The following is a 1153433-nucleotide window of genomic DNA, read 5'->3' as shown; positions in this document are numbered from 1 at the left end:
ACTGGGTGCTCCTAGCTCTCTCTACAGATGAGCCATTTATGCAGTGAGGAGTGGTCAGCCTGCACTTCCCTGAAGTCTACTATCATCTCTTTAGTCTTGCCCACATTGAGATTTAAGTTGTTCTGCTCGCAGCTTGATCTCAGCAAACTGCTCCACCTTCTCTCTTCACGCTGTCTCGTCATGTTTATTGATGAGGCCAACCACTGTTGTGTTATCAGCGAACTTGATGATTCAGTTGGAACTGGATCTAGCAGTGCAGTCATGTGTCAACAGCAGGCTGTGCACACGGCCTTGAGAGTCATCGGTACTCAGCGTGATGTAGCTGGAGATGTTGCTGCCAACATGGACTGACTGTGGCCTTTCTGGCAAGAAGTCCAAGATCCAAATACAGAGAGAAATGTTGTGACTCCATGAGGGCAGTTTTCCCACCAGTTTTTGATGGATGATCATATTAAACGCCAAGCTGAACTCAATAAACTGCATCTTGGCAAATGAGGCATTATTTCCCAGGTGGGTCAGGCTATGGTATCATCAGTGGACCAACTTGAGCAATAAGCAAACTGGAAAAGGTTCAGTGCAGCAGGAAGATGGGATTTGTTGTGAGCCATCATAAGCCAGTCAAAGGACTCCATTGTTGTTGAGTTCTGTCCTCTGGATGGCAGTCATTAAGGCAGATTACTCTTGCCCTCTTGGGCACCAGGATGCTAGTGGCTGTCTTGAGGCCTGTGAGGACAGTGGACTGTTCCAGAGAGATGTTGAAGATGTCTGTAAGAACCTCTGATAACTGGGCTCCACAGTCTCTCAGCGCCCAACCAGGTATGTTACCAGCTTTACAAGGGTTGACGCTATCTATGGTCTTCCCTACATCAGCTGTGGCCAGATAGAGTGCCTGCTCCTCGGGGGGGAGGCATCATTCTGTGCCTTAAACCCTGTGCAAAAGCCATTTGACCTATCAAGAAGAGAGGTGTCACTGTCGTTGATGTGCAGGATGAACTTTAATTCCTTATGTTCTGAACGCTCTGCAACATGCGCCTTGTGTCTCTGGTGTTACTGATATGTCTGTATATTCTCAATGAGTGATTCCATTTTGCCTTCCTGATGATGTGGAAAAGCATAGCTCTTCCTGACCTGAGAGTCATCTTATCCCCTGATCTGAAGGCAACAGCCCAATCTATCAGAAGTATCCAGACCTCTGTTGTCAACCATGGTTTCTGATTTGCCCTTGCAGAGATGTGTTTGATAATGATAACGTCCTCAATGCACTTCTCTATGTAGCCAGTCACAGATCCCACATATTTATCAATGTTAATGTGATATTCATAGGTAGGCACAATCCTGAACATGCTTTCAAAACAGTCCTGCAATGCTGGTGTTGCTCCGTGTGGCCAAGTTCTTATCTTCCTTTGAACAGATAAGTGGTCAGAGTATTCAAGGTGAGGGTGAGGAGCTGCTTTGGAAGCACCATGGATGTCGGTATAAACCAGTGGTTCACGAACTTTCCCTTGTTTCCAGACCACATCCTCAGTGTCTCCCTCTCTCATTCCAACCATTACATAAAAACTATAAAGAATTTTGATTTACGAAGAACAGTGACAGAAAGTAGGAACTGCACATTCAAAGCCATACAAATAATTGCAAAACAAAATCCAAATCTACTTAAAGCAATACATAAAATTATTTCTATTTAATTACAATAAAACAATTTTAAAGCACATGTTAGTAGTCCAACTTCATTGATTTTTCACCTTTCTGGCTCTACCTGGAAATCTGATATTCCTCTGCACCTGGGTTCGATCGTTTGTCAGCTCACACCATGCCACTAGAAGGCCACGCCATAAATGGACCCAGCTTCAACAGCAGCTTGGACACCAGTTAGCTGGAGGTGAGGGGGCCTTCTATTCTCAGTGCTTGTCCAGATGATATGTTCCAAGTTTCCCGAGGCTACCTTCTGAGTTTTTCTCCATGTTCTGAGCTTCTCAAATCTATGTTCAAGGTTATCCAGGTTTCCTGGCTCTCCCATAGCTCTCCAGGAATCTGAGGACTATTCCAGGCTTTCAGGGAGTATTCTATGTTCCTGAGTTTGATTCTGAGTTTTTGAGTTATTTGCAATGTTCCTGAGATTACCAGCCCTGTCTCGAGAGCATCAGATTTGTCTTGAATTTACTAGCCCAGTCTCAAGAGCATCAGATCTGTCTCAGATTTACCAGCCCTGTCTCAAGTTCCCCAGGCTCCTTGGGCCGTCAGGTGCCAGCCTTAGGGAGGGAGGTACTGTCGTGAATGCTACCGCCTGTGCACCTGCATTTGTTCATTGTTGTCTTATCTAGAGTCTTTAAGGCCTTGTGCTTTCTGTATAATCTTGTCGTTTATTTTGACTGGCTCAAGTTGTTTGCAAACTGTGATTATCTGAAGTAGACTCCCAATTAGTGCTTACGGTGTGGTCTTTGTGTTTCAAGTGTGTTTCACCTTGCAATGTCACTCGGTTGAGCCACCGATGTTCCTTTCGAATTCCTGTGAAGAAACTCCTGCTTCTGTCTCTATAATGGAGTCTGTATTCTCTCTGTGCCTGGGTTCTGTAATTTGTTTGTGCACACCGTGACATGTGACTCCACCTGAAGATACACAAGGTGGGACAGCGACATCTTGGTTAGGTTGTGGGCCAGAGAAATGCAGTAAAAACCATTTAAGACAGCAGATTCCAAACTTTGCCCCATGGAACACCATACCCTAATTCACAAGAAACCTGTGTCACTGTGTGATTAGAATACGGAAATCATACTATCTAACACTGTACTATAGTAGTGAACGGCAATTTTGTGAGGGCCAGGCCTGGGAATAATATGATTTCTTCTATCCAGATTTTTCATGATATTCTCGCAAGTGTCACATTGCTTTTGAACAAATATAACACGCTGTGAGCAAAGTCTAAGAGAACGGTGGGTTAACAAGAGCTGATCATTGTAAGTAATTATTAGGCACTGAGGATCAAATGCATACAATGCACAATCAGTTTCTTAAATTAAGCCTGTAATGTGTATGGGACATTGGAAAAAAAGTTGTATTTCCCCATGGGAATGAATAAAGTATATATCTATCTATCTATCTATCTAATCCCTCAGCTGACCCCTCACTACCAAATGCCCTCCTCCCACTGCCGCTCCATCTCTATCACCATCAAAGTTTGCGAATGGAATCAATGTCCTGCCACATTTCACCTTTAGTCTCGCACAGACACCGGCACACTTTCCCTGTTTCTGTTCCCTTGTGCACCGCTTCTGGTGCCTTCTATTCTGGGTAGCTACAGCAGGCGACAGCACAGCACACGACAAGCCCACACAGTGCAGCATCTTCACTATCAGAAACTTGTTGGTGAGGTAGACTTATAGTACTTGTGTTCTTAATAACCAGCTGCATCTTGCATTCATAAGAATGGATTAAAGGCTGAAGAATTGCACCATTGATTGGAACTTAGGTCGCCATTGCAACTGGTGGCGCTGCCATCTTGGAGAAAAATAAGGTTAATAAGCTACAAATAAGTTAGAATTTAAGCTAAATGTGTCAGTTAAATAAAATCCAGATCTCAAGTATTTGCTCAAAATCTGAAGCTAGTTAATTAATTGACTAACTAGCTAGATAGGGGGTGAGGAGGGGCTGCACGGTAGTGTAGCAGTGTAACAAAATTACAGCGACAACGGCACAGGTTCAGTTCTGCTGTAGTCTGTGCATTCTCCCTGTGACTGCGTGGGTTTCCTTTGTGTGCTCAGATTTCCTCCCACATTCCAAAGATGAACTGGTTAGTAGGTTAATTGGTCACATGGGCATAATTGGATGACGTGGGCTCATTGGCCAGAAAGGTCTGTTATTGTGCTGTATCTCCAAACAAAAATACTTTAAAATATATTTACAAACTAGCCACCATTGTATGATTTTGAAGTTTGTGGACAAGAGTCTAGTTACACTTTTTGGTAGTTTTAGCTTTAATGCATTTGAATTTCAGTAGATTTTCATATGCCATTTATAAATTTGTAGAAGACACTACTGTTGTTCTTTAATCTCAGATGATAACGAGGAGGCATATAGGGGAGAGACAGATTGGCTGGTTGAGCAACAACCTTGCACTTAGCATCAGCAAGACCAAGGAATTGATTGTGGACTTCAGGAAGGAGAAGTCGGTAAGACACGCTCACTAGTCTTCATTGAGAGGTTGGTGGTGGAAAGGGTGTATAGCTTGAAGTTCTTGGATGCCAACATCTCAGAGGATCTGGCCTGGGCCCAATATATGCATGTGATCAAGAAGACACACCAGTAGCTGTACTTCTTTCAGGCATTAAGGTATCTCACAAAAGACTCCTGCAAGTTTTAAGAGGTGTAACTACATCTTCAAGAAGCATTGCCTCAAGAAGGTGGCATCCATCATTAAGATCCATCACCAACCAGGGTATGCCCTCGTCTCATTATTATTGTTAGGGAGGAAGTCCGGGAGCCTGAAGACCCTCACTCAATGACTCAGAAACACTGTCTATGTTTATGGGTTCAAGGACCATTCAGAAGTCTGATGACTAAGGAGCCAGCAGATTTCTGAATGGTTCATGAACACTACTTTGTTAATGTTTTAATGTACTGTTGATCTATTTTGTAATTTATAGTAATTTTACACCTTTGCACTGTGCTGCTGCCACAAAACAACAAATTCACATCATATAAGACAGTGATAATAAACCTGATTCTGATTTGTGTCAAAATATAAGGTGAATGTATAAATCTTTGAAAATGAGTGTGGAAGACTGGAGTAACTGAGTGATAGGCAGTGCAGACATTTCAAAAGAAGTCTAGCAGATTAATAAGGCTATTCAATGTGAATAAAATACTGAGTTTCCTCTTGAACTGATGGAATCTTAATACAATTCTATGGAACCACAATTAGATTACACTTGGTGCATTTAAGGTTCAGATGAATTGGCATAATATCAGAACTAAAGGATTATACCTACCTGGAAGGATTGAAAAAGGTGAGACCTTATTTTCAGAAAAGATTGAAAGAAGACATGAAGTGCTCTTTAAGATTATCAGACAAAGAAGACATTGCGATTGAGAGCAAAAATGTGGCTTGTCAGTATGTTATTCTACAACGAATTCATGTTGCACAGCTTTACCCAGGGAGTAATCATGATAACTTGTTGGCACGAGAGCTAAAGATTGAGGAAATCAGTATAGGTGCATTTTCAGATAGTTCAAATGGTTCTATTTTAATATCAGAGAATGTATACAGTATACAACCTGAAATTCTTACTCATCACAGACATCCATGAAAACAGAAGAGAACTCAAAACAATGAACGACAGGAAAACATTAGAATCTCAAAGCCCCCTCTCCCCCTCCCACACACAAGCAGCAGCAAAGCATCAACCTCCCCCGACCCCGCACCCATTCAGCAGAAAGTGTCAGCGCCCACCACCCACAAAGCAAGCAATAGCAAAGCCCCCAAAGAGAGACCAAGTTCCGCATTCAACAAAAACTATAATTTGCCCAACAGTTTGACACACCACAGGCTCTCTCTCTCACTAACAGGGGAGAAAAACATATGCATTTCACAGTGATAGGGGAGATTAAGAAACAGTTAGTTAATAGGGAAACACTGACCATCAATGGGGAGGAAGCAATAGAAAATCCATTAAAGTGGTCAGATGAAGAAGGATGGGAGTCTGGAATTCTGAAGAAAGCCTGGCATGAACTACTGATTTGAAAAGACTGTTGCAGTGCTGAAAGTATTACACAAGCGTGGTGGTGGACGAACCCAAGTGCAGAACATGGGCGCGGAGGCAGAGTTGGGAGGCGTTATTGACGTAGCAAGTGTGGAATCAGTATCCAGGAGAGAAGCTAGACTTAGAACCGACCATCCTAAGAACCGTGAAATGAGGTTACTCATACCGGAGTCAACCAACAAACTGGCAGCTCCTGTGTTGTGATCACAGGGTCTTGTATCCTGCATTTTCTGATGGAAAGCAGGTGTGGGTAATTAGTGGAACCTGGGAATGATTGGAAACTAAACGAGGGGATTGAGGCCCAATTCCTGGGTTAAATAGCAAGGTGGGGGATTGCCAGAAAGGACACTGTGCTCGGTAGAACTTATCACTGACTTCCACACCTGCACACAGAGGTGCGTGGAAAAGAAGCCTGGCATTGAAGCTAAAGTAATACTTTTCACGTTCTGTTTTTCATCACCATTATATTGCTGTACCCCAGTCACTGTATTTATTACTTGTTTAGTCTGAAAGTTTCATCATGGGAGCAAAGGGTATATTTGCACCCTGGTCTAAATGACAATGAACTAACCTGAATCTGAATCGGACTTGAATATTGGTCAGCAGTTTGCGCCCAGTACTTCAGCAGTGGCTTGAATGGGATCATCAGGCCTCAGTAAAATGGCTGAGTAATGTATTATCACAGAAAAACACAACAGTGCCTCTATTTTCTTGGAAGTTTACATAGGTTTGGCATGTCACCTAACTTTGACAAACTTCTATAGATGCACAGAAGAGAGTATCATAACTGGTTGCATCATGGTTTAGCATAGAAACACGAATGGCCAGGACTGGAAATGTCTATACAGCCCAGTCCATCACAGGAAAGTCGCTCCTCTGCCACTGAGCACATTTACATGGGGCGCTGCCACAAGGAAGCAACATCCATCATCAAGAACCCCCACCATCTACATGATGCTTTCTTCTTGCTACTACACTGGGGAAAAGGTCCCACTTCACCAGGTTCAGGAACACTTATTATCCTACAACCAACAGACTCCTGCACAAAACGGGAGTAACTTCACTCACCTCAACTCGGAACTGATTCCACAAACTACAGACTAACATTCAAATACTCTCCAACTCATGTTCTCAGTGTTATTTATATTTTATTTGTACTACTTGTTTTCGTTTGTGTATTGGTTGCTTGTCAATCTTTGTATTTATTTTTTTCATAAATTTTATTCTATTTCTTTATTGTCTTGTGACTGCCTGCAAGAAAACAAATCTCAATGAACGATCCGAGAGTTGGCCGATTTAAGTGCTGGGTCAGATTGAAAAGGTCAGGGTTTCGGGGCCAGAAGTGAGACACGGACCAGTGTTCAGCACGCTGCTCCATGATGTTTACTCATTTCTGCGCTGAAGCTAGTTGTGCCCTGAAACTAACTGGCTACTGGATCAGCTGTGACTGGATTCGAGGCTGTGGACTCACTTTTGTGAAATCCAGTTTTGAATATTATTTGTTTACTAATTTTGTTTGCATGATTTGCTTTTTCTTCTGCACACTGGGTGTTTGATGCTCTTTGATTTTAAAATATTCTATTGGGTTTCTTTGTTTCGTGGCTACCTGTAAGAAGAAGAATCTTGTGGTTGTATATAGTGTACGTACTTAGATAATAAACGTACTTTGAACTTTCTATACGTACTCTGATAGCAAAATTACTTTGAGTGCAGGGGAGTATCATTTATTTTTCTTTAATTCTTACTTTTACTTCATGTTAATGTTTAAGATTAGTTTCTGGTATATAACTTTTAAAGTTACTTTTATTCCTTATAATGTGATTTGAATTATTTTTAAATGTCTTTGATTAATAGAGACATGTAACAAAAGCTATTGACAGCAGCAGACTGTCTGAAGAATGTTACACAAGGCTTCAAGATTCACCACCGCAGTCCATTCTACATTATAAATTCAAATCACGTTGGTGCAAATTGCACCTGAATTAGGTTAGTGCAAGCCCTATGATTGGTGAGTCAGAGCTAAATCCAATTCATAAATAAATGTTACCTTGTAATAAATAAATAAAACTGAATGTTTTAAAACAGGCAAGCTGGGGGAAAGATGTTCATATTTCACAAAGGCTTGAATTTACTTATGTTTTAATCAATTACAATGGAGATGGCTTAATACTCTCCAGTAGGCTAATCATGATGCTCATTAATGTCTTTGAGAAACAGCCATCAGGGATAATATGGAATACATGTTTTATTTTGTTACTAGGTTAACACAAAAAAACTGTATCTTTGATCCAACCCAATTATACTAACTATTATCTGTCCATATCTCACCCGAGTTCCTCCAGCCTTTATGTGCTGCTCCAGATTTCCAGCATCTGCAGAATCTCTTGTGGCTCCTCCAAGGTCAGTTTATCTTTCCTGATATCTGATGCTAAAATTGAATGTCATGATCCAAATGCAGTTAAACCAACTTTACCCCTAAATAATCCAAATTCGTGAGGTAAATAGTATTCCATCTAAAGTCACAGAAGTGTAGCATAGGGAAACAGAGTAATTAGTTCTCACATACACTGTAAGAGATGCCCTGCATTTAAATAGAAAATTGTCTACGCTTAGGGAAGTTCAATACTCCGTGAAGATTTCTTCACATCCATGTAGGAAATTTCTTGGTGTTATAAAATATGCCAACAAATATCCCAGATAAATGTAAGGAAGAACTGCTAGCTAATTTGGGTAAAATTATCTGGAATGTAAGATTGTACAAACTGGGAACACTAGAAGACAACGATCCTATTTTTTTCAAAATCAATGTTGTTAATCTTAATCAATATGCCCTATTTTCCCACCTTCTCCAAAAACAGGACCCCACCTCCCCTGAAGGTGCCACAATCCACTACCTTGTTACTAATGCAGTCATGAAATAGCAGTTCACAATGGCCAGTGGAGTACAGGTATTGTATATACGCCCCACGCTCCTCTCCGTTCAACATTGCATACCAATCTGCTGTATCTAAAGGAGGAGGCAAAAGACCAGGCATTTATTCCCCTGGAGTTGCATTTGAAGGAGTCATGGGTAGGAGAAGGTTTGATGAGGGAATTGATGTGCCAAGGAGTGAGCAGCCCTTTTGTAATGTAGAAATGGAAGAACAAAGGGAATGGTTTTGATTTATTCCTTCATTACATAATGCGGTTTGAATTATTTTTAAACATCTTTGATTAATGGAGACATTTTTAAAAAGCCATTGACAGCAGCAAATTGTCTGAAGACTATTACAACAAGGCCTCAAGATTCACCGTCGCAGTCCATTCTGCATTATAAATTCAAATCACGTTGGTGCAAATTGTACCTGAATCAGATTAGTGCAAAAACTATGACTGGTGAGTCAGAGCTAAATCCAGTTCATAAAATGAATGTTGCCTAAATAAAACTGAACGTTTTAAATACCTTAAATGGCAAAGAAGTACCCTTTGAATATGAAAGCTGGTATGACAAGTCAGCCTCTGTCTGTTGAAGGGCAAAATGGTCAAGCAGAATTGTAGCAGTTGTAGAATACGTGGTCAATGGACAAGCCTTCTTTATTTTGTCCCTAACAATTGAATCATTAGAGTGATAGAGCGTGGATATAGGTCCTTAAGTCCACTGAGTACCGAGCTGAGTACTCCCAGCACCCAGGACATGCCCTCTTCTCATTGCTACCATCTGGAAGGAGGTACAGAAGCCTGAAGGCACACACTTAATGATTCAGGAACAGCTTCTTCCCCTTTGCCATCAGATTTCTGAATGGACAATGAACCCATACACACTACCTCAGTATTACTTTAAAAATTTTTGCGCTACTTATTTAATTTAACTATTTAATATACATATACTTACTGTAACTACATTTTTCTCTATTATTATCCATTGCATTGTAGTGCTACTTCAAAGAAAAGTTTCATGACATATGCCGGTGATGTTAAACCTTTTCTGATTTGGATTCTGAGTCTGGCTGGTCTGCCTGCACTTGTTGATACCATTAGACATAGGAGCAGAATTAGGCCATTCGGTCCATTTGATCAAGTTATTTTCCTTTTCACGCTCATTCTCCTGCCTTCGCCCTATAACATTTGACATCCTTACTAATCAAGAACCTATCAAACTATGCTTTAAATGTACCCCATCCCTTGGCCTCCACAACCATCAGTGCCAATGGTCCATAGATTCACCATCCTATGGTTAAAGAAAATTCTCCTCATCTCTGTTCTAAAGGGACCCCCTTTCATTCTGAAATTGTTCTCTCTGGTCCTAAACTCTCCCATGACTCGAATCATTCTCCCTTTATCCTCTCTATCTAGACCATTCAATATCCAGTAGCTTTCATTCAGTATCCCCTTGATTCTTCTAAACTCCAGTGAGTACAGCCCAGAGCCATCAAACTGCCCTCATAGCTTAATCCTTTAATTCCTAGGATCATCATCGTAAACTCCTTCTGGACCCTTTCCAACAGCAGTGCATCCTTTCTTAGGTACGGGGCCTAGAATTGTTCACAATACTCCAAATGTATAGACTTTACCGTACCAGTGATCCAGGTTCAATTCCCACCACTGTCTGTACATTCTCCCCATGACCACAGAGGTTTCCTCAGGGTGCTCCTGTATTCTCCCACATTCAAAAGATGCAGAGTTTAGGATTAGTAAGTTGTGGCTCATCCTGTGTTGGCACTAGATGCCTAGTGAGACTTGTGGGTTGTCCCCAGCTCATCCTTGTCTCTGTGTTGGTCGTTGATGCAAATGAAGCATGTTTTGATGTGTGTGTGACAAGCAAAACTAATCTTTAATCTTATATTTAAAATGGGTTCTGACCAACACATTATAACACATCAGCATGACAACCTCACTTTTATATTCTAGTCCTTTACTATTAACTCAATCTGCAAGTTAAACTTTAGGAAACACTGCACTAGGACTCCCAAGACCCTTCGTCCAGTTTCAGAAATTGCTTCCCATTTAGAAATTGGTCTATGTTTTGATTCCTTCTATCAAAGTCCATACACTTCCTTACACTATATTCCATCTCCCAATATTTTGCCAATTCTCCTAATCTGTCTAAGTATTTCAGAAGGCCCTCTGGTTCCTCAACACTACCAGCCCTTCCATCGATCTTGATATCATCCACAAATTTAGCCACAAAGTCATCAATTCCATTATCCAGATTATTAACGCAACATGAATAGTAGTGAACTGAACACTGACCCTTTAAGAACACCACTAGTCACTGGAAGCCACCCAGAGTCAACCCCCCATTATTCCCACACTTGTCTTCTGCCAGTCATCCAAATCTCTGTCCAAGCCAGTATTTTTTCTGTGGACTCTTATCTTCTTTAACAGCCTTTTGTGTGGCACCTTGTTAAAGGCCTTCTGAAAATCCAAGTAAACAGCATCCAGTGACTCTCCTTTGTCTATCCTGCCTGTTACTTCCTTAAAGAATCCCAACAGATTTGTCAAGCCAGATTTCCCTTAAGGAAACCTCATCCTTAATGGATTCTTACAACCTGTCAACCACTGAATGCTGGCTAACTACCCTATAAATTCCTGTCTTTTGCCTCCTTCTGTGATGGGTTCACTCTCTGTGAAACTCCAAACTCAAAAGATTTAAACCCTATCTGATATAGGTATCTATGGGTACCTTCATGATAGGGAGGTTATTCCAAATTCATCTACTCTTCAACAATTAACTTACTTCCCTGTCTAATCTACAAAGGGAAGCTGACAATACCCACTATTTGAGTGGAGGGTCCTCTGTCACTACTAAGGAGAATATGCTTCCAGCAAACAAAGTACAAAATAGTTTAAACATAATTTATTTTATTTTTAATGATATATGCTAATATTTAGACAAGTAGTTCTTAATACACATTTAAAACTCATAAAGAACTTCTGATTTATAAAGGATTTCCAAATTTCAAAGGATTTATAAACTACTACAAAGGATGTTCAAACATTTCTTGCAAACTTAAAGTACATACTAATGAGTTGCAGACGAGCGTCATCCATTATAGATACTGAAGATTAAGAAATGAGTTCTATTTCTCTTTTCTGTCACCCCATCACTATGTCAATTAAATTGCTATTCCTAACAATCCCCCTCCCCCCCGCACGAAGTGTAACAGGAACACCAGTTCTCCAAATCCCCTTCCCCTGCAAAAAAACTAACAGAAATTCAAAAAGAACAGCGACCCCCAAACCCCCCTCTTCTCCCCCTCCCCCCATGAAGTGCAACAAGAACATCAGATCTCCAAATCACCTTCCCCTGCACAAAAAACTAACAAAACACAAGAATATCGGAAACCAAATCCCCTTCCCACCACAAGAACATGGACCCTGCACCAATTATATGTATTATCAAGCACATTCCAAGTGCTTTCATCTCCCTCCTATCGCCTCCCCACTGCATTCTGAAGTAGCCATTGCTTTCATGGTTTTACAGATCTCGCTTCCAGTTACAGTATCACTAACTTCCATTTCTGTTTCCACAACACCATCCCACGCCATTCCAGGTGTAACACCTGTCAGTTTTTTTTAGACTTGGTTCACACAATACAAAGCTGTAATTGTTTTTGTCCACATAAAACATGTTGCACGTGTGTTCTGTTTAATTTTATATGCATTTGCTACTCGTGACTCCTTCTGGGAATTCTTGACTAGAAGCAGCACACAAAATGCTGGAGGAACTCAGCAGGTCAGGTAGTATCTATGGAAATGAATAAATGGTCAATGTTTCAGGCCGAGACCGTTCTTCAGGACTGATAAGGAAGAGGGAAGATAGCAGAATAAAAAGTTTTGGGGGGGAAGAAGAAAGAGGCTAGCTGGAAGATGTTTGGTGAAGCCAGGTGGGTGGGAAAGGTCAAGGGCAGAAGAAGGAGGAATCTGATAGTAGAGGAGAGTGGTCCATAGGAGAAAAGGATGGAGGAGGGAACCCAGGAAAAAGTATTATGCAGGTGAAAGGAGGTAAAAGGTCAGAGTGGGGAATCGAAGAAGTGGCTGGGGATAAATTTATTTACCAGAAGGAGAAATCGATTTTCATGTCACCCAGGCACAACATAAAAGTGTCTTGACTAGAAATGGGATTTCACCCTTTTTTGTTGCATGGGTTCTCAATCAGGAGGTCTACTTGGGGAAAATTTACCCTTAAAAATTTGTTTGTGTGTTTTTCCACTTAGACGTTTTAAGACATAACCCTATGCTTCCTGATGTCTGCATAGATCACAACAACCATTCCCTGTTGCTGGAAAACACAGAGCCCAGGTGAACCCGAGTCATTAAGAAGCATTATCGTAATCCTGACAGATATCAGAGCAGTGATCTTTGCAATGGAAAGCCAGGGCTGGGACTCAAACACAAAGAAATGAACTGCTACATGCAAAGATTAGTGATCAGACAGAAGAAACAAAACACTAATGGCTTAGTGGAGACTGCATCACTTATAACTTGGCACAGCTTTTTTTTTACGCTTTGACAGTGAGTGAAAAATGCAGGTCATAAGTTGCACAGTTTGCATTGTTTTCAGCCATTAACGAAGATTTGAGCATTACCACGTTGCTGGCATGTGATGTTGTGTGTGCAAGGGTCAGCCACCCTGAGGTGAACTGTGCTCTGGGCTGCCTGATCCAGATTCTTGATTGAGGTTGATCATCAACCTCAGGTGGGCAAAATTACATTAACGTATGCGCAAATGACTTAATATGTATTTAAAATAAAAAATTGTAATTAATTACTTCAGTTCCAAGGTAGCTGCTGTATATTCATTTTTGAGTGACCACTTTGCAGAAAACATCCAGAGTCCACAAGTAAAAAAACATGACCTTCCAGTTGCTAGTCATATACTTCCAGTTTAAAACAGCAACTACTTAGCAACGGGAAACAAAACAAAGAAAACTACGAAATACTTCACTCATAACACTTCATTTACAAGGATCACCCCTTACAACGGAGAGGCAAGCTGAGGAGTAGGCGCGAAGTTAGTGGATCTGGGTAGAGTTGAGGTGGAGTTGAAACAGAGCTGAGGCGTCCTTGAGAATTAGGAAAGACTTGATGTTTGATTGATTTACATGCTGGCCTACATTGGAAAGGTCAGGTGTGGGCTGAATCGTGGTGGTAGGGTCCAGACCCCAGAGCAGTCTGAGAGCGAGGAGCGAAGCAGTGTTCGGACCATTTAAGCACTGGGCCAGATTGAAAAGGTTAGGTCGGGACTGGAGGTGAGGGACAGGCCGTCTGCCCACTGCTCCATGACATTTACTTGGCTCCATGCTGAACTGAGCCTGTGGCCTGCTCTGGCTGCAGTGGTGCCTGGCTTTGTGTCTGTGGTCTCACAATGTTTACTTGGCTCCATGCTGAACTGAGGCTGTGGCCTGCTCTGGCTGCAGTGGTGCCTGGCTTTGTGTCTGTGGTCTCACAATGTTTACTTGGCTCCTTGCTGAGCTGAGGCTGTGGCCTGCTCTGGCTGCAGTGGTGCCTGGCTTTGTGTCTGTGGTCTCACAATGTTTACTTGGCTCCATGCTGAACTGAGGCTGTAGCCTGCTCTGGCTGCAGTGGTGCCTGGCTTTGTGTCTGTGGTCTCACAATGTTTACTTGGCTCCATGCTGAACTGAGGCTGTGGCCTGCTCTGGCTGCAGTGGTGCCTGGCTTTGTGTCTGTGGTCTCACAATGTTTACTTGGCTCCATGCTGAGCTGAGGCTGTGGCCTGCTCTGGCTGCAGTGGTGCCTGGCTTTGTGTCTGTGGTCTCACAATGTTTACTTGGCTCCATGCTGAACTGAGGCTGTAGCCTGCTCTGGCTGCAGTGGTGCCTGGCTTTGTGTCTGTGGTCTCACAATGTTTACTTGGCTCCATGCTGAACTGAGGCTGTGGCCTGCTCTGGCTGCAGTGATGCCTGCCTTCATGAAACTTCAGTTTTGCATGCTATTTTCGTACTTTAATTGTTTGCACCATTTGTTTTTTTCCCCTCTCCGCACAATGAGTGTTTGACAGCATCCTTTTTTTTAAATGGGTTTGTTTGGGTTTATTAAGACATTAGTAAGACAAATGAGTTGATTGTGGACTTCAGGAAGAGTAAGATGAAGAAACACATACCAATCCTCATAGAGGGATCAGAAGTGGAGAGAGTGACAGTTTCAAGTTCCTGAGTGTCATGATCTCTGAGTATCTAACCTGGTCCCAACATATCGATGTAGTTATAAAGAGGGCAAGACAGCGGCTATACTTCATTAGGAGTTTGAAGAGATTTGCAATGTCAACAAATACACTCAAAAACTTCTATAGATGTACCATGGAGAGCATTCTGACAGGCTGCATCACTGTCTGGTATGGAAGGGCTACTGCACAGGACCGAAAGAAGCTGCAGAGGATTGTAAATCTAGTCAGCTCCATCTTGGGTACTAGTCTACAAAGAACCCAGGACATCTTCAAGGAGCGGTGTCTCAGAAAGGCAGCATCCATGATTAAGGCCCTCCAGCACCCAGGGCATGCCCTTTTCTCTGTTACCATTAGGTAGAAGATACAGAAGCCTGAAGGCGCAGACTCAGTATTTCACGAATAGCTTCTTCCTCTCTGCCATTTAATTCCTAAATAGACATCGAACCCTCAGACACTACCTCACTTATTTTAATATACAGTATTTCTGTTTTTTGCAGGTTTTTCATCTATTTAATATATGTATACTGTAATTGATTTACTTATTTATTATTATTTTTTAACTAATTTTTTTTTCTCTTAAATATTATGTATTGCATTGAAGTGCTACTGCTAAGTTAACAAATTCTATGTCACATGCCAGTGATAATAAACCTGATTCTGATTCTGATAGTTGCTTTGTGGCTGCTTGTAAGGAGACAAATCTCAAGATTGTTTAATGTATACATACTTTGATAATAAATGTACTTTGAACTTTGAACTTAATTCAAAAATGAAATACTGTTGATGTTGACAAACTGCAACACAAAAGGTATACTGGAAATAATGAGTGCAAGGCATAGTTTAAGTTTTAGCTCAATATCCTATAACGAACCTTCAATTTTGTTCATTCCTCTCATCCTAACTTTCTTGCAGTCATATGTCTAGCCCTTAACTTTTTCCATTCTGATTGAATTGAAACACTGAAACTCTCTTCACTGATGGTACCTGATTTCTGAGTATTTTCAGCTATTTGCTATCCTAAGTTGTAGTTTATTTTAATGATTTGATGCTCTGCTTTCCATCCTTTCACAATATTACTTTTTCTGTTTCTTATCTTTTTCCATGGTCATTCCTGGTATTTTCTCCATTACCCTCTTGAGGGTGGCAAGGTAGCATCGTGGTCTACAGTGCCAGCTGTAAGACTGGTATTTGATTCCTCCCACTGTCTGTGCATTCTCCCGGAGACTGCATGGGACTCCGGTTTCCCCCCACATTCTAGACGTGCAAATTAGGTTTACTGTGATGTGGGCATGCTATGTTGGCACTGGAAGGGTAACAACACTTGCAATCCCCACTGCTTTGATTTAATTTGATGCATGTTTCAATGTACATGTGACAAATGAAGCTAATCTTTAAAGAACATTTAATCTTTGAACTCAGTCATTCTTCCAACTGCCTGATCTCTTGCCTGGAGAAACTACATCTGCCCTTGCAGATAATGACTGCAATTTGTTCACAAGCACTCATCATTTTTTTTTTGAATGTGACTTCTTAGAAAATGCTTACATTGCAGTTTTTTTAGCTTTAATATGTGTGAGTGGATGATAAATTTATCCACAGTCACTTGTGATAAATACATATGGGACTATTAGCCAATGTTTGTACTCCAAAGCACATTCGACCAAAGTCAATGGAAGCAAATGTTGGTTAGCACCATTAAATAAGTGACTATCTTCTTCAGTGACTAATACTGAAGCGGTCTATAAAATGACCAATTGTTTTCCACTTAACACATATCTTTCTTCATATTTTAAACTTAATCAGCATTGTGTTTGATCTTCAAGTGTGTGTGAATTAGAGGATATTCTTTTTTCCCTAACCTGTCCTGTGTGTGTTTGTTTGCAAAGTGTAGATTGAGGCTTAATTTGTTTTGAACTAATGCAATTTGAAGATCAAATGGCAGAGGGACATAAAACACCTCAGACAGGAAGGTCTTTGCCTGTTTCATGACATGATTTATGGCTCTTATATGATTGAACTGTTTACTTATGGCATTAGGAGTTTGGTGACATCACTGTCTGGAATGGAGGAATCATTGCATAGGATCAGAGAAAGCTATAAACTCAGCCAGCTCCATCATGGGCACTAGCCATCGAGGACATCTTCAAAAGATGATGCCTGAAAAAGGTGGCATCCAACATGCAAGATATGCTCTCTTCTTATTACTACCATCAGTGAGGAGGTACAGGAGCCTGAAGATACACACTAAACATTTTAGGAGCAGCTTCTTCTCCTCCGCTATCAGATCTCAAAATAGATAATGAACGCCCCCCCCCCCCCCCCACGAAAACTACCTTATTATTTTTTCTATCTTTTTGCACTTCTCATTTATTTTTATTCGTATATTCCTTATTATGATTTATAGTTTAAACATAATGCTGCTGAAAAACCAGATATTTCAGAACTTTATTTATTTAGAGATATGTTAGGATTGAGTTTTATTTGAGCCAATAAAGAGTTATAAGCAGAGTGGCCATTTTTGGAGCAGGGCTGTGTTAGATTGGTCTGGCTTTGGGTCGGGAGGCTTAGGCAAGAACAGGTTCAAGCAAGCACAGTTGCAGGCTCTAAGTAAGTTTCCAGTAAGTGTTTCTTCCCTCTGTTAGTACAGAGCTAGTGTGCTAAGAATGGGTCCAGAGTTAATGTTATGTTCCTTGTGTAAAATGGGGGAACTTTGGGAGACCTGCAGTCTCCCTAATAACTACAACTGCATGCAATGCACTGAACTGCAGCCCCTTAGAAATTGCGTTAAGGAACTGGAACTGCAGCTCGATGACCTCCAGCTCATATGGGAGAAGGAAGAAGTGATAGATAGGATCTACAGTCGACACTAAGTTGCTTGAGGCAAGTACCTGTGTGACTGTCAGGATAGGGAAAGGGAATAGCCAGCCAGTGCAGAGTACCCCTGTGGCTGTTCCAATCAATAATAAGTATACTGCTTCGGATACTGCTGGTGGCAAGAACAGTTTAACATGTGGCTAAGGGGTTGGTGCAGGAGAGAGGGTTTCAGATTCCTTTCCAGGGAAAATAGGAACTGTACAGCAGCACACACAAAATGCTGGTGGAACGCAGCAGGCCAGGCAGCATCTAAAGGAAGAAGCACTGTCGACGTTTCAGGCCGAGACCCTTCATCAGGCCCAAAACATCGACAGTGCTTCTTCCTATAGATGCTGCCTGGCCTGCTGCATTTCACCAGCAGTTTGTGTCTGTTGCTTGAATTTCCAGCATCTGCAGATTTCCTCATGTTTGCGTCTGTACAGCAGGGATGATTTGCATCTTAGCTGGAGATGGACTAATAGCCTAGTGGAAAGGTTTGCTGCATGGGGGGGTTGGGGAAGGTTTAAACTAGAGTTGCAGGGGGGAGTGGGAACCAGGGCACCAGAACAAATAGTGACGTACAGTGCAGAAAGATAAGAAGATTCTGATTCTGAAATATCTAAAGATTGGCCATAATGTTCTGAGCTGCATATATTTTAATGCAAGGAGTATTCTAGGAAAGGTGATGAGTTTAGGGCATGGAACAGCAAGTGGAATTATGACATTGTAGCCATTAGTGCAATTTACTTGCAGGAAGGATTAAGGGGGAGGGGTGATACTACTAGTCAGGAAAAATGTCATGGCTGTGCTCAGTCAAGATGGACTGGAGAGCTTGTCTAGTGAAGCTTTATGGGTAGAAATGAAGAATTAAAAAGGTATGATCATGTTAATGGAGTTATATTATAGATCACCCAACAGGCTGTGGGAGTTAGAGGAGCAAATTTGCAGAAAGATCACGAAGTGTTGAGGTGGTGGTGATTTTAACTTTCCACATATTGACGGGGACTCTATTATGTAAAAGGGCTGTATGGAAGAGTATGTCAAATGTGTTCAGGGAAGTTTCCTTAATCAGTACATTGAAATCCCAATTAGAGAGAATACAATACTACATCTTCAATTTGCAAATGAAACAAGAGAGGTGACAGAAGTTTGTGTAGAGGAACACTTTATATCTAATGATCACAATGCCATTAGTTTCAATGTAATTATGGGAAAGGGACAGGTCTGGTTCTTGGGTTGAGATTCTAAATTGGAGAAAGGTCAACTTTGATGGTATTGGAAAAGTTCTGGCAGGTGTGGAATGGGATGGGCTTTTTCAGGCAAAGATGCCATTGGTAATTGGGAGGCCTTCAAATGTGAAATTTTGCGAGTACATAATTTATATGTTCCTGTCAACATAAAAGGCAAGAAAAACAGACTTATAGAACTTTCTTATTTTTTGTGTGGGAGAAGAGGGGGATGTGGGGGTCGATGTGCCTGTTCTGTGTTTGTTCATTTTTTTGTGCAGGTAGGAGAGATTTGGGGGTTGATGATCATGTTGCCATTCTTTTCTTTCTTGGTTCCATGGCTATCTGGAGAAGAAGAATTTCAGAGTCATAAACTTTGATAATAAATGAACCTTTGAACCCTTGATACATCAATGATATTAAACCCGATTCTGACCTGGAGACGGATTAAAATAATTAAACATCTTGAGTGAAAGTTAGCCAGGGATTGAAGCAAGAGCTCAGACCAGCTTCTATAAAAGAAAGCAAAGAATAATTTAAAATTCAAATAACTGAAAACACCATACAGCACTAGAACATCAGTAACGTGCAGGGCCAGATTTATAGGAGACAAATTTGCAGTGTGATTGCTTGATTTCTTTTCCTGTACCTTTCAGCTGAAAGCTAATCTGCTCAATTTGTTGCTCAGAGTGCAAACTAATCATGATAAAGTGAGAGCAACTCTGCATCAGGGACATTGGTGAATTGTGGGACCAATATTGCATCTGCTTAACCTCAAAGACTGAGGGGCTGACAAATAAACTCAGCCATGGCTGAGAAAAAGGTAAACCAGGGAGTAAATTCAATATCAGGTGAGATACTACAAGAGACACAACAATAATGCTTAGATTAAAATGCCAAAAAAAAATGAAGCAATTGAATGTAAACAAAAGCAGAGTTTGACATCATTTTCTAAATCCCCAATACCGATTTTTCTAAAGGATGGGCCTGCACTTTCTATTACTCTCCAGGGAGAGGAACTGATTAACTGTTTTTGATCATTTGCATTACAGTAAAATTTTTCATATTTGAACCGTTGCAAGTTCCTTTTCATGCTGTAATGAGGACAGAAATAGGGTAGATGAAAGTGTGTCTGAGGAGATGGTGCAGAAGGGAAGGATTTGATTTCTTGTGTTATTGGGAACTCTTCTGGGGCAAAAGGGACCTGGTCATGAGGGACAAGTTGCAATTGATTTGGAGGGAGACCAGCACAGTTTTAGGGAAATAAAGGGGGGGGGTTAAATTAGTCATGGGGGTTTAAACTAGTCTGGCAAGGGGCAAGACCCAAAGAAGTCATGTGGCACATGAGAAAGTTAAAACAAATCTAGAACCAAAAGGCACAGCCTCAGCATAGAAGGAATGTCCCATTAGAACAGGCTCCTTGGTTAATAGTAAGGGTCCGTGGCATAAAAAAAAGGTTGGGAACCCCTGCTTTAGAAATAGATGAGGAGGAACTTCTTCAGTAAGAGGTTGTACATCTGAGGAGTTCATTGCCACACAGCTGTGGCTGCAAGTTATTGGGTAAACATAAAGCAGAGGTTGATAGGCTGGTGATTTGTAATGGCATCAAAGGTTAAGGGGAGAAGGCTGAAATACAAGGTTGAGAGAGATAATTAATCAGCCACGATGGAATGAAGGAGTAGGCTTAATGGGCTGAATGGACAAATTCTTCTCCTATCTCTTAACATTTTAAAATGAGCAAGTTCAGTAGTCAGGACAGGCAGCAAGGAAGGGCTGATAGGCTAACCTGCATTTACTTTAAAGCAAGAAGTCTGACAGCTGAGGCAGATGAGGGCAGAGCACAGGCATGCACATGATTGTGATATCATAACTATTATGGAAACGTGGAAGGATGAGTAAGACTGGCAGCTCAGGTTTCTGGAGTACACTTTGATTAGGGAGAACAGCACAGAAGTGCTCAGAGAAGATATTCCTGGGAGAAGTGGCTGGTGAGGTTATACAAGTCGTGTTGTGACTGTGATCTAAGTCACCAGAGGGACATTGAACCTGGTGATATTGAAGTCTAATTCATCATGCCAACCAGGCATTCTTCTGGAGACACTCTCTGTAGAGTCTATAAAGCCTCTCAGACACAAAGTATATCACATTTTTAAGATCAAAGGTAGCAGTAGGTGAAACAATACACTTTCAATAGTTACGATGATGAAGGGGAAATGGCTGAAGTAACTGTAGGGAAACACCTTGGGACAAAAACTCCATTATTTTTAGAATACTTACGGAAAAAATAAGGACAAGTCAACAAGCTGGAGTCCTAACTTGAGGCAAAGATGATTTTGATGATGTTCTTCTTCTCCTTCTTCTTCTTCTTGCACCCTTAATTCCTGGTGGAGTCGTCGGGGCACCGTCATGACAAACTTTGCACCAGTTTGTTCCATCTGTCACGATTGTGTGCCAGGGCCTGGGTCACTGCAAATGTTTTCCCTGTCCGTTCTTTAATGTTGTCCATCCATCTTTTCCTCTGTCTGCCTCTCCTTCTTTTCCCCTCCACAGTTCCTTGTAGAACGGTCTTTGCAAGGCCACTGGATCTTGTTACGTGGCCGTACCATCTCAGCTTTCTTTTCTTCACCATTGTGAGAAGGTCGTCATGGGGGCCAATGTGGTGCTGGATGATCCTGCAGACCTGTTCGTTTGTGATGTAGTCCAAGTATGAGATGCCCAAGATGTTGCGATAGCATCTCATTTCCAATGCCTGTATCTTCCTCTGTAGCTCTGCTGTGAGGGTCCATGTCTCGCATGTGTACAGGAAAATGGAGAATACCAATGCACACAGGAGTCTGATCTTGTACTTCATGGTGGTGTTGCTGTCCCTCCATATTGTCTTGAGTTTGGATAGTGCAGTCATTGTCTGTGCGGTTCTTGCCAGAACTTCTAGTCTTGATCCTTCATCATTGATGATTGCCCCCAGGTATTTGAACTGCTGCACTGTCTCAAGTTTCTGACCATGGACTGAGATGTCTGTTGTGATGGCACCGTAGGCATTTGCCATGAGCTTGGTTTTCTCGGCACTTATTTCCATTCCAAACCTTGTGGAGGCTCTGTTAAGATGGCTGACCAGGTTGGCCAGTTTGTCCTCTTTTCCTGTAAGTCCATCAATGTCGTCAGCAAATCTTAGGTTTGTGATGTTCTTCTCTCCGATGCTGACTGTGCCCATGTGATCTTCAAGGGCAACACTCATGATCCATTCCACAAAGACGTTGAAAAGAATGGGGGAGAGGAAGCAGCCCTGATGGACTCTATTCACTCCTATTCAACTCGAACCACTCCCCGATGGTGCCCTGAGCGAGTACTGCACTGATTGCCTTGGTGTAAAGCTGATGGATAGTATGAATCAGCTTCTGCCCCATGTTGAATTTTTTCATGGTGGCCCATAAGGCATCATGCCAGACTCTGTCAAATGCCTTCCTGAAGTCTATGAAGATGTGGTAGAACTCTCTCTTGTGCTGAAGTTGTTTCTCACAGAGGGTGCAGTGGTTGAAAATTCTTGATGGTGTTAGGAATATGCGAAGGTTGATTGGAAGAATCTATTAGCAGTTAAAGGGATGCCGGATGAGTGGGAGATAGGAAAAGTTTGGTGCTAACGTGTTCCTATTACAGTGAAGGGGAAGACTTCCAGGATGAGAGAACCCTTGGCTAACAAAGGATTTTGAAGTTCTTTTCAAGAAAAAGAAACAGGCATATGTAAGGACAGTTAGGAACCAGCAAAAGGGCAACTAGAGAGAGAATGAGACCTCTTTAATAGGAAATAGACAATAAGTGCAGGAGTAGGCCATTCGGCCCTTTGAGCGAGCACCGCCATTCAAAGTGATCATGGCTGATCATCCACAATCAGTACCCCGTTCCTGCCTTCTCCCCATATCCCTTGACTCCACTATCTTTAAGAGCTCCATCTAATTCTTTCTTGAAAGCATCCAGAGAATTGGCCTCCACTGCCTTCTGAGGCAGAGCATTCCATAGATCCACAACTCTCTGGGTGAAAAAGTTTTTCCTGAACTCCATTCTAAATGGTCTACTCATTATTCTTAAACTGTGGCCTTTGGTTCCTGACTCCTCTAACATCGGGAATATGTTTCCTGCCTCTAGCGAGTCCAATCCCTTAATAGTCTTATATGTTTCAATCAGAATTAAAGTGGATATTTACATGTTGAGCAAAAGGAGGTGGTCTTGAATGAGTACAGTATGTCTCATCTGTATTTACTTTGGAGAATGTCAAGCAAGGTAGGGAAGAGAAAAATAAAGCCCTGAAACATATCAATATTATACCAGAGGAAGTGCTGGCACTGTTGAGGCACATAAAGGTGGACAAATCCAAGACAGGTCCATAGGTAGCAAGGGTTCAGAGGGGTATGGGCCCAATGCAGTCAAATGGGATTAGCTCAGGATGGGATTATCCTGGGTGGCATAGATTAGTTAGCCGATGGGTCTGTTCCATTCATAAAAGTATAATCACTGATCCATTACTTATTTTACAGAAAATAAATTTTAATCCTCCTGAATTGTAGAGATTATTATGGTAATATCCAACATATTGCCAGAATATCAGCCAGAGCTCAAATGGTCACTTTGTATACTTCTTGACTACTTTGAAAAGGACAAAAATAATGCACTTGACATAATCACACATGCAACATCTACAAGGCCTATTGTGATTCATTGATTCCGAGACACTAAACTGATTGCCCAAGTGGGTTCACAAAGAAGTCTGACAATGCTTTCAAATGTTTGGTATTATACAGCATGTTCGTACATTCTGGGCAGACCAACATACTTACCTGATGTTCTGATAAAGGTGACATCATTAGAGATGCAAGTAAATAGGTAAAAGTATTTCTTGAAAAATTATTACATTAAATAAAAATGATTCCAAGCATCTTTTTTACATTTAAGGCCAACTCAATTTATAAGCATTCAACTTTCACCATTACAGTACTCAATTATGTTCTGAGTTAGAAATATTAGGTATGTAGAGATTTTACATCGGACATTAAACATCACGATTTTCCAGGTTTAGTTTACATATTTATGATTAAATTGCATCTTTGTTTCATGCTATTGTGTATAATATATTTGAATTAAAAATAGCATAGTGATTTAAATAATCATATTTTGCATTTCCAGTAGACAACAGAAATGTTAATCAAATGCAACACTAATTAAGTTATTTCAGTCTAAATATTAATGTAGTTACAGGGAAAAAGAGAAAATATGTTTTATTTATTTTGCCTCTTCAAGTTATGATTATAGGGCTGAGTTTTCCTTTGAACTGCTGTCACTTTCAATTTCCAGAGACAAAAATGAGAAACTAGGAAATTAAGTCTAAGTGGTGGGATGGGCTGTTTATAATGTAATCCAAACTGAAATGTGTCCATTACAGTTCTGCTCTCTGATGTAGCCACTCAGAATTAATATGTGCCTTAAGTTCATCCTACTAGAGGTGATTGTTGGATGGATAGATCTGATCATCTGTTTTTCCTCAAAATGTCTTATGTCATGAGGTAATGCCAGTGAAGTGACAAGCAGAAGGCAGTTTAGAATATTTACTTATTATTCGTGCATTGAAACATACTGTGAGATGCACTAATGACCAACATACCTGAGGGTATCCTGGGGGCAGCCCACAAGTGCCGTTACACATTCCTGCACCAACATGGCATGCCCACAATGCTTGGCAAATTCATTTCTCTGAAGAGAAGACAAATGCCTTCATTAATCAACTTTAATACCAGTGGGAGTATTCGGCAAAACAACATAGAATACAACAAAACCAAACACAACAAGCAACAAAATAACAACAGCAAAACAAGCCTGGTTCCTCCCTCACATCCATCCATGCACGTGCTGTACACAGTTCTTCATCTCCAGGATACACCATCATTGATCTCCGGCCTCCAGTGGATTCGGACTCAGACTCACAGCTTCCCAAAAGACTTACACAGATGTGCAGATTAGGGGCTCTGGCTAATGTACTTTTGATCGACCCTCAGGCTTCAATCCTTGGCATCAACATGCACCTTGTTTTCTGCATCAAAGAACTAATTGTTAATGTGTGCCTTAAATCCAATAAAATATTTCACCTGGCATCAAAACAGATTGATAAAGGCATTTGTCTTCTTGACAGTGAAATGGATTTCTCAATGGGAACTTTCACTTCCTGATTTATATAAAAGACAGGAGAAAAAAGAGTGTAATAAGTCAGTAAAAATAAGTAAAACAAAACATGCTTCTAAGATTTCAATGCTCACTCCATGGCATTTATAAAAATCTAGGGCTTCACCATAAAGTAATGAATTACAAAACCATAATATAGAAATTATTGTAGACTTGAGTTTGGTGCTGCCTAACAGCCTCTCGCTCGCTGCTGGTGGAAGAAGATATCTGTGTGTGATAATCTCTCTCCCTGCTCCCAAAGGATGGTTCCTGCATTCGAATGGTCTCTTTCTCCTAGTGCTGAAGGTCTGGGTCTCCAGTTTGTGGTTTGAACTCTGTAGTTCACACTATGTTTTCTGGTTACTCTTGTCTTTGTTGCTATTTCGGGCGATTTTGAATTGGGGCGACCTGCAGATAATGAACGTTGAGCTGAACTGAATATGCCAGGACACTTTGTATTTTATGTCTTACATTCTGTATTTTTCACTCATTTCTTTTTTGTTGCCGTTTGCATGATTTGTTTTTTTTGCATGTGGCAGGGTTTGATGTTTTACTTTGACTGAGGCTGTGCACACGGTGTTTCTTTTCTTCATGGCTGTCTGTGGGGAAGACAAATCTCAGGATTGTATACTGCACACATACTTTGATAATATATATACTTTGAATCTTTTCTCTGTGTATAATGATTATGTTCCCACTTTAACAAGGTAAGCATTGGGATAAGAACTGTTTTGCCCAAGGCTCTGATTTATGCATTTTGCTAACCTAACATAGAAATCAGTGCAACACGTTACAGCGTGACCTGTTAGATTGGGATTCGATCCTGTCTACCAGGAGTTCATACGTTCACCCCCTGACTGTGTGGGTTTCCTCTGGTTGCTCTGGTTTCCTCCCATGTTCCAAAGATGTGTGGGTTAGGGTTAGTAAATAGTGTGCTTGTGATGATGGCACCAGAAGCCTGGCTCATCTCTGCGTTGGACTGAGGCTGTGATCTGCAGCTAGTGGACTTCTGGATCAGCTGCGGTGATGTCTGGCTTTGAACTTCAGTTCTGAATACTGTTTGCTTGCTTTTAGTGTTTGCATGACTTGTTCTTTTCTCTGGGTGTTTGACCTCCTTTTGTTTTGAATGGACTCTTCTGGGTTTCTTTGTTTCGTGCCTGCCTGTAAGGAGACGAATCCCAAAGCTGTATAAAGTACAGTATACGTGCTCTGTAAATGTACTTAAACTTTGAACATTTGCCCAACACAATCCTTGCTGATCTGATTTGACACAAAATGACATATTTCACTGTATGTTTTGATGTATATGTGACAAATAAAGCTAATTGCTTTTATCTTTAAAATTCAGCCACTAAATACACTTAGCTCCTCTGCTTGTACTTCCAGGCAGGTATAATGATGTTAATCTGCACATGTTACATTAATGTAATTTATAACATCATAAAGGTTCTGATACGAGTCGTATTGATACTAAGTACCAGGCCACTTCTTCCCTGGAGAGTCAGATCCAGTCCTGCATAAGTTCAATGGCCAATGGCAAATGGGTTACTGGCATGGACTTTCTCTGAGGTTGAGTTGAGCTTCAAGATTTATTCACATCCAGTGAACAGTGAAATGGCTCTGGTGCGGTGCAGTAGATAACAGGGGGATGAGCATGTTGGGGGGGGGGGGGGGGGCGGGTCTCCTCAGAGTTGGTACAGGGATGGAAAAATCTTCAACAGGTTCAAATCAACCTAAACCACAAACTGTAGGCTGAAGTAAATTATAGTAAATACAAACACGAGAAAGGCTGCCGATGCTGGAAATCTAAAGCAACACACACACACAAAATACTGGAGGAACTCAGCGGGTTAGGCAGCATCTATGGAAAAGAATGAACAGTCGACGTTTCAAGCTGAGACCTTTTTTATTCTGGTGTCTTCCCCCTTCCCTCTCAGTCCTGAAGAAGGGTTCAGGACCAAAATGTCGATTATTTACTCTTTTCCATAGATGAGAGGCCTGACCTGCAGAGTTCCCCTAGCATTTTGCAGTTACTGCTTTATAGCAAAAACATATCTGGTTCCCAGCCCAATGGCAATCCCATAAACTCCAGGTGGAAGCTTGCCATTGTACATATAAGATCAAGAAGGAACTGCTCACAGCTCAGGTAAGCACATGAGGTGTGGAAGTAAGACAGTCATATGGCACATAGATGCTGAAGCTTGCCCCTGCAAAGGACCCACCTCACCGCATACAAGGTAGGTTTAGTGGGGTGTTGGTGAGGAGTGAATAAGAAATATTGTAACAATAATGGATGGTTGGATCTGGGAGTATTCATTCCAGTCTGATTGACACCCCTCTTGACGTCAGCTTGTAGTAAAGAGAATGCTTCCTCTGAGGGTAAACCCTGGACTCTTTCCATCGACAAATGTGTTCAACTTTCACCCACCTTGCAACTTCCCGCAGTACTAGTAAAAGCAGATAACCATGCTTTCTGCCTGAGGATCTGTATTTAATTAGCAAAGTCTTTTGTTCTGGGATACAAGGAAATTAAATTGCTAATGCTTCAGTATTCACATTCAACAACCCCCCCCCCCCCGGATGTATTCAAAAGGTCACTGACACATGAGATGAGTCTCCCAGTTCATAGCTTTTCGATGAAGCCTACCAGCCCTAACAAAGAGGACGTTGGAAAGATATTGTATAAGAATAGACTGCCCAGGGAGCGACAACACTCACACAATGGACCAAAGTTGAACAAAATGCTAAATTCTACTGTATTCCTTTACTTTTGCTGCAAATACCTGCAAGAAAGTATATGATGACATATAATAAATTTAATATCTGATAATCAACTTACTTTGATTTTACACTTGCATGTCCTCACGAGATACGTTTGAGTTCCATGCTCAGTTCAGATCTGCTGAGTGTAGATCCCAACAGGAAATGCTTTTCCCTGAGTATTTTGGTGAGATGCTGTACTATCCCTCAGTACATAGAGGTATACAGCTGAAGTACAGTATTTCTATTCGCTAATTGGGATCAGAGTTACAGTATTTCACATGCCAGTGTTGTTTAATGTGTGATCTGGGCTTTCATATGCAGCTTACTACAGCTCTGTGTTGATGGTAATGATAGGAAAGTACAGAATGTTATGGCTTGCAGTACAGTGCATTGTTCTTACAGGCCGATTTGCTGAATCTTCTCTCTATTGGGAAGTTTCTTGCCGCCTGTGTTGATACTGGCTCAAAAAGCTCTCCTCTTTAAAATCTCCATCCTGTCTAAGATTCTCCCACTGGGGCAATCACAGTTAACAGTTAAGATGTTAAAATCCCCTCCTGCCTCATCCCTTTGTTCTTATGGCTTTCTGTGTTCTGTCCATACTCTGGTATGGTTTGCAGTTCTGGCACATGACAGATGGCACCTTGCCAAGCTGTTGTCATTTCACGGCACTAGACTCCAGAAGATCCTTCGTATTTCTGGGCAAGAGAGATCTCGAACCAGACCCTACTCCTTCATCGTCATCAAGCGGACATGGCCACCATCATCATGAAGAATTATTGGAGATGGATTGGGCATGTGAAGAGAAGAGAGGACAATTCCATCATCAAGAGTGCATTTCATTGGACCCCTGAAGGGCAGAGGAATTGTGCGAGTCCAATGACAAATTGCGGCCGTACTGCAGAGGCAGAAACGAAGATCCTGAACCAAACGTGGGGCACAATAGAGAAGATGGCCAAGGGCAGACAGAAATGGAGGACTTTCACTGCTACCCTAAACGTCAGAGGCGTAACAGGTCGTAAGTAAGTTTGTTTCTGTGAATTGTCTCCTAGTCCATTCTTCTATCTCCCAGTAAATGTTTGGAGCTTTATAGTACACTCCAGTAATGTGATCACCCTCCCCTTTTGCTCCCAAACTCACTCATATGTCCTCTTTTGACTTACCACTTACTAATTTACAGCCCCTTTCTCCACTGGCATTTCAGCAGCGCTGAATGTCTTCCATCTCTGATTGTCCATGCCGTCACATACAGATACAGCTGAACGTCTGAACCTGGAGGACCGGTAGATCACTCTTAGTCTAGCCTCTACCCTTTAGGCATGCCCTGTTAGGCAGGGGTGACCCTACCAAGAGCTAAAGCACAGGGTTCTGACTCCAGCCAGCATAGCTCTCTGGGTCTTTTGACCTAATGAGCAGTAATTTCATGCCCTTTTGAGTAAACGTAAGCCAACATTCCCTCTCACCATTGGTGTTCATCTCCACCATGACACCTATAATGTGTGTATGTACTGCCTGAAGCTAATTCACAACAGGCTTCACTGTAGTGATGCACTCCTTAATCAATTTTGCAAAGTCACCTCCTCTTTTGTTTCTCCTATCTCCCTCCAACACACCATACCTGAAGATTCTAAATCCTTTCCTTCTTTCCACCAAGTTTCCATAATAACAATAGAACACTCCAGTTTGATAATCAACTCTATCAGTTCATCTTTATTACCAGTAAGGCTTCTCATATTAAAATAAATGTCATTTACCCTATGTTTTCCCATGAGCTTTTAAGCCCTGTGTGTGCACTGTTGCTCTCTAACTTAGTCTTCCTTCTGAGTTTGACTACACTGTCCCCCTCCACCACCAAGAGCACACATCAACTTCATGACTATTCTCTGTCCCATTCTAATGGCAAATTAGTTCAAATCCCATCCAACAGCATAAGCAAACTTTCCTGTAAGGATGCAGTGTTTATACACAAAACATCAACCATTCCTTTCTCCACCACAAACACTGCTTGATCCATTGATTTTGCCCAACAGGTTGTTGCTCCAGAAACTAGCATCTGCAGCCTCTCACATCTCTCTGCAAGGATGTTGGACCAGTTATGATTTAAATACAATCCATCCAATTTGTATAATTTCCAGATTCTACAGAAATCAAGGCAGTGATCTAGAAATATAAAGACCTGCCTCCTGCTCCATCGCTTTAACCACAGATTTTGACACAGTTGTGTAGTGGTTAGGGTAACATCACAACAGTGCTAAATGTAAGATCAGGATCCAATTGTTTTTTCTTGAATTATCCATTATCATTGTGCTGCCTTTATGGCAGTTATTTAGTTTATAATATTTTCGCTTAGTAATTTGTTAGCATTTTTTTAGTTAAAGTTAGGATTGTTTAAATCAATTTATTCGTCTGTAATACATCGCGGCTGCGATGACGTCACATCCGGGTTCGCCGCATCTTGTGGGAAATTACCGGTTTGAGATTCACGCAAGGGTGGGGGTCACTCACATGTGCCGGCTAGGGTTTCTCTATGCACCAAAGACACAGTGAAGCAACGCTGTAAGTCATTAGATAATCGGTATTTTGAGTTAAAATGTTAAGTTTGTGTGATCTGGCCATGTGAATGAGGAACGCAAGTCCTCTCACTAAAGAATGCCAAGTGGAGAACCGTTGAAAGCATTCGTTAGTACGTGTCGATTCTTAGAGGTAGGTGGCTCCTGTTTGTATTTGCGGGCGAATTGGCCCAGGCAAAGGACGTCATCTCTAAAGTAACTCAAAGAGCGGCTTTCGCAGAGGAGTTTTCAGCTGTCCAAGCTAATAAACCAATACCAAAGGACAGCCCCTTGAGGAAATTCAGCCCGATCCTGAAGAACGATATCATCTGCATCGGAGGCCGGTTAATCCACTCCCAACTTCCAGCTGCAGAAAAGAGTCCAGTAATCCTGCCCAAAGACAGCCACATGTCCTTACTGCTCACTCGCCATCACCATGAACAGGTAAAGCATCAGGGCCGTCACCTGACGGAAGGAGCAATCAGGGCAGCGGGACTGTGGATCTTGGGAGGTAAAACACTGATCAATTCAGTACTTCATAAATGCGTAACCTGCAGGAAACTGCGAGGCGGTTTAGAAGTTCAACGTATGGCGGACCTCCCACCAGAACGCCTCGAGGTCTGTCCTCCTTTTACATATGTGGGGCTCGACGTATTTGGTCCCTGGACTATCACTACAAGGCGTACCAGAGGAGGACAAGCAGAGAGCAAGCGGTGGGCCATCATGTTTAGCTGCATGAGTTCAAGAGCGGTACACATTGAGGTCATCGAATCTTTGGATGCATCCAGCTGCATTAACGCTCTCAGATGCTTCTTCGCACTAAGAGGCCCTGCAAAACAGTTAAGGTCTGACTGCGGCACGAACTTTGTTGGAGCATCAAAGGAGCTGGGGATGGACAAAACGGTGCAACAATTCCTCAATCAGCAGGGATGCAACTGGGAGTTCAACACACCACACACCTCTCACATGGGAGGTGCATGGGAACGGATGATTGGTATCGCCAGAAGAATTCTTGATTCAATGTTTCTGCAGCAAAGCACCCGACTGACCCACGAGGTACTGTGCACACTAATGGCAGAGGTCACAGCCATTATAAATGCACAACCACTCCTACCCGTGTCTTCTGAACCGGAAAACCCCTTCATACTCTCGCCATCAATGCTCCTTACGCAGAAGGCAGGAGCTGCCCCTCCACCAGGGGACTTCTCTGATAAGGATCTGTACACAAAGCAATGGAGACAGGTCCAGGCCCTGGCAAATCGATTCTGGTCTCGTTGGAGACAGGAATATCTACCTTTGTTGCAACACAGACAAAAGTGGACAGAACCCCGCAGGAACCTTCAAGTTGGAGATTTAGTCCTGCTCAGGGACAAGCAAATCGCCCGCAACTGCTGGCCAATGGCCAGAATCACTGCCACATTCCCTAGTAGGGATGGACAGGTCAGGAAGGTTGAATTGAAAACTACCGACCAAGGCGATGTGAAAATTTATCAAAGGCCAGTTACAGAAGTCATTCTACTTCTACCTAATGACTGATTTAGAGACTGAAGTTTGTATTATATTCATTGTGACCTTACGAAGGTCAAGCGGGGAGTGTGCTGCCTTTATGGCAGTTATTTAGTTTATAATATTTTCGCTTAGTAATTTGTTAGCATTTTTTTAGTTAAAGTTAGGATTGTTTAAATCAATTTATTTGTCTGTAATACATCGCGGCTGCGATGACGTCACATCCGGGTTCGCCGCGTCTTGTGGGAAATTACCGGTTTGAGATTCACGCAAGGGTGGGGGTCACTCACATGTGCCACCATAACGCCAGCTAGGGTTTCTCTATGCACCAAAGACACAGTGAAGCAACGCTGTAAGTCATTAGATAATCGGTATTTTGAGTTAAAATGTTAACGCCGATTCTGTTAAAAGTAACGACGGTCGGTAAGGTTTACCTTTTCGTCAGTTAAAGAGTCGGGATAGTTTGTATTGAAGTGTATCTAAAGCAGTCAATGGAGCAGCTAGATTCTGACTGTATGCTGCACTTTAATGTAATGTAGTTATTGTAGTTTTACCTTTGCAAGTATTCACAATGTAAATGTGATATTTAGAAGGAAACAAACACTGTACCAATCTTGTATTGTTTTTCAACAGTTTTCACCATACGTTAATGTGAAGAGTGAACAGTAAATGGTTAATCTTACTGCGGCCTTGTTGCATTGACTCTGGTTTATCTCGACGTTTACCTTGGCGTTATGTCACACCCGAGCGAGAACGTTACAATCATCCATCAGCTTTTTTTTGGTAGTTGGTAGGGGGTTGACTTTTGTATATAAAAATTTATTTTATGATGTATGACCTATCTTTAAATTTTTGATTACAGAGTGGTATACTTTTATGTGTTATGCTATAACATTTTGATCAATTTTATTACAATATATGAATGTACACAATTTATGTTGAGATGTATCTATGTGTTGCACTCTGTAAATCTTTTTTTTTCTTCTGAATAAAAATATTGTAAAAAGAAAGGATCCAATTCCCACTACTGCCTGTAAGGACCATGTATGTTCTCCCTGTGACTGCAGTTGTTTCTTCCAGATGATCCAGTTTCCTCCCACATTTAAAGACTTGTGTTTAGGTTTAGTAAGTTGTTGGTGCTGGAAACGTGGCACCACTTGCAGGATTCCCAGCACAGTGATGCATTTCATTCTATGTTTTTTTTATTTATATTTTTTACATTTCTTTTACCTACCCTTCAATTCCATATTTATTAGCATGCAGCACCAGAAGTAATTCAGAGATTATAACAAAAGAGGTCATTTTCTTTTTATTTATATTGTAATGTGATTCACAGTCTCTGACAGTTAATCCTCTCCTGTAGAATGTCTTTCAACAGTTCTGTGCTTTATTTGACCCCAGCACGAGGAAGGTCACATCTATGGCTGCAGAGATATCTGCCTATTACCTTCACTATTGCCTCCTAACTAAGATTCCCTCACCTCAATTCTCCACCCCCCCCCCCCCCCCAATACTCCCTGACTTTCAATCTCACTACCCATACAGTTCAGCCACCCAGCGTACTGTGATCTTGGCTCTTCAGTGCTCAAGATCTAAACCTGGCTAAATTGGAAGTAGCTTCTGTAGATGTTGTCACCTCAACCGTAAAAACGTATCTCAGAATTCCTGTATGCTGCAAGAGGTACAAAGCAGAAATGAACTCCTCTGCCATTATTTTTCATTTAAATTGCAATAAGGTGCCTAGATTAATGCTTTAAGGCTCCAATGCAATCTGGCTGATGTAGACTTGTATCATCAATGGTAATGAGTAGTGTAATCACATAAGAGACTATATAGACTGCAACTCAAGTTCCATCACAAAGACACAAACTTACAATTAAACTACAAAATACTGGTCAGGCCATGCACAGAGCATGCACCAGATTCCAATCAACATTCTTTAAGCAGGATATGAAGGACTTGGTGAGGGTGACATGGAGAGGACGCTTCCTGTATGGAGGAGTCTAACACCAAAGGATTCAGCCTCAGAGTACAAGAACACCCCATTAGAACCAGAGATGAGATGGAATTTCATTAGCCAGAGGGTGGTGAATCTATGGAGTTCATGCTGTCTTGTCCAAGTATTTGAGTAAATCTAAAGCAGGGGTCCATAAGTTCTTAATTAGTAAAAGTATCAAAGATTGTGGGGAGAAGGCAGGAGATTGGGGTTAAGAGGGATAATAAATGAGCCATGAAGGAATAGCAGAGCACACTCGATGGGTTGAATGGGATAACTCGGCTCTTATGTTTTATGTCTTATGGTGCAGAAAAATCTCAGAAAACTCTCCCTAAAACTCACTTCTTCGACACTTAAGGATGGTCTTGATGACAACTCCAACAATTCAATCTGCCTGTTGCAGACTCACAGTTGGAAAGTATCTGTCTAGAAGAGTTGAAAATGATTTCCAGAGTGCCGTTAAGTGTTTGCCATATTTTTACAGCAGCAGATATTGCCTGATTGTAGGCAAAAAGCAAGGTAATTAATTGACATGTTAAAACATTGATAAGATTAAGCATTAAATTTATTTGTCATATATACATTGAAACATACAGTGAAATGGGCCATTAGTGCCACTGACAAACTAACACAGTCCAAGGATTGTACTGGGGTTGTCCACTAGTGTCAGCATAGTTCTGGCACCAACATAGCATGCCCAAAGCTCAATACCCACATGGTCACATGGAGAATGTACAAACTCCTTATAGACAGTGGCGGGACTTAAACGCTAGTTGGTGATTGCCAACACTGTAAAGCATTGAGTTAACCACAGCTGCCCAAAAAAATTCACGCCCCCTGCCTGGGAACAGGCGTGGAGCAAAAATCTGAGTGTTTTTCTGCTGTGTGCACAAAGCTACCTGTTTTCCAGAAGTCACAAAACATGGCAATGAAAGGAGGTGGTTGCTGCCAGGAGCTTTTTGCAAACATTGTTGATAACTTACCTCTTCTCAGTCTGACACACTTCTATCCCCCAGCCCTCCCAAAAGATGTCTTCTCCCTAGTGTTATCAGTCCTGCCTGTTCATTGGCACCCTGTCATCTCCAACCATGGGTCCTCTCCAATTTCCTAATTGCTAGGAATTGCCCTAAAAGTTCCAGATTGCAATCGTCTGCCATCCCGCCCACAATCAGTCTGCTCATTTGGCAGTGTGCTGGCTTGGAAACAGAGCTAAATGAGATTATCATATCAGATAGTCAATTTCAAACGTGTTGACTTATTTAGCTGTAAAAGGAACACTTCAGCTGTCTCGGTCATCTTCACAGACATCATTTCATGGCTCATTATTGGCATTAGAAGTCAGGAGGAAATAATGCTTTTCATGCCAATCATACTAAATATACTTAATATTAGCACGTTGCTGCATCACTTGTTCAAAATTGTTCAAACTTGTTGAAGTCTTCCTGTTCACTTTGAATGATACCACTTTATTGCAGGAAGTGCAGAGATTTTTGCTTCATTTATGGCCAAAGGCCAGGGTCCAGAGCACTAGAGTGTGGCCAGTGTCAGAATCAGAATCAGAATCAGGTTTATTATCACCGGAATGTGACATACCATTGTTTAAAAAAATGGTAGCAAAAAAAAACTAGGAAACTACAATCCTGTGAGTCTGACGTCAGTTCTGAGTGAATTGCTGGAGTGAATACTGAGGAATAGAATCTGCCAGCATTTGGAAAGACAGGATCTGATTTGGGACAGTTAGATGGGAAGCTGTGTCTGACCATTTCCTAGGACTTCCATGATGACATAACTATGAAAGTAGGTGAGGACAGGGCAGTGGATGCTGTCTGTTTGGACTTTAGCAAGGCCTTTTACAAGATCCCCCAAGATGGGCTAGAATTGAATAGGATCCACGGGGAAAATCGCAGAATGGATTTATAATTGACTCAGGTGTAGGTGATAGTTGATAGTTCTTTCTCAGACAGGAGGACTGTTTGCTGGGGTGCTATTGGGATTGGTGCTGACACCTACTCTTTAAAAGAAAATGGGGCAACATGCTGGTGTATTGGTTGGCGCAATGCTTTAGAGCAACGGCTGTAAGATCAGGGTTCGATTTCCACCACCGTCTGCAAGGAGTTTGTACATTCTCTCCATGATCAGGAGCTTCTTCCAGGGGCTCCCTTTACTTCCCCCTTTCCAAACACGTGCGTGCTCTTCGGGTTACGTTTATTGAGTTGTGGGTATGCTGCCTTATTGCCAGAAGTGTGGCAAAACTTCAGGCTGCTCAGCACAATCCTCGCTGACACGAGGAAATCTGCAGATGCTGGAACTTCAAGCAACACACACAAAATGCTGGTGGAACGCAGCAGGTCAGGCAGCATGTCCACCAGAGAAAGCAGGATCTCCCAGTGGCCACACATTTTAATTCCACATCCCATTCCCATTCTGATATGTCTATCCATGGCCGCCTCTACTGTCAAGGTGAAGCCACACTCAGGTTGGAGGAACAACACCTTATATACCAGCTGGGTAGCCTCCAAACTGATGGCATGAACATTGATTTCTCTAACTTCCGTTAATGCCCCTCCTTCTTACCCCATCCCTTATTTATTTATTTATTCCCCCTCCTGGTTTTTCTTTCTCTGCCCCTCTCACAATCACTCTTTGCCTGTTCTCCATCTCCCTCTGGTGCTCCCCTCCCCCTTTCTCCCTAGGCCTCCCGTCCCATGATCCTTTCCCTTCTCCAGCTCTGTATCCCTTTTGCCAATCACCTTTCCAGCTCTTAGCTTCATCCCTCCCCCTCCTACTTTCAAATCTCTTACTATCTTTTTCAGTTAGTCCTGACGAAGGGTCTCGGCCCAAAACGTCAACCGCACTTCTTCCTATACATGCTGCCTGCCCTGCTGCGTTCCACCAGCATTTTATGTGTGTGTTACTTGACAATCCTTGCTGATTTGATTTGACACAAAAATGATGCATTTCACTGTATGTTTTGATGTACTTGTGACAAATAAAGCTAATCTTTATCTACCTTTATCTTTTCCCATTTATATAAACAGTTTGGATGCGAATGTGCAAGGCATGGTTAATATGCTTGTGGATGATACTGAAGTAGACAGTGCTGTACATAACGTTAAAGGTTGTAAAATCGTGACTAGCTAGGCACGTGGGCTGAGGATTGTTGAATGGCTTTCAGTTCTGATAACACTAAAGTATTACACTTTGTGAGATATGTTAAGGCACAGATGTCATTAAACTAAAAATAGTGCAGAAAAAGGATGTTTACCTTCTGGTAAAAATGTTTTTCCCTCCTCACCTTCTATTCCCACTCTAGCCTCTTACCTCATCTCACCTGCCTATCACTTCCCTCTGAGTCCCCGCTTTTCCTTTCTCCTAGCAGATCCCTTCCTCTCTACCCACCCAGCATCACCTATCACCTTTTAGCTATTCTTCTTCCCCTACCCCCACCATTTTATTCTGGCAGCTTCCCGTTTCCTTTCCAGACCCGAAGAAGGGACCTGGCCCAAAACATCAACTGTTTATTCATTTCCACTGACGTTGCCTGACCTGCTGAGTTCCTCCAGCATTTTATAGGTGTTGCTTTGGGTCAACGTGAGCCTCTCTCTCACTCGCTTTCTCACTCTGTTGAGTGATTCCAGAGGCTGCCAGCTTGTGGGTGTCCTGACTAAAGACTTTTTATGTCAGTTTCTAGCTGCATCCCTCCTGTGGCCTTTGTTCACAGTCACAACATACACAAGCTGGGCAAAAGGGCCTCTTTCCATGTTGTACGACTCCTTAACTCTATGACTGGAAGATTTCCACAAATGGGTCAGTTAAGTTAAATACAATAGGATGAATTTAAGTCAACTGAATTATTCTGACTAAAGATATGCTGAACGACAAATTCTGTACAATCTATGACAAATGATAAACTCAGTATCATGCACAATATTAATCAGTCTGTGAGAATATGATAAGCATGCTGAAGAACTAATAGTGGAGAGTAGCAGAACCCAGTCCTATCTCAGGAAATTAATTACTGTCCATGGCTTGTCACACTTTCCAGGCAGGTATCAACAAAACTAAGTCAGCTGATTGCATCCAATCTGGAGGTCTCTTTAGTGGCTCAAATTGCTCTGCCAATGGGTGTGAAGGTGTAAAATTGACTGTGACAATCAATTTCCTAACTATCAGGTCATTCCAGCCACCAGGTTATTTTGCTGGCATTCATCAGTGTACCAAGCCTATTTGTATTCAGCAATTGACTGATGTACTGTTCAACAATTCTGACAGATTCATCCTTTTCAGGAGGAATTCTGAGAGACAGCTGAGTAGAGAGTAGAAGTTATACTTTTTGTTGCTCCTATTGGTTTCTCTAGACAGTAGTGTAGCGTAGCGGTAAGTGCAGCACAATTACAGCTCAGGGCATTGGAGCTCAGAGTTCAATCCCAGCGTCCTCTGTAAGAAGTCCCTGTATGCCCTCTTTGTGGAATGTGTGGCTTTTTTCTGGGTCCTCAGGTTTTCTCCCACAGTCCAAAGGACTGGGTAGGTTAATTGGTCACTGTAAATTGTCCCGTGATTAGGTTAGGTTAAATTGAGGTTGCTGGCTGACGCAGTTGAAACAACAGGAAGAACATATTCCACACTTGTATATCTAAATAATGTAAATTGTCAGGGCGCTGGAGCAGGGATCCAATCGCAGACCCAGTACTGTGCACACAGTGATACTGAGTAACAAATCCCAAGGTGCAAAGAAAGTCGGCGTCAAAGTTCAGGCAGAGATCAAAACATCCAGAGAAATCCAAAAACCAGAATCAGGTGACAGACAGAGTTCAGATACAAAGGCTCAGGAAAGTTCACTGGCACAATCTAGCAACAAACAGGTGAAAACACAGGACTGAAATACACTGAGCAATAAAGAGAGAAGCAGATGATAGGTGGAGCACAATGAGACACAGGAGGCAGCAATAATGAGAAGCAGGTGAGAGATGGAGTACTCGGTAATACAGGGGCCGGAGTAGAGCAGGAGCGGGGACAGGAGCACATGGCAATACAAAACCACAGACTGACAGCTAGGGGGGAAACACACAAAAAGACAGAGTTCAACTGGAGGTGCTTTACTGACAGTAAATATATAAAGCAAGGAAAACCATCTTTGCTCAGATGCCAATATCATTTGGAAATTCATTGGAAGACACGGACCAGAGCAACACACACAAAATGCTGGAGGAACTCAGCAGGTCAGGCAGCATCTGTGGAAATGAGTAAACAGTTGACGTTTCAGGCAGAAACCATTCTTCAGGACCGAAATGGAAGGTGGAAGACACTGCAGTAAAAAGGTGGGGGAGGGGAAGGATGCGAGCTAGAAGGTGAGAGGTGAAGCCAAATGGGTGGGTAGGTAAACGGCTGGAGAAGAAGGAATTTGATAGGGGAGGAGAGCGTACCATAGCAGAAAGTGAAGGAGAGGGGGACACGGAGAAGTGATAGGCAGGAGAGAAGAGGTAAAAGGACAGAGTGGGGAAAGAGAAGGGAGAAAATTTTTTAAACCAAAGGAGAAATTTATATTCATGCCATCAGGTTGGAGGCTACACAGACAGAATACAAGATGTGGTTCCTCCACCCTGACAGTGACCTCATCTTGGCATAAGAAGAGGCCATGGACCAACATGCCGGAATGAGAATGAGTATGGGAGTTAAAATATTTGGGCACTGGGAAGTTCAGCATTTGGCAGATGGAGCAGAGCTGCTTCACTTGGTCAATAACTTAACCTTCACAGACACCCGTGGTGATCACTTCTACAAATTCACAACCCTCTGGCTAAAGAAATTCCTTCCCATCTCTGTTCTAAAGGATTGTCCTTCTATTCTGAAGCTGTGCCCTCACATTGATGACATGGTGAGATGGTGGGAGGCCATTTCTAGTGGCTGGAGAGACTGCAAATAGGGGTATAATCCTAGAATAAGGCCAAGCATATTTCCAACTAAGATGAGACATTTATTTATTCAGAGGGTTCCAATATCCCTAAATTAAAATTATGATTGCTCAGACTGAAAAAGAGGAAAGGATCAAATTTATTCAGCATATACAGTAGAATTACATGTATCGTTTATTTGCTGTGGTGTGTTGGACCAATAAGCAACAAGAAACATCAACAGTCAACATTATAACAAATAAAGAATCATAAAAAAAGTTATAAAGTAAAGTGTAGTTTAAAGTAAAATTGGATAGGTATATGGACAGGAAAGGAATGGAAGGTTATGGGCTGAGTGCAGTTCGTTGGGACTAGGTCTGAGTAAGCATTCGGCACGGACTAGAAGGGCCAAGATGGCCTGTTTCCATGCTGTAATTGTTATATGGTTATACAGATGGATATGGAATAAAATGTACATATATACACAAATACCAGCATGTATTTACAAGGTAAACAGCATGATAAAGATGGTTTGAAATGTTCACAGGACAGTGCAGTGACTGAGGCAATAGATAGAGAGGAGCAGGGAGATAACTAGAATAGTTAATCTGATTGATTACTTGCTGGAAGGAACTTCTAAGATGGTGTGAAGTTTCCTTTCTGAATAGTCCTCTGCTGCTTTCCAGGAAGGAACTTTTGGGAAAGGCAGTATGCTGGGTGGGTGGCGTCAGCTATAATTTTACCTGCCTACTTCTTTGTTCTGAACTTAAAGTGAAAGGTGAAAAATATAGTGTTAAAAAAAGAGTAACCGGAATCCAGATCCAGGATCTTGGCTGGCACAAATTAGTAGGCCTGAAGATTGGCTTATTTTCCACTCTTAGGCCTCAATGCTTTAAACTAGCCTGAAGTCTGCCCAGTGCTCACTCTTCATTAAACCATCATTAGTAGCATCACTAACTAGAAACAGAAACTTGTAGACATTAACACTTTATGTGAAATTTACCAGAAAAATCACATAGAAGGGGGACGTCACGTGATGACGTAGGATCGAGACACTGGAACCCAGCTCTCCCGTAAAAAGTTAATAAATCAATGTCTAAATGAAGAAAAGTTAGTCAGTATCTTCTAAAAGTTACTTATAAACTACTCCGGACTGTGTCAAGCAATGCCTCAAAGAAGGAAGATGAAGAAAACTAATACCGGGAAGATTACGCAAGTTGGAACAAGAGCGGGGCCCGCATCTGCCGAGGAACCGCGGTCTCAGGTACGTTGTGCCACCGGCGAGGCGGAACAAGAGACCGCGGCAACAATGGCCATTCCTGAAGGGAAGGGTCATCGTGAATTGCGCAAACCCGAAGGACGGAGCATGCGCAAACGGGAGCAACAAGAACTACAAAGCCCAGCTACCACTGCAACTGAAAGTGATAGCGAATCGGAGGGAGAGTCAAATGTCTCGGAAAGATCAGATGAAGAAGAAGCTAAAAGTCCTTCTAGAAATATAGAAAAGACTTTGAGGCAAATAATGCGTAAATTAGACACATTAAAAATAATTAAAAATAATCAAAAAAGACTCGAAAAAAAAATGACCAAAATGGAGATTATGCTTGATAAAATGACAAAGAGACAGGAAAAAATGGAAAAAAGAATTACGGACTTGGAAACTACAACGGAGGACATGGTTGAAAGAATGGACAAAATAGAAAATGAAAATGCTGCTTGGGCATCAGAAAGAAAACAATTTATGGAACAAATTGATAAGCTTGAAAATTTCAGTAGACAAAATAATATTAAAATTGTTGGACTTAAAGAAGATATAGAAGGAGAAGACCCAATAAATTTTTTTCAAAAATGGATCCCTGAAAAGTTGGAAATGGAAGGAGAAATTCCAATTGAGATCGAAAGGGCTCATAGATCCTTAAGGCCAAGACCTCGAGCTGATCAAAACCCACGACCAATTTTGATAAAATGCTTACGATACCAAGACAAAGAAAAGATCCTGAAGGCTGCTGCCCAAAGTGCCAAAAATAGAAACGGGCCATTGATGATAGCAGGAAAACCAGTCCTTTTTTACCCTGATATAAGTCACAACCTGTTGAAGAGGAAGAAGGAATTTAACCCAGTGAAAAAAGCCTTATGGGTAAAGGGTTACAAATTTACAATGCGTCATCCAGCAACACTGATAATTTTTATGGAGGAAGGAAAAAAATTTTTTCCCGATTATCGAAAAGCGGAGGAGTTTGTACAAGATCTTCCATCTATTCGCTATGAAGATAGACCCAACGAACAGAATTGATGGACATTTATGGATATTATAGAAAAGGGGAGCAAAATTTTAGAAATACTAAATGAGAATGGTATTCTTTTTTTTTCTCTTCTTATACATATACGTTTTTGTGTTGCGGGGGGGCTGGGGAGCTTTGGATCGGTTACTGCGGGATTCACGTGTGTAATCATGGCGGTTGCCATGACCCGTACAGCAGAGGGGGGTAATGTTGTGGTAGTTTTCCACAACATTAGTAGGGGGGTATTTTGTTTTTTTCTTTATATTTTAATTTTCTTCTATCTTTTAGCCTGGATGATTGGTGGGGACACACACAGCAACACAGAGATTTTTATAAAGATTTCCCAAGATACCACAAAAGTGGAAAGATTAGGTATTATTATAGATTGGAATAATATAATTAAAAAAAATGACTAATCTACTAAACTTTTTAAGTTTTAATGTTAATGGGCTTAATGGGCCAGTAAAAAGAAAAAGAATTTTAACATATATTAAAAAAATGAAAACAGATATAGCTTTTTTACAAGAAACTCATTTAACAGACACAGAACACCAGAAATTAAAAAGAGACTGGGTTGGAAATGTTATTGCAGCTTCATTTAATTCAAAGGCGAGAGGAGTTGCAATTTTGGTTAACAAAAATCTACCAATTAAAATACAAAACATATTAACTGATTCGGCGGGGAGATATCTAATTATACACTGTCAAATTTTTTCAGAACTATGGACCCTTATGAACATCTATGCACCAAATGAAAATGATGTAAAATTCATACAGGAGGTCTTTTTGAATTTGGCCAACACACATGATAAAATATTAATAGGTGGAGATTTTAATTTTTGTCTAGATCCAGCTTTAGATAGATCAACAAAGGTTGTTACAAAATCAAAAGCAGTAAAATTAACTCTATCATTGATGAAAGACTTAAATCTGATTGATATATGGAGAAGAATTAATCCAAAAGAAAGAGATTATTCATTTTATTCAAATAGACATAAAACATACTCAAGGATAGACTTTTTCCTATTATCAACAAATATTCAAGATAGAGTGAAAAATGTGGAATATAAAGCAAGAATACTGTCAGATCATTCTCCTTTAATAATGACAATGATAATGACAGATAAAGAGGAATCAGTTTATAGGTGGAGATTTAATTCAATATTATTAAAACGTCAAGACTTTTGTGACTTTATGAAAAAACAGATTCAGTTCTTTTTAGATATAAATTCACATTCAGTTGATGATAAATTTATAGTGTGGGAAGCAATGAAGGCATACTTGAGAGGTCAGATAATAAGTTATACTTCTAAAATTAAGAAGGAATATATGATAGAAATAGATCAATTGGAAAAAGAGATTACGAAATTAGAAAAAGAATCCCAAAGAAATGTGACAGAAGAAAAACGAAGACAACTCATTAACAAGAAGTTACAATATAATACACTCCAAACATATCGAACGGAAAAAGCAATTATGAGAACTAAACAAAGATATTATGAACTAGGTGAAAGATCACATAAAGTTCTTGCATGGCAGCTAAAAACAGACCAGACTTCTAAAACAATAAATGCAATTCGAACAAGAGTAAATAAAATTACTTATAAACCTTTAGAAATTAATGAAGCTTTTAAGAATTTTTACTCTGAGTTGTACAAATCAGAATCACAAAATGACAATGTCAAGATAGAAAGGTTTCTATCACAAATAACTCTTCCAAAATTAAATACGGAAGAACAGAAGGGATTAGATATGCCTTTTACATTGAAAGAGGTCGAAGAAGCCCTAGGATCACTTCAAAGTAATAAATCTCCAGGAGAAGATGGCTTTCCGCCTGAATTCTATAAAAAGTTTAAAGATTTATTAATTCCTCCTCTTATGGAGTTAATACGCCAAGCGGAAAGAACGCATAAACTTCCAGAATCCTTTTCGACAGCCATTTTAATAGTATTGCCAAAAAAAGATAGAGATCCTTTAAAGCCATCATCATATAGACCGATTTCTTTATTAAATACTGATTATAAAATAATAGCAAAAATCTTATCTAATAGATTATCTAAATGCTTACCAAAATTAGTACATATGGATCAAACAGGATTTATTAAAAATAGACAATCAGCAGATAATGTAACTCGCTTATTTAGTATAATTCATTTAGCACAGAAGAGGGAGGAAATGAGCGTGGCAGTTGCTTTAGATGCAGAAAAAGCATTTGATAGATTGGAGTGGGATTTTTTATTTAAGGTATTGGAAAAATACGGATTAGGAGTATCCTTTATAAAATGGATTAAAACCTTAAATACTAATCCCAAAGCTAAAGTAGTGACAAATGGTCAAATTTCAACACCATTTCAGTTAACAAGGTCAACTAGGCAAGGTTGTCCATTATCACCTGCTTTATTTGTGTTGGCGATAGAGCCATTAGCTGAGCTGATCAGAATGGACCCAGATATTAAGGGTTTCAGAGTTAACCAAGAAGAATACAAGATCAACTTATTTGCTGATGATGTTCTACTTTATCTAACAAACCCATTGCAATCGTTGCGTAAATTATCCTATAGATTAGAAGAATATGGGAAAGTATCAGGTTACAAAATAAATTGGGACAAAAGTGAAATTTTACCTCTTACTAAAGGAGACTATAATCAATGTCGATCAATAACCCAGTTTAGATGGCCGGCAAATGGTATAAAATATTTAGGTATAAGAGTCGATAATGATATAAAGAACATATACAAATTAAATTATTTACCACTATTGAAAAAAATTCAAGAAGATCTTGATAAATGGATGGTATTACCAATAACATTAGTAGGTAGAGTAAATACCATAAAAATGAATATATTCCCTAGATTACAATACTTATTTCAATCACTACCAATACAATTACCCCAGAAGTTTTTTCAAGAGCTGAATAAGTATGTGAGGAAGTTTCTTTGGAAAGGTAAGATGTCAAGAATATCGTTGGAAAAATTGACATGGAAATTTGAGCTAGGAGGGTTACAACTTCCAAATTTTAAGAATTATTATAAAGCAAATCAACTTAGATTTATTGCATCCTTTTTTGAGAAAGACAAACCGGCGTGGATCAGAATAGAACTAGATAAAATAGGAGAAAACATACCAGAAGACTTTATATATAAATGGGAATCTAAATGGATACGGGAAAAGAAAGAATCTCCTATATTAAAACATTTGATTGATTTATGGAATAAGATAAATGTTGACGATGAGACAAAGAAGTCCTTATTAGCAAAGAGATCTTTAATCCAAAATAGACTTATTCCTTTTACAATGGATAATCAACTCTTATATAATTGGTTTCAAAAAGGGATTAGATATATAGGAGATTGTTTTGAAGGAGGTATATTAATGTCATTTGATCAATTAAAGAATAAATATAAAGTATCAAACAACACTCTTTTTTGTTACTTTCAACTAAGGGCTTATTTAAGAGAAAAGCTAGGTCAAACAATGTTACTACCGAAACCCAATGAAATAGAAACTTTAATTCAAAAAGGAAAGATTAAAAAATTTATCTCTTGTATGTATAATTTGATTCAAAAACAGGCAATTAAACAAGGAGTCCATAAGTCAAGACAAAAATGGGAAAGTGATTTGAATATCAAAATTGAAGAAAAAAACTGGTCAAGACTATGTCTTGAGAGTATGACAAATACAATAAACGTTCGATTAAGATTAGTGCAATACAATTTTTTACATCAACTATATATTACACCACAAAAAATAAACAAATTAAACCCAAATCTATCTGATCAGTGTTTTCGATGTAACCAAGAAATTGGTACTTTTTTACATTCTACTTGGTCTTGCTCTAAAATTCAACCTTTTTGGACAAATTTAAGAGTTTTACTGGAACAAATCATTGGAATACAACTTCCACACAACCCAACATTACTTTTACTAGGTAATATTGAAGGGATAAAACCGATATCCAGATTGAATAAATATCAGAAAGAATTTATAAAAATTGCATTGGCAGTAGCCAAAAAGGCTATTGCAGTGACTTGGAAATCGGATACATATCTAAGTATAGATCGTTGGAAGAACGAAATTTATGGCTGTATTCCACTTGAAAAAATCACTTACAATTTAAGAGATAAATATGAAACATTTTTGAAAATTTGGCGCCCTTATTTACAAAAGACAGGATTAAATATATAGGTGCTCCGAAGATGAAATAATTGGTTACTTGGGGAAAGAAATAAATGCATACACTAAAGTTATTACGAACTCCGTGGAGCGTGTGGGGATCTTCCAATATCCAGGCATTCCCTTTTTTTTTTCTCTTTCTTTTTTTTAGGGATGTTAGGGGGGAGGGGTTAAGGGGAGGGGGGTTGGGTAACATTTTTTTTTTCTTATACACTTTTATTCTGTAACTATTTGAAAACAATAAAAAAAGTTTAAAAAAAAAAAAAATCACATAGAAATGATTCATTTTTTATTCACTTCATTGAGAATTTCATAAGCAAAGCTGTTGGCTTATGAGTCATCCTTTATAAATCAACTGACTTACTAAACTGTGAATGTTGTGATGCTTTGTTCCAAAATCTCTTCTCAATTTGAAAAAAAATCAAAGAATAACAGCAGACACAGGAAATCTGCAAGTGGAAAAAAAAGAATGTTCTGGAAAAACTATCAAACAGCATCAGAAAGAAAAGCAGATTCAATGTTTCAGATTTCAGACCCTTCATCAGAAATGGAAGAGGGGAAGACACAAGTTAACTTTCAGTCGCAAAACAAGTGGAGTAGGGACAAGGAAATAAATCATTTCTCTAATAGGGTGAGACCAAATGTATTAATGTGGCAGGTTGAATCAGATTATGCTGCTTTGTCTGTGTGGTCTGTTGCTGACAACAAGCCTGTGGGACATAATCAGCAGGTCAGACAATACTAATAGAAAGAGAAAATAAAAAGAGTGAAAACCACATAAGGATGATTGGCAAAAATGGCTGCTTTTGATACAAGCGGAATGAAAGAAAGATTGAGTCTGGTATGCTGCAATGTGCCAAGATGGAAGGTGAATTGCTCTTCCTCAAACTTCCTTTGAATTTCACTCAAAGCTCACAGAAAGATGGATCAGAATGGGAGGGAAAAGGGAAAATAAAATGATAGGCAATCAGAAGCACAGGGTCACTTCTGAACGGAGCTGCTTTTCCAAGTCTTCACCAATATGTTTGCTTCCTTTGTAGCAGAGGCCATATTGTGAAACATAAAGAGTACAGTGGGCTGGAAAAAAGTGCAACTGAATTGTGGCCTCACCTAGAAGGACTGTTTGGATTCTAGAAAGGGAGGAAGTGCAAGGAATGGTGTTGAGTTTCCTACATCTTATCTCCATTTGTGATATTAGACCACATCTGCTTGACCCGTTATAGGAAGGATGTAAGAGAAAACAGAACAGACTACTCATACTGATACTGATCCTGGCTCCAGTGAAAACACAAAATCATTGAAATATTTGGAAAGGGAATATTATTCATGCCCAGGATGGCTGTTTGCTGCTTAATAGAGCAGAGACACAATAAGACAGCTGCTCAAAGTTCCATCTCCTTAAGGAGCTATTAAGTCACCTATGCAAGATGTTGCTCTATGTCAGGAAATGCAGAGGAGGCTTGAATTGATAGTATAGCAGAGGAAATAAATTAACAGTAAATGATATTTTACTAATAAACTGCAAAATAATGCTGCAAGGACCCACCAAACAGAAGGGAACAGACACTTACAGGACAAGGCAATGAGGTAAATGAAGGCTAGATGCAACTGCTTGAGGCTAGCTGGTTCAATGAATGAACAACGAATATTGGATGAAGTTTAAATATTGCTGCAAGTGATGAGCTAGAAATGAGTGGCAGGTGACTCCTGTTTGCTGGTGGAGACTGGGAGGTGACTGCCTTTGCAGGCCTAACAGAACCATTCATCCTACAGCCAGCAGAACGAGCTGGATAGGTCTGGTGGAACTCCTTGATAAGTGTTGAATCCAAGCCGAAACAGGGTAGCACCCAAGACCTCACTCCCAGGCCGTGATCTTCCCAGTTGTCCAGGTACTAACACACCCATCCACAATGACGTGTCCATCAGCTGGCGGACCATGTACGCTGGACCATCTTCCACCAATACTGGTTCTGAAAGATGCAAGCTTAGGTAGTTTGACAGGTCTATGCACAATGGGCTTGATGCAGGACATGTAGGTGTGATGGTGGTAGCTGGAGATGCTAAGTTACAGGGTTGATGCAATGGGTAATTTTAAAGGGACCAATGAACTGAGGCAAGAGCTTGTGGTCGTCAATGCGATGGGATAGGTCTCAGGTGGACAGTCAGATGCAATACCCAGGAAGGAGTATTCTGCCAAAGTGGCAATGGCATTTGGCCTAGCAGCAGTAGGCATGACGGCAACTATGACGGCACTTCATTGTCAAAACTGGCGTTGGCAATGTTGGAACCCAAGTGCAGAAGAAAGGCAGGCTCCAATGTAGAGATACCAACCAGAGTTTATCTAACAGAACGTAGGAGGCTCAGCTGAGTGGCACAGTGAGGATTGTCATTCTTAAAACTAGGACCCCATGACTAGTGCTAATTGGGTGTCTGCTTAAATAACACAACTAACAAGGAATCCTCAAGGAACCCCAAATGCTTCCAGTTTAAGATGACACTGGTGATGCCCAGTGACTACTTATTGGCAGCAAAAAAATTTAAAACAAAGAAAATTACTGGATACCTTATTAATAACACTTTATTAATAATTATCATTGTTAACAATAGAGAGGAGAGCAGTGGTGGTTGTGGAGGTGCAGGGAAGGCCTGGTCAAGGTGAGTGAAGATGGAGGCAGGGTTGAAACAGAGTTAAGGGAGAGTTCTGGAATCCCCAAAGAGTGAGGTAAGTTCTAACATCAGATCAATTTAGTGCAGGTCCAGATTGGAAAGTTCAGCTATGAGTAAGAGAGGTGTGAAAGACAGGAACAATCTGATTTTTGGATGATTTAAGCACCGGGCCAGATTGAAAAGGTCAGGGTGTTGGAATGGGAGATAAGGTGAGGGCTGGCTCTGCCCAGTTCTGTTTGCTGCTCCACAACGTTCACTGAGCTCCATGTTGAACTGAGGCTGTGTCCCACTCCAACTGCAGTGATGCCTGGCTTTGTGTCTTTCTAAATTTCAGTTCTGAAGCAATTTGCTTACTTGTATTGTTTACCCGATTTGTTTTTATTTATCTCTATGTGTGTATTGGCTGTTTGGCAGTCTTTTCTACTGGGTTTGTTTGAGGTTTCTTTGTTCGGTAAGGAGATGGATCTCAAGGTTGTATAATGTATATATACTTTTAACTTTGTATTTTGAACTTTGAAATGATTAATGGCTCTCATTAAACGACAATTAACCAGTTCATGTGCTCTATAAACCTTGGAGCCCAATGCTCTTTCACTTCCACACAACCCCAAAAGAGGTCATAACACTAACCCCTCCCCATAGTTGGCATCTGATGGTCAGGGAGACCAGAAAATGCAAGAGAAACATGGGAGCTTGAGAAAGAATAGGGAACTTGGGAGAGAAAGGGGAACTCCGAGAGACCTGGAAACTCAAGAGAGAACAGGGAACTCAGAGAGACTTGGAAATCCAAGAAAGAACGGGGAACTGAAGAGAGACCTGTAAAAATTGAGAGGTACTTGAAAAACTTCAAGAGGGATTTGGGAACTTCCAGAAAGACTTGAGAACCTTAAGTCAGGGAGAACATAACAAAAACCTTGAAAACTTTGAAGAAGCCTTGGAAACATTGAATAAACATCAGAAACATTGAAAAACCTCAGAAACTTTGAATAGTCCTCAGAAACCTGGAAGGTCATGGGAAAACCTAGAGAACCTAATTGAGCTTGAAAACCCTGGTGAACATTGAGGACAAACGAGAAAATCTGCAGACGCTGGAAGTCCAAGCAACACACACAAAATGTAGTCCTGCCAAAGAGTCTTGGCCCCAAATGTCTACTGTACTCTTTTCCATCAATGCTGCCTAGCCTGCTGAGTTCCTCCAGCATGTCGTGTGTGTTGCTTGAACTTTGAGTACCTTGAGAACTGGGGATGTCTAGACCCAGAAATATCCTTGAAAATAGGCTAGAGGAGATTGGAATGTGGACTTGAGAAACTCAGAATGTTGTCAAGAAAATTTCACAAAGTGGACTTGGAAGGTGGACTTGAGAAATGTGGAACATATACTAGAACCACTCAGAATGTAGACTACAGACATTATGAATGTAAACTTGTGAAACTTGGAATGTGGACTTGAGGATCAATGGCATTCTCACCTATAGATGACTGATGTCAAAACACCACTGTTCAACCTCTGCTGGATACTTTACTTGGTTGATTCACTCTGTCACGATGTGCACTGGCAAATGTCAGAACCCAAGTGCAGAGCAAAGACAGAGACAGCAACCAGAGTTTATACAGACAAGGTCCAACAGAATTCCAACAGGTGGCTCAGCCAAGCGACACCGTGAGATGTAACAGTGGGGACAGGAATGGGCAAATGAAGCCATGCTGTAGTACTTTGGTAATGTAGTCATCCATGGCTTGAGTCTCAGGAGAGGAGACGGAGAACAAACGACCTTAGGAGCAGTGGTGCCCAAGAGGACGTCAATTATGCAGTTGTGTGGTCCGTCAGGCGGGAGGATGCTGGCTTTCTTTTTACTGAAGGCAAAGGCTAAGTCGTGGTATTCTTGTGGGAGTTTGGTGAGGTCGAGAGTTCCTCTGTCTCCATTGATTAACGAGGTTGTAGGCTGGTGGTCCAGGAGGAGGGTCCCCAGCTCGGCAGTGAACCAGAGAAGCAAGCAAAGTGACGGCTGAGAGTGATGACCCAGGGGCAACCCAAAGAGAGAGGAGCGTTGGGTGAGTCGTTAAGGGGGAATTGGATGGATTCGTGATTCTCTCCACTGCTCTGCGCATAGGCCTTGTGTGTGTTCTGACCTAGCCAGACCCCAAGGGACACCTGTCAATAGCCGTGCTGTGGAAAGGGTGAGAGGTAGACTCAGAAGGGAATCCAAGCTGCACACACGGGTTCCGGTCCAAAGAGATGCCTGCAGTGCTGCAAACAACCAGAGCTCCCTGTGCTCGCAGGGCAGGGAGAGAGAGCTGGGCTATGGTGCTGGCATGAGAGGCTGTGGGTAGCTTACCAGATAGAAGGCCCATCACCTTTACCTGGAGGTGCCAATTTTCCCGGATGTGGTGGGCATTTGATGTGTGAGTGATCAGCGGCTCTGCAGTAAGCGCTCAAGTTCCTCCTCAATGGAAACTCACCCTCCTGGGGAGTAAAGGGAGTTCTCCATAACAACATGGCTTCTGGAGCCATTGATGATGAGGGTCCTATAGCCTGAAATGGTTCTGTGAATGAACCTGGGGTTCTGGCTGGTGATCAGGAGTATCGTTCCATATCAATTCAGAAGGCCAGAGTGATGAGGCTTTCAAGTCCAGTGGGTATCTCACAAGTTGGCAGCTCATCTTTCAAGTGCTCCAAGAGTCTGTGATGATAATGGGCCAGCAAGACTTCCACATTCCAACCATTCTCCCCTGTGAGGGTCCTTAATCCACAGAGAAATCCAGCTCCGAGTGTGAGCCTTAATACAGGCCAAGTATCTGTTCTACCGCCTCCCTTCCTCTTCCCAATGCACCTCAACGGAGAATTCATCATATTTATTGCAAATGATGGTTTTCCTGTCCCAGTTAGCGGCAGACCAGGTCAGAGCTCACTCAGTCAGGAGAGAGATGACAAAGGCAATTCTGGCTGAGTCCGTAACATACAGAGATGGCTGGAAACTCGGAGCGTAAGACGCGCTGGGAGAGGGAGTTGTGACATCAGGTTGGGAATCCATCGAAGCATTCAGGCACTGAGGAAGGAGGTTGACTGGTGTGGGGTTGCGATACTGAGACAGGAAGTTGGTGGAGAGTGGCGAGCGGATGGTCAGTGGTTTCCTGTTGCTTCGGGATTGTGTGCTCCTGCGGATGGACAACTTCTTTCAGGCAAGCAAACTCTGCTGGGTCAATCAGACTTGCAGGCTCCTCCAGAGATCTGAAAACACACTACAGCAAAAATTGAAAAAGATAAACAGAACTCGGATCCATGGCACCCACTACATCATCATGTGCCAATTTCCAACTACCTAAAATCACTTTGCTACAGCGGAGGAACTACCACACTGAACATCCCCCAAACATACAGGATTGACCTCTGCAACAAACAGAAGCCAGAACCCCATCAAACAATACAGTGCAAGACGCCACAGAAATGTTGCCAGACGGGGCACTGCTTGACTGATGGAAGTGGTGCACTCTCAACAGAGCGAGAGCGGGAGTTTGTAGGACGGGAGACAATATGGTGAAGTGGGGTTTAAAGACCAGTGAATCCCGTGAGTGTGGCGAAAGGGTGCAGAACATTGAACACGTTCTGCTCGACTGCCCACTCTCACCTGATTTAGCTGACACTGACCTGCTCAACATCAACCAAACAGCACTAGAGTGGCTGGCTGGCTGATGTGACAAGCTATGATGATCCTGTCAGAAAATGTTGAGGAGCCTTGAACCAAAAGCAGAGTAGCGGAGTCCATAAGGCTATAAAATATAAGGGCAGAAATAGGCCTTTTGGCTCATTGCATATCCTCTGCAGACAACTGAGCAGTCAACAATAACTTTAATAATAGACTGCAAAATGACAGGCCATGAAGGATGACAAAACAAGACAGAACAGGTCGTTAAAAGGCAGTAAGGTAACTGAAGGCAACAAGAAGCGCACTAAGGTTGGCTGTTTTGATGATGGACAAAGGATTGTCAATGAGAGCTGGGTAAAGGTTCAAGAGGATTTGATGAATACACCATGGTTGTTACAGACTTCATAAAAACATTTGCAGATGAGTGTGTCTCCAGAAAATCATTTAGACTCTTCACCAAACGGAAGTATTCAGGTCTGGCAGCGAAGTGAAATGCGAGAGATCCAGGTATGAACACCAGAAAGCCATTTCATGTGCGAAGTGGCAATTCCAGACCACACATGAATCACGGAAGGATGCCTGACCGCTGTGAGAGGGCTAGAATGCTATCACCTCCCACAAAGTAAAACCAAGCAACAAGGCTTTCACACCCAGATGAGCTCAATGCATTTTATGCTCACTTTGACTGTCAAAAGATGGAGGCACATTCACAAACTCCCACCTCCCACAGCCCCCAATGATCCTGTGATTTCAGTCACTGAGACCGACGTGAGAGCATCCTTCTGGGAGGAGAACCGATGCAGAGCATCCAATCCAGACGGGCCAAGTACTAAAGACCTGTGCTGATCAGTTAACTGGAGTGTTGACCAATAATTTTAATCTCCTGCTTCAGCAGTTTGAAGTAGCCACTTGCTTCAAGTAGGCTTCAGTTATACCAGTACCTAAGAAGAATGTGGTAACCAGCCTTAATGAGTAACGTCCAGTGGCTCTGTGATGAAGTGCTTTTTGAGTCTGGTGACAAAGAATATGAACTCCTGCCTGAGAAGCAACTTGAGTCTGCTGCAATTTGCCTACCATCATAACAGGTCAAGTTCAAGTTCAAGGTTAATTGTCTTTCAACCATACATGAATACCCATGAATACAGCCAGATGAAACAGCGTTAATCTGGGGCCAAGGTGCAAAAACACAGTACCAACAGTCATACACAGCACAAAGCATATAACCATATAACAATTACAGCACGGAAACAAGCCATCTCAGCTCTACTAGTCCATGCCGAACGCTTACTCTCACCTAGTACCACCTACCTGCACTCAGCCCATAACCCTCCACTCCTTTCCTGTCCATATACCTATCCAATTTTTTTTTAAATGACAATATCGAACCTGCCTCTACCACTTCTACTGGAAGCTCATTCCACACAGCTACCACTCTCTGAGTAAAGAAGTTCCCCCTTGTGTTACCCCTAAACTTTTGCCCCCAACTCTCAACTCATGTCCGTTTGTTTGAATCTCCCCTACTCTCAATGAAAAAAGCCTATCCACGTCAACTCTATCTATCCCCCTCATAATTTTAAAAACCTCTATCAAGTCCTCCCTCAACCTTCTACGCTCCAAAGAATAAAGACCTACCGTAGATGTCGGATTATAAGCCGCTACTTTTTTCCCACATTTTGAACAGCTTTGAACACTGCGGCCTTTACTACGGTGCGGCTAATGCATGGTTTTTTTTCATGCCGCCAAAAACATTTTGCCTCGTAACAGTAGACCAATAAAATTGATGAGTAGTTCACAGAGGTCCAATGAAATTGTACGATAAATCAAGCGCACTTTCACAATTAAATTATTGTAAATCAGTCATTTGTACTCACCCTCATCAACATGGAAAACACTCGAAGAAAAGCATTGTGCTGCCTTTATGGCAGTTATTTAGTTTATAATATTTTCGCTTAGTAATTCATTTGTTAGTATTTTCTAGTTAAAGTTAGAAGTACTACATCCCGGGATACTATGACGTCACATCCGGTTTCGCCGCGTCTTGTGGGAAATACCGGTTTGCGATAAACGGGAAGGTGGGGGCATTAGACCCGCGCGAGAACGCTGCTTTTAAGTTAAAGGCGATCAATAACTTTTCCTGGTAGGCTGCAGTATATATTTTTTTACCAGTCGTTAGGAGATATTGGAATGTATACGCAACGTAATTTGTGTGTTACCGATACGTATGTATATTTAAAAGTAGCCGTGTTACAGGCACGGTTCGAAAAAAAGCATTTGCAATATGTATTTGTTTATGTTACCATATGGATTTAATTAAAAGTTAAAAAATCCTCACGTGTAATATCTTTCTGTGTAAATATCTCATATTACAACGTGGGACACCTGCGGCCTAAAATCCGGTGCGGCTTGTACAAGTACAAAATTGATTTTCTTTCTAAAATTAGAGCCAGCAGCTTTTAATCAGGTGCGCTCTGTAGTGCGAAATCTACGGTAACTTGTTCAACCTTTGTCTGTAACTTAGGTGCTGAAACCCAGGTAACATTCTAGTAAATCTCCTCTGTACTCTCTCTATTTTGTTGACACCTTTCCTATAATTCGGTGACCAGAATTGTACACAATACTCCAAATTTGGCCTCACCAATGCCTTGTACAATTTTAACATTACATCCCAACTCCTAGACTCAATGCTCTGATTTATAAAGGCCAGCATACCTAAAGCTTTCCTCACCACCCTATCCACATGAGATTCCACCTTCAGGGAACTATGCACCACAGCACATATAAATATATGCAGCATATATATAGCACATATAAAGGTAACCAGGAGACTGTTGAATATTATTCTTTATTGTTAAAAGTTCACTTATATATTCACCCTGGTAATGCTAAAATAGCTGCTTGTACCTTTAAGAAAAATTGGTAACATCACTATGCACATGTGGAGTAGAAAATAAAAGTTACAACATTCTAGAAAACACACCGGGTGCTGGGAGCTGCTTTTCCCAGGCGTGCTGGTGGTATGATGAGGAAAGGTGCGTAATATTCATGTAAATTCATTTATACTTGCATGTAAACCAAGCATATTGGTAATTTGACATGTGGATGCTTTAGATTTTTGCGAGTAAGGTGTCGGAACTGCATAGCGTGGTCGTGCGAGTTCCTTACCAGCCGAGTTGGTTAGTTTTGCTAGTAATTTAACCACAAGGCAATATATTGTAAAAGTTTTGCAAAGGTTTATTTTAGCCTTACTTTATTGTTTCATGACTGAATGCAAATGTAATGGAGTAATGTGAACATATTCTCTGTTCTCATAATGTGAGTGAGGAGGACACGTTTAGTCCATACGAGTTTGGAAGTTAAGCACGTGTATGCTGACGTGAGTATATCTCTTAGTAAAGGTGTGATGTATTTATTCATATATGGGGTGTTGTGTACAAGGTACAGAGTTGGGGGGATTCTAATGCTGTTTGTATTGTTCTATTTGGAACTGCCACTACTGTATTGGTTTTGTACATTTTGTTTTACTTTTTTTCATACTGCATACGTAACTAGTTGATACACAAATGCATGGGCCAAATTTAAGCTGAGATTGTAACAGCAGGAACTGCTTTTGTTTAACTCATTTTGTTGTTTTTATTTTGATGCCCTCTTTCTGTATTAAAACATCTAAAAACAGATAAAGGAATTAAAGACCTGGAATTGTTGCCCTGAGTGTATTTTTCTCCCCAGGCTACAGAATGAGACACCAAGCAATATAAAACAGGAATAAAATACAGTCACACAAAAAATAGTCTGATTACAAGTTCATGAATTTTGCAGCAGTCTGCAATCGAACACAATACAGCCTGCCTTCTGCCGAGCGACCACTAGGGGCAGCACTGACTCCAGTATGGACGCCATAATACACCGCCTCCAACTCTCCAGTGGAGCACCTAACTCCAAAGCCTCCTCCGGGTGGCCGCAAACAGGCGCCACCATGGCTTGAGGCCTAGTTCTTGCTACAACCAAGGTCATGCAGCTCCACTGGGCGCTCACCAATAAACCAATGAATTCGACTTGCAGCATTCCGCACCACTATTGCCTTGCATTCACAAGTAAAGCAGCGAAGAAAATCAGTCGCCATTAGACTGCACACCACATTTGTGCGTCAACAGCTCTCTGACGCAGGCAGCAGCACGATCCGCACCAGATCCAGCTCATTCAGGTTCTTCGTCGATGCGCCACTCACTGATGGAGTTAACCTGCAGTACTTAATGACAAGCAAGGTTGTGCGATTGTAAAAAAATGTGGTAAAATAGACAATAACACCTTTGTTTGATCCTGTAGGAGTCACTGAAATTGAACACATCCCCATCTTATTGGAAGTCAAGAGCGGTTTTCATTTCATTGGCTCTTCACTCAACCCTGGAACATCTGCACAGTGAACATCAGGAAACTCTTCATTGACTACAGCTTGGCATTGAATACTATCATTCCCTCAAAACTAATCAATAAGCTTCAAGACCTCCTTGTGCAACTGGATCCTCAATTTCTTCACTTGAAGATCCAAGTAAGTTCGGATTGGCAACAACATCGCCTCCACAATCTTCATCAGCACGGGTGCAAGGCTGTTGCTTAGCACCCTGCTCTACTCACTTTACACATGACTGTGTGGCTAAAACAGCTCCAATGCCATATTTAAGTTTTCTGAGGCAGTGGCACTGGCAGTGGCTGAATCAAATGTGGTGAGGTATCAGTCTGTAAGAGGGAAACTGAAAATCTAGCTGAGTGTCACAACAACAACCTCTCATTCAATGTCAGCAAGACCAAGAAGCTGATTATTAACTTCAGGAGGGGGAAACCAGAGGTCCAGTCCTCATTGGGGACTAATCAGCCAACCATGTGGCACTAACTCAGTCCATCAAATCAATTAGACATTGTTAAGAAGCTCAATTGTTCAGATGGAAGATCAGATTGGGGAAGAAATGTGATCTAAGTGATTTTAACCATGGAATGATTGTTGATGACAGATGGAATTGTTTTAGTATCTCAGGAACAGCTCATCTACTGTGATTTTCATGCAAAACAGTCTCTAGAGTTTACTGAGAATGGTACAAAAAGTAAAGACAGTGAGCAGCAGTTTGGTAGGTGAGAAATTGGGTTGCTAATAAGAGAGGATGGGAGAATGGCTAGTTTAGTTCAAACTGACAGAAGGTAACACTAACTGAAATAACCACATATCATAATAGTGGCGTGCAGAAGAGCATCTCTGAAAGCACAACATGTTGAACTTTGAAGTGGATGGGGTACAGCAACAGAAGACCATGAACATACACTTAGTGGCCATTTTGTTAGGTACAGGAGGTACTAAACAAATTGGCCACTACAGTGTTTATTTCATTTTCAATAATCAGCTCTATAAAACAGTCTGTTTCTTATCACTCCTTTGTATTACAACCACATTCTTTGCATGACCATTAACAACATATTATTGGCATCAGAGGTAGCATATTTCATTGAAGTCTGACCAGAGAGCCTCTGTTCAGGGCTCAGGATGAAACAAATGTACGCTACAAAGCAGCAGAATTTCATCCGCCACACTTGCATGCCACATTGTCATTGCTACATCTGCAGGTGTATCAAGCAAAATATTTTGAAATCTACTACACTGACATCTGGCACACTTGCTTCCGTCTATTTCCCCGAAATCCAAATTGAATTTTATCAACTCTGGATTGGGGGAGAGTAAGGTGTCAGCCACATTCACTGACACCTGGTTATCAAAGTAGAGAGTTGGTTATGTTGTCTCAAGGGAAGTGTGAATGCCTTGCGGCAGGAGAGTGCTTGGAATCTATAACAGTGTAGATAAATGTGAAAGCAAACACTCTGTCTATCATGATGCTGACTCAGTGAAGTAAGGTCTCATTGAAACTGAATGCTGCCATTAATCTGGTAAATGTAGACTGCATGATAATCCCAACCTTCAAAAAGAAATCTTTCCTGACTGACAAACCCAATTCCCTGTTTCAATTTCTCCCAACTAGCTCTCAAAGAAGCTCAGTGACCTGACTCAATGTCAAATAAATCTGTATTGAAAGATGTCTGCAACACAGGTTCTTTGCTGCTGGATTCCAGTGGATTTTGACTGATGCTAACTTATAAGTAAAGCTTTGTACTGGTTATGTGATACAGCCTAGCGATTAGTGTAACATTATTAGTCTTCTTGACACAGGTTCAATTCCCACTGCTGTCTGTACGTTCTCCAGGTGCTGCAGTTTCCTCCCAGATGACAAAGACGTGTGGGTTAGTAGGTTAATTGAACATTCAGTGTTAATGGACAGCACGGGCTCATTGGCTCAGAAGGGCCTGTTAGTTGCTGCATCTCTAAATAAATAAACAAACAAACAAACAAAGGTAGCTCAGGTTGCACCGTGGGGTCATGGCATTACGCTGAACCTTGACAAAATACTGGTTAGGCCAAAAATGGAACTCTCCGCCAAATTCTGGTTGTCGCTCTTTCGCCGGATGTGAAGGCCAAGGTAAGAGCACAGAAAAGATCAACTGAAGTGTTTGCAGGGATGAATGCAACGCTGTTTACTATTGCAAAGAGTTACTAAGATAGCTTACGTTAGGGGAGAGAGGGCTGAGAGAAGACATAATGGAAGAAATGAAATGTCCAAGACAGAATAGATAGAGGGAAGGTGTGCCTGTTGGTGGGAGGATTGTAAATTAGATTATTACAGAAGAAACAGACAAAAAGAGGGAAGTCTTTTCTTCACAGTGAAGAAGTGATTTCCTGTGGTAATTCAGATGTTTTACAGGTAATTTAATGGGTGTGTGGAGATGAACATGCTTGGTAGGCATCTCACCTTCTTGTCGTGTAGCTAATTTGATGGTTATATCTGGTTGCCACTAACGTACATTACAGGCTGATCAATGAAGTTATAGTTTCTGTTCTATGTTTTGGGTCAGTCTTCACTGTGGAGGACACTGGCAGCATTTTTAGAAAACTGAGAGTGTCGGGGGCAGGAATGATTTTAATTGCTATAAGAAAGGAGAAGGTGCTTGGGAAGCTGAAAGTTCTCAAGATGGATAAGTCACCTGGACTACATCCCCAGGTTTCTGCTCGAGGTAGCTGAAGAGATGGTGAAGTCATTACTAATAATCTTCCAAGAATCACTAGATTCTTGAATGGTTCCAGCAGGATGGAAAATTGCAAATGTCACTCCACCCTTTAAGAACAGAGAGAGGCAAAAGACAGGAAATTATATGACAGTTAACCTGACTTAGGTGGTTAACAAGATGTTAGTGTCCACTATGAAGTTTTAAGGTATTTGATGGTACATGATAAAATAGGCAAAAGTCAACATGGTTTCCTTAAGGGGAAATCTTGCCTGACAAATCTGTAGGAATTCTTGAGGCAATAACAGACACAATAGACAAAGGAGAGTAAGTGGATGCCATTTACTTGGATTTTCAGAAGGACTTTACAAAGAGCCACACATAAGGTTGATAAACAAGAGCCCATGGCATTAAAGAAAAAATACTAGCATGGACAGAAGATTGCCTGATTGGCAGAAGACAAAGAGAGGGAATAAAAGAGCCTTTTATGGGTGACTGCCAGAGACTAATGGTGTTCTGCAGGGGTCAGTATTGGATTCACTACTTTTATCGTTATATGTTAAAAATTTGGATGATGGAATTAATGGCCTTGTGGTCAAGTTTGCAGATGATACAAAGTTGGGCGATTGATTATGGACTACAAGTCCACCTTCAATTCTATAATTCCAAGCAAACTGATCTCCAAACTCCTAGACCTGGGGCTCGACACCGCCCCCCCCCCCCCCCCTTGCAACTGGATCCTTGATGTCCTGACCAACAAACCATAGTAAGTAAGGATTGGCAGCAACAATTATTGTCATCACTGCTACTCCATGAGGCTGCATCCTCAACTTCTTATTCTACTTTCTATATACTCAGGACAGTGGGCCAAATTCTGCTCTGACTCCAGAAACAAGTTTGCAGGTGACACCACTGTAGTGGGCAAATCTCAGATAACAATGAGTTGCAGTACTGCAAGGTAAGCTGAGTGAAATAGCATCATAACAACAACCTTTTCCTCAATTTCAATAAAACATAAAAGCTGGTCTGACTTCACGAAGGGGTAGGGTGGTGCTCATGCTCCTGCTTACATCAACAGAGCTGAGGTCAAGTGGGTTCAAAGCTTCAAGTTCCCAAGTACTCTGCCTGCGACCACAAGAAACTACAGAGTCGTGGATACAGCTCAGCACGTCATGGAAACCAGCCCCGCCTCCATGAATGCTGTCTACATTTCTCACAGCCTCGGTAAAACCGCCAGCATTATCAAATTTTCTCCAAATGCTGGACTTCCTCGCTCTTTTCCCCTCCCACTGGGCAGAAAGTACAAAGGCTCAAAGACAGCTTCTATTGTGCTATTGTAAGACTATTAAATTGTTCCATAGGATGATAATGTGGGCATTTTATCTAACAATCTACCTTGCATCTTATTGTCTACCTTCACTGCACTTTCTCTGTAACTGTAACACTTTAATCTCTGTTGCTGTTTTACTTTGTACAACCTCAATGCATTGTTGTAAGGAATTGGTCGTATAAGCATTATCCATGACAAGTTTTCCACTGCACTTGTGACCTTAATATACCAATTTACCAGTTCAAGCAATGAAAAACTTATCTACACATTTGTTTGTGATAAGATATGAAAATTACAGTTATATTGAAGTTTTTCAAGGCTTTTGGGATTGGAAAATGTAGAAAGGATTACTGTAAATTCAGGCCTACATATAAGAAAGAGATTATTGGATTCAAACTGCACAATGGAATTGTTCTGAAATTAATATTGGTGTACTTGGTCTCAAGTTACCTGATTTCAAAGTTTAAAATAATTACCATTCCTTATCTTGTCAGGATGATTTAGTTTGAAACCAGTTGATTATTCTGGAATCACCTTAATCTCGAAAAGATACAATTAATTCAAAAGTAATCAATAAGGCATCTAAACTTTTAAAGCAGAGGAAAGAAATTAATTTCATAAGAAATTTAATAACCAGGGACTCCATTTACTCAGTGGCCACTTTATAAGGTACACCTGCACACCTGCTCATTAATGCAAATATCTAATCAGCCAATCATGTGGCAGCAACTCAATGCATAAAAGCATGCAGACATGGTCAAGATATTCAGTCATTGTTCAAACCAAACATCAGAATGTGGAAGAAATGTGACCTAAGTGACTTTGACTCTGGAGGGATTGTTGGTGCCAGACGAAGTGGCTTGAATATCTCAGAAACTCGTAATCTTTTGGGATTTTCATGAACAACAGTGTCTATTAGACAAAATGGTGTGAAAAACAAAAGAAAATCCAGTGAGTGGCAGCTCTGTGGGCAAAGTGTCTGTTTAATAAGAGAGATCAGCGAAGAATGGCCAGACTCATTCAAACTGACATGATTGTGACAGTAGCTCAGATAACCATGTGGTACAACAGTGGTGTGCAGAAGAGCATCTCTGAACATGGCATGTCAAAGCTTGAAGTGGATTGACTACACCAACAGAACACAAATCTAATAAAGTGGCTACTAATTGGTATGTGCTATTTGAACAAAATTGAATGGATATATTAAAAATAGAAAAAAACTTTTAATAAAGTATTGGACCAGACCACAATTGCTATTGATTTAACCTGAAAGAAAAATAATAATTTAATAGCATTGTATACGACTTGTATGGAGTTGGTTTAATTAAGCAGAGCCCAATAAAATTACTGAATTGATACAGAAGGAGCAGAGAAAAATGGACCATCCTATCAAGGAACACACACCAATCCTCAGAGGGATCAGAAGTGGAGAGACTGAGCAGTTTCAAATTCCTCGGTGTCAAGATCTCTGAGGATCTAACCAGTTCCCAACATGTTGATGTAGTCATTAAGAAGGCAAGACAGTGGCTATACTTTATTAGGAGTTTGAAGAGATATGGAATGTCAGCAAACACACTCAAAAACTTCTATAGTTGTACCGTGGAGAGCATTCTGACAGGCTGCATCACTGTCTAGTATGGAGGAGCTACTGCACAGGACCAAAAGAAGCTGCAGAAGGTTGTAAATCTAGTCAGCTCCATCTTGGATACTAGCCTACAAAGTACCCAGGACGTCTTTAGAGAGTAGTGTCTCAGAAAGGCAGCGTCCATTAATAAAGACCTCCAGCACCCAGGGCATGCCCTTTTCTCACTGTTACCATCAGGTAGGAGATACAGAAGCCTGAAGACACACACTCAGTGATTCAGGAACAGCTTCTTCCCCTCTGCCATCCAATTCCTAAATGGACATTGAAGCTTTGGACAATACCTCATTTTTTTTAGTATACAGTATTTCTGTTTTGCGCATTTTTAAAAAACCTATTCAATATACATAATTGATTTACTTGTTTATTTATTATTATGTTTTGTGTTATTTTATTTATTATTATGATTATTTTTCTCTCTCTGCTAGGTTATGTATTGCATTGAACTGCTGCTACTAAGTTAACAAATATCACGTCACATGTCGGTGATAATAAACCTGATTCTGGTTCTGATTCTGATTTCTGATTTTTGAACAGCTTAATGCTCTTCTGCATAACATAAATGACCTGAGCACCAATGCATTGACCTACAAACAGAATCACTATTAATGATAAATAGTAGTCCCGAAGAAGGGACTTGGCCCAAAATTCCGACTGTTCATTGCTTTCCATAGATGCTGCCTGACCTGCTGATTTCCTCCAGCATTTTGCGTGTGTTGATTTGGATTTCCGGCATCTGCAGACTTTCTCATGTTGAAAGTAACAGGTATGTCTGGAAGTTGCCATTACCTTCACTGACATTTCAACTGAGCCAACATGGCAATCTGAACACAGCCCACCATTACAACATGGAGTAGAACTGTACAACACAGGAACAGGCTCTTTTGTCCACAGTGTTGTGCCGAGCCAATTAAATTAGAAATCAAATTACCAACTAAATTAATCTCTTCTACCAATGTCCATATCCTTCCATTTTCCTCCATTCATGTGCCTTTCTAAATGTCTCTTAAAAGTCCCTTATGTTCTGGCTCTGTCACCACATCAGGCAGTACATTCCAGGCACCCACCACTCTCGGTGTAAAACTATTTTCCCTTTGAAATTATACCCTCTCACCTGTAATGCATGCCCTCTGGTATTAGATATTTCAACCCCAGGGAAAGGTTACTGTCTGTCAACTCAGCCTATGCCTCTCAAAATTTTATAAACCTCTTTCAGATCTCCCCTCAGCCTCCGCTGTTCCAGAGAAAACAGCCCAAAATTGTTCAAGCTCTCATGATAGCACATTGCTTAAACTAAAGACTAGAAGTGTGACTCATTCCACATGAGTCACAGTACGTTTTCATGATCTCCTGTGAGAGGAGCAGAAGCATGAACTAACAGAAAACAGAATGCGCGCTGATGCTGTAATATGTCCAGGGGAAGCTTCGTGTGGCTCAAAAAACTGAAAGCGTTTTTTGTCAGTTCTAAACCTTTTTTCCCAGTAAAATTGATGAATCAACCAGGATTGGATTAAATCATTGACATTAGAAAAACTTAATTCAAAACTACTAACTTTTATGCATTCCCAAAAAAGTAGAATTTAAATTATTCATATTGTGGTAAAGTTATAGGGGACACCCAAAGGCACTTCCACTCATGCATGGAAATTTTGGCGTGCGTATTTCCTATGCAAAATAGAAGAAAATATTCTCATATTTTAACAGAGAAAAAAGGTGGAGATTGTTACAACAGGATAGATCAAGGTAGTTGAACAATCATGATGAGATGGGTTAGACTGAGCTCAGTGTGGTTGAGCTCAGTGTTTCACGCCGTCACATCTTATAGGATACCCATGATTTCATTTCCCTTTTGTAGTCACCCGGCTCCCAGTGCCCAGCCAGATGGAGCAGTAACTTGCCTCAAAAATTGAGGTCCCTCATGTTCACCACTCTTAACCTCTTTGTAGTTCAAGTTGAATTTCATTGTTTCTAAGTTAATCCAGACATTAGAGACATTCTGGAAATTGCTAAACCAGCTAGAAGTATTAAAGTAGCTTTAATAATTAAAAATTATCCAAAAAAGTTATTGCAGTTACTTGGAAATCTGATTTAAATTTAACTATGGATCGTTGGAATAATGAAATACATAGTTGTATTCCATTTGAAAAAATTACGTATAATTTAAGAAATGAATATGAGATATTTTTGAAAATTTGGTCACCATACTTACGAAAGATAGGATTAGATACATAGGTCCTTTGAAGATAAAATTATAGTAATTGGGGAAAGTGAAAATAAATATCAAAATTATTTTGAACTCCATGGAACATGTGGGGATCCTCCAATATCCAGGCAATCTTTCTTCTCTTTTCTTTCTTTCTTTCTTTTTTTTTCTTTAGATAAGGATTAAGGGGGGAGGGTTAAGGGGAGGGGGGAGGGTTAATATCATTTTTCTTACCATTTCATTATTACATTTATTCTTGTAATTTCTAAAATTCAATAAATAAATAATATTTAAAAAAAATTAAAAACAATAAAATTGTTATATTTAAAAAAGGAATTGAACTTAATAAGTTTTATTCCATATCGATTCTTTTACCCAAACTTTATTAGCTTTTATTTATATATAATTCTTTATATTCTTATTCTTTATAATTGTTTTTTTGATGTATGCCATGCTCTGATTGACATATCACAGCAAGTTACTAATACATGTAAATATATATGGCAAATAAAGTTGATCCTTGAAGTATGTAAATTAATGCATCAAACTTAATTAAAATAAAGTTAAAAACAAACCATTTCCCTTATCAGTGAAAGTTCAAATGAACAGGTTTGGACTGTTTTGACCAGTTTTTGATGGTGTGAAGTTGATATTTGAAATACCTGGCCCCTCAATCAAAAATGTTATAGAATTCCCAGGGATTCGATGCTGAATCCAAAGTCAAAGCAGGAGGTCAGATGTGCTCAAATTGTGCTTGCATGTCCTGTCCATTGAGGAACTCCAAAATCTGCTCACACTTGCTAATTGCTGTTTTTCTCCAGAACTCTGGGGCAAGGAGGATTTTCTAAATCAGTCAACGTTTAAGTGCCTTAGCTATTCTAAAACTAATTTTGAAGGGAAATGTAAGTAAAGGGTTGACTATGTCAGCTTCTAGTCTACTATGATAGTACCTTCACTGCTTTTCTTCTGCAGCTATTTAATTCTGTAAAATGCAGAAGCATGTTTCAAGTTAAAGCAGTGACAACAAAAACTTTGAAATGAGACCACCTTGGCAGAAGGAATCATCTTTTCAATAAGGGAACATGATTAAGAACATAATTGAACATACATTGTTCCTGAGCAACAGTGGCTGTAATCAATGCCACCAAGTAAATAAAACATCCTCTGGGTAAACACCATTTGTTTCCAATAGGATTTTGGTGGATCGAAGGAATTAAATGTCAACAGATGGTGCAAAATCAGTGGTATATTTATGATTAAAATGAAAAAGCAACTATTTATTTTCAAGGAAATAATTTGATAAAATACCAAATCATTCCATCCATTTTAGACTAGTAGTGCGAACACTTGAGTTGAGTATGATGTTCGCCTGAGGGATTGTCTGTTGGAGGGTCCTCAGGAGCCTGATCCAGAATACACACACAGTACTGTGCAAAAGTCTTAGACACCCTAGATTTTTTATATGGTTTCAGACGGTATGGCCTCCGCAGATTCCTGACTTCGATGTCATCAAGGTTGTCAGGAATTACCTGGAAAGGCAGAAGCAAAGAAGGCAGCCAAAGTCTGTAAAAGAACTCTAGTGTTTTCCAAGATATTTGGAACAACCTATCAACTGATTTTCTTATAAAACTACACTGCATTGCACCTAAGAGGAGTGATACAGTTTTAAAGGCAAAGAGTGGTCACACCAAATATTGATTTAAATTAGTATTTTTACTGTTCACATCTCTTTATAGTAATTTTTTCAATATTTAAACAATCTTCAATTGTTTATTTTTGAAAACATTTTTACTTTACAGAATTTTTTTAATATATGCATTTTTTTTAAAAACTCCTTTACAGAATTTTAAAATTATATTTGCACGGTACTGTATTCTGGCATAGCCTGGGCACCAGTAAGTGGGGGTTGTGGCCAGTGGTTGGATCTTAGCAGTCTCTACTTTCACAGCTCCGCCTTGTTCTCTGCGGCACAACAGAGGTTATGCTTCTGTACACAGCTCCCTCTTGTTCAGATATCCTCCATGTAAATCCATCGAGTGCAATGTCGTCCCAATATTTAGTTGTAACGTTGAACTTGTTCAGGCTTATTTTGCTGATATCTTTGAAGCATTTCCTTTGCCTACCAGGGGCACGCTGACCCTCCTTCCACTGGGAGTAAAGGATTGTAAAGGGAGATGTGAGTTCGGCATCCAGATGACATGACATTGTTAGACTAAAATTATCTATAGTTTAAAAAGAACTTGACGGAATAAATTCAATTAGATTCTGCTTATTCAGTGAGTGTGTTTTTTTAATAGTTGTGCAATTATGCATACAGTTTCTTGTGGAACTGCATTGAAAGAAATGTATAAAAGAGACAAGAAGAATTGGAAGGATTCATCAAATTTGCAGTTCATTACTTTGGGACCCTTTGAAAGATTTATTTGTAAACAGACAATACATAGAAAATCAGAACATTTTAAGACCAGAGAGGTTATTAAGCTGCCATTCAATCCTTAGCAATTAATTCCAGCATTTTCCAAATGACACCTGTTCGGCTAACTGACCAGTAGTTTTCTAATTTCTGTCTCTTCCATTTTCTTGAATAATAGATTTACATCTGTTCTTCTTCAGCCTTCTGAGACCTCTACACAATCCATGAGTTTAAAATTCATTTACCCACTACTTTGTAGCTACTTCCTGCTAGAGCCAAAGGTGCAGGGCATCATATTCAGTGAGACATGTTCACCATGAGGCTCTGTAAGCACTGCCAGTTTTAGGAACAGTTACTACCCCTCAAACAATCAGGCTTTTGAACCAAAGAAGATAATTTCACTCAACTTCACTTGCCCCATCACTGAGCTGTTCCCACAGCTCTATTTCTATCTTTAATATCTCTATTTGTCCTTTTCAGGGTTCTTTTGAAGACCCTGACCTGGAGTTACACGCTGACTTAGGTTCTTTGCGGGAATGGGATCCGCTCTCAGGGTCTCACTACTGGCCGCTATTCAATATACCAAGGACGCAGCCTAGAAGACTAGTGCACCTTCGGAGATCTGGAATCTCATAGCCCTGAAGACTAGGGGATTGGAGGTCAGTGCCTCCACAGGAGACTGGTGTGTCATTGGAGATGGAAGACCTCCGGCTGTGTGCCCAGAGACCCGAGTCCTTTGGGAACAGAGCTGAGAAAAACAGACTTTTAACACCATAAATCGGTGAGTTGTTTTGTTATGTCTCCCCTCTCGCTGTGAAACAGGGACACCCCTTTTTCCCTTATTAAGGAGAGAGAGCCTTTGGAATGTCAAATACTGGGTGAATGAGTAGTCTTTGTGGTACTGCAAGTCTGTGTCTTTATCAATGCTTTACTACATGCTTGAGTGCTCGGTGGGAGGTGCTGATTGATTTTTTTGCTGGCGGTGGATCGTTGCTTTGTTGCTGCTCACATGTGGGAGGGGCTTTGGGGTTCTAACATTCTAACTGTTATACATTCTTTGGAGGATTCCGCTGTTTTCGTGCATGGTTGTGAAGAAAAAGCATTTCAGTATGTATATTGTATACATTCCTCTGACATTAAATGTACCTTTGTAACCTTTGCAACCTTTGAACCTAAGGACTCACTTTTAAGGACTCTTCATCTCATGTTCTTGATATTTATTGTTTATTTATTTATATTATGGTTTATTGTTTTTGTATTTGCACAATTTGTCGTCTTCTGCACCCTGGTTGAAAACCCTAACTTGTTCATTGATTCTGCTACAGTTGCTATTCTACAGATTTCTACAGTATGCCCACAAGAAAATCAATCTCTGGGTTGTATATGATAACATATATATACTTTGATGATAAAATGTTACTACTCTGAAATTTGTAGTTGGCTTGTTGTAGTTGTATTTTTCAGCTTGTGCTACAGATTGTTTACATTATTCCTTGTTTCCCTCCTCCCTTCCCCTTGATTACAATTATTATCGGGTTTTTCATAGTGTCTTAAAGTGTGAAGTCGAATCCAGAATAGTTCTGTAGCATCTCTGCCACTTTTCTATTTCCAACTATTATTGTAACAGTCTCATTCATCATTATCTGTTTCTTCAGTTATGCTCTTTCTCTTCATATCCCTGTGGAATCTCTTACTATCTTCTTTTATAGTATTTGTTAGGCTCCTCTCATTCTTTGTCTTCTTCATGTGTAACATTTTTAGTCACTATTTGTTGATTTCTAAAATAATCCCAATACTTTGTTACACCGCTAATTGTCATACCTTTGCAGGCATTTTCTTAGAATGTAATGTCAACCTTAAATTCCTTAGTTAGGCGCCGAAGATTCATGCTTTGCCAATGAGCTTCCACTCTCATAGGAATATGCCTTTGCTCTGATTTGTAAAACATCTTCTTAAATGTTGGCCATGCTCTTATACATATATGTTTTCCCAAATCACTTTCACCAAATCTTCTCTCATAACATTTTAAGTAACTTCATTTTAATTTAGTTTCACAATCCATCTACTCAACTTCATATACCTGAATTAGTACTGTGCTATGATCGCTCTTTGAGGTAAGAAGCTTTCCTGTGAGATCATGAATTAACCTGCCTTATTATACAACTTACTTACTTACTGCCTGTTACATTGCTGGTGTTTAGGGCAGCAATGAAGGTCTTCCATCACTGGTGGTGTTCATGGCTTCCTTTGTCATGTCAGTAGCTCCTTCTCCTTTTCTCTTCTGTCAGTCAGGTGGAGACCCAGATATAGAAGAATTCTTCATGCTGTTTCCTCAACAATTTTCTTTTACCAGTCGGGGTTGTTAGCCCTGAGCTGAACCCCAAACCTGGAGGAGTGGTAGACCACTCTTAGCCTGGCCTCTACCCTTTGACCCGTTTGGCATGGGTGACCATACCAAGAGCTGAAGCAAAAAGCAATGACTCCAGCCAACATACCTTTCTGGGTCATTGAGGCACGCAGGCCTCCCAAACCAATAATAAGTTTGTGGTCCTCTAGGTGATTATTACACAACATTGGAATTATAATTCCCTATTGCCATCCTGGATACAGTCCATAAATTTTATTGTTTCAGTGGAACTGCACAAGTGTAGGAGAATAAAACTGGCATTGTTGCCACCTTCATTCAGGTATGACAAATATTATCATTGCTGTTGTGATATACTGGCCAACATTCACCTGAAGATTTGTACTCATCATACAGCAAACAAAAATGTTCGGGCATGTGCAGCTATTGCTTGCAGAAGTTGGCAATTTGGAAGAGTATTTGGTAATTAGTTTATTATTGTCAAATCTAACAAGGTGCAGTGAAAATCTTCATTTTACATGCCTTCTATACTGAACATTTTTATCACACCAGCACGTTGAGGTAGTTCAGATGGAAACACAAAATTAAATGTGGCAGCTAGATAAAAAGGGACAGTACAGGCAGACAAGAAGGTGGAAGGCCATGATCATGTAGATTGTGAGGTCAAGAATCTATCTTATCATTTTAGGATACTCTTCAATACTGGGATGAAAGCTGTAAATGCAGGAGCTTCTACAGAACCTGGAAATCCGGAATAAGAGACACAAAATGCTGGAGGAACTCAGCAAGTCAGGGAGCATCTGTGGAAAGGAATAGAGAGTTGATCTTCATTGGGGTCTCGGCCCAAACGATCAACTCTTTATTCTCTCCTGTCGATGCTGCCTGACCTGCTGGAACGACAGTGCTGGTGGTATGCCCTTGCAGGCTTTTGGTTCTTCTGCTCAATGGGAACAGGAGAAGAAAGAATGACCAGGTGGGAGGAATCTTTGAGAATGCTGGCAGCCGCAGCCAAGCAGCACCAAATGTGGACATAGCCGGTGGAAGGGAGGTTGGTTTTTGTGATGAGCTGCGTTCCCATCTCTGCAGTTTCTTCCAGTCTTGCGCAGAGCAATTGCCAGACCAAGCAGTGATGTATCAAGAGATGGTTAATGGGAACATACTGAATTTCTTAAGCTTTTTGAGGAAGTAAAGGTGCTGGACAGCTTGATTGGACATGACATCCATGTAGGTGGACCAGAACAGCCTATTGTTGATGTTCACTCCGAGGAATTTGAACTCTCAACGCTTTCCACTTCAGAACCATTGATGCGAACATGTGCATCTGTAGCAAATCCCTTCCTGTAGTCAATGACTAGCTCTTTTGTTTTGTTGAGATAGAGGATAAGGTTTTTACTATGACACCATGCCGATATGCTCCCTAACTCTCTCTACGCGTTCAACTCAAAATTTATTTGAGATTTGGTTCTCTACAATGTTGTCATCTGCAAATGTCAATTAGTGTAAAAAAGTTGTCCCTAGTGCTGTCAAACTGGAGTACAAAACTGTAACTATTGGTTTCTTTCAATTATGCATAAGTTGAGACGCGATCAGCTGCCGTGCTTTATAAATGCCGATCTCCCATTTGCTGACTGAATTTTTAATGGCCTGTAACTGCAGTTCTACAAGGATTTGGTGCTTTGTTATGGCCAACTGGGAGTGATGATGAAAGATTTTGTCTTGACTTCAAGGTTTCTGTATGAAACAGTTACTTCAGAAACTGGCGAATTCAGTGACTAATTTCTCCTGTCATTGGACTTTCAACTGTCTTCTGGAACACTGCTACTTGGTGTAAGAATTCTTTGCATATCACCCCTACACGACAACTCCTCCCCATAAGCCAATAGCTTAGATATAATCCTGGTTAGACCACACTTGGAATATTAATTTTAGTTATTCGTGCCTCATTATAGGAAGGATGTGGAAGCATTTGTGAGGGTACAGAGGAGATTTACCAGGTTTCTGTCTGGATTAGAGAGCACGTCTTATGAGGATAGGTTGAGCAAGCCAGGAGTTTTCTCTTTGGACAGAAGGAGAATAAGCAGTGACCTCAAAGAGGTGTAAAAGATGATAAGAGGCATAGATCGAATGGATAGCAAGAGAGTCTTCCCAGTGTGGAATTTGCTAATAAGATAGGACATAATTTTAAGGTGATTGGAGGGGATTAGGGTGGGTGTCAGAACTACATTTTATACACAGAGAGTAGTATGTGGATATAATGTGCTGCCAAGGATTGTGGTAGAGATCGATGCATTAGGGAGATTTAAGAAAAAGTGACTGGGCTGGATAAGATATTAGACGATTTGGCTCATCATATTTGCTTCACCAATTAATCATGGCTGGCTTATTATTCCCTTCAACCCTAATAGACTGTAAGACCATAAGACATAGGAGCAGAATTAGGCCATTCAGCCCATCGAGTCTGTTCTGCCATTCCATCATGTCTGATCCCACTCAAGCCCATACACTTGCTGCTTGCCATTTCCTTTGATGCCCTGATCAATCAGGAAACAATCAACTTACACCTTAAATATACCAATCCTTTCTGAGAAACTGTTGACAATAATCCAAGTGCAGCCTGACTAGTGTCTTATAAAGGCTCAACATTATCTCCTAGCTTTTATATTCTGTTCCCCTTGAAATAAATGCCAACATTGCACTTACCTTCTTTACCACAGACTCAATATGTAAATTAACCTTCTAGGAGTCTTGCATGAGGACTCCTAAGTTCCTCTGCAGCTCTGATGTTTGAACTTCCTCCCCATTTAGATAAAAGTCTGCACTATTGTTCCTTTTACCAAAATACATTATCAAACATTTCCCAACACTGTATTGCATCTGCCACTTTTTTGCCCATTCTTCCAATTTGTCTAAGTCCTGCTGCAGTCACAGCACTGCCTACCCTACACCTATCTTTGTATCATCTGCAGACTTTGTCAGAAAGCCATCAATTCTGTTATCTAAATTGTTGCCAACCAGAAAAGGTCCCTTTTATTCCCACTCACTGCCTCCTGCCTGTCAGCCATTCTGCTATCCATGCCAGTATCTTTCCTGTATTGCCATAGGATTTTGTCTTGTTAAGCAGCCTCATGAGTGGCACCTTCTGAAAATCCAAGATAATGACATCCCTTGTCCACCCTGCTTGTTACTTACTTTGTCATGTAAGATTTACCTTCACGGAAACCATGCTGACTTTGACTTATTTTATTACTAGTCTCCAAGTACCATGAAACCTCATTCTTAATAATAGACTCCAACACTTTCACAACCACTGATGTCAGACTAACTGGCCTATAATTTCCTTTCCTTTGCCTTCCTCCTTTCTTAAAGAGTGGAGTAACAGTTGCAATCTTCCAGTCCTCTGGGCCTCCATGCCAGAATCAAGTGATTCATAAAAGATCATGACCAATGCTTCCTTTATCTCTTCAGCAACCACTCTCAGTACTCTGGGATGTAGTCCATCTGGTCCAGGTGAATTATCTACCTTAAGGCCTTTGAATCTGCCTAGCATGTTTTCCTTTGTAATAGCAATGGCACTCACTCCTGCTCCCTGACACTCATGGACCTCTGGCACACTGCTAGTGTCTTCCACAGTGAAGACAGATGCAAAGTACACATTAAGGTCATCTGCCATTTATTTATCCCCCATTACTACCTCACCAGCATCATTTTCCAGTGGTCCAATATTAATTCTCACTTTCCTTTTACTCTTTATATAACTGAAAAAAACTTCTGGTATCCCGCTTTATATTATTGGCTTCATATTTCATCTCGTCCCTTCTTATAGCTTTTTAGTAACCTTTTGTTGGATTTTAAAAGCTTCCCAATCATTCAACTTCCCACTCACTTTTCCTACTTTATATGGCCTATCTTTAGCAGTTATGCAGCTCTTAATTTCCTTTGACTGCCACAGTTGCCTACTGCTACCATTCGAGAACTTCTTCCTCTGTGGGACATATCTATCCTGCACCTTGTGAACAATTTCCAGAATCTTCAGCCACCTCTGCTCTGTCGTCATCCCCACCAGTTTCCTCCTCCAATCCACCTGTGCAAGCTCCTCCCTCATGCCTCTGTAATTCCCTTTATTCCATTGTGATTCTGATACATGCAATTTATGCTTCTCACTCTCATAATGCAGTATGAATTCAATGATACCCTCCTAAGGTTTCCTTTAAGTTCGGCTCTGTTATCAGATCTGGGTTAGAACACAACCTCCAATCTAAAATAGCCTTTCCCCTAGGAGACTCAAGCACAATCTGTTCCAAAAAGCCATCTCATAGGCATTCAACAAATTCCCTCTCGTGATCTGACACCAACGTGATTTTCCCAATCCCCTTGCATATTGAAGTCCCCCATTACAATTGTGTCTACACCCTTATTACATGTCTTTTACAGCTCCCTTTGCAATCTCAACCCCACATCTTGGCTACTATTTGGAGGCCTATATATGATCCCCTATAGTGATTATTTTCACCTTTGAAATTTCTTAACTCCACCCACAAAGCTTTCTCTGACCGGATGTCATCTCTTTCTGAAGATGTAATTCCACCTCTTACCGACAGAGCCACACCACCGCCTATGCCTTCCTGCCTCATCTTTCAATACAAAGTATATCCTTTGAGTTTAAACTCCCAACTATGGCCTTCTTTCAGCCATGACTCAATGATGCCCACTACGTCATATATTGCGTCACGAGTTCATCCATCTTATTCAGAATACTATGCACATTTAAATACAGCACTTTCAGTCTGCATTCTTCACCCTTTTGAATTTTGCCTGTGGTACAATTTAACTTTTGCTCTGTCTGCATCTGTACCCAATCATTAGCTTGTCCTTCCTCAAGTTCATGTTACTCCCATCATCTACTTGTAAACTTGCTGGTTCATCTCAGCTCTATCATCCTGGTTCCCATTCCCCTGCCATGTTAGTTTAAACCACTCCCAAGAGTGGTTTAATCTAGTAAATCCCCCTGCAAGAATATTTGATTCCCCCTCAGATTCCAGGGCAACCAGTCCCTTTGTACGGGTCCCACCTGCCCCTGAAGAGGTCCCACTTAACCAGAAATCTGATTCACTGCCCCCTGTTCCAATTCTTCAGCCACACATTTATCTGCCATTTCATTTTATTCCTATTCTCACTGTTGTGTGGCACAGGCAGCAATCCTGAGATTACTACCCTTGAGGTCCTGCTTCTCAGCTTCCTTCCTAACTCCCTATATTCTTTTTTTCAGGGTCTCCTCCCTTTTTCTTCCTATGTCATTGGTACCAATATGTACCACGACTTCTGGCTGCTCACCCTCCCATTTCGAGATAATCTGGACATGTCCAAAAACATCTCTGATGTTTCCTTTTTCCATCAGAATCGCCTATCTGTCCCCCTAACTATAGAGTCCCCTATTAATGCTGCTATCCTCTTCAATTCCCTACCTTTCTGAGCCTCAGGTCCAGACTCAGCGCCAGAGGCAAGGCCACTGTTGCTTCCCCCAGGTAGGTCATCCCCACCATACAGAACTCAAATTGGAGTACTTATTGTTGAGGGGGATGGCCACAGGGGTGCTCCCCACTATCTGATATTCCCCCTTCCTTCTCCTGACAGTCACCCATTTATCAATCTCCTGTAGCCTTAGGGTGATTACCTCCCTGTAGCTCCTGTCTATCACCTCCTCACATTCCCTAATAAGCTGAAGGTCATTGAGCTGCAGCTCCAATTCCTTAACACAGTCTCTAAGGAGCTGCATGTCAATCCACCTGGTGCAGATATGGCATTGGGGAGGTTGGGAGTCTCCTGGAAATCCCACATCTGACTCCCAGAACAGAACACTAGCTCTGTGGACATACCCCCTTCTTATCTTGCCTCTGACTGTTCTTGCCAAAGCCTTACTACTCTGCCTCAGACTACTCTGATGATCACTGTTCCACCAAGCAGTACCCCTCTTTTATAGAGACTGGGTTTCCCATTGAAAATCTTTGTCTGACCTGCCTGGGAATGGTCCTGTTGCGTCTGTGCAGTACTACAATCAACGACTCCGGTCGGAAAACTTGCTGCCTTTCCAAGCTCTTTGTCAGAACTACTGTCCTGCTTTCTCCCCATAACCTTTGATGACCTACTAATCAAGAACCATTCAGCCTCCGCTTTAAGTATACCCAATGACTTGGCCTCCACAATCATCCATGGCAACGAATTCCACGGATTCACCACCCTGGAGTCATTGACAATAGTTCAAGTTTGATTATCATTCAACCATACACGAATGCCCCCAAACAAAACAGCTTCAGTCGGGGATGAAGGTGTTAACACAGTACTAACAGTCACAAACAGCACAATGCATACTTAGTGCATGTTAGAGGGCAAGCACATATAGATATCAGTAAAATACAGTCACATGAAAAAATATAGTTCAAGACACTGAGTCCATGAACGTTGCAGGAGTCTGCAGCTGAACACACTACAGCTTGTCTTTTGCTGAGCGAGCACTGGGGACAGCACCAGCCCCAGCTTAAAAGCCACATTACACCGGCTCCAGTAGAGTGCACCGCCCCTGATGTCTCTCACCTGGGCACCTGTAAACAGGTGCACTGCGGCTTGCGGCCTAGTCCTGGCTACATCTGAGAACATGCAGTCACCCTGCTGTCCGTCGATAAATCAGTGTATTGGACTTGCAGCATTCCACATTAACAAAGCCCAACAGGGTCTTGTGATCACAAGAAAAATGACTAAGATGATCACTCACTGTTAGTCTGCACACCTCCTTCATGCTCCAGCTCCTCTAATGCCTCTCTGATGCAGGCAGCAGCATGGTCCACACCACGTACCATTCCTTCACTTTCTCCACCATTGAGCAAATCGCTGATGGGGTAGACTTGCAGTACTTTACGTTCTAAATGTCCAGCAGGTTCTTGGGATCATAAAAAATATTTTTAAAGGACAATATCACCTTTGGTTGACCCCATACTACCTGCTGCGATCAAAAGCTCTGCCATATTAGCAGAAGGTAAGATCCTGCGCACACCAGCTAGCTGGAGTATTTGGAGACATCTTTAACCTCTCATCACTCTAACCTGATGTTTCCACCTAAAGAAGAACACCATCAATCTAGTGCCAAAGAAAAATATGGTGACGTGTCTTAATAACTACTCCCCAATGGTTCTGATATCCATCATTATGACATGCTTTGAGAGGCTGATCACAGCGCATAGAACCTCCAACCTCCAGGCAGATTTGTCCCACTGCATTTCACCTATCATTGAAACAGATCCTTGGCAAATGACGTTCCGCTGGCCATACACTCATTTCTGGAAATTCTCTAAAACAATTCTCTAAAAAAAATTCTCTACATCAATCTCCCATTTACTTAGTGTAGATCCACCTTCAACATCACAATTCCAAGCAAAATCATCTTCAGACTCCTAAAGAACTAGGGCTCAGCACTTTGCTCTGCAACTAGTCTGTCAAGAAATTGCTAACCAACAGACTGCAGCCAGTAAGGATAGGTAGGAGCACTTCCGCTATGATTATCCTCAACACTGGTGTACCACAAGTCTGCCTCTGAACCACTTACTGTATTCCCTATGCACTCATGACCTGTGGCCAGATCCTGCTCAAACCCCATTGACAAGTTTGCAGATGACACCACCTTAGTGGACCATATCTCAAACAATGATGAGATAGAGTACAGAAAGGAGATGGAGAGCCTAGTGACATGTTGTCAAGACAACAGCCTTTCCCATAAGATCTGCAAAAGTGCTGATAATTGATTTCAGGAAAGAGTATGCACCCCTGTTTATTTCAATGGTCCGGATATGGAGATGGTTGAGAATTTCAAGTTCCCAGATATAAATATCACCAACTATTTGCCCTGATCAAGACACATAGACACTATAGCCAGAAAAGCACAATACCACCTATTCTTCCTCAGAAAACTAAGGAAATTCAGCATATCCCTGTTAGACCACATCAATTTATATGGCTACACCTCAGAAAGCATCCTTTTCAGATGTTTCACATCTTGGGATGACAACTGGAACCCACAGGAAAAGAAAGGTATTTGTGAATGCAGCCTCTCTATCATGAAAACCAGACTCCTCCATTTTCTGTGTCTACACTTCAATTTGTCTCAGAAAAGCATCCGACATAATCAAAGATCCTGCCCACCCAGATAATCCCCTCTTCTCTCCCCTACCATCCAGACTTAATGGGTCAAATAGCCACCTACAATGAAACTAGAAAATATGAAATAGAAATATTCTTCAGAGTATAGCAACATTGTGGGTTTATCATTGACCTACCAGCAGACAATTATATACCGTAGATTCCGTACTACAGAGCGCACCTGATTAAAAGCCGCAGGCTCTAATTTTAGAAAGAAAATCAATTTTGTACTTGTACAAGCCGCACCGGATTTTAAGCCGCAGGTGTCCCACGTTGTAATATGAGATATTTACACAGAAAGATATTACACGTGAGAATTTTTTAATTTTTAATTAAATCCGTATGGTAACATAAACAAATACATATTGCAAATGCTTTTTTTTGAACCGTGCCTGTAACACGGCTACTTTTAAATATACATACGTATCGGTAACACACAAATTACGGTTGCGTATACTTTTTTACTGAACAGTGCACGAACAACATTCCAATATCTCCTAACGACTAGTAAAAAAATATATATACTGCAGCCTACCAGGAAAAGTTATTGATCGCCTTTAACTTAAAAGCAGCGTTCTCGCACGGGTCTAATGCGCTCGTCTAATGCGCTCCCCCCCCACCTTTCTGTTTATCGCAAACCGGTATTTCCCACAAGACGTGGCGAAACCGGATGTGACGTCATAGCATCCCGGGATGTAGTACAGAAAACAAATATAGTTAAAACACTTCTAACTTTAACTAGAAAATACTAACAAATGAATTACTAAGCGAAAATATTATAAACTAAATAACTGCCATAAAGGCAGCACAATGCTTTTCTTCGAGTGTTTTCCATGTTGATGAGGGTGAGTACAAATGACTGATTTACAATAATTTAATTGTGAAAGTGCGCTTGATTTATCGTACAATTTCATTGGACCTCTGTGAACTACTCATCAATTTTATTGGTCTACTGTTACGAGGCAAAATGTTTTTGGCGGCATGAAAAAAAATCATGCAATAGCCGCACCGTAGTAAAAGCCGCAGTGTTCAAAGCTGTTCAAAGCGTGGGAAAAAAGTAATGGCTTATAATCCGGCATCTACGGTATATATAATAAATGTGATAAATTCCAGGTTTAATACCAAATAAAAAATAGAAAAAGAACTGATAATTGAAAATAAAATGAAGCTTATTTAAAAGCTACAGTTGCAAAGAAACACTTGATTTTATAGTTACCAATTCCAAAAATGCAACTAATCAAACTATGGCCGCTACAGTTATTTTAAGCAACCCAATTGCAAAACTAATCTTATTTTGAAAAAAGTAAGGATTCCATTCAAAGCAAAAAGGGAGAGCTTTGCAGAATGCAAATGAGAGCTGCTTCTGCCTAGTTTGTAATGTGAATGGTGCCCAGATCACTAGTTGTATGAAATCAAAGAACAAACTGAACGATTGAGTTGAGATAAACCACACCTTTCTGCATTTTCTGAGGATGTATGAATCGATCCAGCTGAAAAAATCAATATTAACTAACAAGTAGGAAAAATTAAAAAATTTTCATTGCTGAAGTCATTACTTCAATGTTGCACGTAATGTAATATTACAAAATGCCAACACACTGCGAGCATACTGTGAATTAGCATGCAAGAAAGAACCCATTAAAGTTGCAGCAAGTGAAGTGAGCCACTGTAATTGGATCTGTGTGCTTACAGTAGATCCTTCTCATTAGTTCTTAGAATGTAGCACTACATTAATTAATTACATTTCAACTCAAATAATTCCAGCTTCCTCATGCAAGGGTTCACTTACACTCCAAACGCATCAGTGGCATTCAATGGAAATCAATCTTTCCAGAATGTTTTGTGGAATTCACTATTCTTAGTGATTTATTAAGGTAAGAATACAAGTGCAGACAAGATTGATAACTGAATGGGTCCATAATGGGCTGGAATAAAGAGCGGACAGCTGAATGTGGTTACACCAAGTGAGAGAACTGATTCATTACATGCATTGTAATGGCATGTATAATATGTTCAAGTGATTACTTTTTGTTTGTGTTCTGTTATACAGTGGTTTTGCAAAGAACAATGTTTAAAATGAGAAGTTACGAAGGGAATTTGTAGAGTTGCAAAGAATTACAAAGATTTGGGATGTCACCAAAGTCTCTAACAAATTGCTACAGATGTACTGCAGAGAACATTCCAGCTCAAGTTCAAATGTATTGCCATTCAACTGCATACTTACATACCACCAAACGAAACAATGTTCCTCTGGACCATGTGCACAACACAATACATATAACTCACATATGAGACATAAAGTAATATTACCACAAATAAATGGCCAAATAATAACATATATTCCAGAAGACTGGTTTTTAGCATAAGGTGCATTTACGACACAAGTTAAAAAGCAAACAGTATAATGACACTGATGCTTCATTAGTGATGAGATCTGGGTAGAGACAGGGAGTTCAGTAGCCTCACAGCCTGGAGCAAGAAGCAGTTTCCCATCCTAACTGTCTTTGTCCTAATGCTACGGTACCTCATGTCTGATGACAGGGAGTCATAGAGATGGTTGGGTGAATGGGAGTCATCCTTGACAGTGCTAAGGGCCCTGCATACACAGCGCTCCAGGTAGACACCCAGATGCCTCCCTAAACATGCTCCAGTCCGTATTTTCAATACAATCCAGTAAAGCTAAGCTTTCTCCTTCTGGCCAGATTTTTATCTCCCTTTGAACTGGGCTGACTAATTTAATCTGTGGTCTGTATGCAAGAATTAGCATAATTGGAGTATCCAGGGAGGGTGGACAGGATTGGGAAAAAGTTGCACAGGGTTACAAACTCAGTCAGCATCATCTTGGCACTAGCCACCCCAGCATCGAGGACATATTCAAAGGACGATGCCAGAAAAAGGTGGCATCCGTCATAAAGGACCAGGGCATGTTCCCTTCTTATTATTGCCATCAGAGAGGAGTCTGACATTGCACATTCAGTGTTGTGGGAACAGTTTCTTCCCTTCGGGAATAAGGTTTCTGAACAGACAATGAACCAACCCATGAACACTATACATAACTATATAACCATTACAGCATGGAAACAGTCCAACTCGGCCCTTCTAGTCCGTGCCGAACACTTACGCTCACCTAGTCCCACCAACCTGCCTTCAGCCCATAACCCTCCATTCCTTAATTCTAACTCATTATTTTTGCTCTCTATTTGCACTAGTCAATTTTTTAGCATATTTTCTATTGTAATTTACAGTATTTTTAATGTAATGCACTGTACTGCAGCCACAAAACAATAAATGTTGTGACTGTGTCAGTGATATTAAACCTGATTTTGATTCTGAATAATTTCTACCTACAATCTTTCCAGTAACACAACTAAGATCATATTAGACGTATGTGTTGGGTAATATATGATGGATATAATCAGAGTTCTGTTGGAAACTGTAGGTTGATGTTGTTATATGCAAACAGAAGCTTCAGGTGCTCCTCATGCAGCTTCCTCTACCTGGGTGAGACCCATTGTAAATTACAGGACTGGTTCATCGAGCACCTCCACTTTGTCTGCCAAAAGCAGAACTTCCCGATGGCCAAACGCTTTAATTCCCATTCCTATTCCTGTTCCGACATGTCTGTCCATGGCCTCTTCTTGTGCCAAGATGGTGCCACCATCTGGGTGGAGTAGTAACACCTTATATTCCATAATCAATACTCATGCCTCCAACCTGATGGCATGAATATTGATTTCTCCTTCCGGTAAAAAAATTCCCACACCCTCCCCTCTTCTTCTATTCCCCATATTTCTCACCTGCTATCACTTCCCCAGGGTCCTCTCCCCTTTCTTCTATGGTCCACTCTCGTCTCCTATCAGATTCCTTCTTCTTCAGCCCTTGAACTTTCCCAACCACTTGGCTTCACTTATCACCTTCTAGCTATCCTCCTTCCCCTCCCCCATTTTTTTTATTTTGGCATCTTCCCCCTTCCTTTTCAGTCCTGAAGAAGGGTCTCAGCCTGAAGTAGCAACTGCTTTTTCATTTCCGTGGAGGCTGCTCGACCTGCTGAGTTCCTCCAACATTTTGCGTGTGTTACTTACTTAATTGCCAGTTTCATCTCGTGTTGAAATTATCCCAATTTTGCCACAAACTGCAATCAATACAAGCCAGTTGGCAGTCTCCTTCCAGAAATATTTAAAGAATATGCTTACACTCACTCAGCTAAAATACTGTTAGGTTTGCAAAACATCTTGTTTACTGCATTGACAACTTTAAAGTGCCTGGAGTGATTGTATAATACAAACCTTTAAGGGACTTCTGACAATACACTCACTCGCTTCAGGCAAGTCCTGCAAATACCATGACACTTAGAGGACAAGGAGAAAGAAGGAAACAATGCAGAAAGGAACAGTGACAGATGTTATACTGGGAGACTTTGTACAAGAAAGCATTATCATAAAAATCATCATTTTGTCATCTCAAGCCTACTGGGCCACGAGAACATGTTTACAATTCTATGAGAAACATCACCTAAGTTAGTATTTCTCTAGTGATGCTGTCAGAGAGTAAAGTCCTGACCTATAATAAAAATAACAAGAGTTTGACAAAGCCAGCACGTACAGTTTTCTGGTGCAGCTCAGGACACAGTAGCCTTCATATTGTTGCCTCTCTCACCTTTTAAAGATTAATTATTTTATTTATTACATGAAAATCAAAACAGTTAAATATGTCATCAGCATCAAATCATATCAGTGGGAATTGTGTGGGGCAGCCCGCGAGTGTCGCCACGCTTCCAGTGCCAGTGTAGCATGCCCATAACTCATTAACCCTAACTGCTTGTCTTTGGAATGTGGGCGGAAGCTGGTCACCCGGAGGAAACCTACACAGTCCAGGGGAAACATCCTGACGGTCAGTGGCAGGAATGAAACCTTGGTTGATTTTATAGCTGTCACTGTGAAACGTGGTGCGAACTGCTACACTACCATGCAGTGCTTTTGGACTATATTGAAAAATATCATGAACAGTAGTAATATAGTGTTAATGGTTGCATTAAGCAGGTGATTGATGTCAACTTTCTGAGTGCAAAACAGCCTTGATTTTACCCGTACCAGAAACCTCAAGAGAGATCTTAGGCTTGCATCATGCAGAGCATGGCAGCTGCAGGGATATCACAATGTAGGTTCATACATTGCAAAGACTTCCACTCCATTCATTTAAATCCCTCATCAACAGCACTACATCAGACAGTGTGTGTACCAATTGTTCTGGATACTCTCATATCAAATTTACCATGTCCCCGTCCTCCTTTTATCCACCACCATCGTTTTCCTCTGAGCAGCAAGTGACAGGTTACATGGAGTCAAAGATACTGCATTGCAGACTGCTTCACAGCTCAGGAAATGTTCTTAATTCAGGGTCATGAATAAGGCAACATTGGAACCAACCCAATGACCTACGAGCTTTTATCTTAGCTTTTATGAAGCTATCAATGGAAGAGCGATTTTGACAACACTTATCTGTTCAGCAGCCCCAGAACAATGCTTTATTTATGCTTAGTGTAGTCATGCCTACCATCTTTCACATAAAGAATCCACACCGAGATCTATATTGCTATAAGATCACCTGCTAATTTTCAGCGCAAGTTTTTAAAATGAATTGTAGAAACCGTTATATTAGCACTTCCTGCTCCTGGTTCTCACCCTAGTCTGAGACTTAATATAGTCTATATTAAGTTATCTCCCAGCAAATATAATGCAAGGCTGACTGTTACTTGCGAGATGAAAGACTGTTGCGATTCAGACAAATTAATTTTGTTTGCTGTTGATCGACACCATCACGCTCTCTAGGCATGGGAGGGTTCAGACGTATACTGCGATCATTGACTTGCAGATTGGATGTTGGTGAGACTGCAAGTAAGCTGTTATTTTAAGAGGATAGAAAGATCTATTCCCATCACAGAGGTACTTTACCATTGGACTACACCTTGATGATCCCATCAGCCTACAGAAGACCATAAGATACCTTCTCTGTGATGTGACTGAAGATCTGAACATCTGGATACCTGTGAAGAAGTGCTTTGAGAGACTGGTCATTGCAAGGGTTAACTCCTGCCTGAACAAGAACATGGGCCCACTGTAATTTGCCCAACACCTCAATAGGTCTACAGTGGATACAATCTCATTGACTTTCCACTTGGCCTTGGACCGCCTGGGCAATATGCACATCAGGCAGTTGTTTATTGACTAAACAGCTCAGCTTTCAACATGATCTTCCACATTGTACTAATCAACAGGCTTCAAATTCTGGGTCTGTGCACCTCTTTCTGCAACTGAATCCTTGACTTCCTCATTGGCAGATCAAAGTCAGCGTGCATTGAAAATCATAGCTCAGCCTCACTAACAATCGAAGAAGACGCAACACATGGATGTATGTTTAACCAACTGCTCGACTCTCTCTACACTCATGACAATGTGGGCGATACAGCTAAAGTACCATCCATAAATTTGCCGATGGTACCACTATCATTGGCAGAATCTCTGATAGAAACATAGAAACATAGAAAATAGGTGCAGGAGTAGGCCATTCGGCCCTTCAAGCCTGCACCGCCATTCAGTATGATCATGGCTGATCATCCAACTCAGAACCCTGTATTTACTTTCTCTCCATACCCCCTGATCCCTTTAGCCACAAGGGCCATATCTAACTTCCTCTTAAATATAGCCAATGAACCGGCCTCAACTGTTTCCTGTGGCAGAGAATTCCACAGATTCACCACTCTCTGTGTGAAGAAGTTTTTCCTCATCTCGGTCCTAAAAGGCTTCCCCTTTATCCTTAAACTGTGACCCCGAGTTCTGGACTTCCCCAATATTGGAAACAATCTTCCTGCATCTAGCCTATCCAATCCCTTTAGAATTTTATACGTTTCAATAAGATCCCCCCTCAATCTTCTAAATTCCAGTGAGTATAAACCTAGTTGATCCAGTCTTTCTTCATATGAAAGTCCTGCCATCCCAGGAATCAATCCGGTGAAACTTCTCTATACTCCCTCTATGGCAAGAATGTCTTTCCTCAGATTAGGGGACCAAAACTGCACACAATATTCTAGGTGCGGTCTCACCAAGGCCTTGTACAACTGCGGTAGAACCTCCCTACTCCTGTACTCAAATCCTTTTGCTATGAATGCAACATACCATTTGCCTTTTTCACCGCCTGCTGTACCTGCATGCCCACCTTCAATGACTGGTGTACAATGACACGCAGGTCTTGTTGCATCTCCCCTTTTCCTAATCTGCCATCGTTCAGATAATAATCTGTTTTCCTGTTCTTGCAACCAAAGTGGATAACTTCACATTTATCCACATTAAATTGCATCTGCCATGAATTTGCCCACTCACCTAACCTATCCAAGTAACCCTGCATCCTCTTAGCATCCTCCTCACAGCTAACACCGCCGCCCAGCTTCGTGTCATCCGCAAACTTGGAGATGCTGCATTTAATTCCCTCGTCTAAATCATTAATATATATTGTAAACAACTGGGGTCCCAGTACTGAGCCTTGCGGTACCCCACGAGTCACTGCCTGCCATTCTGAAAAGGTCCCATTTACTCCCACTCTTTGTTTCCTGTCTGCCAACCAATTCTCTATCCACATCAATACCATACCCCCAATACCGTGTGCTTTAAGTTTGCACACTAAACTCCTGTGTGGGACCTTGTCAAAAGCCTTTTGAAAATCTAAATATACCACATCCACTAGCTCTCCCCTATCCACTCTACTAGTTACATCTTCAAAAAATTCTATAAGATTCGTCAGACATGATTTTCCTTTCACAAATCCATGCCAACTTTGTCTGATGATTTCACCTCTTTCCAAATGTGCTGTTATCACATCTTTGATAACCGACTCTAACATTTTCCCCACCACCGATGTCAGACTAACCGTTCTATAATTCCCCGGTTTCTCTCTCCCTCCTTTTTTAAAAAGTGGGGTTACATTAGCCACCCTCCAATCCTCAGGAACTAATCCAGAATCTAAGGAGTTTTGAAAAATTATCACTAATGCATCCACTATTTCTTGGGCTACTTCCTTAAGCACTCTGGGATACAGACCATCTGGCCCTGGGGATTTATCTGCCTTTAATCCCTTCAATTTACCTAACATCACTTCCCTACTAACATGTATTTCCCTCAGTTCCTACATCTCACTAGACCCTCGCTCCCTTACTATTTCCAGAAGATTATTTATGTCCTCCTTAGTGAAGACAGAACCAAAGTAGTTATTCAATTGGTCTGCCATGTCTTTGTTCCCTATGATCAATTCACCTGTTTCTGACTGTAAAGAACCTACATTTGTCTTGACCAATCTTTTTCTTTTCACGTATCTATAAAAGCTTTTACAGTCAGTTTTTATGTTCCCTGCCAGCTTTCTCTCATAATCTTTTTTCCCTTTCCTAATTAAGCCCTTTGTCCTCCTCTGCTGGTCTCTGAATTGCTCCCAGTCCTCAGGTGTGCCGCTTTTTTTTGCTAATTTATATGTTTCTTCTTTGGACTTGATACTATCCCTAATTTCCCTTGTCAGCCACGGGTGCACTACCTTCCCTGGTTTATTCTTTTGCCAAACTGGGATGAACAATTGTTGTAGTTCATGCATGCGATCTTTAAATGCTTGCCATTGCATATCCACCATCAACCCTTTAAGTATCATTTGCCAGTCTATCTTAGCTAATTCAAGTATCATACCTTTAAAGTTACCCTTCTTTAAGTTCAGAACCTTTGTTTCTGAATTAACGATGTCACTCTCCATCTTAATGAAGAATTCCACCATATTATGGTCACTCTTACCCAAGGGGCCTTGCATGACAAGATTGCTAACTAACCCTTCCTCATTGCTCAATACCCAATCTAGAATGGCCTACTCTCTAGTAGGTTCTTCGACATGTTGGTTCAGAAAACCATCCTGCATACATTCCAAGAAATCCTCTTCCTCAGCACCCTTACCAATTTGGTTCACCCAATCTATATGTAGATTGAAGTCACCCATTATAACTACTGTTCCTTTATTGCACGCATTTCTAATTTCCTGTTTAATGCCATCCCTAACCTCACTACTACTGTTAGGTGGCCTGTACACAACTCCCACCAGCGTTTTCTGCTCCTTAGTGTTATGCAGCTCTACCCATATCGATTCCACATCCTCCAGGCTAACGTCCTTCCTTTCTATTGCGTTAATCTCCTCTCTAACCAGCAATGCTACCCCACCTCCTTTTCTTTCCTGTCCATCCCTCCTGAATATTGAATATCCCTGGATGTTGAGCTTCCATCCTTGGTCAGCCTGGAGCCATGTCTCTGTGATCCCAACTATATCATATTCATTAATAACTATCTGCACATTCAATTCATCCACCTTGTTATGAATGCTCCTTGCATTGACACACAAAGTCTTCAGGCTTGTTTTTACAACACTCTTAGCCCTTATACAATTATGTTGAAAAGTGGCTCTTTTTGCTTTTTGTCCTGGATTTGCCTGCCTGCCACTTTTACTTTTCACCTTACTACTTTTTGCTTCTACCCTCATTTTACACCCCTCTGTCTCTGCACTTGTTCCCATCCCTCTGCCACATTAGTTTAAAGCCTCCTGAAGAGCAGTATCAAATGCTCCCCCTAGGACATTGGTTCCAGTCCAGCCCAGGTGCAGACCGTCCTGTTTATACCGGTCCCACCTCCCCCAGAACTGGTTCCAATGCCCCAGAAATTTGAATCCCTCCCTCTTGCACCATTTTTCAAGCCATGTATTCATCTGAAATATCCTCCTATTTCTACTCTGACTAGCACGTGGCACTGGTAGTAATCCAGAGATTATTACCTTTGTGGTCCTACTTTTCAGTTTATCTCCTAACTCCCTAAATTCACCTTGTAGGACCTCATCCCATTTTTTACCTATATCGTTGGTACCTATGTGCACCACGACCACTGGCTGTTCACCCTCCCATTCCAGAATGTCCTGCAGCCGCTCAGAGACATCCTTGCCCCTTGCACCAGGGAGGCAACATACCATCCTAGAGTCTCGTTTGCGGCCGCAGAAACGCCTATCTATTCCCCTTACAATCAAATCCCCTATCGCTATAGCTCTCCCACTCCTTTTCCTTCCCTCCTGTGCCGCAGAGCCACCCATGGTGCAATGAACTCGGCTGCTGCTGCCTTCCCCTGATGAGACATCTCCCCCAACAGTATCCAAAACAGTATATCTGTTTAGGAGGGATATGACCTCAGGGGACTCCTGCACTATCTGCCTACTGCTACGCTGTCTAGTGGCCACCCCTTCCCTTTCTGCCTGTGGAGCTTTTACCTGCGGTGTGGCCAACTCACTGAACGTGCTATTCAGGACTTTCCCAGCATCGCGGATGCTCCAGTATGAATCCAATCGCAGCTCCAGATGCTCACTGTGGTCTGCCAGAAGCTGCAGTTGGACACACTTCCTGCACACATAGTCGTCAGGGACACTGGAAGTATCCCTGATTTCCCACATGCTGCAGGATGAACAAACCATGGGTCTGATCTCAGCTGCCATGACCTACCCAATACTTGCCTCAACTTTTGAAACTTTTTCCTTTGAAAGGAACTTACCGGGACTTACTTCACTTGGAGTGAAGCTCGGCCAAGTCTCTCGAGTCAAAGCCTCAGATCTCCACTCCTTCACTTTCCACAGGCCTCTCCGCTTGAGCTACCCCTCTATTTATTTGTTTGAGCTTTTCAAACTGCTTGGTCACCTGACCTCCATTGCCCAATCAGCTGCTTTCTGCTGAGTCTGAGCTATTCAAATCTTGATTGTCTAATCAACAGCTTTCTGCTGATGGTGCCAAGGAGATGTACTGGAATTAGATAGATCAGCAGGCTGAGTGGTGTTGCAACAAAATCCTTGCACTCAACATCAGTAAGTCCAAGGAATTGGTTGTGGACATCAGGAGGGGGAAGTTGGGAGAACCCACACCAGTCGTCATGGAGAGGACAGCAGGGGAAAGGATGACTGACCAACTTCAAATTCCTGGTTGTCAACATCTCAGAAGATCTATCCTGGGCTCAAAATATTGTTGCGATTATGAAGAAGGCACGCCAGCAGCTATATTACAATAGGAGTTTGATGAGATCTGGTATGTCACCAATGACTCTAGCAAATTTCCTAAAATGAATCGTGGAGGGCATTCTAACTGGTCGAATCGCTGTCTCGTGTGGAGGGGCCTCTGCACAGGATCATAAAAAGCTGCAGAAAGTCGTAAACTCAGCCAGCTCCATCACGGGCATTAGCCTCCACACTATCAAGGACATCTTCAAAAGGTGATGTCTCACAAAGAGAGCACCCATTATTACGGGCACCCACCATTCAGGGCATGCCCACTTCTCATTACTGACAGGCATACACTCAAAGTTTTAGGAACAGCTCCTTTGAACAGACAATAAACTCGTAAACACTACTACACTATTCTATTCACTCTTTTGCACTACTTATTTATTTTTAAAATGTATTTCATTATAATTTATAGCATATATTATGTATTTTATAGCGAACTACAAAACAAGAAATTTCAGGATAATCAGCCTGATTATGAGTGATAATAAACCTGATTATGCTACCGAAATATTGGCAAACTGTTCAATTTCTCACAATTCAGTTGTTGGATTGGAGTCCAAATCATTGTTTTATTGTGTTCCCCCCCCCCCCACCCCCGTAGTACTTGTTTGCAGTTTGTCTGCAAAGCTGAAGTGTGACTCAGTCAGTACCTGTCAAACAGGATATTTATCTAAGCTGGTCCAGACAGGTTTGGAGTATAAAAGGCAAACATGTGCTCGGGATCCTTTGTTACTTACCTTCCTGGCTGATAGAGGCTGACCTTGTCTGACAAGTAATATGATGACCATCTAATCAAATGACGAGAACCATAAGATTTCCAACTCATTCTTGACTTCTGAAGAGCCTTCTGAACAACATCATCTCCAGATCTAACAAGATCATTAAACCATTGACTGAAACTGGTAGCAACTTGACCACATGAAGAACAGGGAACTTCCATTGAGCCTCACAAGAGGACAAAGTGGATCCTTCACCAAAGACATACTCACATTGCAGATCAGCTCATCCTCTCTTCCAGTTTCTAAGTTTTGCTTCTATTACCATTAAATCTCAAAAAAATGAGCTATAACCATTTGCTGGTGGAACACAGCAGGCCAGGCAGCATCTATAAGGAGAAGCACTGTCGACGTTTTGGGCCGAGACCCTTTGTCAGGGCTAACGTTAGCCGAAACGTCGACAGTGTTTCTCCCTATAGTTCCACCCTTGTGGTGAACTACATATACCTGTCTGGACACGCCCCTCTGCTGACTGCTCCTGTGGCTCCTCCCACGGACCCCGGTATAAAGGCGATTGAGGCCTGAGCCCGGCCCTCAGTCTCCAGGATGTAGTATGGTGGTCAACTACTGCTTGTTCTTTCTTCCAGTCAATAAAAGCCGATATCTCGTCTTCACGGCTCAGAGAGAGTTATTGATGGTGCATCAATTTTATTGACTGGAAGTTTTAAAACATGGAAAGCATTTTACGTCCGGAAAGATTGGATTTGGACCCCCAAGACCCTGAAGCAGCTCTTGCCTTTGAACTCAGGCTTGCATGCTTCCAATCATACTTGGAGGAGGTTAGTGCAACTGAACCCGCTGTTATGCACTGAATTCTCATCTCAAGGGTCACCCCGAAAGTTTACTCACTTATCAGAGGCCTGCCGACCTACCTAGGGGCACTGGATGCCCTCAAAAGACAGTACCTGCGGCCGGTGAACACCGTCTACGCAAGACATCGCTTAGCTACGCGACGACAGTGGCCTGACGAGATGAACGCTGCATTTCTCCGAGCCCCACAGACACTCATGCGAACTTGCGACTGCAAAACTCTCATGGCGGAACAGCATGCGGAGCTGCTAGTACGAGACACCTTTGTTACAGGAATCAGGTCACTATATGTGCGCCAGCGGTTGCTGGAAAATGCCGATCTTACCTTACGCTCGGCGATCGAGACGGCCGGCACGCTGGAGGCTGCTCGGCACAACGCTGACGCTGTCCAGCCGCGCGATCCCCCGCCGGTACCGTGGACACCTCAGACCCTGCCGCCGCCGGTTCCCGCGAGCGAATTCGCCAACGCCGCTGCCAGTCGCGAGTCCACAAACTCCCCGAACCCGACCACAGCTGCTGCCAGTCGCAAGCCCGCACAGTGTTACTTCTGCAGACTCGAAAAGCACCCCCGAAAACGCTGCCCGGCCCGAGAAGCGACTTGCTCCAGCTGCGGGAAGAAGGGCCATTTCGCCAAGGTCTGTAAGTCTAAACCACGAGCGGGGTCGGGCAGCGCTGCGTGTGAGGCATGGGGGCCGCCATCTTGCATACCCGGATGTGGGCAGCCATCTTTGTTGGCGCCAACATGCCTCACCCCCTACCCACTGGTGCTTACCGGGCACCAAGACGGCAGTTCAACTCTGGCCACCGTAACCCTCGACCAAAGTGCTCCACACCAGCTTGCAAGGTCAATCATGGACATCCTGGTGGAGCGGCACAGGACTAGCTGCCTGTTTGACACAGGCAGAACTGAGAGTTTTATTGACCCAGACACAGTGCAACGCTGTGGACTCGTGACACGGCCGGTAAGCCAGAGGATCACCATGGCTTCTGGGTCGCATTCCACAGACATCCGGATGGGTTGTGTAGTGACATTGGTGGTGCAGGGTACAGAATATCGGAACTTTGTGCTACTGGTCATGCCTCAACTGTGCGCGCCTGTGCTATTGGGGCTAGACTTCCAGAGCCACCTCGAAAGTGTGACTATGGCATATGACGGGCCCCTCCCACCACTCACTGTCAGGAATCCTCAGTTTTGTGGGACCTCGCCATATACCCCGCTACTGACCACACACACACACACCGACCCGCACATCCCACCCAGCACCATGCCGACAGCTGCGCTACCGACACCACTTCCAGCCTCTCCACCCTCAAGATCCCTCCCCCACCGCTGTTCGCCAACCTGACCCCCGACTGTAAACCTGTGGCAACTAAAAGCAGGAGTTACAGCGCGGGGGACAGAGCCTTCATTCAGTTAGAGGTGCAGCGGCTGCTCAGGGAGGGGATCATTGAGCCAAGCACAAGCCCTTGGAGGGCCCAGGTGGTTGTTGTTCGGACCGGGCAGAAAAATAGGATGTTCATGGACTATAGTCAAACCATCAATACATTCACACAGCTTGACACGTACCCCCTACCCCGCATCGCGGATATGGTCAACCGGATAGCTCAGTACAAGGTGTACTCGACAATAGATCTGAAATCCTCTTATCACCAGCTCCCCATCCGCCCAGAGGACCGCCCCTACACCGCCTTCGAGGCGGGCGGCAGGCTGTATCACTTCCTGCGCGTCCCATTCGGTGTCACAAATGGTGTCTCGGTCTTCCAGAGGGAAATGGATCGGATGGTGGACCAGTGCCAACTGAAGGCCACATTTCTCTATCTGGATAACATCACCATCTGTGGTCACGACTGGCCAGATCACAACGCCAACCTCCAACGATTTTTCCAAGTGGCCAAAGCCCTGAACCTTACTTATAATAGGGACAAGTGTGTGTTCGGAACCACCCGACTTGCTAAACTTGGGTATGTTGTGGAAAACGGGGTCATTGGCCCTGATCCTGACCGTATGTGCCCCCCTGTTAGAACTGGGCTTGGGCTTCTTTTCCTATTACGCCCAATGGGTCCCTCATTACGCAGACAAGGCCCGCCCCCTGGTCAAGTCCACCACATTTCCCCTCTCCGCCGAGGCCTGCGCGGCCTTCAGCTGCATTAAAGGGAACATTGCCAAAGCAACGATGCATGCGGTGGACGAGACCATTCCCTTCCAAGTACAGAGTGACGCCTCCGATTTTGCGCTTGCTGCTACCCTCAATCAGGCAGGCAGGCCAGTAGCATTCTTTTCTCGTACCCTTCAAAGCCCTGAAATTTGGCACTCCGCGGTGGAGAAAGAAGCCCAGGCCATAGTGGAAGCTATTAGGCACTGGAGGCACTATCTCGCCGGCAAAAGGTTCACCTTGCTGACCGACTAGCGCTCAGTTGCGTTCATGTTCAGCAACCAACAGCGGGGCAAAATCAAAAATGATAAAATTTTGCGGTGGAGAATAGAACTCTCCACCTACAACTATGATATCCTGTACTGGCCTGGAAGGCTCAATGAGCCCCCTAATGCCCTATCCCTGGGAGTGTGTGCCAGCGCACAGCTCGACCAGCTATGTGCCCTCCATGCACATCTTTGCCATCCGGGGGTCACCCGATTTTACCATTTCATGAAAGCCCGGAACTTGCCGTACTCCCTTGAGGACGTCAGGACGATAACCAGGGACTGCCAAGTCTGCGCTGAGTGCAAACCGCACTTCTACCATCCTGAAAAGGCGCAACTTATCAAGGCCACCCGCCCCTTTGAGCGACTGAGTGTTGACTTTAAGGGCCTCCTTCCCTCCACCGATCGCAATGTCTACTTTCTCAATATTATTGACGAGTACTCGCGGTTCCCCTTTGCCATTCCCTGCCCCGACACCACTACCACGTCCGTCATAAAAGCCCTGCGCCAGCTCTTCACTCTGTTCGGATATCCCTGCTATATCCACAGTGATAGAGGGTCCTCCTTTATGAGTGACGAGCTGCGCCCCTGGCTAGGGGCATTGCTACTAGTCGGACCACGAGTTATAATCCCCGGGGTAATGGACAGGTGGAGAGGGAGAATGCCACAGTGTGGAAGGCCACACTTTTAGCCCTTAAGTCAAAAGGGTTGCCGGTCTCTCGCTGGCAGGAGGTCCTCCCTGAGGCACTCCACTCTCCGCTCCCTGTTATGTACGTCCACCAATGCCACCCTTCACGAGCGCCTATTCTCTTTTCCCAGGAATTCTGCCACTGGGACCACCCTACCAGCTTGGCTGACATCCCCAGGGCCAGTGCTGCTCCGGAAACATGTGAGGAGTAATAAATACTCCCCGCTGGTCGAGAGGGTTCACCTTCTACATGCGAACCCCCAGTATGCTTACGTAGTCTTACCTGATGGACGGGAGGACACGGTCTCCGTCCGCGACCTGGCGCCCGCAGGAGCAGCAGACCACTACCCCGAACACTCCACGGTAACTATGAACCCTGTACCCGAGGTGACACTGCACACACTGAGCCCTACACAGACTCCTCACGACACTCCTATACCGGGCATCTCGTACACGCATATACCAGGCACCTCGCACACGCATATACCAGGCGCCTCGCACACATATGAGGGATCACTGACGCCTAGTGGGCTGACACCTCCAGTTAGGCCGGAACCAGCACAACCACCGTCTCCGGTGCAATCACCATCGGCACCTGTGCAATCACAGCCGGTGCTACGTAGATAGCAGCGACAGATTTGACCACCTGATAGACTTAACCTGTAAATATACTTGTAAGAAACTTCGCCCCATGGGGACTCTCTTTTAAAACAAAGGGGGGGTGAATGTGGTGAACTACATATACCTGTCTGGACACACCCCCTGCTGACTGCTCCTGTGGCTCCTCCCACAGACCCCGGTATAAAGGCGATTGGGGCCTGAGCCCGGCCCTCAGTCTCCAGGATGTAGTGTGGTGGTCAACTACTGCTTGTTCTTTCTTCCAGTCAATAAAAGCCGATATCTCGACTTCACGTCTCAGAGAGAGTTATTGATGGTGCATCAACCCTATAGTTCTAAAATGCATTCCACCAGCATTTTGTGTGTGTTTCTTCAATTTCCAGCATCTGCAGATCTCGTCGTGTTTACTTATAACCATTTACTTGATATGATGCAGCAACTGATATTAATTTTGAAATTAGAAATGTACACTTGTAGAAAACAGAATTTACTAATTTAATTTGGTTATTAATTTCTTCAGAATCCAAGAAAGAAGTGATTTTTAAAAACGATAACTTTACAGTAATATATGAGCACCATTAATATTGTCATTTATTTCTTCAAAAATAAAAGTATAACTTGCTTGTTACAGAGGTAGACGGCCATCTCTCATTATTTTTAAAGACATATTATTATGATTCCCCTGTTCCACAGAATTTTAGCACTCCTCCCGGCTCAGTATGTGTCCCCTGCCCCACTTAACATGTTATTAATAATTTAGTTATTTATTTTATTTTATGTTTTATTTAGAGATCCAGCACAGTTCTAGCTCAATGACCCAGCACTGTCCAATTATACCCATAAAACCACTTAACCTATTTACCTATGTGTCTTTCGTCTGTGTGCGGAAATCTTGGATCCTGGAGAAAACCCAGGCAGTCAGGGAGAGAACGTACAAACTACTCACAGACAACAGCAGGAACTAAACCCGAGTTGCTGGTGTTGTAAAGCATTACCTTAACTGCTGTGCTACCACGCTGCCCCTTTTTACAGCTTTATGTATCAAAATCCTTTGTTTCTGCCACTCATGCAGAAATTATATAAGCAAGTTCATTAATGAACCAATACTTGCAAGTCACTTTCTCCTTTGTATTCACAATATATAGAGATTGCACGTCCTGAATTTGCTCATAAATTAACCCTTTATATTCTAGTATCTTATTGTTGAGGTCTTATTATATGATTCATAAGCCAATATATTTTTACAATGGTTTTATGTACAAAGTTGATTTCAATTCCTATTTTCCCTCAATCTATCCAATATTAACCAAAATTAATATTGTAAATTGTCCAGCTTAAACATATAGTGTGCTCTTGTTCAAACACACAGCACAAACGATTTGCTCATCTAATTGCATGTTCTCTTTACTCACTCAGGAATAAGAGAGATTATGACCAGTTGCAAATACTTACAGTTTGCAAACTTACAAAATAACAGAAGTAGAAATAAAAATCTCTCATAGTACTCGTGAGTCAGGCTGCATTTGTGGAGAGAGAAAATTTGAATGTTTCAGTTCAGTAACCTTCCAACAGAATCTTCATCAGATCTGATGCAAGGTCATTGGCCGGAAATAGTTTCACCATCCATGGAGGCTGCCTCACTTGTTGAATATTTCCAGCATTTTCTGTTTTCATTTCAGATTTTTAACATCCACTACTTGCCCTTTTATTATGACACAAACATGTAATATTGTGTCTGTGTTAACTCCAGAAACTAACTGAAAGAAAAACCACAGGAACTGGGATTTGTTTACTTCGTTTTTCTTTTCCTTTATTTTAGTGAGGCACTCACACGTGACATGGTGGCATAATGACTTGTGCCATTCACGTACTTTTACATATCACCCATAATGAATTATGTAAACAAACAAGGAATGCTTAATCAAACAATATACTTACAATATTACTCAAATATTACTGACATATTAAACACACAACAATCCTTTCTCCTTAACAATAAACTCCAACACAATAAAGAATACGTCACAACTGAAATATGTAGTGTATTGCTCTCCAGTCATTTTAAATACAGTACCATATAATACAACAACTATACAGACATTCACAGCAGAGTAAGTTTTTAATTGTCCCATTCAGGCCAGAAGATTTCATTGCTGTGGAGGGTTTCTTACCTTTGTGGTGTAACGTCTTTCCTGACAAAGGGGATCACTCTGTTTGGTGGGTGAGACTTGCAGCTGTGAAACAATCTAACAATCTCAAGTTCTGGGGCCTCCTCCATGGTGGTGGTAGGAGCAATCAAGCCTATATTTGATTATTCGTATCTGTAGTCCATCTCCAGGACTGCTTATCCAGGAGTGAAATATCAAACCGCCTTTGTTTCAGCTCCTTGTCTTGCTTACTCCTTCTGAGATAGTGTTGGAGGGGATCCAAGTGTAAGTGTAAGGGACGACCCAGGCTTTGATGGTGAGTTGTTGGCTGTGAAGTGTGCTGCATTGTGATATACAAAGAGGAAATTGGCATTCTTCTGATTCAGTGCAGTATGTTTGACTGACATTATTCACAGTGTGTTCTTTAGACTCTGGACAAATCTTTCTGCCGAGTCATTTGCAGCTGGCTGGTCTGGTGCAGATGGAATATGTCCCATTGCATTCATTTTCAGGAATGACTGAAACTGTTCTGCAACAGACTGTGGTTCATTATCACTGACCTTTGTGGTGTAACCTTCTGGAGCACCAGTCCTTGAGAAGAGGCTTCTCAACGCATCAACAGTGTGTGAAGCTGTAGTGAAAGCTATTGTGAAAATTTGCAGCTGCATCCACTGCTACCAGGAAATCTGTGCCTATGAATGGTCCGATAAAATCAACATTAATACTCTGCCAGGGCAATGCAGGCTATCCCTAGGGATGGGAGGCACTGCTCTTGGCATCTTCTGGACACGTTGGCACCCCAGAGAGTGCATGGCAAGCTACTCGATCTGCTGATCTATCCCAGTCCACTAGACAAAACTTGGAGTCAATGCTTTCATTTTGACCACACCTTGAAAATTGGCATGTAGCTCCTCCAACACTTTAGCTCTCAGCTTGGGTGGTGCAATAACTCTCAATCCCCACATATGGCAATCCCTATCAAAGCCAAGCTCATCTCGGCACTTGAGAAAATGGGGGAGCTGGAGTTCCTGCTGCACATTTAGAATCAGTGGTGGGTCCTTCCTGGTTTCCATTTGGATCATCACTGCTGTAATAGGGAGACCTTCGAATTGCATTAGGGAGAATACAAGAGGGCTGACCTCTTTTGTAAATTGTTCTGGTATTTCCTTTTCCAAGGGTAAATGGAATAGCATTTCCATGACTATTTATCCTCTCGAATTTGATCTTGTGATTGTGTCCTCCAAGAAATCATACCCATCTCTGCATTTGGGCTGCTGCTGTTAGTGGAACACTATTCTGTGGATTGAAAATGGACACCAGTGGTTGATAATATGTAATGGGGGAACTCTCTCCCATCCAAATATTGGTTAAAATGTTTTACATCCCAAACCATACTCAAGTCCTCTCTGCCTATCTCTATGTAATTTTATCCTGCAGCGATAAGGGAACCTAATACAAAGGCTATAAGGTGTGTTCACTTCCATCACACATAATATATGATATGACTGCATCTACACCATTAGGGAAAGCATCAGAGACAAACTTCACTGAATGACATGGACCATAGTGCATGAGTACAGTGTGAGTAACATGTGTGCTGGCCCTCCTGCTTCCTTAACCACATACAAGCCCAATGTGGCTTGTTGGTTGTTATATTACACTGGTTCAAATGTCATTCCCACAAATGTCATTCTCTATTAGAAGTTCTTAGTTGGATATCAGCAGGTTTCAGCTCTGTGTCTTTGAAATACCATTCAAACTCATTTTGCGTAATGACTAAAACAGCAGAGTCAGCATTTTAATTAATATGCCGTTCACTTCTGTTGTAAGCCCTATTGCTTATCCCCTGTTAGGTTTCACATTGTAAATCTCAAGACTACTCTGTCCTGTGTCACTCTCATCATTATCAGATTTTTTCATCAATAGCATGCAGATTAGTGCTCTTTTTGAATCTGCATCTTGAGTGTTTATCTTTTTTCTCTTCCTTATGCAGTCCATATATTTTTGTCTGCCTGATATGCTGTTTGTATGTATCCTATTTTGTGGCATTTTCTGCAAGTTTTGTTTTTAAACCTACATTAATCTGATGTATATGAGCAACTGCCAGAACAGTTACACAGTTTGTTTGGCTAGGCAAGTTACTGTTTAGAAATTGCAATTTTGGTCACATTCACTTTCATTCCTGACTGCAATTCAATTGTTTCTCTGGCTGCTGTTTCCATTGATAGAGTGCTGTCAACTGCTCTTTTAAAATGAGCTGTGCTTCAGTTATGAGTAATTCCTGTGTGTTTTCTTGGAAGGTATCACAAACTAAACAATCGTTCAGTGCATCATTAAACATACCACTGAAATGACAATGCTAGGATAATTTGTTCAATACAGTTACATATGTTGAAATGGTTTCCTCTTCCTTTTGATTCCATTTCTGAAGTCTGAAGCATTCTACAATCAACAATGGTCTTGGCTCTAAATGTTCCTGCATTGCATTCAAAATATCAACAGAGCTCATTTTGGCTGGTTTGGTTGCAGCAGTTAAAATCCTAAACAAACTGTATGCTTTTCCACCCATTGCACTCAGTAATAGAGTTTTTCATCAGGGTATTTAATTTGCTTTGGGTGGATGGAGCTCGTCAGCCTGGGAAGACAGTCCATCTAAGAGAGGGAAACCTCTGATTTCAAACCTCCGCTGCCTTGCGGCCATACCCACTCATGGGAAAGGCTTCAGGAGTAAACTCTGAGGAAAAATCCAGAGCTGGAGTCCCTAAGGCAGTCTGACATTGCCTTCAACCTCACTTTGGCAACTCCTGCGATGACACTAGTGTCAAACTGTATCGGCCTTTGCCCTTCCCTTGGACAACATTGGTGTCGTGGAGAGGGGAGACTTGCTGCATGGGCAACTTCTGGTCTTCCATACTACCTTGCCCAGGCCTGTGTCCTGGAAACCATTCCAGGTGCAGATCCATGGTCTTGCAAAACTAACGGATACCACCACTGATTTAATTTGCTTCAAAATACTGCTTTGTTTGTTCAGTATACATCATCCAGTTATCTGTTGTGCAATTGAATGTGTCTATCTTTTTGAAGCAGCCAGCTATATTTGCTTCTTTTTATTATTGTTATTGTTATCATCTGGTACTCACCATTTATGAATCTGTGGCCATACTCATTGTTTGTTAATTTCGTGCATTTTCTGCCTTTTTAAAAACTTAACATTTCTGTGCACAGTCAAAGAAAAATGTGCTGTGCTTCATGTGGCAGATAGCCATCTTGGGCTCATTTCTTAGCACCACAGTTATGTTTTGCAATCCTAGAAACCAATTGAAAGAAAAACACAGGTGCTGGGTTACTTTATCTTTTTTGTTAGAGGTGCTCACAAATGATGTGGTGATGTAATGATGAATGCCATTCACATATTTCTTACATATACCCTTCATGAATTATATTAACAAACAACATATTTACAAAATTACGCAAATATTAATAAAATATTAAATAGATGCAGCATGCGAGCATGGGTTGAGTTGCCAGCATAGCATTTAAAATAAGTTTGATTTGGTAAAGTTTGGAGAGATCTGATCTGGATACCCATGATGGGACAGGGCAAAATACCAAGTTAGCAGAGACTGATGGGCTGAAAGATTTGAATAGGAGCCACCAGGTCCTTTGCTGAAGCCTAAAATCATTGCAGCCATTAGAGCAGCCACCAAGTAAAATGACGGTTAGTGAGAAGCAAGAATGTATACCATAGTCACTTGCTTACAAACATTTGGCTGAGAAACATTATGAAACTTTGCAGATTGCCAAGAAGTTGCTTTTTAATATTTGCTGGAGGAGACTCAAGTAATTAGACAGTAAGTGCAGTTAGAGCATTTCTCATCTGCATTCCTAAGGAAAAGGGCTTAAAAATACCTCCTTGCATCTTTTAGAAGCTTTACTTTGAATATGCAATGATCGTGAGTCAGTCAATATGATTAAAATATTGCGCTCCAAAACCTATGTGGTCATCTTTACTAAGCTAAAGGATAAATACAGAAAAACAAACATCATATGTGCCAAGACATTACTTATATTATCTTACTTAGAGATACAGTGTGGAGTAGGCCCTTTGAGCCACAAAACTTCAGCAACCCCCGACAAACCTGATTAACCCTAACCTAATCATGGAACAACTTACAATGACCAACTAACCTACCCGGTTTGTCTTTGAACTGTGGGAGGAAACCAGAGGACCCAGAGAAACCCCATGCATTCCACAGGGAGGATGTACAGAGACTCCTTACAGAATGCCTCTGGAATAAACTGTGAAATCTGGAATGTCCCGAGCAGTAAATAGCATTGCACTAATTGCTGTGCTACTGAGGAGCCCTCAACACTTATTGCAGGGCAATTGCATCTATCGAGGTAGATAAGAAGAAGCTGATAACATCAAATATACAGAAATAGGTGGCTTGTTAAATTAGCTTCTTCCAGGAAGGCACCAAGCCCAATTCCTGTAATATATCTTGTAGCAGTAGGTACTATAAGTAGATAATGCATGTTTCCAAAACAGGGATGAAGCAAAGTGACTCATCATATTATTTATTCACATCTTCTGCACATTACTTTCAGTGAAGTTCGGGGAATTAGCAGAATCATTATGCTCATTTGAAATTCTGCATCCACATTGCCACCAATGATGATTAAAGATTAGTTCAAAAACTATGTCCAATCAGTTCTAAAATCAAGTGTTAAGGATAGAACTCCTCAATAACAGCCTGGAAGGCAATGATGTTTCATGAACTTGATGCTCTCTCTGCAAGCTCCTTGTATTCAAAGATATTGATATTGATTTTCTGACTTGCATCCATCTTCCAATTCAAGAACTGCAGTGAAAATTAAGGCAAACTGCAGATGCTGGAAATCTAAAATTAGACAAAAAATGCTGGAAATACTCAAAAGGTCAGACCTGAAATGTTAACTCTGTTACTCTCCCAATAATTACAGCGTCACATTTTCTGTGTTTTTTTAAACTTGTCATATACTAGTTGAGTTCAACATAAATACACCCAATAGCCTCTTTATTAGGTACCTAATAAAGAGGCCGCTGAGTGTATTTCTGCATGTTCATGTCTTTCTGCTCCTGTAGCCCATCTACTTGAATGTTTGTTGCATTGTACATTTAGAGATGCTCTTCTGCACACATGGTTACTTGAGTTACTGTTGCCTTCCTGTCAGCTTAAACTGGTCTGGCCATTCTCCTCAGAGCTCTTTCATTAGCAAGCCATTTTTGCCCACAGAATACCCACTCACTGGATATCTTTTTCTGCACTTTTCTCTGTAAACTCTAGAGACCACTGTGCATGAAAATCCCAGGACAACAACAATTGATGAGATTCTCAAACTACCACATCTGGCAGCAAGAATCATTCCACAGTCAAAGTCACTTAGATCACATTTCTTTTCCACTCTAAACATGATAAAGTCTACAGACGCTGGAAGTCCAAAGTAACACACACAAAATGCTGGAGGAACTCAGCAGGTCAGGCAGCATCGATAGGAATTAATAGATAATCAATGTTCTGGGCTGAGGCCCTTCTTCAGGTTTGAGAAGGAAATGGAGAAGATGCCAAAATTAAAAGGTGGGGGGGAGGAGAAGGAGGCTATGTGGAAGGTGAAGAGATAGAAAAGAAGGAAACTGATAGGACAGGAGAGTGGAGCATAGGAGAAAAGGAAGGAAGGGGGGACCCAGGGGGAAATAATAGACAAGTGAGAAGAGATAAAAGCTCAGAGTATGGAGTAGAGGAAATGGAGGGGGAAAATTGTTTATCAGAAGGAGAAATCGATATTCATGCCATCAGGTTGGAGGCTATGAAGGTGGAATATGAGATATTGCTCCTCCATCCTGACAGTGGCCTCATCTTGACACAAAAGGAGGCCATGGATCGACATGTCAGATAGGGAATGGGAATCGGCATTAAAATGTTTGGCCACCAGGAAGTTCCACTTGTGGTGGATGGACTGTCACCACATTCTACAGGGGTTGTATTGAGAGCATCCTGAGCAGCTGCATCACTGCCTGGTTCGGAAATTGCACCACCTCAGATCGCAAGACCCTGCAGCGGATAGTGAGGTCAGCTGAGAAGATCATCGGGGTCTCTCTTCCCGCCATTACAGACATACATGACATGCTGCGTCCGCAAAGCAAACAGTATTATGAAGGACCCCACGCACCCCTCATACAAACTCTTCTCCCTCCTGCTATCTGGGAAAAGGCACCAAAGCATTCAGGCTCTCATGACCAGACTATGTAACAGTTTCTTCCCCCAACCTATCAGACTCCTCAATACCGAGTCTGGACTGACACCAACTTACTGCTCTCTACTGTGCCTATTGTCTTTATTGTACTGCCTATTATTTGTTGTACTGCCTGCACTGTTTTTTGCACTATATGCAGACCTGGGTAGGTCTGTAGTCTAGTGTAGTTTTCTCTGTGTTGCTTTTATGTAGTTCAGTGTAGTTTTTGTATTGTTTCATGTAGCACCATGGTCCTGAAAAACGCTGTCTCGTTTTTACTGTGTACTGTACCAGCAGTTATGGTCAAAATGACAATAAAGAGTGACTTGACTTGATGGCAGGGAGGTGCTCGATGAATCAGTCCCCCAATTTATGACTGATCTCACCCATGTAGAGGACACTGCATTGGTAGCACCAGACACAATAGATGATCACAGTAGATTCGCAGGTCAGGTGTTGCCTCACCTGGAAGAATGGCCTGGGGCCCTGAATGGAGGTAACAGAGGACGTGCATGGTCAGATGTACCACCTGGGCTGCTTGCAAGTGTCAGTTCCTGGAAGGTGATTAGTGGGGAGGGACAAATGGACAAGGGAATCGTGGAGGAAAAGATCACTGTGGAAAGTGGAGGGTTGGGGGGGGGGGGTGGAAAGCAAAGATATGTTTAGTGGTAGGACCCCTTTGGAGGTGACAGAATTTGCGGAGGCTGATGGGGTGATAGGTAAGGACAAAAGGAACTCTATCACTATTAAGGTGGTGGAAAGATAGAGTGAGCATGGATTTACGGGAAATATTTGGGATACGGGTGAGGGCAGCATCAATAGTGGAGGGAGGGAAACACCCTTCTTTAAAGAAGGAGGACATCTCTGTAGTCTAGGAACAGAAAGCCACATCCTGGGGACAGGTGTGCTGGAGACAAAGAAACTGAGATAAGGGAATGGCCTTTTTACGGGAGATAATTTGGGAAGATGCATAGTTGAAATAACCATAGGAATCAGTAGGTTTAAAAATTATGTTTGTTGACAGTTTGTCTCCAGAGATAAAGACAGAGAGATTAAGAAAGGGGAGGGAAGTGTAAGAGATGGACCAAGGTCAGTGCAGAGTGAGAGGTAAAGTTGATAAAACTGACGAGATCAGCATGGGGTCATGAAGCAATGTAAATGCAGTTGTCAGTGTAGTGGAGGAAGAGTTGGGGAGTATAACTGGGTAAGGCTTCAAACATGGACTGTTCTATGTAGCCATCAAAGAGGCAACCATGGTTGGGGCCCATGAGGGTGCTCATGGCTAACCCTCGAGGTTGGAGAAAGTGGGAGGAATTGCAGGAAAAATTGTTGAGGGTGAGGACCAATTGTGCTAGATGGAGCAGGTTGGTGGTGGAAAGGGATTGGTTGGTTCTTTTGTCAAGAAAGAAGTGGACAGTGAAGTTCTTGATGAGGATAGAAATGTATAGGGACTGAAGATCCATGGTGAAGATGAGGATGTCGGGGCCAGTTACTGAGAAGATCTAGGGCACGAGAAGTGTTGCAGATGAAGGTGGGCAAGAGCAGAGCCAAGGGGGATAGAATGTAAGTGGGATATGAGCTCAGTGGGGCAGGAGCTGGCAGAGAGAGCAGGTCTTCCTGGACAGCTTGGTTTGTGGATCTTGGGTAGGAGGTGGAAGCGAGCAGTGTGAGTTAAGGGAACTATGAGAGCATTGCAGGGTAAGGGAACTATGAACTTCTCCATTCTGATGTTTGGTCTGAACAACAACTGAACCTCTTGACCATGTCTGCATGCTTCTATACACTGAGTTGTTTCCAGATGTTTGGCTGATCAGAAAATTGTATCAACAAGCAGATGTACAGGAGTGCCTAAGGGGGCCTTTCCTGGCTGGCCGCCAGTGTGCCGCAAGGGTCGTTGTTAGGATGCTTCTTTTCACTTCACGTGTCAATGATCTGGATGAAGGAATCGACTGTGGACAATACAGAGACAGGTGGAAGGACAGATAGTGTTGAGGAAGCAGAGTGTCTGCAGAAGGACTTGGGCAGATCGGAAGAATGGACAAAAAGTAGTAGATGGAATACAGTGCTGGGAAGAGCAGGACCATGCACTTTGGTAAAAGGAGTAAAGGTGCGGACTATTTTCTAAATGGGAAGAAATTTCTAAAGTCAGAGATGAAAATGGACTTGAGAGTTCTTGTGCAAGATTCTCTAAAGGTTAACTTGAAGGTTGAGTCAGTGGTAAAGAAGGTAAATGCACATTTAGCACTTATTTCAAAAGGACTAGAACAGAAATGCAAGGATGTAATGGTGAAGCTTTATAAAGCATTGGTCAGACTACATGGAGTACTGTGGTTAGTTTTGGGCACCTTATCTAAAAGATGTTAAGGCATTGGAGAGGGTTCAGAGGAGGTTCCCGAGACTGATCCCCAGAATGAAAGGGTTAACATATGAGCAGCGTTAATGGCTCTGGACCTATACTCACTGGAGTTCAAAAGAATGTGGGGGAGGGGGAGATCGTTGAACCCTATCAAATATTAAAAGGCTCAGATAGAGTGGATAGAGAGGATATGTGCAGGCCAAGTTATTGGGTAGATTTAAAGTTGAGTTTGATTGGTTCTTGATTAGTAAGGGTGTTTAGCAGGCAAAAGAATGAAGTTGAAAGGGATAATAAATCAGCCAGGATGAAGTGGTGGAGTGAACTCGATGGGCCAAATGGCTTAAATCTGCTCCTATACCCTATGATTTAATAAAGTGTACATTCCTTCAATATGAACATTGCTGGAAAGGGAGTATTTTCTGTTCATTCTTGGTTTTCCTGCATATATTATCCCACAGTCATTGTATTTAAAAGATATCATTTAAGTTGAGCCACTTTCCTTCCCTGATGTGTACTACTGAAAAAGATGACTTTGCAACCCTCTATTATTGTTGATGGAATTTCCTATCCTGACCTGAAATGGTGAGACTTACTTCATTCTGTCTTTTCCTTTGCTCACAGTCGGATCGTGACCTCCGGACCTCTGGTAGCATAATAACGTGCCTAAAAGAGCTTTCAAAATTAGCCACCATTTTAACAAATCCATATTCCTTTTGAATTTAAAACACAGTTCCTGGTAAACTCCAGGAACTCGTTAGCAAACTGCATGCTGTTTCCTGCCCTTTCCATTTTCCTTATTCTCTCAGAACATTTCCCTTCAATACTACACTATACTCCATTTTGGTGTCTATCTTCCATTGGAGATCTATCATGTACTTTTTAAACTCTTAAGTCTGCCATGTTTTATTATTTTACATAGGTCACAATAATCAATAGTTTGGGAACACGAGATCATTTCTTTCATAAGCTAAATGGCTGTTGATACTGACAGTAAAATAGTGCTAAAATTTGTGGTTAATAACTGTTTTATCAGTAATAGGAAATTAAACTGATCCATCTATATCCTCATTTTAGATGTCTAAAATTTACTTTATTGTGACTAAACTTAAACAGGAAAATTTGGCAGGTCCTCTTTTGTAATATTTCATGGCCTGACTTCACTTATAACCATGTGCTGAATGGTGATACATTGGTCATTTGGCATTTTGGTTTCAATAGCTTCAGTGGAATCAAAATTCAGAAATGGAGTTGAATGCACATAAAAAACAATATTGTGCATTTAGTGCATGCAACAGAGGGTGAAATTCCCTCCCCTTTTAACAGAAATTTAGCTTCATTGCCTAGATGCACATATCATCTGTCCCATGCTTTCCCTGGGCTGGTGGTGCTGCATGAAATGCCGTGCTTCTCCTAAAACTTGTTCCCTTAACTTCCTGGCATTGCTCCTCCAAAACAACTTTGAGACTCTTCAGCCAGTCTCAAGCACTGCCCTCAGTCTCTGGCTAAGAGTTATTTCCCATCTATTTCCTCTAAGGGACAGGGGGATATTGGGGTTTGGGATGTCCCCAAAGATACTAACGAATTTCAATAGATGTCTTGTAAATCCTGTAGCCTCCACAGCTTCAAGGATATGTTCAAAAGGTGGTGCCTCAAAAAGATGCATACATCATTCTGGACGTCCATCGCCCAGTCACCCTCACCCAGGACATATATTACTGCCGCAAAACCACAGATTTCATTACACTCAGTATGTCAGAGATATTGAACCTGATTCTGATTCTGAAATCCATAGATCTCTCAAAATTGCTGCACAGGTTAATAGGGTGATTAAGAAGGCATATGGTGTACTGATCTTCATTAGATGGGAGATTGAGTTCAAGAGCTGTGAGGTAATGTTGCAGCCTTATAAAGCTCTGGTTAGATCTCACAGAGTATTCTGTTTAGTCCTGGTCTCCTCACTACTGTATATTGTAGGTAAGATGTGAAAATTTCAGAGAGCAAAGATTTACCAGGATGCTTACGGCATTAGAGAGCACGTCTGATGGGGAAGGGTTACGTGGGCTAGGGCAATGATAAAGGTATATAAGTGTAATGCCCTGGTTCATATTTTTTACTGTTATGCTGTATGTATTTTATTTTGTGCTGTTCTGTGAGAGCTGTTTGTTTTCAGCTTGTTTGGGTTATTGTTGAAGATAAGAGATGAGGAGAAATTTGTGCCATCCAATTAGAAAGGTCAGATTAAGTGGAGGTTTTCTTGGTGAAGGACAATAAGGTTGGTCTTGGGCTTTTGTTCGAGAGGAGATGAAGAGGGAAGACACTGGGGAGAACTGGTCGTGGCATATGATCTGGTGAGAGACCTGTTTGTTTGAGGTGGGTTGTGAGCAACGTTCGGAAGGTGGTGTGGGCGTTCACGCTGACTGAGCGCCCAGCACCTGAGTGACAGAGAAGTTCAAGATGAGCTCCAACTTGTGTAAATTTGACTGTTTAATTAGAAAGGGCCTTTTTCTTTTTGTTATTCTTTACTAACCCTTCAGTTAAGTTAAGATTCATAAATATAATTCCTTTAATCGTATGCAGTGTACTGTCTGTTATTTTGTGGCATTAATTTGTAACAGGGTAGCAAATTACACAACATCCACACAAAGCGGGGTTTATGATGGGATTGACCGAGCCTCAATCTCACGAGTTTGGCGGCGCCGAACATTGTCTTCCCAAGACTTACGCAGCCAAGGAAACCAGGGGGTTTCATAAGATTATGAGGGACATAGATAGAGTAGGGAGCCAGCACTATTTTCCAAGGGAATTGACACCAGCATTAGGGGACATCAGTTTAAGGTGAGCAGTGGAAAGCTTGAGAGAGATGTCAGGGATAGGTTTTTCACACAGAGTGGTAAGCAGATGCAATGCTGGGTTTGTGATAGAGAGACTTAGACAGGCACGTGAATGTAAGCAAAAAGGAAGGTTATGGGCTATGTGGGAGGGAAGGGTTAGATTGATCATGGAGTCGATTATTTCGATCAGCATAACATCATGGGCAGAAAGGCTGCACTCTGCTGAACTGCTCTTTGTTCTATGTTCTACTTTATCATTAAAAGATGAACAGTAACTTTGAGGATGGGAGAGAAATAAATACCCCACTTCGTTAAAACACAATCCTCTATTTCATTCTGGGTTGTTTCTCTCAGCCAAAGTGATACTTTGTGTGTGACCAAATTAAAATTAGATTAGGCTGCTTTGCCAATGTTTCCTCAAACTAGGCTCCACAATGAAGGAGACTCGTTCCAACCTCTGCTCAGACAACCCATCCATTTACCTCTGGAGCTGGCTTCTGGGAAGTACTAATGAGTGATGCTATTTAAATACTAATAGCACAACAAGGCCAGGGTACTGAGAATTCTCATAACAATTAAGCAATAAAAATTAGCAATTAGCAAAAATATTCTGTGGATATGTAATCATAAACAAGAAAAAACCTGCAGATGTTGGAAATCCAAGCAACACACACAAAATGCAGGAGGAGCTCAGCAGGCCAGGCAGCATCTGTGGAAAAGAGTTGAGTTGATGTTTCAGGCCGAGATCCTTTGGCAGGACAGGAGTAAAAAATGCTGAGTGGTAGATTAAAATGGTGGTGGGGGGGGGGGGGTGGAGAGAGAAGCACAAGGTGAGAGGTGAAACATGAGGGGGAGGAATGAAGTAAAGAGCTGGGAAGTTGATTGATGAAAGAGATACAGGGCTGGAGAAGGGGGAATCCAATAGGAGAGGACAGAAGGCCATAGAAGAACGAAAAGGGGGGAAGAGCACCGGAGGGAGGCGATGGGCAAGCAAGGAGATAGGGTGAAAGAGGGAAAGAGGGATGGGGAATGGTGAAGGGGGGTGCAATACCAGAAGTTCGAGAAATTGATGTTCATGCCATCTGGTTGGAGGCTTCCCAGACTGAATATAAGGTGTTGTTCCTCCAAACTGAGGACGGAGCACAGGTGCTCGGTGAAGCAGTCTCCCAATTTATGTCGGGTCTCACCGATATACAGGAGGCCACACCTGGAGCACCAAACACAGTATATGACCCCAACACACTCACAGGTGCTGTCTTGCCTCACCTGGAAGGAATGTTTGGGGCCCTGAATAGTAGTGAGGGAGGAGGTATAGGGGTATGTGTAGCACTTGTTCCACTTGCAAGGATAAGTGCCAGGAGGAAGATCAATGTGGAGGGATGAATGGACAAGGGAGTTGCATAGGGAGCAATCCCTGTGGAAAGCAGAAATGATGGGGGGGGGGGGGGGCGGGGGAAGGGTAGGGAAAGATGTGCTTGGTGGTGGGATCCCGTTGGAGATGGAGGAAGTTCCGGAGAATTATGTGCTGGATGTGAAGGCTGGTGGGATGGTAGGTGAAGACACGAGGAACCCTAACCCTGGTAGGGTGGCGGGATGATGGAGTGAGGGCAGACATGCATGAAGTGGAAGAGATGCAGTTGAGGGCAGCTTTGATGTTGGAGGAAGGGAAGCAACAGGGTGGGAGGAGGTACAGTCCAGGTAGCTCTGAGAGTCCATGGGTTTGTAACAGACATCAGTAGATAAGCTGTCTCCAGAGATAGAGATAGAGAGACCCTTCTTCACCATCATACCCTCAGTGCCTCCCTCTGCAAATGGATCCTTGACTTCCTCAATGAGAGATTACATTCAGTGTGGATCATAAGTTATATCTCCTCCTCGCTGATAATCAACACCAGTTCACCACAAGGGTGTGTGCTCAGAGTATTATACTGGCTCAGTACAAAGAATGTTCTCCAGTAACATCTGATCTTTTTTTTTGGCAGCCACTTTAAGTTTATGTTCATAAACACAAGAGTTTCTGCAGATGCTGGAAATCCAGAGTAACACACACACAATGCAGGAGGTACACAAGAGGTCATGGAGCATCTATGGAGGAAAATAAGTGGTCAATGTTTCAGGCCAAGACCCTTCATCAGGACAGGATAGGAAAAGGAAGAAGAAGAAGGCACACAAGCTGAGATCCGGGTGAGGGGAAGGTGGAGGTGAAGTGAACAGCTGTGAGGTGTAAGGCAGAAAAGAAAAAGGGCTGAAAAAGAAGGAACTTCAAAGGAGAGTGGACCATGTTGGAAAGGGAAGGAGGAGGTACACCAGAGGGAGATGATAGGCAGGTGAGGAGAAGAAAAGGGGCAAGAGGGAAGCCAGAATGGGAAACGCAAAAGAAAAGAAGGGGCAGAGAGGAGTAATTACCAGAAGTTGGAGAAATCAATGTTTATGCTATCAGTTTTTTTCAGCAGTTCTATCAATACAAACAGTTTTATTTTGGAACTGAAAGGTAGCTGTTGAACAGACAATCTGCCTTGGACCAACAAACAATTTAACTATATGCTTTATGCAGTTGAGAGTGTTTAACACAAGACATGAGGCATCATGAACTAGTGAAACAGCATGAGGAGGAATTGTTCTGTTGCATGCTTTACCGTGGCAAAGCACACAAGGAGAGCTCTGTGAAGACAGGCTCAGAGCTGAAAAGGAGGAACAAACATTGGAAAGGAGAACAAGGTTAATCAGTAAGAAAAAAGTCGAGGAAAGGGCTGGTAAAAATCAATGCCAGCATTAGCTGCATTGTAAGTTAAGGGGCTCAATCGTGAAGAGTTTCAAATGTTGGACTGACACTTGTTCTGGTAATAATGAAGCAGACCCTACTTGAGTAATAATGAAGTAGATCTCACAATCAGTGTGAAACCTGCTTCTGGGTGAGTTACCTCTCAATGATGCAGGCTACATGTACACGAAAAGCAACTGATGAAACGGGGCCTAATACAATGCTACAGATGCAAAAGAAAATAGTAAATTTCATGTCATTTACTTAAGTTCCTGGTTTTCTAATTTGTTTCAGTCTTCATTAAAATTGACACATGTAATGCTGGAATCCCTTGTCCTGTCTATTTGCTTTATACATTTTGTCCCATTGCTTTATGATTTTAAGCATCCCTATACAATCATTCTGCAATCTCCTATGCTCTTGAAATAACAACAGCAGCCTCTCCAACAAACGTAGGTTGCAGAGTTCTCTAATCACCATAATTTTCAGTGAATGAGTCACTCTAGTATCTTACATTGTTCTCATTGTGTAATGACCAGAATTGGACACAACATCTCAAGAACAGTTGAAGTAGTATCTTACTGAGGTATAGCAAGTTAACGCAATAGGATATTCTTTATCAAATACTTAAATAGTCCTTCCCCACTGACTATTATCATCTTTCTCTGACTGTTGTCTTTAGCAGTTAGCCCAAGGTTAAACTTTTAGGCCTGTAGTTGTTGGATTCTTTTCTAATTTATTGTTTAAAAAATCTTTTATTATTGATTTGGAAGTTATTGCCTGTACCTCTGCAATTTTGTCTGCATCTCATCCAGATTTGATACCTCATCTCCTTTAGGTAGTGTTATCACTCTAGTCAAGTATGATGAGCCCCTAAATGGTGGTCTATTTCTTTTTTATTTAAAGAATAGGCCCTTCCAGTGAATCCCTGATTTAACCCTACATGGGACAATTTACAATGACTAGTTAACTTACCAACCGGTATGTCTTTGGACATGAGGAAGACGTACAGACTCTTTGCAGATGATACCAGAATTGACCTCTGAACTTAAACACTCTGAGCTGTAGCAGCTTTGTGCTAACCACTACACTACCATGGCAACCACTGGTGGGTCTCCAGTGGCTGTAGAGGTCAATCTGGGACCCACATATTCTCTTGCATGTGTGGGCAAGTGTAAGTGGTGACTGTGGTTAGTGGTTGGGTCTTTTGGTTGTTCAGTCTCTCTGCCACATGTTCATTGTGGCACAGTAGAGCTCATTCTCATGTAGCACCATTCCGTCTTGAACCGATTTCCTCGAGCCCTATCTATTGAGTATAATGTCTTCCTGGCTTTCGAATATAATGGAGAATTTCTTCAGGCAGATTCTAACACTATCTTTGAAACATTTCCTCTACCCACCAGGGGTCACTGACCTTGCTTCAACTAGGATTAAAGGATCTGTTTGGGAAGATGTGAGTTATAGTAGTTGATTACAGAGCCGATGTCTGTTATTGAGGAGAGAATGCTGCCAAGGTAGAGAAAGTGTGAATTTTTATGGAGAGCTAGATAAGTGGATAGTTGGGCAGTGGCTGATGTAGAACCTGTGTCAGTTTTATATTCGAGACAAAACCAAGTCCGTATATGCCTGGACAAAGGCATTCGCGATACATTGGAGGTCCTTAATGAGGCTCCATGATAGTAGTGGTGCTGACCTTGTTCTCGGCCTTGAACCTCTTGAGATTGAAAAGCCCATTGCCCATTCTATACACGTTTGAGATTCCCTATGGCAGGGCTTGGCAAAGAGGTGACGATTGGCAACAATGAAGATGTCACATAGGGTGGGTGCAATGACACAGCTCTGTTTGACTCCTGCATTGACAGTGAAGTTTCTGATATAGCACTACAACTACTGAATACAGTGTCTGACATGCCATCATACAGTATCCTCAGTATTTGTAAGGACTTGTCAGGGCAGCCATGTCTTAATAGTATACACCAGAGAGCTTAGTGGTCTATGGTGTCAAATGCCTTTGTCAAATCTATAAAAGCCAAGTTCAAGGACTGCTTTTGCTCATGGAGTTTTTCCTGTAATTGGCATGAAGATCACGTCTGCAGTACCTCTTGATGGGCGAAAACCACACAGTGATTCAGGGAGTACTTCTTCAGTGAGTGGAAGGAGCTGGCTGACAAGGCGACATGCAAGAACTTTCAAGCAACACACACAAAATGCTGGTGGAACACAGCAGGCCAGTCTGTGATTGCTACAATCTGCCATGTCTCCTTCCTTGGATATGTCACCATTAGATCATCTCTAAGCTCTGAAGGCAGTTGTTCCTTTTCCCAGACCTTCAGGGATGAGACTTGTATGTGGTGCAGGAGAGCTGGTCCACCTTCCTCGAGGAATTCTGCGGGAACTCCCACAGGCTTTGTTGCTTTTCGGGCTTAAGTTGGCTTCATGGACCTCTTTCATACTGAGAGGTTCCCCATGTCTTCCTTTACATCTCTGTGAGGGATTTGGTTTGTAATCTCTACTTCAACAGTGTAACAGATTAAGGACCTCTTTAAAGTCCTTTCTCATCAATCTATCAACCTTTGATATCATTTTGATCCTTTAGCAACTTTTTCCTGTCCTTTGAGTGCAGGAAGTTTAATCCACTGTAACTTGGACCTTAGATTACTTGGGTGGCATTGAAGAACCCTCTTGTGTCATCAGAGCCTGTCAATCTCTGGATTCCAGGGCTTTCTCAATCCAGCAAGAGTTCTTTAGCTCCCTCACCCTGCACTGGCTATTTGCCTTGGCTCTTAAATAAGCTTTTCTTTTGGCCTTGTTGCCGACGTTATTCTGCTAAGCACAAAAGGCTTTCCTTTTCTTGGAGATAGGTTGTTCTATATCCATATTGTTATCACCAGGCCAATCCTGGTGTTTTCTGGATTTGTATCCAAGGATTTTTTTGCAGGTTTCGAGGATGGTGGATTTAAATAGACCCCAGTGTTCTTTAATATCCTACATATATTCTCATTGGAATTCTCCCCAGATGAGACCTGAAGGTGCTGTTGTGTGGCAATGTCAAGTAGTCTCTTGAGTTTTAGTCTTGGCCTGGTCTGCTTTTTATGAACCCTCCTCTTTTTCATAAGTCTGATGGACATAATGGAACTGATCAGCTGATGATCTATCCAGCAGTCATCTTTGCCATTTATGACCCTTGTGATATTCACATCATGGTGGTCCCTAGCTCGGACAATGACATGGTCAATGAGATACTGCTGTTTAGATTGGGGATGCTGTCAAGATGCCTTGAACTTGTTTTCCTGCTGGAAAAGAGTGTTTGAGACAATAAGGTTCTGGTCAACACATATGGTGAGAAGCAATACTCCATTTGAGTTGATGTTGCCAATGGTTTATTTTCCTATGGTACCCTTCCAAATGCTGAGGGCCTGACCTCCTCTGTTACTGACGTCACCTAACAGAATTATTCATTTTTATTTATTTATTGAGATGTGGTGCAGAGGAGGCCGTTTCAGCCATTTGAGTCACACCGCCCAGCAATCTCCTGGTTTAACCCGAGACTATTCATGGGAGTATGAATTCCCACGATACGGACGGTTTACAATGACCAAGTTAACATATCAATTGGTACATCTTTGGACTGTGGGAGGTAAGGGGATCACCCAGAGAAATCCCACATGATCACCGGGAGGAGGTACAAGCTCCTTATGGGCAGTGGCAGGAATTGAACCCGGGTCCCATCTGTACTGTAAAGCTAACCACTACACTACCGGCATCCTCCTTGGGGATACTTGACAGTGGCATGTCTAGGCAAGCATAGAAAGCCTCTTTATCATATACATGTGAGTCCAATACACTGTATGGGGCACTGTTAGAAATTGGTAAAGTTCAAAGGGGACTGGCCAAATTTCTTTAGCCACCGGAAGATACAGAGGTGCTGCTGAGCTTTCTTGGCCATAGCATCTATGTGGTGGCAACCCTGAAGCTATTTTAAAAAAGAAACAGAGCATGAATCTCTGAAACATTCCATACAATGCTACAAACTGTGACAAAGGAATGCTGGAAAAGTACAACAATTAAGAGCAACCAGTTTTTGTACAAGCACTCCAGCTAAGAACCCACCCCCAGCCCCCCACCAATACTCACCGATTTTCAACCATATCAGTATTCTACCTGTCTCTGTTATCATGAGTTTGGCAGCATTGTCTTCCTCAATAAAGACAGATGAAATGTGCACACTTAAACTTTCTATTGATCTCACTGATGCCGCCAACTCTCCTTGTCATAGCTGGAGAGTCATAAAGCACAGAACGGGCCCAGGTTGATTGTTCAGTATCGATCGATACAAATCACATTTACAAACAATTGGTTTGCACCTTAGTGATTCAATTGCTCGTTGCTGGTACTTCTCAAATGTTGAAGGAGTACCTGTTTCCATCACCTGCTCAGGTGATGCATTTCAGATTCCAGCCATCCTCTGCATGAAAACATTCTTCCTCAAGGGTCCCTCTATACCTCTTAACCGTTATGCTAAACCTGCAACCCTCTAGTTATAGATATCTCTGCTACTATGTACCTCAACTATGCGCTCATATCTTGAATACCACCATCTAGTGACTTGCAGCTTCCCCCTCTCGAAGGAAACCAAATACAGCCTTACATTACCTGTCTGCTTGTTTATAATTATTTATATGGATTAAAAAGTTATATGGTACCTAAGGTTGTTATAGCTAGGGATGGTAGTGAGGATAAGCTCCCAATAGCTATTAAATGCTTCCAATGGTGTACTTCTCAAATGGCCTCTAACAACCAAGTCCAGGTCCTGACCTTCACATGTGGCTCAGCTACGAAGCCCAGTGGAACTGTATCTACTGATAGTACAAGGGTCAAAGGTGGGTTGCTGGTACCTTAAAACAAGTCACCTTAGACAGATGGGGCTCATCAGCGGTGGTTGGCAACTCATCCAGAAGAAGGAAAACTCTGATCTCAAGCCTCTGCTGCCTTGCATCGATACCCACTCATGGGGCAGACTGCGGCAGTTATCCCCAAGGAAAAATCCAAAGCTGGAGTCTCTTAGGCAGTCCTATATTGAGTTCAATGTAGACTGGCAACTCTTGGGACCAAACTATTCCCCGTTCCTTCGGATTCATCAGCTGACTGAAGAGGGGCAGCCTGCTAGATGGGCCCTGGCTTGCGTATCATGTGGACAGCTGGGACACAACAGCCATGGTTAACCCTGAGCAACAGAGGGCTTCAAAATGAATTTTTAACAAGTAGGTTTAAAACTATATATTGAAATAGGCTCATTTCTGAAACATCATTCAGCATAGATAGATCCAATATGAGATATCTTTGCAAAAATGCTTTGTCAGAATTGTAATCACATATACCAAGGTGAAAGGCTTGTCTTGCATGCAGTTCGTGCAGTTTAATTCATTACACAGTGCACTGAGGTGAAACAAAGTAAAGCAATGGCAGCTTGCAGAATATAGAGAAGGTGCAAGTAGACAAGAGACACCAGGTCAAAATAAGGCAGACTGCGAGGTCGAGAGTCTATCCTCTCAAAGTAGTAAACCATTCAGCAGTCTTACAGCAGTGGGATAGAAGCTTTCCTGGTGAAATGTGCTTTTTGTCTTTTGCCTGATGGAAGAGTGGAGAAGAGAGAATGTCCAGAGTGTGTGGAGTCTTTGATTATGCTGGCTTCTTTACTGAGGCAGCAAGATGTATCACAGAGACTATGGAGAGGAGGCTGATATCTGTAATGTGCTGTGATGTCTGTACATCGAAACACATACATCTGATAAAAAAAATCTGAATCTGAATCATTATTTCCCAATTATGATTAAGATTCATTTAACATGTGCACATTGGAATATACTGAGGTTGGGTGGGACTACAACTGAAGGTCATGGGTTAAGGGTGAAAGGTGAAAAGTTTAAGGGGAACATGAGGGAAAACTTCACTCATAGACTCCTGAGTGTAGAATAAGTTGCCAACACAAGTGAGCTCGATTTCAATGTTTAAGAGAAGTTTGAATAGGTGCATTAAGGGTATGGAGTGCAATGATCATGGTGCAGGTCAATGAGAGTAGGCAGTCTAAGTAGTTCAGCATAGACTAGATGGGCTGAAGGGCTTGTTTCTGTGCAGCACATTTCTATGACTCTTGGAGTTACACACTGATTACCGTTCTTTGCAGAATGGGACCCACTCTTGGGGTTTCACAGCTGGCCAAGGGCACTGCCTAAGAGCTCAGCCTGCCTTCGGAGGGCTGGGATCTCATGGCTTTGGAGACGGGCGAATCGAAGGTCGGTGCCCGGGCAAGAGGTTGTTGTGTCGTGGGAAATGGAAGATCTAAGGCTGTGTGCCCAGAGACCCGAAATCTTTGGACATGGAGCTCGGAAAAAGCGATGCAACGGACTTTTAACATTGAAAACCAGCGAGCTGCTTGTTATGTCTCCCCTCTCACTGTGAAACGGAGACATCTCTTTCTCATCTCTTTCGAGAGAGAGCCTGTGGTATGTCGAATATTGAGTGAACAAGTAGTCTTTGGAGTACTGCAAGTCTGTGTCTTTGCTGTTGCCTTGCTCATGCTTGAGTTCTTGGTAGCGGGTGCCGATGCTTTTTATGCCTGGGGGGGGAGGGGGGATTGTTGCTTGCTGCTGCTGACGCAAGGGAGGGGGGAGCTGGCGGGAACTTTGGGGTTCTAACATTTAACTGTCACTCATTCTTTGGGGCACTCCTCTGTTTTCGTGGATGGTTGCGAAGAAAAAGCATTTCAGGATGTTTATTGTATACACTTCTCTGACATTAAATGTACCTTTGAAACCTTTGAAAGCTCTATATCTCTATGACACACAGTGAAATATGTCATCCATGCCGACAACCAACACACACAAGGATGTGCTGGGGTGAGCTTGCAAGTGTGGCCACTTATTCCAACAACCAATGCCCTGCTGTTTTGATTTGTACTTTTTGTTTATTTTTCAAAAGTATTGGGTAGACATCCTGGACTGCAAATTTCTGAAATAGTCCCCTAACAATTATTGTACTCATTTATGTTTTACAGCCAAAAGGATCCTGCAGCCAAATGATTCATCTCATTGTTGGAGCAATCACAGTCTCATCCCACTACCACAGTCTCATCCCATACATCCCTTTGGCACTACTTCCACTGTTCCGGCTGCTGTACACTGTATGTGCATTCTCCCTGTGACATCATGGGTTTCTTCCTAGTGCTCTGCTTTCCACTCACATTCAAAACTCATACACCCCAGGGTAGTCAGTTGTAGACATGCTAGACTGGCACCAGAAACTGCCCCCAGCACAATCCTTGGACTGAGTTGGTCATTGATGCACAACAATGCTTTTCACTACGTCTCGATTTCTTGAGGTACACATGACAAATAAAGCAAATCTCTCTAATCTCTCTCTCGGTGACAAAGGTTCATAAAATTCTTCTTTGAAGTATGCATTGTCCAATACTTTGTGTCTACCATCCTTGGTAATTTGCATCGATAGTTTTGTAGCTCATTTTTCAACGTCTTCTTCGTATCTTCAACTAGTTGTTGCTTTGACTACTTTTATGATGGGGCTTCATGCCAAAGAAAATTTATAGAACTTAGAGAAGACAGCAATTAATCTTGTAACCGTGGGAAGTGTGTGTGTGTGTGTGTGTGTGTGTGTGTGTGTGTGTGTGTGTGTGTGTGTGTGTGTGTGTGTGTGTGTGTGTGTGTGTGTGTGTGTGTGTGTGTGTGTGTGTGTGTGTGTGTGTGTGTGTGTGTGTGTGTGTGTGTGTAGGAAAGTTATCCTGCAATCATCCCTTCTCTACTTATGACTACAATAGAAATTTTGATATACTAATTACATGCTTGTATGGGTCTGTGCATTCTGTTTTTAGTTGAGAACACTTGTGAGACTTTACTTAGTTCCAAACTCTTGAGAATCAATTTACCCTCTTTGTAAATGTCTTCAGATCTCTCTGGAGAGGGATATTTGCCTCTGTTTGGTGCTAGTGGTCTTAGAGGTGCCATGAAAAGAGTAAATAAAAGCAGCAGAAGATGCTGGAAGTGCTCAATGCATCAAGCAGTGTTTACAGTAAGAGAAACAGGGTTAATGGTTCGGGTCTCTTTCATCTTCATGAAAAGAGGTAAATTTGTTTCAGTTCAAAAAGCATTGTTTCAACATTGTTCAGTAAAGTTGTTTCATGAAAAAAAAATTCACAAGTCAAATTTTTTTACTGATACAAGTGCTGCAAAATGCTTTCACAAAGTTCCTGCCTTCTCGAGCACAATGCATTTGTAAAATTGATACTTTCTAAAGTGGAATAATTTCACACAATTGGAAATTAAGCCAGACATTTCCCTTTGCAAGGTACCTTTACATTAATGAGCCATTTGCCAGATAGGTCACCTACAAACAAATCATTCTGAGTGCAAATATTGTTTAGAACTTTGCCAGGAGACATTTGGTCACTGTGTTGCATTGTAGAGACCCTCTCAATAAGTCCAGAATTGAATTTATTTCACCACGCTCTGGCTAAAGAAATTCTTCCTCATCTCCAATCTAAATGGATGCTCCTCTACAATGAGGCTATGCCCTCTGGACCAAGGATCCCCCACTATAGAAAATACTTGCTCCACATTCACTCTATCTCAGCCTTTCAACATTTGATAAGCTTCAAAGATATCCCCCCTCATTGTTCTATATTTCAGCAAGTAACTGCCCAAAGCCATTAAACTCTCCTCATACAATAACCCTTTCATTCCTGGAAACATTCTTATCAACCTTCTCTGAACCCTCTCCAACGTTAGCTCATCATTTTTTAGATAAGGTCAAAAAATGCTCAAAATACTCCAAGTGAGACCTCACCAGTGCCTTATAGAGCTTCAACATTACATTCTTGCTTTTATATTCTAGTCTTCTCAAAATAAATGCGAACATTGCATTTGCTTTCCTCACCACTGACTCAACCTTCAAGTTAACCTTTAGGGAACCCTGCAGGAGGACTCCCAAGTCCCTTTGTACCTTGGATTTTTGAGTTTTCTCCTCAATTAGACCATAGTCTATGTTTTAATTCCTTGAACTAAAGTGTATGACCATACTTTTCCTGGCAGAGTGTTCCACTTCCTTACCCATTCTCTTAATCTGTCTAAGTCCTTCTGTGGTCTCCCTTCTTCCTCAGCAGAAGGACTACAAGGCATTGGTCAGACTGGATTTGGAGTATTTTGAGCAGTTTTTGGCTCCCCATCTATGAAAAAAAAAGTGCTGGCATTGGAGAGGGCCTAGAGGAGGTTCATTAGAAAGATCCCAGAAATGTAAGTGTTAACATATCTGAGGAGTTTAGAAGAATGAGGGGTGATCTCATTGAAACTTATCAAATATTAAAAGTCCTAGATAAAGTTGACGTACAAAGGGTGTTTCCAAAAGTAGGGGAGAGGACCAGAGTGCACAGCCTCAGAATACAAGAATGACCCTTTATAACAGAGATGAGGAGGAATTTCTTTATTCAGAAGGTGGTAAATCTGTGGAATTCATTGCCAAAGACAGCAGTAGAGGTGAAATTATCGGGTATATTTAAAGCAGAGCTTGATAGGTTCTCGATTAGTAAGGGCATCAAAGGTTAAGGGGGGAAGGCAGGAAAATTGATTGAGAGGGATAGTAAATTGGCCATGATCAAATACCTGTACAGACTTGATGGGCCAAAGAGCCTAGTTCTGCTCCCTTATATTACAAATGGTCTTATAACGGCCAAGGACATCATCACCATTCACTTCCTAGCTTTACCCTACTACACTTTGACCTATGCCATGTTCCAATGACTGTTACATTGGGAATAGCTCCCAAGCCTCATACACATGCAGGAAAAGCTTTATCTACCTTTTTGCCAGCCCACAGGATACAGGCTAGACATGCACAGGGAAGCATTACTCCTTCAGGAATGACTGCCAGGGGTAACTCAATGTAGCCCTGAAGGTTTTCTGTAGCAACTTCCTGAGAGAATTGCTCTTCACCAGTCTGTCTAGGTCCCTCTGACCCCCAAGGAGGAGCATTTTCTCACCTTCCTACTCATCACAGAATCATCCATTTTGTCAGCAGCAACATTCCCCTGTAGGTTCTGATGTTACTGTGTGTTCTTTTCAAGGGCTGCCTGCCAAGATCATAGCCATGGGCCAAGTACTAGAGGTTGTGTGATCTTGTACGAGATTAATAGAGCTGTGCACCTGTCCTGGCTCAGCACACCATTGTACAGGGAAAATCAACAATGCTGTTTAGTGAACGTTATGATTTAAAATGACAATGTTTATGAAACTTTAAAAATATTGTTTTAAAATACAATGGCACTATTTTCTCCTGATTCCCTAACCCTGGGAATAAAAGATTGTGCATTCACCTTATTTTTACCCTTCATGATTTTATAAATCTCTATAAAATCACCCCTCATTATAATCCAACTTCTAAACCTCTCGGCAATATCTCTTGAAAAATTCAGCATGTATCAACCCGCTCGAGCTCTTTCCATAACTCAGTCCCTAGTGGCCCTACAACATCCTTGTAAATCTAATGTATATATCTATGCTCAAGGATCGTTTAATTAGATCACTCAGTGAATGTTTGCATTCTGCCTGGCAGGTTGGGCAATACCACTGTATGAAAATAAAAAATCAATTGTAAGATCGTTTCTAGAACCAGTGCAATCAGAAGAAAACTAATACATTTTTGGAACCACATATACTCAGTAGCCACTTTACTAGAAAGCTCCTGTACCTAATAAAGTGGCCATTGAATGTAGGTTTGTGATCTTCTGCTGCTGTAGCCCATCCACTTCAGGAATTGACAGGTTGTGCATTCAGAGATGCTCTTCTGCATACCACTGTTGTAACCTATGGTTATGTGAGTTACTGTCACCTTCCTGTCAGCTTGAACCAGTCTGGCCATTCTGTTCTCACCTCTCTCATTAACAAAACATTTTTGCCCATTGAATTGCCATTCACTGGATGTTTTTTCTTTTTTTTTTAATTTATTGCACCATTCTTTGAAAATTAGAGACTGCTGTGCATGAAAATCCCAGACACTCAAACCAATAAGTATCGAGAACAGCAGATAATGATGCTTTGTAAGTGATTCCATAGGATGTGGGAACATTTCAGTGCTGGGGAATGTGAAGTTGAGTGAAGTTATAACATTTCATTCAGAAACCTGATGGTAATAACTGTTCCTAAACCTGGTTTTGTGAGTTTTGAGGTCCCTGTACCTTTTTTCTGATGGCAACAATGTGGAGAAAGCACGTTCTGAGTTCTGGGGGACCCTGATGATGGGTGTTGCTTTCCTGCATCTATGCTTCATGTAGATGTGCTCAATACTTGGGAAGGGCTTTACCTATAATGGACTGGGCCGATCCCCTACATTTTGTAGGATTTTCCATTCAAGGGCATCGGTGCTTCCATACCCGGCAGTGATGCAGCCAATAAAATATTCTCTCCACCAAACATCTATAGAAGTTTGTCAAGACTTAGATGTCATGCTGAATTGTCATGAGCTCTTAAAGAAGTAAAGGCACTGCTGTGAGTTCTTCATAATTGCACTTACTTGCTGGGCTCAGAACAGGTCCTCCAAAAGAATAACACCGAGCAATTTAAAGATACTGACTGCCTCCACCTATCATCCTCCAGTGAGGACTGGCTCAGGGATGTCTGGTTTCCTCCTCTTGAAGTAAATCATTGAGTAAGAATCATTGTAATGGCACCACTCAGCAGATTGTCAATCTCCATCCCTATATGCCGATTCATCAACACCTTTGATTTGGCCAACAGCGATATCATCTGCAAACTTGAATACGGCATTGGAGCTGTGTTTAGCCAGACAGACATAAGTGTAAATCAAGTAAGACAGGAGGGTAAGCTCAGAGACTCGTGGTGCATCTGTGTTGATGGAGATTGTGGAGGAGATGTTGTTGCTAATCTGGACTGACTGGGGTCTACAAGTAAGAATATCAAGGATTTAAATTCACAAGGAGGTAGTGAAGCCAAACTCTTAGAGCTTATTGGTCAGTTTCAAGGGGATGATGGTATTAAATACTGAGCTACATTCTGATGTATGCATCTTTGCTGTTCAGATGTTCCAGTGTTGAAGAAGAGCCAATGAGATGGTATCTGCTGTTGACTTCTTATTCAAGTAGGAAAATTCGAGCAAATCCTGGTAGCTTCTCAGACAGCTGAGATGTATCATCACCAACCACTCAAAACACTTCATCACTGTGGATTTACGTGCAACTGGATGATAGTTATTGAGGCAGGTTGCCATGGTTTTCTTAGGCACTGGTATGATTGAAGCCTGTTTCAAGCAGTTGGGTAGCTCAGAGTGTCGAAACAAGACTTGAATGTCTCAGATCTGGCTCTCAGCAGATTGTGGATCTGATGGTTCATCTAGGGCTTTGGCTTGCAAAGACTCTGAATGACCTTGGTATGGGATCATTACATCGCATCTGAGGTTGACAGAGAAGTTGCTGAAGGAAATACACAAGATGTTTAATTTACACCATAAGACCATTAGACATATGTCTGGCATTAGTCCTCTCAGCCCATAGAACCTGCTCTACCATTCTGTCTTGGTTGAGGTATTACCCCTCAACTACTGACAAACTCCACTTTTAATATACACAATGATTTGGCATTCGCCACCATCTGTGGCAATAAATTCCACAGATTTGCCACCCTCTGGCTGAAGAAATTCTTTGTCTAAAAACAATATTTTACTTCTTATAAGATAATATTTGAACAATTGTGAAGCTGTGTCTCATTCTGTTGAAACTGTTTGATGTTTAAGGTAATGCACACAAGATGCAGAAGGAACTCAACAGGTCAGGCAGCATCTATGGAGGGGAATAAATAATCATCATTTCGGTCCGAGACCCTTCATCAGGACTGGAAAGGAAAGGAGAAAAATGCAGGATAAGGAGTTGTTTGGAAGAAGAGATTAAGAGGACAATGTTTAGTGTGGTGGGTGGGATGCAAGTCAAGTGTTACTCCTCCAGCTAACATTTCTTGACTACTCTGCATGTTCTTCCACCTCATAGTTCCTGTGATAAGTTAATTGTACTATTTAAACTTTGCCTAAAGTATGAGTTTGAAAGAGCAAAGTAGACATGATGGATAGTAGTAATTAGGCATGTTTGCACAGAAAAATTGTTGACCATGCAGCAGATGTTAATAAACCTGGAGATTCTCCAGGAATTATACTAAGAAATGCCCCTAATCCGATGAAACATATTTAATAATGATAGGATAAATTATGTTCTTGCATTTTATTAGGTTTGTTATGAGCACCAACTCTAGAAATAGTCTTCTTCTTTTTCTTCTTAAGCCCATCACTGCTACTGGGACATAGGCCACTGACAGTAGTTCAACAGAGTCCTCTATCCTGGGCCAGTCTTTCAAGTTATCCCACCTTCTAGATCCTTCCTCTCCCAGGGATGAAGTCTTCGGAACTTCTGTCAGCATTTCTGTAGTACTGGGTTTTTACGGGATGCGTTTGCTAGCCCCATGCCCAACCCCACATCTTTCACAGCCAAGCAGAGTTAGAAATAGTCTTTCAATCAATATACCTTTGATCTTGCTCAACACAGAATGCAAATATCTACTAGCTGATGGCATTAATTGAATCCTGAGCCATGAATGACCCTGTCTCTAGTTTGCTTAATGGCATTGTTATTCATTGCTGGATGATAACTTGGTCCAAAAGTAGTAAAAACGCTCCTTGGCTTCTGCCTTTAAGGCCAGCCCAGATATCTGATGTAATGTGAGAACATTCCTGAGCAGCATCTGCACTTGTGTGGCGTGGTACTGCAGCAGTTAGTGCGTTGACTTACAGCAGCCCCCCTTACCAATCACAGTACACTTCCCACTGTTGTCTGTAAAAGGTTTTAATGCTCTCCCTGTGAGCATGTGTATTTCGCCATGGTGTTCTAGTCTCTTCCCATGCTCCACAGGTGTACACTTAGGGTTATGGCTTGTAAGTTGTGGACAAGCTAGGAAGTATGGTGACACTTGCGGGCTGCCCCCAGCACAATATTTGGACTATGTTGGTCGTTGATGCAAAAAAAATTATGCCATTAGCTGTGTGCATTGATGTTTTGATGCATATCTGACAATTAAAACTAATCCATGAAAATCTTTGAATGTATTCTCCATAGATAAAGAGAGTGAAGACTGAAAATGCCTACCTGTGTACTGATGGAATATAGTCCCTCCTCATTCATGCGGAGCATTGCTTAAGGGTTTGGAGGACCATATGAGTACCATGAATCCAGGCCAGGTATGATCACTGGAAAACCATCTCATGTGTGAAGTGGCAATTCCAGACCGCACTTGAACCACTGAAGGATGCTCAACAGCTGTGGCAGGGCTTGAAAGCTATCACCTCCCACAAAGTGAAAACATAACAACAAGGCTTCACTCTGAGGTGTGCTCAACACTTTTTAAGCTCGCTTTAACCATCAAAACATGGAGGGCACCTTCACAAACTACCACAGCCCCCAATTTCACTATGATCTCATTCGCTGAGGCTGATATGAGATCATTCTTCAGGAAGATGATCCCATAGAAAACATTCAGTCCAGACGGGGTACCTGGCCAAGTGCTAAAGAGCTGTGCTGATCAACTGCCAGAAATGTTCACTGAAATCTTTAATCCCTCACATCAGCAGTCTGAGGTACCCACGTGTTTCAGACAGGCTTCAATTATACCAGTGCCTGAGAAGAAGGTGGCAACCTGCCTCAATGACTATCATCCAATAGCACTTACATCCAGAGATGAAGTGCTTTGACTGAAACATATTAATTCCTGCCTGAGAAGCAGCTCCAATTTGCCTACTATCACAACAGGTCAACAACAGATGCCACTTGATTGGCTCATCACGCAGCCCTAGAACTTCTAGACAGTAAGATGCATTCATCAGGAAACTCTTCATTGACTACAGCTTGGCATTCAATACCATCATCCCCTCAAAACTAATCAGTAAACTTCAAGACTGATGCACCATCAATACTCACGCTGAGACTTAGGAAGCGAGATATCGGCTTTTATTGACTGGAAGAATAAACAACACTACATCCTGGGGAAAATGAGGGAGAGCAGCAGCCCACAGTCGCCTTTATACAGGGGTCTGTGGGAGGAGCCACAGACCCTGCTGACTGCTCCTGTGGCTCCTCGCACAGACCCCTGTATAAAGGCGACTGTGGGCTGCTGCTCTCCCTCATTTTCCCCAGGATGTAGTGTTGTTTATTCTTCCAGTCAATAAAAGCCGATATCTCGTTTCCTAAGTCTCAGCGTGAGTTATTGATGGTGCATCAATTTTATTGACTGGAAGTTAAAACATGGAAACCGTTTTACGCCCAGAACGTTTAGATTTGGACCCCCAAGACCCTGAAGCAGCTCTTGCCTTTGAACACTGGCTTGTATGCTTCCAATCATACTTGGAGGAGGTTCGTGCCACCGACCCAGCTGTTAGGCTCAGACTTCTCCTCTCGAGGGTCGCCCCAAAAGTTTATTCATTCATCAGGGACCTCTCGACCTACGAGGGGGCACTTGACGCCCTCAAAAGACAGTACCTGCGGCCGGTGAACGCAGTTTATGCCCGGCATCGCTTGGCAACACGAAAACAGCGGCCTACGGAGTCGACTGCTGAATTTCTCCGAGCTCTACAGGCACTCGTGCGGACTTGTGACTGCAAAACGCTCACAGCGGAACAGCATGTGGAACTCTTGGTCCGAGACGCCTTTGTGACCGGAGTCAAGTCAGTGTATTTGCGCCAGCGGCTGCTGGAAAAAGCTGATCTGACCTTACGCTCAGCGATAGAGACGGCTGATACGTTGGAGGCTGCACAGCTGTACGCCGAGGCGGTCCAGCCGCGCGATTCCCCGGTTCCGAGCGAATTCGCCAATGCCGCTGCCAGTCGCGGTATCACGAACTCCTCGAACTCGCCAGGCATAAAACTCTGTTACTTTTGTGGGCTTCGGAAACATTCCAGAAACAGCTGCCCAGCTCGCGAAGCGACTTGTTCCAGCTGCGGGAAGAAGGGCCATTTCGCCAAGGTCTGTAAATCTAAACCGCGCCCGGGGTCGAGCAGCGCTGCGTCTGAGACCTGGGGGCCGCCATTTTGCATGCCCGGATGTGGACAACCATCTTTGCCGGCGTCACCATGCCCCGCCCCTACCTACCCGTGTGCGACCTGGGAGCCGCCATCTTGCATGCCCGGATGTGAGCGGCCATCTTTGCTGGCGTCACCAGGCCCCGCCCCCGACTCGCCCCGTTCAACGCTGGCTACCGTGACCCTCGATCAAAGCACTCCGCACCAGCTCGCAAGGTCGATGATGGACATCCTGCACAGTCGCCTTTATACAGGGGTCTGTGGGAGGAGCCACAGGAGCAGTCAGCAGGGTCTGTAGGAGGAGCCACAGGAGCAGTCAGACAGGTATATCTAGTTCACCACAAAGACCTTAGCCTCAATACCTCCTTCTGCAATTGAATCCTGGATTTCCTCATTTGCAGACCCCAATCAGTTCAGATTGGCAACAACATCTCATCCGCAATCTCCATCAGCACAAGAGCAAGGCTGTGTGCTTAGCCCCTGCTCTACTCGTTTTACAGTTAATGACTGTGAGGCTAAGCACAGCTCCAATGCCATATTTAAGTTTGCTGATGACACGACTTTCATAGGCTGAATCAAAGGTGGTGATGAATCACCATATAGGAGGGAGATTGAAAACCTGGCTGAGTGGTTCACTCTATGTCAGCAAGATTAAGGAGCTGGCTATTGACTTCAGGAGGAGGAAACTGGAGGCCCATGAGCCAGTCCTCATTGGGCGATCAAAGGTAGAGAGGGTCAGCAACTTTAAATTTCTCAGTGCTATCATTCCATTCAAGAGGATCTGTCCTGTGCCCAGCACGTAAATGCCATTGCTAAGAAAGTACAGCAGTGCTTCTACTTTCTTAGAAGTTTGCAAAGATTCAGAATATCATCTAAAATGTTGACAGATTTCTCTACATGTGTGGTGGAGAGTATACTGACTGGTTTCATCACGGCCTGGTTGGAAACACTAATGCCCGTATATGTAAAAGCCTACAAAATGTTGCAGATATTGCCCAGTCCATTATGGGCAAAGATGAACACATCTACATGGAGCTTTGGTGCAGGAAATCAGCATCTGTTATCAAGGACCCCACCATCCAGGCCGTGCTCTCCTCTCACTGCTGCCATCAGGAAAAAGGTACAGAAGCCCCAGGACCCACAACAGCAGGTTCGTAAACACTTATTACTCTTCAGCCATCAGGCTGATGAGGTGAATGAGAGGGGATAACTTCATTTTGCTTCACTTGCTCATCACTGAACTGTTTCCACAACCTATGGAGTCAATGTCAAGGACTCTTCATCTCAAGTTCTTGATATTTATTGCTTATTTATTAATATTATTGTTGTTATTATTTCTTTGTTTTCTTTTTCATATTGTATTTGTACGTTTTGCCATTTTTTTGTGCACTATTTGTTTCTCTGTCCTGTTGGGTGTGATCTTTTATTGATCCTATTGTGTTTCTTGGAATTACTTAACTGCAAGAAAATTAATCTCAGTGATATATATAATGACATATATGAACGTTGATAATAAATTTACTTTGAACTTCTGCTTTCAAAAATCCAATTTCTCAGTAAAATTACCTAGCTCTCTCATATACTGCAGTTACAGCTGGGTTGCAGTTAAAACAGCAAGCCTTTTCATAGTGCTTTCAATGACCACATGGGGCTTCAAACCTTTTCAGAGCTATTGAGATAATTTTGAAGTATGTTTACTGTTGTAATGTTGTAAGCGTTGCTGCTGGTCATGCTTTTAATGCATCTGTGTAAATCAAGTATACTGTGTGACCCTAAGGCAAAGCCAAAGTCACTGCAAATGAATCATCTGGAAGAGTCAAATGAATGGAAGGCGATCTTTAAAAGAACTCTTTTCCATGAGGATTTGGTGGGGAAAATGATTATTGAAAAGAATGTGTTCGTGCTGAATGTTCTTCCCCACGACAAGTGTTTTATTACTTGGTTGAGAAATGAGGCTGATGAATTTCTGATTCTGTCTCCTCTTGGAATTACCATTCCAGAAAGTGACCACAAAGCCAGCGGAAGTACACCAGAAATTAATCTCTGGTGCATGCATTGTTCGGTCACTAGCAATGCGTACGTTGTTCGGTCACTGTTACGTATAAAGCTAGCTGACGATTACCTGGGAAACAGAGTGACACTGCAGGTAATCCAGATATCTCACAGCTCCAACTCCTCCATAGACTTTGCATATTCTCCCCTTGATCGAGTAGGTTCCCTCTAGTCATTTTTCTTCCTGACACATCTGAATGATGTTCTGGTTGTTATATTAATTGCCTACTCGAGCATGCACTGGTGTTGGTGGCTGGATGGCAAACTTGGAACAAATGGATGGACGGGTGTGGAAGAACAGGGTATAAGCTCAGTGGTCTCTTTATTTGGTAGAGGAGTGGAATCCGGTGTGGTCCTCTCTACTGTAGCCCATCCACTCCAATGTTTGATGTGCTGTGCTGTTCTGCACACCACTGTTCTAATATGTTAAACACAAAGTACACTGCAGATGCTGGGGTCAAAGCAACATGCACAACATGCTGGAGGAACTCAGCAGGTCGGGCAGCATCCGTGGAAACGAGCAGTCAACCGAAACCCTTCGTCAGGGCTGAAGAGGGAGGGGGCAGGGGACCCATAAAGAAGGTGGGGGGAGGGTGGGAAGGAGAAGGCTGGTAGGTGCCAGGTGAAAAACCAATCAGAGGAAAGATCAAGGGGTGGAGGAAGGGAAGCAGGGAGGGGATAGGCAGGAAAGGTGAAGAAGGAATGTAAGGGGAAAGCACTATGGGTAGTAAAAGAAGGCAGAATCATGAGAGAGGTGATAGGCAGCTGGAAGAGGAGGCAAAGTGAAACTGGGATGGGGGAAGGGAGGGGGAGGGAATTACCGGAAGTTGGAGAATTCAATGTTTATGCCAGGAGGCTGGAGACTACCCAGACGGTATATGAGGTGTTGTTCCTCCAACCTGAGTTTGGCCTCATCATGACAGTAGAGGAGGCCACGTGTGAACATATCTGAATGGGAATGTGAAGCAGAGTTGAAGTGGGTGGCAACCGGAAGATCCTGTCTGTTGTGGTGGATGGAGTGGAGGTGCTCGACGAAGCGGTCATGTAGAGGAGGTCGCACCGGGAGCACCAGATGCAATAGTTACCCCAACAGACTCATAAGTGAAGTGTTGCCTCACCTGGAAGGACTGTTTGGGGCCCTGAATGGTAGTAAGAGAGGAGGTGTAGGGACAGGTGTAGCACTTATGCTTGCGGGGATAAGCACCAGGTGGGAGATCTGTGGGGAGGGACGTGTGGACCAGGGAGTCACGGAAGGAACGATCCCTGCGGAAGGTGGAGAGGGGTAGGGAGGGAAAGATGTGCTTAGTGGTGGAGTCCTGTTGAAGGTGGCAGAAGTTGCGGAGGGTAATGCGCTGGATCCGGATGCTGGTGGGGTGGTAGGTGAGGACAAGGGGAACACGGTCCCTGTTGTGGTGACAGGAGGATGGGGTGAGGGCCGAAGTGCGGGAAATGGAGGAGTTGCGGGTGAGGGCATCATGGATGACAGCAGAATGGAAACCACGATCCTCAAAGAAAGAGGACATTTGAGATGTCCTGGAATGGAAAACCTCATCCTGGGAGCAGAAGCGGTGGAGACGGAGGAACTGGGAATAGGGAATAGCATTTTTGCATTTGGCAGGGTGGGAAGAGGTATAATCAAGGTAGTTATGGGAGTCAGTGGGTTTATAGAGGATGTCAGTGGACATTCTGTCTCCAGAGATGGAGACCGAGAGATCAAGAAAGGAGAGAGAAGTGTCCAAGATGGACCAAGTGAATTTGAGGGCTGGGTGGAAGTTAGAGGCAAAGTCGATGAAATTGACGAGCTCAGCTTGGGTGCAGAAAGCAGCACCAATGTAGTCGTCAATGTAGCGAAGGAAAAGTTGGGGAGCAGTACCAGTATAGATGTAATGTGTTGTTACATATTTGAGTTACTGTTGCCCTTCTGTCAGTTTGTACCAGTCTGGCCATTCTCCTCCAACCTCTTTTACCCCAAGTCATTTTACCCCATAGAACATCCAATCTCAATGTGTTTTTTTTGGTTTGTTTTTTGCACCATTCTCTGTAAACTCTGGAGACAGATGTGGATGAAAATCCCAAGGGATCTCTGGATCCTGCAATACTCAAACCAACCTGTCTGGCACCAGGAATCTGTTCACAGTCAAAGTTATTTAGATCACTTTTCTTCCCCATTCTGATGTTTGGTCTGAACACCAACTAAACCTCTTAACAATATCTGCATGCTTTTATACATTGAGTTTCTAGCACATGATTGGCTGATTAGATATTTGCATTTTGAGTACGAGTAGCTAATAAAGTGACCACTGAATGTACCTCTCTAACAGCCTTATTGATAAGCACAGAGAGAAAGAGAGACAGGCATGTCTTAGTGTTTCAGTTATCTTCTTCTTCTTGGCCCTTAGATCCCAGTGGAGCACTGGCCATCGATGACCTCCCATCTCCATCATCCTCTGTTCTGAATCTGTTCCTTGAGGGTGGACCAGCAGTGTCCTGATTATCTAACTTCGGCCTCAATGTCTCAATGTCTCCCCTCCATGTGCTCCTTGGATGTGCCTTTTCCCCCTTTCCCTGGGGATTCCATTTTAATGGCTGCCTGGTGATGTTGTCTGCTGGCTTCCTCAAGGTGCAGCCAATCCACCTCCATTTCTGTTTGCTTATTCATATCTCTATGGATTCCTGGTTGGTGTTTTCCCCACGGTGGTTACTTTGTCAGTCCATCTGATGTTTAGGTTGATGAAAGCCTGCAGTTTTTGTAATGTCTTCTTTGTTGTCCCCAGCTTTCAGAACCATATAGGAGCACTGTTTTAACATTTGAGTTGAAGATTCTGATGTTGTTTTCCTTGATATGACTCTGGATGTTCACACTTTCTTCAAGATGTTGGAAACTACTCTGGCCTCATTGGTCCTGGCTTTGACAACCTTATCCATTGCACCATATATACTCACAACAGTTCTGAGCATATGATGGGTTCTATTTCATTCCATGGGGTAGAAGATGATTTGTCACCACTTCGGTCTGTGAGTTCTAAGATAACTAATGAAATCAATATGAGAACCACACTTAGGCAGTCAGTGTCTGACAGGAGTAATTTTTTGAGGTACTGCTAATTACTTTGCTGCCCCAGTACTTTTGGCCTCAAATTCTCATTTCCATCCTAAATATCCTTTGAGGCATCATAGACAGAGATTCCCAGGATCCAGTGGGGATGTTAGCACAAGAGACTGAAGTTGCTGGATGTGGATGATGGAGTCAGTGGAGGTGTTAATCTTTTTCAAGGAAGTTTTGAGAACATCCCTGATTCTTTTCCACTGACAGCTTGGAGTTCAATGTAAAGTGCCTGGGTGAGAGTCTAGTGTCAGCAAATCATGTTGTACACAACAAAGCTAATTGATTGTAATATGTAACATTGATAGAAACAGATAATTTATTTATGATGCCATGTAACATTCTCGGTAGGTCATTGCTTTTGCTCATTTTTCATTTCTAAGACAACTGACAAGGAAGTTCTCCAGGCAACACATTAGGCTGGTGAACCGTCTGCCTGGAAATAAAAACAGTTTGTGACTGCCAACAAAAAAAAACAGGAGAACATGTGTTGAGCTCTAACAGCACGTTCAACAGCCAGAAATTCATTTAGATGACAAACAAGAAGATTCTCATTTCCTCATTTTAAGGAAGATTGAGTTCTCCCAAGTACTTCTTTCCTGGTTTAAAACTCTGACTGACACAAACAGTAATTCATCTGCAGTGAAACTTACAGCCAAAATGACGCTTATTATCTGATCCAAAAGAAAGTATTCATTTGGAGCATGCTTAGTACTTGCGTTTTATAACTTGGGAAGATTTGATGGAGTGCCTGTAAAGTTAAAGGGTGACTAAATGTAGTTCTATGTAGCTTAGGGTGGATTAGATGAGCATATGTTTAGCAAGATGCTCAGTTTAGTTTTCACAATTCATTTAAAAATAGTTAATTTGCCCATTCACAATCTGCATCTTCTGTTTCACTCATTGGATCCTCGGACCTGCCTCCATGTTACACTTTCAAAGGAGTATGAGTGGAATTATCACATGTCAGCTGAGTTTCTTGACTGATTTTTAGTGAATAATGTTAGCAATAAGGTTTGGAGTATGGAGGGGAAAGCTTTGTCTGTATTGGAGACTGACTGAGTGGATTCTGAATGAAAAGTATCTCCAGCAAGGAGTCCCTAATCTTCCATTAAAAAATACTTTCATCTTCTGCTGTGATGAGGCTGCTGGTTTGCTGCTGGGATTTCTCCATTTGTCTCTAGTTACTGTTCAGCATAAACTTGCCCCTCAAGTTCCTAGGAATCCGAATCTGTTTCCTACTTTTATCCTGGCTTTTGCAGGTGCTTCTGGATTGCCAAATGTCACAGCACACAGCAACCTCAATGAAATCTCCGCAGAGGCAGGGCGCATACGGCAGTGCACCTCACACTATTGTAGGTGGATAAAACTCAACATTCTTCACTAGTATCCTGGTGCTTATGTGGATTTGTTGGATCTTTGTTCAAAAAGCCAGCTTTTATCCTTTGGGATCTAGGTAGGCTGTTGAAATTCATTGGCATTTTGATCTCTCTGCAAATATACACCATCAAATGTGATTCCACATCATCAGGAAAGTCTGCACACTGAGAAAGTCTTCTCGACTGAAGAAAAAATGCACTGAGGCCATTAATGAGAGCCTTTCTGACACTGATGACAGTGAACTGCTGCACACACTCATGGGAAAATGACAATACTTGTAAATCCTATGAGCAAATTAAAGATGTTGTTTCACTTCACCTCAGTTGGTGAAATAACTTTGACATTAATACTGTGATAGGGTGATGTTTTTGATGCCACGGTGTGCAGCACATTGGAAAATGTGACAGAGGTTTGCAGCAACTGCTTGGAAAATTCCTACGGGAAGAAGGTTGAGCCTCTCCATGGAGGTCATTATCTAGGCACCAGAATATGGCAAAAGGCTTTCCTCTATCACGTATCACAGTGATGACAGCTTTGAAAATTACTGATCCTGCTTGTGCAGAGATGTTCAGGTTGGATGTTTGTCCTTAAAGACTGCAGGAGTAGGCTCTTCATTGATTATCATGTCCTTGGCTCCTATTCAAGGTCCCTGATTGATCCTTAGTGGCCTGCCGTTGCTTCAACAACATCTCTGCTAATGGAGTGCTGCCAACAGTAATTACTAAGGCACCACTGAGTACATGCTTCCATAACTAAATGCCAGAGAAAGCAATGCATGTAACCTACAGCACAATGTTGGTGTCTGCAAGTGTCTGAGCAACTCACAGTCAGGCCTGAACCTTCCTAGTCAAATAACCTGATGTTAAAAGCAAGTCCTTTCAAATACAAAATGATCAACAAAGTACATAATGTGCTCCATGATGTCCCAATGAAGAGCCTTGGCCCCAGACATTGACTGTTCATTCCTCTACACAGATGCTGCCTGACCTGCTGAGCTCCTCCAGCATTAGGTGTGTATTGCTCTGGATTTCCAGCATCTGCAGAAACTCTTGTGTTTACAACGTGCTCCTAGTTATTTGAAACTGGACAAGGATGATCCTATGTTGCACTCAAAAAGATCCAGTTCCTGCTGGAACATGTTCAATGCCACTTCATCCGGCCTGAATGAGCATACGTCAGTTGTTACTAATTCCATCAAGAGATGTGCTGATGACTGGATTTCAACAAAGACAGTTAGAAGCTATCCAAACCAAAAAAAAACCTTAGGTGAAGAAGGAATCTGCTTTCTGGCAAAGTTTAGGTCTGACAATTTGTGGGAAGATGTCCTGGTACTGTGCAACCAAGGCAATATGGAGCCTGTGAGGCTATCAGGGGTGACAAGGGAGAACAACAGAGCCGACTGGAGGCTCAATTCAATCAGATAGATACCTGTCGACTCTGGCAGGATATGTATACGGTCATTGGCAATTACAGGAATCTCTCTGGATGAGCTATACCTGTTGTGAACAGACAAACCAAGCCCCACCCAAGTGCATACCACCACCTCCTGTTGGCTCTTTCCCTTACATCTCCATGTCATTTGCAGAGATTCACCATGTCATCTAAAACTTTGATAGACTTCTATAGATGCACATGGAGAGTATCCTGACTGGTTGCTTCATGGCCTGGTATGGAAACAACAATACCCAGGAATGGTAATGGCTACAGAAAATGATGGCTACAGCCCAGTCCATTGCAGACAGAGCCTTTGCCACCACTGAGCACATTTACAAGGAGCACTGCCACAAGAAAGCAGTGTCCATCATCAATGACCCTCACCATCCAGACCATGCTTTCTTCTTGCTGCTGCCATTGGGAAGAAGGTTCCTCACCACCAGGTTCAGGAACTGCTCTTACCCAATTACTATCAGGCTCCTGAACCTGCATGGATAACTTCACTCACATCAACATTAAACTGATTCTACAAACTATAGATTCACTTTCAAGATCTCCACTACTCATGCTCTCAGTATTATTTATTTTCTTATTTGTTTGTTTATTTGTTTATTTATTTATTATTTTTATTATTAGATTTTTTTGCATTTACACTGTTTGGTCTTCTTTTGCAAATTGGTTGATGGCCAGTCTTTATGTGTAATTTGTCATTTATTCTATTGTATCTCTTTGTTTTACTGTAAATGCCTGCAAGAAAATGAATCTCTGGTAAGTATATTGTGATACGTACTTAGATAATAAATTTACTTTGAAACTTTGAACTTTGACGAAGGTAAGCTTGTGGAAAGTAGCCAGACCAGATGGAGTCTCTGGCAGGTTCTGAAACTGTATGCCAAACAATTGGTCCCTGGCTTTCTGGTATCTCCATCTTCTCAGTACGGCAGTCTATTGTCCCCATATGCTTCAGGGAGCCTTCTGTCATTCCAGTCCACAGGAAAAAGTTGAGTCCTGTTGCAATGACAGCCAGCCGCTTGCTGAAACATTCACAATAATGAAGTGCTTTGAGACATTGATAATAGCTCAGATCAGTGTCAGCCTCCCAGACAATCCAGGCACCCTGCAATTTTGTGATCTGTGAAGGATGGCATCTCCCTTGTACTCCTAGTTCAGGAATAACTTGACAACAAGAATGTTAATCACTGCTTGCAAATCAATCTTTAATACTATAATACTTAATATCTTCATTGCTAAACTAGAGATCTTTGGCCTTGGGGGCCCCATTTGTAACTGATTTCTAAACTTCCTGATCAGTTGACCTTGGTGGTCATCCATTATGTCCTATGATGTCAGAGGAACACCTGTGCAGGAGAGCTTTTCCAGTGGAAATACTTTTGCACTGAGGCAGTATCATTCTCTCGAACTTAGAAACCATGATCCAGAGCTACAAAGGGTCATCATAACCGAGGACTTCTTTGGTTGCAGTGGATGGCGAAGACATGATGTGTTCTTCATCATGTCCTCTGCTTATCTCAAAGCTTTGCACAGCTGTCTTTGCACTGCTAGGTTATAACAGCTGCATGACTGTTCGACGAGTAACCCCTAGTCTTCACACAGCCATTTGTGCAAGGGTAAAACAGAGTTCGCAAAAGAGAAAACAAGTCTTATATCTGTGACAAGAGTCCTTGATGAGAAGGGATTGGACCCAAATGCTGGAGTATCCAAGCAAGAATTGAAACACGGTATCAAACTGGATTGAGAACTGAGCACAGAACAAATGCTAGACAATATCACTAATGGGGCTCACAATTGAGCACTGAGGCTCCATTCAGGTGCTCTGTAAATAACAATCGGTGCCCAAAACATGATTGCAATTAGCGGGTCAGTCCTGAATCCTTAAAAGTGCTACGCCAACTATCCATACTACGGAGAAAGGACACGTCTAAACCCTGGAATCTGGCGCAGCTGGGGCATCTCGTAACAGGAAGCCCTCCCCTATGGTCAAATCCTAATGGCCCTGCCTGCTAGGAGAAATGGTAATGGTAATTGTGGATGAAAACCGGATCCAAGATGTCTCTTTTAGCACCCAGCACCTCTCCTCAGGTCCAAATCCCTCCAGTTCACAAGGTATTGCCGAATACCCCGAACAGTTTGTGAGTCCAAAATTCTTCTCACCGTGAAGATCTGTTCCTCATCACTAAACCTGGATGGTGATGGGTCTAAGTGTTTGGTGCTGACAGGTTTTAATTTAAAGATAAGGAAGGTGGGATTGATCTACGGGGACTTGGGGAGAATCAAGGTGTAAGCCACCTGGTTTACTTTCCCGACGATTTTGAAAGGTCTGATTGAGTGCCCACTTTCTAGATGCCACCCAGCGAGGCAAATCCTGAGTGGTAGCCAAACCTGTTGCCCAGATCTCTGTCTTCTCCTTCGATTAACCTTGGTTTCTGCCCTCCAGCTATAGTCCAGCAAAACCTTCCATGCCCTAGTCCATTTGGATGAGATTTTCGGCCACAGGAACCCCAACCTCGGCCTCCAGCTCAGGGATGAATGGTGGAGAATGCCCAAACTGGCACTCAAACGATGACACCTGGTGCAGCCAAATGCTGGAATGTGTTGTGGGTAACCTCTGCCACCCATTAAGTGGTTGTATCACTCGTCAGGTCTTTCTGAGGCCAGGCATCTTAGGGCTTGTTCCAAACCTTGGTTGATCCACTCGATCTGGCTGTTGGACTGCAGGTGCAACCCAGACGAGAGACTTGTCGTGGCCCCAATCAGTTTAGAAAACGTCCTCCAGGAATGTGATGCCAAATGTGGACCATGATCTGTGGCTATGTCTACTGGAAAATTATTGGTTCTGAAGACGTGGTCCAGGAGAACTTTGGCTGTCTCTGCCACAGATGGTCGCTTGCCCAAGGCAATGGATCAGCAGGCCTTTGAAAACCGATCAACAATTGCCATGATGATGGTCTTCTCCTTGGAAGACTTGTGACAATGTCCATGGAGATGTGGGCCCATGGTCTGTCAAAAAGAGAGAGGATGAATGAGCCCTTGAGGATGGGTACGGGGCTTCTTGTTCTGGATGCACACCTCACATGCCTGCACATACTATTGAACCTCTTTCACTATTCTGGGCCACCAATGTGGTCTCTTGATGAAGTCAAGGGACCAGGCAATTCCCGGGTGAGCGGTCATTCTCAGTGAATGGCCTCACTGGAGTACCCGTGACCTGATGGAGCTTGGGATAAACAGTCAACACAGAGGTCTGTCCTTTGGAGTCCCTCCTTGTGCCTGGGCTGCGCAGACATGCTTGTCAATTCCCCAATGGATTGGTGCTATCACCTTCACTTGGGGCAAATTTGCTGCTCTCCTTCAGGTTTGTCGAACCAAGGATTCTGATTCTTTGATCCCGCTCTCAATAGGTCAGGACAAAGTTAAAATGCTTGAACAAAAGAGACCACCTGGCCTGCCTGGAATCCAGTCTCTTGGCCTCCTGAATATATGCTAGGTTCTTGTGGTTTGTCCAGACAATAAAAGTGTTTTTGGCCCCCTCAAGCCAGTGACGCCATTCCTCCAAGTTAAAACTCTCTGTTATCATTCCTTTCTTTGCAAAATAGCTGCCACAGGAAAGCATACACACAAGAGTTAAATCTATGCAAGAACCTTAGTGTTGTTTTCTAATTGGACTTTACAGAAGTTGTGAATCCCCAGTTTGGATATGCATTGCACAAAATATATATCAATTGCCATTATTTTAAATAAGTATGATGTTAGATTAAAATGCTCAGAAACATTCTGAGGCTGGAGATTAGCTTCTGGGTGGGAAGTAAATTACTTGCTCACCTTCCCAACGAAAAGCAGTGTACATGATATCTTCTCAGAGGATCATCACTATGGTGGAGAGGTTTGAGAGTTCCTGAGATCCTAAGAGTGATGCTGTGTGGAGTTGAGTCATCTGGCTTAACTCCTGGTAGGGTCACCAATGTTGGCAAGGTCAGGATGGGAGTTTGAGACAAAAAAATGATCCAACCAAGATCTCAACAGTGGAGTTGGCTGAAGATGATGTCACATCACAATGGCAGTGAAAGCTGAGGAAGGCTGCAGCAGTGAAGATTCCTTAGTTGACTTGCAGTCCATGCAACTGGTCTTTGACCCCAACCTGTCAAGGACTTTGAAGTGGCTGCCTTACCACAATAAAGAAAATCACCCGCCGGCATTTTCCATTAAGGGAATACAACCTAAAATCCCTGATAGATGAATACCACATCAGACTCTATCACCACCTGAAGACCCACCAAGAAACAATCCCTTAGGAGAAAATCATACTTGACTTGAGTGATTGCACTACTTACATAATATGTATCCTGCAATGGAAAGAAGATTAAGAAAGATCTCAAAATATTTTTATGTTCAGTGTAACGAGGATTCATATGCCACTTCATTATATTTTAATCATTTTACAAACTGCTTAGATTTCAAATTAATTACATTTTGATATAATGACTTCCATAGACAAAAATGGCATCCATTTGTACAGGGGAGAATCCTGCAAATAATAATGAGTTGAACGCTCAGGTAATCTGCGATGTCAGTGTTAGCCCAGAATTAGGTTCGATATCACCAACAAATATCATGAAATGTATTGTCTTTGTAGTAGCAGAACAATGCAATGCAGAATAATAGAGAAAAATGTGAATTACAGCATATAGATCTGTGTGTGTGTGTGTGTGTGTGTGTGTATGTATAAAAAAGTTGAATTAACTAAGTAGTGCAAAATAAAAAAATAATTAAAAAAGTAGTGAGATAGTGTTCATGGGTTCAATGTCCATTCAGAAATCAGATGGCAGAGGGGAAGAAGCTGTTCCTGAATCATTGAGTGAGTGCCTTCAGGCTCCTATATCTCCTTCTTGATGGTAGTGTTACATACCCACAGTTTCAATGGGACAGTGGGATGATGTAATGGTTTTGTGTGTTGGATGATGTTATGTCACATGATGGCATGTTCCAAATGGTACTTAAACCAAATCCTGCCACTGTGATACAATTTCCAGTTTTATTTTTGTGCAACATTGTTGTTGCCAGTCGGAGGTGTGGAGGCTCCACCGGTTTTGTCTGTTGCACATTTTTTTCCCTAACAGTCCAGTATCAGAGAGTGAAGGCATTACCAGTGTTACCCGAGTTCAAAGGATTGGATAAAGTTAATGTCGTTCAGCGTTTAGGGGAATGATGGACCTTTGTAACTTTGTTCAGGAATTGTGGCATGTACGTTTGAGTGAAACCCCTGCAAGGTGGGGAAGGTTTGTGCAGTGACAACCCTCCAGTCAAAAGGTCAGTTCCTTTTATTTCCTTGTGATTCCTGCAAACAAGGCATCTCCTGGCTGTGGGATCGGCAGATCATCAGTACTTCGAAGGAATCGTTTGTTTCGGGGAAGCCTCTCCTTACTGGCTGTATAAATCACGTGGACTTTTGAATTTATCACTTAAGTCTGTGATTGGATGAGAACTCATTAAAAACAGTTTCTAAGTTTGAATGTTTGTGCCACCTAACTGTTAACTTCCAGTTAAGTTAGTCGTTTGTTTACTTTTCTAAGTTTGAGCAGAGGTTAATAAATCTCGAGATTTATTTTAACCCCTGTCTCAGTTTCATATTCATTGCTGCTCCATTCGTAACAGTAGCAATGAGAAGAGGGCATGATGATGGAGCTAACTATGTTTACAATTCTCTGCAGCTTATTTTGATCCTGTACAGTGCCCCCCCTCCCCGCCACACACACACACCAGACACTGACATAGCCAGTTATAATTCTCTCCATGGTACCTCTGTAGAAATTTGTGAATGTCTTTGGTGACATACCAAATCTCCTCAAACACTTAATGAAATGGCTCCTGGTATGCCTTGTTTGTAGCTGTAACAATATGTTGGGCCCAGGATAGTTCCTCAGAGAGATTGACACCCAGGAACTTGAAATTCCTCTCTCTTTCCACTTCTGATCCCTTTATGAGCACTTATGTGTGTTTCCTCCTCTTGTCCTTCCTGAAGGCCACAATCAGTTCTTTGGTCTTACTGATGATGTTGATTGCAAGGTTGTTAATGTGGCTCCACTCAACTAGCTGATATATCTCACTCCCGTATGCCCAGTCATCACCATCTGAAATTCTACCAAGAATAGTTGTATCATCAGTAAATTTATAGGTGGCACTTGAACAGTGCCTAGCCACACAGTCATGGGCATAGAGATGGTAGAGCAGTGGCTGAGCACACACCCCCAAGGTACGCCAGTGTTGATTGTCAGTGAGGTGGAAATGTTATTTCCAACCTGCATAGATTGTGGTCTTTCAGTTTGGAAGTTGAGGATCCAGGTGCAGATGGGGGTGCAGATGTTCAGGTTTTGGAGCCTTTTGGTCAGTACTGTAGGAATAATTGTGTTAAACGCTGAGCTGTAGTAAATAAACCACCAGGCCATCAGACTGCTTAGTTCATGCTGACATAACTGTATTTCTATGTTATATTGACTATCCTGTTGACATAATATATAATATTTATTATAAATTACTATAATTGCACATTGCACATTTAGACAGAGACATAACATAAACATGTTTACTCCTCATGTATATGAAGGATGTAAGCAATAAAGACAATTCAGTTCAATGAACAGCATCCTGACATAGGTATTTGTATTGTTCAGGTGATCTAGGTCTATGTGAACAGCCAATGAGGAACCGTAGTCAAGTTCTGTTACTTTTTCTAAATAGCTGCAAGAAAACTTTGATTTTCACTTTGATTTTCGTCAAGTCTGCAGTATCTTTTCACTTCTGTATTTAATGGGATAGGGCTTTTCCTCCATCCACTTAATCCCTAAATTATAACATGGACATTCCAGAACCCAGCTGCAAAAGGAGGAGGGTTAGGCATGAGGCTAGCTACTCCACCCTGTTAAAAACCCAGAGCTACAAGAATACCAACAGAAGCTGCGAAGATCTCATCCCTGGAAGAGGAAGGATCTTCACTTTGAAAACGTATGACGTCATGTGGTGAAAGTGGAAGCCACAGGCCCAGGACAAAAGGCTCTGGTCAGCTGCTGTCAGCGGCCTGTGCCTCTGTAAAGGGGAGATGGGTCTGTGAAGAACTTGATCACTAGAACATATAAGGAGGTTGTAAATATTTTAACTGAAATACAGCAGGTTCAGCTTTGCAGCATTCCTTAAATGCTGCAGTGGATGGTCAGTTATCTTGATGGGCCAGGTTTTTTATTGGGTAATTCAAGGTTAAACATCTTAAACATCTTCTCAATCTGTATATAGCATGTAGGTTTTTAGATCTAGTAGTGGTAGGTCAGGAGCGAAAAATCAAACCCTTCCAAAAAGTCCATTACAAACTCAAAGTGAAAGTAAATTTATTATCAATGTATGTATATGAAACCGTATCCTGCCATAAGAATCATTTTCTTGTGGGCATTTAGAGAAAATGATGAAATAACAGTAGAATTTATGAAAATCTATGCATAAATAAAAAAACAAAGACTGACAGGTAGGAGTATTCAGATGGAAAGCTGTCACAAGAAAGCAGTATCCATCGTCAAAGAATCTACCACCCAGGCCATAACCTCCTCTCACTGCTGCCATCAGGTAGGAGATACGGAAGCCTTAGGTCCCACACCACCGGGTTCAGGAACACCTACTACCCTTCAGCGATCAGGCTCCTGAACCAGCGTGGATAACTTATTTTTATATAAATCGGTTTGCACAATAGCGTAGTGGTTAGCACAACACTTTACAGTCTAGGCAACCCGGGTTCAATTCCCGCTGCCTCCTGTAAGGAGTTGTACATTGTCTCCTTGTGCCTGTTCCAGTTTCCTTCCACAACTGTACCGGCTGGTAGGTTAATTGGTCATTGTAATATTGTCCTGTAATTCGGCTAGGAGTTAATTGGGGATTACTGGTTGGCATATGGCTCGAAGGGCTGAAAAGGCTTATTCCATGCGGTATTTTAATAAAAATGTTTTAAAAACATTTTTATTTGCACAGATTTTCTTCTTTTGTACGTTGGTTTTTTATCTGCTTTTATGTATTGATTTTCATAAATTATCTTATGTTTCTGGTTTTTTTCCAACACCTGCAAAGAAAAGAATCTTAAGAATCTTAAGGCTGTATTTGGTTACATTTTGAACTTTGAACTTTGAAGTGGGTGGCAATTAAATTCTTCATTGAATTTGGCAGCTTCTGATTGAACCTGATTTTCTCTTTTAACCCTAGACTGTGGGGGTTACCAGACTTTGGGAGCCATAGCCGCTAAAGAGAAATCAGGAGCAGTTCTGGGAATTATCAGTTCCTCCAGCCCCCAATGCCAGTTTCTCATATACCCCAACCCTGTTGAAGTCATTGGTTTGATATTCAAGGAGCAGTTTTAAGCATTATCTTCCATTCCCGATGGTTATAAGACCATAAGAATATAAGACATAGGAGCAGAATTAGGCTATTTGGTCCATCTAGTCTGCTCTGCCATGTGATCATGGCTGACCTATTTCCCTCTCAACCCCTTTATTCTGCCTACATGCCCTGACTTATCAACAATCTATCAACCTCCACCTTAAATATACCCAGTGACCTGACCTCCATTGCTATTATGGTAATGAATTCTACAGATTCATCACTCTCTGGTTCAAGAATTTCTCCTCATCTCCATTTTAAATGAAGTCCCTCTTCTGAAGTTATGCCCTCTAATCTTAGACTCCCTCACTATAAGAAACATCTTCTCCACATCCACTCTGTCTCGATCTTTCAACATTTGATCATTTCTATGTGTTGGACCTCTAGAAAACTGCATGAACCCCTTGGAAGTGAGAGGAGGTTTACTTGCATATGCAGCCTGCTCTTGAGTTTTCTTTGTCTGACAGGAAGGTAAGCCTGGCAAGTGAGCTGGTTTCCCAGTGGGGAACCTGTCAGAGCAAAGCCATAAATCGCATTAATCTTCCAGCTTCCCAGCAGAGTCTCTATCCCAGTGCCTATGAACCCCATTCTTGTTAAGATGCAACACCATATCTTCATCCTTGAATGGGTCATAAATTGAAGGTTTCTCTTTAAAGGTATAGTTACCAAAGTTCCTGCAATGTCATAATCCTGAAGATCTACTTCAATGGGACAAGACATTTGCACCAGCCGCTGACAAGATTGATTTGGCTACTTTGGTTGGAATGATCCTTTGCATTAAAAACTAATAGTTAATAAAAAAGACACTGCACGTTTTATCACATTTTTTGGCTTCTTCCCCCTTTCTCTCTAGTCTTGATAAGAGATCTCAGACCAAATCATCAACTGTTTCTTCCTCTCCAGAGATGCTGCCTGACCTGCCGAGTACTTTGTGTGCTAGTCTTGATTTCAAGCATCTACAAAATCTCTTGTGTTCCACATTTTATCCATTAAAAATTATATTATCTCAGCTCCTGAATAAAGAGTTGGTTTTGATCCTGTTAGTTCCCACGATTAGTTATAATTTCTGATATCAACATACATGGGAACTAAAATGCCTCCCAACCTTCTCACAGTCTTAGCATTGGTTTAATTCTAATGTCATCAGTAATGCAAATGAACCTTCTCTGCCATCCATCAAATTGGGAAATATAAAATAAAGACAACAAAATATATTGGAAACTCTCAGTGCCTCACTCTTCACCTGTGAAAAGAGGGAAAGAGTAGATGTTTCAAGTCAAGCACCCTATTTATGATCCAAAACATGAACTTTATTTCTCTTTTCCTGGACGCTACTCATTGGACTGTCTACATCCAACAATTGCTGCTCTTTTTTTTGTTTCAGATTGCTTGCATCTGCAGGTTTTTAGGGGATTTTCACACTAGTAAATGCTTGCATCATATCACATAAATCCATCACATTTCAAATCTAATTCCAGGCACAAAATGATAAAAAAAGACATTCCAAACTGAAATTCAGCAGCAATTTATAAATCTTAATTGATATGAGAAATTTATTTGGGACAACTCCTAAAGTACAAGCACAAAATCAAGAAAATAGGCACGATTCCCTTAGCTGATTTGGGACACTATGCCATTTAAATGGGGCAGGAGACCGTTGTCGAACAGTTTCTAATTAGCGTCAGTCGCATGCATCTGTGTGGCCATTAGACACTACGTTGTGCTTAGAGCAATTACTTTTTAAATAGTCTCAGTTGTGTGTGTTTGTGTTCAAAAAGCAGTGAACTGTGTCACTGATAGTTGGCAAGAAATAAGCAGAAAGACAATCCGGAACTGTTTTGCTCACCTCGGTTTCAAGTATTCAGGCTTGGTGACCCCATCTTCTGTCTCCAGGCCTCCTCCTCTTCCTAGACACCCCGCTGTATTCTCTGCCTGCTCTACTTCTTTCCATCTTGCATTGCCAATGAGACAGCAACCGTCTCAACTTCAGCACTCCTCCCTCCTCCTCGAACTCTACTATCTCTGAATGCACTGCCTTCCACTCTCTACGTACCAATCCCAATTTTACCATCAAAGCCTCAGATGACGGGGTGCTGCTGTATTGTGGCAGACTGATCTCTGCCTTGCTGAGGCCGGACAACTCTCAGACACCTCCTCATACCTACCTGTTGAACAGGCCCCAATTCAGGGCCATCAGAAAGCAACATCACTGACCTTATCAACTCTGGAAAACTACCTTCCAATGCCACTAAACTCATAACTCCCTTACCCACACTGCTTGCTTCTTTCTACCTCCTACCCAAGATGCACAATGATGTTTGGATAAGTCTATTGTCCCCTGCACCACTGAACTCATGTCCTCATACCTCAACTCTTTTCTATCCACCTTGGTTTCAATCGCTTCCTACCTATATCTGCAGCACTTCCCATCCTCTCACTCTCCTCAAATTCCTTCCTCTCTAGCCCTTTATCCCTCGTGCCACCTGGCTTCACTAATCACCTTCCAACTGTCCTCCTTCCCTTCCCCTCACCTTTTTATTGTGATGACTTCTCCTTTCGATTCCAGTCCTGAAGAAGGCCTCAGCCTGAAACATTGACTGTTTATTCATTTCCATAGATGCTGTCCGACCTGCTGAGTTCCTCATTTTGTGTGTGTAGCTCTGAATACACTCAGCAGGCCTGGTAGTACCTGTGAAAAGAGAAACAGAACGATCAAGCAAAAAGCACAGAATACAAAAAACTGTAAGACTGTATAAAATCTATAGTCCAAGTCCATATCCAAAACGCAGAAAACCTGGGTAACATTCTCCAGGCACAGCGGTCGGCCCTTCCCTTTGTGATCCTACCGGCGATCAAAAGGCAGACTCCTCTCTCCGACACCAGAGTGATCTCACCAGCGATCAAAAGGCAGGCAGCTGATGCACACCTTCCGCATTCGCCTCGGTGTTTCAATCTCCCTCGTCGCATTACCCGGCGAACAATGGAAGCTTTAATCTGCAAAATGGAGTCGAACATCGGCTCGTGCCCTGCAGCCATCCCACTGCCTTCGCGCCACAAGGTTCGCGCACAATGCTTCTGCCTCCCAGACGATCTCCAAACTGCAAATTACAGGCTTCAACAGTTCCAGAATCACTTTCAAGATGAAAAACAAACGTAAAAGACATAAAAGAAGTGAAAAATATAGTTTAATGATCTATACAGAAGATGTTGACTGAAGGAGCGTTATTCGCAGGCACCATTTTGACCTCCTGCACCTCTGTGTACATACAATCACTTCATATACAGTATAAACGCTAATCTTATATACATTATTGTCAGCTACACTGAATAGTTACTTCTCTATCGCACAAACACGAGGCAATCTGCAGATGCTGGAAATTCAAACAACACACACAAAATGCTGGCAGAACACAGCGGGCTAGGCAGCATCTATAGGGAGAGGCGCTGTCGACATTTCGGGCCGAGACCCTTCGTCAGGACTAACTGAAAGGAAAGATAGTAAGAGATTTGAAAGTAGTGGGGGGAGGGGGAAATGCAAAATGATAGGAGAAGACCGGAGGGGGTGGGATGAAGCTAAGAGCTGGAAAGGTGATTGGCAAAAGTGATACAGAGCTGGAGAAGGGAAAGGATCATGGGACGGGAGGCCTCAGGAGAAAGAAAGGTGGGGGGGGGAAGCACCAGAGGGAGATGGGGAACAGGCAAACAGACTCTTTATTAGCCTACAGACTCTCACAGCTACCTGGACTATTCCTCTTCCCACCCTGTCTCTTGCACAAAGGCTATCTCCTTCTCACAATTCCTCTGTCTCCGCCGCATCTGCTCTCAGGATGAGGCTTTTCATTCCAGGACGAAGGAGATGTCTTCCTTTTTTAAGCAAAGGGGCTTCCCTTCGTCCACCGTCAACTCTGCTCTCAAACGCATCTCTCCCATTTCCCGCACATCTGCCCTCACCCCATCCACCCGCCACCCCACTTGGGATAGGGTTCCCCTTGTCCTTACCTACCACCCCACCAGCCTCCAGGTCCAACATATAATTCTCCGTAACTTCCGCCACCTCCAACGGGATCCCACTACCAAACACATTTTTCCCTCCCCGCCTTTCTGCTTTTTGCAGGGATCGCTCCCTACGCGACTCCCTTGTCCACTCGTCCCCCCCATCCCTTCCCACCGATCTCCCTCCTGGCACTTATCCTTGTAAACGGAACAAGTGCTACACCTGCCCTTACACTTCCTCCCTCACCACCATTCAGGGCACCAGACAGTCCTTCCAGGTGAGGCGACACTTCACCTGTGAGTCGGCTGATGTGGTATACTGCGTCCGGTGCTCCCGGTGTGGCCTTTTATATATTGGTGAGACCCAACGCAGACTGGGAGACCGTTTCGCGGAACACCTACGCTCGGTCCACCAAAAAAAGCAGGATCTCCCAGTGGCCACACATTTTAATTCCACGTCCCATTCCCATTCTGATCTGTCTATCCATGGCCTCCTCTATTGTCAAAATGAATCCAAACTCAGGTTGGAGAAACAACACCTTATATACCGGCTGGGTAGCCTCCAACCTGACGGCACGAACATTGACTTCTCTAACTTCCGTTAATGACCCTCCTCCCCTTCTTACCCCATCCCTGACATATTTAGTTGTTTGCCTGTTCTCCATCTCCCTCTGGTGCTTCCCCCCCACCCCTTTCTTTCTCCAGAGGCCTCCCGTCCCATGATCCTTTCCCTTCTCCAGCTCTGAATCACTTTCGCCAATCACCTTTCCAGCTCTTAGCTTCATCCCACCCCCTCCGGTCTTCTCCTATCATTTTGCATTTCCCCCTCCCCCCACTACTTTCAAATCTCTTACTATCTTTCCTTTCGGTTAGTCCTGACGAAGGGTCTCGGCCCGAAACATCGACAGCGCTTCTCCCTATGGATGCTGCCTAGCCTGCTGTGTTCTACCAGCATTTTGTGTGTGTTGTAGTTACTTCTCTATTGTGGTTTATAGGTTGTTTTTATATTTATATATGTGTTTTTTATGCTTATGGTGTAATTTTTTATGCTGCTTCAGATTTGAAGTAACAATCGTTACATTCTCCTTTACACTCAAGTAGTGGTTGAGTGCAAATGATAATAAACCTTCTTGAATCATGAACTCATTAAGTTCTCAACAAAGTGTTTCAGTGCCATTCAGTATTCTTCAAACACTCAATCAAGAGAGTAAAGCATCCGACAAAAAATACTGTTTGCTATTGTAAAATTGAAACTGTTCAATATTAAATGAAAATAATACATTTTCAGGCTAATTTATGTGAAATTTTGTAAGTGGACCTTTTGATCTGCCTATATTACATAATTGAATCTCGGTGACAAAACAGCTGATAAATCACATATCTACCTGTTTTATGTCAGTTCAGTCAGTGTGATATCTAGCCCAGTCAATGAAGACGTGGGAATTGCACGTGGAAGAAATGGTTTAGCAACATGATCTCATGACCATAGGAAATGGTGACAACTATCTGACTGAGAGAGCATGCAAGCATATGGACACATGACTGGTGATACGACAAGTGTGTTGTCCTGGTTCCAACATGTAAACACAACCAAAGAAAGGCATGCCAATGTCTTTAGCTGCCTGCCTTTTGATCGCTGGTGAGATCACTCTGGTGTCGGAGAGAGGAGTCTGCCTTTTGATCGCCGGTAGGATCACAAAGGGAAGGGCCGACCGCTGTGCCTGGAGAATGTTACCCAGGTTTTCTGCGTTTTGGATATGGACTTGGACTATAGATTTTATACAGTCTTACAGTTTTTTGTATTCTGTGCTTTTTGCTTAATCGTTCTGTTTCTCTTTTCACAGGTACTACCAGGCCTGCTGAGTGTATTCAGAGCTACACACACAAAATGAGGAACTCAGCAGGTCGGACAGCATCTATGGAAATGAATAAACAGTCAATGTTTCAGGCTGAGGCCTTCTTCAGGACTGGAATCGAAAGGAAAAGTCATCACAATAAAAAGGTGAGGGGAAGGGAAGGAGGACAGTTGGAAGGTGATTAGTGAAGCCAGGTGGCACGAGGGATAAAGGGCTAGAGAGGAAGGAATTTGAGGAGAGTGAGAGGATGGGAAGTGCTGCAGATATAGGTAGGAAGAGATTGAAACCAAGGTGGATAGAATGGAGTTGAGGTATGAGGACATGAGTTCAGTGGTGCAGGGGACAATAGGCCTATCCAAACATCATTGTGCATCTTGGGTAGGAGGTAGAAGCAAGCAGTGTGGGTAAGGGAGTTATGAGTTTAGTGGCAGTGGAAGGGAGTTTTCCAGAGTTGATAAGGTCAGTGATGGTGCTTTCTGATGGCCCTGAATTGGGGCCTGTTCAACAGGTAGTTATGAGGAGGTGTCTGAGAGTTGTCTGGCCTCAGCAAGGCAGAGATCAGTCTGCCACAATACAGCAGCACCCCGTCATCTGAGGCTTTGATGGTAAAATTGGGATTGGTGCAGAGAGAGAGGAAGGCAGTGCATTCAGAGGGAGTAGAGTTCGAGGAGGAGAGAGGAGTGCTGAAGTTGAGATGGTTGCTGTCTCATTGGCAATGCGAGATGGAAAGAAGTAGAGCAGGCAGAGAATACAGCGGGGTGTCTAGGAAAAGGAGGAGGCCTGGAGACAGGAGATGGGATCTCCAAGCCTGAATACTTGAAACCGAGGTGAGCAAAACAGTTCCGGATGGTCTTTCTGCTTATTTCTTGCCAACTATCAGTGACACAGTTCACCGCTTTTTGAACACAAACACACACAACCGAGACTATTTAAAAAGTAATTGCTCTAAGCATGACGTAGTGTCTAATGGCCACACAGATGCATGCGACTGACGCTAATTAGAAACTGTTCGACAACGGTCTCCTGCCCCATTTAAATGGCATAGTGCCCCAAATCAGCTAAGGGAATCGTGCTTATTTTCTCAATTTCGTGCTTGTACTTTAGGAGTTATCCCAAATAAATAGCTGCCCCAAATAACTGATGGTTCAATTAACCAGAATCCACTGTATTAAAAAAAATGGATCCTTCCTGTCTTTCTAATAGTTTGTAAATGAGTATTAGCGCGTATTTCGCAGTTACTTTATTTTTATTTCATTGAGATATAATGTGGAATAGGCTATTCCAGCCATTTGAACCACGGCACCTAGCAAACCCCGATTTAATCCTAGCCTAATCACGGGACAATTTACAATAACCAATTAACCTACCAATTGGTCTGTCTTTGGACTGTGGGAGGAAACCAGAGCACCCAGAGGAAACCCACATGGTTACAGGGAGAATGTAGAAACTCCTTACTGGCAGCAGTGGTAAACAAACTCGGTTCACCTGTACTATAAAGTGTTGTGCTAACCACTACGCCACCACCACCCCATTACTGAGGGTCTTGTAATTTTTGTTGACATTTTAGTACAATCCCCCCAAATGGCTGTTTAGTCATATAAAGCTTTCGCCTTAATTTATATAAGCCATTAAGCAAATAATTTTACCCTTTTTTCCCAAAAGGTAGGTTTAACATGTAACACCAAGGATGACCTGAGGAAGGAACCATCACTGTATTATGAATTAGCAGTGCCATTTAATATGTTTAAATCCTTTGCTTGATTCTACCTTGTATCCATAGATGTAATTGAAAATGCTTGTAAATTTCTCATGTCCATTAAGGTTTATAAATAGCTTCTGAATTTCAGTTTGGAATGTCTTTTTTTATCATTTTGTGCCTGGAATTAGATTTGAAATGTGATGGATTTATGTGATCTGATGCAAGCATTTACTAGTGTGAAAATCCCCTAAAAACCTGCAGATGCAAGAAATCAGAAACAAAAAAAAAGAGCAGCAGTTGTTGGATGTAGACAGTCCAATGAGTAGCGTCCAGGAAAAGAGAAATAAAGTTCATGTTTTGGATCATAAATAGGGTGCTTGACTTGAAACATCTACTCTTTCCCTCTTTTCACAAGTGAAGAGTGAGGCACTGAGAGTTTCCAATATATTTTGTTGTCTTTATTTTATATTTCCCAATTTGATGGATGGCAGAGAAGGTTCATTTGCATTACTGATGACATTAGAATTAAACCAATGCTAAGACTGTGAGAAGGTTGGGAGGCATTTTAGTTCCCATGTATGTTGATATCAGAAATTATAACTAATCGTGGGAACTAACAGGATCAAAACCAACTCTTTATTCAGGAGCTGAGATAATATAATTTTTAATGGATAAAATGTGGAACACAAGAGATTTTGCAGATGCTTGAAATCAAGATTAACACACAAAGTACTCAGCAGGTCAGGCAGCGTCTCTGGAGAGGAAAAAACAGTTGATGGTTTGGTCCGAGACCTCTCATCAAGACTGGAAAGAAAGGGGGAAGAAGCCAAAAAATGTGATAAAATGCACAGTGTCTTTTTTATTAACTATTAGTTTTCAATGCAAGGGATCATTCCAACAAAAGTAGCCATATCAATCTTGTCAGCGGCTGGTGCTAATGACTTGTCCCATTGAAGTAGATCTTCAGGATTATGACATTGCAGGAACTTTGGTAACTATACCTTTAAAGAGAAACCTTCAACTTATGTCCCATTCAAGGATGAAGATATGGTGTTGCATCTTAACAAGAATGGGGTTCATAGGCACTGGGATAGAGACTCTGCTGGGAAGCTGGAAGATTAATGCGATTTATGGCTTTGCTCTGACAGGTTCCCCGCTGGGAAACCAGCTCACTTGCCAGGCTTACCTTCCTGTCAGACAAAGAAAACTCAAGAGCAGGCTGCATATGCAAGTAAACCTCCTCTCACTTCCAAGGGGTTCATGCAGTTTTCTAGAGGTCCAACACATAGAAATTATCAAATGTTGAAAGATCGAGACAGAGTGGATGTGGAGAAGATGTTTCTTATAGTGAGGGAGTCTAAGGTTAGAGGGCACAACTTCAGAATAGAGGGACTTCATTTAAAATGGAGATGAGGAGAAATTCTTGAACCAGAGAGTGATGAATCTGTAGAATTTGTTGCCATAATGGCAATGGAGGTCAGGTCACTGGGTATATTTAAGGTGGAGGTTGATAGATTGTTGATAAGTCTGGGCATGTAGGCAGAATAAAGGGGTTGAGAGGGAAATAGGTCAGCCATGATCACATGGCAGAGCAGACTAGATGGGCCAAATGGCCTAACTCTGCTCCTATGTCTTATATTCTTATGGTCTTATAACCATTGGAATTGTCTTTTTTTGCTCTATTTGTTCTTTTTTTGTAAAAGATTATGTTTAATTTATAATTTTCTTGTGAACACTGCTTATCTGATGTTACGTACCTGTGATGTTGCTGCAACTGTCCAGACAAGTGTCGTATACGGCAATAAAGTTGACTTTGACTTTAGCGTCACAAATCAACATTGAGTACAGTGTATTATTTAAGAGGTGATCAAACATGGTCATTAAAAGCAGGTATCTGGTAGTGACTTGTCATAAAATATTCCAGCAGTTCAAAGCTCAAACTAAATTTATTATCAAAGTATTTATACGTCACTGCATACATTCCTGAGATTTAATTTCTTGCTGGCATTCAGAGTAAATGCAAAGAAACACACAAAACTATACACAACAGAGATGGACAAGCAATGTGCAAAGTACGTTTGTAGATAGATAAATAGATAGATAGATGCATTAAAAATAACAAGTTGTAGAATTCTTGAAGGTGAGTCCTTAAGTTGTGGAATCAGTTCAACGCTGGGGTGCGTTAAGTTGTCCACAGTGGTTCAGGTGCCTGATGGTTGAAGCTGTTCCTAAAACTGGTGATGTAGGACCTAAGATTCCTTTACATCCTCCCTGCAATGCTATTCCTTAATCCTTGGGAAATATAGAATAAAAATATCCTTGCAAGGAAAAGTAGTATTTTGATTCTGCTAATCAATATTTTTGAGCCGAATAGACAATCTTATCTTAACAAGAAAAATGACCTTTAAGAAAGTAATATTTCTTTTCTCAGACTTACATAACAAAAGCCAGCATGTTGTGTACCTGAGGCAAGGATGTTTTCCCTCATGTCCTCCTTAACTCCTCCTATGTATAAGATGATGAGATGCATTGATCGTGTGGATAGTCAGAGGTTTTTTTCCCAGGGGTGAAATGGCTAACACGAGAGGGCACTTTTTTAAGGTGCTTAGAAGCAGGTGCAGAGGAGATGTCAGGGGTAAGCTTTTTTTACGCAGAGTGGTGAGTGTATGGAATGGGCTGCTGGCAGTGGTAGTGGAGGCAGATATGATAGGGTCTTCTAAGAGACTTCTGGACAGGTACATGGAGCTCAAAAAAATAAAGGGCTATGGGTAACCCGAGATAATTTCTGAAGTAAGGAGATGTTCGGCACAGCATTGTGGGCTGAAGGGTCTGTATTGTGCTGTAGGTTTCCTATGTTTCTGTACCTCATAGAACAAAAGCATACTACTGTCATTGAGCTAGCGGAACTCACTGATATATATTTTTCATCCAGCATTGTTTAAAGGAACATTTATTTTAACATAATGCTGATGATGAATTCAATTGTTAGTAGACAATAGAAGGCCATTGTCATGGGGAAAAGATATTCTAAAGGGCTGATAGCCGCTGCTCCAGAGAAGAGGGGGAGGTTTAAACTAGAGTTGCATGGGGATGGGAACCAGAGCACCGGGGGCAGTTGGTGGAGTGGTTGTGGGGTAAGTAGATGTTAAGTGTAGATACGAAGTTAGGAATCAAAAGGTTGTGTATTGTGGGAATAACGTTCTGAGTTGCACATATTTCAATGCTAGGAGTACTGAAGGTAGGCGGATGAGCTAAGAGCATGGACCAGCACATAGGATGATGATATTGTAGCCGGTAGTGACACTTCATTGCAGGAAGAGCAAAACAGCCAGCTCACTTTTCAGGGTTCCACTGATTTAGACTTGATAGTGTCTACACATAGAGCAAAACATGGTCTACATCCACATTAGAGAAGTGGAGGACATTGGTGTCTTGAAGAAAATTAGGGTGGATAAATCCCCAGGGGCTAACGAAGTGTTCTTCAGACCTTGTAGGCAAGTGTAGAAATTGCATGAGCCCAGGCAGAGGTATTTAAAGTATCCTTAGCCACATGTGAGGTGCTGTAGGACTGGAGGGTAGCTAATCGTCTTCTGTTGTTCTGGAATGACTCAAAGACCATGCCAGGAAACTGGAGGCCAGAAAGCCTGATGACAGTATTGGATAGATTATAGGAAGGCATTCCAAGAGGCAGGATATATATTTAGATAGATAGGGCTAGGCAACCTTGCTTTGTCAGTGATAAGTCATGTGTAACCAAACAAGAAATTCCTTTCTTGCTGGCATTCAGAGTAAATGCAAAGAAACACAAAAACTATACACAACAGAGATAGACAAACAAACAATGTGCAAAAGACAACAAATTGTGCAAATGCAAATAAATAAATAAACAAACAAACGAATGAAGGAATGCATAAATACACTTGTACATAAATGGATAGATAAATAGATAAATAATAAGTTGTAGAGTTGTAGAGTCCTTGAAAGTGAGTCCATAAGTTGTGGAATCAGTTCAGTCTTGGGATGTGTGAAGTTGTCCACATTGGTTCAGGTGCCTGATGGTTGAAGCTATTCCTGAAACTGGTAATGTAGGACCTAAGGTTCCTGTACATCTTCCCTGCAATACTATTCCTTAATCCTTGGCCTTCACAGCTGCCCATGGCAAAGAATTCCACAGATTCACTATTCTCTGGCTAAAGAAATCCCTTCTCATTTTTGCTTGAAAAGGACACCCCTCTATTCTGAAGCTGTGTTCTCTGATCTTAGAGCCACCATAGGAAGCATCCTCTCCACATCCACTCTAACAAGGAATTTCACCATTCATAGAACATAGAACATAGAATAGTACAGCACATTACAGACCCTTCAGCCCACAATGTTGTGCCGACCTTCAAACCCTGCCTCCTATATAACCCCCCAACTTAAATTCCTCCATATACCTGTCTAGTAGTCTCTTAAATTTCACTAGTGTATCTGCCTCCACCACTGATTTAGACAGTGCAATCCATGCACCAACCACTCTCTGAATAAAAAACCTTCTTCTAATATCCCCCTTGAACTTCCCTCCCCTTACTTTAAAGCCATGTCCTCCTGTACTGAGCAGTGGTGCCCTGGGGAAGAGGCGCTGGCTATCCACTCTATCTATTCCTCTTAATATCTTGTACACCTCTATCATGTCTCCTCTCATCCTCCTTCTCTCCAAAGAGTAAAGCCCGAGCTCCCTTAATCTCTGATCATAATCCATACTCTCTAAACCAGGCAGCATCCTGGTAAATTTCCTCTGTACCCTTTCCAATGCTTCCACATCCTTCCTATAGTGAGGCGACCAGAACTGGACACAGTACTCCAAGTGTGGCCTAACCAGAGTTTTATAGAGCTGCATCATTACATCGCGACTCTTAAACTCTATCCCTCGACTTATGAAAGCTAACACCCCATAAGCTTTCTTAACTACCCTATCTACCTGTTTACTTACTTTACTTTACTTTATTGTCACCAAACAATTGATACTAGAGTGTACAATCATCACAGCGATATTTGATTCTGCGCTTCGTGCTCCCTGGAGCACAAATCAAAGTAAATATAATAAAAATTCAAATTATAAATCATTATTAGAAAATAGAAAAGGGAAAGTAAGGTAGTGCAAGTCAGGTCCGGATATTTGGAAGGTACGGCCCAGATCCGGGTCAGGATCTGTTCAGCAGTCTTATCACAGTTGGAAAGAAGCTGTTCCCAAATCTGGCTGTATGAATCTTCATGCTCCTGAATCTTCTCCCAGAGGGAAGAGGGACAAAAAGTGTGTTGGCTGGGTGGGTCGTGAGGCAACTTTCAGGGATCTGTGGACATGTACCCCCAGATCCCTCTGCTCCTCCACACTACCAAGTATCCTACCATTTACTTTGTTCTCTGCCTTGGAGTTTGTCCTTCCAAAGTGTACCACCTCACACTTCTCCAGGTTGAACTCCATCTGCCACTTCTCAGCCCACTTCTGCATCGTATCAATGTCTCTCTGTAATCTTCGACAATCCTCTACACTATCTACAACACCACCAACCTTGGTGTTGGCTGCAAACTTGATAGGTTTTAATGTGGTCACTCTCATTTTTCTGAATTCTAGTGAATACAGGACCAGAGCCATCAAACGCTTTTCATGTGGCAAGCCATTTAATCCTAAAATCATTTTTTGTGAACCTCCCTTGAACCCTCTCCAGTTTCAACAGATCCTTTTTACGATAAGCTACCCAAACCTGCTCACAATACTCCACCTGAGGCTTCACCAGTGCTTTATAAAGTTTCAAAATTACATTCTTGATTTCATATTCTAGTCCTCTTGAAATTAATGCTAACATTGCATTTGCCTTCCTCACCACAGACTCAACCAGCACATTAACCTTTAGGGAATCCTGCACAAGAACTCCCAAGTCCCTTTACACCTCAGAGTTTTTTGTATTTTCCCTCTAGTTAGAAAATAGTCAATCCTTTCAAAGTGTATGACCATACACTTCGCGACACTGTATTCCACCTGCCACTTCTTTGCCCTTTCTCCTAATCTAAGTCCTTCTGTAGCTTCTCTACTTCCTCAAAACAACCTGCCCCTCCACCTGTCTCATGTTATCTGCAAAATTTTCAACAAAGCCATCATTTAAATCATTGACATATAACGTAAAAAGAGTTGGTCCTTAAACAGACACTAGACACAGACTAGGAACACCACTAGTCTCCGGTAGCCAGTCAGAATAGGGTTTATTTATCCCACTCTTTGGCGCCTGCAAATCAGCCAAAGCTTTATCCATGCTAGAATCTTTCCTGTAATACCATGGGCTTATAGCTTGTTAAGCAGCCTCATGTGTAGCACCTTGTTGAAGGTCTTCTGAAAATCTAAATACATAATATTAACTGATTCTCCTTTGTTTACTCTTCTTGTTACTTCTTCAAAGAACTCCAACAGATTTGTCAGGCAAGATTTCCCCTTGAGGAAACCATGCTGCCTATGGCCTATTTTATCATGTGCCTCCAATTACCTTGAGACCTCATCCTTAATAATCAAATGCAACATCTTCCCAACCACTGAGGTCAGACCAATAGGCCTTTAATTTCCTTTCTTCAGCCTGTCTTCCTTCTTGAAGACTGGAATGACATTTGCAATTTTCCAGTCTTCCGGAAACATTCCAGAACCTAGTGATTCTTGAAAGAATATTACTAATGTGTCCACCATCTCTTCAGCCACCTCTTTCAGAACTCTGGGGTGTACACCATTTGGTCCAGGTGAATTATCTACCTTCAGAGCTTTCAGTTTCCATAGAACCTTCTCTCTAGTTATGGTAACTACACATACTTCATGATCACTGACACCTGGAACTTCCACCATACTGCTAGGGTCTTCCACAGTGAAGACTGATGCAAAATACTTATTCAGTTCATTCATTCTTTCATTGCACCCCGCCCCCCCCCCCATTACTATCTCTTCAGCACCTTTTTCCGGTGCTCTGATATTCACTCTCACCTCTCTCTTACACTTCATGTATCTGAAGAAACTTTTGGTATCCTCTTTAATATTATTGGCTAGCTTTCTTTTGTATTCCAAATTTACCTTCTTAATGAATTTTTCCTTGCCTCCTGTTGGTTTTTAAAAGCTTTCCAATCCTCTAACATCCCACTAATTTTTGCTCTATTGTATGCCCTCTCTTTGGCTTTTTATGTTGGCTTTAACTTCTTTTGTTAGTCATAGTTGTGTCATCTTTCCTTGAGAATATTTCTTGCTCATTGGGATGTATATATCCTGTGCCTTTCGCATTGCTTCCAGAAATTCCAGCCATTACTTATCTGCTATCTTCCTTGCCAGTGTTCTTTTCCAATCAATTCTGTCCAATGCCTTTCTCATGGCTCTGTAATTCTCTTTACTCACTGTAGTACTGATACAGCTCACTTTAGCTTCTCATTCTATAAATTCAGGGTGAGTTCAATCATATTATGATCACTTGCTGGTAAGGGTTCTTTTACCATAATCTCTCTCATCAATTCTAGTTCATCGCACAATCAGAAATAACTGATCCTCCCGTGGGTTCAACCATGAGCTACTCTAAAATGCCATCTCACAGGCACTCAAGAAATTCCCCCTCCTGTAATCCAGCACCAATCTGATTTTCCCAATCTACCTGCATAATGAAATCCCTCATGGCTATATGTAGCATTTGCACTTTTGTCATGCATTTTCTTTTTCCCATTGTAATTTGTAGGCTACATCCTTACTGCTCTTTAGGGACCTGTATACAACTCCCATCAGGGTCTTTTTACTCTTGTAGTTCCTTAGCTCTATCCACAATTATTCAACACCTTCCAACCTTATGTTACCTCTTTCTAATGATATCATTTTATTTTTTACCAACAAAACAATGCCACCCGCTCTGCCTTCCTGCCTGTCCTTTCAATACAATGTGGATCCTTGGACATTAATCTCCCAGCTGTAATCTTTCAGCCATGATTCAGTGATGCCTACAACATCAATGTGCAGCTACCTTGCTAGTTCATCTACCTTATTCCATATACTGCACGCATTTAGATACAACACCTTCAGTACTGTATTCACTCTTTTTGATTTTGTCCACCTTTTACATTGCAATTCATCTTACTCACTTCAATTTTGCCCAATCAACAGTCTCTCCTCACTACACATTGCCTCTTTTGTAACCTAGTTAACTCATTTTCAGCACTATTATCTGCCTTTCTAACAGTACTTCTTGCATTGAAATACAGGCAGCTCAGAACACTAACCACACCATGATCAACCTTTTGATATCTAACTTTGTCTGAAGTCTTACCAACCTCTGCCTCTGTAAGCTCTCCACCAACTGTTCTAGTTCCCATCCCCTGCAACTCTAATTTAAACCCCACCATGCAGCAATAACAAACCTTCCCACTAGGATATTAGACCCCTCCAGTTTAGGGATAAACCATGTCCTCCGTACAGACTCCACCGTTCCTGGAAGGGAGCCCAATGATCCAAAAATCTTATGCCCTCCCTCCTGCACCAACTCCTTAGCTACCTATTAAACTGTTTAATAGTCCTAGTTCTGGCCTCTCTAGCATGTGGTACAGGTAGCACTCCTGATATCACAATCCTGGAGGTCCTGCACTTTAATTAGCATGTAACTCCCTGAGCTCCCTATGTTAAACTTCATCACCTCTCCTACTCCTGTCATTGGTACCTACATAGACCATGACTTCTGGCTGTTCATCCTCGCACTTAAGAATGCTGAGGATGTGATTGGAGATATCCCAGACCCTGGCACCCAGGAGGCAACATACCATCCAGGACTCTGGTTCCCACCCACAGAACCTTCTGTCTATTCCCCTAACTAAACCCCTATCACCGCAGTGTGCCTCTTCCTCCCCCTTCTCTTCTGAGTCACAGAGGCAGACTCAATGCCACAGACCTGACAACTGTGACTTCCCTCTGTTAAGTCATCCGTCCCCAACAGAATCCAGAGTGATATATCTGTTGTTGAGGGGGATGGCCACAGGGGTACTCAGCACCGGCTCCTTAACCCCTTTCCCCTTCCTGATTGTCATCCAGTTTCCTGTGTCCTGCACCTTGGGTGTAACTACCTCTCTATCTGTCCTATCAATTATCCCTTCAGCCTCCTGAATGATCTGGAGTTCATCCAGTTCCAGCTCCAACTCCTTAATGTGATTTTTTTAGAAGCTGCAGCTGGATGCACCCCGAAGTTGTAGTCATCAGGGAGGTCCCCCTGCCTTCCCACATCCCACAAGAGAATATTTCACTATCCTGCCTGTCATCCTTACTGTCCTAGTTGAGCAGATATAAAGAAGAGAAGTAAAAACTTGAGCTGTCCTTTCCTTTGCTTTCTCTGAGTGAAGCCTCTCTTCGCTGAAGCCTGAAGAGCTAAAGCCTTAAGATCATCACTCTATGTCCACACAAATGATGGCTGGTCTGCTTATTCCTGTCTTCCTTTAATTTTCCCTTTCTAATTAATCCCAAATGGCAGTTGGTTGCTGGTCAAAGCTCTATCATGCTGCCACAATCCACTCCTGCCTTTTATCCCCAGGTAGTGGACTTGATTGAAGTCTCCAAACTTCCAATGTCTGAATTGGCCTGTGGTCAAAACGTTATTATGCAGCTACAACCAGTTCCTGCCTTTAATTTTAGCTCAGTGGACCTAATTGAAGTCCCCTTCTCTCCGATATCTGGATTGGCCGCTGGTCAAAGCTCTGTTCATTTCTGTGACAGGTGTCCCCCTTTGAGTCGAAAATTCTATTGTTGTCAAAGCAAAAGAAAAAGTACACTTGCTGAAAATGTGAACAAGAAAAAAGTACTTTGGAAATTAGGCAAAATAATTTTCCATATTGATAACCTTTCATCAGAAATGGGAGAAGTTAGAACTCAAACTTGCTTAAGCTCAGAGAAAGGGGAAAGCAGGAGAAAGGCAAAGAGGATGCCTTTAGTAAAGTGGAAACAAAGAGAGGCCAAATGACATGAGTGGTAGGAGCAGAGCTGAATGATGGAGAGTGCCATGAGTCTCTTAATTATAGTGAATCTGCCTGGTGGAGATCTAGTTAGAAGCATGTGTTAGAAATAGTGCGAAAACTAAAATTGAGATTATAGGCTTCATTAGAACTGTCCAATCCCAATACAAACTGGATACCTGAAGTCCTGAATGTTATAATATTAGGTTTCATGTTTGGATCCAAGTGCAAGAAAACATGCAGGTTTGGAAAAATAGAGTTAAATTAAGAATTTAATTAAACAAATAAACTAGATAGATAGATACTTTATTGGTCCCAAAGGAAATTACAGTGCCACAGTTGCATTACAAGTGCACAGATATACAAATATTAGAAGAGAAGTAAGAAAGAATAACAAATAAGTTACCTCAAACAGAATAACAGGAGGGGGTCATCACTTCCCCGGCTATAGGTTAACTCATTATAGAGCTTAATGGCCGAAGGTAAGAATGACCTCATATAGCACTCTTAGGAGCAGCACAGTTGTCTTAGTCTATTACTAAACGTGCTCCTCTGTTCAGCCAAGGTGGCATACAGACAGTGAGAAACATTGTCCAGAATTACCAGGGTTTTCCATAGGGTCCCTTGTTCTACCACAGCTTCTAGTGTGTCCATTTTGACTCCTAAAACAGAGCCAGACTTATTGAGCTTGTTGGCATCACCCGTGTCGATACCATTGTCCCAGCACATGACTGCATGGAAGATTGTACTGGTGATAACAGACTGGTAGAACATATGAAGGAGAGGCCTGTATACTCCAATGGACCTCAGGCTCCTCAGGAAGTAGAGATGACTCTGGCCCTTCTTGTACAACAGCCTCTGTGTTGGTGCTCCACTCAAGTCTGTCATCCAGGTGCACCCCCCGGTAGTTGTAGTTCCTCACCACATCCACATCCTCACCATCAATGGTAACAGGGAACAATACAGGTTTGGTCTTCCTAAGGTCCATCACCATCTCCTTTGTCTTACTGATGTGGAGCTGCAGATGATTCAACTTGCAGTATTTAGCAAAGTCCTCCACCAGGGCCCTATATTTATCTTCCCATCTTTCCTTTATGCACCCAACTAGTACTGAGTCATCAGAGAATTTCTGCTCATGACACGACTCAGTGTTGTATCTGAAGTCTGAGGTATACAGGGTAAACAGGAAGGGAGCCTATACAATCCCCTATTGGGCCCCAGTGCTGCTCATAGCCATGTCTGACACAGAGCTCTGAAGCCACACAAACTATAATCTGTCAGTCAGTTGGTCCATTATCTGAGATACAATTAAACCCTGAATAATACAAGGTCACAGAGAACAGAAAACTTCAGCCCAAAACACCCCAAACTAGGATCAACATTGACCAAGCACAGAGGTGTTTTATTTACCAAATTTACCAAATTACAATATTTACCAAAGCACATTGCCCCTTTAAATACACCTCAGGGCAGAAATGAATTCATGCCCTGCTAACTAACCTCCAAAAATCAGACAAAGCAATAAATTCAAAAAGTCAACAAACATGAGAAAATCTGCAGATGCTGGAAATCCAAACAGCACACATTATTCAGTCCTGTTGAAGGGACTCAGCCAGAAACATCAACTTTACTGACTTCTGTAGATACTGCCTGGCCAGCTGAGTTCCTCCAGCATTTTGTGTGTGTTAACCAGAAAGTCAAACAAGTGTACAAGTTAATGAGGGGCCAATGCAAATGATACAAAGACATGAGAGCATCATATGAAAAAATGAAGGAATTGAATTTAATACCTGCAAGGTCCTGGCAAGCATTTAAGGAAAACAAAGTCAGAAACTGTTACACAAACAGCTGTGACCTGAAGCAAAACAATCATTAATTCCCTAATCACAAAATAAAAACAATGAAACTGTGTAAAAAAAAAACATGAATCCTCATAAACCGTGATTAACGACCCAAGGTTGTGACATATGTGTCAAGTTAGAAGATGATGATGTGGATTTTCTCAAACTTACACTGAGGTCTATCTATCTTATCTGCCATATACTTTGTAAAACTCACAACCATTCTCCTAATGAGAGAATTATAACCATTGGATAGAGCCACTCATTGCAGAAGTACATAGAAGTTTTAGAAAGAGTGTAGAGTTGATTTAAATGGGTGGCTCTCTGTCATAATTATGATTCTCTCCTTATGAGTCCTTCCTCACAGAATCTACCTGAACAATCCTGCCCGAGAATTGTATGTTTCTATTAGAAAAATAATTGTTCATCAAAATATTTGTTATCCTCTGCCTAAATCTCTCAATCTAACTTAATCTCTTCATTCCAAGAAACAATCTTGTGAACCATCTTTTCTAAAGCAAGACTGACCCTCCTCTAAACAAGGAGACAAGGTAGATTAACTTGGATTGTTTACCTTGGAGGAGAAGAGGCTGAGGGGAGACGCTGATGGAAGCTCATAAGACAATGAGAGGCATAGATAGAGTAGACAGCTGGTATCTTTATTTCCAGGGTCAAAGTGTCTAATGCAAGATGGCAGGCATTTAAAGTGGGGCGGGGGGAGAAAGTTCAAAGGAGGAGTACACGGCACATCTCTTCCACATGCTTTACCACATCCATATTTCTCGGTTCCTTGAGTGCTCGACCTGCTGTGGTAGTAACGAAAAATATGATAGAATCCTGAAGGTGCTCTTAGGCAGCCACATGAATGTGCAGAAAATAGAGGGATATGCACATTGTGTAGACAGAATGGATTAGCTTAGTTCGGCATTTAATTACTAGTTCAATTAGTCTGGCATAACGTCATGGGTTTAGGAGCCTGCTCTGGTTCTATGCTCTATGCTTTATACTCCAAGTGGCTATCTCCAAACCTTTGCATAGTTGTGCTTGACATCTCTTGAAAACAAGGCCAGCATTCTATTTGCCTTTTAAGTTATTTGCTGTAATTGCATGTTATGTTTGTATTTTTTTTAATTTTATTTATTTGCATTTTTAAGTAATTACAAGTGTGGAAAAAAAATGTATATATCCCTTCCCCCCTCCCCTTAACCCCTCCCCCCTAACTTCCCTATATAAAAAAAAGAGAAAGTAAGAAAGAAAAAAAGAAAGAGTGCCTGGTTGTTGGAACATTCCATTTGGATTTAATTTATTTATTTTTTGTGGTGTAATATATAATTGATGTAGAAAGTTATATTGCACTAATCTTAACCGAACATTTATTGTATTTGTCATACTATCAAAACATAGTCTTGACCAATTTGTTTCTTCAATTTTAATATTCAAATCACTTTCCCATTTTTGTCTTGACTTATGGACATTGAAGGGATAAAACCAAAACTCAAACTAAATAAATATCAGAAAGAATTCATAAAAATTGCACTGGCAGTAGCCAAAAAGGCTATTGCAGTTACTTGGAAATCGGATACATATTTAAGTATAGATTGTTGGAAGAAAGAAATCTATGGCTGTATTCCATTAGAGAAAATTACTTATTACTTAAGAGATAAATATGAAACATTTTTGAAAATTTGGTGCCCTTATTTACAAAAGACAGGACTAAATATATAGGTGCTCTGAAGATGAAACAATTGGCTACTTGGGGAAAGAAATAAATATATATACTAAAGTTATTAAGAACTCCATGTTTGTATTTCTTGTATATAGACATTTAAATCTCTCTGAATGTCAGCAGTCATTCGTCCCTATTAAGCAGCAGCTGATGATAAACCAATGGTTCTGTAGATAACTGCTGACTTACTGCCCTGAGTGCATTCCATTGTTTCATACCTACACACTGCTGTGTAGGAATACGATGTATCCACATCAGACTTCTCAGTCCATGTCTGGATTAACCCTTGAGTTCATGGGCTTTTGATTATGGCCTGAATTGATAGGTCAGGTACCTGGTGCTTAGCATAATTCTTTACAGCACTCTTCTTTGTAAAGAGAAACAGTGTGGAGAAAAATGCTAGAACTGTTTTATTTACAGATTTACAACAATGGATTTTGCTCCAGCCTCAGCATGCCATTTCTGGTCCGGGTGAATGACCGCATTGGTCACTGGGAACTGAAATTCTTTATTATGTTTGCACATAATAACACCTCTTCCCCTTTTAAAGAAAAAAACAAACACAATGCTATGTCCCCATAAACCTGCAAGAACCAATAATCCTTTTCAACAAAGATATTTACATTAATTTCAATTGTAATGAGCAATTACAGTCCCTTATTCACTCAACAATTCTCTATCAGTATCTGAGGTGGTTTGATTATCCTTTTTGGTCTGCTATTTGTCTTCGCATGTGTATTGTTTTCACTTGCTGTGTTAATATTAGTGTCTTTCTGAGAATTCTGATCAACATGTTCATTTATTTCACATTCTTCTGCTGAGATCCTTTCTGTTCGTTTCTGTTCTTGTTCTTGCTGCATGACCATAATTTGATCCACATGACTCATAACGGAGCCCTGGACCACATCCGTGTGATCAGTGAGTCTTTGAATAAGTTCCAACTGATTCTGTCTCAATTCACAGAGACCCGTCTGCTGGCTGCATATCATAGATAGCAACTCCTCCTGTTGGTTTGTGCTGAACTGTTGCTGTGGTTCTGGCTTTTGGCTCTGTGTGGTCTCTCCATTTTCCCTTCTATTTTTTTCATCAACTTCAGAAAGAATCGTGGAGATATTTTTGATCTCCGCTCTTTAACTAGAAGTCAAAAAGAGACAGATTTTGAACCAAAGGTGCATGATGTGGAAGCAAGACTGGAGACGTCTTCATCATGATCACTCTGCTTAGCACTGGCATCCTGACTCTCATTGTCAGTGTAGCTGGTACAGATGCCAATAGAAGGTGGAATTCTTGTATTTCTCTTACATAACAACACTGGAGCGCTCATGGATGCTGATACAAGTTTCTCGTTACCTCATGTAAGCATCCAAGTCCACGACAAAAACTTTTTCCACCAGATTGAGCCTTTCAGATGCAGTCAGTCCTAATATTGTCTGTACTTGCTTTTCAACATTCAGTAGCTCTGCATTTAGGTGCTGCCCCTTGTCTTGAAGGTCAATATACAGTCTCCTTTTTACTGGTACATTCTCTCCAGTATAGTCTGCCACTTTTAAATTCACTGGGCAAGTCTTGCTCTTTACTTTGAGATTCTTAGAATCATCAATAGACAACAGATTCACCTGAGCTCCGGTGTCGAGCTTGAATGAAATTACTGTCTCATTCACAGTCGCTGGAATGATCCATTCTGTTTTACCAGCACCAGCAGTCTGTAAAGAATCTATGAAAATTTCCTCCATTTCTTCAGCAACCATGTGCTCCCTCATCTTGGAAGCTTTGCAATGCTTTGCGGAATGATTCCTCTTCCCAGAATTATTGCAGGACTTTCTATAAATAGGTCACTTCTTTGGGATGTGACTACCTCCGCATTTGCTGCATTCACCGTTTGATCCTACCTCTTTGCTATTGCATTGGGAATTACCTTGTGCTCTGCCCCTCTGCTTTCACAGCATGCACTGTTGTTTCTGCTCTGTGTAGCTCCTTAGCTTGAGATTGTGTAGTCTCCACTACCCTACACATATCCACAGCCTTCTCCAGTGTCAAATCTTTTACACAGAGCAAGCTTTCTCTGAGCCCATTATTGAGGATTCCACAAACTATTTTGGCTCTGACCAGTGAATCTCTCAAATCTCCAAACTCACAGGACTTGCTCAATGTGAGAATCTCAGCTAAATATTGGTCAAAGCTAACACCTTGTTTTTGGGACAAAATACTCCTCAAATTTTGTCATCAGAGTGTCCAATGTAAAAATTGTCTCATCAATTTCAAAGCTGTTATAGATGTCCAAAGCATCTTCACCAATTATATGTAGAAAGATAGATACTTGCAATTTTTCATCAGTCCCTCCCACTTCGCTAGCTGCAATATATATATTGAATCGCTGTTTGAAGCGTTTCCAGTTATTAGATTTCCGGTAAACTGCATAGATGTGGGAGGACTTAGCTTATCCATAACAGAAATTTTTCAGCTCCTACCTGGATTTGGTGAATCCTCGTTGGACTGCTGTGTTCCATCATTCTCTGTCTAGCATCTGTTCCTTCAGTCACTCACGGTATTCATTTACTGTCCGTGTTTAGACCTCACACCGACTTCTGACACCATGTTATGTATGTTCTTTGTAAAGACAAGCAGCACTACAACTATTTTATGTACAGATTTACAGGAACGGCTTTTGCTCCAGCCCCATCCTATGTGACAAGCTTACCCTTGTCATTTCTGGTTCCAGGTGAACTACCCCCATTGCCCACTGGGAACTGTAGTTCCTGATTATGTGCACACATAATAACAACACTAACACCAGCTGTAATATCAGGGTTCGATTTCTGACACTGTCTGCAAGGAGTTTGTACATTCTTCCCAGACTATTTGTGCCCAGTTAAGGTTTGTGACTTGTGGAAATGCTATGTTGGTGCCAGAAATGTGGAGACACTTGGTAATGTGGGAAATCTGAGATTATCTGCTTGAGTAGAAAGAATCCTCACCCATTTGATTTGACACAAACAGTGCATTTCACTGTATTATTTGATGTACACAGGATAAATACAGCTAATCTTTTTCCTTAATCTTTTGCAAATGGACCTTCAGCATTACATTAGCTGCATTACATTAGCCACATTCCACCTATCTTAAGCAATTCCATTCATTTGAATATGGTAGCCACGTTGATTAAAGTAAGATAAATTTCATTTTGTCCTTTGCTTACTTCTCTTTACTTAATTGCATATTAGCATTTCAATGTAAAGTAATTCAGTATTTTAAATATTTATACAATTCCATTTTGTTAATTACTTAAAGCTGTTCCATATGTTTTTTAGCGTCTCATAGGATGGAGCCTCTGACACAAGGTATCAAGACAAACCTTGTCAACACTCACAACTTAATTTGCTCATCAGAAATCATGGAACTGAGGCCACAACTGTGAGTTAGGTAAGTATATATATATATAAATTTAATAGTTAAATTAAGTAAGAAGTGAGATAGTGTTCAAGGATTCAATGTCCATTCAGAAATGGGATGGCATTGGAGAAGAAGCTGTTCCTGAATCATTGAGTGTGTGCCTTCATGCTCCTTTATCTCTTTCCTAATGGTATCAATGAGAAAAGGGCATGTCCTGGCCGATGGGGATCCTTAATGATGGATGCCACTTTTTTGAGGCATCGCTCCTTGAAGATCGAGTATGATCCAGCCCATTACTTAGTTTTTCTATTCTTTCTACTCAAGCAGATAATCTCAGATTTCCCGCATTATACTCTTCTGACTACTCACTTCACCTATGTTCTGCAATGCCTTGTTCACACTACTTTCCTGTCTTTGTATCATTAATAAACCTGGATCCAGTAATTATGTCATCTACTCACGATTCATATTAAGTAATTATTATGAATTGTGAATAGCTGAGTCCCCAGCAATGGCCCTTAGTCCCCTGAGAGTAGTAGCATTAAACTTTAGTCCTTCAAAAGTTGAGGCAGGGTTTTGAATATTAGGGAATGGAAGAGTTTATTGGCTTTATTTTATTTAGCTATACAGTGAGGAGTAGGCACCTTTGAACCACTCAGCCCCAGCAACCCCACAACCCCAATTAACCCTGACTTAATCACGGGACAATTTACAATGACCAATTAAACTACCCACCCGGTAGGGTCTTTGTACATGAGAGGAAACCGGGTCACTCAGGAAAAACCTAAACATTCCACAAGGAGCACATATAGAGACTCCTTACAGAATTGCCAGAATTGAACTCTGAATGCTGGAATGCCCCGAGCTGTAATAGAGTCATGCTAACCATACACTACCATGGTGCCCATGAAATGACAGAGAAGATGAATAATGTTGTATCTGACTTCACAAGAGAAGAAGCAACCCAAAACTTGGAGAGAAAATGCTAAAAGGGAGGAGTAAAGTTAAAATAATCAACAAAAGCAAAAAATATATGTGGAACAGTTCCACATATGTCTTAGACTATTATACAGTGGTTAAAATTAATGAGTTTTAATAAACTGCAATGGAAATTAGGAAGAACAATTAAGACTAAAGGCAGCTCCTCCTAAAGTAGGGGTTCCCAACCTGGGGTCCACAGACCCCTTGATTAATAGCATTGGTTGATGTCACAAAAAAGTTTGGGTACCCCTGTGCTAAAGAAAGGATGATGTTCATTGCAGGAAATTTGCTTCCGATCCAGGTGTGAAATAACTGCCACTCAGGTTAATCTACAACTCCCAAGCAACAGCTGAGATCCCAGCAGAAGGCTCATAGATTGTGCCAGGCAAAAATAAAGCCTTGTACAGAAGCCATTGAAATCTATTTTCTATTTCTTGTTAGTCCAATCGTAGTATCTTATTCCTCTCACATTGTCAATTTTTAGTCATTGTTTGCAAGCCTCTAAATCTTCACGATTATTTAGTCCATTAATATTCATTGCCGTAACAATTGTGAAAAGCATGATTTTTGCCTGGCAGAATCTATGACCCTTTGCTGGGGCTCAGCTTCTCATAAGTCCTTTGAGACAAATTTCTGGGCTATAACACAAGAGAGTCTGCAGGTGCTGGTAGTCCACAGTAACACATACAAAATTCTGGAGGAACTCAGCAGGCCAAGCAGCATCTATGGAAAGGAACAAAGAGTTGACATTTTAGATCAAGACCCTTCTTCAGACCCGGGCTAGATTGACAGCTCACCAATAGTGTCCTCATGCATTCATCCTGCCCCAAATAGAATTTTCTTTTCAGGTCTCAAGTCTAGAGTAGCCCTGTTAGAATCCAGTTCTATTCAATGACTTTGGCCCTCTGATTTACTATCTGTTTTTATTCTCTCTCTGTTAATTTGGATAAGTTTTAATTTTACTACCATTGTAAAATATCTGAAAGGATCAGCTCCACAGACACCTTAGCCCAGGCTATAATATCATGCAGTGTTCAAAAGTTAAAAGTTGAAAGCAAATTTATTATCAAAATACATATATATATATATATATATATATATATGTATTTATGTATATATATGTTAATAAATAATATTCAGAACATGAGTTGTAGAGTCCTTGAAAGTGAGTCCACAGATTGTGGAATCAATTCAGTTTTGAGATGAATGAAGTTATCCACGATGGTTCAGGAATCTGATGGTTGAAGTGTAATAACTGTTCCTGAACCTGGCAGTATGAGATCTAAGGTGCCTGTATCTCCTGCCCAATGGCGGACAGAAGAAGAGAGCATGGCCTGGATTGTGAGTGTCTTTGATGTTGGATGCTGCAAACTTGCGGCAGACCTCCTTGCAGATGTGCTCAGAGGTGGAATGGGGTGTACACCACCAGTTTTAATTTGCTGCAAGTAAATTAAGATGAACAATGAAGATTAAAGGCAGCTCTTTTCCAAGGAAAGGATGACTGCCACTGCATGAAGTTTGTTTCTGATCCAGGTTTTGAGACAGCTACCACTGCAACTCCTAACTGTTATGATGATTTACATTGTTTCTTTTTCCACAGATATTGGCTGGCCTGCTGAGTGGTTCTAGTAGTTTTTATTTCCAGTATTTTTTATTATATATACATTAGTAAATATCAAATACAAAATTTACACTGAGCAACACTTTCACTTTCATGAATAAAGAAGACATGATGTTTCATTAGGGGCAGAGGTCCTTCAGTATTGGACATTCCTCATAGGTTTTAAGTTGTATTTAAGACTTGTTGTATCAAAACATGATGAATATAAGGAGCAAAGCTTCATGCTGTTGACTTGCTTGTGATTGATGCTGAACCATTATAATGCAGGTTAGCTCTCCTTGATAGTTTAATGAACACAATGGATTCAGTTTGTGGAGTTAAAAGTCAACCTCAAGAGATCAAGAGATTGTGCTAGCATAGCTGGTCATTGACACCTATAGAAATCCAGATTACAGCATCAAGCAAGAAACCTCAAAATCTGATTGTTGTTTAACAAGAAAAGGTGACTTAAAGTGGTTCAGCAGGTAGTACTATTGCCTCTAGGTGATCCAGATTCAACCCTGCCCTCCAACGGTATCAATGTAGAGTTTGCACATTCTCCCTATGACAGTGTAGGCTTCTTGCTGGTCCTCAATTTTCTCTCACATCCCAAAGATTGGCTGGTTTTGTTAATTGGTTACTGTAAATTATCTCTCCTGAAAATGGGTGGTAGGAGAAACAGGGTGGAGTTGAAGTCCATGAGAGAGAATATAGATGTCAAGGACACAAGATATTTTGCAGATGCTGGAAATCTTGAGAAACCACGAACAAAATGTTGAAGGAGTTCAGCAAGTCAGGCTGTGTGGGGGAATAAACAGTTGATAGTTCAGACCCTTCATCAAAACTGGAGAGGAAGGAGGCAGAATTGAGAAAACTTTGAAGAGTTTTTAAATGTCTCAGGCTACTGGGTACATTTAAAAGATGTTCAAAGCCTATACAGTGACAAACACTGTCACAAAATTTAGGATAACACTTAGTATTCTGAGCACACTTTGGCTACCAGATAACTTCTATAAAAATTGATCTAGATAGCTGGAGATAACGGATAATGGGGAGTAAGCCAGACTGAGGATGGACCAGCCCAAATCCTTTGACTGGAAGTATTCAATTCTAGTTTTGGCAGTACCTACTCACCAGGACTTTCAAACCTTCAGCATTAAAGACAGCTGCTCTCTTGTCTTGGTCATTGTAAGCAGTGAACTTCAGCTGAAAACCTCACTTTACTGGCAAAACCTAACACTTCAAGTATTTCTGCTTTGGTAGATTTTATATTTCCCATTAGATTTAATGTTGGACAGTTTCCCTTGGCAGCTTTTTTTTAATGAGCTGCTGTTTACTTGTACTGAATGGCCAATTCTTATTTGAAAATGTAATACAATACAATCTTGCCAATCCTGGGGAAAATGGGATTAATATGTATTTAGGAAGTGCAGAAGAAGGCAATGGCAAACCATTTCTGCAGAAAAATGTGCCAAGAACAATTATTGTCATGGACCATGATCACTCACATCATACAACACAGCACATAATAATGATGATAATGATTAAAATAGTCCAGTCAGATGATTTTGATTTCTTGAGGAATATTTTGAATGTGATCTGTGTACTGTCCATTAAAACAAATGTACAGGCACAAGTAGATTCAAAAAGCAACATGAATATGATTCCTTGACTGAATTTTATCTTTTGTCCTCAGCATTTATCTCTAAATGTCATCACAATTTAAATTCAAGTATTCGTTTACTGACATTGACAGAACCGGAGTAAAAATAACATAAGTGAATAATAATGTTTTAACAAGTCAACAATTACATATCGCTGAAGGTGATGCAAGTAGGTCAAAGGTGAATCAGCAGGGCTTCACTTCCAGGTAAACTCAATACCTTCTCTGCTTGCTTTGACCATCAAAACTTGGAGGAACCATCATGTACTCCCATAACCCCCAGTGATCCTGTGAACTCAGTCTCTAAAGCTGACATGACAGCATCCTTCAGGAGGGTGAACACACAGAAAGCATCCGGCTGAGCTGGCCTATCTGGCTGAGTACTAAAGACCTGTGCTGATCAACTGATTAGAGTGTTCACTGTGATCTTTGACCTCTCAATTCAGCAGTCGGATGTACCCCACTGCTTGAAGCAGGCTTCAATTATACCAGTGCCTAAGAAGAACATGATTACCTGTCTCAATGACTATTGTCCAGTAGCACTTAAATCCACAGTGATGAAGTGTTTTGAGAGGTTGGTGATTAAATGTATCAACTCCTGCCTGAGAAGCGACTTAGATCTGCTCCAATTATCCTTATGGAGAAACAGGTCCACAGCAGATGCCATTTCATTGGCTCTTCACTCAACCCTGGAACACCTGGACGGCAGAAATGCATACACCAGGATGACCTTTATTGATTACAGCTCAGTATTCAAGGCTATCATCCCCTCAAAACTGATCAATAAGCGGCAAGACCTTGGCTCTAATAACCCCCATGTGCAATTGGATCCTCAATTTCCTCACTTGCAGACCCTAGACCGTTTGGATCGGCAACATCATCTTCTCCACAATATCCATCAGCACAGGTGCACCACAAGGCTGTGTGCTTAGCCCCCTGCTCTACTCACTTTATACTTCTGAATGTGTGGCTTAGCACTGCCCAATGCCATATTTAAGTTTGCCATTGTCATAGATCAAATCAAAAGAGGTGACAAATAAGCATATAGGAGGGAGATTGAGGCTGTATGCAGCTGAGTGGTGTCACAAAACCTCTCACTCAATGCCACAAGACCATGGATCTAATTATTAAGTGCAGGAGAAGGAAACTGGAGGTCTGTGCGCCAGTTCTGACTGGGGGAATCAGAGGTGGAGAGGGTCAGCAAATTTAAATTCCGTGAAAGTAGCCTCACAAGCAGGCAGAGTGATAATGTTAGTGTACAGTATGTTTTCCTTCATTGTTCTGCCATTAAGTATTAGAGCAAGGAAGTCATGTTGCAACTGCATAAAATTTTGGTTAGGCTTCACTTGGAGTATTGTGTGCAATTCTAGTTGTCCACCACTGGAAGCATGTGGAGGTTTTGGAAAAGTCACAGAAGAGGTTTACCAGGATGCTGCATGCATTAGAGAGAATGAGATATAAGGAGAGGGTGAAGAACCTCGGGTTGTTCTCTCTGGAACATTGGAGGCTGAGAGGAGATTGAAAAGAAATTTATAATATTATGAGAGGCATAGATCAGGTAGACAGCTACAATCTTGTAAATACAAGAGATGCTGCCTAACCTGTTGAGTTCCTCCAGCATTCCAAGATTCAAAGATTCAAAGTACATTTATTACCCGAGTATGTATGCAGTAGACAACCCTGAGATTCCTCTTCCCTCAGAGAGTCACCAAACAAAGGAAACTATGGAACCCATTCAAAGAAAAATATCAAAACCCCAACTTGCAAAAAAAGAACAAATCATGCAAACAGCAAAAAAGAGCAGGAAAAACTCAGAATATAAAACACCAAACCAAAGTCAACAAAATAATCCAGGCATATTCAGATCAGTTCAATCTAACACTGTGTCCATCATTAACTCCAGACCACAGAGCTTGTCTGCCTGATCAAAAATCTATACGCCTCATAATTTTATATACTTCTATTAAATCTCCCTTCATTCTTCTACACTTCAGAGAATAAAGTCCTAACCTTTTCAACCTTTCCCCAAAGCTCAGGTCCTCATATCCCAGCAGCAATCTTAATAGTCAAAATATTTTCCCAGGGAAAATATTGTCAAATACATGAAGACATAAATTTAATGTGAGAAGGGGAAAGCTTAAAGGAGATGCATTCAGGAAATTTTTTACATGTAGAGTGGCAGGTTTCTGGAACAGGCTGCTGGGTTATTGGAAACAGAAGATACAATTGTGGCATTTAAAAGGCTACTAGACAGATATATGAATATTCAGAAAATGCAGGGGAATGAATCATGTGCAGACAGAAGAGATTTAGTTTAATTTGGTTTTGTGTTTGGTGCAGACATTGTGGCCCGTAAAATCTGTTCCTGTGCTGTACTGTTCTATGTTCTATGTCCTAAATTCAATCATGATGTTTAAAAAGTTATCACATCAATGCTCAAAAAAAGAGATATTGCAAAGCAGTGAAGAAAGGAGAAGTAAGATGAGTCACATTGCTTATGTAAAGATTTGGCATAGACTTAGAAAGCCTGATGGCTTCTGTCAATGTTGTTATTGTTCTATAATGTTAGTAACTGTGCTTCAATTAATTGCACTGCAATTAAGAATGCTGTTGTTTATGTTGATTGGAGCCAATCCTGGCACCAGCACCATTCCTGCACTGGTCTAGCTGGCAGTTGTTTCTTGCTTCTCTTTGCTGTGTTTTTCTTAATTCAACCAATGCTTTTAGCCAATTTCAATGTAGAATGTAGAACAAAGAATATTACAGCATAGAACAGGTCCTTTGGCCCAAAACGTTGTACTGACCTTTTAATCTACTCTAAGATCAATCTAACTCTTCTCTCCAACATAGCCCTCAATTTTTTTCTAACATTCATGTGCCTATCGAAGCATTTATTAGAAGTCCTTAATGTATTTTCTTCTACCACTTCTCATGGCACTGCATTCCATGCACTCACCATGCTCTGTGTAAAAATACCTACCACTGACATTCCCCCTATATCTTCCTCCAATCACCTTACAATTAGGCTCCCCTCATATTAGGCATTTCCACCCTTGGAAAAAGCCTTTGTCTATGCCTTTTATATTTTGTACAACTTTATCAAGTCTCCTCTCATCCTCCTTCACTCCAAAGAGAAAAAGCCATAGATTACTCAATCTATCCGCATAAAACATTTTCTCCAATCTAGGCAACATCTGGGTAAATCTCCTTTGCACCTTCTCTAAAGCTTCTACATCCTTCCTATAATGAAGCAACCAAAGAGTCGACTAACCGGAGTTTTGTAGAGCTGAAACATTACCTCACAGCTCTTGGCCTCAGTTCCGCGACTAACGACGGCCAACACACCGTAGACCTTCGTAACAACCTATCAGCTTGTACAGCAATTTTGAGGGATCTATGGATGTGGACTTCATGATCCGTCTGCTCCCCCACACTGATAAGAATCCTCCCATTAACCTTGTATTCTGCATTCTATTCTGACCTTCTGAAATGAATCACCTCACACTTTTCTGGGTTGAACTCCGTCTGCCACTTCTCAGCCCAGCTCTGCATTCTATTACTGTCCTGTTGTAACCATTAGCAACAGTATGATGCTGATCAATGAAGTACTTCAACAAGGATGTATGGCACATCTAGACGAGAAATCTCACAGGGATAAACCTTATCCTTTTTGAAAGGAAGGGAACAATTGAGGTAGGTAGGGTAGTAAATTTTGGAGTGTAGATCAGAAATGGATCATTGCGTGCACAATTTCTAGTTAAACCATGTCTTCAAGAATGTAATACTACAATAGTTTGATAATCTGGGACCCTTAGATCTTTGGCCAAGCAAGACTAGTGTGTTCTCCACGTTTTAAGATATCTCTTCTAGTTATATCCCAACACAATTTTAATTATTGCTTTTGGCTGTTACACAGAAGTGTAACAAAATGGCATCAAATAGAGTATATCTGTTTTGTTCATGGCTGACTGTCGTTTGGTTTGTAGAGATGGTCTTTGGGGACTGCACAGCAAATTAGTGTTTACAGATAGTGATAAGGGGAGTAAGGAGTCGGGGGCAGTAAATGGAGAGCTAGGGGAAGGATCCAGAGTTCAGTGTTCAGGACAGAGCCAGTAATCCCTGAGGATGGAGGTTCAAAGTCTGCAGGCCGTCGCTCCCTGAAGTTGGTAAGTCCTGGGGTCAGAGGTCAGTGAGTCACAAGCTTCGAGGCCTGATGTTGGTCGGCAGGTCCTGAAGTCAGAAAACCATAGTTAGCATGCCCTAGGGTTGAAACCCAATGGTTGTCGAGTCCAAAGGTCAGAGACACATAATTGGTGAGTTCTTGGGTCAAAAACCAGATGTCATGAGATTAGAGGTGAAAATTCTGAGGCTAGCAAATTCTGGAATTAGGGACCATAATGTTTTGGGGTCCGGAGGTCGATTCCCTAATGTTAAGGTCCTGAGGTTGGTGAGTCTAGAGGTCAAAGCCTGTGGTCAACAAGACCAGGGAACCCCCTAGGCTGGTGAGTCCAGAGGTTGGAGACCTGATGTCTGTGAGTCTGGGGCCTGGACCATCAACAGGAATTCAGAGGCCCAGAGGTGTCCTGCCCTCAGATTGGAGGCCCAACTATTTGTGTGGGTAGTAGAGATGGAAAATAACATGTTTTCGTGTTGTTCTCTTTTATCGATGTTGCGATTCTGTTGTTACCTGCTGAGTTCCTCCAACATTTTGTGAGTATTGCTTTTTGTATGTTGGCTGTGTGTTGTTATATTAAACATTATGGCATGCGATGTTGGCACTGGAATGTGGGGTGATGCCTGCAGGCATCTCCCAGCATATGTTGGTTGTTAGTTCAAATGAAACATTTCAATGTATGCTTCGATGTACATGTGAAAAATAAACCTAAGTTAATTTAGTCCAGTGAATATAAAGGGAGTGCAAGACATGGAGCCCTGGTCTGTATAAAGGAAGCACAGGAAATAGGGTGCAGCTGAGTTTAAAAGGAGAATAAGGAGTTTAAAGTGTGTGCATGAACTGGGGCCCTTCTGAGTTTACAAGGAAGATGAGAAAAGGGGCTCAGTGAATTTTAAGTGAACACAGAAAATGGGGCCCAGGAGAGCTTAAAGCAGGTACAGGAAATAGAATCTGATGAGCCAGATGCCAAACCATAGATAGTTCTGAACAATTGGATTACTGAATTGGAGTGATTATGAGACCTCACTGTTATTTAATTATTGGGAACAACTTCCTTCTGCAGAAGAATGAAGGCAAGAAAAGTTTCTGATTTATTCCCAGGATATGCACTGCATAGATAAGGCCTTCAATTCTTGTCCAACCATATCTGAGATGGAGTGGCTGATTTGGCTGATTTATAATTTTAGCCTTCTATTTTTAGTCCCTTTCAATGCTGCATCCAAATTACCATATTGAGATTTAATTCAGTGCTTTCTTGATTGTTAATCCAATTCTCACAATTACTATCAACTGGATTGTTAGAATCTCATGCTGAGAATGAGAACGTATATTTTTCTTGATAATTGAAAGAGATAAATTATGCACCTTTGACTTTTGTAATGGGGTCAGGCCTTACAGTTCTTCCACCGAGATGTAACACTGAGTGTTATAGGAAGTGGCTGAGAGGATGGTGCAGGATGGAGGGCTTCAGGTTTTTAGATAATTGGGCTTTGTTCCAGGGAAGGTGGGATCTGTTCCGACGGGATGGTTAACACCTGAACTGGAGCGGTACTAACATTCTTGGAGGAAAGTTTGCTAGTGCTGCTCGGGGGGGGTTTAAACTAAATTTGTAGGGAGCAGGGATCCAGAAGGTGAGAGAGGATAGTGAGATGAAGAGTAAAGGACAGGTGGGGACTACACGGTTCCGGAATATTAAGTGTGTAGTAGAGAAAGGTGAGGCGGAACAAGTGATAAGGAGGACACATGTACAGAGGGATGGTCTGACGGAACATGGAGTTAACTGCGCAGAAAGAATAAGTAAATTTAGGAAGGACAACAAACTTCAAGGGGCGTATAGCCCGATGGGAGTTCGGGGATCTGGGTTAAGCACAATAGTCAGCGATTTAAACAGTGAGAGGAGAAATGGGCTAAAAATTCTATATCTGAATGCACGAAGTGTCAGAAATAAGGCGGATGAGCTTCAAGCTCAGGTGCGAATGGGTAACTATGATGTTGTTGGGATAACGGAGATATGGCTGCAGGGAGATCAGACCTGGGAAATGAATGTACAAGGGTATACGTGCTATTGTAGAGACAGAAATGTGGGCAGAGGGGGTGGGGTGGCCCTGTTGGTGAGGAATGAGATTCAGTCCTTTGCAAGGGGGGACATAGGATCAGGAGAAGTAGAGTCTGTGTGGATAGAACTGAGGAACAGTAAGGGCAAAAAGACCCTAATGGGTGTTGTCTACAGGCCCCCAAACAGTAACATGGATATTGGGTGCAAGTTGAATAGGGAGTTAACATTGGCATGTGACAAAGGTAATGTCGCAGTAGTTATGGGGGATTTCAACATGCAGGTGAACTGGGAGAATCAGGTTGGTGCTGGACCCCAGGATAGGGAGTTTGTAGAGTGCCTACGGGATGCATTCTTGGAACAGCTTGTACGAGAGCCGACCAGGGACAAGGCTATTCTGGATTTAGTGTTGTGTAATGAACAGGATTTGATAAGCAATCTTGAAGTAAAGGAGCCATTAGGAGGTAGTGACCATAATATGATGTTTTTATCTGCAATTTGAGAAGGATAAGGGCAGATCGGAGGTGTCAGTGTTGCAGTTGAACAAAGGAGACTATGGAGCCATGAGGGAGGAGCTGGCCAAAGTTAAATGGACGGATATCTTAGCAGAAAAGACAGTGGAACAGCAATGGCAGGTATTCTTGGGAATAATGAACAAGGTGCAAAATCAGTTCATCCCCCGGAGAAGGAAGGATTCAAAGGGGGGAAAGGGGCCACAGTGGTTGACAAAGGAAGTCAGAGATTGCAGAGCATTAAAAAAAAGGAAGTATGACAGAGCTAAGGTGATTGGGAAGACAGATGATTGGGAAATTTTTAAGGAACAACAGAACTTAACTAAAAAGACAATACGGGGAGAAAAAATGAGGTACGAACGCAAGCTAGCCAGGAATATAAAGGAGGATAGCAAAAGCTTTTTTAGGTATGTGAAGAGAAAGAAGATAGTTAAGAACAATGTTGGGCCCTTGAAGAATGAATTGGGTGAAATTGTTATGGGAAACAGAGAAATGGCAGAAGAATTTAATAAGTACTTTAGATCTGTCTTCACTAGGGAAGACACAAGCAATCTCCCAGATGTATGGATGGGCCAAGGAGATAGGGTAACAGAGGAAATGAAACAGATTGACATTAGGAAGGAAACAGTGATGAGTAGACTGATGGGACTGAAGGCTAACAAATCCCCAGGTCCAGATGGTCTGCATCCTAGAGTACTAAAGGAGGTGGCTCTGGAAATTGCGGATGCATTGGTAATCATTTTCCAATGTTCCTTAGATTCAGGATCAGTTCTTGAGGATTGGAGAATGGCTAATGTTATCCCACTTTATAAGAAAGGAGGGAGGGAGAAAACAGAGAACTATCGTCCTGTCAGCCTAACATCAGTAGTGGGGAAGATGCTAGAGTCCATTATTAAAGATGAAATAGTGGCATATCTAGATAGCAGTGATAGGATTGGGCTGAGTCAGCATGGATTTACCAAGGGCAAATCATGCTTGACTAATCTATTGGAGTTTTTCGAGGATGTAACCAGGAAGTTAGACAAGGGAGATCCAGTGGATGTAGTGTACCTCGATTTTCAGACGGCATTTGATAAGATCCCACATTGGAGATTGGTGGGTAAAATCAGAGCTCATGGCATTGGGGGGAAAATATTGACATGGATAGAAAACTGGTTGGCAGATAGAAAGCAAAGGGTAGTGGTGAATGGGTGTTTCTCGGAATGGCAGGTGGTGACTAGTGGGGTGCCACAGGGCTCGGTATTGGGACCACAGCTATTTACGATTTACATCAACGATTTGGAGGAAGGCATTGAGAATAACATCAGTAAGTTTGCTGATGATACTAAGCTAGGTGGCAGTGTGACATGTGATGAGGATGTTAGGAGAATTCAGGGTGACTTGGATAGGCTGGGTGAGTAGGCAGATACTTGGCAGATGATGTTTAATGTGAATAAGTGTGAGGTTATCCACGTTGGGAGTAAGAACAGGAAGGCAGATTATGATCTGAATGGTGTAGAGTTAGGTAAGGGAGAAATACAAAGAGATCTAGGAGTCCTTGTTCATCAGTCACTGAAGGTGAATGAGCAAGTGCAGCAGGCAGTGAAGAAGGCTAATGGAATGTTGGTCTTTATTACAAAGGGAATTGAGTACAAGAGCAAGGAAATACTTTTGCATTTGTACAGGACTCTGGTGAGACCACACCTGGAGTATTGTGTACAGTTTTGGTCTCCAGGGTTAAGGAAAGACATCCTGGCTGTAGAGGAAGTGCAGCGTAGATTCACGAGGTTAATTCCTGGGATGTCCGGACTGTCTTATGCTTAGAGGTTAGAGAGACTGGGCTTGTGCACACTGGAATTAAGGAGATTGAGAGGGGATCTGATTGCAACATATAAGATTATTAAGGGATTGGACAAGATAGAGGCAGGAAATATGTTCCAGATGCTGGGAGAGTCCAGTACCAGAGGGCATGGTTTGAGAATAAGGGGTAGGTCATTTAGGACAGAGTTAAGGAAAAACTTCTTCTCCCAGAGAGTTGTGGGGGGTGTGGAATGCTCTGCCTCAGAAGGCAGTGGAGGCCAATTATCTGGATGCTTTCAAGAAGGAGCTAGATAGGTATCTTATGGATAGTGGAATCAAGGGATATGGGGACAAGGCAGGAACCGGGTATTGATAGTAGATGATCAGCCATGATCTCAGAATGGCGGTACAGGCTCAAAGGGCCGAATGGTCTACTTCTGCACCTATTGTCTATTGTTTATTGTCATTCCTATCTGTGGCCATCAATCTTTACATCTCCTCCCTCGGAGTGTCAGACAGCCTGAGCCAATAGGCTGGTCCTGGACTTATTTCCACTTGGCGTGATTAACTTATTATTTAATTATTTATGGTTTTATATTGCTATATTTCTTCACTATTCTTGGTTGGTGCAGCTGTAATGAAACCCAATTTCCCTCGGGATCAATAAAGTATGTCTGTCTGTCTGTCTGTTTGTCAAACCAAAGACCGAGCTTTATAACTGTGTTGGAGAACTTATCAGAAATATTAGGTCCTGGCGAAAGGCCTTGGCCCGAAGTGTCAACTGTGTATTCATTTGCATAGATGCTACCTGACCTGTTGAGTTTCTCCCGCATTGTGTATGTGTTGCTCTGGATTTCCAACATCTGCAGAATCTCCTGTGTTTACGTACATTTCGCCTATGGGTTCAATAAATTCAGAAACACCTCTCTGATAATGAATCCTAGCATACATAGCTGGGCATCAAGGGCCTTAGTGACTGCCCACAAGGAAAAATGGCACCAACGATACCAGTGATGCCTCCCTCACCGGCGCTCTAAGCAACTTTTATGCACACTTTGAGACGTTCAACACAACACCAGTCATGAAAGCTACCCTCCTCCCACGTGAGTAGCTATTGTCTGTTATAGAAATGGACGCGAGAAGGACTCTGCAGAGAGTCAAGCCCTGCATGATAGCTGAGCCGGTCGTCACCCCAGGTTGAGCACTCCGAGAGTGTGGACACCGGCTCACTGACGATGAGACATCTTCAACACTTCACTCATCGAGGCTGCTGTCCCCACACGCTTCAAATCAGCCGCCATCATCCCTGTACCAAAGAACGTTACACCATCTGAACTAAATGAAAGCATGGCCTGGTTAATGGGGTCCCTGATGATAGATGCAGCTTTCCTGCAGTAACACTCCATGTAGATATGCTGAATGTTGGGGAGTGATTTACCTGTAATGGACTGGGCCATATCCACTACATTTTGCAGGGTTTTTCATTCAAGGGCCTATATCAGGCTGTGATGCAGCCAGTCAATATACCCTCCATGACACAACAATAGAAAGTAGTCACTGTTACAGATGTCTTGCTGAATCTTGGCAAACTCCTAAGGAAGTAGAGGCACTGCTACACATTCTTTGTAATTGCAGTTACTGTATATACTGGGTCCAAGATAGTTCCCCTTAAATGATAACACTGAGGAATTTAGAGTTGCTAACCCTCTCCAACTCTGAGCCCCAATAAGGACAGGCTCATTGACCTCTGATTCCTCTTCCTGAAGTCAAAAATCAGCCCCTTTATCTTGCCGACATTGAGTGAGAGGTTGTTGTTGTGGCACCACTCAGCCAGATTTTCAGTCTCCCTCTTGTATGCTGATTCCTCACCACCTTTAGCCAATGACAGTGGTGTCATCAGCAAACTTGAATATGGCATTGGAGTTGTGCTTAGCTTCACAGTCATAAGCGTAAAGTGAAAAGAGCATTGGACTAAGCACACAGCCGTGTGGTGTACCTGTGCTGATGGAGATTTGGACAGAATGTTGTCCTCTTTACCTTGGAAAAGAAAATACCTGAGAAACCTACAAAAGAGGACACAGCTCTTGATGTATTCTCCCAAATGCAAATTAAAAGTCTCCCTATTATGATAGAGATGATCCAAGGACAAAGCAGAAATGACCCCACACTGTCTCAGATCTGCATGGAAACCCAAAATTTGCAGCAGAAATTCCAGTTTCCCTATTTTTACCCTTCTTTGTCATTTTGACTTTGATGGGGGTTGCCTTATGTGGGGATTGAGAGTTGTTGTACCATCCAAGCTGAGAGCTGGAGTGTTGGAGGAGCTACATGCAGGTCACCTAGGTGTGGTCAAAAAGTATTGACTTGACGCTTTTCTGATGGCCTGGGGTAGGTCAGTAGATTGAGTTGCTTGGTAAACACTGCTTGGGATGCCAACACATTCAAAAGAAAGGTCTCTAGAGCTGTCAGGACCACTTTTTGCAGTCCCAGAGTCAACTCCTACAACCACCATGGAGGAGGCCCCAGAACCTGCGATTGTTTTACAGGCACAAGTCTCACCTGCCAAACAGAGTGACTCCTCCCTGCCTTATCAAGGCAGGGAGGAATGTTGTGATTTGTAAATATATTGTTTGGTTAAGCATTTTTTGTTTACATAGTTCATTGTGGGTTATATATAAAACTACGTGAATGGCAAACGTAACCAACCTAAGTACTTGCTTCACTGAAGTAAAATGAAACTAAGACATGCATCTCCAGTCTCTGTATTTTTCTTTCAATTAGTTTTATATTTTGGAGTTACAAAACAAGGAAGTTTCCTCGGGGTGCTTTGGTTTTGCTCCCACGTTCCAAAGACGTACAGTTAAAATTAGTAAGTTGCGGGCATGCTATGTTGGCGCTGGAAGCGTGGTGAAACTTGTGGGATGCCTCGCACAATCGTCAGTGATTTGGTTTGATGCAAATGGCATTTCACTGTATGTCTCGATGTACATGTGACAAATAAAGCTAATCTTTCTCTTTCTCTTGATTTGTGTCACCATTTAAATAATCTGCCTTTCTACGTTTCCAACCTAAGTAGATAATTTCATATTTAGCTACATTATATTCCATTTCCTATTCACTAAATGTAAGTCCAAATCCTTTTCAATCCTCTTTGCAACTTCCTCACAATCTGTAAAACCATTCAGTTTTATACAGATGGAGTTACACAACATTTCACATTTAATTTTCTCATCCTGATCATTGATATTTATTGCAAATAGCTGAATCCACACGACAGTCACTTCCCACCACCACATGAAAGACAATTTATTCCTCCTCTCTGTTTCCTATCTGGCAAAGATTTCCAATTCATAGCTATACATACTTACCAATCACAATGGTTTAATTTTGCACATTGCTCTCTTATGAATGATATTATCAAAGACCTTCTAAAACCCAAGTACTACACATCTTCTGGTTTCCCCCCGTTTAGTTTATAATTGCATCGTCAGAAAGCCTGACTAGCTTAGTCCAACATGATTTTTTTCTCTGCAAATTCTCACTCATCTTTTCTATTTCACATTCATGTTTTCTACTCCTGTGTTATTTTTTAAGTGTCCTGTTTTCTACATCATACACTGTAACAACTTGCCTCTACTGATTTTAGCTAACTGCTCTGTTCCATTATCACTCCCAAAATACTTTTGAAATAGTGGAGTTGAATTTTCCATTCTGCAGACAGCAGGAGCTGTTCCAGAATGAAAGAATTCTGGGAAATGGCTGAAAATGCACCTACTATTTCTACTCTTTTACTGCTCTCGAGGTATAGATTTCGGTCTCATTAATTTTTTCAGCTCTACTTCTTGTTAAATCTAATTTCCATCATTTTTTTTCTTTTCATTAAACTTTTGGTTCCTTTGCCTTTCTGGGATGTTGCTTCTGCGCTTGTCCTTCAAGACTGAGCAAAAGTAATAATTTAGTTATTCTGCCATTTCTCTGAATCCCGTTATAAACTCTCCCATCTCTGACTCTTTGATTGTTTACATTTATCGATTGATTGAGATACAGTGCGGAGTGGGCACTTCTGGGCCTTTCAGCCACGCCGCCCTGCAACCCTCGATTTAATCCTAGCCTAAACATGGGACAATTTACAATGACCAATTAACCTTTGGACTGTGGGAGGAAACCAAAGCACCTGGAGGAAACCTACGCAGTCACAGGGAGAACATACAGACTCCTTACAGGCAGTGGTGGGAATTGAACCTGTGTTTTCTGTACTGTAAAGTGTTATGCTAACCCATCACTATCATGCCATTCTTTCATTTTTTTTTTACTTATGTCCTTAGGCTTATAACATTTTATGGCAAATTTATATGCTTCTTCTTTGTATCTAATAGTCAGAGAGTCATAGAACAATACTGTGCAGAAACAGACCATTTAGGTCATCTAATCCATGTCAATCTATTATTCTGCCTCGTCCCATTGACCTGTGCCCAGACCTTAGCCTTCCATACCCCTTCAAGCTGGCAGCTCCTTCCACACTCTCATCACTCTCTGAGTGAAGAAGTTTTCCCCTCATTTTACCCATAACTCATGACCTCATCCAACCTCGATGGAAAAAGCCTGCTTGTTTCAATGCTTAATTCTCAATACTATCCATAACTTTTCACACGAGCCATGATTTGGTCATTGCTCAGCTTGTGTACCGGAAGTAATGTCTAACAGCTGAAGTTCCTGAATCCATCAGCCACTGTCTACGTACAGTCATCTGTCTGGGTACCATGGTAGGAAAAATAGGAGTGTTGCACTGGAAAGGACATTTTAGGATAGACCCCCCATAGCCGGAGCACCTTTCCACTGCTATCGGCCTCCTCCATTAACAGCTGTCAGAGAAGAAAAACAACCACCATCCTTCTTGGTCTGGTGGAAATGGTCCTCACCCTCAACAATTTCTCTTTCGGCTCTTCCTACTTTCTCCAATGCAAAGGTGTAGCTATGGACACTTGCATAGATCCTGGCTACGCCTGCCTTTTTGTTGGCTACAGTCCTGTGGAATTTATTGCCATGAACAACTGTGGAGGCCAAGTCATTGGGTGCATTTAAGGCAGAGATAGGCAGGTTCTTGATTAACCAGGGCATCAAAGGATATGGGGAGAAGGCAGGGGAGTGGGAAAGACTGGAAGAATTGGATCAGCCCATGATTGAATGGCAAAGCAGACTTGATGGGCCAAATGGCCTATTTCTGCTCCTATGTCATATGGTCTTATGTTCTTATGTTCCAAGCTTACACTGGTAATGCTCCCCAACTTTTCCTCCACTACATTGACAACTGTGTTGGTGCTGCTTCAGTTCCATCAACTTTGCCTTCAACAGTCCTCAAATATACTTTCTCCATCTTTCTCTTTACATTTCTGGAGACAGACTATCCACTGATATAATTTACAAACCTAACAACTCACACAATTATCTTGACTATACCTCTTCCCACCCTATCACTTATAAAAATGCCATTCCCTTCTCAGCTCTTTAATCTCCACTGCTTCTGTTCTCAGGATGAGGACTTCCTTTCCAGAGCATCTGAAATGTCCTCTTTTTACAAATAACAATGTTTCCCTCCCTCCACTATCTCACTTGCATTTCCTCGATTTCCCGCACATCTTCCTTTACCCCATCCTCCCACCTTCATACAGGGATAAGGTTCCTCTACTACCATGACAGATAGATGGATAGTTTATTGATCCCAAAGGAAATTACGATCCCACAATAGCATTACAAGTGCACAGATATACAAATTTACAAATATTAGAAGAGAACTAAGAAAAAACATGAGGCCGAAGTCAAGTTGGAGAAACAACATCTCATATTCCGTCTAGGTAAGCTCCAACCTAATGGCATGAACATTAATTTCTCCTACTTCCAGTAACCTCTCTCCTCTCACTCCTTCCTTCTTCTCTTTCCAATTTTGATTACCCCCTCAACTTTTCTCTTCTCCTCACCTTCCCATCACCTCCCTTTGGTTTTTCTCATTCTTCCTTTCCTTCCACAGTACACTGTCTTCTCCTATCAGATTGCTTCTTCTTCTGCCCTTTGTCTCGTCCGCCTATCCTCTCCCAGCTTCTTACTTCATCTCCCTCTCCCCACCCAGCCAACTTCCCCCTCACTTGGTTTCACCAATCACCTACCAGCTTCCCCCACTCCCCTTCCCATTCTACAGCGACTCTGTTGTACAAGCCAAGCTTGCTGCCATGCATGCACAGAATGCTCCCGTCACAGATTTGTACTCAAAGGGATCTCCAGAGAGTCACAGCACACAGACAGTCTGCATAGTACTCTGGGCAGTCTTCGTGGATTGACCCCACCATTGCTCTTCAAATTACATTTCGATAATCCCATCGTATGCAGAAACACGTGACTGAATTTGATATGTAGCCCAAGTACTCTGTAACATGATGATTTAGCCCATGGCACACTATGATAGTGTCATGGTGTGCTCTTGCAGGATGGACTCAAGTGTGGAGAAGTGGCAGGCTTTCAATTACAGGAAGTGCTGGCAACAGCTCGACCCCAGGAACAGAGAGTTGCAGATTCCCCACGAAGAGAAGGAACTGGGAATATCAACAGAGCCTCAAAGGAGCAACTGAGTGACAACACTAAACAAATCATTGTCTCCAACACAATGACTCCGCTAAAGAACTAAATGAGAGTCCTCTTTAAGTAATCATAGGATGCGGGAAACAAGTGCCAGTCACAATTAACTTGACAAGACTAAACCGAAAGCACAAGGGCTTAACAGCTCTAGTTTTAAGATAACAGTTAGCAAATACAGGGGCTCGAGGAAACTAGAAAATCAATGTTCCATGGTAAGCCACAAAGGCCCACAGGGCTCATGACAGATATGGTAAAATGTTGCAGGAGGAACACTGTAATATGTGGATCATGAGAAAATCCTGTTCTAATCAGGATTTGTACTGTCAAAAGATAAAATGAACACAATCCAATTTTTAAACCAGAATATCCTTATGATTACAGAGGGAAATATATTCACATAGGCTCTATGGCCACTTTATCTGATACAGCTGTACACCTGCTTGTTAATGCAAATATCTAATCAGGCAATCTTATGGCAGCAACTCAATGCATATAAGCATGTAGACATGGTCAAGATGTTCAGTTGTTGTTCAAGCCAAATACCAGAATGGGGAAGAAATATGATCTAAGTGACTTTGACTGTGGAATGATTGTTGGTGTCAGATGGGGTGGCTTGAGTATCTCAGAAACTGCTGATCTCCTGGGATTTTCACACACAACTGTCTTTAGAGTTTACAGAGGATGGTGCAAAGAACAAAAAATATCCAGTGAGTGACAGTTCTGTGGGTGAAAATGCCTTGTTAATGAGTGAGGTCAGAGGAGAACGGCCAGACTGTTTAAAGCTGGCAGGAAGGCAGCAATAACTCAAATAACCACACATTACAACAGTGGTGTGCAGAAGAGGAACTCTGAATGCACAACACATTGAACATTCAAGTGGATGACAATCAGCAACAAAAGCCCATGAAATGTCTAATAAAGTGGCCACTGAATGTAAATAACAGATCGCTTAGTTACAGAATGCTCACAGCAGGAAAGGAGGCTATTTAGCCTATTGAGTCTATGCTGGCATTATTTAGGACCAATCCCTATTGCCATCTTCAAGAGAGATTCATGATCATTCCAGTGAACCAGCCAGTGGTTAGCCAATAGAGTTGCAGTGATTTTGTTGAAAGTTTACCCATACAGCATATTGACTTTTGTGCAAAATGCATAATTGAAAACTTTTGCACTGACAGTCTAAAAATTTTTGATAAAATACATCTGGAAAAAAGTTTAAACTCCATAAAGGTTACTTCTATAATTACTATATTCATGTTTTGACCATTATTCTTTATACTGTGTTCATTATTTTCAATGTTTAAGTCTTCTTGGTCTCATATTGTTTGTTACATTAAAAAGCAAGACTTCAATGTGAAAAACAGTGAGGACATTTTTGCTGTCACTACACATTGAAAGTATTATCAATGAGCCTAATATTGAGATCAGATGAGAAATATATTAACAATTCTCTCCTCCTTAATTTCATGGAAATGATGACACAATTCCATCAACTGCATAAATTGTTGCACTTTTTATTAATGTTGCTGGTTAATAAAACTCCAGAGCTGCTCTGCATTCATGCTTTCTTCCATTCCTTTCAATTGAAATGCATAAGAATTCAGGAAAACCATCTGTCAGTTACAGTCATGCTAGAATGGGTAAGCATGATTATTTGTGACTAAGTGACTTTCCATAACCTTATCATAACACTGAATGAAATTAGAAAACTCAGGCTAATGACGTCAATTTTGCTTTGCTCCTCACTTTGAAAGAGAAGGTTTTGAAGAAAACTAATGAACCTAAATTAAATGTTTCATCTTCCCCTTTAAATGCGTAAACAAGCCGTCCAATCCTATTTGAGTTTTTCAATATAGGCTTAAACATTCTCGCAACATTGCCACAATTACAAATTGGAATCCAAAGCACGTTCTGATCTATTGGCTCTGCATTCAATTTCATAATAGAATTAATAATATGTCCCGTATCTTCAAATAAATTGCAGGTTGTTTTTAGGCTATTAAATTAATTATTAACTGTGGATATTCACAATGCCAAAATGAATTTATAACCTTCATACAGAAAGGTTGGGAGAGGCAAGAACAGGCTATCTGATTGCTTTCACAAAGTTGTTGTGCTGTTATTTTACAGTTAGTTTGAGGATTTTCTCATCCCTCTGAACATTGCAGTTTACCACCTTAATGGATATTTAGTCATTGTGATGTATGATGATCCCATGCAAGTTCTGCTAACAACCACCTCTCACTCCATGTAAGCAAAACTTAAGAGCTGATTATCGACTACAGGAAGAGGAAACTGAAGGTCTGTGAACCAGTCCTCTTTAAGGGATTGTGGGTGGAGAGGGTCAGTAACATTAAATTACTTGGCATTTTCATTTCAGATTATTTGTCCTGGGACCAGCGCAAAAGAGCCACTACAAAGAGGGCATGGCAACACACCTACTGTCTTAGAAGTTTGCATAGAATAATCATGTCGTCTAAAACTTTAACAAACTTCGAGAGGTGCAGAGTGACCAGTATCTTGAATGGTGGGATCACAGCCTCATATGGAAACACCAATGCCCTTGAACAGAAAAGTCTACTAGAATTAATGGATGCAACCAGTCCATCACAAGAAACATCTTCCCCACCACTGACCAGATCTACAAGGAGAACTGCCACAAGAAAGCAGCATCCATCATCAAGGACCCCCACCATCCAGGCCGTGCTCTCTTCTCACTACTACCATTAGGAAAGAGGTACAGGAGCCTTAGTTCCCACACCACCAGTTTTAGGCACAGTTATTACCTTGCCAACAACATCAGGCTCATGAACTAGTGTGGATAACTTCATTGAACTGACTCCACAACCAGTGGATTCTCTTTCAAAAAATCTACAACTCATGTTTTCAGTATTATTTATATATTTATTTATTTATTTGTTTGTTTGTTTGTTTATTTATTATTTGTTGTTCTATCATTATTATTTGTATTTGTAGTTTGCCTTCTTTGATTATCAGTCCTTGTTTGCAGTTTTCCATTAATTCTGTACTTCTCTGTTCCGCAGTGAGTGCTTGCAAGAAAATGAATCTCAGGGTAGTATTGGATGTCACGGTAGTGTACTGGTTAGTGTGTCAACATTACAACTGAAGGCATCCAAGTTTGAAGTTCAAATCCAGCATCATTTTGTTTGTACGTCCCCCTTGTGGAAAGCTTGGGTTTGCCCTGTGTGCTCCAGTTTTCTCCCACAGTCCAAAGACATACCGGGTCAGTTAAATAGTGATTGTAAATTGTCCTGTGGTTAGATTAGGGTTAAATCAGGGTTTCCAATGTTTGATGTGGTGGTGAAGCTGAAAGAGCCAGAAGAGCCATGTGCTATCACTAAATAAATAAATTAAATATATAAAATAAATATTTCCTGTACATTCTTTGACAATAAATTTACTTCAAACTTTGAACTTTTGGGTTCACAGCATGTGACTATTCGGGGGTCCAAAGGGATCAATGATGGGCTCCAGCTGCTCACAATATGAACATCTGTAAAGAAAGAGTTAAATTTGATTCCTCCTTGGAATATGCCAAAGTGTATAAAACAAAATGGAAGTTTGAAGACAAAGTGTTGTTAGTCTGGGAGTGGGAATGTATTGAGAATATACAAGGGAACCGGTCCACAGCCATGTTTTGAGAAATTATGTGTAGGTACCAGTCTACAGCCTTGAGAGTAAATAATGGTGAAAAGCAAATTTGTCTGGACAAGTACTGGGGATCTTGAAGGGTATAAAAAGAGGCAATTTCTTTGCACAGGGATGAACTTTCTGTTGGGCTGACTGCCATCTAGGGCTAAGAGTTTGAGATATGGACAAGGAGAGGGAGAGACAGAGAGAGTGGAAAAGTTGTATATGCATATGGTTCCCTCCAGCAGTATATTGTGTTGCTTGGCTTAATGATTGGCTGATAAGCATTGTTTTTCTCTTTTGCTACTTTATCAATGATTTCCCTTTCTTTCTGTATTTATCCTTTACATAACTCTAATAAAGTAATTTTATATAAACTTTGACATGTGTATAGTGCCTCCTTTATTTGTGGATACCTCTTGCTGCTGAATCAGAAAAGAACAAGAAAATAATTTTTTAAATATTTTAAAAATACATCCCATTATCTGTGGACCCATATCAATATTAATTGCTAGTTTGAAAAATCTGAATGCTAAGAGAGAGAAACAGTACCTCATCTTCTTCCTTGACACATTAGAGCTCTCAGAATTTGGCAATTTCAGAGAACCATCCTTGTGTCAGAACTGTGCAGTACTGATGGTCCACACTTCTCTCTCACAGCACCACTTCTTCTGTCATTCAGTCATTCTCCTTCTCCACTCTATCTTCAGGGATTTCCTTTGCCTCTCTTTCTTTCCTCTTTCTCTGATCTTAAGTATGTTTAATGTTTACCTTTTTTCTATTCTGATTGTGGATTTTCTCTCCTTCTCTCAACAAAAACATTACCTGACCTTCTGAGTACTGCCAGTTGTTTTTCTTTAGTTTCAAAGTTTCGGCATGTGTAGTTTGTTGCTTTGAGATAAACTATGGAAGTGGCACAAGTTACAGGGATCAGATAAACAAGCAGACCAGCTGCGACCTAAATGAAAGGCAGACCAGGCATACCGCAAAGATGGAGCAGTCCTGGTCTGATTTCTTATGTTCTTTTGTTGTTGTATCTATTTACAATTTGGCCTGAGCACCTTCGAGGATTTGTGGAGCTGGGGTTGGAGGACTGCCTGTGTGTGTGAGTGGGCAGTTGGGTGGATGGGTGGGAGAAAAGGTGCTTGTTTTGTTGTTGCTGTCCTGCTGAACATTGTAGGCATGATATGTTGATGCCAGAATGTGTGGCAACACTTGTGGGCTGCCTCAAGCACATCCTTAGGTTGTGTTGTCTGTTAATTGATGCATTTTTCATGCACATCTGATAAATAAATAAACCTATATCTGAATCTGACATACACTCAGTGGCCACTTTATTAGGTACAACTTTCTTCTTCTTCTTCTTTGGCTGTCCATCGATTTTCGATGATGACTGAGGCCTGGACAATGTTATATGGAAGACCTGCAGTTGCCGATGCTGCAAGTCTCCCCTCTCCATGCCACCGATGTTGTCCAAGGAAAAGGCATTAGGATCCACCAGTGTCGTCGCAGAGCAATGTGTGATTAAATCACCAATGTCATTTGCAGTTCCGGGTGAACCGCCCGCATTGCACACAGGGAACTGATATTCTTTATTAAGCACACACATAAGCACACACAGAGCAATTGCTCAAGGACACAACACACTGCCTCAGCTGAGGCTCGAACTAGTGACCTTCAGATCACTAGACAGATGCCTTAACCACTTGGCCATGTGCCACACACAACTACTCATTAATGCAAATATCTAATCAGCCATTCATGCATGCAGAAATGGTCAAGAGGTTCAATTGTTGTTCAGGCCAAATATTAGAATGAGGAAGAAATGTGATCAAAGTGATTTTGATCATGGAATAATTGTTGGTGCCAGAAAGAGTAGTTTGATTATCTCAGAAACTGCTGATCTCCTGGGATTTTCATGCACAACAGTCACTACAGTTTACAGAGCATGGTGTGAAAGACAAACAAATATCTAGTGAGTGACAGCTCCATAGGTGAAAATGCCATGTTAACGAGAGAGATCAGAGGAGAATGGCCAGACTGATTCAAGCTGACAGAAAGGCAACAGTAACCATGCATTACAACAGTGGTGTGCAAAAAAAAGCATCTCTGAATGCACAACACAGTAAACCTTGAAGTGGAAGGTAGCAGAAGTGGTACAGTAGAAGACCACAATGTGCTCCACCCCTGTAGCCATTTTATTAGTTACTCTGCTGTATCTATAAAGTGGCCAGTGAGTGCATATACTCATGTCACACTATTGCTGCATAGCCTTTAAAACATTTTTGCACCTTATGCTTATTGTCAAAGCTTATCACTTCATAGCTACGAGCCTCAGGAGGATCTGCTGCAAGTCCCTCTAGCAGATTTCCACTCCACATTCCAGCAACCGTAGTCTCTTGTTTCGTGCCTTAACGAGGTTTCTGCTGCTCTCCTGCTCTTCAGCCACATTCTTATCAAGCCTGCCTACTACAGTCATGCACCCTTCTTCAATCCTGTTAAGTTGCTCCAAATTCCAACATCTTCGTCTCTTGTAACTTCACTTCATCCCTAAGGAGGCTGGACTTATTTTCTCTCCTTGTTAGAACAATGAGAGCTGATCGCATTGAAACAAGCAAAATTCTTTTGGTCTCAGACATAATACCATGGTTTGAAGTCACTACTCGATATGGTCGAGTGGAGAACGAGAATGATATGCTTTGGCAGTAAGCAGTTATTTGGGCCTCATCAGTGTTATGTTTGTTCTCGATAAAAGACAAACTTAGTGTGGGTAAAAGTAATTTATTTGCATATGTCACCAGTCAGTGCTTCAGCTCGACATGAGGGCATTCGACCAAATCACCGATGTCATTTGCAGTTCCGGGTGAATCGCCCGCATTGCACACAGGGAACTGATGTTCTTTATTAAGAACACACATAATAACACACCTCCCCCTATAAAGAAAATTGAAACACAACACCATGTCCTCATAAACTTGCAAGAAACAATAACGCTAACAAAGATATTTACATTAACTTCAATTGTAATGAGCAATACAGTCCCTGATTCACTCTACAACTCTCAGTCAGTCTCTGAGGTGGTTTGATGATCCTTTTTTGTCGGCTGTTTATCTCCACAGATGTACTGCTTTCACTAGCTGTGATATTAGTTCTTTATTATGTGCACACATAATAACACAATTGGGACCAGTATACTTGGCCTGATAAAGTGGCTGTCCCAAATTGCAGAAGTTTGATAGAAATCATTGAAAGGAAAAGACAAACTACTGTTTAACTGAGTAATAATATATTTATTAAACTGTAATACAGAATAAATTAGAACATTACCAATACCTCTAGATTGTTATAAAACTGCATATTAGTTCCTAATATTTATCCAGGAAGAAATTCATCTGCCATGTTCTTTCGACTGACTTTAAAATTACCAAATCAGCGCAGGCACCTACTGCAGAGAAATTACTGTCTTCATACAACACACCCAAAATGCTGGAGGATCGCAGCCCAAAACATTGACTGTACTCTTTTCCATAGATACTACCTGGCCTGCTGAGTTCCTTCAGCATTTTGTGTATATTGCTTAGATCGCCAGCATCTGCAGATTTTCTCTTGTTTGGACTGCCTTCATACAATGCTTTAGATAACTGCATCCTCCAAATCTAAATTTTCATTGTAACAATAAGATGTTTGTAGATACCTTCATAATTCTTAACTTATTGAAGTCAAGAAATCATTTCACTTTCACGCCCGGACATTTCAGGCATCTCCTTACCTAAATGCTTGCAACTGCAGAGACCAAAACAGTTCCAAATTGCCTTAATGCTCATTTCTTGCCAACTATCAGTGACAAAAATCACTGCTTTTTGAACACAAATACACACAACTGATACTATTTAAAAACTGATTGCACTCAGCACAGAGTAGTGTCCAATGGCCACGCGAGTGCATGTGAATGACACTAGTTAGAAGCTGTTCAGCAACAGTCTCCCGCACCAATTAAGCAGCATAGTGTCTCAAATAAATGAAAGAAATCCCAGCTATTTTCTTGATTTAGTTTTTGTTATTTGAGAAACAGCTGCCCCAATTAACTAATGGCCCAATTATCCAGAATCCACTGCATATATACTCCATTCTGTGACTCAGTGAACCACGTTTGAATTACGCACTCTAACTAATTTCCAAGGATATATCTGTACTATTCAGTACGTTGTATTAACAAGATTGCTACACAAGCAAGGCAGTGGACAAACCCAAGTGCAGAACACGGGCAGAGAGGCAGAATTGGGAGGGGTTCTTGACAGAGCGAGCATGGAATTGGTATCCAGGAGGGATGCTAGACTTAGAACTGGCAGTCCTAAGAACCATGAAACAAGGTTACTCCCATCAATGTCAACCAACAAACTGGCAGCTCCTTGTTATGATCACAGGGTTTTTATCCTGCATTTGCTGATGGAAAGCAGGTGTGTGTAGTTAGTGGAACCTGGGAATGATTGGAAACTAAACAAGGGGATTGAGGCCCAATTCCTGGGGTAAATAGCCAGGTGAGGGATTGCCAGAAGGGACCATGACAAAGGTGGTTTGTTTCATCATGCAGCAACTTCTATTACCTGCATAAAATGCTGTGACTCCAAAGAGAACCCCAAATAAAAATACAAACGTTTGTAATGCAGGTAATATTTATTTAAATACTCAAAAAAGAAGGTTTTATGCCTATTTATTTAATTATGATTTTCAGGATTTATCTGTACAGATAGACTGATAAATATCACAAATATCAACAGTAACATCGATGCAAAGCTATTGCATCAAATAATACATTAATTATCTTTGGAAAATTTATAAGATGCATGTTTGGATATTGCTGGAGTATCGTATCCACTTTAGGGGACTATGCATCAAGACAGATGTAACGGCTTCAGAAGAGGTTTATATTTGAATTTCTAAAATGAAAATTAAATCACCTAGGGCATGTCTTTGTCTCATTGTTACAATCAGGAAGGAGGGACTGAAGCTTAAAGGCACACATTTAGCAATTCAGGAACATCTTCTTCCCCTCTGCCATCTGATTCCTAAATGGACATTGAACCCGTGAACAGTACTTAACTTTTTAATATGTATTTATTATTTCTGTTTTTGCACGATTTTTAATTTATTCAATATACGTAAACTGTGCTTTATTTATTTATTTATTTTTCTTCTATATGTATTGCATTGAACTGCTGCTGCTAAGCTAACAAATTTCATGACACATGCCAGTGACTATAAATCTGATTCTGATTCTGATTCCAGAGATGAAGAACTCTAGTCATGTGGATAGATTGAAGGTTTAATCCATTAAACTCATTGGGAAGGAGATGTTGTGGTCCATGATGCCACCCAAATTTGTTTTTTAGCATGTTATGGCACAATGGAAGACTAGTCTCGGACTCAGTCTTGGATTAGAATCATATTTTAGTACCCCCATATCTTTATGATGGGCATATGTAAGTCAGGGTCACTTGATTCAAATGGTACAAACCTGGAGGTCAGTAGAGAGTGGATCTCCCAGTTCATCCATGGTTTCAGTTTGGGAACAACCCAGATTGCCTCTCTACCCCCCATCATCTGCATGTCATCTCTCTACAACTTGATCCACCTATCACCTGCCAACTGTTGCTCCATTCCTTCCCTCTATCATTTTACATTCACTATCTTCCCTCTTTCTTTCTGTCCAGAAAAGGGGCCTCATTAAAAAACATGAATGTCCATTTCCCTCCTCAGATGCTTCCCGACCCATTGAGATCTTCCAGCTCTGAAGTCCAGAATCTGCAGTCTTGTGTCTCCAGGTAGAATGTAGGTAATAGACAAAAGACCCACAAAGATTCACAATGACATGCCGAGATTGGATGGCTGGAATGTGGGAAGATGAGTTGTTACATTCCAGATTTACATAAGATCATGAGGGGCATAGATAGAGTGAATGATTACCATCTCAGAATCAGATTTACTAACACCAACTGTACACAATAATGAGGTGACCTACAGGGAAGAAGTCATCTCTCTGACACAGTGGTGTCAATAAAACAACCTCTCCCATAATGTCACAAAAACAAAGGAGTTGGTTGTGGACTACAGAAGGAATGGAGATGGGCTAACCCCTATTGACATCAATGGATTTGGGGTTGAGAGGGTAAACAGTCTTAAGTTCCTTCGCATCCACATCACCGAGGACCTAATGTGAAATGTACACAACAGCGCCTTTTTCACCTCAGACAGTTGAGGAAGCTTGGTTTGGGCCCCCAAATGCTAAGAACTTTCTACAGGAGCGCAATTGAGAGCATCCTGACTGGCTGCATCACTGCCTGGTATGGAAACTGTACTTCCCTTAATTGCAGGACTCTGCAGAGAGTGGTGCGGACAGCCCAGTGCATCTGTAGTTGTGAACTTCCCATGATTCAGGCAATTTACAAAGACAGGTGTGAATAAAGGGCCCGAAGGTTCATTGGGACCTGAGTCACCCCAACCACAATCTATTCCAGCTGCTACCATCCAGGAAACAGTACTGCAGCATAAAAGCCAGGACCAACAGGCTCCAGGACAACTTCTTCCACCAGGCCATTAGAATGATTAACTCAAGCTGATTTGAGTGTATTTCTATGCTGTATGGACTGTGCTATTGTTTATAAATTATCATAAATTACTATGATTGCACATTGCACATTTAGACGGAGACATAACGTAAAGGTTTTTATTCCTCGTGTATGTGAAGGATGTAAGAAATAAAGTCAATTCAATTCAATTCAGTTCAATATTATATACACATTCATTCAGTGGCCACTTTATTAGGTGCACCCAAACACATGCTCTTTAATACAAATATCTAATTAGACAATCATGTGGCAGTGACTCAATGCATAAAAGCAAGTTGTTGTTCCAACCAAACATCAGAAGAGAAAAAAATGTGATCTAAGTGCCTTTGACTGTGGAATAGTTGTTAGTGCCAGACAGGGTGGTTTGAGTATCTCAGAAACTGTTGTTCTTCTAGGATTTTCACACACAACCATCTTCAGAGGTTACAGAGAATTGTGTGTAAAGCAAAAAACATCCAGTGAGAATCAGTTCTGTGGGTGAAAACACCTTTTTAATCAGAGAGAGCAGAGGAGAATGGCCAGATTGGTTCAAGCTGAACTGGAAGGCAACATGAACTCAGATAACCATGTGTTACAACAGCGGTGTGCAGAAGAGCATCTCTGAATGCACGACACATAAAACCTTGAAGTGGAAGGGCCACAAACATACCCTCAGTGGCCACTTTATCAGGTTTAGCAGGTAAATAATAAAGTGACATATATAGCCTTTCCAAGGTAGGAAGATATCTTTTTCTAAATATAGAAAGTACCAGCTATGTCAGAATAATAGTGGAGAGAGATTCAATTTTAGCATTCAAAAGGAAACTGGATCAGTAACTGAAAGAAAGTAACTTGCCAAGAAATGGGGGGAGGCTTGGGGAGTGGGTCAAAGTAAATTATTGTTGCATAGATCCAATAAGAAAGGTCAGATGAGAGGGATAATAAATCAGCCACAATGGAATGGTGGAGCAGACTCGATGGGTCAAGTGGCCTAATTCTGGTCCTACGTCTTATGGTCTTATGGTCCGCTTCCATGTTGCAACCTTTGTCAGAGTACAACTTAAACGAGTATTCCTTTTCATGTGAATTCCCTTTCCAAAACCCATCAGCTGAATTACAGGTGAAAGGCAGTTAATTTGAGTTGTGTGTAACTGTGAAAATCAGGTCCACTCAGCCTTTATCACTGAATAAGAGCTGCTGCAAATCTGCTGTCAGTTTGATTCTCTTTCTCATTGTTGGAGAAGTATGAATGACTGGTGGTGCAGTGAGAGGGGACAAGTCAAGGACCCTATTTCCCAAATGAAGCCTATAGGCACAAGTGTCTTTTTCCACACCATAGCATCCATGTGTAACTAAAGAGGAGAGAATGACGGAGGGAAGAGCAGAATGATCTGCCTTGGAGAAGCAGGCAGCAGAAATGGAGATAGAAAGATAGATAGAGGAAAACAGCAACACAAATGGATAGGTGTCAAGTAAAGGAGTGACGTTATTATCCAACTAAGCAGCAAAATGCTGTATCAGATGAGCCAATATTAAGTTAGGTTTTTACATATGCCCTTTTCAATCACATCACAAAGATTAGACATTTATTCAGAAAGAGGGTTTTCACCTTATATTAATTCAGTTCATTGAAATTCTGCCACAGTTGTTTTTTTTACACATCCTGTACTTCTTGCTTGGATCAAGCATGTTCTTTTTATTTTCCCAGAGACTCTTTGCTTCTGTTAATGACCACTCTTTTCATGCCATGTCTGATTCACATTTCCCTGGAGTTACATTCAACTGCCCATCAGCTCCCTCCTGTGTGCAGTTTTTGATTGATTTGTGTCACTTCCAAAGATCTGTAGCTGTCCTGGCCATTATCAGTTTTACTGATGGATTCTGAGAGTCTCAGCTTCCCTGATTTTCCTCTTTCCCTGTGTCAAAATTCATTTTCTGATCAGTTCTAGTAGTTAGTTACACAGTCAAAGTCTTTCCTTCAGTCTTTCAAGTGCTTAAAGATGGTGATATTAAAGGGATAATTTTGGACAACCATAAATATTTGACTGTAAGGCATTCAGAGTTTATCAGCAACTCAAGGCATTTAATCATTTTTAAATGCTTAAAATGAGTTTCAATCCACACATCTGAATGAAAGTTCCCATTGCCTATTGACTTTAATGTTGGCATGAGAGAAATATTTTCAAAACCTTGTTGAGCCAACATTTAAAGAGTATGCTGTGAAAAGAAAAGAGCTGAGGGAAGATGTGTTATATTGAACCTCCTGGCCTGGCAACCTTTACAAATTCATTAATGGTGAAATATCAACATGGCTTTGCTCTGATAACAGACTTGGTGCTTGAATCAAGAGCCACAGCTACACAGTTTAAGAGATGTAGAAATTCTATTCAGTATGGCCTCCTACATAGTACGGCCGACTGTACTTTTGAATGCAGGAGCAGTTAGGCAGTTGACTCAGTGTCTGGTTGGTCATGACAGGCAATAAATTCTGCCGTACCTAACCCATGGTTCAGAGAAAATAAAGTAAATGAACAGAGAACTCCATTTCATTTCAGTCGTGTTGCTTGACTAATTGGTAATTGGTTTATTATCGTCATATGTCCTGAGATATACAGAAAAGATTTGTTCTGCATGACACATATACAGATCTCTCTCAACGTAATTTTGGGTAGTACAAAGAGAAAGGTTAAATTTATTTGTCACACGTACATCGAAGCACACAGTAAAATCTGTTGTTTGAGTCAACAGTTTGCAATGTGCCTGGGGCAGCCCAGAATTGTCACTGTGCTTCCAGCACCAACATACTATGCCCTCAAATCGTTAACACTAACCGTACATCGGCAGAATGTGGGTGGAAACTGGAGCACATGGTCATGGGGAGAATGTGCAAACTCCTTACAGACAGCTGCTCCAATCAGTGATTGCTGGAGCTGTGAAGTGATTGTGCAGACACTACGGTATTATAACAATGGAATGCAAGATATTGTGTCACAGTTACAGTAACAGTAAAGAGAGCAATGCAGCTAGAAAAGTAGGGTGCAATGGCCATAACGAGGTAGATTGAGAGATGGAGAATTCATCTAAATTGTACAAGAGGCCTGTTCAAAATTCTTATAACAGAGGGATAGAAGCTATCCTTGAGTCTGGTGATACATTCTTTCAAGCTTCTGTATCTTCTGCCTGCTGGAAATGGGAAGAAGACAGCATCATCAGGCTGAGAGAGGTGTCTGATTGTTTGCCTATTTTCTCAAAGCACCAGGCAGTGTAGACAGAGTCAGTGGAGGAGAGACTGTTTTTGTGATGGACAGAGCAGTTGCCTTTCTAAGCTGTGATGCATATGGAAGGAATGTTTTTTTATAGTGTAGCTATAAAATTAGTGCAAGATAATAGGGGACATAAAGAATTTCCTTAACTTTCTAAAAACATACATGGCATCTACATGATTGGACCAGGACACGCTATTGGTGCTATTTACTGTATTGTTAAAAAAAGATTCTGGACTTTTTGAAATGAATAATTGTTATTAATATTCTATTTTTCAAGAGTAGAATTGCATTTATAATATTGATCTGCTGTACATCACATTTTATTAGTGAATGGTGTTACGTGACTACGGTTTCGTTTACTGTGGGTGTCACTTTAAAATGCCTGAATGAGGCAGGACTATGATGTCAGTATAACAAGCTGTGACAGACTGCTGGGGCTTTTGGAGAGAAGGAGAGAGAGAGAGAGTGGAAGTTTTAGACCACAAGCTGCTGGCAGGAGCTTGCTGCGACAATGGGTAAAGTCTGATACCTTCCCATGCCCAAAGGATTGGGTTGATGAATGGCACACAGTGAATATTGGATGTGTGACTGTCACCTTGTGATATTTCTATGTGGATTTCAGGACGACACGATGGATAAGATCTTCAGCAACTGTTACTTCTATTTCCCAACGTGGAACCTATGGAATTCTTCGTGATCACCTCCTCCCTACATTTTAACATGGATTTACCAGTCCCTACCCTCACCTATTCCATTGATTACTGGACCTTTCTAGTTTGCCATTTTAAGACGTTAAGAACTGTTCCTAAGCTTGATAGTTTGGGATCCACACACACATGACTGATAACTTCTGTTTATGTCATTTAGTTTTCTACATTATTGAGTAAATACTAATAAATATAGTTGCTTAACATTAAAACCTGACTCAATTTCTGATCTATTGCTGCTGGTATGTAACATAAGTTGGGGGCTCGTCCAGGACCTCTCGCACCCCAAGTGAGAATCCTATCTCTAGACCAAACTGCTGGTACATAACAATGGAAATACAGAAAGTTGATGCTTAAATTATTTAACCAACACAGTAAAAATCACCATAATTGGATTATAATGGATGATTTACACATGTACAGCAAAACAGCTTGAGACCCAAGGATAACTTTCAAAGCTGTGCAGATGGCAAAGTGGTTGAAATGTGCTGGCTTTGGATCTACTGGCATTCTTCCATTCACAGTACATGGACTTCTGTATGACAGTGTGGCATATTTAATATGTTATTAATATAATAATAATAATAAGTACTTTATTGAAGCCACTAGAGAAATCAAAATGTGCGATTTTCACAAAAACACTAGTATCATCCAGGTGGGGGTGAGCTCGCTGCAACAGGTATATGATAGCATCATCCACTCTCACATGAGGTTGGTAGGCAAACTGTAGATAGTCCAATGAAAATCTCACCTGCAGTCCAACAGAAGTCAGGACCAGCCTCTCCAGTAGGTTCATCACACTGGCATCTTTTCCTGACTCAGACCCAGGTTGTAAAGGTACTGCAAAATACCAGACAGCTTGCTTGCACAGACCTGCAGTCCCTGGGGCTGATACGGTCTGGTCCAACAGCCTTCCCTTGATTTAGTCTCCCCAGCTATCTCTTAACCTGACCGGCAGTCACAGTCAATTGGGGGAGAGTGGTCATCTTGTGGAGGCAGGATATTCCAAAGTTGGGGGGGGGGGGGCTTGAACGCAAGCACTCACCAGAGAGGGGGAAGGGGTGGAAGGCGAAGGCTTCAGGGGCAGGGAGGGTGTGTGGTTTGGGCAAGTAAGGGAAAGGACAACAGGAGGTTCTGTGCTGAACCTGTTGAAAAACAAGTTCAATTCATTGGTCCTATCCAAGCAACCCTCAATCTTCCTTTCCTTAACCTTGAAGCCAGTGATCTGACCACACCTCCCTTTTGCTATTCTGCTGGAGCTTGTACTCCAGCTTCCTCTTGTAGGAGTCTTTGCACTCCCTCAGCTTTACCCTCAGTTCACTCTGTACTCGCTTCAGTACTTGGCTATCTCCAGAGCGGAAGGCTTTCTTCTTTGTATTCAAAAGTTCTTTCAGGTCACTGCTGATCTAGGGCTTGTTATTGAGGAAGCAGCATACAGTCCTGTCTGGCAAGATGGTGTTCCCAGAGAACTTGATATAATCTGTGATACAATCAGTCAGTTTGTTAACGTCCTCCCTGTGTGGTTCACATAACACATCTCAGTCCATCCTCTTGAAGCATTCCTGCAGTGCCTCATTAGCATCCTGAGTCCAGCTCCTCACAATCCTTGTTGACACAGACTGCCGCTGGACAAAAGGCTCGTACCTGGGTGTTAGCAGGACCAGGGTGTGATCAGATCTGCATCCTTTACATTCACATACAGAAGCTCCAGTGTTCTATTGTCCTGTGTAGGGCAGCAGACATATTGATATAAAGTCGGTATTGTTGCCCAGAGAGAAACATGATTAAAATCCCCAATAACAGCCACAAAAGCATTGGGATACTGAGTCTGTATCCCAGTGATGGTCGAAAGAACAGCATTGCACATGTGTGGAGCAGGTTAAGACCTACAAGTCTCTGGGAGTACAGTTAGACGAGAAGCTTGACTGGACTGCCAACACAGATGCCTTGTGCAGGAAGGCACAGAGTCGAATGTACTTCCTAAGAAGGTTGGCGTCATTCAATGTCTGTAGTGAGATGCTGAAGATGTTCTATAGGTCAGTTGTGGAGAGCGCCCTCTTCTTTGTGGTGGCGTGTTGGGGAGGAAGCATTAAGAAGAGGGACGCCTCACGTCTTAATAAGCTGGTAAGGAAGGCGGGCTCTGTCGTGGGCAAAGTACTGGAGAGTTTAACATCGGTAGCTGAGCGAAGGGCGCTGAGTAAGCTACGGTCAATTATGGATAACTCTGAACATCCTCTACATAGCACCATCCAGAGACAGAGAAGCAGTTTCAGTGACAGGTTACTATCGATGCAATGCTCCTCAGACAGGATGAAGAGGTCAATACTCCCCAATGCCATTAGGCTTTACAATTCTACCGCCAGGACTTAAGAACTTTTTAAAAGCTATTATTAATGCTTTTTGAGATGGTGATTTAGATGCATATCATATTTTTTTACTGAGTTAAGTATTGTATGTAATTAGTTTTGCTACAACAAGTGTATGGGACATTGGAAAAAAAGTTGAATTTCCCCATGGGGATGAATAAAGTATCTATCTATCTATCTATCTATCTATCTATCTATCTACAGTCATATCAGTTGATGGTTAAATGTAAACAACAACTAAAATGGCAGTTGAGAATTCCTGAGACAAATAATATGGTTGTATCCCAATGGTTAAGAGCTCAATATCCGGGTGACATAAACATTCCTTTACAGTAACATGTCTGGGATAGATACCTTTAATTCACAAACACTGCAATCCCTCCTCCCTTCTTCTTACTGCTCAGTGTAAATGCCCACTCGGACAGTCTTGAAGCCAGGTATGGTGGTCCAGAAAATGTGCATGTTGCCAAGTCTCAGTTAAGTACAAAACATTGCACTCCTGGTATTCCCTCTGGGTCTTAATCAGTGCACCAAGCTCGTCCATCTTATTTCTCAAGGACCTCACGTGTCCCATGATGATTGCAGGGATAGAAGGTTTATACTTCCTCCACTTAGCATTAATCTTCACTCCAGCCCTGCAGCCTCAGTGTTACCTCCTACGCTCCTGCGGGATCTCAGGCCACTCTCTGGGCAGTAGCATTGGTTTATACAATATTTGAGTAATGTTGTAAGTATATTGTTTGATTAAGTATTTTTGTTGGTTTACATAATTCATTACAGATTAAATGCGCAAAGTGTGATATCATTGTACCACATATCATATATGAGTGCCTCACTAAAGTAAAACTACGTAGATATGTTATCCCAAGCTCCAGTGTTTTTCTTTTGATTAGTTTCTGGAGTTACAAAACATAACAGTGGCAATGAGGAAGTTTGAAAGTGAACCCAAGCCAATTACCTACCTGTTGAGGGGCAGCACATTTTTTCTTCAGAAGAGGAAGAAAGACATCTGAGTTTTTAAACAAAAAAGCACAACATGTCTTTATTTGGAAGGGAGAGAGAGATAGATATGTTAAAAACAGTTTTTAACAAACCGATGAAGTTAACAAGCAATGGGTATGACCATGGGTTCAGAAACCATGAATAACGAGTGACATTAATAATAAATCAATAAAAAAAACAGAAATGGCTGGTTACACCAGAAAGATAGGTGCATTCATTTACATGACAGATAACTGGATGATGAATACTGAATGATTTGAGCAGCATTTTAAACCAAAATAAATAGCTAATGAAAAGCGAGTGGCAGTATTACTGAGTGCAATCGGTGGAAAAATATACACTTTGCTTAGAAGCTTAATTGCTCCAGCCAAAACAGCTGAAAAGAGCTTTACTGATATTGTGAATGTAATGCAGGAATATGTAAAACTGAAACCACTGTTGATTACAAAATGCTTTAGATTTATTAACCAGAGTAAAAAAGAAGAGGAGTCCTTTTTCAGCATAAGTGGCTGAATTAAAGAAATTGTCTGAACATTGTCAGTTCAGAAATGGGTTTAAGTATGCACAGAGAGACTGTTTACTTTGTGGAATCTTGCAAGAAAACATTCAAAAATGGTTCTTATTTGATGCACATTTAAAACAGCAGTTGAGATCACTGTATCAATGGAAAATGCAGACAAAAATGCAATTGAGTTGTTGTCATGAATGAAGCTGAGCATGAACAAAATTACAAACTTGGAACAGAAACCTGCCTGGCCAAACAAGTTGCGTTACCATTGTGGCAGGGCCTCAGGTACACCAGACCGATGCAGGTTTAAAGGTGAAACTTATAGAAAATGCAAAGAAGTAGGATATATACAAAGAAAATGTCAGGCAGATAAAACTAAATGGACTGCACAGGAATAAGAAGAATATAAAAAGTCAAGTTTTAGTTTCACCAGGAACACCAGGAGCATGTTGTTGATCAAAAACCATCATAATGATGAGGGTGGCACAGGAATGAGTAGCCTAGAGATTTACAATGTGAAAACTGACAAAAGACAAGCAATATGGCCTACACCTGAAGTGAATAGCAAATTAATTAAAATGGAATTAGACATTGGCTCAGCTGTTTGTCATTCCAACAAAATGAGTATGAATGGCATTTTAAAGATACTGAACTGAGTCCTGCCGATAGTTCCGACTAGGAACTTATACTGGAGAAAAGATAACTCCGGTGGGATTGACATTCATGACAGTGAAATACAACAACCAACAAGCCATATAGGGCTTGTATTAAAAACAAGCCATTGTATTAATTGTATGTATTAAAAACAAGAGTGGCAGCATTGTGGGATGCTGATAGGCTGAGACAACTAAAACTCGGTTGGAAATTGATCTACAGTTTGCAAGCCATATTCCCGGCAAACCGGAAGTGAATTAAGAAAGGTACTTTCTTAACTAAGGATGGTACTGGAAAACACAAACATATCAAGGCTAAAATAATGCTAAATAAAAATGCCACAGCCAATTAATAAAAAGCCCATTCATATGGGATAAAGCAGTCAGTGAGCTGGACTGCATGGAGGTGGAAGTTATTCTTTCCAAGGTTGAGTGCAGCCCATAGACAGCATCAGTGGTCCCAGTAACCAAGTAGAATGAGTTTGTCATGACCTGCAGTGATTTTAAGGTTACCATTAAATCCATAGTGAATGTAGATCAATATTCTCTGCCCAGGATAGAGGGTAACTTTGCAAACTTTTCTGGAGGAAAACACTTCAACAAAGTGGACTCAGCTGAGGCCTAACTACAGATGGAGACAGAAGAAGAGTCCAGACTGTTTCTCACCATATACACTCAGGAAGGGCTTTATCACGAAAATAGTCTTATTTTTTGGAGTAGCATCTGCACCTGCACTCTGGCAGAAAGCTATGGGCCAAGTGCTGCAAGGCTGCCCAGGGACTCAACGTTACCTGGATGATGTAATTGTTACCAGTAAGGCTGACAAGAAACATCTCCAAAATTTCAAGACACTTTTAAAAAGATTAGAAGATCATGAGCTCAGAGCACGACATGGCAAATGTGAATTCTTTAAACCACGCATCACTTACAGTGATCATTAGGATTACACAAGTGTGCTGAGAAAACTCAAGCAGTGGTGGATGCCCCAAGGCCAATGAATGTGGCATAGTTGCAGTTCCTTTTAGGAATTTTCAATTACTATAGCAGGTTCCTGCCAAACCTGGCTACTGTGCTCCACCCCTTGAATTCATTACTACAGCATGGAAAGAAGTAGCAATGGAGAAAGCAGTGTGAGGTAGCTTTCCAAAAACCAAAGGAAATTGTGATGGTAGACAGTGAACTCACACATTATGATCTACAACATCCAGTGAAACTTGCCAGTGACATCTTGCCTTATGGTAGAGGTGCTGTAATGTCAAGTTATGAGTGGTGAAAGTGAACGCCCCAAAGCCTTTGCATCATGTTCCCTTACCACTGCAGAGAAAAATCATGCAGAGTTTGATAGAGCGGCCTTGAGTCTGGTCAATCAGTATCCGCATGAGAGAGAGAGAGAGTTTACCCTCATCACTTATCCTTTTCATCACAACCATTCTCAATCCACAGAAAGATGTTCCATGGACAGCAGCAGCACAAATGCAGCAATGGGCTTTGTTTCTTGAAGGACACTATAACGAGATCAAATTCAAGAGGACAACCAATCATGGAAATGCTGTTGGATTGTCCTGGTTACCCCTGGAAAAGGAAATACCTGGAAAATTTACAAAAAAGGACTCTCCTCTTGATGTATTTTCCATAATGCAAATCGAAATATATACAGATGATGAGAACAAATTGAGTTTCATTCTATATTGAGTTGGAGTTTAGAGCAAAGCATTAGTGCTGTGTATTTAATATCTGAGTAATAATTTAAAGATGCTTTGTTTGAGTAAGCATTCTTTCTTGCAAGTTGCACATTGAAGGCACGCTAGCCTTCAAGTCTGCATGCATGGCACATCGAAATTCCCATTCCCGCAAAGAACTGAAGTCAGAGTGTAATACCAAATCAGGATTTTCAAAAGAACCTTGAAAAGGAAAAAAAAATAGGTATCAAAGATAAAAATAAATCCGTTTCCAAAGATTCTAGCAAAGGAATCGCTGTTTAGAGCCATCATCACTAAGTTGGAAGTTGAATTTAAGTTACAATAAACAGACACAACATCAGGACTTTCACTTAAGCATACAATCAATGAACAGTTTGGGAAGAGCTGGCTCCACTCTCCACTCATTGAAATCAGCAGCTGCTAGCAGTTTAATATCTTGACTGCAATGCAATGAATGGGCATGCCATAATCATGTACTAGAATCCTCAAAGACATTCAGCCCTGACAGTACATTCAATCCAGACTCAATGGGCTGAAGGGCCTGGTTTCTGTGCTGTCATGTTATATGACTCCAAGACTCTAGCATTTGACGAATTAAAGCCACATTAATTATTTTAAATGCTAATTCAGAAACAGTTCAGAATCAAAATCAAATTTATCATAAAAGACATATATAGTGAAATCTGGTGTTTTGTGGCAGCAGTGCAATCCATAAAAACAGGATTTAACTTCAAAGGAAATAAAAGTAAATACTTCGTAGGAGCCTTTAATCAGTGGCCTCTTTAGTAGCTACAGTGGCCACTGAGTGTATGTTTGTGATCTTCTGCTGCTGTAGCCTATCCACTTCAAGGTTTGACATCAGCATTCAGAAATGCTCTTCTGCACATCACTGTTGTAACATATGGTTATTAGGGTTACTGATGCCTTCCTGTCAGCTTTAACCAGTCTAACCACTCTCCTAACTTCTCCCATTAACAGGGCATTTTCACCCACTGAACTGCAGCTCACCGGAAGTCTTTTTTTTGTTTCTCACACTATTCTCTGTAAACCCTACAGATGGTTCTGTGTGAAAATCAGACATCAGCAGTTTCTGAAATGCTCAGACTACCCTGTCTGGCACCAAAAATCACTCCATTGTCAATTTGACTTAGATCACATTTCTTTCCCTTTCTGATATTTGATCTAAACAACAACTGAATCTCTTGATCATGTCTGCATAATTTTATGCATCGAGTTGCTCCCAGACGATTGGCTGATTAGATAATTGCTTTAATAAGCAGGTATGCAGGTGTACCTAATGAAGTGGGCACTGAGCGCAGTTGATGGGAAGTCCCTGGTGGCTCTGAGCAAATACCACATTTGGCACAAGTTCCCATTGCCACATTCTATCTGAGATGGCAAGAGGATGACCTATCTCTCAAAGTCCAACCCTACGTCCCCATCATGAAAGGTGAAAATTGGTAAGGCCAGCTAGCAGGGCTCTGATGAAGCTGTATAGGCCAGTCCCCTGTAGAGTGGATACAAATAATTTCAGAAACATTGATGAACTCCAACCATACCAATGACTTTGTGAGAAGAGGCTAATCATTGGGTGAGCACATGACACAGCGCAGGGAAGGTCATCAGGATCCTGCACAGTCACCAAAGTCCATTTCTACCTTGGGTACCTGGACAGTGAGAATTATGTACAAGGCAGGAAACTCCTCCATCATTGGAAATGAGATGAAACAGTACAAACTGTCAATTCTTGAAGTGAGTGAGACAAGACGGTCATCATTTGGAGAGACTCAACTGATGGGCGGGACAAGTACCATCTGCTCAGGCTATCAGAGCAATGATGCGCCACATACAGAGGGAGCAGCCTTCATGATGACACCAGACGCATGTAGAGCCATCGTTGCATAGGAAGCCATCAGTTCCAGAATCATCGCTGCCAGCTTTAAAACCAAGTACTAGAAGGTAACTGCTCTGGTTATCCAATGTTACGCACCAAAAGACGGTGCTAACAAAGACAAAAATGAGTTCTACAATGCATTCAGTGGAAAAAGACCTGACTATTATCATGGGAGATTTTAATGCCAAAATAGGCATGGATAATACAGGATATGAACAAATGATGAGGAAAATGTGTTTCAGAGATGTGAATGAAAATGGGGAACGATTTGCTTAAACTTACATTAACTTCAATCTAGTTATTGGAGGAAGTTTATTCCCACACAAGGCAATGTGGATGTCACCAAACAAGGTAACAAAGAACCAGATCAACAACTTATGTATCTCAAAGAATTTTCAAAGATCACTACATGATGTAAGAGTGAAAGGTGGTGCAGATGCAAGATCAGATCACCATTTCTGATCGCCAAACTACAGATGAAGCTAAAAAGAAGCTACACAGCACCCAATCAGCGACTAAGACACATTGTGAACTACCTAAGAGACAAAGGAACAGCTCGGAGATTTGCCCTCACACTTTCCAACAAGTTCAAGGCACTTGAGGTCCTTGATATAGGAGGAACATGGACTGCTTTCAAAGAGGCAATAAATTAAACTTGTGAGGAAGTGCTGGGCAAAAGGACAATGAGGATAAGGAGTGGATTACACCAGGAGTGGTGGAAACAATTAACAAGAGGCAAAACTAAAAGAAAATTGCAATAGTAGCAGAACTAGGAATGAGAAAACGGAGGCACAGAGGAAACATGGCAAGGTGTACAAGGAATTAAGAAGACACATCAAGAGGGACAAGAGAGAATACATCTGCATTCCAAGCAGAAGGAGCCTCAGCAAATGGAAATATGAAAGAACTATACCATATTATCAAGAAACTAGCCAGAAAATTCAACCAGATCAACACCCAAATGAAGGTTAAAGATGGAAATGTCCCAACTAAAGAAGGCAAACAGCTCCAACTTTGGGCACAGTCCTTCAATGAGCTTCTGAACAGACTACCTCCTCCAGAATCCCCTTTAATTCCAGAAGCACCATCAGACTTGGATGTCAACTGTTCCAAGCCATCAAAGAAGAAAGTCAAACAGGCAATCAAGAGGTTAAAGTCAGGAAAAGCAGCTGACCCAGACAGTGTACCACCAGAGGCATTAAAGGCAGACCATAAACTTTCAGCAGATATCCTATACATTTTCTTCTGCAACATCTGGGACAAAGTAGAGATGCCACAAGAGTGGAAGGAAAGTCACATAATCAAGCTGCCAAAGAAACTCTAAAAAATAAAGAGCTATATTCTTAATGTCTGTGGTTGAAAATGTGCTAAACAGAATGATTCTGCAATGCCTTCAACAAGCTGTTGATACTGTGGCAGCCCGTACACACAGGACTCAAACCACCATCGGGAGCCGCAGGCAGACACACGGTAGCATGTTTGGAACTACCCACTCGGGGCGGACCTTCCAGGGACAGTCTGACGTCACGTCCACCCCGCGGGTCGCAGGAGCCCATGGGAGGGGAGATTTAAGCGTGCAATTTTGAATCAGTGAAGTCATTCTGAGTTCAGCTCTCTCTGCCTCTGTGTGTTTCTTTCGTAGCGCTTTGTGCGTGACTACATTGGTGACCCCGACGTTCCATGTGGCATCTGGAGCCGGCGACTCAACGACCAGCCATGAGTTCGAGCAACTCGCACAGCGCGGTCTCTCTGAAGCTCCTGATTTTCTGGGCCACTCAGCCCCGCGTTTGGTTCGAGCAGGCTGAGGGCCAGTTCAATATCAGAGACATTACGGCCGACGCCACGCGGTACTACTACGTGGTCAGCACGCTCGACCAGGAGACAGTAGGCCGGATCATCGACTTCCTATGCTGACCACCAATGGAGGACAGTTACACTAAGCTTAAGGCTCTCCTGATCCGTACCTTCCCGCCATGAACGGGCCACACGGCTTCTACACATGGACGACCTGGGTGACCGCACGCCATCCAAACTCATGAATGATATGCTGGCGCTCATGGACGGCCATAAGCCGTGCTTTTTATTTGAACAGTTGTTCTTCGAGCAAATGCCAGAGATCATTCACCTCCTCCTCGCGGGTGAGGATTTCAGCGACCCACACAGGGTCGCGGCTAAAGCAGACGTCCTTTGGCAAAGCAAGCAACGTGGAGCAGCCTCCATGGGCCTAGCCATGATTGTGCGCCCCAAAGCCCAGGCCCCGCAACCGAAGCCGTCGAGACCTGTGAGGGAAAAAGATGAAAGTTCGGAACAGTGGTGTTTCTATCACCAAAGATGGGGCTGAGGCGCGCGCCGCTGCTGTCCACCATGTGCTTTTCTGGGAAACACCGGGGCCAGCTGTCACTAATGGCTATGATGGCTGGCCATCGAGACAGCCTCCTGTACCTCTGAGACTGACACTCCGGTCAGCGCTTCCTGGTAGACACCAGGGCCGAAGTCAACATACTCCCCCCCACCCCCCCGGAACATGGACACTTGTAATGTGGTCCCAGGCCCCGACCTCACCACTGCAAATGGCACCAGTATTCGGATGTACGGCCCACAAACTATCTCTCTGCATTTCGGGTCCAGCCGTTTCACTTGGACTTTCACGTTGGCAGTGGTGTCACAGCCCCTACTAGGGGCAGATTTCCTACGAGCCAACTGCCTCCTGGTCGACCTAAAAGGCGGTGTTTGGTCCACGTCGAGACATTCCAGACTTTCCAGCTCGGAGAAGCCAAGCTACCGGCCCTCCACCTGGATTCCATGACCCTCTCGGCTAACGAATTCACCAGGGTGTTGGTGGAATTCCCCTCCATAGTCACCCCACAGTTCTCCATGGCCGACCCCAAGCACGGCGTGCAGCACCACATCTTCATGCAAGGACTGCTGCTGCACACCCAAGCTTGCAGGCTCCCACCCGACAAGCTCCACCTCGCCAAGGAGGAGTTCCGTAAGATGGAAGAGATGGGAATCGTACGCCGCTCAGACAGCCCATGGGCATCCCCGCTGCACATGGTGCCCAAGTCCGCAGGAGAATGGAGACTACAGTAGGCTCAACGACACCACTACTGCCGACAGATACTCAGTACCCCACATCCAGGACTTCATGGCGAACCTGCACGGTGCCCCCATCTTCTCAAAAATCGACCTGGTCAGGGGATACCATCAGATCCCAGTGCACACCGACAACGTGCCCAAGGCAGCCCTCATCACCCCGTTCGGCTTGTTCAAATTCCTGACGATGCCTTTCGGTCCCAAGAATGCAGCCCAAACTTTCCAGAGGCTCATGGACTCGGTGGGACGCGGCCTGGATTTTGTTTTCATTTACTTGGACGATATCCTGGTGGCCAGCAGTTCACACTACGAGCACGTGGCACATTTGCGCCAGCTCTGCCAATGCCTGAGCGACCACGAACTGGCAATCAATCTGGCGAAGTGCCAGTTCGGGCTGACGGAGATCGACTTCTTGGACCACAGAGTCAACCGACATGGCGCAGTTCCCCTACCGGACAAGGTCCAGGCCATCCACCAGTTCCCCAAGCCCAGCACGGTCAAGGGCCTGCAGGAGTTCGTAGGGATGGTTAACTTTTATCATCGGTTCGTGCCGGCGGCTGCACGCATCATGAGACCCTTGTTCAGCCTGATGGCCGGCAGGGCCAAAGGAGTGGCATGGGACGCGGAGTCCACGGAGGTGTTCGAGCAGGCCAAGGAGGAGCTGGCAAAGGCGGCCCTCCTAGTGCACCCGAGAGTCGATGTACCCACGACACTCACAGATAACGCTTCCAACACGGCAGTCGGCAGAGTCCTGGAGCAGCTCGTCGAGGACCAGTGGCGACCACTCGCTTTCTTCAGCCAGCATCTACGGCCACCAGAGGTGAAGTACAGCGCTTTCGACAGAGAGTTGCTAGCGCTCTACCTGGCTGTCCGGCATTTCCGGTACTTCCTTGAGGGAAGGGAGTTCACCGTGTATATGGACCACAAGCCCCTCACCTTCGCACTGGCCAAGGTATCAGACCCATGAGCGGCTTGGCAGCAGAGGCAACTGTCCTTTATTTCAGAATTCACCACGGACGTCCGCCACATCGCAGGGAAGAACAACATTGTCACTGACACACTGTCTCGGCCCTGCCTCCACTCAGTAGGCATATCGTCCTCAGGAATAGACTACGCAGCACTGGCGGAAGCACAACGGTCAGACCCTGATATTCCGGCTTACCGCACCACCGTTTCAGGGCTTCAGTTGGAGGATGTCTCCATCGGCCCGGCAGCGGATCGACTCCTGTGTGACGTGTCTACCGGCAAACCCCGACCTGTGAAACCAGCAGCATGGAGGCACCGGGTGTTCGACACGCTGTACGACCCGGCCCACCCTTCCATCCGGGCATCCATCAAGCTGGTAGCGGACAGATTTGTCTGGCACGGTTTGCGCAAACAGGTCGGACACTGGGCCAGGACCTGCGTACACTGCCAGACCGCCAAAGTCCAGCGACACATGAAGGCTCCCCTCCAGCAGTTCCAGCTGATGCACAGGAGGTTCCAACACATCCACGTGGACATCGTCGGCCCCCTGCCAGTCTCCCAGGGTGCCAGGTATATCTTTACCATGGTAGACAGGTTCACCAGATGGCCAGAAGCTGTACCGCTCGCAGACATGTCCACTGAGTCCTGCACCAGGACGCTCATTACAAACTGGATCACCAGGTTCAGCCTCCCAACGGACATCACCTCTGACAGAGGGACGCAGTTCACGTCTGGATTGTGGACAGCTCTGGCGCAGCTCCTGGGCACCCAGCTGCATCACACCACAGCGTACCATCCCCAGTCCAACGATTTGGTAATGATTCCACCGGATTCTCAAGTTGGCCCTGATGGTGTGCCTCAGGGGCCCCAACTGGACAGATGAGCTTCCCTGGGTCCTATTGGGCATCCGCACAGCCCCCAAGGAGGACCTTGTCACCTCCTCAGCGGAATTGGTCTACGGCGCCCCTCTGATGGTCCCGGACGAGTTCGTACCAGAGGCCCGCGGTTCGGACAAAACTCCAGCAGCGGTGCTAACAAGGCTGCGGGACAAGATTGGGACCCTAGCACCAGTCCCATCCTCCAGGCATGGTCCCACGCCATCCTTCATCCCTAAAGACCTCCGAGACTGTGAGTATGTTTTTATTCACAGGGGTGTGCACAGGTCACCTCTACAGCGGCCGTACGAGGGACCCTTCAAGGTGATCTGGCACAATGGAACCACGTGTGTCGTGGAGGTGGGTGGCCAGGAAGACACTTTTACAGTGGACCACCTCAAACCGGCGCACTTGAACATTGAGCAGCCAGTGAGGGTACCCGCACCGCACCGGTGAGGCCGGCCACACAGACTGGGGGCTCCACTCCCCCGATGGACATTTCTGGGGGGTGGTGATGTAGCAGTCCGCACACACGGGACTCAAACCGCCATCGGGAGCCGTGGGCAGACACGCGGTACCGCGTTTGGAACTCGGGGCGGACCTTCCCGGGACAGTCTGACGTCACGTCTGCCCCGCAGGTCGCGGGAGCCCATGGGAGGGGAGATTTAAGCACGCGTTTTTGAATCAGTAAAGGCATTCTGAGTTCAGCTCTCTCTGCCTCCGTGTGTTTCTTTAGTAGCGCATTGCGCGCAACTACAATACAACATTAAGGGACCAGCAACCAGGTAGATCCCTTAAGAATAATCATAGAGCAGTGAGTCAAATGGAATACTTCTCTCTAAGTCAACTTCATCAACTTCAATAGCTTCAACAGAAACATTATGGAACACTATAGAGATTTGTCAATATCATCAGGAACTCCTACAACAACATTTCATGCAAAGTCATACATGTGGGAAACTGTCAGAAAGATTCCATGTCAACACTGGGGTGAAGCAGGGATGTTTGATGACTCCTTTCGTGTTCCTGTTGGCAATAGAGTGGATTATGAAACAGACAAGTGAAAAACAAAATGGAATCCAGTGGACATGGCAGCAACTTGGTGACCTAGAGTTTGCAGATGTCTAGCTCTAACCAACAGAAACAAGAGAAATGAACACTATTGACCGCTGACTCCACCATGCTAGGTCTACCACCAAATGTAGGTAGAACAAAAGTGATGAAGATAAACTGCACCAGCAATAGACACACAGTGGTGATACAACCCTGGAAGAAGTGACTTCCTTTGTCTATCTTGGAAGCATTGTTTGTGTATATAGTGGGCTGGATGAGGAGGACAAAGCCAGGATCAGCAAGGCCAGAGTAGGTTTCAAATTCTTGAAGAAAGTTTGGACATTCAAAGTCATATCAAGGAAAACCAAAATCAGAATCTTCAATTCAGACGTTAAACCAGTGCTCCTATATGGTTCTGAAACCTGGGAAACAATAAATGAAAACTGCAGGCTATCATCAAGCAGTGCCTGAGATCGATCTTCAACATCCGATGGACAGACACAGTAACCAACCAGACTCCGTGGGAAAACATCATAGAAATCAACGAATACACAAACAGAAATGGAGGTGGTTTGGCCACACCTTGAGAAAACCAGCCAATAACATCACCAGGCAGGCATTAAAATGGAGGAAGGAGGAAAATGTCACGTCCAAAGGAGTCATTGAGGAGGTACGTTGAGGCTGAAATTAGATGATGGGGACACTCCTGGTCCACCCTCGAGAAACTGACTCAGAACAGAGGATGATGGAGGCGAGAGGTCTGTGCTCCACTGGCAGCTAAAGGCCCAAGAAGATTATCTACTACTTCAAGGAGAAATCAAGCAGCATCCCATAGGAATAATATGCTCTTCACCTCAGGAAAAGAGGGTGCTGGCCGAGGCCACCAGCCACTCACCTCACAGTTCAACAACTGTTTGAAGAACAGGAAGCAAGTGGTCTGTGCTGCTGATCCCAGAGAAAGAGAAAATGCAGACATGTTGAACAAAATTGCACGTATGTTCTTCTGCATTTGCTTATTTGATGACTTTTTCACTAACAAGTCCTTTCAAACCACAACCAATGCTCCTTAGTTACTGCCATAAACAAGTTGACGAAGCTCTTAATTAATAACTGTTTTCCATCTGGATTCAATCAGTTACCAAAGAATGTGTGGAACCCCCTGCTGCCTTCTCAGGATGTACAAAAGAGCATACTACAGGTCAGCAAGCTCCAGTCAAATTTGCCATGAAATAAATTTGCAATCAGTAAATGAGTGTTAGAGATCACACTCATTGCACAACAAAGTCAGATAAAGCACAATAAAACCAGGCAATGCAAAAGCAAGAATCGATCTATTTTTATATCAAATCTATAGGCAATTAAAATCTCCTTTGGATAGAACAGCTGGAGCTTCACTACTATTGGCTTTCAAAACGGGCTGCTTTGTACAGGTGATATGAATTCCAGGTCACCCATGAAGCTGATTTAGAATGGCAAGAGCTAATTTTCAGAATTTGTGTGTTATTTCGCAGGATTCCTCTCAACTTGGCTTTAGAAAGGAAACATCCAAACATGGTTTAACCTCTATTATGCTTAGCGTAATAATGAAGGCTGACACATCTCCCACACCAGACTCATCCCTTTCCAAAGAAACTTCCTCAGGTGAAACAACATCTATTAAGCATGTGCATTAACAGCAACACTTTTCAAAATCCTAACAACTTAATTGTAATCGATTCTCATTACAGTGCATTGCATCCTCATTGTATTGCAGCCTGACAATCTGTTGTTTACTATCTTAAATCTCAAGGAACCTCCTATTTTACACTAACCACTTAAAAATCTCTTGATTTGACACTGAGAGCTATGATCAAATATATTCAGGCAGGAGAGCACAGAATGTGAGACAGAAGTGAACAAAATCACTGGTCTGATGGAGGATTTCCAAACTGATATGTTGTCACTGTTTCTCTTTCATGTCTGACTTGTTGAACATTCACAGCACATCTTCTTTTTGCTTTAATTCAGATTTATAGCATCTGCAAGTTTTGAATTTCAACAACAGCCAACATTTTTATAACATCAGGTGCACAAGAGACTAGGAACACAAGAGAGTCTGCAGATCTAGGAATAGTGATTCCTAGTGATCTAGGAATAATAGTGCATAGTTCCCTGGAGGTGGAATCTCATGTGGATAGGGTGGTGAAGAAAGCTTTTGGCATGCTGGCCTTTATAAATCAGAGCATTGAGTATAGGAGTTAGGATGTAATGTTAAAATTGTACAAGGCATTGGTAAGGCCAAATTTGGAGTATTGTGTACAGTTCTAGTCACCGAATTATAGGAAAGATGTCAACAACATAGAGAGAGTACAGAGAAGATTCACTAGAATGTTACCTGGGTTTCAGCACCTAAGTTACAGGGAAAGGTTGAACAAGTTAGGTCTTTATTCTTTGGAGCATAGAAAGTTGAGGGGGGACTTGATAGAGGTATTTAAATTTATAAGGGGGATCGATAGGGTTGACGTGGATAGGCTTTTTCCATTGAGAGTAGGGGCGATTCAAACAAGAGGACATGAGTTGAGAGTTAGGGGGCAAATGTTTAAGTGTAACACGAGGGGGAATTTCTTTACTCAGAGAGTGGTAGCTGTGTGGAACGAACTTCCTGTAGAAGTGGTAGAGGCAGGTTCGATATTGTCATTTAAAGTAAAATTGGATAGATATATGGACAGGAAAGGAATGGAGGGTTATGGACTGAGTGCAGGCCAGTGGGGCTAGGTGAGTGTAAGCGTCGGCACGGACTAGAAGGGCCGAGATGGCCTGTTTCCATGCTGTAATTGTTATATGGTTATATAGATGCTGGAACTCCAGAGCAATGAACACTTAAGTGCTGGAGGAACTCAGCAGGTCAAGCAGAACCTGATCAGCAATTTTGGCCCCAAAACGCTGACTGTTTATTTCTCTCCAGGGATGCTGCCTGACCTACTGAGTTACTCCAGTATTTTGTGTTTTTGGCTTAAAAAAGCAAGCTGGCTCAGAAAGAAATCAAATTTATCTAGCTTTGGCTGTTGTGCACTTTGCAGCAGTAAATCTGATGTTCAAGTTTGGACGATGATTTAAGCACTGGGCCAAATTTAAAAAGGTCAGGGTGTCGGGGCTGAGGTGAGGGATGGTCTGACTCATCTTGCTGCTCTGTGATGTTTTACTTGGTCCTGTGGACGGACTCTCTATCGTGGCATTCAGTTCTGAATACTACTTACTTGCTTTTATTATTTGCATGATCTATTTTTATTTCTCTTTGCACATTGGGTGTTCCACGGTCTTCTTTTCTAAAATGTTTTTCTTTTGGTTTTCTTTGTTTTGTGGCTGCCTGTAAGGAGATGAATCTCAAGTTTGTATAACATATACATACATTGACAATAAATGTTGTTCAAACTTTGAACTTCTATTGATGACTTTCTGAGTTTATAACATCCACCATACTAGTTGAAATATTGTCTCTAGTTATCAGCAAGTTAGCTACGGTACATCTTAACATGACAAGGCATGATACATGTCAGGAATAGAGCTCGAAGCATGGTAATGAAATTATGTTTACTTCAATGATCCATTCTAATCCAACTCAATCAATGAAGCTATTGCATCAATAAATTAAATGGATCTCGTGAATGGAAGAGTTCCCACCTACTTTATAATAACTGTGATGCTGGTACGGTTGCTGTTACTCAACATTTCAAAAGAAAGTATGGCAGCACCTCTGCTTTCTTCAATGTTAGCAGAGATTCAGCATGTCAACAAAAAACTTTGACAAACTTTATAGATGTACAGTAGAGAATATTCTGACTGGCTGTACCATGTCCTAGTATGGAAACACTAATGCCATTGAATGGAAAAGCCTGCAAAAAGCAGTGGACACTGCGAGACCATCCTGGACAAAGCTCTCCTGACCATTGGGTAGGTTTATGAGGAGTTTTTCATGATTCTATTGTATTTCTTTGTTCTGCTCTGAATGCCCATGGGAACATGAATCTCTGGCTAGTATATGGTGACATAAATGTATTTTAATAACAAATTTATGTTGAATTTTGTACTTTTGAACTTTGATATCGCAGCGCTCCCTGGCTGGACAGCACAGCAAGAGTAATTCCAGCCAGCCACTAACTCAAATTTACAACTTCTGTTTTCATTTGAGGGTGTCAGGGTGGAGATACGTCTCCACCAAAGAAGATGTAAGGTGCTCCTTCCCTCTGCTAACCTGTAGGTCACTCTTGGGCAAGATGTAGCACCTGCTTAGCCCCCGATCAGGGTCAAGTGAAGCCATAGCTGCAGCTGGTGCATCTCACAAGTCCTGGTTATGTGTCCACTGACGCCAAGCAAACAATTTCTGAAGAGTATTGATAATGGCTGGGGTCACCCGTCTTGTAAAGACACTGCCCAGAAGGGGGCAATGGGTAAAAATCTTCTGAAGAAAAATTTGCCAAGAACAAGCATGGTTATGGAAAGACCATGGTCACCCATGTCATAAGACACTGCACATAGTAGTAGTAGTAGGCAGCCATTAATCCCAGGGGATCATGGGTTTGCACCTCTGGTGGACTGTGTCCTCTACATGACATAAAGATTTGAAGAACCGGCTGTTGCCCACACAGTGAGTTTCCCCTTTCCGAGTCACTGATGTAGACCAAGGGAACGGCAAGTGCCGATACAGCCTGGCACCAGTGTCATCGCAGAGGTTGCCAGAGTGAAGTTGTAAACATCAAACGGCCTTAGGGACCCCGGCTCCGGATTTCTTCCTCAGGGTTTACTCCCAAAGCCTTTCCCATGGGTGGGTATGGCCACAAGGCAGCGGAGGTTTAAAATCAGAGTTTTCCTTCTCCTAGGCGAGCTGCCATCCAAGCCCCACCAGCCCGACATTGCACATAATAATGATGATAATGTGTTCATTTGAGCACATGTGCACGTCCAAAGGATAAAATCCAGATTTGGCATACCTGATACAATAATACAATAAAATTTTAAAGGAACATTGCAAATACTGTTTTGAAAGATTTTGCTTTTCAGATTTATTAATCATATGTGTCACAACTGACTATATTGAAATTGTTTTGCCTGAGCAGACGGACCTAAACTCCAAAAGCAATTAATTGTATGCAAGGAGCTTTGGAAACCACCCAGGCAATATGATGTGATGCAATTAAAAAGCTTCTTCCAGAGTGAATAGTTAATTTTTTTTCTCCTCTCCTTTAGTCTGTTCAGAAGTTGGCTCTGGGCCTGTATTCCTTGGAGGTCAGAAGAATGAGAGGGAAGCTCATTTAAACCTATCAAATATTGAAAGACCTAGATAGAGAGGGTGTGGAGAAGACGTTTCCTATAGTGGCAGAGCCTAGGACTAGAGGGCACAGCCTCAGAGTACAAGAATGTTCCTTTAGAACAGAGATAAGAAATAAGTTCTTTAGCCAGAGGCTGATGATAATACCCAAATGATGAGATGCCAGACAATCCCGCTGGTCTGCTGGCCTGATGGCTGACCATATACACATTGCTGGCATTCAAACATGGAGTGGAGACAGAAACTCCGGCCTGTTCTCTAAATTCCCAGACATTCCTGTCCCTAAACCCTAATATGACACCTAACACCCCTCTCTGTCATCCAAACCATCTTTACAAATCTAAAAAAAAACAAAAAAGCAACAAAGACCGAGTTGCAACCTCAAGTTGAATATGCAGCTTGGTGTCATTTTGTTGGCTTCTGATTGTATTGCAGACAGAAGACAACAAGTGGAATGCAACAAACTAATGCTGTTGATCGGTTTATGGGTTCATTATTTAAAGTTATCTAATAAGCCTAGGGGATTCTATCATTCAACAGTAGAGCAAAGATTCTGCTGGCAAAGGGACTCCTCCAAAAGGACTGCGGTCTTCAGATACTGGGTTTCGTGCTACAGCCATTTTAATGATCTCAGCAAACCAAGAAAGGTGAACACTCCCACTTAGTCAACACAAAGTACACTGCAGATGCTGTGGTCAAATCAAGACGTACAAACAAGCTGGAGGAACTCAGCAGGTTGGGCAGCATCCGTTGAAATGAGCAGTAAACGTTTCGAGCCGAGACCCTTCGTCAGGACTGAAGGAGGAGGGGGCAGGGGCCCTATAAAGAAGGTGGGGGGAGGGTGGAAGGTGCCAGGTGAAAAACCAATCAGAGGAAAGATCACGGGGTGGGGGAGGGGAAGCAAGGAAGGGATAGGCCGGAGAGGTGAAGCAGGAATGAAAGGGGAAAGCACTATGGGTAGTAGAAGAAGTTAGAAACATGAAAGAGGTGATAGGCAGCTAGAAGAGGAGGTAGAGTGAAAGTGGGATGGTGGAAGGGTGAGGGAGGGAATTACCAGAAGTTGGAGAATTCGATGCTCATACCAAGGTGCTGGAGGCTACCCAGACGGTATATGAGGTGTTGCTCCTCCAACCTGAGTTTGGCCTCATCATGGCAGTAGAGGAGGCCGCATAGTAGACATATAGTCACATAGTCACATATCTCCCACATAGTCACCCACTTCAGTAGTTATCATTAGATCTCTTTTGTCATCTTCACAATGCCAAGAGACTTTGTTATTACGGATGAGATTCAGAAACATGTAAAACATTTGGACAGTCAGTTAAGGGGCTGAGGACTACAGGAAGCCAGACCTGAAGAGGAGATGACGCCTGAGGAAATTAGCTAGGATAAGATTAATGGGCCTGAATAGTCCAATCCTGCTCTTGTTTGTTTTTTTAAGGTTCTTTTATCCTTAAACCTTCAAACCTATTTTAACATTGTCTTAACAGAGTGACTGACATATCAAAATTTGTAAGCTGCCTCTCTCAGAGGAATTACTTGGTTATAGCCTGACAATTCTGGTTAAATATTTGTCAATCAATGGTTCACAGGTGGCTTCTAACAATGACACATCATCACCACTGATTCATTTTATTATTCATCAGATCTTAAAGCCATCTGCTCACACAATGTAAAATTAAGATTGTTAAGGGAAATCAAAGGATTAAAGAATCACATGAGGCAGACTCAGGTCCATTACAAATGTCAAAGGTTTATTGTTAACACCAGTGTTTGTATGAGTGCCCCAGACAAATTCTCTGAAGAACAAAGGAATATCATATAATTTATATACTATATATATATATATATATATATATATACACACACACATACACATAAAAATATAATATGCAGAAAAATAATATTAACAATTGACTCTATACATTGCATGACCCAACCAGATATCTAATGAGGTACATGAGAATGGCTTAACCATCTTATAGGCCAATAGATAGTTCAGTGTTATCCCAAACCTATGATTTTTGTTTTCTAAAAAGGGAGCAAATTCAGAAATCAGAAGGGACTTGGGAGTTTTTGTGTGGCATTCCTTAAAGGTTAACTTGCAGGCTCACTCAGTGATAAGGAAGGCAAATGCAATGTTGGCATTCATTTCAAGAAAAGTAGAACATAAAAGCAAGGATTTAATGATGAGGCTTAATAAGGCATTGGTCAGATTGTGCTTGGTGTATTGTAAGCAGTTTTATGACCCTTATCTAAGAAAGGTTGTGCTGGTATTGGAGAAGGTCCAGAGGAGATCCTGGGAATGAAAGAGTTAACATATGAGGGGGATTTGAAGAGTGAGGGGGCGATTTCATTGAAACCTATCAAATATTGAAAGGTCTAGAAAGAGTGGACATGCAGAGGATGTTTTCCGGAGTGAAGGATTCTCAAAACAAAGAGCACAGTCTCAGAATGCAATGAGGTCCCTTTAAAACCAAGATGAAGAGATTTTGCCAGAGGGAGTCTTCATTGCCACAGACTGCCGCGGAAAACAAGTCATTGTTTAAAGTGGAAGTTCACAGATTTGTGATTACTCAGGGTGTCAAAGGTTACAGGAAGAAGACAGGAGAATGAGGTTGAGAGGGATAATAAATCAACCAGGATGGAATGGCAGAACAGACCCGATGGGCCAAATGGCCCAGTTCTGCTCCAATGTCTTATGCTCTTATGATGTTTACCCAACACACTGTTCAAAGCCTCTGAACTAAAACAATGATTCTTGTATTCAGTGAACGTTATATCCAACTTGAATTGCCTCAGCAGCCCAATTACTCAGTTTGGTCTATGAGACTACAGAAATGAAATGTGGTCAAGTCCTTTATACTGGTTAGTTCTTCTTTTGATGAAATAATACTCAAATATTTACCATTTTGTAAATTATCTGTTTTTGCATTTTTACATATCTACTGTTGTGATGCTGCTTTGTCCTGACAACTTCAAGCAAAGACCATTCTTAACAACAAATGTAAAGCTGGTTCAATAACGTTCAAAGTTCAAAATACATTTATTATCAAAGTATGCATACATTATATGACCATGAGATTCGTCTTGTTACAGAAACAAAGAAACCGAAAAGAACCCGTTTAAAAAAGACCACCAAACACCTAATGAGCAGAGACAGAACACCAACACAAATCGTACAGACAGTAAAAGCAAGCAAACAGAATTCAGACCAAAAGTGAGTCCATAGACACGAAGCAGGCCCAGAGCCTCAGCCTTAGTCCATCACACAGTGGAGGAAAATGTCGCAGATCCTGTAGACACGAAGCTCAGAGTAGCTGGAGAAGGCCCACAGCCTCAGCTTAGTGCAGCAAAGAGCTAAATTGGGACTAGAGCAAAAAGCAGAGCTTTTTCACTAGGTCTAGGCTAGTTTGAAAGTATGAATGAAGTATAAATTAATCAACTATGCCAAATGAATATTTATTATATCTACTAATGCTATACATTTCTGGGGGGAAAAAACTTATTGTTTACCTTCGAAAGAAAAGAATTGGGTGCTTCATCTCCTAGGTGGCAGGGTGGCGATACATCTCTACCAAAGGAGGTGTAAGGCACTCCTTCCCTCCGCTAGCCTGCAGGACACCCTTAGGCAAGGTGTAGCACCTGTTTAGCCCCCTATCAGGGTAACGTGATGCCATAGGAGCAGGTGGTGGATGTTTGTATGAACACCTAGTGCGTGTCACAAGTCCTGGTTGTGCGGCCACTGACTCCAGGTAGACAATCTTAATGAGTATTCATAATAGCTGGGGTCACCCATCCTGTAAAGACACTGCCCAGAAGAAGGCAATGGCAAACCACTTCTGTAGAAACATTCACCAAGAAAAATCATGGTCACAGAAAGACCCATGATCACCCACAATATACAACACAGCACATAAGCAAAGAAATTTATCTCCAATAAAGTATTAAGCTGGCAAAGATTTGGCTGAGTGAAGGGGGTCATAGTTTGCATCTGGAAATGAATGTCATTATGTTTTGCAGAATTTTTTTGATTCTAAATACTTTTACTTCTGTAAAAGTCTCCCAAATGTTATAAACAGCAGTGCCACATGTAAAATATGTTTATCTGCAGTCAGGATTTTGATATTGCTCCTTTGAGAAAAGATAGTCCTTGTCTTTCACAGAACCAACACAGGTTCTTTGGCCAGTTTCCCTACATGTGATCATAAACAACTTTAATAACATAAAAGAACATCATCCTGAATATTTTAAAACAATTTTTCACTATTTTTTGCTAACTGAAAATAAACCACTGGATTTAAGAAAATGTGATAAATAAATTAGAAATGCAAAGCAGAATGTGGAAAAAGAGAGGAGTGGCACAAATTTCACAGCTGTTTTATGGACTGAGTGGACTTTTTGGTGATCTTATTAGTACCTGCAACTGACAAATAGGTATACAAAATTATAAGAGGCACAGACAGGGTTAGTGCAAGCAGGCTTCTTTTGCGCTGTGGTTGGATGAAACTTGAGCTATAGGTCATAGATTAAGGGTGCAATATCTAAGGAGAGCCTGAGACAGATCTTCTTCAATCAGAGGCTGGTGCGAGTGCAGAACGAGCTGCTGATGGAGGTGGTGGATGCTGTTTCGATTGTAACATCTAAGAGAAGCTTGGCGGGGTATGGAGCTCTATATTCCAGGTAATGGGTCAAAGGGACGAGGTAGGATAACAGTTCAGCATGGACTAGATGGGCCAAAGAGCCTCTTTCTGTGCAGCAGTGCTCCGTGGCTCTGTGACCATTAATCATTCCTACTTCCTAATTGCACTGAGACCAAAGGTGCAATGTAATTTAGAGTGCAATACTGAAAATTATAATTGCCTCATGTTTTTTATGTTTTTCGACAGGACGAAGCAGAAGCCGGATAGCAGCCTTATAGCATCTCTTACACAGCACTGGCAAAAACAGTCTCTTACGTTTAAAGGCTCAAAGGTTCACTTATTATCAAGCTATGTATCCATATATAACTCTGAAATTTGTGTTTCTCCAGATAGCCACGATACAAAGAAATAACATGAAAGTTATTCAGAGAGAAAGATCAAACCTACCCCACCCTCCTGTACAGAAAAGAACAGTATCCTGATTATCAACCCCCCACCAAAATCCCCCTCCCCCACACAAAACTATACAGGAACATTGACCCCCCTCCAAAAAAACAACCCCTTCCCCATGCAAAAACACTAACAGAACATTACCGCTAAACACCCTCTCCTCGCACAATAGAACAGAAAAGGAACAGGCCATTAAAAAAAACACAGAATATAAAAACCATTGGTCTGAAAAAGTCCACAGTCCATAAACACAATATTCTAATCCATAACACAGACTATGATACCATCCTCTGAAATCATCAAAAGAGAGAGACGCCACACGAGGCCTACCAGCCTGCCACAGCAGGCCACACAGCAATAGGCTCTGTGGTACTTTCATGTTTTTGTTGTTGTTTGAAAATGAAAAGCAGCGAATGCAAGACACTCACCTCATTCAAGGGTACTCAATTGGGATGAATTATTATGAGGAAGGACAAATACATTCAAGCCCCTGTAATTGTGCAGCAATTTGCCTCTTCAAAGATAGTACAAGAAGGTATAGGAGCCTCAGACCTCACACCATTAGGTTCAGGAACAGTTATTACCCTGTGGTGAACAACATATACCTGTCTGGACACGCCCCCCCCGCTGACTGCTCCTGTGGCTCCTCCCACAGACCCCAGTATAAAGGCGATTGGAGCCACAGACCCTTCCTCAGTCTCCAGGATGTTGTGTGATGGTCACTTGCTGCTTGTGCTTTCTTCCAGCCAATAAAAGCCTACCTTAACTCACGTCTCAGAGTTATTGATGGTGCATCATACCCCTCAACAATCTGGCTCTTGAACCAAAAGGGATAACTTCACTCAACATCACTCACCCCATCATTGAAAGACTCACTTTCAAGGACTCTTCATTTCATCATCTAGGTATTTATTATTTATTTATTTATTATCATTATTTCTTCTTTTTGTATTTGCACAGTTTGTTGACTGCTGCTCTCTGGTTGAATGTCCTAGTTGGGCAGTCATTCATTGATTCTGTTATGGTTATTCTATACATTTATTGAGTATGCCCACAATAAAATGAATATCAGGGTTTTATATGGTGACATATAAATGTACTTTGAAAATTAAATGTACTTTTGACCATCTCAGAGACAGACACTATGTCCCACTGTATACACATCACAGCTTTTTGCCCATCCATTCTAATCTCACTTACCTGCTTTCTTGCTACCTCCTGGGTAATCCATGGCACGTTGGAATATGCACTTTTGACTGTGGTAGTATCACTGAGAATCTTATTGGAGTCAAATTCTTCATCTGTTCCTCTTTGGTAATTTGAAAAACTGTTGGCTTCATGGTTCAGCTTTCATTAGGTAATAGGATTGCTACAAACTCTGGGGGAAGATAAACTTGTAAGCCATCAGCAGCATGACATTTCCCTTTCTTATGGAAGTTATTTGAAGCACTGTTTGAAAACAGAGCTGAACAAAATCCACTCTGTTCTGATAATACCTTTGCACTCTTCTGAGCTGGAATAAATTAAACATGCAATTTATGGAATTGTTAGTAAGATAAATTAGTCAAAGTTATGTGTAAAAAAAAATGGAGCGAACATCAATGTCGTAATGAAACCAAGGAGTGCAGAGAGATAAAAGCATTTTCCGTTAACTGACTATATTTTAGGACTGTTTTGACAAGGAAGGTATTCAAACTTGAATATGGCAGCAAGTAATTTGGGATGTACCTTCAATGTTTATAGGCTCTAGCCTTTCCTTAGAACAATTGCTCCATGTACATCCTAAATTTGTCAACATCCTTCAGTAACTCATTGTCAAAGGGCTAATTTTGCTCGTCAGAGTGCCGATTTCTGGGCAGCTAGCACTGAAAAAGAAAAGAAATCAAAGTCAATGTCAATTTGATTGCCATATGCACAAATCCATGCATGCACAGGTGCAATAAAGAGCTGACTTGCAACAGCACCCCAGGCACATAGATCTAGATATATAACAGTCATAAAAGAAAACATACAATATTAACAAATTATACAAATGTATACAAGAAAGTACATAACTAGAACAAAAAAATAACACAGTTCATTGTAGTGCAAAGTTCAAGATTGTGCAGGACAGTTCAAGAACCAGATGGTTGAAGGGAGGTAGCTGTTCTTGAATCTGGTGGTGTAGGTCTTCAGGCTTCTGTGCCTTGTGCCTGATGGTAGACATAAATAACATTTGTGCTTAAGACCTCTGGTCATTCTAATGCTCTTGACAGTTATTGAGATTTCAAAAGTAGTTACTGTTGTAATGCACTGGCCAAGTTACCCACTTTAAACCTTGATATGAATCAGAATTAGGTTTTATTATCAAAGGCACATGTCATGAAATTTGTTGTTTTGCAACAGCCATACATTGCCATATATAATAATGACAATAATAAACCCCATAAATTACAATAAGAAGTATATAAAAAGATAAATTAATTAAGTAGTGTAGAAAGAGAAATAAACAGTGAAGTAGTGCTCATGGGTTCATCGTCCATTCAGAAATCTGATGGAGGAGGAGGAGAAGCCATTCCTGAAAGACTGAGTGTGTGTATTTTGGCTCCTGTGCTGCTCTTTGATTGGTAACAATGAGAAGAGGTCATGTCCTGGGTGAGGAGGATCCTTAATGATAGATGCTACCTTTTGAGGCATTGTTCGGTGAAGATATTCTTGATGCGGGGGGGCGGGGGGGGTTGGGGCTAATGCCCATGATGGAGCTGGCTGAGTTTACAACTTTCTGCAGCATTTTGCAATCCTGTGCAGTGGCTTCTCCATACCAGACAGTGATGTGACCAGTTAGAATGCACTCCTTGGTACATCTGTAGAGACTTTGGCAACATACAAAGTCTCCTCAAACTCCTAATAAAATATAACCCCTGCTGTACCTTATTTTGTAATTACATCAATATGTTGGCTCAGGATAGATCTCCAGAGATATTGACACCCAGGAGCATGAAACTGCTCAACCTTTCCACTTCTGATCCCTCAATAAAGACTGCTGTGTTTTCCCTCAAATTCCCTTTCCTGAAATCCACAATCAATTCCTTGGTTTTACCAACACTGAGTGCAGCAAAATATCAATGTAAAATTAGTCAGATGTTTTGTTTCTATGCTTTTAATTCAGGATCAAGAATCTCCCAGGAATATATTTTGCCCAGAACAATAGAAATAATATTAATTATGCAAAATGAAGTAAATGGGTTGGTTTATACCTGCCCAAGAGAACAGATGGGGCCCTTAGTATAATGGCTCTGTCACCGTCCCAACCATTAATTCCCCACTTTCTCCTAATTCCCTTTGATTGTGCTATAGTTCTGACCATTAATTCCCCATTTTCTCCTCATTTCCTTTGATGGCACACACCTGGTTTTCATCAAGACCTGCAGTATAAAAACCCTAGCTTCACACCCACTAGTTGCCAGATTGTTGGTTTTGCCAGTGTGGTAATTAATGTTTCCTGGCTGCTTAGGATTGTGTGTTCTAAGTTTTGCTTCAGTACTGAGATTTGCAGTCTGTCCGAGTCAAGGTTAAGTTTTCTAGGTTCAACTCCAGTACCTCCACTGTCTCTCCGTGTCAAAATAAGGATTTCTAAGTTTACTCCAGTACCGAGGTTTACCTGTGTAACTCCGTCTCTCCGTGCTAAGAAAAGTTTTGTCTGCTGCTTCCCTTTCTACACTCCGTGTCAAGGTAAGTGCTGCCTGCCTCCTGCTTTCCCGCACTCCCTCCTGTTTGCCGTTCAACACTCATGCCCGCGTCTGCATCCTAACTCAATCTCCGTGCCTGTGTCCTGAGTTTGGGTTTGCCTCGTTCATTGCAATAGGTTCACCTAAAAAAAACATCATTTCACGAAGGGTGGTATTGCACCATACAACAATCCTTTGGCAGTCAAGGATTTTGTTACAAGGCCTTGAAATTGGCCTGGAAGCTATGTCTTTCACTTCAGAGAGAATGGAGTTGCAACTGAGCCTTGCTGACAACCATTAAATACAATGGGTAAGATCCATTGATGAAAATTTCTCAAGGCACTCAGTAGGGAGGGCAGGAATTTGATTTTATTTAAAACATTTTCAGAGATACAGCCCTGTAACAGGCTCTTTGGGCCCGCTGAGTCGATGCTGCCCTTTTATACCATATGACCGATTAACCTATTGATGCACCATCAATAACTCTCTCTGAGACGTGAAGGTGCGATATCGGCTTTCATTGACTGGAAGAAAGAACAAGCAGTGGTTGACCACCATACTACATCCTGGAGACAGAGAGGCCGGGCTCAGACCTCAATCGCCTTTATACCGGGGTCTGTGGGAGGAGCCACAGGAGCAGTCAGCAGGGGGCGTGTCCAGACAGGTATATGTAGTTCATCACACCTACCTATCTGTATGTTTTTGAAAAGTGGAAGGAAACCAGAGCACCTGGAGGAAACCCTTGTGGTCATGGGAAGAATATATAAGCTTATTGTTTTATTTAAGATACAGTGAATTCCAGACACAGCAGGACTAGTACATTTTGGCTCAGTTAAACAGCTGCCCTAATTAGCCAAAGTTTAATGAAAATCGTTAAAAATGTATAAAAAAGATAAACTACCATTTAACTGAGTAAAAAACATGTATTTAAATGAAATACAGAACAAATTAGAACACTACCAATATTACTGCAGTATTACAAAACTGTGTATCAATTCCTAATCATTATCGACGGAGGAATACATCCAGTGTACACTATGTGTTTTTCTGGTTGACTGTAAGTGAACAGAATCAGCACAGATACCTGGTGCAGATCATGGAGTAACTTCATCCAATGGTTTCAACGACTGCAACTTCCAAATCTTCGTTTTCATTGCAACATTCAAGGTAATTATCAATACCTTCAAATTATTTGCAGTTCTAAACTAGTTAAAGAAGTGAAACAGTTTCAGTTTCATTCCCTTCTGTTTCTCACATCTCCAAGCCTGAATACAGTGAGCAGAACAGTTCCAAATTTTCTTACTGCTTATTTCTCTCCAACAATCAGAGACAAAAATCACTGTCTTTTGAACACAGGCACACACAGCTGACACTGTTCGCTCTAAGCATCAGTGTAGTGTCTAACAGACACACAACTGCACGTGACTGACGCTAGTCTGAAACTTTTCATCAACAGTGCCCTGTCCCAATTAAACGGCATAGTGCCTCAAATAAACAAAGAGAATCCCAACTATTTTCTCAATTCATTTTTGTTCCTTAAGAGTTGTCTCAAATAAGCAGCTTCCCTGATTAATTGATAGCCAATTAACCGGAGTCCACCGTATAACTTAGACTGTGGAATGGTTGTTGGTGGATGAGTATCTCTGAAATTACAGATTTATTGGGATTTTCACACACAACATTCTCCAGATTTTACAAAGAGTGGTGCAGAAACAAAAAAAAAGCATCCAGTGAGTGGCAGTTCTATGGGTGAAAATGCTTTGTTAATGAGAGTGGTGAGAGGGGAATAACCAGAACTGGTTCAAGCTGACAGAAAGTTGACAGTAACTCAAATAACCATGTTTTATGACAGTAGTGTGGAGAAGAGCATCTCTGGATGCACCACACGTTGAAGCTTGAAGTGGATGGGCTACAGCGGCAGAAGATCATAAACATACACCCAGCGGCCATTTTATTAGTTACCTCCTGTACCTAGTAAAGTGGCCACTGAGTGTAGAATGCTACCTTCCAGTAACAAGATAAAGGACATCATGAAGAGAGACAGAGACTAGATTGGAGATCTAGTGAGTGCTAGGTGCTGCAAATGAATTTATTGAGTGAGATATCTGTTGTTATAATCCCTGCAGAACTGTCTGAAATAGGCAAAATAATTGGACTTCTTAATTGCCACCCAACACACATGTACCCCCTCTCTGAATGCCCTGCTGCCACACTACTTTGCCCATTTACCAACTCACACACTTTCATCCTGCACTGGTCACTTTTTATCCTTTACTGCTGCTGTTTCACATATTTATACTACTTGTTTTATTATAATAGTGTCCGTAACATTATACTGTCTTGCATATTGCTCTTTATGTCAACCTGTCAAACTTCAGGCTATGCCACTTTGGGTTGTGTGCTAATATTGTTTTCTGACTGTATGTGCTAGATTGTAACCACTGTATATGTGCTGTGTGTAACTACGTATTGTGGTTTGCACCTGGATCCCTGAGGAACATTGTTCATTTAGCTGTATACATATGAATGACAATAAACTTGATCTTGAATCAGAAGCTGGGACAGGCATAGAATGACTTCAGTGATGAGAAAAGTTTTAAGTAAAGATAAGGCAAAATAGAGTTTATGATGTCAAATAAAAAGTAACGTCAGATTAATAATCTAATAGGGGTTTATGTTTAGTCTCACTGGTGCAGCTATGACATAATAAATAAATAGACAAGCATGTTAGCATGTTGCAAGGATAGCGTAGTCTCAATAAAGAGCTTTAAATTCCTTTAATCCTGGAGAAGCATGTCTTAAAGTGCGTTTATGGAATGTGTTTAAATTATTTTTTATAGAATGGTTCGTCCTGAAATCAACAAAGGGCAGACTATATTAAAGTAATGAACCAGATGAAATTTACGGCCCAATGGCCCATGAACATTTATCTAAAATCAATCACAGTATGATTCAGTGGAAAGTAGTGTTTGAAAGAAAGAAAAACAATACAGCTGTGAAAATGTTAGCTTTTGATAAGGTTGCCTTGCATGCAGTGATATAGAGACTGTCATTGGCAAACTGGACAAATCCTCTAAAGGAGGAAAAGCAGAAGTTCGAAAGACTGTGTTTGAGCTAACACATACAAAATTCTGGAGGGACTCACTCAGCAGGTCAGTTAGCATCCATGGAAATGAATAAACAGTCATCGTTTCAGGGGATCCAGGGAGAAGACGTACAATATCAGAGTGGGGTATAAAGGATGGGGGTGGGGGGGAAATTTTTTTCTGGAAGGAGAAATCAATATTCATGCCATGAAGTTGAAGACTACCCAGACAGAATATAAAGTGTTGCTCCGTCACGCTGAGGGTCTCAGCCCAAAACATCAATTGTTTGTTCAATTCCATTGATGCTGCCTGTCCTGCTGAGTTCCTCTCACATTCTGTGTACGTTGCTTTGGATTTCCAGCATCTGCAGATCTTCTTGTGTGGTTGAATTAAAGCTAGTTTCGAACCCAATGGAGCATGTGATCTACTTGCCTTAAAATATGTTATAACTGACTAAAATGGAAAGAAGAAATAAAAAACAATAATTTCAAAGGAGATGTGAAGTCACACTTTTTGACATGGAGAGTGGGAAGTTCACTGGTTTAATGGTTCAAGGGTTTAAGAGAATTGGAGGAAAAAGACGAACAAAATGAGAATCAATTGCTAAGGTTTCCCAACCTGGGGTGCATGGACCTCTCGGTTAACAATAGGGGTTCATGGCTTACAAATGGTTGGGAACCGCTGAGCTAGCCTAACAACTACAGTAAGGGAAAGTCTAAAGCTTGTAACTAAGGATGGAATGGCTAACTATGTCATCAACAATAATAAAATAAGTTAACTAAATTAACTAAATTAACCAGCCCAAAACCCATGCACTCTTATGACTCAAGCATTCCTTTTAACTTACTTGTGCACAGGGAAAAGAGCATGGCCCCTGTCACCCACACTGTTCTGAAGGCTGAACAGTAAACTGCTATTGCTATACAGAATTGGCTAATCAGTTACAGATATTGATCACTGTAATTTGTATGTTTCAGTTCCTTAATCACAAGATCAATCTCCATTCACAATAGAGGTGGTAATGTCAATCAAAACTTCAATTGCACAGCCAATGATATTTTGAGGTTAGTCAAGAGAATAGATCATTTGCGGTTGGGTATGCTTCACATCCTTCTGTTATTCTTATCTCAGCTGTCTCCGGCATCCCCTATTGTGTAAAGATATACACAATGTTTTTGGAAGACCTTTCTGGGAAAGTCTCATGACAGGGGCCTGACACATTCACCTTGAGTACACATGGCCACAGCCACCCCAACTTTTCTCATCTGTAGTAACCATAGGGGCACTTGGTAGTCTCACTTGACTACACCTACCCGAGGCTATCCTTGCCTTAATGCAACTTCCACAATTACCGTGGAAATTTTCTGTAAACATGGATTTACTGTACAGAAGACAGATTATGTTAAATAACATTAGTTTTTAAGAGTTGGATATATTTATGTTTAGAGAAATGGTAATGGATGTTGTTCATATTTATTACAGAGGACATTGCATATTTGTTCTTCGAAGAAATTGATAGGTTATAATCCCATGAAATTTATTCTATGAATTATTAAATTGGTGAAGAAATTAGTTTAGGAACAAAAGGCAATGAGTGTAAATATTGGTAGGGCACTCAAGTTGGTAAGATGTGTCTGATGGTATCACAGACAGATCTCTATTGAAGTACTATTTGTTTTATTTATGACATGTTGAGAATGGAATAGTAATAAATAAGGATACTTTCTCAATTTGGTCATTGATACAAAGATAAACAGGCAGATGTATTAAATAGTAAAGTTTTATTGAAATAATTCATATTTGAGGGGTGTTCAATCCATCATTTCCAGGACTAATGTAGGTGGCCTCACAGATCCACAATTTAGAAGCCATTTGTACAGTCTGTACAACGTAAATTTGTACAATCTGTACAATATAAATTTGTACAATCATTTAATCTATTAATGGACTGTGTTATCCTTAATCTAGCCTGTTTCTCACATGATTTTCTTCCATCAGCAACTCCAGAATAAATCACCAGCTGGCATTGCATTGCTACTCATGTTCTTGACATTCATGGAGAAGGATGGAACACACTGGAGGTCCAAAGTCATTGAATACAATCACCAACGCAGAATAAATACAAAAATGTAGATAAATAATTATTTCTTATTTCACTTCATTTTAACATTTAATTGAATTTTACAACTTTCAAGTTTTTTAAATAACTTTACATTTTTTCATTTTCTAAAATTATTTGAAGATTATGGATTAGCTTTAGTTGTCACATGTACAAACATTAGCACATCAAAACATTGAAACATGCAGTGAAATGCATCGTTTGCATCACTGATCAACATAAGTCCAAGAATCTGCTCGGGGCAGTCCGCAAATTTCACCAAGCTTCCGGTAGTAATATAGAATGCCCACATTTTACTAACCCTAATCAGTACATCTTTGATATGTAGGGAGAAACTGGAGCACACAGGGATAGTCACAGGGTGAACGTACAAACTCCTTACAGTGGTGGGAATTCAATCATGATTGCTGGCACCGTAAAGCATTACACCAGCACAATATTACAATGTCTCCGACACACTACCGTGCCACCCGCTTGAACTGTTTTCAATTGTTTCCAACTATCAACCAGTCTCAAAGATCAGTAAAAAGATCTCATGGTGATTTGCCTCAAGAGGTGACGGTGGTAGTGAGTACAGTGTAATCTGATCTTGGCAATGCAGAACTTAAACGTGGCTTTGGGATGCCATACTGTCTGTAAAGTACTTTTAGGGCTGTTCGAACAGCACTCATCCGAATATTCCATCACTCTCCTGATGTGAACCCTGTGTGTGATGGAAAGGTTGCAGAGCATCAAGACATCAAGTATATCATTTGCCACAGTTCCAAATAAATTCAGGAAGCATAATATCCTTCAGAACTGACACATAATCCACCACATTGCATCTGCCACCATTGGTGCACTGTAACTGCAGAATTTGCCTTTTACAAAATACGATGTAGGTCCTTGCATCAGCTGCAGTAACAGAAATCCCATGCATAATATGAACTGCTCTTGTAAGTATAAAATGTATGTATGGGGTGTAAATTTTGCAAACACAGTATCAACCCACCACTGAATGTTGTCTAGGTCTTGTTGCATGTGGGAGTAGACTGTTTCCTCTACTGAAGGGTTGAAAATAAATTTCAACACTATGCCAACATCAGTGACCATCTCCATTTCTGATCTTATGAACAAAGGAAGGTCTTTGATAATGGAGCTGAAGATGCTTGGGCTTTGAAGGTTTTCCTAAAAAAAAATTCTTCAGTGATTTCCTGACTGACCTTCAGCAACCACAACTATTTAATACCATTGGAGCAGTTATTCCAAATACTGTACTTTTTTTCTTGATGTCCACTGACTTCAGCTTACCAGGAGTCTTTGATGGTGCCTTCAGTCACATGAAATGAATCCAGTTGCTGACTTCTGTAATGGCAGTCTTAGAAAAAAGGTGGATCATCTAATTGGTATTTTTGACTAAATGTATTTGCTAATATTTGTTCTTTTTTATCCCTCAGACTGTTCACTGCACCATCGTCAAGGATGGGATTGCCTATGGAAGCTTCTCCTGCCAGTTAGTTTTCACTGTTTTTTTTAAATTTAGCGATACAGCACGGTTACAGGCCCTTCCTGCCCAAGGAGCTTGTTCCGCCCAATTGTACCCATGTCACCAATTAACCTACTAAACAGTACACCTTTGGAATTTGGGAGGAAACCAGAGCAACCGGAGGAAATCCTTGAGGTCATGGGAAGTATGTACAAACTCTGCACGGTGACAGACGAGAGTTGAACCCAGGTCCCTAGCACTGTAGAGCACTATGCTAACCGCTACGCTACGACACCACCCAGAATTCAGTGTTCCTCACCAGCATTCAGTTAGAAATTGCTGGAGTGCGGAGCTTTAAGCTGATTCATGTGAGAACATGTAAGATTCCAGCTATTCAACTGACATTGACTGCAGCCAAAGAGAAAATTCTTCTTATCATATATTCAACATCATTTCTTCCTTGACATACTGCTACAACAGTACTAGTTCAGCACAGAATCATTTTAGAAAGATACATGACAGCAAATTATCTCTTAGTTTCACACCAGAAATAAACTAGAAACTTATCCAATGGGAGAACCTCCTCGTTAACAGCAAAATTAAAACTTGCTTTCAGCTTCAACAATTATTTTAAAATTCTGTTCCCGATAATTAAGACTGTCAATTATAGTTTATGTACAATTGAGACTCTATTGATGATGGGAGAAAGAATAAAATTCATAAAATATAAGCATATTATAATTAATATGTAAGAGTCTACTTGAAGGAACTTAGTTCCAGCTAGGAAATCCCAGAGTATCTATTAGGAAAAAGTTTTCTTAAGATTTTTTTTAGATTCTGGATCTGTGGGTGTCAACATGTAGCATATTGGATTTTGTTAAAAAAATCAAGTGAATGTCTGTCAGGTCAATTAACTTTCTGAATTCTTAGCATGAGGGGTCTGTATGTCAAATAGTGAGTAAGCACTGAGAACGTACACCTGGATTTGGGCTTATTGCTTCTATGTGTCAACCCTAATGTACTTAGTGAGTCCAATGAATGTTATGAGTTATATGAATAAGATATCAATGAGCAATTTATGATTCATGAGGGTATTCTGAATGTTCTATTAATGAACACAGGGTGTGTTGATGGCATGAGAAAAAAGGATCAAAGAATTTGCCTGTCCCTGTGAATTTTGTGGATCTATTGATCTGTTTTTTGAATTGCCTTTGGACTTCATCCAGGACCGGGATCCTGATTGCTGCCTGGTGTCCTGGGTGGTTTCATGAATTGGAATCAATTGGAGTTCCTCTCACGGTGACAACTATCAAGTGGTGACTAAGAATCATGAGCTGAGTAATCTTTGTGACTTGTTATGTAGTATTTGTGTGGTTTATTGGCACTGTCCATTTTATGATAATAAATTAGGCAAAAGTTGTGTTGTTGTGTTTATACATTTATTACCACATCTCCTGGACACTTGAATAGTTGGGTCTGACACACCCAGTCACTTACACAGGAGAAATAATTATGGTCCCTATACTTCAGGCACCAACTTCTAGTTGCTATGATTGGACAAAAGGAAAATGTGTTGAAACGACAATTCCTCTTGTAACCAAACCTAACACTTTTACATCGTTCATTAGGATATACCTGGCATTTTTCTTCAGGTATTGTTTGTAAATATAACAGACTATAGCTTAAATCATCCATATCCATCTCTTGACACAACCTCTTTGCCAGTCACATCAAAAACAAGGTTTAGTGGATCATCTATCAAGATATTTTAGATGAAGAAAGCTTTTATGTTCATCTAAACTCATGGAAATGTGGCTATTTCCTGTTCCCATCATCCCCTCTTCTTTTGCCCCAAGGTTCACATTGTTCCAAGCTTGAATTCACAAAGGTCTAGAAGCTTATTATCTAGAAGTGATTGTTCTTTAGCAGTTATGACTCCTGCTTCCATTCTATTGGTGAAGCTTAAGTTGACCTTCCTGCATTACCTTTACTGCAATGTCCAAATACTGGTGAAAGTGGGTGGGCATCTAAATCCCCTCTGATTACAACTGGAATTTCTACATTTTGAAACAGAACCTGCTGGAAAAATTCAACATTATTAGAGAGAAAGGGGAAAGTGATGTTTCAGATTAAGTAACTGCATCAGGACTGAGAGCGTGAATTGAAGATATTCAGTATTTAGAAGTCAAAGGGAAGGGATGGTAGATGCTGAGTCCCTTCAGATAATGGGCAAGTGGAGCTAAATGAGGGAGAGTTGAGACTGAGGAAGGCAGGTGATAGGTGGAAACAGATAGGATTGGATGTTGGACAAATCGAGTCATATGGGTAAGTGGATAGGTGAGGTAAACCAAAGGAGAAGAAATCTATGTAGATAAGGTATGTAGTTGATAGGCTGATAGAACCAGGTGGGGTAGTGTGGTGAGGGAGATAAAAGGGAAAGGGAGAAAGACACTGGGGCCACTGGTGGAAGTGGGTGGGAGAGGAACATGGGGAAGTGGGTTATTTGAAACTGGAAAATTCTATGTTGATATCCTTGGGCTATAGGCTACACAAGTAGAATATGTGCTTCTGGTCTCCATTCTCTGTAATAGAGTCAGAGGGTACAGTACAGAAACAGGCTCTTTGGCCCAGCTTCTCCATGCCAGCCAAGCAGTCTTCCTAAGTGAATCATTTTTGCTTGAACTTGGCTCATATCCGCCTAAACTCTTCCTACTCATGTGCTTGGTGACAATCCTCTTAAACTTTGCAATTGTTCTGTTTCTGCCCCTTCTTTCAGCAGCTCATTCTACATACCCATCACCCTCTGTGTTGGAAACATCCCCCACAGAGCCTTGGTATTCTTCCCCTCTCATCATAAATCTGTTCCCTCAAGATATGGGTCAAGATATGAAGAGCATTTCATGCTCTGGGTCTGTACTTACTGGAGTTTAGAAGAATGAGGGGAGGATCTCATTGAAACTTATCGAATGGAGTAGATGGGCCGAAGGGCCTGTTACTATGCTGTAGTGTTCTATGACTCTAATTCCCCTCTCTGTCCCCAAAGCCATGTCTACAAACCTAAAAAGCAACTAAATATGAGCAGCACACACAAAATGCTGGTGGAACACAGCAGGCCAGGCAGCATCAATAGGGAGGAGCAACGTCGACGTTTTGGGCCGAGACCCTTCATCAGGACTAACTGAAAGGAAAGACAGTAAGAGAGTAGAAAGTAGGAGGGGAGTGGGAAATGCGAAATGATAGAAGAAGACTGAAGGGGGTGGGGTGAAGCTAAGAGCTGGAAAGGTGATTGGCAAAAGGGATACAGAGCTGGAGAAGGGAAAGGATCATGGGATGGGAGGCCTAGGGAGAAAGAAAGGGGTAGGGGAGCACCAGAGGGAGATGGAGAACAGGCAGAGTGATGGGCAGAGAGAGAGGAAAAAAGAGGGGGTGAAAACTAAATATATCAGGGATGGGGTAAGAAAGGGAGGAGGGCAGCAGCAACCTCTATGGAGAACATAGCTTGGTGCCATCTTGGTCAAGGAGAAGATGTTATTTCCGCTCTGCACAGACTGCTGTCTTCTGATAAGGAAGTCAAGGATCTAGTTGCAGAGGGCGATACAGGGGCCCAGGTTTTGAAGCCTATTTATAAGATTTTCAGACATTATACTCTTATATTAATCTAGAATGTTACAATGCAACAAGAGACCAGTTAGCCTACTGAATCTGTATTGCTAATTCCTTTTCCATGTGAAATTATTTGTATAATAACTCCTGTCTCACTTTCACCTACTTGGTGCTTTCCCTTTTCGATTGTCTAATTCTCTTCTGATAAGTAATAATGAACTTTTCTTCATTAATTCACTATTGAATGTCCAGTTGATATCTGGTTCATGGCAACTCCCAGGAATCCTATCAATTCTCCTCACCCCTCCCTCCCTTCCCCCCACCCTATAGCACCATTAATGTATCTCTTTCCTTTTGTCTTTTCTTTGATTATTTTGCCATTTAACAGCAGGCAATTAATCTGTCAACATAGCTTTGGAATGTGGAAGGGAACTGGGATACCTGTCAGAAACCCATGTAACGTCAAGGAGAACAGGTCAACTCTATGCAAAGAGCATCAGAGGTCTTGATCAAAGCCAGACCCTTTGATATATGAGGAAGCAACTCTATGGTAACATCCCTATTTTGTCCCTTAAAGGTGTAGAAGTGGAGAACATATTTTAATAACCACTTGTTTAGGATTGTTGTGATTATTGAGAGTCATAGAGCACTACAGCAATGAAAGAGGCCCTTTGGCCCATCTAGTCCATGCTGAACTAATATTCTGCATCATCCCATCACCCTGAACCCAGAACAGAGCCGTGCATTCCCCTCCCATCCACATATTCATCCAAACTTCTCTTTGATGTTGAAATCAAACCCACATATATTTTATTTCATTACCTAATAAGCATGCACCACCATTTTATAAATTCTTTTGAACTTCACTATCCAAGCCCTAGTTAATAATATAAACACAATAAATTCTGTAAATGTTTGAAATTTAGAGAAAAGCACACACAATGCTGGAGGAATTCAGCAGGTCAGGTAGCATCCATGGAGAAGAATTAGCAGTTGAGATTTCAGGCTGAAACCCTTCATCAGGCCAATCAATATTATTATATTTGATTTTTTTAAAAATCCAAATTTACTGAAAACTTGAAGATTAGCTCTGATTTTTGGTATTATGTTCTAGAATCTATGCCACTTTTCTCATTAGTTTTTGTCTCCTTCCTATACTTGGCTGCTTGAAAGAGCATGCACCATTCCAGATGCTTATTAAAAAGTGCTCTGCACATCCAGTGTTATTTTGAACTTTTATATTCTACAAAATATTTATTGCTGTAAAAGTGTAAATTATTGGTATAAAATCAATTATTCATTTCCTAATTTTATGATCTTATCACTTGCAGTAATAGATTAATCATCAATTCTCTTTCAGTAATTTTTTCCTCGATTCTAATCAGAATCTTGCAAAGGAATATATAACTTGTTTTGCATTCATACTTCTGGAATAGATTACCTTTCTATTTTTTTCAGTAATGAGCTACACTTCCCCTCTTTCAATCATGTCTAATGGTATAATTGTGAAGACCTTTAGTTTGTTTATTGTAATTCCAACAGTGCCTTCATTGCAAAATTGTTTTATCATCTAACGCTATTGAATGCTGCCAAAACACATGAACACACTCTGAATGGGCATCACTGTAAGCTATCTTCATGATTGTAATTCCATACAAGTGAGGATGAAAGTCTAAGGCAAAGGCATGCCTTGAACTTCAGAGTCTCTTTATGTCAGCCTGTCAATACTCGGCCATGCCACTCAGAGACTTATGCTAATATTATTTTGAGATCAGAAGTGGATAGAGTGAGCAGTTTCAAGTTCCTGCGTATCAACATCTCTGAGGATCTTTCCTGGGTATCAGTGCAGCTACAAAGAAGGGGCGACAGCAGCTACATTTCATTAGGAGTCTGAGGGGTTTTGGTATGTCATCAAAGACACTCACAAATTTTTGTAGATGTACCGTGGAGAGCATTCTAACTGACTGCATCACTGTCTGGTATGGAGGGGCCAGGTGGGGGATGCTGAATGGGATCGAAATAAGCTGCTGAGTGTTGTAAACTTTATCAGCTCCCTCATGAGCACTAGCCTCCATTGTGTCTAGGACACCTTCAAGGAGCAATGTCGCAAAAAGGCGGCATCTATCATTAAGGACCCCATAATCCACACATGCCCTCTTCTCATTGCTACCATCAGAAAGGAGGTACAGGAGCCTGAAGGCACACACTCAATGATTCAGGAACAGCTTCTTCCCCTCTGCCATCCAATTTCTGAATGGACATTGGACCTGTGAGCACTACCTCATACCAAATTTATTTTTATTTTTATTTTTGCACTACTTATTTAACTTTACGATTTAATATATATATACTGACTATAATTTGCAGTTTTTTCTCTATTATTATGTATTGCAGCCGCAAAAACAACAAATTTCATGATATATGCTGGTGATATTAAACCTGATTCTAATTCTGACTGTATGTACTGTGTGTAACTGTATGTACTGTGATTACCACCTTGGCCCCAGGGGAATGATGTTTTGTTTAGCTGTATACATGGTCAATGACAATAAGCTTGAACTTGAACTTGAAAACAGAAACTAGGAGATCTTGAGAAGTAAGAACATGGAGATTATAAGACTTCAGAAAGACTTTAGGACCATAAGACATAGGAGCAGGATTAGGCCATTCAGCCCATTGAGTCTGCTCCACAATTCCATCATGGCTGATCTCGGATCCCACTCAACCCCATACACCTGCCTTGTCACCATGTCCTTTGATGTCCTGCCTGACCAGGAAACAATCAACTTCCACCTTAAATATGTCCATGGACTTGACGTCCACCATAGTCTGTGGCAGAGCATTCCACTGATTTTCTAATCTCTGGCTAAAAACATTCCTCCTTACCTCTGTTCTAAAACATCACCCCTCAATTTTGAGGCTGTGCCCTCTAGTTCTGGATATCCCCACCATAGGGAACATCCTCTCCACATCCACTCTACCTAGTCCTTTCAACATTCAGTAGGTTTCAATGAAACTAGTAAGCCTAGCATCAGCTGACTCTTGGTAATAAATTCATGCTGATCATTTTTTTAAATCTATATACCTTTACAGCAAGCTTTACAAAAAAATCTCTCCAGAGAAAATTTTCTCTGAATTTAAAAAAGATGACAGGACCTGAGCCTTCAGTAAATCCAGAAATGGAGACAGTGTTATTGCTTCAGGTCAAAAAGCCAACATTCCTGTTTGATGAAGGGTCTTCAAGATGAAACATTAACTTATTTCCTTGTTCCATTGATGCTGCCTGACCCACTGACGGTTTCCATAATTTTTCTGTGTTTTTTCAGATTCCCAGTCTCGCTATATTTTTGTGTGAATTTCCTTCAGCAAAGCTGATTGGTGCTTTAGTATTTAAATATCAGTAACACCATGTAAGGCAATAGGTTGTCAGAAATGAAGTGGTGATAATTCTAATAAACCCATTTTCAGAACAGAAATGATGCCTTAGAGATTAAAACTAAACCAAAATTAGGCATGGGGCTCAATAATGTCATGCTGGACCCCAATAGTAAACTCTGATCTCCATGTTGGTTTTACATCCATCAAATTAGTTCAACTAAGTCACCTCTCTATTACCTTAGGGGTAAGACATTAAGCAAAGTCTCCCAATTGAAAGGGATGAAAATAACCTTGCAAATTCTTTTCACAACACAATGGAACATAACTTTTGTTGTGAAGAAAATGCTCAGAATCTAGCCCAGTTACAATTAAATTAACTAGTTGTTATCTTTATTGCGACAATGATTCACATCAAGATGAAGAATTTGCAGTGGAAAAGCCTGAAGATGTGAAAGATATGAAGGAACATAGAACATAGAACAGTACAGCACAATACAGCCCAATGCAGTTGTTATTTAACCTACTGCAGGATCAATCTAACCCTTTCTCCCACATAATTCTCCATTCTTCTTTCATCTATATGCCTAATTAAGCAACTCTTAATGTCACTAATATACTGTACCTGCCTTTATCACGACACCTGCACTTACCACTCTTTGTGTAAAAAATCTATCTCTAACATCCCCCAATATTTTTGTCTAGTCATTTAAAATTATGCCCTCTCCTAGTACCCATTTCAGCCCTGGGAAGAAAGGCAGTGAATGTACACTCTATCTATGCCTTTTATGATCTTATGGAGTTCTATCAAGTTGCCTCTCATCCTCTTTCCTTCCAGAGAGAAAAGACTTAGCTTGCTCCAACTTTCCTCCTAAGACACAATTTTTGATCCATGCAGCATTTTGGTAAATCTCCTCTGCAACTCCTTTAAAACTTCCACATCTTTCCTGTAATAATGCGACCAGAACTGAACATAATATTCCAAGTGTGGTCTGTAAATCAGCATTTTATAGAGCAGCAGCATTACCTTGTGGCCCTTGAGCTCATTCGCTCAACTAATGAAGGCTAACACACTGTATGCCTTATTAAACACATTATCAACTCATGCGACAACTTTGAGGGATGCATTGGAACCCAAGATCCCCCTATTCCGCTAAGAATTGTGCCAATAACTTTGTGCTCTGCTTTCAAGCTCAACCTTCCAAATAAAATCACTTAACACTTTTCCAGACTGAGCTCCATTTGCCAATTCTCAGCCCGGACTGCATTCTGGCAATGTCCCGTTGTAACCTATAACAACTTTCTACATTAGCTACCAATATTCATGTCATTTGCATACTTACTAACCCACCTTTCCACTTCCTCTTCTTAGTAATTATTAAAATCCCAAAGGGCAGGGGTCCCAAAACAGATCCTGGCGGAACACCACTAGTCACTGACCTCCAGGCAGGATACTCTCCATCTATTATCATTCTCTGTTTCTGTGGGCAAGCTAATTCTGAAACCAAGCAGCCAAATTTCCCTTGATCCCATGCCATCTGACTTTCTGAATGAGTCTAACACGGGGAACTTTGTCGGACACCTTCCTAAAATCCATATGCACCATATCTACTGCTCTAGCTTTATCAAATTGTTTTGTCACTTCTTTGAAGTCAGTTAGCCTCTTGAGGCATGACCTGCCCTTCAGAAAGCCATGGAGATTATCCCAAAGCAGACTATGCTTCTCCAATTGCTTGTAAATCCTGAATCTAAAAATTCCCTCAGATAGTTTTCCCATCACTAAGGCAAGACTCACTGATTTTTAATTCCCAGGATTATCCCTATTAACTTTCTTGAACAAAGGAATAAAATTTACCATCCTCCAATTTTCTGTAACTAAGGAAAACAACTTATACCACTTTTTATAATAATGCTTACATTGTAAATAAGTGCTGGTATATACTGTATGATATATACCTACGCTCTGTCCGCCAGAGAAAGCAGGATCTCCCAGTGGCCACACATTTTAATTCCACGTCCCATTCTCATTCTGATATGTCAATCCATGGCCTCCTCTACTGACAAGATGAAGCCACACTCAGGTGGGAGAAATAACACCTTATATACTGGCTGGGTAGCCTCCAACCTGATGGCATGAACATTGATTTCTCTAACTTCCATTAATGCCCCTCCTCTCCTTTTTACCCCATCCTTTATTTATTCATTCATTCATTCATTCATTCATTTATTTTCCCCTTTTTTATCTATTTTTCTTTCTCTATCCCTCTCACAATCACTCCTTGCCTGCTCTCTATCTCCCTCTGTTGCTCACCTCCCCCTTTCTTTCTCCCTAGGCCTCCTGTCCCATGATCCTCTCCCTTCTCCAGCTCTGTATCCCTTTTGCCAGTCAACTTTCTAGCTCTTAGCTTCAACCCTCCCGCTCCTGTCTTCTCCTATCATTTCGGATCGCCCCCTCCCACTTTCAAATCTCTTACTATCTCTTCTTTCAGTTAGTCCTGATGAAGGGTCTCGGCCCAAAACATCAACTGCACTTCTTCCTATAGATGCTACCTGACCTGTTGTGTTCCACCAACATCTTGTGCGTGTTGCTTGAATTTCCCGCATCGTGTTTACTGTATGGATTTATACACATTTTATTCTATACCCATTCTTTAGCTTCTAACGTATTCTATATAAGTCCTTATCCTTTATAATTGTTGAATGTTGTTCATTTTGTTGCATGTTGCGCCAACTCACCACAGCAAATTCCCAATGTATGTTCATGTATATGGCAAATAAAGTTGATCCTTCATCCTTGATGAAGGGGAAAGTACCTTCCTTTCAAAGATATTAAAAGACTCTGAATAACAGCACCCCAAAAATTACTTATTCATCACATTGGCTTCAGAAGAAGAGTTAAATTATTTAATCTCTTCCCTTTCATTGTGTTTTAGCATAACTCGACCGCCCGCTACAAAGTAGTTCTCGGTTTGGATGCTGACTGACAAGCATCCAAGCTCATTGGTCATTGGTCTCATTGGTTATGTACTCATGGACTACTATCTCTCTGAGCTGAGAGGAGAGACTGTAGCGTAGCATAGGGTCTCCCTAAGGATAAGAGGCTGGCTCAGAATAACTTTACCAGCCAGCAGTCCTGCAGTTGGAGGACTGCCTCTGGGTGAAAGGGAGGAAAAGAGGTTTGCTGTTCTTATATTGTTGCACATTGTGTTCTGTGCTGCTCTGCCGAGCATTGTGGACATGCTATGCTGGGGCCGTAATGTGTGACGACACTTGCGGACTGACCCCAGTGCATCCTTTGGTGTGTTGGTTGCTAACGCCAATGGCACATTTCATTGTATGTGATAAATAAATTTAAATCTGAATCTGAATCTGGTGAGATCCAGGCCCGGAGTTCACCGGCTATTAATGTTGTGACAGGGATGGAACTTCTATTACATTCCTAGTCAAAAACCTTTGAGAACATCCTAAAGATACACGTGCACAAGAAAATAAATAAACATCTCAACATTCTGTTCTGCTAGCAGTTGTTCCTTCAATGAGGGCACAATACAAGTTAATCGTCCATGGGTTCAGGGACCAATGTAAGAGCTGGAAAGTCTGAGGAAGTCTCTATTTTACAGAGTCCAGCAGAACAGCACTGTTCTCCTAAAACTGGCTAAAACTGAGCTTCCACTTTAGCCTGAGCTTGGGAATCATTTCTGTCTAGTTAGTGCTTAAAAGGCAGCGGTAACACAAGCATCAGTTTTTTTAATGGAAGATCTGTACTATTATCTTGAGCAGACTGTTCTGTCATAACAGATTATTTTTGCTAGTCTCTGCTTCTTTTTTATAACCTGTGGCTTGCAAAATCATTTTTTTTTAGCATGAAGTGTACAAGTTTCAAATTGATTAGAAATGCTGGCTGTCTTTGGGAGCTGCTTTGTTGCTATGTACATGAATAATGAATGCAGGAAGAAGTTAAACTTGTAACCATTACTCATAGAGTCATAAAGTCTTCAAGCACCACAGCACAGAAACAAGACTTAAAACCTAGCCAGTCCATGCCTGCCTAGTCCTATCTACCTGCCCCCAGATCATAACCCTTTCATCCATGTACCTATTCAAACTTCTCTGAAATGTTAAATGTTACAGTTGAACTTGCATCTACCATTTCTGCTGGCAGCTGGTTCCACGGTCACACCACCCTCTGAATGAAGGTGCTTCCCTCAGATTCCCCTTAAACATTTCACCTTTCACCCTAAACCTATGACCTCAAGTTCTAGTTTCACCCCACTAGAGAAAAATAAACCCTGCATGCATTCACCCTAACTATAACCCTCATAATTTTTATATCTCAATACGATTATCTTATTTGGAGGTACAGTGTGGAACAGGCTGTTCTGGCTCTACAAGCTGCACCATCCAGCAACCCACCTATTTAACCCGAACCTAATCATGGGACAATTTACAATGACCAATTAACCTACTAACCGGCAGGTCGTTGGACTGGGGGACATAACTGGAGCACCAACAGGAAACCCATGTGCTCTTGGGAAGGACGTACAAACTCTTTTCAGAGAACACTGGAATTGAACTTTGAACTCCGTCACCCCGAACTATAATAGTGTTGCACTAACTGCTATGCTCCACCTCTCCTCATTTTCCTGTGCCCCTGTAAATAAAATCCTAACCTATTCAACATTACCCTATAACTCAGGTCCTCAAATCTGGGCAACATTCTTGCAAATTTTCTCTGCACTCTTTCAAGCTAGTGGAACTCAGTTGAATTCAGATTGAGGTAGGTAGTGTTTTTTTCTCTGACACGAATATCACAGCATTACCAGAGTATAACTGGCTAAAGTTAGGGTGCAAATCAACCGTGATGATTCTGACTGAACGTGGAATAGATCAAAAGAACAAAATAACTTTTATCTGATTTTATATACTGGACCTTTAACAATGAATTATCTTCTGCCAAATTAAATTGTATCAGCTGCCCAAAGGCCCTGAGAGAAGGCCGCTACCACATGTGCCATGATCTGGGGCTGAAGACAATGGTAGGAAGTATCTCCTTGGCCATGAACAGTAGGTCCCTCCACCAACCCAGAAAGACAGTGGCCTTTGTCAAAGCTGGTGACCAACCACAGCCACAGCATCTGACTGGCAACTGAAGGTCTATCTGGGCCAGCAATTACAGTTCCTTGACTTCATTGCATCATCATCTCTGAGGCCTGACATGGTCATTCTGTCAGAAACTTCAAAGCAGGTGGTCGTGGTAGAACTGACAGTTCCTTGGGAAGACTGGTTTGAGGAGGTGTTTGAATGTCAGAAAACCAAATACCAGGAGTTGATAGAGTCATGCCAGAGACAGGGATGGAGGGCACCAAGTGAGCCTATAGAGGTGAGGTGTAGAGGTTTTGCTGGCTAGCCGCTGTGCAGAATCTACTCTCTCTGTGGCATTGCGGGGGACTGCAAAGAAAAGAGCCATCAGGACCGTCCCAGAGACTGCTGAGTGAGCTATGGATCAGAAAGTGTGACCCATGGACCAATGCTGTTGGGACACTCGCCAGGGCCTGATCAACTCTGGCAGGGTCAACTGGGTAAGAGTGTCTGATGATGAAAGACCCAAGACATCCGATGATCCTGAAGATCTATCCCAGTGCACCTCAGCATTATAATCTTTCTTCAATGGCCTGAGATAGACTCAAGTCAATGTTGTAGCTGTCAGTCAATAACATAAATAAAGTCATTCGCCTCTTCATGGGAATATTGAGATATTTTTCCCTCTTCAAAAAAAATTATTACAAAAAAAGTTATCTGACATAAACATTAGTGATAGTTGACAGCAGATGATATAATTGAATTGAATTGACTTTATTTCTTACGTCATTCACATACACGAGGAATAAAAATCGTTATGTTATGCCTCCATCTAAATGTGCAATGTTCCAACATAGTAATTTATAATAATTTATAATAAATAGAATAGTCAATGTAACATAGAAAAGCACTCAAATCAGCGTGAGTCCATCAGTCTGATGAACTGGTATTAGAAGTTGTCCCAAAGCCTGTTATGCTGCAGCACCATTTCCCGGATGGTAGCAGCTGGAATAGATTGTGATTGGGGTGACTCAGGTCCCCAATGATCCTTCGGGCCCTTTTTTCATACCTGTCTTTGTGAATGTCCTGAATCATAGGAGATTCACAACTACAGATGTGCTGGGCTGTCTGCAACCACTCTCTTCAGAATCCTGTGATTGAGGAAATTACAGTTCGCATACCAGGCCATGATGCCACCTGTCAGGATGCTCTCAATTGTGCTCCTGTAGAAAGTCCTTAGGATTTGGGGGCCCATAACAAACTTCCTCAACTGTCTGAGGTGAAAGAGGCACTGTTGTGCCTTTTTCACCACACAGTTGGTGTCTACAGACCACATGAAGTCCTCGGTGATGTAGATGCCAAGGAACTTAAAGCTGTTAAATTAAAATCCTAAGGCACTTTTTCATTTCGGGAAGCTTTATTGGATAATATGCATTCGGGGCCATGTTAAAGTTAATGAAGGGTAATGCACAGTAATTCCTACTGTGAACGTGACGACTAATAATTGCTTGTAATTTAGTTTGAGTAATTAAACTGACAAAATAATTGGAGTTGTTAATAAAATATAATTCTGTAATTAGAGGCATTATGATTATTTGTTATAATTTTATTTGTCTTCATCAAAATGGCGGTGTGTACAGACACAGCAGCGTCTCTGGCTCCCAATAATGGTGCTAGTATTAAATTTTTAGTATTTCAAAGTTTCCAGTCAGGGATTTCAGTCAACCTAAGCTCTGCAAATAGAGCACTGCCTAACTCTTAGACAAAATTACTTTTAATCCACCAGCAGCAGAGATAATAGTGGTGCTTAATGGATTATGGAGTCTATGCACACCAGACCTGGTGACAGTGACCTGTCTAGGCAGCTCAGCTGAAGGAGGGACAGATGCAGACAAAAGAGCACAGACACTAGCTAGGCTAAGAACTAACCCGAACTGGCCTGCAGTACCATCACTCTTCCTGGTCAACATACACTTGCTGGAATATAAAATGGACTCACTGAAACTGAACATGAACACAGAAAGAGATGAGAAAATGCTGCATTCTAGTTTTCATTGAAACATGGCTAAACAAAAACATGCCCAACTCAGCATTTCAGCTCAACAGCATAACTGTTCTTTGCAGACAGAAACTCCCTGTGGGGAGCTACAGTCTGAGTGTACATTAACAAAGGTTGGTGCACATACTGATCTGTAGTTAGCAGTCACTGTTCAGAGACTATTGAACAAGCATATTACCTGCTCAGGGAGTTTATTGTTGCATTCACCACCGCTGTCCGCACCCCACCCCCTCCATAGTCTGACTGCCAATGATGCACAGGGAGAGCTTAAAGTACCTTCAGCTCTCTACTAAACAAGCATCTTCATAACTGCAGGAGACTTCAATCATGTTCACCTGCAGGACATTTTCCCCAAAGTCTAGCAACATATCACCATGGTAACTCGGGGAACAAACAGACTGGACCATGTTTATACAGCCAGATGCAATAATTACAAAGGCACCCCATGCCCTCATCTTGACCCCTCTGACCACATCTCCATCATGTTAACCCCAGCATACTGACTGCTCCTGAAAATGGAATAACCAGTCAAGAGGACCAACACTGCATGGCCTAGTGAGGCAATGTCTATGGTCCAGGACTATTTTGAATGGACGAACTAGCAGATATTTAGGTAGGCCACTGCAGAAGACACAGACCTCGAGGAATATGCCTCATCTGTCATTGGCTACATCAGTGAATGTGTAGATGATATTGATACATCAAGAATTGGCATCTCACAGCCCAACCAGAAGCACTGGCTGAATGCAGAGGTACACTCCCTATTAAAAGCCCAGGATTCTGTCTTCATGTCTGGACACAGACCAGCTCTCACGACAGCCAGGGAAAACCTCATCTTAGACATCAGGAAGGCAAAAACCGCCTATGCACAAAAACTTCAAGAACACCAGAGTGAAAACAACCCCTGGCTGGGCGTCGAGGGCATTACTGACTACGCAAGGGAAAACAGGGACAACTGTAGCAATGATGCTCACTGATGCTCTATACAACTTTAATGCACGCTTTGAGGCATGCAGCACAATGCCAGCCGCAAAAGCTGACTCCCCCCGACCCCCACCAGTGAGCAGCCACTGTCTGTAACAGCAACAGATGTGAAAGGGACCATGCAGAGAGTCAACCCCCATAGGGCAGCCAGAGCAGCCAACATCCCAGGCCGAGTACTCAGGAAGTCTCTGATATTGCTGTCCACAAATGCTTCAAATCTGCCACCATTATCCTTGTTGTCAAGAACTCTACACCTACAGAATTAAATGACTACCATTCGGTGGCACTGACATCAATCATCATGATTTGCTTTATATAGTTATTAATGGCACATATCAAAACTCCATTCCTGCCACATTGGACACTCACCAATATGCTTACCAACAGAACAGCTCTACGACAGATGTCATTCACCTGGCCCTGACACACCTAGTAAACAAGGACACTCATGCCAGAATGCTGTTTCTAGATTTCAGTTTCTCATTCAACAATATAGTCACACAGATCTTGGTGAACAACCTCCTACTCCTCAGTCTAAATATATCGCTGTGCAACTAGGTGTTAGACTTCCTAACCAACAGTCCTCAGATAGTCAGGAGGCACAACCACTCCTCCCTCCCTATCATCCTCAACTCTGATGCCCCCCTGGGCTGTGTGCTGAGCCCACCGCTGTACACTCTGCTCACACATGACTGCATGGCCAAAAACCCGATCAATCACCATTGTCATGTTCACTGATGACGCGACAGTGGTGGGACTCATCACCAACAACGATGAGACGGCCTACAGAGAGGAGATGGAATAACACAAGGCCTGGTGCCAGGTAATCTTTCTCAATGTCATCAGAAAAAGAGGAGATGATTACCAACTTCTGTAGAATTCGCACCACTCACCCCCCCCCCCCCCCCCACCTTTATATCAGTGGCACAACATGGAAACTGCGGGCAGTTTTAAAGTCCTGGGCTTTGCACAATCTCTCATGGTCCCAGAACACTTCTCACGCAATCAGGAGAGCAAACCAATGCCTCTACTTTCAGAGGAGGCTGAAGAGAGCTGGACGATGCACATCTACATCTGCAGATGCGCAGAAGATAGCACCCTAACATACTACGTCACTGCTTGGTTCGGAAACTGCTCTGCAGTGGACAGGAAAGCTGGACAGGTTCAAACTGCCTAGTGCATCACTGGCACCAGCCGACCTGCAATCAAGGACTTGTTTACAGATAGGCCCTGGAAAAGGGCCCATGACATCATGAAGGATCCCACCCACCCTGCTCACCCTGCTCACCCTGCTCACGCTTCCATCAAGGAGGAGGCTATGTAATTCCTGGGATGTCTGGACTGTCTTACGCAGACAGGTTAGAGAGACTGGGCTTGTACACGTTGGAATTAAGGAGATTGAGAGGGGATCTGATTGCAACATATAAGATTATTAAGGGATTGGACAAGATAGAGGCAGGAAATATGTTCCAGATGCTGGGAGAGTCCAGTACCAGAGGGCATGGTTTGAGAATAAGGGGTAGGTCATTTAGGACAGAGTTAAGGAAAAACTTCTTCTCCCAGAGAGTTGTGGGGGTCTGGAATGCACTGCCTCGGAAGGCAGTGGAGACCAATTCTCTGGATGCTTTCAAGAAGGAGCTAGATAGGTATCTTATGGATAGGGGAATCAAGGGATATGGGGACAAGGCAGGAACCAGGTATTGATAGTAGATGATCAGCCATGATCTCAGAATGGCAGTGCAGGCTCGAAGGACCGAATGGTCTACTTCTGCACCTATTGTCTATTGTCTATTATCTATTGTCTATTGTAACATCCATGCCAGGAACACCAGACTCAAAAAGAGTTACTTCCCCTAGCAGTAAAGCTGATCAACACCCCACCCACTAACCCACCCCTCCACACGCCCATGACTTTATCAGTCACTTTATGTACAGACACTCCTGTCATTTTATGTACACACAATTAATCTATGTAAAGCTATCTTATGTATTTATAATTGTTGTGTTTTTAGCTTGTGTTCTTTATCTTAGTGTGTTTTATTTGTGCTGCATCAGATCGGGAGTGACAACTATTTCATTCCCCTTTAAATTTGTCTGCTGGAAATGATATTAAACAATTTTGAAACTTGAATTTTGAATGTTTGCAACAAAGGCTCCTCTGATCAAAGCAGGAGATCAATAAGAGGATAACATTGATCAGTTCTGTGATTGTCGTAGTTCAAATATTGTCATTATTTTCAGTATGTTTATTAAGTATATAAAAGTTACATTTTCTATTTGAAGCAGCAGTTTCAGATCATGAGACACAGTGGCTTTGAGTTCACTTTCTATAAAGCCTTCTATGCTACACTAACCTATGCAACCATGCAGTTTCAGCAGAAGCAATGAAAATTGCTCACACAAAGTGTGGAGCTGACATGTTTTCAGTCAAGTAATAAATATCACTCCATGAATTTCCAAGTACTAATTAAAAGGCATGTGGATATTTGCTTCCTGGAATTCATTGATCTCAACAACAATACTCAGAGGATGGCAAAAAGTCTGCACCTGCAAAAATGGATTAATATATGACATGACCCTGCTTTTGATGTGTACCACAGGATATCAAGTCAAACCTCCCCTGGCAGGGAGGTTTGCAAAGGCTATTAGGGAGAGTTTAATCTAAAATTGCTGGGGGGGTGCGAACAGAACTGAAATGATGGAGGAAAGGGAAGTTGGCTCACAAATAGAGAACGTTTGGAGACAGTGCAAGAGGGAGGATAGGCAGGTGATAGAGAAGGGATGTGCTCAGATCAATTGTTTGAGATGTGTCTATTTCAATGCGAGGAGTATTATGAACAAAGCAGATGAGCTTAGAGCGTGGATCAGCTATGATATTGTGCTATGATACTGTGGCCATTACAGAGACTTGGATGGCTCAGGGGCAGGAATGGTTAATTCAGGGAGGGAAGCAAAAGAGTAGGGTCGTGGCACTGTTGATCAGAGATAGTATCATGGCTGCAGAAAAGGAGCAAGTCATGGAGGGGTTATCTATGGAGTCTCTATGGGTGGAAGTTAGGAATAAGTAGGGTGGAAGTAGGAATAACTCATCTGGGTGTATTTTATAGACCACCCAATAATAACAGGAACAACGAGGGGCAGATAGGGAGACAGATTCTGGAAAGGTGTAATAATATCAGTGTTGTCGTGGTGGGAGATTTTAATTTGGCAAATATTGATTCGCATCCCCCTAGAGTGAGGGGGTTAGATGGGGTGGAGTTTGTTAGGTGTGATCAGGAGGGTTTCTTGACACAATATGTAGATAAGCCTACAAGAGGAGAGGCTGTATTTGATCTGGTATCAGGAAATGAACCTAGTCAGGTTTCAGATCTCTCAGTGGGAGAGCATTTTGGAGATAGTGATCACAATTCTATCTCCTTTACCATAGCATTGGAGAGGGATAGGAACAGACAAGTTAGGGAAACATTTAATTGGAGTAAGGGGAAATATGAGGCTATCAGGCAGGAACTTGGAAGCATAAACTGGAAACAGCTATTCTCAGGGAAACATATGGAAGAAATGTGGCAAATGTTCAAGGGATATTTGCATGGGGTTCTGCGTAGATATGTTCCAATAAGACATTGAAAGCATGGTAGGGTACAGGAACCGTGGTGTACAATGGCTGTTGTAAATCTAGTCAAGAAGAAAAGAAGACTGTAAGAAAGGTTCAAAAAACTAGGTAATGATAGAGATCTAGAAGATTATAAGGCTTGCAGGAAAGAGGTTAAGAATGAAATTAGGAGAGCCAGAAGGGGCCATGAGAAGGCCTTGGTGGACAGGATTAAGGAAAACCCCAAGGCATTCTACAAGTATGTGAACAGCATGAGGATAAGACGTGAGAGAGTAGGACCAATCAAGTGTGACAGTGGAGAAATGTGTATGGAACTGAAGGAGATGGTAGAGGTATTTAATGAATACTTTGCTCCAGTATTCACTACAGAAAAGGATCTTGGCGATTGTAGTGATGACTTGCAGCAGAATGAAAAGCTTGCATGTAGATATTAAGGAAGAGGATGAGCTGGAGCTTTTGGAAAGCATCAATTTGGATAAGTCACCAGGACCAGACGGGATGTACCCCAGGCTACTGTGGGAGGCAAGGGAGGAGATTGCTCAGCCTCTGGCGATGATCTTTGCATCATCAATGAGGACGGGAGAGGTTTCAGAGGATTGGGGGGTTGCCGATGTTGTTCCCTTATTCAAGAAAGGGAGTAGGGATAGCCAAGGAAATTATAGGCCAGTGAGTCTTACTTCAGTGGTTGGTAAGGTGATGGAGAAAGTCCTGAGATGCAGGATTTATGAACATTTGGAGAGGCATAATATGATTAGGAATAGTCAGCATGGCTTTGTCAAGGGCAGCTCATGCCTTACGAGCCTGATTGAATTTTTTGAGGCAAAGTAAGGGAGCATGCGATCCAAGGGGACATCGCTTTGTGGATCCAGAACCAGCTTGCCCACAGAAGGCAAAGAATGGTTGTAGACGGGTCATATTCTGCATGAAGGTCGGTGACCAGTGGTGTGCCTCAGGGATCTGTTCTGGGACGCCTACTCTTTGTGATTTTTATAAATGACCTGGATGAGGAAGTGCAGGGATGGGTTAGTAAGTTTCCTGATGACACAAAGATTGGGGTTGTTTTGGATAATGTGGAGGGCTGTCAGAGGCTACAACGGGACATTGATAGAATGCAAAACTGGGCTGAGAAGTGGCAGATGGAGTTCAACCCAGATAAGTGTGAGGTAGTTAAATTTGGTAGGTCAAATATGATGGCAGAATATAGCATTAATGGCAAGATTCTTGGCAGTGTGGATGATCAGAGGGATTTTGAGGTCTGAGTCCATAAGACCTGCTACGCAGGTTGATTCTGTGGTTAAGAAGGCATACGGTGCATTGGCCTTCATCAATCGTGGGACTGAGTTGAAGAGCCGAGATGTAATGTTGCAGCTATATAGGACCCTGATCAGACCCCACTTGGAATACTGTGCTCAATTCTGGTCGCCTCATTAAAGGAAGGATGTGGAAACCATAGAAAGGGTGCAGAGGAGATTTACAAGGATGTTGCCTGAATTGAGGAGCATGCCTTATGAGAATAGGTTGAGTGAACTTGGCTTTTTCTCTTTGGAGCGATGGAGGATGAGAGGTGACCTGATAGAGGTGTACAATATATTGAGAGGCATTGATCATGTGGATAGTCAGAGGCTTTTTTCCCAGAGCTCAAATAGCTAGCACGAGAGGGCATAATTTTATGGTGCTTGGAAGTAGGTACAGAGGAGATGTCAGGGGTATGATTTTTATGCAGAGAGTGGTGAGTACGTGGAATGGGCTGCCAGCGACAGTGGTGGAGGTGGAAATGATAGGGTCTTTTAAAAGACTCCCAGATAGATACATGGAGCTTAGAGAATTAGAGGGCTATAGATAAGCCTATGTAGTTCTAAGGTAAGGACATTTTGGGCACAGCTTTGTGGGCCAACGGGCCTGTATTGTGCTGTAGGTTTTCTATGTTTCTATGAATTTGTACTGACATCTTCTGAAGGGATCATTTGTGGTTCCCTTGTATGCTTATCACATTGTTTACATACTGATGAGCAAGAGTTCTGATTAGGGGTCAGTTAGCTGTGAATAATCCTCTTTCTTGAGTTGTAAGATGCAAAGCAGCAATTAAATTTAGACAAAATGCTGTGTTCCACCAGCATTTTGTGTGTGTGTTGCTGTTTGAATTTCCAGCATCTGCAGATTTCCTCATGGTTGCTAATTAAATTTAGAGTTCAGTATTCAGTGCTCATTATGTTAACCCCTCTTCTAGAGGAAACCATATGTGATTTGGATTGCAGTTCTAGTTGAGAGTGAGCTTTCGGATGTCTGTCATGGTTATGCTCCACTGTCATATTGAATATTTTGCTACCAACCCTTGTGGTATTGAACATGATGACATTCAACTGGCCAGTTCTGATTAAAGTGTTTTCAACTTTAGTATTGATCTCGTCGCTTTCTGTGCATGGATGTTGCTTGACTTTTAGAGTATTTCCAACTTACATAAGAAAATAAGAACATAAAAAGTTGGAGCAGGAGTAGGCCATCTGGCTTATCGAGCCTGCTCTGCCATTCAATAAGATCATGGCTGATCTGGACAGGAACTCAGCTCCACCTACCTGCCTTTTCCCCATAGCCCTTACTTCCCCTACTATGCAAAAACCTATCCAACCTCGTCTTACATATATTTACCGAAGTTGCTTTCACTGTTTCATTGGGCAGAGAATTCCACAGATTCACTACTTTCTGGGAAAAGCCATTCTCCTCATCTCTGTCCTAAATCTACTCTCTCGAATCTTGAGGCTAGGTCTCCTAATTCAGGTCTCACCTACCAGTGGAAACAACTTTGCTGCCTCTAACTCATCCATGTTTCTATAAGATGTCATTTTTCTGAATTCCAGTGAGTACAATCCCAGGCATCTCAAATTCTCCTCATAGTCTAACCCCCTCATCTCTGGAATCAACCTGATGAATCTCCTCTGCACCACCTCCAAAGCTAGTATATCCTTCCTCAAGTATGGAGACCAAAATTGCATGCAGTACTCCAGGTACGGCCTCACCAGTACCCTGTACAGTTGCAGCATAACCTCCCTGCTCTTAAATTTAATCCCTCTAGCAATGAAGGCCAACATCCCATTTGCCTTCTTGATAGCCTGCTGCACTTACAAACCAACCTTTAGTGATTCATGCTAAGCTCTCCAAAGTCCATCTGCACAGCAGCATGCCACAATTTTTTACCATGTAAATAACAATTTGCACTTCCATTTTTCCTTCCAAATTGGATGACCTTGCATTTACAAACATTGTACTCCATCTGCCAAACCCTTGCCCACACATTTAACCTATCTATATCTCTCTGCAGACACTCCGTATCTTCTGCACAATTTGCTTTTCCACTCAATTTAGTATTATCAGCTAACTTCGTTACACTACACTCGATCCCCTCTTCCAGATTGTTAATGTATATTATCACAGTTGTGGTCCCAGCACCAACCCCTGCAACACACCACTCACCACTGATTGCCAACCAGAGTAACTCTCTGCTTTTTATTTGTTAACCAATGTTCTATCCATGCTTATACATCACCCCCCACTCTGAGCATCCTTATCTTATGGATAAGCCTTTTATGTGGCACCTTATTGAATGCCTTCTGGGAATCCAAGGAAATAACATCCATCTGTTCCCCTCTATCCATTGCATTCAAAGAACTCCAGTAAGTTTGTCAAATAGGACCTGCCTTTGCTGAGTCCACGCTGCATCTACCTGATGGGTTCATTTCTTTCCAGATGCTTCGCTACTTCTTCTTTAATGATAACTTCAAGCATTTCCCAACTACAGATGTTAAACTAACTGGTCTGTAGTTACCTGCCTTTTGCCTACATCCTTTTTTGAACAGTGGCATGACATTCACCTGCTTCCAATTGGCCAGGACTTGCTCAGGGTCCAAAGAATTTTAGTAAATTATCACCAAAGCCTCTACTATAACCTCTGCCATTTTTTTCAGTACCCTGGGATACACTCCATCAGGACCAGAGGATTTATCTATATTCAGCCCCATAAGTTTGCTGAGCACTACCTCTTTAGTAATAGCCATTGTATCGAGGTCCTCAACTCCCATCCCATCCATAACATCTCTCTTTGGCATGTTAGACATATCCTGTGAAGCTGACGCAAAATACTCATTCAAAATCTCTGCCCAAGACCTACATTCACTTTGGCCACCCTCTTCCGTTCTATATAATTATAAAAAACCTGCTATCCATTTTTAGATTTTGTACTAGTTTATTTTCATAATCGATCTTCCCTTTCTTTATTACTTAGTCATTTTTTGTTGCTTTTTAAAGTTCTACAATCTTTCGATTTCCTACTACTCTGGGTGACTTTGATGCCTTCTTGTATTTCCTTAGTCATCCAAGGCTGGCTCTCGCCACGCTTACTGTCCTTGCTTTTAACTGGAATATACTTTTGTTGAAAACCATGAAAAACCTCTTTGAAAGTCTTCCACTGTTCCTCAACTGTCCCACCATATAACCTGTGTTCCCAGTCTACACTAGCCAAATCCTCCCTCATCCCATTGTAGTCTCCTTTGTTTGGGCATAACACAATGGTTTTAGATCAAACTATTGCACCCTCCATTTGTATCAGAAATATTTCTCTAGTTTTCAGATTCCCAGCAATTAAGATCACCGCTACCTCACAATTTCAGCATTATTTTACACCCCTCACTCCTCTGTTTTCATTCTCTTTCCTTCTATTTGAAATTCCATCAGATAGATGCATTACAATTACCAAGCCTTCTCTGACTATTCTCATCATTGACTGCAGTATAATCTCTCTTTATCTCTACTCAGGAATCTTCCTTGTTCACTTACTTTTCTGAGCTATTGAATCTATTAATCTCTTCAATAATGCTGTCTGTCTTGTTGGAAATTTCTAGTATTTCTCCTTTTATTTCAGCATATATTGGTGCAATCACCCGAGTCAAGTATGATGCTCTCCTGAGGGGTTGTCAGTGCATTCTCTAAATGGAGAACGCCTGTGTATCATGGCATATACTTTGTTTAACATGGGGAGGCTGATGCATGGACAGGCACCACATGGTACTTGACAGATCAGGGAAAGGGTCCATTAACACGGAATGTTTCCTGCTGCAGTCTTCCTCTGCCTTCATTACTGTTGGGATGTATCATCCACTTCTGCTATCTCCACCATTGAGGTCTTGGTTGAATCTCTTTTAATGCTACCACCATGGATGACCCTAACAGAAACTGAGCGCAAGATGGCTAAATTCCAGATGACATCACTCTTGGGATCTCAGTATGCCACACCTCATTCCTTTTTCCCCATTTCATTTCTGCCTTTGGACTTCAACATCCCATGTCATCACTGGGTCATTTATACCGAGTACAGCACTGGGCAAAGCCCCTCTGCAGTCATCCAATCTGTAGCTGTGGTGTGGCCCAAACAATGATGCATATCTTTGAGAAAGTGAACAGTACAGCACAGGAAGAGACCCATCAGCCTACAATGTTGTACTGAACCATTTGAATTAGTAATCAAATGGCCAAGTAAACTAATCTCTTCTGCCAACACTATGTCCATAATCCTTCCATTTTCCTCACATTTATGTGCTGATCTAAGTGTCTATTAAGGGCCTCAAACATTTCTGCCTCTATCACCACACTAGGCAGCTCATTCTAGGAACCCAGCATTCTCTGTGAAAAAACTTGTCCGTCACATTACCTTTGAAATTACTCCCTCTCATCTTAAATGCATGCCCTCTGGTATTAGACATTTCAACACTGGGAAAAAGATACTCTCTACCTAGGTATCTCATAAATATATAAACCTCTACCAAATCTCTCCTCAGTCTCTGCTGTTCCAGAGAAAACTACCCAAGTCTGTCTCACCTCTCATTATAACACATGCCCTCTAATTCTGACAGCATCCTGGTGAACTTGGACCCCAAGATCCCTTTACTCATCAACACTGGTAAGGGTCTTGCCTTGAACTGTGTACCACCCCCTTAAATTTGACCTAGGGCATGCAGCACTTCACATTTAGCTTGGTTAAACTCCATCTGCCATTTCTTTGCCCATATATCCAACTGATCTCTACACTGTTGTACTCTTTGCCAGTCTTCTACACTATCCACAACATGACCAATCTTCATATCACCTGCAAGCTTACTAACTCATCCATCTACATTTTCATCCAAGTCACTGATATACGTCACAAACAGCAGAGGTCCCAGTACAGATCCCTACAAAACACCACTAATCACAGTACTCCAGCTAAGTAAGTTGCTTCATTCACTGCCCTCTGCCTTCTACGTTTTGAAACCAAACAGCCAATTCACCATTGATCCCATGCATCTTAATCACCTGGATAAGCCTCCCATGAAGGACCTCAGTCAAACACCTTACTAAAGTCCACGTAGACAACACCCACAGATCTACCTTCATCCATCACTCTTGTCACTTCATCAAAACCTCAATCAACTTAGAAAGACACAACTTGCCCTGCAGAAAGCTGTCCTGGTTCTCCCTAATTAGGCCATGGTTTTCCAAATGTTCATTCCCTCCAGTAAATTCCGTACTGTGAAACTCTCCAGTCTATTGTTTCCAGGATTATCCCTGGTTCCCTTCTTGAGTAATCGAAAAACATTGGCTACTCAGTGGTCCTCTGGGACCTTGACTGTGGCTAAAGAGGACACAAAGATATTGGTCAAGGCCCCAGAAATCTCCTCAGCTTTGACAACTGGCATACTTTGACAACATGCATAGTATCCAAACATAAATGTTTCTTCAGCATTTCTGGGAATGACGTTTGCTCTGGGCTCTCTGACACAAAATGGTAAACACTCAGTTGCCGCTTTATTATGTACCTCCCGTACCAAATAAAGTGGCCACCGAGTGAGTGTTTGTGGTGTTCTGCTGCTGTCACCCAGACACTTCAAGGTTTGATGGGATCTGCATTTAAAGATGCTCTTCTGCACACCACTGATGTAGTGCATGTTTATTTGAGTTACTGTCACCTTGAAGCAGTCTGGTCATTCTCCTCTGACCTCTGTCATTTATAAGGTGTTTTCACCCACAGAACTGCCACCCACTGGATGCTTTGTTGTTTGCTTTCTCGCAGTGTTCTCTGTAATCTCTAGAGACTGTGGTATGTGAAACTCCCAGGAGATCAGCAGTTTCTGAGATATTCAAACCACCCTATTTGGAACCAACAATCATTCCATGGTTGTGTCATATTGAATTTTGTAAATCATTGTTTCTCTTTGTGCTTATGAAACTCATATTTATTGGAGTACCCGTGCTGGGTTCCGCTGGACTTCAACCAAGGGCTGGAAATCACGATCGGAGCCAAGGGAAGATTTTACAACTGAGTTGGAGTTCAGAATTCCCCCAACAACAGCAACAATCAAGTGGTGACTAAGAATCTCAAGCCCTGAAACCTTTGTGGAAATCTTTATGACTTACTACATAGTATTTTGTGTTGTTTATTGGTGCTGTCTACTTTATGACAATAAATTAGGCTTACTACATTGTTGTGCTTGTATGCTTACTAACCAATCTCACGGACACTCGAATTGTTTGGGTCTGATCAACTCAGCCCATTACAAAGGTCAGTCACTTAGATCGCATTTCCACCCCATTCTGATGTTTGGTCTGAACAACAACTGAACCTCTTGAACATGTCTGCATTCTTTTCAGCATTGAGTTGCTGCCGCATGATTGGCTGAATAGATACTTACATTAACAAGCAGGTGTACAGGTGTAGCTAATAAAGTGGCCACTCAGTGTAGTTGCTCAACAGACCCTTATTCTGTGCAGGGCTCCAGCACTAAACTTTGGCATGGATATTGTTTTGGCTTCTAAACATTTGCACAAATACATTCTTGTCAAGTAGGGCCACTGTGAGTGTGAGTTGGGTTACCGCTGATCGTAAATTCTGCACCCACATATTATCATAAAATGAATATTGAGATCATGTTGCTCACTTAAAAGTTCTCCTGAAGATTTCTGGCAAAACTAACTTTTAGAAAATCATCATTTTTTTCCATATCTGCAGATTGTTGGAGTAAGATACAGACAAAATATGGTGAATAGAAAAAGCAAAGTATCTCCAGTGTAAGTGTGCTCATGTCCTACAACAGCCTCTCTGAAATGCATCTTCATGACAGATTTTCCATAATTTTCTGTTGTCAATATATTGTAGCTAAGCACAGTTAAGCTCCTTTCAGTTGACAGAGATGAAGTGCTTACCTTATAGGTCACAGCTGAATTAAAACCAAGGCCTATTAATTATAACTGTGGTTTCTGGGCAAACATTTAACATTATGAACTATATATTTTGATAATCATAACTGCTGAATTTTTGACATGGGTTCACATTAGTGATGAATGATTATTAATAGCAGAGAAAACCTACTCATGATATCAGTTGTTAAAGGGACAACTTCTATTTAACTGAATAGAAGAGGGCATTCTTTTCCAGCAATTGTATACACCAAAGGTTGGTAAAATCATACTTCAAACAGGATTTACTTCAATCACCCCGATAAAGTAAATTCTGTAGACTGTGGTACTGTTACTGCATCTTGGTAAAATTTATTCTACAGGTGTCCCTGTCAGCGAAGGAGACAAGGTTAATGGAAACATTTGGCAATAAGATATGACCAAGTAAATTGGATACTTCTCATAATCTCTAAAAATACCAAAGTATCACTTTCTGACTGAAAAATACTTGAAGTTATGAAAAATCTCTTATTTTGTTATTTCCAGCATACACTCAGTGGCCACATAATTAGGTAGACATTTGTGCCAACTTATTAGTGCAGATAGCTAATTGGGCAATCATCTGACAGCAATTCAATGCATTAAAGCATGCAGACATGGTCAAGAGGTTCAGTTGCTGTTCAGACCAAACATCAGAATGAGGAAGAAATATGATCTAATTGACTTTGACTATGGAATGATTATTGGCACAAGATGGGATGGTTTGAGTATCTCAGAAACTGTTGATCTCCAGGGATTTTCATGTACAGCTATCGCTAGAATTTACAGAGAATGGTGTGAAAATCTAAAGAACATCTAGTGAGCAAAAATGCCTTGTTAATGAGAGAGATCAGAGGAGAATAGCCTGATTTTTTCAAGCTGACTGGAATGTACAGTAACTCAAATAACCATGCATTACAGCAATGGTGTTCAGAAGTCACTTCTCTACACATAACACATCAGACCTCAAAATAGATAAGCTACAGCAGCAAAAGACCATGAACATTCTTTCAGTGGCCACTTCATTAGGCGCAGGAGGTAAACTGACCAATGATTGTATATAGACAAAGTTTTCTGTCTAGAGTTAGCCTTGACAATTATACAAATGCCCATTCAGAAGCCAACTGGTCATCTTTTCTGGACCATTGGGAAGGTTATTATTTTCTTCAAAATGTAGACATCACTTGGCTAAATGGAATAAACAAAAAGTGCTGTTTCTGCAGAAAACTCCCGTGTGTTGATATGGAGGAAAGTGTCCCCTAATTTTCCATTGTTTGTCATTAACAGAGCAAGACTTGGCACAGTAACGTTTGTTGAAATGCTCAGTGCACCAATGATTATCTGTTATAATGCATGTGTTATAAGGTACACAAAGGGAAAAAAGTGATTTCCTGGTGCTATTAAATATTGAACATTACAGCTAGGGCAATGGAAATCTGAGAGTGTGCAATTACCACATATCACATAGTGATTTAGATATAATTTGAAACTCACATACAGCCTAAAAATTCAATTGTGCATTAGATGCTTTTTAAATGTTACAGGACTGAATTGCCTACAAATTGCAATTGGTATATTATGGCATATTGAATAGTTCAGTTGTGCTTTTCTGGAATGTTCAAGTGTCCAAAGAAAGCAAAGCCTGCTTCAATGATAATTATTGTGCAACACATGTCTGATGCCTACTAATTGTGTTGATTCACACATATGTGTTAAAATATTACCATATGGAATGCAAGAGACAACTAAAAATGAGTATATCCAGCCGGAAGAAGACCTGTACCCGTCCAATTTGTTTACTCTTGTGGCTCCTGTCATTACTCAAAGTTCAAAGTAAATTTAGTATCAAAGTATATATATGCCACCATATACTACCTTGGGATTAATTTTCTTGCAGATGTTCACAAGAAAATAAAGAAATGCAAGAAAATTCATGAAAAACTATACATAACAAAGACTGACAAATAGCCAATGTGGAAAAGAAGAGAAATTGTGCAAATAACAATAAAAAAGTAAGTAAAACTGCAAACACAAGTTGCAGAGTTCTTGAAAGTGAGCGCATGGGTCATGGGATTGGCTCAGTGTTGAGGGGAATGAAATTATCCATGCTGGTTCAGGAGCCTGATGGTTTTAGGGTGGTGTGGAACCAAAGGCTCCTTTCATTTAAGAAAGTGATAGTTATTCTCACCTTTTTAAAAGGACACTTGATTTACAAGCAGGTTTGGAGGGTTTGTTTGTTTGTTAAAATGTGTCACATGATGAGGGCGATCATGGTCTTTTCATAATCATGATTGTTCTTGGCAAATTTTTCTGCAAAAGTGGTTTGCCATTGCCTTTTTCTTTACAAGACAATAATACGATCCTGATTAGTAAGGACATCTACAGTTACAGGGGAAAGACAAAAGAATAGGGTTGGGAGGGATAATGCATCTGCCACGATGGAATGGCAGAATGACATGATGGGCCGAATGGCCTAATATTTATTATAGCTCATTTATATTATAGCTAAATGGTGTAATGGGTTTGCTCAGAATGAGAGATTTCTGGAGATTCATGTTCTGATGGACACTGGGGTAGCGTAGTGGTCAGTGAAACATTATTACAACTGGGGAAGTCGGAGTTCAATATTCAAAGTTCAAAAGCACAGAGTAAATTTATTATCAAAGTACTTATATGTCACCATATACAACCCTGTGATTCCTTTTCTCACTGACATGATCAAAAAATCTATAGATCAATAACCATAAAAGTGACAGTGTTTCATCTGGATGTGCTCAGTGGTGGGGGTGAGGAGATTTACCCATGATGGACTGGCTATATCCATTACTATTTATAGGATTTTCCATTCAAGAGCATTTGTGTTGCCATACCAGACTGTGATGTGGACAATCAATATACACTCCACTGCACATTTATAGAAATTTGTCAAAGTTTTAGATGTCTGCTGAATCTTTGCAAACCCTTAAGGAAGTAGAGGTACTGCCATACTGTTTTTGTGCTGGGCCCAGGACAGGTTGTCCAAAATAACACCGAGGAATTTAGAGTTGCTGACTCTCTCCACCTCTGATCCTCTGAAGAGCACAGGCTCATTGATCTCTAGTTTCCTTCTCCTGAAGTCAATGATGAGCTCCTTGGTCTTGCTGACATTGAGTAAGAGGTTGTTGGGTAGCACCACTCAACTGGGTTTTCAATCTCCCGTCTACGACATTCAGCATTTTATTTGGCCTATGACAGTGCTATCATCAGCAAACTTAAATATGGCATTAGAGCTGTGCTTAGCTACACAGTCATAAGTGTAGCAGAGGGCTAAGCACAAAGCTTTCTGGTGCACCTGTGCTGATGGGGATCATGGAGGAAATCTTGTTGTCAATCCTAACTGACTGGGGTCTTTAAGCGAGCAAATAGGGATCCAATTATACAAGTAAGTATTGAGGCCATGGTCCAGGAGCATATTGATTAGTTTTAGGGAAATGATTGTATTGAATGCAGAGCTGTCATCAATAAAGAGCATCCTGTTTGGAGTGGATCTAAGTCACTTCTCAGGCAAGAGTTGATATGTTTCATCATCCACCTTTCAAAACTCTTCAGCACTGTGGATGTAAGTGCTACTGGACAATAGTCACTGAGGCAGGTCACCATGCTCTTCTTGGGAACCAAATTGACGCCTGCTCGAAGCAGGCGGGTACTTCAGACTGCCAGAGTGAGAGGATAAAGATCTCAGCGAACACTCCAAACATTTGATCAGCACAGGTCTTTAGTACCTGACCAGGACCCCCATCTGAGCCGGATACTTTTTGTTGTTTCATCCTCCTGAAGTCTGCTCACACGCCACCCTTGTAGACTAAAATCATAGGATTATCAGGAGTTTTGCGAATTATGATGTTTCCTCCATGTTTTGACAATCATATTGTGCTGATCTGGAAGCAAAGCCCTGATGTGGTCCATGTTGCTTGATAAGAGGTGATAGTATTCAACCCTTGTCACAATTGTTGAACATCCTTCATTGCTTCAAGTTTAGTCTGGAATTGCAACTTCACCTATGAGATGGTTTTCTGGAGCTCATACCTGGACCTCTTGTAACTTTCTTGGTCACCAGACTTGAATGTCTCCAATCTGGCTCTCATCAAATTGCAGATCTAATGTTTCATCCAGGGCCTCTGACTGGGGAAGACTGTAAATGATTTGGTGAGTATACATTCATCTACAACTGTGGTAGTGAAGTCCATGACAACCATGTTTTATTCATTCAGATCCACAGATGAGTCCTTGAACACCACCCAGTCCACTGACTCGAAGCAATTCAGTAGGCACTCCTTTGCCCCCAGCAACCACTTCATTGTTGTCCTGATCTCTGGTGCATTGGTCTTTAGCCTCTACTGTATGCATGTAGGAGGACAGCCAAGTGGTCAGATTTACTGAAATGCAGTCTGGGCACAGAATGGTAGGCATCCCTTATATTAGTACAATAGCGATCTAGTGTGTTGGAACCTCTGACAGACAGACAGACAGACAGACAGACAGACATACTTTATTGATCCCGAGGGAAATTGGGTTTTGTTACAGCCGTACCAACCAAGAATAGTGTAGAAATATAGCAATATAAAACCATAAATAATTAAATAATAATAAGTAAATAATGCCAAGTGGAAATTAGTCCAGGACCAGCCTATTGGCTCAGGGTGTCTGACACTCTGAGGGAGGAGTTGTAAAGTTTCATGGCCACAGGTAGGAATGACTTCCTATGATGCTCAGTGTTGCATCTCGGTGGAATGAGTCTCTGGCTGAATGTACTCCTGTGCCTAACCAGTACATTATGGAATGGATGGGAGACATTGTCCAAGATGGCATGCAACTTGGATAGCATCCTCTTTTCAGACACCGCTGTCAGAGAGTTCAGTTCCACCCTCACAACATCACTGGTTTTACGAATGAGTTTGCTGATTCTGTTGGTGTCTGCTACCCTCAGTCTGCAGCCCCAGCACACAACAGCAAACATGGTAGCACTGGCCACCACAGACTCATAGAACGTCCTCAGCATCATCCGGCAAATGTTAAAGGACCTCAGTCTCCTCGGGAAGTAGAGACGGCTCTGACTCATCTTGTAGACAGCCTCAGTGTTCTTTGACCAGTCCAGTTTATTGTCAATTCATATCCCCAGGTATTTGTAATCCTCCACCATGTCCACACTGACCCCTTGGTCAAGAGGAGAGAAAGAGCAATTGAAATAAGAAAACTATGTACAAAGTAGGGAGTGATCTTTATTTTACAACATATTCATTGACTTCTGAGAATAAATCAGGCCTATGAGGTGTTATGTAGTTAAACCATTTTTCCCAGTATGAATGAAACTTTTCCAACTTATGATTAACAGATACTGTTATCTTCTCCATTTTGTAAATGTCCATTGTAATTTCCATCCATACATTTAAAGTTGGGCTCTCCTGTGATAACCATTTCCTGGTAAGGGCCTTTTTACCAGCCACCAGCAGTATATTCATTAAATATTTATCTCTTTTCAACCATTCTTTAGGTATATACCCAAAATATATGGACTTACTCTCTAAGGGTATTTCACATTTAAAGATGTCTTGTAGGGCATTTTGTATCCCCCCTCCAATAGTTTTTGATAACAGGGCATCCCCAGAAAATATGATAACGATTTGCATTTTGATTTCCACAACTTCTCCAGCAAACATGGATGTTACTATCAAAATGGGATTTCTGGGAGGGTGTAATAAAATATCTTATCAAGTTTTTCCACCCAAACTCTCTCCATTTCTGTGAACTGCTACACTTCCATTGATACCTCCATATTATTGTCCATTCTTCCTCAGATATTAGTATCCCTCCTTCCTTCTCCCACTTTGTTTTAATGTAGGAAGTCGAATGTGTTTTAAGATTTGACAAACCCTTATACACACTTGAAATGATTCTACTAACATTGTCTGAATTATATGCTTTTCTAAATAACTCTATCAGACACGTACTTGCCTTGGTTACTTTTTTAACCGTCCTAATAACATACTGTTGCATCTGTAAATACCAATAAAAGTCTTGTTTTTCTAACAAGTGTTTCTCTTTGAGCATTTCAAAACTGAACAGTGTTCCTTCTTTCATTATGTTGCAAATAGCTGTGATTCCTCTCGATTTTATTCTTATGTTAATCCAACCTGTGATAGATGTCATTCTGATGTTGCTTCATTGACTCATATGTTTTGGTCTTGTCCTTGTTTACAAAACTATTGGAAAGATATTTTTAATATTATTTCAAGAGTTTTAAATATTAATCTCCAACCACATCCTTTTACCGCAATTTTTGGTCTACCAATGATAGATAATAAGCGTTTATCCGCTTCATCCCAACGAATGATTGCATTTGTTACACTAATGGCTAGAAGATCTATTTTACTGAATTGGAAAGAAATTAACCCTCCAACTGTATTTCAGTGGTTTTCTCAAACTATTTCCTGTTTGAGTTTAGAAAAAATTAGAAGTGTGGTTTTTGATTCTTCAGATAAATTTGAGGAAACTTGGAGACCATTTATTCAACATTTTCATATGAATTAAATGGTCTGATCCTGAACCTTATTGTTACTATCCTGAATTGTGTGGATGGAGGTTCGGAGTTATCGGCACTACTGTATGTATTTAACATTATGCAATTGCCCATGTTGGTTAGTTTTTTTTTATTAGTTGTTTTTTTTTAATTCTTTTAGTTTTTTTGGGGGGGGGTTCTTTTTCTCCTTTTTCTTTTTTTCTTAATTCCTTTACATTAATACTATGAGTTTGGGAGACTTTATATATTGATTAATACATATCTGATTGTTAATTAATCTATTAATTGTGTACTCTCAAATGTTTTGTACTTATATTTTACTTAAGTTTTTCTTAAAAATTAATAAAACGATTTGAAAAGAAAGAAAAAGAAAGCTGTGATTCCTTAGGCTGTCCAGTCCTTAAAACTAGCATCCAGTTTATTCAGTGTAAAATCTGAGTCATATGCACACCATTTAAAAATTGCAATGTCTCTCTCTAGTTTATATTCTTTTATAATAGTTTTCCATATTTTAAGAATCCATTTCACCCATGGGTTATCAATAGTATTTATGTAACTTTGTAGGTTGTTATCAGTCAAAATTGCCTGTATGGGAATGGAAAGTATCCTCTCCTCAATGTTTTTCCATTGAGCGTCATATGATAGGTTACACCAGCATATCACAGCTCTCAACTGTGCTGCAAAATAATAATCTCTAAGAGAAGGTAGGCCCCATCCCCCCTTTTTCTTGGCTAATTGCAAAGTTTTGAAACAAACTCTAGGCCTTTTATTTTGCCATATATAACTTGATAGTATCTTGTTCCTCTCATTGAATTGATTTTGGTTAATTTCTATTGGTAGGGTCTGAAAGAGATATAGTAGTCTGGGCAGTATATTCATTTTAATAGATTCAATCCTTGAACTGAGACCAAGAAAAGGAATTAAGTTCCATTTTGTTATATCTTCCTTAATTTTTTAATATATAGGCTGATAATTGCATTCTGATAATTTTGCCAAATCTTTTGGCAAAATGATGCCTAAATATTTGACAGACTGTTTGCTATGCCCAAGGATATCTACTTTCAATTTCTCTTGGTGGGCTATAGCTATATGAAAGTAATTGGGTTTTATCTACGTTGATCTTGTATCCTGATAATTGGCCATATTGTTCAGAGGATTGCATCAGTTTAGGTAAAGAGTATTTTGGTTGCCCTAGATAGATCAAAATGTCATCCGCGTAACAGGCCAATTTATGCTCTGTTCCTTTAATAATAATTCCCCTGATATCTTCATTTAGTCTGATGTATTGAGCTAATGGTTCTAGATATAATGCAAAGAGTAGTGGTGATCATGCACAACCCTGTTTCGTGCCCCTTTCTAGGGGAAAACTATTAGATAAATATCCATTGATTTTAATCCTAGCAGTAGGATTCTCATATAGTGCCTGCATAGTTTTAATAATTGTGTCATGTAGATCAAATCTATGTAAAACTCTGCAAAGAAAATTCCAATTAGCCGAATGAAATGCCTTTTCAGCATCCATGCTTATCACTATTGCTTCAATTTCATTTTTGTATATGATCCATAATGTGAAGTGTCCTTCATATATTGTCTTGTGTTTGGCGTTGTATAAAACCTGTCTGATCATTACGTATCAGTGTGGGTAGAAACTCTTCTAATTGTTTGGCCATGATGGAGGTAAATATTCTATAATCCACATTAAGAACAGGTATTGGTCTAAATGACCCACATTCCATTTTACCCTTGGCTTCTTTCAGTATAGCTGACATTATCGCCTCCTTCCAGCTGGGTGGCATTTGCGTCTTTCTTAGAGCCCAGTTCAGTGTCGGGAGTAAAACAGGAATTAACTCATTTCTGAATTCTTTAGACCACTCTGCTGTATATCCATCTGATCTTGGTGACTTGCTTAATTTAAGCCTACTAATTGCAGTTTTTAGTTCAGCTTCAGTTATGTCAGCAGTCATCATTCTATTTTGTTCTTTGCTTAAAGTGGGTAACTCTAAAGAATTCAGGAATGTGTCAATCTGGGTAATGCTTCCCCCTGGAACTTTGGAATATAGAGTTTTGTAAAACATTTCAAATGCTTCTTGAATTTCACTTAGCTTATTTTTTTATCACTTTTGCACTTGCATCCCTAATTCTATGAACTGTATTTTCTGCTATTTTTTTCAGTTTCCACGCCAGTATTTTCATAGATTTAGATCTACTTTCATTGTGTCTCTGTTTCATAAATATTAAATTTTTTCTAATTTCTTGTGTAGCCAAACTATTAATTTCATTCCTAATTTTTTAAATTTCCTCTGGTGTATCCTGTGCCAAACTCAATTTGTGTTTTCTTTCTAGTTCCATCAGCTTATTTTTTAATTCCTCTAATGTTTTATTCCTTACTTTTTCCTTATATGCAGATATCGCTATAATTTTCCCTCTTAAGCCAGCCTTTAGAGTATCCCATAGAATGGGAGGTGAAACCTCTTCATTAACATTGAATTCTAAGTAAAGAACAATTTCTTTTTTAATTTGTCCCTTAAAATAAGGATCATTGAGTAGACTTGAATTTAGTTTCCACATAGTATTCTTTGGATGTAGGTCAAAATCAACAGATAAATATATAGGTGCATGGTCACTTACATCTATTGTCCCAATTCTACAGGTGATTATTTTGTCTTTATCTTTTCCAAATGTTATGAAATAGTCTATTTTTGGATATACAGAATGGGGGCATAATAATGAGTGTAATCCCTTCTGTTGGGGAAAAGGTCCCTCCATATATCAATTAGACCAACATCCTCAAAAAGTGTATTAACTTTCTTATGTAAGGACATTGTTTCATAGGTTTTTCTATTGGAAGAGTCTAACTTTGGTTGTAATTGTAAATTTAAGTCTCCCCCACATATCAAAAAACCTTCTGTTTCCATTACCATAAAATTAGTAATTTTCTGGAAGAAACTAATATCACTTCCTGGGGTGCGTATATATTTAATAAAGTAACTGGATTTCCGTCTATATTCCCCCTTACCAGAATATATCTGCCCTCCTTATCTCCCATTTTAAATACTTTTTCAAGATTTAGCTTGCTTGAGATGAGAATAGCAACTCCTCTTCTACATCCTGATTTATATGAGGAGAAAATCAAATTAGTGAAGCCCATTCTCTTTAGTTTTCCATGCTTATTATCACTTAAGTGAGTTTCCTGTAAATATACTACATGGGCTTGTTCTTTTTTCATTTTTGATAGAATTTTACTGCGTTTGATTGGATTCAACAGCCATTGACATTAAAAGAAATGAATTTTACTTTGTCCTTAGCCATGTGCATTTATTTGTTAGTATATCATTAAAATTTGTAGAATATAACTTAATCGATCTACTCCCTGAACAAATAAGAGCCAAGAAACGCGAGTAATAAAAAAAAGTAATGAAGGTGTGATTCCAAGGCTGGGGTCTCTAGATAACCCTGGGTTGAGCTAGAGGAAACGTCTAGCCGTGGGGGATAGCCCCTCCTACCTGTAAGTTAAGGGCCCCCGCTACAGTACCTATAAAAGTAAGTAAAAAAATTTATGTCCATTACACAGAAATGATTTCCCTGTGTACTCCTCCCATGTATGTATTCTCATTTAGGTGGGGGAAAAGGAGTGACTGAATGAATAAGAAAAAAATTTAGTAATATAAAATCCACATTATAATATGTATTTCTCGAGATAAGTATATCACCGTCTATTTTTGCTTCCATTTAGTTTATCAGCACTTTTAAAGTTAGCCAAACCTTATGGCTCTTCTGGAGGAGGTGAGGGCTGTCATCGGAGAACTCACAGTCTCTTCCTAATATCCTTCTCTCGTCTTCCTCCTGTCCCCTGTTTTCTCAGTTATCTTACTATTTCCCAAGCAGACTGGGGTAACCTCTCAGCCAGGCTTTCCCTCCGTCTGACCACATTAACGGGCAACCCTCTGTTGTTCATGTCGGCAGTCGCCTCTTCCACCGTCTGATATAGCTGTATGCCTTCTTCATAAAACACCCTCAGTTTAACAGGGTACGGGGTTTGGAATTTAATCTTTTCTTGCTTTAATATTCGTTTCACTTTGGAATATTCCTTCCGTTTTTGTAGGACTGCCAGGGGTAATTGTGATCAAAGTATATTAACTTCCCATTCCAAAATACCCTCTTCTTTCCCCAGGCCCTTAGTAGAATCTCCGCCTTGCTTTTGAATCGAAGAAATCTAAGTACTATTGAGTGCGGCTTACTTTCTCTGTCTCCTGAAGGCCGTGGGACGAGTGCATGATGCATCCTCTCAGTTTCAATCTCCATAGTCGAGGGAATCTCCAGCGCTTCTCTCAGTAACTTTTCTGCAAATTCCATCATCGACAACCCCTCCGCTCCATCGTGAATGTTATAAATCCTGATATTTTTCCGTCGCGATCTTCCCTCCTGGTCAAGCAATTTACTTTCCTGTTGATTTAATATTTTTATCGTCTTACTTAGTATCTGCTCCACATTTTGCACGTGATTTTCCACCTTCTCAATTTGTGTCTCTACCACCGCTATTCTCTGATTGACGTTGGCAAGCACTGATTTTATATCACTGAGTTGCTGCTTTATATCTTTTTGGACTTCCCTTATCTCTTCCAAAATCCTTATCATATTTGCCGCTTTTCCTGAACGAGGCCCAGCGTCAGCCTCGGCACCACGCACGTGTAGGAGAGCCGTGCGTTGTACCTCTCTCTTCCATAGGCTCCACAGTGATGCTTTTTTATCTCCATTCTTTTTCCCCATTCTTTCCCCCCTTATCAATTCAGTTATTTTCGAAAGATCTTATATTTGATGGATTAAAGGGGTGAAATATGTGTTTTTCCAGAGGAGCTCTTGATTTAAGCTGCCATTCTAGACAATGACATCACCGGAACATCTCCTCCCACAGTCCTAAGATGTACCGATTAGTAGATTAACTGGTCATTGTAAATTTTTCCATGATTAGGCTAGGATTAAATCAGGGGTTGCTGGCTGGCACCGCTTAAAGGGCTGGAAGGGTCTATTTTGTGCTGTATCTCAATAAATAACTTATTTTTAAGAAAATAAGCTGCATTCTTAACACTACAAGATCCACAGAAGAGATTCTTCTAGTGTGAGCATTGCCCTAGTATGAGCTCGCCATCAAAAACATCCCAAAAATATACACATTGAACAAGCTTTCATCACTCTTTCATTCTGAAGCAATCAGATTAGCTGAAGAAGAAATAGAATTGGTGCTATGGATTCACAAGGAGCTGATTAGGTGCTATCCTGTTTCCTGAATCATTCAGAAGATTATCTGCCATCATCTTCATGGAGGGACTCACTCTTTATTGTCTCTTCAGTGATATGAAAATAATATAAACAACATGCAGAGGGGGAAGAGGATGATGTAGGGATAGATGAAAATAACAAGCAAAGATGAGGCAAGATTTTCTCTGACGATGTTATCAGGATGTGCCTTACTTCCTTGGGATACCATACCTTTTCATGACTCCTCATACAGAGGTGTTGCACGTACCAGTCAGCATCAAGACCATATTGGGCAGGATTCATATGATAAGTAGCAAGTTAACATTATACATTCATCTGGGTCTTCATCAGCACAAAACTTCGACTCTTCATTCCTTTCCATAGATGCTGCCTGACATCTGGCATTTTGTATGTGATACTCAGGATTTTCAGCATCTGCAAAATCTCTTATGTTTAAAGTTCACATCATGCTCTTCGAGGATGGACTATAGTTTACCTTAACTGACAGGAAGCATCATCATTACCACTTGACATTGAATGGCATTACCATTGTCTATTTCATCATAACATCCCAGGATACCACAGACCGGACACTGATCTGTTCAGCTATGTAATTACTGGGCAGCATACCACATTCAAAAGTCCAGTGAGTAACTCCTCTCATAATTCCACCATTTGAGATGTAAGACTATGATTTCACACACTGAAAAATGATCTCCACTTTCCACAATGAGTGAAGCTCAACAAATGCTTATGGAAGTCTACCTAAGAACTTGTAATTCATTTCGTGCAAAGCAGCTTGCTGCATTACTATTCCCAATAGTCGCCCTGAACTTTCATTGCAGGTGAACAATTGATGCCAAGAATAGCTGGCAATTCATCAAGGCTCCTTTCCCAATATAATCAAAGATGCATCCTGCCAATATTGTAATAAAATATGTCTTAAAATTTGTTCTTTGTTCATTCCTGATTCAGCAACAGGAAGTATTCCAAACAAAGGAGGCAACGTAGACATGTTAGAGGTTATCAAAAACTCCTTTATTAGGATTAAGTAATATCCCCTCATTAATCACCTCACAAAAATACAGAAGGAAAAATTACTTATCAACTAATCAGTTAATGAATTGTTTCATACACGGTCAGAGGGAAACCCAGGCTCAGTTCCTCTCCTTCCCCCTCTCCCTCTCATTCATACCCTCCAGTCTAAGGCAAGATTCCAATTGCACAAAGATAAAGTCCTTTTTAATACCCTTAAAACCCCTTACCCAAGTACTTTTCCATGGTACCTGATGGTATCTTCTTATCCCCTGGCACATAACTTGAGCCAGAGTTGTCTGGTTTTGCAGAAGAACATGGTTTGCACCATTTACTGTTAACTGCTTTCCAGGCTGGGTACTGGGACTGCAGTTTATTCTCGAAACATTCCCTACATTCTGAGCTGTCACCCTTTTGCCTCACACATTTTTTCACAAACAGGAATCAAATATAACTTCTAGAAAGTTTAACTGTCTCTTTCCAAATGCCTGCCTAGAAAAGCAAGTACAGCTGTTGGTTAAGCACTCTTTTTTCCATAGATGCTGCCTGGCCTGCTGAGTTTTGTATGTATTTTGTATGTATTGCTTAGATTTCCAGCATCAGCAGACTTCCTTGTGTTTTTAAGCACTTACAGGTTAGGTATTTTCATCATGAATTCGATAGAAGGTGTCCACTCTTGAATGGGTATTGAAATCACCCAAGCAGTCTTCCTCTCTTGAACTAAGAAAGTCAAAGAAGAAGTTTTCTACCAGATTGTTATTACATAGTACCTACTCCCCTATAGGTAGGTTTGATTTTTCCTTGTTTATTTGGATATCTGCTGGACATTACCATTTCCTTTTTTTTTTGTCTTTATCTTCAGATTGAGGGGATACTATACAAACATCTTCCGTTCCCATAAAATCAACAACCCACTATCTTCACTCCCCACTTCCTCATAGGGGAGGAGAGATATAGACCGTCTCTTTCTAATATATCATCCATTTCTTATCATTTTCTTCTTCAATCTATTTTAAGACTTCCCTACAATAATTGAAAACTAGCTCTTCCTTCAATATGCTCACTAACAACTTGTTGTCTCTTCTGCTCCCTCCCTCACTTCCACCACATACCTGCACTAGGAGCCATGTATGATTCACACCAATTGGCAAGTCTTTTGGATGTAAGAGGAAACCGGTGCTCCTGGAGGAATTTCAAGCATTCACAGGGAGAACATGAGTAGCACCAGATGTCAGAGTCAAACTCAGATTGTGAGATCTGTGAAGCATCTGCACAGCCTGCTGCATCAATGTGCCGCCCATTTTCTAACACTGTTGTCCATCATTATTCCCTCTTTTTGTTTAGTGCTCACCTGTCAGGGGAAACCACGTCATCCTCTCTTCTCTAGTCAAATCCTATGATGAAAATTCACTTTCCAGGGCCAAGAGACTTATTGTTAACCTCAACTTTCAAGCACAGCTGCATGACCTTTCTAAAGGGATAGAGTTGTTTTTGACCAAGTTAAACTTCTAGCTAATAGTCCTTGCTCAGCTTCTTGTTGTAAACAAGTAAACAGTGAGAACTTGTATAAAAGTATAAAACAATGGAGTTCTGTTAATAGGCCTGCATCAAACCAGACAGCACTGGCTGAGTTATTTTCACCATTGTGACTAAGTTCAAGGAAGCCTGTAATCTAGACTAATGTTGTCACTTAGCACATCAAACATAGTTACATGTATAGTAGATCAATCAATAGTTGGGATATTTATGTCCTCCGAGGATCAGTCCTCACAGCATTAATTTTGGGTGTCTGGGATCTCTGTCCCCAGAAGTTTTTTGACCAGCTGTGTGAAATGCTTTGTCCCAGCAAATATATCTGAGAAGCATCACATGTGGATCACGTCAAACAGAAGCAAAACGGTATAAATGTTAGATAGCATTGAGGATTGTTAGAATAACAAGGACAATGACAGAAAGGTGGGGTGACAAAAAGAACTAGAATTCATTCCTTAACCTTACTCATTTGTCTGCACTCGTTGATAGTTTTAGTTTGTGAGAATTGTACCTGTGTTTGGAAATCCTTTATATTTTATAAATCTTTTGCAATTTTGACATAGTTTATTAAACAGAAATCTTCTGTGAGTGTTAAATATGTGTTAAGGTGAATCTATCTAAATTTAAATGTGTATCATTTAAAATAAACTGTGCTTAAACTACTTTATTAGCTGAAAGTGTCTCCTCCTTGGTAAGGAAGTGGTGCCCACTACTCAGGTAGTGGGTATTGGCAACTAGATCTCACTGCAGTGACTAGACAGGGATGTCAGTTAGTCACTGAAGAGCAGGTTGACACAGTATGACATCCTACAGTGAAGGTATCCTTAGATGCCTATATCGTATAGGCTTAGAATGTCCTTTTGAATTTAGTGCTTTGTGGAGAGTGAAGCCAATACCATCACAGCCTTACCTGACTGAACTATTAAATACTAAAGAAATAATACCACTTCTCTCTTCTCTCAAGATAATTGAAAAAAACTTAAACATCATCGTTTTAGAAACAGCTCTCCGCAAACCTTGGCAGCACTTATAAAGTAAGGTGCAAAAAGTTGAACATTATTGTGATTTGATTAATGAAAGTTCAGCCTAACCACCTTGACTTTGTACTGTATTCCTCAATAAATCTAGTCAGGGATTTCTCATCATCAGATAATACTTTGGGTATATGAGCACACCCTCAGATTCCTTGCCATTTTAAAAACAAATTTAATTTATAATTTGTCTTGTTAACTCACTTAGCTTTTTTGTGCATTAAGTAGCAAAAGAAACATCGTCTGTTGCTGCTTATTTCTTTCCCAATCTGTCAATGTTCTTCTGACTCCATTATAATCCTTGGAATGTTAAAGATTTATGTTATTTGCCTCTATGCCAGATCACTATTTGCTCGCAGAATTTTCCAGGAGTGGTGAAAATCTATTGTTGCTCAATCTGTTACATTTATTATTACCCTGCAGCACAGAGCTCGGTGATTGTAAATTTCACAAAAGGGCCTTGATGACAAGCTAGCAAGGCTAAATATGGTCAATAGGTCATCAATGTAATCAGACACCCGGACTATTTGCAAATGCACATGGTACCTCCATTCAAACACATTTAAGACAACTAAAGACATATGCTCAGTGGCTACTTTATTAGGTACACCTGTACACCTGCTCGTTAATGCAAATATCTAATCAGCCAATCATGTGGCATCAACCCGATGCATAAAGGTATGTAGGTGTAGCCAAGAGGTTCAGTTGCTGTTCGGTCTAAGTTTCAGAATGGGGAAGGAAAGTGACTATGACTGTGGAATAATTGTTGATGCCAGGCGGTGCAGTTTGAGTATTTCAGAAACTGCTGATCTATAACTTTCATGTACAACAGTCTCTAGAGTTTACGGAGAATGGTGTGTAAACAAAAAACAAATCCAGTGAGCAGCACTTCTGTGGGTGAAAATGCTCTATTAATGAGAGAGTTTATAGGAATTGTAGTTCAAGCTGACAGTAAGGCAACAGTAACTCAAATGACCATGGATTATAACAAGGGTGTGCAGAAGATCATCACTGAACACAGAACACTTTGAAGTGGATGGGACAGCAGCAGAAATCAACGAGCATATACATTCAGTGGCCTCTTTATTAGGCACATGAAGTACCGAGTGCCTAAGTGTAAATACACTGAGTCCATTTTTCTATTACTGTACAAAGTAAAAGATATTGAAACCTGGCTGAGGCTCAACAGGAAGTTCATGCACACTTCTGTGAGAAATCCATTTTTTTTACATTTTTGACATAAATGGGTGCAGGTTTATGTAAAATTTTCAACTTCAGGAAACAGCAGACTGTTAAAGTACACTGAAATTAAACAGGAAAATGGCCCTAATGTTGTCATTTGGGGAACCCCACTACAAGCTACACTCTAGACTGAAAAGGAATAACTCTTCAGTACTTCCTGTGTCACAAGAAGTGCCATAACCCCATGATTTTCTAACTGGCTTTAGTCTATTATGAGTCATATTATTAATCGCATTTTGAAACACATCCATAGCAATACCTTCACCAACTCACTTTATGATTGAATTGAACAGCTCAATAAAGTTAAACCAATAACGTCTTTAACAAATGCATGCTGACTGTCGTGATCTTCTAGGTGAAAGCTAATTTTGTAAATAATTATGTAATTTCAACTTCTCTCAATTTATTGGTCCACTGTCAACTTATAAAATTTAACAATCTTGAGTTTACCATTAACGATATCAAAATATTAACACCACACTTTAATGTTCCTGACAAATGCAGTCAAAAGTACTTTCATGATAGAAACTTGAAATCCATAAAATTTAATTGAAATTTCATTTCTACAGGTGTGAATTGTTTTATTTTAACTCTTACAATCCTGGAAATGCTGTCATTTGAAAAGCCACTTTTAAATGTTATGCCATTTGATGTACTTAACTTAAAACTCCTTGAATTCTTTGTGTGACATACTTATTAATAAAAATATCCAGTTTAATAATTCTGCTACACATACCTCAGGAAGTTATGTCAGTGATAGACAGCAAGTTTGAAGAATTTCACCAATGCTTTCACTGTGCCTGCACAACCTCTGGAAAGTTGAGGAAAAACATTTGGAAAATCAAGACCTCAAACCCAGCTTTTTTATTCATGCTCTTTTAGGGGGTAGTAATTCCTGCGCTCCTGTATACTTCTGAGACCTAGACTATCCACAGCAGGCACTTTAAGTCATTGGAGAAATACGAGAATTGGCTTCACAAAATCCTCTCAAGCCATTGGCGAGATTAATAAGCTAGAATCAACCTCCCTTCCAGTGTTAAACCCTAATTAGACTCAGCTGGTTTTGCTGGGAAGGCCACCTCATTCAGAATCAGCTTTAATATCATTGACATATGTCACAAAGCAAACCATACTGTAAAGTGCAAGAAGAAACATATATAAAAATTAAATAAGTAGTGTGAAAAACAGCAAATATAGTGAGCAAATATAGAGCAAATATATATGATCAACCTGGCTGTGTTTGCAAAGAGCCTGCAGCTCTTTGATTCTGAACAACGACACCCTCTGTACCAGAATGTGATGCAGCCAGTTAGAATGCTCCCCATGGTACTTCAGCAGAAATTTGTCAGAGTCTTTGATGAGATACCAAATCTCCTCAAATTCCCAGCTGCTGACATGCCATCTTTGCAATTGCAGGAGGTTTCTTCCTTCTGCCATCTGCGTGAGATGATGGGCTATCTGGGACTTTGAGACTTTTTTTTTACCGTGCCCATGGTCTGCTCTTATCAAATTATGGTATTGCTTTGCACTGTTGTAACTGTATGTTATAATTATGTGGTTTTTTTGGTCAGTTAGTCTTGGTCTGTCTTGTGTTTATGTGATATCATACTGGAGGAACATTGAATTTCCCCTTGGGGATGAATAAAGTATCTATCTATCTATCTATCTATCTATCTATTATGCTGGACTTGGAATAGATCTTCAGAAATGTTGACAAACAAGAACTTGAACATGGTCACCCTTTCCACTGCGCAAACCTCAAAGAAAGCAGGACATTGCCTTGTCTTCTTTGTAATGGCATCTACTGTATGTGCTGGTCCCGAGACAGATCGCCTGAAATAATAATGGAAAGGAATTTAGAGTTACTGACACTCTTCATCTCCTTGGTGGCCCTTTTCTGTTAAACTCACAAACTCACTTGATCAGGATGCGCAAGGCACCTTTTGTTGGCTCAGACAATAGAGTGGAACAGTCCCTTCTCTGAATGAAAGGTGGAAAGTCCCTTCTCTGAATGAAAGTACCTGGGTTTACCAGCTATCTCTAACATTTAGACATGTATTAAAAATTAAAAGTTATTTAAAAGAAATAAAGCTCACCTACAAATAAAACAAATTACACTACCAACAATTTTTTAAATTTTGAAAATTAAATACATTTTTTTCTTAAGATGAAAACTTACCTTTTCACTTTCTTTACTTTTTATGATCTCCATTCAAACCTTTGGGCGTGCGACTGCTGCATTCGTTTTAACCTGGCAGAGAACCTTTGAGCTGATTCCCCGTGTAAATAGTGGGAAATGCCAACACAATGTTCTTGAAGGGGAATCCAGCAGCAGAAAATATTTACTCATGGAAGATCAACTAATAATGACAAAGTTCAGGGCTCTTCAATCAACAACACATGTGCAACGACTTCAGACTTGCTGACATTCTAATGCCAAATCTGGGCCAATGACTCAGTTTGGTTGGCATCTGTCTGCCTTGAAGGACAATGGGTGATGATGATCATCACAAGCCTGAGGCAGAAAGTATGGAGATCCTGAGAAGCCCGGTTGCCAAGATCCCCCTCTCGGCCTCACCAGTGTAGTCCAAAGGAAAGCTTATGAAGCAATATGTTTGGCACCAGCTTGGCTGCAGGAGCTGCCGGAAGGATGTTCAATGACGTCCAGTCGCCTTAGGTTCTCCATTCCGGATTTGTTGTCTGGGTTTACTCCCATAGCCTTCGTCTCTCCCGAGGCTGCCCACAAGGCAGTGGGGCTATTTACTCACAGCTGGGAATCTGGTTCACAAGCACCAGGGCTTGCCCACACACTAGTGGGCCTGTATGCTATGTGTGCAGGGGCCAGACCTCTTCCCTGCCCTCTGTTGTTCAGTCAGAGTCCAAAAGGAGTTCAGTTTCCGTTATTGCCTGCGAGGAGGCACTACATGGGGCTTGCAGTTGGAGAGGCTATGTACTGGCAGGGAGAGACATACACATTCAGCTCTCCTTTTCACAAGACTGCTCGCCAGCGGTGGAAGCTGAAAGTGAGAGCTGCACGCACTACCCACTACACTACACTGCCTTTCATTTGCAGGATATTTCAGGAATCAGAATCTTCACTGGAGAGGAAAAGAGAGTTGTGGACACACTAAGAAAAGCAGCTTCTCCCTCCACTGACTCCACCTAGATGCATCACAACAACCATTTTGACACTTAGAGCAAAATAAAGTGATGCAGTATAAAATGTATTTGATGGATATTACTTCAGCTTTATACTTCCCATTGTTATTCAGTGTTCCATTTGATCATTAATTCCATGGCATGGTTTGTTCAGCATTTAATGATCTGATTTTCTACTGAATGCAATGATTAATCATCACTCTTATTTACCCATTATATTCTTATTTAAATAAAAAAATATACATTTTGTTTGGCCAGAATGGAAGGAACATGATGTGAAATTCAGTGATTAGTATCAGGATTTTGAAATGTAGAAGGTCTCATTAATTGGTAATATGGTAATTGATTTATCATTGTCACATGTACTGAGGCACAGCGAAAACCTTGCTTTGTATGCTATCCATACCAATCATTTCACCACATCAGTACATCAAAATGAAAACAATGACAAAAGGCAGGCTGTACTGTTACAGTGAACGTGCAGTACAGACAGACAATAAGATGCAAAGTAGATTACGAGGTCAGGAGTCCACCGTATACAAGGGGACTGTTCAATAATCGTACAACAGCGAGATAGTAGCTGTCCTTTACATTTAGCACAGAAATAACAACAAAAAACTGAAGAAGATATTTTATTTTTAACACAGAGTTTGACGTCATTTCAAACCTAGATAATTCGGCTTAATGAAGAAAGCTATCGTTTTTATCACATGAAGACAATTTCTAATTGCACCCATACTTGTAGTATTTCAGTTGTTTGTAAGTATTTGTATTATTCTCCATCCCTAATTGCGCAATATGGTGGCAGAGTGGTTACTGTAATGCTACTATGGTGCCAGTGATCAGAGTTCAATTCCCGCCGCTGTTTATAAGGAATTGGTATGTTCTCCCCCGTGATTGCATGGGTTTCCTCCGGGTGTTCCAGTTTCCTCCCACATTCCAAAGATGCATGGATTAGCAGGATAATTGTGGTGCGACCTCATTGGGTCTGAAGGACCTGTTAACATGCTCTATCTCTACACATATAAATAAAAATTCAATCAATCCGCAGTAAAATAAGAACACATCTGATACAAACTAGCGTCTGTAGTCATACAACAATATCAGGCATTTGCCTGTCATGTTTACCGATCATCTAATAGAGCATAAAACAGTACTGCATAACAACAGGCCCTTCGGCCCACAATGTTATGCTGAACCAAATAAATTAATAATCAAATGGCCAATCCCCTCTGCCTGCACAATGTCCACATCATTCCACTTCCTTCACTCATGTGTGCCTATCTAAACATCTCTTAAAAGTCTCCAATGTTTCTGCCTCCACCAGGCTGTGTACTCCAGGCATTCAGCACTCTCTGGAAAAACTCGCCCTCACATCTCCTTTGAAATTAATCCTTCTCACCTTAAATGCATGCCCTCTAATATTAAATACTTCAACCGTGGGAAAAAAGATACTGTCTGTCTACCCTGCCTATGCATCTCATAACCTTATAAACTTCTATCAGATCTCCACTCAGCCATGACCACTCCAGAGGAAACAGCCTAGGTTTCTCCAACCTCTCATTATAGCACATGCCCTTAATCCATGCAGTGTCCTGGTAAACCTCTTCTATCCTCATCCTTCCTATAATGAGGTGACTAGAACTGTAGCAATACTCCAGATGCAACCTAACTAGAGTTTTATAAAGCTGCAATATGTCTTCATGACTTTTGAACTCAATGCATCTACTAGTAAAGGCAGGTATGCCCTATACCTTTTTAATCACCCTATCAACTTCTGTAGCCACTTTCAGGACGTTATGAACTTGGACCTCAAGATCCCTCTGCTCCTCAATTCTGTACTGTCTCTTTACACTTGACCTACCAAGGTGCAACACTTCCCAGTTGGCTGGGTGAAACTCCATCTGCCATTTCTCCATCCATATCAGCAAATGGTCTATGTCCCATTGTACTCTTTGCTAGTCATCTCTGTTATCTACAACACTATCAATCTTTGTACAATCTGCAAATATGCCTTTTCATCCAGGTCATTTATATACATCACAAACAGAGGCCCTAGTACATATCCCTATGGAACAACACCAATCATAGACCTCTATAAGTCCCTTTGACCACTACAGTCTATCTTCTAATGGCAAGCGGTTCTGAATCCAAATGGCCAATTCACCTTAGATCGCATGCATCTTACTATTCTAGATGAGCCTCCAATGAGGGATCTTGTCAAATGCCTTTCTAAAATCCATGTAGACAACATCCACTGCCCTACCTTCAGCAATCATCAAAAAACACAATCAAGTTAGTCAGGCGCGACTTGTCCTACACAAAGAGATGCTGGCTCCCTCTAATTAGACCATGGTGTTCTAGTTGCTATTCACCAGTCCTCTGGGATCTCAACTGTGGCTAACAAGGAGACAAAGTTATTGGCCAAGGCCACAGCAATCCATTCATTGCCCTCTCAATGAGGTATTCCGTTGGTCGAGGTCAACCATGGATGCTGCATCCCAGTTGTTTATGTGATATGCAAGCCAGGGCAGTACAGTATGGAGAGTAAGCTGTTGCCCATGGAGCAGCTCCCCTTCTGCACACAGCTAAAGAATCTAAAGGAACGACAGACACCAATACAATTTAGCACCAGTGGCATTGCAGGAGATGCCAGTCAGAGTTGAACTCAACAGAGTACGGCCTTAGGGATTCCAGCTCCAGATGCTCCCTCAGGGTTTACTCTCAAAACCTTCCCATGAGCGGGTATGGCCACAAGGTCATGGAGGTTTGATATCAGAGTTTTTATTGCCAACCACAGCTGATGACCTCCATCTGCCTGAAGTGATTGGTTTCAAGGCACCAGTAACCCACCTTTGCTCCTTCTGTCAGTAGAAATGGATTAGTCAGGATTAGGATTAATCAGGATTAATTAGGATTAATGATTAATTCATTAATCAGGATTAGTAGCTAAACCACATGTGAAGGCCAGGAGCTGGACTTGGTGGTCAGAGGCTATTTGAGATGCATGCCATTGAGATCATTTAATGAGTATTGGGAGCTTATATCCACTACCACCCCCGGCTATAATAACTATAAGGAACTCATCCTGCTCTTGATGCATGCATAGAAAACCTCGGTATTTCTCTTTAATCCTAATTGCTATGGACCTTTCATTGTCCCTTCTGGCTTTCCTAATTCCCTTCTTGAGTTCTTTTCTGGCTTCTTTATGATCCTCAAGGCTCTGTTTGATTCTAGTTTCCTCAGATTTACATATTTTTTCCCATTTTCTTCTTGACTAAGTTCATCACCTCCCATGGGAGACATCCAAGGTTCCCTTACCTTGCAATCCTTGTCTTTCCTTCTGACTGGAACATAACTATCCTGTAATCTTTGCTGTTGATCCTTAAACACCCTCCACCTGTCAGATATGGACTTGCTCAAAATTAACTGTTCTCAACAAACTCTTCCTAATGCTCTTCCTGCCTAATGCTCTCGCAATTTGCCTTGCTCCAATTTAATACTCTCCCACAAGGTCTAAACTTATCCTTCTCTGTAAGTACACAAAACTTAAGGAGCAGTGGACACTGTCCCCTAGCTGCTCACCCACAAAAATGTTGGTCACCTGGCCAGGCTCATTACCAAACACCAGATCCAATCCAATCGCCTCTTGTTAGACTATCCATATATTGACTTAAGAAACTTACTGAATGTACTTAACAAATTATGTTCCATCTAAATCACTTGCACTCAGAAGGTCCCAGTTTATGTTAGGGAGTTGGAAGATCCCCTATGACAACAGCCCTATTGTTTTTACACCTTTCCTTAATCTCCCTGCATATCCTCTGTTCCTCAATGTCCCGGTGGCTATTGGATGGTCTGTAGTACAATCTCATCAGAGTGATTGCACCCTTCCTGTTTTTGACTTCTACCCATATAGATTCAGTGGATGAGCTCTCCAATATCTGAGTGCACCTGTGTTATTATCTCTGACTAGTAGTGCACTCCCTCCCCTTCTATTTTACCTCCCTCTTTATCTTTTCTAAAGCTCTGAAACTCTAGAACATGAGACAACTTTTCCTGTCTCTCTCTCAACCATGTTTCTATAATGGTCACAACATTACAGTTCCATGTAATAGTGATTCATGCTGTAAGTTAATCATCTTTACCCATTATACTCTGAGCATTAAACTAGTGCACTTCAAACTATCCATCCCATTGTATCTATTAATTTACTCCTGCCTGTTTTTCTACTAGCCATGACATGTACAGTACCTTCTTCACCATCTCTCACTTTCTTCCGTTTACATGGTTCCCTTACCCCTGTCCGGGATAGCACTAGCAAACCTCTCCAGAATAGTGGTTGCCCTCCAGTTTAAATGCAAATGGTCCCTCTTGCACAGGTCACCCTTACCCCAGAAGTAGTTCCAATGATCCAAGAGTCTAAAACTCTGCCCCTGCACCAGCTTGCTCATCCGTCAATTCCTCAACTGGTGCTGTAGTTCCTATCCTTGCCAAACTACTTTCACCAACGAACCTCCCAGCCAGTTAGTCATTTTAATATCTAAAATGGATTCAAGTTATAACGCCTGTCAGCCATCTCGTATTTACTATTCAGAGAAATAGAAGAATGTAAATGCAAACAGGAATTAATTAAATCCATCTTTTCATAAACAAATTACTCAACTGCTGAGGTTCATTAGTTCATTCTTATACTGTAACCATCTCTTTTATCATCTGTTGACAAAATCTACTCAAACCTAGAAAATATTCTTTAATGAAGAAACTTTAATTTTTATCACAGGAAGTAAATTTCAATATGTACGTAAGCTTTTAGCAATTCAATTCATTGAGTTACTGTATTATTTGTCCATCCCTAATTGGTCTTCAGATGATAGCAGTGAGCCACTGCTTCAATTGTTTTGAACAGCACAATGGCTGATCTATGCTGCTGTGACAATTATTGGTGTTGCAATAATTTAGTTAGGGGGAGATTTCAGCAAGTCAACCAACCCATGTCTATTACTCAGATAAGAAATTGTGGCCATCTTTTGAGGTCAGGGTTGGTGTCTGCCATGGTACTTTTATAGCACGAAGGATAGATAGCAATACCTCTGCAGTGATTATTCTCAATACTGGTGTCCCACAAGGCAAGGACTTCAGCCCCTTATTTTTCTCCATATATAGCAATAACTATGCGGATAAATTCTACTGCAGCAAGTTTGCAAATGACACCACTGTAGTTGACCGGATCTCAATTTGCCACAGACAGCCATGAAGGCCAAGTCTTCGGGTGTATACAAAGTGGAGATTGATAGGTTCTTTGTGAGTCAAAGGATATGGGGAGAAGGCAGAAGATTGGAGTTGAGAGAAATAATAAATCAGATGTGATGGATTTGAGGAGCAGACTCGATGGGCCAACAGCTTAATTCTGATGTGTCTTATGTCTCCACCTTCATGGTGTGAATATCGATTTCTCCCTCTTTCGGAAATGTTGCCTTCATCCCCCTTCTCTCATTTTCATTCCCCATTCTGGCTCATTTCTCACCCTTTCTCTTCTCTTCATCCATTTATCATCTCCCTCTGGTGCTGCCTCTCCTTCTCTTTCTTCCATGACACACTCTCCTCTCCTATCAAAATCATTTTTATTCACTCCTTTACCTTTTCCAGCTACCACCGGCCATTTTTTCACTTCATCCCCCACTCCACAAATTACCTGACTTCATGAATTACCTTCCAGCTTGAATTCCTTCCAATTTCAGCTGGATGGAACCAGTTTCAGCTAGATAAAACCATCTTTGGCTGGTTCAAAATGGTTCAAAACCAGTTTTGGCCTGTTCAAACTGGAGCTTAAGGTAAAAGTAACTCTTTGGAGGCAGTAATCTTAATATGATAGAATTCACCTTGTAGTTTGAGAGAAAGCTGAAATCTGATTTATTAGTACCACAGTAGAGTAAAGGGAACTCCAGAGGCAAGAGAGAGGAGCTGGCAAAAATAGATTGGAAGAGGACACTAGCAGGGTTGATAGCGTAACAGGAGCTAGCGTAGCATAGCTGGAGTAATTCTGACGGTGCAGGATAGATTCAGCCCAAAGGAGAAGTATTCTAAAAGAAGAATAAGGTAAACATAGCTGACAAGGGAAGTCAAGGACATCATAAAAGCAAGCAAGAAGGCATATAGAATGGCAAAATGAATACAGGAAGGATGGAGCATAAGTGCTTTGTGAAGTGGATATACAGGAAGTCCCATCAGGAGCACTGGACACAGTGTATGACCCCAACAGACTCACAGGTGAAGAGTTGCCTCACCTGGAAGGACTGTTTGGGGCCCTGAATGGTAGTGAGAAAGGAGGTGTAGGGGCAGATGTAACACCTGTTCCTCTTGCAAGGGTAAGTGTCAGGAGGGAGTTCAGTAGGGAGGGATGAATGGACAAGGGAGTTGCATGGGGAGCAATCCCTGTGGAAAGCAGAAAGTAGGGAAAGATGTGCTTGGTGGTGGGATCCTGTTGGAGATGGTGGAAGTTCCAGAGAATTAAGTGCTGGTCGTAGAGGCTGGTGGGGTGGTAGATGAGGACAAGAGGAACCCTATCCCTGGTAGGGTGGTGGGAGGATGCGCGAGAGCAGATGTGTGTGAAATAGGAGCGATGCGGTTGAGGGCAGTGCTGATGGTGGAGGAAGGGAAGCACCTTTCTTTGAAAAAGGAGGACATCTCCTTGGTTCTGGAATGAAAAGCCTCATCCTGACTGCAGATACAGCAGAGACAGAGGGACTGAGAAAAGGGGATAGATGGCATGAACATTGATTTCTCAAACTTCCTGTATCCCCTCCCCCACCTCACCATTCCACATCCCCTTTTTCCTCTCTCACTTTCTTTCTCTGCCTGCCCATCGCCTCCCTCTGGTGCTCCTCCCTCCTTTTCTTTCTTCCATGGCCTTCTGTCCTCTCCTATCAGATTCCCCCTTCTCCAGTCTTGTATCTCTTTCACCAATCAACTCCCCAGCTCGTTACTTCAGCCCTCCCCCTCCCGGTTTCACCTATCGCATTGTGCTTCTCTCTCCCCTCCAGCCACCTTTTAACTCCGCATCTTTTTTTCTCCAGTTCTGCCAAACAGTTTCCGCTGGAAGTATTGAATGTACTTTTTTTTCTCCACAGATGCTGCCTGGCCTGCTGAGTTCCTCCAGCATTTTGTGTGTGTTGCCCGGTTTTCCAGCATCTCCAGATTTTCTCTTGTTTGACCACGTCTCCGTGACGCCCTATCTTTTAAGTTGCTGTGGCACCTAGTTTTGTCTCATGCCCTATGATCCAGATGCCTGGGAGCAGGCCAGATATAAGCAATGCTGGCTTTCACACCATCTTTATATTGAAGTCTATAGGGACGCCGCTTAGAGAGTCTGGGGTCCTCCATGCGCATAACGAGTCCGCCCCATCGGAGTCGGGCTTTCAGGAACCTTGGCTTCAACACCGTTAGTTTTTGCACTGATTAGGACATCCACGCTTGTGATACAGTCATACCGGCGGATACCCAGAATGGATCTCAGGCTGCGCATGTGGAAGCGCTCCAGCAGTTTAGAAAAGGCCAACACATTAATGCAATTAATTAATACACGAATAAGACACGCCAGCGGCTGCACTTCAGTTGGGAGTTTGAGATTTGGTATGTCGGTTTTACTGCAGTCTTCCCCGGTAGCCACGTTTCCTGAAACAGTGGAGACGTGCCCTGGGTTCTAGCTGCTGTGCTCGCTCCCAGGGTGGTCCGCAGTCCCGAGCCTGCGGGTTCCGAATTGCTAGTTTTAAATGACTTGAAACGCAGTTACTTACTGCCGTCTCTATGAAGATTTCAGCTGCAGTAGTCATGAATGGGAGTCTTTTATCGTTCCTTTGGGAGCTGTAGAAGAAAGGTCGCCGCTCTCCAGTGCCATCTTAGAGACTGTACGTTCCTCTGCAATTGGATCCTTATCGGGGAACCACAGTCACTGCAAATTGGAAATAACATCCTTTTGTGGCTGACAATAAACACAGGCTCACCTCACGGATGTGTACAGCACATTGCTTTACTCTTTGGACACTCATGGCAGTGCGGCAAGGCACAGTTCAGATGCCACTTGTAACTTCACTGTTGCTGGCAGAATCTCAGGATGGTGGTGAGGAGGCGCACTGGACTGAGAGAGATCAATTGGTTAAGTGAGTGGTGTCACAAGAGTAACCTGGCATCTTGTTATCAATTCCAAGGAAATCAGTATGGACTTCAGGAGGAGGAAGTTGGACAAAACCACAGCAGTCCTCATTGAGGGATCAGCGGTGTAAAGGATGAGAAGCTCCAAGGTGCTGGCCATCATCATTTCAGTTTGTCCTGGGACAAACACGTTGATGCAATCACACTAGCATCTCGACTACATGAGGAATTTTTGGAGATTTAGTATGTCACCGAACACTCTTTGCAAATTCTACAGATGTACTGTATGGTGGAAAAGATTCTTACGGGCTGCATTACCACGTGGTATAGCAATTCCAATGCACAGGACCACAAGAGACTCTAGAAGGTTGTTGGCACAGATATCACGGATAGCTTCGTACCACCATCAGATTTCTGAATGGCCCAAGAACACAATGATACTACCTCATTATTCTGTTTTAGTATGAGTTATTTATTTACATAACTTATTTTAATTTTTATGTATTGCATTGTATAGTTGCTACCAAGGTAAAACTCAAATGTCAGTGATAATAAAGCTGTTTTTGATTCTGACATTACCAGAGATTCTTGCCAAGTTTCTACAGATGCTTGGTGGAGAACATAGTGACCGGTTGCATCATGATCTGGTATGGAGGCTCAATGCACAGGATCACCAGAGGCTGTGGAATGCTGGAGACTCAGCATTGGACACAACCATTGTGACCATCAAGAACATCTTCATGAGGTGGCATCCATCACTGAAGACCTTCAGTGTTTGGGAACTGCCCTCTTTGTGTTTCTGCTCCCCAAGGAGGAGGTACAGTAACAAAAAGACCTACACTGAATTATTCAGTAACAGCCTCTACACCTCTGCCATCAGATTTCTGACTGTTCCATGAACCCATGCACACTGATTAATTGTTCCTTTTTTTTGCACTATTTAGTGATATATACCATTTGGCCAATTTATTAGGTACACTTTACACCTAGTCATTAATGCAAATATCTAATCAGCCAATCACGTTGCAGAAATTCAGTGCATGAAAGCATGAAGACGTGGTCAGGAAGTTCAGTTGTTATTCAGACCAAACATCAGAATGGAGAAGAAATGTCATCAGAGTTACTTTGACTCTAGAATGGTTGTTGGTGCCAGATTGGGTGGTTTGAGTATCTCAGTAACTGCTAATTTCCTGGGATTTTCATACACAGTCTCTAGAGTTTACAGAGAATGGAACGAAAAACAACAAAAAAAATCATGCCGTAGGCAAAAATGCTTTGTTAATGAGAGAGGTGAGAGGAGGATGATCAGACTGGTTCAAGCTGACAGGAAGGCGACAGGAACTCAAGTAAACATGCATTTCATCAGTGGTGTGCAGAAGAGTATCTCTGATTGCACGGTACATTCAACCTTGAAATGTGTGGGCTACAGCAGCAGAAGACCATGAACATGCATTCAATGGCCACTTTATTAGGTACAGCAATAGGATTCAGTTCCCACTGCTGTCTGTTAAGGAGTTTCTACATTCTCCCTGTGACCATGCCGGTTTCCTCCTGCAGTCCAAAGGTGTACTGGTGAGTAGGTTGATTGGTCATTGTAAATTGTCCCGTGATTTGGCTTGGGTTAAATTGAGGGATGCTGGGTGGTGAGGCTCAAAGTGCTGGTAAAGCCTGTTCACACTGTGTCTCAATAGGATAAAATGAATTTATATAGCCAATCTCTTCTTATCTTTAAACAGTGACCCCAGTAAATTTATTATTGAGTTACATATCTCCATAAACTACCTTGAAATTAATTTCTTGCAGGAATTCACAGTAGAATGGAGAAATATAATAGAAATAATGAAAAACTGCACACGAACAGAGACTGACAATCAACGTGCAAAAGAGGATAAACTGCGCAAAATAAAAAATAGATAAATAAGTAAATAAATAATACTGAGAATATGAGTTGCAGAGTTGCTGAAAGTGAGTCTATAGGCTGTGGAGTTAGGTGAGTGAAGTTATCCATGCTAGTTCAGAAGCCTGATGGTTGTAGGGTAATAACTTTTTCTGAACTTGGTAGTATGGGACCTAAGGCTCCTTTACCTCCTTTATGATGGCAACAGCAAGAAGAGAGCATGGCCTGGATAGCAGGAGTCACTAGTCCTAGATTCTCTCACAAAAGATCACAAACGTTTTACACTCATTCTGTTAAGACCTCACGATCTATCTCTTTCAATCAAACCTTGATACCTTGAATTCTGGTGGACTCATGCCAACTGTGCCAGATAATCAAGACAGAAAGGACATTGGAACAAAGACCATTCAGAAGCTTGAGTTACCTCCTTCAGAAGAAAGCTGGCAAAACAAATTCTAGTCATTGCAATATGTTCATTAACTCTCTGATGTAGGCATTATTTAACACCAATTTGCATGTACATACCTTCTATTGACAGTTTTTTTCTGTATGTGCATATGAAGACTTGAATTTTGCTATTCATCTTTAGGCTTTGAATTTCCAGCATGTTGAAACCTTTTTGTCTAGATGAATTAAATACTAGTGCTCATCTATCACAAATATTTGGAGAAAGCGCTGCAGGATAACTCCTTGCATGTTAATGATAACACATGCTCATCTTGTGACAATACTGCAGACATAACTTTCAAGTGTTTTGTTGGAAGAAAGAAGATGTAATTTATTTGGTGATAGGTATGGTTGCCTTGTTTCCAAATAATTTGCTAATGAAATCTTGCTACCATTGTGGTGAAGAAGATAAATTCTGAGCACAAACACTGGTGGTCATTCCTTGTATCGAAGTTGAGGAATGAATCATAGAACATAGAAACATAGAAAATAGGTCCAGGAGTAGGCCATCCAAACATAGATTGACAGAATGTGGCAACTGGACAGGCAGCCAAATGATTGTGCAGTAAATCAATTGGGCCTCCTGCATTCAAGGGGCCCTCTCTTTCTCACATGCCTTCAAGTGCGCAATTTTTTTTGATTCAGCAGCCCAGTTCATTGCTCTTGCACTCTAAGTTGCCCATTGTGTACAGTAACTATCAAGACTCAGGAAAAACATTTACCTTCCCCGTGACCTCTGCTTTCTGCAGGGATCGCTCCTTCCACGATTCCTTTGTCCATTTGTCCCTCCCCACTAATCTCCCTCCTGGTACTTACCCCTGCAAGCAACCTATGTGCTACACTTGCCCATACACCTCCTCCCTCACCTCCATTCAGGGCTCCAGGCTGTCCTTCCAGGTGAAGCAACTCTTCGCCTGCGAATCTGTTGGGGCAGCCTATTGTGTCCAGCACTCCCGATGCGGCCTCCTCTACGTAGGTGAGGCGCATCGTAAATTGGAGGACTGCTTTGTTGAGCACCTCCACATCATCTACCATAAGTGGGATTTCCCGGTGGCCAAACATTTTAGTTATGATTCCCAATCTGACATGCCAGGGTGGAAGAGCAGAACCTTATATTCTGTCTGGGTAACCTCCAACCCGATGGCATGAATATCGCTCACCCCTTCTGGTAAACAAATTCGCACCCCCACTTTCCTCTATTCCCTACTGTGACCTAGTACCTCTTCTTACCTACCTATTACTTCCCCTGGGTTGCCTCCTTCCTTTTCTCCTATGGTCCACTCTTCTCTCTGATCAAATTCCTTCTTCTCCAGCCCTTGACCTTTCCCACCAACCAGGCTTTACCTAAAACCTTCCAGCTAGCCTCTTTCCACTCCCTCACCCCACCTTTTTAATCTGGCATCTTCCCCCTTTCTTCTCAGTCCTGAAGAAAGGTTTCGGCCCAAAATGTCAACTGTCTGTTCATTTCCATAGACAATGCCTGACTTACTGAGTTCTACAGCATTTTGTGTGTGTTCCTTTAATCCCTCTCCTCCATAGCTACTCTTGCTCTTTATGTATGTCACAGGGAGACACCCAGGCTGACGTTACAAGACAAATTGTTTCTTTCACACTTTCACATTAGCTGACGTGAAACAAGAGTGAGAAGACAACGTAAGAATGCTAAACTCCGGAGACAAAGCTGGAGAATAGAACCGTCATTTAGAAATATGTTACCTACTATTAATATGAGCAAAGCTTTAATATTTGCAGAAAGCAAAATAAAGGATAAATTGGGAACAAACAAATTAAAAAGTATTGGAATTTTTATTGTAATTGTATGTGGTAGTTCAAGAGGTTTGAATTTTATACTTTAATGATTCAAATCATAATTTGAAAAAGTAGGCTAAAAATAGTTGGTTTTGTCTTCCTTGATGATATTGTGTCTTTAGCTTTTGACATCGCTTATGTCTTCAATTTTACCTGTTCAAGCGACTTGAGCAGATGAAAGTCAGCCTGTCCCTCAAAGGAGAGGTTCACTGGAACAAGAAAACAAACAAATTTGCAGCTTGCCAACAGAGACAGCGGAAGACAGATGAAGGAGGACATTTCAATTTGATTCTGACCATTCAGAGGCTTTGATTGAAAGCACAGAGAGGGGGTGAACTTTGTACAGTGGGTGGGAGATTTCCAAGGGCATCCTAAAGTATCTCTGAGTGGAGACGACTGTGAAAGTATGTAACCCTATGGATCTGAATAAACTGACAATATTTCAGTGATTTCATGAGTATTATCAAGGTAATTGAAAACATTGTAAAATTTAATCTACCACTAGCAGCATTATCCCAGATCCAGCACTGTGGAGGTTATTCTAAAGGCAGGATCAGCATATGGTGAGCTGTGTGGAATTGGCTGATCAGCAAAAGAGCAGAAAGAAATGGCAGTGCAGATTTCTGTTCCCAAGCAATGTCACGAATGGTTTCTGCTGCAGCAAAGCTGAGACAAGGGCTTTGAAGCTTCACCTTCATGTTGCGTATGACAAAATGCATGGTTAATCCATGATCCCGTGATCTCAGTCTCTGAGGCTGGCGTCAGAGCATTCTTCAGAAGGGTAAATCCCTGAAAAGCATTTGACCCAAATGGCCTTCCTGGCTGAATACTGAAGACTCGTGCTAATCATTTGGCTGAAGTGTTTACAGACCTCTTCAACCCTTTCCCTGTGGCAGTCTGAGGTACCCATCTGCTTCAGGCATACTGCTGGCCAAGGAAAACAGGGTAACCTGTCTCAATGGCTATTGTCCAGTAGTACCTACCTATATCCAATGTAATGATGTGCTTCCAGAGGTTGGCCATGGAGCATATCAGCTCTGGAACATCTGGACTGTGAGGATGCATACAACACATCAGAATGCTCTTCATTGACTCACTCAACATTCAACACTATCTTCCCCTCAAAACTCATCACTAAGCTCCAAGACCTGGGCCTTAGTACCTCTCTGTACAACTGGGTTCTCAATTTCCTCACACGTACACCCCAGTTATTATGGATTGGCAACACCATCTCCTCGACACTCGCCATGAGCAAGGGTACACCAGAGGACTGTGTGCTTATCCTCCTGCTCCACTCAGTTTATACCTATGGTTGTGTGGATAGGTACAGCACCAAATCTTGCTGATGATACCTGTTGTTGGTCAAATTAGAGGTGCTCACAAATTGACATATTGGAGGGAGATTAAAAATCGGTTTGAACGGTGACACAAAAGCAAACCCTCATCAGCAAAATCAAAGAGTTGATTATCGACTACAAGAGGAAGATATCAGAGGTCCATGACCCAGACCTCATTAGGGGATTGAAGGTGGAGCGGGTCAACAGATTTAAATTATTTGGTGTTAACGTATTAAAAGATCTGTCCTGTGACCAGCACATATGGTAGGTGTCATCACAAAGGAGGCATGACAGCTTTTCTACTTTCCTAGAAGTTTGTGTAAATTTGGCATGTTGTCAAAAACCTTGATAAGTTTCTACAGATGCACGTTGAAGAGTATCCTAATTGGTTGCATCATGGCCATGTATGGAAACACTAATGCCCAGGAATGGAAAAAAGTGACACAAAGTGATGGATAGAACTTAGACCATCACAGAAAAAAAGCCCTCCCCACAATTGAACACATTATGTCTGGCACTACCACCAGAAAGCATCGTTCATCATCAAATACCCCCACCAACCAAGCCATGCCCACTTCTCACCAGAGCCTTTGGGCAGTGTAACGTTCTCGCTCGGGTGTGACGTAACGCCGAGGTAAACGTCGAGATAAACCAGAATCAATGCAAATGAGGCCGCAGTAAGATTAACCATTTACTGTTCACTCTTCACATTAACGCATGGTGAAAACTGTTGAAAAACAATACAAGATTGGTACAGTGTTTGTTTCCTTCTAAATATCACATTTACATTGTGAATACCTGCAAAGGTAAAACTACAATAACTACATTACATTAAAGTGCAGCATACAGTCAGAATCTAGCTGCTCCATTGGCTGCTTTAGATACACTTCAATACAACTATCCCAACTCTTTAACTGACGAAAAGGTAAACCTTACTGACCGTCGTTACTTTTAACAGAATCGGCGTTAACATTTTAACTCAAAATATCGATTATCTAATGACTTACAGCGTTGCTTTCACTGTGTCTTTGGTGCATAGAGAGACCCTAGTCAGCGTTATGGTGGCACATGTGAGTGACCCCCACCCTTGCGTGAATCTCAAACCGGTAATTCCCCACAAGACGTGGCGAACCCGGATGTGACGTCATCGCAGCCGCGATGTATTACAGACAAATCAATTGATTTAAACAATCCTAACTTTAACTAAAAAAATGCTAACAAATTACTACGCGAAAATATTATAAACTAAATAACTGCCATGAAGGCAGCACACTCCCCGCTTGACCTTCGTAAGGTCACAATGAACATAATACAAACTTCAGTCTCTAAATCAGTCATTAGGTAGAAGTAGAATGACTTCTGTAATGGGCCTTTAGTAAATTTTCCCATCGCCTTGGTCGGTAGTTTTCAACTCGACTTTCCTGACATGTCCATCCCTACTAGGGAATGTGGCAGTGATTCTGGCCATTGGCCAGCAGTTGCCGGCGATTTGCTTGTCCCTGAGCAGGACTAAATCTCCAACTTGAAGGTTCCTTCTCCATTGCTTTGTGTACAGGTCCTTATCGGAGAAGTCCCCTGGTGGAGGGGCAGCTCCTGCCTTCTGCGTAAGGAGCATTGATGGCGACAGTATGAAGGGGTTTTCCGGGTCAGAAGACACGGGTAGGAGTGGTCGTGCATTCATAATGGCTGTGACCTCTGCCATTGGTGTGCCCAGTACCTCGTGGGTCGATCGGATGCTTTGCTGCATCTCAGGTCTCCTTTCCGTGGTTTTTTGCAAGGGTGTGAACCGCTTGACTGCCTGCTCTTTGTTGTTTGGCAAGCACTGGTGTGGTTCTCTGAAAGGTAGTGGGGCGACCCCACTATTTGCTTTGTCTCTGAAGACCTTGGTGTCCTCCGTTTTTAAGATGATGGCGTCTTGAGCTGATGGAGCAAGTTTATTATCATGCTCCTTTTGAGCAAAGACAGACTGACCCAGCGTCTCGTCAGTTACTTTGCGCTTGTTAAAGCCTTGTGGTGCTTCCTGGACGCACATGGAACTTGTGCGGGGTTGAAGAATCATATGGCGGCTACTCTCTAGCACATTGGTCTTGAGTGTGTTAACCGTTGATTTGTGTTCGTTGCCAGGGCACACCTCTCCTATCACCACCCAGCCCAGATCCAGGCGTTGGGCAAAGGGGGCGTCGTGTGGTCCATTGACCTGCTGCCTAACCTTGTGTACCCGGAGAACATCCCTCCCTAATAGCAGGAGTATTTCTGCTTCTGGATCCAGCTCTGGGATGTGTTTGGCGATGTGGTGGAGATGTGGTTGGTGTAGCACCGCACTTGGCGTCGGGATCTCAGTGCGGTTATTCAAGATTTTCTCGCACTCTACGAGTGGGGGGAGACAGATGAGGACTTTACCATCCAGGGACTCGATCTGGAAGCCTTCGGCCCTCCTTCTGTAAGTTTTCATGTTGCCTGAGCAAGTTCTAAGGTAGTATGGGAACTGCTCACTCTCAATGTTGAACAAGTTAAAGAACTCTGGACTGACTAGCGAGCGGTTGCTCTGATCGTCCAGAATTACGTAAGCTTTGATGGCCTTGTCTTTGGCTCCCTTAGGGTACACCTTAGTGAGACAGATCTTTGAACAAGAACGGCTTGCCTGAGCTTGACCGCAAACTTCCGTACAGCTCGAGCTGACAACAGTTGTCCTGGAGTGAGCTTCTCCCTCCCCGCCGTCCTGTTGTGGGGGTGAAGGAGCGTTGTCGGTTTGCGGTAACGGGCCAGGATGCATGGCCCAGTCGTGATTAGTGCTATTACATTCCAGGCACTTCACGGCGATCGTACACTCTCTCGCACAGTGAGAGGTCGAGGAACAGCATCTAAAACATATTCTTTTCTCCTTGAGAAGGGCCTTCCTCTCTTCGAGGGGTTTTTCCCTAAACGTTCTGCATCTTTTGAGGGGGTGGGGTTTGTTATGCAATGGACAATTCTTGCTAGGGTCGTTGTTAGTTGTAAGGACTTCAGTCTTAAGCGCTGAGACTGGTTTAGTAATGTTGGAATTATTCGAAGTGGATTTATCTGGCTTGGTGTAAATTGTACTGCTTCCTGGACCTATGAGGCTAGGATCGTTTCGCTTCTTCGCCTCCTTGCACACAAACCTGGTGAAATACTCGAAGGGAGGAAATCGACCTTCGTGTTCTTCCTTGTAATCTGAGGCAACGGACAACCACCTGTCCTGCAGCCCAAATGGAAGTTTGTCCACGAGTTGTCTAATCCCGGTTGGAGTGTCTAGGTATACTAGACCAGCTGAGTGGCCATCTTCTTTGGCGCCTTGAATCTCCATGAGTAAATCTCCGAATTCTCTTAGCTTGGTGTGGTCCTTGGCTGACACCTTAGGAAAATTTCCCAAACGTTGGCATAGCGCCGCCTCAATAATTTCGGGGGCTCCGTAGCCCTCCTGAAGTCTCTCCCATGCTTTCTTCAATGCTAGCTCGGGTTTGTTGATGTACACTGAACGCATGCGTCTCACCTGTTCGCATGATTCTTTCCCCAGCCAGTTCGCCATAAGATCCAACTCCTGGGTTGCTCTGAGCTGGACTCCGTCGATAGCGTTGGTGAAAGTGGAGTGCCATGCACGGTAATTTTCAGGTTTATCGTCGAACTGGTATAGTCCTGAAGTGACGAGATCCCGTCGTGCGAAATAACGTGCTACGGATTCGTCTGCAAGTGGCGTGCGGGCTGAGGGAACACGTCTTCGGGTACGCGACTGGGGGCGTACATCTGTTATGGAATTTGCTGGTCTGGACTCAGTCTTTGCCTCTCTTCTCCCCAAATCCGGTAAGTTCGGTGTCGAGAAGTACTTGTCGGGAGCCCTTGCATTCCTGGGTTCATCGTGGAGTTGCGAGGGTAAATTATCTTCCTCGGATGGACGTGATGCCGTTGGGCCTCTCCAAGACTCCTCATGAAGTGGGACGTTATCGAATAAGTAAGGAGAGGAAGAAAGAGTCTTCCAGTCTATTTGAGATTGGACATAGTCCCTTGTGCGTTCCAATCCGATCTTTTCTGAGGTAGATTTTCCGTCATTCGGATCATGCATTTCTTTGGCATCTTCTATTAACTCTGCTTCCACCTCGGCAGCTGCTGCTTCTCGTTCTAGCTTTAGCGCTTCTAACCGTGCCTCTACCCTTTTCCTTTCCAATTCGTTTTCGGCTTCTCTGGCAGCCGCTTCCTTCTGGTTTTCGGCTTCTCTGGCAGCCGCTTCCTTCTGGTTTTCGGCTTCTCTGGCAGCCTTTTCCTTCTGGTTTTCGGCTTCTCTGGCAGCCGCTTTCATCTTTACTTCTAATTCTTCTTTGGCAAAGCGCGCTCGCACCTTGGCGGCTTCTGCTTTAGCTCTTGCTTGGGTGGCCTTACTTGATGCCCTACTGCCCCTGTCGCAGGATGATGACGACTTTGACAACGACTTGATGCTGGATCGGGTTGACATGGCTGCACTTTAAACACCTGATAATGCCACTTTTTCACTGTAACGTTCTCGCTCGGGTGTGACGTAACGCCGAGGTAAACGTCGAGATAAACCAGAATCAATGCAAATGAGGCCGCAGTAAGATTAACCATTTACTGTTCACTCTTCACATTAACGCATGGTGAAAACTGTTGAAAAACAATACAAGATTGGTACAGTGTTTGTTTCCTTCTAAATATCACATTTACATTGTGAATACCTGCAAAGGTAAAACTACAATAACTACATTACATTAAAGTGCAGCATACAGTCAGAATCTAGCTGCTCCATTGGCTGCTTTAGATACACTTCAATACAACTATCCCGACTCTTTAACTGACGAAAAGGTAAACCTTACCAACCATCGTTACTTTTAACAGAATCGGCGTTAACATTTTAACTCAAAATATCGATTATCTAATGACTTACAGCTTTGCTTTCACTGTGTCTTTGGTGCATAGAGAGACCCTAGTCGGCGTTATGGTGGCACATGTGAGTGACCCCCACCCTTGCGTGAATCTCAAACCGGTAATTCCCCACAAGACGCGGCGAACCCGGATGTGACGTCATCGCAGCCGCGATGTATTACAGACAAATCAATTGATTTAAACAATCCTAACTTTAACTAAAAAAATGCTAACAAATTACTACGCGAAAATATTATAAACTAAATAACTGCCATAAAGGCAGCACAGGCAGGATGGACAGCAGCCTCAGGGCCCACGCTACCAAGTTCAGGAGCAGTTATTACCCTATAACCATCAGGCTCCAGAACTGACATGGGTAACTTCACTTGCCTCAACTCTGAACTCATTCTACAACTTAAGCAATAATTTTCAAGGATTCTTTTACAACTCATATTCTCAGTATAATTTATTTTATTTGCACAGTTTGTCTTCTCTTGAACCTTGGTTGTTAGTCATTTTTCTGGTTTTTTTTGTAGATTCTGTTGTATCTTTCCTGTAAATGCCTGCAAGAAAATGAATCTCAATGTATTCAAAGGCAACACGAGTGAATCTGCAGATGCTGGAAATAAATAAAAACACAAAATGCTGGCAGAACTCAGCAGGCCAGACAGCATCTATGGGAGGAGGTAGTGACGACGTTTCAGACCGAAACCCTTCATCAGAATCTCAATGTATTATATGGTAACATGCATATACTTTGATAATAAATTGATTGTGAACAACTTTGAACTATGGCCTTTGCTTAACAGCGTGCATGCGATGCTTGAAATCATGCACCTTGCATGCAACTTCATACAAGGCTTGTAGGCCTTCCTCTCTGTATCAACTGTGAAGCTTCCAGGCCAATTATAAACAAGAAAAAATCTGCAGATGCTGGAAATTCAAGCAAGATACACAAAATGCTGGAGGAACTCAGCAGTCCAGGCAGTATCTATGGAAAAAAGTACAGTCAACGTTTCGCCCGGGGCCCTTCAGCAGGACTGGAAAAAAAAGAAGACAAGGAGTAGATTTAAAAGGTGGTGGGGGAGGGGGAGAGAAACACAAAGTATAGGTGAAACCAGGAGGCTAATTTTACAAATTAGATAGATTAGTTTTATTTGTCACATGCATATTGAACCATACAGTGAAGTACATTGTTTGCATCAAATCAAATCAGCAAGGATTCTGCCAGGCAGCCAGCAAGTGTCGCCATTGTAGCATGCCCACTCCTCACTAACCCTAACCAAACCAAACGTCATTTGAATGTGGGAGGAAGCCAGAGTACTCAAAGGAAATACATGTGGTGACAGTGAGAATGTACAGATTCCTGATATGCAGCAACGGGAATTGAAACCTGCTTGACGATCGCTGGCATTGTAACAGCATCACGCCAACCCCTACACTACTCAGGTAGACCATTATTTTCTCCCATATCCCATGTAGGCTTCTGGATTAAATTGGTCCCTGCAATACTACATGAGTAGTAGAATCTAAGCAGTAGTGGGGCAGCTAGTAGGAATGTACACAGATTATAATAGATTATGATAAGATTCATGTAAAAATGTCTTCTTGATAATCAACATAGAGTTGATGTACTAATGCGGTGAATGGGCCAATTTTCGTGCAGAGTCTCTTCCTGAAGTACATGGTAGGGAGAATATGAAGGCAGAATACAGCATTAATGACAGGACTTTTGGCAATGTGGAGGAACAGAAAGATCTTAGGGTCCACGTCCATAGATCACTCAAAGTTGCCATTCAAGTTGATAGGGTTGTTAAAATGGCATATGTCATTAGTCAGGGGATAAGTTCAAGAGACACCAAGTAATGCTGCAGTTGTAAACCCTTGGAATATTGTGTTCAGCTCCATTCTCTTCATTATAGAAAGGATGCAGAAGCTTTAGGGAGGATGCAGAGGAGATTTACTAGGATGCTGCCTAGACTAGAAGGTCTTATGAGGATAGTTTGTGTGAGCTAGGGCTTTTCTCTTTGGAGTGAAAGAGGACAAGAGGTGATTTGATAGAGGTACATTAGATCGTAAGAAGCATAGATAGAATGGATACCCAGACTCTTTTTTTCCAGTGTAGAAATGGCAAATATAAGGGGGAATAATTTTAAGGTGATTGGAGGAAAGTATGGGGGGGGGGTTGTAGGAGGTAAATTATTTTCACAGAGAGTGGTGAATGCATGGAACACCCAGCCAGGGGTGGTGGCAGAGAAAGATACATTAGGAGCATTTAAGAAAATCCTAGATAGGCACATGGATGGTAGAAAAATTGAGGATTATGTAGGAGGTTAGAGCCAAAAGGCTTCTACGTTGTTGTAACATTCTTTGTTCCGCATATGTTCCATTACTCTGGCTCCCAATATCTACTGCAATCAATAGTCCTTGAATCAGTCAGTCAGTAATTTAATTATTTCAGGTTTGCAGATTGGGGTTTCATTTTGCTAAACCTGGCTTCTTTATCCGTGTTGAACACATTTCATCACAAATTTCCATTCTGTAAATTCTGAAGTGGTGCCATCACACACAATTAAGTCTTGCACAAAATGGAGGTCAACTTGCCTCATGATGCAGATGTGCAGAAGATTCATACTGGAAGGAAATCAGCACCCAGTGCAGCTGGCAACTGATGCTCTGCAGTCATGGCTTATGCTATACATTGTACTTCTCTCATAATTTCCTCCAATTGCTCATCCACTAATCTAACACACACACACTTATCAGATAATGAATAAATATTCATAAGAAATACAAAAATACACATGGCAGTGCCTCTTCTTTCCTAGAAGTTTGGCAGATTTGGCATATCATCTAAAACTTAGACAAACTTCTATAGATGTACAGTAGATAGCATCCTGAATGGTTACATCATGGCCTGGTAGGGAAACAACAATGCTCATGAATGACAAAGCCTAAAAAAGTAGTGGATGCAGCCCACACTATCACAGGAAATGCACTCATCATTGAGCACATCTACAAGGAGTGCTGCCACTAGAAAGCAGCATCCATCATCAAGTACCCCCACCATCCAGGCTATGCTCTCTCCTCCCTGGAGCTGGTGTGGGAGTTTTGGTTCCCACACCACCAGATTCAAGAGTAGGTGTTAGCACTTCAACCAAATGGCTCCTGACCAGAGTGGACAACTTCAGTTAGCTTAATAATGAACTAATTCCATGACCTTTGGACTCCCAGTTTCAACTGATATTCTCAATATTATGTGCTGCTTGCTTATTTATTTATTTGTTTGTTTGCTTGTTTGCTTATTTATTTATTTGTTTGTTTATTTATTTATTGTTTTACCAGTTTGCCCCCTTTGCATATTAGTTGTTCGTCTGTCTTTGTTTGCAGGTAGTTTTTCATTTATTCTATTGTATTTCTTTCTTTTACTGTGAATGCCCATGAGAAAATTAATCTTATGTAGTATATGTTGATGATTGTGTATTTAATATTTGAGTAGTATTTTAAATATATTATTTAATTACACATTCTTTATTGTTTACATAATTCATCACAGGTTATATGCAGAAGTAAATGAATGGTATAGGTCATTATGCCACCGCATCATAAATGCACGCCTCACTTCAAGTAAAGAGCAAAGCAGACACGCAATCTCTGGCTCTGTGATTTTTCCTTTTGAATACTGTTATGTTTTGGAGTTACAAAACATAACAGTAGTGACAAGAATGTTTCAGTATGAACCTGAAATGACTACCTACCTGTTGAAGTTCAGTGAGACATTTGAGCTTAAAAAAACTCAGCACATTCTTTCTTCGGGATGTGGTGAACAGGAGAAAGACGTTCATGTTAAAGAAAAGGCAAAAAACTGTCATAAGGTGGGCGTTGAGAGTGGACCCAAATGCAAGACACAGACACTGAAGTACTAGGGACACGACTAGGTGTGTCAAAAAGCAAGGAAAGAAGTGACACTGGACAAGACGCAGGCCCAGGATGAGACTAGGATACAGGGCCTGGGCTAGGACTAGACCACGAAACAGGGACCTGGATGAGGAACTAGGAACTTGGAATTAGGAACTTAGAACCTGGACAAGGTCTCAGAACCAGAAACTGGACAGGGACCCGGAACCTGGGTCTTGACTCAGGCTCGGACTCCGGATCTAGGCAAGGACAAGACATGGCAAGGCAACAGGACTGGATGTGGGGACAGGACGTGGGACTCCTAGGCTGGATGAGGACATGAAGCTCAGACTTGGACTTGGGAGACTGGAACACAGAGCCTTGGCCTCAGGAGACAGGAATGCGGAATGCAGAGCCTTGGCCTCAGGAGACAGGAATGCGGAATGCAGAGCCTTGGTCTCGGGAGACAGGAATGCAGAACACAGAGCCAGGACCCCTTCTTGGGAACAGGACATAGGGCTGGGACTCATACACAGAAAGCTGAACACGACGAGATGGTTCCCAACACTAGGTAGTGGCAAATGGTCGGACCTACCTAGCGAAGGCGTAGACACAGAGACAGTCCCCAACACAATGTAGCGGCCAACGGCCAGACCTACCTAGCAAAGGTGAGGACACAAAGAGACAATTCCAAACAACGAAAGACAGTTCCTTATCTAGACATAGCAAGGCTCCAGTCTTGCTCCAGTGGTAGAACTTGATGGCGAGAATAGGCGAGGGTGCAGGCGAGGCCCCAGGCAAAAGGTAGCAGGCAAGGCTCCAGCCAAGGGCTACAGAAAGAAGGGGAAGGGAAGGGAACAGTCCAGCATCAGGGTAACAGCAAAGATGGCCTGGCTTACCCCACAGAAGCAAGGACAGGATATTGACGAGACAAACCAGCACCTACACGCGAACCCAGAGCCACTTATTTTCCCAGCCCCAACTTGAGCATCAGGTGCCTACGATTAAGCCCAAATGAAACAAGGGACAGCCAGAAGACCCGGAGTCCGGAGTCCACAGACCGGATTGTGAACCGGAACACGGACTTCACGGACCATGACAAAAACAGGCGAAATTCATTAGTTCATAAATAGTGAGTACTGGATGATAGTAATAATAAATCTTTCAGAAGCAGAAATGGCTGGCTACATCAGAAAGATACAGAAGACATATTCAATTGTACAGCAGATAACTAGATTTTGTATAACGAGCAAATTAAGCAGTATTTTGAAGCAAATAAAATAGCCGATGAGAATTAAGTGCCAATTTTGCTGAGTACAATTGTTGGATGAGCATTCAGTTTTCTTACAAGTTTTCCAATGAAACCAGCCGAAATGAGCTTTGCTGATATCGTAAAAGTTATGCAGGAACATTTAAAACCAAAACCATTTTTGACTGCAGAATGCCTTAGGTTTCATAAATGGAATCAAAAGGATTAGAAGTTTATTTCAAATATGTGACTGAACAGAAGAAATTGTCCAAGCATTGCAATTTCTGTAATGGGCTTAATGACGCACTGAGAGAGCATTTAGTTTGTTGTCTCTTCATTCAAAAATGGCTCCTAACAGGCAAAATTCATATTTAAAAGAGCAGCTAAAATTGCTGCATCAATGGTGTTTTATTTATTTAATATTTCAGTAATATTTGAGTAATATTGTGAATATTTTGTTTGATTGAGCAGTTTTTGATGGTTACATATTCATTATGGGTTACATGTAAAAGTACGTGAATGGCATTTGACATTACACCACCACATCATATGTGCATAGCTTGCTAAAGTAAAGAGCAAAGAGTAATTTTTTCCAGCTCTCCGGTGTTTTTACTTTGATTAATTTATGGATTTACGAAACATAACATTGGTGATGAGGAAGTTTTAAAATGAACCTGAGATGACTACTTACCTGTTGAAATGCAGCGAGACAGTTGAGTTAAAAAAAAAAGGCAAAATATTGACAAAATTCACGGGTTCATAAACAGTCATAACAGGAAGATAATACAAAAAAAAACACAAAGCAGAAATGGCTGGCTACATCAGAAAGATAGATGTGTTTGATTGCACAGAAGATAACTGGTTGATGTATAATCAGCAAATTGAGCAGCATTTTGTAGCAAATAAAGTAGCCAATGACAAGGGAGTGCCAGCTTTGTTGAATGTAATAGGTGGAAGAGCATAGAGCTTTCTTAGAATATTAACTGCACCAACCAAACCAGCTGACATTATCTTTGCTGATACTGTGAAAGTAATGGAGGAACATTTAGAATCAAAACCATTGTTGACTGCAGAACCCATTAGGCTTATAAGTGGAATCAAAAGGAAGGGAAGTTTCTTTCAGTATTTGTGCCTGAATTGAAGAAGTTGTCTGAAAATTACCAGTTCAGTGATGGGCTGAAGGATGCATTGAGTGATTGTTTAGTTGGTGCGATCTTACAAGAAACTATTCCAAAACAGCTCCTAACTGAAGCATAACTCACTTTTAAAAGGACAGTCAATATTATTCTATCAATGGAAACAGTAAACAGAAATGCATCTGAGTTAAAGTCAGGAGTGAAAGTCAGCAAGAAAAATTGCAATGGCTAAACAGAAACTGTGTGGCATGTGGCCAAGTGGTTAAGGCATTGGACTAGTGATTTGAAGGTCGTGAGTTCGAGCCTCAGCCGAGGCAGAATGTTGTGTCCTTGAGCAAGGCACTTAACCACACATTGGCTCCAGTCCACCCAGCTGAAAATGGGTACGGGCAAAATGCTGGGGGTTAACCTCGCAATAGACTGGTGTCCTATCTGGGGGGCGAGGGTGGGGGGAGTCTTTGTACTCTCAGTTGCTTCATGCCACAGAATTTGGCATAAGCACTGGCCTGATGACCCTATAAGGTTCGGAACAGACTTTAACTTTAACTTTTAAACAGAACAGCTAGGGCTCACATACACCAGACCAGAAACTTGCAGAAAGTGCAAGAAATAGACTGCTCAGGAAAGAGAAAAAGCTAAGAAGTCAATTTCAAAAAGAGCACTAATCTGACTAATCTGCATGCTGAGGAAAAATCTGATAATGGTGAGAGTGATACAGGTCTTGGTAGCTTTGATATTTACAATGTGAAAACTAACAAAAGACAAGTAATATGGCTTACACCAGAAGTGAACAGCAAATTAACTAAAATGGAATTGGGCACTACCTTGGCTGTTTCAGTCATTCCACAAAATAAGTTTAAATGTCATCTCAAAGATACTGAACTAAAGCCTGCAGATTTCGAACTAAGAAGTTAGAGTGTACTGGGGAAAAGATAACTCCTGTGCGAATGATATTCATAACAGTGAAGTACAATAACTAACAAGCCGCATTAGGTTTCTAATGTGGTTAAAACAGGAGGGCCAGCATTTGGGGCCGTGATTGGTTGAGACAATGACAACTTGACTGGAGATCCTTCCTTAATTTGCATGACACATCTCCTGTGATAGTCAACAGAAAGTGAATTAAGGAAGATTCTGGATAATTCCACAGCAGTGTTCAATTACGACATTGGAAAGCTCAACATATCACGGGTAAAATAGTACTGTTTAAATGCCACACCCAAGTTTTACAAAGCCCATCTGGTTCCTTATGCAATCTGGGATAAAGTACCAGGGAGCTAGATCACATGGAGACTGAAGGAATTCTTTCCAAGATTGTGTGAAGCTCATGGGCAATGCTAGTGGACACAGTAGCCAAGAAGAACGGGTCTGTCAGGATTTGTGGTAAGTTTAAGGTCACCATCAACTCTGTACTGAAAGTAAATCAATACCCTCTGCCCAGGATAGATACCTTTGCAAACCTTTCTGGAGGGAAGCTCTTCAGCAAAGTGGACTTAGCTAAGGCCTACATGCCGAAAGATATGGAAGAAGAATCTGAAGTTCATAAACACTTGCAAAAGTCTTTATCGGTATAAAAGGCTTATCTTTGGAGTAGTGTGTCCACTTGCAGCAAATTGCTGCGGTCTTTCATTGACTCTATTATCGTTATTATTTTATTATGGATATACTAAGTGTGCCAGCAAGAAAATGAATTTCAGTGTTGTATATGGTGACATATATGTGCTTTGATAATAAATTTACTTTGAGTTCTGAAAGTCTCCCTATTACATCAGAGATGATCTGTAGGAAACCAGAAAAGACCCCAAACAGTCTCAGATCCACATGGCAAACCAAAATGGCTGGAATGTGCTGCCAAAATCCCAGTTGCCCTATTTTTACCTGGCACCATGATGAACTTGCCTTTGATGGGGGTTGCCTTATGTAGGGACTGTAAGTTGTTGTGCCATCCAAGCTGAGAGATGAAGTGTTCGAGGAGCTACAGGCCAGTGATCTAGGTGCAGTCAAAATGAAAGCCTTGGCTTTGTCTGGTGGCCTGGGATAGATCAGCAGATCAAGCATCTTGCAATACACTGTATGGGATGCCAAAGCACGCAAAAGATGGCAAGAGCACTGGCTTTCCATCCCTGGGAATTGCCTGTATGTTCTGGCAGAGGATTCATGGAGATTTTACTGGACCATTCATGTGCACAGATATCTTGTTAGTCGTGAATGCAGCTACAAAGTGGCCTGAAGTGTTCCCAATAGTCTCCACTACAGCCTTGCACACTGTTGATATGATAAGGATCCTTTTCTCAAGGACTAGTGTTCCAGAACACTTAGACAGTGACATTGGACCACAGTTTGTTGCGGAACAGTTTCAGTTCCTGAAAATTAATAGAATACGACATATTACTTCTGCACTGAAATACCCAGCTACAAATGACTTGGCGGAAAGGTTTGTCCAGAATCTCAAGGAGACATTCTTTGCAACGTCAGCAGAATCACACCGACACTGAATCAGAAACTTGCCAATTTCATTATTTCATATCACAATGCAACACACTCCACAACCAACAGCTCACCAGCTATGCTGTTCCTGGATCATCCCCTGTGCCTAGGCTTGCATCTGCTCAAGCCCAATCTCAGAAGGAGTGTGCAAGAAGAACATCTGAGATAAACTGAGGGCTCCTCAAATGAGGAGGTTCAATGTTTCCCTCCTGGAAAAGGAGTCCTGATGAGGGACCACAGAGATTATCAAAAGTGGGCACTTGGAAAGATTCCTAATATTGACTGGCATCTCCTTAGAGCAAGGGGTTTGGATGGGGTGGAGTTTGTTAGGTGTGTCCAGGAAGGTTTCCTGATGCAATATGTAGATAAGCCAACTAGAGGAGAGGCTGTACTTGATCTGATATTGGGAAATAAAGCTGGTCAGATGTCAGATCTCTCAGTGGGAGAGCATTTTGAAGGTAGTGATCACAACTCTATCTCCTTTACCATAGTGCTGGAGAGGGATAGGAGCAGACAATTTGGGAAAACATTTAATTGGGGTAGAGGGAAATATGATGCTATTAGGCAGGAACTTGGGAGCATAAATAGGGAGCAGATGTACTCAGGGAAATGCACGACAGAAATGTGACAAATGTTCAGGGAACAATTATATGGCGTTCTGCATAGATATGTTCCATTGAGGCAGAGAAAGGATGGTAGGGTAAAAGAACCATGATGTACAAAGGATGTGGAAAATTTAGATAAGAAGAAATGAAAAACTTATGAAAGGTTCAAGAAACTAGGTACTGATAAAGTTCTAGAAAATTACAGGGTTGCCAGGAAGGAGCTGAAGAATGAAATTTTGGGAGCTAGAAGGGGCGATGAGAAGGATTGAGGAAAACCCCAAGGAAACCTGGAAGTATGTGAAGAGCAAGAGGATGAGCCATGTGAGAATAGGACCAATCAGGTGCGATAGTGGAAACGTGCATGGAGTTGGAGGAGATAGTAGACGTACTTAATGAATACTTTGCTTCAGTATTCACCAGTGAAAAGGACCTTGGCAATTGTGAGGATGACTTACAGCGGACTGAAATGCTTGAGCATATGGACATTAAGAAAGCGGATTTGCTGGAGGTTTTGAAAAGTATTAAGATGGATAAGTCACCAGGATTGGACAGGATATACTCCAGGCCACTGTAGGAAGCGAGGGAGGAGATTACTGAGCCTCTGGCAATAATCTTCACATTATCAAAAGGGACGGGAGAAGTACCAGAGGATTGGAGGACTGCAAACGTTGTTCCCTTGTTCAATAAAGGGAGTAGAGATAACCCAGGAAATTATACACCAGTGAGTCTTACTTCGGTGGTGGGAAGGTTACTGGAGAAGATCCTGAGAGGCAGGATTTATGAGCATTTGGAGAGACAGAATCTAATTAGGGATTGTCAGCATGGCTTTGTCAAGGGCAGGTTGTACCTTATGAGCCTGAATGAATTCTTTGAGGATGTAACAAAATACATTGATGAAGGTAGAGCAGTGGATGTAGTATATATGGATTTCAGTCAGGTATTTGATAAGGTTCCCCATTCAGAAAGTAAGGAAGCATGGGATCTAAGGAGACCTCACTTGGTGGATCCAGAATCGATTTGCCCACAGAAGGCAAAGCATGGTTTTAGATGGTTTGTATTCTGCTTGGAGATCAGTTACCAGTGGTGTTTTGCAGGGATCTGTTCTGGGACCCCTCCTCTTTGTAATTTTTTTCGTAAATGACCTGGATGAAAAAGTAGAAGGGTGGTTAAGTTTGCTGATAATGCAAAGGTTGGGGGGGGAGGAGTTGTGGATAGTCTGGAAGGTTGTCAGAGGTTACAGCAGGTCATCAATGGGATGCAGAAGTGAAGTTCAAGCCAGATAAGTGTGAAGTGGTTCATTTTGGAAGGTCAAATTTGAAGACAGAATATAGACTCTTGGCAGCGTGGAGGATCAGAGAGATCTTGAGGTCTGTGTCCATAGGATGCTCAAAGCTACTGTGCAGGTTGACAGTGTTGTTAAGAAAGTGTATGGTGTGTTGGCATTCATCAATCATGGGACTGAGTTGAAGAGCTGTGAGGTAATAAGACCTTGGTCAGACCCCACTTGGAGTACTGTATTCAGTTCTGGCCACCTCACTACAGGAAGGATGTGGATTCTATAGAAAGAGGGCAGAGGAGATTTACAAGAATATCACCTGGTTTGGAGAGTGTGCCTTAGGAGAATAGGCTGAGTGAGCTTGGCCTTTTCTCCTTGGAGCGATGGAGGATGAGATGTGACCTGATAGAGGTGTGCAAGATGATGAGAGGTATTGATTGTGTGGATATCCAGAGGCTTTTTCTCAGGGCAGGAATGGCTAACACAAGGGGGCATAGTTTTAAGATGCTTAGAAACAGGTGCCAAGGGGATGTCAGGGGTAAGTTTTTCACACAGAGAGCAGTGGGTGCATGGAATGCACTGGTGACGACAGTGGTGAAGGTGGATACAATAGGATCTTTTAAGAGACTCTTAGAAGTGGAGCTTAGAAAATAGAGGGCGATGCGGTAGGGTAAATCTAGACAGTTTCTAGAGTAGGTTACATGATCGTCACAGCATTGTGAGCTGAAGGGCCTGCAATGTGCTGTGGATTCCTATGTTCTGTGTTCTATTATGAACAGAACTGGACTGCTCCCCCTACACAAGTGGTCGCCAACCCGTCGATCGCGATCGACTGAACGATCTTTGAGACTTTCCCTGTAGATCCCGAAAATAAAAAGAAAAATAAATACACAAATACTGTTGAGAGATTGTTTCCAGGTTGCGGGGTTTTAGTTCCTTTCTTTCTGCCCAGTGCGCATGCGTATAGCTCCCCCCGCACTACATAGTGTACTTCAATGGTCCCCAACCACCGGGCCGCGAGGAAACGATATGAGTCAGCTGCACCTTTCCTCATTCCCTGTCATGCCCACTGTTGAACTTGAAACCACGTGAGGTCATCAGTCGCCTATAAGCAGTGATACCCTCGCGTCAGGGATCAATGCTTGGCCTCGCTCGGCCGGCGGGAAGTGCCATTGCGAGTGGCCTGGAGCACAGACAGATGGGTGCCACCCCTAAGCCTGTTTACCACACCGAATGTTCGTAGGGAACCTGGTGCTAAAATATTCGCAGACGACCTAATTTAGGCTCAGGGTTTCATAAGTAGCAGAGCAGCTACCACGCTGCGATCTACTGAAGCAAACTTTAGTCGGCCGATAGATCCTACAAGGGGGGTGGACGCGCCCTGTCGCACTCCACGCTTGGTCGGTCGCTCCCTCTGGACTGCGACCGCCACGGCCCCGGCACGGGAACAGCCGCACCTGGCCAAGGTGTCTGGCAGGCGGAGGTTGTCTAATGAGGCAATGAAGCACTCAAAACTGCTTCGGTACCTTGAGTCCAAGCACTCCGCACTTAAAGACAAACCCGTTGAGTTTTTTTCCAGCGGAAAAAATGCGAACAAGCGGGACAGAAGCCAAGTGCCCAGAGGCGCGGAAATTAAGTTGTGGAATAGACTGGACATAAGGAACATGCTTCGAGTATTGCTGTATTCTCGTCGTGTTTAACACTCCTCCCCCACGCCCCCATCGGTCGGTCCGCAAGAATATTGTCAACATTAAACTGGTTTGCAAAAAGGGTGACTCCCTGGTGTTCATACATTATTTCTACTTCCGGGTTTTGGGATTTTACTTCTGGTGTTTTCTGCCCCAGTGCGCATGCATATAACTAATCAATTTGGGGTCAATCTTGCCTTTCACTTAGGCTGAGGTAGGGGATCTTGGGCTTCAAAAGGTTGGTGACCACTACCCTACACAGAGGAGATTGCGTCTGATGACATCCAAAGATGATGCATCTGTCAGTTAAGGAGAGCAGAGTCAATTGCTAGAGAAGGTAGGAGTCCAGATCTGTCAGAACCACTTCCTGCAGACCCAGAGTCAACTCCTACAACCACCACGGAGGAGGCTTCAGAACCTGAGATTGTTTCCCCACTACCTCCTGCCAAGCAGAGTCAACCCCTAGTCAGGAAAAATGTTATTCCATAAGAATAAGAAACTCTCCTCAGCAATTACATCTTTAGGCCTGAATGGGACAAATGAGACAATCTACAATTTACTCTGTTGTAGATGTCTATATAGTAGTTGCATTGTGTGTATGTATATATATATACACACACACTCATATACTGTACATATACAGTATATATGACTAGAGAGCACTATGTTACACATTCGAGTTGAGATGCATTCTATATGAATTTGGAGTTTATAGCCAAGCAGGGAGGAGTGTAGTGTATTTAACAATTCAGGAATATTTGAGTAAAATCATAAGTATATCATTTGATTAAGCATTCTTTGATGTGTACATAATTCATTACAGGCTATATGTAAAAGTACATGAACAGTATACATTATCATGCCACCACATATCAGCACACACCTCTCTTAAAGTAAAGAATGAAGGAGACATGCATCTCCCGGCTCCTTTTGATTAGTTTTATGTTTTGGAATTACTAAACATAACAGTGACATATACAGTATGTACTTTGATATTAAATTTACTTTGAAGTTTAAGCTAACAGGAGCATTTGTTCACACATGTCAATCTGAATATTTTATCGATTGTGTTAAAAACAGGAAAAGAGTTAAAAACAGTCCCCTTTTGAATGGCTGACATGTTGATCTCTCTGTGGTTTTAAAATGTTAGCAGTTTGGTCAGTTGACACAAACCTTCGAAGATAAATCTATCTTTGAAAGAGAACTTGTGTGCAGTTTTGGGCCCCTTATCTAAGAAAGGATGTGCTGGAATTGGAGAGAGTCCAGAGGAGGTTCACGAGAATGATCCCAGGAATGAAAGCGTTTACATATGAGTAGTATTTAATGGCCTGTCCTTGCTGGAGTTGGGGGGGGGGGGGGGGGGCCGAGGAAGAGAGAGAGATCTCTTTGAAACCTATTGAATATTGAAATGTCTGGATAGACAGTAGGTGCAGGAGTAGGCCATTCAGCCCTTCTAGCCAGCACTGCCATTCACTGAGATCATGGCTGATCATACACAATCAGTATCCCGTTCCTGCCCTCTCCCCATATCCCTTGACCCCGCTATCTATAAGAGCTCTATCTCACTCTTGAATACATCCAGAGACTTGGCCTCCACTGCCTTCTGGAGCAGAGCATTCCACATATCCACCACTCTCTGGGTGAAAAAGTTTTTCCGCATCTGTTCTAAATGGTCTACCCCTTATTCTTAAACTGTGGCCTCCAGTTCTGGACTCACCCATCAGCAGGAACATCCTTCCTGCCTCCAGCGTGTCCAATCCCTTAATAATCTTATATGTTTCAATCAGGTCCCCTCTCATCCTTCTAAATTCCAGTGTATACAAGCCCAGTCACTCCAATCTTTCAACATATGACAGTCCCGCCATTCTGGGAATTAACTTTGTGAACCTACGCTGCACTCCCTCAATAGCAAGAATGTCTTTCCTCAAATTTGGAGATCAAAACTGCACACAATACTCCAGGTGGGGTCTCACCAGGGCCCTGTACAACTGCAGAAGGACCTCTTTACTCCTATACTCAATTCCTCTTGTTATAAAGGCCAGCATGCCATTAGCTTTCTTCACTGCCTGCTGTACCTGCATGCTTGCTTTCATTGACTGATGTACAAGAACACCTAGATCTTGTTGTACTTCCCCTTTTCCTAACTTGACTCCATTTAGATAGTAATCTGCCTTCCTGTTCTTGCCACCAAAGTGGATAACCTCACATTTATCCACATTAAACTGCATCTGCCATACATTTGCCCACTCACCCAACCTGTCCAAGTCACCCTGCATTCTCATAACATCCTCCTGACATTTCACACTGCCACCCAGCTTTGAGTCATCAGCAAAATTGCTAATGTTACTTTTAATCCCTTCATCTAAATCATTAATGTATATTGTAAACAGCTGCAGTCCCAGCACCAAACCTTGCGGTACCCCACTGGTCACAGACTGCCATTCCGAAAGGGACCCGTTAATCACTACTCTTTGTTTCCTGTCAGCCAGCCAATTTTCAAACCATGTCAGTACTCTGACCCCAATACCATGTGCCCTAATTTTGCCCACTAATCTCCTATTTGGGACTTTATCAAAAGCTTTCTGGAAGTCCAGGTGCACTACATCCACTGGCTCTCCCTTGTCCATTTTCATAGTTACATCATCAAAAAACTGAAGATTAGTCAAGCATGATTTTCCCTTCATAAATCCATGCTGACTCGGACTGATCCTTCTACTGCTATCCAAATGTGTTGTAATTTCCTCTTTTATAATTGACTCCAGCATCTTTCCCACCACTGACATCAGGCTAACCAGTCTATAATTCCCTGTTTTCTCTCCCTCCTTTCTTGAAAAGTGGGACAACATTAGCCACCCTCCAATCAGCAGGAACTGTTCCTGAATCTATAGAACATTGGAAAATGATTACCAACTCGTTCACGATTTCTAGAGCCACCTCTTTAAGTACCCTGGGATGCAGACCATCAGGTCCCAGGGACTTATCAGCCTTCAGACTCAGTCTATCCAACACCGTTTCTTGCCCAATATAAATTTCCTTCAATTCATCCTTTACCCTAGTTCCTTTGGCCACTATTACATCTGGGAGATTGTTTGTGTCTTCCCTAGTGAAGACAGATCCAAAGTACCTGTTCAACTTGTCTGCCATTTCCTTGTTCCCCATAGTAAATTCACCTGTTTCTGTCTTCAATGGCCCAATTTTGGTCTTAACTTTTTTTTGCTATTCACATACCTAAAGCTTTTACTATCCTCCTTTATATTCTTGGCTAGTTTACCTTCGTACCTCATTTTTTCTTGGCGTATTGCCTTTTTTGTTATCTTCTGTTGCTCTTTAAAAGCTTCCCAGTCCTCCGGTTTCCCGCTCATCTCTGCTATGTTATACTTCCCTTATTTTTATACTGCCCTTTACTTCTCTTGTCAGCCACGGCCACCCCTTACTCCCCTTAGGATCTTTCTTCCTCTTTGGAATGAGCCAATCCTGCTCCTTCTGCATTATTCCCAGAAATACCTGCCATTGTTGTTCCACTGTCTTCCCTGCTAGGGTATTGTTCCATTGAACTTTGGCCAGCTTCTCCCTCATAGCTCCATAGTTCTCTTTGTTCAACTGTAATACTGACACATCTGATTTTCCCTTCTTCTCAAATTGTAGGTTAAAACATATCATATTATGGTCACTATCTCCTAATGGTTCCTTTACCGAGGTCACTGATCAAATCCGGTTCATTGCACAACACTAAATCTAGAATTGCCTTCTCCCTGGTAGGCTCCAGTACAAGCTGTTCTAAGAATCCATCTTGGAAGCACTCCACAAACTCCCTTTCTTGGGGTCCAGTACCATTTGGATTCTCCCAGTCTGCCTGCATGTTGAAATCCCCCATGACAACTGTATCATTACCTTTGTGACATGCCAATTTTAACTCTTCATTCAACTTACACCCTACATCCAGACTGCTGTTTGGGGGCCTGTAGATAACTCCCATTAAGGTCTTTCTACCCTTAGAATTTCTCAGTTCTATCCATACTGACTTTACATCCCCTGATTCTATGTCCCCCCTCGCAAGGGACTGAATATCATTCCTCACCAACAGAGCCACCCCACCCCCTCTGCCAGTCAGTCTGTCCTTTCAATAAGATGTATATCCTTGAATATTCATTTCCCAGGCCCAGTCCACTTGAAGCCATGTCTGTTACTCCCACAACATCGTACTTGCCAATTTCCAACTGAGCCTCAAGCTCATCTACTTTATTCCTTATACTTCATGCGTTCATATATAATACTTTTAATTTGTTACTCCCCTCTCCTTTCATATCAATTCCTATTTCACTTGGCCATACTGTATGATCTCTTCTTGAGCTTTCTACTCCATTGATTCTGTTGTCCTTTTTAACTTTTCTTATTTTCACTTTCCCTTTAACTCCATCCTTATATTTCCAGTTCATCCCCTCCCCCCCACTATTTAGTTTAAACACATTCATGTTGCAGTGGCAAACCTGTCTGCCAGAATGCTGGTCCCCTGCCTATTAAGGTGCAACCCGTCCCTCTTGTACAATTCACCCCTACCCCAAAACAGATCCCAGTGGTCCAAGAATGTAAATCCTTGCTTCCTGCACCAGTTCCTCAGCCACACATTCAGATCCATTATCTCCCTGTTCCTGCCCTCTCCAGCATGAGGAACTGGAAGCAAACCAGAGATAACCACCCTGGAAGTCCTGCTTTTCAGCCTTCTTCCAAGTTCTCTGAAGTCCCGCTGCAGAATGTCCTTCCTCTTCTTCCCAATGTCATTTGTGCCAACATGCACTACCCACTTCCGGCTGTTCACCTTCACCCTTGAGGATTCCCTGCAATCAGTCCATGATGCCCTGGATCCTAGCACCAGGGAGGCAACATACCATCCTTAAATCTCACCTGTTGCCACAGAAACCCCTTTCCATACCTCTTACTATGGAGTCCCCTACTACCACGGCTCTTTCTGATGTCTGACTCCTCAGCTCTGCTTCTGCACCAATTTTCAGCTCGCAGACCTGTCCACCTCTCAGACTGGCAGTATCTTCTGTCCTGATAGCTTCCAAGAGGGTGAACCTGTTTACGAGAGGTACATCCCCCTGGGGTCTCCTGTACTTCAAGCATCCTTTCCTTCCTCATCAGCACCCCCTTTCTCTCTTCCAGTATCCTCAGTGCAATAACCTCACTGTAGGTCCTGTCCAGAAAACTCTCATTTTCACAGATAAACCTGAGGTCATCCAGTTCTTTCTTCAGTGCTGCAACATGCTCCTTCAGAAGCTGAATCTGGACACACTTTCCACAGCTGTAGCAGCCAGGGGCACCATCAGTGTCCCTGACCTCCCACATCATGCACATAGCACACTGAATCAGCTTAGCAGTCATGTCTTCACCCTCTCCAATTGTGCCTGGCATAGTCTTCACCCTCAGCCTCCTCACCAACAACTAGCACTTTTCACAGCAGGCACTCCCTCATTTTATTTGCTTGAGCTTTGCAAGCTGCAAGGTCACCTGACCTTGATTGCCCAATCAGCTGTTTTCTGCTGAGTCTGAGCTATTCAAATCTTGATTGCCAATCAACTGCTAATCAATTCTTGATTGCACTATCCAACTGCCAAAACTGCCAGAATCTCTCAAGCCAAAGACTAGCACTTTTCACACCAGGCACTTCCCTCGACCAGGCCGCTTCCACATCCACAGAGTGGATGTGGAGAGAATGTTTCCTATGGTGGAGGAATCTAGGACCAGAGGGCACAGCCTCAGAATTGAGGAATATCTATTTAGAACAGAGACGAGGAAAAATGTCTGTAGTCAGAGGGTGGTGAATCTAAATATACCCAAAGACTCGGCCTGCACAGCTCTCTGTGGCAACGAAGTAGTCTGTGCAGGCCAAGTTATCGGATATATTTAAGGTGGAGGTTGATAGGTTCTTGATTAAACAGGGTGTCGTTATAGGGTGAATGCAGGAGTATAGGATTGAGAGGAATGGCAGAGCAGACCCGATGGACTGAATGGCCTAATTCTCCTCCTATGTCTTATGGTCTAACTCTACACATAATAATAGAATCTTCCATCTGACATGCACTCAGCCCTAGTCAGTGGAGCAAGAGTAATTTTGAATCATTTAGTTGCCTTTTATGAGGTGCTTTTGAATATCTTTTAAGCAGGGTTTGCAGGCTGTGGTAAACTGAATATTGCAAGTCACTAATATTAGCTAAATATACATACACCCATAGTTATACTAACTGGTCCTTCTGCTTTACTTGCCCACGTTGACCAAGATGCCTTCCTGAAATGGTCCCAATTGGTTATGTTTGGCCCATAAACCTCTAAACCATTCCTATGCACATCCCTATCTGAATACCTTTTGAGCAATGGGAGCATGTGGGATGGCCTTAGGGTATCAGTTACCACTGAGCAAAGTTTTAGTTAAATGGCAAGATGAAACAAGATGACAAGTCCATTTTGTAACTCAAAGGCTTTTTGAGAGTATAAATATGTCAACTGCTTTGCATGTAATGAATATAGAAACCAGAATTATACTGGTTTCTTTCATTCAAACAACTCGTGTTCATTAGCACAGTGTTCAGCATACCCTTATAAATTAAATAGATAGATAGATAGATAGATACTTTATTCATCCCCATGGGGAAATTCAACTTTTTTCCAATGTCCCATACACTTGTTGTAGCAAAACTAATTACATACAATACTTAACTCAGTAAAAAAAAATATGATATGCATCTAAATCACTATCTCAAAAAGCATTAATAATAGCTTTTAAAAAGTTCTTAAGTCCTGGCGGTAGAATTGTAAAGCCTAATGGCATTGGGGAGTATTGACCTCTTCATCCTGTCTGAGGAGCATTGCATTGATAGAACCTGTCGCTGAAACTGCTTCTCTGTCTCTGGATGGTGCTATGTAGAGGATGTTCAGAGTTATCCATAATTGACCGTATCCTACTCAGCGCCCTTTGCTCAGCTAACGATGTTAAACTCTCCAGTACTTTGCCCACGACAGAGCCCGCCTTCCTTACCAGCTTATTAAGACATGAGGCGTCCCTCTTCTTAATGCTTCCTCCCCAACACGCCACCACAAAGAAGAGGGCGCTCTCCACAACTGACCTATAGAACATCTTCAGCATCTCACTACAGACATTGGATGACGCCAACCTTCTTAGGAAGTACAGTCGACTCTGTGCCTTCCTGCACAAGGCATCTGTGTTGGCAGTCCAGTCTAGCTTCTCGTCTAACTGTACTCCCAGATACTTGTAGGTCTTAACCTGCTCCACACATTCTCCATTAATGATCACTGGCTCCATATGAGGCCTAGATCTCCTAAAGTCCACCACCATCTCCTTGGTCTTGGTGATATTGAGACGCAGGTAGTTTGAGTTGCACCATATCACAAAGTCCTGTATCAGTTTCCTATACTCCTCCTCCTGTCCATTCCTGACACACCCCACTATGGCCGTGTCATCAGCGAACTTCTGCACTTCTGCATTAATTAGACACTTTAACTGTTACTCCCCATCCATTAATATTACAGATAAAGTGATAAACCCAAATCCAAAAGTGACCAACAGGCAAACATTACTCACTAAGGGTTCATTCATCCAATGGTTTACAAAATGTGATGTAACACAAGCATGTCACCAAAGAAACTGATAAACTTCTATAGATGCATAGTGGAAAGCATCCTGATTGCATCATAACCTGGTATGGAGACACCAATGCTTCGGAACAGAAAAATCTACAGAGTGATTGATACAGCCAGTCCATCAAAGGCAAAGCCCTCCTACCATTGAGCACAGATAGATGGAGCATTGCCACTGAAAGCAGCATCCATCATCAACAGCCCCATCATCCAGGCCATGGTCTCTTCTTGCTGCTACTATCAGGCAGAAGTTTCAGGACCCTTAGGCTCAGGAATAGTTAGTAACCTAAACCATTGGGCTCCCAAACTAGCGTGGATACCATCACTCATTACAACTCTGAACTGATTCAACAAACTACAGACTTACTTTCAACAACTCTACACCTCAGGATTGCAGTATTATTATTTTTTTTGCAAAATTTGTCTTCTTTTGTGCATTGATTGCTAATCTTTGATTATGTATAACTTTACATCTATTCTGCTGTATTTCTTTATTTTCCTGTAAATGCCTGCAAGAAAGTGAATCTCAAGGTAGTTCAGTACTGTGCAAAAGTCTAGCTAGGGTGCCTAAGACTGTATCTACTTAATGTTTACCAATATTAACAAAAACTTAAGACTTACAGATATTGCCGTTTGAAGGGCAAATAAAAAGAGGATGGAGATTTGTGTCTTTCAACCATGTGCTTAAAATCAAAATTAACCCATGCAGGAAATGATATAAAAAAACGGCTTTCAGTACTGTGCAACGGTCTTAGGCACCCGAGCTGTATACAGTTTATGTGCATAAGACTTTTTCACTGTATTGTATATGGTAACATACTGTATAGGCACTTTGATAATAAATATTACTTTGAAGGTCATAACAGATTGGTGACATAAAATTGAAGATACTCTATGTACTGAGGATTGTTTAATAGACAGAAAACAGAGAGGAAGAATTAACAAGTAATTTTTGAGTTAAGATTCTGTAAATAGTAGTGTGTCCTGGGGATGGGTAACCGTATCCCAACTTTTCAAGATGTATATCATTGTTCATTTATTGTTTTATATTTAGAAATATAGTAGAGTAACAGACCTTTCTGGCCCAATGAGTTGGCATCGTCCAATTACACCTATGTGACCAACTAACCTACTAACCTTTGGAATGTGGGAGGAAACCAGAGCACTTGGAGGAAACCCACATGGCCATGGGGTGTACATAAAATGTCGGTAAAGACAGCAGCGTGTAGTTGGCACTGAAATAATGTTTTACTAACTTCAATGCTACCATGCCATTCACAATTGTCACCCTCATTCTCATAATTATTCTCATTCATAATTGTGTTATTTCTATATTGTGTTGTAACCTTAGAAAGCTTTAACAGTTCACCACGCCCCCAATTTACCAGAGGCAGTTTGGAAGCATCATGATTATTGCATCAGTTTACAGCAATGGTGATCACTGATTGGGGTTCAATTCCTGCCGTTGCCTGTAAGAAGTTTGCATGTTCTCTTCATGATGATGTGGGTTTCCTCCAAGTGCTCTAGTTTCCTCTCACCTTCCAAAGAGTAAGTGAGTTGTGGACATGCTATATTGGCACCGAAAGCACGGGTGATTTGATTTGATGCAAACAATGCATTTCAATGTTTCACTGTACATGTGACAAATAAAACTAATCTTCTTCCATCTTCATTTTCTTCTTCAAATATTCTCCAAAATAAGTTGCAGTTGCAACATGTAATACATTACTCATACTGTTACATAACCAGACTAACGGCCTGACGTTTCCATTGAGAACATTGGTGAGGTTATCTATTAGCATGGAACATGTTATTTAGCAAAGCCCTGAATCCACCAGGTTTCTGATTCTGAGTTACTTTGCTCCAGTTTAGGCTGTTCTGTGCCACTATTTCATCAGAAAAGTTCTTTTGTGAAATCTATGTAAGGGATTGGGTTGTCAACATCTCTGAAGATCTGTCCTGGACCCAATACGTTGATGCAAATACAAAGCAGGCAGGACAGTGGCTAAATTTTATTTTATTAGTAGCTTGAGGAGGCTTGTATGTCACCAAAGACTTTCACAAATTTCTACAGATGTACCGTGAAGAGCATTCTAACCAGTTGCGTTACAGTCTGGTAAGAAGAGCCCACCATACAGGATCAGAAAAAGCTGCAGTAAGTTATAATCTCAGCCAGTTCCAACACGGGTGCCAACTTCCCCAGCATCCAGGGCTCCTTCAAAAGGTGATGCCTCAGGAAAGGAAGGCAGGCTGCATGAAGTACCTCCATCACCCAGGACGTACCCTCTTCCCATTGGTGCCATTAAGCAGGAAGTACAGGAGCCTGAAGACACACACTCAATGATTCAGGAACAGCTTCTTCCCCTCCACCATCAGATTTCTGAATGGATACTGAACCCATGTACACTAACACACTATTCCTTATCTTTTTATTCTGCTCTCTTTTTACACTACTTAATTTAATTTTATATAGATATTTCTTATTGTCATTTATAGTATTTTTATCATGATCTATTGCTGCTGCAAAACAAAAATATTTCATGACATATGTCAGTGATATTAAACCTGATTCTGTTTCTGAAAATTGATTCTGCAGCATTTTGAACAGCAATCATTCATAAAATGTGTTCAACAGAAAATTCTACATTAATCCCATAAATATTTACACATGGCAGTGAAAGTTAGCACTTGTCCATTCAACATAAATAAATTCTAATACTGTTGTAAACCATGGACGCTGCCAAATCGCTCTCCTGACATAAAAAGAGAAATGGTGTGGCATTTCTCAAATTAGTTAATGTTAGAAAATGTTTTAAAATGAGCATGGAAAGAATTATTTTTTCCTTCAGTTTCTTTAAATCCTTTTTATTTTCTTCTTTTAATTCGCTTTATATATACTGTATCTTGTTTACAGCAGCATAAGTCGAATTTTGAACCCAAGTGCATACTTCCTGCTGCTCCTTCAGACTGAAAGCTGTCTTATTTTCATATCTAAACACTGGGAAAGATCTCTAAATTCCAAAGTCTATAAAAAGATGGGTAGCTTTCAACATGGTGAACAGTGATCTTCATTCCTTTGCTGCTGACCAGGAGATTAGGCCAGTAGATTTTACGTATTCTTTCAAATTGTTGTGCCTTGAAACATGGCAGCATTGATACATACTGCTGTCATGTCAATGCCAGTCAAGATTCTCTAGTAGAAGCCTCACATCTAAGTTACAAGAGTGTCAGTCTGACTGAGCACGTAACCTATACCAACACTACATTCTTGACAGACTATTCGAGATACCATGTTAAGGATGAAATATTAAGCCAGGCTCTGTGTGAAAAAATATGTGTTGAGAAAAAGTGTTAACCACGTCAGCATTGCCTGCAACAGTGTATTCATCTCAATTTTTACAATTGATAACAGGCATTTCTAGTCGAACTTTTCCCATTTATAAAATTGGGCCTTTGTACACAGCATCTAAATTTTTAAATTTGATAAGCTGTATTCATTTCTCAGATTAAATTAATAAAGAGGATAATGTTTAGAGATCTGATTTTAGTCAGGGTGTAAATCTAAAGCAGGGTTTTCCAATCTTTTTAATGCCATGAACCAATACCATTAAGCAAGGGGTCTAAAGGGGTCTTAAGTAAGGACCCCTTGGGAACCACCGATCTAAAGCTTTGCAAGATTGGCCTTTGCTGAGAAAGAACCAAAACTTAAGATAAGAACAGAGTCAGCAATGATAGGGCCTTGAGCATTATCTGTTCTTAGTTATTTACATTATGGCAATATCATTCAACATTTTGTGGAGTAGAATGTGAGGGAATAAGGAATGGCCTTGAACGAGCTTGCTACCAAAAATTCAAAACTCGCCTTCTTGAATTTGAACAGGAGCAAATTGTAGACAGAGCATTAGTCATATATTATCCAAACAACACTGTGATAAAATTCATTATACTGCCATGTAAACTACTATTCAGAGGTTGTGCGGTGTAGACGTCAAGTAGGAGCGAACATTGTTTCAACATGGCAATAACTTTAATAACTGAAGAAAATCTAGAACAGCTACAAAAATAATAAACCCAAAAGCAATATGTCATACACATATATTGTGAGAACCAAATTGAAGAGCAAATCATTATGTTGTTCGTAATGGTTTCACAGAGCAGTATGAATATTCATTCATCTGCTCCCAAGGAAATAGGTGCCTGAATCATGGAGACCGACAATAATTATAGGACTTACTGAGCTTACAGATACACTTTGATTCTGACTACACTTAGTTCCTGGGCTCCATGTGGAATCTAGCATTTTGGTAAAGACGTACTGCAGTTCTCTGGCAATCCCCTGTCAATCCCATGCCAGATCACATTCCGTAATCGCAATGGGGATCATTTCTGTGAATAAGAATGCAACGACAGTAAGTTATTTTTAAATTAATTTACTTTAATATCTTGCATTTTTTAAAATTTTAATAAGTTTAAACTATCTTGTGTTGCGAATGTGTTATAACTTCAGTCAGTTTAATAGTATTTAGATGTCATAAACATCTAAGAAATTTTAAACTTTTCAAATCAATCAGAGGCTTTGAAAGAGGACAAAGTTTAGTCTTCTGTCAAATCCAGCTGATTGTTTTCAGTGGCACTTTACTTGAGACGGGGCTCGGTATAGCGATCACACTCCTGACTCTGGAGTGGAGTGCAGAGATTCACGATAGTTTGAACGTGAGCAGCTGATGATGATGTATGTTTCCTTTGGGCAGTAGGACAGGCCTATTTTTTATGATGGACTTTGAACTGACATGGCTGTTCATTTAGAACATAGAACATAAAACACAGAACAGTGCAGCACAGGAACAGGTCCTTCAGCCACAATGTTGTGCTGAACAAAATAAATTAATAACCAAATGGCCAACTAAACTAATCCCTTATGCCTACACAATGTCCATATCCTTCCATTTTCCTCACATTCATGTGCTTATATAAATGCCTTTTATAAGTCCCTACAGTGACTGCCTTTACCACCACCCCAGACAGCGTATTCCAGACACCCACCTGTCTCTGTGTAAAAAAACCTGTCCCTTGCATCTTCTTTGGAATTACTCCCCCTCACCTTTAATGGCACTATGTTAGTGCAGTGATTACCGTGATGCTTTTACAGCTCGAGGCATTCCAGAGTTCAGAGTTCAAATCCAGCACTGTTCCATAAGGATTCTCTGCCAGATGCGTGCGTTCTCCTAGGTGCTCCAGTTTCCTCCCACACTCCACGTAGGTACTCAATGAGTTAACTGTCCCGTGGTTAGGTTCGGGTTAAACACGGCTGTGGGGTTGCTGGGACAAAGGGCCAAAAGGGCCCACTCTGTGCTATATCACTAAATAAATAAATGCATTACCTCTAGTATTAGATATTTCAAGCCTTGGAAAACGATACTGTCTGTCTACTCTTATCTACTACTCTCAAAATCATATAAACATCTATCAGATCTCTTCTCAATTTCTGCCACCTCAGAGAAAACAGCCCAAGTTTGTCTAACCTCTTGTTATAGTGCATGCCCTCTAATCCAGGCAGCATCCTGGTAAACCTCTTCTGCACCCTCTCCAAAGCCTTGACATCTTTCCTATAGTGGGGCGACCAGATCTGTATGCAATACTCCAGATATGGCCTATCTAGAGTTTTATAAAGCTGCAACATAAATTTCTGACCTTTGAACTCAATGCCATATGCCTTTTTAACTACCCTATCAACCTGTGTAACTACTTTCAGGGAACTTGGACCCCTGCTGATCAATACTGTTAAGTGTTTTGCCCTTGACAGTGTACTGTCTCTTTACATTTGACCTACCAAGGTGCGACACTTCACATTTGGCCAGGTTAAACTCCATCTGCCATTTATCTGCCCACATCTGTAACTGATTTATGTATCCTGCTATAATCTGTGTCAGTCATCTAGCTATCCATAACACCACCAATCTTTGTATCATCTGAAAACTTACTAACCCACCCTTCTACATTTTCATCAATGTTAAATACATCACAAACAGCAGAGATCCCAGTAAAAATCCTGATGGAATACCACTAAACACAGACATCCATCTAGAATAAGTCCCTTCAACCACTCTCTGTCTTCTATGGACAAGCCAATTCTGAAAACCAAGTGGCCAATTCACCATGGATCCCATGCATCTTAACCTTCTGGATGAGCCTCCCATGAGGGACCTTGTCAAATGCTTTACTAAAATCTATGTAAACAACATCCACAGCTCTACCTTCATCAATCATCTGTGTCACCTCGTCAAAAAACTCAATCAATTAACTAAGACTCAACTTGCTCCACACAAAGCCAAGCTTGCTCTCCCTAAATTAGGCCATGGTTTTCCAAAGGTTAACAAATCCTATCCCAAAGAATTCTCTCCAGTAACTTCCGTACCACTGACATGAATCTCTTTGCGGCCACAGAATCAGTTGGTAACAAATTCAAATAATATGTTTACAGGAACACAGGACATTATACCAATATAAGTGATGTTCCATTATGGTTTAAGAGAGATTTAATGACATTTTTGATTGGCAGGGACTTCTCTATAAAGGCAATGGAAAAGGAACGTAAGGCAGAAGCTGCCATTTTAGCTGATGGTATAACATGGAGGCTTCTATATATCGTTACTTATTTATTGAGATACAGTGCAGAAGAGGCCATTCCAGTCCTTCAAGCCACACTGCCTAGCAGTCCCCAATTTAATCCTAGCTGAACCACTAGACAGCTTACAATGACCGATTAACCTACCCACCTTTACATCTTTAGATGGTGGGAGAAAACCGGAGTACCCAGAGGAAACCCACACGGTCACGGGGGAAACGTACAGACAACAGCAGGAATTGAACCCACGTCACTGGTATGGTAAAGCGTTGGGCTAACCACCATGCTATCATGTCGCCCCCATATTGCTTGTCTTTTTTTTTGATAATGTTAATTCTTCCGTATGCAGAACCATTTAACTCTGCTGTAAATATGTGAGTACTGTGATCGATGAGTCTTACACATGCACACACACACATACACACACACTCACACACACACTCACAAACACACATACATGCAAACACACTCAGTCACACACAGTCAGACACACACACATATACACACACACTTACGCATACACACGTACACACATACACACACACTCATACACACAAGACACACACAGACATGCTCAAACTCACACATGCACATACACACACAGACATGCTCACACTCACACACACATATACACACACACACACACACACACACACACACACAGACAGACAGACACACACACATTCATTCTATTTTATATTTTCTTATTGTTTTCCCATCCAGCTTTACAGGTTAAGGAAGACACGATTTATTGAAATTCAAATGTGTGGAAAATCTATCATGAATTCTTACAGACTCTTTCAGGATAGTATATAATAAAATGCTGTGTCGTATTCATCAACAAGTGGATATGGTATATGTTCCATTAGTTTAATTATGGGTTGTGTTATTATGAACACAGAAGGCAGTCAATGAAATATATCAGTGATGGGAAGGGCTCACAGAATACTAAGCTACAAACATTTCTAACTCACAGGAAAATTGGTGTACAGACAGTTCTTGGGATCAGAAATCTTACCTGTATATTAGTAAATATTGAAAGCATGTAAATAGCTTTCAGTTGATTTAAACAGCACAAGTCTGTTTAAGGCTTGCAACTTACAAATATCTTGTAAGCCAGGTGCTTTGAATTTATACCGGCACACCAGAAGCTGGAGGAAAGCAGCAGGTCAGAGGGAAAAAACAATTGATATTTCAGGTCAAGACTCTTCATCAGGACTGGAAGACAGAAGGAGAGAACGCCAGAATAGAGAAGGTGGAGTGAAGGGGTGGAGCAAGAGCAGGCTGCTGATAGGTGGATGCAGGTGAAAGGGAAATGATAGGCAGATGAGGGAGAGAGAGAGTGAGAATGATTTAAGAAGCTGGTGGGTGATTGGTGCACATGTTAAAGGTCTGAAGAAGATGGAATATGATAGGAGATGGTAGTGGAAATGGAATAAAGGAGGTGGGGAGGGAAACCAGTGGGAGGAGTGTGTAGGTGAAGGACAAATGGAGAGAGTGGGGGAAGGGAAAGAGATAAGGTGATGAGATCAATAGGAAAAAATAAGAAGGAAGGAAGGGGGGAAAAGGGAGTGGTAACCAGGAATTTGAGAATTTGCTGTTCAGGTTGGAGACTACCAAGGCTGGACATGAGGTGCTGTTCCTCTAGCTTGTACCAACAATGGAAGAGGCCATAGACAGACATTGTTGGTGTGGGAATGGAATACTGCCTGACCTGCTGAGTTCCTGGAGCTCCTTGCATGTTTCCCAGCATCTGCATCTCTTCTTGTGTCTCTGCTTTAACCTTATAGAGCATTGCAGCAGAAGTGCCCAACTGGATCGTCATTCCTCTTTGCCTTCAACCATACCGATTCATCGAATGTAGTCAGGGGCACAGACTCCCACTGTAAGTCTGGGGTGCAATGCAGCAGGAGATCTGTCCCAACACAGGCAGCTGAGTTGATAAATTGGTTCTCATTACTCATGAGGCCCCTCTTTCAAAGTTCAAAGTAAATTTATTATCAAACTGCACCTTGATATTCAGTTTCTTGCAGCACTCACAGGGAAATAAAGAACTGCAATGTAATTTATGAAAAACTATAAAGACTGACAAACAATTGATGTGCAAAAGTTGACAAATTGGGCAAATAGTAAACAAGGGAAGTAAGTATTACTGAGAACATGAGTTGTAGAATTCTTGAAAGTGAGTCTATAGGCTGTGGAGTCAGCTCAGCTTTGAGGTGAGTGAAGTTCTCCTCGCTGGTTCAGGTTGTAGGATAATGACTGATCCTCAACCTGGTGCTCTGGGACCTAAGACCCTGTCCGATGGTAGTAGTGAGAACTGCTCCACTGACAAGCAATCAAAATCAAATGCTCAAATATAAAAAATAAATGATATGATGATTATCATTTAAAAATACAAATAAAAACAATAAAAACAAACACATGGATTGCAATGGGAGTGGAGGTTTGGGGAGAGACTCACCCTTGACTAGGAATTCATCTGAAGCAACAGTGTGAGATCAGGGTTTCCCGATTTTGCAGCTGACCCCCTTGCTTTCAGCACAAAGCCCTTTCACTATCTATGGGCATGTGAGTGCCAGGGACTGCCCTCTAATTGCTTGGATGAGAGCAACTCCAACAATCAGGAAATCCACCACCACCCTGAAAATAAATCAGACTGCTTAACTGATATTCCATCCACTACCTTATTGATTTATTGACTATGGAATTTGTGACCAAGGATCAGTGTGAACCATCTACAAAATACAATGTAGTTCCTCGACTAGGCCTCAAAGACTGCACTTCCTGTACCTGTGGTCTCCATCACCTAGAATTACAAGTACAGTAAGCGCTGAGAAACACCTCTGCCAATTCTGTCCAGGATAATTTGTTATTAATCTGCATTAGCAAAATGAAGGTGAGTGCTGTTGTTTCTCTTGTAGATGTCATTGACTTTATCTCCCCTGAACAATGACAGAAATGTATGTAATAATGGCTACATGCAATTTCGGGATCATCCAAATGGAATTGAATAAATAGTGCTTCAAACATTTGGCGCTATGATGACTTAACTGCCCAGAAATAACTTGCATCATATGTTAATTGTGCTGTTATTTTGGGATGTAGTACGTACAAATATAATACATAGTGTGTGAGACAACTAGAATGTGTAAGTTCCCGATGAAGAAAAATTGCTAAATTGCTAAGACTTGAAGGCAGCATGCCCTAGTATAGTTAATGTTGTTCAGGAGAATCTGTAAAAGTTTAATCGACACAAAGCTGTGTTTCATTGTTTAATGCAATAGCAATGAGTTAAGCACACTGATAGTCTTTAAAGTAAATTCACATTGTAAAAGAGCATAGAATCTGAGGGCCAAGGAATAACTTGTGAACATTATCCATAATGGAATGATTGAATAAATGCTGAATCCAATAGTTTTCTAATGATATATTACAGATTTCTACACATAATAATTTTCTTTGCTTAAATGGGTAATTTTTGAAAGCCATCTTGGTCAGTGTGCATGAATGGGCCGGAGAGCCTGTTTCTGTCCTGTGAATCGCTATGAATTAATGAATCAAAATGTGTTCCCAGAAAAACATGTTCTTGATTGGTGCACTGAAAACCCGGAGTTAGCACAAGAGATTCTGCAGATGCTACAAATCCTGAGCAACACACACAAAATGCTGGAGGAACTCAGAAGGTCAGGCAGCATCTATGGAAATGAAAGATAAACACGGCTGATGTTTCCTGCCGAAACCCTTAATCAGAATTAGCATCAGCATTTTGCACGGAGGCTGAAGGAAGGGTTGAAGATGGACCTTCCTTCTCAAGGCTGACAATATAAGTTTTAGACAGTTTGTGAAATGAGTGGAAGGAAATAAAAATTGCAACCTTGCCTGTAGCATCATATATTAAACTTCAAATGTTAACATAAGTTTCTTTCAGTCTAAGAATGTCTCTGTTTACAATTTCATGCCATATGCACCTTCTGTGATTAGTTATAGAATTATTTGCTTGCACTAAATTTCTTAGCTTTTATAGGTTTCATTCATCCCTGCAATTAAACCCGTAAAAGGAAAGTATTTTGAGATTTAATTGCAAATGATACTACCATCAGTTTTAGAATTTGTGGGATAGGCCATTAAGAATTGATGGACCCGTATAGCATCTGCAGCTTATCATGGGTATATTATTCTTTTGGTTTTATATGCTGCTGGGAGCATTCACGGAAGCCAGGTTGGGAAGTTTTCTGCAGTAATTTTGGGTTATAGCCAAGATCCTTGCAACCACATACAGCACAGAAAACTGAAAAGGAGCACCTGGCTGTCAAGTTGGTTTGAAATGTAAAGAGAATATTAAACCTGTGTCACTATATCTACGGCCAAGCACTGGAGCAGTATACACTTGGTGGCCACTCTATCAGGTACAAACATCTAATGCAAGCATGTAATCAGCCAATCATGAGGCAGCAACGCAACACATAAGAGCATGCAGTCATGGTCAAGAGGTTCAGTTGTTGTTCAGACCAAACATCAGAATGGGGAAGAAATGTGATCTAAGTGACTTTGGTCCTGGAATGATTGTTGGTGCTGGACAGGGTGGTTTGAGTATCTCAGAAACTGCTGATCTCCTGGGATTTTCACACACTACAGCCTCGAGTTTACACAGAATGGTGTGGAAAAAAAGAACTTTCAGTGAGTTGTAGTTCTGAGGGCAAAAACACCCTGTAAATGAGAGAGGTCAGAGGAGAATGGCCAGACTGGTTCAAGTGGACAGGAAGGCTGCAATAGCTCAAATTACCACATGTTACAACAGTAGTGTGCAAAACAGCATCTCTGAATGCACAGCAGGGATCTTGAAGTGGACGGGGACAGCAGCCGAAAACCACAGACCTACACTGTGGCCACTTCATGACGCACCTCCTGCATTTTACCTCCCTTTTTTCACACGGAATCCCCAACGCTGAAATCTCAGTCCAGCTTCACGTGGATAATACACAAACACAAAGATATCAATTAGTGAAGAAAGGATGAGGTTGTTAAGCCACTCAATGTCCAGAAGAACACCTCCGACCCGCTACTCCACTTCGCTCGCTCGCTCTGCCCTGGTTGTATTTTAGCCGAGAGTAATTCTAGCGAAACCTATGTTTTTAATTGTACACTGTATTAGAAATGTTATCAGCTTTGCGGAATTGCGGGGAATATTGGGTACTTAAAAAAAAACCATCTGTGAGTTTCCCCCCCAGTTTAAGAAATATTGTTCCGCCCACTTTACTGGGGGATCGATTCGAGAAGTTCCAGATGTGTTTTCTGCAGAGCGTCCTCGCCTCGTCAGCGAACGAGGAGCTTCCTATTAATTTAGTATTCTGGCATAGATCATCTCACCCCCCTGCCTTCACCCACCACTCACCGCACCAATTACGTTTTCGCAAGATTAGATAGAGTTGCTTTCACCGCAGTGAGATGGTTGAACACCGACGGCCAGAGAAGCGATAAACGGAAGTGTTTAGAAAGAAAAAGAATAGTTAGAGGGGAGACCAGACGGTAGGAACGGGGCTCCCCCAGTTCTACACCACAACATTTGACATTTTGTACCAGAAGTATCTGTGCGTATCGCATGCATCACTTTGACTCCCGGTCGACACATACCCCACATAAATCCGCACATCAACCCGAAGGTGTGGGGCAATTCAGTTTAAACCACTGAAAAGCAAAAATCGCACTCTACATCCGCACGTTCGATCTAATGAGGCGGAGATTTGTTTGGATGCACGTTGAATTTCATCCCCTCAACCACATCCCTCGGAGGGGAGGGTGCGTCCAGAGAGTAGGTGCGAATATATGAAACCAAGAAGTTTATTCATATTTGCAATTGCTGCAATCCAGTCGGTGATGGGCAGGCAGCACAACTGGTGTGACAGAGCAATGATATGGGTCTTCGCTAGATAGGAGCGATCTGTTTGCACAAATCGCTGAATATTTAGTACACTGAGTGGGGGAGTTGGACGGGAGCCCACGGGTTCGAAGTCACTGATGGCATTGCCTAGTTGCAACTTGCGGGCTCTGTTTCTATAAGGCAAACCCTAATGTCTCGGGCGAGACACTGCCCAACCTTCCACCGTCTGGGGAGAGGGAGCTCGGCGTGAATGCTGCGCGTCTGAATCATAAATTTAAAAAAAAATCATTTGCAGTTGGCGAGCATCGCGCCATGTTCGCTGGGTGCAGATGCACGGTATGTTGACTGCAGCAAGTTCCTGGTGCCGGGGCGTTTGTCATTTGCTTGTTCGTCTGCACTGAATTCCTCCTACCTGTGCCTCTGGACGAGGCTGTGTAGTGATTCGGTGCCTCTGCCTCCCCCAGGGCTTTACAGCTGGGTGGTGTTTCGCACCTTGTTTTGCCGTTGTTGCTATTATTGATGTTGCCAGATGCTATCAGATACTTGTATTTAAGATTGAATCCACTGTCATGTGACCGAGTCACTTTTTGTTCTCCTTCATCCCTCCCGTTGCCACTGGATTGAAGCGATGAACTTTTCCGTTATTATTTTCGCAACCGCAACGCGGATAGCGGTAGGACCGACCCCGCTTCAGATGAACGGTCGTAGGCCGGGGAGAGAGCCAGAAGTCGAACTCTAATGCAAAACACGTCCCACAAGAGGAAAGGGGGGCAAAGAGCGATTCGTGCGCGAGCTGGAACGATTTCAAGGGGGAAAATCCTTTAATGCCCGATCATTCGTGATTTTTAAATGGATCTGTCCTTTTTATGGATTTTTTTGATGCTAAATGCGGCTTGAAAGAGAAGTAATTCTCCTTTTGTACGGATTCTCTCGGAAGATTGCAAAGGTGGAGCGATCAGAGGGCTAATGACGGACCCATTAATCCCTTTAATGCATCCAAGGAAGCAAGAGCTCGTGGAAACATTTATGTGGGAATCGCGGGGATATTCTGATCGGCTAGGGATTCTGTGCGAAACTGCTGGTGATTAGTTTTGGCTGAGTTTGGAGCACACACACACACACACACAAATACAATCACACATATGCATAAATGTAGCGTTCTGAGCGGAGTTGGAATGTGGATGATCTTCTGCTACCAGCTTTGCTCCTGAATCCATCCATCCATCTGTCTTTCGTCACCCTGTCAGCCACGCATTGCTTAAATGGAATTAGTTTGGATTGGAGCCCCTTGCATAAGAATCAGACATGGTACATGGGCATCGGCTCAGACTGCTTTACGGTAAGTTCTCTCTATGAGATGCCAGTGTCATGGCGTTAATTTGGCATAAATTGGGAGGCTGTGGGTCCGTGGTGATCTGCAAGGAACACTAAGGCACCCACAGGCGATGTACAAACACAGCTGGGTATTCTACAATATAGATCAGACGGAGGCAACGTCGGGAATGAAGCAGGGGTGGGGGCGGGGTCGAAAGGAAAGAAGGGGAGAGAACAGACGCTTTCTTGGGTAGTCGTTGACCTATCAGTTGATACTGAGATGCTAAACAACTGTCTGCATAAGAGCCTTTACTTGTACAGACGGTTTTAGTTTTCATTTTACTTCCCAGATACTTGGATTTCTCTTTACTACTATATACAGTTTCCCTTGCCAATATTAACGATTTAAGCTTATGTTCCTTAATTCTGTTTGTTTCTAAACTTTCAGCGTTGAATGATGTATTGAGAGCTCCTGAGGAAGCTGAAATAGAACTTCAATAGACTATCATTAGTTGCCCGCTGCACGGTGGGCTGTGCATTTAGAATGCTCACAAACAGAAGTGTGCATTCATTTCTGTCTCGGTACATGTCTGAGTAGGCAGATATAAGAGCCTGTGCGCTTATTGACGAGGATAGTGTATTAAAATTGACATAAGCATCATCTGAAATGGCGGCAGAAATGTACATGAACTTCTTCCAGCTGTATTGAACAATATTCTGGAGCAATACATCCAGTTCGTAGTTGACCATAGCTATTTAACAAGGAACCAAAGAAATATCTCGGTGATTATTTTTCTCTCTCTCTCTTCTTGCAGTTGTATCAAGTCTTATCCTGTTAGGACATTTTGTATCCACAAAAGAGATATCAGGTAAAATTCTTAAAGAGTCCTTTCTTTCATAACGATGTTTTGTTCCTGCAATTTTAATTATCTGATTGTAATCACTGGTGGTAGATAATGTCACTCTTTTTTGAGATATACTGCAGTGATCTGTCAAAAATTAAAGTCAATCATAGTTTGAAATGGCTGAAACATTTCTCACTGCTTTGACTGCATTCGAATGAGCACTGTTTGCTATTTGCTGGAATAGGTATGCATATTATTCAAAGTAGGGGAGGGAAATGAGAGTCACAGGTTTTGCTTTATATTAAGATTTATCACATCTGCTGTACCCCAGCACACTCAATGCTGAATCATAATTTTCTGTCTCCGAACCAGTTAAGCCTCTCTTGCCTTGGTTCACTATATTGTCACCAATTTTAACAATCTCACAATTGCAGGAAAAAAAGAACCTTGGCTTAATTGAATTACAGAAAAAATATTTCTGATATATTGTCACACTCTGTACATGGACTAAGAAGAAATCTCCTGGTAGAGATGGTGTATTAAATTAAATCAATTCTGTTGTAAGTTACTTGTCATGGTATTATAAATAAAATGACACCAGCATTATATTGATGCAGAGTCTACTAGACGTCTGTGGGTCTTAAACATCATGGAAGCAGACTCTCAGCTGTTGGAAATTTCCATGATCCTGACCAATATTCTGTCCTCCTTTAATATAACTGAAATTATGCTTTCTGATCTTACGCTCATTGACGGCTTATTTGCCCAACCTGTATGGAAAAGAAAATTGTTGCTGCTTTTTTTTCTGTGAGCTACTGCTCTTCAAGAGATGATTGAACTCATTCTTTCATACCTTGGGAATATCTTAGGATAAATTAAACTATTATAGTTCATTCTTTCCTTAGTTTGTGCTTGTGTCAACGAATGCAATTTCCAGGCCCACATGGATTCCCCTTCTCCCACAAAGACTTACCTGCATCTGCTCCTCATGAACAATTTCGTGGAAAAACTCTAGTTCTCTTCCTTCTATAAAACAGCTGGTCTGTAGTTCACAGCTCAGCACAGAACACCGCCTTACAATGATCCTTCATATTATTCAGTTCCCATAATGTCTTACAACTAAAGATCAAAATAAGGAAGGCCAACCCGTGCTTTTTAATGAAGTTATCTCCAATGGGTGAGAGTTTGAGCCTAATTCTGCTCTCTTTCCAGACAAATCATCCTCTTCAGAGTCAGTGCAATGTGGCTCCTGGATCAAGAACGTGGATGGTGGCTTCTTCACATCTCCCAATTATCCAAATAAGTACCCTCCTGATAAAGAATGCACATATATTATTGAAGGTATGGTCACTGGGAATTGCCAGGCACCATATATTGTTGTAAAAGTAATGGAATACAAATTGTTATTTTAAAATTCTAGCAAGTAAGTTAAAATGAAGATCATGCAGCAATTCATTTTTTATATTAAATAAGCCCAAATGGTTCCAGAGTAAGCCAAAGCAACTTTTATCTCTATAGCAACTTTGCCTTGTTTAAATTTCCCAAGGTGCTTCACACAAGCAATATCAATCAAAATTTGGCAAGAAGACACAAAGGGAGATAATTGGGCATGTGGCCAAAATCTTGATCAAAGTGGTAGGTTTTAAGGTGAGTTTTGAAAGTCAGGAAAATGGAGAGGTTTATTCAGAGCTGAGAACCTTGGCACTTGAAGACATGGCAGCTTAATTAGTGTGGTCTAAGAGCCAGAACTGTAGAAGTGCAGATATCTTAGAGGGTTGCATGGCTGGGGAAGATAAAGAGATAGACAAAGGTGAAGGATGAGAAGCTCATGAGAATAACATAGCTGAGGATGTGACTGTAGATTAGTGAATGCAGGGGTGAAGAGTAAAAGAAACCATTCCAACACAGAATATTGGATAAGGTATGGCATGAGAGCACACTGGAATAGCTAAGTCATGGATATAGGCTTTAGCAACAGATGAGTTAGGGTATGGAGCAATGGTTTTAGGTTTCAGGGTGAAAAATAATACCTTTTGTGAACAGTTGAATTCAGTGTCAGATAATTTCCAGTTGTAGGAACGGAGTTGGTGGTTAATGTATGTTAATTTTATTGGGATCTAATCACCATGGCTTTAGTCTTTTCAGTATGTAGATAGAGGAAATTTATACTCATCATCTCCAGCAAGCAATCTGAAAGATTAAAAGAAGAGTGTTTGAGATATAATCATGAGGTTGATTTAAACATTGCCAATGTTTAAATGGGTACAAGGTTATCAAATGTCCATGGGAAAAATGTGGAGGACGTTATTAAAAGTAATACCATGGGAATAAGAGGAGAAGGCATAGCAATTGATTCTTTGGCTATGTGAGGAGGAATAACAATGAAGATAGGTGGTCCCATACTGTTATACAAAGGTGGACAGATATTGGAGAATAGTGTGGTTAACTATGTAAAAACATGGAGATAGGTCAAAAAGAAAGATGAGGATGATAATCTTTGTATGGCCATGTGCGATGTAACTTGTGACATTGATAAGACCCGCTTACTCTAATGAGGAAGAGATGATTAGAAAAATAATCAAGCAGTGAATTCTGTGAAAGAAAGCGCAGATAGGCAAAATTTAGCAAGGTGAGTGGGGAGCTGGAATCAAGATTTTAATTTGCAAAGCATAATGGTGAAAGCTGTACACAAGTGGGTAAGAAGGGAGAGAGAAAAATCACTCAGTAACAAAGGAGGGAGACAGGAAGTGGGAAAAGGTGAGAACCACCTTGATATTCACCAAGAAGAAGGACATGAGGAAGAGTGAGAGCAGGAAGGGGTATGATGATATTCTAGGACAAGTTAATATCAAAATTGAGGAGGAACATTCTTTGAAAAATATTAAGGTGGATAGATCCCCAAGACCTCCTGGGACCTACCTCAGATAACTGAGAGAGACACAAGAGGAATTTCTGGGGCCTTGTATGCTCTTCAGCCATAGGTGTGGTCCTAGAGCACAGAGAAGAGCCAACATTTTTCCTTTCTTCAAGAAGAGCAATACAAAAAAAAAGTAAGATATTATACGCCAGTAAACCTTACTTCAGGCGTAGGGAAATTACTGAAGAAGATTCTCAGGAATAGGATCTTCTTACATTTAGAAAGGTGTGGACTTATTAGGGAATGACAGCATGACTTACCAAGGTCAAGTCTTACGAATTTGAGTTTTTTGAGGAGGTGATGAAGGTGATTGATGAGGGCAGGGCAGTGAATGTTGTATATATTGGCTTGAAGAAAGCATTCAACAAGTAGACTGATCCAAAAAATAAATGCAATGTGCTGCTCTGTGACTTGATCAATTGGATTCAAAAACTGCCCTGGCCACAGAAACGAAAGAGGAGGGGTGGAGATTTGTGAGCACTGGTGTCAATGCGGATCGCTGCTGGAACTTCTGTTGCTTGTGGTTATGTATGTATAAATAAGTTGGACAAAAAGACAGATGGGCTGATTAGGATGTTATCAACTGAAATAAAAATTGGTGGAGTTGTGGAGAATTGGTGGAGAAAGGTGATCAAACAACGCAGCAGGGTATATCGATCAGTATCAGCATGGAAAAGTTGGTTTAATTCAAATAAATGTGAGATGTTCCATCTTGAGAGGTAAAATTTAAGAGGAAAGCATACTATAAATCACAGGATCCTTTGAAAAATTGATGTACAGGGGGAATTTGCGGTGCATGTTCCACGATCCCTGAAAGTGGACAGGGCAGCAAAGGGAGCACACTTACCTCCAGTGGTTGGGGCACTGAGTTTAAAAGTTGGAAAGTCATGTTCTAAAGTATAAAACTTCGGTTTAGCTACATTTGAAGTATTGCATTGGCTGCTCCAGTATGTGATGGATGAGGAGGCTTTGGAGAGGGTTCAGAGATATTCAGCAGAACCTGCATCAGAGGGTGTTAGCTATAGGGAGAGTTTAGACAAACTTCAGTTGTCTGCTCTGGAGCATTCGAGGCTGAATGGTGATCCAACAGAAGCATATAAAGATATGAGCAGCAATGATAGGGTAGGTGGTCCAAATCTTATTTCCAGGGCAGAAATGTCAAATACTAGAGGTACATAGCTTTAAGGTGACGGGGGAATGTATAAATGAGATTTACAAGGCAATTTGTTTTACAGCGAGAATGGTAGGTGTCTGTAATGCAGTGTTAGGGGAGGAAGTCCGAATAGATGTGATAGTAATGTTTGAAAAACATTTTAGACAGACACATAAACAGGCAGGGAATCGAGGAAAATAGACCACATTCAGGCAGATGGGATTAGTTTAAATTGGCTTCATGTTCAGCACAGGCCTCATGGGCCCAGGAGCCTGCTTCTGTGCGGTACATTCCATGTTCAGTATTGAAGGAAGAGAGGCAGTATTTGAGAAGGGGCAACTATTAGAATAATCAATTAACATGAGACTCAGGAAAGGAAGTTGACAAAGTTTAATTCTTAAATTCTAAAATATAATGAGGAATTTATTTTACAGTATTTCCATGTAATTAATAGGTCTATTGTGAATACTGAGTACTATATTTTTAAAGCACATAGCTCATCTTATTAGATCATAAAATGTCCTTTTGTGTTTTTCAGTCTTTCTCTACATTTTCAGAAATTAATTGCAGACAGCTCTTTTTAACAAGGTTATTTTAGAACTGAAAGATAATTTGGCCTACTTTGATATACCAATTAATTAAACTCTGTAATTTTGTATTAAGAACCTTCCATATATCATCCATATTGTAGATTTATGAATGACAGCAGATAATTTTGATGTAGAATGCAATATACATTAAAAGCTATTCAGAACAAATAGAAACAGCAAACAATAATTTATTATAATTATGATGCATTAAGTTGTAATATATTGATGTACATTATAAATTAAGTACATTGCTTATAATTTGCAACATAAGTTTAACATTTATTTAAGGCATAGTTGCCACTAAATCCCCTGAGTTTCTTTGTATATCAACTTGTATCTTCCAAGTGCACTTTTTACTTCAGAATATTTTGAGGTCTTATATTATTATGCTAATTAATAGTATTTTCACTATCTTTTAATAATTGATTGATATTTTGGTTTAGCTGCACCAAGGCAAAGTATTGAACTCTACTTTGATGAAAAATACTCCATTGAACCTTCTTGGGAATGCAAATTTGACCACATTGAAGTGCGGGATGGACCTTTTCCATTTTCTACTGAAATTGGACGTTACTGTGGTCAAAATATTCCACCTTTTATAACATCATCGGGCAGATTTTTATGGATTAAGTTTGTTGCTGATGGTGAGCTTGAATCTATTGGATTTCTGGCAAGATACAACTTTATACCAGGTAATTAGATTTTTTTTTCTCATCAGAATAATTGAAATGAGCTCAAATAGATATTACTGATTTTGGATTTATCACTAACATAATGTTAGTGAGCAAGTAACATTTGGCACATAGCATCATTTTTATAGTATTAAAGATAATGGAGAAAAATATCATTTATAAATATATGTTGCTAATAAAAGGGCATTTTTCCTTTCCTTAACTGAAAAGATATTTATATAATTTGCTGATATAATATCAAGATAGAGAATTAATGTTGGCATATTGAATTAGGTAGGAAATAGGAAAAGAATTATATCAGCTTCTGATTAGGGTACACTTAAATAAGTGCAGGCAAAAAATGCTTTGGTGGAGACTACAACAAGATTCATATGATGGAGATTTTCTTATTTTATTTTCTTAGTGGATGTTTGTGAGTAAGTATTGGAAATTTTTGAACTTCTTAAGTGGTTAGTATACGCTTCTATTTTTAAGATAAGATTTGGTTTTGAGGAAAGTATAATAATGACATAAATAATATAATCTGGCAGTAATTCTTTTGTTGTTGGCATGCCAGTGCAGTTTAATATCAATGTTTCCCAGATCAGCCTGATAATACAGAAGCATGCAATAGTTTCATACAAGCAAGAGTAAGTTTCACACAGACACTGTTGTTTCAAAGTGAATGGCTATGTATCAAGTTATATTAGGATGAGATATTAACAAGATAGTTGTTAATAGATGCTAAGTACTGTTATTTTTAAGGACTATTTTATTTACTGTTGAGTTAAATACGATTTATTTAGTTCCACACACTGAGAGTGCATTTATTTTATAAATAAGTTCGATCCAGACATTAAGGATATCAATTAATGGCCCTCAGAATGGGCACAATGATCATGATGTATCTTTAAACCAGTCCTATTGATTGCAATGCAGGCAACATTCCAACTTCAGACTGCCTATTCATTCCATGGGTTTCATTGCCCAGACCGTGCTGACGATGCTACAGAGAGAGTCTGAAAGCACGTACAGGGGCAAACTTTACAAATGGGTGATTCCAGTTCAAGGTATCCCAAGCTTTATACCACTTAGACGGCAGGTGGATTTTGACTGGAGGGGGGGTGCTGTGTTTAACTTTGACCTGGGATACAATACAGAATGGTGCACGGGAGAGTAAGTGCAGCAAAGGACTCCGAAGTTGCACCGCAGAATTTGCTGGACAGCGTGTGCAAAGTATGAACGATGTCCCAATGTAGTGCGGGGTGGGGAGTCATATAGCGTTCCAGGTGCGCACTTGAAGAGTTGTGGGAGCAGCTATTTCTAGAAGTGAATGCCGAGGGTCTTGTCTCGAGTATGCACGTATATGCAGTGCAAAAGTTCAAGATTCGAGACTGTTTATTGTTATTCTTCTGTATACGAGTGTAAAGGAGAAAAAAGTGACTGTTACTCCAGAACTGATGTGGCATCAACACAGCAAGCCTGAAGGACTCAATAAAAAGGAACTAAATACAACACAACAAATTAAAATTTAAAATCAAACATGTAAGCACAATGTACAATTAACTGTTGTATATATGATTGTATGTAGTGGTGGTGGATGTTCATGGGTTTGGGCTAATGGGTGGAGGTGTTAATCAGCTTGAGGGCTTAAAGAAGTAACTGCTTTTGAGTCTAGTGGTCCTCCCCTAGATGTTGTGTAGCCTCCTCCCTGATGGGAGTGGGGCAGACAGTCCATCAGCAGGGTGGGTGGGATGCTTCTTGATATTGTGGCCTTTGTCTGGCAACTTCCTCTATATATGTCCTTGCTGGCGAGTAGGCTTGTGCCAGAGATGCACTGAACAGTTTTAACTAGAGGGAGGTGCCCTCCTTCATTAGTCACATTGAGTTTATTGTCATATGCACAATTATGGTGAAGTTCAAGTACAATGGAAAATTATAAATAAAAATAAATGCAGGTATAATGAAACAGTTCACTACATGAGTCATCACACTTGGTAAAAGCATTTACAGAAGCTCTGACTAACATCTGCTGAATCAAACTCACTGCTCTATTCACCAGCATCAGAGTCAGAGTCAGCTCTAGATTTAATTATCACGTGCACATTGAAACATGCCCTTTGCATTAATAACCGACACACCCAAGGATGGGCTGGGGGCAGCCCGCAAGAGTCCCCACACAACATAACACGCCCACAACGTTCAAGGCAACAGCACGAGACTCACAATGAGCAAGAAGAAGAACAACACAAGAAAAGCAAGCCAACACTGAAAGTCATTCCAGGCATTCACTTAGCATTCATATGCTTCACCGTCCCCCCCACTGTTGTAAACTTCACACTCAGGTCTTACAGCTCGCACACACTGTGTGTTACTCAGTCATGACAGCCACATCATTTAACAAGTATGCATGGTGCTCGCTGGGTGCAGTCCCAAAAAGTGCCTGACACAGCGGTGCGCAGCTGGCAACAGCAGGCAGTATCTGCAGAGAGCAGACGAGTCTGCAAGACGAGTTCCCCATGGAGGAACTGTCGTTGAGTCTGTGGCTTGCTGCTGATATTGAAAACGTTGGTAGAATCATACGCTGTTTTTACTTTCACATCCCACTCTTAACGATCAACTCAAAACTTCTTCCCAAGCAGAAATGTGCTGCCCTCTCTCAAAAAGAAACACTTCATCCTTCCGCCCAAGTGAGGTGCTTTCTGGAAGTACTCCGGAAGATGTGTTTCATCGCCGTGCGAGGAGACAGCGTCCGTGTGCTCTTGACAGTGGTGTGTCCTCTGAACGCCCGGCCTTTACCTACTTTTCAATCAGCTCGTCGGATGTCACTTCGGAGACTCAGTCGTGCTGTGGGGAGGAGATCTCGGCGCTGCGCTGAAAATCTGAAGTCTGTATCCAGACCTTCCAATAGACAGAAATATTCTATCTACACTGAGTAGACAGAGTATCTATTACAGTGTAGATAGAAGACTTATCCCGTGTGGGTGGCACAGTAGCGATGCGGTCACCATAGCACCACTACAGCATCAGCAACGCAGGTTCAATTCTGCCGCTGTCTGTAAGGAGTTTGTGTGCTCTCCCCATCACCCCATGGGTTTCCTCTGGGTGCTCCGGGTTCCTCCCACGGTCCAAAGGCGTACCGGTTAGTAGGTTAATTTGTCACAGAGACTCGTTGGGCTGAAAGGGCCTGTTTCTAAATAGAAAAAATAAAATTAAGATACTCCTTCAGAAATATAGTGCCTACAGTCTCCCAGTTGACAATCAGCAGCCTTCCACCAACCGGACTGGGGCCACTGCCGAAGCACAGTGCAGGGAGATCACTAGAAGCAGGAGAGCCAAACAGGTGCAGAAGAATTAGGTGCAAAGTACCGCCTGTCAACAGGTCAATGTTGAATTTGGTTTGAGATGTTCATTTTGTGTGCCATCAAAGGTGTGTCTATAATGTTTGGAAACAGGGACTGCTAATGGTAAACAACAGTTGTTGAAGGACAGGAAGAGGTCATCTAGGCTATCGCTAACTTAGACCCTACGACCACAAGTCACTGCAGTAAAATTAACCCATTCAGCCCAACAGAATTAACCCATTTAGCCCAACAGGTTTGCCCTGGCATTTCATCACACTTGCTTTATTTTTGCTCTCAATCCCACTCTCCTGCAACCTTTGACACCACTACTAATCAAGAACATTCCACAGATTCACTGGCCTCTGACTAAATAAATTCCACCTCATTTCTATTCTAAAGAGATTTCCTTGTATTCTGAGGCTGTGCCCTCTGGTCCCTGACACCTCAATATTGGAAGCACACTCTCCACAGCCACTCTATCTGGGCCTTTCCATTATCAAAGGTTTCAATGAGATATCCCCCCTCATTCTTCAAAACACCAAATTCACCCCTTCCTTTATGTCATACTCCTTAGCTGCTCACTTTATAACAAGGGGAGAATGTAGTCTTCTCATCACAGATGATGCTAATTTAGCTCACTTCTTAACATTGACTTTACCCTGCATTACAGGGCATCTCTAGGGCAGACCAGGCAGGAGAAAGCATTTTTTTTTGCCAAATGATGGACAGTTCTATAATCTTTCCAGAGGCAACATGGCTGCTAATATGTACATCAGTTATGAACTCTATTTCTCAAGAATGTCATCAGCAGAAAGCCTTTGTCACCCATTAGCTACCATTTGCCCTGCCAGTGTGACTCAAATGCAGCTGGCACTGCAGACATGCACAGAATGGAGGCATCGTGACTGTTGCTAGGACACCAGGTATTGATCTGCATGGTTCACTCCCTATAATCACATTGTAGCTGGACACTGCAGGAGAGGAAACCCTTTCTGGATTCACAAGGTGCCCCCAAAAGCAATGCGCACAGAGTTAATTTGAAGAAGCCTGAGATTTTATTCAGAGAGCACCCATCTCTGTGTGTGTAGAAGTAATTAAATATGTAAAATGTCCTTCACCACCTGCCATTCCACTCTTGGAAATCTGTTACAACTTCGGATCATCACAGAAAGTGGCAATTAAGCCAACATCTTACAAATACCAAGCTGTAACTAACCGTACACTCTGTGGCCACATAATTAGGTACATCTGTACAACTGCTCGATAATGCAAATACCTAACGGCAGCAACTCAGTACATAAAGCCATTATGATGTAGTCAAGGTGTCTAGTTGTTCTTCAGACCAGAATCAGAATGGGGAAGAAATGTGATCTAAGTGACTTTGACTGTGGAATAATTGTTGGTGTCAGATGGAGTGGCTTGAGGATCTCAGAAACAGGGGTACTCAAACCTGGGATTTTCATAGACAACTGTTTCTAGAGGTTACAAAGAATGGTGCAAAAAAATCCACAAGAAAACATTCAGTGTGTGGCTGTTCTGTGAGTAAAAATGTTTTGGCCATGAGAGAGGTCAGAGGAGAATGGCAGAATTGTTCAAGATGACAGGAAGGCAACAGTAACTCAAATAACCACGTGTTACAACAGTGGTGTGCAGAAGAGCATCTCTGAATGGACACCATGTCGATCCTTGAAGTGCACGGGCTACAGCAGCATAACTCCATGAATATACACATATGCACTCAGTGACCACTTTATTAGGTATGGGAGGTACTTAATAAGGTGGCAGCTGAGTATAAGTAGCTGATGATGGCATTGAATCCCACTTTGTGGCTGTTGATTGCTGTTGATTTGCTCAGCAGTGTAATCTCATCGAGACAGTACAAAAGAAAATAAGGAAATCAGACAATTCTTGTAAAGCAAAAAAATACTGGAAGTCTGAATGTAAAACATTAAACGTTAGGATTAGAGTTAGATTCACAAAGATGTACAGCACAGAAATCGGCTCTCAGCCCACGCATGTCCATGCTAACCCAGATATTTCCCTTATGGCCTATCTTCCTCTAAACATTTGTCATCAATATTCCTATTCAAATACTTCTTTTTTTTTTAAACTTTTTTTATTGTTTTCAAATAGTTACAGAATAAAAGTGTATGAGAAAAAAAAATGTTACCCAGCCCCCCTCCCCTTAACCCCTCCCCCCTAACATCCCTAAAAAAAAAGAAAGAGAAAAAAAAAAGGAATGCCTGGATATTGGAAGATCCCCACACGCTCCACGGAGTTCGTAATAACTTTAGTTATTACTTCTTAAGTGTTTCTAATATATTTGCCTCAACCACTTTCTTTGGAAACTAGTCCAATATATCTTCCACCTGCTGTGTAAAGAAGCTGCCCCCCCCCCCCAGGTTCTTATTAAACCTTTCACCTCCAGCCTTAAAACTATATTCTCTACTTCTCATTTCCCCAACCCTGGGAAAATAAACACTCACCCTATCTATCTCCCTCATGATGTTAGATACCTCTCTCAGATCACTGCTCAGCCTCCTATGGTCGAAGGAATAAAAACCTATCCAGTCTAATCTCTCCCTATTACTCAGGCACATGAGTCCAGGAAAGATCCTTGTCAATCTTTTTTTTTTGCATTCTTTGCAGTTTAATCACATCCCTCCAATAGCAGGGTCATCTAACACTGAAGGCAATACTCCATGTAAGCGATACTCCAAGACTACGTTGCAAGCTCCACAGTATCTGTGGAGAGATGAGAAAAATGAACATTTCAGGTTGATATCCTTTCATTAGAAATAAGAAAGTTTGGTAACAAGTGTATTTTATGTTGTTGCAGAGAAGGGGCAGGGTGAAGAGAAGCAGGTGTGAGGAATGAAGTACAGGGTGAAGTATGGTAGCGTAACCATTAGCTACACTTATAACACCAGTGACCTGGGTTCATTTTGTAAAGAGTTTGTACCTCCCACGTTCCAGAAAAAAAGGCAAATAGGTTCGCGTTAGGGTTAGGATTAGTAAGTTGTGGACGTGCCACGTTGGCACTGGAAGCATAGCCTCTCTTGCAGACTATCTCCAGCATATCCTTGGACTGTGTTGGTTGCTGACACATTTCACTGTCTGTCTCTATGTACGTTTGACAAATAAAGCTAACACTTAGAATAATGGGACTTTGTGATAGGGTGGAGATGAATAAAGATTGAATAACTCAAGCTATGCCATTCTTCCTCTTGCCCTCCACCATACCACATACCTTTGCTCTGCCTGCTTGCTGTCTTCTTTGCAACCTAAAACAAGGTTGAATTCTAACTTAGCCTCGATGAAGAGTTGCACATCTGAAATGATAAAATCTGTTTCTTTTTCAGAAATGCCACCTGACTTCCTTAGTGTTTCCATGATATTCTGTTTTATTTTATCACAAACACTTTTTGTGATTGTTGTTTGCAATGGATGCAATTTAAAAACAAAATTTCAGCAAAAGTTTTAAAGAAAGATAACTTGAGACAGGAAGAATAACATATTCTTTTAATCAGTATTGTGATCAGGCGACACACTTCAGTAATTTTGATTGTCACAATAGTTTCTTGTGAACACATCATTCAATTTTCTCACCTTTCCTGATTCACAATAAGTTGAGAGAGAGGTTTCAGAATGTCAGGTATCAACTGAGCCTGAATCTACATTGTCACTGTTGACACAGCAGATCTGAGAAGAAATATTGATATTATAATTTACAATGGCAAATGTTGACATAAAAAATGTGACCTACAATTGTGGACAGAAATTGAGATATGTCAAGAGGAAGTATTTGCTCTATGCAGGATTTTAATACTGCCAATATGGTGATTTTCAATTTACAAAACATCTGTGATAGAACTTGTGGATAAACTGAAAAAGTGGATTGGGATAAGATCATATGTAATTCTGTGAATGCTTCTGTGGATACAGTATAAGCATTTAGCCAGTACTGAATTTACATATGTTACATTAAAGACTGGAAATCATGTTTATGATGACAGAATACAAAATTACAATACATTCATTTGACAATGTTCTGTGCTTTAACAGTGGTATTATCTTTGTACTTTATACAACTTGGTATTGACTTTGACTTTGGGACAGCATAAAGTTTACATATGAAGTGGCAAATGCAAATTTGATACTTGCATTGAAACAGTTGATGCTTGTTACAACTTTTATACAATGAGTACAATCCATATACCAAATAGAAACTGAACACTGGTGCAAAAAAATATCTTAGTTGTGTTATAGTTAACTTAAATAAAAGATGAACATCTTTAATTTTGCATTTAAATTCTATTCTTATGAAGAAAAATCTCACTGAATTCCTTACACTTTTTGATATTCTACCATTATTTAATATTGTACTTGCTGCCCGTTACTTGTGTTTAGGGCAGCAACGAAGGTCCTCCACCTCTGTCTGCCCATACTGTCACACACAGATATAGAAGGATTCTTCATTGCTGTTTCTGTAACAATTCTTTTTGACCAGTCAGGCTTGTTAGCCCTGAGCTGAATCCTAAAACCTGGAGAACCAGTGGACCACTCTTAGTCTGGCATCTATCTTGTGACCTGTTTGGCATGGGTGACCCTACCAAGAGCCAAAGCACAAGTCCCTTACTCTAGCCAACATAGCTCTCTGGGTCATTGAGGCACGCAAGCCTCCAAACCCTATGACAAGGTCCTCTTGAAGGAGTTAATATTGTGCATTCTTCAAATTCCAAATATCTCCATCAATTCCATGTTTTCTCAATTATCCATGCAAGCAGTAAATGGGCAATGGAGCAAGTAATATTGGCCACTGCTTTACATTATTCCACCTCTTTGGTGTTCGGAGCATTGCTTGGAAGAGACAAACAACTCGCTGTGTGTGAAATCCAAAATACTGTAAAGGCCATTGGTCTTAGCTTTCCAAGGCTTGGTGTATTATTGAATTATATGCTGCTGTTGGTGGTGGTGTAATAGAAATTGTCTTTGAGAAAACCTTAAAAAACTTTTTTGGTGTAGTTTTTCTGATATTTAACAAAATTGCTCTCACAAAATACACTAGGTCACAGGGACAATAATTTCTTTTTAAGGTACAAAAGTCCATTACTTCCTCTGTCTTCTCACCATTATTGAAAACAAGCCATCCATTTTGCACGTTACATAGAATAAGCAGCTGAATAGCATGATATGTAACTTTTGGATTTTGCTGCTTCACACAAATATAGAAAGCTGTGTATAAACTTCATCAAAAACTTTTTATTAAAAAACTCCTTTATTCACAATCTTCAAACATTTGTCATCATCCCAACACTGAGACAAATGGCAGAAATAGCCACTCATTGGACTAGCCAATCCATCAGGGCTCATTCGGGATGAGAGGTGGAGAGTGTGGTTAACTTTTCCTTGACATTGTAGTATCGGAGGATCCATCCTACGAGCAGCATGTTACTGCCATCATAAAGAAGGCACGACAGCACCTCTGCATTATTAGAAGTTTGCACCAACTTTGCATGTCATCTAAAACTCTGACGAGCTTCTATAGATGCATTATGGAGCATTTATGTTGACTGGTTGCATCGAGTCCTGGTATGAAAACACCAATGCCCAGGAGTGGAAAAGCCTTCAGAAAGCAGTGGATTCAGCCTACGGTAGTTCATCACAGGAAAACCTTTCCCCACCATTTAGCACATTTATAAGGAGCGCTGCCACAAGAAAGCAGCATTCATCAATAAGGACCCCAACATCCAGACCATGCTCGCTTCTCACTATTGCATTTGGGAAGGAGGTACAGGAAATTTTCATGCCACACGATGAGGTTCAGAAACAATTATTACCCTTTAACCATCAGTCCTGTGCACCAGCATGGATAACTTCACCCACCTTAACTCCAAACAGATTCCACAAACTATGGGCTCATTTTCAAGCACTTGAAAACTCATATTCTCAGTACAATTGATTGATTAATTTATCTATTTATCTATCAATCTATCTATTTGTACAGTTCGTCTTTTTTTGCATATTGGTTGTTTGTCAATCTTTGTATGTTGGTTTTCATTTTACATTGAGTCTATTGTAATTTCTTTTTTCTACTGTGAATACCAGCAAGAAAATGAATCTCAAGGTGGTATATGGTTATGCATATACACTTTGATAATGAATTTACTCTGAATTTTGAAATTTAACCCTTCCCCTCCCCCCACCCCCTGAATCATATCACATGGCTCTTCTTTCTGCTGACTGTGGCAGCCCTGCTCTGATTGATGAATCTGGCAGCACCACCACCATTTCTGAACAAAAATATCAACAGCCTTTTATATTTACAGTAAACATCCCTGGGAAAGCTGCAAGCATTCTCCTATTATAGGAATTATCACCAGGTAACTGGCCAGCACCTCAAGTTGCTCAGCTACTGTGTGGGAAAGGAAATAGAATTATAATCTACTACTATAATCAATAGGGCATGCAGTTTCCTAACTGTGCCTGGTCTTGATTGCAAAAACAATTTGACTTTGCAAAAACACTGGGCTTCACCATCGAGTCTCATGGGTTCCTTCTCTGTACCCAGTGCTCTTGGTTCAGGCTTATCGACATCGGTGGGACACAATGTGTTTTGGAGGACCACTTCATTGAGTACCTTCATTCTGTCTACCACAAAAGTTGGGTTTTCCTAGTGCCCACTATTTAATTTGTGATGGATATTCACTTTCCTTGGCCGGGGGGAGGGGGCCTTTTTGCCTAGCTCGGCTTTCTAACACAGATGTTCTCAAAGAGATCAAAGAGATCTTTCTAAGTAAGTTAAGTTTCCATTCAATATTCTTTGTTCAGCTTCTTGTCGTGAACGAGAGCCAGTGTTCATTTCATGTAAATGGCAAGCAATAATCAGTCCGAAGTTAAAAATTCAGCTTTGCAAACAAACAGCACTGTCTATAGAGCGCAGACTGCTGGCCCACAGCACGGGGCTGGCTGCTCAAGAGATGCAGTATAAGACAATTAAGTTATGAAAATTGATCTGTATCAAGCTACAGAACTTTGGCGAAGTTATTTAGTTCAAGGAAACTTGCAGATCAGATTGATGCTATCACTTAGTACATCAAATAGGTGATATATCAATGGCTGGACATTTTGTGTACTCAGAGAGTCAGCATTCACAGCATTCATTTTGGGTGTCTGGTTTATCTGTCCCCAGAAGCTTTTTGATCAACTGTGTGTAAAGTTATCAGAAAAAGGGTCACATGTGTATGAACTCACACAAGTGGCGAGAAGAAAATATAAATGTAAGAGAGAGTTAGTCTTGTTTGGAATAGTCAAGGATCAACAAGAAGAATGTCAGAAAGACAGGATGAACTAAAGTCCATTCCTCTGCTTTCGCTTTCTATGATGGATGGCTCATTCATCTGCAGCTTAATATATCCTTTTAGCTTATAGAAATTGTTCTTGAGTTTTGGAAAACCTTTACATATAAGAAATTGTTTGCAACTTGGAAATCTTTTACAAGATTGAAAACCTCTGTGAGTTTAATTATGTTTTAAGAAGTATATCTAAGTTTAAACATGTATCACTTATTGTAAAATAAATTAACTGTGTTAAGGGAACACAGTGTTAAGATGAATAAGGTTAACTAGTTGGGTGGCTTCCTATTGCCTTCCTAAGGGTATTGGTGGCTAAACCTGCTGTGGAGGATAAACAGCAAATTAATCGAGCCTTTGAAGAGTAAGCAGCTACAGTTTCCTTTAGTGATGGCCCCATAGCTATCTATGTTGGATAGGGCATAAGATCTTTGCTTCGGTATAGAAATTCGCAGTCAGAAAACCCAATATCATCACAAATTCATCTTCCTTTTGCCATTCTGACATGTCTTCCATGACCTGCTCTACTCCCATGATGAGGCTGCACTCGGGTTGCAGTATCTCATATTCCGTCTGGGTAGCCTCCAAGCTGATGGCATGAACATTGACTTCTCTAACTTACAGTGATTTCTCCCCCTTCTTCCTTTTCTCTTTATCCATCCCCAATTCTAGCTTCTCTCCTACCCCTTCTCCCCACCTCCCCATTACTCCCTCTGAGGCCCCTCTTTCTTCCTTTACTCCTGTGGTCCACTGTTCTCTCTTATTAGATCCCTTCTACTTCAGCCCCTTTACCTCTTCCACCTATCACTTCCCAGCTTCTTACTTCACTCCCCCCCTTCCCACGCACCCAATCAGATTGACAGATCAAGAGTTCATCTTTATCATCCAAGATTCATTCAACAAGGTATACCTTATGAAAGTAGGATAGAGCTGTCTCTTTCAAGCTACACTTGGAATATTGAAAATAATTCTAAACAAAGTTCAAAGTACATTTATTATCAAAGTATGCAAGCAGTATACAACTCTGCAATTCATCATCTCCAGACAGCTATGATACAAAGAAATCCATGGTAGTCATTCAAAGAGAAACATCAACCCCTCCCCACGTGCAAAAAAAAATCACGCCAACAGCAACAAGAACATGAGTCACCCTCACATGCAAAAAACAAATTGCAAAAATGGCATCAGGAACATAAACTGATATCTGGAAGATATCACCCAAGGTAACATGTTTGATGGTGCCATTATGACCAGAAAGAAAAAAAAAGGCAGCATTTGGAATATTGCAGTTAATTCCAAAACAAAATATTGTGGAAAGCATGCCAAAGTCTTGGGTTGAGGTTAAAAAGGAAGGTTTCTGGGAATGTGGGCCTTCAGTCATAAGAAGAAACCCCAGAGTTTTCTTTGTTCTCTAATGACCTCAGGAGGTTAGAACAAGGTTTGCTGAGAGCAGTTCAAAATAATGGTTTAGATAGAGTAAATTTCCATTTGAGACAAACACAATTCTAGAAGTACTCAGGGAGCTAGGTAGTATCTGTGGAGAAAGAAACTTAAAAAAGACCATCAACCAGAAGTGTTGACTTTGCACCTTTCTCCACAGATGCTGCCTGACTTGCTGAGTATTTTTAGCAAATCACTTTTTATTTCACATGTCCAGCACCTGTAATTTCCTAAACACAAAGTACACTGCAGATGCTGTGGTCAAATCAACATGTACAAACAAGCTGGAGGAACTCAGCAGGTCGGGCAGCATCCGTTGAAATGAGCAGTCAACATTTCGGGCCGAGACCCTTCATCAGGACTGAAGAAGGAGGGGGCAGGGGCCCTATAAAGAAGGTGGGGGGAGGGTGGAAGGTGCCAGGTAAAAAACCAATAAGAGGAAAGATCAAGGGATGGGGGAGGGGAAGCAGGGAGGGGATAGGCAGGAGAGGTGAAGAAGGAATGTAAGGGGAAAGCACTATGGGCAGTAGAAGAAGGCAGAATCATGAGAGAGGTGATAGGCAGCTGGAAGAGGAGGCAGAGTGAAGGTGGGATGGGGGAAGGGAGAAGGAGGGAATTACCGGAAGTTGGAGAATTCGATGTTCATATCAAGAGGCTGGAGACTACCCAGACGGTATATGAGGTGTTGCTCCTCCAACCTGAGTTTGGCCTCATCATGGCAGTAGAGGAGGCCATGTATGGACATATCCGAATGGGAATGTGAAGGAGAGTTGAAGTGGGTGGCAACCGGGAGATCCTGTCTGTTGTGGCGGACGGAGTGGTGGTGCTCAACGAAGTGGTCCCCCAATCTGCGTTGGGTCTCGCCGATGTAGAGGAGGCCGCACCAGGAGCACCGGATGCAATAGGTGACCCCAGCAGACTCACAAGTGAAGTGTTGCCTCACCTAGCAGGACTGTTTGGGGCCCTGAATGGTGGTAAGAGAGGAGGTGTAGGGACAGGTTTAGCACTTACGCTTACAGAGATAAATACCAGGTGGGAGATCTGTGGGGAGGGACGCGTGGACCAGGCAGTCGCGGACGGAACGATCTCTGTGAAAAGCAGAGAGGGGTAGAGAGGGAAAGATGTGCTTAGTGGTGGTGTCCTTTTAAAGGTGGCAGAAGTTGCGGAGGATAATATGCTGGATCCGGAGGCTGGTGGGGTGGTAGGTGAGGACAAGGGGAACACGGTCCCTGTTGTGGTGACAGGAGGATGGTGTGAGGGCCGAAGTGCGGGAAATGGAGGAGATGCGGGTGAGGGCATCATGGATGATGGCAGAAGGGAAACCACGATTCTTAAATAAAGAGGACATTTGAGATGTCCTGGAACAGAAAGCCTCATCCTGGGAGAAGATGCGGCGGAGACGAAGGAACTGGGAATAGGGATAGCATTTTTCCATTTGGCAGGTTGGGAAGAGGTATAATCAAGGTAGTTATGGGAGTCAGTGGGTTTATAGAAGATGTCAGTGGACAGTCTATCTCCAGCGATGGAGACCGAGAGATTGAGAAAGGGGAGAGAAGTGTTCGAGATGGACCAAGTGAATTTGAGGGCTGGGTGAAAGTTAGAGGCAAAGTCGATGAAATTGACAAGCTCAGCATGGGTGCAGGAAGCAGCACCAATGTAGTCATCAATGTAGCGAAGGAAAAGTTGGGGAGCAGTACCAGTATAGATTTGGAGCATAGACACTGTTCCACATAACCCATGAAGAGGCAGGCATAACTGGGGCCCATGCGAGTTTTCAAAGCTACACCCTTGGTCTGAAGAAAGTGGGAAGAGCTAAAAGAGAAGTTATTAAGTGTGAGTACCAGTTCCGCCAACCGGAGGAGTGTGGTGGTGGTGGAGAACTGGTGGGGTCTATTGTCAAGAAAGTAGCGGAGGGCTTTGAGGCCTTCTTGATGGGGAATTGAAGTGTATAAGGATTGGACATCCATGGTGAAAATGAAGTGGTCGGGACTAGGGAACTGGAAGTTATTGAAGAGGTAGAGGGCATGGGATGTAGCCGGATGTAGGTGGGGAAGGACTGAACTATGGGTGACAAAATGGAGTCGAGGTAGGCAGATACAAGTTCGGTGGGACAGGAGCAGTCGGAAACTATAGGCCAACCAGGACAGTCAGGCTTGTGGATCTTGGGGAGGAGGTAAAACCGAGCAGTGCGGCAAGTGGGAATTATGAGTTTTTTGGCTGAGGACGGAAGGTCTTTGGAGTTGATAAGGGCAGTGATGGTACAGGAGACAATGGTTTGATGCTTCTTGGTGGGGTCCTGTTCCAGGGGTTGCCACCCACTTCAACTCTGCTTCACATTCCCATTCGGATATGTCCATACATGGCCTCCTCTACCGCCATGATGAGGCCAAACTCAGGTTGGAGGAGCAACACCTCATATACCATCTGGGTAGTCTCCAGCCCTTTGGTATGAACATCGAATTCTCCAACTTCTGGTAATTCCCTCCCTCTCCCTTCCCTCATCCCACCTTCACTCTGCCTCCTCTTCCAGCTGCCTATCACCTCTCATGATTCTGCCTTCTTCTACTACCCATAGTGTTTTCCCTTTACATTCCTTCTTCACGTCTCTGGCCGATCCCCTCCCTGCTTCCTCTCCCCAACCCCTTGATCTTTCCTCCGATTGGTTTTCCACCCTCCCCCCACCTTCTTTAAGGGGCCCCTGCCCCTTCCTTCTTCAGTCCTGACGAAGGGTCTCGGCCCGAAACGTTGACTGCTCATTTCAACGGATTTTGCCCGACCTGCTGAGTTCATCCAGCTTGTTTGTACGTGTTGACCTGTAATTTCCTGCTTTCCAACTTCAGCAAGATCGGTAAGCAAGACCACTAAATATCCTCACAGCTTTTGAGTAATAAAGGGTTTTGGGGGATGGTGGGATTGAGAAGTTAAATCCAAAAATTAGTTCAGCCATGAAGTTAATGAAAAGTGGGGCCTGCACAAGTGGCCAAGTGACTCCAAACCTGCTCCAGTTTCAAAGGGAAAAGACTAACGTAACTGGCATAAATAAAAGTGATGCGTCATTAGGAAAATAGGGAAGTTGTTCTGTTTGGGATTGTATGATCTGTGTGGGTGAAGAAAATAGATTCATTAGCAACTAATAAGATGGCCACTGAGTGTATGTTTATGGACCTGTGCTGCTGTAGCCCATCCATTTCAAGCTTCAATGTGATGAGCATTCACAGATGATCTTCTGCACATAATATGTGGTTATTTCAGTTACTGTCACCTTCCAGTCAGCCATTTTCCTATGATCTCTCTCATTAACAAGGCACTTTCATTCACAGAATGCTGATCACTAGATGTTTTTAGTTTTTTTTTTGCACTTTTCTCTATGAACTCTAGGGATTATCTTTCATGAAAATCCCAGAAGACTGGTGGTTTCTGAAATCCTCAAACCATCCCGTCTGGCACCAATAATCATTCCGCGGTCAAAGTTAATTAGATCACATTTCTTCACCATGCTGATGAATGACAACTGAACCTCCAGACCATATCTGCATATCCTATTATATATATTGAGTTGCTTCCACATGATTGGCTGATCTGTTTTTTGGATTATCGAGCATGTGTACAGGAGTACCTAATAAAGTGAAGATGAAAAAATATAGAGTGTGTTGGGAAAAGAGAAAGAATAGGACTAATTGGACAGCTCATTCAAAGGGTTGGTGCCAGCATAGAGTCTGAATGGCTTCAGTTTGTGCTGTCTCATTCTGTGATTCTGTGAAATACTCAGCAGTTCTCAGTGGGACAAAATTCCAGCCAAGCAGTTAATGTTTATTTTATTTTACAATAGCACATTTGTTGTGCAGGGAAAATGACACTTCACAATTCCCGAGTGCTGCCTCTGTGCAAATGAAGGATGCACTCCCACTTTTGTCGTGTAGAATGAGTTTTTCATGGCCATTAACTTAATTATATTTTTCATTTCTGGCACCGAGGGGAAATTTGACATTCCAAGCACAGGCAGATTTATTAATGGAGGTCTGGTGCTGATATTTCTGTCCCCCTTCACTCAAGAGGTTAGAATGTCCCAGCGTTATTTGTGATGGCATATCAGAACATGCTGTTCTAGAATGATGAGTAGCAAAATATTCAGTGAAAATTGTTTGCAAGTTGTAGGGGAAAGAATAGTGAGTGTTAATAATTAGTCAATATGGATATGGATTGTGTCAATGTGTTAACAGGGAACCACAGACAAAAGCAGAGACATGGAATGCAGCAGCAGCACCACCCAAGTTTCAGGAACTTCACTAATTATGTTATAGTCTTCACCCATTGCTCTAGACCTGTAGATAATCACGTTATTCGGTAATCAAGACCTAGCCTGCTATTTCATTAAACCTTCCTGTTACCAGATTTATGTTATCAAAATATAGTTTCACTGGGTGTAGGAGCTATGTATTGTATCTGTTCTCGACCTGCATTGCATTCCATGTTGTGTGTTAGTTAAGTTTATTATGGTAATTTGTCACGTGGGTGGGGGCATGGTAGAAGTGAAGAGTTTTAATTACCTGTTCATACTTTTTGGAGTCTGTCTGCTAAGCTTATAACTAGGCAGTAGGTCGGGGTGATATCTTTATGTTGACCGTTTAACTTCGTTTAATCATTTTTGTGTTTAATTTTGTTAGTCTTAGTGTTATTAGTTTCAGCAGTTCAAGACTGTTTGTTTTGCCAATTACTAATAAAGGATCAAATACATTACTTTGACTTTGAACATTAATATTATTGGATTTTATGGAAGATGTGTCAGCCAAGATTAACACCCCTTCCCATTCCCCTGTGCCTAGTCACTAAGCAATGCTGGTTTGTTTGAGTAGACACACTACACTGGTAGTCTTGTCAACTGAGAACGTAAAAGCCGTATAAAATTTATGGTCAGGTAGATTGGCTTTGGTTGGTCTCCCAGTGTGCAGCAGTTTTTAATAAATCGCCTGTTATTGGAACACTGACACTGTGTGAACTTTGAGTTTGCTCCTATGGAAATGCATGTATTTATTATTTTATATGTAATATACAGTTATAAAATGGCTTTGCATTGAAAAGATCTATTCATGCTTCAGCTTGTTCCAAAATATGTTGCACCAAATGATTTTGGAAAAAAATTGTTGTTATGTATGAAATGAAATTACCAATATTCCACAAGCAACAAATAAATGGAGGGAAAATCTGATATTGATTTTATTTAACAATAACTATTATTCAGGAACTGGAAGGAATATCAGTGTTCTTCACAGTTAAAGCATGGTATGTTTTGCTTCAACCTGAGAGGTTTTGGTTTCATTTTCCATTTGGGAAATAGAATTTTGTAAAGTGCTATACTCGTTTGATGCTACAGCAAAATACCCAATTGGTTAATGGGTAGGTACTTTTCTTCTTCCACTTGTGCAAAGCATTTAATGTACACAGGTTGTGTGTTTTAATTCACTGCCAAAGTTTGACTGTATTGAATGCAATGGAAGCAAATTTTTGAAGCAGAAGGCAAGACAGACCCACTATTATATGTGTCCATTGACCAAACCTGCATCTCTAACACTGTGCAATTAAATTGCGACTTAAGTCAACAGCATTCCAATTCAGAGGCAAAAATATACCACCAGTGAATTAAGACCGACACAAACATTGCAAGCTTAATGCTACAATATCTATTAAAGATATTATTATTAAGAAAATTATTAAAATGTGAAAGATGAAGCAGGTTTTGGATTGCCAAGCTTTAATTAGAAAAAGAACATGAAAAGTTCTGGGAAAATTGGGAGTATTGAGTTCTTCAATGAATGAAATTGATAATGGCTTAAAATTCATATCATTGCCAACAGTGATTGAAGATAAAAAGAAAGCAAAGGGTTTCTTCTGCTACAAACAAGATCCAGGGGCAACCTAGATGTCACAGGGTAGTGGGAGAGACAAGTTAGTAGCTCTTGAAAGTTGGATCGAGGATTATAATGCAGTATTAAGTCATGCTGTTGGTTTCAAAGCCAGATAGCAGTCTGATGCCACACTGCCCACAAATTACAGCATGTCAGAAGTTCCAATCACATTGTTATGTCTTTATGCATCCCTGCAAATCAATGAAGAGGGCATCTAGCATCAAGCCACTGCTACCTTGTGATTACACATCAACCAGGCATTCTGGACTACTGAGGTCCAGTCTGAAGCCAGGTCTTTTAAACACAGAGCTGCTCCAGGTCATCTCAATCTTCCTGACTTACAGTCACCACACTTCCATCAGCTATGAGGCAGCTTCTGGGGTCATAATACTTAGGCAGGAAAAAGCTAAAAGAAGAGAAGAACTGTAGGAACCAATGAGGAATGCCATGTCAGGTATGACTTGCTTAGATTCATAAATTTGATTTGGAATGCTTATCATAAACAAGAACAAGGTTCTGTAGATGCTGGAAATCTAGAGTAACACACAAAGAATGCAGGATGAACTTGGCAAGTCAGACAGCACCTGTGGAGAGGAATAAACATTTGATATTTCAGGCTGAGACCCTTCATCCGGACATTCATTTGGATTGCTTATTTTGTGTTGCTTGAATTGTTGCATCATGGCCAAGCAGAAGCCGCAACTGTTAGGAATTGATTTAAGCTAGAATGGAGTAGAATCTCCAGTTGGTAGGTTGTTCACGGACACCTGGATGGAAAGGAATCATTCCAATCACCTCTTACTTAGCTCTTGTTCATGTTCTTTGTTAACCTGCCATGCTTCTTCTTACTCCTCCTCATCAACTGGTTTTGTAGTAAGTCTCAGTGCCCTTCAGCATTCTTTCCACTGTTCTCTGCTAACTTTAGCATCTTCCTGAAGTACTAAATCCTGGTACTATTAAAGAAGCAGTCAATAGAAGTCAACTAGTGACGAATGTGCCTGTTGTGGATTATTGATTTGAATGCCAATGGCCGGGCTCCTTTCTGATGCTGAATGTATCTTTAAATGTGTGATTTTAGGAAGAAATGTTAGCTAATGAGTTAATATCTGTCATTGTCTACTTAGTCTGAAAGCATAGCAGACAGGATGGAGAATAACACCTTAATACCATGGCATTCACCACTCCCACAAGTATGTTCTGTATAGCTGTTTCCATCATGAAATCAAAGTTCAAAGGTTAATTTATTATCAAAATATGCAACTCTGAAATTCTTCTTCTCCAATGTAAGCAACACCTATTACTCAAGATCTAGATGACTTAGTTCCAAGTTTTCTAAAGGATATAATGTCGAGGCTTTATTGAGCATGGTGACGCCTCATTGGAGCATTGTGAGCAGTTTTGGGCCCCTTATCTAAGAAAGGATGTGCTGGTATTGAAGAGAGTTCAAAGGATTCCAGCTTTGAAAAGCTTGGCATATGAGGAGCATTTGATGGCTCTGGCCCTGTACTCACTGGATTTCAGAGCAATGAAACCTATCGAATGTTGAAAAGCCTTGATAGAGTGGATGTGCAGAGGATGTGTCCTGTGGTGGGGGAGTCTAAGACCAGAGGACACAGCCTCAGAATAGAGGTTTGTCCTTTTAGAATGACAGACAGACAGACAGACATACTTTATTGATCCCGAGGGAAATTGGGTTTCGTTACAGCCGCACCAACTAAGAATAGTGAAGAAATATAGCAATATAAAACCATAAATTATTAAATAATAATAAGTAAATTATTCCAAGTGGAAATAAGTCCAGGACCAGCCTATTGGCTCAGGGTGTCTGACACTCCAAGGGAGGAGTTGTAAAGTTTGATGGCCACAGGTAGGAATGACTTCCTATGATGCTCAGTGTTGCATCTCGGTGGAATGAGTCTCTGGCTGAACGTACTCCTGTGCCTAACCAGTACATTATGGAGTGGATGGGAGACATTGTCCAAGATGGCATGCAACTTGGACAGCATCCTCTTTTCAGACACCACTGTCAGAGAGTTCAGTTCCACCCCCACAACATCACTGGCCTTACAAATGAGTTTGTTGATTCTGTTGGTGTCTGCTACCCTCAGCCTGCTGCCCCAGCACACAACAGCAAACATGATAGCACTGGCCACCACAGCCTCATAGAACATCCTCAGCATTGTCCGCCAGATGTTAAAGAACCTCAGTCTCCTCAGGAAATAGAGACGGCTCTGACCCTTCTTGTAGACATGGGAGGAATGTCTTCAGCCAGAGAGTGGAGAATTTGTGGAATTTGTTACCACAGGCGGCTGTGGAGGCCAAGTCATTGAGTATATTTAAGGCAGAGGGTGATAAATAATTGATTAGTCAGGCCATGATAGGATATGGGGAGAAGGTAGGAGATTTGGATTTAGAGGGGAAAATGTATCTGCCATAATGAAATAATGGAGCAGACTCAAAGGGGGAAATGGCCTAATTCTGGTCCTATATCTTATGGTCTTATAGTTTAATAAAGGAGTACACTATTTTTTAACTTAACTACAAATGATTTTGGGATCACTTCTACCTTAATCATATTCTAAGTATACTGTAATTGCTTGACTTAAAACATCTGATTTACATTTTACTATAATCCCATTGTTATAATGTCTGAAGGAATGTTGTTTCCTTTGGTAGCATACACGTATACAGTTGAATGACAATAAACTTGCACTTGACGTTTTGAGGTATATGACTTTGATAGATGAAGGTCTTTCCTTTGGCTATAATAAATGGTGTCCCACTGCGTGCATTTCTCATACTGCATTTTAGAATGAGTTGCCTGAGGAGATAATGGAAGCTGATACTATTTCAATGTTTGAAATGCATTTGGACAGGTATTTGGATATGAAAGGAGTAGAGAGATGTGAGCCTTATGCAGGAAAATGGGATTAGCATCACACACACTGAACAGTGGAGGAATTCACCAGATAAGGTAGCATCTACAGAAATGAATAAAGTGCTGATGTTCTGAGCCAAGACCCTGATGTGGGTCTCAGCCTGAAACACTGACTCTTTATTTCTTTCCATAGACGTTGCCTGACCTGCTGAGTTCCTCCAGTATTGTGTGTGTTTTATTCTGGACTTCTAGCCTCTGCAGAATCTCTTGTGTTTAGATTGGTATCTTAGTCGTCATGGATTTACTGGCCTGTTACAGCCCATTTCTGTATTTTGATTATCTATTATTCTGTGATTTTATGAAACATTTTTCTGGAATGCAGCCCTTTAGCAAATCAGTTAATATAAATTGTCACCACGTTTTTACTTTGTCTCCATTTTCTGTGCTTCCCTGGCTCTCTTCTATTGCAGGACTGAAGTTGTTCTCTGTGGTCACTGGGTTAAGTAAGATCTGCTGCAGTCTCTGTGATTAGTAATAATGGATTCATGTTAATGCTTTGTAATCACTGTTTACAGAAGCAGTAATTTTCACTTGTGTAGAGCAACCTAATAGTAGAGAACTGATTCAACTAGAAAAGGGGCCAATTAGTTAATCTAGCATTAGTGCTGAAGGTCTTGCTTAGAATCTCTGCCCTTTATGAAGGTATAATGCTCAGTACTCGGTATATGTAAAGTTCTCTCGTGCTTTCTAATAATCATTCACTGTGCAAGCTGGCTATAATAACATCACAGAACTTCAGTCCTAAAGTGCCTGCTGCAGCTGAGAGGATATTGGAGAGCAAAATGCATTTAATCCACAGAAGGTGTCTAATGTGAATGCCATTTATACATGGCAGACAAATTGGAGGTAACCTTATTCAAATCTAAGTATGTTAAGTTCAATATGTATTGACTGTTCTCACAGTCTTCCAAAAGACCTACTAAAATCTGCATCACTCTGCAATTCAATTGTTCAACCCTCGTTCCTGCTATTCCTTTTTCTAATTGGTGGCTGCACACCCATTTTCTATGTTATTCTCAACCTTAAAGGCCGTATTCAGTGTGGCTATATATTTAAATGACAGACAGACAGACATACTTTATTGATCCCGAGGGAAATTGGGTTTCGTTACAGCCGCACCAACCAAGAATAGTGAAGAAATATAGCAATATAAAACCATAAATGATTAAATAATAATAAGTTAATCATGCCAAGTGGAAATAAGTCCAGGACTAGCCTATTGGCTCAGAGTGTCTGACACTCCGAGGGAGGAGTTGTGAAGTTTGATGGCCACAGGTTGGAATGACTTCCTATGACGCTCAGTGTTGCATCTCGGTGGAATGAGTCTCTGGCTGAATGTACTCCTGTGCCTGACCAGTACATTATGGAGTGGATGGGTAGGTGCTACCCATTATGGAATGGTACGTGCTAGGTGTTGATACTTCAGATGAAAGATAGACTTCATCAGATTGACCACTAGGATTGCTTGCAATGTGAAGAAAGCATGTGATGCACAAAAGTACATCTCCATGGGAGCAAATATTACCATCACTGGCAATGTAGGAAATGGGACACAACCATGTTTACCCATCACTTTGAGCAGATGATACATCTGAAGATCAATTTAATTACCTGGAAATTTCACCCACAGGCACCTTTATATAAAATGCACATGTCAAAAAATTGCTCTGCTTTTAGGTTTTTGTTGTTTCTGTCAATTACTTTTGAAGTCCTTCCCATCCAAAAAATGGACCAAGTATTTCTGTAACAATGCATGCATCACCTCATGGGTTTTATTTCTCTGTTGTGCTTTGGGCTTCTGACAATGTCATCAACGTGCATGGCCTATTTTAGTTACTTAATGACAATAGACAATAGGTGCAGGAGTAGGCCATTCGGCCCTTCGAGCCAGCACCGCCATTCAATGTGATCATGGCTGATCATCCACAATCAGTACCCCGTTCCTGCCTTCTTCCCATATCCCTTGATTCCGCTATCTTTAAGAGTTCTACCTAACTCTTTCTTGAAAGCATCCAGAGAATTAGCCTTCACTGCCTTCTGAGGCAGAGCATTTCATAGATCCACAACTCTCTGGGTGAAAAAGTTTTTCCTCAACTGCATTCTAAATGGCCTACCCCTTATTCTTATCTGTGGCCTCTGGTTCTGGACTCCCCCAACATCGGGAACATGTTTCCTGGCTCTAGCATGTCCAATCCCTTAATAATCTTATATTTTTCAATCAGATCCCCTCTCATCCTTCTAAATTCCAGTGTATACAAGCCCAGTCGCTCCAATCTTTCAACATATGACAGTCCCGCCATCCCGGGAATTAACCTCGTGAACTTACGCTACACTCCCTCAATAGCAAGAATGTCCTTCCTCAAATTTGGAGACCAAAACTGAACCCAATACTCCAGGTGTGGTCTCACCAGAGCCCTGTACAAGTTTGATAAAAGATAATCACTTACGCCATTCCTCAGTATCTCAAATACGATGAGGAGTATAAGACACGCAGGGCTTTTCCTGGAAATCAATGTTATTTTTATATATATATATTCACACACATGCGTATATATCAAGTATAATGTATAAACTTTGGAACTTAGGAAAGGGAGGAGCTAAAGATGATGCCAGAGATTTTTGCAGTTCCATTTGATTTCTTCCAGTTCATCAAGAATCTCTCGCTCTCTCTCTCTGCATGGTGAGTGAGTGTCTGTTGGTCCTCACGTTGAGGAACTCGGACAAGCGAAGCAGCAGTTTGTGAAATCAAAATAGTGAGCTCTCCTGCATCTCTCTTGTTTGTTGCAGGAGTTATATATCTCTCTCCCTCGCTGGTGGGAGAAGCCTGTGCGAGAAGGCAAGATGTATTGAGATGAACAATGGTTTTTTGACACACTCTAGATCATGGTCTCTTTGAGGCCTTGCTGTTGCCTGCATGGTGGGTGGTGGGGAGGGGGCTGATGCTTTTGCTGAAGCAAGTGAGGGGAGGGGAGCGTCAATGCTTTTGCTGCTGCTTGTGCAGGGGAGAGCTTTGAAAATGACATTTTCTGTCATTAATTCCTTGGTTTTTTTCCCCCTGTTTCGTGGATGTCTGTGAAGAGTAAGAATTTCAGGCTACATCCACACTAGACCGGATAATTTTGAAAATGCCGGTTTCGCGTAAAAACGACAGGTGCCAACACTATGCATTTTTGAAAATATCTCTCTCCACATTGAAACGGAGATTTCGGCGAATCTCTTCCTACTGGGCATGTGCAGGACACATCTACCGAAAACAAGCGACATGTTTGGTGCCGTAAAAGTGTGCGTTTGTATAGTTACAGACTAGAAAAACTTAAAACGACGGACAGCTGTTGGCTTTCGCGCAGGAGAACTTAAAAGTAAAAAAAAACACAAATACTGGAGACTATGGAGGTAACCGACAGGGAGTTCACGGGCAGATTGACCCGGCTGATGACGAACATTGAAAAACTGACGATCTCTGTTGCATTAATAAAGTACCTTGTTAAATGTGTAAAACATGTCTGCATCAGTATTATCTTGTATTTCCATACAATGTTACATTAGGCTGTTACTCATCTATTGTCAGAGAAGTATTTGCATAACTAGGTAAACCACCGTCATACAAGCAAGGACAGAAAACGGGGCAAAGTGAGGCAGCATCTATGAAGAGAAATAAACATGTTGATGGTTCAGGCGAGAACCCTTCATCAGGTTTGCTGAGTTCCTCCAGTACTTTAAGATCATAAGACATAGGAGCAGGATTATGCCAGTTGGTCCATCGAGAATGCTCTTCCATTCAATCGTGGCTTATTTATTTTCCCTCTTTCTTTTATTTAAGTATACCCAGTGACTTGGCATCCACAACTGTCTGTGGCAATGAATTCCACAGATGCACTATCCTCTGGCTATAGAAATTCAGATGTCATCTCTCCATTCCGAGGCTGTGCCCTCTGGCCCCAGGTGCTCCTGCTATTGGAAACATTCTCTCTATGTCCACCCTACCTAGGCCTTTCAATATTCAGTAGGCTTCAATGAGAATCTCACCCCCACCCTGATTCTTCTGAACTCCAGTGAGTACAGGCCCAGAACCATCAGGCACTCCCCATTTGTTAACCCTTTCACTCCCAGGACCGTTCTTGAACCTCTTCTGGACTGTGTGCAATACTTGCACATCCTTTATTAAATAAGGGGCCCAATCTGCTCACAAAACTCCATGTATAGTCTGACTAATGCCTCAGCATTACGCTCTTGCTTTAAATTCTAGTTCTCCCCAACATTTTGCTACCATTGCATTTGCTTTCCTTACTATCATCTTAACCTTCAAGTTATCCTTGACGTAATCCTGCACTGGGACTCCCAAGACTTGGTCAAGTTCTGAAAACTTCGCAGAGAACTCAAACTTTGTACCCAACAGTTGATTACAGTCCCACCTCATCTATGTGACACTCCTCCCTCATTCACCACCTCCTTCACTCACTTTCGTGTGTGTTGCTCTGTATTTCCAGCATCTGCAGACTCTCTTGTATCTTGTTTATTTCATGTATAATGTAATTGCTACTTATTTGCCTCTTCATTTTTCTGAACGCTCCTGGATTTTTGCACGCTGCAGTGTACGGTGGTTGTTCAATACTCCCTACTTCAGGGTAACAGACCCTTCATTTCGTTTTGTTGATGAACTGCCATTTGTTTCTCTCTTTGGGCGCAGTCCTCTCCAAGTACACATAAAAGTTATTATCTAACTGTGAAAGGTATGCTTTGATTTATTAGCTATTATCAATAATTATTTTGAAATTTGCAAAATGCTGGACGTATTGGGTAAAGAGCATGTCAGTTACAAGATAAATTAATGTGATATTGCTATAGATGTGATAGGATCCGCAGCTTGTTTTCAGTTTTGCCGATCCGATCACCTTCTCCACACGTACTTCAAAGCAATGGGATCACTTTTCAATTTATCACCTGACATAGACTGGTGTTGTGAATCAACCACTTGATATATAGACCACTGAGATTTCATTTCCATAGAGCTGAAAAGCAGCTGAATTCAGTTACAGAAAGGCAGCCTATAATGTTTTTCAAGTCCTGTGTTCCTGTCATTTGGCTGTTAAATGTAATGGGGAAATTGGTAATCTTTTCCCATTATGTTGAAGTAATAAGAAAGTCTTTCTCTGGAAGAGTGCAGTAATAATTAGAATCGTTAGCAGCCTGTTTATCTACAGAATCTTGAATTTGGATGATGCTTCTGATATCCACTTTGTGAAGTACCTCCTGTACTTAGTAAAGTCACCACTGAGTATATGTTTGTGGTCTTCTGCTGCAGTAGCCCACCTTCTTCAAGGATCAATGTGCTGTGTGTTCAGAAATGCTCTTCTGCACACCACTGTGGTAATGTAAACAAAAGTACACTGCAGATGCTGTGGTCAAATCAAGACGTACAAACAAGCTGGATGAACTCAGCAGGTTGGGCAGCATCCGTTGAAATGAGCAGTCAATGTTTCGGGCCAAGACCCTTCGTCAGGACTGAAGAAGGAGGAGACAGGGCAGAGGGTGGATGGTGCCAGATGAAAAACCAATCAGAGGAAAGTTCAAGGGGTGGGGGAGGGGAAGCAGGGAGGGGATAGGATGGAGAGGTGAAGAAAGAATGAAAGGGGAAAGCACTATGGGTAGTAGAAGAAGGCAGAATCATGAGAGAGGTGATAGGCAACTGGAAGAGGAGGCAGAGTGAAAGTGGGATGGTGGAAGGGAGAGGGAGAGGGAGAGTCCCTACACCTCCTCTCTTACTAACCCTGCAAGCATAAGTGCTACACCTATCCCCACACCTCCTCTCTTACCACCATTCAGGACCCCAAACAGTCCTTCCAGGTGAGGCAACACTTCACCTGTGAGTCTGTTGGGGTACTATTGCATCCGGTGCTCCTGGTGTGGCCTCCTCTACATCGGTGAGACCCGACGCAGATTGGGGGACCACTTCGTCAAACACCTACGCTCTGTCCACCACAACAGACAGGATCTCCCAGTTGCCACCCACTTCAACTCAGCTTCATATTCCCATTCGGATATGTCCATACATGGCCTCCTCTACTGCTATGATGAGGCCAAACTCAGGTTGGAGGAGCAACACCTCATATACCATCTGGGTAGCCTCCAGCACCTTGGTATGAGCATCGAATTCTCCAACTTCTGGTAATTCTCTCCCTCTCCCTTCCACCATCCCACTTTCACTCTGCCTCCTCTTCTGGATGCCTATCACCTCTCTCATGATTCTGCCTTATTCTGCCACCCATAGTGCTTTCCCCTTTCATTCCTTCTTCACTTCTCCGGCCTATCCCCTCCCTGCTTCCCCTCCCTCACCCCTTGATCTTTCTGCTGATTGGTTTTTCACTTGGCACCTTCCACCTCCCCCCACCTTCTTTATGGGGCCACTGCCCCCTCCTTCTTCAGTCCTGACAAAGGGTCTCGACCCGAAACGTTGACTGCTCATTTCAACAGATGCTGCCCGACCTGCTGAGTTCATCCAGCTTGTTTGTACACTGTTGTAATGTGTGGTTTTTGTCGCCTTCCTGTTAGCTTGAACCACTTTGGCCATTCTAATCTGACCTCTCTCATTAACAAGGCATTTTTACCCACAGAACTGCTGCACACTAAATGATTTTATGCATTTTGTACCAATCCCTGTAAACTCTAGAGACTTTTGTGCTGGAAAATCCCAGGAGATCAGCTGTTTCTGAGATACTCAAACCACACCATCTGGCACCAGTAATCATTCCATGGTCAAAGCAACTTAAATTATATTTCTTCCCCATTCTGATCTCTGGTCTCAACAACACCTGAACCTCTTGTCCATGTCATGTCTGCATGCTTTTATGCATTGAGATGCTGCCACATGATTGGATGATTAGATATTTGCATTAATATGCAGATGTAAAGGTGTATTTAATAAGGTGGCCTCTGAGTGTAGATTTCCAGTCTCATGTTCCTGTCATTTAGTTGGCTTGTTATTAAATATAATGGGGAAAATGCGAATTATTTACCACTATTTTTGAAATAATCAGGAAGCCTTTCCCTGGAAGAGCATTGTAGTAATGGTGCTGGATTCCAAGAGGGGCAATTTCTAGAATGCCCATGAAATGGCTTTGTAGAGCAGCTCATGGTTGAGCCCATAGGTGATCAGCTATTCTGGATTGGGTGTTGTGCAATGAAACAGAATTGATTTGAGAGCTTAAGGTAAAAGAACCCTTAGGAGAAAGTGATCATCATATGATCAAATTCACCCAAAAAATTGAGAAGGAGAAGGTTGCATCAGATACAATGGCGTTACAGTGGAGTAAAGGGAATAACAGAGGCGTGAGAGAGGAGTTCACCAGGATTAATTGGAAAAGAACACTGGCAGGGATGATGGCAGAGCAGCAATGGTTGGAATTTCTGGAAGCAATTCAGAAAGCACAGGATATAGAGTATACATCCCAAAGAGGATGAAGTATTCTAAAGGCAAGATGACACAACTGTGGCTAACAAGAGAAGTCAAAGTCAACATAGAGAGGACAATTTTTAGAGTAGAAATCAGTGGGAAGTTAGAGAATAGGGAAGCTTTTGAAAACCAGCAGAAGGCAAGTAAAGAAGTCATTAATAAGGTAAAGATGGAATACAAAAGTGAGCTAGCCAATACTATTAAACAGGAAACCAAAAGTTTTTTTCAGGTAGATAATGTGTAAAAGAGAGATGAGAGTGGATATCGGACACCTGGAAAACAATACTGGAGAGGTAGTAATGAGGTAGAGAAGGAAGTGGCAGATGAACTGAATAGTAATTTGCATCAGTCTTCACAGTGGAAGACACTAGCAGTATAGTGGAAGTTCCATGTGTGAGAGGTCATGAAGTTTGTGAAGTTACCATAACTAGAGAGAAGGTTCTTGGGAAACTGAAAGGTCTGAATGTAGATAAGTCACTTGGACCAAATAGACTTCACCTCATGGCTCTGAAAGAGGTAGCTGAAGAGATTGCATGAGGCATTAGTAATGATCTTTCAAGAATCAGTAGATTCTGGAATGGTTCTGGAAGACTGGAAAATTGCTAATGTCACTCCACCCTTCAAGAAGAGAGAGGCAGAGCACAAGAAATTATCGGCCAGTTAGACTGACATCAACTGTTGTTAAGGATGAGATCCCGGGGTACTTGGAAGCACATTTAAAAAATAAGCTGTAGTAAGCATGGTTTCCTCAAGGGAAAATTTTGCCTGACAAATCTGTTGGAATTCTTTGATGAAATAGCAAGCAGGATAGACAAAGGAGAATCGGTTGATGTTGTGTACTTGGATTTTCAAAAGGCCTTTGACAAGTTGCCATACATGAGGCTGCTTAACAAGCTATGAGCCCATGGTATTACAGAAAAGATTCTAGCATGGATAAACCAGTGACAGGAGGCAAAGAGTGAGAATAAGGGTAGCCTTTTCTGATTGGCAGCCGATGACGAGTGGTTTTCCACAGGGATGCGTGTTGGGACTGACTATTTTTATGTTATATGCTATTGATTTGGATGATGAAATTGATGGCTTTTTTTGCAAAGTTTGCCGAAAATATGAAGATAGCTGGAAGGGTAGGTAGTTTTGAGGAAGTAGAGAGGCTACAGAAGGACTACGAATGAGCAAAGTAGTGGCAGAGGTAATACAATCTCGGGAAGTGTATGGTCATGCACTTTGGTAGAAGAAATAAAAGGATTGACTATTTTCTAAATGGAGAGAAAATGCAAAAAACTGAGGCACAAAAGGAATTGGGAGTCCTTGTGCAGGATTCCCCAAAGTTTAATTTGGAGATTGAGTCTGTGGCGATGAAGGCAAATGCAATGTCGGCATTCATTTCAAGAGGACTAGATTATAAAAGCAAGGATGTAATTTTGAGACTTTATAAAGCACTGGGGAGGCCTCTTGGAGTATTGTGAGCAGTTTTGGGCCAGTATATCTTGGAAAGGTTGTGCTGAAAGGAGAGAGTTTGAGGCAAGCTCATGAAAATAATTCCAGGACTGAATGGCTTGTCATGTAAAGAACGTTTGATGGTTCTGGCCCTGTATTCATTGGAATTCAGAAGAATGAAGGGTGACTTCATTAAAACTTTTTGAATGGGGAAAGGCCTTGATAGAGTTGATGTGAAGAGGATGGTGGGACAGTCTAAGACCAGAGGCCACAGCCACAGAATAGAGGGGCATCCTTTTAGAGCGGAAACAAGGAAAAAATTCTTTAGCTCGAGAGTGGTGAAACTATGGAATTCGTTGTCACAGGCAGCTGTGGAGGCAAAGTCTTTATGTATATTTAAGGCAGAGGTTGATTGGTCATGGTATGAAGGGTAACAGATTGGGGCTGAGAGGAAAATTGGATCAGCCATGATGAAATGGTGAAGCAGACTTGATGGGCTAAATGGCATAATTCTGCTCGTATATCTGATAGTCTTGAGGTCTAATTAGAGTTGACAATAAGGAAATGGTTGTCAGATGGGTTTGATACAGCATCTTGACTTTGTATAACTTCCCATTACAGCATGTATTTCAACTAGCTAGGTTTGCGGGCTGCCCCCAGTGTGTTGGTTGTTAACTCAAGTGACTCAATGCTCTACATGCTGCGATGTACAGTATATGTGATAAATAAATCTGAATCTGAATCATAGAGATTTAAAAAGATTAATAATTATCATGTGAACCATTCAGAGATCATTATTATTATTGTTATTACTAATTTCCATTGATCAGCGATCAGTTCCCCATTCTCTTCTAGATTGCTTTTGTACTGTTACTCTATTCAAATACAACAATGTCTACAATCATTCTCATCTCTATTGCTTTGTCATTATCTTCAGAAAATAGTTGCTCCTCATCCTATGTTCATCAGTTAAAAAGAGAGCATATGTTTATCTCTTAAAGTAAGTTCTGGAGTATAAATTCAGTGGGAGTTTCCTTGTGTGGCTTGCCATGTTCCCAGCATATCTAATTTTTAGTGATCAATATGCATTACTGGAAAATCAAGACTATCTCAGAAATAGCATTGGTATCAGAGGTAGCTATAATTAATATTTATGAAAGACCTCTGAGACCCAAAATGGTGTTTGGAGTACTCGTGTACTGTATATTTTTAGTCCGGATATTGATAAGGATTTAGTGTGTGTACCCTGAGTGTATGCAAATCTGGCCAATCATGAGGCTTGAGTGTCATACGGATTTGACTTCAGTTCTGCCATGTTGAACTATCCTTTCAACTATCTGAACAGGACAGCTTCTTCTTCTTCTTCTTCTTCTTCCTCTTCTACTTCTTCTTCTTCTTCATCTTCTTCTTCTTGTTCCTCCTCCTCCCCCCACCCCCCCACTACTGGGGCATAGGCTGCTGACAGCAGCTCACGAAAGTCTTCAGTCGCAGTATTCAGAAGGACTGCACTACAGTCAAGTGCTATAGGTATGGAGCAGACGACTGGCCTTTTTTGGAAATGTACTTTGTAGTGAATTGTTAGTTTCTGTTCAGTCATAGCTGATCTCTGATTCAGAAATTAGCAATATTTGCTGATTTTGCTGGTCTTTAAAGTTGTCCCAAGGTGTAACTCACCTTTGTAGATCTTTGCTCTCCCAGGGATGGGGTCTTTGGATCTCCTTTTGGTGTTTATGTAGCTCTGGGTTTCATAGAAAGTGGTTGCTAGCCCAATGCTCAACCCTCCTCTTTTCACAGCCGTGCTTGGGACCATCTGTTGCAGAGTTAGCACAAGGGTACCTCACCAGAAAAATTAAATCAATGAACTACCAGTACTTATACGCAAATGACACAGTTCACTGTGTGTTTCAATGGACATGTGAGAAATAAAGTTAATCTTTTATCTTTAACCTTTACCTCCTTGTGGATTTCTGCTGGGTGTCTCTATAACTCCACAAGTATCTGGTGCTATAACTGAAATCTTTGCAGCGTTAAGGACTTACATGGAGTGGCTACTGCCAGACATGAGTGGGTTGACATTCATTATTCTCCTGTTGAGTTGACTGGACGAATGAGCAGAGGTCCATACAAGGCAGGAGATGCTATTAGAAGAGAGAGTAGGAGGAGAAGAGAAACATGGCTACAACAAGGAAGCTGTATCCTCTCAATCTACCCAGACATCAGTAAGAAACATTATTTGTTTCATTCATTGAGATCATCCACAACTTGGAGTATAGATCAGTGTGTGGAATTATGATGTCATAGCCAACAGTAAGACCTGGCTTCAGGAGGGTCAGGACTGGCAGCTCATTGTTCCAGAATCTCCTTGTTTTAGACATGATGAAAGGATGGGGCGGCATTACCCACCAGGTAAAATATCATGGCAACGCTCACAGAAGGCATGCTTGAGGGTTCATCTACTGAGGAAATTTAGATGGAATTGAGAAATTTAAAAAGAAAGGAATGAACATGCTAGCAGTTGCAGGAAGTACTGAAGTGGTCACAGTAGGTAGCTTTAATTTTCTGCATATTGACTGGGACTCCATTGTGTAAAAGGACTGGATAAGATACAGTTTGTTAAATGTGTTCAAGGAAGTTTCCTTAATGAATATGTAGAGGTCCCAACTAGAGACGAGTTGATACTGGATCTCCTTCTGGGGACGAGACAGAGCAGGTGTCAGAAGTGTGTGTAAGGGTCCATTTATTTACTTATTGAGAGAAAGCACAGATTCGGTTTCAAACCTTTGAGCCATGCCATCCAGCAACCCCTTATTTAATCCCAGCCTAATCACGAGACAATTTATAATGAACAAGTATCCCACCAAGCAATACATCTTTGGAATGTGGGAGGAAACCAGAGCACCTGGAGTAAACCCATGTGGTCACAGGTGAACGTACAAACTCCTCAAACATAGCCAATGGCAGGAATAGAACCCTGGTTGCTGGTACTGTAAAGCATTTTGCTAGCCACGACACTATCTAGTGATCATAATTCTATTAGATTCAAGATAATTACAGAGAAGAATAGGGCTGGTTCTTGGGTTAAGATACTAAACTGGAAGAAGGCCAACTTTGATGGCTTCAGAAGAGTTTAGAAGGCATGGACTGGAATAGTTTGTTCTCTGACAAAGAGATGATTGGTAAATGGCAGGCCTTCAAAAGTGAATACTAAGGGTAGAGAATTGACATGTTCCAGTTAAAATAAAATAAAATAAAATAAAAGGTTTTACAAAACTTTGATTACAATGAATTAAGACCCTGGTAAAGAAAAAGAAGGAGGCATAAGACCATAAGGCCATAAGATATAGGAGCAGAATTAGGCCATTTGGCCCATCGAGTCTGCTCCATCATTTCCATTTTTCCTCTCATCTCCAATCCCCTGCCTTCTCTCTGTATCCCTTCATGCCCTGACCAAACAAGAAACTATCAACCTCTATCTTAAATGTACATAAAGACTTGGCCTTCACAGCTGTTTATAGCAAAGAATTCTACTGATTCACTACTCTCTGGCTAAAGGAATTCTTCTTAATCTCCTTTTCAAAAGGATGCCCCTCTAATTTGAGGCTGTGTCCTCTGGACGTAGTCATTCACCATGGGAAACATCCTTTTTATATCCACTCTATTAAGGCCTTTCACCATTTGATAGGTTTCAATGAGGTTGCTCCTCATACTTCTGAATTCATGTGAATACATGCCCAGGCCATCAAACGTTTTTTACTTGACAAGTAATTCAATCCTGAAATCATTTTCATGAATCTCCTTTGAATTCCCTCCAGTTTCAGCACATTCTTTCTAAGATAAGGAGCCCAAAACTGCTCCCAATACTCCAAGTGAGGCCTCACCAGTGCTTTATAAAGTTTCAACATTACATCCTTGCTTTTATATTCTAGTCCTCCTGAAATGAATGCTGACATCCCGTTTGTCTTGTTCACCAAAAAGCCTACCTGCAAATTAATCTTTAGGGAACTCTGCACAAGCATTCCAAAGTCCCTTTATGTCTCAGAGTTTTGTATTTCCTCTCTATTTAGAGAATAGTCAACTCTTTCACTTCTTCAACAAGAGTGCATGACCACACACTTCCCGAGACTGTATTCCATCTGTCACTTCTTTACCTATTCTCCTAATCTGTCCAAGTCCTTCTGTAGTCTTCCAATCAATTCTGGCTAACTCCTCTCTCATGCCTCTGTTATTCCCTTTAGTCCACTGTAATACTAATAGATTTGACTTTCGCTTCTCCTTCTCAAATTTCAGGGTGAATTCAATCATATTATGATCACTTTCCACTAAGGTTTCTTTGACCTTAAGCTTTCTAATCAATTCTGTTTCGTTGCACAACACACAATCTGGAATAGTCAATCCCCTAGTGGGCTCACCGATGAGCTGCTCTAGAAAGCCATCCTGTAGGCATTCTAGAAATGCCCTCCCTTGGAATCCCGCACCAATCTGATTTTCCCAATCTACCTGCATATAGAAATCCCACATCACTATTATAACATTGCCATTTTTGCATGCACCTTCTATCTCCCATTGTAACTTCTAGACCACATCCTTACTACTGTTTGGGGGTCTGTATACAAATCCCATCAGGGTCTTTACACCCTTGCAGTTTCTTAGCTGAATCCACAATGATTCACCACCTTCTGACCCTATGTCACCTTGTTCTAATGATATAATTTCATTTTTTTACCAAAAGAGCCATGCTACCCCCTCTGCCTTCATTTTGATACAATGGTATCCTTGGACATTAAGTTCCCAGTTATAATCTTCTTTCAGCCATGATTCAGTGATGCCTACAACATCATACCTGCCAATCTACAACTGTGCAATAAGTTCATCAACCTTATTCTGTATACTGTGTGCATTCAAATATAACTCCTTTAGTTCTGTGCTCACCTTTTTCGATTTTGTCCACCCTTTTGACCACTCATCCTGTTGATTGCAATTTTGCCCTATCATCAGCCTTTCCTTGCTTGGAGTCTGACTACTCATTGTAAACCAACTACCTCAATTTCAGCATTATCACTCCCGTTGCCATCCCCTTGCCAAAATAGTTTAAACCTAGCTGAATAACCCTAGCCAGCCTGCCCCTAAGGCTATTGGAACCCCTCGGGTTGAGGTGTAATCTATCCCTTTTGTACAGGTCATACCTTCCCCAGAAGACATCCCAGTGACTTATAAATCTGAACCCCTGCCCCCTGCACCAGTTCCTCAGCCACTCATTCACTTGCCAGATTATCCTTTTCTTGCCTTCACTGGCACATGGCACAGGCAGCAACCCAGAGATTACACCCCCCACCCAGAGGTCCTGTTTCTCAACTTCCTCTAGCTCCTGAAACTCAATCTTCAGGACCTCCTCACCTTGGCTACCTATGTCATTGGTGTCAATATGTACCAAGAATTCTGATTGCCCACCCTTGTCCTTGAGAATGCCATGGACATGATCCAATACATCCCTGAATCTGGCACCAGAGAGGAAACATACTATCTGGGCATCTCTATTGCACTCACAGAACCTCATCTCTGTTCCTCTGACTCTGAAACCTCTTATCAACACTGCAGTCCTCTTTACCTCTCTTCTCCTCTGAGCCACTGCACCAGATGCCCGGTCACTGTGGCTTCCCCCAATAGGTTGTCCCCCTCAATAGTATCTGAAGTTATAAACTTATTATTGAGGGGAATGACCACAGGTATACTCTGCACTGGCTGAACCTTCAAAATCTCGATTGCCACCTGAATTAAAAGTGGCACTTTTCATGCACTCCTGGTGTGGCTTGCCCAACTCAGAGAAAACTGTCTTGAAGCTCTGCTTCTTAAATCTCGACCTGACTGAAAGGTAGCTCTTTTCTCTCACTGCCACTTGCTGATTTGTCACTGCTCAAATCAGAAAAGTTGCCATGAAACTTTGCTTTCAAAATCTCGATCACCGCCATGATTAAGAAGTAGCTCTCGATTAAAATGTGGATTGTCCAACTTACAGCAAGTATAGACAGTTAGGGTCAAATGAGGAGCTGGAACAGTACAGGAAATGCAAGAGAGCACTTAAGAGAGTTACCTAGAGGCTAAAACAGGACATGAGGTTACTCTGGCAGACAAAGTGAAAGAGCTCTTAAGAGTAAAAGTGGAGCAAGGAATAAAATTGGTCTGTAGAAGATCAGTGTGGTCAATCATGCAAGAAGCCAAAAGGGATGGGGGAGATCTTAAATGAATTTTTTGCATGCTTATTTACTGAGAGACGGGCACAGAGAATATAGAACTGAGTCAAAAGAGCAGTGTGTTATGGTCCGGTCCTGAGCCCGCATTCTGGGTCTTGATCTGGTCCGCGGACTCAGGATTCCGGGTCTTGTAGCCGTCCCTCCTTTCACCCTTAACCCCAAATAGGATCAGCTTGGATTTGGGGGGAGGGTTTCCCATCCCCATCCCCATCCCCATCCATCTGTTTTGACCCCAGCTTGGAGTATCCACTGTTAATCATCTAGTTCTGTAAATCTCTTCTTGTAGTCACCCTGGACTGAGCTCCCTTCTGATCCCTTGCCTCTGTCGAGTAAGCAGGCTGGACTGCCGTTGCCTGGTGGGGGACTCTGACCCTTTCCTACCCCTTGCTTCTGATGGGTTGTGCCCTACATCCTGCCCAGGCCCCTGTGTTCCTGTCTGGGAGGCTGTCCCTGCCCAGAAGTAATGTGGCCTGCCCAGGGGGCTATCCTCCCAGCATTCCTTGTCCCATAGACCCATCCTTAAGCCTAGCCAAGGTCCTTCCTTTGCCATGAACTCCAGGGTCCTGCCTTTGCCATGAACTCTCAGAACCCCAGGATCACCTTTGCATGCCACGGTCTCCCCATCTTGTTCTATCCTTTAGTTGTTCCTGTCCTGCCCCAGTACTTCAGTGGCTGCATCCTGCATTTGGGTCCAGTCTCCATGTCCCCCCTGTGACACAGTAAGGTCATAAACAACACCTGGATTAAGGCAGAGGAGTTGTGCAGTACCTTAATGTGAATTAGGGTGGATAAATTCCCAGGACCTGATGGGATGTTCCTTTGACATCATAAGGGGCCATTGCAGAAACTGCAAGGAGAGATATTTAAAATTTCCTTAGCCACTGGTGAGGTGCTGAAAAAATGAAGGACAACTAATATTGTTCTGCTGTTTGAGAAAGGATCCAAGAATAAGCAGGAAATTATAGACCAGTAAACCTCATGTCTATTGTGGATAAAACTATTGGAAAGTGTTTTCAGAAACAGAATAAACAGGGTCTGTTTAGGGATAGTCAACATGGTTTTGCGTGTGGCATGTTATTCCTAACTAATCTGATAGAGTTTTTGATGAGGTTACATGGAAGATTGATGAAGGCAAGACATGTGCACTTTAAGAAGAACCTTGACAAAGTCCTGCATGGAAGGTGAGTCCAGAAGGTTACGTCACTGGCATTCAGGAATTAGTTAACTGGCTTTGCAGGAAAGCCCAAGAATGCTAGCAGATGGTTGTCTCTTTGCATGGAGGCCTGTGACAAGTAGTGGTGGGTCTAAATCATTAATAAAGATTTTAAGTAACATTAGTATGCTGGTCTGTAAATTCTTAGATGACACAAGGGGCCATAGTTGTTAGCAAAAATAGCTACCATGGCTTGCAGCACAATTTGGACCAGCTGAAAAAAAAATCTGAAAAATAGCAGAAAGAATTTAATGTGGACAAGTGTAAGATGTTGTATTTTGGGAGGACAAACCAGGGTAAAACTTACACAGTAAATGGTAGGGCACTGAGGTGTGGGCAGAATAAAGGGACTTTGAAATATAGATCCATAATTTCTTAAAAGTGGCATGATAGGTAGATAGGTTTGTAAAGAGAGCTTTCAGCAAATTGACTTTCATAAATTGGGGCACTGAGTACAGGAGTTGGGAAGTTATGTTGAAGTTGTATAAGACATTTGTGAATTCTGGTCAGCAACCTACAGGAAAGGTATCAATAAGATTGAAAGAGTGCAGAGAAAATTTACAAGGATATAGCCGAGACTAGAGGACCTGAGTTATTGGTAAAGGTTGAATCGGTAGGATTATATTTACTAGTGAACAGGGGAATGAGAAGAGATCATATAGAGATATACGTGCATGCTTTTTTAAGGTTGGGTGAGACTAGAATAGAGGTCATATATTTAGGGTAAAGCTGAAATATTTAATGAGAATCTGAGGGGGATCTTTACTCAGATGGTTGTGTGACTGTGCATTGACCTGCCAGCAGAAATTGTAGATGCAAGTTCAATATAACAGTTAAGGGAAGCTTGAAGTAGATAGATGAAAGTGGAATAGAGGGCTCAGGTAGATGTTACTAGGCAAAAGACTAGGCCAGGATGGATTATATTAGCTGAAGAGTGGCTTCTGTGTTGTTGATAATATCTGCAATCTCTATGCTGGTTAAGGACACTTTGCTAATCTTTAATGGGGTCATTAAGGCAATGTGTTTTTACACTGCTGCCTTCATCCAAGCTTGGAAAATATTAACTGTGTTTTGCAGTTGATCACTCTCTGTTGCATTAGGCAGAATCTGTTACTCAGAGAGAACTAATCACATTGCATTATCTCCTGCCAGAGGCAAACATGTGGCAATAATCATAGTCATAGAAATATACAGCAGGGGAGCAGGCCATTCAGCCCACAAAGGTCACAATGGATGCTCTATATTTTATTAGGCGTTTGAAGAAATTTGGTTTGTCAACTAAAACACTCGAAAACTTCTATAGATATTCCATGGAGAGCATTCTGACAGGCTGCATCACAGTTTGTTGTGGGGTGGGTGCCACAGCACAGGACTGAAAGAAGCTACAGAAAGTCGAAAAATTAGTCAGTTCCATCTTGGGTGCTAGTCTCCATAGTGTCCAAGACATCTTCAAGGAGTGGCACCTCAAAAAGGTGACATCCATTATTAAGGACACCTATCATCCAGGATATGCCCTTTACTCATTATTACCATCAGGTAGGAGGTACAGAAGCCTGAAGACACACACTCAATGATTCAGGAACAGCTTGCCATCCAATTAATAAATGGACATTGAACCAGTGAACACTTCCTCGTTTTTTAAAAATATATATTATTTCTCAGTCCTGACGAAGGGTCTCGACCCGAAACATTGACTGCTCATTTCAACGGATGCTGCCCGACCTGCTGAGTTCATCCAGCTTTTTTGTACATCTATATTATTTCTGTTTTTGCACTACTTTTAATCTATATATATATTTAACTATATTTTATTTGTTTATTTGTTTATTTATTTATTTTTCCTGTCTGTGTTATCATGTATTGCATTGAACTGCTACTACTAAATTAACAAATTTCATTACACATGCTTGATTCTGACTCTGAATGTGTTCGCTTGCTTATAACTACTGATGAGACCCGAAGCGAGGATACAGAACAAGCTGGAATGTGAAATAAACTTTTATTCAGTAAAACCATGCAGCTACAAAAACTCAGCAGTGCTTCCAGAATACCACTATTTAAAATGGTTTACCTAAGATTTGAGATGTTGTTTGGAACAATGGCCAGTCAGTGGAAGTCAGCCTGGGATTGGTTGTCAGCTGACCAATAGGTGTTGGCTGTTTCGGCTCACCGTAACAGAAACATCGTCTAGGCCAGGCAGGAGCTGTAAAAAGAGAAATAGGTTTATGTTTCAGGTCAAACACCTTTTATGAGAGAGGAAGTAAACATAAACAAGACAATTAGATCTAGTTGGAGAGGAGTAGAACTTCTCAGTCAGTCATTGACGTCAGTAAGTGAGGTGGGGTGCACATCTCTCTCAGTCTGTATCAATGGTGCTGACATACATGCGACACAACTATTGTTAGCAGAATTTCAAATGGTGACAGGGAATGTACTGGAGTGAGATCGATCAGCTGGTTGAGTGGAGTTGTAGCAACAACCTTGCACTCAACGTCAGAAAAGCAAAGGAATTAATTGTGGACTTCAGGAACGGGATGTCGAGGGAACACCCACCAATCTTCATCATGGGATGAGAAGTGGAAAGAGTGAGTGGTTTCACGTTCCTGGATATCAGCATCCTGTACCCAACGTATTGATACAATTACAAAGAAGGTACAACTGCAGTTATACTTCCTTTTGAGTTTGAGGAGATTTGGTGTGTTGCCAAAGCCACTGACAAATTTCTACAGATGTACCATGGAGAATATTCTAACTGATTGCATCACCAGCTGCTATGAAGCGGCCACTGCACAGGACTGGAAAACGCTGCAGAAAATTGTAAACTCAGGCAGCTCCATCATGGGCACTAGCCTCCACAGCATCAAGGACATCTTCAAAATGCAATGCCTCAAAAAGGTGGTGATCATCATTAAGGAGCCCCATTGCCCAGGGTATGTCCTCTTCTCATTGCTGCCATCAAGGAAGAGGTACAGAAGCTTAAAGACACATACTGAATGTTTCAAAAACATCTTCTTCCTTACCATCATCAGATTTCTGAATGGATAATTACCTCACTATATTTTTTCTTTTTGGTTTCCTTTTGCGCTACATAATTAAATTATTTTTTTAAATATACTGTGTATCTTTATGCAATTTATAATTTTAATTTCTTATATATTGCAATGTACATGTTGTCATAAAACAACAATTTTCATGACACATGTCAATGATATTAAATCTGATTCTGAGTCTGTTTCTGATTCTTCGGCACACTACTGTTGTAAAACATGGTTATTTGAGTTACTGTCGCTTTCTTGTCAGCTGGAACCAGTCTGGCCATTGTCCTCTGACCTCTCTCACTAACAAAGCATTTCCACCCTCAGAACTGGTACTCACAGGATGTTTTTGTACCATTCTCTATAAACTCTGGAGACCATTGTGCGAGAAAATTCCAGGAGATCAATTGTTTCTGAGATACTCAATCCACCCCATCTGGCACCAACATCATTCCACAGTCAAAGTCACTCAGATCACATTTCTTCCCTAATCTGATATTTGTTCTGAATATCAAGTGAACCACTTGACCATGTCTGCATGCCTTTATGCATTGAGTTGCGGCCACATGATTGTCTGATGAGACATTCAAGTCAAGTCAAGTCAAGTCAAGGTATCTAATTAGTCAGGGTATCAAGGGATATGGGAAAAAAAAGCTGGAAATTGGAACTAGACGGGAGAATAGTTTAGCTCATGGTGGAGTGGCGGAGCGGACTCGATGGGCCGAATGGCCTGCTTCTGCTCCTTTGTCTTGTGATCTTGTGAAGTCACCTTTTATTGTCATTTCGACCATAACTGCTGGTACAGTACATAGTAAAATCAAGACAACATTTTTCAGGACCATGGTGCTATATGAAACAGTACAAAAACTACACTGAACTAGTAAAAACAATACAGAAAAAAACTACACTAGACCGCAGACCTACCCAGGACTGCATAAAGTGCACAAGACAGTGCAGACATTACAATAAATAATAAACAAGACAATAGGCACAGTAGAGTGCTTTAATGAGCAGTTGTACAGGTATACCTAGTAAAGTGGCAACTGAGTATATTGTGTATTTTGTTGACTTTCCTTTGTATTACCTCAAGTGAATGTTTGGAATTATCTGTTTTGATGGCATGAAAAGCCAAGTTTTTAGTTGTATCTCAGCACATGTAACAATGATAGGCTAATTACCAATTATAAATTAATTATGAATTCCTGGAAGTGTCAGTGGAATTAACAATAAATTAACTTGCAGGAAATGAAATAACTTGCAGGTTGTGAAAATCTCAAATAAAAACAAAAATGCTGGAAACACGTTGAAGGTCAGGCATCATCTGTAGAGAGGCCAAAAATAAGCATTATGAGCAAAATCAATTCAATTTTATAATTTTCATTCTTGTTTTGAGATTTTTTCCATTTGTCACAAGGATGTAATGCTGAGGCTTTATAAAGCACTGGTGAAGCCTCTCCCAGAGTATTGTGAGCAGTTTTGGGCCCTTTACCTTAGAAAGGCTGTGCTGAAACTGGAGAGGGTTCAAATGAGGTTCACGAAAATCATTCCAGGATTAAACGGCTTGCCGTATGAAGGCTGTTTGATGGCTCTGGGCCTGTACTCACTGGAATTCAGAAGAATGAGGGTGACCTCATTGAAACCTACTGAATGGTGAAAGGCCTTGATAGAGTGGATGTGGAGGGGATGTATCCAATGAGCCTTCTATGTCTTTAATCTCCAAGTATTAGTCCAAATGCCTTTGAAATGTTGTAATTGTATCTGCCTCCTCTGGCACCTCTTCTAGAGAATCTCCATCCTCTGTTCTCCATATGACTCCATGGGTTTCTTCTCAGTGCTCCAGGTTCCTCCCACATTCTAAAGAGGTAGGGTTAGGGTTAGTAAGTTGTGGGCATGCCATGTTGGTGCTGGAAACATGGTGACTCTTCCAGGCTACTTCAGCACATCCAACGTGCCTCAAATCTATTGTGCGTCTGTACCAGTCTATCAAAGTAACAGTTGTGAAAAGCCTGACCAAAGTTCACATCTAATGATTTATACAGATTAGCCTTATCTGTCACATGTACATCAGTACATAGAGTGAAATGCATCAGTTTAAGTCCAATCAAATCAGCAAAGATTGCACTGGACAGATCACAAATGTCACCACACTTTCTTTGAAAAACATAGCGCATCCACATCTTAACCATATGTCTTTGGAGCGTGAGAGGAGACCTACGTGGTCATGTACAAACTTCTTACAGGCAACAGCAGGAATCGAACTTCGATCTTACAGCTTGCTGTTGTAAAGCACTCCACTGAGTGCTACGCTATTGTGCTGCTACCAAACAAGCTTGCAGCAGATGGAGCAAAGGTGCTCAATAAAACGGTTTCCCAGCCTATGTCGGGTCTCACTGATGTAGAGGAGCCACATCTGTGGAGGGAAGTAGCTCTCCTCCAATCTTCTGTTATCTTCACCTGTAGTTAACCAAAATGCAGGAAACCCCATCAAAGCTCCAGCTATCTCCTTCCTCTCTTGTCTCCTTTACCATCCAGTGGTAGATCCCGCCCCATTGTGTGGGTTTATCCACCCTAATGAAGATGCAGAAATCTCCACTAGAGCCCCAGCAACCTCTGTCATTTTCTCTAAATTCATTGACTCCCCCAGCTAACTTGATAGTACCTTTTTCCACTGCCTTTGTAAGAATGCTGCCTTTTGCCTCTCTTTCTTCACTCTACCACATCTGTTCTCAATATGAAGACATGGCTTCCTCCTCTGCCATTGTTTATTGACCCTTTTCATGTATTTTCTGCAAGGCTGCTTCCACAGTCTCTCTCCACAGACAGAACCACAATAGAGATTCCCTAGACCTCATTTCTCATCCCAACTAGCCTTCTCGTAATCCTTTTCCATTTCCATCACTGTCCCACCGTCGATGATCCCACCATTTGTCACAACTTCTCCTATCTGACACCACGCCCCTTTCTGTCTTGCAGTCTCTAGGCAGTTCATCCCTCTCCATCCATTGCACCTGAGCTCTGGAACTTTTTCCCTGAAACTGTAAAGGGTGTAACACAATTCCCTTTACTATCTCCTTCATACCAAGTACGGACCTGAGTAGCCCTTCCAGGTGAGGAAGTGGGCTACTTGCCCCTCTTGATACCTGTTTTTTGGGGGGCTTTTTCAAGATGGCACTGAGCTGTGGTCTCCATCAAAATTGTGGCTCAGATTAGTTGGGTTTTATTAAGCTTGCAGGCATAGTTTTGGGAGATAGAGAAGGGAGATAGAGTTCCGGTTCAAAGTTTAAAGTTCAAAGTTCCAGGTAAATTTACCTTCAAAGTACATATATGTCATCATATACAACTCTGAGATTTATTTTCTTGGGGACATTCACAGTAAATACAATCGAAACAGAATTACTGAAAAACTACACACAATATGGACAAACATTCAAAGTGTAAAAGACAATCTGTGCAAATACAGAGAGAGAAAAATAAGTAAATAAACAATAAGTATTGAGAAAATGAGATGAAGAGTCTTTGAAAGTGAGTTCAAAGGTTGTGGGAACAGTTCAGTGCTGGGGTGAGTGAAGTTGAGTGAAGTTGTCACCTCTGGTTCAAAACCCTGATGGTTGAGGCGTAATAACTGTTCCTGAACCCTGGTACTGTGGGTCCTAAGACTCCTGTACTTCCCTCCTGATGGCAGCAGAGAAAAGAGAGCATGGCCTGGATGGTGGGGGTCCTTGATGGTAGACGCTGCTTTCTTGTGAGAACGCTTCATGTGGATGAGCTCAATGATGGGAAGTGCTTTACCCATGATGGACTGGGCTGTATCCACTACTTTTTGTAGGCATTTCTGTTCAAGACCATTTGGTGTTTCCATAACGGGCCATGATGCAACCAATCAGTATACTCTCCACTGCACATCTATGAATGTTTGTCAAAGTTTTAGATGACATGTCAAATCTTTACAAATTTCTAGGGGAGCAGAGGTTCCGTCGTGCTTTCTTTGTAATGGCACTTACACGTTAGACTCAGGACAGATCCTTTGAAATTATTGTGCCGAGGAACTTCAAGTTGCTGACCCTCTCCACCTCTAATCTTCTGATGAGAACTGGCTCATTAACCTCTACATTCCTTCTCCTGAAGTCAATAATCAGCTCCTTGGTTTTGCTGACAATGAGTCAGAAGCTGTTGTTCTGATATCACTCAATCAGATATTCAATCTCCCTCCCATATGCTGTTTTGTAATCACCTTTGTTTCGGCCAGCAAGCTTAACTATGGCATTAGAGCTGTCCTTAGCCTCACAGTCATAAGTATAACGTGAGTTGAGCAGGGGGCTAAGCACACAGCCTTGCAGGAGTTGATGTGTTTCATCACCAACCTCTTAAAGTACTTCATCACAGGTTAGGATTTAGGGAGAGTGATGTGGGGGAGTTAGAGATCAGATTACAGTGTAGGGACAGGGATGCGGTGGAGTCAGAGGTCAGGCCTCCGTTCTGACCCCCATGTTTTGCGTTTAATGTCCAGTAATGAAGGCCCCATGCTGGAGGGTGTGTGTGTGTGTGTGTGTGTGTGTGTGTGTGTGTGTGTGTGTGTGTGTGTGTGTGTGTGTGTGTGTGTGTGTGTGTGTGTGTGTGTGTGTGTGTGTGTGTGTGTGTGTGTGTGTGTGTGTGTGTGTGAGCAAGAGAGCAGGAGTTTGCTCTGGTGTTGTCATTGTGAGCATGTTATGTTGGTACTGGAATGTGTGGTGACACTTGTAGGCTGCCCCCATCACATCCCAGTGTTGTGTTGGTTGCTGGCACATGTCACTGTATATTCTGATGTACATGTGATAAATAAATCTGAATCTGAATCTGGTTTGCTGAGCTCATTGCTCAGGGTGTAGCCTCTTCTACATTGGTGAAGCCATTGGTAAGGTTGACAGTTGCTGATGCATTTACACTCAAGTTTAGATTCAAGTTTCAGGTTTACTTGCCGCGTGTACAGTGAAATGTGTTCATTGCATTAACAACCAACACAGCCGTGGGTGTGCTGGGAGAAGCCTGTAGGTGTCATGACACATTCTGGCACCAAGATAGCATGCCCACAATACTTGGCAGAACATCACAGAACACAACAAAAGAGAACACACTAGTAACAAAACAACATCAAAATAAGCCCCATTCCTCCCTTCTACCCAGGCGGACGTATAGTCCTCTATCACCAAGGCAGGCTGTCAGCTTTTGCCTTCAGCCTCCAGTGGGCTTGGCTTCAGACTCAGATACAGACATCAACTACCCCAGTGGACTAGTAGAGATTCATAGACCTGGGGCTCCAGCTAACGGGCCTCAACCTCTGGACTTCTGTTTCGATTCAGACTTTAATCCTTGGCATCGATTCCAGGACCCATTGATCACCAAAAACCAGGCCTCGGACTCCGAGCTCGCCTGTGACAGGACCCCAAACATTAAGCTTTAAACTCCAGCCTCACTGATCTTCGAACTCAGGGAATCATCGGACCTCATTCTCCTGCCTGCATGGAACTCTGACTTTGGAACACGCCAACAAATCACTGATCTGGAAGATGCTGTCAACCTGTGTCCATGTTGGCCCAGTGTGTGTATGTCCCATCTCCATATCGCTGACCTTCAAACATGGAGTAGAGGCTTAAGACTCCAGCCTGTCCTCTAAGTCTCCCAATCCCTGTCCAGAGCCTAATCTGATCCTTAACTCCCTCTCTGGCCCACAAACCACCTTCACAAACGCCCCCCCCCCCACAAAACTTTAAACTAATACACAACCTTAATAGAGGATTCAGCGAGGCACCGTTTGTCTACAGTGACCAACTTGAGCTTCCAGATGCAGACCATTTTAACTCGCCTTTCCAAATCCACACTGACCTTTCTTTCCTCAGCCTTCTCTACTGTCACGGAGAGGCCAAAAACAAATTAGCAGAGTATTATCTCATACTCTGCTTGTGAGGGTTGCAGCTGAATTGTATGAACTTTGAATCTTCCAATTTCATGTAACACACATCCCTGGTGTTCTCCTCCCACGCACCCACCTGTCAACATGGTTTTCTTTTCCCTTAGTTCAAATTTCTCGTTGTCTCTCTGCCCTGCCATGTGCCACCTCTTTGTTTTTGTCTGCCCACCATCATCTCCCCATCTGTTTAAGACAGACAGACAGATAGACAGACATACTTTATTGATCCTGAGGGAAATTGGGTTTTGTTACAGTCGCACCAACCAAGAATAGTGTAGAAATATAGCAATATAAAACAATAAATAATTAAATAATAATAACTAAATTATTCCAAGTGGAAATAAGTCCAGGACCAGCCTATTGGCTCAGGGTGTCTGACACACCAAGGGAGGAGTTGTAAAGTTTGATGGCCGCAAGCAGGAATGACTTCCTATGACGCTCAGTGTTGCATCTCAGTGGAATGAGTCTCTGGCTGAATGTACTCCTGTGCCTAACCAGTACATTATGGAGTGGATGGGAGTCATTGTCCAAGATGGCATGCAACTTGGACAACATCCTCTTTTCAGACACCACCGTCAGAGAGTCCAGTTCCACCCCCACAACATCACTGGCCTTACGAATGAGTTTGTTGATTCTGTTGGTGTCTGCTACCCTCAGCCTGCTGCCCCAGCACACAACAGCAAACATGATAGCACTGGTCACCACAGACTCGTAGAACATCCTCAGCATCATCTGGCAGATGTTAAAGGACCTCAGTCTCTTCAGGAAATAGAGACAGCTCTGACCCTTCTTGTAGACAGCCTCAGTGTTCTTTGACCAGTACAGTTTATTGTCAATTCATATCCCCAGGTATTTGTAATCCTCCACCATGTCCACACTGACCCTTTGGATGGAAACAGGGGTCACCGGTGCCTTAGCCCTCCTCAGGTCCACCATCAGCTCCTTAGTCTTTTTCACATTAAGCTGCAGATAATTCTGCTCACACCATGTGACAAAGTTTCCCACCGTAGCCCTGTACTCAGCCTCATCTCCCTTACTGATGCATCCAACTATGGCAGAGTCATCAGAAAACTTCTGAAGATGGCAAGACTCTGTGGAGTAGTTGAAGTCCGAGGTGTAGATGGTAAAGGGAAAGAGAGACAGGACAGTCCCCCGTGGAGGCCCAGTGCTGCTGACCACTCTGTCTGACACACAGTGTTGCAAGCGCACGTACTGTGGTCTGCCAGTCAGGTAATCAATAATCCATGACACCAGGGAAGCATCCACCTGCATCACTGTCAGCTTCTTACCCAGCAGAGCAGGGCAAATGGTGTTGAACGCACTGGAGAAGTCAAAAAACATGACCCTCACAGTGCTTGCCAGCTTGTCCAGGTGGGCGTAGACACGGTTCAGCAGGTAAACGATGGCATCCTCATCTCCTAGTTGGGGCTGGTAGGCGAACTGGAGGGGGTCTAATTGTGGCCTAACCATAGGCCGGAGCTGCTTTAGAACAAGTCTCTCCAGGGTCTTCATGATGTGGGAGGTCAATGCCACCGGTCTGTAGTCATTGGAACCACTGGGATGCAGCGTCTTCAGTACAGGAACGAGGCAGGATGTCTTCCACAGCACAGGAACCCTTTGGAGACTCAGGCTCAGGTTGAAGACATGGTGAAGTACTCCACATAGCTGGGGGGCACAGGCTTTGAGCACCCTGGGGCTGACACCATCCAGGCCTGCAGCCTTGCTTGGGTGGAAACATTTCAGCTGTCTTCTCACCTGTTCAGCTGTGAAGCCCACCATGGTGGTTTCAGGTGGGGGAGGGGTGTAGTCATGAGAGCAGGGTGGGGGGCTGTGAGGAGGAGTAAGAGGAGAGAGTGGAGTATGTGTTGGTTGGGGGCCGACAACAGATGAATCATGTGGGGGATGGGCAGGGGCCACAGTGTCAAATCTGTTGAAGAACAGGTTAAGTTTGTTGGCCCTGACAACACTGCCTTCAGCTCCTCTGTTGCTAGTTTGCCGGAACCCAGTGATGGTCCTCATCCCACTCCAGACCTCTCTCATGTTGTTCTTCTGGAGTTTCCACTCAAGCTTCCTCCTATACCTGTCTTCAGCCTCCCTGATCTTGGCTTTCAGGTCCCTCTGTATTGTCCTCAGCTCCTCCCTATTTCTATATCTAAACGCCCTCTTTTTAGTGTTCAGGATGTCCTTAATATCCTTTGTTACCCATGGCTTGTTATTTGAATAACAAAGGACAGTTCTTGCCGGAACATTGCAGTTCACACAGAAGTTGATGTAACCAGTGATGCACTCTGTGAGCCCATCAATGTCCTCTCCATGTGGCTCACAGAGGGCCTGCCAGTCTGTCGCCTCAAAACAATCCTGGAGTGCCTCATAAGCCTCCTCCGAACATTTCCTCACTGTCCTTGAGGTTGCGGGTGTACTCTTCACCAGAGGCACGTAGAAGGGTTTGAGATGCACCAGGTTGTGATCTGACCTTGCCAGTGGGGGGAGGGGAGAGGAGCTGTATGCATCCTTAACGTTAGCATACATCAAGTCCAGGGTCCTCTCCCCTCTGGTTGTACAGCTCACATACTGCGTGAAGTTGGGCAGTGTTCTAGCCATGGTAACATGGTTGAAGTCACCCGAGATGGTAATGAGGGCACTTGGGTGCTGGGTTTGTAGTCTGGCTACATCTGTCACCTACCAGACTATGCCATCCCACCACCCCACCTAGTTGCATGCAGCCCCAAACTCTCCCCCTTTGATTCCACCTATCACCTTCCAGCCTCTAACCCACTGTATACTCAGCACCTTCTCACTATGCTGGCTGCCTTCCCTTTTAACACTGTCTGGATGCAGGGTCTTAACCCAAAAGACCATAAGACATAGGAGCAGGATTAGGTCTCAAGGTCCATCAAGTCAGCTTGGCTGATTTATTATTCTTCTCAACCCTATTCTCCTGCCTTCTCCCCATAACCTTTGACACCCTGACTAACCAAGAACCCATCAACCTCCACTTTAAATATACTCAGTGACTTGGCCTCCACAGCTGTCTGTGGCAATGAATTCCACAGATTCACCACTATCTGACTAATGAAATTCCTTCTCCTCTCTGTTCTATGTGGATGTCCTTCTATTCTGAGGCTGTGACCTCTGGTCCGAGCCATACCGCTACAGGAAACATCCTCTCCACATCCACTCTGTCTAGGCCTTTCAATGTTTGATTGCTGTCAATGAAATATACCCTCATTCTTCTAAACTTAAGCAAATACAAGCCCAGAGCCATCAAATGCTCCTCATACATTAACCGTTTCAGTCAAGGGATCATTCTCATGAACCTCCTCTGGACTCTCTACATTTAAGAAGCAAGTAACAATGCCTGAGCCTGATATGATTGGCTCTAATTTAACAACATGCCATCAACCATAAGATAAGTTTGGTCTTCCAACTACAAGATACAATTTCCTTAAATAGGTTGTTACACCTGTAATGTTCCCTCTGTTCTCTTCCCAGCACTTTATTTTCCTATCGTATATGAAATAGTTTTATACTTTGTCCACTTCATCGAATTTTTAAACTCCATTAGATTGCTCTCCAAGTGTATAGAGGCCAGGGTCGATAAGATGAATTCATGCACAGTGTTCTCAAAGTTTAAACTTTTCGACCCCGATATAATTTTTTGAAACTACAGTTTATATCATTCATAATCAGTTTATAACTTCTACATGCTCCAGGGAAGTAGTACTGAAAATTGACCGAGGCTCTGTATAATTGAAGTTTTTATTTCCTCACTATTGAATTCCAAACCCTTTAAGATAAAGGCCAATATTCCATTTGTCTTTTTGATTGGGTTATCATAAAAAAGATCACATTTAGTGATTTAGAGCCCAAATAGTCTACATAATAGTAACCTGAAATTTAATCATTAAGTGCTGCAAGTACTCAACGTGTGTAGAGAAGAGGCAGAGTTAATGTTTCAGGCTGATTGGTTTTCATTTCTTATTTCTAAGAGAGTTAACTGTTATTACTTTATACACATGTTTTTGTTTTCTGAACCACATTCAATCTGCTGGATTTCTGCTTTTTTGCTTTTCCTTGCAATTGCCTGATCATTAGCATTTCAGCTTATTGCAACCTGACAGACTGCATCGCTGTCTGATATGGGGGTGGCGGGGGGGGGGGGGGGGGGGGGAGGGATGGTTACTGCACAGGACCGAAAGAAGCTGCAGAGGGTTGTCAATTTAGTTGGCTCCATCTTGGGTACTAGCCTACAAAGTACCCAGAACATTTTCAAGGAGCTGTGTCTCAGAAATGGAAGTGTCTATTATTAAGGATCTCCAGCACCCAGGGCATGCCCTTTTTTCACTGTTACGATCGGGTAGGAGGTACAGAAGCCAGAAAGCACACACTCAATGATTCAGGAACAGCTTCTTCCCCTCCGCCATCCGATTCCTAAATGGACATCGAACCCTCGGACACTAACTCACTTTTTTAATATATATTTTTTCTGTTTTGTACAATTTTTAAAATATTCAATATACATATCCTGTAATTGATTTACTTAATTATTTATTATTGTTTTTTTCTCTATGTTATATTGCATTGAACTGCTGCTGCTAATTAAATAAATTTCATGACACATGCCGGTGATAATAAACTTCATTCTGATTCTGAAAACGCATTGCATAAATCAACAAGTGGTACAGAAAATGGTGTTGGGTAGACTGATGGGACTGAAGGCTGATAAATCCCCAGGGCCTGATGGTCTGCATCCCAGGGTACTTAAGGAGGTGGCTCTAGAAATCGTGGATGCATTGGTAATCATTTTCCAATGTTCTATAGATTCAGGATCAGTTCCTGAGGATTGGAGGGTAGCTAATGTTATCCCACTTTTTAAGAAAGGAGGGAGAGAGAAAACAGGGAGTTATAGACCAGTTAGCCTGACATCAGTGGTGGGGAAGATGCTGGAATCAATTATAAAAGATGAAATAGCAGCACATTTGGATAGCAGTAACAAGATCGGTCCAAGTCAGCATGGATTTATGAAGGGGGAATCATGCTTGACTAATCTTCTGGAATTTTTTGAGGATGTAACTATGAAAATGGACAAGGGAAAGCCAGTGGATGTAGTGTACCTGGACTTTCAGAAAGCCTTTGATAAGGTCCCACATAGGAGATTAGTGGGCAAAATTAGAGCACAAGGTATTGGGGGTAGGGTACTAACATGGATAGAAAATTGGTTGGCAGACAGGAAACAAAGTGTAGGGATTAACGAGTTCTTTTCAGAATGGCAGGCAGTGACTAGTGGGGTACCGCAAGGCTTAGTGCTGGGACCCCAGTTGTTTACAATATATATTAATGATTTAGATGAAGGGATTAAAAGTAACATTAGCAAATTTGCAGATGACACAATGCTGAGTGGCAGTGTGAAATATGAGGAGGATATTAGGAGAATGCAGGGTGACTTGGACAGGTTGGGTGAGAGGGCAGATGCATGGCAGATGCAGTTTAATGTGGATAAATGTGAGGTTATCCACTTTGGTGGCAAGAACAGGAAGGCAGATTACTATCTAAATGGAGTTAAGTTAGGAAAAGGGAAAGTACAACGAGATCTAGGTGTTCCTGTACATCAGTCACTGAAGGTAAGCATGCAGATACAGCAAGGAGTGAAGAAAGCTAATGACATGTTGGCCTTCATAACAAGGGGAGTTGAGTATAGGAGCAAAGAGGTCCTTCTGCAGTTGTACAGGGCCCTGGTGAGACCCTATTGCGTTCAGTTTTGGTCTCCAAATTTGAGGAAGGACATTCTTGCTATTGAGAGAATGCAGCGTAGGTTCACAAGGTTAATTCCTGGGATGGCGGGACCATCATATGTTGAAAGATTGGAGCGACTGGGCTTGTATACACTGGAATTTAGAAGGATGAGAGGGGATCTGATTGAAACATATAAGATTATTAAGGGATTAGACACGCTAGAGGCAGGAAACATGTTCCTGATGTTGGGGAGTCCAGAACCAGAGGCCATAGTTTAAGAATAAGGGGTAGGCCATTTAGAACGGAGTTGAGGAAAATCTTTTTCACCCAGAGAGTTGTGGATCTATGGAATGCTCTGCCTCAGAAAGCAGTGGAGGCCAATTCTCTGGATGCTTTCAAGAAAGAGTTAGATAGAGCTCTTAAAGATAGCGGAGTCAAGGGATATGGAGAGAAGGCAGGAATGGGGTACTGATTGTGGATGATTAGCCATGATCACATTGAATGGTGGTGCTGGCTTGAAGGGCCAAATGGCCTACACCTGCACCTATTGTCTATTGTGTTCATATAATTTGGAGATATCATGCTTGTTCGGGTGTATTCTGGAGTTATGGTGTATGGCAAATATTAATTTTAACAGCAACATTCATTAGATTTGAATGTTGATTGCAGATTGAATTTAAAATGCAGCTCAGAACAATGGTCTTACTGGAGCTACAGACTGGGGTGTTTGCAAACCAGGGAATACCCGTTCACCTGAGATGCCTGCATATGCATGAATGCAGCTAGAGCGACAGAGGTCTCAGAGGAACTAACACTCATTTTGGATGTGTTAGTGTGAAGATCTGGAGGTTTTTGAAATTATATGCAACTCAAAGGAAGCATTATGAATACATTGTAATTTTTTAAACTGTCTCGTTGTTACCTTTGTTCTTTAACATATAAAATGTGATGTAATGGTGGGTCAGGAGGCCTCTTCTTCCAAGAGTGTCTCCAGCGTGATTCCTGCTTGTTTGGCTGAATAAAGGCTTCTATATCCTTCAGATTCAGTGCTCTCTAATGACTTTGTTCACAGTCACAACAGTCTTTCAAGCTAAGTATTTAGTTACCTGAATAATTCCCAATTCGTGATTGTGGTTTTATCTATTAACAGTTACAGTCACAACAGTCTTTCATGCTAAGTATTTAGTTACCTGAATAATTCCCAATTCATGATTGTGGTTTTATCTATTAACAGTTCACCTTGGTTAATATGTATATTTCACATCTTTTTAAATTTCCAAAAATTGATTTATCTTGCAAGTTTAATCCCTTTTTAAATTCTGAAATCAAGTCTGAACTTCTGTAATTTGATGATAATTATTTCTAAAATACTCCCTTATTGATACTAACTAATTTTTGGTTAGTGGTTCATTTCTGCATTGGCCATGATTTGGTTATTACTGAGTTTGAACATAATGGTGTGAGAAAACGTCCCTTCTGTTTGTTGGGTTGAATATGAATTTTGATTGCCTCAGTTAATGACTCTGATACTCCCTTGCAATACGAAGGCAATACTCCTGCTTATCATCATGCTTCTCTGTGTATTTTATATGAAGTGACGGAGGATCATTTTTGGTCCATTTTTATGAGTGAGTCAATTTCTAGATGAATTATGTTTAGAATATCAAAAATCATGTTATAAATTAAATGAAATATGTTAATTAAATGGCATAAAGGCAACATTAACAGAATAGACATAGTACAAGCCATCTTCAAAACAATTATCAAATCATGCAGAATTTGTGCACTAGATCAGGAAAGTATATACAATAGATGGGCAGATCAGTCTAAGACCTCCTCCAATCAACCTCTCCCTCAATGTTGCAAAAACAAAGGAGCTGGTTGTGGACTACAAGAGGAATGGAGACAGGCTAGCAACCCCTATTGACATCAATGGATCTGGGGTTGAGAGGGTGAACAGCTTTAAGTTTCTTGGCATACGCATCACTTATGATATCACGTGGTCTGTACATACCAGCAGTGTGGTGAAAAGCACACCTTTCACCTCAGATGGTTGAGGAAATTTGGTATGGGCCGCCAAATTCCAAGAACTTTTTAATGGGGCACAATTGAGAGCATCCTGACTGGCTGCATCACTGCCTGGTATATGGGTCTGTACCTCGCTTAAATGCAGGACTCTGCAGAGAGCGGTGCGGACAGCCCAGCACATATGTGGATCTGTAGGACATTTACAGAGACAGGCATGTAAAAAAGTCCCAAAGGATCATTGGGGACCCGAGTCACTCCAACCACAAACTGTTCCAATTGCAATCATCTGGGAAATTGTACCACAGCATAAAAGCCAGGACCAACAGGCTCCAGGACAGCTTCTTCCACCAGGCCATCAGACCGATTAATTCACGCTGATACAATTGTATTTCTATGCTATATTGACTGTCCTATTGTACATACTATTTATTATAAATTACTATAAATTGCACATTGGACATTTAGACAGAGACATAGCGTAAAGATTTTTACTCCTCGTGTATAAGAAGGATGTAAGTAAAAAAGTCATTTCAGTTAGCTGTGTTGTTGCTGCCTAAGCGCATTTGATTTGGGTTGCTTACATTTGGTGTATTGTAGAGACTTCCAGTCTGTGAACGAAAGGATTAAAAACAACGTACCTTTCTTAGCCAACACAAAGTGCTGGAGGAGCTCAGCAGGTCAGGCAGCGTCTATGAAGACATTTTGGGCTGAGACCCTTCATCAGGACTGGAAAGGAAGGGGGAAGAAGCCAGAATAAGAAAGTGGGTGGGGGAGGGTGAGGAGTATAAGTTGCCAGGTGACAGGTGAGACCAGCTGAGGGGGAAGTTAGTGGGTGGGGAGGAGGTGAAGTTAGAAGCTGGGAGGTGATAGGTGGAAGAAGTAAAGGGCTGAAAAAGGGGGAATCTGATAGGAGAATCCAGTGGAGTATGGATGAAAGGGAATGATGAGGGGCATCAGATGGAAGTGATAAGAAAGGGAGAAAGGGGTGGGAGGATAAATTACCATAAATGTTTATGCCACTAGACCGGATGCTACTCAGACGTAATACGATACGTCGCTCCTGCACTCTGGGTGTGGCCACATCGTGGCAGTAGAGGTGACCATGGACCAATGTTGGAATGGGAACAGGAAGTGGAATTAAAATAGGTGGGCACCCAGACAATCTCGCCTCTTGTGGTAATAATGGTATCAATTACAGTCTATTTGTACAGACTGTGTCCTCCGTCCGTCTCTGGACAACTTGGCAAATACTTCGAAAAACCATGCAGTGAAGCACCTCCATATTATTGTATCTCCAGTAAATCCCTTATTAAGTGCCTATTGTTCTGCAATTTTTGGCATGCAAGCAGGAAATTATTGTACATAAAGCATCTCCCACTGGGAATATCAAAGTTTGCAGTAGAAGTGATAAAACAAATTACTGCAGCATTGTTTTGGCAGAATGTCATAGAGTTTCTTTGTCTGTACCCTCTCCATTGATCCCTTGAGATTATTATCATTATTAAATGCATGATTCTCTCTCCCGAATGTCACTAGAGAGTGAATCAAATTTCCTATGGCATTGCATGATTTAATTTTGAGGCATACAAATAGCATCAAGTTTACAGTCCACAGGAGCTGCATCCATCTGTGATTTTCTGTCTGAAATTAAATCAAGTCAAAAACTGTTAAAAAAAAACTGAAATCCATTCCTGCAGTGAGCAAAATTAGCTGATTTAACCTGCATTAATTTGGTTCCTCGTGAATCCTTTTTCGCTCTGCCCAGGTTATTTATTTGAATCCAACAGGCTTATGATAGACCTCTCAATTCGTTCCATGTTTTTAATGGTACTACATATGTTCAGGAAGAGCAGAGGATAAACTATTTCTGTTGGTGTTTTCCATTACATTTCACCTGTGCCTTGGTGTTGTAGGGGAAAGAACAGTGAGGGATAATAATCCGGAAATGGTGACGTGGATTGAGTTAATATGGTAACGGGTACCCGAACACGTGAATACAGCAGCAATGTCACCCACGTCTCTGAAGCTTCACTAACTATGTTACAGTGTGCACCCACTGGCATTATAGGAAATTGGATATAACTTTTGACCTGTGGATGATAATTCATTCTATAATCAGGGACTACAGATAGGCCTGCCTGTTACCACCATTCTAATATCATAAATGTAGTTTTGCTGATAATCTCGTCAACAGAGATTGTAAAAGCTGCACCAAAGTCCTGCCCAGGCCTCCTGATGTGCACCAGTTTTTAACAAATTATCCGTTATTTCAAACACCGACTCTGGTGATCTTTTAGTTTGCTCCTGCATTGGGCTTCAGAGGCCCCATAAGTTAGAAAGCGTCCTGTTAACAAACAAAGTTAAATTTTCACTATGGAGGCACATAAACTTCAAACCTACCGATCAAAATCTGGAAACACTGTGGGACATATTGTAAGATTGGAAGGTAAGGTATTATCAACATAACCTGATAAAGGGAGTGATCTCTGCACTGGTGTTAAAAGCATATGGGGCGCACCCAAACGCTGGACCAAGAGCTATATCAATCAGTAAAGTATGCCTCCTTAGATTTTGGAACATGCATCACAGCGAGGGTAGACCTCAGACACAGTGAGCAGTCATTTTGCAGTGTGCCTTTAGACATTGTTCTTAGGTTTGTTCTGGAGAACACACTCTTTAAAACCTGCTCACTGGGTCATAAAGGTTTGATTATTCTGACCAGAGTTGGAGGTATTGTCTAATTTGGGGAACAGTTTTCAGTTAGGGAATTCAGAAAATGCTGCAGATGCTGAAAATAAAAATACAAAATGCTTGAAACGCTCAACAAGTTTGTAGCAAGCTGTGGGGAGGGTGAAGGAGAGCCCGATGAGAAAAGAGGAATTTCTGTGAGACCAGCTTGATGCAACTTTATTCAGCTTGATTCCAACTTGTTTTCTCTCCATCCCAAGTCTTAAGGATCCTCAGCCTGAAGCATTAACGCTGTTTCACCTTTTAACAATGCTGCCCCACCAGCAGAGAGTTTCCAGCACTTTTTGTTTTTATCTATGAAAATAAGAGTTTGGCCACTTTAAATGTGAATTCCAGTTAATAATATTAAGTTAAATACTTCCTTGATCAAAGTTGTATTAAACTGAATTATGCCAACCGTTATTTCTCTCAGTCATCCAAAGCATAAATTCTGAATATTACTTTTTTCATTCTTTGTTGGAAGCATTAAACACATTTTTATGCATTAAACAATAGAGCTCATGTAAAGACAAAGAGGATGAGGAGGCACATCTTGCAGCTGTCTCTGTTGGTTAGCAGTTTCCAGGCCAGTTTTGGAAGGATTTGCAAAATCTTCTCAATGGATAAGAAAAGTGATGAATTTCACTTTCTGCATTCAATTTCAGAGCAAGATCTCCTGATATGTTTGATTAATTGAGTCCTTCTGCAGAAAGTTTTAATCTGCACACTGCTTAAATTAAGCTGTTCTCTGATGATGTGTTTGCTGCATATACAAACACATACATTATATGCAGATTGTTCTACCACTCGTTGTGGATTGTAAGGAAGAGCTTATTAATATTGTGCTCTCAAGGTTATGTTTTGTAGACTGGAATTATCAAAGGAGTATCAGCACTAAATGGCTAGATGTTCCATTTATCTATTAACGAGACAACTCTAGCTCATAGCATCGCAAATCTTTCTCTAATGTATTCTAATACTATGGGCTTCAGGCTCTTTTATTTGCCTTTCTGCCATTTCACTATCAGGGTACATTTTCTCCTGCATTATACTGTCAATTACTTGTGTAACATTCACCCAAATGTTATGGAATTAATCAACTCTTGTCACCCTGGGAATATTTCTTCATATCTACCCTGTTGAATCCATTCAATATTTTGAGGATCTCCAGAGGATCATCTTTTGGTCTCTGAAACATAATTAAATCTTTTCTGATAGTTGCATTCTCTCCATTTTGATAAAATCCTTGCAACATTTTAATGTACTTTTACCATTTCAATATACGAGAGCCGGGTGGAGATAACGTCTCTGCCAAAGGAGGTGTAAGGCGATCCTTTTGTCCGCAAACTGCGGGTCACCCTTGGGCAAGGTGCAGCACCTGCTTAGGCCCCCCCCCCCACCCATATCAGGGGCATATGAAGCCATGGAGAAGGTGGTGGATGGTCGTGTGAGCAGCTGGAGCATATAACAAGTCCTGACTATGCAACCACTGAGAATGGGCAGACAGTCTCCGAGGGGTATTGATAATGGCTAGGCTCACCCGTCTTGTTGCTTATTGTGTACTGCTACATTTAACATGTACATATTATTTTCAAATTTCTATCTTATGCCTTATTTAGTCTCTTTCAAGAAATATTTGGCTTGGAGGAATATTTTGTAATTTATTCTGCTGAATTTAATTTACTGTTTAGCTTTGCATATGCTCCTACATTCATTAATGTTAAATATAACACAATATATAGTAGCAAATTTACTGCCTTTATTGACTCTATGGCAGGCTGAATTTATATTCTACTCCAGAGGCCTAAGCGTATCATGTAGCCAACACTCCATAGAAAGATTAAACCAGTTGCATGAAAAAAATGTTTAGCTACTTGATGACTCATTGAAGCTAACAGACCATTTCACAGCAGCATTGACCACATTGCAAAAATATTTCATTGATTGTTAAGGAACATGCTCCTTTCCTTGCATCATCTGCAAATTTCTATTTCCTTGTTGTCTTCTGCTGCTGCAGCCTATCCACTTCAAGGTTTGATGCATTGTGAACTCAGAGATGCTCTTCTGCACATCTCTGTCGTAAGGCAACATTATTTGAGTTACAGTCACCTTCCTGACAGTGTGAGCCAGTCTGGCCATTCTCCTCTGATCTCTCTCATTAACAAGGCATTTTCTCCCACAAAATATAGTCCATTCAGTGGACTGGACAATATTAAGGGGTTCATCTTCGTGTCTGAATGAACGTTGTCACAGATTTCATCAGGGTCTGTGTGGGTGAGTGTGTGCCTTTGAGAACATACCGGAGACACCCAAACCAAAAGTTGTTAATGAAAATGAACCAGGAGATCTGTAGGCTGCGGAAGGTTAGATCTGTGCCAGTCAAGACTGGTGATCCAAACCATAAATGGAGTCCAGGTAAGATCTATGAGAGGCTACTTTAGGGGCTAAAAAATAATTCCTATTGAGGTTAGAGACAGAATCGGATACATGACAACTCTGGCAGGGTTTGCAGGCCATTACATCCGATAAAGCAAAACCGAACATCTGTGCTGCTTTGCTCCCAGATAAGCTTTTATGCATGCTTTGAGAGGAGGAATAAATCTGCACCTGTGCAAATCCCTGCAGCATCTGGCGACCCTGTGATATCTATCTCGGGGGCCTCTGTCAGAACATCTCAAAAGAGGTCAGGCCCTGATTGTGTACGTGGTAGGGTTCTGAGAACCTGTACCAGCCAAGGAGCGTTCAAGGACATCTTCAATCTCTTCCTGCTGCAGTCAGAGGCCCCTATTCACTTCAAAAGGGCGACAATCTTACCAGTGCCCAAGAAGATTAGGGTGAACTGCTTCAATAACTATTGCCCAGTGGCACTCAGATCTACTCTGATGAAGTGTTTTGAGGAATTGGTCATGGTTCGAATCAACTCCAGCCTAAGCAAAGACCTTTGCCTATTGCATCAATAGGTCTACAGTGGATGCAAATATTAATAGCTCAGTCAGACTGCTGTTTGTTGATTACAGCTCAGGATTCAGCACAATCATACCCTCCATTCTAATCAGCAAGCTCCAAATCCTGGGCCTCTGTACCTCCCTCTGCAACTGGAACATTGAAATCTTCATGGAAGACCACAGTCTGGGGATCAGAAACGACGTCTCCTCCTCGCTGACAGTCAACACCGGTGCACCTCAGGGATACATGCTTAACCCACTGCTCTACTCTCTCTACCCCCATGATTGCGTGGTTAGGCACAGCTCAGGTGACATCTATAAAACTGCAGATGACACAACTGTTGTTGGCAGAACTTCAGATGGTGACGAAGAGCCGTACAGGAGCGAGATAGATCAGCTGGTAGAGTGATGTTGCAGCAGCAACTTTGCACTCAACATGAAAAAAACAACAGAATTCAACGTAGACTTCAGGAAGGGGATGTTGAGGGAACACTCACCAGTCAACATTGTGGGATCAGAAGTGGAAAGGGTGAACAGAGTCCAGTTCCTAGAGGTCAGCAGCCTGGACCCAACATATTGATGCAATTACTAAGAGGGCACAACAGCAGCTATATTTCAATATGAGTTTGAGGAAAATTGGTATGTCATCAAAGACACTTGCAAGTTTCTACAGATGTACCGTGGAGAGCATTCTAACTGGTTGCATCACCATCTGGTATGAAGGGGCCACTGCACAGGATCAGAAAAAGATGCAGAATGTTATAACATCATGGGCAGTAGCCTCCCCACCACCCAGGACATGCCCTCTTCTCATTGCTACCATCAAGGAAGAGGTACAGGAGCCTGAAGGCCCACACTCAATGATTCAGGGACAGCTTCTTCCCACCCGTCACCAGATTTCTGAATGGGCAATGAAGCCATGAGCTCTACCTCAGTATTTTTCCCTCTCTTTTTGCACTACTTATTTTATTTAACTTCTTATTGTAATTTATACTTTTTATTATTATGTATTGCAATGCTTTACTTCTGCAAAACAACAATTGTCATACCATATCCCAGTGATATGAACCTGATCCTGATCCTGAACTGATGCTCAGCAGGTGCTTTTTTTGTTGTTTTGCTCAACTTTCTCGGTAATCTCTAGAGATGTTGTGCGTGAAAATCCCAGGAGCTCAGCAGTCTCTGAGATACTCAAACCACCCTGTCTGGCACCAACATCCTGGCTTTTTGTATTGTCTTTGGAAGCAGTAAGTTGAAAGTTCAGTTAATTTATTATCGAAATGTGTATATGTCAACATATACTCCTCTGAGAGATTTACCTTCTTGCAGGCATTCACAGTAGACAAAGAAATGCAATAGAATCAATGAAAAACTACACACACACGAAGATTGACAAACAAGCATTGTGAAAAAGAAGATAAGTTGTGAAAATACAAAAAAACAAATAATAATAGTAATAAACAAATGAATGAATGAATGAATTAATGAATAAACAAATAAATAAATAAATAAATAAATAACACTGAGAACATGAGTTGTAGAGCCCTTGAAAGTGACTCAATAGGTTGTGGAATCAGTTCAGAGTTGAGATAAGTGACATTATCCACGTTGGATGAGGAGCCTGATGTTCAGAAGGTAATAATTGTTCCTGAACCTAGTGGTGTGGGACCTAAGGTGCTTCTACCACCTTCTCAATGACAGCAGCAAGAAGAGAACATGGCCTGGATGGTGTGGGTGAATACTCATTGCTTTTTGCAGTGCTCTTGGAGGATGTGCTCAATGGTGGGGAAGGCTTTTCCTATGATTAACTTATTTTGTAAGTTTTTTCATTCTTGATCTTTGGTGTTTCCGTAGCAGGCTATGGTGCAACCAGTCAGGATACTCTCCACTGTGCATTTATAGAAGTTATTCAAAGTTTGCTGAACCTGTGCAAACTTCAAAGAAAGTGGATGCACTACCGTCTTTTCTTTGTCATGGCACATTCACAGGTCCTCTAAATTGATAACACCAAGGAATTTGAAGTTACTGACACTCTCTACCTCAGATCCCCTACTGAGAAGTGGCTCATGGACCTCTGGTTTTTTCCTCCAGTTGTCAGTAGCCAGCTGTCTGGTTTTGCTGTGTGAGAGATTGCTTTTGAAAGAGATTTTCAATGTCTCTCCTATATGCTGATTCGTCACCACCTTTCCAGATCACATCTCCTCTCATTTAAAATGTTCTCCTCAGAGTCCTCTTGTATCCTTTACTCTAAACCTGTTACGCCAGTCCTCTGCTCCCATGCATCTGCTGCCCCTTATCTTCACAGTTTTGGAAGCTGCCGATGGAGCACATTAATCTACATGAATCCTTTTATCCTTTTACCACCCACTGGATCACTTGGTCTGGCACGTAATGTCAGGATAAGTCTCCTATTGGATTAACAGGGTCACGGCGTGAACGTTCCTGACTCGACCTAGTGCAGCAGAACATACCTAGAGGCTGTAGAACCAAATATATTCATGGATTGACTGGTGATATCAAGCAAAATTATGATGAGAATGTCAACTTATACAACCAAGACACATTTGGTCAAAGCACAATTGAAATGGGAGAGTCAGTTCTGTCCCTACTGAGTCAAGAGAGACAACAACGTTAGCAGGAACTGATAGAAAACACGGATATGACCAAGAACAGTAAGAAGGCAAGGGCAACTGTTCGGGAACTCAACTCAGACAATAGACCACCACAGAGAATTGCTGCCGTAACACCCATTTAGGCTGACCACCAACTAATACTAAATGGTCGACCAAATAAAAAGGAATGGAGGCAAAAGAAAAAGCAATATCAGGAGATGGAGGCAGCTCTCTCAAACGGGAATAACAACTTCCCACCTCTCACTCTAGAAGAATTAAAGGATGAAGTGTCACAGCTAAAATCCAACAAAGCTGCTGGCATAGATGGGATTCTTAACGAATTCCTTAAACATCTTGGACCTAAAGCACTCCACTGGCTTCTGTCCCTTTTTAACTGTTGCCTAAGATCATTAAAAACACCTAAAAAGTGGAGAAGAGCCAAAGTTGTTGCTCTCCTAAAACCCAATAAAGACCCCAACATTCCTAAAAATTACAGACCGATTTCCTTGCTCTGCACCCTCTATAAACTCTACGACAGACTCATACTGAATAGAATATCCCCCTTAGTCGAAGATCTTCTAACACCAGACCCAGCCAGGTTCAGGCCAGGCCGCTTTTGCCGCGGTCAAGTCCTGAACTGAACCCAGTATATTGAGGATGGCTTTGAAATGCAACAAAGTACAGGGGCAGTATTCGTTGACTTAACAGCAACATACAACATTCTGAATCACAGAGGCCTTCTACTGAACTTATCTAAAATGTTAAAGAATGAAACCACAGTCAAAGTAATAAGAAGCCTCCTAGAAAATCGTAGATTTTATGTAGAAATGAATGGAATTAAAAGAACGGACTACCACAAGGATCGGTCCTGGCATCTCTACTATTTAATGTTTACACAAACAACCAACCAACCTTTCCTAGCACACGCAGGTTTATCTATGCAGACAGCCAATGCATAGCAACACAAGCTAACTCCTTCCAAGAGGTTGAAGTACGACTATACAGCAGTCCTCGAAGCAATGAAGCAGTATTATGAAAAATGGTCTCTGAACCCAAATCCATCAAAAACTCAAGTGTGTGCATTCCACCTGAGGAATCAAGAAGCAGCTCGGAAACTCATGATCTTCTGGTGTGGGAAGGAACTCGAACAACATCCGACTCCAATTTACCTGGGCGTGACACTGAATAGGACGCTTTCATTTGCCACCTACATCCAAAAACTCTGAGGGAAAGTTGGCTCTCACAATTCTATCTAGAAAAAATTAGCAGGCACAAAATGGGGAGCTAATGCTCACACACTTAGATCAACTGCCCTAGCACTCTGCTATGCACCTGCGGAATACTGTGCACCTGTGTGGGGCAGATCAGCCCATTCGAAAAAAATAGACCTGTTGCTTAATGAAGCCTGCCGAATAATTACGGACACACTGTGCCCAACACCCACTAACATCCTTTACAGACTTGGAGGCATTGCTCCCCCAGAGCTCCGAAGACACTCTACAACAAAAATTGAAAAAAGTAGACAGAACTTGGATCCACAGCACCCACTACATCATCATGTGCCAGTTTCCAACCGCCTAAAATCAAGGAGAAGCTTTGCTACAGTGGAGGAACTACCGCACGGAACATCCCCCCGAACATACAGGGTTGTCCTCTGGCAACAAACAGAAGCCAGAACCCCACCAAACAATACAGTGCAAGACCCACAGAAATGTTGCCAGGGCACATTTCTGTGGGGTCTGTCGAGCAGTGCCAGGACTCTGCTTGACAGAATGATGAGAGCGGGTGTTTGTAGGACAGGAGACAATATGGTGAAGTGGGGTTTAAAGACCAGCGAATCCTGTGAGTGTGGCGAAAGGGTGCAGAACATTGAACACGTTCTGCTCGACTGCCCACTCTCACCTGATTTAGCTGACACTGACCTGCTCAACATCAACCAAACAACACTAGAGTGGCTGGCTGGCTGGTGTGACAAGCTATTATGATGATCTACATGAATAACTGGGCTACATTATGTGGTACATTTACATATTTCAGCTGATGGTATTGAATATTTCCGATGTTTATAGTGTGTGTCAATCAAATGGACTTCTCTGTTCTGTTGTCAAGTTGTCATGGAAACTTGCAGCATGTAAGCAGACTTCTTCAGCCCATTGAGTCTGTGCTCATTATCACACACTCCTGGAATCTTCCCCCAAGAGTGTTTTCTCTCATCATTTGAATAACCTCCTCCAAATTTTGCTGTTAAACTATGGGCACGTTACTCTGATTGTTGGGCTTCATGGCTGTTGTCTGAGCTCGACTCATCTGGCAAATGGAGAGCATTTGAGCATGCATTGTAAATGGTAGAAAGGCCTTTAGGTGTCTGGAGCAGAGTCACATGTCAGAAGATGCCCAACCTCCAACCTGATCTTGTATCTGCTATGTATATATAGCTGAGCTTTTGGACATTGATGGCTCCCAGAATGTTGCTGCCAGTTAGCTGAGTACAAGAAACAGAATAGAATAGAACTTTATTGTCCTTGCTCAAGACGACGAGATTAAGTTGCTAACACAAGTCTGGGTAGCCTCCAACCTGATGGCATGAACATTGATTTCTCTAACTTCCGTTAATGCCCCTCCTCCCCTTCTTACCATCCCTCATTTATTTATGTATTCATTCATTCATTCCCCCCTTTTTTCTCTCTCTGCCCCCTCACTATCACTCCTTGCCTGTTCTCCATCTCCCTCTGGTGCTCCCCTCCCCCTTTCTTTCTCCCTAGGCCTCCCGTCCCATGATCCTTTCCCTTCTCCAGCTCTGTATCCCTTTTGCCAATCACCTTTCCAGCTCTTAGCTTCACCCCTCCCCATCCAGACTTTTCCTATCATTTTGGATTTCCCCCTCCCCCCACTTTCAAATCTCTTACTATCTTTTCTTTCAGTTAGTCCCGACAAAGGGTCTCGGCCCGAAACGGCAACTGTACTTATTCCTATAGATGCTGCCTTGCCTGCTGCATTCTATCAGCATTTTGAGTGTGTTGGGAGTTTAAGATGCTACTCTAGTTTGTGCAAAATGGATATTTACAATGCATGCAGTATCGTTTAACTTAATTTTTAAAAATTCCATATTTACATGCAACAAGTGACTTTGATAGTCCATAACACTCAAAGGCAATTAGTAAGTTGGTTGTAGCATTATTCAGCTGTACAATAGCTCTCAGAAAGAAGTTGTTTTTTTTCAATCTTACAGTCTTGGCCAAGATGTTTCTGTATCTTCTACCAGATGGCAGGAGATTAAACAGATGGTATTGGCGATGGGATGGGTCTTTAATGATGGTACGAGCACCATGGCATCGAGAGTTGTAGATTGTCTCCAGGTCCGGTAGTTGAGCTTAAATGATGTTCTGAGCCATCCTAATCACCCATTGGAGTGCTTTGTGATCTGTCTGGCTGCAACTGAAGTACCACGCTGTCATTCCGTATGTCAGTATGCTCTCTATTGCACATCAATAAAAGTTGGCCAGCAATTTTGGGGGCAGATTACCTTTCCTTAAACATCCCAGGTAGTAGAGTTGCTGTTGTGCCTTCCCTACAAAAGAGGTTGTGTTGACGAACCAAGACGGCTCTTCGGTGATGCTCATCCCCAAAATCTCGAAACTGGAGACCCTTTCCACTATCTCACCATTTACAAATAATGGGGCTTGTTCGGGACCTCTTGTCTTCCTGAAATCAATTATCATTGAATGCTCAGGGTAGGTGAGCAGACATTCACTTAAAGGTTCAGTGATTAGCTTCATTTGTCACACCTACATTGAAATATATTGTGAAATACATCATTTGCATCAAGTCAAATGAGCGAGGATTATGCTGGGGGCAGCCCACAAGTGTTGCCATGTTTCCAGCACAGCATACCCATAACTCACTAACCCTAACCTGCACATCTTTGAAATGCAGGAAGGAAGTGGAGCATTCAGAGGAAACACACGTGATCATGAGTACAGGCAGCGCCTGGAATTGAACCACAATTGATGATCACTAGAGCTGTAATAGCATTATGCTAACTACTACACGCTCATGCTGCCCTTGTTACAGATAGTCATTTCTTGGGAATTTTGAGGCACAACTACTAGCTGCCAGTTATGAGCCCGCCTTTCAGTGATGACTATGCAGGCATGGTTTGAGTTTTTCAGAGGTATTGACTTTCAATCATCATGAAATATCCACATTTCTGATCTTGTTACGTACAGAATGCCAAGTAAGAAGCATCTGATGATACTTCAGCTGAGGAGAATGCCCTGACAACTCCTGTTGTAATGTCCTGAGTCTCGGATGATTGGCGTAGAAAATGTGAGAATGGAGCCAATCATGCATGGCATCCTGTTTGAATTCATTTAACTGTATTCAGCTGGTCTCTTCTTTATGTGCAGCTAACAGTACAGTGGGAGGGCGGCAAATGAATTGCTGTAAAGTTTTGTTACTGGAGCAAAAATGGTGGTACAGTGGGTTAGTGATTAACAGATCGCTTTACAGCATGACCTCAAATTGGGGTTTGATTGCCACCGCTGTCTATAAGGAGTTAGTACGATCTCCTCATGACAGTGTGGGTTTTCTCTAGGTGCCCCAATTTCCTCCCACATTCCAAAAACCTAAGGTTAGTGAGGCCAATTCTCGCTGATTAGTTTTGCCACAATTTCCTGTACGTTTCAATGTAAATGTGATAAACTGGGAGACTGTTCTGCTGAACACCTACGCTCTGTCCACCAGAGAAAGCAGGATCTCCCAGTGGTCACACATTTTAATTCCACATCCCATTCCCATTCTGATATGTCTATCCATGGCCTCCTCTACTGTCAAGATGAAGCCACACTCAGGTTGGAGGAACAACACCTTAGATTCCATCTGAGTAGCCTCCAAACTGATGGCATGAACATTGATTTCTCTAACTTCTGTTAATGCCCCTCCTCCCCTTCTTACCCCATCCCTTATTTATTTATTTATTTATTATTCCCCCCCCCCCCCACTCTTTTTTTCCTTGTTTCCTCTTTTTTTCCTTTCTCTGCCCCTCGCACAAACACTCTTTGCCTGTTCTCCATCTCCCTCTGGTGCTCCCCTCCCCCTTTCTTTCTCCCTAGGCCTCCCGTCCCATGATCCTTACCCTTCTCCAGCTCTGTATCCCTTTTGCCAATCACCTTTCCAGCTCTTAGCTTCACCCCTTCCCCTCCTGTCTTCTATCATTTTGGATTTCCCCCTCCCCTCCTACTTTCAAATCTCTTACTATCTTTTCTTTCAGTTAGTCCTGACGAAGAGTCTCGGCCCGAGACGTCGACTGTACTTCTCCCTATAGATGCTGTCTGGCCTGCTGTGTTCCACCAGCATTTTGTGTGTGTCGCAGTAATATATTAATCTTTAATCTCTCTTCAAGAGCATTTAGTAATCCAGGTTTTAGACAAAATTTAGTTGTGTATTGTATAAAACATTTCTAGCTTGTTATTCCTTTTATACTGACAATCTTATTATAATCCTAAATATTATATCAATATTTCAGTATAAAATCCAGCCTGTTTGAATATTTACATTTGTTCACCATCCTTCGTCTGGCACCAGACGAAGAGCCTCAGCCTCATGTGTCAAATGTCCATTTCCCTCTGCAGATGCTGCCTGGCCCATTGCGTTCCTCCAGGGCTTCAGATTCCAGCTTCTGTAGTCTTTTGCTTCTCCTTTGCCACTAATCCATTTCCCGGAATATCGTGATTTTGAATCTAGTTTTTGAAAGCATCTGTAAATTCATTTCATCTAGACATGGCATCTTGTTCTTCTTATGTTGCCAAGTTTCTGCATTACTTCTTCTGTGTCTTAATTTTTTTCTCCTATTTGTGGTAAAGTACTTTTTGATTTACCCAATTGGAATTATACTTACTTAGCATACCAGGTTTGTTTGATATCCCTGGCATTTCTGTGCAGAGAGTGCAGTCACCAGACCCAGAGAGAAAGATCTTCTGGTCCATTTACTCTGTCCCTGAAAATTGCGAGACTTTGTGTATATCTCCATGAGAGGCAAAAAAAAAAACAAAGGTATAAAATGGAAGGAAGCTTTGTGCAATATTGTGGAATATTCCTTTCCATACAGATAGTACTGCCCCTGAATATCCTAAATCACCTTTTTCCATCCTAACCAAAAACTGGTTGAGCTTTCTATTAACTATGAAGTGGCAGACATATTCAACATACTTTACTTCCTGGAAAAATAACCATCTTCTAGTATTTACCCCGGATCTGGTCTTACATAAAATGTAATTGTGAGTTGAATTAGAACATAAGACATAGGAACAGAATTAGGCCATTCAGCCCATCGAGTCTGCTCCATATTCCATTATGGCTGATTTATTATTCCTCTCAACACCATTTTCCTGACTTCTCTTCATAGCTTTTGTTGCCTTTACTAATCAAGAATCTATGGAACTCCTCTTTAAATATTACCCAATGTCTTGGCCATCATAGCATCTGTGGCAATGAATTCCACAGATTCACTACCCTCTGGCTAAAGAATTGTGAGCCATATCTCTGTGATTTAGAACAGACTATCATTTCAAAAAGCATAAACAAATGTTGGATTTGCCACAGCATTTATGCTTCTGTGTTATCATGTTCAAACACTTTTAGCCAATCTCCATAATGAGCATACCTTAATTTGTGAATGGAAGAAGGACACTACCATGGCTGACAAGTGAAGTCAAAGCCAAAGTAAAAGCAAAAGAGAGGGCATACAAGAAAGTCAAAGCTAGTGGGAAGATAGAGGATTGGGAAGCTTTAAAAAATTGCAGAAAGAAACTAAGAAGATCATTAGGAAGAAAAAGCTGAATTTTGAAAGGAAGCTGGCGACTAATATCAAAGAAGATACTAAAAGCTTTTTTAAGTATAGAAAGGGTAAAAGAGAGTTGAGAATAGATATAGGACCAATAGAAAATGAGGCTGGAGATATTGAAAGACGCAGAGATGGCAGAGGAACTGAATGCGTATTTTGCATCAGTCTTCACAGTGGAAGACATCTGCAGTATACCGGGCATTCAAGAGTGTCAGGGAAGTGATGTATGTGCAGAGAAAATTATGACTGAGAAGGTGCTGAGGAAGCTTAATGGTCTGACGGTGGATAAATCTCGTGGACCTGATGGAATGAAGAAAGTAGCTGGAGAGATTGTGGAGGCACTAACAATGATCTTTCAAAAATCAGTAGATTCTGGCATTGTACTGGATGTTACTCTGGTGTTTCAGAAGGTTGGGAGGCAGCAGAAATGAAACTATAGACCTGTTAGCTTGACATCAGTGGTTGGGAAGTTGTTGGAATCGATTGTCAGGGATGAGAATTTACAGAGTATCGGAATGCACATGACAAGATAGGCCAAAGCCAGCATGGTTTCCTGAAAGAAAAGTCCTGCCTGACTAACCTACTGCAAGTTTTTGAGGAAATTACAAGCAGCGTAGACAAAGGAGATGTAGTAGCTGTGGTGTTCTTGGATTTTTAGAAGACCTTTGACAAGGTGCTGCACATGAGGCTGCATAGCAAGATAAGAGCCCATGGAATTTCAGGGGAGTTACTAGCATGTGTGGAGCATTGGCTGATCGGCAGGAAACAGAGAGTGGGAATAAAGAAATCCCATTCGAGCTGGCTGCCGGTTACCAGTGGAGCTCAGCAGGGGTGGTGAGTGGACGGCTGCTTTTTACAATGTGTGTCAATGATTTGGACTATGGGATTAATGAATTTGTGGCTAAATTTCTGATGATACAAAGATCGGTGAGGAGCAGATAGTGTTGAGGAAACAGAGCCTGCAGAGAGACTTAGATAGTTTAGGGGAATGGACAAAGAAGTGGCAAATGAAATACAATGTTGGAAAGTGTGTGGTCACGCACTTTGCTGGAAGAAATAAACTGGCAGACTATTATTTAGATGGGGAGAGAATTCAAAATGCCGAGATGCAAAGGGACTTGGGAGTCCTTGTGTAGGATACCCTAAAGGTTAAACTCCAGGTTGAATCAGTGCTGAAGAATGTGAATGCAACATTGGCATTCATTTCTAGAAGTACAGAATATAAGAGCAGGGAAATGATGTTGAGGCTCTATAAGACACTCATGAGAGCACACTTGGAGTATTGTGTGCGGTTTTGTGCTCCTTATTTTAGAAAGGATATACTGACATTGGAGAGGGTTCAGAGAAGATTCACGAGAATGATTCCAGGAATGAAAGGATTACTGTATGAGGAACGTCTGGCAGCTCTTGGTCTGTATTCCCTGGAGCTCAGGAGAATGAGGGGGGATCTCACAGAAACCTTCTGAATGTCAAAAGGCCTGACAGATCAGATATGGCAAAGTTATTTCCTGTGGTACGGGAGTCTAGGACAAGAGGGCACAACTCCAGGAGAAATTACTTTAGTCAGAGGGTGGTAAATCTAAGGAATTTGTTGGCACGAGTAGCTGAGGAGGTCAAGTCATTGGGTGCATTTAAGGCAGAGGTAGATAAGTTCTTGATTAGCCAGGGCATCAAAGGGTATGGGGAGAATGCAGGGGAGTGGGGATGACTGGAAGAATAGAATCAGCCCATGATTGAATGGCGGAGCGGACTCGATGGGCCGAATGGCCTACTTCTGCTCCTATATTTTATGGTCTTAAATGAGTGTAGTAGGTCCTTTCAGCACCTGTGCCATCCGAGTGAGGAGACCAAAACTGGGTACAATAATCCAAATGAGGCCTGAGCAATGTCTTGTATACAAAACAAACAGTGAGCAGTTTCTAATTACAAGAGATTCTGCAGATGCTGGAAGTTGAGAATAACCCACCCAAATGCTGGAAGAAATCAGCAGGTTATGCATTATCCATGGGAGGATGCTGAATGAGTCGTATGGAGGCTCCGTCTATGGAGAATCCCTTTGGATATTCAGGTACATTGTTATCTATGTGGAATGGTAGCAAAAGGTCAGCTCTTTATTCCTCTCGCTCAATGCAGCCTGAGCTGCTGAGTTCCTCCAGCATTTTGTGTGTGTTACTAAGCAGTTTCTAATAATCAGTTTCCCAGTGAAAACACGTTTTGACAAGGTTCCATTCCTGTGAACTCTCTGTAACTTGAACAGATTTTGCAAGTTGGAAGTACAGCTGTCAACCAGATTCCCAGATGGAGGAAGATGTGTGAAGAGACATGACCATTTCTCTTATTCAATAACAGATACCCATCTGACATTCCCAAACCTATTCCCCTTGCATGGAGGAGAGCAGTGTAAGCGAATAATTGTCTAGGGACAACACAACCAAAAATTAACGGATCTGAATTGGGACAGAATCGTAACAAAGGATCTTCATCCAGACCATTACCTGAAGGCCATATCGCCAATAAGGTTTAAGTTAAAATTGTGACTAGCACCATTTCTAGCTCTGAGTCTGAGTCTCCAGAACATATTTAGTTATTTATTTTGATTTATTTCCACCTATTGTGTAATAGTTGGACATTTAATTTCACACCCCTTACCTTTATATTCAAGGAGGTATGATGGATCCCAGATGAAGGATTCCAGTTTAAGGGGAACATGAGGGGAAACTTCTTCACTCAGAGGGTGGTGAGAGTGTGGTACGAGCTGCCAATTCAAGAGGTGCATGCAAGCTCAATTTCAATGTTTAAGAGAAGTCTGGATAGGTACATGGATGCTAGGGGTATGGAGGGCTATGGTCCCAGTGCAGGTCATTGGGACTAGGCAGTTTAAATGGTTCAACATGGGCCAAAGGGCCTGTTTCTATGCTATACTTTTCCATGATTCTATGACTATGAAATTGGTTTGGACAGTTGTCATGAACAATAATTAGTAAAGCTGACCCATTTCACTCCTGTGCAGATATTTTTTTTTTTGGCAAGATAACGATTTAATGGACATGGGACAAACTTATTTTTCCACTCGAATAGTGTTGCATTTACCTCTGAGAATGGAACTGACATTGTACTGATACATGGAACATTACCACAGCATTACTTTAATTTGTTTTTAAAAATTATGAATATTTGTAGAATTAATAGACACTCATAATGAACAGGTAGTGGCAGGGTATAGAAGTGAATCCTTACCCTTACATCTCAACATACATTACATCCTTACTATCTCTTCAAGTTGATAGGAATCAGAATCAGAATTTTCAATATCAGAATCAGTTTTAATTTCAGTAGCATATGTCACACAATTTGTTGTTTTGAGGCAGCAGCACAGTGAAATATATGAACCTAATACACTAGTTGCAGAGTAAAATAGAAGACAGAATCTATTTAATTAGCTTGCCATTACTGTATCTCCAAAAGCTTTACAACGCCACCTTTTCATTTGGTGCCTGGTAGAATCAAAGGTGGTGACAGATCGACATATAGGAGGGAGATTGAAAACCTGGCTGAGCGGTGCCACGACAACTTCTCACTCAATGTCAACATGACCAAGGAGCTGATTATTGACTTCAAGAGGAGGAAACTGGAGGTTCATAAACAAGTTTTCATCAGGGGATCAGAGGGGGAGAGGGTCAGCAACTTTAAATTCCTCAGTGTTTCTTTCAGAGGACCTGTCCCTGGTCCAGCATGTAAGTGTCATTATAAAGAAAGCACGGTAGCATTTCTACTTTCTTAGAAGTTTGCAAAGATTTGGTATGCCATCTAAAAGTCTGAAGCACTTCTATAGATGTGTGGTAGAGAATATATTGCCTGGTTGCATCACCACCTGGTATGGAAATACCAAATGCCTTTGTGCAGAAAAGCCTACAAAAAGTAGCAGAAATAGTGCAGTTCATCACGGTTAAAGCACTCCCCACTGTTGAGCACATCTATATGGAGCATGGTTGCAGGAAAGCAGTGTCCATCATCAAGGACCCCATTATCTGGGTCATGCTCTCTTCTCACTACTGCCATCGAGAAGAAGGTACAGGAGCCTCAGGACCCACACCACAAAGTTCAGGAACAGTTATTACCCTTCAACCATCAGGATCTTGAATCAAAGGGGATAACTTCACTTTACTTCATTCAACCCATCACTAATTGTTCTCACACCCTATGGACTCACTTTCAAGGACTCTTCATCTCATGTTCTCAATATATATTGTTTATTTATTATGATTATTTCTGTTTTCTTTTCCTCTTTGTATTTGCACAGTTTGTTATTTTTTTGCACATTGATTGTTTCTCCATCATTGATTCTGTTGTGTTTCTTGTACTTACTGTGAATGCCCACAAGAAGATGAATCTTAGAGTTTTACAAGGTGATATATATGTACTTTAATAACACTGGACAACAATTTTGTTCAAAAGTGTTACTTTCTCAGATTTTTATTTTGTTTCTGAATTTAAACACAAACATAATTTCAGACCACTTGGAATTTGGAGAAGCAAGAAATTAACTTTTATTAATTATAATGCATTTGAATGTATTGCTGTGTTGATGCTTTGCAATAGTTCAACTAAGTTTAAAATGGTTTGCTGATCATTTTCATTTGTATTAGTCTCTGAGCATTCTTGTTAAAGGGTCCAACACTATCAGCCAGCATTGATAGACTCCAGTTGCCCTGATACCGTTTCTCCACGACCAAAATGTCCTGGTGAAACCTTTCACCATGCTTGTCACTAACAGCACCAAGATTTGCAGGGGAGAAGCCTAAATGAGAATGCAGAACATGAATCCTTGGTGACATGTTGCACTTCATGGTTTTGTGTGCTTGAAGCATGTTGTCAACCAGCTGCACGTAGTTTGGTGCTCTGTAGTTGCCAGGAAAATTTTCAGTAACAACCTTGAATGCCTTCCATACAATTTTCTCTGGTCCCACTAGAAGCTCCTCGAATTGCCTGTCATTGATGACATATTTGATTTATGAACCAACAAAAATGCTTCCTTAATCTTGGCATCAGTTATTTTTACTTGAATTATGAATTGAAATCACAACTAAAGGCAATTTCAAAAAAATGGTGTTTGATAGGAAACTTCATGGTGATTTCCATGATTAGCAGCCCAATATCTATAAGATACACCCAAAAGTACTCAGGAAACAAAATCTTTGTTGTCCAGTGTAATAAATTAACATTGAACATTGGACTACTTATTGAAGCTTGGTTAGCAATTGTTATTCTGCAGCCTGTCTGCACAAAGCAGGTGTTCACAAACACTAAGTAACTGTGTAATTGCATTCTTTTTTTGGCTGACCAGAACATCGAGGAAATTTCGTGCAGCTTCTATGTAGCCAGGTCCGTGCTGGGACATCACTGCATTGTCAGTTGGGTTTTTGGGAGACTTTCAAATATTGGTTTTTTAAAAATTTAGTATTAAGATAAAATGATGCTGCAGACTGGATTCTTCTAAAATAAAACTAGCAGCTGCAAAATTGCAGTTCATTGTAAGTTATAAAGCATATATTGTCAGGGTTATTATATAAGTGGATCAACACATTAGTGTAAGATGCTTATCACAGGCTGGAAAAGCTAGTGTTAAATCACTTCCTCCAGTCTTATTTGACTATTGACCTCTGGGAATGTAAAAATGTTTTGATAATTCAATATATTGCCTCCAACATTATTACCAAAAAGGCTATTAATCTTGCCAACTCTTTAACAGCCAGAGTTTTCCTGAGATTTCACCCTGGATGTGTCAGAAAATCTGTGCTGCTGTATGAAGAGAAGGCTCATTACTTTGGGACAAGTATTTACCAGTGTTTGCCAAGTACTGTCTCTGGGATAAGACCATAAGATATAGGAGCAGAAACGGGCCATTCGGCCCATTGAGTCTGCCCTGCCATTCAATCATGGGCTGATCCAATTCTTCCAGTCGTCACCACTCCGCTGCATCTCGCCATACCCTTTGATGCCCTGGCCAATCAAGAACCTATCTGTCTCTGCCTTAAATGCACCCAATGATTTGGCCTCTTCAGCCGCTCGTGGCAACAAATTCCACAGACTTACCACCTGCTGACTGAAGTAATTTCACCGCATCTCGGTTCTAAATGGACGAAATGGATACTAGAACGCTATTATTCATCTCAGTTGAGAGCATGCAGGTAGGTATATAGTCAGAATCAGAATCAGGTTAAATATTACATGTCGTGAAATGTGTTGCCTCTGCGGCAGCAGTAGAATGCAATACATATTAACCGAGTAAGTAAACTGTGATAACTGTGTAAATAACTGCAATAAAAATTAATTGAGTTGACAATTTAATGTAATGTTTTAACTGTCTTGATATTTTTAATTCACTGAAAGTGGTGATAAGTCTGCATTCAGGAGTAAGACAGGGTCAGTTGTTCGAGTGGTTTCACTGCAATCACCTCTTGTACAATGTCAGTAAAACTAAAGAGATGATTGTTCCTTCAGCAACAGGAAGGAGGGAAATGTGTGCTAAATTATATCGTTGAATGGCAATGGAGAGAGTCAGTAGCTGCAAACCTCTGGGTGATGACCTGTCCTGGGCCCAGAACATGGATGCAATCACAAGGAAGGCATTCCAGTATCTTTACTTTCTTTGGAGGTTGTCACCAAATGCTCTTGCCAAACTTCTGCAGAGGTATTGTTGAAGGCACTCTGATGGTTACATCATGTTCTGGTACAGCAATTTAAATGCACGGGAATATAAGAAGTAGCGGAACTCCAACGCCGTCCCAAAGACTCCCAACACAGTGCCATGCCGTCTTCTTGCAGCTGCCATTGGGCAGGAGGTACAGAAGCCTGAAGTCCCACACCACCAGTCTGAAGAACAGCTACTTTCCTTCAAGCATTTGTTTTGATCCAACTGGCACAACCCTAAACACTGCAGTTTAGTAACACAAGGACAACTTTGTTCACTTTGCTTTAAGCAGGACTTTGTTATTCTTGTGCTCTTGTAAAAATCATGTAAAAATGAATGGGCTGAATGGCCTAATTCTACTCCTATGTCTTGTGTCTTCTGTGCCATTGATGCTTTTCATCTCTGACTGTAAGTAAGCTGTTCATTGCACCTGTGCATACATGCACTTGTGCATATGGCAATAAATTTTTGTTTGATTGAAGTTTTTTATAATAGCTTGTTTTCTTATTAATATTTTGAATGAATCTGAATGTTAGACAACCAGAAAAATTCTAATGAATCTGACATCTGAGTAAGCCATTTCAGAGCATTTCTGATATTGAGAATTTTTTATCCACATGTTGGCATTGAAGTCCAGAATCATTTGTGAGAAATGGGATGGCTTCTGCAAGGAATCTTTGCTGAGAAATATGAACAAGGTCAGAATCAATTTTGTGATGAGACAATGGCAAGAATGGCCCACTGCCAGGAAATTCCGAGCAATGTTCCATTATCCAATCAATCAGTAAAAATTAGCATTCTGTAGGTCTCCTTGCTAAGCTAAAGCGATTGGACACACCAATTATACAACAGTGCCGCAATCCTTCTAGAGTAAGTTCCCATAAAACTCTCACAAGGGGATAGATCCCGAATCAACCTTAACCTGGGCAATTCCAGCTACGAAGGGTGAAAGTCCAAAGGAACAGAAAGTACAATCATCTTTGAGCCCCATCAAAACAAGTTGGACAGACCGAGGGCAGCAGCGAGCTTGCCCGACTTATCTCCAGTTTTGAGTCTTTATGACCCAGAGATGTGTCAGGGAGTAGAAAGGAGATAGAGGAGGGAGAGTAACCTAGAGTACATTGGTTGAACCTAACAAAATGATCTAGGTCCTCATGAAGACAAAATAAAAACAAAGAGTTAATTCCTAACGAGCTCCATTTTATTAGCTTGATATTAATAAAATATCAAGGTAATATTGAAGGGAATTTGTTATAAACCTGGGAGTTTTTCATTTTTTTCTCTCTACATAATAAATTAGTGAAACAGGTTCTTGACTTTCTCTGGAAAAGAAGACAGGTTTTTACAAAAGATGACTTTTATTTACTTATTTTATGTAGAAATATAGCCCAGTAAAAAGGCCTTCAGGGCAAATGAGCCACTGCTGCCCAATTACATCGATGTGACCAACTAGCCTACTAACCTGTACATCTTTGGACTGTGGGAGGAAAATGGAGCAACTGGTGGAAGCTCACGTGGTCACAGGGAGAAAGTACAAACTCCTTACAGAGACCAGCAGGAACTGAAGCCAGACACCTGGTGCTGTAATGTTGTTACTCCGCATGCCACTCCTTATGCTACTGTGTGATTGATCTGCTTTGCCAAAAACTGAAGTTGAAAATCTACCCTACAATCTTGGCAATTAAACTGAGTGAATCAATAGAGAAGTCCTGAAACTCTAGTTCCAAATTGGTAAAATAGATATGGAAAAAACTGGCCAATGATGACTGACCAGATGTCACTGGTAAATGAGAGGTAATTTCACAGAATGGAGCATGTCTGGGGCAAATAATTATTCAGCAGGAAAGGAGATGGAAGCAGAATCCAAGCAGTGTGTTACATGAAAATTAAAATAGATATTGAAAAGGGGTAAAAACATGGGAACGGCACAGGGAAATGAGGTTAAGCAGATATTTCATTTAGAAAGATGCCCCTTCACTGCTTCAAAATTTTGTACAATTCTGTTAACTTGTGGAGCTCCATGACACTAATATTGCACAGTTATGATAGATCAAGATTTCACATTTTGTACTGCTGTTATTACTCTATTACCTTTTTGTTCTTTTTACACACAATTAATTACACTTGCTGTATCTTGATTATTATATACATTACATGCAATACCTGGTTATACCAATTAACTGATTTTGACTTTGATATTGCTTCTTCTTGTACATAGCTGAATTAATATTTCCTCTGTTGAATCAGTGTCAGGTTTAATATCGCTGACACATTTCATGAAATTTGTTGTTATTTGCCTTCATTCCTAAAACTTGTCTTGACTGATGCGAAAAGCAGTTTTTTTTGAAGTTGTTGGTCATCTTCAAACCTGCAGGTAATTGATGGCTATGTTAGATTCCTCAGGTTGGGAGTTGCTGCATGGGACTTGAATACATGGCATTGTTGAAACCTGGTTGCCTTTGACATTAACATCTGTTGTTAATTTGGATTCTGAAGCTGTTTTTTTGTACACTTTTCACGTACATTCTCAACACATTATTCCTTGACAGCCATGCCAATTAGAGCAATATTACCTGTCTTTCATAGGTGGTACCTGGTACTTTGAGCATTCTGTGATCTCACACTACAACTTAATTCTCCCATTTGTCACCTTAGGCAGTGGCCTGAGGGTGTGCAATAGTATACCATGGACAGCACAGTTGCATTGTGGGTTGTGCAGTTGCTTTAGAGTATCAACGATTGTTGATTGTGGTTCGATTCCTACTGCCACCTGTAAGGTAGTCATACATTCTCCCTAGGACCATGTGAATTTCCTCTGGGTGCTCCAGTTTTCTCCTACATTGCAAAGGCATGAGGGATAGGGCCAGTGAGTTACTGATATGCTTTGTTGACACTGGAAGAGTGGCGACACTTGTGGGCTGTCCCTAGCACAATCCTTGGACTGTGTTGGACGTTGACACAGAAGAATACTGCGTGTTTCGGTGTTTTGATGCACATGTGACAAATAAAGCTAATTATTAAGATCTTTATCTTTGAAATCTTTTTTTTGCTTCTAAGAACATAACAAAATAGGGACAGAGTTGGTGATTTTGCCCCTCAAATTTATCCCATCATTCAATGTTAGTCTCAATTCCACCTCTCTGTCAATTCCACAACACCCACAGTTCCCATCTGAACCCTTTATGTGGAGGGGAGGGATCTCTCTCCCTGTTTCCTTGACAACTCATGGAGTTATAGCACAGATACAGGCCCAACCAGTCCATGCTGTCCATGGTGCCCACCCTGCTAGTCCCAATTTTCTGTGTTCAGCTCATTTCCCTCGAAGCCCCGCCCCTCCAAGTACCTATCCAAAATGCTCCTTAAATGATATTGTTGTACCCATGTCATCCTTTGACAGCTCATTCCACATAGTCAACTCACTCTGTATAAACACGTTAACCCCTTCCCACCCCGCCCCATGTCTCTTTTAAATCCTTCCTCCTTCACCATAAATCCATGATCTCTCGGAATGGACTGCCCTACCCTAGGAAAATAACTATTACAATTTACCTTATCTATGCCTTTAATAGCTTTAAACTCTAATAATTGGACTCTCTACCTTGGGGAAAAAACTATTACTCTTTACCTTATCTATGCCTCTAATAATAATCTCAGGTTACCCCTTATCCCCATCTGTTCCATGGAATAAACAGTTAGCTTTCCAACCTCTCTATCCACTCAGTGGCCACTTTATTAAGTACCTTCTGTACCCATTAAAGTGGCCACTATACATATGTTCCTGGTCTTCTGCTGTAGCCCATTCACTTCAACACTCAACATGCTGTGTATTCAGATATGCTCTTTTGCACATCGCTATTGTAACATGTGCTGACTTGAGTTACTGGCACCTTCCTGTCAGCTTGAACCAGTCTGGCCATTCTCTTCTGACTTCTCTCATTAACAAGCCATTTTTGCCCACAGAATGACTGCTTACTAGATATTTTCTTTTTGCTTTCCACACAATTGAACTCAAAAGACTATTGTGCGTGAAATTCCCAGGAGATCGTCAGTTTCTGAGATAATCAAACCATTTCATATGATAGTCTGGCACTAACAATCATTTCACAGTCAAAGTCACATTTCTTCCCCATTCTGCTGTTTGGCCTGAACAACAGCTGAATTTCTTGACCATGTCTGAGTGCACTTATGCATTGAGTTGCTGCCACATGATTACATGATTGAACTAACAAGCATGTAGAACATAGAATAGTACAGCACATTACAGGCCCTTCAGCCCACAATGTTGTGCTGACCCTCAAACCCTGCCTCCCATATAACCCTTCCACCTTAAATTCCTCCATATACCTGTCCAGTAGTCTCTTAAACTTCACTAGTGTATCTGCCTCCACCACTGACTCAGGCAGTGCATTCCACACACAAAGCACTCTCTGAGTGAAAAACCTTCCTCTAATATCCCCCTTGAACTTCCCTTCCCTTACCTTAAAGCCATGTCCTCTTGTACTGAGCAGTGGTGCCCTGGGGAAGAGCTGCTGACTGTCCACTCTGTCTATTCCTCTTAATATCTTGTACACCTCTATCATGTCTCCTCTCATCCTCATTCTCTCCAAAGAGTAAAGCCCTAGCTCCCTTAATCTCTGATCATAATCTATACTCTCTAAACCAGGCAGCATCCTGGTAAATCTCCTCTGTACCCTTTCCAATGCTTCCACATCCTTCCTATACTGAGGCGACCAGAACTGGACACAGTACTCCAAATGTGGCCTAACCAGAGTTTTATAGAGCTGCATCATTACATCACATCCCTTGATTTATGAAAGCTAACACCCCATAAACTTTCTTAACTACCCTATCTACCTGTGAGGCAACTTTCAGGGATCTGTGGACATGTACCCCCAGATCCCTCTGCTCCTCCACACTACCAAGTATCCTGCCATTTACTTTGTACTCTGCCTTGGAGTTTGTCCTTCCAAAGTGTACCACCTCACACTTCTCCAAGTTGAACTCCATCTGCCACTTCTCAGCCCACTTCTGCATCCTATCAATGTCTCTCTGCAATCTTCGACAATCCTCTACACTATCTACAACACCACCAACCTTTGTGTCGTCTGCAAACTTGCCAACCCACCCTTCTACCCCCACATCCAGGTCGTTAATAAAAATCGCAAAAAGTAGAGGTCTCAGAACAGATCCCTGTGGGACACCACTAGTCACAGCCCTCCAATCTGAATGTGTACAGGTGTAGCTAATAAAGTAGTCACAAAGCCGAGTTCACATTGCACTCATTCTCTGGCTGGAGGTTGAGAGAGTCCATGGTGATCAGTTTCAATATCTGTCCACTTTGACCAGGCTGAGATGAGTCATTTCGCCACCAATCTGTAAACTGGAGGGCACAGACCTTCTGTGAGGTCGACAGAGTTTTTGTGAAGTTGCTTGGATCAGCAGCTTGTGACCTACCGAATCAAAAGTTTTTGCGGGTGCACAAAGATTATTGCCAGTTCTTTGTGCTTGCTTTTTACCCAATTCATGATGTTTTGAAGATGGCAACATTCTTGTGACAATATAGGATGGCCACCACAAAACCCTCTTCACCAACTCCATTCTGGTTTAGTATTAACTGTTGTATGAGCACCCATGCCATGAATTTATTGAAAAGTCTCAACTTAATTGTTATCGGTCTTCTGTTACCCACTACCTTCAATATTGGAAAATCAGGAGTATTCTGCTCACTTTAAGTGCACGCTGAGTAAGGCATGCTGAGAGGGTAAGGCTGTATGGGTTGTGTAAATTTTTCTTGCATCAAGAGGTCCAGGATTCTTTGATAAAGATCCAGGAGAGGTTCACAAGGATGATCTCGGGATTGAAAGGGTTATTGTACAGTAAGGGGACTATTTGATGACTTTGGGCCTGTACTTGCTGGGGTTTGTGGGGGAGGGATTTCATTGAAACTAATCAAATATTGAAAGGCCTAAATGAAGTAGATGTGGTGAGGATATTTCCTGTAGTGGCAAAGTCTTGGACCAGAGGGCATAGACTCAGAATAGAAGGGTGTCCCTTTAGAACAGATGAGGAGGAATTTCTTTAGCCACAGTGGGGTGAATTTATGGAATTCATTGACACAGACAATTGTGAAGGCCAAGTACTTAGCCTTGCAGTCATGAGTACAAAAGCGAGTAGAATAGAGGCTTGTGGTGAACCTGTATTGATGGCTATTGGGAAGGAGATTGTTGTTCACAATCCAAACTGACTGGGTCGGCAAGTGAGGAAATCGAGAATCCAGTTGCACAAGGACATATTGAGGTCAAGGCCTTAGTGCTTATTGATTAGTTATGAGGGGATGATAGTATTGATTGTCAAGATGCAGTCAATAAAGAGCATCCTGATGCATGGATCTTCACTGCCCAGATATTCCTGGGTTGAAAGAAGAGCAAATGAAATTGTATCTGCTGCTGTCCTGTTCTGATGGTGGGCAGATTGGAGTGGATCCAAGTCAGTCCTCAGGCTGGAGTTAATGTTTCCTGAACAACCTCTCCAAGTAGTTTATCACAGTGGATGTAAGCATTACTGGATGATAGTCATTGAGGCAGGTTACTATGTTCTTCTTAGACACCGGTTTAAGTGAAGCCTGCTCGCAGCAGGTAGGTACCTCAGACTGTTGAAGTAAGAGGTTGAAGATATCAGTGCATCCAACCAGTTGATCAGCACAGGTCTAGAGTACTCTGCCAGATAACACATCTGGGCAGAACAATTTCCGTGGGTTCACCCTCTTGAAGGATGCTCTCACATCAGCCTCAGAGACTGAAATAACAGGGTCATTGGGGCTGTAGGAGTTTATAAAAATGCCATCATGATACTCAAAGTGAACATAAAAGGCTTTGACAACAAGGTTTTGCTCATCTGGGAGGAAAAGCTTGTTGTCACCTGTGTCACTTGGTTTCACGTTGTAGGAGGGGATAGTATTCAAGCCCTATCATGTCTGTTGACCATCCTTCAGTGATTCAAATTTGGTTCAGAATTGCCACTTCGCATGTGAGATGGCTTTCTGTAAGTCGTACCTGACCTCTTGTATCTTACATGGTAGCCAGACCTGAATACCACTGATCTGGCCCTCAACAGATTGTGTATCTCTGGGTTCATCCAGGGCATCTGAATGAATGGGGAAGATGCTGAATGATTTTGTTGGGACACACTCATCAATGACTGTTTATAAAATCTCTGACAACCATGAAGTATTCATTCAGATCCTATGATGAGTCCTTCAACATGATCCAGTACACTGACTTGAAGCAATCCAACAGAAACACATCTGCCTTCCATAACCACTGATTTGTTGTCCTTATCGCTGAAGTCTTGCTCTTCAGCATCTGTCTGTATGCAGGTAGAAGGAGGACAGGTAGATGGTCAGATTTCCCAAAATGTGATCTATGGACAGAACGGTCGGCATTCTTAATTGTATTGCAACAGTTGTTGAGTGTATTTGAAATCTTTATGCTGCAGGTGATATATTCATGATAATTAAGCAGAGATTTCTTCATCTAAGCCTGATTGAGGTCCCCAATAAAGACTTGGAAGGTATCAGGTAGGCTGTTTCTTATTTACTAATCATGGTACTCAATATCTCGAGTTCCTACTTAATATTAGCTTTTGGTGGTATGTACACTGCTGTCAGGATCACGAAGGAGGACTCTCTTGGTAATTATAATGGTCACCACATAATCATGAGATGTTCCATGTTTGGGTGGACAAGAGTGTGACATGGCCATTATGTTCAAGCACCAAGAACAGTTTATCAGGAAACACTGAACCCCCACCTTTTGCCCTCTTCGAATCGGCGTTTGGTCCATCTGGTGTTTCAAGAAGCCTTCGGGTCTTATCCAAGGTGTCTTGAGTGAGACACATCTTCATGAAACACAGAACTCAGCAAACCCTCATTTCCCTCTGATACAGCAATCTTGCTCTTTGGTCCGCAGTCCTGTTCTCCAGTGATTGTACATTTGCAAATAAGATACTGGGTAGGGGAGGTTTTAAACCCTGCTATTTTAGTCTGGATTGGAGTCCTCCTGTCCTTCCTCTCTTCTGGCCATGGCGTTGTACCTTCATCTGCTTAAAGGTGCCATGCCTTTGGTCCTGAGAGTTATCTACCGAATCCTTCAGAAGATCGTGAAATTGCTAATTCGTTAAGATAGTTCAAAAGTACATTACTTAAATGGAAATTACAAGCCACGAATTGCATTGTAAGTAGTTCATTAGAAGTACCTTTAGAGTTTTGGTAAGCCGGCAAAGCATTGATGTGTTCCACAGTGTCATCTTGGACTGGATAGGCCGAATGGCCTGATTGCGCTTCTATGTCTTATTTTCTTGTGGTCCTGAAGCTCCAGCAATACGATGTCACCTTATCTATCCAAAGCGACTTCAATACTATGAAAACTATGATGTAACTATGAAAATGGACAAGGGAAAGCCAGTGGATGTAGTGTACCTGGACTTCCAGAAAGCTTTTGATAAAGTCCCACATAGGAGATTAGTGGGCAAAATTAGGGCACATGGTATTGGGGGCAAAGTACTGACATGGATTGAAAATTGGCTGGCTGACAGGAAACAAAGAGTAGTGATTAACAGGTCCCTTTCAGAATGGCAGGCTGTGAACAGTGGGGTACCGCAACGTTCGGTGCTGGGACCGCAGCTGTTTACTATATACATTAATGATTTAGATGAAGGGATTAAAAGTAACATTAGCAAATTTGCTGATGACACAAAGCTGGGTGGCAGTGTGAAATGTCAGGAGGATGTTATGAGAATGCAGGGTGACTTGGACAGGTTGGGTGAGTGGGTAAATGTATGGCAGATGCAGTTTAATGTGGATAAATGTGAGGTTATCCACTTTGGTGACAAGAACAGGAAGGCAGATTACTATCTAAATGGAGTCAAGTTAGGAAAAGGGGAAGTACAACGAGATCTAGGTGTTCTTGTACATCAGTCAATGAAAGCAAGCATGCAGGTACAGCAGGCAGTGAAGAAAGCTAATGGCATGCTGGCTTTCATAACAAGAGGAATTGAGTATAGGAGTAAAGAGGTCCTTCTGCAGCTGTACAGGGCCCTGGTGACCCCACCTGGAGTATTGTGTGCAGTTTTGGTCTCCAAATTTGAGGAAGGACATTCTTGCTATTGAGGGAGTGCAGCATAGGTTCACAAGGTTAATTCCCGGAATGGCGGGACTGTCATATGTTGAAAGATTGGAGCGACTGGGCTTGTATACACTGGAATTTAGAAAGATGAGAGGGGATCTTATTGAAACATATAAGATTATTAAGGGATTGGACACGTTGGAGGCAGGAAGCATGTTCCTGCTGATGGGTGAGTCCAGAACTAGAGGCCACAGTTTAAGAATAAGGGGTGGGCCATTTAGAACAGAGATGCAGAAAAACTTTTTCACCCAGAGTGTGGTGGATATGTGGAATGCTCTGCCCCAGAAGGCAGTGGAGGCCAAGACTCTGGATGCATTCAAGAGAGAGTTAGATAGAGCTCTTATAGATAGCGGGGTCAAGAGATATGGGGATAGGGCAGGAACGGGGTACTGATTATGTATGATCAGCCATGATCACAGTGAATGGCGGTGCTGGCTAGAAGGGCCGAATGGCCTACTCCTGCACCTACTGTCTATTGTCTAATACTACCAGTATCTTGTACAGGAATTCTGCTCTTCGCTTTGTATACCTTACCTTAGCTTCAATTGCCTCTTGTGCTGGCCGAGGTAATGTTTGCATGAAGCAAGCTTTAATATACACACCACAAATGAGATCTTTCTTGCCCTCTGGCTCCTCATATTTTGTGTGGTGACAAATGATAATGAGCTGGTGTTATGATGAGCTGGTCATGCTTACTCAACTGGTTTATTGTTACTTGAGGTGTGCATTGAACAGACCGATTGTCATAAAATCTGTTATTATCTTTGCAGCATCTGAACACAATCCCTGTTGGTGCTTTATCTTTTCTCATTCAGAACATCTGGATACTTACTGCATTAGTAATTTACTTCCTTGCAAAGTGTTGGGTATTTCCTTACAGATGGAGCACCATGGAAAGCAGGGATTCTTGCCGGATTCCCAGCAGGAATGCTTATGACAGTAAGGAACGCAACAGTTCACACCAGGTTCACGGACACAGCAGGACTATCAGTAATTAACTCTGTGTATATGCTATAGTTCAGCTTTTTGTTCTTCATTTTATGCAGTATGTCACTGCTTCCAGTTCTTTCAGGTGTTGCTGTTTGTTTGGGCTTGTCCAATTTGTTTGTGAGTGGGGTTTCACCACCCTCCATTGTGTATCCCTCAGTAAAAAAGGTCAGGTAGGTAAAACCATGCAGAAACGCAATCATCTCGACAGGGCTAGATCTAGATATGACTCCCATACTGCTGCATTTCTTTCATAAATTTCAGCTTTGGGATCTGAATGTTGCTGGCAAAATCTGCATTTATTGCTTGTCCCTATTAACCATGCCAAGCTCCTGGCGAAGAACCCTCTTGAAACATTATAATCCTTCAGATGAAGGCTACCTCACAGGAATATGGACAGAGAGGTTCATAGAGTTCTACAGGCTCTTCAGTCCACCTAGCCCATACTCACCGAGAAGCTGATCTCCACCAACCCAGTTGGCCTGTCTTTGACTCATATCATCCTAAACCTTCCCTACAGTGGTTGGGAAGATGTTAGATTCAATTGTTAAGGATGAGGTTTCGGAGTACTTGGTGACAGAGGACAAGATAATACGAAGTCAGCATGGTTTCCTTCAGGGAAATTCCTGCCTGATGAACCTGTTGAAAATCTTTGAGGATATTACAAGTAGGATAGATAAAGGGGATGCAGTGGACATTGTATATTTGGACTTTCAAAAGGCCTTTGACAAGGTGCCACACATGAGGCTGCTTACCAAGTTAAGAGCCCAGAATAAGGTGGGTTAGAGGAAGGAGTACAAGCTGGCAGGTGATGGGTGAAAGCAGATGAGGGTGGATAGGTGGGTGGGGAGGGAGGAGATGAAGAGAGAAGATGGGAGGTGATAGTTGGAAAAGGTAAAAGGCTGAAGAGGAAGGACTCTGATAGTAGAGGAGAGTGGGCCATGAAAGAAGAGGGAGGTGAAAGGCAGGTGAAGAGAAGAGTTAAGGGGGAGCCAGTGTGTGGAATAGAAAAAGGGGGGTGGGGAGAGAAATTACCAGAAGTTAGAGAAATCAACGTTCATGCAGAGACCCACCACAGATAGAGAGGGCAACACACAATATGCTGGAGGAACTCAGCAGGCCAGGCAGCATCTAGGGAAAAGAGTAAACAGGTGACATTTTGGGCTGAGACCCTTCATTAAGACTGGGAAGATGAGAAGGTAGAGCAAGAAATTGGGGGAGAGCAGAAAGAAGTACAAGGTGTTAGGTGATAGGTGAAACTGGGAAAGGGAAAGGGGAAGAGGAGAGCTGGGAAGTTGATTGGCAGAACAGATAAAGGACAGGTGGAGGGGGAATCTAAAAGAAGAGGACAGAAGGCCATGGAAGAAAGAAAAGGGGGAGGAGCTCCAGAGGGAGGCGATGGGCAGGTATGGAGGTAAGGTGAGAGAGGGAAAAGGGAATGGGGAATGGTGAAGTAGTGGGGGCAATTACCAGAAGTTTGAGAAATTGATATTCATGCTGTCCATTTGGAGGCTACCCAGATAGAATATCAGGTAACTCTCCTCCAACCTCAGTGTGGCCTCGTCGTGACAGTAGAGGAGGCCGTGGGCTGACATGTTGGAATGGGAATGGGAAGTAGATTAAAATGGGTGGTCACTGGGAGATCCTGGCAGAGAATTGGTGCTCAGCAAAACAGTCTCCCAGTCTATGTCAGGTCTCAGTGATATACAGGAGCACTGGATACAGTAGACGACACCAACAGACTCACATGTGAAGTGTTGCCTCAACTGCTAGTACTGTTAGGGGCCCTGAATGGTAGTGAGGGAGGACGTGTAGGGGCAGGTGTGGCACTTGCTCCACTTGCAAGGATAAGTACCAGGAGGGAGAGACGAATAGACAAGGGAGTCACATAGGGGTTCATCCCAGCGGAAAGCAGAAAGTGGGGGAAGAGAAAGATGTGCTTGGTGGTGGGATCCCGTTGGAGATGGCAGAAGTTGTGTGCTGGTTGTGGAGATTAGTGGGATGGTAGGTGAGGACATGAGGAACTCTATCTCTGGTGATGTAGCGGGAGGATGGGGTGAGGGCAGACGTATGCAAAATGGGAGAGAGGTGGGTGAGGACAGCATTGATGGTGGAGGAAGGAAAGCCTACTGCTTTGAAGAAAGAGTTTCTCTTTAGCTCTGGAATGAAAAAACTCATCCTGAGAGTAGATGCGGCAGAGACAGAGGAACTGAGAGAAGGAGAAATCATATTTACTAGGGACAGGGCAGGAAGAGGTATAGTCTAGGTAGCTGTGAGAATCAACGGGTTTATAAAATATATCAATAGATAAGCTGTCTCCTGAGATAGAGACAGAGCGATCAAGAAAAGGGAGGGAGGTGTCAGAAATGGACCAGGTAAATTTGAGGGCAGGATCGAAGTTGGAGATAAAGTTGTTGAAGCTGATGAGCTCAGCATGCATGCAGGAAGCAGCACAAATGCAGTTGGTGATGTAGCGAAGGAAAAGTTGGGGAGTGATACCACTGTAAGATTGGAATGTAGACTGTTCCACATAGCCAACAAAAAGGCAAGCATAGCTGGGAATCATGCAAGTGCCTATGGCTACACCTTTTGTTTGCAGAAAGTGGGAGGAGCTGAAGAGAAATTATTGAGGGTGAGGACCAGTTCCACCAGACGGAGGAGAGTTGTGGTGGAGGGGAACAGATGGGGTCTGTTGTTTAGAAAGAAGCAATGATCTTTAAGGCCCTCCTCATGGGGGATGGAGGTGCATAGGGACCGTACATCAATGGCGACAATGAGATGATCAGGAACAAAGTTGTTGAGAGGATTCAGAACATGTGAAATGTCATGGATGTGGGTAGGGAGGGACTAAACCAAGGTGAATAAAACGGAGTCAAGGTATACAGACACAAGTTCAGTAGGGCAGGAGCAGGCAGAAACAATGAGTCTACCCTGGACAAGCTGATTTATGGATCTTACGTAGATGGTAGAAACGGGAGTTGCTGGGTAAGGGATCTATGAGTTTGGTGGCAATGAAAGGGAGATGCCCAGTGTTAATAAGGTCAGTGATGGTGTGGGTGACAATGGCCTGGTGCTCCTTAGTGGGGTCCTATTTGAGGGATAAGTAAGAGGAATTGTCTGAGAGTTGTCTCTGGCCTCAGAAAGGTGGAGGTCAGTCTGTCACACTACTACAGCCCCCCTCTTATCTGCGGGTTTGATGGTGAGGCTGGGATTAGTGCGGAATAGAAAGGCTCATCAAGAGAACAGTGATGGAAGAGCTGACAGAAGGGAACAGAGCCCTTACAAGTGACAGGATGGGAAGAGGTGCAGTCAAGGTAGCTGTGGGAGTCAGTGCATTTGTAAAAGATGTTGGGAGATAATCCACTTTGAGATGGAGGCAAAGGAATTAAGAAAGGAGAAAGATGTGTCAGAGATGAACCAAATCAATTTGAGAGTGGGATGGAAGTTGGTGGCGCTGTTGAAGAAATTGACAAGCCCTACCTGAATAAGACAAGTTTGAACAAAGAATGCACTTGCCATTGAATGCAGCTTCCATACCCATGTTAATGAAACTGCAGCTCAAATTGTAAACTTGCAAACACCAGAAATCGAAGCAGGAGAATTTGACAAGGCTCTTCAAAACTGCTTAGTTTTTCAGCAAGATCATTGCTGAACCTGCTCTCACTCCTACGCAATCACCATACCCCTGACCCCTTTAAAATTCTGGCATGTATGAAACCTAATCTTCATACATTCTCCGAGGCATCAAATTCTGAAATATGTAAAGCATTCTTTTCTTTCTATCAGGCTTCAGAGACAGAGTCAGGTTTATTATCATGGACATGTAGCGTGATATTTATTGTTTTGCGGCAGCAGTATAGGGCAATACTAAAAAATAATTGCTATGTTATAATGAGAAATATATAGAGAGATCATGCAAAAAGAGAACAAACTGCTGAGCTCAGTAGTCAGAAATCTGATAGTGGAGAGGAAGAAGCCATTACTAGATCATTGAGAGCATGATTTAAACTCTTGGACCTCCTTCCATATGGTAGTAATGAAAAGAGAGCTTGTCTTGGATGGTGGGGGTCCTTAGTGATGGAAGTCACCTTCTTGAGGCATCACCTTTTGAAGATGTCCTTGATGGTGAGGAGTGTTGTGCCCAAATGGATTTGGCTGAATCTGCATCCCTTCGTGGCCTCTTCCAATCTCATGCCTGAGAATCTGCATACCAGGTGGTGCTGCAGCCAGTCAGGATGATCTCCCAGGCACATTGGTAACTATTTGCTATAGTTTTTGGTGACACACCAAATCTTCTCAAATTCCTAATGAAGCATACCCCTGGCATGACTTATTTGTAATTGCATAAATATGTTGGATCTAGGATAGATCTTCAGAGATGTTGACACCCTGGAACTTAAAGCTGCTCACTCTTTCCACTGCTGATCCCTCGATGAGGATTGGTGTGATTTACCTTGACTTCCCCTTCCTGAAGTCCACAATCAACTCTTGCTGATGTTGTTATGGTGACACCACTCAAGCTACTGATCAAACTACTATCTCACTCCTGGAAGCCTCCCGGTCACCATCTGAAATTCTGCCAACAACGAGTGTGAGATCAGCATATTTATAGATGGCATTTGAGCTATGCCTAACTACAGATTCAAACATCTTTCATGAGGTTAAAGCCTCACAAGGAGTCAGGTCCTGATGGTGTACCTGGTAGGGCACTGAAAACCTGTGCCAACCAGCTAGTGGGAGTGTTCAAGGACATCTTCAATCTCTCAATGCTGCAGTTGAAAGTTCTTACCTGCTTCAAAATGGCTCCAATTATACCATTTCCTAAGAAGTGCAGGGTGAGCTGCCTCAATGACTGTCACCCAGTTGTACTCACATCTACTGTGATGAAGTGTTTTGAGAGGCCAGCATCAACTCCTGCCTAAGCAAGGACCTGGACCCACTGGAATGTGACTATTGCCACAATAGGTCTATAGTAGATGCAGTCTCACTGTCTCTCCACTCGACCTTGGATCACCTGGACAATAGCGATACCTATGTCTGGCTGTTGTTTATTGATTACAGCTCAATGTTCAACACCATCATACCCTCAGCTCCAAAACCTGGGCAGCTGTATCTCCCTCTGCAACTGGATCCTTGACTTCCCCACCAGAATACCACAGTCAGTGTGGACTGGAAGCCCCCTCTCCTCCTTATTGACATTCAACGCTGAGGCTCCTCAAGGACATGTGCTCAGACCACGGCTCTACTCTCCCTATACCCACTAGTAATGCTATCTAAAATTTGCTGATGACGTAACCATTGTTGGCAAAATTTCTGATGGTAATGACAAGGTATAAAGGAATGAGATAGATCAGCTGGTTGACCTTGCACACAACAGCAGTAAGACCGAGGAATTGATTTTGGATTTCAGGTAGAGGAAGTGAAGCAAACACACACCAGTCCTCATTAAGGGATCAGCAATGGAAAGCACAAGAAGTTTCAAGATCCTGGCTGTCAATATCTCTGAAGGTCTATCCTGGGCCAAACATACAGTTGCAATTACAAAGCAGGCTTGACAGCGGCCCGGTTGAGATGGAGAAGCATAAGTCGCGTGTATCAGCATCGCAAAGGTATAAAAGGAATTACAGAGGCATGAGAGGGGAGCTTGCACCGTGTGGATTGGAGGAGGATGCTGGCACAGCAGTGATGGCTAAAGTTTCTGGGAATAGTTCACAAGGCACATGATAGATATGTCCCAGAGAAGAAATTGTTCCCAAATGGCAGGGATAGGCAACCGTGGTTGTCAAGGGAAGTTAAGGAACGCATAAGAGCCAAGGAAAGGGCATATAAGGTAGCAAAAGTGAGTGGGAAATTGGATGATTTGAGAAGCTTTAAAATCAAACAAAAGGCAACTAAAAAAAGCTATACAAGGGGAAAAGATGAAATATGAGAGTAAACTAGCCAATAATATAAAGCAGGATACTAAAAATTTTTTTCAGTTATATAAAGAGCAAAACAGAGGTGAGAGTTGATATCGGACCACTGGAAAATTATGCTAGTGAGGTTGCAATGGGGGACAAAGAATTGTCTCAAAAAGACAGTATCCATCACTAAGGATCCCCATCACCCAGGACATGCCCTCTTCTCATTGCTAACACCAAGGAGGAGGTACAGAAGCCTGGAGGCACACACTCAGCATTTTAGGAACAGTTTCTTCCCCTCTGCCATCAGATTTTTGAACGGACAATGAACCTAAGTACACTACCTCACTATTGTTTGTTCTCTCTTTGCATTTAAGTTGATTTTGTATATGTGCATTTCTTATTGTAATTTATAGATTTTTCTTATGTATTATAATGTACTACTGCCACAAAGCAACACGTTTCAAGACATGTACCAGTGATTGCTGATTTGAATTTGCACTAACATGCAGGGGTACCTAATAAAGTGGGCACTAAGTGTATATTTAATGCCTACAGTATTTATTTATTCACAATAATCTCACCAGCTTCTGCTTTCAAGGGATCCATGATTATTTTTACAGCTTTTGTTATTTTTTGCAGCTGTTAGCTCAAGACTTCTGCATTTATATTTACTGTTAATTTTCTCTCCAATTCCATTTACCGGTACTTCCCCTTCAGTTGCTTTTTGATTAGCCTATGGTTCTCGCAGCCTGTTCCCATTTGAGGACAATGTTTGCAATTGTGATTAAGTCTGCTGATAGGGATTTAATTTCCATTAGAAATCCTTGTGGATTGGAAGTTAATCCTAGTGGACAACACCACAGTAGGGATGCTCTTTTAGGAAAGGTGTTTGAGCAAATTACATCCATAAAAAGTTTGTGATGGTTGATTTTCACAAGTGTTGGTAAAGTTAACATGGGGTGCACAGGCTTTGAAAACTACCAGTGATGGCTTGCTGTGAGCACAGCTGCTGAGCAGTTGACAGGAGGATCTGACAATGAATATTACAGCTTCACGGCTGCTGTCTTCAATGACTCTGTGAAAAGCTTTCTTCACAGGGGTTTTGTTGGCTCTTCTAATAATCAGCAAGAGCGGATTTGAGCTAACGTTATGAACAGTTTGGGATTTCCTCATTTGCTTAATGCTATTAACAGTTTTCCACCAAGTCGACACAAATAAAGTCTTGAAAGGTTCTGCTTGTACAAATTTAACCTGCAGTAAAGGCAGAGAGTTGGAATTGTGGAAACAGGCCCTTTGGCACACCGAATATCAAACACTTGTTTTCACTGATCCTACGCTGGTCATATTTTATTCTCCCCATGGTCCTTTCAACTCTGTCCGGCTTCTGCTACTCTGAGTCATAGAGCAATACGGCACTGGTACAAACCAGTTCATGCCGGCAATCAGTTAGTGCCAATTTCTCGCATTCAGCCCCAACTCTGCATTTACCTATTAAGTGCTTCTTCATTAATACTATTGAACGTGTCTCAACCACTTCCTTTGGAAGCTTGTTTCATACTGTCACCACCCTCTGCATGAAAATGTTGTCTTACAAGTCTCCTCTTTCCCCTCTTAATTCAAGCCTATAACCCGGGGAAAAGCTGCTGCCATCCACCTTATCCATAATTCTTCAGTTCGCCCTTCATTCTCCTATATTCCACAGACTGAAGGCCTGGCCAACCTCTCCGTATAACTCAGGCTGTCTAGTCCTGGCAATGTCCTTGAATGTCTTTTCTACACTCTCTTCAGCTTGACCATGGCTTTCCTGTAACAGGGTGATTAAAACTGTACACAGTACCTCAAGTGCTGCCTCACTAATGATTGAAATAATGTCTCGAGTGTTCTACCCAGTGCCCTGACTGTTGAAGACAAGCCCGTTAAATGCCTTTTTCACCGCCATGTCTACCTGTGATTCTGCTTTCAATGAGCTATGCACTTGTCTGCTTTTGTCCCTCTGTTTAAATACACTCCTTGGTGTTCTGCACCATCCCGTGCTGGTTTAACTTTCCAAATTGCATCACTTCATACTTACCTGTTTTGAAAATCTGTTTGCTACTCCTCAGCCCACTCCCTAATTAATCAACACCCCTGTAAATGACAATAGCACTCAGGGAAATTTACAGAGACCATCTCACTCACTATCCCACCAGTGTCTGGGATGTGGGACGAAAATGAAACAGTGAGAGGAAGCGGACGTAATCACAGGGCAAATGAGCAAAACTCCAAACAGACAGCACCTGAGGTCACATGGAATTTGAGTTGCTGCAACAGCTCCGCCAGCTGGCAATCGTGCCTTGAAAGACTCTCAGGTGGCACCTGTTCCAGATGACTGTGCGGCTCAATGAAGAAAAGTTCTGACAGTGGTAACTGTCAGAACATCAGGTTCCTTATTTACAACAGGCATGCACAGGGTCCTGCTAATGACATTAAGGTCCATCTCCTTTATTGATGTTACCCGGCTGATGGGTGGAGGGTCATCCCTCATTCCTTGCCTCTCCCTGGTATTCCATACTCTGTTTTCCAAGAAATGATGTTGCAGGAACTGGATTGATGGGTGGATACGTGGCAGAGTGGATGGATTCGAGTGGTTTAATGTTATTTCCTGTGCACAAGTGTAAAGGAGAATGAAATAAATGTTACTCCAGATCCAATGCAGAACAGAAAACACAAAAGAGAAAGAACACAATAATAATATTAAAAAAAACAATATAAATACGAGAAAGTGTGCAGAGGCTGGATTTCTAAAGTAAGACATTCAGAATGCTGGAGGAACTCAGCAGGTCAGGCAGAATCTATGGAAATAAATGGATAGTCTGCATTTAGGGCCAATTCCCTTCTTCAGGACTGAGAGGGAAGGGGGAAGATGCCAGAATAAATAAGGTGGAGGGAGGAGAAGGAAGTTGTCTGGAAAGTGATATATTGTGGCGATGCACTTTCTGCGCAGGCGAACCGGCTCACAAATAGCCAGCGTGCGGGGGGAGACTTTGGTAATGCACCTCTGACGTCATTTCTGCCCGGAGAGGGCGGGCGCTAGGGATTAAATGCCAGCGCCGTGAAGTTTGAAAAAACTAGTCTCGAAACGACATACTGACTGCGTGTCGTTATTTCAGCGCTGTGTGTAGCACATCGCTACATTGGTGAACCTGACAGTCCAAACAGGATTTGGACCAAAGATGACCGACTCTTCATCCGTTCACGCAGTTTCGCTAAAACTGCCGACTTTCTGGACGCTGCGACCACGCGTGTGGTTTAGCCAAGCAGAAGCCCAGTTCCAGATTCGGCAGATATCCTCTGATTCCACGCGTTACTACCACGTGGTGAGCACCCTTGACCAGGAGACGGCCGCCCAGGTTGCGGATTTCATACATTCGCCCCCGGAAGAAGGCAAATATGAAGCATTCAAGGCGCTGCTTACTGAGACCTTTGGCCTCTCACGGCGTGAGCGCGGTGCCCGCCTGCTTCAACTGGACGGTTTGGGAGACAGACTGCCGTCAGCATTGATGAACAAGATGCTGTCCCTGGCTGACGGACACAAGCCCTGCCTCATGTTCGAGCAAGCGTTCCTAGAGCGACTGCCCAAGGACATACATGTGCTACTGGCCGACGCAGATTTCAGTGACCCCCGGAAGGTGGCGGCCCGGGCAGACGTGCTGTGGAAAGCGAAGAGGGAGAGCATGGCGTCCGTCGGTCAGATTACCAGGCCACGCGCCCAACAGCGGACCAGACCAGGCCCAGCAGGGGCGCGCCCACTACACAGAGGCAGGAGTGAGGAGGCCAGTGAACAGTGGTGTTTCTACCACCAGCGGTGGGGCACAAAAGCCCGCCGTTGTCACCCGCCCTGCAAGGGCCAGCTGCCACTAATGACTATGGCGGTTGGCCACCAGGACAGCCTCTTGTACGTCTGGGACAAACAGTCGGGACGCCGCTTCTTGGTCGACACTGGAGCGGAGATCAGTGTCTTGCCTCCGACGGGATACAACACCCGCAACAGGAAGCCAGGACCCACCCTGAGGGCCGCAAACGGCAGCACGATACGGACCTACGGCACCCGCACAGTGCAGCTGCAGTACAGCGCCAGCCGGTTCACGTGGGACTTCACACTGGCCACGGTGGCCCAACCACTCCTGGGGGTGGACTTCTTGTGAACTCACAGCCTGCTGGTCGACTTGCAAGGGAAAAGATTGGTACATGCCGAGATTTTCCAGACATTCTCCCTGGGTGAAGCCAAGTTGCCGGCCCCACACCTGGACTTCATCATGCTGTCAGACAACGAATTCACCAGAATCCTGGTGGAATTTCCATCGATTCTGGCACCGCAGTTCACGGCAGCCATGCCCAGACACGGGGTACAGCACCACATTCCGACCCAGGGACCACCCCTCCACGCCCGCGCATGAAGACTCCCCCCGGAAAAGCTTCACCTGGCGAAGGAGTTCAAGAGGATGGAGGAATTGGGGATCGTACAGAGGTCTGACAGCCCATGGGCCTCCCCCCGCACATGGTGCCCAAAGCAGCCAGGGGTTGGAGACCATGCGGCGACTACCACAGACTGAACGAGGCTACCACTCCAGACCGCTACCCCGTGCCACACATACAGGACTTTGAGGCAAACCTGCACGGGGCAAGAATCTTTTCCAAAGTAGACCTCGTCCGGGGATACCATCAAATCCCGATGCACCCTGAAGACATCCCCAAAACAGCACTCATCACCCCGTTCGGCCTGTTCGAGTTCCTCCGAATGCCGTTCGGCCTGAAGAATGCCTCACAGACATTCCAGTGGCTAATGGACGTGGTGGGACATGACCTGGACTTTGCGTTCATCTATTTGGACGACATCCTTATAGCCAGCAGTTGTCGTCAGGAGCATCTGTCCCACCTCCGCCAGCTCTACTCCTGCCTGAGTGATTTCGGCCTCACGATCAACCCGGCCAAATGCCAGTTCGGTCTCGATACCATCGACTTCCTGGGCCACAGGATTACCATTAGAACTGAAACCATTGTTAATTACAGAGCACTTTACGTTTCATAGGTGGAATCAAAAGGAAGGGGAGTACATTTTAGTGTATATTCCTGAATTGAAGGTGAAGGAATTCTTCCCAAGGACGAGTAAAACCCATGGGCAACACCAGTTGTCCAAATAGCCACAAAGGATGTTCTGTTAGGATCTGGGTTGACTTAAAGTTCACCATTAACCCAAGACTGGAAGTAAATTAATGCCTCCCACCCAGGATAGAGGATTTCTTTGCAAACCTTTTTAGAGGAAAACACTTAAGCAAAGTTCACTTAGCTGAGGCCTGCATACAGATGGAGATGGAAGAAGAGTTAAAGAGCTTCTCAACATTATCACTCATTGAGGGCTTTATCACTTTGGTGGGCTAAAATCTGGAGTAGCAGCTGCACATACACTGTGGCAAAAAGGTATGATCCAGGTTGATGAAACTGGGAGTGCAAGTTAGCCAGTTGTCAAAGCATCGCTTTTGGCCATGGCTTGTGATAAACTGTTGAAAGGCCCAACACTACACACATCCTCACAAATCATGTGGGAACTGGCTCCTTTCAAGAACCTTGTGCAGGGGCCCATCCAACACTACTCTCATCCTTTGTGCAGTGGAAGTGTGGAAGCTTCCAGTGAGCTCAGGAAAGACTTGTCTAGTACAAGATCCAGACCATTAATTTAAAGATAGACTTCACACAAAACATAGTCTGTGTTCCAAGAAATTTCAGAAGTTTCAGAATGTATTGACCTGATTTTAGTTAACAAGTACTTTGGTCAGCAGTGACTGTGACTTCAAAACATTAAACTAATTCAAAGGAAGACATGGGAGTCTGGGAATGCGGGTCTAACTTTGAGTTTACTTTAAGCAAGGCATGCCTGTACCATGTATTAGTGTGATGATGAATGCAACAATGGTAACACAATTTGTTTGTCCAGGTTGGTTTCACTATTAGTTTGCAAGTATACAGTATGAACATTTATTACATTGACAAACATAAAGAAGCTACTAAATGAAGTATGTTGTATGTAAGTTTTATTATTAAAATGCAAAGTATATTAAGTACACTCATCAAGGTTCAGTGTAAACTTATTAAAGTACGTATGTTAGCATAGATCACCCTGAAATTAATTTTCTTGCTGGCATTCACAGGGGAGCAAAGAAATAAACAAAATAATTGAAAAGCTACTTACAAAGACTAACAAACAATCAATATGCAAAACACAAACTGTGGAAATAGCAAAAAAAAAGGAAAAAAGTGAATAAATAATACAGGCAACATGGATTGTAGAGTACTTGAAATTGAGTCCATAGGTTATGGAATCTGTTCAGTAATGCGTGAAGTCATCCATGCTGGTTCAGGTGCTGATGGTTGAAGGTTACTAACTCTTCCTGAACCTGATGGTGTAGGACTTAAGGCTGCAACACCTCCTTCCTGATGACAGCAGTGAGAAGAGAGAATGGCCTGGATGGTGGGGTCACTTGATGACGGATGCAGCTTTCTTGTGGCAGTGCTCCTAGTAGATGTGCTCAACAGTAGGGCGAGTTCTTTCAGTGACAGACTGGGCTGTACCTGTTAGGTTTTGTAATTGGAAAGCACAATACAATTTTTAAAAAAACATGAGAGATTGTGTAAACTTTGTTTTTAATTTTAGCGAGAGGCCCACTTATGAAGTGGTGGCATAATGATGTATGTCACTCATGTACTTTTACATATACCCTGCAATAAATCCAATGAACTCAGCAAAATGGGTACTCGTTTCTCATTGGTTATTTCATTTGCTTCAAAATATTGTTAGGTCAGCTCACTATACATGAGCCAGTTATCCACTGAGCAAACATCTCAAACTTATTGATGAAGCCAGCCATTTCTGTTCATTTTTTATGAATCTTGTCACCCAGTACCTGCTTTCTATGAACCCATGAATTCTTCCATTTACTGCCTTTATATAAAAAAACTCGATCATGCATTTTTATTTCAGTTCAAATATCATGCTGCATTTCAAGTATTTGCAGCCATCTCAGGTTCACTTTAAAAATACCTCATCACCAATGTTAACATAGAAACATAGAAAACCTACAGCATAATACAGGCCCTTCGACCCACAAAGTTGTGCCAAACATGTCCCTACCTTAGAAAGTACTAGGCTTACCCATAGCCCTCTATTTTTCTAAGCCTCATGTACCTATCCAAAAGCCTCTTAAAAGACCCTATCTATCCGCCTCCACCACCGTTGCCGGCAGCCCGTTCCACACACTCACCACTCCCTGAGTGAAAAACATTACCCTGATATCTTCTCTGTACCTACTCCCCAGCACCTTAAACCTGTGTCCTCTTGTGGCAACCATTTCAGCTCTGGGAAAAAAGCTGTTGACTATCCACACGATCAACGCCTCTCATCATCTTATACACCTCTATCAGGTCACCTCTCATCCTCCGTCACTCCAAGGAGAAAAGGCTGAGTTCACTCAACCTATTCTCATAAGATATGCCCCCCAATCCAGACAACATCCTTGTAAATCTCCTCTGCACCCTTTCTATGGCTTCCACATCCTTCCTGTAGTAAGGTGACCAGAACTGAGCACAGTACTTCAAGTGGGGTCTGACCAGGGTCCTATATAGCTGCAACATTACTTCTCGGCTCCTAAATTCAATTCCACATTTGATGAAGGCCAATGTACCAATCGCCTTCTTAACCACAGAGCCAACCATCGCTGATGCTTTGAGTGTCCTATGGACTCGGACCCCAAGATCCCTCTGATCCTCCACACTGCCAAGAGTCTTACCATTAATACTATATTCTGCCATCATATTGGACCTACCAAAATGAAACTCTTCACACTTACCTGGGTTGAACTCCATCTGCCACTTCTCAGCCCAGTTTTGCATCCTATCAATATCCCGCTGTAATCTCTGACAGCCCTCCACACTATTCACAACACCTCCAACCTTAGTGTCATCAACAAACTTACTAACCCATCCCTCCACTTCCTCATCCAGGTCATTTATAAAAATCACGAAGAGTAAGGGTCCCAGAACAGATCCCTGAGACCACAGGTCACCGACCTTCATGCAGAATATGACCCGAATACAACCACACTTTGCTTTCTGTGGGCAAGCCAGTTCTGGATCCACAAAGCAATGTCCCCTTGGATCCCATGCCTCCTTACTTTCTTAATAAGCCTTGTATAGGGTACCTTATCAAATGCCTTGATGAAATCCATATATACTACATCTACTGCCCTTCCTTCATCAATGTCTTTAATCACATCCTCAAAAAGTTCAATCAGGCTCGTAAGGCACGACCTGCCCTTGACAAAGCCATACTGACTATTCCTAATCATATTATACCTCTCCAAATATTCATAAATCCTGCCTCTCAGAATCTTCTCCATCAACTTACCAACCACTGAAGTAAGACTCACTGATCTATAATTTCCTGGGGTATCTCTACTCTCTTTCTTGAATAAAGGACAACATTCACAACCCTCCAATCCTCTAGAAGCTCTTCCATTCCCATTGATGATGCAAAGATCATCGCCAGAGGCTCAGCAATCTCCTCCCTCGCCTCCCACAGTAGCCTGGGGTACATCTCATCCGGTCTCGGTGACTTATCCAACTTGATGCTTTCCAAAAGCTCCAGCACATCCTCTTTCTTAATATCTACATGTTCGAGCTTTTCAGTCTGCTGCAATTCATCGCTACCATCACCGAGATCCTTTTCCATAGTGAATACCGAAGCAAAGTATTCATTAAGTACCTCTGCTATTTCCTCTAGTTCCATACACACTTTCCCACTCTCACACTTGATAGGTCATATTCTTTCATGTCTTATCCTCTTGCTTTTCACATACTTGTACAACGCCTTGGCATTTTTCCTTAATCATGGCCCCTTCTGGCTCTCCTAATTTCTTTCAAATGCTCCTTCCTGTTAACCTTATAATCTTCTAGATCTCAGTGCCACGACCCCACCTCTTTTGCCACCCTCCCTGTCCTTTCTGAAACACCTAAAACCTGACATTTCAAGTAACCATTCCTGTCCCTGAACCATCCAAGTCTCTGTAATGGCCACCACATCATATCTCCAAGTACTGATCCACGCTCTAAGCTCATCCACTTTGTTCACAACACTCCTTGCGTTAAAATAGACACAACTCAAATCTTCGGTCTGTGCGCATCCCTTCTCTATCACCTGTCTATCCTCCCTCACACACTGTCTCCTAGCTTTCTCTATTTGTGTGCCAGCCACCTCTTTCCCAGTCTCTTCAATTTAGTTCCCACCCCCCAACAATTCTAGTTTAAACTCTCCCTAGTAGCCTTAGCAAACCTCCCCGCCAGGATATTGGTCCCCGTGGGATTCAAGTGCAACCTGTCCTTTTTGTACAGGTCACACCTGCCTACAGGCAGTAATCCCAAGATTACAATCTTTACGGTCCTGCTTCTCAACTTCCTTCCTAACTCCCTGAAGTCTTTTTTCAGGTCCTCTTCCCTTTTCCTACCTATGTCATTGGTACCAATTGGCTGTTCTCCCTCCCACTGCAGGATATCTTGGACGCGATCTGAAACATCCCGGACCCTGGCACCTGGGAGGCAAACTACCATCCGGGTTTCTTTACTGCGTCCAGAGAATCGCTTGTCTGACCCCATAACCATAGCGTCCCCTATCACTACTGCCTTTGTCTTCCTTTCCCTACCCTTCTGAGCCACAGGGCCGGACTCTGTGCCAGAGGCACAGCCACTGTCGCTTCCCCCAGGTAGGCTGTTCCCCCCCCCCCATCCAACAGTACTCAAACAGGAGTACTTATTGTCAAGGGGTACAGCCACAGGGGTGCTCTCTAGTCCCTGACTCTTCCCCTTCCCCCTCCTGACTTTGACCACCTGTGTGTCTTCCCCGGTGTGACCACCTGACTGTAGCTCCTCTCTATCCCCTCCTCACTCTCCTGGACCAGGCGAAGGTCATCGAGCTGCATCTCTAGTTCTCTAACTCGGTCCCTTAGGAGCTGCAGCTCGACACACCAAGTGCAGATACGGCCGTCCAGGAGGCTGGGAGACTCCAGGACCCCCACATCTGACACCAAGCACAGAACACCAGCCTCACACACATAATTCCTTTCCGCAGTTAACACAGGTAAACCTACCTCACCTCGTCCCGTTACTGCCGAAGCCCATTGAGCCGAAACCCTCTCACTCCACTGCCCGCTCCGACGCTGCCCACTGGATATGGCAGTGCTTCTTTTTAAACCTTTCGTGCTCTACTGGTTGACGTCACGTGCCTGCGCAGTCTTGCCTCTCTTTTACCCCATGTGGTAAAAACTGCCTTCGTTCCCAAAATCAGCCATTCACTCGCACCCTTCTTGCTCCAAATCAAAAACCGTTGAAGATTCCTTGCCTTTTTAAACCTTTTGCGCTCTACTGTTATATTTTTTAACTTCAAAACATTAAACCAATTTAAAGGAAGACCCAGGAGTCTAGGAGTGCGGAACTAACTTCATGTTTAAGTGAGTGCACACATATCATATGGTAGCATGATGATGTATGTAATTCATGCTTTTATACATAGAAGCCGTAATAAATTATTTAAATGAACAAGAATGCTTAATTAACCTATATATATATATATATACATACACAAAATTACGCAAATGTTATTGAATTATTAAATACACAACAGTGACTTTCTTTACAAGATTGTAGAATAAAATAGATCATAGAAAGTAGTAAAACATGCAAGATTTAGTAGATAGATCAAAATTGTATCTTCCAGTTCCTGGCCTTGAATTTCAATCTCTTTTGATGGCTTTGAATTTGCTTTTGTCTGCTTGTTATAAAATTTGCAGACGTATAATCTCTGACTACTTGCAAATGAGTGTGTATCAAACACAAATAAAAATTCATACTCTGGCCTAGAAGTTGCCCCAAGCTGTGTTGTTGCTTAAACAATATTTCATTCTGGATTATCCTCCTGTTGTTCTTGGAAGTCACATAAAAACATCAATAGTGAGATTCACAGAAGAGTGATTTTTTTAATGCATGTTCCTATTGATGTGGATGTGCCAGATTCAGTGTGGCATTCAGTGTTGATATATTGCAAGCTCATGTCGGGGTTAGTGAATAACTCAGCAAGTGTCAACTTTACAGTCAACTCTCAAATGACTTGAGGAACTAGGCAAAGGCACGTGCGTGACGTTTTTCTTGAGGCCTCATTGAGGAGATGGATGCAAGTTGGGTGTCAGTCCTTTAAATTCACAGAGTTTTAGAGGAAACAGATAGCTCAGAGGGATTCAAATGGTTTCATTAAGATCCACATGCATCCTTCTAAACTGCAGCGAGTGTATGCCCAGAGCCATCAAACACTTCTGTAGTGGAAATATTTTAAAATTCATTCCTTGTTCATTTCTCATTCAGCAGCAAGAGGTATCCACAAAAAAATCAGAATCAGAATCAGACTTTAATGGCCAAGTACCTATGCACATACAAGGAATTTATTTCCGGCAGATGTTGTCCCTCTGCTCATAACAATAATAATGATAAATATAAATGAAAATATAGATTATACATACAGGTAGTGCGATCCATGAGACACTATATGTGCATTAAAGGTTACAAAAACTACTTTATTATGATATAAAAAACTACTTAATAATCTCTTCAATAAACTACAGCAGTGGTCCTCAACCACCGCATGTGCTACCGGGCCGTGAGGAAACGTTATGATTTGGTGATATGAAACGATAGGAGTCAGCTGCACCTTTCCTCATTCCCTGTCATGCCCACTGTTGAACTTGAATGCACGCGAGGTTATCAGTCGTCTAAACACAGTGATACCCTCGCGCCAGGGATCACTGGTTGGCCTCGAGTAACCAGCCGCCTCTTGCGGCCGGCAAGAAGTGCCGATGCTACTGGCCTGGAGCGTGGACAGATGGGCACCGCCTCTAAACCTGTTTAGCACACTAAATGTTCGTGGGGAACCTGGTGCTAAAATATTTGCAGGTGACCAAATTCGGGCTCATAAGGATTCATAAGTAGCAGAGCAACTACCTCGCTGAGATCTACTGAACGTTATCCCTCGAGCCAAATTTTTGTCGGCCGATAGATCCTACCTACCTACAAGGGGGGACGGGCATGCACTCTGTTACACTCCTCGCTCGATCGGTCGCTCTCTCCGGACTGCGACTGCCGCGGCCCTGGTACGGGGACCTCTGGCCCTTACCTTGTCCTCTCACTGGTGTGTTGCAATGATTTTATATGTTCATACGAGGAAAATATGCACTGTGTGTTTAATATCCAAACATTACTTAAAATGTTGTGATGCTATTGACTTGTAAGTGAGTTATAATTGACTTATCACTATATTCATGCAAAGAAAATATGTGCTGTGTTTTTAATATTAAATTCATTAGATAAACCCTTTTAGAAATGAAATTGAGTCTATTAGCCACTTATAAGTGACTTATAGTTGACTTATCACCTATATTCCGGTCGTGATTAACACCCCCCCACCCCCCATCGGCCGGTCCGCAAGAATATTGTCAATATTAAACCGGTCCGCGGTGCAAAAAAGGTTGGTGACCCCTGTACTACAGAAGGATAAAACACAAAGAATACTTATCAACCGCTCATTGGACTGATGTTTACAGTGCCAAAAGAAATCCCAGATGTCCAACAAGTGATTCCACTGTTCTCTTTTTCTCTCTCTCATTTTGTAGCCTGGGGAAAATACACACACAGGACAACAAATACTTTTGCCGGCCATTAATTCCTTTATCTGCTTTACCACGGGTATGGCTGACCTGTTCTTCACCACTACCGTAAAATATTTTGAATATTGTACTGCACACAAAAATCAAAAACCCTCTAAACTGGCTTAGCCTGGGGAAAAATACACACGCAAGAGAACAAATTTTTTTTAGTCTTTAATTCCTTTATCTGTTTTAATGCAGAAAGAGGGTATCGAAATAAAAACGATGAAATGAGTTAAACAAAGGTAGTTCCTTCTGTTACAATCTCAGTTTAATTTTGGACCACACCCTTTTTACGTCTGCAGTATGAAAATAACTAAAATAAAACATACAAAGTCAATACGGTAGTGACAATTCTTAAAAAATACAAACAGCATGAGAATCCCACCAATCCTGTACTTTATATACATCATAATGATATGAATAAATACATCTAATCTTAACTAAGGGATATACTCGCATTTGCACACACGTGCCTAACTTCCAAACACGTATAGACTAGACCTTAAAGCGTGTTCTCCTCGCTCACACTACGTGAACAGAGATGAACACATTCACGTTACTCCATTACATTCATATTCGATCATGAAACAATAAAGAAAGAAAATTAAACTTTTACAAAAATTTGTACAATATATTGCCATGTAGTTGAAATACTAAAAAGTAATTACTACCTAGTAGGCCGATAAAGAACGTCACCCAATCATTCAGTACAGCGCTGATCAATTTACTTGTAAAAATCTGAAGTATCCACATGTAAAACATAGCAAATTACTGATATTCGAGATTTACAAACAAGTATAAATGAATTCTTATGGATATTATCAGATATTATTTACCTTTCCTCACCAAACCTGGGAAAAGCACTTGAATGTTGTTCTTTATAGAACATGGAAACTCTTTGTTCTACGCCACCCGTGCAAAGTGACGTCACTGTTTTCTCTTAAAAGCACAGGCAGCTATTTTAGCATTATCAAGGTGAATACATAAGTTCCTATTAAGATTTAAAAGATGATACTAAATGGTCACCTAGTTACACTCACTGTCACTTTCTTTCTCTCACTGTCACTCACTCTCACTTCTGTCTCTCACCCTCCCCCTCTCTCACTCTCCCTCCCTCCCTCCCTCTCTCTCTCTCTCTCCCTCTGTAACACTGCACCCTATGTCTCATCGTAACTCCAGTGAGTGTACACCTGTCCCTTGTTATACCATTAAATTCCCTTATCCCAGTACTTTTCCAAGGTACCAGCTGGTACCTTCTTATCTCTTATTGGTTTAAACAGAATTCAAGTCCTGATGAAAGGTCTCTGTCCAAAATGTCAACTGTTTATTCATCTCCATAGATGCTGCCTGACCTATTGAGTTCCTTCAGCAATTTGTGTATGTTACTTAAAAACAGTCACAGCACATTTTACAGTAAAGTACATTTTCCATGGCTATCAGTCATCCAATTTGTCCCTTAGATTATACATAGCAGGGCAGGGGGCAGGGGAACGAGGGAGGGAAGAAAAATGGCACAGTTTGGTTTAAGACTGACCAATTATTTAAAATCCAGCTAGCACAAGTAGATATAGCAATCCATTTCAGAAGCTATTTCAATATTCACACTTTTGCACATAAAGGAAGAATTGATTATCACATCAAGGAAATTGAATTCTGTCCTTACAGCTTCTCAAACACTCAATGGCCACTGTATTAGGTACAGCCTGTACCCTTTAAAATGGCCACTGTGTGAATGTTTGTGGTTTTGTGCTGCTGTAGCCCGTCCACTTCAAGGTTCGACATGTTGTGCGTTCAGAGACACTCTTCCGCATTCCACTGTTGTAACCGGTGGTTAGTTGTGCTACTGTCACCATCCTGTCAGTTCGAACCAGTCTGGCCATTCTCCTCTGCCCTCTCTCATTAACAAAACATTTTCTCAAGTGACCAGGGTCCTGATTTCAATGCCAGAATATATTTTCAGTGGCATCAATGAGTTCCTTTCACCATTTTACCTGAGAATCTAGCAATGGGCGAAGCTATCTCTTCCCAGGCAGGCAGGTGTCAAGCCACTGGAAACTCCATTAGATGTGTGTGTTGGTCTGTTTACAGCTGGTCACATTTACTGTGATATGCCTGAAAATCAAAAGCACGGCTTAAAGATAAAGCAGCAAATGTTTGCCATTGTACATTTGCCCTTCTACCATCACATTGTAAACTGGAATATCATTCCTAACAGAACCAAAAGGATCAAACCTTATACATATTCTCTCTCTCTCTCTCTCTCCCTCTCTCTTTTTCTCTTACCCCCCTACCCCCTCCACCCCCCAACCCCTCCCTCCCTCCTGTTTCTGGTCCCGTGCTGCTGTACTGCAGAGCATACCCAGTTGCTGAAGGCAGTACAGCCTGCAATCCTGAAGGTTGCCGAGTTCATACCCAATTGGTTCTGCCTTTGCTATTGCTTTTCAATTAGTGCAGTCTAACATTTCATTGGGAGTGAAGAGGAAAGGGTCGAGGGCTTAAGGTCTGAAGCCTAACAGAACAGAGACATTATCCAAGGCCAGGTGACTAATTGACAGTCCTAATTTTTCTTAAAGCATCACTTAAGTCAGAAGCTGCTACTGGGCATTGATACTTTAAAAAATGCTTGCCAAAATGTTCCAAAATACCAAATATTTTAAAATGCAGTTAATTTAAATTTGCCACATCCTTATAATGACTGCATAATTTAATAACAAGCTTAGTGCTTCAATTCACCAATTACCTCATTATGCTGTATGATATTTTGCATATCTAAATAAGTGACGGCAAGCTTTCTTTTCCCTATATTGTCAAAATAGTATAAGAACTAGGAATGAGAGCTGCATGGTTACACTTCAAGCTTCTCTGTCATTCTGTCGGTAAACTCTGCCACAATTCCATTCCCTTCCCCTTTCTCTTCACCTCTGATTCCTTTCGTAGCCAAAAATCTATCATAAGCTGTTTCATATATACCCACCAACATCACGCAAGTTCTCTCAGGTGGAGAATCCCAAAATTTTTCACTTGTCTGAGTGAAGATGTTTCTTCCCATCATTAACCCAAGTAATTCTGAAGATTCAAGAAATTCAAAATAAAATGCAGAAAATGCTGGAGGAACTATGGAAAAGGATCCTGGTGATTGCAGTGATGACTTGCAGCAGACTGAAAACCTTGAGAATGTAGATATTAAGAAAGAGGATGCGCTGTAGGTTTTGGAAAGTATCAAGTTGGATAAGTTGCCGGGACCAGATGAGATGTACCCCAGGCTATGTGGGGGGCGGGGGAGGAGATTGGTGTTCCTCTGGTGATGATCTTTGCATCATCAATGGGGACAGGAGAGGTTCCAGAGGATTGGAGGGTTGTTGATGTTGTTCCCTTATTCAAGAAAGGGAGTAGAGATAGCCCAGGAAATTATAGACCAGTGAGTCTTACCTCAGTGGTTGGTAAGTTGATGGAGAAGATCTTGACAGGCAGGATTTATGAACATTTGGAGAGGTATAATATGATTAGGAATAGTCAGCATGGCTTTTTCAAGGGCAGGTCGTGCCTTACGAGCCTGATGGAATTTTTTGAGGATGTGACTAAACACATTGATGAAGGAAGGGCAGTAGATGTAGTGTATATGGATTTCAGCAAGGCATTTGATAAGGTATCCCATGCAAGGCTTACTTAGAAAGTAAGGAGGCATGGGATCCAAGGGGCATTGCTTTGTGAATCCAGAACTGGCTTGCCCACAGAAGGCAAAGCGTGGTTGTAGACGGGTCATATTCTGCATGGAGGCCGGTGACCAGTGGTGTGTCTCAGGGATCTCTGTTCTGGGACCCTTACTCCTGTGATTTTTATAAATGACCTGGATGAGGAAGTGGGGGGATGGGTTAGTAAGTTTGCGGATGACATGAATGTTGGAGGTGTTGTAGATATGTGGAGGGCTGTCAGAGGTTATAGCGGGACATTGATAGGATGCAAAACTGAGCTGAGAAGTGGAAGATGGAGTTCAACCCAGGCAAGTGTGATGTGGTTAACTTTGGTAGGACAAATATGATGGCAGAATATAGTATTAATTGTAAGACTCTTGGCAGTGTGGAGGATCAGAGGGAGCTTGGGGTCCAAGTCCATAGGACGCTCAAAGCAGCTGCGCAGGTACTCTGCGGTTAAGAAGGCGTATGGTGTATTGGCCTTCATCAATTATACAATTGAATTTATGAGCCGAGAGGTAATGTTGCAGCTATATAGGACCCTGGTCAGACTACACTTGGAGTACTGTGCTCAGTTCTGGTCGCCTCACTACAGGGAAGATGTGGAAGCCATAGAAAGGGTGCAGAGGATGTTGCCTGGATTGGGGAGCATGCCTTATGAAAACAGGTTGAGTGACTTGGCCTTTTTTCCTTGGAGTGATGGAGGATGAGAGGTGACCTGATAGAGATGTATAAGATGATTTGAGGCATTGATCGTGTGGACAGTCAGAGGCTTTTTCCCAGAGCTGAAATGGTTGCCACAAGAGGACACAGAATTAAGCTGCTGGGGAGTAGGTACAGAGGAGATGTCAAGGTAAGTTTTTTACTCAGAGCGTGGTGAGTGCGTGGAGTGTGCTGCTGGCGACGGTGGTGGAGGTGGATACAATAGGGTCTTTTAAGAGACTTTTGGATAGGTACATGGAGCTTAAGAACAGAGAGGGCTATAGGTAAGACTAGTAACTTCTAAGGTAGGAACATATTCTGCACAACTTTGTGGGCCAAAAGGCCTATACAGTATTGTGCTGTAGGTTTTCTATGTTTTTATGTAACTCAGGAGGTCAGGCAGCATCCATGGAAATGAACCAATAGTGGACATTTTGGGCCAAGACACTTCTTCAGGACTGGAAAGGAAGGGAAGAAAACCAGAATGAAAGAAGTGAGGGGAGGGGTAGGAAGAAAGGAAGATAAATAGGAAGCGATGGGTGAAGCCAAGGGTGTAGGAAAGGTAAAGGCCTGAAGTAGAAGGAATCTGATAAAAGAAGAGGGTGGACCATAGGAGAAGGGAAGGAAGAGGGGACCCAGGGGAGGTGATAGGCAGGTGAGAAGTGGCAAGAGGCCAGAGAAGGAAATAGTAGAAGAGGGAAGGGGGAGGGAATTCTTTTTTACCAGAAGATGAACTCGATATTCTTGCCATCTGGTTGGAGGCTACCCAGATGGAATATAAGGTGTTGCTGCTCCATCCAGAGAGTGGCCTCGTGGTGACACAAGAGGAGGCCATGGACCGACATGTTGGAATTGGAATTGGAATTAAAATGTTTGGCCACCAGAAAGATCCATTTTTGGCAGGTGCTCAATGAAGCAATTCTCCAGTTTACAGCGGGTCTCAACAATGTAGAGGAGAGTGAATCGGGAGCACAAGACACAACAGATAACCCCAGCAGATTCACAGGTGAAGTGTGACTCACCTGGAATAGAGGTGAGGGAAGAAGTGAATGGGCATGTGTAGCACTTTGGCCACCTGAAGGGATGTGTGCCAAGAGGGAGATTAGTGGGGAGGGATGAATGGAGAAGGGAATCACGGAAGGAGCAATTCCTCAGAAAGTGGAGAGAGGAGGGAGAGGTGGTAGGATGCCATTGGAGATGGCGGAGACTGTGGAGAATGATGTGTTGGATGTGGAGGCTTACGGGGTGGTGGCTGAGGGCCACACAAAATGCTGGAGGAACTTAGCAGGTCAGGCAACTTCTGTGGAAATCAGTCAGAATCAGGTTTAATATCGGCAGTGTGTGTTGTGAAGTTCATTACCTTTATGGCCGCAGTACAATGAAGTACACGATAGGTAAATATAGAGAAAATACTGAATTACAGTAAGTATCTCTAAGTTTACTAAATTGTTAAGTTAAAATAAGTAGTGCAAAAAAATACCAGAAATAAAAAAAAGTACTGAGGTGGTGTTCATGGGTTCAATCTCCATTTAGAAATCTGAGAGCAGAGGGGGAGAAGCTGTTCTTGAATCACTGAGTGTGTGCCTTCAGGCTTCTGCACCTCCTTCCTGATGGTAGAAATGAGAAGTGGGCAGGTCCTGGGTGGCGAGGATCCTTAATGATGGAAGCTGCCTTCCCTAGGCACCGCTCCTTGAAGATGTCTTGGATATATGGAGGCTGGTACCCACAATGGAGCTGACTAATTTTACAAGTTTCTAAAACTTACTTTGATCTTATGTAGAAGCTTCCCACCGCACCCCCCTCCAAATACCAGGCAGTGATGAAGCCAGTCAGAATGCTGTCCATGTTGCATTTCTAGAAGTTTTCAATTGACAACCCAAGTCTCCTCAAACTCAGAATGAAATATAGCCACTGGCTTGTCTTTTTCGTAGCTGCATCGATATGTTGCAGTGAACAAACAGTTGCTGTTTCGGCTGAGACCCTTGTTCTGAACTGGAAAGGAATGGGGCTCACCATTCCTGATGCTTTATCCTGAGACAATTGCCTAGCAGTTAGACTCTGACCAGTGGCATGAAACATGTGAAATCGTTAGGTCTATGTGTTGTGCTTTGCTTTCAAAATTCAACCAATTGATTTCAATGGAATTGATTTGAAGGACAGAGTACAACATGCTAGCTCACTACAAGGTGCATTTAGGGCCATGGCCTTTTGATAAATTTCTAGGCATACTACCTTGTCTCACCAGGCGAAGAATCAGGAGTTTGTAAAGTACATCCTCCTCTTAAAAAATGACATGCTTTTCACTGAGATCACCCCTCATCCTTTTGAAATATGTTGAATGTTATCACATGATACCAGTTCACTCCACATAAAACAATTCTTTCACTTTGGGAGTCATTCAGACAACACTTTGTTGCATTCGAGCTCAGATGGCGACATTAAAACTGCACACCGTATTCTTGGTGTGTTCTCAGCAAAGCACTATATACTTTATTGCTCTTGCACGCCAACCTCTTTCAACGAAATTTAATATAACATGCTAAATAATTGCTGTGCATACCATTTCATGTTGTCAGTGTGACTTAATCATGGTACAATTATTGTATAAAAGTTAAGACTTTTATGAAAAAAAGAGGACAATTAGATTACATAGTGACACGTTTAGTGTCTGTCTCTTGATATCCTCATCAATTGAGATAACGGTTTGGCTAAGGGATTGGACAGACTGAACAATGTATTGTGTTTTGGGGTCCTTTTCTAAGAAAGGGTGTGCTGGCATTGGTGAGGATCCAGAGGACATTCACCAGAATGAACGGGTTAATGACCTGTACTCACTGGAACCTAGATGAATGAGGGGATCTCATTGAAAAGCCAAAATACAGTGGATATGGAGAGGATGTTTCCAGTTGGAGGGAAGTCCAGGACAGAGGGTACAGCCTCAGAATAGAAGGATGTTCCTTTAGCACAGAAATGAGGAGGAATTTCTTCAGACAGAGAATCTGTGGAATTCATTGCCACAGACATCTCTGGAGGTCAAGTGAAGCTTGATGGGTTCTTGATTGGTAAGGGCGTCAAAGATTACAGGGAGAAGACAGGAGGATAAAGGTAAGAGGGATAATAAATCAGCCATGATGGAATGACAGAGCAGACGCAATGGGCCAAATAACATAATTCTGCTCCTACGTCTTATGGTCTTACCAATTAATTTTGTGACCTTGTTACTTTGCACATGTTACTGGATCTCCAGCAGCTTCACAAAAATGAAGCCACTCTGTGTGGTGTTGAGGTACCTTGAGTTAGGATGATTCTATCTTCACGCTGTGCCTTGCTTGCTGATTTCAGCCAGCATTAGTCATTATAATGTTTTCAATATCCTGGGGCAAAATAATGAGCAGTTTCCTGCTTCTGACTGCTTTTCTCTCACCCAGTTGCTGTGAAATGAATGTTTGTGAATATCAGGAATTTCTGCTTTCCAGCTGATCTGTGATGGTCTCTCATTCAAATGGCTATAGAATGCCTCATCAGAGTCTCCAGTGGACAAACCCTTAACAGAGACATTTGTCTAGAAATTCAGACCTTGGTTGCTAGAGTTTAGACAGTAGACCATGGTGTGAAGCTCTGCCTCCGAAACTCATTCCATCGACTTCAATGACATCAGTTCAAGTAGCAACAGATGATCTGCTGACTCACTGTATGGAGTGTTTCGTCACACCAGCTACATTTGAGTTTCCAGACATACAACTTACTTTCCTGATGTTGCTTATCAGCAACAGATTCAGCCTCTCTTCCAAAATAACGTTATATTTTTCATTGAGATCACTTCTTATTCTCCTTTACTCCAAACAATTTTAAATTCATGCTCTGCAAAGTAATATCATTTTCATTTCTAGAGAAATCTAATAATTCTTCATTGCATTTGCTCTAAGGAAAAAGGGAGTCTGTCAGGCTAATTCATCACAGCTAAGTAGAATCCTGTCTTTATTCACTGAGTACACAAGGGCACGTCCAGTGATGGTTGTAACAGTGATCAAGAGAGGGTATTTTTGGCTGATTTTATCCTGCAAAGAAACCCACTATAGCTGTCACAGTGTGTGCTTGCAGGACTGGAACCAAGTGGGGGGGAACAACAGACTGTCTCTGTCACAGTGGCTGCCAGCACCAATTCATCCGAGGTGTGGAGGATGGCGAACTCTCTGTCATGGTGGTTGCTGGCAGTGACTCAGACGGAAACGAGAGGTTAGATATAGGAATATACCAACAGAGAATGGGAGGCATGACCAAGTGACATGACAGGTCAAATCATTCTCCACAAACACACAGTAGGACTCCACTTCCAGAGCACCAGGAGAGCCGCCTTTAAATACACAGTGAACACACGTCAGTCACAACCAGCCTGACAAGACCAAACAGAGAAAGCACCTGAGCTTAACGGCTCCAACCATCAGTAAATGCAGGTGTGAGAGAAATGCGGAAGCCCAGAGCTCTATGACAAGCCACAGGGTTCAATACAGTAACATTTCCTATCACTTCAGCTGAGGTCAGTTAATGAACCAAGAAAGATTTGAAGATCCTTCTATTCTCTTTTGTATGCTTAAAAACTAAGAAACGATAAGCTGCTGGAAGACCCTTTTTAATGTGTTCACTATTCTGAATGGTAATTATGAAGTAGTGTGTGTGTGGGTGTGACTGTGTGTATGTGTGGTGTATGTGTTTGTGTATGCGTGTTTGAGTGTGTGCGGTGTGTGTTGAATGTGTTTGTGTGGGTGTGAGTGTGTGTGTGTGTCTCTGCGCGTTTGTGTGGGTGTGAGTGTGTGTGTATGTATGTGTGGTGTATGTGTTTGTGTATGTGTGTTTGTGTGGGTGTGAGTGTGTGTGCACGTATGTGTGTGTGTACGTGTGTGTTTGAGAGTGTGTGTGTCTCTGCATGTTTGTGTGGGTGTGTGTGTATATGTGTGTTTGAGAGTGTGTATGTGTATGTCTGCACGTTTGTGCGGGTGTGAGTGTGTGTGTATGTATGGTGTATGTGTATGCGTGTTTGAGTGTGTACGGTGTGTGTGTTGAATGTGTTTGTGTGGGTGTAAGTGTGTGTGTGCGCGTATGTGTGTGTGTATGTGTGTGTTTGAGAGTGTGTGTGTCTCTGCGTGTTTATGTGGGTGTGAGTGTGTGTGTATGTGTTTGAGTGTGCGTGTGTGTGTGTAGTCTTGTTGTGCTTTAGATATGAAATACCATCTTTAAGAACAGCAGGATTTAGTAAGGCTAAATACCATAGGACATCATAATGATGGGATATCATAAGACATAGGAGCACTTAGGCCATTTGGCCCATTGAGTCTACTCCTCCTTTCAATATTGGCTGATTTATTATCCCTCTCAACCACATTCTCCTACCTTTTCCCATAACCTCTGACACCTTAGTAATCAAGAATTTATCAATCTCAGCTTTAAATATATCCAATGACTTGAGCTTCACAGCCTTCCAAGATGATGAATTCCATAGGTTCACCATCTACTCTTCTCCTCGAATTCTGAGGTTGTGCCCTGTGGTCCTAGACTCGCCCACTATAGGAAATATCCTTTCCACATCCACTCTTTCTAGGAATTTTAATTTTCAATGACATCCCCCATCATTTTTTTAAACTCCAGTGAGTATAAGCTCAGAGCCATCAAGCAGTCCTGCATGGCGGTCGGTGACCAGCGGAGTTCCATTCGGATCTGTTCCGGGACCCCTCCTCTGTGATTTTCATAAATGACCTGGATGAGGAAGTGGAGGGTTGGGTTAGTAAGTTTGCTGATGACACAAAAATTGGGGATGTTGTGGATAGTCTGGAAGGTTGTCAGAGGTTACAATAGGACATTGATAGGATGCAAAACTGGACTGAGAAGTGTCAGATGGAGTTCAACCCAGATAAGTGTGAAGTGGTTCATTTCAGTAGGCTAAATCTGATGACAGAATATAATATTAATGGCAATACTCTTGGCAGAGTGGAGGATCATCGAGATCTTGGGGTCCATGTCCATCGGACACTCAAAGCCTCTGCGCAGGTTGACAGTATTGTTAAGAAGGTATATGGTGTGTTGGCCTCCATTGAGTTCGAGAGCCGTGAGGTATTGTTACAGCCATATAAGACCTTGGTGTCAGGAGTGGACATGGAATGGACCCAAATGCAGGACGCAGGCACTGAAGTACTAGGGGTCGGACAGGATGGGGATGCCATGGCATGCAAGGGGTAATGCAAGCGCGGCTGGATCCCGGAGGTCAGGCGAGGCAGGAGGATCCCAGAGTTCGTGGCAGACAGGAGGATCCCAGAGTTGAGGCAGGCAGAAGAGCCCCCTGGCGCATAACTCCTGGGCAGGGCCGCCTCCCAGGTAGGAACACGGAGGCCCGGGCAAGACGCGGAACCCTGGGCAGGTGCAGGCACAACCCATAGGGAGCAATGGGTGGAAAGGGTAGGAGCCCTCAGGGCGGGCCACATGAATCCCAGGCAGGGCCTCCTTCCAGGCAGAAACACGGAGGCCTGGGCAAGGAGCGGACACCTGGGCAGGTGCGGGGCACAACCCATCGGAAATGAGGGGAGGAAAGGGTAGGAGTCCTCAGGGCGGGCTGCATGGATCCCAGGCAGGGCCTCCTTCCAGGCAGAAACACGGAGGCCTGGGCAAGGCACAGACACCTGGGCAGGTGCGGGGCACAACGGCAGATGGCCTGGCTTCCCTGACGGAGGCGAGAGGCAGGGAGGGGCAGAACCTACCCGTAGGGTAACGGCAACGGCCTGGCTTACCCAACAGGGGCAAGGGACATGAAGGGACAGAACCACCCGAGGGGCAACAGCGACAGCCTGGCTTACCCGATGGAGGCGAGGGAACAGAAGGGAGCTGGGTCCAGGGTGAGCAGCAGGACTACCGTGATACACCAGTAAATTGGGAAAGGCAACCAACAGCATGGGCAAGGCGAATAAGGCGGAACAGCGGGACCAGCGCACACGAGTGAAGCAGGGGAACAAGACCAACCGGACAGAACAGGTTTCTGAGCAGGCCGTCAACCAGGGCAGAACAGGATTCAGAGCCGGCGGACCGGGTATCGAGCAGGATTCAGAGCAGGTTAAACCAGCTTCAAAGCAGGACAACCCTCCAACAAGGCTCATTCCCCGAGCCTCTTATAAACACCTGCCCCCTAATAGGCGACTGGTGTACCTCCTTAAGCCAAGATGATCCAATGGCTCCATGTGAGAGGAGGGCTGGCTGCAAGGCCCAGAGTTTGGAGTCCGCGGACCGGAGCAAGACCTGGAAGGCGGGCTCCGGACCGGAGCAAGACCTGGAAGGCGGGCTCCGGACCGGACCCTAACACTTGGTCAGACCCCATTTGGAGTACTGTGCTCAGTTCTGGTCACCTCATTACAGGAAGGATGTGGATACGACAGAGAGAGTGCAGAGGAGATTTACAAGGATGTTTCCTGGATTGGAGATCATGCTTTATGAGAATAGGTTGAGTGAACTTGGCCTTTTGTCCTTGGAGTGATGGAAGACGAGAGATGATCTGATCAAGGTGTATAAGATGACGAGAGGCATTAATCGTGTGGATAGCCAGGGGCTTTTTCCCTAGGCTGAAATGGCTAACACAAGGGGGTATAGTTTTAAGATGCTTGGAAGTAAGTACAAGGGGGATGTCAGAGGTAGGTTTTTCACACAGTGAGAGGTGAGTGCGTGGAATACACTGCCATTGAAGATGGTAGAGGTGGATACAATAGGGTCTTTTAAGAGACTCTTGGATAGGTGCATGGAGCTTAGAAAAATAGAGGGCTCTGCGGTAGGGAAATTTTAGTCAGCTTCTAGAGTAGGTTACATGGTCGGCACCACATTGTAGGCCAAAAGGCCTGTAATGTGCTATAGATTTTCTATGTTTCTATATGTTAACCCTTTCATTCCTGTGATCATTCGTGTGAGCCTCCTCTGAACCCTTTCCGACCCCAGGAAATTCTTTCTATGATAATGGGCCTAAAACTGCTCACAATACATCAAGCGCAGTCTCACCAATGCCGTATAAAGCATCAGAATTACATCCTTACTTTTATATTCTAGTCCCCTCAAAATAAATGTTTTCCTTACCACTGCCTCAACTGGCAAGTTAACCTTTAGGAGATACAGTATGAGGACAGTCTTGTCCTCTAGTGCACTAATCTCAATCTAAATCTACTAAGGAAAGCAGAAAATGCAGAATGGATTTCAAAATGCGTCTGGAAAATGTATTTGCATTTTGAAATACTGAAAGCTATTGTTCCATTGCCCTGGTTATTGAATGTACCAATTCGGGTTTGTAATAATTTATTGAATACACTAAAACTAAAATGGTTGTTACTTCACACACAAAATGCTGGAGGAACGCAACAGGTCGGGAAGCGTCTACGGAAATGAATAAACCATCAACAGGACCTGATGAAGATTCTCGTCGACTGTTTATTCTAGATCAGATTATAGATTATAGATCAGGGGTTTCCAACCCTTTTTATGCCATGAACCCCTGGCTGGGAGCACCCATGATAGATGCTGCCAGGCCAACTGAGTTTCCTCCAGTATTTTGTGTATATTGCTTTGGATTTCCAGCATCTGTAGAATCTCTTGTGTTTATGGTTGTCACAATATTTATTTCCTTATATTTATAAGAAAATATATCCACGGCATGATTATCACCCACTGTGCTGTATTACATTCGATAGTTATTCACAAATACCTGAAATAGTACTGAATGTTATCATTAGTAATTGGTTAATATTTTGTGTTGTCTAAGTAATTTTGTTTGCTTAGTATTTTTATTTCCTGAAACAGCACAAGCAAATGTTTCAGGATGAAATTAAACAATATCAGCAGGCTATTTCATCATGTGGCCAACACAGCTAAGGCTACTTCTGACTTTGTTCTGTTACGCTGGTTGAATTCAAAGGCATAGAAATTTCCTTACAAAATGCACTATTTGTAAGAGCTACACAAGTGAATAAAATTACCATTGGCTAGTTTGTGCATGCGTTTATGGGTATTGGTCCATAGTCTTCCATGTAGTCAGGAAGACCCTGGTCAGGGTCAACCCACGCAAAGCTGCGGGACTTGACAGCATACCTGATTGGGTGCTGAGAGACCATGTGGCCCAGTTAGCACATGTTCTTATGGATATCTTTAACCTCTCTGAAATAGTCCATTGCCCCTGGAGGCCTCAAGGCTACCACCATCATCCCGGTGGCCAAGAAGCCAGCAGTAATCTGCCTCAGTGACTACCGTCCAGTGGCTCTGGTCTCAATAATAATGAGGGGCTTTGAGCAGCTTGTCATGAGCTGCATTAAATCCTGTCTTCACACTACGTTGCATCACCTCCAATCCCCATATCACCAGAATCGGTCCACCTATGGTGAAATGGCCTCCACCTTCGACTTAGTCCTGTCTCAGCTGGAAAATGGTGCCTCCTGCATCAGAATGCTGTTCATCGGCTTCAGTTCAGAGTTGAATATGATCATTCCTCAGAAGCTGATGGGTAAACTGCCATTGTTGGGTCTCCACACCTCCCACTGTAACTGGACCTTGGACTTTTTGAGAGGAGAGACCTCAGAGTCCACATTGACAGGAACATCTCACCAAGCACTGGCACCCCCTAGAGCTGCATGTTTGTCGCACTGCTGTTCACACTGCTGTTCGCACTGCTGACATGCGTCTGCACTGCTGTTCACACTGCTGACATGCGTCTGCACTGCTTGATCCAGCTCAAACAACATCACTTCGTTAGCAGATGCCACAACAGTGGTTGGCCTCATCAGCAACAATGATGATTCGGCGTACAGAGAGGCATTAAAGTGGCTTGGGTCTCGTTGTGGACAAGAATGAGGAGATGATTGTGGACTACAAGAAGGTGCAGGCTGACCACTCCTTATCGCATGTTAATGGCTCCTCCATGAAGAGAGTCAGGAGCACCAAGTTTCTTAGAGTGCAACACGAGTGAATCTGCAGATGCTGGAAATAAATAAAAACACAAAATGCTGGCAGAACTCAGCAGGCCAGACAGCATCTATGGGAGGGGGTAATGACGACGTTTTGGGCCGAAACCCTATCCCTATCTATAATTTTAGTCTGGTTCTCTTTCTCTCTCTTTTCCCCCCCCTCACTATATCTCCCCCCAGCCCTACCTTTCTTTCTCTTTTATTTCCCATAATTCTCCACCTTCCCCCTAGCCCATTTCCCTTCAGCCTATCACTTCCCAGCTCTCTACTTCATCCCTCCCCCCACTTCTTATCCCCCCTTGACCATCCCATGTTACTTCACTCCTGATGAAGGGTTTCGGCCCGAAATGTCGTCACTACCTCCTCCCATAGATGCTCTCTGGCCTGCTGAGTTCTGCCAGCATTTTGTGTTTTCATTTCTTAGAGTGAACATCACCAATGATCTTACCTGGTCCCTCAACATCATAGTCAAGAAAGCACACCAGCATCTCGATGTGCTGAGAGGATTGAGTCAAGTGAGCCTCACCACCCCCATTTTAAACACATTCCACTGGAGCACCATGAAGACTGTCCTGACAAGCTGGATCGTCACTTGCTATAGGAATTGCGGGGCATCTGACAGCAAGACCCTGCACTAGATTCTGAGGATTGCTGAGAGGATCATCAAGGTCTCTCTGCCCGACATCCAGGAGATACACCACAAGGACTGCGTTCACAGAGCCCTCACCAGTGCCAAGGTCCCCTCCCATCCATTCCGCAATCTCTTTGACCTCCTACCATCAGGCAGAAGGTACCACAGTATAAGAACGAGGATTGTCAGGCTGGGTAACAGCTTCTTCCCCCAGGCTGTGAGACTCCTGAACACCCTGCCACCCAGTACACACTACGTATGACAGTGCCAGTAGCGTTACACTGCTGTATGTTTAACTATATGTCATATATGCACGTTATGTCAACTTGTACATCCACAGAATATTTTAACCTGTTAGTATTATTGTGTTAATATTATTATATGTGCTGTATGTGATATGTATACTGTGTTTTGCATCCTTATCCCAGATGAATGATATTTCATTTAGTTGCATGTACTATATGCGGACGGTTGAATGACAATAAACTTGAACGTCAGTTTGAATTTGATGTAGAAGATCTGCATGTGCACCGATGTCATTCAGGCCATTACACACAAGTATTAACCAGTTACTACTATGCTTAGGGGTTGAACATGAGTCTGACACCGGATCAGATCTTAACTGGAGGAACTGAGACTTGCTACAATGTTGGACTTTTCCAGGGAGTTTGAGGGCATACATCAGATCTTTCATTTATTTATTGAGATACAGCATGGATCTGGTGCAGGTCCACAATCCCTTATCCAAAATTCTGAAATCCAAAAAGCTCCGAAAACTGAAGTTTTTTCGGTTTGATATGGCAGCACTAGCAGAGACCACCAGACGTCAGTTGTGGCTCAGCGCTCGTACTGGTTACACGTGCATTTGCTGTTCGCTGATATTTTGTGTTCACTGTTGACTTTGTGTTTAATTTCACTGTGAAAATGTCAAAAGAACTGCAGACATCCCTATGGGTAACAATGAGAAAAAGAGAAGAAAGCATCCATCATTATCAATAATGCAGAAAGTGGAGTTATTGCAGAAGCTTGATCGTGGTGTGTCTGTGCGGTGTCTTACTGAAGAATATGGTGTCGGAACTACCACTGTATATGATTTAAAGAAACAGAAAGACAAGTTACTGAAGTTTTATAGTGACAGTGACGTGCTACGTTTATTCCAATAAGTCATTTACCATGTGTTTGATTAGGTTCGTTTGAAGCTGTATATTTTTATGTTTTAATGAATGTTTTTGTTGAAAATTAAATTTTTTTCTTGTCATTATTCCCTAAACAATGCAGTATAACAACAATGTACATTGTATTGGGTATTATAAGTAATCTAGAGATGAGTTAAAGTATACGGGAGGATGTGCGTAGGTTCGGAACTCCGCCGGGTCCTAAAGTCCACCCGCACTGAGTCAGGTTAAATAAGAGACTTGAGCATACGTGTTTTGGGGTACCCATGGCGGGGGGGGGGGGGGGGCCAGAACCAATAAGGAAGGATTCTGAAATGCAAAAAATTCTGAATGCCAAAATGCAACTGGCCGCACAGATTTCGGTTAAGGGATTGTGGACCTGTATATCATTTTACTGATAATAAAAAGATATGGGAGAAGCATTGAAATACATGGGTTACAAGTGTAATGGATATTGACTGTCCAGGGCCTGGGGGTGCTTTTTGCCAAGCCCAGCTTTCTATCACAGCAGCTGATACTTCCAGTGATTAAAGAGTTGTTTTTCAGTAAATTAAACTTCCAACCAGTATTCTTTGTTCAGCTTCTTGTAAAAAAAGAACCAGTTTTCAGTTCTCAATGTAAATTGCAAGCAATAATCAGTTTGAAGTTAAAAGAACAGCTTAGCAAACAGACAGTACTGTCTATAGAGAACAGGCTACTGGCCTACAGCACAGGGCTGGCTGGTCAAGAGATGCATTGTAAGAGGTGTTAATTGGACTGTATCAAACCAGAAAACACTGGCTAAGTTATTTAGATCACAGAAGCTTGCAGACCAGAATAATGCTATCACTTAGCACACCAAGTATCTATCTATTTTCTAATGTTCCTTAGATTCAGGATCAGTTCCTGAGGATTGGAGAATGGCTAATGGTATCCCACTTTTTAAGAAAGGAGGGAGGGAGAAAACAGAGAACTATCGTCCTGTCAGCCTAACATCAGTAGTGGGGAAGATGCTAGAGTCCATTATTAAAGATGAAATAGTGGCATATCTAGATAGCAGTGATAGGATTGGGCCGAGCCAGCATGGATTTACCAAGGGCAAATCATGCTTGACTCATCTATTGGAGTTTTTCGAGGATGTAACCAGGAAGTTAGACAAGGGAGATCCAGTGGATGTAGTGTACCTCAATTTTCAGAAGGCATTTGATAAGGTCCCACATAGGAAATTGGTGGGTAAAATCAGAGCTCATGGCATTGGGGGGAAGATATTGACATGGATAGAAAACTGGTTGGCAGATAGAAAGCAAAGGGTAGCGGTGAATGGGTGTTTCTCGGAATGGCAGGTGGTGACTAGTGGAGTGCCACAGGGAGCGGTATTGGGACCACAGCTGTTTACGATTTACATCAATGATTTAGATGAAGGCATTGAGAGTAACATCAGCAAGTTTGCTGATGATACTAAGTTGGGTGGCAGTGTGACATGTGATGAGGATGTTAGGAGAATTCAGGGTGACCTGGATAGGCTGGGTGAGTGGGCAGATACTTGGCAGATGACGTTTAATGTGAATAAGTGTGAGGTTATCCACTTTTGGAGTAAGAACAGGAAGGCAGATTATTATCTGAACGGTGTAGAGTTGGGTAAGGGACAAATACAAAGAGATCTAGGAGTCCTTGTTCATCAGTCACTGAAGGTGAATGAGCAAGTGCAGCAGGCAGTGAAGAAAGCTAATGGAATGTTGGCCTTTATTACAAAGGGAATTGAGTACAAGAGCAAGGAAGTCCTTTTGCATTTGTACAGGGCCCTGGTGAGACCACACCTGGAGTATTGTGTACAGTTTTGGTCTCCAGGGTTAAGGAAGGACATCCTGGCTGTAGAGGAAGTGCAGCGTAGGTTCACGAGGTTAATTCCTGGGATGTCTGGACTGTCTTACGCAGACAGGTTAGAGAGACTGGGCTTGTACACGCTGGAATTAAGGAGATTGAGAGGGGATCTGATTGCAACATATAAGATTATTAAGGGATTGGACAAGATAGAGGCAGGAAATATGTTCCAGATGCTGGGAGAGTCCAGTACCAGAGGGCATGGTTTGAGAATAAGGGGTAGATCATTTAGGACAGAGTTAAGGAAAAACTTCTTCTCCCAGAGAGTTGTGGGGGTGTGGAATGCACTGCCTCAGAAGGCAGTGGAGGCCAATTCTCTGGATGCTTTCAAGAAGGAGCTAGATAGGTATCTTATGGATAGGGGAATCAAGGGATATGGGGACAAGGCAAGAACCGGGTATTGATAGTAGATGGTCAGCCATGATCTCAGAATGGCGGTGCAGGCTCAAAGGGCCGAATGGTCTAATTCTGCACTTATTGTCTATTAGCAGTTGGGATGACTTCTATGCCCACTTTGAAAGGGAGAATATAACTGCAGCTGTGAAGATCGCTGCTGCACCTGGTGACCCTGTGATCTCTGTCTCAGAGGCTGATTTTAGGCTGTCTTTAAAGCGGGTGAACCCTCGCAAGGTGGAAGGTCCCGATGGAGTACCTGGTATAGCTCTGAAAACATGGCCAACCAACTGCCAGGAGTATTCAAGGACATTTTCAACCTCTCATTGCTATGGGCGGAAGTTCCCACTTGCTTCAAAAAGGCAACAATTATAACCAATGCCTTAGAAGAATAATCTGAGCTGCCTTAATGACTATCGATGGGAGTAGACTCTCACATGGTGGATTGGATAGTGGATTACTTGACAGATAGACCTCAGTATGTGCGGTTGGGAGACTGTAGGTCTGACACGGTGGTCAGTAGCACAGGAGCGCCGCAGGGGACCGTGCTCTCTCCGGTCCTGTTCACCCTGTACACATCAGACTTCCAATATAACTCGGAGTCCTGCCATGTGCAGAAGTTCGCTGATGACACGGCCATAGTGGGGTGTGTCAGGAATGGACAGAAGGAAGAGTATAGGAAACTGATACAGGACTTTGTGATATGGTCCATCTCAAACTACCTGCGTCTCAATATCACCAAGACCAAGGAGATGGTGGTGGACTTTAGGAGATCTAGGCCTCATATGGAGCCAGTGATCATTAATGGAGAATGTGTGGAGCAGGTTAAGACCTACAAGTATCTGGGAGTACAGTTAGACGAGAAGCTAGACTGGACCGCCAACACAGATGCCTTGTGCAGGAAGGCACAGAGTCGACTGTACTTCCTTAGAAGGTTGGCGTCATTCAATGTTTGTAGTGAGATGCTGAAGATGTTCTCTAGGTCAGTTGTGGAGAGCGCCCTCTTCTTTGTGGTGGCGTGTTGGGGAGGCAGCATTAAGAAGAGGGACGCCTCACGTCTTAATAAGCTGGTAAGGAAGGCGGGCTCTGTCGTGGGCAAAGTACTGGAGAGTATAACATCGGTAGCAGAGCGAAGGGCGCTGAGTAGGCTATGGTCAATTATGGAAAACCCTGAACATCTTCTACATAGCACCATCCAGAGACAGAGAAGCAGTTTCAGCGACAGGTTGCTATCGATGCAATGCTCCTCAGACAGGATAAAGAGATCAATACTCCCCAATGCCATTTGGCTTTACAATTCAACCGCCAGGAGTAAGATATGTTAAAGTGCTGGGGTTAGGACTCAATGTATTTAAGTAAACTACTTAAGAACTTTTTAAAAGCTATTATTAATGCTTTTTGAGAGGGTGATTTTAGATGCATATCATATTTTTACTGAGTTAAGTATTGTATGTAATTAGTTTTGCTACAATAAGTGTATGGGACATTGGAAAAAATGTTGAATTTCCCCATGGGGATGAATAAAGTATCTATCTATCTATCGCTCGGTACCACTCACATCAACAGTGATGAAATGCTTTGAGAGGTTGGTTATGACTAGACTGAACTCCTGCCTCAGCAAGGACCTGGACCCATTGCAATTTGCCTATCGCCACAATAGGTCAACGGCAGATGCAATCTCACTGGCTCTCCACACGGCTTTAGAACACATGGACAATACAAACATCGATGTCAGGATGCTGTTTGTTGACTATAGCTGAGCATTCAACATCATAATTCCCATATCCCAAAATCCTGATTGATAAGTTACTGAACCTGGGCCTCTATACCTCCCCCTGCAATTGGATCCTCGATTTCCTAACTGGAAGACCACAATCTGTGCAGATTGGTGATAATATCCCCTCGCTGACGATCAACACTGGTGCACCTCAGGGGTGTGTGATTAGTTCACTGCTCTATTCTCTCTATACCCATGATTGTATGGCTAGGCATAGCTCAAATACCATCCATAAATTTGCTAACGATACAACCATTGTTGGTAGAATCTCAGATGGAGAAGAGTACAGGAACGAGATATACCAACTAATGGAGTTGTGTCGCAGTAACAACCTTGCACTTAACTTCAGTAAGACAAAATAGCTGATTGTGGGCTTCAGGAAGGGTAAGGTGAAGGAACACAGAGGAGTTTCAAGTTCCTCGGTGTCCAGATCTCTGGGGACCTAGCCTGGTCTCAACATATCGATGCAGCTATGAAGAAGGAAAGACAGTGACTATATTTCATTAGGAGTTTGAAAAGATTTGGTATGTCAACAAATACACTCAAAAACTTCAGTAGATGTATCGTGGAGAGCATTCTGACAGGCTGCATCACTGTCTGGTATTGGGGGCGGGGGTTGCTATTGCACAGGACCAAAAGAAGCTGCCGGGGGCTGTAAATTTAGTCAGCTCCATCTTGGATATAGCCTACAAAGTACCCAGGACATCTTCAGGGAGCGGTGTCTCAGAAAGGCAGTGTCCATTATTAAAGACCTCCAGCACCCAGGGCATGCCCTTTTCTCACTGTTACCATCGAGTAGGAGATGCAGAAGCCTGAAGGCACACACTCAATGATTCAGGAACAGCTTCTTTCCCTCTGCCATCAAATTCCTAAATGGACATTGAACCCGTGAGCACTACCTCACTTTTTAAATATATATTATTTCTGTTTTTTTCACAATTTTAAATCTATTCAATATACACATACTGTGATTTATTTATTTATTTATTTATTCTAAATTATGTATTGCATTGAACTGCTGCTGCTAAGTTAACAAATTTCATGACACATGCTAGTGATACTAAACATTCTTATTTGTATATTCAGAGAATCAGACCTCACAACATTAATTGTAGGTGTTTGGAATTTCTGTCTCCTGAATTTTTAGACCATCTATGTGAAGTCACTAGGTGGCAAAGAGAAGACACTATAAATGTTAGACAGTGGTCAGGTTTGTTACGAATGGTCAAGGAATGACAATAAAATTAACAGAAAGGCGGGATGAATAGAACTCATTCTTCTGCCTTCAATTTCTGTGACAGACAACTCGTTCATCTGCAACTTGTTAGTGTGTCTTTTTAGCTTGTAGGAATTGTACCTGTGCTTTAGAAATTGTTAGTTATTTGGAAATCTTTTATAAGATAGAAAACCTCTGTGATTTTAAACATGTTTTAAGAATTTTATCCAAGGTTTAATAAAATCCTTGTTTGAGTTCAGAACTTTGCAGATAACAGACTCAATATCATCATACAATATGTCTCCAAAGGTCTGTGGAGAAGATTATACGAAAGGACAAAAAGCAAATTGGGAATGTATAAATTTGTTCTGCTTGATAGGAGTATATAAAAAGCAGAATATAACTTACAAGCTGTAGACTGATAAATGTTGATTTTCAGAGAGATCTGGTAGCCCACAGACAAGCAGCATAAAAGATTACTATGCAGCTACGATTATAATGTTAGCCAGAACTCCAGAATGGATGGAATACAAGAACAAGTTGCTGAAATTGTACAGGGCTTTGCTGAGACCACACCTTGGATTCTGTGCCCTGGTTTGATCTCCATGTCTAAGGAAATGGAGGTAATCGATAGGTTCACTCATTGAATCTTGGGTAAGTGGATTGCCTGAGGAAGGATTAAGCAGAATGGGGCTATATTTCCCAGAAATTAGAAGTGTCACAGTGTGCATTCACAGGACTGGACCCAGTTGTAGAGGAACGGCACACTCTCTCTATCATGGTGTTGCTAGCACTGGTTCAACTCAGGCATGGTGGACGGTGGGCTCACGGCTTGACCCAGAAGCGGAGGAATGGCGGAAACTCCATGAAGAGCTGAAGGTTAGGCATAGGAATACCAGCTCAGCCTTGGAAAAATGACTGGACAACATCGCGAAAAATATCATTCTCTGTAACACAGTAGGAGTCCACTAGAGAACTATCCAGACCACTTTAAATAATCATAGATTGCAGGAACACATGCCAGTCACAATTAACTTGAGAAGATTAAACCGAAAGCACAAGGGCTTAACAGTTCTTGTTAAGATAATGATTAGTAAATACAAGTGCTCGAGAAACCTAGATGATTGACGTCTATGGCAAGGCGCAGAAGCCTGTGGGGCTTATGACAAGAAGAATGGGAAGTGATTTCTTTGAATCCTATATCCTGAAGAGATTTGTTGAGTAGATGCTTCCAACTGATCCTGTAGCACTCAGGGACATTGATTCATTGATTCAGGGTAAGGATCAGCCGCACAATATTGGCGTGAGAAATTAATTCCCTTCATAGGTTGGAATACCTGAAACCCTTCTGCCCAGTGAGCCATTGACGGTAAAAGCTGTGATATATTTATGACTGTAGGACATCAAGAATTGAAGGAATTGAGCACAAAATGGAGTTGTGAGTAAAGATTAGATCAGCTATGATCTGACTGGCATTCGAATTAATTCTAGTAATACTTCTTATGATGTTCATTCCCGGAACTCATCTCCATTATCTTGTCCTCAATCCCTCTCAATATCGCATCCATTCTCAAACAACTCCCCATTGTTTCCTCAGTTATTCCTGATTATTTCCTCAACTGTGACTCCGTGCAGTTCTCTTGTTTCCACAGTTACCCATAGTCTCTATCCAGCATGAGATCCACCCAAAACCCCCCCCCCCCCAAAGCCTTCTCAGCTTTTCAGCTCTCCTACTCTCCCCATTCATTCCCCAACAATAAGAATTAACACGTGCAATTCATATGATGTTCTAACTACTTCATTAGCCTGATTTCGCTTTCTGTTGACAAATTGCACTTGCTAAGCAAATTATTTCAAGACAATGCAAATATTGAAGAACCAGAAACCACCAGTGTAATCTTATAATACTCATACTGGACTACATCACCCTTTGGTCAATGGCTGTTCCCTTGGAGTCAGGAAGTTACGGGCCAAACAAACTCAACAGGAAACCAGGAAGGCTAAAAGAGACCATGAAATGTCACTAGTGAGTAAGACTAAAGAGCTTACCACGGCACTTCATACATGCCCTTTGAAAGAAGGGGCTAAATAGTAGGGAAGAGAGTACGGCCACTCAAATACTAAAGCCTGGAGCCTGAGGAATTGTGTAAGGTACTACCGTAGATTCCGGATTTTAAGCCGCTACTTTTTTCCCACATTTTGAACAGCTTTGAACTTTGCGGCCAATAATCCGAAGCGACTAATGCATGGTTTTTTTCATGCCGCCTCGTAAACATTTTGCCTCGTAACAGTAGACCAATAAAATTGATGAGTAGTTCACAGAGGTCCAATGAAATTGTACGATAAATCAAGCGCACTTTCACAATTAAATTATTGTAAATCAGTCATTTGTACTCACCCTCATCAACATGGAAAACACTCGAAGCATTGTGCTACCTACCCTACTTAGTTTAAACTATATTTGTTTTCTGTACTACATCGCGGGATGCTATGACGACACACCCGGTTTCGCGGTGTCTTGTGGGAAAATGCCGTTTGCGATGAAACGGAAAGGAGGGGGGGAGCGCATTACGCGAGCGGCTTTGGATCCGAGCGAACTCTGCTTTTAAATGCCGTTTGCGATGAAACGGAAAGGAGGGGGGGAGCGCATTACGCGAGCGGCTTTGGATCTGAGCGAACTCTGCTTTTAAGTTAAAGGTATCAATAACTTTTCCTGGTAGGCTGCAATATATATATTTTTTACCAGTCGTTAGGAGATATTGGAATGTTGTTCAGTAAAGAAGTATACGCAACGTATATTTAAAAGTAGCCGCGTACGGGCACGGTTCGAAAAAAAGCATTTGCAATATGTATTTGTTTTTGTTACCATATGGATTTAATTAAAAGTTAAAAAAATCCTCACGTGTAATATCTTTCTGTGTAAATATCTCATATTACAACGTGGGACACCTGCGGCCGAAAATCCGGTGCGGCCTAAAATCCGGTGCGGCCTTTACATTTAAAAAAATGATTTTATTTCTAAAATTAGAGCCAGCGGCTTAAAATCAGGTGCGCTCTGTAGTCCGGAATCTACGGTAAACGATTCCTTTACATTTGAATGCATAGATTGACCTGTTTGTCCTGACTCTCTGTTTTTCCTAATTTAGCCAATCCTGTGGACATATTAATATACAGTATTATACCCATTATCGTGCAGCAGACTTTCATTTAGCACTTTATTAAATGGGTTTTTGGACATCAAAGTTCACCAGATCTACTGATTCCACTTTGTCCACCCTGTTCATCCCACAGAAACATAACAAATAGTTCTAGAGTCCAAGGGTCACAGAAAAGTACAGCATAAAACAGGCCCTTCAGCCCATCTAGTCCATGCCAAACCATTTAAACTGCCTATTCCCATCCACCTGCACCAGGGCAATAGCCCTCCATACCCCTACCATCCATGTACCTATCCAAACTTCTCTTGAACATTGAAATTGAGCTTGCATGCACCACTTGCATTGGCAGCTCATCCCACACTCCCACCAGCCTCTGACTGAAGAAATTTCTCCTCCTGTTTCCCTTAAACTTCTCACCTTTCACCCTTATCCCATGACCTCCAGTTGTAGTTACACCGAACTTCAGTGGAAAAAGCCTGCTTGTGTTTATCTTACATTACTTTGTATACAACTATCATATCTCCCCTCAGTCTTCTATATTCCAAGGATTAAAGTCCTAACCCTATTCAGTCTTTCCTTACAACCCAGGTCCTCCTGAGCTGGCAACATCCTTGTACATTTTCTCTGTTCTCTTTCAGACAGCAACAGTAGTCCATCTGGCCTTTCTCACCTGCTCTGCCATTCAATGTAATCGTGGCTGAAGTTCTATATCCAGTAGCCTGTTCCAGTTTTCTCCCTAAATCCCTTGATCCCTCCAGCCCTATGAATTTTATCATGCCTGTCAAGCACAATTTTCTTTTCATTAAAACCACATTGATTTTGAATGTGTATAATTTTCTGAAAATCAGTTGCAGCTTCCCTATTAGTAGATTGAAGAATTTTCCCCACATGATAAGTTAGGCTAGGTGACTAGTAACCAACTATTTTCAATTACCATTATGACTACAACTGTTACTACTATTACTGCTATCGCTACTATTACTCTGCAATCCATTGAGTCGAGTACGATGTTCACCTAAGGGGTTGTCTATTGCTGGTCCTCAAGTGGCTAAAGAGAACAATCCGAGATCTACATATTTTAGTCACCTGTGTATCCACTCGGTAGTGGTTGTGGTCCACAGTTGAAGCCAATCCGAGATCTACATATTTTAGTGCCCTGTGGACAACACTTGGTGGCTGTGGTTCATGGACAACACTTGGTGACTGTGGTTCATGGACAACACTCGGTGATTGCTGTGGTTCATGGACAACACTCGGTGATGACTGTGGTTCATGGACAGCACTCGGTGACTGTGGTTCATGGACAACACTCGGTGATGACTGTGGTTCATGGACAGCACTCGGTGGTGGCAGTGGTTCATGGACAACACGGTGGTGGCTGTGGTTCATGGACAACACGCGGTGGTGGCTGTAGTTCATGGACAACACTCGGTGATGACTGTGGTTCATTGACAACACTCGGTGATGACTGTGGTTCATGGACAACACTCGTGATGACTGTGGTTCATGGACAACACTCGGTGACTGTAGTTCATGGACAACACTCGGTGACTGTGGTTCATAGACAACACCCGGTGGTGGCTGTGGTTCATGGACAACACTCAGTGATTGCTGTGGTTCGTGGACAACACTCGGTGATTGCTGTGGTACATGGACAACACTCGGTGGTGACTGGTTCATGGACAACACTCGGTGGTGACTGTGGTTCATGGACAACACTCGGTAGTGACTGTGGTTCATGGACAACTCTCCGTGATTGCTGTGGTTCGTGGACAACACTCGGTGGTGGCTGTAGTTCATGGACAACACTCAGTAATGACTGTGGTTCATGGACAACACTCGGTGGTGACTGTGGTTCATGGACAACACTCAGTGACGGCTGTGGTTCATGGACAATACCCGGTGGTGGCTGTGGTTCATGGACAATACCCGGTGGTGGCTGTGGTTCATGGACAACACTCGGTGGTGACTATGGTTCATGGACAACACTCGGTGATGACTGGGGTTCATGGACAACACTCATGATGACTGTGGTTCATGGACAACACTCAGTGATGACTGTGATTCATGGACAACACTCGGTGGCTGTGGTTCATGGACAACACTTGGTGATGACTGTGGTTCATGGACAACACGGTGGTGGCTGTGGTTCATGGACAACACACGGTGGTGGCTGTAGTTCATGGACAACACTCGGTGACTGTGGTTCATGGACAACACTCGGTGGTGGCTGTAGTTCATGGACAACACTCAGTAATGACTGTGGTTCATGGACAACACTCGGTGGTGACTGTGGTTCATGGACAACACTCAGTGACGGCTGTGGTTCATGGACAACACCCGGTGGTGGCTGTGGTTCATGGACAACACTCGGTGGTGACTGTGGTTCATGGACAACACTCGGTGGTGGCTGTGGTTCATGGACAACACTCAGTGGCTGTGGTTCATAGACAACGCTCGGTGGTGGCTGTGGTTCATGGACAACACTCAGTGATTACTGTGGTTCATGGACAACACTCAGTGGCTGTGGTTCATGGACAACACACGGTGGTGGCTGTGGTTCATGGACAACACTCATGATGACTGTGGTTCATGGACAACAGTCGGTGATGTCTGTGGTTCATGGACAACACTCGATGATGACTGGTTCATGGACAACAGTCAGTGATGGCTGTGGTTCATGGACAACACTCGGTGATGGCTGTGGTTCATGGACAACACGCGGTGGTGACTGTGGTTCATGGACAACACTCGGTGATGACTGTGGTTCATGGACAACACTCGGTGATGGCTGTGGTTCATGGACAACACTTGATGGTGACTGTGGTTCATGGACAACAGTCGGTGATGGCTATGGTTCATGGACAACAGTCGGTGATGTCTGTGGTTCATGGACAACACTAGGTGATGGCTGTAGTTCATGGACAACACTCGGTGACTGTGGTTCATGGACAACAATTGGTGATGGCTATGGTTCATGGACAACACTCGATGATGACTGTGGTTCATGGACAACAGTCGGTGATGGCTGTGGTTCATGGACAACACTCGGTGATGGCTATGGTTCGCAGATGAGTGTTTCGGTTGTTCAGTCCTAATTTGCAGCTGCGAAAAGGCTGGTGAGATTAAGGGATATGGGGAAAGAGCTGGAACAGGCTACTGGATTCAGGCTACATTGAATGGTAAAGCAGAGAGCAGTTGCCATTTGCTCTCTGTGGCAATGTGGAGCTCATTCTCATTTAGCACAGCTCCCTCTTTAGCAGGTTTCCTCCAGGTGTATCTATTGACTGCAGTGTCTTCCCAGTTTTTAGACACAATGTTGAATTATCTTCAGGCTGATTTTGACGATATCTTTAAAGTATTTCCTTTGCCCACCAGGGTTTCGCTGACCTTCCTTCAGCTGGGAGTACAAGATCTGCTTGGGGAGACTTGAGTTAGGCATTCAGATGATATGACCTGTCAAATGGAGTTGGTATTGCTTTATCCTGGTAGAGTGCGGTTCATGTTGACCTTCTCCGGTACACTGGTGTTAGTGTGTCTGTCCTGCTGGCTACTACTACCACTAAACTACTACTAGTACTACAACCTCTATAATTACTTGTGTAACTAACCACTTTCCATCTCCATCCTTTCTTTAGTAGGATCCTTATATTTACAATCACAATCAATGTGCCCACTCTCTCACAGTCAGTTATTTTATGTCCCTGGAATGTTCGTCTTTACTCCCATCAGTTTAGCTAGTACTTTTTGTCTGGAGAGAACACTGAATTGATTCCTCCTTCTCCGCCCCCCCCCCCCCCCCGATTTCCTGCAACTATTGAATGACTTCCATGTCTTCTGGAGTGAAGGGATGTTAAATATTTGTAATAAATCTGTCATCTCACTTTTCCCATTATTCATTGTCCACCCCAATATTTGTTTCAGTTTCTCGCTTTCTTCATATCTGTAGAAATTCCTGTTGTCTGTTAACAATCCCTACATAATCTTGATCTGTAAGGAAAGAGTTAAATATGAATCCTCCTTGGTGTGAGCTCAAATAAAATGGAAGTCTGTGAGACAAAATGGTGTTGGCTTGGAGTGGGGTTGGAGAAAGTACAAGAGAACCAGGCCACAGCAATGTTCTGAGAAAGTTAGAGATTTCAAGTCTGCAGCCATAATAGTGGAAAATGTGAAAAACATGTTTTTTTCTGGGGAAGATGAGGTCCTTGCTTCACTGCAGGTACCCAATGCTTATAAATATATGGGGAAGTCTGAGCCTGAGGGGAGGGAGCAAGGGAGAGGGAGGGGTTGAGGGAGAGGAAAAGGGAGCGAGGGAGAGGGAGAGGGAAGTTTGTCGGCATTCTGCAAATCAGCTTGCTTAGCGGATGATAAGTACTAGATTGATGTCTGTACTTGTACTTCATTAACCATTTGCTTTCCTTTCTGTATTGCATGTTTTATGTAACTCTAACAAAGTGATTTGTGGTTTAACACAGCGTCTGCTTTGCTTGCAAATATGCACGCGAATGCCTATTGGTGAATCAGGAAGGAGCGCGGAGTGAATTTAAAAAATACCGTTTTGCTGCATGACCCTGTAAACTCCCTGATACCCACACCCTGTAACACCCAGAAGTGCCTGACATTCTGACCTGTTGCTCATCAATGAGTTGAGCTGCTGTGCTATTATGGATACAGTTCCCTCCGTTTGAACTTTCAGTTTTCTAACACCCTCTCTGAGTCTCTAAATTGCAATCTTCCTTCTCCTTATAATCGGCGTTTCTGGTTAATTATTTGATCACTGACCTTCACAGATCCCCTGATAACTTCATTACCCCTTTCCTATAATGCATAATTGTTTTCTGGTTCTCATAATTTGAGTGATTATGGAAGCAATTTTATAATTACTACCTCCATCTTCTGGAGGTGAAGAACTTGTAAGTGTTCCTGGTGTCCAGGATCTAAAGCAGGGTAAGATTCACAAAATCTGCAGTTCTTGTAAGCACTTCTCACTTTGACTGATAGTGAATGCTGGAGCATTCCCGTTGTGGGATTGATGTATAGTGGATGGCTGGCTCCATTTTGCCCATTTGGCATTAAAATCAAATTCAAAATTGTTGTCTTTGCACGGACTAAGAACAACAACAGTAGGGTTAGATGCAAGACGTACTGCAGACACTGGAAAGCTAGAGCAATACACTCAACGTGCTGAACGAGCTCAGCAAGTCAGGCAGCATCTGTGGATGGGATTAAACAATCAATGTTTTGGGCCAAGACCCTACACCAGGTCTGGAAAGAAAGAGAAGGAGTCAGGGTAAGAAGGTGAAGGGTGTGGAGGAAGAAGTACAAGGTGGCAGGTGATAGGTGAAAATGCGAGAGGGGGAGGAAGTGAAGTAAAGAGTTGGAAAGTTGATTTGTGAAGGAGATGAAGAGCTGGAGAAGGGGGAATCTGATAGCAGAGGACAGAAGACCATGGAAGAAAGGGAATGGGGGAGGAGCACAAGAGCGAGGTAATGGTTAGCTAAGAAGAGAAGGTATGAGAGGAGAACAAGAATGGGGAATGGTGAAGGAGAGGAGTGAGGGCATTTACCAGAAGTTCAAGAAGACAACATTCATGCCATCAGGTTGGTGGCCACCCAGACAGAGTATAAGGTGTTTCTCCTCCAAGCTGGTTGTGGTCTCCTCACAACAGTAGAAGAGACCATGGACTGACACGTTGGACTTGGAATGGGTAGTAAATTTGAAATGGGTGGCCACCGAGAGATCCCTAAACGTTTTTCCTGAATCAAGTTATCCACGGAGCACGCTGGGCACCTTACAGTGGAGGAGCAACAAATCGAGCCTGTGAGACAGAAACGTGCACACTCAAAAGCCTGCACAGAAAGAGAGGGCCTTCCACGCAAAAATAAATGTAGAGTAGATCCAGGACATCTTCAAGGAGAGATGCCTCAAAAAGGCAGCATCTGTCATTAAAGACCCCCATCAGCCCGGTATGCCTTGTTCTCTGTGCTACCATCAGGGAGTAGGTACAGGAGGCTGAAGGTGCAATCTCAATGATTCAGGAACAGGTACTCCCGCTCTACCATCCGATTTCAGAATAGACATTGAACCAATGAACACTACCACTACACTTTTTAACTTCTATTTTTGCACTACTTATTTCATTCAACTATATGTATGTATATATATATATATATATATCAATACTTGAATTAATATATACAGTAATTCACAGTTTCTTTCAATTATTATGTATTGCATTGCATTGCTGCCATAAAGACACCAATTTCATGATACATGCTGGTGATATTAAACCTGATTCTGATTCTGATTCACCAAGCAATCAATGAGCCACATATTTGCAATTGACCTGATAACGCGTCGAAAATTGCTTCCATTCAAATTAGAAAGAAGTGCATTATCTATCGTACTTGGTGATTCTGCTATTGAATTGATGCATCAATGTAATTAACACTGCATTGTACTGTAAAATCATGGCAAAAGTTGAAATGTTCACATCATACCCTTTTTGTACAGCCTTTATGTCAATACCCTTGGCAAAAATGTTCCAAGACTGTTAGCGCTGCCTGAACAAATCAATGGCAATTGTGGATTTCTTGACTTGACAGAAGGTACCTCACCATAGCCACTTATACAGAAAAGTAATGGCTTTAAGTGAGCCCTTAGTCATCTAGTATTACTGTGATTTATGACTCTCTTGTGAATCTGAATCACATGAATGTGTTTGGTCTTCACAGCTTCAAATTGCTTCTCAGTTGTCCTTTTCCTGCTCTACTGTCATTGGGAGCTTCGGTATACGTATCTCTGAAGCACTGAATGCCTGATTCACTATTTTTCTCAAAAGGTCGCAATAGAAGTTTGACAGGGCATTCTCTTGTGCTGCATCATCATGAGTCAGGGCAAGGACAGGAAAAGGGAGCTATGGTGTATGAACCATCATGGTTACAACCCACTGACATTTGCCAGTAATCAGTCAGCTTTAACAGTAATGACTGAGTCAACAACATTTCAGAACATAGTATTCCAAAAAATTGCATTTCTCTGTGCTAAAGAACATCCTCTTCACTTCAGAGCCAACCCTTTATCCTAAGAATATACTCTCTGGTTACAGATTCACCAAATGGATAAAACAGCTTTTTGGAATGTATCCAGTCAATACCTCACAGTGTTTTATCAAAATCATCTCTCAGGCTTCTATATTCGACTAGTACATAAAATCAAGGATGTAGTGCTGACTGCACTTCGAGTATCCTGTGCAATTTATATACTTATTTATTGAGATCCTTGTTGCTTGTATTATTTAAGTAGACGCTCAATTAGCGTTAATCGCAGGGCTGTAGTTTTATGACTGTTACTACCTATCGTGGTTTTGCTCAGCCCAGCCAACGATGTTCTTTTGGAATTATGAGTAAACTCTCATTGCTGTCTCTACATCAGAGTTTGTCGTTCCTCTGCACTTGGGCTCCGATATTTCCAGGCCATATTGTGACAGCAGGACCCAGCGATTAGCACTAATCAATCATCTGCTTAAACAATAGAAGTAACATGGAATCCGTCAGCCGATCAAATTAAACTTAACAAGCCTAAACAGAAGGCATCAGGAGACTGCATTACAAAGACCGAGTTACTTGAGAAAAACAAAAGGAAATCTAAACAATTAATGACTGACATTAATACAACAACTAACCAATGAGGTTTTTAGGTGCTTTTAAAACCTCAGAGCCCAACACTCTCTGGTGCCCCACACAGGCATGATGAACTCCTAACACCTAGATGGAGTAGATGTGGGAAGGACACCTACCTATGGTGTAGGAGTCTAGGAACAGAGGTGGAATTCATTACCACTAATGGCTATGGAGGCCAAGTCATTTGGTATATTTAAAGCAGGGAACTTGGAACACAGAACTTAGAAGAGTACAGCACAGAAAAAGGCCATTCAGCCCACAATGTTGTACCGAACCAGCTATAAAGCTAATCAAACACACCCAAACACTAATCCTTCCTATCCACACCATGTTCATATCCCTCTATCTTCCTTCTATCCATGTGCCTATCAAAACATCTCTTAAAAGCCTCTAATGTATTTGCTTCTACCAGCATACACGGCAGCACATTCCAGACATCCACGACTCTCTGAAAAACTTACCCCTTGATCATTCCATCGGAAACAGGAGATATTCCTGTTTCCGCTCAACGGATGATAGCTTTTACAACTTTATTGGCTAGTAGAGCCATTTTTCTTAAATGGAAGGACTCTAATCCACCTACTGCTATTTATTGGCTTACCTCCATTATGTCCTGTTTAAGTTTAGGGAAAATAAGAAGTCAGACTTTTGATACATCTTTTAAATTTGAGGAAACTTGGTCACCTTTTATTCAATATTTTCATATGCTTTGACTTAGGGCCCTTCCAGTTATCTTTTCAAAGTGTTGGATTTGATCAGAAAGTTTCCCCTTTTTTCTTGCTTTCACTCTCAGTTTGAGTTGCTCAGTTCTTTTCTTTATTCTTTGGTTTTTTTTGTTTTGGGTTTTTTGGTGTACATTTTAATTATAAAAGTTTCTTTATCTTATTTTCTTTTTTATGGATAAGCGGAGAATCAATTATCTTTTTCTTTATTATATACTACTAGATTAATAATATGTACAATCTTGATAATGTTTATTTTACCTTTTATATGAATTGTTATTGATATAGATATTTGAGATAATTCTCCTGGTATTAGACAATTTCAATGCTGGGAAACAGATACACTCTGTCTACTCTATCTATGCCTCTCATAATCTTGTAAACCTCTATCAAATCTCCCTTCAGCCTCCGGCTCTCCAGAAAAATAACAACCCAAGTTTATCCAGCTTCTCATGATAGTACATACCCTCTAAACCAGGCAGCATCCCGGTAAACGTCTTCTGCACTTCTCCATGGCCTCAAAATCCTTCCCATTGTGGGGTGACCAGAACTGTATGCCACGCTCCAGACGTAGCCTGGCCAGAATTTTATCAAGTTGCAACATAACCTCCTGACCTTTGAACTCAGCATCTCAACTAATAAAAGCAAGCATTCCATAAGCCTTCTTAACCACCATATCGATCTGTGTAGCCACTTTTGAGGAGCTATGAACTTGGATCCTAAGGTCTCTCTGCTCAGCAACGCTGTTAAGGATCTTGCAGTGTATTGTCTCCTTGCATTTGCCCTACTGAGGTGCAACACCTCACATTTGTCTGGGTTAAACTCCATCTGGCATTCTTTGCCAGTCTTCTACACTGTCCACAACTCTACCAATCTTGGTTTGAGCTTGATATATTCATGATTACTCAGGATGTCAAAGGTTCTGGTGAGAATACAAGAGTGTGGGATTGAAAAGGATAATAAATCTGCCATGATGGAATGGCAGAACAGATGTAATGGCCCGAATGGCCTAATTCTGCTCTTTTTTTTATGGTCTATGTTTTAGTGCTGCTATGGTGGTCAGAGTTAAAGAGATAAAGCATAGAAGCAGGTTCTTTGGCTCATTGGCACTGCACCAATCATCAAACGCATGGTTTTGCATTAATCTAACTTTCCTTCACTCTCCCTTGTTCCCATCAACTTTGTAAGATTCAACCATTCACCCATATTGGAAGCATTTGAACTCTCTATGTTTATAGGCTGTAGGAGGATACTTTGTGCATACAGAGTCACCATACAAACACTGGCGAACAGGATTGATCCCAGGGTGATTGATATCTGAATTGATCCCAGAATGATTGCTCAGAGTGATCGATCAAGATTGATCCTAACGTGATTGATCAGGATTGATCCCAGGGTGATCGATCAGGATTGATCCTAAAGTGATCGATCTGGATTGATCCCAGGGAGATCGATCTGGATTGATCCCAGGGAGATCGATCTGGATTGATCACGAAGTGATCGCTCAGGATTGTTCCCAGAGTGATCGTTCAGGATTGATTCCAGTGTGATCGTTCAGGATTGATCCCAGGGTGATCGATCAGGATTGATCCCAGAATGATTGATCAGGATTGATCCCAGGGTGATCGATCAGGATTAATCCTAGAGTGGTTGATCAGGACTGATCCCAGGTTGATCAATCAGGATTGATCCCAGGGTGATCGATCAGGATTGATCCCAGGGTGATCGCTCGGGACTGATCCCAGGCTGATCGATTGGGACTGATCCTAGAGTGATTGATCAGGATTGATCCCAGGGTGATGGAGCTGTGGGTCTACCAGCTCTACCAGCTGCAGCAGTGCATCATTTCCAAAATCCCACAGGACACCCTTTTCAACCTTGGAAACAGTTCAGCAAGTCTGCGCTGCTCTGACCTAAGTACAAATACACCTTTCATATGGTACTGAAACAAGAATCACACCTAGTATTTTAAGTGGGTGTGAAATTTCAAGAACATTTCTAATATTGGCTTCTAATATTGTCACAACAAGAAGGAACATACCATTTACCTTTCTTACTACCTGTCTTCCCTGATGCTGAGACACATCGTAGGATGCACTTTGACACATCATCAGTGATGTGACCTGGGCTCCACGTGTGTTTCGGGTCTTCCTGCATCAGATATCCTCTCCCAGGGGACCCAGCCAGCATTGATCAGGCCCTGGCTTGTGTCCCAGCAGCATTGATCCATGGGTCACACCTCTTGATCCACAGCATGTTTACTTATTATAAAGCAGTGTACCGAGATCCCTCCTGTATCTCAGCATTTCCATTCTTTAAGTCTTTACGAATATCTACTTTCCTTTTCTCAATATTAGAAGGAATAACCTCACATTTATTTCTTATCAAGCTGTGTCATATTTGCTGATTGTTCAGAAGCGTAGGTAATTCTGGAAGGCCCATGACCATTACATCTGCTGCTTTTGCAGAATCTCGTTCTGAGCTCTGGCATGCAGGCTGTTAGGACCAGAAGATTAATTAGTCTTTTACTCCTTCATTTCTTCCAAACCTTTCCTTACTTTCACTGATAATAAAATCACCATTTGTGTTTTTGCTTTAGTTATTATTGCTTCTGCAGTAGTGGAAGGTGAAAGATTACACTTATTCATCTACCACCTTTTTCCAGACCACTCCAGATGACTGAATCTGTTTCCCCTTCCCACCGTTATTGCCAATCAGAACATTTACCTCCACTGTCAGATTCCCTCCCAACTCGATAACTTTAATCCTGTTTAATCCTCCAGATGCATGTCAAGAAAAGTACCTTATTTCCAAATCCTGGAATGACCTTCTAATGCCTTCACCATTAAGACAAAATTTCTAGTGGTCCTGAGCTCAGGATACCCACCTTGTGCATTTTTGTCAAGTAAACCCCAAGCTGAATTCCTGTAGCATGGTCATGAGCAAACTCATATAAGCTTTGTCTGGGGAAAGGAGAAACAAGCCTAACATTTTCAGCTTTGATTTGAGTAGTACTTTTTATAGTCAAAATAAACTTTATTCATAATGAAAAGAATAAACCGTGCAAAGTCTTTTCATTCTGTACATTTATAGTCAATGTTTTGAAAACTGTTCTGTTACATTCCTGCACATCAATATCGCTTATGACTTGGGCAAAATTAAAGATCAAAAATGAAAGCAACAACTTTAAACCACTAGAACGGGTGCATCATTATGATCATTTGTCTGATCATTATCACATTGTTGTTTATGGGAGTTTACTGTAAGAAAAAAGAACATCCACGTTTCCTACATTGTAACAGCCATTTTGCTGTTTGAGAGTCTCATTAGCTTGAAAGAGCACAGTGACATTCTAGAAGGGGCTGAAGGTCATCACGTATTTCCTTCTACTGCTACCATCGGGAAGGAGGTACAGGAGCCTTTGGACCCACACCACCAGGTTCAGGAACAGTTATTACCCTTCAACCATCAGGCTCCTGAACCTGTGTGGATAACTTCACTCACCTTAACTCTGAACTGATTCCACAGTCTACAGACTCACTTTCAAGGACTCTGCAACTCAAGTTCCCAGTGTTATTTATTTATTTAGTCATACACCCATTAATTTATCTTTCAATTTATACATAATCATTTTACTATATATTTGCCACTTGTCTTCTTTTGCACTTTGTGACTCTTCCGGTGCAGTTTTTCATTGACTCTATTGTATTTTGTTCTACCATGAATGCCTGCAACAAAATGAATCCTAGCATCGTACATGGTATGTACTTTGATAAACAAATTACTTTGAACTTATAACTTTGAAGATTAATGCAGATCTTTCATTTCCTTTATTATTGCCAAGGTGGTTATTGAATTTTAAAGCACAACATGAAGCCTTTACTATGATTATTTTAATACCATGATCATATTGGTCAAGCATTATGAGAAGAACAACAATTTGTCACTGTTTAAAGATGCAACCTTTTTCAACACGTGAGCCTGACAGAAAAAGAACATCTTCATACATTTAAATTTGTTCGCGATCTTGTAACAGTTGTTGATCATAATATTTGTTCCTACTATCTCCCCAGTAGTGACAGCTGAGGATATTATTATTCAGTTATACTGTGACAAAAAGCATGCCAAATACTTTGAAAGTACTTGATTAAAATTCATTCCACGGCAGGAAATAAAAGTTCAACAAACAAAACTGTGCTTCAGTATGTTAAGTTTACTTCTGACGCATTAGAATGGTGTAAAACTCTGAAGTATTGTCAGGGTGATGGAGTTGTAGCCATCAGAATAATGAGCAGGTACAAAGGGATAGTAATTATCACAATAAGGAATGTTGAAGAGCATGCATAATAAATAGCTAGAATATTTATAAGTCAACTTATCCCAAAATATTTTATTTTTAAAAGACCATCTGTTTAAGAGGAAAATAGATATTGCTGGTTACAATGCTCATGGTACCTTGAAATCATGAAATTCTTCGATTCAATTCAAGCACTAAGCTGTCACAATGAAAAATAGCTCTGTAGTTTTTCTAGCAGGCAGATGTGTGACACCCTTCACCTTGGTTGGAATTCTGCTTGCTAAGAGTTTACCAAGTATACCAGAGTGACTTTTACCATATCTCCCCCAGGACATGCATGATTAGTAGCTGACAAACATGGGAGTGAAAGAAACCGTGACAAGGATGATATAGCTGCTTGGGATGGCTGCACTTCTTGAAGGAGGATTTTTCATTAATGATAATTAAATTCTCTGCTTATCTCCCTTGGCAATCAGATACAGAAATATATATGGCATTTGAGTTTAAGTATTGAACACATGTGATCCATGTCTTATTTTTTTTTCCTTAATTATATAATTAGCATATTACTTGTGCTTACCTGTCAGCTATTTCCAGTGCATTTTCTTCCACTTCTGTCACCATTTGACCTTGTCAACATCACTGAGCTTCAGGAGATTGTGCTACAGAACAGCCCTGTCATTCTGCTCAATGAGGTTTTCTTTGCTCTCACCAAGAATTAACCATTGATGTATTTTGCTTCATAGTTATGCAATGCCAAGGAAGGGAAAAGTCAACGAAAAATGGTGGATACAGCGCAGCCCATTACAGGCAAAGCCCTCCACACTATTGGGTACATTTGAAAGGAGACCTGCCACAAGAAATCAGCATCCATCATCAATGACCCCCAAAATGTAGGCCATGCTCTCCTGTCAGTACCACCATCAGGCAGGAGATACAGGAGCCTTAGGTCCTACACCACCAGATTGAGGAGCTGTTTTTGTTGTCCAGTTGTTAAGTCAAGACTGATTCTTCATGACCTCATGGACTCCTGCACACCAAGCCTTCCTGTTGGGAATGGCCTCTCTAAGATCCCCCAAGGTCATATGCGTTGTCTATCCATCATAGTCTCTGCCTTTTAGCTTCTGCTTTACCTAACATGAGAGCCTTCTGCAAAGAATCCTGCCTTCTCATGATGTGGTCAAAATATTTGAACTTCTGTCTTGTAATGAAGCTTCCTAGTGAGCAGTCTGGCTGTATTTCTTCAATTGTTGAATTGTTGGATATTTCTTGCTGTCCAATGAACTCCTAACACTTTCCTCCTGCATCCAAGTTCAAAGGTGTTGATTCTTTTGTATTCAGTCTTACTAATAGTCCAGCTCTCACAGCCACACAACACAACTGGAAGTACCATTGACTTGACTATACGGATCTTTGTAGACAATGTTATGTCTCTACTGTTCAGTATTTTATCTAAATTTGCTATTGCTGCCCTCCCCAAAAGCAAGTGATGTATAATTTTGTGTCTGCAGTTACCATCTGTAGAAATCTTTGAACCGAGGAAGGCAAAATCCGTCACTGCCTCCACTTCCTTTTCATTTAGTACCACGAGGTTAATAGGGTTGCTCGACGTAATCTTGGTTTTCTTAATATTGAGCAACAAGCCAGATTTTGCACTTTCTTCTTTCACTTTGATTAGAAGCTTCCTCAGATCCTCCTCACTTTCAGTCATTAGAGCAGTATCATCTACATATCTGAGGTTGCTAATATTTCATCTGGCAATTTTGATCCCAGCATTTGAGTCCTGTAGACCAGCATTCCTCATGATGTGTTCAACATATTGATTAAATAAGTTGGGTGACAGTACGCAGCCTTGTCGTACTCCTTTCCCATCAGGCTCCTGAACCAATATGGATAACTTCATTCACTTCAACTCTGAACTGTTAACACAACCTTCAGGTTCACCTTCAAGGTCTTTACAACTCACATACACAATATCAATCAATAAATGAATTAAGTTTTTTATGCAGAGAGTGGTGAGTGTGTGGAATGGGCTGCTGGCAGTGGTGGTGGAGGCGGAAATGATAGGGTCTTTTAAGAGACTCCTAGATAGCTTACATGGACTCCTACATGGAGCTTAGAAAAATAGAAGGCTATGGTAAAGCCTAGATAGTTCTAAGGTAGGGACATGTTCGGCACAGCTTTGTGGGCCGAAGGGCCTGTATTGTGCTGTATGTATTCTATGTTTCCATGTTTCATCGATCCATTTATTTATTTATTTATTTATTTAAATTTATGCAATTTGTTTTCTTTGCATATTGTTTGTCACTTTTTGTTTATATATATTTTTTCATAAGTTATATTTTATTTCTTGCAGGCATTTACAAGAAAATAAAGAAATAAAATGTAACTTATGAAAAAATATATATAAACAAAAAGTGACAAACAATATGCAAAGAAAACAAATTGTATAAACTGATGGTATATGGTGACGTTCACATTCCCAGGTGCAAGGTATGAGGTACCTTTGGATGAGGTTCACTTTTTTTTAGTTGTTCGACTTCTAACCCGATGTTCACGTGCACAGTGACTTGAAGAGAAAGGTCACACTGAAAGTCCTTTGGGAGTTGGCGATAGTCTGAGCACAGACTGAGCAACCAAAATATGCTCAATACAGCAGATCATCCAGTGTTGGCATTGCAGAGGGTCCAGATGAGCTTCACCAGAATGAGCCTAGCAATGAACGGGTTAGCGTATGACAAACAAGAGAACATCTGCAGATGCTGGAAATCCGAGCAACACACACTAAATGCTGGAGGAACTCAGCAGGCCAGGCAGCATCTATGGAAAAAAGTACAATCAAAACCCTTCGGAGGGACTAGAGAAAAAATGGTGAGGAGTAGATTTGAAAGGTGGGGGGAAGGGAGAGAGAACCACCAGGTGATAGATGAAACTTGGAGGGGGAGGGATGAAGCAAATAACTGGGAAGCTGATTGATGAAAGAGACAGAAGGACATGGAAGAAAGAAGAAGGTGAGGGGGGAGGAGCACCAGAGGGAGGTGATGGGTGGGCAAGGAGGTAACATGAGAGAGGGACAAGGGGATGGGAAATGGTGAAGTGGGGTGGTGTGGAGGCGTTTCTGGAAGTTTGAGAAATCAATGTTCAAATATGAACATATGAGGAACATTTGATGGCTCTGTGCCTGTACTCACTGGAGTTTAAAAGAATGATGAGTCTCATTGAAACCCATTGAAAAACCTAGATGGAATGGACGTGGAGAGGATGTTCCCTATTGTCGACCACAGGAGCAGAGGCCACAAACTCAGAATAGAAGGATGTCCCTTTAGAACACAGATAAAGAGGAATTTCTTTCACCAGAGGGAAGTGAATCTGAGAATTCAATGACACAAGCGGCTGTGGAGGTCAAGTCATTGGGTATATGTAAAACAAAGGTTGACACCTTCTTGATTAGTCAGGGTGTCAAAGGTTATGGGGAGAAGGCAGGAGAGTGGGATTGAGAGGGATAATAAATCAATCATGATGGAATGGTGGAGCAGACTTGTGGGGGACGAGTGGCCTAATTCTGCACCTATAGCTTATAGTGTGAAGGGAACCAGCGTGCACCTTTGATCTGACATCACTGATGCTATTTTAATGCATCAGCTAATTCTTTCCTTTGAAAATGTATGGCCATTACAAGGATCAGCATTGTCTGTCTCTCACCAGCAGTGTTTAAAAGGATCACCTAGTATTTGCGGATTAACCATCAAGTAACTTACTCCTATTCCTTCAGTATTTTTGCAAGCATGTGGTGCTTTCTAGAGACGTTTCAGGTGACAGAAGTCGTCAGAATGTGATATGGGAAATGGAGATGGAGTCTTCCGTTCAGGTAAGTTGCTCTGGAATATGGAACACTCCTCTTCCATATGGCAAACGTTAAGTAGAAGAAGCTACGCTCTAAGAAGGATGGGGGCAGAGAAGAAGGACTTTCATCATGAGGCGAGGTTCAGCCCCAGGTTTTGAGGAGTAATATGCTGCTTTGAGCTGAGTGAAGAATGCTGAATGTTTTTCCACTGATCATTAATTGTCCACTGTCACAGTCTTTTCTTCCGTGGTAAAGTCTTCTGCTGGGTAAACAACAATTGGCTGATCCGTGTGGCCCAGAATCTCTCCAAGCAAAACTGACAGGGTTGATTCCCTGGACTGATAGCTGGTGAAACCTTGCTCCATGCTTAGTTTCATGGAAGTCTCTGACTATTATTCAAAATATTACCCAATATATATTAAAAATTGAATATGTTCCCAAAATTGTAATGTTACTGAAACATTTAAGACATTGAGATTATGGTTAATATAAAATAATTAATTATGTTTAATCCACTCAAATAAATCAAGTGCAAAGGAATTTACCTGACACTGCCGAAACAGTTCCTTCCCAATGGAACTACTCACTTTCAGGGACTCTAAAACTTGGTGTTATTTACTTAATTGTTACTATGTGCACGATTAGGCTTCTATTGCACATTGGTTGTTTGTCAGTGTTTATCATTCATAGTTTTCAGAAAGTCTGTAGTTACTTATTTTCCAGTAAATGCTTGCAAGAAAAGGAATCTCAAGGTTGTATATGGTGACATATATGTACTTTGATCATAAATTTACTGTGAATTACTTTGAACTTTGAATGTACGGAGAGGTTGAGTGAGTCAACATTCCGGTGGGAAACCTGAGGAAGTCTGCACTCCATAATGAGGGAAAAGATGGTATCTTGGAGTCAGCAATCAGCTGGTCAGAACATCAGAGCATCCACTTTGTTCGAGAATCCTGAACTTCTGATCAGTGAAAGCTGGAGTCCGAGGCGAACGGCAGGCTCATGACTGTTCGACCCACGGCCATGCATGAGCAGTCTGCCCCATGCAGAGGGAAGACTGCTCCCTCCTCCACTGTGGAATGCTACACTGGTTCCTGAATCTGGCTCACATATGGAATTTCTGGTCTTTCTCTTTTAGGCCTGAATTTGTCTAACTGATGCTGACTAATCAGATTATTGGTCCTGTACTGAAGTCATCAGCCAGTGATCGTTATGGTTAGCAATCAGTTGGGTAATTCAGTTGTTATAAATCGTTAAGTTGGCAGTTTAATGAAACACTGAAATCCCTGAGCCTTTTGGACTAATCTCCCGCCCTGTGCTTTTCACTGACTGGTTTCTCATGGGGAAAAGAGGCTCACTAATGCACCCTTTCAATATAGCTAAGCCTTTGCATTGCTGAACCTTACCAGATTGTCCATAACTTATTAGTCATGTTCTTTTAAACAGATGATAAGATTCGGTTATTGATACAGAATGATTCCAAATCTGGTTCTTACAGCCGCTAAAAGGTTTGGCATGGATGAGAAGTTTTGTGTCAATGGCAGCCATCAGCGTGACACCAGGGTATTAAATCTATACGTAGTAAGTAGTATCAAATCCACCCAGGCAGCACTCCAATATCCCGCATGGCTTCCACTGCAATTGAGGACTGAGCTCTGGGCACACACAAAGCTTGCCTCTCAGTAATTTCAACTTTTAGAAGGGAATTAATATTCTTCTGTGCATTGAAATCAATTTCAGCTCAGATTAGAATGGAGAATAGGAGGAATTTTTTCAGCCTGAGAGTGGTGAATCTGTGGAACTCGTTGCCACAAGCGGCTATGGAGTCCAAATCATTGGGTAGAGTGCCGATAAAAAGTATCCACGCTCCCCCCTTGGAAGTTTTTGAATTGTGTTGTTTTACAGCATTGAATCACAGTGAATTTAATTTGGCTTTTTTTTGACACTGATCAATAGAGAAAGACTCTTGTGTCAAAGTGAATACAGATCTCTACAAAGTGATCTAAATTAATTACAGATATAAAATACAAAATAATTGATTGCATAAATATTCACCTCTCCTTAATGTATATGATACATTAAGTCACCACTGGTGCAGCCAGTCGGTTCAAAGGAGATCAGCTGTGTGCGGTTGAGGTGTTTCAATTGATTGTAGTAAAAATACACCTGTATCTGGAAGGTCCAATTGCTGGTGAGTCAGTATCCTGGCAAAAACTACACCATGAAGACAAAAGAACACTGCAAACAACTGAAATGTATGTCAGGATATGGATACAAGAAAATTTCCAAGTAACGGAGTAGTTAAGTCAATCACTGAGAAATGGAAAAGAATATGGCATAGCTGTAAGTATGTCTCCAGCAGGCAGTCCTCAAAAGCTCAGTGACCGTGCAAGAAAGGGACTAGTGAGGGAGGCTACCAAGAGACCTATGACAACTCTGGAGGAGTTACAAGTTTCAGTGGCTGAGATGGAAGCAATTATGCATATAACAGCTGTTCCCTTGGTGCTTCATCAATCGCAGCTTTATAGGAGACTGGCAAAGAGAAAGCCACTGTTGGGAAAAAAAACTCATGTGAAATCCCACATAAGAGTTTGGGGGAAGGCATGTGAGAGACTCTGAAGTCATCTGGAATGAAAGTTCTATGGTCTGATGAAATTGAGCTTTTTGGCCATCAGATTAAATGCTATATTTGGCGTAAAAACACATCAAAAACACACCACCCCTACTGTGAAGCTTGGTGGTGGCCTCATCATGGTGTGGGGATGCTTCATTGCAGCAGGCTCTGGAAGGCTTGTGAAGGTTGATGCACCATCAATGACTCTAGGAGACTGGAAGTGAACGATAGGCTTTTATTAACAGCGAAAAAGGGACCACGACCATTTCTGGCTTCCTGGGATTGAGGGTCAATATCCAATCTGTCGGGTCGTAAAATTTGTTCCATGTTTTAAAATTGCTGTTAATAAAATTGATGCATCATCAATAACTCTAGGAGACTGGAAGTGAACGATAGGCTATTATTAACAGCAAAAGGGAGCATGACATCTCGGAGACTGAGGGAGGAGCAGTGCCCCAATCGCCTTTATACAGGGGTCTGTGGGAGGAGCCACAGGAGCAGTCAGCAGGGCGGGGCGTGTCCAGACAGGTATACATAGTTTACCACAAAGGTGGAGGGTAAAATGAATGGAGCAAAGTACAGGGAAATCCTGGAAGAAAACCTGATGCAGTCTGCAAGAAAACTGTGACTTGGGAGAAGATTTGTTTCCCAGCAAAACAGTGACCCCAAGCATAAAGCCTACACAGGAATGGCTTAGAAACAACAAAGTTAATGTCCTGGAGTAGCCAAGTCAGAGTCCAAACCTCAATCCAATTGAGAATTCATGGTTGGACTTGGAAAGGACTGTTCACTCATGATCCCCATGAAATCTGACAGAGTTTGAGCAGTTTGGTAAAGAAGAATGGGGAAAAATTGCAGTGTCTGGATGTGCAAAGCTGATAGAGACCTATCCACACAGACTCAAGGTCAGGGTTCGGAAAACTTTTTGCCTGTGTGGGTCAGATCTTTAGTAGATGGTGGGCCAGAAAAATGCCATAAAAAACTTGAAATATGGGAATTATCCATTTAAATACATCTAGTTATGTTTTGCCTCAGATTAATGAATAACACATGCTAGAAAATCATTTGTACTTAACCAAGGATGCCAATTAGTAATCAAAGAACTCAGTTTAGTTGCAATTTATTTCAATTAGGGCATCTTTTGAATCTATTAAAAGGACACAAAGAATCTTTAAACATAAAACGGATGAACATCATGCATTGAATGGTGGTAAATTAAGTATATTAAAAAAGAAAATTTTAATGCAAACAGTCGATAAATCAATGTGAAACTTGATGCTGTTTGTTGCTTGAAAGCTTCTCAATATTGGGTGTCAGACTTGGTGATGCCAAGAGCAAGACATTATCCATATAACCATATAACAATTACAACACAGAAACAGGCCATCTCGGCCCTTCTAGTCCGTGCCGAACGCTTACTCTTACCTAGTCCCACCTACCTGCACTCAGCCCATAACCCTCCATTCCTTTCCTGTCCATATATCTATCCAATTTTTTTTTAAATGGCAAAATCAAACCTGCCTGTACCACCTACTGGAAGCTCATTCCACACAGCTACCACTCTCTGAGTAAAGAAATTCCCCCTTGTGTTACCCCTAAACTTTTGCCCCTTAACTCTCAACTCATATCCTCTTGTTTGAACCTTCCCTATTCTCAATGGAAAAAGCCTATCCACGTCAACTCTGTCTATCCCCCTCATAATTTTAAATACCTCTATCAAGTCCCCCCTCAACCTTCTACGCTCTAAAGAATAAAGACCTAACTTGTTCAACCTTTCTCTGTAACTTAGGTGCTGAAACCCAGGTAACATTCTAGTAAATCTCCTCTGTACTCTCTCTATTTTTTTGACATCTTTCCTTTAATTCGGTGACCAGAACTGTACATCAGTCCGCCTTGTTCTCAAATGGTTCTTGGTGTGCTTCATCTTTGAAAATAATTGCTCACACAGTTAAATGTTGCCAAACAATGATGCCATCTTTTTTGCATGGTCCACTAAGTTAGGACACTTCCCACTTGGATGAATATATTTTCTATAGAAGTCAAGCACCTACACATCTTCAGAATGAAATTTCTAACTCAATATGTTGTCACACTGCATCTCAATCAATTCCATTTGAAAAATTTCTGATGCAGTGCCCACTTCCACATCAAATGGAGTAGCAAACAGCTTGAACTCATTTGCACGCAAGCAAAAATCAGCAAAACAAGATGAAAACTCTTTTCTCAATTCTTGGACCCTATTTACAAAAATGCCTGGATCTTGGGAAAATGTGTACAATTTCCTTTTTGAAGCTGGTACTCCCCCAATTGCAGCTTTCTTTCAAAGGCCACAATATCATTGCCATTGGCATTTTTTTCTTTGATTTTATTTTGAAACGCGAGTTATTTAACAAGTATCGTAGCACATGTAAATATCTGGATATTTAGCATGGATTTCTTGTTAAGACACAGTGACACTGTTTCTGTTTACAAATTTGAATGATCCCATCTGAAAACCTGCGCGTGCATGGAGAGTATCTAATACATATTAATAAGATAGTCTGCCTTCCCGTCATTCGTATATACCAGTGTTTGGTTTGGAACAAAATGGAACCTGGGGTCAGTGTAACAAGACGCCATGCATGTCCGTCAGTGTGGTCACGTGAAACACTCAGAATAAGGAAAAATAGCTCGCGGGCGGGATATGTATAGTATCCCAATATTTGCTCGCGGACCGTAGGTCGCCTACCCCTGCTCAAGGCTGTAATTGGTGCCAAAGGTGTATCTACTAAATACTGACTTGAAGGGGGTGAATACTTATGAAATCAATTATTTTGTGTTCTATACTTGCAATTAATTTAGAGACAGTTTGTAGAGATCTGTTTTTACTTTGACATGAAAGAGTCTTTTTATGTTGACTAGTGTCAAAAAAGCCAAATTAAATCCACTGTGATTCAATGTTGTAAAACAATAAAACATGAAAACTTCCAAGGGGGGGGGGGTGGTGTGATACTTTTTATAGGCACTATATATTTAAGGCAGAGTTTGATAATTAGTCAGGACATGAAGGGATATGGGGAGGAGGTAGGAGATTGGGGCTGAGAGGGAAAATAGGTCAACTATGATGAAGTGGTGGAGCAGACTCACTGTGTCGGTCTTAAAGGATGCTGGGAGTGCAAAAGGAACTCTTCTTTTAGCAGTTACCAGCATATTTCTTTTACTTAGTGACAGACTTGAGCTAAGTTGGACCACCCGTAGGGTGATGATTTTTAGTTTCCCTTGCAGGGAGTATTTTCTCTTGTAAAGATACTGTATTGTTTTTTTTTAAAAAAAGCAAACAAGACTGTATTTCTGAAAGATTCAAATTATATTTATTATCAAAGTATATCTGCAGAATATCAAATCTATATGTAGTAAGTGGTATCAGATCTACCCAGGCAGCACTCCAATATCCCGCTTGGTTTCCTATGCAGTTGAGGACTGAAGAAGTGAAAGAAGTAGTTTTGTGAACTGTCTGAAGGATGTCACCCATGGTCACGTTGTTCGCTGGTACCATCTTCTTCTGGAACTTCTCCTTTTCAAAATGAAGTAGTAAAGAGCCTTGCTTAGAACTTGCTAAAGCAGGAATTGGTGTTAACGTGCAGTATATTCCATCTTGGAAAGCTATGAGATGGAACCCAGCTCGAAAGATGAGGCATGATGTGCTGTGTGCAATATTAAGGTTTGCTTATCTTAAATCATTTCAAGGTTTGCCTCGCACACAGTGTGTGTTATTTCACCTCGAGTGGACTCCATAATGTTTGTTTGTCATCTTCTAATACTGACCATGTCACTGCTGATCAGAGCAAACTTGGTAACAGCCTATATTATATTGGGACACTGAAAGCTCGTTGTTGCTTGGAATTTTGGCATTTTATCTCTTTAACTACAGCAACAAGTTATGGACTATGTTGTGGGGATCTTACTGAAGAACAAATTTAAATATGTATTTTGGACCATTTGCGGGAAAATACAGTAGATCTGAACAATAATTCAGAATATTAATTTTATTTGCCATGTTGCACAATCAACTGAAAACAAAAATGGTAAAACAAAGGAGAGGTGGTTAGACAGAAACATGAAAGATGATGAGAGACGTAGATTGAGTTGATTTGCTTGAAACTATTTCTCAGGACAGAAATGGCCAATATAAGGGGTATAATTTTTAGGTGATTGGAGGGAAGTATAAGGGGGCTGTCGGGGGTAAGCTTTTTACGTGGAGAATGGTGGTTGTATGGAATGCTCTGCCAGGGAAGGTGGTAGGGGCTGATACATTGGGGGGGCATTTAAGAAACTCTTAGATAGGCACAGGGATAATAGAAAAATAGAGGGTTATGCAGGAGGGAAGGATCAGATTGACTATAGAATAGGTTGGCACAACATTGTTTGCCAATGGGTCTGTACTGTGCTGTAATGTGTTATGTTTTATGTTATGCGAAGTGCAGAAACAAATATCACTGTGATGATTGTACGCTCTAGTATCAATTGTTTGGTGACAATAAAGTATTTGTATTTGTATTGTATTCAAAATATTAACCTAATTCAAAGGAAAGCATGAGAGTCCAAGAATGTGGGTCTAACATCGAGCTTACTTGAAGAAAGGTGCATACGTATCACATGGTAGCAAGAAGATGTATGCAATTAATGTATTTTAATATGAACTGTAATTACTTATTTAAACAAAGAATACTTTATCAGAATATATATATATTTATATATATAAGATTAATCTAATCTAACTTAAATATGAAATGCACAACATAATGTTCTATGTTCTGTGCTCTGAATATTGAGGTCAGTGCATCTGGATTAGTTAAGTTTAAATCCATTGCTTTCTTGATTTCAGTATTGTCTGTCACTCCTGTCTCATGACATTGCAGCATCTGTGACCTGGAATTCTCCTCTGCTGACCAGTAATTACCCATCATCCAATATCCCTAAAGCAGATTATCCAATCATTATTTCATTTCTGTTTCTGCAAAAGTTGATGCTTGCACTTCATATTCTATATTAGTGATTAAACTTCAGAATTACTTCATCCGTTTTACTTTGCTTGAGGACATTTGAAGGACATGCAACATTACCGTAAAAATATACAGTTCTACATATAACCATCCAGTATTTGTTTTAGTAATTAACTGGGAAATATGACAGTAGAGCCCTTGTTAGATATATTCAGGAAATATGATTTTACATCTCCAACTATGTACATTTTTCTTTATAAAAATGAGAAAGTCTGCAGATGTTGGAAATCCAAAGCAACACACACACACACACAATGCTGGAGGAACTCAGCAGGTCAGACAGCATCTATGGAAAAGAGTGAACAGTCGATGTTTTGGGCTGAGACCCTTCCTCATGACTGGAAAGGAAGGGGAGGATGTCAGAATAAGGAGTTGGGGGAAAGGGAAGGAGGCTTAGCTGGAAGGTGTTAGGTGAAGCCGGGGGGGGGGGGGGGGGTGGGAAAGGTGAAGAGGTGGAGAAGAAAGAGTCTGATAGGAGAGGAGAGTGGACCAGAGGAGAAAGGGAGGGAGGAGGGGACCCAGACTGAAGTAATAGACAGGTTAAAAGAGACAAAAGGTCAGAATAGAAGGGGGAGGGAATTGATTCACTGGATCGATATTCATGCCATCAGTTTGGAGGCTACCCAGACGGAAAATAAGGTGTTTGTCCACCACCCTGAGGATGGCACAAGAGACGCCACGGACCAGCATGGACCTGAAATTCTTTTTCTTTGTAAACATCCACAAAAACAGAGGAGTGCCCCAAAGAATGAATGCCAGTTAAATGTTAGAACCCCCCAGCTCCTCCACCCACGCAGAAGCAGCAGCAATGCTCTCTCCCCCACCAGCAAAAAGTGTCAACGCCCCCCACCGAGCACTCAGGCGTGTAGCAAATCAGCAAAGACACAGGCTTGCAGTACCACAAAGACTACTCGTTCACCCAGTAATTCAACATACCACAGGCTCTCTCTCTATCTAATAAGGGAAACGAGGTGTCCCCATTTCACAGCGAGAGGGGAGACATAACAAACAACTCCCTGATTTATGGTGTTACTGTTGTGTTGCTTTTTCTTAGCTCTGGGCTCAGAGAACTCGGGTCTCTGGGCACACAGCCAGCAGCCAGCTCGCTGCTTTCAATCTTCCATGTACTCGTACGACACACTAGGCAGCGGCACCAGCCTCGAATCGCCATGAAAATCCGGCACTCTGAAGGCGGGTTAATCTTCTAGGCTGCATCCTTGGCATATCGATAATCGGCCGGTTGTGAGACCGTGAGAGCAGGTCCCATTTCCGTAAAGAACAGAAGTCAGCGAGTGCTACAGTTTCTACAATTGGGATTTTGAAAATACCCACCTCAGTGAATACACACGCTGGTTTGCATGCTTCTAGCAACCATTTTGTTTTTCAGCCAGTTAACCTGTTGGACATAAATGTGAGGGTGTTAATACCCAGGAGTTCTAGCAACTCACAATTAATAAATACCTGTGTCACATGCACAAGAAAATGATTTAACTTTTGTGTTGGATGGATATTCAAGTTTATACCTTGACATGTAATTGCAGCAATATTTCACTCATTTGAGTTGATTAAGAATGAAATAAAATCATAAATCTGAAAATGCCATGAGTTTGAGATAAAAAGTAAAAACAGGAAATGTTGAAAAAACTTAACACAGTGCAGCAACTGTGGAAAGAAAAACCGAGTTTGTGTTTCAGGTAAAGGACCCCCTTGTCAGAACTGGGAAAAAAACCAAGTTGTGGAGTTGTCTTTCAAGTGAAAATTCTGTCGGTAAAACTTCATTTCATGGAGGCATAAAAGTATATTTAGGATAGTGTTATGTCTGCAGATTATTGCAATGGTGACTTTACTGGATTCTACAGTCTCCAGACCTAGCAACCAGCTAGAGACGTGAAATCTTTAGAAGTTTAAAATTTACAGATAATAAGGATTAGTTTTAGTTGTCACACGCACATTGAAACATTTAATGAAATGCATCATTTTGCATCAAATCACATTTGTGTTCGCGGCAGCCCCAAGTGCTGCAAAGCCTCTGGCACCAATAAAGCATGTCCATAACCAACTAACTCTAACCCTAACCGATGTCCACGTGACAAGGAAAGCTATTCTCTTTATCTTTTTATCTATATATAAATATAAATTTTAATCAAACGATTAAAGCTGAACATCGTAGGAAAAATAAATTCATATTTTCTCCTTTACTTCACCCCCTTCCCCTCTCCTGGTTTCACCCATCGCCTACTGACTTGTATTTCTTCTTCCCTTTCCCTTGCCTTCTTGTTCTGTCTTTTCCCTTTCCAGTCCCGATGAAGGGTCTCAGCCCGGGGCATCGACTATTTACTCTTTTCCATAGATGCTGCCTCGCCTGCTGAGTTTCTCTACCATACTCTGTGTGTTGCTCTGTATTTCCAGCATCTGCTGATTTTCTCATGTTTTGAATATTTTTTTCCTACTTTGCACAATAGGTACATTTAATGTCAGAGAAATGTATACGACATACATCCTGAAATTCTTTTTCTTCTCAAGCAACCACGAAAGCAGAGGAGTGCCCAAAAGAATGAAAGACAGTTAAGTGTTAGAATCCCAAAGCACCCCCAGCTCCCCCTACCACTCACAAGCAGCAGAAAGGCAACAACCCTTCCCCTCACCTGCCAGCAAAAAGCATTGGCACACCCCACCGAGCACTCAAGTGTGCAACTAGGCATCAATAAAGACACAGACTACTCGTTCATCTGGTAATTCAACATACCATAGGATCTCGCTCTCTCCCAAATAAGGGAACCATTTGATTTACACAATAAAGGATGTCTAGATTTTCCACCCATCGATTGCCGGACAAATGCATTTCTTTTGTTCTTAGCTTCCCACACTGAAAAAGAGTACATATTTATTGAATATATCAAAAGGAGCTCAACCCTGAGCTTACCCAGGAAAATTCATCCATGATTTCTTAGACCATAAGACATTCTTCTTGCTGAATCCTTCATCTTTCTCTTGGCAAAATGAGCAACTCACTAAGAAGTCTTCAAACATAACTTAGTAAAAGAGAATGAGGCAATGAAAAATAGAAGCAAATTAAGAAATTAGAAGAAGAAGAATTACAGGGAGACGCTGATACTGCAGTCAGGAATGGAAGAGAGGGGATAACTAAATGGTCTCTACAACGTGGGCAGGGTTTTCTTCCAGCTCAGGCATCAAGAATCTCTACAGGGCAGGACAGAGGTGCATGTCCAGTGACCAGGGACTGATCCTGACTGCGGTGCTGGTTGTATGGAGTCTGCATGATTTCCCTGCGAATGCGCATGTTTCCCCTGTGCACACCAGTTTTCCTTCTCCCACATCCCAAAGGCAAGCTGGTTGGTAGGTTACCTAGCCATTGCAAATGGAAATGGGTGCTCAGAGAATCAGGAACAGAGGTGAAGGTGGGGGAATGAGTTAATAAGTACATTGGAGAGAGTACGCTACAGGATAGTAAGTGAGGGGAGCCTATAATCGGGGGGGGGGGGGGGCACAGCACAAGGCTATCCTTTAGAACAGTGGTACCCAACCACTGGGCCGCAAAGCATGTGTTACTGGGCCGCGAGAAAATGATATGATTTGGCATATGAAATGATATGAGTCAGCTGCACCTTTCCTCATTCCCTGTCACGCCCACTGTTCAACTTGAGCACACATGAGGTCATCACGCACACAAAGTCATTACCCACGCAAGGTCATCAGTCACCTAAATGTAGTGACACCCTCGTGCCAGGGATCACTGGTTGGCCTCAGGTAACCAGCCGCCTTGTGTGGCCGGCGGGAAGTGCCGTTGCTACTGGCCTAGAGTACGGACAGATGGGCCTGTTTAGCACACCAAATGTTCATGGGGAATCCGGTGCTAAAGTATTCGCAGACGACCTAATTCGGGCTCAGGGTTTCGTAAGTAGCAGAGCAGCTACCTTGCTGCGATCTACTGAAAGTTATCCCTCGAGCCAAACTTCTGTCGGCCGATAGATCCTACCTACCTACAAGGGGGCAGGCACGCACCCTGTCACACTCCTTGCTCGGTTGCTCTCTCCGGACTGCGACTGCCGAGGACCTGGCACGAGGACCTCCGGCCCTTACCTTGTCCTCTCACCCCACCCACGACCAGCCGCACCTGGCCAAGGCGTCTGGCGGCGGGTGGGTGGGAAGCTGGAGTTCGGGCCCAGAGGCTGTCTAATGAGGCAATGAAGCCCTCAAAACTGCTTCGGCACCTTAAGTCCAAGCACCCTGCACTTAAAGACAACTCGTTGAGTTTTTTGAGCAAAACAAACATAAGCAAATGGGACAGAAGCAAGTGCTGATAGCCACAAAAACTAAATTGCGGAATAGACTGGACATAAGGAACCCCCTTCGAGTATCGCTGTCTCCCATCAGCCCACGATGGGACCATCTTGTTGCAGGAAACAAGTCCAGGGCTCCCACTGATTCAGCGATATTGGTGTGTTGCAATGATTTTATATGTTCATACAAGGAAAATATGTACTGTGTGTTTAATATCCAAACGTTACTTAAAACGTTATGATGATATTGACTTATAAGTGAGTTATAATTGACTTATCACTATTTTCATGCGAGGAAAATATGTGCTGTGTGTTTAATATTAAATTTGTTAGATAAACACTTTTAGAAATGAAATTGAGTGTATTAACCTCTTTTAAGTGACTTATATTTGACTCATCACCTATATGCCAGTCGTGATTAATACCCCCCCCCCGGTCGGCCGGTCCGCAAGAATATTGTCAATATTAAACCAGTCCACGGTGCAAAAAAGGTTGGTGACCCCTACTTTAGAACAGCAATGAGGAGGAACTTCTTTAGCCAGAGGGTGGTGAATCTGTGCAATTCATTGCCAGAGACGTCTATGGAAATCAAATCATTGGGTACATTTAGAGCAGAGATTGATAGGTTCTGGATTAGTAATGGTGTCAAGTTTACAGGGAGAAGGCTGGAAAATGGGGTTGAGGGGGATAATAAATCAGTCATGATAGAATGGCAGAGAAGACTCAATGGGCTGAATGGCCTGATACTGCTCGTATGTCTTATGGTTGAAATAAGGGATAAGATTGACAGTATTCTGCTGTGAGTTTATGTCAACTCAGAAGCTAAGTACACTTTCATATCTAATAAATAAAAATATGAATATTTTCTGTTGGATCTTGAATCATGAAAATACCTAAAGTGAATGAAAATTGTACAAATTGACGCAGCATTTAGATTGGAATCACCATGATAAAAATAAAGAGGCCATAACCTTGACTAAAAAGTCAGAAAACAGCAACAATATTATAGGATTTAGACCGGAATTTGAGATGTTAAGCATTTCCAAATATTGATGTAGATTAGCAGTGGGAAATATTTAAAACTGTGCTTACCAAGTCCAGAAGTAATAATCTTTTAATAACCGTGAAGAGACTAAACACTCATGAATACATGTATGTGTGAAGATATATTTATGAAGAGGTCTACTCTAGATTTACAGGTAGTCCACAGACAGGAAGAATGCCAGAAGATTAGGAACAAAGTTAAAAAATAAAAGTCAAAAGAGAAAATCAGATAATGCTAGGAATTCACACAGGCCATTAAGACCATTAAGTCTCGTGACCAACAATGAAGCAAATTAGGTTCTGTAGCATTAAAGGTTCTGGCTTGCCAAGTGCTCATTCTATCACTGTCTACGTGTCACACACAAAATGCTGGAGGGTCTCAGCGGGTCAGGCAGCATCCATGGAAATGAATAAAGAGTGTGATGTGCTTCTGATCCCAGCACCCCCCTAGACAGAGAATTTGAGATTTGGTGAACAAAAACCTTCCTCTCAGCTCCACTTCAATATATTTTATCATTTGGAGCCCTCCGCACCACCCCCCTTAAAATTGACCTTTCTATTGCAAAAGGGCCTTCCTAATCATCCTGTCTCCGCTGAAAATTTCAGATCAACATTCTCTCAATTTTATTTGCTCCAGAGATATCAACCCAAGGCTTTCATCATAGGCACAGTGTTCCATCCCTTACAACATACTGACAAATGTCCTTTTCATTATCTTTGTTTCTATCAATGCAAAATCAAAGCATATGAAGTAAAGCGTTGAAATGTTCTGCCATAAACAATTTAGTCTGGAACGGTTCACTAAGTGATAGAACAAAAGAACTGGCAGTCTCAGTAGAACGGGTGCAATTTGGAATAATGTTGGCGCTTCATTATCTGTCATTGTGACAGGTGAATGTGACCTGGAAAAGGCACAGTTACAAGTGATTTAATGGTAATTAAATTAAAAAGAGCAGAAATATTAAATAAACTAAAATTCAGACTGCATGTACGTTTTAATTAGAAGTCATAGAATGAGGAGAGGTAGTCTAATATATATCTAATCCTCCAAACTTCTGTTATGTATGACAGTGCCAGCAGTATTATACTGCTGCTTATTTAACTGTAAGATGTATGTGCTCTTTATGTCAATTTATACATTTATAGAATTATTTTTATATTATTACCTATTACAATTTGTGTTAAGATTTTATGTGCTGCATGAGATATATGTACTGTGTTTTGCACCTTGGCCCCAGAGGAATGATGTTTCATTTAGCTGTGTACATGTGTATGGCTGAATGGCAATAAACTTGAACTTGAACTAATAATTCATCAGAAGTTGCTGAAGAACATGCAGCACAGTGAAAATTTAAGCTACATTTGACTTGTAGTGTGCTGCAGGGGCCGTGTTGGGTGGCTGGTTATTGATTAGTTTTGGAAACGATTTGAATGCAGGATGAGCAAACACGAGGAATTCTGCAGATGCTGGAAATTCAAACAACACACACAAAATGCTGGTGGAACACAGCAGGCCAGGCAGCATCTATAGGGAGAAGCGCTGTCGACATTTCGGGCCGAGACCCTTACGGTTAGTCCTGACGAAGGGTCTCGGCCCGAAACGTCGACAGCGCTTCTCCCTATAGATGCTGCCTGGCCTGCTGTGTTCCACCAGCATTTTGTGTGTGTTGTTTGAATGCAGGATGAATCGGGTTTGATCAGTGTGTTCGTGGATGGCACAAATCTAAAGCTGCTCGTGATAGTGAAGAAAGTTATCGTAAATTACAGGGGTGGGGGGGGGTTTGGTCAGTTAGGATACTGGGCTGACGAGTAGCAAATGGCAAGTGTGAGGCGAAGCATCTTGGCACGTCAAAACAGTGTAGTGTGAATGGTAGGGCACTCGGGAGTGTAATAGAACGGAGGGCCAAGGACTGCAAGTGTATAGTTTGCTGAAAGCGCTGACACAGGTAAACAGGCAAGGTCTAAAAGTTATTCAGCACACTGACCTCATCAGTCAGGGCACTGAGTATAGTAACTGGGATATTAAGTTGCAGTTGATGGGCAAGGCTGCACCTGGAGTATTGTGTACAGTTTTTGTCACTCCCTCATAGGAAGTGCAGCATGTGCTTAGGCTAGAAAGAGTGCAGACAGATTTTCAAGGATATTGCCAGGATTAGAAGGCCTGAGCTACAGGGAGACGTTTGTCAGGCTGGGTCTTTACTGCTTAGAGCACTGGGAAAGGAATGGCAACTTTACAGAAGTATTTAAAATTATGAGATGCAAAGGTGAAGTGTCATTTCCCAGCAGCGTACTATCAGGAAATTTGAAGATATGCGATAGTTGATGTTTTTCTAAATCATGGTACAACCAGGCCTCTAGAATTTCACTCCTTTCATCGTCACCTTCCCAAAGCAAAAATAACCTTTTATTTCCAATCCCCAATTTTGTTTAATAATCTCTTGTCTGGCATCTTATCAAGATGCTATGAAAGTCCAAGTGCATCATATCAACTGTTGACCCTTATCCATATGGACAATTACAACCTCAAAAAAACTTGGATCGGTCCTGACGCAGGAATTCAACCCAGAACATCATCTGTTCCTTTCTAAAGATGAGGAGGTCTGCAGAAATCCAAAGCAGCACACACAAAATGCTGGAGGAACTCAGCAGGTCAGGCAGCGTCTGTGGAAGTGAATAGATGGTTGACGTTTCAGAACTGAAAAGGAAGGGGGGAGGTGCCAGAATAAAAAGATGCCGCTCGCTACTGCAAAATATTTGTTCAATTTTATTGGAATTTCTTTATTTCTATGTAATTTCCATCTCAGTTGGTGAGGGCCCCCACATTAATTATAGCTAATTTCCTATTTCCATTTACATGGACAATTTTACAGTCTGCTTCCCTGTCTCTTACCAAACTGTCTGTCCTTGGATTCATTTTTCCCTTTCCACATCAGTGCCTTGGCCCTCCGTTGCTGAATTCTGAGCTTCTTTTTCCCCAACCTTACGATTTAATGTGTTTTGTGATAAACCTTTTCTTGTGATCAAATACTCTCATTAATTTCTTTGTTAGCTACAGCTGGGCCATTTTCCTATTGGCAACTTTGCACGAAAGTGATGTATATTACTTGTAAATCATGTGTTAATTACTTTAAGTGTTAGTCATTACTGGTTTGCTATCACTCTTTTAAATATGGCCTCACGTCTAGCAGAACCAGTTCATGACTTCATGGTTTTCTTTACTTAGATTTAAAACCTGATTTCAGATTGAGCTAAATCATTGCAATATATCAAGAGGTCTAGAATACAAGAGCAAGGATGTGATGCTGAGGCTTTACAAGGCACTGGTGAGGCCTCACCTTGAGTATTGTGAACAGTTCTGGGCCCTTCATCTTAGAAAGGATGTGCTGGCATTGGAGAGGGTCCAGTGGAGATTCACAAGGATTATTCCAGAAATGAAAAGTTTGATGGCTCAGGGTCTGTACTTGCTGGACCTTTCGAATGTTGAAAGGCCAAGGCAGAGCAGATGTGGAAAGGATGTTACCCACGGTGGGTGAGTCTAGGACAAGAGGCCACAGCCTCAAGATAGAGGGGCGCCCTTTCAAAACAGTGATGCAGAGAAATTTCTTTAGCCAAGGGGTGGTGAATTTGTGGAATTTGTTGCCACATGCAGCTGTGGAGGCCAGGTCTCTGGGTGTATTTAAGGCAGAGATTGATCGGTTCTTGATTGGACGTGGCATCAAAGGTTACGGGGAGAAGGCCAGGAACTGGGGTTGAGGAGGAGATAGAATGAAGTATTAGCCATGAGTCGATGGCCTAATCCCACTGTTGTGTTTTATGATCTTATTATACCAAAGGATATCTTGATACAGGAGAAGGGAGCTCACAACTGTGGTTGTAACAGCAGACTGTAGTGAGCACTAGGCTCATTCATTCACACATGGGTGCCAAAGTAGAACTGTGGTAGGTGCGACGCAATTACAGCTCAGGATGTCGGAGTTTGCAGATCATCCCAGCATTCCCAATAAGGAGTCTCCATACATCCTCGCGTGGAATGTGTGGGTTTTCTCCGAGTACTCTTTTACCTCCTACAGTCCAAAAGACGTAGTTGGTAGGTTAATTGGTCATTGTGAATTGAACCATGATTAGGTTAGGGTGAAATCAGGGATTTTCAGGGTTGCTGGGCAGCGAGGCTCGAAGGGATGGAAGAGCCTATCGACGCCTTATCTCTAAATAAGTAAATGCAGAAGAGAGACTGCTACCAACCATGGAGCTGGCTGAAGAAGTCGGCAGCTGCAGTGCATTAGAGCTCTTTGATGATAACCTGTGCTCATAGGAAATCCTTCTATTCACAAACCACCTCGTTCTCTCTCCTTATTGTCTTTGCTAGCCTCTAGCTGAATTAACCATGTGCCAATTAGCTAACCCTTCCCTTTACTATAACAACATCCTTAAACGCTTTTTTGCTAATTTAAGTTGGACAAGAAATAACAACTGGCCACCCTATGACAGTAGTGTCCAGCATCAGAGAAGGAAGAAGGGATTACCCTGTAACTTCATGCAACACTTACATACACTAGTTCATATCCTTGTGCTTAACTATACCTTTATTTTTATACCTTGTCCACCTAGATGATAGAGAAGAAGACTTTTGGATAAAGGAACCTTTCTGGCTCCCCTCTTACCTTTCTCTTCTCCTCATCTGCCCATCATCTCCCTCTGGTGTTCAACCTTTTCTTTCTCCTATGGTCCACTCTCCTCTCCTATTAGATTTCTTCTTCATCAGCCCTTCACATCTTCTACCTATCCCCTCCCAGCTTCTCTCTTCATTCCACCCCACCCACCTACCTCCCCCTCAACTGGTCTCACCTATCACCTCCCAGCTTCTCACTTCATTCCATCCCACCCACCTACCTTCCCCTTCAACTGGTCTCACTTATCACCTCCCACTTCTCACTTCATTCCATCCCACCCACCTACCTTCCCCCTCAACTGGTCTCACCTATCACCTCCCAGCTTCTCTCTTCATCCCACCCCACCCACCTACCTTCCCCTTCAACTGGTCTCACTTATCACCTCCCACTTCTCACTTCATTCCATCCCACCCACCTACCTTCCCCCTCAACTGGTCTCACCTATCACCTCCCAGCTTCTCTCTTCATTCCACCCCACCCACCTAACTTCCCCTTCAACTGGTCTCACTTATCACCTCCCAGCTTGTACTACTTTCCCTTCCCCAATTTATTATTCTGGCTTATTCCTCTTTCCCTTCCAGAACTGATGGAAGGCTTTTGCCCAAAACATTGACTGTTTGTTCCTCTCCATAGATGCTGCCTGACCTGCCGATACCATAAATCTCCAGCATCTGCAGAATCTGTTGTGTTTTGGTTAAATGTAATGACAAGCCACAGCTGCTAGTTAAATTAGATTCAGAAATTCCCATTGTATGATTTGAAAAGGAGCAAATTCCTTACAGACAGCAAGGGGAAAGTACCTTCCTTGTGAATTGTCCAACAATGTACCTTTCAATAAACAGTGCCAGAAATGCTGGGAATAGCAGATAATAATAATAATGATAATAAATATTAAGCAATAAATATCGAGAACATGAGATGAAGAATCTTGAAAGTGAGTCCATAGGTTGTGTGAGCAGTTCAGTGATGGGGCAAGTGAAGTTATCCACTCTGGTCCAAAAGTCTGGTAGTTGAGGGGTAATGAGCCTGGTAGTGTGAGCCCTCAGGCTCCTCCGCCTTCTTCCTGATGGCAGCAGTAAGAAGAGAGCATGTCCTGTTGGTGGGAGTCCCTGATGATGGATGCTGCTGTCCTGCAGCAATGCTCCATGTAGATGTGCTCAATGGTGGGCTTTACCTGTGATGGACAGGGTTGTATCAACTACTTATTTTAGGATTTTCCATTCAAGGGCATTGGTATTTCCATACCAGGTTATGATGCATCTAATCAATATACTCTCCACCACACATCTATAGAAGTTTGTCAAAATATTAGATGTCATGCTGAATCTTTGTAAACTTCTAAGGAAGTCGAGGTTTTCTTCATAATTGTACTTACGTGCCGAACCCAGGACAGATCCTGTGAGATGTTAACGTCAAGGAGTTAGAAGTTACCGACCATCTTCACCACTGATCCCCTGATGAGTACCTCCAGTTTCCTCCTCTTGAAGACTACAATCAGCTCCTTGGTCATGTTGACATTGAGTGAAAGGTTGGTTTTCTGACACCTCTCAGCTAGATTTTCATTCTCCCTCCTAAATGCTGATTCATCACCAACTTTGATTTGGCCAATGACACTGGTGTCATCAGAATGAAAGCCATGGCTGAAGAGATCCATCTACCAGAAGCGACTGGTTTTAAGGTAATGACACCACCGTCATTGGCAGAATCAAAGGTGGTGACGAATCAACATATAAGAGTGTCTGGACTGCTGGAGTCTGGTGGTAGATAGAGGTGCTAGAGACTCTTAGATATGCACACAAATGTACAGGGAATGGGGTCACAATTGTGGACAGAAATAATGAATTTATTTAGGTACTTAGTTACCAGTTAGTCTGACACAACACATGAGAAGAGCCTGTGCTGTTCTAAATTCTAACATTTCCATTTGTTGAAATTTCTATCTCAGCTTTGAATACATGAATGACTCATCGTTTACAACTCAATGGGGTGGAAAGTTTTAACCATTCACAACCCTTCAAGAAATTTCTCCTCAGCACAGTTCTAAATGGGTGACCTTTTCTCTGAGACTGTGATGCCTAGTACTAGATTCTCCCACATCCTCAAATCATCTACATGATTAGGATTCCTTAGAATCATAACATCACCACATGTTCATTGATTCCAATGAATATAGACAAAGTCTGTTTAAGTGTTGCCTTTCTTTAATTATTTATTGTGATATTGGCCCTTCCGGCCATTTGAGCCATGCTGCCCACAATCCCCTGGTTTAATCCCAGCCTAATCATGGGACAGTTTGCAATTAACATACCAACCGGTCCGTCTTTGGACTGACGTATGGAATCAACCCAATATATGATCCCTGAATTGTTTACCAGGCAACCGTGTCTATCCTGGATCCTGAAGGCTTTTATAGCCGGGATGGCTGCTTCTGGCAGATGGATCTCTTCAGCCCTGGTTAGCAGCTCATCTAGAACAAGGAAAACTCAGATCTCAAACCTCAGGCCCCTTGCAGTGATACCCACTCATGGGGAAGGCTTCGAGAGTAAACCCTGAGGAAATATCTGGAGCTAGAGTCCCTAAGGCAGCCCTATGTTGAGTTCAATGCTGACTGGCAACTCCTGTGATTCTGGTGCTGCCGAACTGTATTGATCTCTGCCATTACTTTGAATTCATCAACTGCATGGAGAGGGGGAGTCTGCTGCAAGGGCAACAGCTTATTCTCTATACCATACAGTCCTGGCTTGTGTGCTATCTAGGACACATGGTCAACCTCAACCAACAAAGAGCCTTATTGTGCCTTTCCCTAAGTAGAGAGAATAAAGCTGTGTGTACTACTCTCACCAATGCTCAAGATTTTACTGGCCTTGTACTCCATCCCGCTGGATAACATTTCATTTGCTGTCTGTACCTTCATGCTAACCTATACGAACAGGTTCATTCGCTTTCTGTACAAAGGTTCACTTATTATCAAAGTATACAACTCTGAAATCCTTCAATTCTTTAGGTAGTCACATCACCAAGAAAGAAAAAATAAAGGCAGCACAATCATCAATCCCCACATCACCATGTTCAGGAATAATTATTTCCTCTCAACCATCAGGCTCTTGAACCAGAGGGGATAACTTCACTCGCTTCACTCGTCCCATCACTGACTCTTTTAACTTGTTGAATCAACGCCTGCTATGGAAACACCAATGCCTTTGAATGGAAGAGATAACAAAAAGTAATGGATACAGCCCAGTCCATCACATGAAAACCCTTCCCGTCACTGAGCACATCTACAAAGTGTGCTGTTGCAGGAAAACAACATCCATTATCAAGAACCCACGCCATCCAGTCCACGCTCTTTTCTAGCTGCTGCCATTAGGAAGGAGGTCTTTCTTAAATCCTCAGATTTTCCGTCCACTAAACAATCCCCCAGATATTTCGATTTTCTTTTGCTCCTCCTATCTAACTACATTTTGCACCATCTCCCTGAAATTCCATTCCTCATATACCTTTGTTGCTGCTTCTGAAGTCATTCAGACTCTGAAGCAAGTTGCCAGGCACCTCTACCTTTAACCATGGTGCTGACCTCCTGATTCCCCCCTTCACCTGTATAGCTGGCCAACTTAATCATAATACAGATGTGTCCTCTCCCCACCTCACTCCAAATCCCTTCTGGTCAAAGGCCCATGAAAACCTTACCTGACTTTTTCAGCCCAGCTTTGGGAGCGGCATGTCAAGTAAACTTGTTCACAACTAAATTGGAAGGTGGCATCAATATCATTCCAGTATTCAGGATGCTTTGTAATTTTGAGGACATGAGACACTCTCCCATCCTGTTATTTTTTTCATTTACCCTCATTATTGTTCTTTAATTAGCTTTATTACGTAGGCAAGAATTGACTGATAATGCATTATTACCTCGAAATTGTAGACTTCTTGTGTTATTTTTGAAGCTTACTTTCCCATTTTGTATCACTAGCCAACCTGGATGCAATGCATTCATGCTTCTCATTAACGTCGATTATCAGGAGCTAAAGATTCAACACTAATTACCATGGCACTCTGTTAATTGTAGCTTACTAACCTGGAAATGATCCATATATTTTAACCAGCCTTTGTGTCAGTTAACTAACCCTCTGTCTGCGTTAATACATTAGTGTCAGTGAAATAGGCCCTTTATCTTGTGGAGTGACATCTTGTTGAATGATTTTTGAAAATCTAAAAATACTTCGTCAGCATATTTCTCCTTGTCCAACTTGCTAGTTACATAGGTTTCTTTCTTTGTTTATTTGTTTGTCTGTTTATTTATTTACTGTATGTAGGTATATATCGGGGAACTCAGCAGGTCAGGAAGCATCTATGGAGAGGAATAAAGAGCCAATGTTTCGTGCTAAGACCTTTCATCGAGACTGGAAAGGAAGGGAGAGAGGAAGGGGTGAAAGCTGGAAGGTGATAGATGAAGCCCTGTGAGGGAGAAGGTAGCTGGGTGGGGGAGAGGGGATGAAGTGAAAAGCTGAGATGTGATAGAGGAAAAGGTGAACAGCTGAAGAAGAAGGAATCTGATAAGAGCGAAGAGTGGACCATGGGAGCAAGGGGAGGATAAGGGGTATCAGAGGGAGATGATAGGCTGTTAAAAAGAGAAGGGGCAAGAGGGGAGCCAGAATAGGAGAGAAGTGGGGAAATTTGCAGAAGTTGGAGAAATCAATATTTGTCCCATCAGCTTGGAGGCTACCAATATGACAGATTGCTCCTCCAAACTGAGCATAACTTCATTGTGGCCATAAGACATAGGATCAGAATCAGGATATTCAGCCCATCGTCTCCTCTGCCATTCCAGTAAGGCTGATTTATTATCCCTCTCACCCCCTTTCTCCTGCCTTCTCCCTGCAACCTTTGAAGCCTGTCCTAATCAATAATCCATCATCCTCCGATTTAAATATACCCAATGACTTGGCTTCCACAGCCATTTGCGGCAATAAATTCCACAGATTCAGACTCCCTGCTTCCTTAACACCACCTGCCCTTCCGCCTATTTCTGTATCCTCTGCAAACTTAGCCACAAAGCCATCAATTCCATCATCCAAATGAAGAACACCAGGGGTTACCAGCGCCCCTCGATGAACTGCTCCAGCACCCCACCGACTGCTGTGTCGGATGCGTCCACCGTGAGGGCAGTCGGAATGTCCGTTCTGGGGTGCACCAGCATCGCAGCATCTGCCAAGGCTTCCTTGGCTTTAACTAAAGCGGCCGCGGCCTCCTCGTCCCAAGTAATGTCCTTGCCTTTACCCGACATCAGGGTGTACAAAGGGCGCATGATACGGGCTGCTGAGGGGAGGAAACAGTGGTAGAAGTTCACCATACCAACCAACTCCTGCAGGCCTTTGACCGTGTTGGGCCGGGCAAAGTGGCGGATCGCGTCTACCTTGGCGGGCAGAGGTGTTGCCCCGTCTTTGGTAATCCTGTGGCCCAGGAAGTCGATGGTATCGAGACCGAACTGGCATTTGGCCGGGTTGATTGTGAGGCCGAAATCACTCAGGCGGGAGTAGAGCTGGCGGAGGTGGGACAGATGCTCCTGACGACAACTGCTGGCTATAAGGATGTCATCCAAATAGATGAACGCAAAGTCCAGGTCGCGTCCCACCGCGTCCATTAGGCGCTGGAACATCTGTGCGGCATTCTTCAGGCCGAACAGCATTCGGAGGAACTCGAACAGGCCGAACGGGGTGATGAGTGCTGTTTTGGGGATGTCTTCAGGGTGTACCGGGATTTGATGGTATCCCCGGACGAGGTCTACTTTGGAAAAGATTCTTGCTCCGTGCAGGTTTGCTGCAAAGTTCTGTGTGTGCGGCACGGGGTAGCGGTCTGGAGTGGTAGCCTCGTTCAGTCTGCGGTAGTCGCCGCATGGTCTCCAACCCCTGGCTGCTTTGAGCACCATGTGCAGGGAGGAGGCCCATGGGCTGTCGGACCTCCGTACGATCCCCAATTCCTCCATCCTCTTGAACTCCTCCTTCGCCAGGCGGAGCTTTTCCAGGGGGAGCCTTCGTGCGCGGGCGTGGAGGGGTGGTCCCTGGGTCGGAATGTGGTGCTGTACCCCGTGTCTGGGCATGGCTGCCGTGAACTGCGGTGCCAGAATCGATGGAAAGTCCACCAGGATTCTGGTGAATTTGTTGTCCGACAGCGTGATGGAGTCCAGGTGTGGGGCCGGCAACTTGGCTTCACCCAGGGAGATCGTCTGGAAAGGCTCGGCATGTACCAATCTTTTCCCTTGCAAGTCGACCAGCAGACTGTGAGCTCGCAAGAAGTCCACCCCCAGGAGTGGTTGGGCCACCGCGGCCAGTGTGAAGTCCCACGTGAACCGGCTGGCGCGGAACTGCAGCTGCACTGTGCGGGTGCCGTAGGTCCGTATCGTGCTGCCATTTGTGGCCCTCAGGGTGGGTCCTGGCTTCCTGTTGCGGGTGTCGACCAAGAAGCGGCGTCCCGACTGTTTGTCCCAGACGTACAAGAGGCTGGCCTGGTGGCCAGCCGCCATAGTCATTAGCGGCAGCTGTCCCTGGCCCTGGCCCTTGCAGGGCGGGTGACAATGACGGGCTTTTTTGCCCCACCGCTGGTGGTAGAAACACCACTGTTCACTGGCCTCCTCACTCCTGCCTCTGTGTTGTGAGCACCCCCCTGCCGTGCCTGGTCTGGTCCGCTGTTGGGCGCGTGGCCTGGTAATCTGACTGACGGATGCCACGCTCTCCCTCTTGGCTTTCCACAGCACGTCTGCCCGGGCCGCCACTTTCCGGGGGTCGCTGAGATCTGTGTCGGCCAGTAGCAGATGTATGTCCTCAGGCAGTCGCTCTAGGAACGCTTGCTCGAACATGAGGCAGGGCTTGTGTCCGTCAGCCAGGGACAGCATCTCGTTCATCAATGCTGATGGTAGTCTGTCTCCCAAACCGTCCAGGTGAAGCAGGCGGGCACCGCGCTCACGCCGTGAGAGGCCAAAGGTCCCAATGAGCAGCGCTTTGAATGCTTCATACTTGCCTTCTTCTGGGGGCGACTGTATGAAATCCGCAACCTGGGCGGCCGTCTCCTGGTCAAGGGTGCTCACCACGTGGTAGTAACGCGTGGAATCAGAGGATATCTGCCGAATCTGGAACCGGGCTTCTGCTTGGCTAAACCACACGCGTGGTCGCAGCGTCCAGAAAGTCGGCAGTTTTAGCGAAACTGCGTGAACAGATGAAGAGTCGGTCATCTTTGGTCCAAATCCCGTTTGGACCGTCGGGGTCACCAATGCAGCGATGTGCTACACACAGCGCTGAAATAACGACACGCAGTCGGTATGTCGTTTTGAGACTAGTTTATTCAAACTTCGCGGCACTGGCATTTAATCCCTAGCGCCCGCCCTCTCCGGGTGGAATTGACGTCAGGGGTGCATTACCAAAGTCTCCCCCCATGCGCTGGCTATTTGTGAGCCGGTTCACCTGCGCAGAAAGTGGGTCGCCACAACATATAACATAAAAAGAAGCAATCCCAGCTCTGACCCCTGCTAGTAACTTTCCTGTGATATCATGGCCTCTTACCTTGTCCAACACCCTCATGTGCGGCAAACAACAGGTTTGAACCAGATTGGACGAAATCTTTCCCAAACTAAACTATTATCATGGAATTAATTCGACTTTCTAAAATGCTGTAAAGAATTGTCTGGCAACGACTTGAGTGATGAGTGGCATGGGGTGGCATGGTGACGTCGTGTTTAGCTTAATGCTATTACAGGACCAAAGACATTTTCTACCACTGTCTGGAAGGAGTTTGTATGTTCTCCTATGACCATGTAGATTTCCTTTGAGTGCTCTGGTTTCCTCCCATATTCCAAACACATATCGGTTAGTTGGTAACTTGGTCACATGGGTGTATTTGGTGCCGTGGGATTCCAGCTCAAAAGGGCCTGTAACTGTGCTGTATCTCTAAATAAACTAAATAAATAAATAAAATAAAACTTTGTCAAAGGCCTTTTGAAAATCCAAGTAAACAATATCTACTGGCCTCTCCTTTGTCTATCCTGCCTGTTATACCCCCAAAGAATTCCAACTGATTTGTCAGGTAAGGTTTCCCCGAAAGGAAAATGATTAATCAGGGCATCAAAGGTTATGAGGAGAAGACAGGAGAATGGGGTTGAGAGGGATATTAAATCAGCCATGATGGAATGGTGGAGCAGACTCGATGGGCTGAATGGCCTAATTCTGCTCCTACGTGTTATGGTCTTCTGTTTTTGGCCTGTTTTATTATGTGCCTCCAAGTACACTGAAACCTTAACCTCTTCAATGAACAGAAGCATCGTACCAGCCACTGAAGTCAGCCTCACGAGCCTATAATTTCCTGTCTTCTGCCTCCCACCCTTCTTAAAGAGTGGAGTGACATTTGCAAGCTTTCCAGTCCTCTGGCATCATTCCAGAATCTGATGATTCATGTAAGATTACTAATGATGGCTCCACAATCTCTTCAGCTACCACCATCAGAACCCAGGTGTGTAGTCTATCTACTCTAGTTGAAGAAGCCATGGACTGACTTGTCAAAATGGGAACGGGGAGTGGAATTAAAATGGTTGGTCACCAGGAGGTCCTGCCTGTTGCAGAAGGAGTGAAGGTGTCTGAAAAGTTAGTTCTCCAGTCCGTGGTGCACCGGGAACACCAGATACAAAGATGATCCCGACTGGCTTGAGGGTGAAGCATTGCCTTAACTGTCTGGGGCCCTAAATAATGGTGAAGGATGATGTGAATGGGCAAGTGTAGCATTTGTACGATTTCCCGACGGTCAACCAATTTAATTCCTCTGTCCATTCCCATTGCAACATGTTGGTCAGTGGTCCCCTCTACTGGCACGATTAGGTTGGTGAAACATCACACGGTACAAAAAGCAAAAACCATCCAGTGAGCAGCAGTTCTGGGGATGAAAATGGCTTGTTAATGAGAGAGTCCAGAGGAGAATAGCCAGACTAGATCAAACAGACAAGAAGATGACAGTACTCAAATAGCCATACATAACAACAGTATCTCTGAACATACAACATGTCAAACCTTGAAGAGAATCAGCTACAGCAGCAGAAGACTAAAACATACACTCAGTTGCTACTTTATCAGGTACAGGAGGTAGTAGAGACAAGTCAGGAAGAATTATTTTGCAAATACAATTTAATCATCTTCTCTAGAACATACTGGAGCAATTCTACCCTGCCGTCATAGACAGCATCCTCACATCAGACATTAAGGTCTGGTTTGGTGCAGCGTCCTCTCACAAAAACTACAGCAAACTGTCAAGACAGCAGGTAAGGTCATTGGCTGCAGTCTATCATCAATACACGTGTAACACCTGTGCTGTGCTGGTCACCGTACTCTTTATGACAAAATCAAATTACTCAGTACTACACCTGCTGCTAGTAGGCCATCAGAAGGTCTAGCTATCAGAAGGAGGCGGTGAAAATAAAACACACACTTCTAGAGATAAGATTTGATCATAATAAAAGCAATTTATACAAAATACTTAGGTTACTAAGAACAATTCAAAATTCCAACATTCTGTCTTAGGCTCCAAGTACCAGATATCAATCAAAAACCAAATTCCTATTTAGTTAGAATCAGTAGTTAGATTCATTAGAAAAACCTTTATTACTCTAATTTCTCTAACTAATTAGATCTAGTGTTATTCCCTATTTAAAGGTTTACAGATAAACCTCTCCTTTTTATTTATTCCTAGTTAGGTAGAAAACTAATTGAATCTCTATGCTTAAATATCATCGTTAACTTGAAGTCAGAGGCTTTTTCCCCCAGGGCTGAAATGTCTAGCATGAGAGGGCACAGTTTTAAGGTGCTTAGAAGTAGGTACAGAGGAGATGTCAGGGGCAAGTTTTTTTTACGCAGAGAGTAGTGAGTGTCTGGAATGGGTTGCTGGCGACGGTGGTGGAGGCAAATACGATAGGGTCTTTTTAGAGACTCCTGGACAGGTATATGGAGCTCAGAAAAATAGAAGCTATGAGTAACCCTAGGTAATTTCTCAGTTAAGGACATGTTCGGCACAACTTTGTGGGTTGAAGGGCCTGTTTTGTGCTGTAGGTTTTCTATGTTTCTAGTCTGTTTGTCTACAAATTCAAATTCAAATTCCAAACAAAGTCTCCAACATCACAACTTTTAAACAAGATAAATCTCGTTCAGTAACTTATCAAAGTCTTTGCAAAAATAATCAGTTCTTGCAGAGAATCAAACTCAGATCCTTCAAATGAAAATAATCTTATCTATCCAACGGTATTAAATCCACTTTGTCATGAAACATTTCATTCCCACTCTGGTTCTTGGACCTTGGGTGGCTCGCCATCTTGTTTCTTGGTTTGTTGGATGAAATGGTGGGTCCTCCATGGAAAGATGATTCACAAACTTATACAGAAAACCTGACCTGTATACAACAGGATTACAATCTCTAAGTTCTTACACGCATTCTATTTTCTATTTAAAAATAACTCAATATCACATTGTCATTTCCAAACATTTCTCTGTTGCAACACTACAGAACGTATTTCAACAACAAATTATACACTTGGAGCAGTAAAAGTTTTAACTCACCAAACCCATTGGTATGATTTAACAGAACTAATTCCCAGTGACATGGTAGAGATCTTGTACACTCACCTCTGCCAATATTGTCTCGTTATAGCTGCTGCTTGTTATAGCTGTAGCTTCAATAGATCTTTTATGTATATCGTCTTTCCTCCAGGGGTTTCACTCCGATGTTTTCAAGTAGGGTAGAGATGCTTACTACTAATTCCACTTTTAACAATTTTACATCTTTAGTTTCGAATAGCTTCCTGCATTTCTCTCACTTTCCCATGCCTGCATCAGCCACACCTCGTTCTCACATAGTTTTTTCTCCTCAAGTTCTTTTTTTAAAAAAAAAATTGGTAAACCTCCTCTTCATCTCTCCACAGGTGGAGCTTTCTAACATTAGAACCTTTGGTTTAATTAACTGAGTTACACATGTATTTGTCAGGACAAAGAAGTGGGCAGGGTAAAATCATTGTGGACGCTACCTACGCAGAAAACTGCCTTTTTCATAAGCTCTGTACTGGGGAGCACTACAGGACTATTAAATCAAAAACTTCACACCATCTTAAAAGGTTCCTCCCCAGGCAGTTAATCTGATCAACCATCCTCCTCCACACCCCCTATCTATTATCTCTGTCAGTGCACTCCTCTGTAAAGACATTAAACCACATTTTATAATACTGTTTGCATTGTAAATAAATGCTGCTGCTTATGTATTTCTTCTTTATCTGTATTTCTAAAATTACATTTATATAATTCTTTATTTTTACGATTGTTGATTATCACTATTACTATTATCATTATTGGCATTCGGCATGGAAAGGCTTTTCCAGCCCTTTGAGCCATGCTGCCCAGTAATCCCCAATTTAATCCCAGCCTAATCACAGGACAATTTTCTGCCCAAGTTGTATATTCTGCAGTCTTGATCTTCTACACTATCCACAACACCACTACTCTTTGCATCATCTGTAAATGTATTAACCCACTCCTCAATGCTTTCATCTGGGTCATTTCTATATAAGTCAAACAGTAGTGGTCCTAATTCTGATCTTGGTGGATCACCACTAGACACAGACCTATAGCCAGAGTAACTCCCAATGACGGCTACCCTTTGCCTTCTATGGACAAGACAATTCTGAATCCAAACAGTTGTAGCGGTGTGCTACACGCAGCGCTGAAATAACGACACAGAGTTGGTGAGGTGCAGTTGCAAAAAGAGATTTATTCAAACTTCGCGGCCTGGCTTTAAAGCCTTCCTGATCTCGCCCTCCCCGGGTGGGAATGCTGTAGGGGGCGCGTATTCACAGTCCCGTCCCGCGCACGGGCTTTTCCCCTTGCTGATGAAGCAGACTTGGCGCCCACTTTGGGACCGGCCTCAATGCCGGCGCGCGCCGCTTTGTGAGCCGGTTCAAGTGCGCTGGGAAGTGGGTCGCCACATAACACCCCCCCAGAACCGGCGATACACCCCCCAATGTCCACAGTTTGGGTCGGACTTTCTCCGGGAGGTCTGCCTCTGCGCCGCGGTGCCTGAATCTCGACCGGCTGCACCAAGTCCACATGGGCCGGTTTGAGTCAGTCCAATGTGAAAACCTCCTCTTTCCCCCCAATGTCCAGCACGAATGTGGACCCGTTGTTTCTGATCACCGTAAACGGCCCCTCGTAGGGCCGATGTAGTAGTGCCTGATGTCTGCCCTGTCGTACAAAAACGAACTTACAGTTTTGCAGTTCTTTGGGTACGCAGATCGGGTTCTGCCCATGCTGGGAAGTGGGTATGGGGGCCAGGTTACCGAGCCTCTCGCGTAGTCTGCCCAGGACTGCTGCGGGTTCTTCCTCTTGCCCCCTTGGGGCTGGTATGAACTCTTCTGGGATGACCAGGGGTGCGCTGTACACCAACTCGGCCGACAAGGTGTGCAGATCCTCTTTGGGCGCCGTGCGGATTCCGAGCAGGACCCAGGGGAGCTCGTCCACCCAGTTAGGCCCTTTGAGGCGGGCCATGAGAGCCGACTTCAGGTGACGATGGAAACGCTCCACCAGACTGTTCCACTGTGGGTGGTAAGCAGTTGTGTGGTGCAGCTGTGTCCCCAAAAGGCTGGCCATAGCTGACTACAGGCTGGAGGTGAACTGGGCGCCTCTGTCGGAGGTAATGTGGGCCGGTACACCAAAGCGGGATACCCAGGTGGCAATCAGTGCCCGGGCGCAAGATTCGGAGGTGGTGTCGGTGAGCGGGACCGCCTCTGGCCATCTTGTGAACCGGTCCACGATAGTCAGGAGGTGCCACGCTCCTCGCGACACTGGCAGGGGGCCCACGATATCCACATGAATGTGGTCGAAACGCCGGCGGGTGGGGTGGAACTGCTACAGCAGGGCTTTGGTGTGCCGCTGCGCATTGGCTGTTTGGCAGTGCATGCACGTTTTGGCCCATTCACTGACTTGCTTGCGGAATCTGTGCCAAACGAACCTGTTGGCTACCATCTGGACGGTTGTCCTGATGGAGGGGTGCGCTAAGTTGTAAATGGAGATGAAAGCGCGCCGCCGCCAGGCTGCCGGGACGACGGGGCGGGGTTGGCAGGTGGTGACATCACAGAGTAGGATCCTCTCACCTGTGCCTGCGGGGAGGTCCTGGAGATGCAAACCGGAGACTGAAGTTCTGTAACTAGGGATCTCCTCGTCTGCCTGCTGCACCTCCGCCAGCACTTTATAGTCTACCCCCTGGGAGAGGGCTTGAATGTTAGGGTGGGAGAGGGCGTCAGCCACGACATTGTCCTTTCCTGAGACATGCCGGACATCCATCGTGTATTCGGAGATGTAGGACAGATGTCGCTGCTGGCGAGACGACCAGGGGTCGGATGTTTTCGTGAATGCAAAGGTAAGAGGTTTGTGGTCCGTGAACGCGGTGAAAGGCCTACCTTCTAAGAAGTACCTGAAATGCTGGATTGCTAGGTATAGCGCCAACAGTTCCCGGTCGAAAGCACTGTATTTGAGCTCGGGTGGTCGTAGGTGTTTGCTGAAAAACGCCAGAGGTTGCCAGCGACCGTCGATCAGTTGTTCCAGCACCCCACCGACTGCCGTGTTAGATGCGTCCACTGTGAGGGCGGTAGAGACGTCCATTCTGGGGTGCACTAGCATCGCGGCGTTTGCCAAGGCTTCTTTGGTTTTAATGAAAGTGGCGGCAGACTCCTCGTCCTAGGTAATGTCCTTGCCCTTACCCGACATCAGGGCGAACAGAGGGCGCATGATTCGGGCAGCTGAAGGGAGGAAGCGGTGGTAGTAATTCACCATACCCACGAATTCCTGAAAGCCTTTGATTGTGCTGGGTTGGGGGAAATGGCGGACTGCGTCTACCTTAGTGGGCAGAGGGGTTGCCCCGTCTTTAGTAATCCTGTGGCTCAGGAAGTCGATGGTGTCGAGCCCGAACAGGCATTTGGCCGGGTTGATTGTTAAACCGTATTCACTCAGTCCGGCGTAGAGTTGACGGAGGTGGGATGGATGCTCCTGATGACTGCTGCTGGCTATGAGGATGTTGTCCAAATAGATGAAAGCGAAGCCCAGGTCGCGCCCCACCGCGTCCATTAACCGCTGAAACGTCTGTGCGGCATTCTTTAGGCCGAACGGCATGCGGAGGAACTCGAAAAGGCCGAAAGGGGTGATGAGTGCTGTTTTGGGGACGTCGTCCGGATGCATCGGGATTTGATGGTATCCCTGGACGAGGTCTACCTTGGAGAAGATCCGTGCTCCGTGCAGGTTTGCTGCAAAGTCCTGAATGTGCGCCACAGGGTAGCGGTCCGGTGTTGTAGCCTCGTTCAGCCTGCGGTAGTCGCCGTATGGTCTCCAGCCCCCTGTTGCTTTGGGCACCATGTGCAGGGGGGAAGGCCCATGGGCTGTCGGACCACCGTATGATCCCCAATTCCTCCATCCTCTTGAACTCCTCCTTCGCCAGCCGGAGCTTGTCCGGGGGAAGCCTTCGAGCACGGGCGTGGAGGGGTGGTCCTTGTGTCAGGATGTGGTGCTGTACGCCGTGTTTGGGCATGGCTGCCGTGAACTGCAGTGCTAGAACCGATGGGAAATCCACCTGGACTCTGGTGAAGTCGTTGTCGGACAGCGTGATGGAGTCTAGGTGTGGGGCCGGCAACTGGGCTTCACCCAGGGAGAATGTTTGAAAGGTCTCGGCATGGACCAGTCTCTTCGTTGGCAGGTCGACCAGTAGGCTGTGAGCCCGCAAAAAATCCACTCCCAGGAGCAGTTGGGCTACGGCGGCCAGTGTGAAGTCCCACGTGAACCGGCTGGAGCCGAACTGTAGCTGCACCGTACGGGTGCTGTAGGTCCTTACTGTGCTGCCGTTCGCGGCCCTCAGGGTGGGACCCGGTGCCCTGTTGCGGGTGTCGTAACTCGTCGGAGGTAAGTCGCTGATCTCGGCTCTGGTGTCGACCAAAAAGCGGCGTCCCGACCTCTTGTCCCAGACATACAGGAGGCTATCCCGATGGCCAGCCGCCATAGCCACCAGCGGTGGTATGTCCTGGCGTTTCCCGGGAACTTGCAGGGTGGGCGACAGCGGCGGGCTTCTGTGCCCCACCGCTGGTGGTAAAGCACCATTGTTTGTTGGTCTCCTCACCCCTGCCTCTGGGGTTAGCGGGCTCTGTGGCCAGGCCTGGTCTGCTTTGCTGCTGGGAGCGTGGCCTGGTGATCTGTGCGACGGACGCCCCACTCTCCTTCTTGACTTTCCACAGCACGTCCGCCCGGGCCGCCACCTTCCGGGGGTCGCTGAAATCCGCGTCGGACAGCAGCAGGTATATGTCCTTGGGCAGCTGCTCCAGGAATGCCTGCTCAAACATGAGGCAGGGCTTGTGACCTCCAGCCAGGGAGAGCATCTCGTTCATCAAAGCCAACGGCGGCTTGTCGCCCAAACCATCCAGGTGCAGTAAGCGGACAGCTCGCTCGCGCCGTGAGAGTCCGAAAGTTCTTATGAGCAAGGCTTTGAATTCTGTGTATTTGCCGTCCGCTGGGGGCGACTGTATGAACTCCTCAACCTGGGCCGCTGTCTCCTGGTCGAGAGAGCTCACCACGTAGTAGTAACGTGTGGCATCCAAGGTTATCTGCCGAATGTGGAATTGGGCCTCTGCTTGCTGGAACCATAGGTGAGGTCGCAGCGTCCAGAAGCTCGGCAGTTTTAACAAAACTGCATGAACAGATGCGGCGTCATTCATCTTTGGCCCAAATATCGTTTGGGCCGTCGAGGTCACTAATTGTAGCGGTGTGATACACGCAGCGCTGAAATAACGACACAGAGTCGGTGAGCAGCAGTTGCAAAAAGAGGTTTATTCAAACTTCGAGGCCTCGCTTTAAAGCCTTCTTGATCCCGCCCTCCCTGGGCAGGAATGCTGTATGGGGTGCGTATTTACAGTCCCGTCCCGCACACGGGCTTTTCCCCTTGCTGGTGAAGCAGGCTTGGCGCCTTCTTTGGGAACTGCCTCAATGCCGGCGCGCATCGCTTTGTGAGCCGGTTCGAGTGCGCTGGGAAGTGGGTCGCCACACAGTCACTTCATCCCAGATCCAATGCATCTTAATCTTCTGGATGAACCTTCCATGAGGGTCCTTGTCAAATGCCTTACTAAAATCCGTGTAGACAACATACACAACTCTAACTTCATCTGTCACCCTTGGCAACTTCTTGAAAAGCTCAATCAAGTTAGTAGGACTGAACTTGCCTGGCACAAAGCTATGCTGATTGTCTGTAATTAGGCCGTAGTTTTCCAAATGCACATAGGACCTATTCCCATAGTTTCCAGCATTATTCCTCTTTCCTTTCTTGAATAGCTGAACAATATAATTTACTTGACAGTCCTCTGGAAACTCACCTGAGGCTAGAGAGGGCATGAAATATTGGTCAAGGCCCAGAAATCTCATCTCTTGCCTCTCTCAATAATATATGGCATATCTCCTTAGGCCTTGGGGACTTATCTACCTTAATATTCTTTAAGAGGCTCAACACTACCTTCTTCATCTTGAAATGCCCTTGTATGCAAGCTGATATGCTCAACTCTGGCCTCCCTATCCTGCATGTTCTACTTCTTGGTAAATACTGGCATGAAGTACTCATTTTGGACCTCAGACATGATCCCTCTTTAATCTTTGAGTCGTCCTACCCACTTCCTAGTTATCCAGTTGCTCTTGATGTATGCATAAAAAGCCTCGGGATTCTCTTTAATCCTACTTGCCAAGGACTTTTCGTGATCCATCCTGGCTTTCTTAATTCCCTTCTTAAGTTCTTCTCTAGCTTCTTTATAATCCACTAGGACTTCGTTTGATTTTAGTTTTCTAAAATTTACATGCACTTCCTTTTCCTTCTGGACTAAATTCACTACCTCTATCAAAATCTTATTTTCCCTTACTTTGCTATCTTAGTCCCCCCTTCTCACTGAAACACAGCTCTCCAGTATTCTGTGCAGTTCATCCTTAAAAATACTCTACGTGTCAGATGTGCCCAAAAACAGTTTTTCCCAATTAACTCTGTCCAGTTCCTGCCCACTACTCTCATAATGTGCCTACTCCAATTTAATATTCTCTGGCAAACCCATACTTGTCTTAATCTACAGCTGTCTTGAAACTTAAGGAATTGTGATCACTGTTCCATATGGTTCTCCCACTGTAACGTCACTCACATGCCAGGTTTATAACGCAACAAGAAGTCCAATGTAGCCCTCTCCTCTTGCTGGACTATCTAGATATTGGTTTATGAAATCCTCTGGATACATCTAACAGATTCTGCCCTTTCCAAACTCATTGTGTTAAGGAGGTCTCAGTCTATACTTGGAAGTCGAAGTCAACTGCTATGACCTTGTTGCTTTTCTACCTTTCCCTAATCTTTCTGCATTTCTATTCCTTAATGTTCTGACTATTGGTGAGGTGGCCGGGGGGGAAGGGGGTTCTATAGTATAATCCCACAGATAGAAAACACTTTCCTTATTATTGAGTTCTACCCATAATTATACAGCTTATGAGCCCTGTGTTGTGTCCCCTTGAAGTGCAGCTATGACATTGTCGCTGATTAGCAACCAACTTTAATCTTGTCATCACAAAAAAGCACGGCAGCCCCTCTACTTCCTTAGAAGTTAGCAGAGATTCGGTGTACTATCAAAAACGTCAATAAATTTCTATGGATGCACAATGTATCATAACTAATTGCATCATGGCCTGGTATGGGAATACCAATGTCCAGAAATGGAAAAGGCTACATAAAGTCATGGAGGCAGCCTAGGCAAAGCCTTCCCCATCACTGAGTACACTTACTTGGAGAGCGGCCACAAGAAAGCAGCATTCATCTTCAAAGATCCCACCATCCAGGCCATGCCCTCTTCTCTCTACTACCATCAGGCCAGAGGTACAGAAGCCTTAGGTCCCATAGCACCAGGTTCAGGAGCACTAATTGCCCTACGATGACCAGGCTCCTGAACCAGTGTGGATTACTTCATTCACCACCACTCTGAACAGATTCTAGTACCTACAGATTAATTTCCAAGGACTTTTTACATCATAAATTCTCAATAATATTTTTATTTTCACATTTTGCTTTTGTTTGCACATTGGTTGTTTGTCAGTCTTTGTTTATATATATTTTATGTAAAATTCTATTGTATTTCTTTTTTTCCTGTAAAAGCCTGGAAGAAAATCGATCTGAAGTTAGTATATGGTATCATATACATATTTTGATAATAAATTTACTTCAACTTTGAACTCTAAACTTCCCATCCTCTTTTATCACCTCTATCTTTTCTAAAAAAATGAAACCCTCGAACAGTAAATTCCTAACTCTCTCTGAACCAAGTCACTGTTATAGGCTGAATATCATTGTTCCATGTACTGATCCTTGCTCCAAGTTTATCTCCCTTACCCATCATACTAGCATTTCAACCCATTCATCCCATTGTGCCCATGGCTTGCTTCTGCCCGTTCCTACTGGTCATGATATCCACCTTCCTCTCAAACCCTCCACTTCCTGACTGATCCTTTGTTCCCATCACCCTGTCAAACTAGTTTAAACCCTGTGTCTTGTTCAGGCCAATCCTGTCCCAAACCTTTATTTTTATTTATTTTCTTTTTGCTCATTAATTTCTGGAAATCACAATACCAGAGATTGCTTGAGCAAGCAAAAGAAATAAAACTGATTTCTGGCAGGCAATGAAATTTCAAGTTTTGGAAGATATTAGGATGGATTTTGCTGATGCATTTCCAGAGGTTCAGTGGAGAAGCATTGTCTCTTTGCATGTGGGCATGACCGTTCTAGACATTTGTACCAACACAGTACACCATTTGTACCTACATCTGCTTGACATCAGATGCAGAGATGTATTGTTTAATACATGGCTCAGTAGTAAAGCTAAATAGTAGTAGAGTGTGTTCAACAGACTGGAAAAGTATGGATAGCATGCGAGGGAAAGGGAACACAAGGGAAACTAAGGCACAAATTTTAGCAAAGGGGAAGAACTTAAATTCAGAAACATGGAGACCAACTTGAGAAAAGCAGTGGTGAATACAGGACTGATGGTATTTGAATGCAAGAGGCATAAGAAACAAGGTAGATGAGCTTACAGTGCAGTTAGTAATTAAAAGGTATCACAAATTCATCACAGAAAGGTCTCAGCTGGGAACTAAATGTCCACAAACACACATCCTATTGAAACAATGGGCAAGTTGGCAGATGGGGAAGGATTACTGTTGGTGAAAAGTGAAATCAAATCTTCAGCAGTAGTGACATAGGATCAGAAGATACAGAAACCTTGTGGGAAGAGTTACAAAACTGCAAGGGTAAAAAGGACTCAGATTGGAGTTACGGTATATACAAGCTGAAGAACAGTAGCTAGGATGAGGAGTACAAATTATAACAGGAGATAGAAAAGGCATATAAGAAAAACGATGGTGGTCATGGAAGAATTCAATATGTGGGTGGACTTAGTAGAGCAGGTTGGCACTGTAAAGCATGGATCTACTTCCTTTTTTTATGACCCCTCTTAGCATCGCATATTGATCTGCTGTCTCCGCATGCGGATTGTTCTCTCTCTCTCTCGTTGCAATGTGAATACTCCAGTTAAAGCCATCTCTCGCGTGCGTGCTTTAATTTAATTGATATGTAGTTGTGCACAGGCACAACACATTGGCAATGAGTACGAACCTGGACGTCAGAAGATCTCGGGGACTGCACCAACAGTTGTCGGACAAAGCAGTGAGAGTTAAATAGTGTGAGAAAGCTGAAGGACCTTTGAGTAACGTGAAAGACGCGCTGAATTTAAAGTGAAAATAATGTGGTGATGACTTCAGTCGGGAAAGTTGATGAACTTGATAGCACCACTGAAGGTTGGGAGTCATATGTCAAGAGGGTTGATCTGTATTGTAATGTGAACAATGTGGAGGAGCAAAGGAAAGCCCTTACAGTTCTTTGCTTAATGGACACAAGAATGTACAGTCTCCTATGCAGCCTCTGTAACTTCTGAAAAGCCAGCAAGTAAGATGTTTAGTGAAATTGTTATAATTTTACAAAATCACTTGAGCCCAAAACTGCTAGTAATAACCGAGAGATTTAGATTTTACAAAGGGAACCAGTCAAAAGATGAAATCCTTTCTGAATACATTGCAGAACTGCACAAACTTTCTCAGTACTATAACTTTAGAGAAGGACTTTCCAATGCATTAGGGGACAGGCTTGTATGTGGCATGCATAGTCAAAGCACTCAAAAGAGACCTAACCTTAGAACAGGCACTGTCCATTGCAATATCGTTAGAGACTGCTGCAAGGATTGCAGCAGAACTACTGAAAAGGAGGTTAGAATGTTAAATGCACAAAATATCCCTGAAAGGTGCAAAAGTCCAAGATTTATTGAAAGGGCAAATCCTCCCATGATACAAATGACTGTTGGTCCAAGGAAGAAGTCACAGACAAGGTCACATAGAGAGAGTGTGCAAGGCAGACAAAAAGCACAACAGAGTGAAAAGTCTCAAACACAAAACTAAGCAAATGCATAAAGTTATCGAATGTAAAACAGAATCAGACAACACAGAGTCTGACAAAGGTGAACTGTCATACCTAGAACTGCATAGTACAACTGAAGCAGATCACAAAATCATTTGGATCTCAATATGTGTGTCTGGTGTAAAACTGAAAACGGAGCTGGATAATTCCAGAGGTTGATGACAACAGACTGTTTTCTAAGATACCAGTAGAGAAGACTTCAGTGATGCTAAAGACCTACACAGGTGAAAAAGTGTCCTCCAAAGGAAAACTGAAGATAAATGTGATGTAGGGAGGCCAAACACAGCAGTTAGAGCTCTGTATATTGGAAAGTGGAGGGCCAGCACTTTTCGGACGTGAATGGTTGAGAAAAATCCAACTAGACTGGCAGTCAATCAAAGCTCTCAGTGTGACATCAACAGGCAATGGCAGTCCAAATGGTAGAACTAACCAGAGACTGTCACAGCTGCTTAATGCTACTGAGAAGTTGTTTGAGAAGGTGATTGGTAAACTCAAAGGCATGAAGGCCAGAACTGAACTAGATGAAACAGCAACAACAAGATTCCATAAAGCACATCCAATACCTAATGCACTATGCCCAAAAGTGGATGCTGAACTCCAGAGCTTGGAGACATCTGGAATTCTCTCCAAGCCTGAGTAGAGTGATTGGGCCAAGCTTATTAGTCCTAGTGATCAATGAAGGGAAGGCCGGAGCCAGTCGCAAATATGGGGATTTCAAGGTTAGCATCAGCCTGGTGCTGTGTACTGTGCAGTATCCCCTGCCACATATAGAAGACATTTTTGCATCTTTGGCAGGTGAAGAGAGGTTTTCAAAGATTGACTTGTCACAAGCCTATCTACTAATGGAGACTGAAGTGTCAAGCAGTAAGTTCCTCACAATCAATACTCACAAGGGACTGTTCCAGTATAATTGTCTCATCTTTGGTATTGCATCAACTCCAGTAATTTGGCAAAGAGCAATGGACCAAGCCCTCCAAGCTATCCTGGGAACACAGTGTTACCTTGATGACATCATTGTGACTGTCAAAAATGATGATGTGCACCTGCAGAATCTTGGTAAAGTGCTTACCAGGCCGAGGAAGTATGGTCTGTGTGCAAAGAGAGAAAAATGTGAGTTTTTCAAGAATGAAATCTCATATTTTGGACATGTCATTGACAAGCATTGCTTACATACGTCCCAAGAGAAGATTGAAGCAGTGTTACAGGCACCCAAACTGGAAAATGTGTCACAACTCAGGTCATATTTGGAGCTCATAAACTACTACCACCGGTTTCTCCCAAATATTGCTAAAGAGCTGCATCCACAGAATGCACTGTTACAGACAGGAGAACAGTGGTCAGAAAGATGTGAAAAAGCATTCAAGGAAACAAAGAGACTAATAACATTAGATGAACTGCTCAGCCATTATGACCCAGCCCTGCCCATCAGACTGGTGTATGATGTGTCCCCTTATGGCATTGAAGCCGTTTTGTCACACACTGTGAAAGATCGATCTGAACGCACGATTGTGTTTGCTTCAAGATCATTGATGAGTGCAGAAAGCAACTATGAACAGATTGAACGAGAGGAATTTAGTCTAGTATGGGGAATAAAGAAGTTCCCGCACTACCTCCACGGACAAAGCTTTACGCTAGTGACAGATCACCAGCCCCTTGTGTCCATTTTGAATCCCAGGAAGGGAATTCCAGCGATGACTGCTACCCCGTTACAATGTTGGGCATTGTTCCTAGGAGCCCACTCTCATGACATAGAGTTAAAGGGTACCAAGCAACACAGCAACACAGATGGCTTGTCATGCCTTCCACTATTGGCAACAGAAGAAGAAAAGCCTTCATACTGTGACCCAGCAGAAGTGTTCCACACCTCATTGGTGGACCAGTTGCTGGTAACATATTCTGAAATACAAAGGGAAACAGGAATGATCTGACATTGTCAAAAGTCTATGACATCACCATACAAGGATGGCCAGCTCATGGTAACCCTATATTTCCAGGGTTCTTGGCGACATGAGACCAACTATCGGTATGTCAAAGGATGCCGATATGTGGATCTCATGTTGTGTTTCCCTCTAAACTGCGCACAAGAGTGTTAGAAAATCTGCATGAAGGAGACCTGTGTACAATCAAGATGAAGAGTCTTGCCTGGAGCAATGATTGGTGGCTGGGAACAGATTTACAGTTTGGAAACTTGGCCAAAAGCTGTGCAGAATGCCAAAAAGTTCAACATGCACCCCCTCGGGCACCGTTACACCCATGGGAATGTCCGTCTTCACTATGGCAAAGAGTACATATTGACTTTGCCAGGCCATTCGTGGACTCCATGTTCCTGATTGTTGTGGATGTTCATTCAAAGTGGCCAGAGGTTATACCATTGACATCAATCACCTCAGCAAAGACTGCCTCCACTCTGAAGACTATCTTCACCAGAAGTGGCTTACCAGAAAAAATTGTGAGTGACAACAGACTACAATACATGTCTGTGAATTCCAATTGTTCATGAAGAAAAATGGCATCAGACATTTCAAGTCAGCTCCTCACCACCCAGCAATGAATGGGTTCGCTGAAAGGTTTATCCAAACCTTCAAGAAGTCCATTAAAGTGATGGACAAAGAGGACATTTTTCTACAGTGCAAGGTGGACAACTTTATTTTTGTGTATCAGAACTCTGTCCATGCAGCAAATGTTGTTCATGAGCAGGAATCTGAGATCTCACTTAGACCTCCTGAAATCAGATCTATGGAGGGAAGTGCAGAATAAACAGTTCAGCCAGTTGCCAAGTGAAGCAGCAGGAAGCTTTAAGATTGGACAGGAAGTCCTAGCACATGATTACTGAGAGGACAAGTGGACACCTGTTGGGATAGCTACAAGAACTGTACAGAGTGTATGTTGGAGATCAGGCATGAAGACATCATGTGGACCAGATACTGGATGCTCAACCAAAGAACACATCTGAGTCGATTGCATGCAACAAGAAGGACACATTATAGTCCCCGAACTTAACTCTCAGTGATGATCATGTCACTGACAGCAATGTGACACCAGAAACTGAGAACATTGTCTAAACAAGACATCTACCAAACCTGATGCCACTCCACAATTCCATAGGTGTGACAATAATATTATCATTGACATTAATCCTCCTGCCAAACCTGATGCCACTCCACAAGTACACAGGCACTACCCTGAATGGAACATCAAAAAGACTGAATCTAGCACTGTGAAGTTAGTAATGGACTGTTATTGTGAAAACATTGGCTTAGAGGAAGAAAGCAGAGGGTAGTTGTGGAAGGAAAGTATTCTGCCTGGAGGTCGGTGACTAGTGGAGTGCTGCAGGGATCTGTCCTGGGACCCCTGCTATTTGTGATTTTTATAAATGACCTGGATGTAGAGGCAGAAGGATGGGTGAGTAAGTTTGCGGATGACACGAAGATTCGAGGAGTTGTGGATGGAGCTGTAGGTTGTCGAAGGTTACAAGAGAATATAGACAGGCTGCAGAGTTGGGCAGAAAAATGGCAGATGGAGTTCGATCCGGACAAGTGTGAGGTGATGCATTTTGGAAGGACAAATCAGAAGACTGAGTACAGGATTAATGGTCAGTTACTTAAGAATGTGGATGAATAAAGGGATCTTGGAATTCAAATCCATACATCCCTCAAGGTCACTGCGCAGGTTGATAGGGTAGATAAGAAGGCCTATGGGATGCTAGGCTTCATAAACAGGGGGATTGAGTTCAAGAGTAGAGGGGTCATGTTGCAACTCTACAAATCTCTGGTGAGACCGCACTTAGAATATTGTGTTCAATTCTGGTAACCTCATTATAGGAAGGATGTGGAAGCTATGGAAAGGGTGCAGAGGAGATTTACCAGGATGTTGCCTGGTTTGGAGAACAAGTCACATGAAGCAAGGTTAGCAGAGCTGGTACCTTTCTCCTTGGAGTGTAGAAGTATGAGAGGGGACTTGATAGAGGTTTACAAGATTATGAGAGGCATAGATAGGGTGGATAGCCATTGCCTGTTTCCCAGGGCACCAATAACAAACACCAGAGGGCATATGTACAAAATTAAGGGAGGGAAGTTTAGGGGAGACATCAAGGGTAAGTTTTTTACACAGAGGGTTGTGAGTGCCTGGAATGACTTTTCAGGGATGGTGGTGGAGGCTAAAACATTAGGGGTATTTAAGAACCTCTTGGACAGGCACATGGATGAAAGAAAAATGGAGGGTTATGGGGTAGTGTGGGATTAGTACTTTTTTTAAAGGATTATATGGGTCAGCACAGCATGGAGGGCTGAAGGTCCTGTACTGTGCCATAGTGTTCTATGGTTCTATGTTTATTTGGAACATGGGTAATGAAAGGGAAATTGAATGTTTTGTACATATACAGTTTATGTTGCATTAATCAAAAGGGGGAGGAAGTGTAATATATGGATCTATTTCCTTTAGAGCAATGAAACCCCCCTTGACATTATGTACTGATCTGTTGTCTATGCATGTGCATTTTTCTCTGTCTCTCTTGTTACAATGTGCATACACCAGTTAAAGCCATCATCTGTGTGTGTACTTTTAATTAATTAATATGAGTTGTGCACAGACATAACAGGTGCTGCACCGCAAGAGACGGAATTTGTAGAATGCCTACAAGATAGTTTTTTAGCGCAGCATATGGCTGTGTTCACCAGGGAAAACACAATTATTGATTTCTTGTTGGGCAATGGACCATGTTTGATTAGGCAGCTTAAAGTAAAGGAACCCTTAGGAGGCAGTGATCATAATATGATAGAATTCACCCTGCAGCTTGAGAGGGAGAAGCTGAAATCAGATCTGTTGATATTACAGCTGAGTAAATGTGACTCCAGAGGAACGGGAGAAGAGTTTACTGAAATTGGTGGGAAGGAGACACATGCAGGTAGAACAGCAGAGGCTGGGAGTAATTCAGAAGACACAGGATCAGTTAATCCCAAAGAAGACGAAGCAATCTAAAGGGAGGATGAGACAACTGTGGCAGCTAAAATAAGTTAGTCAGCATAATTCAAAAGAGGGGGCACAAAATATTGCAAAAATTAACAGGAATCAAGAGGAGAGGAAAGATTTTAAAAAGCAATTGAAGGCAACTAATAACACAATAGCAGGGGGAAGATGAAATGTGAAGGAATTCCAGTCAGTAATATAAAAGAGGATACTAGAATTGTTTTTCAGATATTCAGTGAATAAAAATGAGGTAAGAATGGACATTGGACAACTGGAAGGTGACACTATAGAGGTAATAATAGGGAGCAAAGAGATGGTGGTCCTACTGAATAGGTATTTTGCATAAGACTTTTACTGTGAAAGATACCAGCAACATGCCAAAAATTTGCAAGTGTTGGGAGGCAGAAGTGTAGTCACTATTACAAAGGAGTAGGTGCCTGGGAAAATATAAAGTTTGAAAATGGAGAAGCCATCTTGACTAGACAGACTACACCCCAGTTTTCTGAACAATGTTGCTGAAGAAATTGTGGAGGAATAAACAATGATCCTACAAGAATCATTAGATTTTGGAATGGTTTGTAGGGCTGGAAAATTGGAAGAGACACCACTCTCTCAGAAAGGAGTGAAATAGAAAAACAGGAATTGATTGGCTGTTTAACCTGATTTTGGTGGTTTGTAAAAGTTTAGACTCCATTGTTAAGGATGAGATTTTGGAGTACTTGGAAGCAATAGGCCAAAGTCAGCATGATTTCCTGACGGGAAATATTGTCAAACAGATCTTTTGGAATTTTTTGAGGAAGTAACAAGCAGGATTGACAAAGGAAAATTAGTGAATGTCGCTTACTTTGATTTTCCGAAGCCCTTGACAAAGTCCCACACATGAGGCTGTTAAAAAGATAGAACAGGTGCCAGCATGGATAGAAAATAGTCTAACTGGCAAAAGGCAAAGTGTATGAATAATGGTTGGCTGCTGGTGACTAGTGGTGCCTCGCAGGGATTGATGTTGTTTTCTACTTCCTTTCATGTTGTATGCCAATGATCTGGACGACAGAATTGATGGCTTTATGGCCAAATTTGCAGATGTTATAAATACACGTGGAGGGGTAGGTAGTGTTCAGGAAGCAGAGAGTCTGCAGAAGTACTTAGACAGGTTGGGAAAATATGCAAAGAAGTGTCAGATGTAAAATAGTGTAGGAAAAGGTGTAAGTCATGCACTTCAGTAGAACAAATAAGTGTGCAGGCTATTATCTAGGTGGGAGAATATTCAGAAAGTAGGGGTGCAAAGTGACTTGGGACCCCTAATGCAGAATTCCCTAAAGGTTGACTTGCACGTTGAGTTGGTAGTAAGGAAAGTTAAAGCAATGTTAGCAACTATGTTGAGAGTATAGGAATATAAAAGCAAGATATAATGCTAAAGCTTTATGAGACACTGGTCAGATCACATTTGTGGTATTGTGAGCAGTTTTTATTTACTTATGTTATTTATTTATAGATACAATGGGGTGACAAGTTCTACCAGCCCAATGAGCCGCACTGCCCAATTACACCCAAGTGACCTATTAACCTACTTACCCATATATCTTTGAAATATGGGAGGAAATCAGAGCACCCAGAGGAAACCTATGTAGTTATGGAGAGAACATACAAACTCTTTACAGACAATGGTGGTCTAATTTTGGGCCCTTTGTCTAAGGAAGGATCTGCAAGCTTGGTGAGGAATGATCCCAGAGGTAGAACGGTTAATGCATGAAGAATGTTTGATGGCTCTGGGCCTGTTCTCACTGGAGTTTAGAAGGATAAGAGGTATCTCATTGAAATCTACCAAATATTGAAAGGCCAAGATGGAATGGATGTGGAGAGTATGTTTCCAACAGTGTGAGAATCTAGGACCAGAGGACACAACTTTAGAACAGTAGCATTTCTCTTTAGAACAGAGATGAGGAGGAATTTCTTTAGCCAGAGGGTAGTAAATCAGTGGAATTTATTGTCACAGATGGTTGTGGAGGCCAGGTCATTGGGTATATTTAAAGTGGAGGTTGATATGTTCTGGAATGGTAAGAGTGTCAGAAGTTACAAGGAGAAGCAGGAGAATGGGGGTGAGAGGGATAATCGAATGACTGAGCAGACCCAATGGAGTGAATGGCCAAACTCTGCACCTCTGTCTTTTGGTCTTTTGGTTATCTTAATCATTGAAACAAGGGACATAATATCATGAGCTAAGGGGGTAAATACATGTTCAATCTAGCTGCTCAGGTATACCCTAGCCTTTACTTCTGCAGTTCCTAAGTTAATAAGGTTACTGACAGTTATCAAGGGATGTTTGCTCTGCTTCAAGTTGGATAAGTCACTGGGACTGGACGGGATGTACCCCAGGCTACTGTGGGAGGCAAGGGAGAAGATCGCTGAGCCAGTGAGTCTTACTTCAATGGTTGGTAAGTTGATGGAGAAGATCCTGAGAGGCAGGATTTATGAACATTTGGAGAGGCATAATATGATTAGGAATAGTCAGCATGGCTTTGTCAAGGGCAGGTTGTGCCTTATGAGCCTGATTGAACTTTTTGAGGATGTGACTAAACATATTGATGAAGGAAGGGTGATAGATGTAGCGTATATGGATTTCAGCAAGGCATTTGATAAGGTACACCACGCAAGGCTTATTGAGAAAGTAAGGAGGCATGGGATCCAAGGGGACCTTGCTTTGTGGATCCAGAACTGGCTTCCCCACAGAAGGCAAAGTGTGGTTGTAGATGGGTCATATTCTGCATGGAGGCCGGTGACCAGTGGTGTGTCTCAGGGATCTCTGTTCTGAGACCCTTACTCCTGTGATTTTTATAAATGACCTGAATGAGGAAGTGGAGGGATGGGTTAGTAAATTTGCTGATGACACAAAGGTTGGGGGTGTTGTGGATAGTGTGGAGGGCTGTCAGAGGTTACAGCAGGACATTGATAGGATGTAAAACTTGGCTGAGAAGTGGCAGATGGAGTTCAACCCAGAAAAGTGTGAACTAGTTCACTTTCGTAAGTCAAATATGATGGCAGAATATAGTACTAATAATATAGTACTATAGTAAGACTCTTGGCAGTGTGGAGGATCAGAGGGATCTAGGGGTCTGAGTCCATAGGACACTCAAAGCTACTGTGTAGGTTGACTCTGTGGTTAAGAAGGCAGAGAGTGCATTGGCCTTCATCAATTGTGGGATTGAATTTAGGAGCCGAGAGTTAATGTTATAACCATATGACCATATAACAACTACAGCATGGAATTAGGCCATCTCGGCCCTTCTAGTCCATGCTGAACGCTTACTCTCACCTAGTCCCACTGGCCCACACTCAGCCCATAACCCTCCATTCCTATCCTGTCCATGTACCTATCCAATTTTACTTTAAATGACAATACCAAACCTGCTTACCTGCTTCTACGACTTCTACTGGAAGCTCGTTCCACAGAGCTACCACTCTCTGAGTAAAGAAATTCCTCCTCGTGTTACCCTTAAACTTTTGCCCCCTAACTCTCAACTCATGTCCTCTTGTTTGAATCTCCCCTACTTTCAATGGAAAAAACCTATCCACGTCAACTTTATCTATCCCCCTCATAATTTTAAATACCTCTATCAAGTCCCCCCTCAACCTTCTACGCTCCAAAGAATAAAGACCTAACTTGTTCGACCTTTCCCTGTAACTTAGGTGCTGAAACCCAGGTAACATTCTAGTAAATCTTCTCTGTACTCTCTCTATTTTGTTGACATCTTCCCTGTAATTCGGTGACCAGAACTGTACACAATAAATAAATATGTTGCAGCTATATAGGAAGGATGTGGAAGCCATAGAAAGGGTGCAGAGGAGATTTACAAGGATGTTGCCAGGATTGGGGAGCATGCTTTATGAGAATAGGTTGAGAGAATTCGCCTTTCCTCCTTGGAGCAACGGAGAATGAGAGGTGACCTGATAGAGGTGTATAAGATGATGAGAGGCATTGATTGTGTCGATAGTCAGAGGCATTTTCCCAGGGCTGAAATGGCTAACATGAGAGGGCACAGTTTTAAGGTGCTTGGAAGTAGGTACAGAGGAGATGTCAGGGGTAAGTTTTTTATGCAGAGAGTGGTGAGTGTGTGGAATGGGCTGCTGGTGATGGTGGTGGAGAAGGATACAATAGGGTATTTTTAGAGACTCCTGGACAGGTACATGGAGCCTAGAAAAATAGGGGGCTATGGGTAACCCTAGGTCACTTTTAAGGTAAGGACATGTTTGACACAGCTTTGTGGGCTAATGGGCCTGTATTGTGCTGTAGGTTTTCTATGTTTCCATATTTTTTTGATTGTGTTTATTTCTCTGTAAATTTGTATTTTAATCATTTGGCAGTTGTAACCTGTTTGAAATACATTTCGCAATTTCATTCCTCAAATGAATTTTTAATTTTTGAACATGATTAAATGATTGTGGAACTGAGGCCCCATGATTATAGGAAATGGCATGGCTGCCAAAAGTTCACATGGCTGAACTGCCTGCATGTGTAAGTGCAGGCATTGATAATTGGCTTATCATTGTCAAAGGTACCGAGACACAGATAGTCTTCTGTTTGTATGCCATCCAGACAAATCATTCCATTATTCAGAAGTACAATGAAGCAGCATGAAAGGAAAACTATAGTACAAAATGTCATGCAACACACAAAATACTGGAGGAACTCAGCAGGTCAGGCAGCATCTCTGGAAATGAATAATTAGTCAACATTTCAGGCCAAGACCCTTCTTCAGGGCTGAGACAAGAAGAAAAGGGGGAAGAGGACAGAATAAAAAGGTAAGTTGAAGGGAAGGAGGCTAGCAGGAAGATGGAGGGTGAAGCCTGGTGGGTTGGAAAGGTCAAGGGCTGGAGAAGAAGGGATCTGATAGGAGAAGAGAGAGGGCCATAGGAAAAGGGAAGGAGGAGGGTACCTGGGGAAGGTGATAGAAGGTGAGAAGAGATGAGAAATTATGGGAGAATACCGTTATTTAAATAAAATTCATGCGCCACGATGAGGTTGACTGAGAGATTGACTTCACCTTTATCACTTATGGGTCAATACACTTGTAACAGCAAGAGAGAAGCTATCCTAGAACTTCGATGGCACACGTTAGAACATTAAACACTAAACCACAGTGCAGGCCCTTCAGCTCATCATGAAGCACTGACCTTTCACTGATCAGTCTAACCCTTCTGTCCTAAGTAGACCTCCATTTTTTCCATGAACTGAACACAAGTTCTCAAGCTTTACTCTCATCTACCAAATGGAAGTGTGGTGTAGACAAAATGACCAAGTGGGAGTGGTCCTTTGTTATGTAGCTGCATTCCCAACGCAAAGGAAGGCACGTACAGAGTCAATGGAGGGGAAGCTGGTTTTCATCATTGATTTAGTTGTGTTCATAATTCTCTGCAATTTCTTGTAGCTTTGGGCAGAGTGGTTGCTGTATGGTGCATCTGGACAAGGTGCTTTCTATGGAGATCTAGACAAGGTGCTTTCTATGATCTGGACAAGGTGCTTTCTATGATCTGGACAAGGTGCTTTTTATGATGATCTGGACAAGGTGCTTTTTATGATCTGGAAAAGGTGCTTTTCATGATGATCTGGAAAAGGTGCTTTCTATGATCTGGAAAAGGTACTTTCTATGGTGATCTGGAAAAGGTGCTTTCTATGATCTGGACAATGTGCTTTCTATAATCTGGACAAGGCACTTTCTATGATGATCTGGACAAGGAGCTTCCTGTGGTGATCTAGAAAAGGTGCTTTTTATGATCTGGACAAGATGCTTTCTATGATGATCTGGACAAGGTGCTTTCTCTGATGATCTGGACAAGGTGCTTTCTATGATGATCTGGACAAGGAGATAATGTGGGCCGGTACACCAAAGCGAGATACCCAGGTGGCAATCAGTGCCCGGGCACAAGATTCGGAGGTGGTGTGGGGGAGTGGGACCGCCTCTGGTCATCTTGTGAACCGGTCCACGATAGTCAGGAGGTGACGCGCTCCTCGCGACACTGGCAGGGGGCCCACGATATCCACATGAATGTGGTCGAAACGCTGATGGGTGGGGTGGAACTGCTGCGGCAGAGCTTTGGTGTGCTGCTGCGCATTGGCTGTTTGGCAGTGCATGCACGTTCTGGCCCATTCACTGACCTGCTTGTGGAGTCCGTGCCAAACGAACCTGTTGGCCATCATCCGGACGGTTGTCCTGATGGAGGGGTGCGCTAAGTTGTGAATGGAGTCAAAAACGCGCCGCCGCCAGGCTGCCGGGATGACAGGATGGGTTTGGCCGGTGGTGATGTCACAGAGTAGGATCCTCTCACCTGGGTCTACGGGGAGGTCCTGGAGCTGCAAACCGGAGACTGCAGTCCTGTAACTGGGGATCTCCTCGTCTGCCTGCTGCGCCTCCGCCAGCGCCTCAAAGTCTACCCTGCCATGACATTGTCCTTTCCCGAGACATGCCGGACATCCGTCATGTATTCGGAGATGTAGGACAGATGTCGCTGTCGGCGGGACGACCAGGGGTCGGATGCTTTTGTAAATGCAAACGTAAGAGGTTTGTAGTCCGTGAATGAGGTGAAAGGCCTACCTTCTAAGAAGTACCTGAAATGCCGGATTGCCAGGTATAGCGCCCACAGTTCCCGGTCGAAAGCACTGTATTTGAGCTCGGGTGGTCGTAGGTGTTTGCTGAAAAATGCCAGGGGTTGCCAGCGACCCTCAATGAGTCGTTCCAGCACTCCACCGACTGCCGTATTAGATGTGTCCACTGTGAGGGCGGTAGGGATGTCCGTTCTGGGGTGCACTAGCATCACGGTGTTTGCCAAGGCTTCTTTGGTTTTAATGAAAGCGGCGGTGGACTCCTCATCCCAGGTAATGTCCTTGCCCTTACCCGACATCAGGGCGAACATGATTTGGGCAGCTGAAGGGAGGAAGCGGTGGTAGAACTTCACCATACCCACGAATTCCTGAAGGCCTTTGATTGTGTTGGGTCAGGGGAAATGGCGGACTGCGTCTACCTTAGCGGGCAGAGGGGTTGCCCCGTCTTTAGTAATCCTGTGGCCCAGGAAGTCGATGGTGTCGAGCCCGAACTGGCATTTGGCAGGGTTGATTGTCAGGCCGTATTCACTCAGTCAGGCGTAGAGTTGATGGAGGTGGGACAGATGCTCCTGATGACTGCTGCTGGCTATGAGGATGTCATCCAAATAGATGAAAGTGAAGCCCAGGTCACGTCCCACCACGTCCATTAACCGCTGAAACGTCTGTGCGACATTCTTTAGGCTGAACGGCATGCGGAGGAACTCGAAAAGGCCGAAAGGGGTGATGAGTGCCGTTTTGGGGACGTCGTCCGGATGCATCGGGATTTGATGGTACCCCTGGACGAGATCTACCTTGGAGAAGATCCGTGCGCTGTGCAGGTTTGCTGCAAAGCCCTGAATGTGCGGCACAGGGTAGCAGTCCGGAGTTGTAGCCTCGTTCAGCCTGCGGTAGTCGCTGCATGGTCTCCAGCCCCCTGTTGCTTTGGGCACCATGTGCAGGGGCGAGGCCCATGGGCTGTCGGACCGCCGTATAATTCCCAATTCCTCCATCCTCTTGAATTCCTCCTTCGCCAGTCAGAGCTTGTCCGGGGGAAGCCGCCGAGCACGGGCGTGGAGGGGTGGTCCTTGTGTCGGGATGTGGTGCTGTACGCTGTGTCTGGGCATGGCTGCCTTGAACTGCAGTGCCAGAACCGATGGGAAATCCACCAGGACTCTGGTGAAGTCGTTGTCGGACAGCGTGATGGAGTCTAGGTGTGGGGCCGGCAACTGGGCTTCACCCAGGGAGAATGTTTGAACGGTCTCGGCATGGACCAGTCTCTGCCTCGGCAGGTCGACCAGTAGGCTGTGAGCCCGCAAAAAATCTGCGTCCAGGAGAGGTTGGGCTACGGTGGCCAGTGTGAAGTCCCACGTGAACCGGCTGGAGCCAAACTGTTGCCGCACCGTACGGGTGCCGTAGGTCCTTACTGTGCTGCCATTCGCGGCCCACAGGGTGGGACCCGGTGCTCTGTTGCGGGTGTTGTAAATCGTGGGAGGTAAGACGCTGATCTGGGCTCCGGTGTCGACCAAAAAGCGATGTCCCGACCACTTGTCCCAGACATACAGGAAGCTATCGTGATGACCAGCCGCCGTAGCCATCAGCGGCAGCTGGCCCTGGCGTTTCCCGGGAACTTGCAGGGCAGGCTACAGCAGCGGGCTTCTGCCCCCCCACCGCTGGTGGTAGAAGCACCATGGTTCATTGGCCTCCTCACCCCTGCCTCTGGGGTTAGCGGGCTCTGTGGCTGGACCTGGTCTGGTTTGCTGCTGGGAGCGTGGCCTGGTGATCTGTGTGACGGACGCGCCACTCTCCTTCTTGGCTTTCCACACCACGTCCATCCGGGCCGCCACCTTCCGGGGGTCGCTGAAATCCGCGTCGGACAGCAGCAGGCGTATGTCCTTGGGCAGCTGCTCCAGGAATGCCTGCTCAAACATGAGGCAGGGCTTGTGACCTCCGGCCAGGGAGAGCATCTCGTTCATCAAAGCCGACGGCGTCTTGTCTCCCAAACCATCCAGGTGCAGTAAGCGGACAGCTCGCTCGCGCCGTGAGAGTCCAAAAGTCCTTATGAGCAGGGCTTTGAATTCTGTGTTTTTGCCGTCCGCTGGGGGCGACTCCATGAACTCCTCAACCTGGGGCGGTGTCTCCTGGACGAGGGAGCTCACCACATAGTAGTAACGTGTGGCATCCAAGTTTATCTGCCGAATGTGGAATTGGGCCTCTGCTTGCTGGAACCATAGGTGAGGTCGCAGCGTCCAGAAGCTTGGCAGTTTTAACAAAACTGCATGAACAGATGCGGCGTCGTTCATCTTCGGCACAAATATCGTCTGGGCTGTCGGGGTCACCAATTGTAGCGGTGTGCTACACGCAGCGCTGAAATTACAACACAGAGTAGGTGAGCTGCAGTTGCAAAAAGAGATTTATTCAAAGTTCGCAGCCTCGCTTTAAAGCCTTCCTGATCCCGCTCTACCCGTGCGGGAATGCTGTATGGGGTGTGTATTTACAGTCCCGTCCCGAGTACGGGTTTTTCCACTTGCAGGTGAAGCAGGCTTGGCGCCTTCTTTAGGAACTCCCTCAATGCAGGCACGTGCCACTTTGTGAGCCTGTTCGAGTGCGCTGGGAAGTGGGTCACCACAATTTGTACGAGGTGTTCTCTATGAGGATCTGGACAAGGTGCTTTCTATGATGATCTGGACAATCAGCTTCCTATGGTGATCTGGACAAGGAGCTTTCTATAATGATCTGGACAAGGTGCTTTCGATGGTTATCTGGACATGGTGCTTTCTATGATCTGGCGAAGGTGCTTTCTATGACGATCGGGACAAGCTGCTTTTTATGATGATCTGGACAAGGTGCTTTCTATAATGATCTGGACAAGGTGCTTTCTACGGTGATCTGGACAAAGTGCTTTCTATGGTGATCTAGACAAGGTGATTTCTATGGTGATCTGGACAATGTGCTTTCTATGATTATCTGGACAAGGTGCTTTCTATAATGATCTGGACAATGTGCTTTCTACGGTGATCTGGACAAAGTGCTTTCTATGATGATCTGGACAAGGTGCTTTCTACGGTGATCTGGACAAAGTGCTTTCTACGGTGATCTAGATAAGGTGATTTCTATGGTGATCTGGACAATGTGCTTTCTATGATGATCTGGACAAGGTGCTTTCTATGACGATCGGGACAAGCTGCTTTTTATGATGATCTGGACAAGGTGCTTTCTATAATGATCTGGACAAGGTGCTTCCTACGGTGATCTGGACAAAGTGCTTTCTATGGTGATCTAGACAAGGTGATTTCTATGGTGATCTGGACAATGTGCTTTCTATGATTATCTGGACAAGGTGCTTTCTATGATTATCTGGACAAGGTGCTTTCTATAATGATCTGGACAAGGTGCTTTCTACGGTGATCTGGACAACGTGCTTTCTATGGAGATCTGGACAAGGTGCTTTCTATGACGATCTAGACAAGGTGATGTCTATGGTGATCTGGACAAAGTGCTTTCTATGGTGATCTAGACAAGGTGATTTCTATGGTGATCTGGACAAGTTGCTTTCTATGACGATCGGGACAAGCTGCTTTTTATGATGATCTGGACAAGGTGCTTTCTATAATGATCTGGACAAGGTGCTTTCTATGGTGATCTGGACAAAGTGCTTTCTATGGTGATCTAGACAAGGTGTTTTCTATGATGATCTGGACAAGGTGCATTCTATGGAGATCTGGACAAGGTGTTTTCTATGATGATCTGGACAAAGTGCGTCCTATGGTGATCTAGACAAGTTGTTTTCTATGATAATCTGGACAAGGTGCTTTCTATGATTATCTGGACAAGTTGCTTTCTATGATGATCTGGACAAGGTGCTTTCTACAGTGATCTGGACAAAGTGCTTTCTATGGTGATCTGGACACTGTGCTTTCTATGGTGATCTGGACAAGGTGCTTTCTATGGTGATCTGGACAAGTGCTTTCTATGATCTGGACAAGGTGTTTTGTATGATGATCAGGACAATGTGCTTTCTATAATGATCTGGACAAAGTGCTTTCTATGACGATCGGGACAAGCTGCTTTTTATAATGATCTGGACAAGGTGCTTTCTATGACGATCGGGACAAGCTGCTTTCTATAATGATCTGGACAAGGTGCTTACTATTGTTATCTGGATATGGTGCTTTCTATGATCTGGGCAAGGTGTTTTGTATGATGATCAGGACAATGTGCTTTCTATAATGATCTGGACAAGGTGCTTTCTATGATGATCGGAACAAGCTGCTTTTGATAATGATCTGGACAAGGTGCTTTTTACGGTGATCTGGACAAAGTGCTTTCTATGGTGATCTAGACAAGGTGATTTCTATGGTGATCTGGACAAGTTGTTTTCTATGACGATCGGGACAAGCTGCTTTTTATGATGATCTGGACAAGGTGCTTTTTATAATGATCTAGACAAGGTGCTTTCTACGGTGATCTGGACAAAGTGCTTTCTATGGTGATCTAGACAAGGTGATTTCTATGGTGATCTGGACAATGTGCTTTCTATGATGATCTGGACAAGGTGATTTCTATGATTATCTGGACAAGGTGATTTCTATGATGATCTGGACAAGGTGCTTTCTATGGAGATCTGGACAAGGTGCTTTCTATGGAGATCTGGACAAGGTGCTTTCTATGATTATCTGGACAAGGTGCTTTCTATAATGATCTGGACAAGGTGCTTTCTACTGTGATCTGGACAAGCTGCTTTTGATAATGATCTGGACAAGGTGCTTTCTATGACGATCGGGACAAGCTGCATTCTATAATGATCTGGACAAGGTGCTTTTTACGGTGATCTGGACAAAGTGCTTTCTATGGTGATCAGGACAAAGTGCTTTCTATGGTGATCTAGACAAGGTGATTTCTATGGTGATCTGGACAAGTTGCTTTCTATGACGATCGGGACAAGCTGCTTTTTATGATGATCTGGACAAGGTGCTTTCTATAATGATCTGGACAAGGTGCTTTCTATGGTGATCTGGACAAAGTGCTTTCTATGGTGATCTAGACAAGGTGTTTTCTATGATGATCTGGACAAGGTGCTTTCTATGGAGATCTGGACAAGGTGTTTTCTATGATGATCTGGACAAAGTGCGTCCTATGGTGATCTAGACAAGTTGTTTTCTATGATAATCTGGACAAGGTGCTTTCTATGATTATCTGGACAAGTTGCTTTCTATGATGATCTGGACAAGGTGCTTTCTACAGTGATCTGGACAAAGTGCTTTCTATGGTGATCTGGACACTGTGCTTTCTATGGTGATCTGGACAAGGTGCTTTCTATGGTGATCTGGACAAGTGCTTTCTATGATCTGGACAAGGTGTTTTGTATGATGATCAGGACAATGTGCTTTCTATAATGATCTGGACAAAGTGCTTTCTATGACGATCGGGACAAGCTGCTTTTTATAATGATCTGGACAAGGTGCTTTCTATGACGATCGGGACAAGCTGCTTTCTATAATGATCTGGACAAGGTGCTTACTATTGTTATCTGGATATGGTGCTTTCTATGATCTGGGCAAGGTGTTTTGTATGATGATCAGGACAATGTGCTTTCTATAATGATCTGGACAAGGTGCTTTCTATGATGATCGGGACAAGCTGCTTTTGATAATGATCTGGACAAGGTGCTTTTTACGGTGATCTGGACAAAGTGCTTTCTATGGTGATCTAGACAAGGTGATTTCTATGGTGATCTGGACAAGTTGTTTTCTATGACGATCGGGACAAGCTGCTTTTTATGATGATCTGGACAAGGTGCTTTTTATAATGATCTAGACAAGGTGCTTTCTACGGTGATCTGGACAAAGTGCTTTCTATGGTGATCTAGACAAGGTGATTTCTATGGTGATCTGGACAATGTGCTTTCTATGATGATCTGGACAAGGTGATTTCTATGATTATCTGGACAAGGTGATTTCTATGATGATCTGGACAAGGTGCTTTCTATGGAGATCTGGACAAGGTGCTTTCTATGGAGATCTGGACAAGGTGCTTTCTATGATTATCTGGACAAGGTGCTTTCTATAATGATCTGGACAAGGTGCTTTCTACTGTGATCTGGACAAGCTGCTTTTGATAATGATCTGGACAAGGTGCTTTCTATGACGATCGGGACAAGCTGCATTCTATAATGATCTGGACAAGGTGCTTTTTACGGTGATCTGGACAAAGTGCTTTCTATGGTGATCAGGACAAAGTGCTTTCTATGGTGATCTAGACAAGGTGATTTCTATGATTATCTGGACAAGGTGATTTCTATGATGATCTGGACAAGGTGCTTTCTATAATGATCTGGACAAGGTGCTTTCGATGGTTATCTGGACATGGTGCTTTCTATGATCTGGCGAAGGTGCTTTCTATGACGATCGGGACAAGCTGCTTTTTATGATGATCTGGACAAGGTGCTTTCTATAATGATCTGGACAAGGTGCTTTCTACGGTGATCTGGACAAAGTGCTTTCTATGGTGATCTAGACAAGGTGATTTCTATGGTGATCTGGACAATGTGCTTTCTATGATTATCTGGACAAGGTGCTTTCTATAATGATCTGGACAATGTGCTTTCTACGGTGATCTGGACAAAGTGCTTTCTATGATGATCTGGACAAGGTGCTTTCTACGGTGATCTGGACAAAGTGCTTTCTACGGTGATCTAGATAAGGTGATTTCTATGGTGATCTGGACAATGTGCTTTCTATGATGATCTGGACAAGGTGCTTTCTATGACGATCGGGACAAGCTGCTTTTTATGATGATCTGGACAAGGTGCTTTCTATAATGATCTGGACAAGGTGCTTCCTACGGTGATCTGGACAAAGTGCTTTCTATGGTGATCTAGACAAGGTGATTTCTATGGTGATCTGGACAATGTGCTTTCTATGATTATCTGGACAAGGTGCTTTCTATGATTATCTGGACAAGGTGCTTTCTATAATGATCTGGACAAGGTGCTTTCTACGGTGATCTGGACAACGTGCTTTCTATGGAGATCTGGACAAGGTGCTTTCTATGACGATCTAGACAAGGTGATGTCTATGGTGATCTGGACAAAGTGCTTTCTATGGTGATCTAGACAAGGTGATTTCTATGGTGATCTGGACAAGTTGCTTTCTATGACGATCGGGACAAGCTGCTTTTTATGATGATCTGGACAAGGTGCTTTCTATAATGATCTGGACAAGGTGCTTTCTATGGTGATCTGGACAAAGTGCTTTCTATGGTGATCTAGACAAGGTGTTTTCTATGATGATCTGGACAAGGTGCTTTCTATGGAGATCTGGACAAGGTGTTTTCTATGATGATCTGGACAAAGTGCGTCCTATGGTGATCTAGACAAGTTGTTTTCTATGATAATCTGGACAAGGTGCTTTCTATGATTATCTGGACAAGTTGCTTTCTATGATGATCTGGACAAGGTGCTTTCTACAGTGATCTGGACAAAGTGCTTTCTATGGTGATCTGGACACTGTGCTTTCTATGGTGATCTGGACAAGGTGCTTTCTATGGTGATCTGGACAAGTGCTTTCTATGATCTGGACAAGGTGTTTTGTATGATGATCAGGACAATGTGCTTTCTATAATGATCTGGACAAAGTGCTTTCTATGACGATCGGGACAAGCTGCTTTTTATAATGATCTGGACAAGGTGCTTTCTATGACGATCGGGACAAGCTGCTTTCTATAATGATCTGGACAAGGTGCTTACTATTGTTATCTGGATATGGTGCTTTCTATGATCTGGGCAAGGTGTTTTGTATGATGATCAGGACAATGTGCTTTCTATAATGATCTGGACAAGGTGCTTTCTATGATGATCGGAACAAGCTGCTTTTGATAATGATCTGGACAAGGTGCTTTTTACGGTGATCTGGACAAAGTGCTTTCTATGGTGATCTAGACAAGGTGATTTCTATGGTGATCTGGACAAGTTGTTTTCTATGACGATCGGGACAAGCTGCTTTTTATGATGATCTGGACAAGGTGCTTTTTATAATGATCTAGACAAGGTGCTTTCTACGGTGATCTGGACAAAGTGCTTTCTATGGTGATCTAGACAAGGTGATTTCTATGGTGATCTGGACAATGTGCTTTCTATGATGATCTGGACAAGGTGATTTCTATGATTATCTGGACAAGGTGATTTCTATGATGATCTGGACAAGGTGCTTTCTATGGAGATCTGGACAAGGTGCTTTCTATGGAGATCTGGACAAGGTGCTTTCTATGATTATCTGGACAAGGTGCTTTCTATAATGATCTGGACAAGGTGCTTTCTACTGTGATCTGGACAAGCTGCTTTTGATAATGATCTGGACAAGGTGCTTTCTATGACGATCGGGACAAGCTGCATTCTATAATGATCTGGACAAGGTGCTTTTTACGGTGATCTGGACAAAGTGCTTTCTATGGTGATCAGGACAAAGTGCTTTCTATGGTGATCTAGACAAGGTGATTTCTATGGTGATCTGGACAAGTTGCTTTCTATGACGATCGGGACAAGCTGCTTTTTATGATGATCTGGACAAGGTGCTTTCTATAATGATCTGGACAAGGTGCTTTCTATGGTGATCTGGACAAAGTGCTTTCTATGGTGATCTAGACAAGGTGTTTTCTATGATGATCTGGACAAGGTGCTTTCTATGGAGATCTGGACAAGGTGTTTTCTATGATGATCTGGACAAAGTGCGTCCTATGGTGATCTAGACAAGTTGTTTTCTATGATAATCTGGACAAGGTGCTTTCTATGATTATCTGGACAAGTTGCTTTCTATGATGATCTGGACAAGGTGCTTTCTACAGTGATCTGGACAAAGTGCTTTCTATGGTGATCTGGACACTGTGCTTTCTATGGTGATCTGGACAAGGTGCTTTCTATGGTGATCTGGACAAGTGCTTTCTATGATCTGGACAAGGTGTTTTGTATGATGATCAGGACAATGTGCTTTCTATAATGATCTGGACAAAGTGCTTTCTATGACGATCGGGACAAGCTGCTTTTTATAATGATCTGGACAAGGTGCTTTCTATGACGATCGGGACAAGCTGCTTTCTATAATGATCTGGACAAGGTGCTTACTATTGTTATCTGGATATGGTGCTTTCTATGATCTGGGCAAGGTGTTTTGTATGATGATCAGGACAATGTGCTTTCTATAATGATCTGGACAAGGTGCTTTCTATGATGATCGGGACAAGCTGCTTTTGATAATGATCTGGACAAGGTGCTTTTTACGGTGATCTGGACAAAGTGCTTTCTATGGTGATCTAGACAAGGTGATTTCTATGGTGATCTGGACAAGTTGTTTTCTATGACGATCGGGACAAGCTGCTTTTTATGATGATCTGGACAAGGTGCTTTTTATAATGATCTAGACAAGGTGCTTTCTACGGTGATCTGGACAAAGTGCTTTCTATGGTGATCTAGACAAGGTGATTTCTATGGTGATCTGGACAATGTGCTTTCTATGATGATCTGGACAAGGTGATTTCTATGATTATCTGGACAAGGTGATTTCTATGATGATCTGGACAAGGTGCTTTCTATGGAGATCTGGACAAGGTGCTTTCTATGGAGATCTGGACAAGGTGCTTTCTATGATTATCTGGACAAGGTGCTTTCTATAATGATCTGGACAAGGTGCTTTCTACTGTGATCTGGACAAGCTGCTTTTGATAATGATCTGGACAAGGTGCTTTCTATGACGATCGGGACAAGCTGCATTCTATAATGATCTGGACAAGGTGCTTTTTACGGTGATCTGGACAAAGTGCTTTCTATGGTGATCAGGACAAAGTGCTTTCTATGGTGATCTAGACAAGGTGATTTCTATGATTATCTGGACAAGGTGATTTCTATGATGATCTGGACAAGGTGCTTTCTATGGAGATCTGGACAAGGTGCTTTCTATGGAGATCTGGATAAGGTGCTTTCTATGATTTTCTGGACAAGGTGCTTTCTATAATGATCTGGACAAGGTGCTTTTTATGATGTTGGACAAGGTGCTTTCTATAATGATCTGGACAAGGTGCTTTCTACGGTGATCTGGACAAAGGGCTTTCTATGGTGATCTAGACAAGGTGATTTCTATGGTGATCTGGACAATGTGCTTTCTATGATGATCTGGACAAGGTGATTTCTATGATTATCTGGACAAGGTGATTTCTATGATGATCTGGACAAGGTGCTTTCTATGGAGATCTGGACAAGGTGCTTTCTATGGAGATCTGGATAAGGTGCTTTCTATGATTATCTGGACAAGGTGCTTTCTATAATGATCTGGACAAGGTGCTTTCTACTGTGATCTGGACAAAGTGCTTTCTACAGTGATCTAGACAAGGTGATTTCTATGGTGATCTGGACAATGTGCTTTCTATGATTATCTGGACAAGGTGCTTTCTATGGAGATCTGGACAAGGTGCTTTCTATGATTATCTGGACAAGGTGCTTTCTATGGTGATCTAGACAAGGTGATTTCTGTGGTGATCTGGACAATGTGCTTTCTATGATTATGTTGACAAGGTGCTTTCTATGGAGATCTGGACAAGGTGCTTTCTGTGATTATCTGGACAAGGTGCTTTCTATGATGATCTGGACAAGGTGCTTTCTACGGTGATCTGGACAAAGTGCTTTCTACGGTGATCTAGATAAGGTGATTTCTATGGTGATCTGGACAATGTGCTTTGTATGATGATCTGGACAAGGTGCTTTCTATGACGATCGGGACAAGCTGCTTTTTATGATGATCTGGACAAGGTGCTTTCTATAATGATCTGGACAAGGTGCTTTCTACGGTGATCTGGACAAAGTGCTTTCTATGGTGATCTAGACAAGCTGATTTCTATGGTGATCTGGACAATGTGCTTTCTATGATTAATTGGACAAGGTGCTTTCTATGATTATCTGGACAAGGTGCTTTCTATAATGATCTGGACAAGGTGCTTTCTACGGTGATCTGGACAAAGTGCTTTCTATGATGATCTAGACAAGGTGCTTTCTACGGTGATCTGGACAAAGTGCTTTCTATGGTGATCTAGACAAGGTGATTTCTATGGTGATCTGGACAATGTGCTTTCTATGATTATCTGGATAAGGTGCTTTCTATGGAGATCTGGACAAGGCGCTTCCTATGGTGATCTCGAAAAGGTGCTTTTTATGATCTGGACAAGGTGCTTTCTATGATGATCTGGACAAGGTGCTTTCTATGATTATCTGGACACTGTGCTTTCTATAATCTGGACAAGGTGCCTTCTATGATCTGGACAAGGTGCTTTCTATAATGATCTGGACAAGGTGCTTTCTATGATCTGGACAAGGTGCTTTCTATAATGATCTGGACAAGGTGATTTCTATGATTATCTGGACAAGGTGATTTCTATGATGATCTGGACAAGGTGCTTTCTATGGAGATCTGGACAACGTGCTTTCTATGGAGATCTGGATAAGGTGCTTTCTATGATTATCTGGACAAGGTGCTTTCTATGATGTGGACAAGGTGCTTTCTATGATGATCTGGACATGGTGCTCTTTATGATGATCTTGTAGCAGTGTGCTACACGCACCGCTGAAATTACGACACGGAGTTGGTGAGGTGCAGTTGTAAAAAGAGATTTATTCAAACTTCGAGGCCTGGCTTTAAAGTCTTCCTGATCCCGCCCTCCTCGTGTGGGAATGCTGTAGGGGGCGCGTATTTACAGTCCCATCCCACGCGCGGGCTTTTCCCCTTGCCAGCGCTTCATAGTCTACCCCCTGGGAGTGGGCTTGAATGTTAGGGTGGGAGAGGGCGTCCGCTATGACATTGTCCTTTCCCGAGACATGCCGGACATCCGTCGTGTATTCAGAGATGTAGGACAGATGTTGCTACTGGCGGGACGACCAGGGGTCAGATGCTTTCGTGAACGCAAAGGTAAGAGGTTTGTAGTCCGTGAATGCAGTGAAAGGCCTACCTTCTAAGAAGTACCTGAAATGCCGGATTGCCAGGTATAGCTCCAACAGTTCCCGGTCGAAAGCACTGTATTTGAGCTCGGGTGGTCGCAGGTGTTTGCTGAAAAATGCCAGGGGTTGCCAGAGACCCTCGATGAGTTGTTACAGCACTCCACCGACTGCCGTGTTAGATGCGTCCACTGTGAGGTCAGTAGGGACGTCCGTTCTGGGGTGCACTAGCATCGTGGCATTTGCCAAGGCTTCTTTCGTTTTAATGAAAGCGGCGGTGGACTCCTCATCCCAGGTAATGTCCTTGCCCTTACCCGACATCAGGGCGAACAGGGGGCGCATGATTCGGGCAGCTGAAGGGAGTAAGTGGTGGTAGAATTTCACTATACCCACGAATTCTTGAAGGCCTTTGATTGTGTTGGGTCAGGGGAAATGGCGGACTGCGTCTACCTTAGCGGGCAGAGGGGTTGCCCCGTCTTTAGTAATCCTGTGGCTCAGGAAGTCGATGGTGTCGAGCCCGAACTGGCATTTGGCCGGGTTGATTGTCAGGCCGTATTCACTCAGTCGGGCATAGAGTTGTCGAAGGTGGGACAGATGCTCCTGACGACTGCTGCTGGCTATGAGGATGTCGTCCAAATTGATGAAAGCGAAGCCCAGGTCGCGTCCCACTGCGTCCACTAACCGCGGAAACATCTGTGCAGCATTCCTTAGGCCTAACGGCATGCGGAGGAACTCGAAAAGGCCGAAAGGGGTGATGAGTGCCGTTTTGGGGACGTCGTCCGGATGCATCAGGATTTGATGGTACCCCTGGACGAGGTCTACCTTGGAGAAGATCCGTGCACCGTGCAGGTTTGCTGCAAAGTACTGAATGTGCGGCACAGGGTAGTGGACAGGAGTTGTAGCCTCGTTCAGCCTGCGGTAGTCGCCGCATGGTCTCCAGCCCCCTGTTGCTTTGGGCACCATGTGCAGGGGGGAGGCCCATGGGCTGTCGGACCGCCGTATAATCCCCAATTCCTCCATCCTCTTGAACTCCTCCTTTGCCAGTCGGAGCTTGTCCGGGGGAAGCCTTCGAACACGGGCGTGGAGGGGTGGTCCTTGTGTCGGGATGTGGTGCTGTACGCTGTGTCTGGGCATGGATGCCATGAACTGCGGTGCCAGAACCGATGGGAAAACCACCAGGACTCTGGTGAAGTCATTGTCGGACAGCATGATGGAGTCTAGGTGTGGGGCCGGCAACTGGGCTTCACCCAGGGAGAACGTTTGAAAGGTCTCGGCATGGACCAGTCTCTGCCTCGGCAGGTCGACCAGTAGGCTGTGAGCCCGCAAAAAATCTGCGCCCAGGAGAGGTTGGGCTACGGTGGCCAGTGTGAAGTCCCACGTGAACCGGCTGGAGCCAAACTGTTGCCGCACCGTACAGGTGCCGTAGGTCCTTACTGTGCTGCCATTCGCGGCCCTCAGGGTGGAACCCGGTGCTCTGTTGCGGGTGTTGTAAATCGTGGGAGGTAAGACGCTGATCTCGGCTCCGGTGTCGACCAAAAAGCGATGTCCCGACCACTTGTCCCAGACATACAGGAAGCTATCGTGATGACCAGCCGCCGTAGCCATCAGCGGCGGCTGGCCCTTGCGTTTCCCGGGAACTTGCAGGGCAGGCTACAGCGGCGGGCTTCTGCGCCCCACCGCTGGTGGTAGCAGCACCATTGTTCATTGGCCTCCTCACCCCTGCCTCTGGGGTTAGCGGGCTCTGTGGCTGGACCTGGTCTGGTTTGCTGCTGGGAGCGTGGCCTGGTGATCTGTGTGACGGACGCGCCACTCTCCTTCTTGGCTTTCCACACCACGTCCATCCGGGCCGCCACCTTCCGGGGGTCGCTGAAATCCGCGTCGGACAGCAGCAGGCGTATGTCCTTGGGCAGCTGCTCCAGGAATGCCTGCTCAAACATGAGGCAGGGCTTGTGACCTCCGGCCAGGGAGAGCATCTCGTTCATCAAAGCCGACGGCGTCTTGTCTCCCAAACCATCCAGGTGCAGTAAGCGGACAGCTCGCTCGCGCCGTGAGAGTCCAAAAGTCCTTATGAGCAGGGCTTTGAATTCTGTGTTTTTGCCGTCCGCTGGGGGCGACTCCATGAACTCCTCAACCTGGGGCGGTGTCTCCTGGACGAGGGAGCTCACCACGTAGTAGTAACGTGTGGCATCCAAGGTTATCTGCCGAATGTGGAATTGGGCCTCTGCTTGCTGGAACCATAGGTGAGGTCGCAGCGTCCAGAAGCTTGGCAGTTTTAACAAAACTGCATGAACAGATGCGGCGTCGTTCATCTTCGGCACAAATATCGTCTGAGCCGTCGGGGTCACCAATTGTAGCGGTGTGCTACACGCAGCGCTGAAATTACAACACAGAGTAGGTGAGCTGCAGTTGCAAAAAGAGATTTATTCAAAGTTCGCATCCTCGCTTTAAAGCCTTCCTGATCCCGCTCTACCCGTGCGGGAATGCTGTATGGGGTGTGTATTTACAGTCCCGTCCCGCGTACGGGTTTTTCCTCTTGCTGGTGAAGCAGGCTTGGCGCCTTCTTTAGGAACTCCCTCAATGCAGGCACGCGCCACTTTGTGAGCCTGTTCGAGTGCGCTGGGAAGTGGGACGCCACAATTTGTACGAGGTGCTTTCTATGATGATCTGGACAAGGTGCTTTCTATGATGATCTGGACAAGGTGCTTTCTATGATGATCTGGACAATCAGCTTCCTATGGTGATCTGGACAAGGAGCTTTCTATAATGATCTGGACAAGGTGCTTTCGATGGTTATCTGGACATGGTGCTTTCTATGATCTGGCGAAGGTGCTTTCTATGACGATCGGGACAAGCTGCTTTTTATGATGATCTGGACAAGGTGCTTTCTATAATGATCTGAACAAGGTGCTTTCTACGGTGATCTGGACAAAGTGCTTTCTATGGTGATCTAGACAAGGTGATTTCTATGGTGATCTGGACAATGTGCTTTCTATGATTATCTGGACAAGGTGCTTTCTATAATGATCTGGACAATGTGCTTTCTACGGTGATCTGGACAAAGTGCTTTCTATGATGATCTGGACAAGGTGCTTTCTACGGTGATCTGGACAAAGTGCTTTCTACGGTGATCTAGATAAGGTGATTTCTATGGTGATCTGGACAATGTGCTTTCTATGATGATCTGGACAAGGTGCTTTCTATGACGATCGGGACAAGCTGCTTTTTATGATGATCTGGACAAGGTGCTTTCTATAATGATCTGGACAAGGTGCTTCCTACGGTGATCTGGACAAAGTGCTTTCTATGGTGATCTAGACAAGGTGATTTCTATGGTGATCTGGACAATGTGTTTTCTATGATTATCTGGACAAGGTGCTTTCTATGATTATCTGGACAAGGTGCTTTCTATAATGATCTGGACAAGGTGCTTTCTACGGTGATCTGGACAAGGTGCTTTCTATGGAGATCTGGACAAGGTGCTTTCGATGGTTATCTGGACATGGTGCTTTCTATGATCTGGCGAAGGTGCTTTCTATGACGATCGGGACAAGGTGCTTTTTACGGTGATCTGGACAAAGTGCTTTCTATGGTGATCTAGACAAGGTGATGTCTATGGTGATCTGGACAAAGTGCTTTCTATGGTGATCTAGACAAGGTGATTTCTATGGTGATCTGGACAAGTTGCTTTCTATGACGATCGGGACAAGCTGCTTTTTATGATGATCTGGACAAGGTGCTTTCTATAATGATCTGGACAAGGTGCTTTCTATGGTGATCTGGACAAAGTGCTTTCTATGGTGATCTAGACAAGGTGTTTTCTATGATGATCTGGACAAGGTGCTTTCTATGGAGATCTGGACAAGGTGTTTTCTATGATGATCTGGACAAAGTGCGTCCTATGGTGATCTAGACCAGTTGTTTTCTATGATGATCTGGACAAGGTGCTTTCTATGATTATCTGGACAAGTTGCTTTCTATGATGATCTGGACAAGGTGCTTTCTACAGTGATCTGGACAAAGTGCTTTCTATGGTGATCTAGACAAGGTGATTTCTATGGTGATCTGGACACTGTGATTTCTATGGTGATCTGGACAAGGTGCTTTCTATGGTGATCTGGACAAGTGCTTTCTATGATCTGGACAAGGTGTTTTGTATGATGATCAGGACAATGTGCTTTCTATAATGATCTGGACAAAGTGCTTTCTATGACGATCGGGACAAGCTGCTTTTTATAATGATCTGGACAAGGTGCTTTCTATGACGATCGGGACAAGCTGCTTTCTATAATGATCTGGACAAGGTGCTTACTATTGTTATCTGGATATGGTGCTTTCTATGATCTGGGCAAGGTGTTTTGTATGATGATCAGGACAATGTGCTTTCTATAATGATCTGGACAAGGTGCTTTCTATGACGATCGGGACAAGCTGCTTTTGATAATGATCTGGACAAGGTGCTTTCTATGACGATCGGGACAAGCTGAATTCTATAATGATCTGGACAAGGTGCTTTTTACGGTGATCTGGACAAAGTGCTTTCTATGGTGATCTAGACAAGGTGATTTCTATGGTGATCTGGACAAGTTGTTTTCTATGACGATCGGGACAAGCTGCTTTTTATGATGATCTGGACAAGGTGCTTTCTATAATGATCTAGACAAGGTGCTTTCTACGGTGATCTGGACAAAGTGCTTTCTATGGTGATCTAGACAAGGTGATTTCTATGGTGATCTGGACAATGTGCTTTCTATGATGATCTGGACAAGGTGATTTCTATGATGATCTGGACAAGGTGATTTCTATGATGATCTGGACAAGGTGCTTTCTATGGAGATCTGGACAAGGTGCTTTCTATGGAGATCTGGACAAGGTGCTTTCTATGATTATCTGGACAAGGTGCTTTCTATAATGATCTGGACAAGGTGCTTTCTACTGTGATCTGGACAAGCTGCTTTTGATAATGATCTGGACAAGGTGCTTTCTATGACGATCGGGACAAGCTGCATTCTATAATGATCTGGACAAGGTGCTTTTTACGGTGATCTGGACAAAGTGCTTTCTATGGTGATCTGGACAAAGTGCTTTCTATGGTGATCGGGACAAGCTGCTTTTGATAATGATCTGGACAAGGTGCTTTTTACGGTGATCTGGACAAAGTGCTTTCTATGGTGATCTAGACAAGGTGATTTCTATGGTGATCTGGACAAGTTGTTTTCTATGACGATCGGGACAAGCTGCTTTTTATGATGATCTGGACAAGGTGCTTTTTATAATGATCTAGACAAGGTGCTTTCTACGGTGATCTGGACAAAGTGCTTTCTATGGTGATCTAGACAAGGTGATTTCTATGGTGATCTGGACAATGTGCTTTCTATGATGATCTGGACAAGGTGATTTCTATGATTATCTGGACAAGGTGATTTCTATGATGATCTGGACAAGGTGCTTTCTATGGAGATCTGGACAAGGTGCTTTCTATGGAGATCTGGACAAGGTGCTTTCTATGATTATCTGGACAAGGTGCGTTCTATAATGATCTGGACAAGGTGCTTTCTACTGTGATCTGGACAAGCTGCTTTTGATAATGATCTGGACAAGGTGCTTTCTATGACGATCGGGACAAGCTGCATTCTATAATGATCTGGACAAGGTGCTTTTTACGGTGATCTGGACAAAGTGCTTTCTATGGTGATCAGGACAAAGTGCTTTCTATGGTGATCTAGACAAGGTGATTTCTATGATTATCTGGACAAGGTGATTTCTATGATGATCTGGACAAGGTGCTTTCTATGGAGATCTGGACAAGGTGCTTTCTATGGAGATCTGGATAAGGTGCTTTCTATGATTATCTGGACAAGGTGCTTTCTATAATGATCTGGACAAGGTGCTTTTTATGATGTTGGACAAGGTGCTTTCTATAATGATCTGGACAAGGTGCTTTCTACGGTGATCTGGACAAAGGGCTTTCTATGGTGATCTAGACAAGGTGATTTCTATGGTGATCTGGACAATGTGCTTTCTATGATGATCTGGACAAGGTGATTTCTATGATTATCTGGACAAGGTGATTTCTATGATGATCTGGACAAGGTGCTTTCTATGGAGATCTGGACAAGGTGCTTTCTATGGAGATCTGGATAAGGTGCTTTCTATGATTATCTGGACAAGGTGCTTTCTATAATGATCTGGACAAGGTGCTTTCTACTGTGATCTGGACAAAGTGCTTTCTACAGTGATCTAGACAAGGTGATTTCTATGGTGATCTGGACAATGTGCTTTCTATGATTATCTGGACAAGGTGCTTTCTATGGAGATCTGGACAAGGTGCTTTCTATGATTATCTGGACAAGGTGCTTTCTATGGTGATCTAGACAAGGTGATTTCTGTGGTGATCTGGACAATGTGCTTTCTATGATTATGTTGACAAGGTGCTTTCTATGGAGATCTGGACAAGGTGCTTTCTGTGATTATCTGGACAAGGTGCTTTCTATGATGATCTGGACAAGGTGCTTTCTACGGTGATCTGGACAAAGTGCTTTCTACGGTGATCTAGATAAGGTGATTTCTATGGTGATCTGGACAATGTGCTTTGTATGATGATCTGGACAAGGTGCTTTCTATGACGATCGGGACAAGCTGCTTTTTATGATGATCTGGACAAGGTGCTTTCTATAATGATCTGGACAAGGTGCTTTCTACGGTGATCTGGACAAAGTGCTTTCTATGGTGATCTAGACAAGCTGATTTCTATGGTGATCTGGACAATGTGCTTTCTATGATTAATTGGACAAGGTGCTTTCTATGATTATCTGGACAAGGTGCTTTCTATAATGATCTGGACAAGGTGCTTTCTACGGTGATCTGGACAAAGTGCTTTCTATGATGATCTAGACAAGGTGCTTTCTACGGTGATCTGGACAAAGTGCTTTCTATGGTGATCTAGACAAGGTGCTTTCTATGACGATCGGGACAAGGTGCTTTTTACGGTGATCTGGACAAAGTGCTTTCTATGGTGATCTAGACAAGGTGATGTCTATGGTGATCTGGACAAAGTGCTTTCTATGGTGATCTAGACAAGGTGATTTCTATGGTGATCTGGACAAGTTGCTTTCTATGACGATCGGGACAAGCTGCTTTTTATGATGATCTGGACAAGGTGCTTTCTATAATGATCTGGACAAGGTGCTTTCTATGGTGATCTGGACAAAGTGCTTTCTATGGTGATCTAGACAAGGTGTTTTCTATGATGATCTGGACAAGGTGCTTTCTATGGAGATCTGGACAAGGTGTTTTCTATGATGATCTGGACAAAGTGCGTCCTATGGTGATCTAGACCAGTTGTTTTCTATGATGATCTGGACAAGGTGCTTTCTATGATTATCTGGACAAGTTGCTTTCTATGATGATCTGGACAAGGTGCTTTCTACAGTGATCTGGACAAAGTGCTTTCTATGGTGATCTAGACAAGGTGATTTCTATGGTGATCTGGACACTGTGATTTCTATGGTGATCTGGACAAGGTGCTTTCTATGGTGATCTGGACAAGTGCTTTCTATGATCTGGACAAGGTGTTTTGTATGATGATCAGGACAATGTGCTTTCTATAATGATCTGGACAAAGTGCTTTCTATGATGATCGGGACAAGCTGCTTTTTATAATGATCTGGACAAGGTGCTTTCTATGACGATCGGGACAAGCTGCTTTCTATAATGATCTGGACAAGGTGCTTACTATTGTTATCTGGATATGGTGCTTTCTATGATCTGGGCAAGGTGTTTTGTATGATGATCAGGACAATGTGCTTTCTATAATGATCTGGACAAGGTGCTTTCTATGACGATCGGGACAAGCTGCTTTTGATAATGATCTGGACAAGGTGCTTTCTATGACGATCGGGACAAGCTGAATTCTATAATGATCTGGACAAGGTGCTTTTTACGGTGATCTGGACAAAGTGCTTTCTATGGTGATCTAGACAAGGTGATTTCTATGGTGATCTGGACAAGTTGTTTTCTATGACGATCGGGACAAGCTGCTTTTTATGATGATCTGGACAAGGTGCTTTCTATAATGATCTAGACAAGGTGCTTTCTACGGTGATCTGGACAAAGTGCTTTCTATGGTGATCTAGACAAGGTGATTTCTATGGTGATCTGGACAATGTGCTTTCTATGATGATCTGGACAAGGTGATTTCTATGATGATCTGGACAAGGTGATTTCTATGATGATCTGGACAAGGTGCTTTCTATGGAGATCTGGACAAGGTGCTTTCTATGGAGATCTGGACAAGGTGCTTTCTATGATTATCTGGACAAGGTGCTTTCTATAATGATCTGGACAAGGTGCTTTCTACTGTGATCTGGACAAGCTGCTTTTGATAATGATCTGGACAAGGTGCTTTCTATGACGATCGGGACAAGCTGCATTCTATAATGATCTGGACAAGGTGCTTTTTACGGTGATCTGGACAAAGTGCTTTCTATGGTGATCTGGACAAAGTGCTTTCTATGGTGATCTAGACAAGGTGATTTCTATGGTGATCTGGACAAGTTGTTTTCTATGACGATCGGGACAAGCTGCTTTTTATGATGTTGGACAAGGTGCTTTCTTTAATGATCTGGACAAGGTGCTTTCTACGGTGATCTGGACAAAGGGCTTTCTATGGTGATCTAGACAAGGTGATTTCTATGGTGATCTGGACAAGGTGATTTCTATGATTATCTGGACAAGGTGATTTCTATGATGATCTGGACAAGGTGCTTTCTATGGAGATCTGGACAAGGTGCTTTCTATGGAGATCTGGATAAGGTGCTTTCTATGATTATCTGGACAAGGTGCTTTCTATAATGATCTGAACAAGGTGCTTTCTACTGTGATCTGGACAAAGTGCTTTCTACAGTGATCTAGACAAGGTGCTTTCTATGGTCTGGACAAGGTGCTTTCTGTGATGATCTAGACAATGCTGTAGGGGGCACGTATTTACATTCCCGTCCTGCGCGCAAGCTTTCCCCCTTGCATGTGGTGCAGGCTTGGCGCCTTCTTTAGGAACTCCCTCAATGCCGGCACGCGCCACTTTGTGAGCCTGTTCGAGTGCGCTGGGAAGTGGGTCGCCACAATCTGTATAAGGTGTTTTCTATGATCTGGAAAAGATGCTTTCTATGATGATCTCGACAAGTTGCTTTCTATGATCTGGGAAAAGTGCTTTCTATGGTGATCTGAACAAGGTTCTTACTATGATGATCTGGTCATGGTAATTTATACTGTGATCTGGACAAGGTGTTTTCTATGATCTGGACAGGATAATATCTATGATAATCTGGACAATTATCTTCCTGTGGTGATCTGGACAATCATCTTCCTGAGGTGATCTGGACAAGTAGCATCCTATGGTGATCTGGACAAGGTGTTTTCTATGTTGATCTGCACAAGGTGCTTTCTTTGGTGATCTGGACAAGATGCTTTCGATGATGATCTGGACAATGTTCTTTCTGTGATCTGGACAAAGTGCTTTCTATGATGATCTGGACAAGGTGCTTTCTATGATGATCTGGACCAGGTGTTTTCTTTGATGATCTGGACAAGGTGCTTTCTATTGTGATCTGGACAAGGTGCTTTCTATGATGAACTGGACAAGGTGCTTTCTGTCAGCTGGGCAAGGTATTTTCTATGGTGATCTTGTCAAGGTGTTTTCTATGACAATCTGAACAAGCTGCTTTCTATGATGATCTGGACAAGGTGATTTCTATGAACTGGAGAGGATGCTTTCTATGGTGATCTGGAGAGGATGCTTTCTATGATGATCTGGACAATGTGTTTTCTATGGTGATCTAGACAACGTGCATTCTATGATCTGGACAAGGTGCTTTCTTTAATGATCTGGACAAGGTGCTTTCTATGGTGATCTGGACTGTGCTTTCTATGGTGATCTTGACAAGTTGTTTTTTTATAGTGATCTAGACAAGGTGCTTTCTATGATCTGGACAAGGTGCTTTCTATGATGATCTAGACAATGCTGTAGGGGGCACGTATTTACATTCCCGTCCTGCGCGCAAGCTTTTCCCCTTGCATGTGGTGCAGGCTTGGCGCCTTCTTTAGGAACTCCCTCAATGCAGGCACGCGCCACTTTGTGAGCCTGTTCGAATGCGCTGGGACGTGGGTCGCCACAATTTGTACGAGGTGTTTTCTATGATCTGGAAAAGATGCTTGCTATGATGATCTGGGCAATGTGCTTTCTATGATCTGGACAAGGTGCTTTCTTTGATGATCTGGAAAAGGTAGTTTCTATGATTATCTGGACAAGTTGCTTTCTATGATCTGGGAAAGGTGCTTTCTATGGTGATATGCACAGGCTGCTTTCTATGGTGATCTGAACAAGGTGCTTTGTATGATGATCTGGTCATGGTAATTTATACTGTGATCTGGACAAGGTGTTTTCTATGATCTGGACAGGATAATATCTATGATAATCTGGACAATTATCTTCCTGTGGTGATCTGGACAATCATCTTCCTGTGGTGATCTGGACAATCATCTTCCTGTGGTGATCTGGACAAGTAGCATCCTATGGTGATCTGGAGAAGGTGCTTTCTATGATTCTGGACAAGGTGCTTTGTATGGTGATCTGGACAAGGTGTTTTCTATGTTGATCTGCACAAGGTGCTTTCTTTGGTGACCTGGACAAGATGCTTTCGATGATGATCTGGACAATGTTCTTTCTATGATCTGGACAAAGTGCTTTCTATGATGATCTGGACAAGGTGCTTTCTATGGTGATCTGGACAAGGTGTTTTCTATGATGATCTGGACCAGGTGCTTTCTATGACGATCGGGACAAGCTGCTTTTTATGATGATCTGGACAAGGTGCTTTCTATAATGATCTGGACAAAGTGCTTTCTACGGTGATCTAGATAAGGTGATTTCTATGGTGATCTGGACAATGTGCTTTCTATGATGATCTGGACAAGGTGCTTTCTATGACGATCGGGACAAGCTGCTTTTTATGATGATCTGGACAAGGTGCTTTCTATAATGATCTGGACAAGGTGCTTCCTACGGTGATCTGGACAAAGTGCTTTCTATGGTGATCTAGACAAGGTGATTTCTATGGTGATCTGGACAATGTGCTTTCTATGATTATCTGGACAAGGTGCTTTCTATGATTATCTGGACAAGGTGCTTTCTATAATGATCTGGACAAGGTGCTTTCTACGGTGATCTGGACAACGTGCTTTCTATGGAGATCTGGACAAGGTGCTTTCTATGACGATCGGGACAAGGTGCTTTCTATGATTATCTGGATAAGGTGCTTTCTATGGAGATCTGGACAAGGCGCTTCCTATGGTGATCTAGAAAAGGTGCTTTTTATGATCTGGACAAGGTGCTTTCTATGATGATCTGGACAAGGTGCTTTCTATGATTATCTGGACACTGTGCTTTCTATAATCTGGACAAGGTGCCTTCTATGATCTGGACAAGGTGCTTTCTATAATGATCTGGACAAGGTGCTTTCTATGATCTGGACAAGGTGCTTTCTATAATGATCTGGACAAGGTGATTTCTATGATTATCTGGACAAGGTGATTTCTATGATGATCTGGACAAGGTGCTTTCTATGGAGATCTGGACAACGTGCTTTCTATGGAGATCTGGATAAGGTGCTTTCTATGATTATCTGGACAAGGTGCTTTCTATGATGTGGACAAGGTGCTTTCTATGATGATCTGGACATGGTGCTCTTTATGATGATCTTGTAGCAGTGTGCTACACGCACCGCTGAAATTACGACACGGAGTTGGTGAGGTGCAGTTGTAAAAAGAGATTTATTCAAACTTCGAGGCCTGGCTTTAAAGTCTTCCTGATCCCGCCCTCCTCGTGTGGGAATGCTGTAGGGGGCGCGTATTTACAGTCCCATCCCACGCGCGGGCTTTTCCCCTTGCCAGCGCTTCATAGTCTACCCCCTGGGAGTGGGCTTGAATGTTAGGGTGGGAGAGGGCGTCCGCTATGACATTGTCCTTTCCCGAGACATGCCGGACATCCGTCGTGTATTCAGAGATGTAGGACAGATGTTGCTACTGGCGGGACGACCAGGGGTCAGATGCTTTCGTGAACGCAAAGGTAAGAGGTTTGTAGTCCGTGAATGCAGTGAAAGGCCTACCTTCTAAGAAGTACCTGAAATGCCGGATTGCCAGGTATAGCTCCAACAGTTCCCGGTCGAAAGCACTGTATTTGAGCTCGGGTGGTCGCAGGTGTTTGCTGAAAAATGCCAGGGGTTGCCAGAGACCCTCGATGAGTTGTTACAGCACTCCACCGACTGCCGTGTTAGATGCGTCCACTGTGAGGTCAGTAGGGACGTCCGTTCTGGGGTGCACTAGCATCGTGGCATTTGCCAAGGCTTCTTTCGTTTTAATGAAAGCGGCGGTGGACTCCTCATCCCAGGTAATGTCCTTGCCCTTACCCGACATCAGGGCGAACAGGGGGCGCATGATTCGGGCAGCTGAAGGGAGTAAGTGGTGGTAGAATTTCACTATACCCACGAATTCTTGAAGGCCTTTGATTGTGTTGGGTCAGGGGAAATGGCGGACTGCGTCTACCTTAGCGGGCAGAGGGGTTGCCCCGTCTTTAGTAATCCTGTGGCTCAGGAAGTCGATGGTGTCGAGCCCGAACTGGCATTTGGCCGGGTTGATTGTCAGGCCGTATTCACTCAGTCGGGCATAGAGTTGTCGAAGGTGGGACAGATGCTCCTGACGACTGCTGCTGGCTATGAGGATGTCGTCCAAATTGATGAAAGCGAAGCCCAGGTCGCGTCCCACTGCGTCCACTAACCGCGGAAACATCTGTGCAGCATTCCTTAGGCCTAACGGCATGCGGAGGAACTCGAAAAGGCCGAAAGGGGTGATGAGTGCCGTTTTGGGGACGTCGTCCGGATGCATCAGGATTTGATGGTACCCCTGGACGAGGTCTACCTTGGAGAAGATCCGTGCGCCGTGCAGGTTTGCTGCAAAGTACTGAATGTGCGGCACAGGGTAGTGGACAGGAGTTGTAGCCTCGTTCAGCCTGCGGTAGTCGCCGCATGGTCTCCAGCCCCCTGTTGCTTTGGGCACCATGTGCAGGGGGGAGGCCCATGGGCTGTCGGACCGCCGTATAATCCCCAATTCCTCCATCCTCTTGAACTCCTCCTTTGCCAGTCGGAGCTTGTCCGGGGGAAGCCTTCGAACACGGGCGTGGAGGGGTGGTCCTTGTGTCGGGATGTGGTGCTGTACGCTGTGTCTGGGCATGGATGCCATGAACTGCGGTGCCAGAACCGATGGGAAAACCACCAGGACTCTGGTGAAGTCATTGTCGGACAGCATGATGGAGTCTAGGTGTGGGGCCGGCAACTGGGCTTCACCCAGGGAGAACGTTTGAAAGGTCTCGGCATGGACCAGTCTCTGCCTCGGCAGGTCGACCAGTAGGCTGTGAGCCCGCAAAAAATCTGCGCCCAGGAGAGGTTGGGCTACGGTGGCCAGTGTGAAGTCCCACGTGAACCGGCTGGAGCCAAACTGTTGCCGCACCGTACAGGTGCCGTAGGTCCTTACTGTGCTGCCATTCGCGGCCCTCAGGGTGGAACCCGGTGCTCTGTTGCGGGTGTTGTAAATCGTGGGAGGTAAGACGCTGATCTCGGCTCCGGTGTCGACCAAAAAGCGATGTCCCGACCACTTGTCCCAGACATACAGGAAGCTATCGTGATGACCAGCCGCCGTAGCCATCAGCGGCGGCTGGCCCTTGCGTTTCCCGGGAACTTGCAGGGCAGGCTACAGCGGCGGGCTTCTGCGCCCCACCGCTGGTGGTAGCAGCACCATTGTTCATTGGCCTCCTCACCCCTGCCTCTGGGGTTAGCGGGCTCTGTGGCTGGACCTGGTCTGGTTTGCTGCTGGGAGCGTGGCCTGGTGATCTGTGTGACGGACGCGCCACTCTCCTTCTTGGCTTTCCACACCACGTCCATCCGGGCCGCCACCTTCCGGGGGTCGCTGAAATCCGCGTCGGACAGCAGCAGGCGTATGTCCTTGGGCAGCTGCTCCAGGAATGCCTGCTCAAACATGAGGCAGGGCTTGTGACCTCCGGCCAGGGAGAGCATCTCGTTCATCAAAGCCGACGGCGTCTTGTCTCCCAAACCATCCAGGTGCAGTAAGCGGACAGCTCGCTCGCGCCGTGAGAGTCCAAAAGTCCTTATGAGCAGGGCTTTGAATTCTGTGTTTTTGCCGTCCGCTGGGGGCGACTCCATGAACTCCTCAACCTGGGGCGGTGTCTCCTGGATGAGGGAGCTCACCACGTAGTAGTAACGTGTGGCATCCAAGGTTATCTGCCGAATGTGGAATTGGGCCTCTGCTTGCTGGAACCATAGGTGAGGTCGCAGCGTCCAGAAGCTTGGCAGTTTTAACAAAACTGCATGAACAGATGCGGCGTCGTTCATCTTCGGCACAAATATCGTCTGAGCCGTCGGGGTCACCAATTGTAGCGGTGTGCTACACGCAGCGCTGAAATTACAACACAGAGTAGGTGAGCTGCAGTTGCAAAAAGAGATTTATTCAAAGTTCGCATCCTCGCTTTAAAGCCTTCCTGATCCCGCTCTACCCGTGCGGGAATGCTGTATGGGGTGTGTATTTACAGTCCCGTCCCGCGTACGGGATTTTCCTCTTGCTGGTGAAGCAGGCTTGGCGCCTTCTTTAGGAACTCCCTCAATGCAGGCACGCGCCACTTTGTGAGCCTGTTCGAGTGCGCTGGGAAGTGGGACGCCACAATTTGTACGAGGTGCTTTCTATGATGATCTGGACAAGGTGCTTTCTATGATGATCTGGACAATCAGCTTCCTATGGTGATCTGGACAAGGAGCTTTCTATAATGATCTGGACAAGGTGCTTTCGATGGTTATCTGGACATGGTGCTTTCTATGATCTGGCGAAGGTGCTTTCTATGACGATCGGGACAAGCTGCTTTTTATGATGATCTGGACAAGGTGCTTTCTATAATGATCTGGACAAGGTGCTTTCTACGGTGATCTGGACAAAGTGCTTTCTATGGTGATCTAGACAAGGTGATTTCTATGGTGATCTGGACAATGTGCTTTCTATGATTATCTGGACAAGGTGCTTTCTATAATGATCTGGACAATGTGCTTTCTACGGTGATCTGGACAAAGTGCTTTCTATGATGATCTGGACAAGGTGCTTTCTACGGTGATCTGGACAAAGTGCTTTCTACGGTGATCTAGATAAGGTGATTTCTATGGTGATCTGGACAATGTGCTTTCTATGATGATCTGGACAAGGTGCTTTCTATGACGATCGGGACAAGCTGCTTTTTATGATGATCTGGACAAGGTGCTTTCTATAATGATCTGGACAAGGTGCTTCCTACGGTGATCTGGACAAAGTGCTTTCTATGGTGATCTAGACAAGGTGATTTCTATGGTGATCTGGACAATGTGTTTTCTATGATTATCTGGACAAGGTGCTTTCTATGATTATCTGGACAAGGTGCTTTCTATAATGATCTGGACAAGGTGCTTTCTACGGTGATCTGGACAACGTGCTTTCTATGATGATCTAGACAAGGTGATTTCTATGGTGATCTGGACAAGGTGCTTTCTATGGAGATCTGGACAAGGTGCTTTCTATGACGATCGGGACAAGGTGCTTTTTACGGTGATCTGGACAAAGTGCTTTCTATGGTGATCTAGACAAGGTGATGTCTATGGTGATCTGGACAAAGTGCTTTCTATGGTGATCTAGACAAGGTGATTTCTATGGTGATCTGGACAAGTTGCTTTCTATGACGATCGGGACAAGCTGCTTTTTATGATGATCTGGACAAGGTGCTTTCTATAATGATCTGGACAAGGTGCTTTCTATGGTGATCTGGACAAAGTGCTTTCTATGGTGATCTAGACAAGGTGTTTTCTATGATGATCTGGACAAGGTGCTTTCTATGGAGATCTGGACAAGGTGTTTTCTATGATGATCTGGACAAAGTGCGTCCTATGGTGATCTAGACCAGTTGTTTTCTATGATGATCTGGACAAGGTGCTTTCTATGATTATCTGGACAAGTTGCTTTCTATGATGATCTGGACAAGGTGCTTTCTACAGTGATCTGGACAAAGTGCTTTCTATGGTGATCTAGACAAGGTGATTTCTATGGTGATCTGGACTGTGCTTTCTATGGTGATCTGGACAAGGTGCTTTCTATGATCTGGACAAGGTGTTTTGTATGATGATCAGGACAATGTGCTTTCTATAATGATCTGGACAAAGTGCTTTCTATGACGATCGGGACAAGCTGCTTTCTATAATGATCTGGACAAGGTGCTTACTATTGTTATCTGGATATGGTGCTTTCTATGATCTGGGCAAGGTGTTTTGTATGATGATCAGGACAATGTGCTTTCTATAATGATCTGGACAAGGTGCTTTCTATGACGATCGGGACAAGCTGCTTTTGATAATGATCTGGACAAGGTGCTTTCTATGACGATCGGGACAAGCTGAATTCTATAATGATCTGGACAAGGTGCTTTTTACGGTGATCTGGACAAAGTGCTTTCTATGGTGATCTAGACAAGGTGATTTCTATGGTGATCTGGACAAGTTGTTTTCTATGACGATCGGGACAAGCTGCTTTTTATGATGATCTGGACAAGGTGCTTTCTATAATGATCTAGACAAGGTGCTTTCTACGGTGATCTGGACAAAGTGCTTTCTATGGTGATCTAGACAAGGTGATTTCTATGGTGATCTGGACAATGTGCTTTCTATGATGATCTGGACAAGGTGATTTCTATGATTATCTGGACAAGGTGATTTCTATGATGATCTGGACAAGGTGCTTTCTATGGAGATCTGGACAAGGTGCTTTCTATGGAGATCTGGACAAGGTGCTTTCTATGATTATCTGGACAAGGTGCTTTCTATAATGATCTGGACAAGGTGCTTTCTACTGTGATCTGGACAAGCTGCTTTTGATAATGATCTGGACAAGGTGCTTTCTATGACGATCGGGACAAGCTGCATTCTATAATGATCTGGACAAGGTGCTTTTTACGGTGATCTGGACAAAGTGCTTTCTATGGTGATCTGGACAAAGTGCTTTCTATGGTGATCTAGACAAGGTGATTTCTATGGTGATCTGGACAAGTTGTTTTCTATGACGATCGGGACAAGCTGCTTTTTATGATGTTGGACAAGGTGCTTTCTATAATGATCTGGACAAGGTGCTTTCTACGGTGATCTGGACAAAGGGCTTTCTATGGTGATCTAGACAAGGTGATTTCTATGGTGATCTGGACAATGTGCTTTCTATGATGATCTGGACAAGGTGATTTCTATGATTATCTGGACAAGGTGATTTCTATGATGATCTGGACAAGGTGCTTTCTATGGAGATCTGGACAAGGTGCTTTCTATGGAGATCTGGATAAGGTGCTTTCTATGATTATCTGGACAAGGTGCTTTCTATAATGATCTGAACAAGGTGCTTTCTACTGTGATCTGGACAAAGTGCTTTCTACAGTGATCTAGACAAGGTGCTTTCTATGGTCTGGACAAGGTGCTTTCTGTGATGATCTAGACAATGCTGTAGGGGGCACGTATTTACATTCCCGTCCTGCGCGCAAGCTTTTCCCCTTGCATGTGGTGCAGGCTTGGCGCCTTCTTTAGGAACTCCCTCAATGCCGGCACGCGCCACTTTGTGAGCCTGTTCGAGTGCGCTGGGAAGTGGGTCGCCACAATCTGTATAAGGTGTTTTCTATGATCTGGAAAAGATGCTTTCTATGATGATCTCGACAAGTTGCTTTCTATGATCTGGGAAAAGTGCTTTCTATGGTGATCTGAACAAGGTTCTTACTATGATGATCTGGTCATGGTAATTTATACTGTGATCTGGACAAGGTGTTTTCTATGATCTGGACAGGATAATATCTATGATAATCTGGACAATTATCTTCCTGTGGTGATCTGGACAATCATCTTCCTGTGGTGATCTGGACAAGTAGCATCCTATGGTGATCTGGACAAGGTGTTTTCTATGTTGATCTGCACAAGGTGCTTTCTTTGGTGATCTGGACAAGATGCTTTCGATGATGATCTGGACAATGTTCTTTCTGTGATCTGGACAAAGTGCTTTCTATGATGATCTGGACAAGGTGCTTTCTATGATGATCTGGACCAGGTGTTTTCTTTGATGATCTGGACAAGGTGCTTTCTATTGTGATCTGGACAAGGTGCTTTCTATGATGAACTGGACAAGGTGCTTTCTGTCAGCTGGGCAAGGTATTTTCTATGGTGATCTTGTCAAGGTGTTTTCTATGACAATCTGAACAAGCTGCTTTCTATGATGATCTGGACAAGGTGATTTCTATGAACTGGAGAGGATGCTTTCTATGGTGATCTGGAGAGGATGCTTTCTATGATGATCTGGACAATGTGTTTTCTATGGTGATCTAGACAACGTGCATTCTATGATCTGGACAAGGTGCTTTCTTTAATGATCTGGACAAGGTGCTTTCTATGGTGATCTGGACTGTGCTTTCTATGGTGATCTTGACAAGTTGTTTTTTTATAGTGATCTAGACAAGGTGCTTTCTATGATCTGGACAAGGTGCTTTCTATGATGATCTAGACAATGCTGTAGGGGGCACGTATTTACATTCCCGTCCTGCGCGCAAGCTTTTCCCCTTGCATGTGGTGCAGGCTTGGCGCCTTCTTTAGGAACTCCCTCAATGCAGGCACGCGCCACTTTGTGAGCCTGTTCGAATGCGCTGGGACGTGGGTCGCCACAATTTGTACGAGGTGTTTTCTATGCTCTGGAAAAGATGCTTGCTATGATGATCTGGGCAATGTGCTTTCTATGATCTGGACAAGGTGCTTTCTTTGATGATCTGGAAAAGGTAGTTTCTATGATTATCTGGACAAGTTGCTTTCTATGATCTGGGAAAGGTGCTTTCTATGGTGATATGCACAGGCTGCTTTCTATGGTGATCTGAACCAGGTGCTTTGTATGATGATCTGGTCATGGTAATTTATACTGTGATCTGGACAAGGTGTTTTCTATGATCTGGACAGGATAATATCTATGATAATCTGGACAATTATCTTCCTGTGGTGATCTGGACAATCATCTTCCTGTGGTGATCTGGACAATCATCTTCCTGTGGTGATCTGGACAAGTAGCATCCTATGGTGATCTGGAGAAGGTGCTTTCTATGATTCTGGACAAGGTGCTTTGTATGGTGATCTGGACAAGGTGTTTTCTATGTTGATCTGCACAAGGTGCTTTCTTTGGTGATCTGGACAAGATGCTTTCGATGATGATCTGGACAATGTTCTTTCTATGATCTGGACAAAGTGCTTTCTATGATGATCTGGACAAGGTGCTTTCTATGGTGATCTGGACAAGGTGTTTTCTATGATGATCTGGACCAGGTGCTTTCTATGACGATCGGGACAAGCTGCTTTTTATGATGATCTGGACAAAGTGCTTTCTACGGTGATCTAGATAAGGTGATTTCTATGGTGATCTGGACAATGTGCTTTCTATGATGATCTGGACAAGGTGCTTTCTATGACGATCGGGACAAGCTGCTTTTTATGATGATCTGGACAAGGTGCTTTCTATAATGATCTGGACAAGGTGCTTCCTACGGTGATCTGGACAAAGTGCTTTCTATGGTGATCTAGACAAGGTGATTTCTATGGTGATCTGGACAATGTGCTTTCTATGATTATCTGGACAAGGTGCTTTCTATGATTATCTGGACAAGGTGCTTTCTATAATGATCTGGACAAGGTGCTTTCTACGGTGATCTGGACAACGTGCTTTCTATGGAGATCTGGACAAGGTGCTTTCTATGACGATCGGGACAAGGTGCTTTCTATGATTATCTGGATAAGGTGCTTTCTATGGAGATCTGGACAAGGCGCTTCCTATGGTGATCTAGAAAAGGTGCTTTTTATGATCTGGACAAGGTGCTTTCTATGATGATCTGGACAAGGTGCTTTCTATGATTATCTGGACACTGTGCTTTCTATAATCTGGACAAGGTGCCTTCTATGATCTGGACAAGGTGCTTTCTATAATGATCTGGACAAGGTGCTTTCTATGATCTGGACAAGGTGCTTTCTATAATGATCTGGACAAGGTGATTTCTATGATTATCTGGACAAGGTGATTTCTATGATGATCTGGACAAGGTGCTTTCTATGGAGATCTGGACAACGTGCTTTCTATGGAGATCTGGATAAGGTGCTTTCTATGATTATCTGGACAAGGTGCTTTCTATGATGTGGACAAGGTGCTTTCTATGATGATCTGGACATGGTGCTCTTTATGATGATCTTGTAGCAGTGTGCTACACGCACCGCTGAAATTACGACACGGAGTTGGTGAGGTGCAGTTGTAAAAAGAGATTTATTCAAACTTCGAGGCCTGGCTTTAAAGTCTTCCTGATCCCGCCCTCCTCGTGTGGGAATGCTGTAGGGGGCGCGTATTTACAGTCCCATCCCACGCGCGGGCTTTTCCCCTTGCCAGCGCTTCATAGTCTACCCCCTGGGAGTGGGCTTGAATGTTAGGGTGGGAGAGGGCGTCCGCTATGACATTGTCCTTTCCCGAGACATGCCGGACATCCGTCGTGTATTCAGAGATGTAGGACAGATGTTGCTACTGGCGGGACGACCAGGGGTCAGATGCTTTCGTGAACGCAAAGGTAAGAGGTTTGTAGTCCGTGAATGCAGTGAAAGGCCTACCTTCTAAGAAGTACCTGAAATGCCGGATTGCCAGGTATAGCTCCAACAGTTCCCGGTCGAAAGCACTGTATTTGAGCTCGGGTGGTCGCAGGTGTTTGCTGAAAAATGCCAGGGGTTGCCAGAGACCCTCGATGAGTTGTTACAGCACTCCACCGACTGCCGTGTTAGATGCGTCCACTGTGAGGTCAGTAGGGACGTCCGTTCTGGGGTGCACTAGCATCGTGGCATTTGCCAAGGCTTCTTTCGTTTTAATGAAAGCGGCGGTGGACTCCTCATCCCAGGTAATGTCCTTGCCCTTACCCGACATCAGGGCGAACAGGGGGCGCATGATTCGGGCAGCTGAAGGGAGTAAGTGGTGGTAGAATTTCACTATACCCACGAATTCTTGAAGGCCTTTGATTGTGTTGGGTCAGGGGAAATGGCGGACTGCGTCTACCTTAGCGGGCAGAGGGGTTGCCCCGTCTTTAGTAATCCTGTGGCTCAGGAAGTCGATGGTGTCGAGCCCGAACTGGCATTTGGCCGGGTTGATTGTCAGGCCGTATTCACTCAGTCGGGCATAGAGTTGTCGAAGGTGGGACAGATGCTCCTGACGACTGCTGCTGGCTATGAGGATGTCGTCCAAATTGATGAAAGCGAAGCCCAGGTCGCGTCCCACTGCGTCCACTAACCGCGGAAACATCTGTGCAGCATTCCTTAGGCCTAACGGCATGCGGAGGAACTCGAAAAGGCCGAAAGGGGTGATGAGTGCCGTTTTGGGGACGTCGTCCGGATGCATCAGGATTTGATGGTACCCCTGGACGAGGTCTACCTTGGAGAAGATCCGTGCGCCGTGCAGGTTTGCTGCAAAGTACTGAATGTGCGGCACAGGGTAGTGGACAGGAGTTGTAGCCTCGTTCAGCCTGCGGTAGTCGCCGCATGGTCTCCAGCCCCCTGTTGCTTTGGGCACCATGTGCAGGGGGGAGGCCCATGGGCTGTCGGACCGCCGTATAATCCCCAATTCCTCCATCCTCTTGAACTCCTCCTTTGCCAGTCGGAGCTTGTCCGGGGGAAGCCTTCGAACACGGGCGTGGAGGGGTGGTCCTTGTGTCGGGATGTGGTGCTGTACGCTGTGTCTGGGCATGGATGCCATGAACTGCGGTGCCAGAACCGATGGGAAAACCACCAGGACTCTGGTGAAGTCATTGTCGGACAGCATGATGGAGTCTAGGTGTGGGGCCGGCAACTGGGCTTCACCCAGGGAGAACGTTTGAAAGGTCTCGGCATGGACCAGTCTCTGCCTCGGCAGGTCGACCAGTAGGCTGTGAGCCCGCAAAAAATCTGCGCCCAGGAGAGGTTGGGCTACGGTGGCCAGTGTGAAGTCCCACGTGAACCGGCTGGAGCCAAACTGTTGCCGCACCGTACAGGTGCCGTAGGTCCTTACTGTGCTGCCATTCGCGGCCCTCAGGGTGGAACCCGGTGCTCTGTTGCGGATGTTGTAAATCGTGGGAGGTAAGACGCTGATCTCGGCTCCGGTGTCGACCAAAAAGCGATGTCCCGACCACTTGTCCCAGACATACAGGAAGCTATCGTGATGACCAGCCGCCGTAGCCATCAGCGGCGGCTGGCCCTTGCGTTTCCCGGGAACTTGCAGGGCAGGCTACAGCGGCGGGCTTCTGCGCCCCACCGCTGGTGGTAGCAGCACCATTGTTCATTGGCCTCCTCACCCCTGCCTCTGGGGTTAGCGGGCTCTGTGGCTGGACCTGGTCTGGTTTGCTGCTGGGAGCGTGGCCTGGTGATCTGTGTGACGGACGCGCCACTCTCCTTCTTGGCTTTCCACACCACGTCCATCCGGGCCGCCACCTTCCGGGGGTCGCTGAAATCCGCGTCGGACAGCAGCAGGCGTATGTCCTTGGGCAGCTGCTCCAGGAATGCCTGCTCAAACATGAGGCAGGGCTTGTGACCTCCGGCCAGGGAGAGCATCTCGTTCATCAAAGCCGACGGCGTCTTGTCTCCCAAACCATCCAGGTGCAGTAAGCGGACAGCTCGCTCGCGCCGTGAGAGTCCAAAAGTCCTTATGAGCAGGGCTTTGAATTCTGTGTTTTTGCCGTCCGCTGGGGGCGACTCCATGAACTCCTCAACCTGGGGCGGTGTCTCCTGGATGAGGGAGCTCACCACGTAGTAGTAACGTGTGGCATCCAAGGTTATCTGCCGAATGTGGAATTGGGCCTCTGCTTGCTGGAACCATAGGTGAGGTCGCAGCGTCCAGAAGCTTGGCAGTTTTAACAAAACTGCATGAACAGATGCGGCGTCGTTCATCTTCGGCACAAATATCGTCTGAGCCGTCGGGGTCACCAATTGTAGCGGTGTGCTACACGCAGCGCTGAAATTACAACACAGAGTAGGTGAGCTGCAGTTGCAAAAAGAGATTTATTCAAAGTTCGCATCCTCGCTTTAAAGCCTTCCTGATCCCGCTCTACCCGTGCGGGAATGCTGTATGGGGTGTGTATTTACAGTCCCGTCCCGCGTACGGGTTTTTCCTCTTGCTGGTGAAGCAGGCTTGGCGCCTTCTTTAGGAACTCCCTCAATGCAGGCACGCGCCACTTTGTGAGCCTGTTCGAGTGCGCTGGGAAGTGGGACGCCACAATTTGTACGAGGTGCTTTCTATGATGATCTGGACAAGGTGCTTTCTATGATGATCTGGACAATCAGCTTCCTATGGTGATCTGGACAAGGAGCTTTCTATAATGATCTGGACAAGGTGCTTTCGATGGTTATCTGGACATGGTGCTTTCTATGATCTGGCGAAGGTGCTTTCTATGACGATCGGGACAAGCTGCTTTTTATGATGATCTGGACAAGGTGCTTTCTATAATGATCTGGACAAGGTGCTTTCTACGGTGATCTGGACAAAGTGCTTTCTATGGTGATCTAGACAAGGTGATTTCTATGGTGATCTGGACAATGTGCTTTCTATGATTATCTGGACAAGGTGCTTTCTATAATGATCTGGACAATGTGCTTTCTACGGTGATCTGGACAAAGTGCTTTCTATGATGATCTGGACAAGGTGCTTTCTACGGTGATCTGGACAAAGTGCTTTCTATGGTGATCTAGACAAGGTGATTTCTATGGTGATCTGGACAATGTGCTTTCTATGATTATCTGGACAAGGTGCTTTCTATAATGATCTGGACAATGTGCTTTCTACGGTGATCTGGACAAAGTGCTTTCTATGATGATCTGGACAAGGTGCTTTCTACGGTGATCTGGACAAAGTGCTTTCTACGGTGATCTAGATAAGGTGATTTCTATGGTGATCTGGACAATGTGCTTTCTATGATGATCTGGACAAGGTGCTTTCTATGACGATCGGGACAAGCTGCTTTTTATGATGATCTGGACAAGGTGCTTTCTATAATGATCTGGACAAGGTGCTTCCTACGGTGATCTGGACAAAGTGCTTTCTATGGTGATCTAGACAAGGTGATTTCTATGGTGATCTGGACAATGTGTTTTCTATGATTATCTGGACAAGGTGCTTTCTATGATTATCTGGACAAGGTGCTTTCTATAATGATCTGGACAAGGTGCTTTCTACGGTGATCTGGACAACGTGCTTTCTATGATGATCTAGACAAGGTGATTTCTATGGTGATCTGGACAAGGTGCTTTCTATGGAGATCTGGACAAGGTGCTTTCTATGACGATCGGGACAAGGTGCTTTTTACGGTGATCTGGACAAAGTGCTTTCTATGGTGATCTAGACAAGGTGATGTCTATGGTGATCTGGACAAAGTGCTTTCTATGGTGATCTAGACAAGGTGATTTCTATGGTGATCTGGACAAGTTGCTTTCTATGACGATCGGGACAAGCTGCTTTTTATGATGATCTGGACAAGGTGCTTTCTATAATGATCTGGACAAGGTGCTTTCTATGGTGATCTGGACAAAGTGCTTTCTATGGTGATCTAGACAAGGTGTTTTCTATGATGATCTGGACAAGGTGCTTTCTATGGAGATCTGGACAAGGTGTTTTCTATGATGATCTGGACAAAGTGCGTCCTATGGTGATCTAGACCAGTTGTTTTCTATGATGATCTGGACAAGGTGCTTTCTATGATTATCTGGACAAGTTGCTTTCTATGATGATCTGGACAAGGTGCTTTCTACAGTGATCTGGACAAAGTGCTTTCTATGGTGATCTAGACAATGTGATTTCTATGGTGATCTGGACTGTGCTTTCTATGGTGATCTGGACAAGGTGCTTTCTATGATCTGGACAAGGTGTTTTGTATGATGATCAGGACAATGTGCTTTCTATAATGATCTGGACAAAGTGCTTTCTATGACGATCGGGACAAGCTGCTTTCTATAATGATCTGGACAAGGTGCTTACTATTGTTATCTGGATATGGTGCTTTCTATGATCTGGGCAAGGTGTTTTGTATGATGATCAGGACAATGTGCTTTCTATAATGATCTGGACAAGGTGCTTTCTATGACGATCGGGACAAGCTGAATTCTATAATGATCTGGACAAGGTGCTTTTTACGGTGATCTGGACAAAGTGCTTTCTATGGTGATCTAGACAAGGTGATTTCTATGGTGATCTGGACAATGTGCTTTCTATGATTATCTGGACAAGGTGCTTTCTATGATTATCTGGACAAGGTGCTTTCTATAATGATCTGGACAAGGTGCTTTCTACGGTGATCTGGACAACGTGCTTTCTATGGAGATCTGGACAAGGTGCTTTCTATGACGATCGGGACAAGGTGCTTTCTATGATTATCTGGATAAGGTGCTTTCTATGGAGATCTGGACAAGGCGCTTCCTATGGTGATCTAGAAAAGGTGCTTTTTATGATCTGGACAAGGTGCTTTCTATGATGATCTGGACAAGGTGCTTTCTATGATTATCTGGACACTGTGCTTTCTATAATCTGGACAAGGTGCCTTCTATGATCTGGACAAGGTGCTTTCTATAATGATCTGGACAAGGTGCTTTCTATGATCTGGACAAGGTGCTTTCTATAATGATCTGGACAAGGTGATTTCTATGATTATCTGGACAAGGTGATTTCTATGATGATCTGGACAAGGTGCTTTCTATGGAGATCTGGACAACGTGCTTTCTATGGAGATCTGGATAAGGTGCTTTCTATGATTATCTGGACAAGGTGCTTTCTATGATGTGGACAAGGTGCTTTCTATGATGATCTGGACATGGTGCTCTTTATGATGATCTTGTAGCAGTGTGCTACACGCACCGCTGAAATTACGACACGGAGTTGGTGAGGTGCAGTTGTAAAAAGAGATTTATTCAAACTTCGAGGCCTGGCTTTAAAGTCTTCCTGATCCCGCCCTCCTCGTGTGGGAATGCTGTAGGGGGCGCGTATTTACAGTCCCATCCCACGCGCGGGCTTTTCCCCTTGCCAGCGCTTCATAGTCTACCCCCTGGGAGTGGGCTTGAATGTTAGGGTGGGAGAGGGCGTCCGCTATGACATTGTCCTTTCCCGAGACATGCCGGACATCCGTCGTGTATTCAGAGATGTAGGACAGATGTTGCTACTGGCGGGACGACCAGGGGTCAGATGCTTTCGTGAACGCAAAGGTAAGAGGTTTGTAGTCCGTGAATGCAGTGAAAGGCCTACCTTCTAAGAAGTACCTGAAATGCCGGATTGCCAGGTATAGCTCCAACAGTTCCCGGTCGAAAGCACTGTATTTGAGCTCGGGTGGTCGCAGGTGTTTGCTGAAAAATGCCAGGGGTTGCCAGAGACCCTCGATGAGTTGTTACAGCACTCCACCGACTGCCGTGTTAGATGCGTCCACTGTGAGGTCAGTAGGGACGTCCGTTCTGGGGTGCACTAGCATCGTGGCATTTGCCAAGGCTTCTTTCGTTTTAATGAAAGCGGCGGTGGACTCCTCATCCCAGGTAATGTCCTTGCCCTTACCCGACATCAGGGCGAACAGGGGGCGCATGATTCGGGCAGCTGAAGGGAGTAAGTGGTGGTAGAATTTCACTATACCCACGAATTCTTGAAGGCCTTTGATTGTGTTGGGTCAGGGGAAATGGCGGACTGCGTCTACCTTAGCGGGCAGAGGGGTTGCCCCGTCTTTAGTAATCCTGTGGCTCAGGAAGTCGATGGTGTCGAGCCCGAACTGGCATTTGGCCGGGTTGATTGTCAGGCCGTATTCACTCAGTCGGGCATAGAGTTGTCGAAGGTGGGACAGATGCTCCTGACGACTGCTGCTGGCTATGAGGATGTCGTCCAAATTGATGAAAGCGAAGCCCAGGTCGCGTCCCACTGCGTCCACTAACCGCGGAAACATCTGTGCAGCATTCCTTAGGCCTAACGGCATGCGGAGGAACTCGAAAAGGCCGAAAGGGGTGATGAGTGCCGTTTTGGGGACGTCGTCCGGATGCATCAGGATTTGATGGTACCCCTGGACGAGGTCTACCTTGGAGAAGATCCGTGCGCCGTGCAGGTTTGCTGCAAAGTACTGAATGTGCGGCACAGGGTAGTGGACAGGAGTTGTAGCCTCGTTCAGCCTGCGGTAGTCGCCGCATGGTCTCCAGCCCCCTGTTGCTTTGGGCACCATGTGCAGGGGGGAGGCCCATGGGCTGTCGGACCGCCGTATAATCCCCAATTCCTCCATCCTCTTGAACTCCTCCTTTGCCAGTCGGAGCTTGTCCGGGGGAAGCCTTCGAACACGGGCGTGGAGGGGTGGTCCTTGTGTCGGGATGTGGTGCTGTACGCTGTGTCTGGGCATGGATGCCATGAACTGCGGTGCCAGAACCGATGGGAAAACCACCAGGACTCTGGTGAAGTCATTGTCGGACAGCATGATGGAGTCTAGGTGTGGGGCCGGCAACTGGGCTTCACCCAGGGAGAACGTTTGAAAGGTCTCGGCATGGACCAGTCTCTGCCTCGGCAGGTCGACCAGTAGGCTGTGAGCCCGCAAAAAATCTGCGCCCAGGAGAGGTTGGGCTACGGTGGCCAGTGTGAAGTCCCACGTGAACCGGCTGGAGCCAAACTGTTGCCGCACCGTACAGGTGCCGTAGGTCCTTACTGTGCTGCCATTCGCGGCCCTCAGGGTGGAACCCGGTGCTCTGTTGCGGATGTTGTAAATCGTGGGAGGTAAGACGCTGATCTCGGCTCCGGTGTCGACCAAAAAGCGATGTCCCGACCACTTGTCCCAGACATACAGGAAGCTATCGTGATGACCAGCCGCCGTAGCCATCAGCGGCGGCTGGCCCTTGCGTTTCCCGGGAACTTGCAGGGCAGGCTACAGCGGCGGGCTTCTGCGCCCCACCGCTGGTGGTAGCAGCACCATTGTTCATTGGCCTCCTCACCCCTGCCTCTGGGGTTAGCGGGCTCTGTGGCTGGACCTGGTCTGGTTTGCTGCTGGGAGCGTGGCCTGGTGATCTGTGTGACGGACGCGCCACTCTCCTTCTTGGCTTTCCACACCACGTCCATCCGGGCCGCCACCTTCCGGGGGTCGCTGAAATCCGCGTCGGACAGCAGCAGGCGTATGTCCTTGGGCAGCTGCTCCAGGAATGCCTGCTCAAACATGAGGCAGGGCTTGTGACCTCCGGCCAGGGAGAGCATCTCGTTCATCAAAGCCGACGGCGTCTTGTCTCCCAAACCATCCAGGTGCAGTAAGCGGACAGCTCGCTCGCGCCGTGAGAGTCCAAAAGTCCTTATGAGCAGGGCTTTGAATTCTGTGTTTTTGCCGTCCGCTGGGGGCGACTCCATGAACTCCTCAACCTGGGGCGGTGTCTCCTGGATGAGGGAGCTCACCACGTAGTAGTAACGTGTGGCATCCAAGGTTATCTGCCGAATGTGGAATTGGGCCTCTGCTTGCTGGAACCATAGGTGAGGTCGCAGCGTCCAGAAGCTTGGCAGTTTTAACAAAACTGCATGAACAGATGCGGCGTCGTTCATCTTCGGCACAAATATCGTCTGAGCCGTCGGGGTCACCAATTGTAGCGGTGTGCTACACGCAGCGCTGAAATTACAACACAGAGTAGGTGAGCTGCAGTTGCAAAAAGAGATTTATTCAAAGTTCGCATCCTCGCTTTAAAGCCTTCCTGATCCCGCTCTACCCGTGCGGGAATGCTGTATGGGGTGTGTATTTACAGTCCCGTCCCGCGTACGGGTTTTTCCTCTTGCTGGTGAAGCAGGCTTGGCGCCTTCTTTAGGAACTCCCTCAATGCAGGCACGCGCCACTTTGTGAGCCTGTTCGAGTGCGCTGGGAAGTGGGACGCCACAATTTGTACGAGGTGCTTTCTATGATGATCTGGACAAGGTGCTTTCTATGATGATCTGGACAATCAGCTTCCTATGGTGATCTGGACAAGGAGCTTTCTATAATGATCTGGACAAGGTGCTTTCGATGGTTATCTGGACATGGTGCTTTCTATGATCTGGCGAAGGTGCTTTCTATGACGATCGGGACAAGCTGCTTTTTATGATGATCTGGACAAGGTGCTTTCTATAATGATCTGGACAAGGTGCTTTCTACGGTGATCTGGACAAAGTGCTTTCTATGGTGATCTAGACAAGGTGATTTCTATGGTGATCTGGACAATGTGCTTTCTATGATTATCTGGACAAGGTGCTTTCTATAATGATCTGGACAATGTGCTTTCTACGGTGATCTGGACAAAGTGCTTTCTATGATGATCTGGACAAGGTGCTTTCTACGGTGATCTGGACAAAGTGCTTTCTATGGTGATCTAGACAAGGTGATTTCTATGGTGATCTGGACAATGTGCTTTCTATGATTATCTGGACAAGGTGCTTTCTATAATGATCTGGACAATGTGCTTTCTACGGTGATCTGGACAAAGTGCTTTCTATGATGATCTGGACAAGGTGCTTTCTACGGTGATCTGGACAAAGTGCTTTCTACGGTGATCTAGATAAGGTGATTTCTATGGTGATCTGGACAATGTGCTTTCTATGATGATCTGGACAAGGTGCTTTCTATGACGATCGGGACAAGCTGCTTTTTATGATGATCTGGACAAGGTGCTTTCTATAATGATCTGGACAAGGTGCTTCCTACGGTGATCTGGACAAAGTGCTTTCTATGGTGATCTAGACAAGGTGATTTCTATGGTGATCTGGACAATGTGTTTTCTATGATTATCTGGACAAGGTGCTTTCTATGATTATCTGGACAAGGTGCTTTCTATAATGATCTGGACAAGGTGCTTTCTACGGTGATCTGGACAACGTGCTTTCTATGATGATCTAGACAAGGTGATTTCTATGGTGATCTGGACAAGGTGCTTTCTATGGAGATCTGGACAAGGTGCTTTCTATGACGATCGGGACAAGGTGCTTTTTACGGTGATCTGGACAAAGTGCTTTCTATGGTGATCTAGACAAGGTGATGTCTATGGTGATCTGGACAAAGTGCTTTCTATGGTGATCTAGACAAGGTGATTTCTATGGTGATCTGGACAAGTTGCTTTCTATGACGATCGGGACAAGCTGCTTTTTATGATGATCTGGACAAGGTGCTTTCTATAATGATCTGGACAAGGTGCTTTCTATGGTGATCTGGACAAAGTGCTTTCTATGGTGATCTAGACAAGGTGTTTTCTATGATGATCTGGACAAGGTGCTTTCTATGGAGATCTGGACAAGGTGTTTTCTATGATGATCTGGACAAAGTGCGTCCTATGGTGATCTAGACCAGTTGTTTTCTATGATGATCTGGACAAGGTGCTTTCTATGATTATCTGGACAAGTTGCTTTCTATGATGATCTGGACAAGGTGCTTTCTACAGTGATCTGGACAAAGTGCTTTCTATGGTGATCTAGACAATGTGATTTCTATGGTGATCTGGACTGTGCTTTCTATGGTGATCTGGACAAGGTGCTTTCTATGATCTGGACAAGGTGTTTTGTATGATGATCAGGACAATGTGCTTTCTATAATGATCTGGACAAAGTGCTTTCTATGACGATCGGGACAAGCTGCTTTCTATAATGATCTGGACAAGGTGCTTACTATTGTTATCTGGATATGGTGCTTTCTATGATCTGGGCAAGGTGTTTTGTATGATGATCAGGACAATGTGCTTTCTATAATGATCTGGACAAGGTGCTTTCTATGACGATCGGGACAAGCTGAATTCTATAATGATCTGGACAAGGTGCTTTTTACGGTGATCTGGACAAAGTGCTTTCTATGGTGATCTAGACAAGGTGATTTCTATGGTGATCTGGACAAGTTGTTTTCTATGACGATCGGGACAAGCTGCTTTTTATGATGATCTGGACAAGGTGCTTTCTATAATGATCTAGACAAGGTGCTTTCTACGGTGATCTGGACAAAGTGCTTTCTATGGTGATCTAGACAAGGTGATTTCTATGGTGATCTGGACAATGTGCTTTCTATGATGATCTGGACAAGGTGATTTCTATGATTATCTGGACAAGGTGATTTCTATGATGATCTGGACAAGGTGCTTTCTATGGAGATCTGGACAAGGTGCTTTCTATGGAGATCTGGACAAGGTGCTTTCTATGATTATCTGGACAAGGTGCTTTCTATAATGATCTGGACAAGGTGCTTTCTACTGTGATCTGGACAAGCTGCTTTTGATAATGATCTGGACAAGGTGCTTTCTATGACGATCGGGACAAGCTGCATTCTATAATGATCTGGACAAGGTGCTTTTTACGGTGATCTGGACAAAGTGCTTTCTATGGTGATCTGGACAAAGTGCTTTCTATGGTGATCTAGACAAGGTGATTTCTATGGTGATCTGGACAAGTTGTTTTCTATGACGATCGGGACAAGCTGCTTTTTATGATGTTGGACAAGGTGCTTTCTATAATGATCTGGACAAGGTGCTTTCTACGGTGATCTGGACAAAGGGCTTTCTATGGTGATCTAGACAAGGTGATTTCTATGGTGATCTGGACAATGTGCTTTCTATGATGATCTGGACAAGGTGATTTCTATGATTATCTGGACAAGGTGATTTCTATGATGATCTGGACAAGGTGCTTTCTATGGAGATCTGGACAAGGTGCTTTCTATGGAGATCTGGATAAGGTGCTTTCTATGATTATCTGGACAAGGTGCTTTCTATAATGATCTGAACAAGGTGCTTTCTACTGTGATCTGGACAAAGTGCTTTCTACAGTGATCTAGACAAGGTGCTTTCTATGGTCTGGACAAGGTGCTTTCTGTGATGATCTAGACAATGCTGTAGGGGGCACGTATTTACATTCCCGTCCTGCGCGCAAGCTTTTCCCCTTGCATGTGGTGCAGGCTTGGCGCCTTCTTTAGGAACTCCCTCAATGCCGGCACGCGCCACTTTGTGAGCCTGTTCGAGTGCGCTGGGAAGTGGGTCGCCACAATCTGTATAAGGTGTTTTCTATGATCTGGAAAAGATGCTTTCTATGATGATCTCGACAAGTTGCTTTCTATGATCTGGGAAAAGTGCTTTCTATGGTGATCTGAACAAGGTTCTTACTATGATGATCTGGTCATGGTAATTTATACTGTGATCTGGACAAGGTGTTTTCTATGATCTGGACAGGATAATATCTATGATAATCTGGACAATTATCTTCCTGTGGTGATCTGGACAATCATCTTCCTGTGGTGATCTGGACAAGTAGCATCCTATGGTGATCTGGACAAGGTGTTTTCTATGTTGATCTGCACAAGGTGCTTTCTTTGGTGATCTGGACAAGATGCTTTCGATGATGATCTGGACAATGTTCTTTCTGTGATCTGGACAAAGTGCTTTCTATGATGATCGGGACAAGCTGCATTCTATAATGATCTGGACAAGGTGCTTTTTACGGTGATCTGGACAAAGTGCTTTCTATGGTGATCTGGACAAAGTGCTTTCTATGGTGATCTAGACAAGGTGATTTCTATGGTGATCTGGACAAGTTGTTTTCTATGACGATCGGGACAAGCTGCTTTTTATGATGTTGGACAAGGTGCTTTCTATAATGATCTGGACAAGGTGCTTTCTACGGTGATCTGGACAAAGGGCTTTCTATGGTGATCTAGACAAGGTGATTTCTATGGTGATCTGGACAATGTGCTTTCTATGATGATCTGGACAAGGTGATTTCTATGATTATCTGGACAAGGTGATTTCTATGATGATCTGGACAAGGTGCTTTCTATGGAGATCTGGACAAGGTGCTTTCTATGGAGATCTGGATAAGGTGCTTTCTATGATTATCTGGACAAGGTGCTTTCTATAATGATCTGAACAAGGTGCTTTCTACTGTGATCTGGACAAAGTGCTTTCTACAGTGATCTAGACAAGGTGCTTTCTATGGTCTGGACAAGGTGCTTTCTGTGATGATCTAGACAATGCTGTAGGGGGCACGTATTTACATTCCCGTCCTGCGCGCAAGCTTTTCCCCTTGCATGTGGTGCAGGCTTGGCGCCTTCTTTAGGAACTCCCTCAATGCCGGCACGCGCCACTTTGTGAGCCTGTTCGAGTGCGCTGGGAAGTGGGTCGCCACAATCTGTATAAGGTGTTTTCTATGATCTGGAAAAGATGCTTTCTATGATGATCTCGACAAGTTGCTTTCTATGATCTGGGAAAAGTGCTTTCTATGGTGATCTGAACAAGGTTCTTACTATGATGATCTGGTCATGGTAATTTATACTGTGATCTGGACAAGGTGTTTTCTATGATCTGGACAGGATAATATCTATGATAATCTGGACAATTATCTTCCTGTGGTGATCTGGACAATCATCTTCCTGTGGTGATCTGGACAAGTAGCATCCTATGGTGATCTGGACAAGGTGTTTTCTATGTTGATCTGCACAAGGTGCTTTCTTTGGTGATCTGGACAAGATGCTTTCGATGATGATCTGGACAATGTTCTTTCTGTGATCTGGACAAAGTGCTTTCTATGATGATCTGGACAAGGTGCTTTCTATGATGATCTGGACCAGGTGTTTTCTTTGATGATCTGGACAAGGTGCTTTCTATTGTGATCTGGACAAGGTGCTTTCTATGATGAACTGGACAAGGTGCTTTCTGTCAGCTGGGCAAGGTATTTTCTATGGTGATCTTGTCAAGGTGTTTTCTATGACAATCTGAACAAGCTGCTTTCTATGATGATCTGGACAAGGTGATTTCTATGAACTGGAGAGGATGCTTTCTATGGTGATCTGGAGAGGATGCTTTCTATGATGATCTGGACAATGTGTTTTCTATGGTGATCTAGACAACGTGCATTCTATGATCTGGACAAGGTGCTTTCTTTAATGATCTGGACAAGGTGCTTTCTATGGTGATCTGGACTGTGCTTTCTATGGTGATCTTGACAAGTTGTTTTTTTATAGTGATCTAGACAAGGTGCTTTCTATGATCTGGACAAGGTGCTTTCTATGATGATCTAGACAATGCTGTAGGGGGCACGTATTTACATTCCCGTCCTGCGCGCAAGCTTTTCCCCTTGCATGTGGTGCAGGCTTGGCGCCTTCTTTAGGAACTCCCTCAATGCAGGCACGCGCCACTTTGTGAGCCTGTTCGAATGCGCTGGGACGTGGGTCGCCACAATTTGTACGAGGTGTTTTCTATGCTCTGGAAAAGATGCTTGCTATGATGATCTGGGCAATGTGCTTTCTATGATCTGGACAAGGTGCTTTCTTTGATGATCTGGAAAAGGTAGTTTCTATGATTATCTGGACAAGTTGCTTTCTATGATCTGGGAAAGGTGCTTTCTATGGTGATATGCACAGGCTGCTTTCTATGGTGATCTGAACCAGGTGCTTTGTATGATGATCTGGTCATGGTAATTTATACTGTGATCTGGACAAGGTGTTTTCTATGATCTGGACAGGATAATATCTATGATAATCTGGACAATTATCTTCCTGTGGTGATCTGGACAATCATCTTCCTGTGGTGATCTGGACAATCATCTTCCTGTGGTGATCTGGACAAGTAGCATCCTATGGTGATCTGGAGAAGGTGCTTTCTATGATTCTGGACAAGGTGCTTTGTATGGTGATCTGGACAAGGTGTTTTCTATGTTGATCTGCACAAGGTGCTTTCTTTGGTGATCTGGACAAGATGCTTTCGATGATGATCTGGACAATGTTCTTTCTATGATCTGGACAAAGTGCTTTCTATGATGATCTGGACAAGGTGCTTTCTATGGTGATCTGGACAAGGTGTTTTCTATGATGATCTGGACCAGGTGCTTTCTATGACGATCGGGACAAGCTGCTTTTTATGATGATCTGGACAAAGTGCTTTCTACGGTGATCTAGATAAGGTGATTTCTATGGTGATCTGGACAATGTGCTTTCTATGATGATCTGGACAAGGTGCTTTCTATGACGATCGGGACAAGCTGCTTTTTATGATGATCTGGACAAGGTGCTTTCTATAATGATCTGGACAAGGTGCTTCCTACGGTGATCTGGACAAAGTGCTTTCTATGGTGATCTAGACAAGGTGATTTCTATGGTGATCTGGACAATGTGCTTTCTATGATTATCTGGACAAGGTGCTTTCTATGATTATCTGGACAAGGTGCTTTCTATAATGATCTGGACAAGGTGCTTTCTACGGTGATCTGGACAACGTGCTTTCTATGGAGATCTGGACAAGGTGCTTTCTATGACGATCGGGACAAGGTGCTTTCTATGATTATCTGGATAAGGTGCTTTCTATGGAGATCTGGACAAGGCGCTTCCTATGGTGATCTAGAAAAGGTGCTTTTTATGATCTGGACAAGGTGCTTTCTATGATGATCTGGACAAGGTGCTTTCTATGATTATCTGGACACTGTGCTTTCTATAATCTGGACAAGGTGCCTTCTATGATCTGGACAAGGTGCTTTCTATAATGATCTGGACAAGGTGCTTTCTATGATCTGGACAAGGTGCTTTCTATAATGATCTGGACAAGGTGATTTCTATGATTATCTGGACAAGGTGATTTCTATGATGATCTGGACAAGGTGCTTTCTATGGAGATCTGGACAACGTGCTTTCTATGGAGATCTGGATAAGGTGCTTTCTATGATTATCTGGACAAGGTGCTTTCTATGATGTGGACAAGGTGCTTTCTATGATGATCTGGACATGGTGCTCTTTATGATGATCTTGTAGCAGTGTGCTACACGCACCGCTGAAATTACGACACGGAGTTGGTGAGGTGCAGTTGTAAAAAGAGATTTATTCAAACTTCGAGGCCTGGCTTTAAAGTCTTCCTGATCCCGCCCTCCTCGTGTGGGAATGCTGTAGGGGGCGCGTATTTACAGTCCCATCCCACGCGCGGGCTTTTCCCCTTGCCAGCGCTTCATAGTCTACCCCCTGGGAGTGGGCTTGAATGTTAGGGTGGGAGAGGGCGTCCGCTATGACATTGTCCTTTCCCGAGACATGCCGGACATCCGTCGTGTATTCAGAGATGTAGGACAGATGTTGCTACTGGCGGGACGACCAGGGGTCAGATGCTTTCGTGAACGCAAAGGTAAGAGGTTTGTAGTCCGTGAATGCAGTGAAAGGCCTACCTTCTAAGAAGTACCTGAAATGCCGGATTGCCAGGTATAGCTCCAACAGTTCCCGGTCGAAAGCACTGTATTTGAGCTCGGGTGGTCGCAGGTGTTTGCTGAAAAATGCCAGGGGTTGCCAGAGACCCTCGATGAGTTGTTACAGCACTCCACCGACTGCCGTGTTAGATGCGTCCACTGTGAGGTCAGTAGGGACGTCCGTTCTGGGGTGCACTAGCATCGTGGCATTTGCCAAGGCTTCTTTCGTTTTAATGAAAGCGGCGGTGGACTCCTCATCCCAGGTAATGTCCTTGCCCTTACCCGACATCAGGGCGAACAGGGGGCGCATGATTCGGGCAGCTGAAGGGAGTAAGTGGTGGTAGAATTTCACTATACCCACGAATTCTTGAAGGCCTTTGATTGTGTTGGGTCAGGGGAAATGGCGGACTGCGTCTACCTTAGCGGGCAGAGGGGTTGCCCCGTCTTTAGTAATCCTGTGGCTCAGGAAGTCGATGGTGTCGAGCCCGAACTGGCATTTGGCCGGGTTGATTGTCAGGCCGTATTCACTCAGTCGGGCATAGAGTTGTCGAAGGTGGGACAGATGCTCCTGACGACTGCTGCTGGCTATGAGGATGTCGTCCAAATTGATGAAAGCGAAGCCCAGGTCGCGTCCCACTGCGTCCACTAACCGCGGAAACATCTGTGCAGCATTCCTTAGGCCTAACGGCATGCGGAGGAACTCGAAAAGGCCGAAAGGGGTGATGAGTGCCGTTTTGGGGACGTCGTCCGGATGCATCAGGATTTGATGGTACCCCTGGACGAGGTCTACCTTGGAGAAGATCCGTGCGCCGTGCAGGTTTGCTGCAAAGTACTGAATGTGCGGCACAGGGTAGTGGACAGGAGTTGTAGCCTCGTTCAGCCTGCGGTAGTCGCCGCATGGTCTCCAGCCCCCTGTTGCTTTGGGCACCATGTGCAGGGGGGAGGCCCATGGGCTGTCGGACCGCCGTATAATCCCCAATTCCTCCATCCTCTTGAACTCCTCCTTTGCCAGTCGGAGCTTGTCCGGGGGAAGCCTTCGAACACGGGCGTGGAGGGGTGGTCCTTGTGTCGGGATGTGGTGCTGTACGCTGTGTCTGGGCATGGATGCCATGAACTGCGGTGCCAGAACCGATGGGAAAACCACCAGGACTCTGGTGAAGTCATTGTCGGACAGCATGATGGAGTCTAGGTGTGGGGCCGGCAACTGGGCTTCACCCAGGGAGAACGTTTGAAAGGTCTCGGCATGGACCAGTCTCTGCCTCGGCAGGTCGACCAGTAGGCTGTGAGCCCGCAAAAAATCTGCGCCCAGGAGAGGTTGGGCTACGGTGGCCAGTGTGAAGTCCCACGTGAACCGGCTGGAGCCAAACTGTTGCCGCACCGTACAGGTGCCGTAGGTCCTTACTGTGCTGCCATTCGCGGCCCTCAGGGTGGAACCCGGTGCTCTGTTGCGGGTGTTGTAAATCGTGGGAGGTAAGACGCTGATCTCGGCTCCGGTGTCGACCAAAAAGCGATGTCCCGACCACTTGTCCCAGACATACAGGAAGCTATCGTGATGACCAGCCGCCGTAGCCATCAGCGGCGGCTGGCCCTTGCGTTTCCCGGGAACTTGCAGGGCAGGCTACAGCGGCGGGCTTCTGCGCCCCACCGCTGGTGGTAGCAGCACCATTGTTCATTGGCCTCCTCACCCCTGCCTCTGGGGTTAGCGGGCTCTGTGGCTGGACCTGGTCTGGTTTGCTGCTGGGAGCGTGGCCTGGTGATCTGTGTGACGGACGCGCCACTCTCCTTCTTGGCTTTCCACACCACGTCCATCCGGGCCGCCACCTTCCGGGGGTCGCTGAAATCCGCGTCGGACAGCAGCAGGCGTATGTCCTTGGGCAGCTGCTCCAGGAATGCCTGCTCAAACATGAGGCAGGGCTTGTGACCTCCGGCCAGGGAGAGCATCTCGTTCATCAAAGCCGACGGCGTCTTGTCTCCCAAACCATCCAGGTGCAGTAAGCGGACAGCTCGCTCGCGCCGTGAGAGTCCAAAAGTCCTTATGAGCAGGGCTTTGAATTCTGTGTTTTTGCCGTCCGCTGGGGGCGACTCCATGAACTCCTCAACCTGGGGCGGTGTCTCCTGGACGAGGGAGCTCACCACGTAGTAGTAACGTGTGGCATCCAAGGTTATCTGCCGAATGTGGAATTGGGCCTCTGCTTGCTGGAACCATAGGTGAGGTCGCAGCGTCCAGAAGCTTGGCAGTTTTAACAAAACTGCATGAACAGATGCGGCGTCGTTCATCTTCGGCACAAATATCGTCTGAGCCGTCGGGGTCACCAATTGTAGCGGTGTGCTACACGCAGCGCTGAAATTACAACACAGAGTAGGTGAGCTGCAGTTGCAAAAAGAGATTTATTCAAAGTTCGCAGCCTCGCTTTAAAGCCTTCCTGATCCCGCTCTACCCGTGCGGGAATGCTGTATGGGGTGTGTATTTACAGTCCCGTCCCGCGTACGGGTTTTTCCTCTTGCTGGTGAAGCAGGCTTGGCGCCTTCTTTAGGAACTCCCTCAATGCAGGCACGCGCCACTTTGTGAGCCTGTTCGAGTGCGCTGGGAAGTGGGACGCCACAATTTGTACGAGGTGCTTTCTATGATGATCTGGACAAGGTGCTTTCTATGATGATCTGGACAATCAGCTTCCTATGGTGATCTGGACAAGGAGCTTTCTATAATGATCTGGACAAGGTGCTTTCGATGGCTATCTGGACATGGTGCTTTCTATGATCTGGCGAAGGTGCTTTCTATGACGATCGGGACAAGCTGCTTTTTATGATGATCTGGACAAGGTGCTTTCTATAATGATCTGGACAAGGTGCTTTCTACGGTGATCTGGACAAAGTGCTTTCTATGGTGATCTAGACAAGGTGATTTCTATGGTGATCTGGACAATGTGCTTTCTATGATTATCTGGACAAGGTGCTTTCTATAATGATCTGGACAATGTGCTTTCTACGGTGATCTGGACAAAGTGCTTTCTATGATGATCTGGACAAGGTGCTTTCTACGGTGATCTGGACAAAGTGCTTTCTACGGTGATCTAGATAAGGTGATTTCTATGGTGATCTGGACAATGTGCTTTCTATGATGATCTGGACAAGGTGCTTTCTATGACGATCGGGACAAGCTGCTTTTTATGATGATCTGGACAAGGTGCTTTCTATAATGATCTGGACAAGGTGCTTCCTACGGTGATCTGGACAAAGTGCTTTCTATGGTGATCTAGACAAGGTGATTTCTATGGTGATCTGGACAATGTGTTTTCTATGATTATCTGGACAAGGTGCTTTCTATGATTATCTGGACAAGGTGCTTTCTATAATGATCTGGACAAGGTGCTTTCTATGGTGATCTGGACAACGTGCTTTCTATGATGATCTAGACAAGGTGATTTCTATGGTGATCTGGACAAGGTGCTTTCTATGGAGATCTGGACAAGGTGCTTTCGATGGTTATCTGGACATGGTGCTTTCTATGATCTGGCGAAGGTGCTTTCTATGACGATCGGGACAAGGTGCTTTTTACGGTGATCTGGACAAAGTGCTTTCTATGGTGATCTAGACAAGGTGATGTCTATGGTGATCTGGACAAAGTGCTTTCTATGGTGATCTAGACAAGGTGATTTCTATGGTGATCTGGACAAGTTGCTTTCTATGACGATCGGGACAAGCTGCTTTTTATGATGATCTGGACAAGGTGCTTTCTATAATGATCTGGACAAGGTGCTTTCTATGGTGATCTGGACAAAGTGCTTTCTATGGTGATCTAGACAAGGTGTTTTCTATGATGATCTGGACAAGGTGCTTTCTATGATTATCTGGACAAGTTGCTTTCTATGATGATCTGGACAAGGTGCTTTCTACAGTGATCTGGACAAAGTGCTTTCTATGGTGATCTGGACAAGTGCTTTCTATGATCTGGACAAGGTGTTTTGTATGATGATCAGGACAATGTGCTTTCTATAATGATCTGGACAAAGTGCTTTCTATGACGATCGGGACAAGCTGCTTTTTATAATGATCTGGACAAGGTGCTTTCTATGACGATCGGGACAAGCTGCTTTCTATAATGATCTGGACAAGGTGCTTACTATTGTTATCTGGATATGGTGCTTTCTATGATCTGGGCAAGGTGTTTTGTATGATGATCAGGACAATGTGCTTTCTATAATGATCTGGACAAGGTGCTTTCTATGACGATCGGGACAAGCTGCTTTTGATAATGATCTGGACAAGGTACTTTCTATGACGATCGGGACAAGCTGAATTCTATAATGATCTGGACAAGGTGCTTTTTACGGTGATCTGGACAAAGTGCTTTCTATGGTGATCTAGACAAGGTGATTTCTATGGTGATCTGGACAAGTTGTTTTCTATGACGATCGGGACAAGCTGCTTTTTATGATGATCTGGACAAGGTGCTTTCTATAATGATCTAGACAAGGTGCTTTCTACGGTGATCTGGACAAAGTGCTTTCTATGGTGATCTAGACAAGGTGATTTCTATGGTGATCTGGACAATGTGCTTTCTATGATGATCTGGACAAGGTGATTTCTATGATTATCTGGACAAGGTGATTTCTATGATGATCTGGACAAGGTGCTTTCTATGGAGATCTGGACAAGGTGCTTTCTATGGAGATCTGGACAAGGTGCTTTCTATGATTATCTGGACAAGGTGCTTTCTATAATGATCTGGACAAGGTGCTTTCTACTGTGATCTGGACAAGCTGCTTTTGATAATGATCTGGACAAGGTGCTTTCTATGACGATCGGGACAAGCTGCATTCTATAATGATCTGGACAAGGTGCTTTTTACGGTGATCTGGACAAAGTGCTTTCTATGGTGATCTGGACAAAGTGCTTTCTATGGTGATCTAGACAAGGTGATTTCTATGGTGATCTGGACAAGTTGTTTTCTATGACGATCGGGACAAGCTGCTTTTTATGATGTTGGACAAGGTGCTTTCTATAATGATCTGGACAAGGTGCTTTCTACGGTGATCTGGACAAAGGGCTTTCTATGGTGATCTAGACAAGGTGATTTCTATGGTGATCTGGACAATGTGCTTTCTATGATGATCTGGACAAGGTGATTTCTATGATTATCTGGACAAGGTGATTTCTATGATGATCTGGACAAGGTGCTTTCTATGGAGATCTGGACAAGGTGCTTTCTATGGAGATCTGGATAAGGTGCTTTCTATGATTATCTGGACAAGGTGCTTTCTATAATGATCTGAACAAGGTGCTTTCTACTGTGATCTGGACAAAGTGCTTTCTACAGTGATCTAGACAAGGTGCTTTCTATGGTCTGGACAAGGTGCTTTCTGTGATGATCTAGACAATGCTGTAGGGGGCACGTATTTACATTCCCGTCCTGCGCGCAAGCTTTTCCCCTTGCATGTGGTGCAGGCTTGGCGCCTTCTTTAGGAACTCCCTCAATGCCGGCACGCGCCACTTTGTGAGCCTGTTCGAGTGCGCTGGGAAGTGGGTCGCCACAATCTGTATAAGGTGTTTTCTATGATCTGGAAAAGATGCTTTCTATGATGATCTCGACAAGTTGCTTTCTATGATCTGGGAAAAGTGCTTTCTATGGTGATCTGAACAAGGTTCTTACTATGATGATCTGGTCATGGTAATTTATACTGTGATCTGGACAGGATAATATCTATGATAATCTGGACAATTATCTTCCTGTGGTGATCTGGACAATCATCTTCCTGTGGTGATCTGGACAAGTAGCATCCTATGGTGATCTGGACAAGGTGTTTTCTATGTTGATCTGCACAAGGTGCTTTCTTTGGTGATCTGGACAAGATGCTTTCGATGATGATCTGGACAATGTTCTTTCTGTGATCTGGACAAAGTGCTTTCTATGATGATCTGGACAAGGTGCTTTCTATGATGATCTGGACCAGGTGTTTTCTTTGATGATCTGGACAAGGTGCTTTCTATTGTGATCTGGACAAGGTGCTTTCTATGATGAACTGGACAAGGTGCTTTCTATCAGCTGGGCAAGGTATTTTCTATGGTGATCTTGTCAAGGTGTTTTCTATGACAATCTGAACAAGCTGCTTTCTATGATGATCTGGACAAGGTGATTTCTATGAACTGGAGAGGATGCTTTCTATGGTGATCTGGAGAGGATGCTTTCTATGATGATCTGGACAATGTGTTTTCTATGGTGATCTAGACAACGTGCATTCTATGATCTGGACAAGGTGCTTTCTTTAATGATCTGGACAAGGTGCTTTCTATGGTGATCTGGACTGTGCTTTCTATGGTGATCTTGACAAGTTGTTTTTTTATAGTGATCTAGACAAGGTGCTTTCTATGATCTGGACAAGGTGCTTTCTATGATGATCTAGACAATGCTGTAGGGGGCACGTATTTACATTCCCGTCCTGCGCGCAAGCTTTTCCCCTTGCATGTGGTGCAGGCTTGGCGCCTTCTTTAGGAACTCCCTCAATGCAGGCACGCGCCACTTTGTGAGCCTGTTCGAATGCGCTGGGACGTGGGTCGCCACAATTTGTACGAGGTGTTTTCTATGATCTGGAAAAGATGCTTGCTATGATGATCTGGGTAATGTGCTTTCTATGATCTGGACAAGGTGCTTTCTTTGATTATCTGGAAAAGGTAGTTTCTATGATTATCTGGACAAGTTGCTTTCTATGATCTGGGAAAGGTGCTTTCTATGGTGATATGCACAGGCTGCTTTCTATGGTGATCTGAACAAGGTGCTTTGTATGATGATCTGGTCATGGTAATTTATACTGTGATCTGGACAAGGTGTTTTCTATGATCTGGACAGGATAATATCTATGATAATCTGGACAATTATCTTCCTGTGGTGATCTGGACAATCATCTTCCTGTGGTGATCTGGACAATCATCTTCCTGTGGTGATCTGGACAAGTAGCATCCTGTGGTGATCTGGAGAAGGTGCTTTCTATGATTCTGGACAAGGTGCTTTGTATGGTGATCTGGACAAGGTGTTTTCTATGTTGATCTGCACAAGGTGCTTTCTTTGGTGATCTGGACAAGATGCTTTCAATGATGATCTGGACAATGTTCTTTCTATGATCTGGACAAAGTGCTTTCTATGATGATCTGGACAAGGTGCTTTCTATGGTGATCTGGACAAGGTGTTTTCTATGATGATCTGGACCAGGTGCTTTCTATGACGATCGGGACAAGCTGCTTTTTATGATGATCTGGACAAGGTGCTTTCTATAATGATCTGGACAAAGTGCTTTCTACGGTGATCTAGATAAGGTGATTTCTATGGTGATCTGGACAATGTGCTTTCTATGATGATCTGGACAAGGTGCTTTCTATGACGATCGGGACAAGCTGCTTTTTATGATGATCTGGACAAGGTGCTTTCTATAATGATCTGGACAAGGTGCTTCCTACGGTGATCTGGACAAAGTGCTTTCTATGGTGATCTAGACAAGGTGATTTCTATGGTGATCTAGACAATGTGTTTTCTATGATTATCTGGACAAGGTGCTTTCTATGATTATCTGGACAAGGTGCTTTCTATAATGATCTGGACAAGGTGCTTTCTACGGTGATCTGGACAACGTGCTTTCTATGATGATCTAGACAAGGTGATTTCTATGGTGATCTGGACAAGGTGCTTTCTATGGAGATCTGGACAAGGTGCTTTCTATGACGATCGGGACAAGGTGCTTTTTACGGTGATCTGGACAAAGTGCTTTCTATGGTGATCTAGACAAGGTGATGTCTATGGTGATCTGGACAAAGTGCTTTCTATGGTGATCTAGACAAGGTGATTTCTATGGTGATCTGGACAAGTTGCTTTCTTTGACGATCGGGACAAGCTGCTTTTTATGATGATCTGGACAAGGTGCTTTCTATAATGATCTGGACAAGGTGCTTTCTATGGTGATCTGGACAAAGTGCTTTCTATGGTGATCTAGACAAGGTGTTTTCTATGATGATCTGGACAAGGTGCTTTCTATGGAGATCTGGACAAGGTGTTTTCTATGATGATCTGGACAAAGTGCGTCCTATGGTGATCTAGACCAGTTGTTTTCTATGATGATCTGGACAAGGTGCTTTCAATGATTATCTGGACAAGTTGCTTTCTATGATGATCTGGACAAGGTGCTTTCTACAGTGATCTGGACAAAGTGCTTTCTATGGTGATCTAGACAAGGTGATTTCTATGGTGATCTGGACACTGTGCTTTCTATGGTGATCTGGACAAGGTGCTTTCTATGGTGATCTGGACAAGTGCTTTCTATGATCTGGACAAGGTGTTTTGTATGATGATCAGGACAATGTGCTTTCTATAATGATCTGGACAAAGTGCTTTCTATGACGATCGGGACAAGCTGCTTTTTATAATGATCTGGACAAGGTGCTTTCTATGACGATCGGGACAAGCTGCTTTCTATAATGATCTGGACAAGGTGCTTACTATTGTTATCTGGATATGGTGCTTTCTATGATCTGGGCAAGGTGTTTTGTATGATGATCAGGACAATGTGCTTTCTATAATGATCTGGACAAGGTGCTTTCTATGACGATCGGGACAAGCTGCTTTTGATAATGATCTGGACAAGGTGCTTTCTATGACGATCGGGACAAGCTGAATTCTATAATGATCTGGACAAGGTGCTTTTTACGGTGATCTGGACAAAGTGCTTTCTATGGTGATGTAGACAAGGTGATTCCTATGGTGATCTGGACAAGTTGTTTTCTATGACGATCGGGACAAGCTGCTTTTTATGATGATCTGGACAAGGTGCTTTCTATAATGATCTAGACAAGGTGCTTTCTACGGTAATCTGGACAAAGTGCTTTCTATGGTGATCCAGACAAGGTGATTTCTATGGTGATCTGGACAATGTGCTTTCTATGATGATCTGGACAAGGTGATTTCTATGATTATCTGGACAAGGTGATTTCTATGATGATCTGGACAAGGTGCTTTCTATGGAGATCTGGACAAGGTGCTTTCTATGATTATCTGGACAAGGTGCTTTCTATAATGATCTGGACAAGGTGCTTTCCACTGTGATCTGGACAAGCTGCTTTTGATAATGATCTGGACAAGGTGCTTTCTATGACGATCGGGACAAGCTGCATTCTATAATGATCTGGACAAGGTGCTTTTTACGGTGATCTGGACAAAGTGCTTTCTATGGTGATCTGGACAAAGTGCTTTCTATGGTGATCTAGACAAGGTGATTTCTATGGTGATCTGGACAAGTTGTTTTCTATGACGATCGGGACAAGCTGCTTTTTATGATGTTGGACAAGGTGCTTTCTATAATGATCTGGACAAGGTGCTTTCTACGGTGATCTGGACAAAGGGCTTTCTATGGTGATCTAGACAAGGTGATTTCTATGGTGATCTGGACAATGTGCTTTCTATGATGATCTGGACAAGGTGATTTCTATGATTATCTGGACAAGGTGCTTTCTATGGTCTGGACAAGGTGCTTTCTGTGATGATCTAGAGAATGCTGTAGGGGGCACGTATTGACATTCCCGTCCTGCGCGCAAGCTTTTCCCCTTGCATGTGGTGCAGGCTTGGCGCCTTCTTTGGGAACTCCCTCAATGCCGGCACGCGCCGCTTTGTGAGCCTGTTCGAGTGCGCTGGGAAGTGGGTCGCCACAATCTGTATAAGGTGTTTTCTATGATCTGGAAAAGATGCTTTCTATGATGATCTCGACAAGTTGCTTTCTATGATCTGGGAAAGGTGCTTTCTATGGTGATCTGAACAAGGTTCTTACTATGATGATCTGGTCATGGTAATTTATACTGTGATCTGGACAAGGTGTTTTCTATGATCTGGACAGGATAATATCTATGATAATCTAGACAATTATCTTCCTGTGGTGATCTGGACAATCATCTTCCTGTGGTGATCTGGACAAGTAGCATCCTATGGTGATCTGGACAAGGTGTTTTCTATGTTGATCTGCACAAGGTGCTTTCTTTGGTGATCTGGACAAGATGCTTTCGATGATGATCTGGACAATGTTCTTTCTGTGATCTGGACAAAGTGCTTTCTATGATGATCTGGACAAGGTGCTTTCTATGATGATCTGGACCAGGTGTTTTCTTTGATGATCTGGACAAGGTGCTTTCTATTGTGATCTGGACAAGGTGCTTTCTATGATGAACTGGACAAGGTGCTTTCTATCAGCTGGGCAAGGTATTTTCTATGGTGATCTTGTCAAGGTGTTTTCTATGACAATCTGAACAAGCTGCTTTCTATGATGATCTGGACAAGGTGATTTCTATGAACTGGAGAGGATGCTTTCTATGGTGATCTGGACAAGGTGATTTCTATGAACTGGAGAGGATGCTTTCTATGGTGATCTGGAGAGGATGCTTTCTATGATGATCTGGACAATGTGTTTTCTATGGTGATCTAGACAACGTGCATTCTATGATCTGGACAAGGTGCTTTCTTTAATGATCTGGACAAGGTGCTTTCTATGGTGATCTGGACTGTGCTTTCTATGGTGATCTTGACAAGTTGTTTTTTTATAGTGATCTAGACAAGGTGCTTTCTATGATCTGGACAAGGTGCTTTCTATGATGATCTAGACAATGCTGTAGGGGGCACGTATTTACATTCCCGTCCTGCGCGCAAGCTTTTCCCCTTGCATGTGGTGCAGGCTTGGCGCCTTCTTTAGGAACTCCCTCAATGCAGGCACGCGCCACTTTGTGAGCCTGTTCGAATGCGTTGGGACGTGGGTCGCCACAATTTGTACGAGGTGTTTTCTATGATCTGGAAAAGATGCTTGCTATGATGATCTGGGCAATGTGCTTTCTATGATCTGGACAAGGTGCTTTCTTTGATGATCTGGAAAAGGTAGTTTCTATGATTATCTGGACAAGGTGTTTTCTATGATCTGGAAAAGATGCTTTCTATGATGATCTGAACAAGTTGCTTTCTATGATCTGGGAAAGGTGCTTTCTATGGTGATCGGGACAAGGTGCTTTCTATGATGATCTGGTTAAGGTGCTTACTATGATGATCTGGTCATGGTAATTTATACTGTGATCTGGACAAGGTGTTTTCTATGATCTGGACAGGATAATATCTATGATAATCTGGACAATTATCTTCCTGTGGTGATCTGGACAATCATCTTCCTGTGGTGATCTGGACAATCATCTTCCTGTGGTGATCTGGACAAGTAGCATCCTATGGTGATCTGGAGAAGGTGCTTTCTATGATTCTGGACAAGGTGCTTTGTATGGTGATCTGGACAAGGTGTTTTCTATGTTGATCTGCACAAGGTGCTTTCTTTGGTGATCTGGACAAGATGCTTTCGATGATGATCTGGACAATGTTCTTTCTATGATCTGGACAAAGTGCTTTCTATGATGATCTGGACAAGGTGCTTTCTATGGTGATCTGGACAAGGTGTTTTCTATGATGATCTGGACCAGGTGTTTTCTTTGATGATCTGGACAAGGTGCTTTCTATTGTGATCTGGACAAGGTGCTTTCTATGATGAACTGGACAAGGTGCTTTCTATCAGCTGGGCAAGGTATTTTCTATGGTGATCATGTCAAGGTGTTTTCTATGACAATCTGAGCAAGCTGCTTTCTATGATGATCTGGACAAGGTGCTTTCTATGGAGATCTGGACAAGGTGTTTTCTATGATGATCTGGACAAAGTGCGTCCTATGGTGATCTAGACCAGTTGCTTTCTATGATGATCTGGACAAGGTGCTTTCTACAGTGATCTGGACAAAGTGCTTTCTATGGTGATCTAGACAAGGTGATTTCTATGGTGATCTGGACACTGTGCTTTCTATGGTGATCTGGACAAGGTGCTTTCTATGGTGATCTGGACAAGTGCTTTCTATGATCTGGACAAGGTGTTTTGTATGATGATCAGGACAATGTGCTTTCTATAATGATCTGGACAAAGTGCTTTCTATGACGATCGGGACAAGCTGCTTTTTATAATGATCTGGACAAGGTGCTTTCTATGACGATCGGGACAAGCTGCTTTCTATAATGCTCTGGACAAGGTGCTTACTATTGTTATCTGGATATGGTGCTTTCTATGATCTGGGCAAGGTGTTTTGTATGATGATCAGGACAATGTGCTTTCTATAATGATCTGGACAAGGTGCTTTCTATGACGATCGGGACAAGCTGCTTTTGATAATGATCTGGACAAGGTGCTTTCTATGACGATCGGGACAAGCTGAATTCTATAATGATCTGGACAAGGTGCTTTTTACGGTGATCTGGACAAAGTGCTTTCTATGGTGATCTAGACAAGGTGATTCCTATGGTGATCTGGACAAGTTGTTTTCTATGACGATCGGGACAAGCTGCTTTTTATGATGATCTGGACAAGGTGCTTTCTATAATGATCTAGACAAGGTGCTTTCTACGGTGATCTGGACAAAGTGCTTTCTATGGTGATCCAGACAAGGTGATTTCTATGGTGATCTGGACAATGTGCTTTCTATGATGATCTGGACAAGGTGATTTCTATGATTATCTGGACAAGGTGATTTCTATGATGATCTGGACAAGGTGCTTTCTATGGAGATCTGGACAAGGTGCTTTCTATGGAGATCTGGACAAGGTGCTTTCTATGATTATCTGGACAAGGTGCTTTCTATGGTCTGGACAAGGTGCTTTCTGTGATGATCTAGAGAATGCTGTAGGGGGCACGTATTGACATTCCCGTCCTGCGCGCAAGCTTTTCCCCTTGCATGTGGTGCAGGCTTGGCGCCTTCTTTGGGAACTCCCTCAATGCCGGCACGCGCCGCTTTGTGAGCCTGTTCGAGTGCGCTGGGAAGTGGGTCGCCACAATCTGTATAAGGTGTTTTCTATGATCTGGAAAAGATGCTTTCTATGATGATCTCGACAAGTTGCTTTCTATGATCTGGGAAAGGTGCTTTCTATGGTGATCTGAACAAGGTTCTTACTATGATGATCTGGTCATGGTAATTTATACTGTGATCTGGACAAGGTGTTTTCTATGATCTGGACAGGATAATATCTATGATAATCTAGACAATTATCTTCCTGTGGTGATCTGGACAATCATCTTCCTGTGGTGATCTGGACAAGTAGCATCCTATGGTGATCTGGACAAGGTGTTTTCTATGTTGATCTGCACAAGGTGCTTTCTTTGGTGATCTGGACAAGATGCTTTCGATGATGATCTGGACAATGTTCTTTCTGTGATCTGGACAAAGTGCTTTCTATGATGATCTGGACAAGGTGCTTTCTATGATGATCTGGACCAGGTGTTTTCTTTGATGATCTGGACAAGGTGCTTTCTATTGTGATCTGGACAAGGTGCTTTCTATGATGAACTGGACAAGGTGCTTTCTATCAGCTGGGCAAGGTATTTTCTATGGTGATCTTGTCAAGGTGTTTTCTATGACAATCTGAACAAGCTGCTTTCTATGATGATCTGGACAAGGTGATTTCTATGAACTGGAGAGGATGCTTTCTATGGTGATCTGGACAAGGTGATTTCTATGAACTGGAGAGGATGCTTTCTATGGTGATCTGGAGAGGATGCTTTCTATGATGATCTGGACAATGTGTTTTCTATGGTGATCTAGACAACGTGCATTCTATGATCTGGACAAGGTGCTTTCTTTAATGATCTGGACAAGGTGCTTTCTATGGTGATCTGGACTGTGCTTTCTATGGTGATCTTGACAAGTTGTTTTTTTATAGTGATCTAGACAAGGTGCTTTCTATGATCTGGACAAGGTGCTTTCTATGATGATCTAGACAATGCTGTAGGGGGCACGTATTTACATTCCCGTCCTGCGCGCAAGCTTTTCCCCTTGCATGTGGTGCAGGCTTGGCGCCTTCTTTAGGAACTCCCTCAATGCAGGCACGCGCCACTTTGTGAGCCTGTTCGAATGCGTTGGGACGTGGGTCGCCACAATTTGTACGAGGTGTTTTCTATGATCTGGAAAAGATGCTTGCTATGATGATCTGGGCAATGTGCTTTCTATGATCTGGACAAGGTGCTTTCTTTGATGATCTGGAAAAGGTAGTTTCTATGATTATCTGGACAAGGTGTTTTCTATGATCTGGAAAAGATGCTTTCTATGATGATCTGAACAAGTTGCTTTCTATGATCTGGGAAAGGTGCTTTCTATGGTGATCGGGACAAGGTGCTTTCTATGATGATCTGGTTAAGGTGCTTACTATGATGATCTGGTCATGGTAATTTATACTGTGATCTGGACAAGGTGTTTTCTATGATCTGGACAGGATAATATCTATGATAATCTGGACAATTATCTTCCTGTGGTGATCTGGACAATCATCTTCCTGTGGTGATCTGGACAATCATCTTCCTGTGGTGATCTGGACAAGTAGCATCCTATGGTGATCTGGAGAAGGTGCTTTCTATGATTCTGGACAAGGTGCTTTGTATGGTGATCTGGACAAGGTGTTTTCTATGTTGATCTGCACAAGGTGCTTTCTTTGGTGATCTGGACAAGATGCTTTCGATGATGATCTGGACAATGTTCTTTCTATGATCTGGACAAAGTGCTTTCTATGATGATCTGGACAAGGTGCTTTCTATGGTGATCTGGACAAGGTGTTTTCTATGATGATCTGGACCAGGTGTTTTCTTTGATGATCTGGACAAGGTGCTTTCTATTGTGATCTGGACAAGGTGCTTTCTATGATGAACTGGACAAGGTGCTTTCTATCAGCTGGGCAAGGTATTTTCTATGGTGATCATGTCAAGGTGTTTTCTATGACAATCTGAGCAAGCTGCTTTCTATGATGATCTGGACAAGGTGCTTTCTATGGAGATCTGGACAAGGTGTTTTCTATGATGATCTGGACAAAGTGCGTCCTATGGTGATCTAGACCAGTTGCTTTCTATGATGATCTGGACAAGGTGCTTTCTACAGTGATCTGGACAAAGTGCTTTCTATGGTGATCTAGACAAGGTGATTTCTATGGTGATCTGGACACTGTGCTTTCTATGGTGATCTGGACAAGGTGCTTTCTATGGTGATCTGGACAAGTGCTTTCTATGATCTGGACAAGGTGTTTTGTATGATGATCAGGACAATGTGCTTTCTATAATGATCTGGACAAAGTGCTTTCTATGACGATCGGGACAAGCTGCTTTTTATAATGATCTGGACAAGGTGCTTTCTATGACGATCGGGACAAGCTGCTTTCTATAATGCTCTGGACAAGGTGCTTACTATTGTTATCTGGATATGGTGCTTTCTATGATCTGGGCAAGGTGTTTTGTATGATGATCAGGACAATGTGCTTTCTATAATGATCTGGACAAGGTGCTTTCTATGACGATCGGGACAAGCTGCTTTTGATAATGATCTGGACAAGGTGCTTTCTATGACGATCGGGACAAGCTGAATTCTATAATGATCTGGACAAGGTGCTTTTTACGGTGATCTGGACAAAGTGCTTTCTATGGTGATCTAGACAAGGTGATTCCTATGGTGATCTGGACAAGTTGTTTTCTATGACGATCGGGACAAGCTGCTTTTTATGATGATCTGGACAAGGTGCTTTCTATAATGATCTAGACAAGGTGCTTTCTACGGTGATCTGGACAAAGTGCTTTCTATGGTGATCCAGACAAGGTGATTTCTATGGTGATCTGGACAATGTGCTTTCTATGATGATCTGGACAAGGTGATTTCTATGATTATCTGGACAAGGTGATTTCTATGATGATCTGGACAAGGTGCTTTCTATGGAGATCTGGACAAGGTGCTTTCTATGGAGATCTGGACAAGGTGCTTTCTATGATTATCTGGACAAGGTGCTTTCTATAATGATCTGGACAAGGTGCTTTCTACTGTGATCTGGACAAGCTGCTTTTGATAATGATCTGGACAAGGTGCTTTCTATGACGATCGGGACAAGCTGCATTCTATAATGATCTGGACAAGGTGCTTTTTACGGTGATCTGGACAAAGTGCTTTCTATGGTGATCTGGACAAAGTGCTTTCTATGGTGATCTAGACAAGGTGATTTCTATGGTGATCTGGACAAGTTGTTTTCTATGACGATCGGGACAAGCTGCTTTTTATGATGTTGGACAAGGTGCTTTCTATAATGATCTGGACAAGGTGCTTTCTACGTTGATCTGGACAAAGGGCTTTCTATGGTGATCTAGACAAGGTGATTTCTATGGTGATCTGGACAATGTGCTTTCTATGATGATCTGGACAAGGTGATTTCTATGATTATCTGGACAAGGTGCTTTCTATAATGATCTGGACAAGGTGCTTTCTACTGTGATCTGGACAAAGTGCTTTCTACAGTGATCTAGACAAGGTGCTTTCTATGGTCTGGACAAGGTGCTTTCTGTGATGATCTAGAGAATGCTGTAGGGGGCACGTATTTACATTCCCGTCCTGCGCGCAAGCTTTTCCCCTTGCATGTGGTGCAGGCTTGGCGCCTTCTTTGGGAACTCCCTCAATGCCGGCACGCGCCGCTTTGTGAGCCTGTTCGAGTGCGCTGGGAAGTGGGTCGCCACAATCTGTATAAGGTGTTTTCTATGATCTGGAAAAGATGCTTTCTATGATGATCTCGACAAGTTGCTTTCTATGATCTGGGAAAGGTGCTTTCTATGGTGATCTGAACAAGGTTCTTACTATGATGATCTGGTCATGGTAATTTATACTGTGATCTGGACAAGGTGTTTTCTATGATCTGGACAGGATAATATCTATGATAATCTGGACAATTATCTTCCTGTGGTGATCTGGACAATCATCTTCCTGTGGTGATCTGGACAAGTAGCATCCTATGGTGATCTGGACAAGGTGTTTTCTATGTTGATCTGCACAAGGTGCTTTCTTTGGTGATCTGGACAAGATGCTTTCGATGATGATCTGGACAATGTTCTTTCTGTGATCTGGACAAAGTGCTTTCTATGATGATCTGGACAAGGTGCTTTCTATGATGATCTGGACCAGGTGTTTTCTTTGATGATCTGGACAAGGTGCTTTCTATTGTGATCTGGACAAGGTGCTTTCTATGATGAACTGGACAAGGTGCTTTCTATCAGCTGGGCAAGGTATTTTCTATGGTGATCTTGTCAAGGTGTTTTCTATGACAATCTGAACAAGCTGCTTTCTATGATGATCTGGACAAGGTGATTTCTATGAACTGGAGAGGATGCTTTCTATGGTGATCTGGAGAGGATGCTTTCTATGATGATCTGGACAATGTGTTTTCTATGGTGATCTAGACAACGTGCATTCTATGATCTGGACAAGGTGCTTTCTTTAATGATCTGGACAAGGTGCTTTCTATGGTGATCTGGACTGTGCTTTCTATGGTGATCTTGACAAGTTGTTTTTTTATAGTGATCTAGACAAGGTGCTTTCTATGATCTGGACAAGGTGCTTTCTATGATGATCTAGACAATGCTGTAGGGGGCACGTATTTACATTCCCGTCCTGCGCGCAAGCTTTTCCCCTTGCATGTGGTGCAGGCTTGGCGCCTTCTTTAGGAACTCCCTCAATGCAGGCACGCGCCACTTTGTGAGCCTGTTCGAATGCGTTGGGACGTGGGTCGCCACAATTTGTACGAGGTGTTTTCTATGATCTGGAAAAGATGCTTGCTATGATGATCTGGGCAATGCGCTTTCTATGATCTGGACAAGGTGCTTTCTTTGATGATCTGGAAAAGGTAGTTTCTATGATTATCTGGACAAGGTGTTTTCTATGATCTGGAAAAGATGCTTTCTATGATGATCTGAACAAGTTGCTTTCTATGATCTGGGAAAGGTGCTTTCTATGGTGATCGGGACAAGGTGCTTTCTATGATGATCTGGTTAAGGTGCTTACTATGATGATCTGGTCATGGTAATTTATACTGTGATCTGGACAAGGTGTTTTCTATGATCTGGACAGGATAATATCTATGATAATCTGGACAATTATCTTCCTGTGGTGATCTGGACAATCATCTTCCTGTGGTGATCTGGACAATCATCTTCCTGTGGTGATCTGGACAAGTAGCATCCTATGGTGATCTGGAGAAGGTGCTTTCTATGATTCTGGACAAGGTGCTTTGTATGGTGATCTGGACAAGGTGTTTTCTATGTTGATCTGCACAAGGTGCTTTCTTTGGTGACCTGGACAAGATGCTTTCGATGATGATCTGGACAATGTTCTTTCTATGATCTGGACAAAGTGCTTTCTATGATGATCTGGACAAGGTGCTTTCTATGGTGATCTGGACAAGGTGTTTTCTATGATGATCTGGACCAGGTGTTTTCTTTGATGATCTGGACAAGGTGCTTTCTATTGTGATCTGGACAAGGTGCTTTCTATGATGAACTGGACAAGGTGCTTTCTATCAGCTGGGCAAGGTATTTTCTATGGTGATCATGTCAAGGTGTTTTCTATGACAATCTGAGCAAGCTGCTTTCTATGATGATCTGGACAAGGTGATTTCTATGAACTGGACAGGATGCTTTCTATGGTGATCTGGAGAGGATGCTTTCTATGATGCTCTGGACAATGTGTTTTCTATGGTGATCTAGACAAGGTGCTTTCTATGGTGATCCGGACGAGGTGTTTTCTATGGTGATCTAGACTATGTGCATTCTATGATCTGGACAAGGTGCTTTCTTTAATGATCTGGACAAGGTGCATTCTATGGTGATCTGGACTGTGCTTTCTATGGTGATCTTGACAAGTTGTTTTTTAATAGTGATCTAGACAAGGTGCTTTCTATGATCTGGACAAGGTGCTTTCTATGATGATCTAGACAATGCTGTAGGGGGCACGTATTTACATTCCCGTCCTGCACGCAAGCTTTTCCCGTTGCATGTGGTGCAGGCTTGGCGCCTTCTTTAGGAACTCCCTCAATGCAGGCACGCGCCACTTTGTGAGCCTGTTCGAGTGCGCTGGGAATTGGGTCGCCACAATTTGTACGAGGTGATTTCTATGATCTGGAAATGATGCTTGCTATGATGATCTGGGCAATGTGCTTTCTATGATCTGGACAAGGTGCTTTCTTTGATGATCTGGGAAAGGTAGTTTCTATGATTATCTGGACAAGTTGCTTTCTATGATCTGGGAAAGGTGCTTTCTATGGTGATATGCACAGTCTGCTTTCTATGTTGATCTGACAAGGTGCTTTGTATGATGATCTGGTTAAGGTGCTTACTATGATGATCTGGTCATGGTAATTTATACTGTGATCTGGACAAGGTGTTTTCTATGATCTGGACAGGATAATATCTATGATAATCTGGAGAATTATCTTCCTGTGGTGATCTGGACAATCATCTTCCTGTGGTGATCTGGACAAGTAGCATCCTATGGTGATCTGGAGAAGGTGCTTTCTATGATTCTGGACAAGGTGCTTTGTATGGTGATCTGGACAAGGTGTTTTCTATGTTGATCTGCACAAGGTGCTTTCTTTGGTGATCTGGACAAGATGCTTTCGATGATGATCTGGACAAGGTGCTTTCTATGATGATCTGGACAAGATGCTTTCTATGGTGATGTGGACAAGGTGTTTTCTATGATGATCTGGACCAGGTGTTTTCTTTGATGATCTGGACAAGGTGCTTTCTATGATGATCTGGACAAGCTGCTTTCTATGGTGATCTGGACAGGGTGCTTTCAATGATGATCTTGTCAAGGTACATTCTGTGAGCTGGACAAGGTGCTTTCTATGATCTGGACAAAGTGCTTTCTATGATGATCTAGACACTGCTTTCTATAATCTGGAGAAGGAGCTTTCTATGATTTGGACAAGGAGCTTTCTATGGTTATCTGTATACGGTGCTTTCTATGGTGATCTGGACAAGGTGGTTTCTATGATCTTGAAAAGATGCTTTCTATGATGATCAGGACACCGTGCTTCCTATGATCTGGAGAAGGTACCTTCTATGATCTGGACAATGTGCTTTCTATGCTAATCTGGACATGGTGCTTTATATGATCTGGGCAAGGCGTTTTCTATGATCTGGAAAAGATACTATCGATGATGATCTGGACACTGTGCTTTGTATGATCTGATTCCTATGGTGATCTCGACAATGTTCTTTCTATGGTGATCTTGACAAGGTGTTTTCTATGGTTATCTTGACAAGGTGATTTCTATGGTGATATGGACAAGGTGCTTTCTATGATGATCTTGACAAGGTGCTTTCTATGGTGATCTTGACAAGGTGCTTTCTATGATGATCTGGACATGGTGCTTTCTATGATGATCTTGACAAGGTGCTTTCTATGGTGAACTTGACAAGGTGCTTTCTATGATGATCTGCACAAGGTGCTCCTTATGATGATCTTGTAGCGGTGTGATAAACGCATCGCTGAAGTCGGTGAGCTTCCGTTGCAAAAAGAGATTTATTCAAAATTTGCGGCCTGTCTTTAAAGCCTTCCTGATCCCGCTCTACCCGTGCGGGAATGCAGTATGGGGTGCGTATTTACAGTCCCGTCCCGCGCACGGGCTTTTCCTCTTGCAGGTGAAGCAGGCTTGGCGTCTTCTTTGGAACTGCATCAATGCCGGAGCGCGCCGCTTTGTGAGCCTGTTCGAGTGCGCTGGGAAGTGGGTCACCACAATCCGTACAAGGTGTTTTCTATGATCTGGAAAAGATGCTTTCTATGATGATCTGGACAAGGTGATTTCTATGGTGACCTGGACAATGATCTTTCTATGGTGATCTGGACAAGGTGTTTTCTATGATGATCTGGACAAGTTCCTTTCTATGATCTGGACAAGGTGCTTTCTGTGATGATCTGGACAAGGTGCTTTGTATGATGATCTGGTCAAGGTGCTTTCTGTGATGATCTGGACAAGGTGATTTCTATGAACTGGACAGGATGCTTTCTATGGTGATCTGGAGAGGATGCTTTCTATGATGATCTGGCCAATCAGCTTCCTATGGTGATCTGGACAAGGTGCTTTCTATGGTGATCTGGACATTGTTCTTTCTATGATGATCTGGACAAGGTGCTTTCTATGATGATCTGGACAAGGTGCTTTCTATGGTGATCTTGTAAAGGTGCTTTGTATGATGATCTGGAGAGGTGCTTTCTATGGTGATCTGGACAAGGTGTTTTGTATGATGATCTGGACAAGGTGCTTTCTATGATGATCTGGACAAGTTGCTTTCTATGGTGATCTGGACAAGTTGCTTTCTATGATGATCTGGACAAGATGCTTTCTATGATGATCTGGACAATGTTCTTTCTATGGTGATCTTGTAAACGTGCTTTGTATGATGATCTGGAGAGGTGCTTTCTATGGTGATCTGGACAAGGTGTTTTCAATGGTGATCTGGACATGGTGCTTTCTATGGTGATCTGGACAATGTGCTTTCTATGGTGATATGGACAAGGAGCTTTCTATGATGCATCTTTACAAGGTGCTTTCTATGATGATCTGGACAATGTTCTTTCTGTGGTGATCTTGTAAACGTGCTTTGTATGATGATCTGGAGAGGTGCTTTCTATGGTGATCTGGACAAGGTGTTTTCAATGGTGATCTAGACGCGGTGCTTTCTATGATGATCTCGACCAGGTGCTTTCTATGATGATGTGGACAAGGTGCTTTCTATGATGATCTGGACAAGGTGCCTTCTATGATCTGGACAAGGTGATTTCTATGATGATCTGGACAAGGTGCTTTCTATGGTGATCTGGACAATGTTCTTTCTATGGTGATCTTGTAAAGGTGTTTTCTATGATGATCTGGACAAGGTGCTGTCTATGGTGATCTCGACAAAGTGTTTTCTATGGTGATCTAGACAAGGTGCTTTCTATGATCTGGACAAGGTGCTTTCTGTAATGATCTGGACAAGGTGCTTTCTATGGTGATCTGGACAAGTTGTTTTCTATAGTGATCTAGACAAGGTGCTTTCTATGATAATCTTGCCCAGGTGCTTTCTATGATCTGGAGAAAGTGTTTTCTATGATGATATGAACAAGGTGCTTTGTATTGTGATCTGGACAAGGTGCTTTCTATGGTGATCTGTAAAATGTGCTTTCTATGGTGATTTGGACTAGGTGCTTTATATGGTAATCTGGACAGGTTTGCTATCTATGATGATCTGGACCAGGTGTTTTCTTTGATGATCTGGACAAGGTGCTTTCTATTGTGATCTGGACAAGGTGCTTTCTATGATGAACTGGACAAGGTGCTTTCTATCAGCTGGGCAAGGTATTTTCTATGGTGATCATGTCAAGGTGTTTTCTATGACAATCTGAGCAAGCTGCTTTCTATGATGATCTGGACAAGGTGATTTCTATGAACTGGACAGGATGCTTTCTATGGTGATCTGGAGAGGATGCTTTCTATGATGCTCTGGACAATGTGTTTTCTATGGTGATCTAGACAAGGTGCTTTCTATGGTGATCCGGACGAGGTGTTTTCTATGGTGATCTAGACTATGTGCATTCTATGATCTGGACAAGGTGCTTTCTTTAATGATCTGGACAAGGTGCATTCTATGGTGATCTGGACTGTGCTTTCTATGGTGATCTTGACAAGTTGTTTTTTAATAGTGATCTAGACAAGGTGCTTTCTATGATCTGGACAAGGTGCTTTCTATGATGATCTAGACAATGCTGTAGGGGGCACGTATTTACATTCCCGTCCTGCACGCAAGCTTTTCCCGTTGCATGTGGTGCAGGCTTGGCGCCTTCTTTAGGAACTCCCTCAATGCAGGCACGCGCCACTTTGTGAGCCTGTTCGAGTGCGCTGGGAATTGGGTCGCCACAATTTGTACGAGGTGATTTCTATGATCTGGAAATGATGCTTGCTATGATGATCTGGGCAATGTGCTTTCTATGATCTGGACAAGGTGCTTTCTTTGATGATCTGGGAAAGGTAGTTTCTATGATTATCTGGACAAGTTGCTTTCTATGATCTGGGAAAGGTGCTTTCTATGGTGATATGCACAGTCTGCTTTCTATGTTGATCTGACAAGGTGCTTTGTATGATGATCTGGTTAAGGTGCTTACTATGATGATCTGGTCATGGTAATTTATACTGTGATCTGGACAAGGTGTTTTCTATGATCTGGACAGGATAATATCTATGATAATCTGGAGAATTATCTTCCTGTGGTGATCTGGACAATCATCTTCCTGTGGTGATCTGGACAAGTAGCATCCTATGGTGATCTGGAGAAGGTGCTTTCTATGATTCTGGACAAGGTGCTTTGTATGGTGATCTGGACAAGGTGTTTTCTATGTTGATCTGCACAAGGTGCTTTCTTTGGTGATCTGGACAAGATGCTTTCGATGATGATCTGGACAAGATGCTTTCTATGGTGATGTGGACAAGGTGTTTTCTATGATGATCTGGACCAGGTGTTTTCTTTGATGATCTGGACAAGGTGCTTTCTATGATGATCTGGACAAGCTGCTTTCTATGGTGATCTGGACAGGGTGCTTTCAATGATGATCTTGTCAAGGTACATTCTGTGAGCTGGACAAGGTGCTTTCTATAATCTGGACAAAGTGCTTTCTATGATGATCTAGACACTGCTTTCTATAATCTGGAGAAGGAGCTTTCTATGATTTGGACAAGGAGCTTTCTATGGTTATCTGTATACGGTGCTTTCTATGGTGATCTGGACAAGGTGGTTTCTATGATCTTGAAAAGATGCTTTCTATGATGATCAGGACACCGTGCTTCCTATGATCTGGAGAAGGTACCTTCTATGATCTGGACAATGTGCTTTCTATGCTAATCTGGACATGGTGCTTTATATGATCTGGGCAAGGCGTTTTCTATGATCTGGAAAAGATACTATCGATGATGATCTGGACACTGTGCTTTGTATGATCTGATTCCTATGGTGATCTCGACAATGTTCTTTCTATGGTGATCTTGACAAGGTGTTTTCTATGGTTATCTTGACAAGGTGATTTCTATGGTGATATGGACAAGGTGCTTTCTATGATGATCTTGACAAGGTGCTTTCTATGGTGATCTTGACAAGGTGCTTTCTATGATGATCTGGACATGGTGCTTTCTATGATGATCTTGACAAGGTGCTTTCTATGGTGAACTTGACAAGGTGCTTTCTATGATGATCTGCACAAGGTGCTCCTTATGATGATCTTGTAGCGGTGTGATAAACGCATCGCTGAAGTCGGTGAGCTTCCGTTGCAAAAAGAGATTTATTCAAAATTTGCGGCCTGTCTTTAAAGCCTTCCTGATCCCGCTCTACCCGTGCGGGAATGCAGTATGGGGTGCGTATTTACAGTCCCGTCCCGCGCACGGGCTTTTCCTCTTGCAGGTGAAGCAGGCTTGGCGTCTTCTTTGGAACTGCATCAATGCCGGAGCGCGCCGCTTTGTGAGCCTGTTCGAGTGCGCTGGGAAGTGGGTCACCACAATCCGTACAAGGTGTTTTCTATGATCTGGAAAAGATGCTTTCTATGATGATCTGGACAAGGTGATTTCTATGGTGACCTGGACAATGATCTTTCTATGGTGATCTGGACAAGGTGTTTTCTATGATGATCTGGACAAGTTCCTTTCTATGATCTGGACAAGGTGCTTTCTGTGATGATCTGGACAAGGTGCTTTGTATGATGATCTGGTCAAGGTGCTTTCTGTGATGATCTGGACAAGGTGATTTCTATGAACTGGACAGGATGCTTTCTATGGTGATCTGGAGAGGATGCTTTCTATGATGATCTGGCCAATCAGCTTCCTATGGTGATCTGGACAAGGTGCTTTCTATGGTGATCTGGACATTGTTCTTTCTATGATGATCTGGACAAGGTGCTTTCTATGATGATCTGGACAAGGTGCTTTCTATGGTGATCTTGTAAAGGTGCTTTGTATGATGATCTGGAGAGGTGCTTTCTATGGTGATCTGGACAAGGTGTTTTGTATGATGATCTGGACAAGGTGCTTTCTATGATGATCTGGACAAGTTGCTTTCTATGGTGATCTGGACAAGTTGCTTTCTATGATGATCTGGACAAGATGCTTTCTATGATGATCTGGACAATGTTCTTTCTATGGTGATCTTGTAAACGTGCTTTGTATGATGATCTGGAGAGGTGCTTTCTATGGTGATCTGGACAAGGTGTTTTCAATGGTGATCTGGACATGGTGCTTTCTATGGTGATCTGGACAATGTGCTTTCTATGGTGATATGGACAAGGAGCTTTCTATGATGCATCTTTACAAGGTGCTTTCTATGATGATCTGGACAATGTTCTTTCTGTGGTGATCTTGTAAACGTGCTTTGTATGATGATCTGGAGAGGTGCTTTCTATGGTGATCTGGACATGGTGTTTTCAATGGTGATCTAGACGCGGTGCTTTCTATGATGATCTCGACCAGGTGCTTTCTATGATGATGTGGACAAGGTGCTTTCTATGATGATCTGGACAAGGTGCCTTCTATGATCTGGACAAGGTGATTTCTATGATGATCTGGACAAGGTGCTTTCTATGGTGATCTGGACAATGTTCTTTCTATGGTGATCTTGTAAAGGTGTTTTCTATGATGATCTGGACAAGGTGCTGTCTATGGTGATCTCGACAAAGTGTTTTCTATGGTGATCTAGACAAGGTGCTTTCTATGATCTGGACAAGGTGCTTTCTGTAATGATCTGGACAAGGTGCTTTCTATGGTGATCTGGACAAGTTGTTTTCTATAGTGATCTAGACAAGGTGCTTTCTATGATAATCTTGCCCAGGTGCTTTCTATGATCTGGAGAAAGTGTTTTCTATGATGATATGAACAAGGTGCTTTGTATTGTGATCTGGACAAGGTGCTTTCTATGGTGATCTGTAAAATGTGCTTTCTATGGTGATTTGGACTAGGTGCTTTATATGGTAATCTGGACAGGTTTGCTATCTATGGTGATCTGGACAAGGTGCTTCCTATGATTCTGGACAAGGTGCTTTCTATGGTGATCTGGACAAGGTGTTTTCTATGATGATCTGGAAAAGGTATTTTCTATGATGACCTGGACAAGGTGCTTTCTATGATGATCTGGGCAAGGTGATTTCTATGAACTGGACAGGATGCTTTCTATGGTGATCTGGAGAGGATGCTTTCTATGATGATCTGGACAAGGTGCTTTCTATGGTGATCTGGACAATGTTCCTTTTATGGTGATATGGACAAGGTGCTTTCTATGATGATCTTGACAAGGTGTTTTCTATGATGATATGGACAAGGTGCTTTCTATGATCTTGACAAGGTGTTTTCTATGATGATCTGGACAAGGTGCTTTCTATGATGATCTGGACAAGGTGCTTTCTATGATGATCTTGACAAGATGTTTTCTATGATGATCTGGACAAGTTGCTTTCTATGATGATCTGGACAAGGTGCTTTCTATGATGATCTTGACAAGGTGTTTTCTATGATGATATGGACAAGGTGCTATCTATGATCTTGACAAGGTGCTGTCTATGGTGATCTCGACAATGTGTTTTCTATAGTGATCTAGACAAGGTGCTTTCTATGATCTGGACAAGGTGCTTTCTGTAATGATCTGGACAAGGTGCTTTCTATATTGATCTGGACAAGTTGTTTTCTATAGTGATCTAGACAAGTTGCTTTCTATGATCTGGGCAAGATTCTTTCTATGATGTTCTCAACCAGGTGCTTTTTATGATCGGGACATTATTCTTTCGATGATGATCTGGTCAATGTGCTTACTATGATGATCTGGTCAAGGTAATTTATACTGTGATCTGGACTGGGTGTTTTCTATGATCTGGACAGGATAATATCTATGATGATCTGGACAATTATCTTCCTGTGGTGATCTGCACAATCATTTTTCTGTGGCGATCTGGACAAGTAGCATCCTATGGTGATCTGCGACAAGGTGCTTTCTATGATTCTGGACAAGGTGCTTTGTATGGTGATCTGGACAAGGTGTTTTCTTTGGTGATCTGGACAAGATGCTTTCGATGATGATCTGGACAATGTTCTTTCTATGATCTGGAGAAGGTGCTTTCTATGGTGATCTGGGCAAGGTGTTTTCTATGATGATCTGGACAAGGTGTTTTCTTTGATGATCTTTGCAAGGTGCTTTCTATGGTGATCTGGGCAAGGTGCTTTCTATGATGATCTGGGCAAGGTGCTTTCTATTGTGATCTGGACAAGCTGTTTTCTATGATGAACTGGACAAGGTGCTTTCTATCAGCTGAGCAAGGTATTTTCTATGGTGATCTTGTCAAGGTGTTTTCTATGACAATATGAACAAGCTGCTTTCTATGATGATCTGGACATGGTGCTTTGTAGGATGATCTGGACAAGGTGCTTTGTAGGATGATCTGGACATGGTGCTTTGTAGGATGATCTGGACAAGGTGCTTTGTAGGATGATCTGGACAGGGTGTTTTCTATGATCTGGACAGGTTAATATCTATGATGATCTGGACAATTATCTTCCTGTGTTGATCTGGACAATCATCTTCCTGTGGTGATCTGGGACAAGGTGCTTTCTATGATTCTGGACAAGGTGCTTTGTATGGTGATCTGGACAAGGTGTTTTCTATGTTGATCTGCACAAGGTGCTTTCTTTGGTGATCTGGACAAGATGCTTTTGATGATGATCTGGACAATGTTCTTTCTATGATCTGGACAAGGTGCTTTCTATGGTGATCTGGACATGATCCTTTCTATGATGATCTGGACGAAGTGTTTTCTATGGTGATCTAGACAATGTGCATTCTATGATCTGGACAATGTGCTTTCTTTAATGATCTGGACAAGGTGCTTTCTATGGTGATCTGGACTGTGATTTCTATGGTGATCTTGACAAGTTGTTTTTTTATAGTGATCTATACAAGGTGCTTTCTATGATGATCTGGACAAGGTGCCTTCTATGATCTGGACAAGGTGATTTCTATGATGATCTGGACAAGGTGCTTTCTATGGTCATCTGGACAATGTTCTTTCTATGGTGATCTTGTAAAGGTGTTTTCTATGATGATCTGGACAAGGTGCTGTCTATGGTGATCTCGACAAAGTGTTTTCTATGGTGATCTAGACAAGGTGCTTTCTATGATCTGGACAAGGTGCTTTCTGTAATGATCTGGACAAGGTGCTCCTTATGATGATCTTGTAGCGGTGTGATGAACGCATCGCTGAAGTCGGTGAGCTGCCGTTGCAAAAAGAGATTTATTCAAAATTTGCGGCCTGTCTTTAAAGCCTTCCTGATCCCGCTCTACCCGTGCGGGAATGCAGTATGGGGTGCGTATTTACAGTCCCGTCCCGCGCACGGGCTTTTCCTCTTGCAGGTGAAGCAGGCTTGGCGTCTTCTTTGGAACTGCATCAGTGCCGGAGCGCGCCGCTTTGTGAGCCTGTTCGAGTGCGCTGGGAAGTGGGTCACCACAATCCGTACAAGGTGTTTTCTATGATCTGGAAAAGATGCTTTCTATGATGATCTGGACAAGGTGATTTCTATGGTGACCTGGACAATGTTCTTTCTATGGTGATCTGGACAAGGTGTTTTCTATGATGATCTGGACAAGTTCCTTTCTATGATCTGGACAAGGTGCTTTCTGTGATGATCTGGACAAGGTGCTTTGTATGATGATCTGGTCAAGGTGCTTTCTGTGATGATCTGGACAAGGTGATTTCTATGAACTGGACAGGATGCTTTCTATGGTGATCTGGAGAGGATGCTTTCTATGATGATCTGGCCAATCAGCTTCCTATGGTGATCTGGACAAGGTGCTTTCTATGGTGATCTGGACATTGTTCTTTCTATGATGATCTGGACAAGGTGCTTTCTATGATGATCTGGACAAGGTGCTTTCTATGGTGATCTTGTAAAGGTGCTTTGTATGATGATCTGGAGAGGTGCTTTCTATGGTTATCTGGACAAGGTGTTTTGTATGATGATCTGGACAAGGTGCTTTCTATGATGATCTGGACAAGTGGCTTTCTATGGTGATCTGGACAAGTTGCTTTCTATGATGATCTGGACAAGATGCTTTCTATGATGATCTGGACAATGTTCTTTCTATGGTGATCTTGTAAACGTGCTTTGTATGATGATCTGGAGAGGTGCTTTCTATGGTGATCTGGACAAGGTGTTTTCAATGGTGATCTGGACATGGTGCTTTCTATGGTGATCTGGACAATGTGCTTTCTATGGTGATATGGACAAGGAGCTTTCTATGATGCATCTGGACAAGGTGCTTTCTATGATGATCTGGACAATGTTCTTTCTGTGGTGATCTTGTAAACGTGCTTTGTATGATGATCTGGAGAGGTGCTTTCTATGGTGATCTGGACAAGGTGTTTTCAATGGTGATCTAGACGCGGTGCTTTCTATGATGATCTCGACCAGGTGCTTTCTATGATGATGTGGACAAGGTGCTTTCTATGATGATCTGGACAAGGTGCCTTCTATGATCTGGACAAGGTGATTTCTATGATGATCTGGACAAGGTGCTTTCTATGGTGATCTGGACAATGTTCTTTCTATGGTGATCTTGTAAAGGTGTTTTCTATGATGATCTGGACAAGGTGCTGTCTATGGTGATCTCGACAAAGTGTTTTCTATGGTGATCTAGACAAGGTGCTTTCTATGATCTGGACAAGGTGCTTTCTGTAATGATCTGGACATGGTGCTTTCTATGGTGATCTGGACAAGTTGTTTTCTATAGTGATCTAGACAAGGTGCTTTCTATGATAATCTTGCCCAGGTGCTTTCTATGATCTGGAGAAAGTGTTTTCTATGATGATATGAACAAGGTGCTTTGTATTGTGATTTGGACTAGGTGCTTTATATGGTAATCTGGACAGGTTTGCTATCTATGGTGATCTGGACAAGGTGCTTCCTATGATTCTGGACAAGGTGCTTTCTATGGTGATCTGGACAAGGTGTTTTCTATGATGATCTGGAAAAGGTATTTTCTATGATGACCTGGACAAGGTGCTTTCTATGATGATCTGGGCAAGGTGATTTCTATGAACTGGACAGGATGCTTTCTATGGTGATCTGAAGAGGATGCTTTCTATGATGATCTGGACAAGGTGCTTTCTATGGTGATCTGGACAATGTTCCTTTTATGGTGATATGGACAAGGTGCTTTCTATGATGATCTTGACAAGGTGTTTTCTATGATGATATGGACAAGGTGCTTTCTATGATCTTGACAAGGTGTTTTCTATGATGATCTGGACAAGGTGCTTTCCATGATGATCTGGACAAGGTGCTTTCTATGATGATCTTGACAAGATGTTTTCTATGATGATCTGGACAAGGTGCTTTCTATGATGATCTGGACAAGGTGCTTTCTATGATGATCTTGACAAGGTGTTTTCTATGATGATATGGACAAGGTGCTATCTATGATCTTGACAAGGTGCTGTCTATGGTGATCTCGACAATGTGTTTTCTATAGTGATCTAGACAAGGTGCTTTCTATGATCTGGACAAGGTGCTTTCTGTAATGATCTGGACAAGGTGCTTTCTATATTGATCTGGACAAGTTGTTTTCTATAGTGATCTAGACAAGTTGCTTTCTATGATCTGGGCAAGGTTCTTTCTATGATGTTCTCAACCAGGTGCTTTTTATGATCGGGACATTATTCTTTCGATGATGATCTGGTCAATGTGCTTACTATGATGATCTGGTCAAGGTAATTTATACTGTGATCTGGACTGGGTGTTTTCTATGATCTGGACAGGATAATATCTATGATGATCTGGACAATTATCTTCCTGTGGTGATCTGCACAATCATTTTCCTGTGGCGATCTGGACAAGTAGCATCCTATGGTGATCTGCGACAAGGTGCTTTCTATGATTCTGGACAAGGTGCTTTGTATGGTGATCTGGACAAGGTGTTTTCTTTGGTGATCTGGACAAGATGCTTTCGATGATGATCTGGACAAGATGCTTTCGATGATGATCTGGACAATGTTCTTTCTATGACCTGGACAAGGTGCTTTCTATGATGATCTGGGCAAGGTGATTTCTATGAACTGGACAGGATGCTTTCTATGGTGATCTGGAGAGGATGCTTTCTATGATGATCTGGACAAGGTGCTTTCTATGGTGATCTGGACAATGTTCCTTTTATGGTGATATGGACAAGGTGCTTTCTATGATGATCTTGACAAGGTGTTTTCTATGATGATATGGACAAGGTGCTTTCTATGATCTTGACAAGGTGTTTTCTATGATGATCTGGACAAGGTGCTTTCTATGATGATCTGGACAAGGTGCTTTCTATGATGATCTTGACAAGATGTTTTCTATGATGATCTGGACAAGTTGCTTTCTATGATGATCTGGACAAGGTGCTTTCTATGATGATCTTGACAAGGTGTTTTCTATGATGATATGGACAAGGTGCTATCTATGATCTTGACAAGGTGCTGTCTATGGTGATCTCGACAATGTGTTTTCTATAGTGATCTAGACAAGGTGCTTTCTATGATCTGGACAAGGTGCTTTCTGTAATGATCTGGACAAGGTGCTTTCTATATTGATCTGGACAAGTTGTTTTCTATAGTGATCTAGACAAGTTGCTTTCTATGATCTGGGCAAGATTCTTTCTATGATGTTCTCAACCAGGTGCTTTTTATGATCGGGACATTATTCTTTCGATGATGATCTGGTCAATGTGCTTACTATGATGATCTGGTCAAGGTAATTTATACTGTGATCTGGACTGGGTGTTTTCTATGATCTGGACAGGATAATATCTATGATGATCTGGACAATTATCTTCCTGTGGTGATCTGCACAATCATTTTTCTGTGGCGATCTGGACAAGTAGCATCCTATGGTGATCTGCGACAAGGTGCTTTCTATGATTCTGGACAAGGTGCTTTGTATGGTGATCTGGACAAGGTGTTTTCTTTGGTGATCTGGACAAGATGCTTTCGATGATGATCTGGACAATGTTCTTTCTATGATCTGGAGAAGGTGCTTTCTATGGTGATCTGGGCAAGGTGTTTTCTATGATGATCTGGACAAGGTGTTTTCTTTGATGATCTTTGCAAGGTGCTTTCTATGGTGATCTGGGCAAGGTGCTTTCTATGATGATCTGGGCAAGGTGCTTTCTATTGTGATCTGGACAAGCTGTTTTCTATGATGAACTGGACAAGGTGCTTTCTATCAGCTGAGCAAGGTATTTTCTATGGTGATCTTGTCAAGGTGTTTTCTATGACAATATGAACAAGCTGCTTTCTATGATGATCTGGACATGGTGCTTTGTAGGATGATCTGGACAAGGTGCTTTGTAGGATGATCTGGACATGGTGCTTTGTAGGATGATCTGGACAAGGTGCTTTGTAGGATGATCTGGACAGGGTGTTTTCTATGATCTGGACAGGTTAATATCTATGATGATCTGGACAATTATCTTCCTGTGTTGATCTGGACAATCATCTTCCTGTGGTGATCTGGGACAAGGTGCTTTCTATGATTCTGGACAAGGTGCTTTGTATGGTGATCTGGACAAGGTGTTTTCTATGTTGATCTGCACAAGGTGCTTTCTTTGGTGATCTGGACAAGATGCTTTTGATGATGATCTGGACAATGTTCTTTCTATGATCTGGACAAGGTGCTTTCTATGGTGATCTGGACATGATCCTTTCTATGATGATCTGGACGAAGTGTTTTCTATGGTGATCTAGACAATGTGCATTCTATGATCTGGACAATGTGCTTTCTTTAATGATCTGGACAAGGTGCTTTCTATGGTGATCTGGACTGTGCTTTCTATGGTGATCTTGACAAGTTGTTTTTTTATAGTGATCTATACAAGGTGCTTTCTATGATGATCTGGACAAGGTGCCTTCTATGATCTGGACAAGGTGATTTCTATGATGATCTGGACAAGGTGCTTTCTATGGTCATCTGGACAATGTTCTTTCTATGGTGATCTTGTAAAGGTGTTTTCTATGATGATCTGGACAAGGTGCTGTCTATGGTGATCTCGACAAAGTGTTTTCTATGGTGATCTAGACAAGGTGCTTTCTATGATCTGGACAAGGTGCTTTCTGTAATGATCTGGACAAGGTGCTCCTTATGATGATCTTGTAGCGGTGTGATGAACGCATCGCTGAAGTCGGTGAGCTGCCGTTGCAAAAAGAGATTTATTCAAAATTTGCGGCCTGTCTTTAAAGCCTTCCTGATCCCGCTCTACCCGTGCGGGAATGCAGTATGGGGTGCGTATTTACAGTCCCGTCCCGCGCACGGGCTTTTCCTCTTGCAGGTGAAGCAGGCTTGGCGTCTTCTTTGGAACTGCATCAATGCCGGAGCGCGCCGCTTTGTGAGCCTGTTCGAGTGCGCTGGGAAGTGGGTCACCACAATCCGTACAAGGTGTTTTCTATGATCTGGAAAAGATGCTTTCTATGATGATCTGGACAAGGTGATTTCTATGGTGACCTGGACAATGTTCTTTCTATGGTGATCTGGACAAGGTGTTTTCTATGATGATCTGGACAAGTTCCTTTCTATGATCTGGACAAGGTGCTTTCTGTGATGATCTGGACAAGGTGCTTTGTATGATGATCTGGTCAAGGTGCTTTCTGTGATGATCTGGACAAGGTGATTTCTATGAACTGGACAGGATGCTTTCTATGGTGATCTGGAGAGGATGCTTTCTATGATGATCTGGCCAATCAGCTTCCTATGGTGATCTGGACAAGGTGCTTTCTATGGTGATCTGGACATTGTTCTTTCTATGATGATCTGGACAAGGTGCTTTCTATGATGATCTGGACAAGGTGCTTTCTATGGTGATCTTGTAAAGGTGCTTTGTATGATGATCTGGAGAGGTGCTTTCTATGGTTATCTGGACAAGGTGTTTTGTATGATGATCTGGACAAGGTGCTTTCTATGATGATCTGGACAAGTGGCTTTCTATGGTGATCTGGACAAGTTGCTTTCTATGATGATCTGGACAAGATGCTTTCTATGATGATCTGGACAATGTTCTTTCTATGGTGATCTTGTAAACGTGCTTTGTATGATGATCTGGAGAGGTGCTTTCTATGGTGATCTGGACAAGGTGTTTTCAATGGTGATCTGGACATGGTGCTTTCTATGGTGATCTGGACAATGTGCTTTCTATGGTGATATGGACAAGGAGCTTTCTATGATGCATCTGGACAAGGTGCTTTCTATGATGATCTGGACAATGTTCTTTCTGTGGTGATCTTGTAAACGTGCTTTGTATGATGATCTGGAGAGGTGCTTTCTATGGTGATCTGGACAAGGTGTTTTCAATGGTGATCTAGACGCGGTGCTTTCTATGATGATCTCGACCAGGTGCTTTCTATGATGATGTGGACAAGGTGCTTTCTATGATGATCTGGACAAGGTGCCTTCTATGATCTGGACAAGGTGATTTCTATGATGATCTGGACAAGGTGCTTTCTATGGTGATCTGGACAATGTTCTTTCTATGGTGATCTTGTAAAGGTGTTTTCTATGATGATCTGGACAAGGTGCTGTCTATGGTGATCTCGACAAAGTGTTTTCTATGGTGATCTAGACAAGGTGCTTTCTATGATCTGGACAAGGTGCTTTCTGTAATGATCTGGACATGGTGCTTTCTATGGTGATCTGGACAAGTTGTTTTCTATAGTGATCTAGACAAGGTGCTTTCTATGATAATCTTGCCCAGGTGCTTTCTATGATCTGGAGAAAGTGTTTTCTATGATGATATGAACAAGGTGCTTTGTATTGTGATTTGGACTAGGTGCTTTATATGGTAATCTGGACAGGTTTGCTATCTATGGTGATCTGGACAAGGTGCTTCCTATGATTCTGGACAAGGTGCTTTCTATGGTGATCTGGACAAGGTGTTTTCTATGATGATCTGGAAAAGGTATTTTCTATGATGACCTGGACAAGGTGCTTTCTATGATGATCTGGGCAAGGTGATTTCTATGAACTGGACAGGATGCTTTCTATGGTGATCTGAAGAGGATGCTTTCTATGATGATCTGGACAAGGTGCTTTCTATGGTGATCTGGACAATGTTCCTTTTATGGTGATATGGACAAGGTGCTTTCTATGATGATCTTGACAAGGTGTTTTCTATGATGATATGGACAAGGTGCTTTCTATGATCTTGACAAGGTGTTTTCTATGATGATCTGGACAAGGTGCTTTCCATGATGATCTGGACAAGGTGCTTTCTATGATGATCTTGACAAGATGTTTTCTATGATGATCTGGACAAGGTGCTTTCTATGATGATCTGGACAAGGTGCTTTCTATGATGATCTTGACAAGGTGTTTTCTATGATGATATGGACAAGGTGCTATCTATGATCTTGACAAGGTGCTGTCTATGGTGATCTCGACAATGTGTTTTCTATAGTGATCTAGACAAGGTGCTTTCTATGATCTGGACAAGGTGCTTTCTGTAATGATCTGGACAAGGTGCTTTCTATATTGATCTGGACAAGTTGTTTTCTATAGTGATCTAGACAAGTTGCTTTCTATGATCTGGGCAAGGTTCTTTCTATGATGTTCTCAACCAGGTGCTTTTTATGATCGGGACATTATTCTTTCGATGATGATCTGGTCAATGTGCTTACTATGATGATCTGGTCAAGGTAATTTATACTGTGATCTGGACTGGGTGTTTTCTATGATCTGGACAGGATAATATCTATGATGATCTGGACAATTATCTTCCTGTGGTGATCTGCACAATCATTTTCCTGTGGCGATCTGGACAAGTAGCATCCTATGGTGATCTGCGACAAGGTGCTTTCTATGATTCTGGACAAGGTGCTTTGTATGGTGATCTGGACAAGGTGTTTTCTTTGGTGATCTGGACAAGATGCTTTCGATGATGATCTGGACAAGATGCTTTCGATGATGATCTGGACAATGTTCTTTCTATGATCTGGAGAAGGTGCTTTCTATGGTGATCTGGGCAAGGTGTTTTCTATGATGATCTGAACAAGGTGCTTTCTATGATGATCTGGGCAAGGTGCTTTCTATTGTGATCTGGACAAGCTGTTTTCTATGATGAACTGGACAAGGTGCTTTCTATCAGCTGAGCAAGGTATTTTCTATGGTGATCTTGTCAAGGTGTTTTCTATGACAATATGAACAAGCTGCTTTCTATGATGATCTGGACATGGTGCTTTGTAGGATGATCTGGACAAGGTGCTTTGTAGGATGATCTGGACATGGTGCTTTGTAGGATGATCTGGACAAGGTGCTTTGTAGGATGATCTGGACAGGGTGTTTTCTATGATCTGGACAGGTTAATATCTATGATGATCTGGACAATTATCTTCCTGTGTTGATCTGGACAATCATCTTCCTGTGGTGATCTGGGACAAGGTGCTTTCTATGATTCTGGACAAGGTGCTTTGTATGGTGATCTGGACAAGGTGTTTTCTATGTTGATCTGCACAAGGTGCTTTCTTTGGTGATCTGGACAAGATGCTTTTGATGATGATCTGGACAATGTTCTTTCTATGATCTGGACAAGGTGCTTTCTATGGTGATCTGGACATGATCCTTTCTATGATGATCTGGACGAAGTGTTTTCTATGGTGATCTAGACAATGTGCATTCTATGATCTGGACAATGTGCTTTCTTTAATGATCTGGACAAGGTGCTTTCTATGGTGATCTGGACTGTGCTTTCTATGGTGATCTTGACAAGTTGTTTTTTTATAGTGATCTATACAAGGTGCTTTCTATGATGATCTGGACAAGGTGCCTTCTATGATCTGGACAAGGTGATTTCTATGATGATCTGGACAAGGTGCTTTCTATGGTGATCTGGACAATGTTCTTTCTATGGTGATCTTGTAAAGGTGTTTTCTATGATGATCTGGACAAGGTGCTGTCTATGGTGATCTCGACAAAGTGTTTTCTATGGTGATCTAGACAAGGTGCTTTCTATGATCTGGACAAGGTGCTTTCTGTAATGATCTGGACAAGGTGCTTTCTATGGTGATCTGGACAAGTTGTTTTCTATAGTGATCTAGACAAGGTGCTTTCTATGATAATCTTGCCCAGGTGCTTTCTATGATCTGGAGAAAGTGTTTTCTATGATGATATGAACAAGGTGCTTTGTATTGTGATCTGGACAAGGTGCTTTCTATGGTGATCTGTAAAATGTGCTTTCTATGGTGATTTGGACTAGGTGCTTTATATGGTAATCTGGACAGGTTTGCTATCTATGGTGATCTGGACAAGGTGCTTCCTATGATTCTGGACAAGGTGCTTTCTATGGTGATCTGGACAAGGTGTTTTCTATGGTGATCTGGAAAAGGTATTTTCTATGATGACCTGGACAAGGTGCTTTCTATGATGATCTGGGCAAGGTGATTTCTATGAACTGGACAGGATGCTTTCTATGGTGATCTGGAGAGGATGCTTTCTATGATGATCTGGACAAGGTGCTTTCTATGGTGATCTGGACAATGTTCCTTTTATGGTGATATGGACAAGGTGCTTTCTATGATGATCTTGACAAGGTGTTTTCTATGATGATATGGACAAGGTGCTTTCTATGATCTTGACAAGGTGTTTTCTATGATGATCTGGACAAGGTGCTTTCTATGATGATCTGGACAAGGTGCTTTCTATGATGATCTTGACAAGATGTTTTCTATGATGATCTGGACAAGGTGCTTTCTATGATGATCTGGACAAGGTGCTTTCTATGATGATCTTGACAAGGTGTTTTCTATGATGATATGGACAAGGTGCTATCTATGATCTTGACAACGTGCTGTCTATGGTGATCTCGACAATGTGTTTTCTATAGTGATCTAGACAAGGTGCTTTCTATGATCTGGACAAGGTGCTTTCTGTAATGATCTGGACAAGGTGCTTTCTATATTGATCTGGACAAGTTGTTTTCTATAGTGATCTAGACAAGTTGCTTTCTATGATCTGGGCAAGGTTCTTTCTATGATGTTCTCAACCAGGTGCTTTTTATGATCGGGACATTATTCTTTCGATGATGATCTGGTCAATGTGCTTACTATGATGATCTGGTCAAGGTAATTTATACTGTGATCTGGACTGGGTGTTTTCTATGATCTGGACAGGATAATATCTATGATGATCTGGACAATTATCTTCCTGTGGTGATCTGCACAATCATTTTCCTGTGGCGATCTGGACAAATAGCATCCTATGGTGATCTGCGACAAGGTGCTTTCTATGATTCTGGACAAGGTGCTTTGTATGGTGATCTGGACAAGGTGTTTTCTTTGGTGATCTGGACAAGATGCTTTCGATGATGATCTGGACAATGTTCTTTCTATGATCTGGAGAAGGTGCTTTCTATGGTGATCTGGGCAAGGTGTTTTCTATGATGATCTGGACAAGGTGTTTTCTTTGATGATCTTTGCAAGGTGCTTTCTATGGTGATCTGGGCAAGGTGCTTTCTATGATGATCTGGGCAAGGTGCTTTCTATTGTGATCTGGACAAGCTGTTTTCTATGATGAACTGGACAAGGTGCTTTCTATCAGCTGAGCAAGGTATTTTCTATGGTGATCTTGTCAAGGTGTTTTCTATGACAATATGAACAAGCTGCTTTCTATGATGATCTGGACATGGTGCTTTGTAGGATGATCTGGACAAGGTGCTTTGTAGGATGATCTGGACATGGTGCTTTGTAGGATGATCTGGACAAGGTGCTTTGTAGGATGATCTGGACAGGGTGTTTTCTATGATCTGGACAGGTTAATATCTATGATGATCTGGACAATTATCTTCCTGTGTTGATCTGGACAATCATCTTCCTGTGGTGATCTGGGACAAGGTGCTTTCTATGATTCTGGACAAGGTGCTTTGTATGGTGATCTGGACAAGGTGTTTTCTATGTTGATCTGCACAAGGTGCTTTCTTTGGTGATCTGGACAAGATGCTTTTGATGATGATCTGGACAATGTTCTTTCTATGATCTGGACAAGGTGCTTTCTATGGTGATCTGGACATGATCCTTTCTATGATGATCTGGACGAAGTGTTTTCTATGGTGATCTAGACAATGTGCATTCTATGATCTGGACAATGTGCTTTCTTTAATGATCTGGACAAGGTGCTTTCTATGGTGATCTGGACTGTGCTTTCTATGGTGATCTTGACAAGTTGTTTTTTTATAGTGATCTATACAAGGTGCTTTCTATGATGATCTGGACAAGGTGCCTTCTATGATCTGGACAAGGTGATTTCTATGATGATCTGGACAAGGTGCTTTCTATGGTGATCTGGACAATGTTCTTTCTATGGTGATCTTGTAAAGGTGTTTTCTATGATGATCTGGACAAGGTGCTGTCTATGGTGATCTCGACAAAGTGTTTTCTATGGTGATCTAGACAAGGTGCTTTCTATGATCTGGACAAGGTGCTTTCTGTAATGATCTGGACAAGGTGCTTTCTATGGTGATCTGGACAAGTTGTTTTCTATAGTGATCTAGACAAGGTGCTTTCTATGATAATCTTGCCCAGGTGCTTTCTATGATCTGGAGAAAGTGTTTTCTATGATGATATGAACAAGGTGCTTTGTATTGTGATCTGGACAAGGTGCTTTCTATGGTGATCTGTAAAATGTGCTTTCTATGGTGATTTGGACTAGGTGCTTTATATGGTAATCTGGACAGGTTTGCTATCTATGGTGATCTGGACAAGGTGCTTCCTATGATTCTGGACAAGGTGCTTTCCATGGTGATCTGGACAAGGTGTTTTCTATGATGATCTGGAAAAGGTATTTTCTATGATGACCTGGACAAGGTGCTTTCTATGATGATCTGGGCAAGGTGATTTCTATGAACTGGACAGGATGCTTTCTATGGTGATCTGGAGAGGATGCTTTCTATGATGATCTGGACAAGGTGCTTTCTATGGTGATCTGGACAATGTTCCTTTTATGGTGATATGGACAAGGTGCTTTCTATGATGATCTTGACAAGGTGTTTTCTATGATGATATGGACAAGGTGCTTTCTATGATCTTGACAAGGTGTTTTCTATGATGATCTGGACAAGGTGCTTTCTATGATGATCTGGACAAGGTGCTTTCTATGATGATCTTGACAAGATGTTTTCTATGATGATCTGGACAAGGTGCTTTCTATGATGATCTGGACAAGGTGCTTTCTATGATGATCTTGACAAGGTGTTTTCTATGATGATATGGACAAGGTGCTATCTATGATCTTGACATGGTGCTGTCTATGGTGATCTCGACAATGTGTTTTCTATAGTGATCTAGACAAGGTGCTTTCTATGATCTGGACAAGGTGCTTTCTGTAATGATCTGGACAAGGTGCTTTCTATATTGATCTGGACAAGTTGTTTTCTATAGTGATCTAGACAAGTTGCTTTCTATGATCTGGGCAAGGTTCTTTCTATGATGTTCTCAACCAGGTGCTTTTTATGATCGGGACATTATTCTTTCGATGATGATCTGGTCAATGTGCTTACTATGATGATCTGGTCAAGGTAATTTATACTGTGATCTGGACTGGGTGTTTTCTATGATCTGGACAGGATAATATCTATGATGATCTGGACAATTATCTTCCTGTGGTGATCTGCACAATCATTTTCCTGTGGCGATCTGGACAAGTAGCATCCTATGGTGATCTGCGACAAGGTGCTTTCTATGATTCTGGACAAGGTGCTTTGTATGGTGATCTGGACAAGGTGTTTTCTTTGGTGATCTGGACAAGATGCTTTCGATGATGATCTGGACAATGTTCTTTCTATGATCTGGAGAAGGTGCTTTCTATGGTGATCTGGGCAAGGTGTTTTCTATGATGATCTGGACAAGGTGTTTTCTTTGATGATCTTTGCAAGGTGCTTTCTATGGTGATCTGGGCAAGGTGCTTTCTATGATGATCTGGGCAAGGTGCTTTCTATTGTGATCTGGACAAGCTGTTTTCTATGATGAACTGGACAAGGTGCTTTCTATGGTGATCTAGACAAGGTGCTTTCTATGGTGATCTGGACGAGGTGTTTTCTATGGTGATCTAGACAATGTGCATTCTATGATATGGACAAGGTGCTTTCTATGGTGATCTGGACTGTGCTTTCTATGGTGATCTTGACAAGTTGTTTTTTTATAGTGATCTAGACAAGGTGCTTTCTATGATCTGGACAAGGTGCTTTCTATGATGATCTAGGCAATGCTGTAGGGGGCACGTATTTACATTCCCGTCCTGCGCGCAAGCTTTTACCCTTGCATGTGGTGCAGGCTTGGCGCCTTCTTTGGGAACTCCCTCAATGCAGGCACGCGCCACTTTGTGAGCCTATCCGAGTGCGCTGGGAAGCGGGTCGCCACAATTTGTACGAGGTGTTTTCTATGTTCTGGAAAAGATGCTTGCTATGATGATTTGGGCAATTATCTTCCTGTGGTGATCTGGACAAGGCGCTTTCTTTGATGATCTGGAAAAGGTAGTTTCTATGGTGATCTGGACAGGGTGCTTTCAATGATGATCTAGTCAAGGTACATTCTGTGAGCTGGACAAGGTGCTTTCTATGATCTGGACAAAGTGCTTTCTATGATTGTCTAGACACTGCTTTCTATAATCTGGAGAAGGAGCTTTCTATGATTTGGACAAGGAGCTTTCTATGGTTATCTGTATACGGTGCTTTCTATGGTGATCTGGACAAGGTGTTTTCTATGATCTTGAAAAGATGCTTTCTATGATGATCAGGGCACCGTGCTTCCTATGATCTGGAGAAGGTACCTTCTATGATCTGGACAAGGTGCTTTCTATGCTAATTGGACACGGTGCTTTATATGATCTGTGCAAGGCGTTTTCTATGATCTGGAAAAGATACTATCGATGATGATCTGGACACTGTGCTTTGTATGATCTGATTCCTATGGTGATCTCGACAATGTTCTTTCTATGGTGATCTTGACAAGGTGCTTTCTATGATGATTTGGACAAGGTGCTTTCTATGATGATCTTGACAAGGTGCTTTCTATGATGATTTGGACAAGGTGCTTTCTATGATGATCTGGACAAGTTGCTTTCTATGATGATCTGCACAAGGTGCTCCTTATGATGATCTTGTAGCTTTGTGATACACGCATCGCTGAAGTCGGTGAGCTGCCGTTGCAAAAAGAGATTTATTCAAAATTTGTGGCCTGGCTTTAAAGCCTTCCTGATCCCGCTCTCCCGGTGCGGGAATGCTGTATGGGGTGCCTATTTACAGTCCCGTCCCGCGCACGGGCTTTTCCCCTTGCAGGTGAAGCAGGCTTGGCGCCTTCTTTGGGAACTGACTGAATGTTAGCGTTCCGCTTTCTGAGCCGGTTCGAGTGCACTGGGAAGTGGGTCACCACAATTTGTACGAGGTGTTTTCTATGATCTGGGATAGATGCTTTCTAAGATGATCTGGACAAGTTGCTTTCTATGATCTGGACAAGGTGATTTATATGATGATCTGAAAGGTGCTTTCTATGGTGATCTGGACAAGGTGCTTGCTATGATTCTGGACAAAGTGTTTTCGATGACAATCTCAACAAGCTGCTTTCTATGATGATCTGGACAAGGTGCTTTGTATGATGATATGGTCAAGGTGCTTTCTATGATGATCTGGAGAAGGTGATTTCTATGAACTGGACAGGATGCTTTCTATGGTGATCTAGAGAGGATGCTTTCTATGATGATCTGGACAAGGTGCTTTCTATGATCTGGAAAAGATGCTTTCTATGATGATCTGGACAATGTGCATTCTCTGATCTGGAGAAGGTGCTTTCTTTGATGATATGGACAAGTTTCTTTCTATGGTGCATCTGGACAGAGTGCTTTCTATGATGATCAGGACACAGTGCCATCGATGATCTGGAAAAGGTGCTTTCTATGATGATATGTACAAGGTGGTTTGTATTGTGATCTGGACAAGGAGGTTTCTATGGTGATCTGTAAAATGTGCTTTCTATGGTGATTTGGACTAGGTGCTTTATATGGTAATCTGGACAGATTTGCTATCCATGGTGATCTGGACAAGGTGCTTTCTTTGGTGATCTGGACAAGGTGCTTTCTATGGTGATCTGGACATGGTTCTTTTTATGGTGATCTGGAAAATGTGCTGTCTGTGGTGATTTGGACAAGGTACTTTATATGGTGATCTGGACAGGTTTGCTATCTATGGTGATCTGGACAAGGTGCTTTCTTTGGTGATCTGGACATGGTCCTTTCTATAATGATCTGGACAAGCTACTTTCTATTGTGATCTTGAGAATGTGCTATCTATGATAATCTGGACAATGTGCTTTCTATAGGGATCTAGACAAGGTGTTTTCTATGACGATCTGAACAAAGTGCTTTCTACGATGAACTGGACAAGGTGATTTCTATGATCTGGACATGGTGTTTTCTATGATCTGGACAAGGTGTTTTCTATGATCTGGACAAGGTGCTTTCAATGATCTGGACAAGGTGCTTTCTATATTGATCTGGACATGGTGCTTTCTATGATGATCTTGACAAGGTGTTTTCTATGATGATATGGACAAGGTGCTTTCTATGATGATCTGGGCAAGGTGATTTCTATGAACTGGACAGGATGCTTTCTATGGTGATCTGGAGAGGATGCTTTCTATGATGATCTGGACAAGGTGCTTTCTATGGTGATCTGGACAATGTTCCTTTTATGGTGATATTGACAACGTGCTTTCTATGATCTTGACAAGGTGCTTTCTGTGATGATCTGGACAAGGTGCTGTCTATGATGATCTGGACGAGGTGCTTTCTATGATGATCTTGACAAGGTGTTTTCTATGATGATCTTGACAAGGTGCTTTCTATGATGATCTGCACTAGGTGCTCCTTATGATGATCTTGTAACGGTGTGATACACGCATCGCTGAAGTCGGTGAGCTGCCGTTGCAAAAAGAGATTTATTCAAAATTTGCGGCCTGTCTTTAAAGCCTTCCTGATCCCGCTCTCCCCGTGCGGGAATGCTGTATGGGGTGCGTTTTTACAGTCCCGTCCCGCATACGGGCTTTTCACCTTGCAGGTGAAGCAGACTTGGCGCCTTCTTTGGGAACTTCCTCAATGCCGGGACGCGCCGCTTTCTGTGCCGGTTCGAGTGTGCTGGGAAGTGGGTCACCACAATTTGTACCAGGTGTTTTCCATGATCTGGAAAAGTTGCTTTCCATGATGATCTGGACAAGGTGCTTTATATGATCATCTGAAAGGTGATTTATACGGTGATCTGGACAAGGTGTTTTCTATGATCTGGACAGGATACTTTCTATGATGATCTGGACAATCATCTTCCTGTGCTGATCTGGACAATCATCTTCCTGTGGTGATCTGGACAAGTAGCATCCTATGGTGATCTGGACAAGGTGCTTGCTATGATTCTGGACAAGGTGCTTCCTATGATTCTGGACAAGGTGCTCTCTATGATTATCTGGACAAGGTGCTTTCTATGATGATCCGGACAAGGTGCTTTCTTTGGTAATCTGGACAAGATGCTTTCGATGATGATCTGGACAATGTTCTTTCTATGATCTGGACAAAGTGCTTTTTGTGATGATCTGGACAAGGTGCTTTCTGTGATGATCTGGACAAGGTGCTTTCTATGCTGATCTGGACAAGGTGCTTTCTGTGATGATCTGGACAAGGTGCTTTCTATGCTGATCTGGACAAGGTGCTTTCTATGATGATCTGGACAAGGTTCTTTCTGTGATGATCTGGACAAGGTGCTTTCTATGCTGATCTGGACAAGGTGCTTTCTGTGGTGATCTGGACAAGGTATTTTCTATGATGATCTGGACAAGGTGTTTTCTATGATGATCTGGACAAGGTGCTTTCTATGATGATCTGGGCAAGGTGATTTCTATGAACTGGACAGGATGCTTTGTATGGTGATCTGGAGAGGATGCTTTCTATGATGATCTGGACAAGGTGCTTTCTATGGTGATCTGGACAATGTTCCTTTTATGGTGATATGGACAAGGTGTTTTCTATAGTGATCTAGACAAGGTGCTTTCTATGATCTGGACAAGGTGCTTTCTATGATGATCTGGAGAAGGTGCTCTTTTTGATGATCTTGTAGTAGTGTGCTACATACTGCGCTGAAATTACGACAAGGAGTCGGTGAGCTGCAGTTGTATGAAGAGATTTAATCAAACTTCGCGGCCTCGCTTTAAAGCCTTCCTGATCCCGCCCTCCCCGGGCTGAAATGCTGTAGGGGGCACGTATTTACATTCCCGTCCTGCGCGTGAGATTTTCCCCTTGCATGTGGTGCAGGCTTGGCGCCTTCTTTGGGAACTCCCTCAATGCAGGCACGCGCCACATTGTGAGCCTGTTTGAGTGCGCTGGGAAGTGGGTCGCCACAATTTGTACGAGGTGTTTTCTATGAGGATCTGGACAAGGAGCTTTCTGTGATCTGGAGAAGGTGCTTTCTTTGATGATATGGACAAGTTGCTTTCTATGGTGCATCTAGACACGTTGCTTTCTATGATGATCTCGACCAGGTGCTTTCTATGATCTGGAGAAAGTGCTTTCTATGGTGATGTGGAAAATGTGCTTTTTATGGTGATCTGGACAGGTTTGCTATCTATGGTGCTCTGGACCAGGTGTTTTGTATGATGATCTGGATAAGGTGCTTTCAATGGTGATCAGGACAAGGTGCTTTCAATGGTGATCAGGACAAGGTGCTTTCTATGATGATCTGGACAAGGTGCTTTCTATGGTGATCTGGAAAAGGTGTTTTCTATGATCTGGACAAGGTGCTTTCTATGGTGATCTGGACATGGTGCTTTCTATGATCTGGAGAAAGTGTTTTCTATGATGATATGGACAAGGTGCTTTGTATTGTGATCTGGTCAAGGTGCTTTCTATGGTGATGTGGAAAATGTGCTTTCTATGATGATCTGGACTATGTGCTTTCTATGATGATCTGGACATGGTGCTTTCTATGGTGATATGGACAAGGAGCTTTCTGTGATACATCTGGACAAGGTGCCTTCTTTGGTGATCTGGACAATATTCTTTCTATGATTCTGGACAAGGTGTTTTCTATGGTGAACTTGACAAGTTGCTTTCTATGATGATCTGCACAAGGTGCTCCTTATGATGATCTTGTAACGGTGTGATACACGCATCGCTGAAGTCGGTGAGCTGCCGTTGCAAAAAGAGATTTATTCAAAATTTGTGGCCTGGCTTTAAAGCCTTCCTGATCCCAGTCTCCCCGTGCGGGAATGCTGTATGGGGTGCGTATTTACAGTCCCGTCCCGCATACGGGCTTTTCACCTTGCAGGTGAAGCAGACTTGGCGCCTTCTTTGGGAACTTCCTTAATGCCGGGACGCGCGGCTTTCTGTGCCGGTTCGAGTGTGCTGGGAAGTGGGTCACCACAATTTGTACCAGGTGTTTTCCATGATCTGGAAAAGTTGCTTTCTATGATGATCTGGACAAGGTGTTTTATATGATCATCTGAAAGGTGATTTATACGGTGATCTGGACAAGGTGTTTTCTATGATCTGGACAGGATACTTTCTATGATGATCTGGACAATCATCTTCCTGTGGTGATCTGGACAAGGTGCTTGCTATGATTCTGGGCAAGGTGCTTCCTATGATTCTGGACAAGGTAATCTCTATGATTATCTGGACAAGGTGCTTTCTTTGGTAATCTGGACTAGATGCTTTCGATGATGATCTGGACAATGTTCTTTCTATGATCTGGACAAAGTGCTTTCTGTGATGATCTGGACAAGGTGCTTTCTATGCTGATCTGGACAAGGTGCTTTCTATGCTGATCTGGACCAGGTGCTTTCTATGATCTGGAGAAAGTGTTTTCTATGATGATATGAACAAGGTGCTTTGTATTGTGATCTGGACAAGGTGCTTTCTATGGTGATCTGTAAAATGTGCTTTCTATGGTGATTTGGACTAGGTGCTTTATATGGTAATCTGGACAGGTTTGCTATCTATGGTGATCTGGACAAGGTGCTTTCTATGGTGATCTGGACAAGGTGCTTCCTATGATTCTGGACAAGGTGCTTTCTATGGTGATCTGGACAAGGTGTTTTCTATGATGATCTGGAAAAGGTGCTTTCTATGATGATATGTACAAGGTGGTTTGTATTGTGATCTGGACAAGGAGGTTTCTATGGTGATCTGTAAAATGTGCTTTCTATGGTGATTTGGACTAGGTGCTTTATATGGTAATCTGGACAGATTTGCTATCCATGGTGATCTGGACAAGGTGCTTTCTTTGGTGATCTGGACAAGGTGCTTTCTATGGTGATCTGGACATGGTTCTTTTTATGGTGATCTGGAAAATGTGCTGTCTGTGGTGATTTGGACAAGGTACTTTATATGGTGATCTGGACAGGTTTGCTATCTATGGTGATCTGGACAAGGTGCTTTCTTTGGTGATCTGGACATGGTCCTTTCTATAATGATCTGGACAAGCTACTTTCTATTGTGATCTTGAGAATGTGCTTTCTATAATAATCTGGACAATGTGCTTTCTATAGGGATCTAGACAAGGTGTTTTCTATGACGATCTGAACAAAGTGCTTTCTACGATGAACTGGACAAGGTGATTTCTATGATCTGGACATGGTGTTTTCTATGATCTGGACAAGGTGTTTTCTATGATCTGGACAAGGTGCTTTCAATGATCTGGACAAGGTGCTTTCTATATTGATCTGGACATGGTGCTTTCTATGATGATCTTGACAAGGTGTTTTCTATGATGATATGGACAAGGTGCTTTCTATGATGATCTGGGCAAGGTGATTTCTATGAACTGGACAGGATGCTTTCTATGGTGATCTGGAGAGGATGCTTTCTATGATGATCTGGACAAGGTGCTTTCTATGGTGATCTGGACAATGTTCCTTTTATGGTGATATTGACAACGTGCTTTCTATGATCTTGACAAGGTGCTTTCTGTGATGATCTGGACAAGGTGCTGTCTATGATGATCTGGACGAGGTGCTTTCTATGATGATCTTGACAAGGTGTTTTCTATGATGATCTTGACAAGGTGCTTTCTATGATGATCTGCACAAGGTGCTCCTTATGATGATCTTGTAACGGTGTGATACACGCATCGCTGAAGTCGGTGAGCTGCCGTTGCAAAAAGAGATTTATTCAAAATTTGCGGCCTGTCTTTAAAGCCTTCCTGATCCCGCTCTCCCCGTGCGGGAATGCTGTATGGGGTGTGTATTTACAGTCCCGTCCCGCGCACGGGCTTTTCCTCTTGCAGGTGAAGCAGACTTGGCGCCTTCTTTGGGAACTTCCTCAATGCCGGGACGCGCCGCTTTCTGTGCCGGTTCGAGTGTGCTGGGAAGTGGGTCACCACAATTTGTACCAGGTGTTTTCCATGATCTGGAAAAGTTGCTTTCCATGATGATCTGGACAAGGTGCTTTATATGATCATCTGAAAGGTGATTTATACGGTGATCTGGACAAGGTGTTTTCTATGATCTGGACAGGATACTTTCTATGATGATCTGGACAATCATCTTCCTGTGCTGATCTGGACAATCATCTTCCTGTGGTGATCTGGACAAGTAGCATCCTATGGTGATCTGGACAAGGTGCTTGCTATGATTCTGGACAAGGTGCTTCCTATGATTCTGGACAAGGTGCTCTCTATGATTATCTGGACAAGGTGCTTTCTATGATGATCCGGACAAGGTGCTTTCTTTGGTAATCTGGACAAGATGCTTTCGATGATGATCTGGACAATGTTCTTTCTATGATCTGGACAAAGTGCTTTTTGTGATGATCTGGACAAGGTGCTTTCTGTGATGATCTGGACAAGGTGCTTTCTATGCTGATCTGGACAAGGTGCTTTCTGTGATGATCTGGACAAGGTGCTTTCTATGCTGATCTGGACAAGGTGCTTTCTATGATGATCTGGACAAGGTGCTTTCTGTGATGTTCTGGACAAGGTGCTTTCTATGCTGATCTGGACAAGGTGCTTTCTTTGGTGATCTGGACAAGGTATTTTCTATGATGATCTGGACAAGGTGTTTTCTATGATGATCTGGACAAGGTGCTTTCTATGATGATCTGGGCAAGGTGATTTCTATGAACTGGACAGGATGCTTTGTATGGTGATCTGGAGAGGATGCTTTCTATGATGATCTGGACAAGGTGCTTTCTATGGTGATCTGGACAATGTTCCTTTTATGGTGATATGGACAAGGTGTTTTCTATAGTGATCTAGACAAGGTGCTTTCTATGATCTGGACAAGGTGCTTTCTATGATGATCTGGAGAAGGTGCTCTTTTTGATGATCTTGTAGTAGTGTGCTACATACTGCGCTGAAATTACGACAAGGAGTCGGTGAGCTGCAGTTGTATGAAGAGATTTAATCAAACTTCGCGGCCTCGCTTTAAAGCCTTCCTGATCCCGCCCTCCCCGTGCGGGAATGCTGTATGGGGTGTGTATTTACATTCCCGTGCTGCGCGTGAGATTTTCCCCTTGCATGTGGTGCAGGCTTGGCGCCTTCTTTGGGAACTCCCTCAATGCAGGCACGCGCCACATTGTGAGCCTGTTTGAGTGCGCTGGGAAGTGGGTCGCCACAATTTGTACGAGGTGTTTTCTTTGAGGATCTGGACAAGGTGCTTTCTGTGATCTGGAGAAGGTGCTTTCTTTGATGATATGGACAAGTTGCTTTCTATGGTGCATCTAGACACGTTGCTTTCTATGATGATCTCGACCAGGTGCTTTCTATGATCTGGAGAAAGTGCTTTCTATGGTGATGTGGAAAATGTGCTTTTTATGGTGATCTGGACAGGTTTGCTATCTATGGTGCTCTGGACCAGGTGTTTTGTATGATGATCTGGATAAGGTGCTTTCAATGGTGATCAGGACAAGGTGCTTTCAATGGTGATCAGGACAAGGCGCTTTCTATGATGATCTGGACAAGGTGCTTTCTATGGTGATCTGGAAAAGGTGTTTTCTATGATCTGGACAAGGTGCTTTCTATGGTGATCTGGACATGGTGCTTTCTATGATGATCTGGACAAGGTGATTTCTATGGTGATCTGGACATGGTGCTTTCTATGGTGATATGGACAAGGAGCTTTCTGTGATACATCTGGACAAGGTGCTTTCTATAATGATCACAACCAGGTGCTTTCTATGATCTGGAGAAAGTGTTTTCTATGATGATATGGACAAGGTGCTTTGTATTGTGATCTGGTCAAGGTGCTTTCTATGGTGATGTGGAAAATGTGCTTTCTATGATGATCTGGACTATGTGCTTTCTATGATGATCTGGACATGGTGCTTTCTATGGTGATATGGACAAGGAGCTTTCTGTGATACATCTGGACAAGGTGCCTTCTTTGGTGATCTGGACAATATTCTTTCTATGATTCTGGACAAGGTGTTTTCTATGGTGAACTTGACAAGTTGCTTTCTATGATGATCTGCACAAGGTGCTCCTTATGATGATCTTGTAACGGTGTGATACACGCATCGCTGAAGTCGGTGAGCTGCCGTTGCAAAAAGAGATTTATTCAAAATTTGCGGCCTGTCTTTAAAGCCTTCCTGATCCCAGTCTCCCCGTGAGGGAATGCTGTATGGGGTGCGTATTTACAGTCCCGTCCCGCATACGGGCTTTTCACCTTGCAGGTGAAGCAGACTTGGCGCCTTCTTTGGGAACTTCCTTAATGCTGGGACGCGCGGCTTTCTGTGCCGGTTCGAGTGTGCTGGGAAGTGGGTCACCACAATTTGTACCAGGTGTTTTCCATGATCTGGAAAAGTTGCTTTCTATGATGATCTGGACAAGGTGCTTTATATGATCATCTGAAAGGTGATTTATACGGTGATCTGGACAAGGTGTTTTCTATGATCTGGACAGGATACTTTCTATGATGATATGGACAATCATCTTCCTGTGGTGATCTGGACAAGGTGCTTGCTATGATTCTGGGCAAGGTGCTTCCTATGATTCTGGACAAGGTAATCTCTATGATTATCTGGACAAGGTGCTTTCTTTGGTAATCTGGACTAGATGCTTTCGATGATGATCTGGACAATGTTCTTTCTATGATCTGGACAAAGTGCTTTCTGTGATGATCTGGACAAGGTGCTTTCTATGCTGATCTGGACAAGGTGCTTTCTATGCTGATCTGGACCAGGTGCTTTCTATGATCTGGAGAAAGTGTTTTCTATGATGATATGAACAAGGTGCTTTGTATTGTGATCTGGACAAGGTGCTTTCTATGGTGATCTGTAAAATGTGCTTTCTATGGTGATTTGGACTAGGTGCTTTATATGGTAATCTGGACAGGTTTGCTATCTATGGTGATCTGGACAAGGTGCTTTCTATGGTGATCTGGACAAGGTGCTTCCTATGATTCTGGACAAGGTGCTTTCTATGGTGATCTGGACAAGGTGTTTTCTATGATGACCTGGAAAAGGTGCTTTCTATGATGATCTGGACAAGGTGTTTTCTATGAACTGGACAGGATGCTTTCTATGGTGATCTGGAAAGGATGCTTTCTATGATGATCTGGACAAGGTGCTTTCTATGGTGATCTGGACAATGTTCCTTTTATGGTGATATGGACAAGGTGCTTTCTATGATGATCTTGACAAGGTGTTTTCTATGATGATATGGACAAGGTGCTATCTATGATCTTGACAAGGTGCTGTCTATGGTGATCTCGACAATGTGTTTTCTATAGTGATCTAGACAAGGTGCTCTCTATGATCTGGACAAGGTGCTTTCTGTAATGATCTGGACAAGGTGCTTTCTATATTGATCTGGACAAGTTGTTTTCTATAGTGATCTAGACAAGTTGCTTTCTATGATCTGGGCAAGGTTCTTTCTATGATGTTCTCGACCAGGTGCTTTCTATGATCGGGACATTATTCTTTCGATGATGATCTGGTCAATGTGCTTACTATGATGATCTGGTCAAGGTAATTTATACTGTGATCTGGACAGGGTGTTTTCTATGATCTGGACAGGATAATATCTATGATGATCTGGACAATTATCTTCCTGTGGTGATCTGCACAATCATTTTCCTGTGGCGATCTGGACAAGTAGCATCCTATGGTGATCTGTGACAAGGTGCTTTCTATGATTCTGGACCAGGTGCTTTGTATGGTGATCTGGACAAGGTGTTTTCTATGCTGATCTGCACAAGGTGCTTTCTTTGGTGATCTGGACAAGATGCTTTCGATGATGATCTGGACAATGTTCTTTCTATGATCTGGAGAAGGTGCTTTCTATGGTGATCTGGGCAAGGTGTTTTCTATGATGATCTGGACAAGGTGTTTTCTTTGATGATCTGGGCAAGGTGCTTTCTATATTGATCTGGACAAGTTGTTTTCTATAGTGATCTAGACAAGTTGCTTTCTATGATCTGGGCAAGGTTCTTTCTATGATGTTCTCAACCAGGTGCTTTCTATGATCGGGACATTATTCTTTCGATGATGATCTGGTCAATGTGCTTACTATGATGATCTGGTCAAGGTAATTTATACTGTGATCTGGACAGGGTGTTTTCTATGATCTGGACAGGATAATATCTATGATGATCTGGACAATTATCTTCCTGTGGTGATCTGCACAATCATTTTCCTGTGGCGATCTGGACAAGTAGCATCCTATGGTGATCTGCGACAAGGTGCTTTCTATGATTCTGGACAAGGTGCTTTGTATGGTGATCTGGACAAGGTGTTTTCTATGCTGATCTGCACAAAGTGCTTTCTTTGGTGATCTGGACAAGATGCTTTCGATGATGATCTGGACAATGTTCTTTCTATGATCTGGAGAAGGTGCTTTCTATGGTGATCTGGGCAAGGTGTTTTCTATGATGATCTGGACAAGGTGTTTTCTTTGATGATCTGGGCAAGGTGCTTTCTATGGTGATCTGGACATGGTTCTTTCTATGGTGATCTGGAAAATGTGCTGTCTGTGGTGATTTGGACAAGGTACTTTATTGGTGATCTGGACAGGTTTGCTATCTATGGTGATCTGGACAAGGTGCTTTCTATGGTGATATGGAAAATGTGCTTTCTATGGTGATCTGGACAAGTAGCATCCTATGGTGATCTGGACAAGGTGCTTGCTATGATTGTGAACAAGGTGTTTTCTATGGTGATCTGGACAAGGTGTTTTCTATGATGATCTGGACAAGGTGCATTCTGTGATGATCTGGACAAGATGCTTTCTATGCTGATCTGGACAAGGTGCTTTCTGTGGTGATCTGGACAAGATATTTTCTATGATGATCTGGACAAGGTGCTTTCTATGGTGATCTGGACAAGGTGTTTTCTATGATGATCTGGACAAGGTGTTTTCTATGATGACCTGGACAAGGTGCTTTCTATGATCTGGACAAGGGGCTGTCTATGGTGATCTTGACAATGTGTTTTCTATGGTGATCTTGACAAGGTGCTTTCTATGATGATCTGCACAAGGTGCTCCTTATGATGATCTTGTAGTGGTGATCTTGATACACGCATCGCTGAAGTCGGTGAGCTGCCGTTGCAAAAAGAGATTTATTCAAAATTTGCGGCCTGTCTTTAAAGCCTTCCTGATCCCAGTCTCCCCGTGCGAGAATGCTGTATGGGGTGCGTATTTACAGTCCCGTCCCGCATACGGGCTTTTCACCTTGCAGGTGAAGCAGACTTGGCGCCTTCTTTGGGAACTTCCTCAATGCCGGGACGCGCCGCTTTCTGTGCCGGTTCGAGTGTGCTGGGAAGTGGGTCACCACAATTTGTACCAGGTGTTTTCCATGATCTGGAAAAGTTGCTTTCTATGATGATCTGGACAAGGTGCTTTATATGATCATCTGAAAGGTGATTTATACGGTGATCTGGACAAGGTGTTTTCTATGATCTGGACAGGATACTTTCTATGATGATCTGGACAATCATCTTCCTGTGCTGATCTGGACAATCATCTTCCTGTGGTGATCTGGACAAGTAGCATCCTATGATGATCTGGACAATGTTCTTTCTATGATCTGGACAAAGTGCTTTCTGTGATGATATGGACAAGGTGCTTTCTATGCTGATCTGGACAAGGTGCTTTCTATGCTGATCTGGACCAGGTGCTTTCTATGATCTGGAGAAAGTGTTTTCTATGATGATATGAACAACGTGCTTTGTATTGTGATCTGGACAAGGTGCTTTCTATGGTGATCTGTAAAATGTGCTTTCTATGGTGATCTGTAAAATGTGCTTTCTATGGTGATTTGGACTAGGTGCTTTATATGGTAATCTGGACAGGTTTTCTATCTATGGTGATCTGGACAAGGTGCTTTCTATGGTGATCTGGACAAGGTGCTTCCTATGATTCTGGACAAGGTGCTTTCTATGGTGATCTGGACAAGGTGTTTTCTATGATGACCTGGAAAAGGTGCTTTCTATGCTGATCTGGACCAGGTGCTTTCTATGATCTGGAGAAAGTGTTTTCTATGATGATATGAACAAGGTGCTTTGTATTGTGATCTGGAAAAGGTGCTTTCTATGGTGATCTGTAAAATGTGCTTTCTATGGTGATCTGTAAAATGTGCTTTCTATGGTGATTTGGACTAGGTGCTTTATATGGTAATCTGGACAGGTTTGCTATCTATGGTGATCTGGACAAGGTGCTTTCTATGGTGATCTGGACAAGGTGCTTCCTATGATTCTGGACAAGGTGCTTTCTATGGTGATCTGGACAAGGTGTTTTCTATGATGACCTGGAAAAGGTGCTTTCTATGATGATCTGGACAAGGTGTTTTCTATGAACTGGACAGGATGCTTTCTATGGTGATCTGGAAAGGATGCTTTCTATGATTATCTGGACAAGGTGCTTTCTATGGTGATCTGGACAATGTTCCTTTTATGGTGATATGGACAAGGTGCTTTCTATGATGATCTTGACAAGGTGTTTTCTATGATGATATGGACAAGGTGCTTTCTATGATCTTGACAAGGTGTTTTCTATGATGATCTGGACAAGGTGCTTTCTATGATGATCTGGACAAGGTGCTTTCTATGATGATCTTGACAAGGTGTTTTCTATGATGATATGGACAAGGTGCTATCTATGATCTTGACAAGGTGCTGTCTATGGTGATCTCGACAATGTGTTTTCTATAGTGATCTAGACAAGGTGCTCTCTATGATCTGGACAAGGTGCTTTCTGTAATGATCTGGACAAGGTGCTTTCTATATTGATCTGGACAAGTTGTTTTCTATAGTGATCTAGACAAGTTGCTTTCTATGATCTGGGCAAGGTTCTTTCTATGATGTTCTCGACCAGGTGCTTTCTATGATCGGGACATTATTCTTTCGATGATGATCTGGTCAATGTGCTTACTATGATGATCTGGTCAAGGTAATTTATACTGTGATCTGGACAGGGTGTTTTCTATGATCTGGGCAGGATAATATCTATGATGATCTGGACAATTATCTTCCTGTGGTGATCTGCACAATCATTTTCCTGTGGCGATCTGGACAAGTAGCTTCCTATGGTGATCTGCGACAAGGTGCTTTCTATGATTCTGGACAAGGTGCTTTGTATGGTGATCTGGACAAGGTGTTTTCTATGCTGATCTGCACAAGGTGTTTTCTTTGGTGATCTGGACAAGATGCTTTCGATGATGATCTGGACAATGTTCTTTCTATGATCTGGAGAAGGTGCTTTCTATGGTGATCTGGGCAAGGTGTTTTCTATGATGATCTGGACAAGGTGTTTTCTTTGATGATCTGGGCAAGGTGCTTTCTATGGTGATCTGGGCAAGGTGCTTTCTATGATGATCTGGGCAAGGTGCTTTCTATTGTGATCTGGACAAGCTGTTTTCTATGATGAACTGGACAAGGTGCTTTCTATCAGCTGAGCAAGGTATTTTCTATGGTGATCTTGTCAAGGTGTTTTCTATGACAATATGAACAAGCTGCTTTCTATGATGATCTGGACATGGTGCTTTGTAGGATGATCTGGACAAGGTGCTTTGTAGGATGATCTGGACATGGTGCTTTGTAGGATGATCTGGACAAGGTGCTTTGTAGGATGATCTGGACAGGGTGTTTTCTATGATCTGGACAGGTTAATATCTATGATGATCTGGACAATTATCTTCCTGTGTTGATCTGGACAATCATCTTCCTGTGGTGATCTGGGACAAGGTGCTTTCTATGATTCTGGACAAGGTGCTTTGTATGGTGATCTGGACAAGGTGTTTTCTATGTTGATCTGCACAAGGTGCTTTCTTTGGTGATCTGGACAAGATGCTTTTGATGATGATCTGGACAATGTTCTTTCTATGATCTGGACAAGGTGCTTTCTATGGTGATCTGGACATGATCCTTTCTATGGTGATCTGGACAAGGTGTTTTCTTTGATGATGTGGACAAGGTGCTTTCTATGGTGATCTGGGCAAGGTGCTTTCTATTGTGATCTGGACAAGCTGCTTTCTATGATGAACTGGACAAGGTGCTTTCTATCAGCTGGGCAAGGTATTTTCTATGGTGATCTTGTCAAGGTGTTTTCTATGACAATTTGAACAAGCTGCTTTCTATGATGATCTGGACAAGTTGCTTTGTAGAATGATCTGGACAAGGTGATTTCTATGAACTGGACAGGATGCTTTCTATGGTGATCTGGAGAAGATGCTTTCTATGATGATCTGGACAATGTGTTTTCTATGGTGATCTAGACAAGGTGCTTTCTATGGTGATCTGGATGAAGTGTTTTCTATGGTGATCTGGATAAGTTGTTTTTTATAGTGATCTAGACAAGGTGCTTTCTTTAATGATCTGGACAAGGTACTTTCTATGGTGATCTGGACAATGTGCTTTCTATGGTGAGCTGGACAAGTTGTTTTTTTTTAGTGATCTAGACAAGGTGCTTTCTATGATGATCTGGAGAAGGTGCTCTTTTTGATGATCTTGTAGTAGTGTGCTACATACAGCGCTGAAATTACGATACGGAGTCGGTGAGCTGAAGTTGTATGAAGTGATTTATTCAAACTTCGCTTCCTCGCTTTAAAGCCTTCCTGATCCCGCCCTCCCCGGGTGGAAATGCTGTAGTGGGCACGTATTTACTTTCCCGTCCTGTGCGCAAGCTTTTCCCCTTGCATGTGGTGCAGGCTTGGCGCCTTCTTTAGGAACTCCCTCAATGCAGGCACGCGCCACATTGTGAGCCTGTTTGAGTGCGCTGGGAAGTGGGACACCACAATTCGTACGAGGTGTTTTCTATGAGGATCTGGACAAGGTGTTTTCTATGATGATCTGGACAAGGTGCTTTGTATGATGATCTGGTCAAGGTGCTTTCTATGATGATCTGGACAAGGTGATTTCTATGAACTGGACAGGATGCTTTCTATGGTGATCTGGAGAGGATGCTTTCTATGATGATCTGGACAATCAGCTTCCTATGATGATCTGGACAAGGTGATTTCTATGATCTGGAAAAGATGCTTTCTATGATTATCTGGACAATGTGCATTCTATGATCTGGAGAACGTGCTTTCTTTGATGATATGGACAAGTTGCTTTCTGTGGTGCATCTGGACAGCGTGCTTTCTATGATGATCAGGACACAGTGCCGTTGATGATCTGGAAAAGGTGCTTTCTATGATGTGTGTGGTGATTTGGACAAGGTACTTTATATGGTGATCTGGACAGGTTTGCTATCTATGGTGATCTGGACAAGGTGCTTTCTATGTTGATCTGGAAAATGTGTTTTCTATGGTGATCTGGACAAGTAGCATCCTATGGTGATCTGGACAAGGTGCTTGCTATGATTCTGGACAAGGTGCTTTCTATGCTGTTCTGGACAAGGTGTTTTCTATGATCTGGACAAAGTGCTTTTTGTGATGATCTGGACAAGGTGCTTTCTGTGGTGATCTGGACAAGATGCTTTCTATGCTGATCTGGACAAGGTGCTTTCTGTGGTGATCTGGACAAGGTGTTTTCTATGATGATCTGGACAAGGTGTTTTCTATGATGACCTGGACAAGGTGCTTTCTATGATGATCTGGGCAAGGTGATTTCTATGAACTGGACAGGATGCTTTCTATGGTGATCTGGAGAGGATGCTTTCTATGATGATCTAGACAAGGTGCTTTCTATGGTGATCTGGACAATGTTCCTTTTATGGTGATATGGACAAGGTGCTTTCTATGATGATCTTGACAAGGTGTTTTCTATGATGATATGGACAAGGTGCTTTCTATGATGATCTGGGCAAGGTGATTTCTATGAACTGGACAGGATGCTTTCTATGGTGATCTGGAGAGGATGCTTTCTATGATGATCTGGACAAGGTGCTTTCTATGGTGATCTGGACAATGTTCCTTTTATGGTGATATGGACAAGGTGCTTTCTATGATCTTGACAAGGTGCTTTCTGTGATGATCTTGACAAGGTGCTTTCTATGATGATCTGCACAAGGTGCTCCTTATGATGATCCTGTAACGGTGTGATACACGCATCGCTGAAGTCGGTGAGCTGCCGTTGCAAAAAGAGATTTATTCAAAATTTGCGGCCTGTCTTTAAAGCCTTCCTGATCCCAGTCTCCCCGTGCGGGAATGCTGTATGGGGTGCGTATTTACAGTCCCGTCCCGCATACGGGCTTTTCACCTTGCAGGTGAAGCAGACTTGGCGCCTTCTTTGGGACCTTCCTCAATGCCGGGACGCGCCGCTTTCTGTGCCGGTTCGAGTGTGCTGGGAAGTGGGTCACCACAATTTGTACCAGGTGTTTTCCATGATCTGGAAAAGTTGCTTTCCATGATGATCTGGACAAGGTGCTTTATATGATCATCTGAAAGGTGATTTATACGGTGATCTGGACAAGGTGTTTTCTATGATCTGGACAGGATACTTTCTATGATGATCTGGACAATCATCTTCCTGTGCTGATCTGGACAATCATCTTCCTGTGGTGATCTGGACAAGTAGCATCCTATGGTGATCTGGACAAGGTGCTTGCTATGATTCTGGACAAGGTGCTTCCTATGATTCTGGACAAGGTGCTCTCTATGATTATCTGGACAAGGTGCTTTCTATGATGATCCGGACAAGGTGCTTTCTTTGGTAATCTGGACAAGATGCTTTCGATGATGACCTGGACAATGTTCTTTCTATGATCTGGACAAAGTGCTTTTTGTGATGATCTGGACAAGGTGCTTTCTGTGATGATCTGGACAAGGTGCTTTCTGTGGTGATCTGGACAAGGTATTTTCTATGATGATCTGGACAAGGTGTTTTCTATGATGATCTGGACAAGGTGCTTTCTATGATGATCTGGGCAAGGTGATTTCTATGAACTGGACAGGATGCTTTGTATGGTGATCTGGAGAGGATGCTTTCTATGATGATCTGGACAAGGTGCTTTCTATGGTGATCTGGACAATGTTCCTTTTATGGTGATATGGACAAGGTGTTTTCTATAGTGATCTAGACAAGGTGCTTTCTATGATGATCTGGAGAAGGTGCTCTTTTTGATGATCTTGTAGTAGTGTGCTACATACTGCGCTGAAATTACGACAAGGAGTCGGTGAGCTGCAGTTGTATGAAGAGATTTAATCAAACTTCGCGGCCTCGCTTTAAAGCCTTCCTGATCCCGCCCTCCCCGGGCTGAAATGCTGTAGGGGGCACGTATTTACATTCCCGTCCTGCGTGTGAGATTTTCCCCTTGCATGTGGTGCAGGCTTGGCGCCTTCTTTAGGAACTCCCTCAATGCCGGCACGCGCCACTTTGTGAGCCTGTTCGAGTGCGCTGGGAAGTGGGTCGCCACAATTTGTACGAGGTGTTTTCTATGAGGATCTGGACAAGGTGCTTTCTATGATGATCTTGACAAGGTGTTTTCTATTATGATATGGACAAGGTGCTATCTATGATCTTGACAAGGTGCTGTCTATGGTGATCTCGACAATGTGTTTTCTATAGTGATCTAGACAAGGTGCTTTCTATGATCTGGACAAGGTGCTTTCTGTAATGATCTGGACAAGGTGCTTTCTATATTGATCTGGACAAGTTGTTTTCTATAGTGATCTAGACAAGTTGCTTTCTATGATCTGGGCAAGGTTCTTTCTATGATGTTCTCGACCAGGTGCTTTCTATGATCGGGACATTATTCTTTCGATGATGATCTGGTCAATGTGCTTACTATGATGATCTGGTCAAGGTAATTTATACTGTGATCTGGACAGGGTGTTTTCTATGATCTGGACAGGATAATATCTATGATGATCTGGACAATTATCTTCCTGTGGTGATCTGCACAATCATTTTCCTGTGGCGATCTGGACAAGTAGCATCCTATGGTGATCTGCGACAAGGTGCTTTCTATGATTCTGGACAAGGTGCTTTGTATGGTGATCTGGACAAGGTGTTTTCTATGCTGATCTGCACAAGGTGCTTTCTTTGATGATATGGACAAGTTGCTTTCTATGGTGCATCTAGACACGTTGCTTTCTATGGTGATCTGGACAAGGTGCTTTCTGTGATCTGGAGAAGGTGCTTTCTTTGATGATATGGACAAGTTGCTTTCTATGGTGCATCTAGACACGTTGCTTTCTATGATGATCTCGACCAGGTGCTTTCTATGATCTGGAGAAAGTGCTTTCTATGGTGATGTGGAAAATGTGCTTTTTATGGTGATCTGGACAGGTTTGCTATCTATGGTGATCTGGACCAGGTGTTTTGTATGATGATCTGGATAAGGTGCTTTCAATGGTGATCAGGACAAGGTGCTTTCTATGATGATCTGGACAAGGTGCTTTCTATGGTGATCTGGAAAAGGTGTTTTCTATGATCTGGACAAGGTGCTTTCTATGGTGATCTGGACTATGTGCTTTCTATGATGATCTGGACAAGGTGATTTCTATGGTGATCTGGACATGGTGCTTTCTATGGTGATATGGACATGGAGCTTTCTGTGATACATCTGGACAAGGTGCTTTCTACAATGATCTCAACCAGGTGCTTTCTATGATCTGGAGAAAGTGCTTTCTATGATGATCTGGACAAGGAGCTTTCTATGATGATCTGCACAAGGTGCTCCTTATGATGATCTTGTAGCGGTGTGATACACGCATCGCTGAAGTCGGTGAGCTGCCGTTGCAAAAAGAGATTTATTCAAAATTTGTGGCCTGTCTTTAAAGCCTTCCTGATCCCGCTCTCCCGGTGCGGGAATGCTGTATGGGGTGTGTATTTACAGTCCCGTCCCGCGCACGGGCTTTTCCCCTTGCAGGTGAAGCAGTCTTGGCGCCTTCTTTGGGAACTGCCTGAATGTTAGCGTTCCGCTTTCTGAGCCGGTTCGAGTGCACTGGGAAGTGGGTCACCACAATTTGTACGAGGTGTTTTCTATGATCTGGGATAGATGCTTTCTAAGATGATCTGGACAAGTTGCTTTCTATGATCTGGACAAGGTGATTTATATGATGATCTGAAAGGTGATTTATATGGTGATCTAGACAAGGTGTTTTCTATGATTTGGACAGGGTGCTCTCTATCGTGATCTTAACAAGGTGCTTTGTATGAAGATCTGGACAAGGTGCTTGCTATGATTCTGGACAAGGGGCTTTCTATGGTGATCTGGACAAGGTGCTTTCTATGGTGATCTGGACAAGGTGCTTGCTATGATTCTGGACAAAGTGTTTTCGATGACAATCTCAACAAGCTGCTTTCTATGATGATCTGGACAAGGTGCTTTGTATGATGATATGGTCAAGGTGCTTTCTATAAAGATCTGGAGAAGGTGATTTCTATGAACTGGACAGGATGCTTTCTATGGTGATCTAGAGAGGATGCTTTCTATGATGATCTGGACAAGGTGCTTTCTATGATCTGGAAAAGATGCTTTCTATGATGATCTGGACAATGTGCATTCTATGATCTGGAGAAGGTGCTTTCTTTGATGATATGGACAAGTTTCTTTCTATGGTGCATCTGGACAGAGTGCTTTCTATGATGATCAGGACACAGTGCCATCGATGATCTGGAAAAGGTGCTTTCTATGATAATATGTACAAGGTGGTTTGTATTGTGATCTGGACAAGGAGGTTTCTATGGTGATCTGTAAAATGTGCTTTCTATGGTGATTTGGACTAGGTGCTTTATATGGTAATCTGGACAGATTTGCTATCCATGGTGATCTGGACAAGGTGCTTTCTATGGTGATCTGGACAAGGTGCTTTCTATGGTGATCTGGACATGGTTCTTTTTATGGTGATCTGGAAAATGTGCTGTCTGTGGTGATTTGGACAAGGTACTTTATATGGTGATCTGGACAGGTTTGCTATCTATGGTGATCTGGACAAGGTGCTTTCTTTGGTGATCTGGACATGGTCCTTTCTATAATGATCTGGACAAGCTACTTCCTATTGTGATCTTGACAATGTGCTTTCTATGATAATCTGGACAATGTGCTTTCTATAGGGATCTAGACAAGGTGTTTTCTATGACGATCTGAACAAAGTGCTTTCTACGATGAACTGGACAAGGTGATTTCTATGATCTGGACATGGTGTTTTCTATGATCTGGACAAGGTGTTTTCTATGATCTGGACAAGGTGCTTTCAATGATCTGGACAAGGTGCTTTCTATATTGATCTGGACATGGTGCTTTCTATGGTGATCTGGACAATGTGCTTTCTATGGTGATTTGGACAAGGTGCTTTCTATGATGATCTTGACAAGGTGTGATACACGCATCGCTGAAGTCGGTGAGCTGCCGTTGCAAAAAGAGATTTATTCAAAATTTGTGGCCTGGCTTTAAAGCCTTCCTGATCCCGCTCTCCCCGTGCGGGAATGCTGTATGGGGTGTGTATTTACAGTCCCGTCCCGCGCACGGGCTTTTCCCCTTGCAGGTGAAGCAGTCTTGGCGCCTTCTTTGGGAACTGCCTGAATGTTAGCGTTCCGCTTTCTGAGCCGGTTCGAGTGCACTGGGAAGTGGGTCACCACAATTTGTACGAGGTGTTTTCTATGATCTGGGATAGATGCTTTCTAAGATGATCTGGACAAGTTGCTTTCTATGATCTGGACAAGGTGATTTATATGATGATCTGAAAGGTGATTTATATGGTGATCTGGACAAGGTGTTTTCTATGATTTGGACAGGGTGCTCTCTATGGTGATCTTAACAAGGTGCTTTGTATGAAGATCTGGACAAGGTGCTTGCTATGATTCTGGACAAGGGGCTTTCTATGGTGATCTGGACAAGGTGCTTTCTATGGTGATCTGGACAAGGTGCTTTCAATGATCTGGACAAGGTGCTTTCTATATTGATCTGGACATGGTGCTTTCTATGGTGATCTGGACAATGTGCTTTCTATGGTGATTTGGACAAGGTGCTTTCTATGATGATCTTGACAAGGTGTTTTCTATGATGATATGGACAAGGTGCTTTCTATGATGATCTGGGCAAGGTGATTTCTATGAACTGGACAGGATGCTTTCTATGGTGATCTGGAGAGGATGCTTTCTATGATGATCTGGACAAGGTGCTTTCTATGGTGATCTGGACAATGTTCCTTTTATGGTGATATGGACAAGGTGCTTTCTATGATCTTGACAAGGTGCTTTCTGTGATGATCTGGACAAGGTGCTTTCTATGATGATCTGGACGAGGTGCTTTCTATGATGATCTTGACAAGGTGTTTTCTATGATGATCTTGACAAGGTGCTTTCTATGATGATCTGGACAAGGAGCTTTCTATGATGATCTGCACAAGGTGCTCCTTATGATGATCTTGTAACGGTGTGATACACGCATCGCTGAAGTCGGTGAGCTGCCGTTGCAAAAAGAGATTTATTCAAAATTTGCGGCCTGTCTTTAAAGCCTTCCTGATCCCGCTCTCCCCGTGCGGGAATGCTGTATGGGGTGCGTTTTTACAGTCCCGTCCCGCATACGGGCTTTTCACCTTGCAGGTGAAGCAGACTTGGCGCCTTCTTTGGGAACTTCCTCAATGCCGGGACGCGCCGCTTTCTGTGCCGGTTCGAGTGTGCTGGGAAGTGGGTCACCACAATTTGTACCATGTGTTTTCCATGGTCTGGAAAAGTTGCTTTCCATGATGATCTGGACAAGGTGCTTTATATGATCATCTGAAAGGTGATTTATACGGTGATCTGGACAAGGTGTTTTCTATGATCTGGACAGGATACTTTCTATGATGATCTGGACAATCATCTTCCTGTGCTGATCTGGACAATCATCTTCCTGTGGTGATCTGGACAAGTAGCATCCTATGGTGATCTGGACAAGGTGCTTGCTATGATTCTGGACAAGGTGCTTGCTATGATCTGGAAAAGATGCTTTCTATGATGATCTGGACAATGTGCATTCTATGATCTGGAGAAGGTGCTTTCTTTGATGATATGGACAAGTTTCTTTCTATGGTGCATCTGGACAGAGTGCTTTCTATGATGATCAGGACACAGTGCCATCGATGATCTGGAAAAGGTGCTTTCTATGATAATATGTACAAGGTGGTTTGTATTGTGATCTGGACAAGGAGGTTTCTATGGTGATCTGTAAAATGTGCTTTCTATGGTGATTTGGACTAGGTGCTTTATATGGTAATCTGGACAGATTTGCTATCCATGGTGATCTGGACAAGGTGCTTTCTATGGTGATCTGGACAAGGTGCTTTCTATGGTGATCTGGACATGGTTCTTTTTATGGTGATCTGGAAAATGTGCTGTCTGTGGTGATTTGGACAAGGTACTTTATATGGTGATCTGGACAGGTTTGCTATCTATGGTGATCTGGACAAGGTGCTTTCTTTGGTGATCTGGACATGGTCCTTTCTATAATGATCTGGACAAGCTACTTCCTATTGTGATCTTGACAATGTGCTTTCTATGATAATCTGGACAATGTGCTTTCTATAGGGATCTAGACAAGGTGTTTTCTATGACGATCTGAACAAAGTGCTTTCTACGATGAACTGGACAAGGTGATTTCTATGATCTGGACATGGTGTTTTCTATGATCTGGACAAGGTGTTTTCTATGATCTGGACAAGGTGCTTTCAATGATCTGGACAAGGTGCTTTCTATATTGATCTGGACATGGTGCTTTCTATGGTGATCTGGACAATGTGCTTTCTATGGTGATTTGGACAAGGTGCTTTCTATGATGATCTTGACAAGGTGTGATACACGCATCGCTGAAGTCGGTGAGCTGCCGTTGCAAAAAGAGATTTATTCAAAATTTGTGGCCTGGCTTTAAAGCCTTCCTGATCCCGCTCTCCCCGTGCGGGAATGCTGTATGGGGTGTGTATTTACAGTCCCGTCCCGCGCACGGGCTTTTCCCCTTGCAGGTGAAGCAGTCTTGGCGCCTTCTTTAGGAACTGCCTGAATGTTAGCGTTCCGCTTTCTGAGCCGGTTCGAGTGCACTGGGAAGTGGGTCACCACAATTTGTACGAGGTGTTTTCTATGATCTGGGATAGATGCTTTCTAAGATGATCTGGACAAGTTGCTTTCTATGATCTGGACAAGGTGATTTATATGATGATCTGAAAGGTGATTTATATGGTGATCTGGACAAGGTGTTTTCTATGATTTGGACAGGGTGCTCTCTATGGTGATCTTAACAAGGTGCTTTGTATGAAGATCTGGACAAGGTGCTTGCTATGATTCTGGACAAGGGGCTTTCTATGGTGATCTGGACAAGGTGCTTTCTATGGTGATCTGGACAAGGTGCTTTCAATGATCTGGACAAGGTGCTTTCTATATTGATCTGGACATGGTGCTTTCTATGGTGATCTGGACAATGTGCTTTCTATGGTGATTTGGACAAGGTGCTTTCTATGATGATCTTGACAAGGTGTTTTCTATGATGATATGGACAAGGTGCTTTCTATGATGATCTGGGCAAGGTGATTTCTATGAACTGGACAGGATGCTTTCTATGGTGATCTGGAGAGGATGCTTTCTATGATGATCTGGACAAGGTGCTTTCTATGGTGATCTGGACAATGTTCCTTTTATGGTGATATGGACAAGGTGCTTTCTATGATCTTGACAAGGTGCTTTCTGTGATGATCTGGACAAGGTGCTTTCTATGATGATCTGGACGAGGTGCTTTCTATGATGATCTTGACAAGGTGTTTTCTATGATGATCTTGACAAGGTGCTTTCTATGATGATCTGGACAAGGTGCTTTCTATGATGATCTGCACAAGGTGCTCCTTATGATGATCCTGTAACGGTGTGATACACGCATCGCTGAAGTCGGTGAGCTGCCGTTGCAAAAAGAGATTTATTCAAAATTTGCGGCCTGTCTTTAAAGCCTTCCTGATCCCGCTCTCCCCGTGCGGGAATGCTGTATGGGGTGCGTTTTTACAGTCCCGTCCCGCATACGGGCTTTTCACCTTGCAGGTGAAGCAGACTTGGCGCCTTCTTTGGGAACTTCCTCAATGCCGGGACGCGCCGCTTTCTGTGCCGGTTCGAGTGTGCTGGGAAGTGGGTCACCACAATTTGTACCATGTGTTTTCCATGGTCTGGAAAAGTTGCTTTCCATGATGATCTGGACAAGGTGCTTTATATGATCATCTGAAAGGTGATTTATACGGTGATCTGGACAAGGTGTTTTCTATGATCTGGACAGGATACTTTCTATGATGATCTGGACAATCATCTTCCTGTGCTGATCTGGACAATCATCTTCCTCTGGTGATCTGGACAAGTAGCATCCTATGGTGATCTGGACAAGGTGCTTGCTATGATTCTGGACAAGGTGCTTGCTATGATTCTGGACAAGGTGCTTCCTATGATTCTGGACAAGGTGCTCTCTATGATTATCTGGACAAGGTGCTTTCTATGATGATCCGGACAAGGTGCTTTCTTTGGTAATCTGGACAAGATGCTTTCGATGATGATCTGGACAATGTTCTTTCTATGATCTGGACAAAGTGCTTTTTGTGATGATCTGGACAAGGTGCTTTCTGTGATGATCTGGACAAGGTGCTTTCTATGCTGATCTGGACAAGGTGCTTTCTGTGATGATCTGGACAAGGTGCTTTCTATGCTGATCTGGACAAGGTGCTTTCTATGATGATCTGGACAAGGTGCTTTCTGTGATGATCTGGACAAGGTGCTTTCTATGCTGATCTGGACAAGGTGCTTTCTGTGGTGATCTGGACAAGGTATTTTCTATGATGATCTGGACAAGGTGTTTTCTATGATGATCTGGACAAGATGCTTTCTATGATGATCTGGGCAAGGTGATTTCTATGAACTGGACAGGATGCTTTGTATGGTGATCTGGAGAGGATGCTTTCTATGATGATCTGGACAAGGTGCTTTCTATGGTGATCTGGACAATGTTCCTTTTATGGTGATATGGACAAGGTGTTTTCTATAGTGATCTAGACAAGGTGCTTTCTATGATCTGGACAAGGTGCTTTCTATGATGATCTGGAGAAGGTGCTCTTTTTGATGATCTTGTAGTAGTGTGCTACATACTGCGCTGAAATTACGACAAGGAGTCGGTGAGCTGCAGTTGTATGAAGAGATTTAATCAAACTTCGCGGCCTCGCTTTAAAGCCTTCCTGATCCCGCCCTCCCCGGGCTGAAATGCTGTAGGGGGCACGTATTTACATTCCCGTCCTGCGCGTGAGATTTTCCCCTTGCATGTGGTGCAGGCTTGGTGCCTTCTTTGGGAACTCCCTCAATGCAGGCACGCGCCACATTGTGAGCCTGTTTGAGTGCGCTGGGAAGTGGGTCACCACAATTTGTACGAGGTGTTTTCTATGAGGATCTGGACAAGGTGCTTTCTGTGATCTGGAGAAGGTGCTTTCTTTGATGATATGGACAAGTTGCTTTCTATGGTGCATCTAGACACGTTGCTTTCTATGATGATCTCGACCAGGTGCTTTCTATGATCTGGAGAAAGTGCTTTCTATGGTGATGTGGAAAATGTGCTTTTTATGGTGATCTGGACAGGTTTGCTATCTATGGTGATCTGGACCAGGTGTTTTGTATGATGATCTGGATAAGGTGCTTTCAATGGTGATCAGGACAAGGTGCTTTCAATGGTGATCAGGACAAGGTGCTTTCTATGATGATCTGGACAAGGTGCTTTCTATGGTGATCTGGACTATGTGCTTTCTATGATGATCTGGACAAGGTGATTTCTATGGTGATCTGGACATGGTGCTTTCTATGGTGATATGGACAAGGATCTTTCTGTGATACATCTGGACAAGGTGCTTTCTACAATGATCTCAACCAGGTGCTTTCTATGATCTATAGAAAGAGCTTTCTTTGGTGATCTGGACAATATTCTTTCTATGATTCTGGACAAGGTGTTTTCTATGGTGAACTTGACAAGTTGCTTTCTATGATGATCTGGTCAAGGTGCTCCTTATGATGATCTTGTAGCGGTGTGATACACGCATCGCTGAAGTCGGTGAGCTGCCGTTGCCAAAAGAGATTTATTCAAAATTTGTTGCCTGGCTTTAAAGCCTTCCTGATCCCAGTCTCCCCGTGCGGGAATGCTGTATGGGGTGCGTATTTACAGTCCCGTCCCGCATACGGGCTTTTCACCTTGCAGGTGAAGCAGACTTGGCGCCTTCTTTGGGAACTTCATCAATGCCGGGACGCGCCGCTTTCTGTGCCGGTTCGAGTGTGCTGGAAAGTGGGTCACCACAATTTGTACCAGGTGTTTTCCATGGTCTGGAAAAGTTGCTTTCCATGATGATCTGGACAAGGTGCTTTATATGATCATCTGAAAGGTGATTTATACGGTGATCTGGACAAGGTGTTTTCTATGATCTGGACAGGATACTTTCTATGATGATCTGGACAATCATCTTCCTGTGCTGATCTGGACAATCATCTTCCTGTGGTGATCTGGACAAGTAGCATCCTATGGTGATCTGGACAAGGTGCTTGCTATGATTCTGGACAAGGTGCTTCCTATGATTCTGGACAAGGTGCTTGCTATGATTCTGGACAAGGTGTTTTCTATGATCTGGACAGGATACTTTCTATGATGATCTGGACAATCATCTTCCTGTGGTGATCTGGACAAGTAGCATCCTATGATGATCTGGACAATGTTCTTTCTATGATCTGGACAAAGTGCTTTCTGTGATGATATGGACAAGGTGCTTTCTATGCTGATCTGGACATGGTGCTTTCTATGCTGATCTGGACCAGGTGCTTTCTATGATCTGGAGAAAGTGTTTTCTATGATGATATGAACAAGGTGCTTTGTATTGTGATCTGGACAAGGTGCTTTCTATGGTGATCTGTAAAATGTGCTTTCTATGGTGATCTGTAAAATGTGCTTTCTATGGTGATTTGGACTAGGTGCTTTATATGGTAATCTGGACAGGTTTGCTATCTATGGTGATCTGGACAAGGTGCTTTCTATGGTGATCTGGACAAGGTGCTTCCTATGATTCTGGACAAGGTGCTTTCTATGGTGATCTGGACAAGGTGTTTTCTATGATGACCTGGAAAAGGTGCTTTCTATGATGATCTGGACAAGGTGTTTTCTATGAACTGGACAGGATGCTTTCTATGGTGATCTGGAAAGGATGCTTTCTATGATGATCTGGACAAGGTGCTTTCTATGGTGATCTGGACAATGTTCCTTTTATGGTGATATGGACAAGGTGCTTTCTATGATGATCTTGACAAGGTGTTTTCTATGATGATATGGACAAGGTGCTTTCTATGATCTTGACAAGGTGTTTTCTATGATGATCTGGACAAGGTGCTTTCTATGATGATCTGGACAAGGTGCTTTCTATGATGATCTTGACAAGGTGTTTTCTATGATGATATAGACAAGGTGCTATCTATGATCTTGACAAGGTGCTGTCTATGGTGATCTCGACAATGTGTTTTCTATAGTGATCTAGACAAGGTGCTCTCTATGATCTGGACAAGGTGCTTTCTGTAATGATCTGGACAAGGTGCTTTCTATATTGATCTGGACAAGTTGTTTTCTATAGTGATCTAGACAAGTTGCTTTCTATGATCTGGGCAAGGTTCTTTCTATGATGTTCTCGACCAGGTGCTTTCTATGATCGGGACATTATTCTTTCGATGATGATCTGGTCAATGTGCTTACTATGATGATCTGGTCAAGGTAATTTATACTGTGATCTGGACAGGGTGTTTTCTATGATCTGGACAGGATAATATCTATGATGATCTGGACAATTATCTTCCTGTGTTGATCTGGACAATCATCTTCCTGTGGTGATCTGGGACAAGGTGCTTTCTATGGTTCTGGACAAGGTGCTTTGTATGGTGATCTGGACAAGGTGTTTTCTATGTTGATCTGCACAAGGTGCTTTCTTTGGTGATCTGGACAAGATGATTTTGATGATGATCTGGACAATGTTCTTTCTATGATCTGGACAAGGTGCTTTCTATGGTGATCTGGACATGATCCTTTCTATGGTGATCTGGACAAGGTGTTTTCTTTGATGATGTGGACAAGGTGCTTTCTATGGTGATCTGGGCAAGGTGCTTTCTATTGTGATCTGGACAAGCTGCTTTCTATGATGAACTGGACAAGGTGCTTTCTATCAGCTGGGCAAGGTATTTTCTATGGTGATCTTGTCAAGGTGTTTTCTATGACAATTTGAACAAGCTGCTTTCTATGATGATCTGGACAAGTTGCTTTGTAGAATGATCTGGACAAGGTGATTTCTATGAACTGGACAGGATGCTTTCTATGGTGATCTGGAGAAGATGCTTTCTATGATGATCTGGACAATGTGTTTTCTATGGTGATCTAGACAAGGTGCTTTCTATGGTGATCTGGATGAAGTGTTTTCTATGGTGAGCTGGACAAGTTTTTTTTTAGTGATCTAGACAAGGTGCTTTCTATGATGATCTGGAGAAGGTGCTCTTTATGATGATCTTGTAGCAGTGTGCTACATACAGCGCTGAAATTACGATACGGAGTCAGTGAGCTGCAGTTGTATGAAGTGATTTATTCAAACTTCGCTTCCTCGCTTTAAAGCCTTCCGGATCCCGCCCTCCCCGGGTGGAAATGCTGTAGTGGGCACGTATTTACTTTCCCGTCCTGTGCGCAAGCTTTTCCCCTTGCATGTGGTGCAGGCTTGGCGCCTTCTTTAGGAACTCCCTCAATGCAGGCACGCGCCACTTTGTGAGCCTGTTCGAGTGCGCTGGGAAGTGGGTCGCCACAATTCGTACGAGGTGTTTTCTATGAGGATCTGGACAAGGTGTTTTCTATGATCTGGACAAAGTGCTTTTTGTGATGATCTGGACAAGGTGCTTTCTGTGGTGATCTGGACAAGATGCTTTCTATGCTGATCTGGACAAGGTGCTTTCTGTGGTGATCTGGACAAGGTGTTTTCTATGATGATCTGGACAAGGTGTTTTCTATGATGACCTGGACAAGGTGCTTTCTATGATGATCTGGGCAAGGTGATTTCTATGAACTGGACAGCATGCTTTCTATGGTGATCTGGAGAGGATGCTTTCTATGATGATCTAGACAAGGTGCTTTCTATGGTGATCTGGACAATGTTCCTTTTATGGTGATATGGACAAGGTGCTTTCTATGATGATCTTGACAAGGTGTTTTCTATGATGATATGGACAAGGTGCTTTCTATGATGATCTGGGCAAGGTGATTTCTATGAACTGGACAGGATGCTTTCTATGATGATCTGGACAAGGTGCTTTCTATGGTGATCTGGACAATGTTCCTTTTATGGTGATATGGACAAGGTGCTTTCTATGATCTTGACAAGGTGCTTTCTGTGATGATCTGGACAAGGTGCTTTCTATGATGATCTGGACGAGGTGCTTTCTATGATGATCTTGACAAGGTGTTTTCTATGATGATCTTGACAAGGTGCTTTCTATGATGATCTGCACAAGGTGCTCCTTATGATGATCCTGTAACGGTGTGATACACGCATCGCTGAAGTCGGTGAGCTGCCGTTGCAAAAAGAGATTTATTCAAAATTTGCGGCCTGTCTTTAAAGCCTTCCTGATCCCAGTCTCCCCGTGCGGGAATGCTGTATGGGGTGCGTATTTACAGTCCCGTCCCGCATACGGGCTTTTCACCTTGCAGGTGAAGCAGACTTGGCGCCTTCTTTGGGAACTTCCTCAATGCCGGGACGCGCCGCTTTCTGTGCCGGTTCGAGTGTGCTGGGAAGTGGGTCACCACAATTTGTACCAGGTGTTTTCCATGATCTGGAAAAGTTGCTTTCCATGATGATCTGGACAAGGTGCTTTATATGATCATCTGAAAGGTGATTTATACGGTGATCTGGACAAGGTGTTTTCTATGATCTGGACAGGATACTTTCTATGATGATCTGGACAATCATCTTCCTGTGCTGATCTGGACAATCATCTTCCTGTGGTGATCTGGACAAGTAGCATCCTATGGTGATCTGGACAAGGTGCTTGCTATGATTCTGGACAAGGTGCTTCCTATGATTCTGGACAAGGTGCTCTCTATGATTATCTGGACAAGGTGCTTTCTATGATGATCCGGACAAGGTGCTTTCTTTGGTAATCTGGACAAGATGCTTTCGATGATGATCTGGACAATGTTCTTTCTATGATCTGGACAAAGTGCTTTTTGTGATGATCTGGACAAGGTGCTTTCTGTGATGATCTGGACAAGGTGCTTTCTATGCTGATCTGGACAAGGTGCTTTCTATGATGATCTGGACAAGGTGCTTTCTGTGATGATCTGGACAAGGTGCTTTCTATGCTGATCTGGACAAGGTGCTTTCTGTGGTGATCTGGACAAGGTATTTTCTATGATGATCTGGACAAGGTGTTTTCTATGATGATCTGGACAAGGTGCTTTCTATGATCTGGAAAAGATGCTTTCTATGATTATCTGGACAATGTGCATTCTATGATCTGGAGAACGTGCTTTCTTTGATGATATGGACAAGTTGCTTTCTGTGGTGCATCTGGACAGCGTGCTTTCTATGATGATCAGGACACAGTGCCGTTGATGATCTGGAAAAGGTGCTTTCTATGATGTGTGTGGTGATTTGGACAAGGTACTTTATTTGGTGATCTGGACAGGTTTGCTATCTATGGTGATCTGGACAAGGTGCTTTCTATGTTGATCTGGAAAATGTGTTTTCTATGGTGATCTGGACAAGTAGCATCCTATGGTGATCTGGACAAGGTGCTTGCTATGATTCTGGACAAGGTGCTTTCTATGCTGTTCTGGACAAGGTGTTTTCTATGATCTGGACAAAGTGCTTTTTGTGATGATCTGGACAAGGTGCTTTCTGTGGTGATCTGGACAAGATGTTTTCTATGCTGATCTGGACAAGGTGCTTTCTGTGGTGATCTGGACAAGGTGTTTTCTATGATGATCTGGACAAGGTGTTTTCTATGATGACCTGGACAAGGTGCTTTCTATGATGATCTGGGCAAGGTGATTTCTATGAACTGGACAGCATGCTTTCTATGGTGATCTGGAGAGGATGCTTTCTATGATGATCTAGACAAGGTGCTTTCTATGGTGATCTGGACAATGTTCCTTTTATGGTGATATGGACAAGGTGCTTTCTATGATGATCTTGACAAGGTGTTTTCTATGATGATATGGACAAGGTGCTTTCTATGATGATCTGGGCAAGGTGATTTCTATGAACTGGACAGGATGCTTTCTATGATGATCTGGACAAGGTGCTTTCTATGGTGATCTGGACAATGTTCCTTTTATGGTGATATGGACAAGGTGCTTTCTATGATCTTGACAAGGTGCTTTCTGTGATGATCTGGACAAGGTGCTTTCTATGATGATCTGGACGAGGTGCTTTCTATGATGATCTTGACAAGGTGTTTTCTATGATGATCTTGACAAGGTGCTTTCTATGATGATCTGCACAAGGTGCTCCTTATGATGATCCTGTAACGGTGTGATACACGCATCGCTGAAGTCGGTGAGCTGCCGTTGCAAAAAGAGATTTATTCAAAATTTGCGGCCTGTCTTTAAAGCCTTCCTGATCCCAGTCTCCCCGTGCGGGAATGCTGTATGGGGTGCGTATTTACAGTCCCGTCCCGCATACGGGCTTTTCACCTTGCAGGTGAAGCAGACTTGGCGCCTTCTTTGGGAACTTCCTCAATGCCGGGACGCGCCGCTTTCTGTGCCGGTTCGAGTGTGCTGGGAAGTGGGTCACCACAATTTGTACCAGGTGTTTTCCATGATCTGGAAAAGTTGCTTTCCATGATGATCTGGACAAGGTGCTTTATATGATCATCTGAAAGGTGATTTATACGGTGATCTGGACAAGGTGTTTTCTATGATCTGGACAGGATACTTTCTATGATGATCTGGACAATCATCTTCCTGTGCTGATCTGGACAATCATCTTCCTGTGGTGATCTGGACAAGTAGCATCCTATGGTGATCTGGACAAGGTGCTTGCTATGATTCTGGACAAGGTGCTTCCTATGATTCTGGACAAGGTGCTCTCTATGATTATCTGGACAAGGTGCTTTCTATGATGATCCGGACAAGGTGCTTTCTTTGGTAATCTGGACAAGATGCTTTCGATGATGATCTGGACAATGTTCTTTCTATGATCTGGACAAGGTGCTTTCTGTGGTGATCTGGACAAGGTATTTTCTATGATGATCTGGACAAGGTGTTTTCTATGATGATCTGGACAAGGTGCTTTCTATGATGATCTGGGCAAGGTGATTTCTATGAACTGGACAGGATGCTTTGTATGGTGATCTGGAGAGGATGCTTTCTATGATGATCTGGACAAGGTGCTTTCTATGGTGATCTGGACAATGTTCCTTTTATGGTGATATGGACAAGGTGTTTTCTATAGTGATCTAGACAAGGTGCTTTCTATGATGATCTGGAGAAGGTGCTCTTTTTGATGATCTTGTAGTAGTGTGCTACATACTGCGCTGAAATTACGACAAGGAGTCGGTGAGCTGCAGTTGTATGAAGAGATTTAATCAAACTTCGCGGCCTCGCTTTAAAGCCTTCCTGATCCCGCCCTCCCCGGGCTGAAATGCTGTAGGGGGCACGTATTTACATTCCCGTCCTGCTCGTGAGATTTTCCCCTTGCATGTGGTGCAGGCTTGGCGCCTTCTTTAGGAACTCCCTCAATGCAGGCACGCGCCACCTTGTGAGCCTGTTCGAGTGCGCTGGGAAGTGGGTCACCACAATTTGTACGAGGTGTTTTCTATGAGGATCTGGACAAGGTGCTTTCTATGATGATCTTGACAAGGTGTTTTCTATGATGATATGGACAAGGTGCTATCTATGATCTTGACAAGGTGCTGTCTATGGTGATCTCGACAATGTGTTTTCTATAGTGATCTAGACAAGGTGCTTTCTATGATCTGGACAAGGTGCTTTCTGTAATGATCTGGACAAGGTGCTTTCTATATTGATCTGGACAAGTTGTTTTCTATAGTGATCTAGACAAGTTGCTTTCTATGATCTGGGCAAGGTTCTTTCTATGATGTTCTCGACCAGGTGCTTTCTATGATCGGGACATTATTCTTTCGATGATGATCTGGTCAATGTGCTTACTATGATGATCTGGTCAAGGTAATTTATACTGTGATCTGGACAGGGTGTTTTCTATGATCTGGACAGGATAATATCTATGATGATCTGGACAATTATCTTCCTGTGGTGATCTGCACAATCATTTTCCTGTGGCGATCTGGACAAGTAGCATCCTATGGTGATCTGCGACAAGGTGCTTTCTATGATTCTGAACAAGGTGCTTTGTATGGTGATCTGGACAAGGTGTTTTCTATGCTGATCTGCACAAGGTGCTTTCTTTGGTGATCTGGACAAGATGCTTTCGATGATGATCTGGACAATGTTCTTTCTATGATCTGGAGAAGGTGCTTTCTATGGTGATCTGGGCAAGGTGTTTTCTATGATGATCTGGACAAGGTGTTTTCTTTGATGATCTGGGCAAGGTGATTTCTATGAACTGGACAGGATGCTTTGTATGGTGATCTGGAGAGGATGCTTTCTATGATGATCTGGACAAGGTGCTTTCTATGGTGATCTGGACAATGTTCTTTTTATGGTGATATGGACAAGGTGCTTTCTATGGTGATCTGGGCAAGGTGCTTTCTATTGTGATCTGGACAAGCTGCTTTCTATGATGAACTGGACAAGGTGCTTTCTATCAGCTGGGCAAGGTATTTTCTATGGTGATCTTGTCAAGGTGTTTTCTATGACAATTTGAACAAGCTGCTTTCTATGATGATCTGGACAAGTTGCTTTGTAGAATGATCTGGACAAGGTGATTTCTATGAACTGGACAGGATGCTTTCTATGGTGATCTGGAGAAGATGCTTTCTATGATGATCTGGACAATGTGTTTTCTATGGTGATCTAGACAAGGTGCTTTCTATGGTGATCTGGATGAAGTGTTTTCTATGGTGATCTGGATAAGTTGTTTTTTATAGTGATCTAGACAAGGTGCTTTCTTTAATGATCTGGACAAGGTACTTTCTATGGTGATCTGGACAATGTGCTTTCTATGGTGAGCTGGACAAGTTGTTTTTTTTTAGTGATCTAGACAAGGTGCTTTCTATGATGATCTGGAGAAGGTGCTCTTTATGATGATCTTGTAGCAGTGTGCTACATACAGCGCTGAAATTACGATACGGAGTCGGTGAGCTGCAGTTGTATGAAGTGATTTATTCAAACTTCGCTTCCTCGCTTTAAAGCCTTCCTGATCCCGCCCTCCCCGGGTGGAAATGCTGTAGGGGGCACGTATTTACATTCCCGTCCTGCGCGCAAGCTTTTCCCCTTGCATGTGGTGCAGGCTTGGTGCCTTCTTTAGGAAATCCCTCAATGCAGGCACGCGCCACTTTGTGAGCCTGTTTGAGTGCGCTGGGAAGTGGGTCGCCACAATTTGTACGAGGAGTTTTCTATGAGGATCTGGACAAGGTGTTTTCTATGATGATCTGGACAAGGTGCTTTGTATGATGATCTGGTCAAGGTGCTTTCTATGATGATCTGGACAAGGTGATTTCTATGAACTGGACAGGATGCTTTCTATGGTGATCTGGAGAGGATGCTTTCTATGAGGATCTGGACAATCAGCTTCCTATGATGATCTGGACAAGGTGATTTCTATGATCTGGAAAAGATGCTTTCTATGATTATCTGGACAATGTGCATTCTATGATCTGGAGAACGTGCTTTCTTTGATGATATGGACAAGTTGCTTTCTGTGGTGCATCTGGACAGCGTGCTTTCTATGATGATCAGGACACAGCGCCGTTGATGATCTGGAAAAGGTGCTTTCTATGATGTGTGTGGTGATTTGGACAAGGTACTTTATTTGGTGATCTGGACAGGTTTGCTATCTATGGTGATCTGGACAAGGTGCTTTCTATGTTGATCTGGAAAATGTGTTTTCTATGGTGATCTGGACAAGTAGCATCCTATGGTGATCTGGACAAGGTGCTTGCTATGATTCTGGACAAGGTGCTTTCTATGCTGTTCTGGACAAGGTGTTTTCTATGATCTGGACAAAGTGCTTTTTGTGATGATCTGGACAAGGTGCTTTCTGTGGTGATCTGGACAAGATGCTTTCTATGCTGATCTGGACAAGGTGCTTTCTGTGGTGATCTGGACAAGGTGTTTTCTATGATGATCTGGACAAGGTGTTTTCTATGATGACCTGGACAAGGTGCTTTCTATGATGATCTGGGCAAGGTGATTTCTATGAACTGGACAGGATGCTTTCTATGGTGATCTGGAGAGGATGCTTTCTATGATGATCTAGACAAGGTGCTTTCTATGGTGATCTGGACAATGTTCCTTTTATGGTGATATGGACAAGGTGCTTTCTGTGGTGATCTGGACAAGGTGTTTTCTATGATGATCTTGACAAGGTGTTTTCTATGATGATATGGACAAGGTGCTTTCTATGATGATCTGGGCAAGGTGATTTCTATGAACTGGACAGGATGCTTTCTATAATGATCTGGACAAGGTGCTTTCTATGGTGATCTGGACAATGTTCCTTTTATGGTGATATGGACAAGGTGCTTTCTATGATCTTGACAAGGTGCTTTCTGTGATGATCTGGACAAGGTGCTTTCTATGATGATCTGGACGAGGTGCTTTCTATGATGATCTTGACAAGGTGTTTTCTATGATGATCTTGACAAGGTGCTTTCTATGATGATCTGGACAAGTTGCTTTCTATGATGATCTGCACAAGGTGCTCCTTATGATGATCCTGTAACGGTGTGATACACGCATCGCTGAAGTCGGTGAGCTGCCGTTGCAAAAAGAGATTTATTCAAAATTTGCGGCCTGTCTTTAAAGCCTTCCTGATCCCAGTCTCCCCGTGCGGGAATGCTGTATGGGGTGCGTATTTACAGTCCCGTCCCGCATACGGGCTTTTCACCTTGCAGGTGAAGCAGACTTGGCGCCTTCTTTGGGAACTTCCTCAATGCCGGGACGCGCCGCTTTCTGTGCCGGTTCGAGTGTGCTGGGAAGTGGGTCACCACAATTTGTACCAGGTGTTTTCCATGATCTGGAAAAGTTGCTTTCCATGATGATCTGGACAAGGTGCTTTATATGATCATCTGAAAGGTGATTTATACGGTGATCTGGACAAGGTGTTTTCTATGATCTGGACAGGATACTTTCTATGATGATCTGGACAATCATCTTCCTGTGCTGATCTGGACAATCATCTTCCTGTGGTGATCTGGACAAGTAGCATCCTATGGTGATCTGGACAAGGTGCTTGCTATGATTCTGGACAAGGTGCTTCCTATGATTCTGGACAAGGTGCTCTCTATGATTATCTGGACAAGGTGCTTTCTATGATGATCCGGACAAGGTGCTTTCTTTGGTAATCTGGACAAGATGCTTTCGATGATGATCTGGACAATGTTCTTTCTATGATCTGGACAAAGTGCTTTTTGTGATGATCTGGACAAGGTGCTTTCTGTGATGATCTGGACAAGGTGCTTTCTATGCTGATCTGGACAAGGTGCTTTCTATGATGATCTGGACAAGGTGCTTTCTGTGATGATCTGGACAAGGTGCTTTCTATGCTGATCTGGACAAGGTGCTTTCTGTGGTGATCTGGACAAGGTATTTTCTATGATGATCTGGACAAGGTGTTTTCTATGATGATCTGGACAAGGTGCTTTCTATGATGATCTGGGCAAGGTGATTTCTATGAACTGGACAGGATGCTTTGTATGGTGATCTGGAGAGGATGCTTTCTATGATGATCTGGACAAGGTGCTTTCTATGGTGATCTGGACAATGTTCCTTTTATGGTGATATGGACAAGGTGTTTTCTATAGTGATCTAGACAAGGTGCTTTCTATGATGATCTGGAGAAGGTGCTCTTTTTGATGATCTTGTAGTAGTGTGCTACATACTGCGCTGAAATTACGACAAGGAGTCGGTGAGCTGCAGTTGTATGAAGAGATTTAATCAAACTTCGCGGCCTCGCTTTAAAGCCTTCCTGATCCCGCCCTCCCCGGGCTGAAATGCTGTAGGGGGCACGTATTTACATTCCCGTCCTGCTCGTGAGATTTTCCCCTTGCATGTGGTGCAGGCTTGGCGCCTTCTTTAGGAACTCCCTCAATGCAGGCACGCGCCACCTTGTGAGCCTGTTCGAGTGCGCTGGGAAGTGGGTCACCACAATTTGTACGAGGTGTTTTCTATGAGGATCTGGACAAGGTGCTTTCTATGATGATCTTGACAAGGTGTTTTCTATGATGATATGGACAAGGTGCTATCTATGATCTTGACAAGGTGCTGTCTATGGTGATCTCGACAATGTGTTTTCTATAGTGATCTAGACAAGGTGCTTTCTATGATCTGGACAAGGTGCTTTCTGTAATGATCTGGACAAGGTGCTTTCTATATTGATCTGGACAAGTTGTTTTCTATAGTGATCTAGACAAGTTGCTTTCTATGATCTGGGCAAGGTTCTTTCTATGATGTTCTCGACCAGGTGCTTTCTATGATCGGGACATTATTCTTTCGATGATGATCTGGTCAATGTGCTTACTATGATGATCTGGTCAAGGTAATTTATACTGTGATCTGGACAGGGTGTTTTCTATGATCTGGACAGGATAATATCTATGATGATCTGGACAATTATCTTCCTGTGGTGATCTGCACAATCATTTTCCTGTGGCGATCTGGACAAGTAGCATCCTATGGTGATCTGCGACAAGGTGCTTTCTATGATTCTGAACAAGGTGCTTTGTATGGTGATCTGGACAAGGTGTTTTCTATGCTGATCTGCACAAGGTGCTTTCTTTGGTGATCTGGACAAGATGCTTTCGATGATGATCTGGACAATGTTCTTTCTATGATCTGGAGAAGGTGCTTTCTATGGTGATCTGGGCAAGGTGTTTTCTATGATGATCTGGACAAGGTGTTTTCTTTGATGATCTGGGCAAGGTGATTTCTATGAACTGGACAGGATGCTTTGTATGGTGATCTGGAGAGGATGCTTTCTATGATGATCTGGACAAGGTGCTTTCTATGGTGATCTGGACAATGTTCTTTTTATGGTGATATGGACAAGGTGCTTTCTATGGTGATCTGGGCAAGGTGCTTTCTATTGTGATCTGGACAAGCTGCTTTCTATGATGAACTGGACAAGGTGCTTTCTATCAGCTGGGCAAGGTATTTTCTATGGTGATCTTGTCAAGGTGTTTTCTATGACAATTTGAACAAGCTGCTTTCTATGATGATCTGGACAAGTTGCTTTGTAGAATGATCTGGACAAGGTGATTTCTATGAACTGGACAGGATGCTTTCTATGGTGATCTGGAGAAGATGCTTTCTATGATGATCTGGACAATGTGTTTTCTATGGTGATCTAGACAAGGTGCTTTCTATGGTGATCTGGATGAAGTGTTTTCTATGGTGATCTGGATAAGTTGTTTTTTATAGTGATCTAGACAAGGTGCTTTCTTTAATGATCTGGACAAGGTACTTTCTATGGTGATCTGGACAATGTGCTTTCTATGGTGAGCTGGACAAGTTGTTTTTTTTTAGTGATCTAGACAAGGTGCTTTCTATGATGATCTGGAGAAGGTGCTCTTTATGATGATCTTGTAGCAGTGTGCTACATACAGCGCTGAAATTACGATACGGAGTCGGTGAGCTGCAGTTGTATGAAGTGATTTATTCAAACTTCGCTTCCTCGCTTTAAAGCCTTCCTGATCCCGCCCTCCCCGGGTGGAAATGCTGTAGGGGGCACGTATTTACATTCCCGTCCTGCGCGCAAGCTTTTCCCCTTGCATGTGGTGCAGGCTTGGTGCCTTCTTTAGGAAATCCCTCAATGCAGGCACGCGCCACTTTGTGAGCCTGTTTGAGTGCGCTGGGAAGTGGGTCGCCACAATTTGTACGAGGAGTTTTCTATGAGGATCTGGACAAGGTGTTTTCTATGATGATCTGGACAAGGTGCTTTGTATGATGATCTGGTCAAGGTGCTTTCTATGATGATCTGGACAAGGTGATTTCTATGAACTGGACAGGATGCTTTCTATGGTGATCTGGAGAGGATGCTTTCTATGAGGATCTGGACAATCAGCTTCCTATGATGATCTGGACAAGGTGATTTCTATGATCTGGAAAAGATGCTTTCTATGATTATCTGGACAATGTGCATTCTATGATCTGGAGAACGTGCTTTCTTTGATGATATGGACAAGTTGCTTTCTGTGGTGCATCTGGACAGCGTGCTTTCTATGATGATCAGGACACAGCGCCGTTGATGATCTGGAAAAGGTGCTTTCTATGATGTGTGTGGTGATTTGGTCAAGGTACTTTATTTGGTGATCTGGACAGGTTTGCTATCTATGGTGATCTGGACAAGGTGCTTTCTATGTTGATCTGGAAAATGTGTTTTCTATGGTGATCTGGACAAGTAGCATCCTATGGTGATCTGGACAAGGTGCTTGCTATGATTCTGGACAAGGTGCTTTCTATGCTGTTCTGGACAAGGTGTTTTCTATGATCTGGACAAAGTGCTTTTTGTGATGATCTGGACAAGGTGCTTTCTGTGGTGATCTGGACAAGATGCTTTCTATGCTGATCTGGACAAGGTGCTTTCTGTGGTGATCTGGACAAGGTGTTTTCTATGATGATCTGGACAAGGTGTTTTCTATGATGACCTGGACAAGGTGCTTTCTATGATGATCTGGGCAAGGTGATTTCTATGAACTGGACAGGATGCTTTCTATGGTGATCTGGAGAGGATGCTTTCTATGATGATCTAGACAAGGTGCTTTCTATGGTGATCTGGACAATGTTCCTTTTATGGTGATATGGACAAGGTGCTTTCTGTGGTGATCTGGACAAGGTGTTTTCTATGATGATCTTGACAAGGTGTTTTCTATGATGATATGGACAAGGTGCTTTCTATGATGATCTGGGCAAGGTGATTTCTATGAACTGGACAGGATGCTTTCTATAATGATCTGGACAAGGTGCTTTCTATGGTGATCTGGACAATGTTCCTTTTATGGTGATATGGACAAGGTGCTTTCTATGATCTTGACAAGGTGCTTTCTGTGATGATCTGGACAAGGTGCTTTCTATGATGATCTGGACGAGGTGCTTTCTATGATGATCTTGACAAGGTGTTTTCTATGATGATCTTGACAAGGTGCTTTCTATGATGATCTGGACAAGTTGCTTTCTATGATGATCTGCACAAGGTGCTCCTTATGATGATCCTGTAACGGTGTGATACACGCATCGCTGAAGTCGGTGAGCTGCCGTTGCAAAAAGAGATTTATTCAAAATTTGCGGCCTGTCTTTAAAGCCTTCCTGATCCCAGTCTCCCCGTGCGGGAATGCTGTATGGGGTGCGTATTTACAGTCCCGTCCCGCATACGGGCTTTTCACCTTGCAGGTGAAGCAGACTTGGCGCCTTCTTTGGGAACTTCCTCAATGCCGGGACGCGCCGCTTTCTGTGCCGGTTCGAGTGTGCTGGGAAGTGGGTCACCACAATTTGTACCAGGTGTTTTCCATGATCTGGAAAAGTTGCTTTCCATGATGATCTGGACAAGGTGCTTTATATGATCATCTGAAAGGTGATTTATACGGTGATCTGGACAAGGTGTTTTCTATGATCTGGACAGGATACTTTCTATGATGATCTGGACAATCATCTTCCTGTGCTGATCTGGACAATCATCTTCCTGTGGTGATCTGGACAAGTAGCATCCTATGGTGATCTGGACAAGGTGCTTGCTATGATTCTGGACAAGGTGCTTCCTATGATTCTGGACAAGGTGCTCTCTATGATTATCTGGACAAGGTGCTTTCTATGATGATCCGGACAAGGTGCTTTCTTTGGTAATCTGGACAAGATGCTTTCGATGATGATCTGGACAATGTTCTTTCTATGATCTGGACAAAGTGCTTTTTGTGATGATCTGGACAAGGTGCTTTCTGTGATGATCTGGACAAGGTGCTTTCTATGCTGATCTGGACAAGGTGCTTTCTATGATGATCTGGACAAGGTGCTTTCTGTGATGATCTGGACAAGGTGCTTTCTATGCTGATCTGGACAAGGTGCTTTCTGTGGTGATCTGGACAAGGTATTTTCTATGATGATCTGGACAAGGTGTTTTCTATGATGATCTGGACAAGGTGCTTTCTATGATGATCTGGGCAAGGTGATTTCTATGAACTGGACAGGATGCTTTGTATGGTGATCTGGAGAGGATGCTTTCTATGATGATCTGGACAAGGTGCTTTCTATGGTGATCTGGACAATGTTCCTTTTATGGTGATATGGACAAGGTGTTTTCTATAGTGATCTAGACAAGGTGCTTTCTATGATGATCTGGAGAAGGTGCTCTTTTTGATGATCTTGTAGTAGTGTGCTACATACTGCGCTGAAATTACGACAAGGAGTCGGTGAGCTGCAGTTGTATGAAGAGATTTAAACAAACTTCGCGGCCTCGCTTTAAAGCCTTCCTGATCCCGCCCTCCCCGGGCTGAAATGCTGTAGGGGGTACGTATTTACATTCCCGTCCTGCGCGTGAGATTTTCCCCTTGCATGTGGTGCAGGCTTGGCGCCTTCTTTAGGAACTCCCTCAATGCAGGCACGCGCCACTTTGTGAGCCTGTTTGAGTGCGCTGGGAAGTGGGTCACCACAATTTGTACGAGGTGTTTTCTATGAGGATCTGGACAAGGTGCTTTCTATGATGATCTTGACAAGGTGTTTTCTATGATGATATGGACAAGGTGCTATCTATGATCTTGACAAGGTGCTGTCTATGGTGATCTCGACAATGTGTTTTCTATAGTGATCTAGACAAGGTGCTTTCTATGATCTGGACAAGGTGCTTTCTGTAATGATCTGGACAAGGTGCTTTCTATATTGATCTGGACAAGTTGTTTTCTATAGTGATCTAGACAAGTTGCTTTCTATGATCTGGGCAAGGTTCTTTCTATGATGTTCTCGACCAGGTGCTTTCTATGATCGGGACATTATTCTTTCGATAATGATCTGGTCAATGTGCTTACTATGATGATCTGGTCAAGGTAATTTATACTGTGATCTGGACAGGGTGTTTTCTATGATCTGGACAGGATAATATCTATGATGATCTGGACAATTATCTTCCTGTGGTGATCTGCACAATCATTTTCCTGTGACGATCTGGACAAGTAGCATCCTATGGTGATCTGCGACAAGGTGCTTTCTATGATTCTGGACATGGTGCTTTGTATGGTGATCTGGACAAGGTGTTTTCTATGCTGATCTGCACAAGGTGCTTTCTTTGGTGATCTGGACAAGATGCTTTCGATGATGATCTGGACAATGTTCTTTCTATGATCTGGAGAAGGTGCTTTCTATGGTGATCTGGGCAAGGTGTTTTCTATGATGATCTGGACAAGGTGTTTTCTTTGATGATCTGGGCAAGGTGATTTCTATGAACTGGACAGGATGCTTTGTATGGTGATCTGGAGAGGATGCTTTCTATGATGATCTGGACAAGGTGCTTTCTATGGTGATCTGGACAATGTTCCTTTTATGGTGATATGGACAAGGTGCTTTCTATGATCTGGACAAGGTGCTTTCTATGATGATCTGGAGAAGGTGCTCTTTTTGATGATCTTGTAGTAGTGTGCTACATACAGCGCTGAAATTACCACAAGGAGTCGGTGAGCTGCAGTTGTATGAAGAGATTTAATCAAACTTCGCGGCCTCGCTTTAAAGCTCTTCCTGATCCCGCCCTCCCCGGGCTGAAATGCTGTAGGGGGCACGTATTTACATTCCCGTCCTGCGCGTGAGATTTTCCCCTTGCAGGTGAAGCAGGCTTGGCGCCTTCTTTAGGAACTCCCTCAATGCAGGCACGCGCCACATTGTGAGCCTGTTCGAGTGCGCTGGGAAGTGGGTCACCACAATTTGTACGAGGTGTTTTCTATGAGGATCTGGACAAGGTGCTTTCTGTGATCTGGAGAAGGTGCTTTCTTTGATGATATGGACAAGTTGCTTTCTATGGTGCATCTAGACACGTTGCTTTCTATGATGATCTCGACCAGGTGCTTTCTATGATCTGGAGAAAGTGCTTTCTATGGTGATGTGGAAAATGTGCTTTTTATGGTGATCTGGACAGGTTTGCTATCTATGGTGATCTGGACCAGGTGTTTTGTATGATGATCTGGATAAGGTGCTTTCAATGGTGATCAGGACAAGGTGCTTTCTATGATGATCTGGACAAGGTGCTTTCTATGGTGATCTGGAAAAGGTGTTTTCTATGATCTGGACAAGGTGCTTTCTATGGTGATCTGGACTATGTGCTTTCTATGATGATCTGGACAAGGTGATTTCTATGGTGATCTGGACATGGTGCTTTCTATGGTGATATGGACAAGGAGCTTTCTGTGATACATCTGGACAAGGTGCTTTCTACAATGATCTCAACCAGGTGCTTTCTATGATCTGGAGAAAGTGCTTTCTATGATGATCTGGACAAGGAGCTTTCTATGATGATCTGCACAAGGTGCTCCTTATGATGATCTTGTAGCGGTGTGATACACGCATCGCTGAAGTCGGTGAGCTGCCGTTGCAAAAAGAGATTTATTCAAAATTTGTGGCCTGGCTTTAAAGCCTTCCTGATCCCGCTCTCCCCGTGCGGGAATGCTGTATGGGGTGTGTATTTACAGTCCCGTCCCGCGCACGGGCTTTTCCCCTTGCAGGTGAAGCAGTCTTGGCGCCTTCTTTGGGAACTGCCTGAATGTTAGCGTTCCGCTTTCTGAGCCGGTTCGAGTTCACTGGGAAGTGGGTCACCACAATTTGTACGAGGTGTTTTCTATGATCTGGGATAGATGCTTTCTAAGATGATCTGGACAAGTTGCTTTCTATGATCTGGACAAGGTGATTTATATGATGATCTGAAAGGTGATTTATATGGTGATCTAGACAAGGTGTTTTCTATGATTTGGACAGGGTGCTCTCTATCGTGATCTTAACAAGGTGCTTTGTATGAAGATCTGGACAAGGTGCTTGCTATGATTCTGGACAAGGGGCTTTCTATGGTGATCTGGACAAGGTGCTTTCTATGGTGATCTGGACAAGGTGCTTGCTATGATTCTGGACAAAGTGTTTTCGATGACAATCTCAACAAGCTGCTTTCTATGATGATCTGGACAAGGTGCTTTCTATGATGATCTGGACAAGGTGCTTTCTATGATGATCTTGACAAGGTGTTTTCTATGATGATATGGACAAGGTGCTATTTATGATCTTGACAAGGTGCTGTCTATGGTGATCTCGACAATGTGTTTTCTATAGTGATCTAGACAAGGTGCTCTCTATGATCTGGACAAGGTGCTTTCTGTAATGATCTGGACAAGGTGCTTTCTATATTGATCTGGACAAGTTGTTTTCTATAGTGATCTAGACAAGTTGCTTTCTATGATCTGGGCAAGGTTCTTTCTATGATGTTCTCGACCAGGTGCTTTCTATGATCGGGACATTATTCTTTCGATGATGATCTGGTCAATGTGCTTACTATGATGATCTTGTCAAGGTAATTTATACTGTGATCTGGACAGGGTGTTTTCTATGATCTGGACAGGATAATATCTGTGATGATCTGGACAATTATCTTCCTGTGGTGATCTGCACAATCATTTTCCTGTGGCGATCTGGACAAGTAGCATCCTATGGTGATCTGCGACAAGGTGCTTTCTATGATTCTGGACAAGGTGCTTTGTATGGTGATCTGGACAAGGTGTTTTCTATGCTGATCTGCACAAGGTGCTTTCTTTGGTGATCTGGACAAGATGCTTTCGATGATGATCTGGACAATGTTCTTTCTATGATCTGGAGAAGGTGCTTTCTATGGTGATCTGGGCAAGGTGTTTTCTATGATGATCTGGACAAGGTGTTTTCTTTGATGATCTGGGCAAGGTGCTTTCTATGGTGATGTGGACAAGGTGCTTTCTATGGTGATCTGGACATGGTTCTTTCTATGGTGATCTGGAAAATGTGCTGTCTGTGGTGATTTGGACAAGGTACTTTATTGGTGATCTGGACAGGTTTGCTATCTATGGTGATCTGGACAAGGTGCTTTCTATGGTGAACTGGAAAATGTGCTTTCTATGGTGATCTGGACAAGTAGCATCCTATGGTGATCTGGACAAGGTGCTTGCTATGATTGTGAACAAGGTGTTTTCTATGGTGATCTGGACAAGGTGTTTTCTATGATGATCTGGACAAGGTGCATTCTGTGATGATCTGGACAAGATGCTTTCTATGCTGATCTGGACAAGGTGCTTTCTGTGGTGATCTGGACAAGATATTTTCTATGATGATCTGGACAAGGTGCTTTCTATGGTGATCTGGACAAGGTGTTTTCTATGATGATCTGGACAAGGTGTTTTCTATGATGACCTGGACAAGGTGCTTTCTATGATCTGGACAAGGGGCTGTCTATGGTGATCTCGACAATGTGTTTTCTATGGTGATCTTGACAAGGTGCTTTCTATGATGATCTGCACAAGGTGCTCCTTATGATGATCTTGTAGCGGTGATCTTGATACACGCATCGCTGAAGTCGGTGAGCTGCCGTTGCAAAAAGAGATTTATTCAAAATTTGCGGCCTGTCTTTAAAGCCTTCCTGATCCCAGTCTCCCCGTGCGAGAATGCTGTATGGGGTGCGTATTTACACTCCCGTCCCGCATACGGGCTTTTCACCTTGCAGGTGAAGCAGACTTGGCGCCTTCTTTGGGAACTTCCTCAATGCCGGGACGCGCCGCTTTCTGTGCCGGTTCGAGTGTGCTGGGAAGTGGGTCACCACAATTTGTACCAGGTGTTTTCCATGATCTGGAAAAGTTGCTTTCTATGATGATCTGGACAAGGTGCTTTATATGATCATCTGAAAGGTGATTTATACGGTGATCTGGACAAGGTTTTTTCTATGATCTGGACAGGATACTTTCTATGATGATCTGGACAATCATCTTCCTGTGCTGATCTGGACAATCATCTTCCTGTGGTGATCTGGACAAGTAGCATCCTATGATGATCTGGACAATGTTCTTTCTATGATCTGGACAAAGTGCTTTCTGTGATGATATGGACAAGGTGCTTTCTATGCTGATCTGGACAAGGTGCTTTCTATGCTGATCTGGACCAGGTGCTTTCTATGATCTGGAGAAAGTGTTTTCTATGATGATATGAACAAGGTGCTTTGTATTGTGATCTGGACAAGGTGCTTTCTATGGTGATCCGGACAAGGTGCTTCCTATGATTCTGGACAAGGTGCTTTCTATGGTGATCTGGACAAGGTGTTTTCTATGAACTGGACAGGATGCTTTCTATGGTGATCTGGAAAGGATGCTTTCTATGATGATCTGGACAAGGTGCTTTCTATGGTGATCTGGACAATGTTCCTTTTATGGTGATATGGACAAGGTGCTTTCTATGATGATCTTGACAAGGTGTTTTCTATGATGATATGGACAAGGTGCTTTCTATGATCTTGACAAGGTGTTTTCTATGATGATCTGGACAAGGTGCTTTCTATGATGATCTGGACAAGGTGCTTTCTATGATGATCTTGACAAGGTGTTTTCTATGATGATATGGACAAGGTGCTATCTATGATCTTGACAAGGTGCTGTCTATGGTGATCTCGACAATGTGTTTTCTATAGTGATCTAGACAAGGTGCTCTCTATGATCTGGACAAGGTGCTTTCTGTAATGATCTGGACAAGGTGCTTTCTATATTGATCTGGACAAGTTGTTTTCTATAGTGATCTAGACAAGTTGCTTTCTATGATCTGGGCAAGGTTCTTTCTATGATGTTCTCGACCAGGTGCTTTCTATGATCGGGACATTATTCTTTCAATGATGATCTGGTCAATGTGCTTACTATGATGATCTGGTCAAGGTAATTTATACTGTGATCTGGACAGGGTGTTTTCTATGATCTGGACAGGATAATATCTATGATGATCTGGACAATTATCTTCCTGTGGTGATCTGCACAATCATTTTCCTGTGGCGATCTGGACAAGTAGCATCCTATGGTGATCTGCGACAAGGTGCTTTCTATGATTCTGGACAAGGTGCTTTGTATGGTGATCTGGACAAGTTGTTTTCTATGCTGATCTGCACAAGGTGCTTTCTTTGGTGATCTGGACAAGATGCTTTCGATGATGATCTGGACAATGTTCTTTCTATGATCTGGAGAAGGTGCTTTCTATGGTGATCTGGGCAAGGTGTTTTCTATGATGATCTGGACAAGGTGTTTTCTTTGATGATCTGGGCAAGGTGCTTTCTATGGTGATCTGGGCAAGGTGCTTTCTATGATGATCTGGGCAAGGTGCTTTCTATTGTGATCTGGACAAGCTGTTTTCTATGATGAACTGGACAAGGTGCTTTCTATCAGCTGAGCAAGGTATTTTCTATGGTGATCTTGTCAAGGTGTTTTCTATGACAATATGAACAAGCTGCTTTCTATGTTGATCTGGACATGGTGCTTTGTAGGATGATCTGGACAAGGTGCTTTGTAGGATGATCTGGACATGGTGCTTTGTAGGATGATCTGGACAAGGTGCTTTGTAGGATGATCTGGACAGGGTGTTTTCTATGATCTGGACAGGTTAATATCTATGATGATCTGGACAATTATCTTCCTGTGTTGATCTGGACAATCATCTTCCTGTGGTGATCTGGGACAAGGTGCTTTCTATGATTCTGGACAAGGTGCTTTGTATGGTGATCTGGACAAGGTGTTTTCTATGTTGATCTGCACAAGGTGCTTTCTTTGGTGATCTGGACAAGATGCTTTTGATGATGATCTGGACAATGTTCTTTCTATGATCTGGACAAGGTGCTTTCTATGGTGATCTGGACATGATCCTTTCTATGGTGATCTGGACAAGGTGTTTTCTTTGATGATGTGGACAAGGTGCTTTCTGTGATGATCTGGACAAGGTGCTTTCTATGATGATCTGGACGAGGTGCTTTCTATGATGATCTTGACAAGGTGTTTTCTATGATGATCTTGACAAGGTGCTTTCTATGATGATCTGGACAAGGACCTTTCTATGATGATCTGCACAAGGTGCTCCTTATGATGATCTTGTAACGGTGTGATACACGCATCGCTGAAGTCGGTGAGCTGCCGTTGCAAAAAGAGATTTATTCAAAATTTGCGGCCTGTCTTTAAAGCCTTCCTGATCCCGCTCTCCCCGTGCGGGAATGCTGTATGGGGTGCGTTTTTACAGTCCCGTCCCGCATACGGGCTTTTCACCTTGCAGGTGAAGCAGACTTGGCGCCTTCTTTGGGAACTTCCTCAATGCCGGGACGCGCCGCTTTCTGTGCCGGTTCGAGTGTGCTGGGAAGTGGGTCACCACAATTTGTACCAGGTGTTTTCCATGATCTGGAAAAGTTGCTTTCCATGATGATCTGGACAAGGTGCTTTATATGATCATCTGAAAGGTGATTTATACGGTGATCTGGACAAGGTGTTTTCTATGATCTGGACAGGATACTTTCTATGATGATCTGGACAATCATCTTCCTGTGCTGATCTGGACAATCATCTTCCTGTGGTGATCTGGACAAGTAGCATCCTATGGTGATCTGGACAAGGTGCTTGCTATGATTCTGGACAAGGTGCTTCCTATGATTCTGGACAAGGTGCTCTCTATGATTATCTGGACAAGGTGCTTTCTATGATGATCCGGACAAGGTGCTTTCTTTGGTAATCTGGACAAGATGCTTTCGATGATGATCTGGACAATGTTCTTTCTATGATCTGGACAAAGTGCTTTTTGTGATGATCTGGACAAGGTGCTTTCTGTGATGATCTGGACAAGGTGCTTTCTATGCTGATCTGGACAAGGTGCTTTCTGTGATGATCTGGACAAGGTGCTTTCTATGCTGATCTGGACAAGGTGCTTTCTATGATGATCTGGACAAGGTGCTTTCTGTGATGATCTGGACAAGGTGCTTTCTATGCTGATCTGGACAAGGTGCTTTCTGTGGTGATCTGGACAAGGTATTTTCTATGATGATCTGGACAAGGTGTTTTCTATGATGATCTGGACAAGATGCTTTCTATGATGATCTGGGCAAGGTGATTTCTATGAACTGGACAGGATGCTTTGTATGGTGATCTGGAGAGGATGCTTTCTATGATGATCTGGACAAGGTGCTTTCTATGGTGATCTGGACAATGTTCCTTTTATGGTGATATGGACAAGGTGTTTTCTATAGTGATCTAGACAAGGTGCTTTCTATGATCTGGACAAGGTGCTTTCTATGATGATCTGGAGAAGGTGCTCTTTTTGATGATCTTGTAGTAGTGTGCTACATACTGCGCTGAAATTACGACAAGGAGTCGGTGAGCTGCAGTTGTATGAAGAGATTTAATCAAACTTCGCGGCCTCGCTTTAAAGCCTTCCTGATCCCGCCCTCCCCGGGCTGAAATGCTGTAGGGGGTACGTATTTACATTCCCGTCCTGCGCGTGAGATTTTCCCCTTGCATGTGGTGCAGGCTTGGCGCCTTCTTTGGGAACTCCCTCAATGCAGGCACGCGCCACATTGTGAGCCTGTTTGAGTGCGCTGGGAAGTGGGTCACCACAATTTGTACGAGGTGTTTTCTATGAGGATCTGGACAAGGTGCTTTCTGTGATCTGGAGAAGGTGCTTTCTTTGATGATATGGACAAGTTGCTTTCTATGGTGCATCTAGACACGTTGCTTTCTATGATGATCTCGACCAGGTGCTTTCTATGATCTGGAGAAAGTGCTTTCTATGGTGATGTGGAAAATGTGCTTTTTATGGTGATCTGGACAGGTTTGCTATCTATGGTGATCTGGACCAGGTGTTTTGTATGATGATCTGGATAAGGTGCTTTCAATGGTGATCAGGACAAGGTGCTTTCTATGATGATCTGGACAAGGTGCTTTCTATGGTGATCTGGACTATGTGCTTTCTATGATGATCTGGACAAGGTGATTTCTATGGTGATCTGGACATGGTGCTTTCTATGGTGATATGGACAAGGAGCTTTCTGTGATACATCTGGACAAGGTGCTTTCTACAATGATCTCAACCAGGTGCTTTCTATGATCTGGAGAAAGTGCTTTCTATGGTGATCTGGACAAGGTGCTTCCTATGATTCTGGACAAGGTGCTTTCTATGGTGATCTGGACAAGGTGTTTTCTATGATGACCTGGAAAAGGTGCTTTCTATGATGATCTGGACAAGGTGTTTTCTATGAACTGGACAGGATGCTTTCTATGGTGATCTGGAAAGGATGCTTTCTATGATGATCTGGACAAGGTGCTTTCTATGGTGATCTGGACAATGTTCCTTTTATGGTGATATGGACAAGGTGCTTTCTATGATGATCTTGACAAGGTGTTTTCTATGATGATATGGACAAGGTGCTTTCTATGATCTTGACAAGGTGTTTTCTATGATGATCTGGACAAGGTGCTTTCTATGATGATCTGGACAAGGTGCTTTCTATGATGATCTTGACAAGGTGTTTTCTATGATGATATGGACAAGGTGCTATCTATGATCTTGACAAGGTGCTGTCTATGGTGATCTCGACAATGTGTTTTCTATAGTGATCTAGACAAGGTGCTCTCTATGATTTGGACAAGGTGCTTTCTGTAATGATCTGGACAAGGTGCTTTCTATATTGATCTGGACAAGTTGTTTTCTATAGTGATCTAGACAAGTTGCTTTCTATGATCTGGGCAAGGTTCTTTCTATGATGTTCTCGACCAGGTGCTTTCTATGATCGGGACATTATTCTTTCGATGATGATCTGGTCAATGTGCTTACTATGATGATCTTGTCAAGGTAATTTATACTGTGATCTGGACAGGGTGTTTTCTATGATCTGGACAGGATAATATCTATGATGATCTGGACAATTATCTTCCTGTGGTGATCTGCACAATCATTTTCCTGTGGCGATCTGGACAAGTAGCATCCTATGGTGATCTGCGACAAGGTGCTTTCTATGATTCTGGACAAGGTGCTTTGTATGGTGATCTGGACAAGGTGTTTTCTATGCTGATCTGCACAAGGTGCTTTCTTTGGTGATCTGGACAAGATGCTTTCGATGATGATCTGGACAATGTTCTTTCTATGATCTGGAGAAGGTGCTTTCTATGGTGATCTGGGCAAGGTGTTTTCTATGATGATCTGGACAAGGTGTTTTCTTTGATGATCTGGGCAAGGTGCTTTCTATGGTGATCTGGGCAAGGTGCTTTCTATGATGATCTGGGCAAGGTGCTTTCTATTGTGATCTGGACAAGCTGTTTTCTATGATGAACTGGACAAGGTGCTTTCTATCAGCTGAGCAAGGTATTTTCTATGGTGATCTTGTCAAGGTGTTTTCTATGACAATATGAACAAGCTGCTTTCTATGATGATCTGGACATGGTGCTTTGTAGGATGATCTGGACAAGGTGCTTTGTAGGATGATCTGGACATGGTGCTTTGTAGGATGATCTGGACAAGGTGCTTTGTAGGATGATCTGGACAGGGTGTTTTCTATGACCTGGACAGGTTAATATCTATGATGATCTGGACAATTATCTTCCTGTGTTGATCTGGACAATCATCTTCCTGTGGTGATCTGGGACAAGGTGCTTTCTATGATTCTGGACAAGGTGCTTTGTATGGTGATCTGGACAAGGTGTTTTCTATGTTGATCTGCACAAGGTGCTTTCTTTGGTGATCTGGACAAGATGCTTTTGATGATGATCTGGACAATGTTCTTTCTATGATCTGGACAAGGTGCTTTCTATGGTGATCTGGACATGATCCTTTCTATGGTGATCTGGACAAGGTGTTTTCTTTGATGATGTGGACAAGGTGCATTCTATGGTGATCTGGGCAAGGTGCTTTCTATTGTGATCTGGACAAGCTGCTTTCTATGATGAACTGGACAAGGTGCTTTCTATCAGCTGGGCAAGGTATTTTCTATGGTGATCTTGTCAAGGTGTTTTCTATGACAATTTGAACAAGCTGCTTTCTATGATGATCTGGACAAGTTGCTTTGTAGAATGATCTGGACAAGGTGATTTCTATGAACTGGACAGGATGCTTTCTATGGTGATCTGGAGAAGATGCTTTCTATGATGATCTGGACAATGTGTTTTCTATGGTGATCTAGACAAGGTGCTTTATATGGTGATCTGGATGAAGTGTTTTCTATGGTGATCTGGATAAGTTGTTTTTTATAGTGATCTAGACAAGGTGCTTTCTTTAATGATCTGGACAAGGTACTTTCTATGGTGATCTGGACAATGTGCTTTCTATGGTGAGCTGGACAAGTTGTTTTTTTTTAGTGATCTAGACAAGGTGCTTTCTATGATGATCTGGAGAAGGTGCTCTTTATGATGATCTTGTAGCAGTGTGCTACATACAGCGCTGAAATTACGATACGGAGTCGGTGAGCTGCAGTTGTATGAAGTGATTTATTCAAACTTCGCTTCCTCGCTTTAAAGCCTTCCTGATCCCGCACTCCCCGGGTGGAAATGCTGTAGTGGGCACGTATTTACTTTCCCGTCCTGTGCGCAAGCTTTTCCCCTTGCATGTGGTGCAGGCTTGGCGCCTTCTTTAGGAACTCCCTCAATGCAGGCACGCGCCACATTGTGAGCCTGTTTGAGTGCGCTGGGAAGTGGGTCACCACAATTTGTACGAGGTGTTTTCTATGATGATCTGGACAAGGTGCTTTGTATGATGATCTGGTCAAGGTGCTTTCTATGATGATCTGGACAAGGTGATTTCTATGAACTGGACAGGATGCTTTCTATGGTGATCTGGAGACGATGCTTTCTATGATGATCTGGACAATCAGCTTCCTATGATGATCTGGACAAGGTGATTTCTATGATCTGGAAAAGATGCTTTCTATGATTATCTGGACAATGTGCATTCTATGATCTGGAGAACGTGCTTTCTTTGATGATATGGACAATTTGCTTTCTGTGGTGCATCTGGACAGCGTGCTTTCTATGATGATCAGGACACAGTGCCGTTGATGGTCTGGAAAAGGTGCTTTCTATGATGTGTGTGGTGATTTGGACAAGGTACTTTATATGGTGATCTGGACAGGTTTGCTATCTATGGTGATCTGGACAAGGTGCTTTCTATGTTGAGCTGGAAAATGTGTTTTCTATGGTGATCTGGACAAGTAGCATCCTATGGTGATCTGGACAAGGTGCTTGCTATGATTCTGGACAAGGTGCTTTCTATGCTGATCTGGACAAGGTGTTTTCTATGATCTGGACAAAGTGCTTTTTGTGATGATCTGGACAAGGTGCTTTCTGTGGTGATCTGGACAAGATGCTTTCTATGCTGATCTGGACAAGGTGCTTTCTGTGGTGATCTGGACAAGGTGTTTTCTATGATGATCTGGACAAAGTGTTTTCTATGATGACCTGGACAAGGTGCTTTCTATGATGATCTGGGCAAGGTGATTTCTATGAACTGGACAGGATGCTTTCTATGGTGATCTGGAGAGGATGCTTTCTATGATGATCTAGACAAGGTGCTTTCTATGGTGATCTGGACAATGTTCCTTTTATGGTGATATGGACAAGGTGCTTTCTATGATGATCTTGACAAGGTGTTTTCTATGATGATATGGACAAGGTGCTTTCTATGATGATCTGGGCAAGGTGATTTCTATGAACTGGACAGGATGCTCTCTATGGTGATCTGGAGAGGATGCTTTCTATGATGATCTGGACAAGGTGCTTTCTATGGTGATCTGGACAATGTTCCTTTTATGGTGATATGGACAAGGTGCTTTCTATGATCTTGACAAGGTGCTTTCTGTGATGATCTGGACAAGGTGCTTTCTATGATGATCTGGACGAGGTGCTTTCTATGATGATCTTGACAAGGTGTTTTCTATGATGATCTTGACAAGGTGCTTTCTATGATGATCTGCACAAGGTGCTCCTTATGATGATCTTGTATCGGTGTGATACACGCATCGCTGAAGTCGGTGAGCTGCCATTGCAAAAAGAGATTTATTCAAAATTTGCGGCCTGTCTTTAAAGCCTTCCTGATCCCGCTCTCCCCGTGAGGGAATGCTGTATGGGGTGCGTTTTTACAGTCCCGTCCCGCATACGGGCTTTTCACCTTGCAGGTGAAGCAGACTTGGCGCCTTCTTTGGGAACTTCCTCAATGCCGGGACGCGCCGCTTTCTGTGCCGGTTCGAGTGTGCTGGGAAGTGGGTCACCACAATTTGTACCAGGTGTTTTCCATGATCTGGAAAAGTTGCTTTCCATGATGATCTGGACAAGGTGCTTTATATGATCATCTGAAAGGTGATTTATACGGTGATCTGGACAAGGTGTTTTCTATGATCTGGACAGGATACTTTCTATGATGATCTGGACAATCATCTTCCTGTGCTGATCTGGACAATCATCTTCCTGTGGTGATCTGGACAAGTAGCATCCTATGGTGATCTGGACAAGGTGCTTGCTATGATTCTGGACAAGGTGCTTCCTATGATTCTGGACAAGGTGCTCTCTATGATTATCTGGACAAGGTGCTTTCTATGATGATCCGGACAAGGTGCTTTCTTTGGTAATCTGGACAAGATGCTTTCGATGATGATCTGGACAATGTTCTTTCTATGATCTGGACAAAGTGCTTTTTGTGATGATCTGGACAAGGTGCTTTCTATGCTGATCTGGACAAGGTGCTTTCTATGATGATCTGGACAAGGTGCTTTCTGTGATGATCTGGACAAGGTGCTTTCTATGCTGATCTGGACAAGGTGCTTTCTGTGGTGATCTGGACAAGGTATTTTCTATGATGATCTGGACAAGGTGTTTTCTATGATGATCTGGACAAGGTGCTTTCTATGATGATCTGGGCAAGGTGATTTCTATGAACTGGACAGGATGCTTTGTATGGTGATCTGGAGAGGATGCTTTCTATGATGATCTGGACAAGGTGCTTTCTATGGTGATCTGGACAATGTTCCTTTTATGGTGATATGGACAAGGTGTTTTCTATAGTGATCTAGACAAGGTGCTTTCTATGATGATCTGGAGAAGGTGCTCTTTTTGATGATCTTGTAGTAGTGTGCTACATACTGCGCTGAAATTACGACAAGGAGTCGGTGAGCTGCAGTTGTATGAAGAGATTTAATCAAACTTCGCGGCCTCGCTTTAAAGCCTTCCTGATCCCGCCCTCCCCGGGCTGAAATGCTGTAGGGGGCACGTATTTACATTCCCGTCCTGCGCGTGAGATTTTCCCCTTGCATGTGGTGCAGGCTTGGCGCCTTCTTTAGGAACTCCCTCAATGCAGGCACGCGCCACTTTGTGAGCCTGTTCGAGTGCGCTGGGAAGTGGGTCGCCACAATTTGTACGAGGTGTTTTCTATGAGGATCTGGACAAGGTGCTTTCTGTGATCTGGAGAAGGTGCTTTCTTTGATGATATGGACAAGTTGCTTTCTATGGTGCATCTAGACACGTTGCTTTCTATGATGATCTCGACCAGGTGCTTTCTATGATCTGGAGAAAGTGCTTTCTATGGTGATGTGGAAAATGTGCTTTTTATGGTGATCTGGACAGGTTTGCTATCTATGGTGATCTGGACCAGGTGTTTTGTATGATGATCTGGATAAGGTGCTTTCAATGGTGATCAGGACAAGGTGCTTTCTATGATGATCTGGACAAGGTGCTTTCTATGGTGATCTGGACTATGTGCTTTCTATGATGATCTGGACAAGGTGATTTCTATGGTGATCTGGACATGGTGCTTTCTATGGTGATATGGACAAGGAGCTTTCTGTGATACATCTGGACAAGGTGCTTTCTATAATGATCTCAACCAGGTGCTTTCTATGATCTGGAGAAAGTGCTTTCTTTGGTGATCTGGACAATATTCTTTCTATGATTCTGGACAAGGTGCTTTCTATGGTGATCTGGACAATGTGCTTTCTATGGTGATTTGGACAAGGTGCTTTCTATGATGATCTTGACAAGGTGTGATACACGCATCGCTGAAGTCGGTGAGCTGCCGTTGCAAAAAGAGATTTATTCAAAATTTGTGGCCTGGCTTTAAAGCCTTCCTGATCCTGCTCTCCCCGTGCGGGAATGCTGTATGGGGTGCCTATTTACAGTCCCGTCCCGCGCACGGGCTTTTCCCCTTGCAGGTGAAGCAGTCTTGGCGCCTTCTTTGGGAACTGCCTGAATGTTAGCGTTCCGCTTTCTGAGCCGGTTCTAGTGCACTGGGAAGTGGATCACCACAATTTGTACGAGGTGTTTTCTATGATCTGGGATAGATGCTTTCTAAGATGATCTGGACAAGTTGCTTTCTATGATCTGGACAAGGTGATTTATATGATGATCTGAAAGGTGATTTATATGGTGATCTGGACAAGGTGTTTTCTATGATTTGGACAGGGTGCTCTCTATGGTGATCTTAACAAGGTGCTTTGTATGAAGATCTGGACAAGGTGCTTGCTATGATTCTGGACAAGGGGCTTTCTATGGTGATCTGGACAAGGTGCTTTCTATGGTGATCTGGACAAGGTGCTTGCTATGATTCTGGACAAAGTGTTTTCGATGACAATCTCAACAAGCTGCTTTCTATGATGATCTGGACAAGGTGCTTTGTATGATGATATGGTCAAGGTGCTTTCTATGATGATCTGGAGAAGGTGATTTCTATGAACTGGACAGGATGCTTTCTATGGTGATCTAGAGAGGATGCTTTCTATGATGATCTGGACAAGGTGCTTTCTATGATCTGGAAAAGATGCTTTCTATGATGATATGGACAATGTGCATTCTATGATCTGGAGAAGGTGCTTTCTTTGATGATATGGACACGTTTCTTTCTATGGTGCATCTGGACAGAGTGCTTTCTATGATGATATGTACAAGGTGGTTTGTATTGTGATCTGGACAAGGAGGTTTCTATGGTGATCTGTAAAATGTGCTTTCTATGGTGATTTGGACTAGGTGCTTTATATGGTAATCTGGACAGATTTGCTATCCATGGTGATCTGGACAAGGTGCTTTCTATGGTGATCTGGACAAGGTGCTTTCTATGGTGATCTGGACATGGTTCTTTTTATGGTGATCTGGAAAATGTGCTGTCTGTGGTGATTTGGACAAGGTACTTTATATGGTGATCTGGACAGGTTTGCTATCTATGGTGATCTGGACAAGGTGCTTTCTTTGGTGATCTGGACATGGTCCTTTCTATAATGATCTGGACAAGCTACTTTCTATTGTGATCTTGACAATGTGCTTTCTATGCTAATCTGGACAATGTGCTTTCTATAGGGATCTAGACAAGGTGTTTTCTATGACGATCTGAACAAAGTGCTTTCTACGATGAACTGGACAAGGTGATTTCTATGATCTGGACATGGTGTTTTCTATGATCTGGACAAGGTGTTTTCTATGATCTGGACAAGGTGCTTTCAATGATCTGGACAAGGTGATTTCTATATTGATCTGGACATGGTGCTTTCTATGGTGATCTGGACAATGTGCTTTCTATGGTGATTTGGACAAGGTGCTTTCTATGATGATCTTGACAAGGTGTTTTCTATGATGATATGGACAAGGTGCTTTCTATGATGATCTGGGCAAGGTGATTTCTATGAACTGGACAGGATGCTTTCTATGGTGATCTGGAGAGGATGCTTTCTATGATGATCTGGACAAGGTGCTTTCTATGGTGATCTGGACAATGTTCCTTTTATGGTGATATGGACAAGGTGCTTTCTATGATCTTGACAAGGTGCTTTCTGTGATGATCTGGACAAGGTGCTTTCTATGATGATCTGGACGATGTGCTTTCTATGATGATCTTGACAAGGTGTTTTCTATGATGATCTTGACAAGGTGCTTTCTATGATGATCTGCACAAGGTGCTCCTTATGATGATCTTGTAACGGTGTGATACAAGCATCGCTGAAGTCGGTGAGCTGCCGTTGCAAAAAGAGATTTATTCTAAATTTGCGGCCTGTCTTTAAAGCCTTCCTGATCCCGCTCTCCCCGTGCGGGAATGCTGTATGGGGTGCGTTTTTACAGTCCCGTCCCGCATACGGGCTTTTCACCTTGCAGGTGAAGCAGACTTGGCGCCTTCTTTGGGAACTTCCTCAATGCCGGGACGCGCCGCTTTCTGTGCCGGTTCGAGTGTGCTGGGAAGTGGGTCACCACAATTTGTACCAGGTGTTTTCCATGATCTGGAAAAGTTGCTTTCCATGATGATCTGGACAAGGTGCTTTATATGATCATCTGAAAGGTGATTTATACGGTGATCTGGACAAGGTGTTTTCTATGATCTGGACAGGATACTTTCTATGATGATCTGGACAATCATCTTCCTGTGCTGATCTGGACAATCATCTTCCTGTGGTGATCTGGACAAGTAGCATCCTATGGTGATCTGGACAAGGTGCTTGCTATGATTCTGGACAAGGTGCTTTCTATGGTGATCTGGACAAGGTGCTTGCTATGATTCTGGACAAGGTGCTTCCTATGATTCTGGACAAGGTGCTCTCTATGATTATCTGGACAAGGTGCTTTCTATGATGATCCGGACAAGGTGCTTTCTTTGGTAATCTGGACAAGATGCTTTCGATGATGATCTGGACAATGTTCTTTCTATGATCTGGACAAAGTGCTTTTTGTGATGATCTGGACAAGGTGCTTTCTGTGATGATCTGGACAAGGTGCTTTCTATGCTGATCTGGACAAGGTGCTTTCTGTGATGATCTGGACAAGGTGCTTTCTATGCTGATCTGGACAAGGTGCTTTCTGTGATGATCTGGACAAGGTGCTTTCTATGCTGATCTGGACAAGGTGCTTTCTGTGGTGATCTGGACAAGGTATTTTCTATGATGATCTGGACAAGGTGTTTTCTATGATGATCTGGACAAGGTGCTTTCTATGATGATCTGGGCAAGGTGATTTCTATGAACTGGACAGGATGCTTTGTATGGTGATCTGGAGAGGATGCTTTCTATGATGATCTGGACAAGGTGTTTTCTATGATGATCTGGACACGGTGCTTTCTATGATGATCTGGGCAAGGTGATTTCTATGGTGATCTGGACAATGTTCCCTTTATGGTGATATGGACAAGGTGGTTTCTATAGTGATCTAGACAAGGTGCTTTCTATGCTGATCTGGACAAGGTGCTTTCTGTGATGATCTGGACAAGGTGCTTTCTATGCTGATCTGGACAAGGTGCTTTCTATGATGATCTGGACAAGGTGCTTTCTGTGATGATCTGGACAAGGTGCTTTCTATGCTGATCTGGACAAGGTGCTTTCTGTGGTGATCTGGACAAGGTATTTTCTATGATGATCTGGACAAGGTGTTTTCTATGATGATCTGGACAAGGTGCTTTCTATGATAATCTGGGCAAGGTGATTTCTATGGTGATCTGGACAATGTTCCTTTTATGGTGATATGGACAAGGTGTTTTCTATAGTGATCTAGACAAGGTGCTTTCTATGATCTGGACAAGGTGCTTTCTATGATGATCTGGAGAAGGTGCTCTTTTTGATGATCTTGTAGTAGTGTGCTACATACTGCGCTGAAATTACGACAAGGAGTCGGTGAGCTGCAGTTGTATGAAGAGATTTAATCAAACTTCGCGGCCTCGCTTTAAAGCCTTCCTGATCCCGCCCTCCCCGGGCTGAAATGCTGTAGGGGGCACGTATTTACATTCCCGTCCTGCGCGTGAGATTTTCCCCTTGCATGTGGTGCAGGCTTGGCGCCTTCTTTAGGAACTCCCGCAATGCAGGCACGCGCCACTTTCTGAGCCGGTTCGAGTGCGCTGGGAAGTGGGTCACCACAATTTGTACGAGGTGTTTTCTATGAGGATCTGGACAAGGTGCTTTCTGTGATCTGGAGAAGGTGCTTTCTTTGATAATATGGACAAGTTGCTTTCTATGGTGCATCTAGACACGTTGCTTTCTATGATGATCTCGACCAGGTGCTTTCTATGATCTGGAGAAAGTGCTTTCTATGGTGATGTGGAAAATGTGCTTTTTATGGTGATCTGGACAGGTTTGCTATCTATGGTGATCTGGACCAGGTGTTTTGTATGATGATCTGGATAAGGTGCTTTCAATGGTGATCAGGACAAGGTGCTTTCTATGATGATCTGGACAAGGTGCTTTCTATGGTGATCTGGAAAAGATGTTTTCTATGATCTGGACAAGGTGCTTTCTATGGTGATCTGGACTATGTGCTTTCTATGATGATCTGGACAAGGTGATTTCTATGGTGATCTGGACATGGTGCTTTCTATGGTGATATGGACAAGGAGCTTTCTGTGATACATCTGGACAAGGTGCTTTCTATAATGATCTCAACCAGGTGCTTTCTATGATCTGGAGAAAGTGTTTTCTATGATGATATGGAGAAGGTGCTTTGTATTGTGATCTGGTCAAGGTGCTTTCTATGGTGATGTGGAAAATGTGCTTTCTATGATGATCTGGACTATGTGCTTTCTATGATGATCTGGACAAGGAGCTTTCTATGATGATCTGCACAAGGTGCTCCTTATGATGATCTTGTAGCGGTGTGATACACGCATCGCTGAAGTCGGTGAGCTGCCGTTGCAAAAAGAGATTTATTCAAAATTTGTGGCCTGGCTTTAAAGCCTTCCTGATCCCAGTCTCCCCGTGCGGGAATGCTGTATGTGGTGCGTATTTACAGTCCCGTCCCGCATACGGGCTTTTCACCTTGCAGGTGAAGCAGACTTGGCGCCTTCTTTGGGAACTTCCTCAATGCCGGGACGCGCCGCTTTCTGTGCCGGTTCGAGTGTGCTGGGAAGTGGGTCACCACAATTTGTACCAGGTGTTTTCCATGATCTGGAAAAGTTGCTTTCTATGATGATCTGGACAAGGTGTTTTCTATGATCTGGACAGGATACTTTCTATGATGATATGGACAATCATCTTCCTGTGGTGATCTGGACAAGGTGCTTGCTATGATTCTGGGCAAGGTGCTTCCTATGATTCTGGACAAGGTAATCTCTATGATTATCTGGACAAGGTGCTTTCTTTGGTAATCTGGACTAGATGCTTTCGATGATGATCTGGACAATGTTCTTTCTATGATCTGGACAAAGTGCTTTCTGTGATGATCTGGACAAGGTGCTTTCTATGCTGATCTGGACAAGGTGCTTTCTATGCTGATCTGGACCAGGTGCTTTCTATGATCTGGAGAAAGTGTTTTCTATGATGATATGAACAAGGTGCTTTGTATTGTGATCTGGACAAGGTGCTTTCTATGGTGATCTGTAAAATGTGCTTTCTATGGTGATTTGGACTAGGTGCTTTATATGGTAATCTGGACAGGTTTGCTATCTATGGTGATCTGGACAAGGTGCTTTCAATGGTGATCTGGACAAGGTGCTTCCTATGATTCTGGACAAGGTGCTTTCTATGGTGATCTGGACAAGGTGTTTTCTATGATGACCTGGAAAAGGTGCTTTCTATGATGATCTGGACAAGGTGTTTTCTATGAACTGGACAGGATGCTTTCTATGGTGATCTGGAAAGGATGCTTTCTATGATGATCTGGACAAGGTGCTTTCTATGGTGATCTGGACAATGTTCCTTTTATGGTGATATGGACAAGGTGCTTTCTATGATGATCTTGACAAGGTGTTTTCTATGATGATATGGACAAGGTGCTTTCTATGATCTTGACAAGGTGTTTTCTATGATGATCTGGGCAAGGTGCTTTCTATGATGATCTGGACAAGGTGTTTTCTATGATGATCTTGACAAGGTGTTTTCTATGATGATATGGACAAGGTGCTATCTATGATCTTGACAAGGTGCTGTCTATGGTGATCTCGACAATGTGTTTTCTATAGTGATCTAGACAAGGTGCTCTCTATGATCTGGACAAGGTGCTTTCTGTAATGATCTGGACAAGGTGCTTTCTATATTGATCTGGACAAGTTGTTTTCTATAGTGATCTAGACAAGTTGCTTTCTATGATCTGGGCAAGGTTCTTTCTATGATGTTCTCGACCAGGTGCTTTCTATGATCGGGACATTATTCTTTCGATGATGATCTGGTCAATGTGCTTACTATGATGATCTGGTCAAGGTAATTTATACTGTGATCTGGACAATATTCTTTCTATGATTCTGGACAAGGTGCTTTCTATGGTGAACTTGACAAGGTGCTTTCTATGATGATCTGCACAAGGTGCTCCTTATGATGATCCTGTAACGGTGTGATACACACATCGCTGAAGTCGGTGAGCTGCCGTTGCAAAAAGAGATTTATTCAAAATTTGTGGCCTGGCTTTAAAGCCTTCCTGATCCCGCTCTCCCGGTGCGGGAATGCTGAATGGGGTGCGTTTTTACAGTCCCGTCCCGCGCATGGTCTTTTCCCCTTGCAGGTGAAGCAGTCTTGGCGCCTTCTTTAGGAACTGCCTGAATGTTAGCGTTCCGCTTTCTGAGCCGGTTCGAGTGCACTGGGAAGTGGATCACCACAATTTGTACGAGGTGTTTTCTATGATCTGGGATAGATGCTTTCTAAGATGATCTGGACAAGTTGCTTTCTATGATCTGGACAAGGTGATTTATATGATGATCTGAAAGGTGATTTATATGGTGATCTGGACAAGGTGTTTTCTATGATTTGGACAGGGTGCTCTCTATGGTGATCTTAGCAAGGTGCTTTGTATGAAGATCTGGACAAGGTGCTTGCTATGATTCTGGACAAGGGGCTTTCTATGGTGATCTGGACAAGGTGCTTTCTATGGTGATCTGGACAAGGTGCTTGCTATGATTCTGGACAAAGTGTTTTCGATGACAATCTCAACAAGCTGCTTTCTATGATGATCTGGACAAGGTGCTTTGTATGATGATATGGTCAAGGTGCTTTCTATGATGATCTGGAGAAGGTGATTTCTATGAACTGGACAGGATGCTTTCTATGGTGATCTAGAGAGGATGCTTTCTATGATGATCTGGACAAGGTGCTTTCTATGATCTGGAAAAGATGCTTTCTATGATGATCTGGACAATGTGCATTCTATGATCTGGAGAAGGTGCTTTCTTTGATGATATGGACAAGTTTCTTTCTATGGTGCATCTGGACAGAGTGCTTTCTATGATGATCAGGACACAGTGCCATCGATGATCTGGAAAAGGTGCTTTCTATGATGATATGTACAAGGTGGTTTGTATTGTGATCTGGACAAGGAGGTTTCTATGGTGATCTGTAAAATGTGCTTTCTATGGTGATTTGGACTAGGTGCTTTATATGGTAATCTGGACAGATTTGCTATCCATGGTGATCTGGACAAGGTGCTTTCTATGGTGATCTGGACAAGGTGCTTTCTATGGTGATCTGGACATGGTTCTTTTTATGGTGATCTGGAAAATGTGCTGTCTGTGGTGATTTGGACAAGGTACTTTATATGGTGATCTGGACAGGTTTGCTATCTATGGTGATCTGGACAAGGTGCTTTCTTTGGTGATCTGGACATGGTCCTTTCTATAATGATCTGGACAAGCTACTTTCTATTGTGATCTTGACAATGTGCTTTCTATGCTAATCTGGACAATGTGCTTTCTATAGGGATCTAGACAAGGTGTTTTCTATGACGATCTGAACAAAGTGCTTTCTACGATGAACTGGACAAGGTGATTTCTATGATCTGGACATGGTGTTTTCTATGATCTGGACAAGGTGTTTTCTATGATCTGGACAAGGTGCTTTCAATGATCTGGACATGGTGCTTTCTATGATGATCTGGACATGGTGCTTTCTATGGTGATCTGGACAATGTGCTTTCTATGGTGATTTGGACAAGGTGCTTTCTATGATGATCTTGACAAGGTGTTTTCTATGATGATATGGACAAGGTGCTTTCTATGATGATCTGGGCAAGGTGATTTCTATGAACTGGACAGGATGCTTTGTATGGTGATCTGGAGAGGATGCTTTCTATGATGATCTGGACAAGGTGCTTTCTATGGTGATCTGGACAATGTTCCTTTTATGGTGATATGGACAAGGTGCTTTCTATGATCTTGACAAGGTGCTTTCTGTGATGATCTGGACAAGGTGCTTTCTATGATGATCTGGACGAGGTGCTTTCTATGATGATCTTGACAAGGTGTTTTCTATGATGATCTTGACAAGGTGCTTTCTATGATGATCTGCACAAGGTGCTCCTTATGATGATCTTGTAACGGTGTGATACACGCATCGCTGAAGTCGGTGAGCTGCCGTTGCAAAAAGAGATTTATTCAAAATTTGCGGCCTGTCTTTAAAGCCTTCCTGATCCCAGTCTCCCCGTGCGGGAATGCTGTATGGGGTGCGTTTTTACAGTCCCGTCCCGCATACGGGCTTTTCTCCTTGCAGGTGAAGCAGACTTGGCGCCTTCTTTGGGAACTTCCTCAATGCCGGGACGCGCCGCTTTCTGTGCCGGTTCGAGTGTGCTGGGAAGTGGGTCACCACAATTTGTACCAGGTGTTTTCCATGATCTGGAAAAGTTGCTTTCCATGATGATCTGGACAAGGTGCTTTCTATGATGATCTGGACGAGGTGCTTTCTATGATGATCTTGACAAGGTGTTTTCTATGATGATCTTGACAAGGTGCTTTCTATGATGATCTGCACAAGGTGCTCCTTATGATGATCTTGTAACGGTGTGATACACGCATCGCTGAAGTCGGTGAGCTGCCGTTGCAAAAAGAGATTTATTCAAAATTTGCGGCCTGTCTTTAAAGCCTTCCTGATCCCAGTCTCCCCGTGCGGGAATGCTGTATGGGGTGCGTTTTTACAGTCCCGTCCCGCATACGGGCTTTTCACCTTGCAGGTGAAGCAGACTTGGCGCCTTCTTTGGGAACTTCCTCAATGCCGGGACGCGCCGCTTTCTGTGCCGGTTCGAGTGTGCTGGGAAGTGGGTCACCACAATTTGTACCAGGTGTTTTCCATGATCTGGAAAAGTTGCTTTCCATGATGATCTGGACAAGGTGCTTTATATGATCATCTGAAAGGTGATTTATACGGTGATCTGGACAAGGTGTTTTCTATGATCTGGACAGGATACTTTCTATGATGATCTGGACAATCATCTTCCTGTGCTGATCTGGACAATCATCTTCCTGTGGTGATCTGGACAAGTAGCATCCTATGGTGATCTGGACAAGGTGCTTGCTATGATTCTGGACAAGGTGCTTCCTATGATTCTGGACAATGTGCTCTCTATGATTATCTGGACAAGGTGCTTTCTATGATGATCCGGACAAGGTGCTTTCTTTGGTAATCTGGACAAGATGCTTTTGATGATGATCTGGACAATGTTCTTTCTATGATCTGGACAAAGTGCTTTTTGTGATGATCTGGACAAGGTGCTTTCTGTGATGATCTGGACAAGGTGCTTTCTATGCTGATCTGGACAAGGTGCTTTCTGTGATGATCTGGACAAGGTGCTTTCTATGCTGATCTGGACAAGGTGCTTTCTGTGATGATCTGGACAAGGTGCTTTCTATGCTGATCTGGACAAGGTGCTTTCTGTGGTGATCTGGACAAGGTATTTTCTATGATGATCTGGACAAGGTGTTTTCTATGATGATCTGGACAAGGTGCTTTCTATGATGATCTGGGCAAGGTGATTTCTATGAACTGGACAGGATGCTTTGTATGGTGATCTGGAGAGGATGCTTTCTATGATGATCTGGACAAGGTGCTTTCTATGGTGATCTGGACAATGTTCCTTTTATGGTGATATGGACAAGGTGTTTTCTATAGTGATCTAGACAAGGTGCTTTCTATGATCTGGACAAGGTGCTTTCTATGATGATCTGGAGAAGGTGCTCTTTTTGATGATCTTGTAGTAGTGTGCTACATACTGCGCTGAAATTACGACAAGGAGTCGGTGAGCTGCAGTTGTATGAAGAGATTTAATCAAACTTCGCGGCCTCGCTTTAAAGCCTTCCTGATCCCGCCCTCCCCGGGCTGAAATGCTGTAGGGGGCACGTATTTACATTCCCGTCCTGCGCGTGAGATTTTCCCCTTGCATGTGGTGCAGGCTTGGCGCCTTCTTTAGGAACTCCCTCAATGCAGGCACGCACCACTTTGGGAGCCTGTTTGAGTGCGCTGGGAAGTGGGTCACCACAATTTGTACGAGGTGTTTTCTATGATCTGGAAAAGATGCTTGCTATGATGATCTGGGCAATGTGCTTTCTATGATCTGGACAAGGTGCTTTCTTTGATGATCTGGACAAGGTGATTTCTATGATTATCTGGACAAGGTGATTTCTATGATGATCTGGACAAGGTGCTTTCTATGGAGATCTGGACAAGGTGCTTTCTATGGAGATCTGGATAAGGTGCTTTCTATGATTATCTGGACAAGGTGCTTTCTATAATGATCTGAACAAGGTGCTTTCTACTGTGATCTGGACAAAGTGCTTTCTACAGTGATCTAGACAAGGTGCTTTCTATGGTCTGGACAAGGTGCTTTCTGTGATGATCTAGACAATGCTGTAGGGGGCACGTATTTACATTCCCGTCCTGCGCGCAAGCTTTTCCCCTTGCATGTGGTGCAGGCTTGGCGCCTTCTTTAGGAACTCCCTCAATGCAGGCACGCGCCACATTGTGAGCCTGTTTGAGTGCGCTGGGAAGTGGGTCGCCACAATTTGTACGAGGTGTTTTCTATGAGGATCTGGACAAGGTGCTTTCTGTGATCTGGAGAAGGTGCTTTCTTTGATAATATGGACAAGTTGCTTTCTATTGTGCATCTAGACACGTTGCTTTCTATGATGATCTCGACCAGGTGCTTTCTATGATCTGGAGAAAGTGCTTTCTATGGTGATGTGGAAAATGTGCTTTTTATGGTGATCTGGACAGGTTTGCTATCTATGGTGATCTGGACCAGGTGTTTTGTATGATGATCTGGATAAGGTGCTTTCAATGGTGATCAGGACAAGGTGCTTTCTATGATGATCTGGACAAGGTGCTTTCTATGGTGATCTGGAAAAGATGTTTTCTATGATCTGGACAAGGTGCTTTCTATGGTGATCTGGACTATGTGCTTTCTATGATGATCTGGACAAGGTGATTTCTATGGTGATCTGGACATGGTGCTTTCTATGGTGATATGGACAAGGAGCTTTCTGTGATACATCTGGACAAGGTGCTTTCTATAATGATCTCAACCAGGTGCTTTCTATGATCTGGAGAAAGTGTTTTCTATGATGATATGGAGAAGGTGCTTTGTATTGTGATCTGGTCAAGGTGCTTTCTATGGTGATGTGGAAAATGTGCTTTCTATGATGATCTGGACTATGTGCTTTCTATGATGATCTGGACAAGGAGCTTTCTATGATGATCTGCACAAGGTGCTCCTTATGATGATCTTGTAGCGGTGTGATACACGCATCGCTGAAGTCGGTGAGCTGCCGTTGCAAAAAGAGATTTATTCAAAATTTGTGGCCTGGCTTTAAAGCCTTCCTGATCCCAGTCTCCCCGTGCGGGAATGCTGTATGGGGTGCGTATTTACAGTCCCGTCCCGCATACGGGCTTTTCACCTTGCAGGTGAAGCAGACTTGGCGCCTTCTTTGGGAACTTCCTCAATGCCGGGACGCGCCGCTTTCTGTGCCGGTTCGAGTGTGCTGGGAAGTGGGTCACCACAATTTGTACCAGGTGTTTTCCATGATCTGGAAAAGTTGCTTTCTATGATGATCTGGACAAGGTGCTTTATATGATCATCTGAAAGGTGATTTATACGGTGATCTGGACAAGGTGTTTTCTATGATCTGGACAGGATACTTTCTATGATGATCTGGACAATCATCTTCCTGTGGTTATCTGGACAAGTAGCATCCTATGGTGATCTGGACAAGGTGCTTGCTATGATTCTGGACAAGGTGCTTCCTATGATTCTGGACAAGGTAATCTCTATGATTATCTGGACAAGGTGCTTTCTATGATGATCCGGACAAGGTGCTTTCTTTGGTAATCTGGACTAGATGCTTTCGATGATGATCTGGACAATGTTCTTTCTATGATCTGGACAAAGTGCTTTCTGTGATGATCTGGACAAGGTGCTTTCTATGCTGATCTGGACAAGGTGCTTTCTATGCTGATCTGGACCAGGTGCTTTTTATGATCTGGAGAAAGTGTTTTCTATGATGATATGAACAAGGTGCTTTGTATTGTGATCTGGACAAGGTGCTTTCTATGGTGATTTGGACTAGGTGCTTTATATGGTAATCTGGACAGGTTTGCTATCTATGGTGATCTGGACAAGGTGCTTTCAATGGTGATCTGGACAAGGTGCTTCCTATGATTCTGGACAAGGTGCTTTCTATGGTGATCTGGACAAGGTGTTTTCTATGATGACCTGGAAAAGGTGCTTTCTATGATGATCTGGACAAGGTGTTTTCTATGAACTGGACAGGATGCTTTCTATGGTGATCTGGAAAGGATGCTTTCTATGATGATCTGGACAAGGTGCTTTCTATGGTGATCTGGACAATGTTCCTTTTATGGTGATATGGACAAGGTGCTTTCTATGATGATCTTGACAAGGTGTTTTCTATGATGATATGGACAAGGTGCTTTCTATGATCTTGACAAGGTGTTTTCTATGATGATCTGGGCAAGGTGCTTTCTATGATGATCTGGACAAGGTGTTTTCTATGATGATCTTGACAAGGTGTTTTCTATGATGATATGGACAAGGTGCTATCTATGATCTTGACAAGGTGCTGTCTATGGTGATCTCGACAAGGTGCTGTCTATGGTGATCTCGACAATGTGTTTTCTATAGTGATCTAGACAAGGTGCTCTCTATGATCTGGACAAGGTGCTTTCTGTAATGATCTGGACAAGGTGCTTTCTATATTGATCTGGACAAGTTGTTTTCTATAGTGATCTAGACAAGTTGCTTTCTATGATCTGGGCAAGGTTCTTTCTATGATGTTCTCGACCAGGTGCTTTCTATGATCGGGACATTATTCTTTCGATGATGATCTGGTCAATGTGCTTACTATGATGATCTGGTCAAGGTAATTTATACTGTGATCTGGACAATATTCTTTCTATGATTCTGGACAAGGTGCTTTCTATGGTGAACTTGACAAGGTGCTTTCTATGATGATCTGCACAAGGTGCTCCTTATGATGATCCTGTAACGGTGTGATACACGCATCGCTGAAGTCGGTGAGCTGCCGTTGCAAAAAGAGATTTATTCAAAATTTGTGGCCTGGCTTTAAAGCCTTCCTGATCCCGCTCTCCCGGTGCGGGAATGCTGAATGGGGTGCGTTTTTACAGTCCCGTCCCGCGCATGGTCTTTTCCCCTTGCAGGTGAAGCAGTCTTGGCGCCTTCTTTAGGAACTGCCTGAATGTTAGCGTTCCGCTTTCTGAGCCGGTTCGAGTGCACTGGGAAGTGGATCACCACAATTTGTACGAGGTGTTTTCTATGATCTGGGATAGATGCTTTCTAAGATGATCTGGACAAGTTGCTTTCTATGATCTGGACAAGGTGATTTATATGATGATCTGAAAGGTGATTTATATGGTGATCTGGACAAGGTGTTTTCTATGATTTGGACAGGGTGCTCTCTATGGTGATCTTAACAAGGTGCTTTGTATGAAGATCTGGACAAGGTGCTTGCTATGATTCTGGACAAGGGGCTTTCTATGGTGATCTGGACAAGGTGCTTTCTATGGTGATCTGGACAAGGTGCTTGCTATGATTCTGGACAAAGTGTTTTCGATGACAATCTCAACAAGCTGCTTTCTATGATGATCTGGACAAGGTGCTTTGTATGATGATATGGTCAAGGTGCTTTCTATGATGATCTGGAGAAGGTGATTTCTATGAACTGGACAGGATGCTTTCTATGGTGATCTAGAGAGGATGCTTTCTATGATGATCTGGACAAGGTGCTTTCTATGATCTGGAAAAGATGCTTTCTATGATGATCTGGACAATGTGCATTCTATGATCTGGAGAAGGTGCTTTCTTTGATGATATGGACAAGTTTCTTTCTATGGTGCATCTGGACAGAGTGCTTTCTATGATGATCAGGACACAGTGCCATCGATGATCTGGAAAAGGTGCTTTCTATGATGATATGTACAAGGTGGTTTGTATTGTGATCTGGACAAGGAGGTTTCTATGGTGATCTGTAAAATGTGCTTTCTATGGTGATTTGGACTAGGTGCTTTATATGGTAATCTGGACAGATTTGCTATCCATGGTGATCTGGACAAGGTGCTTTCTATGGTGATCTGGACAAGGTGCTTTCTATGGTGATCTGGACATGGTTCTTTTTATGGTGATCTGGAAAATGTGCTGTCTGTGGTGATTTGGACAAGGTACTTTATATGGTGATCTGGACAGGTTTGCTATCTATGGTGATCTGGACAAGGTGCTTTCTTTGGTGATCTGGACATGGTCCTTTCTATAATGATCTGGACAAGCTACTTTCTATTGTGATCTTGACAATGTGCTTTCTATGCTAATCTGGACAATGTGCTTTCTATAGGGATCTAGACAAGGTGTTTTCTATGACGATCTGAACAAAGTGCTTTCTACGATGAACTGGACAAGGTGATTTCTATGATCTGGACATGGTGTTTTCTATGATCTGGACAAGGTGTTTTCTATGATCTGGACAAGGTGCTTTCAATGATCTGGACATGGTGCTTTCTATGATGATCTGGACATGGTGCTTTCTATGGTGATCTGGACAATGTGCTTTCTATGGTGATTTGGACAAGGTGCTTTCTATGATGATCTTGACAAGGTGTTTTCTATGATGATATGGACAAGGTGCTTTCTATGATGATCTGGGCAAGGTGATTTCTATGAACTGGACAGGATGCTTTGTATGGTGATCTGGAGAGGATGCTTTCTATGATGATCTGGACAAGGTGCTTTCTATGGTGATCTGGACAATGTTCCTTTTATGGTGATATGGACAAGGTGCTTTCTATGATCTTGACAAGGTGCTTTCTGTGATGATCTGGACAAGGTGCTTTCTATGATGATCTGGACGAGGTGCTTTCTATGATGATCTTGACAAGGTGTTTTCTATGATGATCTTGACAAGGTGCTTTCTATGATGATCTGCACAAGGTGCTCCTTATGATGATCTTGTAACGGTGTGATACACGCATCGCTGAAGTCGGTGAGCTGCCGTTGCAAAAAGAGATTTATTCAAAATTTGCGGCCTGTCTTTAAAGCCTTCCTGATCCCAGTCTCCCCGTGCGGGAATGCTGTATGGGGTGCGTTTTTACAGTCCCGTCCCGCATACGGGCTTTTCACCTTGCAGGTGAAGCAGACTTGGCGCCTTCTTTGGGAACTTCCTCAATGCCGGGACGCGCTGCTTTCTGTGCCGGTTCGAGTGTGCTGGGAAGTGGGTCACCACAATTTGTACCAGGTGTTTTCCATGATCTGGAAAAGTTGCTTTCCATGATGATCTGGACAAGGTGCTTTATATGATCATCTGAAAGGTGATTTATACGGTGATCTGGACAAGGTGTTTTCTATGATCTGGACAGGATACTTTCTATGATGATCTGGACAATCATCTTCCTGTGCTGATCTGGACAATCATCTTCCTGTGGTGATCTGGACAAGTAGCATCCTATGGTGATCTGGACAAGGTGCTTGCTATGATTCTGGACAAGGTGCTTCCTATGATTCTGGACAATGTGCTCTCTATGATTATCTGGACAAGGTGCTTTCTATGATGATCCGGACAAGGTGCTTTCTTTGGTAATCTGGACAAGATGCTTTTGATGATGATCTGGACAATGTTCTTTCTATGATCTGGACAAAGTGCTTTTTGTGATGATCTGGACAAGGTGCTTTCTGTGATGATCTGGACAAGGTGCTTTCTATGCTGATCTGGACAAGGTGCTTTCTGTGATGATCTGGACAAGGTGCTTTCTATGCTGATCTGGACAAGGTGCTTTCTGTGATGATCTGGACAAGGTGCTTTCTATGCTGATCTGGACAAGGTGCTTTCTGTGGTGATCTGGACAAGGTATTTTCTATGATGATCTGGACAAGGTGTTTTCTATGATGATCTGGACAAGGTGCTTTCTATGATGATCTGGGCAAGGTGATTTCTATGAACTGGACAGGATGCTTTGTATGGTGATCTGGAGAGGATGCTTTCTATGATGATCTGGACAAGGTGCTTTCTATGGTGATCTGGACAATGTTCCTTTTATGGTGATATGGACAAGGTGTTTTCTATAGTGATCTAGACAAGGTGCTTTCTATGATCTGGACAAGGTGCTTTCTATGATGATCTGGAGAAGGTGCTCTTTTTGATGATCTTGTAGTAGTGTGCTACATACTGCGCTGAAATTACGACAAGGAGTCGGTGAGCTGCAGTTGTATGAAGAGATTTAATCAAACTTCGCGGCCTCGCTTTAAAGCCTTCCTGATCCCGCCCTCCCCGGGCTGAAATGCTGTAGGGGGCACGTATTTACATTCCCGTCCTGCGCGTGAGATTTTCCCCTTGCATGTGGTGCAGGCTTGGCGCCTTCTTTAGGAACTCCCTCAATGCAGGCACGCACCACTTTGTGAGCCTGTTTGAGTGCGCTGGGAAGTGGGTCACCACAATTTGTACGAGGTGTTTTCTATGATCTGGAAAAGATGCTTGCTATGATGATCTGGGCAATGTGCTTTCTATGATCTGGACAAGGTGCTTTCTTTGATGATCTGGACAAGGTGATTTCTATGATTATCTGGACAAGGTGATTTCTATGATGATCTGGACAAGGTGCTTTCTATGGAGATCTGGACAAGGTGCTTTCTATGGAGATCTGGATAAGGTGCTTTCTATGATTATCTGGACAAGGTGCTTTCTATAATGATCTGAACAAGGTGCTTTCTACTGTGATCTGGACAAAGTGCTTTCTACAGTGATCTAGACAAGGTGCTTTCTATGGTCTGGACAAGGTGCTTTCTGTGATGATCTAGACAATGCTGTAGGGGGCACGTATTTACATTCCCGTCCTGCGCGCAAGCTTTTCCCCTTGCATGTGGTGCAGGCTTGGCGCCTTCTTTAGGAACTCCCTCAATGCAGGCACGCGCCACATTGTGAGCCTGTTTGAGTGCGCTGGGAAGTGGGTCGCCACAATTTGTACGAGGTGTTTTCTATGAGGATCTGGACAAGGTGCTTTCTGTGATCTGGAGAAGGTGCTTTCTTTGATGATATAGACAAGTTGCTTTCTATGGTGCATCTAGACACGTTGCTTTCTATGATGATCTCGAACAGGTGCTTTCTATGATCTGGAGAAAGTGCTTTCTATGGTGATGTGGAAAATGTGCTTTTTATGGTGATCTGGACAGGTTTGCTATCTATGGTGATCTGGACCAGGTGTTTTGTATGATGATCTGGATAAGGTGCTTTCAATGGTGATCAGGACAAGGTGCTTTCTATGATGATCTGGACAAGGTGCTTTCTATGGTGATCTGGAAAAGGTGTTTTCTATGATCTGGACAAGGTGCTTTCTATGGTGATCTGGACTATGTGCTTTCTATGATGATCTGGACAAGGTGATTTCTATGGTGATCTGGACATGGTGCTTTCTATGGTGATATGGACAAGGAGCTTTCTGTGATACATCTGGACAAGGTGCTTTCTATAATGATCTCAACCAGGTGCTTTCTATGATCTGGAGAAAGTGTTTTCTATGATGATATGGACAAGGTGCTTTGTATTGTGATCTGGTCAAGGAGCTTTCTATGGTGATGTGGAAAATGTGCTTTCTATGATGATCTGGACTATGTGCTTTCTATGATGATCTGGACATGGTGCTCTCTATGGTGATATGGACAAGGAGCTTTCTGTGATACATCTGGACAAGGTGCTTTCTTTGGTGATCTGGACAATATTCTTTCTATGATTCTGGACAAGGTGTTTTCTATGGTGAACTTGACAAGTTGCTTTCTATGATGATCTGCACAAGGTGCTCCTTATGATGATCTTGTAACGGTGTGATACACGCATTGCTGAAGTCGGTGAGCTGCCGTTGCAAAAAGAGATTTATTCAAAATTTGTGGCCTGGCTTTAAAGCCTTCCTGATCCCAGTCTCCCCGTGCGGGAATGCTGTATGGGGTGCGTATTTACACTCCCGTCCCGCATACGGGCTTTTCACCTTGCAGGTGAAGCAGACTTGGCGCCTTCTTTGGGAACTTCCTCAATGCCGGGACGCGCCGCTTTCTGTGCCGGTTCGAGTGTGCTGGGAAGTGGGTCACCACAATTTGTACCAGGTGTTTTCCATGATCTGGAAAAGTTGCTTTCTATGATGATCTGGACAAGGTGCTTTATATGATCATCTGAAAGGTGATTTATACGGTGATCTGGACAAGGTGTTTTCTATGATCTGGACAGGATACTTTCTATGATGATCTGGACAATCATCTTCCTGTGGTGATCTGGACAAGTAGCATCCTATGGTGATCTGGACAAGGTGCTTGCTATGATTCTGGACAAGGTGCTTCCTATGATTCTGGACAAGGTAATCTCTATGATTATCTGGACAAGGTGCTTTCTATGATGATCCAGACAAGGTGCTTTCTTTGGTAATCTGGACTAGATGCTTTCGATGATGATCTGGACAATGTTCTTTCTATGATCTGGACAAAGTGCTTTCTGTGATGATCTGGACAAGGTGCTTTCTATGCTGATCTGGACAAGGTGCTTTCTATGCTGATCTGGACCAGGTGCTTTCTATGATCTGGAGAAAGTGTTTTCTATGATGATATGAACAAGGTGCTTTGTATTGTGATCTGGACAAGGTGCTTTCTATGGTGATCTGTAAAATGTGCTTTCTATGGTGATTTGGACTAGGTGCTTTATATGGTAATCTGGACAGGTTTGCTATCTATGGTGATCTGGACAAGGTGCATTCTATGGTGATCTGGACAAGGTGCTTCCTATGATTCTGGACAAGGTGCTTTCTATGGTGATCTGGACAAGGTGCTTTCTATATTGATCTGGACAAGTTGTTTTCTATAGTGATCTAGACAAGTTGCTTTCTATGATCTGGGCAAGGTTCTTTCTATGATGTTCTCGACCAGGTGCTTTCTATGATCGGGACATTATTCTTTCGATGATGATCTGGTCAATGTGCTTACTATGATGATCTGGTCAAGGTAATTTATACTGTGATCTGGACAATATTCTTTCTATGATTCTGGACAAGGTGCTTTCTATGGTGAACTTGACAAGTTGCTTTCTATGATGATCTGCACAAGGTGCTCCTTATGATGATCCTGTAACGGTGTGATACACGCATCGCTGAAGTCGGTGAGCTGCCGTTGCAAAAAGAGATTTATTCAAAATTTGTGGCCTGGCTTTAAAGCCTTCCTGATCCCGCTCTCCCGGTGCGGGAATGCTGAATGGGGTGCGTATTTACAGTCCCGTCCCGCGCACGGTCTTTTCCCCTTGCAGGTGAAGCAGTCTTGGCGCCTTCTTTAGGAACTGCCTGAATGTTAGCGTTCCGCTTTCTGAGCCGGTTCGAGTGCACTGGGAAGTGGATCACCACAATTTGTACGAGGTGTTTTCTATGATCTGGGATAGATGCTTTCTAAGATGATCTGGACAAGTTGCTTTCTATGATCTGGACAAGGTGATTTATATGATGATCTGAAAGGTGATTTATATGGTGATCTGGACAAGGTGTTTTCTATGATTTGGACAGGGTGCTCTCTATGGTGATCTTAACAAGGTGCTTTGTATGAAGATCTGGACAAGGTGCTTGCTATGATTCTGGACAAGGGGCTTTCTATGGTGATCTGGACAAGGTGCTTTCTATGGTGATCTGGACAAGGTGCTTGCTATGATTCTGGACAAAGTGTTTTCGATGACAATCTCAACAAGCTGCTTTCTATGATGATCTGGACAAGGTGCTTTGTATGATGATATGGTCAAGGTGCTTTCTATGATGATCTGGAGAAGGTGATTTCTATGAACTGGACAGGATGCTTTCTATGGTGATCTAGAGAGGATGCTTTCTATGATGATCTGGTCAAGGTGCTTTCTATGATCTGGAAAAGATGCTTTCTATGATGATCTGGACAATGTGCATTCTATGATCTGGAGAAGGTGCTTTCTTTGATGATATGGACAAGTTTCTTTCTATGGTGCATCTGGACAGAGTGCTTTCTATGATGATCAGGACACAGTGCCATCGATGATCTGGAAAAGGTGCTTTCTATGATGATATGTACAAGGTGGTTTGTATTGTGATCTGGACAAGGAGGTTTCTATGGTGATCTGTAAAATGTGCTTTCTATGGTGATTTGGACTAGGTGCTTTATATGGTAATCTGGACAGATTTGCTATCCATGGTGATCTGGACAAGGTGCTTTCTATGGTGATCTGGACAAGGTGCTTTCTATGGTGATCTGGACATGGTTCTTTTTATGGTGATCTGGAAAATGTGCTGTCTGTGGTGATTTGGACAAGGTACTTTATATGGTGATCTGGACAGGTTTGCTATCTATGGTGATCTGGACAAGGTGCTTTCTTTGGTGATCTGGACATGGTCCTTTCTATAATGATCTGGACAAGCTACTTTCTATTGTGATCTTGACAATGTGCTTTCTATGCTAATCTGGACAATGTGCTTTCTATAGGGATCTAGACAAGGTGTTTTCTATGACGATCTGAACAAAGTGCTTTCTACGATGAACTGGACAAGGTGATTTCTATGATCTGGACATGGTGTTTTCTATGATCTGGACAAGGTGTTTTCTATGATCTGGACAAGGTGCTTTCAATGATCTGGACAAGGTGCTTTCTATATTGATCTGGACATGGTGCTTTCTATGGTGATCTGGACAATGTGCTTTCTATGGTGATTTGGACAAGGTGCTTTCTATGATGATCTTGACAAGGTGTTTTCTATGATGATATGGACAAGGTGCTTTCTATGATGATCTGGGCAAGGTGATTTCTATGAACTGGACAGGATGCTTTCTATGGTGATCTGGAGAGGATGCTTTCTATGATGATTTGGACAAGGTGCTTTCTTTGATGAACTGGACAAGGTGCTTTCTATGGTGATCTGGACTATGTGCTTTCTATGATGATCTGGACATGGTGCTTTCTATGGTGATCTTGTAGCGGTGTGATACACGCATCGCTGAAGTCGGTGAGCTGCCGTTGCAAAAAGAGATTTATTCAAAATTTGTGGCCTGGCTTTAAAGCCTTCCTGATCCCAGTCTCCCCGTGAGGGAATGCTGTATGGGGTGCGTATTTACAGTCCCGTCCCGCATACGGGCTTTTCACCTTGCAGGTGAAGCAGACTTGGCGCCTTCTTTGGGAACTTCCTCAATGCCGGGACGCGCCGCTTTCTGTGCCGGTTCGAGTGTGCTGGGAAGTGGGTCACCACAATTTGTACCAGGTGTTTTCCATGATCTGGAAAAGTTGCTTTCTATGATGATGTGGACAAGGTGCTTTATATGATCATCTGAAAGGTGATTTATACGGTGATCTGGACAAGGTGTTTTCTATGATCTGGACAGGATACTTTCCATGATGATCTGGACAATCATCTTCCTGTGGTGATCTGGACAAGTAGCATCCTATGGTGATCTGGACAAGGTGCTTGCTATGATTCTGGACAAGGTGCTTCCTATGATTCTGGACAAGGTAATCTCTATGATTATCTGGACAAGGTGCTTTCTATGATGATCCGGACAAGGTGCTTTCTTTGGTAATCTGGACTAGATGCTTTCGATGATGATCTGGACAATGTTCTTTCTATGATCTGGACAAAGTGCTTTCTGTGATGATCTGGACAAGGTGCTTTCTATGCTGATCTGGACAAGGTGCTTTCTATGCTGATCTGGACCAGGTGCTTTCTATGATCTGGAGAAAGTGTTTTCTATGATGATATGAACAAGGTGCTTTGTATTGTGATCTGGACAAGGTGCTTTCTATGGTGATTTGGACTAGGTGCTTTATATGGTAATCTGGACAGGTTTGCTATCTATGGTGATCTGGACAAGGTGCTTTCTATGGTGATCTGGACAAGGTGCTTCCTATGATTCTGGACAAGGTGCTTTCTATGGTGATCTGGACAAGGTGTTTTCTATGATGACCTGGAAAAGGTGCTTTCTATGATGATCTGGACAAGGTGTTTTCTATGAACTGGACAGGATGCTTTCTATGGTGATCTGGAAAGGATGCTTTCTATGATGATCTGGACAAGGTGCTTTCTATGGTGATCTGGACAATGTTCCTTTTATGGTGATATGGACAAGGTGCTTTCTATGATGATCTTGACAAGGTGTTTTCTATGGTGATCTGGACAATGTTCCTTTTATGGTGATATGGACAAGGTGCTTTCTATGATGATCTTGACAAGGTGTTTTCTATGATGATATGGACAAGGTGCTTTCTATGATCTTGACAAGGTGTTTTCTATGATGATCTGGACAAGGTGCTTTCTATGATGATCTGGACAAGGTGTTTTCTATGATGTTCTTGACAAGGTGTTTTCTATGATGATATGGACAAGGTGCTATCTATGATCTTGACAAGGTGCTGTCTATGGTGATCTCGACAATGTGTTTTCTATAGTGATCTAGACAAGGTGCTCTCTATGATCTGGACAAGGTGCTTTCTGTAATGATCTGGACAAGGTGCTTTCTATATTGATCTGGACAAGTTGTTTTCTATAGTGATCTAGACAAGTTGCTTTCTATGATCTGGGCAAGGTTCTTTCTATGATGTTCTCGACCAGGTGCTTTCTATGATCGGGACATTATTCTTTCGATGATGATCTGGTCAATGTGCTTACTATGATGATCTGGTCAAGGTAATTTATACTGTGATCTGGACAATATTCTTTCTATGATTCTGGACAAGGTGCTTTCTATGGTGAACTTGACAAGGTGCTTTCTATGATGATCTGCACAAGGTGCTCCTTATGATGATCCTGTAACGGTGTGATACACGCATCGCTGAAGTCGGTGAGCTGCCGTTGCAAAAAGAGATTTATTCAAAATTTGTGGCCTGGCTTTAAAGCCTTCCTGATCCCGCTCTCCCGGTGCGGGAATGCTGAATTGGGTGCGTATTTACAGTCCCGTCCCGCGCATGGTCTTTTCCCCTTGCAGGTGAAGCAGTCTTGGCGCCTTCTTTAGGAACTGCCTGAATGTTAGCGTTCCGCTTTCTGAGCCGGTTCGAGTGCACTGGGAAGTGGATCACCACAATTTGTACGAGGTGTTTTCTATGATCTGGGATAGATGCTTTCTAAGATGATCTGGACAAGTTGCTTTCTATGATCTGGACAAGGTGATTTATATGATGATCTGAAAGGTGATTTATATGGTGATCTGGACAAGGTGTTTTCTATGATTTGGACAGGGTGCTCTCTATGGTGATCTTAACAAGGTGCTTTGTATGAAGATCTGGACAAGGTGCTTGCTATGATTCTGGACAAGGGGCTTTCTATGGTAATCTGGACAAGGTGCTTTCTATGGTGATCTGGACAAGGTGCTTGCTATGATTCTGGACAAAGTGTTTTCGATGACAATCTCAACAAGCTGCTTTCTATGATGATCTGGACAAGGTGCTTTGTATGATGATATGGTCAAGGTGCTTTCTATGATGATCTGGAGAAGGTGATTTCTATGAACTGGACAGGATGCTTTCTATGGTGATCTAGAGAGGATGCTTTCTATGATGATCTGGACAAGGTGCTTTCTATGATCTGGAAAAGATGCTTTCTATGATGATATGGACAATGTGCATTCTATGATCTGGAGAAGGTGCTTTCTTTGATGATATGGACACGTTTCTTTCTATGGTGCATCTGGACAGAGTGCTTTCTATGATGATCAGGACACAGTGCCATCGATGATCTGGAAAAGGTGCTTTCTATGATGATATGTACAAGGTGGTTTGTATTGTGATCTGGACAAGGAGGTTTCTATGGTGATCTGTAAAATGTGCTTTCTATGGTGATTTGGACTAGGTGCTTTATATGGTAATCTGGACAGATTTGCTATCCATGGTGATCTGGACAAGGTGCTTTCTATGGTGATCTGGACAAGGTGCTTTCTATGGTGATCTGGACATGGTTCTTTTTATGGTGATCTGGAAAATGTGCTGTCTGTGGTGATTTGGACAAGGTACTTTATATGGTGATCTGGACAGGTTTGCTATCTATGGTGATCTGGACAAGGTGCTTTCTTTGGTGATCTGGACATGGTCCTTTCTATAATGATCTGGACAAGCTACTTTCTATTGTGATCTTGACAATGTGCTTTCTATGCTAATCTGGACAATGTGCTTTCTATAGGGATCTAGACAAGGTGTTTTCTATGACGATCTGAACAAAGTGCTTTCTACGATGAACTGGACAAGGTGATTTCTATGAACTGGACATGGTGTTTTCTATGATCTGGACAAGGTGTTTTCTATGATCTGGACAAGGTGCTTTCAATGATCTGGACATGGTGCTTTCTATATTGATCTGGACATGGTGCTTTCTATGGTGATCTGGACAATGTGCTTTCTATGGTGATTTGGACAAGGTGCTTTCTATGATGATCTTGACAAGGTGTTTTCTATGATGATATGGACAAGGTGCTTTCTATGATGATCTGGGCAAGGTGATTTCTATGAACTGGACAGGATGCTTTGTATGGTGATCTGGAGAGGATGCTTTCTATGATGATCTGGACAAGGTGCTTTCTATGGTGATCTGGACAATGTTCCTTTTATGGTGATATGGACAAGGTGTTTTCTATAGTGATCTAGACAAGGTGCTTTCTATGATCTGGACAAGGTGCTTTCTATGATGATCTGGAGAAGGTGCTCTTTTTGATGATCTTGTAGTAGTGTGCTACATACTGCGCTGAAATTACGACAAGGAGTCGGTGAGCTGCAGTTGTATGAAGAGATTTAATCAAACTTCGCGGCCTCGCTTTAAAGCCTTCCTGATCCCGCCCTCCCCGGGCTGAAATGCTGTAGGGGGCACGTATTTACATTCCCGTCCTGCGCGTGAGATTTTCCCCTTGTATGTGGTGTAGGCTTGGCGCCTTCTTTAGGAACTCCCTCAATGCAGGCACGCGCCACATTGTGAGCCTGTTCGAGTGCGCTGGGAAGTGGGTCGCCACAATTTGTACGAGGTGTTTTCTATGAGGATCTGGACAAGGTGCTTTCTATGGTGATCTGGACAATGTTCCTTTTATGGTGATCTGGACAATGTGCTTTCTATAGGGATCTAGACAAGGTGTTTTCTATGACGATCTGAACAAAGTGCTTTCTACGATGAACTGGACAAGGTGATTTCTATGATCTGGACATGGTGTTTTCTATGATCTGGACAAGGTGTTTTCTATGATCTGGACAAGGTGCTTTCAATGATCTGGACATGGTGCTTTCTATATTGATCTGGACATGGTGCTTTCTATGGTGATCTGGACAATGTGCTTTCTATGGTGATTTGGACAAGGTGCTTTCTGTGATGATCTGGACAAGGTGCTTTCTATGCTGATCTGGACAAGGTGCTTTCTGTGATGATCTGGACAAGGTGCTTTCTATGCTGATCTGGACAAGGTGCTTTCTATGATGATCTGGACAAGGTTCTTTCTGTGATGATCTGGACAAGGTGCTTTCTATGCTGATCTGGACAAGGTGCTTTCTGTGGTGATCTGGACAAGGTATTTTCTATGATGATCTGGACAAGGTGTTTTCTATGATGATCTGGACAAGGTGCTTTCTATGATGATCTGGGCAAGGTGATTTCTATGAACTGGACAGGATGCTTTGTATGGTGATCTGGAGAGGATGCTTTCTATGATGATCTGGACAAGGTGCTTTCTATGGTGATCTGGACAATGTTCCTTTTATGGTGATATGGACAAGGTGTTTTCTATAGTGATCTAGACAAGGTGCTTTCTATGATCTGGACAAGGTGCTTTCTATGATGATCTGGAGAAGGTGCTCTTTTTGATGATCTTGTAGTAGTGTGCTACATACTGCGCTGAAATTACGACAAGGAGTCGGTGAGCTGCAGTTGTATGAAGAGATTTAATCAAACTTCGCGGCCTCGCTTTAAAGCCTTCCTGATCCCGCCCTCCCCGGGCTGAAATGCTGTAGGGGGCACGTATTTACATTCCCGTCCTGCGCGTGAGATTTTCCCCTTGCATGTGGTGTAGGCTTGGCGCCTTCTTTAGGAACTCCCTCAATGCAGGCACGCGCCACATTGTGAGCCTGTTCGAGTGCGCTGGGAAGTGGGTCGCCACAATTTGTACGAGGTGTTTTCTATGAGGATCTGGACAAGGTGCTTTCTATGGTGATCTGGACAATGTTCCTTTTATGGTGATATGGACAAGGTGTTTTCTATAGTGATCTAGACAAGGTGCTTTCTATGATGATCTGGAGAAGGTGCTCTTTTTGATGATCTTGTAGTAGTGTGCTACATACTGCGCTGAAATTACGACAAGGAGTCGGTGAGCTGCAGTTGTATGAAGAGATTTAATCAAACTTCGCGGCCTCGCTTTAAAGCCTTCCTGATCCCGCCCTCCCCGGGCTGAAATGCTGTAGGGGGCACGTATTTACATTCCCGTCCTGCGCGTGAGATTTTCCCCTTGCATGTGGTGCAGGCTTGGCGCCTTCTTTAGGAACTCCCTCAATGCAGGCACGCGCCACATTGTGAGCCTGTTCGAGTGCGCTGGGAAGTGGGTCACCACAATTTGTACGAGGTGTTTTCTATGAGGATCTGGACAAGGTGCTTTCTGTGATCTGGAGAAGGTGCTTTCTTTGATGATATGGACAAGTTGCTTTCTATGGTGCATCTAGACACGTTGCTTTCTATGATGATCTCGACCAGGTGCTTTCTATGATCTGGAGAAAGTGCTTTCTATGGTGATGTGGAAAATGTGCTTTTTATGGTGATCTGGACAGGTTTGCTATCTATGGTGATCTGGACCAGGTGTTTTGTATGATGATCTGGATAAGGTGCTTTCAATGGTGATCAGGACAAGGTGATTTCTATGATGATCTGGACAAGGTGCTTTCTATGGTGATCTGGAAAAGGTGTTTTCTATGATCTGGACAAGGTGCTTTCTATGGTGATCTGGACTATGTGCTTTCTATGATGATCTGGACAAGGTGATTTCTATGGTGATCTGGACATGGTGCTTTCTATGGTGATATGGACAAGGAGCTTTCTGTGATACATCTGGACAAGGTGCTTTCTATAATGATCTCAACCAGGTGCTTTCTATGATCTGGAGAAAGTGTTTTCTATGATGATATGGACAAGGTGCTTTGTATTGTGATCTGGTCAAGGTGCTTTCTATGGTGATGTGGAAAATGTGCTTTCTATGATGATCTGGACTATGTGCTTTCTATGATGATCTGGACATGGTGCTCTCTATGGTGATATGGACAAGGAGCTTTCTGTGATACATCTGGACAAGGTGCTTTCTTTGGTGATCTGGACAATATTCTTTCTATGATTCTGGACAAGGTGTTTTCTATGGTGAACTTGACAAGTTGCTTTCTATGATGATCTGCACAAGGTGCTCCTTATGATGATCTTGTAACGGTGTGATACACGCATCGCTGAAGTCGGTGAGCTGCCGTTGCAAAAAGAGATTTATTCAAAATTTGTGGCCTGGCTTTAAAGCCTTCCTGATCCCAGTCTCCCCGTGCGGGAATGCTGTATGGGGTGTGTATTTACAGTCCCGTCCCGCGTACGGGCTTTTCCTCTTGCAGGTGAAGCAGACTTGGCGCCTTCTTTGGGAACTTCCTCAATGCCGGGACGCGCCGCTTTCTGTGCCGGTTCGAGTGTGCTGGGAAGTGGGTCACCACAATTTGTACCAGGTGTTTTCCATGATCTGGAAAAGTTGCTTTCTATGATGATCTGGACAAGGTGCTTTATATGATCATCTGAAAGGTGATTTATACGGTGATCTGGACAAGGTGTTTTCTATGATCTGGACAGGATACTTTCTATGATGATCTGGACAATCATCTTCCCGTGGTGATCTGGACAAGTAGCATCCTATGGTGATCTGGACAAGGTGCTTGCTATGATTCTGGACAAGGTGCTTCCTATGATTCTGGACAAGGTAATCTCTATGATTATCTGGACAAGGTGCTTTCTATGATGATCCAGACAAGGTGCTTTCTTTGGTAATCTGGACTAGATGCTTTCGATGATGATCTGGACAATGTTCTTTCTATGATCTGGACAAAGTGCTTTCTGTGATGATCTGGACAAGGTGCTTTCTATGCTGATCTGGAGAAGGTGCTTTCTATGCTGATCTGGACCAGGTGCTTTCTATGATCTGGAGAAAGTGTTTTCTATGATGATATGAACAAGGTGCTTTGTATTGTGATCTGGACAAGGTGCTTTCTATGGTGATCTGTAAAATGTGCTTTCTATGGTGATTTGGACTAGGTGCTTTATATGGTAATCTGGACAGGTTTGCTATCTATGGTGATCTGGACAAGGTGCTTTCTATGGTGATCTGGACAAGGTGCTTCCTATGATTCTGGACAAGGTGCTTTCTATGGTGATCTGGACAAGGTGCTTTCTATATTGATCTGGACAAGTTGTTTTCTATAGTGATCTAGACAAGTTGCTTTCTATGATCTGGGCAAGGTTCTTTCTATGATGTTCTCGACCAGGTGCTTTCTATGATCGGGACATTATTCTTTCGATGATGATCTGGTCAATGTGCTTACTATGATGATCTGGTCAAGGTAATTTATACTGTGATCTGGACAATATTCTTTCTATGATTCTGGACAAGGTGCTTTCTATGGTGAACTTGACAAGTTGCTTTCTATGATGATCTGCACAAGGTGCTCCTTATGATGATCCTGTAACGGTGTGATACACGCATCGCTGAAGTCGGTGAGCTGCCGTTGCAAAAAGAGATTTATTCAAAATTTGTGGCCTGGCTTTAAAGCCTTCCTGATCCCGCTCTCCCGGTGCGGGAATGCTGAATTGGGTGCGTATTTACAGTCCCGTCCCGCGCACGGTCTTTTCCCCTTGCAGGTGAAGCAGTCTTGGCGCCTTCTTTAGGAACTGCCTGAATGTTAGCGTTCCGCTTTCTGAGCCGGTTCGAGTGCACTCGGAAGTGGATCACCACAATTTGTACGAGGTGTTTTCTATGATCTGGGATAGATGCTTTCTAAGATGATCTGGACAAGTTGCTTTCTATGATCTGGACAAGGTGATTTATATGATGATCTGAAAGGTGATTTATATGGTGATCTGGACAAGGTGTTTTCTATGATTTGGACAGGGTGCTCTCTATGGTGATCTTAACAAGGTGCTTTGTATGAAGATCTGGACAAGGTGCTTGCTATGATTCTGGACAAGGGGCTTTCTATGGTGATCTGGACAAGGTGCTTTCTATGGTGATCTGGACAAGGTGCTTGCTATGATTCTGGACAAAGTGTTTTCGATGACAATCTCAACAAGCTGCTTTCTATGATGATCTGGACAAGGTGCTTTGTATGATGATATGGTCAAGGTGCTTTCTATGATGATCTGGAGAAGGTGATTTCTATGAACTGGACAGGATGCTTTCTATGGTGATCTAGAGAGGATGCTTTCTATGATGATCTGGTCAAGGTGCTTTCTATGATCTGGAAAAGATGCTTTCTATGATGATCTGGACAATGTGCATTCTATGATCTGGAGAAGGTGCTTTCTTTGATGATATGGACAAGTTTCTTTCTATGGTGCATCTGGACAGAGTGCTTTCTATGATGATCAGGACACAGTGCCATCGATGATCTGGAAAAGGTGCTTTCTATGATGATATGTAAAAGGTGGTTTGTATTGTGATCTGGACAAGGAGGTTTCTATGGTGATCTGTAAAATGTGCTTTCTATGGTGATTTGGACTAGGTGCTTTATATGGTAATCTGGACAGATTTGCTATCCATGGTGATCTGGACAAGGTGCTTTCTATGGTGATCTGGACATGGTTCTTTTTATGGTGATCTGGAAAATGTGCTGTCTGTGGTGATTTGGACAAGGTACTTTATATGGTGATCTGGACAGGTTTGCTATCTATGGTGATCTGGACAAGGTGCTTTCTTTGGTGATCTGGACATGGTCCTTTCTATAATGATCTGGACAAGCTACTTTCTATTGTGATCTTGACAATGTGCTTTCTATGCTAATCTGGACAATGTGCTTTCTATAGGGATCTAGACAAGGTGTTTTCTATGACGATCTGAACAAAGTGCTTTCTACGATGAACTGGACAAGGTGATTTCTATGATCTGGACATGGTGTTTTCTATGATCTGGACAAGGTGTTTTCTATGATCTGGACAAGGTGCTTTCAATGATCTGGACAAGGTGCTTTCTATATTGATCTGGACATGGTGCTTTCTATGGTGATCTGGACAATGTGCTTTCTATGGTGATTTGGACAAGGTGCTTTCTATGATGAACTGGACAAGGTGCTTTCTATGGTGATCTGGACTATGTGCTTTCTATGATGATCTGGACATGGTGCTTTCTATGGTGATCTTGTAGCGGTGTGATACACGCATCGCTGAAGTCGGTGAGCTGCCGTTGCAAAAAGAGATTTATTCAAAATTTGTGGCCTGGCTTTAAAGCCTTCCTGATCCCGCTCTCCCCGTGCGGGAATGTTGTATTGGGTGCGTATTTACAGTCCCGTCCCACGCACGGTCTTTTCCCCTTGCAGTTGAAGCAGGCTTGGCGCCTTCTTTGGGAACTGCCTGAATGTTAGCGTTCCGCTTTCTGAGCCGGTTCTAGTGCACAGGGAAGTGGGTCACCACAATTTGTACGAGGTGTTTTCTATGATCTGGGATAGATGCTTTCTATGATGATCTGGACAAGTTGCTTTCTATGATCTGGACAAGGTGATTTATATGATCATCTGAAAGGTGATTTATACGGTGATCTAGACAAGGTGTTTTATATGATTTGGACAGGGTGCTTTCTATGGTGATCTGAACAAGGTGATTTGTATGAAGATCTGGACAAGGTGCTTTCTATGATTCTGGACAAGGTGCTTTCTATGTTGATCTGGACAACGTGCTTTCTATGGTGATCTGGACAAGGTATTTTCTATGATGATCTGGACAAGGTTTTTTCTATGAGGATCTGGACAAGGTGTTTTCTATGATGATCTGGACAAGGTGTTTTCTATGAGGATCTGGACAAGGTGGTTTCTATGATGATCTGGACAAAGTGTTTTCGATGACAATCTCAACAAGCTGCTTTCTATGATGATCTGGACAAGGTGCTTTGTATGATGATCTGGTCAAGGTGGTTTCTATGATGATCTGGAGAAGGTGATTTCTATGAACTGGACAGGATGCTTTCTATGATGATCTAGAGAGGATGCTTTCTATGATGATCTGGACAATCAGCTTCCTATGATGAACTGGACAAGGTGCTTTCTATGATCTGGAGAAGGTGCTTTCTTTGATGATATGGACAAGTTTCTTTCTATGGTGCATCTGGACAGAGTGCTTTCTATGATGATCAGGACACAGTGCCGTCAATGATCTGGAAAAGGTGCTTTCTATGGTGATTTGGACTAGGTGCTTTATATGGTAATCTGGACAGGTTTGCTATCTATGGTGATCTGGACAAGGTGCTTTCTATGGTGATCTGGACATGGTTCTTTCTATGGTGATCTGGAAAATGTGCTGTCTGTGGTGATTTGGTCAATGTACTTTATATGGTGATCTGGACAGGTTTGCTATCTATGGTGATCTGGACAAGGTGCTTTCTATGGTGATCTGGACATGGTCCTTTCTATAATGATCTGGACAAGCTACTTTCTATTGTGATCTTGACAATGTGCTTTCTATGCTAATCTGGACAATGTGCTTTCTATAGGGATCTGGACAAGGTGTTTTCTATGACGATCTGAACAAAGTGCTTTCTACGATGATCTGGACAATGTGATTTGTATGATGATCTGGTCAAGGTGCTTTCAATGGTGATCAGGACAAGGTGCTTTCTATGGTGATCTGGACAAGGTGTTTTCTATGATCTGGACATGGTGCTTTTATGGTGATATAGACAAGGTGCTTTCTATAATCTGGACAAGGTGTTTTCTATGATCTGGACAAGGTGCTTTCTATGATCTGGACAAGGTGCTTTCTATAATGATCTGGACATGGTGCTTTCTATGGTGATCTGGACAATGTGCTTTCTATGGTGATTTGGACAAGGAGATTTCTATGATGCATCTGGACAAGGTGCTTTATATGAATATCTCGACAAGGTGCTTTCTATGATGATCTTGACCAGGTGCTTTCTATGATCAGGACAAGGTGCTTTCTATGATGATGTGGACAATGTGCTTTCTATGCTAATCTGGACAATGTGCTTTCTATAGGGATCTGGACAAGGTGTTTTATATGACGATCTGAACAAAGTGCTTTCTACGATGATCTGGACAAGGTGATTTGTATGATGGTCTAGACAAGGTGCTTTCTATAATCTGGACTAGGTGTTTTCTATGATCTGGACAAGGTTCTTTCTATGGTGATCTAGACAAGGTGCTTTCTATGATCTGGACAAGGTGCTTTCTATGGTGATCTGGACAAGGTGCTTTCTTTCGTGATCTGGAAAAAGTTCTTTCTATGATATGGACAAGGTGCTTTCTATGATGATCTGGACAAGGTGCTTTCTATGGTGATCTGGACTTTGTGCTTTCTATGAAGATCTGGACAAGGTGATTTCTATGGTGATCTGGACATGGTGCTTTCTATGGTGATATGGACAAGGTGCTTTCTATAATCTGGACAAGGTGTTTTCTATGATCTGGACAAGGTGCTTTCTATGATCTGGACAAGGTGCTTTCTATAATGATCTGGACATGGTGCTTTCTATTGTGATCTGGACAATGTGCTTTCTATGGTGATTTGGACAAGGAGATTTCTATGATGCATCTGGATAAGGTGCTTTATATGAAAATCTAGACAAGGTGCTTTCTATGATGATCTCGACCAGGTGCTTTCTATGATCAGGACAAGGTGCTTTCTATGATGATGTGGACAATGTGCTTTCTATGCTAATCTGGACAATGTGCTTTCTATAGGGATCTGGACAAGGTGTTTTCTATGACGATCTGAACAAAGTGCTTTCTACGATGTTCTGGACAAGGTGATTTGTATGATGGTCTATAAAAGGTGCTTTCTACGATGTTCTGGACAAGGTGATTTGTATGATGGTCTATACAAGGTGCTTTCTATAATCTGGACTAGGTGTTTTCTATGATCTTGACAAGGTTCTTTCTATGGTGATCTAGACAAGGTGCTTTCTATGATCTGGACAAGGTGCTTTCTATGGTGATCTGGACAAGGTGTTTTCTATGATCTGGACAAGGTGCTTTCTTTGGTGATCTGGAAAAAGTTCTTTCTCTGATATGGAAAAGGTGCTTTCTATGATTATCTGGACAAGGTGCATTCTATGGTGATCTGGACTATGTGCTTTCTATGATGATCTGGACAAGGTGCTGTCTATGAATATCTAGACAAGGTGATTTCTATGATGATCTCGACCAGGTGCTTTCTCTGATCAGGACAAGGTGCTTTCTATGATGATCTGGACAAGGTGCTCCTTATGATGATCTTGTAACGGTGTGATACACGCATCGCTGAATTCGGTGAGCTGCTGTTGCAAAAAGAGATTTATTCAAAATTTGCGGCCTGTCTTTAAAGCCTTCCTGATCCCGCTCTCCCCATGCGGGAATGCTGTATGGGGTGTGTATTTACAGTCCAGTCCCGCGTACGGGCTTTTCCACTTGCAGGTGAAGCAGGCTTGGCGCCTTCTTTGGGAACTGCCTCAATGCCGGCGCTCCGCTTTGTGAGCCTGTTCGAGTGCGCTGGGAAGCGGGTCACCACAATCCGTACAAGGTGTTTTCTATGATCGGGTAAAGATGCTTTCTATGATGATCTCGACCAGGTGCTTTCTATGAATTGGAGAAGGTGCTTTCTATGATGATGTGGACAAGGTGCTTTCTATGGTGATCTGAAAAATGTGCATTCTATGCTAATCTGGACAATGTGCTTTCTGTGGTGATCTAGACAATGTGCTTTCTATGATCTAGACAAAGTGGTTTCTATGATGATCTGGAGAAGGTACTTTCTGTTATGATCTGGACAAGGTGCTTTCTATGATCTGGTCAATAAGTTTTCTCTGATGATCTGGACATTGTGCTTTCTATGATCTGGAGAAGGTGCTTTCTATGATCTGGACAAGGTACCTTCTATGATCTGGACAAGGTGCTTTCTATGCTAATCTGAACACTGTGCTTTCTATGATCTGGGCAAGGTGTTTTCTATGACTATCTGAAGAAGCTGCTTTCTATGATAATCTGGGCAAGTACTTTCTATGATGTTCTGTACAAGCTGCTTTCTATGGTGATCTCGACAAGGTGCTTTCTATGATCTAGACAAAGTGGTTTCTATGATGATCTGGAGAAGGTACTTTCTGTTATGATCTGGACAAGGTGCTTTCTATGATCTGGTCAATGAGTTTTCTCTGATGATCTGGACATTGTGCTTTCTATGATCTGGAGAAGGTGCTTTCTATGATCTGGACAAGGTACCTTCTATGATCTGGACAAGGTGCTTTCTATGCTAATCTGAACACTGTGCTTTCTATGATCTGGGCAAGGTGTTTTCTATGACTATCTGAAGAAGCTGCTTTCTATGATAATCTGGGCAAGTACTTTCTATGATGTTCTGTACAAGCTGCTTTCTATGGTGATCTCGACAAGGTGCTTTCTATGATGATCTGGAAAATGTGTTTTCTTTACTCTGGACTATATGCTTTGTATGGTGATCTGAACAAGGAGTTTTCTATGATCTGGAGAAGATACTATAGATGATGATCCGGACACTGTGCTTTGTATGGTGATCTGGACAATGTGCTTTCTATGGTGATCTGGACAAGGTTTTTTCTATGCTTATATAGACAAGGTGCTTTCTATGATCTGGAAAATGTGCTTTCTATGATCTGGACATGGTGCTTACTATGATGATCTGGACAAGTTTGCATTCTATGATTATCTCGACCAGGTGCTTTCTATGATCTGGAGAAGGTGCTTTCTATGATGATCTCGACCAGGTGCTTTCTATGATCTGGAGAAGGTGCTTTCTATGATGATGTGGATAAGGTGCTTTGTATTGTGATCTGGAAAGGTTTGCTATCTATGGTGATCTGGACAAGGTGCTTTCTATGATGATCTGGACAAGGTTCTTTCTATGGTTTGGACAAGGTGTTTTCTATGATGATCTGGTCAAGGGGCTTTCTATGATCTGGACATCGTGCTTTCTATAATGATCTGGACAAGCTACTTTCTGTGGTGATCTTGACAATGTGATTTGTATGATGATCTGGTCAATGTGCTATCAATGGTGATCTGGACAAGGTGCTCTCTATGATGATCTGTACAAGCTGCTTTCTCTGATGATCTGGACATTGTGCTTTCTATGATGTGGAGAAGGTGCTTTATATGATGATCTGGACAATGTGCTTTCTCTGATGATCTGGACATTGTGCTTTCTATGATGTGGAGAAGGTGCTTTCTATGATCTGGACAAGGTGCCTTCTATGATCTGGACAAGGTGCTTTCTATGCTAATCTCGACACGATGCTTTCTATGATCTGGGCAAGGTGTTTTCAATGTCTATCTGAAGAAGCTGCTTTCTATGATAAACTGGACAAGTACTTTCTATGATGATCTGTACAAGCTGCTTTCCATGGTGATCTCGGCAAGGTGCTTTCTATGATGATCTGGAAAATGTGTTTTCTATACGCTGGACTATATTCTTTCTATGGTGATCTGGACAAGGCATTTTCTATGATCTGGAAAAGATACTATCGATGATGATCTAGACACTGTGCTTTGTATGATCTGGACAAGGTACTTTCAATGGCAATCTCGACAAGGTGCTTTCTATGATCTGGATAATTTGCTTTCTATGATCTGGACATGGTGCTTACTATGGTGATCTGGACAAGTTTGGTTTCTATGGTGATCTAGGCAAGGTGCTTTCTATAATGATCTCGACCAGGTGCTTTCTATGACCTGGAGAAGCTGCTTCCTATGATGATGTCGACCAGGTGCTTTCCATGATCTGGAGAAGGTGCTTTCTATGATGATGTGGATAAGTTGGTTTGTATTGTGATCTGGACAGGTTTGCTATCCATGGTGATCTGGACAAGGTGCTTTCTATGATGATCTAGACAAGGTGCTTTCTATGGTTTGGACAAGGTGTTTTCTATGATGATCTGGACAAGCTACTTTCTGTGGTGATCTTTGCAATGTGCTTTCTATAATGATCTGGACAAGCTACTTTCTGTAGTGATCTTTGCAATGTGCTTTCTATGCTAATCTGGACAATCTGCTTTCTATGGGGATCTGGACAAGGTGCTTTCTATGATGATCTGGAAAATGTGTTTTCTATACTCTGGACTATATTCTTTCTATGGTGATCTGGACAAGGCATTTTCTATGATCTGGAAAAGATACTATCGATGATGATCTAGACACTGTGCTTTGTATGATCTGGACAAGGTACTTTCAATGGCAATCTCGACAAGGTGCTTTCTATGATCTGGATAATTTGCTTTCTATGATCTGGACATGGTGCTTACTATGGTGATCTGGACAAGTTTGGTTTCTATGGTGATCTGGGCAAGGTGCTTTCTATGATGATCTCGAGCAGGTGCTTTCTATGACCTGGAGAAGCTGCTTCCTATGATGATGTCGACCAGGTGCTTTCCATGATCTGGAGAAGGTGCTTTCTATGATGATGTGGATAAGTTGCTTTGTATTGTGATCTGGACAGGTTTGCTATCTATGGTGATCTGGACAAGGTGCTTTCTATGATGATCTGGACAAGGTGCTTTCTATGGTTTGGACAAGGTGTTTTCTATGATGATCTGGACAAGGGTCTTTCTATTATCTGGACATGGTGCTTTCTATAATGATCTGGACAAGCTACTTTCTGTGGTGATCTTTGCAATGTGCTTTCTATGCTAATCTGGACAAGGTGTTTTCTATGATCTGGAGAAGGTGCTTTGTATGGTGATCTGTACAAGGTGCTTTCTATGGTGATCTGGACAAGGTGTTTTCTATGATCTGGAGAAGGTGCTTTCTTTGGTGATCTGGACAATGTGCTTTCCATGATGATCTTGACAAGGTGTTTTCTATAATGATCTTGACAAGTTGCTTTCTATGATGATCTGCACAAGGTGCTCCTTATGATGATCTTGTAGCGGTGTGATACACGCATCGCTGAAGTCGGTGAGCTGCCGTTGCCAAAAGAGATTTATTCAAAATTTGTGGCCTGGCTTTAAAGCCTTCCTGATCCCGCTCTCCCCGTGAGGGAATGCTGTATGGGGTGCGTTTTTACAGTCCCGTCCCGCATACGGGCTTTTCACCTTGCAGGTGAAGCAGGCTTGGCGCCTTCTTTGGGAACTTCCTCAATGCCAGCGCTCCGCTTTCTGAGCCGGTTCGAGTGCGCTGGGAAGTGGGTCGCCACAATTTGTACGAGGTGTTTTCTATGATCTGGAAAATATGCTTTCTATGATGATCTGGACAAGTTGCTTTCTATGATCTGGACAAGGTGCTTTATATGATCATCTGAAAGGTGATTTATACGGTGATCTGGACAAGGTGTTTTCTATGATTTGGACAGGCTGCTTTCTATGGTGATCTGAACAAGATGCTTTGTATGATGATCTGGTCAAGGTGCTTACTATGATGATCTGGTCAAGGTGATTTATACTGTGATCTGGACAAGGTGTTTTCTATGATCTGGACAGGATACTTTCTATGATGATCTGGACAATCATCTTCCTGTGCTGATCTGGACAATCATCTTCCTGTGGTGATCTGGACATTCATCTTCCTGTGGTGATCTGGACAAGTAGCATCCTGTGGTGATCTGGACAAGGTGCTTGCTATGATTCTGGACAAGGGGCTTTCTATGGTGATCTGGACAAGGTGCTTTCTATGAATCTGGACAAGGTGCTTTCTATGCTGATCTAGACAACGTGCTTTCTATGGTGATCTGGACAAGGTATTTTCTATGATGATCTGGACAAGGTGTTTTCTATGAGGATCTGGACAAGGTGTTTTCTATGATGATCTGGAGAAAGTGTTTTCGATGACAATCTCAACAAGCTGCTTTCTATGATGATCTGGACAAGGTGCTTTGTATGATGATCTGGTCAAGGTGCTTTCTATGATGATCTGGACAAGGTGATTTCTATGAACTGGACAGGATGCTTTCTATGGTGATCTGGAGAGGATGCTTCCTATGATGATCTGGACAAGGTGCTTTCTATGATCTGGAAAAGATGCTTTCTATGATGATCTGGACAAGTTGCTTTCAATGGTGCATCTGGACAGAGTGCTTTCTATGATGATCAGGACACAGTGCCATCGATGATCTGTAAAAGGTGCTTTCTATGATGATGTCGACCAGGTGCTTTCTATGATCTGGAGAAAGTGTTTTCTATGATGATATGGACAAGGTGCTTTGTATTGTGATCTGGACAAGGTGCTTCCTATGGTGATCTGTAAAATGTGCTTTCTATGGTGATTTGGACTAGGTGCTTTATATGGTAATCTGGACAGGTTTGCTATCTATGGTGATCTGGGCAAGGTGCTTTCTATGGTGATCTGGACATGGTTCTTTCTATGGTGATCTGGACAAGGCATTTTCTATGATCTGGAAAAGATACTATCGATGATGATCTAGACACTGTGCTTTGTATGATCTGGACAAGGTACTTTCAATGGCAATCTCGACAAGGTGCTTTCTATGATCTGGATAATTTGCTTTCTATGATCTGGACATGGTGCTTACTATGGTGATCTGGACAAGTTTGGTTTCTATGGTGATCTGGGCAAGGTGCTTTCTATGATGATCTCGAGCAGGTGCTTTCTATGACCTGGAGAAGCTGCTTCCTATGATGATGTCGACCAGGTGCTTTCCATGATCTGGAGAAGGTGCTTTCTATGATGATGTGGATAAGTTGCTTTGTATTGTGATCTGGACAGGTTTGCTATCTATGGTGATCTGGACAAGGTGCTTTCTATGATGATCTGGACAAGGTGCTTTCTATGGTTTGGACAAGGTGTTTTCTATGATGATCTGGACAAGGGTCTTTCTATTATCTGGACATGGTGCTTTCTATAATGATCTGGACAAGCTACTTTCTGTGGTGATCTTTGCAATGTGCTTTCTATGCTAATCTGGACAAGGTGTTTTCTATGATCTGGAGAAGGTGCTTTGTATGGTGATCTGTACAAGGTGCTTTCTATGGTGATCTGGACAAGGTGTTTTCTATGATCTGGAGAAGGTGCTTTCTATGGTGATCTAGACAATGTGCTTTCCATGATGATCTAGACAAGGTGCTGTCTATGGTGATCTCGACAATGTGTTTTCTATGGTGATCTAGACACGGTGCTTTCTCTTATGATCTGGACAAGGTGCTGTCTATGGTGATCTGGACAAGCTGCTTTCTATGATTCTGGACAAGGTGATTTCTATGGTGATCTGGACAAGGTGTTTTCTATAATGATCTGGACAAGGTGCTTTCTTTGGTGATCTGGACAATATTCTTTCTATGATGATCTTGACAAGGTGTTTTCTATGATGATCTTGACAAGTTGCTTTCTATGATGATCTGCACAAGGTGCTCCTTATGATGATCTTGTAGCGGTGTGATACACGCATCGCTGAAGTCGGTGAGCTGCCGTTGCCAAAAGAGATTTATTCAAAATTTGTGGCCTGGCTTTAAAGCCTTCCTGATCCCGCTCTCCCCGTGAGGGAATGCTGTATGGGGTGCGTTTTTACAGTCCCGTCCCGCATACGGGCTTTTCACCTTGCAGGTGAAGCAGGCTTGGCGCCTTCTTTGGGAACTTCCTCAATGCCAGCGCTCCGCTTTCTGAGCCGGTTCGAGTGCGCTGGGAAGTGGGTCGCCACAATTTGTACGAGGTGTTTTCTATGATCTGGAAAATATGCTTTCTATGATGATCTGGACAAGTTGCTTTCTATGATCTGGACAAGGTGCTTTATATGATCATCTGAAAGGTGATTTATACGGTGATCTGGACAAGGTGTTTTCTATGATTTGGACAGGCTGCTTTCTATGGTGATCTGAACAAGATGCTTTGTATGATGATCTGGTCAAGGTGCTTACTATGATGATCTGGTCAAGGTGATTTATACAGTGATCTGGACAAGGTGTTTTCTATGATCTGGACAGGATACTTTCTATGATGATCTGGACAATCATCTTCCTGTGCTGATCTGGACAATCATCTTCCTGTGGTGATCTGGACATTCATCTTCCTGTGGTGATCTGGACAAGTAGCATCCTGTGGTGATCTGGACAAGGTGCTTGCTATGATTCTGGACAAGGGGCTTTCTATGGTGATCTGGACAAGGTGCTTTCTATGAATCTGGACAAGGTGCTTTCTATGCTGATCTAGACAACGTGCTTTCTATGGTGATCTGGACAAGGTATTTTCTATGATGATCTGGACAAGGTGTTTTCTATGAGGATCTGGACAAGGTGTTTTCTATGATGATCTGGAGAAAGTGTTTTCGATGACAATCTCAACAAGCTGCTTTCTATGATGATCTGGACAAGGTGCTTTGTATGATGATCTGGTCAAGGTGCTTTCTATGATGATCTGGACAAGGTGATTTCTATGAACTGGACAGGATGCTTTCTATGGTGATCTGGAGAGGATGCTTCCTATGATGATCTGGACAAGGTGCTTTCTATGATCTGGAAAAGATGCTTTCTATGATGATCTGGACAAGTTGCTTTCAATGGTGCATCTGGACAGAGTGCTTTCTATGATGATCAGGACACAGTGCCATCGATGATCTGTAAAAGGTGCTTTCTATGATGATGTCGACCAGGTGCTTTCTATGATCTGGAGAAAGTGTTTTCTATGATGATATGGACAAGGTGCTTTGTATTGTGATCTGGACAAGGTGCTTCCTATGGTGATCTGTACAATGTGCTTTCTATGGTGATTTGGACTAGGTGCTTTATATGGTAATCTGGACAGGTTTGCTATCTATGGTGATCTGGGCAAGGTGCTTTCTATGGTGATCTGGACATGGTTCTTTCTATGGTGATCTGGAAATTGTGCTGTCTGTGGTGATTTGGACAAGGTACTTTATATGGTGATCTGGACAGGTTTGCTATCTATAGTGATCTGGACAAGGTGCTTTCTATGGTGATCTGGACATGGTCCTTTCTATAATGATCTGGACAAGCTACTTTCTATTGTGATCTTGACAATGTGCTTTCTATGCTAATCTGGACAATGTGCTTTCTATAGGGATCTAGACAAGGTGTTTTCTATGACGATCTGAACAAAGTGCTTTCTACGATGATCTGGACAAGGTGATTTGTATGATGATCTGGTCAAGGTGCTTTCAATGGTGATCAGGACAAGGTGCTTTCTATGGTGATCTGGACAAGGTGTTTTCTATAATCTGGACAAGGTGCTTTCTATGATCTGGACAAGGAGCTTTCTATGATCTGGACAAGGTGCTTTCTATAATGATCTGGACAAGGTGTTTTCTATGAGGATCTGGACAAGGTGCTTTCTATGATCTGGAAAAGATGCTTTCTATAATGATCTGGACAAGGTGCTTTCTATGATCTGGAAAACATGCTTTCTATGATGATCTGGACAATGTGCATTCTATGATCTGGAGAAGGTGCTTTCTTTGATGATATGGAAAAGTTGCTTTCTATGGTGCATCTGGACAGAGTGCTTTCTATGATGATCAGGACACAGTGCCGTCGATGATCTGTAAAAGGTGCTTCCTATGATGATCTCGACCAGGTGCTTTCTATGATCTGGAGAAAGTGTTTTCTATGATGATATGGACAAGGTGCTTTGTATTGTAATCTGGACAAGGTGCTTTCTATGGTGATCTGTAAAATGTGCTTTCTATGGTGATTTGGACTAGGTGCTTTATATGGTAATCTGGACAGGTTTGCTATCTATGGTGATCTGGACAAGGTGCTTTCTATGGTGATCTGGACATGGTTCTTTCTATGGTGATCTGGAAAATGTGCTGTCTGTGGTGATTTGGACAAGGTACTTTATATGGTGATCTGGACAGGTTTAGATAGATAGATAGATAGATAGATACTTTATTCATCCCCATGGGGAAATTCAGCTTTTTTTCCAATGTCCCATACACTTGTTGTAGCAAAACTAATTACATACAATACTTAACTCAGTAAAAAAAAAATATGATATGCATCTAAATCACTATCTCAAAAAGCATTAATAATAGCTTTTAAAAAGTTCTTAAGTCCTGGCGGTAGAATTGTAAAGCCTAATGGCATTGGGGAGTATTGACCTCTTCATCCTGTCTGAGGAGCATTGCATCGATAGTAACCTGTCGCTGAAACTGCTTCTCTGTCTCTGGACGGTGCTATGTAGAGGATGTTCAGAGTTATCCATAATTGACCATAGCCTACACAGCGCCCTTCGCTCAGCTACCGATGTTAAACTCTCCAGTACTTTGCCCACAACAGAGCCCGCCTTCCTTACCAGCTTATTAAGACGTGAGGCGTCCCTCTTCTTAATGCTTCCTCCCCAACACGCCACCACAAAGAAGAGGGCGCTCTCCACAACTGACCTATAGAACATCTTCAGCATCTCACTACAGACATTGAATGACGCCAACCTTCTTAGGAAGTACAGTCGACTCTGTGCCTTCCTGCACAAGGCATCTGTGTTTGCTATCTATGGTGATCTGGACAAGGTGCTTTCTATGGTGATCTGGACATGGTCCTTTCTATAATGATCTGGACAAGCTACTTTCTATTGTGATCTTGACAATGTGCTTTCTATGCTAATCTGTACAATGTGCTTTCTATAGGGATCTGGACAAGGTGTTTTCTATGACGATCTGAACAAAGTGCTTTCTACGATGATCTGGACAAGGTGATTTGTATGATGATCTGGTCAAGGTGCTTTCAATGTTGATCAGGACAAGGTGCTTTCTATGGTGATCTGGACAAGGTGTTTTCTATGATCTGGACATGGTGCTTTCTATGATGATGTGGACAATGTGCTTTCTATAGGGATCTGGACAAGGTGTTTTCTATGACAATCTGAACAAAGTGCTTTCTCTCTTTTCATCTTTTTATTAGTATTAAAAATATTATGAACAAAATACAATTAAAATATTAATAATGGATTACAAACATATGAACTCCCATTACACATGAAGGAATACATAAACAATGAATACAGTATAAGTAAGCTTTCCCAAAACATAAACCATATAGTGTATATATGAACAAGGTAAGTCTAGATATTCCATAATATATAATATAACAAAAAGAGAAAAAAATATAAATCTATATATGAAAGTTAACTAATCTACTAATCTAATATCTAAGAAAAAAAAACAAAAAAGGAAGAAAAAACTAAAAAAAACAGCTAAAAAAAAGAAAAAAAAGGGCTGTTCATAATATCTCACAAGCATACATAAACATCAATGTCGTCAACTCCGATCCTCTCAACATACATACGATTAAAGCTGAAAAAACCAATAAGCCTGGCACAGGGCCATTACATCATATGAAAATATTGAATAAATGGTCTCCATATCTTTTCAAATTTAATAGAAGTATCAAATACAGCACTTCTAATTTTTTCTAAATTTAGACATAACATAGTTTGAGAAAGCCAATGAAATACCGTGGGAGGATTAATTTCCTTCCAATTCAACAAAATAGATCTTCTAGCCATCAAAGTGAGAAAAGCAATCATTCGACAGGCGGAAGGAGATAAGTGAAGTGAGCCCATCATCGGTAAACCAAAAATTGCGGTAATAGGATGGGGTTGTAAATCAATGTTCAGTACCGCCGAAATAATATCAAAAATATCTTTCCAATATTTTTCCAAAATCGGACATGACCAAAACATATGAGTTAAAGACGCGATTTCTGATTGACATCTATCACAAATAGGGTTTATATGAGAATAAAAATGAGCTAATTTATCCTTGGACATATGGGCCCTATGCACAACCTTAAATTGTATTAATGAATGTTTGGCACATATAGATGATGTATTAACTAATTGAAGAATTCTATCTCAATTCTCAATAGGAATAATAAGATTAAGCTCTCTTTCCCAATCATTTTTGGTCTTATCAAAGGGCACTGAACGTATCTTCATAATTATATTATAAAGTTTTGATATAAGCCCTTTTTGAAAAGGGTTTAATTCAAACAAACTCTCCAAAATATCTGAAGACACAAAATTTGGGAATGAAGGAAGTACCGTACTTAAAAAATGCCTAACCTGTAAGTATCTAAAAAAATGAAATCTAGGCAAATTATATTTATTTGCTAATTGCTCAAAAGACATAAAACAGTTGTCCAAAAATAAGTCAGAAAATCTTAATAATCCCTTAGTTTTCCAAGCCAAAAAAGCTTGATCTATAATTGAGGGGTGGAAAAAACAATTAGATACAATAGGACTATTTAACACGAATTGAGTCAACCCGAAAAATTTCCGAAATTGAAACCATATACGTAAGGTATATTTAACTATCGGGTTGTCGATTCGATTCGGCAATTTAGAAAGAGCAAAAGGGAGAGATGTCCCTAAAATAGAACCCAGAGCATAAGCAGATACCAATTTAGTTTCCAAACTCACCCAATGAGGGCCAAAAGGACCATCCCATTCTTTCAACCAACATATCAAATATCTAATATTAACTGCCCAATAGTAAAATCTGAAATTGGGTAATGCCAACCCACCATCCTTCCTTGTCTTCTGTAAGTATATTTTACCTAACCTGGGATTTTTATTCTGCCATATATATGAGGAAATTTTTGAATCAACATTAGTAAAAAAAGGATTTCGGAATAAAAATTGGTACCGCTTGAAAAATATATAAAAATTTAGGTAAAATAACCATCTTAATAGCATTAATCCTACCTATCAGAGACAAAGATAATGGTGACCACTTAGTAAACAAGCCTTTAGTCTGATCAATTAAGGGTAGAAAATTAAACCTAACTAATTCTTTATGGTTTTTTGTAATTTTAATCCCTAAGTAAGTAAGTAAAGAGTCTTTAACTAATTTAAACGGTAAAATACCATAGTTTGGGACCTGTCTATTCAAAGGAAACAATTCACTCTTATTAAGATTTAACTTATACCCAGAAAACTCACTAAATTGAGCCAACAATGATAAGACTGCTGGAATAGATTTCTCAGGGTTAGAGATGAATAATAATAAATCATCTGCGTATAAAGATACCTTATGAATATCTGTTCCATGATTAATACCCAAAATATCCTGTGATTCTCTGATGGCAATTGCCAAAGGTTCTAAAGCGATGTTAAATAGTAATGGACTAAGAGGACAACCTTGTCTAGTGCCCCGAAATAAACGAAAAAATGGAGATCTTTGATTATTAGTAAACACCGAGGCTACTGGAGTTTGATATATCAGTTTAATCCAAGAAATAAAGGTCGGACTGAAGTTAAACTTCTCCAGCACATAAAATAAGTAAGGCCATTCAACTCTATCAAATGCTTTCTCTGCATCTAATGAAATAACACATTCTGAAGTATTGTGTGAAGGAGTATAAACAATATTCAATAATCTCCTAACATTAAAAAAAGAATAGCGATTTTTAATAAAACCGGATTGGTCTTCCGAAATAATTTGGGGTAGTACCTTCTACAGCCTGGAAGCCAGTAACTTGGAAAAAATCTTAGAATCCACATTCAATAAAGATATTGGTCTATAAGATGCACAATCAGTAGGGTCTTTATCTTTCTTCAGTATTAAGGAAATGGAAGCTCTATAAAAAGATTGAGGCAAATTCCCCAATCTAATTGCTTCTTCAAAAACCTTGCATAGCCAAGGAGATAGAGTAGCAGAAAAACATTTTAAAAATTCTACTGTGTACCCATCTGGACCTGGTGCTTTCCCAGAATTCATTGAGGAAATGACCCCTTTAATTTCCGCATCCGTAAACGGAGTATCTATTACTGAAAGATCATCAGATGATAGTTTTGGAAAATTCAAATTCCCAAGAAAATCACACATGGTATTATGATCCTAAGGGAATTCCGATTGATACAGGGAGGTATAAAAATCTTGAAAAGACTTATTTATCTCATCATGGTTAACTGTCAAATCCCCGTTCTGCTGACGAACCATAGTGATTTGCCATTTAACTGAAACATTCTTCAGCTGACTAGCTAACAGTTTTCCCGATTTATCACTATGTATATAAAAATCAGATCTGGTTTTCATTAATTGATTTTCAATTGAAGATGTAAGTAATAAACTATGTTCCATTTGAAGTTCAACCCTTTGTTTGTAAAGCTCCCTACTAGGAGTGGTCGAATATTTCTTGTCAATCTCTTTAATTTTATCAACCAATAAAAGAGTTTCCTTCTTAATGCGTTTTCTCAGACCAGCAGAATAAGAGATAATCTGTCCACGTATATACGCTTTAAAAGTGTCCCAAAGTATTCCACAAGAGATATCCTCCGTGGAATTAGTTGAAAAGAAGAAATCGATCTGTTCCTTCATAAATTTAATAAAGTCCGGCTCTTGCAATAAGGTAGAGTCAAATCGCCATTGTCTAGCACTTAAAGCTGTATCCGTAAAATTAATAGAAAGTTTTAATGGAGCATGGTCGGAAATAGCTATAATATCATTATTACAACCAATTACCGATGGAATAAAACAAGAGTCAATAAAAAAATAATCAATTCTCGAATAGGAGTGATAAACATGTGAGAAAAAAGAAAACTCTTTGTCATTAGGATGACAAAATCTCCAAATGTCAAAAACTCCATTATCAGTCAAAAAGGAGTTAATACAAGTGGCCGACTTATTGGGTAGAGTCTGAATAGGTGTAGATTTGTCCATCAAAGGAATTAGACAACAATTAAAGTCACCACCCATTATTAACTTATATTCATTTAAATTAGGTAAAGAAGTAAATAAGGACTTAAAGAAATCAGGACAATCCACATTTGGGGCATAAACATTAACCATAGCAACCTTTTTATTACCGAGTAAACCCGTAATTAACAAAAATCTACCATTCGGATCCGAAAGGATATCATGTTGAACAAATGCAATAGAGGAGTCAATAAAAATTGAAACTCCCTTAACTTTGGCATTCGAATTCGAATGATACTGTTGACCCCGCCAAGACCTAAAAAAGCGATATTTGTCCTCCTTCCTCACGAGTTTCTTGTACAAAAATAATATGAGCATTAAGTCTTTGGAATACTTTGAAAATCTTCTTTCGTTTAATCGGATGGTTTAATCCATTAGTATTCCAAGACACAAAGTTAATGGTTTGAGCCATGTTTCTAAAGTCATCCCTTTGGTATATAAAGGGTTAACCATGTTATAAACTCATGCACCCGGAAGAGGAACAAAAATAAAGAGCGGACCCGGAAGTGACGACATCGTAGACATATTTGTAGTTCAAGAACAGCCCAAGTAAAAAAACTAAAACAAATTGATAAGAGAAAAATTAAAAAGGAAAACAGACCAACCCCCACCCCCACATGAAAAAGAAAAAAAGCCAAAATATGGCTAGAAAAAAGAAAAAATGAGACTAACTCTACCCCCATATCAGCGGCAGACCACTCCGTGTTTAAAGGATATATATATAAAAAAACCACCCAAACTTTAAGAATTATGATCGCAGTACTAAAAACTACGCTTCTTAATATGCTGAGTTGTAAAGAAAAAGGGAATATAATCACTAAAAGTTTATAAATCGGGTTATAACCCAAACAAATCAAGAAGTATTTAAACTATGATAAGTGATGCATTATAGGAAGAAGACGAAAAAAGAAACAATAATGCCATCTTAAACTAATCCAATACTTTGCAAAAAACCATTATCTTGATATTAAACAAAAAATTCACTTCGAAAGGTTAAAAATATACCTTCAAGGGAACAAAAATAATAGACAAAAATATAGTATAGTAGTTAAAGTGTATAAGACAAAGCGATTAATATAACGAAAACACACTTTAACTTAAATATGAAGTATAGGATAAACCTACACCAATAACCAGAGACTAACCCTGGTTTAAGAAATCGAAAACCATCTTTCACGATCAGAATCACTCATTTAATGGAGAGTAGTAACTGTATCAGTAGGGAAGTTCTCCTCCAAATACTTTTTCGCTTCAAAGGTAGACAAAAATACTTTACGCGGAGCATTCGGGGGGGGGGGGGAGATCCTGAGCTTCGCCGGGTATAAGAGCGCAGGTTTTAGATTTTTCTCATAACATTCAGACATCAGAGGTTTAAAAAGCAGCCTTTTTTTCATAACTTCTGGGCTAAAATCTTGCACCAAACGAAAGCAATAATCACGAAATTTTATCATCCCAGCCCTTCGAGCTTCACGAATGAGTTGTTCTTTGTCGTGTACGTAATGAAATCGGACGATTACCACCGGGGGCTTATCTGAAACCGTTGGTGAACGACTCCAAATTCTATGTGCTTGGTCAAGTAGCGGAGGGTTTACTGGAAAAACCGACGGAAACGCATCTTTTAGAAATTGAGCAAAGTATTTCGAAGGATCGCCTTGTTCTATGCCGTCTGGGAGACCAAGTATGCGTAGGTTCTGTCTTCTGGACCGATTCTCCAAATCGACACTCTTGGCTTTAAGTGTCTCCACCAGTTTAATAGTCGAAATTAAATCCTGTTGCAATTTTTCAATTGTCAAATCTCGTTTCCGAGCTTCTTCTTGCAGCGATGTGATAAGCGCTTGCTGCTGGTTAATTACTGAATCCGTCTTAACCATATAATCTTGAAAAGCCTGATGTTGTTCCTCAAATTTTTTATCCAAAAGCTCCATAAGCAGTTCATAAGTTAACTCAGTGCATTGCGGTTGAGCTGGCTTCTTTCCATTACCGTTCGGGTTTCGCCCCGGTTCTCGTCCTTTGGATCTAAGAGCCATTTCTGTTTGCATATCTTCCAAAATTCACAATAAAATCTTAACGATAAGCCCGAGAAAGTAGCAAAAATCTTTTGGTGTAGGTAACAATAAGTTGAATAAGGGTGATCAAAGGTTAAAAAAAGTAAAGGTTATGGAGCGGATCTGAAACAGTACTCACTCCATGAGCGTCTCCCGCTGACCCCTGAACAAAGTGCTTTCTACGATGATCTGGACAAGGTGATTTGTATGATGGTCTAGACAAGGTGCTTTCTATAATCTGGACTAGGTGTTTTCTATGATCTGGACAAGGTTCTTTCTATGGTGATCTAGACAAGGTGCTTTCTATGATCTGGACAAGGTGCTTCCTATAATGATCTGGACATGGTGCTTTCTATGGTGATCTGGACAATGTGCTTTCTATGGTGATTTGGACAAGGAGCTTTCTATGATGCATCTGGACAAGGTGCTTTATATGAGGATCTGGACAAGGTGCTGTCTATGAATATCTAGACAAGGTGATTTCTATGATGATCTCGACCAGGTGCTTTCTATGATCTGGAGAAGGTGCTTTCTATGATGATGTGGACAAGGTGCTTTCTATGGTGATCTGAAAAATGTGCTTTCTGTCGTGATTTAGACTAGCTGCTTTATATGGTGATCTGGACAGGTTTGCTATCTATGGTGATCTGGACAAGGTGCATTCTGTGCTAAACTGGACAATGTGTTTTCTATGATCTAGACGAAGTGCTTTCTATGATGATCTGGAGAAGGTACTTTCTGTTATGATCTGGACAAGGTGCTTTCTATGATCTGGAAAATGTGCTTTCTATCATCTGGACATGGTGCTTACTATGGTGATCTGGACAAGTTTGCATTCTATGGCGATCTGGGCAAGGTGCTTTCTATGATTATCTCGACCAGGTGCTTTCTATGATCTGGAGAAGGTGCTTTCTATGATCTGGAGAAGGTGCTTTCTATGATGATGTGGATAAGGTGCTTTGTATTGTGATCTGGAAAGGTTTGCTATCTATGGTGATCTGGACAAGGTGCTTTCTATGATGATCTGGACAAGGTGCTTTCTATGATTTGGACATCGTGCTTTCTATAATGAGCTGGACAAGCTACTTTCTGTGGTGATCTTGACAAAGTGATTTGTATGATGATCTGGTCAATGTGCTTTCAATGGTGATCTGGACAAGGTGCTCTCTATGATGATCTGTACAAGCTGCTTTCTATGATGTGGAGAAGGTGCTTTATATGATGATCTGGACAATGTGCTTTCTCTGATGATCTGGACATTGTGCTTTCTATGATGTGGAGAAGGTGCTTTCTATGATCTGGACAAGGTGCTTTCTATGCTAATCTCGACATGGTGCTTTCTATGATCTGGGCAAGGTGTTTTCAATAACTATCTGAAGAAGCTGCTTTCTATGATAATCTGGACAAGTACTTTCTATAATGATCTGTACAAGCTGCTTTCCATGGTGATCTCGGCAAGGTGCTTTCTATGATGATCTGGAAAATGTGTTTTCTATACTCTGGACTATATTCTCTCTATGGTGATCTGGACAAGGCATTTTCTATGATCTGGAAAAGATACTATCGATGATGATCTAGACACTGTGCTTTGTATGATCTGGACAAGGTACTTTCAATGGCAATCTCGACAAGGTGTTTTCTATGATCTGGACATGGTGCTTACTATGGTGATCTGGACAAGTTTGGTTTCTATGGTGATCTGGGCAAGGTGCTTTCTATGATGATCTCGAGCAGGTGCTTTCTATGACCTGGAGAAGCTGCTTCCTATGATGATGTCGACCAGGTGCTTTCCATGATCTGGAGAAGGTGCTTTCTATGATGATGTGGATAAGTTGCTTTGTATTGTGATCTGGACAGGTTTGCTATCTATGGTGATCTGGACAAGGTGCTTTCTATGATGATCTGGACAAGGTGCTTTCTATGGTTTGGACAAGGTGTTTTCTATGATGATCTGGACAAGGGTCTTTCTATGATCTGGACATGGTGCTTTCTATAATGATCTGGACAAGCTACTTTCTGTGGTGATCTTTGCAATGTGCTTTCTATGCTAATCTGGACAAGGTGTTTTCTATGATCTGGAGAAGGTGCTTTGTATGGTGATCTGTACAAGGTGCTTTCTATGGTGATCTGGACAAGGTGTTTTCTATGATGATCTGGACAAGGTGCTCTCTATGAAGATCTGTACAAGGTGCTTTCTATGGTGATCTGGACAAGGTGTTTTCTATGATCTGGAGAAGGTGCTTTCTATGGTGATCTAGACAATGTGTTTTCCATGATGATCTGGACAAGGTGCTGTCTATGGTGATCTCGACAATGTGTGTTCTATGGTGATCCAGACACGGTACTTTCTCTTATGATCTGGACAAGGTGCTGTCTATGGTGATCTGGACAAGGTGCTTTCTATGATTCTGGACAAGGTGATTTCTATGGTGATCTGGACAAGGTGGTTTCTATAATGATCTGGACAAGGTGCTTTCTTTGGTGATCTGGACAAGATTCTTTCTATGATTCTGGACAAGGTGCTTTCTATGGTGATCTGGACAAGGTGCTTTCTATGATGATCTGGTCAAGGTGCTCCTTATGATGATCTTGTAGCGGTGTGATACACGCATCGCTGAAGTCGGTGAGCTGCCGTTGCCAAAAGAGATTTATTCAAAATTTGTGGCCTGGCTTTAAAGCCTTCCTGATCCCGCTCTCCCCGTGAGGGAATGCTGTATGGGGTGTGTATTTACAGTCCCGTCCCGCGTACGGGCTTTTCCCCTTGCAGGTGAAGCAGGCTTGGCGCCTTCTTTGGGAACTTCCTCAATGCCAGCGCTCCGCTTTCTGAGCCGGTTCGAGTGCGCTGGGAAGTGGGTCGCCACAATTTGTACGAGGTGTTTTCTATGATCTGGGAAAGATGCTTTCTATGATGATCTGGACAAGTTGCTTTCTATGATCTGGACAAGGTGCTTTATATGATCATCTGAAAGGTGATTTATACGGTGATCTGGACAAGGTGTTTTCTATGATTCGGACCGGGTGCTTTCTATGGTGATCAGAACAAGATGCTTTGTATGATGATCTGGTCAAGGTGCTTACTATGATGATCTGGTCAAGGTGATTTATACTGTGATCTGGACAAGGTGTTTTCTATGATCTGGACAGGATACTTTCTATGATGATCTGGACAATCATCTTCCTGTGCTGATCTGGACAATCATCTTCCTGTGGTGATCTGGACAAGTAGCATCCTATGGTGATCTGGACAAGGTGCTTGCTATGATTCTGGACTAGGGGCTTTCTATGGTGATCTGGACAAGGTGCTTGCTATGATTCTGGACAAGGTGCTTTCTATGCTGATCTGGACAACGTGCTTTCTATGGTGATCTGGACAAGGTATTTTCTATGATGATCTGGACAAGGTGTTTTCTATGAGGATCTGGACAAGGTGTTTTCTATGATGATCTGGACAAGGTGCTTTCTATGAGAATCTGGACAAGGTGTTTTCTATGATGATCTGGACAAGGTGCTTTGTATGATGATCTGGTCAAGGTGCTTTCTATGATGATCTGAACAATGTGCATTCTATGATCTGGAGAAGGTGCTTTCTTTGATGATCAGGACACAGTGCCATCGATGATCTGGAAAAGGTGCTTTCTATGATGATCTCGACCAGGTGCTTTCTATGATCTGGAGACAGTGTTTTCTATGATGGTATGGACAAGGTGCTTTCTATGGTGATCTGTAAAATGTGATTTCTATGGTGATTTGGACTAGGTGCTTTATATGGTAATCTGGACAGGTTTGCTATCTATGGTGATCTGGAGAAGGTGCTTTCTATGGTGATCTGGACATGGTTCTTTCTATGGTGATCTGGAAAATGTGCTGTCTGGTGATTTGGACAAGGTACTTTATATGGTGATCTGGACAAGGTGCTTTCTATGATGATCTGGACATGGTTCTTTCTATAATGATCTGGACAAACTACTTTCTATTGTGATCTTGACAATGTGCTTTCTATGCTAATCTGGACAAGGTGTTTTCTATGACGATCTGAACAAAGTGCTTTCTACAATGATCTGGACAAGGTGATTTGTATGATGATATGGTCAAGGTGCTTTCAATGGTGATCAGGACAAGGTGCTTTCTATGGTGATCTGGACAAGGTGTTTTCTATGATCTGGACATGGTGCTTTTATGGTGATATAGACAAGGTGCTTTCTATAATCTGGACAAGGTGTTTTCTATGATCTGGACAAGGTGCTTTCTATGATATGGACAAGGTGCTTTCTATGATCTGGACAAGGTGCTTTCTATGATCTGGACAAGGTGCTTTCTATAATCTGGACAAGGTGTTTTCTATGATCTGGACAAGGTGCTTTCTATGATCTGGACAAGGTGCTTTCTATGATCTGGACAAGGTGCTTTGTATGGTGATCTGGACAAGGTGTTTTCTATGTTGATCTGCACAAGGTGCTTTCTTTGGTGATCTGGACAAGATGCTTTCTATGGTGATCTGGACAATGTGCTTTCTATGGTGATCTGGACAATGTGCTTTCTATGGTGATTTGGACAAGGAGATTTCTATGATGCATCTGGACAAGGTGCTTTATATGAATATCTAGACAAGGTGCTTTCTATGATGATCTCGACCAGGTGCTTTCCATGATCAGGACAAGGTGCTTTCTATGATGATGTGGACAATGTGCTTTCTATGCTAATCTGGACAATGTGCTTTCTATAGGGATCTGGACAAGGTGTTTTCTATGACGATCTGAACAAAGTGCTTTCTACGATGATCTGGACTAGGTGATTTGTATGATGGTCTAGACAAGGTGCTTTCTATAATCTGGACTAGGTGTTTTCTATGATCTGGACAAGGTTCTTTCTATGGTGATCTAGACAAGGTGCTTTCTATGATCTGGACAAGGTGCTTCCTATAATGATCTGGACATGGTGCTTTCTATGGTGATCTGGACAATGTGCTTTCTATGGTGATTTGGACAAGGAGCTTTCTATGATGCATCTGGACAAGGTGCTTTATATGAGGATCTGGACAAGGTGCTTTCTGTGGTAATCTGGGCAAGGTGCTGTCTATGAATATCTAGACAAGGTCATTTCTATGATGATCTCGACCGGGTGCTTTCTATGATCTGGAGAAGGTGCTTTCTATGATGATGTGGACAAGGTGCTTTCTATGGTGATCTGAAAAATGTGCTTTCTGTCGTGATTTGGACTAGCTGCTTTATATGGTGATCTGACAGGTTTGCTATCTATGGTGATCTGGACAAGGTGCATTCTATGCTAATCTGGACAATGTGCTTTCTGTGGTGATCTAGACAATGTACTTTCTATGATCTAGATGAAGTGCTTTCTATGATGACCTGGAGAAGGTCCTTTCTGTTATGATCTGGACAAGGTGCTTTCTATGATCTGGTCAATGAGCTTTCTCTGATGATCTGGAAATTTTGCTTTCTATGATCTGGAGAAGGTGCTTTCTATGATCTGGACAAGGTGCCTTCTATGATCTGGACAAGGTGCTTTCTATGCTAATCTGAACACTGTGCTTTCTATGATCTGGGCAAGGTGTTTTCTATGATTATCTGAAGAAGCTGCTTTCTATGATAATCTGGGCAAGTACTTTCTATGATGTTCTGTACAAGCTGCTTTCTATGGTGATCTCGACAAGGTGCTTTCTATGATGATCTGGAAAATGTGTTTTCTTTACTCTGGACTATATGCTTTGTATGGTGATCTGGACAAGGAGTTTTCTATGATCTGGAGAAGATACTATCGATGACAATCCGGACACTGTGCTTTGTATGGTGATCTGGACAATGTGCTTTCTATGGTGATCTGGACAAGGTTTTTTCTATGCTTATATAGACAAGGTGCTTTCTATGATCTGGAAAAGGTGCTTTCTATGATGATCTCGACCAGGTGCTTTCTATGATCTGGAGAAGGTGCTTTCTATGATGATGTGGATAAGGTGCTTTGTATTGCGATCTGAAAAGGTTTGCTATCTATGGTGATCTGGACAAGGTGCTTTCTATGATGATCTGGACAAGGTGCTTTCTATGATGATCTGGAAAATGTGTTTTCTTTACTCTGGACTATATGCTTTGTATGGTGATCTGGACAAGTTGCTTTCTATGAGCTGGACAAGGTGCTTTCTATAATGATCTGGACATGGTGCTTTCTATAATGATCTGGACATGGTGCTTTCTATGGTGATCTGGACAATGTGCTTTCTATGGTGATTTTGACAAGGAGCTTTCTATGATGCATCTGGACAAGGTGCTTTATATGAGGATCTGGACAAGGTGCTTTCTGTGGTAATCTGGACAAGGTGCTGTCTATGAATATCTAGACAAGTTGATTTCTATGATGATCTCGACCAGGTGCTTTCTATGATCAGGACAAGGTGCTTTCTATGATGATCTGGACAAGGTGCTCCTTATGATGATCTTGTAGCGGTGTGATACACGCATCGCTGAAGTCGGTGAGCTGCCGTTGCCAAAAGAGATTTATTCAAAATTTGCGGCCTGTCTTTAAAGCCTTCCTGATCCCGCTCTCCCCGTGCGGGAATGCTGTATGGGGTGTGTATTTACAGTCCCGTCCCGCGTACGGGCTTTTCCCCTCGCATGTGGTGCAGGCTTGGTGCCTTCTTTGGGAACTGCCTCAATGCCGGCGCGCTCCGCTTTGTGAGCCTGTTCAAGTGCGCTGGGAAGTGGGTAGCCACGATCTGTATAAGGTGTTTTCTATGATCGGGTAAAGATGCTTTCTATGATGATCTCGACCAGGTGCTTTCTATGATCTGGAGAAGGTGCTCTCTATGATGATGTGGACAAGGTGCTTTCTATGGTGATCTGAAAAATGTGCTTTCTGTCGTGATTTGGAATAGTTGCTTTATATGGTGATCTGGACAGGTTTGCTATCTATGGTGATCTGGACAAGGTGCATTCTATGCTAATCTGGACAATGTGCTTTCTGTGGTGATCTACACAATGTGCTTTCTATGATCTAGACGAAGTGCTTTCTATGATGATCTGGAGAAGGTACTTTCTGTTATGATCTGGACAAGGTGCTTTCTATGATCTGGTCAATGAGCTTTCTCTGATGATCTGGACATTGTGCTTTCTATGATCTGGAGAAGGTGCTTTCTATGATCTGGACAAGGTGCCTTCTATGATCTGGACAAGGTGCTTTCTATGCTAATCTGAACACTGTGCTTTCTATGATCTGGGCAAGGTGTTTTCTATGACTATCTGAAGAAGCTGCTTTCTATGATAATCTGGACAAGCACTTTCTATGATGTTCTGTACAAGCTGCTTTCTATGGTGATCTCGACAAGGTGCTTTCTATGATGATCTGGAAAATGTGTTTTCTTTACTCTGGACTATATGCTTTGTATGGTGATCTGGACAAGGAGTTTTCTATGATCTGGAGAAGATACTATCGATGATGATCCGGACACTGTGCTTTGTATGGTGATCTGGACAATGTGCTTTCTATGGTGATCTGGACAGTGTGCTTTCTATGGTGATCTGGACAATGTTTTTTCTATGCTTATATAGACAAGGTGCTTTCTATGATGATCTGGACACGGTGCTTTCTATTGTTTGGACAAGGTGTTTTCTATGATTATCTGGACAAGGTGCTTTGTATGATGATTTGGTCAAGGTGCTTTCTATGATGATCTGACAAGGTGCTTTCTATGATCTGGAAAAGATGCTTTCTATGATGATCTGGACAATGTGCATTCTATGATCTGGAGAAGGTGCTTTCTATGGTGATATGTAAAATGTGATTTCTATGGTGATTTGGACTAGGTGCTTTATATGGTAATCTGGACAGGTTTGCTATCTATGGTGATCTGGAGAAGGTGCTTTCTATGGTGATCTGGACATGGTTCTTTCTATGGTGATCTGGAAAATGTGCTGTCTGTGGTGATTTGGACAAGGTACTTTATATGGTGATCTGGACAGGTTTGCTATCTATGGTGATCTGGACAAGGTGCTTTCTATGGTGATCTGGACATGGTCCTTTCTATAATGATCTGGACAAGCTACTTTCTATTGAGATCTTGACAATGTGCTTTCTATGCTAATCTGGACAATGTGCTTTCTATAGGGATCTGGACAAGGTGTTTTCTATGACGATCTGAACAAAGTGCATTCTACGATGATCTGGACAAGGTGATTTGTATGATGATCTGGTCAAGGTGCTTTCAATGGTGATCAGGACAAAGTGCTTTATATGGTGATCTGGACAAGGTGTTTTCTATGGTGATCAGGACAAAGTGCTTTTTATAATGATGATCTGGACAAGCTGCTTTCTATGATGGTCTAGACTAGTTGCTTTCTATGGTGATCTGGACGAGGTGTTTTCTATTATCTGGCCAAGCTGCTTTTTATGGTGATCTAGACAATGCTATCTATGATCTGGAGAAAGTGCTTTCTATGATCTGGACAAGGTGCCTTCTATGATCTGGATAAGGTGCTTTCTATGCCAATCTGGACGGTGCCTTCTATGATCTAGGCAAGGTGTTTTCAATGACTGTCTGAAGAAGCTGCTTTCTATGATAATGTGGACAAGTACTTTCTATGATGATCTGTACAAGCTGCTTTCTATGGTGATCTCGACAAGGTGTTTCCTATGATGATCTGGTCAAGATGCTTTCAATGGTGATCAGGACAATGTGCTTTCTATGGTAATCTGGACAAAGTGCTTTCTATGATCTGGACAAGGTGTTTTCTATAGTGATCTGGACAAGGTGTTTTCTATGATGATCTGGACAAGGTGCATTTTATGAACTGGACAATGTGTTTTCTATGATGATCTGAAGAAAGTGCTTTCTATGTTGATCTGGAGAAGGTGCTTCCTATAGTGATCTGGATAAGGTGCTTTCAATGGTGATGTGGACAATGTGCTTTCTATGATGATCTGGACAAGGTGTTTTCTATGATCTGGACAAGATGCCTTCTATTGTGATCTGGACAAGGTGTTTTCTCTGTTGATCTGGACATGCTGTTTTCTATGATGATTTGGACAAGGTGCTTACTATGAGCTGGACAAGATGCTTACTATGAGCTGGACAAGATGTTTTCTATGAACCGGACAATGTTCTTTCAAAGTTGATCTGGACAATGTGCTTTCTATGATGATCTGGACACTGTGCTTTCTATGATCTGGACAAGGTGCTTTCTATGATCTGGACTAGAAGCCTTCTATGATCTGGACAAGGTGCTTTCTATGGTGATCAGGCAAGGTGCTTTCTATTGTGATCAGGCATGGTGCTTTCTATGGTTATCTGGAAACGCTGCTTTCTATGATCTGGACAAGGTGTTTTCTATGACGATCTGGTCAAGGTGCTTTCTATAGTGATCGGGACAGTGTGCTTTAATTGATGATCGGGACAAATAGATTTCTATGGTGATCTAGAAAAGATGGTTTCTATGGTGATCTGGACAAGGTGCATTCTATAAACTGGACAATGTGTTTTCTATGATGATCTGAATAAATTGCTTTCTATGACGATCTGGAGAAGGAGCTTTCAATGGTGATGTGGACAATGTGATTTCTATGACGATCTGTACAATGTGCTTTCTATGATCTAGGCAAGGTGTTTTCAATGACTATCTGAAGAAGCTGCTTTCTCTGATAATCTGGACAAATACTTTCTATGATGATCTGTACAATGTGCTTTCTATGATCTGGACAAGCTGCTTTCTATGATGATCTGGACGAGGTGTTTTCTATGATCTGGACAAGCTGCTTTCTATGATGATCTGGACAAGGTGTTTTGTATGATCTGGACAAGCTGCTTTCTATGATGATCTGTACAATGTGCTTTCTATGATCTGGACAAGGTGTTTTCTATGATCTGGACAAGCTGATTTCTATAATGATCTGGACATGGTGTTTTCTATGATCTGGACAAGCTGCTTTCTATGATGATCTGGACAATGTGCTTTCTATGATCTGGACAATGTGCTTTCTATGATGACCTGAACAAGGTGCTTTCTATGGTGATGTGGACAATATTCTTTCTATGTTGATCTGGACAAGGTGCTTTCTATGATCTGGACAATGTGTTTTCTATGATCTGGACAAGGTTCTTTCTATGGTGATCTGGAGAAGCTGCTTCCAATAGTGATCTGGATAAGGTGCTTTCAATGGTGATGTGGACAATGTGCTTTCTATGATTTGGACAATGTGACTTCTGTGATCTGCACAATGTGACTTCTATGATCTGGACACGGTGCTTTCTATGATCTGGAGAAGGTGTTTTCTATGACGATCTGGACAAGTTGCTTTCTATAGTGATCTGGACAGGGTGCTTTAATTGATGATCGGGACAAGTTACTCTCTATGGTGATCTGGACAGGGTGCTTTAATTGATGAACGGGACAAGTTGCTTTCTATGAACTGGACAAGGTGTTTTCTATGACGATCTGAGCAAGATTCTTTCGATGATGATCTGGACAAGGTGCTTTCAATGATGATCTGGACAAGGTGCTTTCTATAGTGATCTGGACAGGGTGCTTTAGTTGATGATCAGGACAAGTTGCTTTCTATGGTGATCTAGAAAAGATGTTTTCTATGGTGATCTGGACAAGGTGCTTTGTATGATGATCTGGACTAGGTGTTTTTAATGATCTGGACAAGGTGACTTCTATGATCTGGACACGGTGCTTTCTATGGTTATCTGGACACTGTGCTTTCTATGATCTGGACAAGGTGCTTTCTATGATCTGGACTAGAAGCCTTCTATGATCAGGACAACGTGCTTTCCATGGTGATCAGGCAAGGTGCTTTCTATTGTGATCAAGCAAGGTGCTTTCTATGGTTATCTGGACACGGTGCTTTCTATGATCTGGACAATGTGTTTTCTATGATGATCTGTACAATGTGCTTTCTATGATCTGGACAAGGTGCTTTCTATGATGATCTGGACAAGGTTATTTTCTATGATCTGGACAAGATGCCTCCTATTGTGATCTGGACAAGGTGTTTTCTATGATGATCTCAACAAGTTGCTTTCTTTGAGCTGGACAAGATGTTTTCTATGAACTGGACAATGTGCTTTCTACGATGATCTGGACAATGTGCTTTCTATGATGATCTGGACACAGTGCTTTCTATGCTATGGAGAAGGTGTTCTCTATGACGATCTGGACAAGGTGCTTTCTATAGTGTTCTGGACAGGGTGCTTTAATTGATGATCGGGCCAATTACTCTCTATGATGATCTGGACAAGGTGCTTTAATTGATGAACGGGACAAGTTGCTTTCTATGAACTGGACAAGGTGTTTTCTATGACGATCTGAGCAAGCTTCTTTCGATGATGATCTGGACAAGGTGCTTTCTATGATGATCTGGACAAGGTGCTTTCTAGTGATCTGGACAGTGTGCTTTAGTTGATGATCAGGACAAGTTGCTTTCTATGGTGATCTAGAAAAGATGTTTTCTATGGTGATCTGGACAAGGTGCTTTATATGATGATCTGGACAAGGTGTTTTTAATGATCTGGACAAGGTGACTTCTATGATCAGGACAAGGTGCTTTCCATGGTGATCAGGCAAGGTGCTTTCTATTGTGATCAAGCAAGGTGCTTTCTATGGTTATCTGGACACGGTGCTTTCTATGATCTGGACAATGTGTTTTCTATGATGATCTGTACAATGTGCTTTCTATGATCTGGACAAGGTGCTTTCTATGATGATCTGGACAAGGTTATTTTCTATGATCTGGACAAGATGCTTCCTATTGTGATCTGGACAAGGTGTTTTCTATGATGATCTCAACAAGGTGCTTTCTTTGAGCTGGACAAGATGTTTTCTATGAACTGGACAATGTGCTTTCTACGACGATCTGGACAATGTGCTTTCTATGATGATCTGGACACTGTGCTTTCTATGATCTGGACAAGGTGCTTTCTATGATCTGGACTAGAAGCCTTCTATGATCTGGAAAAGGTGCTTTCCATGGTGATCAGGCAAGGTGCTTTCTATTGTGATCAAGCAAGGTGCTTTCTATGGTTATCTGGACACGGTGCATTCTATGATCTGGAGAAGGTGTTTTCTTTGATGATCTGGACAATGTGCTTCAAATGGTGATCTGGAAAAGGTGCTTTCTATGATCTGGACAATGTGCTTTCTATGATGACCTGAACAAGGTGCTTTATATGGTGATGTGGACAATATTCTTTCTATGTTGATCTGGACAAGGTGCTTTCTATGATCTGGACAATGTGTTTTCTATGATCTGGTCAAGGTTCTTTCTATGGTGATCTGGAGAAGGTGCTTCCAATAGTGATCTGGACAAGGTGCTTTCAATGGTGATGTGGACAATGTGCTTTCTATGATTTGGACAATGTGCTTTCTATGATGACCTGAACAAGGTGCTTTCTATGGTGATGTGGACAATATTCTTTCTATGTTGATCTGGACAAGGTGCTTTCTATGATCTGGACAATGTGTTTTCTATGATCTGGACAAGGTTCTTTCTATGGTGATCTGGAGAAGCTGCTTCCAATAGTGATCTGGATAAGGTGCTTTCAATGGTGATGTGGACAATGTGCTTTCTATGATTTGGACAATGTGACTTCTGTGATCTGCACAATGTGACTTCTATGATCTGGACACGGTGCTTTCTATGATCTGGAGAAGGTGTTTTCTATGACGATCTGGACAAGTTGCTTTCTATAGTGATCTGGACAGGGTGCTTTAATTGATGATCGGGACAAGTTACTCTCTATGGTGATCTGGACAGGGTGCTTTAATTGATGAACGGGACAAGTTGCTTTCTATGAACTGGACAAGGTGTTTTCTATGACGATCTGAGCAAGATTCTTTCGATGATGATCTGGACAAGGTGCTTTCAATGATGATCTGGACAAGGTGCTTTCTATAGTGATCTGGACAGGGTGCTTTAGTTGATGATCAGGACAAGTTGCTTTCTATGGTGATCTAGAAAAGATGTTTTCTATGGTGATCTGGACAAGGTGCTTTGTATGATGATCTGGACAAGGTGTTTTTAATGATCTGGACAAGGTGACTTCTATGATCTGGACACGGTGCTTTCTATGGTTATCTGGACACTGTGCTTTCTATGATCTGGACAAGGTGCTTTCTATGATCTGGACTAGAAGCCTTCTATGATCAGGACAACGTGCTTTCCATGGTGATCAGGCAAGGTGCTTTCTATTGTGATCAAGCAAGGTGCTTTCTATGGTTATCTGGACACGGTGCTTTCTATGATCTGGACAATGTGTTTTCTATGATGATCTGTACAATGTGCTTTCTATGATCTGGACAAGGTGCTTTCTATGATGATCTGGACAAGGTTATTTTCTATGATCTGGACAAGATGCCTCCTATTGTGATCTGGACAAGGTGTTTTCTATGATGATCTCAACAAGTTGCTTTCTTTGAGCTGGACAAGATGTTTTCTATGAACTGGACAATGTGCTTTCTACGATGATCTGGACAATGTGCTTTCTATGATGATCTGGACACAGTGCTTTCTATGCTATGGAGAAGGTGTTCTCTATGATGATCTGGAGAAGGTGCTTTCTATAGTGTTCTGGACAGGGTGCTTTAATTGATGATCGGGCCAATTACTCTCTATGATGATCTGGACAAGGTGCTTTAATTGATGAACGGGACAAGTTGCTTTCTATGAACTGGACAAGGTGTTTTCTATGATGATCTGTACAATGTGCTTTCTATGATCTGGACAAGGTGCTTTCTATGATGATCTGGACAAGGTTATTTTCTATGATCTGGAGAAGATGCCTCCTATTGTGATCGGGACAAGGTGCTTTCTATCATAATCTGGACAATGTGCTTTCTATGATGATCTGGACACTGTGCTTTCTATGATCTGGACAAGGTGCTTTCTATGGTGATCAGGCAAGGTGCTTTCTATGGTTATCTGGACACGGTGCTTTCTATGATCTGGACAAGGTGTTTTCTATGATATTCTGGACAAGGTACTTTCTATAGTGATCTGGACAGTGTGCTTTAATTGATGATCAGGACAAGTTGCTTTCTGTGGTGATCTAGAAAAGATGTTTTCTGTGGTGATCTGGACAAGGTGCTTTGTATGATGATCTGGACAAGCTGCTTTCTATGATGATCTGGACACTGTGCTTTGTATGGTGATCTGGACAGGGTGCTTTCTATAGTGATCTGGACAGTGTGCTTTAATTGATGATCGGGACAAATAGATTTCTATGGTGATCTGGACAGGGTGCTTTCTATAGTGATCGGGACAGTGTGCTTTAATTGATGATCGGGACAAATTTTTTCTCTGGTGATCTGGACAGGGTGGTTTAATTGAAGAACGGGACAAGTTGCTTTCTATGGTGATCTAGAAAAGATGGTTTCTATGGTGATCTGGACAAGGTGCATTCTATAAACTGGACAATGTGTTTTCTATGATGATCTGAATAAAGTGCTTTCTATGACGATCTGGAGAAGGAGCTTTCAATGGTGATGTGGACAATGTGATTTCTATGACGATCTGTACAATGTGCTTTCTATGATCTAGGCAAGGTGTTTTCAATGACTATCTGAAGAAGCTGCTTTCTCTGATAATCTGGACAAATAGTTTCTATGATGATCTGTACAATGTGCTTTCTATGATCTGGACAAGCTGCTTTCTATGATGATCTGGACGAGGTGTTTTCTATGATCTGGACAAGCTGCTTTCTATGATGATCTGGACAAGGTGTTTTGTATGATCTGGACAAGCTGCTTTCTATGATGATCTGTACAATGTGCTTTCTATGATCTGGACAAGGTGTTTTCTATGATCTGGACAAGCTGATTTCTATAATGATCTGGACATGGTGTTTTCTATGATCTGGACAAGCTGCTTTCTATGATGATCTGTACAATGTGCTTTCTATGAACTGGACAAGGTGTTTTCTATGACGATCTGAGCAAGCTTCTTTCGATGATGATCAGGACAAGTTGCTTTCTATGGTGATCTAGAAAAGATGTTTTCTATGGTGATCTGGACAAGGTGCTTTATATGATGATCTGGACAAGGTGTTTTTAATGATCTGGACAAGGTGACTTCTATGATCAGGACAAGGTGCTTTCCATGGTGATCAGGCAAGGTGCTTTCTATTGTGATCAAGCAAGGTGCTTTCTATGGTTATCTGGACACGGTGCTTTCTATGATCTGGACAATGTGTTTTCTATGATGATCTGTACAATGTGCTTTCTATGATCTGGACAAGGTGCTTTCTATGATGATCTGGACAAGGTTATTTTCTATGATCTGGACAAGATGCTTCCTATTGTGATCTGGACAAGGTGTTTTCTATGATGATCTCAACAAGGTGCTTTCTTTGAGCTGGACAAGATGTTTTCTATGAACTGGACAATGTGCTTTCTACGACGATCTGGACAATGTGCTTTCTATGATGATCTGGACACTGTGCTTTCTATGATCTGGACAAGGTGCTTTCTATGATCTGGACTAGAAGCCTTCTATGATCTGGAAAAGGTGCTTTCCATGGTGATCAGGCAAGGTGCTTTCTATTGTGATCAAGCAAGGTGCTTTCTATGGTTATCTGGACACGGTGCATTCTATGATCTGGACAAGGTGTTTTCTATGACGATCTGGATAAGGTGCTTTCTATAGTGATCTGGACAGTGTGCTTTAGTTGATGATCATGACAAATAGATTTCTATGGTGATCTGGACAGTGCGCTTTAATTGATGATCATGACAAATAGATTTCTATGGTGATCTGGACATTGGTGCTTTCTATAGTGACCTGGACAGTGTGCTTTAATTGATGATAGGGAAATTTTTTTCTATGGTGATCTGGACAGGGTGCTTTAATTGATGAATGGGACAAGTTGTTTTCTATGGTGATCTGGAAAAGAGGGTTTCTATGGTGATCTGGACAAGGGGCTTTCTATGGTGATCTCGAAAAGGTGCATTCTATGAACTGCACAATGTGTTTTCTATGATGATCCGGACAGGGTGCTTTCTTAGATGATCTGGACAAGGTGTTGTATATGGCGATCTGCACAAGTGCTTTCTATGATTTGGACAATGTGACTTCTATGATCTGCACAATGTGACTTCTATGATCTGGACACGGTGCTTTCTATGATCTGGAGAAGGTGTTTTCTTTGATGATCTGGACAATGTGCTTCAAATGGTGATCTGGAAAAGGTGCTTTCTATGATCTGGACAATGTGCTTTCTATGATGACCTGAACAAGGTGCTTTATATGGTGATGTGGACAATATTCTTTCTATGTTGATCTGGACAAGGTGCTTTCTATGATCTGGACAATGTGTTTTCTATGATCTGGTCAAGGTTCTTTCTATGGTGATCTGGAGAAGGTGCTTCCAATAGTGATCTGGACAAGGTGCTTTCAATGGTGATGTGGACAATGTGCTTTCTATGATTTGGACAATGTGACTTCTATGATCTGCACAATGTGACTTCTATGATCTGGACACGGTGCTTTCTATGATCTGGAGAAGGTGTTTTCTATGACGATCTGGACAAGGTGCTTTCTATAGTGATCTGGACAGGGTGCTTTAATTGATGATCGGGACAAGTTACTCTCTATGGTGATCTGGACAGGGTGCTTTAATTGATGAACGGGACAAGTTGCTTTCTATGGTGATCTAGAAAAGATGGTTTCTATGGTGATCTGGACAAGGTGCGTTCTATGGTGATCTCGAAAAGGTGCAGTCTATGAACTGGACAATGTGCTTTCTATGATGATCTGGACACTGTGCTTTCTATTATCTGTACAAGGTGCTTTCTATGATGTGGACACGGTGCCTTCTATGATCTGTACATGGTGCTTTCTATGAACTGGACAAGGTGTTTTCTATGACGATCTCAGCAATCTTCTTTTGATTATGATCTGGACAAGGTGCTTACTATGATGATCTGGACAAGTTGCTTTCTATAGTGATCTGGACAGGGTGCTTTAATTGATGATCGGGACAAGTTACTCTCTATGGTGATCTGGACAGGGTGCTTTAATTGATGAACGGGACAAGTTGCTTTCTATGAACTGGACAAGGTGTTTTCTATGACGATCTGAGCAAGATTCTTTCGATGATGATCTGGACAAGGTGCTTTCAATGATGATCTGGACAAGGTGCTTTCTATAGTGATCTGGACAGGGTGCTTTAGTTGATGATCAGGACAAGTTGCTTTCTATGGTGATCTAGAAAAGATGTTTTCTATGGTGATCTGGACAAGGTGCTTTGTATGATGATCTGGACAAGGTGTTTTTAATGATCTGGACAAGGTGACTTCTATGATCTGGACACGGTGCTTTCTATGGTTATCTGGACACTGTGCTTTCTATGATCTGGACAAGGTGCTTTCTATGATCTGGACTAGAAGCCTTCTATGATCAGGACAACGTGCTTTCCATGGTGATCAGGCAAGGTGCTTTCTATTGTGATCAAGCAAGGTGCTTTCTATGGTTATCTGGACACGGTGCTTTCTATGATCTGGACAATGTGTTTTCTATGATGATCTGTACAATGTGCTTTCTATGATCTGGACAAGATGCCTCCTATTGTGATCTGGACAAGGTGTTTTCTATGATGATCTCAACAAGTTGCTTTCTTTGAGCTGGACAAGATGTTTTCTATGAACTGGACAATGTGCTTTCTACGATGATCTGGACAATGTGCTTTCTATGATGATCTGGACACAGTGCTTTCTATGCTATGGAGAAGGTGTTCTCTATGACGATCTGGACAAGGTGCTTTCTATAGTGTTCTGGACAGGGTGCTTTAATTGATGATCGGGCCAATTACTCTCTATGATGATCTGGACAAGGTGCTTTAATTGATGAACGGGACAAGTTGCTTTCTATGAACTGGACAAGGTGTTTTCTATGACGATCTGAGCAAGCTTCTTTCGATGATGATCTGGACAAGGTGCTTTCTATGATGATCTGGACAAGGTGCTTTCTAGTGATCTGGACAGTGTGCTTTAGTTGATGATCAGGACAAGTTGCTTTCTATGGTGATCTAGAAAAGATGTTTTCTATGGTGATCTGGACAAGGTGCTTTATATGATGATCTGGACAAGGTGTTTTTAATGATCTGGACAAGGTGACTTCTATGATCAGGACAAGGTGCTTTCCATGGTGATCAGGCAAGGTGCTTTCTATTGTGATCAAGCAAGGTGCTTTCTATGGTTATCTGGACACGGTGCTTTCTATGATCTGGACAATGTGTTTTCTATGATGATCTGTACAATGTGCTTTCTATGATCTGGACAAGGTGCTTTCTATGATGATCTGGACAAGGTTATTTTCTATGATCTGGTCAAGATGCTTCCTATTGTGATCTGGACAAGGTGTTTTCTATGATGATCTCAACAAGGTGCTTTCTTTGAGCTGGACAAGATGTTTTCTATGAACTGGACAATGTGCTTTCTACGACGATCTGGACAATGTGCTTTCTATGATGATCTGGACACTGTGCTTTCTATGATCTGGACAAGGTGCTTTCTATGATCTGGACTAGAAGCCTTCTATGATCTGGAAAAGGTGCTTTCCATGGTGATCAGGCAAGGTGCTTTCTATTGTGATCAAGCAAGGTGCTTTCTATGGTTATCTGGACACGGTGCATTCTATGATCTGGACAAGGTGTTTTCTATGACGATCTGGATAAGGTGCTTTCTATAGTGATCTGGACAGTGTGCTTTAGTTGATGATCATGACAAATAGATTTCTATGGTGATCTGGACAGTGCGCTTTAATTGATGATCATGACAAATAGATTTCTATGGTGATCTGGACATTGGTGCTTTCTATAGTGACCTGGACAGTGTGCTTTAATTGATGATAGGGAAATTTTTTTCTATGGTGATCTGGACAGGGTGCTTTAATTGATGAATGGGACAAGTTGCTTTCTATGGTGATCTGGAAAAGAGGGTTTCTATGGTGATCTGGACAAGGGGCTTTCTATGGTGATCTCGAAAAGGTGCATTCTATGAACTGCACAATGTGTTTTCTATGATGATCCGGACAGGGTGCTTTCTTAGATGATCTGGACAAGGTGTTGTATATGGCGATCTGCACAAGTGCTTTCTATGATTTGGACAATGTGACTTCTATGATCTGCACAATGTGACTTCTATGATCTGGACACGGTGCTTTCTATGATCTGGAGAAGGTGTTTTCTTTGATGATCTGGACAATGTGCTTCAAATGGTGATCTGGAAAAGGTGCTTTCTATGATCTGGACAATGTGCTTTCTATGATGACCTGAACAAGGTGCTTTATATGGTGATGTGGACAATATTCTTTCTATGTTGATCTGGACAAGGTGCTTTCTATGATCTGGACAATGTGTTTTCTATGATCTGGTCAAGGTTCTTTCTATGGTGATCTGGAGAAGGTGCTTCCAATAGTGATCTGGACAAGGTGCTTTCAATGGTGATGTGGACAATGTGCTTTCTATGATTTGGACAATGTGACTTCTATGATCTGCACAATGTGACTTCTATGATCTGGACACGGTGCTTTCTATGATCTGGAGAAGGTGTTTTCTATGACGATCTGGACAAGGTGCTTTCTATAGTGATCTGGACAGGGTGCTTTAATTGATGATCGGGACAAGTTACTCTCTATGGTGATCTGGACAGGGTGCTTTAATTGATGAACGGGACAAGTTGCTTTCTATGGTGATCTAGAAAAGATGGTTTCTATGGTGATCTGGACAAGGTGCGTTCTATGGTGATCTCGAAAAGGTGCAGTCTATGAACTGGACAATGTGCTTTCTATGATGATCTGGACACTGTGCTTTCTATTATCTGTACAAGGTGCTTTCTATGATGTGGACACGGTGCCTTCTATGATCTGTACATGGTGCTTTCTATGAACTGGACAAGGTGTTTTCTATGACGATCTCAGCAATCTTCTTTTGATTATGATCTGGACAAGGTGCTTACTATGATGATCTGGACAAGTTGCTTTCTATAGTGATCTGGACAGGGTGCTTTAATTGATGATCGGGACAAGTTACTCTCTATGGTGATCTGGACAGGGTGCTTTAATTGATGAACGGGACAAGTTGCTTTCTATGAACTGGACAAGGTGTTTTCTATGACGATCTGAGCAAGATTCTTTCGATGATGATCTGGACAAGGTGCTTTCAATGATGATCTGGACAAGGTGCTTTCTATAGTGATCTGGACAGGGTGCTTTAGTTGATGATCAGGACAAGTTGCTTTCTATGGTGATCTAGAAAAGATGTTTTCTATGGTGATCTGGACAAGGTGCTTTGTATGATGATCTGGACAAGGTGTTTTTAATGATCTGGACAAGGTGACTTCTATGATCTGGACACGGTGCTTTCTATGGTTATCTGGACACTGTGCTTTCTATGATCTGGACAAGGTGCTTTCTATGATCTGGACTAGAAGCCTTCTATGATCAGGACAACGTGCTTTCCATGGTGATCAGGCAAGGTGCTTTCTATTGTGATCAAGCAAGGTGCTTTCTATGGTTATCTGGACACGGTGCTTTCTATGATCTGGACAATGTGTTTTCTATGATGATCTGTACAATGTGCTTTCTATGATCTGGACAAGGTGCTTTCTATGATGATCTGGACAAGGTTATTTTCTATGATCTGGACAAGATGCCTCCTATTGTGATCTGGACAAGGTGTTTTCTATGATGATCTCAACAAGTTGCTTTCTTTGAGCTGGACAAGATGTTTTCTATGAACTGGACAATGTGCTTTCTACGATGATCTGGACAATGTGCTTTCTATGATGATCTGGACACAGTGCTTTCTATGCTATGGAGAAGGTGTTCTCTATGACGATCTGGACAAGGTGCTTTCTATAGTGTTCTGGACAGGGTGCTTTAATTGATGATCGGGCCAATTACTCTCTATGATGATCTGGACAAGGTGCTTTAATTGATGAACGGGACAAGTTGCTTTCTATGAACTGGACAAGGTGTTTTCTATGACGATCTGAGCAAGCTTCTTTCGATGATGATCTGGACAAGGTGCTTTCTATGATGATCTGGACAAGGTGCTTTCTAGTGATCTGGACAGTGTGCTTTAGTTGATGATCAGGACAAGTTGCTTTCTATGGTGATCTAGAAAAGATGTTTTCTATGGTGATCTGGACAAGGTGCTTTATATGATGATCTGGACAAGGTGTTTTTAATGATCTGGACAAGGTGACTTCTATGATCAGGACAAGGTGCTTTCCATGGTGATCAGGCAAGGTGCTTTCTATTGTGATCAAGCAAGGTGCTTTCTATGGTTATCTGGACACGGTGCTTTCTATGATCTGGACAATGTGTTTTCTATGATGATCTGTACAATGTGCTTTCTATGATCTGGACAAGGTGCTTTCTATGATGATCTGGACAAGGTTATTTTCTATGATCTGGACAAGATGCTTCCTATTGTGATCTGGACAAGGTGTTTTCTATGATGATCTCAACAAGGTGCTTTCTTTGAGCTGGACAAGATGTTTTCTATGAACTGGACAATGTGCTTTCTACGACGATCTGGACAATGTGCTTTCTATGATGATCTGGACACTGTGCTTTCTATGATCTGGACAAGGTGCTTTCTATGATCTGGACTAGAAGCCTTCTATGATCTGGAAAAGGTGCTTTCCATGGTGATCAGGCAAGGTGCTTTCTATTGTGATCAAGCAAGGTGCTTTCTATGGTTATCTGGACACGGTGCATTCTATGATCTGGACAAGGTGTTTTCTATGACGATCTGGATAAGGTGCTTTCTATAGTGATCTGGACAGTGTGCTTTAGTTGATGATCATGACAAATAGATTTCTATGGTGATCTGGACAGTGCGCTTTAATTGATGATCATGACAAATAGATTTCTATGGTGATCTGGACATTGGTGCTTTCTATAGTGACCTGGACAGTGTGCTTTAATTGATGATAGGGAAATTTTTTTCTATGGTGATCTGGACAGGGTGCTTTAATTGATGAATGGGACAAGTTGCTTTCTATGGTGATCTGGAAAAGAGGGTTTCTATGGTGATCTGGACAAGGGGCTTTCTATGGTGATCTCGAAAAGGTGCATTCTATGAACTGCACAATGTGTTTTCTATGATGATCCGGACAGGGTGCTTTCTTAGATGATCTGGACAAGGTGTTGTATATGGCGATCTGCACAAGTGCTTTCTATGATTTGGACAATGTGACTTCTATGATCTGCACAATGTGACTTCTATGATCTGGACACGGTGCTTTCTATGATCTGGAGAAGGTGTTTTCTTTGATGATCTGGACAATGTGCTTCAAATGGTGATCTGGAAAAGGTGCTTTCTATGATCTGGACAATGTGCTTTCTATGATGACCTGAACAAGGTGCTTTATATGGTGATGTGGACAATATTCTTTCTATGTTGATCTGGACAAGGTGCTTTCTATGATCTGGACAATGTGTTTTCTATGATCTGGTCAAGGTTCTTTCTATGGTGATCTGGAGAAGGTGCTTCCAATAGTGATCTGGACAAGGTGCTTTCAATGGTGATGTGGACAATGTGCTTTCTATGATTTGGACAATGTGACTTCTATGATCTGCACAATGTGACTTCTATGATCTGGACACGGTGCTTTCTATGATCTGGAGAAGGTGTTTTCTATGACGATCTGGACAAGGTGCTTTCTATAGTGATCTGGACAGGGTGCTTTAATTGATGATCGGGACAAGTTACTCTCTATGGTGATCTGGACAGGGTGCTTTAATTGATGAACGGGACAAGTTGCTTTCTATGGTGATCTAGAAAAGATGGTTTCTATGGTGATCTGGACAAGGTGCGTTCTATGGTGATCTCGAAAAGGTGCAGTCTATGAACTGGACAATGTGCTTTCTATGATGATCTGGACACTGTGCTTTCTATTATCTGTACAAGGTGCTTTCTATGATGTGGACACGGTGCCTTCTATGATCTGTACATGGTGCTTTCTATGAACTGGACAAGGTGTTTTCTATGACGATCTCAGCAATCTTCTTTTGATTATGATCTGGACAAGGTGCTTACTATGATGATCTGGACAAGGTGTTTTTAATGATCTGGACAAGGTGACTTCTATGATCAGGACAAGGTGCTTTCCATGGTGATCAGGCAAGGTGCTTTCTATTGTGATCAAGCAAGGTGCTTTCTATGGTTATCTGGACACGGTGCTTTCTATGATCTGGACAATGTGTTTTCTATGATGATCTGTACAATGTGCTTTCTATGATCTGGACAAGGTGCTTTCTATGATGATCTGGACAAGGTTATTTTCTATGATCTGGACAAGATGCTTCCTATTGTGATCTGGACAAGGTGTTTTCTATGATGATCTCAACAAGGTGCTTTCTTTGAGCTGGACAAGATGTTTTCTATGAACTGGACAATGTGCTTTCTACGACGATCTGGACAATGTGCTTTCTATGATGATCTGGACACTGTGCTTTCTATGATCTGGACAAGGTGCTTTCTATGATCTGGACTAGAAGCCTTCTATGATCTGGAAAAGGTGCTTTCCATGGTGATCAGGCAAGGTGCTTTCTATTGTGATCAAGCAAGGTGCTTTCTATGGTTATCAGGACACGGTGCATTCTATGATCTGGACAAGGTGTTTTCTATGACGATCTGGATAAGGTGCTTTCTATAGTGATCTGGACAGTGTGCTTTAGTTGATGATCATGACAAATAGATTTCTATGGTGATCTGGACAGTGCGCTTTAATTGATGATCATGACAAATAGATTTCTATGGTGATCTGGACATTGGTGCTTTCTATAGTGACCTGGACAGTGTGCTTTAATTGATGATAGGGAAATTTTTTTCTATGGTGATCTGGACAGGGTGCTTTAATTGATGAATGGGACAAGTTGCTTTCTATGGTGATCTGGAAAAGAGGGTTTCTATGGTGATCTGGACAAGGGGCTTTCTATGGTGATCTCGAAAAGGTGCATTCTATGAACTGCACAATGTGTTTTCTATGATGATCCGGACAGGGTGCTTTCTTAGATGATCTGGACAAGGTGTTGTATATGGCGATCTGCACAAGTGCTTTCTATGATTTGGACAATGTGACTTCTATGATCTGCACAATGTGACTTCTATGATCTGGACACGGTGCTTTCTATGATCTGGAGAAGGTGTTTTCTTTGATGATCTGGACAATGTGCTTCAAATGGTGATCTGGAAAAGGTGCTTTCTATGATCTGGACAATGTGCTTTCTATGATGACCTGAACAAGGTGCTTTATATGGTGATGTGGACAATATTCTTTCTATGTTGATCTGGACAAGGTGCTTTCTATGATCTGGACAATGTGTTTTCTATGATCTGGTCAAGGTTCTTTCTATGGTGATCTGGAGAAGGTGCTTCCAATAGTGATCTGGACAAGGTGCTTTCAATGGTGATGTGGACAATGTGCTTTCTATGATTTGGACAATGTGACTTCTATGATCTGCACAATGTGACTTCTATGATCTGGACACGGTGCTTTCTATGATCTGGAGAAGGTGTTTTCTATGACGATCTGGACAAGGTGCTTTCTATAGTGATCTGGACAGGGTGCTTTAATTGATGATCGGGACAAGTTACTCTCTATGGTGATCTGGACAGGGTGCTTTAATTGATGAACGGGACAAGTTGCTTTCTATGGTGATCTAGAAAAGATGGTTTCTATGGTGATCTGGACAAGGTGCGTTCTATGGTGATCTCGAAAAGGTGCAGTCTATGAACTGGACAATGTGCTTTCTATGATGATCTGGACACTGTGCTTTCTATTATCTGTACAAGGTGCTTTCTATGATGTGGACACGGTGCCTTCTATGATCTGTACATGGTGCTTTCTATGAACTGGACAAGGTGTTTTCTATGACGATCTCAGCAATCTTCTTTTGATTATGATCTGGACAAGGTGCTTACTATGATGATCTGGACAAGGTGCTTTCTATAGTGATCTGGACAGGGTGCTTTAATTGATGATTGGGACAAGTTACTCTCTATGGTGATCTGGACAGGGTGCTTTAGTTGATGATCAGGACAAGTTGCTTTCTATGGTGATCTAGAAAAGATGTTTCTATGGTGATCTGGACAAGGTGCTTTGTATGATGATCTGGACAAGGTGTTTTTAATGATCTGGACAAGGTGACTTCTATGAACTGGTCACGGTGCTTTCTATGGTTATCTGGACACTGTGCTTTCTATGATCTGGACAAGGTGCTTTCTATGATCTGGACTAGAAGCATTCTATGATCAGGACAAGGTGCTTTCCATGGTGATCAGGCAAGGTGCTTTCTATTGTGATCAAGCAAGGTGCTTTCTATGGGTATCTGGACACGGTGCTTTCTATGATCTGGACAAGGTGTTTTCTATGACGATCTGGATAAGGCGCTTTCTATAGTGATCTGGACAGTGTGCTTTAATTGATGATCATGACAAATAGATTTCTATGGTGTTCCGGACAGTGCGCTTTAATTGATGATCATGACAAATAGATTGCTATGGTGATCTGGACATTGGTGCTTTGAATGATGATCTGGACAAGGTGTTTTTAATGATCTGGACAAGGTGACTTCTATGATCTGGACACGGTGCTTTCTATGGTTATCTGCACACTGTGCTTTCTATGATCTGGACAAGGTGCTTTCTATGATCTGGACTAGAAGCATTCTATGATCAGGACAAGGTGCTTTCCATGGTGATCAGGCAAGTTGCTTTCTATTGTGATCAAGCAAGGTGCTTTCTATGGTTATCTGGACACGGTGCTTTCTATGATCTGGACAAGGTGTTTTCTATGATGATCTGGATAAGGTGCTTTCTATAGTGATCTGGACAGTGTGCTTTAATTGATGATCATGACAAATAGATTTCTATGGTGATCTGGACAGTGCGCTTTAATTGATGATCATGACAAATAGATTTCTATGGTGATATGGGCATTGGTGCTTTCTATAGTGATCTGGACAGTGTGCTTTAATTGATGATGGGGAATTTTTTTTCTATGGTGATCTGGACAGGGTGCTTTAATTGATGAATGGGACAAGTTGCTTTCTATGGTGATCTGGAAAAGAGGGTTTCTATGGTGATCTGGACAAGGGGCTTTCTATGGTGATCTCGAAAAGGTGCATTCTATGAACTGGACAATGTGTTTTCTATGATGATCTGAATAAAGTGCTTTCTATGACTATCTGGAGAAGGAGCTTTTTATAGTCATCTGGATAATGTGCTTTCAATTGTGATGTGCACAATGTGCTTTCTATGATCAGGACAAGGTGATTTCTATGATGATCTGGACAAGGTGTTTTCTATGATCTGGACAAGCTGTTTTCTATGACGATCTGGACAGGGTGCTTTCTTAGATGATCTGGACAAGGTGTTGTATATGGCGATCTGCACAAGGTGCTTTCTATGATTTGGACAATGTGCTTTCTATGATGACCTGAACAAGGTGCTTTCTATGGTGATGTGGACAATATTCTTTCTATGGTGATCTCGACATGGTGCATTCTATGAACTGGACAATGTATTTTCTATGATGATCTGAATAAAGTGCTTTCTATGATGATCTGGAGAAGGTGCTTCCTATAGTGATCTGGATAAGGTGCTTTCAATGGTGATGTGGACAATGTGCTTTCTATGATGATCTGTACGATGTGCTTTCTATGATCTGGACAAGGTGCTTTCTATGATGATCCGGACAAGGTGTTTTCTATGATGTGGACAGGATGCTTTCTATTGTAATCTGGACAATATTCTTCCTATGTTGATCTGGACAGGGTGCTTTAATTGATTAATGGGACAAGTTCCTTTCTATGGTGATCTAGAAAAGAGGGTTTCTATGATGATCTGGACAAGGTGCTTTCTATAGTGATCTGGACAGGGTGCTTTAATTGATGATCGGGACAAGTTACACTATATGGTGATCTGGACAGGGTGCTTTACTTGATGAACGGGACAAGTTGCTTTCTATGAACTGGACAAGGTGTTTTCTATGACAATCTGAGCAAGCTTCTTTCGATGATGATCTGGACAAGGTGCTTTCTATGATGATCTGGACAAGGTGCTTTCTATAGTGATCTGGACAGGGTGCTTTAATTGATGATTGGGACAAGTTACTCTCTATGGTGATCTGGACAGGGTGCTTTAGTTGATGATCAGGACAAGTTGCTTTCTATGGTGTTCTAGAAAAGATGTTTTCTATGGTGATCTGGACAAGGTGCTTTGTATGATGATCTGGACAAGGTGTTTTTAATGATCTGGACAAGGTGACTTCTATGATCTGGACACGGTGCTTTCTATGGTTATCTGGACACTGTGTTTTCTATGATCTGGACAAGGTGCTTTCTATGATCTGGACTAGAAGCCTTCTATGATCAGGACAAGGTGCTTTGCATGGTGATCAGGCAAGGAGCTTTCTATTGTGATCAAGCAAGGTGCTTTCAATGTTTATCTGGACACGGTGCTTTCTATGATCTGAACAAGGTGTTTTCTATGACGATCTGGATAAGGTGCTTTCTATAGTGATCTGGACAGTGTGCTTTAATTGTTGATCATGACAAATAGATTTCTATGGTGATCTGGACAGTGCGCTTTAATTGATGATCATGACAAATAGATTTCTATGGTGATCTGGACATTGGTGCTTTCTATAGTGATCTGGACAGTGTGCTTTAATTGATGATAGGGAATTTTTTTTCTATGGTGATCTGGACAGGGTGCTTTAATTGATGAATGGGACAAGTTGCTTTCTATGGTGATCTGGAAAAGAGGGTTTCTATGGTGATCTGGACAAGGGGCTTTCTATGGTGATCTCGAAAAGGTGCATTCTATGAACTGGACAATGTGTTTTCTATGATGATCTGAATAAAGTGCTTTCTATGATGATCTGGAGAAGGTGCTTCCTATAGTGATCTGGATTAGGTGCTTTCAATGGTGATCTGGACAAGGTGCATTCTATGATCTGGACAAGGTGTTTTCTATGATCTGGACAAGATGCCTCCTATTGTGATCAGGACAAGGTGCTTTCTATGATCTGGATAAGGTGCTTTCTATGATGATCTGTACAATGTGCTTTCTATGATCTGGACAATGTGCTTTCTATGCAGACCTGAAAAAGGTGCTTTCTATGGTGATGTGGACAATATTCTTTCTATGTTGATCTGGACAATGTGTTTTCTATGATCTGGACAAGGTTCTTTCTTTGGTGATCTGGAGAAGGTGCTTCCAATAGTGATCTGGATAAGGTGCTTTCAATGGTGATGTGGACAATGTGCTTTCTATGATTTGGACAATGTGACTTCTGTGATCTGCACAATGTGACTTCTATGATCTGGACACGGTGCTTTCTATGATCTGGAGAAGGTGTTTTCTATGACGATCTGGACAAGTTGCTTTCTATAGTGATCTGGACAGGGTGCTTTCTATGGTGATCTGGAAAATGTGCTGTCTGTGGTGATTTGGACAAGGTACTTTATATGGTGATCTGGACAGGTTTGCTATCTATGGTGATCTGGACAAGGTGCTTTCTATGGTGATCTGGACATGGTCCTTTCTATAATGATCTGGACAAGCTACTTTCTATTGTGATCTTGACAATGTGCTTTCTATGCTAATCTGGACAATGTGCTTTCTATAGGGATCTGGACAAGGTGTTTTCTATGACGATCTGAACAAAGTGCATTCTACGATGATCTGGACAAGGTGATTTGTATGATGATCTGGTCAAGGTGCTTTCAATAGTGATCAGGACAAAGTGCTTTATATGGTGATCTGGACAAGGTGTTTTCTATGGTGATCAGGACAAAGTGCTTTGTATAATGATGATCTGGACAAGCTGCTTTCTATGATGGTCTAGACTAGTTGCTTTCTATGGTGATCTGGACGAGGTGTTTTCTATTATCTGGCCAAGCTGCTTTTTATGGTGATCTAGACAATGCTATCTATGATCTGGAGAAAGTGCTTTCTATGATCTGGACAAGGTGCCTTCTATGATCTGGATAAGGTGCTTTCTATGCTAATCTGGACGGTGCCTTCTATGATCTAGGCAAGGTGTTTTCAATGACTGTCTGAAGAAGCTGCTTTCTATGATAATGTGGACAAGTACTTTCTATGATGATCTGTACAAGCTGCTTTCTATGGTGATCTCGACAAGGTGTTTCCTATGATGATCTGGTCAAGATGCTTTCAATGGTGATCAGGACAATGTGCTTTCTATGGTAATCTGGACAAAGTGCTTTCTATGATCTGGACAAGGTGTTTTCTATAGTGATCTGGACAAGGTGTTTTCTATGATGATCTGGACAAGGTGCATTTTATGAACTGGACAATGTGTTTTCTATGATGATCTGAAGAAAGTGCTTTCTATGTTGATCTGGAGAAGGTGCTTCCTATAGTGATCTGGATAAGGTGCTTTCAATGGTGATGTGGACAATGTGCTTTCTATGATGATCTGGACAAGGTGTTTTCTATGATCTGGACAAGATGCCTTCTATTGTGATCTGGACAAGGTGTTTTCTCTGTTGATCTGGACATGCTGTTTTCTATGATGATTTGGACAAGGTGCTTACTATGAGCTGGACAAGATGCTTACTATGAGCTGGACAAGATGTTTTCTATGAACCGGACAATGTTCTTTCAAAGTTGATCTGGACAATGTGCTTTCTATGATGATCTGGACACTGTGCTTTCTATGATCTGGACAAGGTGCTTTCTATGATCTGGACTAGAAGCCTTCTATGATCTGGACAAGGTGCTTTCTATGGTGATCAGGCAAGGTGCTTTCTATTGTGATCAGGCATGGTGCTTTCTATGGTTATCTGGACACGCTGCTTTCTATGATCTGGACAAGGTGTTTTCTATGACGATCTGGTCAAGGTGCTTTCTATAGTGATCGGGACAGTGTGCTTTAATTGATGATCGGGACAAATTTTTTCTCTGGTGATCTGGACAGGGTGGTTTAATTGAAGAACGGGACAAGTTGCTTTCTATGGTGATCTAGAAAAGATGGTTTCTATGGTGATCTGGACAAGGTGCATTCTATAAACTGGACAATGTGTTTTCTATGATGATCTGAATAAAGTGCTTTCTATGACGATCTGGAGAAGGAGCTTTCAATGGTGATGTGGACAATGTGATTTCTATGACGATCTGTACAATGTGCTTTCTATGATCTAGGCAAGGTGTTTTCAATGACTATCTGAAGAAGCTGCTTTCTCTGATAATCTGGACAAATAGTTTCTATGATGATCTGTACAATGTGCTTTCTATGATCTGGACAAGCTGCTTTCTATGATGATCTGGACGAGGTGTTTTCTATGATCTGGACAAGCTGCTTTCTATGATGATCTGGACAAGGTGTTTTGTATGATCTGGACAAGCTGCTTTCTATGATGATCTGTACAATGTGCTTTCTATGATCTGGACAAGGTGTTTTCTATGATCTGGACAAGCTGATTTCTATAATGATCTGGACATGGTGTTTTCTATGATCTGGACAAGCTGTTTTCTATGATGATCTGGACAATGTGCTTTCTATGATCTGGACAATGTGCTTTCTATGATGACCTGAACAAGGTGCTTTCTATGGTGATGTGGACAATATTCTTTCTATGTTGATCTGGACAAGGTTCTTTCTATGATCTGGACAATGTGTTTTCTATGATCTGGACAAGGTTCTTTCTATGGTGATCTGGAGAAGGTGCTTCCAATAGTGATCTGGATAAGGTGCTTTCAATGGTGATGTGGACAATGTGCTTTCTATGATTTGGACAATGTGACTTCTGTGATCTGCACAATGTGACTTCTATGATCTGGACACGGTGCTTTCTATGATCTGGAGAAGGTGTTTTCTATGACGATCTGGACAAGTTGCTTTCTATAGTGATCTGGACAGGGTGCTTTAATTGATGATCGGGACAAGTTACTCTCTATGGTGATCTGGACAGGGTGCTTTAATTGATGAACGGGACAAGTTGCTTTCTATGAACTGGACAAGGTGTTTTCTATGACGATCTGAGCAAGATTCTTTCGATGATGATCTGGACAAGGTGCTTTCAATGATGATCTGGACAAGGTGCTTTCTATAGTGATCAGGACAGGGTGCTTTAGTTGATGATCAGGACAAGTTGCTTTCTATGGTGATCTAGAAAAGATGTTTTCTATGGTTATCTGGACAAGGTGCTTTGTATGATGATCTGGACAAGGTGTTTTTAATGATCTGGACAAATGACTTCTATGATCTGGACACGGTGCTTTCTATGGTTATCTGGACACTGTGCTTTCTATGATCTGGACAAGGTGCTTTCTATGATCTGGACTAGAAGCCTTCTATGATCAGGACAACGTGCTTTCCATGGTGATCAGGCAAGGTGCTTTCTATTGTGATCAAGCAAGGTGCTTTCTATGGTTATCTGGACACGGTGCTTTCTATGATCTGGACAATGTGTTTTCTATGATGATCTGGAAAAGGTGTTTTCTATACTCTGGACTATATGCTTTCTATGATGATCTGGACAAGGTGTTTTCTATGATCTGGAGAAGATGCCTCCTATTGTGATCGGGACAAGGTGCTTTCTATCATAATCTGGACAATGTGCTTTCTATGATGATATGGACACGGTGCTTTCTATGATCTGGACACGGTGTTTTCTATGATGATCTGGACAAGGTACTTTCTATAGTGATCTGGACAGTGTGCTTTAATTGATGATCAGGACAAGTTGCTTTCTGTGGTTATCTAGAAAAGATGTTTTCTGTGGTGATCTGGACAAGGTGCTTTGTATGATGATCTGGACAAGGTGTTTTCTATGATCTGGACAAGCTGCTTTCCATGATGATCTGGACACTGTGCTTTGTATGGTGATCTGGACAGGGTGCTTTCTATAGTGATCTGGACAGTGTGCTTTAATTGATGATCGGGACAAATAGATTTCTATGGTGATCTGGACAGGGTGCTTTCTATAGTGATCGGGACAGTGTGCTTTAATTGATGATCGGGACAAATTTTTTCTCTGGTGATCTGGACAGGGTGGTTTAATTGAAGAACGGGACAAGTTGCTTTCTATGGTGATCTAGAAAAGATGGTTTCTATGGTGATCTGGACAAGGTGCATTCTATAAACTGGACAATGTGTTTTCTATGATGATCTGAATAAAGTGCTTTCTATGACGATCTGGAGAAGGAGCTTTCAATGGTGATGTGGACAATGTGATTTCTATGACGATCTGTACAATGTGCTTTCTATGATCTAGGCAAGGTGTTTTCAATGACTATCTGAAGAAGCTGCTTTCTCTGATAATCTGGACAAATACTTTCTATGATGATCTGTACAATGTGCTTTCTATGATCTGGACAAGCTGCTTTCTATGATGATCTGGACGAGGTGTTTTCTATGATCTGGACAAGCTGCTTTCTATGATGATCTGGACAAGGTATTTTGTATGATCTGGACAAGCTGCTTTCTATGATGATCTGTACAATGTGCTTTCTATGATCTGGACAAGGTGTTTTCTATGATCTGGACAAGCTGATTTCTATAATGATCTGGACATGGTGTTTTCTATGATCTGGACAAGCTGCTTTCTATGATGATCTGGACAATGTGCTTTCTATGATCTGGACAATGTGCTTTCTATGATGACCTGAACAAGGTGCTTTCTATGGTGATGTGGACAATATTCTTTCTATGTTGATCTGGACAAGGTGCTTTCTATGATCTGGACAATGTGTTTTCTATGATCTGGACAAGGTTCTTTCTATGGTGATCTGGAGAAGGTGCTTCCAATAGTGATCTGGATAAGGTGCTTTCAATGGTGATGCGGACAATGTGCTTTCTATGATTTGGACAATGTGACTTCTGTGATCTGCACAATGTGACTTCTATGATCTGGACACGGTGCTTTCTATGATCTGGAGAAGGTGTTTTCTATGACGATCTGGACAAGTTGCTTTCTATAGTGATCTGGACAGGGTGCTTTAATTGATGATCGCGACAAGTTACTCTCTGTGGTGATCTGGACAGGGTGCTTTAATTGATGAACGGGACAAGTTGCTTTCTATGAACTGGACAAGGTGTTTTCTATGACGATCTGAGCAAGATTCTTTCGATGATGATCTGGACAAGGTGCTTTCAATGATGATCTGGACAAGGTGCTTTCTATAGTGATCTGGACAGGGTGCTTTAGTTGATGATCAGGACAAGTTGCTTTCTATGGTGATCTAGAAAAGATGTTTTCTATGGTGATCTGGACAAGGTGCTTTGTATGATGATCTGGACAAGGTGTTTTTAATGATCTGTACAAGGTGACTTCTATGATCTGGACACGGTGCTTTCTATGGTTATCTGGACACTGTGCTTTCTATGATCTGGACAAGGTGCTTTCTATGATCTGGACTAGAAGCCTTCTATGATCAGGACAACGTGCTTTCCATGGTGATCAGGCAAGGTGCTTTCTATTGTGATCAAGCAAGGTGCTTTCTATGGTTATCTGGACACGGTGCTTTCTATGATCTGGACAATGTGTTTTCTATGATGATCTGTACAATGTGCTTTCTATGATCTGGACAAGGTGCTTTCTATGATGATCTGGACAAGGTTATTTTCTATGATCTGGACAAGATGCTTCCTATTGTGATCTGGACAAGGTGTTTTCTATGATGATCTCAACAAGGTGCTTTCTTTGAGCTGGACAAGATGTTTTCTATGAACTGGACAATGTGCTTTCTACGACGATCTGGACAATGTGCTTTCTATGATGATCTGGACACTGTGCTTTCTATGATCTGGACAAGGTGCTTTCTATGATCTGGACTAGAAGCCTTCTATGATCTGGAAAAGGTGCTTTCCATGGTGATCAGGCAAGGTGCTTTCTATTGTGATCAAGCAAGGTGCTTTCTATGGTTATCTGGACACGGTGCATTCTATGATCTGGACAAGGTGTTTTCTATGACGATCTGGATAAGGTGCTTTCTATAGTGATCTGGACATTGTGCTTTAATTGATGATCATGACAAATAGATTTCTATGGTGATCTGGACAGTGCGCTTTAATTGATGATCATGACAAATAGATTTCTATGGTGATCTGGACATTGGTGCTTTCTATAGTGACCTGGACAGTGTGCTTTAATTGATGATAGGGAAATTTTTTTCTATGGTGATCTGGACAGGGTGCTTTAATTGATGAATGGGACAAGTTGCTTTCTATGGTGATCTGGAAAAGAGGGTTTCTATGGTGATCTGGACAAGGGGCTTTCTATGGTGATCTCGAAAAGGTGCATTCTATGAACTGCACAATGTGTTTTCTATGATGATCTGGACAGGGTGCTTTCTTAGATGATCTGGACAAGGTGTTGTATATGGCGATCTGCACAAGTGCTTTCTATGATTTGGACAATGTGACTTCTATGATCTGCACAATGTGACTTCTATGATCTGGACACGGTGCTTTCTATGATCTGGAGAAGGTGTTTTCTTTGATTATCTGGACAATGTGCTTCAAATGGTGATCTGGAAAAGGTGCTTTCTATGATCTGGACAATGTGCTTTCTATGATGACCTGAACAAGGTGCTTTATATGGTGATGTGGGCAATATTCTTTCTATGTTGATCTGGACAAGGTGCTTTCTATGATCTGGACAATGTGTTTTCTATGATCTGGTCAAGGTTCTTTCTATGGTGATCTGGAGAAGGTGCTTCCAATAGTGATCTGGACAAGGTGCTTTCAATGGTGATGTGGACAACGTGCTTTCTATGATTTGGACAATGTGACTTCTATGATCTGCACAATGTGACTTCTATGATCTGGACACGGTGCTTTCTATGATCTGGAGAAGGTGTTTTCTATGACGATCTGGACAAGGTGCTTTCTATAGTGATCTGGACAGGGTGCTTTAATTGATGATCGGGTCAAGTTACTCTCTATGGTGATCTGGACAGGGTGCTTTAATTGATAAATGGGACAAGTTGCTTTCTATGGTGATCTAGAAAAGATGGTTTCTATGGTGATCTGGACAAGGTGCGTTCTATGGTGATCTCGAAAAGGTGCAGTCTATGAACTGGACAATGTGCTTTCTATGATGATCTGGACACTGTGCTTTCTATTATCTGGACAAGGTGCTTTCTATGATGTGGACACGGTGCCTTCTATGATCTGTACATGGTGCTTTCTATGAACTGGACAAGGTGTTTTCTGTGACGATCTGAGCAATCTTCTTTTGATTATGATCTGGACCAGGTGCTTACTATGATGATCTGGACAAGGTGCTTTCTATAGTGATCTGGACAGGGTGCTTTAATTGATGATTGGGACAAGTTACTCTCTATGGTGATCTGGACAGGGTGCTTTAGTTGATGATCAGGACAAGTTGCTTTCTATGGTGATCTAGAAAAGATGTTTTCTATGGTGATCTGGACAAGGTGCTTTGTATGATGATCTGGACAAGGTGTTTTTAATGATCTGGACAAGGTGACTTCTATGATCTGGTCACGGTGCTTTCTATGGTTATCTGGACACTGTGCTTTCTATGATCTGGACAAGGTGCTTTCTATGATCTGGACTAGAAGCATTCTATGATCAGGACAACGTGCTTTCCATGGTGATCAGGCAAGGTGCTTTCTATTGTGATCAAGCAAGGTGCTTTCTATGGTTATCTGGACACGGTGCTTTCTATGATCTGGACAAGGTGTTTTCTATGACGATCTGGATAAGGTGCTTTCTATAGTGATCTGGACAGTGTGCTTTAATTGATGATCATGACAAATAGATTTCTATGGTGTTCTGGACAGTGCGCTTTAATTGATGATCATGACAAATAGATTGCTATGGTGATCTGGACATTGGTGCTTTGAATGATGATCTGGACAAGGTGTTTTTAATGATCTGGACAAGGTGACTTCTATGATCTGGACATGGTGCTTTCTATGGTTATCTGCACACTGTGCTTTCTATGATCTGGACAAGGTGCTTTCTATGATCTGGACTAGAAGCATTCTATGATCAGGACAAGGTGCTTTCCATGGTGATCAGGCAAGTTGCTTTCTATTGTGATCAAGCAAGGTGCTTTCTATGGTTATCTGGACACGGTGCTTTCTATGATCTGGACAAGGTGTTTTCTATGATGATCTGGATAAGGTGCTTTCTATAGTGATCTGGACAGTGTGCTTTAATTGATGATCATGACAAATAGATTTCTATGGTGATCTGGACAGTGCGCTTTAATTGATGATCATGACAAATAGATTTCTATGGTGATCTGGGCATTGGTGCTTTCTATAGTGATCTGGACAGTGTGCTTTAATTGATGATAGGGAATTTTTTTTCTATGGTGATCTGGACAGGGTGCTTTAATTGATGAATGGGACAAGTTGCTTTCTATGGTGATCTGGAAAAGAGGGTTTCTATGGTGATCTGGACAAGGGGCTTTCTATGGTGATCTCGAAAAGGTGCATTCTATCAACTGGACAATGTGTTTTCTATGATGATCTGAATAAAGTGCTTTCTATGACTATCTGGAGAAGGAGCTTTTTATAGTCATCTGGATAATGTGCTTTCAATTGTGATGTGCACAATGTGCTTTCTATGATCAGGACAAGGTGATTTCTATGATGATCTGGACAAGGTGTTTTCTATGATCTGGACAAGCTGTTTTCTATGACGATCTGGACAGGGTGCTTTCTTAGATGATCTGGACAAGGTGTTGTATATGGCGATCTGCACAAGGTGCTTTCTATGATTTGGACAATGTGCTTTCTATGATGACCTGAACAAGGTGCTTTCTATGGTGATGTGGACAATATTCTTTCTATGGTGATCTCGACATGGTGCATTCTATGAACTGGACAATGTATTTTCTATGATGATCTGAATAAAGTGCTTTCTATGATGATCTGGAGAAGGTGCTTCCTATAGTGATCTGGATAAGGTGCTTTCAATGGTGATGTGGACAAGTGCTTCCTATGATGATCTGTACGATGTGCTTTCTATGATCTGGACAAGGTGCTTTCTATGATGATCCGGACAAGGTGTTTTCTATGATGTGGACAGGATGCTTTCTATTGTAATCTGGACAATATTCTTCCTATGTTGATCTGGACAGGGTGCTTTAATTGATTAATGGGACAAGTTCCTTTCTATGGTGATCTAGAAAAGAGGGTTTCTATGATGATCTGGACAAGGTGCTTTCTATAGTGATCTGGACATTGTGCTTTAATTGATGATCATGACAAATAGATTTCTATGGTGATCTGGACAGTGCGCTTTAATTGATGATCATGACAAATAGATTTCTATGGTGATCTGGACATTGGTGCTTTCTATAGTGACCTGGACAGTGTGCTTTAATTGATGATAGGGAATTTTTTTTCTATGGTGATCTGGACAGGGTGCTTTAATTGATGAATGGGACAAGTTGCTTTCTATGGTGATCTGGAAAAGAGGGTTTCTATGGTGATCTGGACAAGGGGCTTTCTATGGTGATCTCGAAAAGGTGCATTCTATGAACTGCACAATGTGTTTTCTATGATGATCTGGACAGGGTGCTTTCTTAGATGATCTGGACAAGGTGTTGTATATGGCGATCTGCACAAGTGCTTTCTATGATTTGGACAATGTGACTTCTATGATCTGCACAATGTGACTTCTATGATCTGGACACGGTGCTTTCTATGATCTGGAGAAGGTGTTTTCTTTGATGATCTGGACAATGTGCTTCAAATGGTGATCTGGAAAAGGTGCTTTCTATGATCTGGACAATGTGCTTTCTATGATGACCTGAACAAGGTGCTTTATATGGTGATGTGGGCAATATTCTTTCTATGTTGATCTGGACAAGGTGCTTTCTATGATCTGGACAATGTGTTTTCTATGATCTGGTCAAGGTTCTTTCTATGGTGATCTGGAGAAGGTGCTTCCAATAGTGATCTGGACAAGGTGCTTTCAATGGTGATGTGGACAACGTGCTTTCTATGATTTGGACAATGGGACTTCTATGATCTGCACAATGTGACTTCTATGATCTGGACACGGTGCTTTCTATGATCTGGAGAAGGTGTTTTCTATGACGATCTGGACAAGGTGCTTTCTATAGTGATCTGGACAGGGTGCTTTAATTGATGATCGGGACAAGTTACTCTCTATGGTGATCTGGACAGGGTGCTTTAATTGATAAACGGGACAAGTTGCTTTCTATGGTGATCTAGAAAAGATGGTTTCTATGGTGATCTGGACAAGGTGCGTTCTATGGTGATCTCGAAAAGGTGCAGTCTATGAACTGGACAATGTGCTTTCTATGATGATCTGGACACTGTGCTTTCTATTATCTGGACAAGGTGCTTTCTATGATGTGGACACGGTGCCTTCTATGATCTGTACATGGTGCTTTCTATGAACTGGACAAGGTGTTTTCTATGACGATCTGAGCAATCTTCTTTTGATTATGATCTGGACCAGGTGCTTACTATGATGATCTGGACAAGGTGCTTTCTATAGTGATCTGGACAGGGTGCTTTAATTGATGATTGGGACAAGTTACTCTCTATGGTGATCTGGACAGGGTGCTTTAGTTGATGATCAGGACAAGTTGCTTTCTATGGTGATCTAGAAAAGATGTTTCTATGGTGATCAGAACAAGGTGCTTTGTATGATGATCTGGACAAGGTGTTTTTAATGATCTGGACAAGGTGACTTCTATGATCTGGTCACGGTGCTTTCTATGGTTATCTGGACACTGTGCTTTCTATGATCTGGACAAGGTGCTTTCTATGATCTGGACTAGAAGCATTCTATGATCAGGAGAAGGTGCTTTCCATGGTGATCAGGCAAGGTGCTTTCTATTGTGATCAAGCAAGGTGCTTTCTATGGTTATCTGGACACGGTGCTTTCTATGATCTGGACAAGGTGTTTTCTATGATGATCTGGATAAGGTGCTTTCTATAGTGATCTGGACAGTGTGCTTTAATTGATGATCATGACAAATAGATTTCTATGGTGATCTGGACAGTGCGCTTTAATTGATGATCATGACAAATAGATTTCTATGGTGATCTGGGCATTGGTGCTTTCTATAGTGATCTGGACAGTGTGCTTTAATTGATGATAGGGAATTTTTTTTCTATGGTGATCTGGACAGGGTTTTTTAATTGATGAATGGGACAAGTTGCTTTCTATGGTGATCTGGAAAAGAGGGTTTCTATGGTGATCTGGACAAGGGGCTTTCTATGGTGATCTCGAAAAGGTGCATTCTATCAACTGGACAATGTGTTTTCTATGATGATCTGAATAAAGTGCTTTCTATGACTATCTGGAGAAGGAGCTTTTTATAGTCATCTGGATAATGTGCTTTCAATTGTGATGTGCACAATGTGCTTTCTATGATCAGGACAAGGTGATTTCTATGATGATCTGGACAAGGTGTTTTCTATGACGATCTGGACAGGGTGCTTTCTTAGATGATCTGGACAAGGTGTTGTATATGGCGATCTGCACAAGGTGCTTTCTATGATTTGGACAATGTGCTTTCTATGATGACCTGAACAAGGTGCTTTCTATGGTGATGTGGACAATATTCTTTCTATGGTGATCTCGACATGGTGCATTCTATGAACTGGACAATGTATTTTCTATGATGATCTGAATAAAGAGCTTTCTATGATGATCTGGAGAAGGTGCTTCCTATAGTGATCTGGATAAGGTGCTTTCAATGGTGATGTGGACAATGTGCTTACTATGATGATCTGTACGATGTGCTTTCTATGATCTGGACAAGGTGCTTTCTATGATGATCCGGACAAGGTGTTTTCTATGATGTGGACAGGATGCTTTCTATTGTAATCTGGACAATATTCTTCCTATGTTGATCTGGACAGGGTGCTTTAATTGATTAATGGGACAAGTTCCTTTCTATGGTGATCTAGAAAAGAGGGTTTCTATGATGATCTGGACAAGGTGCTTTCTATAGTGATCTGGACAGGGTGCTTTAATTGATGATCGGGACAAGTTACACTCTATGGTGATCTGGACAGGGTGCTTTACTTGATGAACGGGACAAGTTGCTTTCTATGAACTGGACAAGGTGTTTTCTATGACAATCTGAGCAAGCTTCTTTCGATGATGATCTGGACAAGGTGCTTTCTATGATGATCTGGACAAGCTGCTTTCTATAGTGATCTGGACAGGTGCTTTAATTGATGATTGGGACAAGTTACTCTCTATGGTGATCTGGACAGGGTGCTTTAGTTGATGATCTGGACAAGGTGCTTTGTATGATGATCTGGACAAGGTGTTTTTAATGATCTGGACAAGGTGACTTCTATGATCTGGACACGGTTCTTTCTATGGTTATCTGGACACTGTGCTTTCTATGATCTGGACAAGGTGCTTTCTATGATCTGGACTAGAAGCCTTCTATGATCAGGACAAGGTGCTTTCCATGGTGATCAGGCAAGGAGCTTTCTATTGTGATCAAGCAAGGTGCTTTCTGTGGTTATCTGGACACGGTGCTTTCTATGATCTGGACAAGGTGTTTTCTATGACGATCTGGATAAGGTGCTTTCTATAGTGATCTGGACAGTGTGCTTTAATTGATGATCATGACAAATAGATTTCTATGGTGATCTGGACAGTGCGCTTTAATTGATGATCATGACAAATAGATTTCTATGGTGATCTGGACAGTGCGCTTTAATTGATGATCATGACAAATAGATTTCTATGGTGATCTGGACATTGGTGCTTTCTATAGTGATCTGGACAGTGTGCTTTAATTGATGATAGGGAATTTTTTTTCTATGGTGATCTGGACAGGGTGCTTTAATTGATGAATGGGACAAGTTCCTTTCTATGGTGATCTAGAAAAGAGGGTTTCTATGATGATCTGGACAAGGTGCTTTCTATAGTGATCTGGACAGGGTGCTTTAATTGAAGATCGGGACAAGTTACTCTCTATGGTGATCTGGACAGGGTGCTTTACTTGATGAACGGGACAAGTTGCTTTCTATGAACTGGACAAGGTGTTTTCTATGACGATCTGAGCAATCTTCTTTCGATGATGATCTGGACAAGGTGCTTTCTATGATCTGGAGAAGGTGTTTTCTATGACGATCTGGACAAGGTGCTTTCTATAGTGATCTGGACAGGGTGCTTTAATTGATGATCGGGACAAGTTACTCTCTATGGTGATCTGGACAGGGTGCTTTAATTGATGAACGGGACAAGTTGCTTTCTATGGTGATCTAGAAAAGATGGTTTCTATGGTGATCTGGACAAGGTGCGTTCTATGGTGATCTCGAAAAGGTGCAGTCTATGAACAGTTCAATGTGCTTTCTATGATGATCTGGACACTGTGCTTTCTATTATCTGGACAAGGTGCTTTCTATGATGTGGACAAGGTGCCTTCTATGATCTGTACATTGTGCTTTCTATGAACTGGACAAGGTGTTTTCTATGACGATCTGAGCAAGCTTCTTTCGATGATGATCTGGACAAGGTGCTTACTATGATGATCTGGACAAGGTGCTTTCTATAGTGATCTGGACAGGGTGCTTTAATTGATGATTGGGACAAGTTACTCTCTATGGTGATCTGGACAGGGTGCTTTAGTTGATGATCAGGACAAGTTGCTTTCTATGGTGATCTAGAAAAGATGTTTTCTATGGTGATCTGGACAAGGTGCTTTGTATGATGATCTGGACAAGGTGTTTTTAATGATCTGGACAAGGTGACTTCTATGATCTGGACACAGTGCTTTCTATGGTTATCTGGACACTGTGCTTTCTATGATCTGGACAAGGTGCTTTCTATGATCTGGACTAGAAGCCTTCTATGATCAGGACAAGGTGCTTTCCATGGTGATCAGGCAAGGTGCTTTCTATTGTGATCAAGCAAGGTGCTTTCTATGGTTATCTGGACACGGTGCTTTCTATGATCTGGACAATGTGTTTTCTATGACGATCTGGATAAGGTGCTTTCTATAGTGATCTGGACAGTGCGCTTTAATTGATGATCATGACAAATAGATTTCTATGGTGATCTGGACAGTGCGCTTTAATTGATGATCATGACAAATAGATTTCTATGGTGATCTGGACATTGGTGCTTTCTATAGTGATCTGGACAGTGTGCTTTAATTGATGATAGGGAATTTTTTTTCTATGGTGATCTGGACAGGGTGCTTTAATTGATGAATGGGACAAGTTGCTTTCTATGGTGATCTGGAAAAGAGGGTTTCTATGGTGATCTAGACAAGGGTCTTTCTATGGTGATCTCAAAAAGGTGCATTCTATGAACTGGACAATGTGTTTTCTATGATGATCTGAATAAAGTGCTTTCTATGACTATCTGGAGAAGGAAATTTTTATAGTCATCTGGATAATGTGCTTTCAATTGTGATGTGCACAATGTGCTTTCTATGATCAGGACAAGGTGATTTCTATGATGATCTGGACAAGGTGTTTTCTATGATCTGGACAAGCTGTTTTCTATGACGATCTGGACAGGGTGCTTTCTTAGATGATCTGGACAAGGTGTTGTATATGGCGATCTGCACAAGGTGCTTTCTATGATTTGGACAATGTGACTTCTATGATCTGCACAATGTGACTTCTATGATCTGGACACGGTGCTTTCTATGATCTGGACAAGGTGCGTTCTATGATCTGGACAATGTGCTTTCTATGATGACCTGAACAAGGTGCTTTCTATGGTGATGTGGACAATATTCTTTCTATGGTGATCTCAAAATGGTGCATTCTATGAACTAGACAATGTATTTTTTATGATGATCTGAATAAAGTGCTTTCTATGATGATCTGGAGAAGGTGCTTCCTATAGTGATCTGGATAAGGTGCTTTCAATGGTGATGTGGACAATGTGCTTCCTATGATGATCTGTACGATGTGCTTTCTATGATCTGGACAAGGTGCTTTCTATGATGATCCGGACAAGGTGTTTTCTATGATGTGGACAGGATGCTTTCTATTGTAATCTGGACAATATTCTTCCTATGTTGATCTGGACAGGGGGCTTTAATTGATTAATGGGACAAGTTCCTTTCTATGGTGATCTAGAAAAGAGGGTTTCTATGATGATCTGGACAAGGTGCTTTCTATAGTGATGTGGACAGGGTGCTTTAATTGATGATCGGGACAAGTTACTCTCTATGGTGATCTGGACAGGGTGCTTTACTTGATGAACGGGACAAGTTGCTTTCTATGAACTGGACAAGGTGTTTTCTATGACGATCTGAGCAATCTTCTTTCGATGATGATCTGGACAAGGTGCTTTCTATGATCTGGAGAAGGTGTTTTCTATGACGATCTGGACAAGGTGCTTTCTATAGTGATCTGGACAGTGTGCTTTAATTGATGATCGGGACAAGTTACTCTCTATGGTGATCTGGACGGGGTGCTTTAATTGATGAACGGGACAAGTTGCTTTCTATGGTGATCTAGAAAAGATGGTTTCTATGGTGAACTGGTCAAGGTGCGTTCTATGGTGATCTCGAAGAGGTGCAGTCTATGAACTGGACAATGTGCTTTCTATGATGATCTGGACACTGTGCTTTCTATCATCTGGACAAGGTGCTTTCTATGATGTGGACAAGGTGCCTTCTATGATCTGTACATTGTGCTTTCTATGAACTGGACAAGGTGTTTTCTATGACGATCTCAGCAATCTTCTTTCAATTATGATCTGGACAAGATGCTTACTATGATGATCTGGACAAGGTGCTTTCTATAGTGATCTGGACAGGGTGCTTTAATTGATGATTGGGACAAGTTACTCTCTATGGTGATCTGGACAGGGTGCTTTAGTTGATGATCAGGACAAGTTGCTTTCTATGGTGATCTAGAAAAGATGTTTTCTATGGTGATCTGGACAAGGTGCTTTGTATGATGATCTGGACAAGGTGTTTTTAATGATCTGGAAAAGGTGACTTCTATGATCTGGACACAGTGCTTTCTATGGTTATCTGGACACTGTGCTTTCTATGATCTGGACAAGGTGCTTTCTATGATCTGGACTAGAAGCCTTCTATGATCAGGACAAGGTGCTTTCCATGGTGATCAGGCAAGGTGCTTTCTATTGTGATCAAGCAACGTGTTTTCTATGGATATCTGGACACGGTGCTTTCTATGATCTGGACAAGGTGTTTTCTATGACGATCTGGATAAGGTGCTTTCTATAGTGATCTGGACAGTGTGCTTTAATTGATGATCATGACAAATAGATTTCTATGGTGTTCTGGACAGTGCGCTTTAATTGATGATCATGACAAATAGATTTCTATGGTGATCTGGACATTGGTGCTTTGAATGATGATCTGGACAAGGTTTTTTTTAATGATCTGGACAAGGTGATTTCTATGATCTGGACACGGTGCTTTCTATGGTTATCTGGACACTGTGCTTTCTATGATCTGGACAAGGTGCTTTCTATGATCTGGACTAGAAGCATTCTATGATCAGGACAAGGTGCTTTCCATGGTGATCAGGCAAGGTGCTTTCTATTGTGATCAAGCAAGGTGCTTTCTATGGTTATCTGGACATGGTGCTTTCTATGATCTGGATAAGGTGCTTTCTATAGTGATCTGGACAGTGTGCTTTAATTGATGATCATGACAAATAGATTTCTATGGTGATCTGGACAGTGCGCTTTAATTGATGATCATGACAAATAGATTTCTATGGTGATCTGGGCATTGGTGCTTTCTATAGTGATCTGGACAGTGTGCTTTAATTGATGATAGGGAATTTTTTTTCTATGGTGATCTGGACAGGGTGCTTTAATTGATGAATTGGACAAGTTGCTTTCTATGGTGATCTGGAAAAGAGGGTTTCTATGGTGATCTGGACAAGGGGCTTTCTATGGTGATCTCGAAAAGGTGCATTCTATGAACTGGACAATGTGTTTTCTATGATGATCTGAATAATGTGCTTTCTATGACTATCTGGAGAAGGAGCTTTTTATAGTCATCTGGATAATGTGCTTTCAATTGTGATGTGCACAATGTGCTTTCTATGATCAGGACAAGGTGATTTCTATGATGATCTGGACAAGGTGTTTTCTATGATCTGGACAAGCTGTTTTCTATGAAGATCTGGACAGGGTGCTTTCTTAGATGATCTGGACAAGGTGTTGTATATGGCGATCTGCACAAGGTGCTTTCTATGATTTGGACAATGTGACTTCTATGATCTGCACAATGTGACTTCTATGATCTGGACACGGTGCTTTCTATGATCCGGACAAGTTGCTTTCTATGATCTGGACAATGTGCTTTCTATGATGACCTGAACAAGGTGCTTTCTATGGTGATGTGGACAATATTCTTTCTATGGTGATCTCGACATGGTGCATTCTATGAACTGGACAATGTATTTTCTATGATGATCTGAATAAAGTGCTTTCTATGATGATCTGGAGAAGGTGCTTCCTATAGTGATCTGGATAAGGTGCTTTCAATGGTGATGTGGACAATGTGCTTCCTATGATGATCTGTAAGATGTGCTTTCTATGATCTGGACAAGGTGCTTTCTATGATGATCCGGACAAGGTGTTTTCTATGATGTGGACAGGATGCTTTCTATTGTAATCTGGACAATATTCTTCCTATGTTGATCTGGACAGGGTGCTTTAATTGATTAATGGGACAAGTTCCTTTCTATGGTGATCTAGAAAAGAGGGTTTCTATGATGATCTGGACAAGGTGCTTTCTATAGTGATGTTTACAGGGTGCTTTAATTGATGATCGGGACAAGTTACTCTCTATGGTGATCTGGACAGGGTGCTTTACTTGATGAACGGGACAAGTTGCTTTCTATGAACTGGACAAGGTGTTTTCTATGACGATCTGAGCAATCTTCTTTCGATGATGATCTGGACAAGGTGCTTTCTATGATCTGGAGAAGGTGTTTTCTATGACGATCTGGACAAGGTGCTTTCTATAGTGATCTGGACAGTGTGCTTTAATTGATGATCGGGACAAGTTACTCTCTATGGTGATCTGGACAGGGTGCTTTAATTGATGAACGGGACAAGTTGCTTTCTATGGTGATCTAGAAAAGATGGTTTCTATGGTGATCTGGACAAGGTGCGTTCTATGGTGATCTCGAAGAGGTGCAGTCTATGAACTGGACAATGTGCTTTCTATGATGATCTGGACACTGTGCTTTCTATCATCTGGACAAGGTGCTTTCTATGATGTGGACAAGGTGCCTTCTATGATCTGTACATTGTGCTTTCTATGAACTGGACAAGGTGTTTTCTATGATGATCTCAGCAATCTTCTTTCAATTATGATCTGGACAAGATGCTTACTATGATGATCTGGACAAGGTGCTTTCTATAGTGATCTGGACAGGGTGCTTTAATTGATGATTGGGACAAGTTACTCTCTATGGTGATCTGGACAGGGTGCTTTAGTTGATGATCAGGACAAGTTGCTTTCTATGGTGATCTAGAAAAGATGTTTTCTATGGTGATCTGGACAAGGTGCTTTGTATGATGATCTGGACAAGGTGTTTTTAATGATCTGGAAAAGGTGACTTCTATGATCTGGACACAGTGCTTTCTATGGTTATCTGGACACTGTGCTTTCTATGATCAGGACAAGGTGCTTTCCATGGTGATCAGGCAAGGTGCTTTCTATTGTGATCAAGCAAGGTGCTTTCTATGGTTATCTGGACACGGTGCTTTCTATGATCTGGACAAGGTGTTTTCTATGACGATCTGGATAAGGTGCTTTCTATAGTGATCCGGACAGTGTGCTTTAATTGATGATCATGACAAATAGATTTCTATGGTGATCTGGACAGTGCGCTTTAATTGATGATCATGACAAATAGATTTCTATGGTGATCTGGACATTGGTGCTTTCTATAGTGATCTGGACAGTGTGCTTTAATTGATGATAGGGAATTTTTTTTCTATGGTGATCTGGACAGGGTGCTTTAATTGATGAATGGGACAAGTTGCTTTCTATGGTGATCTGGAAAAGAGGGTTTCTATGGTGATCTGGACAAGGGGCTTTCTATGGTGATCTCGAAAAGGTGCATTCTATGAACTGGACAATGTGCTTTCTATGATGATCTGAATAAAGTGCTTTCTATGACTATCTGGAGATGGAGCTTTTTATAGTCATCTGGATAATGTGCTTTCAATTGTGATGTGCACAATGTGCTTTCTATGATCAGGACAAGGTGATTTCTATGATGATCTGGACAAGGTGTTTTCTATGATCTGGACAAGCTGTTTTCTATGACGATCTGGACAGGGTGCTTTCTTAGATGATCTGGACAAGGTGTTGTATATGGCGATCTGCACAAGGTGCTTTCTATGATTTGGACAATGTGACTTCTATGATCTGCACAATGTGACTTCTATGATCTGGACACGGTGCTTTCTATGATCTGGAGAAGGTGTTTTCTTTGATGATCTGGACAATGTGCTTCAAATGGTGATCTGGAAAAGGTGCTTTCTATGATCTGGACAATGTGCTTTCTATGATGACCTGAACAAGGTGCTTTCTATGGTGATGTGGACAATATTCTTTCTATGTTGATCTGGACAAGGTGCTTTCTATGATCTGGACAATGTGTTTTCTATGATCTGGACAATGTGACATCTATGATCTGCACAATGTGACTTCTATGATCTGGACACGGTGCTTTCTATGATCTGGAGAAGGTGTTTTCTATGACGATCTGGACAAGGTGCTTTCTATAGTGATCTGGACAGGGTGCTTTAATTGATGATCGGGACAAGTTACTCTCTATGGTGATCTGGACAGGGTGCTTTAATTGATGAACGGGACAAGTTGCTTTCTATGGTGATCTAGAAAAGATGGTTTCTATGGTGATCTGGACAAGGTGCGTTCTATGGTGATCTCGAAAAGGTGCAGTCTATGAACAGTTCAATGTGCTTTCTATGATGATCTGGACACTGTGCTTTCTATTATCTGGACAAGGTGCTTTCTATGATGTGGACAAGGTGCCTTCTATGATCTGTACATTGTGCTTTCTATGAACTGGACAAGGTGTTTTCTATGACGATCTGAGCAAGCTTCTTTCGATGATGATCTGGACAAGGTGCTTACTATGATGATCTGGACAAGGTGCTTTCTATAGTGATCTGGACAGGGTGCTTTAATTGATGATTGGGACAAGTTACTCTCTATGGTGATCTGGACAGGGTGCTTTAGTTGATGATCAGGACAAGTTGCTTTCTATGGTGATCTAGAAAAGATGTTTTCTATGGTGATCTGGACAAGGTGCTTTGTATGATGATCTGGACAAGGTGTTTTTAATGATCTGGACAAGGTGACTTCTATGATCTGGACACAGTGCTTTCTATGGTTATCTGGACACTGTGCTTTCTATGATCTGGACAAGGTGCTTTCTATGATCTGGACTAGAAGCCTTCTATGATCAGGACAAGGTGCTTTCCATGGTGATCAGGCAAGGTGCTTTCTATTGTGATCAAGCAAGGTGCTTTCTATGGTTATCTGGACACGGTGCTTTCTATGATCTGGACAATGTGTTTTCTATGACGATCTGGATAAGGTGCTTTCTATAGTGATCTGGACAGTGTGCTTTAATTGATGATCATGACAAATAGATTTCTATGGTGTTCTGGACAGTGCGCTTTAATTGATGATCATGACAAATAGATTTCTATGGTGATCTGGACATTGGTGCTTTCTATAGTGATCTGGACAGGGTGCTTTAATTGATGAATGGGACAAGTTGCTTTCTATGGTGATCTGGAAAAGAGGGTTTCTATGGTGATCTAGACATGGGTCTTTCTATGGTGATCTCGAAAAGGTGCATTCTATGAACTGGACAATGTGTTTTCTATGATGATCTGAATAAAGTGCTTTCTATGACTATCTGGAGAAGGAACTTTTTATAGTCATCTGGATAATGTGCTTTCAATTGTGATGTGCACAATGTGCTTTCTATGATCAGGACAAGGTGATTTCTATGATGATCTGGACAAGGTGTTTTCTATGATCTGGACAAGCTGTTTTCTATGACGATCTGGACAGGGTGCTTTCTTAGATGATCTGGACAAGGTGTTGTATATGGCGATCTGCACAAGGTGCTTTCTATGATTTGGACAATGTGACTTCTATGATCTGCACAATGTGACTTCTATGATCTGGACACGGTGCTTTCTATGATCTGGAGAAGGTGTTTTCTTTGATGATCTGGACAATGTGCTTCAAATGGTGATCTGGAAAAGGTGCTTTCTATGATCTGGACAATGTGCTTTCTATGATGACCTGAACAAGGTGCTTTCTATGGTGATGTGGACAATATTCTTTCTATGTTGATCTGGACAAGGTGCTTTCTATGATCTGGACAATGTGTTTTCTATGATCTGGACAATGTGACATCTATGATCTGCACAATGTGACTTCTATGATCTGGACACGGTGCTTTCTATGATCTGGAGAAGGTGTTTTCTATGACGATCTGGACAAGGTGCTTTCTATAGTGATCTGGACAGGGTGCTTTAATTGATGATCGGGACAAGTTACTCTCTATGGTGATCTGGACAGGGTGCTTTAATTGATGAACGGGACAAGTTGCTTTCTATGGTGATCTAGAAAAGATGGTTTCTATGGTGATCTGGACAAGGTGCGTTCTATGGTGATCTCGAAAAGGTGCAGTCTATGAACAGTTCAATGTGCTTTCTATGATGATCTGGACACTGTGCTTTCTATTATCTGGACAAGGTGCTTTCTATGATGTGGACAAGGTGCCTTCTATGATCTGTACATTGTGCTTTCTATGAACTGGACAAGGTGTTTTCTTTGACGATCTGAGCAAGCTTCTTTCGATGATGATCTGGACAAGGTGCTTACTATGATGATCTGGACAAGGTGCTTTCTATAGTGATCTGGACAGGGTGCTTTAATTGATGATTGGGACAAGTTACTCTCTATGGTGATCTGGACAGGGTGCTTTAGTTGATGATCAGGACAAGTTGCTTTCTATGGTGATCTAGAAAAGATGTTTTCTATGGTGATCTGGACAAGGTGCTTTGTATGATGATCTGGACAAGGTGTTTTTAATGATCTGGACAAGGTGACTTCTATGATCTGGACACAGTGCTTTCTATGGTTATCTGGACACTGTGCTTTCTATGATCTGGACAAGGTGCTTTCTATGATCTGGACTAGAAGCCTTCTATGATCAGGACAAGGTGCTTTCCATGGTGATCAGGCAAGGTGCTTTCTATTGTGATCAAGCAAGGTGCTTTCTATGGTTATCTGGACACGGTGCTTTCTATGATCTGGACAATGTGTTTTCTATGACGATCTGGATAAGGTGCTTTCTATAGTGATCTGGACAGTGTGCTTTAATTGATGATCATGACAAATAGATTTCTATGGTGTTCTGGACAGTGCGCTTTAATTGATGATCATGACAAATAGATTTCTATGGTGATCTGGACATTGGTGCTTTCTATAGTGATCTGGACAGTGTGCTTTAATTGATGATAGGGAATTTTTTTTCTATGGTGATCTGGACAGGGTGCTTTAATTGATGAATGGGACAAGTTGCTTTCTATGGTGATCTGGAAAAGAGGGTTTCTATGGTGATCTAGACAAGGGTCTTTCTATGGTGATCTCGAAAAGGTGCATTCTATGAACTGGACAATGTGTTTTCTATGATGATCTGAATAAAGTGCTTTCTATGACTATCTGGAGAAGGAACTTTTTATAGTCATCTGGATAATGTGCTTTCAATTGTGATGTGCACAATGTGCTTTCTATGATCAGGACAAGGTGATTTCTATGATGATCTGGACAAGGTGTTTTCTATGATCTGGACAAGCTGTTTTCTATGACGATCTGGACAGGGTGCTTTCTTAGATGATCTGGACAAGGTGTTGTATATGGCGATCTGCACAAGGTGCTTTCTATGATTTGGACAATGTGACTTCTATGATCTGCACAATGTGACTTCTATGATCTGGACACGGTGCTTTCTATGATCTGGACAAGGTGCGTTCTATGATCTGGACAATGTGCTTTCTATGATGACCTGAACAAGGTGCTTTCTATGGTGATGTGGACAATATTCTTTCTATGGTGATCTCAAAATGGTGCATTCTATGAACTAGACAATGTATTTTTTATGATGATCTGAATAAAGTGCTTTCTATGATGATCTGGAGAAGGTGCTTCCTATAGTGATCTGGATAAGGTGCTTTCAATGGTGATGTGGACAATGTGCTTCCTATGATGATCTGTACGATGTGCTTTCTATGATCTGGACAAGGTGCTTTCTATGATGATCCGGACAAGGTGTTTTCTATGATGTGGACAGGATGCTTTCTATTGTAATCTGGACAATATTCTTCCTATGTTGATCTGGACAGGGGGCTTTAATTGATTAATGGGACAAGTTCCTTTCTATGGTGATCTAGAAAAGAGGGTTTCTATGATGATCTGGACAAGGTGCTTTCTATAGTGATGTGGACAGGGTGCTTTAATTGATGATCGGGACAAGTTACTCTCTATGGTGATCTGGACAGGGTGCTTTACTTGATGAACGGGACAAGTTGCTTTCTATGAACTGGACAAGGTGTTTTCTATGACGATCTGAGCAATCTTCTTTCGATGATGATCTGGACAAGGTGCTTTCTATGATCTGGAGAAGGTGTTTTCTATGACGATCTGGACAAGGTGCTTTCTATAGTGATCTGGACAGTGTGCTTTAATTGATGATCGGGACAAGTTACTCTCTATGGTGATCTGGACAGGGTGCTTTAATTGATGAACGGGACAAGTTGCTTTCTATGGTGATCTAGAAAAGATGGTTTCTATGGTGATCTGGACAAGGTGCGTTCTATGGTGATCTCGAAGAGGTGCAGTCTATGAACTGGACAATGTGCTTTCTATGATGATCTGGACACTGTGCTTTCTATCATCTGGACAAGGTGCTTTCTATGATGTGGACAAGGTGCCTTCTATGATCTGTACATTGTGCTTTCTATGAACTGGACAAGGTGTTTTCTATGATGATCTCAGCAATCTTCTTTCAATTATGATCTGGACAAGATGCTTACTATGATGATCTGGACAAGGTGCTTTCTATAGTGATCTGGACAGGGTGCTTTAATTGATGATTGGGACAAGTTACTCTCTATGGTGATCTGGACAGGGTGCTTTAGTTGATGATCAGGACAAGTTGCTTTCTATGGTGATCTAGAAAAGATGTTTTCTATGGTGATCTGGACAAGGTGCTTTGTATGATGATCTGGACAAGGTGTTTTTAATGATCTGGAAAAGGTGACTTCTATGATCTGGACACAGTGCTTTCTATGGTTATCTGGACACTGTGCTTTCTATGATCTGGACAAGGTGCTTTCTATGATCTGGACTAGAAGCCTTCTATGATCAGGACAAGGTGCTTTCCATGGTGATCAGGCAAGGTGCTTTCTATTGTGATCAAGCAACGTGTTTTCTATGGGTATCTGGACACGGTGCTTTCTATGATCTGGACAAGGTGTTTTCTATGACGATCTGGATAAGGTGCTTTCTATAGTGATCTGGACAGTGTGCTTTAATTGATGATCATGACAAATAGATTTCTATGGTGTTCTGGACAGTGCGCTTTAATTGATGATCATGACAAATAGATTTCTATGGTGATCTGGACATTGGTGCTTTGAATGATGATCTGGACAAGGTTTTTTTTAATGATCTGGACAAGGTGACTTCTATGATCTGGACACGGTGCTTTCTATGGTTATCTGGACACTGTGCTTTCTATGATCTGGACAAGGTGCTTTCTATGATCTGGACTAGAAGCATTCTATGATCAGGACAAGGTGCTTTCCATGGTGATCAGGCAAGGTGCTTTCTATTGTGATCAAGCAAGGTGCTTTCTATGGTTATCTGGACATGGTGCTTTCTATGATCTGGACAAGGTGCTTTCTATGATGATCTGGATAAGGTGCTTTCTATAGTGATCTGGACAGTGTGCTTTAATTGATGATCATGACAAATAGATTTCTATGGTGATCTGGACAGTGCGCTTTAATTGATGATCATGACAAATAGATTTCTATGGTGATCTGGGCATTGGTGCTTTCTATAGTGATCTGGACAGTGTGCTTTAATTGATGATAGGGAATTTTTTTTCTATGGTGATCTGGACAGGGTGCTTTAATTGATGAATTGGACAAGTTGCTTTCTATGGTGATCTGGAAAAGAGGGTTTCTATGGTGATCTGGACAAGGGGCTTTCTATGGTGATCTCGAAAAGGTGCATTCTATGAACTGGACAATGTGTTTTCTATGATGATCTGAATAATGTGCTTTCTATGACTATCTGGAGAAGGAGCTTTTTATAGTCATCTGGATAATGTGCTTTCAATTGTGATGTGCACAATGTGCTTTCTATGATCAGGACAAGGTGATTTCTATGATGATCTGGACAAGGTGTTTTCTATGATCTGGACAAGCTGTTTTCTATGAAGATCTGGACAGGGTGCTTTCTTAGATGATCTGGACAAGGTGTTGTATATGGCGATCTGCACAAGGTGCTTTCTATGATTTGGACAATGTGACTTCTATGATCTGCACAATGTGACTTCTATGATCTGGACACGGTGCTTTCTATGATCCGGACAAGGTGCTTTCTATGATCTGGACAATGTGCTTTCTATGATGACCTGAACAAGGTGCTTTCTATGGTGATGTGGACAATATTCTTTCTATGGTGATCTCGACATGGTGCATTCTATGAACTGGACAATGTATTTTCTATGATGATCTGAATAAAGTGCTTTCTATGATGATCTGGAGAAGGTGCTTCCTATAGTGATCTGGATAAGGTGCTTTCAATGGTGATGTGGACAATGTGCTTCCTATGATGATCTGTAAGATGTGCTTTCTATGATCTGGACAAGGTGCTTTCTATGATGATCCGGACAAGGTGTTTTCTATGATGTGGACAGGATGCTTTCTATTGTAATCTGGACAATATTCTTCCTATGTTGATCTGGACAGGGTGCTTTAATTGATTAATGGGACAAGTTCCTTTCTATGGTGATCTAGAAAAGAGGGTTTCTATGATGATCTGGACAAGGTGCTTTCTATGATCTGGAGAAGGTGTTTTCTATGACGATCTGGACAAGGTGCTTTCTATAGTGATCTGGACAGTGTGCTTTAATTGATGATCGGGACAAGTTACTCTCTATGGTGATCTGGACAGGGTGCTTTAATTGATGAACGGGACAAGTTGCTTTCTATGGTGATCTAGAAAAGATGGTTTCTATGGTGATCTGGACAAGGTGCGTTCTATGGTGATCTCGAAGAGGTGCAGTCTATGAACTGGACAATGTGCTTTCTATGATGATCTGGACACTGTGCTTTCTATCATCTGGACAAGGTGCTTTCTATGATGTGGACAAGGTGCCTTCTATGATCTGTACATTGTGCTTTCTATGAACTGGACAAGGTGTTTTCTATGATGATCTCAGCAATCTTCTTTCAATTATGATCTGGACAAGATGCTTACTATGATGATCTGGACAAGGTGCTTTCTATAGTGATCTGGACAGGGTGCTTTAATTGATGATTGGGACAAGTTACTCTCTATGGTGATCTGGACAGGGTGCTTTAGTTGATGATCAGGACAAGTTGCTTTCTATGGTGATCTAGAAAAGATGTTTTCTATGGTGATCTGGACAAGGTGCTTTGTATGATGATCTGGACAAGGTGTTTTTAATGATCTGGAAAAGGTGACTTCTATGATCTGGACACAGTGCTTTCTATGGTTATCTGGACACTGTGCTTTCTATGATCTGGACAAGGTGCTTTCTATGATCTGGACTAGAAGCCTTCTATGATCAGGACAAGGTGCTTTCCATGGTGATCAGGCAAGGTGCTTTCTATTGTGATCAAGCAACGTGTTTTCTATGGGTATCTGGACACGGTGCTTTCTATGATCTGGACAAGGTGTTTTCTATGACGATCTGGATAAGGTGCTTTCTATAGTGATCTGGACAGTGTGCTTTAATTGATGATCATGACAAATAGATTTCTATGGTGTTCTGGACAGTGCGCTTTAATTGATGATCATGACAAATAGATTTCTATGGTGATCTGGACATTGGTGCTTTGAATGATGATCTGGACAAGGTTTTTTTTAATGATCTGGACAAGGTGACTTCTATGATCTGGACACGGTGCTTTCTATGGTTATCTGGACACTGTGCTTTCTATGATCTGGACAAGGTGCTTTCTATGATCTGGACTAGAAGCATTCTATGATCAGGACAAGGTGCTTTCCATGGTGATCAGGCAAGGTGCTTTCTATTGTGATCAAGCAAGGTGCTTTCTATGGTTATCTGGACATGGTGCTTTCTATGATCTGGACAAGGTGCTTTCTATGATGATCTGGATAAGGTGCTTTCTATAGTGATCTGGACAGTGTGCTTTAATTGATGATCATGACAAATAGATTTCTATGGTGATCTGGACAGTGCGCTTTAATTGATGATCATGACAAATAGATTTCTATGGTGATCTGGGCATTGGTGCTTTCTATAGTGATCTGGACAGTGTGCTTTAATTGATGATAGGGAATTTTTTTTCTATGGTGATCTGGACAGGGTGCTTTAATTGATGAATTGGACAAGTTGCTTTCTATGGTGATCTGGAAAAGAGGGTTTCTATGGTGATCTGGACAAGGGGCTTTCTATGGTGATCTCGAAAAGGTGCATTCTATGAACTGGACAATGTGTTTTCTATGATGATCTGAATAATGTGCTTTCTATGACTATCTGGAGAAGGAGCTTTTTATAGTCATCTGGATAATGTGCTTTCAATTGTGATGTGCACAATGTGCTTTCTATGATCAGGACAAGGTGATTTCTATGATGATCTGGACAAGGTGTTTTCTATGATCTGGACAAGCTGTTTTCTATGAAGATCTGGACAGGGTGCTTTCTTAGATGATCTGGACAAGGTGTTGTATATGGCGATCTGCACAAGGTGCTTTCTATGATTTGGACAATGTGACTTCTATGATCTGCACAATGTGACTTCTATGATCTGGACACGGTGCTTTCTATGATCCGGACAAGGTGCTTTCTATGATCTGGACAATGTGCTTTCTATGATGACCTGAACAAGGTGCTTTCTATGGTGATGTGGACAATATTCTTTCTATGGTGATCTCGACATGGTGCATTCTATGAACTGGACAATGTATTTTCTATGATGATCTGAATAAAGTGCTTTCTATGATGATCTGGAGAAGGTGCTTCCTATAGTGATCTGGATAAGGTGCTTTCAATGGTGATGTGGACAATGTGCTTCCTATGATGATCTGTAAGATGTGCTTTCTATGATCTGGACAAGGTGCTTTCTATGATGATCCGGACAAGGTGTTTTCTATGATGTGGACAGGATGCTTTCTATTGTAATCTGGACAATATTCTTCCTATGTTGATCTGGACAGGGTGCTTTAATTGATTAATGGGACAAGTTCCTTTCTATGGTGATCTAGAAAAGAGGGTTTCTATGATGATCTGGACAAGGTGCTTTCTATGATCTGGAGAAGGTGTTTTCTATGACGATCTGGACAAGGTGCTTTCTATAGTGATCTGGACAGTGTGCTTTAATTGATGATCGGGACAAGTTACTCTCTATGGTGATCTGGACAGGGTGCTTTAATTGATGAACGGGACAAGTTGCTTTCTATGGTGATCTAGAAAAGATGGTTTCTATGGTGATCTGGACAAGGTGCGTTCTATGGTGATCTCGAAGAGGTGCAGTCTATGAACTGGACAATGTGCTTTCTATGATGATCTGGACACTGTGCTTTCTATCATCTGGACAAGGTGCTTTCTATGATGTGGACAAGGTGCCTTCTATGATCTGTACATTGTGCTTTCTATGAACTGGACAAGGTGTTTTCTATGATGATCTCAGCAATCTTCTTTCAATTATGATCTGGACAAGATGCTTACTATGATGATCTGGACAAGGTGCTTTCTATAGTGATCTGGACAGGGTGCTTTAATTGATGATTGGGACAAGTTACTCTCTATGGTGATCTGGACAGGGTGCTTTAGTTGATGATCAGGACAAGTTGCTTTCTATGGTGATCTAGAAAAGATGTTTTCTATGGTGATCTGGACAAGGTGCTTTGTATGATGATCTGGACAAGGTGTTTTTAATGATCTGGAAAAGGTGACTTCTATGATCTGGACACAGTGCTTTCTATGGTTATCTGGACACTGTGCTTTCTATGATCAGGACAAGGTGCTTTCCATGGTGATCAGGCAAGGTGCTTTCTATTGTGATCAAGCAAGGTGCTTTCTATGGTTATCTGGACACGGTGCTTTCTATGATCTGGACAAGGTGTTTTCTATGACGATCTGGATAAGGTGCTTTCTATAGTGATCCGGACAGTGTGCTTTAATTGATGATCATGACAAATAGATTTCTATGGTGATCTGGACAGTGCGCTTTAATTGATGATCATGACAAATAGATTTCTATGGTGATCTGGACATTGGTGCTTTCTATAGTGATCTGGACAGTGTGCTTTAATTGATGATAGGGAATTTTTTTTCTATGGTGATCTGGACAGGGTGCTTTAATTGATGAATGGGACAAGTTGCTTTCTATGGTGATCTGGAAAAGAGGGTTTCTATGGTGATCTGGACAAGGGGCTTTCTATGGTGATCTCGAAAAGGTGCATTCTATGAACTGGACAATGTGCTTTCTATGATGATCTGAATAAAGTGCTTTCTATGACTATCTGGAGATGGAGCTTTTTATAGTCATCTGGATAATGTGCTTTCAATTGTGATGTGCACAATGTGCTTTCTATGATCAGGACAAGGTGATTTCTATGATGATCTGGACAAGGTGTTTTCTATGATCTGGACAAGCTGTTTTCTATGACGATCTGGACAGGGTGCTTTCTTAGATGATCTGGACAAGGTGTTGTATATGGCGATCTGCACAAGGTGCTTTCTATGATTTGGACAATGTGACTTCTATGATCTGCACAATGTGACTTCTATGATCTGGACACGGTGCTTTCTATGATCTGGAGAAGGTGTTTTCTTTGATGATCTGGACAATGTGCTTCAAATGGTGATCTGGAAAAGGTGCTTTCTATGATCTGGACAATGTGCTTTCTATGATGACCTGAACAAGGTGCTTTCTATGGTGATGTGGACAATATTCTTTCTATGTTGATCTGGACAAGGTGCTTTCTATGATCTGGACAATGTGTTTTCTATGATCTGGACAATGTGACATCTATGATCTGCACAATGTGACTTCTATGATCTGGACACGGTGCTTTCTATGATCTGGAGAAGGTGTTTTCTATGACGATCTGGACAAGGTGCTTTCTATAGTGATCTGGACAGGGTGCTTTAATTGATGATCGGGACAAGTTACTCTCTATGGTGATCTGGACAGGGTGCTTTAATTGATGAACGGGACAAGTTGCTTTCTATGGTGATCTAGAAAAGATGGTTTCTATGGTGATCTGGACAAGGTGCGTTCTATGGTGATCTCGAAAAGGTGCAGTCTATGAACAGTTCAATGTGCTTTCTATGATGATCTGGACACTGTGCTTTCTATTATCTGGACAAGGTGCTTTCTATGATGTGGACAAGGTGCCTTCTATGATCCGTACATTGTGCTTTCTATGAACTGGACAAGGTGTTTTCTATGACGATCTGAGCAAGCTTCTTTCGATGATGATCTGGACAAGGTGCTTACTATGATGATCTGGACAAGGTGCTTTCTATAGTGATCTGGACAGGGTGCTTTAATTGATGATTGGGACAAGTTACTCTCTATGGTGATCTGGACAGGGTGCTTTAGTTGATGATCAGGACAAGTTGCTTTCTATGGTGATCTAGAAAAGATGTTTTCTATGGTGATCTGGACAAGGTGCTTTGTATGATGATCTGGACAAGGTGTTTTTAATGATCTGGACAAGGTGACTTCTATGATCTGGACACAGTGCTTTCTATGGTTATCTGGACACTGTGCTTTCTATGATCTGGACAAGGTGCTTTCTATGATCTGGACTAGAAGCCTTCTATGATCAGGACAAGGTGCTTTCCATGGTGATCAGGCAAGGTGCTTTCTATTGTGATCAAGCAAGGTGCTTTCTATGGTTATCTGGACACGGTGCTTTCTATGATCTGGACAATGTGTTTTCTATGACGATCTGGATAAGGTGCTTTCTATAGTGATCTGGACAGTGTGCTTTAATTGATGATCATGACAAATAGATTTCTATGGTGTTCTGGACAGTGCGCTTTAATTGATGATCATGACAAATAGATTTCTATGGTGATCTGGACATTGGTGCTTTCTATAGTGATCTGGACAGTGTGCTTTAATTGATGATAGGGAATTTTTTTTCTATGGTGATCTGGACAGGGTGCTTTAATTGATGAATGGGACAAGTTGCTTTCTATGGTGATCTGGAAAAGAGGGTTTCTATGGTGATCTAGACAAGGGTCTTTCTATGGTGATCTCGAAAAGGTGCATTCTATGAACTGGACAATGTGTTTTCTATGATGATCTGAATAAAGTGCTTTCTATGACTATCTGGAGAAGGAACTTTTTATAGTCATCTGGATAATGTGCTTTCAATTGTGATGTGCACAATGTGCTTTCTATGATCAGGACAAGGTGATTTCTATGATGATCTGGACAAGGTGTTTTCTATGATCTGGACAAGCTGTTTTCTATGACGATCTGGACAGGGTGCTTTCTTAGATGATCTGGACAAGGTGTTGTATATGGCGATCTGCACAAGGTGCTTTCTATGATTTGGACAATGTGACTTCTATGATCTGCACAATGTGACTTCTATGATCTGGACACGGTGCTTTCTATGATCTGGACAAGGTGCGTTCTATGATCTGGACAATGTGCTTTCTATGATGACCTGAACAAGGTGCTTTCTATGGTGATGTGGACAATATTCTTTCTATGGTGATCTCAAAATGGTGCATTCTATGAACTAGACAATGTATTTTTTATGATGATCTGAATAAAGTGCTTTCTATGATGATCTGGAGAAGGTGCTTCCTATAGTGATCTGGATAAGGTGCTTTCAATGGTGATGTGGACAATGTGCTTCCTATGATGATCTGTACGATGTGCTTTCTATGATCTGGACAAGGTGCTTTCTATGATGATCCGGACAAGGTGTTTTCTATGATGTGGACAGGATGCTTTCTATTGTAATCTGGACAATATTCTTCCTATGTTGATCTGGACAGGGGGCTTTAATTGATTAATGGGACAAGTTCCTTTCTATGGTGATCTAGAAAAGAGGGTTTCTATGATGATCTGGACAAGGTGCTTTCTATAGTGATGTGGACAGGGTGCTTTAATTGATGATCGGGACAAGTTACTCTCTATGGTGATCTGGACAGGGTGCTTTACTTGATGAACGGGACAAGTTGCTTTCTATGAACTGGACAAGGTGTTTTCTATGACGATCTGAGCAATCTTCTTTCGATGATGATCTGGACAAGGTGCTTTCTATGATCTGGAGAAGGTGTTTTCTATGACGATCTGGACAAGGTGCTTTCTATAGTGATCTGGACAGTGTGCTTTAATTGATGATCGGGACAAGTTACTCTCTATGGTGATCTGGACGGGGTGCTTTAATTGATGAACGGGACAAGTTGCTTTCTATGGTGATCTAGAAAAGATGGTTTCTATGGTGAACTGGACAAGGTGCGTTCTATGGTGATCTCGAAGAGGTACAGTCTATGAACTGGACAATGTGCTTTCTATGATGATCTGGACACTGTGCTTTCTATCATCTGGACAAGGTGCTTTCTATGATGTGGACAAGGTGCCTTCTATGATCTGTACATTGTGCTTTCTATGAACTGGACAAGGTGTTTTCTATGACGATCTCAGCAATCTTCTTTCAATTATGATCTGGACAAGATGCTTACTATGATGATCTGGACAAGGTGCTTTCTATAGTGATCTGGACAGGGTGCTTTAATTGATGATTGGGACAAGTTACTCTCTATGGTGATCTGGACAGGGTGCTTTAGTTGATGATCAGGACAAGTTGCTTTCTATGGTGATCTAGAAAAGATGTTTTCTATGGTGATCTGGACAAGGTGCTTTGTATGATGATCTGGACAAGGTGTTTTTAATGATCTGGAAAAGGTGACTTCTATGATCTGGACACAGTGCTTTCTATGGTTATCTGGACACTGTGCTTTCTATGATCTGGACAAGGTGCTTTCTATGATCTGGACTAGAAGCCTTCTATGATCAGGACAAGGTGCTTTCCATGGTGATCAGGCAAGGTGCTTTCTATTGTGATCAAGCAACGTGTTTTCTATGGGTATCTGGACACGGTGCTTTCTATGATCTGGACAAGGTGTTTTCTATGACGATCTGGATAAGGTGCTTTCTATAGTGATCTGGACAGTGTGCTTTAATTGATGATCATGACAAATAGATTTCTATGGTGTTCTGGACAGTGCGCTTTAATTGATGATCATGACAAATAGATTTCTATGGTGATCTGGACATTGGTGCTTTGAATGATGATCTGGACAAGGTTTTTTTTAATGATCTGGACAAGGTGACTTCTATGATCTGGACACGGTGCTTTCTATGGTTATCTGGACACTGTGCTTTCTATGATCTGGACAAGGTGCTTTCTATGATCTGGACTAGAAGCATTCTATGATCAGGACAAGGTGCTTTCCATGGTGATCAGGCAAGGTGCTTTCTATTGTGATCAAGCAAGGTGCTTTCTATGGTTATCTGGACATGGTGCTTTCTATGATCTGGACAAGGTGCTTTCTATGATGATCTGGATAAGGTGCTTTCTATAGTGATCTGGACAGTGTGCTTTAATTGATGATCATGACAAATAGATTTCTATGGTGATCTGGACAGTGCGCTTTAATTGATGATCATGACAAATAGATTTCTATGGTGATCTGGGCATTGGTGCTTTCTATAGTGATCTGGACAGTGTGCTTTAATTGATGATAGGGAATTTTTTTTCAATGGTGATCTGGACAGGGTGCTTTAATTGATGAATGGGACAAGTTGCTTTCTATGGTGATCTGGAAAAGAGGGTTTCTATGGTGATCTGGACAAGGGGCTTTCTATGGTGATCTCAAAAAGGTGCATTCTATGAACTGGACAATGTGTTTTCTATGATGATCTGAATAATGTGCTTTCTATGACTATCTGGAGAAGGAGCTTTTTATAGTCATCTGGATAATGTGCTTTCAATTGTGATGTGCACAATGTGCTTTCTATGATCAGGACAAGGTGATTTCTATGATGATCTGGACAAGGTGTTTTCTATGATCTGGACAAGCTGTTTTCTATGAAGATCTGGACAGGGTGCTTTCTTAGATGATCTGGACAAGGTGTTGTATATGGCGATCTGCACAAGGTGCTTTCTATGATTTGGACAATGTGACTTCTATGATCTGCACAATGTGACTTCTATGATCTGGACACGGTGCTTTCTATGATCCGGACAAGGTGCTTTCTATGATCTGGACAATGTGCTTTCTATGATGACCTGAACAAGGTGCTTTCTATGGTGATGTGGACAATATTCTTTCTATGGTGATCTCGACATGGTGCATTCTATGAACTGGACAATGTATTTTCTATGATGATCTGAATAAAGTGCTTCCTATGATGATCTGGAGAAGGTGCTTCCTATAGTGATCTGGATAAGGTGCTTTCAATGGTGATGTGGACAATGTGCTTCCTATGATGATCTGTAAGATGTGCTTTCTATGATCTGGACAAGGTGCTTTCTATGATGATCCGGACAAGGTGTTTTCTATGATGTGGACAGGATGCTTTCTATTGTAATCTGGACAATATTCTTCCTATGTTGATCTGGACAGGGTGCTTTAATTGATTAATGGGACAAGTTCCTTTCTATGGTGATCTAGAAAAGAGGGTTTCTATGATGATCTGGACAAGGTGCTTTCTATAGTGATGTGGACAGGGTGCTTTAATTGATGATCGGGACAAGTTACTCTCTATGGTGATCTGGACAGGGTGCTTTACTTGATGAACGGGACAAGTTGCTTTCTATGAACTGGACAAGGTGTTTTCTATGATGATCTGAGCAATCTTCTTTCGATGATGATCTGGACAAGGTGCTTTCTATGATCTGGAGAAGGTGTTTTCTATGACGATCTGGACAAGGTGCTTTCTATAGTGATCTGGACAGTGTGCTTTAATTGATGATCGGGACAAGTTACTCTCTATGGTGATCTGGACAGGGTGCTTTAATTGATGAACGGGACAAGTTGCTTTCTATGGTGATCTAGAAAAGATGGTTTCTATGGTGATCTGGACAAGGTGCGTTCTATGGTGATCTCGAAGAGGTGCAGTCTATGAACTGGACAATGTGCTTTCTATGATGATCTGGACACTGTGCTTTCTATCATCTGGACAAGGTGCTTTCTATGATGTGGACAAGGTGCCTTCTATGATCTGTACATTGTGCTTTCTATGAACTGGACAAGGTGTTTTCTATGATGATCTCAGCAATCTTCTATCAATTATGATTTGGACAAGATGCTTACTATGATGATCTGGACATGGTGCTTTCTATAGTGATCTGGACAGGGTGCTTTAATTGATGATTGGGACAAGTTACTCTCTATGGTGATCTGGACAGGGTGCTTTAGTTGATGATCAGGACAAGTTGCTTTCTATGGTGATCTAGAAAAGATGTTTTCTATGGTGATCTGGACAAGGTGCTTTGTATGATGATCTGGACAAGGTGTTTTTAATGATCTGGAAAAGGTGACTTCTATGATCTGGACACAGTGCTTTCTATGGTTATCTGGACACTGTGCTTTCTATGATCTGGACAAGGTGCTTTCTATGATCTGGACTAGAAGCCTTCTATGATCAGGACAAGGTGCTTTCCATGGTGATCAGGCAAGGTGCTTTCTATTGTGATCAAGCAACGTGTTTTCTATGGGTATCTGGACACGGTGCTTTCTATGATCTGGACAAGGTGTTTTCTATGACGATCTGGATAAGGTGCTTTCTATAGTGATCTGGACAGTGTGCTTTAATTGATGATCATGACAAATAGATTTCTATGGTGTTCTGGACAGTGCGCTTTAATTGATCATGACAAATAGATTTCTATGGTGATCTGGACATTGGTGCTTTGAATGATGATCTGGACACGGTGCTTTCTATGGTTATCTGGACACTGTGCTTTCTATGATCTGGACAAGGTGCTTTCTATGATCTGGACTAGAAGCATTCTATGATCAGGACAAGGTGCTTTCCATGGTGATCAGGCAAGGTGCTTTCTATTGTGATCAAGCAAGGTGCTTTCTATGGTTATCTGGACATGGTGCTTTCTATGATCTGGACAAGGTGCTTTCTATGATGATCTGGATAAGGTGCTTTCTATAGTGATCTGGACAGTGTGCTTTAATTGATGATCATGACAAATAGATTTCTATGGTGATCTGGACAGTGCGCTTTAATTGATGATCATGACAAATAGATTTCTATGGTGATCTGGGCATTGGTGCTTTCTATAGTGATCTGGACAGTGTGCTTTAATTGATGATAGGGAATTTTTTTTCAATGGTGATCTGGACAGGGTGCTTTAATTGATGAATGGGACAAGTTGCTTTCTATGGTGATCTGGAAAAGAGGGTTTCTATGGTGATCTGGACAAGGGGCTTTCTATGGTGATCTCGAAAAGGTGCATTCTATGAACTGGACAATGTGCTTTCTATGATGATCTGAATAAAGTGCTTTCTATGATGATCTGGAGACGGTGCTTCCTATAGTGATCTGGATAAGGTGCTTTCAATGGTGATGTGGACAATGTGCTTCCTATGATGATCTGTAAGATGTGCTTTCTATGATCTGGACAAGGTGCTTTCTATGATGATCTGGACAAGGTGTTTTCTATGATGTGGACAGGATGCTTTCTATTGTAATCTGGACAATATTCTTCCTATGTTGATCTGGACAGGGTGCTTTAATTGATTAATGGGACAAGTTCCTTTCTATGGTGATCTAGAAAAGAGGGTTTCTATGATGATCTGGACAAGGTGCTTTCTATAGTGATGTGGACAGGGTGCTTTAATTGATGATCGGGACAAGTTACTCTCTATGGTGATCTGGACAGGGTGCTTTACTTGATGAACGGGACAAGTTGCTTTCTATGAACTGGACAAGGTGTTTTCTATGACGATCTGAGCAAGCTTCTTTCAATGATGATCTGGACAAGGTGCTTTCTATGATGATCTGGACAAGGTGCTTTCTATAGTGATCTGGACAGGGTGCTTTAATTGATGATTGGGACAAGTTACTCTCTATGGTGATCTGGACAGGGTGCTTTAGTTGATGATCAGGACAAGTTGCTTTCTATGGGATCTAGAAAAGATGTTTTCTATGGTGATCTGGACAAGGTGCTTTGTATGATGATCTGGACAAGGTGTTTTTAATAATCTGGAAAAGGTGAATTCTATGATCTGGACGGTGCTTTCTATGGTTATCTGGACACTGTGCTTTCTATGATCTGGACAAGGTGCTTTCTATGAACTGGACAAGGTGTTTTCTATGACGATCTGAGCAATCTTCTTTCGATGATGATCTGGACAAGGTGCTTTCTATGATCTGGAGAAGGTGTTTTCTATGACGATCTGGACAAGGTGCTTTCTATAGTGATCTGGACAGTGTGCTTTAATTGATGATCGGGACAAGTTACTCTGTATGGTGATCTGGACAGGGTGCTTTAATTGATGAACGGGACAAGTTGCTTTCTATGGTGATCTAGAAAAGATGGTTTCTATGGTGATCTGGACAAGGTGTGTTCTATGGTGATCTCGAAGAGGTGCAGTCTATGAACTGGACAATGTGCTTTCTATGATGATCTGGACACTGTGCTTTCTATCATCTGGACAAGGTACTTTCTATGATGTGGACAAGGTGCCTTCTATGATCTGTACATTGTGCTTTCTATGAACTGGACAAGGTGTTTTCTATGACGATCTCAGCAATCTTCTTTCAATTATGATCTGGACAAGGTGCTTACTATGATGATCTGGACAAGGTGCTTTCTATAGTGATCTGGACAGGGTGCTTTAATTGATGATTGGGACAAGTTACTCTCTATGGTGATCTGGACAGGGTGCTTTAGTTGATGATCAGGACAAGTGGCTTTCTATGGTGATCTAGAAAAGATGTTTTCTATGGTGATCTGGACAAGGTGCTTTGTATGATGATCTGGACAAGGTGTTTTTAATGATCTGGAAAAGGTGACTTCTATGATCTGGACACAGTGCTTTCTATGGTTATCTGGACACTGTGCTTTCTATGATCTGGACAAGGTGCTTTCTATGATCTGGACTAGAAGCCTTCTATAATCAGGACAAGGTGCTTTCCATGGTGATCAGGCAAGGTGCTTTCTATTGTGATCAAGCAACGTGTTTTCTATGGGTATCTGGACACGGTGCTTTCTATGATCTGGACAAGGTGTTTTCTATGACGATCTGGATAAGGTGCTTTCTATAGTGATCTGGACAGTGTGCTTTAATTGATGATCATGACAAATAGATTTCTATGGTGTTCTGGACAGTGCGCTTTAATTGATGATCATGACAAATAGATTTCTATGGTGATCTGGACATTGGTGCTTTGAATGATGATCTGGACAAGGTTTTTTTTAATGATCTGGACAAGGTTTCTTCTATGATCTGGACACGGTGCTTTCTATGGTTATCTGGACACTGTGCTTTCTATGATCTGGACAAGGTGCTTTCTATGATCTGGACTAGAAGCATTCTATGATCAGGACAAGGTGCTTTCCATGGTGATCAGGCAAGGTGCTTTCTATTGTGATCAAGCAAGGTGCTTTCTATGGTTATCTGGACATGGTGCTTTCTATGATCTGGACAAGGTGCTTTCTATGATGATCTGGATAAGGTGCTTTCTATAGTGATCTGGACAGTGTGCTTTAATTGATGATCATGACAAATAGATTTCTATGGTGATCTGGACAGTGCGCTTTAATTGATGATCATGACAAATAGATTTCTATGGTGATCTGGGCATTGGTGCTTTCTATAGTGATCTGGACAGTGTGCTTTAATTGATGATAGGGAATTTTTTTTCTATGGTGATCTGGACAGGGTGCTTTAATTGATGAATTGGACAAGTTGCTTTCTATGGTGATCTGGAAAAGAGGGTTTCTATGGTGATCTGGACAAGGGGCTTTCTATGGTGATCTCGAAAAGGTGCATTCTATGAACTGGACAATGTGTTTTCTATGATGATCTGAATAATGTGCTTTCTATGACTATCTGGAGAAGGAGCTTTTTATAGTCATCTGGATAATGTGCTTTCAATTGTGATGTGCACAATGTGCTTTCTATGATCAGGACAAGGTGATTTCTATGATGATCTGGACAAGGTGTTTTCTATGATCTGGACAAGCTGTTTTCTATGAAGATCTGGACAGGGTGCTTTCTTAGATGATCTGGACAAGGTGTTGTATATGGCGATCTGCACAAGGTGCTTTCTATGATTTGGACAATGTGACTTCTATGATCTGCACAATGTGACTTCTATGATCTGGACACGGTGCTTTCTATGATCCGGACAAGGTGCTTTCTATGATCTGGACAATGTGCTTTCTATGATGACCTGAACAAGGTGCTTTCTATGGTGATGTGGACAATATTCTTTCTATGGTGATCTCGACATGGTGCATTCTATGAACTGGACAATGTATTTTCTATGATGATCTGAATAAAGTGCTTTCTATGATGATCTGGAGAAGGTGCTTCCTATAGTGATCTGGATAAGGTGCTTTCAATGGTGATGTGGACAATGTGCTTCCTATGATGATCTGTAAGATGTGCTTTCTATGATCTGGACAAGGTGCTTTCTATGATGATCCGGACAAGGTGTTTTCTATGATGTGGACAGGATGCTTTCTATTGTAATCTGGACAATATTCTTCCTATGTTGATCTGGACAGGGTGCTTTAATTGATTAATGGGACAAGTTCCTTTCTATGGTGATCTAGAAAAGAGGGTTTCTATGATGATCTGGACAAGGTGCTTTCTATAGTGATGTGGACAGGGTGCTTTAATTGATGATCGGGACAAGTTACTCTCTATGGTGATCTGGACAGGGTGCTTTACTTGATGAATGGGACAAGTTGCTTTCTATGAACTGGACAAGGTGTTTTCTATGACGATCTGAGCAAGCTTCTTTCGATGATGATCTGGACAAGGTGCTTTCTATGATGATCTGGACAAGGTGCTTTCTATAGTGATCTGGACAGGGTGCTTTAATTGATGATTGGGACAAGTTGCTTTCTATGGGAGCTAGAAAAGATGTTTTCTATGGTGATCTGGACAAGGTGCTTTGTATGATGATCTGGACAAGGTGTTTTTAATGATCTGGAAAAGGTGACTTCTATGATCTGTACACGGTGCTTTCTATGGTTATCTGGACACTGTGCTTTCTATGATCTGGACAAGGTGCTTTCTATGATCTTGACTTGAAGCCTTCTATGATCAGGACAAGGTGCTTTCCATTGTGATCAGGCAAGGAGCTTTCTATTGTGATCAAGCAAGGTGCTTTCTATGGTTATCTGGACACGGTGCTTTCTATGATCTGGACAAGGTGTTTTCTATGACGATCTGGATAAGGTGCTTTCTATAGTGATCTGGACAGTGTGCTTTAATTGATGATCATGACAAATAGATGTCTATGGTGATCTGGACAGTGCGCTTTAATTGATGATCATGACAAATAGATTTCTATGGTGATCTGGACATTGGTGCTTTCTATAGTGATCTGGACAGTGGGCTTTAATTGATGATATGGAAATTTTTTTCTATGGTGATCTGGACAGGGTGCTTTAATTGATGAATGGGACAAGTTGCTTTCTATGGTGATCTGGAAAAGAGGGTTTCTATGGTGATCTGGACAAGGGGCTTTCTATGGTGATCTCGAAAAGGTGCATTCTATGAACTGGACAATGTGTTTTCTATGATGATCTGAATAAAGTGCTTTCTATGATGATCTGTACAATGTGCTTTCTATGATCTGGATAAGGTGCTTTCTATGATGATCTGTACAATGTGCTTTCTATGATCTGGACAATGTGCTTTCTATGGTGACCTGAAAAATGTGCTTTCTATGGTGATGTGTACAATATTCTTTCTATGTTGATCTGGACAAGGTGCTTTCTATGATCTGGACAATGTGTTTTCCATGATCTGGACAAGGTTCTTTCTATGTTGATCTGGACACGGTGCTTTCTATGATCTGGAGAAGGTGTTTTCTATGAAGATCTGGACAAGGTGCTTTCTATAGTGAGCTGGACAGGGTGCTTTAATTGATTATCGGGACAAGTTACTCTCTATGGTGATCTGGACAGGGTGCTTTAATTGATGAACGGGACAAGTTGCATTCTATGGTGATCTAGAAAAGATGGTTTCTATGGTGATCTGGACAAGGTGAGTTCTATGGTGATCTCGAAAAGGTGCAGTCTATGAACAGTTCAATGTGCTTTCTATGATGATCTGGACACTGTGCTTTCTATTATCTGGACAAGGTGCTTTCTATGATGTGGACAAGGTGCCTTCTATGATCTGTACATGGTGCTTTCTATGAACTGGACAAGGTGTTTTCTATGACGATCTGAGCAAGCTTCTTTCGATGATGATCTGGACAAGGTGCTTTCTATAGTGATCTGGACAGGGTGCTTTAATTGATGATTGGGACAAGTTACTCTCTATGGTGATCTGGACAGGGTGCTTTAGTTGATGATCAGGACAAGTTGCTTTCTATGGTGATCTAGAAAAGATGTTTTCTATGGTGATCTGGACAAGGTGCTTTGTATGATGATCTGGACAAGTTGTTTTTAATGATCTGGACAAGGTGACTTCTATGATCTGGACACAGTGCTTTCTATGGTTATCTGGACACTGTGCTTTCTATGATCTGGACAAGGTGCTTTCTATGATCTGGACTAGAAGCCTTCTATGATCAGGACAAGGTGCTTTCCATGGTGATCAGGCAAGTTGCTTTCTATTGTGATCAAGCAAGGTGCTTTCTATGGTTATCTGGACACGGTGCTTTCTATGATCTGGACAATGTGTTTTCTATGACGATCTGGATAAGGTGCTTTCTATAGTGATCTGGACAGTGTGCTTTAATTGATGATCATGACAAATAGATTTCTATGGTGATCTGGACAGTGCGCTTTAATTGATGATCATGACAAATAGATTTCTATGGTGATCTGGACATTGGTGCTTTCTATAGTGATCTGGACAGGGTGCTTTAATTGATGAATGGGACAAGTTGCTTTCTATGGTGATCTGGAAAAGAGGGTTTCTATGGTGATCTAGACAAGGGTCTTTCTATGGTGATCTCGAAAAGGTGCATTCTATGAACTGGACAATGTGTTTTCTATGATGATCTGAATAAAGTGCTTTCTATGACTATCTGGAGAAGGAGCTTTTTATAGTCATCTGGATAATGTGCTTTCAATTGTGATGTGCACAATGTGCTTTCTATGATCAGGACAAGGTGATTTCTATGATGATCTGGACAAGGTGTTTTCTATGATCTGGACAAGCTGTTTTCTATGACGATCTGGACAGGGTGCTTTCTTAGATGATCTGGACAAGGTGTTGTATATGGCGATCTGCACAAGGTGCTTTCTATGATTTGGACAATGTGACTTCTATGATCTGCACAATGTGACTTCTATGATCTGGACACGGTGCTTTCTATGATCCGGACAAGGTGCTTTCTATGATCTGGACAATGTGCTTTCTATGATGACCTGAACAAGGTGCTTTCTATGGTGATGTGGACAATATTCTTTCTATGGTGATCTCAAAATGGTGCATTCTATGAACTAGACAATGTATTTTTTATGATGATCTGAATAAAGTGCTTTCTATGATGATCTGGAGAAGGTGCTTCCTATAGTGATTTGGATAAGGTGCTTTCAATGGTGATGTGGACAATGTGCTTCCTATGATGATCTGTACGATGTGCTTTCTATGATCTGGACAAGGTGCTTTCTATGATGATCCGGACAAGGTGTTTTCTATGATGTGGACAGGATGCTTTCTATTGTAATCTGGACAATATTCTTCCTATGTTGATCTGGACAGGGGGCTTTAATTGATTAATGGTACAAGTTGCTTTCTATGGTGATCTAGAAAAGAGGGTTTCTATGATGATCTGGACAAGGTGCTTTCTATAGTGATCTGGACAGGGTGCTTTAATTGATGATCGGGACAAGTTACTCTCTATGGTGATCTGGACAGGGTGCTTTACTTGATGAACGGGACAAGTTGCTTTCTATGAACTGGACAAGGTGTTTTCTATGACGATCTGAGCAATCTTCTTTCGATGATGATCTGGACAAGGTGCTTTCTATGATGATCTGGACAAGGTGCTTTCTATAGTGATCTGGACAGGGTGCTTTAATTGATGATTGGGACAAGTTACTCTCTATGGTGATCTGGACAGGGTGCTTTAGTTGATGATCAGGACAAGTTGCTTTCTATGGTGATCTAGAAAAGATGTTTTCTATGGTGATCTGGACAAGGTGCTTTGTATGATCTGGACAAGTTGCTTTCTATGATCTGGAGAAGATGCTTTTTATGATGATCTGGACAAGGTGTTTTCTATGATCTGGACAAGATGCGTTCTATCGTGATCTGGAGAATGTGCTTTCTATGATGACCAGAACAAAGTGCTTTCTGTGGTGATGTGGGCAATATTCTTTATATGTTGATCTGGACAAGGTGCTTTCTATGAGCTGGACAAGATGTTTTCTATGAACGGGACAATGTGCTTTCTACGATGATCTGGACAATGTGTTTTCTATGATGATCTGGACACTGTGCTTTCTATGATCTGGACAAGATGCTTTCTATGGTGATCTCAAAAAGATGCATTCTATGAACTGGACAATGTGTTTTCTATGATGATCTGAATAAAGTGCTTTCTATGATGATCTGGAGAAGGTGCTTCCTATAGTGATCTGGATTAGGTGCTTTCAATGGTGATGTGGACAATGTGCTTCCTATGATGATCTGTACGATGTGCTTTCTATGATCTGGACAAGGTGCTTTCTATGATGATCCGGACAAGGTGTTTTCTATGATGTGGACAGGATGCTTTCTATTGTAATCTGGACAATATTCTTCCTATGTTGATCTGGACAGGGGGCTTTAATTGATTAATGGGACAAGTTCCTTTCTATGGTGATCTAGAAAAGAGGTTTTCTATGATGATCTGGACAAGGTGCTTTCTATAGTGATCTGGACAGGGTGCTTTAATTGATGATCGGGACAAGTTACTCTCTATGGTGATCTGGACAGGGTGCTTTACTTGATGAACGGGACAAGTTGCTTTCTATGAACTGGACAAGGTGTTTTCAATGACGATCTGAGCAAGCTTCTTTCGATGATGATCTGGACAAGGTGCTTTATATGATGATCTGGACATGGTGCTTTCTATATTGATCTGGACAGGGTGCTTTAATTGATGAATGGGACAAGTTGCTTTCTATGGTGATCTGGAAAAGAGGGTTTCTATGGTGATCTGGACAAGGGGCTTTCTATGGTGATCTCGAAAAGGTGCATTCTATGAACTGGACAATGTGTTTTCTATGATGAACTGAATAAAGTGCTTTCTATGACTATCTGGAGAAGGAGATTTTTATAGTGATCTGGATAATGAGTTTTCAATTGTGATGTGCAAAATGTTCTTTCTATGATCAGGACAAGGTGATTTCTATGATGATCTGGACAAGGTGCTTTCTATGATCTGGACAATGTGCTTTCTATGATCACCTGAACAAGGTGCTTTCTATGGTGATGTGGACAATATTCTTTCTATGTTGATCTGGACAAGGTGCTTTCTATGATCTGGACAATGTGTTTTCTATGATCTGGACAAGGTTCTTTCAATGGTGATCTGGAGAAGGTGCTTCCTATAGTGATCTGGATAAGGTGCTTTCAATGGTGATGTGGACAATGTGCTTCCTTTGATGATCTGTACGATGTGCTTTCTATGATCTGGACAAGGTGCTTTCTATGATGATCCGGACAAGGTGTTTACTATGATGTGGACAGGATGCTTTCTATTGTAATCTGGACAATATTCTTTCTATGTTGATCTGGAAAGGGTGCTTTAATTGATTAATGTGACAAGTTCCTTTCTATGGTGATCTAGAAAAGAGGGTTTCTATGGTGATCTGGACAAGGTGCTTTCTATGGTGATCTCTAAAAGGTGCATTCTATGAACTGGACAATGTGTTTTCTATGATGATCTGGAGAAGGTGCTTCCTATAGTGATCTGGATTAGGTGCTTTCAATGGTGATGTGGACAATGTGCTTTCTATGATCTGGACAAGGTGTTTTCTATGTTGCTCTGCACAAGGTGCTTTCTATGAGCTGGACAAGATGTTTTCTATGAACTGGACATGGTGCTTTCTATGATGATCTGGACAATGTGCTTTCTATGATGACCTGAACAAGGTGCTTTCTATGGTGATGTGGACAATATTCTTTCTATGTTGATCTGGATAAGGTGTTTCTATGATCTGGACAAGATGCCTCCTATTGTGATCTGGACAAGGTGTTTTCTATGTTGATCTGCACAAGGTGCTTTCTATGAGCTGGACAAGATGTTTTCTATGAACTGGACAAGGTGCTTTATATGATGATCTGGACAATGTGCTTTCAATGGTGATGTGGACAGTGTGCTTTCTATAATCTGGACAAGGTGCTTTCTATGATGATCTTGCCAAGGTGCTTTCAATGGTGATCTGGACATGGTGCTTTCTATGATCTGGAGAAGGTGCTTTTTATGATGATCTGGACAAAGTGTTTTCTATGATCTGGACAAGATGCGTTCTATCGTGATCTGGAGAATGTGCTTTCTATGATGACCAGAACAAGGTGCTTTCTGTGGTGATGTGGACAATATTCTTTATATGTTGATATGGACAAGGTGCTTTCTATGAGCTGGATAAGATGTTTTCTATGAACTGGACAATGTGCTTTCTAAGATGATCTGGACAATGTGTTTTCTATGATGATCTGGACACTGTGCTTTCTATGATCTGGACAAGGTGCTCTATATGATCTGGACTAGAAGCCTTCTATGATCAGGACAAGGTGCTTTCCATGGTGATCAGACAAGGTGCTTTCTATTGTGATCAAGCAAGGTGCTTTCTATGGTTATCTGGACAGTGTGCTTTAATTGATGATCATGACAAATAGATTTCTATGGTGATCTGGACAGTGCGCTTTAATTGATGATCATGACAAATAGATTTCTATGGTGATCTGGACATTGGTGCTTTCTATAGTGATCTGGACAGTGTGCTTTAATTGATGATAGGGAATTTTTTTTCTATGGTGATCTGGACAGGGTGCTTTAATTGATGAATGGGACAAGTTGCTTTCTATGGTGATCTGGAAAAGAGGGTTTCTATGGTGATCTGGACAAGGGGCTTTCTATGGTGATCTCGAAAAGGTGCATTCTATGAACTGGACAATGTGTTTTCTATGATGATCTGAATAAAGTGCTTTCTATGACTATCTGGAGAAGGAGCTTTTTATAGTCATCTGGATAATGTGCTTTCAATTGTGATGTGCACAATGTGCTTTCTATGATCAGGACAAGGTGATTTCTATGATGATCTGGACAAGGTGTTTTCTATGATCTGGACAAGCTGTTTTCTATGACGATCTGGACAGGGTGCTTTCTTAGATGATCTGGACAAGGTGTTGTATATGGCGATCTGCACAAGGTGCTTTCTATGATTTGGACAATGTGACTTCTATGATCTGCACAATGTGACTTCTATTATCTGGACACGGTGCTTTCTATGATCTGGACAAGGTGCTTTCTATGATCTGGACAATCTGCTTTCTATGATGACCTGAACAAGGTGCTTTCTATGGTGATGTGGACAATATTCTTTCTATGGTGATCTCAAAATGGTGCATTCTATGAACTGGACAATGTATTTTCTATGATGATCTGATTAAAGTGCTTTCTATGATGATCTGGAGAAGGTGCTTCCTATAGTGATCTGGATAAGGTGCTTTCAATGGTGATGTGGACAATGTGCTTCCTATGATGATCTGTACGATGTGCTTTCTATGATCTGGACAAGGTGCTTTCTATGATGATCCGGACAAGGTGTTTTCTATGATGTGGACAGGATGCTTTCTATTGTAATCTGGACAATATTCTTCCTATGTTGATCTGGACAGGGGGCTTTAATTGATTAATGGTACAAGTTGCTTTCTATGGTGATCTGGAAAAGAGGGTTTCTATGGTGATCTGGACAAGGGGCTTTCTATGGTGATCTCGAAAAGGTGCATTCTATGAACTGGACAATGTGTTTTCTATGATGATCTGAATAAAGTGCTTTCTATGACTATCTGGAGAAGGAGCTTTTTATAGTCATCTGGATAATGTGCTTTCAATTGTGATGTGCACAATGTGCTTTCTATGATCAGGACAAGGTGATTTCTATGATGATCTGGACAAGGTGTTTTCTATGATCTGGACAAGCTGTTTTCTATGACGATATGGACAGGGTGCTTTCTTAGATGATCTGGACAAGGTGTTGTATATGGCGATCTGCACAAGGTGCTTTCTATGATTTGGACAATGTGACTTCTATGATCTGCACAATGTGACTTCTATGATCTGGACACGGTGCTTTCTATGATCTGGACAAGGTGCTTTCTATGATCTGGACAATGTGCTTTCTATGATGACCTGAACAATGTGCTTTCTATGGTGATGTGGACAATATTCTTTCTATGGTGATCTCAATATGGTGCATTCTATGAACTGGACAATGTATTTTCTATGATGATCTGAATAAAGTGCTTTCTATGATGATCTGGAGAAGGTGCTTCCTATAGTGATCTGGATAAGGTGCTTTCAATGGTGATGTGGACAATGTGCTTCCTATGATGATCTGTACGATGTGCTTTCTATGATCTGGACAAGGTGCTTTCTATGATGATCCGGACAAGTTGTTTTCTATGATGTGGACAGGATGCTTTCTATTGTAATCTGGACAATATTCTTCCTATGTTGATCTGGACAGGGGGCTTTAATTGATTAATGGGACAAGTTCCTTTCTATGGTGATCTAGAAAAGAGGGTTTCTATGATGATCTGGACATGGTGCTTTCTATAGTGATCTGGACAGGGTGCTTTAATTGATGATCGGGACAAGTTACTCTCTATGGTGATCTGGACAGGGTGCTTTACTTGATGAACGGGACAAGTTGCTTTCTATGAACTGGACAAGGTGTTTTCAATGACGATCTAAGCAAGCTTCTTTCGATGATGATCTGGACAAGGTGCTTTCTATGATGATCTGGACAAGGTGCTTTCTATAGTGATCTGGACAGGGTGCTTTAATTGATGATTGGGACAAGTTACTCTCTATGGTGATCTGGACAGGGTGCTTTAGTTGATGATCAGGACAAGTTGCTTTCTATGGTGATCTAGAAAAGATGTTTTCTATGGTGATCTAGAAAAGATGTTATCTATGGTGATCTGGACAAGGTGCTTTGTATGATGATCTGGACAAGGTGTTTTTAATGATCTGGACAAGGTGACTTCTATGATCTGGACACGCTGCTTTCTATGGTTATCTGGACACTGTGCTTTGTATGATCTGGACAAGGTGCTTTCTATGATCTGGACTAGAAGCATTCTATGATCAGGACAAGGTGCTTTCCATGGTGATCAGGCAAGGAGCTTTCTATTGTGATCAAGCAAGGTGCTTTCTATGGTTATCTGGACACGGTGCTTTCTATGATCTGGACAAGGTGTTTTCTATGACGATCTGGATAAGGTGCTTTCTATAGTGATCTGGACAGTGTGCTTTAATTGATGATCATGACAAATAGATTTCTATGGTGATCTGGACAGTGCGCTTTAATTGATGATCATGACAAATAGATTTCTATGGTGATCTGGACATTGGTGCTTTCTATAGTGATCTGGACAGTGTGCTTTAATTGATGATAGGGAATTTTTTTTCTATGGTGATCTGGACAGGGTGCTTTAATTGATGAATGGGACAAGTTGTTTTCTATGGTGATCTGGAAAAGAGGGTTTCTATGGTGATCTGGAAAAGGGGCTTTCTATGGTGATCTCGAAAAGGTGCATTCTATGAACTGGACCATGTGTTTTCTATGATGATCTGAATAAAGTGCTTTCTATGATGATCTGGAGAAGGTGCTTCCTATAGTGATCTGGATTAGGTGCTTTCAATGGTGATGTGGACAATGTGCTTTCTATGATCTGGACAAGGTGCTTTGTATGATGATCTGGACAAGGTGTTTTCTATGATCTGGATAAGATGCCTCCTATTGTGATCAGGACAAGGTCTTTTCTATGTTGATCTGGACAAGGTGCATTCTATGAACTGGACAATGTGTTTTCTATGATGATCTGAATAAAGTGCTTTCTATGATGATCTGTACAATGTGCTTTCTAAGAACTGGATAAGGTGGTTTCTATGATGATCTGTACAATGTGCTTTCTATGATCTGGACAATGTGCTTTCTATGATGACCTGAAAAAGGTGCTTTCTATGGTGATGTGGACAATATTCTTTCTATGTTGATCTGGACAAGGTGCTTTCTATGATCTGGACAATGTGTTTTCTATGATCTGGACAAGGTTCTTTCTATGGTGATCTGAAGAAGGTGCTTCCAATAGTGATCTGGATAAGGTGCTTTCAATGGTGATGTGGACAATGTGCTTTCTATGATTTGGACAATGTGACTTCTATGATCTGCAAAATGTGACTTCTATGATCTGGACACGGTGCTTTCTATGATCTGGAGAAGGTGTTTTCTATGACGATCTGGACAAGGTGCTTTCTATAGTGATCTGGACAGGGTGCTTTAATTGATGATCGGGACAAGTTACTCTCTATGGTGATCTGGACAGGGTCCTTTAATTGATGAACGGGACAAGTTGCTTTCTATGGTGATCTAGAAAAGATGGTTTCTATGGTGATCTGGACAATGTGCTTTCTATGATGATCTGGACACTGTGCTTTCTATTATCTGGACAAGGTGCTTTCTATGATGTGGACAAGGTGCCTTCTGTGTTCTGTACATGGTGCTTTCTATGATCTGGACAAGGTGCTTTCTATGATAATCTTGCCAAGGTGCTTTCAATGGTGATCTGGACAAGGTGTTTTCTATGATCTGGACAAGATGCGTTCTATCGTGATCTGGACAATGTGCTTTCTATGATGACCAGAACAAGGTGCTTTCTGTGGTGATGTGGGCAATATTCTTTATATGTTGATCTGGACAAGGTGCTTTCTATGAGCTGGACAAGATGTTTTCTATGAACTGGACAATGTGCTTTCTACGATGATCTGGACAATGTGTTTTCTATGATGATCTGGACACTGTGCTTTCTATGATCTGGACAAGGTGCTCTATATGATCTGGACTAGAAGCCTTCTATGATCTGGACAAGGTGCTTTCTATGGTGATCTCAAAATGATGCATTCTATGAACTGGACAATGTGTTTTCTATGATGATCTGAATAAAGTGCTTTCTATGATGATCTGGAGAAGGTGCTTCCTATAGTGATCTGGATTAGGTGCTTTCAATGGTGATGTGGACAATGTGCTTTCTATGATCTGGACAAGGTGCTTTCTATGATGATCTGGACATGGTGTTTTCTATGATCTGGACAAGATGCCTCCTATTGTGATCAGGACAAGCTGTTTTCTATGTTGATCTGGACAAGGTGCATTCTATGAACTGGACAATGTGTTTTCTATGATGATCTGAATAAAGTGCTTTCTATGATGATCTGTACAATGTGCTTTCTATGATCTGGATAAGGTGCTTTCTATGATGATCTGGACAATGTGTTTTCTATGATGATCTGGACAATGTGCTTTCTATGATCTGGACAAGGTGTTTTCTATGATGATCTCAACAAGGTGCTTTCTTTGAGCTGGACAAGATGTTTTCTATGAACTGGACAATGTGCTTTCTACGATGATCTGGACAATGTGCTTTCTATGATCAGGACTAGAAGCCTTCTATGATCTGGACAAGGTGCTTTCCATGGTGATCAGGCAAGGTGCTTTCTATTGTGATCAAGCAAGGTGCTTTCTATGGTTATCTGGACACGGTGCTTTTTATGATCTGGACAAGGTGTTTTCTATGACGATCTGGATAAGGTGCTTTCTATAGTGATCTGGACAGTGTGCTTTAATTGATGATCATGACAAATAGATTTCTATGGTGATCTGGACAGTGCGCTTTAATTGATGATCATGACAAATAGATTTCTATGGTGATCTGGACATTGGTGCTTTCTATAGTGATCTGGACGGTGTGCTTTAATTGATGATAGCGAAATTTGTTTCTATGGTGATCTGGACAGGGTGCTTTAATTGATGAATGGTACAATTTGCTTTCTATGGTGATCTGGAAAAGAGGGTTTCTATGGTGATCTGGACAAGGGGCTTTCTATGGTGATCTCGAAAAGGTGCATTCTATGAACTGGACAATGTGTTTTCTATGATGATCTGAATAAAGTGCTTTCTATGACTATCTGGAGAAGGAGCTTTTTATAGTGATCTGGATAATGTGCTTTCAATTGTGATGTGCACAATGTGCTTTCTATGATCAGGACAAGGTGATTTCTATGATGATCTGGACAAGGTGTTTTCTATGATCTGGACAAGCTGTTTTCTATGACGATATGGACAGGGTGCTTTCTTAGATGATCTGGACAAGGTGTTGTATATGGCGATCTGCACAAGGTGCTTTCTATGATTTGGACAATGTGACTTCTATGATCTGCTCAATGTGACTTCTATGATCTGGACACGGTGCTTTCTATGATCTGGAGAAGGTGTTTTCTTTGATGATCTGGACAATGTGCTTCAAATGGTGATCTGGAAAAGGTGCTTTCTATGATCTGGACAATGTGCTTTCTATGATGATTGGGACAATGTGCTTTCTATGGTGATGTGGACAATATTTTCATTCAATGATGATCTGGACAATGTGCTTTCTATGGTGATGTGGACAATATTCTTTCTATGTTGATCTGGACAAGGTGCTTTCTATTATCTGGACAATGTGTTTTCTATGATCTGGACAAGGTTCTTTCAATGGTGATCTGGAGAAGGTGCTTTCAATGGTGATGTGGACAATGTGCTTCCTATGATGATCTGTACGATGTGCTTTCTATGATCTGGACAAGGTGCTTTCTATGATGATCCGGACAAGGTGTTTTCTATGATGTGGACAGGATGCTTTCTATTGTAATCTGGACAATATTCTTCCTATGTTGATCTGGACAGGGTGCTTTAATTGATTAATGAGACAAGTTCCTTTCTATGGTGATCTAGAAAAGAGGGTTTCTATGGTGATCTGGACAAGTTGCTTTCTATGGTGATCTCGACAAGGTGCTTTCTATGAACGGGACAATGTGTTTTCTATGATGATCTGAATAATGTGCTTTCTATGATGATCTGGAGAAGGTGCTTCCTATAGTGATCTGGATTAGGTGCTTTCAATGGTGATGTGGACAATGTGCTTTCTATGATCTGGACAAGATGCCTCCTATTGTGATCTGGACAAGGTGTTTTCTATGTTGCTCTGCACAAGGTGCTTTCTCTGAGCTGGACAAGATGTTTTCTATGAACTGGACAAGGTGCTTTCTATGATGATCTGGTCAATGTGCTTTCAATGGTGATGTGGACAATGTGCTTTCTATAATCTGGACAAGGTGCTTTCTATGGTGATCAGGCAACGTGCTTTCTATGGTTATCTGGACAGTGTGCTTTAATTGATGATAGGGAAAATTTTTTTATGGTGATCTGGACAGGGTGCTTTAATTGATGAATGGGACACGTTGCTTTCTATGGTGATCTAGAAAAGAGGGTTTCTATGGTGATCTGGACAAGGTGCATTCTATGAACTGGACAATGTGTTTTCTATGATGATCTGAATAAAGTGCTTTCTATGACTATCTGGAGAAGGAGCTTTTTATAGTGATATGGATAAGGTGCTTTCAATTGTGATGTGGACAATGTGCTTTCTATGATCTGGACAAGATGCTTTCTATGATAATCTTGCCAAGGTGCTTTCAATGGTGATCTGGACAAGTTGCTTTCTATGATCTGGAGAAGATGCTTTTTATGATGATCTGGACAAGGTGTTTTCTATGATCTGGACAAGATGCGTTCTATCGTGATCTGGACAATGTGCTTTCTATGATTACCAGAACAAGGTGCTTTCTGTGGTGATGTGGGTAATATTCCTTATATGTTGATCTGGACAAGGTGCTTTCTATGAGCTGGACAAGATGTTTTCTATGAACTGGACAAGGTGCTTTCTATGATGATCTGGTCAATGTGCTTTCAATGGTGATGTGGACAATGTGCTTTCTATAATCTGGACAAGGTGCTTTCTATGGTGATCAGGCAACGTGCTTTCTATGGTTATCTGGACAGTGTGCTTTAATTGATGATAGGGAAAAATTTTTTATGGTGATCTGGACAGGGTGCTTTAATTGATGAATGGGACACGTTGCTTTCTATGGTGATCTGGAAAAGAGGGTTTCTATGGTGATCTGGACAAGGGGCTTTCTATGGTGATCTCGAAAAGGTGCATTCTATGAACTGGACAATGTGTTTTCTATGATGATCTGAATAAAGTGCTTTCTATGACTATCTGGAGAAGGAGCTTTTTATAGTGATATGGATAAGGTGCTTTCAATTGTGATGTGGACAATGTGCTTTCTATGATCTGGACAAGATGCTTTCTATGATAATCTTGCCAAGGTGCTTTCAATGGTGATCTGGACAAGTTGCTTTCTATGATCTGGAGAAGATGCTTTTTATGATGATCTGGACAAGGTGTTTTCTATGATCTGGACAAGATGCGTTCTATCGTGATCTGGACAATGTGCTTTCTATGATTACCAGAACAAGGTGCTTTCTGTGGTGATGTGGGTAATATTCCTTATATGTTGATCTGGACAAGGTGCTTTCTATGAGCTGGACAAGATGTTTTCTATGAACTGGACAATGTGCTTTCTACGATGATCTGGACAATGTGTTTTCTATGATGATCTGGACACTGTGCTTTCTATGATCTGGACAAGGTGCTCTATATGATCTGGACTAGAAGCCTTCTATGATCTGGACAAGGTGCTCTATATAATCTGGACTAGAAGCCTTCTATGATCTGGACAAGGTGCTTTCTATGGTGATCTCAAAAAGATGCATTCTATGAACTGGACAATGTGTTTTCGATGATGATCTGAATAAAGTGCTTTCTATGATGATCTGGAGAAGGTGCTTCCTATAGTGATCTGGATTAGGTGCTTTCAATGGTGATGTGGACAATGTGCTTTCTATGATCTGGACAAGGTGCTTTCTATGATGATCTGGACAAGGTGTTTTCTATGATCTGGACAAGATGCCTCCTATTGTGATCAGGACAAGGTGTTTTCTATGTTGATCTGGACAAGGTGCATTCTATGAACTGGACAATGTGTTTTCTATGATGATCTGAATAAAGTGCTTTCTATGATGATCTGTACAATGTGCTTTCTATGATCTGGATAAGGTGCTTTCTATGATGATCTGGACAATGTGCTTTCTATGATCTGGTCAAGGTTCTTTCAATGGTGATCTGGAGAAGGTGCTTTCAATGGTGATGTGGACAATGTGCTTCCTATGATGATCTGTACGATGTGCTTTCTATGATCTGGACAAGGTGCTTTCTATGATGATCCGGACAAGGTGTTTTCTATGATGTGGACAGGATGCTTTCTATTGTAATCTGGACAATATTCTTCCTATGTTGATCTGGACAGGGTGCTTTAATTGATTAATGAGACAAGTTCCTTTCTATGGTGATCTAGAAAAGAGGGTTTCTATGGTGATCTGGACAAGTTGCTTTCTATGGTGATCTCGACAAGGTGCTTTCTATGAACGGGACAATGTGTTTTCTATGATGATCTGAATAATGTGCTTTCTATGATGATCTGGAGAAGGTGCTTCCTATAGTGATCTGGATTAGGTGCTTTCAATGGTGATGTGGACAATGTGCTTTCTATGATCTGGACAAGATGCCTCCTATTGTGATCTGGACAAGGTGTTTTCTATGTTGCTCTGCACAAGGTGCTTTCTCTGAGCTGGACAAGATGTTTTCTATGAACTGGACAAGGTGCTTTCTATGATGATCTGGTCAATGTGCTTTCAATGGTGATGTGGACAATGTGCTTTCTATAATCTGGACAAGGTGCTTTCTATGGTGATCAGGCAACGTGCTTTCTATGGTTATCTGGACAGTGTGCTTTAATTGATGATAGGGAAAATTTTTTTATGGTGATCTGGACAGGGTGCTTTAATTGATGAATGGGACACGTTGCTTTCTATGGTGATCTAGAAAAGAGGGTTTCTATGGTGATCTGGACAAGGTGCATTCTATGAACTGGACAATGTGTTTTCTATGATGATCTGAATAAAGTGCTTTCTATGACTATCTGGAGAAGGAGCTTTTTATAGTGATATGGATAAGGTGCTTTCAATTGTGATGTGGACAATGTGCTTTCTATGATCTGGACAAGATGCTTTCTATGATAATCTTGCCAAGGTGCTTTCAATGGTGATCTGGACAAGTTGCTTTCTATGATCTGGAGAAGATGCTTTTTATGATGATCTGGACAAGGTGTTTTCTATGATCTGGACAAGATGCGTTCTATCGTGATCTGGACAATGTGCTTTCTATGATTACCAGAACAAGGTGCTTTCTGTGGTGATGTGGGTAATATTCCTTATATGTTGATCTGGACAAGGTGCTTTCTATGAGCTGGACAAGATGTTTTCTATGAACTGGACAATGTGCTTTCTACGATGATCTGGACAATGTGTTTTCTATGATGATCTGGACACTGTGCTTTCTATGATCTGGACAAGGTGCTCTATATGATCTGGACTAGAAGCCTTCTATGATCTGGACAAGGTGCTCTATATAATCTGGACTAGAAGCCTTCTATGATCTGGACAAGGTGCTTTCTATGGTGATCTCAAAAAGATGCATTCTATGAACTGGACAATGTGTTTTCGATGATGATCTGAATAAAGTGCTTTCTATGATGATCTGGAGAAGGTGCTTCCTATAGTGATCTGGATTAGGTGCTTTCAATGGTGATGTGGACAATGTGCTTTCTATGATCTGGACAAGGTGCTTTCTATGATGATCTGGACAAGGTGTTTTCTATGATCTGGACAAGATGCCTCCTATTGTGATCAGGACAAGGTGTTTTCTATGTTGATCTGGACAAGGTGCATTCTATGAACTGGACAATGTGTTTTCTATGATGATCTGAATAAAGTGCTTTCTATGATGATCTGTACAATGTGCTTTCTATGATCTGGATAAGGTGCTTTCTATGATGATCTGGACAATGTGTTTTCTATGATAATCTGGACAATGTGCTTTCTATGATCTGGTCAAGGTATTTTCTATGATGATCTCAACAAGGTGCTATCTTTGAGCTGGACAAGATGTTTTCTATGAACTGGACAATGTGCTTTCTACGATGATCTGGACAATGTGCTTTCTATGATGATCTGGACACTGTGCTTTCTATGATCTGGACTAGAATCCTTCTATGATCTGGACAAGGTGCTTTCCATGGTGATCAGGCAAGGTGCTTTCTATTGTGATCAAGCAAGGTGCTTTCTATGGTTATCTGGACACGGTGCTTTCTATGATCTGGACAAGGTGTTTTCTATGACGATCTGGATAAGGTGCTTTCTATAGTGATCTGGACAGTGTGCTTTAATTGATGATCATGACAAATAGATTTCTATGGTGATCTGGACAGTGCGCTTTAATTGATGATCATGACAAATAGATTTCTATGGTGATCTGGAGATTGGTGCTTTCTATAGTGATCTGGAGAGTGTGCTTTAATTGATGATAGCGAAATTTGTTTCTATGGTGATCTGGACAGGGTGCTTTAATTGATGAATGGTACAATTTGCTTTCTATGGTGATCTGGAAAAGAGGGTTTCTATGGTGATCTGGACAAGGGGCTTTCTATGGTGATCTCGAAAAGGTGCATTCTATGAACTGGACAATGTGATTTCTATGATGATCTGAATAAAGTGCTTTCTATGACTATCTGGAGAAGGAGCTTTTTATAGTGATCTGGATAATGTGCTTTCAATTGTGATGTGCACAATGTGCTTTCTATGATCAGGACAAGGTGATTTCTATGATGATCTGGACAAGGTGTTTTCTATGACGATATGGACAGGGTGCTTTCTTAGATGATCTGGACAAGGTGTTGTATATGGCGATCTGCACAAGGTGCTTTCTATGATTTGGACAATGTGACTTCTATGATCTGCACAATGTGACTTCTATGATCTGGACACGGTGCTTTCTATGATCTGGAGAAGGTGTTTTCTTTGATGATCTGGACAATGTGCTTCAAATGGTGATCTGGAAAAGGTGCTTTCTATGATCTGGACAATGTGCTTTCTATGATGATCTGGACAATGTGCTTTCTATGGTGATGTGGACAATATTCTTTCTATGTTGATCTGGACAAGGTGCTTTCTATGATCTGGACAATGTGTTTTCTATGATCTGGACAAGGTTCTTTCAATGGTGATCTGGAGAAGGTGCTTTCAATGGTGATGTGGACAATGTGCTTCCTATGATGATCTGTACGATGTGCTTTCTATGATCTGGACAAGGTGCTTTCAATGATGATCCGGACAAGGTGTTTTCTATGATGTGGACAGGATGCTTTCTATTGTAATCTGGACAATATTCTTCCTATGTTGATCTGGACAGGGTGCTTTAATTGATGAATGGGACAAGTTCCTTTCTATGGTGATCTAGAAAAGAGGGTTTCTATGGTGATCTGGACAAGGGGCTTTCTATGGTGATCTCGAAAAGGTGCATTCTATGAACTGGACAATGTGTTTTCTATGATGTTCTGAATAAATTGCTTTCTATGACTATCTGGAGAAGGAGCTTTTTATAGTGATCTGGATAATGTGCTTTCAATTGTGATGTGCACAATGTGCTTTCTATGATCAGGACAAGGTGATTTCTATGATGATCTGGACAAGGTGTTTTCTATGATCTGGACAAGCTGTTTTCTATGACGATATGGACAGGGTGCTTTCTTAGATGATCTGGACAAGGTGTTGTATATGGCGATCTGCACAAGGTGCTTTCTATGATTTGGACAATGTGACTTCTATGATCTGCACAATGTGACTTCTATGATCTGGCCACGGTGCTTTCTATGATCTGGAGAAGGTGTTTTCTTTGATGATCTGGACAATGTGCTTTCTATGGTGATGTGGACAATATTTTCATTCTATGATGATCTGGACAATGTGCTTTCTATGGTGATGTGGACAATATTCTTTCTATGTTGATCTGGACAAGGTGCTTTCTATGATCTGGACAATGTGTTTTCTATGATCTGGACAAGGTTCTTTCAATGGTGATCTGGAGAAGGTGCTTTCAATGGTGATGTGGACAATGTGCTTCCTATGATGATCTGTACGATGTGCTTTCTATGATCTGGACAAGGTGCTTTCAATGATGATCCGGACAAGGTGTTTTCTATGATGTGGACAGGATGCTTTCTATTGTAATCTGGACAATATTCTTCCTATGTTGATCTGGACAGGGTGCTTTAGTTGATTAATGGGACAAGTTCCTTTCTATGGTGATCTAGAAAAGAGGTTTTCTATGGTGATCTGGACAAGTTGCTTTCTATGGTGATCTCGAAAAGGTGCATTCTATGAACTGGACAATGTGTTTTCTATGATGCTCTGGAGAAGTTGCTTCCTATAGTGATCTGGATTAAGTGCTTTCAATGGTGATGTGGACAATGTGCTTTCTATGATCTGGACAAGATGTTTTCTATGAACTGGACAAGGTGCATTCTATGATGATCTGGTCAATGTGCTTTCAATGGTGATGTGGACAATGTGCTTTCTATAATCTGGACAAGGTGCTTTCTATGATGATCTGGACAAGGTGCATTCTATGGTGATCAGGCAACGTGCTTTCTATGGTTAACTGGACAGTGTGCTTTAATTGATGATAGGGAAAAAAATTCTATGGTGATCTGGACAGGGTGCTTTAATTGATGAATGGGACACGTTGCTTTCTATAGTGATCTTGAAAAGAGGGTTTCTATGGTGATCTGGACAAGGGGCTTTCTATGGTGATCTCGAAAAGGTGCATTCTATGAACTGGACAATGTGTTTTCTATGATGATCTGAATAAATTGCTTTCTATGACTATCTGGAGAAGGAGCTTTTTATAGTGATCTGGATAATGTGCTTTCAATTGTGATGTGCACAATGTGCTTTCTATGATCAGGACAAGGTGATTTCTATGATGATCTGGACAAGGTGTTTTCTATGATCTGGACAAGCTGTTTTCTATGACGATATGGACAGGGTGCTTTCTTAGATGATCTGGACAAGGTGTTGTATATGGCGATCTGCACAAGGTGCTTTCTATGATTTGGACAATGTGACTTCTATGATCTGCACAATGTGACTTCTATGATCTGGACACGGTGCTTTCTATGATCTGGAGAAGGTGTTTTCTTTGATGATCTGGACAATGTGCTTCAAATGGTGATCTGGAAAAGGTGCTTTCTATGATCTGGACAATGTGCTTTCTATGATGATCTGGACAATGTGCTTTCTATGGTGATGTGGACAATATTTTCATTCTATGATGATCTGGACAATGTGCTTTCTATGGTGATGTGGACAATATTCTTTCTATGTTGATCTGGACAAGGTGCTTTCTATGATCTGGACAATGTGTTTTCTATGATCTGGACAAGGTGCTTTCTATGATCTGGACAATGTGTTTTCTATGATCTGGACAAGGTTCTTTCAATGGTGATCTGGAGAAGGTGCTTTCAATGGTGATGTGGACAATGTGCTTCCTATGATGATCTGTACGATGTGCTTTCTATGATCTGGACAAGGTGCTTTCAATGATGATCCGGACAAGGTGTTTTCTATGATGTGGACAGGATGCTTTCTATTGTAATCTGGACAATATTCTTCCTATGTTGATCTGGACAGGGTGCTTTAGTTGATTAATGGGACAAGTTCCTTTCTATGGTGATCTAGAAAAGAGGGTTTCTATGGTGATCTGGACAAGTTGCTTTCTATGGTGATCTCGAAAAGGTGCATTCTATGAACTGGACAATGTGTTTTCTATGATGCTCTGGAGAAGTTGCTTCTTATAGTGATCTGGATTAGGTGCTTTCAATGGTGATGTGGACAATGTGCTTTCTATGATCTGGACAAGATGTTTTCTATGAACTGGACAAGGTGCATTCTATGATGATCTGGTCAATGTGCTTTCAATGGTGATGTGGACAATGTGCTTTCTATAATCTGGACAAGGTGCTTTCTATGATGATCTGGACAAGGTGCTTTCTATGGTGATCAGGCAACGTGCTTTCTATGGTTATCTGGACAGTGTGCTTTAATTGATGATAGGGAAAAAAATTCTATGGTGATCTGGACAGGGTGCTTTAATTGATGAATGGGACACGTTGCTTTCTATAGTGATCTAGAAAAGAGGGTTTCTATGGTGATCTGGACAAGGTGCATTCTATGAACTGGACAATGTGTTTTCTATGATGATCTGAATAAAGTGCTTTCTATGACTATCTGGAGAAGGAGCTTTTTATAGTGATATGGATAAGGTGCTTTCAATTGTGATGTGGACAATGTGCTTTCTATGATCTGGACAAGGTGCTTTCTATGATAATCTTGCCAAGGTGCTTTCAATGGTGATCTGGACAAGTTGCTTTCTATGATCTGGAGAAGATGCTATTAATGATGATCTGGACAAGGTGTTTTCTATGATCTGGACAAGATGCGTTCTATCGTGATCTGGACAATGTTCTTTCTATGATGACCAGAACATGGTGCTTTCTGTGGTGATGTGGGCAATATTCTTTATATGTTGATCTGGGCAAGGTGCTTTCTATGAGTTGGACAAGATGTTTTCTATGAACTGGACAATGTGCTTTCTACGATGATCTGGACAATGTGTTTTCTATGATGATCTGGACACTGTGCTTTCTATGATCTGGACAAGGTCCTCTATATGATCTGGACTAGAAGCCTTCTATGATCTGGACAAGGTGCTTTCTATGGTGATCTCAAAAAGATGCATTCTATGAACTGGACAATGTGTTTTCTATGATGATCTGAATAAAGTGCTTTCTATGATGATCTGGAGAAGGTGCTTCCTATAGTGATCTGGATTAGGTGCTTTCAATGGTGATGTGGACAATGTGCTTTCTATGATCTGGACAAGGTGTTTTCTATGATCTGGACAAGATGCCTCCTATTGTGATCAGGACAAGGTGTTTTCTATGTTGATCTGGACAAGTTGCATTCTATGAACTGGACAATGTGTTTTCTATGATAATCTGAATAAAGTGCTTTCTATGATGATCTGTACAATGTGCTTTCTATGATCTGGATAAGGTGCTTTCTATGATGATCTGGACAATGTGTTTTCTATGATGATCTGGACAATGTGTTTTCTATGATGATCTGGACAATGTGCTTTCTATGATCTGGACAAGGTGTTTTCTATGATGATCTCAACAAGGTGCTTTCTTTGAGCTGGACAAGTTGTTTTCTATGAACTGGACAATGTGCTTTCTACGATGATCTGGACAATGTGCTTTCTATGATGATCTGGACACTGTGCTTGCTATGATCTGGACTAGAAGCCTTCTATGATCTGGACAAGGTGCTTTCCATGGTGATCAGGCAAGGTGCTTTCTATTGTGATCAAGCAAGGTGCTTTCTATGGTTATCTGGACACGGTGCTTTCTATGATCTGGACAAGGTGTTTTCTATGACGATCTGGATAAGGTGCTTTCTATAGTGATCTGGACAGTGTGCTTTAATTGATGATCATGACAAATAGATTTCTATGGTGATCTGGACAGTGCGCTTTAATTGATGATCATGACAAATAGATTTCTATGGTGATCTGGACATTGGTGCTTTCTATAGTGATCTGGACAGTGTGCTTTAATTGATGATAGCGAAATTTGTTTCTATGGTGATCTGGACAGGGTGCTTTAATTGATGAATGGTACAATTTGCTTTCTATGGTGATCTGGAAAAGAGGGTTTCTATGGTGATCTGGACAAGGGGCTTTCTATGGTGATCTCGAAAAGGTGCATTCTATGAACTGGACAATGTGTTTTCTATGATGATCTGAATAAAGTGCTTTCTATGACTATCTGGAGAAGGAGCTTTTTATAGTGATCTGGATAATGTGCTTTCAATTGTGATGTGCACAATGTGCTTTCTATGATCAGGACAAGGTGATTTCTATGATGATCTGGACAAGGTGTTTTCTATGACGATATGGACAGGGTGCTTTCTTAGATGATCTGGACAAGGTGTTGTATATGGCGATCTGCACAAGGTGCTTTCTATGATTTGGACAATGTGACTTCTATGATCTGCACAATGTGACTTCTATGATCTGGACACGGTGCTTTCTATGATCTGGAGAAGGTGTTTTCTTTGATGATCTGGACAATGTGCTTCAAATGGTGATCTGGAAAAGGTGCTTTCTATGATCTGGACAATGTGCTTTCTATGATGATCTGGACAATGTGCTTTCTATGGTGATGTGGACAATATTCTTTCTATGTTGATCTGGACAAGGTGCTTTCTATGATCTGGACAATGTGTTTTCTATGATCTGGACAAGGTTCTTTCAATGGTGATCTGGAGAAGGTGCTTTCAATGGTGATGTGGACAATGTGCTTCCTATGATGATCTGTACGATGTGCTTTCTATGATCTGGACAAGGTGCTTTCAATGATGATCCGGACAAGGTGTTTTCTATGATGTGGACAGGATGCTTTCTATTGTAATCTGGACAATATTCTTCCTATGTTGATCTGGACAGGGTGCTTTAATTGATGAATGGGACAAGTTCCTTTCTGTGGTGATCTAGAAAAGAGGGTTTCTATGGTGATCTGGACAAGGGGCTTTCTATGGTGATCTCGAAAAGGTGCATTCTATGAACTGGACAATGTGTTTTCTATGATGATCTGAATAAATTGCTTTCTATGACTATCTGGAGAAGGAGCTTTTTATAGTGATCTGGATAATGTGCTTTCAATTGTGATGTGCACAATGTGCTTTCTATGATCAGGACAAGGTGATTTCTATGATGATCTGGACAAGGTGTTTTCTATGATCTGGACAAGCTGTTTTCTATGACGATATGGACAGGGTGCTTTCTTAGATGATCTGGACAAGGTGTTGTATATGGCGATCTGCACAAGGTGCTTTCTATGATTTGGACAATGTGACTTCTATGATCTGCACAATGTGACTTCTATGATCTGGCCACGGTGCTTTCTATGATCTGGAGAAGGTGTTTTCTTTGATGATCTGGACAATGTGCTTTCTATGGTGATGTGGACAATATTTTCATTCTATGATGATCTGGACAATGTGCTTTCTATGGTGATGTGGACAATATTCTTTCTATGTTGATCTGGACAAGGTGCTTTCTATGATCTGGACAATGTGTTTTCTATGATCTGGACAAGGTTCTTTCAATGGTGATCTGGAGAAGGTGCTTTCAATGGTGATGTGGACAATGTGCTTCCTATGATGATCTGTACGATGTGCTTTCTATGATCTGGACAAGGTGCTTTCAATGATGATCCGGACAAGGTGTTTTCTATGATGTGGACAGGATGCTTTCTATTGTAATCTGGACAATATTCTTCCTATGTTGATCTGGACAGGGTGCTTTAGTTGATTAATGGGACAAGTTCCTTTCTATGGTGATCTAGAAAAGAGGGTTTCTATGGTGATCTGGACAAGTTGCTTTCTATGGTGATCTCGAAAAGGTGCATTCTATGAACTGGACAATGTGTTTTCTATGATGCTCTGGAGAAGTTGCTTCTTATAGTGATCTGGATTAGGTGCTTTCAATGGTGATGTGGACAATGTGCTTTCTTTGATCTGGACAAGATGTTTTCTATGAACTGGACAAGGTGCATTCTATGATGATCTGGTCAATGTGCTTTCAATGGTGATGTGGACAATGTGCTTTCTATAATCTGGACAAGGTGCTTTCTATGATGATCTGGACAAGGTGCTTTCTATGGTGATCAGGCAACGTGCTTTCTATGGTTATCTGGACAGTGTGCTTTAATTGATGATAGGGAAAAAAATTCTATGGTGATCTGTACAGGGTGCTTTAATTGATGAATGGGACACGTTGCTTTCTATAGTGATCTAGAAAAGAGGGTTTCTATGGTGATCTGGACAAGGTGCATTCTATGAACTGGACAATGTGTTTTCTATGATGATCTGAATAAAGTGCTTTCTATGACTATCTGGAGAAGGAGCTTTTTATAGTGATATGGATAAGGTGCTTTCAATTGTGATGTGGACAATGTGCTTTCTATGATCTGGACAAGGTGCTTTCTATGATAATCTTGCCAAGGTGCTTTCAATGGTGATCTGGACAAGTTGCTTTCTATGATCTGGAGAAGATGCTATTAATGATGATCTGGACAAGGTGTTTTCTATGATCTGGACAAGATGCGTTCTATCGTGATCTGGACAATGTTCTTTCTATGATGACCAGAACATGGTGCTTTCTGTGGTGATGTGGGCAATATTCTTTATATGTTGATCTGGGCAAGGTGCTTTCTATGAGCTGGACAAGATGTTTTCTATGAACTGGACAATGTGCTTTCTACGATGATCTGGACAATGTGTTTTCTATGATGATCTGGACACTGTGCTTTCTATGATCTGGACAAGGTCCTCTATATGATCTGGACTAGAAGCCTTCTATGATCTGGACAAGGTGCTTTCTATGGTGATCTCAAAAAGATGCATTCTATGAACTGGACAATGTGTTTTCTATGATGATCTGAATAAAGTGCTTTCTATGATGATCTGGAGAAGGTGCTTCCTATAGTGATCTGGATTAGGTGCTTTCAATGGTGATGTGGACAATGTGCTTTCTATGATCTGGACAAGGTGCTTTCTATGATGATCTGGACAAGGTGTTTTCTATGATCTGGACAAGTTGCATTCTATGAACTGGACAATGTGTTTTCTATGATAATCTGAATAAAGTGCTTTCTATGATGATCTGTACAATGTGCTTTCTATGATCTGGATAAGGTGCTTTCTATGATGATCTGGACAATGTGTTTTCTATGATGATCTGGACAATGTGCTTTCTATGATCTGGACAAGGTGTTTTCTATGATGATCTCAACAAGGTGCTTTCTTTGAGCTGGACAAGTTGTTTTCTATGAACTGGACAATGTGCTTTCTACGATGATCTGGACAATGTGCTTTCTATGATGATCTGGACACTGTGCTTGCTATGATCTGGACTAGAAGCCTTCTATGATCTGGACAAGGTGCTTTCCATGGTGATCAGGCAAGGTGCTTTCTATTGTGATCAAGCAAGGTGCTTTCTATGGTTATCTGGACACGGTGCTTTCTATGATCTGGACAAGGTGTTTTCTATGACGATCTGGATAAGGTGCTTTCTATAGTGATCTGGACAGTGTGCTTTAATTGATGATCATGACAAATAGATTTCTATGGTGATCTGGACAGTGCGCTTTAATTGATGATCATGACAAATAGATTTCTATGGTGATCTGGACATTGGTGCTTTCTATAGTGATCTGGACAGTGTGCTTTAATTGATGATAGCGAAATTTGTTTCTATGGTGATCTGGACAGGGTGCTTTAATTGATGAATGGTACAATTTGCTTTCTATGGTGATCTGGAAAAGAGGGTTTCTATGGTGATCTGGACAAGGGGCTTTCTATGGTGATCTCGAAAAGGTGCATTCTATGAACTGGACAATGTGTTTTCTATGATGATCTGAATAAAGTGCTTTCTATGACTATCTGGAGAAGGAGCTTTTTATAGTGATCTGGATAATGTGCTTTCAATTGTGATGTGCACAATGTGCTTTCTATGATCAGGACAAGGTGATTTCTATGATGATCTGGACAAGGTGTTTTCTATGATCTGGACAAGCTGTTTTCTATGACGATATGGACAGGGTGCTTTCTTAGATGATCTGGACAAGGTGTTGTATATGGCGATCTGCACAAGGTGCTTTCTATGATTTGGACAATGTGACTTCTATGATCTGCACAATGTGACTTCGATGATCTGGACACGGTGCTTTCTATGATCTGGAGAAGGTGTTTTCTTTGATGATCTGGACAATGTGCTTCAAATGGTGATCTGGAAAAGGTGCTTTCTATGATCTGGACAATGTGCTTTCTATGATGATCTGGACAATGTGCTTTCTATGGTGATGTGGACAATATTCTTTCTATGTTGATCTGGACAAGGTGCTTTCTATGATCTGGACAATGTGTTTTCTATGATCTGGACAAGGTTCTTTCAATGGTGATCTGGAGAAGGTGCTTTCAATGGTGATGTGGACAATGTGCTTCCTATGATGATCTGTACAATGTGCTTTCTATGATCTGGACAAGGTGCTTTCAATGATGATCCGGACAAGGTGTTTTCTATGATGTGGACAGGATGCTTTCTATTGTAATCTGGACAATATTCTTCCTATGTTGATCTGGACAGGGTGCTTTAATTGATTAATGGGACAAGTTCCTTTCTATGGTGATCTAGAAAAGAGGGTTTCTATGGTGATCTGGACAAGGGGCTTTCTATGGTAATCTCGAAAAGGTGCATTCTATGAACTGGACAATGTGCTTTCTATGATGATCTGGACAATGTGCTTTCTATGGTGATGTGGACAATATTTTCATTCTATGATGATCTGGACAATGTGCTTTCTATGGTGATGTGGACAATATTCTTTCTATGTTGATCTGGACAAGGTGCTTTCTATGATCTGGACAATGTGTTTTCTATGATCTGGACAAGGTGCTTTCTATGATCTGGACAATGTGTTTTCTATGATCTGGACAAGGTTCTTTCAATGGTGATCTGGAGAAGGTGCTTTCAATGGTGATGTGGACAATGTGCTTCCTATGATGATCTGTACGATGTGCTTTCTATGATCTGGACAAGGTTCTTTCAATGATGATCCGGACAAGGTGTTTTCTATGATGTGGACAGGATGCTTTCTATTGTAATCTGGACAATATTCTTCCTATGTTGATCTGGACAGGGTGCTTTAGTTGATTAATGGGACAAGTTCCTTTCTATGGTGATCTAGAAAAGAGGGTTTCTATGGTGATCTGGACAAGTTGCTTTCTATGGTGATCTCGAAAAGGTGCATTCTATGAACTGGACAATGTGTTTTCTATGATGCTCTGGAGAAGTTGCTTCTTATAGTGATCTGGATTAGGTGCTTTCAATGGTGATGTGGACAATGTGCTTTCTATGATCTGGACAAGATGTTTTCTATGAACTGGACAAGGTGCATTCTATGATGATCTGGTCAATGTGCTTTCAATGGTGATGTGGACAATGTGCTTTCTATAATCTGGACAAGGTGCTTTCTATGATGATCTGGACAAGGTGCATTCTATGGTGATCAGGCAACGTGCTTTCTATGGTTATCTGGACAGTGTGCTTTAATTGATGATAGGGAAAAAAATTCTATGGTGATCTGGACAGGGTGCTTTAATTGATGAATGGGACACGTTGCTTTCTATAGTGATCTAGAAAAGAGGGTTTCTATGGTGATCTGGACAAGGTGCATTCTATGAACTGGACAATGTGTTTTCTATGATGATCTGAATAAAGTGCTTTCTATGACTATCTGGAGAAGGAGCTTTTTATAGTGATATGGATAAGGTGCTTTCAATTGTGATGTGGACAATGTGCTTTCTATGATCTGGACAAGGTGCTTTCTATGATAATCTTGCCAAGGTGCTTTCAATGGTGATCTGGACAAGTTGCTTTCTATGATCTGGAGAAGATGCTATTAATGATGATCTGGACAAGGTGTTTTCTATGATCTGGACAAGATGCGTTCTATCGTGATCTGGACAATGTTCTTTCTATGATGACCAGAACATGGTGCTTTCTGTGGTGATGTGGGCAATATTCTTTATATGTTGATCTGGGCAAGGTGCTTTCTATGAGCTGGACAAGATGTTTTCTATGAACTGGACAATGTGCTTTCTACGATGATCTGGACAATGTGTTTTCTATGATGATCTGGACACTGTGCTTTCTATGATCTGGACAAGGTCCTCTATATGATCTGGACTAGAAGCCTTCTATGATCTGGACAAGGTGCTTTCTATGGTGATCTCAAAAAGATGCATTCTATGAACTGGACAATGTGTTTTCTATGATGATCTGAATAAAGTGCTTTCTATGATGATCTGGAGAAGGTGCTTCCTATAGTGATCTGGATTAGGTGCTTTCAATGGTGATGTGGACAATGTGCTTTCTATGATCTGGACAAGGTGCTTTCTATGATGATCTGGACAAGGTGTTTTCTATGATCTGGACAAGATGCCTCCTATTGTGATCAGGACAAGGTGTTTTCTATGTTGATCTGGACAAGTTGCATTCTATGAACTGGACAATGTGTTTTCTATGATAATCTGAATAAAGTGCTTTCTATGATGATCTGTACAATGTGCTTTCTATGATCTGGATAAGGTGCTTTCTATGATGATCTGGACAATGTGTTTTCTATGATGATCTGGACAATGTGTTTTCTATGATGATCTGGACAATGTGCTTTCTATGATCTGGACAAGGTGTTTTCTATGATGATCTCAACAAGGTGCTTTCTTTGAGCTGGACAAGTTGTTTTCTATGAACTGGACAATGTGCTTTCTACGATGATCTGGACAATGTGCTTTCTATGATGATCTGGACACTGTGCTTGCTATGATCTGGACTAGAAGCCTTCTATGATCTGGACAAGGTGCTTTCCATGGTGATCAGGCAAGGTGCTTTCTATTGTGATCAAGCAAGGTGCTTTCTATGGTTATCTGGACACGGTGCTTTCTATGATCTGGACAAGGTGTTTTCTATGACGATCTGGATAAGGTGCTTTCTATAGTGATCTGGACAGTGTGCTTTAATTGATGATCATGACAAATAGATTTCTATGGTGATCTGGACAGTGCGCTTTAATTGATGATCATGACAAATAGATTTCTATGGTGATCTGGACATTGGTGCTTTCTATAGTGATCTGGACAGTGTGCTTTAATTGATGATAGCGAAATTTGTTTCTATGGTGATCTGGACAGGGTGCTTTAATTGATGAATGGTACAATTTGCTTTCTATGGTGATCTGGAAAAGAGGGTTTCTATGGTGATCTGGACAAGGGGCTTTCTATGGTGATCTCGAAAAGGTGCATTCTATGAACTGGACAATGTGTTTTCTATGATGATCTGAATAAAGTGCTTTCTATGACTATCTGGAGAAGGAGCTTTTTATAGTGATCTGGATAATGTGCTTTCAATTGTGATGTGCACAATGTGCTTTCTATGATCAGGACAAGGTGATTTCTATGATGATCTGGACAAGGTGTTTTCTATGATCTGGACAAGCTGTTTTCTATGACGATATGGACAGGGTGCTTTCTTAGATGATCTGGACAAGGTGTTGTATATGGCGATCTGCACAAGGTGCTTTCTATGATTTGGACAATGTGACTTCTATGATCTGCACAATGTGACTTCGATGATCTGGACACGGTGCTTTCTATGATCTGGAGAAGGTGTTTTCTTTGATGATCTGGACAATGTGCTTCAAATGGTGATCTGGAAAAGGTGCTTTCTATGATCTGGACAATGTGCTTTCTATGATGATCTGGACAATGTGCTTTCTATGGTGATGTGGACAATATTCTTTCTATGTTGATCTGGACAAGGTGCTTTCTATGATCTGGACAATGTGTTTTCTATGATCTGGACAAGGTTCTTTCAATGGTGATCTGGAGAAGGTGCTTTCAATGGTGATGTGGACAATGTGCTTCCTATGATGATCTGTACAATGTGCTTTCTATGATCTGGACAAGGTGCTTTCAATGATGATCCGGACAAGGTGTTTTCTATGATGTGGACAGGATGCTTTCTATTGTAATCTGGACAATATTCTTCCTATGTTGATCTGGACAGGGTGCTTTAATTGATTAATGGGACAAGTTCCTTTCTATGGTGATCTAGAAAAGAGGGTTTCTATGGTGATCTGGACAAGGGGCTTTCTATGGTGATCTCGAAAAGGTGCATTCTATGAACTGGACAATGTGCTTTCTATGATGGTCTGGACAATGTGCTTTCTATGGTGATGTGGACAATATTTTCATTCTATGATGATCTGGACAATGTGCTTTCTATGGTGATGTGGACAATATTCTTTCTATGTTGATCTGGACAAGGTGCTTTCTATGATCTGGACAATGTGTTTTCTATGATCTGGACAAGGTGCTTTCTATGATCTGGACAATGTGTTTTCTATGATCTGGACAAGGTTCTTTCAATGGTGATCTGGAGAAGGTGCTTTCAATGGTGATGTGGACAATGTGCTTCCTATGATGATCTGTACGATGTGCTTTCTATGATCTGGACAAGGTTCTTTCAATGATGATCCGGACAAGGTGTTTTCTATGATGTGGACAGGATGCTTTCTATTGTAATCTGGACAATATTCTTCCTATGTTGATCTGGACAGGGTGCTTTAGTTGATTAATGGGACAAGTTCCTTTCTATGGTGATCTAGAAAAGAGGGTTTCTATGGTGATCTGGACAAGTTGCTTTCTATGGTGATCTCGAAAAGGTGCATTCTATGAACTGGACAATGTGTTTTCTATGATGCTCTGGAGAAGTTGCTTCTTATAGTGATCTGGATTAGGTGCTTTCAATGGTGATGTGGACAATGTGCTTTCTATGATCTGGACAAGATGTTTTCTATGAACTGGACAAGGTGCATTCTATGATGATCTGGTCAATGTGCTTTCAATGGTGATGTGGACAATGTGCTTTCTATAATCTGGACAAGGTGCTTTCTATGATGATCTGGACAAGGTGCTTTCTATGGTGATCAGGCAACGTGCTTTCTATGGTTATCTGGACAGTGTGCTTTAATTGATGATAGGGAAAAAAATTCTATGGTGATCTGGACAGGGTGCTTTAATTGATGAATGGGACACGTTGCTTTCTATAGTGATCTAGAAAAGAGGGTTTCTATGGTGATCTGGACAAGGTGCATTCTATGAACTGGACAATGTGTTTTCTATGATGATCTGAATAAAGTGCTTTCTATGACTATCTGGAGAAGGAGCTTTTTATAGTGATATGGATAAGGTGCTTTCAATTGTGATGTGGACAATGTGCTTTCTATGATCTGGACAAGGTGCTTTCTATGATAATCTTGCCAAGGTGCTTTCAATGGTGATCTGGACAAGTTGCTTTCTATGATCTGGAGAAGATGCTATTAATGATGATCTGGACAAGGTGTTTTCTATGATCTGGACAAGATGCGTTCTATCGTGATCTGGACAATGTTCTTTCTATGATGACCAGAACATGGTGCTTTCTGTGGTGATGTGGGCAATATTCTTTATATGTTGATCTGGGCAAGGTGCTTTCTATGAGCTGGACAAGATGTTTTCTATGAACTGGACAATGTGCTTTCTACGATGATCTGGACAATGTGTTTTCTATGATGATCTGGACACTGTGCTTTCTATGATCTGGACAAGGTCCTCTATATGATCTGGACTAGAAGCCTTCTATGATCTGGACAAGGTGCTTTCTATGGTGATCTCAAAAAGATGCATTCTATGAACTGGACAATGTGTTTTCTATGATGATCTGAATAAAGTGCTTTCTATGATGATCTGGAGAAGGTGCTTCCTATAGTGATCTGGATTAGGTGCTTTCAATGGTGATGTGGACAATGTGCTTTCTATGATCTGGACAAGGTGCTTTCTATGATGATCTGGACAAGGTGTTTTCTATGATCTGGACAAGATGCCTCCTATTGTGATCAGGACAAGGTGTTTTCTATGTTGATCTGGACAAGTTGCATTCTATGAACTGGACAATGTGTTTTCTATGATAATCTGAATAAAGTGCTTTCTATGATGATCTGTACAATGTGCTTTCTATGATCTGGATAAGGTGCTTTCTATGATGATCTGGACAATGTGTTTTCTATGATGATCTGGACAATGTGTTTTCTATGATGATCTGGACAATGTGCTTTCTATGATCTGGACAAGGTGTTTTCTATGATGATCTCAACAAGGTGCTTTCTTTGAGCTGGACAAGTTGTTTTCTATGAACTGGACAATGTGCTTTCTACGATGATCTGGACAATGTGCTTTCTATGATGATCTGGACACTGTGCTTGCTATGATCTGGACTAGAAGCCTTCTATGATCTGGACAAGGTGCTTTCCATGGTGATCAGGCAAGGTGCTTTCTATTGTGATCAAGCAAGGTGCTTTCTATGGTTATCTGGACACGGTGCTTTCTATGATCTGGACAAGGTGTTTTCTATGACGATCTGGATAAGGTGCTTTCTATAGTGATCTGGACAGTGTGCTTTAATTGATGATCATGACAAATAGATTTCTATGGTGATCTGGACAGTGCGCTTTAATTGATGATCATGACAAATAGATTTCTATGGTGATCTGGACATTGGTGCTTTCTATAGTGATCTGGACAGTGTGCTTTAATTGATGATAGCGAAATTTGTTTCTATGGTGATCTGGACAGGGTGCTTTAATTGATGAATGGTACAATTTGCTTTCTATGGTGATCTGGAAAAGAGGGTTTCTATGGTGATCTGGACAAGGGGCTTTCTATGGTGATCTCGAAAAGGTGCATTCTATGAACTGGACAATGTGTTTTCTATGATGATCTGAATAAAGTGCTTTCTATGACTATCTGGAGAAGGAGCTTTTTATAGTGATCTGGATAATGTGCCTTCAATTGTGATGTGCACAATGTGCTTTCTATGATCAGGACAAGGTGATTTCTATGATGATCTGGACAAGGTGTTTTCTATGATCTGGACAAGCTGTTTTCTATGACGATATGGACAGGGTGCTTTCTTAGATGATCTGGACAAGGTGTTGTATATGGCGATCTGCACAAGGTGCTTTCTATGATTTGGACAATGTGACTTCTATGATCTGCACAATGTGACTTCGATGATCTGGACACGGTGCTTTCTATGATCTGGAGAAGGTGTTTTCTTTGATGATCTGGACAATGTGCTTCAAATGGTGATCTGGAAAAGGTGCTTTCTATGATCTGGACAATGTGCTTTCTATGATGATCTGGACAATGTGCTTTCTATGGTGATGTGGACAATATTCTTTCTATGTTGATCTGGACAAGGTGCTTTCTATGATCTGGACAATGTGTTTTCTATGATCTGGACAAGGTTCTTTCAATGGTGATCTGGAGAAGGTGCTTTCAATGGTGATGTGGACAATGTGCTTCCTATGATGATCTGTACAATGTGCTTTCTATGATCTGGACAAGGTGCTTTCAATGATGATCCGGACAAGGTGTTTTCTATGATGTGGACAGGATGCTTTCTATTGTAATCTGGACAATATTCTTCCTATGTTGATCTGGACAGGGTGCTTTAATTGATTAATGGGACAAGTTCCTTTCTATGGTGATCTAGAAAAGAGGGTTTCTATGGTGATCTGGACAAGGGGCTTTCTATGGTGATCTCGAAAAGGTGCATTCTATGAACTGGACAATGTGCTTTCTATGATGGTCTGGACAATGTGCTTTCTATGGTGATGTGGACAATATTTTCATTCTATGATGATCTGGACAATGTGCTTTCTATGGTGATGTGGACAATATTCTTTCTATGTTGATCTGGACAAGGTGCTTTCTATGATCTGGACAATGTGTTTTCTATGATCTGGACAAGGTGCTTTCTATGATCTGGACAATGTGTTTTCTATGATCTGGACAAGGTTCTTTCAATGGTGATCTGGAGAAGGTGCTTTCAATGGTGATGTGGACAATGTGCTTCCTATGATGATCTGTACGATGTGCTTTCTATGATCTGGACAAGGTTCTTTCAATGATGATCCGGACAAGGTGTTTTCTATGATGTGGACAGGATGCTTTCTATTGTAATCTGGACAATATTCTTCCTATGTTGATCTGGACAGGGTGCTTTAGTTGATTAATGGGACAAGTTCCTTTCTATGGTGATCTAGAAAAGAGGGTTTCTATGGTGATCTGGACAAGTTGCTTTCTATGGTGATCTCGAAAAGGTGCATTCTATGAACTGGACAATGTGTTTTCTATGATGCTCTGGAGAAGTTGCTTCTTATAGTGATCTGGATTAGGTGCTTTCAATGGTGATGTGGACAATGTGCTTTCTATGATCTGGACAAGATGTTTTCTATGAACTGGACAAGGTGCATTCTATGATGATCTGGTCAATGTGCTTTCAATGGTGATGTGGACAATGTGCTTTCTATAATCTGGACAAGGTGCTTTCTATGATGATCTGGACAAGGTGCTTTCTATGGTGATCAGGCAACGTGCTTTCTATGGTTATCTGGACAGTGTGCTTTAATTGATGATAGGGAAAAAAATTCTATGGTGATCTGGACAGGGTGCTTTAATTGATGAATGGGACACGTTGCTTTCTATAGTGATCTAGAAAAGAGGGTTTCTATGGTGATCTGGACAAGGTGCATTCTATGAACTGGACAATGTGTTTTCTATGATGATCTGAATAAAGTGCTTTCTATGACTATCTGGAGAAGGAGCTTTTTATAGTGATATGGATAAGGTGCTTTCAATTGTGATGTGGACAATGTGCTTTCTATGATCTGGACAAGGTGCTTTCTATGATAATCTTGCCAAGGTGCTTTCAATGGTGATCTGGACAAGTTGCTTTCTATGATCTGGAGAAGATGCTATTAATGATGATCTGGACAAGGTGTTTTCTATGATCTGGACAAGATGCGTTCTATCGTGATCTGGACAATGTTCTTTCTATGATGACCAGAACATGGTGCTTTCTGTGGTGATGTGGGCAATATTCTTTATATGTTGATCTGGGCAAGGTGCTTTCTATGAGCTGGACAAGATGTTTTCTATGAACTGGACAATGTGCTTTCTACGATGATCTGGACAATGTGTTTTCTATGATGATCTGGACACTGTGCTTTCTATGATCTGGACAAGGTCCTCTATATGATCTGGACTAGAAGCCTTCTATGATCTGGACAAGGTGCTTTCTATGGTGATCTCAAAAAGATGCATTCTATGAACTGGACAATGTGTTTTCTATGATGATCTGAATAAAGTGCTTTCTATGATGATCTGGAGAAGGTGCTTCCTATAGTGATCTGGATTAGGTGCTTTCAATGGTGATGTGGACAATGTGCTTTCTATGATCTGGACAAGGTGCTTTCTATGATGATCTGGACAAGGTGTTTTCTATGATCTGGACAAGATGCCTCCTATTGTGATCAGGACAAGGTGTTTTCTATGTTGATCTGGACAAGTTGCATTCTATGAACTGGACAATGTGTTTTCTATGATAATCTGAATAAAGTGCTTTCTATGATGATCTGTACAATGTGCTTTCTATGATCTGGATAAGGTGCTTTCTATGATGATCTGGACAATGTGTTTTCTATGATGATCTGGACAATGTGTTTTCTATGATGATCTGGACAATGTGCTTTCTATGATCTGGACAAGGTGTTTTCTATGATGATCTCAACAAGGTGCTTTCTTTGAGCTGGACAAGTTGTTTTCTATGAACTGGACAATGTGCTTTCTACGATGATCTGGACAATGTGCTTTCTATGATGATCTGGACACTGTGCTTGCTATGATCTGGACTAGAAGCCTTCTATGATCTGGACAAGGTGCTTTCCATGGTGATCAGGCAAGGTGCTTTCTATTGTGATCAAGCAAGGTGCTTTCTATGGTTATCTGGACACGGTGCTTTCTATGATCTGGACAAGGTGTTTTCTATGACGATCTGGATAAGGTGCTTTCTATAGTGATCTGGACAGTGTGCTTTAATTGATGATCATGACAAATAGATTTCTATGGTGATCTGGACAGTGCGCTTTAATTGATGATCATGACAAATAGATTTCTATGGTGATCTGGACATTGGTGCTTTCTATAGTGATCTGGACAGTGTGCTTTAATTGATGATAGCGAAATTTGTTTCTATGGTGATCTGGACAGGGTGCTTTAATTGATGAATGGTACAATTTGCTTTCTATGGTGATCTGGAAAAGAAGGTTTCTATGGTGATCTGGACAAGGGGCTTTCTATGGTGATCTCGAAAAGGTGCATTCTATGAACTGGACAATGTGTTTTCTATGATGATCTGAATAAAGTGCTTTCTATGACTATCTGGAGAAGGAGCTTTTTATAGTGATCTGGATAATGTGCCTTCAATTGTGATGTGCACAATGTGCTTTCTATGATCAGGACAAGGTGATTTCTATGATGATCTGGACAAGGTGTTTTCTATGATCTGGACAAGCTGTTTTCTATGACGATATGGACAGGGTGCTTTCTTAGATGATCTGGACAAGGTGTTGTATATGGCGATCTGCACAAGGTGCTTTCTATGATTTGGACAATGTGACTTCTATGATCTGCACAATGTGACTTCGATGATCTGGACACGGTGCTTTCTATGATCTGGAGAAGGTGTTTTCTTTGATGATCTGGACAATGTGCTTCAAATGGTGATCTGGAAAAGGTGCTTTCTATGATCTGGACAATGTGCTTTCTATGATGATCTGGACAATGTGCTTTCTATGGTGATGTGGACAATATTCTTTCTATGTTGATCTGGACAAGGTGCTTTCTATGATCTGGACAATGTGTTTTCTATGATCTGGACAAGGTTCTTTCAATGGTGATCTGGAGAAGGTGCTTTCAATGGTGATGTGGACAATGTGCTTCCTATGATGATCTGTACAATGTGCTTTCTATGATCTGGACAAGGTGCTTTCAATGATGATCCGGACAAGGTGTTTTCTATGATGTGGACAGGATGCTTTCTATTGTAATCTGGACAATATTCTTCCTATGTTGATCTGGACAGGGTGCTTTAATTGATTAATGGGACAAGTTCCTTTCTATGGTGATCTAGAAAAGAGGGTTTCTATGGTGATCTGGACAAGGGGCTTTCTATGGTGATCTCGAAAAGGTGCATTCTATGAACTGGACAATGTGCTTTCTATGATGGTCTGGACAATGTGCTTTCTATGGTGATGTGGACAATATTTTCATACTATGATGATCTGGACAATGTGCTTTCTATGGTGATGTGGACAATATTCTTTCTATGTTGATCTGGACAAGGTGCTTTCTATGATCTGGACAATGTGTTTTCTATGATCTGGACAAGGTGCTTTCTATGATCTGGACAATGTGTTTTCTATGATCTGGACAAGGTTCTTTCAATGGTGATCTGGAGAAGGTGCTTTCAATGGTGATGTGGACAATGTGCTTCCTATGATGATCTGTACGATGTGCTTTCTATGATCTGGACAAGGTTCTTTCAATGATGATCCGGACAAGGTGTTTTCTATGATGTGGACAGGATGCTTTCTATTGTAATCTGGACAATATTCTTCCTATGTTGATCTGGACAGGGTGCTTTAGTTGATTAATGGGACAAGTTCCTTTCTATGGTGATCTAGAAAAGAGGGTTTCTATGGTGATCTGGACAAGTTGCTTTCTATGGTGATCTCGAAAAGGTGCATTCTATGAACTGGACAATGTGTTTTCTATGATGCTCTGGAGAAGTTGCTTCTTATAGTGATCTGGATTAGGTGCTTTCAATGGTGATGTGGACAATGTGCTTTCTATGATCTGGACAAGATGTTTTCTATGAACTGGACAAGGTGCATTCTATGATGATCTGGTCAATGTGCTTTCAATGGTGATGTGGACAATGTGCTTTCTATAATCTGGACAAGGTGCTTTCTATGATGATCTGGACAAGGTGCTTTCTATGGTGATCAGGCAACGTGCTTTCTATGGTTATCTGGACAGTGTGCTTTAATTGATGATAGGGAAAAAAATTCTATGGTGATCTGGACAGGGTGCTTTAATTGATGAATGGGACACGTTGCTTTCTATAGTGATCTAGAAAAGAGGGTTTCTATGGTGATCTGGACAAGGTGCATTCTATGAACTGGACAATGTGTTTTCTATGATGATCTGAATAAAGTGCTTTCTATGACTATCTGGAGAAGGAGCTTTTTATAGTGATATGGATAAGGTGCTTTCAATTGTGATGTGGACAATGTGCTTTCTATGATCTGGACAAGGTGCTTTCTATGATAATCTTGCCAAGGTGCTTTCAATGGTGATCTGGACAAGTTGCTTTCTATGATCTGGAGAAGATGCTATTAATGATGATCTGGACAAGGTGTTTTCTATGATCTGGACAAGATGCGTTCTATCGTGATCTGGACAATGTTCTTTCTATGATGACCAGAACATGGTGCTTTCTGTGGTGATGTGGGCAATATTCTTTATATGTTGATCTGGGCAAGGTGCTTTCTATGAGCTGGACAAGATGTTTTCTATGAACTGGACAATGTGCTTTCTACGATGATCTGGACAATGTGTTTTCTATGATGATCTGGACACTGTGCTTTCTATGATCTGGACAAGGTCCTCTATATGATCTGGACTAGAAGCCTTCTATGATCTGGACAAGGTGCTTTCTATGGTGATCTCAAAAAGATGCATTCTATGAACTGGACAATGTGTTTTCTATGATGATCTGAATAAAGTGCTTTCTATGATGATCTGGAGAAGGTGCTTCCTATAGTGATCTGGATTAGGTGCTTTCAATGGTGATGTGGACAATGTGCTTTCTATGATCTGGACAAGGTGCTTTCTATGATGATCTGGACAAGGTGTTTTCTATGATCTGGACAAGATGCCTCCTATTGTGATCAGGACAAGGTGTTTTCTATGTTGATCTGGACAAGTTGCATTCTATGAACTGGACAATGTGTTTTCTATGATAATCTGAATAAAGTGCTTTCTATGATGATCTGTACAATGTGCTTTCTATGATCTGGATAAGGTGCTTTCTATGATGATCTGGACAATGTGTTTTCTATGATGATCTGGACAATGTGTTTTCTATGATGATCTGGACAATGTGCTTTCTATGATCTGGACAAGGTGTTTTCTATGATGATCTCAACAAGGTGCTTTCTTTGAGCTGGACAAGTTGTTTTCTATGAACTGGACAATGTGCTTTCTACGATGATCTGGACAATGTGCTTTCTATGATGATCTGGACACTGTGCTTGCTATGATCTGGACTAGAAGCCTTCTATGATCTGGACAAGGTGCTTTCCATGGTGATCAGGCAAGGTGCTTTCTATTGTGATCAAGCAAGGTGCTTTCTATGGTTATCTGGACACGGTGCTTTCTATGATCTGGACAAGGTGTTTTCTATGACGATCTGGATAAGGTGCTTTCTATAGTGATCTGGACAGTGTGCTTTACTTGATGATCATGACAAATAGATTTCTATGGTGATCTGGACAGTGCGCTTTAATTGATGATCATGACAAATAGATTTCTATGGTGATCTGGACATTGGTGCTTTCTATAGTGATCTGGACAGTGTGCTTTAATTGATGATAGCGAAATTTGTTTCTATGGTGATCTGGACAGGGTGCTTTAATTGATTAATGGGACAAGTTCCTTTCTATGGTGATCTAGAAAAGAGGGTTTCTATGGTGATCTGGACAAGGGGCTTTCTATGGTGATCTCGAAAAGGTGCATTCTATGAACTGGACAATGTGTTTTCTATGATGATCTGAATAAAGTGCTTTCTATGACTATCTGGAGAAGGAGCTTTTTATAGTGATCTGGATAATGTGCTTTCAATTGTGATGTGCACAATGTGCTTTCTATGATCAGGACAAGGTGATTTCTATGATGATCTGGACAAGGTGTTTTCTATGATCTGGACAAGCTGTTTTCTATGACGATATGGACAGGGTGCTTTCTTAGATGATCTGGACAAGGTGTTGTATATGGCGATCTGCACAAGGTGCTTTCTATGATTTGGACAATGTGACTTCTATGATCTGCACAATGTGACTTCTATGATCTGGACACGGTGCTTTCTATGATCTGGAGAAGGTGTTTTCTTTGATGATCTGGACAATGTGCTTCAAATGGTGATCTGGAAAAGGTGCTTTCTATGATCTGGACAATGTGCTTTCTATGATGATCTGGACAATGTGCTTTCTATGGTGATGTGGACAATATTCTTTCTATGTTGATCTGGACAAGGTGCTTTCTATGATCTGGACAATGTGTTTTCTATGATCTGGACAAGGTTCTTTCAATGGTGATCTGGAGAAGGTGCTTTCAATGGTGATGTGGACAATGTGCTTCCTATGATGATCTGTACGATGTGCTTTCTATGATCTGGACAAGGTGCTTTCTATGATCTGTTGAAGGTGTTTTCTTTGATGATCTGGACAATGTGCTTCAAATGGTGATCCGGAAAAGGTGCTTTCTATGATCTGGACAATGTGCTTTCTATGATGATCTGGACAATGTGCTTTCTATGGTGATGTGGACAATATTTTCATTCTATGATGAACTGGACAATGTGCTTTCTATGATCTGGACAAGGTTCTTTCAATGGTGATCTGGAGAAGGTGCTTTCAATGGTGATGTGGACAATGTGCTTCCTATGATGATCTGTACGATGTGCTTTCTATGATCTGGACAAGGTGCTTTCAATGATGATCCGGACAAGGTGTTTTCTATGATGTGGACAGGATGCTTTCTATTGTAATCTGGACAATATTCTTCCTATGTTGATCTGGACAGGGTGCTTTAGTTGATTAATGGGACATGTTCCTTTCTATGGTGATCTAGAAAAGAGGGTTTCTATGGTGATCTGGACAAGTTGCTTTCTATGGTGATCTCGAAAAGGTGCATTCTATGAACTGGACAATGTGTTTTCTATGATGCTCTGGAGAAGTTGCTTCCTATAGTGATCTGGATTAGGTGCTTTCAATGGTGATGTGGACAATGTGCTTTCTATGATCTGGACAAGATGTTTTCTATGAACTGGACAAGGTGCATTCTATGATGATCTGGTCAATGTGCTTTCAATGGTGATGTGGACAATGTGCTTTCTATAATCTGGACAAGGTGCTTTCTATGGTGATCAGGCAACGTGCTTTCTATGGTTATCTGGACAGTGTGCTTTAATTGATGATAGGGAAAAAATTCTGTGGTGATCTGGACAGGGTGCTTTAATTGATGAATGGGACACATTGCTTTCTATGGTGATCTAGAAAAGAGGGTTTCTATGGTGATCTGGACAAGGTGCATTCTATGAACTGGACAATGTGTTTTCTATGATGATCTGAATAAAGTGCTTTCTATGACTATCTGGAGAAGGAGCTTTTTATAGTGATATGGATAAGGTGCTTTCAATTGTGATGTGGACAATGTGATTTCTATGATCTGGACAAGGTGCTTTCTATGATAATCTTGCCAAGGTGCTTTCAATGGTGATCTGGACAAGGTGCTTTCTATGATATGGAGAAGATGCTTTTTATGATGATCTGGACAAGGTGTTTTCTATGATCTGGACAAGATGCGTTCTATCGTGATCTGGACAATGTTCTTTCTATGATGACCAGAACAAGGTGCTTTCTGTGGTGATGTGGGCAATATTCTTTATATGTTGATCTGGACAAGGTGCTTTCTATGAGCTGGACAAGATATTTTCTATGAACTGGACAATGTGCTTTCTACGATGATCTGGACAATGTGTTTTCTATGATGATCTGGACACTGTGCTTTCTATGATCTGGACAAGGTGCTCTATATGATCTGGACTAGAAGCCTTCTATGATCTGGACAAGGTGCTTTCTATGGTGATCTCAAAAAGATGCATTCTATGAACTGGACAATGTGTTTTCTATGATGATCTGAATAAAGTGCTTTCTATGATGATCTGGAGAAGGGGCTTCCTATAGTGATCTGGATTAGGTGCTTTCAATGGTGATGTGGACAATGTGCTTTCTATGATCTGGACAAGGTGCTTTCTATGATGATCTGGACAAGGTGTTTTCTATGATCTGGACAAGATGCCTCCTATTGTGATCAGGACAAGGTGTTTTCTATGTTGATCTGGACAAGGTGCATTCTATGAACTGGACAATGTGTTTTCTATGATAATCTGAATAAAGTGCTTTCTATGATGATCTGTGCAATGTGCTTTCTATGATCTGGATAAGGTTCTTTCTATGATGATCTGGACAATGTGTTTTCTATGATGATCTGGACCATGTGTTTTCTATGATGATCTGTACAATGTGCTTTCTATGATCTGGACAAGGTGTTTTCTATGATGATCTCAACAAGGTGCTTTCTTTGAGCTGGACAAGTTGTTTTCTATGAACTGGACAATGTGCTTTCTACGATGATCTGGACAATGTGCTTTCTATGATGATCTGGACACTGTGCTTTCTATGATCTGGACTAGAAGCCTTCTATGATCTGGACAAGGTGCTTTCCATGGTGATCAGGCAAGGTGCTTTCTATTGTGATCAAGCAAGGTGCTTTCTATGGTTATCTGGACACGGTGCTTTCTATGATCTGGACAAGGTGTTTTCTATGACGATCTGGATAAGGTGCTTTCTATAGTGATCTGGACAGTGTGCTTTAATTGATGATCATGACAAATAGATTTCTATGGTGATCTGGACAGTGCGCTTTAATTGATGATCATGACAAATAGATTTCTATGGTGATCTGGACATTGGTGCTTTCTATAGTGATCTGGAGAGTGTGCTTTAATTGATGATAGCCAAATTTGTTTCTATGGTGATCTGGACAGGGTGCTTTAATTGATGAATGGTACAATTTGCTTTCTATGGTGATCTGGAAAAGAGGGTTTCTATGGTGATCTGGACAAGGGGCTTTCTATGGTGATCTCGAAAAGGTGCATTCTATGAACTGGACAATGTGTTTTCTATGATGATCTGAATAAAGTGCTTTCTATGACTATCTGGAGAAGGAGCTTTTTATAGTGATCTGGATAATGTGCTTTCAATTGTGATGTGCACAATGTGCTTTCTATGATCAGGACAAGGTGATTTCTATGATGATCTGGACAAGGTGTTTTCTATGATCTGGACAAGCTGTTTTCTATGACGATATGGACAGGGTGCTTTCTTAGATGATCTGGACAAGGTGTTGTATATGGCGATCTGCACAAGGTGCTTTCTATGATTTGGACAATGTGACTTCTATGATCTGCACAATGTGACTTCTATGATCTGGACACGGTGCTTTCTATGATCTGGAGAAGGTGTTTTCTTTGATGATCTGGACAATGTGCTTCAAATGGTGATCTGGAAAAGGTGCTTTCTATGATCTGGACAATGTGCTTTCTATGATGATCTGGACAATGTGCTTTCTATGGTGATGTGGAGAATATTTTCATTCTATGTTGATCTGGACAAGGTGCATTCTATGAACTGGTCAAGGTGCTTTCTATGATGTGGACAAGGTGCCTTCTATGATCTGTACATGGTGCTTTCTATGAACTGGACAAGGTGTTTTCTCTGACGATCTGAGCAATCTTCTTTCGTTGATGACCTGGACAAGGAGCTTTCTATGATGATCTGGACAAGGTGCTTTCTATAGTGATCTGGACAGGGTGCTTTAATTGATGATTGGGACAAGTTACTCTCTATGGTGATCTGGACAGGGTGCTTTAGTTGATGATCAGGACAAGTTGCTTTCTATGGTGATCTAGAAAAGATGTTTTCTATGGTGATCTGGACAAGGTGTTTTTAATGATCTGGACAAGGTGCCTTCTATGATCTGGACACGGTGCTTTCTATGGTTATCTGGACACTGTGCTTTCTATGATCTGGACAAAGTGCTTTCTATGATCTGGACTAGAAGCCTTCTATGATCAGGACAAGGTGCTTTCCATGGTGATCAGGCAAGGTGCTTTCTATAGTGAACTGGACAGTGTGCTTTAATTGATAATCATGACAAATAGATTTCTATGGTGATCTGGACAGTGCGCTTTAATTGATGATCATGACAAATAGATTTCTATGGTGATCTGGACATTGGTGCTTTCTATAGTGATCTGGACAGTGTGCTTTAATTGATGATAGGGAATTTTTGTTCTATGGTGATCTGGACAGGGTGCTTTAATTGATGAATGGGACAAGTTTCTTTCTATGGTGATCTGGAAAAGAGGGTTTCTATGGTGATCTGGACAAGGGGCTTTCTATGGTGATCTCGAAAAGGTGCATTTTATGAACTGGACAATGTGTTTTCTATGATGATCTGAATAAAGTGCTTTCTATGACTATCTGGAGAAGGCCTTTTTATAGTGATCTGGATAATGTGTTTTCAATTGTGATGTGCACAATGTGCTTTCTATGATCAGGACAAGGTGATTTCTATGATGATCTGGACAAGGTGTTTTCTATGATCTGGACAAGCTGTTTTCTATGACGACCTGGACAGGGTGCTTTCTTAGATTATCTGGACAAGGTGTTGTATATGGCGATCTGCACAAGGTGCTTTCTGTGATTTGGACAATGTGACTTCTATGATCTGCACAATGTGACTTCTATGATCTGGACACGGTGCTTTCTATGATCTGGACAAGGTGCATTCTATGATCTGGACAATGTGCTTTCTATGATGACCTGAACAATGTGCTTTCTATGGTGATGTGGACAATATTCTTTCTATGTTGATCTGGACAAGGTGCTTTCTATGATCTGGACAATGTGTTTTCTATGATCTGGACAATGTTCTTTCAATGGTGATCTGGAGAAGGTGCTTCGTATAGTGATCTGGAGAAGGTGCTTTCAATGGTGATGTGGACAATGTGCTTCCTATGATGATCTGTACGATGTGATTTCTATGATCTGGACAAGGTGCTTTCTATGATAATCTTGCCAAGGTGCTTTCAATGGTGATCTGGACAAGGTGCTTTCTATGATCTGGAGAAGATGCTTTTTATGATGATCTGGACAAGGTGTTTTCTATGATCTGGACAAGATGCGTTCTATCGTGATCTGGACAATTTTCTTTCTATGATGACCAGAACAAGGTGCTTTCTGTGGTGATGTGGGCAATATTCTTTATATGTTGATCTGGACAAGGTGCTTTCTATGAGCGGGACAAGATGTTTTCTATGAACTGGACAATGTGCTTTCTACGATGATCTGGACAATGTGTTTTCTATGATGATCTGGACACTGTGCTTTCTATGATCTGGACAAGGTCCTCTATATGATCTGGACAAGAAGCCTTCTATGATCTGGACAAGGTGCTTTCTATGGTGATCTCAAAAAGATGCATTCTATGAACTGGACAATGTGTTTTCTATGATGATCTGAATAAAGTGCTTTCTATGATGATCTGGAGAAGGTGCTTCCTATAGTGATCTGGATTAGGTGCTTTCAATGGTGATGTGGACAATGTGCTTTCTATGATCTGGACAAGGTGCTTTCTATGATGATCTGGACAAGGTGTTTTCTCTGACGATCTGAGCAATCTTCTTTCGTTGATGACCTGGACAAGGAGCTTTCTATGATGATCTGGACAAGGTGCTTTCTATAGTGATCTGGACAGGGTGCTTTAATTGATGATTGGGACAAGTTACTCTCTATGGTGATCTGGACAGGGTGCTTTAGTTGATGATCAGGACAAGTTGCTTTCTATGGTGATCTAGAAAAGATGTTTTCTATGGTGATCTGGACAAGGTGTTTTTAATGATCTGGACAAGGTGCCTTCTATGATCTGGACACGGTGCTTTCTATGGTTATCTGGACACTGTGCTTTCTATGATCTGGACAAAGTGCTTTCTATGATCTGGACTAGAAGCCTTCTATGATCAGGACAAGGTGCTTTCCATGGTGATCAGGCAAGGTGCTTTCTATTGTGATCAAGCAAGGTGCTTTCTATGGTTATCTGGACACGGTGCTTTCTATGATCTGGACAAGGTGTTTTCTATGACGATCTGGATAAGGTGCTTTCTATAGTGATCTGGACAGTGTGCTTTAATTGATAATCATGACAAATAGATTTCTATGGTGATCTGGACAGTGCGCTTTAATTGATGATCATGACAAATAGATTTCTATGGTGATCTGGACATTGGTGCTTTCTATAGTGATCTGGACAGTGTGCTTTAATTGATGATAGGGAATTTTTGTTCTATGGTGATCTGGACAGGGTGCTTTAATTGATGAATGGGACAAGTTTCTTTCTATGGTGATCTGGAAAAGAGGGTTTCTATGGTGATCTGGACAAGGGGCTTTCTATGGTGATCTCGAAAAGGTGCATTTTATGAACTGGACAATGTGTTTTCTATGATGATCTGAATAAAGTGCTTTCTATGACTATCTGGAGAAGGCCTTTTTATAGTGATCTGGATAATGTGTTTTCAATTGTGATGTGCACAATGTGCTTTCTATGATCAGGACAAGGTGATTTCTATGATGATCTGGACAAGGTGTTTTCTATGATCTGGACAAGCTGTTTTCTATGACGACCTGGACAGGGTGCTTTCTTAGATTATCTGGACAAGGTGTTGTATATGGCGATCTGCACAAGGTGCTTTCTGTGATTTGGACAATGTGACTTCTATGATCTGCACAATGTGACTTCTATGATCTGGACACGGTGCTTTCTATGATCTGGACAAGGTGCATTCTATGATCTGGACAATGTGCTTTCTATGATGACCTGAACAATGTGCTTTCTATGGTGATGTGGACAATATTCTTTCTATGTTGATCTGGACAAGGTGCTTTCTATGATCTGGACAATGTGTTTTCTATGATCTGGACAATGTTCTTTCAATGGTGATCTGGAGAAGGTGCTTCGTATAGTGATCTGGAGAAGGTGCTTTCAATGGTGATGTGGACAATGTGCTTCCTATGATGATCTGTACGATGTGATTTCTATGATCTGGACAAGGTGCTTTCTATGATAATCTTGCCAAGGTGCTTTCAATGGTGATCTGGACAAGGTGCTTTCTATGATCTGGAGAAGATGCTTTTTATGATGATCTGGACAAGGTGTTTTCTATGATCTGGACAAGATGCGTTCTATCGTGATCTGGACAATTTTCTTTCTATGATGACCAGAACAAGGTGCTTTCTGTGGTGATGTGGGCAATATTCTTTATATGTTGATCTGGACAAGGTGCTTTCTATGAGCGGGACAAGATGTTTTCTATGAACTGGACAATGTGCTTTCTACGATGATCTGGACAATGTGTTTTCTATGATGATCTGGACACTGTGCTTTCTATGATCTGGACAAGGTCCTCTATATGATCTGGACAAGAAGCCTTCTATGATCTGGACAAGGTGCTTTCTATGGTGATCTCAAAAAGATGCATTCTATGAACTGGACAATGTGTTTTCTATGATGATCTGAATAAAGTGCTTTCTATGATGATCTGGAGAAGGTGCTTCCTATAGTGATCTGGATTAGGTGCTTTCAATGGTGATGTGGACAATGTGCTTTCTATGATCTGGACAAGGTGCTTTCTATGATGATCTGGACAAGGTGTTTTCTATGATCTGGACAAGATGCCTCCTATTGTGATCAGGACAAGGTGTTTTCTATGTTGATCTGTACAATGTGCTTTCTATGATCTGGACAAGGTGTTTTCTATGATGATCTCAACAAGGTGCTTTCTTTGAGCTGGACAAGTTGTTTTCTATGAACTGGACAATGTGCTTTCTACGATGATCTGGACAATGTGCTTTCTATTATGATCTGGACACTGTGCTTTCAATGATCTGGACTAGAAGCCTTCTATTATCTGGACAAGGTGCTTTCCATGGTGATCAGGCAAGGTGCTTTCTATTGTGATCAAGCAAGGTGCTTTCTATGGTTATCTGGACACGGTGCTTTCTATGATCTGGACAAGGTGTTTTCTATGACGATCTGGATAAGGTGCTTTCTATAGTGATCTGGACAGTGTGCTTTAATTGATGATCATGACAAATAGATTTCTATGGTGATCTGGACAGTGAGTTTTAATTGATGACATGACAATAGATTTCTATGGTGATCTGGACATTGGTGCTTTCTATAGTGATCTGGAGAGTGTGCTTTAATTGATGATAACCAAATTTGTTTCTATGGTGATCTGGACAGGGTGCTTTAATTGATGAATGGTACAATTTGCTTTCTATGGTGATCTGGAAAAGAGGGTTTCTATGGTGATCTGGACAAGGGGCTTTCTATGGTGATCTCGAAAAGGTGCATTCTATGAACTGGACAATGTGTTTTCTATGATGATCTGAATAAAGTGCTTTCTATGACTATCTGGAGAAGGAGCTTTTTATACTGATCTGGATAATGTGCTTTCAATTGTGATATGCACAATGTGCTTTCTATGATCAGGACAAGGTGATTTCTATGATGATCTGGACAAGGTGTTTTCTATGATCTGGACAAGCTGTTTTCTATGATGACCTGAACAAGGTGCTTTCTATGGTGATGTGGACAATATATTCATTCTATGTTGATCTGGACACGGTGCTTTCTATGATCTGGACAATGTGTTTTCTATGATCTGGACAAGGTTCTTTCTATGGTGATCTGTAGAAGGTGCTTCCAATAGTGATCTGGATAAGGTGCTTTCAATGGTGATGTGGACAATCTACTTTCTATGATTTGGACAATGTGACTTCTATGATCTGCACAATGTGACTTCTATGATCTGGACATGGTGCTTTCTATGATCTGGACAAGCTGTTTTCTATGACGATATGGACAGGGTGCTTTCTTAGATGATCTGGACAAGGTGTTGTATATGGCGATCTGCACAAGGTGCTTTCTATGATTTGGACAATGTGACTTCTATGATCTGCACAATGTGACTTCTATGATCTGGACACGGTGCTTTCTATGATCTGGAGAAGGTGTTTTCTTTGATGATCTGGACAATGTGCTTCAAATGGTGATCTGGAAAAGGTGCTTTCTATGATCTGGACAATGTGCTTTCTATGATGATCTGGACAATGTGCTTTCTATGGTGATGTGGAGAATATTTTCATTCTATGTTGATCTGGACAAGGTGCATTCTATGAACTGGTCAAGGTGCTTTCTATGATGTGGACAAGGTGCCTTCTATGATCTGTACATGGTGCTTTCTATGAACTGGACAAGGTGTTTTCTCTGACGATCTGAGCAATCTTCTTTCGTTGATGACCTGGACAAGGAGCTTTCTATGATGATCTGGACAAGGTGCTTTCTATAGTGATCTGGACAGGGTGCTTTAATTGATGATTGGGACAAGTTACTCTCTATGGTGATCTGGACAGGGTGCTTTAGTTGATGATCAGGACAAGTTGCTTTCTATGGTGATCTAGAAAAGATGTTTTCTATGGTGATCTGGACAAGGTGTTTTTAATGATCTGGACAAGGTGCCTTCTATGATCTGGACACGGTGCTTTCTATGGTTATCTGGACACTGTGCTTTCTATGATCTGGACAAAGTGCTTTCTATGATCTGGACTAGAAGCCTTCTATGATCAGGACAAGGTGCTTTCCATGGTGATCAGGCAAGGTGCTTTCTATTGTGATCAAGCAAGGTGCTTTCTATGGTTATCTGGACACGGTGCTTTCTATGATCTGGACAAGGTGTTTTCTATGACGATCTGGATAAGGTGCTTTCTATAGTGATCTGGACAGTGTGCTTTAATTGATAATCATGACAAATAGATTTCTATGGTGATCTGGACAGTGCGCTTTAATTGATGATCATGACAAATAGATTTCTATGGTGATCTGGACATTGGTGCTTTCTATAGTGATCTGGACAGTGTGCTTTAATTGATGATAGGGAATTTTTGTTCTATGGTGATCTGGACAGGGTGCTTTAATTGATGAATGGGACAAGTTTCTTTCTATGGTGATCTGGAAAAGAGGGTTTCTATGGTGATCTGGACAAGGGGCTTTCTATGGTGATCTCGAAAAGGTGCATTTTATGAACTGGACAATGTGTTTTCTATGATGATCTGAATAAAGTGCTTTCTATGACTATCTGGAGAAGGCCTTTTTATAGTGATCTGGATAATGTGTTTTCAATTGTGATGTGCACAATGTGCTTTCTATGATCAGGACAAGGTGATTTCTATGGTGATCTGGACAAGGTGTTTTCTATGATCTGGACAAGCTGTTTTCTATGACGACCTGGACAGGGTGCTTTCTTAGATTATCTGGACAAGGTGTTGTATATGGCGATCTGCACAAGGTGCTTTCTGTGATTTGGACAATGTGACTTCTATGATCTGCACAATGTGACTTCTATGATCTGGACACGGTGCTTTCTATGATCTGGACAAGGTGCATTCTATGATCTGGACAATGTGCTTTCTATGATGACCTGAACAATGTGCTTTCTATGGTGATGTGGACAATATTCTTTCTATGTTGATCTGGACAAGGTGCTTTCTATGATCTGGACAATGTGTTTTCTATGATCTGGACAATGTTCTTTCAATGGTGATCTGGAGAAGGTGCTTCGTATAGTGATCTGGAGAAGGTGCTTTCAATGGTGATGTGGACAATGTGCTTCCTATGATGATCTGTACGATGTGATTTCTATGATCTGGACAAGGTGCTTTCTATGATAATCTTGCCAAGGTGCTTTCAATGGTGATCTGGACAAGGTGCTTTCTATGATCTGGAGAAGATGCTTTTTATGATGATCTGGACAAGGTGTTTTCTATGATCTGGACAAGATGCGTTCTATCGTGATCTGGACAATTTTCTTTCTATGATGACCAGAACAAGGTGCTTTCTGTGGTGATGTGGGCAATATTCTTTATATGTTGATCTGGACAAGGTGCTTTCTATGAGCGGGACAAGATGTTTTCTATGAACTGGACAATGTGCTTTCTACGATGATCTGGACAATGTGTTTTCTATGATGATCTGGACACTGTGCTTTCTATGATCTGGACAAGGTCCTCTATATGATCTGGACAAGAAGCCTTCTATGATCTGGACAAGGTGCTTTCTATGGTGATCTCAAAAAGATGCATTCTACGAACTGGACAATGTGTTTTCTATGATGATCTGAATAAAGTGCTTTCTATGATGATCTGGAGAAGGTGCTTCCTATAGTGATCTGGATTAGGTGCTTTCAATGGTGATGTGGACAATGTGCTTTCTATGATCTGGACAAGGTGCTTTCTATGATGATCTGGACAAGGTGTTTTCTATGATCTGGACAAGATGCCTCCTATTGTGATCAGGACAAGGTGTTTTCTATGTTGATCTGTACAATGTGCTTTCTATGATCTGGACAAGGTGTTTTCTATGATGATCTCAACAAGGTGCTTTCTTTGAGCTGGACAAGTTGTTTTCTATGAACTGGACAATGTGCTTTCTACGATGATCTGGACAATGTGCTTTCTATTATGATCTGGACACTGTGCTTTCAATGATCTGGACTAGAAGCCTTCTATGATCTGGACAAGGTGCTTTCCATGGTGATCAGGCAAGGTGTTTTCTATTGTGATCAAGCAAGGTGCTTTCTATGGTTATCTGGACACGGTGCTTTCTATGATCTGGACAAGGTGTTTTCTATGACGATCTGGATAAGGTGCTTTCTATAGTGATCTGGATAGTGTGCTTTAATTGATGATCATGACAAATAGATTTCTATGGTGATCTGGACAGTGAGTTTTAATTGATGATCATGACAATAGATTTCTATGGTGATCTGGACATTGGTGCTTTCTATAGTGATCTGGAGAGTGTGCTTTAATTGATGATAGCCAAATTTGTTTCTATGGTGATCTGGACAGGGTGCTTTAATTGATGAATGGTACAATTTGCTTTCTATGGTGATCTGGAAAAGAGGGTTTCTATGGTGATCTGGACAAGGGGCTTTCTATGGTGATCTCGAAAAGGTGCATTCTATGAACTGGACAATGTGTTTTCTATGATGATCTGAATAAAGTGCTTTCTATGACTATCTGGAGAAGGAGCTTTTTATACTGATCTGGATAATGTGCTTTCAATTGTGATATGCACAATGTGCTTTCTATGATCAGGACAAGGTGATTTCTATGATGATCTGGACAAGGTGTTTTCTATGATCTGGACAAGCTGTTTTCTATGATGACCTGAACAAGGTGCTTTCTATGGTGATGTGGACAATATTTTCATTCTATGTTGATCTGGACACGGTGCTTTCTATGATCTGGACAATGTGTTTTCTATGATCTGGACAAGGTTCTTTCTATGGTGATCTGTAGAAGGTGCTTCCAATAGTGATCTGGATAAGGTGCTTTCAATGGTGATGTGGACAATCTACTTTCTATGATTTGGACAATGTGACTTCTATGATCTGCACAATGTGACTTCTATGATCTGGACATGGTGCTTTCTATGATCTGGACAAGCTGTTTTCTATGACGATATGGACAGGGTGCTTTCTTAGATGATCTGGAGAAGGTGTTCTCTATGACGATCTGGACAAGGTGCTTTCTATAGTGATCTGGACAGGGTGCTTTAATTGATGATCGGGACAAGTTACTCCCTATGGTGATCTGGACAGGGTGCTTTAATTGATGAACGGGACAAGTTGCTTTCTATGGTGATCTAGAAAAGATGGTTTCTATGGTGATCTGGACAAGGTGCGTTCTATGGTGATCTCGAAAAGGTGCATTCTATGAACTGGACAATGTGCTTTCTATGATGATCTGGACACTGTGCTTTCTATTATCTGGACAAGGTGCTTTCTATGATGTGGACAAGGTGCCTTCTATGATCTGTACATGGTGCTTTCTATGAACTGGACAAGGTGTTTTCTATGACGATCTGAGCAAGCTTCTTTCGATGATGATCTGGACAAGGTGCTTTCCATGATGATCTGGACAAGGTGCTTTCTATAGTGATCTGGACACGGTGCTTTAATTGATGATTGGGACAAGTTACTCTCTATGGTGATCTGGACAGGGTGCTTTAGTTGATGATCAGGACAAGTTGCTTTCTATGGTGATCTAGAAAAGATGTTTTCTATGGTGATCTGGACAAGGTGCTTTGTATGATGTTCTGGACAAGGTGTTTTTAATGATCTGGACAAGGTGACTTCTATGATCTGGACACTGTGCTTTCTATGGTTATCTGGACCCTGTGCTTTCTATGATCTGGACAAGGTGCTTTCTATGATCTGGACTAGAAGCCTTCTATGATCAGGACAAGCTGCTTTCCATGGTGATCAGGCAATGTGCTTTCTATTGTGATCAAGCAAGGTGCTTTCTATGGTTATCTGGACACGGTGCTTTCTATGATCTGGACAAGGTGTTTTCTATGACGATCTGGATAAGGTGCTTTCTATAGTGATCTGGACAGTGTGCTTTAATTGATGATCATGACAAATAGATTTCTATGGTGATCTGGACAAGCGGCTTTCTATGGTGATCTTGAAAAGGTGCATTCTATGAACTGGACAATGTGTTTTCTATGATGATCTGAATAAAGTGCTTTCTATGACTATCTAGAGAAGGAGCTTTTTATAGTCATCTGGATAATGTGCTTTCAATTGTGATGTGCACAATGTGCTTTCTATGATCAGGACAAGATGATTTCTATGATGATCTGGACAAGGTGTTTTCTATGATGACCTGAACAAGGTGCTTTCTAGGGTGATGTGGACAATATTCTTTCTATGTTGATCTGCACAAGGTGCTTTCTATGATCTGAACAATGTGCTTTCTATGATCTGGACAAGGTTCTTTCAATGGTGATCTGGACAAGGTGTTTTCTATGATCTGGGCAAGATGCCTCCTATTGTGATCCGGACAAGGTGTTTTCTATGTTGATCTGGACAAACTGTTTTCTATGATGATCTGGACAAAGTGCTTTCTATGAGCTGGACACGATGTTTTGTATGAACTGGACAATGTGCTTTCTGCGATGATCTGGAAAATGTGCTTTCTATGATGATCTGGACACTGTGCTTTCTATGATCTGGACAAGGTGCTCTCTATGGTCTGCACTAGAAACCTTCTATGATCTGGACAAGGTGCTTTCTATGGTGATCAGGCAGGGTGCTTTCTATGGTGATCAGGCAAGGTGCTTTCTATGGTTATCTGGACAACGTGCTTTCTATGATCAGGACAAGGTTTATTCTATGACGATCTGGACAAGTTACTTTCTATGGTGATCTGGACAGGGTGCTTTACTTGATGATCGGGACAAGTTGCTTTCTACTGTGATCTAGAACAGATGGTTTCTATGGTGATCTGGAGAAGGTGCTTATTATGATGATCTGGACAAGGTGTTTTCTATGACGATCTGGACAAGGTGCTTTCTATAGTCATCTGGACAGTGTGCTTTAATTGATGATCGTGACAAATTTTTTCTATGGTGATCTGGACAGGGTGCTTTAATTGAAGAACGGGACAAGTTGCTTTCTATGGTGATGTAGAAAAAAATGGTTTCTATGGTGATCTGGACAAGGTGATTTCTATGGTGATCTCGAAAAGCTGTATTCTATGAACTGGACAATGTGTTTTCTATGATGATCTGAACAAAGTGCTTTCTATGACGATCTGGAGAAGGTGCTTTTTATAGTGATCTGGATAAGGTGCTTTCATTGGTGATGTGGACAATGAGCTTTCTATGATCTGGACAAGGTGATTTCTATGATGATCTGGACAAGATGCTTTTTATGAACTGGACAATGTGATTTCTATGATGATCTGGACAATGTGCTTTCTATTATCTGGACAAGGTGCTTTCTATGATGTGGACAATGTGCCTTCAATGATCTGTACACAGAGTTCTATGATTATTTGGACACGGTGCTTTCTATGATCTGGACAAGGTCTTTTCTATGACGATCTGAGCAAGCTTATTTCTATGATGTTCTGGACAAGGTGCTTTCGATGATGATCTGGACAAGGTGCTTTCGATGATGTTCTGGACAAGGTGCTTTCGATGATGATCTGGACAAGGTGTTTTCTGTAGTGATCTGGACAGGGTGATTTAATTGATGATCGGGACAAGTTACTTTCTATGGTGATCTGGACAGGGTGCTTTAGTTGATGATCGGGACAAGTTGCTTTCTATTGTGATCTAGAAAAGATGGTTTCTATGGTGATCTGGTCAAGGTTCTTTGTATGATGATCTGGACAAGGTGTTTTCTATGGTGATCTGGACAATGTGCTTTCTGTGATCTGGACAAGGTGCTTTCTATGATCTGGACAATGTGCCTTCAATGATCTGTACACAGAGTTCTATGATTATTTGGACACGGTGCTTTCTATGATCTGGACAAGGTCTTTTCTATGACGATCTGAGCAAGCTTATTTCTATGATGTTCTGGACAAGGTGCTTTCGATGATGATCTGGACAAGGTGTTTTCTGTAGTGATCTGGACAGGGTGATTTAATTGATGATCGGGACAAGTTACTTTCTATGGTGATCTGGACAGGGTGCTTTAGTTGATGATCGGGACAAGTTGCTTTCTATTGTGATCTAGAAAAGATGGTTTCTATGGTGATCTGGACAAGGTGCTTTGTATGATGATCTGGACAAGGTGTTTTCTATGGTGATCTGGACAATGTGCTTTCTGTGATCTGGACAAGGTGCTTTGTATGATGATCTGGACAAGGTGTTTTCTATGGTGTTCTGGACAATGTGCTTTCTGTGATCTGGTTAAGGTGCAATCTATGAACTGGACAATGTGTTTTCTATCATGATCTGCATAAAGTGCTTTCTCTGGTGATTTGGACCAGGTGTTTTCTATAATGATCTGAACAAAGTGCTTTCTATGAGGTGGACAAGGTATTTTCTATGATGATCTGAACAAGGTGCTTTCTATGATGACCTGAACAATGTGCTTTCTATGGTAATCTGCACAATGTGCTTTCTATGGTGAACTGGACAAGGTGCTTTGTATGATGATCTGGACAAGGTGATTTCTATGATGATCTGGACAAGATGCTTTTTATGAACTGGACAATGTGATTTCTATGATGATCTGGACAATGTGCTTTCTATTATCTGGACAAGGTGCTTTCTATGATCTTGACAATGTGCCTTCAATGATCTGTACACAGAGTTCTATGATTATTTGGACACGGTGCTTTCTATGATCTGGACAAGGTCTTTTCTATGACGATCTGAGCAAGCTTATTTCTATGATGTTCTGGACAAGGTGCTTTCGATGATGATCTGGACAAGGTGTTTTCTGTAGTGATCTGGACAGGGTGATTTAATTGATGATCGGGACAAGTTACTTTCTATGGTGATCTGGACAGGGTGCTTTAGTTGATGATCGGGACAAGTTGCTTTCTATTGTGATCTAGAAAAGATGGTTTCTATGGTGATCTGGACAAGGTGCTTTGTATGATGATCTGGACAAGGTGTTTTCTATGGTGATCTGGACAATGTGCTTTCTGTGATCTGGACAAGGTGCTTTGTATGATGATCTGGACAAGGTGTTTTCTATGGTGTTCTGGACAATGTGCTTTCTGTGATCTGGTCAAGGTGCAATCTATGAACTGGACAATGTGTTTTCTATCATGATCTGCATAAAGTGCTTTCTCTGGTGATCTGGACCAAGTGTTTTCTATAATGATCTGAACAAAGTGCTTTCTATGAGGTGGACAAGGTATTTTCTATGATGATCTGAACAAGGTGCTTTCTATGATGACCTGAACAATGTGCTTTCTATGGTAATCTGCACAATGTGCTTTCTGTGGTGAACTGGACAAGGTGCTTTGTATGATGATCTGGACAAGGTGTTTTCTATGATCTGGACAAGATGCCTCCTATTGTGATCTGGACAAGGTGTTTTCTATGTTGATCTGGACAAGCTGTTTTCAATGATGATCTGGACAAAGTACTTTCCATGATGATCTGGATACTGTGCATTCTATGATCTTGACAAGGTGCTTTCTATGATCTGGACTAGAAGCCTTCTATGATCTGGACAAGCTGCTTTCTATGGTGATCAGGCAAGGTGCTTTCCATGGTTATCTGGACACGGTGCTTACTATGATCTGGACAAGGTGTTTTCTATGACTATCTGGACAATGTGCATTCTATAGTGATCTGGAGACGGTGCTTTAATTGATGATCGTGACAAATAGATTTCTATGGTGATCTGGACAGGGTGCTTTCTATAGTGATCTGAACAGTGTGCTTTAATTGATGATAGGGACAAATTTTTCTGTGCTGATCTGGACAATCTGCTTTCAATTGTGAACTGGACATGGTGCTTTCTATGATCTGGAGAAGGTGCTTTTTATGATGATCTGGACAAGGTGTTTTCTATGATCTGGACAAGATGCTTTCTATCGTGATCTGGACATGGTGCTTTCTATGATGACCTGAACAAGGTGCTTTCTGTGGTGATGTGGACAATATTCTTTCTATGTTGATTTGGACTAGGTGCTTTCTATGATCTGGACAATGTGTTTTCTATGATCTGGACAAGGTTCTTTCTATGGTGATCTCGACAAGGTGCATTCTATAAACTGGACAATGTGTTTTCTATGATGATCTGAATAAAGTGCTTACTATGATGATCTGGAGAAGGTGCTTCCAATAGTGATCTGGATAAGGTACTTTCAATGGTGATCTTGACAATGTGCTTTCTATGATCTGGACAAGGTGCTTTCTATGATGATCTGGACAAGCTATTTTCTATGATCTGGACAAGATGCCTCCTATTGTGATCTGGACAAGGTGTTTTCTATGATGATCTGGGCACGGTGCTTTCTAAGGTGATCTGGACAAGATGCTTTCTATGATAATCTTGACAATGTGCTTTCTATGAGCTGGACAAGATGTTTTCTATGAACTGGACAATGTTATTTCTACGATGATCTGGACAATGTTCTTTCTATGATGATCTGAACAATGTTCTTTCTACGATGATCTGGACAATGTGCTTTCTATGATGATCTGGACACTGTGAATTCTATGATCTGAACAAGGTGTTTTCTATGATCTGCACAAGGTGACTTCCATGATCTGGACAAGGTGCTTTCTATGAGCTGGACAAAATGCTTTCTATGAACTAGGCAATGTGCTTTCTATGAACTTGGCAATGTGCTTTCTATGATGATGTGGACAATGTGCTTTCTATGATCTGGACATGGTGCTTTCTATGATCTGGACAAGGTGCTTTCTATGATCTGGACAAGAAGCCTTCTATGATCCATTCACGGTGCTTTCTATGGTTATCTGGTCACGGTGCTTTCTATGATCTGGACAAGGTGTTTTCTATGACAATCTGGACAAGGTGCTTTCTATAGTGATCTGGACAGTGTGCTTTAATTGATGATCGGGACAAATAGCTTTCTATTGTGATGTGGACAGGATGCTTTCGATGATGATCTGGACATGGTGCTTTCTATGATGACCTGAACAAGGTGCTTTCTGTGGTGATGTGGACAATATTCTTTCTATGTTGATTTGGACAAGGTGCTTTCTATGGTGATCAGGCAGGGTGCTTTCTATGGTGATCAGGCAAGGTGTTTTCTATGGTTATCTGGACACTGTGGTTTCTATGATCCGGACAAGGTGTTTTCTATGACGATCTGGACAAGGTGCTCTCTATAGTCATCTGGAGAGTGTGCTTTAATTGATTATTAGAACAAGTTTTTTCTATGGTGATCTGGACAGTGTGCTTTAATTGATGATCGGGACAAATAGCTTTCTATGGTGATCTGGACAGAATGCTTTCGATGATGATCTGGACAAGGTGCTTTCTATAGTGATCGGGACAGTGTGCTTTAATTGATGATCAGGACAAATTTTTTCTATGGTGATCTGGACAGGGTGCTTTAATTGATGAACTGGACAAGTTGCTTTCTGTGGTGATTTATAAAAGATGGTTTCTTTGGTGATCTGGACAAGGTGATTTCTATGGTGATCTTGAAAAGGTGCATTCTATGAACTGGACAATGTGTTTTCTATGATGTTCTGGACAAAGTGCTTTCTATGACGATCTGGAGAAGGTGCTTTTTATAGTGATCTGGATAAGGTGCTTTCAATGGTGATGTGGACAATGTGCTTTCTATGATCTGGACAAGGTGATTTCTATGATGATCTGGACAAGATGCTTTCGATGATGATCCGGACAACGTGCTTTCAATAATGATCTGGACAACATGCTTTCTATGGTGATCTGGACAGGGTGCTTTAATTGATGATCGGGACAAGTTGCTTTCTATTGTGATCTAGAAAAGATGGTTTCTATGGTGATCTGGACAATGTGCTTTTCATGGTGATCTCGAAAAGGTGCATTCTATGAACTGGACAATGTGTTTTCTATGATGATCTGAATAAAGTGCTTTCTATGACGATCTGGAGAAGGAGCTTTTTATAGTGATCTGGATAAGGTGCTTTCAGAGATGATCTGGACAAGGTGCTTTCTATGATGATCTGGACACTGTGAATTCTATGATCTGAACAAGGTGTTTTCTATGATCTGCACAAGGTGACTTCCATGATCTGGACAAGGTGCTTTCTATGAGCTGGACAAAATGCTTTCTATGAACTAGGCAATGTGCTTTCTATGAACTTGGCAATGTGCTTTCTATGATGATGTGGACAATGTGCTTTCTATGATCTGGACATGGTGCTTTCTATGATCTGGACAAGGTGCTTTCTATGATCTGGACAAGAAGCCTTCTATGATCCATTCACGGTGCTTTCTATGGTTATCTGGTCACGGTGCTTTCTATGATCTGGACAAGGTGTTTTCTATGACAATCTGGACAAGGTGCTTTCTATAGTGATCTGGACAGTGTGCTTTAATTGATGATCGGGACAAATAGCTTTCTATTGTGATGTGGACAGGATGCTTTCGATGATGATCTGGACATGGTGCTTTCTATGATGACCTGAACAAGGTGCTTTCTGTGGTGATGTGGACAATATTCTTTCTATGTTGATTTGGACAAGGTGCTTTCTATGGTGATCAGGCAGGGTGCTTTCTATGGTGATCAGGCAAGGTGTTTTCTATGGTTATCTGGACACTGTGGTTTCTATGATCCGGACAAGGTGTTTTCTATGACGATCTGGACAAGGTGCTCTCTATAGTCATCTGGAGAGTGTGCTTTAATTGATTATTAGAACAAGTTTTTTCTATGGTGATCTGGACAGTGTGCTTTAATTGATGATCGGGACAAATAGCTTTCTATGGTGATCTGGACAGAATGCTTTCGATGATGATCTGGACAAGGTGCTTTCTATAGTGATCGGGACAGTGTGCTTTAATTGATGATCAGGACAAATTTTTTCTATGGTGATCTGGACAGGGTGCTTTAATTGATGAACTGGACAAGTTGCTTTCTGTGGTGATTTATAAAAGATGGTTTCTTTGGTGATCTGGACAAGGTGATTTCTATGGTGATCTTGAAAAGGTGCATTCTATGAACTGGACAATGTGTTTTCTATGATGTTCTGGACAAAGTGCTTTCTATGACGATCTGGAGAAGGTGCTTTTTATAGTGATCTGGATAAGGTGCTTTCAATGGTGATGTGGACAATGTGCTTTCTATGATCTGGACAAGGTGATTTCTATGATGATCTGGACAAGATGCTTTCGATGATGATCTGGACAACGTGCTTTCTATGGTGATCTGGACAATGTGCTTTTCATGGTGATCTCGAAAAGGTGCATTCTATGAACTGGACAATGTGTTTTCTATGATGATCTGAATAAAGTGCTTACTATGACGATCTGGAGAAGGAGCTTTTTATAGTGATCTGGATAAGGTGCTTTCAGAGATGATCTGGACAAGGTGCTTTCTATGATGATCTGGACAAGGTGTTCTCTATGATCTGGAGAAGCTGTTTTCTATGATGATCTGGACACGGTGCTTTCTGAGATGATCTGGACAAGGTGCTTTCTATGACAATCTGAACAAGCTTCTTTCTATGATGATCTGGACAATGTGCTTTCTATGATGACAAGAACAAAGTGCTTTCTGTGGTGATGTGGACATTATTCTTTCTATGTTGATCTGGACAAGGTGCTTTCTATGAGCTGGACAAGATGCTTTCTATGAACGAGACAATGTGCTTTCTATGATGATCTGAACACTGTGCTTTCTATTATCTGGACAAGGTGCTTTCTATGACAATCTGAACAAGCTTCTTTCTATGATGATCTGGACAATGTGCTTTCTATGATGACCAGAACAAGGTGCTTTCTGTGGTGATGTGGACAATATTCTTTCTATGTTGATCTGGACAAGGTGCTTTCTATGATCTGGACAATTTGTTTTCTATGATCTGGTCAAGGTTCTTTCTATGGTGATCTCGACATCGTGCATTCTATGAACTGGACAATGTATTTTCTATGATGATCTGAATAAAGTGCTTTCTATGATGATCTGGAGAAGGTGCTTCCTATAGTGATCTGGATAAGGTGCTTTCAATGGTGATGTGTGCAATGTGCTTTCTATGATGATCTGTACAATTTGCTTTCTATGATCTGGACAAAGTGCTTTCTATGATGATCTGGACAAGGTGTTTTCTATGATCTGGACAAGATGCCTACTATTGTGATCCGGATAAGGTGTTTTCTATGTTGATCTGGACAAACTGTTTTCTATGACGATCTGGACAAGGTGCTTTCTATAGTGATCTGGACAGTGTGCTTTAATTGATGATTGGGACAAGTTATTTCTATGGTGATCTGGACAGTGTGCTTTAATTGATGATCGGGACAAATAGCTTTCTATGGTGATCTGGACAGAATGCTTTCGATGATGATCTGGACAAGGTGCTTTCGATGATGATCTGGACAAGGTGCTTTCTATAGTGATCGTGACAGTGTGCTTTAATTGATGATGGGGACAAATTTTTTCTATGGTGATCTGGACAGGGTGCTATAATTGATGAACGGGACAAGTTGGTTTCTATGGTGATCTAGAAAAGGTGCATTCTATGAACTGGACAATGTGTTTTATATGATGATCTGAATAAAGTGCTTTCTATGACTATCAGGAGAAGGAGCTTTTTATAGTGATATGGATAAGGTGCTTTCAATTGTGATGTGGACAATGTGCATTCTATGATCTGGAATAGGTGATTTCTATGATGATCTGGACAAGGTGTTTTCGATGATCTGGACAAGCTGTTTTCTATGACGATCTGGACACAGTGATTTCTTAAATGATCTAGACAAGGTGCTTTCTATGATAATCTTGCCAAGGTGCTTTCAATGGTGATCTGGACAAGGTGCTTTCTATGATCTGGAGAAGATGCTTTTTATGATGATCTGGACAAGGTGTTTTCTATGATCTGGACAAGATGCTTTATATCGTGATCTCGACAATGTGCTTTCTATGATTACCTGAACAAGGTGCTTTCTGTGGTGATGTGGGCAATATTCTTTCTATGTTGATCTGGACAAGGTGCTTTCTATGTTCTGGACAATGTGTTTTCTATGATGATCTGAATAAAGTGCTTTCTATGATGATCTGGAAAAGGTGCTTTCTATAGTGATCTGGATAAGGTGCTTTCAATGGTGATGTGGACAATGTGCTTTCTATGATCTGGACACAGTGCTTTCTATAGTGATCTGGACAGGGTGCTTTAATTGATGATTGCGACAAGTTTCTTTCTATGGTGATGTGGACAGGGTGCTTTAATTGATGATGGGACAAGTTGCTTTCTATTGTAATATAGAAAAGATGGTTTCTATGGTTGTCTGGACAAGATGATTTGTATGATGATCTGGACAAGGTGTTTTCTATGATCTGGACAAGGTGCCTTCTATGATCTGTACAAAGTGCTTTCTATGGTAATCTGGACAAGGTGTTTTCTATAATGATCTGAACAAAGTGCTTTCTATGTTCTGGACAAGATGCTTTCTATGGTGATCTGGACAAGGTGCTTTCTATGATTATCTGGACAAGGTTCTTTCTATGGTGATCTGGACAAGTTGCTTTCTATGGTGATCTGGACAAGGTGCTTTCTATGGTGATCTGAACAAGGAGCTTTCAATGGTGATCTGGACAAAGTGTTTTCTATGGTGATCTGGACAAGGTGCTTTCTATGGTGATCTGGACAAAGTGTTTTCTATGGTGTTCTGAACAAGGTACTTTCTATGGTGATCTAGACAAGGTGCTTTCTATGATCTGGACAAGGTTTTTTCTATGATGATCTGAACAAGGTGCGTTCTATGATGATCTGAACAAGATGCTTTCTATGGTGATCTGGACAGTGTGCTTTCTATGGTGATCTGGAGAATGTGCTTTCTATGATGATCTGGACAACGTGCTTTCTATGATGATTTGCACAAGGTGCTTTCTATGGTAATCTGGACAAGGTGCTTTTTATGATAATCTTGACACGGTGCTTTCTATGAGCTGGACAAGATGCTTTCTTTGAACTGGACAATGTGATTTCTATGATGATCTGGACAATGTACTTTCTATGATGATCTGTACATTGTGCTTTCTATGGTTATCTGGACACGATGCTTTCTATGATCTGGTCAAGGTGTTTTCTATGATGTGGACAAGGTGACTTCTATGATCTGGACTCGGTGCTTTCTATGGTTATCTGGACACGGTGCTGTCTATGATCTGGACAAGGTATTTTCTACGATGATCTGGAATTGTTACTTTCTATGATCTGGAAAAGGTGCTTTCTATGATGATATGGACAAGGTGCTTTCTATGGTGATCTGGAGAAAGTGTTTTCTATGGAGTTCTGGACAAGGTGCTTTCTATGGTGATATGGACAATGTGCTTCAATGGTGATCTGGACAAGGTGCTTACTATGGTGATCTGGACCAGGTTTTTTCTATAATGACCTGAACAAAGTGCTTTCTATGAGGTGGACAAGATGCTTTCTATGGTGATCTGGAGAATGTGTTTTCTATAATAATCTGAACAAAGTGCTTTCTATGATGATCTGAACAAGGTACTTTCTATGATGACCTGAACAACGTGCTTTCTATGGGAATCTGAATAAAGTGCTTTCTATGATGATCTGGAGAAGGTGCTTTCTATAGTGATCTGGATAAGGTGCTTTCAATGGTGATGAGGACAATGTGCTTTCTATGATAATCTTGACAAGGTGTTTTCTATAATGATCTGAACAAAGTGCTTTCTATGAGGTGGACAAGATGCTTTCTATGGTGATCTGGAGAATGTGATTTCTATAATGATCTGAACAAAGTGCTTTCTATGATGACCTGAACAAGGTGCTTTCTATGATGACCTGAACAACATGCTTTCTATGGTAATCTGCACAATGTGCTTTCTATATGATCTGGTCAAGGTGCTTTCTGTGATCTGGACAAGGTGCTTTTTATGATGATCTGGACATGTTGCTGTCTATGATCTGAACAAGATGCTTTCTATGATGATCTGAACAAGATGCTTTCTATGTTGATCTGGATAGTGTGCTTTCTATGGTGATCTGGAGAAGGTGCTTTCTATGATGATCTGGACAACGTGCTTTCTATGATCTGGACAAGGTGCTTTCTGTGATCTGGACAAGGTGCATTCTATGAACTGGACAATGTGTTTTCTATGATGATCTGAATAAAGTGCTTTCTATGATGATCTGGAAAAGGTGCTTTCTATAGTGATCTGGATAAGGTGCTTTCAATGGTGATGTGGACAATGTGCTTTCTATGATCTGGACACAGTGCTTTCTATAGTGATCTGGACAGGGTGCTTTAATTGATGATCGGGACAATTTTCTTTCTATGGTGATCTGGACAGGGTGCTTTAATTGATGATTGCGACAAGTTTCTTTCTATGGTGATGTGGACAGGGTGCTTTAATTGATGATGGGACAAGTTGCTTTCTATTGTAATATAGAAAAGATGGTTTCTATGGTTGTCTGGACAAGATGATTTGTATGATGATCTGGACAAGGTGTTTTCTATGATCTGGACAAGGTGCCTTCTATGATCTGTACAAAGTGCTTTCTATGGTAATCTGGACAAGGTGTTTTCTATAATGATCTGAACAAAGTGCTTTCTATGTTCTGGACAAGATGCTTTCTATGGTGATCTGGACAAGGTGCTTTCTATGATTATCTGGACAAGGTTCTTTCTATGGTGATCTGGACAAGTTGCTTTCTATGGTGATCTGGACAAGGTGCTTTCTATGGTGATCTGAACAAGGTGCTTTCAATGGTGATCTGGACAAAGTGTTTTCTATGGTGATCTGGACAAGGTGCTTTCTATGGTGATCTGGACAAAGTGTTTTCTATGGTGTTCTGAACAAGGTACTTTCTATGGTGATCTAGACAAGGTGCTTTCTATGATCTGGACAAGGTTTTTTCTATGATGATCTGAACAAGGTGCGTTCTATGATGATCTGAACAAGATGCTTTCTATGGTGATCTGGACAGTGTGCTTTCTATGGTGATCTGGAGAGGGGCTTTCTATGATGATCTGGACAACGTGCTTTCTATGGTGATATGGACAATGTACTTCAATGGTGATCTGGACAAGGTACTTACTATGGTGATCTGGTCCAGGTGTTTTCTATAATTATCTAACAAAGTGCTTTCTATGAGGTGGACAAGGTGCTTTCTATGGTGATATGGAGAATGTGTTTTCTATAATGATATGAACAAAGTACTTTCTATGATGACCTGAACAAGGTGCTTTCTATGATGACCTGAACAACATGCTTTCTATGGTAGTCTGCACAATGTGCGTTCTATGATGATCTGAACAAGATGCTTTCTATGGTGATCTGGACAGTGTGCTTTCTATGCTGATCTGGAGAGGGGCTTTCTATGATGATCTGGACAACGTGCTTTCTATGGTAGTCTGCACAATGTGCTTTCTATATGATCTGGACAAGGTGCTTTCTGTGATCTGGACAAGGTGCTTTTTATGATGATCTGGACATGGTGCTGTCTATGATCTGAACAAGATGCATTCTATGATGACCTGAACAATGTGCTTTCTAAGGTAATCTGCAAAATGTGCTTTCTATAATGATCTGAACAAAGTGCTTTCTATGAGGTGGACAAGGTGCTTTCTATGGTGATCTAGAGAATGTGTTTTCTATAATGATCTGAACAAAGTGCTTTCTATGATGACCTGAACAAGGTGCTTTCTATGATGGCCTGAACAACGTGCTTTCTATGGTAATCTGCACAATGTGCTTTCTATATGATCTGGACAAGTTGCTTTCTGTGATCTGGACAAGGTTCTTTTTATGATGATCTGGACACGGTGCTGTCTATGATCTGGACCAGGTGTTTTCTACGACGATCTGGAATTGTTAGTTTCTATGATCTGGAAAAGATGCATTCTATGGTGATCTGGACAAGGTGCTTTAATTGATGAACGGGAGAAATTGCTTTCTATGGTGATCTAGAAAAGATGGTTTCTATGGTGATCTGGACAAGGTGCTTTGTATGATGATCTGGACAAGGTGTTTTCTATGATGCGGACAAGGTGACTTCTATAATCTTGACACGGTGCTTTCTATGGTTATCAGGACATGGTGCTTTCTATGACGTGGACAAGGTGTTTTCTACGATGATCTGGAATTGTTGCTTTCTATGATCTGGAAAAGGTGCTTTCTATGATAATATGGACAAGGTGCTTACTATGGTGATCTGGACAAGGTGCTTTCTATAATGATCTGAACAAAGTGCTTTCTATGATCTGGACAATGTGCTTTCTATGGTGATCTAGACAATGTGCTTTCTATGATCTAGACAAAGTGCTTTCTATGATGACCTGAACAACGTGCTTTCTATGGTGATCTGGACAAGGTGCTTTCTGTGATCTGGACAAGGTGCTTTCAATGGTGATCTGGACAAAGTGTTTTCTATGGTGATCTGGACAAGGTGCTTTCTATGGTGATCTGGACAAAGTGTTTTCTATGGTGTTCTGAACAAGGTACTTTCTATGGTGATCTAGACAAGGTGCTTTCTATGATCTGGACAAGGTTTTTTCTATGATGATCTGAACAAGGTGCGTTCTATGATGATCTGAACAAGATGCTTTCTATGGTGATCTGGACAGTGTGCTTTCTATGGTGATCTGGAGAAGGTGCTTTCTATGATGATCTGGACAACGTGCTTTCTATGATGATTTGCACAAGGTGCTTTCTATGGTAATCTGGACAAGGTGCTTTCTATGGTGATCTGGACAAGGTGCTTTCTATGATCTGGTTAAGGTGCTTTCAATGGTGATGTGGACAATGTGCTTTCTATGATAATCTTGACACGGTGCTTTCTATGAGCTGGACAAGATGCTTTCTTTGAACTGGACAATGTGATTTCTATGATGATCTGGACAATGTACTTTCTATGATGATCTGTACATTGTGCTTTCTATGGTTATCTGGACACGATGCTTTCTATGATCTGGTCAAAGTGTTTTCTATGATGTGGACAAGGTGACTTCTATGATCTGGACTCGGTGCTTTCTATGGTTATCTGGACACGGTGCTTTCTATGGTTATCTGGACACGGTGCTGTCTATGATCTGGACAAGGTGTTTTCTACGATGATCTGGAATTGTTGCTTTCTATGATCTGGAAAAGGTGCTTTCTATGATAATATGGACAAGGTGCTTACTATGGTGATCTGGACAAGGTGCTTTCTATAATGATCTGAACAAAGTGCTTTCTATGATCTGGACAATGTGCTTTCTATGGTGATCTAGACAATGTGCTTTCTATGATCTAGACAAAGTGCTTTCTATGATGACCTGAACAACGTGCTTTCTATGGTGATCTGGACAAGGTGCTTTCTGTGATCTGGACAAGGTGCTTTTTATGATGATCTGGACAAGGTGCATTCTATGAACTGGACAATGTGTTTTCTATGATGATCTGAATAAAGTGCTTTCTATGATGATCTGGAAAAGGTGCTTTCTATAGTGATCTGGATAAGGTGCTTTCAATGGTGATGTGGACAATGTGCTTTCTATGATCTGGACACAGTGCTTTCTATAGTGATCTGGACAGGGTGCTTTCTATAGTGATCTGGACAGGGTGCTTTAATTGATGATCGGGACAAGTTTCTTTCTATGGTGATCTGGACAGGGTGCTTTAATTGATGATTGCGACAAGTTTCTTTCTATGGTGATGTGGACAGGGTGCTTTAATTGATGATGGGACAAGTTGCTTTCTATTGTAATATAGAAAATATGGTTTCTATGGTTGTCTGGACAAGATGATTTGTATGATGATCTGGACAAGGTGTTTTCTATGATCTGGACAAGGTGCCTTCTATGATCTGTACAAAGTGCTTTCTATGGTAATCTGGACAAGGTGTTTTCTATAATGATCTGAACAAAGTGCTTTCTATGTTCTGGACAAGATGCTTTCTATGGTGATCTGGACAAGGTGCTTTCTATGATTATCTGGTCAAGGTTCTTTCTATGGTGATCTGGACAAGTTGCTTTCTATGGTGATCTGAACAAGGTGCTTTCTATGGTGATCTGAACAAGGTGCTTTCAATGGTGATCTGGACAAAGTGTTTTCTATGGTGATCTGGACAAGGTGCTTTCTATGGTGATCTGGACAAAGTGTTTTCTATGGTGTTCTGAACAAGGTACTTTCTATGGTGATCTAGACAGGGTGCTTTCTATGATCTGGACAAGGTTTTTTCTATGATGATCTGAACAAGGTGCGTTCTATGATGATCTGAACAAGATGCTTTCTATGGTGATCTGGACAGTGTGCTTTCTATGGTGATCTGGAGAAGGTGCTTTCTATGATGATCTGGACAACGTGCTTTCTATGATGATTTGCACAAGGTGCTTTCTATGGTAATCTGGACAAGGTGCTTTCTATGATAATCTTGACATGGTGCATTCTAAGAGCTGGACAAGATGCTTTCTTTGAACTGGACAATGTGATTTCTATGATGATCTGGACAATGTACTTTCTATGATGATCTGTACATTGTGCTTTCTATGGTTATCTGGACACGATGCTTTCTATGATCTGGTCAAGGTGTTTTCTATGATGTGGACAAGGTGACTTAAGAACTTTTTTTAAAGCTATTATTAATGCTTTTTGAGTTAGTGATTTAGATGCATATCATATTATTACTGAGTTAAGTATTGTATGTAATGAGTTTTTGCTACAACAAGTGTATGGGACATTGGAAAAAAATGTTGAATTTCCCCATGGGGATGAATAAAGTATCTATCTATCTATCTATCTATCTATCTTCTATGATCTGGACTCGGTGCTTTCTATGGTTATCTGGACACGGTGCTGTCTATGATCTGGACAAGGTGTTTTCTACGATGATCTGGAATTGTTACTTTCTATGATCTGGAAAAGGTGCTTTCTATGATGATATGGACAAGGTGCTTTCTATGGTGATCTGGAGAAAGTGTTTTCTATGGAGTTCTGGACAAGGTGCTTTCTCTGGTGATATGGACAATGTACTTCAATGATGATCTGGACAAGGTACTTACTATGGTGATCTGGTCCAGGTGTTTTCTATAATGATCTAACAAAGTGCTTTCTATGATGACCTGAACAAGGTGCTTTCTATGATGACCTGAACAACATGCTTTCTATGGTAGTCTGCACAATGTGCTTTCTATATGATCTGGACAAGGTGCTTTCTGTGATCTGGACAAGGTGCTTTTTATGATGATCTGGACATGGTGCTGTCTATGATCTGAACAAGATGCATTCTATGATGACCTGAACAATGTGCTTTCTAAGGTAATCTGCAAAATGTGCTTTCTATAATGATCTGAACAAAGTGCTTTCTATGAGGTGGACAAGGTGCTTTCTATGGTGATCTAGAGAATGTGTTTTCTATAATGATCTGAACAAAGTGCTTTCTATGATGACCTGAACAAGGTGCTTTCTATGATGGCCTGAACAACGTGCTTTCTATGGTAATCTGCACAATGTGCTTTCTATATGATCTGGACAAGGTGCTTTCTGTTATCTGGACAAGGTTCTTTTTATGATGATCTGGACACGGTGCTGTCTATGATCTGGACAAGGTGTTTTCTACGATGATCTGGAATTGTTACTTTCTATGATCTGGAAAAGATGCTTTCTATGGTGATCTAGACAAGGTGCTTTAATTGATGAACGGGAGAAATTGCTTTCTATGGTGATCTAGAAAAGATGGATTCTATGGTGATCTGGACAAGGTGCTTTCTATGATGTGGACAAGGTGACTTCTATGATCTTGACACGGTGCTTTCTATGGTTATCAGGACATGGTGCTTTCTATGACGTGGACAAGGTGTTTTCTACGATGATCTGGAATTGTTGCTTTCTATGATCTGGAAAAGGTGCTTTCTATGATAATATGGACAAGGTGCTTACTATGGTGATCTGGACAAGGTGCTTTCTATAATGATCTGAACAAAGTGCTTTCTATGATCTGGACAATGTGCTTTCTATGGTGATCTAGACAATGTGCTTTCTATGATCTAGACAAAGTGCTTTCTATGTTCTGGACAAGATGCTTTCTATGGTGATCTGGACAAGGTGCTTTCTATGATTATCTGGACAAGGTTCTTTCTATGGTGATCTGGACAAGTTGCTTTCTATGGTGATCTGGACAAGGTGCTTTCTGTGATGATCTGGATATGGTGCTTTCAATGGTGATCTGGACAAAGTGTTTTCTATGGTGATCTGGACAAGGTGCTTTCTATGGTGATCTGGACAAAGTGTTTTCTATGGTGTTCTGGACAAGGTGCTTTCGATGATGATCTGGACAAGGTGCTTTCTATGGTGATCTGGACAGGGTGCTTTGTATGATGATCTGGACAAGGTGTTTTCTATGATCTGGACAAGGTGACTTCTATGATCTGGATACGGTGCTTTCTATGGTTATCTGGACAAGGTGTTTTCTATGATATCTGAACGAAGTGCTTTCAATGGTGATCTGGACAATGTGTTTTTTATGATTATCTGTACATTGTGCTTTCTATTATCTGGACAAGGTGCTTTCTTTTTTGATCTGGACAACATGTTTTCCATGATGATCTGGACAAGCTGTTTTCTACGATGATCTGGACGCGGTGCTTTCTCAGGTGATCTGGACAAGGTGCTTTCTATGAACTGGACAATGTGATTTCTATGATGATCTGGACACTGTGCTTTCTATTATCTGGACAAGGTGCTTTCTATGAGCTGGACAAGATGCTTTCTATGAACTAGGCAATGTGCTTTCTATGAACTAGGCAATGTGCTTTCTATGATGATGTGGACAATGTGCTTTCTATGATCTGGACACGGTGCTTTCTATGGTTATCTGGACAAGGTACTTTTATGATCTGGACAAGGTGCCTTCTATGATCTGGACTTGGTGCTTTCTATGGTTACCTGGACAACATGCCTTCTATGGTAATCTGCACAATGTGCTTTCTATATGATCTGGACAAGGTGCTTTCTATAATGATCTGAACAAAGTGCTTTCTATGTTCTGGACAAGATGCTTTCTATGGTGATCTGGACAAGGTGCTTTCTATGATTATCTGGACAAGGTTCTTTCTATGGTGATCTGGACAAGTTGCTTTCTATGGTGATCTGGACAAGGTGCTTTCTGTGATGATCTGGACATGGTGCTTTCAATGGTGATCTGGACAAAGTGTTTTCTATGGTGTTCTGAACAAGGTACTTTCTATGGTGATCTAGACAAGGTGCTTTCTATGATCTGGACAAGGTTTTTTCTATGATGATCTGAACAAGGTGCATTCTATGATGATCTGAACAAGATGCTTTCTATGGTGATTTGGACAGTGTGCTTTCTATGGTGATCTGGAGAAGGTGCTTTCTATGATGATCTGGACAACGTGCTTTCTATGATGATTTGCACAAGGTGCTTTCTATGGTAATCTGGACAAAGTGCTTTCTATGGTGATCTGGACAAGGTGCTTTCTATGATCTGGTTAAGGTGCTTTCAATGGTGATGTGGACAATGTGCTTTCTATGATAATCTTGACACGGTGCTTTCTATGAGCTGGACAAAATGCTTTCTTTGAACTGGACAATGTGATTTCTATGATGATCTGGACAATGTACTTTCTATGATGATCTGTACATTGTGCTTTCTATGGTTATCTGGACACGATGCTTTCTATGATCTGGTCAAAGTGTTTTCTATGATGTGGACAAGGTGACTTCTATGATCTGGACTCGGTGCTTTCTATGGTTATCTGGACACGGTGCTTTCTATGGTTATCTGGACACGGTGCTGTCTATGATCTGGACAAGGTGTTTTCTACGATGATCTGGAATTGTTACTTTCTATGATCTGGAAAAGGTGCTTTCTATGATGATATGGACAAGGTGCTTTCTATGGTGATCTGGAGAAAGTGTTTTCTATGGAGTTCTGGACAAGGTGCTTTCTATGGTGATATGGACAATGTGCTTCAATGGTGATCTGGACCAGGTGTTTTCTATAATGATCTGAACAAAGTGCTTTCTATGAGGTGGACAAGATGCTTTCTATGGTGATCTGGAGAATGTGATTTCTATAATGATCTGAACAAAGTGCTTTCTATGATGACCTGAACAAGGTGCTTTCTATGATGACCTGAACAACATGCTTTCTATGGTAATCTGCACAATGTGCTTTCTATATGATCTGGACAAGGTGCTTTCTGTGATCTGGACAAGGTGCTTTTTATGATGATCTGGACATGTTGCTGTCTATGATCTGAACAAGATGCTTTCTATGATGATCTGAACAAGATGCTTTCTATGGTGATCTGGACAGTGTGCTTTCTATGGTGATCTGGAGAAGGTGCTTTCTATGATGATCTGGACAACGTGCTTTCTATGATCTGGACAACGTGCTTTCTGTGATCTGGACAAGGTGCTTTTTATGATGATCTGGACAAGGTGCATTCTATGAACTGGACAATGTGTTTTCTATGATGATCTGAATAAAGTGCTTTCTATGATGATCTGTAAAAGGTGCTTTCTATAGTGATCTGGATAAGGTGCTTTCAATGGTGATGTGGACAATGTGCTTTCTATGATCTGGACACAGTGCTTTCTATAGTGATCTGGACAGGGTGCTTTAATTGATGATCGGGACAAGTTTCTTTCTATGGTGATCTGGACAGGGTGCTTTAATTGATGATTGCGACAAGTTTCTTTCTATGGTGATGTGGACAGGGTGCTTTAATTGATGATGGGACAAGTTGCTTTCTATTGTAATATAGAAAAGATGGTTTCTATGGTTGTCTGGACAAGATGATTTGTATGATGATCTGGACAAGGTGTTTTCTATGATCTGGACAAGGTGCCTTCTATGATCTGTACAAAGTGCTTTCTATGGTAATCTGGACAAGGTGTTTTCTATAATGATCTGAACAAAGTGCTTTCTATGTTCTGGACAAGATGCTTTCTATGGTGATCTGGACAAGGTGCTTTCTATGATTATCTGGTCAAGGTTCTTTCTATGGTGATCTGGACAAGTTGCTTTCTATGGTGATCTGAACAAGGTGCTTTCTATGGTGATCTGAACAAGGTGCTTTCAATGGTGATCTGGACAAAGTGTTTTCTATGGTGATCTGGACAAGGTGCTTTCTATGGTGATCTGGACAAAGTGTTTTCTATGGTGTTCTGAACAAGGTACTTTCTATGGTGATCTAGACAGGGTGCTTTCTATGATCTGGACAAGGTTTTTTCTTTGATGATCTGAACAAGGTGCGTTCTATGATGATCTGAACAAGATGCTTTCTATGGTGATCTGGACAGTGTGCTTTCTATGGTGATCTGGAGAAGGTGCTTTCTATGATGATCTGGACAACGTGCTTTCTATGATGATTTGCACAAGGTGCTTTCTATGGTAATCTGGACAAGGTGCTTTCTATGATAATCTTGACATGGTGCATTCTAAGAGCTGGACAAGATGCTTTCTTTGAACTGGACAATGTGATTTCTATGATGATCTGGACAATGTACTTTCTATGATGATCTGTACATTGTGCTTTCTATGGTTATCTGGACACGATGCTTTCTATGATCTGGTCAAGGTGTTTTCTATGATGTGGACAAGGTGACTTAAGAACTTTTTTTAAAGCTATTATTAATGCTTTTTGAGTTAGTGATTTAGATGCATATCATATTATTACTGAGTTAAGTATTGTATGTAATGAGTTTTTGCTACAACAAGTGTATGGGACATTGGAAAAAAATGTTGAATTTCCCCATGGGGATGAATAAAGTATCTATCTATCTATCTATCTATCTATCTTCTATGATCTGGACTCGGTGCTTTCTATGGTTATCTGGACACGGTGCTGTCTATGATCTGGACAAGGTGTTTTCTACGATGATCTGGAATTGTTACTTTCTATGATCTGGAAAAGGTGCTTTCTATGATGATATGGACAAGGTGCTTTCTATGGTGATCTGGAGAAAGTGTTTTCTATGGAGTTCTGGACAAGGTGCTTTCTCTGGTGATATGGACAATGTACTTCAATGATGATCTGGACAAGGTACTTACTATGGTGATCTGGTCCAGGTGTTTTCTATAATGATCTAACAAAGTGCTTTCTATGATGACCTGAACAAGGTGCTTTCTATGATGACCTGAACAACATGCTTTCTATGGTAGTCTGCACAATGTGCTTTCTATATGATCTGGACAAGGTGCTTTCTGTGATCTGGACAAGGTGCTTTTTATGATGATCTGGACATGGTGCTGTCTATGATCTGAACAAGATGCATTCTATGATGACCTGAACAATGTGCTTTCTAAGGTAATCTGCAAAATGTGCTTTCTATAATGATCTGAACAAAGTGCTTTCTATGAGGTGGACAAGGTGCTTTCTATGGTGATCTAGAGAATGTGTTTTCTATAATGATCTGAACAAAGTGCTTTCTATGATGACCTGAACAAGGTGCTTTCTATGATGGCCTGAACAACGTGCTTTCTATGGTAATCTGCACAATGTGCTTTCTATATGATCTGGACAAGGTGCTTTCTGTTATCTGGACAAGGTTCTTTTTATGATGATCTGGACACGGTGCTGTCTATGATCTGGACAAGGTGTTTTCTACGATGATCTGGAATTGTTACTTTCTATGATCTGGAAAAGATGCTTTCTATGGTGATCTAGACAAGGTGCTTTAATTGATGAACGGGAGAAATTGCTTTCTATGGTGATCTAGAAAAGATGGATTCTATGGTGATCTGGACAAGGTGCTTTGTATGATGATCTGGACAAGGTGTTTTCTATGATGTGGACAAGGTGACTTCTATGATCTTGACACGGTGCTTTCTATGGTTATCAGGACATGGTGCTTTCTATGACGTGGACAAGGTGTTTTCTACGATGATCTGGAATTGTTGCTTTCTATGATCTGGAAAAGGTGCTTTCTATGATAATATGGACAAGGTGCTTACTATGGTGATCTGGACAAGGTGCTTTCTATAATGATCTGAACAAAGTGCTTTCTATGATCTGGACAATGTGCTTTCTATGGTGATCTAGACAATGTGCTTTCTATGATCTAGACAAAGTGCTTTCTATGTTCTGGACAAGATGCTTTCTATGGTGATCTGGACAAGGTGCTTTCTATGATTATCTGGACAAGGTTCTTTCTATGGTGATCTGGACAAGTTGCTTTCTATTGTGATCTGGACAAGGTGCTTTCTGTGATGATCTGGATATGGTGCTTTCAATGGTGATCTGGACAAAGTGTTTTCTATGGTGATCTGGACAAGGTGCTTTCTATGGTGATCTGGACAAAGTGTTTTCTATGGTGTTCTGGACAAGGTGCTTTCGATGATGATCTGGACAAGGTGCTTTCTATGGTGATCTGGACAGGGTGCTTTGTATGATGATCTGGACAAGGTGTTTTCTATGATCTGGACAAGGTGACTTCTATGATCTGGATACGGTGCTTTCTATGGTTATCTGGACAAGGTGTTTTCTATGATATCTGAACGAAGTGCTTTCAATGGTGATCTGGACAATGTGTTTTTTATGATTATCTGTACATTGTGCTTTCTATTATCTGGACAAGGTGCTTTCTTTTTTGATCTGGACAACATGCTTTCCATGATGATCTGGACAAGCTGTTTTGTACGATGATCTGGACGCGGTGCTTTCTCAGGTGATCTGGACAAGGTGCTTTCTATGAACTGGACAATGTGATTTCTATGATGATCTGGACACTGTGCTTTCTATTATCTGGACAAGGTGCTTTCTATGAGCTGGACAAGATGCTTTCTATGAACTAGGCAATGTGCTTTCTATGAACTAGGCAATGTGCTTTCTATGATGATGTGGACAATGTGCTTTCTATGATCTGGACACGGTGCTTTCTATGGTTACCTGGACAACATGCCTTCTATGGTAATCTGCACAATCTGCTTTCTATATGATCTGGACAAGGTGCTTTTTATGATGATCTGGACATGGTGCTGTCTATGATCTGAACAAGATGCTTACTATGGTGATCTGGACCAGGTGTTTTCTATAATGATCTGAACAATGTGCTTTATATGAGGTGGACAAGATGCTTTCTATGGTGATCTGGAGAATGTGATTTCTATAATGATCTGAATAAAGTGCTTTCTATGATGACCTGAACAAGGTACTTTCTATGATGACCTTAACAACATGCTTTCTATGGGAATCTGCACAATGTGCTTTCTATATGATCTGGACAAGGTGCTTTCTGTGATCTGGACAAGGTGCTTTTTATGATGATCTGGACATGGTGCTCTCTATGATCTGAACAAGATGCTTTCTATGATGACCTGAACAATGTGCTTTCTATGGTAATCTGCACAATGTGCTTTCTATGGTGATCTGGACAAGGTGCTTACTATGGTGATCTGGACCAGGTGTTTTCTATAATGACCTGAACAAAGTGCTTTCTATGAGGTGGACAAGATGCTTTCTATGATGATCTGGACAATGTGCTTTCTATTATCTGGACAAGGTGCTTTCTATGATCTGGACAAGGTGCCTTCTATGATCTGTACACAGTGTTCTATGGATATTTGGACACGGTGCTTTCTATGATCTGGACAAGGTCTTTTCTATGACGATCTGATCAAGCTTCTTTCTATGATGTTCTGGACAAGGTGCTTTCGATGATGATCTGGACAAGGTGCTTTCTATGGTGATCTGAACAGGGTGCTTTAATTGATGATCGGGACAAGTTGCTTTCTATTGTGATCTAAAAAAGATGGTTTCTATGGTGATCTGGACAGGGTGCTTTGTATGATGATCTGGACAAGGTGTTTTCTATGATCTGGACAAGGTGACTTCTATGATCTGGATACGGTGCTTTCTATGGTTATCTGGACAAGGTGTTTTCTATGATATCTGAACGAAGTGCTTTCAATGGTGATCTGGACAATGTGTTTTTTATGATTATCTGTACATTGTGCTTTCTATTATCTGGACAAGGTGCTTTCTTTTTTGATCTGGACAACATGTTTTCCATGATGATCTGGACAAGCTGTTTTGTACGATGATCTGGACGCGGTGCTTTCTCAGGTGATCTGGACAAGGTGCTTTCTATGAACTGGACAATGTGATTTCTATGATGATCTGGACACTGTGCTTTCTATTATCTGGACAAGGTGCTTTCTATGAGCTGGACAAGGTGCCTTCTATGATCTGGACTTGGTGCTTTCTATGGTTACCTGGACAACATGCCTTCTATGGTAATCTGCACAATGTGCTTTCTATATGATCTGGACAAGGTGCTTTTTATGATGATCTGGACATGGTGCTGTCTATGATCTGAACAAGATGCTTACTATGGTGATCTGGACCAGGTGTTTTCTATAATGATCTGAACAATGTGCTTTATATGAGGTGGACAAGATGCTTTCTATGGTGATCTGGAGAATGTGATTTCTATAATGATCTGAATAAAGTGCTTTCTATGATGACCTGAACAAGGTACTTTCTATGATGACCTTAACAACATGCTTTCTATGGGAATCTGCACAATGTGCTTTCTATATGATCTGGACAAGGTGCTTTCTGTGATCTGGACAAGGTGCTTTTTATGGTGATCTGGACATGGTGCTGTCTATGATCTGAACAAAATGCTTTCTATGATGACCTGAACAATGTGCTTTCTATGGTAATCTGCACAATGTGCTTTCTATGGTGATCTGGACAAGGTGCATACTATGGTGATCTGGACCAGGTGTTTTCTATAATGATCTGAACAATGTGCTTTCTATGAGGTGGACAAGATGCTTTCTATGGTGATCTGGAGAATGTGATTTCTATAATGATCTGAATAAAGTGCTTTCTATGATGACCTGAACAAGGTACTTTCTATGATGACCTTAACAACATGCTTTCTATGGGAATCTGCACAATGTGCTTTCTATATGATTTGGACAAGGTGCTTACTGTGATCTGGACAAGGTGCTTTTTATGATGATCTGGACATGGTGCTGTCTATGATCTGAACAAGATGCTTTCTATGATGACCTGAACAATGTGCTTTCAATGGTAATCTGCACAATGTGCTTTCTATGGTGATCTGGACAAGGTGCTTACTATGGTGATCTGGACCAGGTGTTTTCTATAATGACCTGAACAAAGTGCTTTCTATGAGGTGGACAAGATGCTTTCTATGGTGCTCTGGAGAATGTGTTTTCTATAATGATCTGAACAAAGTGCTTTCTATGATGACCTGAACAAGGTGCTTTCTATGATGATATGGACAAGGTGCTTTCTATGGTAATCTGGAGAAAGTGTTTTCTGTGGAGTTCTGAACAAGGTGCTTTCTATGGTGATCTGGACAATGTGCTTCAATGGTGATCTGGACAAGGTGCTTTTTATGATGATCTGAATAAAGTTCTTTCTATGATGATCTGGAGAAGGTGCTTTCTATACTGATCTGGATAAGGTGTTTTCTATGATGTGGACAAGGTGACTTCTATGATCTGGACTCATATGCTTTCTATGCTTATCTGGACATGGTGCTTTCTATGGTTATCTGGACACGGTGCTGTCTATGATCTGGACAAGGTATTTTCTACGATGATCTGGAATTGTTACTTTCTATGATCTGGAAAAGGTGCTTTCTATGATGATATGGACAAGGTGCTTTCTATGGTGATCTGGAGAAAGTGTTTTCTATGGAGTTCTGGACAAGGTGCTTTCTATGGTGATATGGACAATGTGCTTCAATGGTGATCTGGACAAGGTGCTTACTATGGTGATCTGGACCAGGTGTTTTCTATAATGACCTGAACAAAGTGCTTTCTATGAGGTGGACAAGATGCTTTCTATGATGATCTGGAGAATTTTTTTTCTATAATGATCTGAACAAAGTGCTTTCTATGATGACCTGAACAAGGTACTTTCTATGATGACCTGAACAACGTGCTTTCTATGGGAATCTGAATAAAGTGCTTTCTATGATGATCTGGAGAAGGTGCTTTCTATAATGATCTGAACAAAGTGCTTTCTATGATGACCTGAACAAGGTGCTTTCTATGATGACCTGAACAACATGCTTTCTATGGTAATCTGCACAATGTGCTTTCTATATGATCTGGACAAGGTGCTTTCTGTGATCTGGACAAGGTGCTTTTTATGATGATCTGGACATGTTGCTGTCTATGATCTGAACAAGATGCTTTCTATGATGATCTGAACAAGATGCTTTCTATGGTGATCTGGACAGTGTGCTTTCTATGGTGATCTGGAGAAGGTGCTTTCTATGATGATCTGGACAACGTGCTTTCTATGATCTGGACAACGTGCTTTCTGTGATCTGGACAAGGTGCTTTTTATGATGATCTGGACAAGGTGCATTCTATGAACTGGACAATGTGTTTTCTATGATGATCTGAATAAAGTGCTTTCTATGATGATCTGTAAAAGGTGCTTTCTATAGTGATCTGGATAAGGTGCTTTCAATGGTGATGTGGACAATGTGCTTTCTATGATCTGGACACAGTGCTTTCTATAGTGATCTGGACAGGGTGCTTTAATTGATGATCGGGACAAGTTTCTTTCTATGGTGATCTGGACAGGGTGCTTTAATTGATGATTGCGACAAGTTTCTTTCTATGGTGATGTGGACAGGGTGCTTTAATTGATGATGGGACAAGTTGCTTTCTATTGTAATATAGAAAATATGGTTTCTATGGTTGTCTGGACAAGATGATTTGTATGATGATCTGGACAAGGTGTTTTCTATGATCTGGACAAGGTGCCTTCTATGATCTGTACAAAGTGCTTTCTATGGTAATCTGGACAAGGTGTTTTCTATAATGATCTGAACAAAGTGCTTTCTATGTTCTGGACAAGATGCTTTCTATGGTGATCTGGACAAGGTGCTTTCTATGATTATCTGGTCAAGGTTCTTTCTATGGTGATCTGGACAAGTTGCTTTCTATGGTGATCTGAACAAGGTGCTTTCTATGGTGATCTGAACAAGGTGCTTTCAATGGTGATCTGGACAAAGTGTTTTCTATGGTGATCTGGACAAGGTGCTTTCTATGGTGATCTGGACAAAGTGTTTTCTATGGTGTTCTGAACAAGGTACTTTCTATGGTGATCTAGACAGGGTGCTTTCTATGATCTGGACAAGGTTTTTTCTATGATGATCTGAACAAGGTGCGTTCTATGATGATCTGAACAAGATGCTTTCTATGGTGATCTGGACAGTGTGCTTTCTATGGTGATCTGGAGAAGGTGCTTTCTATGATGATCTGGACAACGTGCTTTCTATGATGATTTGCACAAGGTGCTTTCTATGGTAATCTGGACAAGGTGCTTTCTATGATAATCTTGACATGGTGCATTCTAAGAGCTGGACAAGATGCTTTCTTTGAACTGGACAATGTGATTTCTATGATGATCTGGACAATGTACTTTCTATGATGATCTGTACATTGTGCTTTCTATGGTTATCTGGACACGATGCTTTCTATGATCTGGTCAAGGTGTTTTCTATGATGTGGACAAGGTGACTTAAGAACTTTTTTTAAAGCTATTATTAATGCTTTTTGAGTTAGTGATTTAGATGCATATCATATTATTACTGAGTTAAGTATTGTATGTAATGAGTTTTTGCTACAACAAGTGTATGGGACATTGGAAAAAAATGTTGAATTTCCCCATGGGGATGAATAAAGTATCTATCTATCTATCTATCTATCTATCTTCTATGATCTGGACTCGGTGCTTTCTATGGTTATCTGGACACGGTGCTGTCTATGATCTGGACAAGGTGTTTTCTACGATGATCTGGAATTGTTACTTTCTATGATCTGGAAAAGGTGCTTTCTATGATGATATGGACAAGGTGCTTTCTATGGTGATCTGGAGAAAGTGTTTTCTATGGAGTTCTGGACAAGGTGCTTTCTCTGGTGATATGGACAATGTACTTCAATGATGATCTGGACAAGGTACTTACTATGGTGATCTGGTCCAGGTGTTTTCTATAATGATCTAACAAAGTGCTTTCTATGATGACCTGAACAAGGTGCTTTCTATGATGACCTGAACAACATGCTTTCTATGGTAGTCTGCACAATGTGCTTTCTATATGATCTGGACAAGGTGCTTTCTGTGATCTGGACAAGGTGCTTTTTATGATGATCTGGACATGGTGCTGTCTATGATCTGAACAAGATGCATTCTATGATGACCTGAACAATGTGCTTTCTAAGGTAATCTGCAAAATGTGCTTTCTATAATGATCTGAACAAAGTGCTTTCTATGAGGTGGACAAGGTGCTTTCTATGGTGATCTAGAGAATGTGTTTTCTATAATGATCTGAACAAAGTGCTTTCTATGATGACCTGAACAAGGTGCTTTCTATGATGGCCTGAACAACGTGCTTTCTATGGTAATCTGCACAATGTGCTTTCTATATGATCTGGACAAGGTGCTTTCTGTTATCTGGACAAGGTTCTTTTTATGATGATCTGGACACGGTGCTGTCTATGATCTGGACAAGGTGTTTTCTACGATGATCTGGAATTGTTACTTTCTATGATCTGGAAAAGATGCTTTCTATGGTGATCTAGACAAGGTGCTTTAATTGATGAACGGGAGAAATTGCTTTCTATGGTGATCTAGAAAAGATGGATTCTATGGTGATCTGGACAAGGTGCTTTGTATGATGATCTGGACAAGGTGTTTTCTATGATGTGGACAAGGTGACTTCTATGATCTTGACACGGTGCTTTCTATGGTTATCAGGACATGGTGCTTTCTATGACGTGGACAAGGTGTTTTCTACGATGATCTGGAATTGTTGCTTTCTATGATCTGGAAAAGGTGCTTTCTATGATAATATGGACAAGGTGCTTACTATGGTGATCTGGACAAGGTGCTTTCTATAATGATCTGAACAAAGTGCTTTCTATGATCTGGACAATGTGCTTTCTATGGTGATCTAGACAATGTGCTTTCTATGATCTAGACAAAGTGCTTTCTATGTTCTGGACAAGATGCTTTCTATGGTGATCTGGACAAGGTGCTTTCTATGATTATCTGGACAAGGTTCTTTCTATGGTGATCTGGACAAGTTGCTTTCTATTGTGATCTGGACAAGGTGCTTTCTGTGATGATCTGGATATGGTGCTTTCAATGGTGATCTGGACAAAGTGTTTTCTATGGTGATCTGGACAAGGTGCTTTCTATGGTGATCTGGACAAAGTGTTTTCTATGGTGTTCTGGACAAGGTGCTTTCGATGATGATCTGGACAAGGTGCTTTCTATGGTGATCTGGACAGGGTGCTTTGTATGATGATCTGGACAAGGTGTTTTCTATGATCTGGACAAGGTGACTTCTATGATCTGGATACGGTGCTTTCTATGGTTATCTGGACAAGGTGTTTTCTATGATATCTGAACGAAGTGCTTTCAATGGTGATCTGGACAATGTGTTTTTTATGATTATCTGTACATTGTGCTTTCTATTATCTGGACAAGGTGCTTTCTTTTTTGATCTGGACAACATGCTTTCCATGATGATCTGGACAAGCTGTTTTGTACGATGATCTGGACGCGGTGCTTTCTCAGGTGATCTGGACAAGGTGCTTTCTATGAACTGGACAATGTGATTTCTATGATGATCTGGACACTGTGCTTTCTATTATCTGGACAAGGTGCTTTCTATGAGCTGGACAAGATGCTTTCTATGAACTAGGCAATGTGCTTTCTATGAACTAGGCAATGTGCTTTCTATGATGATGTGGACAATGTGCTTTCTATGATCTGGACACGGTGCTTTCTATGGTTATCTGGACAAGGTACTTTTATGATCTGGACAAGGTGCCTTCTATGATCTGGACTTGGTGCTTTCTATGGTTACCTGGACAACATGCCTTCTATGGTAATCTGCACAATCTGCTTTCTATATGATCTGGACAAGGTGCTTTTTATGATGATCTGGACATGGTGCTGTCTATGATCTGAACAAGATGCTTACTATGGTGATCTGGACCAGGTGTTTTCTATAATGATCTGAACAATGTGCTTTATATGAGGTGGACAAGATGCTTTCTATGGTGATCTGGAGAATGTGATTTCTATAATGATCTGAATAAAGTGCTTTCTATGATGACCTGAACAAGGTACTTTCTATGATGACCTTAACAACATGCTTTCTATGGGAATCTGCACAATGTGCTTTCTATATGATCTGGACAAGGTGCTTTCTGTGATCTGGACAAGGTGCTTTTTATGATGATCTGGACATGGTGCTGTCTATGATCTGAACAAGATGCTTTCTATGATGACCTGAACAATGTGCTTTCTATGGTAATCTGCACAATGTGCTTTCTATGGTGATCTGGACAAGGTGCTTACTATGGTGATCTGGACCAGGTATTTTCTATAATGACCTGAACAAAGTGCTTTCTATGAGGTGGACAAGATGCTTTCTATGATGATCTGGACAATGTGCTTTCTATTATCTGGACAAGGTGCTTTCTATGATCTGGACAAGGTGCCTTCTATGATCTGTACACAGTGTTCTATGGATATTTGGACACGGTGCTTTCTATGATCTGGACAAGGTCTTTTCTATGACGATCTGATCAAGCTTCTTTCTATGATGTTCTGGACAAGGTGCTTTCGATGATGATCTGGACAAGGTGCTTTCTATGGTGATCTGAACAGGGTGCTTTAATTGATGATCGGGACAAGTTGCTTTCTATTGTGATCTAAAAAAGATGGTTTCTATGGTGATCTGGACAGGGTGCTTTGTATGATGATCTGGACAAGGTGTTTTCTATGATCTGGACAAGGTGACTTCTATGATCTGGATACGGTGCTTTCTATGGTTATCTGGACAAGGTGTTTTCTATGATATCTGAACGAAGTGCTTTCAATGGTGATCTGGACAATGTGTTTTTTATGATTATCTGTACATTGTGCTTTCTATTATCTGGACAAGGTGCTTTCTTTTTTGATCTGGACAACATGTTTTCCATGATGATCTGGACAAGCTGTTTTGTACGATGATCTGGACGCGGTGCTTTCTCAGGTGATCTGGACAAGGTGCTTTCTATGAACTGGACAATGTGATTTCTATGATGATCTGGACACTGTGCTTTCTATTATCTGGACAAGGTGCTTTCTATGAGCTGGACAAGGTGCCTTCTATGATCTGGACTTGGTGCTTTCTATGGTTACCTGGACAACATGCCTTCTATGGTAATCTGCACAATGTGCTTTCTATATGATCTGGACAAGGTGCTTTTTATGATGATCTGGACATGGTGCTGTCTATGATCTGAACAAGATGCTTACTATGGTGATCTGGACCAGGTGTTTTCTATAATGATCTGAACAATGTGCTTTATATGAGGTGGACAAGATGCTTTCTATGGTGATCTGGAGAATGTGATTTCTATAATGATCTGAATAAAGTGCTTTCTATGATGACCTGAACAAGGTACTTTCTATGATGACCTTAACAACATGCTTTCTATGGGAATCTGCACAATGTGCTTTCTATATGATCTGGACAAGGTGCTTTCTGTGATCTGGACAAGGTGCTTTTTATGATGATCTGGACATGGTGCTGTCTATGATCTGAACAAAATGCTTTCTATGATGACCTGAACAATGTGCTTTCTATGGTAATCTGCACAATGTGCTTTCTATGGTGATCTGGACAAGGTGCATACTATGGTGATCTGGACCAGGTGTTTTCTATAATGATCTGAACAATGTGCTTTCTATGAGGTGGACAAGATGCTTTCTATGGTGATCTGGAGAATGTGATTTCTATAATGATCTGAATAAAGTGCTTTCTATGATGACCTGAACAAGGTACTTTCTATGATGACCTTAACAACATGCTTTCTATGGGAATCTGCACAATGTGCTTTCTATATGATTTGGACAAGGTGCTTACTGTGATCTGGACAAGGTGCTTTTTATGATGATCTGGACATGGTGCTGTCTATGATCTGAACAAGATGCTTTCTATGATGACCTGAACAATGTGCTTTCAATGGTAATCTGCACAATGTGCTTTCTATGGTGATCTGGACAAGGTGCTTACTATGGTGATCTGGACCAGGTGTTTTCTATAATGACCTGAACAAAGTGCTTTCTATGAGGTGGACAAGATGCTTTCTATGGTGCTCTGGAGAATGTGTTTTCTATAATGATCTGAACAAAGTGCTTTCTATGATGACCTGAACAAGGTGCTTTCTATGATGATATGGACAAGGTGCTTTCTATGGTAATCTGGAGAAAGTGTTTTCTGTGGAGTTCTGAACAAGGTGCTTTCTATGGTGATCTGGACAATGTGCTTCAATGGTGATCTGGACAAGGTGCTTTTTATGATGATCTGAATAAAGTTCTTTCTATGATGATCTGGAGAAGGTGCTTTCTATACTGATCTGGATAAGGTGTTTTCTATGATGTGGACAAGGTGACTTCTATGATCTGGACTCATATGCTTTCTATGCTTATCTGGACATGGTGCTTTCTATGGTTATCTGGACACGGTGCTGTCTATGATCTGGACAAGGTATTTTCTACGATGATCTGGAATTGTTACTTTCTATGATCTGGAAAAGGTGCTTTCTATGATGATATGGACAAGGTGCTTTCTATGGTGATCTGGAGAAAGTGTTTTCTATGGAGTTCTGGACAAGGTGCTTTCTATGGTGATATGGACAATGTGCTTCAATGGTGATCTGGACAAGGTGCTTACTATGGTGATCTGGACCAGGTGTTTTCTATAATGACCTGAACAAAGTGCTTTCTATGAGGTGGACAAGATGCTTTCTATGATGATCTGGAGAATTTTTTTTCTATAATGATCTGAACAAAGTGCTTTCTATGATGACCTGAACAAGGTACTTTCTATGATGACCTGAACAACGTGCTTTCTATGGGAATCTGAATAAAGTGCTTTCTATGATGATCTGGAGAAGGTGCTTTCTATAGTGATCTGGATAAGGTGCTTTCTATAGTGATCTGGATAAGGTGCTTTCAATGGTGATGAGGACAATGTGCTTTCTATGATAATCTTGACAAGGTGTTTTCTATGAGCCGGACAAGATGCTTTCTTTGAACTGGACAATGTGATTTCTATGATGATCTGTACACTGTGCTTTCTATGGTTATCTGGACACGATGCTTTCTATGATCTGGACAAGGTGTTTTCTACGATGATCTGGAATTGTTACTTTCTATGATCTGGAAAAGGTGCTTTCTATGGTGATATGGACAATGTACTTTCTATGATGATCTGTACATTGTGCTTTCTATGGTTATCTGGACACGATGTTTTCTATGATCTGGTCAAGGTGTTTTCTATGATGTGGACAAGGTGACTTCTATGATCTGGACTCGGTGCTTTCTATGGTTATCTGGACGGTGCTTTCTATGGTTATCTGGACACGGTGCTGTCTATGATCTGGACAAGGTATTTTCTACGATGATCTGGAATTGTTACTTTCTATGATCTGGAAAAGGTGCTTTCAATGGTGATGAGGACAATGTGCTTTCTATGATAATCTTGACAAGGTGTTTTCTATGAGCCGGACAAGGTGCTTTCTGTGATCTGGACAAGGTGCTTTCTATGGTGATCTGGAGAAAGTGTTTTCTATGGAGTTCTGGACAAGGTGCTTTCTATGGTGATATGGACAATGTACTTCAATGGTGATCTGGACAAGGTACTTACTATGGTGATCTGGTCCAGGTGTTTTCTATAATGATCTAACAAAGTGCTTTCTATGAGGTGGACAAGGTGCTTTCTATGAGGTGGACAAGGTGCTTTCTATGGTGATATGGAGAATGTGTTTTCTATAATGATCTGAACAAAGTGCTTTCTATGATGACCTGAACAAGGTGCTTTCTATGATGACCTAAAGAACATGCTTTCTATGGTAGTCTGCACAATGTGCTTTCTATATGATCTGGACAAGGTGCTTTCTGTGATCTGGACAAGGTGCTTTTTATGATGATCTGGACATGGTGCTGTCTATGATCTGAACAAGATGCTTTCTATGATGACCTGAACAATGTGCTTTCTAAGGTAATCTGCAAAATGTGCTTTCTATAATGATCTGAACAAAGTGCTTTCTATGAGGTGGACAAGGTGCTTTCTATGGTGATCTGGAGAATGTGTTTTCTATAATGATCTGAACAAAGTGCTTTCTATGATCACCTGAACAAGGTGCTTTCTATGATGGCCTGAACAACGTGCTTTCTATGGTAATCTGCAGAATGTGCTTTCTATATGATCTGGACAAGGTGCTTTCTGTGATCTGGACAAGGTTCTTTTTATGATGATCTGGACACGGTGCTGTCTATGATCTGGACAAGGTGTTTTCTACGATGATCTGGAATTGTTAGTTTCTATGATCTGGAAAAGATGCTTTCTATGGTGATCTGGACAAGGTGCTTTAATTGATGAACGGGAGAAATTGCTTTCTATGGTGATCTAGAAAAGATGGTTTCTATGGTGATCTGGACAAGGTGCTTTGTATGATGATCTGGACAAGGTGTTTTCTATGATGTGGACAAGGTGACTTCTATGATCTTGACACGGTGCTTTCTATGGTTATCAGGACATGGTGCTTTCTATGACGTGGACAAGGTGTTTTCTACGATGATCTGGAATTGTTGCTTTCTATGATCTGGAAAAGGTGCTTTCTATGATAATATGGATAAGGTGCTTACTATGGTGATCTGGACAAGGTGCTTTCTATAATGATCTGAACAAAGTGCTTTCTATGATCTGGACAATGTGCTTTCTATGGTGATCTAGACAATGTGCTTTCTATGATCTAGACAAAGTGCTTTCTATGATGACCTGAACAACGTGCTTTCTATGGTGATCTGGACAAGGTGCTTTCTGTGATCTGGACAAGGTGCTTTCTGAGATCTGTACAAGGTGCTTTTTATGATGATCTGGACAAGGTGCATTCTATGAACTGGACAATGTGTTTTCTATGATGATCTGAATAAAGTGCTTTCTATGATGATCTGGAAAAGGTGCTTTCTATAGTGATCTGGATAAGGTGCTTTCAATGGTGATGTGGACAATGTGCTTTCTATAGTGATCTGGACAGGGTGCTTTAATTGATGATCGGGACAAGTTTCTTTCTATGGTGATCTGGACAGGGTGCTTTAATTGATGATTGCGACAAGTTTCTTTCTATGATGATGTGGACAGGGTGCTTTAATTGATGATGGGACAAGTTGCTTTCTATTGTAATATAGAAAAAATGGTTTCTATGGTTGTCTGGACAAGATGATTTGTATGATGATCTGGACAAGGTGTTTTCTATGATCTGGACAAGGTGCCTTCTATGATCTGTACAAAGTGCTTTCTATGGTAATCTGTACAAGGTGTTTTCTATAATGATCTGAACAAAGTGCTTTCTATGTTCTGGACAAGATGCTTTCTATGGTGATCTGGACAAGGTGCTTTCTATGATTATCTGGACAAGGTTCTTTCTATGGTGATCTGGACAAGTTGCTTTCTATGGTGATCTGGACAAGGTGCTTTCTATGGTGATCTGAACAAGGTGCTTTCTATGATCTGGACAAGGTGCTTTCTGTGATGATCTGGACAAGGTGCTTTCTGTGATGATCTGGACATGGTGCTTTCAATGGTGATCTGGACAAAGTGTTTTCTATGGTGATCTGGACAAGGTGCTTTCTATGATTATCTGGTCAAGGTTCTTTCTATGGTGATCTGGACAAGTTGCTTTCTATGGTGATCTGAACAAGGTGCTTTCTATGGTGATCTGAACAAGGTGCTTTCAATGGTGATCTGGACAAAGTGTTTTCTATGGTGATCTGGACAAGGTGCTTTCTATGGTGATCTGGACAAAGTGTTTTCTATGGTGTTCTGAACAAGGTACTTTCTATGGTGATCTAGACAGGGTGCTTTCTATGATCTGGACAAGGTTTTTTCTATGGTGTTCTGGACAAGGTACTTTCTATGGTGATCTAGACAAGGTGCTTTCTATGATCTGGACAAGGTTTTTTCTATGATGATCTGAACAAGGTGCGTTCTATGATGATCTGAACAAGGTGCGTTCTATGATGATCTGAACAAGATGCTTTCTATGGTGATCTGGACAGTGTGCTTTCTATGGTGATCTGGAGAAGGTGCTTTCTATGATGATCTGGACAACGTGCTTTCTATGATGATTTGCACAAGGTGCTTTCTATGGTAATCTGGACAAGGTGCTTTCTATGGTGATCTGGACAAGGTGCTTTCTATGATCTGGACAATGTTTTTTCTATGATGATCTGAACAAGGTGCGTTCTATGATGATCTGGACAACGTGCTTTCTATGATCTGGACAAGGTGCTTTCTATGATCTGGACAAGGTTTTTTCAATGTTGATCTGTACAAGGTGCTTTCTTTGATGATCTGGACAAGGTGCTTTCTATGGTGATGTGGGCAGGGTGCTGTCTATGATGATCTGGAGAAGGTGCTTTCTATGATGCATCTTTAAAAACTAGTGAGGGTCAATTTTTTTTTAAACTTTCTGAGAAAGTAAATGTGCTGGTATGCTTTCTTGGGCACAGCATCCAAGTGATTGAATCAGAGGAAATTGTTGGAGCTTTCAATATCTCCACCTCTGACCTATTGACACAGTTAGGGGAACTCAGCCTGAAGTACTGAAGTCATTGAACAGCTCCTTTGTTTTTCCGACATTGAAGTGCATTTGTTGTCTTCACACCAGGACTGTGTACTCTCTATCAGCTCCTATACTCCATCTCATCATCGTCTTCGATTTGGCCCTCTATAGTGAGGGCATCGGCAAATCCATGGAGGGAGAGCTGAATGTGGTCGCAGTGAGATGAGTATATAGGGTGTACAGTGAGAGACTGAGGACACAGCCTTGTAGGGCACTGTTGTTGAGGATATTTGTGGAGAAGTTATTGCCGCTTATCTTTCCTGATTGCCATCTGTTGCTTAGTAAATCAAAGTCCTAGGACAAGGAGTGTGAAGATGAGTTTGTTTGAAATTGAAGGTGGAGCTGAAGTCAATAATGGGAGTCAGATGTGGGTGTCTTTGTTATCCTGGTATTCATGAACGTAGGTCCAAGAAGCTGATGTCCTCCCTGGACCTGTTTTGGCAGAAAGTGAGTTATATGTGTCAAGGTTGTTTCAGATGCTGGAGTTGCTGTGTTCCATTTCCAAACTTTCGTAGTGCTTTATAATGATGGATGTCTAAACCACTGTGCGGTAGTCATTAAGGCAGGTTACCTTATTTTATTTTAGCACCAAGATGTTAATGATCTCCTTAAAGCAGGTGGGAATTTCGGATTAGAGTGGGAAGGTGTCATAGAGGTCCCAAAAACTCCCACCAGCTGACCCACACTTAATCCAAGGACATGGCTGGGGATTCCATCAGGGCCAGTCACTTTCAGTGGGTTCGTTCTCAGTATGACTGATCTAACATCTGTGACAGTGACTGTGTTTACAGGTGCTTTGGAAGCTCTTGGGGTGGCTTGGTGTCATATCACTGTTCAAAATAGGAATCAAGTCTATGTAGTTCTTTGGGAATGGATGCATTGTTGTCAGTGATACTGCCTGAATTCATTTTGACATCTGTTATAGTATGCAATCCTGTCACATCTGATGGATGGACTGAGACTGTAGTTTGGTCTGGTATTGTCCCTTGAATTCCTGAGAGCTTTACAAAGTTTATACCTAGATTTCCTGTATAGAAGAGGAAATAGGATCATACCGGACATGGACTTTGGTAGGGAGTGGACCTCTTGGTTCATTCATGGTTCAGCATGAAATCACACATAGATGTCCATGTTTAAGGCGCACATACTGTAGATCGGTTGATCAGGTTTCATAATTAATCTTGCCACAATTCAGCTCTGTGCTACTTTAAAGAAAAGAGCATATACTACTTTACTGAATTCCTAGGACAACGTTTTGTTGTGTCTCCGGTGATCAGGGTCAACCATGGATATTGCATCCTAGCTGTCTAGATACACAAGCCAGGGCAGTATGATATGGAGAGCAAGCTGTTGCCCATGTAGCAAGCTCCCCCTCTCCACACATCTGATGAACCCAAAGGAATGGCAGAGACCGATACAGTTTGGCACCAACAGCGTCGCTGGAGTTTCTGGTCAGAATTGAACTCAATGTAGGACTGCTTTAGGGACTCCAGCTCCAGATTATTTTCTTGTGGTTTACTCCCAAAGCTTTCCCCATGAGTAGGTATAGCTGCAGAGGTCTGAGGTCAGAGCTTTCCTTCTCCTAGATGAGCTGCCAACCATGGCTGACGAGCCCCACCTACCCAAAGCGACTGCTTTTAAGCACCAGTAACAAGCCTTTGCCCCTTCTCCTATCAGTAGAAACGGTTCCACCGGGCTTAGTAGCCAGGCCACATGCAAAGACCAGGAGTTGGACTTGGCTGTCAGAGGCTATTTGAAGCTATTGGAAGCATATAATTGGTACTGGGAGCTAAGCCCCATTACCACCCCCAGCCGTAGCAACTTTAAGGAACCACACCAAATTAATTACAAAATGCAGAGTGATCGTTTTGGCTTCCTCTGCTGCTGCTAAGACAATTGGTTTGTCAAACCAGAGGGCCTTTTGAGGAAATTGAACCAACAATTGTTCATGCAGGAATACTACTGCACTGCTTCTAATAGCTCTAGCAACAAGTGAGGGATTTGTCTGGCAAGGAGCAAAACCATAAATCTGACAAACAATTCCCCAGCACAGCAATATACAGCAGCTATATCGGCCAATTACTATGCAAATATTTAGTGGGATTTCACAAACACAAGAGATTCTGCAGATGCTGGATGTTGTGACTAACACATACAAAATGCTGGAGGAGCTCAACAGGTCAGTCATCAGCTGGAGGGGAATAAACAGTCAAAGTTTCAGGCTGAGACCCTTCATCGGGGCTGCCAGGAGTGTTAGAACAGGCAAAATTGCTTCCATTCCACTCTCCTACCTTCTCTGATCTTTAGTCAAACACATACCTGTTTAGAAACATTTAATGCTCAACAAAGTGTTGAACAATATCATTTTAAATAAATATATTCCATTGATTATAAAACTTTTTTATGCTGCATAAAAAAATAAAAGCTTGAATGGTAACTGGTCTAATTGTAGAGCAAATTGGTTTTTCAACAGGAGCAATTTTACACACTATTAGTTGACCTAGTTTGGGTCAGTGAAGTGTGAAATGATTGTAATTAAGCTGAATTCTTCTGTTTAATGGTAAATATTGGATGCTTGCAGTTAACTGTGATCGGAAGTGTAGTATTATTGAAATCAATCTGCAGAGATAATTCAGCATGAACAGGAGGTAATGCAATGCTATGTTCCCCGGTTACAAAGCAACTGTGTACTCTACACCCAGCAATTAATTTTTTTGTTTTACTTAGCCTTCTTTCTAATATTGGCAGCTATCTTACTTAACCATAGAACTGATGAGCATATTAGCTGTGGTGTCTTGTATAATATATTTGTTTACCTCACATATAAGTTATACATTAGAACTTATCTTCAAACCTTTGGCTTTCTCCCCTTGATTGTAGTTTCTTATTGAATCTGTTGTATCCTTTCTTCGACTGAGAATGCCTGCAAACAATGAACCTCAGGGTTGTATATGGTGACACATACTGTATGCACTTCAATAATAAATTTGCTTTGAATTTTGAGCGTCTCCTTCCCCTTGAGTTGCCATTTCAATTTTATTCTCTAGAAAATAAAACAATAATGTAAAAAAGAATGACTGCATGCAGTTTCAAAATGTGACAGGAGATTGTCAGAATTTTGCCTATTTAATATCAATTCAAATGTTGCTTGATCTTTTTCCATAAATCATCTCTTTTTTTTTTATCTTTAAAGATCCTGAATTTGCACACCTTGGTGCCCTGAAACCATTGCCAGGTTAGTACAGAAGCAACAACATCAGAGACTCATTTACATGAACAAGAATATCTTTGATCAGTCCGATTATGCCATGTGATTCTCTGTCTGATTTTTCTTTCTTTATCTCAGTGTGTGAGTTTGAAATGGAAGGACCCGAGGGAATCATTGAATCAAAGCAAATCGTGCACGAAGGCAAGGCCAGACCCACGGAGGCAGTTGATTGTAAATGGTTCATTCGAGCACCACCAAAATCGAAGGTCAGTTTTGAGCCTGGAATAAATATATTTACAACTATTAGAAGAAATTATCTGTCTATAATTCATTTGTTATAGTAATACAGTATCCCTGGGTGTGGTTACTCCAGTTCATAATTCTACTTTTTAAATTTCAGTCAAGGCCACCAATGCAAAAATTACCTTTACTGTGATTTTTAACGGCAAAGCTTGTATGGTAGCATTATATCACTGAAAAAAGAAATATATATTTAAAAGCTCTTTTTCAAAATAATTTACTGTTAAAAAAATGAGCAACAGGCTTTGATATATATTTATAATATTAACTCATTCTGTCTTGTACAACTGTGATTAACACATACACCTACACCACAAGTGAATGTGCTTTCAGACCTCACAGTAGCTTGAGAGAATGTGACTTGAATATTTAAACAATGATAATGGTTGTAGAAATCATGGGCAGGGACAAATTGCAGCTATTACAGTCTATAGTCTAAATGTAAGTGAAAAAAAATTGTTCTGATATTTAGGTATTGGTGTATATTAATATAATATAAATCTGGATTTTATACTCAAATTTATGCAGTATTTATTGGCAATTTGTTAATTGTATAAAATATTATATAAATCTGAATTTTTAACTCAATTTTATGTGGTATTAATTGACAAATTGGAGAAGTCAAGAATTTTCCAAAAATTATTGAAATTCCAAATATTGGATATTTTTTGAGAAGTGCCATTTTCTGACAAGTGTTAGAATTTATTGGCATTTCCCTAGCCTTAATTTGCATCAAGTAGCCATCAGTTTTCCAGCAAAGTTAGAGAATAGAAGTAGCTTTGAGAAAATTCCCAGAAAATTACTTTTCTGTTTATACTAAAATGCACTTTGATGTTTTGGTCTCTAAAGCTGATCTTAGTGGAGCCCAATAAAACAAAGATTACTTTCATCACTTTCAAACAGATGTTTTCAGAGTATTTGTGTTACAACCAATCTTTAGTTAATTATTTCTGCCAAATCAATGACTGCTAGGTAATGTTACAAAAATTATACGTAAAGGAAAGGTGAAGCGTGGCATTGCTTATAAGACATAAAAGCAAAAAGCTAAAAACAAAATTCAGCAGGTCAGACAGGATGATGGAGAAAAGCGAATCATTGTTTCAGGTCACTGACTAATAGGTATTTGAACATCTATCTGACAGATGCAATGTCATGCACCAATTCCATATTCCTTAATATTTGCTGAATTCTGCCATACTTTTTTGTAAGGTTTTCAAAAAACTTTATGACCAGCGGTAAATCATCCACTCATTTAATTTGTCAAAAGGATTAAATTATGCTTGTACTATTTAATGCTTTTGAAGTCAGACTAATTTGAATTTTACTAACTCACTGTAACTCATACAGTCCAGTCAACCTGATTTTATTAGTAAGGATGTTACTGGAAGGAAATCTGAGGCACAGGATCTGTCAGTATTTGGATAGAGAGTGTCTGATTTGGAGGAGTCAACATGGCTTTGGGCATGGAGAGTCCCATTTGATGAATCTTTTAAAGGTTTTTGAAGAGGTAATCAAAAAGGCAGTTGAAGGATGTCTGTTGACCGAATTAAATTCATCTTCATTTTTGAAGATGTGAAGCACATCTTTTGGGACATAGATTTGAGAATGTAAATGTTTATGGAAAGAAAGGAACCTTATTTAGGGGTTCAAATCCAATTTTGTTAAATTTTTATAAATGTGTGTAAAGCAGGAGATATAGTAAATAATACTGACAGAAACTAAAGCAGTTGCATAAGCATTATCATCTCTAATTCTCAGCCCTGTTTCCACTGAACTACAAAGCACTTTACTTCTGAAACTGTAAAACATGACAACTCTGTCTCAGTTCTCCTCCCTAAAACCTGGAACACCTTGTGGTCAAATGACATCCATTTTATCTCTCGAGGGAGTTTTCTACCATTGTCCTGCTAGCCCTGCATATTTCACCTTAGACCAACTAGAGGAGCTGCGTAACATAATCAACAGGCACAAACAGCTCATCCTGAGGCCTTCCCTATCACTGCAGGAGATTTCAACCAGGCCAGCTTGAAGAAGGCTATGAACACCTACCACCAACATACATCCTGTGGAACCAAAGGAGACAACACACTTGACCACTCTTATACCACCAACAGTAATGCTTTACTGTGCCATCCCACACCCACACTTTGGAAAGTCCAATCACCTGGCTGTACTTCTACTCCCAGTGTACAGACAGAGACTAAAGACCGCAGCACCGGTGGTGAGGACCAGGAAGGTATGGTCAAGCACTTACAGGAATGCTTTGAGTTGGCGGCCTGGACAATATCTCAGGAATTCATTTTCAAGTCTGAATGAACACACCACAGCTGTGACCAACTTCATCAAGACATGTGTGGATGAGTGTGTGCCTTCTAGAACATACTGGTTATGTCCAGACCAAAAGCCGGGGAACCAGGAGATTTGTAATAAGCTGAGGACTAGGTCTCAGGCCCAGATCTATACGAGAAGTCCAGATGCGACCTATGGAAGACAATTTTAAGGGTGAGAAAAAAAATCCATTTGAGGTTAGAGATGGAATCAAATGCACATCAGCTCCAGCATTACTATCTACAAAGCAAAACCTAACATGATGAATGGCTGTGATTATTCATTCCTAGATGAGCTCAACACTCAACGCCTTTTATGCTTTGAAAGGGAGAATAAAACTACACCTGTGCAAATGCCTGCCGCATCTGGCGACCCTGTGATCTCTGTCTCGGAGGCTACAACATCATTCAAGAGGGTGAAAACCTTACCACCCAACTGGTGGAAGTGTTCAAAGACATCTTCAATCTCTGACTGCGACTGTTAGAGGTCCCCACCTGCTTCAAAAGGGTGACAATCATACCAGTTCCCAAGAAGAGCAGAGTGAGCTGCCTCAGTGACTATCACCTGGTGGCACTTACATCTACTCACGAAGTGCTTTGAGAAGTTGGTAATGTCTCGAATCGACTGTTGCCTAAGCATGTCCTGGACCTACTCAATTTGCCTATTGCCACAACAGGTCTACAGCAAATGCAATCTCACTGGCTCTCCATCCAGCCTTGGAACACTTGGGTTTCTATGCCTTATGTAGTGGAGAGCCAGATGCCAAATTTGACAGTTTTCCAGGTGAAACCAGAGGATAGAAATGGTCCTGTAAAAATTCTGCATCAGTATCATCTTTTACCCCTAGGGGAGGAAGCACGTGTGGACCCAAAGCCTTACTCAGAATCTACAGCCAGTAGAAGAATTCCACAGAGAAGGAGAAAGGTATTGCAATAAGATGACAATAGTGTAATTTTAGTTGAAGGGCCTGAAGAGGAATTAACCACTGAATTCCGTACAGACTCAGAGGATTAGGAACTGGGAGTCTGGTATGCTTCACCTTGTGCAAACTCCCCGAGAATTGATGCAGAGATTTCTGAATCGCCCAGCCCCGACTCAGATATCGTGGGGAAGACTGCCGGTGGACAGTCAGACATGATCATAGACTGTGAGGGGAAACTGGGCTCCAATATAGTTGGGGCTGAAGCTGAGTTCAATCAGGTGGCAGGGAGACCTGAGTCACAAGAAGGTAGGAATGATGGGGTGGGGGGGGAGCATCCCCAAGTAGACAGGAGTGGACACAAAGAGTGGCTGAAACTGAAGAAGCAGAAGATGAGATAAGGAGGTCTCAGAGAGTCAGGATACTCCCAGATAGGCTGGCTTATGATACACCACAAAAACAGAGTGGTGCATTCTTCCCAATAATGAGATATTTTACCTCTATTTACAAATGGATTGGGGGGTCCTGAAATCAAGAAATTTGTTTGAATAGTATTATTAATAATGGTTTAATAAGTTCCCATGTCATGAGGACATGACTATTTTTGGTGGGGGAGGGAGAATGTAATGCCCTGTGTAAAATTTCTGCTGCTGTTGCTCTGAGGTATTTTTAGTTTAGCAGTTTTCTGTAAAAACAGTGTGTCCTGCTAGTGAAAGTGTTTTGGCTTCAGATAAAAATAAGGAGCCATGTTAAACTACTTAGGAACGTTGTGTCAGCCAGTCAGGACTGTCTGGGTACGTGTTGTAACTTTCTGCCCAGTGGGATGCAAGGGAAGTTTCTAGAGAGCTGGGCAGGATGAGACTTCTGAAGGAAAGTAGACTGGTTTGGGGTCTTTTGTCGGGAGGTGCAGAGAGATGAGCACCAGTGAAGATGCCGGGAGGATCCCATCTGGAGGAGACCGGATGGCAAGGAGTACGTCACAGGGCAGAGGATTCCAAGAAAGGAAGTTCTACCTGTGGTTAGTGATGGGAATTCAGCCTTACACCCAGATACTACAGAAACGAGCTCCAACGTTTATGTGCACATATAGACTGGCTTAACTGCAACAGGCCCTTTCATTTTTTTTCCGTTCTTTTCTTATTGTTTAAATAAAGCTGAAAATTGGTAAATATACTTTCTTTGCAATTTCATATTGGTGTACGATCAGTCATTTCTTGGTGACCAATAATTGTATATGGGCAGAATTTACACAGTAATCGCTACAATTAACATTTCTTAATTGGAACATCCCGGTTTGGTTGAACCCTGGATCATACTGACCCTAGACGTATTTTGCTTATAAAAGGTGTCCGCCTCACGGCTGAGTCACGTGGCTGTTAACAGAGTTAGTAAATGAGCCAAGTTGGTGCATGAGCCCCAGTGAGAGGGGTGCAGATAGATTCATGCCAGGATGGGGCTGGAGAGGTATGACCTGGATGCTGTAAATTAAGACCAGCTGAGGGGGATCCCTGGCCAGTGTAGACTCATTGTGCTGAAGGACCTGTGTACATGCTCCTTTCCTCTATTGGGATGAATGTCAAGCCTGATGAGATGGGCTAACAAGCATGGGCTTTAACTTTTGCATGGTATCCAAAATGATGTAATTGTAGCGATGTGCTACACACAACGCTGAAATAACGACACGCAGTCGGTAAGTCGTTTCAAGACTAGTTTATTCAAACTTCACGGCGCTGGCATTTAATCCCTAGTGCCCGCCCTCTCCAGGTGGAAATGACATCAGAGGTGCATTACCAAAGTCTCCCCTCGCACGCTGGCTATTTGTGAGCCGGTTCGCCTGTGCAGAAAGTCGGTCGCCACATAACCCCCCCCCCCCCCAGAACCAGCGATACACCCCCATTCGACTGTGGGTGGTAGGCAGTTGTGTGGTGTAGCTGCGTTCCCAACAGGCTGGCCACAGCCGACCGCAGGTTGGAGGTGAACTGGGCGCCTCTGTCGGAGGTCATGTGGGCCGGTACACCGAAGCGTGCTACCCAGATTGCGATCAGTGCTCGGGATCAGCAGATGTGTCGGTGAGCGGGACCGCCTCTGGCCACCTCGTGAACCGGTCTACCATAGTTAGGAGGTACCGCGCTCCTCGGGACACTGGTAGGGGGCCCACGATATCCACATGAATGTGGTCGAACCTCTGGTGGGTGGATTCGAACTGCTGCAGCGGGGCTTTAGTGTGGCACTGCGCGCATGTTCTGGCCCATTCACTGACCTGCTTGCAAAGTCCGTGCCACACGAACTTGCTGGAGACCAGCCAGATGGTTGTCCTGATCGATGGGTGCGCCAAACCGTGTATGGAGTCGAAAACTCGCCGCCTCCAGGCTGCCAGGACAATGGGGTGAGGTTGGCCGGTAGCCACGTTGCACAGGAGGGTCCTATCACCTGGGCCTACGAGAAAGTCCTGCAGCTGCAAACCCGAGACTGCGGTCCTGTAGCTGGGCATCTCGTCGTCTGCCTGCTGTGCCTCCGCCAGTGCTGCATAGTCCACCACCAGGGACAGGGCCTGGACAGCTGGTCTGGAGAGTGCATCCGCCACGATATTGTCCTCTCCTTAGACATGATGGATGTCGCTGCTGGCGAGCCGACCAGGGATCGGACACCTTCGTGAACGTGAAGATCAATGGTTTGTGGTCCGTGAACGTGGTAAACGGCCTGCCTTCTAAGAAGTACCTGAAATGCCGGATTGGCAGATACAGTGCCAACAGCTCCCGGTCGAAAGCACTGTACTTGAGTTCGGGTGGTCGTAGGTGCTTGCTGAAGAATGCCAGGGGTTCCCAGCGCCCCTCGATGAGCTGCTCCAGCACCCCACCGACTGCTGTGTCGGATGCGTCCACCGTGAGGGCGGTCGGAACGTCCGTTCTGGGGTGCACCAGCATCGCGGCATCTGCCAAGGCTTCATGGCTTTAACAAAAGCGGCCGCAGCCTCCTCGTCCCAAGTAATGTCCTTGCCTTTACCCGACATCAGGGTGTACAAAGGGCGCATGATACGGACTGCTGAGGGGAGGAAACGGTGGTAGAAGTTCACCATACCAACGAACTCCTGCAGGCCTTTGACCGTGTTGGGCCGGGTAGATCGCGTCTACCTTGGCGGGCAGAGGTGTTGCCCCATCCTTGGTAATCCTGTGGCCCAGGAAATCGATGGTATCGAGACCGAACTGGCATTTGGTCGGGTTGATCATGAGGCCGAAATCACTCAGGCGGGAGTAGAGCTGGCGAAGGTGGGACAGGTGCTCCTGATGACAACTGCTGGCTATAAGGATGTCGTCCAAATAGATGAACGCAAAGCCCAGGTCGCCTCCCACCGCATCCATTAGCCGCTGGAATGTCTGTGCGGCATTCTTCAGGCCGAACGGCATTCGGAGGAACTCGAACAGGCCGAACGGGGTGATGAGTGCTGTTTTGGGGATGTCTTCAGGGTGTACCGGGATTTGATGGTATCCCTGGACGAGGTCTACTTTGGAAAAGATTCTTGCCCCGTGCAGGTTTGCTGCAAAGTCCTGTATGTGCAGCACGGGGTAGCGGTCTGGAGTGGTAGCCTCGTTCAGTCTGCGGTAGTCGCTGCATGGTCTCCAACCCCCGGCTGCTTTGGGCACCATGTGCAGGGGGGAGGCCCATGGGCTGTCGGACCTCCGTACGATCCCCAATTCCTCCATCCTTTTGAACTCCTCCTTCGCCAGGCGGAGCTTTTCCAGGGGGAGCCTTCGTGCGCGGGCGTGGAGGGGTGGTCCCTGGGTTGGAATGTGGTGCTGTACCCCATGTCTGGGCATGGCTGCCGTGAACTGCGATGCCAGAATCAATGGAAAGTCCACCAGAATTCTGGTGAATTTGTTGTCCGACAGAGTGATGGAGTCCAGGTGTAGGGCCGGCAACTTGGCTTCACCCAGGGAGAACATCTGGAAAGTCTCGGAATGTACCAGTCTTTTCCCTTGCAAGTCGACCAGCAGGCTGTGAGCTCACAAGAAGTCCACCCCCAGGAGTGGTTGGGCCACCGTGGCCAGTGTGAAGTCCCACGTGAACTGGCTGGCGCCGAACTGCAGCTGCACTGTGCGGGTGCTGTAGGTCCGTATCGTGCTGCCGTTTGCAGCCCTCAGGGTGGGTCCTGGCTTCCTGTTGCGGGTGTTGTATCCCGTCGGGGGCAAGACACTGATCTCCGCTCCGGTGTCGACCAAGAAGCAGCGTCCCGACTGTTTGTCCCAGACGTACAAGAGGCTGTCCTGGTGGCCAGCCGCCATAGTCATTAGCGGCAGCTGGCCCTGTTCCTGGTCCTTGCAGGGCGGGCGACAATGGCGGGCTTTTGTGCCCCACCGCTGGTGGTAGAAACACCACTGTTCACTGGCCTCCTCACTCCTACCTCTGTGTTGTGTGCGCCCCACTGCCAGGCCTGGTCTAGTCCGCTGTTGGGCGCGTGGCCTGGTAATCTGACCGACGGACGCCACGCTCACCCTCTTGGCTTTACACAGCGTGTCTGCCCGGGCCGCCACCTTCCGGGGGTCGCTGAAATCTGCGTCGACCAGCAGCAGATGTATGTCCTCGGGCAGTCGCTCTAGGAATGCTTGCTCAAACATGAGGCAGGACTTGTGTCCGTCAGCCAGGGATGGCATCTCGTTCATCAATGCTGACAGCAGTCTGTCTCCCAAACCGTCCAGGTGAAGCAGGCGGGCACCCCGCTCACGCCGTGAGAGGCCAAAGGTCCCAATGAGCAGCGCTTTGAATGCTTCATACTTGCCTTCTTCTGGGGGCGACTGTATGAAATCCGCAACCTGGGCGTCCGTCTCCTGGTCAAGGGTGCACACCACGTGGTAGTAACGCGTGGAATCAGAGGATATCTGCCGAATCTGGAACTGGGCTTCTGCTTGGCTAAACCACACGCGTGGTCGCAGCGTCCAGAAAGTCGGCAGTTTTAGCGAAACTGCGTGAACAGATGAAGAGTCGGTCATCTTTGGTCCAAATCCCGTTTGGACCGTCGGGGTCACCAATGTAGCGATGTGCTACACACAGCGCTGAAATAACGACTCGCAGTCGGTAAGTCGTTTCGAGACTAGTTTATTCAAACTTCACGGCGCTGGCATTTAATCCTTAGCGCCCGCCCTCTCCGGGCAGAAATGACATCAGAGGTGCATTACCAAAGTCTCCCCCCGCGCGCTGGCTATTTGTGAGCCGGTTCGCCTGCGCAGAAAGTGGGTCATCACATAATTTATACAAAGCAAGGCTGGCTGTTTGACATAAAGCAGCAGATGGTATCCATCAATGTATATCCCATTTTTAATCTTTACTCCTTCTGTTTCCCTTTCTTCTGCTCAAATATTTACTGATCTCTAAAACTCTTCAGACATCAAATCCAACAGACAAACATCCACATATTAGCCAAAATGGTTCATAGTTGGAGGCTGGTATTATTCTGAAAGGGCATCAGACTTGATTCTGATTGAGTCTCCATTTCATATACCTTGGAAAAAAAATAACTTTAAGCCGAAGCCATGGAAACAGAAGACAAGATTCTAGACTGATTTGCTCTTTCATTCTACCTGAAACACATTGCAATTAAATCAAGTGTTTTTTCTGCCTTCTCCCTCAAGCATACTCAGAGATAAAAAGTGAACAAAAGTTATAAGCATGGAAATTACTTAATATTCAGAATGTTCAGCCCAGCATAAGACCTTGATGTGTTTTAGGTTGAATATATCTATGTATTGTTATATTGAATTAATCTTAAATATACCCGGATGGGCACTCGGTGGTCATGTTATTAGATACAGGAGTGGAACCTGGTGTGGTCTTTTGCTGCTGTAGCCCATCCATTTCAAGGTTCAGAGATGCTCTTCCACACACCATTGTTGTAACACTTAGTTATTTGAGTTACTGTCGCCTTTCTGTCAGCTGGAATGATTCTGGCCATTCTCCTCTGACCTCTCTCATTAACGAGGCGTTTTCACCCACAGAGCTGGCTCTTGCTGGTTGCTTTGCTTCGGTTTTTGCACCAGTTTCTATAAACTCCAGATAATGTTGTTGGTGAAATTCCCAGGAAATTGGAAATTTTTGGGATACTCAAACCACCCTGCCAGGATTCAACAAACATTCCATTTCAAAGTCACGTAGGTCTACCCCTCTTAGAAGAATGAGGGTGACCCAATTGAAACCTATCGAAAGGTGAAAGGCCTTGTTGGGGTGGATGTGGAGAGGATGGTGGGAGTGCCTAGGACCAGAGGACACAGCCTCAAAATAGACAGGCATCCTTTTAGAACAGAGATGAGGAGGAATTTCTTTAGCCAGAAGGTGAGGAATCTGTGGAATTCTTTGCCAGAGGGAGCTGTGGAGGCCAAGTCTTTATGTATATTTAAGGCAGAGGTTGATAATTTCTTGATTGATCAGGGCATGAAGGGATGCAGGGAGAAGGCAGGAGACTGGGGCTGAGAGGAATGCGCTGTCATTCTTAACTGTTCTGCAATCGAGGTTGCAAAGGCACGAGTTTCTTGAAGCTTCATTGTATTTCAAAAGCTGCAGCCCGAATGCATTCAGCCCTTCTGATCTGTGACAGTTCAGTTCTGATGGCAGTTCCATTAGATAGATAGATAGATAGATAGATAGATAGATACTTTATTCATCCCCATGGGGAAATTCAACATTTTTTCCAATGTCCCATACACTTGTTGTAGCAAAACTAATTACATACAATACTTAACTCAGTAAAAATATGATATGCATCTAAATCACTCTCTCAAAAAGCATTAATAATAGCTTTTTAAAAAGTTCTTAAGTAGTTTACTTAAATACATTAAATACAATCAACCCCGGCACTTTAACATATCTTACTCCTGGCGGTTGAATTGTAAAGCCTAATGGCATTGGGGAGTATTGACCTCTTCATCCTGTCTGAGGAGCATTGCATCGATAGCAACCTGTCGCTGAAACTGCTTCTCTGTCTCTGGATGGTGCTATGTAGAGGATGTTCAGGGTTTTCCATAATTGACCGTAGCCTACTCAGCGCCCTTCGCTCAGCTACCGATGTTATACTCTCCAGTGCTTTGCCCACGACAGAGCCCGCCTTCCTTACCAGCTTATTAAGACGTGAGGCGTCCCTCTTCTTAATGCTGCCTCCCCAACACGCCACCACAAAGAAGAGGGCGCTCTCCACAACTGACCTATAGAACATCTTCAGCATCTCACTACAGACATTGAATGACGCCAACCTTCTAAGGAAGTACAGTCGACTCTGTGCCTTCCTGCACAAGGCATCTGTGTTGGCAGTCCAGTCTAGCTTCTCGTCTAACTGTACTCCCAGATACTTGTAGGTCTTAACCTGCTCCACACATTCTCCATTAATGATCACACACCTCCCTCCCCACTTAATTCCCTCATGTGGCAGTTAACAGACAGCACTGGGTAGCAGTACTACCCACTGTGCCACTCTGTAACACATCTCCCAAGTAATAGTTCCACAGACATTCCAGGGATTTAAATACCTAATTCTGTGAATGAGGAAGATTGTTCAGTAATGCCAGAACAAACTGCTCAAAAACAAAAGCAGAATGAGAAAATGGGAACATATTATCTCAAACAGCATCTAGAAGAGATAGGCATATTTGTTTTGAAGTAAGGTTCCACAAAAGAAAAATAACTCCTCTTTATCCTTTGGTGATTTGTCTCCTGTGCTTTACTGGGAGTTCTGTTATTTCCCACCATTCTATTGTTTTTCCTTCATTCATTGCCAAACACACCTGCTTCATTTGATCAGAGAGATTTGACAGCTCGGAATTTTCTCCCCAATATTAAAATTCAACTTGTTCACATCACCTTTTGCAGAGAAAACAAGTAGTTACTTGTGAGCAAGCAGGCTCGCATGAAGGATTCATTTGGCACCGAGCACAGAATGTAATTGAGGCCCAACGAATCCCTCACCATTATTAAATGAGCAAATCCATCACACAGGCAGGAGATAAGCATGCTACAAATTAATATACTGTAGAATATAAAAATAGCTAAGAATGAAATGCACATTAATGAATTAGCATCCAAAACTAAATGCAAACTGCAATGCATGTCAATTAACCTTGCCCAATTTATTGTATTAGCATTAACACGATCCATTTCAGTGTAGTAACATTAACCATATACAGACAGGTACAGTACATGAGCCTGGGCATCTTGTAGCATATCACTCAAGTTCTGGCTCCCCAAATCTTTACACCACCTACAAAACAGTCAGGTGTGTGACGCAATACTCTCCACATGCCGTCTGTCACGAGTGCAAGTTCAGCAAAGGTCAAAAAGGTTAAAAGTGTACATGACAAGGTAGCCAATAATTGACACCCCAAAATATCACCTTAGAATATTACTTCCTGCACCATTAATTCATACAGGCTTCTGTGAGAGTACATTCTAAGTGGACATGGGCAACAAGAACATTACTGCCTGCAAGTTTAACTCTGAGTCACATGCCTCTCAGTCTTTGAAATATTTTCTGCATTCCAATGTTATCATCATCATTATGTGAGGTGTCGTATAGTGTAGATGATCATCGTCTTATGACTGTGACTGTTCCTGGCTAATTTTTCTACAGAAGTGCTTTCCCATTGCCTTGTTCTGGGCAGTGTCTTTACAAGACGGGTGACCCCAGCCATTATCAATACTCTTCAGAGGTTATCTGCTTGGAGCTAGTGGTCACATAACCAGAGCTTGTGATATACACCAGCTGCTCATACAACCATCCGCCACCTGCTCTCAAGGCTTCAAGTGACCCTGCTCGGAGGGGTTAGGGAGCTAAGCAGGTGCTACACTGTACCCAAGGGTGGCCTGCAGGTCAGCGGAGGGAAGGAGTGCATTACACCTTCTTTGGTAGAGATGTATCTCAACCCTGCTACCTGGTGATTGTCATCACTGGGTCCAAATCCTGGAAATCCCCATGCAAAAGCACTGAGGGAATATTTTCACCAGAAGGTCTGCTGCAGATTCAAGTAAATAATGGTCAACTTTTCAGTGAAAATTTGCACTGAGCAGTAAAATGTTAATTTGCCCACATACCCATAAATAAAGAAATAATAGTGAATAAACTTTGATTATGAGCATGGTAGTAAGTAATGATGGCAATGTGCAAATTCAATATATGGAAGAAAATTCTATACATCCAATCTGAGAGGGCTGTCTTTGCACAAATTCAGCATATGAAGTTTAATTCAAGTCACGTATCCAGAGAAAATCTTGAATCTATCCACCTGGCCTTATGTTGCATTAATACCTTTCAACCACTGGTTCAGTTGGCAGCTGAATTATTCAACTATAATACAATAGGGGCCTCGTGATTACAACGAGTCTGTTAGAGAGATAGGTGTACAAATCAATTTCTCACAGTTTATTGAGCAGAAAATCCACTGGACGTAACTCTCAATAGAAAAAAAAATGGCCTTGAAGAGCCAAATTTATGCTGGCAATTGAAATTAGCAGATACAATTACATGCTATAGAACGTCACCCTTAGCAGGAACTGTGAGATGAGGCAATGTATGAAGGGTGCCAAGTTCTAAAGCAAGTACGAGAAACAATTCTGAAACAATTTACAAGGATGTTGCTTGGACTTGAGGACCCGAGTTATTAATTTCATTTGCCCGTTACGTTGCTGGCATTTAGGGCAGCAGTAAAGGTCCTCCATCAAAGTCTGTCCGTACCATCACACACAGATGTAGGAGGCGACTTCATTGCTGTTTCTGTGACAACTTGTTTTAATCAGTCAGGGTTGTTGGTCCTGAGCTGGACCATTGTACCTGGATGACTGGTGGATCACTTTTAGTCTGACCTCTATCCTTTGACCTGTTTGCATGGGTGATCATACCAAGAGCTAAAAAAAACAAAGCCCTGACTCTTGCCAACATAGCTCTCTGGGTCATTGAGGCACACAAGCCTCCAAACCACAACAAGTTTGTGTTCTTCTTGGAGGAGCTATAGGGAAAGGGTGAATAGATTACGACTTTCTTCCCTGGAGCATAGGGGAATGAGGGGAGACTTGATAGAGATACTCAGAACTATGAGGGGTACAGGTGGAAGTGGTGGATGTGAGTTTGATTTCAACATTCATGAGAAGTTTGGATAGGTACAGTACATGAAAGGGAGGGTTATGGAGAGCTATAGACCATGTTCTCGCTGATGGGACATAGTTTGGCATGCAGTAGATGTGACTAAGGGCCTGTTTCTGTGCGGAGCCTGTGTTGTTTTTTTTTGACATTTTTTGGAAGTAGAATTTGAGAAAGCAGCTTAAAGAAAATGCAAGATTTTGGGGTTTATAAATAGACAGAGATTCTAAGAGCAAGGATGGCATAATGTATCTTCATAAAACACTGTTTCAGTTGCAATTGATGCATTGTGTCCAGATCTCTGCATCAACTTCAAAAGAAAATGTGAAAACAATAGAGAAGATGCAGACGAGAATTATCAAATGATTCCAAGATAAGAAACTTTAGTTATGACTAAATGGAGAAGCTAAGTTTGTTCTCCTTGGAACAGATGGTGATGCAGGTAGATCTGAGAGAGGGATTTAAAATCACAAAGGTGAGAGACCAAACAGACCGGGAGAAACTGTTCTCATTGGCATAAGAGTCAAGGACACAGACTGAAGGAACCATGGCATACAGTTCTTGGAGAAGTGGACCTTCTGGAACAACACAATCAAATGCTTACTGAAATAATGCTAAAGGTAAAGAAAAGCAATGGCTGTGTTTGGAACACAGCCCTGGACTGGTCCCTTATGGCGAAGAATACCATGCACAACGTACGGGCCTATAGCCCGTATCGATTTGTGTTTGGCCAGAATCCAAACCTTCCCTCTGTACTGCCTGACGGGCTCTAAGGGCACTACAAGGAGTGAATGGGTTGGGAAATAGACTTCAGCACTGCATGCATCAAGGAGGCCTTTCACTGAAGCAGAGTGTTCAGAGCGAATTCAAAGACATAAAGCTGTTCAATTGATGGGAGAAGGGGGTAAAACAGGAAGGGAAGGAATTGTATTGACTTGGCTTTGAATTGGGCATACTATGCTTAATTATTCCTTATACCTTCTTGGAAAACATCTCTCTGGAGTGTTGTCATCATGATGAAACAGTTGAACAGATTATCTTACAATGGGACGCAGGTGAGGTTGAAAGAAAGAAAATGCAGGCTGCACTACTATCTTTGGGGGTTGATAACTATCATTTAAAAACTTTACTAAGTTATGGAATTGACTTTAATTGAATTCACAATATTGCCTTTCATTATTTACAGTCTGTAGGGCTTTTTGAGATAAGTTAGTTTTCATCTGATAAAGAACTAGTAGGGGTTTTATTTTCCAACTCTCTACACCACACTGCAGCTCACTTGGTGGCGGTTATGCATCTTTAAGTTGAATGGCCAACCATCATTAGAAGTCAGAAGGAGAAGAACTTGAAGAGCACTGAGGGTACAGCTCCATCCTACAGATGAGAAATATGTACAAAGAATATTACAAAAGAGCAGACTGTACAGAATAGATAGGCCCTGGAGATGTCATTGGTCAGGATGGAGTTGTTGTATTCGTGAGACATGGAGGTGCATATGTGAGAGCGCATCATTCCAGACAATGTAAAGCACAAACTGAAGACCATCAGAACTCCATGGAAAATGAGACAAAAAATGAAAAGCACTTACCTGATTGAGTGTCACATAGCACAGACAGTGCTGAAGAAAGTGTAGCTGAGGACCCAACAGAATTGCTCAACAGTTGCACAGACAGTGCAGAAGAGAGTGCAGTTGGGGACTCCACAGACTTGCTTGAACAGAAATCATTACAAGTGCAAAGACAACATGGAAGTTTCAGTCTTCAAACAAGACAAACTGTGAGAATTGTCGACCAAGGTACCGGTATCTCATACAAAGCTGAAGTCTTAGGACAAGCAGACAAAAGTCACTGGGAAAAACAGCAGTTGACACACTTGAATTACCTGGAACCACTGGCACTGTAGGGTCAGTCAAAATGTCATGTGTAGACAGGCTTCATATTGAATCAATTATAGATCAGGCTGGACCATCTGGGAAATGTCAAGATGAAGATGTATTTGAATCTACAAAACAGGATGAATCTACAAAACACGATGACCTCGTTGTTGGAGAAATAATGGACTGTTTGAGGAGGTCAGAGACATTGGCCAAAAGACAGTGTCTACAAGGTGGGTGTGCACACTGAAACAAACCCCGACCGGAATTATACCAAAAGCATGCCTATTAGCTAGAGGTTTTGAGGAACTGAATATGGGGAAACTCCAAAAAGATGCACCAAAATGTACATCAGAGTATCTCTAATTACTTTTCTCAACAAGTCCAGTCCTTGCAGTTGGCTGCTGCAGTGGAATGCACCCGAGTCTCCTGTGTGTGTGGAGCCATTGGGGTGTGGAGGAGGACAGAGAGAGAGAGTCGGGCTACGATGCTAGAATGTGGGCAGGAGGGAGCTTACCGGATAGAAGGCCCCTCTTCTCTACCTGGAGGTGCCTTTTTCTGGGACGCAGGGGGGCATTCGATGCAGTGGGGATTTGCTGCTCAGCAGTACACGCAGAAGTTGTTTCTCCACCAACACTTGTGCTCTTGGTGGTTAAGCGAGCTTTCCCCAACTGCTCAGGTTCTGTAGGCATTGATGATGAGGCCACTCCGGCACGAAATGGTCTGAGAACGGAAATGGGGCTCTGGCTGATGACCTGGAGCATCACTCCCTAAGACTTGTCAATACAAAGGGCCGGAGTGATGAGGTTTTCAAAGGCAGTGGGCCTGTTCTGGGTAGACAACTCAACTTTCAAGCACTCCAATTGGCCGGCAGCATTCCCGCATTCCAGTCACTCTCCTTTGCTAGCAACCTGAATCCCATGGGGTAATCCCGCATTGACTGTGAACCATGGCGCAGGTGAAGTATCTTATCCGCTGCCTCCCTTCCTCTTCCTGGATGGTTGAAAACCCAACACATCTCAGTGGGGAAATATTTGTTGCAACTGGTAGTTTGATTGCCCCAGTTAGTGGCAACCCAGGTCAGAGCTCACTCGGTCAAGAGAGAGATGACGAAGAAAGTCTTGGCTCGACCCAAGAAATCAGAGACGGCTGGAGCTCAAAATGTAAGATGCACTAGGACAGGAAGCTGCAGTATTAGTTTGGGGATCTGTCGAGGCTTTCAGGCACGGGAATCAGAGACTCATCAGGAAGAGGTTGACTGGTGTGGGGTTCCTGTATCGAAAAAGAGAGTTGGAAGAGAGGAGCAAGCAGATGATCAATGGGTTCCTACTGCTTCTGGATTGTGTGCTCATGCCAATGGACGACTTCCTTTGGGCAAGTAAACTCTGAGGATCATTCCTGTAGAGGAGCAGAGACAATTCCACAGTGAGCAACCACCTTAACAATAAACTGCAAAATCGCAAGCCAAGGAATAAGAGAGAATGGATACTAACCACACCAAGGCAACTGAAGGCTTAGAACAACAGGTTGAGGCGGGCTGGTTCGATGGGTAAACAGGGACTGTGGATGAGAGATGGGCTGTAGGTGATGACTTTGAAATGGCTGGCAGGTGACTTCTATTAGCTAGATGGAGACTGGGAGGAGGTTGCATTAACTGGCCTGTTTGATCATGTTTGGACCTGGCTTCACCATGCTACACTGTTTTGCCTTTCTTGCCGGGTTCATTTTAAATAAGTCCTGCCTGAACTGCCTGAGCATAGTATAAAGGATATACTATGAATAGTACAATGTTGATTTTTATTAAATAATGCACCTCTGTTTGTCAATGATGATGGCTTGTAGTTCAGCATGTGAATGAATTTTGGACTAAATCAACCTCGATCTTGATGTCATTCCAATCCACCTGCATTCACCTGGGCCAGAGGCAGAGGACTGGGTAAACTGATTACCTGAAACCAAAATGCTGACTGCAGGGAGTAGACATGCCTTGATGGGGAGTTGACTTATACCACTATTCTGCTGAAGATCTGCCCTGGGACACCCTAACATCTCTTGACAGTCAATAACTTAAATAATAGTTGTTATATAAATGACTGAAGCATGTTACTTTTTACAAATAAAGTTGAATAGCTACCAGGTACAGATGAGTGTTAGCAGTTTCCTTTCAAATCAGAGGCCACAGCAAGTTTAAGTTAGTTCACATCTGAATGATTAAACCTAGGGTTGAACTTTCTCCGACATGATTTTATGGAACCTTTCCAAGCATGGATGTAGAAACATTAAGGTCTCAATTTCCTAAGAGGTTTGCATTGATGTTTTGTTTCCCAGTCAGTATCATCATGAAGTCCAGTTCTGATGCCCCATTCCCATGCAGTTCCCCATCCCTTACAGCAAGAAATCTGTCAAATAAACTTGCATCAGCTTAGAATTGGAGCAGAGCTGCTGAATTTTCATTTTTGACAAGTTTCCTGTCAGGGAATGAGACAGGGCAGGTGACAGAAGTTTGTATACGGAAACACTTTGCATCCAGTGACCACAATGCCAATAGTTTCAAAGTAAATATGCAAATAGATAGGTCTGGTCTACAGAGTGAGATTCTAATTTGGAGAAAGGCAAATTTTGGTCGTATCAGAAATGATCTGGTAAGTATGGATTGGGATAGGCTGGCACAGGAGTACTTAGAAAGTAGGTCTTCAGAAGCAACATTTTAAGAGTGAAAAGCCTGTATGTGCTTGTCAGAATGAAAGGTAAAGATAATAAGTGTAGGGAACCTTGATTTTCAAGAGGTATTGAGGCACGGGTTAAGAGAAAAAAAGAGCTGCGTAGCAGGTATAGGCAAGCAGGAGCAAATGAGGTGCTTATGGAGTACAAGAAATGCAAGAGACCACTCAAAAAATAAATGAGAAAAGCTAAAAGAAGGCATGAAGCTGCTCTAACAGACAAGGTGAAGGAGAATCCTCAGAGGTTCTACAGATACGATAAGCGCAAAAGGAATGCAAGGGACAAAAATGGCCCTCTGGAAGATAATCTATGTGTGGAGCCAAAACAGATGGGGAAGATCTTCACTGCATTCTTTACATCTTTACTCAGGAGATGGATACGGAGTCTATGGAAGTGAGGCGAAGCAGCATCAACTTCTTGGTCCCTGTACAGATTACAGAGGAGGAGGTGTTTGCTGTCTTCAGGCAAATTAAGGTGGAGAAATCCCCGAAGTGTTTCCTCAGACCCTGTGAGGTACAAGTGCAGAAACTCAGGAGCCCTAGCAGAGATGTTCAAATCATCCTTAGTGACAGTGGAGGTATCAGAGGATTGGAGGATAGCCAATGTTGTTCCACTATTTAAAAAAGGTTCTAAACAGAGACTGATGTGAGTCCGACATCAGTTGTGGCAAATTTATTGGAAGGTTATTCTAAGGGAATGTATATATAAACATTTAGATAGATATTGACTGATTAAGGATAGTCACCTTGGATTTGTGTGTGGTAGGTCATGTCCAACCAATCTTATAGAATTTTTTGAGGAAGTCACCAGGAAAGTGGATGAAGGCAAGAGGTGGATGTTGTCTACATGAACTTTACTAAGGCATTTGACAAGGTCCTGCATGGGAGGCTGGTTAAAAAGGTTCAGTCGCTTGGCATTCAGGATGAGATAGTAAATTAGATTAGACATTGGCTTTGTGGGAGAAGCCAGGCTGTGGTCATAGAGGGTTGTCCTATCTAACTGGAAGCCTGTGCCCAGCAGTATGCTGCAGGGATTGGTGCTGGTTCCTTTGTTGTTTGTCATCTACTGAATATCAATGATCTGAATGATAATGTGGTTAACTGGATCAGCAAATTTGCAGATGACGTCAAGATTGGTGGGTAGTGGACAGTGAAGAAGGCTATCATGGCTTGCAAATGGATTTGTATCAGCTGGAAAAATGGGCTGAAAATGGTAGATGCAGACAAGTGTGAGGTTTTGCACTTCGGTAGGACCAACCAGGGTAGGTCTTACACAGTGAACGGTAGGGTGTGGAAGAGTGTGGTAGAACAAAGGGATCTGAGAATACAAGTACATAATTCATCGAAAGTGGTGTCATGCGTAGATAGGGCTGTAAAGAAAGCTTTTGGCACATTGGCCTTCATAAATCAATGCACTGAGTATAAAAGATGGGATGTTATGTTGAAGTTGTATAAGATGTTGGTGAGGCCTAATTTAGAGTATTGTGTGTAGTTTTGGTTACCTACCTACAGGAAAGACGTAAACAAGTTTGAACGGGTACAGAGAAAATTTACAAGGATGTTACCAGGTCTGGAGGACCTGAGTTATAAGGAAAGATTGAATAGGTTAGGACGTAGAAGGTTCAGAGGAGATTTGATAGAGGGAAACAAAAATTATGAGAGGTATAGATAGGGTAAATGCAAGCAGGCTTCTTCCACTGAGTTTGGGTGGGACTACAACCAAATGTCATGGGTTGAGGGTGAAAGGTAAAAAGTTTAAGAGGAACATGAGGGGAAACTTCTTCACTCAGAGCATTATGAGAGTGTGGAATGAGCTGCCAACACAAGTGGTCCATGCAAACACGATTTCAACATTTAAGAGAAGTTTGGATAGGTGTATGGATGGTAGAGATAAGGAGGTTGCAGCTTGTTGGGAGTAGACAGTTTAAATGGTTTTTGACATAGACTAGATGGGCTAAAGGTCCTCTTTCTGTGCTGTACTTCTCTATGACTCTTAAGTTTACCTGTGTTTTAGTAGTTATTATCTTAAATGATTCAATAGTTTTAACATGCTTTCTGTTTCTGAATGATGGAGCAGTTCTTCAACTATCTGGCAGTTTTAACATTTGTTAAGGCTGGAGCTTGGCTTGAAGATCTGTCAGAGATTTTCCCAGCATTTCTCTGGTTTGCTCATAGCTTACTTCACCTAGAAGACCCTTACATTTTGCAGAGGCTAACTAGCCAGCATGAAATTAGCTTTGTTGAAGGTGTTTCTTCCAGCTAGTCTGCTGTAGGCAAGTGGTCAGTCTCATGAGGATATACTGTGCTATCAACAGTTCATATTTATATATTGTCTTTTTAACAACTCTGTATGCAAATGTAAGTATATAATGAGGAGTACCTTGCATATGGTGCATTAATTGACCAAGCTAAGAACAATATGTAAGCATGCACAGTTCAGCATGTAATATTGTCCAGTGATTTATTCCAATACTGGCCACATAAGGACTTCACAAAAGCTGATTGGATGCAGGCACAATAGCTACACGCACAATGTATGACAATGATTGCAATTCATTAATTCAGCTACTTTATTAGGTACAGGAGTAGAACCCTATGTGATCTTCACCTGCTGTAACCCATCCACTTCAAGGTTTGACATATTGTGCATTTAGAGATGTTCTTTCTCACATCACTGTCGTAACGCGTGGTTATTTGAGTTATTGTCACCCTCCCATCAGATTGAAAGAGTCTGGCCATTCTTCTCCGACCTCGCTCTTAACAAGGTGTTTTCACCAACAGAACTGCTGCTCACTGGATGATTTCTTTTTTTTGTTTTTTGCACCGTCCTCTGTAAGCTTTAGTGACTGTTGGTGAAAGTCCCAAGAGATCAGAGATACTCAAATCACCGTGTCTGCACAAATATTTCATGGTCAAAAGTCACTTAGATCACATTTCTTCCCCATTCTGATGTTTGGACTGAACAACAACTGAACCTCTTGACCATGTCTACAAGCTTTTATGCATTGAGTTGCTGCCACATGATTGGCTGATTAGATGTTTGCGTTAACGAGCAGGTGTACAGGTGTAAAGTGGCCACTGATTGGGGCATTAGCCATATACTGCTGATACTTAATCTGTACAGGTTGAAAATGCCTTGTTTATTGCATGAATGATTGCTATATGCATACAATGTGTGAAAAGTATCTATACGTTGCTCATTGTTTGCATTTGAATATACTGTATACTGTATGTTGTGAATCCATTGACCCTACTCAGCTCATATGCATGGTAATTGACTCTAAACAGACAACACCTGAACATCTGCAGAATGAAAATGAACTGTGACTAAAACTTCCACTTAATGCTGACTATATTCCACTTAACGTTCACAAAAGACCTGAACAGCATTTGATAGTATTCAGTCCAAATGTCTGAATGCTGGCTCCATCCGGTTCAGTCTGTGAAATGCTGCCACAACAGATTTGTAGCATTGTCCTGAAGCTAGTTGCAAGTGCACAGCTTGCACTGTTCCTATCGGTTAATTTTAATGGACGAAATTCACAGACTGTGTACCTGCAACGATCTAGGATATATATCTCTCAGAGTTGCAGAAGAACAGGTTTGTGAATATTAACCATGCACAGCAAATACAATGCCATTAAGCCACACCGAGCACAATGTCAGCCTCCGGATACAAGTGCTCTGCAATACAGATGTTTTTCTCTCATCTCCAAACACAAAGAAAAGCTTTGAAAAATAAACTCAACCAATTGATCTTGACCCAAAACACTAAATTTTGTCAATTTATTTTATTTAAATTAACTGACTGCATTAATTGTGTTATATTTTTAAGAAACCTCATGATAAATACAGGGACAAGTTTGTTTCAGTGGGTTTACAACATGCTTTTCAGAACTGAGATTTTATGGTAATCAGTGGAGTCCGAGCAATTGCAAAAGGCAGACATGGGGACATTATGAAGGACTAACCATCTGCAGGGTCTCTTGCAGAGATCCATGGGAGTTATTAGTCTTAAAGCTGTTCACAGAAGATTGGGAAGCCATAAGAAAGATTAATCTTGGAGAATGGGCTATTGAGTAGAGCAGAGTAGATGCATTAAATCAAAGCAGTCAAATTCATCATAGATATGAGAAATTCTGCAAATGCTGGAAATTCAAAGCAACACTTACTATGCCGGACAAACTCAGCTGGTCAGGCAACACCTATGGTGGGGAATAAACAGTCAATGCTTGGGGGGGGGGGGGGGGGGAGGGCGCGGCGAGACCCTTCATCAGGACTGGAAAAGAAGTGGGAAGAAGCCAGACTTAGAAGGTGGGTAGGGGGAGCACAAGCTGGCAGGTGATTGTTGAGGCCAGGTGAGGGGGAAGGAGGGTGGGTAGAGGAGGAAGGGATGAAGTGAGAAGCTGTGAGATGATAAGTGGAAAGGGTAAAGAGCTGGAGAAGAGGAATCTGATAGAAGAGGACAGTGGCCCATGGGAGAAAGGGAAGGAGAAAGGGAACCAGAGGGAATTGTTGGTCAGGTGAGGAGAAGAAAAAGGATAAGAGGGGAGCCAGAATATGGAACCAAAAAGGAGAGAAGAGGGAGGGATTGAAACTGGAGAAATGAATGTTCAAGATGTCAGATTGGCCACATCGTGACAGTAGAGGAGGCAATGGACATGTCTGAATTTATCAGAGTACTCCTAGTTATCACTTTGGTTTATATCGGATGAGCTTGCAGCTCTTGCCAACCAGTAAATGCACTTAATTTGCCAAGTCTGGTTCAACTGGAGTGGGTATGATGAAGGACAGGAACCCACTCACACCAGTGGGTGAATCCTGAATGCAGCTTTGGACTTTGTAAGATACAGTAAGAGTAGGAACATCCCAAGGAATGGTCTTCCTGACTTTTATAACCAATATGCTTCTTATTTGGGTGGCAGGATGCAGATGTGTCTACCAAAAGAGGTGTAAGTCCTCTGCTAGCCTGCGTCACCCTGGGCAAGGTGTAGCACTTGCTTAGCTCCATCCCCACAACCACCCCCCCCACCCCGGATCAGGGTCACACAAAGCCATGGGAGCAGGTGGTGGATGCTCATATGAGCAACTGGTGCAGATCACAAGTCCTGGTTATGTGACCACTGACGCTAGGCAGATAATCTCTGAAGATTATTGATATTGGCTGGGGTCACCCTTCTTGCAAAGACACTGTCAGAAGAAGGCAATGGCAAAGCACTTATGTAGAAAAATTTGACAAAAGCAATCATGGTCACAGAAAGACCGTGATCGCCCACGTCATAGACATGGCACATAATGGTGATAATGATGATGCTTCTCATCTGTGAAGACAAGCTGTGAGATTTTGAGGAGATGATAATTCTTTATTGTTACTCAATTTTAACACCAATGAACTCACTTTCAAGAACTCTTCATCTTAAGTTCTCGTTATTTATTACTATTTATTTATATTTGCATTTGCAGTGTTTGTTGCCTCGTGCTCTCTTGTTGATCTTTCATTGATCCTGTTATACTTACTATTCTATAGATTTGTTGAGTATGCCCACAAGAAAATGAATCTCAGGGTTGTATGTGGTGACAAATATATACTTTGATAATAAAAATTTGATTTGAACTTTGAGCTTTATATTGTGGCCAGATGATACCAAGTTATACAAAATTAAAGGGCCAATTCATTGGGTATATTTAAAATGGAAGATGACTAGTAAGGATGTCAAAGGTTATGGAGAGAAGGCAGGAGAATGGGTAGAGGAATAATAAATTGGCCATCATGGAAAAGCGAGCTGATTCACTGGGACAAATTTTCTAATTCTGCAAAACATACAAAATGCTGGAGGAACTCAGCAAGCCAGGCAGCATTGATGGAAAAAAGTCAACAGTCAACGGCTCAGGCTGAGAAAAATGATGAGAAGTCAAAGTAAGAAGGTGGGGGTGGGGGTGGGGGGCAGGAAGAAGTACGAGGTAATAGATATAGGTGAAATCAGGACAGCGAGTGGTGAAGTAAAGAGTGGCAAGTCGATTGGTGAAAGAGATAAAGGGCTGGGGAAGGGGGAATCTGATAGGAGAGAACAGAAAGCACTGGAAGAAAGGAAAAGGCAGGTACGGAGATGAAGTGAGAGAGGGACACAGATTTTGTGTGCGCTGCCTGGATTTCCAGCATCTGCAGATTTTCTCTTGTTTATGATTGTTCTAATTCTGCTCCTTTGTCTTAAGGTCTGATAATCTAAAAATAGATAGAAAAGTCAAATTATCCTAAACTCCTTCAGTTGAATTGTGACAGCATTTTGAGATTGAAGTTTTAAGGCAGAGGGAACATGTTTGCAGAAGGGTAGGTTCACTAAATGGGCAAGAAGAAGATCAGCAGATGGCTGAAATATGAGATTACCCACTTAGTAGAAAGAGCATAAAAAGTAGCATGTTATTTCAATAGAGAGAAACCACAGAGTGCCTCCTTACTGAGGAACCTGGGTGTCCATATGTAAAAATCCCAGAAAATGTGCTCACATGAAATGAAGACAAGGAAGCATTTCCTATCTCAGAGTCTGTGGATCTTGGAATTCTCTGTCTCAGAGACAATTGGAGGCTGAGTCAGCGGATGGCTTATGAAATGATGAAATATGAGGTTATCCACTTCAGTAGGAGGAATGTAGAAGCAGCAGGTTGCTTAAATGGAAAGAGACAACAGAATATGTTGTGTAGAGGAATCTGGGTGTCCTTGTATATGAGTCGTAGAAACTGAACATGCAGGGACACTGAGTAATTAGGTACACACATGAAATATTGCTGTGTTACAGGATGATGGATTAACAAAAAACAGGCAAGTTTTGTAACAACATTACTATTGAGTACGTTCAAATACGAGAGATAGTTTTGGGCTATCGAGGAGCGAAGCGCAATGGGGAGTGTGCCGGAAACCACTGTGGGGGCCAAGATCGGGGTCACAGTGGTGCTGCAGTTATCACTGCCACCTCACAGCCACAGAGACCTGGGGTCAGTCATTTGACTGTGGTGTATGGGGTTTCCATGTTCCTCTGGGCGCTCTGGCCCCACCCCCAACTCCAAAGCTGGCTGGCTGTTATCGGGCTGTTATATTTTGACCCTAGTGTGTGTGGATGGTTGAGAATTGGGAGTGGGGCAGTACTAAATGGGAATGCAAAAGGAAAAAGAAAATGCAATGAGTATGGATTTATGGTCTGCACAGATGAACTGTAGCGCCTGTTTCTGTACACTTTGACTCAATGAATTGGTGAGCAAGGGGTCATTTGGTTAACCATTGGCAGATAACTCAGATGCAACCTGTGCAAAAGCTGACCCTATCCTTGCATGTAAGCTGCCTTCACTCACAATTTCCATGCATGTTCTCTGTTTGCAGAGTTAACAGAGCAGAATTTCTGCTGTGAGACTGGAAATTGGGAGCGGTGTCTCCCTCACTTAAGCACGATGGATTGCATGTTACGTTTCAGGAGCTGTAAATCTGAATTTTCAGCACCAAGCCTGAAATGTAAATAGCACTGGGAGTTTGCAAAGGGTAGAAAGGTTGATAGGATCCATTAAATGCTGAAGCAGTTTTAGATCTGATACAGCTACTTAAAAGAAAATGGAAATCTATATTTAAATGGGTGGATGCAGAAGGCCGATGCCGACGGCAGAAATAATTTTAGGGCAAAAGGTCTGATGCTAAATAAAGTTAGAGAATTAAATACAGGAGGCAAAAAATGTAGGAACGCAGGAAGCATGAATGGGGCACGGAGACACTTCAATACCGAGTATTTGGAAATAGCAGCTTATCATCTTCCTCTTCTCACACTGGAAATAACTTCAAAGTTCAAAGTAAATTTTATTATCAAAGTACATATATGACACTGTATATAACCCTAAGATTTATCTTCTTGTGGGCATGCTCAGCAAATCTATAGAATAGTAACTATTACATGATCACTGAAAGATCAAGCAGAGTGCAGAAATCTGTGCAAGTGCAGATATAAATAAGAAGCAGTACATAACGAGAACATGAGATTCTGATATAAAGAGTCTTGAAAGTGAGATCAGTGGCTGAGGGAACACCTCAATGATGGGGCAGGTGACTCTGAGTGCAGTTAATCCCTTTTATTCAGGAGTCTGACAGTTGAGAAGTAGTAACTATTCTTGAACCTAGTGGTGTGAGTCCTGAGGTTCTTGCGCATTTTACCTGATGGCAGCAATGAGAAGCCATGGCCTGGGTGTTGGGGATCTCTGACGATATACACTGCTTTTCAAGTACCGGTAGATGTTCTAACTGTGGTGATGTACTGGGGTGGTGATGTACTGGGGGTGGTGATGTACTGGGCCGAGTCCAGCACTTTTTGTAGGATTTTCCATTGAAAGGCATTGGTGTTTCCATACCAGGCCGTGATGCAGCCAGTCAGTACACCCTCCACTGCACATCTAGAGAACTTTGTCAAAGTTTTAGTCATCATGTTGAATCTCCATAGACTCCTGAGGAAGTAGTGGTGCTGCCGTGCTTTCTTCGCAAGTGCACTTACATCGTCAGGTTTAACACCCAGGAATTTAAAGTTGCTGAACCTCTCCACCTCTGATCCTCTGATGTGTACTGGCTCAGGGACCTCCAATTACCCTCTCCAGAACCCTATAATCAGTTCTTTGTCTTGCTGACATTGAGTGAGAGGTTGTTGTTATGACACCACTCAGTCAGATTTTCAGCCTCCCTCCTATTCATCACCACCATTGATTCACATTTGATTTGAGGAGGATGTAGGGTACACTGAATATCATAAACTGCTATTAAGAGTAAGTTCTAAAAAAAGTCAACTCTTACCTTAAATCATTTCCCATAAAATAATTATCTTCAAATTATTGAGACCCTTCATCAGGAGGGTCCACACTGGCTTCCACACTCAGGTTGGAGGAACAACACCTTATATACCGGCTGGGTAGCCTCCAACCTGATGGCATGTACATTGACTTCTCTAACTTCCGTTAATGCCCCTCCTCCCCTTCTTACCCCATCCCTGATATATTTAGTTTTTTTCCCCCCTCCCCTTTTTTTCTTTCTCTCTCTGTCCATCACTCTGCCTGTTTTCCATCTCCCTCTGGTGCTCCCCTCCCCCTTTCTCCCTAGGCCTCCCGTCCCATGATCCTTTCCCTTCTCTAGCTCTGTATCCCTTTTGCCAATCACCTTTCTGGCTCTCAGCTTCACCCCACCCCCTCCGGTCTTCTCCTATCATTTCGCATTTTCCCCTCCCCATCCTACTTTCAAATCTCATACTATCTTTCCTTTCAGTTAGTCCTGACGAAGGGTCTTGGCCCGAAACGTCGACAGTGCTTCTCCCTATAGATGCTGCCTGGCCTGCTGCATTCCACCAGCATTTTGGGTGTGTTGCTTGAATTTCCAGCATCTGCAGATTTCCTTGTGTTTGATCTTGAAATTTTATTTGTTAACTTGCACAGTAGCACAGCAGTTGATATAAAATTACCACAACACCAAATCTAAGATCAGGGCTCAATTCCCACCACTATTTGTGAGGAATTTTGTAAATTCTCCCATGACTGTAAGGGTTTCCTCTGGTTGCTTCATTTCTCTCCCATGCTCCAAAGACGTACAGGTTAGGGTTAGTTGCGGGCAAGCTATGTTGCTTCCAGAAGGCTGTGACACTTGCAGACTGCCTAACTCAATCCTCGCTAATTTGATTTGACGCAAACACTGTAGGTTTCGCAATGTATGTGGCTAAGTAGAAGCAGATCAGGGATCAGTAAGAGTTATTATGTTGCAGGATCCGTTCACACCCCCTGCTTTTCTAGTGACCACTCTTAACTCCAGTCTAAATGGATGCTGCAACGGTTGTTCAGGATCGCCGGGTTCTGGACTGGACCTCAGGTTGAAGATTTTGAGGCCTGGGTGAGTTTCACAGGTTGCTGGTGAACTTCATAAGAGTGTAAAAACCAGGGTAACAAGTGAGTGGTCCATAGGGGTAAGAACTAGATCCTTGATGAGCTTCAGAGCAATGCAGGAACTGGGTCACCAATGAGTTCAAAAGAGTGTGGAAAACTTTAGCTGGTGAGCCAGATGTTGAACCATCTGGATTTCCAAACAGTTAGACAGGGGATTATTAGTCCTACTGTACATTATTGCCCAATGAATAGCATGTTAGCTGATAGGTATATGTTCGGTTAATATGTAATATTGTAATATACAGTAACTGTAACATCCCAGATGTTCCAGCAATTTTGTTCTTGTTTCCGATTTCCTATATCTGCAGTTTTTCTTTTTTGTTTTTCACTCTCCACATCCTGAATTTCAAATATACATTTTGTCATCAACAGAGGACATATCCTGGAGTTATTCAAAACATTTAAGCCTGTTGTGTAAGCAAAGCTTAAAACTATTTTTATATGGAAATGGAAACAGTCAATTTGTATTGATTGCACGAATAATGTAATTACATTTTATCAGAAGAAGGCTCTGAGTTTGTCTTGGGGACTTGGGAAAGCACTATAGTTTGCTGATTCATTGCATTAGTTATATCAACTGCATGTTGTGGCCAAGTTGAGAGTCACTTTGTTTGATTTCATGACGCTAATTTGACGATGCTTTGAGAATATATGTAATGATATTGTCCAACTCATTCAGTCTGTATTTGTACAGTTGATGGAGAGTGCCTTAGAAGTATGGAATAATATACATGGAAATATGGGTCTTGCCTTTAAAATTGGAGGGACTGGGAATTATGTAAGAGGCATTCTGAGAAGTTGGAGCGAGGTGTAAGAGCAAACTGAGAGATCACATGGAGTTGGGGTTCAAAATGAGCGATTTATTAAAAAACTGGTGCACATCAGGAGACCAGCTAAGGCTTATTTACCTGAACAGCTTTTTACATTCTCAGTTGATGACATTACCAGTAAACCTTCATTTTACTAACAGAATGGTGGCTACAGGAAGACTTGATTAAGTAGAAGACAGGGTTCTGATTACAGAATAAAATAATTATCCACAGGTCTAACAGTAAATCCAATTTTCCATCACAACAATGGGTGCACACTATAAAATTATTAGTGAAGCTCCTGAAACTTAGGTAATGTCACTTTTACACACCAGTTCTCTACTTTTGTCTGTGGTTCCCTGTTACCACATTAGCACAATCCACATCACTACGGACTAGTTATTAGCCCTCACTATTTTTCCCCCTGCAACAAGGGTAAATAACAAATGATATTTGCCTTTTCTTCTTTTAATCAAGTAGAAAGTGAAAACAGAAAATGTTGGAAAAACTCAGCAGGTGAGTCAGCATTATTGATAAGAGAAATGGAGTCAGCAGTTTAGTTCAGAACAGTTTACCCTTCAGAACAATAAGCTTCCATCAAAGGTCATCATGCAATATTAACTCTTCCTTACTTTACAGATGCTGCCTGCCTTGCTGACTAGGCAATTTCTATCTTTATTTCCATTATCTTACTTTTGGCCGTCTTTCTTCAGTCAGCTTTCCCTTAATTTGAGACAGCAGCTCTCCTCATTTTGTTTGTAACCTGACAAAGATGATTCCTCTTTTTCTCCCGATAGATCTACTTGAGATTTCTTGACTACGAGATGGAGAACTCAAACGAGTGCAAGCGCAATTTTGTGGCGATCTATGATGGAAGCAGCGCAGTGGAGGATCTGAAAGCCAAGTTCTGCAGCACTGTGGCCAATGACCTGATGCTTCGTACAGGTCTCGGTGTCGTCCGCATGTGGGCTGACGAGGGGAGTCGGAGCAGTCACTTCCAGATGCTTTTCACATCCTTTCAAGAACGTGAGCAACTTTTGGATTTCTTTTAATTAATTGAACACTATTGTGCCACATTATAGATATTGAAAAAGAATTACTACTGGAAAGGTTATGGAAAATCTCATTAATGCATAACTGTTTGTTTATATAACATCATAATCTTATGAACATTTGAACATTTGGATCATATATATATAGAGATAGATATGACTTTTAGGAAATCTCTCAGCATGGGGGATACATGGAGCAGTATTCAATTGTTGTTACCATAATCCAACTAAGTGGATTTTGAAATCAAAGGAAGTGGTTTCAGTTGTTCTACGTGTATAATCTTGAGTTTTCCATCTTTGAAGACGTAGCTGTGCTGAAGTGTGGGGTGAAGTGTTGTTGGCTGTGATGTTGCTAGCAAAGAAATGGCAGGTTATCATTAGTCTACAAATATAACAAACTAGAAAAAAAATGCTATTTAAGCCCTAAGTGGAAATATCCTTTGACATGCAGGTCAACACAAATTGCTGGGTAATTTAGTGCTGTTTTATCATTAAAGTACTGACAGGTCTCCTAAAAGTCTGCATGACCAGTACAAATTTAACTCAGCACTGATTTAGAATTGAGGCACTCAGCTCTTTCACCAATTTTTAAAAAGCGTGCCTCTTCTGTTGATGGTAAACTGTTCCGAAAGATTCTAAAATTTGTAGCTTTATATTTACAACTTAATTTTTCTCATCTTTTCATCTCATCTTCCTTTCTCTCTTATTATTTCTCTTCTCTTATCTCACTTCACGTTGATTTGTACAACGTCCTTCTTCATTGTTCCTTTTTTATTCACTATTCCTAAATTTAATTAGTTAAGGAAATAGACTATTGATTTCAAGATCCCTGATTCCCTATATTCAATAGACATTTCCAGCAAAAGTTTTTGAGATGAAGAGCGAAGAAAGTAATTGATTCTTCAGACATGTGTCAGAATGCCTGGCTCCTGCTAATTCTTGGACAATGAATAAGAGATGAGATCATAATCTTTCTCACAGAGGAATGATTTAGTTCCAAATGGCTAGGAAATGTGATGGAATTTTACAGAAATATACTTAGCGTCATCTCTGTTTTATATATTAAAGGTGATCATAATCAACTTTGCAATATGTGTCAATGAAAGAGTATATCTGAACTCATCAATCATTCTGAATGGCTCCAATTTCAGAAAATCATTGCTAAACCTAGAGCTGGGCTTATTTCAGTGAAGAGCCCATGAAGCAGGAAATGTTTTCTGATGGAAGAAAATATAAAAACATTGAAAGAAGTAATATTCTTTTTACATGGTAGACGGTTGAAAACTGGAGAAGTGGAACTTTTTATCAAGTCCCCTACAGTTGTAGATGTCTGATGGAGTCTACAAAGTTCGATCATTTTGTCTTCAAAGTTACACCTTTATTGTTGATAATCCAGTTACATATTCCTATAATTCGCATTTTGGTCATTGTTAATTATTAACAGTCAGTCAATCAAAGCTTCCACAGAGTGAATAATCCAGCAATGGAGAAGTTTATGTACTGATAGGAGAACTTCCAACAATGATACGAGGGGTGATTGATATGTTCGTGGCCTAAGGTAGAAGGCGTCAATTTTAGAAAACCTAGCACATTTATTTTTCCACATAGTTCCCTCCTACATTTACACACTCAGTCCAGCGGTCATGGAGCATACGGATCTTGGACCTCCAGAAAGTGTCGACAGATGGGTGATTGATAAGTTCATGGCCTAAGGTAGAAGGATATGAGTTATACAGCTCTCATTACATGCACATGCAGGTTAACTCTTTGAGTGATTACGCAGAAAGTTTGAAGTTAGTAACTCATCTCCTTCTACCTTAGACCACGAACATATCAATCACCCCTCGTATATCAGGCATTTTCAGGAATCAAAATCAGGTTTAATTTCAATGGCATATGTCATGAAGTTTTTTTTGCTGCAGCAGTACAATGCAATCCAAAATAATAAAAACTCTGAATTGCAGTAAGTATATATGTGCATATACTGATATATACAATGGTTAAATAAGTAGTGCAAAAATAGTAGTGAGGTCGTGCACATGGGTTCAGAGCCCTTTCAGAAATTAGACGGCAGAGGGAAAGAAGCTGTTCCTCAGTCACTGAGTGTGTGCCTTCAGGCTCCTGTGCCACCTTCATGGTATTAGCAATGAGAAGAGGGAATGTTCTGGGTGATGGAGATCCTTAATAATGGATGCCGCCTTTTTGAGGCACTGCTCCTTGAAGATGTCCTCAATGTTGGGGATGCTAGTGCCCATGCTGGAGCTGACACAATTCTTTGCAGATTATTCTGATCCTGTGCAGTAGTCCCACCCCCATACCAGACAGTAATGCAACCAGTTAGAATGCTTTCTGTTATTTATTATATAGATTCTCCACAGTTATTTATTACATGTTTATTTGTATTGTGATATAAATGAACATGATATAGAAATGTCCTCAGAAACAAGGGAGGATGCCAAGCACCTAAACCCATAAGGTAATTGCATTAACGTGATTTGATTTTGACTTAACCAACCAGAGGATGCAAGAGGATTACACACAGTACTGTATATTAAAAATGTGACGGAGAAGTAAAGTGATTGGAAAGTCTTAATTATCAGAATGGAAATGTCTGAACATTTAAAAAGAGGTGAAAAACAGGTTTTATTGTGCCACAACTGTCATAGCACCCGACATAGCTTTTACAGACCAACAGCAGAAAGTGGGCAATTTTCATCCGTGCTTTATCTGGGGTAATTGAGTGAAATAGCTGGAGCATGTAGGCTGAAGATGGGAATTGGACGAAGAATGACAACATTAATGCAATTCTGCAGATGCTGGAAGTCCAGAGTGTGTGTGTGCGTAGGTCTCCGTTAGTCTCGATAGACCATGGATTTGCACCTTGGAAAGTTTCCAGGGCACAAGCCTGGGCAAGGTTTTTTTTTAATGGAAGACCAGCAGTTGACTTGGAAGACCAAGTTGCGAGTCTCCCCTCTACACACCACCAATGTTGTCCAGGGGAAGGGCATTACGACCCATACAGCTTGGCACCGGTGTCGTCGCAGAGCAATGTGTGGTTAAGTGCCTTGATCAAGGACATACACGCAAGCCTCAGCCAAGGCTCAAACTAGTGACCTTCAGATAACTAGATGAATGCCTTAACCACTTGGCCACATGCCAAGATCCAGAGTAACACACACACAAAATGCTGGAGGAACGTAGCAGGTCAAGCAGCATCTATGGAAAGGAATAAAGGTTCAATGTTTTGAGCTGAGACCCTTCATCAGGATGGGTCTGATGAAAGGTCCTAATGAGGGGTCTTGGCCCAAAATGTTGACCCTTCATTTCCTCCCATAGATGCTGACTGACCTGCTGAGTTCCTCTAGCATTTAGTATGCCAATAATGACATTGTAAGTTTCCAGTGCTAGAACAATAGAAGCTTGGTCTGCAGTAGGAATTGCATGAGAGAACTGCAAGGTTGGGACTGAGCAGCAATAGAGAGAAGCAGGACACTGAAGAGAGACCAAAGCACAATATGTCAAGAGGAGTGTTGCATTGAGTCCACAGGTGTTGGAAAAGAGCATCAAGAAAGTTAGGGAGAACTTGGAAACAACTTTGAAGTTGGAAAACGATAAGGGAAGCATCAAGAGACAGAGTATTGTATAAAACAGTAGCACAAAGTCTTAAAGTGTGAAATCAAGCCGAAGTTCATAATGATTAAATCGACAAGATAGACAGCATCCAGTATCCTTGGTTTACTTTTACTTGTGATCTGAAGAATTACCCTAGTGAAGCACTGGAGTATCACAACCACCATTGCCTCCATAAAATCCTCCAAATACACCAGCTGGGTAAGTAAGCCAATATCGTCATCTTCACCTAGGCTATCATCATCAGTATTGAGGCCTTAATTACCAGTACATTTGTCAGCTCAGATTGACAGGCCATGCCATTCATAGACATAATCAGACTCCTGACATTCTGCACAGCAAGGGGTTACTAGAAGATCAGATTTAAAGATGTTCTCAAGCCTTCCTCGAAAGTGTGAAAAGATTCCCACTGGCACTTAACATCAGCAAAGCTGGAGATATGAAATAAAAAGAGTAAAATGCTTAGAACTTTCAGCATGCTGCATAGATCTGTAGAAGGAGAACTAGGGTTAATGTTTCAGGAACCTTGCTTTTTGCAGGGAAAGAAAGAAAATGTAGTTTTAAGTTGAAGAGAACAAGAAGAGGGGTGGATGGAGGAAAAGGGATCTTTGAATGCCTGGTAGCTGGTAAGTTGTGATGGTTGAATCTTTGAATACATTCAAATTTGAGGTAAACAGATTTTAAGGGCATCCATAGATTTTGAGGACTAGACAGGAAACTTGGGGTAACGGAATGGCTAATGGAGTGGCCATCTGCAGGAAAATGAACCTTGGTGTTGTATATTGCATACATACATTGATAATAAAGTACTTTGACTTTAAATGGTGGAGGAGATGCAAGGTACCATGTGGCCCATGCCTACATCAGTTTCTTAAGTATTTGTATTCTTATTAGCAACCAAACAATTCTCAGAGTCTGGATGAAATCCAATAAGAACAAACTGCCATTAGTACCTCCTTTCCTAAAGACAACATCCAGAATGGAAAAATGTAATTAACTAGTCTCATAAAGAACTAAGGTAATTATTAAAGTTATGACACCTGACGATAGATTCTCCATACAATTACAGCTTTTCAGTCTGATCTGGACAATCTCATTGTGACTTCCATGGCATTTTAACTGCTTTGTTATATTGGTCTTGAACTAAGCCCTTCCTTCTCAAAGTAAGTTTCAGGGGAAAAAAGTGTGACGAGCCCTGGCTCCTCTCTAATCGGTGAAGTCACGCTTGCTCTCTGGGGGGTGAGTGGGTAGCCTTAACTAAACCTAGTAATCACCACATTGAATTTCACCAGTGCAGAGAAAGGAGCATTTCTTCAAATCAATGGACACTGTTAGGAATCTGTGGGGGTTATTGTCCTAAACAAAATAATGTCACACAGATAACATTATTATAATATTGAAGTGGCTGTTTGCTGAGATCTTTAGCCACTCTGTAGAAACATTTCATCACCTAGTTGTGCAGGGTTTTCACAGTGCCTGCCGAGAGGAATTCTTGGAATATTTACAAAGGTACATTCCTGCCATTTTGTTCATCCTATCAGATAAGGGGATCTAGCCTCTGTCCTGAGAGTATCAGAAAGAAGGCACAGCAGAGCCTCTACTTTTTTAGACATTTGCATAGATTCAACATTTCCCTTTGGCAGAGATCCTCCAGAGACGGACAGTGGAGAGCATCTTGACTGGGTGCGTCACAACCTAGAATGGAAACAGCAATGCACAGGGATAGAAAAGTCTGCGGAAGTTGATGGATTCAGCCAGTCCATCATAGGAAATGATCTCCCCACAACTGAGCAGATTTACAAGGAGTGCTGACTCAAGAAAGCAGCATCAATCATCAAGTACTCCCACCATCAAAGCCAGGCTCTCTTCTCATGGGCACTATTGAGTAAGTCCCATGCCACCAGGTTCAGGCACAGTTATTATCCTACAGCTGTTAGGTTCCTGAATCAGTGTGGATAATCTCAACCACCAGAATACTGAACTGATTTCACAATCTACTATCAAACTCATATTTTCAATATTACTGATATTTTATTTGATATATTTGTTTTCTTTTGAACATTTCTTGTTTGAATCTTTAATTATGTATATTTTTTCATAAATTCTATCATATTTCATTATTTTCCTATAAATGCCTGCAAGAAAATGAATCTCAAGGAATGGTGACATATATACTCTGTTAATAAATTTTCTTTGCCTATGATTATTTGAGAGAAATTAACCGTTATCATTTCCCATCAGTAACCATTATTAAATCAGGGCTGGTGGAGCGGAAGCCACAGAGAAATTTTGCATCAATCTTAATGTCTCTGTTGGTGAGTCATTGCAGAATGCCTTTCACTTACCTAATCAATGGCTTGTAGAATACTAAACAGAAAGGTTTAGTGTCATTCAAAAATATTACTCTTGTGTGCATAGTCAAAGCTAATCCATTCTGTGGAAATGATGGAATGCCGTCCTTGACTAAGATAGGAAATGCCCTTAACGAGAAGTTCCAAACATGCAGTATATGCAAGTTTTCTCCACTGTACAGATATTTCTAAATACTAATAATTACATTGACAGCAGGATGGTTGACCTTTTGTATTCATTTACTTCAAATCTGACTTCACAACTATACTTAACTGGTGCCCTGTAGCACAAGCTACTTCAAAGGGGAAATGAACCTTCCTTCCATAAATGAGAAACCAGATGTTGGATCCTGATTCTTTTGTGATCCGAGGGTTCTCCGGAAGTCAAGAGTGAGGTGATAAGCTTATTGCTTATTGTCGTTTTATTAAGTGTTACAAGAATGGAAAACGGACAAGAAAGATGAACTGAAAGAAGAAGGAAAAGACAAAGGAAAAAGCAGTTGTATTCATCTCATACTCGGGCCAGAGATAACAAAATTCCAGTGATAACAATTAACCTATAAAACAGCCAGTTTCAAGTGGGCTGACACCTGCTACTGAAAACTAAGATGTTTCTCAAAAAATACAGAAGCAAGTGTACCCTCATTATTGAAAAATTCACATGTATATAGGTGACTATATAAAAATACAAGCAAGCATATAAAAATTAAATTACAAGAAGATACAATAATAATTTTATACCCCAATCCAACAGATAGGGAGCACATCAATGACTCAGCTAAATGTAGTATCTTTCCACTTTGAGACATGCTTGTACCCTGCTTAACTGCACAGATCTTCGATAAACATTACTTTGTTATTGCAGAAGATTGTGGTAGACTGGTAGGTCGGATGCACACATATCTGACTTACAGCACTCACATTTCTGATTTTTGCAAAGATGAAGAGACATGGTGTGAGCAGGTCTTGGCACATGGGCTCTCTATAGAACAGTCCAGGGAAGATTAGTAAACCACTGCCTGTAAAAGAGATCCTTGGGTTCAGCTGACAATATTTTCCTGTAACTGCAGGAAAGCTGAACAACTGGGCACTGCACAGTTGGACCCTACGAAGAGATCACCAAGTGTTCAGTTGCAACAGCAGTGCAGGAGGTTAGAGGCGAGGTGTGCTTTGATTTACAGCCCTGATGAGTAAATGGGTCAGGGGCTTCCCAGTGTACAGTACAAATAACCACCCAGCCCTCACATAATGACAAATTGAATGGAAACAGAAGTATAAACCCTGCATAGCATGATGGATAATCTACATTATTATTGATAGTTAGTTGCTGCACCAACCCATACATTTTTACACTAGGTTTATAACTAGTGACCAGTATGAACAGGTATGGGATCACCATGCAGTTTAGATCCTTCACACCAACCGTGTGTGCACTACAAAATAATTATTTTCCAAAGCACATTTTTGTTTTACCCACCTTTGAGCTCTGACTTTTAACATCATTTATGGTAACTTTCTAGCCATTTGAGTCTTCCCACATTCTCAGCTAAAAAGGGTCATTATAGACTTATCTATAGGCCACAAAACCATATCATAACATATAGGAGCAGACTTATGCCATTCAGTCCATTGAGACCGCCCTGCCATTCCATCATGGCAGATTTATTATCTCCCTGCCTTCTCCCCTTACCCTTTGACACCCTTACTTATCAAGAACCTATCAACCTCTACTTAAAATATACTCAATAACTTGGCCTTCACAGCCTCCTGTGGCAATGAATACCACAGATTCACCATTTTCTGGCTAAGAGAATTCCTTCTCATCTCTCTTCTAAAGGGATGACCTTCCATTCTGAGGCTGTGCCAATATAGGAAACATCCTCTTCACGTCCATTTTATCTAGGCCTTTCAATTCGATAGGTTTCAATGAGATCGGCACTCATTCTTCTAAACTCCAGCGAGTACAGGCCCAGAGGCATCAAACCACTCCATATACATTAACCCTTTCATTACTGGGATCATTCTTGTGAACCTCATCTGGAAACTCTCTAATACCAGCACATCCTTTTTTAGACTAGGGGCCCAAAACTACTCATGGTTCTCCAACTGTGGTCTGACCAATGCCTTATAAAGCCTCAGCATTACATCCTTGATTTTACATTCTAGTCCTCTTGAAACAAATGCAAACAGTGCATTTGCCTTCCTTACCCGCCAACTCAACCTGCAAGCTAATCTTTATGGTTTCCTGCACAAGGACGTCCAAGTGCCGCTACACCTCTGATTACTGAATTTGTTCCCTGTTTAGAAAATAGTCTACACCTTCAGTGTATGACCATACACTTCCTATCTGCCCCTCCACCGGTCTTTGTACTGTCCCCAAACTTGGCCAGTAAGTCGCCAATTCCATCATCCAAAATATTGACATATAACGTGTAAAGAATCGGTTCCAACACCAACCCCTGTGGAATATCTAGATAGATATTTGTTATTTCAGTACTATTTGCATAGTGTAGTAAATATATGGTTTGAATTAAGCATTCATTGTTTGTGTACATAATTCATTTAAGGTCATATGTAAGAAGCGCGTGAATGGCACACGTCATTACGAACCCGCATCCTGAGTGCACACCTCACCAAAAGTAAAACTAATGTACACGAGTGATGCCATGTTTCTCTTTCAATTGGTTTTATGTTTTGGAGTTACAAAACTTTGCAATATATTACCAACAGGGCTGTTGTGTTGGGGCCTGAGCACCCATGGTCCTGCCCGCTGCTCCGTCAGAAACCTGAAGTCAATCTAACATTGAAATTTCCATCAATGAATTTTCAGAGAGGTTGCCTGTGAGTAACACGGGAAGCCAACACCTTTTCACACTGTTGAAACTGCACTGCTCCACTCAGCTTGTCATTATGCAATACAGTTATTTTTGTTACGTATTATTTAGAGATACAGTGTGGAATAGGACTTATGCACCACCCAGCAACCCACTGATTTACAGGGCAATTTTCAATGACTAATTAACCTACTAACCTATTAACTGCTTGTCCTTGGACTGCTGGAGGAAAGCGGGGCACCCAGAGGAAACCCATGTGCACATGGGAAGAAACTTTCAAACTTACTTACAGAGAACGCTAGAACTGAACTCCAAGCTCCGACGCTTCAAACTTCTTTGTTGCATGTTGCACCTTCCCCAACACACCACAGCAAATGTGTAATGTATGTAAATGTATATGACAAATAAAGCTGAGCTTTGATCTATTATTTATAAAGAAGCAGGTTACTGTTAGTTTAGTTACTTGTGTCCTTTGGTAAATTCACAGCTCTTCTACAGTTTTGATCTGACAGGAGAGTTTAATTAAGATTTTTAGTTGGCAGAATTTCCTTAAAAAACAGCTTTCACTTTAATACTAAAGCCCATTAAATTGTTATCTCATTGACAGCTGACATTAGTATGATTGGCACTCCAAAGAGATAATTATATTGATGCACTTGGAAGTCCATTTCATAGTTTTGAAAGCACGCTGTTAGAACTGATTGAAGATTGCTTGATTTGACTCCATAGAACTCAATTCTAGCATTTAATGCAATAATTTGGAAAATACCCAGCTCCCATTGAATGACCTTTACGATTATGCTGAATGGAGAAAATATTACCAGAAGAATAATAATTTAATTTAAAGTTTGCACTTTGTTATTAGAGGGTACAATTCATTGCAAAGATGTTACTTAGATTTGTATTCTACTATCTTAGTCACTAAATCATTGCTGTGAATTAAACAGGATATTTTACAATGGGGTAACTTTAACCTGGAGAAATGATGTGAAAAATTCGATTTCAAGTCATTATTTTTCTCACAATGGCTATAATTATTTGTACTTGCAATTAATGGTTGCTTGTGAGAATTAAATGGTAAATCATGATCACCCTCTGCTAAATTTTCTGAGGATTACTGAGTTGAGGTTAGCTTGGAAGATGATTATTTAGCATGTAGCACTTCTTCCTCCTTCCTTTCTTAGCCCGAAACGTCAACTGTTTATTCCCTTCCATAGATGCTGCCTGACCAGCTGAGCTCCTCCAGCAAAGTGACAAAGTGTGTGTGTGTGTGTGTGTTCGCTCATGTACCTCACGTAGATGATTTGTTTTGTCTTAAAGTATGTTGTGTAAATATTCACTCATTATTATATTTATATAATTTAGTTATATGTTTACAAAGGATTTACTTTATTGTTCAGAACTGTGTAATATGCTTGACTTAAGTGTGGTCAGGACACCATCTTGTGGTTACAGGTTTAAGTACAAGGATCTGGTTCAGAAATCAACAGTGGCTGTCTTTTCAGAATTATTAGAGCAGTCAAGGCCCAGGATGTCCATGAATACCCCAGACAAACTCTTCACAGTAATTGTTTGGGTGTAACAGATTCAGTACAGTGATGACAAGATCAAAATGGAAGGAGCAGCGATTAGACTGTGATGCAAAAAGATCAGAGAGAATGGCATAAATTTTGAGAGCAATGGCAAACGTCAAATAAGTTACACGGGGAAGAGAGGAGAGACTAAAGGTTGGATATAAATAAATATTGCCTAATGCATCCTTTGAGATTGCTATTAATCTTCATTTTTACGAATCCACACCCATCCTTTTCAATGCCATCTCTTCAATGAAAGTGGGTCGAATAATGTAAGGATTTCTGAAATGTATTCTGAGTAATGTTTGATCTATTAGAAAGAGAAGAATAGTTTGGAAGAGTTGGGTTTGTTGGTTTGTGTGATTTATGGCAAATAAGCTACCTCTGAGTTTGTGAGCTATGTGTGGACGTTATAAGTGTGTGTAAAGATTGGTCACCTGAATGTGTAATGATGAGAAAATATTGAAGTACATTGTACTAGTTTACCAGACTGGATATTGATTGGGAAGTTGTCAAGGTGGGGGGTAGGGGAAATGGGTGGTTGGGGCAGGAGCTAAGCTATGAATTTAGTATCTTGGCCGCAACCTGTTCCCAAACATAGGGAGCCTAGGGAGCTTTCCTCTGGGAGTTAAAGGATAATTTCCCTCCTCCTTCTGTTCAGGGATAACGCATTTATTGTTTCTTTTTAGCACTTCTGCATGCAAAACCAGATTATAGAGCCTAAGCTGTCTACAGAATATGTTTTATTTAAACCAATAACTCTAGCTGTTCCCGGTACAACATATTGAAAGCCATATCACGTGACATGCTGAATTCCAAATGGTACTCTTACTTTTATACACCACAGTCCCTTAAAATATAAATAATTATATGCAAATCAAAGTGCAGTGGTTTATTAATAACAAACGCATTTCCTTCCCAGTTTACAAACACCCAGTTGATGTGAGGTCTGAACATATGACTGAGCCTTCGGCAGTGCAGTGGAATGGACTTGCCAGCTACTCTAAGGCCATAAGACATAGGAACAGAAATAGCTCACTTGGCCTATCAAGCCTGCTCCGCCATTCCATTATGGCTGATTCATTATCAGTCTCAACCCCATCCTCCTGCCTTCTCCCTGTAACTTTTGACATCCTTACTTATCAAGAACCTATGAACCGCTGCTTTAAATATTACCCAATGACATGACCTCCATTGCCATGTGCGGCAATGAATTCCACAGATTTACCACTCTCTGGCTATGGAAATTCCTCCTCATTTCTGTTCTAAAGGGGCATCCTTGTATTCTGGAGAAAACAACAGGGTTTAAGGCATCTTCTGCTTTGTGGGCAATTGGCTCACAGCTGCATTTTGAACTTGTGAACGGATCGGGTTACAAACCGACCACAGGAGCAAAACCTAGAGAAGATCTGTACACAGTTATCTGGCTATAATTTCAGTAAACCTTCTGACCTTCTTGACCTCAGAGATCCTCAAGTTCTAAGGTGCATTTGTGATCCCGAAGGTGCCCTCATTCTGGCTGGTCTCCTTCTACAGACTATGCGTCATTCTCTCGGATTTGGATCTTTTGTATGTCCTAAACCAGCGTGCTCATCACAAGGATCTGTTTTTGTCTGCGTCCCTGTCACGCTCCCAAGCACATCTTGCTAGGTATGCTAGGATAAATGTATACAATATACACCCTGAAATGCTTTTTCTTCGCAACCATCCACAAAAGCAGAGGTGTACCTCCAAAGAATGAATGACAGTTAAATATTAAAACCCCAAAGCTTCCCCCCCCCCAGCTCCCCTCCCTCCCATGCTTAAGCAGCCACAAACAACAATCCCTCCTCCCCCCACCGGCAAAAAAAAGCATTGGCACCCGCTGCCGAGCACGGAAGCATGAGCAAAGCAACAGCAAAGACATAGACTTGCAGTTACACCAAAGACTACATTGTTCACCCGGCATTCGACATTCCACAGGCTCTCTCTCCCCCCAGACAAGGGAGAAAGAGTTGTCTCCATTTCCCAGAGAGAGGGGACTCATAACAAACAACTCGCTAATTTATGATGTTAAAAGTCCATTGCGTCATTTTTTCCGAGCTCTGTGCCCAAAGATCTCAGGGCTCTGGGCACACAGCCAAAGATCTTCCAGATCCCACAACACCGACCGGGACACCAACCCTCGATCCGCCCGTCTCCGGAGCCCTGAGATCCTAGGCCTCCAAAGTTGAGCCGAGCTCTTGGCGTGCCAGACAACGGCCAGTTATGGAACCCCGAGAGTGGGTCCCACTCCCACAAAGAACCATAGTCAACATGTAACTCCAGGTCAGGGTCTTCAAGAGAACCCTGAAAGGGAAAAATAAAGATATTAAAGATGAAAATAGAGCTGTTTCCTAAGATGCAAGCAAAGGAGTCGTCATTAGGCTTCATTGTCTCCTGCTAAGCTCCCAGAACATCTACAACCTCTGCATCTAAATGATCCTCCATTGTCTGGTGACCATGCCACCCGCAGAGTTCCTTCCACTACAGGCCATGCCTTCTGTATTTAGGATGTTTACCATCCCTTCTGACCCCTCATTTTCCTTATTTCTGCTCTTCCAGGCTTGCACCATCCATCCACTTTTAACAATATTAGCCATTGAATTTTAATCAGGATACACTGAGGTGGAGTGGAGGCATTACTCCATGTTTATTCATTTTTATTTAGAGATATAGCACAGTAACAGGCCTTTCTGGCCAAACAAGCCCACAGCGCCCAGTTGTGTCCAATTAAACTACTAACTACTAACCGCGCAGCTTTGAAAATGGGGGTAAAACCGGAGCACCAAAGGAATCCAGGAGGACATATAAACTCTACAGACAACAGCAGGAACTGAGCGGGGATCACTAGCACTGTAAAGTTTTACTCCAACTGTAGGCTACCGTGCTGCCCAATGGCTGATGAATTTTGCACTGCTTGATTCTTGTCCATTAAGCACATCTCCACCATGTGGAAAGCTCATCTGTTCGCTTGGTTGGATGGAGCAGGGCCTCATTAGAATAGAGACGTGTGACAAAGTGTGCTGAACTCCATTGTGAATCGTCATTAGATACCGGTTCCTAAAGAAGGCAAGAATTATAAAATTGACCTCAGAGCCTCTTTGATCTTCCCTGCAACAGTGTACGCACCAATCACGTATGCCACTAGGGGGCGACAGTAGTGTAGCAATTAGCACAATCACTTTCTAAAGTAAGTACGTGTTTGGTACAGCATTGTGGGCCGAAGGGCCTGTATTGTGCTGTAGGTTTTCTATGTTCTATGTTCTAATCACTTTACAGTGCCGGCTGTAAGATCAGGGTGCGATTCCTGACACTGTTTGTAAGAAGTTTGTATGTTCTCCCCATGACCACATGGGTTTCCTCTGGGTGCTCTGGTTGCCTCGAATGTTCCAAAAGACGTACAGTTAGGGATAGTAAATTGTGGGCATGCTATGTTGGTGCCACACTCAAAATGCTGCATGAACTTGGGAGGTCATTTCGGGCCGAGGTGTTCTTTAGGACTGGAATGGAAGGGGGAAGATGCCAGAATTTTTTTAAAAAATGTGTGGTGGGGGGGGGGGGGGGGGGAAGGATGACTAGCTGGGAGGTGATAGGTGAAGCCAGGTGGGTGGGAAAGGTCAAAGGCCAGAGAAGAAGGAATCTGGTGGGTGAGGAAGGGAAGAAAGAGGGGCACCAAGGGGAGGTGATAGGCAGGTGAGGAGACGAGGTAAAAGGCCAGAGTGGGGAAAAGAAAAAGAGTGAAGGATGAAGATTGTAGAGTCATAGTCATAGAAAAATACAGCACAGAAACAGTTTATTTGCCTATCTAGTCTGTGATAAACCATTAAAGTTGCCTACTCCCAGAGCACCCAGACTACTCCCCTCCATACCCACTGCCATCCATGTACCCATCCGAACTTAGTGGTAAGCAAAAAAACTATTGGAAGGGGAAATTGATGTTCATGCCATCAGGTTGGAGGCTACTTAGACGAAATCTGAAATGTTGGTTCTCCACCCATGGCCTCCCATTCTGCCTCATTGTAGCAAAAGGGCCAACATGTCAGAATGGGGATAGGAATTAAAATGGCTGGCCACCAGGAAGTTCTGTTTTTAGCCAATGGAGTGGAGGGGCTCGACAAAGCCCTACCCCAATTTATGCCAGGTCTTACCCACGTAGAAGAGGCCACGTCATGAGCACTGGATAGAACAGATTTTGCAGGTGAGGTGTTGCCTCGCCTGGAAAGACTGGGGCCCTGAATGGAGGAAAGGGGGGAGGTGACTGGGTAGGTGAATGTGCAGGTGCAGCATTTCTGAAGCTAGGATATGTGGCAGGAGGGAAATTAGTGAGGAGGGACAAATAGACAGGGGAATCACCGAGAGAGCAATCTCTGGAGAAAGTAGAGAGTCGGAGGGCAAGAAGTAAAGGTGTGTTTGGGTGGTAGAATTCCAGTGAAGGTGGTGGATGGTGCTGAGTATGATGTGTTGGATCTGGAGGCTGATGGATGACAGGTTGGTGAGGACAAGAGAAGCTCTATCCTTATTAAGGCAGCAGGAAGATGGGGTGAGTGTGGATGTCTGAGAAATGGAGGAGATTATTGCTTATCTATTTCCATAGATGCTTCTTTATCTGCTTAGCTCCTCCATCATGCTGTGTGTGTTGCCCTGGATTTCCAGCATCTGCAGAATCTCTTGTGTTTATGTTGGCGCCAGAAGTGTGGCAACACTTGTGGGCTGCCCATAGCAATCCTCACTGATTTGTTTTGATTGAAAGCAATGTATTTCACTCGATGTTTCGATGTACATTGGGTGTTTGTCAATCTTTATGTATCATTTTCATAAATTCTCTTGTTTCTTTATTTTACTGTAAATGCCTGGAAGAAAATGAATCTCAAAGTTGTAAATAGTTACATATATGTACTGTGATAATACTTTTACTTTGACTTTGACTTTTTAGTATTTAATTATTCTTGCAGCTACTAAGTTCTATATCGACAACCTCAGGCAGTATAAATGCAGACTTGTTCTATCTCAATCATATGTTATGCCTTTGTAATTTGCTGAATACATCTTCCTGTTGGTCCTCTGCAGTGGTGAGTAGATACATAGGATGAGAATGAATCTAACCCAGATTCAGTAAATTGGAACCACAGGCTGGCAGCCAAAGTTGTAGCAGGACAATAAACTGATACTAAGGAAGAGATGGTTCATATACAGTGGAGACACATTCTGAGGAAGGGCAAAGAAAGCAAATCGAGGCGTCCATAGGTAACAAAGGAGATATAGAAGAAGATAAAGGTGATTATAAAAGAACCAAAGGGAATTGAAAACTAAAAGGCAGAGAGTGCAAAAGTAAATAATTAGCTGCCAGCATAAGCTAGAACCCAGAAGTGTTCTATAAGTACATAAATGGCAAAAGGAGAGTACATGGAGAAGGGGGACCTATTAAGGACAAAATGGGAACCTGCACATGGATGCTGACCACAATCTTAAGGTACTAAATGTGTACTTTGCACCTACCTTCATCAAGGAAGAGGGTCTTACAAGGCATTAGTAAAGAAAAAGCTAGTTGAAGCACTATGTATCTCCATAAGATACAGGAGCAGAATTAGGCCATTTGGCCCATCAAGTTTGCTCCACCATTTCATCATGGCTGATCCAGTTTCCTTTTCAGCCCCAATCTCCTGCCTTCTCCCTGTATCCCCTCATGCCCTGACTAATCAAGAATCCATCAACCTCTGATTTAAATATACCCAATGACTTGGCCTCCACAGCCACCTGTGGCAACAAATTCCACAGATTCACTGCTCTCTGGCTAAAGAAGTTTCTCCTCATCTCCATTCTAAGGCTGGGTCCTCTGATCTTAGACTCCCCCACCATCGGAATCATCCTCTCCACATCCACTCTATCAAAGCCTTTCAACATTTGACAGGTTTCATTGAGGTCATCCCTTATTCTCATGAATTCCAGTGAGTAGAGGCCCAGAACCATCAAACACTCCTCACTAGATGGGTTTAAAATTGATGGTATGGAAAGAAGAAAAGTTAGCTGAATTTAAGTAGACCTGTCAGTAGACCTAAGGATCAAGGAACAACTTTAATTGGCATATATATTTACATGTATTAGGTATTTGCTATGGTCTGTTTGCATGACATGCAACAAAAAACAGCAACATTCAACAGTCCTAAGAATAAGGAATTATATAAAAAATTAAGTTGGAGGTTAAAGTATGGACATGGAATAAAATGTGCATGAATGCATAAATACGAGCATGTATTTACAGTGTAAACAGCATTATAAACAGTGGGTTAGAGTGCAGCCAGTGATGGAGGAAATAGATAGAGGATATGGGGGCAGTAAACTAGAATGGTTGACCAGATAGACTGCCTGGGGGAAGAAAGTTTTAAAATGGCATGCTATGTATGTGTTAATAACCTTAAGTGCTTTCCAGAATGGGATGCATCTGAGAAAGCTTTTGAATTTGGGAGGAATGTGTGGGAAAACATATATTTCAATACTATTTGGATACTAAGGTGATTTTGGAGGACTGGGGAGTGTTAAGTGTTGTTCCCTTGTTCACAAAACGATTTGCAGAAGTTTTTCGATAAGATGCTTATCCTCAAGTTGAAGCAAGTGGCATAAAGAGGATATTGGATACATAGATGCACAGTTGGCTAATTTATGCAATAGCAGATCATGGTAAAAGGCTGTGTTTCAAAATGGAAGGAAAAATATAGCATTCCCCAGGGATTAGTGATCAGATCACTGCCTTTATTGATCTGCATTAATAACCTAGACTGGAAGCGCAAGCTGAAATTTCTGAATTTGCAGCTGACACAAAAGTTGGCCATATTGTGAAATGTGAAGTAGAGAATGATCCACTGCAGCAGTGTATAAGCAAACAGGAGGAATGGGAAATAAAATTAAAGGTGAGGTGTATAAGCAAATGGGAGGAATGGGCAGCTGTATGGACAATAAAATTCAAAGTGAGGTGAAGAAAAATGAAGAGATCAGTATAGAATAAAGGATACTGTTCTAATCTGGGCGCAGGGTGTCTCAGTACACAAATCATGGAAGTGGCAAGGTAAATAGAACAATTAATAATGCATATGCAGTTCTGCACTTCATCAATCAACACACAGATAAAAGAGCAAAGAAGTCAAGCTGAACCACCATAAAATTTCATGTCAGCCTCAACTGGAATGTTGTGTTCCATTCTGGTTGACTTACAGTATTTGAGGGATGTGAAGGTTTGTGATTTGCTAAAGGAACTGCAGCCTTCAGGGATGAGAAGGATAAAGGGAGATACGACTAAAGCATACAAAAAGGGTAAGGGGTCCAGACTGAGTGAGTAGGAGGGCAGTAGATAGAAGGTCACAGGTATAAAAGTGAATGCAAGATGTGATGGAGACGGATGTCCCTGTGGCTTTTGAGGAGGAACTGGATAAATATGTGGTGATGGAAAGGATGGGAAATTGGAACACGTTAAATCACTTTTTGAGACCCAATATGAACACTTCCAGGTGATTAACCTCCTTCAGCTCTAACCATTCCACTATTCTGTGACTCATCTTCATTGCATAAGATCCTCATTATCCCTTGTAATATCCTTTCCTTCACTGCCTGAAGGATTATCAAGGCTGACCAAACTCCATATGGCAACTTGGTGTACTCAGGCAACACATGGATCCCATTAATTTTCGGATTGTTTTCATTGTCCCTAAATCCACATTCAGCTGCGCATGGGCACAGGAGAGATCAACTTTGTTATGGGTTTCAAGACTAACAATTTAAAGAATAAATGGTTCTGTTTAGGGTCACAGGATTGAATGGTTTTGTCTGTCGCGAGTACCACCATCAATATGGTGCCCAGTCATGGTGTTTGAGTACCACCAGCAGGCTATTTGTTCTACCATACATGGTGTCTCCAGCTGCATCTCAAGGTTATAGGGTGGATGAATGCAAATTGTGTGCCTTGTAGCTAACCATATCCCTGAAAAAATGAGTGAAGCAATGCTTATATTGTGTCAGAAGCTTCCACAGACTCTCAGATTCTTTGCTAGTGTTACAGGTCACCAGCCAATCAAAGTGCCAGAGCCCATAGTTTGCCATCAGTATTGACCAGCTCAAGACAACTGGCCATCATTATTGGCAGTTTTCTCACTATGTGCTTTCAGTTGACCTCACATATTATTTCCCCAAGAATGTGTAAACTCTCCCAGGAATAAATCTGTGCATGGATCTTATACGCAAAAATAAGAGATTGTTTTGGTGATTAGAGAGAAATATTGCCTAATGTTTTCATGGATGCTTTAGCATTTATTATTAGAAATAATTTCCCACTCAGGATCAATAAAGTACTTAAAATAATAATAATGATAATAATAATAATAATAATAATAATAATAATAATAAAAGCAACAACAACAATTATAATATTATTATTATTATTATCATTATTATTTACCTAGAGAATTTGTCAAACTACATGTAAATATAGTAGTACAATTATTGTTTCATATTATAACACAGAAAGGGATTTTATTTAAGAGAATTTACCAGAATTTAGTAGATGTGTTAATATACTGTAACAGTTTTTATTCTACATTATAGGATCATTTTTGTGATAGCTTGATAAAAGCATTTCTGATAAAATAAAGGGAATTTTGCAACTCTGTTGAACTTGAAAGACTGCTGGCTAGAAATTCATTACTGATTGATAGTAAAATACATATGGTATGGTCCTATCAGTGCACTGCACTGTACTTCGGAATAAGATTTTCTTGATTATATCACAAGTTTATCATTATAAACCAGAGGTGACTCTCTAGTCTCTAGCCTCCAGGATTTCTGTTAGTGGGCCCATTGAAACTATTGTCTGCAAATGCTAGCATTAGTGCAACAAACAGCTTACTCAGGAACTCAGTAGGTCAGGCAGCATCGATGGGGCAGGGAAGAGTCTTCCCTCCTCATTCAGTTGCAATGTAAGATTTGTGTAGTACTTGGCACCAACAGCCTCTTCCATCTGTCCAGTCCCACCACCAGCAACAATACCACCTTCCATTTCCTGCACGATCACTGCTTCATTGTCGGTTATCTCTCCTACGATGTGCTGTTTGCACTCAAAAGTGCTTCCACTCATTCAACACATTGAGTCCACTTGTAACCGTCTACCACATCCACTAACTCATCACTTCTCTGCTTTAAAAACTATTTTGTCCAACAAGGGTGAAAGAGTCAATAAAATGCAGAATTTAAATTTATGAACATTGGCCTATGGAAATATTTGCTCGAAGGAAGGTTCAGATAACCTAGGCTTATTTTCAGAAAAGGTCAAAAATGGATAACTACAGTGTTCAGAATTTTTAGGGATCTACTGTATGTAGAGTTAATGGAAAAGATCTTTGAAAAGGAATCAAAAACCAATGGCCGTAGATTAAATGAACTGGTAGAATGCACTGAGGAGGCTGAAAAAATGTAATGCACTTCTGCCTGTTAAGGGCATGAAGTTCTGAAAGCAAATGGTGCAGGCAGAAACATTAATCTGTTCTCAAAAATATTGTACTCCTTCCTCATCCACCACCTTCTTATCTGGCTTCTCCTCCCTTCCTTTCCACTCCTGATGAAGGGTCTTGGCCTGAAACGTTGACTGTTAATTCCTCTCCTTATATACTGCCTGACCTGCTGAGTCCCTCGAGTATTTTGTGGATGTTATCCAAAATTATTTGGGTGTGGATTTAAGACGCCACAGTAACATGGTAGTGCAGTGGTTTACTGTACCAACAGCTTAGGTTCAGAAAGCAAATAAAAACAAGCCAGACTGTTGACTGGGGGAAAGAAGCCTATCAAACAAGTTTCAGCAAGTAAAATGTGAAGGGATTGGTGCAGTAAGCTTGAAATCTATACTCAGTGGCCTGTACACTGGCTCATTAATGCAAATATCTTATCAGCCAATCATGTGGCAGCAACTCAATGTGTAAAAGCATGCAGGCATGGTCAAAGGGTTCAGTTCTTCACACTAAGTATCAGAATGGGGAAGAAATGTGAATTAAGTGACTTAGACCATGGAATGATTGCTGGTGCCAGACGGGGTGCTATGAGTATCTCAGAAAGTGATGATCTTCAGGGATTTAAAACAGTCTCTATCATTTACAGAGAATTGTGCAAAAAAAAATTAAAAACAACATCCAGTGAGTGGCAGTTCTGTGGGCGAAAATGGCTTGTTATTAAGTGACATCAGAGGGGAGTGGTCAGACTAGTTCAAGCTGACAGGAAGGTGACAGTAACTCAAATATCCACGCATTACAACAGTGGTGTGCAGAAGAGCATCTCTGAATGCACAACATACCGAATCTTGAAGTAGACAGGCTTGAGGCAATAGGGAAGGCCACAGACGTACACTCAGTGGCCACTTCATTAGGTACAGGAGGTTCTTCAGAAAGTGACCACTGAGGGTACACTGTAGTATCTATCTGCCAGGTATGTGGCTTTGAATTTACCAGTGTCTCACCGTTTTTGTTGCAGCCCCCTGTGAAGCCAGCGCTTTCTTCTGTCACAGCAACATGTGCATCAACGGCACATTGGTCTGCAATGGTGTGCAAAACTGTGTGTATCCCTGGGACGAAAATCACTGTAAAGGTAATTGCCTTTCCCCTTTTCTTCTTATTGTGTTTTCTTTGCAACCTTACCCCATTTTAAATGGGTATATGCTATTAAAAAAAATACCTTTGAAATGCAATCAGCAATTTGATTAACTGCAACTCCAATGTCCCACAAAACAAGAAACATTTGGATTCAGCTCTCCTTGACGCCCTTGACAACTTTCAAATACAGTTTCTGCAGCGCTGAAGTATTTTGCTAATAGGATCTACAAAATAATTGTAATACTTACACTTTACTAATCTGTAAATTGTATTGTGCCTACTAATCCCCACTAATGCTGGCCTTATGAAGCAACACTAAAATTTACACCACTGAATGCTTGCATTTATATAACTGATTGCTGTATCTATCTCACTATCAGCAATAGTATAAGAGCTGATTAAGTTCAAGCCGACAGGAAGGTGAAAGCAAGTCATATAACCACACACTACAACTCTGAATGCACAACGTGTCAAACTTTGAAGAAAATTTGCTACAGTAGACACTGGGAATCCTGTATGTTTACACCTTCATTTTGATCTCCTGGAAAGAATCTGTGTGGTGGCTCAGCAGTTAGTACTGACCCCCTACAGATGTTCTGTATCAATCCAATTTTAGGACAGGCGCTGCCGAAGTCAGCAGCACAGCAGTGTAGTGGTTAACTCATCACTTTACAGTACAGGTGACCAAGGTTCGATTCCTGCCACAGCCTGTAAGGAGCTTGTACGTTCTCCCTGTGACCGCGTATGATTCCTCTGGGTGCTCAGGTTTCCTCCCGCAGTCTAAAGAAGTACCAGTTGGTGGGTCATTATAAATTGTCCCGTGATTAGGCTCAGATTAAATTGGGGAATTGCTGGGTGGCGCGGTTCAAAGGGCTGGAAGGACCTATTCTGTACTGTATAAATAAATCAATAAATTTCCTACCCATCCTGCTCTCCTCTGCCATGTTCCACACTATCTGTCCATCTACACTCCTTCATAATGTTGATTAAAGTGTTGGAATATTTACAGTCATGTTAGGGAGCATTAATTTCACTTCTCTTGGTGCCTGTGAAGTTGACCTACTTGCCGATTCGAATGCAGATTACCAAAGTGCATTTTAGAGTGTCAAATACAGCTCAACAATGCACGATGGAAGGATGTAGAGCAGGGAGCCGGTAACGTCAATCCTCACACAATGCTGCTTTGATGACAGTTCCGCAAGCCTAGACTCTACATGGCAGCTAATGGAAGCAGTCCCAAAGCACTAAAGGCGTGCTCTCTGTCAATTGATACGATATACAAGTCAGCCCAGTCCAGTGAAGCCAAAATAGGCAAGACTTCAAGCAATCATTTCAGAATGGAAAACCTTAGCAACAAACCGTATGTACATGGCATTTACCTGGGAATGAGTACTGAAGCATTTACTTCTCATGTGTCAGGAGCTGCTGGTGGTGATGTTTCAATGAATGAAAGAATAAGAGACTGTGTAAATTGATATAACTTAGTGTGAATAATACAGTATAATTATGTGTAAAGAGTTTATTTGTTTCATTGGGTTGATTTTACTTTTAATAGGGAAGCTGTCTGGTAAATAAATGTGTAGGGTACCTTTAACAACTAGTCTGTTGCAACTGGCAGAGCTCTGATTTGATTGGTTGATAGGCTCTTCATTAATAAGGGTGTCAAAGGTTATGGAGAGAAAGCAGGAGAATAGGGTTGAGGGGGATAATAAATCTGCCATGATTGAATGACAGAGCACACTGGATAGACTGAACGGACGAATTATGCTCCCTTGTCTTACGGACTTGTGATACATTGTACCAAGACTGCTGTTCAATGTGGCGGACAGAATTCAGTCTGGAAAAGTGAGAAGTGATTCACTCTGGATGGCAGAATGCAGGGATAATGGCAGGATCCTTAGCAGTGTGGATGAGCAGAGGGATCTTGGTGTCCACGTTCATAGATCCCGCAAGTTTGCCAGTCAAGTTGATAGGGCTGATAAGCAAGCATATGGTGGGTTCATCTTCATTCGTTGGAGGATTGAGTATAAGAGCTGCAAGGTAATGTTGCATCTGGTTGGATTACTTCGGAATATTGTGTTCTGTTCCAGTCTCCTCATTATCGGAAGGATCTGGAAGCTTTCGAGAGGGTGCAGAGGAGGTTTACCAGGGTGCAGCCTGGACGAGAGAGCATCTCATATTGGTTGAGCCTGCTTGGGCTTTTCTCTTTGGAGTGAAAAGGGATGAGTGGTGACTTGATAGAGTTGAACAAGATGCAAGAGGTACAGATAAAGTGGACAGCCAGAGTTTTTTTCCCCCCCAGGGTGGAAATAGCTAATATAATGGAGCATAACTTTAAGGTGATTGGAAGAAAATATAAGGGGGGAATATCAGAGGCAAGTTCTTTAATCAGAGAGCGGTGGGTATGTGGAACATGCTGCCGGGGGTGGTGAGAGAGGCAAATACATTAGGGGCATTTAAAAAACTCTTAAACAGACACATAGATTATACAAAAATAAAGGGCTATGTTGGAGGAAATGCTTGATTAAAAGTTTGTCACAACACATGGGTCAAATAGCCTGTATTGTACAGTGATATTCCATTTTCAATGTTCTATGTAAATCGGGAATTATTGCCTTTAATAATGGATGATCCGATGATGTCCCTGACTCGGACCAGTCACTGCTATCCAGACCATCACAGACGAAAAGGACGGCAAGCAAAGCAAGGAAGAGACATACATCTGATAGGAAAAGAAGTGCTACAGGATTTGCAGGCTCAAGGGAATAGCCCTAAACATGTAGGCAAGGTGACGTTAAGGAAAAGTCAGAGACTCATAAATTCAGTGGAATCTGTATCATATGATCAGATGATATAGATGCTGAAAAGCCAAGCTAAGATGTTGCTTACAGGCAGTGAGGACACAAGACTGGACTTCCACTCCTGTCTTGATGAGGGGTTTTGACTCGAAATGTTCACTGTCCGCTCCTCTCCGTACATGCTGCTTGGCCTGCTAAGCTCCCCCAGCATTTCTATGTGTTACTGAGGACAGAAGACAGTGAAAGTTCAAAAGCTGCAATTTGTTGTGACACTTGAGTCAATTATAGAGTATTTAGTGTGACTTATAGAATTATCTTTCACGATTTAGCTCTACGCTCACATTAAACGTCATCCCCAGTCATTTTGGCTGAACTATGCAACAAATCAGAAGTTGACTAGTTACCAACACAGGATAATATCATTTAAATTATTTATACAACAGCACAGTTCTTGCTTCAAATTATTAGCTCTCTGAACTAATAATTCTACTGGGTATTTTTTTCCCAGGCAGGCATCATAAGCATCGGATTTTTGCTAAGGTTCTGTGTTGTGATATGTCTATGGCCAGTACTTTCATACTCTGCCTATATTGAATTGGATTCAAAGTTCAAAGCTTTGGGACTATTTGACACTGGTCAGCAGAACTCTTTAAAATGTAAGTAAGATAGCAATGGAAGGAGATGGTAGGGAATTGTGTACTAATGCAGCAGGTTGAAGTGCCTGTATGTATTAGGATCACACTTCTATATATCACCCAAATGATGATGAATTCAGAACATGGTGCTATTAGGACAATCTGGCCCTTGTGAGATCACCATTCATGGGCAGTTTTGAACAGGTACAGACAGAACAGTGTGAGAAGCACACCAGAACATTGTGATTGAGGTGAACTTCACAAGGTGTTCTCCTGGCAGTCTCCCACAACTTCAGCAGAAGTCTGCAAATTTGGTTAAGTGCCACTTGTGCCACTTTTCCAAAGTTCTTTCGTTGATGTTCATAATGCAAACCTCCGCTGCCATATTTTTGGTTACTGTGGGCGATGCTTACCAATGAATTGATTACAAACACTGTAGAGGTGCCTGAGACCACCATAATCACCTTCCCTCCATCTCCGTGGGAAAGCTCAAAATCAGATCTGATACTATATGGCGAGAAACAAAGGCTATTTTCAGATTATTAATCAATTAATTAACTCCGGTGTTCTTGAAGTGAGCTGATGATTGTAGCTGACATCCTGACAACTCTTGGTAAAATCATCATGTAAGAACACAAACATTATCGTGCATCATAATGCAAGTTGAAAGCAGGACCTATGATACATCGACGCAGCTGCTTTATTGTTCCTCTGTGTGTTCCTTAGCTGCTTCTAATTGTCCATCTTCCCAGATTAAATGCTCCATCTCTGACATTTTTAATATCTATATAAATGTGTGGCTAGGATTTAAATCAGTGGTCCCCAACCACGGGGCCGCAAAGCATGTGCTACTGGGCCGCGAGGAAACGATATGATTTGGCGATATGAAACGATATGAGTCAGCTGCACCTTTCCTCATTCCCTGTTACATCCACTATTGAACTTGAACGCACGCGAGGTTATTACGCACACAAAGTCATTACCCACATGAGGTCATTAATCTCCTAAATGCAGTGATACCCTAGCGCCAGGGATCACTGGTTGGCCTCGCACGGTTGGTGGGAAGTGCCGTTGCTACTGGCTTGGAGCGTGGACGGATGGGTGCCGCCTCTAAACCTGTTTAGCACACCAAATGTTCGTGGGGAACCCCGTCCTAAAATATTTGCAGACGCCTAATTCGGGCTCAGTGTAAGTAGCAGAGCAGCTACCTCGCTGCGATCTACTGAAAGTCATCCCTTGAGCCAAACTTTTGTTGTCCGATAGATCCTACCTACCTACAAGGGGGGTGGGCACGTGCCCTGTCACACTCCTTGCTCAGTTGGACACTCTCTCCGGACTGCGACTGCCTCGGCCCTGACACGGGGACCTCTGGCCCTTACCTTGTCCTCTCACTGGTGTGTTGCAATGATTTTATATGTTCATACGAGGAAAATATGCACTGTGTGTTTAATATACAAACATTACTTAAAATGTTATGATGCTATTGACTTATAAGTGAGTTGTAATTGACTTATCACTATATTCATGCGAGGAAAATATGTGCTGTGTGTTTAATATTAAATTTGTTAGATAAACCCTTTTAGAAATGAAATTGAGTCTATTAGCCACTTATAAGTGACTTATAGTTGACTTATCACCTATATTCCGGACGTGATTAACACACCCCCCCCACCCCCCATCGGCCGGTCCACAAGAATATTGTCAATATTAAACCGGTCCGCGGTGCAGAAAAGGTTGGTGACCCCGATTTAAATATACTGTATAGAATCAGTAAAATAAACGAGGAAGTCTATGCAAATATTTCTTAAAGGATGAATTTGAAACTGGACAATTTTTTAATGGAAATTACAAAACAACATTACACAGCAGCTACATTTGTAGGAATTAGGACAGTACAGAACGTACTTCCCAATTCCAGTGTGAAAAAATGGGTGCAGGGTAATACTTGCCATACACCTGTGTGACTTTTGATTTATTATAAAGCACTTCATAGTTCTGAATCAATGAATAGAAACATAGAAACAGAGAAAACCTACAGCACAATAATCTTTGAACACTTTCTGCCTGTTGTTTTAAAGGATCACTCAAAATAAATAATTTGCATGAGTGCCATTAAGACCGTAGGGCCTCAAGACACAAGAACAGAATCAGGCCATTTGGCCCATCGAGTATGCTCTGCCATTCCATCATGGTTGATTGATTATCTCTCTCAACCCCTTTCCCCCTATAACCTTTGATGCTCTTACTAATCAAGAAACTTTCAACCTCCGCTTTAAATATACTCAATGACTTGGTCTCCACAGCTGCCTGTGGCAATTAATTTCATCGCCCTCCAAAGAAATTCCTCCTCATCTCTGTTCTAAAGGGACATAGTTATATTCAGAGACACCCCACTGCAGGAAATCTCCTCTCCACGTTCACTCAATCTAGGCCTTGCAATATTAGAAACATTTCAATGAGATCCCCCTTTGTTCTTGTAAACTCCAGTGAGTATAGGCCCGGAGCCATCCAATGCTCCTTACACATTAACCATTTCATTCCCAGGGTCACTCCTGTGAACCTCCCCTGTACCCGCTCCAATGCAGCACATCTTTTCTTTGATGAGCTCACAATGCCCAAGTAAGGGAGGAGGCAGGAGAATGGGGTTGAGAGGGACAATAAATCAGCCATGATGGAATGACAGAGCACACTCGATGGGCTGGATGCCCTAATTCTGCTCCTGAGAGAAAAAATAATGCTATAGAAATTAACAGCATAGTTTGGGACCATTCAGAATTTCATACAGGTATAATTTCATTGTAATTGTTTACAAACAGTCACCTTATCACCTATCATTATGGAAGACCCACACAATAATCCCACTCCCCTGCTTTGTCCCTATCTTCTGCAAAATGTTTCTGTACAGCAAGTCCAGGGAATTGGACATTTCAAAGAAAAGAGAAGCAACAGACAACACCACACTCCAATTAATCAGATCTCAGAACTCAGTAAGGTATGCAGGATGCTTAAGACAAAAAGATATGGCCTGCTTAAATTATGTGCAGAAGTAAAACTAAAAATAATTGCTAAATACATGTGGGAGTACAAGAGAGAAAGGGACCTGTAGACTCAGTGAATAAAAACTATAAACTGGAGTTTACGTTTCCTCAATACAAGAAACAGACTCTGTATCCTGTTGTCACAAAGATAGTGAGTAACACACACAAAATGCTGGAGGAACACAGCAAGTCAGGCAGTTTCTATGCAAAGGAATAAGCAGTCAATGTTGTGGGCTGAGAGCCTTCATTAACTTCATTAGAATTGCTATATATATAATTAAATTAACTAAGTAGTGCAAAATGTTGCCAGGTACTGTTCATAGGTTCAACGTCCATTCAGAAATCTGATGGTAGAGGAGAAGAAGCTGTTTCTGAATCATTGAGTGTGGGCCTTCAGGCTCCTGTACCTCCTCCCTGATGGTAGTGATGAGAAGATGGCATCCTGAGAAAGCTTACCACTATTATAGTGCCGAGTTCAATTCTGTCTCATTTTCCCATCACCATGTGGGTTTCCACTGCGTGCTCTGGTTTCTTCACTCGAGTTGTTTGTTATGTCTGCCCTCTGGCTGTGAAACAGGGACTCCTCTTTCTCCCTTATCAGGGAGAGAGAGAGCTTGTGGAATGTCGAATACCGGGTGAACGAGTAGTCTTTGGGGTAACTGCAAGTCTGTGTCTTTGCTGTTGCTTTGCTCATGCTTCCGTGCTCGGTGGTGGGTGCCGATGCTTTTTTTTTGCTGGTGGGGGGAGGGGGAAATCGTTGCTTGCTGCTGCTAATGCGCAGCAGGGAGGGGAACTGGCGGGGACTTTGGGGTTCTAACATTTAACTGTCACTCATTCTTTGGGGACACTCCTCTGTTATTGTGGATGGTTGCAAAGAAAAAGCATTTCAGGGTGTATATTGTGTACATTTCTCTGACATTAAATGTAGCTTTGAAACATTCCGAAGGCCTCCAGGTTAATAGGTCACCTGGGTGTAATTGGGCAACATGGGCTCAGTAGGCTGTTGACATTCTGTATCTCTAAATAAATAGAAATAAATAAATCAAGTGATTTATGTTACAGATAAAAAAGCACAATGAAAGACAAAATAATTAAGCAAAATCAAGCAATAAAACAGACTAAAGTAACCAGTGTTATTCAGCTTATACTCGTAATGAATAGAATTATAAGCCCTGCAGTAGGCTGAAATGGACACAAGTTTTCGAGGAAGATTGGGGGCTGATGGAAGTTTACACTCTCTCGCTTGATTCCACAAGTAATCTATGGTCATGGTTATTCAGGAAAGCAGTTCTGAAATTTGGAAATGAACTTTGTGCAGGAATCCCAAGGTTACTGTCAGGGGTTTATTGCTGGTCATGCATTGTTGGTGACCAAGCACTTTAATTCCCATTCCCATTCCCATCTTGACATATCAGTTCATGGCCTCCTCTTGTTCCGTGATGAGGCCACCCTCCGGGTGGAGGAGCAACACCTAATATTCCGTCTGGGCATCCTCCAACATGATGGCATGAATATTGATTTCTCCTTCTGGTAATTTTTTTTCCCTCTCCCTCCTCTCTTCTTCTCATCCCCACTTTTACCTCTGTTGACCTGCATATCACCTCCCTGGTACCTCTCCTTCTTCCCATTCTCCTATGGCCGACTCTGCTCTCCTATCAAACTCCTTCATCACCATCCCTTTCACCTTTCACCTTCCAGCTAGCCTCCTTCCCCTCCCCCCACCTTTTTATTCTGACGTCTTCCTCCTTCCTTTCCAGTCCTGAGAAAGGGTCTCAGCCCGAAACATCGACTGTTTATTCATTGCCATTGATACTGCCTGACCTGCTGCGTTCCTTCAGCATTTTGTGTGTGTTACTATGCATTGAGCTAACAACCTTCTCACTCAAAATCAAAGCTGCTGTTGTAATGCCACTGTGGCTGTCAAAGCAACTAAGTACAGAGGTGAGGAGGGGGAAAGGCCAGCATTTATTGCCTATCCATAATCGTTCCTAAAATATGATGGTGAGATGCTTTATTGATGTTCTACAGTTCTTCAGGTGTAGGCCCTCCCATTGCGTTAAAGGGAAGGTATTTCCAGGAATCGTACCACTGATCTTCATGTGTAGGTCCTCCCATAGTACTCCCTCCTCACATCTCTCCCCCAGCTCCCCCCTTCTCCCTGCTTCTTCTAATCCCTCGCCGGCTGTCTGTAACTGTACACTATTTTCTATTTCTCCTACCAGAGCTAATCTCTCATTCCCCTTTGTGAACCCTGCTTGTACACATTGGAAGGCTGCAGAACCAGTGTGTTAAATGTTCATTCCATTGACTCTGATCGATGAACTATTGTGGAGACGTATCTGTGATTTTATTTTTTACTTGTATGCGCTGACCTGTGCAAAGATTTTCCATATTCTGTTCATTAACACGGAACTATCGGCAATTAGTTCCTGTGAGCCCATGCAAGCAATCATTTGGAGAGTGTAATCTTCCTAAATGATTATTAAAAGATGATAAAGGACTTCTGTAGTACATTAGCCTGGATTCAGGTGCAGATGTGAAGGTATTGCGTTGATAGATACATTAATTTTAATGCTCATTATTCATTGTTTATAAAGCTATCACACAGAGGCAAGTATGGAAAGATGCTTAGACACATTTCTCACATTTGATGTGCAGTCACTTTAAGTATTCTGAGCCTGAAGGCCAAGTTCACAAAAAGCTGACCTCAGAGAATTTCCTCGCTGAAATTGGCATGTTACACTGCAGTGCTTTGAATGGGTAACTTAACTGTTTGAAGTGGAATTGAAACATTACAATCCAGTTTAGATCAGTCGTAATTGTGGGTTATAATCACTATAAACTTGGACTGTGCTCAAAGCTGTATTTCAGCTTTAGGTCAAGATTTTATATTAAAATATGATGTAGAAATTGTAGTAATTTCTCTTTTATTTCTCTCATACAGAAAAACGAAAAGCTAACCTGCTGGACCAGCTTACCAACACCAGTGGGACTATAATTGGGATCACATCTTTCATTGTGATTATCCTCATTGTTATCTCTGTTATTGTTCAACTCAAACAGCCACGCAAAAAATTCATCCAAAGAAAACCCGACTTTGACCAAACAGTTTTTCAGGAGGTTTTTGAGCCTACACACTATGAACTCTGTTCGCTTAAAGGAAAGGGGGCTGCAGCTGATCTAGGGGACATTGTAGATGACTTTGACAACTACCATAAACTGAGGCGATCATCTTCTAAATGCATTCACGACCATCACTGTGGTTCCCAGATATCTAGCATCAAAGGTAGCCGTAGTAACCTCAGCACTCGTGACGCCACCATCCTCTCGGAAATCCAGCCACAGCCAGTGAAGCCCAGCGTGCAGTCGTTAAGTCGGCGGAATATCCTGGTCATGAAGCACAGCTACTCGCAGGATGCGGCAGATGCATGTGATATTGATGAAATCGAAGAAGTCCCAACTACGAGTCACAGGCTGTCCAGAAATGATAAGGCTGTCCAGCGGTCAGTATCAATTGATTTTTGATAAAGACTAATCATAAACAAGGATTCCACTGTCCATCTTAATCATCTTGTCAAATCCAGTCTTTTCTGTTTTAGTCTTCTTTTCATTTTCAATTACGGCAGACATGCATGCACAATGGTACTTTGGGAAGCTTTGTTAGCAGTTAACCTAAGCAGAAAGTGAAAGAGAAATCTCTTCATAAATTGTAAATTGACAAGAGGTCTCCAGTCATTGAGTCTCTTCATAAATACTAAACCGACAAGAAGACAAGATGTAAACAAACATTGCAACTCGATTCAGCGACATTCTGATCTGCTTTCTAATCTCTGAAGGGGGAGTTAATCATAAATTCTCAAGCTAAGGGGAAAATAATTATCGTGCTGTCTACTTAATCCCAACAGATGATTTAAACCTGTAGATGTTGAATGCAGTTTGTTATGGACTCATCAGAAATGTCCATCCCAACTCTTTGTTCAAATCACCAGCCAACAGGTTCATAGCATGGCTGGTTCGGATTTGTTGCTGTTCTCTGCACAGTCCAAACTTCAGCAACATTTGGTAGCTTTAGGAGAAGAGACCATATAACCTCTTGTGATAAATATTACAAATATGTAATTAAACAATATAGGGAGTGGAAAATAATTCAGGATTATCCACTAAAACCAAAGAGAGTTCTGTAGTATAAATATTATCTGACAGGAATGCATGTTATAGATATATTAATAGGATGGGAACTTGCTATATTGCTTCAGACCTAGCCTATTGTAAAACGATTTCTATTTCACTCTCAATATATGAAAGGGGTATAAGAATGCCAGAATTGGAAGGAAAAAGACAAGGGCAACTTTTTAATTATATTGCTACAAGGCTGATGATTTTTTAAAATATTAACAGAAATGATATAATCATTCATTTCTTTGCTTATTGTATAAGCTACTTTGAACTATTTATAATATATACACATCAATGTACTCTATATTCAGACCTGGTGCATATAAACGATCACATGCTAGGTTAATAGCACATAACAAGAACAGTGCATGAATCAATAATTTTGATAAAGTAAAATGAAAGATAAACTATTTTTTATCATTTACAGCACCTTGCATATTTCACAGGGGAATCTGAAGTGAAAGGTTTTAGAAAAAGTGAATTAACTTACCTTTTGATAAATGTAAATAATTTATTATCATATGACAAACAGACGACCTCCGGCATCAAGAGCTTTACATTTGAATTTTATGCTAATTTAGTAGTTCATCAGCAGTTCATTTTATCCAATATTTAATTTCAATGAATATGTTTTGCAGCAGAGAGTTTTCCCTGCTAAGACAACTTTTCTATGTTGACACACCTGACAGCATGGATCAAATGTATGCATGAAAAAAATCACATAAATGAAGTCACAAAGCATCAGATATATCTATATCCATGTACAACGTGACTTCTACTCTCTTGTACCATCTGTGAACAATCTTGTGCGTTTTATTGTTGGCTGGAACCAAAATAAATTGCAGAGAGATTCACATGGTATTTAAAATTTAGAGTAGGCTTCCTGTTTAGCTGCATGCTCTGAGCATCTTGTTTGGTAGTGGCTGAACATTACATTCTGCTGACAAATGTTGGTGCCATTAACGTTAACGCAATTGAATTCATTTTTAGAAGCAGAGTATCAGGCACAGCCATGAGACATAGGAGCAGAATTGGGCCATTCAGCCCATCGAGTCTACTCCACCATTCCATCACGTCTGATTTATTATCCCTCTCAAACCCTTCTCACCAAAACATTAAACACCCTTATTAATCAAGCACCTATCAAACTCTGCTTTAAATTTACCCAGTGACTTGGCCTCCACAGCTGCCTGTGGCAATGAATTCCACAGATTCAGCACCCTCTGGCTAAAGAAATTATTTCTCATCTCTGTTCTAAAGGGATGTCCTTGTATTCTGAGACTATGCATGCTAGTCCTGGACCTCCCTCCCCCTACTGTTGTAAACATCCACTATATGTAGGTCTTATGGTAGGTTTTAATGAGTTTCAATGTATCGAAACTTCCATGGTAGTGACCAAATGCAAATTTCTACTTATTTGACTGCAAGTTCAAGTCAAATCTCTAAATTAATATTGTTGAACTTGTTTCTGCAGAATGTGATGACACTTTTCACTTAGGATTCCAGTATGCATCACTCATTTCACCGATATATTGGCCGAGTTCATTTGAGGATCAATGCAATTTGATTTTCCTCCATATTTCTGCAGTCATGACCTGAGCTTGTCGAGAATGAAAACAATACATATTGCTGATGTCAAGTGCTGTCGTTGGTGTGATGTTCAGGAAGTGTTTTCCTGTAACCTTAAAATAGCGCTGCAGAGTTTTAAAATATAAATGCTAAAAATTCTCTTTAAATGTTCCTTACAGATTTATTTACTGAATTGTTAGCTTAGTGCTACAACATTAGTTTTGCCAGTTACTTAACAATCATGAGGATGACTATCAATATTTGCGATGTGTGAAGTTGCAGAGTGACAGAGAGATACAACACAGCCATGGCCTTTCAGTCCAATCCAAGCATGCCAACTAATTTGCTCTCTCAGCTAGTCTCTATTTCCTGTGTTCGACCCATATTCCTATAAGCCCCACTCCTCCAGGTACCTATGCAGTTGCTTCTCAAATGATACTGTTGTACCTGCCCCAATCACTTCCCCTGGCAGCTCATTCCAGATGCTTACCACCCTCTGTGTGAAAAAGTTGCCCTTTTAACTCTTTTCTTTACCACCTGAAACCTCTGCCCTCTAGTTTTGATCTCCCTCAAGCTACAAAAGAGTATCTGTCATCCACCTTATATGTGCCCATCGTAATCTAAACATCTCTGTAAGGTTGCCTCATTCCCTAATGTTACAAGGAATAAAGACCTACCCTGGCCAGCCTTTCCCTATAATATTGGAAGCATCCTTGTAAATCTTTTCTGTACTCTTTCTTCCTTAACCCCATTCACACATTCAAGATCACAAGGCCATAAGTTCAAAAGCAATCAGCCATTCAACCCCACAAGGCTACTACTCAACGTCATCATGGCAAATTTTCCCCAGGTCTCAACTCCTCTTCTATGCCAGTTCCCCACAGTTCTAATTTTCCCAATTTTTCATAAAAATAGTTATGTCCTCTTTATATACATCCAAAAATATTCACTCCCTAACTTTCTGGGGTAAAGAGCTCTAGCAAATTTCCATTCTCTGTGAGAACTTTCTATGCTTCTCAGTTTTAGATGACTGTTGTGGCCATGTACCTTCACTAGTATGAATGTTTACCTTGTTATATTGTACTCTCTCAGGATCTTACATGTTTCACTAAGATCATCCCTTTATCCTTCTAAACATAAATTAGGTCACTCACGATAAAGCAGCTCTCTCATATCTGAGATTAGCTTGAACTGCCATTGGACTGAAGGTACAGTGAGGCTGCAACATATAGTAAATTAAATTTTTTACTAGCCATTTAGACTTTAATAAAGAATAAACTTTAATTGATCTAACATACAACTTCCTTGTCCTTTTACTTCATGTGCTAAATTATATACACATTATGGAGCGATTAGTGCAGACTGTGACAATTATATAGATCTCAAGAAATGAAAGCACCTTGTATTTTTAGGAGATAGGACTTCTGAGAAAATTATTTCATTCCCATTCAATAAGCCATCAGCATATGTTTTCTCTGCACTGGAGTTCAGACAAACCAGGAAACCTTGCAAAACTTCAAAATCTTTCAAGATAAATAATTTAGGGTAGAACTTAGTGGGAGACGTGCTTCAGGCAGTGAAGGTGAAGAATTGCCATGGTCAGCAAGCAAAAAATACTGGAGCAACTCAGCAGGCCAGGCAGCATTACGGAGAGGATATTTAGTTGACTATTTATCCTCCAGCATTCCGTGTTTGTTGCCCTGGATTTCCAGCATCTGCAGAATCCCTTGTCATAGAGTCATAAAGCGATAGAGCACAGCAGCACAGAAACAGGCCCTTTGGCCCATCTAGTCCATGCCAAACTATTAATCTGCCTAGTCCCATTGACCTGCATCCAGACAGCAGCCCTCCATACTCCTGCCATCCATGTCCCTATCCACCTTTCTCTTAAATGTTGAAGTCGACTCCATAATCCACAGCTTCTGCATTCAGCTCCTTTCATATTCTCACCACCCTCTGAGATCATGTTCCCCTTAAGCATCTCACCTTTAATCCATAACTTCTAGTTCTAATCTCACCCAACAGTGGAAAGAGCCTACTTGCATATATCCTATCTGTACCCCTCATAATTTTGTGTACCAAATCTCCCCTCAATCGCCCACGCATGTTTATGATTTGTGTTTATGGTTGATCTTAGTCAAGACCATTTCCATTAATTGTACATTGTGTATTGAGCCTACTGATTCATTGTGTTACATCTAAATTATTTTCATTATATAGACTGCTTGAGAATAATGTGCTGCTGGATGATTTTGAACATGCATCAAAGAATTTTGAAATTATGGACGTTGGTCACACGCCAGCATGAGTCTCTTGGACATCTATTTATCGCCTGTTTCCTGAACCAAATGTGATGTGCAGTAATGCTGCAAAGACCAGTCATGGTGTAGCCTTGTGTCATAGCTGCAGTCGGATCCGGGATGGTACAGATATGCATTTATATGTTTAAAACAAATGCAGGCTGAAGGTGGAGTGCAGTGATGGAAGATGAGGCTTCGGAACACAGTAACTCAGCACTGGCGAGTAACTCCACAAACTCAACATAAATTAAACTACAATATGTCCGAAGTGGAGCTTCATAGAATCTGGGTGTTTTATCTTTTCTGTTTCATCGCAATTCCAATTAATTTTAAGTAATATAAGTTCTATTTAGTCAGCTTCTTTTTGCTTCTTTGCTGGTAAATTGTTACCTACATTTGGAAAGTTTTATTTGTCTATGATAGAGAATGATAAAGTAATATAGTTAATTCTTTTAATGTTACTTACATCTTTAATGTGTTTAATACACAATAATATGCAATAATTGCTTTACTGTAGCTTATGATAGAGGACGATGACATCCTAGATTATTTGTAAAACCTGAGATTCTACTGACAACTCTTACAGTAGGTCCTAATTAATTATAAGGGGATCTCAATATACTTTCATGGAGATTGAAACCTATGGAGTTATTCACAGCTTAGAAATAACGTATTTTTTTAACAGTATTGCTACTCATGCTTTTTATCCTTCCATTTCCATATCTTGCTTTCTCAGTGGATTACGTGCCAGAAAAAACTGAGGAAAGTTGAGACCTGTTGTAAAGCAAAATTTATAAGTAATATTAATTTGTCAGTATTTGCCAGTATTGACTGATTGAACATGATAAACACGGTTGATTCCCGAAAAAGAAAGTTGTTGCAAACTGATCATATATACGATATACAACTGTCATTCATTTGTCGAATATGTTTTTATCAATGGGTACAAGGTTCATAATACTGTACACTGCGCATTTCACTGGAATTACATGCATTTCTTTTGACAGATTCATAAAGTTGTATTTTTATCAATCAAGGCAAATAACAATACATTTCTACAGTATGAAATGATAGTATTACAGAAAATGTAAACTTTTTTTGCATGAATTTATATGAATATCCACTTTTGTCTAAAATCTTGGCCCAAAGCAATGTGTATGGGTGAATATATGCTTTTGACTGACGAACTTTGCAATTGATACAACAAATCTCCATTTTATTGCTCAACATATTTCTTTATGGTGGGGGGATAAGCAAAGGGATGGAGGAGAATTTTCTGATAATGTGTCATGATTAACCAGCACATAGGTACTAAGAATTGCTAGCTTTGCTAGGAATTTCTCAAGAAGTGTACTTCTCAAAAACCCTCAGATTCTGCATTCGAAAACTATTGTGTTGTTGGATACAGCTACTAAAGACAGCCTAGGAATAGAATATTCTGTGGTGTTCTACTGAGATCCCTGCATGTTATTGAAAAGATCTCGTTATTCCTGGCTAAAAAAAAAATTGTATAAAACTATTTTTCCTCAACAAAGGGCAATGAATATCTGTGAAAATTTTGGATGGTTAGTACTCATTTTGGGATGATAGCAAGGTTGGCAGATGCTGAAGTAGTTTTTCTGATATGGAAGGTACTGTATTCCAAATACTGAGTTCATATTTGTTCACACAATTAATTTGTGAGAAAGACTAGAATCAGAATCAGATTTATTATCACTGACGTAGATAATCAAATTTGTGGTTTTGAGACAGTGTAGTACATAAAATATGCTATAAATTACAATCAGAAATGTATACAGTTTATAATTTTTTTTAAAAAGTAGTGCAAAAAAGAGCAAAACAGTGAGATGATGTTCATTGGCTGTTCAGAAATCTGATGGTGGAGGGGAAGAAATTGTCCCTAAAATGCTGAGTGTGTTTGCTTCAGGCTTCTGTACCTCCACTCTGATTGTAGTAATGAGAAGAGGGCATACCTTTGGTATTTGAGGTCTTTAATGATGGATGCCACGTTTTTGAGGCATTACCTTTTTATGATGACTTTGATGACTGGGAATCTAGTGCCCATGTTGCAGTTGGCTGAGTTTACAATGTTCTGCAGATTTTTTCTGATCCTGGGTAGCATGCCCCTCCATACCAAGTAGTGGTGCAAGTAGTTAGGTTTTGATAATGAACCAGATCTTCTCAAACTCCTCTTGAAATGCAACCGCTTGGAGAGGGCAAGGCAGTAAAAAGGAGAGGATGAGCTTTAAAAAACCTGAACTGAGAGCCATATTTGCCTAGGGTGTCCATGGATTAATTCTTCATCTGAAATTCCATTGAGGGCATCTCATATGTCTGTCATAAAGACTTGCTCACTCTGCTTTAAGTCCATAAGGTCTTCCTCACCAGGTGCAGTATATTCTCCAACTCTAACTGCTGTCTTTCAATCTTGATGAGCATTGGCCGTGAAGATAATCTTGTTTTGAATATTTTATGCATCTGGACTGAAGATGAAGATTCAGAATATGGAGAAGAAACCTTCTTCTTCTGCCCTTCATCTCTTACACCTATCACTTCCTAGCTTCTCACCTCATCCCTCCTTCTCCCCACCTACCCACCTTCTCCCTCACCTGGTTTGACCCATCACCTGCCAGCTAGTATTCCTTACATTCCACCCCATCTTCTTACTTTGGCTTCTTCTCCCTTCCTTTCCAGTCCCAATGAAGGGTCTCGTTCCAAAATGCCAACTGTTTATTCCTCTCCGCCTGACCTGCTGAGTTCCTCCAGTATTTTGTGTGTGCTGTACACGGTTTTTAGTTCTGTATTTACTTTTGTGTAACAGAGATTAATGATGCTTGCTAGTCAAAGTGAGCAAATACCTTTTGAATTAAAAAGTGGGAGTCAACACATGCCTGCTTTATAATTGTAATCTTTCTGACAGCCTCGAATGCCTTGGGCGGCAGGTTCATTTCAACTGCCGCTGCTGATTGTTTGTTCTGCCCTGTATGAGAAAGAAAAGCATTTCACTCTGGCAACATCATGCTTATATGACCTAATACAGCAAATTGCACACATCAATACTTGGCACCATGGCAACAGTCATGATATTTTCATTTTGCTAGGATCCAATGTGTCAAACTAAAGGGTAGCTATCGGGGGAAGGCGGCCTGTCGGTGATATTGTTGACGACTGAGGAGCCTAACACATCATATTGTAGGTAAACATCATGGATCTGAAGAATCCCACACCACACACGAAATCTTGGAGGGTAAATAATGATTCCACTAATGAAGTAATCTAAATTAGCATTCCAGTACTCAGTGTAGAGGACAGCTCTTGGAATCAGCAACAAAGAAGAATCACAAAGAAGAGTAAATGGAAGAAGGGAAAACCCATAAAGCCTTGGCTTCTGCTTCTGCTCAAGTAGGTGGTTCTAAGAGTTTTTATTGCTTGCGTAACAATCAAGAGAGTTTTCAGAAAGTCTTGACTAAAATTTACCTCCCTCCTTAATATTTCTCACTATTTTGCCATTGCTTGTTGTATTCACATGGACTGACCTATCACCTTCACAAGTACTGTACATATTTAGTGTACTTACTTGATTGTTTGTGGGCCGAGGACTAATGACTGCTATGGACATTGGGCCATCCCGATGAAGTTTGGTGGCACTTGAGGCCCAAGTTGTTTGCCACCGATCATTGGGCTTGTACGTTCTTTTGCAAAAAAAAGTTATGCTGGGGGTGAGCACCAGGTTGGAGAAGGAGGTTCATCTGGGATCAAGTCAGGTCACCTTGAATGAAGTATCAACTATTGCTGGCTAAACTGAGATGCAAGAGACTGCAGATGCTGGAAGATATGATAACAAGTGCTGGAGGAACTCAATGAGTCAGCAGCAGCAATGGAGGGAAATGACCTGAAGCATATAAAAGAAATAAGGGGCCACGACCCAAAAGATCAACCATTTCTCACTGTAGAACCTGCCTGACCCACTGAGTTCCTCCAATATCTTCTGCGATGATTACAGGTTAATTGACGATTGTGTTATTTGATAGTTGCCATGATTCTACTTGTGTTTGGATCTTGTAGCTGTATCATGTTGCATAGCTCAGACAAGCTTGCAGATGCTGAAGCAGATTAGGACTTCAGCTGAGGTTAAAGTGTTGGATCATGACCTTGGTCTAGAATCAGATTTGGTTCAGGGCAACTTAGAATTGAGGACTGAGTCAGAATTATACAATTTAGCATGTAGCTGGCTATGGATAATTTGATCCCAGGTTAAACCGGCTGCTGGTTTAAATTCTATTCAAAGTGTAAATGATAACTCCGAGTCGAGGAGAGTGGTGCAGCGATGGAGCGGGTAATGCTGCCGTTGCACAGCTACAGGGATGTAGTTTCAATCCCAACCTGTGGTGTTTTCTGAGTGAAGTTTGCATGTTCTCCCTGTGACTGTGTAGATCATCCCTCCAGATATTCAGGCTCCCTTCCACAATTCAAAGGCGTTCTAGTTGTTAGGTGAGTTGGTTACTGTAAATTCCATCAAATGTAGGTAGGCATACGCAGAAGAGCTGGAAATCCAGGGTGACGTACACAAAATGCTACAGGAACTCAGCAGCTCAGGCAGCATCTTGGTCGCGATGAAGGGTCTCAGCCCAAAGTATTGACTGCTTATTCCTTTCCATAGATGCTGCCTGGCCTATTGAGTTCCTCTGTTATCTTGTGTGTGCAGAGAGAATAAGTAGGTTACAAGCAAATAAGTAAGGGAATGCTACTGATGAAATTGATTGGATGGAATGAATGGCCTATGTCATAAAGAAATGAAAGAAATCTCAAGAAGTTGCTTTGAGCAACATGTGCACGTGGACATGTACATTTGCACACAGGTGTGTACGCAGATATGTGCACATGTATGCATTAAAATGTTTAAAAATTTTAGATATTGCCATTGTGCAAATTGTTGCTATCAAAGGTAAACTTCTCGTGGACTATTTTTCCTACTAAAACATTTTTTTTCACTTAATTAACTAAGGGACAGTAAAACATATGGTAAACTCGTATCGTGTGCAGGATCCTTCAAAACTTGACTCAATATTGTTGGTTTTCATCCAGACCTGATCTTGTGCATCTTGGATGTGTTATTCGGATTGTATTCCCTGCTGGCTCATGTTATGAGACAAATAATTCCATTAAGTTCTGCACTTCTGCAAAATGAAGCAGTGCTGACTGACAGCAGCTGACAGCATGCCTCCATGGATTAGATGGCAGTCAGCAACCGAATCGGAGCCTAGCTCATAGTCACCGCTCAGCTTGCAGGCTGCTGCACTGCAGAAGGACGACAGGAGGGAGATCGTCCTGGCTTGCTGATGCAGTCCTCAGCATCTTAACTGTCCCTGATCTATCTGCCTCTATCGCCACCCTTGGTAGTGCCCACCTCTCTCTGTGTAGAAGCCTACCACTGAGATTCCACTGCCGTATACTTTATTATCTTATGTGCATACTCTTGCACTCTTTTACACACTTGTTGGGGAATGTTGCTCTCATTTTCAAGCTACTGCATCAAACAGTAAGAACATTTTCTGTGTCCCTGTCCTGTTATAGGATGCCCAGGACTGTGGTCATAGGGGAACCAGAAGTTCACCTCTCTCTTTTACCTCAATATCTTCAGGTGTTTCAACCATCTGCTCTTGACTTTCCACTTCCCTCATCGTGACCATACTCTGAAAGACTTCATATCTCAGATGCATGAAATACAGTGCATAACAGCTCCTGCCTACCGGGACACAGGACACCGAAGATGAAGAAGATTCATTTAATATTAGGCAATGCGTACAGTATACAACCTGAAATTCTTACTCTTCACAGACATCCACAAAAACAGAACCCCAAAGAATAAATTACAGAAAAACATTAGAACCCCAAAACCTCCTCTCCTCCTTCCATGGACAAGCAGCAGTAAAGCATCAACCATCCCCATTTGTTTCAGCGGGAGCATCAGAACCCACCAGATTTAGAGCCTATGCTGTCACTTAAATCTCCCCTTTTTCAGATTGCCAGGCCAACTGATACCTCAGCTGGGGAGATTATCAGTGGGTCCACGGATAACAACTTGGGACTGTCTCTTAATAAAAGTTCAAAGTTCAATGTAAATTTATCAAAGTACAGGTGTGTCACCATATGCCACCTTGAAATTCATTTTTACAAAAGGCACTTCTGCTCTTATCTGAGAGTGTCCTGGTCCCAACAATCACTTGATCCAGATTATAATATGATATAGTCAGAAGTCAGACCATCCAAGCCTAGTGCTGCTTGCGATCACCCTAACTGCCCCCTGCAATTGCCCATTCTGTAATGGAGCAAACTCACGCCGACTTAGCTACATCCAGAGGAAGAGCAAAGGGAGAAAAAGCAAGAAAAAGTACGTGAATGAGAAGCACCAGGAGAATGCACAAAATCGGTTACCCAAAACTGGTCTTATTTGAAAACATTAAGAGTGTTGAATAGTTCTGAGGATTGTATGTGGATTGTCATCAGTTGGTTATACTTGCATTTATGCTCTCAGTTGTGTATTCAAGACCTACTATTTCTCATTCCTTCCACGATTAATTTTACACTGAATATAATGCCTGAAATACATGTGCCAAATAGTTTAAATGGTGGAATATCCCGGTGGCCATGCTTTTAATTCGACTTCCCATTCCCATTCTGACATACTGGTTCACGCTCTCCTCTACTGCCCTGGCCTCGTCCACTCCACCTCTCTGGTTGGAGTAGAAACACCTTATATTTCATCTGAGTAGCCCTCCCACACTGATTGCTCTGACTTTCAGAAATTTCTATCCCCTCCCCCTCCCTCTTTTCCATTCCCTACTCTGTCTCCTCTCTTACCTCATCTCTTCTCCTCCCCTGCTCATCATCTCCCTCCCTCTTCTCCTTCCCTTTCTCACAAGGTGCAGGGTCCACTCTCTTATCAGTTACCTTCTTTTCAGACCTTTACCCCTTCCACCCTTTCCCCCCAGCCCTTTGACTTTATCTCCCTCTCCTACCCACCCCCTCACTTGGCTTCTCCTATCACCTGCCATCTTGTACTGTGCCCCTTGCCCCACCTTCTTCTCCTGGATTCTTCCCCTTTCATTTACAGTCTGGATGAAGCTTCTCAGTACAAAATGGTGACTGTTTATTTCTGTATTTTCAGCATCTCTTGAGTAAATAGTTGAATTTATGGTTGATAATTTGATGGCATTGGAAGATTAACGAGAATAAAAGCCAATAGGCCAACGGGATGTACTGACCGATACCTGAAGGTTTCTTCATAGGCTGTGAAGTAATATATGATGACACACAAGATATCTTCTTCCAAAATTCAATCGGCTATAGAATGGTTCCTAACCCTAACCGCCACACTGCTGTACTAACAGACACCCCACATGCCCTGACTCACACCCACACAAACCATGACTCACACCCCCACATATCCTGACTCACAACCCAACAAACCCTGAGTCACTTCACCACATAACCTGACTCACATCCCCATAAACCCTGACTCACACCCCCACAACTCCTAACTCACACACCCAAACACCCTGACTCACTCCCCCCATATCCTGAATCGCATCCCCACATACCGTGACTCACATCCTCAAACCCTGACTCACACTCACAGAAACATTAACTCACTCACCCACATACCCTGACTCACACCCACCAAACCCTGACTCACAGCCCCACATACATTGACTTTCACCCCCATATACCCTGACTCACATCCCCACACCCCCTGGCAACCATCCCCCCAAATCCTGACTCACAACCCCACATACCCTGACGCACATTCCTACATATACTGACTCATACCTCTTCATACCCTGACTCACACCACACAAACCCAGACTCACATCAAAGCAAACCCTGACTCACATCCCCAGAAACAGTGACTCACATCCCCACAAACCCTGACTGACACGCACACAAACCCTGAATCACACCCCAGTTACCCTGACTCACATCAAAACAAATCCTGACTCACATCCCACATACCCTGACTCACATACCCCACACACACTGACTCTCACCCCCACAAACACTGACTCACACACTCACAGACCCTGACTCACACCCCCACAAACCCTCACTCACATCCCCACAAACCCTGACTCACACCCCCACAAACCCTCACTCACATCCCCGCAAACCCTGACTCACATCCCCACATACGCTGACTCACAACCCAAACCCTGACTCACATACCCCACACACACTGACTCACAACCACAAACCCTGACACACACCCTCACAAACCCTGACTCACATCCCCACAAACCTTGACACACACACCCACATACACTGACTCGTATCCCCACATACGATTCATAAACCCTGAATCACACAGCCACATACCCTGACTCACATCCCCACATACCCTGACCCACATCTCCACAAACCCTGACCCACATCTCCACAAACCCTGACTGACATCCTCACAAAATGTGACTCACATCCCCACAAAATGTGACACACATCCCCACATACAGACATACATCCCAACAAACACTAACTCACAACCCCACTTACCCTGACTCACACCCCTACAAACTGTGACTCACATCCCCAGAAACCCTGACTCACAGCCGCGAAAACCCTGCCTCACATCCCCACAAATCCTGACTATCACCCCCACACACCCTGACTCACATCACCACATACTCTGACTCACATACCCACACACACTGACTCATACCCCCACAAACACTGACTCACACACTCACAGACCCTGACTTACATCCCCACAAACCCTGACGCACAACCCCACACACACTGACTCACACCCTCACAAACCATGACTCACATCCCCACTTACCCTAACTCACAATCCCTGACTGACAGCCCCACATACTCTAACTCACAACCCCGCATACCCTACTCACACCCACAGAAACCCTGACCCACATCCCCACAAATTCTGACTCACATTCCCACAAACCCTGACTCACACCCCAGATACCCTGTCTCACATCCCCACATACCCTGACACACATCCCCATGTGCCCTGACACACATCCCCACAAACCCTGACTCACAGCCCCTCAAACCCTGACTCACACCCCCACATACTCTGAATCACACCCCCACAATCCCTGACTCCCACTCCCACAAACCCTGACTCACGTCCCCACAAGCCCTGACATACTACCCCACAACCCGTGGGAGAGATTCTTTTTTTTATTTTGAAATCTTCTAGATGTGCAGGACATCATTCCTCTGTATTTAGTAACACCAACATTTTTCACTCAACCTCCTTACCAGGAGAAAATAATCTTTATAAATGACTTGGTGTAAAATTCATGCACAATATTTTTTTCTGAACAATGTAGTTTTCTGGGACGCAATATGTACGATGTTGATGTTTTGTTAACGTTGACCTACTTCACTCGAAGAGAATGGGGATGTTCACTAATATCCTTCAATTGGTCAGAGCGTCAATCTTAGTTGCACATTAGATGTGAACCTCTTTTGATAATCACAATTGTTTTGTTATACTGACACAAGCTACTGTTCCTACCTTTCCCTGCTGTTTGCCTAGCAGACAGATCTCAACAGTTGTAAGGAGGTTGGCAGGCAAGTCATGTTAGTCCAGACCCTGAGCGTCTGCTTCAAGAGAGGACAGTTGTGTTTCCTGTTTCTTGCATGTGTCATTGTTGATGACGAACAAATCACCAGGAATGCAACAGTTTATCGACCTGAACTTTTGTTTCCCAAGACTCCCTGACTTTTCTGCAGAGATCTATTTTTCCTAAGATTTCTAACACCCACAGTAGTTTTGTTTAATGTATTTTTTGGGTTTCTCTTTGAACATTAGCAGTATGCAAATTGTCCCCATTTATATGTGTACAACAATGAATAAACATACATTAAACTTTTAGAATGCAAACTGTATGATAAGTTTGTTAATTTTGCATGTATTATTCTTATTTAGCCTTGTGAAATCAATAAGAGGGTTTCAGAATTGCACAGATTATATTCAGATTTAAATCAATTGTGCATTAATGTCAAGGCACTTTACTTTTGGTTTTACGTTTTACAGAATGAAGCAAACTGTGAATTATTATTATTAAGGGACTAACTGAGAAGAAAGCCTGGGGAGGTTCTATTAGTTAAATTTTATTGAGCATCTTTAATCTTAGAAATAGGACTTAACTATATGAATTACTTGATTTGAAATAAAGATAATTTTTATCATTAATATAAAACACTTGCATAAAATACTGGCATAATTAAATGTGATTTTATTTTCAAAGCTTCCCTTATGGATCATTTTTGCCATGCAACTTGTGTTTTCCTTGCTTTCAGCCTGTTCTTCTGCACAATTTATCGTTATCTCCTGGCAGCACATTGCTATTGTGATATCTCTCACATATTGTCATTAGTTTCTTCTTACCTTAGCCTCTGCCCAAACAAGTCATCCAAGTATTGATTTAATCCAAGTAACGGGCTTTGCCCTTGAGTCTCTTCATTGGACCATTAAAGTAAGGAGCAGCCTCGTGCAAGGCCTTTAGTTCCCTTCCTGATCTATCTGTTAACCAATTCAATGATTGATTATCTCAGTGACTGCCGTCGGTACATTAACCTGCAACTCTTTACTAAACATAAGAATATTTGCTTTCAGTAACGTAACCGTTAGTGCAACACCACCGCAGTTTGGGGCATCTGAGTTTGGAGCTTGATTCTGGCACCGTTTGTAAAGAGATCGTAAGTCCTCCCCATGAACAAGTGGGTTTCCTTCAGAGGCACCGGTTTCCACCCACGTTCCATTCAGGAGGTTAATTGGCCATTGTAAATTGTCCTGTGATTACGCTCGTGTTGAACAGGTGGGTTGCTGTGTGGTGAGGGTCGTTGGGCTGGAATGGCCTGCCCTGCAGTGTATCTTTAAATAAATAAACAAATAAATCCCTGACCATCATGTGTCGCTGTGGTATTTCGTGTATAATAGATTATTATTGATGATACAGTGGGCAAAGGAAATTGTGGAACTCACTTTGATAAATGCTTGACTCATCAATCACGAAGATCAATCTCAGAAGATATAATCAATCTAATGGGCTAACTCAAGGTTATTCTTCCATTAACAAAGGCTTTATTATCAAAGCTCAGCTGTTCAGTTTGAGTGAGCAGAGCCCAGATGCAATGTAATTGTCATCATCAATCCTTTATTACAGCTGGATCATTAAAACAAAATATGTTTTGGTTTATTGAGATGCAGATTCTAATTCCCTAACTGTCCAGTTATTTCTAATGTATTGAGTGGGATAAACAGTTTGAGCTGAAACCTGATCTCTAAACAACATTACTGCAGGAATCTCTGAAATACATATTATATCTGATGAGCCTGAATCTTCTTTCTAAAAATACATGCATGGAATTAAATTTTACTGTCAAAATAGTAGCTCAGCTAACAGTGATTGTTATTAGTTATGTGAGAATGGTAGAACAGATGATCTGGTTTTCTGCTAATGTGCAAAAGTAGTTGCCCAAGCCTAACTAGTACTCCAGAAATATAGTTTTATTTGCCGATCCTTCATCATTGAAACCCTCTGAACAGCCATATTAAAGCAATCGAGAGAAATTAAATAAGAAAAAAAGATAAAATCCTGTTACTGTTCTTATGGATGGCTTTAACATCATGTTAATTGCACCCAATGTCTTTCAGACCAAAAATTACCCAGTGCAAATATAGAGACTTATTCCCCCATGTTGCAATATTTCAAGAAAGTAATTCTGCAGTATAATATTTATATAATATTTTATTTTTATCTATCATTCTATTTCTATTTTTACCAACGTTTCACCATTGAATCCAGACTCTGGTTTATGTACATTCTATTCTCAATCCCTCTACAAAGACTAAAAATATTCAGCTCATTGTAATATATAGTTTACAGTGCACGGAAACCAAGCCAATCTGCTCAGTTGAAGAAATGCAAAGATCATCAGGAACTAATCCCAGATTTGCTCTCTTCATCTACTGTGACATTATCACTTTAAACATAAAACAACCTGCAATGTAAAAATTAAAATATCGAAACACCCTCCTGAATTCTAACTAAGAATAGAAAATTCTGGAAATGCTCAGAAGTTCGGGCAACGTCTGTGGAAAGAGTATAAAAAATTACAACCTGTCAAAGTACAACCGGACTTCATGCGGTGATACATTGATCCAGCATTTATTTATCATGGAGGGCCTGCAGCAGAGAGCAAGGCTGTGAGTTACAGAGCAAATTTAGCATATATTTATACTGCTGAACAGGTGAATATATGTGACTACTGTCACACAAGCAGAGATCCAAAACCAGGAGCAATTAAGTACCTCCATAGCACAAGGTATTTTTAATCATAGAACAGACAGTGACTGAATCATATGAGTGGACATTCCCCTTTTCTGCACTCAAATGCTGCATCCTGATTACTAAAGACTGCGATCTCCAAATCTAAGCTCAGGACATTGGGTTACAAAGTTCATATAGAAAAATGCAAGTTAGTTACTTTGTTTTGCTGACCATTTTTCCCACAAAACCATATTTTCATCATAATGTTTAACAGGCTGAGTTATCCAAGTCTTACTGGTCTTCTAGACCTTCCAACATGAACATGTGGTTTGGGTTTTTATACTATAATTGTGCCAGGCTTACATTTTTTTTAAGATTTCATTACACCTGAACTCAAGTGGGCTCAGCTTCACAGGGCAATAAGGAAGATGGTTTCCACTGCACTCTGTTTTGTGCGTATGTTTTCCATTGTAACATTTAACCGAGGAGATCAAGACAGACAGCCATTACGGAATTGCAGTCGGCGGTGCTGTGATCACACAATACTCCAGAGTATTGGTCAATCGAAGGCTTGCATTTGAGGGTGGCATGGTAGCACGACGGTTAGCACAACTGCTTTACAGCGCCAGCGACTGGGATTCAATTCCTACGGCTGTCTGTGAAGAATTTGCCCCTTGTTCTCCTGACCGCGTGGGTTTCCTCTGGGTGCTCCAGTTTCTCCAACAGTCTAAAATCGTACAGGTTAGTAGGTCAATTGGTCACATGGGTGTAATTGGGTGGCGTGGATTCACTGGGCCAGAAGGGCCTGTTACTGTGCTGTAACTCCAAATAAATAAATGAACTAAGATAAAAGTGTTTCCACAATGATCGTTTTATTTATTTATTGAGATACAGCACAAAATAGGCCCTTTGGCCCTTCAAGCCATGGCAGTAATCCCCCGATTTAACCCTAGACTATTCACGGGATAATTTACAATGACCAGTTAACCTACTAACCAGAATGTCTTTGGACTGTGGGAGGAAACTGGAACACCTGGAGGAAACCCGTGTGGTTGCAGGGAGAATGTACAAACTCCTTACAGAGAGCAGCAGGAAGTGAACTCTGGTCGGTGGTAAGGTGTTGTGCCAACTGTTACGCTATCATGTCGCCCTGAATCACTGTTTGTGGAAACTGACTGGGATATCATTGTGTTAGAAACATTGAAATGCTTGTTCCTGCTTTGGCTGCAAGAAACAGATGTTTCTGTTCATCATCTGTATTGCAAAAACCTAGGCAAGGCTGGTTATGTGGAATGCCATAAAGAAACCAAAAAGAATGCCAAAGAACAAGTGAAGATAAAGCATATTGAGTGGTCATGATTAAGAGACATCAAGCTGAAGTTTTAAAATTGTGGTTCTATGAAAAAAAACTAAGGAAAGCTTCTTGTCTTCAAATTATTGAGGATGAAAGTAGGGGTGAAGAAAGTAAAATAATAAACGTTGAGGCTCGCTGTAAGAAAGCAAAACGGGAAAAAGGAAGAAAGGTGACAATAAAACTTGATGTCCAAGATTGGCAAGAAGATTGCCTGTCAGATAAGAGCCTGTTACCTGGAAAGCTCCCAAAATCAGGATGTGCTTTGTTAAGTAGGTACTGTCACAACCATCAGCTGGTTGAATTAGTGAAATTATTTCCTGCGATCTATTGACATTTGAGCAGAATGCAAAAAGAATGAATGGGTTTGTTATCTCCTGATTCTTTACTAACTAAATAACTTTTTCAGTGGACACGTGGTTGACAGAGTACTTTTTCTTGGGCTTTCTTATGATGTTAACTATGTTCTTATCCTCTTCTTCAGGGGGATGCTCCTGAGGATGGACGAGAATGACAGTGATGAATGTGAAATACATCAAGAGAGACAAACAGAACCTTACTTCCTCCACCACTGTTAAACAAAGCTCACCGTCCACCCACTCCCACCCCCTCACCCTGGCTAACTAGGATGTCCAACATATTTTCAGGCTCTTCACCATTAGCATCATTTCCAGTCTCACACTGCAGCACATTATAGATGCAGAGAGAGAGAAAAAAATGAATAATTCTAAGTGCCTGAGCCCATACTCATCGACCGACAGGGATTGGATTCGCATAATTGGCGGAGCATTTATTAAATAGAAACTTCAGGTTTGGAAACTGCTGCAATTAATTCTTTGCAGTGAAACCACCACTGTTTAAACGATAGGCATCTCAGCCCAGCATATGGCTTGATTCATCGCACTCTAACTGCATGTGATTGATGCCCCGAGTGAATATATTTTGCATCTTAATGCAGTGTTTATTTTCTCCAGTACAGCAAGTTTCTACCAATGAAAGTGCAACTCCAATTTAAAAAAAACAAATTTTTTTCAGAGAAATATTTGCTTAATAAGTCCAAATCTCCCAGCTCACGGTCACATTTGGACACAGCAGGAGCAGTGAAATCTTCTTTGATATTATCGCCCCGAAAAAAAGAATGTAATTATTTCGGATGTCTCCTCCGAGCATTAACATTAAATTGTAAAAATGTCTGTGCAATTCTGCATTTATTGAGGAGGTGCTGTCGTTTAAATGCAAAAAAGTTCCATTTTGAAATTTGAATACTGCAATATAAAACCAAGAACATGACATTTTACTGAGTTTGTTTCCAGTTTTATTTCCATTATACATGAGACATTCTGTTCCCACAAGCTGCCAGTTCTAACTGTCGAATATGTATGTTGTTGTTCCTTTTGTTATTGCATTGCTTTAGGCTTTTTACGAGAAATGGAAATAAATAATTAAATTATTGAATAGAGGTTTGTTTTTTTTATTATTTGAACATTGTATTGAAACAAAACAACGGTGGCCCCTCGGAGCTGTTATACTCATGTAACATGCCCACAGCTCCAAAGAGTCAAATTCCCTTCTTCAATCCTTTATTAGCGATTAGCAAGATACAGTTCAGCATTTAGCGAAGATATCACGTCTGCGGTCCTAAGCTACAGACTGCCACGAATACACAACTTATCCGGTTTGCTCTTACCATGCCGCCACTAACATGACTAGCGACCATAATACACATCATAATCGCACAATGCAGAATGCACGTGGCGCCGCTCTGTTCAGCCACCCTCACCCAAAGAAGAAGTCATTTTCAATTTTGAATGAATGCACTCATTTGGGAATTATTTCCTGGATGTCTCTGAAATTTGTCTCCTCCTTTCATCCCTTAGTAGCATTGTTATAATCAATGGCCAGTCCCGATGAAGGGTCTCAGCACAAAACGGCGACTCCTGATTCCTTTCCATAGATGCTGTTTGACCTGCTGAGTTCCTCCAGCATTTTGTGTGTGTTGCTCTTCTAATCAATGCCACTTGTTCTGGTGTCTCCCATAAGATGAAATGAAGGGTAATGAATGGGGTCTGTCTTTAGAGATCTTGTTCAATTCCAATTGTCCATGGATCATAAAATATCCCTTCAAAATTATTCAGTTTATTCACCATACATCCGGAGTGTTGTAAAAATCGAATCATAATTTTGTAAGACTGATAAGAAAGTGGAGAGTGAGAAGCAAGTACTACTGCTGTTGGTAGGAATGAGCATGCCGTCAAAAAATATGTTTGGCATTTGAATTTAATAATATTGTGGCAGCTTGCTCATATGTAGGGGTGTCCATATTTGTTGGGTGTTTTTAACGAAAAGATAGCCTGGTTAGAGGAAGAAAGAATTCAATAGACAATAGACAGTAGGTGCAGGAGTAGGCCATTCGGCCCTTCTAGCTAGCACCGCCATTCACTGTGATCATGGCTGATCATACACAATCAGTACCCAGTTCCTGCCCTCTCCCCATATCCCTTGACCCCGCTATCTATAAGAGCTCTATCTAACTCTCTCTTGAATGCATTCAGAGACTTGGCCTTCACTGCCTTCTGGGGCAGAGCATTCCACATATCCACCACTCTCTGGGTGAAAAAGTTTTTCCGCATCTCTGTTCTAAATGGCTTACCCCTTATTCTTAAACTGTGGCCTCTAGTTCTGGACTCACCCATCAGCGGGAACATGCTTCCTGCCTCCAGTGTGTCCAATCCCTTAATAATCTTATATGTTTCAATCAGATCCCCTCTCATCCTTCTAAATTCCAGTGTATACAAGCCCAGTCGCTCCAATCTTTCAACATATGACAGTCCCGCCATTCCGGGAATTAACCTTGTGAACCTACGCTGCACTCCCTCAATAGCAAGAATGTCCTTCCTCAAATTTGGAGACCAAAACTGCACACAATGCTCCAGGTGGGGTCTCACCAGGGCCCTGTACAGCTGCAGAAGGACCTCTTTGCTCCTATACTCAATTCCTCTTGTTATAAAAGCCAGCATGCCATTAGCTTTCTTCACTGTTTGCTGTATTTGCATGCTTGCTTTCATTGACTGATGTACAAGAATACCTGGATCTCGATGTACTTCCCCTTTTCCTGACTTGACTCCATTTAGATAGTAATCTGCCTTCCTGATCTTGCCACCAAAGTGGATAACCTCACATTTATCCACATTAAACTGCATCTGCCATACATTTGCCCACTCACCCAACCTGTCCAAGTCACCCTGCATTCTCATAACATCCTCCTGACATTTCACACTGCCACCCAGCTTTGTGTCATCAGCAAATTTGCTAATGTTACTTTTAATCCCTTTATCTAAATCATTAATGTATATTGTAAACAGCTGCGGTCCCAGCACTGAACCTTGCGGTACCCCACTGGTCACAGCCTGCCATTCCAAAAGGGACCCGTTAATCACTACTCTTTGTTTCCTGTCAGCCAGCCAATTTTCAATCCATGTCAGTACTCTGCCCCCAATACCATGTGCCCTAATTTTGCCCACTAATCTCCTATGTGGGACTTTATCAAAAGCTTTCTGGAAGTCCAGGTACACTACATCCACTGGCTCTCCCTTGTCCATTTTCATAGTTACATCCTCAAAAAACTCCAGAAGATTAGTCAAGCATGATTTTCCCTTCATAAATCCATGCTGTCTTGGACTGATCCTTCTACTGCTATCCAAATGTCGTAATTTCCTCTTTTATAATTGACTCCAGCATCTTTCCCATCACTGACGTCAGGCTAACTGGTCTATAATTCCCTGTTTTCTCTATCCCTCCTTTCTTGAAAAGTGGGACAACATTAGCCACTCTCCAATCAGCAGGAACTGTTCCTGAATCTATAGAACATTGGAAAATGATTACCAACGCGTCCACAATTTCTAGAGACACCTCTTTAAGTACCTTGGGATGCAGACTATCAGGTCCTGGGGACTTAACAGCCTTCAGACTCAACAGTCTATCCAACACCGTTTCTTGCCTAATATAAATTTCCTTCAGTTCATCCTTTACCCTAGTTCCTTTGGCCACTATTACATCTGGGAAATTGTTTGTGTCTTCCCTAGTGAACACAGATCCAAAGTACCTGTTCATTCAGTAACCCATATTTTATTTTACATACTTATTATACATAAAAGCTACTTTGTGTATGTTCAAGATCAATTCTGGGTTGATTAGCAGTCTAAGAAATTAGCTCAAAACAATCTGGGCATAGTTCACTTTAGCATGGATGATGTTTGTCTATGTCATTCACATAGTTGATGATGTCATAGGTCACACTGTGCTCACCTCTTGCCCTGTTGACAGAGGTGAAGCTGAGAGGGGGACGCATTGACCTTTTCTCTTCACTCACAAAGAATTCCAGGGGAATATCATGCGAGATTTAGAATGAGATGACAACCGAAAGGGCTACACTGTCAGCTCAATGCCCAACATAGGCATCACGGCAGAGCAGTGCAATCCCATCCGCTAACTACTACGCTACACGTAGCTCAGGGTGTTTCAGAGATTGAAGTTCAGTCCTGGCGTCCTCTGTTTGCACATTCCTCCCCTTGTGCGCGTGGTTTCCTCCGGGTGCTCCGGTTGCCTCCCACAGATAGTACAAAGACATGCCGACTAGTAGGTCAATTGGTCATTATACATCGTCCTGTGATTAGCCGAGGGTTAAGTCAGTGTGTTGTTGGGTGGTGCAGCTCAGAGGGACAGAAGGGGCCAGTCTCTAAATAAATTAAATTAATGCACTCATCGTCACCCAGCCTCATTATTCAGTAACCTGCACTATGTTACATAATTCACTGAATCGCCCTTCGCTGATTGCAGAGTTTTTCGTACAGTGGCCATCAGCCTGTCGATCACCCTGCTATAGATGGTGGGGAACCAACCGGGTCACAATTGAAGGAGGTGCATTATGTCCCCATGCACACTGTCTATGGCAGCCTTCTCTGTCACAGTGGTCACCAAGGCCACAAATTGACAACTACAGGCTCTGTGCAGAGGTCGCAACGTGAATCATAGAGTTCCCATTTCAGTGCATGAATCGAGTTGTAAGTGCATTTGTGCAACGTTTGAAACGTTTTTAGACAATTTTGCATATATTTTGTTGCATCCGAGTAGATGGCAACTCTAAACATGGAATCTGTTTAACACACCATAAGAGAGGGAAAACTCTGGTTTCCACATAAAAGTATTTGATTAAAGCAAATCATTTTAATTATTCAGTTAAATCGCCTCTCAAACATTCTACCGTAGATTCCGGATTTTAAGCCGCTACTTTTTTCCCACATTTTGAACAGCTTTGAACTCTGCGGCCTTTAATACGGTGCGGCTAATGCATTATTTTTTTCATGCCGCCAAAAACATTTTGCCTCGTAACAGTAGACCAATAAAATTGATGAGTAGTTCACAGAGGTCCAATGAAATTGTACGATAAATCAAGCGCACTTTCACAATTAAATTATTGTAAATCAGTCATTTGTACTCACCCTCATCAACATGGAAAACACTCGAAGAAAAGCATTGTGCTGCCTTTATGGCAGTTATTTAGTTTATAATATTTTCGCTTAGTAATTCATTTTCTAGTTAAAGTTAGAAGTGTTTTAACTATATTTGTTTTCTGTACTACATCGCGGGATGCTATGACGTCACACCCGGTTTCGCCGCGTCTTGTGGGAAAAATGCCGTTTGCGATAAACGGGACGGCGGGGGGGAGCACATTACGCGAGCGGCATTGGATCTGAGCGAACGCTGCTTTTAAGTTAAAGGCGATCAATAACTTTTCCTGGTAGGCTGCAGTATATATATTTTTTACCAGTCGTTAGGAGATATTGGAATGTTGTTCAGTAAAAAAGTATACGCAACGTATATTTAAAAGTAGCCGCATTACAGGCACGGTTCGAAAAAAAGCATTTGCAATATGTATTTGTTTATGTTACCATATGGATTTAATTAAAAGTTAAAAAATCCTCACGTGTAATATCTTTCTGTGTAAATATCTCATATTACAACGTGGGACACCTGCGGCCGAAAATCCGGTGCGGCCGAAATTCCGGTGCGGCCTAAAATCCGGTGCGGCCTGTACAAGTAAAAAATTGATTTTCTTTATAAAATTAGAGCCAGCGGCTTTTAATCAGGTGCGCTCTGTAGTCCGGAATCTACGGTAGTCTAATCTACATTGTAACATCTGCAGGGCCAGTACGTCCAACTGGAAATGCTCATCCAAAGTTGCAAGCTTAAAAGTTTTTAAGAATGTACTTCCTCCCTTTCTTTCCTGGTAGCAGAATGAGGGGAGATTTGATGGAGGGGTACAAAATTATGAGGAGTATAGATAGGGTAAGTACAACCAGGCTTTTTCCACTGAGAATGAGAGAGACTAGAATCAAAAGCCATAGGTTAAGACTATAAGCCCATAATACATAGGAGCAGAGTTAGGTGATTCAGCCTTTAGAGTCCACTATATCATTCCATCATGGCTAACTTATCATCTCTCTCATCCTCGTTTTCCTGCCTTCTCCCTGTAATCTTTGACATTCATGCTAATCAGGAGGCTAGCAGCCTCTGCATTAAATATAGAATCACCCTTATATGTAATGGTGAAATATTTATGAGAACTTGAAAGGGAACTTCTTTACTCAGAGGGTGGTGCAAGGATGGAACAAGCGGCCAGTGAAAGAGGTGGATATGGGTTTGGGTATGACACTTAAGAGAAGTTAGGATAAATACATAGATTGGAGGGTTTGGTCCAGGTGCAAGTCGACAGGACTAGGTAGAATAATAATTTGGTATGGACTGGTTGGACTGAAGAGCCTGTTTGTGTGCTGTGGTGGTCTATGACTCCATGTCTTTATGGCCTATTCATGAGTATTCATCTAGTGCTAACACAGGCACTGCCACATGCTCACCTGAGACACAGAATGTAAGAAACAGAATTAAAATTACCGTAGATTCCGGACTACAGAGCGCACCTGATTAAAAGCCGCTGGCTCTAATTTTAGAAATAAAATCAATTTTTTACTTGTACAGGCCGCACCGGATTTTCGGCCGCAGGTGTCCCACGTTGTAATATGAGATATTTACACAGAAAGATATTACACGTGAGGATTTTTTAACTTTTAATTAAATCCATATGGTAACAAAAACAAATACATATTGCAAATGCTTTTTTTCGAACCGTGCCCGTAACGCGGCTACTTTTAAATATACATTGCGTATACTTCTTTACTGAACAACATTCCAATATCTCCTAACGACTGGTAAAAAATATATATACTGCAGCCTACCAGGAAAAGTTATTGATCGCCTTTAACTTAAAAGCAGCGTTTTCGCTCCGCCGCTCGACCCCCTCCTTCCCGTTTATCGCAAACGGCATTTAAAAGCAGCGTTTCGCTCGGGTCTAATGCCCCCTCCTTCCCGTTTATCGCAAACCAGTATCCCACAAGACGCGGCGAAACCGGGTGTGACGTCATAGCATCCCGCGATGTAGTACAGAAAACAAATATAGTTAAAACTCTTCTAACTTTAACTAGAAAATGAATTACTAAGTGAAAATATTATAAACTAAATAACTGCCATAAAGGCAGCACAATGCTTTTCTTCGAGTGTTTTCCATGTTGATGAGGGTGAGTACAAATGACTGATTTACAATAATTTAATTGTGAAAGTGCGCTTGATTTATCGTACAATTTCATTGGACCTCTGTGAACTACTCATCAATTTTATTGGTCTACTGTTACGAGGCAAAATGTTTATGAGGCGGCATGAAAAAAAATAATGCATTAGCCGCACCGTATTAAAGGCCGCAAAGTTCAAAGCTGTTCAAAATGTGGGAAAAAAGTAGCGGCTTAAAATCCGGAATCTACGGTACTGGAGTGGCTCAGCAGGTCAGGCACCTTCTGTGCTTTTGTTGGAAATTTTCAACATCTGCAGGTTATATGCGTGATCCTCATTGCATATACGAGAAGGGAGGTTAAGGCAGCACTGTATGCTGCACCATGAGTTTTTTGTCCAGTTCTGGTCACCCCGTTACAATACATTTCTGATTCTACTGGAGGGCACACAGAAGGGGTTTGAAAGGATGTTGCCAGACTGGAAAGTTAGAGTCAGTTGAAAAGATTGGGGAAGTCAGGGTTAAAGATCAGAATCAGATTTATTATCATTTTCATGTTACCAAGTTTTTTTTTTTACTCCTCCTGTAAAATACAAGATTAAAAAAAGTTACAAAACTAGAATTAGAATTGGGTTTATTGCTATGGCATAAGACATGAAATTAACTAAATATTAATCTAATTAAACAGGGCAAAAGAGGAATAATGAGGTAGTATTTATAGGTATAAGGACTGTTCAGAATCCAAAAGTGAAAGAGAAGAAGCTGTTCCTAAAATGTTGAGTGTGAAGCTTTAGGCTCTGACACCTCCTCCCGGATGGTAGTAACGATAAGGCATTGGTCAGACTGCTCCTGAGTACTGTGAGCAGTTGAGGAGTATGGGGAGAGTTTGATGGCACTGGGCCCGTGCTCACTGCAGTTTAGAAGAATGAACGGGGGTTCTCATTGAAACCTATCAAACATTGAAAGGCCTAGATGGAGTGGACATGGAGGGCTTTTCTTAATGTGGGGGAGTCTAGGACCAGAGAGCACGAAATAGAAGAATATCCCTTCAGAACAAAGATGAAGAAGAGTTTATTTAGCTGGATGGTGGTGAATCTGTGGAATGGTCCGCCACAGATGTCTGTGGAGGCCAGGTCATTGGGTATATTTAAAGCAGAGGCTGATAGGCTCGTGATTATTAAGGGAGTCAAAGGTTACAGGGAGAAGGCAGAAGAGTGGGCTTGAGAAGGATATTCTCAGCCATGGTGGAATGGTGGAGCAGAATCAGTGGGTCAAATGACCTAATTATGCTTCAATGTCTTATGGTCTTCTAAAATTCCATTTGACATTGCACAGCTCATCTCAACAACACATCGATATTTTCTGTCTTCAAAGATTACCCTCCTCTCTATCAATAACGCTACCAATTTTCATATTTTCTGTGACTTACCAAGTGTATTTCTTACATAAACATCTAAATCCTTTAACAAACAGTGAGGACCTCACTGATCCCTTTGCTACTTTACTGGGCACAAGCTTCTGATCACAGAATAAATACCTTCCACCATCGTTCTCGGCCTTCTATTACCAAACCGATTTAAAGTGTAAAGTTTAATAATAAATTAATTTTCAAAGTACATATACTGTCTGTCATCTTATATTACTTTGAGGTTTATTTTCTTACTGGCATTTATAGAAAATAATAAAGAAATTCAGCAGAAAAAAGATCTAGTGCCTCCTGGCGTATATGACGAATAAATTCTTATGGGCTTCCAGCCCGGTACAGGTATCGATTATAACTGACATTTTGATGACAAACTGCCACCTTCATCAGGGATGATGCCTGGGCATGTTAAGTCCGGTGGCATTTATACTCCCGTAGTCCATCCCTCTTGAATGTTTAGTCATTACTTCAAGGGACAGACAACAGGTGTTTAAATACCACAGGACCAGACATGCCCCGGCATCATCTCCGATGAAAATGGCAGAGTTTATCATCAGAATGTCAGTTATTATTGATACCTGTACCCAACTGGAAGCCCGAGTTTATTTGAAATACAATAGAATTTATGAAAAACTATAAATAACAAAGGTTGACAAACTGTTAAGAAATGTCAGAGCAGCAGAGCCAATTTAGCAGTAAATGACAATTTACTAATAAACTGCAAAATAAGCACAAAGGGCCACAAAACAAGAGAGAACAGATACCCAACAGCACAAGGCAACAGGTAACTGAAGGCTAGCAGAAACTTATGGAAGCTGGCTAGCTTGAATGAGTGAAGAAGCACTGCGGATGAGAACTGGGTTTAAACAGGCTGCAGGTGATGATTTGGAAACAACTGTCAGGTGAGTCCTGTTAGCTGGGTAGAGACAGGGAGGTGCCTGCTTGTGTATGCCTTACAAGACCCACCCTTCTATGGCTGGTACCCAATGGCCCATGTTGATCAGGATGGGTCTAGTAGAACCCCTCAATGAGTGAAGGATCCAAAATTAAACTGGCCAGCACCTGAGACCTCTCCTACTCTTCCCAGATGACCAGGTACTGCACACCCCATCGGCGATGATGTGAATCCATTAACTAGTGGATCGTGTACACTGGACCACACTCTGCTATACTTAGTTCCAGAAGTACAAGCTGTTTTGGATTTAATATTTAGGCATTGTTTAAGTAATCCTGTATATGTATATGTATTTGTGTAGAAATATCTGCACATTTCTTTTCATCTCTAAATACACTTATCCTGTTCATTTAAATAATTCATTACCAGTTACATGTGTAAATACAAAATTGCGAATGTCATGACACTAAATAAGCTCAAAGTTAGACCAGCATTTCAGTTTCCCATGTCTTCCTCTGAATTAGTTTAACGTTTTGAAGTTACAAAACATAACATTGGCAATGACGTATTTTTAAAACAAATCAGACACAGCTACTGACCTGTTGAAGTGAGACATACAAAATAAAAAGAATGTAGTGAGAAACGGGGAGTAAAATATGCAGCCAGCACTGGATGAGTTTTTTGTTTAAAAAGCAGTGCAGCACGTCTTCTTTGGGAGGGAAGACCTGTTCGAATTTAGAAGAGGAAAAAAAAGAGAGAAGATTTAACGGGTTCATAAGAGTGTGTACTGGGTCATAATCAAAAGAGCAGAAATGTCTGGCTATATTGGAAGGATAGACACATTTGATAAAACAATAGAAAATTGGATATTATATGCTGAGCAAATTGAGCAATATTTTGAAGCAAATCAAATAGCAATGAAATGCGAGTACCAATTTTGCTGAAAGCATTGGGTTTACGGGCATACAGTTTGCTTCAAAGTTTGATTGCTGCCACCAAATCACTAGAAATGAGCTTTGCTGATATTGTAAAAGTGATGCAGGAATACTGGGAACCAGAGCCATGGTTGATTGCAGAATGCTTTAGGTGTCATAAGTGGAATCAAAAGGACAGGGATTCATTCCAGCATACATGGATAAATTGAAGCAATAGTCTGAGCATTGTCAGTTCAGTAATGAGTTTAATGATGCACGGAGAGAACGCTTAGTGTGTGGAATTTTACAAGAGGGCATTTGAACATGGCTCCTAACTGAAACACAACTCACATTTAAAAGAGCAGTTAAAATCACTGTTTCAATTGAAACTGCAGACAGAGGTGCAATTGAGTTGCAGCCAGGAATGAAAGTGAGCATGAACAAAATTGTAGCGTTTAAACAGAAAACAGCCTGGCCAGAGTGGCAGGGGCTCACATACACCAGATAAATGCAGGTGTAAAGGTGAAATATAGAGGAAATGCAGCAAAGTAGGTTATATACAAAGAACTTATAGGGCAAACAAAAATAAATGCACTACACATGAAAGACAAAAAGCTAAAAAGTCAAGTTAAAACAGGTTCTAATCTGCACACTGTTGATGAAAACTCTGATAATATTGAGAGTGATGTAGGGCTGGGTACTCCTTGAGATTTACAACTTAGAAACTAACAGGAGACAAGCAATATGGCTTACACCGCAAGTGTACTGCAGATGAATTAAAATGGAGTTAGACACCTGTCCAGCTGTTTCTGCCATTCCACAAAATGAGCTTGAGAGGCATTTCTAACTACCAAACTGAAGCTTGCAGATATCCAACTAAGAACTTACAATGGAGAAAAGATTATTCCTGTGGAAATGACACGTGTGACAGTAAAATATAACAACTACGAAGCCACATTGGGCTTGAATGCAGTACAAACTGGAGGCCAGCATTGTGGAGAAGTGATTGGCTGAGTCAACTACAACTTGATTGGAGATCCATCCACCATTTATGTGTCACATCCCCTGCAATGAAACCATCTGAAAGCAAATTAAGAGTTATACTGGATGATGCCACAACAGTCTCTATGCCTAACACCATGAATCGCTGCCCAAAAGAGGGCAAACAGGTGTTGATGCCAACCTCTGTGCTTCTGGTTGGAGAGCATTTTGGAGCAAGAAAGGACAATACTGCTCAGAGGAAGTGTGAAAGTGACGAAAGTAATGGTCCGACTACAACAATTTTCATGGGCAGCATACATGAGAAAGCTTCTGCAATATTAATCAGGGAGATATTTGCAAAATGTGGCTTGGTTTTGAACTGGAAGAGAGGTCAGGAGCTTCAGAGAAGTTACAATCATTCAGCTTTTGTGAGTATAAAGAACCAGAATCTACTCTGTGTGCATTAAGGTTATTACAGTAACTTTTCAAGTGGGAGACAGGAAGTTGTTTATAAAAGTAGATGCAAAGACCAAAACACAGCTGGATGAATGAAAGGCCAAAACGAAAAAAATCAATGGAGGTACAAAACCAGAGATGTGGATGCGGAAACCAAGAGGAGAAATCAGATCGTAAGGGGAGAAATTGAGGGATTAATAATTAACAACATCACCTGATCAAGATCAAGATGTACCAACTAGAAGGAGGAGGGAAGAGACAGAGAGACAGAGGAAGGTCTGAAACAGAGGAGGAACATGAGAAAGGAAAGGAAAGGGATCAAAGCAGTTTCAGAGAAAGAAAAAGTGAAGAAAGGTGGCTACCACTGTCAGAACCACTTCCTGCAGGCTCAGAGTCAACTCCTACAAGCACCACAGAGCAGGCCCCAGACCCCGAGATCATTTTCATAGTCACAAGTCTCACCTGCCAAGCAGAGTGATTCCCCTTGTCGGGAAAGACGTCATCACACAAGAGTAAGAAAGCCTAGACAGGGGTGAAATCTTTCGGCCGGAATAGAATAATTAAAAATTTACCATGCTGTGGATATATATACATCTATAAATCATTGGTAGATTAAGTATTTATCTTCACTTAAATAATACATTATGGGTTATATGTATAAATACATTAATTTCATACTTCATGATGCTACTACATGTTACGTGCATGCCTCATAGAACCATAGAACATTACAGCACAGTACAGGCCCTTCAGCCCTCCATGTTGTGCCGACCTATATAATCCTTAAAAAAAAGTCCTTAACCCACACTACCCCACAACCCTCTATTTTTCTTTCATCCATGTGCCTGTCCAAGAGGCTCTTAAATACCCCTAATGTTTTCGCCTCCACCACCATCCCTGGCAAGTCATTCCAGGCACTCACAACCCTCTGTAAAAAACTTACCCCTGATATCTCCCCTAAACTTCCCTCCCTTAATTTTGTACATATGCCCTCTGGTGTTTGCTATTGGTGCCCTGGGAAACAGGTACTGACTATCCACCCTATCTATGCCTCTCATAATCTTGTAGACCTCTATCAAGTCCCCTCTCATTCTTCTACACTCCAAAGAGAAAAGTCCCAGCTCTGCTAACCTTGCTTCATATGACTTGTTCTCCAAACCAGGCAACATCCTGGTAAATCTCCTCTGCATTCTCTTCATAGCTTCCACATCCTTCCTATAATGAGGTGACCAGAATTGAACACAATACTCTAAGTGCGGTCTCACCAGAGATTTGTAGAGTTGCAACATGACCTCTCTACTCTTGAACCCAATCCCCCTGATAATGAAGCCTAGCATCCCATAGGCCTTCTTCACTACCATATCAACCTGTGCAGCCACCTTGAGGGATGTATGGATTTGAACCCCAAGGTCCCTTTGTTCATCCACACTCTTAAGTAACTGACCATTAATCCTGTACTCAGTCTTCTGGTTTGTCCTTCCAAAATGCATCACCTCACACTTATCTGGATTGAACTCCATCTGCCATTTTTCTGCCCAACTCTGCAGCCTGTCTATATCCTCTTGTAACCTTCAACAACCTGCAGCTCCATCCACAACTCCTCCAATCTTCGAGTCATCTACAAACTTACTCATCCATCCTTCCACCTCTATATCCAGGTCATTTATAAAAATCACAAATAGCAGGGGTCCCAGGACAGATCCCCGCGCACTCCACTAGTCACTGACCTCCAGGCAGAATACTTCCCTTCCACAACTACCCTCTGCTTTCTTCCTTTAAGCCAATTTTTATCCAAACAGCCAAGGTTCCACGTATCTCATGCCTCATGACTTTTTGGATGAGTCTCTCGTGAGGGACCTTGTCAAATGCCTTGCTAAAGTCCATGTAGACCACATCCACTGCCCTACCCTCAATTTCTTTTGTTACCTCTTCAAAATTCTCAATCAGGCTCATGAGGCATGATCTTCCCTTCACAAAGTCATGTTGACTATCCATGAGTAGACTGTACTTCTCCAAATGCTGGTAGATCCTATCCTTAAGAATCCTTTCCAGTAGTTTGCAGACCACCAACGTAAGACTCACCGGTCTGTAGTTCCCAGGTTTCTCCCTATTACCTTTTTTAAACAAGGGAACTAAATTTGCCATTCTCCAGTCCTCCGGCACTTCCCCTGCAGCCAAAGAGGATTCAAACATCATAGCTAATGCTCCTGCGATCTCTTCTCTCAATTCCCACAACAACCTGGGGTGTATCATATCCGGCCCTGGGGATATATCAATCTTGATGTTTTTAAGAAGATCCAGCACTTCTTCTTCCTTAATCTCCACACTGTCCAGCACACAGGCCTGCTTTATTTGAACATCACCCTGATCGAGATCCTTTTCACTTGTGAATACTGAAGCAAAGTATTCATCTAGGACCTCCCCAACCTCCTCCGCCTCCAGGCACATGTTGCCTTCTTTATCCTTTAGCAGTCCCACCTTCGTTCTCGTTATCCTCCTGTTCTTCACATACACATAGAATGCCTTGGAGTTCCACTTAATCCTAAATGCCAAGGCCTTCTGATGCCCCCTTTAAGCTCTCCTAAGGTCTTTCTTTAGCTCCTTCCTGGCTACCCTATATTTCTCATGAGCCCCTCCTACTTCCTGCTTCTTATGTCTAACATATGCTTCCTTTTTCCTCTTGATGAGTTGCCTCACGTGTTTTGTCAGCCACGGTTCCTTTTTCCTACCGTTTTTTCCTTGCCTCAATGGGACAAACCTATCCTGAACCCAGATCAAGTGGACCCTAAACTTCTCCCACATTACTTATGTGCTTTGCCTTTGAACATCTGCTTCAAATTTACTCTCGCTAGTTCCTGCCTCATCCCTTCAAAGTTAGCCCTTCCCCAGTTAAGCACTTTACCATTTCGTCTGATTTTATCCCTTTCCATAGCTATGCTGAAGCTAAGGGAGTTGTGGTCACTCTCACTAAAATGCTCCCCCACCAAGAGGTCTGTCACCAGACCAGATTCATTACCCAGAACTAGATCCAGTATAGCCTCTTCTCTCATTGGCCAGTCCACATACTGTGTCAGGAATCCCCCTTGGACACAGCTGACAAATTCAGCCCCATCTATCGCCCTTGCACTCAGGAGGTGCCAGTCAACATAAGGGAAGTTGAAATCACCTGTAACTACTACCCTGTATTTTGTGCACCATTCTAAAATGTGCCCGCTTATCTGCTCCTTGGTGTCCCAAGGGCTATTTGGGGGCTGATAGACTATACCCAGTACAGTGATTGATCGCTTCCTATTTCTGACTTCCACCCAGACCGACTCCATGGACACTCCCTCTGCAGCGTCCTCCCTTTCTATAGCCGTGATACTATCCATGACCAGCAATGCCACTCCCCACCCCTTTTCTACCTCCCATCCTATTCCTTTTAAAATACCTGAACCCTGAGACCTGCATCATCCAATCCTGCCCTTCCTCCAACCAAGCTTCAGTAATTATCACAACATCGTAGTTCCACGTACTAATCCGTGCTCTAAGTTCATCCTTCTTCTTCCTAATACTCCTAGCATTGAAATAGACACATTTCAACCCCTTTAACTGGCTACAATTATGTTTTGTCCCCTGCCTGTCCTTCCTCATCAACTCAGAACTCTTAGCATCATGCCCTTGTCCTCCTACCTTAATCCCTGCACTCACATTCTGATTCCCACCCCCCTGCCAAACTAGCTTAAACCCTCCCCAACAGCTCTATCAAACCTGCCCACCAGGATTTTGGTCCCCCTGTGATTGAAGTGCAACCCGTCCAATTTGTACAGGTCACACCCACCCCAAAAGAGGTCCCAATGATCCAGAAATCTGAATCTCTGCCCCTTGCTCCATTCCCTCAGCCACGCATTTATCCTCCACCTCATTCTATTCCTATTCTTACTGTCGTGTGGCACAGGCAGTAATTCCGAGATTACTACCTTTGACGTGCTGCTTTTCAACTTCCTTCCTAACTCACTGTAGTCTTCTTTCAGGCCCTCTTCCCTTTTCCTACCTATGTCATTGGTACTAATATGTACTACGACCTCTGGCTGTTCTCCCTCCCACCGTAGGATATCTTGGATGCGATCAGAAACATCCCAGACCCTGAAATTATAAAACATAACGTGGGCTCAGGTGAGTTCAGTGATCCATGGACAATGGACTTGAGGCTGCATACGTGTAAGGTAGTTGTGATCCTGACCGATTGTGGCAGATGGAGAAGGTAAGTCCTGTAGTCCTGCGGAAGGGCTGAATATGTTGATGATACTTTTTTTCCATAGATGCTGCCTGCCCTGCTGAGTTCCTCCAGCATCTTGTGTGTGCTGCTCAGATTTCCGGCATCTGCAGATTTTTTTTTCTTGTTTGAGGATGGTAAGTGACTGGATGGATGCAACGGGCAGTTTTAAAGGGATCACTGAATCAGGGTGAGAGCTTGCAACTGGTCATTTGCACAAGGGTAGATCTCAAGGGGACAGCCAGACACTGTCTCCAGGCCAGAATATCTGGCTGGGTGCAGACAGAATTTAGCCAGGTGGCAGTAGGCATTGTTGGCAGTTAGGATGCTATCTTAGTACCATCTTCCAAGCATTTTAGATTGACATACCAGGGCTCTGGCAGGACTTCCGCTGCTTCTCCACAGGGAACGAGGGGTTATTAGCCATGAAGCAATTTGAATGGTGACATTTCGAAGGGAGAGAGGCAGAAGGAAGGAAATTATAGGCCAGTCAGTCTAATCTCAGTGGCTGAGTAGATGTTGGAGTCAATTGTTAAGGATGTGGTGTGGGGGTACTTGGAGGCTCGTGATAAAATAGGCCGTAGTCAGCATGGTTTCCTCAGGGGAAGATCTTGCCGGACAAATCTGTTAGAGTTCTTTGAAGAAATAAAAAAGCAGGATAGACAAAGGAGAATTGGTTGATGTTGCCTACTTGAATTTTCAGAAGGCCTTTGACAAGGTCCTACACATGAGGCTGCTTAACAAGCTACGAGTCCATGGTTTTACAAGAAAGATTCTAGCATGGATAGAGCAGTGCTTGATTGGCAGTGGGCAAAGAGTAGGAATAAAGGGAGTCTTTTCTGTTTGGCTGCCAGTGACTAGTGGTGTTCCACAGGGGACTGTGTTTGGCCGATTCTTTTTACGTCTTATGTCCATGATTTGGATGGAGAATTGATGGCTTTGTTTCAAAGTTTACAGGTGATACAAAGGTTGGTGGAGGGACAGGTGGTTTTGAGGAATTAAGGAGAGCTACAGAAAGACTTAGATTAAGAGAATGGGCAAAGAAATAGCAAGTGAAATGGTCGTGCATGCTCATGCCCTGTGGTAGAAGAAAGGAAAGGGTTGACTGTTTTCTAAATGGAGAGAAAATACAAAAATCTGAGGTACAAAGAGATTTGCGTGTCCTTGTACAGGATTTCCTAAATGTTAATTTTCAGGTTGAATCAGTGGTGAGGAAAGCAAATGCAATGTTAGCATTCATTTCCAAGAGGACTAGAATATAAAAGCAAGGATGTAATGTTGAGACTTTATAAAGCACTAGTGTGGCCTCACTTGGAGTATTGTTTGCAGTTTTAGGGCCCTTATCTTAGAAAGGATGTGCTTAAACTGATGAGGATTCAAAGAAAGTTCACAAAAATGATTCCAGTATTAAACAGCTTGTCATTTGAAGAGCATTTAATGGCTCTGGGCCTGTATTCCCTGGAATTTTGAAGAATGATGAGTGACCACATTGAAACCAATTGAATGGTGACAGGCCTTGATAGAGTGGATGTGGAGAGGATGTTTCCTGTGGTGGAAGTATCCAAGTCCAGGGAACATCGCCTCAAAATAGAGGGCATAGAGGGTTGTCCTTTTATTACAGAGATAAGGAGAACTTTCTTTATCCAGAGAGTGCTGAATCTGTGGAATTAACTGCCACAGGCAGCTGTGGAGGTCAAGTCTTTATGTATATTTAAGGCAGAGGTTGATTCTTGAATGGTCAGTGCATGAAGGGACATGGGGGGGAGGGGAAGCAGGAGATTGGGGCTGAGAGGTAAAATGGATCAGGCCATGATGAAATGGCGGAGCTGACCCCATTGGCCAAATAGCCTAATTCTGCTCCTATATCTTTTGTTCTTTTAAACAGTGACAGAGGAGACATGTAGATTGTGGGAATTTGCAGCCAAGAGCAGAAACTTCTTCGATGCGGAAAGGTTAGAGGTGATGAAGCATTGCAGAAAATTATCCCCTTGCTCAGTGGCTCTGATTGACATTGGTATGCAGATTATAGCCAGCGGGCAAACTGACTGAGGTGCAGAGGAGGGAGCAGAAGGTTTGTCAGAAGATGAACTGTGGGCTTGGGTCAGACATACTGTCCCGAGGGAAACCGTGGAGATGAACTGCATTCTTTAGAACCAGATCTACTGTCTCAGCGGCAGCAAAGTTTGGGGAGAGCGATGAAGTGGGCTGCTTTGGAGAACCAGCCCATAACCAACATGATGACTTGTGGCTCCATCGGAAGGTGGTAAACCCACATGAAATTCATTGTGATGTAAGATTACTGATGTTCAGGGACTGGCAGAGGCCACATGGGCCTAGAAGGTAGCTGGTTGGAGGAATGAGACAAGGATCCCCCCCTCCCTCCCTCATGTCCCTTCATGCCCTGACCAATTGAGAATTTATCAACCTCTGCCTTAAATATACATAAAGACTTGGCTTGCACAGTTGCCTGTGGCAATGAATTCCACACTGAGGGCAGCCAGTGATGAAGTGATGTACACCTGCGATCATCATGGGCCACCAGAACCGGTGTTGCAGACAATACAGAGTCTGGCCTGCGCCCGGATGCCCAGAGAGGGGTGAGGAGTCAGCCCACTGGAGTGCCATAGAGCGCCCGGCTGCCAGCATGCAATGTGGCTGTCAGGTGTGTGGGCCACAGCCTGGCAGATTTGGTTCTCAAGGTCCCAGATGATTGGGACAAGGATCTGTGAGGACGCTGGGGATCCTGCTTCTTGAAATGGATCTAGCATTCTGGCTGACGATATGGAGGGTTGATTAATACAACGCTTGTCAATTCAGAGGGCCAGAGTTATGAGGCTTTCAAAGTCGGTGGGTATCTCACAGCTCACTTTTCAAGCGCTCAGAGAGGCCGTGATGGCAATGGGCCTGCGACGCTGCTGCATTCCAGCTGCACTCCCCCATGAGGGCCCGGGATTCCATGGAGTAACCCACCACCAAGCATGAGGTGGGCCTGCTGCCCCCTCTTCCACTTCCTGGATGGTTGAAAACCCGGAGCATCTCACTGGTGAACTCTTCGTTTTTATTGTCCCAGTCAGCAACTCAGTCAGCCATGAGGGAGATGACAAAGTCAATCTTGGTTTAGTCTGTTGAATGCAGAGGTGGTTGGGGCTTGAAGTGTAATGCACACCGGGGCAGGAGTTTGCAGCATTCAGCTGGGGATCCATAAAAGCTTTCGAGCACTGGGAGCCGCGGCTCTGAGGGAGGAAGTTGATTGGCGTGGGGTTGGTGTATCAGGTCGGAGAGCTGGTTGAGAATGGTGAGAAGATGGTCAATGTTTTCCTGATGTTTTCTGGATCAAATGCTACTGTTGATGAACGACTTCCTTTAGGGAATCTTACTCCATTGGGTCAATTATCCTGTCAGGAAATGAGGAAGCTTGACCCAATAGCAGAGCAGTGGAAACAATTTAGCACTAAACTGTATTTTATGAATAAGCTGCAAAATAACATGCCATGAGGGGCGACAGAACAGCACAAAACAGCTGGTTCTCAGGACAAGGTAACAAGTAACTGAAGGCTAGGAATAACTGGTTGAAGATGGTTGGTTTGATGAGTGAACAAAGGACTGCAGGTGAAAAATGGGTATAAATAGGCTGCAGGTGATGATTTGGAAATGAATGGCAGGGACTCCTGTCAGCTGGGTGGAGACTGGGAGGCCTTTCACAAACAACCAGTGTACAAAGGACAAATTGTGCAAAACATTTTTAAAATGCAAATAAATTACAGGCCAGTTATTCTGAGCTCAGTGGTTGGGAGGATGTTGAAGTCGATTGTGAAGGACATGGCTTCAGGATACTTGGAGCCACATGATAAAATGGGTCATAATCAGCATGGCTTCCTCAAGGGAAAACCTTGCCTGACAAATCTGTTACTTAATTATCCAATCAATTTACAACTAACAATTTGTTGCTGTGCCTCTCTTGGGCTTCTGCTGTCTGAAAATGAACAGAAGAACCCAACAGACATTGGTTTTATTAATTTTCCCACCTCTTGTGACAAGAATCAATCGAAAATGTTAGGTACCTGTATATAATTATAAACTATATACAATAGCGCCAAGGTGAAAATATGAAAAAAAGCAGTAATACTTTGCCTGCAACTTCCAACCTGCTCTTAAATTCATTTGTGTTACAAGAGCAAGGTGGCAGGCAAACCCAAGTGCAGAACAGAGGCACTGAGCCAGAGTCAGGAGGCGTTCTTGACATAGCGAGCGTGGAATTGGTATCCAGGAGCGATGCTAGACTTAGAACTGGCAGTCCTAAGAACCATGAAACAAGGTTACTCCCATCAATGTCAACCAACAAACTGGCAGTGCCTTGTTGTGCTCACAGAGTTTTTATACTGCATTTGCTGATGGAAGGCATGTGTTTGTAGTTAGTGGAACCTGGGAATGATTGGAAACTAAACAAGGGGGTTGAGGCCCAATTCCTGAGGTAAATAGCCAGGTGGGGTATTGCCAGAAGGGACCATGACAGTACCCCTCCCTCAACGGGAGCTTCCTGGCAATCCTCCAGGCCTGTCTGGATGGTCCCAATGAAAATTCTGGATGAGGGAAGGGTCTAGGATGAAGGAGCAGGGACCCAGGAATGCTCTTCTGGGCCATACCCTTTCCAATCTACCAGGAATTGGAGACCCCTGCCCCTACGGCGCAAATCCAGTAGTCTTCGGACTGTGTATGCCAGATGGTTGTCGATGATACGGGCAGGTGGGGGAGTCTCAGCAGGGGACACAAAGGGCTGACAGAGACTGGCTTTAACTGGTAAGCATGAAAAGTCGGGTGGATGTGCATAGACTTTGGCAGTTTTAGGCGGACCACTGTGGGATTGATAACACTTTCAACCTTAACTGGTCCCAAGAAGTGAGGGGCGAGTTTCCTAGGCTCGTTTTTGAGCAGGATGTCCTTGGATGAAAGCCACACCATCTGCCCCGGTTGGTACTCAGGCGCTGGAGTCCGGAGTCGGTCGGCCGTCTTCTTATTGTGTTCTGCTGATCTGAGTAGGGCTGAGCGTGTCTCCACCCAAACCTTAAGGCACCGATCGATATGGTCCTGAACAGACGGTATTGCAATCTCCTCTTCTTGCGCGGGGAACAGTGGGGGTTGGTACCCCAGGGAACACTCGAATGGAGACCTTCCAATGGCAGAGCTCACCAGAGAGTTGTGGGCGTATTCAACCCACGGGAGGTGGTCGCTCCAGGTCGACGGGTTGTTTGCCGTTACACAACGTAGTGTCGCCTCCAGGTCTTGGTTGACCGTTCCGTCTGCCCGTTCGTCTGGGGGTGGAAGCCGGATGACAGGCTGACCGCAGCACCTAAGGCTTGACAGAAGGCTTTCCATACCTGTGAGACGAACTGAGGACCTCGATCGGAGACGATGTCTGCGGGGATTCCATGGAGGCAGAAGATGTGGCGGACGAGAAGATCTGCGGTTTCTTGAGAGGAAGGGAGTTTAGGGAGGGCTACAAAGTGCACCACCTTGGAGAACCGGTCTACCATGGTGAGTATGGTGGTGTTCCCATGTGAAGGGGGTAGACCAGTGACGAAGTCCAGGGCAATGTGCGACCAGGGACGACCACGGACAGGTAGAGGATGAAGTAAACCCGCAGGGGGCCAATGAGAGGCTTTTCCTGGGGCACAGATGGAACATGCCGAGACATAGGAATGGGTATCCACCTCCATGGAGGGCCGCCAAAAGTGCCTTTTCAGGAGCACTAGGGTCCGATCACTCCCGGGGTGGCAGGTGAACCGAGACGTGTGCCTCCATTGGAGAACCTGAGTCCTGACGGAAACGGGCACATACAGGCGATTGCCGGGTCCATTGCCAGGGTCGGGGTCTTCCTGTTGGGCTTCTTTTACTTTCGACTCAATCTCCCAAGTGAGGGTGGCGACCACGCAGGATGGCGGGAGGATAGTCTCTGGGCTGGAACTGTCCTCCTTGGAGTCGTATTGGTGGGAGAGCGCGTCCGGCTTCCCGTTCTTGGACCCTGGACGGTATGTGAGGGAAAACTTGAACCGTCCAAAAATTAACGCCCAACGGGCCTTGGCGGGAGTTTGAACATTTGGCGGTCTGAATATATCCCAGGTTTTTATGATCAGTCCATACCACAAATGGTTGTTCTGCCACCTCCAGCCAGTGCCTCTGTTTTCCAATGTTAGTTTAACCTCCAGGAGTTCCTGATTCCCTACATCGTAATTCCACTAGGCGGGGGGACAGTCAGCGAGAATCGAAGGCACAGGGGTGAAGCTTTTTGTCCGAACTTGATTGTTGGGACAGGACTGCTCCTATCCTGGAGTCAGAGGCGTCCACCTTGACAATGAATTGACGAGCTGGGTCCAGATGGACCAGGATGAGAGCGGTGGTGAAACGCCTCTTCAGGTCGGTGAACGCCGAGTCAGCTTCTGAGTCCCAACAGAAGGAGGTAGCAGGTGAGGTAAGCCAGGTAGGGGGGTCACCACTCGACTGTAGTCTCTGATAAATCAGCGGTAGAAATTTGCAGACCCCAGGAATTGTTGAAGTTGTTTGCGGGTCATGGGCCTAGGCCATTCTTCCACTGCCCGGATCTTCTCGGGGTCTGCTCTCACCTGACTGCTCTCAATTATATAACCAAGGAAGCTGACCGAAGGAACGTGGAACACACATTTCTCCGCCTTCACAAATAATTGGTTTTCCCACAGTCTCTGGAGGACTTGATGGACATGGTGAACGTGTTCTTGGGGGGTGCTGGAAAATATCAGGATATCATCGAGGTAAACAAATACAAACCGATTAATAAAGTCCCTCAGTACGTTATTAACGAGGGCTTGAAAAACGGCGGGAGCATTGGTGAGGCCAAACAGCATGACCAAATATTTGAAGTGGCCCAGAGGGGTATTAAAGGCTGTCTTCCACTTGTCCCCCTCCCTCACTCCAACTAAATGGTATGTGTTCCGAAGGTCCAGCTTTGAGAAAATGGTGGCTCCATGCAGTGGTTCAAAAGTTGAACTAATGAGGGGTAGAGGGTACTTATTCTTAATTGTTATACTGTTTAGGCCTTTGTAATCAATACAAGGATGAAGCAGCCCATCCTTCTTTTCTACAAAGAAGAAACCGGCACCTACTGAGGAAGATGAAGGCCTGATAATGTCCGTCACGAGGGACTCACTGATGTACTTGTCCATGGTTCCTCTCTCTGGTCGGGATAAGTTAAAAAGGCGACTGGTGGGTAGCAAGGCTTCAAGGAGAAGGTGGATGGCACAATCATACGGGCGGTGTGGAGGCAGGGAAAGGGCCCGTTGTTTACTGAATACCGGTCCCAGGTCACAGTACTTGTTGGGGACTCGGGGCAAATCGAGGGGTTCTGGGACAGGCGGGGTCGCAGTAGCTTCCCTGGGAGATGGGGCTGACCGCAGACAGTTGGCGTGGCAAGACTGGCTCCATTTGGCTATCCTCCCGGTAGACCAGTCGATTTGGGGATTGTGTTGGGTCAGCCAGGGGTACCCCAGAACTACCGGGGCTTGAAGTGAATGAATGAGGCTGAACTGTACCTCCTCCCGATGATTGCCAGATAGGATCAAGGTCAGGGGAGCTGTACAATGGGTGACCCGAACCAGCAGTCTTCCGTACAGGGCCCAAGCCTCCAAGGGTAGCTAGCAGCTCGCGAGGTATTCCGGCCTGGGAGGCCATGGCCTCATCCAGCAGATTGCCCTCCAGGGGGGTAGCTAGCGGCTCGCGAGGTATTCCGGCCTGGGAGGCCATGTCCTCATCCAGCAGATTGCCCTCCAGGGGGGTAGCTAGCGGCTCGCGAGGTATTCTGGCCTGGGAGGCCTTGTCCTCATCTAGCAGATTGCCCTTGGCATCGGAATCCACCAGAGCGGATAGGGACAGAGACAGTCGTTGGTAATTCACGGTCGCCAGGATCTGCATCCGAGTTTGGGGGTGTCATCCAGCTGACCAGGGCTCCCTTTCTCACTGGTGCCCTCCCTTTTGGCCGCTGAGGGCAGGTATCCCGAAAATGCCCTGGTTGGCCACAATAGAAACAATCCCCAGCCCGAAGTCGTTCGGCCAAGGAGAGCCGGCTCCGTCCCATCTGCATTGGTTCCTCCCCCAGGGTGGTGGGGACGGTCGGAGCAGGAGCTACACTTGGAGCAGCTGGGGAAGGGAGGCTGGCTGGGACTGATAAGGTGGACCGGGGGCTTCCCCGAGGAGCGGGGCGACTGGTTCTTTCTCTCAGCCGCTCTTGAAGTCGATTATCTAATCTAGTGGCTAGTGTTTGGAGGCGTCCTTACCGCGAATGGGTTGTTCGAAGACCTTCCTCATTTCAGTAGCAAAGGAGGGGAAGGAGGAACAAACCTCTGGTCTGTTATCCCATATCGCGGTTGCCCAAGCCAAGGCATCCCTTCGTAAGAGCCCCATGATGTACGCAATCTTGGATTTATCTGAAGTGTAGGTACGTGGCTGTAGCTCAAAGACCAGAGAGCATTGTAACAGGAAGGCCCGACACCTCCCTAGGTCCCCAGGGTAGGGTTCAGGCTCGGGGACGTATGGCTCTCAAGGGGACTGTGTTGCTAATCCCAGGGGAGATGCCATCCCGAGCGGTGCAGTTTGGGTAGTCAGGCTTCTTGGAGGGGAGAGAGAAAGGGAAGATGAAACTCGGTCTACCTGCTCACTGACCTTCTGTACATTCGTGGACAATGTCCGAAGGTTTTCTGTGACCTCCCTAAGTAGTTGGTCTTGGGCGCCCAGTAGGTAGCCCTGGCTGGCGAGGGCCTGTAGTACGGGATCTGTGTCCGCTGGTTTCATTATGCCCAGTTTGTTCTGTTACAAGAGTAAGGTGGCAGACAAACCCTAATGCATAGCCCTCTATTTTTCTAAGCTCCATGTACCTATCTAAGAGTATCTTAAAAGACCCTATTGTATCCACCTCCACCACCTTCACTGGCAGTGTATTCCACGCACCCACCATTCTCTGTGTGAAAACTTAACTCTGATATCCCACTCATACCCACTTCCAAGCACCTTAAAACTATGCCCCATCATGATAGCCATTTCAGCCCTGAGAAAAAGCCTCTGACTATCCACACAATCAATGCTTCTCATCATCATGTACACCTCCATCAGGTCATCTCTCATCCTCTGTTGCTCCAAGGAGAAAGGGCCAAGTTCACTCAACCTATTCTCATAAGGCATGCTCCCCAATCCAGACAACATCCTTGTAAATCTCCTCTGCACCCTTTCTATGGCTTCCACATCATTCCTGTAGTGAGGTGACTAGAACTGAGCACAGTACTCCAAGTGGGGAGTAAGTTCTTATATAGCTGTAACATTACCTCACAGCTCTTGAACTCTATCCCACAGTTGATGAAGGCCAATGCACCGTATGCCTTCTTAACAGCACTGTCAACCTGCACAGCAGCTTTGAGTGTCCTATGGACTCGGACCCCAAGATCTTTCAGATCCTCCACACTGCCAAAATCTTACCATTAACATTATATTCTGTCTTCAAATTTGACCTACCAAACTGAACCACTTCACACTTATTTGCCACTTCTCAGCCCAGTTCTGCATCCTATCAATGTCCCGCTGTAACCTCTGACAACCCTCCAGACTATCCACAATACCCAAACTTTTGTGTCATCAGCAAATGTACTAACCCATCCTTCTACTTCCTCTTCCAGGACATTTATAAAAATCACAAAGAGTAGGGGTCCCAGAACAGATCCCTGAGGCACACTACTGGTCACCGGCTTCCATGCAGAATATGGCCCGTCTACAACCACCCTTTGCCTTCTGTGGGTATGCCAGTTCTGGATCCCATGTCTCATTACTTTCTGAATGAGCCTCACCTGGGGAACCTTATCAAATGTCTTACTGAAATCCACATAGACTACATCCACTGCTCTACCCTCATCAATGTATTTTGTTACATCCTCAAAGAATTCAATCAGGCTCATAAGGCATGACCTGCCCTTGACAAAGCCATGCTGACTACCTCTATTCAGATTATGTCTCCTCAAATGCTCATAAATCCTGGCTCTCATGACTTCTCTAACAATTTGTTTTCCACTACTGAAGTAAGACTCACTGGTCTACAATTTTCTGGGTTATCTCTTCTCCCTTTCTCGAGCAAGGGAACAACATTTGTAACCCTCCAATCCTCCAGTACTTCTCCCGTCCTTATTGATGATACAAAGATCATCGCAAAAGACTCAGCAATCTCCTCCCTCGCCTCCCACAGTAGCATATCTCGTTCAGTCCCAGTGACTTATCTAACTTAATATCTTTCAAAAGCTGCAGCACATCATCTTTCTTAATGTCTATACAGTCAAGTATTTCAGTCTACTGTAAGTCAACCCCTTAACTGTCAAGGTCCTTTTCACTGGTGAATACTGAAGCAAAGTATGTACCTCTACTACCCCTCTGGCTCCATGCACATGTTTCCACTGTCACTTCTGATTGGTCCTATTCTCACATGATTCATCCTCTTGCTCTTCACATACTTGTAGAATGCCTTGGGGTTTTCCGTAATCCTGCTTGCCAAGGCCTTTTCATGGCCCCTTTTAGCTCTCCTAATTTCATTTTTCAGCTCATTCCTGGCATCCTTGGAATTTTCTAGTGCTCTAGCAGTACCTAGTTTTTTGAACCTTTCATAAGGTTTTCTTTTCTTCTTAACTAGATTTTCTACATCCTTTGTACACCACGGTTCTTTTACCTTACCATCCTTTCCCTGGCTCAGTGGAACATACCTATGCAGAACGCCATGCAAATGCTCCCTGAACATTTGCCACATTTCTGCCATGCATCTCCCTGAGAACATCTGCTCCCAGTTTATGTTCCCAAGTTCCTGCCCAATAGCGTCGTATTTCCCCCTACCCCAATTAAATGTTTTCCCAAGTTGTCTGCTCCGATCCCTCTCCAGTGCTATAGTAAAGGAGATGGAGTTGTGGTCAGTACCTCCAAAATGCTCTCCCACTGAGAGATCTGACACCTGACCAGGTTCATTTCCCATTATCAGATCAAGTACAGCCTCTCTCTAGTTGGCTTATCTACATAATGTGTGAGGAAACCTTCCTTAACACACATAACAAACTCCATCACATCAAAACCCTTTCTCTAAGGAGATGCCAGTCAATATTAGGGAAGTTAAAGTCTCCCATCATAATAACTATTATTATTGCACCGTTCCAGAGTCTTCAATATCCCTGTTACTATTGGGGGTCTATAAAAAACATCCAGTAGAGTTATTTCCCCCTTTCTGTTTCTGACTTCCACCCACTCTGCCTCAGTAGACAACCCCTCCATGAATTCCTCCTTTTCTGCAGACGTGATACTATCCCTGATTAGCAATGCCATTCCCCCACCTCTTTTGCCTCCCTCCCTGTCTTTTTTGAAACATCTGAAGTCCAGCATTCTCAGCAGCTATTCCTGCCCCTGAGCCATCCAAGTCTCTGTGATGGCCACAACATCATTGTTCGATGTATTAATCCATGCTATAAGTTCATCCGCCTTGCTTATGATACTCCTTGCATCACTGAATCATGGCTGAAGGATGGTTGTAGTTGGGAGCTGATTGTCTAAGGTTACACATTGTATCAGAGGGATAGGAAAGTAGGCAGAGGGGAAGGCGTGGCTCTGCTGGTAAAGAATGGCATCAAATCAGTAGAAAGATGTTGAATCCTTGTGGACTGAGTTATGAAACTACAAGGGTAAAGGACCTTGATGGCAGTTATATACAGGCCTCCCAACAGTGGCTGGGAGGTGCACCACAGGTTGCAGCAGGAAATAGAAAAGGCGAATCAAAAGGGCAATGTTATGGTAGTCATGGAAGATTTTAACGTGCAGGTCAATTGGGAAAATCAGGTTGGTAATGGATCTCAAGAGAGTGAATTTGTTGAATGCCTAAGAGATAACTGTTTAGAGCAGTTTGTCATTGAGCCTACTAGGGGATTAGCTATACTGAATTGGGTGTTATGTAATGTACCAGAGGCAATTAGGGAGCTTAAGGTAAAAGAACCCTTAGGAACCAATGATCACAATATGATTGTATTCACCTTGAGATTTGATAGGGAGAAAGTAAAGTCTGATGTAGCAGTATTTCAGTGGAGTAAGGGAAATGACAGTGGTATGAGAGAGGAGTTGGCCAGAGTAAATTGGAAGGAGCTGCTGGCAGGGATGCATTTCTGGGAAAAATGAGGAAAGTGCTGGACATGTGTATTCCAAAAATGAAGAAATACTCAAATGGTAAAATAGTACAACCTTGGCTGACAAGAGAAGTCAAAGCTATTGTAAAAGCAAAAGAAAGGGCATACAACAAAGCAAAAAATAGTGGGAAGATAGAGGATTGGGAAGTTTTTAAAAACCTACAGAGAACAACTAAAAAAATCATTAGAAGGGAAAACATGAAATACGAAAGCATGCTAACAAAAATATCAAAGTGGATTGTAAAAGCTTTTTCAAGTATGTAAAAATAAAAGAGAAATGAGAGTGGTTATAAGGTCACTGTAAAATGAAGCAGGAGAAACAATAACGGGGGACAAGGAGATGGCTGTTGAACTAAATGAGTATTTTGCATCAGTCTTCACTGTGGAAGACACTAGCAGTATGTCTGATGTTGTAGTGTGTGAAGGAAGAGAAGTGGGTGCAGTTGCTGTTACAAGAGAGGAGCTGCTCAAAAAGTTGAAAGACCTAAAGGCAATAAGTCAGCCGGACCAGATGAACTGCACTCTAGGGTTCTGAAAGAGGTAGTGTTAGAGATTGTGGTGGCATTAGAAATGATCTTTCAAAAATCATTGGACTCTGACATGGTGCCAGAGAACTGGAAAATTTCAAATGTCACTCCACTCTTTAGGAAAGGAGGAATGCAGCAGAAAGGAAATTATGGACCAGTTAGTCTAACCTCAGTAGTTGGTAAGATGTTAGAGTCAATTGTTAAAGATGAGGTGATGGAGTACTTGGTCACACAGGTCAAGATAGTACAAAGTCAGCATGGTTTCCTTCAGGGAAAATCCTGCCTGGCAAACCTGTTGGAATTCTTTGAGGAGATTACAAGTAGGATAGATAAAGGGGATGTAGCAGATGTTGTATATTTGGACTTTCAGAAGACGTATGACAAGGTGCCACACATAAGGCTGCTTACCAAGTTAAGAGCCCATGGTATTAGATGAAAGTTGCCAACATGGTTAGAGCATTGGCTGATTGGTAGGAGACAGCGAGTGGAAATAAAAGGATCCTTTTCTGGTTGGCTGACAGTGACTAGTGGTGTTCTGCAGGAGTTGGTATTGGGACCACTTTTTTTTAATGCTGTATATAAATAAATTAGATGATGGAATAGTTGTCTTTGTTGCCAAGTTTGCAGATGATACGAGGATTGGTGGAGGGGCAGGTAGTGTTGAGGAAACAGGTAGGATGCAGAAGGACTTAGACAGATTAGGAGAATGGGCAAGAAAGTGGCAAATGAAATAAAATGTTGTAAAATGCAAGGTCATGCACTTTGGTAGTAGAAATAAATGTGTGGACTGTTTTCTAAGCAGGGAGAAAATCCAGGAATCTGAGATGCAGAGGGACTTGGGAGTCCTTGTGCAGAACATCCTGAAGGATTGAAGAATAAATGAATCCAAGTGATATTGCATTGACGGCTCAGGTGTACTTTGGATTCTGCAGGTACCCAGAGGTGTATTTGCACACTGCCTCTTTCTCTAGAATCAGAATCAGGTTTATTATCACTGATATATTTGTGAAATTTATTGTCTTGGGAGAGCAGTACAGTGCAATACATTAAAAAAGTCTATAAATTAAAATAAGAATTACAAAAAAATAAACAAGTAATGAAAAAAGAGAGTTGGTCTGTACTTCACCTGTACTCCCCTTAACTCCTTTCCCCCTCAAACCTCCCCACACCCCCATTCCTGACCCCTACCCACCCTCCCTCAGGATTCAGCCCCACTTCCAATACTTATATGCTCCTCTGTCTCTGAGGCAAGGGAACACCTGCAAGATAACTGGCCATTTTTCAACCAACAATCAAGAGTAACAACTGCAGAGCATCCACTCCATAGTGAGGACTGGGGAAGAGATTAGGTTTTACACCAGAAATGGTTCAATATGAATGTCCAGTAGAATCGGAAAATAGTTAACCAAAAGCACAAAGTGTTCAGGATTGGAAAGTCCAACAAGCAACAAAGAGCAAAGATCAGAGCAAGAGGGATGGGTCCAGCAGGAAGCCTGTGACCTAAGGATGTGGGGGTACATGACACAGAACATGCAGAAACTTCCCTATAAACTTAACCAATGCAGCTGTTTGAAGATGAAGAGTTCTGCAACATGCCGAGAATTAAGGGTTGAATTAGAAGTCCAGAAGTCAAGGCCCATTGGCCAGAGCCTGAGCGTGTGAGTATCTGCAAGCCCACTAGGGAAATCGAAGGCCCAATGTTTACATGTCTGAGCCCAAGTCTGCTAGAGGCTGAAGACTGCCTGGCCTGGGGTTAGAGGACACTGAATGTGCATGGGTAGGAGGGAGGAATGGGGGTTTCTTCGCTGTTGTTGTTTGTTGTGTTCTGTGTTGTTCTTACAACCACTGTGTGCATGTTATGTTGGCAACAGAAACTGCGACAACACTTTTGGGGAGCCCCTAACATGCCCCTGGGTTTGTGATTGATAACTCAAACAACACAACTCACTATATGTTTCGATGGACATGTAAAAATTAAATTTGAATTTTGAATCTTCTCCATTTGCAGCCCAAATACGAAGGGATGGCCTTGCAGACGGATCAATACGTATGTCACTTATCAAGGAGAAAGAGGAGGTCATCACCTGTTAGAAGGAACATTTTTGTGATGTCCTGAGAGACAAATCTATTCTTGATGTGAACACCACAGTCACCCATGGGGTCCACCCTTGTCACCACCCCTACTGATAAGAAACTAACATAAACACAACAGCATCTTTGCACATTGATGGCATCTGTGCTGAAGTTATGAAACATGGAGGTGAGCAGTTTTGCCAATAACTCACAACATCATCTCCTAAGTCTGGTAAGAGGAAGATATGCCAGGGATAATCTCAGCCAGTTGCCAAAGGGGAGACAAACCTGGCACTGGTACTCATGGGGACGGGGATCCCCTTGTTTTCCTGTCTTATCTCAGCCAGGGACTTGGGACTGGCTCAACTGCTACCTTCAAGTAGTTAACAAACTTCTCAGCAAATCAGAGCACAGATTCTGCCGAGCTAAGGCACAATGGACTCTGCACAACAATCCTAAGAAAAATGCAAGAAGAGCATCAAACACTACATATGACTTTCATGATGTCACAAGCACGTTTTACGTCAATCTAGATGCATTGTGGAAAAATTCATCTCCTCCTTAAATTCTCTCTATGATGTTATCCAAGCCATCATCACAACCTTAAGGTCCACAAAGTGATATGGTGTCTAGCAAGGTTTATGACAAATGGAAAACTGTCCAAAGTGTATGACATCCACTGCAGCATCAATATCATCCTGACCTTGGCAGTTAAGCTGTTATAGTTTATGACACTAGTGAATTTGGAGACCAAATTCCAAGCCACTATCTACATATTCATTAAGTTATACTCAACAGCAGCAAATCAATCACCCTGTACTAAACTAGTCCAACTGTTCATCACTGACCTCAAACAATAAAAATCCACAATGAGTCCATGGAAAAAAGTGGACCACCTCAAGACCTCAGGTGCCACCATTCAGAAAAGACAGGCATTGATGATGAAATACACCATTACCTTCATTGAATCTATACAATTATCTGAGGCAAAGAACATTTGAAGGGCCAGACGCTGACCCAACATAATAGTCTATTGAGTAGCAATAATTCCTACTATTTTACATCCTTCTGAGATTTGGACTTCCTTGACCAGGCACCTCAAGACAAAGGAAGGATATAACCATATGCTGATATGGTCCTGATGACAGATCGTATGAAGTAGTCCATGAAGAAGTCATGAAGTCCTGAAGTCCTGAGGAAGAAATGTCTACTGTTTATTCCCCTCTGCTGATGCTGCCTGATTTGCAGAGTTTCTCCAGCTTTTTGTGTGTGTTGCTCTGGATTTCCAGCATCTGCAGAACCTTCTGTGTTTAGGATATAACCACAGTTTTCTCTGAAAAAATCCTCCAAAGTCACTAACTGGATAAGTGAGCCAATGTCATGACCCCGTTCCAGGCTGACAACTACAATATTGATGCCCCAATTTCACTGTTAACTTCCTGAGGCAGGCAAGATCAATTGCATGGCCAAAATAAAAAGTCTGACACATCAGAATGTGGACAAAAGAAAATGCTCAATAATATTCTTGCATGCTCCTTGAATAAAGTGCAACACGACTGTCAACTCCTGGAATTTAAAGGACAGAGATTCATTGGCCAATGAAATTAAATTATAGTTATGAATGATATGTGACATCATTCTGATTTATTTATTCACATCCTGCTGCTTACCCTATGTATTTTATTTAGTTTTCTCTGTCACGCTGCCTCCATCCCAAGTACCATTAATGCTGCCAGGTGTTTGAATGGTTGCTTCCTTCTGTTGATAGTAACTGCCTTAGAAGGTTTGCTTCCAACTGTGGTCTCCTGCCATGAATGGTTGCTGTCTGGAACATCTGCCTCAGGGGCAGGGGTGAAGGTATTTTCTGTGAACCACGGTTAGGAGGACTACTACTGATATGATGAGGGAGCCATCTTACTCAATGTCGGCAAGACCTAAGAGCTGATTATTGACTTCAGGAGGAGAAAACCAGAGATTCATGGGCCAATCCTCATCAGGGATCGGATGGAGAGGGTTAACAACTTTAAACTCCTTGGTGTTCGCAATTCAGACAATCTGCCCTGGGCCCTACACTTAAGTGCAATTATGGAGCAGTGTCTTTAGTTCCTTGGAAGTTTGTGAAGATTTCTGCATGACACCTAAAACTTTGACAAACTTCTATAGATGTGTGGTGGAAAGTTGTATCACAGCCTGGTAGGAGAACACCAATCCCTTGAATGGAAAATCCTACAAAAAGTACTGGATATGGCTCAGTCCATCAAGGGTAAAGCCATCCCAATCGCTGAGCACATAAACAGAGAATGCTGTCACAGGAAATTAGTATCCATCATCAAGGATGCCCACCACCCAGCTCTCTTCTCATTGCTGCCATCAGGAAGAAGATATAGGAGCCTTAGCATCCACACCACCAGAATCAGGAACAGTCAACTATCAGGCCCTTGAACCAGTGGGGATAATTTCATTCAACTTTACTTGTCCCATCTCTGAACTGTTCCTACAACCCATGAACTAATTTTCAAGGTCTCTTAATCTCCTGTTCTCAATATTTATTACTTATTTGTTGATAATTATTTATTTTATATTTGCACCCTTTTGTTCCTTCCACATTGGGTGTTTGGCCATCCTGTTGTGTACAATCTTTCACTGATTCTATTCTGTTTCCTGGATTTTCTGAGTATGCCCACAAGAAAGTGAATCTCAGGGTTGTATGTGGAACCCTGTGGAAGTTGAAGATGTCCTGCCTCGTCCCTGTACCGAAGACGCCGCGCCCCGGTGGCTCCAATGACTACAGACCGGTGGCATTGACCTCCCACAACATGAAGATCCTGGAGAGACTTGTTCTGGAGCAGCTCCAGCCTATGGTTAGGCCACACTTAGACCCCCTCCAGTTTACCTACCAGCCCTGACTAGGAGTTGAGGATGCCAATGTCTACCTGCTGAACCGTGTCTACGCCCACCTGGACAAGCCAGCGAGCACTGTAAGGGTCATGTTTTTTGACTTCACCAGTGCATTCAACACCATCCGCCCTGCTCTGCTAGGTGAGAAGCTGACAGTGATGCAGGTGGATGCTTCCCTGGTGTCATGGATTATTGATTACCTGACTGGCAGACCACAGTACGTGCGCTTGCAACACTGTGTGTCAGACAGAGTGGTCAGCAGCACGGGGGCTCCACAGGGGACTGTCCTGTCTCCTTTTCTCTTCACTATCTACACCTCGGACTTTAACTGCTGCACAGAGTCTTGCCATCTTCAGAAGTTTTCTGATGACTCTGCCATAGTTGGATGCATCAGTAAGGGAGTTGAGGCTGAGTACAGGGGTACAGTGGGAAACTTTGTCACATGGTGCGAGCAGAATCATCTGCAGCTTAATGTGAAAAAGACTAAGGAGCTGGTGGTGGACCTGAGGAGGGCTAAGGCACCGGTGATCCCTGTTTCCATCCAAAGGGTCAGTGTGGACATGGTGGAGGATTACAAGTACCCGGGGATATGAATTGACAATAAACTGGACTGGTCAAATAACACTGAGGCTGTCTACAAGAAGGGTCAGAGCCGTCTCTATTTCCTGAGGAGACTGAAGTCCTTTAACATCTGCCGGACAATGCTGAGCATGCTCTACGAGTCTGTGGTGGCCAGTGCTATCATGTTTGCTGTTGTGTGCTGGGCAGCAGGCTGAGGGTAGCAGACACCAAAAGAATCAACAAACTCATTGGTAAAGCCAGTGATATTGTGGGGGTGGAACTTGACTCTCTGATAGTGTTGTCTGAAAAGAGGATGCTGTCCAAGTTGCATGCCATCTTGGACAATGTCTCCCATCCACACCATAATGTACTGGTTAGGCACAGGAATACATTCAGCCAGAGACTCATTATACTGAGATGCAACACTGAGCGTCATAGGAAATCATTCCTGCCTGTGGCCATCAAACTTTACAACTCCTCCCTCGGAGTGTCAGACACCCTGAGCCTGGTCCTGGACTTATTTCCACTTGAAATAATTTACTTATTATCATTTAATTATTTTTAGTTTTATTTTGCTATATTTCTACTCTATTCTTGGTTGGTGCAACTGTAATGAAACCCAATTTCCCTCGGGATCAATAAAATATGTCTGTCTGTATAGGGTGACATAGATGCACTTTGATAATAAATTTACTTTGAACTTTGAAATTTGAGGACAGTGGCTTCATGCTATATAATGCCATTCCAAAAGGTGCCAATTACCAGACCCATGCAGGTGATGTTAAAATAATTGACCCATGCCATTGCCAATGCTGAAGTAACCCTTCCTCCTGTATAATTTTGATCAGAAGTTCTGTCACTGAACTTAATTATTTTCTGAACTGCCATGTGTATTCGTAGCTTGATTATTTTCTGGAATGAATACAATAAAGTGATATTGATCTGGATCCCACAGCTCAAATAGAAGTTCCATCAGAGTTATAGCGTTTACTTCTTTTCTTTTTTAATCTTTTTATTAATTTTAAACAAACATAAATGAAACATGAATACAGAGTGTTTGAAAGTACATAATTAATAGGTTAAGTATACATTCATATAGATGATAACCCATACATAATAACCTCCCAAACTCATAGTAATTACGAAAAAAGGGAGTAAATAAGAAGAAAAAAAAATCCCCAAAAAAGAAAAGAAAAAAACCTAACCAACATGGGCCATTGCATTATGTCAAATAAACACAGTAGCGTCAATAACTCTGCACCTCCATTCAAATAATTAAGGATAATAGAAGCAGGGTTTTGGAAAAGTCAGTTTAACTGATATGAAAATGTTGGATAAATGGTCTCCAAGTTTCTTCAAATTTAACTAAAGAATCAAAGACAACACTTCTAATTTTTTCTAAGCTCAAACAAAAGATAGTTTGAGAAAACCACTGAAATATAGTTGGAGGATTAATTTATTTCCAGTTCAATAGGATAGATCTTCTAGCCATTAATGTAACAAATGCAATCAACCGTTGAGCTGAGGGGGATAAACAAATATTATCCACCATTGGTAAACCGAAAATTGCAGTAATAGGATGCGGTTGCAATTTGATATTCAGAACTGTTGAAATAATACCGAAAATATCTTTCCAATAATTTTGCAAACAAGGGCAAGACCAAAACATGTGGGTCAATGAAGCTACTTCAGAATGACATCTGTCACAGGTTGGATTAACATGAGAGTAAAATCGAGCAAGTTTATCCTTGGACATATGAGCCCTATGTACAATCTTAAATTGTATTAGGGCAGGGTTAGCACAAATAGAAGAGGAATTGACTAATTTACAATTACAAGTTTACAAGTTGACATTAACTGGATATTAGCTGTCAGATTGGATTGACGTAATGAGACACAAAGATGTGAATTGCTTCCTCCTTACTTCCAAGAAGCAGAAACATAAAGAGTCAATTTTTTGTAAAGCATCAGCCTCCATAGAGGCTGCCTGACCTGCTGAGTTCCCTCAGCATTTTGTGCGTGTTGCTCCGAATTTCCAGCATTTGCACAATCTCTTGTGAATATGATCCAAGAGCTGCTGCAGCTTGAAATGATCAATGTTAGATGCTACAGTAGTGTCACAGCAGTTGCATTATGTCCAGGATGGAAAGGAAGTTCTGCTGGCTCCCACGCTCTCATGTCTGTGGCTGCAGATGGATTCCATTTTTCTTGTCATATGTTGAAAATTCATACACAGCATGCAATTATAAATTTGTTACATCCTTGCTGTAAGTGCTCTTACATCAGCGGTTCCCAGCCTTCTTCATGCCATGGACCCCTGCCATTAACTGAGGGATCCGTGCACTCCAGGTTGAGAACTCCCATATTAAAATCCTTAGCTGATTCATCCAAAGTTCAAAGTAAAGCTATTATCAAAATATGCATATGCTACCATATACTACGTTGAAATGTGGATGATACAAAGATAGGTGGAGGGGTAGGTAGTGCTGAGGAAACAATGTGATTGCAGCAGGACTTAGACAAATTGGAAGAATGGGCCAAAAAGTGGCAGATGGAACAGTGTTGTGAAATGCATGATAATACATTTTTGTAAAAGGAACAATAGTGCGGACTATTATCTAAATGGGGAGAAGGTTCAAACATCAGAGGTGCAGCGGGACTTGGGAGTCCTCTTGCAAGACTCCCAGGAGGTTAAGTCTGAGGTAAAGAAGGCAAATCCAATGTTAGCATTTATTTCAAGGGGATTAGAATATAAAAGCAATGAGATAATCTTCAGTCTTTATAAGGCACTAGTCAGGCTGCATTTAGAGTATTGTCAACAGTTTTGAGTCCCATATCTTAGAAAGGAAGTGTTATCATTGGAAAGAGTCTAGAGGAAGTTCATGAGGATGATTCTGCGAATGAAGGAGTTAACATATGAGGAGTGTTTGGCAGCTTTAGAAGAATGCGGAGAGATCTCATTGAAACCTTCTGAATGTTGGAAGGAATAGATAGGATGGATGTGGAGAGGATGTTTCCAGTGGTCGGGTATCCAGAACTGGAGGCACAGCATCAAAATTGAGGCGTAACTATTTAGAAAAGAGGTAAGGAGGAATTTTTTTAGCCAGAGAGTGGTGAATCTGTGAAATGCTCTGCCACAAACTGTGGTGGAGTCCAAGTCTGTGGGTATAGTTAAGGCAGAAGTTGATTGTTTCCTGATCGGTCAGGGTATCAAAGGATATGGTGAGACGGCAGGTGTATGGGGTTGAGTGGGATCAGGATCAGCCATGATCAGCAGAACAGACTCAATGGGCTGAATGGCCTAATTCTGCTCCTATGTCTTATGGTCATATGTGTTTCCTTGCAAGCATTCACAGAAAAATAAAGAAATGCAACAGAATTTATGAAAACTATGCATAACAAAGACTGTAATGCACACAAAATACTGGCTGATAACCAATATGCACAAGAAGACAAATTGTGCAAATAAAAAAAATGTAAATAAATAGTACTGAGAACATGTGTTGTTGAAAGTGAGTCTATAAGTTGTGGAGTCAATCCAGCTTTGAGGTGAATGAAGTTATCCACGTTGGTTCGGGTGCCTGATGGCTGTTGGGTACTAACTGTTCCTGATCCCGGTTAGGACCAGCATTTATCCGTCCAGGAGCCATCACCCTTGTTTCATTCATGTGCTGCTGTCAAGTGTCCGCCCTCATGAAACTCATCTCTCTGTCTGTGTGCTCACAGAAGCTGAGTTGGTGCTCTGACCTGTTGGAAACCACAGTTTTTAAAAAAATACTTTTTATAAGATGACTAAAGTTGTAGCTTAAGCATTTATACATTTACTAAAGTTGTTTTTTTAATCATCTATCCCTTTTAACAAACCCATGTATTTTGTGTACGTGGCGGTTCATCCACACCCGGTGGCAGAAAGCGGTATAGCAGCTAAACTAATGGTTTATCACCTGTCTTATTTTTCATTGGCTAAGTATTAGCACATTACCCACATGACATAATTGTGCAACCACTGATTGGTTTAGTTTATCTAAGGAATTCTTCTTTTCTTTATTATAAAATTGATGGAATTTTCAGAAGTGCCTTTCATCTTTATTTTCTTTTATCTTTGCTGTCAGCTTTGAATTCACCATAGCTTCATTTCTCAGATCTTTTTTAGTTTCCTTAATATTTGTATGTTTGCACTCTAAAATAAGCGATTGTTAAGAATTGAGACAGCCGGCCATTCTTGACTCCTGGATGAACTGTAAGGATCAGAAGATAAACAGAGATGTAACAGAGCTTTTAAGTCCAACATCCTCAAAAAATTTATCATCTTATCTGCCTCTGCATCTTACCACTCAGTACCCAGTCTCTGAGGGAACTTGATCACAACTTCCTGCAGTACAGAACTTCTAGCCAGCATTGGCATAATGCAGTTTCCCTCATCCACACTAGAATAATACAAATCTACAATGCTGAAGAGGCTCTTTGGCCCTTCTAGCCGATGCTGGCTGTTTCCATTCAGGTACTTCCCATTAAAGTAATGCTAAGTTGTTGTCTGCATCACGTTTGTGGCTCAGATTTAGTTGTTTGATTTTAGTCTCTTAGGGGTGGTTTTGGGGTAGCGAGGGGAGTTGGAGGTCAAGTTAAGGTTTAGGGACAGGAACAGGGATGTAGGGAAGTTAGACATCAGGCACGAAGACCAGGAATGCGAGTGTGTGACGAAGGACATCCAAGGATATCAGGCTGGCAAACACTATGGTCAAGGACCAGCGGGGATGAGGGCTGATGGCCAGAGGGTCCCGCAAGGTCAGTGGGTCTCAGGATCGGGTGTAAGATTAGGGTGTGTAAGCAGGAGGCACGGGAGCTGGTGACCATCTAGGTACACGAGCTGGTGACCGTCTAGGTACACGAGCTGGTGAGTCTAGAGTTTGTGGACTCTGTGGACAGAGAAATGAGCTCTTGAATCACCGAGACCTGAAAGTTAATGGAACGAGTGCTGGTAACATTAGTTTAGTAAGTATTTGATGGTTAACTTGGTAATGGGTAGCTAGGAGCCTTCTTCAGACCTTCAGCTAAGAAGTGGGGTGATGCCATAACATAGCAGTTAGCATAACGCTTTACAGATCCAGTGTCATATCCTGCCACTATCTGTAAGGAGGTGACTGTGTGCAGTTCCTCCAGGTGCTCCAGCTTCCTTCCACATTTCAAAGACGTACGTGCTTGTGTTAGTAAATTGTGGGCATAGTACTTTGGCGCTGGAAGCAACGCAACTCTTGCGGGCTGCCCCCAGCACATGCCTGATGCAGGTGATGCATTTCACTGTATATTTTGATGTGCTTGTGACAGGTAATGCTAATCTTTTCTCTTTCTCCATTATTTTACTGTCCAACTATGAAAATCAGGTGTAACATTTCAGGTCATGGGCTTTGATCAGAGCTCACAGCTGTGATGCAGTGCAGTGGACCTCTTTAATGGCTGAAGCCTTGATATCCTGCCATACAGGTGTGGCTGCCCCAGCATGGAATGCCAGAATCATTAGTGGGGACTAAATAAATCTCAAAGGTTCAAAGGTTCATTTTATTAACAAAGCATGCATGCAGAATACAAATCTGAAATTTATCTTCTCCAGATAGCCGTAGAATACAGAAAACCATACAAGTAGTTGGGAAAAAAAAGACATTAATCGCTTTGGCATGAAAAGATAAAGAAACAAAAGCTCACAAACCTCCAACCCCTCCCTCACAAAAATCTAACCAATCACCCAAGCTCCCTGCCTGCCAATCCACGACAAGAAAGAATGGGCAAGAACAGGTACAGAACTTAGAACTAAAAGATGCCAAAATGAACTACAGCCCAATCCATAAATCTCAGAATTTTGATAACCTCTCTGAGATTACTGGGACCCAGCAGCCCCTTGGACAGTAGCGACTGAACCAGTGGCCCCTCCGACAGCAAAGCCTCGATCCAGCTCTGACAGCTTGCTTGAACCAATGTCCTCTCTGAAGGCAGTGAATTGAACTGGCAGTCTCTCCGAAGGCAACATGAAAGATCTAGTCAACTTAAACGTGCTAGCAATCGATTGCCATCAAAAGTGGCCAGTGAAGCAACCATGGAACACTGCATAACACAGCAAAAGAAACTCAAGAAATTGACGTGTCACTTTCTTTTTTGCATAATATTCAAATTCCAATATTGTGAAACAACAACTTTTCAAAACAGAGGCATTAAGTGCCACAAAATTGTTAATCTTCAACAATTACTGGACAACAAAGATTTTTCTTTCTGACTACTTTTGGGTGTATCTTTTGGATTGCGATAGAACATAGAACATAGAATAGTACAGCTCATTACAGGCCCTTTGGCCCACAATGTTGTGCCAACCCTCAAACCCTGCCTCCCATGTAACCCCCCACCTTAAATTCCTCCATATACCTGTCTAGTAGTCTCTTAAATTTCACTACTGTATCTGCCTCCACCACTGACTCAGGCAGTGCATTCCACGCACCAACCACTCTCTGAGTGAAAAACCTTCCTCTAATATCCCCCTTGAACTTTCCTCCCCTTACCTTAAAGCCATGTCCTCCTGTACTGAGCAGTGGTGCCCTGGGGAAGAGGTGCTGGCTGTCCACTCTATCTATTCCTCTTAATATCATGTATAGCTCTATCATGTCTCCTCTCATCCTCCTTCTCTCCAAAGAGTAAAGCCCGAGCTCCCTTAATCTCTGATCACAATCCATACTCTCTAAACCAGGCAGCATCCTGGTAAATCTCCTCTGTACCCTTTCCAATGCTTCCACATCCTTCCTATAGTGAGGCAACCAGAACTGGACACAGTACTCCAAGTGTGGCCTAACTAGAGTTTTATAGAGCTGTGATCATGAAAATCACCATGCAAGTTCCCTATCATGCACCATTAGTTTGAAATCGACTATATTTGTTAATTCAATTTAAAATTCAGGTCAGAATAATTGATGCCAAGATTAAGGAAGGCAGGTTCACAAATCAAACAAGTCATCAATAGTGGGCAATTCAAAGAACTTCTTGTGGGACCAGAGAAAATCGCATGGAAGGCATTCAAGGATGTTGTTAAGGATTTTCTTGGTGACTACAGAGCACCAAACTACCTGCAGCTGATGACAACGTGCTTCAAGCATACAAAACCATGAAGTGCAACAGGTCACTTAAGATTTACTTTCTGCACTCCTACAAGGCACAACAATGCCTCTTTCACCTCAGATGGTTGAAGAAGTTTGGTATGGGCCGCCAAATCCTAAGAATTTTCTACAGGGACACAATTGAAAGCATCCTGACTGCATCACTGCCTGGTATGGAAACTATACTTGCCTCAGTCGCAGGACTCTGCAGAGAGTGCTGTGGACAGCCCAGCACATCTGTAGATGTGAACTTCTCATTATTCAGGACACCTACAAAGACAAGTGTGAAAAAAGGACCTGAAGGATCATTGGCGACCCGAGTCACTCCAACCACAATCTATTCCAGCTGCTACCATCCAGGAAACGGTATCGCAGCACAAAAGCCAGGAACACCATCCCATCAGACTGATTAATTCATGCTGATACAATTGTATTTCTATGTTACTTATTATAAATTACTATAAATTTCACAGTGCATATTTAGATGGAGACATAACATAAAGATTTTTACACCTCATGTACTGTATATGAACAATGTAAGTAATAAAGTTGATTCAATTCAATTTAGATTTCTTCCCTGTAAATCTTGGCGCTGTTGGTGACGAGCATGGTGGAAGGTTTCACCAGGACATTGCAGTCATGTAGAAACGGTATCTGGGCAACTGGAATCCATTAATGCTGGCTGATTATTGTTGGGCACTTAAGTGAGAAGCCTCAGACACTGAGTACAAACAAAATTCCTCAATTATCAGTTTTCTTGGAAATTAAACACAGGGTAAGATAAAATGAAACAAGAGTGAAATAAAGAGCTGTTGAAAGGCCATAAACCTGAAACAGCGAGGCTGTTACTTTCTCCATTATTACTGACTCACCAACTAAACTTTCTGCTGCATTTGCTGTTTCTATTCATAATAAATACAGCGATGATCTGGGAATCGAAATAATGATACTGCCAACTGTTCATGTTTTCCTAACAAATTAAAACACCATTAGCCGATGATAACCTAACCTACGGACATGGATGTTAATCAGGAGATATGCTTTTCAGAGGGAATAAAAGTACTTGGTATTTCAAACCTGGAAGGCTTGTCACAGATTCCAGGGTCAATGAAAGTTCTAAAGCCAACCTCCTGTACAAGGCAGGGAGTTCCAGACAGGATTTCTGATCAAGTACAGAAGACAATTAAACAAAGCTTCACACATGGTGGAGGAGGGGAGGGAGAAACACGGGGAGAGGTGAAATTGGGAGTGGAGGGGTGAAGTAAAGAGCTGGGAAGTTGATTGGTGAAAGAGATACAGGGCTGGAGAAGGGGGAATCTGATAGGAGAGGACAGAAAGCCATGGAAGAAAGAAAAAGGGGGAGGAGCACCAGAGGGAGAAGATGGGCAGGTAAGGAGATGAGGTGAGAGAGTGAAAAGGAGATGTGGAACAGAGAAGGGGGTGGGGGGGGGGGGGACATTTCCAGAGGTCTGAGAGATTCTTTCATGCCATCAGGTTGGAGGCTACCCTGACAGAATATAAGGTGTCGTTCCTCAAACATGAGTGAGGCCTCATCACGACAGTAGAGGAGGACATGGACTGACATCTCGGAATGGGAATGGGAAGTGGAATTAAAATGGGAGGCCACTGGGACATCCCACTTTTTCTGGCGAATGGAGTGCAGGTGCTTTGTGAAGCAGTCTCCCAATCTACATCAGGTTTCACTGATAGACAGAAGGCCACACTGGGAGCACTGGATACTGTAGATGACCCTAACAGACACACAGGTGAAGTGTTGCCTCACCTGGTGGTGAGGGAGGAGGTATAGGGGCAAGTGTAACACTTGTTCCGCTTGCAAGGTTAAGTGCTTGGAAGGAGATCAGTGAGGAGGGACAAATGGACAAGGAAGTCATGTAGGGAGAGATCCTTGTGGAAAGCAGAAAGAAGGGGGGAAGGAAAGATGTGCTTGGTGATGGGATCCCGTTGGAGATGGCGGAAGTTAAGGAGAATTATGTGCTGGATGTGGAGGCTGGTGGGATGGCAGGTGAGGACAAGAGGAACCTTATCCCTGGTGGGGTGGCAGGAGGATGGGGTGAGAGCAGACATGTGTGAAATGGAAGAGATGCAGTTGAGGGCAGCATTGATGGTGGAAGAAGGGAAGCCCCTTTCTTTGAAAAAGGAGAGCATCTCCTTCATTCTGGAATGAAAAGCCTCATCTTGCAGATGCAACGGAGACAGACGAATTGAGAGAGGGGGAAGGCATTTTTACAAGTAACAAGGTGGGAGGAGGAATAGTTCAGGTAGCTGTGAGAGTCGTGGGTTTGTAACAGAATTCATTAGATAAGCTGTCTCCAGAGATAGAGACGAAGATAGAGACAGAGAGATCAAGAAAGGGGAAGGAGATGTCAGAAATGGACCAGGTAAACTTAAGGGCCAGGTGGAAGTTGGAGGCAAAATGGATGAAGTCAACGAGTTCAGCATGGGTGCAGGAAGCAACACCAATGCAGTCGTCGATGCAGCATAGTAAGAGTAGGGGAGTGACACCAGTGTAGGCTTGGAACATAGACTGTTCCACATAGCTGACAAAAAGGCAGGCATAGCTGGGACCCATGTCAGTTCCCATGGTGACACCTTCTGTTTGAAGGAAGTGGAAGGAGCCCCCTACACCTCCTCCCTCACTACCTTTCAGGGCTCAAACAGTCCTTCCCAGTGAGGCAACACTTCTCCTGTGAGTCTGTTGGGGTTACCTATTGTATCTAGTGCTCCCAATGTGGCCTTTTGTATATCAGTGATACATGACTTAGATTGGAAGACGGCTTCACTGAGTACCAATGCTCTGTCTGCCAGATAAAACGGGATCTCCCAGTGGCTGCTCATTTTAATTCCACTTCCCACTCCATTCTGTCATGTCTATCCCTGGCCTCCTCTACTGTCCTGATGAAGCCACACTCAGGTAGGAGGAACAACACCTTATATACCGGCTGGGTAGCCCCCAACCAGAGGGCAAGAACATCGGTTTCTCAAACTTTCTGTAATGGTCCCCTCCCCTTCTCTATTCCCCATTCCCTTTTCCCTCTCTCACTTTATCTCCTTGCCTGTCCATTGCCTTCCCCTTTTTCATCCTTCCATACTCTTCTTTCCTCTTCTATCAGACTCCCCCTTCTCCAGTCCTGTATCTCTTTCACCAATCAACTTCCCAGCTCTTTACTTCACTCCTTCCCCGTCTCAGTTTCACCAATCACCTTACAATTCTTCCTCCCCTTCCCCCTCCCACCTTCTAACTCTGACTCCTCAACTCTGCTGAAGGGTCTTGGCTCGAAACATCGACTGTACACTTTTCCATAGATGCTGCCTGGCCTGCTGAGTTCCTCCAGCATTTTGTGTGTGTTGCTCGGATTTCCAGCATCTGCAGATTTTCTCTTGTTTACAATTAAACAATGGTTCTTCTAGGTTCTTTGCTTTCTAGGTGTTCAAAAATACTTTTATTTTTCAGAATCCCAAGTATCAGGCAAAATAGTGACTTTTTTCTATGTTTCTGGTTTCTGTTTCTGGCGGTGCAGAATTTGCCTAAATCTAGGATTGACGAGAACTTGGAAAGACAAATTCCAGTTAGGAGGCGTCAGCATGGTTCTGTGGGTATGGAGAGTCATGTTTGACAATCTTTTTGTTTTTTCGAAGAGGTATCAAAGAAAAGGTAGGTGAGGATAGAGCTGTGTGTATTGTCGATTTGGACTTTAGTAAAGCTTTCTTTTTTTTGTAATTTTTTATTGAAGTTCATCATCAAACAAACATTTCCATAAGATGTATTTCAGACATTGTACATATATATCATATGTGTCACCAAACTCCACATAGTATTTATCTGAGGTATACACTTATAGAAAAGAGTGGAAAGAAAAAAACAAGCAAAAGGAAAAAAACTATGTACAAGTAGGGAGTGATTTTTTTTTTAACAACATATTCATTGATTTGTGAGAATAAAATCAGGCCTATAAGGTGGACTGGTCTGTAAGTTAAGATCTTGCTGAATTCAGGGAGAGCTACTGAAGTGGATGCTGCATATTTGTTCTTACAGAAGAACTGAGTCTCCAGGACAACATCCCGTGCACCATCAATCTTCAGGCCACATCACTCAGGTACCTGTGCTGATATTGTATGTGTGACTGCGTGCCATCTGCGATTGTAAGTACTGTGTTTGCACCATTGTCCCGAGGAATGCTGCTTCGTTTATCTGTATATATTCCTTATAGTTGAATGCCAATTCAACTTCAACTTGAAAATTTGCTCTGAAGGTAAGAAGCAGTGGATTGTGGCTGAAGGTCATTGTTTAGGAAGAAGTCCTGTGACTAATGGCGTGCCAATGGAGTGAGTAATGGACCCTCTTGATATTTGGTATTTATGTAAGTGATTTAGATGCGAATGCACAAGGCTTGATCAGTGACTTTGCAGCTGACATGAAACTAGAAGGTATTGTTGATAGAGAAGCAGGTTCTTGTAGATTACAGGGAGAATGTTTAGTTAGTGAAGTGGGCTAAGGGGGTGGCAAATGGATTTCAATACAGTTAAGTGTGTACAGATGCAATTTGGAAAGACAAATCAGTGTAAGACATACTGGGAATAGTAGGGGACTGGGAAGTGTCATAGTACAGAGGGACAAGTGCATAGTTCATTGACAGCAATGCCATCAGAAGACACAGTGGTGAAAGAGGTGTTCAGCACACTTACCTTCATCAGTCAGGGCATTGAGTAGAGGAGTTGAGATATTATGTTGTAAGTTGTCTAACTTCATTGGTAAGGCTGCACTTGAGGTGCTCTGCACAGTTAGATCGCAGTTGGAGGAAAGACAAGTTTAAAATGGAAAGAGTGCTGTAAAGACTTGTGTGGACATTGCCAGGAATTATAGCCTGAATTATAAGAAGACGTTGGCCGAGCGAAGTCTTTATTCCTTGGAACGTTGGAGACTGAGGGGCAATCTTATAAAAATGTTTAAAATTATGAGAGACATTGATAAGGTGGATACTAATAGACTTGTCCCCAAGGTAGGCAAGACCAAGACTATGGGCGTATGTTTAGGGTGAGAGGAAAAGTTTACATAGGGATCTGAGGGGCAACCTTTTCATGCAACGAGTGATGCATAGAAGGAATGAGATACTAGAGGAAGAGGTTGAATCAGTTACAATTGTACCATTTGAGAAGCTCTTGGAGGGGTGGTGTATGGGCTGAAATTGGTATCAGTTGGGTTGGGCACACATGGACCGGATAGGCTGAAGGGCTTGTATCCATAATGTGTTGCTCTGCAACTCTAAGAATAACAAACACACAAAATGCTGGAGGAACTCAGCAGGTCAGGCAGCATCTACTAAGCGAAATAGTTACGTCCTAATGAAAGGCCTTGGCCCAAAACATCAAATGTTTATTTCCCTGCCTGAAAGCTGAAAGCTGTCTGACCTGCTGAGATCCTGCAGCATTTTATGTGAATTGTTCAAAATTTCCAGACAATACTGTGGACTTCACTCTTGTCATGTGTGTGGATCGCCACAGGATGGCAGCAGATATCATCTTAACATCGGAGAGGGAAAGGGACAGGTGAGAAAACCAGCCTTGATAAACTGCATTTTTACAGCAGGGTCATTATCCAGGAAATACAAAAGATTCATTGATTGGCATTATCAGTATTGCAGTATTTAAAAAGTTGATCTATACATGAAAAATCAGTAACTGCTGAACCTGGATATTGGAAATAAAAACAGAAACAGCTGCATAGTAAACACAAGCAATTCTGTAGATGCTGGAAAGCCAGAACAACACACACAAAACGCTGGAGGAACTCAGCAAGTTAGGCAGCAACTATAGAGAGGAATAAAGAGTCAATGCTTTGGGCCGAAACTCTTTATCAGGACTAGAAAGGAAGCAGTAAGGAGCCAGATAGCAAACACCGGAGGAACTGAGCAGGCCAGGCAGCATCGATGGAAAAGAGTAAACAGTCGACCCTTCAGCAGGACTGGGGGGAAAAAAGACAAGGAGTCAGAGTTAGAAGCTGTGCAGGGAGAAAGGCAAGGTGATAGGTGAAACCAGGAGAGGGGGAGGGGTGGAGTAAAGAGCTGGGGAGTTGAATGGTGGAAGAGATACAGGGCTGGAGAAGGGGGATCTGATAGGAGAGGACACAAGGCCATGGAAGAAAGAAAAGGAGGAAGAGAACCAGAAGGAGGTGATAGGCAGGTAAGGAGATAAGGTGAGAGAGGGAAAAGGGGATGGGGAAGCACAACCAGGAGTTTGAGAAATTGATGTTCATGTCATCAGGTTGGAGGCTACCCAGATGGCATATAAGGTGTTGCTCCTCCAATCATTGCAACACTAGAGGAGGCCATGGATTGACACATCAGAATGGGAATAGGAAGTGGAGTTATCACCCGAAATATCAGCTGTTTACTCAGATCCTCCAGCATTCTTGCAGGGAGAGGCAAAGGTGTGCAAACAGGTAGGTGACAGGTGAAACCAGGTGAGGAGAGAGGTAGGTGGGTGGGGAGAAGTGAGATTTTACTCCGGGCCTACTTTGTTAACTGAATTTTAATTGCTCATCTTGTACAATGGGATTCAAATTCAAAATACAATAGATGCCTGTTTCTGTTCCTCTATCTCAGCCTTATTAATCAGCAGCTGACCATACACAGACACTAAGAACAATGCCCAAACCTTAATCGAAAAGATAGTTTTAAAGGAGGAGACAGAAATGTAAACCTCTTCCTGAGGAGGAGGAGTAGATGTTTCAGCTCCTCAATACAGTCAGGGCTGGTCAGGCTGCAGTCTCACCTACCCACAGTAACTTTCACCCCCGACTTACCATCACCTGCTGCCTTAACAATATCCAACTGAGTAACAGAGTAAATAAACAACTTGTTGGAAGAATCCCACTCCATCCTGCAGGTCATTGATATAAATAGTACATAACTGAGGGCCAAGAACTGATCCTTTGGGCTGTCCACTAGATAAATACTTCCAGCCTGAAGGAGCTCTGTCTATGCTGGCTGACTGTTTTCCATGCCATACCCAATCGTCAATCTGTCATAACACACTTCTCCTAACTCTTACTTTGTGGACCAGCCTTTTACGTGGCACCTCATCAAACATTTTCTGAAAATCCAAATACACTGCATCTACAGACAGCACTCTATCAGACTGCTTGCTACATCCCCTAGAACTCCTGCAGATTCATCCGGCAAGCTAACAGTTAATAAAGTCACGTTGTCTAAGATTCTCCAACTGGTTCACTGCTTCTTCCTTGATTATAGCTGCCAGCACCTTACCAACAGCAGATGTTAAGCTAGCCTTTTTTTGTCTTTCTCCCTTCCTGAAGATGAAGTCAGATTTGCAGATTTCCAATTCATTGGCACCTAGGTAATTTAGAAGACACTCAGCTAATAATACCATGATCACTGCAGCTGCTTCCTTTAAAACTCTTGAGTGCATTCTTCAAAGTTCAAAGTAAATTTATTATCAAAGTACATATATGCCAACATATACTACCCTGAGATTCACCTTCTTGCAGGTGTTCACAGTAGAAGGCAGATTTACAGCAGAATTAATGAAGAAATATACAAAGATTAACAAACAATTAATGTGCAAAGGAAGACAAATTATACAAAGACAAACAATAACTAAATAAACAAATAAATCTGACAACAGGAGTTGTGGAGTCCCTGAGAGTGAGGCATAGGTTGTAGAATCAGTTTATAGATGAGGTGCGTGAAGATATTCAGGATGATTTAGGAGTCTGGTGGTTGAAAAGTATTAAGTGTTCCTGAGCCTGGTGATGGTGGGGGGGGGGGGGGGCTAAGGACCCCTTGCTTCCTTCTTGATGGAAGCAGTGAGAAAAGGGCATGGTGGGGTCCTTGAAGATGGACGCTGCTTCCTAGTGGCAGTGCTCCTTGTAGATGTGCTCAGTGGCCGGGATTTTGCCTGCGAGCGTCTAGGCTGTATCCCATCGCTTTCTGTCAGCCTTTCTATTCTTGGACATTGGTGTTTCCATACAGGCTATGATGCAACCAGTAAGGATACTCTCTGCTGTGTATCTATAGACGTCTGGCAAAGTTTTAGATGACATGATCAATCCGCGCGAGCTTCTAAAAACAGAAGAGCGCTGTTGTGCTTTCTATGTACTGTCTGAAATTCAAAAGCTTCTTGAACTTCTGCATTCCTTGTTGTGAAGGAACTCCTACTGTGCTATTGGGAAGGTTGTTCCTGAATTCAGATCCAGCGACAATGAAGGAATGGCAATTAACTTCTAACTCCGGGTGGTGAGGGGAACTTCTAATGGTGATGTTCCCATGCACCTTCTGGTCTTGTCCTTCCACTTTGAGGGTAAGGGGCTGGTCATTGAAAATGGAGGCGTGTGGACATTTTTTCCTCAGAGGATGGTGGATCTTTGGAATACTCTATAAAGAGAGTTGAAGAAGGTGGAACATTCAGGGCATTTAAGGTGGAGGCAGTTAAATTTTTTGAAAGAACAGAGGACTATAGAGAACTAACCACACAACAGAAATTGAGGCCAGTGTTGTCATCAGTCATAATCATACTGCATGGCAAGGTAGGCTTCAGGTGGCAGGTGATCTATTCCTTTTCAATTGCCCTGTGGTGATAGAAGTCACAGTTTTGGGAGGTACTGCCAGAGTAGCCTGGACAACGAAGAGTTGATTTTGACAATGGAAAAACACTGTAAACACAATAGTTTAGGCAGATGCTAGAAATCCAGAGCAAAGCACACAGAAGTCTGGAGGAACTCAGCACGTCAGGCCGCATCCATTGGAATAAATAAACAGTTGATGTTTGCTTTGAGTCCATTCATCAGGACCGGAAAGGCAGGGGGAAGAAGCCAGAATAAGAAGGTGGGGGTAGGGGAAAGAGTAAAGCTGGCGGCTGATCGGTGAAACCAGATGCGGAGGAAGGTGGGTGAGTGGGAGAAGGGACAAAGGAAGAAGTTGGGAGATGGAAGAGGTGAGGGGCTGAGAAAGAAGGGATCTGTTAAGAGAGGGTAGTGAACAGTGGGAGAAAGGGAAGAAGGAGGGGCAGTGATGATAAAAGAAAAGGGTAAGTGGGGAATGGAAAAAGAGAGAAGGAAGGGGGCAGAAATTACTGTTCATGTCATCAGGTTGGAGACCACCCAGACAGAACCTGAGCTGTTGCATCACTGTGCTCTAGTATTAGAAGACATTAACACTTAGGGCAGTGAATAAGAGGCTTATCATTGAACACCCTAACAAACGTCTCCAGGTGTGCTTTTGAAATTATCCTGACTAATTGCATCATGGTCTCGTATTGCAATTCCAATGCACAGGAACACAAGAAGCTGCAGAGTTTAGAGGACTCAGCTCAATCAGGAAGGCACCAAAGGTCCCACTACATGGTCCAGGCCATCATCGTGCAGATGGCATCAGGCAGGAGGTACAGATACCAGGAGCCGAGGTTCCCTTCCCTTCTGAACCAACACTTCGATCACTCTGCATTAAAATGGACTGCTTTTTGCTCTAATTTTGCTTGTTCTTTTTTTAAAAAAGTGCATAATTTATGTTTGATTTATGTTTTTCTTGTGCGCCTTCTTGTGCTGCTGCTGGAAGTTGTTTTTCCATTACGTTCTAACTGGCGGCATCACTGTCTGGTATGAGGCTGGGGAGTTTTGTGGGGGTGGGGGGGGGGCTACTGCACAGGATCAAAGTAAACTGCAGAGGCTTGTAAACTTCATCAGCTCCAGCATGGGCACAAGCCTCCATAGCACTCAGGATGTCTTCAAGGAGCGGTGCCTCATAAAGGCAACGTCCATCATTAAAGGACCCCCATCACCCAGATAATGCCTCGTTCTCATTGCTACCATCGGGTATGAGGTACAGAAGCCTGAAGGCACACACTCAGAGATTCAGGAACAGCTTCTTCCCCTCTGCCATCCGATTTCTGAAAGGACATTGAACCCATGAACACTATCTCACTACTTATTTTGTTTTTCTATTTTTGCACGACTTACTTTCATTGAACTTGCATCTACTTGTGCAGATCAATAAACTCGACTTTGAATTTAATCAGCAGATTATTTTGTGGTGGATAGCGCTCTGCATCTTTACAGTTGTTAGGATCTTGTAGATTGCAGGAGGGCTGTAGAGCATCAAGAGTTAGATTGCTTACTTCAGGACACAACCTCTGAGCAGCTATTGTAACCATAATGTCCAGGTTGCAGTTCCAATTACGTTTTTGATCAGCGGTGACCCACCTAGAAGCCTAGGCTATCTCTACACAGACAGGGACAGCTTCATTTGTAAGAAATTGCGAATATACCTCATGAACCTGGTTAACTGTTACATCAGAGACGTGAAGTCAAACGAAAGCATCTGTAATTACTGAGCCGATTCAGGACCAAATGTAAAATGTTAATCTGCTGATGCCATCTAGTGGTTTATGTTAATATTACAGCGTGTGTTGAACATCGCAAATTTATTTATTTTAAAGCTATTTATATAGATAGCTTTATTTGTCATGCGTCCACTGAATCATCAAAACGAACAGTGAAATGCATCAACAGGCAAGCCACTCTGAGGATATGCTGGGGCAGCCCGTAAGCTCCAACATAGCTTGCCCACAATGTGCTCTCTCTGAGGAAACCTACGTAGTCACAAGGAGAACATCTGAGCCAGAGAGTGATAGATCCACTTAATGAGATTTACCTGTATATTTCTTATCTCCGGGAAAATCCTCTGATCAAGTTGTTCACTGTAAAACCGAGGATCATATCTACATGATAGTTTGGTGAGTTGTAATTTCTCTAGGCCAGGAATATTGTAAGGAAGTGTTTAAATTCTCTCGATTTTTAAATTTTTAAGTGCATCTCCATCAGTAGATTAGTGGACTCAACCCAGTCACCAGGGGGTGGGTTACTGCACAGGATCGAAGTAAGCTGCGGTTATTGCTAGTAATGGTAATGATTGAATAGGTGCAATTGTTGGTTCAATCATTGTTGCTGCTTTCTCCGTTCCCATGAAAGGCTTTGATAGCTTTCAGTGATTGGGTATATTTAAAGCTGAGGTTGACAAGTTAGGGTTATCATGGTTTGTGGTAGGGGTTGGGAGTGTGGGGTTGAGAGGAATAGTGAATCGGCAATGATGGAATGGTGGCGCAGACTCGATGGGCTGAATGGCCTATTTCTGCTCCTATGTCTTATGGTTTAAGAGCATTCCTTCTTGAGTAAATGAAATATTCTTCAAGCAGAATGGATAAAGCAGTGTTTTGGATACTTAATATACAGGCACTGTGATCCTGGGAGCTGGAGGGGAAACATTAATAAGGGATGTCTGAAAAACATCAAATCAGAGAGATGTAGGAATGCCTATTGTCTCATGCACAACCTTTCATGTAAATATCTGATGTATTTATTGAATAAGAGACCAAGCTCTCTCCACTCATCTTTTGATTTAAAGTGAAACACAATGATGGATGGGCTATATTTGAAAGGTCTAACCACGGCTGTGGGCATTGGTGTTATTTTAAACATGAGAAATTCTGCCGATGCTGGACATCCAAAGCAACAAACTGTAACGTTAATGCAAGTGCAGTGACCTGACTGGTTGGTCAGGCATGGAAATTCAAACACCATCCCCAGGAATACATCACAGGGTCCCCCACCTTAAGTCAGCACCCACCACTTTATCATTCTGTAACACAGGGAGATACAAATGCACTGGCTCCTGAATAGTCACTGGGTATTTCAAAAAACACATTAAAAAAAAACTACTAGAATTGCTCCCCAACTGCTAACGTCCTTCTGAAATTTGGGCACTCATACCCAGAATGAAGTTGCCAAATTGCTACCCCCCAACTCAAACTTCATATGGTGAGTGTGTTATCCCTAAAACCAACTGCAGGGGAAACAAGTAACAATACAAGAAACAAAGCCTAGACTTGTACTCCTCTTCTTTAAAAACTTGGCATGGAACTGCAAAACTTAAAACAGTTAGTTCCCACAGAGAAAAGTGGCTTATCAGAGAACAAAGAGAAAGGAAGACAAACAAGTGGGTGGAGCCCGACAAATTCACACAGTGTCTTAAAGTCAACTCCCCCCCCCCCCCACCCCCCACACACGCTGATATGTGTGGTCACACCTCACACGCTTCTCCACGTTCAAATCATTCTCAGTATTTACAGGAAGGAGATGCAGGTCGAATGATCCTCTCCCTACGAGGTTGAAGTATGAAGGTACTGTGACGACCCACTTTCTGCGCAGGCGAACCGGCTCACAAATAGCCAGCGCATGGGGGGAGACTTTGGTGATGCACCTCTGACGTCATTTCCGCCCGGAGAAGGCGGGCGCTAGGGATTTAAATGCCAGCGCCGCGAAGTTTGAATAAACTAGTCTCGAAACGACTGAGTGTCGTTATTTCAGCGCTGTGTGTAGCACATCACTACATTGGTGACCCCGACGGTCCCAACGGGATTTGGACCAAAGATGACCGACTCTTCATCTGTTCACGCAGTTTCGCTAAAACTGCCGACTTTCTGGACGCTGCGACCACGCGTGTGGTTTAGCCAAGCAGAAGCCCAGTTCCAGATTCGGCAGATATCCTCTGATTCCACGCGTTACTACCACGTGGTGAGCGCCCTTGACCAGGAGACGGCGTCCAGGTTGCGGATTTCATACAGTCGCCCCCGGATGAAGGCAAATATGAAGCATTCAAAGCGCTGCTCATTGAGACCTTTGGCCTCTCACGGTGTGAGCGGGGTGCCCGCCTGCTTCACCTGGACGGTTTGGGAGACAGACTGCCGTCAGCATTGATGAACAAGATGCTGTCCCTGGCTGACAGACACAAGCCCTGCCTCATGTTCGAGCAAGCGTTCCTAGAGCGACTGCCCGGGGACATACATCTGCTGCTGGCTGAGGCAGATTTCAGCGACCCCCGCAAGGTGGCGGCCCGGGCAGACGCACTGTGGAAAGCTAAGAGGGAGAGCGTGGCGTCCGTCGGTCAGATTACCAGGCGACGCGCCCAACAGCGGACTAGACCAGGCCCGGCAGGGGGGTGCACACAACACAGAGGCAGGAGTGACAAGGCCAGTGAACAGTGGTGTTTCTACCACCAGCGGTGGGGCACAAAAGCCCACCATTGTCACCCGCCCTGCAAGGACCAGGAACAGGGCCAGCTGCCGCTAATGACTATGGCGGCTGGCCACCAGGACAGCCTCTTGTACGTCTGGGACAAACAGTTGGGACGCCGCTTCTTGGTCGACACCGGAGCGGAGATCAAGGTCTTGCCCCCGATGGGGTACGACACCCACAACAGGAAGCCAGGACCCACCCTGAGGGCCGCAAACGGTAGCACGATACGGACCTACTGCAACCACTCCTGGGGGCGGACTTCTTGCGAGCTCACAGCCTACTGGTCGACTTGCAAGGGAAAAGACTGGTACGTGCTGAGACTTTCCAGACGTTCTCCCTGGGTGAAGCCAAGTTGCCGGCCCCACACATGGACTCCATCACGCTGTCGGACAACAAATTCACCAGAATCCTGGCGGACTTTCCATCGATTCTGGCACCGCAGTTCATGGCAGCCATGCCCAGACACTGGGTACAGCACCACATTCCGACCCAGGGACCACCCCTCCACGCCCGCGCAAAAAGCCTCCGCCTGGCGAAGGAGGTGTTCAAGAGGATGGAGGAATTGGGATCATACGGAGGTCTGACAGCCCATGGGCCTCCCCCGTGCACATGGTGCCCAAAGCAGCCGGGGGTTGGAGACCATGCGGTGACTACAGCAGACTGAACGAGGCTACAACTCCAGACCGCTACCCCGTGCCACACATACAGGACTTTGCAGCAAACCTGCACGGGGCAAGAATCTTTTCCAAAGTAGACCTCATCTGGGGCTACCATCAAATCCCGGTGCACCCTGAAGACATCCCCAAAACAGCACTCATCATCCCGTTTGGCCTGTTCGAGTTCCTCTGAATGCCGCACAGACGTTCCAGTGGCTAATGGACGCGGTGGGACGTGACCTGGACTTTGCGTTCATCTATTTGGACGACATCCTTATAGCCAGCAGTTGTTGTCAGGAGCATCTGTCCCACCTCCGCCAGCTCTACTCCCGCCTGAGTGATTTCGGCCTCACGATCAACCCGGCCAAATGCCAGTTCAGTCTCGATACCATCGACTTCCTGGGCCACAGGATTACCAAAGACGGGGCAACACCTCTGCCCGCCAAGGTAGACGAGATCTGCCACTTTGCCCGGCCCAACACGGTCAAAGGCCTGCAGGAGTTTGTTGGTATGGTGAACTTCTACCACCGTTTCCTCCCCTCAGCAGCCCGTATCATGTGCCCTTTGTACACCCTGATGTCGGGTAAAAGCAAGGACATTACTTGGGGCGAGGAGGCCGTGGCCGCTTTCGTTAAGCCAAGGATGCCTTGGCAGATGCCGCAATGCTGGTGCACCCCAGAACGGACGTTCCGACCGCCCTCACGGTGGATGCATCCGACTCAGCAGTCGGTGGGGTGCTGAAGCATCTCATCGAGGGGCGCTGGCAACCCTTGGCGTTCTTCAGCAAGCAGCTACGACCACCCAAACTCAAGTACAGTGCTTTCAACCGGGAGCTGTTGGCACTGTATCTGGCAATCCGGCATTTCAGGTACTTCTTAGAAGGCAGGCCGTTCACCGCGTTCACGGACCACAAACCGTTGACCTTCGCGTTCACGAAGGTGTCTGATCCCTGGTCAGCTCGCCAGCAGCGACATCTGTCCTACATCTCTGAGTACACGATAGACATCCAGCATGTCTCTGGAAAGGACAACGCCACGGTGGACGCACTCTCCAGACCAGCTGTCCAGGTCCTGTCCCTGGGGGTGGACTATGCAGCACTGGCGGAGGCGCAGCAGGCAGACGACGAGATGCCCAGCTACAGGACCACAGTCTCGGGTTTGCAGCTGCAGGACTTTCTCGTAGGCCCAGGTGATAGGACCCTCCTGTGCGACATGGCTACCGGCCAACCTCGCCCCATCGTCCCAGCAGCCTGGAGGCGGCGAGTTTTCGACTCCGTACACGGTTTGGCGCACCCATCTATCAGGACAACCGTCCGGCTGGTCTCCAGCAAGTTCGCGTGGCACGGACTTCGCAAGCAGGTCAGTGAATGGGCCAGAACGTGAACACAGTGCCAAACAGCCAAGGTGCAGCGGCACACTAAAGCCCCGCTGCAGCAGTTCAAACCCACCCACCGGAGGTTCGACCACATTCATATAGATATCGTGGGCCCCCTACCAGTGTCTCGAGGAGCGTGGTACCTCCTAACTATGGTAGACCGGTTCACGAGTTGGCCAGAGGCGGTCCCGCTCACCAACACATCTGCCGATTCCTGCGCCCGAGCAATGATCGCAACCTGGGTAGCACGCTTCGGGGTACCGGCCCACATTACCTCTGACAGAGGCACCCAGTTCACCTCTAGCCTGCGGTCGGCTATGGCCAGCCTGTTGGGAACTCAGCTACATCACACGACTGCCTACCACCCACAGTCGAACGGACTAGTGGAACGCTTCCACCGTCACTTGAAGTTGGCTCTCATGGCCCGCCTGAGAGGACCTAACTGGGTGGACGAGCTTCCCTGGGTCCTGCTTGGAATTCGCACAGCACCCAAAGGCGCACCCCTGGCCGTCCCGGGAGAGTTCATACCAGCCCCAAGGGGGCAAGAGGAAGAACCCGCAGCAGTCCTGGACAGGCTACGAGAAAGGCTCGGCAACCTGGCCCCCGTACCAACTTCACAGCACGGACGGACCCCGACCCATGTACCCAAAGACCTGCATAACTGTAAGTTTGTGTTTGTATGAAGGGGCGGACACCGTACGAGGGGCCATCCAAGGTGGTCAACAACAACGGGTCCACGTGCGTTCTGGACATTGGGGGGAGAGAGGAGGTTTTCACGGTGGACCAACTCAAACCAGCCCATGTGGAGCCGGTCGAGGTTCAGGCACCGCGGCGCAGAGGCAGACCTCCCAAACAGAGGCTGATCCAGACTGTCGACATTGGGGGGGGGGGGGGGGGGGGGGTTATGTGACGACCCACTTTCTGCACAGGCAAACTGGCTCACAAATAGCCAGCGTGCGGGTGGAGACTTTGGTAATGCACCCCTGACGTCATTTCTGCCCGGGGAGGGCGGGCACTAGGGATTGCGCCGCAAAGTTTGAATAAACTAGTCTCGAAACGACTTACCAACTGCATGTCGTTATTTCAGCACTGTGTGTAGCACATCGCTACAGTACTAACACCCCCCTCCCCCACCCCGCTGAAGATCAGCCACAGACCTTTGTACTGCCTCCTGCGCAGGATATAGGGAATCCTGAATGGAGTATAAGGAATTCAGCACAGGACAAAAGGAGCCCTAATCAGGAGAGAGCTTGAAGAATGACAGCCTCTTTTTCTCACTTCCCCTGACAGTACTTCCAGTACATTGCATAGAGAGGGGAGTCAGGAACCCCATTTACCTGCTCCTCCAGGACGCCATCTTTGAACTACACTAAAAAGATTTCCTTACGGGATAAGCTAAGAGTGCTTATCCATCTTAGCTACGCGCTCCCTCTTCGAAATACTCCAAACCTTGTAGTAATTTAATCACTGTACTTACAGGGCTACCAACAGCTGGTGCTATTAAAGATGGAGCGATTCCTTTTAAATGTGAAGCCACTCTATAACCACATGTCCTATCATGCCAGGTCATCCTCTGGCAGGTTATCACTATTGCAGTGTAATTCTGTAAAGAGACCCCACTGGCGAAGGCTTTCGTGCCTCCCTCTGTTGCACTCCGTTCCGCTTGGGGTTTTAAATTCCATTCAAAGAGTGAAGGGTACTTGAATCTAATCCCGGGCTCCCATAGTGATGCATAGTCCTCGGGAAGCACCAGCATCCTCAGGGCATTAATGATCTCGCGTTGGGACAACAGGTGCCCTAAGGTACTTATCTCTCCGTCAGATAGGTTCACTCTGGTACCCCCTCATCACATATCCTCAGTAACCAGAGACTCACAAGGCTTCTGTCTGTACCTCTCCCCTAAATTTGCTAATTCCTTAGCGGAGATCTCCCTAATCTCTGTTGTCTCGAAGGAGCCCATTGTACCATCCCCTGGATGTTCCTGATCCTCCTCCCCCACCTTGTGGGAGTAAGAAGCCGGCAGAACAGACAGGATCAAAGGAAGTTAATGAACAGTCAAAGATTTGGGCTGAAACCATTCCTGAGGACTGGGGGGGGGGGGGGGGGGTGGTATAGAAAAAGTGGGGTGGGGGGAGAATTGTTTTTACCAGAAGGAGAAATCGATATTCATGCCATCAGATTTGAAGCTACCCAGACAGAATATAAGGTGTCACTCCTGTACCTTGAGGGTGGCCTCATCATGGGACAAGGAATTGGAATTAAAATGCTTGGCCACAGGGAGGCTCTGCTTTTGTCGGAGAGGATTTTTACAGGAGGCAGGATGAGGAGAGGTCTAATCAAGGTAACTGTGGGAATCGGTAAGTTTATAAAGGATACCGATCAACAGTTTGTCTCCAGAGATGGAGACAGTGAGATTGAGAAAGGGGGAGGGAGGTAACAAATCAGCCAAGTGAATTTAAGGGCAGGGTGGAAGTTCAGGCAAAATTGATGGAATTGATGAGCTCAGCAAGGGTGCATGAAGAAGTGGCAAAGTAGTCATCAGTGTAGCAGAGGAGGAGTTGGGGGGGGGCATTACTGGGGTAGGGCTGTTCCACATAGCCAAAGAAAAGGCATCATAGTTGGGGCTCATGCGAGTGCCCATGGACCCACGGCTACCTCTTGAGTCTGGAGAAAGTGGGAGAAGCTGCAGGAAAAATTGTTGAGGATAAGGATCAGAGGGAGGAGGGGAACTGGTTTGTTCTTTTATTGAAGAAGAAGCAGAGGACTTTAAGGCCTTCTCGATGGGGGATAGAAGTGTGTAAAGACTGGTCATCCATGGTGAAAATGAGGCAGTCAAGGCCAGGGAATTGAAAGCTAGTGAGGAGATCCAGAGCTTGAGAAGCGTCGCAGATTTAGGTGGGAAGGAACAGGCCAAGGGGGATAGAATGGAGTTGAGGTATGAGGACACAGATTCAGTGGGGCAGGAGCAGGCCAAGATGATGTTGGCTTTCTTTCTGTTGTTGGTGGTTTGCCAGTTCGGTTAAGCCTGCTAATTAACATGACTACAAAACTAGCCCCACATTTGAATGGCCACTTACTTTATCCAAGAGCAGGATATAGTGACCACTGCCACCACCTAAAACTCCAATGTGTTATTTAAGGCCAGAACCAGGTTATTACACAGGAGGTGAAGAGTACTTGGAAGCTTGTGCACATGTGCTAAAATAATGATGGCACAGCCCCCCATTAAGATTCGCCGGGGTGGCACTGTAAACTTGATGGAGCACTTGGGAAGAAGGACTGAAGCCCTGACCCAAGGTCAATGAGCTGAGGTGCTGCTGGGGAGGGTGGTAACCGGGACATCATTAAATTAGGGATGCAAGCCTCCATCTTAGATATTAAAAATTTCATGAAATGATGAAGATAACTTTGAAACAGGATCTCCATATTATTAAAAAGTGGCTAGATGCGGCCAAGACACAGGGCATCGGCGCTGACAAAGGCATTAGTTGACCAGAGACTGAGGTCACATGAGTTCCACTGCGGAGGACATAGGTGAGAACTTTGACAAGAATTGGGATTGAACAGCTTGTTATATGAACAGTGTTTGATGGCTCTGGGACTCCACTCACTAGAATTCAGAAGAATGAGGGGTGACCTAATTGAAACCTGGTGAATGGTGAAAGGCCTTGATAGGGTCGAAGTGGAGAGGATGTTTCCTGAGGTGGGAGAGTCTAAGACCAGAGGACACAGCCTCAGAATAGAGGGTGTCCTTTTAGAATGGAGATGAGGAGGAATTTCTTTAGCCAGAGAGAGGTATATCTGTGGAATTTGTTGCCATGAACAGTTGTGTATATTTAAGGCAAGGGTTGATTGGTTTTTGACTGGTCAGGGCAAGAAGGATCCAGGGGGAAGGCAGGAGATTAGGGCTTAGAGGAAAAATAGATCGGCCATGATGAAATGGTGGAGCAGACTCGATGGGCCAAATGGATAGAGATAGGATATGCTCCTATCTCTAACAGTGTTATAGTCTTAAGAAGTTTTCAGATGAAGACTGTTAGGCATGGGCATTGAGAGGTCTGCCTGAGACAGCTAAGTATAAAGTGTCTAACCCTAAGCAAAGCCTGGAGTCTATTCATACCATTGTGGAAGTAGCAGGCAGCTATTAATCTAACCATGGAGCAGGATCTAACAACTGAACTTTACTTCCCATCACTGCACAGGCAGAGGCCAACCAAGGCGGGTGTCCTGAAATGAAGGGACTGCATCAGCATGCTTTGTATTGAGGAGTCTGTCATGGTTTTGCTAAGTGTGGATCTCACATTGTGTGTGACAAACCACAGAGGACAGGCATTATATTTCCAGTTCGGGAACATTCATGAGTTGAAGCCCACCCGTGCAGATATGAAGTGACTGTCTGCCTTCTGCTTCCAGCTGACATACAGTACGACCGGGGTTTTCAATGCTCTGTCAAAAGTACTTTGGTGAACATGTCGGAACTTTCGGAAATGACCCAAGTGCGGAGAGAGAGAGAGAATGAGGAGCGTGGACAGTTCACTGACTTTAATGAGAACTGCTGCAGAATTTAAAGGAAAAGGGGAACAATAAACACTGGGTCCACAGAGTTGTTAAACTCTCAATCTGAAAGGTAAATGCCAACACTGTGGCTGAAATCAATACCAAAATACTAAACAAAAACAGTTCTTTTCCAGCGTCAGACGAAGCGGTAGTCCTCTTTCCCAGACAAGGTCAAACGTTGCTGTGCTTTTGGTCAAGTCTTGACAAAACGACAACAGAAGAAGGGAGTTAAATGCCTCCATAATGGAAGATTAACTTGCTGGAATGTGCATGGTCATGAGCACAGGTGCTGAGCCCATTGCGCGACCTGCTTGTGGGGGTGCGTAGTCCCTGCGGCAGAATCCGTGGCTGTAAAAGATTTGCTGAAATCTTCTCAGTAGATGGTGCAGTTAATGCAGGTAGATAGTTGAATTGGCATTTAAAGGTGCAGCACCACCGTGAATGACTTCAAGCTTTACTGGTGCCTTTGAAGCCACTCTCATCAAGGCAAGTAGAGAACTTTGAGTTTCACCTGCTTCTGCTGCTGTGAGAGCTAGATTCAGATTTCTGATTATAGTTCAGATTCAGATTTATTTATTATATTGAAGCAGCAGTGAAATGTGTCATTTGCATTAACAAACAGCACACGCAAGGATGTGCTGGAGACAGCCCACAGGTGGCGCCAACATAGCATGCCCACAATGTTCAACAGAACAACACAGATTACAAAAGTAAGAGAACACTCCAAGCAACAGTGCAACAATAGCGAAACAAGCCCCATAGCCCTCCCTACTCCCACCTACCCAGTGCACAAACACAGTCCTTTAACCTCAAAGCACATCATCTTCATTGGCCTCCAGCAGACTTATGGACTTATAGACAATTTAAGTTTCGGTTGCCTTCTGCCATCTGTTTCAACCACCTTCTTATCAGTTTGAGCCAGTGTGGCTATTGTCCTTTGACCTCTCTTGCTAACAAGGTGTTTACCCCAACACAATTGCCACTGACTGGATGTATTTTTTTTACCATTCTCTGTAAACTCAAGAGACTGGTGTTCATGAAAATCCTTGGGGATCAGCAGTTTCTGCGGTACTCAAACCACCTCTTGTAGCACGAACGATCGTTCCATGATCAAAGTTACTTTGGTCTTCCCCTTCTGAAGTTTGGTCCGACCAACCACTGAACCACTTGACCATGTCTGCATGCTCTTATACATTGAGTTGCTGCCATATGATTGGCTGATTAGATATTTGCATTAAGCAGTAGGTGGAGAGGTGAACCTCATAAAGTAGCCACTGAGTTTACCTGTCCAAACATCTTTTAAATGTCCTAAATGTATCCACCCCTACCATTTCCTTTAACTGCCTGATCCAAATGCCACCACACCGGTGCCCAGGAGTGAAAAGTCTACGGAAAGTTGGATACAGCCCAGTCCATCACCGACAAAGCTTTCCCCAATACTGAGCACATTCACAAGGAGCGCAAACATATGAAATAAGTGACTACCGTCCCCCCCCACATTTCCTTGGTTGCGTACACACCAAACCCCAGTTTGTAAGGATGCTGTGTAATTTGCTACCCTGTTACAACTCAGTGCCAAGAAACAACAGACAGCACACTGCATACGATCAAAGGAATTATGTTTATGAATCTCAACTAAAGGGTCAGTAAAGAAAAGGAAACAAAAGGGGACCATTATAATTAAACAGTCAAATGTGCACAAGTTGGAGCTCAACTCTTCCCAAATTCATATTCACGGATCCTCAGTCAACCTCGGCACCTTGCTTTATCAAATCACGGTCCCACACCGGGTCAGATCCTATGACTGGTTCTCTCCAGCGTCTTCTGTCTTCATCTCACACCGAATAAAGGACCCAGCTCACATTCCAAAGCATTCATTATCTCTATCCATAACACAAGCACTGCTTGTAGAGAAAGACCATTGCATTAGCAGTGAAACCTTTCCCAGGGTGTTACAGCAGCATCATTCATCAAGGACCCCAACCACCTTGACCATGCTCTCTTCTTGCTACAACACCACCATGAAGGAAGCACAGGACCCTTAGGCACCAGCTTCAGGAACAGTTCTTGCCCTACAGCCATAAGACTCCTGAATCAGTGTGGATAATTTCAACTCCGAACTGATTCCATAACCTACAAGGATTCTACAACCCACATTTTCAGTATTATTTATTTAAGTTGCCTCTTAGGTCCCTCATTAACCTTCTGCCGAGTATTCTGCACCCTCCTGAGTGATTCAGAGAGACAAGTGCCACTGCCTACCTCCTCATTTCTGTCTTCTCTACAAGTCTCAGCCACACTACCCCTCTTGCTCGTGCCCTCTCTGTTGGCTCTCTGCCTTTGATAGCTCGGTCATTGGTCAGCTGTTGTGATACTGCTGCTGGACTTCTTTGCCTTGACCCTGTCTCTGGTCAAAGCTGCGCTCATCCTGATAGTATCTGAACAGGCAAAATGCTGGGGGAATTCAGCATCTACGGAGGGGAATAAAGAGTCGATTATTCCCCAACACTCTTCATCGGGACCTGATCCTGGTCGGGTTCCATCAGTTCGATGGTGATTCTCAGCCTGGAACAACAACTGCTTGTACCCCTCCATAAATGCTGCAAAGCCAACTGCCAAACAAAATACTTTGAGTTGACCTTGTGCATTGAAACATGTTTATTATGTAGCCTCCTTGTAATTGAAAAGAAACCAAAGATTAACAGAAGTTAGTGTTTAAGTTAAGAGGGCGCAGTTTTGCAGGAAATGACAGAAATATAAATTAAGCTGGATGTGTAGGTGAAGGAGCAAATGGGTTCGAGTGATTAGGAAAATTACATGTCACTAGATAAACAAAGGAAAATATTTAATTAAGTGTTCATAATTTTGACAAGATTATATATTCCATTTAGGAATAAAACCTCCATGTGAATGGGGATCCAAGCATAGATCCTTTGAGGTTAGATACTAGATGTTTGCTTTCACCTAGAGCAGTGGACCTGTGGATTATGCTTTAGGAATAATTTGAATCCTTAAGGTTGTCGTAGCCGGAGGTGGTAATGGGGACAAGCTCCCACTACCTATTAAATGCTCCCAATGGCGTGTGTCTCAAATAGCCTCTGACAACCAAGTCCAGCTCCTGGCCTTCACATGTGGCTTAGACATTAAGCCCGGAAGAACCATTTCCACTGACAGGAGAAGGGGTAAAGGTGGATTACTGGCCACTTAAAGCCCGTGGCTTCAGGCAGATGGGGCTTGTTAGCCATGGTTGGCAGCTCATCTAGGAGAAGGAAAACTCTGATCTCAAACCTCTGCTGCCTTGCAGCTATGCCCTCTCATGGGGAGTAAACCCCAGGGAAAATTCCAGAGCTGGAGTCCCTAAGGCAGTCCAACAATGAGTTCAACACTGACTGGCAACTCCTGAGATGCCACTGGTGCCAAACTGTATCAGTCTCTGCTGTTCCTTTGGATTCATCAGCTACATGGAGGGGGGGAGCCTGCTATATGGGCAACAGTTTGCTCTCTATGTCATTTATCCCTGGCTTGCGAACTAGCCTGCGTATCATGTAGACAGCTGGGACGCAACAGCCATGGTCAACCCAGACCAATGAAGAGCCAGGAAAAAAGAAACCATTAAGAATTCTTGGGTTAATTAGCATAAAATACAGAAACTATTGAAATAAACCTGTGTAATTGTATAAAGAAGGCAAAGCCAATAGAAGTTATAATAGGCCAATAAAGAACTGGCCAATAAAACAAATGTCTTGTATCTGTCTTCATTGCAGGAGATTCAATAAATATAGCATAGGTAATCCGGAACAAAGAGTGATGAACACACTGGAAAACTTAAAATAATTAAATGCTAAAATATATGATTAAACCAGAGAGTGATTTCAGTAACCTGTATTTTTGTGTTTGTTGTGGCACCTCTCTATTAGTGAATTACTATTGTAGTGGACTTTAATTCATCCAATTGACTGATCCTTATTTAAATTCCATTTTACATAAAAGCTGAAGCTTTTATGTCTTGATTACCTTGGCAACAAGCAAGCGAAGACAAATGGAAAGGGGTGCCACGGTGGCGTAGTGGTTAGCACAACACTATTACAGCTTGGGGCGTTCCAGAGTTCGGGGTTTAATTCTGGCACTGCCTGTAAGGAATTTGTACGTTCTCCCTGTGACCACATGGGTTTCCTCCCGGTGCTCCGGTTTCCTCCCACAGCCCAAAGACGTACCGGTTGGTAGTTTAATTGGTCATTGTAAATTGACCAATTGTAAATTGTTCTGTGATTAGGCTGGTGTTAACTCGGTGGGCTGCTGGTTGGGCTAGAAAGGCCCATTCAATACTTTACCTCCAAATAAAATCAAGCGGATTCTGTTACCGGATTACACCTGGCAATGGCAAGACAAAAATATAGCCCATTGTGCTTCGTAACAGTGACAAAAACATAGCAGAAAAGGAGTTCCATGTGATTTAAGTGATATTAAGCAAAATGTTAAATGCACTGCTCATTATTCTGTTCAATAACGTACTCCATTCATTACCGTAGATGTCGGATTATAAGCCGCTACTTTTTTCCCACATTTTGAACAGCTTTGAACACTGCGGCCTTTACTACGGTGCGGCTAATGCATGATTTTTTTTTCATGCCGCCAAAAACATTTTGCCTCGTAACAGTAGACCAATAAAATTGATGAGTAGTTCACAGAGGTCCAATGAAATTGTACAATAAATCAAGCGCACTTTCACAATTAAATTATTGTAAATCAGTCATTTGTACTCACCCTCATCAACATGGAAAACACTCGAAGAAAAGCATTGTGCTGCCTTTATGGCAGTTATTTAGTTTATAATATTTTCGCTTAGTAATTCATTTGTTAGTATTTTCTAGTTAAAGTTAGTGTACATCCCGGGATACTATGACGTCACATCCGGTTTCGCCGCATCTTGTGGGAAATACCGGTTTGCGATAAACGGGAAGGTGGGGGGCGAGCGCGAAACGCTGCTTTTAAGTTAAAGGCGATCAATAACTTTTCCTGGTAGGCTGCAGTATATATTTTTTTACCAGTCGTTAGGAGATATTGGAATGTATACGCAACGTAATTTGTGTGTTACCGATACGTATGTATATTTAAAAGTAGCCGTGTTACAGGCACGGTTCGAAAAAAAGCACTTGCAATATGTATTTGTTTATGTTACCATATGGATTTAATTAAAAGTTAAAAAATCCTCACGTGTAATATCTTTCTGTGTAAATATCTCATATTACAACGTGGGACACCTGCGGCCTAAAATCCGGTGCGTCTTGTACAAGTACAAAATTGATTTTCTTTCTAAAATTAGAGCCAGCGGCTTTTAATCAGGTGCGCTCTGTAGTGCGAAATCTACGGTAATATTGTAAGTGAACTTCTTATGAATTTGGAAAAATTCAACTTGCAATACCTATAGCACTTTGAGTACATAATCCTGATTTTTTAGTGATGTTGTTTATCAGTCAGCATGTTTGAAATCAATACAATGTTATTATTATACATGTAATACAAAATCTTGAATGTTTTCCTTGTGATTGCAAGACCCCATTGGACTAGGAAACTTAGAATATTGCAGGTCCGGTTCATTGGAGAGACCGGGGAAGCTGTGTGGTCTTGGTTGTGGCGCGGACCGAGCCTTTATGTCGTGGGGTCGCCTGCCGCAGCCACCCAGGGGAGGAGATACCCGAGGCAGTGTGGCGCAGTGAGCGTCTGCTGCTGGGTTGGGAGCTGTCCCCTCAGTGCTGCCCTCTAGTGTTTGCTTGCTGGAAGACAAGCTGGATTGCATTTGTCTGCGGCTGCACTAGTGTGCAAAGAGGAACTGTCATGTGCTAGCCTTGCTTCAGGGCAACATCCATACATTATAATATATAAACAACTATAAAATGCAATAAGAAATACATTAAAAATTAAATTACATAAGCAGTGCAAAAATACTGAGGTAGTGTTCATTGTTCAGAAATCTGATTGCAGAGGGGAAGAAGCTGTTTCTAAAATGTTTGTGGCTTCAGGCTCCTGTACCTTCTCTCTAATGATAGTAATGAGAAGAGAGCTTGTCCTGGATGGTGAGGGTCCTTAATAAATATAGATGCTGCCTTTTCGAGGCATCCTCCTTTGGAGGTGTTCTCAATATCGGGGAGGCTGGTACCCCTAATGGAGCTGGCTGAGTTTGTAACCCGTGGCTGCTTTTTTTCAAATCCTGTGCAGTGGCCTCTCCATACCAGACGGAGTTTCAACCAGTTAGAATATATCTTCAGAAAATACCTGCAGGGGATGCAACAAGCTCCACAATAAGAGGCATTTTTCATATTGTATACATGCTGTATACAGTTCTGTTTTGATCATTCCAATTCTGAAAAATTTACTCATTTTGTATGGGTTTCTTTCCATGAGTCATAGAATCTGAGAATTTTGAAATGCAGAAATAGTTTACCGGATTATTTGTTCTAAATAGGAACAACTGAGAAGAGTGAAGACTGTCAAATGAAAAAAAAAGACAGAAAATGCAGGAATTTTACAAGCAAAGTTCATTTTCATACAAGTGTTCATGCTCTCAGAACATCCCCAAGCATTTACTCCCATTCAATCATTTTTAAAATACAATTATTGTAGTAATATAGAAAAAATGGCAGCAAATTTATACACACGACAAATGAAATGTGAAAGAAAACTGAATTTAAAAATTGGGATTTAGAAAAGAAAGTTCAAGAATCTGAGGGAAAGGCAGGTAAATGGAGTTAATTGAATGACTCTTCAAAGTGATGTCACCAGCCTATGGGTCAATTGGCTTCACTGAAATCCATCACTGACAGAATTCACTTCAGTTGGTGTTTGATGAACCCAGTTAACCCAATTAGTAGCAGGGAGGACACAAAATGCAAGTATTTATAGAATGGCAGCGTAGGTTCAGTATAAATGTGTGGATGACATTTCATTGATCCAAAATCCATTTTAACTGAATATAATTAAAGTTCTGAATTATGATACAAGTAACCAGTGAAAACAGATGGCAAACATAAATGATTTGCAATAGTATAAGGGTATTTATCTCATTAACCGGTCTGCATTGTGGCAAAGTACTCCATTTTAGTTGATTCAACATCGATTATTCCAATGAGTTCAATTCTGTTTATGAAGACCTGGATGATAAGTATATTTCCTGTGGGCATCTGGGAGAATCATTGCAGTAGAGATGAATGGTTTCCAACACTACTTCTGACAAGGCAGTTCGGGAGACTGCTGAATAAACTCATATTACTGAGCATACCATGCTGCACAAAAGGCCACTGAGGGAATAAAAAGCAAGAATCCTACGTGTGGAGAAGTTCAACTTCTCAGCATAATGGAGATAAAGTTTTCAGAATAAAGTCCAAAATCTCCCATATGCCATGCAACAAAGCGACAATCACAGTATGATGTACTGTTTAATTGGCATTTCCAGAATATTTGCAACACTTCCACTGTTACAAACGTATAGAATGCATCACTGAAAGTGTATTTTTCTTTCTCGTGTGATATGTAATTTATTTTATTGGATTCATTCCAATTTATATATATATCTGCTTTCCAAAATGGGCCTTTGCTCAGGAGAGTGTGTGGAGTTGAGATGTTACACACTTCATATTTCACCCAATCTTATGTGATGAAAGTTCAAGTTTAAGATTCAAGTTTATTTCTCATGTGTACATTGAAACACAGTGAAATTCATTGTTTCAATAGCAACCAACTATTCTTCCAGTTATCTTTTAAATTGGTTTTGATTTCATTTAGGGATACAGGCCTTCCCAGCCCATGAGCCACGCAGCACAGCAACCCTCCTATTTATCGCCACCTAACCACAGGACAACTTACAATGATCCATTAAGCTACTAACCGTTATGTTTGTGGACAGTGGGAGGAAACTGGAGCACCCGAAGGAAACCCATGCGGTCACCGAGGAAACGTATGAACTTCTTACAGACAGCCCTGGAACTCAACTCCGACCTCCAATGCCCTGAGCTCAAACAGCATCATGCTAACCACCACATTGTCGTGGCTCCCCTCTTTATGACTCGATGGATAAGAATGCTCAGAAACAGAAGCCCCCGAATGGTATGGTAGTATTCAGATTTACGATTGTGCTCTCTTAGTTGGAATCATTGCATGAGACTATTACTGAAATGGTCACAACCAGAGTGCAGGTTTGAGACGGTAGATGGGTGGCCACCAGGAGAAGTGAGGGCTCTCCTGTATCAATTCCTCTTAGCAGCAAGTGTACCCCCTTAGGTTCTGCTGGGGTGTGTGGGGAATGTCCTATCAGGGCACAACAGCAGTGGGGAAGGCTAGAGCAATAGTGATAGAAGACTCAATAGTTAGGGGGATGGATAGGAGATTCTATGACTGTGAAAAAGACACCAGGATAGTGTGTTGTCTCTCAGATATCAGGGCAGGGGTTCTTAACCACTTTTATGCAATGGACCCCTTTGGCAGTCCAGTGAAGCCAATGGACTACCTTCTCAGAATAATGTGTTTAAATATATAAAACAAAATACACAGGATTACAGAAGAAACCAATTCTATTGAAATACAGTTATCAAGATATTTTTTAAAAACACATTTGTGATATACTATTACATGTATTTCTTTATTAATGCATTAAATAACAAGAAATTATGTTTAAAATATAAGAGCAAGTTAAAATTAATTTTTAATTTTCAAAGGCATGTCAGTGTGAAGGCTGTTGTTGCTCAGCTTGAATAAGAACATTAAACTGTGGGGTGGTCTTCGACAAAACAACCTGCATGTCATTTTGGACATCTAATCAATTTTGATCTTTTGATTTAATGGTTGCAAGTGCTGAAAATCCTGATTTCCAAAGATATGTTGTTGCAAATGGAATTATAGCTTCCATAGCTCACTTCATAAAGGGACAGGTTTCTCTCGAGGAGCACTAGAATTCTCCAAAGCTTTTTGAGTTAAACTCCAATTGTAGTAAGCTTTTGTGCTAAGGTCAAAGAGCTCATTGTTGGCTAGACCCAACATCTTCGATACAGTTTCTATCAGAAAGAAAATGATAGCAAATCCCATGGTTCAACGTCAATATCATTAAGACGGAAATAGCATTTGAAAGTGTTCTGAAGTGTTTCCAGGTGTTTACAGATATTTCTCTTCGAAGGAGTTGACAGAGAATTTTGTTCCTCAGCTCAATCTTGGTAAAGCACTTCCTCCCCCATTTGAAGATTTGCAAACATGTCCCCTTTGCCTCTTTTCTTCCCTATTGGCAGCTTGGCCAAGGAAGCTGGTAATTGGTCAGTAGCATCCATAATAGTGACCTACTTCCAATAACGATGATGACTTTTGAGATACACAATGCCCTACAAGATATCTTTAAATGTGAAATACCCTTAGAAAGTAAGACCATATATTGTGGGTATATTCCTCAAGAATGGTTGAAAAGAGATAAATATTTAATGAATACACTGCTGGTGGCTGGTAAAAAGACTCTTACTAGGAAATGGTTATCATAGGAGAGCCCAAACTTAAATGCATGGATGGAAATTACAATGAACATTTACAAAATGGAGAAAATCATAACAGATTTCTTTGCAGCAATACATATTTTTTGCAGCAATATATAGAGGTACCAACTAGAGAAGGGGCAGTGTTGGACCTCCTGTTAGGGAACGAGATAGGTCAGGTGATGGAGGTATGTGTTGGGGAGCACTTCGAGTCCAGTGATCACAATACCATTAGTTTCAATATAATTATGGAGAAGGATAGGACTGGGCCCAGGGTTGAGATTTTTGATTGGAGAAAGGCTAACTTTGAGGAGATGCGAAAGGATTTAGAAGGAGTGGATTGGGACAATTTGTTTTATGGGAAGGATGTAATAGAGAAATGGAGGTTATTTAAAGTTGAAATTTTGAGGGTACAGAATCTTTATGTTCCTGTTAGGTTGAAAGGGTAGGTTAAAAGTTTGAGAGAGCCATGGTTTTCAAGGGGTATTGGAAACTTGGTTAGGAAAAAGAGAGATATCTACAATAAATATAGGCAGCATGGAGTAAATGCGGTGCTCGAGGAATATAAAGAATGTAAAAAAAATCTTAAGAAAGAAATTAGAAAAGCTACAAGAAGATACGAGGTTGCTTTGGCAAGTAAGGTGAAAATAAATCCAAAGGGTTTCTACAGTTATATTAATAGCAAAAGGATAGTGAGGGATAAAATTGGTCCCTTAGAGAATCAGAGTGGACAGCTATGTGTGGAGCCAAAAGAGATGGGGGAGATTTTGAACAATTTCTTTTCATTGATATTCACTAAAGAAAAGGATATTGAATTGTGCAAGGTAAGGGAAACAAGTAGGGTAGTTATGGAAACTATGATGATTAAAGAAGAGGAAGTACTAGAGCTTTTAAAGAATATAAAAGTGGATAAGTCTCCGGGTCCTGACAGGATATTCCCTAGGAACTTGAGAGAAGTTAGTGTAGAAATAGCAGGGGCTCTGACAGAAATATTTCAAATGTCATTAGAAACGGGGATGGTGCCAGAGGATTGGCTCATGTGGTTCCATTGTTTAAAAAGGGTTCTAAGATTAAACCTAGCAATTATCGGCCTGTAAGTTTGACATCAGTGGTGGGTAAATTAATGGAAAGTATTCTTAGAGATGGTATATATAATTATCTGGATAGACAGGGTCTGATTAGGAACATGGATTTGTGTGTGAAAGGTCATGTTTGACAAATCTTATTGAATTTTTTGAAGAGGTTACTAGGAAAGTTGATGAGGGTAAGGCAGTAGATGTTGTCTATATGGACTTCAGTAAGGCCTTTGACAAGGTTTCACACTGAAGGTTAGTTAGGAAGGTTCAATCTTTAGGTGTTAATTTTGAAGCAGTAAAATGGATTCAACAGTGGCTGGATGGGAGATGCCAGAGAGTAGTGGTGGATAACTGTTTGTCAGGTTGGAGGCCGGTGACTAGTGGTGTGCCTCAGGGATCTGTACTGGGTCCAATGTTGTTTGTCATATACATCAATGATGTGGATGATGGGGTGGTAAATTAGATTAGTATGTATGCAGATGATACTATGATAGGTGGCGTTGTGGATAATGAAGTAGGTTTTTAAAGCTTGCAGAGAGATTTAGGCCAGTTAGAAGAGTGGGCTGAAAGATGGCAGGTGGAGTTTAATGCTGATTAAGTGTGAGGTGCTACATTTTGGTAGGAATAATCCAAATAGGACATACATGGTAAATGGTAGGGCATTGAGGAATGCAGTAGAACAGAGTGATCGAGGAATAATGGTGCATAGTTCACTGAAGGTGGAATCTCATGTGAATAGGGTGGTGAAGAAAGCTTTTGGTATGCTGGCCTTTATAAATCAGAGCATTTAGTATAGGAGTTGGGATGTAATGTTAACATTGTACAAGGCATTGCTGAGGCCAAATTTGGAGTATTGTTTACAGTTCTGGTCACCGAATTATAGGAAAGATGTCAACAAAGTAGAGAGAGTACAAAGGAGATTTATTAGAATGTTACCTGGGTTTCAGCACCTAAGTTACAGAGAAAGGTTGAACAAGTTAGGTCTTTATTCTTTGGAGCGTAGAAGGTTGTGGGGGGGGACGGGACTTGATAGTGGTATTTAAAATTATAAGAGGGATAGATAGAGTTGATATGTATAGGCTTTTTCCATTGAGAGTAGGGGAAATTCAAACAAGAGGACATGAGTTGAGAATTAAGGGGCAAAAGTTTAGGGGTAACATGAGGGGAAACTTCTTTACTCAGAGAGTGGTAGCTGTGTGGAACGAACTTCCAGTAGAAGTGGTAGAGGCAGGTTCAATTTTGTCATTTAAAAAAAATTGGATAGGTATGTAGCCAGGAAAGGAATAGAGGGTTATGGGCTGAGTGCAGGTAGGTGGGACTAGGTGAGAGTAAGCGTTCGACATGGACTAGAAGGGCTGAAATGGCTTGTTTCCGTGCTGTAATTGTTATATGGTTATATAAGTTGGAACAATTTGATTCATACTGGGAAAAATGATTTAACTACATAACACCTCAAAGGCCTGATTTTATTCTCACAAATTAAAGAACGTGTAAAAAAAGATCACTCCCTACTTGTACATAGTTTTCTCCTTTCGCTTGTTCTTTCTTTCCTCTCTTTTCTGTAAGTGTATACCTAAATATTATGTGGAGATTTGTGGCGTATATGACTATATAATATATATGTACAATATCTGAAATACATCTTATGGAAATGTTTGTTTGATGATGAACTTCAATAAAAAATAAATTACAAAAAAAAGATGATGACTTTTATGGCTGTTGACAAAACTTTCTTCAGAGTTATTGGAAGAGCCTTTGTTGCCAGTGCATGTCTGTATAAAAAACAATGAGTGACTGCGACATGAGGAGTTTCCTTTTTCACTAAAGCAGCAAAACCAGATATACTACCAAGCATTGCAGGAGCTCCATCTGTGCAAAGATATGATGATTTTCTTTCCAATCAAAGTTTCGTTTGGCAAGAAAACCTTTTACCATTTCCAAGACATTGACAGTCTTTGTAATTTCCAAAAGGGACTGACAAAATAAGAATTTTTCTTTGATGGTGTCAGTATGTACATAACAATCAAAAACAAGTTGCTGACGACACTGAGAGATGTCTGTAGTTTCATCCAGTTGCAGACTGAAATGGGAATTTCAAGGCTGTCAATTCCTCGATGACCTTCTTCAAAATGTTAAATGAAATATCAGCTATTCTAGAAGGTATCACATTATTTATTTCCAGTTTTTTTCTCTGTTCCAGTCTACAAACCAGCTCGACTATTTCCAGTGCAGATGGATTTACTAAAGTCTGTTCAATAGTGTGGGGATTCTCGTTTGACAATCCGGTATATGTTTTTATAGGATGCTTCAAAAAAGGGTTTTGTGAAATGGCAAATCCAGTGTTAAAGGTGTCCCAACTTTTTCAAATTGTATTTCCTTTGCAAAGAAAAATGCATATTTAGATGCATTTTCAGGATAGACAGATGTGAGGTGCTCTTTCGGTTTTGCTGGCTTTATAATTCTGTTCTTAAGAACTTTTCCATCCACAATATCCTGAAATGGGAGAGTGAGCAGTGAGAGGTCGTGGTACAATGACAAAGGGAGTAAAAGGGAAGAGGTCCTGAGTTAGGAGGGAAGTTCAGAAACAGGATCTCAAGGGTAGTAATCTCGGGATTGCTGCCTGTGCCACGCGACAGTGAGTGTAGGAATAGAATGAGGTGGAGGATAAATGCACGGCTGAAGGATTGGAGCAGGGGTCAGGGATTCAGATTTCTGTATCATTGGGACCATTTCTGGGGCAGGTGTGACCTGTACAAAAAGGACAGGTTACATTTTGAATTCGAGGGGGACCAACATCCTGGCAGGGAGGTTTGCTAATGCTTTTGGCGGGGGGGGGTTAAGCTAGATTTGCAGGAGGTTGGGAACCGAAGTGAAGAGGCAGAGGATGGGGAGGTTGGACCACAAGTAGAGACAGCTTGTAGGGCGTTTGTGAGGAAGGATAGGCAGATGATAGAGTAAAGATGCACTCAGTCAGATGGTGAGATGTGTTTATTTTAATGCAAGGAGTGTCATAAACAAGGTGATGAACTTAGAGCACGGATCAATACATGGAAGTATGATGTGGCCATTACAGAGACTTGGATGTCTCAGGGGCAGGAATGGCTACTGAGTGTGCCAGGCTTTAGGTGTTTCAAAAAGGACAGGGAGGGAGGCAAAAGAGGTGGAGACGTGGCATTGCTAATCAGGGTTAGTGTCATAGCTGCAGAAAAGTCATGGAGGATTTGTCTACTGAGTCAGTGTGGGTGGCAGTCAGAAACAGGAAGGGGACAATAACTCTAATGGGTGTTTTTTATAGGCCCCCCGAGAGTAATGGGCATCGAGAAGCAGATAAGGTGGCAGATTATGGAATGTTGTAATAATGATAGGGTTGTTGTGATGGGTGATTTTAACCTCTAATGTTAATTGGCATCTCCTTAGAGCAAGGGGTTTAGATAGGGTGGAGCTTGATAGGTGTGTTCAGGAAGAATGCTTGACACAATATGTAGATAAGCCAACTAGAGAGAGGCAGTGCTTTATCTGATATTGGGAAATGAACCTGGTCAGGTGTTAGATCTCTCAGCAGGAGAGCATCTTGGAGGTAGTGACCACAACTCTATCTCTTTCACCATAGCGCTGGAGAGGGATAGGAATGGACAATTTGAGAAGACAGTTAATTGGTGTACGGGGAAATATAATGCTATTTAGCAGGAACTTGGGAACATACATTGGGAGCAGATGATCTCAGGGAAATGCACAGCAGAAATGTGGCGAATGTTCTGGGAACATTTGTATGGTGATCTGCATAGGTATGTTCAATTGAGGCAGTGAAAGGATGGTAGGGCAAAAGAATTGTGGTATACAAAGGATGTGGAAAGTCTTATTCAGAAGTAAAGAATAGCTTATGAAAGGTTCAAGAAACTAGGTACTGATAGAGTTCTAGAAAATTACAAGATTGCCAGGAAGGAGCTGAAGAATGAAATTAGTAGAGCTGGAAGAGGCAATGAGAAGGCCTTGGTGAGCAGGATTGAGGAAAACCCAAAGGCATCCTACAAGTATGTGAAGAGCAAGAGGATGAGCCATGTGAGAATAGGACCCATCAGGAGTGAGAGTGGAAAAGCATTAAATTAGATAAGTCACCAGGACCAGATGAGATATATCCCAGGCTACTGTGGGAATTGAGTGAGGAGTTTACTGTGCCTCTGGTGATGATCTTTACATCATCAATAGGGACGGGAGAAGTACTGGAGGATTGGAGGGTTGCAAATGTTGTTCTCTTGTTCAAGAAAGAAAGTAGAGATATCACAGGAAATTATAGACCAGTAAGTCTGACTTCAGTGGTGGGCAAGTTGTTGAAGAAGATTCTGAGAGGCAGGATTTATGAGCATTTGGAGAGACATAATCTGATTAGGGATAGTCAGCATGGCTTTGTCAAGGGCAGGTCATGCCTTACGAGCCTGATTGAATTCTTTTGAGGATGTAACAAAACACATTGATGAAGGTAACTCAGTGGATGAAGTGTATATGGATTTTGATAAGGTTTCCCATGCAAGGCTCATTCAGAAAGTAAAGAGACATGGAATCCAAGGATCCATGCTTTGTGGATCCAGAATTGATTTTCCCACAGAAGGCAAAGGGTGGTTATAGATGGTTCATATTCTGCATGGAGGATGGTAACTAGTGGTATTCTGCAAGAATCTGTTCTGGGACCCCTCCTCTTTGTGGTTTTTATAAATGACCTGGATGAGGAAGTGGAGGAATGGGTTAATAAGTTTGCTGATGACACAAAGGTTGAGGTAGTTGTGGATAGTCTGGAGGGTTGTCAGAGTTTTCAGTGGGACATTGATAGGATGCAGAACTGGGCTGAGAAGTGGCAGATAGAGTTCAACGCAGTTAAGTGTGAGGTGTTTAATTGTGGTAGGTCAAATTTGAAGACAGAATATAGTATTAATGGTAAGACTCTGGCAGTATGGAGGATCAGAAAGATCTTAGGGTCCATGTCCATAGGACACTCAAAGCTGCTGTGCAGGTTGACAATTCTGTTAAGAAGGCATATAGTTTGTTGCCATTCATCAACCATGGGCTGAGTTCAAGAGCCATGAGGTAACGTTACAGCTATATAAGACCTCGGTCAGATCCCACTTGGAGTACTGTGTTCATTTCTGGTTACCTTACTACAAGAAGTATGTGAATATTATAGAGAGAGAGCAGAGGAGATTTACAAGGATGTTGCCTGGATTGGGGAGCCTGCCTTATGAGAATAGGTTAAGTGAACTTAGCGACGGAGGATGAGAGGTGACCTAATAGAGTTGTACAAGATGATGAGAGGCATTGATCGTGTGGATAGTCAAAAGGTTTTACCCAGGGCTGAAATGGCCAGCACGAGGGGGTATAGTTTTAAGGTGCTTTGAAGTAGGTACAGAGGGGATGTCAGGGGTACGTTTTCCACACAGAGAGTGGTGGGTGTGTGGAATGGGCTGCCAGCAGCAGTAGTGGAAGTGGATACAATAGGGATTTTTAAGAAACTCTTAGATAGGTACATGGAGCTTAGAAAAATAGAGGGCTATGCGGTATGGTAATTAAGAGGTTACATTGTTGATAAAACATTGTGGGCTGAAGGGCCTGTAATGTGCTGTAGGTTTCTATGTTCTATGTTTTGTACACAGAACACTGAGGCTTTTGTGTCTCATCACGTCCACTTATGCAAGTGAGACCATATACATAGGTTTCATCATACTTCCTTTTCTTCAACATTTCAACGTAAACTGGGTCTGCAAAAACATAAAATACATAAAGATAAAATAAAGTATTTGATTCAATTGACATTGTTTGAAACTGGTTTTTAAGTAATTTATTTGATTAATCTGCAAAGAGATAAGTAATCTGTATGTTAATTAAGTGTACGATATTCAAGAAATATGTCTGCCATATAAGTAAAATGAGGCAGGTTTAACAAAATTTATCCAAAGTTTTAGCACTACGTCACATGAGCATTTGTAGACAGGAAGTCTGTGATCACCTTCGATCTACTGGTTGGTCTAATAACCATTGTAACTTCGAAGTAGTGATGAACAATATTTTGAGATATTTATAACAGTCATAATGTGATACCTGACATTTCCATTGGTGCTAATACTACTGTGGTTTGTTGCCTGCATCCTGTGAGGTCCTGCGCAGTGAATATAGAGAGTTGGGAAAGTGACTGAAGAGCAAGACCTCCAAAATAGTCATCTCTGGATTACTCCCAGTACCATGTCCTACTTAGGGCAGTAATAAGATAATAGTACAGATGAATGAGTGGCTGAGGGTTTGGTGAAGGGGGCAAGATTTCTGATTTCTGGAACATTGGGATCTCTCTTGGGGAAGGTATGACTTGTACAAAAATAACGAGTAAAAGGTGAATCCAAGGGTGGGGGGGGGGGGGGCGGCAATATCCTTACATGCAGGTTTGCCAGAGCTGTTGGGGAGGGTTCAAACTTATTTGGCAGAGAGATTGGAACCAAAGTGATTGGGCTGAGAAAAGGGCAGCTAGTATACAGTGTGTAGAGGTACTGTGAGGAAGAATAGGCAGATGATAGGGCAAAATTGCAAAGGGTGATGGACACAGGACTGATGGTGTTATATTTGAATTCACATGATATACAGAATACAGTAGATGATCTTGCAGCACAGTTAGAGATTGGCAGGTATGTCAATGTGGGCATCATTGTTAGAAAACCTACAGCATAATACAGGCCCTTCGGCCCACAAAGTTGTGATGAACATGTCCTTACCTTAGAACTACCTAGGCTTACCTATAGCCCTCTATTTTTATAAGCTCCATGTATCCATCCAGGAGTCTCTTAAAAGACCCTATCATTTCCGCCTCCACCACCTCCATCAAGAAGATTATATTTATGAACTTAATATCCAAGGGTACACAGTGCAACAAAAGGAGAGGCCGGTAGGCAGAGAGATTGAAGTGGCTCTGTTGGTAAAAAATTAAATCAAATCCTTAGAAAGAGGAATCATAGGAGCAGAAGATGTGGAATCCTTGTGGGTAGAGGAAAGAAAATGCAAAGGTAAAAAGACACTAATAGGAGTTATATACAAGCCTCCAAACAGTAGGCAGGAGGTGGGATATAAATTACAACAAGAGATAGAAAAGGCATGTAATAAGGGCAACGTTACGATAGTCATGGTGAATTTCAATATGCAGGAAGATTGGGAAAATCAGGTTGATGCTGATTTTCGATCCCAAGAGAAGGAATTTGTAGAATGCCTATGAGATGGCCTTACTGGCAGAGTCTGGCAGGTTTTTAACCTGGATCTCTCTGTATTTAGTAGCATTCATCTCCCCATCAGTCTTGACCAGATTTCCTGTCCCTGCTGCTGAAAAGCATCCCAAAAGCATGATACTGCCTACACCATACCTTACAATGGGATGGTGCTACCAGGCTAATGAACAGTATTAGATTTACGCCGAATGTGCTACCCAATGTCGCAGCCAACAAGTTCTACTTTAGTCTCATCCGACCACAAGATCTTCTTCCACATCTTTATAGTATCTTCTAAGTGACACTTAGCAAAGTCTTTATAGGCAAGTATTTTTTTTTATCTAGGTCTTCTTCCTTGTCACTCATCCATAAATACCCTTTTTGTGCAAGCCCTTAGAGATTGTGGAGCCATGAACTTCATCTCCTGTTGCAGCCACTGACTTCTGCAGCTCACTCAGAGTGACTCTTTGGATCACAGTAGCCTCTCTTCCATTCTTCTTCAGTGACTCAGGCTATAGGGATGGCCTGACCTGGGCAACATGGCTGAGGTTTCATATTTTTTCCACTCTTTCATGATGGGCTGCACTGCGATCTGAAATATGTTCAGTGCCTTTGAGATGGTCTTGTGCCCTTCCTAAATTTGTGCTTCTCTGTTATCATTTCTCTGACTTGCCTTGTGTCTTCATTTTATCACCAGTTTGGTTTGGTCTGTTGTAAATTTTTCACACTGAAGGATCTAACAGAGAGGGGATATTTATTCAGGTGATCCTCCAATTTTCTACACCATCAAGTTGGGTGAGTTGGTAAAGTAATATAGAGTATTGCACCCGAGGAAAGTTGATGCACTAATTACGAGGGGATGAATACTTCACAATTTTGTTTTCTAATTTTTAGTAAATTATTCACAGGTTTTGGAATTTCTCTTTGACTTGACATGTTGCAGAATAATTTGTAGATTAGCTCAAAATGCCTAATTCAATATATTTTCAATTTAGAAAATGAGATAGTAAAATGTGAAAATAATTGTGGGGGCTCAATACTTCTTCAAGGCACTGTAATATAGGAAAAATTAGTGGGAAGTTAGGAAACTTTTAAGAAGCAAGAGAAGGCAACTAAAAAAAACCTTAAGGAAAGAAAAGGTGAACAATGAAGGGAGGCTAATCAGCAAAATAAAAGATGATACCAGAAATTTTTTCAGATATGTAAAGAGTAAAAGAAAGACAAGAACAGATATTACACCACTGGAAAATGTCACTAGAGAGGTAGTAATGGGGGACTAGGATGGACTGAATAAGTATTTGCATCAGCCTTCAATGTGGAAGACACTAGTAGTATGATAGAAGTTTAAGAGTATCAGAGGGTAGAAGTGAATGCTGTTGCTATTACTAAGGAGAAGGTGTTCGGGAAGCTGAAAAGTCTAAAGGTAGATAAGTCACCTAGAATAGATTAACTAGATCCCAGAGTTTTGAACAAGGTGGCTTAAGAGACTGTGGAAGTATTAGCAATAATCTTTCAAGAATCACATGATTCTGGATGGTTCCAGAGGTCCGGACAATTGCAAATGTCACTCCACTCTTTAAGAAGAGAGGGAGAAGGCAGGAGAAAGGAAATTATAGGCCAGTTAGTCTGGCTTCAGTGGTTGGGAAAATGTTGGAATCCATTTTTAAGAACAAAGGTTCTAGGCCACTTGGAAGCACATGATTAAATAGGCCAAAGTTAGTATGGTTTCTTTAAGGGGAAATCTTGCCTGACAATCTGCTGGAATTATTTGAGGAAATCACAGGTAAGATAGACAAGAGCAAGTCAGTGGATGGTATTTTCAGAAGGCCTTTGATAAGGTGCCACACATGAGGCTGCCAAAGAAAATAAGAGCCCATGGTATTACAGCAGAGATACTAGCATGGATAGAAGATTGGCTGACTAGTAGGAGGCAAAGAGTGTGAATGAAGGGTACCTTTTCTGGTTGGCTGCCATTGGATGGTGGTGTTTTGCAGTATTTAGTATTGGGACCACTTCTCTTCATGTTACATGCCAATGATTTGGATGTTGGAATTGATAGCTCTGTAGTCAAGTTTGCACACAATATGAAGATATGGGGGGAGGGGCACTAATCTTGAGGAAGGGAAATATCAGGGCTTGAAAGAGCAGATAGAAAGGATGTGGAAGGTTAAAGCCTGAGTAATCCCAATGGTAATAGGAGCACTTGGAGCTGTGACACCTGGGCCAGGAGAGAGGCTCCAATAAATCCTGGGAACAACATTTGAGATCTCAGTCCAGAAGAATGCACTACTAGGAACAGCAAGGATACTGCGCTGAACCCTCAAGCTCCCAGGCCTCTGGTAGAGGGAAAAATAAGCATACACATCACCCATAAAGATGTTGCAGATGTTGGAAACCCAGAGTAACACACACAAAATCTGTGGAATTGTTTGCCATAGATGGCTGTGGAGGCTAAGTCCTTGGATATATTGAATCATTAAGGTTGTTAGATTCTTGCTTAGTCAGGATGTGAAGGAATACGGGGAGATGGCAGGAGGATGGGGCTGAGAGGGAAATGGATTAGCCATGATGAAATGGTGAAGCAGACTCAAAGGGCCAGATAGACTAATTCTGCTCCTATGTCTTATGGTCTTAAAATGCTGGAAGAACTCAGCATGTCAGGCAGCACCTATGGAGAGAATTAACAATGGATGATTTGGGACGAAACCCTTCATCAGGTCAACCTCTGCTTCCATTTTCCTATGTTTTTTATGCAATGTCTACCTTTCCAGTTCTTTCCTCTTGTTGGCAAAGATCAAGTGCCTGGAGTTTTCCTCCTAAAACATCCCCTTTGAGATATTCATGAAAAATCCTCCTCTGACTAAGCTTATGGTGATCTGTATCTTTAATTCTTTACCTAACTTGCTGTCAAAATTTGATTGATAATTCAGTGATTGTGTTTGTGGTTTAAGTTAAAGATCATATCCAAGCTCCCGAAATTTCCTTTTTTTTAAAGAGCGTTATCTAGAAGTGATTAAAAATAAAACGGAAGAGTCTTATAATAGTTTGCATCAGCTGCTGAGGGCATTTTCAGCATATGAGTCAACATCTTGTGATCTCATATTATATGGATCCGGCATTGAATAATATAGAGAGTGTTAGCAGGGTTACAGAACTAGCTTACATGACCAAAGAGAAGTGGTAGTTCTGCATTTCATTAAAAAATCATGAAGGTCTGATTGGCCTGTTCCATTCAGTATGAATTTTAATGTCAGCAAGGAAAGCAGTCACCTGCTGGGACTGTCCATATGTCTAAGCAGCATGCCAGCCATTTGTCTGGTCGTCAGCTCTTCCAACTTTTACCTCTTTAAGCTGGGTGAAATATTGATTCAGATACCTGTTGCAGCATTTGCCAACTGGTGCCACACTGAGATAAGGATGTTTTAATACACCTGCCACAGATAGTTTTAAAACTTTAAAAAAAAACATTAGCTTTAAAAGAACTAGCAGATGGCTGTCATCTAGTGTTTCAGCTTTATTTTCACAAAGCCTCACAGTTAAAAAATAATGTTTTATCGAACATAGAAAATTACAACACAGTACAGGCCATTCTGTTCACAATGTGTTGACATTTTTATCTACTCTACGATCAATTTCGTCCTTCCTTCCTGCATGGCCCTCCATTTTTCTATTATCCATATTCCAGTCTGAGTGTTTCCCTAAATAACCTTCATGTATCTGCCTCTATCACTGACCCTGGCAGCTCGCTCCATGCATCCACCACTCTCTGTGTAAAAAAAACATTTCTGATACCTCCTATGCTTCCCTCCAATCACCTTAAAATTATGTCCCTCGTGTTAAGTGCAGACATTTTCCTCAAGAAAAAGTCTCTGGCTGTCCACTTTATCGATGCCTCTTATTATCTTGTTCATCTCTATCAAGTTATATCTCCTCCTCCTCTCTCCAAAGAGAAAGGCCCCAGCTCTTCTAATCTATCCTCATAAGACAGGCTCACTAATCCAGGCATCATCCTGGTAAATCTCCTCTGCATCCTCTCTAAAGCTTCCACATCCTGTAATGAGTCAACAGAACTGAACAAAATTTTCTAAGTGGTCTAACAAGGGATTTATAGAGCTGCAACATTACTTTGCGGTTCTTGATCTCAATCCCCTGACTAATGAAGGCCAAAACACCATACACCTTGTTAACAGCCCTATCAATTGCAACTTTGAGGATCCATAGCTCCATCAACTTTCATGTCATCTGAAAGTTCGCTAACCCACCCTTCCACTTCCTCATCCCAAGTCACTTATGAAAATCACCAAGAGCAGATTCCTGTGGAACAGCTTCTCTGGATTGAACACTGTCTGTGACACTCAGCCCAACTCAGCATCCTACCAACATCCCATTGTAACCTACGACAACCTTGTACAGTGTCTACAACACCATCAACCTTCCACAAACTTAGTAATCCGCCCTTCCACATTCTCATCCAAGTAGTTGATACAGATCACAAAGAGCAGAGGTCCCAGCTGAGATTCCTGCAGAATGCTGCTGGTCACTGAACTCCAAACAGAACACCCTCCATTTACTACCCCGCTCTGCCTTCAGTGGGCAATCAATTTTTGAATCTTCGCGTCCACACAAGTTTCCTTGGATCCCCTGTCTCATGACTTTCTGAATGAGCCTATCATGAGGAACCTTATCAAACACCTTTCTAAAATCTATGTACACCATATCAATTGTTCTACCTTCATCAATGTGCTTGGTCACATCCTCAAAGAATTCATTCAGGCTTATGAGACATGACCTGCCATGTTAACTATTCTTAATTGGACTACGATTCTCCAAATGTCCATAAATCCTGTCTCTACGGATCTTGTCCAATAATTTGCCCATCACTGAAGTAAGATTCACTGGTTTACAATTCCCTGTGTTAACCCTACTCTTTTTCTTGAACAAAGGAATAACATTTGTCACTCTACACTCATCTGGTACTCCTCCTGTGAGAGTGAAAACACACAGATTATGGCTAAAGACAGAGCAGTCTCTTCTCAAATTCCCATAATAACCTGGGGTATATCCCATTCTGCTCAGGAACACCCCCATCAATTCTAACATTTTTCAAAACTGCCAACACATCCTGTTTCTTAAAGTCAACGTGTTTTAGCTTATCATCACACAAACATCAAAGTCTGAATGATAAATACTGAAGCAAAGCATTCATTAAGGAACTCCCCTACTTTCTCCAACACCAGGCACATTTTTTCTCTTCTGTCCCTAATTAATCCTACTCTCACTCGAGTAATCCTTCGATTCTTCACGTACATGTAAAATGCCTGGAAATTTGCCTTGATCCTACTCACCAAAGCTGCACGGTAATGTAATAGTTAACACAACGCTTTACAGTACTAGCAACCCAGGTTCAATTTCTGCCGCTGTCTGTAAGGAGTTTTTATATTTTCCCTGTGACTACATGGGTTTTTCCAGGTGCTTCTGTTTCCTCCCACAGTCCAAAAACGTACCAGTTGGTAGAGTAATTGGTCTTTGTAAATTGTCCCTTGATTAGGCTATGATTAAGTCAGGAGCTGGTAGGCAGCCTGGCTCAAAAGGGCAGAAGGGCTTACTCTACAGTGTATCTCAATAAATAAATATATAATAATTTCCTCTGCACTCTCTCTCAAACTCTTACATTGTTCCTACATTGCTGTGACGAGAACTGAACACAATTCTCTAAGTGTGGTCTAACCAGAATTTTATAGAGCTTCAATATTACCTCTTGGCTCTTGACTCAGTCCCCTGACTAATGAATGCCAACACGTCGTACAGCTTCTTAAGCACCCCTTAACTGCAACTTTTGCAGGATACATCGTCATAGACCTCAAGATCCCTCTGTTCCTACACAGCTAAGAATCCCGCCATTTATCGTGTACACTACCTTCAAGTTTGAGCTTCCAAAATATATCAGTTCACATTTTTCAGGATTGAACTCTGTCTGCCACTTCTCAGCCCAGCTCTGCACCCTATCATTGTCACGTTGTAACCTATGACAACATTGTACAGTATCCACACCAGCACCAATCTTCGTGCCATCTACAAGCTTAATAATCTACCCTTCCACCTCCTCATCCGAGTTATTGATAAAAATCACAAAAAGCAGGGGTCCCAGAACAGATTCTTGTGGAACACCACTGGTCACTGATCTCCAGGCAGAACAGGTTCCAACAACAACCTCCCTCTGCCTTCAGTGGGCAAGCCAATTCTGAATCCAAACAGGCAAGTTTCCCTAGATTCCATGCCTCTTGGCTTTCTGAATGAGCCTATCATTTTGAAATGCCTTACTAAGTCTTACATCACAAACACTGCACTCCCTTCATCAACGTACTTTGTCACTTCCCCAAGTAACTCAATCAGACTCATGAGGCACGCGCTGCCTCTCAGAAAGCTATGCTGACTATCAGTAATCAGTCTATCCTTCTCCAGATGCCTGTAAATCCAGTCTTTACGAATTCTCTCCAATAGTTTGCCCACCACTGATGTAAGGCTCACTGGTCTACCATTCACTGAAAGATTCCTATTATCTTTCTCAAACAAATACCATTTTCCACACTTCAGTCTTCTGGTACTACCAGAAGGAGCCAGTGCAGATGCAAAGATTATTACCAAAGGTGTAGCAACCTCTTCCTTGGCTTCCCATGCTAGCATTGGGTATATCTACGCTGGCTCCAGGGACTTATCTATTCCAGTGCATTCGAACATCTCCAGCACATCCTCTTTTTTTTTGTTAGTTGACATGTTTCAGCGCTTTAGCCTGTTCTATGCTGTGCTCGCTTTCATCAAGGTTCCTCCTACTGGTGAGCAATAAAGCAAAGTATTCACTAAGGAACTTCCTTATCCCTTTGACTCCAGGTATACATTTCCTTTTTTACTACTGTTCAGTCCTAATCTCACTCTAGTCGTTTTTCTGTTCTTTGTGTATGTGTAGAACACCTTGAGATTTTCATTAATCCTGCTCGCAAAAGCCTTCTCAAGCCGTTCTAGCTCTGCTAAGTCCCATCTTAAGCTCCTTCCTGACCACGTTGTAGCTCTCTAGAGCCCTGTCTCAACATTTCTGTTGTGCATTACCCTGAATACATCTGTTCTCAGTTTACACAGGTTCTTGCCTAATAGCATCATAATTCACACTCCCCCAGTTAAAAACTTTTCCGTACTGTCAACTCGAATCCCTGACCAACGCTATGGTAACAATTAGGGAGTTGAGGTCATGTCTCTGAAGCACTCACCCACTGAGAGATCTGTCACTTGCCCAGTTTATTCCTAGCACTAGATCCAGAATGGCTTCTCACCTGGTCAGTCTGTCCACATACTCTGTAAGGAATCTTCCTTGACACCCCTAACAAATTCTGAATTCTGCTTTGATACTTGTTGCTTTAAAAATGGATATATATTAACCCATCCAACTGACTGCATTTATACCCTAACCACTGCCTATAATGCCTCACGGTCACTCTATGCATTGAGTCTAATTTTGCCCCAGCTGTTCCACCCCCAGACCTAGCGCTGTTGTTCCCATACCCCTGCAACCCCTAGTTTAAACTCCTTCCAACAGCCCTAAGGAGTGATTAGCTTTGTTTGTCACAGTTACATTGAATCATTGAAATCATCGGTGAGCTCTATCGTTTGCCTTGACAGCCAACACCATCCAACGTTCAAGGGTGCAGAGGGGGCAGCCTGGAAGTATCACCATGCTTCTGGTGCCAGGATAGCTTGCCCACAGTTGACTGACTCTCACTCATCCACACATCTTTGGAATTCTGAAGGAAATTGGAGCACCAGCAGGAAACCCACAGTGTCACGGTAAGAATGTACAACCTCTCTATGGACAGCGTACAGCCAACTGCTGGCACTGCAAAGCATTATGCTAGCCATTATGGTGCAAACCTGCCTGAAAGGATATTGGTCCCTCTCCTGTTTAGGTGTGACACATCCACTATGTAGTTCATCCCTCCTCCAGAAGAGACCCCAATGATCCACAAATCTGGAACTCTGACCCCTGCACCAATTCCTCCGCTTCACATACATCTGCAAGGCCATCCTATTCCTACTTTCACTGGCACACGGCACAGGCAGCAACCCAGATATTACTACCCTTCACATCCTGCTTTTTAACTTCCGACTTTGCTCCCTATATTTACAATTCAGGACCTCAGACTTTCCTTATCTATATCATTGGTACCAAGGTGTACCATGGTTTCTGGCTGTCACCCTCCCTTATGAATGGACATGATCAGAGATATCCTTGATCCTGTCACCTGGGAGGCAACGTACCATCTGTGTCTCTTTCAATTCCACAGAATCTCCTGTCTGCTCCTCTAACTTTTGAATCCCCTATAATCTCCACTCGCTTATTCAACCTCCTTCCCTTTTGACCAAAAGAACAGAGATCTGGTCGCTATGACCTCCCCTGGTAGATCACTACCTCCCCACCCAACAGCTTTCAAAATTCTATACTTGTTATTGAGGGAAATGACCATGGGGGTGGGGGGAGGTACTCTGCATTGTCTGCCTGTTTCCTTTCCCTCTTTTGACAGTCACACAGCTGCCTGGTTCTTGCAACTTAGGTCTGACAACTTCCCTGTAGCTGCTATCTTTCAACTCCTCGTTCTCCTGTACGACCCATTTTTAATAAGATTTGCCCAGAGGTGAGAAAATCTAGAACCAGGGATCAGAACCTAAGGATATGATGCATGCCGTCCAAGAACGAAGTGAGAAGACTTTTTTTTTCATCTAAAGTTTTGTGAACTTGACAAATTTGGACAATCACCAATGATTACATTGAATATGAAGTAGAGAGGATTCAAATGATAATTCTGCCTACTCCAACTCATATTATTATGTTTCTTTAATAATGTTTGTTCCACATTTATTACTCCCTCAGTATCAAAGACCCCTTCAGAGACATAAGAAACATTTGGGCTTTTGTTCACTGAGGAGGCAATGGGGTATCTTTAATAGATTCAGTCTCCCAATGTGCTTGTTAGGAACAAACATTTGTGATTCATGCATACCCTCTGCAATCGATTGTTGGGGGAGAATACACATGCAGAGTGCTTGCTTCACTGCTCAAATGGTGCTGTCTTCTGGCTCTGACTGTATACTTACGATCCTTCGATGTTCCTCTGGTCCTTCTGTCTTTCTTCTTTTCCCTTCAGAGCCCTATTCTAAGTTGCCCCTGACTCCCTGACATTTCACTCGAGATCTGCCTCTATATTTCACCCCTCTCTCAGTACGCAAATTTCTGGTTATTTTCACAACTTTAGTTAGCTTTCTATCAGAGATATATTCTTCCTCTTAGCTTCACCTCTCCCCTTTCTGCAGTTGAAAATTCACTCGTTTCCAGTTCTGGAGAAGGTTATTGATGAGAAACGCTGACGCTGTTTCTTTCTACTTGGACCCTGCATGATCAGCTGAGTGATTCTGGCATTTACTGCCTTTGTGTCTGTGGAAGAAAAGACCATGAGTTTGTAAGCTTGCAAAATCGTGGTGAAGCAAATAAATATTCCTGAAAGCTAAAATAACGTCTGCTTACGCTGACGTGATACATGATTGGCAGCATGGGAGAATTGATATGCAAGAAATGTAGAAAATATGATGATAGTGCTTACTTGGACACTTTTTCCCCCCAATACAAATGGTTTCAAATGGGTCTGTTTATTATCTGAGAATGTAAACAGTATACAACCTGAAATACTTGTCTACACAGAGATTCACAAAAAAAAAACAGAAGAACCCCGGAAGAATGAATGACAGAAAAACATTAGAACACCAAAACCCCTCTCCCCGTCCCCCACACAAGCAGCAGCAAGCATCAGTACATTTATCTCCCCTCTCCCCTTTCCAGCAAAAAGAATCAGTTCCCACCACCCACCAAGCAATAACAAGGTGCACAAAGAGAGGCCATGATCTGCAGTCAACAAAAATTATTGCTTAGCAGACTGATTGACAGGCACAGGCTCTCTCTCCAGCTAAGAGATTGAGAGCTATCACTCAGTTTCACAGCGAACGGGGAGACTGACAGTCGCTGTTACGATATTACAGTCTGCCGCATTGCTTTTCCAAACATCCGCCGCAGCGGAACCCTGACGTTCCATCTGCCGCGACACCTCAATCGGCAACGCTGGCCTGGAATCGGTCGTCCTCAGGGCTGCGCCTGGAGAATGTTGGAAAACGGTTGGCCGGCGAGTTCCAGGAATGAGAACTCATCCATTGTTAAAAAAACAGTTTGAGAGTCACTGCAGATCAAGACCTTGCTAGAACCCCAACCACCTTGAAAAAAAAAGCAACATTAAAGATAAGAATTTAAGTTGTTTTCACAGTTGAGCTTGATGAGGCAGCTTGGCACCATCTTATCTCCGTTATTGTACAAATAACGTTGTAGAGGTTGTAGCTGACAAGGCTAAGGTTTCACGAATCGGTGATCTACAGTACGAATGAGGAAAAGCCAGGACTTCCCATACTGCTGAATGTGTAGAGAGCTGAGAACTTACCACGTGAAGAAGATGTTGTGAGGAAGAAACTGCACTTGAAATACCATCCAAAATATTACAGTTTCATAGTAACATTTCAATGCCAATGGAGGCAACTGGGAGTTGTATTGTTATCTCATGGGACATAACAAGGCGATAATTTCAGAGCATCTTCGAGGCAGGGTGTTAAGGAGCAGCTTAGTGCATGGGTTAATTGATCAAAGATGGGCAAGCAGTGAAGAACATCGTGGAGTGTTGCTCAGTGCAGAGACTTAATTTGAGTGTATTTGGCAAAACAATGTTAGTTAGGTCTTCTCCTTTAGGATCTGATCCTGTGGAAAGTGATGGATTTCCTTCATCCTCCACACAACCAGATCCTGATGGAACCGTCACGGCTGGAGATAGCTTTTGCCAGCTACCCAGGGCGGTGTACGAAGAGGGAGGAAATCTCCTGGTCATGTGATCACAGAAGGAGGGAAAACACTCAGCTTTCATCTGCCCACTTAAAGCACTCCCCCCCCATGCATCTTGTAACAGTTTGCAGAAGTGAAGAACTGGTAGTTAAAACAGAAATAATATTGTCTGTGCTTGGCTAGGCACTAAGAAAGCAGGCACACCAAAGATGTCTAGAGAGAAAAGCTCTGAACATGACAGCAACATTGTGGTTAGCACACACCAGCTGTAAGATTGGGACTTGACTCCTGCTACTGTCTGTATGGGACGTCTAGGGAGGGGTAGCACATCAGGTGGGAGGGGTCTGCCATGCCCTTTTTCAGGGCAGCTCATCCACCTTTGGTCCCCACCTGGTGCGCAGCTCTCACCTGTGGCTCCAAGTTGCTGTAGCATGCGCAGCGGCGACACCCCAGTAAACCGTCTCGGCAAATGGGCCAAACCAGGTGAGGGTAGCTGACGGGTCTTCGACCCTCGTTGAGGTAGGGGATTTGCCTATCCCAGCGTGTGAAGTCTGGCTATGGCAGATTGAGCAGAAGAGACCGATTAATGGTCCAACAGTCAAGAAGGCAGGCCAGCAGGCGTTTGTGGAGCACTAAGAGCGTGACAAGGCACTTAGACATCCTGGTCATCCACTGCAAGAGGTGGTGATCTCTTTAAAATCACCCGGCAGAAGGCAAAGGCAAACCATTGCTGTAACCTGCCAAGTACATGATTTCCTAATATGTCCGAGCGGTGTGGAGGGAAATCGTCTGCCAACTGGAATTTCCAGATGCAACCTAAAGCAAGAGACTGTCCGTAAGGCATTTGACCGTTCGCCCCGTGGCCACACAGGTTCCCTCTGGTTGCTCCAGATCCCTCCCACATTCAAATGCGTGTGTAAAGGTGGGGTTGGTGAGTTGTGAAGATGCCACGTTAGCACCAGAAGTGAGACAGCATTCGCAGCTGTCCAGCACAATCTTCACCGATCTGATCCGGCACAAAAACCAGTGTGCTTCCCTGCGTATTTTGATGTGCGCGTGCCAAATAATGCTAATCTCTTCACCTTCATCTGCAGTCTGCTGAAGATGTCTATTTTGAAACAGGCAGAGGCACTGCTAAGTTGTTCTCAATGGGATAGCTGCTGGTCGTGGCACTCCTAACAGGGTCAAAACAGCTGCGGGTGGAGCAGAATGAGTTGAGAGAAGGATTAGTTGGCGCAATAAGCACTGAATCACTTCCGTCATGAAGAGTAATAATGTCTGTTCAATCTGCTCCTGTCTCAGGCTCAGCAGAATCAGTTCTGAGGTGTTTTGGCCAAAGCAAAGTCACCAGAAAGGAAGCAGGCAGCAGATTTGCCAGTCAAGCTTCAAAGATGAATCAGTGAGAAGTAGCACAAGAAGGGCAGAATCTTAGAATTAGAATGTATATTAATCTATCATGTTTTATAGATATAATATATTAATGCACACACATATATACTGTACATACGCACTCACACACACACACACCAGTCTGTCACGGTGGTCACAGGATTGGAACCAGGTGCAGAGAAATGGCAGACCTTGTCACGGTGAGCACTGACAATGACTCAGTCTGGGTGCAGAAGAACTGCAGACTCGCACATAGAGACAGAAACACCACAGACATGCCAACAGGGAACTGGCAGCACAAGTGAGTAACACCACAAGACAAAACATTCTCTTCAAACAAGAGGAATCTGCAGATGCTGGAAATCTGAGCAACACACACAAAATGCCAGATGAACTCAGCTGGCCTATGGAAGGGCCTCGGCCTGTAAGTGCCTGGCCTGCTGAGTTCCTGCAGTATTTTGTGCATGTTGCTCATTCTCCTCAAACAAGGTCTCCACAAAGTGCTAAATGAGAGTTCCCTTTAAATCATCATAGAATGTGAAAAACCCATGCCAGTCACAATTGACTTGATAAGATTAAAAAGAAAGTACCAGGCTGTAATGGTTCTAGCTAAGACAGGTGATCGAGAAACCTGGAAGCCCAGCACTCTATGGCAAAATACAAAGGCCCACAGAGCTCATGACACCAATGAATATACTGTATATATGATGCACATTCAATACATATATAATGCAATTATACATCTATACATATATTATAGCACAAAACATATGTCAGACAGAACTATGAAAAGCTATCATAGGAGGGAATAGGCAGTTCCCTGTGAAATTAGAGACACAAGCAGATGTATGACAGGTATGGCAGGATTTACATGACATTACTTCCCGTAAGTTAAAACCTAATGTCATAATTGGTAGTGATGCTTCATTCCTCGATGAGCTGAACACCTGTATTGCATGCTTTGAAAGGGGAATAACACTAGACCTGTGCAAATCCCCACAGCTTCTGGCAGCTCTGTGATCTCTGTCTCAGAGGCTGATGTCAGAAGATCCTTCAAGAGGTCGAACTCTCACAAAGAATCAGGCTCCTAAAGTGTACCTGGTAGGGTGAAGAAAACCCACAGCAAATAACTGGCTGGAGTGTTGAAGGTATCTTCCACCCTTCACTGCTGGGGTCTGAGCTACCCACTGCTTCAAAAGGGCAGCAATCATACTGGTGCCCAAGAAGAGCAGAGTGAGCTGTTTCAAAAATCATTGACTGGTTGCACTCACATCTACTGATGTGGACCGACTGCAGTTGTTGATGGCTGTAACAGGTCTACAATGGATGCACTCCACTCCCATTCGGAGCTCCTGGACAACAGAAAAACATATGTTGTTCACTGATTACAGCTTGGTGTTCAAGACCATCATCCCCTCAGTATTAATGACCGTTTCTCAGCCTGGGCCTCTGTAACTCCCTCTACAACTGAATAGCTCCATCACGGACAATCAACACAGACATGGCTCAAGGTTGAGTGCCTAGCTCACTGATCTACTCTCCCTACACTCATGACTGTGTACAGCTCAACAGCCACTTACAGATTCATAGGTGACACAGCACTGGTGTTTGTAGAATCTCTGGTAGTGTCAATGAGGCATCGATGAAGGATAGTAATGAAGTGTACAAGATCAGCTGCCTGAATGTTGTCACAACAACGATCTTACAATCAATGTCAGCAAGACCAAGGGACCAACTATGGACTTCAGCAAGTGTAATAGGGAGAACCCACTCTAGACCTAATGGAGGGATCAACAGAGGAAAGAGTGAAGCTTTAAGTTCCTGAATACCAACATCTTGGAAAACCTTGTCCTGGGCCCAACTCATTGATCCAATCATGAAGAAGACACACCAGTAGCTCTACTTCATTACGAGTTTGAGAAGAGTTGCTATACCACGAAAAGCTTGCGGGAGATGTGTAGTGGAGAGCATTGTGATTGGTTGCAGAGCAGCCACCGTACAGGGAGGGAGACTCGGCCAATTCCTCTATTAAAGACATCTTCAAGAGGCAATGCCTCAAGGAGGTGCCAGCTATCATTAAGGGTCATCACCAACCATGACAAGCTTTTTCATTGCTACCACACACAATGACTCAGAAACGTCTTTATACCTCCTCCCATCAGATTTCTAAATGATCGAGGAACCCATAAACACAACCTCAGTAGTTTTTTTTGGAACTGTGTATGTCATGAGCCCTGTGGACCTATGCACCTGTATTAATTAAGTATTGTCTTATTTAGAATCATGAAGCCCTTGTGCTTTCTGCTTAGTCTTGTCATGTTTATTTTGACTGACACTGGTTTTTGGCAGACTGTGATTATTCAAAGCAGACTCCTGATTAGCGCTTATCATGGGGTCCTCTTGTTCTGAGAATGATTTGTCTCATGGTGTCACTCGGTCGAGCCACTGTTGTTTGTTGGAATTCTGATGAGCACATTATTGTTTCTGTCTGTACATGGGAATCTCATTCTTCCGCACCTGGGTTCAGTTGCACTTCATGGCAATATATTTCTTTGGTAGTTTATAGTAATTTTATGTCTTTGCATAGTACTGCTGCTGCAAAACAGCAAATATCATGTCATAAAAGACAGTGATAATAAATCCGAATATGGTTCTATACTTTCACAGAGTGCAGAAATCAAGCCCATAAGCCAGATGTAGTGAAACCAATACAGGTGTAGAGTGTTCAAAGTTCAAAGTAAATTTTTGATTGATGTACGTATATGTCACCATGAAACTACATTGAGATTTATTTTCTTGCAGGCATTCACAGTACAGTAAAGAAATACAATAGAATCAATGAAGAGCTACACACAAACACTATCAAATAACCAATGTGGAATAGAAGACGAACTATGAAAATGCAATAAGATAAATGAATATTATATTATATATATAAAATTCATTTATCTTATTGCATTTTCATATATTTAAACCAATTTCGATGGGGTTTAGAGGCAAGTATTTTATCACTTTCCCATTCCTGCCTCTTCACATCTTGATGTTCCATGCCGAAAAGCAGGAGCTGGCAGGTCAGAAGAGGCCTTGTGAGACTGTGCACTGTTCTAGGAGCGAGGGAAGTTAAGGGATTTGCACTTCCAAGCCAAGCCAGCTGTGGGAGACACTGTGCATCCTTGTGATCTAAAACACACCCGATCCAGGTTTTGAGTAACAGTATGCCTTAGTAGCTTCTTTCCAACTGTCACACTTCCACTATCAAACCCTGTACTGCAATAAGGCCACAGAGGAGGATGGAAGCCAGCATGGAAGAAAACTGGGGCATTCCACAAATCACTGCTATTATAAATAAATAATATTGAAGACAGGAGTCGTAGAGTCCTGCAGAGAGCCCATAGGTTGTGGAATCAGTTCAGAGTTGAGGGGGTGAAGTTATAAGAACATAAGGAATAGGAACAGAGGTAGGCCTTTTGGCCCATCGAACCTGATCTGCCATTCAACAAGATCATGGCTGATTGGACCACAGAACAAACTGACAGCGACAATACTTTGAAGTTAGCTAAGTAATTAAACCCCAGGTGGTATGTGCCTCATAACTTCAGTCCGATACAGTCTGTTACATTCGGTCTCCTCTATGCCGGAGAAACCGAACGCAGATAGGGTGAGCGAATGGATGCTGTCCATGGGAGAGACCCTAATCTTCCTTGTTACTGTCACTGGAGCAGCCATCAATCTGCCAAAACTGAACATGGCGGGATTGCTGTGTTTGGCGGCACTTGCAGACTGCTCCAGCATAGTCTTGGTGTATTGGCTGTTAACACAAACAATGCATTTCTCTGTACATTTCTATCTCCATGTGAGAAATAAATCGGAATCAGAAATGACAGAGGGGACATGTGAGGGAAGGTCCAGTGAACTCTCACTAGAGGGAGCAGGAAAACTCCTCCAAAGCTGCCACTCTCAGAAGGGAGCTGGCAGTGCAGTGGCAGCACAGGCACTGCCCGACCATGAGATTGAGGAAGAGACCCTCATCCGCCTGGGAAATCATCCACACTGGTTCAGGAGCCTGATGACTGAAAGGTAGAAAATGGTCCCAAAACTGGGACCTGAGGTTCCTGTACCTCCTTCCCAATGGCAGCAGAGGGAAGAGGGCATGGCCTGGATGGTGAGGGTCCCGGCTGACGTATGCTGCTTTCCTGTGGCAGCGTTCCTTGTAGATGTTTCCAACGGTGAGGAGGGCTTTGCCTGCAAAGGACTGGGCCGTATCCACCACTCTTTATAGACATTTCCATTCTTGGGCATTCTCATTTTCAATGGTATAGGTTTCTCGAGAAGTGCCCAAAGACACAAGAGTGACTTCAATGAGACTAGAATGCATGAGGACACAATCAGAGAGAAAATCTGGAGTGAAACTGAGAATCAGGGCCAAGAGCTATCATGAGGAGCATTCGGAAGAGTGAGAAGCTTGCAAGCCTTCTTCCCCTTCCCCCACCTTCTGGCATCTCCCCCCTTCCTTCTCAAGTCAAGTTTGTTGTCATTTCGACCATAAACTGCTGGTACAGTACACAGTAAAAACAAAACAACGGTCCTCCAGGACCCTGATGCTACATGAAACAACACAAAACTACACTAGACTATGTGAGACAGCACAAGGTTACACTAGACTACGTAAAACAACATAAAAACTGTCCTAGACTACAGACCCGCACAGGACTACGTAAAGTGCATGAAACAGTGCACGGCAGTACAATAATTAATAAACAAGACAATAGGAACAGTAGAGGACAAATTACAATATAATAATAAATGGTGTAGATGTCAGTCTAGACTCTGGGTATTGAGGAGTCTGATGGCTTGAGGAAAGAAACTGTTACACAATCTGGTCGTGAGAGCCCGAATGCTTTGGTACCTTTTGCCAGATGGTAGCAGGGAAAACAGTTTGTATGAGGGGTGCGTGCAGTCTTTCGCAATACTGTTAGCTTTGCAGGTGCAGCATGTGGTGTAAATGTCTATAATAGCGGGAAGAGAGACCCCGATGATCTTCTCAGCTGACCTCACTATCCGCTGTAGGGTCTTGCGATCCGAGATGGTACAATCTCTGAACCAGGCAGTGATGCAGCTGCTCAGGATGCTCTCAATACAACCCCTGTAGAATGTGGTGAGGATGGGGGGTGGGAGATGGACTTTCCTCAGCCTTGGCAGAAAGTAGAGACATGACTGGACTTTCTTTGCTGGTGTTTAGGGACCAGGTTAGATTCTCCGTCAGGTGAACACCAAGAAATTACCCGAAACATCGACTGTTTACTCCTCTCCATAGACACTGCCTGCCCTGCTCAGTTCCTCCAGTATTGTGTGCATGTGTTGCTTTGGATTTCCAGCGTCTACAGATTTTCACGTGTGTAATATTTCTCCAAAGCCGTCATTGCTTCTGCAAGGAGACACAGCAACTGATGGAGGAGGACAGCAGTTCAGGGAGCTGATGATTCCAGTTGAGATCCTTCATCTGGATTTTGACCATAAAGCTGCTAGACCCACAGAGTTCCTCCAGCACTTCGTATACTGTTGTCTAAGTACACTGTCATTGCCTCATTGAATGTTGCCAAACTGACAAGGTTATGATGGACAAATATTATCAAACCAGTGTGCAGTTTGCTCAATTTGTGCAGTGATATTGGTTTGTTTTAATGGAAGTATTACCATCCGCTGTCCCACCTACTGCTTCTTTGCTCCTCTCCCCTGGTGTGACCTCACTGTTTCTCATCCAACAGAGGGGTGAAGGAGATTTAATACACCCTAACTGGGTGTATATTGTAGGTTATTAAGCACAACCACTGCTTTCAGACGTACGTGCTGCCACTAGCTCAATTGAGCATTCCATGTGGTTACTTATTATAAAGTTTTACCCATCCCACATCTTTGGCAAATGACTACTCGCTGCAATAAGTAATTGCGTTCTCCTTGGTGTTCTGTGTTGAAGTGAAGGAATGAAGTGATAGTGGTACACATGTCCAGACCAGTCGAAACCCCACAAAACCCTTCAGGAAAGGTGGACAGCTGGGAGAGGTTTTGGGGCAGTGGCATGTTGGCAAAGAATGCAGGAGAAGCACGGAGGTACGTGGCAGGATCACGCAGGAAAACTGGGAAAAGGAGGCTGCATAGGGAATGAGAGAGAAAAACAACAAGAGAGCTATACAACTAAGAGAGAGAGAGAGAGAGAGAGAGATCGCCATTCATTCAGATGACCATCAACACATTTTCCCGTGTCTTGGTCTTTTCCCGGTACTTTTCTCAGCATCGATATTATCCAAAAAGGATATATGCCTCTGTACCTCTTTTTCAATTTCTATCCCAGCTAGACTTTCTCTTTCAATTGTTCTCCCTTTTTTTCTCCTCTACCTCCCACTTCCTTTCTCATCCCATCCTTTAACAGTTGTGCGCCCCACCCAACCCCGTACTCTTACCTTCCTACATCCTCTCGTGCTCTCTCAATCATACTCTCTCGTTCCCCTGTCTGTTTCAGGCAGGCTCAGTCATGAACACTTGGGGCAAATGCAGACCATGGAGTGGATATACAGGTACCATCCACTGTCCCACCTACTGCTTCTTTGCTCCTCTCCCCTGGCGTGAACTCACTGTTTCTCATCCAGCGGAGGGGTGAAGGAGATCAGGGCAGAATAATGTGGTTATATACTTAACCACTAAACAACTTGCTTTTCCAATGATTATATAGGTGATAGGGAAAAACTGGCAAATCCATTAGAAATACCTAAAAAAAAGGAATTAGTTTTGAATAGTCGAAGTGTAGTCTTCCTAATTTCCTGCCAAGGCAGGGAAAGGAACAGAGCAAACGTTCCAATACTCTGTGCATGCTGGGAGGAATAAAAGGGTAATTATATTTTGCCTTACCCACAGGATCAGTTGATCTACTTTCACCAAAAAGCATTTAGTATTAAATACAAGTGGTGGGAAGGCTGATCTTGAACTTGCCTTCTGTCAATATCCTGGCTGATGGGCATGGTTAAAATTACCACTATCCATCCCTCCCAAGGGGTCGTTAAATATAAAATATGCCAATCAGTGGCTGCTTTATTAGGTTCACCTGTGTGTGTAGGCCTCCGTTAGTCTCGATAGACCATGCACTTGCACCTTGGAAAGTTTCAAGGGCGCAAGCCTGGTAAGGTTTTTTTTATGGAAGACCAGTAGTTGCCCAAGCTGCAAGTCTCCCCTCTCCACGCCACCGATGTTGTCCAAGGGATGGGCATTAGTTCACGTGTACACCTGCTCATTAATGCAAATATCTAATCAGCCAATCATGTGGCAGCAACTCAAAGCATAAAGCATGTAGGTATGGTCAAGTGGTTCAATAGTTAACATGAGGAAATCTGCAGATGCTGGAAATTCAAACAACAACACACACAAAATGCTGGTGGAACACAGTAGGCGAAGGGTCAGAGACGAAGGGTCTCGGCCCGAAACATCGACAGCGCTTCTCCCTATAGATGCTGCCTGGCCTGCTGTGTTCCACCAGCATTTTGTGTGTGTTGTTAGTTCAATAGTTGTTCAGACCAAACATCAGAATGGGGAAGAAATGTGATCTACGTGATTTTGACCATGGAATGGTTGTTGTACCAGACAGGGTGGTTTGAGTATCTCAGAAACTGCTGATCTCCTGGGGTTTTCACACAAAAAAGTCTCTAAAGTTTACAGAGAATAGTGTGAAAATCAAAAGAAAATGCATTTACTGAGCAGCATTTCTGTGAGCCATAATCCCTTGTTAACGAGAGAGGGCAGAGGAGAATGGCCAGACTAGTTCAAGCTGACAGGTTGACAGTACAGTAACTCAAATAACCACGCATTACAACAGTGGTAAGCGGAAGAGCATCTCTGAATGCACAACATGTCAAACCTTGAAATGGATGGCGTACAGCAACAGAAGAAACACTGGGTTCCACTCCTGGACACAGTAAAGTGGCCACTGAAAGTATTTGTGCAACTGTAGTTAGAAAAATCATGATAATAAAATATATCAATGTGAATTTTACAAACAGGTTGATTCATTATAAGAATCAGAGTTTATGTCAAACTTATACAAAGTTTGCTATTAGTTTGGTATCCTGCCTTATAAAGGGTTTTGCATAGCATTACATAGTATGTTGTGGGCACAGCCACAGACTATTGTATTCATTTAGCTATGCTCCACATAAACTTACTCCCAACCTAGCCTAATCCTTTTACCATATACCTTGATAATTCCTCATGTGTTTATCCAACTCCATTAAAGTTACCATTATTATTTACTTCTATTACTTTATGTTAAAACAAACTTTATATTCTAATTCTTCTCAGGGTGTGATCTTCCCCGAATTCCCTAATGAAATTATGATAATTAGTTTATACTGTATCTTCCTTCTCCTAATTTTGATTCCCCCCCCCAAAAAAAAACAGCAGTGTGGTGACTCAGCAGTTAGTACAACTTCCCTGTATCATTCCAGTATTATATATGTGCTACTGAAGTGAGCAGCCTGGTCGTTTGGTGGTTAGCACATCGCTTTACAGTACAGACGACCCAGGTTCGATTCCCCCCGCTGCCCGTAAGGAGTTTGTACCTTCTCCCTGTGACTGCTTGGCTTTCCTTTCTCAGGCTAAAGACGTGCCGGTTGGTGGGTTAATTGGTCTTTGTAAATTGTCCCGTGATTAGGCTAGGACTTAATTGAGGGATTGCCGGGTGGCATGGCTTGAAGAGATAGAAAGACCAATTTTGCATTGTATCTCAATAAAGTAAAATTGAAAACTTGAGGCATCCTTGTTTGATCCAGGGTTGCTCATTCTCACAGGGACTGTGTGGGGCTCTTCCCAAATCCTAATGGTGCATCTTACTGTTAATAGTAACAGTAGACTTGATGGGCATGTATGGAGGAGGATACATTTGAGGTGTACAACAAAAAGAGAAGAGCAATGGGACTGATGGGACTGATCTTGTGTGAACTGCAATATATCCAATGAATATTACCTTCCTCTGAGTCTTCATAATTATCAGCTACAAACAAGTAGAACTGTTTTCCCTACATTGTTTCTATTGAACCCTTTCATAATCATTGATCAGCCTGAAGAGAATTGAGCCCAAGACTACTCAACTGAAGATGTATAACTTCAAATTTCTGATGGTTATAGACTTGAATATTTATCCTCACTTTCACCTATGCCTCCATACCCTTTCATTCATAAAACCGAAGATGCAGTATTAGATTCTCAGCTGATATTCTCCAGGAAACTTAATCAAGAAGAGAGGTCTGAAAGCTTGAGACTACTTTTATTGAAATGGAAAAGGTAATAAAGATATTTAATAAAGTTTTAAAAATTGTAAAATATTTATATAGTGGTAAATGCAACTGTCTGTCTGAACATTTGGAAAAATAATAACATGCAGAAAGTTGATATAGCCTGTAGTTTATGCAGCAACTAATGCATTGCCTAACACAAGTTATTTAAATCAAAAGAAAGTACAGTATATGACCATGGACGGAGCAGATTCATAAAATTAGTCTGGATATGCTCACTGATGCAAATTTCTACATTTCTGCATTCTATATTTATATCCATTTCACAGCAAAGATGCACACATCAGGTTGCTCATTATCTGTTACAGCTCAGCATTTAAGACCATCTTCCCTCAAAACCAATCAGTAAACTCCAAGACCCGGGCTTCAATACTCCCTTGTGAAATTGGATCCTGATTTCCTCACTTGCAGACCCTAGTCAGTTCAGATTGGCAAAAACATCTCCTCCACAATCTCCATCAGCACTGGAGCACCACAAGGGTATGTACTCAGGCCCCAGCTCTACCTGCTTTACACCTATGACTTTGTGGCCAAGAACAGCTCCAACATCATATTCAAGTTTGCTGATCCCACCACTGTTGTGAATTGTATCAAAGATGGTGATGAATCAGCATTAGGAGGGAGACTACAAACTTGGCTGAGTGGTGTCGTAACAACAACCTCTCACTCAATGTCAATAAGTCCAAGGAACTGACTGTAGACTTCAGGAGAGGGAAGCCAGAGGCTCTTGAACCAATTATCATGGGAGGATCAGGGGTGGAGAGGGTCGGTACATTTAAATTCCTGAGTGTCACTATGTCAAAGGACCTGTCCTGGACCCATCATATAAATATTATTGTGAAGAAAGCACAACAGTACTCTATTTCCTCAGGGGTCTGCAGAGGTTCAGCATGCCATCAAAAACCTTGGCTAACTTCTATAAATGTGTGATTGCATTATGCTCTGGTATGGGGACACCAATGAGTAGAAAATCCTACAAACCATAGTGGGTTCAGCCCAGTACATCACGGGTAAAACCTTCCCAACCATTGAGGAGATCTCTATGAAATATTGCCGTAGAAAAACAGCATCCATCACCAGGGATCCTCACCACCCAGACCACACTCTTTTCTCATTGCTGCCATCATGTAGAAGGTACAGGTGTCTCAGGACTTGTACCAACAGGTTCAAGAACAGTTACTACCCCTCAATCATGAGTCTCTTGAACAAAAGGGGATAGTTACACTTAATTGAGGACTCTGTTACATTGTTATTTCTCGTTATTTATTGCGATATCTTTATATCTTTTATATATATTTATAGTTGTACAAAGCCTTGGTGAGACCGCACCTAGAATATTGTGTGCAGTTTTGGTCCCCTAATCTGAGGAAAGACATTCTTGCCATAGAGGGAGTACAGAGAAGGTTCACCAGATTGATTCCTGGGATGGCAGGACTTTCATATGAAGAAAGACTGGATCGACTAGGCTTATACTCACTGGAATTTAGAAGATTGATGGGGGATCTTATTGAAACGTACAAAATTCTAAAGGGATTGGACAGGCTAGACGCAGGAAGATTGTTTCTGATGTTGGGGAAGTCCAGAACGAGGGGTCACAGTTTAAGGATAAAGGGGAAGCCTTTTAGGACCGAGATGAGGAAAAACTTCTTCACACAGAGAGTGGTGAATCTGTGGAATTCTCTGCCACAGGAAACAGTTGAGGCCAGTTCATTGGCTATATTTAAGAGGAAGTTAGATATGGCCCTTGTGACTAAAGGGATCAGGGGGTATGGAGAGAAAGCAGGTACAGGGTTCTGAGTTTGATGATCAGCCATGATCATACTGAATGGTGGTGCAGGCTCGAAGGGCCGAATGGCCTACTCCTGCACCTATTTTCTATGTTTCTATGTTTCTATCTGCATTTGCACAGTTTGTTTACAGGTTACAGTACCTGATGTTCACAGTTTACAGATATTGTTCTACAGACTTGCTGAGTATGCCCGCAGGAAAAGAATCTCAGGGATGTACGTGGTGACATGTGTGTACTCTGATAATAAATGTTGCTGAACTGTTAACAAACTAAAATTTTAGGGACCGCTTTTTACAAAGAAAAACATTGCTACTTTTGATGATAAATAAATAAAATAAAACCAAGTCATAAATTTATTAAGTGAAGAGCAAAAAAGACCAAAGATTCTAAAGTAAAAATAGAAAACTCTGAGAATACTCAGTAAGTCAGGCCACACCTGTAGCAGGAGAATCAGAATTAATATTCTGACAAAGTGTTCAACCTGAAATGTTAACTTTGTTTCACTTCCCACAGAAACTTGTTGAATATTTCAAACCATTTTTCTGTTCTTAGTTATGAAAAATGTATTAACTTGTCTTCCAGTCTATAGCTGGTGTAGCAAACCGACTGAGTACAGATTAGATTTACTGATATGGACTAAGTGAACTTAAAAGCAAAGTCCGAAACACAACTTTGGTTTAGGAGCTGAATCATATGCTGTGTATTGCTGAATATTCCTCTTTGACATCAATCACCTATCATTTTACCCTCAAAGCCTCAAACTTTCTATCAATTTATCAAATTGTTTTGGTGGGTTTATTAAGAATTCCTGTATGTATGAACTGGGCGTTTATTCATAGCATGGCTGATTCAATTGCTGCCCATGCATCATGACAAATTCATGTTGATTGCCTTGTCAGGAATTATATGAACATCCTTGCTTTGTTTCTGGGTGACTCTTCCACACCAGGAGGATTGGCATACGCTTCCCTACTGTTGACTGGTCTCAAGCTCACAAAAGGGCATATAGCATCGCAGCACATCAAACGTCAAATCACTGAGGAAGTAGGGTTAGTTTTGATCGGCCTGTGGCACAGTTTACCTTAAGAGCTAGCTGTGCTGCACTCAGGCATGCAAACTACCAATACTGCAAATGCCACGTCTATTTACACTGACAGCACGAAGCATACTGCAATTGTCATCCACAAATCATTGACCTCCTGCTACATGCTCAGACCCTTTGGCATTGTTTTATGAGGTAAGAGTTTAGGACATGCTTGTCTGTCACTTGTATTTGCAAATATCTATCGGAGTGGAATGAAGACATAACTTCCCAGTGCCTTGACGGCACTGTAATTTTGATTCCAGAATATAACTTCGAACCTTGAAGTTTTATCTCTGTTTGATTTGGTATATAGTATGCTTAGAATCTACTCAAGTGAAGATCTGCATTCTAGTCTTTTGCTTTAAGAGAAATCTGAAGATTGCCGGGGTTGCAGCTTTTAAGGAAGCTTTAAGGAAGGTAAGGAGATAAAGTGAGTGAGAGAACTGGGAAAGGGCAAAGCGTGACCTCATTAAGTTGGAGGAGCCGCAATTAATATTCTGTCTGGGTAGCATCCAACCTGATGGCATGAATATCGATTTGTTAAACTTCCAGTAACTGCCCCCTAAGCCCTTCTTCACCATACCCATTCCCATTTCCATCTCTCACCTTATCTCCTTACTTCCCCATCACCTCCCTCTGGTGCTCCTTCCCTTCCCTTTCTCCCATGGCCTTCTGACCTCTCCTATCAGATTCCCCCTTTATCTCTTTCACCAAGTCAACTTCCCAGCTCTATACTTCACTCCCTCCCCCCTCCCAGATTCACCTACCACCCTGTACTTCTTCCTCCCCTCCCTTCATCCTCTTACTCTGACTCCTGATCCTATTCTCTGCATTCCCAATGAAGGGCCTCGCCCTGAAATGTTGTCTGTACTCTTTTCCATGGATGCTGCCTGGGCTGCTGAGTTCCTCCAATGGTGGGGGGGGGGGGGTGGTGTGTGTGTGTGTGTCCTCCTCATTAGTCCTCTTGTACTATTTATTTATTTATTTTGTAGTTTATAGGTTTTGTTTTTATTTTTCTCTGCACTGCTGCCACAAAGCAACAAATTTCACAAGAGATTCTGATTCTGGCTTCACTCTGCCTCATTGTCCATATCTTTTAATGATTTTGCATGCTGCTTCACTGAAATGACCCCCTTTCTTTAATCTACCCTCTCCTTCAAGGCAGAATCACAAAATTACAGATTGATGGCAACCAAAAAATGGGGCCAGACAGCCCATTTCATTCATACTGTTTTATATCTATCCTACACCATCATTCTAATGCTATGTATTCAAGAAGTTTTAATATCTTCTGAGTGCACATGACACACATCAACATTCAACAAGTTACATACACTCTGTGACTTTATTGGCCACTTTATTAAGTCATTCGATACCTCCTGTATCTAACAAAGTGGCCACTGAGTGTATGTTCGTTGTCTTCTGCCACATGACTGGCTGATTAGATATTTGCATTAATGAGCAGGTGTACAGGTGCTCCTAATAAAGTGGCACATCATTCTAAAGTAGACAACTATTTGGATGGGTGGGTAGAATAAGCAATTGATGTTGAAAATCCAAGTTGTGCTGCTTCTTGTTGACATCACAAGATGAGTAGAGTGCTTAAGTTGTGAACAAGCTATAAAAATTCAATAAAGTAGTAGAAATCTCAGAAGATCATGGGTATTTAGAAATATTTCCTCAAATGACAGTAGAGGCAGTCTTTGAATATTTTTAAGGCAGAAATAGATAAGTAAGAGGTTGAACAGTTATGTTTGGAGTAGATAGCTGAGAATGTGGAGGGATTGTGTGATTACCTGCGCTTGCTCCTAATTCATGTACACGTATGGCTTCTGCCTCTTTTGAATTTAAAGATATTAACAACTTTGTACCAAAATCTCATGCAAAGTGTTAAGCAGGAGAACACTACTTTTGCTTCCTTTCTGAATCTAAAGGTCAGACTAAATTTATTATCACCACCTTGAGATTTATTTTCTTGCAGGTATTTATAGGAAATAAAGGAAGACAATAGAATTCATGAGAAAATCTATACACTAATAAAGACTGACAAACAACCAATGTGTAAAAAAGACCAATAGTGCAAATAACAAAAAATAACTAAATAATACTGAGAACATGGGTTTTTAGAGTGCCTGAAAGTGAGTGTGTAGTTGTGGAAACTTAAGGGATGTGGTGAGTAAGGTTACGTATGTTGGTTCAGGAGTCCAATTCGCCAGCAGCTACACTGGTAAAGTCAAGTGTTCTTCACTGCTATTGGCTCACAAGTTGATTATAATTGTTGAGATCAGTTTCCCTGTCATATTCTTGAAAAGTTGCTGCAAGTGTGGAATTAGCAGCAACAGTGACAAGCCTGTCACCACACTATTCGGTCATCCTCCAGCAGAAGGCACGCTGAACACCAAGACATCACGGGAAGTACATAAGGAGCTTTGAAATGGGAATTACAGTAGCAATAACATGCAGATGCACAATTTTCTGTGCACCATTTTCACAGCAGGGGAACATTCACATCAAAAAATCCTTCCTAAGCCCTCAGCTATGCTTAAGCCAATTAGTATATACATTTCAGATTTCTGTGCCTATAATATAATTTCTGACATAATGTTTCAATCAGGATTATATATAACCTCAGCACAAGTCAAACATTGATGTTGATCTCTCAGCAAGACTATTTCAAGCAATCAAATCCTTAGCATTCTTGTTAACAATGCAGCTTTAATTTTTTTGATCAGCTGTTTCTTGGCTTCAGATTTTACTTTATAAATCTTTTCATTGAAATGCCTCTGGCATTAAGTGCAAATAAATGTTGCACAATTGGTAAACCTTCCAACGTGCTGTGCAATTGTATACCCAAGATTAAAAATATCATACATATCCTGCATCGATACAGGACTGACATTAGTGCTGTTTACCAGAAGTAACATTAACTGAATTTCAAAATTGATGGGCTGAATTAGAAATATCTTGTTTTACCTTATTTCTTATTTTAAGATTCTGATTTAAAAAAGTATTATCGTGAAAACAAATGACAATTTGACAAAATATCTCTTCTTTTGCTAATTCTCTAATTGAAGGTGGGAAGCTTATAGAAAAGTAGTGTTAAATTAAAAGCTTTGAATTAGGCCAAAGTAGTTTGCTTCAAGAAATATTAGTCAAGTTTGGTTTTTTAAAGTACCTGAACTTACACTCAATGGGCACTTCATTACATACACCTGTTCACCTGCTTGGTAATACAAACAACAAATCAGACAATCATGTGGTAGCAACTCGATGCCTAAAAGCAATCAGACATGGTCAAGAGGTTCAGTAGTTGATCAGAATGAGGAAAAATGTAATCTAAGCGACTTTGACTGTTGGTGCCAGACAGGATGGTTTGAGAATCTCAGAAGCTGCTGCCCTCCTGGGATTTGCATGCACAACTATCTAGAGTTTACTGAGAATGGTGCAATAAATGAGAAAAACAACTGTGAGTGGCCGTTCTGTGGACTAAACGCCTTGGAAATGAGAGTGATCGCTCTAAGAGGGCCAAAAACTTGTCATGGTTTGGAGGCTTGCGTGCCTCAATGACCCAGAGAGCTATGTTGGATGGAGCCAGGGCTTTGTGCTCTGGCTCTTGGTAGGGTCACCCGTGCCAAACGAGTCAAAGGTTAGAAGCCAGACTAACAGTGGTCCACCGGTCCTCCAGGTTGGAGGGTTCAGCTCAGGGCTAACAACCCTGGCGTGTCAAACAAAACTGTTACGGAAACAGCAATGAAGAATCCTTCTACATTTGTGTGTGACGGAGTTCCAGAGTCTCTCTCTGGGATGCAAGACTGACAGTAAACTGAGAGGAAGCTACTAACATGATGTAGGAAACCAAGAAAGATACCAGAGATGGACGACCTTCATTGCTGCCCTAGATGCCAGCAGCACAAAAATAAGAGAGATGAGAGTAGAGATTGATAGTTTCTTGATTGGACATGGCATCAAAGGTTACAGGGAGAAGGCCGGGAACTGGTGAGGAGGAGAAAAAAAAAGGATCATCCATGATTTGATGTCGGAGCAGATTCGATGCGCCAGATGGCCTAATTCTGCTCCTATGTCTTATATCTTAGAATCAGCAGATTGGTTCAAGCTGACAGGAAGGTGACAGTAACTCAAATAACCACATGTTACAACAGTGGAGTGCAGAAGAGTGTCTCTGAATGCACAAAACATTGAACCTTGAAGTGGCTGGGCTACAGCAGCAGAAAATCACTCAGTGACCACTTTATTAGGTACAGGAGGTACCAAATAAAGAGGCTACTGAATGTAGATTGTTCTTTAACAGAAAAGAACAACACTATTTTAAAGTTACCAGTGTTGCTTGAGAGTATAATTCCAGGAGCTAACAGTTTGAATTTAGATGAATAATTCTGCAGCCACTATAAAAGGTCATTTGATATAAAGCACAGCTATGCGATTGCAATTTGCTAATGAGGCATCATCTCAGCGTTTTACAGCATATGGGTCATTGCACTCTCAGACATGCTCAGAGAATCCTTTGTGAATCAGGAGGCTTGTTATGCCAATGTGCTGCCTTGCAATCCAGCTGCTCCTTGTACATGTGATTGGTGGAACAACTAAAACGTCAACCAGAAATCTTACTCTGTGGGAAATCTAAGATTTATGACAGCTGTACATGCTATTCTAATTGCCAAACTAATGAGAATTGTGAGTGTTACACGGCATGAAGGATTCTGGCATTGGATAAGCATCTGACTCATTAATAAACATCTCCTTGGAATACATTCATAGTGTTGAAAATAGGAAGCTGTGGAAATGCCAATTTTATTGGGATTAGCTGTAACTCAGTTGTAGCCTTCGAATCAGAGAATGGTGGGTTCAGAGACAAGAGCAACAAACCTCTATTGAAGTTCAAGGGATGTTGCATTGTCACAGATGGGTCTTTCAGATGGAACGCTAAATCTTTAAGTTCAAGTTTTATTGTCACTTAACATACGCATGTTTACAGGTAAATGAAACAGCATTCCTCTGGGGCGAAGGAGCAAAACACACATCACAAAGCACATATAGTTACGACAGCACCTACAGTCACAAAAAGTAATATGTGCACAAATCCCCACGTGACATAGCCTGAAGATTGATGGTGTATGGTCTGTTTTCCTGGAGATCTTCTCATCTCTAGTAGGCATAAAGTAACTTGTAGCTTTATTCTGAAGTAAAGAAGAATTCCAGGTCAATAACTACATCAAAATCATACATCACTAAAACAGAATATCTTATCATTACTTAACTCATCTTTGAAATAACATAAGTGATCAAGAAATAAATATAAGCCTGGCCAATCCCTCAAGCTTACTCAGTCATTCAATGAGACTATGGCTAATCGCTAACATTAGATCCATAAACCCTCAAATCACAAGATCGCTTTAATGTTCAAGAACCTATAGATCTTTGAATATGTGCAACAACTGAGCCTCACACCACAATGGGGAAGAGCATTCTGCCCTGTGGGAAGAATTTTTTCCCCATTTAAGTTCAAAGTGATTGAAACTCTCATGATGTGCGCTGGCAACATCAAAACCCAAGTGCAGAGGAAAGACAGACTCCAATATAGAGGGGCAAAGAAAGTTTATTCATAATAATTCCAAAAGCACATTCCCAAAACTGGGACCCCATGATTAGCGCTAACAGGGCGTCTGCTGAACTGATGTAAGTAACATGGAATCCCCAAGCCCATCAAGAAAAATTTAACAAGCTTAAACGGAGAGCGCCGTGATACCGTATTATAAAGAGCAAGTCGCTCAAGAAAAATCACAAGGAATTCTAAACAATTAACAACTGCTATTAAACAACAATAAACCAATTCATGTGCTCTAAAAACCTCAGAGCCCAACAGTCACAGAATCTAATGCATTTCAGTAAAATCATCTCATTTTCCAAATCCCCAGGATTGATCAACCCAGTCTACCCAATTTTCTCTAAGGGAAAAACTTCTCTGAAGAATGGATGTAAACCTTTAGATGTGCTTTCATTCAATTCATGTAAATTTGTGGCTATAATTCCTTATGATTTCCATCTAATACTTTTGCAATAAAATTTTGTCATTTCAATGACTTGCAACCTGAACATCAGCTGCTTATGTTTTGTGTAATAGTAAGATCAGATAAATTTGTACATCAACATGTAACAATTTCTTACCAACATAAATAAGATGATATTTAGAAACATAGAAAACCTACAGCACAATACAGGACCTTTGGCCCACAAAGTTGTGCCGAACATTTCTTACCTTAGAAATTACCTAGGGTTACCCACAGCCCTTTATTTTTCTGAGCTCCATATACCTATCCAGGAGTCTCTTAAAAGGCTCTATCGTATCCGCCTCCACCACCATTGCCGGCAGCCCATTCCACACACTCACTACTCTCTGTGTAAAAAAACTTACCCCTGACATCCTCTGTACCTGCTTACAAGCACCTTAAAACTGTGCCCTCTCGTGCTAGCCATTTCAGCCCTAGGAAAAAGCCTCTGACTATCCACACAATCAATGCCTCTCATTATCTTGTACACCTCTATCAGGACACCTCTCATCCTCCGTCGCTCCAAGGAGAAAAGGCCGAGTTCACTCAACCTATTCTCATAAGGCATACTCCCCAATTCAGGGAACCTTGTAAATCTCCTCTGCACCCTTTCTATGGCTTCTACATCCTTCCTGTATTGAGGCGACCAGAACTGAGCACAGTACTCCAAGTGGGGTCTGACCATGGTTTTATATAGCTGTAACATTACCTCACAATACTCCAAGTGGGATATTTTCTCACATATTACTTCATCTGCTCACATTCGTCACCAGTCTGCTTATGTCCACTTATGTCAAAGTTTATTTTCCTGTCAAACTTTATATCAGAATTGGAGGAGGGTGTGGAATTGCTTTTTTTTCTTGTAGTTTAACTTTATTACACTTGCTTGTATCTTTACATAATCAACTATATTGTTCGGTGATTTCTCTAGTAATTGTGATACAGCTTCTTTTGTATTTTTCTAGAAGCTTCTTAGCTTCTAGCAGCAGGTGTCACACAAGTTGAATCTGGCTATTTTGTTTATCACTGAAATTTTTTTTGTTCGTCAGAGCTAGTTTTGTAGAAGATGAAAATGATTTTATTGTTCTTTTTTGTTCATTTTTTGTTCTTATAATACTTAATCAAACAACTGTAATCAACGTTTTATGTCTCATTCTTGAGATGCCTGTGTGGATTACAAAAGCACTAGGATCCAACAGCTTGGCATATACAACAGGATGGCTGCAAAACTTTGAGGAAGTGGAAGAATCCCAGATGAAGGGGAGGTCCTAGCATGATTGTAGCATTAGTTAACAGGAAGGAAGACCTTCCTCCAGATTTTCCTAATCACCTAGTTCTTGCTTCAAGACCCCATCTAAATCAGGGGTTCACCACCTGGGATCCTTGGATCCTTTGCATAATGGCATTGGTCCATGGCAAAAAAGAAGGTTGTAACGCCTCATCTAAATGAGGTACAGGAGCCAAAGAAAACTCTATTCTATTTTATTTTGTTCTGTTTTAGTGAAGTGAAACATTCACTAGGATTATAATCATTTCATTGTACAAGGCAACTGAGTACCCATCTGTGTGGAGTTTGGATGCATGGGTTTAAAACATAGAACATGACAGGACAGGACAGGGCAAGCCCTTTGGCCAATAACGTTGTACTGACCTTCTAATCTTCTCGAAGATCAACCCCTTTTACATGGGTCTCCATTTCTCTATCATCCATGTGCCTAGCTAAGGGTTTCTGAAATGCTCCTAGTATACCTGCCTCTATCACCAGCCCTGGCAGGGTGTTCCATTCACTCACCACTCTGTGTAACAAAATTAACTCTGACATTCCCCTTTGTACATTTCTCCAGTCAACTTAAAGTTGTGCCCTGTGCTATTAGCCATTTCTGGCCTGGGAAAAGGTCTCTGATACCCTCTCAACCTAAGCCCCTTTAGTTATTTTGTGATTATGGGAATCCTGTTTGTAATTTAGTGATATGAGCATAGGGAGTTTAAAGGAGATTTGACACCAAATTAGAAATACCTAGCACAATAAAAGAGGGAATTGACCCTCCAGCTGTTACAGTTGAATAGGTGCCTGAGGGCTTTTTTGAATAAAGTATATCAATTGATAAAGCCAATGACGAATTAGAATGAAATACGTCATTAGTGTTGAGTCTAAGAAATTTGGATGTTAGACGATATTAAAAAAGGCATGGAGTAAGATCCATTGAATGACCAAGGGAAAGGGAAAAACCAGATGGACATTAGCAGTTGTATTACAGTTTGAGAAAATAGGAATGTTCTGAGTCAGAAAATTAAATACGTGAGTTGGCTGAGCAAGTGCAAAATTTGACTGAACAAGTGAAAAGATAAAGGAAAACTGTGATAAATTATGAAATCAGTAAGACAGAGACAGTAAAAAGTCTGAAGAACACACCTGTGCATTAACTGAGCAAGTGAGAGAACAACAGAGTAGGTGTAATCTAATCGAAGCACATTGCAGAGAGCTCCAGGGTAAGCTGAAAACAGTGTAAGAACCTCAAGAGGGTGGTCCTGCCAGTGACCCTCCTCCATAGGACACACTCCCTATACCTGACAATCCTCTACAGCAGTGCCGCCATCTGCACTGAGAGGAATTCCAGGATGGACATAACGTGGACTCTGCAACAACCTCTAGCAACTCAAGAGAGGATGGCAATGATGGCTAGCAGCCGTGTCATGACCCCAATAATGACCAAGCAAGTGAAGGCACATAGAAATGATGATGACAATTATGAAAGGAGACAGGTGGCATCTTATCAGCCACTTGAACCAGAGAACAATTGGCCAATGATCAGTCCCCACTTGGAGTACTGTGCTCAGTTCTGGTTGCCTCACTACCACAGAAAGGGTGCAGAGGAGACTTACAAGGATGTTGGCTGAATTGGGGAGCATGCCTTATGAAAACAGGTTGAGTGAACTCGGCCTTTTCTCCTTGGAGTGCCAGAGGATAAGAGGTGACCTGAAAGAGTGTACAAGATGATGAGAGGCATTGATCATGTGGATAGTCAGAGGCTTTTTCCCAGGGCTAAAATGGTTGCCACAAGAGGAAACAGGTTTAAGGTGCTGGGGAGTAGGTACAGAGGAGATTTCAGGGGTAAGTTTTTTACTCACAGATTGGTGAGTGTATGGAATGGGCTGCCAGCAACAGTGGTGGCGGTGGATACGATAGGGTCTTTTAAGAGACTTTTGGATAGGTACATGGAGCTTAGAAAAATAGAGGGCTATGGGTAAGCCTAATAATTTCTAAGGTAGGGACATGTTCGGCACAACTTTGAGGGTCGAAAGCCCTGTATTGTGCTGGAGGTTTTCTATGTTTCTATGTTTCTAATGATCCAAAGTGGTTTCACGTCAGAAAAAAAGAGGTTTAAAGACTTGGGCTGCACTTCAACATATGCAGCCTACACACATGCAACCTCTGGCTATTTTGTCGCTTCCTTGGCAAATCAAGCAGTTGACTCATGAAATTGATACTGACATAGGATATGGTAAGCAAAATCTTCAAAGTGGTTGGAAGAACAGACACCAGTACAGGCTGATTGGAGAAAAGTGGTTGATTGCAAGCAAAAGACCTTTGAAGATGCTTCCGAATGCGAGGAACACTACGGAACAGTATGGTTGAGTTACTCAGGAGTTCTGGGAGTAAATGAAGACAACATGGAGGAATCTAGCTATAGTCCACTGAAGTCAACTTTTATGGATGGTTTGAAAACAGACGTTGCCAAAGTAGTTAAGCTGATAAAGACAAATTGGAGTGGAGATGCCATTCCATATATTGAGTTACTGCAAACCAGTAAATAAGTGGAATAAGACATCAGAATCCAAATACAATTGTTACAGTTAAGGCTGCCATCTGTTGATCAACAGCCAATGCCTGATGGTCAACAGGTAACACCCCTTCACCAAGAGGAAAAGCAAGAACAGGGTCTAACATGCTCACCGCAGCAATCTTGGTTCGAATCTGAGCCACTTCTCTGAGACCAACCCCAGAAAGGAATATCTCATTACTGTGGCAAAAGAAGGCATTGGGCTATAAGTGTGTTGGGTTCAAAGCCAAAATGGACAAGAGGGACAAGCTCAGCAATGAGTTCAACTGTCTGCCCCATTAATGCCCACAGATCCTGAGCTGGCAACATGGTTTCAACAAGCACTTCTGGATGCGATGAATGTATTGTAGTCACCCAAAAATGACTAAGCGCTTCCCTGCAGCTCTTGCTTGCCTGGAAAGAGCAAAAAACAGGTGGATAATGTGTTAACTCACTGATTGGAAATGACTGTGCTGAATTCTTATTGGATATTGGATTGACAGTAGATTACAGGATTGTTAATCAATGTATCAACACGTTAACCACTCTAATGGCCGATCCATCAACTATTTTCAATGCACTGCAGCCATCACACAAATGGTTTACAATTACCGATTATTAAGAATAAATTCTGGTCTGTACCACTAATGCCTGAATGTCATTTGCAGTTAGCTTTCACAGTTAATGGACAATGTTACGTAACCTCGTAACCAGGTAACTTACCAGCAAAGATAGCGGGATCAGCTGAGACGGATGCTACTATTTTCAAACGTTTTATTCAAAAAGGGGCACAAACATATGGTTAATACAAAACATTCAGATCATATACATCGTCAAAACTCAATCTAAAACACTGGTGTAATAATAATCAATCAGAAATAAGCTCTATAGTTGTCTAGGGGTTAATACTGAGTCCAATTGAAATATAAAGTGTCACTCAGAAGTTTGCAGGCTTTTCCCTTTTGGGAACCGCTGGGATTTCACGTTGTGGAGAGAGAGAGATGGTTGAGAAAGGATAAACACTTGCCCGTTGTCTTTACAGAGCAAATCCTTGGAATCAGGGGAGCAGGCTTCCCCGTTGTTAGTTAAAAGCAGTCTTCCATTGGTTCTAGCCACAGATTCAAAATTTGGAATCTAACGCACGTGGCTTCCTTCAAAATGCCTTCCCGCTCCCACGGGAATCGGTATCGTGCTTCCTTGGTGTCTCCTGGGTGCATCTGAGCGTTGTCCCCCCCTCAGACCCTCCTTTATACTTCTTCACGGGATCGCAGGTGTCAATCAGGTTGCAGGTGATGCGATCTCTCTCTCAACCAGCCCACTTTGCCCGAGGGCTTTTCACGTGGTCTTCATGAGACAATAGTCAATATCGCCTTTATTCTGCTTCTCGGGAGAACGTGGTCTTCCGCACGTCTCTCTCTCTCTCTCCCATTTCCTGTGTCTATTCAGCACGTCTCTCCCCCTCTTGGGTCAGTTGACCCCCCCTTGACTAGGGCTCTTGCGATTCTCACAAAGGAGGGGGCCGAGATCATAACAACAACAATACCAGTGGATGAGTCTCCACTACAGTCCCATTGTCTACCATGAGGTTCCGAGAAAAGATCTAAGGAGATATAGCAGCCATTGATTCAACTATCATCCAGCACGTAGGTGGTGCCTTGATTGCATCTGACACTGCAGACCAACACAAACAATATGTGCTTTATTTTCTTGATTATTCATCCTCAAAGGATCACAGAGCAAATTTGGTCACACCGGCAACAACAGAAGTGATTTAATTGGGGCCAAAAATGACCTCAGGCAAACTGTAAGTCACTGAGGGTCGTGTAAAAGCTGTCAAATCAGCAAAAAGCACTTGCAACAGTTCAGCATCTCCAATCGTTCCCCGTGTCTGTGTAGCTACAACAGGGCATGGGTCAAATCATATACTGAAACTGCACAACCACACAAAAATCTACTGAAGGGCAGCAAGTGCTCCAATGACACTATGATTCTTAATGAAAAATAGGTGGAAATGATTCAGACTCTAAAAACAACATTATGCACATCATCTGCATTAGGAATGCCAGACACAGGTGTGTCAATGAAAAAGATAGCTATATAATAGCACTCCTGACTGAAGAACATGGAAACCAACAACATTCGGATTGGCTATTACTCAGCCAAATTGGATAATGTAACACTAGGATCGAATGGGCTCCCTGTTGTCAATATCGTCCAGAACCATCAGGACAAGTGGAACAAATGAATGGGATCATCAAATAACGGTTGACCAACTACCATAAAGAGGGTGTACCATGGCCAGTGGCGCTTCCTATGGCTTTTTTGCACCATCAGAGCAACCACAAAGAAGAAAACTAAATTGAGTCCATTCGGGGTGATAACAGGGCCTGAAGATATTGATATCAGAAAAACAAAGGATAAACGTCTGGGGAGTAAAATGACGATTTAACTCTTTCTGAAGTCTAAGCATCTGAGGTCTATATATTTGCTAGTGGGTAATATTTATTAATGGCTAAATATCTGTCGGTCACTTTGAGAGTATTCTTTCTTAGTGTCTGTATTCAAGCTTATTGTTTATGTGTGTGACATTAATGTTCTTTTGTAAGTCTAAAGGAACTATGAGACAATGGGGAGCGACCATTAGAGTGTATAATTAATTTATGAGCAGTATGTTAATGGACGCAGGATGTGTTTGAAAAGAGACAGGCTGTGTGAGACAAAAGATGAAAAAGTGCTTTTGTTTCTGGGTCTCTCTGCATTTATGAAACTCATATTTATTGGGCTACTCTTTTCAGTTTCATCAGACTCCAACCAAGGACCAGAAATAACAATCAGTGCCTAGGTTTCATGAGTGAGATGGAATTCGGAGTTCCTCTGATTACAGCAACAATCAAGTGGTGATTCTGCCTCATGGGCCCTGGAATCTTTGTGACTTGATTTGTAGTATTTTGTGTCGTTTCTTTCTGATTTCATCTTTATGATAATAAATTAGGCTTGAGTTGCTTTGTTGCACTAGGGCACCTATTACCACATTTCCTGTACACTCCAATGGTTTATGTCTGATCAACCCAGCCTTTACAGGCTGAGAAAACTTATTTTGGCAGAGTCTGGTTAACTATTGTGTGGAACTAACCCAAGCTGTTCAGTCTGCTTCTCAATAGGTTTCTGCTGCTTGGAGTGGTTCATCAGAAAGGTCATTCCTGGTGAGTGGGTCCTTGTCCAGAAACCACATTGGGAGCCACTAGGAGCCTGGTTGGAAGGACGTTGTCAAGTGTCATTCATTACCAACTCATCAATAAAAGTAGAAGGCAAAAGCAAGTGGATGCTTTCTAAGGTGGTGTGTGATGAAAACAACAAGCTCTGAGATTAATGTGTTAGTAACCTTTGACTCAGTGTCTACACTGCTGGGCTAGAGTGAGCAAATCACTAACCTGCCAGAGGATGTTAAACAAGCTCATAACTACTGGACACAAAGTTCAAGATCAAAGTACGTATTTCAAAGTATGTATACTGTATACAACCTTTAGATTCGTTTCCTTAGAGGCAGCCACAAAACAAAGAAATCCAATTGAACCCATTTTAAAAAAAACCAATGTGCAGAGAAAAATAAAGCAAATTGTCCAAACAGTAAAAGTAAGCAAATAGCTTTCAAAACTGAAGTTCATGAAAGTGAGTCCACAGACACAGACACAATGTTTATTCAAATGTTGCCTGTTGTTGTATTCCTTCTAGTCTCTTCTCATTAAAAATGTTGCTGCAGCTTTAGGAAGACTAAACAACGACACTGCTATTGCCTTACAGAACGTAACAATGGAGATGGTTGCAATGTGTAAGATGGTTCTCCAAAATCATATGACAGTAACCTCTCTTAGCAGTTAAGGTGGGGGCATCTTGTGCAGTTATAGACAAAGAGCATTGTACTTAATACTTGATGGATTGGATTGTAGACTGATCATATTCAGAAAGAAGCAGCTAAGATACAACAAGCTGATGGATGAGATTTCTTTGACTGAATCAAATTAAAACCTGGAACAGCTGGGCTTACTTGATGTTACAAGTAATACTATTTGCCCTGATGTGCCTTATCAGAATTTGCATCTTAATTATTTATATAAGGGTTATCATCAGTAGCTCTTGCACCTACACATTGTGTACCTACTCCTAAGAACAAGCAGTCTGATTACAACACCATTCTATAAATTTCCTATGATTTTTTTTAACTCGGAGTGAATATTTATGTTTAGTTTTTATGTACCACAGGTACCACAACTTTGCCTGTTTCTAAATTTTCTGATTTAATGATTCTAAATGTGTGATTTAGAATCAATGAGGGGTGTATATTGGATTATGGTGTTGAATTCTTTTTTTCTTGTAGATTAACTTTCCTGTATCTGCATGTATTTTAATATAATCACACATATACATGTAATTGTTCAGTGAATTTTACAGTTGTTGTGGTAGAGCTGCTTCCATATTTTTCTAGAAACATGTCGATGTTTCTACAGCAAGTGTCACACCACTTGAATTTGTCTGTTTTATATATTAATTCTTATCATTTGAAGTATTGTCATTTTTTGTCAATCAGAGCAAGTTTTTGAGAAGATGACTGCGATGTCTTGGTCTCTGATGTTATCCTCAATCCAATGATGCCACAATTTATGTAGCAATCTTGCATATGGTATATTTTCAAATGCTTTTTGAAAAGCTGAATACATTGTTTCTACCAGTTCTGCCTTTTTCACCAGTTGTCTTTATTTACCGTGAAATCTAATAGTTGAGACAAGCGCTTATTATTTATAATTATAATCATATCATGATTTTATGTCATATTAGCATATCCATTTAAAAGATTATAACATACACCCGAATGATCCAATTGATTTGTGATTCCCTAAATTGAAAATTATTTCCCTATTCAAATATTATTTTTACATTAGCTGCTTTCCAAACCATTGAAAATGTTCAAAGCCCCAAATACTTTGGGAGGATCACTATTGTGCTACATTTGTACTGCGTCCGGTGCTCCCGGTGCGGTCTTCTATATATTGATGAGACCCGACGCAGACTGGGAGACCGTTTTGCTGAACACCTACGCTCTGTCCGCCAGAGAAAGCAGGATTTCCCAGTTGGCGCACATTTTAATTCCACGTCCCATTCCCATTCTGATATGTCAATCCATGGCCTCCTCTACTGTCAAGGTGAAGCCACACTCAGGTTGGAGGAACAACACCTTATATTCCGTCTGGGTAGCCTCCAACCTGATGGCACAAACATTGATTTTTCTAACTTCCATTAATGCCCCTCCTCCCCTTCTTACCCCATCCCTTATTTATTTATCTATTTTCCCCCTTTTTTCGCTCTCTCTGTCCCTCTCACAATAACTCCTTGCCTGCTCTCCATCTTCCTCTGGTGCTCCCCTCTCCCTTTCTCTCTCCCTAGGCCTCCCGTCCCATGATCCTTTCCCTTCTTCAGTCTGTATCCCTTTTGCCAATCAACTTTCCAGCTCTTAGCTTCATCTCTCCCCCTCCTGTCTTCTCCTATCATTTCGGATTTCCCCCTCCCCCCCTCCTACTTTCAAATCTCTTACTATCTCTTCTTTCAGTTAGTCCTGACAAAGGGTCTCGGCCCGAAACGTCGACTGTACCTCTTCCTATAGATGCTGCCTGGCCTGCTGTGTTCCAGTTGAAGCCAACTTCTTAGGAAACTGTGGATTAGCCATCAGGTCCAAGGAGTTTATTGTTCTTTCATTACTCTGATTTTTCCATTACCAAGTAGTTTATTTTATGTTCCTCACTCTTATTGGATCCATAGTTCTTCAGAATATTCAGCATGTTCTTTATGAGTGATTTATTATATATAAAGAATCGTTAACTCCTTATTCCTTGTCCTGTCTCAAAAGGCATATTTTATTTTTACAGATCCTCAGAAGCTCCACTGCTTTTCCCTTTGTATTTCTTGCTACTTTATTTACACTTTATCTGCTTCCTCTTTCCAAAAGATCAACATGGATTATCTAGAGCAACCGTGTTGAGTGTGTTGTGTCTTCTGTTGTTTGTCAGTCTTTGTTAATGTACAGTTTTTTTTGTAAAATTCTATTGCGTATTTTCTTGTAAATGCCTAAAAGAAATGAACTTCACACCATTCTCTGTAAATTCTAGAGACAGTTGTGCAAGAAAATCCCAGCAGATAAGCAGTTTCTGAGATACTCAGACACAACAATTGTCTGGCACCAACAATCATTCCACAGTTGAAGACACTTAGATCACATTTCTTGCCCATTCAGATGCTTGGTCTAAACAACAACTGAACCTCTTGACCATGTCTGCATGCTTTTATACATTTAGCTGCTGCCACATGACTGGCTGATTAGGTATTTGCATCAACGAGCAGGTGTATTTGTGTAATTAATAAAGTGGCCACACAGTGTATGTATGTTGAACATGAGCTTTAAACTTGATGTAAATGTAACTTTTTACAAAGCGATTCAGGTTGTTCGGGATTGAACCCATAGCGACTTAAGACCATAGGACATAGGACCAGAATTAGGTTATTCAGCCCATCAAATCTGCTCTGTCATTGTATCATGACTGATATATTATCACTACCTCCCCCCCAAAACCCATTCTCCTTTGATTCCTGCTCTGCACTGATCTTACTCTCTTCTCTCTTGTCACTTCAAAGTATTAAGTAACGGACACTGAATAGTTTAGGAACAGTGAATTCCCCTCAGCCAAGAGAATTCTGAACAGTCCAGGAACCTATAAACACTACCTCATTGTTGATCATTTGCATTATTTACTTATTTTGGAACATACAGTATTAGTTTTACGTCTTGCACTCCACTGCTGCCACTAACGATCAAATTTCATGACGAATGTCAGCGATAGTAAACTTGGTTCTGATTCTGTTAAAGTGGCAACTGTAAGAATACAAAACAGAAAGTATGCAGTTTGAAGATATGACCCTTATTATTTTATGAAATTATGAACTAAATATACAGTATTGTACTATTCATTTGTAGTACTTTAATCTATAGTTTAGTGAATAGATCCATTTTGTAAATCAACTTTTCCTTTAGTTATACACAGATTGCATTAATTATCATTTGGAATATGTGTGAGAAGTAAGAATTGCTTCACTGTGATTTTTAAAGACTTGCTATTATGATAAATTTAGTTGATCTGCATCACATTTGATTTAAGGTATCATTCTGAATTGAGGAACTGAACTAATCAATCCCCATCATGGGGTTGTATGATAGGCCACCCAATAGCCAGTGGCAGATGGAGGATGTGGGAACAGATGTGTGGGTTGATTATGGAAACATGTAGGAACAACAGGGCTAGTGCAGTGGGTGACTTTGATTTCCCCAATACTGACTTGTCCTTTTTTGTGCCAGAGGTTCAGATTGGACAGAATTGCTCTGGTGCTTCTGGGTGTGGGGGTTTACCTAAAACAGTATGTGGGTAATCCAATCAAGGAAGGAGCCATACTAGACCTTGTATTGGATTCTGAACTTGGCAAAGTGATTGGAGTTTTCAGATAAGAATCGATAAGGATAAGCCTGGATCTTTGGGAAAAAATTGGAAGTGGCTGCTTTTGGTTAAATCCACATCTGACATTTGTGAATTGCTTAAAGACTGTAGGACTGTGTTCCTGTTAAAAGAGAGACAAGGACAACAAGGTTTAGTAACCTCGGATGACAAGAAAAGGTTATACCTCTATTCATAATGAAAAAGTAAACAAACTTAAGGTTTTTGGAAGTGGAAATCAGGCAGATAAGAATATATAAAGGAAGCGGGTAAGAACATGAACTACTATCATCTTAAGCAACAAGCAAATTTACAGAAGACTGCAGTATCTTCCTTTCTTTAAGGGTGATAAGACAAATGAAGCAAATTATAGGTTGGTGAGCTTTACATCAACAGAGGGAAATTATTGGAGAAGTTTCTTATCAATAGGATTCACTCACATTTGGTAAAGGGTGGGTTTATTACAGATAGTCAGCATGGCTTTATGCATGAGAGGTCATGAATAATGAACTTGATTCAGTTTATAGAAAAAGTGAAGAAAATGATTGATGAGATTAGGGAAGTAGAAGTTAACTCCATGAACTTCAGTAAAGCAGTTAACAATGTCCCCTATGGTAGGCTAACTGAAACAATGGGATCCAAGATGATTGTAGATTGAGTTTAAAATTGACTTGGCCATGGTAGACAGAGGATAATGGTGGAGAGATATTATTCCTTCTTGTTTATATAAACAGCACGGTAACAGGCCATTCCAGCCTATGCTAACCAATTACATCCATGTGATCAACTAACCTACTGATCTGTACATCTTTGGAGGAAACCCCTTCCACCACAGGGAGAATGTACAAACTCCTTCCAGACAGAGGCAGGAATTGAACCCAGGTCACTGGCACTGTTACGCTACATCTGTACCCCTTGTTATTGTGACTGCAGCTCTGTGACCAGTAGTTCTTCACAAGAATCGGTGCTGGCATCTCTACTCTTTGTGCTTTATATAGATATGACTTGGATAAAAATGTAGGCCAACTATTCTATAAGCTTGCTGACAGTGCAAAGTATATCAGATCTTAGAACAGTGAGGGATGTTGTGAAAGGTATCAGCAGGAGGCAGATCAGTTGGAAAAATGGTGAAGTAATTGCAGATAGAGCTTAATCTGAAACAAATGTGAGTTGTTGCACTTCTGGAGATCAAAATTAATTAGTAAGTGGCAGAGCCCTCAGGAGCATTGATGTGGAGAGAACTTGAGGGAACTATAATTCCCTGGAAGCAGCAACTCAAGTTTACAGGGTGATGTAGGAGCCAGACATTTGTTCTCTCTCTACGTTGTATTGTGTGTTGCGGTTTTATTATGTTTATCATGGTAACTAGTTACATGAGTGGAGGCATGATCAAAGAGAAGGGAATAAGACACGTAATCATGCTTATTGATCTCAATTTATAGCTTGGGACTGGCAGATATTGCATCTTTTGCTGGCCACTCAGTAATGTTAAATTGCACTTAGCTTACACTTGGGTGCACTTCAGCTTCATTGCTTCAAGCTTGTATGTTTGTTAATTGCTAATAAAGGATTGAATGCATACCTTCAACTCTTGAAGCAATCATTACAGAAGTGAGGGTGCGTCATGCGAGTTTAACAAATCTATGGGGTTTGATTTGTTTTGTTTTCTTTTTGCCACTACAGGTGCTAAAGAATGCTTGCTTTCATCGATCAGGGCGATGAGTGTCAACTACGTACATTTTTGCAGAGGGCACGTTTGGTTTATTGGGTGCAGTTCATTACAGGAAGGATATTAAAGCTTTGGGTAGGTTAGAGAAGGGGTTCATCAGGATGTTGCCTGGAGTGAAGAATGTTAGCACTAGGGGAGGTTGGACAAGTTTGGACTGTTTTCTCCGGAGAATCAAAGCCTAAGGGTGAATAATTGAAATATATAAAACTTTGAGAGAAACAGAGTAGATAATCAGAGTCTTGTTTTGAGGGTGGAAATGTCAAATATATGATATAGCTTTAAGGTAAGAAAGGGAAAGTTTGAAGGAGACTTACAAGGAAAGGTTTTTATAGAAAGAGTAGCAGGTGCCTAGAATATGCTGACAGAGGAGGTGGAGGAAGCAGATACAGAAGTAAAATAAACATAGAAAACCTACAGCACAATACAGGCCCTTCGGCCCACAAAGCTGTCCTGAACATGTCCTTACCTTAGAAATTACCAAAGCTTACCCATAACCCTCTATTTTTCAAAGCTCCATGAGTCTCTCCATCCAGGAGTCTCTTAAAAGACCCTATCATTTTCGCCTCCATCACTGCCGCCGGCAGCCCATTCCACGCACTCACCACTCTCTGTGTAAAAAATCTTACCCCTGACATCCTCTCTGTACCTACTTACAAGCACCTTAAAATTATACCCTCTCATGCTAGCCATTTCAGTCCTGGAGAAAAGCCTCTGACTATCCACACAATCAATGCCTGTCATCATCTTATACACCTCTATCGGGACACCTCTCATCCTCCGCTGCTCCAAGGAGAAAAGGCTGAGTTCACTCAACCTATTCTCATAAGGCATGCTCCCCAATGTTTAAAAGGGATTGCAATAGGGATGACCAGCACGAGATGGACGATTGTACTATAGACCATGTGCAGGCAGTTTGGATTGGCTGAATTTGACATAATGGTAAGGACAGACATTGTGGGCCAACAGCCTGCTCCTGTGATTTATTGTTCTGTTTTACATATTAGATATGTGGAAGGCTATCATTTCATCATGCATTAAAATTTAGCACTTCTAAATTTCTTGAAAGTTCATTGTTAGAAAACAGATAAGCTAATTTGAGTGTAAATTGATGTTGTTTTAGTGTCTCTAGAAACTTTTACGTTTGAGGTGACCTTTCTCAATTACATTGGTTATAATGGAAGGCATTAGCTAAGTTGATATTACTTTTTAAATGTTTCAATTAATTTTGTGAAAAAGAACTGGACACATATTAGTATAATTCAAAAATATCTACAAATCTGTGAAAAAAGGTCTGGTAGAAAAGCTAATTGCCTGAGCAGCATCTGGAGTTTAATCTAAAATTTTGTCTTCACGTATCAGATTGTTTTAATCTATTTTTTTGATTCACAGTTTGCAGATATTCACTAACAAGGCTAAAGTTTTACTAACAGACACAAATTGCTGGAGGAACTCGGACAGGTGATGGAGGGAAATGAACAGGTGGCAATTCTGACTGTGACCCTTCACCAGAGTATCAATCAAGGATTCTGTGTGTATTGATCAAGATTTCCAATAATGGCTTGTGAATAAAATTTACCATTTACTCTGACAGTTAGATGAAATGTTTTAAATGTTTTCTTCTGTGATGTAGGTGTTGCAAATAGTGCCCCATCCTAAACTGAGAGCATCCTGACCGGCTGCATCACTGCCTGGTATGGGAACTGTACTTCCCTCAATCGCAGGACTCTGCAGAGAGTGGTGCCGACAGCCCAGCACATCTGTAGTTATGAACTTCCCATGATTCAGGACATTTAGAGAGACAGGTGTGAAAAAAAGGCCCGAAAGAACATTGGGGGTCCGAGTCGCCCCAACCACAATCTATTCCAGCTGCTATCATCCGGGAAATGGTACCGCAGCATAAAAGCCAGGACCAACAGGCTTCTTCCAACAGGCCATCAGACTGATTAACTCACGCTGGTCTGAGTGTATTTCTATATTACATTGACTGTTCTATTTATTACAGATTATAATAAATTACTATGATTGCACATTGCACATTTAGACAGAGATGTAATATAAAGATTTTTACTCCTCATGCAATTGAAGAATGTAAGAAATTAGGTCAATTCAATGTCTTTGATTCTCTTGTTGAACCATTACAGTTATTCTGCAGAGCTGTGAGCCACTGTTCCACATCTTTAGTGAAAGAATAACAACATGGGTCCAAGTCAAGATTGCATGATGTGGAGAGGAACACTCAGTTGGTGATGTTCTCACTTGGCTTAGCTTCTCTCTTACCTCCGGCCAGTAATAGTTATGTGTTTGGGATTTGGGAGCAGATTGCTGTTTCAGCCTCAGTCAGCTGTTGCAGAGTATCTTGAAGGCAGTGCATACTGGAATCACAGTGCTCTGGTAGAGCTGGGTGTGGACACTTGAGCGGTGAATGATGTCAAGTTTGTTGAAGCTGTGTGGTGAACTACATATACCTGTCTGGACTGCTCCTGTGGCTCCTCCCACAGACCCCTGCTGACTGCTCCTGTGGCTCCTCCCGCAGACCCCTGTATAAAGGCGATTGAGGCCTGAGCCCGCCCTCATTCTCCAGGATGTAGTGTTGTTCATTCTTCCAGTCAATAAAAGCCGATATCTCACTTCTACGTCTCAGAGTGAGTTATTGATGGTGCATCAAGCTGCACGTACTCAGGGACAAAGGAATTGCACTGCATTTCCAATTAGGTAAAACAATACATTCCAATTTATCAATTTAGCAGGGTTTATTTAGTTACACCCCTGATTTACAGCTTGAAGTTGGAGACTGAGGGTTGAAGAGGAGTATGAAAAGCTGGGTGACTTGTTATGGAACACACACAAAATGCTGGAGGAACTCAACAAGTCAGGCAGCATCTTTTGAAATGAATAAATGTCATGGCCCCAAACATCAGCTGTTTCTTCATCTCCATTGCCGCTGCCTGAGCTGCTGAGTCCCTCCAGCTTTTTGTGCGCGTTGCTTTGGATTTCCATGTTTATGATTTGCAGAATTTTTCATGTTTATGATTTGCTACAGAATACATAGTTAATGAAGCCACAGAACATGGCTGATCAAGATAATGTTCTGATCAGTGGAAACCTTCCCAATCTGTTATTGATGCGAAGATGGCTCATGTTAACACCTTTGACTACTAAAGGCAACTATGGTAAAATGTTCTCTTGGTGGAAATGATCTCTGTCTGGGGTTCATGTGGCTTAAGTACTGCAACTTATGAACTTTGTCTCAGTATCGTCACTGATAGAAATTTTTAATTAAGATATTGCAAGTGTAATTGAATATTGACCAGTTATTAGCAACTATCCTCACTTCTAACTTTTGATGGAAGTTGGTCAGTTATTAAGAAACTGAAGATGGTAGGTATGAGGTACTGTCATGAGAAACTCCTGCATTAGACTCCAACTCTGGTACAAGTTGCCTCCAGGTTGTCCTGTGGGGAGCGTGGCTTATTCTGATTGTCAAAAGTCACTTCCATCATAATTGGTTAGTTTAGAAACTGCATCTGCTTCTCCCATTGGTTAGCTGCCTACTTTCCAGTTTCAAATATCCTGGGTATAAAATCACACGTGGAAGAGGCTTGTTTAAGGCAAGTGGTGCACATGACCATTAGGAAGACATGCTCTGTGTGCACATTTAATTAAGTATGTTTGTTGAATATTCATCTTTGTAGTTTCTGTAACTTGAGGAACATGAATGTTTGGTCAAATTATTACTGTTGGAGAATAAATGATTAATATACCTATTCAGAGCCAGTGCTTTCTGTCTCAATCGCCAGACCCGTGAACCAGATTCAACGTTACACAGGCCTCTGACCTCCAGTCCTTGGCTCCAGACTCTCATATTCACAGACACTGGACCTCCAACCTCCAGTCCCTTGCTTGGACCTCCAGACAAGCTGACCCAGGGGTTTCGATCTTTCAACCTTGACTTCCAGATTCACTGACTTTGGTCTTTGATCTTCAGCCTTTGACCTCTGGACTTGCTTGATTTGATCTTCAATCTCTGGACTTCTCTGAGCTCTGGATTGACCTCAGGACTTGCCGGTCATGAGAATTTGAGCTCTGCCCTTGATCTCCACAATCTCATGGGCCACAGACCTTGTGTCTCACCAGCCAGGGGTCACTGGCCCTCGTCCTCATGGTCCTCTGACCATTATCTTTAGCCACGGGAATCACTGCTTTTCATCCTCAGCACCTGGTGACCCAAACTCCATCCTTGCCGATAACTGGCTGCTGAGCACTCTGAATTGAACCCCACCTCTGGCTCCTGCCCCTGACTTCAAACTCTCCCTTATCCAAGTCCCCAAATGCTAATGTGACCCCGAACTCCCCATGCTGCCCCAAAATTACTTAAACAAACATAGAAATCAGCCGAGTCTGAACCACGACCTTGACAGATATTACATCTTGGTGACATCTTGACTGGAAGTAGATTATGTGAATTTGATAGTGAAATTAGAAATTGTTCTCCTGTTTATCATTAATTACCAAAGGTTCTTTCTGAGCACCTGCATGTCAAAGAATCCTGTCTCTCTCTGCAAGGAGTTTGTTCGTTCTCCCCGTGACTCCGTGGGTTTCCTCCGGGTGTTTCGAGTTCTTCCCGCAGCCCAAAGACGTACCGGTTGGTAAGTTAATTGGCCATTGTAAATTGTCCTGTGATTAGGCCAGGATTAAATCAGAGGATTGCTGGCCATCACAACAGCTCAAAGGACGGGAAGGGCCTTTTCTGCATTGTATCTGAATAATTATGTAGAGAGAGGCCTCGAAAAAGTACATAAAAGTTGTTTTTGACAAAAAATAAGCTAATTATATGGAATAACAAATTAATTTTACTCCATTTACTTTTAATTACAGAAATGAAGTCAAATTTCTGTTGCAGCATACAAACCACAAATTTTATTCCATATACTCCCCAGAGGTATATTGCATATTTGAAACAAGGGGCCAGCTACAAAATAGTTCCCCTGTTTTTTATTGATATGACTGTCTTGAAATGAAGCAGTGATAAGCAGGATTGCCAGACAATGCTTACATGTCAGCTATACCCTAACCATTCAGTAATTTGGTACATCACAGTTTTTACATGGTATTTACAAGGTGATAGGGTATGTATTTCTATTAGAAAATGATCAGTCTTTTCAAATTAATTTTAGAAGCTTTACTCCCTCATGGAGAATCAGATACATTCTATTGTTCAGAAGTAAAATCTACTTGCGATGTTCCAAAATTGACAGTGTGCTGCAAATGGGGGGTATTCTTGGCTTCAACTTAGACAGAAACAGAAACAGAAATTCTGATGCTCATTGTGATCCTAACAAGCAACTGTGATAGTGGTCTGAACCTGCTATACAATATACTATACAACGTGCTGACACGACAGCGCTTTAGTACCAATCTGATAGGTCAAGGTCAAGATCAAGATTCAAGTTCATTTATCATGTGCACATTGAAGAATACAGTAAGATGCACCATTCGCATTAACAACCAACACACCCAATGGCATACTGGGGCAGCCCGCAAGTGTCACCACACATTCTGGTGTCAACACTGTACAACCTCATTGCTTGACAGAGCAACATAGAACACAACAAAACAGAACACACCAGAATCAGAATCAGGTTTATTATCACCAACATGTGACGTGAAATTTGTTAACTTAGCAGCAGCAGTTCAAAGCAATGCATAATCTAGAAGAAATCAATCAATCAATTCTGGTACGTATATATATATATTGAATAGATAAAAAATTGTACAAAAACAGAAAAAAAAATATTAAAATAGTGAAGTAGTGTTCATACTACTTGTCCATTTAGGAATTGGATGGCAGAGGGGAAGAAGCTGTTCCTGAATTGCTAATGTGTACCTTCAGGCGTCTGTACCTCCTACCTGATGGTAACAGTGAGAAAGGGGCATGCCCTGGGTGCTGGAGGTCTTTAATAATGGACACTGCCTTTCTGAGACACCGCTTCTTAAGATGACCTGGGTACGTTGTAGGCTAGTACCCAAGATGGAGCTGACTAGATTTATAACCTTCTGCAACTTCTTTCGGTCCTGTGCAGTAGCCCTCCATACCAGACAGTGATGCAGCCTGTCAGAATGCTCTCCACGGTACAACCATAGAAGTTTTTGAGTGTATTTGTTGACATACCAATTCTCTTCAAACTCCTAATGAAGTATAGTCGTTGTCTTGCCTTCTTCATATGTTGGGACCAGTTTAGGTCCTCAGAAATCTTGACACCCAGGAACTTGAAGCTGCTCACTCTCTCCACTTCTGATCCCTCTATGAGGATTGGTATGTGTTCCTTTGTCTTACCCTTCCTGAAGTCCACAATCAGCTCTTTCATCTTACTGATGTTGAGTGCCAGGTTGTTGCTGCAGTACCATTCCAATAGTTGGCATATCTCACTCCTGTATGCCCTTTCGCCACCACCTGAGATTCTACCAACAATAGCTGTATCATCAGCAAATTTATAGATGGTATTTAAGCTATGCCTAGCCACACAGTCATGGGTATATGGAGAGAGCAGAAAAGTGGGCTAAGCACACCCCCCTGAGTGGCACCAGTGTTGATTGTCAGCGAGGAGGAGATGTTATCACCAATTCGCACAGATTCTGGTCTTCCAGTTAGGAAGTCGAGGATCCAGTTATAGAGAGAGCTACAGAGGCCCAGGTTCTGTAACTTCTCGATCAGGACTGTGGGAATGATGGTATTAATTACTGAACTATAGTCGATGAACAGCATCCTGACATAAGTGTTTGTATCGTCCAAGTGGTCTAAGGCTGTGAAGAGCCATTGAGACTGTGTCTGTCGTTGACCTATTGTGGTTCACCAAACAACAAAACAACAACAGCAAAACAAGCCTCATCCTTCTCTCCCACCCCCTCCCCAAACACACACATACAGAGTCCTTTAATCCCAAGAAGGGCCATACTCTTCGGCCTGCAGTGGATGAAGATTCAGACGTGGAAATGCAGACACTGGGCCTATCATCATGCTATTGATATTTGAATTCCCTGAACATGATCTCCCCTCTGCAATGCCAAATAATTTGCTAAAGCAAACATCCAATGTGAGCAGACATGACAATCGCTCATGTCGTTCCCAGTATACTAAATGATGCATCCTACACCACATAGATGAACATGCAAATTGTGTTTGTCACTTTCGGATCAATTCAGAGCTCACCATCAGAAAAAATGCACAGAATATCTGTGATAAGCGTAGTTGTGGACTGAGCACCTGACAGTATCTTAAGGAGCTAAAGGTAAATTGAATAACATCAAAGCATAGACAAAAATCCTCCAAAACATTTCTTCCTTGCGTAACTGTTTGTATGGGGTTATAGCCATTATGTGTAGATATTGCTTGCAGTCAATAGCATCAATGCAAGTCAGGTTGGCTAATAAAACTTGTTTTTCAAACCCTGTGGTCTAAGCAATATGTATCTAATCAGCAGCAACTAGATAAGTGAGATTATTTTAAACTTGTAGCCACCTAGAAGGATAAGGCAAGGAAATCCATGGAAAGATGATGCCTTTTGATTCCACTGAGTCAGGCACTAGTCAAACTTGGATAGAAACTCGATGACATGTTGTGCGTTCAGAGATGTTCTTCTCTACACAGCTTTGGTGACTTACGAAATTTCTTTGATCTCCTTATATTTTAGAGCCACTGAGTTGTACTTTCTTTGTGAGTGTGTTAAAATACTTAGCCCTGAATAGATCCACTGAGATGTCGATGCCCAGGAACTTGAAGCTGTTCACCATTTCTACCACTGACCATTCAATAAGGATTGGTGTGTGCTCTCCTGACTTCCCCTTCAAGAAGTCTGCAATAAATTCCTTGATCTTGCTGGCATCGAGTGTATGATTGTTGTTGAGAAGCCACTCAAGAAGCCGATCTATTGAACACCTTCACGACTCCTTATCACCATCTGTGATTCCGCCAGTAGCGATAGGGTCACTGGTGAATTTATAGATAGTGAAAGTTTGAGTCATGCTTAGCCACAGTCATGAGCATAGAGAGAGTACACCAGTCGCTAAGCATGTATTCTTGAGGTGCGCCTAAGTTGACAGTCAGCAAGGAGTAGATATTACTGATGGCACTCGGTAAGCTTAACCTGGAGATAAACAATTGTGATTTCACTGGGCTTTTGGTAGTTTGTATACAGTATATGATGTTCATAGAACTAATATTCTTTCAGATCTCTGGAAAGAAATTTTTAAAAATTGGGCAAAAGCAGGTTAAAAGGAGAGCTAGTGCATTTCATTTTACACACAGATTATTGCGCTAAAATGTGACCTGCTCATGTGCCATTGGAAGCAGAATGGAGAGCTCACTACTGCACACTACCGGGGGAACATCCTTCTAAGTTAAAGATTTACCAAATCTAGGAAAGACTACGATGGCAGCGAAGGGAAATGCGAGCTAAGCACAGGCAGCAAACCCTTGTGTGTGTGGACACTTTGCAATTCAGTGGATTGACAGGGTGCCATGCTGTGAATGGGCCCACACCAACACAAAATGCAGGCCAATCACTGTAGCAGATATTTCAGCAGCTGGTACTGAGTTGCACGACATAGATATGAAACAGTTATCGGGGGCACGTGGCGCTGCTTCTGGATGTATCGAGCAAAAAGCAACATGTCTACCAATGACTATGATTCAAACATCGATGTCACATTGAATTCAGTCTGTCACACACTGAAGGGTTTCTTCTTTCTACTTGTGCTTGATAAGTGAAGACTTTTAAGTTTCACTTCAGTCCTCACAGAAATGGCTATAGAGTCATGTAGTCAGAGATTGCTGCTCACATTATGATGCCTTTAGTTTTGTTACTGGTGGTTAGGCACACACTGGCAATGTTAAAAGAGATTTTGCCTAAGCTTATTGCTTAATAGAAGTTATTGTCACAACCATGGATTCAGCAGTGCAGCAGATTCAGCAATCGCGCTTGTGAATATGCACGTGTCAGCTAATTATAATTTCATTGTGATAGCATTTACTTCCATTCATTCCGTTGTAATGCTAGTCGAGACTTGAACCCAGCTTAGAAACATTTCACTGCCTGCTTGCATTTGGCCTTGCCTGAGAAATTGGACTGTCGAGTCAACTGAGTCTGAAGACTAGGAGTATTCATTTTGTATTTAGTCATTCCTTTCAGCCACAGTGTTGGCTTCATTTTCCATTTGAGAGTTTCAGTTAACGGCCCTGTTCAGCCTAATGTTTATTGTTTTCTTCTCCCTCTAACTCTGTTCACTGTGAACAATCGACCCGCTTCAGGGTTTCTCCTCTGTACTTGGGCCATATCCGAACCTGATGAGAGTTATTTGGCCCTATGTCAACAAAACACATACAAGAAAAGAAGATATCATCTGCTTTTTTATCAGTCTTAGGCAGGGCCTAGCTACCTACACTGTAGGCTTCCCCAATCACTAACTGCACTCTTATCCTTGCTGAGGTAGCAATGGAAACCTCTGACTAGGAGTTCTTGGTGGTAACCTTTTAGGATATCTATGACACACTTGCAGAAGGAGCATGCTACCTGCAGGCCCCGATTTTCATTGGAGTTTGAAGTTCCAGTTTCTCCAGATGCTCTCTCGCATCACTGTACCATTTACCCAGTGGTTTTCTCCGGAGATTATGGTGAAATGTCTCTCTGATCATTAGACAACATCTGTTTCAATGCTGTGCTGCACTTCATTGAGGATGGTCACCTTGTTGTGTTGGGGAGGCTTGTGAGTTCCTGAGATCCCAAGAGTATAGCCAGCTGGTACGATCACCCATGCGAGAAGTTCGATCGAAGAGTGGAGGTGGCAGAAGATGATGTCACATCACAATGGCAGTGGAGGCTGCAGCAGTGAAGAGTCCCCAGTCGTCTCTCACTCCATAAAAATGGTCCCTTACCCTGAGCTGTCAAGACGTGGTGGCTGTCCACTTTGAACAAAGTCGCACACAGGTGCTTTCCTTTGAGGGAATCTACCTGGACATCCCAGATGAAGTCCCATGGTGACCTGAAAGTGGCTAAAGGGGCAAGAATGTGAGATCTGGAAACCCACATCAGCACAACGTATAGATCCCAGATCGAGCTCTACAACCACCTGAAAACCCATCAGTAGACAACCCCTGAAGAGAACATTCAACCCCTGAAGAGAACATTCAACTTGACTTGAGTGATCGCACTACTATCACACAAGAGAAGTTAAGATTGCTGTTCTGTGAATCTCTTATTTAGATCCTAACCTTTATGTGACGATCACAATTAGTATTAGATTAACTCACTCTGTTGTTGCGTGAGTGAAGCCACCGGAGAAAATTATTGGAAGCTACAAAGCAGCTTCTTTATTGAACAAAACAAGGTTCAACAGGCATCATATGGAGACACTTTTGGTTAAAGGGTCTGCTGGCCCAACATGGGGCTCAATATTTTACAAACATCAAAATACAATTCCATATTTACAATGCTTTCTTTGAAACTACATACAACTTTCACACCTGATGCGCATCCCCACCACAGACACCCAAATGAATTTTAATCAACGTTGTCTGGTCTGGGATTCACTGCCTTTAGGAACCCATTGCTCAGAGCTACACTCCAAATTACATCCACAATACATATACAGGTGTGAAGACCAGTAACCAAAGTCAATTGTTAAATGTATATTTGCCCTAAACCCAAAAATCACTCTAAAACACTCCAGATAAAATAGCAAAGTAACTTTAGGTCCACGTCTAGACTGTTGTGACTATGTGTTATGGTGTTACAAATTCTGTTAGATTATCTTCTCGATCTGCTGTCCTGTCTACGTTTCCCTGATGTCAAAAGGAAAATATCTCATTTCTGATGTAAACCATGGTGCCTCCTCATATTTCCAGATTCTTATCTCCACACTGCTTCCTCACAACATCATTATACTGAATCTTTAATGTGCCTGTTAGATCCCTGTGATCTAAATAAATCTATTTCCATAGTGACTTGAACACTGGGATTAGTTGTATTGAATTGACTTTATTTCTTACATCCTTCACGCAATGCTTAAAGAGCAAATATCTTTAAGTTACGTCTCCATCTAAATGTGCAATGTGAAATCATACTAATTTATAATGATTTATAATAAATAGATCAGTCAATGTAACATAGAAGTACACTCAATTCAGCATGAGTTCATCAATCTGATGGCCTGGTGAAAGAAGCTGTCCTGGAGCCTGTTGGTCCTGGCTTTTATGCTGCAGTACCGCTTCCTGGATGGTAGCAACCGGAATAGATTGTGGTTGGGGTGACTCAGGTCCCCAATGATCCTACGAGCCCTTTTTTCACACCTGTCTTTGTAAATGTCTTGAATCATGGGAGTCAGCATTTATCAATGCAATCCCACCTCATTTAGAAGAATTAAAACCTACCAAATATTGAAAGGCCTACATAGAGTGAATGTGGAAAGGATGTTTATAATAACATAGGAGTCCAGGACCAGAGGGCACAACCTCAGAATACAAGGGATACCTTTTAAAACAGAGACGAGGAGGAATTTCTTTAGCCAGAGGGTTGAGAATCATCTCATTTGGAATTCAATGCCACAGGCAACTGTGGAGGCCAAGTCGTTGGGTATATTTAAAACAGAGGTTGATAGTTCTTGATTAGTAAGGGCATCAAGTGTTATGGGAGGGGGGGGGAAAGCAGAAGAATGGGGTTGATAGGGATAATAAATCAGCCAAAATGGAATGGTAGAGCAAACTCGATGGACCAACTGACCTCATTCTGCACGTATGGCTTGTGGTCTTAGACTAGGTGATAACAGGGTTCATTGGCCTCTTTAATAATATTCATGCAAGTTGCCAAGAAGTTAAGTCAAATGAAAGTCTCACAGATCCACAAAATCCAAAAGAGATGTGTGCATTATGTCATTTACTGCATGCTCAATCTTGATCATCTGCATTCAAGTAACAATTAATTTTTTAAATTACAATTTTTACAGAGAGTGATGAGTGAAGGAATGCTCTGCCGGGGTGGTGGTTGAGAGAGGTACATTAGGTCATTTAAGAGCCTTTTTAGATAAGCACATGGATGATAGAAAAATGCAGGGCTATGTAAAATGATCTGAGAGCCGGTTGAAAGTTCCCACAACATAACAGCAAAGTGCCAGTTGTGTGCTGTAATGTCCTAAAGCAGCATTTGCTTTATTGAGAAAATATTTCACGTATCGCCTTTCAGGTGTAAAAAAAATCTTCCAAGATGCAAGATAGATTGGCTGCTCGGTTGCCGCTCAAATATTAGGTTGCAGTTCCATTACATGACAGGTCTGAGCAGTTCCTAAGACTTTTCTCAGCAGACTATGGCACTTTGCATCAGGAGTGCTATCTATGTGACACGTTTACCTGCCGATACAAAGCTTCATTCTCTGGCAATGAATTTTTAATGCTTTGAGGGAGCAATAGAAGCAACCACACTGTCCTAACATAAAAAAAAACTCTGTAGTATGATTATAAATTAACTAGTAGAAAAGAATAGTGCTTCGGGCCTTAACTTAATCCTGACTTTGTAGTGTTCTGTAGTTATTGTTTACCTCTTGTCAAATTATAGGCTGGGTAAATTGACCCAGAGCTGCCTTATTGCTCATAAAACTTCTACCCAGATGCAGTTTGAGTTATGTTGTTACTTTCTCATTGATGCAGAGTTAAACATGGGTCAAAATTAAGGTCCATTTGGAAATGACTTGCATCTCAGTGAAATCAAGAAAGCGACATCTACTGTGTTTTATGGAAGGCATTTTCAATTCAGTAAGGAAGACACAAGTGGCTTATCGTGGGCAATGAGTAACTGGACAATGTACTCCGAAGATTCATGAAACCAAATACTAAACTCTTTGTTTGTTTGTTAGTTTTGTATTTGCTGCTTGTCTTCTTTGGTGCACCAGTTGCTTCTCAGTCTCTGTGCATAGTTTCTCATTGGTTCTGTTTGATTGTGAATGCCTGTAAGAAAATAAATCTCACGGCAGTACATGGAGGCATATATGTACTTTGATAATAAACTTACATTGAACATTGAAATGTGAAATTGTGGAAATACAAAAGCAATAATAATAAATAAATCAACAAATAAAAACAAAGAAATAAGTAAAGAAATACATAAATAAATCTCTGAAGGAGTTGTAGAGTTCCTAAAAACAAGTCGATAGGTTGTGCAATCTGTTCAGAATTGAGGTGAGTGAAGTTATCCACACTGGTTGGAGCCTGATGGTTGAAGAGTAATAGCTGTTCCTGAACCTGCTGTTCTGAGGCCCAGGGTTCCTGTGCCTCTGTCTCAATGGCAGCAGCAAGAGGAGATCATGAACTGGACGGTGGGAGTTCTGAATGACAAAAGCTGCTTCTTTGGGGCATCACTCTTACCTGTGGATGAAGAAGACAAGCTTTCAGTTTCCGATCCACAATACCAGGTTAAGTGACTACTGCCGTTCTTGTCTATATCACATAATTTATCTGAAGAGCATCCTATGGACAATACACAAATGCTCAATAGTGCTATTTTATGTGCATAGATTTTTTTGGTGTGATTAACGTCCATTTCTGGAATGGTGACCAAAGCGGTAATGCCCAAGAGAAGAACCACTCCTCTCACTAATATAATCCAAATCATTTCTGTTAACAAATATATTCTGGCAACACATTTCTATCAAGTTTCCTAGCCATTTTCTTCATAACAGCTTGGCACGGAAACAGTCTATTGAAATTGTGTTTATGTGAATAGCCTTTATGACAGCGATATTTGCTGAGGATGAGGAGGGAGAGGAATTATAGGCGGTAATTTTAGCCAGCCATAATTGTGAAGACGAGGGGTAACTTTGAATTCAACAATTTTAAAAACCTTCTGAACATGGGCTACAGGAATAGCCCCAGTTTCCAATGACAGGTGGATTCTACACTGAGTGGCCACTTTATTAGGTACATCTGTACACCTGCTAGTTAATGCAAATATTTAATCAGCCAATCATCTGGCAGCAACTCCATGCACAAAAGCATGCAGACATGGTCAAGAGGTTCAGTTGCTGTTCAGACCAAACATCAGAATGGGGAATAAATGTGATCTAACTGATTTTGACCATGAAATGCTTGTTGGTGCCAGACAGGGAGGTTTGAGTATTTCAGAAACTGCTGATCTCCTGAGATTTTCACAGACAACAGTAGCTAGAGTTTACAGAGAATGGTGCAAAATAACAAAAAAATATCCAGTGAGGGGCAGTTCTGTGGGAGTAACCATCTTGTTAATGAGAGAGGTCAGAGGAGAATGACCAGACTGGTTCAAGCTGACAGAAAGTTGACAGTAACTCAAATAACCATGAGTTGTGTGCTGAAGAACAACACTGGATGCACAACATGTCAAACCTTGAAGTGGATGGTCTTAAGCAGCGGAAGGCCATGAACATACTCTCAATGGCCACCTTATTAGGTATAGGATTACCTAACAAAGTGGCTCCTGAGTGTTAGTAATGTAGATTTTAGAATCGGTCAGTATTTCACATCTGCATGTCAAATGATGGGTCTCAAATCTCAAGAGATTACTGATTGCAGTAAGATTAAATCTGCAGAGTGAAGAAACCTGCCACTGAAGGGAAGCGGGAATTGTGGATCAGGAATATGCCTTTTCAGCATTAAATATGAGCCAGGATAACTTGAAGGAATTTTCCTGCAGTTCCCACCATCCTCTCTCCTCCCCACCATCCTCTCTCCTCCCCACCAACCACAACCTCAATCCAAACTAACACAAACCTACTTCCCTGTGAATAAAGAAGGCATGACAGTAGCTATACTTCATTAGGAGTTTCAGAAGATGTTTTATGTCACGAAAGACACTAGCAAATTTCTACAAATGTACTGTGGAGAGCATTCTAACTGGCTGCGTCACTGTCTGATATGGGAGGTGACGGCTACTACACAGAATCGAAATAAGCTGCAGAAAATTGTAAACTTAGTCAGCTCCATCATGGTTATTAGCCTTCATAGTATCTAGGACATCTTCAAGGAGCAATGCTTCAAAAAGTTGGCATCGAACTTTAAAGACCCTCATCACCCAGGACATGCCTTGTTCTCATTGTTACCATCAGGGAGGAGGTACAGGAGCCTGAAGACACATGCTCAGCGATTCAGGAACAGCTCCTTCCCCTTCAACATCAGATTTCTGAATAGTCATTCAACCCATGACCACTACCTCACTACTCCCTTTATATCTATTTTTGCATGACTTATTTAATTTAAATATTTAATATACTATATATATACTTAAAGTAATTCACGATTTTTTCTGTTATTATGTATAGCTGTTGCAAAAACAACAAATCTTACAACATATGCTGGTGAAATTAAACCTGATTCTGATTCTGATTCTGACAAGTCACCAGCACCTGCCTGTGCTTGTCTTCTGGTTCTGTCTATTAAACCAGTGTTCTCCAATTCTGTCACAAATACTGATCTTTCAGTCCCTCTACATTTTTTCAAATGCCACTCGTAATCCCTGGAACTGGGTGACAAGGTGGTACGGTGGTAGTTCTGGTGCCTCAGTGCACAAGGAACCTGGTTTCAGTTCCAGCCTCGGGTGCTGCCTCTGTGGATTTTGCCCATTATTACAATTTCCCGTTTCTTCCCACATCCTGAAACGTGTGGGTTAGTGATTTAGTTGGCCACTTTAAACTTTCGACAAATCTTTATAGCTGTGTAATGGAGAGTATATTGACTGGCTGCATCACAGCCTTGTATGGAAACATCAATGTCCTCAAATGGAAAATCCCACAGAACGTAGTGGATGTAGCCCAGTTCATCACGGGTAAGGCTCTCCCAACTATTGAGCACATCTACATGAACTACCATCACACGAAAGCAGCACTCATTATCAAGGTCCCCACCACCCAGGTCATGCTCTCTTCTCACTGCTGCCATCAGGTAGAAGGTACAGGAGCCTCAGGACTCTCACCACCAGGTTCAGGAACAGTTATTACCCCTCAACTATCAGGCTCTTGAACCAAAGGGGATAACTTCACTCAACTTCAACTGCAGCATCATTGAAATATTCCCACAACCAATAGACTCACTTACAAGGAATCTTAATCTCACGTTCTCAATGTTTGTTGCTTATTTATTTGTTTCTTATTATTATTTCTTCTTTTGTATTTGCACAGTTTGTCATCTTTTGCACTCTGGCTGGGTGGCCTTTCATTAATTGTTATGGTCATTATTCTATAGATTTATTACGTATGGCAACAAGAAATGAACCTAAGGCTGTATATGGTGACACACAAGTACTTTGATAATAAAATTTACTTTGAACTTTGAAAATGCTTAGAACGTGTAGATGGTTGGAATTTGGGAGAAGTTGGTATGAACGTGCAAGAATTTAAAATGCTGATTACTGTCAGAATAATTATAACTGGATGGTTCACATCAGCATGGGCTCATTGGGGAAGAGGCTTGACTCTGTGATGTATCTTTCTATGACACCATGAACACAATCCAACACTACAGCCATTCACAACCTCCCAACCAACACACTCTCTATTCTTTCCCCAATAATTGCAGCTTTCTCAAACTGGCAAAGTGATGCCAGCAGTCTCTTCTCTCTGATCATGGCAGCTTCCTGCACATGTCATTTTCATTTCCAAGCTGTGCTCACCTAGATTATCATAAAAGACACGTGAGAGCTTCAAAAGTCAGAACATGGTGGAAGTTCAAATTATGTCTATGAATCTGATCTTGTAAAGTGTCTTTGGCACAAGTGACAAAGTAGAGGACTGAATTAATGAACTGAGAGTAATAAACTGGTCTGGACCTTATAAAGAAACAGAGCTCACCAATACTTAGCCAAATCCCATATCTTACCACTGCTCATCTGACTTCTGGGACTACTCCCGCAAGCCTTTGGTTCCTGCTGTGTAAAAGTCAAAAAAGTCTCAAAGACATACAGCGTGGAGAAAGAACCTTCATTCAGCTAACTTTAACCAGATGTGTTCACATCCTTAAGATCAAAGTTCATGGGAAATTTATCATCAAAGTACATACACCACACCAGATACTACCTTGAGGTTCGTTTTCATCCAGGCATGCAGAGCAGAACAGAGGAATACAATAGAATCCATGAAGAACGAGACACAAGCAAAGACTGACAAACAACCAATGTATGAAAGAAGACAAAACTGTGTAAATAAAAAATAAATTCAAAGATTCAAAGTACATTTATTATCAAAGTACGTGAGCAGTACACAACCCTAAAACTCGTCTTCCCTCAGGCAAGCACAGAACAAAGAAACTCATGGAACCCGTTCAAAGAGAATATCAAGCACCCAATGCATGAACAAGAGAAACAAATCACCCAAGCAGCAAAGAACCAGCTAATAACAGACAGGACATGAACCATTAAACCAGAGTCCTTGAAACAGTTTTGGAGTGTTCAGATTGCTTCGGTTTAGTTGTGGCATTCGCCGGCTGCAGGCCACAGAGCCTGTCTGTGTCAAAGCGTGCTGATCAAAATCGCACTAAATAGCAATTATAAAAGAGTAACCGGAAACACCAGCCATAGAGTCATCTAAAAATGAGTCCTATCCACAAGGGATGCTGATGAAAACCTGGCCAATGCCCAAAACTCCCACAAATTCCTCTAGCACGACGCACACATTTTAAAGATTTCACTCTTCATCAACACTTTAATCGGCCAGAAGAGTGAGTAATGGAGCCGATCATGAACTAGCGCTCCTCCCTTAGGCCAAGCACTGCATTCTCGACCTTGCTATCAACCATGCCAGATTCCCCCAGAGACAGCTGAAGCACCAGATCGCACATTTGCCTCAAAAACACATCAGCAACATGCAAATTCTAGGCTCCAATTACACGAGGTTCAGTATTAAAAGCATATTTAAAAGAAGAAGTAGTTTCTTGAGCTGTCTGAGAACCTGAGTTACAGACTCCTGGAAAGGGAGTTCCTAGGTTGTGGAGTCAGTTCAGAGTTGAGGTGAGTGAAATTATCCACACTGGTTCAGGAGCCTGATGGTTGAAGGGTAATAGTTGTTCTTGCTGTATAGACTGCTATTGAATACTTTACTCAAATCTAATGGACTACTAAAATGCAATTAAATTGTGAAATGAATAAAAATTGTCGAGGCTAAAAGTAAATAAAAGAGCTGTCAAATTAAAACTGCCAGTTCTCTGTTGGCCAGTAACGCTGTTCTCTTTAACTTCCATTAGGCTCTGCTGAGACCCAAAGCAAAGAAGCACAGCATACTTTGCAGTATGCCCCTGACTGGAATTAATTTGTTTTTAAGATTAACTTTATTTCTCACAGGTACATCGAAGTGCACAGTGAAATGTATTGGTTTTGCATTGCATCTGTGGAGATTGCCTTGGGCAGCCTGCAAGTGTTGACACGCTCCCAGTGCCAACGTAGTGCGCCCACCACTCACGTACCCTAACCCCACTTGCACGTTTTTGGGAGGTGGGAGGAAACCACAGCACTCTCACAGTCATGCGGAGAACGTATAAATTCCTTACAGACAGTGGTGGGAATTGAACTCCAATCCTACAGCTTGCCCCGTAAGACATTGTGCTACATTACTGCGCTGCCATAACAGTAGTTTATAATCACAAACACGAGGAAGTCTGCAGACGCTGGAAATCCAAAGCAATACACACAAAATGCTGGAAGAACTCAAAAGGACAGGACAAAATTAGCCAGTTTCAGGCTAAGTCCCTTCTTCAGGACTGAAAAGGGGGAGGGCATCAGGATAGAAAGGAGGAGGGAGGGGAAGGAAGATTGCTAGAAGGTGATAGATGCCTAATTATACGTTAAATACCGTGTGTCTAGGAGACTAAGGAGGTGAACCTATACTTGAGTTGTGTTGAAAAACTGATCAACAGTCTGCGTTATATTCAACTCAACTTCCTTCCTGCTGAACCCGGAGGGAAAGAAAACTGTACAGCTGTGAAGCAAGGCTCCCTTTGGTGTTGCTATTACCCGTAATTCCCTCGATTCTCTTCCCTCATCTCTGGAAGTGCATCTGCTGTCCACTTGCTCGTTTGATTCCCTGCTGAGGCAAAGGTCCAACAAACACGCAGCAGGAAGCAACAACAAAGAAGGCCTGGAATCAGTAAATAGACCACATTCATCGCTGCCACATTGTCACTTGGAATTCCAAGTGGATCTGCAAGCGCCTCATCGCCATATGTTTGCACATCTGTTCCTGTGAAGTAAACACTACAAACCACAAAGAAATGAGGTTACTGACAAAATTAATTCGTCCTTCAACTTACGTATGAAGCACATTCTTAACAATCTCAATGCAAACAAAAATCTTAAACTAACGAGACAGAATTTCAGTACTTTGAAGTGAAGACAAGTTTTCAGCTAAACAGGAGAACCATATCCTTACCATTTAATCAAAAGTAAAATATATTAGGCGCTAACACGAGGAAATCTGCAGATGCTGGAAATTCAAGCAACACATACAAAATGCTGGTGGAACGCAGCAGGCCAGGCAGCATCTATAGGGAGAAGCGCTGTCGATGTTTTGGCCCGAGACCCTTCGTCAGGACTAACTGAAAGGAAAGATAGTAAGAGATTTGAAAGTAGGAGGGGGAGGAGAAAATGCGAAATGATAGGAGAAGACTGGAGGGGGTGGGGTGAAGCTGAGAGCCAGAAAAGTGATTGACAAAAGGGATACAGAGCTAGAGAAGGGAAAGGATCATGGGACGGGAGGACTAGGGTGAAAGAAAGGGAGAAGGGAGCACCAGAGGGAGATGGAGAACAGGCAGAGTGATGGGCAGAGAGAAAAAAAAGGAGGGAAAAAAAACCTAAATATATCAGGGATGAGGTAAGAAGGGGAGGAGGGGCATTAACAGAAGTTAGAGAAGTCAATGTTCATGCCATCAGGTTGGAGGCTACCCAGCCGGTATATAAGGTGTTGTTCCTCCAACCTGAGTGTGGCTTCATCTTGACAGTAGAGGAGGCCATGGATAGACATATCAGAATGGGAATGGGATGTGGAATTAAAATGTGCGGCCACTGGGAGATCCTGCTTTCTCTGGCAGACCAAGCGTAGGTGTTCAGCGAAACTGTCTCCCAGTCTGTCTCACCAATTCCATGTCCCATTCCCATTCTGCTCTCTTCTCACTGCTGCCATCAGGAAGGAGGTTCAGGAGCCTTAGTTTCCACACCACCAGGTTCAGGAACAGTTATTACCCTCAAACATCAGGTTCTTGAACCAATGGGGAAAACTTAATTCAACTTCACTTGTCCATCACTGAACTGTTCTCACGATCTATGGACTCATTTTCAAGAACTCTTCATCTCACATTCTTGCTATTTATTGCTTATTTATTTATTATTTTTTTCTCTCTTTTGTATTTGCACTGGTTTTTGTCTTTTGCACATTGGTTGTCTCTCTGTTGGAGCGGTCTTTCATTAATTCTATTATCTTACTTGGATTTAACCAGTATGCCCACAAGAAAACACATGTTGTATGTGGTGACATATAGCTACTTTGATAATAAATTTACTTTGAGGGGTGAAATAAATAGATAAGTGGATAAAGACCATCTTGTGGTCTTGGGCAGAAGAGTTGCAGTACTGCTGAGATGTGGAAATGGTGGTCACAGCAGGAAATCAAGGGAGATCATGGTGGGAACATCTTGGTATGTCTGAACATGAAGATCTTCTCAATCTGAACCTCCTTGCAACCAAACTTCTGTCTCCCAATGTCTGATAAAATGAGCCGATGATACATGGAGAAAATGCAAGCAAACAGTGATCATGAAAAAAATACATCTGGGGAATACTGAAGATGAGGAGGGAATTGGTTTACTATTATCACAAATGCTGAGATGAAGTGAAAAAACTTTCTTTTGCATGCCGTCTACGTGGATCACTCCAGACCATTGTTATATAGGGCTAGCACAAAGGGAAAGGCACTAACAGAATGCAGAATGCAGTGGTAACAATTACAGAGAAGGTGCAGTGCAGGCAGTCAAATAAAGTGCACGTGTCACAAAAAGACCCACCCACCTCCTGAGACTCTTAACTTTCAGATCACTGAAAGTTCCAGACACTTCGATGTTGAACTTGGGTGAAGTTCATGATCTTTAATGTTTTACATCCCCTCAAACTCAAACTCGCTGTGACATCCGTATCTCTTTTCCATGAGTCTGTTCAATTGGTTTCCACTACTCTTTTGGAAATTGTGTTTCAAATCAGAAAATAAGAAGCTTTCACATTGTCCCTTTTTTCCCCTAGTGACTGCTTGGATAAAACTGGGTTGCCAAAAGTTCTTGAGAAAATTTCGCTTTCAAACTTTCTGCAAAGTTGTGGTAATTCCCTTCATGTCATCATGCAGCTGATAACATAACACTAATTATTCTGTATCATCTGCAAACTGTAATTAAAATTTAAGTTTCTGAAATTGTCCTGAGCAACCTATTAACCAAATTGTTCTGAAAAAAATAAACCTCAATAAGTCAAGACCTCCAAATTTTCTGCATGATGGGAAAAACAATGTGCAATTGAAGGTTATTTCCATCTCCTAGAAAAAGAACACTACCTCATTAGGCGTAGCTGAGTCTTTTATAAATTCTTGAGATTGAACTGACTGCTGGCCGGGGGTGCTCAAGGAGAAGATGCTGCTGCAAGTATTCTGTTTCAACAGAACTGATTGGTTAGGCCGAGAAGTTAATCTGCGTTAACTATTGGTTATCTTTGTTGATTTATTTAGTCTTGATGGCATTGATTGATTTGACACAGAAGTGAATCTTAATTTCCAGTTTAAGATGGCACTGGTGAAGATCAGTGACTACTTGCTGGTGGCCAAAGAAACAAAGAACACAATTAAATACTTTTCTGGTAAAAAGATCATCACAAACAATAACCTGTAACTTCCTTTTGGACTTGCAGGCAATTCCATGTGGCATCATGGAGGCGAGGCCGCAGAGGTGAGACTCGTCACCGAGAGTGATGGAAATCCCGAAATCTGAACGAAGAACCAGGTGGAATTGAGAAGATCGGGTACAGGCTGAATCAATGCAGCAGGGTCCGGGACATAGTGTATATTGAAGCAACAGAACCCAATGTTTGGATAACGATTTAGGTACTGGGCCAGTTTGAAAAGGACAGGGTGTTGTGGCCCAAGGTGAGCAATGGGCCAGTTCAGTTCACAGCTTTGTGACATTTACTTGACTCTGCGTTGAACTGACGGTCTGTATCAGTTTCATGAACTTCAGTTCTGAATGCTATTTGCTTGCTTGTATTGTTTGCATGACTTGTTTTTTTCTCTCTCTGCACATTCAGTGTTTGATGGTCTTCTTTATTTTAATGGGTTCTTTTGGGTTTCTTTGTTTGTGGCTACTGTAATGTATGGATCTATTTCTTTCACAGCAAATGACCCCTCTTGGCACTCAGTATTGATCTGTTGTCTGTGCAAAGCTGTTGTTTACAAATGCACAATGTTCTCTCTCTCACTCTCATTGCAATGTGAATTCACTGGTTAAAGCCATCTCCTGTGTCTGTGCTTTTATTTAATATATACAGTGTTGTGCACAGACACAACAAATTGGTGACGAGTCTGAACCTGAATGTCAGAAAATATCACAAACTGCACCGACAGTTATAGGACAAAACAACGAGAGTTAAACAGTACCGAGAAGGCCGTCAGGGATACTAACAAATTAGTGAATACAATGCATAGTAACGGTGAAAGACGTGCTGAATTTAAAGTGAAAGTAACGTGGTGATGGATTCAGTTAGGAAAGTTGATGAATTTGATAGGGCTAATGGAGGTTGGGAGTCATATGTCAAGAGGGTTGAACTGTATTGTAATGTGAACAATGTGGAGGAGCAGAAGAAAGCCTCTACAGTTCTTTGCTTAATGGACACAAGAACGTCTAGTCTCTTATGCAACCTATGTAACTTCTGAAAAGCCAGCAAGCAAGACTTTCAATGAAATTGTTACTATTTTATAAAATCACTTGCGTCCAAAACCACTGGTAATAGCTGAGAGATTAGATTTTGCACAAGGAACCAGTCAAAAGATGAAAACATTTCTGAATACATTGCAGAACTGCGCAAACCTTCCCAGTACTGTAACTTTAGAGATGGACTCTCTGATGCTTTAAGCTGGAATAGGCTTGTATGTGCATGCATAGTGAAAGCACTCAAAAGAGTCTATTATCCAAAAGAGACCTAACCTTAGATCAAGCATTGACCATTGAAATAACATTACAGTCTACCACAAGAGATGCAGCAGAACTACAGAAAAAGAGGTTAGAATGTGAAATGCACAAAATGTCCCTGAATGGTACAAAAAGTCAAAGATGTTATCGATGTGGCAAATCCTCCCAGGATGTAAATGACTGTTGGTTCAAAGAAAAGGTCTGCAGAAAGTGTCACAGTTAAGGTCACATAGAGGGAGAGTGTAAGGACAAGAAGCACAACCAAGTGAAAAGTCTCAAACACAAAACTAACTAATGCATAAAGTTACCGAATGTAAAACAGAATCAGACAACATAGAGTCTGACAAAGGTGAACCTTCACACCTAGAACTGCATAGTAATACTGAGCAGATCACCAAGTCATCTGGATCACAATTGATGCGCCTGGTGTAAAACTGAAAATGGAGCTGGATACAAGGTCAGCTTTGTCCATAATTCCAGACGCTGACTGCAACAGATTGTTTTCTGAGATACCAGTAGAGAAGACCTCAGTGATGCTGAAGACCCTCACAAGTGAAAAAAGGCAAACTGAAAGTAAATCTGACATATAGAGCCCATCCACAACAGTAAGAGCTTTACATATTGAAAAGTGGAGGGCCAGCACTTTTCAGATGTGAATGGTTGAGAAAAATCCAACTAGACTGGCACACAATCAAAGCTCTCAGTGTGACATCAATAGGCAACGTCAGCCCAACCAGTAGCACCGACCTGAGACTGGCACGGCCGCTTAATGCAAATGAGAAGGTGTTTGAGAAGGGGATTGGTAAACTCAAAGGCATGAAGGCCAGAAATGAACTGGATGAACCAGCAACCACAAAATTCCACAGAACTCCTCCAGTACCTTATACATTATGTCCTAAAGTGGATGCTGAACTGCAGAGCTTGGAGGTGTCTGGAATTCCCTCCAAAGTTGCGAGGAGCAATTGTGCCATGCCCATTGTCATGATGACCAAGAAAGGGAAGGCTGGAGCCGTTCACATATGTAGGGATTTCAAAGTGAGCATCAGCCTGGTGCTGCGTACTGTGCAATATTCTTTGGCACAGATGAAAGATATCTTCACATCTTTTGCAGGTGGGGAGAGGTTTTCAAAGATTGACTTGTCACAAGCCTTTCTACAAATGGAGTTTGAAGAGTCAAGCAGGAAGTTCCTCAGAATCAACACTCACAAGGGACCATTCCAATTTTATCATCTTGTTTTTGGCATCACATCAGCTCCAGCAATTTGGCAAAGAGCAATGGACCAAATGTTCCAAGATATCCCAGGAACACAATGTTACCTTGAAAACATCATTGTGACTGTAAAAAATGATGAAGAGCACCTCCAGAACCTTGGTAATGTGCTTACTGGGCTGAGTGAGTATGGTCTGCACGCAAAGAGAGAAAAATGTGAGTTTTTCAAGAATGAAATCTCATATTATAGATATGTGATTGACAAGCATGGGTTACAAAAGTCACAAGAGAAGACAGAAGCAATGCTACAGGAACGAAAACCAGAAAATGTATCACAACACAGGTCATACTTGGGCCTTGCAAACTACTACCACTGGTTTCTCCCAAACATTTCTACAGTGCTGCATCCATTGAATGCATTGAATGCACTGTTACAGAGAGGAGCAAAGTGGGAATGGTCAGAAAGATGTGAAAGAGCATTCAAGGAAACAAAGAGACTAATAACATTATATGAACTGCTCACCCATTATGACCCATCTCTGCCCATCAGACTGTCATGCGATGTGTCCCCTTATGGCATTGGAGCCATTTTGTCACACATCGTGAAAGATGGATCTGAATATACGATCGTGTTTGCTTCAAGATCTCTGACGAGTGCAGAAAGCAACTACACACAGATCAACAAAGAGACCCTTAGTCTAGTCTGGGGAATAAAGAAGTTCCCCAACTACCTCCATGGACAAAGGTTTACACTAGTGACAGATCACTAGCCCCTTGTGTCCATTTTCAATCCCAGGAAGGGAATTCCAGTGATGACTGCTACCCAGTTACAATGTTGGGCACTTGTTCCTAGGAGCCCACTCTTATGACAAGGGTACCAAACAACACAGCAATGCTGATGACTTGTCACATCTTCTACTGTTGGCAACTGAAGAAGAAAATTCTCCATACTGTGACTCAACAAATTCCAAAACACAAATGGAAACACGGAATGACCCAATATTGTCAATTGTCTATGAAATCACCATTGAAAGATGGCCAGCTCATGGAAGCTTACACTCCCAGAGTTCTCAGCAAGATGAGACCAACTGTTGGTCTGTCAAAGAATGCTAACGTGTGGATCTCCTTTTGTGATTTGCTCTAAACTGCCCACCAGAGTGTTAGAAAATCTGCATGAAGGACATATAGGATCAAGAGTCAAGATGAAGAGTCTCACCTGGAGCTACATGTGGATAAACAGATTGAAGATTTGGCCAAATGCTGTGCAGCATGCCAACAAGTTCAAAATGCACCCCCATAGGCATCATTACACCTATGGGAGTGGAAATCTTCACCATAACCAAGAGTACATATTGCCTTTACTGGGCCATTCATGGACTCCATGTTCCTGATTGTTGTGGATTTTCATTTGAATTGGCCAGATGTTAATGCCCATCAATGCCCATCAATCAGTGCCTATCAATGAAGTCAACCACATCAGCAAATTCTGTCCCCACTTCGAGGTCTACCTTCGCCACAACAAACTGTGAGTGACAACAGACCACAATACCTGTGAGAAGAATTCAGACTGTTCATGAAGTAAAATGACATCAGACATTTCAAGTCAGCTCTTCACCACCCAACAATGAATGGGTTAGCTGAAAGTTTATACAAATCTTCAAGAAATCCATTAAAGCGATGGACAAAGAGGACATTCCTCTACAACACAAGGTGGACAACTTCCTTTTTGTATATCCGAACTCTGTTCATGCGATGACAAATCAAACACATGCAATGCTGTTGATGAACTGTAATCTGAGTTCTTGTACAGACCTCCTGAGACCGGGTTTGAGGGAAGTGCAGAATAAACAAGTTGCCAAGTGAAGCAGCAAGGAGCTTTGAGATTGGACAGGAAGTCCTAGCGTTTGATTACCAAGAAGACAAGTGGACACCCAGTAGGAGAGCTACAAGAACTGGACCACTGTTGTTCACAGAGGAGGTTGGAGGTCAGACATGGAAATGTCCTGTGGACCAGATAATGGATGCTCAACCGAAAAACACACTTGAGTCGACTGCATCCAACACGACAGACACATTACTGTCACCGGATTTACCTCTCAGTGATGATCATGTCAGTGACAGCAACGTGAGAATGGAAGATAAAGAACATTGTCTTAGACAAGACACTTTCAAAACACAGTGCCACTCCACATATTCAGTGGCACGAGAGCATTATCATTGACAAGACACCTGCCAAACTTGACACCACTCCACAGGTCCAGAGGAGCTATCCTGAGTGAAACAGAGCACCACCCAAAAGCCTGAATCTTCGGAACTGTGAAGTTAGTTGTGGACTGTAATTGTGAAAGTATGTTTACTTGGAATACCATTTATGATAGCGAAATTGAATGTTTTGTACATATTTATGTTGCGTTAGTCTAAAGGGGAAGGAAGTGTAATGTATGGACCTATTTCTTTTAGAGCAATGATCCCCCCCACCCTCAGCACCATGTATTGATCTGTTGTCTACACATGCACATTGATCTCTCTCTTTCTCTGCAATGTGAATACACCAGTTAAAGCCATCTTCCGCATCCCTGCTTTTATTGAATTGATATGTAGTTGTGCACAGACACAGCAGCTGCCTGTAAGGAGATGGATCTCAAGGTTGTATAATGTACATACGTTGATAATAAATATGCTTTGAAATTTTGAATCTGCATTAACAGTTGGGTTATCTTTATTGATTCAGTTAAAGACAGGCATATCATTCATAAGGTCTGCTAAAAAATGAGCATGCAGTTCACACAAGATTGTCTGTACATGTACCTCAAGAGGTTTCCATGAACAGTAAATCATAATAGAAAGGTCAATACCCATAAATACTGTAGGAGTTCACACTTGCCAGGCATCCCTCTTGATCCTGATGTAATCTCCAAATCTCTGCCATACGGTCATCCATTTCTGCTACAGCTGCTCTCTAGAACTTTTACATCCAAAATACTCCATCCTTATTCTTTCTTAAAGTTTCTGCACCATTGTGTTTTGGTTTCATTGGTATTGTGTTATCTGTTACCCCGTGTCCCCTTCTCCATGGGACCTAGCCCAAGGATACAGGCAGCATCATCTCATTAGAACCATCCAAGGCAACACACACAAAACACTGGAGGAACTCAGCAGGATGGGTAACACCAATGGAAATGAATATATAGTCAACATTTTGGGCTTCAGGACTGAAATGGTAGGGGAAAGATGCCAGAATAAAAAGGTGGGGGAAGGGGAAGGAGGATTGCTAGAAGATGATAGTTGAAGCCAGGTGGGAGGGAAATTGAAGGGCTGGAGAAGAAGGAATCCGATGGGAGAGAAGAGTAGACCACACAAGAAGGTGAAGGGGAAGGGGAACCAAGGAGAAAGGAAAAGGCCAGTGAGAAAAGGTAGAAGTCCAGAGTGGGGAGTAGAAAATGAGGAGAGGGGGAGGAAAAAAATTACCAGGAAGAGAAATTGATATTCTTGCCATCAGATTGGAGGCTACCCAGGTTACTCTTCCACCCTGAGGGTGGCCTCATCCTGACACAAAAGAGGAAGCCTCATAGTTACCTCATTGCACATCCCACATTGGTTTTCCCAAAGTCAGGTTGATTCAGTTAAATTTCAGTTGGCTCATCCAAGTTCAAGTTACCTCATATCATGGATCTTTTCTTCTCATGAATCTATAGCTTTTCCTGCTATAGTTATGCAAACTACAGACTGATAACATCCTGGGTTTATTGGAGCTGTGCAACAACAGCAATGACTGCTAAACCACTTTGCTGCCTGTTGTTGGTTTGGCTTGGTACTTTTGAAGTCTCCTTCTTCTTCATGTGCTTTGCGCGTTACACACTTGGGTGATCATGGCTCTCCACATCGAACGATCCCTTGCAGCGTCAATGATATCTCGCACATTTAGATCTGTTAGTTCTTTCACAGTGTCCATATATTTTCTTCTTTGCCTTCCTCTTCCGCGTTTCCCAGGCATACGGCCTTGTAATGTAAGGCATTCTATTTCTCTCTTTCTGATGACACGGCCCAAGAAATTAAGTTTCCTCTCATTTAATGTTCTCATTAAAGATCTTTTTATATGGGCACATTGGAGTACTGTCTCATTAGTTACCCTAACTCTATATGATATTTTCACCATTCTTCTAAGAAACCACATTTCTGTTGCTTCTAAGTTTCTTTGGAGTTCTGGTGCTATAGTCCATGTTTCGGAAGCATACAGCAAGATTGACCAGATGTTACATTTTAGTAGCCTAAGCCTTGTTGTCATAGAAATGTGTCTGTTGGTAAAAATGGGTTTCATTTTTTGGAAGTTGGTTTTGGCAATGGCAATTCTTTTTATTTCTACTTTACTTCTAGCATCTTGAGATATAAAGCTACCAAAGTAATTAAAGCTGATCTTTTGTTCAACCTCTTGGTTACCAATGTACAATTGGCAGTTGGGACCATCCTGCTGTTTTGATATCATCATGCATTTGGTTTTTTACAGTTGGTGGTTGGACCGAAGTCTGCACTTGTTTGTACTACTTTGTCTTGGAGGATTTGTAGGTCTTCTGCAGCACTTGCTATTAGAGTGGTATCATCTCCATATCTTATATTGTTGATGTTAACACCTCCAATTTTTATCCCATCTAGGTCTTCTATTTCTCTGAGAATCACTATAGATATTAAATAATTCCGATGAGGCAACGCATCCCTGTCTAATTCCTCTTTGAATTTTAGACCAACTGCTTATATTATCATCGATTTTTACCACCGCTGTTTGACTCCAAAATAAATTTTGAAGCAATTGTTTGTCCCTTCCGGCAATGCTTAGCTTAGCGAGAATTTGAAATAATTTTTCATGTTGCATTTTGTCGAATGCTTTAGTGAAATCAATAAAACATAAAAAGACATCATTTTGATATTCAATTGCCCTTTCTGAAAGCACTCATAGTATGAAAATTGCGTTCCTAGTTCCTTTATCCTCAATAAACCCATATTGCAGTTTAGAAGTTTCTAGCCTTAACTTGTTTTTAATTTGACTCAGAACAATTCTCAACAAAATCTTTATTATGTGACTCATAAGACTGATAGTTCTATAATTTTTGCAGTCAATAGTCCTAGGAATTTTTGGCAGAGTTATAAATACTGATTTCAAGAGATGGTCAGGCAATACACCGGACTCACATATGCCATGAAACAGTTCAAAAAGGATATCTATGCCCAGATCTTCTAGATCTTGTATCATTTCCACTGAAATTTCATCAGGTCCAGTGGCTTCACCATGTTTCATGCTTTTCAGTGCTTTAGTTATTTCTTCTCTGGTCATAGCTGAGCCAGAATTAAGGTGTTTAATATCTGGGGGTTCCCCTCTATTATCTTCAAAAAGCTGCTCTATATACTGAATCCCCCTCTCACGTACTTTATCTGGATCTGTTAGTATGGATCCATCTGCTGATCTTATGCATCATGTACAGGAGGTTTTCTTAATTCCAGTAATTTCCTTAATTTTCTTGTGCATTTCTTTGTTGTTGTTAATATGGCCCTCATGCCATTTTGATATAGCCATTCTTCCTTTGCAATATTGCAGAACAATCTGGTCTGTCTGTCTAGCTCTCTGTGTTGCACTTCATTATTCTTCACTAACCTTCTTTGTTCCATCAGATCTAGAATTTATTGGGTTATCCACCCCTTGTTGGTGTGTTGGACTTCTTGTACTTAAAGTAAAACTCAAATAATTAATGTTAAATATATTGTAAAGAAAACTTCAACTTTCTGACAATTTTGGAACAGTGAATCACTGGTAAGTCAAAGGGGATGAACTTCCAGCACCTATTCTCTATTGATGCAATGGAGTTAATCGTGGCTGTATCTGCTCACAATGGTTGACAGATCTACAGGTTGAGTGGTGTTGCAGTAACAAACTTGCACTCATTGTCAGTAAGGCCAAGAAATTGACTGTGGGCTTCAGGAAGGGGAAGTGAGGAGAACACTCATCAGTCATCATCAAAGGTTGAGGTGGAAAAGTTGAACAGTTTCTGGGTGTCAACATCGCTGAAGATCTACCCTCAGCCCAACATTTTGATGCAACTTCAAAGAAGGCACCCCGGTGGCTATATTTTATTAGGCATATGATGAGATATGTCATGTCACCAAAGACTTCTGGTGTATTTCTACAGGTGTACCGTAGAGAGCATTTTAAGCATACCATCTGGTGTGGAGACGCCAGTGCACAGGATCAGAAAAAATGGTTGTAAGCTCAGCCATCTCCATCATGGGACATCTTTAAAAGGTGATGCCTTAAAATGGCAGCATCCATCATTGAGGATCATTAAGGAGGTACAGGAGCCTAAAGGCACATCCTCAACATTTTAGGAACAGCTTCTTCCTCTTGCATTCAGAATTATCAACGGTCCTTGAACCCACTATCTCACTTTTTTGCTCTCTTTTGCACTACTTATTTCTTTATATTTCTTGTTGTAACTTGAAGTAATAATTTATGTATTGCACTGCACTGCTCTCACAAAAAATTACCATATATATGTCTGATAATAAACCCGTTTTTGTGCTTTGAGGCTGAAAGTTGTTACATCGGTGGAAGCATTTTGTGGTCGGAATTTCCTGAGTTCAACCACATCGTTCTCAGCAGCGTGCCCAAGTGTACAAATCCAAGTGTTTCTTAAATGATACTACTGCACCTGCCTCAAACTCTGCCTCTGGTATCTGTATACTCAGCACCTTCTGAGTGAAACTGGTGCTCCTTATGTCCCTTTAAAAGTTTTCCCTTCTCACCGTAAAACTACACCCCCTAGTTTTGGAGTCCCTTACCCCTGGGGAAAGACTGTTACTATCCACCTTATCTGTGCCTCTTACAATTGTAAATGTTTCTGTAAGGTTTCCTGTCATTCTCCTACGCTCCAAGGAATAAAAACGCACACCACTCCACATAACTCAGACTCTCTCCTGCTGGCAATATCCCTGTAACTCTTTTCTGCACTCTTCCCAGTTTAAATACGTCTTTCCTACAACAGCATCACCAAAACTGTACACGGAACTCCAAGGGTAGCCTCATAAATTACTTAAAAACCTGCAACATAATATCCCAAATCCTATACTCAGCACCCTGAGTGATGAGGACCAGCGTCTTAAATGCCTTTTTCACCAATCTGTCTACCTGTGATGTCGCTCACCATGAACAATATACTTGTTCTCCTAATTCCCTCTATTATACTCATTCACAGTAGAAGGCCAATGCTGGTTTGACTTTACAAAATGCATCATCTCACACTCATCTATGTACTTTGAGATTCATTTGCCATTCATTCCTTTCCCTTCAAAATTCAAACTTCAAGAGTCCTGAGGAGGCGCATGAGAATTATTCCAGAAATGAAAGGGTTAATGTATGAGGCATGTTTGATGGCTCTGGCCTGAACCTACTGGAGTTCAGAAGAATGAGGGAGATCTCACTGAAACCTATCAAATATTGAAAGACCGAGACAGGGTTGATGGGGAGAGGGTGTTTCCGATCGTGAGAGAGTCTAGCGCCAGGGGGCGCAGTCTCAGAATAGAGGAGCATCTATTTAGAACAGAGATAAGGAGGAATTGCTTTAGCCAGATGGTGGTAAATCTGTGGAATTTATTGCCGCGGACATCTGCGGAGACCAAGTCATCGGGCCTGACTTCCCTTCTGAGCCTGGAGAAGCATTTTCTCTTCTGCCTGCCCTGCAAAGTTGAAGTGGAGGTTAATAGGTTCTGGATTAGTAAAGGTCTTAAAGGTTACAGAGAGAAGGGACGACAGTGGGGTTGAGAGGGATAATAAATCGGCTATGATGGAATGGTGGAGCAGAGTAGATGGGCTGAATAGCCTAATTTGTTCCTATGTCTAATGATCTTGTAGTCCAACCAAGCTAATCAAATGCTAATCTGATTAGCTAATCAAGCTAATCTATATGTTCCTCCATAATTCCTCCAAATTAACCCTGCTCCAGTTTAAAACACCAGGCGATAAATAGAATGTAATTTTACTGAATTATTCATATTTTCACTGTTTAAGTACAAGTCACAGGATTTGTTTGGCACAAGAAATGTTTGAAAACAATCCTCTACATTAAATCCACTGTCATGGTGAACTTAGTGCTGTTTTCCAATTCAGTTCTTCAAAAATAGCTGCACTGCAGAACACTTCGTAGAATTGTAGTGTTCTCTCCGGTAGATAATTCATGTCTCAAATTTTTAATTCCGTATTTACTTACTCAGAACATGACTTCTCCATAATATTATTGAAATTTTCTGGAAAGTTTCTACAGGTGCGAGGAACACCCAGTGAATCACATTGAAAGAGAGCCTCAGGAATTTATGGTCAGAAATTGGAAGAAGCTAGAGGGATAAAGTGCCTGACTTCCCTTTTGAGCCTGGAGAAGCATTTTCCCTTCTTCCAGCCCTGCAAAGTTAAATTTAATGCCTATCTTTTTGGAATCGCTGCCCCTTACCCAACAGTACTCCATTAACATACCACTGGGGTAGTATATGAAGCCGAACCCTAGATTACCATAATGAGTTGGCAAAATCCACAAGGTTATTCATATTTCTTGTGGAGTTAGGAAATGGCGACATTCTTAATACTGTTTATCACTGCACATTAGTCTTTCTGTGGGTAAATGCTTTTGAAACTATATGGCACTGCTGACAAAGAATCATACGATCTGATAAAATGGTCAGCTTCTGAACAATAAGCACCTCCACACATTGAATTCTTTCACCAGCCTTTGCAACGTAGTTGAATAAATGTAGAAATAAACCCATGGTGTTGCATTAATTGCGTAATCCTCAGGTTCTGTTGGCTGCATAAGTCCAGGGAAGACTATCTCTGGCCCCACCAAACGTATGAGATCGAAAGACAAAACCTCCTGTTTGTGTGGATGCTGTGTGATGTGTCACCCTGTTACAAATCAGTACCATGAAACAACAGACAGTACACCATATGCAATTAAATGATTGAGCTTTATAGTTCTTAATTTGACTAAAGTGTTAGTAAAGAAAACCAAAAAGCAAACGGCCCATTTTAATGAAACAATCTAATATGCACAAGTTGGAGCTCATGGTCCTCCATCGATTTCCCTGGGTTTCGACAACTCCTGGCCCCTCTCCAAGTCCGCTCCTTTCTGGTGTCTACAACTCTCCTTTCTGGCATCTTCTCTCCCTATCTTCCGCCGAACAAAATACCCAAATCACCTCGGTCTCAGGCACACAACAAGAAAAAACACTCTCTTCACTGGACGGTGCACATTCCAAAGCCCCCGCTCTCTCTGGCCATAACCCAAACACTGCTGGTACAGAGAAACCATTACATTAGCAGTGAAACCTTTCCCAGAGCATTACAATTGCTTGTTGCATTATATATAAACTATAACAATTCATGCATGCAACACACACAAAATGCTGGTGGAATGCAGCAGGCCAGGCAGCATCTATAGGAAGAAGTACAGTCAATGTTTCAGGCCGAGACGCTTTGTCTGTCCTGATGAAGCGTCTTGACCCAGAACGTCGACTGTGATTCTTCCTATAGATGCTGCCTGGCCTGCTGTGTTCCACCAGCATTTTGTGTGTGTTGCTTGAATTTCCAGCATCTGCAGATTTCCTTGTGTTTGCATTTTTTAACAAACCATGCACGCTATTTTACTGGTTTGCCTGGCGATATAATTGCCCTATTATGCTCAGTGGGCACTTTATTAGGTACACACATACACCCACTCATTAATGCAATTATCTAATCAGCCAGTCATGTGGCATCAGCTTAATGCATAAAAGCATTCAGATGTAGTCAGTTGTTGTTCAGACCAAACATCAGAATGGGGAAGAAATGTGACCCAAGTGACTTTGATGGTGGAATGATTGCTGGTGCCAGAAGTGGTGGTTCGAGTATCTCAGATCTCCTGGGATTTTCATACACAGCAGTGTCTAGGGTTTACAGAGAATGGTGTGAAAAACAACCAGTGAGCAGCCGTCTGTGAAGAGAAACACTTTTTTAATGAGAGTGGTCAGAGAAGAATAGCCAGACTGGTTCAAGCAGACACGAAGGTGAGAGTAGTTCAAATTAACCGCATGTTACGATAGTGGTGTGCAGAACAGCACCTCTCAATGCACAACACGTCGAAACCCGGAGTGGAGGGGCTACAGCACCAGAAGGCCACACTGGGTTCCGCTCCTCTACCTAATAAAGTGGCCACTGCGTGTATAGCACTCTCTGGATGCTTTCTCACTGTGGTCTGCCTGTAGATTTAATTTCATTTTATTTAGCCATACAGTCACTCTACAACCCTGACTGACTCTAACATAATCACGTGACAATGTACAACGACCAATTAATCTACTAGGTATGACTTTAGGCTGTGGGAGGAACCTGGAGCTCCCAGGGAAAACGCATGCATCGTACAGGGAGCATGCACAGAGGCCCCTTACAGGACAGTGCCAGAACTGAGCTCTAACTCCGGAAAGCCCCGAGCTGTGATAGTGTCACGTTAATGGCTACGTCCAAATATGTGTCCAGGAGTTTATTCAGTCAGGGATCTAACAATCTCAACCTAGTAATGGATAAGCAGCCAGAGAGTTCTCTGATTTATTTGCTTTATGGTACAGTTTGCACCCTCCATGGGCTGTTTTAATGCAGCCAGCTTCATTTCAATACCATATCGATAAAATGTTAGACACCCTGTGCAGAGGAACCTGGCGTGCCCTCAGCTTCTTTGCCTATTAAACCTGCTTAATTTTGGATAACGGATTTTCTTTTGCGCCAAGGGTGAGTAATTAAAAAATATTGTTCCATCTCAGCCCCTGATTTATTGTGCCCGAGAGCTAATGAGGGTTGTGTACATTCAATGTAATGGCAATGAAGTGTTTTCCTGTTACATTCTTTACTGTCATGTTATATTGTTACATCACTCAGAAATTCCCCACTGCTTCATGATGCACAAGAAGTACAATTACAACTAGATTCTCCCTAGACTGTAACCATGATACTGTTTTTCTCAGTTATCGGTGGAAGATGGACAAGTGGATTGCTTTTAAATGTTAATAGACTGGAAAAAGTTTTTGGAGTACCAATTTAAACTTAAACATGCAAACTTTGGGGTAATTGATGGGCACACTCCATTTGTTTGAGATAAGGATGTAGATTCTTTGCACTACATATGAGGAGAATTGTTGCAACGCTACCTAATTATTGTTTAAAAAAGGAACTAACGATATTGTTAACAATCGGAATGATGTTTGTTATGACTGATAAATGTCATGAAATATGTTGTTTTGCAGTAGCAGGGCAGTGTTACACATAAAAATTACAATAAGTAATATATTAAAAATAGTGCAATAGTAGGGGCAAGGGTTCATTATCTATTTAGAAATCTGAAGGCAGAGAGAACGAAGCTGTTCCTAAAACATTGACTGTGTGTCTTCAGGCTCCTGTACCTCCTCCCTGAAGGTGGCAATGATAAGAGGCCATGTCTTAGATGATGAATGTCCTTAATGATGGATACTGCCTTCTGGAGGCATCACTTTTTGAAGATGCCGTTGGTGATCGGGAGCTTAGTGCCCATGATGCAGCTGGCTGAGTTAACAACCCTCTGTAGCTTTTTCCAGTCTTGTATAGAAACTCCTGTATAGGGGGCTGAGACAACCGGTCAAAATGCTCTCCATGGTGTATACTGTGATGAGCATTTGATCCATGATGACAGACAAGAACACTCTTTAAACTCAAAACTGTTTTATTGTGATAAACACAGAAACAGACCTTGAGAGAGAACAGCTCAGTCTCACACAGACAGGGGAGGTGACCATCACACACCCTGGTTGCAGTCATGGTGACCCACCAATGCACAAGCAGATAACTGTATAATGCAAGCTAAAATATAGCAATAAATAAACTAGAACTTCTCACCATAATCCCACACAACACAAAAACAATAAACAGCGCTGGCCGTTAGAAATCGTGAGGCAGGCTGTCGACCGCACTTCTCCCTGCAGCATCACACTGCGCTCCCCCCCCTCCCCCCCCAAGGGGCCAGCTAACCTCAGCAACACCACAGTCCATAACAAAGTTTGAATGTCCCGGTGGTGGTTGATGCTGCTACCTGGGGTGCTGAGAGGTTTCTAGGCCCGCCCCACCCCCAAGGGAGGCTCTGTTTGGAGAGGCAAGAGGCAGGGCACCTGGAGAATCATTTCCTTCCTTCAGCGTCGCTTGTGGCCAAGGGTAGATACAGTGCCAGCCAAACTCAAAATACCCTGCAGATGCTGGGGTCAAAGCAACATGCACAACACGCTGGAGGAACTCAGCAGGTCGGGCAGCATCCGTGGAAACGAGCAGTCAACGTTTTGGGCCGAGACCCTTCATCAGGACTGAAGAGGGAGGGGACAGGGGCCCTATAAAGAAGGTGGGGGGAAGGTGGGAAGGAGAAGGCTGGTAGGTGCCAGGTGACAAACCAGTAAGGGGAAAGATCAAGGGGTGGGGGGGGGGGAAGCAGGGAGGGGATAGGCAGGAAAGGTGAAGAAGGAATGTAAGGGGAAAGCACTATGGGTAGTAGAAGGAGGCAGAACCATGAGGGAGGTGATAGGCAGCTGGAGGAGGAGTCAGAGTGAAACTGGGATGGGGGAAGGGAGGGGGAGGGAATTACCAGAATTTGGAGAATTCAACGTTCATGCCAAGGGGCTGGAGACTACCCAGAGGGTATATGAGGTGTTACTCCTCCAACCTGAGTTTGGCCTCATCATGGCAGTAGAGGAGGCCATGTATGGACATATCCGAATGGGAATGTAAAGCAGAGTTGAAATGGGTGATAACTGGTCTGAATGGGAATATGAATGAGTCTGTTGGGGTCATCTATTGCATTCAGTGCTCCCGGTACGGCCTCATCTACATCGGTGAGACCTGACACAGATTGGGGGACCACTTCGTTGAGTGCCTCCGCTCTTTCTGCCACAACAGACAGGATCTCCCGGTTGCCACCCACTTTAGGAGCTCCAGGGTTGTGAGCTCAGGATTACTACTAGTGCCATGTGCGAGTGAGGCCAGAAACAGGAATATCGTACAGTTTAATATGTGGCCAAGGAGATGGTGTAGGAGAGAGTACTTCAGATCTTTGGATCATTGGGCTCTCTTCCAGGGAAGGTGGAACCTGTAGAGAAGGAATGGTTTGCACCTGAATTGGAGGGAGAATAATATCCTAGCAGGAAGGTTTGCTAGAGCTGTACAGGGGTGTGGATTTAAATTTAATTTGCAGAGGGGTGGGAACCAGAGCAGATAGTGAAGTGGTTGTGGAGAGAGATTTTGCTAAGTCTACATACAAAGTCAGGAATCAAAAAGGTGATTATTGTGGGACTGATATTATAGTGCATAATACAAATACAATATAGACACCCACAGCACAGAAAACTTTTAATTGCCCCATTCAGGCCTAAGGATTTCTCATTGTTGCGGGATAGCATCATTCCTGATGGGGGAGGGGTGTTTGTGGGAGTTGGGGGGAGTCACTCTGCTTGGCGGGTGACACCTGTGGCTGTGATGCAACCAAGCTCACGTTCAGGCGCCTCCTCCATGGTGGTTGTAGGAGTCGAGTCCGTGACTGCAGGGACTAAAATCCAACAGATTTTAGTAACTTTCTTATGGATGTGTTGGAATTGCAGACAGTGCAGGGCAAACTGCTCGATCTGCGGATCGATCCCAGCCCACAGACAAAGATTTAAGACAATGCTTTCATTTGACCACACCTAGATGATTGGCATGTAGCTCCTCCAGCACTTTAACTCTCAGCCTGGATGGTACAACATCTCTCAATTCCTACATAAGTCAACCGCTGTTAAGGGCAAGTTCATTGGAGTGCTGGTAAAAATGATCTGTCGATCATTCCAGCCATTTTGAGTGGCCAGGAATGTCCTCTTTTGTAAGTTTTTCCAGATATTTCCTTTTCCAAAGGCAAGCAGGACAATCTATCAGCGTTTTCATGATTGGTTGTCCTCCTGAATTCAATCTTGTAATTGTGTCCTCCAAGAAGCAGAGCCCATCTTTGCGTTCATGCAGCTGCTGTTAGTGGAGCACCCTTCTGTGGATTGAAAATGGACACCAGTGGATGATGGTCAGTAGTGAGGGTAAACTCTCTCTCATACAAGTACTGGTTGAAATGTTTTTCACCCAAACCAGACTCAAGGCTTCTCTGTCAATCTGTGTATAGTTGTTCTCTGCAGCGGTAAGGAAATATGGCGCAATGTCTATGGGGTGTTCACTTCCATCCTCATACCATGTGACATGACTGCTCCTATACCATAAGTGAGGCATCAACAGGCAAATTCCACTAAGTACTGTCTGACATCACCATTTCCTGTGCCTTTTGGAAAGACCCCTCACAATGCTTTGCCCATTGCCATTCTTTCCTGATCTGCAGTAATGAGTTCAAAGGGTTTGAAACTTCCTAAAAAGGACAGCAACTGTGACAAATCCTTTGACGTTGGGGCATTCACCACTGACTGAGCTTCCTCAGAATGCTCGTGTAACGCTTGTGCATCAACGGTTTGATTATAGTAAGTGATGCTTGGTTTAAGGAAGACGTTGCAGCATGCTCAGAACCCATAATCTTCTAATCTTTTTAACACTGTTTTGAGATTTTGGTGATGTTCCCCATCAACCTTACCAGTAATAATGATGTCATCTAGGTAACAGCGAGTTCCTGGGCAGCCTTGCAGCACCTGGTCCACAGCTTTCTGTCAGAGTGCAGGTGCAGGTGCTACTCCAAATATAAGCCTATTATAGTGATAAAGCCCATTGTTTGCTTTTTCAAAAAAATTTAAGGAGCTGTTTGTGGTGAGAAACACTTCAGACTCTTCTGTGGGTAAGCCTCAGCTAAGTCCATTTTGCTGAAGTTTTTCCCTACGGAAAGGTTTGCAAGGCTACAGAATCCTCTATCCTGGGCAGAGGGCATTGACCTACTTTCAGTACTGGGTTGATGGTGACTCCAAAATTACCACAGATTTTGACAGACACATCCTTCTGGGCTACAGGGACAACTGGTGTTGTCCATGGGCTCCAGTGAAACTCGGAAAGAATTCCTTCAGCCTCCGTGTGATCGAGCTCACTGGCCACTTTATCATAGATGGCATGAGAAACCATTTGGGCTTTGTAAAATTTGAGCTTGGCATTTTCATTTAACACTATTTTACCCTCGATATGTTTGAGTTTTCCAATGCCATCCCTGAACACTGCTATGGCACGATCCAGTACCTTCCATAATTCACTTTGTGTTGACTTTATTACAGGGAATGTGACATGGAAATAGTGGACAGATCTCCAATCCAGTTGTCATTGTCCCAGCCAATCACATCCCCACTATGCTGGCCCTCTTGTTTTTGCCACATACAAGCCCAAAGTGGCTTATTGTTTTATTCCATTGTTATGAATGTCATTCCCTTTTCTTTTCTCTTTATGTTATCTTTTCTTCAATATAAGTTCTTAGTTGGATATCTGCTGGCTTCGGTTCAGTATCTTTGAAATACCATTCAAACTCATTTTGTGGAATGACTGAAAGAGCTGAGCCAGTGTCCAATTTCATTTTAATTAATTTGCCATTCACTCCTGGTAAAGGAAAATCTTAAGAGCTTCTACTAAGATATTAAGAGTAAAAGGAGAGCAAAGCACAAAATTGGTCCTCTGGAAGATCAGAGTGGTAATCTATGCACGGAGCAGAAAGAGGTGAATTTATTTGCTTCTGTATTCACTGGGGGGGTGGGGGGAGGACACTGAGTCTATAGATGTGAGGCAATGCAGTAGCAAGGTCATGGACTCTGTACAGATTACAGACGAGGAGATATTTTCTGGTGTGAGACAAATTAGGATGGATAAGTCCTCAGGGGCTGACAATGTGTTCCCTTGGACCCTGTGGGAAGTTCTTAGCCACAGGTGAAGTGCCAGAGGACTGGAGGATAGCTCATGTTCTTCCTTTGTTTAAGGAAGGTTCTTACTTTGTTTAACTTAGGGAATTATCAGTCGGTGAGCCTGACATCAGTCATGGGGAAGTCATTGGAAAATATTCTAATGGATCAGATATATAAGTATTTGTGTAGACAGGGACTGATTAGTGATAGTCAACATGGCTTTGTGCTTGATAAGTCGGGTCTATCCAGCCTTAAGGAACTTTTAACGGAGGTTACCAGGAAAGTTGATGATGGCAAGGCAGTGGACGTTGCCTTCATAGACTTTAGCAAGGCCTTTAACAAGGTCCTACATGAGAGGTTGGTCAAGAGGTTTCAGATGCTTGGCATTCAAGATGAATTACTAAATTGGATTAGACTTTGTCATCACGGAAGAAGCTAGAGAGTATTTGTAGATGGTAGTCTCTCTGACTAGTGGTGTGCTGCAGGAATTGAAGTTGGGTCAGTTGGTGCTTGTCGTCAGTTGTATATCAACAATCTGGATGATAATGTGGTAAACTGGATCAGTGAATGACACCAAGATTGGGGGTGTGGTGGACAGTGAGGAAGATGATCAAATCTTGTAAAGGGATTTGGATCAGCTGGAAAAAATGGGCTCAAGACTGGCAGATGGAATTTAATGCAGACAAGTGTGTGAGGCATTGGACTTTGGAAAGACCAACCATGTAGCTCTTGCATGATGAGTGTTTGGGCACTCAGTTGTGTGGTGGTGGAACACAGGTATCTGGGAACACAGATCTATTATCCTTGAAAGTGGCGTCACAGGTAGAGAGGGTTGTAAAGGGAGCTTTTGGCAAATTGGCCTTCATATATCAATGTCTTGACTAAAGGAGTTCGGATGTTATGTTGAAATTGTATAAGACACTGGTAAGGACTAATCTGGAGTACCGTGTCCAGTTTTGGCCACCGACCTACAGGAATGATGTACGAATGCAGAGAAAATTTACAAGGATGTCGCCGGGACTTGAGGACCTGAGTTATAGAGAAAGGTTGAATAGGTTAGGAGCTCCTGTCCTATAACTGAGCACCTAACTCCCTGACCTCACTTTGCAGGACCTTATCATCCATCCTACCCATGTCATTGGTCCCAGATGATCCCCAGCCTCTAGTGGCTCCCACTCCCACTAAAGAATGCCGTAGATTCAATCAGGGATGTCCTTGACCCTGGCATCCACAAGGCAACAAACCATCTGAGAATCTTGTTTTGTGCACAGAACCTCCGTCCTGTTCTTCATCACAACAGCTCAACTTTTCTCCCCCCTTCCTTTCAGAGCCACCGAGCCAGACTCAGTGCCAGATTCCTAACTTTCCTCTGTTGTCATTTCCCCCACAGTATCCAAAGTGGTACAGCTGTTATTGAGGGGGATAGCCACAGGGGTACTCTGCACTGGCTGCCTATCCCCTTCCCCCCCACCGACAGTCCCCCAGTTACCTGTGTCCTGCACCTTGGGTGTAACTACCTCCCTATACGAACTGTCATTCCCTCAACCACCCCCAAAGGTCCCGAGTTCGTCCATTTCAGCTTCAACTCCTGAAGATGGCCCGTTAGAAGCTGCAGCTGGATGTACTTCTTGTGGGTGTAGTCACAAGAATTCTCCCTGGAGATTAAGAGGAATTTGGACAAGTGCATAGATTCTCCCACAGCTTCAGCTGTGCAAAGATTAACAATGGCGGCTTCTCCATTCTGACTGAAGTTTACCATCACTGGAAACATTTTCATGAATCTTGTCTGCACTCTCCCCAAGGATTTCATATTTTCCCTGAAGTGTGGCATGCAGAACCATGTATAAAAGGTTCCAGAGCAGTGCAGGCATACATCTGAAAAGTTCATCAATTCAAGCAGGATCTATGGAGGGAAATAACCAGCTTTATGTGGAGATGCTTAATCAGGATAGGGAAGGAATGGGGAAGAAGACAGAAGAAGAAGGTATGAAAGAGGAGAAGGAGTACGGGCTAGTAGGTGATGGGTGAGAACAGTTGAGGGTGAATGTGGGTGGAGGAGGGTGTTAAAGGAGCTGGGAGACAGGTGACAGGTGGAAGAGGTAAAGGGCTGAATAAGCTGACCAAAGGAGAAAGGGGACAAGTAGGGGCACCAAAGAGAGATGATGGGCAGGAGAAGAGAACGAGGTCAGGAATGGAAAAAGAAGGAAGGAATGGGGGAGAAATTATTGGAAGTTCATGCCACCAGGTTGGAGGCTACCCAGACGAAATATGAGGCGTTGCTCCTCCAACCTGAGTGTGACCTCATCGCTAAAGTAGGGGAAGCCATAAACCGACATGTCAGAATGCGAATGGGAAGTTGAATTGAAACGTGTGGAAACCGGGAAATCCCACCTTTTGTGAGGGTACTGGACAAAGCAGTCCCCCAACCTATGTCAAGTCTCGCCGATATAGGGTGGGCCGCACCAAGAGCACAGGATCAGTAGGTGATCCCTAGATTCTTGCAGATGAAGTCTTGCATCACCTGGAAGGGTATTTTGGGGCCCTGACTTGTAATGAGGAAGGAGGAGTAGGGGCAGGTGTCGCATGTCCCATTTGCAGGGATAAGTGCCAGGAGGGAGATCAGTGGCGACACACAGTGGCGCCAACCCATATAATCCTTAAAAAAAAGTACTAAACCCACACTATCCCATAACCCTCCATTTTTCTTTCATCCATGTGCCTGTCCAAGAGGCTCTTAAATACCCCTAATGTTTTAGCCTCCACCACCATCCCTGGCAAGTCATTCCAGGCACTCACAACCCTCTGTGTAAAACACTTACCCCTGATGTCTCCCCTAAACTTCCCTCCCTTAATTTTGTACATATGCCCCCTGGTGTGGGGGGTTTGGGGAGAGAAAGATGTGCTTAGTGGGAGGATCCCGTTGCAGAAGTTACAAAGGATGCATGCTGGATACGGAAACTCATGGGGTGGAAAGTAACAACAAGGGAAACCTTAGTTCTGTTCTGGTGGCAAAAAGATGTTTGAGGACAGATATGCAGGAAATGGAGATATGGTTGAGAGCAGCATCAATGGTAGAGGAAAGGAAGCTGTGTTATTTGAGGAAGGAGGAGATCTCAGACATTCAGTAATGGAAAGCGTTGTCTTGAGAGTAGATGCAGTGAAGACGGAGGAATTGAGAAAAGGGAAAAGCATTTTAACAAGTGACATTGTGGGAAGAGGTATCGTCAAGATAACTGTGAGAGTCAGTAAGTTTATAAAATATATCCATTGATAGTCTGTCTTCAGAAATGGAGATGGCAAGATTGAGAAAGCAGAGAGAGATGTCAGAGATGGAGCATTCAAAATTTGAGAGCAGGATGGAAATCGGAGGCAAAGTTGACAAAATTGACGAACTCAGCATTAGTGCAAGAGGCAACACCAAAGCAGTCGTCAATGTAGCACAGAAAGAGTTGGAGAGTGTTGCCTGGGTAAGCGTCCGCTCATTTCCCTTCATAAATGTTGCCTGACTCAGAGTTCCTCCAGCACTTTGTGTGTGTTGCTCAAGGTTTCTAGCATCTGCAGAATCTTGTGTTCAGAAAAGATTCAGCTGTTACTGAACCAGTTATTCATAGCTTTGTTGCTTTATGCTTCTGTCTATAAATTTTAGGAAGCAGCATGCTTTTTTTTAAGTATAATTGCTTCTTGACCTAACCTGTCATTTTCCATGATTCATGCACAAATGTTCTTGTAAAACGATTAGAAAAGTTCTCATTAGTTTACAATGCCTCAGTTTGCTCTTCCCACTGACTTTTGTTTACATTTCCTCCGGCACGCATCCATCTATTCCACCAATTTTTCTGTCACATCCTGGAGCTTGTGAGCATCTACCACATGGTGTGCAATGCTTCTGTTTCCAAATGATCTGTCATTTGCAAAATTGGAAATTGTGTCCTGTATGCTCAGGTGAAAATCACTGATATACTGTAAGAAAGAAGTGGTCCTCGAACCAACCCCTGAAAACACCACACTGCAGTTTCCCCAGCTCAGAAAAATACCCCTCCACTTCCTTCACTTGACCAACTGTCTTTCAATACTTCTCCACTTTTAATTTCTTGCTCTTTAATCTTGCACAGTTCTATTACCCAACACTTCATAAAATATCTGTTATAAGTCCAAATGCATCATGTCAATGCATTTCCCTCAATGCTTCTGTTTCTAATAATCTTTTTTCTGCATGTGTCCCCACCAGAGAGCAAACTGACTAGCCTGCAATTGATGGATTTACCCTCACACACTTTTTTAAAAAATTGAAAGCTTAATATTAATAGTTTGCACTTTACTTCCTTGAGCAAAGGATCATGAGCGAAGATCTTATAAAGGTAACAAAATTATGAGGGGTAAAGACAGGATAAATGCAAGCAGGCTTTTTTCACTGAGGTTGGGTGAGACTAGAATTAGAGATTAAGGGTCAAAGGTGAAAGAATTAAAGGGAACATGAGGGGGAACTTCTTCACTCGGAAGATGATGAGATTGTGGAATGAGTTGCCAGTGGAAGTTGTGGATATGGATTTGATTTCAAATGTTAAGAGAAGTTTGAATAAGCGCATGGAGGGGAGGGTACGGAGGGCTATTTTCCACGTACAGGTCAAAGGGGCTAGGCCACATAGACTGGATGGGCTGAATGACCTGTTTCTGTGCTGCAGTGTTCTACCATTCTCTTTTCAGTTTGACCACCCTCAGACACTGCTCTCCTATATACAGATGACATGTTACAACCAACACCTCTGCAATATTCAGCTTAACTTCCCTTTCATTCACTGAGACAGAATCAGACATTATCTGACACGAAGAAATAAGATATATTAGGAGAGCTGATTTAAAACTTGTCCAAAATGGAATGTTTAAGGGGCATTGTAGTAAGAAAGGAACCATAGAACCATAGAACACTACAGCACAGTACAGGCCCTTCAGCCCTCAATGTTGTGCTGACCCATATAATCCTTAAAAAAAAGTTCTAAACCCACACTACCCCATAACCTTCCATTTTTCTTTCATCCATGTGCCTGTCAAAGAGCTTCTTAAATACCCCTAATGTTTTAGCCTCCACCACCAACCCTGGCAAGTCATTCCAGGCACTCATAACCCTCTGTGTAAAAAACTTACCCTTAAACTTCCCTCCCTTAATTTGTACATATGCCCTCTGGTGTTTTCTATTGGTGCCCTGGAAAATGGGTACTGACTATCCACCCTATCTATGCCTCTCATAATCTTGTAGACCTCTATCAAGTCCCCTCTCATTCTTCTACGCTCCAAAGAGAAAAGTACCAGCTCTGCTAACCTCACTTCATATGACTTGTTCTCCAATCCAGGCAGCATCCTGGTAAATCTCCTCTGCACCCTCTCCATAGCTTCCACATCCTTCCTATAATGAGGTGACCAGAATTGAACACAATACTCTAAGTGCGGTCTCACCAGAGATTTGTAGAGTTGCAACATGACCTCTCTACTCTTGAACTCAATCCCCCTGTTAATGAAGCCTAGCATCTCATAGGCCTTCTTAATTACCCTATCAACCTGTGCAGCGACCTTGAGGGATGTATGGATTTGAACCCCAAGGTCCCTTTGTTCATACACACTCTTAAGTAATTGACCATTAATCCTGTACTCAGTCTTCTGGTTTGTCCTTCCAAAATGCATCACCTCACACTTGTCCGGGTTGAACTCCATCTGCCATTTTTCTGCCCAACTCTGCCTATATCCTCTTGTAACCTTCGACCACCTACAGCTCCATCCACAACTCCTCGAATCTCCGTGTCATCCGCAAACTTACTCACCCATCCTTCCGCCTCTACATCCAGGTCATTTATAAAATTCACAAATAGCAGGGGTCCCAGGACAGATCCCTGCAGCACTCCACTAGTCACTGACCTCCAGGCAGAATACTTTCCTTCCACAACTACCCTCTGCTTTCTTCCTTTAAGCCAATTTTTTCTATCCAAACAGTCAAGGTTCCACTGATCCCATGCCTCATGACTTTCTGGATGAGTCTCTCATGAGGGACTTTGTCAAATGCTTTGCTAAAGTCCATGTAGACCACATCCACTGCCCTACACTTATCACTTTCTTTTGTTACCTCTTCAAAAAACTCAATCAGGCTCGTGAGGCATTATCTTCCCTTCACAAAGCCATGTTGACTATGCATGACTATCCATGGACACATGGCAATCAACTCTAATTCTCTGCTTGCTTTCTGTTTGCTCTCTTTATTTTTTATATTTCTGATAATAAGCTACAGATTTTTAAATGTATTACACTGTACTGCTACCACAAAATAACAAATTCCACAATTTAAACAAGAAAAAATCTGCAGATGGTGGAAATCCAAGCAACACACACACACAAAATGCTGGAGGAACGCAGCAGGCCAGGCAGCATCTATGGGAAAAAGTACAGTCGACGTTTCAGGCTGAGACCCTTCGGCAGGACCTGTGACGTATGTCTGTGATAATAAACCTGATTTTGAGTGAAGATGTGAAGAAATTTTTTAAAAAGGAGCTTAGGACCTTAGGTGTTCATAATTGAGTCTTTAAAATGAGGTGAGTACAGAACACAGAGATGCAAGAGAAGCAGTCATGGTATTGAGGATTTTATAAACAAGCTGCCGTAGAAAGGCGAGAATAGGGGAGAGGGAACATTATGACTTTGTGCAGAGGTTAAACGAGTTCGTACTTTGACAGATGGAAAAAGAGTCGCTAGATAGAAGAGCATTGGAACAGGGAGTCATGGATGATGGAGCTCCAGAGATGATGCAGCTGAAGTTAGGGAAAAGTGGGAGCAAGCCACAGTGGGGATTAACTGAATATATGACCAAAAGTTCATCACAGTTTGTTGTCCTTTGTATACCCGTTAAACGCCACGTGAGTGGGGGGCTTTCATTTGTTGCTATTCTATTATAGATTTATTGAGTATGCCTGCAAGAAAATGAATGTGGGTTTGTAGAAGGTGACACATATAGTGTGTGCTGTGATAATAAATGTACTTTGAGCTTTGAATTTTGAAATATAACCCGAAGTTTTCAAAAATCTAGCTCTGCATCCACAGTGTAATTACCATGTAAATGCTTGTGCGAGCTTTGGTTCTTCTAATGCAAATGATTTCTGCTGAATGTAATCCTTCAAGGTCGATGACACAAAATGGCTTTAGTTTTGCCGCTGATATGCCCTAGTCCAGGAAAAGCGGAATGGAAATCTGCCAGTCTCAGCTAAACACTCACAATTATATGCAGCAGAGCAGCTAAAATGTACAATTTATTTATAATGCATGTCAAAAGCGCAGGAGAGCAAACAGTAATTATTATTTCTACTACTATAACAAATCAAAGATGAAGTGTTTGGATAATTTGCAGGAAATGGCCAACTCCTCCACTATTTAGGTAGTTAACATGTAATTAACATCAGATGGAATGTTTGAATTTCACTTGAATGAGATATTCTGCACACTGTGTGAAAAGCTTTTCTGATTACATTGACTGTCAGAACAAATATAAGTAAGATCTGGCACCAGCAGATATGTGCACTCCTGTAAATAAAGAGAATGTCAGGTTGATTTTTATACCAGAAAACATAACCTTGATTCTTTTTGAGTTGAACTTTGAGGTATGCCCTGAGATAATAACAAGATTGCAAGTGGGAATGGATGCATTATTAGTCTTTATAAATATTTCATAAACAATCATTCAAATGTAAATCAAAAATCCTATTATTTATCATAGATGTTAGCAATAGGTCTAAATTATTTATTTTTCATTTTGATATACAGCTCAGAACAGGCTCTTCTGGCCCAAGAGTTGCACAGCCCAGCCACCCGCCTGTTTAACATTAACACGAGCCTAGTTACAGGACCCAAATGGGGTATCTAGAATTAGAGGGCACTGCCTCAAAATTGAGAGGCGACATTTTAGAGTATCTTTTTTAGCCAGAGATTGGTGAATCTGTGGAATGCTCTGCCACAGACTGCGGTGGATGCCAAGTCCATGGGTATATTTAAGGCAGAAGTTGATCGTTTCCTGATCAGTCAGGGCATCAAAGGCAGATGTATGCGGTTGAATGGGATTCCGGGTCAGCCATGATGGAATGATGGAGCAGTCTTGATGGGTTGCGTGGCCTAATTCTTCTCCAATGTTTTTTGGTCTTATGGATAATTTACAATAACAAAGCAATAGTAATCGATTCGTGCGCGGTCTGTTGGAGGAAACCAGAGCACATGGAGGAAACTACATAGTCACGGGAGAACATGCAAACTCCTTACAGGCAGTGCCAGAATTGAAGTCCAACACCGCGAGCTGTAATAACATTGTTACCATACCACCCGGAACAAACTACAAAGAGAATACACGTGATGGAGTGTCCACCAAAAATCTAGCTGCAACACAGTCTCCCTCATCCAGTGATCTACTTTGAGTCAACACATTATAAAATTCAAAAATTTTAGAAGCTGGCTTTTCTAGATATAATGGCATGGCCTAGTGTAGAAACACCAATGTCTTGGAACAGAAGAGAACACAGAGTGTTGGACACAGGGGGAAATCAGAAGGGTAAAAGAAAACATGAGGTTACTCTGGCAAAGGAAGTGAAAGAGAACTTTGGGACTTCTACAGATACACTCAGAGCAAAAGGACAGCAGGGGATGAAATTGGTCCACTGGAGGGTCAGTGTGGTCATCAATGTGGTCAACAGTGTGGTCATCAATGCATGGAGCCAAAAGTGATGGGGAAGATGTTAAGTGAATTTTTTATATCTGCATGCACTCAGTGGACGAATACAGTCTGTAGAACTGAGGCATTTCAGCAGCGAGTTCCTGGACCATATAGGAATTACAGAAGAGGAGATGCTTGCTATCTTGAGGCATAGCAGAGCGGATAAGTCCCCAGAGCCTGACAAGATGTTCCCTTGGACCATGGGGGGGGGGGGGGGCAGGGGGGGGGAGCTCTCATGCAGAAATTGCAGCGGCCCTAGCAGAGACACTTAAAATATTCCTGGACATCTAAAGGAGTCCACAAACTGGAGAATAGCTAATGTTGTTTGGTTGTTTAAAAAGGGCTCTATGAGTAAGCCGGGGAACAGGGGAAACTGACGTCAGTAGTGGGCAAGTTATTGGTAATTCTTCCTGTGTGGCATCCGTTAGTCTCATGAGACCATGGATCTGCACCTGGAATGGTTTCCAGGACGCAGGCCTGGGCAAGGTTGTATGGAAGACCAGCAGTTGTCCATGCAGTGAGTCTCCCCTCTCCACGACACCAATGTTGTCCAAGGCAAGGACCGATACATGTTGGCACCAGTGACGTTGCAGGAGTTGCCAGAATGAGGTTGAAGGCAATGTCAGACTGCCTTATGGACTCCAGCTCCGGATTTGTCCTCAGGGTTTACTCCCGAAGCCTTTCCCATAAGTGGGTATGGCTGCAAGGAAGCAGAGGTTTGAAATCAGAGTTTTCCCTCTCTTAGATGGACGGCCTTCCCAGGCTGATGAGCTCCATCTACCCAAAATTCTTCCAAGTGACAGGATATATAAGTATTTTGGTAGACAGAGACTGAAAAGGGATAGGCAGCATGGCATTGTGTGGGGCAGGAAGTGTCCAACCAAACATAGAGTTTTTCGAGAAGCGTTTCTGAAGACAAGGCAATGGATGCAGTCTACATGAACTTCAGCAAGGCCTTTGACAAGGTCTCACATGGGAGGTTGTTCAAGACTTAATTGTTTAGCATTCAAGATGAGGTAGTGAATTAGTTTCAATGTTGCTTTAGCTGGAGAAGCTAGAGTGTGGTAGTAGTTGGCTGCTTCACTGACTGAAGACCTGTGACTTGTGCTGCAGAGAATCAGAATCAGGTTTATTATCACTGGCAATGCAATACAATACATAATCTAGCAGAGAAAAAAAAATAAATAAATGAACAAGTAAATCTACTACGTATATTGAATGGATTTAAAAATATGTGAAAAACAGAAATACTGTATATGAAAAAAAGTGAGGTGGTGTTCACAGGTTCAATGTCTATTTAGGAATCGGATGGCAGAGGGGAAGAAGCTGTTCCTAAATCGCTGAGTGTGTGCCTTCAGGCTTCTGAACCTCCTACCCGATGGTAACAGTGAGAAAAGGGCATGCCCTGGGTGCTGGAGATCCTTAAGAATGCATGCTGCCTTTCTGAGACACCGCTCCCTGAAGATGTCCTGGGTACCTTGTAGGCTAGTGCCCAAGATGGAGCTGACTAGATTTACAACCTTCTGCGGCTTCTTTTGGTCCTGTGCAGTGGTGCCCCCCACCCCCCCACCAGTGCTGGGTCCATTGTTGCTAAGAAGGATCAGCAGATGACATCAATACTGAGCTTCAGAGCTTGCTGCGGGATCTGGACTGGCAGAAAAAATGGGCTGAGAAATCGTAGAATGAACTTAATGTAGGCAATTGTGAGGTGTTGTTCTTTGGGAGGACAAACCAGGGTAGGACTTACTCAATGAATGGTAGAGCACTGAGGAGTGCGGTAAAACAGACGGATCTGGGAAAACAGGTCCATAATTTCTTGAAACTGGTGTCACAAGTAGATAAGGACATAAAGAGAGCTTTTGACACATTGGCCTTCATAAATCAAAGTACTGAGTCTGGAGTTCAAAAGTTTCAGAAGTACAATTTAATGTCAGAGAAATTTATACAACATACATCCTGAAGTGCTTTTTCTTCACAAACATCCACAAAAACAGAGAAGTGCACAAAGAATGAATGACAGTTAAATGTGAAAACTCCACAGTCTCCCCCCAGCTTCCTCCCCCACACGTAAGTGGCAGAAAGGCAACGATACCACCTCCCCACCCCAGCAAAAAAAGTGCACCCGCTTTGGGATGTTATGTTGACATTGGATAAGATGCTGTTGAGGCCAAGTAAGGAGTATTGTGTACAGTTCTGGTCAGCAACCTACCGAAAAGGTATCAACAAGATTGAAAGAGTTCGGAAAATAATTAGGATATTGTCTGGAGCTGGGTATGAAGTATAGCTAAAGGCTGAGTAAGTTAAGACTTTATTCCTGGCAGAGTAAGAGATTGAGTGAAGATTTAATTGAGGTATACGGAACTATGAGGGGTATGGAGAGTGTTAACGCAATCAGGCCTTTTCTACTGAGGCTGGCTGAGCCTGGAACTAGAGCTCATAAGTTGAGGGTGAAGGTCAAGGTGAAGCATTTAAGGGCATCCAAGGGGGAACTTCTTCATTCAAAGGGTCATGCCAGTGGAATTGATGGGTACAGGTTCAATTGCAACATTAGAGTGAAGCTTGGGTAAGTCCATGAATAGGGCTATGGTGCAGGTGCAGGTCGATCAGGCGAGGCAGAATAAAATGTTAGGATGGACTACAAAGGTCTGGTTCCTGTGCTGTGGCAGTCTATGTCTCTGTGACTCTATGACTATACTTGGATTCCCATTTTCCAATCTATACTCCAGCCCCATATGAGAAAATGGGATTGATTGAATTTTCATTCGGATTCACAGATACACTGCAAGTAGTTGTAAAACACAAGGGCAGATTAATACTATCTTAAGGCCCACTTATGCCCAGAGCACCACAACATTTGCTTCATTATGTTTGTTCTACTACATCGTGTCAGGATGATTTTAGACAGGGTATGTAGCAAGATTGGAAGCAGTTTCTGAAATATCTATTCCAATGTCTAACAGCACATGAAAAGCTCTTTTCAGAATGTGAATGGCAAAAAGTAGCTTTGCTGACATTTAATTGAAAGTGCTATGGTCCATCACAGCTCCATAGGTAGAGGTGGAGGCTCTGATTCAAATCTCAGACACCCAAACCGATGATCTCCAAATTGTCCGCTTCCAGGTTTGATGGATAGTAAGAAAGGGGTGCTAACATTCTGAATTTAAATACATTTATTAGGCCAGCGACCTCTCATTAAATATATTAATTAGGCCAGTGGCCTCCCATTTAAACTTCTTGTCAGGAAATGCAGAGGAGGCCTGATCCAAGTGCAGAGCAGCGGAGATGATTTAGAGGTGAGCAAACACTTTAATAATAAACTGCAAAATAACTACCCACGAGGGGCTACAAAATAAAGAGAGAATGGATATCGAACAGGACAAGGCAACGAGGTAACTGAAGACTAGGAGCAACCGGCTGGTACAAATGACTGAATAAGGATTGTGGATGAGAGCTGGGTTTAAATAGGCTGCCGGTGATGAGTTGGAAATGAGTGGTTGGTGCCTCCAGTTAGCTGAGTGGGGACAGAGTATGTACATGTCACCATATATAACCCTGAGATTAATTTTCCTGTGGGTGTTTACAGTAGAACAAAGGAATACAGTAGAATCTATGAGGAACTATACACAAAGAACAATCGACCAGTATGCAACAGAAAACAACTAATAAATTGAAAAAAACAAATCATTAAAGTAATAATTTATTTATATTATGAGGAATACGTGTTACAGAGTCCTTGAAAATGAGTCGGTAGGTCGTGGGATCAGTTCTGTGCTGAGGTGAGTGAAGTGATCCACTCTGATTCAGGGTCCTACTGACTGAAGGGTTATAATTGCTCCTGAAAATGGTGTGGGGCTTCAGGCTGCTGCATTTCCTTCTGGTTTCTGGACGGCGTCAGTGAGAGAGAGCACGGCCCGGATGGTGGGGTCCTCGATGGTGGATGCTGCTCCCTGTAGTTGTGCTCCATACACTCCACAGCAACCCTGTCGAGATGACAATGTGGCGTCATCCATTCCACATGGGCAAAGCTTATTGAGATTGGAACCCTCTCCCCCCAACTTGAAGCCCCACTCAGGGCAAGTTCCTCATCTGATCGTAAGCCAAATACTTCGAGCCATCGTCCAGATGTGGAGTTGTCTAGAAAAGATGCGTGCGATGGTTAAACTTGTAGCGCGTTGAGAACTTCTTCAGGTTCCCATTCTGAATTTCTCATCCACCCATGTAAAGAGAAACTGCTTGGACCCGTCCTCGCTTATCTATGATACACTGAAATAACCTTGACTTTCACCTTACTACCCCTTTTGGCAGCATTTTCATTATCAAATTGTTCTGTTAGTAACCACATTTCCTTTGAAAACCCAACTGAGTGAGTATCTGTTATTTCGGAGTCCAAGTTCTCATCTACTCCGCAAATGCAAGGAGCTTCCACTGGCCGATATTAGAGAAATATAATCATTTCTCCAAGAAAACAGGCGATGGCAATCTTATCACAAACCAGAGAAAATCAAAACCTCCTGTTTCCCCTTCCTACCCAGAATCTCCCCCTGTTTCCCCTTCCTACTCAGAATCCCCCATTTCCTCTTCCTACCCAGAATCCCCCCGTTCCCATCCCTACCCACGATCCACAAACCCACCTGTTGAGGTAGACTCATTGTTTCAGCTTGTTCTTGCTCCACTGAACTCGTATCAGAGTACCTCTACTCTGTTTTACACCCCGAGTTCAGTCCCTCCCTACCTACATCCATGACACTTCACGAGGTCTGGATCTTTACAATGATTTCAAGTTCTCTGGCTCCCATCATCTTATTTTCACTATAGACGTCCAGTCCTTATACACCTCCATCCCCCACCAGGAAGTCCTAAAAGTTCTCCATTTCTTTCTGGACAACAGACCCAACCAGTTCCCCTCCACCACCACTCTCCTCCGTCTAGCAGAACATCCTCACTCTTAATAATTTCTCCTTGGCTCCTCCCTCTTCCTTCAAACAAAAGGTGTAGCCATGGACACTTGCATGGGTCTCAGCTATGCCTGTTATTTTGTCGCCTACATGGAACAATCTATGTTCCAAGCCTACGCTGATGCCCATCCCCCACTTTTCATACGCTACATCGACAACTGATTTGGTGATGCTTCCTGCACCCATGCAGAGCTTGGGTAAAGGAGGCAGCACTCAACTTCATCAACTTTGCCTCTAGCTTCCACCCTTCCCTCAAATTTACAGGTCCATTTCCAACACCTCCCTCCCCTTTCTCAATCTCTCACTCTCTCTATATCTAGAGACAGCTTACCTATTGATGTCTATTATAAATCCATGGACTCTCACAGCTACCGGGACTGTATCTCCTCCCATCCAGTTACCTGTAAAAATGCCATCCCCTTCTCTTAATTCCTCCATCTCCACTCCATCTGATCTCAGGATGAGTCTTTTCATTCTAGAATGAAAGAGATGTTGTCCTTTTTCAAAGAAAGGGGCATCCCTTCCTCCACCATCAACTCTGCTCTCAACCGCATCTCTTCCATTTCACACACATCTGCTCTTACCCCATCCTCCCGCCACCCCACCAGGGATAGGGTTCCTCTTGTCCTCACCTATCACCCCACCAGCCTCCGTATCCAGCACATAATTCTCCGTAACTTCCGCCACCTCCAAAAGGATCCCACTACCAAGCACATCTTTCCCTCCCCCCCTTTCTGCTTTCCACAGGGATCACTCCCTATGCGGCTCCCTTGTCTATTCATCCCTCTCCACTGATCTCTCTCCAGGCACTTATCCTTGCAAACGGAATTAAGTGTTACACATGTCCCTACACCTCTTCCCTCACTACCATTTAGGGCCCCAAACAGTCCTTTCAGGTGAGGTGACACTTCACCTGTGAGTCTGTTGGGGTCATATACTGTGTCCGGTGCTCCCTGTGTGGCCTCCTGTATATTGGTGAAACCCAATGTAGATTGGGAGATCGCTTTGCCGAACACCCACACTCCGTCCGTCAGAACAAGTGTGATCTCCCAGTGGCTACCCATTTTAATTGCACTTCCATTCCCATTCCGACATGTCATTCTATGGCCTCCTCCATTGTCATGATGAAGACACACTCAGGCTGGAGGAACAACCCTTATATTCTGTCTGGGTAGCCTCCAACCTGATGGCATGAACATTGATTTCTCAAACTTCTAGTAATGCCTCCACTCACCTCGCTTCACCATTTCCCATCCCCTTGACCCTCTCTCATGTTAACTTCTTGCCCACCCATCACCTCCCTCTGGTGCTCCTCCCCCCTTTTCTCTTGCTTCCATGGCCTTCTGTCACTTTCACCAATCAACTTTTTAGCTCTTTGCTTCATCCCTCTCCCTCCAAGTTTCACCTGTCACCTGGTGCTTCTCTCTCCCCACCTCGACCTTTCAAATCTACTCCTCATCCTTGTTCCTCCAGTCCTGCTGAAGGGTTTTGGCCTGAAATGTCGACTGTACTTTTTTCCATATATGCTGCCTGGCCTGCTGAGTTCCTCCAGCATTTTGTGTGTTGAAGTGAGTAATCTTACTAGTGAAGAAGCAAGTCGATTGGGCGATGAATATAAAAAAGAAGATCAAGCATGATTGAATGGTGCAGACTTGATGGGCCAAATGGCCTAATTCTACTCCAATGTCTTATGGTCTTCTGTGAGATTGTGAAATGAGTGGATATCAGAAGTAAGATGCTACTGGGTACCCAAATCGTTCATTGATATTCAAAAGACTGTACAGCAAAGTGACTCTTGTGATTGGGCAGCCTGAACATTGAACAAGGTATGAAATATTTTGGCCATTTTGGAAAGGTTTTGAAGGCAGCTCAGTTAGTTGAATAGTATAAGATTTTGGAGCAAGCAAGGCAATAAATAAGTAAAGGGGTGGGGGAAGAGTCAGGAACAAGTGTAATAACCAGGGTTCTGTTAAATTCTTCACATGCTCCAGACTTCTTATCCACAACAACACCAACAAGCCACATATTCTTTTCACAGTCCTGTTGGTTCAGCTGATTTGAATCCTCACTGCACAGCTGTCTCATTCAGCAGTCCGCTAGTAGCAGCAAGACACCAGTGGCAAATTCTGTGCCCTACCCTTGCCACCCTTGAAATGTCTCCAATTAATCAGACACAGTGTAAAAAGTATTAAGGGGGCAATCAGTGTGCACAATGTTGAATGGTGATGATCGTGGTCCTACCAGGCAGGTTTGCTAGAACTGTTCGGGAGGGCTTAAACTAATTTGGCGGCGGGGGGGGGGGGGGATGGAAATTGGAATGAAAGTGCTGAGGATGGAGCAGCTGGTTTACAAACAGAGGCAGTGTGTAGTGAAACTGTTGGCAAGGAGAAGCTGATGATCGGGCAAAATGGCAGTGGACAGGGTAAGTTCCAATGTAAGAAAGGGCCAAATCAAAAAGGAAGATGGATACTGGACTGAAGGTGTTGTATTTGAATGCATGCCGTATACAGAATAAGGTAGATTAACTTGTAGCACAGTATCAGATTGGCATGTATGACATTGTGGACAGCACCAAATAATGGTTGAAAGAAGGTTGTAGCCGGCAGTTTAACATCCAAGG

General features: G+C 42.3%; 1 protein-coding gene across 2 annotated transcripts; it reads left to right on the top strand.

The window, feature by feature from the left end:
• Nucleotides 1-334209: 334209 nt before the first annotated feature.
• neto1l (neuropilin (NRP) and tolloid (TLL)-like 1, like) lies at nucleotides 334210-975092 on the top strand. Of its 2 annotated transcripts, XR_012099689.1 has the most exons (11): nucleotides 334210-335339; nucleotides 336130-336183; nucleotides 337372-337500; nucleotides 341263-341511; nucleotides 894419-894460; nucleotides 894572-894699; nucleotides 924236-924464; nucleotides 945401-945514; nucleotides 954935-955493; nucleotides 959956-960324; nucleotides 974167-974232. XR_012099689.1 is itself a non-coding variant. In XM_073051771.1 (10 exons), exons 1-10 carry the CDS (start codon nucleotides 335306-335308, stop codon nucleotides 974258-974260), a joined length of 1632 nt encoding a protein of 543 aa, XP_072907872.1. In that variant the 5' UTR covers nucleotides 334212-335305; the 3' UTR covers nucleotides 974261-975092. The 2 variants fall into 2 exon arrangements, 1 of the variants encoding a protein (XP_072907872.1); XM_073051771.1 differs by lacking the exon at nucleotides 959956-960324 and having other exon boundaries at nucleotides 334212-335339; nucleotides 974167-975092.
• Nucleotides 975093-1153433: the final 178341 nt, after the last annotated feature.

Source organism: Hemitrygon akajei, chromosome 1 (genome assembly GCF_048418815.1).
Source record: "Hemitrygon akajei chromosome 1, sHemAka1.3, whole genome shotgun sequence".
Classification (NCBI taxonomy): Eukaryota; Metazoa; Chordata; class Chondrichthyes; order Myliobatiformes; family Dasyatidae; genus Hemitrygon; species Hemitrygon akajei.
This window is presented reverse-complemented; position numbering and strand designations above follow the sequence as displayed.

Excerpts from the sequence above, each read along its gene's own strand:
- neto1l (XM_073051771.1), top strand. The coding sequence starts at position 335,306 with ATGGTACATGGGCATCGGCTCAGACTGCTTTACG. Across the intron at positions 894,700-924,235 it reads GAGCACCACCAAAATCGAAG|ATCTACTTGAGATTTCTTGA; the intron begins GTCAGTTTTGAG and ends TTCTCCCGATAG. Across the intron at positions 955,494-974,166 it reads AATGATAAGGCTGTCCAGCG|GGGGATGCTCCTGAGGATGG; the intron begins GTCAGTATCAAT and ends CCTCTTCTTCAG.